Source organism: Pteronotus mesoamericanus, unplaced genomic scaffold (genome assembly GCF_021234165.1).
Source record: "Pteronotus mesoamericanus isolate MK-2021 breed Mesoamerican mustached bat unplaced genomic scaffold, CSHL_Meso_final contig_1173, whole genome shotgun sequence".
In the NCBI taxonomy this organism is placed as follows: Eukaryota; Metazoa; Chordata; class Mammalia; order Chiroptera; family Mormoopidae; genus Pteronotus; species Pteronotus mesoamericanus.
Genome location: NW_026555032.1, coordinates 16,158 through 1,169,590, shown reverse-complemented (window position 1 = coordinate 1,169,590; position 1,153,433 = coordinate 16,158). Strand labels below are relative to the sequence as shown.

At 41.4% G+C, this 1,153,433-nt stretch overlaps 7 protein-coding genes and 2 non-coding genes across 18 annotated transcripts; 3 read left to right on the top strand and 6 right to left on the bottom strand.

Annotated features, from left to right (window-relative positions):
• Window positions 1–15,598: 15,598 nt before the first annotated feature.
• Window positions 15,599–55,791, top strand: MAP3K19 (mitogen-activated protein kinase kinase kinase 19). 3 transcript variants are annotated; one of them, XM_054581962.1, is made up of 10 exons: window positions 15,599–15,635; window positions 17,754–17,866; window positions 32,980–33,076; window positions 36,411–36,489; window positions 37,349–37,608; window positions 43,584–43,627; window positions 45,228–47,651; window positions 50,094–50,231; window positions 51,198–51,895; window positions 55,720–55,791. In XM_054581962.1, the coding sequence occupies exons 1-10, from the start codon at window positions 15,614–15,616 to the stop codon at window positions 55,784–55,786; spliced, it is 3,942 nt and encodes a 1,313-aa protein (XP_054437937.1). In that variant the 5' UTR covers window positions 15,599–15,613; the 3' UTR covers window positions 55,787–55,791. The 3 variants fall into 3 exon arrangements, with proteins under 3 accessions (XP_054437937.1, XP_054437956.1, XP_054437946.1); XM_054581981.1 differs by lacking the exon at window positions 45,228–47,651 and having other exon boundaries at window positions 15,614–15,635; window positions 50,094–50,199; window positions 51,310–51,895; XM_054581971.1 differs by lacking the exons at window positions 36,411–36,489; window positions 37,349–37,608 and having other exon boundaries at window positions 15,614–15,635.
• A 5,588-nt stretch (window positions 55,792–61,379) lies between these two features.
• CCNT2 (cyclin T2) lies at window positions 61,380–110,616 on the bottom strand. Of its 5 annotated transcripts, XM_054582043.1 has the most exons (10): window positions 110,434–110,616; window positions 109,598–109,679; window positions 81,084–81,212; window positions 78,500–78,560; window positions 76,126–76,188; window positions 72,901–72,946; window positions 70,984–71,147; window positions 66,046–66,116; window positions 64,441–65,599; window positions 64,163–64,339 (listed from the first exon to the last, which is right to left on the bottom strand). In XM_054582043.1, the coding sequence occupies exons 1-10, from the start codon at window positions 110,589–110,591 to the stop codon at window positions 64,272–64,274; spliced, it is 2,001 nt and encodes a 666-aa protein (XP_054438018.1). In that variant the 5' UTR covers window positions 110,592–110,616; the 3' UTR covers window positions 64,163–64,271. The 5 variants fall into 5 exon arrangements, 4 of the variants coding, with proteins under 4 accessions (XP_054438009.1, XP_054438027.1, XP_054438036.1 ...); XM_054582034.1 differs by having other exon boundaries at window positions 61,380–65,599; XM_054582052.1 differs by lacking the exons at window positions 109,598–109,679; window positions 110,434–110,616 and having other exon boundaries at window positions 61,380–65,599; window positions 72,901–73,157; window positions 81,084–81,099.
• Window positions 110,617–122,899: 12,283 nt separating this feature from the next.
• Window positions 122,900–174,566, bottom strand: ACMSD (aminocarboxymuconate semialdehyde decarboxylase). 2 transcript variants are annotated; one of them, XM_054582078.1, is made up of 10 exons: window positions 174,390–174,566; window positions 168,106–168,150; window positions 157,469–157,565; window positions 153,319–153,368; window positions 151,700–151,936; window positions 147,931–148,024; window positions 144,530–144,625; window positions 143,226–143,398; window positions 125,777–125,875; window positions 122,900–123,314 (listed from the first exon to the last, which is right to left on the bottom strand). In XM_054582078.1, the coding sequence occupies exons 1-10, from the start codon at window positions 174,444–174,446 to the stop codon at window positions 123,252–123,254; spliced, it is 1,011 nt and encodes a 336-aa protein (XP_054438053.1). In that variant the 5' UTR covers window positions 174,447–174,566; the 3' UTR covers window positions 122,900–123,251. The 2 variants fall into 2 exon arrangements, with proteins under 2 accessions (XP_054438053.1, XP_054438062.1); XM_054582087.1 differs by lacking the exons at window positions 153,319–153,368; window positions 168,106–168,150; window positions 174,390–174,566 and having other exon boundaries at window positions 157,469–157,543.
• Window positions 174,567–182,364: 7,798 nt separating this feature from the next.
• LOC129077599 (small nucleolar RNA SNORA41) lies at window positions 182,365–182,498 on the top strand. The gene has a single exon (XR_008529876.1). It is a non-coding gene; the product is annotated as a small nucleolar RNA SNORA41 (small nucleolar RNA).
• A 3,513-nt stretch (window positions 182,499–186,011) lies between these two features.
• On the bottom strand, window positions 186,012–188,399 carry LOC129077597 (basic proline-rich protein-like). The gene is made up of 3 exons (XM_054582103.1): window positions 188,327–188,399; window positions 187,862–188,148; window positions 186,012–186,476 (listed from the first exon to the last, which is right to left on the bottom strand). Exons 1-3 carry the CDS (start codon window positions 188,397–188,399, stop codon window positions 186,012–186,014), a joined length of 825 nt encoding a protein of 274 aa, XP_054438078.1.
• A 47,610-nt stretch (window positions 188,400–236,009) lies between these two features.
• Window positions 236,010–236,116, bottom strand: LOC129077601 (U6 spliceosomal RNA). Its single transcript, XR_008529877.1, has one exon. It is a non-coding gene; the product is annotated as a U6 spliceosomal RNA (small nuclear RNA).
• A 34,331-nt stretch (window positions 236,117–270,447) lies between these two features.
• Window positions 270,448–499,131, top strand: TMEM163 (transmembrane protein 163). 2 transcript variants are annotated; one of them, XR_008529873.1, is made up of 9 exons: window positions 270,448–270,643; window positions 276,216–276,335; window positions 415,683–415,726; window positions 417,092–417,183; window positions 455,780–455,876; window positions 484,693–484,804; window positions 492,697–492,838; window positions 498,044–498,254; window positions 498,374–499,131. XR_008529873.1 is itself a non-coding variant. In XM_054582016.1 (8 exons), exons 1-8 carry the CDS (start codon window positions 270,448–270,450, stop codon window positions 498,102–498,104), a joined length of 864 nt encoding a protein of 287 aa, XP_054437991.1. In that variant the 3' UTR covers window positions 498,105–499,131. The 2 variants fall into 2 exon arrangements, 1 of the variants encoding a protein (XP_054437991.1); XM_054582016.1 differs by having other exon boundaries at window positions 498,044–499,131.
• Window positions 499,132–505,736: 6,605 nt separating this feature from the next.
• On the bottom strand, window positions 505,737–840,913 carry MGAT5 (alpha-1,6-mannosylglycoprotein 6-beta-N-acetylglucosaminyltransferase). 2 transcript variants are annotated; one of them, XM_054581995.1, is made up of 18 exons: window positions 840,551–840,913; window positions 795,988–796,037; window positions 715,497–715,864; window positions 699,318–699,482; window positions 651,266–651,342; window positions 650,196–650,285; window positions 635,196–635,267; window positions 633,393–633,554; window positions 627,039–627,208; window positions 623,733–623,867; window positions 617,673–617,806; window positions 601,688–601,821; window positions 555,492–555,641; window positions 545,460–545,606; window positions 531,960–532,076; window positions 526,021–526,095; window positions 510,735–510,892; window positions 505,737–506,251 (listed from the first exon to the last, which is right to left on the bottom strand). In XM_054581995.1, the coding sequence occupies exons 3-18, from the start codon at window positions 715,735–715,737 to the stop codon at window positions 506,053–506,055; spliced, it is 2,226 nt and encodes a 741-aa protein (XP_054437970.1). In that variant the 5' UTR covers window positions 715,738–715,864; window positions 795,988–796,037; window positions 840,551–840,913; the 3' UTR covers window positions 505,737–506,052. The 2 variants fall into 2 exon arrangements, with proteins under 2 accessions (XP_054437970.1, XP_054437978.1); XM_054582003.1 differs by having other exon boundaries at window positions 715,497–715,861.
• Window positions 840,914–1,121,353: 280,440 nt separating this feature from the next.
• Window positions 1,121,354–1,122,422, bottom strand: LOC129077533 (C-X-C chemokine receptor type 2-like). The gene is given in 2 exon segments (XM_054581950.1): window positions 1,121,354–1,122,311; window positions 1,122,313–1,122,422. Coding segments are annotated over 2 exon segments (1,068 nt in total).
• Between the last annotated feature and the right edge of the window lie 31,011 nt (window positions 1,122,423–1,153,433).

The window sequence follows — 1,153,433 nt, the reverse complement described above, 5'->3', positions numbered from 1 at the left end:
GGAATATTGAAATGGGATTTTAAAATTAGGATTTCCCTGAAAAATCTGGAATGTTGGCCACCGTGCTCTCCAGTAACTCACACTGTGATAGAACTATGGAGCATACAAAAGTGAAAGGCATGGACTGTCCCTGCTCTTGAGGAATTCACGGCGTTGTTGGAAAGATTGGACTTGCAAAAAGAAAATAACCATAGGGATTTTAATAACAACACTAAGGAAAATAAAATTCTACAGGAACTCTCACCCATAGAATAAGCCAACATGTCATATATAGTATTTCAGATCCTCACCAACCATTTGAAAAGGGGAATGTAATTTCCATTTTGGAGATGAGAAAATAAAGTTCAGAGAACTTGGGTGACATGCTCCAGGTCACACAACTGATAATATGTGGAAGAGGGATTCGAACTTGGGTTCTGTCAGTCTCTAAAACTTATGCTCTTTCCTTTCTGGTGTTGATTCATTCTTCCTTCTCCTGAACCACAACATATCTTGAAAAGTGATAGTAAAATCACTACTATTTCCAATTAAAAATATTGGGTGGGGCAAAAATAGATGTACAGTGTGAGTACATGAAACCGAGTTTATTATTGTATTATTATTTATTAATTATTGTATTATTTTCCATAGGAACAACTGTAAACAGAATTTATGTCACCCTCCATGTGTACAAATTACCAAGACTGGTGGGATTTTGGGGCTTTCTTTTTCAGAAAAAATTTTTCTTTAAAATTGTTATAATATTTTACATATAAAAGGAAATGGGAACTAAAGATAGACTTTGTTACATTTGAATCACCCACTGCTTATTGTCTCTCATTTAATTATATCATTTATTTTTTCTTAAAAGCACTTATATGGAATGAGCAAGATGAATAAAAATAAACTGATTCATGATTTCCTGGAAGTAGTTTCAAGAGGTGTTGTGGAACTTATCTGTGACCATATTACTGAAGTCCGTTCCATCCTTGGAAACCTTGACTTTCAGCATCCAAAGACTGGGAATACACCTCTCATTACTGCAGCAGAAGAAAATTTACCAGAGGTAACATGTGGTGAGGGACCCATGGATGCTCTTCCAGCTATGGATTACAAGATGAGATGTTTGGGAATAGCATTATCACCCACCTCCATAAAAGAATGTGCAAAGGCACAAAGCAGAGGGTAGAGGTAGGGGTGAATAAGGGATGAGGGGCAACTATAGGGAGAACTGAGAGGCCATAAATAATCTAGACAGCTGCCATCTTGATTTATTCCCTTACTCACTCAGTCAACAGAATACTACACTTCATGTTGGGTACAAAGTTGGATCAAACACAGGTGTCACCCTTGAGGAGCTTATAGTCTATTGGGACAACACCATGGAGCCTGGGTTTTTTCTTCCTTTCCACTACCCACCCTCAGACCCATCAGACCTGGGAGTTTGTTCCCTGCTCTAAGAAATGTATATAATCCTGAAAGTAGGGAAAGAAGAGTAAATAATAGTAAGACCTTAAAGGGTAGAAGATTGTCCTCTTTGTTCGAGTTATATTTCCAGCTAGAGTGCTTGACACATCTAGGAATTTAATAAATACATATTGAAAGGACAAACTAATGAATAAATAATCCATTTGGGTCTTATTGATCATTTATACCATTGTGTGTGGGAACTTATAAGATCCTTTTTAAGAATGCAAGTGAAAGTCATAAAAACATGAGCACTTGGAATTGGGAACAGTCAGCAAGGAGGGAGCTACAAGTGGACTAGAAAAGGGCTAAAATTGGGAAACTATAGTGAAAAAGACAAATTTCACTCAGCTGTACAGATCAATGCCTCTACAAGTTCTTGAGAATATAAATGCAAGTGTGGTCCTTAGCCCTGCATGGCCACTTCAATTAGCCTCTCTTTTGACTAATTCTTAGCCCTTTTTTCTCTATTGATCATCCCATTTGGTCTAAGGCATCAATCCAGGTACAGCAGCATGTGTTAGCCATTGCAAACTTTGCCGTGGCCTGAAAGGATGAAGTAGAGGCCAGTTCTATCATCCATAACAACCTTGACCAGTGACTTGACTGCTGATCTGAATGAGGTGGTATTGTTGATAACGTCAACTAAATTCAGGGGTAAATTCTATCCTACTTTTTCTAATAGTATGACTTCCATCTTCAGAATAATTATTCTCAGGGAGCACACAAGTAACAAGTCAGCTATCCCTCTGGAAGTTCCCCCAAATAACCAATGGTAACTTCATTTGGTGGAGAGCTCTGAAGCCATTTGAGGCTATGTCATCTATTTCCTTAAAGAGTTGAAGGTCTCTTATGACCACCCCTAAGACATAAGTCACCATGTTTTCAGGAGAGATGCAAGTTAATGCCAGGTTCCTGCACAACAAATATTTTCCCTTAGTAGGTGGGTAGGGGAGGTGGTATTAACAGTTGTTGGGTGCCCTCCCAAGTGGGATCTACATTACTAAGGGGGCACAGGTTGACAGCACCTTCATGTAGCCTCTCAGCTGGCTGATAGGCTAAAGATTTCCCAATCAGTCTGAGTAATTGAGTCTGGCCCTTTGTTTGAGAGGATTATTGGTCTTTGTCAATAGCCTAGTAGCATTCATTTGCGCTAGTGAATGAGTGAGTGATGGCTACAGGAATGGGAGTGAGAAGTAATCTGACGGTGTTGACAAGTGTTTTACATGACAGGTGCAAGATCTGGGGCTGTTGGCCACTATTGTTTATTTTTAGTGTATTTCATTGATTATGCTATTACAGTTGTCCCAATATTTTCTCCCTTTTATCCCCCTCCTCCCTCTACCCCCCAACCTTCAGCATCCCCCCCCCCTTTGTTCATGGCCATGGGTTGTACATATAAGTTCTTTGGCTTCTCCATTTCCTATACTATTCTTAATCTCTCCCTGCCTATTTTGTGCCTACCTGTTACACTTCTTACTCCCTGCACATTTCCAGCCTATTCTCCCCCTCTTCTTCCCCACTGGTAACCTGCCGTGTGATCTCCACTTCTGTGATTCTGTTCCTGTTCTACTTGTTCACTTAGTTTTTGTTTATGTTTTTTAGGTTCAGCTGTTAATAGTTGTGAGTTTGTTGTCATTTTACTGTTCATAGTTTTTGACCTTCTTCTATTTCTTAGATAAGTCCCTTTAACATTTCATATAATAAGGGCTGGGTGATGATGAACTCCTTTAACTTGACCTTATCTGGGAAGCACTTTATCTGCCCTTCCATTCTAAATGATAGCTTTGCTGGATAGAGTCATCTTGGATGTAGGTGCTTGGCTTTCATGACTTTGAATACTTCTTTCCAGCCCCTTCTTGACTGCAAGGTTTCTTTTGAGAAATCAGCTGACAGCCTTATGGGAACTCCTTTGTAGGTAACTGTCTCCTTTTCTCTTGTTGCTTTTAAGATTCTCTCCTTATCTTTTAATCTTTGGTAACTTAATTATGATGTGTCTTGATGAGATTGTCATTGGGTCCAATTTCTTTGGGACGCTCTGGGCTTCCTGGACTTCCTGGAAGTCTATTTCCTTGGCCAGATTGGGGAAGTTTTCCTTTATTATTCTTTCAAATAAGTTTTCAATTTCTTGCTCTTCCTTTTCTCCTTCTGACACCCCTATGATTCAGATGTTGAGGCATTTAAAGTTGTCTTAGATGTTCCTAAGCCTCTCCTCATTTTTTTGAATTCTTGTTTCTTCATTTTGTTCCAGTTGAATGTCTATTTCTTCCTTTTGTTCTAAATCATTGATTTTAGTCCCAGTTTCCTTCCCTTCACTGTTGGTCCCCTGTATATTTTCCTTTATTGCACTTTCGATAGCCTTCATTTCTTCCTTCATTTTGCAACCGAGCTCAATCGATTCTGTGAGCATCCTGATTACCACTATTCTGAACTCTGCAACTGATAGGTTGTCTATCTCCTCATCACTTAATTCTTTTTCTGGAATTTTGATCTGTTCTTTTATTTGGACCGTATTTCTTTGTCTCCGTGCACCTGTTATGTCGTAAGGGGCTGAGCCTTAGGTATTCAACGGGGGGGTCGGGCTACCCAAGTCACTGTGTTGTGGCGCTGTCTGTGGGGGAGGGGTCAGAGAGGGAAAAACAATGCTTGCTTGGCTCTTGCCCAACTTTCAGTCACTTCCCTAGCTTCCCACAAGTGGATTGTGTCCTTTCAGGTGCTGATTTGCAGGTGGGTGGAATTCTAGGACCCTGTAGGTCTCTCCCATGAACCCATGGGAGTTGCAACAGCAACAGCCACAGATTTTTGCAGCCAGGGGTTTTGAGTCTTTAGTTTCCTGTGCTGAAACCCGGGTCTGCTTGGTCTGTCTCACTCCCCTGTTGCTTCCCTCAGCTTATCCTAGCGTGAATGTAGGATCGCCAGCCCTGGTCTGCCAGCTGCTGCCTAGCCACACATACTGTTTGCCCCCATCTCCACCCGCACCCCACAGCCAGTCTGGATGAATGTTTCTTTAAGTCCTTGGTTGTTGGACTTCCATGTAGTTTGATTTTTTGGGAGTACCAGTTGTCTTTTGTTTTTAAATTGGTTGTTATCCTTCTTTTGGTTGTGCAAGGAAGTGAAGGGTCTCTGCCTATGCCTCCATCTTGGCTGGATCTCTGACCACTACTGTTAATAGACTTCTTGATAAGGCTAAGGGAACTGGCAATAAAATCATGATCGGGCTATCTGACAGACCGAACAGTCAGTTAAATTTAAGGTGCTCGTAACAATTTTAGAGAGCCACTCCAGGACATTTTCTTTCATGAAGGTGGTTCTGAAGGACAAAGGTCTTTAATGTCCCTCCCTCTGCTGTACCCCATGGGGTCTAGGATGTTCTCTCTTTAAGTGCCAGGGTTGTTTCTCTCCTCCCACCAACACAAACTCTGTGTGTCCCATTTCAGTAGCTACAACTTCATCCCAATATCAGAAACATGGAGTTTTTTATTTTGTGCCCAGTCTACATTGGAGGCTGTGTTGCCATGTCTGATTATAAAGGGTCCAGGCAGCAATGGAGATGGTCTGGGGTGTGCAGGCTCAGTCAACAATTCCATTCCAGTCTACCCATCAGAGAAGACAGCCCTGCCATGGGTTTCTATGTGAGCTGACCTAGACATACTGTTTTTATAATTCATGGCCTTAAAAAGAGGTGCCAATCTATATTTTAATCTACCAGCCTATAATATTCCAAGTGGCAGATCAACAGCTAGGCAACTGGAAGCTGCCCAAGATTCAGTAAAAATATAAGAAGGTTCATCAAGGGGAGTAGTGGCCAGAGCTATGAGAATAGCCTTCAGTTCTCCCCACTGAGTGGGCAGCTGTGTCCGTTATCAGTTCTGTATCACTGACACAGGGGCGGGCCAGCTGCAACAGCCCAGTGCATGCCATCAGGTTTCAGCTTGGCTTAGCCATCCGTTATCACGGCCCATCCATTTATGGGAACCCTTGTGAGGTGAAATGCTCCTGAGCCAACTGCCCTGCTTCAGGTTGTGAAGTGGGGGATAAAATTTCCCCTAAAGGAAAAGATACCACTTTTACATATAAAGCAAAAATACCAATGTGGCCAGGCTGGCACTCTTAAATATCATTTCCATGTGATAAACAAGGCCTGTTGGACCTTTCCCACCATGTTAGTCATTGAGTCCAAGTTGACTCACCACAAAATGGGAATACAGGGGTCGGCTAAATTAGCTTTAAAGTTGGGAGTAACATTCTTTTGAGTTAATAATGCTATTGTAATAATCATAACCTGTATGTCTTTTTCTATAGAAACAATTGTAAACTGTAAACCTACTTTTGCCCACCCCTGTGGCCTGAGGGTCACAAGGTCTTCCTGTATACTGTGTTCAGTTTTGACAAGAACCACTAGCAAGCTAATATCCACTTCTCAAAAGTGATGCATCTGTTGGACATATGAGGGAAGCAACAAGTCCAAATCCCCAAGCAGTACCTCTAGGTAGAGAATGCCTCCCTTTGCCAGAGGCTCCCCATTTGGCAAAGTTATCTGTCATATAGACTCAAAAGGGTCAGGGACCCCAAAGATAATAGCACTTCTCTACATAGTAACTCATTCTGATTAGAAGAATCCTTTGTGACACTTAATGGGATTGGGAAATATACACTTACAATACATTAATTTCCATTACAGATTCAGATATAGAAGCTGCAACCATAGTACATTGAACTGACCCAAAATACATCACCTACAAACCATATTAGCTTTCCTTCCCTACTGCAAACCATGCTCAAACCCAATTAGCTGAATGCAGATACCCACTTGCCCCAAGGATCTAGGCAGCAAGCGATGTGACTTTAAGAGAACCATAAAGATTTGAATCTCTCCCTTCCCCAAAGTTTACCAATATACTTGCATGGGTGGCTATGATTTTCAGTCCTCTTTGAAAATAGGGTGTCTCTGGTCCCACTTCTATGTTCTTTTTCTTTAAAACACATGAGGTTGAGGTACTGGAGGCTTGGGAGTGATTAGGAACACGGAGAAAAAGAGTTGTTACAGGCCAATAAGCAAGACACATTTATTTTTGTTTTCCAGAAACATGGAGGCTTCTTGTTACTCAACTAAATGAACTCCCAATGTTTTTCATCCATCTAAAGCTCTATATTGGGTGGCAAAGTAATTGTTATTGACACTATTTCAGCTTCAGGCAAGTGTCACTCAGTGGCTTTCTAATTGGAGCTTCAGGGTTTGAAGCCTTTGGTTGACTCAGGTTTAACTTCCACAGCAGGCCTTTTATTTTTTTAAAAGGATTTTATATTAATATGAATCATTTGTTATTATTGTTATGATAACATCTCTTGAATTTTCACCTGATTTTAACATAAGACCTAAGGGAGTTTTCCGGGTCAGTGAGGCTAATCATAAGATTTTGTCTAGATTTATTTGTGTCCATTTCTCTTTCTTCAATGAGTCACCTTCCTCAACACTGTACCCAGACCAGTAAGAACCTGAACACTAGTTAATGCCTCATCTGTAGTTTACCATGTGAATTTGTCTGTTTCAAGAAAATCTCCCAAGAAAGTCATGCTCCCTTAAAGTAGCTAAAACCCACTGCAAAAAAAATTCTGAATACCTTCCCCATTAACTGGATCTAAGGTTGTCAGCAGGAAGGGCTGAGCTGAAAAATAACTATTATCATTTCTCCTTAACAAGAATTATGTATCTTACCATCCATATTCTAAATGAACCAGCCAAAGTTCAAAGTTTGCCTTTTTTTTTTTACCATTTCAGTCACGAATTTTCCTGCTGCCAACTTTAGTGAAGATACGAATCTCTGTAACTGTTGTTAGAAATAAAGTAGAATTTTTCACCCACCCAAGACAATCTTGGCATTATTTGCTACAATGGCATGAATTTGAGGCTGACTGCCAGGTTGGTGAGGAAGATACAGCCTGCAGAAGAATCACCAAAAGCCAGGAGACAGCTGTTTTGAACTTACTTCCTAACGCACAGCCTATAACAACTTTTCTGTCTAGTTCCTTAAATAGTCATGTATAGCAAATAAAGTAGAGGTTTATTTATTGTCCAATTTACCATGCAATTTGGTTAACATATTTGCTACCATTTCCCATGAACTTTCCTTAAATCCCATTAATTAGCCAATGAAGCCCTCATTCTTCCTCTATCATTCCTGTTTCTCTCATCATCTCATCTTTTGCAAAAGTTATCAACTATGAAGCATCTGAGATTTTTCCTTTTATGCAAACTGTAATTTAGCCTGCCACAGATTAGAATCTGGAAGAAGACACAAGACTCCTGGGTCAGAGAAAAATGACAGTTTATTATTTGTGATAGTAACAGCCAGCACTGACTTCAGTTCCCTGAACCCCAGTTTTCACAGGACAATATGAAGAGGTGATACCCACATGCATAGTGGATTGGATTGTAGGAGAGAACCCTGAATTTAGGAAACCTGAGTCTTTTATAACAGCCAGTAAGCAAGTCTTCCCAATGCTCCAGAAGGAGACATTATCTCTATTTTCCAAGGTTGTTCACTATACAACCATCTTTAAAAACATAGTCTAGAACAAAGGCAGTCAGTGCCTCTGCTCATAAACCAAATTTCTGGAGTTCCTGGGGAATTGTCTTTCAACAGCCTTTCTGAAGAATGTTCTACTGGCCAATCTTCACTGCCTCCACTTTTCCTTGCCAACATGACCTATAATGTCTCTGGTTACTTGCAGTTCTTAGCGGCATTGGACACCAATTTTTCTTGAAAAGCTTACTTCTATTATCTTCCTTTTGGCTTTTTCCTCCTGGCTCCTTGGCAACATCTTCCCAGCCTCATGTATGGAGTCTTTCTTCTCATCCATTAAATATTGGTTTTCTTCAATAATATGGAGATGGCTCCTAATTCTGAAACTCAGCCCACATCTCTGTGAGCTTCCAACTGTGTCTCTCCACTTATATGTAACAAACACCTCAAAGACAGCATGTTCAAATTATCTTCATTTTTCTTCCCCAGTGTTATCCTTCTGAGGAATACCAGCATCAATGTTCCTCATCTCATTAAACAGCATCGCCATTTATTTATCTTAAATCATTTACTCATTCATAAAATATTTATTCATGTGATAAGGTCTCTTGCCCTTGTGAGCTTGCATTCTAATAAAGGTGAAACACAGTAAACAAGAAAACAGAAAGAATTTAATTACATTACAAATTGCTGTTACTGCTTTGAAGTAACCAACAGAGTGAATCTTTTTTTGCTAAGGTGGTCAAGAAAAGTTCTCACTGTGTGGTTACATTTATGCTAAGACTAAAGTAATGTCAAAGGATGATATCTGAAGAGCAGTTGGGGCAGAGGGAATAGCAGAGACAAAGGCTCTTGGTTAGGAAAAACTTGCATATTCAAGGTATGAAAAGGTCACTAGAGCTTGCAGAGGGAGGGGGAAGAGTGGCACAAGAGGAAGCTGGAAAGGCAGGGTCCAGGTCATGCAGGGTGGCAAAGTCATGCAAAAAATTTTTCAAGAACAGCTTTTTTGAGATATTATTAATATACCATACAATTCAGCCATTTAAAATATGGAATTCAGTGGTTTTTAGTATATTGACATGGGTGTGCAAGCATCACCACAGTCATTTTTAAAACATTTCACAACCCCCAAAATAACCCCTCACCACCTCACCCACCAAAAAAAGTGAACAAAAAAGAAACCAAATAACCTTCAGCCAGTACTCCTTATTATTCCTTCCTCTCTCTGCCCTAGCCCTAAGCAACCACTATCTACTTTCTGTCTCTATAGATTTTCTTATCTGGACTTTCATATGAATGGAATTATACAGTATGTGGTCTTTGTGGCTGACTTCTTTCACTTAGCATACTGTTTTCAAGGTTCATCCATGTTGTAGCATGTCTCAGTACTTCATTCCTTTTTTATAGCTGAAAAATATTCCATTATATGAATATACCACATTTTATTAATCCATCTGTCCATTGATGGAAATTTGGGTTGTTTTCATGTTTTGGTTACTATGAATAATGCTGCTATAAACATTTTTGTACGAGTGTTGGCATGGTCATATTTTCATTTCTCTTTCATTCTACTCCTAACATTCCTGGGAGTGGAATTTCTGGCTCATATGATATCTCTATGTTTAGTCATTTGAGGAACTGCCAGACTGTTTTCCAAAGTGGCTGCACCATTTACAGCGGCATATAATGGTTCCAGTGTCTCCACATCCTTGCCAATGCATACTGTCATCTGACTGTGTTGATTCTAGGTATTGTAATGAGTTTCATGCAAAAGCATCTGAAAATGAGAGAATTATTAGAAGACTGCTGCATTGATTCAGGCAAGAGATTGTGATGGCCTGGTATGCAGTGGCAGTAGGGAATATAGACAAAAGTGGACTGGAATCAGATACCTGGGAGTTATCCTTGATCACCCTCAGCTCCCACATTTAATCAACTCTGCCTCTTAAATGTTCCTGGGTTATACCTTCAGACATCCATTTCCACTGCCACTTCCCTTATTCAGTCATCATCATATCTCCAGGATCTCATTAGTTTCCCAACTCCCACTCTTCCCCACATCAATCTATTTCAGCAGCTGGAGTGATTTTTAAAAATTGTTGTTCAAGTACAGTTGTCTCCATTTTCCCCCCAGGGCTTCCCTCAAGCCCCACCTCTTGCCACATCTCCCTGCTTAAAATTCTTCACTTGTTCCTCATTTTCCTGAAGACTATAACCATAATTCCTAAAAGGAGTTGGTAAGGCCTTTCAATTTAGCTGCTGACGACTTCATCACATTCCCTACTCTTCCTTCCCCCATCCAGAGCTCCAGCCCATGCATAACCCCTTCCAGAGCTTTGAATGGTATTTGTCCTCTTGTCCACTGTATTACTTTGGGCTTCCATAACAAACATACCATAGTCTGGATGTCTCAAACAACGGAAATTTATTTCTTGATGTTTCTAGAGGCTAGGAAGTCTAAAATCAAGATTCTGTCTGATTCAGTCTCTGGTAAGAGCTCTGCTCCTGGTTTGCAGATGGCCAACTTATCTCTGTGTCCTTGCTTGGCAGAAGGAGGGAGAGGGAGAAAGAGAGAGAAGATGAAGAAGAGGAGGAGGAGGAGGAGGAAGATGTCTCTTCTTCATTAATCCTATCAGATCAGGGCCCTATCCTTATAGTCTTATTTAACTTTAATTACTTCCTAGAAGCCCTCTGTCCAAATACATTTACATTGTAGGTTAGGGCTTCAACATATGGATTTTTGGGAAACTTAGTTCTGTCCACAGCATTCACATTACTATGTTCACACTGCCTCATTTGCCTGAACAATCTTTCCCAGCAGTCTTTGCCTAGTTGACTAAGCCTGATCCTGCAGTTCTCAACTTATACATCACTTTCTCCAGGAAATCTTCCCAGCCCCTGTAAGACAGCTATTGATTTCTTCTAAGTGTACCCCTCAGCTCCTTATATTTATCCTATCATTGCATATATCACACTGTGTTGCAATTGCCTTTTGATCCATGTCTGTTCCTCACTAGATTGTAAATGCCTTAAAGTCTGGTCATCTATCTTGTTTATTGTTGGGGTCTGAGCACCAAGAACAATTCTTGACAAACATAGTAGTCACTCAGCCCATATTTGTTAAATAAAGTATACCTTCACCATTTTGAATAGAATTTATTCTTTCCCTAGAAACATCTGTAACATTAAATAATCTATAACCCTGAATTTTTGGGTTTGATATTTTAAACTACAGATGATACTAATAGGACTTGAATATCTCATGTGGGTTTAACATAAAATACTCAAGACTTCTAGTTTAAAAAAACCCCAAAACTATAGTCTCCTCAAACCACTCACATCATGGAGATTTTTGTTTCCCAAATTTAAGAAAGGCAAATAGCAATCACCTGCTTCCAAATCAATTCTTCATTTTTGTGCCTCTCTTATCCTCCTTTCTTAAATCATGAATCAAAGCCACCTCTAAGTAAGTTTTCTACTCAGTCCTGAAGACGCTATTGGTACTCAAAAATGCTAAGTATGAATGTTGTGGTGTTTCAGGTTGTTGGGTTTCTTCTGGAACAGGGAGCAGATATCACCCTTTGCAATTACAACAATCAAACTGCGGTCCATGTGGCTAATTGTGATGTCCAAAGACAACTCCTGACCACCAATGCAATCCAGACTCCCCAAATGCAGCTTCTACACAGTTCATGGCAAGGTGATCTTGAACAGCTTCAACAATTGTTGGTCAGTCAAATTGATGTTTGCTTCTGCCTTTGGGTGGGTGGTTTGATGGTAAGGGCACAGACTACATATGACTCCTTTTAAAGAAAAATAAGCTGTCTTAAAATGCAGTCCCAGGAAGTTTCAGGCAGGAATATGCCAAAGAAATATGATCAAATAGGACACTGGAGTGAAACACAAGACGATAAAAGAACAAAGCAGCAGCCTATTTCCATCTTTCTCCTGTTGGATGTTAGAAGTCACGCGGCACCCTTGGGAAATGGTGTGCTCCTGTGATGCCCCTAGAGAGCTACCGTCAGCTTGCTCAGAAGCATTCCCTTGACATCTTTGCCATTTGTACAATTGCTGTTTAGATCCCTTTGGACTAGTTGCTGTTATTATCTTTATCCTGAAAAGGGAACCAGAGAGCTTATGCTTTGCAAAATATTTAGTTGTGACTAAAGGAATTAAGAAGATACATTTTTAAAATGCTTTCTTCTTAGGGTATTGATCTTCTTGTTTAGATTTTCTACCCATAGATACCCTTTTCCAGTGTAACTTGCAAAACCATATATATATAACCAAGGACATTAATTGTTGGTAGCCCTTGTCTACTCTTGGCATTTACGTTGAGATTCTGTCAGGTCACATGACCTTCTATCCGAAAGGAAATCAATTGCTGCTAGGAAACAGTTTCTTTCATTGCCTTATGGTACAGATGCAAATAGGTAAAGAAAAAGAGAAAAAAAAAGAGAATGGTATTCTAGTCACCTAGAGTTCAAGAAAATATACAATATCCAAAGGACTCTACATTTTTTGTTGTATTAAATGATAGTCTAAAATTACGATATTTCATGAATTCGAGCTTAGAATTTTTTTGAAAGACAGTACATTTTATTTTAATGGTATTTGTAAGCATTGTCATCCAATGTCTATTTTTGTAACAACATTTTTCGTCCCTAAAGATTGGTGGCCAAGTTTTAAAACACTCGTATCCATCACTGAATCCGGAGCTTAATCAACAAATGCTGGAATTAATGTGCTATTGAAAGACTATATTCAGCTCAAAACTTTCATGTTGGTTCTAAATAATAAACATTAATATAAGAGGTGGTTTCTTTTCAGAGACTGAAAAAAATGCTAACTAATTAATTCCCACAGCACCCCTCTGAGGTAATATCATTATCTGTAGTTTGTCCCTGGAGAAACTGAGGTAGAAACACTGACTATGTTAACGGGGCATAAAGTGAAACAGAGATGAAAATTAGTGAGTTACTTTGGTCTATGAAATGAACAATTTGGATAATTTGGCCTTTCAGGAGCTTTTCAGTTTTGAATTATCCAAATTTAAAATTTGATTACTTTAAAACATTAAAACACCCAACATTTATATATCCACCATTGATTATATAAATACAGTTAAGTGAATGGCCCCATTATTGTAAGTCAGTCATTCATTCCACAAATGTTTATTGAGCATGTGTCAGACACTCTGCTCTCCAATCATCAAAGCAACCCTGCAGGGAGTACACTATTATTCTCACTTTACAGCTGAGGACTCTGAAGGCCAGTGAGTAGGGTTGCCAGATTTTGCAAATAAAAATACAGAATGCTCAGTTAAGTTTGAATTTTAGATAAATATCATTTTATAATTATGTTCCAAATGAAAATTACTCATTGTTTAATTGGTGGTATCCCTTATTTTATCAGGGTGATTTAATCACATTTTAACAAAGTGTCCTTGATGTAACTCTATCAAGGAAGATTAAATAACCAACTTAAAAAGCTAAAATTCAAACCCAGTTCTGTCAGTGTCTTAGGTCTGTGTTCTTTCAATCCATCAGCTTCTTCTCAATATACATATTGAAAAAGAATGTATTGAAGTTAAAATAAGAATTTGGCCAACCAATGAAATGCAAGGAATAGGGTAAACAGACATTCAGAAAAACATAACGAAAATAAAGTTTCATGTTTTTAAAGACATCTGAAGAGTTCCTGGATGTAAATTTCCCAAACCAACATGGCTCGACTCCTCTGATGCTGGCTGTGAGAGATGTGGACCTGTTTGAGAGCCTTGAAATGTTAACAGCCTACAGACCTGCAGAGGTTCTGTCTGAGCTCCTTAGACATCACGCGTGAGTATGAGTGGCCAGGCAATACCAGTGGAAGTGCACATATACCAATCTTATTTACAAAGGTCACTTAGATTTTTTGAATTATATATACTAATTGCACACGAGTGTTCGCAGTTGCAGTGATATACAGATATTAGATGTTGCTCTTATTCTTATTACATTGGTCCTTTGTTTTATTGGTTTAAGTAGTTATTCTTTTGGTAGTCACTGGGAATGTCAGATTCTTTAGCATGTAGCTCCCTACCCCCAAGATGTTACTGCTTATTTTGGAAAGCATTGTCTATTATCAAAGTAATTATTTGGAGTTATCTAAAAATTACTGCATGCCAACATGCTCTTTCAGGAGGGGGCAAGTAAACATTTAACTAAAAAAAAATCCAGAATGTTAACAACCAACCTCTTAGGTTATAATTGCACTTTCCTAATGCTGCTTGTTACCTAGTTATCTTGTCATCGAATAAGAACAGATGGCTCAAGCTCTTTTGTATGCATTTTGTTTTGCCAAAAAATAAAAATAAGGAAAAATGAGCTTCAGAAAGAAAAGTATAATCTAGAATGTGAGCTATTTTTAAAGTATTGGATAGTATAAGGGGTTGAAGATGGACATTTGAAGCTACCTCAGAATTTAGTGTTGAGAAACGGCTGAGGATATCGTTAAAAACCGAGGTTACTGGATACCACTCTAGGCATGGTGTTCAGCAGTCCTGGAGTTGGGTCCAGAATACAGGACACCAAAGGATGCCACGTGGAGAAACGTTATCATGGACAGATGAGCAAACTGAGGACTCAACAAGTTGAGTGACTTGCTTAAAGCCACTTATCAAGGTAGTGGCAGTCTCCTGATCCTTGATTTTATGCTTTATGTGATTTCTTTTGAGTCATGACCTTTGGTAGAGAAAAGGCCTTAACAGAATATTGCTGCCAGACCCATAACAATAGATTCACATTCAAAAGTGTTAGGTCAGAGGCCATAATCAACTCTCTCCTTGTCCAGAGCATGACTAGGAAGTTTTATTGTTGTTTGCCTCACCATAACCTGTTGATAGGATTCTCATCATTTACCCTCTGAGTCTTTCTGAGCTGATGTCTAATCCTAGGATTCAGTAGAGGGTAGAGAGGATATTAGTACTGTTTCAAGGAGGCCTAAGATCAGCCAGTTGGGTTTAATAACCACAAGGCAAAGCAAAGGGAAGTGTAAAGACCATGTAGAGAGGGATTTTATGACAAGATCACCCCACTCAACCAAGAGCCTATGAAATAAGCTTAATTTTAAAGAGAAATTCTATGCTGTTATACTATTTTGAATGATAAAAGAATTTGGTGTTAGCATTAGGAAAAAAGATATATCGAAGAAGTAAGCAGTTAGCTAAAACATTGGAAAGGAAAAGAATGAAGTCAACTCTTTGGAATGATAAATTAATGCTTTATCAAGACATTTTTATCTTTGTTTAATTTACACATCAGTACAAAAATTTTTCTGCAAATATTAAGATGTTTTTAGAATGGGAGTGGGAATAAGATATATAGCATATTCTTTTTATTTAAACATCTTGAAGAATTGCCACTTTCCCACATATTTTGAAGTCATTATACCCAAACTTATAAGATTACTTTTATTTACTTGATGTCAATGTTTTTCCTTCCATGTTCATTTTCTTTTTCAACAGATTTAACTAAATAATCTTTGATGTTGATTCTATTCCCCTTAGAGATCCTAAACTCTGTGATTTTAGTGGAAAATCAGCAATACATTATGTGTCACAAATAAAGAGTCTTAAGAAACAGCAGTTATTGGACATTCTAATGAATTCTATGCCAAAACCAGGTAAATATTTATATTCCACTCTCAGATTTTCCCAACTATGAGAGCCTTATAGAAATCTCTCTTTTTCTACATGTATTTGATGGATCCACTTAAAGAAATCTAGCCAACAACTATTTCTTGAGCACTGTCTGAAAGGCCATGGCTAGGTTCTCTGAGGAATGCAAAGAATTCTAAGATGTGGTCCAAACTTTTGAAAGTGTTGAGTATGGTCAGGGATACATCACATAAGTCAGAGGAGAAAGAACTTAGGAACTTGAAAGGGGAAAAGGAACTTATCGTGGTTCTTGAATGCTGGATAAGGTATGGTAGGAAGAAAAAAAGAGGGAAGTTTTGATATAGTTGGGAGAGAGAGTCTGAGCAAAGACATAGTGACAGCCACAGCAAAAGGCATAATGAAAAATAATGCCACTGAGCAACATGTGACTTTGTGAAACCTGATTGACTTTATTGCTTGATTGGCTTTTTATTTGAAGCTTCTGGGCAGGAAACAATGTATACCTAAAAAAGATTTCATGGAGGAGGTGAGACCCCCTCCATGAGACTTTGGTCCTTGAAAATGATAAGATTTGAATTTGTGAAGCAGAGGCTCCATGCCGTAAGAAAACGTGGTTATCCTAGGGCCAAACAGGAGACTAGAACCAAAAGTTCATGCCAGGAGAAAGAAACACATAACATCAGATACCTAAAGAAACTGGCTCTATTGAGGACCCATTAAATGTAAAGCTGAGGATTTTTTTTTCTATAAAATAGGATAACTGAAGAATTCTGAACCAGAGAATGATGAAACCCATATTTTAGGAAAATTAACCTGTTTTTATTGTGTAGGATGGATTCAAAGAAAGAGGCTCATGGCAGGGAGTTCGATTAAGAAAATATAGAACTGTCCATGTGTGGTGATAAGAACCAGGAAAAGAGTCCTTGGACAAGGTGTGGTAGTGGGTTTGAGAGGTGCTGGATGTGGTCAGTTTAGTAGATATTATGAAAGAGGAATTCACAGAACTTGATGTAAAGCTGATAGAGGAGACACAAAGACAAAACTTGAGAAAGGGTTGCTTCAAACATGATTCTGAAGTTTCAGCCCTGGGATGAGGGGAGATGGAAAGACAATCAATAAACTAAAAGAACACTAGTTTGGTGAGGATATTGAAGACAACGAGTTCTTAAACAATGGATTGATGGAACCTCTGCACTTTGAAGTAACAATTTTCTGTAGGACAGAGTTTCCAGGAAAGGACAGGTTGATATGTTAGTCTGGGAGTTCTCTACACAAAGAAGATTGTGAGGACCTGAGAGTGAATAAGATCACTGAAGGACTGAAAATGGTGAGGAAATTGCAGGAAACTGAGCCAAGGAGGTACACCCACAGTCAGAGAGTGGTGTGCACATAGGGTCTCAGTGGAGTTAGAGAGGGAGGAGGAAAATTGGGAGAGAATTGCAACAGGAGTAAATGGAAACACCAGATTAGAAGAGAGGATACAAAGCAGATGTGGTAAGGAAGTGGGAAGTTTCAATGGCCAGATAGAGGCAGAAGATAGACTACAAAGAGTAAAGAAGAAAAATATGGTGAAGAAATAGAGGGTCTAAGTATAGATCACTTGTTCAATTTTGTTTCAGTTACAAGATAAATGGAATGGCCATTGGAAGAGGAAGAGGTTTTCATCCAAAAGCCCATGCTTATTTGAAGAAATGTTAAGCTAGCAGGAAGGGGATGAATATGAAAACAGTATCCTCAGGAACAAACTGGGAATTCACTGTTGGTTGTTCAAACTTTGTCAATTTAATGTGGCTTCAGTGCTAGACAGAATGTGTGCTCACAGTAGCTGAATGTTTTTACCTTTGGCAACTAAAAAGCAAATGCAATTTCCAGCCCATTGTTAGGGGTTTCGCTTAGCAACTTTGCCTAATTTAAAAACAAAAACCCATTCATTCTGTGGATTCACTTTTCTCACATCTCTTTCCGTGAAAATTATCCCCTGCAGCTTCATGAAGATCCCAGACCACTATTTCAGGAAAATCTTTGACAAAATAGAACTTATTTTAAAATGAAGAACTAGATCTTCCTGTGAAATTGCTGGAGATGAGTCTTATCAAAACATGTCATCATGTTTCTTTTGGCAGAAAGACATGCTGAATCATTGTGTGACATTGGTCATGATACAATCTCTTCTCCAACTGATGTGACAGTTACTAAAAACCAAAATATACTCTTGCAAAGCGTCAGCAGCAGTGAGGTAAGGTGCTCTCTCTAAAGAAACCAACAAAAAATGGATAACCTACTCCATCTATTGCTTCATTTGTGTTGCTTAAATATTTTATAACAATTATATACTATGGTTATATTTTAATATAATCATAAAGAAATTTAAAGCACAAAAAATATGACATTCTTCTTTGAGTTTAATTGTGGAACAGAAATTAGCTAGTCAACTCTCAGTCTTATGTAGTGGGTGTATATGTGTGCATCTAATAGCACAAAATATTGTTGCAGCCATACTAAATTTAAAAAGTGTAGCTTGTTTTTATGGATGTTAACATGGAAAAGGAGAAGATCATGAATCTGAGCATGTCAAATTCATCACAGGGTACCACAAAAGAGATGCCTCCTTTGTCCTTAGTAATCAGTCACCTCCTGTCTGTGATGAATGACTCCACAAAAAAATCCCTCATAGTACAGTAGCAGTACTAGTAACAAAGATTGTGATCCATAGAAAACTATGGTAATGACACACAACAAACTGGTAACAGTGGTGGTCTACAAGGAAAGAAGTACAGATGGACTTTACACTGTGTCCTTATTTGTACCTTTTGAATCTTTATAAAATTAACATAGTCCAAACAGTTACAAATATTACTACCCAATATTTTACTGATTAGAAAAATATGGCTACAAAATTGTTTATTTTTAAAAGTTAATGAGGTATAGACTATAATATTTATAAACAATAAGGAGTTTTGGAGATGGTAGAGTAAACATATTTCAGTCACTTTTGCCTATCAAAAATCATCCCATAACAAAAAAGAAATTTTTTTTAAATTGTTTCCTAAACCTTTTATTTTAAAATAATTATAGATTCATGAGAACTTACACGTAGAGGTCCTTTGTATCTTTCATCAGCTTCCCCCAACGTGACCTATTATTGTAAAGATAGTACATTAGGCAAACTAGAACATTGACATTGACACAATACTAGACCATAGATGTCATTTGGATTTCCCTAGTCTTTGCACACATGCCTTTCTCTTTCTCTTTTTTTTTCTGCTTGTGTGTGTCTGTGTGCAGAGTTCTATGACATTTTATCCCCCAAATCACCACAATCAGGATACAAAACTGTTTTGTCAGCACAAAGTAATCCCCTCCTACTACCATCTTTATAACTGTAACACAACTCCCTTCCCTAACCCCTGGCAACTACCGATCTGTTCTCCATCTCTATAATTTTTATCATTTGGAAAATGTCATACAAATGGAATTGTCATACATGTAAGTGTGTGAGATTTGCTTTTTCTATTCAGCATAATGCTCTTGAGATAGATCCAAGGCATGTGTGTCGATAGTTTGTTTGGATCACTAAGTAGTATTCTACGATACTGATATCCCAGTTCATTTAGCCATTCACCATTGAAAAACATTTAGTGTGTTTCCAGTTTAGGGCTCTTAAAAATAAGACTACTACAAACATTTGTGTACAAATTTTTATGCATACATATGTTTTCATTTCTCTGGGATACGTGCCCAGGAGTCCAATTACTAGGTCATATGTATGGTAAATGTATGTCTAACTTTTTTTTTTAAAAAAGCCAAAATATTTTCTAGAGTGACTCTACTATTTTATATTCCCACCAGCAATAAATGGGAGATCCACCTTGTCAACATTCGGTATTTTTTTAAAAATTTTAACCATTCTGATAATTGTGTCGTGATATCTCATTGTGGTTTTAATTTGTATTTCCCTAATGACCAATGCTGAATATTTTTCATGTGTTTATATACCATCAGCATTAATCATCTGTTTAAGTCTTGTTTATTTTCTAATTGAATCATTCATTTTCTTATTGTTGGGTTTAGAGAATTCTTTTTATCTTGGATGTATAATTTACAAATTTTTTTTGCTCTTCAGTAAGAAAAACTTGGCTTGCTTTCTTCACCCTTGTTATAAAATAATGCTTATTTTTCAATTATATTTGGTATACAATATTGTATTAGTCTCAGGTGTACAACCAGTGATTAGACATTTAACTTATGAAGTGATCACTCTATATACCATAGTACCCATCAGACACCATATATAGTTATTACAATATAATTGACTATATTCCCTATGCTGTACTTTACAATCCTGTGACTACTTTTATAACTTGCAATTTACACATTTTAATCTCTCCACCTTTTTCATCATCTCCCCTATGGGTCCCCATCTCCCAACCATCAAAATATTCTCTGTATCTATGATCCTGTTTCAGGCCTGCCTGTTTTTTTATTTTGTTTTTTGGATTTTACATATAAGTGAAATCATATGGTATTTGTTTTTCTCTGTTTAACAATATTATTTTGCTTTGCACCATACATTCTGGGTTCAACCATGCCATCGCAGATGGCAGGATTTCATTTTTTCCCCCTAATTATTATTTTTTATTGCTGTTCAGTTACAGTTTTCCCAATTTCCCCTGCATTACACTCCTTTGCCATACCCACCCCCAACTACCCACATTAAATCCTCCCACCCCCATGATGTCTTTGTCCATGGGTCCTTTATACATGTTCCTTGACTTGACCCTTCACCTCCTTTCTCCCAATATCTCCCCCTCCCCTCTGGTCACTGTCAGTTAATTCTTTACTCCCACATCTCTGGTTCTATTTTGCTCACTAGTTTTGTTGATTAGGCTCCACTTATAGGTGAGATCATGTATTTCACTTAGCATAATACTCTCCAGTCCCATCCATGGAAGACAGGATTTCCTTCTTTCTTTCTGCTGTATAGGATTCCATTATATAAATGTCCCATAGTTTTTTGACCCACTCATTTACTAATGGGCACTTAGGCTGTTTCCAGCACTTAGCTATTGTAAATAATGCTGCTATATGAACACTGGGGTGCATGTCTTTTTGAATTGGTGATTTGGGATTTTTAGAGTATAATCCCAGCAGTGGAATTGCCATATCAAAAGGCAGTTCCATTTTTAGTTTTTTGAAGAAACTCCATACTGTTTTCCACAATGGCTGCAGCAGTCTGCATTCCTGCCAGCAGGGTATTCGGGCTCCCTTTTCTCCATGACCTCACCAGCACTTGTTGTTTGCTGATTTGTTAATGATAGCCATTCTGACTGGTGCGGGGTCTTGTGAGTTCTTTCTATATTTTGGAGATAAAACCCTTGTCTGACTTGTCACTGGCCAATATGTTTACCTATATGGTTGGTTTCCTTTTCATTTTGCTGATGTTTTCTTTAGCAGTGCAGAAGCGTTTTAATTTGATGTAGTCCCATTTGTTTATTCTTTCCTTTATATCCCTTGTTGTAGGGGATATATTGGTAAAAATATTGCTGTGTTGAATATCTGAAATTTTCTTGCCTATGTTCTCCTCTAAGACTTTTATGGTATCATGGCTTATATTTAAGGCTTTTATCCTTCTTGAGTTTATTTTTGTGTATCTTATAAGTCGGTGGTCAAGTTTCACTTTTTTGCATGTGGGTGTCCAGATCTACTAACACCATTTGTTGAAGAGGCTATTTTTATTCCATTTTATGTCGCTTCCCCCTTTGTTGAATATTAATTGACCATAGAGACTTGGGTTTATTTCTGGACTGTCTATTCTGTTCCATTGATCTGTGTGTCTGTTCTTATGCCAGTACTAGACAGTTTTGATTACAGTGGACTTGTAATACAGTTTGATATCAGGTATTGTGACCACTCCTACTTTGTTCTTCTTCCTCAAAATTGCTGAGGCTATTCAGGATCATGTATGATTCCATATAAATTTTTGAAATTTTTTTCTGTACATGTGAAATATGTCATTGTTATTTTAATAGGGATTTCATTAATTCTATAAATTGCTTTGGGTAGTACGGACACTTTGATGATGTTAATTCTTCCAATCCATGAACATGGTATATACTTCCATTTATTTGTGTCTTTCTTAATTTCTTTCTTCAGTGTTGTGTAGTTTTCTGAGTGCAGGTCTTTTGCCTCCTTGGTTAAGTTTATTCCTAGATACTTTATTTTTCTGGTTGCTATAGCAAATGAGATTTTTCTCCTGGATTCTGTTTCTGATAGTTGATTGTTGGGTACAAAAATGCCTTTGATTTCTGAATATCTACTTTATATCCCGCTCTTTTGCCAAATTCACTTATTAGGTTGAGTAGTTTTTTGGTGGAGTCTATAGGGTTTTTTATGTACTCTTGTACTCTATCGTGTCATCTGCAAACAATGACAATTTTACTTCCTCCCTCCCAGTTTGGATGCCTTTTATTTCTTTTTCTTGTCTGATTGCTGTGGCTAGGACTTCCAATACTATGTTGAACAGAAGTAGTGAAAGTGGACAACCTTGTCTTGTTCCCAATCTTAGTGGGAAAGCTTTTAGTTCTTGCCCATTGAGTGTGATGTTGGCTGTAGGTTTCTCCTATATGGCCTTTATTATATTGAGGTATGCTCCCCCAACTCCCATTTGCTACATGTTTTTATAATAAGTGGGTTCTGTACCTTATCAAATACTTTTATACATCTATGATATGATCATGTGGTTTTTGTCTTTCCTTTTGTTTATGTGATGTATTACATTTATTGATTTGCAAATATTGAACCATCCTTGCATCCCTAGGATGAATCCCACTTGATTATCATGTATAATTTTTTAAATATATTGCTGGATGTGATTTGCCAATATTTTGTTGAGGATTTTAGCATCTATGTCCATCAGTGATATTTATCTGTAGTTTTCTTTCTTTGTTGTGTTTTTATCTGGTTTTTGGATTAGGATGATGCTGGCCTCATAAAAAGAGTTTGGGGGACTTCCCTCTTCCTGGATTTTTTGAAATGCTCTGAGAAGGATAGGGCTTAGCTCTTCCTTAAATGTTTTATAAAATTTCCTGTGAAACTGTCCAGTCCAAGGCTTTTCTGTGCTGGGAGTTTTTGTTTTTGTTTTCCCCTTTTTCTTTTTCTTTTTTTTAATATATGGGTAACCTGGGGACCCACCACTTGTGATTGGTGTGTGAAGTGAGGGGCAGCCTTGTGAGACTGAGCCCTTAACCTGTGAGAACTGATGTTAACTAAAGGTAAACAATGTCAGAATTTATTTGAATTGTAGAAGATGCAGTCAGTGTCCATCAGAGAACTGAGTTGCTGTAGGAAAAAACCTAAACATTTGGACACATGAGCGTTGGAAGTAGAGCATGTAATGGAGAAAGCCATTTTCCTTTTTCAACTTCTGGATCCAATATTTATAATGAATCTTTATTTTTTTCCCCAATTCGCCAGTTGTAAACTTAATGCTGTCCTCCCTCTCTTCTCTCCTCCTCTCCCCTCTACAGATATCCATATCCTATTTCCTGGAAGCTGTGACTATTACCTTGTATGGCAAAAGGGACTTTGCAGATGTGATTAAGAATTTTGAGATGGGAGGTTAGCCTGGATTATCCAGGTGGTTCCAATGTAATCACAAGGGACTTTGTAGGAGAGAGGCCACGTGATGATGGACACAGATTCAAGTGATTGTGCCAGGATTTTTTAAATTACTGCTTAAATTTCACTAGCTGTCATCAGTCTGTTGAGGCTTTCTACTTCTTCTTGATTCAAGTTTGAAAGATTATGTGTTTCTAGGAATTTGTCCATTTCATCCAGGTTTTCAAATTTCTTGGAGTATAGTTGTTCATTGCAATTTCTTACAATCCATTGTATTTCTGTGGTATTAATTGTAATTTCCCTACTTTCACTTCTGATTTTATTTATTTGGGTCTTCTCTATTTTTTTCTTGTTGAATCTGATTAAAAACTTGTCAATTTTTTTATTATTTTTTTCAAAGAATCACCTCCTGGATTTATTGATCTGTTGAATCATTCTTTTAGTCTCTGTGTCATTTAATTCTGCTTTAACTTTGATTATTTCCTTCCTGCTACTCACTCTGGGTTTAGTTTTTTGTTGTTCCTCCAGTTCTTGTAGATGGAGGGTTAGAGTGTTTATTTGAAATGTTTTTACCTTTTCTATGCAGGCCTGTATTTCTATGAGCTTCTCTCTCAGGACTGTCTTTGCTGTATCCCATGCATAGGTCTTGGGTTGTGGTGTGTTCATTTTCATTTGTTTCCAGAAACTTTTTGAATTCTTCCTTGATCTCATTATTAACACATTCATTGTTTAATATCATGTTATTCAGTCTCCGTGAATTTGAGTGTTTTTGAGTTTTTCCCTTGAGGTTGGTTTCTAGTTTCAAGCCCTTGTGGTCTGAGAAAATGCTTGCTATGATTTCAATTTTCTTGAATTTGTCGAAGCTTGTTATGTGCCTTATAATGTGGTCTGTCTTTGAAAATGTTCCATGTACATTTGAAAAGAATGTGTATTTTGCTTCTTTGGGATGAAAGGTTCTATATATATCAGTTAAGTCCCTTTTATCTAGTGCGTCATTCAGTGCCACAATATCCTTATTGATATTTTGTTTGGAAGATCTATTTATAGTTGACAGTGGGGTGTTAAAATCTTCTACTATCAGTGTGTTGATGTCTATATCTTTCTTGAAGTCCTCCAAGATTTTCCTTATATATTTTTGAAGTCTATTTTGTCTTATATCAGTATTACTGTCTCTTGCTTGAAATATTTTTTTTCCAACCCTTCACTTTCAGTCTGTGTAGGTCCTTTGTTCTGAAGTGGGTCTCTTGTAGGCAGCATATGTGTGGGTCACGTTTTCTTATCCATTCAGCTACCCTCTATCTTTTGTTGGAGCATTTAATCTATTTACCTTTAAAGTTATTGATAGGTACTTTATTCATTGTCATTTTACCTCCTTTGTACCTGTGTTCCTCTCTTTCTTGCTCGGTTTCTTCTTCTTCTTAAAACAGTCCCTTTAGCATGTCTCACAATGCTGGTTTGGTGAAGGTGTATTTCTTTAGCCTTCTTTTGCTTGGAAAACTTCTTATTTCACCTTTCATTTTAAATGAGAGCTTTGCTAGGTAGAGTAGTCTTGGTTGCAGGCCTTTGCTCTTCATTACTTAGAATATTTCTTGCCATTCCCTTCTGGCTTATAGTGTTTCTGTTGAGAAATCAGCTGCTAGCCTTATTGGAGCTCCCTTGTATGTTACTTCCTGTTTGTCCCTTGCTGCTTTTAAGATTCTCTCTTTGGCTTTAAATTTTGCCATACTAATTATCATGTGTCTTGGAGTGGGCCTCTTTGGGTTCATCTTGATTGGGACCCTCTGGGCTTCCTGGACTTGTGTTATTTTTATTCTCCTCAAATGAGGAAGTTTTCCATAATTACTTTTTCAAACAGGTTTTCTATTCCTTGCTCCTCTTCTCCTTCTGGTATCACTATTATATGGATATTATTACATTTCATGTTGTTCTGCAGTTTCCTTAACTCCTCTTTGTTATTTTTGAGTCTTTTTTCCTTTACTTGCTCTTTCTGGAAATTTTTTTCTACCTTATCCTCCAGCTCACTGATTCAATCATCTGCTTCATTTAGCCTGCTTTTGATTCCTTCTACTGTGTTCTTCAATTCAGAAATTGTATTCTTCATTTCCTCCTGGCCCTGGTTGATAGTTTCTATGTCCTTTTTCATGCTGACATAGTTTGCAGTAAGTTCCTTGTGGCTTCCCTGTAGTTATTTGTAATTCTCACTGAGCTCCTAGAGCTTCCTTAAAGCCAGACATTTTATTTTCTCTCCATGTGTCTCTGATGCGTTTTGAGCTGCTGCCTCAGAGCTGGGGTTCAGAGCTAGTGAGTCTGAATAAGTCCATGCACAGGCCCTTTAAGAGGAATGCCTAGGGCTCCAGAAGCCCTCCATCTCACTCAGCCTCAATCCCTCCTAGATTTTATAGCCAGAAGTTATGGAGACTTCTCAGCACTAGAACCCTGGGCTGGCGGGCCTGGTGGAGGGCTGGGACCTCTCACTTTTAGGGAGGAACCTCTGCAGATGAGATATCCCTCCTGATTTTTATCCACCACACGTGAGTGGATGGATACACTGAGCCTACTTCTGAGCGAGGATGGAGCCTGTTTCATGTCTGCTCAGTCTTGGTGTGGCTTCTTTATATCTTTAGTTAGAGGACCTCTGTTCAGCCAGATTTCAGGTGTTTCTGAATGGTAGTTGTTCTGTAGGTTAGTTGTAATTTTGCTGTGGTTGTATAAAGATGAGAGTACCACATTTATCTATGCTGCCATCTTGACTGGAAACACCCCCTGCCTTTTTACCCTTTTAGGAGGTCTTCAGTGGAACATAAGTTTTTAATTTTGATGAAAACTAATTTACCCATTTTTTGGATCTTAATTTTTACATTATGCCTAAGAATGTTTTTACTTGATTTGGGTCGTAGTTACAGAGTGTGTTCAGTTTGTTAAAATATCATTAATCTATATATTAATTAACGTGTGCACTTTTCTGAATGTATGTTGCACTTAAAATAATAGAAAAGAGAAGAGTATGTTTTCAAATATCTGAGAAAAGAATATAGTTTTCAACCTAGGATTCTATATCCAGACAAATATAAATCAAATATTAGAGTTGAGTAAAGACATTTTCAGACACATAAATTCTCAAACACTTTACTTCCCATGAACTTCTAAAGGAAGCTACTATGTGCTCTATTAAATTAAGGGAATAAATAAACATGGAGGGAAAAATTGGATCTGTGATTCAGGGAAATAAGAAAGAGGAGGGAATCACTGGTATAATGGAAAAGTCAAGTCCTAGGGCTTCATATAGTCAGATAATTGGGTAAAAGGGCAGAAAATTGAGATTTACAGGATGGAAATGGATCTGATATACTTGACCAAATGAAGAGACCATTGGAAGTTGGAAGACTTATGCATTAAAAAAATAAGAAAATGATTAGAAATTAGAAATAAAAATAATTAAAAATAAAAACAGGGTTTTGTGCAGAAAAAAGTTATACAGGAAAAAAGTGTAATCGTACCATACTATATTGTCCTATTATGTAGTATAATACCCACGTAATCTTAATTTGAACTATGACTATTGACTTAACATAAAATGATGGTGAATTTATTGGGAAGGTGAAGGTGGGGTATAAAAATATTGAATTGTCAAGTACAATAATAATAAGTCAGTAGATAATGCCTCATTTTTTATTTCTTAAGAGATAGCAGAATAAATATGTTTTTATAGAGATATGGAAGAAAATACCTAAATAAGGAATTAAAAGACTGGAAGTGGTTGCCTTAGAGGGAAAGGAAACTGATGACCCTTTTGCTATGAGTCTCTTACCATTATATGACTTTTGAAAAATGTCAAGCTTGATAAAATTAAAATGAGCTAAGAAAAACCCACTATAGTATATCCATACTATAGAAAACTATGCCATGGTTAAATTTATGTGTATAGTGTGATGTTATTTGAAAACCCCAGAACCATACCACATATTGTGCATGAGGATGTTGTTATGTAAGTAAATGCACAGGAATTGATATGCATTGGAACCACTAACTGAGGCTGGGCTGGAAGAGGAGGGAACTTGGTTGCAGAGATTGGGGTGATGGTTAAAGGGTTGTAAAAAGTACAGTTCTTCTAGAATAGAACGAGAAATAAAATTTGATGTAAATAAAAGAATGAGATGAATTTGTTTGTACTGATTAAAATTAATTCAAATACTTAAGTACAAATAGGACTCCTCTGCAGCATGGGATGGGATGAGGTAGAATGGAAACTTTTATTTTTAATACAATATGAATAGTTTATTTTTCTGCATTTATAAATGTTCTAAACAGGTTAGCATACTTTTTAAGTTCCTTCAGTGTAAGAAGGGGTGATTTGGCTGCCCAGGGGCATTTGGCAATGTTTGGGAACATTTTTTGATGTCACATCTGGGGCTGAGAAGCTACTGGCATATAATGGGTAGAGGTCAGGAATATTGCTAAACATCCTCCAACACACAGGGCTGGCCTCACAGCAAAGAACTATCCAGCCAAAAATGTCAATAGTGCTGAGCCTGAGGAACCCTGATGTGTAGTGGATTTTTTCACAACAATGAAGGTTGTATTGGTTTGAGTTACTAATATAACATAGTAACTGAAATAAAATATCTAGAGACCAATATTTAAATTGAGTGTCATGAATTAGAAATTGATAAAGCACATTTACTTTTAATTTTTTATGGTATATTTAGACCATCTTCTCTTGAAAAAGCAAAAATGTTTCCTTTTATATTAATGCAGTTTTTGTGCAACTTTAAATTTTTATTGCATTTTCTCATTATGTTTGAAGTAATTTTGAACTCAAATCTGAGAGAGAAATACTCTTTCACTGTTGAACTTGCCTTTTCTTCCCTAGTGCTTTCTCTAGAGTTTAAATCGCAAAACCAAAGGTAATCCTTCACTTCTCTTTGAATGAAAGCTGGTTTTTCTTTTTGGTTGTCTGCAATAAGCTTTTATAGGTGACAAATATAAGCAGATGCCTTGCTTATGGGACTGTTCCTAGAGGCTCTTTTTAGACTTTCTCAATCCTTTTTCATCTAATAAGACTCTACTTTCCAAATTTAATTATGTATGATTTTTTGGTAATGTTGACAATAGCCTTATTCATTTTTTAAAATATATTTTATTGATCATGTTATTACAGTTGTCCCAATTTTCCCCCTTTGCACTCCTTGACCTGGTATCCCTATTCCCACTGGCAATCCCCCCCTTAGTTCATGTCCATGAGTGATGCATATAAGTTCTTTGGCTACTCCATTTCCTATACTGTTGTTAACATGTTCCTGTCTATTTTGTACCTACCAATTTGTACTTCTTAACCCCTGCACCTTTTCCCCCATTCTCACCCTTCCCCCTCCCAGCTGTTAACCCTCCAAATGATCTCTGTATCTACAATTCTGTTTCTGTTCTGCTTGTTTGCTTAGTTTGTTTTTAGATTCAATTGTTGACAGTTGTGAATTCTTTGCTGGATAGAGTAATCTAGGTTGTAGGTTCTTGCTTTTCATCACTTTAAATACTTCCTGCCAATCCCTTCTAGCCTTTAAAGTTTCTTTTGAGAATTTAGCTGACAGTTTTATGGGAACTCCCCTGTAGGTAACTAACTAACTGCTTTTCTCTTTTTGCTTTTAAGATTCTCTATTTATCTTTAAATGCCTTCTTTGGCATTTTAATTGTGATGTGTCTTGGTGTGGTCCTCTTTGGATCTAACTTGTGTGGGACTCTGTGCTTCCTGGACTTGTATGTCTATTTCCTTCACCAAATTAGGGAAGTTTTCTTTCATTATTTTTTCAAATAAGTTTTCAATTTTTGCTCTTTCTCTTCTCCTTCTGGCACCTTTATGGTTCAAATGTTGAGGCTGTCTCAGGGGCTTTTTAGCCTATCCTTGTCTTTTTGGATTCTTTTTTCTTCTTGCTGTTCAGATTAAATATTTTTTTTCTTCCTTATGTTCCAAATCATTGATTTTATTCTTGGCTTCATCCCCTTCACTGTTGATTCCCTATAAATTTTTCTCTATTTCACTTAGTGTAACTTTCATTTCCTCCTGGGTCTTTTTATGCTGTTGAAGTACCCAATGAGTTCCTTGTGCATCCTAATAGCCAGTGTTTTGAACTCTGCATCTGATATATTGTTTATCTCCATTTTGTCTACTTGTTTTCTGGAGTTTTGTTCTTTTCTTTCATTTGGGCCATGTTTCTTTATCTCCTCATTTTGGCAGCCTCCCTGTGTTTGTTTCTGTCTATTAGGTAGAGCTGTTTTGAATCCCTGTTTTAGTAGTGTGGCCTATTGTAGAAAAGCACACTTGTAAGTTGGGTGGGGTGGAGCCTTAGGTAATCGCCAGGGTGGGGCAACCCATGTATACAAGGTGGATGGAATCTTTGATGTGGTGTTGCCACCCTGTAGCTCCGTGTGGGGGTGGACTCAGAAAGGGGACAATGCCACTGCCTGGCCTCTGGAGTTGTGTCTGGAAGAAAGATGTTCCCTGGTAATTGCCCTGATGCCAGGCACTTCAGTTTCTCCCCATATGCTCCTGGTGCCTTTCTAGCGGCTGCCCCAGCACTGGAGCCCTGGTAAAGTGAGTTTGCAAGTCATAATTCTGTTGCTGGACTTTTAAGAGAGACTCTTGAGAATCCTGCCATTTTTTCCACCACCCCAACCCTACTTGTATTTACAGCCAGAAGTCATAGGGACTTATCTGCTTTGCACTGGGTTGGGTGGTCTGATGTGGGGATGGGCTTTCCCACTCCTGAGGTCCCCCTCTCAATTTTTATCCTCCACACTTCAGTGTGGGACTGCCCATTCTGTGTCTACGTATCTCTGCACCTCTCTGTCTCTGCACCTCTGCTTGTCCTACCCATCTGCATGAATGCAACTTCTTTAATTTTTTGGTTGTCAGATTCCCAGACAGCTCAATTTTCTGATGATTCTGAATGATAGTTGTTTTGTAGTTTAGTTGTCATTTTTGCTGTGGTTGTATGAGGGGGCGAGTCATGTTTACCTTTACCTCCATCTTAACTGTCTGTAATTATGTATGATTTCTATATCTTTTTCTCTTCTGTATGTTTAGTATTCTGTTGTTTGTAGATGAGAATGCTGTTCTACTGTCATTGGTTTATGAAAATCATTTGTGTTTGGGATGTGCTATTCTAATATTTTTTTTCTTCTTCACTCACAATTGAGTGTCATTATTTCAATTTTCTTCCTTGTGACACCTAAGCACATCTTAAAGGCTTTCATATTTAGTATTCTAAAAGGAATTAGAAAATTCTAAGGTGTTTTTGTATGAGTCTTCATTTCATGACAACCTTCAAAGTAGATATCATTCCCTACATCCTTTTTGTTTGTGATGCTTATAGCTTTCAGTTTATTCTTAAAAGATATTTTTTTCAGGTATTTGTAGTTAACACACATTTTTTTTCCTGTGCAAAACTTATAAATTAGGTTTGAGTATCTTTTTTTTTAGTTTTGCTCATTGTTTTTTTTTCTGGTTTTGTTGAGATTCTTTATTTTGAACTTCTCATGGTAGCAAGAAAGGAGAGTTGTTAAAGGGTCTGGACCCAGACTTCAGAGTCTGGGTATGAGTAGTGATTCTACCACTGCCTAGCTATGTGACTTTGGGTAAGTAACTTAACTTCTCTGGGTCTTATTGTAAAAAGAAGAAAATAGTTTCTGCCTTTAGAATTGTTGTGAGGGTTAATTAGTTAATTTATGTAGGGTGCATAGAAAAGTGTCTGGCATTTTGTATGTAAATGTTAGTCATCGTTATGGATTTCATAGATAGGTATGCTCACATTATGCATCTTCTAACTTTTCATAATGGTCAATAAGCATCTGAAACTATCTCCAACTTTCCTACTAATCAAAGTATGCACATTCAAACAACAATAAGATAACCAATTCTGTATGTTATTAATATATTACTACAAATGAAAAGTGACAATTGATCAAGAAGAAAATGGAATGAAACACACTCATGCACAGCCAGTGGAGTAGAAGTGTAAACTTTACCATTGAAACAGTGTGTGTGAAAAAAACACCTTAAAAATTTTTACACTCTTTGGATCAATAATTGCATACCTAAGAATCAACTCTAAAGAAATAATGCAGTACCTATGTGTAATAATGAAGAATTAAAAACTGCCTAATATGCATTATAGGGCTTATTTTATAAGACTCTTGGGGCTGATAGATATTTGTTGAGGGAAATTTAAAATTCCATTAAAATGACATTTGTTTAATAAATTGCTGTGTAATTCATGCTTATCTTAAGATATAAAATTATATGATGCAAGTACATTTTTTAATTATTAGGAAAAAGAAAGAGGAAATATAATTGTTAACAATTTTTACTAATGTTAATGACAGTTGTTAACAGTGTTTTTTATTTGTAGAATTATAGATGATTTTTCTTCTGCTTTTTGAAAAAGGCTATTATGTATGTCCATATATGCTAAAAAGAGGGCTTCTCTTTGTAATTTGATTGGAGGGGAAAGAAATTTGCCAAATGGTGGTAGAATTTTTAAAATGCAGAGAAGGATGACCAGTAAAATTGACAGCAGTCTAGGATCAGGGTGAACCAGTCCAGGTTACCCCTGCCATTGACAACCAGGATGGTCAGTATAGGGCACTTAACTTTTGCAGAAAGTAGAAAGTACTTTAAAAGCATGACTTCCTGCATGAAAATAAGGTTGACAACTAAATTATTATGATTGAATACCTAAAATATTGTTAATAGCAGTATAAATGGTGGTTTCATTTTCATGATTTTTTATAACAATTACAATGAACAAAGTAGAAAAAAAAGATTCCCATGCTCCCTTGGTAAGTAATGAATGGCAGAGGCTTTGTGATAGACTGCCTGCTTGTCCAACAGGCATCTGTATTTAGGACAAAGACTTTTCATCCAATAGTTTCCTTAAATAGGTGGCCACCCAGAGCTAACTGTAATATCCAGCATGTGATGGGATATTGTAACTACTATGGCATCTGTCACTGTTCTAGACATTGAAAAGGGAAAAATCACCAGCAACAACTTCTAATGCAGGAAACTGTCAACAACAATGAATTCCAATAAAAAACATCTTTTCTTTAGAGAGTTTAGAGAACTTTTTGTAAATCAAGTTGGTTTTCAAGCATGTTTTTCAGCATAATGATTATTTTCTAGAGGATGAAATGGAAGTTTGAGAGGTTGCATGCTGTGATTTGCTCAGAAAGCTGGCAGTGAAACTTTAATCACCTTTGCTGCCTCCTCTCAGTCTAGGGCCCTATCTGTAGCTGTTCTATGAGGAAGGGATTTCTACCCTCAGCATTTGTAAATGACGCCCCAGGGAGGCATTTGGAAAGATCATGTTCCTTTGGGGTTGTTCACTGTAACTGTGGTCAAAGGATTCTTTCCATTTACCCACCCAGATGAAATTTGTGGCAGTTTGGAATCTGGATGCTGACATGATAAATTATAAAATATTGAATTTCTATGTGTCTATGTGATTTCAACTTTGATCTTCATTTTTGATTATGCAATTAATCACATCTATGTCTGTCTGTCCCTGGTGTTCTGAGGGTAGATACTTTCCTATTATCTTAGGCCTAAATACTTCATCCAATTTAAAAGGAGCCCACAGCGTGGAACTTCAGCCTAGAAAAGGCAACATTCACTCTGCCAAAAAAAAAAAGAAAAAATAGCGCATTGAATAACTGAATTCTTACTTTATGACATTTCAGGAGTTTGACCAAGATGATGACTGCAGTCATTCGATATTGGTTAATGAAGGAGGAGATCCAGGTGGCGACACACAAGATTGGCAACGCAGGACAGAAGGTATCTCAGCTTCTGTCCTTGAGGTGTTTACAAAGATAACATGGAAGATAATGTGAATTATTTGGATTTCTCCCATATTTCAGAAGCACTCAGTGAAGAACTTTGAAAACACAGAAAAGCACAAAGGGAATAGAAAAACATTCATAATTCTATCCTTTGGTCCACATCCAAATTAGTGAGTCTTGTCAACTTGCTCTGCCAAAATGGACATCCCTTTGGTGTCCCTCCTCTCTATCCTACCCCATTTCATCTCACCCAGTCATTTTATGCCCCTTTCCTTTTTGTTTGATAATACCTCTCCCTGCCCCCCTGCCCCCACCATTTCTTTCCTCATAGACTTTTCCATCAGCAACAGGGATCTGTTCCTTTCAGAACCAGGCATTTGTCCGTCAGCTGCTGTCCTGGAGCTGCTGAGAAGATGGGGGACTGAACAAGGCACTAAAGCTCCAAGTCTCAATCTTTTATCCTAAGGGGCCATAAGTCTGGAATTTTCGAGAACGATGACTCATTCCAAATATGTCACCCTGTCATATCTTTAAGTGTCCTTGTATTTAACAGACCACAAGGCATTTGCAAATTTTCACTTCAGAAAATACTCATCATAGTATTACATTTGTCTATCACGTTTGCCTATAAACTTCTTAAATTAAATGTTTATTCATACTGTGCAATTTTCTGACTTCCATTTCTTACACGCCAGGGAAGCTGCGCTCATGGATGTCTTTTTTCCTCTCAGGTCTGTGACCCTCCCTGGGTGCCGCGGTGCTAGTTAAGCCGCGCCTCCTCTGGCCCCTTGTGCGATGCTGCCCTCTGCTGGGAAGCCTTCTCCATCTCACTCAATCTCTGCCCAGGTTGAAGGCCTAGAATAATTTAGTAACATTTGAAATTCTTATTAAGCCACGAACCCTGAAAGACCTAATTAAAATTAAAAAAAAAAAAATCCTGCTCCCTTTCCAAACAGTCTTTTGGATTGGCCTTTGACTTTCAAAGACTCAAAGCCAAGTTCTCAGAAAACCAGCTGTGTTTCAAGCACCTTCCAAGAGATTGTTTGTCCATTGTAGTATTGTATTAAAGAGATCATCACTAAAATATATATGTAATCTGCATGTTTGGATCACTCCCATAGGCTTTAACAACTCAGTGTTCCTGTACAATGCATTTGCTTCAATATAGGCTTTTACAGATGTGTAAAATACAATTTTTAGACGCCAAGAAAAACCCCAAACAACCAAACAATAACATCAACAAAAAACACAAGACCCTCCTCTTTTTCCTTAGTATAAAAATCTTTTATTCCTCAATCAGCTATTTTCCCAGAACATAACAGATACAAACCTTGTAGACTGGAAATTAAATGTGTAAAACTGCTCTTTTCATGAGTGAATAAGAATCTATTTCCTGAAATTAGTGGACTTAAATTTTTTTTTAATACTATAGTGTTTAGACATCAAGGCTGTTAGTTGCGAATAATAGATTCTGCTCTAGCTGTGTTAAAAAGGAAGCTTTGAAAAGATGTTAGAAAGTTTATAGAACATTGAAAAGCCAAAGGAGAAGAACAAACTGTAGGCTGGATTTTCAGAAAGAATTCTCACAACTACATCTCGAAAGTGGCTGCTACTGGCCCCAGTCATGCTGCCTCTGCCCCAGCCAGGGAACCGCTTCCACGTCAGCCTGGGCTCTCAGCAAAAAGGAAGGCTGCGCCTGATCATTTTCCATGTAAATCATGTGAACCCGCCTCTCAAGTTATTTTTCTGAACTGGAGTGGCAAAGGAGGCTGGAAAAATGTAGTTTTTGAAAATCCTTTGTTGAGATTTATGATTTAAGAAATTATCAAAACGTGGAGAGGTTATCAAAGTATTTTGAACCTTGATGCCCATCAACTTAAGAACAAGTAGAAAACACAGCAAAGTGAGACTTTTCAGGACAAAATAATTTTTCTTTAATGAATGAATTAAGCTTAGTCCATTTTCGTTTTCATTTTAATAATGGCCTTTACATTATAAATTAATCATTTTTAGGCTTTATGAATGTCATTGTTACCACTTTTGTGAAGAAATTATGTTTCTGCTTATGCTTAAATGTTGTCTTTTAGTTTTTCTGCTGCAACATTTTCTGGCGGGGTTAAGTTATACCTTCTTATGTGGAAAGATGCACTCAGGTGCAAATGGGTTTTTTTTTTGGCATACGACAATGCATCATCTTTCCTGGCCCACTGGGTAGGTTCTGAGGCTCCCACAATCACTCACAGTATTCGAGAGACAGAAGGGAACACATTTATATGTTCCCACCTGATTTCAGAGTCAGCACATTTTACAATTTCTTTTCCCATTTAGGGTCAACAATAAGAGAGCCCATTCGCTTTTCACAATTTCATAAAAAGCAGGTATTTCTTATACCTACTTATTGTATCTTTGTTCTCTGGTGTGTAAAAGAAATCAACCAATTAACAGACTTTTGAACACACTAAATTTGCTTTAAAATCTTCTGGATTTATTAGTCCTCAATAATTGTAAAAATACAGTCATTCTTAAGAACATGTTCTTGTGGATACACTCTGCACAGTTTTCTAAGTTCCACAGCAAAGTACTAACTGTGTCTTGCCTTTATATAGAACGTCCTTTTCACTGACCATTGTTAGGAATGGATGCTGTGTGTTTTTCTTACTCCTAACATATCATCTAGGCTTTTGCACTCTAGGATGATTGCAAAAATGTTATGAAAGACACCCATCTTCCTTTCTAGTACTAGAGTGGCCCTGATCATGTCACACAACTTCATGGGTGTCAGTTTCTTCTTTTCTAAAATGAAGGGCTCACAGTAGTTTTTTAAGGCCTCTTTGTTTAACATGGTATCGTAAGCAAGTATCAATTCTACAAATTGGAACTTTTTATTTTAAGGGTTATACTGGGAATCATTCTATGGAATCAGACCAAAGATCACCGAAATTACAAATATGAGCAAGTTCCATGGAAATACATAAATTATCTCATTTAATGCTCACAGCAGTCCTCTGAAGTAGGTGTCATCAGTTACAGTTTGGAGAAGGGAGACTTGTTTTTTCTATCACAGGGACAGCATTGCTCACAACAAAAATTTATTTTACATGTGGAAAATTTTGTTATACTTTTTTTTTTTTTTTGCTCTTCAAGCAAGCATTTATTTAAGGCCTATCATATGCTGAACAGAAAGGATACAAAGATGGCTAAACTTCCTGGTTAATTCCATTCTGTAATCACTAAGAATGCCAAATAACCAAAAATAAAACACTTCCTTTGGTTACCACTGGAAATCATTACTTTCTTCTTTTTCCTACTGTTGTCATGTGCTTCTGTAGGTGTAAAGAATATTGTTACCTTTCCAAAAGATGTACATCACCCCCAGGAAACAAGCCAAGAAGATATAAAAGAAAACAAGTAAGTAGTATTCTTTGAAGTGTTAGATTGGAATTTAAGTAATGGTACTTGTGTGGCAATGTACCTTTTTAGCAAGCCAACCAAAAAGAAGAAAAAAATCACCTGCAAGCAAGAGCCATTATTGTGGTAGGGCCCAGATAAATATTTGCAGGCCATACGATTTCTGTGGCCATGCTTCATCTCTGCAATTGTATCTCAACTGCAGTCATGGACTGTTTGCAAACAAATGGGTGTGTGGCTGTGTCACAATGAAACTGGAAAGGCAGACAGGAGGCCAGAGTTTGCTTTCCCTGCAGCAGATCTTCTTAAAGTGCACTTCTGTGGTCCTTCTCTACCAGTCCATGATAAAGTCAGTATAAACTTGAAAATTTAAACATTTAAAATTGTATAGCATTTGGCAAAGTAATGTTATGTTCATGAATCTGGTCATGAAAAAGATTGGGGTTTATTTTTGGTTTTGATTTTCATTTCATTTTTATGGCAATTTACTTTTATTACTTTTTGGAAAGTATTAGTCCATAGTGGACTGGAAAATTTAAAAACTGATTCTTCAACAAAGATAGTTTGAGAAGCATTCGGCTGGTTAACAGCTTTAGAGAAGTAGAAGGGTGCCCTTGGCCCCTCTGCTCAACATAAGGACTGGGAAAACTAAAGTGTGGGGTGCAGGGAGCAGACAGTGTAGGGAGCAAGTTGGAACGGGGAGACGTCTTATCCTCTCAGGAATACAGCCTCCTACACAGCAGCACCATTTGGAAATAGTTTTCCCAACTTTCCTGTGATGCCAGGCTGCACTGAGAATCAGAGATCCAGAAGACTTGGGGACTGAGTTTTAAATCAAGCCATGTCCTTCCTCTTTTAGTCAGATAACTTCAGTGCATCAAGAATGGGCACAAGCAGATTCTGTTTCTCTTCCAAATGAAATTGAAACAATGGACTTTAGAACAAAGGTGCCAGCCACACAGCCTTCACTCCTGAAGAAAGAGGAAAGCTCCAGGGAGCTCTGCGACGAGAGCTTGGGCTCCTTGTTGCCAAGACCTTGCTTAGAATCCAGCATCTCCAAATCTGTAAGCAGGGAAGGTGTTCCTCCCTTTCTGAAAGGCCAGCAAAGAAAACCTGAAGGTGAGTCCATTACAGTATTTTGCCATGTATAATGCACACTTTTTTTGCCCAAATTTTTGAGGGAAAATAAGGATGCACATTATACATGGCTATAATGATTACATAACATGGATATGATAATAGGTTTAATAGTCCCATGTACAATGCACACAAAAACACGGGTGGGCATTATACATGGCAAAATACGGTAATTACAGTGATTCTTTTATTCTTTATTTAACAAATGTTTGTTCATCTTTTTTTAAATCATCACCCAAGGATATGTTATTGAATTTTGGAGAGTGGGAGGGAGACAGAGAGAGACAGAGAGAGAGAGAGAAACATCCCATTTGCCTCCCACGTGAACCCCAACCAGAGATCAAATCAGCAACATTTGGTGTACAGAACAACACTCCAACATACGGAGGCACCCAGCCATGGCTATCTATCTTTTTCTTGAATGTTTGAAAATATTTACTGTGAACTCATATTTATTGATCTTTATCTGTGGGAATCTTGGGGCTCTCACTGAGGATGCTTTCCTGCAAGATTTGAGTTTGCCGCTTTCTCCAGCCTACTACAGATGGACTAGCTAGCAGCCCGGGTGCCAGCATTTCCCTTCAGGGCGATGCTGTGTTTGATATTTGCTCACCACTGTCCTCAACAAGCTGGCCAACCACCTGGGACAAATGCGTAGTCCAAAGTGTTACATTTATTGGCTTATTGCAATGAGGGAGATCGTTCGGCATGGGAACTGTGAGGTATCTCATCAAATAAAGGAGAAAATAAAATAGTAAGATTTAGGGGAATGAGTAGAGCTTAAGTAAAATTTAAAACAGTATTTTATTATAATTTAACATTTTTATTGTGGTAAAATGTATATAACTTAAAAGTTACTATTTTAACTGTTTCACATGTACAGTTTAGCAGCATTAAGTACATTCACACTGTTGTGCAACCATCACCACCATCCATTCCCAGACTTTTTTCATCTTGCAAAACTGGTGCTCGCTACCGATTGAACTGTAGCTCCCATTCTCTTCTCCCCTGTGACCCTTAGTAGCCATTCACTTTTGGTCACTATGAATCCGTCTATTCTAGGGACTTCATGTAAGTGGGGTCATACAATGTTTGTCCTTTTGTGTCTGGCTTATTTCAGTTATCATAATGTTGAAGCAGTGTTTGGGTAGGTTGCAAGCAAGGGTGTTAACATCGGGTCTGGACTGCGAAGTAGACCCAGAGTCTTGTTCCGCAAAATCAGCAAAGGTAGCTCCAGCTCTCAGCAGCCTCTCTTCAGCTTCCTAACTTGCCGCTCTTCCACAGAAGTATGAAAAATAGCACTACTAAATGCCTTCCTTTCCCAGAACAAATATGTAAATATTTGCACATACTGTTGTTTTTCTGCTAGTACACTATGCCATTCTTCATATGTCACCTGAGATACTACTTCCTCTCGAAGGTCTTCCTGAACTTCCTAAATATTGGATAAGTCACCATTCCTTTCAGCTCCCATAGAATCCTGCAACAGAACACGCATCATGCAGAATTGTCACTGTTTATATGTCTGCCTTTCCCAGATTGCAAAGGCAAAAATCATTGCACCATCAAGCACCTAGCACCAGACCTGTTAACAGTTAACAGTTTTAACTATTAAAAACTGTGCATTGAATTAAAAAGAACAACAACCACTTATTAAGTGTCTACTATTGCAAGGCATAAATATCCACTGATAGAGGTAATATATAGAAGACTTGTTTTAGGAATGAGGAAACAGCCCCAAGAAAGCTGCGTGTACCCGGGTTACTTCACTAGTGAATTATAGATGTTGGATTCAGACCTGGACCACCTGTCTCTGAAGCCAATGTGCTTAAGCAGCATTCCATCCGCTTTCAGAGTTCACACCTTCCATCTGAGTTCCTCTCTAGTTATGAGTGAAGAAAAGGATAAACATAATTAGTGTTGTAGTGGAGATGGTTACAGGGCGCCCACCCTGCAGCCCGAGGCCGCATGTGGCCCAGGATGGCTGTGAATGCGGCCCAACACAAAATCGTAAGTGTCCTTAAAACATTATGAGATTTGTGTGTGTGTGATTACGTGTTACAATGTATTTAATGTGTGGCCCAAAATAACTCTTCTTGCAGTGTTGTGCAGAGATGCCAAAAGGTTGGACACCCCTGGGAGAAAAGGAGGGACAGTTGGTGCAGGTATAAACTGGTGGGAGTGTGGATGGAGGGACTGAAATGGACGTCATGGAAACACCCTCTTCTCCTAGACAAACTACAGAAAGTCTCAAAGATGAAAAAAAAGTAACTATGTACACCCAGACAAGAATAAACATGGTTAGATCAGTGTTCTGTAATGGAAGCTGATCTATAGGTGCCGCGATCTTATTTGAAAATGCCACCTGGGGTTTCCCAGGCCAGTATTGGCCACCTACCCTTTGAAAAACTTGTTTAAATGCACTTTTTAAAAAGTTAGACAATCAATATATATTGATTAAGAAAAATTCAGGCCCTCACTGGTGTGGCTCTGTGGGTTGGGCATATTACCACAAATGGAAAGGCTTCCAGTTCGATTCCCAGTTACGGGACGTGCCTGGGTCATGGGCCAGGTCCTCAGGTGGGGACATGCAGGAGGCAACTGATGGATGTTTCTCTCACACATTGATGTTTTGTTCCCTCTCGTTCTTCCTCCCTCCTCCTGTCTCTAAAAAAAGTAAACAAATAAAATCTTTTATAAAATTCAGGAAAGATGGATGAGCAAATATAAAAAATAAATAAGTACAAGTAGTATTCCAAGACCATTTCTTCTAGAATGTCCTTCCATATTCCTAAATAACGTGTTTATGAAGATGTTGCTTAATTATTCAATTTAGACCTTCTCTATTAGAATTTAACACTTTTACATTAGTCTCCTCACACGTGGGCAATCCCTAATCTTCTCAATCTTTGTGTTTAAAAGAAATCAATGTTCAGTGTGTTTATTATTATGACTTGGTAAAATATTTACATCTGAGCTCATTTGTGTGCTATGATTACATTTTCTCTCTCCTGAGACATTGTGTTTACCACAGTGTTAAGAAGAGCTTCCTTTCAGTATTCGCTTCCTTTCTGTACCCTCCCTAATCCATCCCCATCCAGTCTGACACCTGTAAAGTGCAGCTGCACATCAGATAATCTGTTGGTTAGTTTTGTCTTTGGAGACATTGCTCCTGGAATCTTCTGCCCTCTTATTTCATTCTGTGTTGCTTGCTTTGGACCCACTGACCAGCTCTGCCTGGGATTCCCTCACCATCATCTTGAAAATTCCCTTGGCCTCCCTGCTGCATTGGACCCTGTGTACTGGATACTCAGCTTCCTCTTCCTTGATTTAGTCTCTCATTTTAGTGGGTACATTTTCCAGTAGCTTCCCAAGAATGGTGCATTAATGATAGCTTTTCATTGTTTCTATTTCTTCTGAGCTCTTTACTTTCTTTCCGTTTGTTTTAGTCTCTGTATTTTCACATTAGAGGCTTTTTTTTCACATATCAGTTGATCCTTGGCTCTCTACATATTTGTATTTAAGAGGGCAGCACGAAAAAGTACAGAGCACTTCAGGGGCTTGCTGGACGCTTGGGTGAGGGGTTCCCAGGTGTGCAAAGCGAGGCTTTTCTCTCAGTGGGTTTCCCTAGAAAGAGGTTACCCAGGCTCCTGTCTACAGGCTGTAAGTCTAGGGCTTCACAGGGCAGTGTGCACTTTTTCATTGAATCCTCTTATTTTCACTGTATTTCTGCTCTCAGCTGCACCTAGGTCCTTAGCATCTTTGTTTCAAGCTCTCCAGAGGGTAAACTTCCAGCCCTCAGCCAGGAACAGGGAAGAGCAAGTCCTGACTAGCGGGGCAGGTCAGGGAATCTGGAACTTCCTCCTTCCACAGACTTAGAAGCATCTCTGTTTTAGCCTCAGCTGTATTCTCACCTTCAGAAGTACCTGGTGTCTTCATTTCCTGATCCTTGCCCTTATTTCTCGTTGAGTTCTCCCCTCTGCAGACATTGAGCAGAGTAGAGAAAGCTGGCAGCTAATCAATTATTATTCACGCATATGGTTTTCATTGCCCAAAAGTTTGTTGGTGTTGCTCATCTGCTGCTTTATCCTCTGGGTTTTTGCTGTTCTTACTCACACCTTTTTGAATTCCTTTACTGTCATTTTAGTGAGGTTTGTGAAGAGAGTGGAGAAAAGTTGTACGTTCAATCTTTTAACTGGAATTCTATATACATTTTTAAAGGCTTTCAAATTACCTACCAGAAAGATCTTATATCTGCATCTCATCAGAAATGTTTGAGTGCCTTTCTGCCACATGTCATTTCTTTCCAACACTGGATACTATTTATCCAAATATTTATAATAATATTTGCAAATTAAAAAAAAACTCAGGAAGTTATCCATATACACCCACCTCTAAATAATATTCGTTTGTATTTCTGGCATTCACTGGTAGGATCTTTTCGAAAGGAAATCTCAGTCTCTAGAATATCACCTCTGTGAGGGCAAGGATTTTGTCTTTGTTGTTCACAGCTATACTGCCATCTTCTGGAACAGTGTTGGCCACTCAGTAGGCACTCAGTATTTGTTGAATAAGTGCATAAAGAGTTGGGAGCAGATGCCTTGGCCAGCTGTGGCTAATAGAAAGACCTTTGCCCCTCCATTTGGGATCCTCATTTCGGGTGACCATCTTTCACCTGAGAAAGGCTCCTTTACCTGTGTTACGTCTTAGAAAGGACTGTCTCTAAATGAAATTGATGGTAGGGAGATTTCACATAAAGTCTCCAGCTTTCTATCTTCTCTTGACAGTAGGGAGGCCTAGCAGCAATGGATTACCCATCTGGAATGGACAGCCTCAATCAGAACTTGGTAATGGATCTCCCTTTAGTTGAGGCTCATGATTTCCATTCACCACTGTCCTCACCTGTCCCACTTCATCCATTTATGTGACCTGCTTTGACTCTGGACACATTGGCACTTTTGGTTTCAGCGTCAAGCTAGGGCGGTGCATGGGGTTTTGGGGACTATTCTTACTTTTTGGTAAGAGGACAAAAACTAGGTTTTGTACTAACTAGTACATTCATTTCCCCTTCCCACACACCTTCCCTTCAGCATTTGTGGTGTATTCCAAGTTTGAGTTCAGATAACTGTTGGGAGACAATTATACATGAATATTCTCACATTTCTGCAGAATCCAGATTTTCTGAGCAAAAAAGCACTAAGAAACTAGGTTAAAAGATGATTGAATGATAAAAATATCTTAGAAATTAGAGATAGTGTCCTGTTGCAGAGAGATTCAGAGGCTTATTTCCTCGGGAGCTGTTTGCTTATGTTCTAGGGTAATAAAACCCAGAGACACATTTTTTTCTTTCTCCTGGAAACATTTGCTTACTCACCTCATTATGCAGAGAACAGGAAACATAGTAAAGATCTCTCTTTCTTGGGAGGAAAACATTGGATCGAAGTGCCAAACACTTTATATAAGCTCTAAGTCTCATGATTCCTGTGGTGCTACCCCACTATGTGTCCAGGCAAACATCTGGCTCTCAGTGCACTGCCCTGAAATTGGGGCGTCAAGAACTGGTGTTGTGATGCTGTGTAATACTCTATTCTCTGTTCCAGAGATCTCGTGTTTCCTGCCAGAATGTAAATATAAATATATATACATATACACACAAACACATGTTTTATATATATGTGTATGTACATGTACATATATATAAAAAAGACATAAATATAACCTACATGTATATGAGAAATAATATTATATATAAAACAACAACCTCCTTTAGCAGAAGTAGCCTAAGGTTTTGTGTAATCATACCAACCTCTACTGGATTACACCTGGAATAACTCTTAATTTTGACTTTTTCAAACCTCAGCACCAAGACTACTCTATCATCAAACTCTGGTGTAAGGCAGACTGTGTTCACTCAACGACTAAGAATATCTAATTTTCATTATTTTTTCTTGTTATAGAGTTTTCTACCTCTGATACGAAGTACAGTAGCCGAAGAATTGAGGTAAGATTAGTTTTAACATTATTGACTTAAGGATTAACACCAAAGAACTTTTGTTGTTAGAGACAAACTCTATCAAAGAACTCAGAACCGGAATCCTCAATTATTTCTTGGAAAAACAACAATTCACATATAGTTTATTGAGTAGCAAATAATTTCTGGGGAAACTATACCCTGCCATATATATATTTCTTCTGGAGTATGTTTCCTGTTCTCTGCATAACAAGGTGAGTAGCTTCCTTAGACATATTTAAATTTGTCTTTTATTAGAAATTAGGTCATTTTTTTTTCCAGTGACAGAAAGATTTTTTTTTAGTTGTCTAAATTATAAGTAAAGCATTTGGAAAGAGCCTTGCAATTCTCCCAACTGTCCAGCTCCTCTGTATCCAAGAGCCTTTCGGAAAATGCATAGGTATGCTTATTGTTGTAAAAGGGGTTTACTGTCCTAAAAAAGGGCTGCTCTTGGGGAAATGTTTAAGCATGTGGAGAATCTGTTTTTATTTCCTGTTACTTTTAAGAGATGAGAGAAAATCATCTAGGGAATAAAACTGGGGGATAACACTGCATCTCATCCGATTGTGATGTTTAAGTTTCTGATGTCGGGTTCCTTTCCTTTGCCTCTTTTCTTACACACAGTTGACAATAAAATGAAAATAAAACATGGAGCTATCAATTACCACTCAAGAGCCAGCCCATGAATATTCTAATTAGGTATTAAATCTGTATACCAAGGCAAAGGTCTCAAGGAAAAGAAACATAAAGTTAGTTTAAAGCAACCTGAAAGCTGAATATTATACACTGGGTTTTACTGACCTCTAGAGGTTGATAATAATAAAAAACTAGTTTAGTCTGAAACGAATTGGAGGGCAAAGGAGAATTATAAACCATCAGGGTTGTTAATTTTCAAGTGTATAGTATGGCACATTTAAAAGCTACTTCCAACAAAACAATTCAGCAAAACAATGAGGACTAGTTGTATTCTGGATACAAATTATCAGTTAGTCTGTAACTCATTGTTAAAATACATGTAAACAGCAATTTTAAGCTGTTCTAAGTGGAAATTTAAAAAATCTTAGATTGCCCCTGGCTGGGTGGCTAAATTGGTTAGAGTGTTTTGTGGGTTTGAGCCTCGGTCAAGGCACAAACAAGAAGCAACCGATGAATGTATAAATAAATGGAACGACAAATCGATGTCTCTCTCTTTCTCCCTCTCTCTCTCTCAATCTTCTCTCTCTCTCTGTCTCTCTCTTACATCAATAAATAAGAAAAGATATTTTTTAAAAATCTTATATCAATTCTTTGGAAAATAAAAAGAGAAGAGAAATAAAATGTCTCATCTTATAGGGTCTTTCTTTTAAATATATAAGCATGATTCTCTATGATAATTTTGGTTTCTAAAAGTATTATTTTACCTTGGTTCTAAAGAACACTGAGAATGAGCTTTTAGCTTTTAAAATTGTGATCTCCAGGACAGCTTTGTACTTCCTAAGTATAGGGCCTTCATAAAGAGAATCTTAGATTCTCTTCAGATTACTTTAAACCAGTTAACATGATATGCATATATGTTTCTGTATTCATTAGCTTTTTCTCTCTTTTCTTTTAGTTTCCTCTACCACCATTATCACTCTTGCCCATGAGACCTGTTTTTTTTACTATCCCCCCAAATCATGAGGATCAAAAAGAGAGAGGAAGAAATATTCCAAGTCTTGTATCTTCTGTACCTAAGTTCTCAGAGCCTGTTAGTCGATCTGATGAGTTTAGACCATCAAACAAACAACTGGAAGCCTCGTTTAAGGTGTTTATGTATCAAACTCTCAGGTCCTCTGATTGCTCTATCTGGTCCAGAAACATGTGCTCTTTTCAGAAGGCTAACCATCACAGACAACCCCTGGAGATGGAGGAGAAAAGGACATCTAAGGAAACAGTTGGATGTGACAAAATTCAAACCTCTCACTTTGAAAAAAGGCACTCTTGGATGTCCTCTGAGAATTTTAAGGAAGGCAATTTTCCTGCAGATAGGGAGGTGGATATCGACTGCCTTGATAATGACATGAGAAAAGCAGAAGAGAACTTTCAATCTCTCTCATCAGGAAAGGTAGAGGCCTCTGTAGCCAGAAACTATGAACAAAATTCAGATGTTGAATGTACCATGCCAATCAAATTCCAAGAAGCCCAGCATTCAGAAATAACTCTATGCAAGGATAAAGAGGTTAGAAATGATAAAGATGATTCAAAAAGTGCTTCAGTGCATAAAGGTGAAGTAATTGAGCCAAATCAGATTTTGGAAGAGTTTACTGTTCTTAAAAGTTTGTCCAATGTTATTCCTGACGGCCCCACTGAAAAGCTCCCAGGTCATAACATGGAGACAAATATAAAAATATCAATAGCAGAGGCAACCAAACCAGAAATGAATGGGACAATGCCTCTTACCCACGTCCCTTTCCCTGGAGATGAGACTCCCAAGGAACCTACAATAGCCAAACCACGCCTCCGAAAGAGAAAGAGCATCCTTCATAACAACAATAGCTTCAACATACTTGCACACAAAGAAAATGAAAAGCATAAGATGAAAACCCACAGAAATAAGTCGGATTCAAAAACTAAGACCAGTAACAGGGCACCTCAGAATTTCATGATTTCCGTCAAAAGTTCCATTAAGCCTACCACGCATAAAGCCAGCATTAAAACTCAAGTTTTCCCTTCTTTGGGGCTTATTGACCCCAGACCTCAACAATCACCCAAGTTTCAAAGGAGAATGCCACAGATAGAAAAGAAGCAAGCAACTTACCAGACTCTGAAACCTAAAAAGCAATCATTTCCCTGCATCTGTAAAAACCCAGGAGTAAAAAATTCTTCAGTTCCTCTCCTGGTTCAACCAACAGAGCCAAGACTAAATTACCTAGATCTTAACTATAGTGATATGTTCAAAGAAATCAATTCAACTGCTAATGGACCTGGAATCTATGAAATGTTTGGGACCCCTGTTTACCGTCACGTGAGAGAGACCGAATGTCATGAAAGCAGATATTACCGAGGGACATGCTCAGCTCCATCAGGCAGATGTATCACCAGTAAATGTCAACCCTCACACAGTGAGAGGAGCAGCAATAGCAGAACAAGACTTTCTCAGAAGAGACCACATGTTAAACCCCTCAAGCCTTTACATGGAATTAAACACAAGCACAAAAGTTTAATTTCCAAAGAAAAAGGTTGCAAAGCTGTAGGTAGCAACCTACAATTGATTGAAAATGGTGCCGGCATATCAGAATCAGAGAGGCAGATGAAGTCTTCAGGAAAAGACTTTCTATCTTCCAAAGACGAAGCTCAGCCCATGAACTTTGCTCAGACTCATGAGCAGTCTGTTAAACAGAACGAATTCCTTCCTGTCTCAGATTTGTCCATTGTTGAAGAAATCTCTATGGACGAGTCTGCTGATGAAGGAGACATTTCTAACAATCAAATACTTGCCACAAGCCTCAGAGATCTGCATGAACTTGAAGAGCTATATCACCAGACCCCATTTTTCCTTTCGGAAGACAGCAGGGCAGTGCCCAGTGAGAAGAGTTTCAACAAGCATGTACCGCAAGAAAAGCAGAATACAGCATCTCTTGGTAAAATAAATGCCAACCAAATTTTAACGAATGATATAGAGTTTGATAGCTTGATAGATAAGTCTAAGACACTTGTGAATTTCTCTTTCCAAGAGAGACAAACATACCAACATTGGGCATATTCTATGGAGCGTGATAGTTTAGCTAATAAATCAATTACACATCAAATGTTTGGAAAAACTTTAAGTGATGCAAATTCAATTTCCCAAGATATTCTAGACTCTATAAAGAATGAGGAATTGACAGATGAACTATTAGGTTGCCTAGCTGCAGAACTATTAGCTCTTGATGAGAAAGATAATTCTTACCAGATAATGGCAAATGAAACAGATCCTGAAAACCTAAATCTTGTCTTCAGTTGGAGAAGAAATACCACACAAGAGTTGGGTGGAGAGACAACAAATGCCAAAATACAGGTTGGTATAATTAGAATCAGTGATTTAATTGCGGTGGGAAAGGACCCCAGAGACAATCTGGCTCAAACCCTTAGTTTTCAAATGAGGAATCAGAAATCCTAAACAATGAAATACTTTCGTCCAGGTCCCATTGTTTGGTTGCAAGTTTGGAATCCAGGACTCCTGGCTCTTAGGCTCAAATGTTTTCATTATGCTGTTTTACTTCTGGAAATTAGCTAGCCTGACTGCAGTGGAAAAATTGGGGGTATGTTAATAGAGCAAAACTACTTATTTAAATAGATGAGTATTTTATATAGTGATGAAATTTCAATCTACAAACATCAGCAGTGATGACCCGACCGCTATGGCTCCATTGGTTGGGCATCATTCTGAAAAGCAAGGGGCCGCAGGTTTGGTTCCCAGTCAGGGCATGTACCTGGGTTGCAGGCCATTTCCCCAGTTGGGGGCATGTGAGAAGCAACAGATTAATGTTTTTCTCCCTCTCTTTCTCCCTCCTTTTCCCTATCTCTAAAAGTACATAAGTAAAATCTTTTAAAGAAGAAAAATATCAGCAGCAAGGTAATTATGAGTAAAACATTGCTCTGGTGTGTGAGTAGAAAGAAGTGGTTCACCATCTATTTTACCACAAAAATCTTGGTGATGGCTACTGTGTTTACGGCAGCGGGCTAGGAACTAGAGACACAATGGGATACAAGACAGCCATTGCTCTCAAGGAAGCATAAACAATAATCTTGAAAATTTTTTTATACCTGTTTGTCATGGGAGTAGGGAGAAAAAAAATCAACAGATAGTTGAGTTTTGCTAGTTTTAGTTCTCACGGAAGTACATGAGTCCCCTGTTCTCAAATTTTAGGGATGGATACAGTTGGTTTAGCTGAACTGTATTGAGCATTAACTCAGGTTATATCACACTATAACAGGATCAGGAATAATTGTCTTAAATAGTTGATCAAAAGAATACACTTGGTAAATAATTATACCATGACTAGGTTTACTAAGAACTTACCACATATAAGTGAGATGCATCATATTGTCTGCTTTGTATGCTTCATAACAGCTCCATGAGACATATACTAAAGGTACTAGCAAGCCCCCATGTCGCAAATGAAGAGGTTGAAGTTTAGATCATCCAGTCAGTGAGTGGTGGCCAGGCATTCTGATTCCAGCCTCGCACCTTTAATTACTTAATCACAGTGGAGATATCCCTCTACCTAAAAGGCCAGCTCTACTTCCATTGTGATCTTGGTCTCTGCGGGGAGGTAGATAGTGATTCACAGAGGCCTTCAGGCTGAGGTGGGACATGGGGGTATGTGTCTGCCTGTGTGTGAGGTGGGCTTTCCACTCTGCTTCTTCAAACTGAAGAAAAGCTAATAAGCTAGTAAATCTAATCGCTTGTAACCCCACCTTGCGACCATGAAGTAAAATACTGAACTTTTGTGGCCTTTTTTTTTTTTTTTCCAAGCAGTCCTTAAATTTCAGTTTGGACAGAGAAACAAGAGGATGGGGGGCCGGGGTGGGAAAACCAAATGGCCCTTTGGAGGCACACATGCCTATTTGTGAGGAAGGTGACCATATATTATGTCATATTCCCAAAGGGCTTCCACCATGCTTCTGCATCTGCATGATCGCTTATTTTTAAAACCTAGTGCAGGAGATCAGAATGAAGCATTTGTGGTCATGATCAACCAATGGGGAAACATGGTCTAAATTCTACAAAGATATACTTGTTTTCTCCTTTGTAGGGCAGGTTCTCTTACAGTTTATTATGAATGCAAATCTCTTGGGGATCATGTTAAGATGTAAACACTTATTCAGTATGTCTGGGGCCTGAGATTCTGCATGTTTAACAAGCTGCTCCCAGGTAATGTTGATATAACTGCTCTGCAGATTCTCCTTTGAGTATCAAGGGTCTACAGGGCCATGGATGTTCAGTCTGTTGCACCTTGTCTTGACCACTAGACTTGCTTGTTATGGCTGTGTGTGTGCATGGCAGAGAGTCTCTTACTTGTGTGTATGTTTGTGTGTTAATGTATGCATTCTATGTAAATGTATACATGTGTGCTTAGGTAAGTATGTGCATGTTTGAGTGTGTATGTGCAGTGGAAATAAGGCTACTTAGAGCTCACTATAGCAAAGGAGTTAGCCACCATCACTTGCATTTGGCAGCAACTCAAAGGCAGGCAGAGAAGTGGGAAAGTTTTTTAGTGGAAAAAGGGGAAAGCTTCAGTTATGACCTGATTGGAGGCTGTTGGCACAGGGAAGCTGTAGGCAGGCTACCTAGAAGGGGCATCCTATGTGATGGTTAGGGATGCATATTTGGCTTTCTCTAGTTTGTTGATCTAAACTTAGGAAAAAGGAACCCTGACTCTACTCTCTAACTCTTCTCTCTATCCCAAAGACTCAGAGTTTAATGGTGACTTTTATTTTTGTCTCATTCTTCCAGAGACATAGCAATGGGTTCAGAATATATGACGAGGAGAAATTTATCAATGGAATGATCCTTTCCGAAACTAGTTTAAAGCATGAAGAACCTATCCTGTGGACCAGGGGTGAGATCCTTGGGAAGGGAGCCTACGGCACAGTAAGTTGAATGGGAAACAAGATGAAACCAAAAATCCCCACTCCTCCTTGCCCTCTCCTTCTTCTTTAATATTCCAATTGAGTTCTCCCCTCACAACCCCCCCATCATACTCTTTTGTTTAGAATCATTTCAGGTGCAAGTAGCAGGAAACCCAGCCCAAAATGGCCTAAGGAAAAATAGGTTCATTGCTTTACATAACTGAAGGATCTGGAGTCGGTGTGGCTCTGGGCACAGGTGGTTTTAGGGGTGAAACAGTGCCATCAGGAGCCGGCCTCTCTAATCCCTCCTTCCAGCTCTCATTGTCAGGCTCCATGTGGTGGTACAGTGGCCACTGCATTTCTAGCCTCTCTTTTTCCTACGTTCAAGTCCAGTGGGAAAGAAGTCTCTTTGTTCAGCTGCCCCGAATATGTTACCAGAAGTGGGGAGAATCATTGCTGAGAGGCAAAAACAAGACATTCCTTACATTTTGTGAATTGTGAAAAAGATTACTTGAAGTCCTAGTACTTTATAGACAGTATTTACATAGATTGGCAAAGAAAAGATGGACCTCCAGATAAAGCATGTTATGTTTCTAGCTGGAGACTTGGGATCAGTGAAAAGGCAGGAAGGAGGAAACCACTGAAATCATGTGACCAAGATGACTGCTGAATTTTCTCAGGACCTGCCTTCCTCTCTCTCCTCAGAGCTTTAGCACTAAAATATCCCTATTTTATTTATTGCATGAGGAGCTTTCCCAAACCACAATCTCTGTAGTCATCATAGATATCTGTAAGTTAAGTATTATTACCTCAGCTTTATAGACAAGAAGTTATGCAGCTGGGGAGTAGAGAAAGCCAGGATTCTAACCCATCCAGGCCATTTGACTCCAAGTCATTATTGTATCTATACACCATGCTGCTCCACCCCATCTTGGTTCCACTGAAACATTGGATTATATTTAATCATAAGGTGTTGATTTGCTTCTAGGTGTATTGTGGCCTAACTAGCCAAGGAGAGCTAATAGCTGTAAAACAGGTGGTTCTGGATACCTCTGATAAATTAGCTACTGAAAAAGAATACCAGAAGCTGCAGGAAGAAGTAGATTTGCTCAAAGCACTGAAACATGTCAACATTGTGGCTTATCTGGGCACAAGCTTGGAAGAGAACATTGTAAGCATTTTCATGGAGTTTGTTCCTGGTGGCTCAATCTCTAGTATTATAAACCGTTTTGGGCCCTTGCCTGAGATGGTGTTCTGTAAATATACAAAACAAATTCTGCAAGGCGTTGCTTATCTCCATGAGAACTGTGTGGTGCATCGAGATATCAAAGGAAATAATGTTATGCTCATGCCTACTGGAATAATAAAGCTGATCGACTTTGGCTGTGCCAGGCGTTTGGCCTGGGCTGGCTTAAATGGCACCCACAGTGACATGCTTAAGTCCATGCATGGGACACCGTATTGGATGGCCCCAGAAGTCATCAATGAGTCTGGCTATGGGAGGAAGTCGGACATCTGGAGCGTCGGCTGCACTGTGTTTGAGATGGCCACAGGGAAGCCTCCATTGGCTTCCATGGGCAGGATGGCAGCCATGTTCTACATCGGAGCTCACAGAGGCCTGATGCCTCCCTTACCCGAGCACTTCTCAGAAAGCGCGGCCGACTTCGTGCGTGCCTGCCTAACCAGGTAAGCAACTTGAAGCAGAAGGAGGAAGACAGATTCCCAGAGATTTCAAGCAGCTGACATTTCCCCTGCAATTTATGGCCCTTTCAGACACTGACTCCCATTATGAAGTCAAGTAAGGAGTGATTTTGCACTGAAAGGAATTATAACTAGCTGTTTTGGGTGATCGTGTGCCTTTTATCAGGGTGTGGGGGGTAATGCTTCAAGTAGAAAGTGCCACAATTAAATGTCTTATCAGGTCCTAACAATTCTTCCCCAAGTCAACAGGTGTGCAAAAATTGCTAAAGATCTACATACTTACTTATCAATGGGACATCTTTTCAGGGACGGGCCAAGGTGAAATGACAGCACTTGTGCTTAGATTTCCGCTTCCTTTCAGGAACCAGTGTTCTCATTCCCTTCCTAAAACCAGCCCTCAGAAAAGAATGTGAAAAGTTCATTCATATAGCCAGAGGAACAGGTCTCTCTAACTAGAGCATGTTAAGCCTCAAGCTGGGGATTATTTGGGAAAGCAGAAAATCCCCAATAAGTTGTCTGTCTCCTGTTCTGATGCCCCCTAGTATCTATGGAATAAAATTCTGGGTAAAAGGTTAGAACTCTAAGGGACCTTGGCGTTTACCCACTTGCATGGTTTTCAAACTTTTCTTAGCCAGACACTCTCTGCTCATACAAAATCTTAATTCAAAGAATGAAACATAAAAGTGGAGAGATGATTCGGGTTGAAATGTGTGTGTAAGGTTGGGGGAGGGATGGGGGTTCTGGAGCCTACTCACCTGGCCTCCAGGATGATGCTGAACAGCCTGATGAGGCACAACAATTAGATGCATGTACAGAACGAGGAAGACTTGGGACCCAGCCAAACACTATTTCCTGCCTTTCAATGAAACGTGCTTTCTTATTCCTAGATGAAAAGTTCCAGCGCCCCAGCTTTCAGCAAGCATATATGGCAACCGCCAACTCCCAGAGGGGTCATTATGTCTTTCTTAATGAATCTCAAGATACACAGATCTCCCTCTCCCAGCACACATATATCCAACCGCCCTGATAGTTTTCAGGAAATCATGGAGGTCAGGTCGGGAACACTTACCCCCGGGGTACAATCCTGGGCATCCCTAGGTGCAGAGACACCGCAGGTGTTCCAGCATCGATTTTGTGTGCAAAGCCCCAGATGGAGAGCTGCCCCTTCCTCCCTCCCAAAATCACAACTGGGACATAAAGGTGTTAAGAACATCATATGGACCGGTACCAGTTTTGGAGACTGGTCTTAGCTCTTAAAACTACAGTAGTTGTTTGTTCTGAATTGAATAATTATCTATGATTGAGCCACAGAAACTACTTGCCATTCTCATTTTCTTTCACGTTGTCATTACTCACATATGTGAGCATGTGTGTGCGTGCACGCGCACACACAGATGTAAAGAGAAAGTGTTTTCTATGGCTCTCCTTTGGAACTGTTGTTCTATAAACTAAGCAACACGCAAATCATGCCACTAATAATGAGTAGGGTTGTTGTGAAGGTTAAGTGAAATGGTGTATGCAAATTGCTTAGCATAGTGTGAGGCACATAATTAGGGCTCCTTGGTCAGTGACTGTTAGGGAGAATACTAACCCACCTTACCTAATTTGTGTCATACACAAACCTGTAATTATCTCCTGAAATTCTAAGGCAAAACCCTAAGTACTCTGGAGCCTGATGTCTATGAGAGCACTCCTTGGAGTGTGGATAGTCAGAAATAAAGGGGTAAGGCACCTCAAAGATTTGGAAGTAGGGATGAGCACAAGGACTGGACAGAACAGAGGTTAATTTCAGGGAGCAGTAAGAAGCAAGCATGGGCGGGGATATTCCTATGAGCAGGCTGAAAGCTCTGGAAAGTGAGGCCTTGGAGTTCAGCTTTGTTGCAATAGGCAGTGAGCGTTGGGGGACTGCAGAAGAATTGGGGTAGGGGTGCCATGAAGGAAAGTATTTGGGAAGGTAGGTCAGAGACATTTACTTTTTAAGTCCTCCAGTATAGGCTGCTTGAGGACTTAAAATACTGTAAAGAGGATTTCAGGACATTTCAGGGAGATGAATCAGAACTTGGTGATGGAGGATGATAAGATTTCATGGTTTTCAGTCTGGATAATGGACGAAATTGTAACAAAAAGTTGTGAAAGAGAAATAGAGGAGGAAGTTGCTGAGGGTCCTTTCATCCAATGAAGCATTTGATGCTATGGAATCGGAGCTCAGGAAAACAATTAAGATCAGAGGCACATATTTCAGAATCATAAGGCTGGTAGCTATAGTCATGGAAAAAAAAACTAGAGGCTGCAGATTATGATTATGAAAATGGGAGAAGATAACAATATGTATATAGTGTTGAGTCTAGCACACAACTGGTAAAAAGGAAAAGAGGGAAGAGAGAAAGAGGGAGGCAAGGGAATTGCTCCAAGACAGATGAAGAACCAAGAGAACAGTTTCTCCTAAGCAGAGATCACTTCAGGAAAGAGAGGGTAATGAATACTTCAAATGCTACAGAGATGACAAGGAGAATGAGTTCATTAAACTTGGGAATGAGAAAGTCATGGTTAGTTTTGGGTTTTTTAAAAAAAGATTTGTTATTTTGAGAGAGAAAGGAAGGGAGAAAAAGAGGGAGGCAAACATCGATGTGAGAAACATTGATTGGTTGCCTTTTCTATGTGCCCTGACGGGTGCATGGATCCACAATCCAGGCATATGCCCTGATCAGGAATTGAACTGGTGACCTTTCGTTCTGTGGAATGACACCCAGCTAACTGAGCCACATCAGTCAGGACATCATGGTTAGTTTTGACAGGGCAATTTCTATGTAGAGAGGAGTGGGCTAAAGGTTAAGAATTTAAGATAATGACTGTTGAAAAAGTCACTGCTTTTGGTCATAGTATGAAAATTTGGCAGGAATAGAGGAAGTAAGATGGCAACTAGAAATGGTAGCCAGATTAAGGTAAGGATTTTTTGGAGAAGAGAGATTTCCACATATTTTGAAAGCAAGAGAAAGAGCCTCCAGAAGGGGAGAGATTTTCATTTGTAAATGGTTTATCATCACTTTTTTCCCCAAAGTATTTTATTTCCATTTTCACCTGGGCTATTCTTGGTGGTTATTTGCTTCAAAACTTATGCAAAGATGCCAATTTAACCAAAAGAGTGCTTTTGGAATAGGTTATTGCAGATAACTATTGACTGGTTCATTGGCAAAAACATTTTGATTTCTTGTGGGGAAAAAAAACCAAAAGCACAATTGTACTATTGTAATTGTGCAACTTCTCCTTTTACTTTGTGCTTTTCCAGGAGTGCCCCAAATAGGATTATTTCAATTAATCACCAAAGCATACTTAAATGTCCTTTTAATGGTTTTTCAATTGTGAATTTCAATGCCTCAAAATTTTAAAAGTAAATTTATTGGTAATTAGAAGTGCATTAAGCTTTCTAAAAAATTATAATTTTACTTGTGTATAAATTATACCCAAACTGAACATAACCCCAATGTGAAAAATAGGGCTTACTTTTTAATCATAATCATTACTATTTTTTTTTAACAATTACTATATGCCAGACACTGTTTAAAAGCTGTACATACATTATTTAATTCTCCCAATGAGTTAGGTATTACTGTTATTCCCATTTTGCTGATGAGAGGAAACTTTGAGTCACTTGCCTAAGATCACACAGCTGAAGACTAGAGCTGGACTCAATCCATCTGTTTGACTGGCAGAGATTGTACTTTCATCTTAAAGTTGGCATTTTGAGTCAAGTAGACCTAATTGGTATGCACATTTTTGGGTGTTGCTTCTAATGTTCTTTCCCTTCTTAGGGACCAGCACGAGCGACCTTCTGCTATTCAGCTCCTGAAGCACTCTTTCTTGAAGAGAAGTCTCTGAATATACACCAAGACTTTCCAGTTCCATTATAGATAATCTGTTATTGCTTCATTGTGGGAATGATGGTTGAAGGACCTTTGTTTTCCCACTGGAATGTCAATCTAACCCAATTTAACCAGATCCTACAGTGTCACTAACTGAAAAGTTACATATTAGTCTCTTAAAGCTTCAGGCATAATTACTTATGTATATGAGAAAATTTTCTTAAACAATAACCAAAAAACCTATCCCAGTGTTTATAGTTTTGACTATCCAGGAACTATAACCTCTATTGCTTATGCAACATTTTTTTTCTTCTCCTGTCAATTTTAATGTCATTAGTTTAAAATAAATTGTAAAAATGAGAAAATTGTATTTAACTGCTTGGTGGGTAAAGACACATTTCATTTTTACAAGAGACTTGAGGAAGGTGAAAAGTTAAAAGTAGAGAAACACTAGATTCTGTTTATTTTGGCAGCGATCTTAACCTTGCAGTTTAAAGGAGCTTCAAGGTTAACAGGAAGAGCTAAGGGCCTTGGTGTTTCATTATCAGAGGGTCTCCAAACTCCTCTGAAGACTCCACTGACAAGAAGCTGGGTTATTCAAGGTGGCTTCATAAACCTCAGGCTGCTTTCCCTGTAATTTATACAGTATGGCTCCAGATCTTCACTTGTTTGCAGAGTGATTTGGATCATTGCCACATCTAGAACTTGCTAAACCTAAGCCAGCTGGTGGGATAAAGCCAGGTTGCGTAGGCGGAGAGTGAGTCAGCATATATAAACTTTACAGGAAACTTGGCTTTCATTTGAATGAAGGACATCCCCACTTAGGTCCTTCTTCACCTTCATTTCCCCAAAATGGTAAATATCACAAAAATGAATACAGACCAAGTTGTCAAAATTATTACAAGCCCTTAAGTTGGTGGACTAAGCGTATTTTATAAGGTTTCTATAGCTATCAACCACCCATCTACTAAACTCATTGAGACCTATTGTGTTTAGTTATAGCTACACTTTTAAAAACTGGCTGCTATCATTTCAATATGGTACAGCTACAACTTCAGGTGTATTCTAACACCAGAAGTCAGATTTTGTTAAAATCAAGCTGCCTGCTTCAAGTTTTTGAGATACAAATGTGAAATGCAGTCCAGCTGAAGTAAAACAAGTTTTACTTTTGTCAAACTGTTAGATGGGTCTTTGTGGACACATCTTCCTTCTTTTACTCTAATTTGTACAGTTCTCCTATTTGACAGGAATTTAAGGAACGTGTCCCTTATTTTGCCTTCAGACGTACATTTTTATTGCATTTTGCTTTATTGCACTTTTTTTTTTTTTTTACAAATTGAAGGCAAGACCCTCCAGCAGCAAATATGAGGACTCACTTTATTGCAGTGCTTTGGAACCACACCTACAATATCTGTGAGTTACGCCTGTGCTTGTATATCAACAGAACCTGAAAGATTTTGTTAAAGTAGGGCTTAAAAAGAAACTTAGTTCGGATCTTTAGTATTCTTTAAAATCTGAATGGTATTATCTTACTTTGGAGCAATTATTTACATTCTAGCCTATGAAACCTTATGGGGAAAGGGCAGGAAGATGTTTATTTTATGTATGCAAATCACAGTAATGGACACAAGCTTTGGTGTTAACTGATTCCTCTTTTGACATGGAACTCTGAACAGTTTTAGAATATTAAACAGAACCTTCAAAACATTAAAGTTCCAATAGGCAAGGCTTGGTCCTAAGATAGTTGTTTTGCTGGCCAGTGTGTTGAAGTCCTAACAGATTGGAATTCTGCTCTTATCAAAGCCCAGGTACTTGATCCCTTACAGCTTCCTTAGTAGGAAAAGGATATGGAAGGAGAGTAGAGTGCAGAGAAGTGGGGATTCTTACTAGGAAAATGCACATTTAATTCTGTTTGCTGTTTGGACTGGTAGGTAGTAATGATGAGCAGGTCTGAGAGATAATTTTCTCAAGGCTCCCCAGCTGGTAGGTGGGAGCTGGGATTGCCACCCCAATTCATGACTTCAGAGCACTTTCCCTGCTACCTCCCAGGTTTGTAGTTTATAAGTAATATCAGTTACATAGTTAAATTTTACTCAAACTTCACTGAGATGCTGATAAATTCACCAGTCCTGTTAGTGATTTTTACTATTACTGGTGTGAAAAGATGTTCACTTTTCACTTAGCAGCATTACCTTCCCTCTATGATCACCTCTTTCACCCAGTACAACGCACCAAGTTTCAGAGGTGCATTTCATCATGTGCTCAATCTTCCTGTACGCTCTGGGCCCCTCATTCAACCAAAGGAAACTTAACTTCCTGAAAAAACATCTGAAAGCAGATCCAACTCTACTGCATTTCCCTTAACTTGAAACTACTTAAGCCCTTACACTGTTGCCATTTCTCAGTGGCTGAATTACGAGTTGCCATAGTGGAAGAGTGAGCTTTCAAACAGGGGACTGGGGAATACTGTATTCGACTTACTTGCTTCATCCAGTCTCTCCTGCAGGACCACAACAGTCCTGTGCCTTCCATAGTGTAATCAGTAGCTCTGAGAGATTAAAACAAGCACAAAATAAAACTCTTTATCTGCTCAATGAGCAGTCAAAAGCCTCCCTCACCTATTGGTCAAATATTCCTCATACTTGCTGCACTCGTATTAGTTCAATTTAAAGCAGCTACATAATGTACAAACTTGCATTTATAAAGGCTTGCCAGGTGATATCAATTTGAAAGCACCCGGTGTTGGTAGTCTACATTTTCATTTTTACTCAACAAGGTTAACAAGTTTGTATATCGGCATCACAGTGTGAAAAGCTGAAATAGCAAACAGTGGAGAATGGCTATGGGTTGGCCGAAAAGTCCGATAGTTTTTTCTGTAAAAGACACATATCCATCAATAACTTTATTGGATACTTTGAATATGTCATTTATTTCCCATGTGGTATATCCTTGATTGTTCTAAATGTCTGTCTGGTCACTATCAACTTCAACTGACTGGGAGTGAACCCTCAACCTTTTGGTTTATGAAATGATGCTTCAACTGGGCGCACTGGCCAGGGCTCATTTGTTTTTAGCCCTTGCCCAGTACCCAAGCCTTAAACCTCACACCCTGGGACAGGTACTGTTCCCAAGATTCTCCAGGGAAGAAAGTGGTGGGGCCAAGACTGGAAAGCGGACAGTCTGATCCCTGAGGCCACACTCCTTGAATGTATCTGAAATTACTCAGAGTGACTTATATTAGAAACCTTATTTCCCACATTTCCCAGGGACTGTAAATTCTATCTGATTCACATTAACAAGACATGTTAGAGCCTTGGATTTACATTGTTAATATACAAATTTTATTAGTTCCTTGTAATAGATACCGAGCTGAAATTCAATGACTAACTGAATTCATGCCATATACATATTCCTGTTTTGGATTTTCTATCAGCAAACATCCTATTCAATAGTCCTTGGGGGATTTGAGAACATTTAGAAAATGAAATCCCAGTCATTGTTAACATAATGAGTACAAGCGAAGTTTTTCAAACCAAGTGAAACTGCTTGAAAAACACACTTTAAAAAAAATCAGAATGTACTCATTAACAATAGGTAAATCAAATTAAACCAACAAATAAACAAGTTTTAAGTGAGGTTTCCCCCCAAACTTGGAAGGGAATTACACAGCCTTCAGAATTTACTTTTGAGACTAACTGGTCACAGTGAACAGTTAAGTCACCTTTATAAGAACAAAATTAGTCCTAGCCACACCATCTTTAAAGTATCTTGTTTACCAATCTACTTCAAGAACCTGTCAGGGAGAACAGATACTGGTAAATTACACAGGATAAAGAGTCACAGGTGCAAAAGCCAGCTGTGCCCAACTCTACATTGTGGAAAATGGATACATGGCGTCAGAACAATTTGAGCACCCTGGACCCACTGGCTGTAAAGATGTTTGAGGCAAACTTTTCTCTTACAAAACACGCAAACTTCTGAGTTTAAATGTCAGCTTATAGCAATCAAATTTCAGATACTAACATAGCTGAATTTTGAATTTTCAAATCAACACATTTGTATAGTAACTAATTTGGCACCCTAGGCAGCCAGGGACAGAACATGCTGCTTTTCTAATGTAAAAGCCCCTGTCTAAATCAGCCCCTTATAAGCAAATGAGCACACAAGATAGTAAGATATCTTATAAATTATTCAGCAATTTAAGCATGGTACTAGGTGAGAAACATTTTCTGTTTAGATAAAAATTTGGGAATGGGGAGGTATTTGGAGAATAGAACCATCTTCCTTTACAGGTAAGAAAAACCATGTTTAAAAAAATCCTTCTATTTCCTTAGTAAATACAAAACCTGTATCTAATAAACCAAGGGTACCTAAAGAATTCACAACATTCATTCACACATAAGCAGTGATTTATTTCTATGGTTGGTTAAGGGGGAAAAAATCAACAATTTAAAATATCAAACATAACCAAAATACGTGCTTTAAATGCTTTTAAGGCTAGGCAAAAAAAAAAAAAAAAAAAAAAATTAATTTGGTTATCTAAAGTGGACCTCAACTAGTCATTTCTTTAGTTCTAAGGGCATAGACAGGCCAAAAATTAAGGTATACTACTGACAAGAGAAACAGCACACCAGAGGGTGGGAGAGACAGGAAATAAAAATTAGTTCACAGAGCCTAGGGCTGAAACCAAGAAAAGGCTGTTCACATTCCTGAATGAAAGTTGAACCTTAGAATTAAACTCCAGGTAGCAATTCCTGTGATTGTCTAGAGAGAACAGCCATTACCAGATGATGCCTCACACACTTCACACATGAATATTCCAGACTGTTGCCCACAACCAATGCAAAAGCCTATCCTAGAACTGTCCTGATTAACCTGTTCCAGCCCCTTTTATCTAGAGCCAATGTAAATTCTCTTGTAACCTGCCCGCTTCTTCTTCAAAGTATAAAAAGAGCCCCGTCAACCCCAAGATGGTGGCATGTGTGTCTTCTCCATCCAGCCTGCTGCTGGGGGTTTAGACCTTACGTCCCAGGACCTGGACCTTAGTCTGGGTGGCCCTTTCTTTCAGAAAAACTTTCAGCCTTGAAGGTTTTTAACACTACATAATTATTAGTACAAAATAACATAAGCACCGCTCATGAAACTAGGCATGAAACGAGCTATCATGGTAGAAATATTCTTTCACTCTCAAGAACTCTCACCAGAATGAACTGCATACTCACAGGAAGAGCCAGATGCACCTGTAAATACATTCAAAGGTAAACCTAGGGGTGACTACATAACTTTCAATATTTAAATACCTGCAGTAAGAAATGAACCTCCGGTGAAACAAGAAAAAGGAACAAGGAATTTTTCAAGGCCTTACCAATAAAGAATATTACCACCAGATTTGTAAAGCAGGCCTCCAAGAATATTTCGTGAAGATACTCCTTTGCTTTGGTTCTGAAAATACTGTATTTTAAAGTAGCTAAGGCAAGTATTTAGGGGGCACAGCTCAATATTGGAAAATTAGTTGAAAGAGGTAGAAGTAAAGACTTGTATGCAATGTGCTTCTGAATAAAGGTAACATCTGTGATCTAGGGAAAACACAACTAAAAAATGAATCACTCTTTTATAGGCTGTTTAAAGATAATGCTTTTTAATATTTCAAATATTTTAAAAATCTCATCAAAAATGTTTCACCTTAACAGTACTTTGCACATGTGAAATTTCATACCTAAATTTGATACTATTTTGGTTTATTTATGGCTACTTACAAGAAGACTCAGTAATAATGTCCATTCACTGGAGTCTTTTTCTTTGGTTGAGCCTATTGGGACCAGGCTGATGAACTGTTTATGCAAATGAGATGGCTAAAGCAAATTCATGGTAATATGAATTTTAAGGATTTTCACTGAATGGAATGAAAACTTAAAATGATTTTCATATTTATCCCCATTGTGGTTTTGGAAGCTAATATCCTGTTCAGAGGTTAAAGAGTTTGAATAGCTCACACAATCCTGTAAAAATTACAACTGGCTGCCCTTTAATAAATAAAGTCATTGTAAAGATTTACATTTACAGAGTGAAAAGTGAATACATAGCATTTCAAATTCAATTCTGGAAGTACTAATAAGTACTGACCCATAACAATATACACTAGCTACCTTTTTAACTGTCCATCATTAGCACCAATAAAGATTCAACAAAATTACCTTTATTCCCACATCTCAAAACAATTCTGCAAATTCTTTGTGAAAGTTTAAGTATAGTCACAGACCTTAAATATTCACATTTTTTTTCTGTCATACGGAAAATAAGTTCACTAATTTTCTGGATATTCTTTACAAAATCTTATTAAAATTCCTGGTATTATCATCCCTAAGTATACAGTAGCACAACCACCCTATGTAGTTTCACATGATAGCTCCTTAGAGGTTTCACATCTAAATTACCAAGAAAAAACCCCTTCCCTCCCTCATTTTGCCCTCAGCTTAATTCTATCTATACTAGTTCTTGGATTAGGTACCACTGTCAAAGTATAACTGTATCGAAATTATCATGTTTGTGGATACAATAATATGCCATACAGAACAATAAAGTTACACATAATGACAAAGATTACTAAAGTTATGCAAGACAAGAACAAATGTCAGGACATGCTAGCTAGGCAAAGTCCCTAGAAAGAGGCTCCTAGTATCCTAAATTCAAATAACGTTGACAAAATAACGAACAACTGTCTTTAAAAAATTATAAAGCTACTTGCAAAGTAGGTAACTGCTAAATAAAAGTAGAGCACAAGATTAAACTCTAATATTTACAACTGCAACATACTCGAGTAAAATTACAATTGTGCACATATCAGTGGCTTTTTTAACAATAATAATTCATATACATAGAGGAAAAGTTAAGACAGCTTTCAGTTCAACAGAAGTTGAATTCAACCCATCTCAAAGATACTCAACAGCTCAAAAATTTACCACAGAATACATGACTCGCTGCTAAACCGAAGTCTATTACTGGTGTTTAAGACAAATTTTAAACAAGTTAATGTCTATCGTTTATTCAGATGTCAGATGACTGTGCCAATTTGACCTCAACAGGAATATGCTGAGATGTGCAAACAAAGGTAAAACCTCCACTAGCTGTTTACCTGGAGGCTGACCTTTTTATTTCTCCCCCTCAGAGGTTCCTGATAAGCTATAAATACAGGTACAATGCACAGTCAGTGATCTTTTCTCTTTATTTATTGTTATGCTATAAAAAAACTGAAAGAACAATAGGTTTAATTTTATTTCTATAAGGAAGACTGCATTTACCTGAAAAACAAATATGGCATCACACACAAACACACTTCAGGGGAGGAGTATGTTTAAGAGTACGGTGTCATCCTGAATGCTAAAGGAAATGCGATTCCTGTTTACTGTTAAATTACGTAGTGTTGAAGTTCTTTATTTAAGAAAAAAAACTTACTAATGTGTCACTATGTAAATTTTGTGAATTTAGTTTTCAAATCACAGTAATCTACATAACCATTATTAACAGCTCTGTGTTATAGTACTGCAACAAACAAACATTTAACTGCACTTCACATCAAGAGTATGTAAACTTTATTTTTTTCCTCTTCAAGCCTTCAGAAAATTAGGGGCTATTTCAGCAGCCAATCTGGTCCAAACCTCTGAAGGCAAAAGTTCAGTGCCTCACAGTGTAAATGACAACGTGTGGCACTGCATAACCGTCTGGTAGTGAAGTGTCCCCCTTCAGAGGCTTCCAGTAAGGCCTAGAGTTTAAGGTTAACATGAAAAAGTGCCACCTTTGTGTTAGATTAGTGATGGACTCTGACAAGATAAAATAAAGTTAATCTGTATATTGTTATACTTACAAGCAGCTCCAATCCTGAGTATTTATGGTAATATCTAAACATACAAAAATGTATGTACATTTTTCTCCACTTTCTTGTAAACAGTTTTCAGTATACTGTTTTATCCCTTTAACATTGAAACATGCAAATCATACATACGAGTATAAATACACAAAAGAAAACAATTTACACTCATTCAAAAGCCAAGCAACAACAAAAAAAAATATAGCTACAGTATTCAAATTATAAATAACAAATGCTTGAGGCATCTTATATTCCTAGAAGCAGCCAGCCATTCATCTTAAATGTTCTTAGCTGCAATTGTAGAAATACTGAGTTTTGCACCTTCCATGCTTTTACAGTATTTATAACACTATCATATGTGGAGATAAAGACTTGTTTACTATAATCTCTTCTTTTCAGAATGAAGAATAAAGCAGCACTTACAAATATTGAAACAGTGGCAGCAATAGCAGGTGTTACCACTGCTACATCAGAAGGATTCCATTCTAACAATTTTTAAATTAAAAAAGTAAAGGAAAAATTGACCTAAACAAATGATTACATGTTCATTCCTTGGGCACTTAACAGCGAGTCCAGCATGTCGTATGTGTCTTTGTAGTCCATATGCTGGCTGTTTGTACTGTACTCGTGATTGACATCAGGACCGTTGGTCTCCACTGGCTTCTTGTCCAGTTTCACGAGGGTGCTGAGATGTCCGTAGCCCACCTGGTATGTGACAGGGGGAGGAGGGGGTAAGGGATGGTTAAAAACAGAGTTGTGAGAGGATATATACTGCTTAACAGAGGAGGAAGAACTAGATGAACTACCTGAACTTTTGGAACCTTTGCTCATTTTGGAGTGATGGTTGTGAGAGGCATCATTGATATGCAGCTTCTTCCTTGAAGAGCTGGAACTAGAGGAAATGCCATCACTGCTCAGGCCAACAGGACTCCTCAGCACAGTGGGTGGTATCCCATCAGCACTGTGTTTACTGCCACCACTGCCGCTGCCACTATGCGAGTGAGAATGCTTGTGACTGCTGGGGTGGTGGCGGTTTGAGGGATGTTCCTTGTGCTTCTCTTTGTGGTCTCTGCTAATATGTGGGCTGGAATGCTTGCTCTTCCCACTGCCTTCGTCAGAAGAGCTGTGTTTTTCTGAGGAAGAAACTTTTATTTTCATTTTCAGTTCTTCTTTACTGGCACTTTTATCAGTGGGTGGCAATGGAATCCGTAGTTTCAGTGATCCGCTTTTTTCCTTCTTATCTGACATGTATTTTTCAGGTTTTTCTGCATTTGTGATGGGGATTTTCATTTTAATGGGAGAAGTTACAGAACTGCTGCTGGTTGCCTGTGACTGCACGTGTTTATGTTGCTGTTCTACCTGGGCAGCTATATAATGATCCCTGACATCCAGATCAAGTGTTTCTAGCTTACGTTTCTCTCTATATTTATCTAAAGACATTTTCTGAGGAATAACTCCAGGAGTAGCAGAAATTGGTCCATGGTGCTTACTGCTCCCTGCTTTATGAGTATATTCTTGCTTAATAGAAGAATGATCAGATATTTTGTCAGGTCTGTGATGTAATCCTGAATGCAGTGATACAGAAGGTCCCTGCTGGAAGTTGATGTTGTACTGGCTACCAGACAAAGAGGTCTCCTGTTTCTGTGAATACATCTGTTCTGTCCTTGCTGATTCTTGATGCTGAGGCCATTCCTGGTGCGATGACAAACTGTATGAGGTACTTGGCATTCCTGTTGCTAGCACTGACAAATTATCAGATGTATGGCTGTCTTGAACAGAAATATTTCCTGAATTAAGAGGTACTGGTGCAGGGAATGCTGATGTAGATGGTTTCTGAAAACTTGGGTTTGCAGGCACACCACTAACAGTATCTACTAAAATCGAATTCTGGACCAAAGATGAACCAAGAAGTGGTGTTTCTGATACTTGTCCATCTACTTTTGGTTTCTTAGCCGCCTGATTAGCCTATTTAAATAAAACACAAAAGAAGCAATGACAGCGAAGGAATTTAATACACATTTCTTTGTTCATAAAAATTCTGTATTGATAGGCATAAAAGAAGGCTACATAAAATGTTGAAAACACTGATTTTGGAATTCTATACAGGTTAAATCCTAGCCTAGCCATCTGAGCAAGTAACTTGTCTAGGCTTCAACTTCTCCATTTGTAAAATGAGAAGAGTATTTCCATCATTGTGAGATCTATACAAAATTTATAAAATACTTAGCAAAGTCCACTGGACACAGTAGTTGAACAAACCATGTGTGCATGTACTATAGCTTATGATACATTATAATTATTTAGGAATATTGGAAATAAGAATACTTAACCAGAGAAATTCAAACTGGTTAGCTATGTAATTGTTAGATAAATAACAAACTGATAATTTAGTAAACCCTGCCAATTCTTACCCTCCAGTTTCGAATCCTCTTCAACCTACTAGGCGTTTTCTCCAATATCTGTAGAAACTCATGTGTTAGCTCTAAAAATAAAATTTAAATTTGTAACTTAGAAGGTTCCTTTAGGATTTCAATTTCTCTCAAGTGGGCAATATTAAAAAGGGATTTCAAGAATTCATTTACTGCACTATCACCCTTCTATTCAACTTTCAGCATACACAGAAGTAGACACATCTCTGAACTAGTATTTTTAAAGTAGAAAATCACTCCGCCATCCCAATTTTATGTACGTACTCAATCTCGAAAATTTAGTAGCATTAAAAATATACTCCCCCCAAATAGAAACCTCCATTAAGCAAAAACAATAGTAATAACCATTGCAGGCAAGATCCATCAAGAGATTTAAAATTAGTGAGCAAAAGTTTGAGGGGAAAAAACGGGTATTTATATAATGTCAACATACCTTCCACAAAATATTAATTGCAAAGAGAAAAACATTAACTTTACAATATGACCTTAATTAGTCATCATGGTTTTCATTACTAGCAATAAGACATATCAAAATGATGTACCCCCTAATATGATGCAGAGCAAGACACAACCCATTTCTGTGGTACTTTGCCAAAACTGCGTAGACTCAATCTAATGAGAAAACATCAAATAAATTCCAAATGAGGAACATTCTATAAAATAACTGACCATTATCCTTCAATGGTTATAGGGGGGAAAAAAAAAAGAAAGGTTGAAAAACTGTCATATGTTGGAAGACAATAAAGGGGCATACCAACCAAATGAATTGTGGGATCCTAAAACAGAAAAACTGGAGAATAAATTTGTAGCTTAGTAAATATTATTATACCAATCTTAATTTCCTGGTTTTGATAATATCTATTATTATATAAAATGTTAACACTAGAGAAACTGAGTAAAATGTATATACAATCTCTGTACTATTTTGGAATATTTTTAACTTTATAATTATTTTGAACTTAAATGAAAAAACTCCTACACCTACCACATAGCTTCCTAGCAATCAACACTATTTTATGTATTAGTAAACTGTCCTGGTCATATTTTTAGGTCAATTTTTTCCCCTTAAATTTAGGATTAAAATTAGATGACTCACTTGTCCAAAGTGGTATGCTTATGATCAATTTATTATAATTTTATACCCCAAAATAATGTTCTTAATAAAGTTATTGGCAACTCTCAAGACAAATTTTAATACCAGTCTTGGCAATGCTGTAAGTTCAGAAGCTGTGACAACTACCATACTTTGCTGTGTATAATAGGCACCGACGTTTTTGGCCCTTTCGGGGGGGGGGCGGGGGGGGGAATCTTTCATTTTGATTTTTTAATTCAATTTTTATTTATATTTATATTTGTTTTTTGTATTATGAAAGAGTTTTAGCATTTATTTTTGAACTTGTTATGGTACAAGAAATTTTATGTAGTGGTAACAAACTTACAACATTTATGCATCACAGAACGCCAAGAACCCCTAACATCACTGTCAATGCCAGAAGTTATCATCTTCTTCAACTTCTACATTACCGGTGTCTTCTAAAGAGTCATTTTCCTCATCCCAGTAAAATTCATCATCCTCAGTTCCTTACATAGCATTTCTGGTGCCACATTTTTTAAACGATTTCACAACCACTTCCTTCTTGACACTGTTCCACAATCTTAGAATCGTATCACAAACCTGGGCGGTGGATGCTTTCTTGATACTGCCTGTAGGCGTTACAGCGTTACCAGCTGACTGCATCTACGGCATCCAGGACATCCACTCTTTCTTCATTGGGGCCTTCAAGGGCTTGTTTACTGACACATCCAGTGGTTACAGTTGGCTGGTTAGGCCACCAAGTATCACAGCAAGTTGGGTTTTCAAGTCTGTTGCAATTGTTTTTGCACTTTGCGTAGCATGGGCTTTGAAGTGATCTAAAACAAGCAAAGCTGTTTTTTTAAGTAATCCTCTAGGCTTTTGTGACCAGCTTAGTTAAACCATATTTTCATGCCTTCTTCATTCATCCATCCTTATACATGCATATGGACAATAACTCCACTTGGAATCTTTTCTTCTGGAAACATTTTTCTTCTAAAGATGATCATTAAGTCGAAGCTTTGCCCCATCTGCACAACAAGCTAGAACAGTGAAATGTGTTTTTTCATGACCACTAGTTTAACAGCCATGGTCTTTGCTCCTTTGATACCCACAATTCTATTGGATGGTATGTAGGTGTCCCTGAGACATCATCACTGTTTTTTCTCATGCACTGCTTTTACCTTCTTCTTGCATTATCTTGGTTGAAACAGAGATCCCAGTTGGATGCTGATCCAGAATCCAGGTCTTCGCGTCCTGCTCCACCTCCAGCTACTGTAGGAGTTTCTCCTGTATTGCCTTCTTCTACCTTGGCATCTGAAGAAGCTTTTCTTTCCGTTGCCTCCACAATCTGATGACACTCTCTGTGGGAGGAAGTCCAAAGTGTCTATCGGCAGCTCTGTTGTTGCTATGCTTTTTAGCACATATAACAACTTTTAGCTTAAAGCTTGCAGAGTACAAAAACCATTTCAACATTTTCCAAGGTATTTTCTAGTAATTTCTCCCATGTAAAGTGTACGAAGAGAAATGTCAAACGTCGCGCTGTTTACTCTTATCTTATCAGGTGGTAACCATCAGCATCATCTATCTTACGTGGTCAATAACAATGCTCTTCGTTTTATTTTGTTGTACCACTGGCCGAAACTGCTTCTGTTTCAAGTTTGTTGTAAATTCAACAAAACCAATTATGTTATTCTGGGGCATTATTTTGCATATGGATATCATTATTGCTTTCTAGAGTTCACCTTTTAATGCATAAGCATAAATGAAAGAATTAAAAACATTTATATAAATACGGAATTAGTACTACCCATGTATAATGCACATCTTCATTTTCCCTCAAAAATTTGGACAAAAAAGTGAACATCATACATGGCAAAATATGGTAATTCCTGTGAAAGTCTCACAAGCTTTTTGACAGTTTGGATGAAAAAAGTCTAATGTCCAAACTACTATTTACTTCCTCATTTGAAAAACACAGCGTCTTTTTCTACTTGGACACTAATAAATCTAGCATATACATAATACTTTTGGGTCCAACACTAGTAAGAAACTGACTCAATTTCTTTAATAGCTTGGCTGTCAAAGATTAAAATGCACATATAAATTCCGATCCCAAATTTTGTATTCAGCAAAGCACAAAATGTAAGCTTTGGTTTTCCTTTCTTAAGTATTCTATTCTTAACTTTCACAGTGGAGGAACAAAAGAATCTGTCAAATAATCACTGCTAATATAAGTAATTAGCTACATGCATAAAAATCACAGTATACTTAAAATAGAGGCTCCTCTTCTTAAAGCCAATATACAAAAAAAATTTCTATTTATAAAAAAACACGAGGGTTTGTTATTACTCATAAAAAGCCCCACATAATAAAAACAAAAAACTGAGATTGCCAAGTACAAGCAAATGCTTTGGAAACAGACTTTTAAATGAATTATTTCAATATACACTGATGTTTCAGGCACCATGCTAAAATTTAGATACATCTTAAACTTGAACATTCAAGTTTGTTAATTTTGGGGGGGGATCAAAACAGAAAAGGCTGCTACATAGTACAGAGAAATGTTCAATATGTTAAGTGTCCATAATACCTATTCAATGACTTTCCAAATGAATAATGAGCTTGAACCTTTTCAGAATGGAAGCAGGGGATTTTTGGGTGACCCCTGTTGTGTCAACAACAAAAAATGGTAACAATTTTATGCATAAATTTACAGCAGGATAAAAGGCAATTTACTTTTTTTGGTGAGCTTTATTTTAGCACCACATACAAGGTCTGTCTGGAAAAAGTCCGGCCACTCTTGGACACTGGGGATGGGTGAGTGTGCGCGCGCTCTGTCCCGAAGGTATCCAGCCATGTGGTATGAAAAACATTTATTGAAGAAGATACAAGAAACGCAGTATATAGGACAATGATGCCTTGGTTCCACTCGAAGTAGGCACCTTGGGACCTCACACAGTTCTCCCAATTGCTATCAGCTGCTCTGTCATATTTTCCTGAATCTGATCGATGGTCTGAAATCTCTTCTCTTGCAGAGATGACTTTAGTTTTGGGAAAATCCTGAAGTCTCACGGTGCCAAATTGGGGGTTGGGGGCGTCACCTGGTGATCTGATGTTTCACCAAAAACCCCTGCACGAGACTTGATACATGAGTGGGCACATTGTTGTGAAGAAGCTGCCAATCACCAGTTACCCATAGCTGTGGCCTTCTGAATTATCCAAATAGTTTCCATGGAGAAATATTCAAGCTTAATGCAAAATCTGATGCAGATTTGTTGCTCTACTTGCTCACTTTGAATGTGATGGACACATAGCACACATGCTCACTCAATGGCGTCTACTGCCTCCACTGACTATTTCAGTGAAGTTGTCATTGTTCATGTATACACATACCAGTCTACTTTCCTTGGCTGTCCGGTTACATCGATGACAAGCAAACCATTCTCATTATATTAACAATGACCAGACCCTTTCCAGACTGACCTTGTATGTTCAATTTATTTTTCTTCAGGCTCATGAATCCTTATTTTCATCCTGTTCATTCGATCATGTAACAATACTTTAAAATCTCTTACCAAATTGTTAAAACAGAATTATAGTTAATGTTTTTAAAGTCTACATTTGAAATACAAACTGAAATATTAGTAGATGAAATGATACCTAGGATTAGCATTAAAATAACTACAACAGAGGAAGGATGCTGAATTGGCCAGAATGGGTAACTGCTCAGTTGGGCATGAGTATATGGGATTCACTAGTTTTCAAATCTATGCAGAAGTACACAGAATTTTTCCATTTAAAAAAAAATTTTTTTAATGTAAAAAATACTTATTTTCTCTACTTACCATCTAGTAACTCTAAAGTAACCGTAGGATCCACATATTCCCACCAATGTTTTCCATCAGTTGACACAGGAATCTCCCAATTGGACCATTTGCAAGCCAAATGAATGCATACACACGCTATCACTGTTGGTTTGTACTGAAGACAGAAGGTGGTAAGATGTAGGCTGTTGTGATGCAGGTTGAAAGGAAGAGCCATAGAAATTCAAATATGTAAAACAAAGAAAAAAATTTGCCAGTAAGATTAGAGCAAAAACAGAATCACAAAGGTCTTCTTCTATAAGTCTAGAGTACAAAATCTTATTAAATTAAAAGCTAAACGCTATAATTATAAAACTCTAGTACCAAAAAAACCTATATAAACATTCCCCATACTTATTCTCCAGAGTATTATATTAATATTTTATTAATACTAATATATTAATATTTCTAAATTTTGCTTTTACATCTAAATTCAAAGTATTTTTATATCTTTATAAAAGGAGAGGAAGATTCTATTTCCAATAGTCACCATATACAACACCTTAAACTTTTTTATTTTGTAATACCAAGATTAAAAAAATAAAGGAAAAAAACCCAACTTTTTGTAAAAGTGACAAATTTCAACATTGCATTATAATAAGGAATTTTACCATTTGATGTGGCTTAATAAACAAAAGTCTCAGGTAAGTTAAAGAGATTTTAACACTTATCTATGTTAACCGCTGTCTTCTTTTCAATAAAGCCACAGAGAAAACTTACCTTTTGCACAACAGCTTCAAGGCCCAATGTTGCTATATACTAAAAACATACTACCTTTCTCTTTCCACTATAACGGGCATATAACATGTCACAAATAGGCTTTTCTAACCAAAGTTTTAAATTTAAGTGGGTTTTTTTTTTTGGTGGTGGTTGTTTGGAATTCTCAGGATAAAGGTTAAATCCCAACATATATCTAAGAAAATACACTGACACTTGCCAATCCAAAGTTTTAAATAAAACATAAGTGTCACAATAAATTAAGGACTACACAAAGCTGGTTCGGTCCCCACAATGACCCATTTAAAAAAACAAATTTAAATCATTAATATAATCAATACAGAACAGAATTTTATATAGATATTAAAGGCTTTTAAAAACTATTCTTTCCTGGCCGGGTAGCTCAGTTGCGTTAGTGTGTCGGCCCCAAGATTATGGGTTCAATTCCCAGTCAGGGAACAAACAAGAATCAACCAACCAATGAATGAATAAGTAAGTAGAACAACAAATTAGTGTTTCTCTCTTCCCCCCTTCCCCTCCATCTAAAAATCAATAAATAAAACTAAAACATATTCTACTACTTCAGTTTCAGAATGGATAAAAATGTTCAACCCATACCATTTTTTATTTATATAAACTGAGAAGTTTTTTCTTTAAGTAAAAACTATACTTATGCAAATCCAGGCACTGATAGGAGTTGACTACTTCTAATACACTACTAGTGGATATTATCTGGGGGAAAAAATCCAAGTTATATAAATTTTATTTATTAAAAAACTTTAATAATTAAAGATTGGATCAATGTGAATTTTAAAAATTGTCATTTAACTATAATTATAAACTAGAAATAGTTTTATACTTACCAAGTTGCTCGAATTTCTACGTTAAGTTTATCTCTCTGTAATCTTTAGCTGCTATTCAGGCTACCAATTTTAGACTTATGCACTCACAAATCGAGAATATGTCATCAAAAAGCACCACTACACTTCACATTGTGCATTTAACCCCTCTGTGCCCAAAGTCCCTTGTACAATACACCGCAAAGCACACAGGAAGGTACCACCACAGTAGATGGTCCAGTCTCCTGTTGCAACAAGGGTAAGAGACACATTGAGGGGGCCCTGCATTAAAGGAAGCTATAGTGTGCTACAACAGTGCAACAAAGAGGATCAGGATAACAACCTGTTGGTAGCCATGAAATAGGATGTCTGTGCCAAATCCTTGCTTGCTGTAAGAAAAAAAAAAGAAGAAAACAATACTATCAGCTTTAACATGCTGCCATCAAAAAGTTCTCAACACAACAAAAACTTCAAAGATGTGTACACAAAAAGTAAATTTTACTTACTACTTACAAATATCACAAGAGCGCCATCATTTTCTATACTACTGAAAATCTTCAACAACATTCACTCAAATGTTTCTTGCTATCCCCCAAAGATCTGAGAAACAAGCCGATTTGCTTTTAGCTAGCCAGTTACAAGGGCTAAACTTGTTACTAAGTTAAGCATCTAGTCAGCTAAAAGTTGCAATAAAGCATTCTCCTGGATTTAAAAAAAAAAAGAAGAAGAAGAAGAAGAAAAGATTTTGAAGTCTAATACAAAATACAAAGAGTTGCCTGCCAGACTTAATCCTCAGTCATATTTAAATTGGCTTAAGTACCTCCCTCAAAACAAAATAAAACAAACCCCCAACCCACAAATGCAGAGAGCACAACTGCTCAGTTTTTCATCATGCTAGTAACCATCAACAGAGCATAAGCCTAGAAACATTTTAAGGACATAGATATAGAAAACTCCACTGTATTATACTTTAAAAATTACAGAATCCAGTTAATGACAACTTTAGATATGAAACGAGTACTCTAGAGGGAATCAGGATGCTTCAACATAGGTCCCCAAAAGAAAAAAACTGAAATTAAGACACTGAAACTAAAAAGTATCCCCCCTTCTGCTTCTTAATCTTCCCAACAGGGATGCCACTGCAATAGCTCACCTCTTTTGCCCTCCCCCCAATTACATTCATAATCACTGACATACCTTTCTCCTCTGCTGCAACTAGGATCAGTTCCCCTAAACTCACCCCTTTTTAAAAGGCCTAAAAATCCTTGTCCCCTTCTACTTTAATTTGCAGCAACTGTAACCCCTGCTACCCCATGTGAATCTTTACTAAAAGGGATCTGGGCTTAACAGAGTTGTGCTAAGGAAGAGTCTCAAAGCATCGGATGTCTTGGAGGCAGTGTGACTTAAGTATTGCATTCTTTCCTGGTAGGGAAGGAAGGAGAATCACAAAAGTGAAAGGTCCCTGTAAAATGACATTAGCCAATTCTGCAGCAAAGTAGCATAATACCAATTTTCTCATGGCACTGGGGGCGGGGGCGGGGGGCGAGGGAGAGGAGGGGGGTGTTAAGTACAGGAAGCTTAAGAACTTTAAAGAAGCCAAACCATTTATCCCCCTCACAAAAGACTCAAAATACGTAGAGAAGAAATTTTAAACTGCCATAGCAGTTTTCACCTCAGAATATATCTAAATTCAATAACCTATCACTGACAACAGAAGAAGAATGTAGGGAAAATGTTCTTTTGTTAGCTGAAAATTGTTAACAGAGCAAAGAAAAAAAAGACACCAAACATAAAAGAACATTTCTTAGAGACACAAACCACAGTTACTTGAAATATTAGTCAGACAAAAAAAGGTTAAACATATGTAAGATTTGTACTAAAATTTAAGAATCAGTACATTTTGAACATTAACAAAAAAATCATATTTAAATATTTTGCTTTGGGTGATATATCAAATTTGTATTTTTGTAAATGATTTCAAATCTACTATTCAATTTTCCAAATGAATGTTCTTTATGTCTCTAGCTTCTTTAGATATTGGAGAACATGTACAAAAATTAAACTTTGACAAAGAATTTTTAAAAAGCTGACTAAAACTTCACAGTAATACTAAGCTGAAAATCCAGTTTCAATTTCTATAAACTATTATTTTAACCTATATTAATATCTTCCTTCATTAGGCTCAATTTAAAACAAACTATATGGCTTTCCATTCTGATGAAACAATTTACCCTTTCGAGTTTTCAGGAAGAGAACTACTACTCAGCTTTTTTATTCTTAATTCAACATCTCCATTAGTTATCTATACAAATCTATACTATACTGTTATACTGGGGATGAGAATATTCTATATTCTCACACAAAGAACAGGAACAATAATTATGTTCGTTTATAAATGATGATGTGTTATTAAGATCAAAAAAATATAAATGGCATTTTTAGAGGTTCACTTCTTAAAAACATTGTGGTGTCAGATAGGAACTTTTTTTTTATCTCTTTCCCTCTCTCTCTCATGTAGTCATAGCATAATAAAATCCTACCTAGGTATATAAAGTGAATTCAATTTAGAATGAATAAAATGTGAGAATATTTAGATAAAAACACTAAAAAACAAAACAAGGCCTTCATAAATCTTACAGATTTTGTTTAGAATAATCCTAAAAAAGTCTGGTGGTAAAAGGACGAAGCGTCAAAATTCAATTGTCAAAAAGGAAATAACAGAAAAGGAACACTAAGATTCTGAGTGGTTGTTATTAGTACTTAACACTTCCAATGGGAAAGAGGAAAGTTGAAGTAGTAGTATAAAAAACATGCAAATGTGTAAAAATATGTCTAGGAATACAACAGCTATATAGGATTCATTAATAAGAGTAGAAACATGTATATCACATGCTTTTATAAGCAGTAAAGCAAAATAAATAAGTAAAAAAATAAATGCTTCCTACTCCTGTTTATAAAAGGTTTAACAGCCTTTATGTATTGTATTATATAATTATTTCCTCATTATACACAAAAGAGAAACCATTTTTGGTAATGCTAAAAGAACTGTGAAAAATGTTATTAAATCAGTTTGTTCAAATGAACAATGGCAAAACATTTCCAAAAATGACAAATCTGCTAAGGCAATTGTTTATAGAAAAAACTTCCAGTTGACCTCTGAATTCTTATACTGTAATCTTTTCAAGAAGTCAACAAAGTTTGACATAAATCAAAAATTAATACTATTTTATACACCCATGTGTTAATGGCTTACATCTTAAATATTAGCTGAAATAGGACAGGCATAGCTTAATGGGGAGGTCTACAGTCCTAATATCTGGAAGCCCTCCAATTTGTCAGTGAAATGAGACTCTCATGGAGGTGTAAAGGAAGCTAACTGGTAGAACCACAAAACAGTATATGAGTAGGTGGATATAGAACACTAAAAAGTAATGCTTCAAAATGCCGTTTTCCCCATTTTAATAAAATTCAAGAAAAGGCTATAAGAACAAAACAATATCCAAATCAATTATAGGCTATAAAAATCATTACTACTGTACTAAATTAAAAAGTTCCAAAGATCACTTACCTCTTACTAACTGGGTACATTTCACCACATCTGTGTGTGGGTGCTCAATGGTGATCTCAAAACCTGAAATGAAAAGCACTTTTTTCCCCAATCACTTACCACTACAATACTTGCCTGAGAATGCCATTCACCACACAACCATAAATGTATAATATATTTTTCACTATTAAAAATACCTAAAGACAATGCTTCTCATCACTGACACAATCATTATACCTCAGGTAAGAAATCTTTTCTTCTTAAAAACAATGTTCTAATAATGAAAAAAGTTATTTATAGATCGGGGGTAATAGTCACTCGAAATTATGAATTACAATTAGTTTGAGATTATCTTCATGTTAAAAACAAACTGAAATCATGACAAATACAATCAAGCTTGCCCCACAGTTCAAGCAGGGAGTAACATATTGCTCCCCCCAGCCCTTTATTGAATTTTTGGGGGTTCTTAAGTGTATTTCAATTCTTTCAGGAGATGTGAAAAGAACCTTTGGGCTACAGTGTAAGAAATGAACTCTTAAATATGACAGTGCTCTTTCTTAGTATGCCTTCGATCAAAGGGTTTCAGCCAGGTGGCTTATATTTCATTAATAACAAAACTGTTAAGGTAAGCAAACTTTCTAGGCCTCATGATTCATTAAATCGCTGTTTTTCAAACCAAAGTTAAAAATTTTGGAAAGTTTTCAATGTTCAATCTACCCTTAGGTAGGGCAGGGCTTTTCCTTTTTATTTTTTTAAAGTGAAGGTCACATCTAATGCCTTCAGAAGTATTAAGTGAATAACATCCTAATAAACAGGTAATCTGGACTTATACAGTTATTGTATGGTCTATTATATTTTTGCTGTAATTAAACCTACAAAAATCATACTTTAATGAAAACCAAAGAGGTTTCTCTTATGAATTCTAATATTCCCCTTAAAATGCCATTCATTCTGTACTTAAGTATCTGTAATAAACAATACAAATGACACATGATTTCAAATAAAATAACTTTACATTACTTTAAATAATTTTCTTTTTCAACTTTTACTATATAAGTACTTATAAAGTTTTATATTTATGTAATTTTATATAATAAACAATAACATGTACTTTACTAGATTTGGAGGGAATGAGAAGACTCTCACTTTTATTTTTGTATCTTTTTTTACTATAAAAACTTTAAACAAGTGATATATTTCAAACAAACCACTTCCATAATAAAAAGAATCTGTCATGATAAGCTGTAATTACCACTTCTATTTAACATTTGGGAATGGAGTAATAAATAACAACCATAAAAAATGATTATGACATACACAGTATGTGGCAATTTTTAAAATATACCATCTTCCACCTTCAAATACCACCTCCCATATATGGCAAAGAGGTATGAAAGGTAAATAGGGGAACTTTGTCTAAGTTTACAAGGCAAGTCAGAGGCCTACAGGTTTAAACAAGATCTACGTAAAGCCAATGTTCTTCTAGAATATATGACTTTATACAAGTCAAAATTGTTTTAAGCCTCAATCTCCTCATCAGTGAAGTAAAAGTTATGAATGGTCTTTAGAGATCACTTAAGTTGCACAACCTTTGCAGACAACATAACTTTTGGATAAGAATGTTCAACATTTACTCCTGGCTGATGGTGCTCAGTGGACTGAGTGCTGGCCTGTGAACCAAAGGGTTGCCAGTTCAATTCCCTATCAGGGAACATCCCTAGGTTGCGGGCCAGATCCCAGCAGGGGGTGCAAGAGAGGCAACCACACATTGATGTTTCTCTCCCTCTCCCTCTCTATCCCTCTGTCTAAAAATAAATAAGTAAAATCATTTTTAAAAAAGATACAAAAAAAAATTTCAACATTTAACTATTATGTCATATTAAAAATGGTATCATTAAATACTGACTATAAACTCTAGAAGCACAAGAACTGCCATATGTGTTTGTGTACATTACAATCATATGCAACAGCCTGAAAGGAATATTTTATTCTCCAATGCAAAGCCAGAATGAAGCACAGTATCTTAACTATCTGAAAACAGAAATCACATTGAAGCCTGATTATGCCAAGTGAAATTAAATTTCAAAAAATGGTTTCCTTATAATATTCTGGTCCCTAATTTTGTTTCAAAATAAAACTTTCCCCAAAGGTAAAATTACTCTAGAAATTCTTCCTTTTTTCCACACATAGCAGGTCCCTGAATAATGTCATTTCGTTTAACATCATTTTGCTATACCATAGGAACTTGCACATTTTTATCAATTAGCCTCTGGCAAACTGGTTTTGTGAAAAGTTGTTTCACTTAAAATTGTAAAACCAATCAATGATGGTTAAGTAAGGATTTACTGTACTGCATTGAAGAACACACACAAAAATATACGATGTAAGTACATACCTAGGGTTTGTAGCATTATGGTTTCAAGTAAAACCAGTTCTTGAGTTTGCTGAAGATAAGCCTGCCATGAAAAAATAATAGTATTAAAATGCTTAACATAAACACAACACTACTACACTAAGCAACCGTTAAATCTCATGAGAATTACACACTGATTACAAAAGAACTAGAGTAGTTTAAAAATATGAATGAAATAAACTGAGGATGATAGAGGAAACCTATACTCTATGATAAGTTGAAATTAAATTACTTCTAGTGTAGGAAATATAAACAAAAACCAAAAAAACCCCAACCTAACAATAATGATAATATGAAAGGGGGTGGGTTAATTGGAATAAAAGAGCTCTTCAATCTATCATGTAAAACTTTACTGAGGTATTATTAGTGTTTCAACACATTAAGGACAGGAACTACCAACCCAAGTACAAACACCAAATTCGAACCCACTTTCTTAAAGCAAAGGCTCATCAACTTAATCTAGGATAATTCATGTGGTAATTCCTTGACAGTCACAGTAAACTGAATGAATTATTTTTAGAATTAACTTCCTTTCTTCAAAAAAGTCAAAATAATCCTAGCTGGTGTGGCTCAGTGGATTGAGCGCCAGCCCATGAACCAAAGGGTCACTGGTTCAATTCCCAGTCAGGGCACACAGCTGGGTTGCGGGTCAGGTCCCCAGTAGTGGAAATGCAAGAGGCAACCACTTCCATAATAAAAGGAATCTGTCATGATAAGCTGTAATTACCACTTCTATTCAATATCAACATGATGTTTCCCTCCCACTCTTTCTCCCTCCCTTCCCCTGTCTAAAAATAAATAAATAAAGTCTTAAAAAAAAAAAAAAAAGGAAAGACAGTAAAATCAAAACAAGTCCTATAATCTCTAGGTTTAAAGAAAAAATTGCTGGTACAAAATATCGAAACATGGGCGTCCACAGGGACATAAATAGAGGGCCTTCTCCCTCAACTTCAATAAATTATTCCTCTACTGCATTTACTCTGGAAATAAGGGGTATGAAAACTTTTCCAACATCTCATTCTTAGATCATGACAATTGATTAAGATGATAACAACGTATCATATATAAATATTTATGTACAAAACATGTTGCTAAACCCAGAAAGTGAAGGCACCTTTAATTTGATTTATATCACATTCTGAAGAGGTCACTGAGCTGATTTTTAAAACATGTATTTCTATTATTTAAATAATATCCTAAGCAGTCACAAGAAATAATTCTAAATTTGTAAAATCAGTAGACATTACTAATTTGAAATAGTTATTTTTGAATAATCACACATTCTCTATTTTCAAATGGCTACATTAATATTTTGCTTCCTTAAAGCCAACATCTTGGATAAAACCTGTAAATAATGAGATACACTTACTTAATCTGGACCTTAAATCTGATTCAAACCAAACTGAATTAATATAATCTGGTAGTCATTCAGTAGTTAAAAGTTCCTGATAAAGTAATCTACCTACAGTAAGTGTTAGAAAAATGATTTTAAAGGCTTAGAATTCTGGTTTGTTTTAAGATATCAGAACATTTTCAAATGGTGCTTTCACACAAGGTCTATTCAAATGTTGATGATGAAAAGTTGTTTGGAAACTAGGATTATTACTCTTTAGGAAAATTAAAAAAAAATTTTTTAAATGACACTTATGAGCCCTGACTGGTATGGCTCAGTGGACTAGGTGTCAACCCACAAACTGAAAGGTCGCTGGTTCAATTCTCAAAGGGCACATGCCTGGGTTGCAGGTCAGGTGCCCGGTTGGAGGTGTGTGGGGCAACAGATAGATGTTTCTATGCCCCCCCCCATCAATCAATAAATAAATCTTAAAATTAAATAAAAACGTTGCTTAGGAAAGCATGGTAATGCCCAGGCTGATGTGCTCGGTCAACTGAGTGTTGGACTGCAAAGGAAAGAGCTGATGGTTCAATTCCCCATCAGGGCACATGCCTGGGTTGCAGGGCCAGGTCCCCGGTGTGGGGTGCAGAAGAGGCAACCATATGTTGATGTTTCTCTCCCTCTCTTTCTCCCTCCCTTTCTCTCTTTCTAAAAGTACATAAAAATCTTAAAAAAAAAAAAAAAAAAAAAAAAAAAAAGATTGGTAAAATGTATCTATGTATCAGAGAGAGTAGTAGTATATGTGATTAAATAAAGGAACAGTTCTGTAAAGAGATTAATTACTGGTCTGGAGGCAAATCCAGAGGTTTTCCTATTCCTTCATTTGCTGCCAATTGAGAGTTATTTATCTGTGGTCTTGAATACACCCAAACAATGAAGGTGATATGATTTACTCTCTACGTGTATCACAGTTTGCTGTGAAGATAAACAACAAAAGGTGAAACACCTAAAAAGTACCTTACATGATTCAGGATGACATTATAATTCATGAACATACATGAAATATGTTTCTGTCAGACTGCTTCCAGGCATTACGTTCCTAAGTGGTAAAAGTTATCTCAAATAAGCAGCATTTGGAAGGCAACACTAATTAAATTATATTTTTATTAGGTCTAAATAATGAAAAGGCTTCACATTTATGAAGAAAAACTAAAAACTCCAATTTTTACGTACATCGCACTTAGTATCCAGCAGTGGCTCTAGGGGATGAAGACAAGCATGTGCTACTTTGATAACATGTTCAAGTTTTCGAGCCTGTTCTTCCACTTTTGCAGCCAAAAATAATGCAGTAGGTGCTATTATCTGCAGAAAAGATAAAAAGTTGGTGATTTAAAACCAAAAAATTTTAGAGAAACCTACTTTCTAAAAAAGGGGAGGGGCATGCAACGAAAATGCAATATTAAAAGTATGAATTGCTAGTTGGGCTATGAAAAGACTGATATTAAGAATATTAATGAAGTTATTCATTAAATAGTACTAGTTACCCTAGTCTACAAAATCCGTTTTACTTGTTTTGCAAGTAGAAGACTACAGGACAGGCAAAAAGGAAAAAGATTTATACTTTACCTAAGAGAAAGTTTAAATAGTATTAATGCACACTGTAAAGGAAAAGGGAGGAAAACCCCTCAAGACAAGGAATGAAACCATAGCTTTAAAAAAAGATGAAAAGAGGGTCAAGTATATCCAGATTTTCCTTCTTGGGGCAGTCACCATTTTTTAGGGTTTTATTAAATTAATCAATTATTCACTGTGTGGCTAAAAGCTTCAATTTTGTTTAAAGACAGAAAAAGGATGTACAAGGCAAAATGAGGATTCTGCACATGAAACTGCTACCTAAAACCTCTATTACTTTACTAATATTAAAAGTAGCATAACAGAGAATAAACATGTAAGATAAATCAACAGAATAAGAACAATGACAATTGGAGATCAAAAAATTAGCAATTTTTTAGGCTTTAGCGAGTTCTATTCTTAGGCTAAAAGTGTAAGAACATAGCACTAACAAAGACATTGACTAAGACATAGAAACATCTATTTTGCACAAATATTTAATGCCAAATATTTAACAAACCAAATTAACTCCTGACTCAGAAATTGGGCATACTTTAAACCCACATAACATTTTAGGATATCTCATGGTGACGGAAGGAGACTAGACTTTGGGTGATGAGCAAACAATGGAGTATATTAATGTATTATAAAGCTGTACACCTGAAACTTACATAGTTATTAACCAATGTTACCCCAATAAATTTAAGAAACACCTCATGGAAAGATAGTTTCTACATGTTAAGATTCAGATACTTTATTTTTCAAGAGATAAACATTTGAGTCTCACGTTATCTTGGGGGTCATCAACCACTATATAGAAAAAATGTCAAAAGAGGGAGGGAGAGAGAGGGACATCAATCATGCTATGTGATTTGGGTGGGTAACAAAAGGGAAAACTTCTGATACAGGGAAGGTGGACCCTTTGGTTGCTTTTCAAACAACTTAAAATATCACTGTGGAGATGAAATTTAATTGTTGGACTTTGGATCTGAAAGGGAACTTCTCTATTCCAAAAGCACTTGCAGATGACTAAATGAGTAAAAGTGACTAGAAGTTCTCTTCCTGATGTGTAAATCTTGTAAAACAGACCTAAAAGTTTGGCTCCAAACAACCAGAAATAATGTTATTTTGAAAGGCCTGAATAATTTCAACTTATTTCCATCTTTAAAAGTTAAAATTACAACAAAATAACTTTAAAAAATGAAAATGCTAAAAAAAAAAAAAAAAAAAAGCAATGTATTCTTAGTTTTCATAGATTTGGAATAAACTGGTAGTATTCTTTAAAACAGATTTAATTAAGCAACATCAAGATAGTTAATATTCTTGGAATAGTTAAAAGGTAGTCACCCAGGGTGAGGGTGGGGCAGTAGGGGTTGTAGTGTTTGAGATGTAGAAAGTATAACTAAGACAGAACAATTACTTGTTATATTTTCCCTATACTTAAAATTTCCTACCACTGCTACCTAATTTGAGTAATTCCTTTTCTATTTTAAGGCTTAACTCAAAAGGTCATCTCGTTCCAAGGTAAAATGTCTGAGTTACAATGAAGTGCCCTTCTTCATTCAATAAAATATTGTGCATACCTCTATCATTTTACTTATACTGTATTCTAACTTATGTTTTATTAGTCTTGTCTGTCTTCTAGAAGCAGCTTGAACAGAGACTGAATTATTCATTCAGGTTCCCATTATCTAGCATTATGCAGCTGCTGTTCAATGTATCTGAATGAATGATAATCTAAACATAAAGGCACTGATACTAAATTCAAAGTATTCCAAACACCACAATAAAAATCTAAGAGCCAATACCACAAGAAATGCAAGAAACACTCAATAAAACACAGACACTCGGTTTCCCACAACCTCTCATTTATTATTTTATTTATGTCTGTGAGGGGAATGGCTAAACTAGCCTTCAAATGCTACAACTATTTATCAAGAAGCCAAGCAATAGAGGAACAAATCAAAAGTCAAATTAGAATGAACTTAATATTTAAACTTCTTTCCTAACTGCCAGATGAACGAGAATTTCTCTTCCTTGCTAAAAGGCACTTCTAAAAGTCTCCAATGAGTTTTTCTTGGTAAAGTCTTTTAGGATTTCCAGTCATAGGTCCATCCTCTTCAGACTTTTTGCAAGCCTCAATATCAAAAGGTATTTTCAAAACCCACAGCTTTCCCCTTGGAAGAGAGTCTCAATATAAACAAAGTATGTGTACTAGTGAATGATTCTCAAATTTTACATATAATTAAAAAAATTAAGTATTCAGGGAGCTAAGCAATGCTCTTCAGGATAGATTCCTGTGTATTTACCCACACTCCTCACAGAAGTCTTTCTGTTCCCTCTAAATGCGGCTCAATTCTCATCCTCCTCCAGTGTAACTAATTAATACCCAAACATTCTTCCAAAGTTCCTGGTGAAATCCACTAACTCCATTCACATTTCCTCCTCTACAGCCTGTAAACATTTTACTCCATCAGGGCTGTAAAAACAAAATGAAACAGAACAAAATACCTTTTTAGATAAATACCTTGTGAATATTTCCACGTGAGACTAATTTTAAGGATGACTAAGGAGGGTAAATCAAACTAGGAACTACTGCTTTTTGTATGGAAAGCTGATTTTGTTGTGTGGCTTATTAAAAGGAAAAAAAAATTCCGAAAGTTTTAAGCATTGGCAACGTTACTAGCAGGTTTGTGGCTCTGGAGGTAACTAACATTCATTAACACATGGAAACTTGGCTGAAAGTCAAAGAATCCACACCAATACTGGAATACATACTCAGTTGGTTCAAGGGACCAAACCATTACAAACTGAGATTCAGTTCACTGGGGACAGGGACCTTGCACTATCCATCTTTGTGTTCTGGTCCCTAGTTTGAAAAACTTTCTCCAATTACAATAACTAAGGGGAAGAAAAAAATGACTCTTCAATAGTCCAGAGTTTGTTACTCTGGCAGATGTACAACTATTTCAAGGAGATACTATTACATTCTCAAAACAAGACAGATTTCTACAGAAATATACCATACAAATTATGGAGTGGGGAGGAAGAGGTGATGAAGTCAGCTGTAGCACAGTAGTCACACTGCCTCAGTGTAATCTGACTAGCCCTAGGCGAATTACTTATTCACTTTGTGCTTCAGTTTCTGCATCTGTAAAATGGGAGAAACAGTATCTGCTATAAAGCTGCGGTGAGGATTAAGTGAGTCAATATACGTAAAGCACTTAGAATAGTGCCCCACAGAAATATGACTCTATGTTGAAATATTACCACTATGTTGAAAAATGAAAATTTTATTGTTGATCTTAAATTTCAACTGTAATTTAACATACTTTTAAAGAATTTCCTTCTTTCTTGCTCACTTTTCTTCCACAGTTAAACCCAATTCTTTATAGGTTCTTGGTCCTAACTGAACATGTTCAAACACTGATATTATGATACCTGGGCATTGCTTCAACGGTTATACCCACAATCCTTTCTTCCTCCACTAGTTTTCACTCCCTTCTCTTCTTCTGTTCTTTCCTACCTCTGATCTGACGCCCTCCTCCTGCCCATTTTTGGCCACTGGTCCACTTTCTGCTCATGATGATGTCCTCACTGCTGACATTCTTCACCCTCCATTGCTGGCTTCAACTGTGATAGTTGGAGGAAAGGTCAATCTGAATCAATGAAAAGCCTCAGTAATTTCTAAGTCACTGAAATGGCTGTTATATAGTCTTTATTCTTTTAGTAATTAATTTTATGCACATTATTTTGTGTGTATATTTGTATTTAAAAACTACCCATAGCTGTTTTATTACTCAAGTTTAAATCTCCTAATCCTAAAGAACCCTAAAAGAAGCAAAGACAAGACTACTAAGACTGCTTTCTAATTAGTAATTCAGTATCACCAAGCTCCTAAACTGTTCTAATGTTACACCTCTAGTTCCTACAGGGCAGTGAAACCATTGTTCCCTTTGCCTTAACTTCCCCAACCCCCATCTCCTCCTCTGACTAAGACTAGGATAATTATTTCTATGCTTTAAAAGGGACTTCATTAATATATATCACAGTTCAAAATTTGGTAGTCACTTTGCCTATGCCTATAGTTAAGGAAAAGTGGCAATGGTGTAACTTGAGCAAAAAATCATAAAAAGCAGCTCCCAGAATAGAAGAAGGTAAAGGAGAAACTTAGGTATAAGTAAAAACAATGGAGGTAAGGGAGATAAGCCCACACCATAATAGAGATGAAAATGGAATAGGTCAAAATGACCATTTGTTGATAAAAAAGATCACCAAGCACAAGCAAATTAAAGCAAAATTCCAGGATAATTTTAAAAAGTGGTTTAAATCCTTAATTTTGCCACACTTGAAAAGACTGGTATTTCATTACAGAAAACGTCATTAACTCAGTCTGTTATTTTAGTTATTTTCCCCCTATTCTTTTGTTGGATTAACAAAAGTATATAGTTTTTGGTGTGCTGCAGATTTTATTATTTTTTGTATTTTTGCATGACCATTTATCCCCTTTATGTCCTCCACAGCCTGCAATCACCACCCTGTTCACCCTGTCGTCCATGTACCTGAATCCTTTTTTTTTTTTGATCCCTACACCTCCTAACCTACTCCCCCAATAGCTATCATCCTGCTCTCTTCTCAGTCTGTCACTACTTTGCTTGTTAGTTCGGTTTGTTCATTACAGCCCACATATGAGTGAAATCACATGGTATTTGTCTTTCTCTGACTGGCTTATATCGCTTAGCATAATGTTCTCCAGGTCCATGCATACTGTTGCAAAGGGTAAAAATTTTTTTTTTTTTTTTTTTAATGGCTGAGTAGTATTCTGTTGTGTAAATGGCCCATGGCTGTTTTATCCACTCATTTACTGATAGACACTTGGGCTGCTTCCATATCTAGGCAACTGTAAATAACATAGCAATAAACATAGCAGTGCTTGTATTTTTTGGAATTAAGAGTTTTGTGTTTGTTCAGGTATATTCCCAAAAGTGGGACTGTTGGGTCAAAAGGCAGAACCATTTTTAATTTTTTGAGGTATCGCTATACTGCTTTCCACGGTGGCTGCACCAATCTGCATTCCTACCAACAGTCCAAAGGGGTTCCCCTTTCTCCCTGTCCATGCTAGCAGTTGTTTGTTGATTTATTGATGATAGCCACTCTGACAGGTAAGAGGTGGTATCTCACTGTGGTTGTAATCTCCATTTCTCTGATGATTAGTGACATTAGCATTCTTTCATATGTCTACTGGCCATCTGTATGTCCTCTTTGGAAAAGAGGTACCTATTTAGGTCCTCTGCCCATTTTTTAATTGGACTGTTTGTTTTTTTGGTGTTGAGTTTTGTAAGTTCTTTATAAATTTTGGATACTAACCCTTTATCAGATGTATCAGTGAGTATGTCCTCCTATTCTGTGGATGACTTTTTATTTTGTAGATGATTTCCTTTGATGTGCAAAAACCTTTTAGTTTCATGTAGTTCCATTTGCTTATTTTTTCTTTTGTTTTTTTCCTTCCTGGGGAGATACACCTGATAAAACATTGCTACAAGCAATGTCCGAGATTTTGCTGCCTGTTTTCTTCTACAATATTTACAGTTTCAGGTCTGACATTAAAGTCTTTAATCCATTTTGAATTTATTTTTGTGTGTGAAGTAAAAAGGTGGTCTAGTTTCGTTTTTCTGCATGTACCTGTCCAATTTCTCTGACACCATTTACTGAATAAATTATCTTTAGCCCATTGTATGTGCTTGCTTCCCCTGTTGAATATTAACTGACTATAAAGGTGTGGGTTTATTTCTGGGCTCTCTATTTTGTTCCATTGATCTGTCAGTTTTTATGCCAGTACCGTGCTGTTTTGATTACTATGGCCTTATAGTTTGGTATTACAAAGCATGATTCCTCCAACTTTGTTCTTCTTTCTCAGGATTGGTGTTTCTATGTGGGGCCTTTTGTGGTTCCATACAAATTTTTAATATATTGAACAGTGTATCAAAACACAGTTCTGTGGCATACATTATTGGAATCTTGATAGGAACTGCACTGAATTTATAAATTGCTTTGGGAAATATGGACATTTTAATGATGTCAATTATTCCTATCCATGAACATCGTATGTGCTTCCACTAATTTGTAGCTTCTTCAATTTCTTCAGTATCTTATAATTTTCTGAGTACAGGTCTTTTACATCTTGGTTAAGTTTATTCCTAGGTATTTTATTATTCTTCTAGCAATTTTGAATGGGACTGTTTTCTTAATTTCCCTTTCTGCTAAGTCATTATTAGCATATAAAAATGCAACTGATTTCTGAATATTAATTTTGTTATCTTGCCACTTTGCTGAATTCATTTATCAGTTCTAAGTTTCTTGGTGGCTCTTTGGGGTTCTTTATGTAGAGTGTCATGTCATCTGCAATTAATTACAGTTTTACTTCTTCCTTTACAATATGGATGCCTTTTATTTCTTCTTGTCTGATTCCTGTGCTAGGACTTCCAGTACTATATTGAATAAGAGAGGTAAAAACAGACATCCCTGTCTTGTTCTGATCTTAAGGGGAATGCTTGCTGTTTTTGCCCATTGAGTATGATGCTGGCAGTGAGTTTCTCATATATGGCCTTATTATGCTTATGTATGTTCCTTTTATTCCCATTTCACTGAGAGTTTTTATCATACGTCAGTGTTGGATTTTATCAAATGCTTTTTCTGCATCTATTGATAGGATCATGTGGCTTTTATCCTTCATTCTGTTTATGTGGTGTATCACATTTATTGGTTTGCAAATGATGTACCAACCTTGTATTCCTGGAATAAATCCCATTTGATCATGGTGTATGATCTTTTTTATGTACTGCTATATTTGGTTTGCTAATATTTTGTTGAGGATTATAGTGTCCATGTTCATCAGAGACACTGGCCTATAATTTTCTTTCTTTGTGATGTCTATATGGTTTTGGAACTGGAATAACGCTGGCCTTGTAAAATGAGCTTGGGAGTCTTCCCTCCTCCTAAATTTTTTGAAATAGTTTGAGAAAGAAAGGTGTTACTTCTTGGAATGTCTGGTAAAATTTACCTGTGAAGCAATCTGGTCCGAGGTTATTTTTTTCTATTCATATAATTATGTATGAATGTAATACTCTCAATATATGATGATTTATCTTGAGAGTTAAAAAAAAAATATCTTCAGGCTGGATGTTATTTAGGACATCTAATTACATTTAAAAAAGAGCTGGCTTAATAGACTAAAAAACAGTAGTATCCCATATTGCTGAAAAGCGGTCCTCATTAAGAAAGTAAGTCTTGATTTCCATAATTACATTTAAATATATTAAATACGTTTTATACTGTCTGGCATTTTAAAATTTTTTGAAGAATACCTCACCTCTGGAATTTGTTACAAAAATAAAGATAACAATTATAAAGTACATTTAGTATTCATAGTTAAGTCTCTATTCTCCCTTACATATTTGGCTCCTACCATCTCCCAAAGTCATGCAGTACTGTTAAACAAGAACATTAACATTGCATAGGTACTCAAATATTCTACATAAATCTTAAAAAGTCCACTTTCATTCATATGGCTAAACAAATAAGAACTAATATTATAGACAACTTAGTATTGTGAAGATGGCAGTGTTCCCCAAATTGATCTAAAGATTCACAGAATGTTGCCAAAATCCCAGCTTCTGTTTTACTGAAGAACAAAGGTGGAAGACTCATACTTCCTGAATTCAAATTTTACTACAAAGTTACAGTAATCAAGACTGTGTGGCACTGCACCAGAGTGCCATTCAACCACCTCCACAAATGACACACACAAAGAGCAGGCACCACTGCCCCACTACAGCGAATCCTGTTCTACAGCTTCTTCCCTGTAGTCTCAGCCAGCATTCACACCTATCAGCCTGAGGGTCAATTCCTCCCATTGATGTGTCAACAGCAATCAAGTCTCAACTACAACAGGATACCTTAGAATCCACACAAGGGACACTCCTGGAGCACCTGGTTCAGGTGACCAGAGACACTATGCAACTGGATCCTACAATACACCGACTATGTAAGGGCACTCTACCAAGACCAAGAGATGTAGCAGCTCTACCTAAAACACAGAAGCAAACACAGGGAGACCACCAAAATGAGGAGACAAAGAAACATGTCCCAACTGAAAGAACAGGACAAAATTCTACAAAAAGAACCAAACAAAATCTACCAGATGTAGAGTTCAAAACACTGGTTTTAAGGACGCTCAATGACCTTAGGGGTAGGGTAAATCAACTCAGTGAGAACTTTTAACAAAGAGACAGGAAACATAAAAATGGAGATAGGAAACATTAAAAGGAACCAGTCGTATGTGAAGAATAACTTAATGAAGAATACATTAGAGGGAGTCAACAGTAGAGTAAATGAAGCAGAGGACCGAATCAGTGATTTCCAAGGCAAGGTAGTGAAAAACCACCATCAGAAGAGCAAAAAGCAAAAAAATCCAAACAAATGAGGATAGTTTAAGGAGCATTTGGGACAACAAGAAGCGTACCGAAAACATTCACATCAGAGGGGTACCAAAAGAGAGAGGGCAAGGAATTGAAAACCTATTGAGGAAGTTCTGCAACATGTTGAAAGAAATAGATTTAAATCCAGGAAGTGTGGAGAATCCCAAACAAGATGAACTGAGAGAGGCCCACACCAATGCATATCATAATTAGAATGCCAAAGGCTAAAGACAAAGAATTTTAAAAGTAGCAAGAAAAAAAAGTGACTTATAAGGGAGCTCCCCATGAGACTGTCAACTGAAACAATACAGGCCAGAAAGGACTGATAAAATTTTTCAAAGTGATGAAAAGCAAGGACCTACAACAAAGATTACTCCACCTAGCAAGGCTATCATTTAGAATTGAAGGACAGGTAAAGTGCCTCCCAGATAAGAAAGTGCTAAAGGAGTGCAGCACCACCAAACCAGTATTACAAGAAATGTTAAAGGTACTTCTTTAAGATGAAAAAGAAAAAAAGATCAGAAATATGAATAATAAATGGAAATAACTACATACCTATCAATAATTACTTTAAATGAATACTTCAATCAAAAGATATAGGGTGGCTGAATAAGTAAGAAAGTCCCATACATGTGCTGCCCACAGAGAGCCACTTCAGATCAAAAGACACACAGACTGAAAGTAAAGGGATGGAATAATACTTTATGCAAATGGAAATGAAAAAAAAAAAGCTGTCACAATATTTACATCAGACAAAATAGACTTTAAAGCAAAAACTACAACAGGAGACGCTTCTACTTCTAGGTATTTATCTGAAGAAACCCCACACACTAATTCAAAAAAACATATGAATCCCTATATTCATTGCAGCATTACTTACAATAGCCGAGAAGATACCTAAGTGTCCACTGATGAACAAATGGATAAAGAAGATGTAGTACATACATACAATGCCCAGCCATTAAACAAAATAAACAACAAAACCTTGCCATTTGTGATAAAATGGATAGACCTAGGGGGCATTATGCTAAATGAAATAAGTCAGACAGAAAAAGACAAATATTGAATACTATATGATTTTACTTATATCTCGAATCTAAAAAACAAAATAAAGAACAAGCAGAACAGAAAGAGACTCCAAGATACAGAGAACATTCTAACAGTTGCCAGATGGCATGGGATTTGGGAGGATGGGTGGAAAAGATGAAGGCATTAGGCTGAATAAACTGTCAATTATAAAAACAGCCACGGGGATGTAAAGTACAGCATAGGTAATATACTCAACAATATTGTAATAACTATATAGTGTCAGATGAATACTATGCTTATTGGGGTGATCACTTTGTATGTTATATAAATGTCTCATAATTAAGTTGTACACCTGAAACTAAAATAATATTGTATGTCACCTGTAATTGAAAAATGAAAAATTATTTGAAAAAACAAGACTATGTAGTATTGGCATAAGGAAAGACATATAGATCACGGAATAGAGAGACCAAAATAAATACATTTATGTTCAACTGATTTTTCAGCAAGGGTACCAATATAATTCAATGAGGAGAAGAACAGTCTTTTTAACAAACAGTGCTAAGACAACTGTACTTCCACATGCAAAAAAGCTGAAGTCTTTACACCATGAACAAAAACTCAAAATGGATCAGAGGCCTGCATGTGAGAACTAAAACTACAGAACTATTAACAATGCTTTCTTAGGTTATAACAATGCACAAGTGGCAGAAGAAAACTATGAATAAATGACATACATATGCCACAAATGATACCATTAGGAAAGTGAAAAAGGACTTTTATAACTTAATAATAAAAAGTTTTAAAAATGGGGAAATGATATGAGCAGATATTTCTTTAAAGATACACAAATGGGCAATAAACACATGAAAAGCTGCTCAATCCCATTAGTCACTATGGAAATACAAATCAAAACTACAATGAGATACTTTACATTTACTAGAATTGTTAGGAAGGACAGATAGCAAACCAAGGCAGAGAAGGGGAAGGGAGACATGTCTCACTGATTAATTCAGCAGTCCTGAGCCTGGTCAGTAAGACTGCCAGGTGCTCAAGAAAAAACCATGATAGCGCAGGAGGGGACCCCTTGAAATTCTGTCTCATCTCCACTATCTGGGAAAGAAAGTCTTTGAAACTGTATATTAATCCCCAGGTCCAGAGAGGGACCCTAGAAGCTGGCTACAAGCATTAAACCCTTAAAATCCCAATACTCAGGGTACTCAGACTAGCTGGGTGCCCACTTGTGGCTTCGTGCTCAAGTGTATTTCATAAATAAACTTACTATCTCATTTCCACTATATGTGTTGTCCCTCATCTGAATTTATCTGTTGCAAGTCAGACAAGAACTGAGGAGGGGGAGTGACCTAACTAGGGACTCCCCAGAAACAAAATGACCAAAATAAGATTGCTTTAATTAAAAAAAAAAGGGGGGGGGGCAATACCAAGTGTCAACATAGCGGTAGAGAAACTGGAATCCTTAGACATTGCTCGTAGGATGGTAAAATAGTGTGACTACTTTGGAAAACAGTTTGGCAGTTTTCAAAAATTTTTTTAAAGCCCTCCAAGCCCAGGCTGGTGTGGTTCAGCTGGTTGGAGCATTGTCCTATAAACCGAAAAGGTTGCAGGTTCAATTCCTGTTGAGGGTACATGCCAAGAGACAACCAATCGACATTTCTCTCGCCCTTTCTCCCTCCCTTCCCCTCTCTCTAAAATCAGTAAGCATGTGCTTGAGTGAGGATAAAAAGAAAGTTCTCCAAGATTATTGAGGTCTAGAGTGTCCAAACAAGCCAGCAACTCCGCTCCCAGATATATACTTAAGAGAAATGAAAACATATGCCTATACAAAAACGTGTACACAAATGTTCACAGTAGCATTATTCACAACAGCCCCCAAACAGAAACAATCTCAATGTTCATCAACTGGTATATGGATAAATAAAATGAGGTATGTGCACATGAAGTATAGAATGTTACTTAGCACTAAAACAGGAAAGAAGAACTGATACGTGCTACACCACAGATGGATATTTTGGAAATATTATACTAAGACCATGTTGCATAATTCCAGTTATATGCAATGTCCAGAATATGTAAAGCTACAGAAACAGAGAATGGTATTCCAGGGGTGAGAGGAGGGAAAAAAACATGTGAATTGCTAATTAATACAGGACTACTCTTTGGGGACGAAAATATTATAAACTTAGGACTGTGATGGTGCCTCAACAACTCTGTAAATATATCCACAGATTTATACATTCTATGTAGATGAATTTTATGTATGTGAACTTACATACATAAAATATACATGTTAATTCACATACATAAAATTCACATACATAAATTCATCTACATAGAGAATACATATTGACTCATCTACAAAATCAATATGTATTGAGAATATATCTCAATAGATGTTTAAAAAAAGAAGCTAATGTTAAAGATACCTCTTTTTGTGTACACAATTAGCAAAAGAAATTTCAAGGAAACCAAAAGCCTCATCACAGCACAACTAATACTGTTAAATATGTAACCATATATAAATTCATCCCACATTTGTTAATTTAGAAGTAGAATTAGGTTCATTTTCAGAAGGTATATATCCACTTCTTAAACAATGATTCACTCTGTAGTTTAAATTATGCGATTATTTCATGAAACAGTTAACTTGTTTGGTTAACAAAAATAATATGAACTATGTTTAAGTATACATAAATAAGCCATATCATTAATTCAAATAGCGTAATCCTATTAGGCGTTCAAACACCAATCACTGCATTAGAGAAATACAAACTATCTAAAACATCTTAGGATGTGGGGAACTTGTAAAAATCTGGCATCTTCTCTGAAGCAATGCACCATTTAAAGGCTGCCCCAAAGTCCTCAGAACTTACTTTTCCTGTTCTCTCAGCTATTTTTTTTCAAGAACAGAACTATTTCAGTTTTTATGATCTTAATATTCTTGGTAAGAAAAGAATCATCATTTTTACTTTTTCAACTTCTGAGTCCTGAATTTAAAATCAGTTTGAATGTGCACACTTCCCTATAGAACACATTCTGATGTGCATTCCACTTTATTGATACAGATGTCTATACTTCCCATTAGTTAACAGGTATTACTTCTATGAGTTTATAGCCCAAACAAGCACTGTCAAATAGAAATACAATGTAATTATGATTTTTCTAGTAACCACATTAACAGAGTAAACAGAGGAAATTAAACACTTCTAGTCAGTGGTTATGTGTGCGTGCGTGCATGTTCAGGCAGAGGTTTAAACCCATAGTTGGCATTCTGAATATAAAATTCATTGAAATTATATAAAAACAAATTTAAATGTATTAAATGGTCACAGGCATCACAAAATGGCTTTAACTGATTTATGTTCCTGTCATTCCCATATTAGATAGACATGTTTCTTTTTGCTCTCCCACTAGAATAAGTTCCTTAGGGAAAGCACTGTCTAATTTATTTATAAGAAAATAAGTACCACCGTTGCATACCACCTGTCACATAATACGCACTCAATGTTTGTGGAGTAACTATTGTCTTCTAAGCATATAGCACACTGTCACTAAGTACAAGCCATAAAAGACGTTAACTTAAAAAAAAATTTTAACTCTGAACAAGTAGGCGAACTTCTACAGTCATTATTTCTTTTCTGTATCAGACACAAATAATTTAGAGAAGAACTTCACAATGCATGTATTTCCTTAAATATCATCATACAAGGAATACTTAATATATCCCCAAATATAGTAGGGTAGTAAGAAGGTTCCCATCACTTCCCCCATTCCTTAGAGTATGTACATATTTAAAGTAGAATGTACAGGGATTTAATTTAGTCACTTTAAAAACACCACTTTACACTATTTATGTACTAAAAAACATTTTCAGAATTCCTATTCTAACTGGCTTCAAAGTCAATTTACAAATTACAAATATACAATGACTTTCCTGTGCCTTAGCCGATGTAAACACTCAGAGACCAAACTCAGTTTAGAATACATTATCATATTGTACAAAATGCGGCCTTAGTTCTGGGACAAATGGGCTAAAGCCATCATAGAAGCATTTGAACTATCAAGACTAACAGATACATGTATGTGTGTGTGCATGCATGGAAAAGCTTTGAATTATTTGAATATTTTACAATCATCTAATATTGAAAAATAAAAATCTGCTTCAAAAAGACTTTATGAAAGACTTGTGTAATATATATTCAACATACTCCATCAGTCAATATCTCCATAATTAAGCAAATAGCCATGCTGCAAAATAATCTTAAAGCTTTTGGAAAACCTACGATTCTTTTTAGATTCAATTAAAAAAATCAATAAAAAATATGACATTATTTTATGTCTATCAATAAACTACCCCAGATAGATCATCCTCCTTGTTTAACAGAATTTAACTTCAAGTGAATTATTCCTAAAAAATCATCCTTATTTTCCTAGAAATACTTATACCTAATTAAGTACATTTAAATGATAGTGTATTGTAGTGACTAAAACTCAGTATAGCAACTCCAAAAGTGACTGAGGATAACTGTTTGTTTGTTTATACTCCATATCACTCTGCCCTTTATTACTTCTTTGAACATTTACATTTGGCTGATGTCAACAATTTTCAGAGTAAAGTCACTTAAGACAGTTTCATCATCCCAGTGTGCATTTTTGGTAAGTATTTACTGCTTGGGGTTATTTTCCAGAAGTTTTGTTGACTTGTTTATAATTTTTTTGTGTTTAATTAAAAAAATGCATTTTTTAAAGAGAGGGAAAAAAGAAAGGGAAAGGGAGGGAGAAAGAGAGGGAAAGAAACATTGATCACTCGCCTCTCGTGCATGCCCCAACCGAGGACCGAACCACAATCTAGGCATGTAATTGAACCAGCGACCTCTCCCTTTGCAGGATGACACCCAACCAACTGAGGCACACCAGTCGAAGATTCTGTGTTTAGTTTACATTTAACATGATTAAGTGTGACTAAGTATCGACACAATGCAAAAACATTGAAACACAACAAAGATACATTTTTGTAAAAAAACACAACTTTCATTGGCTCCAACTTTGTAATATATCTCAGTATTTTATAAGAATAATCCCCCAGTATTACTTTCCCCACCGCTGGACAATCTTGGTCTTTTTTTTTTTTTAAATGAACTTGAGTATGAGTTCACTCAATGGAGGAAACAATGTTTTTATATTTTTATTGCTTCTAGAGTTGCACTCGTTTTTGGAGGAAAAAACTGCAGGTTCCCTACTCTTCCAGGGAGTCACATCTTTTAACAAGGACCCCTGGGCAATAGTAGACACTTTAAAACTGGTTTATTCTAAGGCTTCAATGGCTACATCTACAGACTTTACCACAAGCAATTTGAGTAAAAATCGCTAATAAATTTCATAATTAGTTCTTAGATTGCTTTTTCCTTGTCTATGTAAATTCAACTTTCTTTTCCCTGTGCCAGGACTGCTAGTTGATCTCCCTTTCCATGAAGTATCGTACTGGCCAGAGAGTTTGTTTAAGAGTTTTCCATAAAATAAAATAAAAGACATTTTTCATTTTCACCAATACTACTGATTTGGATATTTTGAGTATGTAGGCTATCTCCCACTATTTGCTTCTGGTGGGTAGAGGCCAGGGGAGCTGCTAAACAATTTCCAATGCCTATGACGGCCCCACAGCAAAGAATTATTTGGACAAAATCTCAATCGTACCAAGAACTTTGCAAACCACTTTTGACATGTTCAATTGTCACAGCATCTTCTCCATACACTGCACAAATTTTTTTGCATTTCAACTGTTTTATCTTTCCTGAAAAGAGCATAATATGCCAAAAAGGCTGCTACCTTCTTTCATCTTCAGTATTAAAATGGCTGCACAAAAATTCACCAATTTTGATTTTTTTTTAAATGCATGTTAATATGACAACTGTCACAATACAAACAAAATAGTTTCAAATGAAGTTAAAGATAACTGAATACTACCAGAGCCATCATGTGGAAAAAAACTTAACGAACTTTTTGGTCAACCCAGCATTTCATATAACCTGCTATAAAAACCTTTTGTGTTTTCTTATCTTTTTAATTATTTTTAAAAATTATTAGTAAGTTTTATCAAAATAAAATTCACATACTTACAGTAGGTACCTTAGCTAGGCATGAACTGAGTGAGGGGACAGAGAGGGAATCGAAAATATATCAATCCCTAAGCATAAATGAGAGGACCAGTGTGAAGTGGAAATATCAACCTTAAACATAACAATTAGCAGATAACTAGACAGCTGGCTGCTCCAGATTTGGCCTAGGGCAGTTATACACCCATAAGGAGGAGCACGTGTATGACCTCAATTGTGAACAGCACTCAGACAGCTCACTACTGGAACAGATGTGTGCATGCATGTGCAAGAACAAACTGGCAGGGGGGAGTGGTGGGGGGAAGCCATGAAGTCGGCAGGGGAAGTTCAAGGGAGCATAAAAACCCTAAGTTTGTAACTGCAGGCGGCACTCAGTTTGGTCTGAATTGCCTGCTTGAAAACCTTCCAGGTGTACTTTCCTTTTGCCAATAAACTTCTGACTGCTTTTCTACCTGTGTCTCAAGTCTGGAATCTTTCTTTCGAGAGGTCAAGAACCTATGTCTTCAGACCACCACTGCTGGTTAGGTGACACTACTACACAATTCATCTACTTAAAGTGTGTAATTCAATAGTTTCTAACGTTTCTAGTATGCACATATTTGTGCAACTATTACCACTGTCAATTTTAGAATATTTTCATTACCTCAAAAAAGAAACCCCATACCATTTAGATATATCAACCTCCATACTATCCCTCCAAGTCCTAACCAGCCATCTAAAGATTTGACTGTTCTAGCCATTTTATATAAAAGGAATTACGCAGTATGTAGGTTTTTTGTGACTGACTTCTTTCACTTCACATAATGCTTTCAAGGTCATCTATATTATAGCACATATCAACATTTTATTGTTTTTTATGGCTTAAAAATATTCAGTTGTATGTACATACAACAAATTGTGGGGTGTTTTTCTTTTGTGGCTATTCAAGTTTATCTCTGTAAAAAAAATTTCATATTTCCATTAACATTTGTTTTTCTTATGGTAAGAAACGTAAGCATATGGTAGAGTATTGTTGACTATATGCACATTATTATAAAGCAGATCTTTAGAAGTTTTTCATCTTGCGTGAGCAATGATTCATGTTCTTTCCCCTAGTCTCTGAAAACCACCATTCTATTTTCTACTTCTAAGAGTGGACTACTTTAGATATTTGATATAAGAGGTATCAGGCACGGTATTTGTCCTTCTGTGACTGATACAAGTTGTTTTTCTGTTCTTCAGTTGCTGGGCACTTGGGTTTTTCATTTTTGCACCATTATGTACAATGCTGCTATAAATATTCCTATATGTATTTTTATGCAGACCTACGTTTTTATTTCTGTTGAATATATACTTAGGAATGCAACTGCTAGGTCACAGGTTAACTATATTTAATAATTTGAAGGGCTGCTAGACTGTTTTCCAAAGTATCTGCATTACTTTTTATTTTCAACAACAGTTTGTGAGGGTTCCATTTCTCCACATCCCTCACTTTTATTATCTGACTACATGATTATAGCCATATTAGTGGTGTGAAGTGTTACACTGTGGTTTTGATTTTTCATTTCTTTGATGACTAAGGTTAGATAAGAAGATGGGGCTTCCAGAAACTCCCACAGAGTAAATCAATGCGATTTGGAATCATGATACCATAGCTTCATGGAATCCTGGGGTTATAGCTGTGGAAACACACACACTTTTAGTCCAATCTCCCTTAATTTTGTGTAACTTTAAAATTCTCTGATCAAATACATTCCTTTTAATTAAATTTATCAAATACATGGATGTGACAAAGTCAGGTAGGAAAGAACTTATAAATAATGGAAAGCCATCTTTTCATCCCCTATTCTCTTCATCCTACACTAAGAGCCAAACCAGTCATCGTCTGTTTCAAGTTTTAGTTCTTCTGATTAAATATGCATGTTAACTTATGTAAAATTATGTAACTTATAGTTACATAAAATTATCTCTAACACATAAATATTATCTATAGGCTACCTCTTCCCTCTTTTACCTCTTCCTTTTACCTCTTCCTCACTTTTACTAGTTGTTTCTCAATGTTTTAACTTTACGTCTTCTGCTTGATAAATATCTGAGCTCAATAAAAAAAAAACTGGTAGCAGATATTACTCATCTCTTAAAGAAACAAAACCACCAAAAAACCCCCAAAACAGACACTATTTTCTCTGTAACCTTGCAGTTAAGGCAGGCACATGGAAGTAGGTTCAGCTCATCAGTGCACCATCCTGGAGTTTTGATCCTGTAGTGATTTACGGAAAGGAACCAGAAAGTGGAAGGTTCATTCTCACAGTCATCACCAACCTTCGCCAGCACTAGTTAACAGTGCAGCCACGGAGTCCAATGCCCAGCAGTGGCACTACAAGACTGAGCTTTGTAGTGAGAAGTCATTTCAGACGTGGTTCTGCGGACTGGATGCTTAAATTTCATGTCATTCTCATTCTGCGAAATACTACATTTCTTAAACTAAGTAACTTGCCTAAAGCAACTTTACAAATGAACTTAATATACGTAAATTAACACCTGATTTCCTGCTACATTGATATTTAATTATCCTGTTTTCAGCCCGGTCTCTCTCTTCTGCCTTTCATCACACTTGCATATTCCAAGCCCAGAATCTTTGGACTTTTTCTCCCTCCATTACCATGCTTTGGGCATATTTAAGTGGTAGATTGTATCCCACCTGATATTATTGTACCATTCACCTCAAATTCAAAACACTTAGTAAACTATCTTATTTCCTGATGGCTCTATTCTCATTATGTTGTTATAAATTTACTGCCTTTTTAAAAAATTTCATTTTTAAGTTTTAAAGAAAAAACTGTGTAAGCTCACATGGCCATCTTGAAATAGTAGCTTAAACTTTTCATTTTCATTTTATAGTTGCTAAATCCCAGGGCTAGCAACTTTTTACTGCATAAACTATATTTGACTCTTTTTAACTATAGCTGCTTCTTTTTTCTATTTCCTAAATTAATATCTTATACCAGTGGGTCACTGACAAGTTAACCATAGCGTACAATCTGAATATTTATCTGATCAGTCAAGAGTTCTATGACTGCCACTGTATCTTTGCCTAGTTAAGTTCTGGCAGGAAAAGAACACTATTTGCTACCTGAAATATCCATACCATCTGAAAACTTCACCATACAGGCTGTTATAGCACTCTCTTCCCAGTAGCCATCGTAAGATTTTTGAAATTTAAAATTTTTTAATTTTTCAGAACAAAGAATGTATGGTACACTTTTCAAGATTTTCCCATATGAAATTCTAAATCATTAGCCCAAATATACCCTCCTCCTTTACCAGCATGACCTCAAGGTTAAATAATGTTAAATTAATAAACTGAGCAAGCACTGTCTGATTCAGAATTTAACAACTACTATATGCTTTAATATGTAACTATTGTCTGCTCAACTCAAATTACATTTTTATTGCCAATATAACACTCAATGTTATTTTAGCACAGCTCATAAAAACCTCAATGGAAGTGATGAGAATAGATATTTCACCACTGAACTTCACCAAATGAACCAAGTCTCGGCAGCTCTTTTTGGCTTGGGGGCACCTTGGTTTCATTAAACCAGCTGTCCTTCCAGCTAGGATTTTCTTGTTAGGCCTGGCACTGTCACTGTCCTATACACGCACATGAATAGATTACCTACTACCTGTGGTTTATTTTCTTACTGATAAGAGTAAGCTTTTAATGTCTTACCTGAGGAATTCTGAGAAGACAGTGGCAGGTTGATACCCAAATCCCCACAGAAAACCAGAGTAGCAAGATAGGAAACCAAAACCCCATGGATATTTATAACCAAATCACTTGAAGAGGCATTCTTAGGAAATCTGAAATACAAATGGGTAAGGACAAAACATGCTACTGTGTAACCACAATACCTACACAGCATCAGCACCTATGCAACAAGCAGCAAAGAAAATAGGGCATGTGCTGGACACGTGAAAGTAATAGGGCACGTGATTATATAACAACCTCAAAGTAGCCAACCAACATTCACTGGAAATCACGGTGGGACAGTTTGAGCATAGCAGCTAAACCAGGAAGGAATTTTTTCAGCTCCAGAAAGTAGTGAATCAAAGAGGCCTAGATAAGGCTTAAAGTGTTGAAGCTAACTTCTATGAACTTTTGAAATTCATCTCCCAAGACCCTCTTCCAGGACTCTACATTGAAGAGAATGTCCAGGAATAAAAGTAAAATTGTCAGGACAGAGAAAAGGCAAAGAGAAGATAAAACTGAGGTAGGGAAACACAGACAGGAAACCATAGGAAGCAAGCTGCTACATTTCTGAATATTACAGAAGATAACAGAAAAGGAAGCTCAGTGAAGTCAGAAGCACAGCTACTTAAAGTTCAGGAAAACTAATCTCTCATAAAAGTGAGTAAGAGTATTTAATCCATTTTGAATCTATTTTTGTGTGTGGTGTAAGAAGGTGATCTAGTTTCATTTTTCTGCACGTAAAAATTGAGTGAAAAACAAGAGCAAAGCAAAAACATTTAACTGTTCTCAGCAAACATATTGGTGGTCATACTAGTATGTTATTCTGAGACTTAACTAAGAATTTTGGTGTGAAATAAAGATCATAGAGATGTAATACAAGAGGTTAACTAAAAAATATTGTCTTGAGTCAGAATGAATTCCTGAGGTATTTTAAGTATATAGTCAAAATAAATATATAAGCCCAGTTAATGTATCTCACTATTTAATGTGTAAACAAATAATTTTATATATTGATGTGCACAGTGAATATATATTTAATAAACTATGTATTTCCTCACAGCTCATTTAGATACCCAGAAACAAGACCAACATAGTAACAATAAGTAACCCTAGTGTCCAAGTTGGAATCTTGAAATACCACTTGCTACTAAGAAAGCAAGTTTCATAAAGAAATGGCCATTCCAGCTGTGGAGCAGAAAATGTAGAAGATGAGCCTGGAATATCTTGCTATAGTGAAAAAACTATTCAAGATTACCAGGGTAGAGTTACCATATGGTCCAGCAATTTCTCCCCAAGAGAAATTTAAACATGTACACACATACATAAATGTTCATAGCAACAATATTAACAGCCAAAAAGTGGAAACAACCCAAATGTATCAACTGATAACTGTATATAAAATGTGGTATAATGGTAGTTAATCAAGAAAAATAAACGAACTACTGATATATACTATAATATAAGCAAATCTTGAAAATGTGCACTAAGGGAAAGAGGCCAGTCAGAAAGGACAACATATTGTATGATTCCATTTTTAAGAAATGTCCAGAAAAGGCTGGCGGGAAGACTGGAAAAGAGGAACAAAGGGCATGGGGTTTCTTCTTTGGGTAATGAAAACTTCTAAAACTGACGCACAACTCTGTGAGTAAACTAAAAAAAATTCAACTGTATACTTTTAATAGTAATATATGGCATGTGAATTATACCTCAACGAAGGTCAAAAATACAGAGCAAGAAATAAGTATTTATCCTGCCTTTCCAATATGAACTGTACCACTGGGTGTCCAAATAGTATATGAATCACAGCATTTCATTATAAAAATACTCCAATTAATAAATGATTAAGAAACAATAGAGTTACAGTATCATAATAAATAAAAGGATCTAGGCATTGAATATCAACAGCTGGTAGCACCACAAAAAGAGACAACCAGATATTAGGTAGCTCCTGATGAAAGAATATACCACCACCTGTACTTTTGCCAAAGGGATCTAAGAGGAATCTGATCAAATTTCAGGATCCAGTTGGCAATATGCAGGGAATACAAGAACAAAGGAACATGATAAACTGCACAAAGAGTATGCAATGAATAGGTTCCAGATAGTTGGAAACGCTTCAGGTCTAATGCCCTAGGTCTTTCAACAGGTAAAATTTAGGGATAGAGGAGAAACTTATATACTGAAATACTTAAAAGACCTATCGAATTTTAAATAACAGGCAAAATTAAACTGCGGTATTTAGGAACTCAGAATTGGGTGGTTAAACTATAAATGAACTGAAAAAGTTAATTACTATAACATAAGGATACTGGTTACTTTGTGGAGGGAAGCAGTTGATAGAGCAGAGCACATGGAGGTACTTCTGGTGTAATTAGCAGTTTCTTGAATTTAGTGGTATTTACAAGGTTGTTTGCCTTATACCTCACTAAACTATACATTTGGAGATTTTATATGTTTGTATTATATTTAATAATAATAAGCATTTCACCTGATACAAGCATGATTTTGCCACAGCACTATACAAAGGACAACAAATAGATGGAATACAATAGGATATGAATAGGACCCAAAGGATGAGAGAGAAAAATTTAGATGTCAAAGAGGGGGCTTATCTGGGGAATGCTTTACGAAGAGTTGTAATTTTGGCTGAGTCATAAAACCTGACAGACAATGGTCACATGAAAAAGAGAAAGCACCATATAGGGAAAAAAAGTGGGAGAGGGAGAGGCACACAGCATAAATGCTAAGATTGATACATGGCTGAAAGAGAAATTAGGGGCCTAATTTTCAAAGAACTTCACTGGACTTTGTCAAATGAGGTAAGCAAATCAGAATCTGAGAGTATTTTCATTTAACTGTCTACTCATTTCCTCATCTACTCATTTCCTCAGAAATCACTGGCATCAAATTATTAGTGCGTCCTATTTCTTCACATATTAGGGAAGGACAAAAGTGAGAAAACTACAGATCAGGCAACAGATCTGAGTTTAAATGCCAATCACACAATGGCTGCTTAGATTTTGGACAACTCACTTAGTAACTGCATCTGTTTTCTAAGGAGGGTAATACTTTAGCTGAGATAAGTAAAGTACCTGCTTACATAGTGGGATCTTAAATTTTCATCCATGCAATTTATAGTTAAAAAAGAATTTAGTCTAATAATCTCAAATTTATAATCCAAGAATCGTATTTTTGGTTAGTATCTACTGTTCTGAACAGGAAAGATACAGAATACTTTCAGTATTGCAGAAAGTTCTACTGGATAGCAACTGCAGTATTTCCCAGTAGTATTAATGGATTTTGAACATAAGATTATTCTTTGACTAATTGTTTTATTAAATTAAAAGGCAGAAGTAGAAGGGAGTTTAATATAAACAATCACTCAGATTTCACAATACAAGAACATTAACAATGGATTATGAGACACACAGGGGAAAAAAGCAAAATTTAGACCAAAGTTCTCCAAGCTGAGAAGCCATGTCACTTGGGAAGCCTGTTAAGGTCAAGAACCCCAGGTACCACAAATACTCTGATTACACAGGCCTAAAGCACAGTTCACTAAAGCGTATTTTTAATGAGCACTCTGATAATTCTGATGTGGGTAGTTAATAATAAGTGGCACAATGTAAAAGCTAAACATATACTGCTTTCATTGAGAAATTTCAGGGCAATGAAGAGATTTCTACACATAGATACTTGAGGTAGACATAGCGATAACTGCATGAGCTATAGAGTATAGATCTGCTTGTGATTTTTGCTTTTGTCACTCTGGTGGTGTGTGAATTTAGACAAAGTATTTTGCTTATAATTACCTGCCTTATCTGAATTAAGAAAGAGTACATCAACTTCAAATAACTGTTTAGGTACCACATACCAAAGTAAACCTAAGCAGGAAGAACAAACAAACAAACAAACAAACCCAAGAATTGTTTCCATGGCATCAGTAAATAAAGTGACACTTATCTCCAGATAAGCATGAAGGTAATGAAAAGCAAAATTAAAGACTAGTAGATTTGTTTAACAAACTTAACAAAATTAGAACATATTTAAAATTAGAAGACCATAAACAAAATTAGAAAACAAATTATAAGTATTTATTAATATGGTGTCAAATTAATAACAAACTTAAGAAGCTAAGAAACACAGTATCACAGGAAGGCAACATTTATTAACAAACTAAATTTAAACTTTAAATTTCAAAATGTTTCTCTAAAACCCTTAATTTAAAAAAATTACAAATGTGATCTTTGTTCTTAGGGTCCTTGAGGAATTACATATGAATAGGCAATTTCTTACCACATTGATGAAATTTACCAAGCACTCAAAATTAATTTAGTGAAAAATAATATAGTTTTAATCTCCACTCAACTTTTTAATGTAGGTTAATGAAGGGTTTGTTTTCTCAACTTCACCCCTACTGACATTTTGGACCCGGTAACTTTTTTTATGCAGCTCTGTCCTGTGCACTACGGGGTATTTGGCTGCATTTGGCTTCTATCTATGAGATGCCACTAGCACCTTCGCACCAATGTAAAAACCAAAAACGTTTCTGGACACTGTCAAATGTCCCTTCAATGGGCTAAACTGCCCCCAGCTGAGATCCACTGGGTCAATCTAAATATACCATCCCTTGTGCCATTTTAAAAATTACTTCACCAGAAGTAGCCACACCTAATCCTAACTAGGATGAGTTCAATTCTGTACACTGCTGTGTGCTAGAGCTAAGAATTGTCTGTGTGTTGGAGGGGGGGCCGTGCACGCGTGGTTCTGTGCTGAAAAAATAAATATTGAACCAAGCACTCAAAATTAATCCAGTGAAAAATAACGTATGTATGTATGTATATATGTATGTATGAGAATATATATGCCTGAACAAGCAAAATGTATTTCTGAAAGGGCACACAAATACTCTGACAGCATATGCTGTAGGGTAGGAGGTTTAAACATGTGGATTAGAGGGAAGTTTATCATATCTCTTTTTGTATCGTTTTCATTTACTATATGCCTATAATTGTTTTCAATTAAAAAAAATTGTGTCTGTGGGGAGGACATACATAGAGGAAAATATAAGGACTCATTCAATAAAGCTATAAGGAGCAAGATTTGATCCATCCTATTGATAAATAGTTGCTGAATATCTGCTCTATAAGAGGTACTGGTAATAGAAGTAAGCAAAGCTCAAGAGAAAGATAACAAAAAGCCCCTACCCTTTACAGAACTTACCTTCTAGTTTGTAGTCTGAATGTGTGTGTTGGGACTGGAGGTGGTGGTTTTACATTTTTTACCTACATTGCTATGTTTGAGAAAAATTAGAGCTTTCACAATAAAAACGTAAAACAAGACCCTGTGACTAACCAATTTCCCCCGAATGTCTTCTTTCACAAAATGCAATCATGTATGACAGTTTTATGAGTAACCTGATTATAAATAAACACGGCGTAAAGTGGATAAAATTTACTTTTATAAAAGGTTTTGATCCCCAGTCAGGGCACATACAACAATCAACCAAAGAATGCAAAACTAAGTGAAACAACAAATCCAAGTTTATCTCTCACCCCTCTCTCCCCGCCCTCTATCTCTAAAATCAGTTAAAAAGTTTTTTGAGAGACTGCGATATTATCAAAGAACAGAGATAATGAGCACTTTTCTAGATAGATAAGAAACCTCCAATTTTCAAATGATATCTACTAGTGAAGAGCCAAGTCAAATGAGAAAAGATTATATTAATATTGTAAGCAAAAAGTGGTAATCTAATGTTAGCATAAGCAAATACAAGCTTGCTTATGTATAGCAGCTGACCAATCAAACTTAGATGTATAAAAACAAACTCAGATATGAGACATTCATTCTTAGAAGTCATTTTAGTCATTCCTTAAAATCATTAGTCTTGAATACTGTCCTTAACCAACGAGGTACTCTTGGGACCTTAAACGGAATTACAGCACACTTAAGTTTGCATATTATGCACAGTTCTGACTGCTGCAGCTCCAAAGAGGCAAAGGAACTAAGGGAAGTAGAGGTGCTGTGACAACAGACCATGACCAACAAAATACTCAGAAAAGAGCACGTTCTTTACAACCTGATCTTAAGAAAACTCTAATATTAGACTTGGAATACAAAAAACAAATGCACCATAAACTTGTCTAACCAAATAAATGAGCAGAGCTGCCTAACCAAATTAAAGAGAAGCTGGGTCAGTATCTATTCTAAGTTTGATCTTGGGCAGGATGCTCTCCCACAATATACACCTTGGAGGCACTGTTGGCTCCAGGACTTTTATACTTTACTAGATTTATATTGAGCTTGATCCAGCAGAGCCATTCTTTAATTACTAATCCCAATTACATAAACCCCACTGCATCCAGTGAGCAAAGGGTAGGTTTACATACCCTTGGCTCTAACTAGGTTACACACAAAAGTCATTTACTGCTGATAGTGATCCAACTCTCTGAAACAAAATGACAATGAAACAATGACAAGAGTTTCTGGGTCACAAAACATGTTGAAACTGATTTTATTCTTCAATACAATAGTACTTGAGTTTTACAGAATTCTTTATCTTTAAAATTTGTCAATGTGGCAAAAATGAAGCCACAAAAATAGTAAAAAAGTATTTTGATGTAATTAATGCATAATTATTTTAAAACTAGATAGAGTTTGTCACCAATCTCTTAAAATTTAAACTTGTTAGGGTTTAATTTACTGAATGATGTTCAGTTTACGCTGTGAGGACTCATGCCTTTTGTAAGTTTATTATTCCATTTCATTATAACCCTATGAAATATTTTTCCCCAATGATGTGGGGGAGTATGAATTTAAAAGTGACACATTCAATTTGAGACCATCCCCTTCACCCTAAAAGAATAGGGAAAAATGATACAAGAGTGAAGCTGTACAACTGATGTAAGAACACCAACACAAACGTTAAAAGCACTTTTGACTTAATAACAAAAGTAAAAACAATTAGATATCAATGGTAGTTACTTTTTAAAACATAAATACATACCGGATTTCAATTATGCTGCTAATAAGAAGTCAATGTAAAAGGCTGAAGTTTACTGCCATATACATATAAGACACTAAGAAGGGTAATAAAAATTAATACTCTAGCTTTTTATTGAACAATGGCATTTAAATAAAATAGTGAAAGTTAGACTTCAAGTGACCTGGAGTTCACTAGTACTAAAGCTGTGAATTTTAGCTGTAAGCAAGATAGTTGTTTTAAAGCACACCAACCAGACCATAAAGACAAATTATGAAAGAGGGAGGATTCAAAATGAGAAGTGTATCTTGTGGAGAGATCATTTCTTGGAAGTAGAAAAGTAAGCCTGATTTAGCAAATGGGACATCTGTAGCCACATAAAGAACTTCCAGACCTATTTTGACTTTTGATTTCTACCAGCATTTTCCAGGACTACTTAAGGAAAGCCACATTTATATTAATTAGTATTCATTAGTTCACTACTGCCATTGAGGCCAATAAAAATTCAATTCTCTCAATCTAAATGTTACTATCAAAAAATGCTTCCTCTCTCTTTCATAACACATCATCATTGATCTAAGTTCTCTGCACAATAAATACTAGGAAAATGGAAGGAGATCAAGAATCATGCAAATTTAAGGAAGAATAGAAGCAACAAAGAATGCAAAGGACCAAAATGTACACAAAAATATACTGTTCATGATAAACCTATATGCCCATCTAATAAACCAAGTCAGATTTATGATCAGAAGATACTAAAACAGGAATCAACCTAAATTATGAAGCTTTCCCTTTTAAATTAAAAAAAAATTCAGGACCTTTCAAAGACTGTTTCCTTAGCAAAAAAGTCCTAATAACAGTCCACAAATAGCATAGTCTTCCCTGGTCCATTTTTCTACACACACCTTTTGGAATAGCATTTTAAAAATAGCTGTGATAAAAAACCAAAAAAAATAGAGTGAGAATTAAGGTAGGGTTAAATATTTCTAAACAATACACAACTTTCTTTGTTAACAGATGCAACACACTATCTTACTCTGAAAAGAACAGACACAAACTTCACACCTTTCATATCTTAAAAATTTCAACTAAACGCCATTACTAAATTTGCTAAGATTTATAGTTTATGTTCAAAATCAGCCTTAGTATTGGAGGGTAAGTTTTACTTCACAATTACACACCTCGCCCCCTGCCCCATAATGTCTGAAGCAAGATCTGACGTTTGAATCACCAAAAATTTAAGTAAACAACTAACGCTAATGTGTGATAAACAGGAACGTTTAACATCTTAACGAATTATTGTTAACAAATGAAATATTTCTGGTAAGCATTTGATTCTTTCAAAAGATCGTTTCAAACTAATGTTACAATTAAGCCCTAGTCACAATATTTAAAACGAGTCCAATACAATTCAGATGTACAACAGAATGACTAGCCTTGCCCAAACTACACTGTACATTACTATATGAAATTACTGAAATTTTAAGTATAAAATTTAAGTGAATACCAATTTAATAATCCTTTAAGTAAAGAAATGCTTCGTATTTATCTTTTAGTTCAAAGGACCTGGCAGAGCCTAACAGTGTCTGGCAACTTGTAATCGCAAATTTTTTAAAAATCCAGACATTCAGCCAATTGAAGCCAAAGGTTCATCACGAGATTTACCTTCACTGTTAAATTAGAAAACTAAATCCAAAAGTTATATCCATAACCAATATTTTTCCTGCGTATCGACTTGCTTAAAATTTGGTTGTAGTAAAATCAGACAATAAAATAGTACTTACGTTTCTATTGAATTTGGTGAAAGAATGGTACATATAAAACCTGTGCATATAAACAATCGCAGTGTTTATTGTAAGCTGAGAGCTGAAACGTAACATTTAGGAAATATCTGAGGAAAAAAAAAACTTATTTCCAAAGTAATTCTAATGGAAAATTCCTTTCACACAAAAACAAACCAAAACTCGTTAAAATAATGAAACCCCGCGGGGTGCTGGAGGCTCGACGCCAAATGAATAGTAATAACAACTCTGAGCACTTCGTTCTATTATTAGTATTAAGCAAGCCCAGTTAGGATTTATCAGTAGCTACGACTGACAAACTCAAAAATCAAACAGTTGAAACGCGCGCTCACATTTATACAAAATCACCCTAAGAACATAAAGACCTCCAGTGAGCTCCCAAGGTACAGGAGAACCGCCATCAAAAAGGCGAGGAGCGCGGCGAAAGGGTGCGAACAGTTAAGAGGTCTTTCAGCAACGCTACCCTTCCTACCTCTCAACCCCTTCCCGGAGAAGTCCAAGCTGCCGCCTCTTTTCTGCGATTATCCCTCTGATTTCCGTCTCCCTTCCGCGGCACTCCCATACCCCGCCACCACGCGCGGCCCCGAACAGGTTACACAACGCAGCCTCCCAAACCCCATTCCCGGAATCCTCTCTTTCGCCCCATCTTTGCTGGCCGCTCGCGGCCTTCTGAGCCCGAGCCTGCCTTCCTTTACGGCGCGGCCGAGGCCCACCAAAGGCAGCGACGCCATGTTCGCGGGGCGCCAGGCCCGGAGACAGGGCGAGTAGTGAGGGGGATAGGGCGTGAGCAGCGGAGGGCCAAGAACAGGAAAGGATACACGTTGAGACGCTGTCCCATTTCCTGGATAAGGTTAGCCGCCTGCTGGCGGTACGAGAGCTCTTTATCCGCCTCCACTCCGCAGCGGCGGCTCGGCGTGTTCTCCAGCTGCTCCCGAGTAAAGAACCAGCGAGAAGAAGCTCCACGGCCCGACGCCATGACACTTCCTCCTCCGCCCGCTCCCTAACCCACCCCCCCTCCCCTGCCGGCTCGCGGACTCCCCGCCAAGGCCGCGCGACCCCGCCCCACTCCGCTCGCCGTAGACCACGCACCGCCTCTTTTCAACACCCGCTGCCGCCGTGCGCGTGCGCGGAGGCCGCCCTACTGGCTCTCCCTAGTCTTTTGCTTTCTTTTTTTCTGCTCCCGCCTCGCTTTCGCTACGGGCCCATAATGCTCCGCGCCGCTTGTCATTTGGAAGCGTCCAAAGGTGGGGGTCGGCGGAAGGAAAAGGTCGGCGCGGTGCATTCCGGATGTAGGATTGGCGAGGCAAAGGGGCGGGGAGGAGAGGAAGGAAGAGGTTGGTTTAGGGTAGGGTGGCGAGAGAGGTAGGCGGGCAGTCCATCGGTGCACTCTAAGATGCGATCGGTTTTTCAGTCTGGACTGTGGTGGCGCTTTAAAAGGAGAAAAATCTTCCTGCGCAACGACCCGCTACAGCCTCCACTTTTCTCTAACGCTGGTTCGCGCAATCTCGTAGGCTCTCGACTCCCATGTGCAGGACAGCCTCTGTCCAACCGGTGGCTTTGGAAAGGACCTATTTGGGAAACAGGACATAAGAGAGAACGCTCCACGTGTGTGTCGCACTTGAGTGTTATTCCAACGTTATCTTGTTTGAGTCCCACAGCCACGAAGGCAGTTGGTTGGTTTTTTGTTAATTGCTTGACAAAGGTTATGCAGTTAGGAACTAGAGCAGCTGACTTTCTAGAATAGGTTTCGAGTCCATGTCAAGTGTTTTTAAACCCCCTATGATTTTTTTTAAAAAGAGTTTAGAAGAAGTAGATAGTACAAGAGAGACTGCGTAAATTTTTTTGTTTTAGTATTCAATACAGTAACAACGCACACATCTGTTGATTAACTTCTCAAGTTCATGTAAGAAAATACCGCAGAGCTCCACTGTGGGCATGGGTAGGTCTGTGGCTCTGAGCCAATGCCTAGTGTGTATGACAATTTCTAAATTTAAAATTTTAACATTGCCGAGTATAGTCAGACATCTAAAGGGCAACGCATTATTTTTAACTGAGTTCCTGATTAAATCTCCAGGCTTCTGTCATCGTTTGGGGGCTCCCAGCATACAGCTGGATGTTGGCTCTCTGTCCCCACCACATTACAGTATCCAGCTATTGATATGGTTGCAGTAGGCAGTTATCATGAATAGTTGTCAAAGTAAGTCTATTTCTTACCTACCTTGCTGGCCTCACATCTTAGGCTGCCTAGAAGTTCCAGGAATGATTTAAAGCGAAGTTCATAAAATACCAACTCCAATATTCATCATGATAAAAGCTTTAAACAAATTAGGAATAGAAGGGAACTTCCTCAACTTGATGAAAGCATTTGTAAGAACCCTGCAGTTAGCATTATACTTACTGGAGATAAACTAGAAACTTTTCTAAATTAAGGATATCTCCTCTCCCAAGTCCTTTCAACATTGTATTTGAAGTCCTAGTTAATAAAATAAAAAGAAAAAGAAAGGTAAACAGCTTGGGAAGGAAAAAATAAAACTCACTTTGTTCACAGATGACAATTGTTTATGTAGAAAATCTCAAAGTGTAAAAAAAGCTGTAACTAATCAGTGATTATAGCAAGATTATAAACTATAAAATTTATATACAAGAGTCAATATGTACAAACCATGCAATTGAAATTTGAAATTTAAAAAAACATCATTTACAAAAAGTAATACTTAGGTATGAATCTAACATATGTACAGGATCTATATGTAGAAAACTACAAAATTCTTTTTATTTTTATTTCTTAATTTTTTTTTTTATTGTTCAAATACATTTGTCTCCATTTTCCTACCACTACGTTCCCCTGCCCCACCCACCCACACCTCAGACCCTCAATCCTTCCCCACTTTGGCTTTGTCCATGGGTCCTTTATACAGGTTCCTTGACCCTTCCCTTCCCTTTTCCTGCCATGCCCCACCCCCTTCACTCTTGATTCTGTTGGTTTCTTTTTTCTTTCAATGTTGCTGGTTATATTTTCCTTGCTTCTTTGTTTTGTTGATTAGGTTCCACTTATAGGTGAGATCATATGGTATTTGTCTTTCGCCCCCTGGCTTATTTCACTTAGCATAATGCTTTCCTATTCCATCCATGCTGTCATTGAGGGTAGTAGTAGCTTGCTCTTTCTATCTGCTGTGTAGTGTTCCATTGTGTAAATGTACCATAGTTATGAACATTGGGATGCATAGATTCTTTTGAGTTGGTGTTTTGGGATTCTTGGGGTATAATCCCAGCAGTGGAATGGCTGGGTCAAAAGGTGGTTCCATTTTTAGCTTTCTGAGGAAATTCCAAACTGTTTTCCACAGTGGCTGCACAAGTCTGCATTCCCACTAATAGTGTGCTAGGATTCCCTTTTCTCCACATCTTTGCCAGCACCAGTTGTTTATTGATCTGCTTATGATGGCCATTCTGACTGATGTGAAGTAGTATCTCATTGTGGTTTTAATTTGCATTTCGCTGATGGCTAGTGCTGCTGAACATCCTTTCATATGTCTCTGGGCCTTGTGTGTGTCCTCCTCGGAGAAGTGTCTGTTTAGGTCCTTCGCCCATTTTTTAATTGGATTGTTTGTCTTCTTGGAGTGGAGTCATGTGAGTTCTTTGTGTATTTTTGAGCTCAAACCTCTATCTGATGTATCATTGGCAAATATATTTTCCCATATAGTTGGTTCCCTTTTGATTTTGCTGATGTTTTCTTTAGCCGTGCAGAAGCTTCTTATTTTGTTGAGGTCCCAATTGTTTATTATTTCCTTTATGTCCCTTGCTTTAGGGGGACATATCGGTGAAAATGTTGCTGCGTGGGTTATCTGAGTTTCCTCCCTATGCACTCCTCTAGGACTTTTATGGTGTCACAACTAATATTTAAGTCTTTTATCCATCTTGAGTTTATTTTTGTGTATGGTGTAAGTTGGTGGTCGAATTTCAGTTTTTTGCTTGTAGCTGTCCAGCTCTCCCAACACCATTCATTGAAGAGGCTACTTTTACTCCAATTTATGCTTCTGCCCCCTTTGTCAAATATTAATTGACCATAGAGACATGGGTTTATTTCTGGGCTTTCAGTTCTGTTCCACTGATCTATGTGTCTGTTCTTATGCCAGTACCAGATTGTTTTGATTACAGTGGCCTTGTAATGTAGTTTTATGTCTGGTATTGTAGTCCCTGCTGCTTTGTTTTTCTTTCTCAAAGTTGCTGCAGCTATTCAAAGTCATTTATGGTGCCATATAAATTTTTGAAATGTCTGTTCTATGTCTGTGAAATACATCATTGGTATTTTAATAGGGATTGCATTGACTCTATAAATTGCTTTGGGTAGTATGGACACTTTGATGATGTTAATTCTTTGAATCCATGAACATGGTATATGCTTCCATTTATTTGTGTTTTCCTTAATTTCTTACTTCAGTGTTGTATAGTTTTCTGTGTACAAGTCTTTTACCTCCTTGGTTAAATTGATTCCTAGGTACTTTATTTTTCTGGTTGCTATAGCAAGAGGGATTTTTTTCCTGATTTCTGCTTCTGATATTTCATTGTTGGTGTACAAAAATGCCTTCAATTTCTGAACATTGACTTCATATCCTGCTGTTTTGCCCAATTCACTTATTAGATCGAGGAGTTTTTTTGGTCGAGTTTACTGGGTTTTCTATGTACACTATTATGTCATTTCTAAAAAATGTTAGTTTTATTCCTCCTTTCCAATTTGGATGCCTTTTACTTCTTTTTCTTGTCTGACCGCTGTGGCTAGGACTTCCAATACTATGTTGAATAGAATTGGTTAAAGTGTACATCCTTGTCTTGTTCCCAATCTTAGTGGGAAAGCTTTTAGTTTTTGCCCATTGAGTATGATGTTGGCTGTAGGTTTTTTATATATGGCCTTTATTATGTTGAGGTATGCCCCCTTTATTCCCATTTTTCTGAGTGTTTTTATCATAAATGGGTGCTGTACCCTATTAAATGCTTTTTCTACATCTATTGATATGATTATGTGGTTTTTGTCTTTCCTTTTGTTTATGTGATATATTACATTTATTGATTTGTGAATATTGAACCATCCTTGCATCCCTGGGATGAATCCCACTTGATCATGGTGGATGATCTTTTTAATGTATGGCTGGATGCGATTTGCCAATATTTTGTTGAGGATTTTAGCATCTGTGCTCATCAATGATCTTGGCCTGTAGTTTTCTTTCTCTGTTGTATCTTTATCTGACTTTGGGATTAGGGTGATGTTGGCCTCATAAAAAGAGTTTGGGAGTCTTCCCTTTCTTGGATTTTTTGGAATACTCTGAGAAGGATAGGGTTTAGCTCTTCCTTAAATGTTTTGTGAAAACTACAAAATTCTAATTAGGGAAATGAAAGAAGATATAAATGGAGGGCTATTCTGGTTCATGGGTTAGAAGACAGTATCATTAGATGTCAGTTTTTTCCAACTTGATCTATACATTAATGTAATCCCAATAAAAATTTTAACAAGTTATTTTATTGGTAGCAACAAATCGATTCTATATTTACATGGGAAGACAAAAGACCCAGAATAGCCAACATAATACCGAAGAAAAAGTTGGACTATCCAACCTTAAAGCTAAAGTAATGGAGATAGCATGTATCGGTGAAAGACAAGATACATGAATCAATGGACCAGGGTAGAGATCCCAGAAATAGAACCACACAAATATACTATACTGATTTTTGACAAAGGATCAAAGGCAATTCAATTCAGAGAAGACAATATTTTCAACAAATGGTGCTAGAACAACTGGACATTCATATGCAAAAAAAGAAAAGAATCTAAACACAGATGTTATCTTTCACAATAATTATCTCTATATGAAATTTCCAGAAGAAAACATTGAAGAAAATCTAGGTGATCTTGTGTTAGGAATGAGTTTTTACATAAAACAGCCAAAACATCATCCATGAAAGAAAAAGTTGGACTTCATTAAAACTAAAGACCTCTGGTCTGCAAAAGACACTGTTAAGAGAGTGAAAGTACAAGGAGAAAATCTTTACAAAATACGTTTCTGATAAAGAGCTTGTATCCAAAATGTACAAAGAACTCATAAAACTCAACAATAAGAAAACAAAGAATATATTTTGAATATGGGCAAAAGAGGTGAACAGACAGAAGATATACAGATGGCAAATGAATATATGAAAATATTTCATGTCATAAGGGTATTCTCAACTGTTTATAATTGCAAAAGACTGAGTGTGATTGTTTATGGTTATTATACATCTATGCAATGGAATACTTATCAGCTATTAAAAAGAAGTCATCAAAGTGCTGAAAGAAAAAAAAATACTCCGGATGGAGAAAACTCTACCTGGCAGTCCTTCAGAAGTGAAGGAGAGATGGAAGTTTGAAAACAAGCAAAAGCTAAAAGTTCATCACCACTAGACTGGCCTCATGAGATGTGTTAAAGGGACTTTTTAAAGCTGAAGAGAAAGAGCTCCAATTAGTAACAGAAAAACATACGGAAGTGTAACCTCACAGGTAAAGATAAATATGTAGTATAAGTCAGAATAATCTAATGTAAAGGTGCTAGGTTGATCACATAAAGTGAGTATGAAGGTTAAAAGACAAAAGTATTAAAATAACTATAACTACAATAATCTGTTAATGGATATACAAAATAAAAACATATAAATTGTGACCTGAAAAATATAAAATGTGGGGGAGAGAGGTAAAAATGTAGGACTTTGGATGTGTTCAAAGTTAAGTTATCAATTTGTAGACTATTACTCAAATAAAACAGAGACATACTCAGATACAGAGAACAAATTGATGGTTGCCAGATGCCAGGATGGTTTGGGGGCTGTGTGAAAAAGAAGAAGGGATTAAGAAACACTAATTGGTAGTTATGAAATACTCAAGGGGATGTAAAGTACAGCATAAGGAATAGATTCAATAGTATTGTTATAACTATGTATGGTGTCAGGTGGATACTTGAAATACCGGGGAGAACACTTTGTAAAGTACACTATGCTATACACCTGAAACTAATACAAAATAATATTGAATGTCAACTGTAATTGAAAATTAAAAAAATAAATAAAATAGACACAGACACAAAAAAGAAAAAGGCAGCTTATATGTGGTATGACCCCCAAACTATTTAGGAAAAAAAAAGACAAGATGCTACTGTTTCAGTAAAAGAAACAAAGGAATTTGTACATGTAAGTACTTATAATCATAGAGCATCTTTGCAAGAATACACAAACAGGTAAAATTGGTTCCTTCTGAGACACATAGGTTGAATTGGATCTTTTTGAACTCTTCTAATTTGTTTATGTATTGACTTTTCAAAAATGAACCATACATTTTTTTATTGGGTTGTGAGCAGTGTTTTATATTCATAAATAGAAACTTCAATATACTTTTGTTCAATTTTGACTGGAAAAAAAGTCTGAATTGTCTCTTTTAAGTTAAATTCATTAAGCTAATCTTACACAATTGCTTGAATATAGGTTTCAAGTTTTTTGGTTGGGAAATATAAATTGAGTTGAGTCAGAACTGGCTTCCTTTTTAAGAGAGGTCGAAAAGATGAGTAAGGGTAGCATAAAAGAAGAGAAATGCTTGAATGGCTATGAATGGTGGTTCTTCGGAATCTGACGGTGCTGCAATTTTTTTGAGAGAGGTTTATTTTGGAGTACTTACACTAGATAACAAAGGAGAGGAAAGACAAAAAGTCATTTTCCTGAGAGTCATTTTCAAGAATCTGGTTATAAGCAGTGTTGTGTTAGGGCCCGAGGAGTCTTTTCAAAATTCAACTCTAGTTATGTCACCCCTAACTTAAAAACCTCGTTGCTTTTTGATAGATAAATTCCTCAATTGACTTATGACCTCACGTAATCTTGCCACTTTATACCAAGAACATCTTGCTTTATTACCTCTAGCCTCAGTGGTCTTATTTCTTACCATGTTCTCTCCTGCCATAAGGGTGTTATTTATGCTATTCTCTCCATCTAACACTCTTCTCTGTCTTCTCTTAGCTCTTGTCTGCTCTTTTTAAAATCCCAGTTTAAGCAATGTTTCTTCTGGAAAGTCTCCAACTCTGAAAGTCACATTCTCTTCTGAAAGTCACACTGTTGTCTGACTATGCCAAATGCCTTATTATAAGCTCTCTACACACTGTGTACTCCTTCATAGCTCTTGTCTTGGTAGCAATTTTATATTGATTTGTTTTTTATTTAATACCTGTCTCCCTAACTAGATTATAAGCACCATTGAGAGCAGGGACCATGTTTATTTTTACTTACATTATCCCAGCACCTAGCATGGTTCTTGGTATGTAACAAGCACTCAGTATGTACTGTTGAATCATGTGAATAAATGAATGAAGGCATAGTTCCTGCTCTCAAGGAAGTCCCTGGAAGTCCCAGTCTGGTGGGAAGATAACAATTGCAATTTAAAATGAGAGGTGTTCTCTGTTAGACATATAGCTACAACTTTTAAAAGGGATATATTGATCTATTAACTTTCCAAACCTAGAAACCACCACTTTAAGTCATGAGGAATTTTGAGAGGGAGAGTGATATGATCAGATATGTACTTTGTAAATTTTCCTCTGTCACCAGGGTGGAAGATGGAGTATACCAAACTAAGCTCAGACAGGGGTATAAATAAGAGATTATTTCAATACTCTTAATGAGAGACGAGGACCTGAATTTATTTAGAAGCCATAAGGAAGAAAGAATAGGTAAGAATTAAAAGATACTAAAAGTGGTAGAATTTATTGGGTTTATGATAGATTTGATATGGGTGAAGGAGAGGATTTAGGTGGCTGGGTGATGCCATTAATGAGAGTTAGTACTCTAGGAAGTAGAACTAACTTTTGGGATAAAGAGATTGAGTTACATTTGGGCATATGATTTTATAAAGTACCATAGTATTATAGCTTTTTTTTTTTAACGCCTAAAGCTATGAGGACTTCTTGAAACATTATCTTCTCTTGATTTCAGAATACCACATCTCTGTTTTCCTCCTATTTCACTGACTACTACTCAGTGATCAATGCTGGCTCCTGCATCTGACCTCCAAATTTTGGCAAATCCCAGAAATTAGTCCTGGGTTCTTTTGGTTGTCTCCTTTACTTTATCCAGGTGATTTCTCCCAGTCTTAGTTCTTTAAATACCTTCTATATACTGATGACCTTTCCCAACCTCTCTCCTGAACTCCCCAGACAGACTAGCAGACCCAATTGCTTTACTAGACATTGCTACTTAAATATCCAAAAGACATCTGAAATATAAGTCCAACAACAGAACTATTGATTCTCTTCCCTCCCAAGCCTGTTTATCCCATAGTGTTCCTCATCATGATAAATGGTAATAAATCTACTCAGCTGCATGAATAAATACGTCTAAAGTATGGATAAATTTAATACCATTAACTACATCTCAGAGGATAAATGTCCTAAGAATTATAAGCACAGAAAAGTCAGAGTTTCATTGATTTTTTTATTGTCTTTTTTAATAATTGTTGATGCTATTACAGATGTTTCCATTGTCTCCCCATCCTCACCACCCCTGCTTTGCACACCTCCACCTTGTTCTGCCCCTCTTCCCTCTGGCCATCACCACATTGTTGTCTGTGTCTATGAGTTATGCACATATGTTCTTTGGCTCATCCCTTCACTTTTTTTCATGCAGTCCTCTCCTCCAACCTCCCCTCTGACAGCTGTCAATCTGTTCCATGTATCCATGCCTCTGTTTCCATTTTGCTTATTATTTTATTCATTAGGTTCCACATATAAGTGAGATCATGTGATATTTGTTTTTCTTTGGCTGGCTTAATTCACTTAGCATAATAATCTCCAGAATCTGGAGATTGTTTTTTATTGTCTTTTTTAAAAAGAATTTTTATTTTTAATAATAGTTGACATACAATATTATATTAGTTTCAGGTGTACAACATAGTGATTAGACATTTATATAACTTACAAAGTGATCAGTCTGGTACCCAGCTGTTTTCAATTGTCTTTTTATTTCTACTCCAGTCTTTGTTATTTCCTCCCTTCTACTAACTTCAGGCTTCATTTGTTCCTTTTATAATTCCTTGATATGTTAAGTTAGGTTGTTTTGAGATTTTTCTTGTTTGTTAATGCAGGCATTTATCATAATGAACTGCCCTCTTAGAACTGCTTTTGCTGCACCCTATAAGTTTCAGTATGTTGTATTTCCATTTTCCTTTGTCTCAAAGTAGAGTGGTCCCCAGTACTTGTTAATTTGTTCCAATACTCATGATGCGTGCCCAAAGCAACGAGTACTGAATGATAAAGCATTTTCTCTTGTGGGGTAGCTTTGTGACTCATACAATTTCTTACAAGTGCAACAAGTCCCAAGTAAGTGGTTAGTGCTGAAACACTTTTTTCTTGTCAAAATGTGACAAGTACAGGGTTTGACAAGTTCTGAAACCAACAAGTACTGAGGTATAACTGTATTTTTTTTATCTTTATTTTTTTCTCCTTTGACCTATTGGTTGTTCAGTAGTATGTTGTTTAATATCCACATACATGTGAATTTTCCAGTTTTCTTCTTGTAATTGATTTCTAGTTTCATACTATTTTGTTTGGAAAAGATGTGTGATCTGTTTTAAATCTTATTAAATTTATTAAGACTAGTTTTGTGGCATAACATGTAACCTTTCCTGGAAAATGTTCCATGTGCACTTGAGAAGAATGTGTATTCTGTTGTGTTTGGATCAAATATTCTGTATATACCTGTTAAGTCCAGCTGGTGTAATATGTTGTTTAAAGCTGATGTTTCCTTACTGATTTGACACAGGAAAGAGTTTGTAGCAGTTTGTGAGCAAGGGGGAAAGAGGTAGGAGATGATGATGTAAAGTTGGCCAGATAAGTAGCTCATGGTCTAGAGTTTAGATTTTTATAACTTTTATAGGAAGCCATTGGATTTTTAAATATAAGTCTGTGATATGCTCTGAGTTATGTTTTTTGTTGTTTTTCTTTAAAGGAGAAACTAGCCCTGACTGGTATGGCTCAGTTAGCTGGGCATCATTCCACAAAGCAAAAGGTTGCTAGTTCGATTCTGGTCAGGGCACATGTCTGGGTTGTGGTTTCATCCCCTGGTCAGGGCATATATGAAAAGCAACCAATCAATGTATCTCATGTTGATGTTTCTCTCCCTCTCTCCCCCCACCTCTAAAAAAAAATAAATAAAATCTTTTTAAAAATAAAAAAGTTAAGAAAAAACATAGCAGCTGTGTCAAGAATTATTTAAGGGGTCAAGATTAGTAGTAAGGAGGTGAGACAAGAAATCATGGTGACTTGGGCAAGAGTAGTAGAGTGGGGACATGAGATGTCTTACACAGAACCAACAGCACTTGATGATGGATTGAATGTAAGGAAGAGGAAGGACAGGAAAGAAAGAAATCAAGGTTGACTTCCAGGTATCTGTCCACATGTGTGCCTATATGTACTACAGTTTGTTTAGTCTCCTACATTTGAACAATGTATATAATTTTCAGTATTTTGCAATAAAAATTAATGCTGCAATGAAATTGTATTGATTCTTCCATCATACATAATGATAATTCCAACATTGATCAAAGATTTAACTATAAGACAATGAAACTATGCAGGCACTAGAAGAAAAGATGAGTACATTCCTCTTTAATATGGGTGTAGAGAAGAGCTTTCTAACTATTACTGTTCAATCATTTAAGTCTTAAGTTAAAGTCTTCTTTAAAGAGGCTTTCTCTGGTCCAACAATTTAATGTCTTATTTCCCACCCTCCCCTGAGTTACTCTCTATACATTTCTCTCTTTTAATTTCTTCATCGTATTTATCAGTATAAGAAAAATTTTCTTCCTTTATTCTTTGTTCCCTCCTCTCCATTTCTTTTTTCTTTTTCCTCCCTCTCTCGTTTATTTATGTTTCTTAGCCTCCAGACTACAGGTTTCATCAAAGAAGGACTTTTATCCTTTTTATTTACTTCTATATCCCAAGTAACCTGGAACAGTGCTACAGCTCTGGCATGTCACATAAATACTCTGTGAATATGAATATGAATATACCCATTATCTATCTATTTGTCATCTATCTATGATATTAACTAAAGTGATCAGGTTATTTTTCATAATAAAACAGTTTATTAAATACTATGTTAAAAAGTGGTCAAATATAGAATGTTTGAGAAGGAATGGACATTTCCCCCCAAATAATAGGGAAGGAAAAAATAGCATATGCTTTATATTGCTGTTTTGTTCAACTTTTTCATTTTGTAGGCATTTTGGAGTAATAAGTAGACTGGTGGGTGGGTAAAGTTCTAGAAAGCAGTAGGAGGACCAAGAAAGAGATGGAGTAATGAACTAAATAATGTGAAAATAATGGGATGGACATAATTTAATAAAAATTAGCATAAATTACATGCCAATACTCAATCCTTGATTTTTCTGGGCTAATGGGAGGGAAGAGAAGTATTAAAGCAAGAAGGTAATTTTGAAAAATTATATTTGTTTTGGAATTCAGCCAGAGGTACATGAACCACAGATATTAAATCACCCCTCACAGGACTAAGTTTATTTGCAGCAGCTCAGGCAGGACCATAAATGAAGTGAGTATAGCAAGGCTACCCTGGTATTGTCCTGCTCTCAATCTCCACAGCTTGCTTTACACACTCTGCTCAGTATTTGTCATTAATATAGGGTCTGGTAAAAGTAAGTAGTAGACTGGAACTTTTCTTCAGAATAGATAAATTCTCATTCAGTATGAAACCTCTGTTCCCATACTTTTGCCTTCCTATCTATTTACCATCTTCAACTCTAAACAAACCTTATCCATCCTTCTAGTCAGCCCAAGTTCCAACTTCCGTGCAGATTTTCACAAAAGCTCAAGTCCAGATGACTGAATTATACTGAAACTTCTGTGACAGTCATGTTTCATTGGTTAGTAATTATTGCATGAACTTTTGCCTCCTTACTAGGATTATGAGCTCCTACAGGTTATGAAATATGCACATTTATTTTTGAAATCTAAAGCACTCCCAACCCAGTTCTGGGCCAGTGGAAGGTGTTTAAAGTGAATAAAAATGGGCTATTTGGTCTCTAGGCACATGTAATTGCACAAAGTGAGAACCTATTTGAGCCCTCTAGGATGAATCTGGTTTTGGTCTTTCTCCATATAAAGCATTAATGACATTTTATGTTTTATTTCTGCCATTAATTTTTAAAATTGTTCTAGTACAGTCAGAAAATTATGGTACATTTACACAATGGAATATTATGCAGCAGAAACAAAGAAGGTGCTTCTACCCTTGGCAACAGCATGGGTAGATCTGGAAAGCATTATGCTAAGTGAAATAAGCCAGGCAGTGAAGGACAAATACCATATGATCTCACCTATAAGTGGAATCTGTGATTAATTTTTAAAGTGCTGGGAGAATCATTTTTGGTTTGCATGTGAAATCATGTACTGCATTTCACAGTGAAAACACATGTGAGTCATTTTTGTTATGAATAATTTAGGACACTCAAGGATATTCTATTTCTGGGTAAAAGAGTTTAAAATAGGATTTTAGTATGCATGTGTGATACATATTTAACAACAGAAAAGATTTTGAAAGATTGCCTTTGTAGTAAATTCAGTCATTCAAATAGTTTTCTCTCAAGACCCAAAAATGCTAGGGCATTGCCAGCTTTGAGTTTATCCTGAAAAAGAAAAGAAAAGGCTTTATTTTAGTGCATTACTTAATGGTTGTTTTTAAGTACTTTATTGAGTGCCTTTATAAGGTTTTTAAAAAATCAGTTCCCCAATGTGAGAGAAAAATATTAGCAGGTTAAACAATGACTCTCTTACCATACCCATCTTGACCTACTTTTTGCCCCACTATTTGAAATCTATGTTTGAAACTTGGTAGTAGGAGGATAGGAATTATAAGGTTGAGAGTCCTCTTAGGAAAATACTCTTTAAAACTTCTACAGGACTCTCCATTGGATTTTAAGGACTCACTGGAGGCAAAACAGAAAAAGTACAGTTTAGGACTGTGGGATAAGAGAGCTAGCAAAAGTACTCAAGTCATGAACCCGCCCCCCAGCTTCTAGGCACAGGTATTGTTTTTTTGCATGCCCTCCCCTCCACCACCTGCAACAAGGTAAACTCTTTCAGGGAAAGAAAAATGATACAGATGAAGAGTTTCAGAATATTGTACAAATATGTACACTTATCTATTTCACATGAGAAAAGGACTGCCAATTTATTTTTACCTTCTCCCCACCTATAAACTAGATCAATTCCACAGAAAGAACTCCTGTGATTTGAGAGGTAACTTTGTGATACCCTAATTGATATATGTCCAGTATGCAAAGGTCAGGCATTTAGCTGAGGATGGAAGGAAACATGTATGGGGTTGTGTAACATCCATACCATTAATGTATATCTATATATCATGATCACTTCAGAGCTCAAAATTCAAAATTATAAAATGGATGCTATCTTCCTAGAGGTAGCAATCTTTTTTTATGTAATAGAATCTGTTTTTATTTATTTACTTTGAAACAGTTTTATTGAGATATAGTTCACTTACCACACAATTTACTCTTTAAAGTGTATAATTTAATGATATGTAGTATATTCACAGAGCTGTGCAGCCATCAGTTTTTTGTCTGTTATTCCAGAGATATTTCATGCACATATAGGCAAATACTTATATTTAGGTATATAGATAGTCTTTTCCCACAATTAGATAAATACTATACACAAATGGAAATATACAGGTTGTTTGGCACCTTGTTTTTTAAACTTAGTATATCTTGGAAATTGATTTATAGTGTTCTTATGGCTGTATAGATTCCATTGTATGTATATATTATTACTTATGTAACTATTCCCCTGTAGATTGTTTTCAGTCTTTTATTACAGTGTTGCAATGTCTGTAATAAAATGTCATTTTTAATTTGTGACAGTATAAAATTTTATACAAGTTATTTTAAAATTTGAACGTGATAGCACATAAAATTAAATGATAAAAGACATAAGGTAATTATTATTCTATTGAACCCTTAATTAGGATGCTTGGGGAGGTCTGGTTTCAGTTTAATTTATATTAATTTCATAGAAAGTTTCTTATTTTCAACCTCTGTTGTAAAAAAAAATAAAAGATTTTATTATGCCTTCCTACTTTAATAAGAAAATATTTAACGATTCAAGACTTTAAGTGCCTTAAGGTGGGTAAGTGCCAAAGGGGAAACTTCCTGTATAAAGCAGTCTTGAGGTTTCCCATCTAATAACTTGCAACCAGTAAACATCATAATGGATTTTTCTTGGCATCATGTACTTCAAGCCTACTGAAAAGATTTGATGAGCTTAATCCTTAATGATTATATCAGAGAATTAGAGACCAAGGGAACCTTTGGATTCTAGTTTAGAAGAAAGCCAAGAATTATATAAAAGTATTATGACTAAGACTTTTGTAAGATTTGTTAAGAGTTTATATATCCTCATTTCTTTTTCCTGTGGCCATCCTTGACCCCTGATAATGATTGGTGATGAAGCCCTCAGGAAGAACTTGTTTTGTTGGGAGGTGGGTGTGGGATGGGAAAGGTTTGGCAAGGGAGAGGGAATCTGAGGACAGTGCATCTCATTATCTCATTTTAACTCTTCTTGGTTCAGGAGCCTAAGGGGTAGAACAGGCAGTGGCAGCATTATGACACATTTACACACCCTAAAAGTCAAATGCCAAAAGAAAAAAATCTAGTTATTTATCTAGTTATTTGAGGTCCTTGGGTCCTTGTTAGTCAAGACTTTAGTATCAATATTCAAATTACTAGAATGATTACAATTTTTGAGATCAGTAGATTTGAAAGACATGTTAAATGAAAAATTTAGACATTTTTCTTATTCATCTAACATGTAAACATAAATATATTACTATGATATGTTTCTTGGCAGTTTTCTTCCTTGCCTTCATGAATTTAGTTGTACTAGGGTGACTTTCAGCTTAACATTTTTTTGCCCTTTACTAGTTCAACTATTTCTGGTGATCTAGTAACAATTCTAGGACTGTTCAATGTAATGATTCCCTTGTTCTTTGTTATCACACATGAGTGCTCTGAAACCAAACACGATTAGAGCAGGAAAACAGGAAGAAATCCATGAAGTAAAAGGCATATACCTTTGTTTCTGCATCAAATTCTTCCATGGATTCTATCAATTTTCCAGGTTCTAGCTCACCTAGTGGAAAGGGGTAATCAGTCCCCAAGATGACTTTATCCTGAAAAAAGGAAATATATTTTTATCTATAATTTTTAGGATATCAGAGAACCTCCTGTAACTATATTTAATTACCACAAGCACTATATGGTAAGATATCAAATTTCTCCCTGATTAATAGAAACACTGGTCTAAAATTTTAATAATTTAATGGATTCAAAACTTATTTTGATATTTTCTCCAGCAGGTGTCACTGTGAGGTCTTCTAGAGTTGCAAATCAACCCCCATCTTTCCCCAACCTCTTTTTTTTTTTTCAGTAACTGAAATACCATTCAAATATAAGAAGCAGGCATTTATTTAATAAAACATGCTGATGTCTTCAGATGAAATTAAGGATTTTGTATTTCTTAGAATGATACATTGCAATTGATCCCACAATTTTTGAAAATATACTAGAGTTGAAAGGAAAATTTTTTAAAAAAACCAATAAAACAATTGGATGAAAAGAAAACAACCCCCAGACAATTCCTATCTCTATAAATTGGATCGTTGTCTGTTTTTTGAATGATGTAGCTTCAAATTTCCATCTGACACTCTGTCTGTCAAAGCAAGTGGGCTTGACCATCTACAGCAGTATATAAAGCAGTATGTCAGGCAATGTTCTGTAATCTAGATTACCCTGGTCAACAAAAGAGAAATGGCCCATGTCCTCAGGGATTTATAATATAGTAAAAAGGACAATAAATCAATAATGACAGTTTATCAAAATAAAATATAAAAAACACATTTTCAACCAGAAATTTAACTTCTAGAAAGATATTCTACTAGTATGCATGTAATAGAAATCTATAAAGAAAATTAATAATAACATTATTTGTAGCAGCAGAATACTAGTAAACTAAATTATAGCAAATCCAAAACCCCAAGGGAATCAGGAATATTTACATATGGTGAAATAGAATAATAACCAAGTTATATTGTAAAGAGGAATGTTATTGAAGTTTCATTGTAAAGAGAGGAAAAATGTCTAGGACAACGTGTCTGCTATGATGATATTTCTGTTTTTAACAAGAGACCTATAGATATATGAATACATGTTTCTATGCATACAGTCTATTTTAGGAATGAGACCAAAGAATAAATAACATTATTTGTCTCCAGGAAAGAAGACTAGGATTTGGGGGTGCAGCCCACTTCTTTTTTGAGGTATATATCACATACTATAAAATTCACCTTTTTAAAGTGTACAATTCAGTGGGCTTTAGTATATTCATTATTTTTTTGTAATCATTCCCACTGTCTAATTCCAGAATATTTTTATCACTCCCAAAGTTAGCCCATTCCCATTAGCAGGCAATCCCCATTACCTCCTCCCTCCAGGCCCTGGAAAGCACTTATTTGTCTACTGTGTGTATAGAATTGCCTATTCTGGACATTTCATAAAAATGAAATGTATGAAATGTAATATGTTACCTTCTTTCATTCAGGCTGAATAATGTTTCAAAGTATAGCTAACACAAATGGACATTTAGGTTCTTTCTATCTACTTTTTGGCTATTATGATAATGCTACTCTGAAAATTTGTGCACAAGATTTTGTGTGAACTTATGTTCATGTATCCTACTTATATATCTAGCAGTGGAATTGCTGTATCACATGGTAAACTCATGTTTCACATTTGGAGGAATTATTTTTCACAGTGGCTGCAGATTCTACATTCCCACCAGCAATAATGAGGGTTCTAATTTCTCAGAATCCTTACCACACTTTTTGTTGTCCATCTTTTTTATTATAGCCATCATAGTGGGTATAAAATGATAATTCATTGTACTTTTGATTTGCATTTCTCTACTAACTAATTAGGTTGAACATCTGTTGATGTGCTCATTGGTCATTTCTATGTCTTTGGAGAAATATCTATTCATATTTCTGTGTTTATTTAAGCCCATATAGGGTTTCTTGTTATAGTTAGTTGTTAAAGTTTACATTTTCTGAATACTAGAGACTTATCAGATATTTGATTTACAAACATTTTCTTTATTCTGTGAGTTGTCCTTCCACTTTATTGGTTTTGTCTTTTTAAGTACAAAAATATTTAATTTTGATGAAGTCAAATTTATCTGTTTTTTCCTTTGGTTGCTTGTGGCTTTGGTGTGATATCTAAGAAATTACTGCCTAATTAAAGGTCACAATGATTTACAACTATGTTTCCTAAGAGTTTGTAGTTTTAGCTCTTCCAATTAGGTCTTGATCCATATTGAGTTAATTTTTGTGAATGGTGTAAAGAAGGGGTCCAACTTTTATTTTTCCATGTAGATATCAAGTTGTCCCACTTCAGTATATTGAAAAGATGATTACTGAGAGGGGCAAGATGACAGAGGAGTGAATGGAAGTCACACTGACCTCCTCCCAGGACCAATCTGGAGTTACAAGTAAATTGTGGAGAAATCACCTGGAACAAACAACTGACAATAACCAGAGCCTTACAACCTCAGATAGACAGAAAAATCAGCTTTAGCACAACCTGACTGGTAAGGAGTATGGTGGAGACTTGAGAAGGTTGGCTGGGCACCAACGGGCAGCAGCGCCAGGGATATTTAAGTGGCCAGTTGGATTCCCCTGAGAAGAGTGGGGTTTAAACCATAAGTGGGGATCCCCAGCCTACAGGCCACACCCCAAAAAGTACACAGATAACAGCCAGCTGCAAAAAGCGGCAGGGTTGCTCTCTGCCAGACACAGACGACTAGAGATGCAAAGAGCTGTTTAAAGGGCCAACGCATAAATTTTCATTTGCAGCCAGTTACCCTGGGCTTCAGCAAAGGTGGGGGCAGAGTGGGATAGAGACTCTTGGGGAGAGACTGGGGATGGAAGTTTGGGGAGAGAACTGAGGGAATAGCCTGCGGAATCCCAATGCTGACTCATCTCCCATATGGCAGTAGCCATCTTGCTCAGGCAGTCCACACCCCTGAGCAGCAGCAGCCTAAGAGGAAATGATAGCTCCGCCCCCCGGAGGCACTCTGCCCTGGCCCTGTGGTGCTTAAGCCTGACTGCTGAGTACAGAGTGGCAGCCACAGATAGTAGATCCATGGCTAAAGGGGGAGCAGAGTGGACTAGAGACACTTGAGAGACTAGAGATGGAGACTTGGCAGAGAGAAATGAGAGAGTAGCCAGCGGGATCCCGGTGTAGAGTGAACCCCATGTGGCAGCAACTGCCTTGCTCAGGCAGACCACTCCCCTGAGCTTCAGCAGCATGAGAGGAAAGAATAGCCCCACCCACAAGAGGGACTTTGCCCTGCCCTGTGGTGCCTAAGCCTGATTGCTGAGTGCAGAGTGACTAGATTAACAACTGAAGGAGACAGCCACAGACAGTAGATTCCTGGAAGTCTTGAATAGACTATCTAAGGTCAGACAGGGTCAACATCTGACATCATCAGAGGCAGAGTCAGAAAGAAAATGGTAAATACTAGAGGCTACCAAGACGAAATCCACTGTGGCCTTCTCCATGATTTGCAGTATTTTCTTTACTACATGGCCTCTTAACGTTCATTTTAGGTCCATCAAGTTTGTGCATATTAAGTCATTAGATTTTATACTAATACTTTATTTTTCTCCTTTCTTATAATACTCTTAATCTCTTTACAACTTTATTAATACTGGTTCATTTGCTGTTGATAGTGGGATTGCAGGGGGGAGTTATTTTGCAGATGTGGGTTTGTTTCCTGGGCTTTGTGGTTTTGTTCTGGCAGCACCTGCATGAAAACACACAAGGTGTGGTGGGCAGAGTGACCCTCAGTAAACCAACTGGAGGGAAAGACCCACCAAAGAATGATCAAACAACAATCAACAACAAATTATTTCCAGAGAGCCAATATAAATGGCATAAAATGCATCCAAAGAGCAGCAAGAGAGATCTCCTTTTCAAGAGATCAAGGAGACTGCACCACCAAATCTCACAGGTCCCTACCATAGAAGTTTCACACCACAAAGTCAGGAAGTCAGGACAGATCAATTTAAGAAGCAGAAGCAAAAAAGAAGAGTCTCATAAATAATCGGAAGACAAAGAAACACCTCCCCAATTGAAGGGAAAGGAGGAATCCCCAGAAAGAGAACTAAATGAAATAGAGGCAAGTAAACTATCAGATATTGAGTTCAAAACAATGGTTCCAAGGAAGCTCAAAAAGCTCAGTAAGCTCAGAGAGAATTTCAAAAAACTACAGGGAAACTATGAGGAACTTACTGAAAACTATATCAACATGAAAAAGGACATAGAAACTTTCAATAAGAGGCAAGAGAAAATGAAGAATACAATTTCTGAATTGAAGAACACAGTAGAAGGAATCAAAAGCAGGCTAGATGAAACCGAGGATCGAATCAGTGAGTTAGAGGACAAGGTATAAAAAAGTTCCCAGAAAGAGCAAGAAAATGAAAAAAGACTGAAAAAGAATGAAGAGGCATTTAGGAAAATGCAGGACAACCTGAAACGTAATAATATCCATATAATAGAGATGCCTGAATGAGAAGAGGATGAGGAAGGGATAGAGAACCTCTTTGAAAAAGTAATTATGGAAAACTTCCCTCATTTGAGGAGATAAAAAGTCACACAAGTCCAGGAAACACACAGAGTCCCATTCAAGAGGAACTCAATGAGGCCCACTGCAAGACACATCATATTTAAAATGGCATATATCAAAGACAAACAGAGAATCCTAAAGGCAGCAAGAGAGAAACAGGAAGTAACATACAAAGGAGCTCCAATACATCTAGCAGCTGACTTCTCAACAGAAACACTACAAGCCAGAAGGGAATGGCAAGAAATATTCCAAGTCATGAAAAGCAAAAGCCTGCAACCACGACTGCTCTACCCAGCAAGGCTCTCAATTAAAAGGGAAGGTGAAATAAGGAGTTTCCCCAACAAAAGAAGTTAAAAGAATACACCTCCACCAAACCAGCACTGCAAGATATGCTAAAGGGGCTACTTTAAGAAGATGAAGAAAAAGAGTGATAAAGAGAGGAACACAGGTACAAAGAGAAAAAATGAATGAGTATCTATCAATAATAACTTTAATTGTAAATGGTTTAAATGCTCCAATCAAGACAAATAGGATAGCTGAATGGATAAGAAAACATTACCTGCACATATGCTGCCTACAAGAGACACACCTCAGAACAGAGGACCTACAAAGACTGAATGTAAAGGGATGGAAAAAAAAATATTCCAAGTAAATGGACAGGAAAAAAAAAAAGCTGGCTGCCATAGACAAAATAGATTTCAAAACAAAGGCCATAAAAAGAGACCAAGAAGGACACTTCATAATACTCAAAGGAAGAATCCATCAAGAAAACATTAACATTGTAAACTTATATGCAACCAACATAGGAGCACCCAAATATAAAGAAAGATATAGACAGCAGCACACTGATAGTAGGGGATTTTAACACCCTACTGTCAACAATGGACAGATCTTCCAAACAAAATATCAACAAGGATATTGCAGAACTGAACAACACATTATATCAAATGGATTTAACTAATAATGTAGAACCTTTCATCTCAAAGAAGCATAATATACATTCCTTTCAAATGCACATGGAACATTTTCAAACATAGACCACATGATAGTGCAGAAAACAAGCCTCAACAAATTCAAGACAATTGAAATCATAACAAGCATTTTCTCAGACCACAAGTGCCTGAAGCTAGAAATCAACCTCAGAGAAAAAACTCAAAAACATTCAAGCTCATGGAGACTGAATAGTACACTATTAAATAATGAATGGGTCAATAATGAGATCAAAGAAGAAATCAAAAAGTTTCTGGAAACAAATGAAAACTAACACACAACAGTCGAACACCTCTGGGACACAGCAAATGCAGTCCTGAGACGGAAGTTCATAGCAATACAGGCCTACCTAAAAAAGATAGAAACATTTTAAATAAACAACCTAATTCTAAATTTTTAAAAACTGGAGAAACAACAACAAATAAAGCACAGAGCGAGTAGAAGGAATAAATAATCAAGATCAGAGTAGAACTGAATGACCTAGAGACTAAAAGAACACTTCAAATGATCAACAAATCCAGGAGCTGGTTCTTTGAAAAGATAAACAAAATTGACAACCCTCTGAGCAGACTCATCAAGAAAAAAAAGAAGAGGACCCAAATAAATATTATCTGAAATGAAAGAGGAGATATTATGGCCAATACCACAAATATACAAAGGATTGTAGGAAATTACTATGAACAATTATATGCCAAGAAATTTGAAAACCTGCGTGAAATGGACAAATTTCTAGAAAAATATAACCTTCCAATACTGAATGAAGAAGAAGCAGAAAGCCTGAACAGACCAATAACAGCTAGTGAAATTGAAGCAATAATCAAAAAACTCCCGGCACACAAAAGCCCTTCACCAGACAGTTTCACAGGAGAATTTTAGAAAACATGTAAAGAAGAGCTAACCCCTGTCCTTCTCAGACTAGTTCAAAAAAACCAAGAAGAGGGAAGACTCCCAAACTCTTTTTATGAGGCCAGCATCATCCTAATCCCAAAACCAGATAAAAACACAACAAAGAAAGAAAACTACAGGTCAATATCGCTGATGAACATAGATGCTAACATCCTCAACAAAATATTGGCAAACTGCATCCAGCAATACATTAAAAAGATCATCTACCATGATCTTATGGGATTCATCCCAGGGATGCAAGGATGGCTCAATATTCATGAATCAATAAACATAATACATCACATAAACAAAAGGAAAGACAAAAATTACACGATCATATCAATAGATGAAGAAAAAGGATTTGATAGGGTACAGCATCCATTTATGATAAAAACACTCAGCAAAGTGGGAAAAAGAGGGCGTACCTCAACATAATAAAGGCCATATATGACAAACCTACAGCCAGTATTATATTCAATGGGCAAAAACTAAAAGCTTTCCCACTAAGATTGGGAACAAGACAACATTGTAGCTTTCACCACTTCTATTCAATATAGTGTTGGAAGTCCTAGCCACAGTGATCAGACAAGAAAAAGAAATAAAAGACATCCAAATTGTAAAGGAGGAAGTAAAACTGTCATTGTTTGCAGATGACATGATAGTGTACATAGAAAACCCTATAGACTCCACCAAAAAAACTACTCAACCTAATAAGTGAATTTGGCAAAACAGCGGGTACAGAGTCAATACTCAGAAATTGAAGGCATTTTTATACACCAACAATGAAATGTCAGAATCAGAAATCAGGAAAAAATCCCATTTGCTATAGCATCAAGGAAAATGAAGTACCTAGGAATAAACTTAAACAAGGAGGTAAAATACCTGTACTCAGGAAACTACACAACACTGAAGAAAAAAATTAAGGAAGACACAAATAAATGGAAGCATGTACCGTGTTCATGGCTTGGAATAATTAACATCATCAAAATGTCCATACTACCCAAAGCAATTTATAAATTCAATGCAAATCCTATTAAAATACCAATGACATATTTCACAGATATAGAACAAATATTTCAATAATTTATATGGAACCATAAACGACCCTGATAGCCTGAGCAATTTTGATACAGAAGAATAAAGTAGGAGGGATCACAATACCTGACATCAAACTATATTACAAGGCCACGGTAATGAAAACAGCCTGGTCCTGGCATAAAAACAGGCATATAGATCAATGGAATGGAGTAGAGAGCCCAGAAATAAACCCATGTCTGTATGGTAAATTAATATTTGAGAAAGGGGGAAAGTTGTCCCAAACCTGAGTTGGAGCAGAACTTTGTGGTCTGATATGACTAGCTGCTCTGCCTAGATATAATTCTTCTTCCCCTCTCCTCCTCCTCCTTTATTTTTTCAGTCTAACAGAACTACCTAACCATTTTATCTGCTATAAAACATTTCTGCCAAGATAGAACCTTTAAAATGGACTTTTGAGAAAGCCTCTTCCTTTAAAACAAGTTGGAGATAAAACTCTGACATACACTTATAATCAATATGAGAGTTAGTTAATAAATGTGTATATTGAAGGAATAAATGCTTGATTGTATGAAAGAGGGTGGTCTGAATATTACTAGGCCTGAAATTAAATGTATTTTAAGTACTTTAAATTTGAACTGTTGTGAGGATGTGATACTTTGATTTCTACCAAAAAATATTTTCCTAGGTCTTATGAATACATTAACATGAAATAACACAGTACAGTACCTAATAAAATTTAGAGAAAGGCCACATGATAGTCTAACAAGTATATCTAGATTCTTATATTCATTACTGCATAAAACTGAGCAACTACACCTGCTGACAGAAGCCCTAAAGACCCAAAGCTATGTCTACTCACATCTGTGCCAACAGCTGATCTCGCTCTGAACTGCCTGCTTAGTATTCACTGGCGGTTCATCTGTCCATATTTCCACTCCTCTTGCTAAAGCTGCTTACAATTCCAAAATATAACATAATTTTTAAAGTCCCATGCTTATATTACATTTGTCACTTATGTTACCATGAAATTGAAATCTAGAAATTAATTTTTCTCTCTAGTTCAGAATCTTTCCATTCCCAGTATTATGGCCTTCTAGGATTTAAATACATTTTAAGGAAGGGGGTGGGGTCTGTTCTGGTTTAATGTGGAGAAAGCAAATGACTGTAAAACAGAAATGAAAAACACTACCAGCAATTCATCCTTCCTGGTTAAGATACTTCCCTGCTCTCCTTCATAACTTGATTTTGGATGCCTGTTGCAGAACACAGAATTTATGGTTTGGCAGCATTTAATTATTATTTGTAGCTATTGATCACAACTCCCCTCTATAGGAAGTCAAGTATCCTTTTGTAACGATCTGGTTTTTCAAACACTTATACCTGTACACCTTTTTTTTTAAATAAAGATTTTATTTATTTATTTTTAGAGACAGGGGAAGGGAGGGTGAAAGAGAGGGAGAGAAACATTAATGCGTGGTTGCCTCTTCCACGCCCCCAGCTGGGGACCTGGCCTGCAACCCAGGCGTGTGCCCTGACTGGGGATCGAACCTGTGACCTTTGAGTTTGAAGGTGGGCACTCAATCCACTGAGACACACCAGCCAGTGTTGTCTGTACACCTTTTACTTATATCTCTGGTAAACTTTAGACCATTTTTAATTTGCTAGTAATTTCATAAGGGAGAGGAAATTCGGCATGAAAGAACTGGAACTGGAAATGAAGTTCTTGTTAATTGCTTTGCTTGTTCAGAGGGAGAAGAGATAGCAAGGAAAAGGTGGGGAGAAGAGATTCCTTAAGAGTTGTATGGTCCTTTAGGATGAAGGTCTCATACTCCAGTTGCCTAGTATCAGTCTCTACTTGATTGATGCTTAATAAATACTTCTTGAAAGTATTTCAAGTTAAAAATACTTTTTGTATTGCTATTTCTATTACTTGTTATCTCACAACTGCAAATTAATTATGTTTTAAATGGATTACATGCAGAATCCTTAAGGAGGCATAGTTAACATGGCCTTGGAAGACTGCTGCATGTTTCCTATGGATCCAAGCTCCCTGGGATACCTGACTCTTGTGACATCTCAGGTCCCAAATTACATGCTTGATCCTGACCTCCTAAAAGCTGGAACTTTCTTTTGTCTTCCTGTCTGTGATTTAAGAGTTTATTCCCTTGGAATCAATCATGAACAAATTTTTAAGAATATCTGCCCTAAAGTAATACTTGACAACATCTACATTTTAGTAGGACCTTTCTAAAGACTATTAAATATGAAAGAATAATTCTAATGGTGGGCATTTTGGGTACCATGCCTTGCTCTTCTGGGATCCTGAAATTATACCTTCTAGACAGACACTGGGTTTCTTTGTTAGGCAGTAAAGCAGGGAATGATCCTGACTGATTTCTCAGCACCAACAGTCTGCCCAACATATATTTATCTTCCTGAAGTTAGCAGCACACATATCCTGTGAGGCCAAAGACTTACTGAGCTGACCATAATTGTGATTAATATTCCTGCCAGGGAAGAGAAATAAACTACTCACCTGCTGGGATACATTAACTCTTTTACATTTGCATGGAATGCTGTGAACACTGAAAGATGAGGCTTACTAAATAAATTCAAAATATGTAGGCAATTCATTTCTCTTCTGGAAAAGGAACAATTAACTAGCTTATTAGCATATTTTGTTAGCAGCATTTGCAGTAAATACAACATAACTCTGTTATAACATAGCTTACCATGCAAACATTCTAGTATACCAAGGATTCAGTTTGTTCCCTGAGACATACTTTTCTAAAGAAAGTGCCAGATTTAACTGAATCAATGCAAAGATTAGCCTTATATCCACAAGACCATTACACAACTGAATTAAACATTAACTTACACCTACTATCTGTAAAGCACTGGATAATATAAACCACTGACATTTGTGTAGTCCTTTGGCATAGTGTAATACAGCTCCTCACATCAACTTTATCTGGTTATTATCTCCATTTTACAATTGAGGAAACAGGCTGAGAAGGTAAGTAATTTGATATTTAAGGTCACCCAGTTAACAAATGGTAAAGCCAGGACTTGACCTCTCTGTCATTTATCACCACTTCTTGAAAAGGTAGTAAGTTATGCTCTTGTTCTCAGGAAGCTTACAGGCATCAAAAAGGGTTTCACTCTCTTGAGAACAACAGTACACAGGAAAACATCATTTAACTGAAATACAGGTAGAAGGGGTTGGTACAGACAGAAGTATTTAAATACATTTAAATTTTAAGTCAGATGGAAACATTCCTAATACATATGATATGCCCCACTGCCTAATACATAATAAAATCTTTCTTTGGTGATGAAAATTTTTTAATTGCTTCCAGGTCATCCTAACATTTTAGAACCCCTGAGTAGAGCAATGCTGAATGTTGAACAAAGCATAGAGCCCTGGCTGATGTGGCTTGGTTTATTGGAGCATCATCCCATACATGGAAAGGTTGCAGGTTGGATTCCCATCAGAGCACACACCTAGGTTGTGAGTTCAATCCCCAATTGGGAGGCAACCAATCGATATATCCCTCTTTCATTGTTTGTCTTTCTCTCTTTCCCTTTCTCTCTCTAAAAGCAATGAAAAAGAATATCCTCAGGTGAGGATAAAAAAGAAAAAAAAGAAGGCATGGAAAAGGGGTGAAGAAGCTTTAGCCTTTGGGGCTGACTGATCTCCAGCTTAGATTCATCTTTTAACGCACAGATCAAATGTCCAAGACAAGATCACATTTAAGCCTTTTGTAAAAATTTAGGCATTTAAAAAAATGCCTAAAATGACATTGTTACTTCTAAAAGTGAACCATTTCTTTTACTGTGAGATAAAAAATACTTTCTATTTTGCAGAACAGGAATTTCTGATTTCTCTTTCAAAATAAAGAAAAGAACATATGAATAGATATATTAGTTGGAGGGGTTGAAAGTCTAACTTGAAGAGAGAGGCCTCTTCACCTAAAAAAAATGAGGTTGCATTCACATCAAATTAAACATTTTCTTTTTCCTTTTTAAATTAATTTTTTGGTATTTTTTCCATTACCATTCATCCCCCTTATACCCTTTTTCACTTCTACCCACCACCCTCCCTGCTTGCAATCACCACACTATTAAAATTGTCCATGTTAAAATTAATCATTTTAAAAGTATATAGTTTGATGTCATTTAGTACATTCGTAATGTTGTGCAACCTCTATCTAGTCCTACAACATTTTCACACCTACAAAGAAGACCTCATGCACACTAAGCACTCACTCCCCATTGCCTCCTCCTACTGCCCATTTGCCTCATGCCACCCCCAGCCCCCGACAACCACTTTTCTGCTTTCTGTTTCTGTGGATTTGCCTATATTGGATATTTCGTATAAATAGCATCACACAATGTGTGACCTATGTGTCTGACTTCTTTCACTTGCCTGTTTTCAAGATTTACTCACTTGGAGCATGGATCAATGTTTCATTTCTTTTTATGGCTGATTATGATATCCCCTGTATGGGTATAGCACATTTTGCCTATTAATTCATCTGTTGATGAAAATTTGGGTTGTTTCTACCTTTTGATTATTGCAAACAATGCTATTATAAACATTTGTGTACAAGCATTTGTCTGAATACTTGTTTTCAACTCTTTTGGTTATATACCTTGGAGTGGTGTTATTGGGACATATGCTAATTCAATAGTTAACTTTTTGTAGACTCGCCAAACTGGATTCTACAGTGGCTGCACCATTTTATATTTCAAGTAGCAATGTGCAAGAATTCAATTTCTTCACATCCTTGTCAACATTTTCCACTTTTTAAAAAATTAAAGTCATCCTAGTGAGTGTGAATTGGTACCTCATTGTAGTTTTGATTTGCACTTCCCTAATGACCAGTGATGTTGAGGATCTTTTCAGGTGTTTGTTGATCATTTATGTATCTTCCTTGAAAAAATGTTTATTTTCCTTTGCCCAATTTAGTTGGGTTATATGTCTTTTTATTATTGAATTGTAAGAATTCTTTATATATTTGGATACAAGTCCCTTATTATATATCAGTGTGAGTTCAGTGTGTGTGTGTGTGTGTATGAGAGAGAGAGAGAGAGAGAGAGAGAGAATGAATGTGTGTGAGCAAAGGGAGATTTCAAGATGACATCTCCCTAAATAGCAACCCAGTCCAGACTGGAGCAAGTCAGAAGACTCCTGAAGGTATTTATATCTCTTCAAGACGACGGCATTAATAGAATATGGCACACAGTATGTTTGAATATACCAAGGGGAGTTAAAAAATTGGTGGAGAGTTTGGGGTTAGGTTAGCATAAGTAGTGTGCAAAAAAAATTAAATTAAACAATGAAACATAGTTAGATAGCAGCCAGCCAGCCAGCCAGACAGACAGACATTGGTGGGCTGCAGTCATCTCATTAAATCTTATGAGAAACCCTGAACCAGAATTGCCCAGCCATGGGATTCCTGAATTCCTGATTCAGCAAGAATGAATTAAATAATAAGTTTTCATTGTCATTTTAAACCACTAACTTTTAGATTAATTTATTATGCAGCAATAAATAAATAATACAGATCTTGGTACTTGGAAGTGGAGTGTTGCCATTTCAAAAACATAAAAACGTGGGAGTGAATTTGGAACTTATCAGTGGGAGGAAGGTGGAAGAGCCTTGAGAATAGGGAAAGACTAAAGATCCTTGGAAAGACTTATTATAAGCTTGATAGACTGTGTAAATGATATAAGTAGAACTTGATGGAAAATGAGAAAAATGTTATTGGAAACTAGAGGAAAGGAGATCTTTTCTATATAGTGGCAAAAAAAATTACCAGTTCTGTCAGCTACTTGCTGCTTATGTAACATGCAAGAGGGGTGCTTTAAAGGAAGAACTTTTCAGTATAAAGGAGTCAGGAATTGTTGGGTTTAAAAATTCCCAGCTCTTTCAATGGGAAACGATGCAAAAAGTGGAGCTGGCTTTCTGGCAAAGATTAAATCCAGGACACAATCAGAACAAAATAGTCTAAAAATAAAATCAACATGTAACTATAATGTCTTTGTAATGACCTCAAAAGGTTTAAAGCAGTGCCTTAAAGAATCATTCTATCACACAATAAGGGCTTCTTGGTAGCTTACAGGTATTGTCCCTCAGAAGCCTTCCAAGGAATCAAAGGTAGAGAAGGGCTTTCTCAGAGATTTATGGGTAAGTTTTTTGCCTAATGGTATGAAATCTGGTAAGATTCCTAAGAGACCTGCAAAGTTGTTAAAGTATTTGTATTAGCAGAAACACCACCATCTTGGGAGAAACTGAGTCCTCCTGCCAAAATCCAGCATCAGTGTGTGAGCCATGTGTAAAAAGCACTTGGGAAATAAATCTTTCAGCCTTCAGGAAAATGCAGCCCTGACTGACAGCTTGCCTGTAACATCATGGGACGTCCTACGACAGCTAGCTGTTCCCAAATTCCTGACAGACAAAAGCTATGACAAGTAATGAGTGTTTATTATTATTTTAAGTCACCGAATTGGTGTTAAGTACTTATTCAGTAATAGATTACCAGTGGATATAGCCAAAACTATGATATAATCATAATGGGGAATGACCAACCTCTCAAAAATCTATCCACCTGACTATATAAAGGGAATTTTCTATGATCATGTTTTTGTAGGGAGGCAATAAGGTTTTCCCTTTTTTCATAATTTTCACAGTGATAGACTGATAACACATAACCAGTATTTTTAGCATCTATCTTAAAAAATGAATAGATTAAAAATAAAATTAGAGATGGAAAGAAGCTTAGAGATTACATAATTTAAGTTCTCTGTTTAGTACAGTGTTTTAGAAATAGTAGGTGTCAGTAAGTGGTTTTGGTTTATATATGACGTATGACTATTTATTCTTACGGTATTATTTAAAATTTTGATTTATCAAAGTAATTCCCATACATAATTAATTATATATCACTAATATCTTTCTTATGAAAAGCAATCCTGTGCCCACTTTCCCAACTCTTGTCCACCAAGGCAGCCACTTTTACCTCCATGACTTGCATCTTTTGATAAGTACCCTCATAATTTCAGATAATAAGCATATATTATTGTTTCTTGATTTATTAACTTTAGAGAGTATTTACTGACTTTCTATTATGATCAATGAGAGTTTCTTACCCCAACTTCTTTTCTTCATTTTCTCAGTAGAATTAGAATTTTCAGTTAAAACAGTACTCAGTGTTTACACTATTATGACTGTAAATATTGTTCAGAGCCGATTATGTACGATGATTATCTGCTGTGATATGGATGTTTGTTTTCTTGGGGTTAGTTGTTTCCTTTCCTTTCATTTGCTTAATTTTCAGTGCATGTACTGCTTGTTTGTCCCTAATGCATCAACAGATAGTTTAATGCCTGGCAATCATTGTTTCAACTTCTCAAACACATCAGATATTCCACCAGTTCCTTTTCTTCCATCCTGGAAACCTCTGCCCTCCACAGCAATCTGTCTTCTCCATGTAATCTAGAGAGTTGCTCTCTAGCCCAGCTATCATGCTAGGACTTTCTTTAGCCATTTTGGTTTGGGGATGGTTTTTGAATTTGTTGATGTGATTATAACTAGAATGAGGAAGCATTAATATTTTAAAGAGAATCTTAAATTATTAATATATACTGCTTAAATGTCCTGCATTCACCAGCTTGTGAGGTCACATAAAATGGGATCACATTTACTTTGGATGCCCAAATTATAATGGGTCAAATCCTCACAGTTGGAATGCAAGATCTCAGCACCACTAACTTTGCAAAGTGACCCTGGAGTTCATCTGTGGGTCCTAAAAAGGGTCTCACGTGTGCTCATTACCTAGTCTATCCATAAAACTTTCGCCCTGTCTTCCACTTCCACTCTGCCCCAGCCAATATACATTGCCCTGAATGTTGTTGGACGTATCCCTCATGCTGACAGTGTCCTTCACTGTTGATGGTGTCCCTCATAAGGTTGGTGTTATATTTGCCAAGGGTGTTTTTACCTGATTTTGCCATTTCCAAGAAAACCAGGGAGTACTAAGCTTGATGGGAGGTAATAAGAACGACCCTTTCCCAAATTCCACACCGCTTTCCCACTTCCCTTTTTCCATTGCTCAAAGTCCAGAGCTCACAGACTCTTTCAGCTTCTCCTCTTTGACGTTTCCTGCCTACATACCTGCCCCTAATTTCTCTGTCTAAACCAAAAACAATTAACAGTCACAACCAGCTGCTAAGCACCCATTTTGTCAGGGGCAACACAAAAGCTGGAAGGCTCAGAAATGCATCTCAGCCACATAACTCGTTAGCAAGCCAGAATGTTTAACCTTTATGTTCTAGCGAGTTTCTTCAGCCAAAGAGGCAGTCAGCTTTAGAGTGAAATGAAGTCTCCATTTTAGAGCTAAAACACCACTTGTACCTTTCAAATGATGGATCTATTTTTCTGCTAAACATAATTTTAATGGCTTTGAGTCTACTCTCAATCCAAGTATCATATTGCACATCTTTAAGTATGTTCCTTTTCTGTTAGAAAACCCCAAATATTTTTTTTCCCTTAGGAAAATCTGGAAAACCTTCGTAGATACATGTTGGTGATAAAACAAATAAAATACTAAATATTTCAGACTTTTCATTAATCAGACTGGCCTTTCATCTAAAATTGTCTTAACTTGATGAGTTAGCATTTTCAAAACATACTTAAAGATGGAGATGTTGTCAACAGAGAGACTGCTTGCAGACCACAAGAGACGAAAGATTTTTTTGCTTGTGAGCTTTAGAGTACTACTATGATGGTCCTTTTTGCCAAATGAGATAATCATCTTCAAAGTGAAGGCCATGTTATTTCAGAAAGAAATTTCAGGTGGTCCATTTCCCTCCTCTTTAATGTTCCCATTTTCTTTACTTAGTGTATGAGGATATTTGAGTTCATGACTTACCCTGTCAGTAAGAGGGAGAGCCAGGATTTTAACCCAGGTCTATTTGACCTCAAAACTGGTGGCTCTTTTCTGCTTACTATATCACAATGTGTCATTTTGGGTGGGTACAGAGATGACCTTAAGGAAGAAGAGCTGATCTGGGAAACTCCCCAGTCATGTGGATTATCTGGGATTTCCCTGGCATATATAATGGTTCCTTGGTGACACACACTCTGTGGTGAAGGATGTTCTGCATATGATCCCTTGTGCAAACTAATCCCAAATTGAAACAGGATAGTAAGAAGCTAGGAAAATTCCTGGGCAAATGGAACGGGGAAACCGAGACAAAATTAAACAAGGCCAACAGTTTGAGCAACTTAGAGCCACCTAGTGAATCAGAAGATTTTGTCTCCCCTAATCAAGAGCATTTGAGTATGAAGGGTTTATTCTTCTCCTCCCTAACTGGAGAATACATAACCTCCCTAACCATAAACCAAATGTGTTGGGGGAAGAGAAGCATTCTAATGCAAACGGAGAGATACCACCAGAACAAAGGGAGCCAGCTAGGGAAGAAGCTGCTGGGACCCCCCTTTCACGCCCGCCCCCCCCCCCGCCCCCGCTTCCCTTACTCCTAAGAGAAACAGCATGTCTGTGCTCCCCCTAGAAATTTCCCCCTCCCAAACTCTGATGTTCCCCCTATATAAACTTGCTTCTGAAAGCTCAAGGTAAGGTGGATGTTAGGGTTTAACCTGCCACCTTCTCAGGTTGCTGGCCTCTGATATTAATAAAAGAGCAATTATAATCCAATGCCTGTCTCTGCTTTTTGGCTGAGTGATGACAGGCAGTACAAGCCCTGGACTTGGTTGCCCTTCAGTTTCAAAAACCTCACTGTCCCTGTTCTTTCTTCAATTGCCTTTTCTTCCATCCCTTTTTTGGACAGAATTCAAGTAACTGGTTGTCGATCCTGCACTCTGCTGTCTATAAGCCATCCAAATGGCAGACCCGGCTTACCTTTCCTATGACATCTGTTAACAGCTTGAGGGCCAGAGGATCATGAACCAAAGAGTCTGTGTAAAAGGAACCGAGGTATTTCTTTGGATTGATTGGATTGTCCTGGGCACACAGATCTGGGCGCATGCTGAATCCATGGGAGATCCTTCCTATTGTAAAGGGGAAGGCTCCACCTGAAAGTAAAATTCCTTACTGAGAGGCATCCTCCCATTGAAAAGGATTCCTTTTAATTCTCATGCTGTATGCAAAGAGAAGTTACTATACCCCAGCTGGTTAACGGTAGCAAAGAACCTGCTGGGTTCCAAATCCTGAGAGGTGACCCAGAAGAAACAACATGAATTCATCTAGAAATTCAGATTTAAAGAATTTATTCTAGAGAGAGGACAAGTATGTAAGATATGTGGTCAAAGTTTTTCAAATGTATTGTGGTTATAACAAAATACTGAAGTAACCTATGATGACATATCTATAAAATGTATTGCCACGCATGTAATCATCAAAAATGATGATGCTCTTGTACTTATTAACATGGAAAGATGTCTCTATGCTGGTGAGAGGGAAAAGCAGATTAGAGAGCTGCATGTAGCGTTTGTGTGTGTGGATGTCTAGGAGTCACAAATTCAAGCAGGAAATGTAAATGAATGAGATAGGTCTGCTTGTAAACAATGATGAATGGTAGGGATTACTGAACACTGGAGAGTTTGTAGTCAAACAAGAGAGATTTAAATGAAAAATAAAGCAAAAACTGTGCCAACAAAATTAAACTTGTCTGCAAAAATGGAATTTGGTCCCTGAACCATCATGTACTTTGTGACTAGAAAATTACTGAAAGAATGTTACAGACTAAATTGTGTCCCTCCAAAATTCATATGTTGAAGCCCTAACCCCCAATGTGACTGTACTTGGAGATAGGGAGGTCCTTTAAGGAAATAATTAAGATTAAATGAGATCATAAAGTAGTACCCTAATCTGATAGGACCGGTGTCCTCATAAAAAGAGGAAGAAACAACAGAGTGCTCTCTCCTTCTCATTCTCTGTCTCTCGTTTTCTCTCTCTCTCTCATTCCTCTCTCTCTCCCCCGCCCTCCCTCTCTGTGCAGGCACAAAGTAAAGACCATGTGAGGACACGGTGAGAAGATGGCCTTCTAACAATCCAGGAACGGAGGCCTCAGTAGAAACCAACCCTGCCTGCACTTTGATCTCGGAACTCTAGATCTGTGAAAACATTAATTCCTGTTGTTTAAGCCACCAATCAGTGATATTTTGTTATGGCAGCTGAGCTGACCAGTTCAGGTGGGGTCTTACCTCCGTGTGCAAAGCACACTTTCAGTTTAGGAAACTTCTCAAACACTCCACCCATGATCATGGAGCAAATGGCTGTGGTGGTCTCTGCTGGCATTCCTGAAAGAGGAAAGAGTCACAAGGCTTGTCACATCTAGCAAGAAGTCCAGTGATGCTCATGGCTGGGGAATAGCGGCTTGCTACAATTGTCAGTGCTAAGAAACAGAGGGCCCTGTGCTCCAGCATGGCTTGGTTATCTACATGCTGTTACCTTGGCAGGCAGAACCATTGGATGCTTCCTGTTTGCCGCGTGCAGGTAGAGTCATTCATCTCATGGCTAGAATAATCAAGCAGCCAGAGGATCTAGCTTTTGTCCTTATTCATGCAGCTTCAGTTTTGGATGCAGTGGGGAAAGAGAGTACAATGAGTCTGGGCTATACCCTAACTCCTCCAATTTTTTGCTTTCCTGACTTTGACAAATTATTTAAAACCCCTGAGCCTGTGCTTTTTCACCTGTGAGATGGGGACAGTCTCGCCCATCTTGCAAGGTTATTGAGGAGCCCTGCAAATAATAATGTGGGGGAAGTTCTTGGCCAGAAGCTCACATTGAAGGTGTTCAACAAATACTAGTTGCCTCCCTGTGCCTCAGCTTCCTCATCTATAAGATGGAGATAATAATGGTTAGCTCTTGCCACTTAGTAAGTGCTCAATGAGTATTGACTAATACTATTACTTCCAAACTTTTGCTGCTTCTTAGAGCTAAAGTTGAAAATAACTGAATTAAAATGAATTATTTCAAGTGCTTTGTGATCCTAGAGGTAGCTCTTTCATGCCTGATGCCTTTACTTCCATGGAGTCAGTCTGGGTTACTTTTTCAGATTGGTAGTGGCTGTTGCTCTGAGTGAGAGAGGAGCCACAGGAAATGCCTGAGGCAGCCCAAGTGAAACCATACTGCTGTACTTGAGGACAGATTTCCCCACATCCAGGCAAAGACACGCAGGAGGCCCAGCACAGAGTACCCGTGAGGCTAGCAAGAGTGATTGACAAAGGGAAAAGTCCTCCTACCAGAGGCCACCTGTGTACTGTAAAGGTCAACATGGCCGCTTGGGGAGGTGCTGTCCTGTCAGTCTAGCCTGGGAAAAGGATGGGATTGGCTGCGGGAGCCGAACCCTTCTGGAGTGCACAGAATTTTGGGTCAGGATATTTAAACCAAGGGAAGGGAGAAACTCTCTTCTCTCTAGGACCCACTACCACACATGTGCAGGCTGGAGCCCTTGCAGGACTGGCTGGTTTTGGAAGCTGTGTGGTGATGGCGGATGGCAGTGTTGGCCTCGCACGTGGACCCCACGGAGGGAGCCTGAAGCTAGAGAGCCATCTGCTTAGCAGCCTCCGGCTCCAAAGGCCACATAAGGACGGAGCGGGATTTCTGGACATGGTTTTGGGTTTCAGTCTTTTTGGGAACAGATGGGCTTTGTCTGGGTTTTGTGGAAGAGATTGGCGTCTCAAACTGTACAAAGTTTAATAAAGATCTCTTTCCTTCCCACCAATCTTTGTCTTTGGAATGTGCCAATGGGTGGTGGCAGTGGGCAGCTGAATCCCACTTTCTGTTCAGTAAAAAGATGATTGCTTTTCAGACTGTGATTAAGAAATCTCTGGGGGCTCCATAGCTGAGCCTTGCATCTTCTGAAGAAGCCTGATTCTTTGACTTGCCTAATGGGGCTTTAACAGATGTTCATCATGCCACATTGCTCCATGGACAGGGATGCCCTTTGCTCCCTGGCCTCTTGGGAATTCTGGAAGCATGATGGATCCATGTCCATCTGGGAGTGGATAAAGCTTCCTGAAGGAAGGGAGATGAACAGCATCACTTGCTTTTGGTCCTGCGATTCTGCTTTCTATTAATTACTTGGACCATAACACCACAATCCATTCTCCATACAGGAGCGAAAGTAGGATATTTACAGTGTTAATTGATTATGGCCCTGCCCTGCTGGGAATCCTCTAATCCACTATTGACCACCTTTGCATCCAGAATAGAATTCTGAAATTAGCCTGTTTGTTTGTTTGTTTATGATCTGTGTATTCACATATTGCCTTTTACCTCTAACCAGTACATAAGCTTCAGGAGGGCAGAAGTTTTGTCCATGTTTTTATCTTTGGTGCCTAGGATAGGGTCTGATATTCTGGAGAAGATCAATATATATGTGCTGCATAAACAAATGATGAATGACCCTTTATGCAAATACTCTCTTCTGTTTTTCATTTAGGAAGTTGCACTGTAAATAAGTTTGTGGACTTTCACACTTGCATAAGACTAGCAAGAGTGACTGACAAAGAGGAAAGTTCTACTGCCTTCTGGTCCCAGAAGACATAGCGGCACATGGACCATAAGTGTTGTGTGAATTGGGATGAGATTGTATTTGAAGCTGGAAAGCATTGGGGCTTCTTAGGTTCTCGTTCTATGAATTGTCACTCAAAATGTGGTGGAGAATGGGTAGGAAGCTACCTTGCTAAATACCCTGTCTCCAAAAGCAGTGCTGGGAGCATAAAATATCAGAGCGGAAAGAGAATCTAAACCAGCTCTCTCATTTTACAGATGAATAATGGGGGCCCAAGGAGGTGAAGAGACTTGCCACAGATTATACAAAAAAGTAGACTAGCTGAAAATGAAATTCAGGTTTTTTTATTTTCAATATAGTGCTCCATTTAATTCTTTATAGTGATTACTTCATAATTACTTGTATTGATGGGCTGAGAAGAAAAATAGCATGAAAAATCTAATGCTATTCATTTGGGACCACTTTTCCTTGGGTTTGTAGATGAGCTGCAGTTTTTACTTTTGGCCCTAGAATTTTAAATCTGTCTTCATTTCTTTTTCTTATCAGGGATGATAATGAGGAATTGGATAGCCAGATGGAGGTCTCTCCTCTTTCCCTTTCCCTCATGTGAAATCAGGAATGATTAGAGCAGGAGGCAAAAGGCTTATATAAGGTAGGGCCTCCTTGGGTGGTGTAAGGAGACCTTCCACTCCTAATTCCAGAGTTCTCATTTGTAAGCACTGATGCTATTATTGGCTTCTAAAAAGTTCCATTTGCCAGGCACGGTTACTTATTTTTGGGAGTCTTTGTAGTGAGGTGGTTTTGGAATCAGATTGATCTGGGTAAATTCCATTCTCACGTATGAACTCTGTGTCTTGGGAAACTTTCCTAACCACTCTGAGAATCAGTTTCCCAATTTATAAATGGTTATTTTAATGTCAACCACATAGAGTTTTTTGTGGATACGATTAAAATTAAATGAGGTAGTATATACAGCATCCTGTTAATAAGTCTTACTTTCTCTCTTTGATTTAATAGTGTTCCATAGATTTGGAAAAAATAAAAAAGATTAGATCCTTTTTTTTAGACTTCCAAGCTGACACAAACCTACAAGCCAAGGGAGCCAGTATTTCGCCATCCGTCCATCCATTTGCATGTCCCAGGGGTGCACGAATAGGGAACAGTTCAGCTTTTCAGCTGCCTTCAAAGAAGGGATGAGAGAGAGGGTTATTTAGGTGAGCCAGCAGATACAGGATACTATTTTATGGAAATTGCTTTTCTCTATACTGATCTGAATACATAAACCAAAATATTTTTGAAGTTGTTTCCTGATCTTTATAAAAGAGTCATTGATGAACTTTGCTCCTTCTTGGAAAATAAAAAGGACACTTAGATTTAACAAAGGGATTGTGGATTTACCCTTGAGGTTGATGAATTTAATATATTGTTTGGCAAAACAAGTCACAGGAAACATCCATCATTCAAGTGTTTTGGCTGAGAGCAAAATGTGTAAGGACTGATCTTGTACCTCAAATGCTGGGGAAATTTCCCCTGCTGGTTCCTTCTTGGTCTACTCTTTTGGAAAGACTGCTCAGATTGTATCTTTGGAGTCAGGACTGGAGTGTTCCCTCCCTTCGTTCTTCTACCTGGAAGCCTGAGGATGTGGAAAGTGAGGAAATGATGCACTGGGAGTCAGGGATTCAGGGCTGAACTGGAGTGGGCTGGCCCAGCTGAAGCCTTCTGGTCACCCATAGCCTGATTCTGGGTTGGAATTACTGGGGTCTGCAGGCTCCCACAAAGCCTCAGGAGCTCAGCTGAGTCCCTAAATAGTCTGGTGTGAATGAAATGATTTTAGAAAGGAAAGAGCTCCCAATGCTTCAGTCAGGCATGTACTGAAATGAAGCCCATTAGGCAAACCTGTTCCAGGGCCTCCTGGGAAATGGTAATATCATCTGGATGGATGATCTTTATTCAACAAAATGCTTACTTTAAAAATGTTCCCTCAATAGGCATGAAGTATTAGTGCTTATCAAGGTTCAAAACAGATTTTTCTTAGCACATTTCTTTTCCAAATATATTGGGGTGCTGAGATGACTCCTCCTATCTTTACATATTAATATGTGGGCTAACTAGTGTGATACAATGTGACTTCTGTACATAGCATTTTTAAAATGGAGAAGCAATTCTGAGACAACAGGGGATTCTGGAAGTGGCAGGCAGGGGGTAGATTGGAGAAAGGACTTCTAATTCAATAGGTCCTGAGGAATAGAAGAAATATGAACCTTTTGATATAAATCTGATAATGAATGCAGGCTAGAATGAGAATATCAGCTTCTTGGGGTAGTTTAGGCTTGACAAAGACACTTGATCACAATAGCTCAATGGGATTTGACTCCTTATTTATACAAAACTTGATTCTATAGCCTATGATGGTTTATTTCTATTCAATTCAAATTAACAAATATTTTTGGTCACCTTCTGTATGTGAAGTATTGTAGAGAACACAAACTGAAGTCATTTATACTCTCAAAATCACAATTCATATTAACTGAGAAATTACTGTGTGCCAAAGCTGTTATAAGACTTGTACAATTATTAGTTTAATTCTTTATGAAATGAGCACTTGTATTACTCCCATCTTACAGAGAAGCAAGCAAAGGCAGTTAGAGGCTAAGTAGTTTTCTCAGGTCTTGAGGCTGATAAATGGTAGAGGCAGGTAGTCTGCCACTACCATCCTGTCTGCCTTCTACTTAGAACAAGTCCTTTTTGTGCCTGAAAACTGACATGAATGTGTATTTTTTGGGTTCACTCATTAAGAAGGGAGGTCTAGGAAATAAGGGGGACAGTCAGATGCTCTGGAGCTCCAGGCTGACCTTAAAATGACAAAGACAACTTGGCCCATGGTAACCCCTCTTATTTGTTTCAGCCCATGTTATTGACGCAAGTTACAGAGTAGTGAGGCTGGCAAGTCTTGCTATCCAAACAAATGTGCCGTCAGCCCCGGGACCCTGGAAGTCAGCTGGGGCCAGGCTGCTCTCCTGAATCCCCTCAGAGATCGCCAGCCCCCAAACAGCCTAGCTAGAATGATGGATGGGCCAAGCAAGGCACACAAATGAAGATACTATCCATCTGGACCCCAATCAGCTGCTGTTGCTTTCTGAGCCCTTTAGTAATTCATAAACCAAATTCGAGTGAATTATAAAATGATTTGCAGCTGAAGGTTTGCTCACACTGTGCTGAAAAAGCTTGGATGAACAAGTAAATAAATCTTCTTTCAAAGCTCATTAAAGTTTCTAGAAAACATTCGTTCACTGCATCAGCTCAGTCACTGCAGCCAATAAGCTTTGGGGAGTTCAATATTTAGAGGAACATTAAATCTTTCAGGACAGTAGGAGGCTGTTGCAGTTCCCTAACCGGTGGGCAGTGTTCATAGATACAAAAATGGCAATTTTTTTCCATGTAGTCAGAGCTCAACAGATGATAATAAATGAATAAATATCAGTGATTATAGTGCCTGGTGAGTCCACCATCATCTATTCAATTCATTATTGAAGATTTTGCATTTACATTGAAAAATAATAGAAAACAATAGTATCATAATTCTAGGAGGAAAGTAAACAATTAAAAAATGCTATTGAATATAGAATTATGCATCTTGAATCCTGGTACTAAGGAAAGCAGATTTAGTTGCAGAAAGAGCGGGAGGTAGAGGAAGACTAATGGAGGGGACCGTGGAACTGTGGACACCTCAGTTGGATACTTCAGAAATACATGGTACTGAGTTTTTGGAAATATATTTATTTATACAATATTTTAGATATTGAAAGTTTAGACAACAGTATGATGCATATAAACTCACCATCTAGTTTCATCAAATGCTAACATTTTGATGGCATCATTTTTTGCTAAGTAGTTTTATCATATATTTTCAAAATATAGGGTCTGGCAGAAGTAATGCCTGCTGAAGTGTGGCTTTATTATTGATTTATTATTTATTATTATCAAAGACAGCAGTTTGAACATTTCACCTAAAACATCATATATTGTGCTTGAGTGTGATATCGTTATGTTACAGAATTAAATGCTTATGAGTTTGTAATAAAAGATTGTGTAATAAAAAGGGGACGTTATTTGTGCCAGACCCTGTATATGGCTTAAAAAGTATCTTAGCTGAGGAATGATTAAATAAATAAAAAATATGCATATATTGGAATGTTATGCAGTTATTAAAAAATCATGCATTAAGAGACTTTTTATTTAGGGTGGAAATTCTCAATTAGGATACAAAAATCTCACATATAGTGGAATATAGATATAAATAAATAAATATAGATATGTGCAAGTAAAAAGCAAATGAGATATACTACAGTAGTAGTTATTTATCTTTGGGTGGTGGAATTATAGGTTACTTTGGATTATGGACTATGTTTTTCTTTTTACAGTTTCCTGTATTTCCCACAACTTCTTCAAAATTATTTTATTATTTTGGAAAAGAAAAGTATTTTTTTCCCAAAGCAAAAGTAAATAACTTTTGTTTTTAATATCATTAATATGTTTCTTTTGCACAGTTGCTGTGATAAGGGTAACATTTTGGCTTCCAAATGAGAGATAAAAAGGAGAACATGGTGGATAGAAAGAAAAGAGATTTCATGAGTTAAGTCAGGACTGGCCTAGGAAGCATTTCCCCTCACCCCTCTTCTAGAGGAATGGCCCACTCTTCTTGGGGAGCTCTTTCCAGATTTGCTCCTACATCTCAGAATGTCAGCGGTTGTCTGTCTCTCTCCCTCCCAGTGAAGTGCTGCGTTTATGTTTTCCCCCCCGCCAGCGCCTGGCCCATCCCCGCTGCAGGTTCCCTGCTGGAGCACCATACACTCACTGCGTAGACAGGGAAGAGTTCCTGCACGTTCAGGTCCCACTCGTTGATGTGGGAGCCGATCTGGACCCCGGGGAAGCCCAGCTCTTTCACACAGCGCTCCATCTCCTTGACAGCCAGCTCCGGGGCCTGCATGGGCAATGTCCCCAGACCCACGAACCTCCTGGGGTGCCTCGCTACGGTAGCAGCTAAGTCGTTGTTTAAAAACTGGCACAGGTCTAAAGTGTCCTGAGGTTTAGCCTGGTGGAGACAGGTAGGAGAAAACCATATCATTCAAAATCTACTTCCTTTGATATTTACTCTGAACAACACTTTTCCTAGGTTAAATCACTTGTCACTGTCAGGGGCTTGTCTATGCAGAAAGCTCAGGGACAGACTGAGATAAGCACTTGCTGCAGAAGACCCAGAAGCCAATCGTTGCAAAATCATTGCAGTCATTGCAAAGCAAACTGCTAGTATTGCTGATGAATTAGAAATATTGAGGCTATAATTTGAAGGGACGGACATGATTACTGGGCCTGGCATCCCCACCCACTGTAGAAAGGAGTCTGCAGACCTGTACACCTAGGCACCGCCTTCCCCCATATAGGAGGCGGGGCCTGGCCCCTGCCTGAGGACACCAGGGCACCTCCTTGTCACTCTCATTTTGAGATGTGAGGGTGTCCATACACCTCTCCTGTCCCTGTTTCTTCTCTTCCCTCTCCTTCTTGTTGGCAGTGACACTCACAGTTATCCTAGCAAAACGCTGATACAGATGAAGTTTGCTTTCTCTTCCCCTAACTTCTCCTTCTTCATTGATCTTTTTTCCTTTCAACATTTCACCCCACTGCCAGGAAAGTTGGTATTCTCCTGCAGTCCCAGTTGTCTAGTCAGAATGATACCCAATTTGATAAATTTAGACATATTGAGGCCTTAAGGGCATTTTTAAAGTCACGAATCTAATCACAGGAGCAATAAAGACCAAATCACTAGTACTGGAAATACAAGTACAGGTGGGTAAAGTATGTGTGAGCAGGTGGTATTTCCATTGCTCCTTAAATCACAACGCAAGTGACTACTAGTTCGAGCAGGTGCTTAGTGCAACCCCAGCTATGCACAAAGCTTTCCTTCCACAGGCTCGCAATTGTGCCGGAAACTTTTAGCACTAGAGACTTAATCATTTGGAGAAAAGTATCCAACTCCAGGAATCCTAGTTTGAATCATCTATTTCCCGGGGAGAGGCAACCTATCAGGCCATCATTATTGTTTCCACATCAAAATCATTGTCACCTCAGAATAAATTGGCTTGTTAATTACTGAGTAAGGCACTGCATGGATGAGCCATCAGACAAGTAAGCTCTGATCGAAATGAAGGTTGGGTGTGGAACTGCGCTGTCCAGTGGAAAGACAATGTGAGTCTGTCCTGGTTACTGTACTGGACCATGTGGGTCTAGAGCAGGCACAGGACTAAGAAGACAGGCCTGGGAGGGCACACTGCAGTGTGAGAGGCTGAGGGACCCCGCTGATCTCTAATGGAAAGAAGTGGAGGGGAGGGGAGGTAATGTCAAGACATGGGTCGTGTACCTACTTGCCAGACATGAGCCTTTGCCCACCAAGGAGATGGTTTGAAGTTTCACACTCACCCAGTAGCTAAACATGACAGGAACCGTGGAAAGGGCTTGCAGTGTCACTCCTAGACACAGATACAAAGAAAGGCAAAGCTAATGAGAAGAGTACCCAGACACTCCTTTTGCATTTCCCAGGGCCAAGGAGCCCAGGAATTTTCCACCCCAGCCTCCTCCTGCTCTCTCCTCCATAGCAGCCCCTCCCTGCCCATTTTCTCTCAGGGTCTCTGTTTCAGGCCTCCCTCATTCCTGTCTCTGGTGCTAGGAGGAGGGCTAAAGACTGGACAAAAATGAAGTAATTTATGAAGAACTAATTGATCCTTTTTGTCAAGAGTTATTTCCACTCTCCTTTTTGTGAAGTTCTATTTAAGCAAGACATCTCATCAATTTTTTTCAGAGCTTCTCATCTCCGATGATTCATGACTAAATGTATTTCTCAGCCACTTTACTTCAGCTCCTTTGTGGGTCTGGGTCCCACTGTCTGGAATGTTCAGAATGGGACCCTGGATTTGGCTCCAGAATGCCACGTTTAGCATTCCTAGAATCTCTTGTCTTCAAGCTCTTGGAGCTGGGGTATCAGGAGAGAGGCTGCCAAACCGAGGGTGGCTGCCCTTTCCATCATACCCACATCCAACCCACCAGCAAGGCCTGTTACCTCCACCCCAGTTCTTTTTATCCACCCATGTATCCCCGTCCCCTGCCACTGCCTAATCCAGGCCACCAGCATCTCCTATGGGGACCACTGCGGAGACCTCTGAATGGTGGTCTCCTACCACCATTCTTGTCCTTCTGTGGTTTGTTCTCCACTCAGAAATCAGAGTGATGTGTAAAACTTAGATCAAGTCATTCCCTTACTCAAAACTTCAAGGACTTCACATCATACTAGAATATAACCCAGACTTGAACACGGTCTGCTAGGCTCCATACAGTCTCTCCTAGGGCTCACATAATCTTTGTGGGCTTCCTGACTGTCCTTTAGGCCTCTTTCTGCCCCAGGACCTTCGCATTGCTGTTCTACATGCCTGAAATGCTTTTCTTTTGGCTCACCACAGGATGGGTGCCTTTTTACTCTAAGGTCTGAGTTCAAATGTGACCTACTCAGACAGGTTTTCCCACTATTTTCTATCCCATTTTCTATTCCTTCCCTTCCCTTCCCTTCCCTTCCCTTCCCTTCCCTTCCCTTCCCTTCCCTTCCCTTCCCTTCCCTTTCCTTTCCTAATAATGATTACAGCCTGTCATTTCTATACTTACTTGTTTATTCTGTGCTTCCCCTACTCGAATGTAAACATTACATGAGCCTGTCTCTCCATGCCATAGCACCGGCATCCCAAGCAGTGCTTGGCTCATTGAACATACCCAATAAATGACAGACTACAGCTTTTGATAAGACAGTATTTTTAAACATTGTCACTAGATATGATTTACATTCATTGGTTGGTATCAAACAGGTAATTTTCAACTGTAAAAACTTTTACATTTAATGTAAATATTTTTACCTATATTACTCTATTTCATTTCTCCATTTTATAGATTAGATGTAAGGCCACACATTTTGAAAGTGGTGTGATGAAGCACCTATCCAGCCTTGTTCCTTCCCTACATCCCAGTGGCCATCCCTTGTCACAATATTTCATATTGGCATAGTGAATTGTATTATTTGTGTGTTGGTTGGTTTGGATACATACTCTTTGGTCTCTGGGAACAAAAGGGGGAAAAACAAGTCTAATCCAATTAGAATTTATATTTTTTTTAAAATAGGGGTTTTAACAGTATGACATAGCACAAAGTTTCTCAAACTTATTTAGTGATTAAAATTGAAGGGTTGCAGAACATTGTAAAAACAAATTCGTAGGCCCTCCTTTGGAAATTCTGATTTAGTGAGTGGGGCCTGAAAAAAGTTTTTAACCAGTACCCCAGGTGATCCTTATCCTGAGGGAGATTTGGGAAAAGCTCTTGTGGTGGAACTGGAAAGATAGCCCTAGGTAAAATCTTGGCTCTGCTGTTACTAGCTGTGTGATCCTGAGCAAACCCCTTACACTCCTTGCACCCATAGGTAACAACAGGTATAACAATGCCTGCCACTTAGAGGTACTGAGAGAGGATTAAATGTGAGCAGGTGTGCAAAACCACGAAGGGTTCCTCTTGGGCCTCTTAGCCTCCGTCCGCTAAAGGACTGAGCTCCCATGCCAGTCCTCACTCGGCCTGGATCTCTCACCAACACCGACCTTCCTGGGTCTGTTCTAGAACAAGCTTCAACAGGAACTCAACCTAGTTGAGGACTTAGGAGACACTTACATGTATGTTATCTCATAGTTATTATTTTGGTCTTTCTTAGCTCTGTGTTGGCTCTTGTGCTGAAGTGACTCAGGGGCTGCCAGTTACATTTTCCTCCCTGTGAAGATGGCATGGATTGCTGGAATCTTCTGTGTTCAGCCTTCATCATTTTGTTTTCTTATCTTTGTAGAGGTGGTAGGATGTAGTTGTTAAGCCCTTGGGGCCGGACTGCTGGGGTTCAAATTCTGGTTCGGACCCCTACAAATTAAACTGTACGATTCTGGGCAAGTAGTTTAACCTCTGTTCCTCAGTTTCTTCAGCTGTAAAATGGGCATGATAATAAATGCTCCCTCCTAAAGTTGTTGCTGGGATTAAGTGAGTTAATAAGTGCTGGGTGCTGAAAAGAGTGTCTGGCACAAAGTAAATGCTCAGCAAAGGATATCCATGACTATTCTCTCAAAGACAGCCAGTGAATGAAACGCACAGCAGAAACCTAAGGAGACATCCTTCATTTAAACCAACACCAGTCATCTGAGTCTCATTTCTACTAGTTTTCTCCTTGAACATCAGGGTGGGGGGTGGGAGGGGGTGCGAGGGGGGTTAGGATCTTTGTTCAAGCTTTACTTTTAGAGCAAAGCTTTGCTCTTTGCTGTAGGTCTGAGAAGCTTGCTCTTTCTCCAGCTCCCCTCCCACCTCCAGATACTTCTAGAACAGGAGCACAGAAACTGTGTTGTGTGGAATGGTCTGCAGAGGTGCTCGAGGCTTCTGCTAAGTTCGATTTAAATGCCATGTAAATATATGTTTAATTATTTTAAAAAAACCATGAAGCAATTCCTGGCCTAAAGTATCCTGGCCCAAATTCTAGAATGCCAGAGACCACTTCCCCATTTGGGGCTGACAGGTTAACACATTTTGTGCAGATTTTAGAATAAAATGTCTCCTGCCCTCTCTGTGTATTTATTTTAACTTCTTATACGTTTATCTCTGATTAAGAAGGTGGTAGTTCTAAGCTGCTCTTTCATTCCTGGGTATGAATTGTTTGTGTTCTGGTTTAAGTCTAGACCACTGATGTTAAAATTTAGGCCTGACAGTGTTGTAGTGGTGAGCTCCCCGTGAGCACTGTGCGTGTCCAGAAGGCTCTGCATCTTTGGGTGGCACAGTCAGCCAGGCAGAAACAAGTGAAAGCACACTGTGGCCATCATACCATATTTTGGATAGTCTTTAAAATTCTTTTAAATCATGGAGACTTGTTTGCTTTTTAAATAAAAGATAAGGAATGCAAAGCAGTTCTTAGAAATCATTAGTGATTCAGCTTGGAAACAAAAATTTCCCAATTCTCTTCTTTCAAATTTCTGAATTGGTTTTATTGTAGACTATTCTGAGAGTATGCTATTAACTTCCTTTTTAATTGCTCTCATTTCCACCCATTATGTGTCAACAGGGACTTTCTGTGTACTGTGCTCTGAGACAAACTATAGAAAGAAATTGGATCCTCAATCTGACTAAGCAGGAAATTAGCTTCTTTACTCTGTGAATTCTAATTTTTGCTGTTTTAAATGACTTTATAATACTACTATACATTTGAACTTACAAAGCTTTAAAATAATAAAATAACACTTTTTATGATATAACATTCTCCTTTAAAACAGGGTATACCTAGTTTTTAAATATTTTAATCCACACTAAAAGCATTACAGTGGCAGGTCCCATTTTCCCGCCAACGCCCCCCACCCCCCACCCCCCGCAGTGAAACTGGAGCAGTCTGGCCAGGCGGAGAAAGGGCGCTTGGAAGTGACCATCATGTAAATCCTGTAAAGTGGCCAATGGACTTTTGGGAGAGACATGGCTTTTATATCAGATGTAATCACTGGTAACATTTCTTATTTGTAAGTACCTGTTTGGTCCATTTCTTTAATACGGACTTCTGGATCCCAGCAGTTCTCTTGGACCACCCTGAAAACCTTCCCATCTTTCAGCATCTTTGCTTCTCCCTGGGGCAGAAAACGCGCATCAACAAAAGCTAACCTGAGTTTACTTAGATTAATCCTTGTTTGTATGCTTTGGAACTTGGTTTTCCCATAACATTTTTAGGGGTGTTTACTTAATCCTCAATGAAGTAGAAATCTGTTCATTTAACAGAACCCAGCTTTTCATCCTCATGCCTTAATGTTGTCCTGGAATTAAATTAATATTGGCCAAGAATTGCCTCTCGTGTGCCCTCAACTGGGGACCTGGCCTGCAACCCAGGCATGTGTCCTGACTGAGAATTGAATCAGTGACCCTTTGGTTCACAGGCCAGCACTCAGTCCACTGAGACACACCAGCCAGGGCAAATTTTTTCAACCGCAAAACAACTTCTGTTTTCCCCCGAAACTTTCAAAAGAAAACCAAGTTTCTGTTTTTAATTAAAGAATTCATCAACCAATGATCATCACCCCAATAACCCACTTCAAATATACCACTAACATTTTTAGGCTATAACAGCATGGTGTAGTGGAAACTGTGGTATTGCTGGCATCAGGAGACCTGGATTCTATGTCACTTACCCTCCCAGAACCTCAGATTCTAACTATAAATTAAGTGATGTCTAAGGTTCTTCCCACGATGGTGTGATGTGTCATTCAGATTCCCTTTCAGGAATGAAGGTCTTATTCTCCCAGCTGCTGGGAGTGCTGCTATCAGACAGCTCTTGGCTATCAGCCCCTGTGAGGAGATAAGAAAACTGCCACAGCTGAGGAGAGCCACCTCCCTCACAGTCCTGCTTCACTTCTAGTGAGTGGTTGACATGGAGGTATAAAGGCTTCTCTGCATTGGCCCTCTTGGGACACCCTGGGACAACTTGGGACAACTATGAAGGTTATCTTTCAAGATCCTTGCAGGGTCATCTGAGACCTCCATTTAGACTACATTACAGCTCAACTTTGCCCTGTGTTCTATTCTGCTTCCTTTTCTTCCCTTCCACTCATGTCCATGCTAAGAGAATTTCCTGACAAACTTCCTGTACCCCAATCTCTGCCTCAGAGCCTGATTCCCAGAGAACCTAAGTTGTGACACTTCTGATTCTTAATTTCTATTCTAATACCATCTGTGAATAAGTTGTAATATGGATGGTATTTCAAATGTCTAGGACCGCGTGTATCATTAAAAATGTATTTTCAAACTCAGTATTTCACATAGGATTTCCATTCTCATTCCCTTGCCCCAGTGCTCACTCAGGCTATCCCTCTAGATCACACGAGCTATCATGTTGCTTGGGTTTGGGTGCAGAGTTGTCAGAAATGGCCCAGACACTGTCACCAGGAAGCAACCTCTGTTACCACTCTTACTTGCACATTCCCAGGTTCTGAAGGACAGCTCCATGGGAGGGGCTACTAGGACAACCTTTGCTCTCCCAGACCTGCCTGTCCTCCTGGCTTGGTTGCTTCTGTCCTTGATGCTTGCATTATCTTTCTCATCCCTTTGAGATGACATCATTTTTTTTACTTCCTTCTGCCTGACACGTTACCATTCAATCCATTTCCCAAAATAATTAATTCAACCTCCAAAACAGATCCTAAATGGTTCATTTTCCTCCATCTCCACTGCTACAGCCCTGGTCCAAGTTCCATCCTCTTTCACCTGAAGGACTACGCTAGCCTCCAGCCTAATCTTTCTGAGTACACTTTTAAAACCGTAAATCAGGGCTTTTGGTTAACATGGTGGCATAGGTAAATGCGGTACTCTCATCCTCCCACAACAACATCAAAATTACAGAACAATCATCATTTAGAGCTGCCTGAAATCTAACTGAACAAAAGTCCTACAACTAAGGATAATAAAGAAGCCACATTGAGACTGGTAGGAGGGGCAGAGACACAAAAGGGACTAGTCACACACCCACTTGTGGTAGATAAAAATCAGGAGGCATATCTCAGCTATGGGGGTATCCCCTGAGAAGTGAGGGGTCCCCGGCCCACACCAGGCACCCCAGCCCAGGGTTCCAGTGCCAGGAAGAGAAGTCCCCATAACTCTTGTCTGTAAAAACCAGCAGAGATTGTGGCTGAGTGAGACAAAGGGCGGCTGGAGTTTCAGGCAGTTTGTCTTAAAAAGCCCACACTGGTACTTACTCAGACTCACTCCCTAGAACTCTAGTGCTGGGGCAACAACTCAAAAGGCACCAGAGATATACAGGGAGGAATTGAACTGTCTGGCACCATAGCTAGAGCTGGAGGGTCAGCTTTCTCTCAGACAGAAGTGCTGGCAGAGACCATTGTTCCTTTGATGAGCTCTCCTCCAACAGAGCAAGCAGCCCATCACCATATCTGAGTCTCCATCATCCTGGCTATCACCGACTGTTCTCCCCACCATGGTGATTCACTGAGACTCTGCCCTATCCAATTTTCTGGACCATCCAAATTGTTTCCAGTGACTTTTTTCATATGAGTGGACTGGCTTCAGACTTTCCTGAAATCTTTCAAACAAGTAGCACCTGGCCTCAGCATGCCCATACCTCTCACTGAGTAGCCCCTGGCCTGGCACTAGTGGCAGCCAGGCTTGGTGCACAGCTTGGCCTCTCCTGGGCACCTCCAAACCCAGCACAAGTAGCATCCATCTGCAAACTGCTTTGTAGCTCATGCCATGTGGCCCTGGGCAGAACACAGGTGGCAGCTAACCTTGGCCTACACCTCCCAGGAGGCCCCAGAGCCAGTGCATCCAGTGGATAGCTTCAGACCACATCAGGGCACCACCACACAACCCCCTCCACAAGTGGAACACTTAGGAGCAGACTCAGAAGGCACCAGAACCCCACTGAAGCAAGTCCTGCTCTTTGGGGTAGGCCCTGGCATAGCTGATCCTATATGGTGGTCACAGCCAGTCCTTGTAGCCAATCAGCCTGGGAGTAAATCCCTTCCATTGACATGCCAGCAGCAATCAAGTCTCAACTACGACAGGAAGGTGTACACAGCCCACATGGTGGGGGGCACACAGCATGGGTGTATGGGAAAGGTATGCCACTGGACCTTACAGGACACCTACTATATTAGGCCATTCTACCAAGTCTAAGGGATGTAACAGCTCTACCGAATACATAGAAACAAATACAGGGAGGCTGACAAAATGAGAAGAAAAAGAGATATGTAACAAATGAAAGAACAGAACAAAACTCGAGAGAAGGAACAAAACAAAATGTAGTCAAGCAATCTACTAGATGAAGAGTTAAAAGCACTGATTATAAGGATGCTCAAAGAACTTAAAGGAAAAGTAGATAAACTTAGTGAGAACCTCAACAGCATAAGAAGGGACATGGAAACCACACACACACACACACACACACACACACACACACACACAAACCCGGTCAGAAGTGAAAGATACACTAACTGAAATGAAGAATAATTTACAACAGTAATCAGCAGTAGAGTAGATGAAGCTCAGAATCAGATCAGTGACTTGGAATATAGAGAAGCAAAAAATATCCAATCAGAACAGCAAAAAGAAAAAATAGAGCATTTGCATTTTGGGGATGCCAGAAGGAGAAGAGAGAGAGCAAGAAATTGAAAACTTATTTGAAAAAATAATGATGGAAAACTTCTTTAACATGGTGAAGGAAGTAGACATACAAGTCATGGAAGCACAGACAGTCCCAAACAAGATGAACGCAAAGAGGTCCACATCAAGACACATCATAATTAATATGACAAAGGTTAAATACAAAGAGAATCTTAAAAACAGCAAGAGAAAAGTAGTTAGTTACCTACGAGGGAGCTTCCATAAAACTTCCAGTTGATTTCTCAATAGAAACGTTGCAGGCCAAAAGGCATTGGCAAGAAATATTCAAAGCGATGAAAAGCAGAGGCCTACAACCAAGATTATTCCACCCAGCAAAGCTATCATTTAGAATCAAAGGACAGATAAAGAGCTTCCCAAACAAGAAAAGGCTAAAGGAGTTCAGCACCACCAAACCAGTATTACATGAAATGTTAAAGGGCATTCTTTAAGGAAAAGAAAAAAGGATAAAAAAATATGAGTAATAAAATGCTAATAAATATATATCTACCAAATACTGAATCTAAAAAACAGAATAAATGAACAAACAGAAAAGAAACAGACTCATAGATACAGAGAACATTTTGATGACTGCCAGATGGGAGGAAGTTTGAGAAGGTGAGTGAAAAAGAGGAAGAGATTAAGAATCACAATATGGTTGTTACAGAATAGTCACAGGGACTTCTGGTCAAGATGAAGGTGTAGGTGGACATGCTTCACCTCCTTACACAACCATAAGAAGGATCACAGCTAATCTCAAAACAAAAGCACCCAGAACTGCCAGAAAATTGAACTGTATGGAAGTCTGACAACTAGGGATTTAAAGAAGCCATATTCATCTAGATGGGTAGGAGGGGCGGAGACAGGGAGCAGGGGCTGATAGGATGCAGTGTGTGATGACGAGGCAGTGACAGCGAGGCAGTGACTGGCAGACACACATTCATGTGTGGTGGATAAAAACTGGAACGGTTACTTTGGGAACAAGGGATCCCAGCCCCAGGCCAGACCACATAGCCTAGGGTTCCAGCGCTGGGAAATAAAGCCTCATAACTTTTGGCTGTAAAAATCAGTGGGGGTTGGAGTGGTGGGAGAAACTGTCAATCTCTTGAGAGAGTCCATTTAAAGGGCCCACATGGTTCTAGAATGTATGCAAATGAACCCACTCTAGGAACCACAACCAGGGCAGCAGATAGTGGGGTGCCAGTCACGTGTGGGAAGAGGGTGAAGTGACTAGAAATGGGATGAGTGCTAAGCAAGACTATAGCAGCCTCGCAGCGGCATTGTCCCCTCTTTGCCCCTTCCTCTGCCACATATAGAGCCACAAAGTGGTGAAGCAAGTTGCCCACCCTGGCAAACACTTAAGTTTCCACCCCATACAACTTAACAGGTGCTCTAAGACAGGGAATCAAAACAGCTCTACCTAATACACAGAAACAAACATAGGGAGGCTGCCGAATTGAGGAGACAAAGAAATAGGACCCAAATGAAAGAACAGAACAAAACCCCAGAAAAAGAAGTAAGTGAAATGGAGATAGCCAACCTATTACATGCAGAGCTCAAAACACTCGTGATCAGGATGCTCAGAGAACTCACTGAGCACAGCAAAAACATAAGGGAAGAAATGAAGGTTACACTAAATGAAATAATGAAAAATCCACAGGGGACCAACAGTGAAGATGAGGAAGCCAGGGTTCAAATCAATCATGTGGAATATAAGGAAGAAATAAAAAAAATCAACCAGAATTGAATGCAGAAACAAGAAATTTAAAACAAAACAAAACAAAACAAAACAAAAACCCAAAACAAAAACCAAGGAGAGAATAAGGAGCCTCTGGGACATTTCCAAAAGTGCCAACATCTAAATCATAGGGGAGCCAGAAGAAGAAGAGAAAAAGCAAGAAATTGAAAACTTATTTGAAAAAATAATGAAAGAAAACTTCCCTAATTTGGTAAATGAAATAGACATACAAGTCCAGGAAGCACAGAGAGTCCCAAAGAACTTGGAACCAAAGAAGACTGAACCTAGACACATCATAAGTAGAATGCCAAAGGTAAAAGATAAGAAGAAAATCTTAAAAGCAATAGGAGAAAAGCAGAGAGTTATCTACAAAGGAATTCCCGTAAGACTATCAGCTGATTTCTCAGAAGAAAACTGGCAGGGAAGAAGTATTCAAAGTGATAAAAAGCAAGGACCTACAACCAAGATTACTCTATCCAGCAAAGCTATCATTTAAAACTGAAGGGCAGATAAAATGCTTCCTAGACAATGTAAAGCTCAAGGAATTCATCATCACCAAGCCATTATTATAAGAAATGTTAAAGAGACTTCTCTAAGGAAAAGAAGATCAAAACTATGAACATTAAAATGACAACAAACTAACAACTACCACCAGCTGGACCTAAAAAACAAAAACAAAAACAAATTAAACAAACAGCTAGAAAAGGAAAAGAATCATAGAAATGGAGATCACATGGAGGGTTATCAGTGGGTAGGGGGTAGAGGGAATGGGGGCAAAGGTACAGCGTTTAAGAAGCATAATTGGTAGGTACAAAATAGACAGGGGGATATTAAGAATAGTATAGGAAATGGAGAGGCCAAAGATCTGATGTGCATGACCCATGGACATGAGCTGAGGGGTAGGGATTGCTGGAGGGAAGGGGTGTACTAGGCAAAGGGGAGCAAAGGGGGATAAACTGAGACAGCTGTAATAGCATAATCAACACAATATACTTAAAAAATAGTCACAGGGATGTAAAGTACAGCATAGGGGATAATATTCTAATGATATTATGAATAATAATAGATGATATAATATTCTAATAACTGTATGGCATCAAATGAGTATGAGATTTATCTGGATGGTCACTTAGTAAGTTATATACTGTTCAATCACTGAGAGGTAATCCTGAAACTAATATAATAGTGTATGTTAACTATAATTAAAAAATAAAAAATGATTTAAAATATTTTAAAAAATGAACAAATGTGGAAGGACAACCATCCTCTAGAATTAAAAAAAATTAAATTAAAAACCCCCCAAAACTCTAAATTAGATCTGTCCCCTGCCTCACATGAAACTCTTAAATGGATTTCCACTGCCCTGAAGGTACAACCCCAGCTCCTTAACCTGGTCTGTAAAACCCTGTATGATCTAACCCCTGCTTATCTTTAGAACTTCATCACATGCCTACACCTTTATAGATTCTTACTAACTCTTTTCAAAGTATTCTAATCTAACTGTTCTGCTTATTTTTGCTTTGGAGCCTGGTTGATATAGCAAAAAAATGTACATTGCTATATTAAATAATGCTATGTGTTTCTATGGATATATATATCCATATGGCAGCTAGAAAATATGGATATAATATGGATATATATACACACACACACATGACTTTACATATATATATGTATGGCACCCTATATATATATAAAGTCACATATATATGTAAAGTCATAGGAAAAAAATCTGGGTAAATACCCGCCACACTGTTAATAGGAATTAGTTCTGAAGATGGGGAGTGCTGATCCAAGGGAATTGTAGTTTTATCTGCAGTTACTTAAATTTTAAAATAATTTATTGAGATAATACTTATGTAATGAAAAATTAACCTTCAGAATAAAAAAGCATGAAATGGCAGCATTGGACTAAATTAATGGCTTTCAATCACTTTGGCTGTGACCCCATGTGTAGAAATACAGTTTCCATTGTTACCCAGGGGAGCCAGATATATCTATTTATACAGATAGAAACTGGGACAAAAGTTTCATGAAACAGTATTTACTCTTACCATGAACAATATTTTGTAATCTATTTAATTTTTAAGGTTGTCCTACCTGACCAACTGACTTATTATGACTCACTTTTGGGTTGCAACCCTTATTTTCAGATTCTGGAGTAGATGATCACTAACCTATGATTCTTCATCCTTATAAAATTGCCCCTGGTTTTGAGCTTTTCACTTTCCCTGAACTCCCTTGCTATTTATTGTCTCTTTTGTTCATTTATCACAAAATGATTATTTTAGCACAAATTATCAATTTAGCATCGTTATTTGTGTGTGCTCTATCCACTTGGGTGTCTTCTTTGCCTCCCACTGAAGGGAAAATCATTTTCATATTAGGAACACAATGATCAGAGATTACACAGAATAGTATGTGTGTGAAATGCTCCATGATGTGATGAAAATGGTGTGCACACGTGTGCGTGCGTGTGCTTCTAGTCCCAAGGGCCTAAAAAACACTCAGTGGATACTTGTAGATGCTGCTGACCCATGGATTTGAACTATGTCTATCCTTTGAAATGCTCCCAGGTATTCTTGCCATCAAGGCTCAATTCTACCCCCAACCCCTGTACAAGCTCCTGCGAGGAAGCCATGCAAACTGTCTTGCTACCTATACTTTTATAAATATTCAACCAAAGGCAAATGGCATTTTTCAATTCTGAACAAGGCTTTACTGTGGTAAACAAATACCCCTCCATTCATTCGAGTAGCATTGAAAAACCAAAGGTTAAGAAAGAGAACAAGTAAGGCAGACCAGGGAAATGTTTTGGAAAGAGTTTTCAGGGAACAGAAATCTCTGAGATAAATCAGACATGGGGACAGAAAATATTCGCTCACCAAAGGAATGTAGGAGAATAAAAATAAATTTCAACCCTCTAATACTGGATATTCTCATTGCTGTTTGCCTAATCTGAATATTTATATACATTTGCATGTTGTTTTCCAGTGACTGTAACCCCTGATCACTGTGATTATGAAAACTACAGATTTGGTTCTGTTTTGCTTTTGAGAGAAGGGAAGGAGAGTGTCACTGTTTTTTTCCTATTCGATTACCAGTGTATCCAATTTTGCTGGAAATGTGTAGGTAGTAGATGGGACTGGAAATATTGTCTTTCTTTTTTGTTGAAATTTGCTGTTAAGTTTATGCAATCTCTTGACATGAAAACAAAATGAAATGAAGGCCATTCAATTCCATTATCAAGGCTACAGACTGCAGCCTGGGATGTGGAGTTTAAAAAAATAACACAGGCTGCCAAAAAAAAAAAAAAATCACAGGCTGCCCTTCCCTGCATCTGGGGCTTCCTAGTAGCCTTGTCATCAGCTCCAGTCAGTCTGTTTGTTCTCTTCCTTGGGGAGACTTACAGGAAGCTTCGATCACTAGCTCCAGGCTTGGAACAAGCACTTCTCGTGACAGAGGTGCAGCTCAGTGTCTGAATTGACACCTAGTCGGGTGCTCTGTGATGAAGGTGAGAATGAAGTGGCCGAGAGATTCTGATGTTGAATACTCTGTAATGATTCCCCACTGCTTTCAGCATTAAGTTCAATGGCCTAAACCGAATCTCCAAGGCTCTATCTAATGAGGCTTGTGCCCCCCTCTTCAGCTTCTTCCCACCACTTAGCTCCCAAACTTTTGCCTGCCTCTATCCATTCTCTGCAGTTGAAGTAGTCTTTTTAGGCTATTAAGACCGCCCAAAGAGTTTTTCCATTGCACTCAAAATCAAGTCCAGACTCATTAGTATGTGCTACAAGTCCCCTCATAATCTGGCCCCTGCCTACCTCACTGGTCTCATTTCCTACCATCTGCCCCTTTCACTACATCTCAGCCACAATGCCCTCCTCTCTCTTCCTTGAACACAGCTCTTCCTCATATGGTGGCCTTTGCGACTGCTGTTCCCTGGGCCACTGTCACTATCCCAGGTTTTCCCTCCTTTCCTCCAAATCTTCACTAGCTGCCTGTGCAGCCAGTCTCAATTAATCTTCCCGCTTTTCATTCCATTCTCCAAAGTGATCAGGTTTGTTTGCCTCCCCCTAGAATTTGAGTACAATGAAGGCAGGTGGCATGTCTGTCTTGCTCACCAGTGTATTTCTCATATCCAGACTAGGGAGACTGGCACAAAATTGGTGTTAATAAAAAATCAGTCAATGCATGAGTGAATATAGCCAGTGGTTTTCAACCTTCAGTAAGCATCAGAATCAGTTGGAGCCTTGTCAAAACACAGACTGCTGGTCTGATCCTCAGAGTTCCTGATTTGGCAGGTCTGAGTTGAGGTCCATGAGTCTGTATTTCTTCCAAGTTCTCAAGTGAAGCTGAACTGGCTGGTCTGGATATCACATTGTGAGAAATATTGGTCCCAGCCATAGCCAAGTGCTTGAGTCCTGGGTTTATATATATGAATATTCCCATGCCTTTGCTCCCTGTCTTGCCTTCCTGGAAACTTGTTTCCTTTATTCCTTGGACAAGCCTAAACACCCCTGCTTCAAGACTCAGGATGGGCATCACTTCCTCCAGGAGGCCTTCTCCAATATTAGTGCCCAAGTCTGTGCCTTCCAGCACCAGGTCCAAATGCACTTCTAACCTTATCACACTGCATGTATTACTCCTGCACAAGGTAACTGCATCTTCCTAGGTCACAAGCCTTCCAAGCCTGCCTTAGACATGCCTGTGTTCCAGCTGGAAGCTCAGGAATGGTTCCCTCTAAACTTCACACAGGCATTTGCTACCCCTGAAAATGAATCCAGGTCTGACCTCTGTGCAGCCCTAGACTTTGACCTCATTCTCAAGCCTCCTTTCACTTTTTCCTCTTACCAAAGTCAACCAGTAGCTTCTTTTCCCATCTCCAATGTTTAATTTCTCTAGCCTGTGCTCAGACCTAAATTGTTCCATTTATTTCGTTGGCCGTAATATACAATACTGACCTGTGGAGAGGGTCAGCTCACTTCCTTAAGGCAGAACAATAAATGCTAAAATTGGTTTGAGGAGAAAAAAAGGAAAAGTTTCTTAATGGCTTCTCAAATTCCAATTTTATCTTCCTGAGTGATGCCTTTGAAGTAACCCTCATTTTTCTAAATGATTTTGAGAAACATCAGTAATACTCCCTTGCCTCCTACAGAGTCAATGGGAGTGCAGGAGAGTCGCGAGCTCCTAGAGGCCTGCAGGACGGTCTCAGGTTCAGGATGTCACTGGATCTGAGGCATGCTCACAGTTTGGGGGGAACTCACCTTGCTGTGGTGTTGGAGCTGCACCCAGCCTCCGTAGCCAAATTTCTGCAGGACAAGAAGCACAGTTAGACTGAGAGAGCAAATCAGATAGGACTGCGATAAAGGGGCAAATCCTTTCGAGCATCACCTTCACATTTTCCCTTCATATCCATGTTATCACTTAATATTTATATTTAAACCACTTTACCTTCTTTCCCTAAATGCATTTATTCAGAAGAAAATTCAAGTATATCATAGAAGTGCTAGTTTTACCTTTTTTCCTCCAGCAGGTTGCAGTTTTAAAATGAGGATTTATGTTAAAAAATATTTGTGTTAAAAACAATACCACCTAAGCTATTTCAGGGGCCATAGTACCTAGACAGTAAGGACTGCTCTTTAGGAAATACCATATTAGAACACTGCCCTTCAAACTGTGGGTTGTGATCCATGAAATCAATTTAGTGGACAGTGACCCAGATATTCTAAAAACACAAAATAGTATGTGTAGCAGATGGTGTTGGTATTCTACCCATATTCCTGCTTCTTAACACTTCTGTGCACACCAGCCTCTTGCCACTGAAACAACTTTGGTCGGACCCTTCTAGCAGTTCAGAAGGACCAGGACATCAGTGTCACACCTCTCCTCCGCAGCCACCCACCACCACTGAGGATGTTTGTCTATAAATACACTGAACACACTAGTTCAAAGGTCTGACTGAGGTGAGGCACACACACTGAACTTCCTTTGGCTGCCTTGCTTTCCCTGTCTCACTTCCCCACTGTACTAGTGTTTTCTGAGATCGCGTCAGAAATAAACTATTTGCATTTGAGTCTTTATCTCAGAATCTGTTTTTTTGGAAAAGTGAAGCCTAGGCAGTAAAGGAATAGAAAGGAAAACATTAGAATGCCTCCCATGTATAATTATTCATTTCATAAAACTCTTGTTTCATGGGTTATACTAAGTTGCAACTAAAATATACTTCTCCTTGGTGGTTATGAATAGAAAATTTTGAAAGCCTCTGCCTAAGAATGCAGGTATATGTGACTCATTAACTATAGGTTTTAAAATCTCATTTTGTTTACTCATTCATTCACTCTTCATTCATTCATTCTTCAAACCCTCACAGAGTCCCACTGATGATTGGCCTTACTAGGGCAGAGAAAATAAAAGTGTGAAGAAAAGTTCCAGCCTGTGTGGAGCAGTCTTGAGAGGGCACGGCTGGAATGGACATGTATTTGAAAAGCCGTAATTGCATGTGAGTTGTGCTGTGATTGAATGGTGCACAAATTCTCTGGGAGCCAGGAGGAAGGTTCTAACCTACAGCTTGGGTCAATGGTGTCAGGGAAGGCAAGGTGAAAAGACAGTCTGCGGTCAGATTGGAGAGGAATTTCCAGTGGTCAGCATTTCCATGCTCCAAAGTGGTGGCTCTCAAATTGTGATGTAAAAGGGGAAGGGGTGGCAGCTGGAGACAATGATATGCAGATCTCCTCAGCAGTTCCAGTCATCAATGATAAATTAAGGAAACTGAAGATCAGTAGAACTTCTTATGTGTTATAGTTGGATGAGACCAACTAACAGTGGCTGGTTCTTATGTCATGACAGGGAGGGTGTCTTGAGGAAGTCAAGTCTGGCAGATCCCTCCTAGCTCCGCTCTCCCCTCCAGACTGAGAAGGAAGAGCTGAGTATGGAGGTGTTTATGTATCTCTGTGTCTGTGACTAGGGTCTGTCCCACCAGACTTCTTAGGATTTGGGTCAATTTTATACCAGCTTTCTTCTACCTGAGCATAAGTTTGGTTCTTGAGTCACAGCATCCAATAATCATCTTAACTCTAGATCTACCTGCTTCCCCCCAAGTGACATCAGAAGACCAGGCTTGATAGGCTGGGCATGTAGGGGAAATTGTGGACCAGGGGCCCAAGCTCCTCCTCCCTGAACCCAGTTTCTTCTTTGGCTGTCTCCCCCTGCCTCCGCCCCCCCCCCGTCCCCCGCCCGCCACTCACGCACTCCCATTAGCACTCTCCTCCCCTCATGAATTCAATACCCTTGGGCTTTCCCTCTCGCTTCCTTGGGGTAAAGCTGCCCAGAGATGTAGGCTGGAGGATGAAGTGGCCTCATCAGTTGCACTTCAGAGTAAACTTAAAATCTCAACCTGGAAATTTGCCATTGAAATCTTACTTTAATGTATTTATTGTGAAAGAAAAGGTTTTCTTTTTTTTCTTTCCCTCCTTTTATCTCTTTCATTTTTCCCTCACTCTCTTTCTTACTTTTTCTTAATTCCCTACAAAACTTTAACCACAAATTATCAGGTTAGAAAGTATTCCATCTGGGGAAGGTCAGTGAGCCAGAGGGAGGAAGAACAGAGAGCTCTTGTCACACATGACAAACTACTCAGAAGGTACTTGACCTTGTTGGAGTAACTTCACATCTCAAAGTCACTGTTTCCTTATGTGTAACATGAGGCTACAGCGGTGGCTCTGAGGTTTTATAAGGTTTTCTGGGAATTAACTGAGATAGTTCATAGAAAGCTATTGTCTCCAGACCTGGTTTATAGAGAGGACCTCATCAGTGCTACCATTGATGATGATGGTGACAGGGGGAATGGCGGTGGCGGAGCTGGATATGGTGGTGGCAACAGTGGGGATGGTGATGGTCGTGGTTTTGTAGGGACCGTGGTGGTGGTAGTGGCAATGGTGGAGTTTGTGAGCTGGTAGTGGTGATGGTTGGAGTAGTGAGTTTGGTGGCAGTGGTGATATCAGTGATGGTAACGGTAGTGGCGGCAGGCAGTGATGGGAGCGGGGGTGGCATAGTGGTGACAGCCTATTCTATATTTAGCTGGTAAATATGGCACACCCTAGGGTCAGGCACTAAGGAGTGTCATGAAGTCAGGAGCCCTTTGTCACTCTATTCCTTCCTCCCCTTTCTTGAAAAGCACAAAATTTGAACACTTTGTGCTTCCTCTAGGCCCCTTGCAAAGACCTAACTTGTTTGGGTGAACGTAATTCTGTTTGAAGTCTGGGATCTGTTCAGTCCTCCAGCTCTCATCCTAAGTTGAACCATCCTGAGGTCTGAAATTTATGACCCAGGAAGTACTTTTGGTCAGAACATATGCCAAGAGGCATTTATCGTCTGAAGACGATTTGCTGACAAGGACCAATGTCCTAGAGACATTTATAGGCATGACAAATAAAAAACAAATTAAAAAATTCAAGGGACTTTAGTTCTCTACTCAAGAGGTGTATTTCTGAATTGGATATATATGAATCAGGTTGATGAACTGAATGACATTTTTAATGCCTTGGGAACCTCACACTTTCATATGGTGAATAATAAATTTCCTGGTTAATGAAACCAAATATCTAGTTCCTCACAGAGGTTGTTTAAAAGTCAAGTTATGTCTGGGATTTTGTCTCCTAAAATCTTACAGTGAATGAGTGCAATTAAATTATTGCTAACAAAAGAAGATGTAAATATATTTTTCACTAAAGACCAGAATTTTTTACTCTATTTAAAATTAGAAGAATCTTTGCAAGCCCTACTACTGTGCACATAATAGGTAGTCAGTAGAGTCTTGCTGAAGGAAAAAGTCAAAACCTTATTACCATCATTGCTTTTATGAATAATCTCATATGGATCAACCTGAGACAACTTTCACCATGATTTCTTAGCCACCAATCTCCTATTTGTGACTACAGCGCGTATGGGTCTTCATTCATTAGAAACAATTGCATCAAGTATCCTCTCAATCTGCTTTCTTTTCACCTCACAGATCTTAATTATAACTCTGACTAAAATCATTATTAGCAAGTGAAAATGAAAAGCTTTTTTGAATCCCAGTCCTTTGTAATCATTAGTTAATCATCAAGCCAGGCATGTTGATTCTGCTTTTCTGTTTCTTCATTGCATAAGGAGGTCAAGGTTATTGAGGTGTGTCTGTTAATGTTTAATAGAGAAAGGCAGGTTTGAAAAAACAGGCTTCATCTTCTAACATAGAACTAGTACTGGCTTATTCTTTTCATTCTGTTATTGCAAAGTTTGAAAAAATGGTAAGAAAAAATCAGAGGCTGCTGTTTTGAAACATTTTACCCACTAAGAAACATTTGGAAGACAAAGGAAAATCTGCTGTAATTATTGAACTATATAATCACCAGAAGAATCTGCCATTAACTATTGTCACTTTAACACTCAATTTATTCTGACCAAATAGACTGAGAATGGGGAGAGATGGAGAAGAATCCTAGCACCATTTAATGTATTTTTATTTATCTCTTCCCAATTTGAAAACAGAACTGTTTTCTACTAGTTGTTTTGCCACTGGCTTGCCTGAATGTAAATGAGAACAGATCTGATTGCTTGAACTTCAGGTTGGAAGCTAGGTTCCAATGGCCCTGTGGTGAAGCCCTAGGTGGATCTGGGGTGTTCAGGAGTGGGCCGGTGTCGAGGGAGGCACTGGGGGACAGAAGGGAGCAGGGACATCCTTTTTAGCAGTAATATTCTCCTGGACCTGTCTCAGACAGGTGTTGTGGTGGTGCCGGGGAGGGGCCACCATGGTCCCATATAGCTCTGGGATCCTGGGCTCATTTCTGAGTCTCCAGTACTTTATATGTCCAGCAGGGTTAATAATATAAATCTTATGTATTCTGCAGTTCATGAGATTCCTATGATTATTATTCTTACTATCATCACAATCATCACCATCATCATCATCATCATCATCATCATCATCGTGTATCAGTTATCTGCTTGCAGTGCATGAGACTGTTAGATAGATGCCTGGTTTATACAACATAATTCCCCTCACCTTTGAGGCAATACCTGGAAGATAGGGATCGGAGGTGGAATAAAGAGCTAGCAGAGCGTGTTCTTGCCAAGTCTCCAGGGCACCCATTTGTGGCTATAACCTCTCCATGCTCTGCAAACCTCAGCTACCTATGCAGTTTTAACAATACCTTTAGGGCCCTGCATTAGGTAGGGCACTTAAAAATTACAGGCTCTTGGCAACCAGTTCTCTGCTCAAACTAGTCAGGCTTTGGGGTGGGAGACAAGTAATGGGAGGTGGGGTTGTGGCATAAGATATTAGGTACACAGTTTCCTCTCCTTAGCAGAGAAGACATCTTTTTAGGCTGCTCTGGGCCACCATCACTAAAACTGCAAAGTGGTGTTTGCACTTTAATAAACTCTGACAAGGACAACAGCATTCAGAACAGCAGGTTCCTATGTAGGCACCCAGCCTCCTTTGGGAGGAGTGAGTTTGATAGGGTTAGCTTTTGTGATTGGCTGCATTAGGACAGCCTTTCAAAGGTGATTCAGCATCATTTGTATTTTTCAGTCCACAATGTCTACCACCCATTTTACCTAAAATACCATGAACATAAAAGCACTTAAGATTACCAACTATGAGAAGAAAATATTCTCAGCTACTTGCACAATGAATCACTACTTAATTAGAGTTTAGGTTAATTTATTTTTCTTCACTTAGAATAAAAAGATGAAACATTATCAGTAGTATGCAAGTTCTAGAGAAGGCTTGAGATGGGGTAAAACCTGATATTAAACTTGAACAAACTCAAGCCAATTGTAAATTTTGTTAATGTCTCCTATCTTCTAATAGTTTTATTCAAAGGTATAGTTATTCATTCAAAAGTTCTTAATGACAAGAGGAAATTGCTATCCTTTGAGAAACACAGAGAAGACTCTTTAGAGATACTCATTGTGGAAAAGCTACATGTCATTTCCTCCAGGGTTTTTTGATGTTCCTTCTCTCTGGTTCATAACAAGGATTTATAGCTTAGAGAATATCAAAAAGGAAAAGTTTCAGACAGTGTACTAAAATAGACTACAAAAAATTCCACAAGTTGTCTCTTGGTGCTTCTAAACCTTATTTTAAATATTTGGGAAAGGAGATATGTTTTAGAAGTCCTGGAAAACTATTGCATTCCATTTTTTAATAGTCTCTTACTTGAAACTGTAACTATAAGTTCTATAGTTGGCATGTATCTTCCTAGCAGCTGAATATGTGATTTAAGTGGAAGTAAAATTGCCTGACTTAAATTGTCCAGAAATTTTAAAGAATGCTTTAATAAAAGGATTTTGAGAAAGCACTTATTTCTTTGATCAGTTATTTCTAAATTAATATGACAGTTATTTTTAAAAACTAGGAAATCAGAGCTACCAAATAATTTTAAAGCACTGCTACATCGGAAAAACATAACATCTAATTTCTCAAAGAAGAGATATGTCTATGACAGAGGCCTTGAGAAACCCTGAAGAAGTTCTAAAAATAATTCAGCAAATTAATCACCATTACCTTTTTTAGATCTGGCCATTCTTTTGGTAGAATATGGCTATGGATGTCAATTTTCATCTCCACAGGATCAGAGGAGAAGTGTATAAAGAAAGAAGTTTTGATATCAAGAGATCTCCTTGAAAACCATGGAGATAATTGATTTACTTTGCCCCTTTGTGGCTGTGTTTAGGCACTAGTCAGAAGCCTCTTCAGCCAAGTCTAGGTCCATTGGAGCTGCCTTGTTAAAGTTCAAAGTTCTGTTTGTCAATTTAGCTTTGGGTAAATAATTCTTTCATAATCAGGATGTGGAGCACAAAATTTTTTTAAAAAGACTATACTAAACCTTATGAGGCCAAATGTGTTACACGCTGCTTTTGAGTACAGCAGGTCCAAAATTGACTAATATTTCAATTCTTATCAAGATACACATAGCAAAAAAATCAAGTAGTACCTGGTTAAAAACCAAACAGTACAGAAAGTTTTTAAAGAAAAATAATAGTTCCCTGATTCACCACTTCTTATGCTTGGTTTCATTCCCCAGAAGCAACCAATTTTAATGCTTTTGCCTTTGGTTCAGTGAGCTGCCTACATGTCTTTAAACAATGTTTAGCATTGTGCATGAAAATTTGGGACTTCCGGCCAAGATAGAGGCATTGGTAGATACACTTTGCTTCCTCACACAACCAAAAAAGGACAACAACAAATTTAAAAACAAAAAACAACCTTCCCTGGCTGGTGCGGCTCAGTAGATTGAGCACTGGCCTGCAAACAAGAGGGTTGCCAGTTCAGTTCCCAGTCAGGGCACATGCCTGGGTTGCAGGCCAGGTTTCCAGTTGGAGAGTGTGAGAGAGGCAACCACACATTGATGTTTCTCTACCTCCCTTTTCCACTCCTTCCTCTGAAAAGAAATAAAATAAAATCTTAAAAAAATAACCAACCAGAACTGCCAGAAAAATCAAACTGTATGGAAGTCTGGCAACCAAGGAGTTAAAGAAGAAATATTCATCCGGACTGATAGGAGGGGTGGAGGTGGGCAGCAAGGGTGGAGTCTTGCAGCAAGGCAGCCACTAGAGGACCAGGTGGGCGAGGCAGTGGCTGGCAGACTGGGTAGTCCCACATTTGTGTGTGGATAAACAGGAAGGAACAACAGGAGAGCGAGATAGACCGCACAACCCAGGGTTCAAACACGGGAAAAGAAAGCCTCAAAACTTCTGGCTGTAAAACCTGTGTGGGGTGCAGTGACGGGAGAAATTCCGAGCCTCACTGGAGAGTTCGTTGGAGAGATTCACAGGGTCCTAGGATGTACACAAACCCATCAACCTGGGAATCAGCACCAGAAGGGCCCAATTTGCTTGTGGGTAGCAGGGGAAGTGACTGAAAGCCAGTTGAGAGCCAAGAAAGTGGCATTGTTCCCTCTTGCACCCCTCCCCCAGAGACGGTGCCAAAATACAGCCAAGTGGGTTGCCTAGTCCTGGTGAATACCTAAGGTTCTCCCCCATACAATGTAACAGATGTGCTGAGACAAAGAAATATGGCTTAAATGAAAGAGCAGATCAAAACTCCCAAAAAAGAACTAAGCGTCCAAGAGAACCTGCCAAATGCAGAGTTCAAACCCTGGTAATTAGGGTGCTCACAAAAATGGTTCAGCATGGTCAAAAAATAGAGGAAAAACTGAAGGCTATGCAGAGTGAAATAAAGAAAAATATTCAACGGTGAAGGGCAGGAACCAGGACTCAAATCGATGATTTGGAGCACAAGGAAGAAATAAACATTCAGCCAGAACAGAATGAAGAAAGAAGAATTCAAAACAATGAGGAGAGGCTTAGGAACCTCAGGGACAGCTTTAGGCGTTTCAATGTCCAAATCATAAGGGAGCCAGAAGGAGAAGAAGAAGAGCAAGAAATTGAAAACTCATTTGAACAAACAAGGAGAGAACTCCCCCAGTCTGGCAAAGGAAATACCCTTCCAAGAAGTCCAGGGAGCTCAGAGAGTCCCCCAAAAGCTGGACCCAAGGAAGCATACCCCCAGCCACATCATAGTTACATTACCCAAGATTAAAGATAAGGAGAGAATCTTAAAAGCAGCAAGAGAAAAGGAGACAGTTACTCACAAAGGAGTTCCCACAAGACTATTAGCTGATTACTCAAAAGAAACCTTACAGAAAAAAGGGCCTGGAAAGAAGTATTGAAAATTTGAGAGGCAAGGACCTAACTGACAGCTTTACTCTACCCAGCAAAGCTATCGTTTAGAATGGAAGGGCAGACAAAGGGCTTTGCAGGTAAAGTCAAGTTAAGGTAGTTCATCATCACCAAACCCTTATTATACGAAATGTTAGAGGGACCTATCTAAGGAAAAGAAGATCAAAACTAGAAACAGTAAAATGACAACAAACTCACAACCCTCAGCAACTAAACCTAAAAGACAAAAGCAGAAACAAAGTAAGCAAACAACGAGAACAGGAACAGAATAACAGAAATGGAAATCACATGGAGGGTTATCAGCAGGGATGGGGCGGGGATGCGGGAAAAGGTACAGGGAATGAGAAGCTACACAGTTGTCAGGGGAGGTTAGGAACAGTATAGGAAATGGAGAAGCCAAAGAATTTATATGTATGGCCCATGGACATGAATGGACATGAACTAAGGCGGTGGATCCAGATGGGAGGAGGAGTGCGGGGCTGAGGGGCATATAGTAGAGGAAAATACTGTAATAGCACAAGCAATAGAATATACTTTTAAAAAAACAAAGAAAGAAAACTACAGGGCAATGTTGCTGATGAACACAGACGCTAAACTACTCAACAAAATATTGGCAAACCACATCCAGCAGTACATTAAAAAGGTCCTACACCGTGATCAAGTGAGATTCATCACAGGGATGGAAAGATGGTACATTACTTGCAAATCAATAAATACAACACACATACAAAAGGAAAGACAAACATCACATTATCATATTGATAGATAAACAAAAAGCATTTGGTCAATGGGTACAGCACCCATGTGTTGTAAAAACATGCAGCGAAGTGGGAGTAGGGAGGGCATACCTCAACATAATGAAGCCCATGTAGGAGAAACCTACAGCCAGCATCATACCCAACGGGCAAAAACTGAAAGCCTTCCCACTAAGGTCGGGAACAAGACGAGGTTGTCCGCTTTGACCACTTCTATTCGACACACTAGTGGAAGTTCTAGCCATGGCAATCAGACAGGAAAGAGAAATAAAAGGCATCCAAATTGGAAAGGAGGAAGTGAAGCTGTCACTGTTTGCAGACATGATAGTGTACCTCGAAAACCCTATAGATTCCACCAAAAAACTACTCAACATAATATGAATTTGGCAAAACAGCAGGATACAAAGACAACACTCAGAAATCAAAGGCATTTTTGTACACCAACAATCAACTCTCAGAACCAGACACCAGGGGGGAAAAAATCCCATGTGCTATAGCAAGAAAAAAAATAAAGTACCTAAGAATAAATCTCAACAAGGAGGTAAAAAAACCTGGACTCAGAAAACGATAGCACACTGAAGAAGGAAATTGAGGAAGACACAAATAAATGGAAGCATATACCATGCTCATGGATTCAAAGAATTAACATCATCAAAGTGTCCGTACTACCCAAAGCAATTTATAGAGTCAATGCAATCCCTATTAAAAAAACCAATGACATATTACACAGATACAGAACAAACATTTCAAAAATGTATATGGAATCATCCATGACCCCGAATAGCCTCAGCAATTCTGAGAAAGAAGAACAAAGTAGGAAGGATCACAATGCCTGTATCAAGCTATATTACAAGGACACCGTAATCAGAGCAGTTGGGTACTGGCATAAGAATGGACACATAGATCAATGGAACAGAATAGAGAGCCCAGAAAGAAACCTATGTTTCTATGGTCAATTAATATTCGACAAAGGGGGCAGAAGAATACAATGGAGGAAAAATAGCCTGTTCACCAAATGATGTTGGGAGAGCTGGACAGCTACATGCCAAAAAAAATTACACTCGACCACCAACTTCCACCATACACAAAAATAAACTCAAGATGAATAAAGGACTTAACATAAGTCATGACACCATAAAAGTCCTAGTGGAGAACATAGGCAGGAAAGTCTCAGGTATTCCACACAGCACTATTTTCACCAGAAGAATAAACAAAGAATATTTGTGTATTCTTTCCTTTCTGTCCCTTGCTCTAGGGACAAATGGGACTACATCAAATTAAAAAGCTTCTGTACGGCTAAAGAAAACACCAGCAAAATGAAAAGGGAACCAACCATATGAGAAAATATATTGGCCAATGATACCTTGGAAAAGGGTTTGATCTCCCACACATAGACAGAACTCACACAACTCCATGCCTGGAAGACAAACAATTGAATAAAAAAATGGGCAAAGAACCTGAACAGACACTTCTCTGAGGAGGACATACACAGGGCCCAGAGACATATGAAAAGACGCTCATCATCACTAGTCAGCAGAGGAATGCAAGTTAAAACCACAATGAGATACCACTTCACACCGGTCAGAATGGCCGTTACAAACAATTCAACAAACAACAGGTGCTGGTGAGGTGGTGGAGATACGGCAATCCCAGTACCCTTTTGGTGGGAAAGCAGACTGGTGCAGCCACTGTGGAAAACAGTATGGAATCTCCTCAGAAAAACAAAGAACGGTGTTGCCTTTTGACCCAACAATTCCACTGCTGGGATTATACCCTAGGAATCCTGAAACACCAAAAGAACCTAGGCAGCCCAATGTTGGTAACAGCGTTATTTACATTAGCCAAGGGCTGGAAACAGCCCGAGTGCCCACCAGCAAATGGGTGGGTCAACGAACTGTGCTACATTTACACAATGGAATGCTACACAGCAGAAATAAAGGAGGAACTCCTGCCCTTCATGACAGCATGGAGGGAACTGGGGAGCATTATGCTAAGTGAAATGAGCTAGGCAGTGAAAGAGAAATAGCGTATGATCTCACCTGCAAGTGGAACCTAATCAACACAACAGATAAACGAGCAAAATGGAACCAGACACATGCAGAGAAAGAATTAACTGGCAGTGACCGGGGCCGGGGAGAGGGGAATAATGGGGGAAAGAAGGGGAAGGGTCAAGTCAAGGAACCTGCATAAGGACCCATGGACAGAGGAAACAGTGGGGAGAGGGAGAGGGTCGAAGTGGGAGGTAGGAGGTGGGTAGGGCTGGGGAGAGTAATGGGGGGGAAATGGGGACAACTATAGTTGAACAACAGTTTTCAAAAGTTTAAAAGAACAAAAGCCATAAAAAACAGACCTTCCAAACAGGTAAGTCGGAAAGGGAACTGGTAGATAAAGAGAGAATGTTTTAGCTAGAAAACTTTAAAGACAATATATTTTTACTGGTGCAACACATAATGTAAAGATTTAAATGAGGAATTTGATCAGGAAAATGGAGATTCTATTTGATTGTAAGTTCAAACTTTGTAAGAATTGCTTGGTGTACTTGAATTTGTAACAGTAGACGAGATAAACTTTAAGATGGTATCAAATTTTTCCTTATACAATTTGATTACCATTCAGACTGAGTCATTTATTTAAGAGCCCTATCTGGGGACTCTGATAGTTGACCTCAAAATTTTACATGGAAGAAAAGTTCTGAACTCATGTAAAATAAAATCCATGACATATTTGATGGGGGATTAATATCCAGAACACTGAGAGAACTCCAAAACATCAAAAACAAACAAACAAACAAACAAAAAACCCCAAACCAAGATAAATAAACAGTCCAATTGAAAAACGAGCAAAGGACGTGAATGGACATTTCTCCAAAGAGATACAAGTGGACAATAAGCACGTGGAAAGGTGTTCAACATCATAATCATTAGAGAGATGCCATCAAAACTACAGTGAGATTCCACTTCACACCCAGTAAGATGACTTATTATTATTACCATTTCTTAAAGCACATATTGGCGAGGATGTGGAGAAATTGGAAAGCTTATGCTCCTCCGATGGGAAAGCGAAATGGTGTAGTCACTAATAGAGACAGCATGGGAGCGCCTCAAAGAATTGAAAGTAGAAGTACCATATGATCCAGTAATTCGACCCCTCGAAATGGAAGGAATGGAAAGGAGATAGACAACAAATCTTCACAATGGCGCACAGGTGGGAATGAGAGAGTATCCATCTACAGGTGAATGGATCACAGACATGAATTTCTACATATGCACAATAAAATATCATCCAGCCAGAAAGGGAAGGAACTGATGCATGCTATGATATGGATCGATCTTAAAAACATTGTGCTACATGGAATAAGCCAGTAAGAATAAGATAGACGCTGTAAGATTGATTACACTTCCATGAGATGCCTAGAGCAGTCAGAGACAGAAAGCCGAATGCTGGTTGCCAGGAGCTGGCACCGGGGTGGGGCCTTGATGCTTAATGGGTACAGAGTTTCCGTGTTGCAAGAGGAAGAGCGTCCAGGGGACGGACGGTAGTGACTGGGGAATAGCAGTGAGGACATATTCAATGTCATGAAACTGTACGCCTGGTCAAAACGGTAAGTTCTACAACGATTTTGAAAATAAACACAATCCACGGTAATGAGAGTGACGGTTATAAGGCACTGTCCAAACTGGGACACTCTGGGAGCGGGGGACAAATGTGATGGTCCCGGGTAGCCCAGGTGCCCCCCAAATATTCTGCTCCTACCTCAGAGAAAAATATCCCCCTGCCTCTGTAGACAATTTCATCTGGCAAATGCTCGGCACAGCAAGTAGGGAAGAAATCCCACAGTTAACAGTGCCGAGAAAGAAGGATTTCTGTTCCAAAGCCTCAAACTATTAAAATGTGGCTAGGAGACTTTTGAAATAAAATTTTGGATACAGTTCTTTGATCAGGGCTGCCCGCACGTGCACAAAGGACACACCTTTACCTCCCTCCCCCCCCCCCCGCCATGGGGATGCCATCCCTCCTGGAAGGTAGGTCCCCCCACAATGGCCCCTCATCTCCTCTGCCTTCCCTGACCCACCAGGTGGAGGCCGTCTACTTCCATCCTCTGGTGGTCCTTTACCTGGCAAGAGGCCAACATGAGAGGAAACCTTGATCACTGAAGAAATGCTACTGATGTCTGCCTGGCAGCCAACTCTGAAAAAGAACTGTAGCTAAAATCGTACACCAGCCATGAGGAAAGTTTCCTGGGACCTCCCCAAGTGAACTCCGTGCTCGGTGCCTTGGTTTTTGAGGAGTTTGTCGGGGGCTCGAAGCTGAGGGATGGTGCGAGAACCTGATTGGCTTCTTGGCCATCCCAGGAACTGGCGTCTCTCTGAGAGCCTTTCACATATGGGGACTGGTCAGTCTCACCCCCGCCAGGTCTCAGGCTCTGACACTAGGCCCCCCGGCCCCAAGGTCTGCCCTCTGTGGTGCTAAGACCCGAGACAACGGGTGCTTGGCTGAAAATTTTCCCTGGTGGGGCTGCTCCGCGCAGGGTGATTCCCCCGTGGATGGGGTTTCCTCAGGAGGCCTCGGTGCCCAGGTCTGGGCCAGGTCACCCTCACCGCACACCTAGCGCAGCTTTCAAAGGTCCTCAAGGTCACCTGACTTGAGTATTTCACACCCCTCCCCCAAGTTAACATCGCCTCTGTTTTTCTGTACCCCCACAGTACATTGTGAGGGGGCTACATGCTCGCAAACTCGGTCACTTGGACTTTTCTTGTTTTCTCGTTTGTTTGTTTTGCAAACACTCAGCCCACCTCCTGCTGAGTGTACAGCAGGAGTCCTCTCCTACACGTGTGAATCGCAGGATCGCCAGCTTAGCTGTAAAGGCAGCGCAGGCAGCACAGGCGCATCCGACTGACAGGAGAGTGGAGGTTCAGGTGGCCTCATGAGACCAAAGGGCACCATTAGAGCAGGTGATGGGACATCTCGGGCTTTGGCCCAAAAGGGTGTACTTTGCCCCCTTCCGACACACCAGGATGGTTATAATAGAAAACACAGAAAATATTCCACAGCTACTGGTCTTCAGCTGCTCTGCTGGTGGCAGCTGTGGCATTCCTCTGAGGGAAAGCAATTGCTACACAGTTAAACACCTCTGCGCTGGCAAAACAGACAGTGGCCATGTGCGTGAGAAAACACAAGAAACAACAACACAGAAAATAAGGATGGAGAATATCGCGGGCTGACTGGCGGTCTGGCTGGAGGATAAGTGGCGAGTCATCACGATTTAGGATGCCTCCTCTCAGCTGCCCCGTAGAGGATTGGCAGGGCGACCCCTGAGTCCAAACGGAGCTGGATCACCTTGGCCAAAAACATGTTGCCCTAGGCTTCCTTTTGTGTCCCTGGTCTCCTGAGTTTATTGATGCATTTTAAAACATGTGTGAACAAATTAAATGCACCTTTAACAAAGTTTTAAATTGGTTTCCTTGAATAAGATGGCCCTGATTTCCCCTTGGGCCTCATGAGTTAACATTACATAAAAATATAGCACGTGACAATTAGCAACTCCCTGTTTTGGGGAATCTGGGTCAAAATGGAAGCCATTGAGCAAAGTCTTGCCTTGGCTCATTCAGAAGAAACAATCACGTGGCAAAGGCCCTTTCTAGGGGAACGTGAATGCTAATCCCTCAATATCTAGACTGTGTAGCGCAGATGGTGTTGGATCTCCACACAGAAGAGAGAAGGCACACCAAGCAGAGCAAGGGGTTTGTATGCTCGAAAGCTCGGTTAGTCGCTCTCATGCTCATGGTCAGGCAGGTCCTGTCAAAGCTCAAGCCGGGGACTCTGAGCCACCACTTGAGGAGGTGAAGCTGTCAGGATGGGCTTCTGGCGGAATCAATGTCTCTACAAAAGAACACTTAACAGCGTTTATTCATTATAATAAACATTAAGAACAACCATCAAAATTATCTTTCTCTAACCAGGTTACCAAAGAGTGATTGAGCTAGGGTGGCATAGAGAGCCCTCTGCCTGCGTTTCTGTGAAAGGGTTTCAACAGATATTTTCTCTCACTTGGAGGAAAGGCGAGAGCGGGGGCAGACTGGAGCCCCTGCCAGGAGTCCGGGGTGAGGAGGAGAGTCAGGGAAGATTGCCCGCACTCTTGAGGCCGCAGTCTAGCAGCTCTGGGAAAAGCGAACCTGTCTGGGACCCCCAGCAGCAGGGCTCCGAGGGGCCTCCGGGCGCTGGGCCCTGAACCCTGGCACCCTCGCCCGCCCTCCTGGCGCTGGGGCAGCCTGGAGCTCCCCGTGGCATCTCACGACCTTGCGTCCTTTTCACGTCCCTCAGGAAATGGCAGCAATTCCTTCTGGGTGGGGAGATAGGAAGCCTCCAAGTCCGATCCCGTGTTCAGCGGAACGTGGACTCCGGCGGCATGTCTCCCGGGTCTCGGGTCTCTTTTAAAGCAACAGCTCTCAGTGATGACACAAGGGCCTGGTCTCCCTTGAGAGCTCCTAAAACGTCGCCCGCGAGTAGCACTTGGGAAGCAAAGTTGGCTAGGACATGGCTCCCCGCCTCCCCACTTGCAGGCCGGGTGCATCTCTTGAGAGGGCAAGTGTGCAAGACACAGAGCGAGGGGACCGGCCTAGCAGGAACCCTCCCCGCAAGCTTCTTGCCCAGGTTTCGCCGCTGCCCTGAAGCCCTGGGGCCTGGGCTGAGCCTCCGAGAACCCAGTCTGTCCTTTGCCCTGGGCTGGGGGCGGAAGACCTCTTGGGGACAAGGCTCCTAGACCTCTTGGGGACAAGGGGTCCAAGGAGCTGGGCCATTGGTTTCTTGTGTAGACGTTTCACGGCTCTGTCTTTGGTCAGGCCTGTCTGAGAGGCTGGGCGGGGAGACAAGGCAGGGGTCTCAGAGGGAGCCCCAGAAGATTCCCAGAAAAAGTTTCCAAACCCAAAAGGGTGGGTGCGGCCCAGGGAGGTGTTCACAGAAGCCGTCCACCTCCGCGGTCCTCCAGGACCGGCCGCATCCTGCAGGCTGCCTGGCGCCCCCGGGCGGTAGGAGCCGGGCCCTGGCACGGCAGGCTCCGTGGGCACTCATCGCGCAGTCTCCTTCCTCACTCAGCTGGACACGCCAGGGCTTCTCGCCCCCGCCCCCGAAGCAGGTGGGTCTCTGGCAGTAACACAGGCCCGAGTGCGTCCATGTGCCCCATCAAGAGCGGGCAGGGACGGCGGGTGCAGAGCCGTGTGTGGTCGAAGGGGACCCAGGCGACCCGTATCTGATTTGGAGACCGGCCGCGTGTGTGCTGAGAGAGAGATCGGACTGGAGGAGTCTGGGGGCCAGAAGTCAGGCGCAGGAGTGTGAGCGAGAGCTGGGCGCGGCGGGCAGGGCGGGTCGCTCCTGGGGCTTTGGGCCTGTGCCTGGAGCAGGGCCCCGCAGAGGCACCACTCGGGGTAGGACCTACCCCTCCCTCTCTTTTTCTCCCCCCAGCATGTGCACAGAAAGCAAGGGGGCTGACCGCTCCGGAAGGGCCTCGTGCAGGGGGTCCTCAAGCTCTGCCTGGCTGCCCATCTGCTCCTGGCAGTCGGAAGCAGAGCTCGAGGCTGGCGTCCGGGCAGGCTGCGTTCCCTTGATCTTTTTCGCAACTATGGGCCACCGGCAGCCGGGGCCTGGCTCCGCTGGCCCGCAAAGGGCGGGCTTCCTGGCCAGGGGGCGCCGGTCGCAGGGTGTGCCTTCAGCGCAGGACTTCTGCCCACCGGCCGCCGCCGCCGGAGGGCGGTCATCAGAAATGAGAACGCTACAGGGCCCAAAAAGAGGCGTAATCTTGGACCCTGAGCGCAGCAGCCCGGGGTCAGAAAAGCCAGCCCGGGACGCGCCCCCTTGGAGGGGCAGGCAGCCTGAGTGGTTTGGGAGTCTTCAGGGGCCCTCCTCCCCACGCTCAGGCTCAGTGGGCGCTCCCAAGACTCACCCCCCTAGGGCCACGGGCTGCCGAAGTTTGGCGCTCCGATCTGGAGCCGCTTCGCCCAGCTGGGCCCACAGAAGTGTTGAGTCGCGGGTTCCTCCTCCTCTGGCCTCTTGGGCCTCTTCTTGCTGCTCTCAGGGATGGGAAACGGGAGGAGCCCTGACTGTCCTCGGTCCTGCAGGGAAGGGAGTGGAGGATGGTGTGGGGGTCCCCCGACGCCTCCAGGAGGCCCCTCCAGACAGCCCTCTCCCTCTCCTCCAGGCGCAACAGCCTCCCACACCCCCGGAGGCCCACGGCTGCCCGCAGGGGGGCTGCAGGAACAGGGCCCTGACCCCGCGACGCTGGGGGCCCGCTCAGCTGCGGAGCTCAGCTGCCGCCCTGTGTGCGCCCAAGACCGCACTCGCCAGGAGGCTTTGCGAGAAGGCCCACACTCAGCGGGGTCCTCGACCTCCCCCAGCCTCCAGGCCCCGGGGCCTCGCGGCAGGGCTTCCAGTCTCTTCCCACTGCCACAGGGCCCCCGCCCCACTTCCCGCCCAGACAGCCTTTGCTCTGCAGAGGGGCCCCTGGTCCCTCGCTCCCAGGGAGGCTGGTTTGGGGCGTGGGGTAGGGGCCGGGCACAGGGCACCACCGCTCCTCCGCCGGTCCCCAGGAGGGACATGCGCCAGGTGACATGGGCTAGAATGTCACCCAAATGTCTGAGGACTCACTGTGGAGAGGGCACCGGATGGGGGGCTTCTGGATTTCTGGGGGTCCACCCGGATTACCTGTAGCCGCTTCCCACCACAATCAGGTCCCGGCGCACAGCAGGTGTCTGACACCGGAGTCTTTGAGGGGTGCCCTGTGGTGGGGGCTCCTGGCCCCTGGGGCCATGTGCAGGACGGCCTGAGGGAGGGGCGATGGTGGGAAGTGGTGCCCCGGCAGGAGGTCGGGGATAGAAGATGCAGCCTGGGCCTAGGGGGCCATCGGTCAGAGAACGACCAGTAGGGGGTCTTGGGATGAGAGGACACTGACAAGCAGTGTGGGAGACCATTTCGGCAATGCTGAGGAGAGGAGAGGAAGGGGGATGGGCAGGGCAGGGGGTGCGGGGGACGGCAGAGGGCCTGCGGGCGCTGCTGGCCCTGCGGGCGGCCAGGAGAGGAGGGGGCCCGCTGAGGAGAGATGGGGCCCTCGTCTGCTGAGGTGGGGGGCCAGGGGGAGGGACAGGCCGATACCCAGAAGCGGGGGTCTGTGGAGGGCAGGGGGACAGGGAGACAGTTGAGAGGGAAGAGGCAGAGGAAGGAGGAGTGGGAGAGCGTGGTCCGGGGAGGGGAGCTAAAGAGATTCGCTTCTTCATCGCTGCCAAGGCAGAGAACCAGACTCGCTGCCAACGCAGAGGATGAGAGTCTGACTCGAGTTGGGGTTCTAGAATCTGAGCTGTCTCTGTTCCTTCAGAATGTGTCTCTGTGACCTCAGAAGCAGAGAATTCTAGAGAGCGCGACCTGGAGGGCCTGTCTGCAGCACAACCCTGTGCACTACAGGGATAAGCAAACCGAGGTCTCTCATGCAGGCTGCCCAAGGCAGTGCCTGGGCCAGAGCCAGAGCACCTCTTTCTATAGCCTGAGTCTCCTGGGTTGGGTGACTCCTAACTTCCTGCCTGGGGAGGCTTCCTGAGGGCCGGGGTGGCTGTTGCTCTGGAGTGTCCTCTCCTTCCTGGGCACATCCCCCCTCTCCCAGCAGCCCGTCCATGGCAGGGTCAAGGGGCTCAGCCAGTCCCTGAGCTTGAGTGCCCGGGAGATGTCTGGGCCCAGGAATCCCCTGGAATGAACAGGGACAGACATGTTTGCTCCTGGGCATCCCTGGCCAAGCGGGGCCAGGGCAGCAGGGGCAGCAATGAGTGCAGCCCAAGAGGCCAGAGCCTGGAGTCCTCCCAGGGCCGTGTGCCAGGACACAGCGAGCCAGGCACAGGCTCCAGGCCGGGGCCTGTCCTCCCTGGCCGCCTCCCTCGGCCCAGGAGAGGGACCGGTGACCAGAATCAGGGAGGAAAACCTTCAGTGCAGTCACTTGTCACTCATGCAGTAACGTCCCCTGCTCTCGGAATCTCGGGAAGACCCTCAAGGAGACTTCTCGGGACATGGTGGAAATCACCGAGCACAGACTCCAGGCTCAGGGCACCTGACACAGAAAGGAGCCAATCCACACCCCCACCCCCTACATTTGACTGATGATTTTTCTAGAACGTCCACGAGCTTGACAACTGGGACTGAGGAACCTGGGGGTCTGGAGTCCTAGTGGACTCACCTCCCCAATCCAGCGACCGTTGTCTTCCCTATGTGCTGCTTTGTTGCCAAGCAAATGCCCCAGGAAGCCTGAACCCCATCAGGCCACCAAGAGCCGCTGTCCTGTCACACCTCCTTCCTCCTGTCTGTCCCTTCTGATGCCACCGCCCCCACGTGCCCCAGGGCTCCATCCCAGCCACTCTCGGGATCATTCCATCGTCTGCCATCCGTGATTCCGCCAGCTCTTCACTGCCCTGCCCTCCCTGCCTCACGCGCCCTTATTATGAAGGCTCCCTTGCCAACATCCCAGGATACCAGCGGGTCATGGAGAAGGGGCGCTGCGCCGGCCTCTCACAGCCCCATGGCAAGAGGGCCGTGGGGAGAGTGTGACAGAGCCCCGCGCAGGGCAGGGGACCAGAAAGCGAGAAGGGCCGCGCCGCTCCCCGTGGCCAGCTGCAGGGTGGGGCCGTGCGCTGAGCTCCCCAGAGATCCCAGTGGCCCAGCCTGGCGGGGGAGCTCCGGGCTGACCCCTGCACACCTGGCTGCGGTGGGGAACCATGGGAGACCTCATCCGGGCAGTGCTGGGGCTCGGGGGACAGGGCGTGGGGTTCTGCCTCAGGAGACAGGGAAAGGTCCCTGAGCCTGTGAGGGGGGAGGAAGGAGGTCAGGGTCCAAGCAGAGAGGGCCGTGGCTGGGTCAGCACAGCCCGCGGAGCTGCCGGCCCAGGCCTGGTCAGGCTAGGCTTTCTCACGTGTGTCTCATGTTGACTCGAGTGCACTGAAGAAGCCCCTGAGCACCGGCCCTGGTCCTGTGCCCCTACCTCCATAGGCGCATCTGCCATACTTCTGTGATCCCAGGGGAAGGGGACAAGACTCCTGAGAGTTAACCGACATCAAGTGCCCTCAAAGCAAACAGTACTCCCTGGAGAAAATGAAGACGCTATAGGCCTATCACATCTGAGTTTAACAACTGAGATGTGAGCCCGGGCTCGTGTGTCTCAGTGGATTGAGCACCCACCGGCAAACCAGAAGGTCACAGGTTTGATTCCCAGCCAGGGCACGTGCCAGAGTTGTGGTCCAGGTCCCCGGCTTGAGGTGTGTGAGAGGCAACTGATCCGTGTTTCTTGCCCTCACTTTCTCCCTCCTTTCCCTCTCTCTCACAATAAATATATAAAATCTTTAAAAACAAACAAACAACAACAACAAAAAAACTCTAAGAAGGACTGAGGTGTGTATCGCACTTGGCCTAGAATGGCAACATCATCTCAACCACAGGTGCTGGCTTCCTGGTGACAGAGGCAGAAGTTCAAACAGATAACGATTCCCCCCATATACTCATGGTCAACAGTAAGTGGTAGGGCTAGAATTTGAACTCAGGCAGTGGGGATGCAGAATCCTAGAGCTCTGAGGATTAATATACCACAGGGAAATGGGAGATCATACCATGTCCTTTTCCAAAGCTGAGACTCTCTTATTAAGCTAAAATTCTTGAGGAGGCTACATCCATAGTGAGAAAGTAGACTAGACTAATATCCACTGTCAATAAAGGGGGTCTATAAGGAAATATGTCTCCACTATGGTGAAAAGAAAAGAAGAAAAAAAAGAAGAAATAATAGTGTTCTTTGATAATTTCTTTAAAAAGTACTAATCTAAGACAACTACTGAAAATTTTTGTTAAGGTATCAGGTTGTTAATGCTCAACTACTTCCTTCCCACTCATACCCAGAAAATGAAAATACAGATTTTTTATGGAGGAAGTAATTCCAAAGGAGTCCCCTTTGTATGCCACAGATTAAGGTCAACAAAATTTTGGCTCATTATAAAAAATTCTACACACATTAGGAGAAAAGCCATCACGAGTGAGTGTCCACAGAAATAATAATAGATTTAAACATCCAAGGACATGTATATTGGAGTTATTAAAAAATATAAATGTATTATATATGAAGTGTTTTTAAAAATAATAATTTTAAAATTAACCAAGAGACTCTCAATGATTGGCCAATTTTAAAAAAGAACAGTACTTTCATAAATTAAACCATTGTAATTTAAGTAAAAAACTCAACAAATGGGTTAAACAACAAAATAGACACAGATGATTAGAGAATTAATAAACTGGAAGAGAGACTTTCACAGAGAGATGAGAAGATTAAGCCTAAATAAAAGTGACACAAAGTCTAAAGGATAGAGAAAGGAAGTCTAAAAGGAGACTAACTGAAGTGCTAAAAGAAAGGAAAGAGATATTTCAAGAGATAATAGCTGAGAATTTTTCAGACCTGATGAGCCAACAGATCCAAGACTCAGAACCTAGATCAAGAAATATTAACAATAAGAACTCCATTTCTAGAAATCTTGCAATAAAACTACAGAACACCAATAATAAAGGTTAGATCTTATAAACTGCTGGAGAGAAAAAGAATGCTTTCTAAATTCACTAATTAGACTGACAGCCAACTTCTCATAGCAATGATGGGAGTCATGGGACAATAGAAAGTATACTCAAAAGGCTGAGAGACATTGTAATGTTCAACTACTCCCTCCCCATCCATACTCAGAAAAAGAAAATACAAATCTTTGCTGGAGGAAATCATTCCAAATAAGTTCCCTCAGTATTCCACAGATAAACCCGGGATTGTATATCTAATAAAATTTAATTTTAACAATGATGAAGAAGTAAAAATATTTTCAAATAGAAACTGAGTTTGCTGCCAACAGACCCTCACTTAAGGAATTTCTAATAATGTACAGGCATACCTCCAAAATATTGTGGGTTTAATTCTAAATTACAGCAATAAAGGGAATATCACACTGAAGTGAGCCACACAAATTTTTTGGTTTCCCAGTGCATATAGACACTTTATTTACAATATGTTGTAGTTTATTAAGTGTACAATAGCATTATTGCTAAAAAATAATATACATACTTTAATTTAAAAATGTTTTATTGCTAAAAACATGCTAACCATTATCTCAGTGTTCAGTGGGTTATAATATTTTCCCTGGTGGATGGTCTTACCTTCAATTTGTAAAAAATTCAATGACTGTGAGGCATAGTGAAGTGAAGCTTAATGAAACGAGATATGCCTATACACTCCAGAAAGGAGGAAAACCACTACAGAAATAAGGTCTGAAATGTATGATTGAGTGGAGAGCAAAGAGACTGGTAATCATATAAGTAAACCTAAATAATATTAAATATTTAAAACAGCAATAATGATGCCCATTTTAAGGAGTTAAAGCACTAGCCAAAGGTTGCCTAGCCACACTCTTGGCTTTTTTCTCCAAGGAATGTTCCCGTAACAGTGAACCTCATAATTTTGACATCTTTTGCAATCTGGATAAGCTTAAAATTTCCTAAATCACTAAGTGATTTTTTTTCTTTACTAGTTTTTCAAGCTATCTTTTTCTTCTTGCATCTTACTGTAAGCAGTGAGGAGAAACCAGAATGAACCTTTAACATTTTTCTTGGAAATCTCCTCAGCTAAATATCAGAGTTTATCACTTACACATCTGATTTCTACACAACTGAAGGACACACCATTGAGCTAAGTTTTCTGCCACCATGTAACAAGAATCTCTTTTTTCCACTTTCTTTTATGTTCCCTGTTTCCTTCTTTTCCCTCACCAACAGTGCCTTTAACATGCATGTTTCTACCAACGGTCTGATCAAAGCAATCTAGGATTTTTCTATCACGTACCTCACATTCTTCTGACCTCTTCCCATTGCCCAATTACAAAGCTACTTTCACATTTTTATGTATTTGTTACAGCAGCATGCCACTTTTAGATAACAAAATTTGTATTAGTTTCCAATCGCTGCTGTAACAAATTAACACAAACTTAGTGGCTTAAACCAACAGAAATTTACTCTCTTACAGTTCTGGAAGTAAGGAGTCTGTAGTGGGTCAGTACTGCTGTATTTCTGAGAAATGCTCCTGAAAAGAACCTGCTCCCTTGCCTTTTCTAGCTTCTACAGCCTGTCTGCATGCTTGGCTCAGACCCCATCCCCAACCTTCAAAGACAGCAGTGTAGCATATTAACAGTTCTTCTCCTTCCTTCTGCCATCATAGTGCCTTTTTTTGACTCTTGCTTTTACATCTCTCTCTTCTGAGGACTCATGTAAATGAAAATGGGCCCACCTAGATAACTCAGGTGGATAATTTCCTCATCTCAAGATTCTTAACACAATTAGATTTCCAAAGTCCTTTTTAACTGTAAGGTAGCATTTTCAGAAGTTCTGAAGATTAGGATATGGACATCTTTGAGTCAGGGGTATTAGCCTACACACAAGCAGGCATGGTAAAATTTCTAGAACAACTACAAAAGAATACACAGAGAGTATATAGCTTCCAATTCAGTTAAGTGGAAAAATGAAATTTAAAGTCAATTTAAAAGAAGGCAATAAAGTTAAAAAAAACATAAAAATGTAGGTAAATAGGAAGCACAAGACAAAAATGCGAAATAAAAAAAGTCCTGCTATATGTTGTTTATAGGAAACATATTTCAACTATAAGGATACAGAGAGTTTGAAGGTAAGAGAAAATAAAAGAAGCAAAATCTAACCCAAAGAAAGCCATGACAGCCATGGCTATCACAAGTACTTCAGGGTGGTCCAAATAAAAGAGACTGCAGAACACATAGAATTATTAGAGCAAAAAGGATCACTGCGTAATGATAAAAGTTTCGACTAAATACAAAGCCCTAATAATTCTAGATTTGGTACACTAAATCGCTTCAAAATATATAACGCACACACACATATTGCAAATGTATATTTGATAAATTTTTCAACATATTTCTCTCAATTATTGGTAAGTCAAGCAAATAAAAATTATTTGCAGGGAGCTGTAGAGGAGGTCCCCAATGCTGGGGAGCCCAGAAGAACCTCAAACACATCTGGAAAAGAGAGAGAATGTTTTAAGCCACAGCCCGCCCATAGAGCTCTATACCATTTTACCATTGGTTCTTTCTTTCTTTTTTTTTAAAATTTTATTTTAATTTATTTTTTCAAATACATTTGTCTCTGCCAACCCCCCATCACTTTCCCTTGCCCCCTCCCTCCTTCCCTCCCTCAGCTCTTCCCCTTTGGTTTTGTCCATGAGTCCTTGCTATATGTTTCTTGACTTTCCCCTTCCCTTCCTTGTCCCCCCCCCCCTTCCCTCTTGTCTCTGTTGATTTCTTTTCCTTTCAGTGTTGCTGGTCTTATTTTCTTTGCATCTTTGTATTGTTGGTTAGGTTCCACTTATAGGTGAGATCATATGGTATTTGTCTTTCGCCCCCTGGCTTATTTCGCTTAGCATAATGCTCTCCAGTTCCATCCATGCTGTCGCAAAGTTTAGTAGTTCTTTTTTTCTGTCTGCTGCATAGTATTCCATTGTGTGTATGTACCATCACTTTTTGATCCAATCATCTACTGATGGGCATTTAGGTTGCTTCCAACACTTGGCTATTGTAAATTGTGCTGCTATCAACATTGAGGTGCATAGGTTCTTTTGTATTGGCGTTTTGGTGTTCTTAGGATATAGTCCCAGCAGGGAAATCTCTGGATCCAAAGGCAGTTCCATTTTCAGCTTTTTGAGGAAATTCCACACTGCTTTCCACAGTGGCTGCACCAGTCTGCATTCCCACCAACAGTGTACTAGGGTTCCCTTTTCTCCACAGCCTCGCCAGCACCTGTTGTTTGTTGATCTGTTTATGATGGCCATTCTGACCGGTGTGAGGTGGTACCTCATGGTGGTTTTGATCTGCATTTCTCTGATGGCTAGTGATGCTGAGCATCCTTTCAAATGTCTCTGGGCCCTCTGTATCTCCTCCTTGGAAAAGCGTCTGCCCAGGTCCTTTGCCCATTTTTTGATTGGATCATTTGTCATCTTGGAGTGGAGTCGAGTGAGTTCTTTATATATCTTGGAGATCAAACCTCTATCTGATCATTATATATCATTAGCGAATATATTTTCCCATACGGTTGGCTCCCTTTTCATTTTGCTGATGTTTTCTTTTGCTGTGCAGAATCTTCTTATTTTGATGAGGTCCCACTTGTTTATTCTTTCCTTATGTCCCTTGCTTTGGGAGACATATCGGTGAAAAAATTGCTGCGTGGGATATCTGAGAGTTTCCTGCCAATGTTCTCTTCTAGGACTTTGATGGTGTTGCGACTTACATTTAAGTCTTTTATCCATCTTGAGTTTATTTTTGTGTATGGTGTCAGCTGATGATCCAATTTCAATTTTTTGCATGTAGCCATCCAGCTCTCCCAGCACCATTTGTTGAAGAGGCTATTATTGCTCCATTTTATGCTTCTGCCCCCTTTGTCAAGTATTAGATGCCCATAGAGACCTGGGCTTATTTCTGGGCTTTCTCTTCTGTTCCACTGGTCTATGGGTCTGTTCTTGTGCCAGTACCAGATTGTTTTGAGTATAGTGGCTTTGTAGTAGAGTTTGATGCCTGATATTGTGATCCCTCCTCCTTTGTTTTTCTTTCTCAAAATTGCTGAGGCTATTTGGGGTCGTTTATGGTTCCATATAAATTTTTGAAATGTCTGTTCTATTTCTGTGAAATATGTCATTGGTATCTTAATAGGGATTGCGTTGAATCTATAAATTGCTTTAGGTGGTATGGACATTTTGATGAAATTAATTCTTCCAATCCATGAGCACGGTATATGCTTCCATTTATTGTGTCTTCCTTAATTTCTTTTTTCAATGTTGTATAGTTTTCTGCGTACAAGTCTTTTACCTCTTTGGTTAAATTTATTCCTAGGTACTTTATTTTTCTTCTTGCTATATCGAGTGGTATTTTTTTTCTGATTTCTTCTTCTATTGCATTGCTGGTGTACAAAAATGCCTTTGATTTCTGAATATTGACTTTGTATCCTGCTCTTTTGCCAAATTCACTTATTAGGTTGAGGAGTTTTTTGGTAGAGTCTACAGGGTTCTCTATGTACACTATCATGTCATCTGCAAACAATGATAGTTTTACTTCCTCCTTTCCTATTTGGATGCCTTTTATCTCTTTCTCTTGTCTGACCGCTGTGGTTAGGACTTCCAATACAATGTTGAAAAGAAACCATGAGAGCGGACATCCTTGTCATGTTCCCGATCTTAGTGGGAAGGCTTTCAGTTTTTGCCCGTTGAGTATGATATTGGCTGTAGGTTTTTCATATATGGCCTTTATTACGCTGAGGAATGCCCCATTTATTCCCATTTTGCTGAGTGTTTTGATCAGAAATGGGTGCTGTACCTTATCGAATGCTTTTTCTGCATCTCTCGAGATGATCATGTGGTTTTTGTCTTTTCTTTTATTTATGTGGTGTATCATGTTTACTGATTTGCATATATTGAACCATCCCTGCATCCCTGGGATGAATCCCACTTGATCGTGGTGGATAATCTTTTGAATGTATTGCTGTATGCAGTTTGCCAATATTTTGTTGAGAATTTTAGCATCTATGTTCATCAGTGAAACTGGCCTGTAGTTTTCTTTCTTTGTAGGGTCTTTATCTGGTTTTGGGATGAGGGTGATGCTGGCCTCATAGAAAGCGTCTGGGAGTCTTCCCTCCTCTTGGATTTTTTGGAATAGTCTGAGAAGGACAGGGGTTAGCTCTTCCTTAAATGTTTTGTAAAATTCTCCTGGGAAACCGTCCGGCCCTGGGCTTTTGTGTGCTGGGAGTTTCTTGATTACTGTTTCAATTTCCCCAGCTGTTATCAGTCTGTTCAAGCTTTCTGTTTCTCCTCCTTCAGTGTTGGAAAATTATACTTTTCTAAAAATTTGTCCATTTAATCAAGATTTCCAAATTTCTTGGCATATAATTGTTGATAGTAGTTTCTGACGATCCTTTGTATTTCTGTGGTATCAGTTGTTATTTCTCCTCTTTCATTTCTGATATTATTTATTTGGGTCCTCTCCCTTTTTGTCTTGATGAGTCTGCTTAAAGGCTTGTCAATTTTATTTATCTTTTCAAAGAACCAGCTTCTGGATTGGTTGATCCTTTGAATTGTTCTTTTCATCTCCATGTCATTCAGTTCTGCTCTCATCTTGACTATTTCTTTCCTTCTCCTTGCTCTGGGATTTATTTGTTGTGTTTCTCCAATTCTTGAAGTTGTAGTGTTAGGTATTTATTTGAAATGTTCCTATCTTTTTTAGGTAAGCCTGTATTGCTATGAACTTCCCTCTCAGGACCACCTTTGTTGTGTCCCATAGGTTTTGGACTGTTGTCTGTTCATTTTCATTTGTTTCCAGAAATTTTTTGATTTCTTCTCTTATCTCCTTATTGACCCATTCATTGTTTAATAGTCTACTGTTTAGTCTCCATGAGTTTGCAAGTTTTTGAAGTTTCTCTTTGAGGTTGATTTCCATTTTCAATCTTTTGTGGTCCGAGAAAAAGTTTGGTATTATTTCAATTTTCCTGAATTTGCTGAGGTTTGCTTTGTGTCCTGGCATGTGGTCTATCTTTGAAAAACTGCCATGAGCATTTGAAAAGACTCATGGGTTCTTTCAAGTAACAACTGTCCTATTGCCCTAACATTTCTTCCTTCTCCCTGCTTTGGCCTTACCAGGGAAAAAGCCCAAGCTCAGGGAGAAGAAGAAATGCCAGTCAGCAAAGAAGTAGACAGGTACATGTGCCCACCTTCAGGGAGAGAAGCCTTACCTATCAATGAGAATTGAAAGGATTAATAATATATTATGCTGGGCATTTTTATTTTTTATTTTTGACTGATACTTGGTTTACAATTTAAAGCGGACAACAAGTTTTTATTATCTAAAAGTGAATAGAAATGTCATGGAGGCTGCTTGAGTTACCATCCAGAGAGAGCAGAAAAGACTACCTTCACCAAGCAGTATTAAAAGGCAAGTGCGAGATTAACGACATCCAATGAGTCCAGTGTGTTCAGTGTAGCTATAACAGAAGAAGAGAGCAATGCTTTTATTTTTGCTTATAAAAACAGGCACTTTTTGGCTAAGTGGGCAGTAGCTTACAGGATCCTAAAGAGCAAACAGATAACACTCTTTCAGTTCCCACTAAAACACTAAGGAAAGTGACAACAGAAAGGAAAGTTGTGTAAGATCTCATCCCCACATTTTAACACATGGATTATAAATCAGATGAGCTTTATACTGTCATTTCTTTGTGGCAAAGGCAATATAGCCTTACAGTATTTGGATTGTATAAGAATAAAAAAATGCTTTACATTAAACCTGAGTAGCTCCTTCCTCGTGGCCCTGATTTGATGCTTATGAATTCCCGCTGTATAAAGAGGGAATTCTGCTAGTCTTCGGACTTGAACTGCAGTATCTACTCCTCCCTGGATCTCTAACCTGTTGGCCTACCTTGCATATTTGAACTTGCCCACTTCCACATTCACATGAACTATTTCCTTAAAATACATCTCTCTTATTTCTATATATACACATTTTATTGGTTCTGTTTCTCAGGAAATCTTGACTAATACAATGCTTTATAAATGATTCATAAATACTTAATGACCTAATAAATAAGTAAATAAGCATGAATAAGTGGATAAAATGTCTTTTAAGGAACATTTCTATCTAAGCTTCATGTGGAACTGCTTTGTGAAAGATTTCAGCCTTTATTCAATATCATGCAGAAATAAATGCTATTCCCAGTATTTCCATGAATCCCGTGGCACTTTTCATATTTGGAAGATTAGGTATTCAAGGGGAAAAAAAGAAGTTAGCTTGGATTTTGAGTTTTAAAAAAGTTTCAGCTTTGGTGGTTGATGAAAAGACTTTCGACTGTAGACCTAGGAGGATTCAGTGTTGAGATCAAAGTTCCTCCCATCCCTGACTAAATAAAGACCTCCCTGACCTGGCTGAGGGGAGTCAGAGAAGGAGGAGAGTGTGTTGATATTGTGTGTCGCTGAGGAGGGCAGCCCTATGGCCTGTCTTCAGTGGTCAAGTCTGGGGGTGGCACAGAGGAAGAAACCCCAGAGAGATCTCAAGGTCTTGATCTGGTAGTAGGGGAGCCTGGGATTTGATTCTGAGGCAGTGCCTGAAAAGGTGGCAAGGAAATGTGGTCAAAGTTGTACCAGAACAGGGAAGACTTTAGACAGGTAGGCAGAGTACTTGAGACTCAGCAAGTCAAGAAAGCTACAGAGTGATCCCAAAAAGAGGATAGAAACAGTTGAAAGCAAGCCAGCCATGAAGGAACTTTGGGGTGAGGGATAAGAGATGAGTAAGCAGACACCTGCATGTGCCAACATAGACAGGGACGCAAACCAGATACTACCTCTACCTGCTAATACCTTGAGCTGCAAAAGCGGTTAAGGTAGGGGGTAGGTCTTGGGTAATGTTTTAGAGCATGGACTATAGCATAGACTTATCAACTTTGTTTCTTTGAGCTAATTATTTGATTCTCTATTTAATCATCTCCCCATTTGTAAATTAGAAGAATAATAGAACCTACCCTGGACCATTGTAAAGATCAAATGAATTAAGGCATAGAAGGTATATAAAATAACACCTATCATAGAGTAAGTGGTATGTAAGGATTTGTCGTTATTTTTCATATTATTATTGTCTCATAGGCCCTCCAGAATTAAGATAAAGCACCAAGGAAAATGTATGGGTAAGAGAAATCCTGAAATAACTGATATTAAGTTTCTGCCATCTTATGGCACAAGGAGTTATATTAATAATTGAGAGATATTATAGAAAATAGAGAAACTTACATTTTTTTATACACTTGTACAATGACACACCTGAAATTTTTACAAACTCAACCAGCAATCCCAGGTGTTATTATAAGGATAGGGGGGTTTTGGGAGGGAGGTTGGGATGGATAATCTTATCCTGTATATTATCAATGGACGTGAACTACTTGAGGAGGCATGGAGACCAGACAACAGATGGAGAGTTCACTCACTGTGGGAAAGGAGAATTGAATGTAGGAACCAGGAACAGGGCAAAAGTTGTTTAGGGGACAGGAAATGATGGAGGCAAGAGTATAGGTAGAAGGTTAGTTTTGTAAAAGAGTACCCTTTTTTATCTTAAGGGTGAAGGGAAAGGTGAAGGATAGGAGGTGATTGTGATATGTTGAACTAAGGGCAATCAACCATCAAGAGTTATTAGTATCTATGGTCTTTTTTACAGTAGGACACGAGGTCATCCACTGCGATAGAGATTTTTTTAAAAAAGGAAAGAAAGAAACAGCTTTAAAATGGCATTTGAGTTGCTTGCCAGGTGATGAACAGCAGCATAGGGGCTACATGTGGTCAACTTTAAGAATGTTTAATGGACAACCACCTGAAACACACAAAAGAATTTTTAAGTCCTAAGAAAATGCAGCTAAACTGCACACTGTTTCTATTACAGGAGCAAGCTTCTGAATGACTTTATATTTCTGAATCTTCAACACATTTACAATGAAGTTATAATACTCTCATAATTGGAAAGATTTTAAAAATATATTTAAAAAGAATTTGTGATATGTGATGTTGTCCGAGTTCTCAAAAGTCACTGTAACTAATGCCATCTTTGAAGACGAAACACAATTGTCTTCTCTAAGCAGTTTATCATAAATTAACCTAACATTTCATCTCACTCCGATAGACACAATAGAGCTTACCAGTTAGCTTCAATGATCGAGTCAGTAATCTTACAGCCACACACATTTTATTCCAGCAGAAATATTTTTTAATCAACTGCAGGGATCAAGAATTAAGATTCAATCCAAGATCTCCTCTGATTACATTAGCATTTGCCAAATCAGAGTAACCTAGTAAGATTCTACACTGGTTGAAAGAGCTATGCCTACGGGAACTCAGGAAAAATGATTGGCTCATTCTAAATTAGATTTATGAGTGTCAGACTGAAAGCTAGTACACTTGAATTTTATTCATCTTTTTTTTCACTGTAACTTGAATCAGAGTTCAACTCTTCTTCTTTGACTAAGCCTCCTTACTCACTATTGCCATAATTAATGCCTAAATCAGAAATTAGGTGGTAGGCATTTCCATAATGAGGGATTATTTGCTATTCACTCAAAATGGCAATGCTAAGGTTGTCACTCATTCCACATTCTTACAGTGCTATGTGTGTGTATGGCATTGGGGAAGGGGGAGCAGAAGTAAATGAATGTGAAATCCATCACCTGAAGGATGTTTAAAAAAGAATGAATCTCACTCTAGACTTATTCAGAGTTCTGATAATAGAAAATAATAACATCCTGTGGGATTGAGGATGGGTTGGGAAAAACCAGAGGTTATCAATCTTAATCCCCAGATAGTAATCATTTGGGGAAATGTAAAAATACTGACCCACACTCACCCCACCAGCCCCTGCCCCTGTTCCCCCTGTCCAGGGATCCCTAATTAAATTTGAATTAATAAACAATGAATAATATTTTTAGTATCAGTATATCCCAAATATTGCATGGGACATACTTATACTTAAAAAATCATAATTTCTCTGAAATTCAAAGTTAACTGTGTGAACTTTATTTTTATTTGCTAATTCTGGCAGCTCCCCCAGCCCCGCATTGATTCAGAATTAACAAGTCTGGTATTTTTTAAAGTCCCTCAGTTGATTTTAATATGCACCCAAATTCAGTAATTCTGGGCTAAACCTTAAAAGGCCTCCTCTATAGATAAGATGGCAGAAGGCAAACTAAAAACAGGAGGGAGAAGGATGGGAAATGATTGTTACTTCAGGTCAGTAGACACTATCACAGCTCCTTTAAAGTCTTCTATTTTGTTGCCTTATCTTCTGTGCATTATTTTACATTTGCTATAACTTAGAACAATCATGGTGCCTGCTGCATCCACAGCCCCTCCTGAACCACACACCTTCGGCTGATGCTGAGTTCTAGGTGGTTATGCAGGCCTGTGTACCCATGCTCTGCATCAGCGCCCCTCCACGCCCCCTTCCAAACTTTGGCCACTGTAGCCAGGGATACATCTGAGAGAGGCACATGGCCCAAGACTGTCCGTTTATTGCCTGGACAATGGCCTATGAGGTGTGTGGTACCCGGTAGGATCCTGATGATTAAATTTGGCCAGAGAGATTCTCTGTGTACTTTATTTCTGGATATAGCGCATCCATCCAATGATTGGTAATAGAAGCAGAATCAACTGGAACAGGTTAGGTCACTGGCTCTCAAACTTAGTGAGCATTAGAATAATTTGCAAGGCTTATCAAAATACAGAATTCTGGGCCCCACCCCAGAGTTTCTGATTCGGTAGGTCTGGGCTGCAACCAAGAATGCAAATTTCCCAGTGATGCTGCTGCTTTAGATTCAAGGACCATATTTTGAGGATCCCTGGGTTAGCTTATGCCGTAGTAACAAACAAGCTCCAGATCTCAGTGGATGAAGGAAAAAAGGCTTATATCTTGTTTGAGACACATGTTCAACCAACGTGGTTGTGCGCTATGTCGTTCAATCAGTTTCTTCCCTCTGATACCCAGATCGATGGAGTAGCCACTATCCATCATTCCAGCCACCATGGCAGAAAGAACGGTAAAGCACACCCTGACTTGTAGAATTTCCCCTGGAAGTGACATATGTCACTTCTACTCAGTTTCTCAGGCTAAAGAAAATCATATGTCCACACACAACTTTTAGGTAACATAATCTTATCATTTGCCTCAAAGGAAAAAGAGTATTTGCTCTAACGACAGCACAGACACTGAAGCTAAAAACACCACACAGAAAGAGAGCAGCATGCAGATGGCATGAGAACACTGGAGCCATAAATGAGGAAAAACCTGGCTGGTTGGCTGGTAGTGGCAAGAGTAATTAGAGACAGGGATGTATATGAACAGAGTCATGTAAAGGTCGACATTGATCGATGATGATTGTTGAAGCTGCCTTTGGTCCTGAAACACATCTAAGGCTGTTGCATTATGTTCTGGTCACTGTGGATGTGTTAATATGACTGCAGCCATGTCCCTGTCAGATTTCCCAGATCCTTATTCCCACAGACACCTATAATTTCATGAAGTCTTCACCCATGGCGTCACATTACCAGTCACCACCAACAGAGTGTATCCCAGCAACAAAATGTGATTTCAAAGTAACTTAAGTCTCCCACTTGCATTACTCAAACACAATGAAGGGAACACATAGACTGAGATAAAACATCTTAAAATTTCTCTAAATGTTTTTCCCCCAAATACAGCCCCATACCCCTAATTCTTCCCTAGAAACTTGCTTTTGGATTTCTAGTTTTTCTCCTCGTTTTCCCTTTCTTTTTATTGTGCATCACAAAATCCCAGAGGTCTGATTTGGCAAAATGTGGTGTGGGGCAGGGGTGGGGGGGTCCAGCCTAAGGAGGCCTAGCCTGAGTCTTCTGTGGTGGTGGGAGAGAAGAATGCATAGGCATAATAACCTGACCCACCACATCCTCAGTACAAACCCACATTACCTAAGGTACCTGAGGAGCATTCAGTTCCTTGTGATCAACAAAGTTCAAACAACTTGGACATGGACTTTCCTAGCAGGAATTAATGATTTCTAAGGTGCAAAATGTGTGTGCAGGACTTAAAGATTCTGACAACATTAACAACAACAAAAAAAGAAAATGGTGTATTTTTATTATTGCTTAGCTTTTAAATTTGAGTTTAGATATATCTAAACCATCCCGAGTGCACTGGAATTTTGGATGCAGTCTAGCTGCTTATCCTAACCACTGTTTGCTTAAATTTACCATGAGCCATATGATTCTTTCTCTTCACTATTTTTTTTAAAAACAGATTTTATTTATTTTAGAAAGAGGAGAAGGGAAGGAGAAAGAGCGGAAGAGGAATGTCAATGCATAGTTGCCTCTCATGAGGCCCCTACTGGGGACCTGGCCCATAACCCAGGCATGTGCCCTGACTGCAAATTGAACCTTTGGTTCACAGGCTGGAGCTCAATCCACTGAGCTACACCAGCCAGGACTCTCCCCACTATTCTGTCCTGCTAACTAAATGATTGGTTGGGCCTGAGCTCTGAATTTTGTCCATCTCCCAGGATCACTTTTGTGAACTCTTTTGGGACTGGTGGCATTTCTCTTGGCCTTGGGAAGAAGGGCTCCCTTCTCTGGTCCCCATGCTTTGGTGGACTTTGACTCTGCCTCTCCTCTGGCCTCAGCCTTCCCTCTGAGGAGTCCCAGAGACCAAGGGGCCATGACCACATGTAGTCCTCCCTCTCACCATTTAGACCACAGCCCTGGAATTCCCAACAGCCCTGGGCCTGCTTCTAGGGTCTATGTGGGCCTTGTCCTGGCCCATCTCCCAAGGACAGAATGTGTCATGGAATGCATATCCTTAGGCTCAAAGAGCAGACAAAAGTGGCTGTTTGGGGATGTGTAAATGGAGCATGGACACAGGAACTGGGAGTTTGAGGCCCATTGCATAATGGAAGGGGACTGAAAGTGAGGAGAGAAAGGATATAGCCCATGGGCCAGGGACCAGAGCTCTCTTCAATATCATGTTTGGGCATAGAACTTCTATGAGTCCAAGAATTTTAGCTTCAAACTTGGCCTCCCACATAGTTCTTAAAGTGTATTTGTTAAGGGAGGTAGATATAATATATTTTATTTGACAGTTTCTTAGCTTGGCTTACAACTTATACTCCTAAGTATAGCAAATAGGCCTCCATTTTTGTCCTTGCCCCAGACTCTGACGTAGTCTGGCAGGCAGATGGAGAACTCAAGTAGCTGAGACCCAGACCTTGGCCTGGGAATAAAAGGAAGAATTTGTCAACTTCATTCCATGGTGCAAACACTAATGAGACTACTTTGACTACCTAATTTTACACATTTAAAAAACAATGGATTGTCCTGAAATCAAGTTCTTGGAAACCACACAGAAAAACCTGGTAAAAACAAAGCAAAGCAAAGCAAAGCAAAGCAAAACAAAACAAAAAAAACCCCTCTTACTTCACTTAGCCAGCTTGGCTCTCACTTTTGTCTGTCAACAACTTGTATGTGATTTGCTATGTTGGGATATTAAGAGCACTAATGCTAGACATTGAAGACATTGTTTCTATGCTCTATAACCTGCTACCATGAGTATGGGCTTTGGAGTCAGAGAGACCCAGCCTAGGAAGTCAACTCTTCTGCTCACAAGCTGAGTGACCTCAAGCAAGTTTCAACCTCTCAGAGCTTCAGTTTTTTCATCTGTAAATAGGATAGTGACCCACACCTTACATGGATATTTAATGTTTTAATAAGAAAGACCTGAAAGGGCCTGGCACATAACATGTGCTCTGTAAGGGTTAGCTGCTGCCACTACTATTACTGTTGTTATTTTTATTGCTATTGTTATAATTAATTATGCCACCTTAGACCAGTAAGCTACTTCAAGTCATTTTACAATTACTTAGAAAAATAGAGTAGCATGTTCCCATAGTTAAAAAAATCAGATATGAAAAGATGTATATCAAAAAGACTTTCTTCTACTCCTCTCACCTTTCAATTCTTTCTATACAGCCTTGTACTCCATGGGTAACCAGTTTTGTTGGTGTTTGTGTATTCTCATAGTATTTCTTTATTCATATATAAGCAAATATGAATATACTCTCATTTTTTCCCTTTTAATACATAAAATGTAGTATAAGATATATATACATACACACACACACACACACACACACACACTTCTTTGTTGATTGTGCTTTTGTTCACTTAATGTATCTTGGAGATCTTTTCATGTCAGTGTGTAGAGAGCTTCTTCGTGCTTTTTTTACAGCTGCATAGTATTCCATCATGGAGTTTATTTCATTACACCTCTAGAGATTAAAAACTGGATTGTTTCCAATATTTTGCTCTAAAGAACAATACTGCTGTGAATGAACTTTACTGTGTGTCATTTCATGCAAGTAGGTAAATCCGTAGAATCAGGGTATGTGGAGTAAATGCATTGGTGGTTTTGATAGATAATGCCAAACCGTCTCCTCCATGGCAGTTGTACCATTTTATACACCCTTCAGTCATATGAATTTTTCACTCATTTACATCAGTTAAATAGGACCAATAACAATGGCCAACAGTATCAGTTTCCAGTTGCTGCTGTAAAACATAACCACAAACTTGGTTGCTATAAACAGCACAAATGTATTATCAATGTATTATCTTGTAACTCTGGACATGAAAAGTCCAAGATGGGTCTCAGTGGGCTAAAATGGAGGTGTTGGCAGTGTTCCTTTCCTTCTGGAGGCATGGGAGAGAATTTGCTTCTTTGCCTCTTCCAGGATCTCGAGGTTCCCACGTTCCTTGGCCTGTGCCCTGCATCACTCCAACCTCTGCCCCCAGGGCCACATCTTTCCTTCTGACTCTCTTGTCTCCTTCTTATATGGACCTTTGTGATCATGTTGAGCCCACCCAGATTATCCAGGATGACTTCCCCATCTCAAGATTCGTAACTTAATCATATATGTAAAGTTCCTTTTGCCATATAAGGTAACACTTTCACAGGTTTGGGGATTAGGATGTAGACTTTTGTCTTCTTAACTAGAATATAAGAATAGAGGTGCTATGTTTGGTTCAGCAATATGGTATCTACTAGGTCAGAGAAACTTCTATACAATTATTTTATATTTTATATATTTTACATTTATATTTAAGTTTAATGTATGAAATAATGAATGAAATTCTTTGAAAAAATATAAAGCATTATACAGCAAGCTATTTTTTTTAAAAGGGGGGGTCTGGAAAGAAAGCTTGTCTCCTTAGACAAAGAATGGTGGTAAAGAAAACTGTGAACTCTAGAGCTGTTATTTTGTCAAATTTTTATAAATCAGTAATGTAATCTGTTCTTATTCAAAACATATGTTTTATCTATAAATGAAGAAAATGCATCTGCCTATATCTCATTAAAAAAAGATTTTCAATTTCAAATTAACATGCAAATAGTCTGTCTCACTTTTTTCCAGTCTCATGTCACTGAGTCACATGTCCTGGACCAAGGAACAGACTAGAATAAAGCAGAGAATACACAAGCAGGGAAGAACTCAGTATCTATGAATTGAATAAAAGCAACTATTTCTGGAGAAATTGGAAGTGACATCACCTTTAGGAAAAATGCCACGTGTGTCCACCTCTTATCTGCCTGTCTAGCTTTTCATCATGGTGTTTTCTTCTCATCATTTCACAAATACAAATGTTCTTTCATTACAAAGGCAAAGGCTGACCAAGCCTCACTGCCGAAGACTTTGTTGAGGATAGGGAACTATTGGGTAATAGTAAAGAGATGGGCTCTGGGGTCTACAGATCTGGATATGAAACCCAATTCCAATATAAAGTGATCTTGATTACAGTATATAACCTCCTAAAACCACTATTTTTAAAAATCCATGGATAAATGATAGTAGATAATGAAATTTCTTCTCTCATAGACTTGACATAAAGATTACATGATGCAACGTTTGTAATATGCTTAGCACAGTGCCTAACTAAATGCCAGCTACTGTTCTTATTGTTATCAGTCCCTCTTACTATCTGTCCCAGGGTTAAAATTGAGGCTTGAAATTATCAATTAACTACAGTACCTCTCATATCTTAATGGTCACCATTCCACTTGGACCAAGCCATCCTTTCATTGACCAAACTGCTCTCCTGGTTTTCATCTCTTTTTTTCCTTCTTTTTCCAATTTAGATTCTGAGTACTACTATGCCTCCCCTTTAAAACACCCTTGACTCCCTTGGTCCTCTCTGTCTCTCTTATATCTGTCTGGCAGAACCTCCACCTTGATTATACCCAACCACTTGCCTCCCAAGCAGCTGATCTTTCTGGAGAAAGATCACACAACAGTGCACATCAAAACTATTTAAATAATCATTCCAAAATATTATTTGCCTTTTTCACTGTATTGACATTTGCATTGCTAGTATCAAAGCAATGATGGGTAAAACTCTTGATGTCTTAGCTAGATTCAGGGCAATGGCACAGAACCCATTACACACTTGCATTTTTTTAAAAAGCCAGTTTAACTTAAGAATATCCTTGATGAAGCAGTAGAAATTATTAATTTTATTGAATCTCCACTTATTTATCTTTTTAATGTTCGGTGTGGCAAATGGAATGTCTGCATGAAGAACTTCTGCATACTAAAGCATGAGTATCTTGAAGAAAGTAGTTGAGTCATTGTTTGAGTTAGTAGCTGAACTAGCCAATTTCTTCATGAAATACCATTTTTTTTACCTGAAAAAGAATGCCTGGCAGACAAAGTATGGCTATTGTGACTTAGAAATCTGACAGTTTCTTAAAAATTATCAAAATGAATCTGTTACATAACAGAAAAAAACCAACAATATTTTTTGCCAATGATAAAATTCTAGCTTTCAAGCTTTCCAAAATTAGAATTATGGAAAACTTGCATCCACATCTATAAATTCAATAGCTTCCCATTACTTAAAGACTTTTCTTATGAGATTGGTAATGGAATTAATGAATGTGATTTTTTAATATAGTGTATAATAAAATATGCCAGCATTTGGGAAATCTGTGTAACTCAGAGAACTAATATTTTCCAGGCATTGGAATGCATGACATTGTAAAATAATTCCAAATGAATCTTAATGTAACAGAGTACAAAAAAATCATCAACATGGTTTCAGGTTCACATTGCAACTTCCTGTTACAACAAACAGTCACTTGCTAAGTTTTAGTGTAATATCAAAGAAGACCCAAAATTATCTGAAAAGGCTATTGTAAATAGGTAATATAACTCTTACCTAGAAAGTCGGAAGTGAAGAGTGGTTATAGTTAGGTTTATTTTATTATTGAGGGACAACATTTCACAGATAAATACATTAAATAATATGTGGTTGATTGCATTGGTAACTGAGCAAGTAATCAATTTAATGAAAAACTAGTAGGCAAATAATTGTCTCAATATTTTTGTTTTTATCATCCCTTGATTTTATCACCATCTCAGGAAAAATCAAATTGGAAATTTAATAGGCCCAAATCTTCTGCTATCCATGCCCAGCCTCCAGCTCCAGATCAGGCAGCAAGAGTTTCATACCAGGCCTCCGGATCGGAGTGGGGTCTGTTCCAATTAAAGAACAATTGTTGACTTCTATGGAAAAAGAAGTAGTGGAATTCATGGATATTTAGCTGCAGTAGCAAATGTAATTCAGTTGGTACCTGATGATTCCAACTTGGTATCAAGGTCTTATATATATTTTTGACAGACTGAAACTCAGAATTCTGTCTCTCATTGATATTGGTGTGCAGCTGCCCACTACAAGACTGATTCCTTCTCGGCTTTGATTTGTCAGCAGTCACCTGGCCACCATGCTTGCTTTGCCCTCAAAACCAAAAACAATCATGCAAAGATGGTGGATCCTGCAAACTCAAAGTCAAAATCATGTTAAGGTTTATACAGTCCTATTTGTAAGCAATCTCCATTTGATTGTTTTTCTTTCTGTGTTTGTTGAGAAGTTAGTATCAAATATCAGTTTCAGGCTGTGGCAAATGTAGTCTAATTTCCTTTACCAAGATGTAATCAGTATTCCTAACTTTCTATGAAAGTCAGACCATATGACCCTATTTTTATTCTGTAAGGTCTGCTTCTTTTTCATGCAGGAATTTCCATAGCCAGTTTTGTCAGCCCCAAATCCTTTGTTGAAAACCCCTCTGGTTACCTTGCAAAGATCAGCATGTGTCAGAGAAGTGCTGGTCTCACTCCTATCTGCCCATAAACTGCTTTGATGAGACTCTCAGGATGGGGTGATTTGGTGGCTACCTGAGGATGCTGATCTACTGATGCTGGAGAACAAAGTGAAAAAAGAATTTCTATTCTGACTTCTGGAGATGAATTTTACTTTGTTCTTCCCTGAGATCTAGAGATTTTAAAATATCTGTTGAATATACAGAGGCATCATTTTTTTTAGATCCAGGAAGTCTCTCAGAGATCTGGTCTCACACTATCATTTGCTGCTTAGAACATTGAAGCCAGAGAGGTCATTAGATGCAGCCTGGTGTCTCTGCAGCCATAATGTGATGAGTATTTGTGGTGTTTTCATTTCTAACAACATCTCTGTCTAACAACATCTACTTCCCAGTCCCTTGCTCTCAGTTCATTTGGTTTCAGTGGGGCTAACCCCATCCTCTAATTCGAATCTAGACAGTGGCCAAGATGATTGGTATGAACATGTGACCCAAATCTGGCCAATTAGACTCAGTATCAAGTCTTTCACTGTTGCTATGGAGAAGGATGATGGCTGGTGATATATAAAATAGGAAATTTTACCACCACTGGGAAAGAGCGTGACTGAGAAGCAACCCAGCCCTGAAGAAAGGAGAGTTGAGAGAAAGAAAGAGAGAGATTGGTTGATTCCTTGTGACGCCCTTTGAGCACCTGAATCTAGATGCATTTGAAGCAAGATCTATCTTTGGACTTATTTGTGATATAAGCCTATGCACTTCTCTTTTTTCTTAAGCAAGTTTAAGTTGACATATGTCAAAACCCAAATTTGGCCTTTTGGTATGCTAAAATTCTGCATACTGGTGAAAGTTTGGAGCTCAGGGTGGCTGTCCTATTTATTCTGCTTGCTACCTGTTTTGGCACATTTTAAAAGTGCTTGTTGCCAAGGGTGATTCGGTCTCTGGGGCGTCCAGCTGAAGCCTACTGATGAATTTTCTCTGCTTGAAGCAAATATCTCACTGTTTTGGCCTCTAAGCAGCATAAGCCTCTGAGCTATAGGTGACCTGCGTTGCCGTTCAGTCTCCATTAGAATTTGGTGCTCACCTGTTGGGACTAGAAAGGGATGGCTCACTGTCCTCAGACCTACAACAGATAGATTCCAATAAGAAGGCTGGAATTCTTTTCTGTTTTGGGTTTTAGGTCTCTACTAACATTAGTATATGTGTCTCTAAAGGAATAGAAATAATCAACTTTCATCCTAGTGAATTAGAAGAAGCTAGAAATAGTGTATGTACTCATAATAATGATACCATATGCAGAATATGGGGCACATAATATAGTAGTGTGTATAACAATATAGAGAGTGCTTACCCATGGAACATACAAATGAAAAAATTTTACCTTCTGCATCAATTAGGGTCCTGGCCAAACTGATGGTACATTAACTTAGAAAATTTGAGAGACTTTAATAAAGGGACTATTCACCAAGTTGTATGCAGCATGTAGGGAAGCTGCTAAGATAGTGTAGTATCCCAAGGCTAGAACCCATGGGGTGCAACTACCTCTCCCAGGCCTAAATGGGGGGCACAGCCCGCCTAAACCAACCCCACAAGAATGGAGGAGGGGAAGAAATACTCTGTCTGGAGTGAATTTATCCTGAAGCTCTTGAAATTGAAACTGGAAGGCCCCTCCCTCCCATGAGCTCTGGGGTGCTGATTGTTGCCTGGAGCTATAAAGAGTGCTGTGTGAGGAAGCAAACCCAGTCAGCAATTGGGAGTATTTCTCTGGAAGCAATTTTGACATTGTCTAAAGAGATCTCATACTAAAAGACAGCAATCTCCAAGCCTCCAATAATTTGTTCTTATTTCTTTTCTCATTCTAAATAAATATTCACCCATATACTGAGTTGTGTATTTATAATTCTGTATTTTTCTTTAAGAAAGCCTCCAAAATGTTATCTATTTTAGGCCTCACAAAACCTGGGTTTGCTTCAATGACAACCCTTCCTTGGACCTGAGAGAAACTTAAGACAAAAATACACAATCTCTGTCCTCAAGGCATTTAGAGTCTAGAGGGAGATAAAGATGGGTAAACAGTAGCAGTCTCTCCAGGCCCCCACATAACGGTTTCCTGTGTCCGTATCACCCCATGCAAGCATTACACATCAAAACCTTGTCATACTGGCTTGTCAATGTCTGGGTTCTTCTTTATCTCTCTCTAGTAATCTAGGTGCTTCTCAGGGCAGGTAGTAGTGACTCTGATCACTGTATCCCTCACACCAAGTGAAAACTAAGAAAGAAATAAGTGAATGAATAAATGAGTGGGTGAATGAATATCATAAGGCTGTGATTGCTCGCTCTAGAAGATGCAGTCAGAGCTTAAGGAAGATCTTTCCTTTTCATCTTTCTTTAGATTGATAAACACGGGATTTAAAGTCATGGATGTGTATGTAACAAGCATACCTTCTTTGTAAAACAGGAAAAAAGAACACAAAAGGGCATTTAAGTATTTATCACATTACACATTACATCAGACACACCTGGAAAGTTTTCCAAAAATGGGAATACCTGATCCTTACCCCAGGACTGCTGGATCAGAATTTCTATAGTTGGACCCTGGATATCTGAATTTAATAAACTGTAAATAAGTTTGATGTTTATCAATTGTTAAAACTCGCTAGATTGAAACTATGTAACATGTTCATATATTCATTAACATATATGAGATACGAACTAGAAGTGATATTGCATCACACATTGTTTTGGCCTGGCGGGCATCTCTTCCTCTTCCTTCAGTAGCACTCTGGCTTCTCTTTGGAGATTTCCTTGTCCCAGCCTCAGCTGATGCAGTTTGGGTTGGGCTAACCCTATGTCCCCAGGCCCAGTCCACCGGCCCCCTTCCTTCCACCAGCTCCAGGGGTGGAGTTAAGAAGCAGTTCTGGCTAATCTGAGCACCTCATTCCTCTGGCCACAGGGATTGGCTCAGAAATGGGCATGTGTATCAGTTAGTCCAGGGACACCCAGTCTGAAATCCTTGTGGGACATTTTGGGAAAGAGAAACTCTCTTTCTCCTTTGATGGCAAATATAAGGAGGTTGGTCTGGAGTTTCAAGAGGACCTGTCAGAAGGAAAAGCCAACAAAGAAAATGGATGCAAGTAATGGAGAGAGGGCAAGTCCTGATAACTTCCTTTAAGCCCTGAGAGCCAGCTCTGTCTGAAGACAAATCAACTTGGAGCCAATATAATGCCCTTTTTATATAAGCCAACTGGAATGGTCACTTAAAACAGAACAGTGCTAACAATATATGTTTAGTTTTTTCTCCCTGTAAATTTGATTCAAGTTCCTGGTAAACAAGTGGAAATAAATCTTACAATAACACTTGCTAACATTTAATGAGCATTGTTCAAAGAGCTTTACATACATTCATTCATATAGTAACCTATGAGGTGCTATATTGCCATATTACAGATGGAGAAACCCAGGCACTTAGTGAGCCCCATCTCCATTGACCCTGTGTTCAACACATTTTCTGCTCTTAGGAAAATATTACGAAGATCTTAGCTCCTATTTGAGAGTTACCATTTAAGTGAGATACTGTACTTTTAAGGATTTGAAGTTTATTTTTGCTTCCAGAAATGTCTCACTGAAGTCTTGAGAGGATAAAAAAGAATGATGGCAGCTACAGGGCAAGATCACTGACCACATGAGGAGGACTCTTCATGCAGAAGGAAGGTTAGAAGTATTCTTTTCTCTCTAGAAGATTAACTAAATAATCAGGCATTGCATACTACTTTCAGAAACCTAGACTCCTGCAGAAAGAAGGATTAGGAAATAACGGCACGTTGCCATGGCAGAGGAGATGGGGAGGTGGCTCTCCTGCTATCTCCTGGCAACCATTTGACTAGGAGCTGCCCTAGACTTTGAATTGCAGGCAAGAAAGCTACCACTCGGGGATCATTTGAAAGAGAACGTTAATCAAGCTTACCTTGGTGCCTCCAGAGAAGCCTAGATTTATTAATAGACCATTAATGCAATGTCAGACACCTCTAACGTATACTCAGTGGACTGTTTCCTCAGTCGGACTAGTCAGGATGCAGTGAAAGTGTTGCTCACAAAAGAGTCTTCCTCTCTAGTTTTCTGAAGGCAGCATGTCCCATGCCAGAGGAGGATTAACCCTTGTTTGCCATTGACCCCTTTCATGGGCCAAACCGTGAGGGTGATGGGATCTGGAATACTTTTGGAACAGAGTTGCCAATAATCTTCTTTTTCTCCTTAACCACTAGGTCTTCTAGATATTTCCAAGGTACCATAACTATGTCTACTTTATTCCTTTTAATTGCTGTCTGATGTTTTGTAAGATGATGTTCTATACTTTATTTCACCATTCCCTTCTTCATGGGCACTTAGGCTGTTTCCAGAGTTTTGTTATAATAAACACAGCTGTCTTCAACAGGCAATGCTACTTTGTGCCCCTGTGCAAGTAGTTTTTCTATGATTGGAACCTAAAAGAGGTGTGCTGGGCTGGAGAGTATGCACGTTGAAAATTTTTATATCAACTGCCAAATTGCCTCTCAAAAGATGATTGGCTTTTCATTCTTACCGACAGCTCCCTGTGAGCACCCTGCTCCCTTCCTTCTGATGAGCTTTGTAGAGGCTATTCTCTGTCGCTGGGATGCTTGTCCCTTCCTTGTCATCTTTCAGAGCTCAGTTCAAGCTTTCCTTCTGGAGAGCCTCCCCTCACTGTCATCGAGTCCATCACTTCATTCCACCAAGCACATGAGTTTTTGCCTATCCTTACCGTTGCTTTGTGCAAGGTTCTGGTTTCTGACATTCCAGTCTCCACACTGTCGCCAGAGGGACCTTCCCAAAAGGCCAATAGGATCATTTACCTCCCCTGAACATCACCAACAAGAAAAGCCTAGATTTACCAGCATGGCATGTGCAGCCCACCTTGATTTTGCCTACGGAGCACGTGCTGGTTATCAGCTTGGGTTTCTTCTCCACACTACCCCCGTGTGTTTGGTCATCGCCACACAGATGGCAGAGCTAGAAGGATTTAGTTCTGAATCCCAGAATTTCACCTACCAACACTGTGACCCCCAGCAAGTTACTTAATATGTCTAAGACTCACTTTTGCAGTGTGGTCATAATAATATTTAGCTTCAAAACTCACCAAGAATGCTGGAAATTATATCAGGGGAAGTATGAAAAATCACTTACATTTTGCATAAGTTTAAATTGTTGGCATCTTTCTTAAGAATATGAATTACTTTTGCCAATAGAAATATTCAAGGGTTGAAAAAATAGCCTGGTTGAGGTTGCCTAGTGTGGTGGTTATGAGCTCAGACTCCGCAGCCAGACTGCCTGGTTTAAATCCAGTTACTCACTGTGTGACTGTGGAAACATTGCTTAACCTCTCTGTGCCTACTCTATTGATTTGTTAAAATAAGGGTAATTGTAGTACAATACTTACCTTGAAGAGTTATTATAACCATTAAATGAGTAAGATCAGAAAGTATTCAGAATAGCACTGGCACATAAGAAGTGCTACATAGGAGTTTGCTGGTATTAATAACAGATGGTAAAACACAGTAAGTGAATCATACTGTCTGGTGTTCTCTGCCCTCCCCACATCTTTACTAGAGTGACTGGGAGGATTAAATGAGGTGTTGTACGAGTGACCCCTGGATCATGCTGAGCACGAAGCACCTGCTGAAGAAACGCCAACTCGCTTTCCTTCTGCCTCTGTTGCCTTTCAGTCTCAGTTGGCGTGCTTTTCCTTTGGAAAGACTCTCCTGACCCTAGGCTGCCTGACCACCCCCTGCATTTTCATACTGCAGTGTCATTGCTGGTTTACTTCTCTGTTTTGCACTGGACTCTAAGAACTTTAAAGGGAAGGAGTGCCTTTATTTATCCTTACATTTCTAGCACTTGGCACAGTACCTGGCAAAGAATAGGAGCTCAATATACATTTGCTGTACATTTTGTACAAATAAATATGATCTCTACCTTCAAGCAGTTTATAAAATGTCTAGGAGGGAAAGATACAAATATTTGAAAGGTTAAACCCATTATCAAATAAAAAGACCTGTTTTGGACAATATGATGACACAAGAGGCAGACACTGGGAAAGGTCTGGAGACTTGGCTGGAGTGCCCATGCGGCTCCCGAGTGTCCTGTGAGACTGTGGGACCGTGGCCTAACTTCCCTGGGCTGAGGGCCCCTTCACTGTAAAAGATGAGGAACATAGCACCAGGCTGCATGAAAATGCTTGGTAAGCACATGGGTGATTAAGTGTCCAATTTGGGGTAGCTCCTCAATTCTGGAGAAACTCAGAGAAGGGAGAGATCAGCTTTGGCCTAGGCGGTTCCCCACGGCTTCAGGAAGAAGCAGTGTTTAAGCTGAGCTTTGAGGCGATGGGCAGAAATTAAGCAAATGGGGAGGAGTTTGGACTATTTCAGGCAGGATAATATGTTGAGAAGAAAAAGCTTTACGTAAATGAAGAGACAGATGGAAAAGAATTACAGTCCTTTACTTTATGGTCCACAATGAAGAATTAAAAGGAAAGGCTCATTGGCTTGTGAATGTTGGCATTTTAGTTCATCCATCAGCTTTGAAGGAAAGTGGGGAAAACACTGGCGGCTCTAAAGGAAAAGCAGCGGGACAGAGGAGTCTGCCCAGACTGGGAGAAAATGGTGACTCTAAATTAATTCATTGAAATTAATTTTTTAAAAAAAGCACTCTATTGAGTTTAAAGCAAACAAACCAAAACAGAAGGTGTAAAAATAGTTAAACTAATAGCCAAATGTTCTTACCACTTTGAAGTTTAACTTACTTGTTTAAATGATTTTTAATATTCCAAATCCACAATTCAGTAAAAGGGTTTTAAAAAATAAAACTGAGTTGTTTCATTTTCAGCTTTGAATGTGACATAAAAACATCTTTATTGTCGTTTATCTGTATTTACTATATTTTCCCATGATTGAAAGGAATGCATTTAATTAAAATTGGAATACACGAAATGATGTATACACTTCAGTGTGATAGGCTGAGGTACCCAGAAAAAGAGTTCTTTACAAAAAAAATTGTTCTTAATTCTCACCTGAGGATATTTTTCATTGCTTTTAGAAAAAGAGAAGGGAGAGAGAGAAACTTGGATGGGCACCATAGGTGCCCGGATCCAGCCATGGAACCCACAGCCAAGGCATGTGCTCTGACCAGGAATGGAACTCCAATACTTTGGTTATGATAAAGAGTAACAATAAAGCTAGAACCCATCTCTTTGGTTACAGGATGTCACTACAACCAAATGAGCCACACCCCACGGCCAAGAAAAAGAATTCTCTGTTCTAAGTGCAACAGAGTTCATCCATGATGATCAACTGCCAATATTACATCAAATAAAAACAGATTGAAAACTCAACGCAGAACAGCCAGAGCAGTCAGGATGCACGCCGGAAGGAAGCATGGCTTATTTTAGTGTAAAGGAAAAACACAAGCAAAGGAGCGCTCCAGGGTCCATACGCTGTCCCTCCGCTCGCTCTGCCCTCATTTTTTTTTTTTTTTCCCCCAGTGTGGAATTACTTTAGGAACTTAAAAATTTCTAAAATAAAAACAAAAGCAAGTTAGAATAGTCTCTGAAATTTTTTTCATTTTCACAGCAAACTTATTAGTATGTAAAGACGTTTTTATTATTGTTGTTAACCTCTGAATTTTTTGAGCACATAATCTCCCCTCTTTGGCTTATTTGCCTTCTACATAACAATAACCTAAGAGAGTAAGGTAGAAAGGAAGCGTGATGGCCACAGCTGGTCATCTAGCATTTATTTACGTGTGCTTTTGCACTTTGTCCCTTGTCTACATTTGTGATGCTGTACACTTGAAGAGTAACGATAAAGCTAGAATCCATCTGCTTGGTGAACCTTTTGGCCAGTGCCCACGACTGAGTGACGGACCCTGTTACTAAAGGATGTTGCCCCCTAGTGGAAAATCACAGGTCCGTCCACACTGGGGAGGGCTAACTGGGCACAGCTATTTCCAGACCACTATGTCTGTAATGCAATGGTGATGAACTCCCAGTTTTAAGCTGTTCTGTCAGATCTGGTGGAGGTAGAATAATGGTCCACCTAAGGAGGTCCATGTCCTAATCTCCAGAACCTGTGAATATGTTGCATGGCAAAAGGCATTTTGCAGATGTCATTATGTTAAGAATATTGAGATTATCTGGGTGGGCCCAATGTAATCACAAGGATCCTGATTAAGTTAGAGGCAAGAGAGTCAGAGACAAGAGAAGGTAATATGAAAACAGAAGCAGAGAGAGAGTTGAAGATGCTATGCTGCTGGCTTTGAAGACAGGGGAATGCGGGCAGCTTGGAAAAGCTGGAAAACGCAAGGAAACAGATCCTCCCCTAGAGTATCCAGAAGGATCTCAGGCCAGGTGACACTTTGATTTTGGCTTAGTGAGAACCATCTTGGATTCTTGACCTCCAGAACTATAGGATAATAGGCTTGCATTGTTTTAAACCACCATGTAAGGGATCATTTGTTATAGCAGGATATGAAACTAAGATGCTGGTGCTGAGAAAAAGAAAAGTACCTATGGGCATGCTGCTTGGGAGACAAGAAACCCCGACCCAGGTGCTGTTGTTTTTGTGTTAATCACCCAGGAAGGATGTGAAATGGAATCTTCAAAGTCATTACACTATGAAAATGCATTTAAAAGAATGGAAATGTTACTCTCTCTGGCCTAATAGGTAGGGTCAATTGAGGTGGCATACTTGTAAAACCAAATGATGACATTGTTTCCTAGATGATGAGAAAACACTCTGGCTATCCTGGAGAGAGGGATTTTTTTTTTTTAAAGAAACACTTTTTCCCCCCCTCTAGGCAATAGACATGTCACACATGCAATGTAGAAAGCTTTAAAAATACAGAAAAACAGAGAATGAAAATCATCTGTAATGGAAACACTCAGGAAAAAACATGTTCTTTTAACATGTTTTATTCTAGTAAGTTTTTTTTACAACTCTTTAGACTAGAGAGTATGGGCAAATTTGAATTCTTTTTTAATTTAATATTATATCACAAGCATTACCCACATCCTAATAAATCCTCAGAAAATATGCTTTTAATGATGATACAGTTTTTGTATTCTAAAATTGGCTTAGTGTTTCTATGTTATTGAGCATTTAAGCAGTTTGGGTTTCCAATATGATGAATAACCCCGCAGTGAATATTTTTGTGTAAAAAATTTTTCTTTGGATTTTGGATTATTTCATTAAGCTAGATATCCAAAAATTAAATAACCAGTTTAGAGGCTGTGAATAATGTCAAGGTATATGAAACATATTGAAAATTATTTTCCATTAGGTTTGTATTAATTTCCTGTTATTAATAGTTTATATTCAGCAGGAAATCTGCATATAGTAATCTAGACTAGTGGTTTTCAAATATATTTTATTGATTCACCCTAAAAAACACATTTTGTGTCATAATCTAACACACACACACACACTCATTGAAAAAGGCTTCCTCTTTCAACATACACTGCATGACTATGATATGTATTCTATTATCTTCTATTGTTTTAAATGTGGTTTTGATTCACAAGGTGATTTTGGGGCCTAGGAATAGATAATGACCCAATCTGAAACATTGCTTTAGATCATGGGAGAGGAGTGGACCCAGGTGAGTGTAATTCATATGTGCATCTACTTGGATCATAGGAACTACCTCTTCTAAAATATCCCAAGCCTCCAATTTCCTGCCTCTTCAAGGAACATGCTTGTATGATGAAATAATCATAGCACTAGATTAAAAAAAAAACTGCATGAAACAGCTGACCATCCTTTTAGAAACCTGAATTTAGCTCTGCCTCATAGCCTAAATGTCATCCCCATTCATTCTATATTTTGGATGTTTGTTGATTCACAAAATTCCAACAGGTACATACCTTGTGGTTTCTATGCATTTAATAATGGAAAATGAAGTGGCAACAACAGATCCTTAAAATTTTGAATGCTGTGATATGTTGATGCAAGTGGCACCTTTGGTGTTATCTGCACTTTTGTATATCTGTGAGTTCTAGCTAGGCTTTAAAAAAAGATTTCAATTTCTCGGATAACATCTGGGGGAGGCAAATGAACAAGTAGTGAGCTTTTTAAAATAGAGAAAAGGATATAATAAAAGAAACTGTCTCTATTTTTAGATAGATGTCAGATTAATTTTCTGGATTCAAGTCTAAGAAATTCCCCCTCTTGTGTAGAATGCTACCATCATTGTGATAAAATATATTTATAAAAAAATCTACCATCAAAAGCATACTGTAGGCCATTCAGCTCTAAATTTAATGAGATATTTAAAGGTCAAACATTTCCTGAAACATATTGTATTTTCAATAGATATCTCTCTTTTTTTTTAGCTGGCAAATAAAGGAGAAGAAACACAATAGTGATGAAGCAGTTGGATGTTAGAGATTGTAAAAAAGTGCCTCAAAAATTATATTATCTTTTATGATTTACTTTTCATTCAAGGAATTCAAAGCACTTCATGGACAACTTCCTCATTAATTTTCACAGTTCCTTTGTGTGGGAAACAGACAAAGCAATCTTGTGTGTGCTGTGCAGATAGAGGGATTTAGGGGGCAAGCAGGGTACTGGAGGCAAAAGGACCTGTCCAGATTTGAAAGAAGTCCGAGCAAAAAGTTTACAGTTTTTATTTCAAATCACCATCTCACATGTGACCCTCCCTTCCATCATAAGTCCCTCGGGAGTTTGAGGTTCTGAGAATGAAGTGTGATTGTTAAACACTTATGTGGCACCACTTGTATGCCAGGAGCTCTTCCTAGAACTTTCTAGATATGAACTTAGCATTCAATAACAAGCCTAGGAAGTGGGTATGATTATTCCTTCCATTTTACTGATAAGGAAACTGAGATATAAATAACTTCTTCCCAAGGTCACAGCTAGTCAGTGGTGGAACCGATGTTGAAAAACAGCATGTCAGCCTCTATGGCTATGCTCTGTTGTGTCCTGTGCTAAAAAGTGAGTCCTCAGCCTTTCTTCATGGAAACCAATATTTCTGAGGATCTTACAATGTCTACTATTTTGGAGCATTTTTTCTAATTAATGTATTATTTGTTTATTTTTTAAATCATTTTTTTATTGTTACTCTGTTACTGTTGTCCCAATTTTTCCCTCTTTGCCCTTCCCCACCCATCCCACCATCAATTCCCACTCTGTTGTCTATGTCCCTGGGTCATTCATACATGTTCTTTGTCTAGTCCCTTCCCTTTCTTTCCACCTTTATCTCTTCCCCTCTTCCCTCTGGCCACTGTTAGTCTGTTTCATGTTTGTAGCATATTTTTTGATGTGATAACTTTTGTCAGAGAAAGAATTCAAAAGCCTGTGTGTGTGTGTGTGTGCGTGTGCGCGCGTGTGCGCGCGCGTGTGTGTGACACATCTTGATGAAGCAGGAAAGTTTGCCCGCTGTAACTCAGATGCCCCCCACCATAGAAAGTAAGCTTATAATCGTCTATTGACAAACTGAGCACATCCTGCTCGAGACCGTCCTCCTTTTTTCTCATGCTGAGGAAGACACTTAAAATTGATTATTAAATTCAACTAAGTCTCTTCCAGTTTAAAATGATCAAGTGCAGGGGGTAAATAGTGGATTCAAATTCACATTCTATCTCAAGGCTGTACCTCCCCCCTACTTGGGCACCAGAGGGAGGGCCTTTGGGTTTCCCCTGACTTACACAAGATGGGCCTCATCCTACAGGGCCTCTGGGCCATCTCTACCCATGATGCTGAGGAGTAATGGGTCCTGGATGGAATTTTAGATGTCACCGCTAAAGTTGAGGGTCCCTGCTCCAGCCTTTAGAAACAAGGGCCTTGCTCTGTGGCCTTCTCTTCTTGATGCCCAGTCTTCCTCTGGTCTACCAGTTGGCTTAACACTCCCTTATCCCCTACTTATGGGCCCTCCTGGAGCCCTATGTGTGGCATGCAGGTCATGGTCCACTGGGGACACTAAATACACTTGAATGAGGTGGCTCCCCAACCACTCGAGGCATCCAGTGCCAGGCCATTGCCCAGTGGAGGACTTCCTTGAGTGCCCTGCAGTCTCCTCGGACATAAAACCCCAGTGTCTTCAGTTTCTCAAAACATAACAGCAGGATCCTTACACCCCCTCTGGACACAAGATAAGCCAGTACATTTGCATTTGACATTTTGCTCTCTCTCGCTTTCCCCCTTCAAATGGTTTACTCTATCCATGTTCTTCCCTTCTCTGTGATCCACGCTTTGCTTCTTCTTATTTAAAGGGAAAGCTTTGGAATTTAGAAAATGTCTGTCACTCAACAAAACCCAACCTTTAAGATTATTTTCTTTACCGTGGACTTCAAATCAATTTGAAACTTAAAGCTGAGCTATGATTTCTTTGATCCCAGTGGTGCCCATCTTCTCTCTGAAGTGAAGAACTGTTGAAGCAATAGGTGGGGAGTCTGTCAGCAACATGATTTACTAAGAATGATGCAGGTACCAGTGCTAGAGAATAATGAGACTGCAATTTAATCTTAATCATAGACTACTTGCAGGAGTACACTGATATTGCAAGGAAATACACCCAAATTGGCTCTTTTTAGAATTTCATTGCTCACCACTGCCATAGCCCTGTCTTTGTCTTCTCCACTGCAGTCTGTGTTCTTGACTCGCTTTAACAAAGCTGTTTTCTGTTCCTTCTCTTTTTTAAATCCTTTGATTTTCTCTCACCTTCAGAATTAAATTCAGTTTCTTTTGTGGTCTAGGCTGAGCCTAAAGTTTCAGCTTCCTCTGATGCCACCCTCCCACCCACACGTCCCCCGTCCCCCAATTCATCTTGTGCCCCAGCCAAATTCCCCAGAAGCCCCTCAGCATCATGCAGGCACAGCAGCAATCCTAGCACAGGCTGCCATCCTCCTTGGATGCCTTTTATCTTGCCCCTTCACTCTGGCCACTTTGCTTGTCCTTCAAGACTCAGCTTAAGTGGCAACAAGATCTCCCTTATATCCTCAACATGTTTTCTGGTTTGATGTGTCCTCCTTGAGGCCTCGCTGTCCTACCATTTATCAAGTTGCGTTTTGTCTGTTTATCTATGTCTCTCTACCATCACCCTCACACACGCACATGAGATTATGAATTCTGAAAGGCCATAACTTGTGTTTTCATCTCTGTGTCCTCAGGATCTAACACAAGTGTCTGGAATATTTAGATGCTCAAAATTTTTATTACTGAGAAAAAGAAAGGAGGGGAGGAAGAGAGAATTTAGGGTACATCAAGGCTCAGGAAGGATAAGCATGAAGCCTGAAGACGTTCTATTTATTAGTACTAACAAATTGGCTAGAATAACAAATACTGCCTCCTAAGGGCCTGGGATTTTGTCTTATCCTAGCACAGTCCTTGGCACTAAAAACAAGCTCAGTACCAATTTGCTAATTGACTTGTCCAACTTTCTATTTTACCTTCTATGACACAGGGGAGTAGGGTCCTCCTGGTAACCTGCAGTAGTGAGGTTCCCATCTGAAAGCACCATGTAAATGTTGCTTTCCATGGGGTAGCTGTGCTCCTGATCAGTCACCCCATCCAAATGGCCCCTTGAGGTGAAATGGGAAATCCAATATTCCCCACACTCCCTAGTTTTCTCAATGGTTGTTATTTGTTACTACCAGCTACATAGCCCCCATGACAAGCCTTTGGCATAGCAAAGTTTACCACCCCACACCCTTCCTCTGCCCTCCAGGAATAGTGCACATGTGATCACCAGAAGCTGATTTCAGTAGACAGGCCTTCCCCACAATCTTGGTACAGTAACAACAAAACTCATTAAAATGTTTTTAATCCAAAAAAAAAGAAAAAGAAAAAGAAGTGTCAGACCAAACTCTGCCACCTCTGCAGACAATTATTACATGAACATTCATTAACAAGTAGCAGGGACAAAAATGGTCAAGAAACCTCTTCTAGAATGAAGCTCAGCTCTCTGCCACGTCAGTTACTCACCTCATCCTCACCCGGTTGTTCAACTGAGGAAGTCACTGCAACACTGCAGCGGCTGGATTCAGTTTGGGTTTGGATTGGCCTTGGCAACCAAAAATCTTCCAAAACAATGGCCAGATATGGGACCATTGGGAACACTCTTTCCTCAGGGTGCAGGATTCTTACTTCCTGATGATAAAAGATGGGAAATGTCTCTAAAATATTTTATCCAGCCCACATATCTTTCTTTGTTAATTAATTAATTTATTTTCTCAAATACATTTGTCTCTGCCTACCCCCCACCACTTTCCCTTGCCCCCTTCCTCCTTCCCTCCCACAGCTCTTCCCCTTTGGTTTTGTCCATGAGTCCTTGCTATATGTTTCTTGACTTTCCCCTTCCCTTCTTTGTCCCCACCCCCCCTCCTTCCCTTTTGTCTCTGTTGATTTCTTTTCCTTTCAGTGTTGCTGGTCTTATTTTCTTTGCATCTTTGTATTGTTGGTTAGGTTCCACTTATAGGTGAGATCATATGGTATTTGTCTTTCGCCCCCTGGCTTATTTCGCTTAGCATAATGCTCTCCAGTTCCATCCATGCTGTCGCAAAGTTTAGTAGTTCTTTTTTTCTTTCTGCTGCATAGTATTCCATTGTGTGTATGTACCATCACTTTTTGATCCAATCATCTACTGATGGGCATTTAGGTTGCTTCCAACACTTGGCTATTGTAAATTGTGCTGCTATCAACATTGGGGTGTATAGGTTCTTTTGTATTGGCGTTTTGGTGTTCTTAGGATATAGTCCCAGCAGGGGAATCACTGGATCCAAAGGCAGTTCCATTTTCAGCTTTTTGAGGAAATTCCACACTGCTTTCCACAGTGGCTGCACCAGTCTGCATTCCCACCAACAGTGTACTAGGGTTCCCTTTTCTCCACAGCCTCGCCAGCACCTGTTGTTTGTGGATCTGTTTATGATGGCCATTCTGACCGGTGTGAGGTGGTACCTCATGGTGGTTTTGATCTGCATTTCTCTGATGGTTAGTGATGCTGAGCATCCTTTCAAATGCCTCTGGGCCCTCTGTATCTCCTCCTTGGAAAAGCGTCTGCCCAGGTCCTTTGCCCATTTTTTGATTGGATCATTTGTCATCTTGGAGTGGAGTCGAGTGAGTTCTTTATATATCTTGGAGATCAAACCTCTATCTGATGTATCATTAGCGAATATATTTTCCCATATGGTTGGCTCCCTTTTCATTTTGCTGATGTTTCCTTTAGCCATGCAGAATCTTCTTATTTTGATGAGGTCCCACTTGTTTATTCTTTCCTTATGTCCCTTGCTTTGGGAGACATATCGGTGAAAAAATTGCTGCGTGGGATATCTGAGAGTTTCCTGCCAATGTTCTCTTCTAGGACTTTGATGGTGTTGCGACTTACATTTAAGTCTTTTATCCATCTTGAGTTTATTTTTGTGTATGGTGTCAGCTGATGATCCAATTTCAATTTTTTGCATGTAGCCGTCCAGCTCTCCCAGCACCATTTGTTGAAGAGGCTATTATTGCTCCATTTTATGCTTCTGCCCCCTTTGTCAAGTATTAGATGCCCATAGAGACCTGGGCTTATTTCTGGGCTTTCTCTTCTGTTCCACTGGTCTATGGGTCTGTTCTTGTGCCAGTACCAGATTGTTTTGAGTATAGTGGCTTTGTAGTAGAGTTTGATGCCTGGTATTGTGATCCCTCCTCCTTTGTTTTTCTTTCTCAAAATTGCTGAGGCTATTTGGGGTCGTTTATGGTTCCATATAAATTTTTGAAATGTCTGTTCTATTTCTGTGAAATATGTCATTGGTATCTTAATAGGGATTGCGTTGAATCTATAAATTGCTTTGGGTAGTATGGACATTTTGATGAAATTAATTCTTCCAATCCATGAGCATGGTATATGCTTCCATTTATTTGTGTCTTCCTTAATTTCTTTCTTCAATGTTGTATAGTTTCTGCATACAGGTCTTTTACCTCTTTGGTTAAATTTATTCCTAGGTACTTTATTTTTCTTCTTGCTATATCGAATGGTATTTTTTTTCTGATTTCTTCTTCTTCTATTGCATTGCTGGTGTACAAAAATGCCTTTGATTTCTGAATGTTGACTTTGTATCCTGTTGTTTTGCCAAATTCACTTATTAGGTTGAGGAGTTTTTTGGTAGAGTCTACAGGGTTTTCTATGTACACTATCATGTCATCTGCAAACAATGATAGCTTTACTTCCTCCTTTCCTATTTGGATGCCTTTTATCTCTTTCTCTTGTCTGACCGCTGTGGTTAGGACTTCCAATACAATGTTGAAAAGAAACCGTGAGAGCGGACATCCTTGTCATGTTCCCGATCTTAGTGGGAAGGCTTTCAGTTTTTGCCCGTTGAGTATGATATTGGCTGTAGGTTTTTCATATATGGCCTTTATTACGCTGAGGAATGCCCCATTTATTCCCATTTTGCTGAGTGTTTTGATCAGAAATGGGTGCTGTACCTTATCGAATGCTTTTTCTGCATCTCTCGAGATGATCATGTGGTTTTTGTCTTTTCTTTTATTTATGTGATGTATCACTTTTATTGACTTGCGTATATTGAACCATCCCTGCATCCCTGGGATGAATCCCACTTGGTCGTGGTGGATAATCTTTTGAATGTATTGCTGTATGTGTTTTGCCAATGTTTTGTTGAGGATTTTAGCATCTATGTTCATCAGCGAAACTGGCCTGTAGTTTTCTTTCTTTGTAGGGTCTTTATCTGGTTTTGGGATCAGGGTGATGCGGGCCTCATAGAAAGGGTCTGGGAGTCTTCCCTCTTCTTGGGTTTTTTGGAATAGTCTGAGAAGGACAGGGGTTAGCTCTTCCTTAAATGTTTTGTAAAATTCTCCTGTGAAACCGTCTGGCCCTGGGCTTTTGTGTGCCGGGAGTTTCTTGATTACTGCTTCAATTTCCCCAGCTGTTATCGATCTCTTCAAGCTTTCTGTTTCTTCCTCCTTCAATGTTGGAAAATTATACTTTTCTAAAAATTTGTCCATTTCATCAAGATTTCCAAATTTCTTGGCATATAATTGTTCATAGTAGTTTCTGACAATCCTTTGTATTTCTGTGGTATCAGTTGTTATTTCTCCTCTTTCATTTCTGATATTATTAATTTGGGTTCTCTCCCTTTTTCTCTTGATGAGTCTGCTTAAAGGCTTGTCAATTTTATTTATCTTTTCAAAGAAGCAGCTTCTGGATTGGTTGATCCTTTGAATTGTTCTTTTCGTCTCTATGTCATTCAGTTCTGCTCTCATCTTGACTATTTCCTTCCTTCTCCTTGCTCTGGGATTTATTTGTTGTTGTTTCTCCAATTCTTGAAGTTGTAGTGTTAGGTCTTTTATTTGAAATGTTCCTATCTTTTTTAGGTAAGCCTGTATTGCTATGAACTTCCCTCTCAGGACCGCCTTTGTTGTGTCCCATAGGTTTTGGACAGTTGTCTGTTCATTTTCATTTGTTTCCAGAAATTTTTTGATTTCTTCTCTTATCTCCTTATTGACCCATTCATTGTTCAATAGTCTACTGTTTAGTCTCCATGAGGTTGCAAGTTTTTGAAGTTTCTCTTTGAGGTTGATTTCCGGTTTCAATCCCTTGTGGTCCAAGAAAAAGTTTGGTATTATCTGAATTTTCCTGAATTTGCTGAGGTTTGTTTTTTGTCCTATAATGTGGTCTATCTTGAAAAACTGTCATGAGCATTTGAAAAGAATGTGTATTTTTCTTCTTTGGGATGTAAAGTTCTATATATGTCAGTTAAGTCTCTTTGATTCAGTGTGTCATTCAGCTGCACAATGATTTTATTAATGTTTTGTTTGGAAGACCTGTCCATTTTTGACAGTGCAGCCCACATATCTTAAATACCATTGTTTTTACTGATTAGAAAGCATTTCCTAACTATGAATCATGGTAATCAGCAAGCCGCTAATTTCATTATTGAAGAGTAATTTCTGACATTTGCTATTCTAATTAGCAATGATGAAAATACTGATATCAGAAGCACTTGTTGTGGCTCTTTAGATGTAAGGTTAACCGAACACCCTCTAAATAAAGTTCAGGACGCTGGTGGGGAGCATGCGGAGGAGGGACGCAGACTCAGCACACCCTGTTGAGGAGTGGCCTTTATTCCACCTGTTACACTCTAGTCATTTAATACACATTTGTAGAAATTATGTTGAAACTAGAGTTTTTACTTTAAATTGAAAATTTTTATTCACAACTGCTCTCTATGGTGTATCTTTTAACAATGCCTAAGTAGAAAAGAATAAGATCGCTTATCTCATGCTTTCCCATTTCCTCTGGGGAGGACTCTGTGAGGTGTCAGCGAGATTATCTGATGTTATCTGATAACAGCAAACCTCGGGCTGGCAGTCCTCTGGGGACCCATGTGCATTCTTCTGGATGCCCTATCTGGACCAAAGCAACACTTCTAACCCTAGAAGTCCCCTCAGACCACAGGATGGGAACTTCTTTTCTATGCCTAAGCCACCCACAGCCTCTCTCCTCATTGACTGTTTCTGTGGAGGCAATTTCAGAGAGCATGCACATGTACACTTTCCCCTAAAGAGAGTTACTCGCATTTCCACCATTAAACTTCTTACCACAGCTCATTTGTATTTTGAACCTTCCCTAAGCCCTGCATTGTGACTTTGAGACTTTGAACTTAATATCACATCTATTTTAGTATCAACTGCAAATGTCGAGGGAATGACTTATGTTTCCTTTTCTGGAGCATTATTGAAGATTCTGAAGGGCCAGTGCATTGCTACTTCTGAAGTCCCCAAAAGGAACATAGAGAGAATCCACATGGACAAGGCTGGCCTCAGTGAACAGGGGAGGGAAAGAATGTTTGCTGTGGCCATACTAGGAGCCAGGAGCTCTGTGAACATTTTATTTAGTCTTGCCCCACAGAATCGATAGGTGGCCATTATCACCTCCATTTTGTAGATATGGAAACTGAGTCTGATAGAGTTATGTGATTTGCTCAAGGTGAGATTTGAGCCCAAGTGTGACACTAAGGCCATTGTCTTAAGAGATGCCTGACTTCCACAGTGATGGAACTGCTGACTCTGGGGCCCCTAGGCCCCAATTTTACCTTGTCTGGATGGGAGCAGCTGGAAGGATGGGGAGGGGACAGAGGAAGGAGTAGGGAGCGGGAGATGGGCCAGAAGATTTGGCACTGCATCCTCTGCTCCTTTTGCTGATCGCTATTCGGAGCAGATGCTCCCTGGGAACCCTCTTTGGGCCTCACATTTTCAAAGAAATTCAGGGACAAGGCAGGCAGGCCATTGGTTCTGAGCTTCATACCACATCAGGAATAGAAAGGTGAGAGCTCCCCTCCGAATGTGATGTTCTGGGAACTCAAAGGACAAAATGAATTCCCAAAGCGTTTTTCTTTCCCCTTTTGTCTGAGACAATTTTCTTTTTCCATTGTGAAACTGCTGCTGGATAACCTTTCCTGAACCTCACAGTTTGGGTTAAGGAAAAAACTTCCCTGCTGCCACAGAAACAGCCCCTCACTTACCCAACAATGGCACGTGGTGGAAACCCGTGGCAGTGAGACATATTATACACAAGACAGTGATACCAGCAAAGTGCCCATTTGTGTGTCTATATACCAGGTATCAGAGACACATCAGAAAACCAGGCTCTTTGTCTCCTCAACAGATGGCAGAGCTGGGTGGCCGCACAGCTCAGGACCAGGCACTGGTCATCCTTATACAAAATGAAGCACCTTTGGTCAGAAAACCTGCATTTATGGTATTTTCATGGATAGATCTGAAGACCCAGGCGAGCCTTCCAAAGTGCCCCCCCATTTCCCTTCTCATATTTCTTTATAAAATAAGAAAGCAAAAATCAATATACATTTTGGGCATTGTGTGTCATACAAAATATATACTTTAAATTGGCAAGAGTCTGAAAAGAAATCAAATGGTTAGAAGTGATTATGTATGTATGAGATTATAGGTAATTTTAATTTTTGGTGTTTATTACCTGGTTTTCAGTTTCTAAATTGAACAGGAAATACTTTCATGGTAAAAAAAAAGAGAGAGAGAAAAAAATAGCTGGTGAATGTTATGCTAAGTGAAGTAAGCCAGTCAGAGCAAGACAAATGCCATGTGATCTCACTCCTAGGTGGACTCTAATGAACAAAGTAAACTGATGAACAAAACAGGGCCAGAGGCATGGATACATGGAACAGACAGGCAGATCTCAGAGGGGAGTGGGTTGGGGTAACTAAAAGAGATTAGCCAAAAAATGTATATGCATATATGCGTAGTCCATGGACACAGTCAACAATGTGGTGAAGGCCAAGCTGTGAGGGGGTGGTGTGCTGGATAGATGGGGTCAAAGAGGGGAGAATAGGGGACATGTGTAATAGGGTAAACAGTAAAAAAAGTGAAACAGAAATTATTTTACAAACCAAAGAATAAAGAATACAGTCATTTTCCATACCAAATCCCCAGTGTAGAAGGGCAGGAGCGAGGAGATCTGGGTTCAAGCTGTGACTTTGCCAACTGATGGCCCACTGATGAGTCTCATGCTTCTAAATGTCACTTCTCTGACTCCCAATTTTTATCTCTCATTGGCCCTCTTTCCTGAACTCAAGATTTGGGTTTACAAGTGCCCATCGGGCAGTTCCACTTGGATGGCATATAGAATCTCAAAATTAACGTTTTAAAACTGAACTATCTGTGAGAAACTTCTGGTCAAGATGGAGGTGTAGGTAGACATCCTTTGCCCCTTCACACAACCAAAAAAGGACAACAACAAATTTAAAAAAGAAAAATAACCAGAACTGCAAGAAAATTGAACTGTATGGAAGTCTAACAACCAAGGGGTTAAAGAAGAAACAGTCATCCAGACCGGTAGGAGGGGTGGAGATGGGCAGCCGGGCGGAGAGGACGCTCAGCAAGGCAGCGGCTGGTGGACCAAGTGGTCCCACATTTGAGTGCTGATAAACCATAAGAACAGCTGGGGATTGAGACAGACAACACAATCCAGGGTGCCAGGGCAGGAAAAAAAGCCTCAAAACTGCTGGCTGTAAAAATCTGTGGGGGATGCAACAATAGGAGAAACTCCCAGCCTCATAGGAGAGTTTATTGGAGAGACCCACAAGGTTCTAGGATGTACACAAACCCATCCACCTGGGAATCAGCACCAGAAGAGCCCGGTTTGCTTGTAAGCAGTGGGGGAAGTGACTGAAAGCAGCCGAGAGCCAATCAAGCAGCATTGCTCCCCCTCTGACCCCTCCCCCACGTACAGTGTCACAACGCAGCGCCCTGTGTTGCCTTACTCTGAGGCTCTGCCCCTTCCAATGTAATAGGCTTGCTGAGACAAAGAAATATGGCCCAAATGAAGGAACAGATCAAAGCTCCAAAAATAGAACTAAGCTATGAAGAGATAGCCAACCTATCAGATGAACAGTTCAAAACACTGGTAATCGGGATGATCACTGAATTGGTTGAGTATGGTTGCAAAATGGAGGAAAAAGTGAAGGTTGTATGAAGATTAATAAAGAAAAATATCAGGGAACCAACAGTAAAGGAAAGAAAGCCAGGACTCAAATCAATGATTTGGAGCAGGAGGAAGAGATAAACATTCAACCAGAACAGAACGAAGAAACGAGAATTTAAGAAAATTAGGAAAGGCTTAGGAACCTTTGGGACAACTTTAAATGTTCCAACATCTGAATCATAGGGGTGCCAGGAGAAAAGGCAAAGCAAGAAATTAAAAACTTATTTGAACAAATAATGAAAGAGAACTTTTCAAATCTGGCCAGGGAAATAGAATTCCAGGAGATCCAGGAAGCTCAGAGAGTCCCAAAGAAGTTGGACCCAAGGAAGCACACACTAAGGCACTTCATAATTACATTACCCAAGAGTAAAGATAAGGAGAGAATCTTAAAACCAGCAAGAAAAAAGGAGAGAGTTACCTACAAAGGAGTTCCCATAAGACTATCAGCTGATTTCTCTGAAGAAATCTTACAGGCAAGAAGAGGCTGGAAAGAAGTATTCCAAGTCATGAAAGGCAAGGACCTACATCCAACATTATTCTATACAGCAAAGCTGTCATTTAGAATGGAAGAGCAGATAAAGTGCTTCCCAGATAAGGAAAAGTTAAAGGAGTTCATCATCATCAGGCCCCCTTATTATATGAAATGTTTAAGGGACTTATCTAAGAAAAAGAGGATCAAAAAATTATGAACAGCAAAATGACGACAAATTCACAACTACCACCAACTAAACCTAAAAACAAAAACAAAAACAAACTAAGCAAATAACTAGAAGAGGAAAAGAATCACAGAAATTGAGATCACATGGAGGGTTACCAGTGGGGAGGGGGAGGGGAGAGAATGGGGGAAAAGGTACAGGAAATAATAAGCATAAATGGTAGGCACAAAATAGACAAGGGGAGGTTAAGAATAGCATAAGAAATAGAGAAACCAAAGAACTTATATGTATGACCCATGGACATGAACTAAGGGGAGGGGATGCTGGTGGGAGATGGAGTGCAAGACGGAATAAAGGGAAGAAAAAAATGGGAGCATAATCAATAAAATGTATATAAAATAAAACTGAACTATCTCCTGCAAATTCACTTCTTTTCCAAGCCTCCTTTTCCAGTAATGGCAGTCCCATCTTTCAAAGTCCTTCTTGAAAGTTTCTCTCACATCCTACAAACAATTGTTTGTAGACTTGGCTGGAGATATATATATATTATATATATATAATATATATATAATATATATATTATATATATATATATAGTATCCTGCCATATCATAAAAATCATGTCGCTGCTTTTCATATACACTTCTGGGTCTGTGAACCACACTATCACTCTATAATACCTAGATTACTGAGCTAACCTCTTGGTTTCCTCTCTTACATTTATTTATTTATTTTATTTTATTAAATCTATTGGGGTGATATTGTTTAATAAAATTGTATAAGTTTCAAGTATACAATTCTACAACACATTGTCTGTATAGTGCACTGTGTGTTTACCGCCCCCCCGCAATCAAATCTTCTGGCATCATATATTTGACCCCCTTTATCCTTTACTACCTTCCCACTCCCTTCCCCTCTGGTAACCACCATAGTTTTGTCTGTATCTATGAGTTTTTGAGTTTTTTGGTCTGTTTGTCTATTTGTTGTTTTCAGATTTACATCCCACATATGAGTAAAATCTTATGGTTCTCGACTGTTTCTATCTGACTTATTTCTCTTGCATGATGTTCTCCAGGTCCATCCTTGCTGTTGCAAATGGCAGTATTTCATCTTTTCTTATGGCTGAGTAGCATTCTATTGTACATACACACCACATCTTCTTTATCCAATAATCTGTTGAGGGAGTTTAACATAATGTAAGGCAGATCTTGTTATGTCTCTGTTCAAAGTCCTCCAGAGGCTCCATCTCACTCCTAGGAAAAAGCAGCCCACAGCCCTTACAATAGCCTGGAAGACCCTATGCCATGTGCCCTCTTCCGTCTCACTCTGACTGCATCCTCTACCATCTTCTTCACCCTGCAGCAGCCACACTTGTCAGCTTCTGCTCTATGAACATATCAGATGCACTTTGGCCTCAAGACCTTTACACTTGCTGTCCCCACTACATGGATTGCTCTTCCCCCAGATGTCTGCACAGGTACTGCCTGACCTCCTCCAGATATTCACCCCAAAGTGCACTTCCCATTAAGGGCCTCCTAGTTCTAAATGCCTCTACCCCAGTCTCAACTCTCCTGTGCCCAATTTCTTGCTATCTCTCTATAGCATTAATCACAACTAAATATCATTTTTTACTATATTTTGTAAAACTTTATTGTTTTTCAACTACAGTTTACATTCAACACTATTCTGTATTAGTTTCAGGCAGACAGCATAGTGGTCAGACAATTGTGCACTTTACAGTGTGGCCCCCCTGATACTTCAAGCACCCACCTGCCACAGTACACAGTTACCATGATATTCTTGACTATATTCCCTATGCTATAATTTACATCTCTGTGACAATTTTGTGACTACCAATTTGTACTTAATCCCTTAATCACCCTTTACACCCGGTCCCCAACCTCTCTCCCCTCTGTTAGCTGTCAGTGTTTTCCCTGTATCCATGAAGCTGTTTCTATTTTGTTTATTTTGTTCTTTAGATTCCACATGTAACTTCATTTATTTTATTTATGTATGTTGTTCATTGTTTGCCTCTCCCAGCTGGAATGTGGACTCCAGGAGTCAGGGATCATGTGTCTGCTGTCCCGCTGCAACCTCAGTGCCTGGGGCAGAGTAGGTACCGGCTCAGTGAAGGCTTTCATGGCGGGCAGAATAATGGTCTCCAAAGAGGGCTGAGTCCCAGTCTCTGAAACTTCTGATTGTTACTTTGCATGGCCTTTTGCCTTTTGGGCTTTGATGATGTGATTAAGTTAAGGGTTTTTGGGATAAGGAGATTTTCCTGGGTTATCTGATCACAAGGGTCCTTATATGAGGGGGGCGGCAGGGGAATCAGAGCCAGAGAGGAGAATGTGACGATGACAGCAGAGGTTGGGAGGGTGCCAAGGCGGGAAGGGAGCGAGTAGCCTCTCCAAGCTGGGGAAGGCAAGGAATAGGAGGGACAGAGCCCTGCGGCCCCTTTTCAGACTTCAGACTTCTAGAACCATGAGAAAATGCATTTGTGTTTTTTTAAGCCACAAAGGTTGTGATACTTTGCTACAGTCGCAATAGGAATACGTCACTCAAAATCATATTCTGAAGAAATAAATGAGTGGGCTGGGCTTCCTTCATTTCCTTGTTTGTGAAATGGTTGGATAAAATTTAGTTAATGCTGTCTTTTAAACATTTTGTTCATTTAACTGAAAAATGAATGCATGCGCTTGGTAAACAATTCAAATAGTCTGAATAAAGTATATGATAGCAAGTTTCCTCTCTACCCCAAACTCATAGTCCTTGGTCACCCTGCCCATATGGAAGCACCGTACCAGTGTGTTGTGCAAGCTCCCAGAGATTCTGTGAATACAGGTATGTTCCTCTCTTCACAAACTGGAGTATACTACACTCACTTTTTCACTAAAAAATGTATGGTGAAGGTTGTTCTATATTAGCATGCATAAAATTACCTCTTGCTTATCTATACTGCATAATGTTTCATTCCTGACTTAGGTGTTCTTCAGTCTGTTCAATCAGTTCCCTAGTGATAGTCAGTTGTGTCTAGTCTTCGCTATTACAATTTCTGAATACACGTCTTTGCACACATGTATAGCTAAAGGATGAACTCTTAGAAGTGTAATTCAGGGTCAAGAGGCAGGTACACATTTTGTTCTTATATTGCTAAAGGAGGTGTAACTACGCTCACAGACAGTGTAGGGGATCTCTGCTTTTTCTGCCTTACTAAAACTTTATTGTTAAACTTAAAAAAAAAGTTATCACTCTAATAGGCAAAAAATGATATTGTGCTGTTTTATGTGAGACTGACAATTTTTTTTACTTGGCCATGTACCCTTTGTATTTATGTTTCAGTGAATTTTCCATTCATTTTTTCTGTTGGTTCATTGACCTGTTTTAAAATTTTATTTAGGAGCAACATTTGTATGAAGAAAGTTAACCTCCTGACACTTATTATGCAGGTATTTTTCAAGTCAATAGTTTTTCTGTTTTACTTTGTTCGTGATACTTGTTGCCACGTAGAAAATTTTTAATTTCATCAAGTCAAATACATCAATGACTTCTTTCATGGCTTCTGGGCTTTGCAATATTGCTTAGAAATGCACTCTTTATTCTTATAGTATAAAATATTCTTGTATTCTCTCATTCTTTCTTCTCATGCTTTTATAGCTTTTACCTTATTGTTAATACCTAGATTCATCTGGAATTTATTAGGAGTGGGGATAAAATGAGTGATTCAGTTTTTTTTTTCTCCCACACTAGCAAACCAGTTGTCCCAATACCATATTTTAAAAGATTTGTTGTTTCTCGCTGGTCTGATGTTCCATCTTTATCCAATAAGAAATTTTCATAAACATTTTTATCTATTTCTGGCCTCTTGTGTTTTGAATTGATGCACCTATCTACTCATGGTAACTTTCCATGTAATTTCATTAATTATTGTGGTTTCAACAGTGCATTTTAATGTCTGCTAGGATTTGTATCCTCTTATTTCTCTTCCTTTTCAGAAAATTTCTGGTTATAATAGCATGTTTATTTTTCCAGATTAACCTTAGTTGGATTGTTCTGCTTTTTGGGGGTGTTGAGTTGTATAAATTCTTTTTAAATTTTGGATATAGACCCTTTATCAAATGTATGTAGCCATTCTAACAGGTATGAGGTGATATCTCACAGTTTTAATGTGCATTTCTCTGATGACTGGTGACATAGAGCATCTTTTCATATGTCTTCCATATTAACTTTAGAATTCACTTGCTATACTTCCCAAAAAGCTCCTTTGATATTTTGATTGGAATAGCATTCTGTTTATAGATTAGTTTGTGGTACATTGACCTATCTATAAGGCCTAACATCTTTACGTTATTACAAGATTTTTATCCATTTATTTTTAGAGAAAGGGAAAGGGAGGGAAAGAGGGAGAGAAACATCAATGTGTGAGAGATACATTGATTGGTTGCCTCTCGCACGCCCCCAACTGGGGACCTGGCCCACAATCCAGGCATGTGCTCTGATTGGGAATCGAACTGGTGACATTGCTGTTCACAGGCTTGCACTCAGTCCACTGAGCCACACCAGCCAGGCGCAGCCAGGCCTAATATCCTTTAAAAATTAGTTCAAAATGGTGTTTTTATTATAGAAATAATACAGGTTCATTGTAAAAAGAAGAAAAGTTCTAGCACTTCTGTAATGTATGAAGTGGAGTATGAAAGTTCCACTTGCTTTCCTCCAATTCTTCCTCTAGAAGCAATCAGAGATAATAATTAGGTGTTCATCCTAGAAGGTCTTTTTAAATAAGTACGTTTGTAATCATATATGCACATACACATTTTAATGTGTATATTTTGTTATAGAGCTATATCTAACTTCACATCACATATGCTGTTTCTAACCCATTTTTCAATTACATATCATGAATATATCAGTCAGATACATGTTAATACCTATATATCTCTCTTATCCTTTTCAGTGTTGCATGGTGGCCCACTGAATGGGGGGACAAGAATACCATAATTAATTCACCCATCCCCCCTTCGATGAATATTTGCTTTGTTTCAAACTTTTCTTAATTACAAATAATGCTGCAGTGAACCATTTTGAGCATTATCTTTGCTCTTTTGTGAGGATATTTCAACAAGATAAATTCCTAGAAATAGGACTACTGAGTCAAAGTCTAAAGGCCCTCTCGGTAAAACTTCAGTGGAAAAGTGTTGTGACACCGAAATGATCTTTCCATCAAAGGGAGACTTATCTGAGAATGTGACCTTGTCTCACACTGCCCTGAATTCAGAATCCCTGGGGAGTTCTTCATCCCTTTACAGTGCATACAGGTCCAGGACCTGGTTAAGTGAACGCTGCTAACAGCCCTAGGTGCACAGAGTCTTTGTCCCACCGAAGGGCCTGGCCCTGAAGGCAGACCAAGGCTCTCAGCACGTGCTGGGCAGGGATGCTGGGGGAGAGTCTGAGAAACAGATGGAGGTGGGAAGAGGTGTTCCTGGTCTACTGAGCTGTAACTTAGATATTTTCCCATAAAAGGTTATAATTAGTAATAATGGGAGGTGACATTAAAGGACTAATATAGCATTAGCTCATGACTTTAGGGACTTTGGAGGAAAAATGGGCTTTGCTGGGTTGCTGGCTGGAGAACTGAACAGCTGCGGACAATCATTCCAAATGGACAATGCTTTCTGAGTCCAGACAACTTTCTTTAAAAAAAAAAAAAATGGAACGCTTCACGAATTTGCATGTCATCCTTGCGCAGGGGCCATGCTAATCTTCTCTGTATCTTTCCAATTTTAGTATATGTGCTGCCAAAGTGAGCACCAGACAACTTTCTTAAAAATGAGTTTTGTAGCCAGTTAGGACTTGGATTTACTGTGCATGGAAGACACCCTTCCAGGCTTCATCACCTCCCCCCTGCACCTCCCAGCCTCTACTCCTTCTCTTTGATGATCCCAGGTTTCCCAAAGTCTGCTAGTGCCACACCAGGTCTGTGATCCCTACAACTTCCCATGTAGTTTAATTATATCCTTTTAGTTGTCCTTAGTCAACCCTCTCTTTTCTTCCAAATCCCCATCACTTTTCTTAATCCCTTCAAACAGCTCCAGCTCTCTCATCTCCTAAATGACCCAGGTCATATCATTTCATCACCTATATGACCCCATAATTAGGCCACTGGACAAAAATTGCTTTAATTTCCTATTTTCTACTTACTCCTAATATATTCATCTGTCCAATCTGAAAGGATGAATACCCCAATTAAGGCCAACCTACGCTCCAGATCCTTGCCATATCTATCTTCCTCTTCATCAAGTGATCACTTCTTATATAGAACTGGGCCATCGCAGTGCACAACTATAGAAATTTTCCTTCTCTACCCACTCTTTCGCCCCAGTCTACATATTAACAACAACAATCTCCCTTCCCTCCACATCCTTTTTAACTACTACCTACTCTCTCTTCTTAGTCATTCTTCAAAGAGTTATTTACCCTTATCTCTTCTGCCTTACCTTCCTTCCCCTCTGCATTGTACTCAAACTCATTTATTCTTTTCATATATATTTATTAAATACCTATTAAAGGCCAAACACTGTGCTGGATGTTCAGATTATAATAGCAAGCTACACACACACACACACATCTCACCCTCAAAGAGCTTACAAACTATTGAGAAACACAAACAGATAACAACAAATGACATTTTAAAAGTACCTAGTTTCAAAGATAGATTTTGTCCCTACATGAGCAGAAGCAACATATATGAGTCATACATACAGCAAGAAAACTGGCCTGCTATCCCTATTCATTCTACAAAAGGCCCAATCTGGAACTATGACTGTATTTCCTAGGGCTGACTAAGGGTTGGAATTTCTCATTATGGAGCAGGTCAATGGGAGAGACTTCTGAGGGTGACCAAATATATTGGCATCCCACAGATCTATTTGTAGATCAGCCTATTGGGGTGCATGGTTAGGCCAGGAATGGGGGGAGGAGACATTCCAAACCTTCCAGGCCTCTGAGCCCAGTACAAAAATAAGTGGCTTGATTTCTGAGCCCCCCTAATGAGAACATGCTGGTTATGGGAGAGGATCTACCTGTTGAGTCCCAACTCCTGAAAAGAGGCAGACTGAAGTTAATCAAGTTCCAGACATAAGCACAGTGAAATGAAGGGGGTGCCATGAAGACAGATAAGTGATAAGGCTGATGGCTTCCTGGGGGTCTCATTGTTCATCATGAAAATCCCTGACAAATATTTCCATGACTCCAAGAAGGATCCTGGCTCCTATAGGACCAACATTCAGGAAAGTTCTGCTTAGAATGGTGAGAATAGCTGTGTTTCAATCTGGGTCCAGTTTCAGTCATGGCTGAGGAGCCCTTGAATGCTTGTTCAAGCCCATTCTATTCCAGAGGTATAGAGCTGGAATTAAATTAGGGGTGGGTCAGAGGTGAGAGAGCCTGTTCACCTTGGCTTTGCAGACACACAGACAGACAGGTATGGCTTTGTAGCCTGGTGCTGCCAGTTCCTAGCTGTGTCTGGATACTTTGGGTTCCATGTAACAGGATTTTCAACTAACCCGGCTAAAGTCATACGGACATTTATTTACTTAAAAAAAAAAAATCCCAGAGGGAGATAGCACCAGGCTCAATGAGACCATCCTTTCCTTCTCCATCCTCAGGAACATCCTGTCCCTCCACCTCACAACTTCCATGAGACTGACAAAACTGCCAGCTTCACCTCTTCTCCTGACAGCATTCACAGCATGAGGCAACAGGGACCAGGTATAAAGGGCTTTTTCTTCTGCTGCTTTTTTTCTCATCAGGGAGAAGACACTTTCCTAGGAGCCCCCAGCAGGCTTCCCCCTGTATCTGTCATGCCCACATCTGTACCAATCATGGGTAAAGCAGGGTATGGTTACCAAGACTGGCTTTGACTAACCTCAATTCACTCATGAGGAGTTGAACTCATTGCACCCTCCAACTCTCCTCCAAATATCAGGCTCCATTAACAAGGAGGCAAAAAGAGAGTGGCCCTGAGGTGGCAGCCAGCAGTGTCTTAGCCTCAGTTGCCTCATTTCTTCGAAGGGGGAATGATAGTACCTGCCTCACTGGGTTGGTGTGAGGACGAAACAAAATAACAATAGTAGAGCACCTGGTACATAGTGAGCACTCAGTAAATGCCTACTCCCTTCTATGAGTTAGACTCTCTAGACTCTTAAGCCAAACAGGGACTTCAGAGGTTAGCTAAGCCAACTCCCTCCTTTTATGGGTCACAGAGCCCATAAATGGGTGTTAGTGCCAGATCCAGGAAAGAGATGACAGTGTTTTAGAAAAGAGTGGTAAGAAAAAGTGAGATTGGGGATATATTATGAAGGTCTTGCCAACAGGATCTGCTGATGGCTTAGGCATGTAGGTGTGAAAGAGGAGAGTCAAGGATGTGTCGGGGTTTAGATGGTGCTATGTGCTGAGACGGGACATGACACAGATCAGGGGCGTATAATTACTGTGGCTAAAATGGGAAGGAGATAATTTGAAGCTTTCAAACATTCTTGTCTTTACACATTCTTTGTTTTACAGATTTTGGAATGATTTGTACCATATTGAATACTGGGCAATTTTTAAATCTGTAGAAAAATAGGTGTCTAAAGATTTCTGTATGATTAACCTTCCAACAAATTTCCCAGGGTTCTGTTACCTAATGTCAACATCTGATCAATCCAAAAAGTCAAATTAATGTTTTGAAAATAGTCTCTGCTTTGTGAAGCCAACATGCCCTCCCTTTGACTCACTCCATTTGGCAGAAACAAAAGATGAAAAAACAACCTATCGTTGCTTTTCTGTGGGCCCTGGAGCCTTCTGGGCAATGTCTTTAAGAGATACAACATTTGCTTCCCACAAAGAGGTAGTTTTTCTTAATTCAGGGGACACCAAATGTAGGGTCTTAAGTGCAACCTTTGGTTCTGCTTACCTGCTCAAGAGCACACCTTTAAATACTCACTAGTTCTTCAGCAGCCAGGCCAGATGTGGTCCTTGTCTGACTGAAGAGATATAGCCTCTGGGTCCTGGCCAGCCACCAGCTTATAAAACACTCTCCCCACTCACTCTTGCCTTGTAGTGTGGTCACAGGTGGGGTTGTGGGGGCCAAGGAAAATATATATCAGAGGAAGAACTTCAAGAATTCTTAATGATCACATAGATCAATGGTGCTGAGTGTTGGCTACAATTCGAATCTTTTTGGGAGTCTTGATGCTTGCGTCCCACCACTGAGATTCTGATGCAATTGTCTTGGGTGTAGCTAGAGCATCAGTGATTTTAAAACTGTCCTCCAACTTCCAATCAAGATGGAGGCATTGTTGACATGCTTTACCTCCTTGCACAACCACAAAAAGAATTACAACTAGATCTCAAACAAATAACACCCAGAACCATCAGAAAGTTGAACTGAATGGAAGTCCAACAACAAAGGATTTAAAGAAGCTACCTTCACCCAGGCAGGTAGGAGGGGCAGAGACACGGAGACAGGGTGGAGAGGCATGGAGACACAGTGCGATGCGGTGCAGAGAGGCAGTGGCGGCAGTCCCATGTTCACGTGTGGTGGATAAAAATTGGGAGGGATACCTTGGGAACGAGCAAACCTAGCCCAGACCAGACCACACAGCCCAGGGTTCCAGTGTGGGAAGATAAATCCCCATAACTTCTGACTGTAAAAATGATTGGGGGTTGGGACAGCAGGAGAAATTGCTGGTCTCTCAGGAGAGTCTGTTTAAAGGGCCCACATCGTCTTAAAATGTACGCAAACTCACCCACTCTGGGATTCAACGCCAGGGCAACAGTGGGAAGGGGACCAGTTGCATACAGTGAGTGGGCCAAGTGACTAGAAACGTGGTGAGTGCTGAGCAAACCCCCAGAAGCCAGGCAGTGGCACAGTACCCTCCCCCAACACAGAAGCACAAAGTGGTGAAGTGGATTGCCCCACCCTGATGATTACCCAAGGCTCTGCCCCACACAATTTATAGGTGCCTTTTACAAGGAGTCAAAGCAGCTCTTATACACAGAAACAAACACAGAGAGGCTGCTGAATTGAGGAGACAAAGAAAAATGGCCCAAATGAAAGAACATAACAAAATCCCAGAAAAAGAACTAAATGAAATGGAGATAGACAACCTGTCAGATGCAGAGTTCAAAACACTGGTGATCGAGATGCTCATTGCATATGGCAAACACATAAAAGAAGAAATGAAGGTTACACTAAGTGAAATAAATAAAAATCTACAGGGAACCAACAGTGGAAGGAAGGAAGCTGGGGTTCAAATCAACGATTTGGAACATAAGGAAGAAATAAACTTTCAACCAGAACAGAAAGAAGAAACAAGAATTCTAAAAAATGAGAATAGTATAAGAAGACTCTGGGACATCGCCAAATGTGCCAACATCTGAATCATAGGGGTACAGTAGGGGCCAGAAGGAGAAGAGGAAGAGCAAGAAATTGTAAACTTATTTGAAAAAATAGGGAAAGAAAACTTCCCTAATTTGTTCAAGGAATTAGACATACAAGTCCAGGAAACACAGAGAGTCCCAAACAAGTTGGATCCAAAAGGACCACACCAAGACACATCATAAGTAAAAATGCCAAAGGTTAAAGATAAAGAGAGAATCTTAAAAGCAGCATGAGAAAAGCAGTTTGTTACATACAAAGGAGTCCCTGTAAGACTATCAGTTGATTTCTTTAAAGAAACTTTGCAGGCAAGAAGGGGCTGGCAGGAAGTGACTGGCAAGAAGTATTCAAAGTCATGAAAGGCAAGGACCCTACATCCAACATTACTCTATCCAGCAAAGCTGTCATTTAGAACGGAAGGGCAGATAAGGTGCTTCCCAGATGAGGTAAAGCTAAAGGAGTTCATCATCACCACATCACCAAGTCATTATTACAGGAAATGTTAAAGGGACTTATTTATGAAAAGGAAGATCAAAACTATGAACATTAAAAAGGCAACACGTACACAACTATCAACAAGTGAATCTAAAAAACAAAAACAAACAAAAAAACCCCGAACTCTAAGCAAACAACCAGAACAAGAACTGAATCATAGGTATGGAGATCATTTAGAAGATTATCAGCAGGGAGGGGAAGGGGGAGAATGGGGGAAAGGAAATAAGAAGCATAATTGGTAAGTACAAAATAGGCAGGAGGGTGTTGGGAATAGTATAGGAAATGGAGAAGCCAAATAACTTCTATGCATGACCCATGGACATGAACTAAGGGAGGAGGGGTTGCTGGAGGGAAGGAGGTACCGGGCGGAGGGGAACAAAGGGAGAAAAACTGGGACATCTGTAATAACATAATCAATAAAATATACTTAAAAAGAAAAAGAAAAAGAAAACCCTCCTCCAGTGATTCTAACATGCAGCCTGGATTAAGGCCCACTGACTTTGTTCTGTTCTCCCATTACAGATAAGCTCACTGAGTCCCAGATGTAGAATAAGGCCACATGGTTCATTTAGGTGGTATATGAGGTTTCAAACTTATGTTTCATAAATCTGTCAATAGTCTTATGAAGAGAGGAGCATAGTCAGGGAGAAAAAAGGGGAAGACCAATTTAGAATGTTGGTGGAAATGCTTGTAAATTCACTGTAATTCTAAATAATTTCTGTGGATCATCTAAAAGTTGTGGTTACATCATTTCAAAATGTTCCCTAGTTAGTTGAGGGCATGGCATGGGGAACCTCAGACATCAGCCCTGGTGAGCCGCTCTCCTCCAAAGCCGTGCCCTACCTCAGGAGTGGTACTCACCCTGACACACAGAATCTAAGAAAAGGACAGAGCACACCAAGAGTGCTGGACTTCCAATCTTGATGTTTTTAGGGCTGAAGAACTGTGGATTGAAACAGGGCATCTATGCTTAGGACCCTGAAGAGGGACATTAGACACATTTATAGGAACCAATGAACAAGAACCTAGCATTATAGCAGTTTTTAAATTATGCCTGCAACAGATTAGTTTACAAACTGTGAAGTGCTTCTAAATCATCTGAGGAAATTTGTAAACACGAGGATCACAGGGACCAATCTTTATCAATTCTATTTCAGTAGAATCAGACCACAGGAATCTATACTTTTAAAAAAGTCCTCTGACACATACCTTCTCATCTCCTCATACGCAGACCAGAGAGCCCTTAGGATTGGGTGCTAGGAATCCATCAGAATTTGCAAAACACAGCCATACTACCTCCACCATCACAATGCCTCTCTATCCTTCTCTTTCCTCACTGCATGTTTAAACCATCAACAACCTTGTCAATTCCACCAGTACAATGGAGCAGGGATCCCCCAGTTCTTGCCACAGTGTTGGTTTAAGGTGCCGTCACCTTCATCTTGGGCCAGTGCAACAGCCTGCTAACTAATCTCCTTTCTTTCACTCTTATCCCTGCAATCTATTCTCCATGTAGTTACCCAAAGTTTTCCAAACAGATTTATTGAAGTATATGTTATGTGAATAAATTTCACCCATTGTAACTATACAATTGAATGGCTTTTAGCAAATTTGTACAGTTGTACAACTTTCACCTCAGTCTAGGTTTAGAACATTTCCTTCTCCTCCCCAAACAGAACTGACCCCTGTTTTGTAGTCAGTCTCAGCTCCCGCCCCTAGTCAGAGGCAACTGCTGATCTGTTTTCTGTCTCTATAGATTTGTATTTTCTGGAAATTTCACACAAATGGAATCATAGTATGTGTGGCTGCTTATGTCTAACTTCTTTTACTTGGTAAAATGTTTTTGAGACTCTGTCATCTTGTAGCATGTATCTACAGTTTGTTCCTTGTTATTGCTCTGGTGTATTCCATTACATGGACACAAAACTTTGATTATCCTTTCACTATTTGGTGAACATATTATTTCCAGTTTTGGACTATTATAAAAAACAGCACTAAGAGAATTTGCATACAAGTCTTTGAGTGGACATGTTTTCATTTCTTGTGGGTAAATACTAGGAGTAGAATTGCTAGGTAATATGGTAAGTACGTGATTAACTTTTTAATGAAACTGTCAAAATATTTTTCAAAGTGGTTATACTACTTTATGTTCCCACCAGCAATGTATGAGGGTTCTAGTTTCTCCACATCTTTGCTAATACTTGGTATTGTCTGTCTTTTTGAAAGTTCTAGTAGATATGTAATTGTATCTCATTTTGGTTTTATTTTACATTTCTCAAGTGACATAATGTTAAGCATGTTTTCATGGGCTTAGTAGTTATTTAAATAGTACCTTTTTTGGTGAAATGTCTATTCAAATTCTTTTCTTATTTAAAAATTGGATTGTTTGCCTTACTGAATTTATTAGTTCTCATAGTTTGGGTTTATTTGTTTGTTTTTTTGCAGATTCCTTAGGATTTTCTGCATATAGAATCAAGTCACCTGTAAATAAGGACCATTTTACTTCATTTTTTCCAATCTAGATGTGTTTTATTTCTTTTTGTTGCCTTGTTGCAGCGACTAGCACCTCTAGTACAGTGTTAAATAGGAGTGGTAAGAGGGGCATCCTTGCCTTCTTCCCATTCCTGATCTCAGGATTAAATCTGTGTTTCACATTAAGTATGTAGTTAGTTGTAGGTTTTTCACAGATACCTTTTTTCAGATTGAGGAAGTTCCCTTCTTTTCCTATTCAGCTGAAAGCTTTTGTCTTGAATGGGTGTTGTATTTTGTCAAATTCAATTTTTAAACCAAGTATTAGAGATTTGATGAGCTTAACATTGGACTTAGGCCATGGGCAGAGCCGGAAGGAGGAGGTCTGCAAGGCTGCCACTGGAAACTCAGAGGAAAAGTCACCTAGGACACATTGCTAGATTTAGACTGCCAACATTTCATTAAGGATTTTTGGATCTATGTTCATGTGGATAATGCTCTTTAATTTCTTTTCCTCATGATGTCTCTCTGGCTTTGTTATTAGGATAATACCGGCTTCATATAATGAATTGGAAAGTGTTCCTTCATCCTCAATTTTCTGAAAGATACGTAGGATAGTGTTCATTTTCCTTTAAATATTGGATGGAGTTATCCAGGTGAACTTTGAAAAGCCTATTTCAGATACTCCCCCTCTTTAGCTTAAAAACCTTCTGTTGGTTTCTATCCCATTTAGATTAAGATCCAAACTTCCCACCTGGCTTACAAAACCCTAACTGATTTCCCCTGTCTCCTGTGCCAAACTCATCTCTCACCTATCCCACCTTCTTCCACTTTTGTGTGTTCCTCAAACACGTTGAGCTTGCTCTTACCATGCTCAATTCATTTTCAGTTTTGGGCATTTCATTAACTGCTCTCTCTGCCTGAAATGCACTTTTCCTGAGGTCGCATCATCATTTGTTTTGGGATCTCAGCCTGACTCTTGCCTCTTCAAAGAGGTCTTTCTAAAGAAGAAGCCAGACAAGAGGACCTATTTCATCACCCTCTTAAACATCATCCTAACACTTAATCATACCTGTAGTTTGTCTTACTTATTAACCATCCCTTCTCAATTGAATGTAAGCTCCTTAAGAGCAGAAATCTTATGTTGTTTTGTTTTTGTTGATGTCTTTCCACTACTAGTAACGGTGCTCACACATAGTAGGCAATCAATAAATCTTGGTTGAACAAATGAACATTATTAACAACAATAGTACCTGCCATTGGGGAGCAGACACTGATTTAAGTATTTACAAATATCATTTCATTGAATTCTCTATACTAACCCTAAATGCAGATATTTCCTCCTATTAACTGAGAAGGAAATGAAACTTAGGCTATATACATGTTCACAGCCACACAGCTGTTAGAGCCAGGGTGTACTTCGGGCTTGTCTGACATCAGAGCCTGAACTAATCTGTACCTGGACAGGCATCCTCTTTGTTTGCAGGCAGGAAAAGCTGATCCACCAGATTAGAGGTAGTGACCTTAGGCTGACAAGCCTTTGTGAAAGCCCAGGTGAGGTCCTTTGTCCCAAGCAGTGATCTGGGTGGACCCCAGGAGCTGCTGCAAAGGTCCCCACCCCCCACACCACCTCAGTGAATAACGGACATTCTTGGCTTAGGCCTAGCTTTCACATCCTCTTTTGAAAAATGGATTTATTCTCTTAAACACAGTTGGCTTCATCTTTTACATAATGCAAATTCTTACTCCTGTCTTTTGTGGAACCAGTCAATATCCTCATGACCTCCAGGTGCGTGTGAGCTAAAGCGCTGGCTGTTTTAGCAGCCCAGCCACAAAAGCTAATAATAACAACAAATCACTTGAGACCTTCCTCTGCTCCAAGCGCGGCAACTGATGTCATCCCTGCAACAGCCCCAGGAGGTAGCTCTGCTTATGAGCCCATTTTATGGATTAGAACTCTGGGGCTCAATGAGGTTAAATTACATACCCCAAATCACATAACTAGTCCATGGTAGGGCTGGCGCAGGATAGAACCTAGATGCTGGGTTCTCAGTTCACAGCTGCTCTCAGCTCACAGCTACTTCTTCCTCCTGAGCCCCTGGGCTGCCTAGAAATGATGGCTCTGGAGGTGACCCTCCCCCAGGCAATGACTGAAAAATATGGGGTGTAAAAGACTGGTCCTTTGTCTCAAGGCTGAATAGTTCTGTGGTGCCATTAGTGCTCGGGAGCTCTTGCAGGATCAGGCTAAGGTGACAGAATTCAGCTGAACCTCCTGCTTCTCTCATTGGTCTTCTTCTGATGGCACTCGCACCAAGCATCTCCATCTCAGGTCCTGCTCTGCGGTACCTCAGACAAGCCCTGTGAGTCCAGAACTACTTTCTGTAGTTTGCAGAAGGAGAATAGGAGGCTGGAGGAACTGTCCCCATTAAAGGCACTCCATGTGGCCCCTCGGGTATGACACGATTCTGAGCTCCCTGCCCAGGGATGGCATGTTTCCCCTCAGCTTCCCTCTTTGAAATGACTGCTTCCAGAGGAGAAGAGGAGGGATTTTACCTTCACAGCCTCTAGCTCCTCTGGGCTCACTGTCTCTTATCTTCTTTCCCCGGTTCTGTCTCACCGTCATGGTCCATGGCTACCAGACATGCACAGACAAGCTGTAGGCTGAGGTTGCACAGCGCTATTTCCCTCCTGTCCCTTCTACTAACAGCACAGCCTGCACCCTTCACAGCATTGGGGCACAGGACCCAGACCAGACCAGTGCACCGTCCCCTGCAGATTGCAGAGACTGATTCAGGAGTGAATGCAAGACCAAGCCAGCCCAATCGGAGCCCTACTTTGGGGATTTTTTTTTTTTTTTTTTTTTTTGGTAGAAACTAACAGGAAAGACAGTCTCCTGACTCTGAGATGCTGGAAAGATTCCCGTCTGGGACTGTCAGTGGCCATTATCCCTGATGCATGGGAAAAACCCTCCTGAGGTCATGGAGAGCAATGGTCCCCAAATTTTTTGGCACTGGGTTTGTGGAAGACAATTTCTCCATGAACTGGGGTGTGGGAGATGGTTTTGGGATGACTCAAGTCTATTACTTTCAAGCTCACCTCCTGCTGTGTGGCCCTGTTCCTAATAGGCCTGGACTAGTACCGGTCTGCGTCCCAAAGGTTGAGGACCCCGATGGAAAATAAGCAGCACCCAGGGAGCAACAGCACTGAGAGGTGGAGAGAAAGAAAACAGTGATCTTGACATTGATATAGTCTTGGGTCTGTCACACCTGATGTATCCTGTCCTTTCCACTGCACAAGCCAGGGTAGGACTTTCCTTGTTTCTGTCTCTTGCACCTGAAAATGTTCTGATTAACACTGAACACAGCTAGATGTCACTTCCAAGTGAAAGAATTTCAGGGGCCAAGCTATATTCTCCAAAGACATACCAGCAGCTCAGTTGTCAGAAGGTGAGATTAAGTGGGACCAGAAATCAGGCTTCTTGACATCAGTTCCTGTTCTCTTCCAACCTCTGAGCTTTTTCAGGGAGATAATTACCAGGCCTCGCACCTGACCAAGAAGTTGGTCAACTGGAAGGGAGCATGGACCTGGAGGATCATCAGAAATTCCTCAGGCAGATCCATGTCATCTGGGTCTTTCAGCAGGGAGAACAGGCACTGAAGTAAGGGAAGGAGACTTCCCTTGAAATGATGAAAGGCAGGCCCCAGAGATATGTTTGGCTTTTGCTCAACCCCATCAAGGCAGAGTGTCCTCATGGGGCCCTGTGTCCTGTGGTTTTTCCTACTATATTTATTTCTCTGGGGGAAATTTAGGACTCTGCTCAAAGTGAGGACGGGAGTTCTGATTGGAGGGTTTGTGCTGATGGGAGCCGGCCACAGTGCTGGTTCTGGGGGACGTGAGGATGAGCTTGCTCCCCAGCATCGCTCTCTGACTGCCTTCCCCTGCATCACGTAGCCTGCATCTCCTGTGCCCACCTTCTTCTCTGCATTAAAGTCTCTTCTCAGGAAAGGATCCGATATCAGTGATATTGAGATATTGCATGTTCTTCTCCTGGAAAATTTGGAAGCAAGATGTAATGAAGAATACTGTACCCCATTAAAAAGTTCAAAGAATAGTGAATGTAGCAGGTCTTTCTTGGTGGGAGTGGGGGTGGGGAGAAGCACCCTTTGAGAATTCCCTGTTTTTAAATGTAAAGATATCCTTGGCTGTGGGGGTCCTTATACACTTTCTGGAAGTCTAGGTGCAGGATCGCAGGTAACCTTGGAGACTATGTCCTCATTGACATTGCTAATTCTAGTGGACTGATTTTGCCTACTGCTTTAGTTTAGGTTACCTGAGACAAGAATTTGACTACAAGTCATTCATTTAGGAAGTAATCTCAAGAACTCTGATAATGGGGTGGGAGAGACAGAAAAGATCAAAACAGATATAGAGTGTCTTATCATGTCTCTTACCTCGATGGGCAACTGGGACTCAGTTCCCCTGGAGGGCCCTGAATAAATGACAGTAATTGCCTCTTTGAGTGATTTGAGGTAAATCAAGGAAAGGGGCTGAGTCCCGTGTCTGGATCAGCACAAAATGGGAGAGGACAATGAGCCAAGAAAACATTTGTAGTACTTGAGATGTAAGTGAAATTAGGAGTTCAGTGGTGACAGGAGCTCAGAGGGTGTAGGAAGAGGTGACCTTGACAAGATAGTATGGAGGCATTAGCCCAATCTTGCAGAGCACATTAAACTTCTCAACAGAACCTGGGATGGGAGCTTGAGTCCTTTTTTTTTTTTTTTTTTTAACATAATCTTTAATGGCAGAGAGGTCTCATCTAATACTCATGTGGTAGATAAACAGGAGCAGCTGAGAGACCTCAGTCCTAGGCCTGGCTCCTTCCTCTTACACTATGTGGTAGGCTGGATAATGGCCACAAGAAATGTCCATGTCCTACTCTCCAGAACATGTGAATATTACCTTATATGGCAAAAGGGACTTTGTTGATGTGATTAAATTAAGAGTATTGAGATAGAGATTATCCTGGAGTATTTGATGGGCTCAAAGTAACCAAAAATGTCTTTATAATACGTAGACACAAGGATCAGAGTCAGAGAGAAGAAGGTGATTTGACCATGAAAACAGAGATTGAAGTGATGTAGCCAGAAGCCAAGGAGTGCCAGTAGCTTGGAGAGGCTGGTGGAGGTAAGGAATGGCTTCTCCCTGGAGCCTCAAGAAGGAACCAGCTCTGTCGATAACTGGATTTTAGCCCTGTAACATTCATTTCAGACTTCAGACTCCCAGAACTATGCAAATATACGTTTGTGTTTTTTTAATCCACCAAATTTGTGGTAATTTGTTACAGCAACAATAGGAAACTAATGTCCCTGCTGTGTCTCAAATTCCTCATCTGTAAAGTGAAGCCTCAGTTAAATTTAGAGGAGCCCTGAGGCTCCATCTACCTCTCTTGTATTTGCATTCTACAATTATCATCCCAGCTTACTTTTGGGCTACATAGAATACATATCTATGTCTTTTTTCAGACATTAAGAATTCAAGGTCCAGTGAGACATAATAAGGACACACTGCTATGACAAATGTGAACTAGAACCCAGTCACTTGTATTTTCATTAGATTAAAAAAGCATAGAAGAGGTCTTTCATGCTTGTATTTTGTTTGCATACAGAACAATTTGAGCCTAATTCAATCATGTTGGCATCATGAGATGAGAGCTCAAGGTCAAACTCAGAAAAGACTTGAAAATCAGAGTCACGGTAATAAGTAACAGCTCGTGGTGATGAATAAGAACCAATTTTCAAGTTTATAAACAGCTGCAAAGTCTTGCAGTCCCCTAAGGTAGTGCCACCTAGGATTACTATTTTGGAATTAAAGTTACATCAGGACTTTTTTTTTCACCTATTAAGGGGCTTTTCATCAGATCTTAATGTACATTTCTACCCAATGAGTATTTGTAATTTTTAGTATCCACATGAGAAAAGGGAGAGAATACATCATAGAGAAAAGAGAGTAAAAATTTCAACTCTTATATATGGGTTCATTGGAGGAGAACTGGGCTCTAAAAGCCTGCAGAATGCTGAGAAGGACATTGAGTATTTTCCATTAGATGAATGTTGTTAATTCACTCCTCCTTTCATTAAGCTGGCACATATTTATTAAACATCTACTTGATACCAAACACTGTTCTAGGCATTTGTGATACATCTATGAACACAACAGGCAAAAGCCCTTGTGCGTGGATTGTACATTCTAAACATATTTGATGGAAGGTGGCAGGTCACTTGAATTCACCATGACCGATGGCAGAAATGCTGATGGCTATAGAGTTGGGGGACTGCCCCAAGGACTATCCATGGGAACTGAGTCACTTTGTCAGGGGGAGCCTTAGGCAGCCATTCCTCCTTCCCACACACCCAGCCACATCTCTTTTCAATGTAAGTGCATATGGCCCAGCAGAAAGGGATGGAGCTTGTGGAGCCCAATTCTGTGGTCTCACTTCTGGCTTATCCAACTCCCTCCTCCAGCTGTGTGACCCTGAGAAAGTTACCTTCAACCTCTCTGAGCCTCAGTTTCCTCACCTGTAAAATGGAGATGATAATAATTACTGCGTATTGCCATTTCGAGCATTAAAGAATGGAAAGTGCCTGGCCCAGACTAGCTTTGATTCCATTAGATGTTCTCACTGCTCCTTCTGGGCTGGATGAGCCCTGGTGCAGACGGTTCCTCTGGGATTTAAGTAGGCATGGAACAGAGCAGTAAAGAGGAATGTCAGAACTGAGGGAGCCATGCCCATCTGTGGATGGTAATTAGGCAGCAGGCACTGGGCAAGGGGCTCAACTGGGCAATGGGCACAAAGGGCAAGGTATCATTCATTCACTCATTCGCCCATTCATCCACTGAACAAATGTCCACCAAGTCCTCCTGTGTATATGTGCACAGTGTTGGGTCCCAGAGAGGCTGAGAAGGGAGATGGATGCAGTCAGGTGAAAGAGACAGGCATGTAGCAATTACGATACAGTGCCACATGTGCTCTGATAGAGGCGTGTGCTGTTAGGCTTCTGCAAAAGGAGCCTGGCCATGGGGAGGGTGTCAGAAAGTTTGCCCATGCCATGTCACCACTGAACTAAAGGCATTAGTGAGGCTTTCTGGGCAGGGGAAAATCACTGGTAAAGGCAGAATATTGGGAGTGTGTGGTGATTTGGGGGAATCAGGACGTGAGTGTGACTGGAGCTTATGGACGAAGGCGGGAGATAGTATAAAGGTGCAGAGGCCCCCAGAGGCCATAACATGGAGGACTTTGGAAGTCAGGCTAATGTGCTTGTAAACATTAACCTGAATTAATGAGGAGATATTGATGGATTCTTAGCTGCAGAGAGATATGACCAAACTTGTGTTTTAGAACTGATGCTCTGACTGTGTCGCAGAGAATGAGTAGTGTGGGAGGAACAGTATAGATAGAAGCAGAGTGGGATATTAGGAGTCTCTTGCTCAATTTTGGTGAGTATGAGAATGGCTTGACTTTAGGGAAATGGCAGTGGGGATGGACAGGTGGTTCTCCCTTTGGCTGCCTGTAAGAATCACCTGGACAAATTGTTTTTTTTTTAAATATTGATGTTCAGGCCCCATCCCAGATTAATTAATTCAGAGTGTCTTGGGAGGGCTTGGCCATGAGTTTGAAAAAGCTCCCCAGATGACTCTAATATGTAGACAAGGTGGAGGACCATTGAGTTAGAGATAGGAAAGAGGAAATATCTTTGATGGGGTTTCTCAGAATGACCTGGGAGTATTTTTTAAAAGTGCAGGTTCCCCAACCTGCACAGATTCACTGAACTAGTGAATCTGAATGTCTGAACCCCTGGCATGGGAATCTGCATTCACAAAGCAGTGGTTCTTAAGCTTCCTAAGATTGGAAAACCACTGTTTACAAGCAGAATTAGGGAGGTAATCAGCAGCACCTGGCAGGAGCAGAACTGGAGGGACCACCCATGAGAGTCCAGGGGCACACAGGAGAAGGTACCCTGGGGCCTCCCAGACAATGATGAAAGGTCAAGCAGCTCCATCTGGCCCAGTCAGGAGTTTTGGATGTTTGTGTCTGAGCATTGTATTAGTGTGCTAGTTTTGCCAAAAGAAAGTACCACAGACTTGGTGACTTAAAAACCAGAAATTTATTTTCTCTCAGTTTCGGAAGCTGGAAGTCCAAGATCAGGGTGTCAGTGGCGTTAGCTTCTTCTGAGGTCTCTCTCAGATGGCCACCCTCTCCCTGCATATTTACATGGTTTTTCCTGTGTGTGTCTGTATCCTACTCTTCTGTTTTCATAAGAATATCATTCATAATGGATTAGGGCCCACCATAGTGACTTCATTTTAACTTAATTACCTCTTTAAAGAATGCATCTCCAAACACAGTCTCATGCTGAGGTACTAGGGGTATGCATTTTGCATTTTGGGGGTACAGTTACATCTAAGATACATATGGTAACATGCATCTTAGAGTTGGAAAGGGAGAGTAAGACAGACAGGCCCTAACACCCACAAGAAAGGAGAAGCATATGAATAGAACATTTCTATCAAGGGTGAGAGAGCACAGGCCTAAACTATAGCCAGAGGGTTTTTAAATCAGACCTGAGAAAGCCTCTGACAGGAAGGGGCAGAACATGGGACACCTTGTCCAGGAACTGACTCAACTCCTCATGAGAGAGATGAAAAAAGGAACGAAAGCTATCATAAAAACTAGAAAAATATCATGGAGGAGAGAAAATAAAGAATTGTATTTATGGTTGGCTCCTTATTCCTCTTCTCTGATGGAGCATGTGGACCTTTTGTAGTATCTTGAAATCATGAAATGAGTCAGCCTTAGGATGGAGCTGGTATCTTGGAAGGCAAAGCAACAAGATAGAAAGAAACTGAGATTTCCAGCCAAGATGGAATCATAGGCAGACACTCTTCGCCTCCTCGCACAACCATAAGAAGTATCACAACTAACCTCAAAACAAAGTACAACCAGAACTGACAGAAAACTGAACTGTATGGAAGTCCAACAACAAAGGATTTAAAGAAGAAATATTCATCCAGACCAGTAGGAGAGGCAAAGATGGGGAACCGGGGCAGAGAGAAATTTGTATGGTGGTGGCAAGGTGGTTATGGTAGAATAGACAGCCCCACAGTTATGTGTCATGGATAAAAACCTGGAGGCACACCCGAGGAGAAAGCCATCCCAGTCCCAAGCCAGACTGGGCAGCCCAGGGTGCCAGTGCTAGGAAAATAAAACCTCAGAACTTCTGGCTGTAAAAAACAGTGGGGGTAGGGGTGGTAGAAGAAATTGCCAGTCTCTCAGTAAAGTCCATTTAAAGAAGCTGCATGGCCCTAGAATGTACACCAACTCACCCACTCTGGGGTTCAGCACCAGGGCAGCAGCTAGAAGGGTGCCAGTCACATACAGGAAGTGGGGGAAGTGAATGGAAACAGGGTGAGAGCTGAGCAAGAGGCATTGTTGCCTCTCCTGCCCCTCCCCCACATACAGTGCCACAAAATGGCGAAGCAGTTTGCCCCACCCTGGCAAATACCTAAGGCTCAGCCCCTTACAATGTAACAGGTGCACCAAGACAGGGAATCAGAGCAGCTCTACTTAATACATAGAAATAGGCACAGGAAGGCTGACAAATTGAGGAAACAAAGAAATATGGCCCAAATGAAAGAACAGCTCAAAACCCCAGAAAAAGAACTAAGTGAAAAGGAGATAGCCAAGCTATCAGATGCAGAGTTCAAAACACTGGTGATAAAGATGCTTAGAAATCTCATTGAGTACAGCAAATGTATAAGGGAAGAAATGAAGACTACAGTAAATGAAATAATGAAAAATCCACAGGGAAGCAACAATGAAGGGAAGGAAGCTGGGGTTCAAATCAAAGATTTGGAACATAAGGAAGAAATAAATAGTCAACCAGTACAGAATGAAGAAAGAAGAATTCAAAAAAGTGAGGAGAGAATAAGAAGACTCTGGAACACCTTCAAATGTACCAACATCCAAATCATAGGGATGCCAGAAGAAGAGGAAGGGAAAGAAATTGAAAACTCACTTAAAAAAATAATGAAGGAAAACTTCCCCAATCTGGTGAAGGAAACAGACATGCAAGTCCAGGAATCTCAAAGAGTACCAAACAGGTTGGATCCAGGGAGGAACACACCAAGATACATCATAATTTAATTACCCATGATTAAAGATAAGGAGAGAATCTTAAAAGTAGCAAGAGAAAAGGAGAGAGTTATCTACAAAGGAGTCTGCATAAGACTGCCAGCTGATTTCTCAAAACAAATTTTGCAGACAAGAAGTATTCAAAGTGATGAAAAGCAAGGACCTGCAACTAAGACGACTCTATCCAGCAAAGCTATCATTTAGAATGGAAGGGCAGATAAAGTGCTTCCCAGACAAGGTAAAGCTAAAGGAATTCATCATCACCAATCTCTCATTATATGAAATGTTAAAGGGACTTATTTATGAAAAAGAAGATCAAAACTATGACCATTAAAATGAAAACATACTCACAACTATTGACAACTGAATCTGAAGAAACAAAAACAAACTAAGCAAACAACTAGAACAGGAACAGAATCAGAAATGGAGATCACATGGTGGGTTATCAGAGGGGAGGGGGAAGGGAGAGAATGCAGGAAGAAGTACAGGGATTAAGAAGCATAATTGGTAGGTACAAAATAAACAGGGGGATGCTAAGAATAGTATGGGAAATGGAGAAGCCAAAGAACTTACATGCATGACCCATGGACATGAACTAAGCAGCCGGGGAGAAGAGGGACAGAGAGGTGGAATTGCTGGAGAGAAGGGGTGTCCTGGGCAGAAGTGTGGAAAGGGGAAAAAATTGGGACAACTGTAATAGCATTATCAGTAAAATAGACTTAAAAAATAAATAACACTACAATGAATAAAAAAAGAAACTGAGTCTTTGGTGACATAATTGAGTGGCAGAATTAAATCCCGAAAAGCCTGCCCTACTCTGGACTTCTGCAATCTCTTCAGGTTTTCTGTTCCAGAAGTGGTGGATGTGGCAATGTTTGTAATAGCAACATGTTGGCAACAATGTAAATGTTCATTCACTCAGAAAATGATTAAATAAATTATGAAAGCCAATACGTAATCTTATTTTTTTCATCCATTTGAGTAGAATTTTCTCTTCTTTTATGGTCTTCACTGATACATGCACAAAACTGCTGCAATTGTTTAAGCTTGGAAATGGGGTGTTTGCATGTGTGCGTATGTGGGCAGAGGGTTGATAGGGGAAATTCTTTCACTTCCTGCATTTTTGCACTTTTGTTTAGTTTTAGCTTTTTACAATGAGCATGTTACCACTTTATAATTAAAACTTCAGTTTTTGATTATATAAAATATATAAATATATAAACATTACACAAAATAGTTTGTCAAAGCAAAGTTGGAACTATTTTAATCTGTGTTTGGTGGGGGTTAGTGACTGGAAGGGGCAGTGGAGGGGCTTTGAGGGAACTAATAATACTCTGTTTATTGAAGTGGTTCTATATGTGTGTTGACTGTGTAAAAATTGAGTTTTAACCTTAAGACTTAGGTGCCGTTTTACACATACACTAAATGTCAATGAAAGGTTAATGTTAAATCAGTGCAGGCTTCTGGGAACGGGGGCTGCCAAGTTTAAGACAATGTAATCTCCATAGCATCTGCCATTGAGAGCTAGATGGGAAGGGTTGTCTGCTACCTTTAAGAGGATGCTACAAATTATTTTCTGAAAGGCCTCCTATATGGAAGAGCAAAAGCTTGAGTATGGATTTCCCTTTCTTTCCCTACTGATAGAGGGGCTCGGAGGGAGCAGTCATTTCTGAGAACTGCTTCAGTGGCTGGCGTGAGATCAGTCATAGGCAATCTGGTCAATTCAATTTATAAGACTTGATATTGAAGCAGAGAAAGGGAAAAGCGGACAAAAAGCTGGGGGGGGGGGGGGGGGAAAGTTAAAAAAAAAAATAAAAAAAAAAAAAAAAAAAAATAAAAAAAGAATTTACTCACTCCATTACAACTTTTAAAAAAAGATTTATTTATTTATTTATTCATTCATTCATTCATTCATTTATTTTTACAGACTGGGAAAGAGAGTGAGAAAGAGAGGGAGGGAAACATTGAGGTGTGAGAGATCACATTGATTGGTTGCCTCTCACATGCCCCCAAATGGGAACTGACCTGCAACCCAGTCATGTGCCCTGACAGGGAGTTGAACCAGCAAACTCTTGGCTTGTAGGCTGGTGTTCATTCCACTGAACCACACCAGCCAGGACTTCCTCAACAACTTTTTAAAACAATTCTCCCCATGCATTGTGCTTAATGCCTGAAACACTAGAATGAATAAGCTGCATTGTTGCCTTGAGAAATATTTCATCACAAAGAAATTTGGTATATAAGCAAAATTAGAAAACTAAAGTGTTATCAGGGCTATAACAGGATATACATATTGGGAGAAAAACAGAGGAAAAGATCAGAACCCCTTAGCAGTAGATGTATCAGGAAAGACTTGTAGAAAATGGAACTCTTGTTTTTCCTCACAGGATAAAAGTTTTATATTTAGGATTAGCTAGCTGCACTTAGTTTAGATGATCCCAATTTTGTTGGCAACATCAAAGCGTCACAGTTGGTAGTCAGTTGAACGTAGGTCTTCTCCTCTCCATCAGGTCTGATCAGGGTGTTGACCTCGGCCGTGTCAATGTCATAGCATTTCTTCACAGACTGTTTGATCTGGTGCTTCTTGGCTTTGACATCCACAATGAACACAGGTGTATTGTTGTCTTCTATCTTCTTCATGCTGACTTGGTAGTCGGGGGAACTTCATGACTTAGTGGTCAAGCTTGTTTCTTCTGGGGACGCTCTTTCAAGGATACTTAGGCTGCCTTCAGAGCCCCAGTGTCTTCTGCCGTCAGAAGGTGGGTGATAGGCAGATCTTCTATTTTTATGGCTCTGATGCCTTTCAGTACTGCTTTCTTTGCCTTCAAATCCTTTGCGTTGGCTTTGTCTTTGGGAGCAGTGGGGGCTTCTTCTTTGCATTCAGTACCATCATCATGAAAAGCAAGAATGGAACTCTTAAAAGAGTTGTTCCTGCAGTTGTCTGAAACTGAAGGAGAGCCCGGAAGACTCCTCCAGGAAGAGGGAACAGCAAGGGCAAAACACAGAAGCTTGAATGAGTTATCTGGCAAGTTTGGGGAACGAAAGAAATTTAGGCCATATGGAGAGATACGGGCTGGAGAGATGTTGACAGGACATAGATTAAGAGGGCTTTCTCTACCAACCTGAATGATTTAAGTCTTTATTTTCTGCACAGCAACAAACATAGGAGCAGCATAGTTAAAGTGATTTCTTGGGAAAACCACTGTAACAGAGTGTGGAGGTTGCTGGGGGAGCTGGAGCAGAGAAAGATAGATTGGCCAGGAGACCTCTGCAATTACACAGGTAAGAGATGGCAAGAGGGTCTGCAATAAAAGAAATGGGAGCATGGTGGAAAAGGTGGGAGTGATGTAAGGGTGTTAAAAAGGTGGAATCAACAGAAGTTAATCACCTGCTGCTTGTAAGGGATGAGAAAGAGTAAACTGAAGAGGAAGTATTTAGGATCAGTTTTGAGATGACTGTGGAGGGTGCTGCAATTAGCCAGTGAAAGGGGGTTGAATGCGCACAGGCTTTGGGGGAAGGATAATGAGGTTCTGCTTTTGGACACATTGTTTGCAGGGCTTGCTCAGCTGGAGATGTTCAGGGACAGCTGGATTCGTGGGTATGGGGCTCTGGGGTGGGCAGAGTGGGTAAGAGGAGAATCGCAGGAGAGGAGACACAATAAACTTTTTATTTTCACATGAGCAGAAGAAAATGAAAGTTATTTTGAGCCTTCTTAATTCCCTTTCCCATGTCAGATCCAGCCAATTTTTTTCTTATGCTTTGCCATTCCACTGAGCTGAGCGAGATGCTGGCCCTGCAGAGGCGGTCTCCCCTGGCGAGCTCTGGCTGGGCTCAGCACGAGCGCAGCAGCCGAGGAAGACCTAACACTTACAATGTATGTATGGTTCCTCTGGATGAAATTTTAAACATCTTTTTATTATAAAATAAACACAGACACTGAAAACCACCGAAGTCAAAAGTGTGGCTTACTAAATTATTATAAAATTGGTGCTACCCAAGTCCAGAATGAGAACTTTCCCAGCCACCCAGAAGCCCCTTCAGTTGGCCTCATCCAATCCCCTTGTTCCCCAAAGGCAACCATTATTTGGAGAGAATCGTGGATATGTATATTTACGCAAATGTTTAGCTAATTTTATCGTAGAATCTTCATGCCCACCATCACTCTTCCCTGGGATGCCCCCCTACCCTTGCAAGTCCCCGTTAGTCCTCACACCCAGGAAGTATTTCTAGTGACCCTTTTCCATGTGCTGAATGCTCATTGACTGTGTTAAGCATGGAGAAATCCAAGAGTCATGGGCCTAGAACTTGCTCCCTCTCTGTACTGCATTACTAGTTACTTATATTTTGCTTATTTGATTTTCCCGTTTTGTTAATATTGTCCCCACATTCCCCTATTCCTCACTATACTGTGGTTTCTTTCAAAGTAGAAACAAAACCTACTGCTTCTGCATTCCAGACCCTTCCACTTAGAGAGTGGCACCTACACCAGAGGCACTAGCATCACCAGGGAGCTTGTTAGAAATGCAGAAAACTGGGCCCCATTCCAGGCCTACTGAACTAAAGCCTACGTTTTACCAAGATCCCCAGGAGGTTCTTGAGCCCATTGAAATTGAGAAGCACGGTCCTCAAGCAGTCCTTTCTGGTGCTTGGCTGCACTTTGGAATCACCTGCGGAGTGGGGTTCTTCCAAAAACACCTCTGGCCATGGTAGCTGCCAGCCATAAAAAGCAGGCTGTCCCTGCCTTGGCAGTGTCACCATAGTGGCCTGGCTGTCCTCATTATCGCACATGTGGATATACTGCTGCCAGGTCCGAAACACTGTGAGTAGCAACAGGCCCTCATCTGCCAGCGGGAGAAGCCCAGTGCCCTCCTGAAGGAGAGGACTGTTTGCTGTTCTTCGGAAACAGGGGTCTGAAGAGCCCAGAGGAGGAGTTGGCCTGGGTGGACTGTAGCAGCCAGTGGAAGGAAGGACTTCTTCAGGACTGCACAACAAGGGCTGCCTAGGGTGTAGGAGCAGGCCTTTCCCACTGTGCCTGCGATCACCTGTGTAGCCTGATGCAATTGGTCAGGGGGCTGGTTTGAGCATCAGGATTCTTAGAATTATCCCAGTAGGGTGACCAGCTGTCCAAACATTCCCAGGACTGAGGAAGTTTTCCAGGACTTGGAACATTCCATGCTAAAGCCAGGAGCGTCCTCAGCAGACCAGGACAGGATGGTCACCCCAGCCCTGGAGATTGTAATGTGCAAATTGAGTGGAGACACAATGCTCAAGAGAGCACATGGCAAAGGTTGGCCATGTGGTACTACGTCGTCCTGTTTAGAGTGTAAGTCCCTTAAAGGCAGAGCCAGCGTTGAACAATCTTTTTTGTATGTCTTAATATTATGATATTTTGCACTTAAAGCCTCTTAATCATGTTTATCATTAATATGGTGTCTTTCCAAATAGTCCATAGTCATGCCCTCATTATATTCTTTTTATAGGAAAGGGAGCTTGTAGCTTAACATTCACATCTTAAGGCATACGCATGCACATACTTCCCATACTCCAAGAAAAGATCTTAGAGCCCTTCCCATAAATGCTGATCTGAGTTGACTTGGGCAGCCTGTTAGACACTGCATCATGGGACAGCCCCTCACCCAGCCCCAAGCACAGGAGTCATGCCTGCAAAGTTCACACTGGCTCTAAGTGCCATGGTTTTCAGGACTTGTGTAAGATGACAACATGTTTATATTTGGTTTTCCAAAGCCCATACATCTAACAAAATAAGACAAGTATACTTTCATGTGGAATCTGATGTAGGGAAATCAGGTGTATAAGCCACACTCTCAGTCACCTTTAGCTTCTTCCAGAGAGGACATGCGGAGTGGGGGTTCCGATCAAGGCCCTGGGAGTTCCACTCCTGGGTTCATCAGCAATATTCCTGGCCCAGAGCTTCAGTTTCCTTATCTTTAAGATGGGGATACTGATAATACCCACTTTATGGGGTTGCGAGGTTGTGAGGAGTAAGTGGACTCTCACCTAAAGTATCTTTAGAACTCATGACCCTTAGCAGGCAGCTCCACAAGGTAACTGGGACTTTTTCCAGCTGAGGTTCTTACTGCCTTTGTTTTCTTAGGCTTCTTGGTCTTTATTCTCTTTCCGGTGTATATTCCTAGCCTTAGGGACCTGTAGACATTTACTGAAATGTAGAAAAGGAATAGTTAAGAACAGGAAAAGATATCCCTCTGCATCATCATCTCCCAACACCCCCTGTGCTCTTACCCGAACGTGACTTTCTAAAATGCCCTTGTGGAAGCCCAGTGTTTTAAAAATTTGAGATTTCACAAAATCCACAAAAACTCTTAAATCCTTAAATATACTAAAAATAAGTCCCAGTGAAAGTCAGTAGAATAGGCTTAAAATTACAAATATTAGTTTAATTCTTGTCATATTCTATCCTTCTCAGCCTCGTTCATGAACGTTTCAATCCTGGTGAGTATGTTAAAGTTTTGCAGTGCCTCATGTACGTTCCATGGCCTCTCTTCCACGGGGGCACTAAAAGTTCAAGGTTAGAATATCTATGCTTCAGATTCAAGCCTTCCCAACTCCTCTCACCTTTATTTTACTTTTTCTTTTTTTTAGGTAGACTTTATTTTTTAGGACAGTTTTAGATGTGGAGAGAAATTGAGAAGATGGTACAGAGAGTTCCTAAATATTCTGTACCCAGTTCCCCTATCATAGACTTCTTACATTAGTGTGGTTCATTGCTATAATTAAAAAGCTATAATCAATACATTATTATTAACTAAAGTCCATGCCTTATTCAGATGTCCTTAGTTTTTATGTAATATCCTTTTATGTTACAGAATTCTGCCCATGATACATTGCATTAAGTTATCAAGTCTTCTGAGACTCCTCTTGGCTGTGACACTTAAGGTTCTTTTTTATAACAATTATTTTGTTTTATTTATTATTGTGATCATGAAACAGAATCATAGATTGTACCTATATGCATAGTTTAAACATCATTATAATGACCTAATTATAATGAAGTAGTAAAAGTAAAACAAAAAATTTAATATATATTTGCTTTTATAAATGCTCAGTCTGAACTGCATCAAAAGTCATAAAGAAGCAATTGACTATTGAACAATACAGATTTGAATAGTGAAGTTCCACTTATACGCAGAACTTTTCAATAAATATGGTAAAAGTATTTTCCTTATGATTTTCTTAATAACATTTTCTTTTTTCTAGCTTACTTTATTGTAAGAATACATAAAATCATACATATAACATATAAAATACATGTTAATCGACTGCTTATGTAATTAGTAAGGCTTTCAGTCAACAACAGGCTATTAGTAGTTAAATTTTGGGAGAATCAAAAATTACATGCCATTTTCCTTGTGAGCAAGGGGTCACTTAACCCCCTTGTTCAAGGGTCAGCTATAGTCAGATATTTGTATCTACTTAGAATTTAAGAACATGAAAACAAAACTCTAGATATTATTGATACTTCTTCATTTTTGACATTTTGAAATAAGAGCTTGTGAATAACAATATAAATGAAGCCACTTTAAAATGGAGTTGGAGCCCTGGCTGGTGTGGCTCAGTGGACTGAGTGTCAGCCTGCCAACCAAAAGGTTGCTGGTTCAATTCCTGGTCAGGGCACATGCCTGGGTTCCAGGTTGGGTCCCCAGCTGGGGGCATGTAGGAGGCAACCGATGGGTGTATCTCTCACACATCGATGTTTCTCTTCCTCTCATGCTCCTTCCCTTCACCTCTTTCTAAAAATAATTAAATAAAATCTTTAAAAAGTGTTAGAAAAAATAAAAAATAAAATGGAGTTGGAGCTGCCATTCTAGAGGAACTTCTTTGTACTTCTTATACCTCAAAACTTTGGAATATTAATACTGGGCAAGTAATCTTTGGACTGAGCCTAAAGCAGCACCGTATTCCAAACAACTGTTTGTTAGGAACACTGACCATGGACTAGAAATTAAAGACATTCTTTAGAATTAGCATTGCTATGTCAGTTTATCTACCTTTCTTCCTTCTATTCATGTAATTGTTCCCCCTTCCTTTCTCATAAATACCCCTTGCCTTCACCCCCTAATCAGAAAACTACTTGGGTTTCTCCTTGAATTAGTGCTTCCAGAATAGCTATTCCTTTGGGTTTCAAATAAATGCTTGTTACCTCTCACTTTGGCCCTTTATTTTTAGATATAAGCTAAATAAAAATGTTCACATTCACATATAGAACTATTGCGCCTGTGCCAGTTATACAACTGACAGGTGCAGATGTGTTGACTGCTGACTCACCTGCCCTCAGTGGAACTGGCTTTAGTGTCCTGATTTCCCAAAATGTTGAACAAAGTAAAATATTTCCTAGACTTATCCAGTAAAGTTATGCACCACTTAATACAGGGGTACATTCTGAGAAATGCATCATTAAATGATTTCATCGTTGTGCGAACATCACTGAGTGCACTTAAACCTAGATGGTATATATTCTACACACCTAGAGTATATGGGATAACCTGTTGCTCTTGTGGATGAAAAGGGGTTGCATGGAAAATAACCTCACAGGGTGATCTGATTATAAATTCCTAATGGGGCACGTCATGCTGGGTAGTCACACCCCAGGCCTGTAAGTTCCTTAGTAAAAGGTTTATCTTTGCCTTAAGCAAGCCCTGTCCATTGTTTTTGTGCATCCAGGTTAACATACCTTTGAAATAAGCATAACCACTTCAAGAGAGCACATAATCTTGTTAACTATCCTGAATTCAATCCCTGCCTTTCTTTCTCCTATCTTCATGTAATCGTCCCTACATTCCCTCCTTAATTTCAAATGCATGGAAAGGAACTGCAAAACTGTCATTCTCAGCAGCATTTGAGATCTTGCTTTCTGGCATATATTAGTTTGGCTCAAGTCAAATTTCATAAAAATTCTTCACAGGTTTAGACATTCATACACTGACACTCTGTAGGGGAGAAAAATAATTTTCCCTATACTCCGATGGATTCTTGACTGAGATGTCCCTGAAATAAAGACAGATTAACAGGAGAAAAACACACAAGGCAATAACATGTTTACCTCCTATGTACATGGAAGAGCTCTGAGAAAACTGAGTAAGTCACCAAAATGACTGCAGTTGCCATCTTAAATACCATCCTCAGCTGAAGACAAAAGAAGATTTTGGGGGAGTCAGCTCTGGAAAATTACCAGGAAGAGCACAGTAAATAAGGGTAAGGTTGTTAAATAAGGGTAAGGTTGCAGATTTAAATCTTGATTTTTTGCATTGGGTTTCTAAAGGTAAGGACATTCTCCTCTTCCTGGTAAAGAAGATTTACCTTACACGGATAAATATCTTTTGTAAAGGGTAACTTCTATTTGGCTCATAGAGCTTCTCTGATGTCTGCTCTTTCTTAAAGTCAACCAGCCTGAAATAAACCTTATACGAGGTAGGCATACTTTGAGGTGACATATTCTGTTCCCCTGCAGCTCCTAGGCCATACACTTCTACAGCATATCGCTATATTGAATACTGTATGTAATTGTAATACAATGGTAAATAGAATGAATTCTGTCTGGAAAGTATCAAGCCAGATTATATGAAAAATAGAGACATTTATTGAAAAAGATACAAGAGTCAAGAAACATTGTACATGGGACAATGATGCTTCAGTCCCCTTCAAAGCAGGCACCTTGGGGTCTCACACAGTTCTCCCAGTGTCTCTTCCAGTGTTCAAAACATTCTGCAAAATCCTTTTTTGGAATCGCCGTCAGCTGCCCCATCATATTTTCCTGAATCTCATTGATAGTCTGAAATCTCTTCCCTTTCAAAGGTGATTTTACTCATAGTTTTGGGAAACGCCAGAAGTCACAGGGAGCCCAATCTGGGCTGAAGGGGGCTGAGTCACCTGGATGGTTTGATGTTTAACAAAAAACACTCTGCATGAGATATGATGCATGAGCTGCCAATCACCAGTTACCCATAGCCATGGCCGTTTTCATCGTATTGCATCTCTCAACTGATGAAAAACACTGAGGTAGTGCTCCTTATTAACAGATCTGGAGGAGCAAACTTGTGATAGACAACACCTTCCCAATTAAAAAACACAGTTAACGTGGGCTTGATGTTGCTGCGACTTTGCCACGCCTTCTTTGAGCATGGAGAACCAGCTGACTTCCATTGGGGCGTCAGGGCCTTCATTTCCAGATCATAACCATAGACACACCATTTATTTCCGGTTATGACCTTCTTGAGGAAACCTGGTTCATTGGTTGTGGTTTGAATCAAGTCATTAGCAACTGCGGTATGATGTTCCTTCTGCTCTAGTAACAGAAGTTGTGGAACGAATTTTGCCATGACACGTTTCATGCCAAGATCCTGTGCCAAAATTTGGGACACAGTAGTTTTTGGAATCTCCAGATTACCTTTTAGTTCCCACACTGTCCATTGCCGATCTTTGTTGACTGCAGCCTGTACAAGCTCAAGATTCCCAGGTGTTCTGCTTGTTGCAGGCCTTCCAGTAGATCACTTTCAACAGATTCTACCATCTTTGAAGCATTTGTGCCACAATTTTATTGGCACTGCAGTCATTGCATCGTCCCCAAAAGCCTTCTGAATTATCTGAATAGTGTCTGTGGAGGAATGTTCAAGCTTAATGCAAAGTTTGAGGCAGATTTGTTGCTCTACTCACTCTGTCATTTTTAAAGCGATGGCTCATTACCCATGCTCATTCAATGGCATATACAGCCCCTATTGACTAGTACAGTGAAGTCACAATTGTTCATGCATGCACATTCCAGTCCATCCTCCTTGGCTGCCAGGTTACATCAATGTTGTGCAAAGTGTTCTTGTTACATTAACAATGGCTGGACTTTTTACAGACAGACTTCATATTTGTGTAACATGTCATGAAGGCTAAATGCCCATGATGTCACTGGGTGATAGAAAATTTTCAGTTCCATTATAATCTTAAGGACCACCAGCTTATACGCAGTCCTTCATTGACCAAAATTATGAGGTACATAATTGTAGTTGTATTCACAGAAAATCCAGTAAGGAATCCAGTGAAGAAATAAAATGGAGTCACTATCAGTCAGGCACAAGAGCCTCAGATTATTTTGGGAACATCAAGAGAGAGGAACTCACCCAAATCTACAGGTACTACAGGAAAAGCCTGATGGCAAGTCCTTGACTTAGCTTTTCTGGTTTGAGAGACCTTTAAAGTTCAACCTAATAATTCCTTATGAAAAATTCCAGCAACACAGGTTTAAAGGAGCCTATATGGTAAATTACTATTTTTGTGGCTCCTGTGTAAATAAAAGGCCAAGTTTATTGAAAAAAAGACTTATTTTGCAAACAAATTAGTCTTAATTTGGCTGTCTTTGATAAAAATGAAAGTGATTTTAGAGAGAAAATTGTTTCAGCAATACCTCTTTGTGGATGTTAGATTCTAGTACTGTTCATTATCTTTTGAGGTTTTGTTCCTATGTATATGCTGGATTAAATCCTCAATTCTTCTAGTTTTCTCCAGCATCTGGCTATAACTCTCCAAACTAATGTTTCCAAATTTTCTTCCTTTGACTTGGAATCATTGAGAATTAAAACTGTTCTTCCCCAAAGCAATGAAATTAAAGTGGAACAACTTGATACAAACCAGAGAAATCACCACAACAGCTCATATGTAGACAATCTTTGTGCCAGTTGCAGAAAGATGACCAGACATTCAGACTGCAAACCAGGAGAATCTATCAGACTGTCAATGTCTGCCTTCACTCCATCTGAAGATTTTATTTTTTAAAAGATTTTATGTATTCATTTTTAGAGAGGGGAAGGGAGGGAGAAAGAGAGGGAGAGAAACACCAGTGTGCAAGAGATGCATCAATCGGTTGCCTCAATCAGTCACCTCTCACATGCCCCCTACTGGGGACCTGGCTTGTAACCCAGGCACGTGCCCTGACTGGGAATCCAACTGGTGACTTTTTGGTTTACAGGCTGGCACTCAATCCATGGGCCATGCCAGGCAGGGCCACCTGAAGATGTTTTGAACTAGACAATGAGAAATCTCTACTGGCTGCCTTCAGAACTCAGAAACTAGGATTAAGTTTGCTTGAATCATTAACCGTTGGTTTTCTTTTGTTTCCATAGAGATGCCTCTTAATTAAATACTTGACTGCTTGTATCACAGACCATAGACATAACTTTGGGAGCCACCTGCATCATCACCTCCTGACATGAGAGACAACTGTGCAACTGAACTGAACTATTCTCAAGAATGAGACTGGTTTCTGAAACTAATATGCAATAACAATGTCTTAATTGGTCCTTTCCTAATGCTTTAACTTAAAAATTGGCACAAATATTGAGCTTACTACACACTCAATCAGTAAAAGTCCATATTCTGCCCCCCCCCACACACCCTGATTAATAAGGGGAAAATAAGGAATAGAGTGAAGAAATAAAATGGAGTCACTATAGTCAAGCCGCTAAACCACTAAAACTGAGTAGGTTGAGGCATGAGTAAATGATTCTATTCTTGTTTTAAATAGCCTGGGAACTTAAACTTTTGAATTTCCTGTCCTGGGTCAATGCCTAGATATACACAAGGTGTCCATCTTCCAGACCACCTGGCATCCACCATTCAGACTGCCCGGCATTTGAGTGATAACTCTCCTGGATCAATCTTACAGCTAAGGACTGATTATTCTCAAGGATGCACTTTTTACTATGAGTACTCTAAACTTTTCTTTCTTTTTCAGAACATTTCTGGGTTTTTGCCTAGCTATGTTCCCAGTTTGCAAACTGTAAGACTCTTGTAAATCTTTATCATTTATTTCTAGGAAAGCTTCAGACTCTTTTATTTTTTGCATTTATTTGACACCAGTGTATACTCAAATGGTGCAAAAATAGTTTGGGTTTATACAAACAACAGAATCAAAGTTCTAATGTAATTAGAAGAATATCTTAATTGTTCCAAATGTCTAGCCTGACAGGAAAGCCATGTGGGACATCAACAATCACTGTGCTGCAAAGTCCTGTGTCTGGGGGCTCCTCCTGCCTCCCTGCATCTCCCACTAAATGTCAGTGGCCTCTTCCTCTTACCATTGTGATAACCAATTGAAGCAACTGCAAATTTCCAAAATGCCCTCGAGGGGGCAGTACCACTGTGAATATTTGGTGCTGCGGTGATAGCGGAACAGACTTGCCTTGATTTCTTCCTTTGTAAAACAAAGTAGTTGAGCAAGGGAGACAATGTATGTAAAACACTTAGCAAGATGCCTGGCACATATTACGTCCTCCAAAAATGTAAGCTGATATTATCTCGCAGTCAACCGATGGAGACTGGGGGAACTCTGTGTCCTTGGCATCCAGGTAGATGTGGATGAGGGAAGATAGGGATCAGGCAAGCAGTGCAATCCCTGCCTCACACATGAAACAGGCAGCGAATTATTAAACATTTACAGTTCACAAAAAAAGAGTGCCCAGGGAGAGCTGGAGTCAGAGAAGTCTTTTTGGAGGAGACAAAAATGGCTTAGTGAATCAGGGCATATGGAACTTGATAAAATATATTTATCCCATGAATAATAAATAACTCCTGGATCCTTACCTCTCAAGTGTGATCTTTAGACCAGCAGTGTCAGCAGCACCTGGAAGTTTGTTGGAAACCTCAGCCTCTAGCCAGGATCTACTGAGTTAGAATCTGCATTTTAACAAGAATCCTGGGTGTTCATCTCTCCATTCATGTCTGGATGCGCTGGACTAGAGAACTAATTGAGGGACCAGAGGAAAAGATAATGATGCTAGTGCCTTTGAGAGAACACAGACCTGTGGTGTGTGTGTATGAGAGAGAGAAAGAGAGAGAGAGAGAGAGAGAGAGAGAGAATATGAATGATGCAGAGCAAGCCAGTCTATATTGTGGAGGGTAGTTAGTAGTAAGAATTATGAGGGGGACCCCAAAAACCCCCCGAATTTATTTATAAAGAATTGTGTATTTATTCTTACAGGTTTAAACTTCAGTCACCTTCAAAGTACTTTCCATTTGATGCAATACATCTACCAAGATTTTTTTTTCCCACTGCTCAAACCAGTTTTTGACCTCATCGATTTAGATGCCTTTTAGTACTTCTGCCATTTTGTTTCCATATGGAAACCTCTTTCATATGGACAAAGAGGTTTCCCTTTGAGGACTTTTTTCACCAGGGAAACAAACAAACACTGGGGCTGAGGTTGGGTGAATAGGGAGGGTGGGGCATGGGGGTCGTGCCATTTTTTGTTAAAAACTGCTGACCACGGAGCACGGCGTGGGCAGGTGTGCTTGTAAATCACCCATCATGAAATGGGTAAATGTGTTGAAAGAGTCTTCAAAAAGGAAATTCACTGAAGCCCAACACAGCCTCTCAGAACAGCAGGTACACTGATACAGATGGTCTCCTACGAGGGGAAGCCTGTACTACAAGGGGCCCGCACTCCGGAAGATAATTGTGTTTTCTTTTTTGGGGGGGGTCTCCCATCCTACAAAGGTGGCCCTGGAAAAATTTACATCAGAATCTCTCTGTGTGTTTGTGTATGAGGCAGAGGCAGAGGGAGAGGGAGAGGGAGAGAGAGAGACTCATGACGATTTTCATCCAGATTTCAGATCCACTTAATTGGAATTGCAAAGCAACGAGGAAGAGTCAGCATTTAAACAAACAAACAAACGTATAAATAAAAGCACCCCAATTTTAGAAAAGGGAGTGAGCTTTAAAAAATGCTGATACCCAGGTCCCAGATCAGACCAATTCCATCACCTAGGTTATGGGATCGCTAGCAGTATGAGAGCCATGGGTATTTCTGTTTTTAAACTCCCCAGGTGATTCAAATGTTTGAGAGCCATTGACAGAGGGATCAAATGGGGAAACCTAGAGGGAAAAGTCTGTGTGGAAGAGAGCAAGGGGGTGGGGTTTGCGGGTCTGCCTGAGTTTGTCTACAAACCCCTGAGTGTTTGCTTACCTCCAAGGACAGAACAAAGACTGGAAGGTAGACTTATTCATTTTTTTAAACCTAAGAAATCATAGCATTTTTCTTTCTTTTCGTTCTTTCTTATTTCCTTTCCTCCCACCGTCTTTTCCTAGCAAGATGGGGCCTTTGAAATGACCTCGTCTAACTCTTTCAGTTTCAGTTAAAGAAATTAGTGGTCAAAAACGTAAAGTGAATCAGCCAAGGTCAGTTCAGATCTTCTCATTCCTAACATAAAATGATACACTCTCCCCACTTCTACTGATGTTTCCATTACACCACAGAGGCCTTTAAATCCCACTCCGATTTCAAACGCAGGCAAAGAGAGAATGAGGAAGGAAACTGGGTATTCTACAAAAAAACAGGGTCCCTAACCCCCAAAGTAGGCAGGTTTTAAATAAGGATTTGGCGTTTTGGAGCTCATTAAATTCAAAGACGAAATCTAAATTTTAAATTTCTATTTAAAAATTAAACCTAGACTCTATAGTTTGGATGTTGATAACATTACATTCAAGATAAATCGGATAAATGGCCAGCCCGTCTCTGAATCTCTGAGGATGCGAGAGAGCCGGCGTGAGGCCCGGCGTGGTCCCCGGCGTGGCGTGGAGTGCCGTGGACCAGGTCGCCGCCGCGCTGCGGAGACCAGTCCGGCTCCACAAGGGTACGGGTTCCGCGAGGCCAGAGGTGGAGACAGTCGGCCGCGCGGGACAACCAGGGGAGGCTTCGAGTCCTGAAGAACCTGCGAGACTTGAATACTCAGAGGGGAATCAGTGGCTGGTGGGGGACTGGCTGGGACAAAGGACCAGGGATAGCAGCAATGGGGAAGCCTTGAAATCCAAATGTCTTCTAGAGCGCCCAGTGGTCCCAAGGACACCAGGTCCCCTTAAGTTGGTGCTGAAGAGAAAAACTGGCAGGGCAATCGAAACCTCTAGAGAAGGCCCGGGACAGACGGGCAGGTGGACCTCGTTTTCCCGGGATGGGCGGTGAGGATGGCAGTCCAGGCGGAGACACAGCACAGCCTCTGAAGCCTGTGCAGCTCCAGAGGAGAAAGATGCCAAACTAGGGCGCTGCCTGCTCTCTTGCCGGAGCGCGGCCGCGAGCTTCCCGGACGGCAGATAAAATTGCGCCCGAGAGGGTTCCCCTTTGGGCATCATCGCGCAGCGCGGGAGGGGTTAGAGCTCCAGTCACACCCTCGCCAGGCCCTGCCGGTGCCGCCCCGGGCCCGAGTAGTTCCCTACAGCCCTCGGGTGACTAGCCCCGCAAAATCCCTCTCTCTACACCGGTCCCGGTGCGCGGGTTGCAGCGCTGGGATTTCGGGGCGGGTCCCTGCCGCCCGCACCTGCCCCCGGGGGCGGAGCGCGGCAGCGACTACGCGGCCCCTGCCACCGGCTGCGCCGCTCCCCGACACACCCGCCACCCCTGCAGCCGCCGCACCTCCACTCCGCCGCGCCTGCTCGCCCTGCCTCCCTGTCAGCGCTGTCCGTCTGTCCTCTGCCCGCTCCGAGCCGCGGCACATCACACTTCGAACTCGAATCCCCGCCGCTCTCGTCGTAGCCGCTGGGATCCGCCGCCCCGCGCCATGGAGACGGTCGCGGGCAGCGAGCGCCGCAGCCCCCCGGGCCCTGCCGTCCCGCCGCCGCCCCGAGGCCATGCGCCCTTCGCCGCTGCTCCCGGCCAGCTGGGCTCCCCAGTGCGCGAGCCCCCGCAGCCCGAGGAGGGGCAACAGATGCGGATCAGCCAGAGCGGCCAGTTCAGCGACGGGCTAGAGGATCGAGGTGAGCGCGCCGCCGGGATCCTTACCCCCGGCCCCTTCCCCTTTCCTTTCCCCTTCCCCTTCCCCTTCCCCTTCCCCTGGCCTGGCCGGCACGGCGAGGAGCTCGTGTCTGCACACTCCCGGGGTGGGCCGGGCGCGGAGCCGGGACTTCCCAGCTGAGGCGCAGAGAGCGGCAGCCCCACCTCCCGCGGCCAGTGCCGCCTCGGAACCCGAGAACGGGCAGCCTTCTGGGGAAGCCCGCAGGGGGCCCGCGCCCTCCTCTCCGCCAGCCCCTGCCCCTCCGGCGCCCACTGGAAAAGTTTGCGGGAGGCGGTTTTTTTTGTTTTGTTTTGTTTTTTGTTTTTCCGCGTTCGGAGCCTTGTGCTCCCGGGGGACTGCAGCCCCAGCTCAGCTGGGAGGGACCTGAGCCCCGTGCGTCCTCCTTCCTGAGCCCCCCTCTGACCTCCACCGGCTCCCGGGATAATTTCCCTCTGCGGGTTCAGCCTTTGAGGATCCTTTAGTGGCTGCTGGGCGGGCCGCCCGCCCTGGCGAAGGGAAGTCGGGCGGCCCCGGACCTTCATTTACAGGGGGTCCAGTTTACCGCGGGGTGTCTGGTGCGGAGGGCAGAGGACTGGGACATCTGGGTTTGGGCCACCAACCTCATTTGGATGAATGCCACTGAAACCTGGTGGTTGCCGGAGCGCACGTCCCCACCCACTTCAGAATCGCTCTCAGGGCACTGGCCGAGAACCTCGCAAAAGCCCCTTTCCGTGGGAGGCCAAACCCTATCTTCGGACCGACAGTCGACGCCCCCTTTGAGTGGCCCGCATGAGACGGAGAGACTCCGCTGTTCATACCCGTTTCTCTTCCTAAATCCCTCTTTCCTCCCTTCATCGTTTCCTTTCCGCTCGAAGCCCTGTTCTTGGCCATGTCTATATCTTTTCTGCTTCTTGTTGAATCCAAGTCCAAATCGGCCCCTTCAAAAAGACTCAGTGGTTCTGCTAAAACTGGTTAGTGGCCGAAGCGGGATTCGTACAGCCGGGCCTTTCACGGGGAGCCGGCTCACCGGCACTTCCACCCCCTTTTCTTGGACGCCTTATTTTTTGTTGGCTGTGGCGGATTTTTATATTTTAGTCTTAGCAGGTTTCTGTCCTATTCTTAGTATCTCCTGTACATTTTTATTCCGGTTTAGTGTGCAGATGCACGATCTCTTCCCTCTTAGAAAATTTAAGCCGCCGCAAGCCTGGGAAATAGAATGACGTGGAAACGGCAATTCCCAGAGAACCGGCAGGGAGCTCGGCGAGAACTGGAGCCGCTCCAGTTGCAACCAACGAGTCCGGCACCTATGTTGCAGGTTCTCCTCCGATTCTCACATAATTGGCTATCTTTTTAGAGTTGATGGTTGGTGACATCACAAGCACCCAACAAGACTTGTCAGTTTTATTTTAGGTAGTGTTAATTACCTTTCCCTCTGTAACTAATATTGTAGCGTTTACAAATTTGCTATTGAAGAAGGAACTCTGGGCTCAGCTTATTTTTGTAGCATTGCAGGTCATCTGCAAGAGCTGGCCTATTTCTCCCCGCCCCCCCCTCCCGCCACCCCTGCCACAAAATAATAGGAGGGGAAAAAAGTGGTAGGGCGAGTTAATATTTAGCATCATTTTGTAGCTCATGTCCAAGTGTAAGAAGCCTATCTGAATTCGTTCTTAAGGTTATTTTTCTCTGGTCTACTGAATTTCATTTTCCATTATATTGTAGCATGAAAGCATTCACTGTTCATAAACTGTTACTTTGTGAAAGCTTTGCATACCACACACAGCCTCTCTGTTAGGATGAACCCTGTCCCTCAAAGAACCCAGTGCTGGGTGGCATTGAAAGCTGAAAGTGTGATATTCTTTTGTTTAGCCTATTCCTGACAGCCAGGAGTTAATGATGAATGAGTCATCTTTAGTAAATAAATCAGAAGGTTACCTGGGGAGGTTTATTATAATATTTTGTGTTTGTGTTATTTTTTCCTTACGGACTGCCTCTTTCCAATATTGATTTTTGTATCACTTGGGGATGGTTCGATTACTGCTGCCTTTTTCCTGATGGTGAGAGGATTTGGGGAGAAAGAAGCCTTAGCAGTTACCTGCTGTGCATCTCTCCATCAGGAAAGCCTAGAAGCTTTCTGGCTTCTAAGCCTAAATGCCTATATGGCATGTGAGGGTTGGGTACCCTGGATGTATAACTACGTTTGCCTTTCTCTCTTGTCCTTTCATGTATCCAACCTGTGGTGGCCCATGGGCTGCATGCAGTCCAGGATGGCTATGAATGCCCAACACAAAATCATAAATTTAATTAAAACCTTTTTTGTGTGTGTGTGCTCATCAGTTTTCATTAGTGTTTGTGTATTTAATGTGTGGCCCGAGACAACTCTTCTTCCAGTATGGCCTAGAGACGCCAACAAGTTAGACACCCCAGGACCCTGTTGCAGATTTCTTCTAACTCCCATCAAATGCTTGCTTTATAATTTTGTGTTTTGGGAATTTGGAGGTATTTTTCTCACAGTGATGTGGGTTGGTTCCAGAAACCTATGTAGCTCATAATATCAAAATTGCAGTGCCATTTGGCTAATCCTTGTAGTTCAGAGAGAAAGAGCTCTGTGGCCCGAGAGCTTTAGGGACTTAGATACACAAAATATAGGACACATTTGTCTTCAGCGTTTTCACTCTCTCCCTTTTAGTACCCACTCTTCTCTCCACAAGTGTTTTCCTTTCCATCATTCTGCTCCAAGCCTTAGGGCGCAGCTTAGCCTTGAGTGTTATATGCTTCAGCATTTCCCACTGGGTTCCCATATAATGAATATTACGCTTCAGAGAATCCAAGCATGACTGACTATTTAGGAGAAAGCAACTGGAACTAATTTATACTAGCATGGAAATGACTGGTAGCTTCAACCTCCCCACATATATTTGCATCCCCCCTTAAAAAAATAAAGTATCAGTCCTTCATTAATACAACCCTTATGCTTACTCTTTCCTGGCCAAAATTACAAATATGTGAAATTGGATGAGATTAGAAATTGGAATGCGCAGGCCAACTATCTGAGGCTGACCTATCTTAGCATCTCTGGGGTGTGCTGCCTTTCTTTTACACTGGAAGCACAGCCTCCTGAAAACTTCAGAAATTCTCATGGCATCTCCAAGGCTTGCAAGTGTGCATGTAGCCAATATGGGAGCAGAGATAGAGGCACCTGTGTGCAGGCCATTTATGATCTTAGTCTTCATAGGTAATTTGAAGAGTGAGGAGTTTTCCATTCTTGATTTTGGCTATATTTTTAGAGAAGAAAACTAGTAGGAAATAACAAAGTTTGGATAGAAAAGGGGAAGTTCCTCCCTTTGTGGACGGCATTCCCATTGCATTTACTGCAGTTTTTTAATGAAAAAAAATCTCATGGCTGAGGTACGCACAGGGTTAGATCTGCAGAAGAGCCAGCAGTCCTACTGCTTAGAAGACTTCCCCTTAGCAGGGCAGTTCATCCTCTGAGGGCTGTGATCCCAAACCCTTTCATAGGAGTGCCGGCCCACTGAGGGGTGAGGCGTGTAGATTGGCCTGTGTGGTCAGTCATATTGTTGGAAAGAGCTGACTTTGGAAGGAAAAATGCCATGTGGCAGAAGAGAAAATTCAGATCATTGCTTTTCTCTTAGAAAATTAAATCTGCTTTTAAAAGGAACCTTGTTTTTACCTCCCCTCATCTGCCCCCCGTAGATAAACCTCTTGAGATTGTTGCTGTCAAAATATCCAGCAAATGAACTGCTTATGTGAACCAGCTTCACTTCTGAAAATCAGTTTGCCAAGATGAAAGGAAGATTTTTATATCATTTGGGAAAAGGGAAATAAATTATTGGGAATATGTGGAACCTCCTTATTTTAGGCTGTGGCTTTAACTGGACACAGGGTGATTATAGTTGAAATTAGAACGGGGTGTTTTTGGCAGCTAGAGAAGATGTAAACAAAGGGAAAGAAAGAAGTAGACAAGGGATTTTAATTTGAAATCCCTTGTAGCAAAGGCAGAATTTGATAAGAGATTTTTCTGTTTTCCATCCAAGTGCACTCATTTATTTTGGCAGGTTTGGGGACATTTTTACAGTGAGGTGATGGAGATGGTGTTTAAACCTACCTTTAGCCTGCCTGCCTGCCTGCCTGCCTTCCTTCCTTCCTTCCTTCCTTCCTTCCTTCCTTCCTTCCCTCCCTCATCTATCTATCTTTTCATCCTAAGGAAGTCTACGTGTTTCAATCATTTAAAAATCTCTGAGCTATAATCTGGGCTCATGAAGCAACCTTCTCGATATTTCCTCTTGCTTTGTTCAGTACTTGTTCAGGGTGCTTGAATCTGGGTAGTAAATGGAATTGAAACGTTTCAAAAGGGTCCTTACTATAATTTTTGAACAGGACACAGTTTTTGGCAACCAGAGGCTTAGTGTGATGCCCAGTCGGTTTAATGAGATGATTCCTTTTATATAATGTATAGGTGTGATATGTCGCACATTGTGCAGTATTTCACAAATGGAGCTGGAGTTTTTCTTCATTTTTTTGGAAGCTGTTGGGGTGAGGATGTTCCACCTGTAAAAGGTATGTTAGGCTGTTTAGCCAGGGATGGTGTCCTAAGCGCCTTTTATGTACAGTGTTTGAGAATTTGGTTCTCTTTGCAACAAAGAGATGCCATATATTATCTGTTTTCAAAGGGAAAGAAGAAATATAAATTGGGATCATACTGAAGATGTTTTAGTCTTCAACCTAAGGCGGTTGAAGCTTGGGCTTTACCTGGGAGTCATGAATGTCTGCTGTCAAGGACTCTCCATGTTGAAAGCCTAGGAAACAAAAATCAAACCTCTCTTACATATGGCCTATCTAGAAAACTACCTACAGTTTTAGCAGATTTACCCCACTTTAATATTATAAGAATTTTTCTACATATGCTTGGTACAAAAGGATAGGTAGAGCAGAGCAGAAACAGAAGAAAACAGGGTGTACAATTTAGGTCTGGCGGCTCTTGGTGGTGCCAGTTAATGAGAAAAGGTCCTTCTCCTGTTAATTGTCACTGAGGGAGCAATGAGGGTATTTGTACTCTGAGACTCATTGCTTTGGGCAAAACCTAGCCCACCAGTGGGACCTTGCAGGTGGATCAATGCAAATCAATGCCCACAGCTGAGAAGCCTGAATGGCTAACTAAACGTGGGCTATTGGTGCTGTTTTCCTACCCAAGGGGTGTTGTTAAAGGGAGCAGCACCCCTGTGAGCCAAGCTAGTTAACAGGAGTTTGAGGGATGGCCGGGCTCAGACAGCAGGTGAGGGAGTGGTGGGGCCTGCAGAGTCCTCAGAAAGAAGACAGCTGTTGTTACCTTGCGGGAACACATTCCAGATAGTGCTGGAGCCTCACATCTTTTCAAGAGATGCCAGTAAGCCTGATTTCCATGTGAAGTCTCCTAATTGTTAAAACACATCTTGGCCCGAAGACTGTCAGTTTGCAACCCTTGGATAGAAGGTGTAGCTCTGCCTGTGGGTTTCTCAATAAGGAAATGTCTAACTTCCTTTCCTCCCTGATTTTGCCAGGCTTACTAGAAAGCAGCACTCGACTAAAACCTCATGAAGCCCAGAACTACAGAAAGAAGGCACTGTGGGTCTCCTGGTTCTCCATTATTGTGACGCTGGCCCTGGCGGTGGCTGCCTTTAGTGAGTATCCGGAATCTTGCCCATCAATATGTGCCCAGGTTGCCTGCTTTATTCTCTGACTTGTGTGGGGAGCTCCTTTGCTTTTAGCTGACTCTTATTGATGAGTAAATTTTTTTTAGATTGTTGGATAGTCAGGGTACTTATAAATTAGTAAAGTGGCTTCTCTTCTCTGAGGAGGGAAGAAGTTAAGAAGGAAAAACAGAGCAGTATTGGGGACACTTGGCTTTCATCAGTATGTGGGTTTGTGGAAGTCGATTGCAGCTGCCATCTGACCAGGAAAATACTGTCCTGGTGATGCCTTCAGCTTGGGACGACATGACAAAGACACATCCTGGAGATTCATACTTTGAGCCTAGTGCAATCTGATGGGTGTAATATTGTAGTACATTCTCTCCTTTCCCTCGGTGTAACGTTTGACATAAATTATGGGCACATATTTTTATGAAAGGAAAATGAGAGGGTCCTCTTTCTAGTTTTCCGTGGGTACAGAAACAAAAAGAAACACTAAGACTTGAACACTTTGTACCCATGGATCATCCTGTTTGGTGGATTTGGAAGCCCTGTGCCATGAGTTTTCTCAGCTAACATTTGTAGCCTAGGGAAATGTGCACATTCTATTTATTATTAATCATGCAGTGATTCACAAGCTTGAACTATGGCACTCAGCTTCAGCTCAACCTTGGTAGAAACCAGTGTTTTTTAATGCTGGGGGAAAAGGGAATGTATTTTGTGATTAGTCTATTGCCTTAGTAAAACGATCTATATTTTAAGTGGTAAGTATCACAGGAGGTGTCTCATATGATGACCCTGAGAGTAGGAGAAAAAAGGACTGCGTCCGCTGGTAGATAGGACTCTGTGTTGTTTAAAATTCTGTTCTGCACAGTTAGATCTGCAGCTGTAAGTTTGCGTTGGCTCCCAAGAGGGCATATTAGAATTTGACCGAATGCTCCAGGCAAAACTAGGCATATATTACTTGAAGCAATTTAATTGGAAACAAACCATATCTTGGCTCTCAAAAAAAAGCCAAATATTTAGAAGCACAGGGTAATGCATTTCAGGGTATAAACATTTAGCAGTGAGCCAGAAATCTAATCAAGAGAAATTTTAATTCCTGAAAATAGCTGCTTCTTCCTCTCCTCCTTTTTTAATGTTGAAACCAGAATAACAAGCCCAATTGGTGTCCCTGGAGGGTAATTTGGTTGTGGTGGCTCTTCGGCTCTGATCAGACACCATAATTTACAAATGTAAGGAAAGAGGAGTAGAATGCAGGGAGGTAGTTTACAAAATGAATAACAGTTATTCAGTTGTGTCCCAGTGCCTAATAGAGCTGTTACCACTTTATCCTGTGGATGTTTGAATGGGGACCTGAATGTGAAGAAGTATTAAGTCCTTCCTTTGGGAGAATAATACTTCATTTGCTGTACTTAATTTCATAACAGGAAAAAATAATGAGGAAATTTTGGTTTCACACAGTATGACTGATAATTTGGATTATCTTGAAAATTTTGTTCCCTTTTCTTCAAATAATGCTTAGGGAATTAGAATATTGCTTTGTGAAAGGGTTTTCTTTTTCTTTTAAAAATGATTTTACCCCTTTGTTATAGCAAGTTTTGTCAACAAGAACATCTAGCCTAAGAAGAAGTCTTGTAACAGTTTATTTGAACCAAACCGACGACGATAGCCAAGAAACAAAATCTCAATGGATTGAGAAAATGCCTTGGACAATGGCAGTTTTACAGCTTATTTTATACATTAGAATCTTTTATACATTAGATGTAAGGGGATGGCAGATGAAATTCATTGGTGGTAGATCAGGGAGGTGGGAGAAAGCAAAGAAGGAAATCTCTGAGATTGGATAAAAAGTAAAATGGAGACGCACACATTGGTGGGCATGGGGTAGTTAACATTTGCAGCATTTAGAGGTGGAATGTGGGCAACAAGATAACAGTGAGGGATCCTAGGGTCTCAGGCTCTGGTGTGGTGGGTGTACCCTGAGGGGTCTGGAAAAAGGGGATACTCTGACATTTCACAGGTATGTTATCTTAGATGCAAAAAAGACAATAGACTCACTGAAGGTGAAGAGAAGCTGTAGGCCTAGGACGTTATTACTGCCACGACTAACTTTTATTGGGAGTTTTTATGTTCAGACCATACTATGTGGTTACTTTTGGTGTCTGAGTTTGTAGGATCTGCCATGCAGGCCCCCCCCGAGTTTGTTAGGTTTAGTGTTGTGGCCCTATTTTTTGACCATAGTCAAATACTCTAAACTTTTTGCCTGTTGGCATTGCCATATAATGTCATGATCTTAGTTGTTTTTTATGGTATATTCAATTTGTTCCCAAGTTGCTTTTTACTTGTTTTGGTTTAGTTAAACCTAAAAATGTAGATGAACTATATTTTTCCTTCCTTTAAGTATAGAGAGTACCTGTATTTTGTGTGTGTATGTGCGTGTTTCGTATTTTAAAACCTCGGGGTGGTGTCTTGTTGCGTTGTTAGGATTGTTGGTTTTACCCTTTAGATGCCTAAATGTATTTGTAACATAAAATATTTAAAATTGTTTTTAAAGCATCATGTACATGTTGACACCCTTTTGTGCAGTCTTTTTCATAGTTTCAAGTGGAAAGAAAATCAATAGGGATTAAGCAATGTGAGTTGACTTTTGAAGTTATGTTTAAAGTATGGTGTAAAAGAAAATTTTATGTTTTGGAAATAGCAAATATATTTTTTTAAAAGTGTCAGGAGGAGCCCCAGTCTTATTTCCATGGAGGTGATTGACGGAGAGATGGGATGAAATAGGAATAGTCTGTCTTACCCTATGAAACGGTCAGGTTGACTCAGTTAATATTTTCAAAGAGAATTGCTACAGAATTCCAACATGCCCATGTTTGAGATGACAGAGGAGCCTTTGGGGTGTGTGTGTATTGGGAGGGGTGGTGATCACAGTGAAGAGAAGACCATATTTATTGCCATGTCTTCTTGCCACTGCTGGATAATTTACCATCTCTTTGGGGCAGGAAGAGCATGTGGCACTCAAGATTGTTGTTACATGAGTTAACTGAGATATATTTTAAAAACTTTTTTTAGGTGGAAGGAAAATAATTTCTTAGGAAAAATTTTTTTAGAAATAAACTTTATCTAAAGTTTTATTTAGGTACTGTTATCAAACCCCAATATGTAAGTCTGTCTGCCGGTGTGCACTGGTCAAAAGTAGATGAATGGAATGAGCAAGAGTTTACAGTGGAGAAAGGAATTTATTAGGATTGATGTCAATCTGGAGTTTGGGTGATCGTTGCTCTAAAAGACCCATCTCCTGGCTGGTAGGTAACTAACAGGTTATATAGGGCAGAATCACAAGACACTGTGCATTAGGGGTTTGGAGGATGTGTTGGTGCTGACTGGTCGAATGTGGGGTAAGGGTTCGAGGACAGGTCTGGGATCAACTTTGTCTATCTGTCTGGTTTGCTGAGGGGGTCCTGCCACCTCTGGGCTCAAGAGCTGCCAGAGGCTCAAACCTTGTAACCATTAGTCAGGACCTATTGTCTTTTACTGTCTCAGGGGTTAGTGATTTTCAAGGGGAAGGCTAAGGTCCTTGAGAAGGGCAGTGTAAAAAATGATTTTTAAAACAAGGCTACAAATCAAATTAAAATTGTAAGGACCCTCAGTTTCAATACCCAGGTGAGGTCTCATTTATTTCATAAACAACTGAAATATTTCCGAGACAACTGGATCATCCTTACAGCCACTCTTTCAGTAGTGGTGGTGTCTTGGAGCTGTAACTGCTGGGATTGTTACCTTTGGTATTTAGCTAATTATTTAGAAAAGAAAAGGGAGCAAAGGGCACTAGGCATTGAGCTTAATAAACTGGGGAGCATAAGCTTATTTGCCTTACCAACAAGCCACAGCTTTTCACACTCCAGGGGACCACAGCATTGTGCTCCACCAAGAGGGTTAACACTCCTCCCTCTTCCACCTCTGGTACCAGATTGTTGGGGGGCTCAGGGAGAGGTGCTTAACCATAGAGACCTGTCAGTCTCGCTAGGGGTATAAACCCATCCAAAGCCCACAAAAGCCTGGGAAATTGACTGGTCATTTTGAAAAAGCACCTGGTCTATCCCAAGGCCAAACTAATATAATCCCAGGGGAACAAAGAAGTTTTTCCTTTCTCTCTCCCCGCCTTCCTCCCTCCTTCCGTCTCTCTCTCTCCTCCCTCCCCCGCTCCATCTTTCCCTCTCCCCTGGTGACCCACACTGGCACAGTGCACACACCTGTTCTCTCCATGGCTCTGTGGCCCTAGCAGCCACCTTGGCCCATGGCCAGGAGAACTCCGCACGCAGGCTCCAGGAGGGAGCCTGAATGCCACAGCACAGCAATGGACTACAGCTGGAAACACACTAAGCTAGCTGATGCTGGACCATACTGTACTTTAATATGAAGCAAAAACTCTGGACACTGGCTTTTGTCTTGGCCTTGCTGAGGACAGGGTTAGACTTTCTGTGGCAGGACAGAGGGAGATGGGACATTGGAGACCCAGGAGGCAGCTTCTATTTCCACACAAATAAACCATCTTGCCACCCCACAATCTCCTGTGTGGGGGTCCTTGGAATGCTTCCCTCATGATCCTGTGGAAGAGCCCAATTCCCACCTACCACAGGGCCAGTCAGAATTCCTGTCTTTATCTTCTCACCTGCCATTTTCTCTTTAAGCATACATGCTGATTTTTAGCAGCACATCCTCTGAAGAAATGCTGTTGTTTCTTTTGTGTTTGGAAATGAGGATTATGGATACATGTAAGTTTTGGGACGCCTCATTTTTTAGTCAGCTAGAAAGATTTCTTATTTTAATACTGTATCTGCATTGCAAATAAAGACCTTTCACTTTGTATAAGTTTCTAGGTAATCAGGTATGCTGTGTTTAATCAAATTAGTAAAAACTAGACTTTCAGCCAAGATGGAGGTATAGGTAGACATACTTTGCCTCCTCGCACAACCGTAAGGAGTATCACAACTAACCTTAAAACAAAAAGCAACCAGAACTGCCAGAAAATCAAACTCTCTGGAAGTCTGAAAACCAAAGAGTTAAAGGAGAAATATTCATCCAGACAAGTGAAGCTATTCAGCAAAGCTATCATTTAGAATTGAAGGGCAGATAAAGTGCTTCCCAGACAACATAAATCTAAAGAAGTTCATCACCACCAAGCCCTTATTGCCTGAAATGTTAAAGGGACTTCTCTAAGAAAAAGATCAGAACTATGAACATTAAAACAAACTCACAACTATCAACAACTGAATCTAAGAAAAAACAAAAACAAAAACAAGCTAAGCAAACAACTAGAACAGGAACAGAATCATAGAAATGAAGAGCACATGGAGGGTTATCAGAGGGGAGGGAGTAAGGGGGAGAAAGCAGGAAGAAGTACAGGGAATAAGAAGCATAATTGGTAGGTACAAAATAGGCAGGGGGATGTCAAGAATAGTACAGGAAATGGAGAAGCCAAAGACCTTATATACAAGACCCATGGACATGAACTAAGGTGGGGGATTGCTGGAGGGAAGAGGAGTACCGGGCAGAGGGGGGATGAATGGGAAAAAATGGGGAAAATTGTAATAGCATAATCAATAAAATGTACTTTTAAAAAATTAGTAAAAGCTAGCTTTGGTGAGTATTACTGAGCTGTCTGTGCTAAATCAGTTATATATGTAACGATGGTTGACATTCCTGTGTCTAGTAGAGTTTGAAAAATTAGGTGAACTTTCAAAGTTTATGACTTGATAGTATTTTGAGAGGAATATATTATTTGAAAGGAATATAAACTAGTTTTGATATTACTTGGTAATATAGTGATTTTGGACCTATCCAAATGCTGACATAAAAGCCAATGGTAATACATCTTGAATATTTCAGAGAGAGAGCCCTAATTTGGTTTTAAAATTGCTTTTGTTTATAACTTGTTGGCAGCATAGAAAATAGCAATGCTGTTGCGAGCAAACCTTAAAAAAAATCTGTTTTAATAATGAGGCTAGAAAGAGAATTTAAATTCTCTGTTTCAAAACTCAGAGTTTTGACATCATTAACATCTTTGTTAGAATGATTTAGGAAAATGCATTCTGACTCATTTTGAGGTTTGAATGAGTGCATGGTGGAGGAGAAATTTTCCCTTACCCTTGAAGTTTCTTCTGGTTGGTTTAATAATCAAATTGACATAACACAGATTAGAAGGAGAAAAACAAATTAAAATTTAATAACATGCACACCTCCTGTATATATGGGAAAGACCCAGGAACACTGAGTAACTTGGAAGCCATCACCTTAAACACCACCTTTAGTTAAAGACTAACCAGGCTGAGGATGGGGGAGACAAGGAATGGCGGTTACAAGGAAAAGCACAGTAAACTCGGGTGATGAGATTGTGTACAGATTTAAGTCTAAGCCTTTTCCACTGGTAAGAGTTTCTAGAGATTTAGATGGCCTTCTCTTCCTGGTACAAGGAGGGAAAAACCCTTGCAAAGGGAGATTTCCCTGACAAATGTAAATGTCTTTTATAAAGGGTCACTTCTACCTGGTTTTCAGAGCTTCTGGGATGTGTGCTGTATCTTAAAATTAACAAGACTTAAATAATCAATATCCCAATGAGACATATCTGGGGGTGGCAAACTCTGTTCCCCTTCAAGTGCAAGTTAGTTTTTAGGCACTCAATACATGTTCCATGGGAAATGAAGATGAATTTGGAACATCCTCAGGGGAAAAACCTTTTGCAAGATATACAGATTGATTAAAAAAAAAAATTAAAAAGTACTCCAAGGTTTTCTCAGAAAAAGGCCAATCAAAAATTTACTGGATCAGAGAACTTAAGAAATTGAAAGTTTCTGAACAGAGTGATTTTAATTTGGAAGTTTTAAAATATTTGATTTTGGCGTAAACTCTTCACCCTTAAAAATGGTAGATTAGTGTGCTTATTTTTTTTTATTTTTAAATTGCGAGTCCAAGAGTTGAGAGATAGGTAAAATGAAATTATGTGACTCTTCTATAAACTCAGCAAAACCTGCCTGGGAGCTCTCGTAGGTATTCTCTCAGCAGACACACTGAGATGTAAAAGGCCTACGACCCTCCGGTTGCCTTTTGGTGCCCTGACAGTAACATCTAAGTAGTTACAATGGCCCAACAGGTGCGGCCTGACCTGGCCTTGGCCCGTCTTTGTCGGGCGCCCCAGCCTCTCCCGAGGACTGGAGTGCAGGGCATTCGGCCATGCCCATTTTCTCCTGTATCTCCCCGTGGCCGACTCGTCAGAGAGGCCTCACCAACTACATGGTCTCATCCCCCCTGAGTAGTTCTAGCCATTACACTGTGTATTCCTTCAGCACAGGTCTTCTGTTTGTGCTCCTACCTCCTCTTTAGGTGAGATATACATGAGGCCCAAGTCCCAAAGCCTCTATCCTGAAATATTTCTGTGAATCAAAGACTTAAACTTGCAATTTACATTCCACTTGTAGAGCAATCCTTTGTGTAGTTTGCTGATGTTGTATTTATCTTTATTGGTAAAAGCGGTATACAGGGTGGCACAAAAGTGAGTTTACAGTTGTATGTGAAATAGAGTTTATTCTTATATTATTATTAGTTATTGTATTATTTTCCATATGAACAACTGTAAATCAACTTTGGCCCCACCCTGTATGGACATTTAAAAAATTTTTGAGACCAAAGGTACGTTAAGTGTAGATCTCTGTCCCATCCTAAACTCTTTCTCCCTCCCAGTTCCTTCTCCCCACAGACAAGCTTTGTTGCCAGTGTCTTATATTTTCTAGGCTTTCTCCATGCAGGCACAAGCCCAGGTGTGGTGCCTGTGTACACCTGCCGGTTGCCACTTCTGTTAGATATGAGGCCTTTTCTGGGCTAGTGTTTCAAATAGTGTGGGACTTGCCACAGCTACTGCTTTTATGATTTTGCCTGAAGTGGATTTTCTGTGGAGAATCTTCAGGAACAACCTCCCAACCACTGTCTGCCTGCCACTGCAGAACCGGGTGACACGGTGCGGGGGCAGGGGGCGGGAGGACGTGGGCAAGAGAGTTTGTGAGCCACATCCTGGGGTGGTGAGTGGGATAACTTGCTCCATGTAAGTATGCTGGGGGACTGGTAAATATGGATGCTGTGGAAACCAGGAAGAAGGAACTGGCTGACATGTCATTTCAGAAGCTCATCCTGGCGATGTTCCCTGACTCTGGGTCCCTCCTTCGTACCCTTCTGGTCTTGTCATCAAAGATTCCATGCCTGCACTGCTAGTTTACTGACGGAATACTGAGCAGTATTTTATCAGGCCCTTTTGCTTACCACGTGGCCCCTCACAGTCTTGGTCCCTCCCTCCTGGCCCAACTCCTCTCCTCCCATCTCTAGCTTCCTGCCACTCTAATCCAAAATGCTCCTTGTAGTTCCCACATGGTGCATCTTGCTCTTTGCCTCCAGACCCAGGCACCTGTACTGCACTTGGCCTCAGATGCCCTTTGTTCCTAATCCCACTTTTTTTTCTAGCTAAATTTCACTTTTTCCTCAAAATTGAGATGAAAGATCACTTCTTCCAAGCAGGCCTTTACTGGCCCTTCAGGCTGATTTAAATGCTGCTTTGTTCCTGTAGGGTAGCCCGTGGGCACATATCAGTCAGAAACTTGACACACAGTACTTAAATTGTTGCATTATTGCTCTTTGTACTAATATACACTCCTGGGAGGCAGGACCTCTGTCTTCCGCAGTCTGTATTCTCAGCTCCTAACACAGATAGTGGTTGGATTGGAGTAATATTTTATGTCTCCCTGGTGGGGCCATAGAACTGCTGCAGACTGAGCATGTTTGCAGGTAAAGATCCCAGACAAAGGAATAACAGCCTTTTCAAGTCAATGGAAACAAGAGGGAGGGCTGCCACTGGGCCATCTTCAACTTTGTAAAAAGCCAGGATGGAAGAGCCTACGTTCTCCCCCTCCCACTTCCCTGCTGCCTTTAATGGGAGGATCTGGGATTCTGTTGACTGGGACTAGCGTGGCTCTGTTACCAGATCACATCTTCCTGAGTCTCCACCTCACAATGAGCTGCTGTGTCTAACCAGAGTGGAGGAGGGGTCTCAGCAGCTGCTTGCGTGGTCTACCTCCCTTTTCCCTGCATTCTGCACACAGCATTTAATTAAAAGTGTGCCGAGGGTACATTAGCACAGGGATGTCTTTGCCACACAGCTATAGCAGTGACTCAGGGGAATTGGGCATTGAGCCCCAGCTGGACTCATCTCATGAGGTCTGCGGGTTCTGGCCCCTCCCTGGGTGGGCTCTGGGTCTGCTAGTAAACGGCTGATGTCCTGCGGGAAATTCCTGAGGCCTTTTCTTTCTTTCTTCTTTAAAAATTAATTGATTTCAGATAGGGGAAAAGAGAGAAAGAGAAACGATTTGTTCTTCCACTTATTTTTATTTATTTGTTTATTTATTTTCCTTACCCAAGGACATGCTTATTTTAAAGAGAGGGGAAGGGAAAGAGAGAGGGAGAGAAATACCAATCAGCTACCTCCCACATGCGCCCCAACTGGGGACCAAACCTGCAATCCAGGCATGTGACCTGAGCAGAGATCAAACCCATGACCTCTCGGTCCATGATCCATGGGAGGACGCGCCAACCAACTAGCCACACTGCACTTATTTATGCATTCAGTGGTTGATTCTTGTACGTGCCCTGATCGGGGATCAAACCTGCAACCTTGGTGAATCATCGGGAGGATGTTCTAACCAACTGAACTACCTGACCAGGGCCCCTGAGGGTTTTTTTCATTGCTCTGTCCCTTTCCATTTGTATTTATTAGCCAGTGGGATAAGAAGGGGGTCTACTTTTCTTTCAGGCCTGTAATGATTTGGTCCTGTGGGATGTCCCTTGGAGGTGAATTTCTGGTGTAGCTGCCCTTTGACAGGAGATTATTTTCTGGTGCCCTATCCTGAGGGCTCAAAGGTAGGGTTGTTGAGATTTGAAAGTAACAGATGAAGCCAAAAAAAGGGAGATAATCTTTTCTCCCCTTAAAGGAACCCATTTCTCACTTTTCACTGTCTTCCATGCCTAAGGGTCAGTCCTTTCTTCTAGCTCACGAATGTGTTCATTCAGTCATTAGTGAGTGTCCCTTGGTAAAGGACAGTCTGCTGTGGTGGATGGGCAACCTGATGGACTTGCCCTGCCCATTAGACACATAGGGATGCTTAAGAAAGGACATCATTGAGTTGTTAGAGATAGGACAGTCTACAGTCCCCAGGAACCGGTGTCCCGTCTACCCCCAAAGAATGAGATGAAAGTATGAGCCATTAAATTGATACAGAAGCTAGGGCTGCCCTAGGTGTGAGTGCAGGATGGTGGCTGGTCTCACTCAGGACAGGGGGCTGGGTTAGGATGTGCACACGGGGATGGGACGTGGCTGCAGAAGGGTGTGCTATGGTTGCCCACAACAGAGTACCACAGACTGGAGGGTTAAACAACAGAAGATAATCTTCTCACAGTTCTGGAGGCTGGAGTCCAAGATCAAGGTATTGGCAGGATTTTCTTCATGCTGAGCCTTCTTACCTTGCTGTAGAGGGCCATCTTGTCCCCGTGTCTTCACATGGTCTTCCCTCTGTGTGTCTGTATCCTCATCTCTAATTTTTTATTTTTTAATATATATTTTATTGATGATGCTATTACAGTTGTCCCATTTTTTTCCTCCCCTTTATTCCCCTCCACCCCATACCACCCCACCCCTCAGCATTCCCCCTCTCCCCCCTTAGTTCATGTCCGTGGGTCGTACATATAAGTTCTTGGCTTCTCCATTTCCTATACTATTCTTAACCTCCCCCGCCTATTTTGTACCTACTATTTATGCTGCTTATTTGCTTTACCCTTTCCCCCATCCTTCCCCCTCCCCCTTCCCTCTGTTTTACTGTTCATAGTTTTTGATCTTCTTTTTCTTAGATAAGTCCCTTTAACATTTCATATAATAAGGGCTTGGAGATGATGAACTCCTTTAACTTTACCTTATCTGGGAAGCACTTTATCTGCCCTTCCATTCTAAATGATAGCTGTGCTGGATAGAGTCATCTTGGATGTAGGTCCTTGCTTTTCATGACTTTGAATACTTCTTGCCAGCCCCTTCTTGCCTGCAAGGTTTCTTTGGAGAAATCAGCTGATAGTCCTATGGGAACTCCTTTGTAGGTAACTGTTTCCTTTTCTCTTGCTGCTTTTAAGATTCTCTCCTCATCTTTCATCTTGGGTAATGTAATTATGATATGCCTTGGTGTGTGCTTCCTTGGGTCCAACTTCTTTGGCACTCTCTGAGCTTCCTAAATCTCCTGGAAGTCTGTTTCCTTTGCCAGATTGGGGAAGTTCTCCTTCATTATTTTTTCAAATGAGTTTTCCATTTCTTGCTCTTCCTCTCCTCCTTCTGCCACCCCTATGATTTGGATGTTGAATCGTTTAAAGTTGTCCCAGAGGTTTCTAAGCCTTTCCTCATTTTTTTGAATTGTTTCTTCATTCTGTTCTGGTTGAATGTTTCTCTCTCCAAATTGTTGCATTGAGTCCCGGTTTCCTTCCCTTTACTGTTGGTTCCCTGTATATTTTGCTTTATTTCGCTTTGCATAGCCTTCACTTTTTCCTTCAGTTTGCGACCATACTTAACAAATTCAGTGAGAATTCAGATTACCAGTATTTTGAACTGTGCATCTGATAGGTTGGCTATCTCTTCCTGACTTAGTTCTACTTTTGACGCTTTGATCTGTTCTTTCATTTGGGCCAAATTTCTTTTGTCTCAGCGTGCCTGTTATGTTAGAAGGAGCGGAGCCTTAGGTATTCACCAGAGTAATCCAGGTCGCTGAGTTGCGACTCTGTGTGGGAGGGGTCAGAGAGGGAACAGCACTGCTTGCTCCGGGGGCTTTCAGTCACTTCCCTCACTACCCACAAGCAAATTGGAACCTTCCAGTGCTGATTCCTGGGTGGGTGGGTTTGTGTATGTTTTAGAACCCCGTGGGTCTCTCCAGTGGACTTTCCTATGAGGCTGAGAGTTTCTCCCACTGCTGCAACTCCCACAGATTTTTACCTCCAGAGATTTGAGGATTTCTCTTCCCGCACTGGAACCCTGGATTGTGCAGGTGTTCTTCCTGGGTTTCTGCGCTCACAAATGTGGGCCGCCGGGTCCTCCAGCCGCTGCCTTGCCCCGCGTCCTTTCCGCCCGGCTGCCCATCTCCACCCCTCCTACTGGTCTGGATGAATGTTTCTTCTTTAACTCTTGGTCATTGGACTTTCATACAGTTCAATTTTCTGGCACTTCTGGTTATTTTTTTGTTTTTAAATTTGCTGTTGTCCTTCTTTTGGTTGTGTGAGGAGGCAAAGTGTATCTACCTATGCCTCCATGTTGGCCCTGTATCTTCATCTCTTCTTATAAGGACACTAGTCCTTCTGAATTAGCCCACCATTGTGACCTCATTGTAACTTAATTACCTCTTTAGTGACTCCATCTCCAAATACAGTCACATTCTCAGGAACCAGGGGTTAGGTCTTCAATATAAACATTTTTTGAGGAACGTAATTCAGCCCATAATAATGCCCTTGAGCAGTACTAGACAGGTGGAGGAAACTAAGATCACAGAGTAAAGTAAATTCACTAGAAGACTTTACCTTTAATGAAGGGATGGACCAGAATAAACCCACTCACCAGCCCAGGAAGAGAATGAGGAGCTTGTCTGGCCTCAGCATAGCTATATGTGGCATAAGGGTTGGGAGCCTTCTGCTAGAATTTACAACCATGAGACTGACTTTATATAAACCTGTGTTTGGAATTTTCATTGGTTCATTTCCTTGGAAATAGACTCTGAGACTCTGAAATTTAGTGAAAGAGGTTTATTGGAGGGGGCTAGAGGTCCAGTTTAGATAAAGGGGCTGAAGCAGTCAGGGGTGCACGCTTCCCCAGGGAGAACTGTAACCTTGGGAGAGGAAGCTTTTCTCAGTAGAGAGCAGTTCCAGGAGAGGGATGTAACTGTGACCCATCAGCACCCTTGTCTCCTGGCAGCTGGGAGAATGAGTGCCCAGGTCCTGAAGGAGGACTAGGAGACACCAGGGCATCCATTTTAGGAATTTATACATCCCACTTAGGCTCAGAATCCTCAAGCTGAGATATTAACATGGATGTTGTTTGAGGTTGGAAACACCCCTGGAGGACCTCAACTGTGGTCCAGCTGATGTCCCAGCGGTGAAGCTCCCCCAAAGATGAGTTTATAATCCAACATTAGAAAGTTCCCAAGAAAAAGGTCTACAGTATCTGAGAGTCATCCGATTAGAACTCAAATTCAACATAAGAGAATTACCTGATAATATCTGTCAATAACTATGTTTAATATGTGTAGATAATCAGAAAGAAATCAAACGCATGAAAGGAATAAACACTGAAAAGAGCAACTTGAAAAGAACCAAATATATATATTTTTTCCTATTTTTATTGAAGCTCTAAAGTGAATGCAGTTTTTAAAAAGGACTATAGCAACCTCTCCATTCTCTGTCTCCCAACTTTACTTCATCTAGTTATTCCATATATATTTACATATATATATATATGTAAATAAAACAGGCTTTTAATGCCATTTCTTGGCATTTTTAAAGTTCAGGCATTATTTGTTGACTTTCCACCATGAAACAAGATAATTTACTCTTTTAGTTTCCTCATGGCCTCACACAGACACGCTGACTTCCTGAATTTCCATCCTTGCTTAGTAGTTGCGGTTGGCATTATTATGATTGTATAAATCTTGTTCACTGAGCCATACAGTGAAGAAGAAGACTTCTTTCCTGCACGATTTTTCATTTTCTCTTTCATTTAATACCTGTTTTGCTTATTCCTCTTTACTTTTCTCAGACTTTATTTCTCATTAAGCTAAAATTCAGCATTTCTATTCCAACTTCAGCTTCTCTGTTGCATTTCAGATGCATGATAATTCTATTAGTTTCTTCTTGAAGTAATCTCTTGGAGCCTTCTGATGTCCTAAAATTGTTCTGGTTGCCCTTTGTACTTGGTGCACAGTTAGAATCATCCTTTACTACCTTTTTGGGTACTCCTTTCATTTCCCTCTGTTGAGTCCCCTGTTTTCTGGATACCAGGTTTTTCTGTTCTCTGGTTTATATCCTTCTGAGGGGAACATATCCCTTTTTCTAGCTCCTGAGGAAAGGGCATGCTGTAGGTGAAGCTTTCAAATCTGAAATGTCATTAATATATCCTGACACTTGATTGATGGCTAAACAGAAAATTCTCGGTAGGAAATAATATTTCTTAAGAATTTTGAGGATTTCACGCTATTTTATTCTTATTTCTAGTGTTGCTATTAGAGTCCTAAACTATTCTAAATCCTAACCCTTTGCATGAGACATGCTGTGATGGGGTCTTTTTCATCTATGTATGTATGCTTCTACTTTCTATCCTTTTCTGGTTTTTTTCCCCCCTCTACTTCCTAGAGAATTTCCTTTATGTATACAGGGGTGGGCAAAAGTAGGTTTACAGTTGTCTGTATGGCAAAGGCATGCAGGTTATGATTATTGCAGTAGCTTTATTAACTCAAAAGAATGTCACAATGGAACAGTGCACTTAGGTACAATCTCATAAGTGCTCAAATTGCTGGCCTTCATTACTTACACATTCTTGTAGTTTTTGAAAATCAGTAAACAAACCTGAATTTCAGTGACCTGCTTCAGTTAGCCCCACTGCCTTTTGAGGTGGTTGAATTCACACCTACTTTTGCCCACCCCTGTACTTACTTATTTCTCTATTTTCTTTTTATTTTTACCTTTCTGTTGAGCCTTTCATTTCTACTGTCAGGTCTTTTTTTAAAATTGTCTGAGAGTTCCTTTGAAAAACCATCCAACTCTTGTTTTATTGATCTTCTAAAATGATGTTTTCTTTTATTTCTGAGAAAATATTAGTGATAGTTAAAAAGTCTTTTCTGTTTCTTGTGTTGTCTTCCTCCAAGGTGCTCTTTTTCCTTTTCTGTTTGCCTTGGGTTCATTGTTGATGTTAAGGGAAGAATGCAATGACTGGTGATTTTTGGTAGGTTGTTCATATTAAGAGTGGGTACTAAAAAGTTGGTCAGAGCCCTGGCTGGTGTGGCTCAGTGGATTGAGTGCCAGCCTGTGAACCAAAGGGTTGCAGGTTCTATTCCCAGTCAGGACACAGCCTGGGTGGTGGGCCAGGTCCCCAGTAGGGGGCATGAGAGAGGCAATCACACATTGATGTTTCTCTCCCTCTTTTTCTTCGTCCATTCCCCTCCCTAAAAATAAATAAAATCTTTAAAAAAAGAAGGTTGACTGGGGATTTTAGCATGTTCATGGGCTTCATTGTAGGTAGGACAGTTTTCTTGGATAGGTTCCAGTTTCATACTTCCAGATTGTTCCTTTTGAGCTGCCTCGGTTGCCCAGAGAAGGACCTTCTGATCTTCTGCCTAGAGGATGAACACCTGACCGCCCAAATTTGGGGAACTAAACTGGGGAGGAGGATTAGAATCTCAGCATTCTGTGTGAAATTCTTAACTTTGTTTGCCATGTTGTTTTGTTTTCCCACCTTTGGCTGAGTCTGGTGCTTTTCAAGTGATGTTAAATCTTCTCCAAAGAGTAAACCTCTAATTATCAGATGGGAGAGGCTGCCTTTTTATTCTGATGTGGCTATCTTAGGAACTTGCTTTCTGAAGTCTGTTACATCAGTTGCTACTTGCCCATATGTTTTCTAGCTTTTAAAGATAGTTTTTGTTGCCTCTTCTATTCTCTTTTTCTAATGGGTCTTTAAAAAAAAAAAATCCTTCTATTCTCAGTTTGGTGAGTTTTTTAGAGGAAGCAAAAGTAAAAGTGAGTCACTTTCACATCATCATAAAGTCAAACAGTCATCAAATCCAACCATTGTAAGTTGGGGAGTGTCTGTAAAAAAGTATAAATGGCTTAAATTCACCAGGTAAAAAGTCAGAGATAGATTGGATTTTTAAAAATCTAGCTGTGCACTATTAATGGAAGATAAATTTAAAACATAAGGTTACAGAATGACTTAAGTATAGCGATAGAAAAAGATATATTTGGCAAATACAAACAAGAAAGTTAGTGTAGAGAAAAGAGAATTAAAGACAAAAAAGCATTATTAAGCATAAAGAGTGATGACTATGTAAACAAAAGGTTCAATTCACTGAGAAGACAAAACAATTTGCAAATTTGAATGCACTAAACAAAGTTCCCAAGCACCCAACCCAAAACTGATAAAATTATATGTTGAAACTGACAAATTGCATTCATAATGGTAGACTTTAATGCACCCCTTTTACTAGTTGATAAATGAAAAGACAAAAAATTAGTGAAGACATTGAAGATTTGACTTATGGAATTAGTGTTTTTCAAACATTTTTGACTGCTATTCATAATAAAATACACAGTCCAGTATATCTGAAATTATGTGTGTGTATCTCTATATATGTCACATCATCATATCTAAGACACTTTTAGTTATACTATACATTTTTTTTGTATGTGCTACTAAAAAATTGAAAAACGGTATCATTCTGCTCATTGTAACATGATGTCAAGATATTTTAAATTAAGGAAAAAAATGCACTGTGATCATTTTTTACTTCTTTAATTTTAAAAAGTTCAGATTACAACCTATCAAATTGATGGTATATCCCACTAGTGGTTTGTAACCTTCAATTTAAAAAACACTACCCAATAGGTCAGTATAGAATCATGCATCCAACAAGTATGTTTTAACATCATGGAATACTTATAAAAAGTAACCGCTTCCATGGCTACAAAGCAAGTCTCACCAAATTACTAAGAACCTGTATTTTGCATGGCCATGCTTCCCTGCACCATGCTGGATGCAGGTGGCGTGGGGCTAGTGTGCTGCCTGTGAGCCAGGACGCAGGCATGGTTCTGGTGTTCGCAGGGCACACCCTGGCCCTGGCGTGCCCTGCAGTGGGGACCAGCAGCCTTCCACTCTGTCTTCTCAGCCTGTTGGCTGCAGGGGGCATGGACTTGGCACCACCCCCCTGTCCCCCGCAGCCCCGTCTGCACCTCCTGAGGTTGAACAAGCCCATGTATAGCTTTTGGAGCAGCATCCTTACTCTTGCCATCCCACTAATGAAAAGAATTATGTACTGGCCTCAATTAGCCCTGGGTGAGCTTGAATTAACTACAATGATTTCCTTTGATACCCTCAAACTATACTTTTATATATAATATTATGAATACATATATGCATATATAATGTGGCAGAGATAAAAATGTCAATTCGGTCATGAATTTTTCCAAACCAAGAATACATTTTAGTATTTTCAAGGAGGACAATTATTCATTTCTATTGGTTAAAAAACCTTGAATATCTATTAAGATTGTCATCATTATTACTCTGAAATACTCCTTTAAAAATCTGGGTTTGGGGACTCCTGGTCATGATGGAAGTGTAGGTAGACCTGATTTGCCTCTTCACACAACCCCAGAAAGGATTATAACTAGATCTCAAAACAAGTAACACCCAGGACTGTCAGAATATTGAGCTGTATGGAATTTAAAGAAGCCACACTCATCTCGCTGGGTAGGAGGGGTAGAGTTGCAGAGAAGTGGTCATCGGTGGAATGGACGGTCCCACATTCATGTATGGTGGATGAAAATTGGGAGGGGGCGCTGCCTTGGGAGTGCGTGATCCAAGCCCCAGTCCAGAACTCATAGCCCAGTGACAGAAAGATAAAGTGCCATAACTTCTGGCTGTAAAAATCAATGGGAGTTGGGTGGTGGAAGAAACTGCTGGATTTTCAGGAGACACTGGTTAAAGGCCCACAGGGACTTAGAATGTAAGCAAAACTACCCACTCTGGGATTCATCACCAGGGCAACAGCTGAAAGGGTGCCAGTCACATATGGGAAGTGGGTGAAGTGGTTGGAAATAGAGTGAGTGCCAGGCAAACCTCTAGAAGTTAGGCAGTGGCATTGTCCCCTCTCCAAGCCCTCCCCTCACACAGAGACAGAGAGCAGTGAGGCAGGTTGCCCTGCCTTGGTGATTTCCTAAGGCTCTGCCCCACACAATTTATATGTGCCTTTTCTACAATAGGCCATGCTACTAAGACAGGGAATCAAAGCAGCTCTACCTTATACACAGAAACAAACACAGGGAGGCTGTCAAATTGAGAAGACAAAGAAATAAGGCCCAAATGAAAGAACAGAACAAAACCCCAGAAAAAGAACTAAATGAAATGGAGATAACAAACGAATTGGATGCAGAGTTCAAAACACTGGTGATCAGGATGCTCAAAGATTTCATTGAGGACAGCAACATAAAGGAAGAAGTGAAGTTTATGCTAAGTGAAATGAAGAAAAATCTGTGGCGAAACATCAGCAGAAGGGAGGAAGTTGGGATTCAAATCAATGATTTAGAACTTAAGGAAGGAATAAGCATTCAACCAGAACAGCAAGAAAAAAAAGAATTCTCAAAACAAGGATAGTATAAGAACCATCTGGGACATCTTCAAATGTACTAACATCCAAATCATAGGGATGCCAGAGGGAGAAGATGAAGGGCAACAAAATGAAAACTTATTTGAAAAAATAATGAAGAAAACTTCCCTAATTTGGCAAAGGAAATAGACATACAAGTGCAGGAAACACAGAGAGTCCCAAACAAGTTGGACTCGAAGAGGACCACACCAAGACACATAATAATTAAAATGCCAAATGTTAATGGTAAAGAGAGAGTCTTAAAAAACATCAAGAGAAAAGCAGAGAGTTACCAACAAAGGAGTCCCCATAAGACTATGAGCTGATTTCACAAAAGGAGCTTGGCAGGCAGGCAGGGACTGGCAAGAAGTATTCAAAGTGATGAAAAGCAAGGACCTACAACCTAGATTACTCTCTCCAGCAAAGTTATCATTTAGAATGGAAAGGCAGATAAAGTGACTTCCAGATAAGGTCAAGTTAAAGGAGTTCATCATTACCAAGCCCTTATTATATGAAATGTTAAAGGGACTTCTCTAAGAAAAAGAAGATCAAAACTATGAACATTAAAATGGCAACAAATTCACAACTATCAACAACTGAATCTAAAAAATCAAATGAAACAAACAACCAGAACAGGAACAAAATCATTGATGGGGAGATCATTTGAAGGGTTATCAGGTGGGAGGGTGAAGGGGGAGAATGGGGGAAGAGGTTCAGGGATTGAGGAGCATAATTGCTGGGTACAAAATAGACAGGGGGATGTTAAGAATAGTATAGGAAATGGAAAAGCCAAAGAACTTATGTGCATGACCCATGGACATGAACTAAGTGGGGGGATTGCTGGAAGAAAGGCGGGTACCAAGTGGAATGATGCAAATGGGGAAAAATTGGAACAACTGTAATAGCATAATCAATAAAATATATTTTAAAAAGAATGTATATTTTATAGACATAAGAATCTGTATTTTATAGACAATGTTCTCTATTTACATTTTTAAAATTCTTTTTAAAAATTATTTATTAAAATTTTTTTTTATTGTTCAAATACATTTGTCTCCATTTTCCCACCACCACTTTCCCCCTTTCCCCTGCCCCACCCACCCTCACCTCCCACCTTCAATCCTTCCCCACTTTGGCTTTGTCCATGGGTTCTTTATACATGTTCTTTAATTTGACCCTTCCCCTTCTTTTCCCCATTACCCCCTCCTTCCTTACCCCTTGTTACTGTTGGTTTCTTTTTTCTTTCAATGTTGCTGGTTATATTTTCCTTGCTTGTTTGTTCTGTTGATTAGGTTCCACTTACAGGTGAGATCATATGGTATTTGCGTTTCACCCCCTGGCTTATTTCACCTGTCATAATGCTCTCCAGTTCCATTCATGCTGTTGCGAAGGGTAGTAGCTCTTTCTTTCTGCTGTGTAGTATTCCATTGTGTAAATGTACCATAGTTTTTTGACACATTCATTTACTGACGGGCACTCAGGTTGCTTCCAACACTTGGCTATTGTAAACTGTGCTGCTGTGAATATTGGGGTGCATAGGTTCTTTTGAATTGAAAATCTTTTGAAATCAGTATAATTAAAATACCCCCATATGTCATGATATATGTTCAGACATTAACACACTTCTGAGTATCACAAGGGGGATAGGCATGTTATATATTATACTTAGAACTTAAATAAAATGAGAAACTGAAAATTGATGAGCAAAACTGTCTAAAGCAAGAGGCAAAGAAACAGAACAGTAGTAAATCCAAGATAGGTAGAAGAAAGAAAACAATACATTTAAGAGTATAAATTAATGAAAGAGAAAGAGAAGCAGAACCAACAAAACTAAAAACTGTTGAAGACTAGTCAAATAGGTTTACCTCTGGTAAGACTGAATTAAAAAGAAAAAGATTATAAGTAATTAGGAATTAAATGAGGGGCATAATTAATAGTAAATAAACTTTTAGGACATGAGACTATTATTGAGAGTTTTATGCATATAAATATGAAAGCTTAGGTTGAAATGCACAGTTTCCTAGAATAATAATCTGCCATGATTAACTTAAGGATAAAAATGACTAAATATGCCGGATTTAAATAAAGAAGTTAATTTAGGCCAATGTTTCTCAACCAGGTTTGATTTGCAGCCCCCTCTTTATTCATTGGGACCATCTGGCAATGTTGGGAGAAATATTTTTTTTAATTACAACTAGGGGTATGGGTGCTTACAAGCAATGACAAGGTGAAAGATGCTGCTAAGCACCCTATAATGCGCAGAACAGTTCCCCACAACAAAGAATAATTGGGGTTGAGGTTGAGAATGCTAATCTAGGCTAACATGGATTTATAGGAGCTTTTATGGATATTCAAGGATTCAATAATCTCCATCTTCTGTGTCCTACAGACAAAGAAGGAGGGCTTCTCATATCTTTTTGAGACTAGTACTACCTTGATACATATATCCAAGACAACAGAGAAGAACTTGTAGATCAGTATCAGTTAGGAATATAGATGCAAAAATCTTAAATAAGATATTAAAAACCGAATCTGTTTATACAACAGATAAAACAATGAATAACCATCATTACCATGTTTTATCTATCTTAGGAATGCAAGGATGGTGCATTTGGAATATTTATAATGTAATTCATCATGTTCATAAATTAAGAGGAAAAAATAATAGCATCTCAGTAGATAAACAGAAGCATTTGAGAGAATTCAAGGCAAGATGAAAACTTTTAGCAAACTAAGAAGGGAATTGTTTTAACCTGACAATGGGTACCTCATCTAAAATGTTAACAATTATAAGTGGTAAATATTAGAAGCTGTCCCTGATAATTTAAAGTGAAGAGAAGAATGCCTGCTATGACCACTTACCCTTAACAGTATTCTTGATGTCCTTGTCAGTACAGTAAGGCAAGAAAAAGAAATAAAACTATTTGGATCAGAGAGGGGAAAAAAGTAACAACCACTACTTATAAATTATATATAATCTGCTCTACATAGAAAAGACAAGGGATTCTGTAGACACTATTAGAAGAAATAAGAAATTTCAGCAAGGTTGCTGTGGTTGGATAGAAGGTTAAAGTATCAATTGTGTTCTTATACAATGGCAAAACCAAAGTATAATTTTTCATGTTTATAACAGAACAATTTCTCATTGTAACAAACCAAAAGGAATAAATCTGTACAGTTCCTTAATGGAGAAAGGTCTAAAATGTTATTAAAATAAAATCTGAATAAAAAAAAGAATTCCTGTGTTTATGATTGGGAAGTCAATATAAAAAAAATGTAAATTCTCCTTAGATTAACCTGAATAAATACATATTAATTAAGTGAATTAAGAAACTAAACCTGAAAAGCAAGAATTAAAAACTTTTAGATGGAAATATGAGAATATCTACAGGGTTGAGCAAAAGTTGGTTTACATTTGTTTGTATGAAAATAATACAATAATTAATAAATAATAAAAGAATAAACTATTTTATGTACTCACATCTGTAACCTACTTTTGCCCTACCCTATGTATGACTTGGCAGTGAACAAAGTTTTTAATTTATGACACAGAAAGCACAAACATCAATACATTTAACAACAAGCAGGCCAAAAACCTTAGGGCATAATAAAAAAAAACATTTAAAAAAAGATGAACCTCTAACTGGGTGAAAATATTTATAAAGCATGCAACTTTTATGTGTTTAAGGAGATAATATATACTGTTCACAGCACTTTTGTTTGTAACAGCAAAAAACTGGGAGGGAGACAGATGTCCATTAATAGATTTAATAAACAAACTGTATTGTCTTCATACTGTGGATCTATATATAGCAGCAGTTTTCAGTTTTATGAGACCCAGTGTACTCTTTTTATAACCAGTATTTTGTCGTACTTGTTAGGGTGGTCAGTGACATGGGCTGTGAAAGAATTCACGGAGAGGAGAGAGTGTGGAGAATAAAGTCTTCATTCACTCTCCAAGAAAGGAGAGGGACATGGTATGGAGGGATATACCAGCATTGAGGGGTAGGGTCTTTGGGCTTTTATTGGATTATAATTGGAATAAAAGAAGGGTCGGGGGGAGGGGTGTTCTTGTTGTATGGCCTCTGGGCTGCTGGAGGCTGCAGTTTGTTCCAGTGTTACCTTCTGCCTGTGGCTGTAGGGAGCGGTTAGTGCTGTTCTGCTTTCCAGTAATTTCCAGTCTTGGGGACAAACTCAGAAGAGTAAAATGGAGGTCATGTTCAACAAGGTCATAGGCCTGCTCAGTTTGTGGTGCCACAATAGCAAATGGCACTGACTTTACCCTTTCAATACCCATTTTACTACCTTAAAATAAATTTTCATCTATACACATCATTTACAAAAATAGATTTATATTTTAGATGCAAAATAATGGGTAACTAAAAGGAAGGTAATTTTGAAGAAAATAATATACTTCATAATATATAAATGCTTGTTGTGAGGATATTAATGGATATAACTAAGCAGTTAGTTGCTTACACCTGCATATAATAAATAAGTTGGGATCTAAGAGAGGTAAGAAAAGAGTCATATCATCTTGTTGACATTTTCTTTTGTATGACATTTTGAAATAAGGACTAAATAGGTATTGATATGCATATGGAAAACCATGAACATGACAGCTATAAGAACAAATTGATACAAGTGTTGTGTATTGTGTCTTGAATTCCATCATTGGAGTTGCTAATTTTTTAAATTGGTTTATAACTCTTCATAAAGGTCTGAATAAAACCAAGCATACTTTTCTCTTGATTTACATGGTAGTTTCATTCCTGGAAAAAATTAAATGTACATTTAAAATTATGAAAAACAGGTAAACACTGTGCTTGCCTTTTCTCATGAACACATCGAAATTACAACTAAACTACAGAGCAACTGAGAACCACTTAAAGTCTGGCTGAATAGAACTCCTAACTAAGACTGTACAGGAGCAGCCATGTGGAGAGAAGGAGGAGGGGTGAAGATAGGAACCACATGTGGCGATTAAAAATTGGGAGGGATATCTCAGCTGCGGAGGCCCCCCTGAGGAGTGAGGGGTTCCCAGCCCAGTACCTGGAAGAGAAGTCCCCATAACTCCTGGCTGTGAAAATCAGCGGGGTTGTGGCTAAGTGAGACGGAGGGCTGCTAGAGTCCCAGGTGTTCCTCTTAAAGGGCACGGTGTACGCATTTGCTTGCTGATGGACTCACTCACTCTCAACTCCAGTGTTGAAACAGCAGCTCAAAAAGCCTGAGAATCATACATGAAGAACTGAACTGTACAGCTTCAGGACAAAGGCTGGAGGGGCATCTTTCTCCCAGACAGAAGTTCTAGCAGAAGCCACTGTTCCTTTGCAGAGTCTTCCCCCTGCAGTCTCAGGTGGGTGCCATATCTGAGTCTTCATCAACCTGGCCAGCACTGTTGTTATTCTGAGACTCTCTGAGACCTGGTGATTCCCTGCCCCTGCCCACCCAAATTGCCGGCCCATGTGAGCCGTTTCCAGCGGCATTTCTATACAAACAGCTTGTTATAGCTCATGCTGCAGATTTTCCTAAAATCTCTCAAAGTTGTCAAACTCCAAACAAGAGGCATTCAGCCTCTGCATGCCCTGAACCTCTTGCTAAGTGGCGCCAAGCCTGGCACTTGTGGAAGCCAGCTTTGGTTGACAGCTTAGCATCTCCTAGGTACCTCAAAGCTTAGTACAATTGTCAACCATCTGCAGATCACTTTGTAGCTTATACCAGCTGGCCCCAGGCAGAGCAAAGACAACTGACATAGGCCTGCAGCAGAGGCTCTCCCAAGAGTCCCCAGAAGTAACAGAGCACCACCTAACCACTGCCACATCAACACACTCAAGAGGCAGATTCAGTGGGCACCAGTGCCCCACGGAAGTTAAGTCTTGCTCTGTGGGGTGGGCCCCTACACAGCTGATCCCCCATGGTGGCTGCAGCCAGTCCTTGCATTTGATCAGCCTGGTGGTAAATTTCTCCCGTTTATGTGCCAGCAGCAATCAAGGATCAACTACAATGGGAGGGTGTACAAGCCCACACAAGGGGCTCACTTGGAATGGCCAGCTTGGGTAAAAGGGGAGCCTGTGCCACTGGACCCTACAGGAAACCTACTACATTAGGCTACTCTACTAAGCCTGGGAGATTTAGCAGTTCTCCCTAATACATGGAAACAAACACACGGAGGCTTTCAAAATGAGGAGACAAAGAAACATGCACCAAATGAAAGAACAGAACAGAACTCCAGAAAAAGAACTAAAAAATGAAGACAAGCAATCTACCAGATGCAGACTTAAAAGAAGTGATTATTAGGATGCTCGAAGAACTCAATGAGAACTTTAACAAAGAGAGAGGAAACACATAAAAGGAGATAGAACATGAAAAAGAGCCAATCAGAAATGAAGAATATAGTAAGTGAAGTGAAGAATGCATTAGAGGGAATCAATTGTAGATTAGATGATGTAACACACAGAATCAGCTATTTGGAAGAGAAGGGAGCAGAAAACATCCAATCATAACAGCAAAAAGAAAAAAAATCTAAAAAAATGAGCATACTTCAAGGGGCCTTTGGGACAACATCAAGAGTATGAACATTCACATCATAGGTACAACAAAAGAAGAGAGAAAGCAAGTAATTGAAAATCTATTTGAAGAAGTAATGATGGAAAACTTCCCTAACCTGGCAAGAGAAATAGACATGCAAGTCCAGGAAGCACAGAGAGTTCCAAACAAGATGAAACCAAAGAGGCCCACACCAAGATACACCATAATTAAAATGGCAAATGTTAAAGACAGAGAATCTTAAAAACAGCAGGAGAAAAACAGTTACTTACAAGGGATCTCTCATAAGACTGTCAGAGATTTCTCAACAGGAACTTTACATGCCAGAGGGATTGGCACAAAATATTCAAAGAGATGGAAAGCAAGGACTTACAACCAAGATTACTCTATCTAATAAGGCTATCATTGAGACTCAAAGGAGTGAAAAAGAGCCTCCTAGACAATAAAAAACTAAAGGAGTGTGTCACCACCAAACCAATATTATGGTTATGGACTTCTTTAAAAAAATAAAGGTAAAATATGAATAATAAAGTGGCAATAACTATATACCTATCAATTATTTTAAATGTAAATAGAGTACATATCCCAATAAAAAATATAGGAGAGCTGAATGGGTTAGGAAACAAGACCCATATAATATGCTGCCTATAAGAGGCCCCCTTCAGATCAAGAGACACACACAGACTGAAGGGGATGGAAAAAGATGTTTGATGCAAATGGAAATACAAAACAAACAAACAAACATAGGTAGCAACGCTTATATCAGACAGACTTTATTTTTTTAATGGTTTATTTATTTATTTTGAGAAAGAGTGGAAGGGAGGGAGAGAAACATCAATGTGTAAGAAAAACATTGATTGATGTGTTGCCTCTCGCTCACCCCAACTGGGGACCTGGCCTGCAACCCAGGCATATGCTTGACTGGGAATTGAACCAGTGACACTTTGGTTTGCAGAATGATGCCTAATCCATTGAGCCACACGAGTCAGGGCTAGACTTTAAATTAAAGTAAATTAAAGGCTATACCAGACAAAGGAAGACCTAACAATTTCACTTCCAGATTTTGCCCAAAGAAACCAAAACACTAATTTGGGAAAACAGGTATCTATATTCACTGAGGCATTATTTACAATAGCAAAGATATTGAAGCAACCTAAGTATCCATTGATAGACAAATAGATATAGAAAAGGTGGTACATATATACAATGGGATACGATTCAGCCATAAAAAGAATGAAATCTTGCCATCTGCAACAACATGAATGGACCTAGAGGGTATTATGCTTAGTGAATTAAGTCAGAGGAAGACAAATACCATATGATCTCACTTTTATGTGGAATCTAAACAACAGTTGAACAAACAAAACAGAAACAAACTCATAGGCAAAGAGAACATTTTGATAGTTGTCAGATGGGATAGGGGTTGAGGGAGTGCTTTAAAAGGAGAAGAGATTAAGATGTGCAAACTGTCAATTATTTGATCAGTCATGATGATACCTGATAGCCTGGCTGGACTGCCCGGAGCTGGTAGAGGAACAGGAGGGGTCGCCAGAGGAGATTGTGAACCGCCCAGGGCCAGGGCAAGGCAGGAGGCAGGGTCCCTGCCTTGCAAACACTCTGCTCTCAGTACAGTGTCCTGCTCCGGGCAGCAGTTCCCCACCCCCAGGCAAGACAGTGGCAGGAGGAAGTATTGCATTGAGCCTGTGCAAGGCTCACAAGATAATTGGATGGGGGAAAAGCCCTTCTACCCCCTCAGAGTACCCGAAAGGCGGCGGGACCAGGGGAAGGTGCTGGACTGAAGAGACCTGTCAGTCTAGCCTGGGAAAAAGTAGGTATTGGTTAGGGGGTGGGCCCTTGGAAGTTTGGGTAATTAATTGGCCAGTCTGAGAAAGCACCTGATTTGTCCCACACCCCAAACTAATATAAACCCAGGGGAAGGGAGGGACGCTCTCTTGCCCACCTGAAAAATGTAAGGGCTAGTGTGTTTGTGGGAACTTGTGGCCCTGGAAGCCATGTGGCCAATGGCGTTGCTGGCTACACACGGGTTCCAGGAGGGAGCCTGAAGCCAGACAGTGGCCTGGAGCAAGCTGAGCTACCCGGATGTCTGCTTAGTGGCTGCATGTAGTTTCCAAAAGATGGTACTTTAAACGGAAGCAGGAACTGTGGACACTGCCTTCTGTTTTGGTCTGGTTGAGGATGGCTGTTTTTTTTCTCAGGGTTTTAGGAGGATGGGCTTTGAGACAAGGGTCTCCATTCTCTCAGATTGGGCAGCATCTGAATAAAAAATCTCTTTCCTTTCTCACCAGCCTCTGCCTTTAGAATTTGCCTATTGGTGGCAGCAGGCAGCCACATTCCCACTTTGGTTCTCTAACAATGGGATATAAAGTACAACAGGGAATATAGTCAATAATATTGTAATATATATGTATGATGTCAGATGGGTACTAACCTTACTGAGGCGATCACTTTGTAAGTTTATAAATATCGAATCATTATGTTGTACACCTGAAATTAATGTAATATTTTATGCCAATTGTAATTAAAAAAATAATTTAAGAAAAATAAAATTATAAAAACAAAACAACCTTTTCTGAATAGGTAAAATAGAGTAGGGTTCTGTGCTCAGATAATTTTTCACCTAAAGGAGTATCTTGTAAGTTATTTGAAGTTCTATGGGACAAGAGAAAATTCTTCATAGTGGAGGACTCTTCTGCACTTTAAAATATTGAGATGGCTGGCTCCCTACCATTTTGTAGATACCGTGGTCTCCCCAGTCCAAGGCTGTAACAACTAATGCAACCCTGCAAATTTCCAACATGCCCCTGCCGGTGCAATAGTGTCCTGAAAACTGCTGCTTTAGAACCTCTAATATGGATGGATCTGAAACACATGCTAATGAATAAAAAAAGTTGTAAGTTCTGTAATGTAATCTTAACATAATATATTGCCTGTGGCTACATTAGTAAAGTATAACAACAAGCACGAGAATGATAAGCTTACCTCAGGATGGTAGATGTCTTGGGGTGGGTGCAGACAAGGGATCAATGAAACATGCAGAAGGCTTCAACTATAAATGTTATGTTTGAAAAAACAAAATTCTGGAGTGAATACATAAAGTGTTTTAGGATTTCTCAAAACTGTGTGGAGCAATGTACTATGTTTTTTTATTGTTCTACAGTTCATTGCATGCTTAAAAACCTTACAAAAAGAATCACAAGTGAAACAACAAAGCAAGAGGGAGGATTAATAAGACAAAGTTCAGATGAATGGTTACAATTGTATCTATACCTTTACCTGTTAACAATTGTTTCAACTTTTTTTTGGTTATTGTCTACTAGATCCTTACTATGCATTCAATAACCTCTTTCTTTCCTCCATTTTTCACAGCATCTAATTTTGAAATAATACCCTTTTACTTGCAGCCTATACCCATAAGTCAATCAAGTAAATTACAGTGTTCTTTTTTTCATATACTCTTTCCAGTGCTTCTTCCTACTTTAAAATATCAATAGTATAGCATCTACATTGTCAGATCATATAGATATTACATACTCTACTGTTTTCTTTATAACCATCATTTATCCTTAGTTTTACAGGTAAATGTATTTTTAATGCTCTCTGCCAAACCTTGTAATGATGCTTCATTTTAGCTCTTTCTTCACTAGATTTCTCAGAGTTCATGGAAACAAAATTTCTTGAGCTCTTGCATATTTATATTTACCCCCCCCCCCCCGTGGCCTTCATACTGAAAGTCATTTTGGCTGAATATAAAAATCTTAGTTCACCTTCCTCCCTGCCCAATATCTCAACTATATTACATCTTATGGCATAAAACATTGCTGTTGATGTTGATTTTCTTACCTTAAAGTGATTTGATCTTTTTCTTAGATGCTGAAATAATTATTATTATTTTTTTTGAACAATCAGGAGTTTTTTACCAGACTATGTTTTGGTGATAGCTATTCTGGGTAAAGTTTTCCGAGGTCCAAGGTATAGTTTCGTATCTTTCTATATCAGACAAATTTTCTTGATTTATGGTTTTTAGTATGCATTCTGTTCTATTTCTTTTGTATTATGCCTTAGGAATTTCTGATATATGTATGTTGGATGTTCCTTACCTGTCATCTTTACCTGTTAATTTTCCTCAGGTCCCTTTTATTTTTTCTTTTTGAATTTAAAGATTTTCCTCCTTTATACTTTTTATTTTATTTTTAGAAAAGATTTTATTTATTTATTTTTAGAGAGAGGAAAGGAGGGTGAAAGAGAGGTAGAGAAACATCAGTGTGTGGTTGCCTCTCATGCATCCCCTCTTGGGGACCTGGCCTACAACCCAGGCGTGTGCCCTGACTGGGAATCTAACTGGGAACCCTTTGATTTGCAGGCCAGTGCTCAATCCACTGAGCCACACCAGCCAGGGGTCCTTTCTGTTTTTTAGTTCTCTAAAAGTTTATATATATAAAAAATATGTATATTATACCTTATATATACCTATATAAAATACATATATTATGTACATTATATATACATATATAAAATGTGTATACCATTTATATTATATATACATATACAGTAATATGTATATTGTGTATATTACATATAGTATGTATATTATATATGTATATAATATGTATATTATATACACATATATGTGCATGTATATATGTGTATTGCATACACATTTTACATATAATATGTAAATGTAATATATATCACATATATAATATATATACACATATATTAATATATGTATGTTATATATATAAAAATACATATGTATGTATTATACATGAGGTCTTTCCAGAAGGTATCTGGCCATGTTATATGAAAAATAGAGGCATTTACTGAAGATACAGGATACAAGTAATATTGTACAAAGGGCAAAGACACCTCAGTCCCTTTGAAAGGAGGCACTTTGGGAACTCACAGTTCTTGCAGTCACCATCAGCTGCTCCATTATATTTTCCTGAATCTCATCAGTGGTCTGAAATCCCTTCCCTTTCAAAGGTGATTTTAGTTTTGGGAAAAGTCACAAGTCACAGGGTGCCAAATCTGGGCTGTAGAGGGGCTGAGTCACCTGGGTGATTTGATGATTTGCCAAAAGTTCTGCACAAGACATGATGCGTGAGTGGGTGTGTTGCTGTGATGAAGATGCCAATCATCAGTTGCCCATAGCTGCAGCCTTCTGAATCATCCAAACAGTGTCCGTGGAGGAATGTTCAAGCTTAATGCAAAAAATTTTTTTTAAAGATTTTATTCTTTTAGACAGAGGAAAATGGAGGGAGAAAGAGAGGGAGAGAAACATCAGTGTGTGGTTACCACTCACGCACACCCCCAACTTGGGACCTGAGCTGGTCTGCAACCCAGGCATGTACCCTGATTGGGAATCCAACCTGTGAACCTTTGGTTCACAGGCTGGCACTCAGTCCACTGAGCTATACCAGCCAGGGCCTTAACACAAAATTTGATGGAGATTTGCTGCTCTACTTACTCAGTCATTTTGAATGCGACAGCCACATAGTACAGGTGCTCACTCAACAGTGTCTATTGCCCCCATTGACTAGTACAGTGAAGTTGTCATTGTTCATGCATGAGCATTACAGTCCACTCTCCTTGGCTACCAGGCTATGTCAATGTCATGCAAACTTTTTTGTTAATTAACAATGGCTGTACATTTTTCTGGACAGACCTCATATATACATTTGCTCTTGTGTTTCTTCTAGTTTTCTCTTCATTGCTGGAATGAAAACTTTTTTGGTTTTGTTTTTTGGAGTCTGTATTTGTTCTTTTGAAATGCTTGAAATGTTACTTTGCATCAGTTTTGTGAGCATCGTTTCCTTGTGTGTGCTCATCACATGGAGGGATGTGTTTCTAATTCTCATGTTTAAAATTTAATTGTATAATATTTGATGGCAATCTTCTTCTGTCACTCACATTTAAGTGAAAATAGTCTTCCATACTTTTATGAGAGAAGATAACGCTAGAGAGCTTTTTGGGCAGAATGGCTCTAAAGCTCTCCTCTTTTTTTATATCCCACAGTATTAAAATAACATGGCCTCTTATTCTTTGGTTTTGCTCCTATTCTCCATTTTCCATTATGGCTGAGATTTCCTTGGCCACAGTTGTCCCTGGCCTATCAGTTTGGATTCTGCTTCTAGTTTCGTTGGGGAGCTAGGTCCTGGAAGGAAGTTTTAATTTGTCAGACCAGAGCACAGAGAGAGCTTCAGCGCCATCAGACTTTCTGTTGTGTTTGTGTACTTGCTTACCAACTAACTGCAGCTTGTGAAACATTCTTGCAATTTTGACTACCCTGCTTAGAGGGACATTCCAGTAACTCTGTGTCTGTTTATGCCTTCTTCTCTTCCCTCTTCTTCCTCCTGATCACTGCTGGTAGCATGGAGGTTTATGTTTTGAGGCAATGCCGTTCACCTAGCTTTGTTGTAAATGTTTGAGATTTTGGTTTTTCTGCCTTGGTTTCTCTGGTATTTTTAAGGGGGAATTCAGGGAGACTGAAAAACTGTTCACTGCTGTTTTTATCTTCCCAGAAATCCTTGGAGTTTGTCTTTCTTACCAGGGTACCTTTTCCATGATGCCTGTGTTTTTCTAGGGAGATTTCTGGCATTCCTGTTAATTAAATTTAGACAAATTATAGCATTTTTAGATGGTAAGTGGACTTTGTTCATTTGATGAAGTACATTTTCAAAATGGAACTTCTTGATATTTTTTGGAAAAAGAGTAATGTGTACTTGTAGTCATTTGTGAGTTTGGAACTAATTCCAGGTTATCCTTCAGTGCAAATGAAGATATATAGTATCAAAACTGAATAGGTATTTATCCAAAGATGGCTATTTTTTACCTAAGTAGGGACAAATGTAATTTGTTTTTGGTAAAATAAGAATAAGTTTTAGTTCTAAGTAAATCTCATTACCTTTAAGTCATAAAGTTGCCATGCCAATGAAATTAGTCCTGCAGTTCCCCAATGCCATGGGGGGGCAGGAAGGTTCCTTCCTTCCAGATAGCACCATGTCTGAGTTGCATCATTGATGGTCTTTACTCTCTTTATATATATTCTAATGGTCCTCCAGCCTTTGTCTTAATGCATCTACTGTTGGCATTCTAGTAACGTAGTAAGATCCAGTTGATGTTGTCCAATCCTAATTTTAGAAATTTTTTTTAATGGTTTGCTGAAATTTGCCACTTTTTTCCTTAAAAAACCTTACTGCTTCTTAGTTACTGTTTTATTAGGTTCATGATTGGTGGGCACTGTGGTAAGTTCTTTACCTACAGGACTACAATTAATTTTCACAACAGTGTTCTGAGCTAGCATCATTATCTGTACTTTGTAGATATGGATTTTAAGTCTCAGAGGCATCATGAACTTTCCTGAGGTTCCACAGCTAATGAGAGACAGAGACTATATTGACATCCCAGTCAACTTGACTGTAGAGTCTATGTTCTCAGTCATGAAATGAATCTTCATTTTCCACAAAGTTGATCTTCAATGTGTGCTCACCCTTTCATCTTGTCACCTCATCTAAAGACTAAGCATCTTACATTCTTCAGTGTTTCCTGTGTGAGATGGTTTTTGGAACCCACTTGTCTGGACTTACGGGTGTCCTCTTTACAGTGATGCCTGTAGGCAAAAAATGGTACTTCATCCACAGGGAATGTCCATCAGCAGTTACCTCTGAAGATGCAAAATTCACATTAATATACATTAATGTAAAGTTTGAATTTGTTTTTAGAAGCTTCTTCATGCTGTAGATTCTGGTTCAGTTTTTTTGGTCACTTCCTGGAATTTGAAACAATTTTAAAATTTATTTTTTTATCTTGCTCTTCAGGTCAGGCTCAGACCAGTACCTGTTGATATTCAGGGTTTTTGTGTGAAAGAGTAAGTGTTCCAGAGCCTAGAGCACAGGAAGAGTGGCAGAATCGCTAACAGAAATAAGACGTCAGAGAAAAAGGGTGTTCTGGTGGCAATGATGAGGATAAGGCTAAGCGAGGTCAGGAGGTGGCTTCAGTTTGCCAGCACTGAGTTGAAGTTCTGGCTGTACTACAGGAGGAAACAGCTGGTCGTCAGTTGGAAATGTGGGCCTTGCAAGTGAGATGGATGTAGCCAGAGAGATGGACTTGGGGGATGTTTTGTGTTAGTGCAGTGGGGTGAGGAAGGCAGCCTAGGATCATGATGAGAGAGGAGATGTTATGGACTGAACTTTGTCTCCCAAAATCCATACGTTGAAACACTAACCCAAATGTTGTGTATTTGGAGGTAGGGCCTTTGGGAGGTAATTAAGTTTAGATGAGGTCTTGAGCCCTTGTGATAGGATTAGTGTCCTTATAAAAACGAGGAAGAGAGCTATTATTCTCTCTCTCTTTCTTTATCTCTCTCCCTTACCCGACTCTATCTCTCCATCTACATGCACTAGAGAAGGGGCCATATGAAGATACAGCAAGAAGGTGACCTGCAACTCAAAGACAGGTCCTCCACCAGAATCTGACCATGCTGGCACTTTGATCTTAGACTTTTGGTCTCCAGAACTGCGAGAAATAAACTCTGGTTGCTTAAGCCACTCATTTTGTGGTATTTTGCTATAGCAGCCTGAGCTAATTAAGACATGAGGGGACAGGGAAGAGGACATAATTTAGAGAATGACTCCTTTTGGGGTGGGCAGGCAACAAGGAACTAGCAGGAGACTCGGATGTCAGTAAAGTTGGAGTGGGATGTATTTGTTTCCTGAGGCTGCTGCAGCAAATTACCATACACCGGGTGGCTTAAAGCAACAGGAATTTATTCTCCCACAGTTCTTAAGCCAGAGTCCAAAATCAGTATCACTGGACCAAATTAAATTATCAGCAGGGCCACACTCCCTCAGAGACTCTAGGGAAGCTCCATTCATTGCCTATTCTAGTTTCTGGTGGCCACCGGCACTCCTTGGTTTGTGGCCACATCACTCCAATCTTCAAGGCCAGCATTTTCAGATCTCCTTCTGCTCTGTCTTGTCACCTTCTCCACTGTGTGTGTCAAATATCCCCTGCTTCTCTCATAAGAACACTTGTGAGGACAGTTAGGACCCACCTGGAAAATCCAGGCCAATTTTCTGACCTAAGTTTCTTAACTTAATCACATCTACAGAGACACTCCCCGTCTTTTTTCCCCATTAAAGGTAACACTCACAGATTCTAGTTATTAGGATGTGGGTATATTTGGCAGTGGTGGTATGATTTTAAGCCTACCACATGGAATACAAATTGTATAAGGATACAGAAGCCAAATAAAGCCCTTCAAGAAGTGAAGTGTGCTGCCTGAGGTCAGGCTTGAGGAGGTTGACCATTGGTTCAGAAAGTACCAATAACCTCACAGAGAATGTTGCCAGAATAGAAGCCTGGAAGGCAGGCTGCCAAGGGATGGGAGTAGGCATTGGAGAAGGAGAGGGACTTACAGTGTTGTCTGTTGGAGAAACTTGGGGGCACTTCAGGGTTATATAAAAAGAGTGTGTGTGTGTGTGTGTGTGTGTGTGTGTTGTTAGAGTTTCGAGACCCAATGAATGACATCCATTTTCTCTTCTCAAGTTCAGAGCCAGCTGGGAGAAGGTTAGAGAGAAGTTAAACAAATCTACTGTATTGCTGATTAACCCAGATTAGAGAATGGGGCTTTCAGCGCGGCCACAACGGCTTCTCTACATTTGGTGCCTCAGCTAGGCAGACTTAATGAATCAGTTGCTGCCTGCTTTAGGGAGCTGCACGCTCGGCTCCTGGAGTGGAGGAGCTGACTCAGGAAGCCGGCAGCAGAGGGACGAGGAGGGGCGCGGAGTTGGCTCTGCCTGTTACTGAAGCTCACCAAGCGTTTTAGTTGCTCCCTTACTCTCCCCAAAGTCTCACTCTGGCTCTGGGCCTTCAACTGCCCACTCCGTGGGCCACTGTAATAATGTCTCCCCTTCTATTGTCAGGTGTCTACCCCCAACCCCCATCGCGCTGTGAGTGCCTCAGCAGGCACCTGTTTTCTTGTTTTATGTCACCAGATACTGAGACGGAAGGCAGTCAAGGTTTGTTGAATAAATTAAGTTAGTTGTCTCTCAGAGTCATTATTCAGGGCTCCAGCTTTATTTTAGGAGTGTATTTGGGTTTCATCAGTGTTTGCATTTTGCTAATGTTAATCTTTACACTGGTGGGAATAGCTACCATTTTGATTGTACAAGGCCTAATGAGTTAGCCTGGAGACTAGCCGTGTAAAGAAAACGAAGGTCATAAAGTTTTCACTTGTATGGAGCTGAGGTCAAAGGAAAGGCTGGGTTTTCTAATAGTTTGCTCAAGGCTCTGAAGAATTTACTATTTTTTTTCCTGTGATGCATTAAATCTATCCCTCAACTCTCTGGATTAGTGACTTTTTTAAACTGAATTGCTGTTGTAACTAAAGTTTGATAAATCAGTAGATATTCACTTCATGTAAAAGCAAAGGGGCAGCGTGAACTTTACCTTTAGGCTATATAGGGTCCAGCACAAATAATGCCCCCTTTTTATTACAAAATCATAAGCATGTAATTCTGTAACATAACAATATCACACTCAAGCATACCATATGGCATTTTAGGTGAAATGTTCAAATTAAAACGATAAATTATTACACCCATATTATTGCCCTACCAACCACACTCAAGCAGGCTTTACTTCTGCTGCACCCTGTGCATGCATTTTGTGGAGAAACATTTCGAGGGGAGTTTGTACTTGCCTGGGCCTTTGTTTGAATAAAGTCTACATGCAACTTTATTGTACGTTTGGCTGTTGAAATTTAAAAAGCCATAATATTTGGTCAGAAAAGCTCAAGCTATTTTTCTAATTGCATTTGACTTGCTAACTCCTGTGTATGTACCAGGGGATGATGAACTGCACGTGTTTGTTCATCTCTCTTTGCCCCAGGCCTGGAGCAGGTCTCCCAGAGAGTGGCCGGGCCCTTTAGCTCCTCTGCCTTGCAGCGAGCCCACGGGAGTGAGCAGGTTGGAGGGGATGTGACAGCGCCGACCGTCTGGGGACGGGAGGTGAATGGACTGTATGTCTAGAGCGGCACTGTCTAATAGAAACAAAACAGAATTCGATCTGCAAGTGTGAGCCACACAGGCAATCAAAATTTTCCAGGAGCTACATTAAACAAAAGAAATGGGTACAATGAAGTTTATTTTATTTTCTCCCATATATTGAAAATATTATACCAGCATTTGATAATAAAATGAGTTATTAATGAGGTATTTACATTCTTCATGCTAAATCTTTGAAACCCAGTGTGTGTTTTACACGGACAGCACGTTTCAATTGGACCAGCCTAATTTTATACTCAGTGCATGTCCCTGCGCTGCCACACTGGACAGCATAGTTGTAGAGAGTGTGTGTGTATTTTTCCTGCGAGGGAGATGGTCCATTGTTCAGTGTTTTGAGATATTTGAGTAGGAATCATACTCTGATGAAAATCAAAGGAAGTCAGCTTTTCCATTTCTGCCAAACATCTCTTATTTTCCTAGAAGAATGTCAAGAAGAGCGTCTCTGAATGCTTCCAGTGGAGACACAGTGAAAGCTGAGGGATTTGGTAGTGTGAGGACTAAAGTCATTTCCTCTGCACACTCCAAGTGATATATGACCTAATTATTCTTACCTGTTTAAGAATATTTTAGGGTTATTATAGTCACATTTGGAATGACTGGGAGAATCTAGGAATTTGTATAAAAAAGAAATGTGTAAGAATTGGAGATTTTTATATTCCTCATTTGTTGTTGGTTGCTGACTTTTCATGTGTGCGTTCTGTGTACCCACTGTGGGGGCAGTTCTCATTTTATTTTCTGGCCTCCAGCATCTGAGCCCCTTTCCTGTGTTTGGAGACACTTACTGTTCCTTGTTTCTGTCTTGGTGGGAGGGCACATAGCGTTCTGGGAGACTGGAAGAAACTTGTTTTCCCAGGATGCTTGCAGCCAGGGTGAGGCACATAACCGAGGCTAAACCAATTAGAAGTTCCCGTGAGGAGGCTTTGAGTCTGGCAGCAGTGCCTTTTATGGTTCCCTCCAGCTTTGGGGATGTGACAGCAGCATCTGTGGCCCTGTGACAGAGCTGGCAGCCCAGCCGGGAGTCAGGCAGCTCAGCGCCGAGTGACCACGGTCGACACTGGAACTAAAGTGATCTGGCCATGCTCTCCGCTGTGTTCTCAGCACCCAGCCTCCCTCGGCTTCCACCAGCCTCCAAAGCTTGTTTCGTTACCCTTCCAGCCAGTCCTCTGAATTCTGGCTTCCTCCCAGCACAGATTCCTTCTCTGTTTGTCAGTCAATCAGTTAGATGGTGTTGGCAGCCAAGAATTAAGCTCCTTGAAGTTGAGAAATGATTTGATACTTCTTTTTACCATCCCCGTGGTATTTGGCACATAGTTTGGTATTCCATTATTTCGTTGATAAACTAAGTTCTGTTTTGTACCGCTGGGTCCATTTTCTGATGAAAATAACCCAGGGTCTGTGAATGTTCATCCTGGCACATGTGGTTTGTAAACAGTTGATGTCAACTTGTAATAGCTTCACTTAACTGTTAGCTGGATCATGCATTTTACTGTTGAATGTCATTGAAGTACGAGTATCGCCACCTCTGCTGTGTGCTCTGCATCCCAGCCACACTGCAGCTCTCTTAGAAAGGTCTCTGGTCCTCAGCGTTTGCCAGGCATTATTGATATTGTATTCAGAGAGTGAGTATACATTGGTTATGTTTTGTTGTTAAATTTTTACATATCTTAAGAATAATTTTATTGATCATGATTTAAGTACTAGAATTGATATAAAAAAACAAGCACCTGTTCTCTTTGGGTCATTTTCCTCTTTCTGTCTCACATGGTGATTTCTTACCTCAGAGGCAGCCATTTCCCAGTGGTTCCTCTGTGCTTTTCTGTAAACCCTGTGTATCTAAGAGTCATCACTTTTTGGCATTTCTATTAACTTATTGTTAGTAGGTGGAGAGTTTAGCTATATTCCCTTTTGAGAGATCATTCTTTCTGGGTCTCTCACATTTCTGCACATCTTGCAAGCAGAGGTATAACTCTTTGCATCAGGTCAATTTTCAGAAATATGTGTGTAGTGAACAGCCTTGGAAGGAAGTGAGTGTACCTCCTCCAGGGGAGATGTCAGGTTTGTACACAGCCTTGGAAAGTAAATAGTGTTTGCCTCCATAGCAAAGTGCAGGCCTTCTTCTGGCTTATGATGAAAGATTCAGCCTCTTAAACTTGGGGTTTTTCTCCTGTAATCCAGCCCACTGTGTGTGCAGGTGTCACCTGGACCTCTTTGCAGGGTCAGGAGAATGAGGGCTTGGGGTATCAAGGCAAAAATGTTGATACCCTGGCTACTGCTGCCCTGAGTAGTAAATTTTCCTTTGTCTCTGACCCAGAAGTCTCATATCTTCTGACAGCATTCATGAAACTGGCAAGCTGACTTATTGGTTTGTAAGTCAGGTCAAATCTCAGACCCTTCATAGCTTTTTTTTCACCTCCCCAGTTTTACCAGTATTATAGTTTTGGGTTTAATCTATATCAGATATGTTTATAATTTTGATGAATATTTATATATTTATTATTAGATTGTTATATGAATAACTAACATACATATTAAATTTTAAATAATATTTATACAAATTGCACAGTGATAAGCTGGACAGCATGCTATAATTATGTCTCTTTTTCTGTACAACTTCTGTTGTTCTGAAGTCAGTAATGGCTTTTTGAAAACTTTCAGCTAATGAGTTTTCTTTTAATCTCTGGTCAAGTCTTCCCTCACTTACTTTCTAACAAGTCTGTAATACGTTAAAAACATCTCATGGACAAACTGTCAGATAATCTTCCTTTTTACTGGAGATGTTTGCCTTGGAGCAAAGGTGGTCCTGCTGCAGTGTGTACTGATTGCTTTTGGGCTGCACAGCTGCTTTCATCGAGCCTGGTGGCAGGCTTCCCAACCGCACTCCCGAACTTCCCCATTCCTCCATCTGATGTGGAGGCTGGGTAAAATATGCTTTCTCCTCCCCAGCTTCTCCTATGTAAAACTTCTGGCAAGTGATATAGGAGCAGAGGTTTATCAGGCTGGGGCTGGGTTCAGGGAAAGTTTTTGCTTTCCTGATAAAAAAGAGGGAGGACTCAGATGATATACCTTTCCTCCTGGCCTCATGGCGGGCATGGCTCCAGGACCGGTGGCAGCCATCTCTGTGATCAGGATAGACAGGTAAACAGGGTGGCAGAGCCTTTGGATGAGGCCATAACTAAAGCTACTTTTGCTCTAGGCTTTTTATTTTTGTGACAGGCGTGAATACATTTCCTTTTTGCTTAGGCCAAGTTGGGTTGGATTTTCTGTCTCTTCTAATGAAAAAGTCCAGATGATTGTAAAACCTGTTTGCCATCCATGAATAGATAATGGAGAGTATAGTCATGTTCAGGAATCTATAAGGTGGTAGTTAGTTTCAGAAAATGGGTTTAATGATTATGTGGTTTGTAGACACAGAATCCTTTCCCTGTTTTGATTGTATTTCCTTCTACCATGTTCCTTTTATAGAGGTTTTGTAGTGACTGCATGAGATGCTCATGGAGTGGGGTAGAGAATGGGGACGGTAAACAGGGAGCTCCAGATCTATTAAGCTACTGTCGACCTTACAGAAAATTCCTTACTTATAACTCATATAGGTGCCAAATTATGCTTTATTACTCATACATAATTTATTTCCAAATTTGATATTTCTAGTATTCTGAATTGCTGTTTTAGCAAAGAGCTAAATTGTTCCCCTTAAATTGTTCTTGGTCAAAACTTCTTGTTACTGATTGAGTTGTTGATTTATTGTTCTCTACCTACTGATAGGTCTTCCTGGATAAGAAATTTATGCGTTATTCAGGATGTTTTGATGACTTGTGTAGAGGAAGAAGGTCCTGAGTGGTGGATTTATGGTGGAAGTGTAAGGCAATTAAATGAGAATTTTGGAAAGTTATTTTTAAGGGTCAGACATTTCTAAGGTGCGATGACTAGCTTCAGGAACCAACTCAGCCAGGATGTTTAAATATAATATCGTGTTTGATTCCTGAGTGGGCGTACGTTCAGCCAGTTTACTTGTCAACTCAGCACCTAAGGGAAGGTCTGGTAAAGGAGTTCCTGTTTTACTTTAGGTATGACATCAGCAAGGTGAGGACTGAAGGTTGAGAGTTGGGTTAGACAGAGTGGACATTGTTGGAGTGCCATGTTTTATGCGGACCTTATTCGTGGGAGCTATTAATTCTGCTCTTATAGTATCTTCTGTGAGTCTAGAACACCGGGAACTTAGGGTGCTATCTTGTTCTTGTACTCCTTTGTACCCAGAGAGACTAGCTGATGGCTTGGCCTCAAGGGTGTCCCATGCTGACACTCTCCCCTCAGAAGAAAATGCCCTCTGTGGTGTCCCTGGCCTTGAGGGAATTTTCCACTCCTTCAAGGCCCTGTCTGAGCCTTTGCTCATGCTCATAGTCAGAATCAATCACTGTACATCCCCCTCACTCATGCTCCTACAGCACTGCTGCCTATGGTTTTAGTTGGCATTTATTTCATTTTGTCTTGTGGGTGGCAGTTGGATGTGATGTAACTTTCACTAAAAAAGCCCTTTCATGGTAAGGTTTGTGATTGACAGATCTTTGCAGTTACTAGCAGATAAAAGTTACTCAGTTCAACATTTGTTAAGAGAAGGAATTAATGGGGGTGTCTAATAACGCGAAGACCAAGTGCTGCTTGTTCTCTCTGTGGCCTTGGACATCTTACTGAACTTTTCTACAGGTCTTGCTTTCCTCACCTGTAAAGCAAGATAATAGTATATACCTCAGGTTGTGGTGAGTATGGGAGCCGTTGCATGCCACTGCTTAGGCAGTTACAGCATGAATAAATGACAGTGATTATCATCAGTTATTGCCTGTTTTACTGCTTTGAATTTAGCACAAGTTAAACTAAACCTTACAGAAATCACTAGAAACTGAGGACATAGTGTTCAAAAAGTGTTTTCTCCTGTGTTTTCCAGTAGTGAGTATCTTAGTGTTGACACATCTACTTTAGGGTACTGCTGAAGCAACTGCTCCAGTGCCCTTGCTGTATTTTTACCTGTCGCTGGACCACATTTGTTTTCATAACAAAATCGGATAAATGTTCTTTTCCCTTCTCCCTGTGTCTGCCAGATACTTGCTTTTAATCCAAGGGCTGTGCTGGGGACACAGGAATGAGTAAGACCTGCCGTGGCCGTCTGGCATGCCCGGAGATGAGCGGCACTTACTGCAGACGTAATCAGGAGGGCAGTGGAATCTTCAATAAGCAGAAAGTTAGGCTCTAGTGTCAAGAGATTAGACTTTGCAATTGCCCCTGTTGTTTACTGTATCAGAAAAGTTGTTCTCATTTATAGCTTAATCAATGAGTTTGGTTTTAAATTAAGGAATTGAATGCTGTGGAACTTGAGGTCTCAGCTTTGGGACTCTGGAAGTCTCTGCAATTCCTGGAACCTGGGCTTACATACTCCTTTGTGAGTATGAGGGTGAAGAGCTCTGAATGCACCTCAAGCTCTAACAGTCTGTGGTTTTGAGGCCTTGAACCCACTTTCTTATTAGTTTTCTTTCCCTGTGCCTCTCATAAAGGGATGGGCACCATTTGCCTAAGTTTAGTGCAGATGATGCTGAGGCACAAAATGATCAGCTGACTGAGACATGACTCTGACCTCCCAAAACAGGCAGAGCAGGACCTGGTGCATGTTCCTGGCATTCACAAACATGAAGAGAAGCTTCCAGCTTTGTAAAGTGATGAAGTAAAGTGAGTAAAAATGAGAGAAAATCCCCTTACCCCAGCCTTTTTCAACCTTGGTTCTGCAAGGGAATTAAGTTCTAACACCCTAAATAGAGTGTTGTATGCAGTGAATTAACTTTTGTCCCATGCGGCTAGAATAGCGATAGCAATGCACCGTGAATGAGACGTGTGAGAGCTCTTACTCCAATCATTTTCTGTGGTCTGTGGTTCAGATGTGGGATCCTGGCTGAGAGAGGCTGCAAGGCTGAGTGGCATCCCCTGGGTTAATTGCCTGCAGATTCTGTATTTGCTTTCTCAGACATCTCTTAAATAAGTATTTGGGGAAGTAAGGTGGTATGCCATCTGTAATGTGTGTCCCCTTCCCCCAAACCATTACTTTAAAAAAATTCCCTTTATATCTGGGTTCCAAATTTACATGTATGAAAATATGCCTACTGTGAGGGTACTTTTGGGAATATGAAACCTAAATTGGCACTATATGGACACCAGGCTCTTTTGTTCCTAGAGAAAGAAAGTGCTTATTGGTGAACCTGCCCATCTGTTCATTCCACAGATTGGATTGGGGTCTCCACATGTTAGACACCAGGGTCATCATCATGGGGAATGCAGGCAGGGATGACTCGTACACCCAGAGTGTACTGAGTACTGTGGGCAATGCTCTGCTAAGGGAGGCATGATGCCTGTGCCCAGTTGTTGAAGCTGAACAGTAGGACTTGCAGATGGATTCTTCTGTTCTTGTTAGGGGTGTTTGAGGGGGGTGAAGTTGGGGAGAGGGAGGGAGGGAGGAGTATGGCGGCAGTGGGAGAGAGAGAGAGAGAGAAAGAGAGAGAGAGAGAATGAGAATGTGAATGTGTTCTGGGTGGGAAGGCAGAGTTCCTGAAAAGCCTCATACCTTTGGGGAATTGCAGGGGGTTCATTCAGTTTGACAAGAGCACAGGGACGGGTTCTGTGAGAGGAGCTACAAGAAGCTAAGCTGGAGGAGGATGGAGGGCAGGGATGCAGGGCTGGCCTGCCCAGCATGGAGCTGAGGCACGGCCACCAGAGGAAGTCAGATGAGAGTGTGGCATGACCCGGTGTGCATGTCAGATATTGCCAACTGACCTGTGGAAGGCAGAGTAAGGAGCCCTGCTAGCTGGCTGTGGTGGACAGTTGGATGAGAAAAGAGGTTCTTCATTGCAAATGTATGTAAGTTGGATGGCGAGAAGACTATGACTTAGGAAATAACGGTAGCTGTCAAGGCACTCTTAAACCACCCAAGAAGTTTAGGTAGTTGATCAAAGTGGTTTTAAAGCTGGGTGAAGGCATGCATTTACCATTTCATTTCCACCCCAGGTTACCAAATGTGCCCTGTTTAACTGCTTCCCCCCACCCCCAAATCGTCCACCATGGTTGTAGTGGTAATAATTATAGAACTAATCTTTACTGTGTGCCATGTGATCTTCTAATCCCTTTGCGTGTCTTTGTGTAACATTACAACTCTATGAAGTGATGGAAGCATGGGGAGGTTAGTAACATGCCCAAGGTCCTATAGCCCATACATGACAGAGCTGGCTTTGAATCAGGGCCCTCTGGCTCCAGGGCGATGGACCAACTTCCTCTACATGCACCAATGAGCATCCTTACCTGCTCAAAATCTTCTCCATCTCTCTGAGCAGGAACTGAGAGGCCAACCCCACTCTTGAAATGGACTGCAGATAGGTAACCACCCGACATACAAATTGTCAGAAGGACTGGTGGTAAACTGGCACTGTAATGTGGTTTATAACAAGCCATTTGGAGTGCAACACTGAAGAAGAATTATAAGTCTTGGTGATTTAGTTGGGGAAGAGTGAAAGATTTGTGGGAGGTAGACTTTGGGCTAAATTTGGCTAATGACTTTAAAGGCTTGTTTTTATAGGTTTCTTCTTTGTGTGTTAAACCCCTTATTAGTCTCTATTTAATCCTTTTCTCTATCGCTTGAGGATAAACATCCATTTAAAATGAAAATTCCATGAAAAGCGAACAGTAACTTATTTAGAAAATGATTAAAAATTCTTTCAAGGTCCCATTTTACATTTTCTGCTTAAAGAAAGTTATGTAGAAAACCTGCGTGTTTATGCAACCATTTGTGTGGTTGAGAGACTTCTAAGCAATCAGTGCTTTGTCTCCACATCTTCCTTTTGTAGCCATCATGCCACCAGGCATAGAGCCCTGTCATCGAACGTATTGTCTGTGCCTATTTTGTAGCTTGGTTGTTTCCTTTGTGTTTTTGTAGGATTAGTGGTTAAGGAGCAGTTTAAAATGGGTTTATTCTGGCAGGCATAGGACGGAGTCTGGGGGAGTGATGTGGTTAGAGGAGGGTGATGGGAACTAGCTGGGCAGGGTGGGTGAGGGCCCTGTGGATAAGCCCCTCTCCACAATGTCCTTCCATTTTGGGGTGATGAGAGGGGGTTGGGAACAAGTTTCTGGGAGTTAGGAAGCTCCTTTCTAGGTAAGGCGCCACTACTAACTCTGTGACCTTTTGTAAGACATCGAGTCTCTCTGTGCCTCTTTGGTCATTTGTGGAAAGGGGGTGATGACTTTCACCATTGGTCCTTTACAGTATTGGGGTATGAATCAAATAAATGCCTTAGAAAGCCCCTGGTAAGTTTCAGAATCAGTCTGCAGTTCTTTACCTTCTGCTCTTCCTTCCAATCCAGAGCACTTTGTCTCTCACTATCACTCGGGTGAACTTGTTCTTTCTAAGTGTAATTTCTCACAGGGGCCAGGCAGGTGTGAATATGAATGATGCGGGACTAGGATGAGGGCACACACCCGTCACCTACTTCAAATGCCAATCGTGTCCTAAGTGGAGAAAACCTTCCGATGTTATGATACATGACTTAAAATGAAAGAATTTATTCTAAGTTGATAGAACAAATGAATGATGCTGTACAGTTATACACTACCTGGAAGACCAGTGGTCAGTGGGCACATACCAGGATGGCCTGCTGGTGTTGAAACACCACTTGGTAATCACCCAGTGGCTCAAGGCCCCTGCTTCACCTTGTATCTACCCCTCTCGCCCCGAAATCGTTGGGACATACCTGTTTATCAGGCAGCTGAAGGAGCTAATGCAGGGGGTGGGCCTCAAGACCTGCCCCAGCCTGGGAGCAGACATATCTTTTATGGCTGATAGGGGCCATGGCTTTGTTCATCATTAAATATATTGTCATCTCTGTATACAAATCCGTTGTTTTCTTGTACACAGATAGACTTTGGAAAGGTTTTTTACTTGGTGAAAGACTGACATTTCAGCATTTGAAGGAACAGTTGTTCTCAAATACAGTAGCTTCATTAAAATACGGCTTATCTCCTTGAAATAGAATAGAACAAAAGAGCTCAATAAAAATTTCATTTTAAAGCAATTAAAAACCGGTAACTTGTAAGGATTAATTTATTCACCTGGCATTTACTGATCACCTGCTTTGTACTTGGAAAAATAACTTACCCCAAGCAGCACCATTGGATTGCCTAATGTGAATGTGCCAGGGCTTGCAATGGCTTTGGGAATGTGCAGCCCATGGTCCCTGCTGTGGTTCCCCTTTTACAGGTTCTGGGATTGGAAAGAACTTCTCAGGGTGACATGGCTTGTGAGTAGCATAGGCTGGGTTTGAACTAGGTCTGAGTGTTCCAGAGCTGCTGATCTAAACTTGATGCCCTTTACCCTCTCTCCTGCTGGGTGACATGTAGGAAAAGCTGAATAAGAGTAAGTGCCATTGTCCTTCCCATAGGAGCTCATCCTAGTGAGAAGGATCTAGATGTAAACAATGCATCTTCCCCACAATGACATATTACTTGCAGAAAGACAAAAACCTTTTCCTGATCCGCTGGTAACCCACAAAGCCCAAAAAGGGAGCTGAAGAGAGTAACAAGTTCATGTGCTGACATGAGAATGAGGTAGGGCGTACCTTTTGCTGCTGTTTTGACCTTGAGCCTTAACTGACCTCTGTCTGCCTACATTCTAGAACAGTGAGATTTTCCCTGCTCTGGCATAGCCCTGGGACGTGAACTCTCAGAGCTCCTCAGAGTCTCTCCACCGCTCCCTTTCCCTGTGGTTTGCTAGTAGACAAGGAAAGGGGCTGATGCATTAAAGAGGATTTTAAATGGCCTGGCACAGTTCTGGAAAATGTACACCTGGAACCGTTTCAGCAGAATCAATTAACTAGGATCAATTTGCTTTCCTGAGACCAGAAAGCAACCTGAAATAGAGGGCACTGCAGGTCGGCTTCAGGCAGTAATGGCCGCCACTTGTTTTCTAGGTCTAACTGCGGGAGAATTTCCTAGAAGGTAGGGGAGCTGCCGTTCATGGCCAGGGCTCTCTCCTTGCTGTTGTGCTGTACATTTCATTACAGATGGATGACGTTAGGATGCATTTAGTTAAAAATATAAAGATTACTTAGGAGTTTATTATAGAATAATATTTTAAAAGTCGCATATCTTTGGAAAAAAGTCAGAAAATAGTCTTCCACTCTTCCGTATGCCAGGGACAGTCATTTTAATATGTTTTTGGTCATCCCTACAGCTTTCCTAATCCATTTTACGAAACACATAGGTATGGTCATATTATAAATACAGTTTTGTATTCTGCTGGTTTGGGGGTGACTTTCAGAGATTGAAACTATATCTCCCACCACAGCCACCCCAGGTATAGCTTTTTCTTTTGCTTATAAAAGTAATACATGAAAGCTGGCGGTTTCTTTGTTTCAAAAGGCTACTGGCGCCTTTATTTTGTCTCCTCCGTGCTTTTTCCTGCATCGATTTTGCAGTGAGCTTTTTGTCCGTGGTGCTTCTCTGACAAGGAGTGGGGTTTTGTTCTGAGGGAGGCACGTGGCAGGCTCAGTTGCTAGCACTTGGGAGATGCCTTTAAAAACAGCCCAATGGTGGCCGTGCAGCGGGGCCTCATTCTTCTGCAGCCTCCACCTCAACAAGAAGATCCTGCAACATCTTTAAAGCTGTCATTTTCTGCACCGTCGAAGCCATGATGTCTATAGAGGAAGATAGGAGAGAAGGGTCACTGGAAGCTGACCTGCTTTGATTTGGAGCATCACAAGCTACACTAATAGGATGTGGACATTTTCATGGTATTTTACATCTCTTTCTTCTTGGCATCCGTGCCTGGTTAAAATGCCTTCTTCAGAGAACTCTAGGAAAAAAATCTGCTGACAGACAGCGATGTGTCAGACAGTCCTGGAGTTTTTCCTTCCCTATTTATGGTGTCCTATGAGTTGGTTCTATAAGACCACAGTGAGGGTGGTTATTCTCCTTTAGCCCTGCCTCGTATAGCACTAAATCATTATGGTCTGCTCATCTCAAATATTTTTATACAGAGGGTGGGCCTATAAACTAGGTTTATAGTGATAATGCAAATAATAATACAATAATTAATAAATAGTAAGACAATAGTAAACTTTTGCATACTCACAACTGTGAACCTACTTTGCTCACTTGGTATTTAAAAATATATGTATGATAGTATATGATTTCATGTATTGAAATATCTAGAATAAGCAAATATATAGAGTCAGAAAGTAGATTAATGGTTGCCTAGGTTTGGGATTATTGGGGGAAAGTGAGAGGTGACTTCTGAAGGGTAAGGAGTTTCTTTTTGGGATGATAAAAATGTTCTGAAGTTAATATGATTCTGGTTGTACAACTCTGAATATATTAAAAACTATTGAATTGTACACTTTAAATCAGTAATTATATGGTAAGTAAATTGTCTCAATAGAGCTGTTAGAAAGAGATATACATATATGTCCACTGCAGTACCAAACAATGTAATTAATATATAACCCATTTGAAGGGGGCATGTCCCTTAAAAAGAACAACAATGATAGCATATTCCCAGAGCCCCCAATTTTTTACACATAAGAAAAAGTAGAGACTTAGGCATCTAGATGTGAGAAATTACCTTTTATTTTATTTTATTTTATTTTTGAGCAAAGGTGGTGGGCTACTCAGTGAGATTTGTGAGCCAATTGTTAAACTTTCAAGATTTTTGTAAACTTGTGACATCAAGTTGATAGCTTGAAATTGGTGATAGTGGATATGTTTACACCATGGAAATTGGCAAAGGCTGCAACTCAGGGCTTTTTCTTCTCTTGGAGAGCCAGTTAAACATTTAGCGTCACATCCCTGGCCCCACTCCATTGCACCTTGCATCCCAGAAGGTCAGCTTTCCTCCAGGCAGTTGAAGTAAGAGCAGTGTTTAGGAGAACTGTCTTGATGGGGTTGAGGCGGGGAGTCAGGAGGGTCATGGGGGACTCTGCTAGGGTTTCACTCACATCCCTCTGTCAGAAGGTGACTGAAATATTTCTTTAGGGTTTGGGGGTTAACCTGAGGGGTCTTCTCTTTTTTGGAAGCTGTACACTGTGGAATGTCTGCTAATAAGCAGTGATTGCTTTTGCCTGGCTTTTCTGCCTTTGAGAAAGAAGACCATTTGTTAGGTCTTCTTGAAGGATTCCCAAATCCTGAGACCAGATTTGTTAATGAGCACTGTTCTCTCACTGGGAGGCTGCTCTGCTGATAGTGCTAGATGAGATTTGCCAGCTGCATCTTGTGAAACTAAGAAACAGAATCCACTTTCCTTCTCATTCATCTTCTTTAATTAATCCAATCTGGTTTAGGCTTAGCGCTCGCTCTCGCGTGCGCTCATGCTCTCTCTCTGTTTTTTTTTTCCCAGACAGGAGATATCTGAATCATTCATGTCTTTCCCATTATAAACTGTGCATATTGGCCCCTTGAGAAATCAGTGCTACATGTCTTACTGCTGTTCATGTGTGTTAGTTTGTCAACATCTCTCAGTGAGATTAGTCATTAGCCAGCCACACTGGAAATTGTTGAAATAATAGAGAGCTAAGGAGAACCTCAGGTGAGACAAGTGGCTAAAGTTTAAACCCAGATATAATTCGCTTCATGCTTATGTGATTCAGATTTCTTTCATTGGTGTATTTTTTTTATTAATAAGAAAAGCAGCAGATGACGTATCATTGAATTTTACTAATACTTGGTCTGAACTTTTTCTTTGTGTAATGATCAAAATGAAATTTTGACATGAAACTTTTCAGAAAATGACTCTTCAGTGGAAATATATTCCTTTTTGTATCCTGTATTTCTTTTTGATACTACATATTACATAATACAGTTAGTTCATAGAAAGTAAAAGTTGATGGTTACTCCTATCCTTAGGTATGAGGAAGGGATGGATACTCCTGTGTTAATTGGGAAGATACTTGTGATTTAATGTATTAAGTGAAAAAAGGCAAGGTAGAGAGTGGTGTGTATGATGTGATTTAGGTACAAAAGTATACCCATAAATACAGTATGTAAGAATTTATACCCTAGACAGAAGTGTATGTTTGTGTATGCATATGAGTGAATATAAGAGAAATAACAAACTTTTTCTTCCTAATGGATGTGAGACACATCATTGTATATATGTACCATAATATATTTAGCCAGCCCCCTATTGATGGATGCTTAGTGTATCAGTCTTAGAATTCTAAATAGTTATGTAATAATATACAACATAGTTCTATATAGTAATTTGTATTAGTTTCCTATTGCTGCTGTAACAAATAATCACAAACTTACTGGCTTAAAAATCACAGTTCTGGAGGTCAGAAGTCCAAATTCAGTCTCATTGGCCTAAAATCAAGTTATTGTTAGGGCCTTCTGTTGGCTCTGGGGAAAATCTGTTTTCTTACCTTTTCCAGTGTCTAGAGGCTGCCCACATTCCTTGGCTTGTGGCTTCCATCCATCGATCTAGGAATCATCACTTCTACCTCTGCTTTCATTGGCACATGCCTTATTCTGACTCTGCTGCCTACCTTTTCCCTTAAAAGGACTCTTGTGATTACATTGGGCCCACCTGGATTATCTCCCTAGCTCAAGACCTTTAATTTAATCACATCCACAAAATCTCTTCTGGCTATTAAGATAACATATTGATAGTTTCTGGAGATTAGGATGCAGCTGTCTTTGGGGGCATTATTCTGTCTACCACAAAGTTTAAGACTAATTGCTTGCTTATAGTAAGCTTGCTTTTTTTGTTAACCCAGTTCCATGTCTAAGCACTAGGTCCTGGAAAAACAAAAATGAATGGCACAGGTTTTTTTTTGTTTTTGTTTTTTAATTTTCAGGGGGTTCTAACTTTGAAAGGAGATGGGGACTCAGGAGAGGATGCTGGGTGTTGGATGCTGGGTCTGTGTCAATCACAGTGACTGAGCCATGGGTACAAAGGGAGAGGCAGCTAGAGATGATGGATGGTAATTGGAGGCAGACCAACAGGTGCTTGTGTGAGCTTATGAAATGGGACTTCATTGTACGCATCAGGGTTCCTTATGCTAGGTTAGTGAGAGGACGCCAGGGTTTCCTTGTTCCATCTAACCTTGTATGTGAAATTTTAGGCATTGTGCATTTTCTTTGGAGAAGTTCATGACATTTATCCTATTTTCAATGGCATTTGTGAACCAAAAGTTCAGTGCCACAGCTGTGGTTGCTAAGGCCCTGAAAAACTTTAAATAGGGAAATGAAACAATTCAATGTTCACCCAGGGAAGCTGGCCCGAGGTGGGATTTGGTTACACAGTTGGAGGCAGAGAAGTCCTCAGAAGACTCCCACAGGAATGGGAGCCAGGGATGATGAGGTTGGGGCAGACAAAAGAGCAAAGCAGCAATACCAGCCTGCTCTGATGAGGTATCATCGGATGTAGATGAGGTAGGTAGAACTGACTTTAATGACTTTGATTGGGGAGAGTAGAGGAAAATTGGCGAGAGTTCTGGATGCATGAACGCCCTATGAATGGACCTAGGGAATATAGGATGATGATCAGATTCAGGGATCATGGTGGGGTGGTAGGGAGATGAAAAAATCAGTTTTGTGCGCACGCACACGCGCGTGCACACACACACACACACACTCACTTATATACATATATAGGTGTATGTGTGTCATATGGTCCATGGGACATCCGAATGGAGTCAGTAGTATACAATGTAGGCATGGAGAGTTCTAGAACACAGAGGTATAGAGATATTCATGAAACTATGTTTCTGTATTTTTATTTCTTCCTAACTGGTACCATCTACTCTGTTCCTCTAATGTAGTGCTAAATCCTTAAAATGAACAGGACCTAGGTTAGGAATTTTTTGAGACAAATAGTAACAGCTAACAATTTTTTTCTACTTTTATAATTTATAGGGTACTCTTACAAACCAAACCTCATTTTATTCTTACAGCAATCTTGTGAAGGGTGGTGATGGATGAACTGTAACTGATGTATAAGGATAATGATGATAAACGATAATTATAGATAACATATATTTAGCATTTATCATGACAAGCTAAGTTCTGAGCGCTTTGCATTTATTAGCTTAATCTCACAATAGCCCTATAAAATAGTTTTAAAAATCATCCCATTGTACTAATGAAGTAGCCAAGGTCCAGAGAGGTTAAGTAACTTGTCCTAAGTCACACAGCTAGTGAGCAGTGGGGCTATGCTTTGAACTCAGTTGGTGTACCTCTTAAAGCCTGTCAGGCCTATCAGTGTAAGGCCTCTCAGTGGGGGGCCTCTCAGTGGTGGGGCTCAGCTCATACTCATGCTCATCGACCCCAGTTCTTGTGTTCCTTTCACTCTGCCATGCTGTCTCTCCAGGGAGGTGAGAGTTGAGAGGGCTGTGTGGAAGAGGGTAACAGCAGCATTTCTGTTTTATAGGCAGTGATAGGATGAAAAGCACTTTGTGAGGGAGTCGGGGAGGAGAGTATCAGCAAGGAGCAGAGAGCAGTGGCATTCTGGGGTCTGGGGGATGAGGGAGGGGTCTCATCAACAGCTCCAGGCAGAGAAGTTGGTTTGGAACTTTAATCAACCAATCAGAGAGGTCGTTGTTCCAGATAGCAAAGAAGGAGAGAGAGATGCAAGATGCAAGAGAGGGACTGTGGCTCGTTGGGCATCTGTGGCTGGATCCAAAATGATTTGGGAAGAAGTAGTAGTGATTGATCCTAGAGACTTGCAAGGATCAGGAGTCAGGGAGGGTTGGGTCTCCTCCCTGATAAAACAGTTGGGCTGGCCTCAGAGTGGGGTATCTGTGCTCCTGACAATCAACAAGAGTATCTTTAGGCTTGCTGTGTTGGCTTTCTTAATAAGAAGGATTCTGAAATACAGGCAGGACTCTCAGCCTTTGGGAACCTGAGCACTGTGGGTCTGATGCCAGTCTTTGCATTATTTGCTATTAGCCTTTGTTGAGAACCAGCAAACTGCTGGTGAGGGACTGGGGATGCAATCATGGCTTAACAAGATAGAAATCGTTCCCAGAAGGAAGACTGCAAACAGTGTGGCACGCAGAGGGCAGGCCTTTCACAGGGTAGGGACTGAGCTCCTAGATGCGTGTGAAGATGCATCCTCTGTTAGGAAGTAGGGCCCAGTGTGTGAAGGGAATGAGCCAGAATATCGCAGACGGACGGCTATTTTGTTTATGTAAGCACTTACATGGTGTTGGTTTCAAAGTCCTTTAAAATCAGAGACTTTAATGTCAAGTAATTGGCTCTTGATGGAAAGGTTTCCAGTTACAAATGGGGAGCAGGTGATCTCAGATTCCAGCTGAACTCGGTTAAAAGGCCTTTGGTTTTCTGAAATTGAAGCTTCTTGTTCCCTTGATACACCCCTTACCTTTCTCCCAGCTCTTGCTCAGTAATAAACTTCTCCTCCCCTGTGTCACTTGCTTCTACCTCCACAGCCACTGAATTCTAACAACTCTCCAGCCAGTTCAGTGAATGTCACCAGACCTGGTTTGTTGTTCTTTATGAATAAGTGAGCCTGATTCTTGGTTTTCAGAGGCCTGCTCCTGCGGTGTGGCAGTGCGGTGGAGGAAGCATAGTGTAAGGGCAAGAACACTCAAGCGGGAGTGGGGAGGCCCAAATTTTGCCCAGCTCTGCCAGCCCCCACTCTGGATCTGCCCTTGGGAAGCATACAAGGGCCATGCGCTTCTACCTGCGGGGTTTACCTAACTTTGGTTTGAGATGCTTCAAGGTCACTCCAGTAACTTTGAAAGAGGTATTGTGAAATTCTCAACATTTTGAAGTAAACATTTAAACTCTTATTTTTAAAAGGTGCCAGTTATTATACTAAGAGGTTGACTTGTAAAGTTAAACACTGACAAGATGTTCTAAACCTGCCCCAGAGGTGGTAAATTGCTGTCATAAGAGAAGGGGCCATGTCTACTAAAGATCCTGTGTTCCAGTCACTATGGCTACATAAGAGCGCAGTAGCTTAAAAGTAACAATAATGTTTATTATCATATACTCTGTCAGGAATTTGGGAATGGCTCAGCTGGGTGGTTCTGGCCCATGGTTCTTGGTAAGGATACACAGTCAAATGATGGCTATGGTTTGGATCATCTCAAAGTCTTCCTTACTTGCACATCTGCTGCAGCCTGGCAAGGGAAGCTTGAATAGCTGGGGGCTGGAACAGAGGGACACCTTGGACACCTCTCTCCACCCCTGTGTAGTCTGTTTATGTCATTTATACAGCATGGTGGCCTCAGGGTTGCCACACTTCTTCCATGGTGGCTTCAGCTCTGAAGAAATGTGTCCCACCAGAGAACTGGGTGGAAGCTGATTTCCTTCTATGACCTCGCTTCAGAGGTTGTGCTGTGTTACTTTCACATTCTCTCGGTTGAAAGAAATTACAAAGATCTGCCCAGGTTCACGGGGAGGAAATGTAGACCCACCCTTCAATGGTGAGTGTCATTGTCACATTGTGAGCTGCACAGGTGGGATAAGAAAGATATTGGGTGGCCATCTTTGGAAAGTACAACCTGCCATACCCTGGGATGGGGAATGTCATTGGAAGCTGACTTGTTATGGCCAATAAGGGTTGGAACCAGAATGTTGGAGACGCCTTACTAGGAATCTGGTTTCTTTTTCTCATCTGGAGGTAGCCAGTAGTGAAAGTAAAAAGAAAAAGACATGGAGGCGGCAAGGGCTCTTGACTCTTGTTTTTACTTTTCTATGTGACTAAATGATTGAATTAGACCTCGAGAGTTTCTCTAGGCCATTGACCAAAGTAAGAGGGACTTTTCTAAGGGGAAGCAGCAACTCACGGACACAGAGCCAGCATCAAAAGGGATTAGTATCAGCTTTGGGGATGGCATTTTTGTCCTTGTGGTACCAATATATCCTCGAAGTGATCAAAGGACTTTTTACTCACTCCATGATCTTGCTCTTCAGAAGCAAGGGGGTGTGGTCCAGGCTGCCCTCTCACAGGATGCTGCTGTGGTTAGGAAGTGGCCAAGGTGCCTGGGTGTCTTGGTTGATTCACTCTTTGGTGGTGGCTTCTTTCATGTTGCACATGGCACTTGGTGGGAGAGTTCCTTTAAGAAGTGTAATTTAGTAACTGAAGTGGTAGATTTTTTTGCCTCCCAGGTGTGAAACAGACACAAAGGAAAATGATGCAAACACGTAACTCCCATTGCAGCTTATTTTGGGGTTGGGTTCTTAGGGGATCAGTCATATGTTTAACATAAATTAACCATGTGCTTACAGTCTAAGCCCACCTTAGGACATGAAGAGGAGAAAGGGCAACAGAAGACCCATTTGTTGCAACCTCTGTGTTCTGTACACCTAGTGAAAGAGGAACCAGAGTGGTGGAAAAGACCGAAAAATAAAAAAAAATATTAAAAAATGTGAGGATTCGCTAACTGGGCCTCGGGCACTTGAATTTAGGGGTCTTAGTATTTGGAATAACTTTAATGCCAATAAGCAAGAGATGGGGCTCTCTAGATCCCTCCCCCACATTCAGCTCTTTTCCTCCCAGCCGTTGACACCAGCCAGTCGCCTCAGTGAGGAAGATGTGGCCAGCAGTGAGCAGAGATGGGAAGGAACCCTGGGCTCATTTCAGGAGAGGGTTGTGTGTGGCAGTGGCTTACAGATGTGATGGGCTGTCCCTCTGGGTTCAGGTTCCTCCTTCCAGTTGCTACTTTTGGGCCATTTCTTTATTTTGGTTGAAGAATTTTGGTCTCTGACTCAGCCTCAGTGTTTCACAGCTATAGAAAATGAGGCCAGCAGGTCTTGCTGCCTTTGGCAAGGCTGGGTCCACAACCCAGATCTTCCAGCAGCTGGTCCAGAGCTTTGCCCATTAGAATGGCCCATATTTTCCTATTGTGTGGTTCAAAACATTTTTAGAAGAAAACACTGTAAATGTCACTGGATGCATTTGGGTGATATAGGTGGATTTGACCATTGGATTGGCTTTTCATTCCATCTCAGGAGATGTAATGATTAACCGTACACTGTGTGACTCATTAAACAAACAACACTCTAAATACTCTCAGAGGTGTCCAACCTTCTGGCATCTCTGGGCCACACTGAAAGAAGGGTTGTCTTGGGCCACACATTAAATATATTGTGATGTGTAATCACAAAAAATCTCCTAACGTTTTAAGTAAATTTACAGTTTTGTGTTGGGCCATATTCATAGCCATCCTGGGCTGCATGCAGCCCATGGGCTGCGGGTTGGACACCCCTACTAGCTGAGCAAGTAAGTATTCCTTTCTAAGTAGTCACTTTGGAAAATTTCACAGAATGTTAAAATATTTTTGCAACTTTTGCAGATATGTTTAGAAGCTGTTACATGTTTGAATTATTTGAAATATGGGTTTGGTTGTTCTAAGAGACCCCAAATAGTTGTGGTTTAGACATAGAGCCTTGGACATAATCTGTCCTGGCTGCTGTGATGGCTCTCTGGTTGCCTTCCTTTTTGTGTTGTTTTCTCTGGAATGTTGATCCCGTCCACATAATAAGAAGAGGTTTCCACATTCCATATTCACCATGTCCACAGGCCAACCAGTGTGAAGAGAAATGGGAGGAGAAAGCCTACCCTTGCTCCGTAGGGGAAACCCTGCAAGATGCAGTCCACACTCTGATCTCACCGGTCAAAACTTTCTCACGGGGCCATTTCTGCTGCAAGGAAGGCTGGAAGTAAAGTCTGTCTTCTGCATGCCATGTGCCCAACTAACACTGGGGCTCTATTACTATGGAAGAAGGAGGGAATTAATGTTAGAATCAGTATCTGCCATAATATTATTTTTGATTATTCTCAGAAGGAGCATTTTATCAGGTATGACTTTGATTTGGGGCATCATTAGATGCTTTGAGCAAAGTCTGGTGAATAACCATGTCCAAACACTAGGTCAGCAATTTTCAACCAGTGTGCTGCAAGAATTTTTAAAACATGTAATACTTGACTATTTAGTCAGGGACACTGATCTTTTTTCCCTTAGACTGTCCATTAAAAAATGACAACAGTCAACACAATAGGAGCCATCTGGTATGAATGAATCAAAACTATACCTATTTTTTGGTCAGATTGGCCAAAAATATGTTTTGATGTGCTGTAGAATTTTGGTAATTTATGTATGCCGAGAGATGAAAAAGTTTGAAAATAGCTGCACTAGGTCCTACTCCTGCTGGAGTACATTAGGAGTCATCACAAGTGATGTATGGGTTCCTTTTGCATGGCTCATGCACTGGCTTTGCGGGGCACGGCATCATGAGGGGCTTCAGTGATGAATTAAGCAGTGGGAAGTTCTATAGAAGAGAATAAAGCTTCCCAAGGTGACACTTCTGAAGAGGAACACTCAGATATCTGATACCAGGAACACGCAGGTCCTGGTAACTGTTTACTTTTACTAGACACTTGCTGTATGCTAGACATTTGTTATGTGGGTTATCTCATTTAATCCATATAAAATCCTTATGTGGTAGCAGATACTATGAAAATCTGCTTGTTATAGATGAGGAACTAGAGTTAATTGCCTGAGATTTATAAAATGAGGAAGTGGTGGATGAGGGTTGTAAACACGGGCAGCTGGGGCCAGTGTCCCTACGCTTTGTCTTAAGTGAAAGTCTCCCCTCTGGATGGTAAAACTCCATTGTGCTCTTCCACTTGCTCCAGAACAGGGAGAGCCAGGCTTACTCCACGCCCAGGGAGGAACAGGGAGGGGCCCTCCCTGGCCCTCCCTGCAGAAGTTCTGTCTGCATGGCTGTGCTGAAGGTGGGATCCAGGGAAGGGCTTTCAAGGCAGAGGAGGAGGCATATGTGGAGGCAGAAACAAGAATGCATTTTGAGGAAGCACTAGTTTAGTAAGTTTGAAGGAGATGGTCAAGTGAGGGTGAGTGGTGAGAAATTAGGCTGGAGAGACTGGCAGTTGTCTAGTGAAGTGAGATTTTGATGCACAGGGGAGAGGATATGATTTTTTTTTAAAGCTTCTTACTATTTTTTGTTACTCTTTCTGATAAATTTATAGATGATCTGATGAGATCTCAGAGGGAGCTGTTTACTAATTTGTGTCAATAAACACCTTACCAAGAAGTATGCTTCTTTCCCTGGCCTGTGTGGCTCAGTTGGTTGGAGTGTCGTCCCATAAACTGAAAGGTCGCAGGTTTGATTGCCGGTCAGGGCACATGTCTGGGTTGTGGATTCAGTCCCCAGTTGGGGTGGGCATGTGCAAGAGGCAACCAATTCATGTTTCTCTGACATCAATATCTCTCTTCCTCTCTCTCTCTCTCTCTCTCTCTCTCTCTCTCTCTCTCTCCCTCTCTCTCCCTCTCCCATCCCCTCTAAACCCATCCTTAGGATTTAAAAACAAACAAACCAAAAGAAAAAAAAAAGGAGGAGGTTTCTGTTGATCAGAGTAGGGCGTATGTGTTCAGCTACTTTAAGTGCAATTTTAAGTCACAAAAATAATGACAGCAGCAGATGTTTGGTGAGTGCTTTCTATGGCTCAGGCAGAACTTACACATATTATCTCATTTAATACTGTCAGTAGTGCTTTGTGGCTGTTTGGTGGTATCCCTGAATTAAAGATGCAGAAACTGGGTGCGAAGAGATTAAGAGACTGGGTAAGCCAGAGGGCCAGTGAGTGGTGAGGTCATATTTTGAACTCGGTTCTGTAACCACTTTGCTGTGCTCCTTCCCACTCTATGAGTTAAGAGAAGGGAGGGCATGGGTATGGTGTGTATCAGTACACTGTTCAGAATTGTCATCAGATCTTCCAGAGAACTGTTCCTACAGACCCTGATCCTCAAAGTGGCATTAGTTGTGGCTAGGGCTCAATGGAGAGCAGGGTTCTCAAAGTGTGGACCACGACCAGCGATGTTAGCATCACTGGCTATATTAGTTTCCTGTGTCTGTTGTTACAGACTACTGAAATTTAGTGGCTTAAAACAACATAAGTGTATTGTCTTATATTTCGGGAGGCCAGGAGTCTGAGCTGAATATTATGGTGCTAGACTCAAGGTAGCAGCAGGGTTGGTTCCTTCTGGAAGCTCTAATGAAGAATTTGTTCTTGCCTCTTCCAGCTTTCGGTGGCTGCCAGAATTCTTGGCTTGTGACCATATAACTCCAATCTCTATACCTCATCATCACATTGCAATCTCCTCTTGTCATTGAATCTTCCTCTGCTTCCCTCTCATAAGGACCCTTGTGAGATTTAATCTCATGAGATTAAATGTATGGCCTGCCAGATAACCCAGAAAAATCTCCCCATCTCCAGATCCTTAACTGGATCACACATGCAAATTTCCTTTTGCCATATAAGGTAACATTTACAGGCTCCAGGGATTAGGATTAGGACCTAGGTATCTATGTGGGGTCGAGGGGCTTTAATCAGCCTACACACCTGGGAACTTGTTAGAATGTAAATTCTTATACACATACCCCATACTCATAGAATCAGAAACTCTAGGGGCAGGAACAACTATCTGTTTTAACAGGCCCTCAAGTTGATTCTGATGGAGGCTCTGAAGTTGACATTGAGCATTGAGCTACCACAGCACATAATTGGATGAGTCAGGGCTGGGGAAAGGGTAGTCAAAGCTGTGGGTGTCTTGTGTTGCTCTGTATTAATTTTCCCACAAGGATATAGTGTAGTAGCAAGAACCAATATGCACTAGCGCTGATGAAAGCCTGTCATTGCTGCTCCTGAGGAAAGCTGATCTGAAAAATGCAGACCTGGAATTTATGGAGGACGTGTGGATGCGTGGTCTTGATGAAAATGCCATGATCCAGGTAGGGGAAGAGGAAAGTCAGGGAACGAAAGTGGGGGAGATGACATTGTTGGGTCCTTCAGACAGGACCATACCAAAACGGTTACCGAGGGTCTGCAGGTTGGCCAGGTTGGGTGCTCACCTGTCAAAGTGGTCAAAGTGGCCTTGAGGAGATACGGAGGCAGGAAGACTTCCCTGGGAGCTTTTGGAGCATCTGAGAAGGAGCAGGTGTGGTGGAAAGGGCAGAGGTCAAATGTGGAGAGTCTTGGTTTTGCCATCTACTAGCTCAGCAGCCAGGGCACATTGCTTAATGTCGTAGCATCTCCCCCTCCTCACCTGTGGGCTAGAGGCGATTCCTGCCTCACAGGTGGAAGCAGGATGTAGGAAGATGCTGGAGGGCGTGTGCAGAACATCCACCATCTGTGCTCAACGTAAGGAAGGTCAGTGCAGTCCTCCTGATGATGCTTCAAATTGAGGCTGTAGCAGAGACATCCAGGCAAAAAGGGACCATAGTTTCTGAGAAGTCACTCTCCAGATTCATCTCTTTGTGTGAGAGATAAATGACTGTAACGCAATACTTGCCCAAATAGCCCAAACCAGGACCTCCTATAGGGTTTATTGTCTTTGAATTTTTAGGAAGTAGTAAGAAATTAATGAGGAATTTTGAATTTGGTGAGCTGCTGGGACCTCTGCTGAATTCTGTCCTACATGTTTGCCTCATTAACCAGACCAGGAACCTTGAGAACTGCCCAGCAGCCTTTGAAATATTAGGACTAACAAATTTCTAAGTAAGAGAAACCGTGCCGAGCTCTCTTAAATCAAAACGAGGACTTAATCATAAGGATTCTTCCTACAGGAGCCCCTGTAGTCCTGGAGCTCGCGGCCAGGACCCTAGACCCTTTCCAGCCCTACAAAGCCAACAGGACTCCAGCCATATCTCCCACCTCTGTGCCCTTCTCTGGGTCTGTTTACTTTTTCTTTCTTTGCAGCCAGCAGAGAAATTTCTCTCTTTCACTCCTCAAGCTGCCTGCAAGATAAGGTCCTTCACACAAAGAGATGGAAGAGTTTAGGGGTTTTAGGCCAGACAATCTGATTGGCCTGCAATGGGCTCCTCATTCAAGTCATGCTGTCGGCATTGGCCGAGAGGGTACTGTCACCACCAGGCACCCGTTAGAGTGGGCTTGGTCCACACTGGTTCCCAGAGAAAGGGGAGTTTTGTCAGCTGGGCAGATAGACCCATGTCGGCCAGGCGTGGCCCAGAGAAACTGTAATTCCTTAATAAGTTGTAAAGTGTTATGAAAGGTATTAAAGCTCCTTGCTCTCCCACACTCTTTTGAAGCTCATGATTAATACATCTCGTCTTGGGAGTACTGGTGGATTTCAGCTTAGCAATGCTAAGAGGTTAAAACAAATCATGCCCATTCTCCCTTCTTTTCTTTTTCCTATGAGACAAATATAAAGTGAAGAATAATAACACATATAGGATTTTTCAAATCCTAGGATGGATCATTATTAATATTTTAATCATATTTAGAGGTAGTTTTTTTTCTGTATGCATACAGATATTAAAAGTCTATGAAAAATTATCTCATGAACAAAACATTACAGGTAATGCTAAAGTTGGTTTTGATCAACATTCCCGTGCTGCCCTTGCCTCCACCTATTTAAAGGTCCACTTTTATAAGTTTGGCATATATCCTTCTTGTCCTTTATAAAAATTTAATTAAATTTATTGGGATAAGATTGGTTAATAACATTATGTGTTTCAGGTATACAATTCTATAATATATCATCTGTATACTCTATTGTGTGCTCATCACTCAAAGTCTAGTCTCCTTCTGACACTCTTATTTGATTCTCTTTACCCTCTTCATTTTTTTCCCCACAACCCATTCCCCTCTGCTGTCCGTGCCTATGAGTTTATTTTGTTTGTTGCTTTTTGTTTTATATCCCACATGTGACTGAAATAATACAGTGCTTGTCCTTTCCTGTCTAACTTATTTCACCTAGCATGATACTCCCAAGATCCATCCATGTTGTTGCAAATGGCAATATTTCATCCTTTTTTAAGGCCAAGTAGTATTCCATTGCATGTATTTACTACATCTTCTTTATCCAATCATGTGTTGACTTTTTCTTATATTCTAATGGATGAAGAGATTACATTCTAGCTGGTTCAAACATTCATCTTAAAGAAGGAGAAACTATATGATTGTGCATTAGTTCCAAGAGAGGATAATTGAATGAATGAAAAGTAATAAACCCGTAAGCACTTTCTTGAAATACTGTGTAAAGTTTTATTTATTTCAAACTCTGAGGTCCATTAAAAAAACCTTTTCAAAATCAAACAGTTCTCCAGAAATTATGTAGAGTGAGAGCCTTCTGGCTCCTAATCTTGGATGTTTAACAAATTGTTAAACAAAATATTTTTTCAAGAATGTGTAGGTTGTGAGCTGTGTGTACACATTTGCTCAATGTCTGAATGAACAAAAGTTAAATTGGTCTTTATGCTATAGATTCTTAATGGATTGTATTGTGAAGGGCTCCCTGAAGTCATAATAAGCCTCTTGAAATTTAACAAGTGTTGCCGTGTCCCACCTGAAGAATTGAGGAGCCATAAAGTTTAAGTCTTTGGATCTGTGTGCTGGTGCATTAGCTTCATCTAGACCTGCTGCAAGAACCCTCAGGAATGATACTGTTCTGCGTGTGAAGCCGTTGTTCTGGAACATGAATATGGTTGCATATTTCATTCACTAGCCAAATGAAATAAATTTGTCTATAAAAATAATACATGGTGAAAATGATGCATTTGTATGTGAAAGTACATTTCCCAGGGTCTCCTCTCATTCAGATTTCACTTCAAATACCCCTCTGCAAAGAAGCCTTCCTTGGCCTCCATCCAAAGGAGCACCACCCAGTATTACTTGATCAAATCACTTCGTTTTGTTTTCTTCCTCAACTTAAACGTGAAGGATTTTTCTCATCTTAGTTGGCTCTTTTTCACTACTTGTTTTCCTTTGCTTGAATGTAAAGTCCTTAGGAACAATGGCAGGGACTTCTTCTTTTTCACCAGGGCATCCTCAAAGCTTAGGACAAACAGAAGGCACTTGGCACTGTTTATGGAGTCGATAAGCCAACATAACTGCAGGAGACGGTGCTTCCCAGCTGGAAGAGTGAGTAAGTCCCCTCCGCCCCTACCTGTTTATGGAGTGTCTTGGATGGTGGCACACCCAGACCTGCTTCAGAGTTACTTGTACCTTGTCTGAGAGGTCATTACAGGGTTTGTGCCTGGTATGGGGTAAGTTGAAGGACTTTGATTATATTTCCTGGACTCTCATACTTCAAAGCCTGTTGTCCTCATTCTTTCTGAAATATATTGAGCTTCTTGGCAAAGCAGAGCATCACAAAAACGTAAGTGATTTTTATGTTACCTCCTGCTTTTAGAACATGCATTTTCCTTTACCTCCATTAGCATGGCAATTGTTTCAATACTAAAAACAAGGCCAGGATGTAATTTTTAGTTTTATACATTGACTACCTTTCTTCACAGTGCTTGTGGGAGAACTTATCATTTAAATAAAAGTACACAAGAGCATTTCATGTTGCTTTTGTTCTCCAAAGCAAATGGAATCCTGAATTGAAAACTAGGTTTTCTTGACCTTAGAGCTATTAGGTTGGAATATGAACACTGCTGAATTTTTCTTAGGTGCTTTATTTCTGCAGGCTCTGCAGAAATATGGTCTTTTGGGGTGTTTCTTTCTGTCTTCCTCACAGGCTTTCATCACCCATCGTAGAAGCTTCCTGAAGTGCACAGGGGTCTCTGATGACTCTAATGACTCATTGCTCCCTGTCACAGCCACTTGTTTGTAAAATAAATTTTCACTTAGAAATAAAGTTCATTTACATCATCTTATGATTTCATTGCTTCAACATTATTTTAATTTTTTCTTATTTCAGTTTGATATTTGAATGCACAATTGAGGTTTAAAAATTTTAAAGTAATTTAGGTTGTTAAATACATATATATATGTAATAGAAAAGGGAATAAACTTAAAAATTAAAGTTTCTAAGCATACTTTTTAAATGTTGATGATTTGAAATATATAATTCCAGAGATTTTATGCACATACATGTACCTAATAAAGTATACATGACATAGAGTAGGAATTTTTTATACAACAGTGTGGTCATACTGTGCATATTGCCCCAAATCTTCCTCCTTTCCTCTCAATAATATATCGTAGGCATCTTTGCACACCAGAATGTGCAGACCTACTGCAGTCTTTATCATGACTGTATGACTGTGTATGTTCTAGAGAAGTACTTTGTTATTTCACCCATTTCAATGCTGGCTGACAGTTAAATGGTTTCAAATTTTTGGTTATTAAAATATGCATCATATTTTAATACAATTTCAGTGTACTTGCAAGCTTTTAATCATTATAAACATTTATCCATGTTTCTGTTTCAGTTATTATTTGAGATTGACATCTTTCAGCCAGTAAAGTATCTAAACATGACCCAATTTTTATGGCCCTGAATTCCACAGTTTCACTACTATAGAGAATGTATTAATGGGTTACACTGCACTCTTGTTTGCAAGCGGGATTATGAACATTTTCAGTACTTTGTGGGTGTATTGGTCACTGGTATTGGTTGTAAGCACTGGCATGAGAAGGGTAGATTCGGGAGTGAGAGTTTGTGTCTTACATATGAGGATCCCTTACCTTTTGTTTGATTATTAGTTGAGACTGAACATTTCAAATGTTTATTTCTTTTTCTGTGAAATCACAGATAGATATATACAAGGTCTGATAGAAGTAACGCCTGCTTGAGTGTGGTTGGTAGGATAATAATATGGGTGTAATAATTTATCATTTTAATTTGAAATTTCATCTAAAAGGTCATATGGTGTGCTTGGGTGTGATATTGTTATGTTAGAGAATTACATGCTTATGATTTTGTAATAAAAGATTTTGTAATAGGGCATTTCTTGTGCAGGACCCTGTATTTTGCTCATTCATGTTTTTATGCTTTAATACTTTTATGGGTTTGAGAATTTTATGTATTATAGATATCATACTTTGTTATATTTCATGTATTTTTTCAATATTTTTGCCCATTATTTTATTGTACAAACTGTTTTACTTTGATAGATTGGAATGCGTTAAAGTGTTCTTTTGCTATGTCATAGGTCAGAGAATTGTCACCACAGTTCTGACATTCAGTTCTTTTTCTATTTCATTTTGTCCCACTACAAATAAATGGGTATGTAATGATTCCTTAGCAGTGGAAATAATTTTCAGTACCATGGAGATTTTTTTGCCATGATCCATCAACTGTAGTAAAATAACCTGAAGAAGTGTTTAGTTCTGGTTGAAGTGAATCATTTACATCCCATATTAACAAGGGCTAAAAAGATATAAGAAATGTTGCGATTTAATACTGTTGGCAGTCTTAATATTGTTGGCAAGTCTTACCACTATGAATCATGCTGCCCATTTCAAAAAGCTTATATAGTTAGAAGCAACAACACTTACACAGATTGACAAGTCATAAATTTGTGTGTGGTTTTGTGTTTTTGTTTTCCACCAGCTCAAAGTGAAAAGTAAATATAATAAGTTTTGTTGTTGCCAGCTGGACAGTGGTTCTTTTTTCATGTATTTAATATGTATCTTCTCTACTCATCAACTAGGTTTTCTTAATAGTCAAAACTGGTGGTAGACGATGTCTTTGATCTGCTGGCTATTTTCTTTTTTTCCTAATTTTTAAATTATTTATTTCTTTTTGAAAAAAAACCTTCACCCAAGTACTGACTTACTGATTTTAGAGAGAGGTGAAAGGAGGAAGAGAGAGGGAGGAAAAGAACCATCAATGCCAGAGAGAAACATCTGTCAGCTGCCTCTTGCACGTGCCCCTACTAGGGAAACCGAAACTTCAACCTTGGCTTGTGCTCCAACGGGGAATCTAAACCATGACCTTTTCATTTATGGGACAATGCTCCAACCCACTGAGCCACACTGGCCATGGCTATCGGCTATTTTTTTAATATCTGTGGGATACAGAGAATGTAAATCCCTGTATCAGTTGTTCCAGGGCCTAGTCTGTAACCACCACAATTAACATTGAACTCGGCTGCCTAATCTACAATCTGGAAAGAAGAAAGGTCTCAATGTAATTCCCACTGTACATGTATGCTCAGGAATTGTTGAACAGAATACTTATAGGTGATTGTGGAGGTTGGTTGGACATTCAGAGACCTTTAGACTCTAGATCCTTTAGAGGCGAGGGATGCTGGGGGAAATTAAGGGTTTTTCTGTTTAAGTTTCATAGAAGGGCCACAAATACTTCTTTTATGACTTTATTTTGGGCACAAATGCTGTTAATCATTTTTTCTTTTTAATATTAATATGTGGTTTAGAAGTTCATGGATGATAGCGACATGAACTGAGTTTGAGCTGGAAGGAAATCTAAAGGGTATTGGGGATCTTCCTTTGTAAATGAGGATACTGAGGCATGGAGAGGTTAAAGGACTTCGCTCAGAACACTCTGCTGATTAATGTCAGGTCTGGTGTTTTGGACTAGCCGAGTGTCTTCCTTTTCCTTCTCAAGCTGGAAACGTGGACTTCTGTGCTTTTCACCGTGTTGACATAACATTCTGAGAAAGTGAAAGGAAGGAGTTAAATTGGGAGAGGACCCAAATTTGGAAAGGACTTCAGCTGATTTGCCCCTAGCAGTTCTACAACTCTAGGTATTTATAAGTTGTGAGATGAATTGTTTATTAATCTGTTTTCCTTGGGTTTCCTGGAACAGTTTCTGGTGTGTCTTCATTATGAATCCACCCATGATGATTTTGGGTTCCTGGACTTCTTCTGTTGGTTCAGGCTTTTCATTTAATTGAAAACAGAATAAGGGTTGAAGCTGAAAACAAGTGTCAACAACAGCAAAAGTTGTACCATATGTTTTCATATTAAGATTACTATGTATATTAATTTTCAGATACTAGAAGTGAATAAATATCTTATACAAGGAACTCATTATAAGCGAAGCTTATCTTTTTAAAACTACTTTCTAAATTAACATAGAGTAAAATTGACTTTCATTTTTGGTGCATGGAGTACTGTGACTTTTAACACATGTGTAATCACTACTATAATCAAGATACAGAATAGTTTCATTAACCCCCAAAGTGTCCCTTTGTATCTACCATCTACACCTAAACCCTGGCAACCACCAATCTGTTTTTTGCCATTATTTTGTTTTTTTGAGGGCGACATGCAATAGAGTTGTACTGTATATAACTTTTTGAGACTAGGTTCTTTCACTCAGCTTTATGTTTTAAGATTCATCCAAATTGTTGTGTGTCAATAGTTTGTTCCTCTTTATTGTTGAGTAGTATGTCGTTGTAGAGATGTACCATGGTTTGTTTATGCATTCACCTGTTGGAGGACAGACATTCGAGTTGGTTTCCATTTTTGTGATTATGAATAAAGCTGCTATAAACAGAGTATATAGGTTTTTGTGTTGACCTAAGTTTTCTTTTCTCTAGGGCAGATGTTGTCAAACTTTTTCTGTAAAGGACCAGATAGTAAGTACTTTGCAGGCTAACAGTCAGTTGCAACTGAACTCTGTTGTAATAGAAAGCAGCCCCAACTATATATACATGAATGAGCCAGGCTGAATTTTGCCTTAGGACTGTAGTTTGCTCTAGAGTAGATGCTTTAGGGACAAAATTGCTTGGGCCGTGTGGCAAGAGTGTGTTTAACATTATGAGAAACTGTCAGACTTTTCTAGAGTGGTTGTATCATTTGGCATTTCTATCAGCAATGTGTAAAAGTTGCAATTGCAACTCATCCTCGTAGCACTTGGTATGAGGATGAGTCTTTTACGTTTGTTTTTTCCTCTTTCTCTATAATTATGTCATCTGCAAATAGAGGCAGCTTTCTTTCGTCCTTTTCCATTGGTTTGATTTTTATTTATTTTTCTTGCTTTAGTTAAGACTTCAAGTACAAAACTAAATATAAGGAGTGGCGAGGGTAGCCATTCCATTTTATTTGGAGTTGCTGAGACTTTTTGACATGAATGAAGGTTGAATTATCACAATTGGTAGTTGATATGATTATGTATTTTTTTATACTGTTAATATATTGGGCTACATCGATTGATTTTTTTCAGTACTGAACCAGTCTTACATTTCTGGGGTAAACTTTACTTGTCCATGCTCTATTATTCTTTTTTTGAGTATAACTGGATGTTTTAAACTAGTATTTTGTTGATGACTTTTGCATCTATGTTTATGAGGGATACTGGTCTGCAGTTTTCTCTTTTTATACTTTTTATTGGTTTTGATATCAGGGTAATATTGGCCTTATAAAATAAGTTGAAAAATATCCCCTTTTTTTATTTTCTAGAAGACTATGTAGTTTTGGAGTTATTTCTTCTTTAAATGTTTGGTGGAATTTGGTAGTGAACCTGTGTGGACCTGGAGATTTAGTCTTCAGGAGGATTTTAATTATGGATTCAATTCCCTTAGTACCTATAGGAAAATTCTGTTTATATTTTTCATTTCAAGTGAGTTTTGGTAGTTTATTGATTATTAGGGATTGGTGAACTTCATCTGCATTGCAAGAATCATATACATACAGTTTTTTTATTATTGTTAATGTATTCTCTTATTTTTTTTAATGTCTGTGAGGTCTATAGTGATGTCTCCTTATCCATTCCTTATATTGGTAATTTGTTCCTTCTCTCCCCTTTCTTTGTCAACCTTGCTAGAGATTTATACACTTTATTGATTTTTTCCAAATAACTGGCTTTTGGTTTCGTTGATTTTTTCCTTTAATTTTTATATTTCCATTTAACTGATTTTTGATCTTATCTCTATTATTTCCTTCTGCCTGCCTTGCTTATTTCTTCTCTTTCTAGTTTTATAAGAGCAAAACTAAGATTATTGATTTGATGCTTTCTTTTCTAATATAAGTATTTAATGATTAAATGTACTTTGAAGTACTGCTTTGTTTGCATCCCATAAATTTTGATATGCTGTATTTTAAAATTTTCAGTTAAATATTTTAAAATTTCTTTTGAGACATCCTCTTTAAACCATAGATTATTTAAAATTGTACTGCTTAAATTCTAAATGTGTGAAGATTTTCTTGTTATCTATTATTGATTTTTAATTGAACCCTATATGGTCAGAGGATATACTTTATATTATTTCAATTATTTTATATTGTTAAGATTTGATTTATGATTCATAATGTGGTCTATTTTGGTGACTTATTTGTGTGCACTTGAAACAAGTGAGTATTCTACTGCTATGGAGTTAAGTAACCTATTAATGTCAATTAGTTCCATTTGGATGCTAGCATTGTTCAAATCTACTTCCTTGCTGATTTTCTTACTAGTCCCACTTATTACTAAGAGACTAGTATTAAAGTCTCCAACTATATCTGTGGATTGGTCTAGTTTTCCTCTCAGTTCTTATTTTCATGTGTTTTGAATGTCTACTTTTAGGTGCATGTGCATTTAGGATTTTATATTGATATTTTCTTGATGAAATGATCCATTTACCATTACATAATGTCCCTCTTTATACTTGGTGGTTGCTTTTGCTCTGAAATCTACTTGGTCTATTATTAATATATATACTCTTATTTTCTTTTGATTCCTGCTGATGTGGTATATCTCTTTGACCTCTTACTTTTAACCCATTGATATAATTATATTTGAAATGAGCGTTCTGTAGATAGCAAATAATGGGTTATTTTAATTCAGTTCTGAAGAACTCTGTTTTTTAATTGGCGTGTTTAGATTATTAACATTTAATGTAATTATTGATATTCTTTAATGAAAAAGAAATGGCATATTTACATAATAAAAAAGAAACAATATATTTTTCTGTTTTTAAGCATACCAGTTTATTATTTCTTTTGTTTGTTCCCTCTGCTTTTTGTTCTTGTGTTTCTTCTTTTCTGCACTCCTCGAGTTATTTGAACATTTCTAGTAGTCCATTTAAATTTAACTATTGTGTTTTCAACTATGTGTGAGTGTGCCTATGTGTGTGTTTAGTCATCTATATGTGTTGTGTATGTTTTCTTCAGTCTGCTGCTTGCCTTTTTACTCTTTTTTTAAAAAAGGATTTTATTTTAGTGAGAAGGGAAGAGAAGGAAAAGGAGAGGGAGAGAATATCGATGTGAGAAAGAAATATTGATTGCTTGCTCTTCTATATACCCTGTCTAGGGACCAAAGCCATAACTCTGGCTTTTTCCCTGACAGGGATTTGAACTGGCGAGCTCTCACTTTGCAGGACAACACCCAACTAACTGAGCCACACCTGTTGGGGCACCTTTTTACTTTCTTGAACATGTCCTTTTCTGAGCACAAGTCTTTAAATTTAATTTCTCAACTTTTAAAATATGTTGCCATAATGAAAAAGAAACAGTATACTTCTTTTCTGTTTTGAAATTGTACCCATTTTCTTTCTTTCTTTCTTTCCTTTCTTCCTTCACCTTAAATGTCCTTCATTTTGTTAGGTATTAGGGCTCATCCTTCTTTTTGTCTACCTTTGGCCTGATTTTGCATTTCATGTCCCACCTTACTGACTTGAATTTTAGTACTGGTTATAGAAGTGGTGCTTTAAAAATTAGAGTTCTATTTACTAGTAAATAGAAGTAGTGGTGAAGAGAACCAGTCTTGGATAAACTACAACCTGGGAACACTAGTTTTTTTTTTAAAGGAAAATTGAATTGCTAACACTGTGAGTGAAGTAAGAAGATAATTTAATATTAGTTCTTTTTTTAGAAAATATTTTATTGCTTATGCTATTATAGTTGTCCCATTTTTTGTCCCCTTTATTCCCCTCCATCCTGCACTCCCCTCCATCCCCCAAGCATTACCCCCCTTAGTTCATGTCCATGGGTTGTACAAATAAGTTCTTTGGCTTCTCTGTTTCCTACACTATTCTTAACCTCCACTTGCCTATTTTGTACCTACTACTTATGCTGCTTATTCCCTGTGCTTTTTCTCTCATTCTTTCCTTCCCCCTCCCCTTTGTTTTACTGTTCATAGTTTTTAATCTTCTTTTTCTTAGGTAAGTCCCTTTAACATTTCATATAGTAAGGGCTTGGTGATGATGAATTCCTTTAACTTTACCTTATCCAGGAAGCACTTTATCTGCTTTTCCATTCTAAATGATAGCTGTGCTGGATAGAGTAATGTTGAATGCAGGTCCTTGCCTTTCATGACTTGGAATACTTCTTGCCAGCCCCTTCTTGCCTGCAAGGTTTCTTTTGAGAAATCAGCTGAGAGTCTTATGAGCACTCCTTTGTAGGTAACTGTCTCCTTTTCTCTTGCTGCTTTTAAGATTCTCTCCTTATCTTTAATCTTGAGTAGCCTAATTATGATTTGCCTTGGTATGTGCTTCCTTGGGTCCAACTTCTTTGGCACTCTCTGACCTTCCTGGATCTCCTGGAAGTCTAGATCCTTTGCCAGATTAGGGAAGTTCTCCTTAATTAGTTTTTCAAATAAGTTTTCAATATCTTGCTCTTCCTTTTCTCTTTCTGGCAGCCCTGTGATTCGGATGTTGGATCATTTAAAGTTGTCCCAGAAGTTCCTAAGCCTCTCCTTATGTTTTTGTATTCTTGTTTCTTCATTCTGTTCTGGTTGAATGTATATCTCTTCCTTCTGCTCCAAATTGTTGATTTGATTCCTGGTTTCTTTCCTTTTACTGTTGGCTCTCTGTATGTTTTTATTTATTTCACTTTGCATGGCCTTCATTTTTTCTTCCATTTTGCGACCATACTCAGCCAATTCAGTGAGCATCCAGATTATCAGTGTTTTGAACTGTGCATCTGATATGTTGGCTATCTCTTCATGGCTTAGTTCTATTTTTAGAGCTTTATTTTTAGATCTGTTCTTTCATTTGGACCATATTTCTTTTTCTCAGCATGCCTGTTACAGTGTAAGGGTAGAGCCTTAGGTATTCACCAGGGCAGGGCAACCCAGGTGGCTGAGTTGTGACACTGTGGGTGGGGGAGGTGTCCAAGATGGAACAATGCCTCTTGCTTGGCTCTCCGACAGCTTCCAGTCACTTCCCCTACTACCCGCAAGCAAATTGAGCTCTTTTAGTGCTGATTCTCAGGTGGGTGGGTTTGTGTACATTCTAGGACCCTGTGGGTCTCTCCAGTGGACTCTCCTGTGAGGCTGGGAGTTTCTCCTGCCACCACAACCCCCACAGATTTTTACTTCCAGAGGTTTTGAGGCTTCCTTTTCCTGCACTGGAACCCTGGATTGGGTGGTCTGTCTCACTCCCCAGCTGTTCTTCCATTTTATCTGCATGCAAATGTGGGGCTGCCTGATATCCCAGCCACAGCCTCACCAACCCAGTCCTCCAGCCGCCACCTTGCCGTGCGTCCTCTCCACCCCGGCTGCCCATCTTCTCCCCTCCTACTGGTCTGGATGAATGTTTCTTCTTTAACTCCTTGGTTGTTGGACTTCCATATGGTTTGATTTTCTGGTAGTTCTGATTATTTTTTGTTTTTAAATTTGTTGTTGACCTTCTTTTGGTTGTACGAGGAGGCAAAGTGTGTCTGCCTATGCCTCCATCTTGGCCAGAAGTTACATGACTTAATATTCGAAAAAAGTAACTTGCTGAATTTAATGATGTTACTGACCTGACAGTAAAGGAATGAGACAAAGAGACATTAACTTCTTCCTTCCCTGGGAGACATATTTTAAAAAAATAATTTTCATTTTTCCAACAGTATTTTGGAAAGTATACAATACCCTGAGCCTTGGGAAGCATTGAATGCCATCTTTTGCACTGCTCCTTGTTTTTGTGGCATTTTCTAGATCTTTATTTTTGATTTAGCAGGCGGCTTGCTATAACTAGACAAAAGAATCCTCCAGGGACAAGATTATACACAAATACAGCATATGTAGATGGCAGCTTGTGTTGGTGACATTTTGCTGTGAGCCTCTTAGACACTTCTCTTACTACAGAAACACCATTGGGGATTAGTAGCTCATAGCATCTGCAATGGAAGCAAAAGGCTACCAGGAAATGCGAAACTGGAGTTGGAACCAGAAACCACAAATAAAAGAAACCATTGTAGTGTCTAAACAGTGTGACCGTGGACTGATTTTCAGATAATCAGAATCTCTGATCTGTCATGATAATGAGGCATCTGGGGCCAATAGTCCTGAGATTTTGCTGTCAGTTACCTCCTCTGTCTTTTCTTCATTTTTCTCATTTTGCACCTTAAGCCTCTTTGATTTATGAACTATGAGCTGTCTCTCTAACTTAAAAAAAGTTCTCTTATGTTTTACTGTTCTTCTTAAGCCCCTGTGTCCATGTTGTTCGTGACAGTTTGGTTGAAGGCAGCTCCAACCTGGCTTCCTTTCCGTTCTGTGGTGTCTTTTCCATTTGTGTTGAAAGACTATGGGGCCAGGATGCCAGATTGTCCCTTTTCTCCTCTGCTGTGAGCTTACCTCTCCCTCCAGGCTGCCTTCTACCTTGACTTGCCCCTCCTTTGGCTTCCATGTCACATCATTGGGCTTTTCCCCTCTGCCCTCTCTGTCCGATTGCCTCCTATGACTCCTTAAATGTTGGTGGTTCAGGAGAGATAGCACTTGTGCTCTGCATCCTTCTCTCCCTGGGTGGTCCTGTTTGATGCCACCCATCTCTGGAGATGGTGCCTACATCCCTGTTTTTTTCTCCTGAGCTCATTGAGATATTCCCAGCTACAGTTAACAAAATCTACCCAGTTGTAGGCATCTCAACATCACCATGTACCACATGGAACTCTCCATTCATGACAGTGCCTGTGTCCTGGTACTTCAGGTTTGGGGATGCTATGTGAGTCTTTGGTTTCCCCCTGCCTTTCCATACTGTCCTACCTGCCCTCCCCCTTGTTCCTGTCTCCATATCATCAGTGGCTGATTTTTCCTCTGCAGTCTCACCTGCACTGGTCCTGAAACCCCTTCTTCTGTCCTCCTTCCCTGCCCTCACTCAGGCCCTCTCACCCACACATTGCAAGAGGCTCCTAATTGGACTTTCTCCTTCATCTCCCTTCCTTTAACCCTTTATACTCTTTTGTCCAGATTGCCCACCTTGACTCGCAGATGCCTCCAGTCATCTACTCCTTTGTTTTCTTGCCTCTCCTGCTAACTCAGGGACCTTTAGTGGTCCATACTCTTTGACTCAGCATGTCCACTTCTACTGGGCTTCCTCTTTCAAATTTACCTAGATATGTATACACAAAGGTTGACACACAGCAGTGTTTGCTGTCAATGTATGAATCACATTGTCACAAAAAAGTGGGTAATAACCTCTGTGTCCATCAGTAGAGCACTACTTAAATAAATTAAGGTAGAGCCATATAATGAATAGAATGCCCTGTGGTTATTAATAATAATAATGAGGTACATACCTATTTACTGGTGGAACAAACTCAAATGTACCTTGATAAGTTGAAAAAAGACAAAGGAGCACAATAGTATACATGTTAATACATTTCTATTTTCATTTAAAAAATCAGGGTGAGTTTATATACACTCTTGAATAATTATAAAATATTTGTGGGAGGTTACTTAACACTTTTTGTGCAGTTTATTTATCTTCACCCAAAAGTATATTTTTTATTGATTTTTGTTGTGTGTGCAGGGGGAGGGGGGTGGGGGGCAGGGCGTGGAGAGACTGACAGACAGACATCAATGTGAGGGAGAAACATTGATTGGGGTTCCCTCCCGTATGTGCCCTGACTGGGGATCAAACCTACCACTTTTCAGTGTATGGGACGACACCCCAACCAACTGATCCGCCCTGCCAGGGCTCGAGCAGTTTATTTTTTAACCATGTGCATGTATGACATGTTTCCTAAAGAAAAGTTAGTTCATAAATAAATAAACAAAACCTTGCAACCACTTCTTATGGACTACTGAAGTGTGGATTTCTGAAGCAGTGTTATATTAAAATGCCCTTAGATTTGGTGCCAGTGGGTGTTTTCCAGCCTCATTTTTAAAAAAATCCTCACTCAAAGACATGCTTATTGATTTTAGAGGGAAGGGAAGGGAGGGAGGGAGGAAGGGAGGGAAAAAGAGAAACATCAATGTGAATGAGAAATATCAGTGGGTTGCCTTTTGTATGCACTGCAACAGGGACCTAACCCGCAACCTAGGCATGTGTTCTGACCAGGAATCAAACCCACGGCCTTTTCGTATACAGTATGACACTCAACCAGCTGAGCTCCAGCCTCACTTTTATTCCTTTCCTTTGCAATATCTTTGTTAGCTAGTTTGAGCACAGTAAAGAAAGACAGGCCTCTGACTCTTGGTCTGTTATGGTGTGGGCACAGCCCTAACAGAACAGGCACTGGACTTACTGCTGGACCAAGTCCTGGAGGCAGCTGCTGCACCTATTCTTACTTCAGTTACTGGATTGCAGACATGGTGGGAAGCTGCATTCGGAGAACGGGGAGGGAGGGTGGCCAGGGTGATGGCGGTAGAGTTGCATATGGCTAGAGAGGTAGTATCCTTATAGACTCTGATGTGGATGTTTGGGGGATTTTAACAGCCGGCACAACCACTCTGCCTTCTCCCCTCTGAATATCACCCCGAAGTCCTTCATGTAGCCTCTGTTTGCTGACCTGAGTATTTGCCAGCCCCATGTGGTCTTATCACCTGGAATACCCTTTTCTAATATTTGCCTTTCAAGATCCTGCCCACTCTCCAAGGCAGGCTGAGAGCTTTCTCTTCACTCCTGACTGCAGGTAATCACTGGCTGCTTTCTGAAGTTCTGATCTCCCACATTTATGTCTTTCTACTTGAGCCTTCTGTGTTTTTATCTCATCTTATCTCCCCTGCTAAAGATTTCAATGACTGGCTGATAAGACTAGGGCCATTTGTCTTTTTTATCCACTGTGGTACAGGAGGAAATTTTTCAGGACTCCTGCAATGTTGAATGTTTGGTTTTTCTAAATACAGTAGAAAGCTTATCCACTGAGCAGTGAGTGCAAGTCCCTGTAACCAGGAAATAAGGTCATAGTATTTTCATTTTCTAGATCAGCCCAGAAAGCTTAGCAAAATATCAGAGACTGAAATCCTCTCAATGTGCAATGTAGATGGATATTTATAAATGTTTTACTTATGCATTTTAACTTGTTTATTGTTTTCCACGTGTTTCAGCCAATCTCTTTGTCCTTCTTCCTCCCCTTCTCCAAGAATAATGGAACACTGAACACTTGAAGCCATTTGTCACACTTGAGATTCTGCTGCCTGGGAGTCTTTAAAATTTGGTTTTACTCATCTCAGTGTGTTACTCACATCTCTGTTACCTTCTCTAAACTTAGCAGCTGGTTAGAAGTTTAGGAACATTTGTCTTATTCCACCTTTTATTACAGGAGTCAGCACACCATGGACTACAGGCCAACCACTGCCTGTTTCTGTAAATAAAGTTGTTTTGTTTTTTTTATCCTCATTCAAAGGCATGTTTCCATTGATTTTGAAAGAGAGAAAGAGAAATATTGATCAGTTGCCTCACATATGTGCCCCAACCGAGTATTGAACCTACAAACCAGGTATGTGCCCTGACAAGGAATTGAACCAACAATCTTTTGGTGCATGGAATGTTGCCCCAACCAACTGAGCCACCTGGCCAGAGCTGTAAATAAATCTTTATTGAGACACAGCCATGCCCGTTTATTTATGAATTGTCTAAAGCTCGTTTCATGATACAAGAGTAGAGTAGCTGTGATATGGACCATATGGCTGTCGAATCCTAAAATATTTATTATCTGGTACTTTTTAGAAATGTCTGCTGATCCCTACTGTATTTTGTTAAGTTGTCACCTCACTCCCTTCCCCCAACCCTCTGCACACCCCATGAGCATGTTTTCTTCTTGGTAGGGTCTTCTGTTATGTTCATGCTGTGTGTGCAACCATTCAGCCCGTACCACTAGCTGGAGGAGTGCAGACCAGTCCTCAGTGCTCCCTCACCTGGCTCTGGGTGCAGAGAACCAAATCGCTGCCCTTGGCAGTGTGGCAGATGGGGGGCGGGGGGGGAGGAATTGTTGAACAGCTATAGCTGTTGATGAAGGGCAGGCAAGATGAAGGGTTTTACATGCTTAACCTCCCATAACTTACATATAGAGAATGGTGGTATCCTTATTTTAATGAGTTAAAGGAGGCACAGAGCGGTTTAGTAATCTGTCCCAGGTCACATAACTGACAAATGCCAAAGCCTGGAAATGAGCAAGTTTGTCTGACTCTGGAGAGCAGTCCCTTATCTCCTGTGCTTGCTGCTGCTTCACGCCAGCCTGGGGCACCACAGACTTGGGTTCAGGCCTCCTCTTGCTTACCTTTCTGGTGCATTTGGACTGCCGCTGCCTACATTTGACTCCCCTACTTCTTCCACCTAGAGAGTTAGAAATTCCTTCACACCCTCTTTTTCTTTTCTTTTCCTTCCCCTTACCTTTGCATGAATGTAGGCATTATTTTTTTTTATTTTAGAGATGAATTGATCAGTGTTTTATTTATTGCAGTTCTGTAAAAAAGAATTTAAAAAAACTACCGTAGTTAAGTACATTAAAACATGTGAAATATACTTTCTTCTTAAAAATAAAAACCCTATGTGGTAATAACATTTTACCTTGCAAAATGTTTAGTATAAATTGTTTAGGACTTTTTTCATGCTCCATTGATCCAAAGTTTGAGAATAATACATTTAAATTCTGGCAAAAACCAAAAGGCCATTTACTAAAATTCTCAATAAGATCTAAAATGACAATAGCAAATGTGGGCATTCTTTAAGACTCTTCTTTCTCATCTTTTCTGTAGGAATTTATCTACTTTTAGGGCTTGAAGAGCCAACGTTTTGCAGAAGACTCCAAATCTGTAATTTGCGTTTCTCTGTGAACTAAGTCATGGTCCTGATCTTTCCCCAAAGCGCCAGAGCCTTCCTGCTAATGTCTTATTGGACTTTTCTCAGGAGATCTCAAACTCATTTTCTCCTCTCGAATCCATTCTTTTCCAGACCTCAGGGTTTCTGCTCAGGGCACCATTGCCCTTCAGTTTTTAAGATTCAGAAGGTAATAGTCATGTTTCTCTTTATCCTCTTTTCTTACCTCCCATCATCCCATGTCTGCATCAGCTTGTGTGTCTGTCTCAGTATGTCCTGTTCCTGCCACTTCAACCCCTGCATAGCCCCTTCTGCTTACACTGGCATAATGGCCTCTTTCTAACCGTTTTCAGTGCTCCGGTCCAGGAGTGGCAGATGGCCTCAGGGTACTTGCGCCTCTTGGCCAGGCCGTGCTTCGGAAGCCTTCTCAACACATCAGTGATCCCGAGGCAGCCAGTCCCCTCATGAATTTATTTAAGCAATTCTGAGGAAGCAGTTTCCTGGAAGTATCACATCATTTATATTATTTATGCTTAGAAGTTTGATGGTGCCTCATTCTAACAAATGTCCAGAGAAACATATAAAGCCTGCCTCTTTATAACCTTCAGATTTTCCTTGCTAGCCTGTTACATTTTATCCAACTTCCAGGCACTTAGGCAATTCAGTAATCTGTTATTTCCCACCTCCATGCTATTCCTTTTTCACAGAATTCCTTTCCTATCACGCAAAGCCCATTTCAACTGTTATTTCCTCTATGGTTTCTTGGACTTTTAAGTTAATGTGAATTTTCTCCCTTTCAAGCTTCCACATTACTTTCTGGCAACCTTTCTTATGGAACTTGGCACTTCACATGCGCCAGGCTGACTGGTGACCTTGCCTTACAGTCAGTTCACTGCAGGCCTCAAGGACTGAAGTGGGACTCTTCTCTGTTTAACGAATGTTGGAGGTGCTTAGAAGATGCTTAATATGTATTTGCTGAATTAGTCTGAATGGAAGTGTAGGAGAAAGGTCACAGGGTTCACCATGAAATTTAACAGGATTCTCATTCTACTATTGCTATACTGTTGACTAATGATGTTGAGCTCTTTAAAACATGCCTTTGGTAACATTTTAAGTTAAAATACTCTACCTTCAGCCAAAGTCCGAACACATACCAGTTCAGTGTGAAAAACATAAAGGACTGAGGTGTAGCTTCCACAGCATATTCCCTGTCTTGGCCACTAATTCAGCTCTATGTTGTTGAACTTGCCTCTTGGCCTTTCTGGGCTTCAGTTTTCTCATCTGTAAAGCGGATGTAGATAAAGATCCTTTTTAGGTACAGCAGCAGTACCAGGGGGTGATTTTTTGCCCCCAGGGAATATTTGGCAATGTCTGAAGACGTTTTTCTAATCACAATGCCCAAGGAAGCTGCTCAACTCTGTTATTGCACAGGGCAGCCCCCACAACAAAGTACTACCTTGTCCAAAATGTCAGCAGTGCTGAGACTGAGAAACTCAAGGCGGAGCATACTATGGCTCAAGATTTTATTTTAATTAATTCAATAGGTATTATAACCTAATATTTTAATTTAGTAAGAGACTGATTGTTTTTCCAAGAGGTGTTCTGAGATGCAAGATTATTTTGATTTCCTTAGTGGTTAAGCAAATAATTAACGTTATTATGCATGTTTTAAATGTGTGCAATTTAAAATCATATCCACCTTCATCATACTGGTTCAGTCATTCTCCAGGTTTCTATCATATTATTAGGACACTTGCAAGACGTATAGGAAGAATGTTCAAAATAAGTGAAAACCATGTATGTGTATGTGGACCAAACACAGGCTTTAAATACGTGGAAGAATTATTTGGTTGGCCAAAAAGTTTGTTTGTTTTTTTTCCATAAGATGGCTCTAGTAGCACTTGGTTGTCTTTAACTTAATTCAAAACAATTTTGTTAGATTATATTGTGACAGCTGTCATATCAGTGCGCATTTAAAAAAGAACTTACCAAAATTGGTGAATTTGGGGGTAGCCATTTTAATGTCAAAGATGGAAGAAAATAAGCAACATTTTCTGTCATATAATGCTTTATTATTTCAAGAAAGGTAAAAATGCAACTGAAATGCAAAGAAGTTTGTGCAGTGTATGGAAAAGGTACTGTGACTGATCAAACATGTCAAAAGTGGTTTGAGATGTTTTGTGCTAGAGATCTCTTGCTGGAGGATGCTCCACGGTCTGGTAGGCCAGTTGAAGTTAATAGCGATCAAATCGAGACATTAACTAAGAACAACCAACATTATACCACACAGAAGATAGCCATCATACTAAAAATACCCAAATCAATAAAGTTATTGGTGAAAATAAAAAATGTGTCTTTTATTTGACAGGAAAAGCCAAATGGACTTTTTGGCCAACTCAGTAATGTGAAACCTTTATTTTCCTCTTAATCCCTTAAGTACATTTACAGGTGTTGTCTGGGGGAGGTTCTTGAAGCCTCTTGAGGGTGTAGGGCTCAGACAGTTAGAAGAAGGGAATATTGCAAATGTTCTTGGTTTGCAGTTGCTTACAGTTTGGAGAGTTTGTCTTTTTTTTTTTTTTTTTTTTTTTTTTGAGAGGTTGCCTTGATAAAAATATCAGAGCCAACTGAAGATATAAAGCTGGCATGAAGATAGTGTGACTGGTCCCGTATACGAAGGCATTCTTGCCACAGGTACAACGCTTGTTCCTTTAGGAGGCTAACAACCCAGTCTGTGCCCCTGCCGGTTGCAGACAGTGAGGGGGTCTCCATGGATGCATTTAGAGCAACTTGGGAAAACAAGATCATTTGTTCTTGCTTCTTTCCTGCCTCCATCCTTCTCTCCACAGGAGAGCTCTGGAATGCTACCATGTATAAGAAGAGAAAGTGTTGTTTAATTTATGGAGAATCACAGTTTTGGAATGAATGCAGAACCACACTCTAAGAACTTAGTGTGAAGTTGGCATAATTGCAATGACTGGAAAAGATATAAAATAACTGAAATACAATTTTTTGACTTTATGATGGTGCAAAAACATTCAATAGAAACCATACTTCAAATTTTGAATTTTGATCTTTTCTCAGGCCAGAGACATGTGGCAGGATGCCCTCTCGTGACGCTGGGTAGTGATAGTGAGCCATCAGCCATGTGATCGTGAGGGTCCACAACTGATACCCTGTAGTGTATTCATTGTGTTAGGTGGTTCCCCCCAACTGTAGGCTAATGTGAGTGTTCTGAGCACATTTAAGGTTGGCAAGGCTATAAGCTATGATGTTTGGTAGATTAGGTATATTAAATACAATTTTGGCTTATATTTTCAACGTATGGTAGGTTTATTGGGATGCAAGCCCATTTCATTGTAAGTCAAGGAGCATCTGTGTGTTTGATTTCCTGCCAGGACTAAAATGTCCTCTTCCCACTTGGGGGCATCAATCTACCTAGAAGGCCTTTGAATGTTGCTCCAGAGAGAGAAACTACAGAACAGGGGTGCTTTGTAATTTAGAGTCAAGGGCATGAGCCCCTTTTTACTTTCATGTTAAATATATGGTAAGATGATCTGTGAGAGAAAGATGACCTAGCTGTCCAGGTTACTTGCGTTTCTGGAATTTTCTATTGATGGATAGGTGACAGCTCTATGGGAACTGGTATTTTGTCTTATGGACAGTGGTGTAAGTACAGTGTGCTATGTCTTGTCTGTAAGGCGTGTGCATAAATGCCTGTCCACATTTTCACATATTCTGTTGTTATTTATTGTTTGAGCTTAGTAGCAGAGGTTTATAAGCCATGCAGCAAGGAGTTAACAAACTGTGCTTATTTCATTGACCCTTCTCAACTGCCTGTGAGCATCAGAACCTCAGCACCCACCTTTCCTGATCTCTAGTTCACCCTAAACACAGCTCTGGTAAACCTCTTTCCGGTCTGCATTTTTCCTGTGTATTGGAGGTTCTTTTCCATGTCTTGAAGAGGTTCTGGGCTGCCTTTAATCCATTTCTCTTAGGCTCCTATTTGTACTCCGTTGCTGATTTTCTTTTTTAAAACAATTCTTCTTAACTGTTTGACACTTAGCGGACTGAGGCTGTCAAAATGTTTTACTTCTATCATGAGCATAGTCTTTTTTAGCTCAGTATTGTATGTGTTTGTGGTGGTTTTTTTGTTTAATCTGTTGAGCCACAGATTAACAGTCAGAGCTCCTCCTCTTCCTCTCACACATCTCCCAGTTCAGATCACAGATATGAAAAATTAGTTTCAAAAGCATTTTGGATATTTTGCAGTGCTGAAGAGGACAGACTGCTTCACAGATAGAGGTGGTGTGTCTTCTGACTGGGTTGCCATGGTGACTGCGGGAAAGCTAACTAAACCTGAGCACGGGGGAGGGGGACTGGCTGCCAGACCCTTGTTCAGGACCTCAGAAATGTCTTATTTCTTCCTGCGCCCCCCGGGGTCGGCATTTGATTCTCCAGGAGCACAATGGGAGTGCCTGAGTGGAGAGATGGGTTTGTTGGCTGTGCCCTTATCTAAGTCCTTTGCTCCTGTCTGTCTTTCACATTCCAGTATCAGAAAGAGAGGGTGTCTCCCTCTCTTTCTGCATCTCTTATTCTCTGTATATTGCTATACTGGAGAGGAGGCACTTAAGAAAGGAAATTCATAAAGAAGACACCACTGATTTGAAAATGCTCAAAATAAAAGGAGTATTATTTAAAGGGATTTTAAAAATTTAATTAAACATTTTTTTTTTGGAAATGAGGTATACTACTTTGAGACAGGCTGATTGTGTGGCAGAGCCATTAGGAATGACGGCACTTTCCATTTCTTAGGTACCTGCTATGTCCTAGGAACTGTCATGTCTTGCTTCAGTTGTTAGTAACTACCAAAGGTGTATAATTATTATTCTCATTTTGCAGGTAAGAAATTGAGGATCAGAGAGGTTAGGTAACTTGCTTAAGATCACAGAGTTTCTAAGTGACAGAAATTAACCCCAGAGTGTTAGTCAAGTACCTTGAACACCCCTGACATGTAGTAGACATGTAGTATGTATGTTGCATGAATGAATTCAATTGCTACTGACAAGGACCTCAGAGGGCCTGTGTATACTGATAGTGATGTGTAATTCAGCATATTCTCTAAAAAAAATGGATATCATAGATGTTTAGATGTAGCTGTTTTCTGTGGTTTATATGTCCAACTGGAATGCTCGGTTCAACACCAATCAGTTTGCCCATCAAACCCATCAAACCCTTTCTTCAGAAACAGCTGATGTCTACTTTGAGCCATGCCCTCTGAAATGCAAATTCTAAATTGGTCTTCTTTTTGTTAATGACACTGTACTCCTTGTGAAACCCATGCAAATAATTCTATTTAATATACTAATGCAATTTAATTGGAGAACTTGATAGAGTAATATTGAAGTAAATATCCAAAAATACTTTACTTAGAAAAGAAAATATCCAAAAATAACCCAAAATTTAGATAGAGATTAAAGTGAAAGGACTAGGATAATCAGAATTACAATGAAGTTTAAAATTTTAGATGCTAAAATAAAACAAAAGGGGCAAGGGCCGATTAATGAAAGAAAACAGACCAAAAACAGCCCTGCACCACAGTATCCATGAAAACTGGGCAAATGATATGGCAGATCTCATAACCTACAGAAAATTGTTATAACAATATGTGCTTGTACGTCAAAAACACAATACGTATGAAAGTTCAAAATAAAAGTCAATCTTTTCTTCCTGTACTGTCATTCCCAAGAAGAAACTGTTATTAATATATATGTTTTGAGGAGTGCTACAGATATTCCTACAGATACGTACACGTTGTGAAAGTAAGAATGCTGGCTCTGATGTAAGACAGCCTGGTTCTAAATCCTGGACGTGTGACCTTGGATGTGTTACTTAACCTCAGTACACCTCAGTCAGTTTTTTCAACATTAAAGTGATGATGATGATAGTAGTTACAGGGTTGTTGTGAAGATCAAATGGGATGATACAGATAAAACAGATAAGGCCTGGTGCACATCACGAACATTCAATAAAAGTTAGCTTTTAAAAACGTAAGGTCATACCGCTCATGTTTTGCAATTAACTGACCATTTAACAATATATCATAAGCAACCACTGCAAGTGGTTCATGTGTTTCATGCTTATATGTGTTTCATGCTTTTTAATGGCTTTATACTGTTCCATTTTATCAATTTATCAAAATTCCTGTTGATATTGTATTGGGAGTCCTCAGGACCAAACTAAGGCTTTATGGTTTGCTAGATGGATTCACAAGACTCAAAAGCTATTACACTTATAGTTTATTATAGCAAAAGGGTTCTAATTAAGATCCACAAAGAGAAAAGGCACATGATTCAGGGGGTGAAGTAAAAAGAAACCAGGCAGAAGCTTTCAAATGTCTCATTTCAGTGGAGATACACAGATGTCTTGTCACAACACATGCAAAGTGCTACCAAGCAGGGAAGCTCACCAAGCTTTGGTGGACAGTGTTTTTATTGGGAGTCATTATGTAGGCATATAGTTCCTGTCTGATTGGCCTCAGCTAATCATTCTCCAGCCCTTCAGAGCAAAAACGTATATCAGTCATATGTCATAGTGTTAACATACACTATCAGATGAAACCTATACTGCATGGCTCAAGGCCTCAGGCATGCAGAAGCACTCTTATCAGGTAGAATATTCCAAGGGCTCAGAACTCATCTCCCAGAGCTAGTCAAGAGCCAGTCCTGAAGACAGGGTTTTTTTGGGAACATTACTTCAAGAATTAGTGGTACCCACATTGTCTTGTGAATTTCAGTGAGAGTTTTTGTAGTAGAAATTAATAAAATTTAAATTTTGATTGAAAGATCATGGAATTAAGCTTTTTTAAAAACAATTTTCATTTATTTACTTTTAGAGAGGGGGAAGTGAGGGAGAAAGAGAGAGAAACATTGATTGGCTGCCTCCTGCCTGCCTGCCAACTGGGGACCTGGCCTGCAACCCAGGCATGTGCCCTTACTGGGACCTGAACCAACGATCTTTTGGTTTGTGGGATGATGCCCAACTCACTGAGCCACACCAGTCAGGGCTGGAATTAAATCTTGGACATTTTTTTGTAATAACATCCCCAAGAAGGTTGCTCTCATACTCCCATCAAGAAAATCAGTGTTGATATTTCCCCACATCCTCTCCAATGTCATATGTTATAAGCCTTTGCAATCTTTTCTAATCTGAGAGTGACAATATATTAATTTAATTTGCAATTCATTATACGTAGAGACTCTACATTTTTATATGTATACTTGCCATTTCTGTTTCTTTCTTGAGTTGAACAAGTGGCTTTTCAAATACAAAGAATAGTTGAGATGGTTCAATTGTTTTGAAAAAAAGGTTTGTATTTCCCACCATGTGCACTAAAATACATTTCAGAAGAGTATCTTTTCCTGTAAAGGACCAGGTAAGTAAATATTTTATGTTTTGTGTGCTAGACTTCTTTCTCCTCAGCATATCCTGCTTTTTTTTTTTTCCTCCTAAGCAGCACATGGGCCATTGTGCATATGTACCACATTTGGTTTGTCTATTCAGTCAATGGATATTCAGACTGCTTCCAGTTTGCGGCTTTTGTAAATAATGTGGCTATGAATATTTCAATACGAGGCTCTGTGTAGATGTTTTCATTTCTCTTGGGTAGATGCTTAGGAGTGGAATTGGTAGATTATATGGTATTTCTATGTTTAAACCTTTTAAGAAACTGTCAAACTAGTTTCCAAAGTGGCTGTACTGTTCTATATTCCCACCAGCAGTATACAAGAGTTCTAATCTAAGTGCCAACACTTCTTACTCTCTTTTGATTATAGTCATTCTAATGGACATGTTGTAATATCTCATTGTTGTTTTAATTTGTATTTTCCTCATGACAGAGTTTAATTGTGATCCTTTCCAGTTTACTTTTTCTTTTATGGATTTTGATTTTGGTGTCATATCTAAGAAATCTTGACACTTAGTCCAAGGTCATGAAGGTTTCTCTCCTGAATTTTCTTTTCACAGGTTTATAGTTTGGGCTTTTACATTTAGGTCTCTTATCCATTTTAGTAAATTTTCTTATATGGTGTTAGATAAATTCGAAGTTCATTTTCTTCTTTTGTGGATATTCAGTTCTCCCAGCACCATTTGTTGAAAAGATCAACTGTTCCTCCACCGAATTGTATTGGCACCTTTGTCAAAAATTAATTCACCATAAAGAACATCTATGAAAAACTAGCTAATAGCATACTTAATGGTGAAAGACTGAATGCTTTTCTCCTAAGATCAGGATATCCATTCTTACTATTTCTATTCAACATTGTGTTGGATATTCTAGTCAGAGCAATTAAGCAAGTAAATAAAATGTGTCCACATAGGAAAGGAAGAAGTAAAACTGTATTTACAGGTGACATAGTCTTCTATGTAGAAAATACTAAGAATCTACTGAAAAGCTATTAGAACTAATGAGTTCAGCAACGTTGCCAAATACAAACAGGTAAATATACAGAATTAATTATATTTGTGTACAATAGCAATGAAAAGTTTGGAAATGAAGCTCAGAAAACAATTCTACTTATAATAGCATCAAAAAGAATAAAATTCTTAGGATTGAATTTAATAAAAGAAGTGCACAATGAATCTTAAAACTATACACCATTGTTGAAAGAAAATAAAGAAGATCCATGTAAATGGAACTATATCCTATGTTCATGGATCCAGAACACTTGGAATTGTTAAGATAGCATTACTCCCCAAATTGATCTACAGATTCAGTCCAATCCCTATTTAAATTTTAGCTTCTTATTTTACAGAAGTTGGCAAATTTATCCTGAAATTTTTTACAAATTATTTTTATTGATTTGAGAGAGAGAGAGAGCGGAAGTGGTGGGGGGGAGGGGAGAGAGAGAAATACATCAGTTTGTTTTCCCACTTATTTATGCATTCATTGGTTGATTCTTATATGTGCTTTGACTGGGGACTGAACCCACCATCTTGGTGTGTTGGGATGATGCTCTAACCAACTTAGCTACCTAGCCAGGGCATCTGAAATTTATATGGAGATACAAAGGACCCAGAATTCACAAAACAGTCTTGAAAAGAAGAATGTTGGTGAACTAACCTCCTCAATTTCAAAACTTACTACAAAACTAAAGTGATCAAGACAGTGTCATTTTGACATAAGAACAGATTCATAGGTCTGTGGAATGGAATTGAGAGCCCAGAAATAGACCCTTACACTTACAGTTAATTGGTTTTTGTAAAACTGCCAAGACAATTCAATGGAGAAAGAATGGTCTTTTCAACAGATAGTTTTGGAAGAACTGGATAATGATGGATTGATGCTGGAAACCCTTCCTCATACCATGTACAAAAATGACCTCAAACTGGACCATAGACTTCAATGTAAGGACTAGAACTATAAAACTCTTAGGAAAAAAAATAGACAATCTTTGTGACCTTGGGTTTGGTAAAGACTTCATAAGTATGACTACAAAAGCACATTTTCTTATTGGCTTACTTTTTTTCTTATTGATGTAGGGAAGTTTTAAAAATATTTTAGGTTTAGAGGGTATAAGGGAGATAAATGTAATGGAAAAATATAATAAAAATAAATGACTAAAACAAACAAATTTTAGGTTTTATCCTTTTATTTAAATTTAATATTTGAATTTAATTAACATTTAAATTACAGATGCACTATGCGAATACTCTGAATTCACATGAAATCACCCCTCCTGAATCCTATTCGTCTTTCCTCTGCCCCAGAACTTCAGTTATTACCAGTTTGGGGAGTGACCTTTCAGTCCCCTTTATATCCCTTTTCATACAGGTATGTACCTAGAGAGAACATCTTGCATTATTATGAGGGTATTGTTTTTCAGTAACTGCTAAGGACACATTTCAAAATCTGAAACTTGCTTTTTCATGAACAACATTGTATAGGCCATCTTTCTTTGTTACTGCATATAAACCCAGCTATTGTGTTTACCTGCTGCATAATATTCTGTGAGTGGCTGTAACAGCATTTATTTTACCATTCCCCATGGATGATCCCTGTCCCCCGCTAACCCCCAGTTTTCCCTGTGGTATAAGCAGTCTGTAGTTACTAGCTTTGTGCATGCCTCCTTAGGCACACACACATTTTTCATGGAAGATTTAAAGTAGGGGAGAATTAGGACCGGATGTGTCTTTCAGAGACCACTCTGACAGCAGAGTGAAGGAGATTAGGTTGGAACCAGTTAGCAGCTTATTGCAATAGTCCAGGTGAAAGAGAAAATGCGTCTGAACTGACGAGGTGGGCTTGGAGAAAGAGGGTACTTGTGAGATGGGTTGCAGAGAGGGTTAGATTGTCCTCAGACTAACTTCAGAGTTCAAGAGCTAAAACACAGATGCGTTCTTTTCATTGATTGAGCCTCACATATATTTGCAGAAGAAAGAGAGGGAGAGCCTTTAGCCTGGGGAGCGTTAAGGGTTACAGCTGACACCCTGTGAGGCAGGACCCAGCCTGTGCCGAGGTCACGGGTACGTGTGTGCTTGGGTGGATGCGTGTGTGTATGTCTGTGTGGTTCCAGTGACCCGGAGTCCTGAGGAGCACTTCATGGCTTTCCTTTGTTAGGGAAGGGACAGCGATTCTACTAGTGGCTTTCAGAAGGTGCCACAGTAGTCACCTCATTTTGCCCTGGGCAGAGGGCCACTAGACCTCTTATATGGGACTTCTTTACTAGGACATCCGTGACTTTATGGGGTTTATTTACTGATCATTGTAAATTACTTTGCTGAAATCTTTCCTAATCTTTAGTTCAAATGCGGCCTTTGGGGTCAAATCTAAACTATCATAACAAAATGAAATTCCATTATCTTTTAAAATAACATTTAGGGTCTTTGATCCTAAACTGATTTAGGGGAGAGTCTGGTAACCAAAGGGAAAAAGCCTTATTAAAATGTAAAATCTGCCAAGTCCCCTGGATGGAGATTTTCTAGGTGTTCTCTTCCAGCAGAAAGAGAGAAAGTTGAAAGGACTTTGACTTGGCATTTGAGACTGGGAAAGAGAAGTTAACAGTCAAGAGTGACTCTGAGTCTGTAATTCAAGTGGCCAGAAGAAGAAGGGTGTTACTCGTCCAAATGACTGTATATGGGGCAACATATTTTGGAGTCAAGATAATTCTGTCGTGGAATACAGTTTTAAGTTTATAATGCCTCTAGCTTGTGTATTAGGGTTCTCCAGAGAAACAACTAGTAGCGTCCATGCGCACGCGCACACATACACACGAGAAATATCATGAACTGGCTTATGTGGTTAAGGAGACTGAGAAGTACCATGATCTGCCCAGGAAAACCAGTGGTGTACTTCAGTCTGAGTGGAAGGTCTGGGAACTAGAGGAGTCAGTGGTCTAAGTCTCAGTTCCAAGACAGGATAAGACCAATGTTCCAGCTTAGCAGTCAGGCAGAGAGGCAAATTCTCCCTCTCCCTGTCTTTTTGCTCTATTCAGGCCCTCACTGGATTGGATGTAGCCCACCCACATTGGGGAGGGTAATCTCCTTTACTCAGTCTACTGATTCAAATACTAATCTATTCCAGGAACACCCTCACCTGCACCCAGAAATAATGCTAGCCAAATATCTGGTCACCCTGTGACTCTGTCAAGTTGATACATAAAATACAATCACGCCCCATAAAATAGATGTATCCAAGAAGGATTGTCGCTCAAGAGATAGATGAAGACTATACACATAGGTGGAGGACTCCCAAATGTGCTAGTGGGTGTTGAAGCTTTGAGAGAGAATGGGATCCCCAGGCCCAGGGTGTGTCAGCCGAGGTGGGGCACCCCATCTCAGGGTTAGGCAGAAGAAGGAATGCAAAAGCCAGTGAGACAGGCACAGAACCAGGGGAGAACTGAGTTCTAGAAACCTAAAGAAAATAGAATTTCAAGGACGATAAGATGAAGTAATTTTGCATACCCAGTAAGATGAAAGTTTAATTAGTCCTTGCCCTTGGAGATCAGGAGGTCTTCATTCATCCTTACAAGGCAGTTTCAAAAGAGGAATGACCCTTCATTGATTTTAATTCTCTCCACTAAAATTATCTGCTCTGTAGAGATCTGCTGCATTTGTTAGGGCAATTTAAGCTAGCTTCTCTAACAACCCTAGAAACCTCAGGGGCTGAACACAGTGAGCTCAGTTTCTCCCTCCTACCACATCCTATGTGGGTTGGGCAGCCCTTCATGGCAGCAGCCTTTCAAGTAGTGGCTTGGGAATCTGAGAGCCTTGTATCTTATGATGCTACCATTTTAAACATGAGGTCCCTGTGAATGCTGTGAATGGGGAAGAGAGAATATGGACAGGCCTGTCCTAGAAGCAGTGTAATTCACTTCCACCTGCATCCTATTGACCAGAACTGTATTACATGATCTCAACCTAACTGCACAGGAAAGACAAGAGTAGGCAATGGGATCGTTGAGCATTTAGCCTTCTCTGTCACACTACAGGAAGCATACCTACAGCTCCCAGCTCTGCCTCCAGTTATAGGGTCCACATGCCTCATATTTTTGTGGACGTTTTGGAATCAACTTGTTTGAATTAGATCTTAACTACTCCCTTTCTCCACCCTCGATCTAAAGTAGAGAGTACTCTCAGTTGCTGGTAACAGATTTTAATTTTCTCCATGTTTTGGAGTAATCAGAGGAGTACAGCCCTCTATCTTCAAGCCTTTGCTCAAGCTGTCAACCTGTTTCTGGAATGCTTTTCCCCTAAGTATCTCTCTCACTACCTTCATGTCTTTGCTGAAACGGACCTTCTTAGTGAGAATGCTTTGTCCACTGTATTTAATAATACCGTAACACCCATTGCAGAATTCCTGAGTCTCCTTAGTCTGCCCTATCTCTTTCTTCATATCCTTTACTGCCTTTTTATGTACAATGTACTTACTTATTATGTTTATTGTTTATCAGGCATAGCTCCTGGGCAGGGATCTTTACTTTGGTATTTCTGATAAATGTCTTGAACAGTGTCTGGCATATAGTAAGCACTCTGTAAATAATTGTTGAGTGAATAGAATTTGAATCACTCAGACCAGAAAATCTTAGAAGCAGTTTAGGAAGTAGGAGGACAGGAAGGATGCAGTTGGTGGTCGAATCCAGTAGTATTGCCTTTGCAGTGGCTTGGTCTTGTGCTCTTCATTTAGTTCCTACTGTTCTGTTGGGTTGTGTTCGATCCCACTGGCCTCTGGGCCTCCAGTGCTGCCTTCTCCTGCCCCTCTTGGACAGGCAGGCAGATGGATCCTTCAGCAGTGCCACTGTGATCCCATGGTCATGTTTCGTGTGAACAGGGCTCTTGTGATGGTCTGGTTGAGAGGGGGAAGGGCTGGTGGTACTCGTTCTCATGGAATAGGTTTGGTGTCCAGCCAGACTTGCCAGCTGACTTGTCCTTAAGCTGCTACAGGCAGTCTTTTGGACCTATAATGCTTTTGTTTTGTGTCCATGAAAATGTTTTAATTTCTTTTGAAGTCAGAAGAAAAACAAATAGATCTTCTAGGGCAGAGAAAATGTTTTATTATGTAATATTTGAATACTCATCAATAAGGTTGTAAAATGTAAGAAAATATAATATGTGATTAACATGTAATTGCTATGTAATTAATTAATATATAATGGCTGAAGGAAGGGGCGGAAGTGCCCAGGGCACGTGAGAGCCCAAATGCAGCCCTGATTATGACTTGCCTGGTCAACGCAGAAGAGAGTGGGCTGAGTCCTAAAATTGTCTTGAAGTTCATGGGGCAAATTCAGTCCCTTTTATGGATGAGGTAACTGGGGCCCTGCAGGCTCTGCTTGGCTGAAAGCCATGCTGATGAGCTGTTAAGGTCACATTCAGGTCTTCTGAACCACTGGCTAATACCCCATACCCTATATATGCCATGCTCCCCTGCCCGAGAAACCTTTCAGAGCAGTAACTTAGATTAGTATAGTTTCCAAGTATATCTCATTTATTTTAACTATTCAGCAGACCCTTGTTGATGCTCCATTCTCCAGTCATTTGTAAGGAGGTCACCTGTGAGGGGCTGTAAAGTGTTCGTTTCATTTTTCGATCATACTGGATAAAAATTTCCTGTGTTTCCAATAAGACAAGTCTAAAAGGGAGGAAGGGGCTATTAGGTGAGTATATAAAACTCTTAACAGGGCTAAGAACTGCTTTGTAGATTTTTGTGTTTTAAAATGAAAATGCATCTTGAGGAATTTGTAGGTTCTCAGGTATTAATTTATTCCCTCTCTTTCCTTCCATTAAACAACATCCTCTGTATACATTCTATTTTTGCCATTGTTTATTCATTACCCTGTAGGCTCAGAGACAAGTGAAGAATTACACCAATAAACAATTAAGTCACATAAAACCACATTTACCTTCATTACTTGTGAGGAACCTTTCCAATTCCCTATGCTATTTTGCTTATCTAGACCTGGTTTCACCTAGCCAGTATTGTAGTTGCACACAATTCATTTAACAAATATCAATTGGTTGTCTTTTATGGGGTGGGCATTTTTCTAGAGTCTAGGAATTCAGAAATGAACTAAGTAGGCAAACACTTCTCTCAAGGGGCTTGATTTCCAGTAGGGGCAACGCCAGACTTGTTTACACAGTTTTCTGTTTTGAGGTCTTTGATAGCTCTGGCTGTGTATGTGGGTATGTGTCAACACACCTACATGTGATAGAAGCCTCTTTACCAGATATAATTAGGAGTAGGTGTTTTGATTAATAAAAAAATAAGGTAAAGCTGGGAATGTAGATACCTTTGTTATTATATTTTAATGTTATATATGTAAAGTCTATATGTCTACACATAAAACATGTAGACTCTTCCTTTGAAGATGTGTTCAGTGAGGGAGTTCTGAACTGAACTTGTGATAAACCATATCCAGAACATGCTGTCTCCGATTTCCACTTGCTTGGGATTAAAGCACAGCATGGACATACATACTTGTCAGCTCAGCTGAGCCCAGAAAAATCATTTAAAAAAAATGATTTTTTAATCATTTTTTATTGTTATTCTATTACAGTTGTCCAAATTTTTCCCCCTTTGCCCTCCTGTGCCCATCTTACCCCCTGCTCCCACTCAATTCCCAAACTGTTGCCCACATCTGTGGGTCATTCATACTTGTTTTTTGGCTAGTCCCTTCCCCTTCTTTCCTCCATTATCCCATTGCCCTTCCCTCTGGTCACTGTCAGTCTGTTTCATGTTTCATGCCTGTGGTTCTGTTTTATTCGTCAGTTTATTTTGTTCATTAGATTCCGCTTATAGGTGAGATCAGATGGTATTTGTCTTTCACCACCTGGCTTATTTCAATTAGCATAATACTCTCCAGTTCTATCCACGCTGTCTCAAAAGGTAGGAGTTCCTTCTTTCTTTTGGCTGGGTAGTATTCCATCATGTAAATGTTCCAAAATTTTTGATCCACTCATTTAGGCACTTGGGCTGTTTCCAGCACTTGGCTATTAGAAATAGCACTGCTATGAACACAGGGGTGCTTAAGTTCTTTTGAAATGGTGATTCAGGATTCTTAGTGTGTATTCCCAGCAGTGGAATAGCTAGGTCAAAAGGCCGTTCCATTTTTAGTTTTTTGAGGAAAATCCACAGTGGCTGCACCAGTCTGCATTCCTACCGACAGTGTACTAGGGTTCCCTTTTCCCTGCATCGTCGCCAGCACCTGTTTGTTGATTTATTGATGATGGCCATTCTGACATGTGTGAGGTGATATCTCATTGTGGTATTAATTTGCATCTCTCTGATGGCTAATGATATTGAACATCTTTTCATGTGTCTGTGAGTCATCTGTATGTCCGTGAGCCATCTGTGTGTCCTCCTTGGAGAAGTGTCTATTCAGGTCCTTTGCCCATTTTTAAATTGAATTGTTTGTCTTCCTGGTGTTGGGTCATATGAGTTCTCTATACATTTTGGAGATCAACCTCTTGTCTGATGTATCATTGGCAAATATGTCCTCCCATGCAGTTGGTTACCTTTTCATTTTGATGATGGTTTCTTTAGCTGTGCAGAAGCTTATTAGTTTGATGTAGTCCTATTCGTTTATTTTTTCCTTTATTTCTTTTGACCTAGGAGATGTATTGGCAAAAATATTGCTGAAATTTTCCTGCCTATGTTTTCCTTTAGGACTTTTATGGTGTTACAACTTATACTTGTCTTTTATCTATTTCGAGTTTATCCTTGTGTATGGTATAAGGTGGTGGTCTAGTTTCATTTTTTTTTTGCATGTGCCAGTCCAGTTCTCCCCACACCATTTATTGAAGAAGCTATCGTTACTACATTGTATGCTCATGTCCCCTTTGCCAAATATTAATTGACCATAGTGACTTGGGTTTATTTCTAAGTTCTCTATTCAGTTCCATTGACCTATGTTGTCTGTCTGTTCTTATGCCAGTACCAGAGTGTTTTGATTACAGTGGTCTTGTAATATAGTTTAATATTGGATATTGTGATCCCTCCTACTTTGTTCTTCTTTCTCAAGATTGCTGAAGCTATTTGGAGTCTTTTCCAGTTCCATATAAATTTCTGAGATATTTGTTCTAGATCTGTGAAATATACCATTGATATTTTAATAGGAATTGCATTGAATCTATAAATTGCTTTGGGTAGTATGGACATCCCCCTGTGTATTTAGTATCTACCAATTATGTCTCTTAATCCCTATACCTTTTCCCCCATTCTCTTCCCTTCCCCCTCTAAGTTGATACCCCTTCCAATGATCTCCATTTCTATGATCCTGTTCTTGTTCTAGTTGTTTGCTTAGTTTGTTTTTGTTTTTTCATTTCGTTGTCAATAGTTGTAAGTTTGTTGTCATTTTAATGTTTATAGTTTCGATCTTCTTCTTTTTCTTAAATAAGTCCCTTTAACACTTCATGTAATAATGGCTTTGTGATGATGAACTCCTTTAGCTTTACCTTGTCTCACAAGCACTTTATCTATCCTTCAGTTCTAAATGATGGCTTTGCTGGATACGATAATCTAGGTTGTACGTCCTTGCTTTTCATCACTTTAAATACTTCTTGCCAGTCTCTTCTAGGCTGCAAAGTTTCTTTTGAGAAATTAGCTGACAGTCTTACGGGATCTCCTTTGTAGGTAACTCTCTGCTTTTCTTTCGCCACTTTTAAGATTCTCTCTTTATCTTAACCTTTGGCATTTTTAATTATGATTTGCCTTGGTGTGGTCCTCTTTGGGTCCAATTTATTTGGGACTCTGTGCTTCTTGGACTTGTATGTCTATTTTCTTCGCCAAATTAGGGAAGTTTTCTTTTGTTATTTTTTCAAATAAGTTTTCAATTTCTTGTTCTTCTTCTTTATCTTCTGGCATCCCTATGATTTGGATGTTGGTACATTTGGAGATGTCCCAGAGACTCTTTATACTATCCTCATATTTTTGAATTCATTTTTCTTCTTACTGTTCTGGTTGAGTGCTTATTTCTTTCTTATATTCCAAATTGTTGATGTGAATCCTGGCTTCATCCCCTCCACTAATGATTCCCTGTGGATTTTCCTTTATTTCATTTAGCGTAAGCTTTGTTACTTCCTGGGTCTTTTTTATGCTGTTGCCATACTCAATGAGTTCTTTGAGCATCCTGATCCCCAGTGTTTTGAACTCTGCATATGATAGGTTGGTTATCTCCATTTTATTTAATTCTTTTCCTGGGATTTTGTTCTGTTATTTCATTTGGGGCATATTTCTTTGTTTCCTCAATTTAGCATCCTTCCTGTGTTTGTTTCTATGTATTAGATAGAGTTGCTTTGACTCTCTGTCTTAGTAGTGTGGCCTGTTGTAGAAAAGGCACCTGTAAATTGTGTGGGCCAGAGCCCTAGGTAATCTGAGGCTCTGTTTAGGGGAGGGCTTGGAGAGAGGATAATGTTGCTGCCTGGTTTCTGGAGGTTTGCCTGGCACTCATCCTGTTTCCAGTCACTTCATTTACTCCCTGTAGGTGACTGGTGCCCTTCCAGCTATTGCCCTGGTGCTGAATCCCAGAGGGCAGGGGTCTGACTCAGTTCTAAGTCTGTGTGGGCCCCTTAAGCTGAGTCTCCTGAAAATCTGGGAGTTCCTTCTGCCACCCCATCACCCACTGGTTTTTACAACCAGAAATTATGGGACTTATCTTCCTGGCGCTGGAACCCTGGGATGTGCGTCTGGCCTGGGGCTGGGATAGCTTGCTCCCAAGGTATCCCTCCCAATTTTTATCCATCACAAATGAATGTGGGACTGCCTGCTCACCGCTGCCACCTCTCCACTCATCTCTACATCTCTGCCCCTCCTACCCATCTGGATGAATGTGGCTTCTTTAAATTCTTTCTTGTTGGACTTCCATACAACTCAATTTCCTGACAGTTCTGGATATTGTGTTATTTGTTTTGAGATCAATTGTAATTCTTTCTGTGGTTGCGCAAGGAGGCGAAGCATGTTTACCCACACCTCCATCTTGACTGGAAGTCTCAGAATTATATACTTTTTGTGATTTCTTTTACCCTCCCAATCATTCACAAGACCTTGAACACACCTGGTGGGATGTCAGTTAATTTTCAACAGTGGCTTTAGTGAGTCTTCCCAAAAGATTTAATCTAATTCCTGGAAAATACTATTGCCTTTTGCTCCATGAATATCACTATACCTACTATTTAGGCAGGAAAACCTAGTAGTTAGTAGCATGGGCTGTGGAACTAGACTGCCCCAGTTCTTATCTGATCTCTGCAACTTTGAGCTGTGGCCTTAGTTTCTTCATTAGTAAAATAAGTCTGATGATCATATATACCTCATAGGATTGCTGTGAGAATTATATCAATGAATACAAATAAAGTGCTTAGAGCAATGTCAGGTACATAGTATGTGCTAATTATTATTATTATTACTGTAAATATTTAGTAGTATGCAGTTGTACTAACAGATACAGATGGTGTAAGCAGGTTTGGGAGTAGACAACATTGTTTCTTGGCCTAATACTGGGAAAGCAGAATGTGAGCACCTAGAGAGAGAAGTCTCTGTCAGTTGGGGAGTTCTGCAGAGGGACTAGTGTTTGCTACTGCAGCAAATGAATCAGAGGAGGTCAGTTAAAAGAGTCTGTGTTCTGTGTATAATTGATCACTCACTTGCACATACTGTAATTCAGAACATACATCAAGTAGCCTGCATATAGATTTTCCATATTTTTTGTTCAGTGAAACCCATTAACTTGTTGCTTCTCATCATTGTCTCTTCTCCTGAAAAAGAGAGACAGAGAGACACAGACAGACAGAGAAAGGCAGACAGACACTGGCCATTCTTGAGTCCATACTGTAGTGTAGAGTTTATATTTGCAGGTTCTGTGGGATTCAGAGAATTGGCCACTATGCTTTGTTTTGAATTTGACACATTTGTGTGCTTGATGAAACAATATTTACTTGCTGATCATCTAAACTGGTAGGTGGAAATGAAGTTAAATTAACAAATTCAGTGAGCAGGATTTGTGCTAGTGTGCTCGCTTCCCCGATTTAGAGTTCTGCTGCATCCTGGACTCTCAGGGAATGGAAGAGTAGCTTTTTGTGCCACATATGTCTTTGTTTTTATCCTGCTGTGTGTGTCAGAGGCCATGGTGACAGGCAGCATATAAATAGCTAGCTTCCATTTTTATTTTTAGTGGTAATGAAATTCTTTTTGAAATGAGATTTCTCATTTAATAAGTTATGGGATGTAATTACCACCTAGCAGAAATAAGATGCATCACACTCATTTGAAACTCAGTTAAGTTCAGGTCCACATATAATGGAATAAGCGAAGACTGGTGATGAAATAGATAAGCTTTAGGCTGCTTGATGTTCAGCATTTCCTCCCTCTCCCTCCTTGTCCCTTCCTTCATTCTTACATATTGAAATGAGGCAGATTGAAAGTGTTTCCTGCTGTTGGAGAGAGTTCTGCCATCTCAGTTCACCCATCGTTCAAAGATTGTATCTATTCCTGGAATTTTCCCTTGCATCTTCATTTAAGTAGTACCATACAGCCTTTAAATTCTCCACCTAGAGAACCTAAAGACTTCATTAAATGACGCTCCTGCTCCAGAAGGCTGCATGGTGGCGGAGCGGTCTTCATTGGGATTAATCACTATAGGGCGGCCAGCATCTTCCTGACTTAAACCTCTGCATGGAAACAACAACAAAACACAACCAACCACAGAATCAGAGTCATTTTCAGTTTTTTATGAATCAAGCTTTTAGTCACTAGAAACTATTAAGGTCAGGAGCAATGTTCCGAGCGGATGAGATTGAAGAGTATGTGTTTGGGGTTTCCCCTGATTCTCACCTTAGGTCTGCTCATAAAGGCTCCTTGGACGTCACCTCAAGCCCGAGGTGTGAGGTTTGTGCCTTTTGCAGAGCATGGCGGTGACCAGTCCTGCTCAATTCTTGAGAGATGCTAATGGTAGAGGGAGAGGGGACTGTCTGCTTAGATCTGCCGTTTTCAATAGTTGGTCTTGGGGATGGTGTAGTGTTGTGTCAGCTTTCCTCATTGACTGTCAGGCTCAGTGCCACAGAAAGGGGGATTCCTCATGTAAGATTAGGTGGATGCATTTAGACTGACAATGGAACTTTTAAGGAATTCATGTGTTTTCTACAAAGCTGTAGCAAGTACCTGCTCTCTCTTCTCCATATGTACCAATTCTGCCCTGACCTTTAAAGGCCAGCTCAAGTTGTAATCCCCCTCTTATGGTAGATCTTGTCTGTTCACATGGATTTCTCTTTTCTCTGAGCTCATAGGAGCTTAAGCTGTACCACACAACCCAGCTGTTGATCACTTACTGTCTTGTCTTCCTAAAAGCTTCCCATCTCATATTCCTAATGAGACAGAAGCTCCTGGAGCTTGAGCTTTGGAAAAAAGCCAAGTAGACTACTCTCAGAATAGATGGTTCATTATGACATTGCTTTTCTCTCATTTCCAAGGAGATAGCACTTTTTCTACCCATACCTATACCTGTGCCTGTGCCTATACCTGTGCCTATGCCTATACTTACACCTATACTTGAATCATTGTCTTATATGTGCACATTTATGGGCTGTGAAAATCTCAGGAAAACATAAAATTGTTGTGGTTCCTAAAGGCTAAATGGGAGGGCGCAGCATATGTAAGTGGTGGCATTTGACCAGTGGTGAGAGTCCCTGAATGTCAGGTTGTGGAATTTGAGCTTTATCTGGTGAATATAAGGGAGCTATGGATGTTTGTAAATGGAAGTGGTGTGCTGCAAATCTGGTTTTAGGCAGATTTATCTGGAAGTACAGGGCAATAACTGGGAGAAACCAGACTGGAGGTGTATGATTAGCAGTCACAGTGGCTCAGATGCAAGAGAGAGTGATCGGGCTGAAGTGGGGCTCTGGGAGTGGGAGGAAGAATTGGGTGCAAGATGTCAGGGAGGGGTGGCAGGTAAGAACAGAGGGTTAGAAACAGACCAGAGCCAGACAAGCTGGTTGGCCTCTGACTGGGTGACCTTGGGTAAGTTACTTAACCTTTTTGTATCTCCACTAGGTCCTTGTTTGGAAATGAAGACCTCAAGCTAAAACTTCAGAGGCTTGAATTTGCTGTAGCTCATCAATAACTCAGAAGAAATAAGAATCAGTCAGGCTTGGGACTGGAGGGTAGGAGGTAGACTGAAAGATGGTGGAAATTTCAAGGCTAAGTGAATGATGAACAAGAGCATGTCTGTTTATCCTTAAAGCCCAAACCATGTAGCTGTTGCTGTCAGTGCTGTGGCCACTAATGCTTTGCCTCCCTCGGGTTTCTTGAGGGTAGGAGTGTGTCTTACTTATATTTGCATCACCAGTGCACTGTACACAAAAGGCACTTGACAAGTGTTGACTTCCTTTTTTATGTGTTGGCCTTTTCTTTGATCCTTGCCTTCTCTTGTCCCCTTTTCACTTCCTGGACCTCTGTATCCTCTCTGTCCATCAGAGCTCACCCAGGTCCCTGCTTCTGGATGCCTTAACCATGTGCATGAACTATTAAAAGAGCCTCACAGTTACATTTTCTGCCTTCTGCATTTGTCTTGTCCAATCCATCCTAGGGGTTTCTGAATACAGAGTAAATTTTAAAGCACATCTCTTATTCCCTCTGACATAAATGGCCCCCATTCCCTAGTAAATTAAGCCTGTGCTCCTTAGTCTGCCATTATTTAAGACCCTTCATGAGCCCTGCACTTCAGTCTAACTGGTCTTCCCTGCACTGGGAAAGGCCTCCTGATTCCCTCCCAGTTTTTGCATATCCATTTGCTGCTCTTCAATACCATCTCAAGTGTCACCCATTCCATGCAGTCCTTCTCGATTCTGCCATTATCGAATGTAAAATCCTACAGCTCTTTGTATTCTTAAAACAGGCAAACCTTACATTGGGATAATTGCCTTACTCTGTGGTGCATTTCTAGGGATCAGGGTTTCTGTGTTTATGCTGTAGGTTCTCCATTATGCCATCTAGTGTAAGCCCTTTGCACAGAGTAGGCATTTAATGAATCTTTGAGAGGAAGGAGCTGTGGTGTGGTGGTGCCTTGGCTGATGGCGTGCGCTGGTTGAGTGTCCTTTCCCTGTGCCCTGAGTGGCTTTGTCTTTCCTCTTGGATGTGATGCCACTCCAGTTTCATCTGACTTAGGAGCTGTGTAGATCAAACTCCAAGGTGATAATTGTTTTGTTTGTTTGTTTGTTTGTTTGTTTGGCTTTGCTTTTCTAGACCAAATGATGATGTGATGAGATGTGAGTGGCATAGTTTAGCAGTGGTGGCCGGTGCCTTCATAGCGAAATCGCATTGTTCCTTCCCTCTTCTTTCTTGTGCTCTGACTCACTTTTTCCTCTTGGAATTGCTGGGGAGTGGCTTTAAAAATTCCATTAACAACTTAAAAGGGCTGTAGCTTGATTCTCCAGGTTTTTCCTAGGATCCTACATGTAGTAGGATTTTTGGAAAGACAACAACAGTCCTCATAGTCACATGATGAATTCTCTTGGGTCCAGAAGTGCTAATTCTAGGACCTACAGTAAGTGGACTTTGGTTTTTACACATTGGGTATAATCCTGGCATTGAAGGGACTCATGTTCAGTTTTTTTCTGGGCTTCCGTAACATTCTGCCTCTCTCTGGTTGTGGCAATTTACAGAGGGACTGTAACTTACACAGCAACACCATGGAGCAGCTTTCTTCCTAAAAGTAAATTAAATATAAACACTGGCAGTAATTGGATTTGAAGAGCATCCCTTCTTGTTATGCATTTGAATACCTCTTTGTCAGCACCCAGGAGACCTCTGGAACATTCCAGGTTTTATTGGGCATCAGTAAAGATATCGTGTGACTAAACTGAATCTTTGTTATAAGGGAAAGGAATTCCATCAGCCAGAAACCCTGGAGTAGCAGCATTTTTGGTTATGGAACTGCCTTCTTAGTTAGAGTCTTGGTATTCCAGAAATAGAATAGTGAGGGGACAGTTATCTGATGCCCTTGCTGTGTTATTTATCTATGTTGTTTATCTACGTTCTGGACTTTGTTGTGTCTTCTTGGTATTCAACATAGATGTACACACCTGGACATGTGGAAAGGTTGGCTTTGGGACCTTCAGGGGTGCAGGTTTGTGAGTCCTTCAGGGGTGCAGGTTTTTTGTATATGGTACTCTCAACCCAGCTTCCCAGATGGGAGTAAAATTTTGGTTTAAGATCAAGTGTAGATTATTTTTTAAACTTTAAAGGCCAGAGTTTTTGTTGTTGTTGTTGTTATTGTTTTAAGGACTCTAGAGCTAGATATTAAATCAAAGGTTGACTCTTGTTAGACCCATATTTTTCCATTTCTTCACTTGGCCCAGGTCTCATGTGAAAGGAAGTCCCAGCCTGTTTCCTGGTTATAGTCTGTGGAAAGAATAAAAGGACATATTTGGGATTTTCTGGGAGATTAAATTAGCAAACATAAGTGATGCTTGACCTAAGATTGGGTGTTATAATAACCCCTACCACTTTATTACATTTCTAGGGTTGATTAAAGCCCTCAGTAGCAGCCAGCGCTGGTACTCACTGCCCTCTTGCGGGGGCTGCAGGCATTCCACTGATGCCGCTATGCCCGCCACGGCATGGCCGCGGTGGCCCAGGGGGCCCAGGACTGCACTGTCAACAGCTGTTATGGGTTGAATTGTGTCCCTCCAGATTTATATATCAAAGTCCTAATTCCACTACCTCTGAATGTGATCTTATTTGGAAATAGTATAATGCAGATGTAATTAATTAGGATAAGGTCATACTGGAATAGGGTGGGCCCCTAATCCAATATGACTGGTGTCCATATAATAAGGGAAAATTTGAGTGTAGACACCACACACACACACACACACACACACACACACAGCTAGCGAATATGAAGGCAGAGAAGTGGGGTGAAGCTGAAGAAAGACAAAGATTGTCCTTCTTTATAGCAAACCACCAGAAACTAGGAGAGAGGCACGGAACCCTGCTCCCTCAACTTTGCTAACACTTTAATATAAACTTCTAGTCTCCAGAACTGCGAAACAATAAATTTCTGTTATTTAAGCCACATTCATGTACTTGGTCACAACAGCCCTGCTTAGCTAATAGAAGTTTGGCCCAAAAGGGATCCCAAGTGGAAGGGGGGTTGCCGTGGAAATAGCCCTTTCTCCAATAAGCACTACCTAGAGACTTGCAGTTGCATTTGTATACTGTGACTCAACTGAAAAACTTGTTAAAATTGACCACCCAGCCCTGGCTCAGTGGACTGAGTGCCAGCCTGCGAATCAAAGTGTTGCAAGTTCGATTCCAAGTCAGGGCACATGCCTGGGTTGCAGGCCAGGTCCCCAGTAGGAGGTGCGTAAGAGGCAACCACACATTGATGTTTCTCTCCGTCTTTCTTTCCTTTCCCCCATCTTTAAAAATAAATAAATAAAATCTGTAAAAAAAATTGACCACCCAAATTTTGAGCACAAGTCTGGCTTGCTCTTGATTACAGACTTCACTGAGCTTCTATTTCAAAAAGTCTAAATAAAGCCCAAGCACAAAAAGCCTCACTGGGAGGAACATTTATGAGAAGAATTTTTTATTCAAATTTTGTGTTTATTTGCATTAAATGAAAAAGCAACTATCCTTTCTTTTCATGGTTACATTTTTATTAATGAAATATCCCAATTTTTATGTTACGATTAAAAGAAATATTAATGATAATAGTAGCTAAAATTTATTGAGCACCTATCCTGGGCACCATTCTGTGTACTTTATTTTGTTAACTCATTTGATTCTCACATCACCCCTCTAAGAAGGATATGGAAGAAGAGAGAGATTAAGTAACTTGCCCAAAGTCACCCAGTCAGGAATTGGAAATGAGATCATGAGGGTTTTATGGATGGTTCAGTTTACAACCATCACCTAGAAACTGATTAGATCGAGAAAGTGAGATTGTTTCTGTCTCTTTCTACTCATTTCTAGGGACATAGAAGTTGAATGTATAAGTTTAATAAATGCCTCTACATGTGATGTGGTTATAATAGAATGAAAACATCCTTAGGCAGAGAGTTTAGTTTTGGGGCCTGTCTCTCCCCTAGAAGTTCGTAAGTTCCTAGTAGCTGAAGAACATCCAAGTGTCCATGAAGTGTCTTGGCTGTGAAGCGTCCATAGAAGAGTGGGCAAATCACTATGGGCAGTTGAGGTCCAGAGCTGGGCATTGAACTCTACTGCTACCATCTCTGTGATTCCTGACAGGGAATGGCCTTTGGTGGACCTCAGCTTCCTTAGCTATAAATGGAAATACACTGCCCTACAGTAAGTAACATGCCAAACTCATCACTCAGGCATGATGTTGATACTTTCACGTTGTAGCTAATTTTAACAAAATTTAATGTATGAATCCACTGTAAGTTACTACCTATACTTTCTCCTCTCCTTAGCAAGAGTCTTGAGTCTTTACCTGGTATCTTTGGCCTGTTTTACAAGCAATTTCAGAGAGGTCTTCTAAAATACAATGGTCAACAGATTCATGGTTCTCAGTGCTTTGCCTCCCAAATAAATAGAGTTTGAGAATTCTATCTTGCCTGAAACTTAGCTTCTAGGCAGGTAATTTCTACTTGTGATTTTCACATGGGTGACAGTGGAAGGGCTGTGCAGACCTCCTGGCAACCCTACCAACTGCTTTCTGAGTATTCCTTCCATGGTCTTGGAGGAGTTCAGTGAGTACAAGCTTTTGTGAATGTTACTTTGAACACCCATGGCTGGGCAGTGAATTTGCGGTTTTTGATGGAGGCTGAGGCCCTTCTCTGATCCACCCCTTTCTCGGGAGTGTGATATATTTATGCATTCATTTCAGGGGTGTGCATTGCTTCTCAGCTCTGCTCCTGGCAGCAGTTGAGAAATTTTAGTTGGATAGCAATTAGGGCAACCAAAAATATGATTTCATCCTAGAAAAGCAGGAGAGTTTAGTGATGTGTTTGCTTTATCATTTAACCTTTATTTCTAACAATAGTAGCATTTCCTTTGCAGCAGTCTTGTAGTCCATTTATTCAGCACCTACTATGTGCCAGGGCTGTTCTAGGCCCCTGGGATAGAACCATGAAGAGAAATCCCTGCCCTTATGGAGCTTAAAAGAAATAGAATATGTATTAGATTATGAGTAGCACTACAAAGAAAAAACGAAGCTGGATAGGGAGTGGAAAAGGACAGAAATAGCAGTTACATGCTAAATAATGTGGTCAGAGGAAGCCTCACTAAGAAAGTCACAAGGGTGCAGAGGATGTGAGGGAACGGCATGCAGGTAGCTGGGGAAGAGCATTCCACACAGAGGGAAGGTCAAGGCGGTGGCCTGAGGCAGAGTAGGCTTCTCAGAACAGCTGGGTGGCTGGTGTGACTAGAGTGGAGGAGGGGACGAGGGGAGAAGGCCAAGTCACATGAGGTGGCTGAGATTTTGAGCATTGGGTTAATAGAAGCCTGTTAGAGCATAGGCCACAGGTAGCTTCCATGGATGTGGGGAGGCCCTTTTCCCCAGAATCCCCTTCGCTTCAGCTCCTTTATTGACCCTTGAATTCCATCTCGATTATAGACCAGGTGACCTCCCATTTTTGAGGGTCTGGTGCCTTCTCCATGGGGTTTTGAGTGAGAAAACTCATTAGCCCTGGACTTGGTTTGATTGACTTCTCCCCCGTCACTCTGTAGAAGTCTCATATCAGATATTTGTGTTCTGAAAGTTTTATCACTGTACATGACAAATATGAGAGTCTGGATGGTAATGATGGCGACAGCTAATTATTGGAAACATAAGCTTGTGGATGTTTACTGTGTGCTCTGAATGCTTTACATGTGTCAAATTCCTCAATATACAGCAAGTCCATGAGCTAGAGATTACTACTACCATTTTACAGGTTAAGGAACCAAGCCACAAAGACATTAAAGAAATTGCCCAGTTTTCAATGCCTAGCAAGGGTGGGATGAGGATTCAAATCCAGGCAGCTGGGTTCCAAACCTGGCACTCTGAAGAACTGTAATGCCAATAATAGCATCTATGGAAGCACCAAAGCTTCTCTTTCCATAAGAGTAAGCAAAAATAAAGTGATTCTAATATAGTCTTTTATTCAAATAATCATTGCCTCTTAAAACAGAAAGAATGGTCTCAGAAGTAGAGATGGCTTAGGAAGCATTTGGAATGTATTCCAGCAGGTGGATTCTTTTCTCTTCTTGCAGGTAAGAGGGAATTTAGGCCCCTTGAACTCTAGAAGTGGCTCATCTGTCCCCTACTTCCCACCCTCTTAAGGTGGGGGCTGTGCCTTTAACCCTACCTGAGACAGCACCACTACCTCCTCTTCTTCCATCCCAGGGACTTAATATTGCTGAAAAGATTGATGCAAGATTGTATTTTCTTCCTTCTGCAAGAGATTCAGCATTATTACAGCTGATCGTTATATACAGGCATTGTAATTGTGTGGCAGGGCCAATTTATGTCGGAGTGTCTGATTAGTCTAGGCAGAGTTTTGATATGCATTTGCAAAACTTATCCTTTCCCACTATGGCCTCTACCCTTTTAGTTTCTTTCCCTCTCATTAGGCATCTTTCCATAGCATACATTTCTTTCCTTCCTTCCTCTTTTTTTTTTTGGAAATGTTCATTCTTTCCAGGAAGCCCTCTGAAAATTTCCTCAGGCTTTTGCATTTCTTGTGCTCTGTCCTGATTCTTTGCTGTTTAGGGAGTGTGTGCGTGCGTGTGTGTGTGCGTGTGTGTGTGTGTGTGTGTGTACCCAGGCAGTTCTGATCGCAGTGTCTCTTGATATTTCTACCCACACTCACAGTGATAGACACCCCTCCGGCTTCCTGACACCATTAGGGAGGACAAAGTTCTCAATGAGAGGTCACCATATGTTGAGCCAGCGAATGTTTAAAATGGAGAATCAGTGGCCCAAAGGCAGAAGAGAGACTGAGAGTTGGTGCCTTTTTCGTTCTGCTGATTCATGTAAGGTCGTCTTCTTTATCACTAACAAAGTAGAACCAGTGTATATATGCTGACATATAAAATGGGAAAGGATAGGCAAACTAAAAGTAGAATAGTTCTTCATCAGCTTCATAAAAGGCTCTCCTCACCCTTAAAGAGCATGAAGAATGTTCTAAGTTCCTGGGTGTGGGGGTTGGTAGGGTGGGCTGGGGAAGGGTCAGTGCAGCAGTGCAGCCAGAGTGGGATGGTAGCTGTCATTGTATATTTGGATGAACATGGACCAGGCTCTGTAATGATATGAATGTTGCCATTCAGTTTTTCTCACCAAGGTGAAGTGCAGAATTTCAGATACTTTGTGGAAGAAACAAGTATGACTTGTTGTTGAGCCTATTTGCATGTAGATACCTATGAAGATGGTATGAAATAATTTCTGTGATATGTGTTTTCCAGTTAAAATTTTGAGAAAGTAATTGAAGTAATTGGCCTTTTTAGGGAAAGAAGACTGTTGAGTGATTTTGAAAAAAGCTGCTTTAAGTGATAGAAGCTTGATTTAGAAAAGAAAAAAAAGAAAGAAAGAAAGAAAGAGTGGAATCAACCAAAAATAGTGTGTCAGGGTATATAGTAGCCTACAATTTTTTTCCATCATCTTTGCCCAGTGAGTCTCTGACCTTTTTACACAGCATCTCTCTGCCCTGACTATTCTCACTGGCATGTGCATCTGTGATGGTGAGGAAGTTTGTCTTCATTATGGGATTTGGGAACTGAATTGGGCCTCAGGTCATCTTATGAAACCCCTTCTGGAGAGGTTGACTGGCCAGAGCTGGATTGAGCCAGAACCACCATCCACATCTTGCCTTGGTCCTAGGGTTGCTTGTTGACTTATAAATGTGTGGGTCTTGGCCCAGGTCCAGATTAACTTCTTGTTGTCCCAAAGACTGACATCCTTTGCATGATAAATGAATGAATTAATTTTATTGTATATATGTTATTATATATTTTGGAGAAAAGCTGGTGAGCCCTTGAGGGAGGATTTTATATTACTCTTTTTTCTTTCTTTCTTTCTTTTTTTTTTTTTTTTTTTTTTTGCAAAAGGGAAACTTTACAGCATCACATAGTATATTCCATCAACCTGCTTAGTTAGAGTTGGTTACTGGGTTTTGCTTGTTAAACAGTTTTTTTAACCCTCCTAATTAAACTCCAGTGTATGGTGTTATGTCTCCTAAGTTGATGGCTGTGACTCATGGGGTTGAGATGGACTAATTAATTTTCAACCCGAACTCTCCTCACTTTTGTTTCTCTCACTATAAAAATCATTGAGGTCTAGATAACAGCATTTAATGTGCAATGAAAATGCGTCTTCTCAATTTAAGAAAATTTCTGTCACACCCTTTAGTTACACAGGTACAATACTTCTGCTTTGTTTATTAAAGCTCCTGAAGAAAGCCAGGGGTTGGTATTTCTTTGAAGTACCTAGTTTAATAATTGCTCTTTGATATAAGGTACTTTTTGTTTCTTGCTGTCATTTTGTTTTGTTTTGTTTTGTTTTAAAAACTAGGTTTTTCAATTTGGTATCAGATGAGGTCTTTTATATTTTGTGTAAGAGAAGAAATCATTACTATTAACCAAGAGCCAACGATTAGGTATTTTTAAAAGATTTTATTCATTTACTTCTTAGAGAGAAGGGAAGAAAGGGAGAAAGAGAGGGAGAGAAACACCCATGTATATCAATTGGTTGCCTCTGGTACACTTACAACTGGGGAACCTGGCCTGCAACCCTGGCACCTGCCCTGACTGGGAATTGAACCAGTGGCCTTTTGGCTCTTAGGTCAGTGCTCAATCCACTGAGCCACACCAGCCAGGGTTAGCTCCCCCTTCCCACCCCAGCAAGAAATACTTGCTAAACAAATTAGCAAGAAATATTGATGCAGTGAGAAGTAAATTGTTTACTACATAATTGATATTTCACCTACTAGTCCACATTTTCACAACTTTGCAAGTTAGTATCTCGTTTTTCAGATGAGAAAACTAAGGTTTAGAAACATTAAATGATCACCCCTTCCTTATGGCTGACGTAGGGTCATGACTGGATTCAAGTCCAGGTATGTCTGTGTCAGGGTGCTGTGCTGCCAACTCGACTGCCTCGAGAGCATTTGCCCTTCCCATTGACTCCCTTGTAAAGGGTAAATTAGGGGGGACAAAGGGTTGAATGTGATTCAGGTGAAGACAATGTAACAGGGTGCAGAGCGGGGGATCCCCAGAAAATAATAGGATATTTCCCATGAACCTCAATTGGAGAAAGGGGAAGTGGATGATACAGTGTTTAAGGTACTTTATGTAACAATGCAAGTTGGATAGCTGTGCTGCTGCCCCAGGCAAAAGGTATACAAGACTTTCAGAGAGTGTAGTGACTTGTGACATAGCTGGCGGCGAGGGGTGGGGGGCGGGCGGGGGCGGGGGGCGGGGGTGGATGCCCCTGTGTCCCAGGGAACTCTTGCCCTGACTAAAGATGGTGGCTGAAAGAAGGGAAAAGATATGGGGGAATTGGCAAAAGTAGCACATCATAGGTCACATAGGCCTCATAGGCCAGATAAGAAGTCATGTAGGAAGTTCCAGGATGAGCATTTAAAATAAGGGCGGTCTAAAAGAGCAGAGGTTTTTCTACCATGTGGTCTGGGGTAGTAAGGAGGAAAATGCCATGTGGTCTGTAGTGAGGTAGCAGCCATGTTGGCTGGAGGAAAGGGTGTAAGGAGAGAGCTGATGGAGTTGTGCAGGTACCTGGCAGAGAAGATGGAGCTGGCTGGGGACCTGCCTAACCAAGCACAGATTCGTAGGGGATGCTTGGAGCTGAACTGAACGGTGCCCAGGACTGTTGAGCTGCAGACTTGTGCTTCTATGGTGGACATTTGGAGAAACCACTGTCTTGGGATGTGTGCCTCCCTGGACTCCACCATGGTCCAGTGTAATGCAGCACATGTTGTCCTGAATCATTCCATGGAGGCTGAGGACAACATACCCCAGATCCTGAAGGAGAGAGCTGCTATGAAAGGACGGTGGCTCTGAAACCCTCAAAAGCACTCTCCAGAGAGGATGGGGAACTGTTTGTGCAGCCAGCTTAAGAACAGATAAGGAGATGGGGAACTTCTGGGCACGGTTCTGGCTTATAGCCTGCTGGGAGCAAGGGAAGTGCCAGGTCTCGTGGGAGAACAGGGCTCTGAGCAGCGGTGCTCTCAGCAGTTCCCCCTCCCCCACCAGGTTGGAATCCTGTAAACAAAAACCTGTTTCTTTCAACACTAATTGCTGGGTCATACATCAAGGCACCACATGGATGAGCCCCAGTTTGCTTGGTTACAACAGCAGGAACATTCAGAACTTGGATGAATCCTGGGCTTTGTAATTCAGTATCTGTCCATCATTTTTAACCCCCTAAAAAAGTACTTAGTGGAAAAAAACTTCAAATTTACCCTAAAAGAAAATATTATGGAAGTATCATCCTGAAAAATGACCACAGTCAAATGATAGCTTCAAGGTCCTTTTATGATGGTATGGTTTAAAATCTATTTTATTTTGTAGCATGAGAAAAGCAGAGTTTGAAAAATGATTCTATGTCCACCTCTCTATGTTTTGATAAACTGGAAAATTTACCAGTAAACTATGTATTGAAAGCTTCTATGGGAATAGTTTCCTTTCTGTAGATATAATAGCACCCTCTTGCATGAGCTCGAGCCGAGCCGGAAGTTACGGGGAAGTGAGTCCCAGGGCAGCTGGGGCTGCCGTGGGCAAGTGGGGCAGAGTGCGGTGGGTCAGACACTCCCTTCCACTCCAGGGCGCCGGATGCCATCCCACAGTTCCAAGTGTTGTGCCGCTGGACACTTCTCCTTCTGCTCTCAGTAGGAATAATGGAACCACCCTTTTTCCTTATGTGATGGTCTCTATTTAAATACGGGATGGGGGAAGAGAGCAGTCTCTTTCCTGAGAACATGGTCAGGCCCCACTTGGCTGAGCTGTAGAAAAGTTATTGTTTTGTATGTATGCACATGTGTCTGCATACACACAGTCACACACAGTCCCAGTTATTTCTATATCCACTTAGACTGGGAGGTTTTACACGTTCAGAATGACCCCATCTGGGCTGTGTGTCAGGTCACTGGGATGAGACGAAAGGAGAGCAATCACAGCTGCACACTGAAATTATTGTGGATGTGTACCGTCTTTTTCCTATTAACTGTGCCATGGGGAAGTACTGTCTGATGTCAATTGCAATTCGTTATCAAATTAATCTTCTCCAAATGGCCTCACGCAACATTACACATGTAAATCTAACCACGATGGTGAACGCTTCACCGCTCACGTGTGTGGCAAGATGGAAATATTGAATATAATTGGCGGACATGCATGTCACACGTTACAGTTCCGGTTCTAGAAGGGCTTTCCCAGTGCAGTGGAGGCATTAACGTAACCAAAGTGTTCTGCCCTTCCCTCCATGGGCATGTCTGGGTTCTCCTGCTTGGCTTTGGTGAGAGTAATCAGTTTGAAATGGGTAAATCGAGGACATAAAATGTATGAGCAGAATCAATGTGTGGACTTTTCTTTAGTTAAATTCTGTCATTAAGACTTTTAATGGAAGCCTGCCAGAATGCTGCCGCATATCTCATCTGAAAATTGCCCCTTCTTTTCCTGTTATTTTTGAACTATGAAATTAATATAACTGTATTATTAAAAGTAGGAATATTGATGGGTTAAATGAGTTATTCCGCCAGTTTCTCCTTATTTAGGATAGGAGTAAATGTGCTGTGGGCAGGGAGGGTCACAGGGCAGGTGGGGAAGAGCCTGGGGAACGCGTCCCCGCTGATGTGGTGTGGCTTCGGTACCTGCAAGCCCCCTCGGTACCTGAAGGCTGGAGGGGCAATGGTTGAGCCTTCGCTGCGCCCTGTGTCTGGGCTCTGAGTCTCTGGTGTTGCAGCTGGACAGTCACTTCTGTCTGGGGCAGCACCTCTTCCAGGGCTCCAGCTCCTGCTGGCTCTGGGGACACTGTCTCTCCAGCCCAAGGAATGGCTTCTGACTATTACGTGTCTGTGGTGGCTCACCATCCTGGTTTTGCTTTAATAACCCCGCAAGATAAAGTCTCTTCATTTGTTTTGCACTATCTAGGTGGCTTCTGTTCCCTGCCGGGAACTTGGTAGCTACAGGGGATTCTTGAGGAAAGGAATGGACCTCCCAGAAGAGAGATGATGTGACTTCCTTAGAGAAAGAACACAGGTTTTGGTTCTTGAGAGGAGTGGAATTAGAGTCCATGCCGTATGTGTGTGTTGTGTGATGTATAATCATAAATGTGTGTATGGCGCACATGTCTGCCTAAAATTCTTTTAAAAATGGCAGCTGCCTTCATTAAGTTCAGGAAATATCTATTGGTTGCCTGTTTTGTGTGAACCTCTTTGGCTGGCACTGGGATGAGGTTGGAGGGGGGTTTTGCACAGAGGAAGTAGATAATAGTGGCCGTCGGGGAGCTTCCAGGCCAGAGAAGTCAGGACAAGCAAACAAGCTTGGATGGGATGTGATAGTGCACAGATAAAGGTATTTAAGAGACTTAAAAAGAGTCAGCTGTGCAGCATAGGAATAGGGAGTACATGTTAGTATCTTTGTTTAGTGCTATTTCAGGTTAGGAGAGTTGAGAAGCCTCCCATCTTTAGCATTTGTAGCAGGGGAAGGAAGAAAACTGTGTGCATCAGAAGAATGGATGTGGGCCTGTTTGCAAGTGCAAAGTGTGTCCTTTCCGTTTGGGACCTGAAATGTTTGCAGATGCATTAGTGTTTGAGAAAGGTGTGTACCCTGATGGCCCTAAGACCTCAGCTTTCTAAATAGAGAGGCTTGGGGGAGGCTCGGGAGAAGCTAAGCCATTATCTACCTCTTCCGCTGGCTCCTGCTGGTTGTGTGGGAGCCCTTTCTTTCCTAAAAAGAAAACCTGGGCCTCTGAGAGGCATCCAGCTTGATCAGAAAGAGGTCCTGCTGGGCCATTTGCTCCAGGTTGAAATTCTTACTGCCACTTAATGGGTAGCCTTTTATATTTGGAGAGCTTACTTTGCAAGCTAAAATTAGGCTCGCCTGGGATTAAGCCCTTATAACTGAGGATGCAGCTTTCTCAAAATATGACTACAAAAGGCTCTGTTGGCATTCTTGGTTTCCTAACTTAGAGCTTAATGAGAAATATAACAGTAACATGCTCTTTGATGATTAAAGCCACTTTGTAGAATTTCACAGGCAGGTCATAATCTCCTACCAAATATTTCGTGATTTTCTCCTGAAGATCTCCAAGAGTTTTCAAAATCCTCATATCCTCTCTATTCTTTTTTTTGTGTCCCTCCTTTACCCCACAGCTGACTGTCAACCACCCTTTCCTCAGGGGCTTATCCACCTGTGGGCACTGGTGATGGCCAGCCCTCTGAGAACTCCCTCCCCAGTCACTAAGGCATTAAACCTTCTGTCACCAGAAGGGGACCAGGACAAAGGCAGGTCTGCCCTGGGCACAGTCTGGAATGTGTGGGTCCTTGACTTGGTGCAGGAAGGATTTTGTAACAAAGGCCAAGTGATTTTGAGAGTATGTTTATTAAGGAAGGACTTTAGAAGAGGCAAGAGCACAGCGCGACAGGAGTGATCCTGGACAGAGCTGCCTTGGCCCTTTGGAGATATGAGGCAGAGTCAAGGTGAGGTGTGGCTGCGTTGGCCCTTTACAAAGGAGATCACAGAAGCAGAAAAAGTGAGCCAGCTGCGCTGCGTGGACTCAGGAAACAAGTTACGGAGGCAAAAGGAGGGCCCTTGGAGACAGATTCAGGGGGTTTGCCTGGGGCGAGCTGCTGGTGCCCACTGCTCCCCTGGTTGCAAGTCTCCTGGGAACCTTAGAGCTAAGGAGAAAGAAAGCAAAGATACACGCCTGAGAAAAGAAGTGGGGGCAAGGCCAGAGGAGTGGGTATGCTCCAGGGAGAGTGCACACTGGTTGTTTTTGTTTTTTTTGTCTTAAGGGTTTTTACCTGTTTTCTAGAAGTGGGAATTTTAGGGGAGATCTCATGGGAGGATCTCAATAGAATATTCATCAACTTTCCAGGTGTGTCCATTAATATGCTGATCCATCACAATGAGGGTATAGAGTGATCAGGATCTTCCTCTGGTCAGTTTTACCTTCAAAGAATGTCATGGAGGAGGGATGAGGACTGAGGTGGGTCTGCCCCTGCATGGTCTGAAATGTGTAAACCATTTGCTAATAAGTGTCCTTGGTTAGGGAAGATAAGATCTTGTAATATATTAGCTGGCTATAAATTGCTCAGTGGTTTAACTATCTGTTTCACTTTCCCCTTTCCACTCACCAAGGAATTTTCCTAGCTTCTTACTAACCTGCCTCATGTCCAGCCCTCATTTTTCTGCTTCCATGATTCCTTTTGTTTTTTTCCACTGATTCTTCCATCCTTGACCACCGCTTAAACACAGGCATTCCCCAAAGTCCTTTCTCATCCTTCTTTCCATGGAGACGTCCTTTTCCATGTTTCTGGGTTCCCTTCTTTATGGACAAGCCCCAGGTCCTGTCATAAGCCTGGTGCCTCCCCTGGGGATCAGTACTGCTTGGAGACATGTCTTGTTTTGACATAGGATGTTCTCTCCCACTCACCTGTTGAAATCTTGCCTAACTTAGAACAGAACTAGGCTTGTCTGTGTTCTCTCCCAGCCAGGCTGGACACACAGCACTGCCACACAAGTTTGTCCTGCTTTCCTAGGACCTGGGCAATGGCTCCCTGTGATGAGAGACTTATCTCATGAAGGTGTGGAGCTAGGAAAATCCTCAGAACATTGTGTGTCTGTCTCCGCCACCCATCCAAGAACTGAGGGGCAGGGATTGTTCTATTTACTTCTGTGCCTAGAACCTTGCCCACAGGGCAGGCCCTCAGCAAAAGTGTGTGGAGTGGAAATAGAGGCAGGAGTCAGCACTGGCCCAGGGAATTGTCTGACAATGGAGGGGGAAGTTCTCAGCCTCACCCCTGGATGAACAGAGGCCGGAGTGGTGGGGGGGTTGGATCTGACTGGGGTTTAGAGTTGCTTCCAGACTCCTTAACCAGGACCCATTTTGCAGATCAAAATTCAGGGCCAAGCATCTTTTTAAAGTTATTTCCAGCTGTCTTTATGATTATTTCCTTCCTTTTGATTCTATCCCCTCAAACTATGCTGAAGAAAAATCCACCGGCCAAGGAGGTCATGACTCTCCCCTTGGCTCCCCTCCATCTGGCTTCCCATTCGGCATGCTTAGGACCCCTACATGCCCCCTGTTTCCCCAGAGCCTCACACGTCTGTGCTGGCCTTGTTGGCAAATTGTTCCTTCTTTCTCCTCTGTCATGTGGTCTAATCATGTTATCGCATCTTAGCTAAAGGCCCTCTTTCCTGAGTGTGGATACAGCCCCCACGCCGGGTTCTCTGTCTGGCTAGCTCCCTGGCCTGGGGTTCAGCCCTCACCGGAGCCCTCGGCAGGGAGCCCTCAGGTAATGGACAGCCTGTACAGCTGTACATGGGGCTTTGCAGCAAGCTGAGCCTGTGTGCACTCTGTTCCCATCTTGCAGCTGGAAAACCTGCAAGCATAATCATATCTATTAAAGAGTTTACCCTCTTTTGTGGGCTACAGATACTTTCTTTCTCGAAGTCGGTGTTTTCTTGGTGCAGATTTGAAGAACACAAAAAGACCTTCACAAGTACTAAGTGATTTTGGAGAAGGTGACATCTGAACACACCTTCCTAGATTTTTGGTATAGTCTGCGCTCTGGCTCTGTTTTGCTTTCTTGATGCTTGTCTCCCCACTTTCATCCCTACAAACATACAATATGTGTGGGTAGAGCCTACTTATTTTATTAAATTCACCTACTCATTTTCTAAGTTACCAGGATCTGCTGCTCTTTACAGTTTGTCAATACAGGTTTTTATTTCTCACTCCTAATTGCTGTCTTGATTTACCAGTATTCTCATAGTGGTTTAGAAAATTTGACTTTAAAACCTTAGAAACATTATTAAACACACAAACTGCTGGTGGTAGCCAGAGGCTCTGGCACATGGGCCACATGATAGATGATGGCTGCCCAGGCAGCTCTGTGCTGCAGGGCCCTCTCCAAGTTCACCTGTGGGTCCTTAACTCCCTGGGCTCTAATAATGCAGGCAGAGCTGCAACTGGCATCTGAAGTGTTATGACCAAATTCCAGCAAAAAGGCATTTGAAAGAATATAAGCTTTAAAACAGTGAAATAAAGAAACTGAACTCTATGTAAAATCTATTGCAACCTGATTCCCCTGGTTGATTGAATAATGTTTTTAATTTAGTTTCAACGTTTGAATTTAATTTATTTTTATATATCATTGTTAACACTAGAACAACACAGAATTCTCAGAATCAATCTATCTACATACTGTCAAGAGCTATGAATTGGCCATTATCTCTTTAGATCAGGGTTTCTCAGTCTTGGCACTGTCCATACTTCGGGCTGGATCATTTTTGTTGTTAGGCACTGTCCTGTGGATTGTAGGATGTTTAGCAGCATCCCTGGCGGTACTCACAAGACACCCATAGTATATCCCTTCTCCCCAAGCTGTGACAAGAAAGAACAGTCTAACAACATCTGCAGACATTGCCAGATGTCTCCGGGTATTGTGTGTGTGCGGAGCAGAATGTCCCCAGTTGCAAAGTACTGGGTTTACACTTTGCTCATACACCTTGAATGTCACTTTGTAGGCTGAACCCCATCTATCCATTAGTTGTTTGTTTGTTTTTTTTTAAATTTGATGTATATTTTACAGAACATGGAAAGATTCTCATCCTTTGGTTTTTCCAGTTGCTGGATTATACACAGTGAGAATCTGTTCTCAGGAGAAATGACTAGTTTTTTGCCTTCACGTGCTGTTGTGGCTCTTTGTGGGATACAATAATGACAACATGCTGGGAAGCCTGAAATCTGTCTCCTGTAGTCATGTAAATAAGCCCATGAAGTTCTTTCATCTGCACATGCACAGCTTGCTCAGGAGCTAGACAGGGCATGAGAGGTCCCCTTGGTGGTCAACCCATGGCTTTGTTTGTGGGCACAGATGTCTGGGGCATGTTGAATCTTTGCAGACTCAGCACTGTGCTGTACTTCTGAGTAACTGAATATTTCAAGGGGATGCATACAAATAGCATGTAAATGTCATATGCAATCTCCTCCAGTGCAGTCATCATTTTATTAGTTTTCTAATTTGAAGAATATTGCCTTTTTGCAGGCTGCACAGATTTCCTTGCACAGGTCATGAAGAAGAATTCATTTCAGATCATTAAGCACTTACGGGCCTCTAAGTGTTCGCTCTTCTGAGCTCTGAGCCTGGGCTGGTAGGACAGCCAGAGGCACTAGAAAGGCATGCAACTTAAAGTCAGGAAAGGAGCATCCTGGCCCGGCATTTAGATGTGTTGACGCGGACTCAGCAAGTTGCTTCCTTCATTGGACCCCAGAGCTTTTTCTATTAAATAAAGATGTTGGACTAGATAGACCATCTCTAAGGACCCTTCCAGCTTTAAGTGAAAATGTATGGTTTTAATTAAAGTGATAATGAGCTTGATATTTTCAAATATAATTAAATTGAGTTGTAGAGATATCTTCCTAAGAGGAGGGATAGTGGTAGGATATTAAAAATTATATTTATTCCATCAGTGAGCCTTTCAAGTGATAGATATAATTAATGTTTCCTTGGAGAATGTGTGGCTTGAGAATCAAAGCTGTCTTTGACCCTTCTTTATCTGTAATCTCTGTTTGGAGGTGAACTTGTTTGGAAGATGTGTGTGCATGTGTCTGGAGGCTGAGAGTCGGAGAGGCCCTGTCCTCCTCTCTGTGACTCTGGATACCTGGCTGCTGGTTCTAGCTAGCTTTGCTATTTGATTTTGGGCAAGCCACTTCATGTCTCATGGCTCAGTTCTCACTTTAATATGAAGTATTAAGCGTTGGTTTTGTGCTGAAAAGGTTGACATAGCAGGTGTGCCTCTGCATATGGGAACTGGCTAGTAAACTGTTTTTTACAGTGATAAACTTTCTCTGAACAATAAGTGTGGCTCACTGAGCCTAAGCTGCCCATACAAACAATGCAGGTTATGCTGAATGTCTGCTTGCCTTCTGGGCATCTGGAATTTTGGTACATATGTGGGCCAGGGACTGCATATGGCCCAGGATGGCTATGAATGCAACCCAACACAAAATTGTAAATTTACTTAAAACATTATGAGATTTTTTTTTTGCTATTATGTGTTGCAATGTATTTACTGTATGGCCCAAAACAACTCTTCTTCTTCCAGTGTGTCCCAGAGGAGTGCTGGACAACCCTGTCTAGACAGAAGATATAGTAAGTCCCCCCTTACCTACAGGGGATACATTTAAGACCCCAAGTAGATGCTTGTGTTGAATAAATGTTTTCCTCTATGCTTCTAGGTTCTTCTGACTCGTCTGATAACTAAATCAACATGAGACAGATTAACAAGAGATAATAACCAGATTCAATTACTTGTGTATGTAAGGAAACCCCACATACACAAGAAGTTCAAAGACAGAAAGGTAAAATGAGGTATATAGGACATCCTGAACTTAGGAATGAGGTGGAGGGGAAACAGGTAATTCACAGAGTGATAAGAACAGCAGATATTCAGTAATTAGATGTAAAAAGTTTATCTCAGGCAATAATTCTTATTATGGACAAGGCCCCTATTTTAAATTCTTTTAGGCAGTTAAGAGTGAGTGGGCAGACATTTCTACTGATTCTGCAGGGTCTCCATTGCCTTCAGTTAAAATAACCCACATGCCATAGGAGCACATCCTAGGGAGGCCTGTTCTGAACTCCTTCAGCCCTACCTTTGAAACTTCCTGAGAAGTTTCACATTCAGGAAGCTGGGTTGATAGATAGCTCTAGCTCTTTGAACCAACCCCTTTGTTCTCAGAACAGGTCACTTCAGTCACACAATTGTATCTAATTTCAGAGGGCAGTGATGCAGGTGGGCTCCCAAAGTTAAGTCTATGGTGCAAGCAATCAGGTATTTAATGGGTCATTTCTATGGAAATAAAATAAAAACAATGGTTAATGATTGAAGCAGGCTATGTTCTCTCTTTCTGAGTTCTGAAAGCAGCCATGGAGATTTCTAGATGTCTCACTTGGAACGAGGGCAGGCATGACAAGGTGATAGGTTTTCCTGGTTTGCAGTTTGAGTATCTGGTAATCTTTCTGAGTGGCCACACAACAGGCATGAGAATTGTCCATATGTGAGCTATGGCGGTGATTTCCCTGAACTTTGTATCTACGTGTCTAGTTTTAGTTTTGTAGGGATTCAGGAAATAGGGCAGCTTTAGTTCCTAAAGATTCCAAGTCAGGAGGATAGGAGAAGAATTGGAAACATTATATTAGAGAATCATAGCCAGATATTGCAAGAAACTAGAATTCAGGATCCAGCTCAGTTTACAGATAGGAACAAAACCTTAAAACATTATGAATAGTACTAGACTCTGATATCCACAAAGGTGTGTTACTGAAACATAGTTTTTCTGTCTAAAATCACCCCCAGTTTTATCAAAGATAATCAAATAAATCAGTTTGTTTGCAAACTAAGTCTAGTTTCAATAAATGTGGCCTGTTATTTACATAGGTATGGCAAGAATAGTAATTAATCGCATTGGCTCTTTTAAATCTTCTTGGCTGAAACTTTGCATAAGGAACCTCAGATTGAACTTTTAAAGAACTCTTGAGGCACGATAGGATGAGGTGGTGTGAGATTTTGTCACACTACTCAAAATGACATGCAATTTACAACTTGTGAATTGTTTATTTCTAGAATTTTCTATTTAATATTTTTAGACCATGGTTGACTGCAGGAAACTGAAACCACAGAAAGTGAAAACATGGATAAAAGGGAACTGCCATGCCTATGTGATGAGCCCTTACTAAAACCGCTGGGTGCTGAGTCTCTGGTGGGGTAGACAATACTTTATGTGTGTAGTCATAGCTCGTTGCTAGAGGAATGAAGCCTGCCCTTCGTGACTTCCCTGAGAGGACTCTTGGGAGGTTGTACCTGGTTTCCTCTGTGTTTTGCTTCACGCACCTTTTCCCTTTTCAGCTTTGTATCCTTTTGCCAGGGATATTACTAATGATATGCTCAGTCCTGTGAGCCCTTCTGGTGAATCACCAAACCTGGGTTTGCTCTTTAGAACACATAACATAAGTGCTCTAAAACTCTCTGAAAATCTGTAAAGTAGAATTCTCTGTGGGTTTTTTTTTTTCCTGAGTAAAAGTTATTTCAGTACCTTAGGCTTTCCCCCGCTTAGCTTGACAGTGAGAAGATCATGGTGGAGGCAAGTAGGGGTGAGCTGGCAGGAACCCCCATTCTTTGGTCAAACCACAGCCTAGTTGGCCATTAGATGTGTGCTTTCAATTGTAAGAGAATAAATATGAATAAGAAAGGATCAATGCAAAATGAGACAGTAACTAGTGTGAACCAAAAGTAGTCACCATCAATTTAATGCCAATACAAATCCCCAATTTGGGATATGGTGAAAGGAGAGACTTCATTCAGTGAAAACAGCTCAGTTGTGAAACAGCTCTGCTGAAACGGCTGAATTGTGAGAGGTGGCTCAGATGCCACAGCTCAAGCCCCAGCTGGGGAAGCGCAGTCTTTGGTAGAAACTGAAATTGCGCTCTGTTGAGGCTGATGTGAACCTGGCTTACATAGAGAAGTGTGCCTGCCCCTGGCTCCTGATTGTTTCTTTTCTATGCAGATGACTCCAAATCCTCAGGGTTTGATTGGCTCCAATTGCACTGTTCGAATTAGTTAGAAAGGAGCTGCTCTGGCCAGTAAGAATTCAAATGAGACTTAGCTGCACACCTCTGATTGGATAGAGAAAGTCTCAGTAGTCTCAGTTCTATTGGTTAAGTTTCAATCCTAAGAGCTCTTTTAATAAGGGTCTATTCAGGTGGCAGGAGAACAGTGCAGGAGTCTTGGCAGCTCAACCTGTGGTTTTTCCCTGAAATGCAGCATGTTTGAGGGACCTCTGTAAATAATGACTGCTAGATTCTGCCAATAAATTTGAGCCCAATTAACCAAGAGGGGTCCTTTGCAGCAGATGTCGTCTTCTTGGCGTGAACACTAGGCAGTACCATTTCAGTCATTATCCTATTAGCTGTGTTTTTTTTGGATTGGTGTGTCCTTCCATGTTGTTGAATTGGATATAATTAGATTTTTAAGACTGAGGCTATTTATTCAATATAATTTTGGGGAAGCTTATTGTTTGAAGAAGTCCTTATGTGACTCAATTCCTAATTTTTGAAGTGAGGCCAACACAAATAGGGGAGTATCGTGAGTGTTATCATCAAGTGTTCTAATTGAAAGATGAGTCCATGTTGTAGCAATCAAGAGTGTTCCATTTAGTAGCAATGAAATCTCTCATATCAATTAAGGCAAAATAAATGTGAACATACTACAAATACCATTGGTTGGATCCATGGCCTCAAGTAATATCAGAATTTATTTATAAAAAATTGTGTATTTATTCTTATGTGTTTAAATTTCAGCCACCTTCAAAGTACTCTCCATCTGATGCAATACACCTGTTGAGACTTTTTTTCCATTGCTCAAAATGGTTTTTGAACTTGTGGATTTTGATGCCTTTTAGTGCTTCTGCTGGTTTTTTTTTTTGTTGTTGTTGTTGTTTCACCTCTTCCACATGAGCAGTTTGCCTTTGAGGACTTTTTTCATCCAGGGAAACACAAAGGGGTTGTTCAGGGTGAGATCAGGTGAATAGGGAGGGTGGGGCACAGGGGTCACGCCAGTTTTGGTCAAGAACTGCTGAACACTCAGTGCAGTGTAGGCAGGCATGATTATAAATCATCTACCATGAAATGGGTAAACACAGTCAAAGAGTCTTCAAAAAAAAAATCAGTGAAGCCAAATGCAGTCTCTCACACCACCACCAGCTGGTACATTGATACAGATGAATTCCTAGAACACTCACTTAGTGGGAGAAGCCTGAACTGCAAGGGACCCATCCTCCAGATAATAGTTCTGGGTTTTTTTAGGGGGGGTACCCCCTTGTATGTGGTACCCGTGCATTGTCCCCGAAGGCACAGTCAGCTTAGTATTAACTACCCACATTGTGAAGGGACATACTCCCCCTGCTCCCCTAAAAGAGATAATTCTTTTATGAGCAGAAGGGAGAGAGTAGAATATGTGAAAACAGCCTTCTGGTATATGTATTTATGTGGATCCCAGGTTCCATGGTATCCACAAAGTTGAGTGTTGTGGATTCCATTGGTTGATTGTAGTTAATGGATGTCTTTGAGGACCATATTTGAGTATGGAAACAGAATGTGGCTTTATATTCCTGATGGGCAATAATTGTAGTAGAGGCTTGATCTGGGCCAGAGACATGATTGCAACTAGAATATTAGTCCCACCTACAAAGGGTGGTATGTTGTGTGAAGGTCACTCTCCTTATTAATGTGGATGGGGAGGGGGTCTTCATTTATATATGTTTTCAAGTGTTTTTAATTTAATCCTAGTAGTTAAATTTTGACAGAACCCTAATTCTGTACTGTCAGCTATAGTGAGAAGGAAGGTGCCCTGGTTGAAATAAGGTAGGAGTGGGATGGGAGGCCCTGTGTGATCCCTAAAGGCATACCAGTGTCTAAGGAATTCATTTTGAAAAACCTGAGATACACAGGCCAACCATGGCAGAGAGTTGGAAATGTTTAATTAACTATATTTACTATCCTGATACCTAGTATTGTGTTACTTATCAGCACTGAGTAGAAATGAAACTGATCCTATTAGGTAAGAATTATTGTCATAAAATTAAGAAAAACCATGACTCCTTATTTTTATTTTCTTTTGGGGCATCAACACTGATTGATCTTTGATTTATAGTTCAATATCACTGGTAGATGGTTCTGATTTATGTAAAATGCCAAACTACAGCTCTCTGTCTATAACATCCTATCAGGGCTCATTGCAGGCCATTTCTAGGGTAACCGGATGCTCTGTGGGTCTTTGGCTTAGTGACATGGCATGCCTATAATTTCACTTTGGGGTGTTGCTGCTGCATAGTTGTTCTTGCAACCGATCTCCAGGCTTCTCTTGTAAAGTTTTACTGATAATATGATGGATCCGATCACCTGTGGTTTTTTTCCCCCCTGTTATGTTCTCCTCACTTTAGAATGCTCACAGGGTGTATGTATAGCTAATGCACTTGTTGACTTAGAAACCATAGCTAAGATTTCTTTCCTTTATCCTGGTTCCTACATTTTGTTGGCTATAATGACTCATGCTCAAGGCGAAAGCCGGCAACACCTTACTGAAACGTAGTGGCCTGGAGCACCCCAACATATATCAGTTAACATAAACTTTCAAGTAAAGTGAATCATATTTGTGGAGTAAATTATCTTGCCCTATTGTAAACATTATTAGGGTCTAGTTTTATGATTTAAAGCGATAAAAATGCTAAGGTTATGCAATTAGCTACCTCAGATATGATGTCAACATTTAATGAAGAGAGCATGGAAGTTTCCACCTCTAACAGAGGAGCCAGTGTCACTAAGTGGAGACCTGACCATTTTAGCCACTGCAGAATATTTTCTCTGACCTTTGTGTCTACCCAGTGTAAGTCCAGGACTACTGTAGCATTGAGAATATTTGCATTTGTTCCTCTTCTTGATTCTTCATTAGCACATCCCCAACTAGAAAGGAGATATTTTGTTGCAAATGAAGAAAGGTTCTATCTTGGGGACTTTAATTTTGGGACATCTCTGACTCTTTCTTTTAATGTTATTTTGTTTATTGAAAAATAGTGGATTTATTTCATTCTTCAGTGCAAAGTAATCCCAGGCAGCCTAAATTGCCAGCAACTTAAATCTTCATTTACACCAGCCCTTTCCGGTCAGTCCACTTTAAGTCTCTGATGGCAAGCAACTATGTAGCAACTGATTCGTAGGGGCCATGTCAGAAGTGGTTAGGCTTTTCTTTCTGTGGTTGTGGTGCATAAACCTCTATCTCCACCTTGGAAATACATGCAAGCACATACACAGAGTGAGACAACCAAAGCGTACAAAGGGACATACAGTGACACGCAGCATCCTTTCAGCCTCATACTCCCAGTCCCCTTCTGAGATAGTCATCACACAGTTTGTTGTGTAACTTCCCTGAAATTTTATCTGCATATATATACATTTATTTATGTACACACACACATGTTTTAATAATCATTCTATGAATTGCCTTGCTTTATTCACTAACTACATTTTGCATCGTTACAAATCTTTTTCAAGAGCTTAATGACATCTTATAGTATAAATGTATGATAGTTTATTAAAGCACTTCCTTATAAATGGATGCCTAAGTGGTTAATGTTTTGCTGTTATACATCTGTGATAAACACTCTTGTATGTATTCCTTCTGCACCTGTGCCTGTACAAGTTTAGAATACATTTCTCAAAGTAGAACTGCTGGGTTCACTGAATGTCTCTTTTACATTTTGCTGAACATTTTCCAAGTTTCCCTTCAAAGAGGTTTCCCCACCAACATTGAATGAGAGGATTTGTATTCCCATACCCTGATCAACACTCAGCATTTAAAAATTCCTTTTACATTTGCTATTCTAATAGGTGAAATGGGACTGATTTTTTTAAATTCACTTTTCCTGTCTAGTATTTATTGGCTGTTGTACACTTTTTTTTCATGAAATTACCTATGTATGTCCTTTCTTCAGTTATGTTTAGGCTATTGGGCTTTTTTTAAACACTGATTTATAAGTATTCTTTTAAAAATCAAAGTATAATAGACATACGGAAGAGTGCACAGGTCAAAACTTCGTAGTTTGATGAATTCTCACAAAATGAACACGCCTGTGTAACTACCACTCACTCTCATCTTTTTACCCAGTAAACCCTTCTCCTGTTCCCTCAAAGTAACCACTACCCGAATTCTACTACAGTATATTGCTTTGTCTGTTTTTTAAAAAATATATTTTATTGATTATGCTATTACATTTGTCCCAGTTTTTCCCTCTTTGCCATGCTCTACCCAGTACCCCCTTCCCTCCAGCAATACCCGCTTGGGTTCATGTTCATGGGTCTGCATAAAAGTTCCTTGGCTTCTCTGTTTCCTATACAATTCTTAACATCCCCTGTCTATTTTGTACCTACAATTTATACTTCTTAATCCCTGCACCTTTCCCCCGATTCTCCCCCTTCTCTATCCCAGCTGATAACCCTCCAAATGATCTCCATATCTGTGATTCTGTTCCTCTTCTAGTTGTTTGCATAGTTTCTTTCTTAGATTCAGTTTTTGATTGTTGTGAATTTGTTGCCATTTGAATGTTCATAGCTTTGGTCTTCTTTTTCCTAAGTAAGTCCCTTGAACATTTGATGTAATAAAGGCTTGCTGATGATGAACTCCTTTAGCTTTACCTTGTCTGGGAAGCACTTTATCTGCCCTTCCATTCTAAATGATAGCTCTGCTGGGTAGAGTAATCTAGTTGTAGGTCCTTACTTTCCATCACTTTGAGTACTTCTTGCCAGTCCCTCAGTCCCTTCTTACCTGCAAAATTTCTTTTGAGAAATCAGCTGATAGTCTTATGTGGACCCCTTTGTAGGTGGACCCCTTTGTGGGTAACTCTCTGCTTTTCTCTTGCTGCTTTTAAGATTCTTTATCTTTAACCTTTGGCATTTTAATTATGATGTGTCTTGGTTTGGTTCTCTTTGTGCACAACTTCTTTGGGACTCTGTGCTTCTTGCACTTGTATGTCTGTTTCCTTTTCCAAATTAGGGAAGTTTTCTTTCATTATTTTTTCAAATAAGCTTTCAATTTGTTGCTCTTCCTCTCCTCCCTCTGGCATCCTTATGATTTGGATGTTGGTATGTTTGGAGGTGTCCAAGAGGCTCCTTATACTATCCTCATTTTTCTGAATTCTTTTTTCTTCTTGTTGTTCTGGCTGAATACTTATTCTTTCATTATGTTTCAAATAATTGATTTGAATCATGGCTTCTTCCCCTTTACTGTTGATTCCCCATGGATTTTTCTTTATTTCACTTAGTGTAATCTTCATTTCCTCCTTTATGTTGTTGTCGTATTTAATGAGTTCTTTGAGCACCCTGATCACATGTTTTGAATTCTGACACTGATAGGTTGGTTATCTCTGTTTTGTTTCATTCTTTTTCTGTGTTTTTGTTCTGTTCTTTCATTTGGCCCTTGTATCTTTGTCTCCTCAATTTGGCAGCCTCCCTGTGTTTGTTTCTGTGTATAAGGTAGAGCTCCTTGACTTCTTGTCTTAGTAGTGTAGCCTATTGTAGAAAAGGTACCTGTAAATTGTGTGGGGCAGAGCCTTAGGAAATTGCCAGGGTGGGGCAACCTGCTTCACTGCTCTGTTGCTCTGTGTTGGGGGAGGGCTTGGAGAGGGGATAATGCCACTGCCTGGCTTTTGGTGGTTTGCTTGGCACTTGCCCTGTTTCCAGTCACTTCACCTACTTCCCGTATGTGACTGGTGCCCTTCCAGCTGCTGCCCTGGTGGTGAATCCCAGTGGGTGGGTTTTCATCTCTTCTAAGTTCTTGTGGGTCCTTTAAGCTGAGTTTCCTGAAAATCCAGCAGTTTCTTCTGTTGCTCCAACCCCCACTGGTGTTTATGGCCAGAAGTTATGAGGATTTATCTTCCAGGTGCTAGAACCTTGGGCTGTGTGGTCTGGCCTGGGGCTTCACTCACTCCCAAGCCAGCCCCAGGCCAGACCACACAGCCCAGGGTTCCTAATTTTTGTCCACCTCATGTGAATGTGGGATTGTCTGTTCCATGCCTCTGCTTCTCCATGCCACGCTACATCTCCATGCTACACTGCCTCTCTGCTTCTCTCCTCCCTGTCTCCACAACTCCACCCCTCCTACCTGTCTGGATGAGTTTGGCTTCTTTAATTCCTTGTTTATTGGACTTCCATACAGTTCAATTTTCTGATGGTTCTGGGTGTTATTTCAAGATCTAGCTGTAATTCTTTCTATGGTTGCAGGAGGAGCCAAAGCATGTCTACCTATGCCTCCATCTTGACTAGAAGTCCCTTTGTATGTTTTTGAGTGTTATACAAACAGAACAATATATTATTTGTTCAATGAATATTTTTGTATTTGTCTTTCTTTTCCCTTACCATTATTTGTTGAGATTCATACATGTACTTCCAAGTAGCTATAATTCATTTACTGTCACTCTCTTGTGTAGTATTCTGTTGGTGAATACACTGCCAATTTACCCACTCTACTGTTAACATGTGTGTTGTTTCCAATTTTGATAATTGTGAACACTGCTGCTGTGAACATTTTTGTAGGCAAACATTTTTGTTTCCACATGTATGCATTTCTTTTGGGTATATATCTAGGAATGGAATAGCTGCTTTATGGAGTGTGATTAGTTTTTATAGATACTGGCAACCAGTTTTCTAAAGTGTCCCAATTTACACTTCCACCAGTAGTTCTTTGAGAACTCCAGTTGGACTGAATCCTTGCTAACATTTAACATGGTCAGCCCTGTTTCTTATGCAGTGGTATCTCTTTGCAGTTTTAATTTTATTTTTCCTCACGACTAATGAAGGTGAGCATATTTTCATGTTTATTGGTCATTTGTGTATCATCTTACATGAAGAGCCTGTTAAGTCTTGCTCATGTTCCTGTTGAGTTGTTTTTCTCTTTTTTCCTGATTTGTAAAACTTCTTCGTATACTCTAGATATGGTCTGCTGGCAGTTATAAGTATTGTAAATATCTTCTCCCACTCTGTAGTTTGCTCTTTTACTCTTTTAATGGGATCTTGTAATGTTGTTTAATTTACTGGTTTTTCCCTTTATGATGAATGAATTTATGTTCTGTTTAAGACACCTTTTCCTTCCACCAAGATTAAGAAAATTCTCTCCCATATTATGCTTCAGTTGTCTCCTGTGTTATCTTGTACTTAGCATATCTATATCTACAGCTCATTTACAATTGTTTTCTGTGTATGGTGTGAGGCAAGGTCAATGGCTCAGGACCATTTACTGAAAAAATCTTTCTTTCCCCCTGTGTACTTCAGTAGTACCTTTGTTATAAATCAAGTTGATCATATATGTGTGGATCTTCTTTTGTTCTATGGTACCAACATTATTCTGTGTTAATGACTATAGCTTTGAAATAAATATTGATATCTGGAAGTGACTGTCTTCCAGTTTTGTTGTTCAATATTGTCTTGGATATTCTTGACTCTTTACTTTCCACTTGAACTTTAGAATCATCTTATCAATTATCTCACAAAAATTGATTGAATTTTTAAAAATAATTTTTTATTTTTGAATTATAGTTGACATACAATATTAGTTTCAAGTATACAATATAGTGATTAGACATCCATATAACTTACAAAGTGCCTATCTGACACCATACGAAGTTATTGCAATATTATTGACTATCTTCCCTATGTTGTACTTTACATTCCCGTTACTGTTTTGTACCTATCAATTTGTACTTTTTAATCCCTCCCTTTTTTCACCCATCCTCCTAACCCCTCTCCCATCTGGCAACCATCAAAATGTTCTCTGAATCTATGAATTTGCTTCTGTTTTGTTTGTTCATTTACTTTGTTTTTGTAAATTCCACATATGAATGAAATCACATGGCATTTGTCTCATCTAGCTGACTTATTTCACTCAGCACAGTACCTTCTGGGTCCATTCATGTTGTTGCAGGTGGCAAGATTTCATTCTTTTTCATGGATGAGTAATATTCCATTGTATATATGCACCACTTCTTTTTTATCCATTCACCTATGGATGGGCACTGAGGTTGCTTCCATATCTTGGCTATTGTAAATAATGCTGCAGTGAACATAGGGAATGTATATGTCTTATCAAATTAGTGTTTTGACTTTCCTCAAATAAATACCCAGAATAGGAATCATTGAGTCCCTCTTTGTCTATTCTTGTAGGCTTTGTTTTAAAATCTGTTTTGTCTGGTATAAGTATTGCTACCCAGGTTTTTTTTGTTTTCCATTTTCATGAAATATCTTTTTTCATCCCTTTACTTTATCTCTGTATGTATCTTTTGATCTGAAGTGATTCTCTTGTAGGCAGCATATGTAAGGGTTTTGTTTTCTTATCCATTCAGCCACTTTTTGTCTTTTGATTGGAGCATTTAATCTGTTTGCATTTAAAGTAATTGTTGATAAATATGTAGGTATTGCCATTGCTCATATTTTCATCTTTTCCTTCTTCTTAAAGAAGTTCCTTTAACATTCCCTGTAATATTGGTTTGGTGGTGATGAACTCCTTTATCTTTTTCTAGTCTGAGAAGCTCCTTTTCTGTTCTTCAATTCTAAATGATAGTTTTGTGCCTGGCCAGTGTAGCTCAGTTGGTTGGGCATCATCCCACAAACTGAAAGGTTGCTGGTTTGATCTCTGGTCAGGGCACATGCCTGAGTTGCAGGTCTGGTCCCCAGTTGGGTTGCATACAGAAGGCAGCCAATCGAAGCTTCTTTCTCACATCGATGTTTCTCTTCTACTCTTTCTCCCTCTCTTCCCCTCTCTCTAAAATAAAAAATAAAAATAAATTAAACAATAGTTTGCTGGGTAAAAATTGATTGAATTTTGGTCACTAATATTGAGTCTTCTGATTCATCAACATGGTATGGCCCTCCACATTTTTAGTCATCTTTAATTTCTCTCAATACTATTTTATTATTTTTCTAGGTACAAGTCTTAACACATTTTCCTTTAGTTTATTCTTAGATATTTGATTTTTTTTATGCTTTTGAAAATAGAGGGTTATTAAAACTGCATCTTCTTACTGTTTGTAGCTAAGAAATAACTGATACTTATGTATTGACTTGGTGCCTAGTGGCCTAATGTATGCTGATTTCGCTTACTAATTCTTTTTGGTTCCCTGGTTCTGTCTGCCAGTTAGATGATTAGCCACAACCTCCCTGTTCTAATAATTTGGACTTTTTGGGAAGCTGGGACATGAAAGAAGGACAGTGTATTGCTTTCATTTGAGCATCATTTCTTATAATGCTTGACATCCCACCTTGGTAGTCTGACTTCAGGAGCAACTGCCTGCCTTGTGAGCAAGAGAACTGTATGTCTAACAGGGCAGCCTCTGTTCTTCTGCGTGGTTCCTACCCCAGTGGCTGGCTGAGCAATCACTCCTCTGGTTTTACCTCCCTTGCTCTCTAATGTGTGGAATAGTGGGAAAGTGCTCAGGAGTGGATGCTGCAGCTCATCTCCCAACTTGGTATTTTATATAAGGGGTAATTATTTGGGCTCTTCATTGTGCCACTAAATTGTAAAAAACTCTAAGCTCTGAATAAGATTGGATTGAAGTATGTTATCAGCTCTTGATAAGTAAATTTTGATGTTTTTGGTAAGATATTCTTTACAACTTGGGGTTTGAAGTTGGCCTTTTCCTAGTTGTTGTTGTTTTTTTATTATTATTTTTTTCTTTCTCTCGTTTTCTATGTTCCTTGTTGCTTTGGTGGGTTTTATAGGGAAGAGCAGTAGGAAGGGAGGGGAGAAAAAGGCCTTTATTTTGCTATATTTAACTTTTATTCTCTGAGTGATAATGTTAATAGTTTTCTAATGACTTCGATCAGTTCAAGTGAGTAAATATTTACTTGGCACCATTTCTTTAGGCCAAGTCTTTTTTTTTTTTTTTAAGTCCTTTAGTAGTTCTTTAAACCAAAGAGGTCCAATGCATGGTATGGTGCCAGCGTTGTCAGATGAGGATGACTTTAGGTGGGAACATCCATGCCCTTGCTGGCTCCAGTTGCCCATAGTACTAGCTTTTGTCTCCTGACATGAATTAATCATTATATAATGGTAAATAAAAACCAGACCTTATTATTGGGGTTTAGTGATTCCTCAAGCTTTTATTGCTCAGCAAGAATTTCTCTAGCGTCAACTGTGTGCTGGTGCTTTCATATGCCCTGGGAATAGAGATTTGAACAGAGTGTAACCCCTGATTTCAGGCTTTCATAAGCTGGTTGAAGAAGACACAGAATCTTTTTTGTGTGATTAAAAAGTGAGAGCAGTAGGGGCAGAAGGCTTTGGGTGCCAGAGGGGAGACACTGAGCCAAGTTAGAAATAATGGGCTGAGAATGAGCATTCAGGTTTTGAATCCCCAGCAACCAGAACAGCAATTAGAACAGAAGGCCAGAGAAGACAAACTGTGAAAGTTCTGTTTTATAAAATTTTCTACTGTCTTTGTTTTCTATCCAATGAACACTTTATTTGCTAGGCAAAAGTAGCGGTGTTCTATGATTAAGGGATAGTTAGGGCTTTAAGAGGCATATTTCATCAAGTCATTGGGCAAGTAACTGCTGTATCCCCAGCCTATCGAAACAGTGTATGGCATATAGCAGATGCTCAATAAATGTTTGTTTATTGAATGAGAGAATGATTGGTGAGCTCAGGCTCCCCCTGTTGGACTGGGCGGGGCAGGTTGCTGGACAGGGGTTAAGGGTCATCTGAGGCTGCCTGGCCAGCCTGGGTAAGGACTTGGCTAGGCCCTCAGCCCAAAGGCAATAAACTACTGTCTTAAGAGTGATGCTGACATCACGGGAAACCCCAGCATAGGGAGGAGTAAAACTGCATGCAAGGGAGAATATGCAATTGACTTTCAGCAAGAACCATGCTCTTATATTAGTTCTGGCAAGTGAGGTCTTTTGAATAAACGTAGCGCCAAGTGAGGGTAGATTGTTTACTGTATTGAAAATAGTTCATAAACGTTAATGAAAGTTGTGTAAGCATGGCCTCAAGCAGCTCTTCCTTCTCTCTAGTCCAATTTGTAGAAGCAACAATGTGAAAGTGTGCTGTGCTGTTGAAGACACTAAAATGTGAAAACCTAGGCTCTTGGATTTTGTTTGTGAGCTGGTACCTTCTGCCTGTGTGACCACTGAGAACCTGTCTAAACTGAGTCTCTCCTTGTTAAGCGGCAGTTGTCGAGCTCACTTTCCTGTAACATGGATTCCTGCTCTGAAATGGGGGTCGGTGTGTTTCATGTTATGCTGACTGAAGCAGGGTGAATATGTGGTGTTTGTTGGAGACCATGCAAGTGCCCTGGTCCAAGGTGGAGACTCTCCATGGGTGGTTTTTATTCTGTATTTTTTCCTCCTGTACAAATCTGGGCTTGTTCATGGCTTTCCTGGTTCAGGGCTGTTCTTGCTCTTCCCATAGCCCTTGGTCTTTGTAATGCAGATGCTCCACATTCTCCATAAAAGAATGGTCATTATTGAGACTGGTTTCTTTGTTATGCCCCACAGAGTGTTGGTTGCTGTTCCATTTGCTCAGGGAATAGCTGCCTGGTAACACCGCTGGGTCTCTGGTATGCTGAACCCTTGGTCCTATCTGCTTTCTCACTGAACTAAGTCGGAGCTAATGTTAACAAACCAAAGTGGGGTTTAGCTGCCCATCACCACCTTCAGGCAAACTCTAGAGGCAGAGGCTGGTTAGAAAGGAAAGAGGTTTTTTTATTCAGGTACTTTACAATCTGGGAGAATGGTGGACTCTTGTCTCAAAGCCTATCTCCTCTGAAAAACCCAAACAAACCAAATTGTCTTCAGCAAGATCAAGATAAAAGACAGAGTCTAGAGTTCCTGTTCCCATTTAAAGTACCATCCTTTGGGACCTACGGGCACCTGCTGAGCAGTTATCTAGGTAGCTTAGCTTGTTCCCAGCTGCTCTCCGGCTTCAGGCTCCCTCCTGTTCCTATGTGTGGGGCCGGCACTGCCATAGGCCATGTGGCTTCTAGGGTCCCATGAATGCACTGGCCAGTGTATTCACCAGGTAGACAAGAAAGTATTTCTTTGTCCCTCTAGGTCTATATCCGCTCGCGTATGGGATGGACCAGGTGCTTTCTCAGAAACACCAGTTAACTTCTTAAACTTTCATTTGCTTTGGGTGGGTCCACCTTCCCACCATTTTTTTCCTTTCCACAGGCTGGACTGACAGGCCACTTTGGTCCGGCACCCCGCGCCCCTGCAGCCATTTTAACTTCCATTGTGCATGTGCCTGCCTTCTCCTGGTCCCACCCCCAATCTGGTACCTAAAGGAGTGGGAGAGCTTTTTTTCCTCTTATCCAATTATCTTTCTAGCCCTGCACGTGTTCAGTGTAAGAACTTCTTCCTGCTGCCAACTTGCCAGGGGCTGGGGAGCATGAGCTCAGTTCAAAGTGGAAGTGCTACGAAATTCAATGTCATTGTCATGGCCCCAGGTAGTTCATGAAAGTGTTGTTTGACTGCATGCCATGCCCTCAGTGCCCTGAAGAACATGGCTTGGCTTGGTACCAAAGCACCTCCCTGGTTCTATCCCCATGGCCTAGCTCCGTCTCCCCTGGCGGCCCCTCCTATTTCCTCACCCTCAGCCCACTCCCAGGGGTCCAGGCAGACTGTCTATCAATATGACTAAGGTATTATTTCAGTCAATCTATCAATCAGTCAGTCAATCAATCGGAATGCTTTATGTATTCAGGCACTGATCTATGCATTTGGGAGACATTAGGGAACAAAGTAGAAAAGTTTCCAGCCTTCAGAGTGCTTGTATTCTAGTGGTTGGAGGGGGCAGATCATACACAATTTTCATAGATAAGTAAATCAAATAATGTGGTAGAAGATAATATGTGTTCCAGATAAGGAATATGTAGAACAAGATGATGAGGAGCTAAGATGTGGGAGCTGGGCATGTTGCAACATTAAATGGGGTGAACAGGACAGGCCTACAAGGTGAATTTTGACCAGAGACCTAAAGAACATGAGGGACCGGCTTGCTGGATCCTGTGGTAAGAATGCTTCAGGCAGAGGGGTGAGTTAGAAGCAGGCCCAGCAGGACCATGCTGGGTGGTGGGGAGGGCAGTGAGGAGGCCCCTGGGGCTGGAGTGGAGTGAGCAGGTGCAGCAGGTAGGGAGGAGGTCAGCTCGTGGCACCTTACCCATTAGGAAAACTTTGGCCTTTATCCAGAGTACAACAGATAGAACAACTCTGGCTGCATGTCAAGAATGCTGGGGCAGAGGTATAGGTAGGGGAACAGCAGAAAATGGGGGTCCGGGCAAGACTTTTTGGTGGTTGCTTCCTGGTATAAACCTGAATGCAAATGCATCTTTTATTGCAAAATGGTCCAGGTCACTAACAAATAACCCTCCCTACCCCCATACCAAGGGCAGTATCTTACAACCTCTTCCACCCTACTATTGCTGCAGGTTGCACAGATGATTCTCGGGGAAGGACTGACTATACGGCCACTTGTAGGTGACCCCGCTTCTCTTGATCATGTAAAAGAAAGAGTCTTGTGGTCATCCTGAGATTTGGTAGGGGGTTTGCCTGTCTGCAGACCAACAGAGCTCTGGGGGTAGGTGGGCAGTGTTCATAGCCCACCTGGAGTTTATTAATAGTTCTCAGGTTCTACAGAACACAAAGAGCTCTCAAAGAATGGTATAAGCTCTGAGCACCTGGCCTATTATAGCTTTTTGTAATTTGCTGGGAGCCAGACATTATAGCAGAAAATATTGGAGGCTACTGTTCATGCAGCACAATATATATTTCCAGGCATTTGCTGGGAATTGCTTTCCCTAAGTTGCTTATGGGCTACTTCTAAAGTCTCATACTCAGGCCCACCAGGTCAGCTATATACCCAAAAGGGCTAGGCAGGTGTGTGCGGCCAGCTGGGCCTAATGCTGCAGGACAGGCAGGTGCCCAAGAACGCATGCCCCATCTGAACGCAGTGCTGGCACCCCCGGGCGAAAGGGACAGCCCAGCCCCGGCAGACCTCAGTTTTTCCAGAGAAGTAAAAAAATGTAGGTGTTCCTTTTCCTTTTTTTAATTTTTATAAGGGCTCTGGATTTAAAATTTTAAAAATGTTGGTAGCCAACTCTGATATTTGAATAATACTGTATAGGTTAAACAAAAACATCCAGATTTTTACTCTCAGATAGGATTTTTGCACATTTTTGGTCTATGCAGACAAAATACAAAGTTTTGTTGATTTGTTTTGCAAACTGCTTGGTCCTCTCTTCTGTCAGTGATGACTAAATTCAACATCCTATCACAAATTTTTATAGTACATTACAATCTTGTTAGAGTGTTTGGAAGCTATTGGAGGTTCTGTTGAAGTGAGTTAGAACACTTACCAGTTAGTTTTGACCCCTTTGCTGCACCTCTTCTGCCTGGGTTGTAGCGTGACGATGAAGGTGGGTGAAGGAAAGATGAGTTCTTGAGTTGGGTCAGCTCCTTGTCTATGGGTGTGGTTGCCAGGCTTCTGCGTGACAGAGGTGCTCTAATTAAAGTGGGATTGGTTTGTTAGCAGAGCCCTACTGGGCCCATAATTTAGTGACTTGGAGGTGTTATGGGCTTGGGGTACTGCTAAAGAGTGCTAAGGCTCAAGATAATTATTGCCTGACTTTGGGCAGAATGACAGATGGGTCCTCCTTGTTACTATAAACTAGCCTGCAGTTGAAATGGCAGGCTTTGTTTAATGTTCCTTGTTGAGGGGCTCTCAGCATTGACCCTCATTTGCCTTGCTGACGCTCTTATTTCTCTGTGCATTTCCAAGGTACTTCCTCTGAACCTTCACAACCCTCTGCAAAGCCTGCTGATTATTCAGCTGCGTAATTTGCATTTGGCTTTGCCCAAACAATGGATTGCCTGGGTCCCTCCATTTTCCAGCTGTCTGTCTTTTTGTTTGAATTTGAGTTTTCAGTTGACATGCTTTCTGGCCTGAATGTAACCTAGTTAAAGCAGGTCTGGTCTTTAACCAGACCTGTATAAATATTTATTTAAGACTTCTGTTGTATGTGTGCTTCTGGGAATGTAGCTGTTATTACCCCCTTGACATATAAAGGAAAGTAGGGTGCAAGACAAGCAAAACCGTGGGAGGCAGGTTGTCCCTTCTACAGGGAGTGATTTTTTGCTTGTGTTCCACATCCTGGCTTGCCTGATCCTCTAGCATGCTCTGGTGAACTCTTTGGGGAAATTAGCAACCCGCTCATGTAGGGGACTTGGCCTAGTGAGATGGATTTCAGAAACTTGGATGTAGTGAAGACATACAAGGCAGTATGTTTTCCTGCTAGCCGGAAGTGTCCATGAGCTCACAGTGCAGCCTATTCGCAGATGTGCGTCATGAATCTGGTTTCTGTTATTCTGTTTTAGATCTGTGGCTTTATTATTATGAATTCAGTAATTTTTTCTGAAACAAAATTGATATTTTTTTCTGATTTGAATGGCCATATATGGAGGGTATAGAAAATGTAGAAAATAAAAAAAGTTGAAAGGAAAGAAATCCACTAAAAAATTTCTACCCACCAAAGAGTAACCATTGTTTTCAGTTGTGGGTTTCTTTTTTTCCTAGTTGTTTTCAATTCATTTTTTAAATGTTGTTGTATTGTGAAGCTAATTACATCACAAATATCATCTTGTATCTTAACATTTTATACCTAATTTTTTTTCTCAAAAAATAGGGAAATCTATGATCTCATAACTTTCCTCTTCTTTTTGCTTCACACTGAATAGCCTCAAACATACCAGGCACTTCACCTCAGGGCCTTTGCACAGACTCTTCCATTATTGGAAGTGATGATATGGCTTCTGCCCTCGCCTCCTTTAAGTCTTTGTTCAAATGTCACCCTTGCTGTAAATCCTCTCCTGACTTCCCCATTCAGTTTGCAACTATATTCGCACGAATGCCTCCTGACCCTGACCCATCATTTCCCGGTACTGATGGCACCAAACAACACCTGTTTATTATCAATATTGTTATTCTAACTAATATGCTAATAGGAGCATTAACCAACACTACTTTTTGTATATATTTTTAAATAGCTACATAGCCTATTTTTTTAATGAACCACACTTTAATCATCACTGTATTGCTGGGCATTTAGATGCTATTATAAATTACATAAGCCTAATATGATCCTTTTATGTATAAAGTGTTTTTCTACTTCTTAGACATTGAAAGAGATTCTTGGACATGGGATTACTCTGTCTAGGTATATTGTGTTAAGACATTTGGCTACAAGTGATAAAAAATCAAACTGGCTTAAATAAATTAAGAGAAATTAGCTTGATGTATTTGAAAAATATAGGGGATGCACTTCAAGTTGGACTGATTCCAAAAGTTTAGTCCATGTTATCAGTGGTCTGATTTATATCTCTTATCTAAAAGAAATTTTTTGAGACAGAGAGAGAGAGAGAGAGAGGGGGAAACATCAATTTGTTGTTCTGCCCATTCACACACTCACTGGTTGCCTCCTGCATGTGCCCTGACCAGAGATCAAACCCGCAAACTTGACGCACCAGGATGATACTCCAACCTACGGAACTACCCAGCCTGGGCTATCTCTCGTATCTTTAATATCGGCTTTCCTTTGCGTTGGATTTAGTCTGAGGTAACTTCCTCCCATTTAGGGCAAAATTGTTAACTGAAGCTCCTGTTTTCATCCTACCAACCCTATCTGCAATCTCCTCTTAGAAGGACATCCCATTCCCAACATTTTCAGCAAAAACTCAGGAACTCTCATTGGGCTCACACTGAATTGTGCTGTCTCTGAATCATTCACTTTGGCCACAGGACAAGGTTACACTAGAGTGGGGATAATGATGTCATCTCACTCAAACCACATAGTCTAGGGGTAGGGAAAGTAATGTTTCCCAGAGGACACTCAGGCTGCTCTTACTCAAGTGGGGAACAGAACTACAGATCTGCACTTTACTTATGAACATAACATTTTAAGAACCCTGTGTCTAAGCGTAAAAACAAACAAACAAACAGAAACAAAACAAAACAAAAAACCAACTCAGAAAGTGATAAGAGCCCAGTCATATCCAAAGTGTACACTTCTGGGTGTGTAAGTCCAGTTTGATCAGATGGCAATCAACCTGCACTCTCACCACTGGGCAGTGAGAGGCAGGAAACCAGGCCTCAGCTCTCTAGGGAATGAGGCTTTGATGACCTGAAATTGCTTGCTTGCCCCAGAGGCTGTTGGTGGCCACTGGCTCCCTAAGTGCATGTTTAAGTTATGAGCATTGGGCACATGTTGTTAATGTAAGAAGCAGAAACGCTCCTGCAAATTCCCCTAAGGGATTTTGACAGCAGCGCTCTCCGGATGAACTTGGTGGCTGCTGACAGCCGGGTACTCCATTCCAGAGCAGCTGTGGTGTTTGTTAAACAGGCTCCGCACTGAGTGCTGACAGCCACGGTGACTTCATTATCTTCAGCTCTGTGGCCCCTGCCTTGACCAAGAGCAGCGTTCATAGGAGAGCTCCACGTTCACAGTTGCCCAATTGCCCGTCTGTCCACTGACCTTGCCAGCTTGCAGTGTAATTGTCTGAGGTTGGAAAGGCCCTTGTCTGTTGTCCCCTGTTAAATTTGCACCTGTCTTAAAGGCACTGCTGGACTTTTGTCAGACCTGTGGTGGCTTTCAGCTACCCTTAGCCAAGTACCCGTGGGGCTCCTTGGGGCACCTGCCTTGTCATCCCTGCCTTGGTGGGTCGTTCTGGCTCAGGCCTGCTGTTCTTTACGTGGAACCTATTAGCGTGAGGGAAGTAGGAAACGTCCTGATGAAAACTCCACAGGGCGCTCTCTTTCTGAGGGAACAGGGGCCGTCTAAACCAGAATTAGGATGTGTCACATTCAGTTACAGGCCAGGGAAAATAACACTGTTACACTTCACACTCTTCAGAAATTCCTAAAAGGCCTCTGACCTCTTCCTTTCAGGTCCTGTGTTAGTAACTATTAGCTATTGTGAGCTGGGGAGCTCTTCACAGAGGGAGGCTGCCTGAGCTGGGGCCGCGTGTTGTGCCCTTCAAGGTACCCTGCATTCTCCATGCAATTTTTGGCATTTTCTCCCTTTTCATCTTGTCAGGGAAATTTGATGGAGCCAATTTCTAAATAAATGATTCATGGTAATCCGTCCCTTCTGTGAAGGACTCCGGGTTAACAGTATTAATATTTCACTGGACGGGCTGAACTCACTCATACAAACATTACTTTCCAGTATAATTATTTGGGTGTTTGAAGTCACGGACATTGACTCTGACTGCATCAGGGAAAGAAATCCCGCCATTCAGTGGCCCAGCTCCTTTGTTGGAGACCAGAGTCCCTGAGACAACGGTCCTTGTTTCCTCAGTATAATCGAGTGGGCGTCCACCTCTTTGAAATCTGTAGCCCACTGTATAAATGTTTGGTATTAACAAATAACTCAATTAAAACTTTTTAAAGTAATGGCTTACTGCTTGGACAGCAGGCGGTCTTCTGTGATGGTGAGTGGTGGGCTTTTCGGCTCTGCCCTCCCCATGGTGGTGCCAGGCCGAACAGCGCAGGTAGGAGCAGAGCAGCAGCTCCGGTCGGGCATCTCTTCCTGATCTGTTGTGTATTTTGAGCATCTGGACAAGGTGCTAGTAAGAGTTCAGAAGGTTTCCACTGCTGATAAAGAAGTAACCCGTGAAAAGCATAGAGCTAAGTAAGATATTCTAAAAACAGTTTGTAAGGGAAAAACCAGAGTATCTTTGACCTGTTTTACAGAATTCAGTTACCAGTTTAATTAACAGTTACTTAGCACTTACTGCAAGGCAGACTCTGAGTTCTGGACATCTTGGTGCCCAGAGCGACCCTTTGAGGGATTTGCTGCCCTTTTTGCACTCGCCAATATGGCCTGTGAGTTGAGTTCTTTGGGAAGGTCCAGTGCCCCTTTGCACTGCACACCTGTATGGCATGTGAAAGCTCCCGTTGGTCATCGCACTCACCTGGTTCTGTCCTTTTCTCCATGACAGTATGAGCATGAGCGTGGAAAACTGGAGCAGCCCATGTCAAAACAAAGAGGGTCAAGGAATTTAATGGATTGTATTACATGGCCTGAGGACTGGACTGTGGCTGAATCTCAGAAGGTCTTGGATACTTTAGGAAGCCAGAGGTTCTTTCTGCCCTAGAGCTGTGTTTACCCCATGCTTATCTCTCTGCTCCTCTGTTTTTATAGCAAACCATGGCCAACACTAGCTCCAGTGATTGCAAGTTTCAATTCCAACAACAAAAATTAACCAACTGGACTCTCTCAGTCTCACTTCCTAATTCACAGCAAATGAAACATGCTTGCTTCACACTGGGTCATGTGACCCTTGTGGCTGGGGATGGGTTACAAAGGACGACAGGGCTGTCCAGGGTCCATTTCTGGACCTATGGGTAGGACAGGGAGAAGGTCCCTGAGAAAGGGACATGTGGTGAGCTGAGTGGCAGTATTGACCTCCTTACCCCACGTCCACACCTCTCTCACTGTATGCATGAGCGCTTGCAATGCCTGTGCCCAGAACAATCCACTTCAAAGCTTTACTGACCCATCGGGTAGGGTTTCATTTTTTTTGTTGCAGGGTAGGCGTATGCTTGTTAAATATGGAGAACTGACTTTATTAGTCAAATTGAGGACAGTCTTTGAGGACGGACATAGCTTTGGCATAGAACAAATCACAGAATTAGGCAACAGTGCGACCTACTTGACTTATCCCCCCAAAAGTAGATTTTTGAATATGGGTAAATGTTTTAATTATAATTATTACATCTACATTTGTAGATGTCTATTAAGACCATCTGTTATTGTTTTTCTACACAATTTTATTGAGGTCTGCATTAATTTTAAGCTCTGATGGGCTAGAGATTTTTTTCAATTGTGTTAGCAATGGCATATGCATACAGATACCACTAATTACTTTATTATGGGAGTAGTTTGTGTGATTGCACTTTTACTTTGAAAGTTTAATATAGTTCCCAGCTCTCTTCCCAGTTGCGAAATTATCAGATCTCAGCAGTTGTTTGATTGACAACTGCTTAAGCATTTTCAGTCTGAAACTGGCCCTTTGGTGCTCAGAACATGCTGGGAAGGGAAGTTGTTGCAGCTGAATCCTGGAATCTTTGGCCACTTGGCTTTCTTTTAGTTCTCAGAGTTTACAATTACACTTAATTTTTAACTTTATTCTCTTGGAAATTTTCCATTGATGTTTAAAAGGGCATATCAAATATATTAATATACTCACAAATGAGAGAAAACATATATGAGGTCTTAAAATATTCTGAATAATATTTTCTTTCTTTTTAGCTGTCTCCGTTATGAGGTACAGCGCCTCTGCTTTTGGGTTTGCAGTAAGTAACCTGAAATGTACTTTTATGAAGTTTTGCACGTTTTACCTGAGCCTGAGAATCTCACCCCGGGCTCTCGATCAGAAGAGGGTGGTTAGCAGATGAGAGCTTAGCATAATAAACATAACTTTTATAGAAATAGCTTCTATAGGAAATTAGAATTTACTAGAAGTGAACTGCAGTGGTGCTGCCTAACTCTCAAGGACACATTAGGGGACCACATTTCCTGCACTGATTGAGAGGATGTGTTAGGGTTTTAGCCCTTATTTGCCCCTCAAGGTTGTAGGTTTGAAAATGGGCACACCCTGCAGTGAGCCTTGGCTGGCGCCGGCGCAGATGCTGGGAGTTAAGAGAAGGGCTGCTGCGCGGGGATAAGCCAGTCTGCAGCCTGGCTGCAGGCAGCCTGTGTTCCCAGCCTGCTCCCTGATGGGGGCTGGTTAGAGAAAACCAATCTCAGATGTTCTACAGGCTAGGCATGTTGAAAACTTGGGTGAAGGTTCCCCACGTCCCCTCAAGAGAGTGCTTGTAATTTTTCAGATGACAAGTATGGTGTGGCACAATTGCTCAATCAGAGAGTTCTTGTAAACACCCTTCCTTTGTAGCTTTAGGGTTTCCTGTATCTAAGGGCATGTGTTTCTGTTCCCAAACTCACTTCTTCCTTTTGTTGTGAAAACTTAATGTTTTGGGGGTTGCAGATTCTTTTCAGACTCTTTAGGAGGAGTGGATTGTCTCTCCTGGAGAATGCACACCACACACACACTCTCGCTCTCTTTCTCTTTCTCACACTCCCCTCTCTTTCCTTTCCTTTCCCTCCTCCCCTTCCCCCCACACATCATTCATTCATACAAAAGGATTTTGTATACAATTTCAAAGTGTTTGCAGACTTCCCAGAGCCCTTGGGTGATCACTCTCACCCTGGACCCCAAGTAGAATAATCCCATTGAAAGCCAGAAACAGATTCCTCACCTCTAATATTTTACTTGGGATGTACAACATTAAATACTGAAATGATTTTGCTGATCATGGGGAAACCAATTTCACAAGTGCTAGAACAGTGTGCTCCCTCCATATCTTCAGAGTGCTGGGAGCCAGGGGACCGGGAGCAGGCCCGCCACCCCACAGTTTCCCCGGCCATGGGAGCAGTGTGCAATAGGAGGAGGAGGACCTGGCATGTGGGGTGCCCTGGGCTCCAGGTCCCCAGGACCCACCGTGAGGAGGATGAATGGCCCGCGTTATAATGATGCAAACACTCTTTGCTCTGAGGTCACTTGCTCAGGTGTTCTGAGTCACAGAATCGTTGCCTTGTGTCTTCACAGTTGTACCCTGTTAACTGTGGAAAACCACTAATACCATGTCTCCTTCTCCTAGTTTGATGCCATCCTTGATGTCCTGTCATCAGCAATTGTCCTGTGGCGTTACAGCAACGCGGCCGCTGTGCACTCTGCCCATAGGGAATACATGTAAGTGGATTTTTACCTTTTTCTAGACTGCAGTGCCTGTGCAAATGAAGGTCACATTATTAGGTTGTCAGCGCAGCTTACTCTGCAGCTTTGGTCCCAGTGACAAGAATAAGGTCCCTAAATTGCTTTTGAGAATGGCTTGCTGGTGTGATTATCAGCCATTTCCTTCCACAGTGGTCAAAGAGATGGATGTCCCTTTGTAACACTCTCTGTTCTCTGCTTTTGAGTCTGGAGTAAACATTTTTATGCTCAGTTGCCTTGTTATCTATCCTTTTGTCCATCCATCCGTTGATTCATCAATCCACCCATCATCTTTCCATCCTCTTTTCCTTTGTGTTTTTGGAATCATTGTTCCCTTGAATTTTCATGCTTTTTTCTTTCTTTCTGAGTAAGATAAGTTCTCTAGTGGAATTCCCAAAAGATATCTTGAGGGCATTATAAATTATTCTACTTGTACCAGCCTCTCTCTGTATCAGAGGATATTGCTTACCCCAGCCTCCACATCCTGTGGGGGAATGCTTATGTCTTTGAGGGATTTGTGTTTGTGACCATAAAACATGTGTCTTTTTCAGTTTTCATCTCTACTCCATTTGTAATCCTCAGAGTGATAACAGCAGAGGTTCCAGAGCGATATTTTCTGGCTTTGAATCTCAGCTTCCCCATTTATTATCTCTGACTATGGGAAGCTACTAACGGCCCTGTGCCTTGTTTCCTTGACTGGAAAAACAGAAAACAATACCTCCTTTATTAGGGTTATTATGACAATTATATGAGTGAAATATAATCATCACAATATGAAACACACACACAAACACACACACACACACACTTCAGAACAGTGTTTGGCATGTAGTTCAGTAAATCTTAGCTGCCATGGTTATTAATTATTAAGGGGACTCCCTTAGGACTGAGCCACCACTGGTCATTAGGGCAAGAGTATTACCCCACCTCTGAAGCTTTTGAACAGTTGAATACAAATGAATAAACGCCCCTTGCTGTGGATTGTGGTGGATCGCAGACAAAGGGTGCTCTTGGTAGGGCTGCTATGTCATACTCACACATACAAATGTTGGGATACGAATGTTGGGTGACAGGAGATTCAGAGAGTGATATATCTCACATTTCATGTGCCACATGGAAAGCTTTTGAAAGATGACACCGTAATTGATTCACAAATGAGAACGAATTTTAATTGCATTAATTGTTGGCTTTAGGTATAACATAGAACTTCTTTTGAAATGTTAAATATTTATTTTAATACACTTCAGCTTTTTGAACAAATATAATTAAAGTATAAAAAATAAAGTGTAAAAATTTTTGATATCACAGATGATATTGTTTAGGGTAAGGTTAATTTTGAAAAAACTGAGTCAATTTGTGGTTGAAAAAAATTAAGAAAACACTACTAGTAAACTTGTTTTGTGAAATTTCAAATGTTTGTACATAATGGTCAACGTTGAACTAACATTGGTTTCGTCAAAAGAGAAGCTGATGCACCTGCTGCAGCCATTGCTGGCTGTTATTCGAGGAATACATGAGAACAATCTAGAGAGCACAATCTGGAGACAAGCTCAGATTTCAAAAGCGAGTCCCTGTTCTGTCAGAAGAACATATATTCGGTAGCCAGTAGTGGCTATTTCAGCACTTATTGTGGCTGGTACTAATTAAGAGGTGTTGTAAGTATAAAATATATACCCCATTCCAAAGATGTATAAAAAGAATGTAAACATTTATTAATAATTTTAAAAATATGGATTGTATTTTGATATAAGAATATTTTGGATATATGGAGTTAAATGAACTCTTAAAATTAATTTTACTTGCTTCTGTTTATATTTGTAATGTGACCTTTAAAAATTTAAAATTCCATATGTGGCTTATATTTTTATTGGGCCTTGCCCTCAAAAGGGAAAGCTCTTCCCTCTGCCTTTTCTTGTTTTAGAATTAATAATCCAGAATTTGATTTGCAATTCCAGAAGGAATTGAGTTCATTGTTTCTCAATTTCTCTCTTCTAATTTGCTTATTTTAAATCTGATTTTATTTATGCTGAAATGAGTTTCTTACATTAGTCACAAAGCCACACATTATTGTGGCTTTCTTGCAGTGTTGGGATCTCTATGAGCATTTGCCAGGTAGCTTGGAGTTTTTCCAAGATTAAGACTGATAACAAGAAATGTTTTTGGTTTTACTGTTTTTAATGATCCCAGAGCAGGTACTTCTTTAAGAAAAATGTATATCAGTATTAATGCCCAAGAGGCAAAAACTCGCAGAGGAGTTGTTCAGGTAATTCCCAGATAATAGTTCATTTGCTGATGCCAGTGAATTCATTCAGAGAGCCTTAATCTAGGGATTAAAACGGCATTCACAATCCTCTACTGTTGGCTTTGGTATAAGTTTTAATCTCTGGCTCATTCCATGTAAATTAAAATTTCATGAAATCACTGCCAGCTGAGAAAGTGATGTTTGCATATTAATGAGCATAAATGAATTATGAGAGGCAGAGCTAGAAGGGTACTGGTTTCCAGTTACTTGCTGGAGAATAATATTTGAGAGAATGGGGAAATACCCAACTGGTTCTTAGTTCATTCTTCTAATTTTGCCTGCTCTGACTCTAAGGTTCAGGAGGAATATGGAGCTCGGACTTGTCAGGGCAAAGAGGATAGACAGCTTGCTCAGCCTTGCCAGCTGCTCACTGTGGCTGGGATGGGGCATTTGATGCTCAGAGGAAACGAGTGTGCCTTCGGCACCACAATAGAACAGGGCCCTGGACAACAGTTTCATTCTATTCTATACTTTGTTACAGTGGTAAAAAAAAAACAAAAACCATATAACATTGAATTTACCACTTTAAACATTTTTAGGGAACAGTTCAGTAGAGTTAAGTATATTTACATTGTTGTGAACAGATCTCTAGAACTTTCTTATCTTGCAAAGCTAAAACTCTGTACTCATTAAAGAACTCCCTTTGACCCTTTCCCCCATCCCTTGGCAACCACCATTCTACTTTCTGTCCATGAATTTGACTACTCTAGGTACCTCATATAAGTGGAATCATACAGTATTTGTTGTTTTGTGACTGGTTTATTTCATTTAGCATAATGCCCTCAAGGTTCATCCATATTGTAGCATATGTCACAATTTCTTTTCTTTTTAAGGCTATATAATATTCCATTGTATGTATATTCCACATTTTATTTATCCATTTATCGGTTGATAGACATTTGGGTTGTTTCCACTGCAGCTATTGTGACTGATACTGCTATGAACAAGGGTGTACAAATATCTCTTCATGACCCTGCTTTCAATTCTTTCAGATATAGACCCAGAAGTAGGATTGCTGGGCCATATCATAGTACTATATTTAATTTTTTGAAGACCCTCATACTATTTTTCTATAGCAATTGCTCCATTTCATAATCCAACCAGCTAGTTATTTATTTTTAAAAGCTCCAAATTTGATTAGTTACCTTCTTGTGGAGGGGGAGATGTGTGGAAGGGGCGGACCAGGTTTATGCATGGTCAGGGTTTTCAACGGGAAAGTGAAACAAACAGGGCAAGTGAGTCAAGTTTATTTGTAAGGGAGGAGTCTAGGAACAAAGCAAAATATTCAAAATGGATAAGGAGGGATGGGAGGACAATGGCAAGGTTAGTGAATAGTCCTCGTGGATTAGGAGTCCTGCTTACCTTGACAGTTGTTGGTGTGGGATACTAATTTGAGAGTGGCATGCTGAAAACCAGGATTTCACGCCAGGATTGGTGTGGCTCTAGGGTAGGAGCCAGTGGCTGGGATAGGGTAAGGACAAAGGGTCAGCACATGTGTGAGGCCAGGCATTAGCTGGATGCTCCACATGGGATTGAGGGGATGTTTGCAGAATTTACAGAGTAGATGAAAGGAGTGAACCAGGTGCTGATGTCCTCAGTGAATGAAGGAGAGGGGCCAGGGGATTGGGGGCAATGACAGGGAGGTGTAGTGGTGGTTTGGTCGGTGGGTAACTGGGAGTTCTGAGGGAGAGAGCCAGAGAAACTGGTTTGGAATGTACCCAGAGGAAGACAGGCTTTGAGAATGTGCACAAGAGAAGAGACACAGCCTCTACTTCAGAGGTAGGGAAGGCAGCTTCCTCAGCGAACAACCAGGTTTTATTAGGCCAGGAGGTGAGGGGAAGAGCCAGAAAATAGTCTGAGGCTCTGGGGCCTGGGAATCGGATGGAATTGTTTGCGAGGGAAGGGAGCAAGGCGCCACCAGGGGGACAGGGGAGTAGAAGAGTGGCTGTAGGGCTTGAGTGGCAGCTCTTGTCCTGCTGACAGCGGATTGCTGTGAGGACACGCAAAAAAGAATGAAGCACTATTTGTGCACTTCTGTTGGGAGCTCCAAGGTTCATTCAGTGAACAAAGCATGGCGCAAAATAGTGTTTAGAGTCTTTTCTCATTTGTTTTAATAAAAGAGGTTTGCATCCACACACATTTGTTTAGACATAGAAAACCATCTCTTCTGCAAGGACACAATGGAGACTGGCAGCAGGATCGCCTCTGGGAAGGAGGACTGGGGACAGACAAAGGAGGAGACATTTCTGTATATCCTTCAGACCAGAGCTGCCCCATAGAACTGTCTGGGGGAACGGGTCTGCCTGCATCCGCACTGGCAGTGCGGCGGCCATTAGCCACACGTGGCCATTAAGTACTTGCCATGTGACCAGAGCGGCTGAAGAACTGGATTTTTGACTTAAAATAGTCATGTGTGGTAGTGGCTACCATGTTGAACAATGCCTCTTTAGACAGTTTGATCATTTTTAATGTATTTTAGAAAATAGACAAAGTTGTTAAATCAAAGTCCAGAGGATTTGGAAATGTAAACAAAGATATTGAAGGAGGCAAGGCATTACTGGAGGTGGAGGATACGGGAGAAATCAGTGTAGGAGAAAATTGGCCAGGCCAAGTGACACAGGGAATTTCACGCCAGTCTCCACTATCTTCCACCCTGTGTACCATGTAAGGCCACAGGAAATACAGCCTCCTGCTGCTGTCAGCTGCGGAGGGCCATTGGATGCTTGCCACAGAAGGTACAGATTGACGCTCATTGGGGGCCTCTGACATTTTACATATGATTGCAGCACAGGTGGGAGGCCCCAGGGAGACTCCCCAGGCCCAGCTGTCTCTTTGGGCCACAGTCAGCTCCCTGAGACAGAGAGGTGGAGGCAGATGGGAGGCTGCTCACCTTTGCAAGCTTCTAATTGTGCAAAGCTGGGGCAAAAAGAGCCTGGGAGGTTGTTCTCTTACTCCGAATGGACCTCCAAATGGCATGATGCTCAGCAGCATATTTGAGAGCTCTGGAGGGGATACACTTGGAGAGGCAGAAACCCTTTGTGTGTCTTCTTATGTGAAATAAATGGGCACACCATTTCTCACCCAGGCAGGGTAGTTGCTCCGTTTTCTTTTTCAATTTGCTGAGCCAAATGCTTGGCCTGAAAATCATCAGTTGACAGAATAGCTTGATAGTCTTTTGATTACTGGTTTCAGCAGCACCCTTGCTGTTTTTGGAAACAGCTCCAGAAGTTGAAAAAGAAAAGTAACTGATGCAGTTAAGCAATGATGGATCAGTAATTTGCTTTGGTGTCTGATTTAAGGAGACTTGCAGAGGTAATGAGTAATATCAAGAACATATTAAAATATGAGGTCTGTCCAGAAAGTATCCAGCCATGTACTATGAAAAATAGAGACATTTAGTGAAGAAGATACAAAATACAAGAAACATTGTACATAGGACAATGACTCCTCAGTCCCCTTTAAAGCAGGCACCTTGGGACCTCACACTGTTTTCCCAATTGCCATCAGCTGTCTCGCCATATTTTCCTGAATCTCACTGATGGTCTGAAACCTCTTCCCTTTCAAAGGTGATTTTAGATTTTTAGTATTTTAGTTTTGGGAAAATCTAGAAGTCAGAGGGCACCAAATCTGAGTTGTAGGGTGGCTGAGCCACCTGGGTGATTTGCTGTTTTGCCAAAAGACTCTGCACAGCACCTGACGCATGAGCAGAAGAATTACCATGATGAAGTTGCCAATCACCAGTTGCCCATAGCTGTGGCCTTCTGAATCATCTGAATAGTTTCCGCAGAGGAATGTTTAAGCTTAAGCAAAATTTGATGCAGATTTGTTGCTGTACTTGCTCAGTCATTTTGAACGTGACAGCCATATAGTACACATGCTTACTCAACGGCATCTACCGCCCCCACTGACTAGTGTACAGTGAAGTCATTTTTCATGCACGCGCATTCCGGTCCACTCGCCTTGGCTGCCAGGTTCATCAATGTGGTGCAAACTGTTCTCGTTATATTAACAATGGCTGGACTTTTTTCCGGACAGACCACATAGTACATGTCTCCCCTTCTTCTCATAATATATTTGGTGTGACCCTAAGTTGGGGGACCTGGGAAAGAACTGCATTTCTTCCACATTTGTCTAGTGTTGTTAACTTGACAAAGCCCTTGAGTATATTTTAGCTCTAGGGGAGACCCTGAACTAGAAGAATAAATAACTTTGGAGATGGCTTCAGTGACTGATGAGAGCTAGTGTAGGAGGCAAACACACACTTTGGCATATGTAGAAAATTGCTTTTGACCTCAGGACATGTAGAAGGCAGGACAAGAGCTCATCTGTCTTTAAGAGGTTGCCTCTAGTCTTGCCTGAAGGTAGAAGGGAGTTGCCTTCCACTGTCATGAAAAAGACATGGAACCTCCATCATGACACTGACGTGACATTAATGGTTGTGGTGCTGTGGGCAGGACATAGCAGAACAAGGAGTGTTGGCTTCCTTAGCCCCTGTTATAAGTTGAATTGTGTCTCCTCCAAAAGACACATTAAAATTCTAACACTCAGTATTACAGAATGTGACTTTATTGGGAAATAGGTTCTTTGCAGATATAACCAAGTTAAATGAGGTCCTGATCCAATATGACTGGGGTCCTTACAACAAGGGGAGAGATGCAGAGATAGATACGCAAGAAGAAAATGATCCTGTTGATGAGGGCAGAGGTCAGAATGATGTATGTACAAGTCAAGGAATGCCGAAGATTGTTGGTGAGCACCAGCAGCTAGAAGCAAGGAGGAATTCTACCTTACAGGTTTCAGAAGGAGTGTGAGTGTGATACCTTGATTTTGGACTTCAAGCCTCCAGAAGTGTGAAAGAATAAACTTCTATTTTTTTAAGACCCCTAGTTTGTGATGCTTTGTTATAGCAGCCACAGAAAACTAATACTGTGCCTGAGAAGAGTTGTCTTTCAGTTCTACACTCACCTGTTTTGTGACCTTAAGTTATTTATTAATCTTTCCAGGCCTCAGTTTGCTCATGTGTGAAAGGAGAGCTGTGATAATTACCAGTGGCATTGCAGTGAAGATTAAACCTATTGTTGAATTCAACATCAGTATATGCTCAAAAAGTATTAGATCACTTATTTTCCATTGCTAGAGTTTTAAAAAGGTTGTTATTTTTTTTTCTTTTTAAGAGCGTGGAATAAAAGAGTTTACAATTAAAAATTGAAAAACTCCATGAAAAAATGTCTATGGGTGAGGGTAAAAAATATTGAAAAACACCGGCATACACTTTGGCATACGTAGAAAATTGCTTTTGACCTCAGGACTGGGGGTATTAGTGTAGTGAGGTGATAAAAGATTATTCCTTGATCTCCTGATTTTATCACCTCTCCATGCCTCTGCTGCCCCTCCACCCCAAAGAAATCTGTAACAAGAGAAAGTAATACATGGTTATTGTAAAAGGTTGAGGTAATCCATAGAGGTACAAAGAACATAGTAGGGCTCACTTGTTACAGGGCTTTCCAGAACTAAAGTTTTGATGTATGTTGTGTATTGTATATTGTGTGCACATGTATGTGCAATGTTACATATATTTTTTAATCAACATAGACATGTTGTATGTATACCCTTTGGAAAACTAGGTCTTCTCTTCTTACCACCATGTTTTGAACATCTTCCCATCTTAGGATAAAAGTGTGTTATTGTTTGATGGCTATGCGGCGTTCTATATATGGATATAACATATTTTGTTTAAATAATTTTCTATTGAAGACATAGGTGGTTTCCAATGTCTTGGGGTTAGAAACAATCTGAAATGACTGTCCTTACACATTTGCATTTTAATGCTTGTCCTCTCATTTCTTTAGGATACACTACTGGAAGTCTGGGTTCAAGAATTTTCTAACACCATTTTTATGCCCAGTGTCAAACTGTGTTCCAAAAAGTTCGCCCTGACTTACATTCTGCTGGTAGGGGTTAGGATGTCTGTTTACTCGCTGTGCCAGCTCGGTGTTACAATTTTTTTTGGTCTTAGCCACTTGTCCAGGAGCAAAATTGAATTCCCCATGCATTTATTTAGTTATCAGTATGTAGTTGGGCATATTCTCATATGCTTTTTTTGTCATCTATATTTCTTTTGAGAAATAGATTGCTGGAATTCCAGATGGAATGAGAAGCCTTTTATTTCCATTTTGGAACATTTCCCAGACTCTGGCTACTAGAATGTAGGTGGCTAAGGAAGTACAACTTAATAATTGACCGGGTCCTTCCTGCATTTTCCCCCATCACCTGTTTTATTACTATTTTTGCGTGTTGTGTTTTTTTCTTTCACAGATCTAATTACCTGTGTTTAATTTATATATTGGTATATTTGTTTATCATCCATTGCTCTCATAAAACTTTAAGCTGATGAGAGCAAGGGTGTTCCTTAACTGTCTTACTCTTTTCATTATCAATTCCTAGACTAATGCCTAATACTTAGTAGGTGCTCATTAAAGTCTTGCAGAAGGAAAGACTGAGCTATGTAACTCCTTTTTCTTATGGAAAGTTTTGATATATTTTTGAAGATGGTAATCATAAGTATTTACTGAGCACCTGCTTTCTACTAGCTTTCATGCTGGGCTCTGTTAGGTAGAGGTATTATTTAACACCTGGTAGAGAAAGTAAATATTGTTCCTGAAGACTCATGGCTAGTAATGGATACAGCTGGGGCTTGAACCTAGGTCCTCCTTGCTCTGAAATTTGCTCATAACCATTATGCAACATTACCTTTCCAAATAATAATTTGTGAGTTGTGGTTTTACCAGATTTTTTGACCCACATCCCTTCCTATTGGAGATGCTCTTTCCTAGCAATTAGCAGCAAAACAAACTTAATTGAAGGCAGAGGGAAAGTGGTTGGGGATCAGAGGAATTAAGAGCTATAACATTATCCAACTTGAAAGGCTGTCCCAGGCTTTGGTTCTAAGTTTGAAAGGTAGGGAAATGGTTGGCAGTTGGCTAGACATGGATGAACTTCCTGGGCCAGGCAGTCTAGGGGCAGGGTTGGCAAATTCCCAGCAGCTGGCATTCATGTCGGGATCCCCTGGCGAGTGGTTGCCATGACAAGCCCTTAGCCCTCCCGTGTCTCCGAGGCCTTGCCAGTGAGGATCATTTGCCTTGGCTGCAGCCTGCTTCTGTCTCTTTGGACCTTTGGTTCCTGTTTTTGGGCCACACTGGCAGCTGGGTAGGGCCTTTTCGATTCTGGACTGAGAGCTTTGCCATCAAGGAACATGGACCCCGCTTTGCCCACTACTGTGGCCTCTCCTCTGGCCGCTACTGCCAGAAGAAGGCATTTGCTGTGTGGAACCTTCTGTTCCTGAGAACACCAGCGTGCAGCACTGTGGATATTTCACCCCGATGATGGTCACCCTTTGGAAACTTGAGCCTGGAACTCACAGCGTTTGTCGTCCTCCTATCTTCCACTCTCAACTGTGCTCCGAGGGGAATGGACATAATTCAGGAACCCTTGTTTATGTAGTGAGATTTGAGGTAGTTCAGAGCAACAGCCTTCTTTTTTTGTGACCACCTCTGTCAGCAGGAGATTTTGGCAGGTTCTTTCCTTCTCTGAAAGGTCCTGCAGTCCACGGAACATTCTGTGGGCCTGGAGTCTCCATAGTTGTCTTGGAAGTGTTAGGGTCAGAGCTTTCATGGCACATAGCTCTTCTTCCTTCAGCATCCAGATTTTGTTCAGTGTGTTTGCTGCTGAACATTTTAAATTCACTTTGCTTTTGCATAGTTTGCTATTGACTACTAATCAATACTAGTTGATGATGATTTTCTTCTCTATACATTTCGCATTTTCTGAAAAATATTTTACAAGATAGGTTTAGATAGATAGGTTATGTTTATAATCTTATCAAGCATACTTTTTTTCCTTTGGGGAAATATAAAAAACAATAGGAACAAAGAAGAAAGCTCTCATCTCCTGTATGTTGATACCGCCTTGCTGCAATTATCCTACTGAGTACTGTCGTACTGACAACACCACTGGGTGCTTTTCCATATGATGATGGCTTCCCACCACAGTGCATGTAGCCTTCCTTTGGGGGTCCATGAAGTTGCAAGGATTGGAATTCCGGTGACTTTTTACTCCCCATTTCCTGCTTTTTTCTAAATAGTTGCACTCTTTAAGCTTTTGGTCAGCATGGGTTTTACAGGTGTCTGTCTGTATATGATTCAGCTTATTCATATCACCAAATGGAAGGCATCTAAAGGAATACTTGAGGTTTTTTAATAGTTTATACCTACCTCATAAACTTGTTATGAGAACCAACTGAGGTAATATCAGTAAGTTCCTTGACACAGTGTTTGACATATAGTAGGTATCCAATTAACGGAGGGCATTTTTTAACAGTAGGCTTTCCAGGAAAAATAACTAAGTATTCTTTTTTTAAAAAGTCTTTATTAAAATATAATTCACATAGCATAAAGTTCATGCACTGAAAGTGTCCAAGTCGATGGCTCTTAGTATATCCACAGAGTTGTGCATCCATCACCACAATCAATTTTAGAACATTTTCATTACCACAGAAAGAAGCGCCACTCCCCTTAGCTTCCACCCTTGCAAACCCTCCTGCCTCCCCCTGCCACTCCCAGCCCAGCCCTCGGCAACCTCTACTGTCTGTTCCTACAGTTTTGCCCATTCTGGACCTTTTGTGTAAATGGAATCATACACTCTGTGGTCCTTTGTGGCTTAGGAAAACGTTATCTTCCTTCACTTTCCACTTAGCGTAATGTTTTCACCATTCCTCCACATTGTAGCATGTATCAGTATGTACTTTCTTTTTATTGCTGTATAATATTTCATCAGATGGATTACCAACCACAGTTAACATATTTATTCATCAGTTCATGGACATTTGACATCAGCTGGGACATTTGGGTCATTTTGCTTTTTCACTATTATGAATAATGCTGTTGTGAACATATCTGTACAAGTATTTGTGTGGAAATATGTTTTAATTTGTCTAGGGTTTATAGCTAGGAGTAGAATTGCTGGATTATGTGGTAACTCTATGTCTAACATCTGCTTTCCAGTGTGGCTGTACAATTTTATATTCCTGCCATTAGTGTATGAGAGTTCGAATTCCCCCACATCCTTGCTAGCACTTGTTATTGTCTGTATTTTTGATGTTGCTATTCTAGTGGGTGTGAGTGGATCTCATTGTGGTTTGACTTAAACTTGGCGGTTTATATGCTTTTGAAAAGCCTCCTTTCTCTTCCCTTGTTTGATTCTTGGTCTTGATTCCCAGAGAACCTTGAGGAGTTGGTTGTGTCCTCCCAGCGAGTGAAGTAGCTTGCGTCTGGAGAAAGCTTCCTTCAGGAGGCCCTCCACCCCCTGATGGTGACCTCCTGGCCTCCTTAGGGCTTTGCAGAGTCTGGCCTTTGGCCTTTCAGGCTGAGGCTTGGTTTTAATGGCACAAAGATAGGGAACTCAGCTTGATCAGGCTCACAGAATGACATGTAAAAATGGGATGCCAGTGTATTTGTGAATGCAGTTTCTCTATCACAAGATCTTGTCTCCTCATCCATGTGGTTTCCTCCATTTTCTCCTGTAGGTAGACCCACACAGAACACCTGGGCATTGCAATCGCAGGGATTGGGGGAAGAGAAGGCCTCACGACATCAGGCCCTGAGAGCCTGATCGATCAGTCTGTGCAGCAGAGATGCTGGTCAGGCCTGAAAGGAGCCACCTCTGAGACCAGGACACTGGCTAAGATCCCTTCTCCTTTGACTAGCACTTTTGGAAATGGCTCATCATATTTGCCTTTACAACCACCTTTTTTGTGTTCCTCCAGTTGACCAACCCTTTTTCTGTTTTACGAACTGTTTTAGTTATGTCGATACTAGAACCATCTGCTAATCAAAGAGAAGGCTTCCTGTTCTCTTTTCTTAATTCTATGTTTTCCAGTTCCTATAGATTCTGAACATGCAGCTGTAGATTTTACAGTTTGGCAGAAACCATGGCCTGGGGGCTGAGGGATTTTTGTAGAGTTCCTGTTCTTATCCCTGATAGGTTTTGATCTAGAAGTTTAACTCTTGGGGCAGTCTTAATTACTGACTTTCTTGCCATGCTTTGGGCACTGTGCTAAGTACTGTTTATGTTTGTCTCATTTAATCTTCAGAACAATCCTGTAGGTGTCGCTATTCCAACTTTATAGGAGAGGAAATGGAGGTTTAGAGAATGAGCAGCTTGCCCAGAGTTGCAGGCTGGGATTTATGCTGGTGATTTGCACCAGCCCTGCTGGACCCCAAGCCTGGCGTTGCCTTCGTGTCCAGGCAGCGCTCTGTAGTCCTGCCAGGATGAGGGGAGCCCGTGGATTCACTGTGTGCTGATGTCAGTTGTGACGGTGGACTCAGAAGTAAGGAGAAATCTGGAGAGAACAGCTGTGAACCTTAGGCAATTCCCACAGGGATGTCTCACAGCCAGCTGGAGGGGCTTGGTGGATGGACCCCCTTTCGTTTTCCCTGTAGCTCAGAAAGCAGTCATTTTCCCAACTTGAGAGGCAAAAAATCTGGGTTTTAGGTCTGTTTCTGCTACATAAAATGTTACTATCTTTCATTTCTTCATCTGTTAGGTTCAAATTACAGCTGCTGTTTTACAATCAAGAAAATAATTAAAAGGAAACATGTTTTGAAGAGTTGAAAAGTGTGCATGTATATGCATATATACACAGATACGTAATATAGGTAGAAGTAAATGTATAAAATATTCATATGTATAAAAGTAATGTATATTTTAAATATAATTAATAAACTTAAATTCTTTTTTAAGTATATTTTATTGGTTATGCTATTACAGTTGTCCTATTTTTTCCTTTCTTTTATCCCCCTTTGCCCTGCACCCCGCCTTCCACTGGTATCCCCTGCCTTAGTTCATGTCCATGGGTTGTACATAGTTCTTTGGCTTCTACATTTCCTAGACCTCCCCCGTCTATTTTGTACCTACCAATTATGCTTCTTATTCCCTGTTCCTTTTCCCCCTTTCCCCCCAACCCCCTCCCTGCTGTTAACTATCCATGTGATCTCCCATTTCTGTGATTCTGTTCCTGTTCTAGTTGTTTGCTTAGCTTGTTTTTGCTCTTGTTTTTAGGTGCAGTTGTTAATAGCTGTGAGTTTTTTGTCATTTTACTGTTCATAGTTTTGATCTTCTTTTTCTTAGATAGGTCCCTTTAACATTTCATGAATAATAGTTTGGTGATGATAAACTCATTTAACTTTACTTTTTCTGGGAAGCACTTTATCTGCCCTTCCATTCTAAATGATAGCTTTGCTGGATAGAGTCATCTTGGGTGTTCCTTTTCATGACTTTGAATACTTCTTTCCAGACCCTTCTTGCCTGTAAGATTTCTTTTCAGAAATCAGCTAATAGTCTTAGGGGAACTCCTTTGTAGGTAACTATCTCCTTTTCTCTTGCTGCTTTTAAGATTCTCTCCCTATCTTTAATCTTGGGTAATGTAACAATGATGTGCCTTAGTGTATGCTTCCTTGGGTCCAACTTCTTTGGAACTCTCTGAGCTTTGTGGCTCTCCTGGAAGGCTATTTCCTTGGCCAGACTGGAGAAGCTCTCCTTCATTATTTGTTCAAATAAGTTTTCAATTTCTTGCACTTCCTTTTCTCCCTCTGGCACCTGTATAATTCAGATGTTGGATCTTTTAAAGTTGTCCTAGAGGTTCCTAAGTCTCTCCTCATTTTTTTGAATTCTTGTTTCTTCATTCTCTTCCAGTTGAATGTTTGTTTCTTCCTTCTGTTCCAAGTTGTTGATTTGAGTCCCAGTTTCCTTCCCTTCACTATAGGTTCTCTTTATATTTTTCTTTATTTCACTTTGCATAGCCTTCCTGTTTTCCTCTATTTTGTGTCCATACTTAATCATTTCTGTGAGCATCCTCATCACCAGTGTTTTGAACTGTGCATCTGATAAGTTGGCTATGTCCTCACCGCTTAGTTCTTTTTCTGGAGTTTTGATCTGTTTTTTCATTTGGGCCATATTTCTTTGTCTCGGCACACTTGTTACATTGTAAGAAGTGGAGCCTAAGGTATTTGCCAGGGTGGGGCAACCCACATCTCTGCATTGTGGTGCTGTATGTGGGGGAAGGGTCAGAGAGGGAAACATTTCTCTTGCTCAGCTTTTGCTCCACTTTCAGCCAGTTCCCCTGCTACCCCCAAGCAAATTGGGCCTTTCTGGTGCTGATTCCCAGGTAGGTGGGTTTGTGTACATTCTCTCCAATGAACTCTCCTGTGAGGCTTGGAGTTTCTCCTGTTACCACAACACTCACAGGTTTTTACAGCCAGAGGTTTTGAGGCTTTTGTTTGCTGCTTGGAACCCTGGGTTATGTAGTCTGTCTCACTTCCTAGTTGTTCCTCCTGGCTTACTGGCAGCCAGGGTGGAGAGGACAGACCAGCAAGGAGGACCTCCCAGCCCACCTCCTTGCTGGTCTGCCCTCTCCACCCTAGCTGCCCGTCTTCACCCCTCCTACCAGTCTGGATGAATGTTTTCTTCTTTAACTCCTTGGTTGTCGGACTTCCATACGGTTCCATTTTCTGGCCGTTCTGGTTGTTCTTTTGTTTCTAAATCTGTGTTATCCTTATTCTAGTTGTGCGAGGAAGCAAAGCATTTCTACCTATGCCTTCATCATGGCTGGAGGAACTCAAATTCTTAATTTTTAAAATATTTTATTGTAGCAAGAACATGTAATGTGAGACCTACCTTAACGTATTTGTAAGTATATAATGCAGAATTGTTTTTATGGGCACAATGTTGTGCAGCAGGTCTTTAGAACATGTTCATTCTGTATGACTGAAAATTTATGCCCATTGATGAGCAACTTCCTATTTGTTCCTCCCCCTATAACTTAAATTCTTAAATACAAGCCACTAGAGTGGAAAATCTCTGAGAGGAGTCAGTGTGTGTGCACAATAGGTGCTCCAGGCTTTAAATGGCAGAGTTACCCCCTCCCCTTTCCCAGCCCTATAGCTTTCCTAGGGCAACTGTGAGAATAGGCAAAGTGGTTGTGTTACTCTATCTGCTATTGTGTTTGTTGCTGCAACGGGATCACTTAGTGTGGTGGTTAGCACCCACCAAAAAAATTGTTTGTTGGCCTTTTCAGAGGAGAAATCTTTTGCTCTTTTTGTGCCTGTGTTTTTAAGTGGAAAACCCATGTGCAAATATTGTCGGTGGTGTGGAAGTCCTCTAAACAAACCGTACACTGACCTTACCTGCTTTCAAATCAAAATTCAAACTCGCATCCTCTCCCAAGGTGACTGAGGCAGAGCTCATGGGAAAACCAGGTTATCTTAGGTGCAGTTCTTCTAGTATAGGACAGTGGATGTTGGAGCCTGACATTGAGAACCCTCCAAAAATAGTAGCAGTGTGACGGGTCTGCTGACAAGTCCTGTCTGAGAGAACAGATGGAAGTTTAGAAAATGACATTTTTTGGCCCCTGTATCTCAATATTCCCATTACCCCAACTTTGAGCAGGCTTTTCTGCTGGCTTCAGTGAAAACCAACCTGGCTGAATGTCAGTTCCTCCTCAGGGTTCATTGGCTGTTTGGGTTGACAGCTCAGAGAAGGGGGTCATGGAGAGACTTCTTTCCTGCCTCTTCCAAACATAGTAAGGATTTAGGGATCAATAAATCTTGAGGGACTTCCGTGAAATATCAGAGAATCTAGATTTCATCCTTATTTTGAATCATCTATAATTTGCATTTCTGGATGTCGAATGATGATCGGCATCTGGTTTCTAATCAGGTACTTGTTCTGTCGATCTAGTGTTCATTTTGTTTCATATGTGAGAAGGTCGTATTTGTTTGGAAAAAGTCCAGTTTTACTGATCAGATTTCTATCAGGAGATGGAAATTTTCTAACACCTGATTCTTTCAGGTATTCATTGGTTCCACAATGAGTTATTGAGAACCCACTATTCGCCAGGTACTCTTCCAGGCACTGGACAGCAAGAGAGAAGCCAATGCCTGTTCTCATGGACCTAAGAGGCCAGCACCAGTGTGGTTGCAGGGAGAAGGGAGAGCTGCGAAGGAAATAAGCCAGGGCAGTGGGACAACGTGAGGAGGGCTCCTCTGAGGTTGGGGGTCAGGGTCCTAGCTCTGGTCCTTTGGATGGGAGGAAGGAGCCTGGAGCATTCCTGGGCCAGGGGATCTGTGCAAACAAAGGCCCACACCAGCCTGATGTTTAAGGGTCAGAAAATGTATTTGCAGAACAAGTACATTTAGATTAACAGAAGTTTTAAAGTGAAAGTTTTCTCTCATTCGTACTTGTTTTCATCCTTTCCTCTCCCCACCCCACCCCCGTAGAAGATAATCATAGTAATAGTTTGGTGTATGTGCTTCCAGAATATTTTCTGTGTAAATAAAATATAATACACACCCATATGCTTTTTACACACAAATGTACACACATGACTAGGTGTAAATGAAAATAAGGATCTTTCTGTACATGTCATTCTGGATCCTGCTTCTTTCTCCTAACACTGAACCAAGGACATTTTTAAGTCTCCTGTCTATATAGCTAATCCACTCATTTTAAGGGCTTCATGGAGTTCTGCTATTGGCTGGAGGATGATTTACTTTATAGTTTCCAGTTAGGAAATGTGAGTTGTTCCAGCTTTTGCTGTTTTAAGCGGTCATGCCTTTTACTGCTTGTGCATGAATCTATGTACACCTCTTTCTGTATTCCTGTTAGGCCCCGTGTTTGAAATAGTTGGTACTTTTTTCTTTAATAACAGGCAACTAAACAGTGATTTTAAAAATCCATTCATGCATCCCAGCTCGATTTGTATTCTGAATGAGGGTGAAAGCTGGTTTGTGGGCAAGAGTGTGCCTTACACAGGAGACCCGTCAGTCCCCAAGTATGGTGGGGCTTTTTTTTGCCACTCATCTGTAATCTGCGTTGTTCATGAGGTGGCCTTTGTGGTTGGAAATGCTGCCAGCCACAAATGCAGGGGAGAATGAGGAACATATGCAGGAAACGGTAAGCCCACCTAGTTTATATGCACATCAAGCCGGCAGTATTCCCCTAGCGCCCGTCACTGTGTGGGCACAGCTGCAGGTCTGTATGAGATTGCTTTCCTGAATATCATGAGTAACTAAAGCCAGGGACAGGCTCACAAACAATAGACTACACAAAGCTGGGCCTGCCCTTTGCGTAATTAACTGTGATTTTGCATTTCCAGAAATCTGATTATTGGAGGCAGTGCCAAGCACGTTCAAGATCAAATACATGTTCCGTCCTTATTATCAAATCTACATTTTGCAAGTATCATACCCTATTAAAAGCACAGGAGCTTAGGGAGGAAAATATGGCTGATGAAAGGTCTTGGAAGAATGAAATGACTCTCTGCGTGTGTTGGTATACCCAATCCCTGTGACTGTCCAGGAAGACTGGCCTGACTGGGAAGAGAATTGCACAGTACTTGGTGTTTGTTGTCTGTTTTTTGGGCAGGAGGTCTGGGTGCACCTCCTTCACTGTGGTTGGCTACTAGCCACTGCCTCTTCCTGCCCATTCACCCCCAGGGAAGCAGACACCTGCAAGAGAAAGTCTATGAGGATAGGTTTAGGATATTAGCCAAAGTACATATTTCAGTGGCCTTTTCAAAGAGGTATTTTAAATGACAAAGCTGAGCAAATATAAAACCTCCTTACTCCCTTCTCTACATCAAAACCAGACTGTGATATAAGCTGATAAATGTTGCTGGGGCTCAAGCCAGAAAGATTCAAGACATAGTTGAGGAAATGTAGAAATGTATGTAAATCAGTTTCTTTTTGGATTCTAAACTGTCTAACATTTGATTGGCCCATTTCAAAAGAAGGGTGATGTGTGTGTGTACTGGAAATTTCATTGTGGGAGAAAATACGTTTGCACGTTAGATACTCTCCAGAAATAATTACTTTGATTTATTCTCCTTCCAATTTCAGAGGGAAGCTGAAGCTATTAGATTTAGAGCCAAAGAAGGCATATGTTATTGAATTAAAGAGAAGGCTTTAAACTAGTAATTCAGGTTTTTTTCTTACAGAATAAAATTGATTTGGGTAGATTTATTGAGAAAGACTTAAAAAAAAAAAATCACTGGGGCCCATTTCAGGTTGGGAAGTCAATGTTTTTTCTCCTCACTCTCTCTTAGAGAGCGGCATGAGAGGCATCCACAGCTCTGGATGAGCTGCTCTGGGCCATTTGCAGAGTGAACGTGCTGGGGGAAGAGCAGGGGCCGCCCCTCTCCAGCCCCCTACATGTCTCTCGGTTTTATCTGAGGCCAGCCTTACTCTTGGTTTGGGATCCAAATAGGGGAATGGGGCTTCCTAATCTGGATGATTGCAATTTTCCTGTGAAGGCCTGGAAGGGCCGCTGGATTGATGGTAGTGGCCTTGGAGTCCCGATGCTCTTTCTTCCCCCGCGTAGCAATTGTCCCAATTATATTTCTGTTGTAACCCTGACTGGTGACCCTTCAGCCCTGCTTGGATATTTGTAACTTACCTTTTTATGATTTTTGAAAACCAATTGTAAAAAAAAAAGTTTTCTGACTTTTTGTAATTGAAAAAATCTCGAAGTATAAAAATAAAAGTCATCCCTTATCCTACCATCCAGAGAAAATGACTAACTTTTCATTTATCTCTTTTATGCATATGGAGAGGTTTACGGGCATTTTGATAAAACTGAGTTGATGCAGTGTGTTTTGTCGTACATCCCACTTTCTCCCCCACTTAACTTCCTACAGCGAGCATTTATCTATCACTAAAAAACTCTTGATTTTTAAAATTTGCTTTTTAATTAATTGATTTTATTTAATTGCTTTTTTTTTTTTTAATGGCATTGCGGAGCTGTTTTCACTGCTGTGTGTCAAATAGCATTAGTTTTGATTTTAGAAGGAGCCAACCGAGATAGAGAGACTTTGTTAGTTAAATAAAGGCTTATATCAGGCAGACGATTTGTCTGGCATAGTTATAGAGTGGATTTTAATTCAGCTCCTCCCTGAGAGACTTTTCATGCAGATAACTATTTATTTAAAATATTTTACAAATTTTGACTGGTTTAATAGAGGTGTGTTTTCATGCTAAATGTACCTGGAACTGTCCCTATCCTTTTCTTTTATTAAGTGGGCAAAACGCCTTTCTTCCACCCTGTAAACTTCAGAAAAGATAGCATTCAGTGTACAGTGAATGTTACCATGTTTTCTGACCTATTGTGGGCTGAGCAAATCTTGCTTTGAAATCAAGCCCAGAAATGTGGTTGGCACCGGAGGCTGTCACCCCTGGGACAACATGGCCCGAACTGTCTCTCCAGCTTGTTCTCTTCCCTCTGCAGGAACCCCTTCCCAGGACAAATTGTTGTGTGTCTAAAATGCCTGCATCACTCCTGCTGTCTGGCTCTTATTCCATTTACCTTCCTGTTGCCTCCTCACTCCACTTACTTTAACCTCACTCTCCTGAAAGACACACGCCACTTAGGGAAGCTTTTTTGGACACCATGCACCCTCCACCTCTGGTGTGGGAGGTTGAATAGGGGAGATGCCCCGTGACGTCTGGCCAGGTGCCAAGGGCAGGTTCTGCAGCAGTTTATAAGTGGTGTCCATTTTGCTGTTAGGTGCGTGGGACAGGGTAAGGGGCTTTTTCAGTTTCAGTAGGTCCTTCCTCAAACACAGACTTGGAAGTCAAAGTTCCTTTGAGTAGTTTCAAACTGCATGTACTTGTACCTTTAACCCAAAGGTCAGTCTCAAAAGCAAACCAGGCCATCCATTCCCCTGGGCACACTTTCACGAAACACAAGTCACGACAAAGGAAACCAGGGCCTTCGTGTGCTGCCTAGCAACTGATTTTATAATGCATGGAGGAATGCTATAATATAGTTCCAAGTGATGAGAAAATGCTAGATGGCTAGAAAATGCTAGATGGCTTGAAAATGCTAGGTAGCACATCATGTAAGGCAGTGTTGCTCAGGCTACGGCCTCGAATCCCCTGAGGACTTGTTAAAGCACACACTTCTGGGCCCATCCCAGAGTGTTTGATCAGGAGGGATGGGATGAGGCTGAGGATTTGCATTTCTAACACATTCCCAGGTGATGCTGATGCTGCTGGTCTGGGGACCACACTTTGAATAGCATTGCTTTAATGTTTTTGAAGACAGTGGTTCTTACACTTGGCTGTGCTCTGAAATCACTTGATTCCTAGGCCACTCTCCAGATTAACTGCACTTGGATGTCTGACCCGGGGTCCCAAGCATCAAGCCACCCAGGTGATTTCAGTGAGCAGTGAACTTCGAGAGCCAACAGAGAGCCACTGTTCTAAGCAAGTGTGGCTCAATGTTTAATGCACCTACAAATCACTTTGGGAGGTGAAAATGCAGATTCTGGTTCTAGAGGTTTGCGGAGGGCCCTGAGATACTAATGAGCTCCCGGGTCATGTCAGCACTGGCCCATGAGCCACACTTTGGGCTGCAAGCCTCTACCTATTGGAGTAGAACAGACTATCAATTGACATTTTGGGCTGGGTAATTCTTTGCTGTGGAACTCTTGTGCATTGTAGAATGTTTATTTAGCAGCATCCCTGGCCTCTACCTAATAGATATATAACAGCCACCCTCCCAGTTGTGGCAAAAAAAATGTCTCCAGACAGCACCAAATGTCTCCCAGGGTGATGGTGGGGGTAATATCTCCCCCTGGTCAAAACCACCGAGGTAACATGACTTACTAAGACTGAACTTAAGGACCCCTCCTCTCTTTTTTACATTTTTCTGTTTAATGGAACCTTTTTTCTTTTGAACGGGAGCAAAACCATTTATCTACACTGAGCCTGTGCCTGGAAGAGGCCACACAATGACTAAAGGATTCATCATACCAGGATGAATTAAATATCAGCTCCTTTGCCTAAGGCAGAAAAAGGTGGCAGGATGGAGATAAAGCAGTAGGTGCCTGAGAAGTTGGGGGCTTTAGGGTGGGGCAAAGAAGTGCCCTAACAATTATCTCCACAGTGGATTTTGAAAGGCATCAATGATAGCTTTATTTCTAAGTGAAATTTTGCTGGTCCCCATTTTTAGTCATCTCTGAATTTAAAAAAAAATAGACCACCACACCTCAGCTCCTTTATGTTGAATGAAGTTTTTGGCGTATGACCTTTTAACGAGCCCATGAATAATTCTCTTACTTGACTGGCTGGTGATGTTTTTATTCTGAGGTGTCTTAGCAGTTCAGTGATAGCACACACACTCCAGCCCCTATTTACACACTCACAGACAAGCTGTGAAATCAGTGAGGGGTGCAAATTGCGTGTCTCTGTCATGGTTTTCAATTGGAAGCCTTTCTTACACAAAGCATGTTAATAGTTAATAAAATTACTGGGTATACATACGTCAGACATTATCCACAGACCCTAATTCTCTAATTTGGTTGAACCACCTTTGACATTAACGGTTCAGACTGAGTGTCCAGTTGTAATGACCCGGGGCCTCATTACACAGCCCTGTTAGAAGCGGTGTCACTCTTTCCCATCTGTCAGGAAGCCAGCGGCCTGGTAATTAGGAAGGGAATGGGCACGGCAAGGACTGCGCAGAGCCTCGCGGCATTTTTCTTTCAACATCTATGGAATTCGATCTTTCTTTTCCCTTTGTTTAAGAAAAGCAGTTGCAGGTTACTTTAATTCAAAATCATTGAGCAGACAAATTAGAGCAAACTGGGGTAAGTCTCAGATAAGCCATTAGAATAATTATGGTGGGAATAATAAATGACTCTCTTTATTACTCCCATAATTATTTGCCCCATGTGGCTGGCAGCCTGTTCCTACGAGGTTGATTCTGTTGTTGGCAAAATAAAGACCACAGTTGGTAAAGTCTCTGTTAGATATGAGGCCTCCAACACAGGCACAAGTGGATTATTGGCAAATGTGCCCTCATAATTTCTGGTTATGGGACTTTGGGGCCCAAATTACCCAATCCACACACCCGTGAAGCCCTAGTGTGTTGACAATTGAAACACTATTCGTGTATGAGACTAACCTGCTTAGGTGAATTTCATTTCCGTCTTTAGGAACTGGCTTCCCCAAATAAAGGAACACACATTCAAATGCTTTTCTTCTCATTGGTCAGTTGAGCCGACATTTTGTTTTCTTTTGTTTTGTTTTGTTTAGGGGAATGTTTATGTTTCCTGTAGCAGAGCCTGTCTCTGTCTCTGGCCCTGGAGGAAACAAACCTGGCTGTTGGCCTTGGTAATATATTAGGGCAAACAAAGGTCATCAGAGTACAGTGCTTGGGCCTCAGACTGCAGGTGCTCCGGAATCATCAGTGAGGCTTATAAAGCAGGATGACAGCTAATGGGGTGAGGGGGAGGGGTGGAGGGATTGAGCAAAAAGGAAAAAGGAATCCTGGACATGGACAACAGTGTGGTGATTGCTGGGGGTAAAAGGGTGAAAGGAGACTAAATAGTAATGGAAAAAATACACTAAAGGTAAAAAAAAAATTTTTAAAAAGACCCCAAAGCCTGAGCCCATCGCTGTCTAGAAATTTCCTACAGGTCCAAGTGGGACTGTGGAATGTAAGGTATGTGAGATACCTCGGATCATGCTTTGGACAAAGACACAGCATGAGATGAGGAGCAGGATGATGCGTGGCTAGAGCATGGGCTTCTGGTGACACAGACAGGCTGGGTCTGTAGCCAGGCTTGGCAGCCTTAAAGACGTTTGTTAGGCTCTTTGAACCTTGGTTTCAGCTGCTCAAGGCAGTCAAAAATATCTGTCTTATGGGGCAGCTGTGAGGAGTAAAGGGGACAGGGTAGGCAGTGCGTGGCTGTTTGGCAGGCAGGGCTGGTCCTCAAGGTCTAAAGGAGCAGGTCTGCTGTCTGATGTGCCTACAGTGTCGTGATTATTGGTATGTTCTTCCTAAGTGAAGTTTTTGTTCATCCTTTGAGCACAGAGATTATGGTGGCCTTTCTGTGAATTCATCACTGTTCTTTCAAAGCTGTTTCCCATCAGTCCAACATGTGTTACCCAGTTTGGTCCTTTTGGCTCTGTGGGTTGACCCCAGCTGATGAACATGGGGACCTGATGTCTATCCTCTGGGCAACACCAAGAAAAAGTCACATGCTAAAAAATGACTCAGAGTAGGGTTTCTCAGCCTTGGCGTAGCTGACATTTTGGATGAGATAATTCTTTGTGGTGGAGGACCGTCCTGTGCATTGTAGCATGTTTATCAGCATCCCTCTTTTCTACCCACAAGATGCCAGTAGTACTTTCCAAAGTTGAGACAATAGAAAAATATCTCCAGACATTGCCAAACGTCTCCCTGTCCACCCGGGGGAGGGCAAAATCACCCTGAGTGGGAACCACTGACTTAAAGTCACACTTCTTCTTTTGAACAAAAGTTCCTAAGCCTCTTGCTTCATCACACACCTGGAGAGCTTCATGAAAGTAAAAGAAAACTAACAAATACCACTTGTCTACACCATACTGCAGATTATAGGAGCAGAAACGTCAAGGTGTAGTCCAGTTCTGAGTTCTTGAAGCCTCATAGGTGGTTCTGCTGAGCATGAAATCACACTTAAATTTCTTAATTTCTCCTTCCCTAAAATGGGCAGGATGATAGCGAATGTATCGGCACCAGCATGTCTCTCTCGTGATTGTGTGACTGACAATTTTAGCTTGCACTACTGATTTAGGGACCAAATCAATGGCAGATCTGTACTTTATAGGGGAATCTTAGCATTTTTGAGTCTAATCATAAATAACAGTATAATTTAAAGTTCTAGAATTTTTAGGAACCAGTTCTTCCGGTGAAGGCTTTTAGAATTAATCATTAATGAACACTTCCCAAGTTACACAGTGAGGCTGCAGTGTACCAATACTCTGCAAAATTATTTAAAACCATTCTTCTGTTTAGAAAGCTAGCTGCCCAACTCAGTGGATGAAAAACATTTGTCTTTTAAAATGCTCTCTTTCTGTATTCTCTATTTTCTTATCTCTGACTCTGAGAAATGTCACTCTTTAAAATAGCAGAGTGTGTAGGTCACAGAGAAGTTGCAGGAATAAGTAAAATCCAGCCAAAAACATGGTGAATCTTGCTGTCTGACAGCTCTGTAGTAATATAGAAGAGGAAGCCCTTTATTTGTATATTGCTCGGTAAGAAACTCCTATTTTATTCCTAACTTGCAGTAGATAAACAATACCTACTGTTCAGTTCTTACATTTTGGTTTTGCAAATAAATCTGTGCCTCAAACCTGTTAATTTAAAATAAAAATCTTTAATGAGTCAGGATTCCTTCCCAATGCTACATTTAGACTAGAATTTTCAAGTATCAGGACCTTGGTGCTGAAGTCAAATTTGCTAACTTTTCAACAGCTGAAAATGACGCCTAAGAAGTCTTACTAGTTCCCTATTCTTCTCCAAGTTAACGACAAGGATAGATCTAGAATCTAAGACTCCTGAGTCCCACCCCAACTCCAACAATACTGCTGTTTATGTTGAAGTTTTTTGTATACAAAACTGTATGCGAAATTTGTGTGTTAAAATTCACAGACACTCAGATAAAGAAAAGTCTAGCTTGTCTCTGTTTCAAAGTTCAGATTAGGATTTGAGCCCCAACTCAACTACTGACTGGCTTTGTAGCCCTGGGCAGATCCTGGCCTCTTCTCTCCCTGGATCCCTCTGCTTCCCAGTGTCCCCATTTCTCAGCCCTTCTAACTTGTCAGGCAGCAGCACTGATGAGAAGTCCGTGGAAGTTCTCTGTAAGTCACAAACCTCACCCACATGCCAAGGGGTGTTTGCCCCAGAGGATTCATAACTCTAGGATTCTGCTTGATGTAGGTGAGCGCTAAATGGTGGGTCTCACCGGGATTCCGTTATGCGAGGAAATGCAATAAGATTAAATTAGAAATGTTATCTTTAGAATTTTACAAACAATATCCTATTGGTGACATGTGGCATTTTATCCATCGCCTTATTTACGTTCACATTAATTTTGAAAGGGAAGTAGCATTTTTATTATTCCCATTTTAGTTATAAGTGAACTGCATCTTAGAGAAGGAGGCATGAACAGTTGAACATAGTGGAAGCTTCTGTATTAGTCCAGCACCAGAGCTGTAACCCACCAAAGGGTGCACCATACACACGAGACCCCTCTGTGCAGGACCTATGGTAGATGCTCACTAAAAGCCTGACTGATTTGTGCCATCAAGTTTGATACTGGACAGAGACTAGCATTTGATATCATATGAGGATACAATAAAAGGTCAAAAGTGATGTAGTTAGAGGAGGCATTTTTGGAAACTTTCTTTCCATTGTAAAAGTATAACACAGAGAAAAGTAGAAGGAAATTTCATCTTCTCACCATTGTTAATTTTTTGTATTTCCTGCCAAAAATGTTTCCCTGGTTTTGGATTTGTTTTTACGTATTTTAAACCTGTATACATACAATGATATACCCTGCTTTTTCACTTTTTTATTTTATCTGACACTTTTATGTTATTGGCAAAATCAATTTTAAATGGCACCCAATAGTGTACTAAATTGATGTATCACTGTTATAAACTTACACACTCCTTTTGTGGCGTGTTTAACTTCCCCACTTTTAAGTATAATTAATGCTGCTGAGAACATTCTTCTGCAAAAAGCTCTTTTTGGGGGGATAGATTCCCAGAAGTGGATCAAAGAGAAGGGACAATTTAAACCAATTATGTTAAATACTATAATCAAGTAGGTTAGGAACACCGAAGGGGGGGTTACCAAGGAAATGATAGAGTATTTTTGTAGGAATGAAAAGAAAGAAAAGAATCAATTAACTAAGTCATGCTGATAGCATGTGTCCTGAAGGTGCAGAGCATTTTGTTTCCCACAGAGACAGGCAGCTGAGTTGGTGCCTGATGCCTCCAACATGGGTGGCAGTTCCAGAGATCACGGGAGGCATCTACTCTGCTTTTTTTTTTTTTTAAATTTGGTAAGAACATTCATTCAAGAAATAGTTTTCTATACATATCTGTGACATTGGAATTGCCTGATTTTCTGGCTGGATTAAAACTGGCTGATTCCTCTTTTCCACAATAAAGCTGCCATCACACAGGTGTTCCACCATGGTCCTCAAACAGGCAACTCCCTGCTCCTGTTCCAGGTGCTGCTTTTTTGAGACATCCTTTTGCTGCCACTGCCATAAGGTATTTATCTTTCAAGAACCTTGTATCTGTCATGTTTGCTGCAGTAACAAACATCCCCAAAATCTCAGTGATTTACACTACAAACATTAATTTCTCTGTCATTTTCCGCTTAAGCTGATGTTTGGCAGTGGCCTTGTGGTGCCACATGAATTCTTATTCCAGGTCTTGGACTAATGGAATAGCTCCTCTCTGCGGATCATGGTTCCTGTGGTACAGGACAGAAATGAGGCCAAGCCAACCATGCAGAACTTCTGCTCGTGTGTGTGTGGTGTCATCTCCACTCCCATACTACTGGCACAAGCAAGTCACACTACCAAGCCTGATGGTGGGCAGAATGTTTACTTCCTCTAGTACCTAACAAAGATAGAAATGTATAAATTGAGGTTAAATTGTTGTGAACAGTGGTGCAATCTACCACAAGCCTACTGGGGATTGGCCTCCTCATTTTCCTGTGATATCCCTTGTCCACTGCAGCACAGAACCCAGCTCAGGGTATGAACTACTTTGATCCGGAAACAAAGGGTTTGCTGACCTAGTTGATGGAGGTCTTGAGCCTCTTCATCACTATGGCAGATCGTATTTTCTGAGGATGACCACAGCAATAACTTTCCTCCCAGGTGCTCTTTTCCAATGTCACCCTGTTGCTTCCCCATCAAGAAATAGCATCTCTTTCCTCTCTCCTTTCATCTTAGTCTTATGAATCACTCATAACCAACAGAATGCTCTGGCAGGGCGCTGCATGATTTTCAGGGCTTGGCTGCTTTTCCCTGATCCTCCTGGAATGCTTGCTCTTGAGGAAGCCATCATGTGGGAAGCCCAGCTACCCCAAGGGACATTGGCTAACCACTCTGGTCCACAGTCAGAGCTGAGCGCGGCCTTCTAGCCATCCCTACTGTGGGATAAGTCATATCTCTGGTTTCATTCATTCTTTTCAGGGAAAGAATCTCTGGTCAGCCCAAGCTTGGGTCAGGTGCCTTGGTTCAAGGCAGGGTGCAATGCCTGTCTACCTTCTTTCTGAGGAGAGTGGGGCCTGAAGGGAGAATTGAGCTTCATCACTAATGAAAGCAGGAGTGGATGGAGGTCAGGACCAGCAGATATTCACAACAGATATTGCCTGAGTCAGCTGTTGAAGATACAAATCTGATTATCTTACTGCATCATTTTCAAAGCTGTCAGGGGCTCTGCATGGTGCTCGTAAGAGGGTTTTACAACTTAGCATACGAGGCTCGTCAGAGTTGGCCCTCGCCCACCTTTCTGCCCAGCTCCCCAGTCAGGGTCCCTCACAGAACCAGTGCCTTCACTCCAGCCTTACTAAGGCACGTGTGATTTCTTAAAATGATTTTGTCCACTTTCAAGGCTTTAAATACAATCTATGTGCCGTTGACTCCTAATTTATGTCCCCACTTGAACTTTTCTCTGAAGCTAAATTCCTATCTCCATCTGCCTTCTTAGCACCTCAACTTTAATGCCTAACAGATGCCACATATTAGCGTGTCTAAAACTGAACTCCTGATCTGCATGCCACCCCCCACCCCAGCGCCCTGCTTCTCTGCTTCCCCTGCAGTTCTTCCCCACCTCAGGAAGTGACAACCCCATCCTTCACTTTTCTCAGGTCAAAACCCTTGAGTCATTTTTCACTTTTGTTTGTTTCATATTATATGTGAGAAAAACTTGTCAGCTGTACTTTCAGAATATATCCCCGAACACAGTGAAACTTCAAATCAGAATATATCCAAAGACCCACCCCTTCAATGCTGCTGCCCTGATCCAAGACACCCTCATTTGTGATTTTCCCACCGGTGTCTTGCAACAGCCTCCTAATTGTCCTCCCTGCTCCTGCCTTTGCTGAGTGGCAGCCACCTGGTTAAGACATGTCACATCATGTCATTCCCAAGTCAGATCCTGCAGTGGCTTCCCATCTTTGGAGATGCCTGACTCCTTACCATGGCTGTAAGACTTGACAAGATCCTCACCTCTGACTTCACCTCCACCATTTTCCTCCTTCCTCACTCCTTCTTGTCCCACTGGCTGTCTTGATGTTCTTCGGTCAAGTCAGGCAAACCTGTGCCTCAGAGCCTTGCTCCTCCTCCCCCTGCCTGGAAAGTTCTAACCCCATAGACCTGCATGATTTGTTCCCTAGAGCAGTGACTGACATAGAGGAGGTTTGCTGTGAAATGTGCTGAGTGAATGAATTCTGACAGACTTTTGCACACAACTTCCCTGAAACATGCTCTCACTGCTCCTCACCAAGCTTAGTTGTTTTGGTCCTTTCAAAGTCAACTCAAATCTCAACTTCTCTAGAAGATTCCAATTTGATTTAGATGCCCCATCTCTCTACTCTTTGAAGAAAAGGACTGTATCTTATTTGTCATTGTATCTATTGCATAGCAGGTTTATTGGCATCTGGTAGACCTTTAGTAAATCTCCCTCAGTGTCCATGTTGATGTAGTGTTTCTTTATTTTCACAGGTTGTACATGCACCTTGTTTTAAAAAATGCAAAAAGCATGATAAGGCATAGAGGGATAAGCAGGTCTGTGTTCCCTTGTATGTTCTGCAGAGGCTGTTATCACTCTTTTTGGTATTTGCCTGAATATATTCTATGCATAGACATGTACATCCAGTAACTATTTAAGAAAAAATTGAAATCGATACACAGATAATTGACCTGACATTGAAAATACATTGAGTGACCAGTTTGTTAAAGTAATGCTTTCTGAGTGTTTTTATTCTCCTGAGAAACAGATGTTCACCCTGAAACTGTTTCTAAAATCTTTCTAAGACCTACTAGTCCATTTCTTACTTCACTAGGTCCAAGTAGCAAATAAAAGCAAATCTGCCTTGGATCTGACGGGAACTGGTAGAAAGCAGCCCTCCCTCCCCCCCTTTCTCTCGCCCTCTCTAGCACCCTCTCTTCCTGGGATCATTGTGGTTACCTCCCCAATGGGCTGCTCTCAGCAGAACAGCTAGAGTGTTCCTATTTAAATGCTAGTCATTTCTCTGCTCAGTCTTTTGTTGGTTTCCCATCCTATTCAGGGTAAAAGCCCAGGTACTCAGCATGCCCTGAAGGCCCTGCACGGCCGCTGGACCCAGCCACACTGCCTTCATCGCTGCTCACTGAACTTGCCGGTTCCCTCCCGCAAGGCAGCCTTTGCACTCCGCGCCCTCAGTCCGGAGTGCTGTTCTCCAGGGAGCTATGCAGCTCACCTTCCCATCTCTTAGATCTGTGGACAAATGTCGCCTCATTAAAAGTGTGACTATTGTATATAAAATGACACCCTCATTATTCTCCTGTATTCTGCTTTGTTTCTATGCATAATGTGATTATTTGTTCAGATACTTATTGTCTGTTTCTCCTCCGGTAAGCTCCACGAGAGCAGGCTGTTGTCCATTTTCTTGTTCACCTCTGAATCCTTGCCCCACAACACTTTAGGCATCGATAAGTGTTTTCTGATTGGCTGAAAGAGCTTAGGGTGTGAGTCTCAGCATGCATTCCCCTTGCTGGGTCTCTGGAAGTAGAGATACTGGGTAGGTCCTGGTGAGCGTGAGATGGGGTGTCCATGTGTGTTTCTCTTCCATCTCCACACCCCAGAAACAACATTGTGAAACCTGGAGACCTCAGGAAAATGGCCGCGGAAGCCCAGGCTACAGACATGCCTCTTTAGCTAAGCTCAATGTGTCTGGCTGTCTGGACCTTCCTCTTGAAGCTTAGCAAGTCCTGAAGCTGACTCGCCACCAGGTCCCCACTCTAGCCTCACATCGCCTGCTCTTGCGTGTGCCACCACTGCCTCCCTTTTGCCTCTCTCCAAACTGAGGGTGTCCTTGCATCCTTCTCTGCTGTACATAGCCAGTTGGTTACCCAGTTCCACCGACGCTTCCTTCCCAGGGTCTTTCCCTTTTAATTCCCCTCAGCGGTCACAACTTCTATGCAAGAAGTCATCTGTGTGTTTTCTTGGCTACTCACGTGTCTCCCAGCTGGTTCCCCTACCTCTAGTTTCTTTCCCTTCAGCCCTGGCAAACCCCAACCCCAGTCAGAGGCTCTGGGTAAAGCTCTGATCACATCACGGGCCTTCTCTGCTTAAAGGCCTTCGTGAACTCCTGCCACCACTTCAGGCTTCCTCAGCCTTGGACACAGGTTCCACCTTGATGATTTTTGCCCCATGTGCCACCTGTGCTGCTATTTACTTATTTATTTAAGTATGAGCAAACTTATTTTTTTCCCTAGGCAATAATATTCTTGCAGACTTGGGGTGATAATCAGGTTTTTCTCATTTACATTAAAATACATTAACTATTAAATACAACATGCTGGTCCACACACTAAGATCCATTGTGCTTATCACATGGGTTGTACCCACCATCCTGAGGGGGCTTCCAGGACACAGAGTGCCCTTCTCTGTGAGGCCCTTGCATTGCTGGTCCTCTTAGGCCAAATGCCCCAAGAACAGCATCTCCACTTTGAATTTCCCCTGAAGCAGGGCCCCACAGTGCTGTGTCTTTACTCTTTTGCCTATAATGTCTCCTCTCCCTGGAGTGCCCTTCACAGCCTTCTCATTTCTCTTCTTGGTGACCCCTGTCCATTCTTCTAAACCCAGCTTCAACGTCACACTGCAGAGCCGGCCTTCCTTCCAGCCTTGTTCCCTGTCCCTTGTTTTCATATTCATAAGGAAGGACTGTCCTGTAATGGTTTTCAGGTTTCCTATCCCACACCTGTGCTCTCGGGAGACTGGGGATAGATTTCACTTGCCTTAGCATCGGGGCTTGGATGTAGACTTTAAAATGTGAGTGAGCTAACTAACAAGCAAAATAGAGACAGACTCATAGATAGAGAGCAGGCTGCCAGCTCTGGGCGGGGGTGGGAGGAGTTGGGGGGGTGGTAGGGAGAGGGAACAGAGAGTGGAGGGATGTAGCCACAAAGAAAAAAAGAGAAAGAACTCATGGACATGAACAATGTGATGATTGCTGGGGAGGGAGGGGGTGGAAAATGTATAAGGGGGATAAATGGTGATAGAAAAAATTAATTAAAAACTAAATTTAAAAAAAATGTGAGTGACTGAAGTTCAAATCCCTCTGTAAAATACAGTTACCCCAGCTGTGGCTGGGATTATTTGACATTAGGTGAATACAAGAGTGAGACTTGGTACATAAACCTTGGGAGTTGGGCGTTTACTGCAGGGAGAGGAATGGTGCATTGATTGATGGAAGGTTCCAAAGACACGCTGCCTCCTGCAAGGTTTCTAGAGCAGAGCCTGCTGGCTCACATCATTTGCCTGGTTGGGTTGCATAGCTTCCGGGCTTCCCTCTCTCCTTCTTTTTCCCCTTCTCTCTCGGAATTCTGTTGTACTGTATGCTCTAGAATCTAATTCTTTAAGAAATCCCCTATGTTGACCTTTGTCCCTCAAGTTGAAACCAGAATAAAAGTCCTATCTAAATGAGATTTCACTTGGGTGCATTTAGTCACCTTGTGTATTAGTACAGATATAAGCAAAGGGTCATATGTTGAGTAAGGAGGCAACTTTAATGGTTACATATTGAGGAGATGGACGATCTTCCCACAGAGAGTGTATGGCCCAGAGGGCTCTGGCCTAAGCACCATCCCTGGTCCAAGGCACCCTCCCCCTCATCGCAATCTGTTCACCGTGCAGCAGGTGGATGGTGTTGGAGACAGAGAAGAGAGATGGGGACCTGGGTGGAGAGGGGAGAAAGGGTTGAGAGCCTAGGAAAGTCAAGAAAAGGAGGTAAGATGAGTAAGAATAGGAAGAGGAGGGAGGGAGCTCCTGCCCTAGGAGTGGAGGTAATAATGGAGTGAGGATGGCCAAGAGCCTTGAGGAAAAAATGGTGACTTTTTGGCATAGTCATTATAGAGAAGGAGAAATGGTTCATTAGCCTTCTTTGCTCAAGTCCTCCTTTCCTTTATCCTGCCTCCATGCTGATTTTGTTTGTTGCTTTATTTAAAATGGTAGACTGAACGGAGAGAAACAGGACCTAGCTAGAATAAAACAGCATTAGAAATTGTACATTTGTAAGTACTGTGTATGCTTACCATTTGACTGTCTTTTATTTTTCATTATTTTACACTTGACAATGTCCGATACTGTAAGTGCTTTGGAGAATAGGGTAAACAGTGATAAATAAAACATTTACACTTTAAGCTGTAGACTAAGTTGGTTAATTGCCAGGACTACTGTGTTTTAGATCTTGTAAAAATTAGGGGATGATTAGAAGAAACTTCTCTTTGGAAAAAAAGTTAGAATTGGTCTGATAAGACTCAGGCTTTATTAATGTGAACCACAGGCCTTTAAACCTACAATTGACAAGGGATCAAACTTTCAACCTTACATCATTTTGGATGCTAGAGTATCTCTCAATAGGTTTTCTCTTATAATTTCAGAGGCAAAAATTAATGCTTATTTTCAAGGTTATTCATAGATTTAAAATGCTGTACCCAATTAGCAATTTGCAGTCTTTAGCAGAAGGAAAAGAAAAGGTACCAGAGGCTTTAACCATTTCTTTATATTTTATAAGTCTTCTTTCGGCCGTTAAATGTGTCTATGGCAAGACTAATAGAGACTTAAACTCGAGTGTGTGAAGAGCTTATTACAACCCAGTAAAACATGGGGCAGGGGAAAGTGGTGTTGGAAAAATGGAGACAAATGTGTTTGAACAATAAAAAATTTTTTTTTAATAAATAAAAGAAAATAAGATTGGCAAGGCATTAATAATTATTGAAGCCGGTGATGGGTACTTGGGTTTCACTATTTTCTCATTTTGACTCGTATATATGATGTCCAGTAAAAGTCCAACCATTGTTAATGTAATGAGAACACTTTGTGTGACATCAATGTAACCTGGCAGCCAAGGAGAGTGGGATGGAACGCACAAATGTGAACAATGATGACTTCACTGTACTGGTCAGTGGGGGCAGTAGACACCATTGAGTGAGCCTGTGTACTGTGTGGTTATCTCATTCAAAATGACTGAGTGAGTAGAGCAATGAATCTGCATCAAATTTTGCATTAGGCATGAAAATTCTTCCATGGAAACTATTTGGATGACTCAGAAGGCCGAAGCTATGGGCAGCTTGGCGATTGGCAGCTTCATCATGACAATGTGCCCACTCAAGTATTATGTCTTGTGCAGTTTTGGGTGAAACATCAAATCACCCTGGTGATTTGGTCTTGCTACAGCCCAGATTTGGTGCCTTGTGACTTCTGTCTTTTCCCCAAACTAAAAATCACCTTTGAAAGGGAATAGATTTCAGACTGTTGATGAGATTCAGGAAAATATGGTGGGGCAGCTAATGGCGATTGGGAGAACTGTGTGAGGTCCCAAGGTGCCTACTTTGAAGGGGACTGAGGCTTCATTGTCCTATGTACAATGTTTCTTGTATCTTCTTCAATAAATGTCTATATTTTTCATATTAAAAAACACACACACACACAGTAAAACACAGATCACTGGGTCCCTCCCCAGCGTTTCTGATTCATAGATCTGGGGCGGACTCCAGAATTTGCTGTTCTGACAAATTGCCAGGTGACCCTGATGCTGCTGACCTGTGGTCCACACTTGGACAGCCACTGGTCCTGCAGGAATTTAAATTTAGCTTCAGCCTAGGTTGATTGGAGGATTATGTTGAAGGGGATAGTAGTTTATTTACCTCTTTCCGACTCAATGATATCCTCCTCTGGAGTTTGGGCAGGAGGGAGAGGGAGTCTGCATTCCTTCCAGTGACGGGGCTCCTCAGTGCCTGCCTCTTTACCGGCCGGGCGATCCTCTCGAGGTGAAGGCCAGGTGTGCTGATGGAACATCACTCTCACCGCTAACCCCCAACCTCCAACCCAGGAAGCAGCACGTGCTTGCAGATTCAGAAGCAGCTGTGTTTGCTCCTGACCCAAACCTCTGCCGCATCTTGGAGATGACCCCAGTCCCAGGATGGTGGAGGTTTGAGGATGTGCTATGGATGCCAGAGACTTCCAGTGGTCGGCTAACTGACGGGAAGTGGCTGCTGGGAGGGAGTCAGGAGAACTCACTTCTATATCTGTGGGGACCTCATACTCCTTGGGTGACTTTGGACAAGCTGCCTAGCCCTTGACACCCCAACTTTGACTATGTGTTGATGAAACATACCTCTCCCCCTCCCAAACTATGAAATAGCAGAAAAACAAAAACCCAGGCCTGAAGCGTGGCCCCTGAGACATATGCGAGTTGATGTGAGGAACTTGGAGTGCCTGAGGAGAAAGCTGCTGTGTAAACACAATATATTATTAATAAAATGTCAAAAAATAGCCTCACACCCTTTGCTAATAATAGCTGCTTTAGGTTGCGAAAGCTGACCTGACATACAAGCTCCCAGCAGTGGGAAAGGCAGGGGATTGTGGTTTTTAATTTGCAACACATTTAAAAGAAGATGAAAATAGCTTTTAAAATATTATTAAGCATATTCGTAGGTATATTCATGAAGAAATATGATGGCAGTTTTGTATAATTCAACTTTAATAACCAAACCATCATTTTCTTTAGATTTTCATCACCCTTCAGGGTTGTTTTACAATGTAAGTCACTCCGCAGACATTTTGGCAAGCATATTAGGAGTGTTTTTTCTTCCTCCTATCCACACTGGTAAGCAGTTCATGCCCGTTAGATAGCATGAGGGGAAATGTACAAATCAGATAGTCATTATTTAATTAGTTAATAGTTACATCTGCTTTACAAGTGCATGTGGGGAACCTGCTACAATCTACTATAGACACTGAGATCTAAAAATAGGGTTCTTGCCCTTAAGGGATTTTTAGTGTAGTTTCACTCAGATAGATAAGCAAGACATTATGTAAGGAGACCATTGTATTCTTAATACTTACCTCCTTTAGAAAAGAAACAAAGCCCGAATCCACTTTGTGCACTGTGAAGGGGTGCCTGCAGAGACCCAGAGAGATTCCTGTGGTGTCAGGAGTGTGGGGCTGGGCGTTTCTCGAGGCTGTTGCTGTTGTGACAAACTGTAGAAGGCCTGGCATCTAAGTGCTGGCTGCCCTACACGCCTCTCCAGGGGAGACAGCTGTTCTGTATACAGACACACCGTGAGTATCTCAGGGACCATTAGACCCCATTCCTTCCTTACCAACTGGGATGAGTGCTCCCTCCCTGCCTCTGTCCAGAGAGTTACGATTTTTATAACCCACGGTGGAAGCTCCCTAAAGACAGGACCTTCTCTGGCTATGGGCAGGGACCCTTAGCCCTAATGCACAGGGGACTTCTGGGGAACTTTTAAACAAATAGATGCCTGGATTCACCCCCAGAGATTCTAATAACATGGAACTGGGACAATCTCTGGGAAACTGTCCAAAAATATCCCTCGGTGAGTGCAGTGTGACATCAGGGTTGAGAAGCACTGAACTTGGGGTTGAATTTACTTAAAAGGGTCAATCATTGAGTCTCTGCTAATCACTCACGGGTTTTTGAATGGAGAAAAAAAATCGCATCACAAATCTCATCTTGGAAGCTTACCCTGGCTTTAGGCTCTTCTTCTCTAATGGGAACTCTCACGGTCCCGTTTGCATGCAGTTAAAAGTGGTCACTTCAAGTGTCTGGCACAGCTGGCCCCATCATCGTCTTCCCCAGGGCACAGCTGGAACCCAGAAGCCAGTTGCTTTGGAAGCATTGATCTACCAACCTCTGGGAATCCCTGGTCTTGACCCAGTATCTTGTCACTAAAGGGCTTCCAGTAGGTATGCCTTATTCCTCTATAGCTCCCTCTGGGCTGTGGCCTCCTTCATCCTGACCAGGACTGTGGTGACCAACACCCTGCCTGCTGCCTCACATTAGCATCCTTCACTGCTGCTGCTGTGTCAGTGTGTATGTTTTGTCTGCATTGTTTTTTTCTCCCCCTTGAGTGTGAGTTTTTCCCCCTGGGCTCATTCCAAGGATATATGGCACCCATGGCAGATCATCCATTTGATTTATAGGGCTAGGACTTCACTTGCTAAAGTCTGTACCAAAACCCTCAGCCCATTCATTACCTTTTCTACATTTCTATGCTCTTTTTGTGGTTCACCCCAGCCAGAAATGATGTCTCCTTTCTGTCTGTGTTGTTAGAAGAATAAAACCTACAGCTACAGTATAGATTAGAAGCCTACTGAGTAGACTCCAAGCAGCAGCATTGATCTGCTTATTTCTTACTTCTAGGTTTAGGGGAACGTGTTTATCCACATGTTTGTTAGGATTCTAAGTGGGTGCCACTTCAATGTTATGGGGGAAACTCTGGGCCATTCTGTTAGTCTAGAGAAGGAAATCCAAGGAAGATAATGAAAGATGATCTTATTTGATAGTGAAAGAAGAGGGCTGAGGAGGCCACCACATAATTAGGTTGAGGCAGGAGTGATCTAGAGCTAATTGTAGTCATTCTTGCATTTTTTTTCTTTTCTCTGTCTTTTCATTTTCATTTGGTATTTTGACCCTTGTACTATCATTTCCTTGTATTTACTTTCATATTCCACCTTTCTCCTGTGAGTTGTTGTGTCTGTGTCGCCAGAGACAGCTCTGTGTCTTGAGACCCATAGACTTCCTTGGTGCTCCCATACCTCACCCTTGGCCTCGTCCCTGACTTGCTCCTGCCTTGTCCTGTGCTAGGTCTTAGTTGATCTCATCCTAACTTCTTCCCCCTCATTTCTTTCTCAAGAATTGCTCCATCTTGCCCTGGCCAGGCTGCTCAGTTGGTTGGAGCATTGTCCTATACAAATCAAAAGGTTTTGGGTTCAGTCCCCGGTCAGGGCACATACTTAGGCTGAGGACTTTATCCCTGTTTGGGACGTGTATGAGAGGCAACTGACTGATGTTTCTCTCTCCCTCTCTCCCCCTTCCTCTTTCTATAAAATCATTAAGAAACATATTCTTGGATGAGGATTAAACATAAAATGGGCCCTGGCTGGCGTGGCTGAATGGATTGAGTACCAGCCTGTGAACCAAAGTGTTGTCAGTTCCATTCCCAGTATAGATATTTCTGCACATGCCTGGGTTACGGGCCAGGTACCCATTTGGGTGGGGAGGGCATGAGAGAGGCAACCACACGTTGATGTTTCTCTCCATCTCTTTCTCCCCTCCTTTCTCTAAAAATAAATAAATAAATAAAATCTTTAAAAAAAAAAGAACTACTTATCTTGTCATAAATACTCTGTCTTTTGTTATTAACAAATCATTCCTCCTTTTTATCATTGGGAAAATCCAAAGGTGTCTTATCACCAGAGAGAGACACCCATGGTGGACTTTTGTTTTTCTTTGTTTAAACTAGCATTCATGGGTTACCTTTTTATTCTCTGTGTCATATTTGATATCATCTTTAGGTAGAAAATATTCCCATTTGGCAGATGTAAAAATAGAGGTTAAAAGAGGTTAAGTACTTGATCAAGATCAAGCAACATGTTAAATGATAGAACTTGGGGTGTCTCATACTAGAGCCTCCACTCTTTGCTCTTGAACTCTGCACCCTCCAGCTGGAGGAGGAGTAAACTGTGTTGCCAGGCTGGGTGTGGGGAGAGGGAATGGTGGAGTGGGATTTCATAGCCTTGGAGATCTTCCATGCCAGCATTCATAGGAAGCTGTTAGATTATGTAGGATGATGAGGCTCTTTCCCATGGCGATAAAATTCTGAATGATTCTCTTAGAAAAGATCCACTGTCAAATCTGAGACTGTGGGTGGTCACAGTGGGGATGCGGCAAATTATGATTGGGTATCAATGCCTTGGATTGTGTCCTTGTCACTGTCATTACGTAAATCAGCAGTGTCATTCTTCCAGTTAAGTTTCTTAATATTTTACAAACCGACAGTAATGAGAGGGGAGGAGGAAGGGGGGAACAGGGAAAAGGTGTGAAAGGTCAAGTCAAGGAACATGTATAAAGGACCCATGGACAAAGCCAAAGTGGGGAAGGACTGAAGGTGGGAGGTGGGGGTGGTGGGGCAGGGGAAAGTGGGGACGGGGAAATGGAGACAACTGTACTTGAACAATAAAATATATTGATTTTAAAATATAAAAAAGATACTGGATAAATAGTAATACAAAAAATAAAAAATAAAATAAAAATTTTTCAAAAGTTTCTTATGTTTTATTTTATTTTATTTTTTTGCAGAGCCTGTGTCATCTTGGGGGTGATATTTCTTCTGTCATCCATATGTATAGTGGTCAAAGCCATCCATGATCTCTCAACCAAGCTGCTCCCAGAAGTGGTAAGATCCTTTTTTCTGAACAATCCATCCCTCCTGTATTACCTCTCTTCACAGATTTACTGGGGGAAGTTTGGCAGGTGGAGAGGGAATATACATTTTAGGAGTCCCGAAGAACTAACTGCAGAATGTGAATGACTTAGGAGAGAGAAGTACTAAACAAGGCGAAAAGACATCAAATATTTAAGCCTGTACTGGGTTCTGTGTCCCTCCCCTTTGATTTTTGACTCTTTCTGAAACAAGATGTCTTTTATGTAAAGAGAAATGGGTTGATTTTTACACAGCAGTGTGACCCAGTCTGTGTTGTTGATATCTGTTGTTCTGTGTACACTTAATGACTGTTGTAATAAGAATTGCTCTTTTCCTCTGTACCTCAATACATAAATCCATTAGGTTTTCTGGCACAACTGACATTATTCAAATGCAGAAATTGAAGGGCACAATTTCATACTGAAGTGTGTTTTTGACTCTTTGTTCTCTGGGTGAGAATCATTACCTGCCCTCTGATTCTTTCCCCCTTCCTCCCTTTATGAATGCTGAGAAAGGAAATATTTTTCAGTTTCCTATCAGGCTATCTTCATATAAGGCAGCGATTTACCTACCCAAAGATGCAGATGCTCTCATCACCATGATTCTCTAAATGCAAGGTGGGGAAAAAGTAGGTTTACAGTTGTTTGTATGGGAAATAATACAATAATTAATAAGTAATAATTCAAGAATAAATTCTGTGTTTTGTATACTCACAACTATAAACCTACTTTTGCACCATCCTATACATGTTGCATAGTGATTTAAATGCAAAAATAAGAACTCTTCCCTTAGGATGTGATCTGATTTGAGCTTGGCTATGTGTACCATGTTAATATAAGATCTAAATTGTTAGACCTTTAATTTTACTTATAGGAAAATATATGTTAAGTCCTTTTGGGGTAATGTGCTATGTGCATGAGTGCACATATGTTTATGGGGAAGGGGAAAATGAAGTGGGACGTTATACCGCATTTCATAGAGCTATTAAAGCAACTGCTTTAAGTTGCCCTGTGCCCACACAGTGAGATTAGAGCCATTCCTTTAGTAACTCATCAGTTAACTGTTATTTATCATCACAGATGGAAAAGCTTGCTCTCTGATACCTCAGTGACAGGAAGAAAAGATGGATACCAGGGTACCTGCCTATGGTTTTAGTCTTTTTTAGCAGAACTGGTTCAAGCAAATAGTACTATTTATTATACTCTGTGCTCATCATCTCACTATTGTGTTGTTTTACCCTGATCTTCCTGGTTGCCTAGGATCTGGACTTTTTCATCCTTTTCATCCATCTGTCAGAATCTGAAGCTTACAAGAAGTATAGTCATGAAAGTAGTAAATGTGATTAATTAAGACATTGGTCAGATAGCATGTTTGCATTTTACAGGGTATAGAAATCTGGCTCCACTCTAAGTATTGTTCATTGGTGGGAATTTTCAGCATGAGACTAGTTGACACACCCATTTATTTAGGCATTAAAAATTAATTTCCAGCAGGACTGATGACATGGAATGGATAGCTGTGCTCACGGGCCCTTGCAGAAGCCCTCCTTGTTTTCCCCCTGAGAGCCAAACAGTTTTTAACGGGACCAGGCTTACATCCTATGGTGCAAATACTCCTAAGAAACAAAGCATAACAACTTAAATTCCACACTGAGGAATAAATGTCTAATGCCCTGCCCCAGCTGGGGGTCAGAGAGGGTTAAGAACTTCATGATTTTGCCCAAGACTGGGCCTGTCTTGGAGAATGCCCACCCACTGCATCTTTTATCATTTCTAGCACAGGATTTAAAAATCACACCCATTCAAGGTGATCCCTTCAGAACTCTGAAGTAAGGCTTTTGTTAAAAGCCTTCAGTGTTATGGAAAGGCAACAACGGTGCCTTCAAACTGGGTGAGCTCCCTTCTCCAGAGGGAAGGCCTTCTAATCAGCTGAGTGGAACATGGTGTCAGGTAAATGATGCCAGGCTGGAGCCAATGGTAGTTTACTATTGGCTCTTTCATTCCCTGTGTCTGCTCTAGAAATGTGGGGAAGCCAGCAGGCTATAGCCAGACCACCGACCCACCCCCACAACCCCAGCCCCTGCAGAAATTCAAAGTGAGCATTGGTCCAGTGCCTCATCGAAATTTGGAGTCACAGTTGAGACTGACCACCAAAGCCAGTTCAAAAATGGGAGGAATTGCCTAGGTCTGTTGTGGCATCTGGACAGTGTGTGCCCAGATGAGGGGTCTGCTCCCTAGTGGAGTTGCCCTGTGGGAATGTGAACCTGGGGTTGTCAGAGCTAATGCGTTTTTAGGAGAAAGTGAAAACCTGTACTTAATGTGAAATAAATTGGCAACTAATTTAGAAAAAAATGAAAACTGGTTGGAAGTGGGTGGAGAAGTTCACACAGGCCCAATACAGCATGCCTTTTGGCTGCTCACAGCCAGTGGCAGTTGAAACCAGAGAGACTGGTGTTTAGGACCTAGATATTGTGCATTTAGGTCAGAGTTACAGCTTCACTCTTGCCCTGAACTACAGAATTGCCTTTTGACATGTGATTTGTGTCGAGGTGTTACCGCATGTGTGTCAGAAGCAGCATTTTCACTACCCCTGTCCTGTTCCCCTGGCAGCTCTCTTTTTAATGTCAGCTGCATAATTCTCAGAGTGAGAGTAATTGCAAGAATGGGAGAGTTTTGACTAAGAAAGCCAAGCTGTGCAGTTAGGAATTGCTGTGCAGTTATGAAGTCGGTTGGCTCTGAGCCTTGGTGGTGTCCCCTGCTCCTTGGTGGCCTTGTACTAGAGCAGTCAGGCCAGCCCAGCTCTGGGGCAGCCCTAGGAACCTGTGGTGTGTGCTGCAGGTGCTTCGTAAGTAATCAGTGTAAGTCTGCTCCTTCACAACCTGTACACAGTTGCACTGGATCATTCATGAAATGAATCCCAAAGGTGCTTTCTCGGAAGCTCTGTATGAACTGTGGCTCGAAAGCCAGGAAGAGTGGGCAAATGTCGTGGTAATAGTGCTTGCCTTATGTTTGGGGGTGTTTTTGAAAGGAGCATCATCCTCTTCCTGGTTTTCTGCTCGTCACACCCTGTTTTGGTAAGAAGGGACAAGTGGGGGTACTTCTCCTTTTGGGGAAGACGTGGGAGCTTTGAAAGGTGAAGTGCTCTTCCTGAGGTCGTCAGCCGGCTGTTGGCAGAACTGGGATTGGAACCCTTTTTTCCTAGTCCGGGTCTGTCTCGGTTCCTGGTACTGTGGGCTTTCGTGGTCCTGCTCTTGATTGGCTTTTCAGGCCTGGACCTCCTGGTTTGTCTTTTTTTTTCTGATTTTTGTTTTGTTTTTTACATTTCTATCTTCTCGTACACAGCGGTGGGTGCTACCAAGGGCTGTCCTATAGGGAGGGTGTCCAGGTCCCCCGCTGCCCCTGTCCCTGGCCCTTTTGGTTACTTCTGCTGCCCCAACCCCTTACCACACAGCCCCCTGCACTCTGTGCCACTGATCAGAATGAGCCTCCATTGCTTTGTCTCTTGAAACAGCCACAGGCAGGCTAATTAAGAAGCAATGGAAAATACAGTGGGACAAGTATGGAGTGAGGGAATCATGGGACACATGGAATCAAATGGAAGGGAGGACTTTAGGGAAGATGCTTTGTAGGTAGAAGAGATGTGGACATGGTGGGCTGCCTTGTCTGAGGTGTGACTGCCTCTCTGCCTCTCTTATCCCCGTGACCACCACAAACAAGGTAAGTCACTTAGTCTTGCCGACCTTGGGCCTCCTGATGTGTAAAATGGAGACGATGTTTATGTCAGAGGTCTATGATAAGCGTCAAGTGAGTAATTTAATTAAAATAATTGTCATTAGAAGACAGTGCAAACTATGCTCTTAACATTCTAATTTTGTTATATTCCTGAATTGCTAAGCAAAGTTATTCCAATTTATGGTCTGAGGGAATTTCAGATTAGGTCCCTTTTGAGGTAGGAGATATTTAGCAGAAGGTAATGAGGGAGAATGGCGGGGTGCACAGGAAAGCTTTGGGGCCAGGTGAGCAGTTTCACAGAGACGCTCCCCACTAGTCGGCTTGTCATCCTCTGGTCCTCTGAGCAAGCGCCTCATCCATGGGTGTGAGTTTCTAAATGCTCCCTCAGTACCCTCTGAGTACTCTGATCAGTGTAGGTTGGGGGTAAGAATGAGGAGCTGAAGTCATGGAGATGAATCTCAACTTTGCTACCTCTTAATTGGAGAAACCTGGGGCAGGTCATTTCACCTTTTTCTGCCTCACTTTCTTTATAAAATGGAAATAATTATGGCACCTTCTTTGTAGGGTTGTTAAGCAAACAAAATAAAAAGGTGTAAGTGATGTGCTTAGCACGTAACTACTGAATAAATGTTGGCTGATATTATTGGACTAGAGAAGAAGCTTCAAAGGAAGCCAGTGGGCCTTTTGATGCATTTAGTTCTAGAAGCTTGGACTCTATTGCAGTGTCCAGGAAATGTCTTCAGGGATGCTATTCTCCGTGTAGACTAGGTAAATGCTGTAGGCTCCTTCCTGGACAATAACCTATAAATCTTGGATCCCCCATCAGCAACAGAGTTATCTTTCAGTATGGCCTGCTCTCAATCATAACTCTAAATTTAATTTGGGAGCTGTGTTGACAAGTACTTTAAAAAAACAGTCAAGGCCCTCCACATCCCCCCTGACAACATCTCCCCAGTACTGTGCAAAGAAAGGCAGAAATCATGGTCAGACTATCAGTGGTCCCATCCTTATTACTTCAGACAGAATAATTCCATTAGTTTAGCAAGATTGACCTCTTTATTCATCCTAGAGCCAAGGACCTACCAGCTTCTAAACAGAAGAGAACTGAGCACTGATGAAAGAAGACCATTATTGGTTTGAGTAAGTTCAAGGAGAATAGAGTCCAGAAATAGATCTATACATATCTGGCTAACTGGTTTTCAACAAAGGTACCAAGGTAGTAATTCAAGGAAGGAAAGAAAAGTCTGTATAACAGCAAATGGTGCTGGAGCAGCTGGATAACCATATGGAAAAAAATGAACATCCACCCTTCTATTCAAATTAGCTCAAAATGGATCATAAAGCTCAATGCAAAACCTAAAACTCTAAAATTTCTAAGAGAAAAAAAGAGACAAAATCTTTGCAACCTTGGGGTCGGCAAAGATTTCTTAAATACAATATCAATTACATGAACCATAAAATCAAAAAAATTGGAACTGGACTTCATCAAAATAAAAAAATCTTTGTTCTTCCCAGATACCATTAAGTAAATGACAAGAGAGCATAGATAATACACAGGTATCGGACAAAGGGCTTGTATCCAGAGTGTATAAAGAACAGCTTAATAAAAAGACAAATAACCCAATAAAAAGATTGGCAAAAGTTTTATACAGACAATTCACAAGGCAAGAGATAAATGAATGGCCAATAAGCTCCCAAGAAAATGCTCAACATTATTCATCATCAGGGCCTTAAAAATTAAAACAACCATAAAATACCACAACATATGCATTAGAATGCCTGAAGTTAAGCAACACCAATGTGTGGAGCATCTATAGCTCGTGTACTGATGGTGAGAGAGTGAAATGGTTCAACCACATTGGAAAACAGTTCAGAGGTTCATTGAAAAGGTAAACATCCATTTACTGTAAGACCTAGCCATTCTACCCTCACGGGTTTACCCAAGGGAAATGATATATGTCTGCACAAAGACTCTTACAGATATGTTTATTGCATTTTTATTTCTAATGTCAAAACTACCAGAAATAACCCAAACGTATATCAACAATTGAATGGATAAACAAATTGTGATATATACACATAATGAAACACTCAGCATTAAAAAGGCACTATTGACTCATACAACAGCATGGATGAACCGCAGAATAATTAAGGTGGGTACCAGAAGCAAGGCAAAAAGGAATAGATACAGCATCCCATTCATATTAAGTTTTAGCTGTAAACTAATTTATAGCAACAGAAGGCTACTAGTGATTGCCTGAGGATGGTGGGAGGAGGGGAGGAATTATTAAAGAGTCACGAGTAAACTTTTGGGGGTGGTGGATATATTCTTTTGTTTTTGGTCATAGTTTCTCAGATATAAAAATATGTCAACATTGATCAACCTGTACACTGGAAATATATCCAGTCCAAGTATCTCCAGAGGCCGTGCTTGGGCCACACATGACCTCACATTGCCAGGCCAAGTAGGAATCCTGCTCAAATCTACATAAAATAAATATTTAAGTTGCTATGAAATGAGGTTTTATTTTCCCATACATTCAGTACCTGGGATGTTGACAGCACCTCTAAAAGTTACACTATAAATAGGCAGTAATATGAAGACAAAGTGAATGATAAGAGGGGAAAGTGTAAATAGTTAGCTAAATATAACAGCTGTCATCAGAAGTACATAGTAAGAGGCGCTTTTGCTGAAGTATGACTGATCTCACGTCGTTGCTGGGAACACTCGGGGTACCTGCTGGTGGCTCCGACCCTTGAGAGGATTAACCGTTTTAAACCTGAAAGCATGGGAAGTTGGTTTTTTTGGTCTCTTGCATGCCGTGTGATTTGTTTGTCAGCTCAGGTGTTACCTAGGAAATGGCTGACTGGTTCTCTTTTCCTCACTGTGTTAGCCTTGGATTTGAATCAGAATGTGCTATGCCTGTGAGCAGTCTGCGATGCTGCTTTACTCTGTCTATTGTGCCTCTTTGTATTCTCTATCTGAAAAGATGCTTTTCAGCTTGAGTCTCATTAGACTTTCACAACATTCCTGAAGTATATAGGGGAGTTAGACTCGCTGCCATTTTATAATAAGGAAACAAATCCTTGGGTAAAGAGAGAAAACCACTTCCTCCAGACACACTCACACAGAAGCACGGAACTAGGTGTTCTGACAGGGCTCTTTCTGTCCTGCGAATTGCTTTCTGAAGTACCACAGAATGTGAGACCTGAAGCCAGACCTCAAGAAAAGCTAATATAAGTGGCTCAGTTTCCTGATTGAAAAAAATGTGGCTGAGACTCAGCCTAACAGAAGATTCTGAATAAGTGTCAAGTCGAGGATTCTTCGCACTCCTAAATGGGAGTGAACCACCCTCAGCCCCATTTTCCCAGTGGCCTTGAAGATTCCCACATGACATATTCTATGAAAACCTGCCTTTGGGGGTGCTGCGGGGTTATGGTAACAAAAAAATGGAGATGAGAAAGGAAGTGAGGAAAAAAGGAAGGGAGGGAAATATGTTTGCTCCTGTATGTGTCCCCCAGTCTCTACCCCCAAACCCCCCAGTCTAATTTGGGGGAATCTGTGTATTTAAGGATACTGGTGTTTATCAAAGATGGGTGTTGCTAAATCAAGGTTGAGTACTTTGCTATTCAGATGCGTCTGTGCTTGACCTTGGAAAATGTATTTAATCTCTTGGCACTTGTCTTTCCATCTGGAATGTGAGAATTCCGCACTTCTAATTTGGCATCTCTTTTTCTCTGATGTTTTAAGAGCACTGCCTTATCTTTTGAAAAAAGAAAAAAGATTTCAAAGATATTTAACATTTTTAAGTAAATATTTTTTTGTTCACTTCCTTAAGTATACTATGGACAATGCAATCCTCATAACATTTGTCTGTTTTTCTCTTCACTGTTTGGCTAATGAAGAGAATCAGACCCAATGCCTTTCTATTTCCCCAGCTTTGACTAAAACATTCCTGTTGATATGGTGCTCACAGCACCCCCGGTGCAGGAAGCAGTGGCGAGGGCCCTTCCATCCTCCCGCCACAGGACCGTGCTCTTTTACTCCAGAACAGTCTGCCTGTGACCAGGATAGGAGTAGTTGGTGACAAAGCCACAGATGATACGGAATTGTCAGGGAAATGTTTGATACTTTTTGGGGGGAGTAGTTTTGGGACACTGGGTAAAAATTTTTGATCCTTAAGTAATCCTATTCAAGTGGGCTCTCTGATCATCTCAGCCCGTGTGGACTCGATGGAGGGCGAGGCAGGACTGAAAACCCAGGCTGGCTCTGGGCGCGTGTGCAGGCCGGCCACTTTAGGTGGGACCTTGGCCTTTCTCCTTTACTTTCTGTATGGTGACTGTTCCAAGGAGAAGGCATATGCAGAGACGATTACAAGAGGAACAGTGGAGTTCAAGCCCTCACTTGAGGGCGGTGGGCCTCTGCACTTGTGCCCACTGTGCTAGGGAGAAGCAGCACTGGTGAAAGTCAGTGCTGCCACTAGGCTCTGACTGACGCCCGGGGTTACCTCACCGTAGCAGCCCTCCATCTGGAAGTCCCCCAAACACCACTCAGCCCCAGTGTAGTGCTCGTCCTCTGTGCTCCCACGGCATCTAATGCTGATTGCAGTGGTAGCTCTGACCGCGTTGCAGTGTCATTTTCTTTCTGCTTGTCTCCCTGAATAGACTGAATTCTTTGAGGACTAAGATGCACGGTCCTCCTAGCACTGAATAGAAGCTGCCATGTAGCAGGAACTTAATAAATGTATGTTGGTAAACGTATGTTGAATGAATGAATTGATGCATGCGTGAAGCCCTTGGCTATACCAGATTGAGCCAATTCCACAGTTAGAAAGGGATGTAACCATGAGGAGCTTATCTTTCAAAGAACCTTAAACAGAGCCTGTGCTGTGGACATTTGTACACCCCTGTAGGAGAAATATAGCTAGCAAACAGGACTTGTCCCAGACCACTCCCCTGCATTCATAGCGTTGAGTTCTTTTCTGGGCTGGAGTGCTAGTGATATATGTGAACAGGTGATACTCAGGTGAGGCAGCCCATATATATGGCTCCTGTGACCATCACCCCTGATTTTTGTATGAGACATATTTATATCCATAAGAAATATACCGATGTATGTGTTATTACTTGAATGGATATTGCACATTTCACCCTGCAACTTTTAAAATCAACATGTTTTGAAGATCTAGAATATATATGATGTTAATGCCTATCATATAAATTCATATATTGCAGCCACTCCCCTGTTGGTGGGCATCTGGGTTTTTAGTTGTTTATTATTATCACGAAGCTGTTGGAATGAGCACTGTACTACCATGGTATTGTGTAGTTTGTGCAGACAGTGTTTCTCTAGGTAAATATCTAGGAGAGGAATTTTTGGGTAGAAGAGGGTGCACAGGTTTTAATAGATGATGCCAAGTTGCCCCTTAGTAGGCTGCAGCAGTTTTATTCTCAGAATCTCGCCATGCTCAATATCTTCAAACTTACCACAGTTTTCCAGACTCCTGGGTGAAAAATGGTTTCTCATTTTAGTTTGTTTTCCCTTGATTATTGGTAAAGTTGATTATGCTTCTTACTATTTATTGCCTGTGTTTTTTATAAACTACTTCCTTTGCTCATTTTTCTGCTGTCTTTTTCTTACTGGTTTTTAGGAGTTATTTATAGGTTCTGAGCACCAGTCTTGTTGTTAGCAAGTTACAAATCATTTCTCTTAATATCTAGTTTTTCTTTTTAATATTGTATATCATTTGCTATTAGAAGCCTTCCCTCCAACCCCCCACCCCAACCCTGGCCTTCCATTTTGGTGTAATCAAAGTTATCAACCATTTCTTTTATTGGGGTAGTGATGGCTTTGTTTTGTTGGAGGAGGTAGTGTGTTAAGAATGCTTTACTGCCCTGATGTGATAAAGATGAATGCCAATATCTTCTTATTTTTTTGATACATATAAAAAATTAGACTTTCAAATTGAATCTTTAATTTGTCTAGAATTTTGTGTGTGTATTTGGTATGAGGTAGGGATCCAATTTTGTTGATTATTTTTTTTATATGAACATACAACTTTCCTAACTCCATTTCAAAGGCCACCTCCATCATATGCCAAATTCCCACAGGTACATGGTCATCTTTGGACCTGGGCCAGTCACGTTCAATTCCTTGGATTTGTTGGTTCTCTTCTAGTGTCATCCTTTTAAATTTCTGTAATTGCAGTAAGTCTTAATGTTTGGCCACTCTTTTTTCTGGGATCTTCAAAGTGGTTTTGACTAATGTTACATTTATAGTACCCAATATGAATTTCAAAATTAGTTTGCCAAATTTAATGAAAAATCCTGTTGTAATATTGAGGTTGCGTTAATATATTAATTTTGAGTAAATTGGCTCCTTTTAACTATTAAATCCTCCCTTCCATTTCATTTCTCTTTTTTTTTTCAAAAAAGATTTTTATTTATTTACTTTTAGAGAGGGGGAAAGGAGAGAGAAAGAGAGGGAGAGAAACATCAATGTGTGGTTGCCTCTTGCACCACACCCCCTCCTCCACAACCACCACACTGGGGACCTGGTCCACAACCCAGGCATATACCCTGACTGGGAATTGAACTGGCAACCCTTTGGTTTGCAGGCTGGCACTCAATCCACTGAGCCATACCAGCCAGGGCTCATCTCTCTTTATTCATGGTTTTCTTTTACATCCTGTAGTGAAATTAGTGAAATTTTGTAATCATCTCCATAAGGACCTTACACGTTTTCATTAGGGTTGTTGCTTTATATTTTATGAATTTTGTTGCTACTTTAAGGGTTTATATTTATTTTGTTTTCTAAATTTTTACTACATAAAATAGCTATTGGCATTTGAATATTGGTTTTGTTAACTGGTAACCTTGCTGACTTTTCTAAAATTAGTTTTGTTTGTCAGTTCATCGTTTTGGACATATTATATAATAATGGTTTGACTCTCCTTTACAATTCTAATATGTTTCCTTTTTTCTTGCCATACTTACTAGCCAAGATCTTCAGTATGATATTTAAGTTTGTGTCTGATCTTGGAGTGATGAAGTGACTATTCAGTTTGTTTTTTGCTTAGTTGTTTTTTTTTTTAATCACAAATAAGTGTTGAAGTTTGGGTATTTTTTCTGTATATACTGAGATGTTTCTTTTCCTCTAAGATGTTCATATTTTGAATCAATATTCTAATATTTGAGGCATTCTTGGGATAAACCTTATTTGACCAGAAAGTATTATTTTTTAAATCCATTGCTTTTTTTGTACTTACTATTTCATTTAGGGTTTTTTTGCTTCTGTACTTGTCAGTGACATTGGTCTAAACCCCTGTCCTTGTGTACCACATACAGGGTGGGGCAAAAGTAGGTTTACAGTTGTGATACAGGAAACAGAGTTTATTTTTTTATTATTTATTAATTATTTTATTATTTTACATGCGAACAACTGTAAGCCTACTTTGGCCCCACCCTGCATAATGAGTTACATAGCTTTTCTTTTTATTCAAGATGTATATTTCTTGATTTGGGTGAAATGCAGTAACCTAAAAGTCACTATTTTCACATACATTTGGGATATGGATGATCTGATTCATCTATGATGTAGATTTTCTTCTTTTTCTGTGCTCTGGAATACTGGTTATAATGTGGGAATTATTCATTTCTTTAAGTTTTAGTAGAATGTACCTGCAAAATTGAGCCAATGAATTCTGGAGCCAAGACTTCCCGTATAAATTAGCTGTGAGACTTGGACAAGTCACTTCACTTCTTTGGCTACAGTTTTGTCATATATGAAATTAACATTAGTGCCTACTTCACAGAGTTGTAAGGATTAGCTCAGTCAGTACATGTAAAAAGCATTTAAACACTGCCTGGCACTTGGTACTGCAATAGGTGTTTGTTGCTTCTATTATTATTATTATTATTGAGTTTTTTTCCCCACTGCCACCTTAAATATTTTTATAGTTTATGTTTTTGGGACTATTGTCAAAATTTGTTTTTCTAGAAAATTGCTTATTTTATCTAGGCTTTCAAATCTATTGCATTCACATTTTCCCTGTTATTGTCATATGATTTTTTAAAATATCTAATTCACCTGTACTTATGGGCCCTGTAGTATTGCTAATGTTTATTTGTGTTCTTGTTTTTTGTGTCTTAAACTAGCTTGAAAAGGTTTGTTTCATTCCTTTTTAAAAAACCTGCATTTGATTTTGGTAAAGTTGATTATGCTTCTTAATATTTATTGTCTGTGTTTTCTATAAACTACTTCCTTTGCTCATTTTTCTGCTGTCTTTTTTTTTACTGGTTTTTAGGAGTTATTTATAGGTTCTGAGCACCAGTCTTGTTGCTCAGACCCCTGTCAATTTGCTTTCTAGTTCATTAAATTTTCATCTTTAGTGGTTCCTTCATTTTTTTCACACTCAGTTTTTGGGGGTGGGGAAGTGAGTTCATGTTTGTTTATTTTTCCTGTTTAGTTTTTGCTGTTGGTGTTTCATTTTTTTTTCTTTCTGTTTCACCCCCCCCCCCCAAACTATAAGAGAGACAAAATGGTCACTTTTGTAAGAAGCTGGCAAAGTTAGTCTGTGCAGAAGTGTGTTCGGCATGGCGATTTCCCACCTGTGTCATTTAGGACCTAATGTTAGGTATTAGGTGGCTTTCAGATCTGGTCTAACCTATACTCTGCCAGGTAAGGACCTCTGATGGAGCTCTGATTACGTGTGACTGTTAGAAACTATTCAAATTCTTCAATGACTGAACCATCAGTGGAGTGCTCCTGGGGTAACCATCTCACAGAAAAAACTGGGAGTATGAATGTGTTGTCCGGTTTACTGGTATCAACTGGTTAGGTTATAGTCTTCAGTTATTCAATTAAACACTAATGTACATGTTGCTGGCAAGGAATTTTGTAGAAGTGATTAATATGTATAACAGTTGACTTTACAAGATTATCCTTGATAATTTGAGTGGGTTTGACCCAATCATTTGAAAGGCTTTAAGAGGTGAGGCTTCGCTGAGGAAGAAGAAATTCTGCTTGCCGACCGCAGCTTCCGCTCCTGCCAGAGTCTCTCCCAGCTTGTCCCTCCCAGCAGTTGGCCCTGTGGGTCTCCAAGTTGCTCAGCCCTCCCCTAGTCACATAGGCCAATTCCTTGCCTACATCTCTTAATAGTTCTCTCCTGCTGGTGCTCTTTCTCTGCCCTGAAATAGTCCCTTCACATTGAATTTCAATTTTTGTCCAAGTTGTACATGCATACACCATAATTTAAATAGCCAGTTACTCTACAAGACAATATTTAAAAATCTCTCTGTCTAGAGGCAACTATTTATAACTCCTTTCAACCTCCACATCTCTAAGAAACATGCATATGTTGTTACTTAAACATGCATATGTTGTTACTTCTTGCTTTCTCAGTTATTGGCATGATTTTTTTTGACAACCTATTCTCTTTAGCTCTTTAATCATTTCCTTGCTAATTACTTCTCAGTACATTTACATTGTTATTTTGGTTAGCTCAATATTCACCATCGTTATTATTAATATTGTAAATGTTATTCATAGCTGAGCCCAGGAGTCTTGTGTGATTTATTTTTTTCCTTTCTTGCATTTCTTGTGTGTCCTCTCATACTAACAAATGAATGCATAACATATATTACACACACATGCATATGTGTACCCTCTAGGTCGGCTCCACGGTTGTCATCTTAGGATCCCATTCATTGTAGTCCCAGGGATTCATTTTAGTTTATTAAGAGAGAGTAAATATATCTTACTGGATCCCACATTGTTTTTCCTGGTGTATTCCATTGTTTTGGAGAAGCACACGCTCCAGTAGCTTCCTAAGAACAGAGAGAGGAAAGGCAAAATTTTTGAGACGTTGAATGTCAGAAAATGTTGGTATTCTATTTTTATACTTTACTTGGTAGTTTGGGTGGAAATGGTTTTCTTTTAGAGTTTTGAAGGCATTAATCCACAGTCTTCTAATTTCTAATATTGCTTTTGAGAAGTATAATAGTATTCTAATAACCTATCCTTTTTTTAAGGCCTGTTTATCCTTGCTGAAAGCTTGCAAGCTCTTCTGTTTGTCTTCAGTGTTCTGAAAGTTTACAGTTTTTAGCCTTGGTGAGGGTTTAAATCATTTCATTTAATCCTGGAAGGTTGTTCTTAAATTATTTTATTAATGCTTTTTTTTTTTTTTTTTTTTACTTTTTTTCTGTTCTATCTTTTTAGGCTTTATATTATTCAAATGTTGGCCTGGTCTTCTAATTTTTTCTCCTATATTTTATTTTTTCTGTTTTTGTTCTTCCTGAGAGACTCCCTCAACCCGATCTTCTGTTGTTTTTAAAGTTGTTAAAACTAAGGGCAGGGGTTTTTAAGATGGTGTGTTTGGGTCCATGGATGGAATGTAGGGGGCGGTCCATATACTTTAATGAAAAAAAATTGTCTTTATTTTCATTTCACCTCTATCTAAAATGTAACATTTCTTCCATTATAAAATTAGACAATGTAACACAGTTGTAATATTAGAGTACTTGTGACTTTTTCACCAATAAAATTAAAAAATCAGATATTTTTACTTAAGATTTTTTGGGCAGATATCTCAAAATATTTTTCTGTGCTTATCACAGCTTAAAATTACTGTATGTATTAGATCTGCTATTGGATTTTGCTATTTAGTACATTGATTTAGAAAAAATTCTATTACTAAAGCAGTTTTTTCTATCTTATTAAATGTATGCAAATATAATTGGTTTTCACTATAAGTCTATTTTACATTTTACAAATAATTTTCTCTGTTCTCCTGGGCTAGTCACGTTCACAGGGTATAAGGCTAACTCCCCTAACCCCTACTTTTCAATGCAGTAACCCCTACCGTCAGCTCCACCTGCCCAGTGCAGAGACCCTTCGTTTTGCTCTCTGCAGTGAATGCGCTTCCCCCCTGCTTGGGAACAGTGCCATCACACTCTGCCCGGTGGAGAAGGGGTGTGGGGCCCCTAAAAGACATTGTTAATTAATCCTCCTGCTTTAGTTTCACCTCTTTTACCCCTATTCTAGGAGTGCCTAGTGGTATGGATCCCTGAGCCCTTGGTGTTTCGGCATCTTGCTCCTCAACCTCTCTTTTGCCCTAGGATTCCACCATTCCCTGCACCTTTAAGGCAGCTACCACTCATTCATCTTCTTTTCCATCACGCACAATTTGGTGGCTGTTTTTCTCTTGTTTTCATTGTCCTTGTAGGTTCATGCCTTTAAAAAAAAAATTCCTGTGCTGGCATTTAGTGGCCTTACAAAAGCTAGTATGTGTGTTCATTCGATGGTTTTAATAAGAATCCCTTCTGATATTTTTTTGTATCCTCACCTGAGGACATTTTTTTTTTTCATCGCTTTTAGAGAGAAAGGAAGGGAGAGAGCAAGAGAGAGAGAGAAACATCGATGTAAGTAAGAGAGAAGCATTCATCGGTTTGTCTCTTGCACACCCAAGCAGGGAATTGTACCCACCCTGACTGGGGATCGAACCTGCAACCCAGGCATTTGCCCTGACTGGGAATCAAACCCACAATCTTTCAGTTATGGGATTATGTTCCAACCAACTGAGCCATACTGGCCAGGCCTTCTGATTTTCAAGACATTTTCTAATATGTGAAGCAATGTTCTTTGCATTGTAGATTATTTGGTTTTTCATATTTTTTTTAGCCAAAATTGAAATTCAGGGCCATCAGGCAACATGAGAGAAAGATTGTCTTACATTTTTTTTTAATGTATGAATGGCAGTAGATTATAGGTCAGATACGTGGGTTTGAATACCTTCTTCACCACTAGCTGAGTGACCTGACCCTACGACGGGCTTACTTAGCTAACTCTCTGTTTGGGGTCATAATTTCTACCCAGCAGAGATCTTGTGATGGTTATGCTTAAGATAAAAGTGGTTATTAAGCCTTTGGAAAGAGAGCCTCACCTGTAATGGTCATTAATAATAGTATCTGCTTGTATTGTTATGATTGTTATTTAAGGAACTCTCTAGTTAGATACTGGGTTGTTGGCGTGGTATTCATACCAACAATGGGAGCAAAAACAAGCAGCTAGAAGATCCTCCTTCCTTTGCAGAGAAGAGCTATTCATGGGCACAGTGCCTCTTTATGCCATTAGAGTGTAGCGGAGGGGTTGTTATGCTTGGTGCTGGTTTTAGGGAACCCTGGAGGTGTTTGTCTCAGATTTCATGGCAGTGTTTGGGGATTAGAGTGCTTCTCTGCTGTGAGCCGTGCTTTCCTATCTTGCATTAGCTATCAGCAATCAGACTGATGCTTTGATTAACAGAAATGGGGCCGCATCTCAGAGTGGTAGCCAAGCGCTTCACAGCGCCCACCTTGCCTTTGAGGCAGTCACATTGCCTCAGCTGACACTGTCTTGTCCATTCTGGCATCTTGTTACCCTGCCTACCTCAGCTTCACGGTGTCCATGGAGCTGGGCATCTGTTCCCTCCAGAAGACTTTGCAGGTGGGCCAGCCTGGAAGAAATCACCAGGGACCAGGGCTCCCCGGTCTGTAAGTCCCCCCAGTGACCCCAATGTCTACCAGCTGCAAAACCTCCCAGCTGCTTACCTGATTATCTAAACATGAGCTCTTGACCCTCCCAACATCAGAATGGTTTGATATGTTAATTTTAAAATTCTGAAGTCATTTAATGTGAATCCATGGCAATTTGTCAATATAATTCAATAACCAGGGGGAAATTGAGATCTTGTGCTTGGCATAATTTTCTCCACATCTGCTACCTTTTCTCATCTTCCTGGGCAGGAGGGTGGGCGTGGGGGATGAGAAGATCTAAGGATAAGTGTGACTTTTAATTTCACCTGGGGCCGTAAATCGATATACATTTATTATTCAGCCAGCACTAGCATGTCCCTGGGTAATTCTATAACATGTGCAGTGTCAGAATGGTTTGAAATTTGTCCTCATTAGGAAAGCAAAGGACGCTTTTTTTTTTTTTTTTTTTTTTTTGCAGTCGTAAGCAAGTGAGCGTCCATATTCCCTCTGTGCTGTCACAAAGCTGACGAAAAGGGAAAGTGTTGGTCTTTGGGGGAATGGGTGTGTTGGATTTTCAGACAGGCCCTTTGTCTGGTGTGAGTTCACTGTGACCTGGAATTGCATCTACTGGTGTCACTGTCATAAGGAATAAACTTAAAGTAGGATGTGATACGTGGTACTGCAAAAAAAAAAAAAAAATCATTTCTACAAAAGGTTTTCCTGTGAGCAACACCATGAATAAAAACACTCTGAGAGGAGGCTGTATGAAAAAATGGGAGTGGTGGCGGAGAGGATGGAGAAACTCAGCATCACAGTGTAGGAAGGTGCTGCTGGCTGACGACAGCCAGAAGCAAGGATCCTCCATTTTATGTGATAATAGGAATCATTTGGAAGATGAATTTGATTTCCAGGTGTTAACTCACACCCCACTTCTGTTTTGCTGTACGAGTTATTGGTGGGAGTGATGGTGGATGTCTTCGTCTGTCTGGCTGCTATAATGAAATATAGATTGGGAGGCTTAACAGACAAACATTTATTTCTGCTTATTATCTCTTTGTTAAAGTTACCACTGAGATCATTGAGCATCCTTATAACCAGTTTTTTGAACTCTGTATCTGAGAGATTGTTAGCCTCTGTTTCATTTAGTTCTTTTTCTAGAGTTTTCTCCTGTTCTTTCCTTTGGGACATGTTTCTTTATCTTCTTATTTTGGCTGCTTCCCTGTGTCTGTTTCTGAATTAGGCACACCTGCTACACCTCCCGGTCTTGGTAGAGTGGCCTTATATGGTAGGTGACCTTTGGGGCCCAGTGGTGCAGTCTCCCCGGTCACCTGAGCCAAGTGTGCCAGGAGTGTCCCTTATGCCAGCTGTGTGTGTCCTCCTGTTGTAGTAGAGCCTTGATTGCTGTTGGCATGTCAGTGGGTGGGGGTGAGTGTCAGGCTGACCGGCTGCGAGGACTGGCCATGATCACAGCATGGGAGCAGCTGTGTGGAGGCTGACTCCAAAGAGTGGGATTTGCCCCAGCAGGGTCTGGTGTGTTGAGATCTCCTGATGGGTTTGCTGCTCTATTGTGGTCTGAAGCCAGCCACCTGGTGAGTTGGTTCTGGGGCCTCTTGAGAGGGGCTCCAGTGCATGCCAAGGTCGGCAGCTGCCTGGGACTGGCCTGGAGCTACCTGGTAGCAGCTACAAAGCAATCAGTGTGCTGGAGCCCAGGGTAGGTGCCTGCAAGCAAGTGAGGCTGTGCGTGGGTCCCTTATGAGGATACCTGAATTTATAGCAGCCCTCTTCTGTCTCACCTGGATGGATGGAATCCCTTCTGATCTGATTAGGAGCCAGATGTTGTGGGGGCTCCTTTTTCCCATCACTGGTGCTGGGGAGCCCAGTGCGTGGCTGGAAAACTTGCTCCTAAGGGGGTCCTCTGCAGCTGAGACATCCCTCCTGATTCTCAACTACAGTATGTGGCTGTAGGACCAGATCATTTTGTGTTTCTGCCCCTCCTACCGTCTTAATGTGGCTCCTTTATATCCTTAGTTATAGAACTTCTGTTCAGCTTCTTCAGGTGGTTCTCCAGGTGAATTGTCCTACAATTTAGTCATAATTTTTATGTAGTCATGGGAGGAAGCAAGCACAATGTTTACCCACTCTGACATCTTCATCAGAATTTAAAACATTTATTTCTCATAGTTCTGGAGGCTGGAAATTCTGAGGTCAAAGTACAGATTTGACGTCTGGTGAGAGCACTCTACCTGCCTTGCAGATGGCCACCTTCTTGCTGTGTCCTCACATGGCAGAGAGAGATCCTTTCTCTTGTGTCTGTTCTTGTAAGGGCACTAATCCTACTCATGAGGGCCCCATCCTTATGACTTAATTATGACTTAATTACCACCCCCCGCCCCTGCTAAAGACCCTACCTCTAAATACCATCACACTGGAGAGTAGAGCTTCAGCATACGAATTGGGGGGGAACACAAGCTTGCAGCCTACTGCAGGGAGAGTGGTGGAGTTCAGTTTTAGCCAGTGGGCTGACAGGGTTGGACAGTTGCATTGGGACATCCTGACAGCCAAGGTCTTGATCAGTAATTGGACTAATCTTTTTAGAGGCTGCTGGTAGATGCTGATGGGAGAGATTGTTCTAGTAGTTTCTCTACCTGAGGTCATTTTTCCCTGATATTTTGACCTGAAGGTACATGATGGTAGGTAATCTCCTAAGTAAGGGGAGATGGTTAAACCCCATCAGCCTTCTTCCTGTTTCTTTGTCTGTTTCTTGCATCTCAACTGCCTATCTTCACTGAGAACTTACACAAAAAAACCTAGTGTGAACCGCAGGCATTTAGACTGAGTTAGAAAAAACCTTCCATGGGGAAGGCTGTGGCACAGATTGCTAGACTCAGACTCAAGGACAGTGCAGAATGCACTGTTGATACCTGCCACAGCACAGATGACTCTCAAAAATGTCATGTTGACAAAGAAGCTGCACAAAACTGTATGATACTGTATGATTCCATTTACGTAAAATTGAGAGAAGACTAACTTAATCCCTGGCAACTGAGGTCAGAAAGTAGTTGCAGGGGATGGAAAGAGGGACGTGAAGGAGTTTGCTACAGTAATGGAAATGCTGTTTTGTTTTAGGCATGGTTCAGTGGGTGTTACCACTAGCAGAATTCATCAGATGGAATGTCTAAAACCTATACATTTTATCATGTTAATTATACCTCAATTAAAAATTATGCAATAATTAAAAAAAACCCAAACAAATTAATCCCTAGATTCCTTTTGGAGGCTGGGTATAAATCAATCGTAATTAATTTTAGCCCTGTGGTTGCTAAATTCTAGGTCTGATGTCCTTGCTTAACCACTTTTTTCAACCCTTTGTGAGGTCATACTCTGTCTCCTTCTGCCCTGCAATTGTCTAGACACTTTCTGGCCACTTATTGCTTTGTTCCAGTTCAGAGGGAATGACTAACTAGTTTCTAAATTGGTACTGTCCAGTACAACTTTCTGTGATGAAGGAAATATGCTGAATCTGTACTCTCCAATATGACAACCAATAGCCATGTATGGTTATTGAGCACTGGGATGTGGCTTGTCCAATGAGGACCTGAATTCTCAGTTTTATTAATTTTAAATTTAAAAAGCCATAAATGTGTTTGAATGTGGTAAGTGCTATTAAAATAATTGGGAATGGAGAGGAGTTATAGTCAAGGAACAACTTCACTGAGAAGGCACTATTTGAGCAGAGATATGACAGGGGTGAGGAAGTGAGAGGAAACAGCATGAGCAAAGGTCCTAATGTAGGAATATGTCATTATGTTTGAGGAACAGGGAGGAAGCCTGCGTGGCTGGAGCAGAGTGGGAGAAGGGGGGGATGGTAAAGGTGAGGCAGAGGGTCAGCTCTGTCTGGTTGGTTTGGTTGGGCCGGGCTTTGCCGAGAGGGGCTGGAAAAGGTCATCACTTTATCAGTGTATGTCAGGTCACAGGAACTCATCCTCCAGGTCACCGGCCTGTGGATGAGGCAGTGCTGGGCCCTGAGTCCTCCCGGAGAGAAGCTGACCACGGCCCCGATCTGGCGGACCAAGGCCTGTTGATCTAGTGTGCAATGACTTAATACCACATATCTGCACAACGACCCTTCCCAGAACGGGTTTTATCAGCTCTCCCCTAATTGCTTTTGAATCCCAAAATTGGCCTTGTCACTTTCACCACGTTCTAACATAGAGAATTAGAAGGAGTTGACAGTGCCTGGGCACCAAGGTAGAGGCAGCTGCTGGTCGCGAGCCCTGAGCTCTACAGCACTCTCTCTGCTGTCGTGGGGAGAGCCACCTGCTCTGTATGAGCCTTGGTTTCCCCTTGCATCATTGACTAAATCATCTCTAAGCCCTCTTCCAGTTCTAATGCTCTATAATTTTAAGACCACTTGATGCTTATAGGGAAGGTATGCTCTCCCTCGCCTGGCCATGGGCCAGTTGTGGGGCTGGTGGTGAGAACCTGGGCCAGAGCAGGGGCATGTGAGTGTTTCTATGACTCAATCTCTTAGGCAGGACAGGGTTAATCTTGGCATAGACCACAGATTCAGGGTGGAAAGCTTTTTGTACTGCAGAGGCCTGTCAGGGTCTTGGAATTTGTATATAAAGTGATTTGTCCCATTGAGTTAAGGTGCTGCTTTTCATGTTTGGGGACCAATGAAGGTGGGAAATCACAGACTTAGGGTAGTACTGGGTCTTAGAAAAGACACTCTTCTCAGATGGACTGACCATCGGCCTTTGCCATATGTGGTCTGGAAGGTGGAGGCCAGGCTGAGATGGCTTCTCCTAAGCTATCCTGAAGTTTGGGTTGGGAGCTATGGGGTGAGAGGCATGCAGGGGCCTTTGGAGTAGGGCCTTCATGTCCCACGGCCCTGGCCGGCGGGAGCAGAGAGATGTTCACACCCACCTTGTGTCTGGTGTATGGCTGTGAGGGTCTGTCTACCCCCTTTTGCAGAATTTCAGCCTTGCCTTCACCGATGTCCCACCTCCTTTCAAAGTTCCAGAGAAACAGCTGGCACTCAAGAGCACCCATTCCGAGGTACATTCTCGTATCCTGTTTGATTATTAGAAATCCACCAGCTTAGCCCTCTCCTCTCCCTGCCCCACCCCCCAGGAATGCCTTTACTGAGGTGGTTTTGTAACTTCATGCCACTGACGTTTAGTGTGGGTCAAGATGACAAATGGCTACATGGACAAACATTTCTGCACCTTCCATAAAACTACTTGTAAAAGTCTGGGTGATCATGCTTATGACCTCCCTCTGTGCAGTGTGGCAGTTCCTATCACATTTTTTATTTCCATGGGGATAGATACTGAGGTGAATGAGAAAGGATCTCTTCTGTCAGTGAGCTTACAGCAGAGGGAGACAAGGAAAGAAACAAGGGCAAGGCCACGTCATGGGGCCCTTGAGACCACGGTGCAGTGGGGGTGTGGAGTGGAAGTGTCAATTCTTAGAGCATGAGTTGTCAGGAAATGCTCAACAGAGGACAAAACACTTGAGATAAGTCTATAAAAAGGAGTGTTTACCCATCCAGATAGTGGAGACATATCAGTAGGAAATTCATGAGGCTTGAAGTCAGCCCCTTAGGATCCATGTTCCACCATTGACCTCTCTAAGCCTCCTATTTAATCTTTAAAATGATTGTCCTTTGGTCTCTGTTCCCTGCCTAACATCATAATAATGGACATTATGTATATTATGATAATGTACATGAGCTGAAATATGGAAGTATTTGTAATTGTCGCCTAAGGATTCCCTGAGATAAAATGCTATCTAAAAAAAAATCCTCACCTGAGGATATGTTTTTGTTGATTTTAGGGAGAGAGGAAGGGAGGGGGAGAGAGTGGGAAGGAGGGAGGAGCGGAAAGAGAGAGAGACAGACAGACATCAATGTGAGAGAGAAACATCGATTGGTTGCCTCCTATATACACCCTGTCCGGGGATCGAACCCACAACCTTGGTATGTGCCCTGACTGGGGATCAGACTTGCAACCTTTTAGTGTATGGGATGATGCTCCAACTGACGAAGCCACCCGACCAGGGTGATAAATTACTTTTTTAAAAAAATTGGTTATATTGTTATGTAACGTACATACAGTAAAATTTCTCATACAATATGATGGGTTTTAGTAGACGTATACAGGCACAGAACTATCACCACAATGAAGATACAGAATATTTCTGTCACTCCAAAAGGTTCCATTATGCACTTTTGCGGTCAGTAATTACCTCCCCTCCCCAACCACTGATTGCCTTCTGTTGGCATAATTTTCCCATTCTAGATTGTAATATAAATGGAATCATAAAACATTTAGTTTCTTCTGTCTGCTTTCTTTTACTTAGCATAATGCTTTTGAAGTGAAGCCATATTCTTGCTGAATGCTTCAGTTCACTCTTTTTCATTGCCAAGTAGTATTCCATTGTATGGACATATCCCCTAGTTTGTTTATCCATTTACCAGTTGTTGGACACTTAGGTTGTTTCCAGGGTTGTGACATTGTGAAACTAGTGGCTAAGAATATTAGTGTTCAAGTTTTTGTGTGGATATAGGCTTTTGTTTATTTTCAGAAAATACCAATGAGTTGAATTGCTGGGTCCTATGTTAAGTTAATATTTACCTTTACAAGGGATGGCCAATCTGTTTTTATAGAATGGCTGTACCACTTACATTCCTACCAGCAGTACATGAGAGTTTTTGCTCACCCACATCCTCACTATGATCATTATTATTTCTTTTTAATTTTATTGACTCTAATTGGCATGTAGTAGTATCTCATGGTGGTTTTGATTTACATTCCCTGTTGATGAATGTTGTTGGCTAGTTTGTTCTTATTTGCTAATCATACATCTTTTTTGGTAAACTGTTTTGGTCACATCTTTTGCTCACTTTCTAAAAATTGAGTCATCTATTTTCTCCTTTTGAATTATAGAAATTCTTAATATATTCTGGGTATAATACCTTTGACAAATGTGTTTACAAATTTTTTTCCCAATCTGTGGCTGCCCTTCATTTTTTAAAATTTTACTTAGCTTTTGAGTCATTGGCCAGTCTTCTTGCACTTTTTGCCCTCATCATCTATCCAAATCTGAGATCGTGGGGGCCCAGTGCGACTAACAGTGGAAACTGAATACCTAACAACGAAACGGCTGTCCCTCTGTTTTTACGGAGTCCGTGGTTCAGTGATGATATGAGAGATGTTTACAAGGCCACAGATGAAGCATCCTGGTACAGTTTAGATCAGGGAACTAATGGAGTTTCTGCTGCCAGCTAAGGGACCCTGGGCAAGTCATTCAGCCTCTGTGCATCTGTTTCTCCACCTGTCAAATGCTGGCTAGGCCTGGCTATGCGCATTGAGTGAGGCACGACAGGTGTGGCTGCACTTTGAAAGAAGTCAGTGGTGTTTCCTACCTGCTTGGGTTGCAATTTCTTATCATTAGCTATGCCTGCTCTGGCTCCCTAACTCTTAGAGAGGAATCCTCTTAGAAATACTTTTATTTTTTATTTTTTATTACCTCAGGGACTTAGCTCAGGTTGCCATAACAAAATGCCAGAGACTGGGTGGCTTAAACAACAGGAATTTATTGCTCACACTTCAGTGAGATAGCCACCTTCTCACTATGACCTCACCTGGCCTTTCCTCAATGGGTACAGGTAGAGGGAGAAATCACTTCCTCTTCTTATAAGGACACTAATCCCAGCCCAAGGATCCCATCCTCATGACATCATTTAACCCTAATTCCTCCCAAAGCCTTCATCTCCAAGGAGCATTACATTAGGAGCAGGTTAGAGCTTCAACATACTCATTCTGAGGGACACAAACAGTCCCTAACAGCAACTAATGTCTTGAGCAGACTCATGACTACATCTCTGTGACTATGTTCTGCTCTTGCTAACGATAGATGTGGTGGCAGTGTGGAGAGAGGAGAGCCAGGTGTCCTCTGGTGGGGAAATCACAGGGGACTTCTAGGATTTTGAAAGCTGGCTTTGTAACAGTGGAAATTTGTAACAGTGGGAAATTGTAACCCACCCCCACCATTCTTTGGACATTGTTTCTGTAACAGTGCTGACTCTGACTACTATGTAGCTTGTAGATGAACAGCATTTTTATATAAGAATCCTAGGAACTAACTTGAAAAGATACAGGCTCTGACCTTCAAGCATCCCAGTTCTGGAAGACTGGCTGACTTTCAACCATGGAGCCAGGATGACGTGGAGCCAGGACGATGTGAAGTCAGGATGACGTGAATCCATGATGACTAAGCCAGGATGATGCACACCGGATGATTAGTTGCCTTTGTGGAGGAAAGGGGGCCACATATTAACCTGACAAGCTCAGGAGAGGCCTACAAACTCAGAGACCTAAAGTAACCACAAAGGATGGTCTGAAATTAAAACTTATTAACTAAAAGCAATTCATGGCAGGTAGTCTTGTCATAGGCCGGAATCTTTCTCTAACAAAAGTCAATCTTTACCTTAACTGAGCCTGTCTAATTGATATTTTAATTCCTGGCAATTGTCAGTTTGGCTCAAATAAACTCACTGAAAATTCTCTGCAGGTTTGAATGTCTCTTACGTTGACTCCTTATAGGAATGGACTGCGCTCGTCTGCCCATAGAGAGCTTTTCAACACTCTCCCTTGATCTCTTTATTCTGTTTCCCTCTTCTTCCTTATAAAAACCTCTGCCTCTACTGAGATGCGGACAAGGACCTTGTGATGTGAGTCCCTCATCTTCCCAGGGGAGATGGGCTTTGAGATATGAGTCCCCCATCTTCCAGGCTGCCGGCACCTGAAGATAAACCACTTTCCTTTATATCAGCATCCGCCTCTTGGTATTGGCTTCTGTGGTGGGGCAGCAAGACCTGCTTCTGGTTACAGTTTTGGGAGAGGGACTATGGCAGGTCTGTGCCAGCCCAGGTCCTCCGTGGGTCCTTCAGGGTTAATTTTCTTCTGAGGCAGATCAGTGCCGCAGTAGCAAGCCAACTAAACCTTGTAGCTCTGGGTGAGGCCTTGAGATGGTACAATCTCTGTTCTCTCAGACTTCAGGACGGTGTGATACAGGCATTGTTACTTCGGAGCCAACCCTGGGAACACAGTGTGGGTGGCAGAAAAAATCCAGAGACAGGAAAAACGTGAGTTTTGCATATTGGCTTCTCCACATTCACAAAGAGCATTTACTGTGTGCTAGGCACTGTTTAAGCACTTTGTAACATCCTCATGCAGTGGTGTATCAGTTTCAAGCTGAGTAGGGGCACCACTCTAAGTGAAACTGAATAGGGCGTTGTTGCAGGGATGGGACCTTCAAGGACGGGGGTTGCTGGGGAAGAGCCCCTGTCAGGCTGCCGCCTGGAATCTGGGACTGAAGTCAACGGGGCTGTCCGGAAGGAAGGAAACGTGGGTAATGGGTGGAGCAGAGAAAGGACAATCTGGTTGCCTGAAGATGGACTGGAACCACGACTCAGCCCTGATGACATGGGTACCTTTTGCTATGAAGCTGCACACCTGCCTGGCTCAGAAAACGGAGGCGCGGGCGGGGCTGCAGGGGGAACAGGGGGTTGGCTGCTGCCCTCCCTCCAAGGGGAGCCAGTGGATCAGCAGCCTATCGTGGGCTGCAGAGCACCTGCCCTGCACCTGCCCTCAGGGACTAGGAGCACCACTTCACTTCTACCTTCCAAATCTCACGCAGATGTCACTGGTGGCCACATGTGACTCAAAGCCACCTGGGAAGGGAATTCGGCTCATTGCTGTGGACACACTACACAGCCACGAGGAGTGGGAGGCCCGCTGTTTTCTCCATTTTACAAAGGTGGACGTGAAGGAATAGAGGGAGGTTCAGTGACTTGCCCAGAGTCACATAGTTATCCAGTGAGGCTTCTGCTTTGGTGCCTTTAACTACTATGCAGTGACATCAGTAACCCCATCCCCTGTTCCTTCACGAATTGGACCTCAGAGCCACCCAGGCCTGGAGAACTTCTCTAAAGATGAAGCTTCTAAGGCAAAGAATAGGTCCCAAACATCCCTTCTCTCTTGATAAGCCACTGTGGGTCCCAATCATAGTCTCTTGCATTTCTTTATATATCACCATGCAACTTTTTTCTCAGTAATAAGTCCCCTGTGTTTTTTTTATAGGAATGGTTACAAACTTAGCCTGGGGCTTACCATGAGCACCTTGTGTGGCCATTTAGTGGACTAAGTTAGTGCCTAGATGATGTGTTGGGCCCTTTGACAACAGTTGCTACCTTGTAGCTGTTTGCCAGGGGCTGTAGGTATCATGCTGCCCTTTATGGAAAAGAGAATTGAGATTTGAGAGTTTGGCTTTGTTTCTGTAGCAAGTGATGCATTTTATCCTTGAACAAGGGCCTGCTGGCTCATCCCTGCCCTTTGTCAGCAGTAAGCTTCCTGGATTAGCAGACCCGGGAGAGGACTGCCAGAGCCAGAGTGGCTCTTCACGAGCTGCATCTGGGGGCGGGGGGCACCTCAACCCCCAGCACCCTGGGACCCAGGTGGGATGACTTTAGGAATGAGAGCTTTGCAAACCCAGTGACTGAATGGAGCCAGAAAGGTATGGGGTGAGCAAAGTCAGAATTCAGCCTCTGAATTTGGGGCCTCAAAGTGCTTTGTCGAATGTCCCAGTCTCCCCTCTTAAGCTTTCTGCACCCCAGCAGCACCTGGGTCTATGTTGACACGTGATTCCTTATTGACACCCGCATTGCTTCTCCTGGGTGCTGTCCCCTGCTGAGTCCCTGCACAAAGGGCGCTTTGATCTGGGGTCCTCCTTCCATGGCCCCTGCTGGGTAGCCTCATAGGGGGATCTGCCAAGGGGCCAGGTTTGCCACAGTCCTTAGTGATAATTTGAGGAGATGAACCTTCAGTAAGGTGATTAATTAAAAAAAAAAACAAAACTTTAAAATTTAAATAATCTTAGATTTATAAGAGTTACAAAGACAATATAGAGAGTTCCCTTATAGCCATCATCCAGTCTCCCCTAATGTTTAACATCTTACATAGCTCACCAGGGTGCGCTTGCCTCAACTACAGCATTGATAACACTGTTAGCAAAACTCCAGATTACCCGGGTTCCCCAGCTTTTCCACGTAACGACCTTGTTCCTTTCCAGGATCCAGCCTGGAACACAGTGCTGCACAAAGTGCTCACGGCTCCTTAGCCTGCAGCCTATGACAGTTTCTCGGTTGTTCCTTGTCTTTCATGGCCTTGGCATGTGTCAAAAGTAGTACTCAGATTTTGGTATGGCCCTGGTTAATGTGTCTGTCTTTTTACAATTAAGCTGAGATTCTGGATTTTTAGGCAGAACACCAAGTGTTCTCACCACATCATATCAGGAGGCACCTGATAGTGTAACTTATTATTAGTCATTTTAATCTTTATCACTTGGCTGAGCTCACTTGCTGGGCTCTCCGATGTAAAATTACTGTCTTTCCCTTTTTTACCCTATTGATTAGATACCAGTCACAAGTCCAGCCCACACTCAAGGGAAGGGGAAATTAAGTTGTGCTTCTCAGAGGAAGGGGTTGCAAAAGATTTGTGGACATATGTTAAAACCAACTGATCGGGACTGTGGGGGAGGCACTTTGGCATCACGCAGATAGATACCCTGTTTCCAATGAGGGGATTTTTCTAATGACTTTGTTCAGTTTTGAACTCAGGGAAGCAGTCCCTCTTCCTAACTTTGTCAGCAGGTTAGTGAATTTGAATAATAAAATGCTTAAGGAATCTAATTTCTTTGCCTATCTATGGTGCTTTATCAGATTTCTGCTGGCGGTTGCATTTTAGTATGAGAGAATTTGGAGGCTGTATCCCCAGGGAGCAGCTCAGCATAGCCTGCAGCCGAGGAGCATCATGGGCCCTCGGGTCATGAGACAGCGGTGCTCTCCTGGACATGTGACTTGCTCATTTGCTTGCAATGGTGAGGTAACAACTTATAGGAAGTGCTAAGATAACGTCAATAGCAGAATGTATTTTTAGATGCCTTTTCCTCACCTTGAAGGCTATAGTTGAACTTCTTGTTGCCTCATGTGAATTTAAGGGAGAAATGTGGTCATAAGTAGCTCCAGTGACACTTGACCCTGCGTGTGGCTAATTTAGTGGCTCTGTGTTGAAGTGTTCTGAGGCCAGTGGTACACTTAGAGGTTCTAAAATTCTTAATCAGCTGCTTTTAAAATTATCTATGAAAAACTCAAAGCATAGAAGGTACGGTTTTTAGTATTCTGACCAACTCTGTTATGATCAGTGATTGCCAATCACTTTGGCCTAAAAGTTCAAAAAGCAGTCTCCTACAGGAAAAGAAATACTTTATGGGTTTCTAAGGAAATATATGTCAGGATTGTCTGTTTTGGATCATCTTTTCCATTTCCCAGTGACACAGGTAACTAAGATGAAAACAAGCAATATACCCCCCTCCTGGTAGCAGTGACTGATTATCCTGGGAACAAAGCTCATCTTTAAGGAAGTGATTTGCAGATAATCTGCTCTAGCAGGTGAACTGTTGAAATCTGGAACTTTCTCTTCTAGGATGATTTCCTGTTCAGTGTCTCCATTTTAAGTGGGATCCTTTGCAGCATCCTGGCCGTGTTGAAGTTTATGCTGGGGAAGGTTCTGACCAGCAGAGCACTCATAACGGATGGTGAGTAGGCCAGCGGGGCTGATCTGTGAGGGCGGAGGTCACAGTGAGGGAGGATGCTCTGCGCATCACTTTGAGCGGCTTGCCTTGCAGAAGAGTTCAACAGTTGGGAATCGGCCCTCACTAGCCTCGCCTCCCCAGGCTGTTTAATGATTCTCAGGGTTCTCATATCAGGGCAGGTGGCTCGTGCTCTGGGAATATAATAAACTCTTCATGAATCACCTCCACACTGACCTCCTACCAGGGAAGACTGGGGCTGCCTAGTCTCTTAACCTTGAAGCACACAGCACTTTCTGGAATCTTGGATTTTATGTGCATTGCTCCAAATAAAAAGTAAATGTCTCTTCTAGAATCTGTACAAGTTTTCTTTGTGGATGCTCTGTGCTCGTTTTCCCCTGCAGCTAGTGAGACACTTACCTTCAAGTTGCAATTAGCAGGGCTTTGCTGGAAAAGTGATCTGTGTCTTCTCTCCTGAAAACCCAAACCAGGTCCCTCTGTGTCCCTAGGGGTCAGGGGGAGCTTCCAGCATGGCCTCGGGATGACAGAGAAGGGTGTGAAAGCGGGAAAAAGGCATTTCAGTTCGAGAACGAGTGCTGGTGTATAAACCAGAAACTTGGCAAACACGATCACCTAGCCACTTTCGTTTTCTTTATTCTTGAGCATGTGCAGTTGTCAGGGGGTCAGGAGTAGAGACAGGAGCCCTTGTACCCTGGGGTGAGCAGTCAAAGGGTAAAAACTTGCAGGTTGGTATGTGGCTGCACAAAATAGAGCAGAAATTATTGGATTTTTAAAAAGATCTTCTTTATTTATTTTTAGAGAGAGGGGAAGGGAGGGAGAAAGAGAGTGAGAGAAATATTGATGTGTGAGAGTTGCCTCTTGCACACTCCTACCTGGGGACCTGGCCCACAACCCAGGCATGTGCCCTGACTGGAAACCGAACCAGTGACCTTTTGTTCTGCAGGCTGGTACTCAGCCCAGCCAGGGCTTGTGTTTCTTCTTTAAGAAAATAGCCTCTTAGGCCCATCACCTCCCAGCTCTCAAGGTTCTCTCCTCTGTGAAATGGGTGAACGCAGGCAGACAAGCACAGTGGCTGCTGGTTCTGTCGTGGAGGGCGCCAATGGCAGTGCAGAGGGCCCTTCTCTCCCAAGTGGCAAAACCTGGTGACGCCGTGTGGACTTTGACTCCTCGTCCTGTGCTGATGCCCTGCTCTGTGGGGAGCTGGGCTTTTGTACAGTGGGGCAGGTAGGCAGGAAGTCAGAGTGGTATTTCAGCTTTGCAGCCACAGCTGCCCTGGGAAAAGCACCATCAGTGTGTGTGTGCGTGCACGCGGTTCCTTTGAACAGACCTGAAGAAGTTGGGTCTTACATGATCTGACATGCTGACTGCAAACCAGGGACCCCAGACACTAGTCAGTTGACCACTACCACCGGCAGCATCAGAAGTGCTTGTGGTGTTCGTTAGAAACACAGATTCCTGGGTCCCACCCCTGAAGATTCTGGTTCTGAGGACTGAGGTGGGCCTAGGAATTCATGTTGTGCACCAGCGCCCCGTCCATGTGATGCACCCTGAGGTCCGTGCTGCCTCCATGGCCACCCTGCGGGGCCAGGGCACAGTTGCATCCCAGGGGAGGTGGACGTGTCAGTGTCCCTTATGCCATTGTGACCAGCAGAGCCTGCCATCTCCTTCTGTCCTTGCAAGATGACATTTTTCTCACTGTGCTGTGGAGGCCCTGTACCCATAGGAAACCAAGCTTTTAAAATAGTAACAGCTGTTTAAAATAGTAAAAGGATTGGCGTCTGGGACTGGGGCTCCCATGCCCCTGCTCTGCTTTCAGGCAGCGTGCAGACCCCTGTGTGGACCAGGTGGCCTAGCCGGTTGAGGCTGTGCCCTTGGGCAGGCCCGGTGAAGTTAGGACTCGGCAGAAGCAGGTCCTGGGGTTGCTGCTGTTAGTGTGGATACTGCAGTGACCCCGCCCAGGGGGGTTGCAGAGTTCTTTTGAGCCTGGCGCTGTGCTCTGTGCCATGTTAGCTGGGAACCTAGCTCCTCGTGCAGAGTCAAAATGACCTCTGTCCCATGTCTGTCCCTTTGCTATAAAGAGTCCTGCCTCTGGTCTAAAGGGACTGCTCTTCCTACCAGGGCCGGATATGAAGAACTTGTGACTGAGTCCCCTGAGAGTAATGCAAGCCTGCCTGAGGCCACAGCCTGGGCGGGCCTTGGGTCTTTGCGGTCTCTGTCACCTCCTCCGACAGCATGGATTTATATAGGCAGTTTGCATCAAACAGACCCCTAAAGCGTGCTCTTTCCTCTCTGGGGCTGACCCAGAATTTGGGGGGAAGTGTTCATTCCTTGTGGTTTTTGTGGTCTGGTATTTTTTAATCTGGAAAAGAAAACGCCTCCTTTGGCCGTGGAGTCCTTTTCTCAGGCCTGAACAACACAGGGAGGGGTGCTTGTGTTGCCACCCTCGAGGTCCCTTCATGTTGCTCCCAGGGATGTAGCTGCCAAGCCCTTTAGGCCCAAACCGAGTGAAGGCCTGGCTGGACCCTGGTTTCTCCAGCCGTGTGTTTTGTGTTTTGTGCCTCCCTCTCGTGTCTCTGTGCCTGGGGCATGGGTGACGGCAGGCTAGGGAGGGGGAGGCCACAGGGGCCTGCACAGCTTTCTGGGCTCCCGGTGGTGAGCACAAATAGCTCCTCTCCCAATCCTGAGTTGGGCCCTAAAGCCACAGAGCCATTCTGACTTGCAGAGCCTCCCATTTTATCTATTCAGACACAGGAGTGCTCTCCCAGCCTGAGGGTAGACCCAGTAGTCAGACCCTCCAACCCATGACCGTGGGCTTGACCTTCCCACAAGGGTGACCCCTCAGCCTTGACAGATAGCTCTCCACGTTTTACAGATGCCCCAGTCGCTTTCTATTTACACTTTGCTGTTCTTTTAACTTGCCATTGCTTACTTGATATGGCACACCGAAAAGACTCCAATGATAAGTATCTTTTTCCTGATGAAATAACTTCTGCCTTCGTAATATTCACACACAAAACTATCCACATATCTAAGCAGTATTTCCATCATCCTCTTGAACCAAGGAGGGCTCATTACAAAGTGGATGGTTTAGGTGGAAATTGTTCTGCAAACAGGAAAGGAGGGAAGAGTGCTCCTCAGGCTGAGGGAATCGTGGGAGGGAGCCCAGGGCATCTGAGGGGGCTGTGTGAGGAGGGGGCGTGCAGGGGGAGGGGCCCCCAACCAGTGGGTTAGAGCAGATCACGTAGGACTTCATGTCAAGGGCAGGATTCTATATTTGTTAAATATTTAAACAGAAGAGGAGACATGAGAAATGTTTTCTAAACAGCCCTCTGGCCATCCAGTGGGGAGCGGAGGGAGGGAGGGGGTGCTGAAGTGGGGCGAGGTCTCTGGGGAGCTGGGGGTGGTGGGTGGTGGCTTGGACAGGGGTTGGGGCAGCGGGTGGAGGGTGTAAGGGGGTTTGGAGAAACGTCAGCGCTGTGAGGATGAACAGGGCGCGGGGGGGGGGGGGGGGGGCGGGGTTGATGGGAGAGTGAGAGGAAGACGGGTTCAGCAGAGAGCACTGCTGCAAAGGGCAAGGCCCGGCACCCATAAGGGGCCTGGCGGGGGAGGGGCGTGGTATGCCCTGCGCCCCGCTGCTTGATGGGAGTGTCAGCAGAATGTGCAGCAGTAATTGCAGCCTCCTGCTAATTGTGTTCTCTGGGATCAGGTTTCACTCATTCATTGATTAGCAGAGCTAGGGAACCATCTGTAATCTCCTCTTGGTTCTTTCCTCACTCTGAGAGGAGGGGGAGAGTGTGGGGTTGGGGCACGGTACCTGTCGTTGGTGTCGAGGGTTTCTGAAGGGCTGGCTCTGGAGGGCATCCTTTGTGGCTGCTACCCTGAGAATGTCGCTCTCTTGTTTGGCCCTTCCTCCCCAAGAAGAAAGCAAGTTCCACACAGTGCTGCTGGTGCAGGCAGGGAGGATGGGCCTCACTTGTCACCTGGTGGGGTGGCTGAGTCCCACACTGGAGCTGTATGTGAATTGGGTCAGGCTCATGCCACCAGGTCCTTTGTCACTGGGTTGTGTCCTTACAAGAAGCAGATCTTCAGAGATGGGGGACATCAGGTTGTGGGTAAATTCCAGACTTCCCCACTCTGTTCCATGAAGTGTGGTAAATCTTGTCTAACTAGATTATGTTCCTTTAGATTATTTAGTTTAGTCAACGTGTGATTGTTACTATCAGCACTAGGCTGAAGCTAGCTTTGCATTATTTAAAGTAAATGATTTTGTACCGCACGTTAATACTACAGACCAAGCAGAGGAAGATTATGAAGAGGCACCTGGGGCAGGTCTGAATTAGAGGCCAGGAGCCGGGCTCCACGGGACCCGTGGAGACAGTGGAGACTGTGAGTTGAGCGGCCTTTGCCGACTCTTCTCTCACTTCTTCACAATTCTAAAATGCCAAGAGTCTCTGATGGTTTTAAGTACATGAAAACTTTTAATCAGAATTTTCTTCATAAAATTGATGCCCTTAATCATACAGTTTCTTAGCTAGTCATTAAGGCCAGCATGGTGGTGTCTACTCAAGACAGCCACTTAAACTGCTAACAGCGTTAATGCTTGACAACGGCTCTGGTTTTAACTGAGGAGGCAGGAACAAGCTAATGGGCCTGGGAGCGGTGCGGACAGCACCCTAGAGGTGAGGGACCATTTGGGCCTTGCGTGCTGCATTCGTAAGATGGGTGGTTTGATGGGCAGGGCTGAGAGCTCAGGGTTCTTTGTGTGGAGTGCCTGCGGCTGGGCTGCAAAAGCTTTGAAATTCTGAAGGATGGCTCCAGGCAGATGCAGGATTGTTCCCCAGTCTGTGTGCTTGGCCCAGCGTTCCCTCGCAGGCTTGTGAGAGGTGAAGGCGAAGCTGAAATGAGACAGGCTCTGTCATAACCAAGGTTGAGCAGAGCCAAGAAGGCCAGAGGCTCCTTCTAGAAAGTGCAAGTGAACCAGGTGAACAGACCGTGAATCCATCAGCTGTGAACTGTGTCGGGAGGACGCATGGGAGGGAACATAAATGGGGTGGGGCCCTGCTGTCGGAAACAGGAGGCTGGCTGTCTTGGCTGGCAGAGCCGGTGCCTTGGTGGTGCTGAACGGACATCTAGTGGCCGTCTTTGGGAACCTCACGTTCTCTCTGCTTCCTTTCTGAGCTCCACTAGGTTTCTCTGTGGGCTCCATGGGCTGGCTTGTGCCCTTGGCTGACAGATGGAGGGAGAGGGGTAGAGGTTGCCGTCTGCCCAGGGGCAGCGGTCACCTCCCTCTTGTTTCTCCCTTTCCTCTAGCCACCCCCTAAACACAACCTCCAAGTCTGAGAGTGGCTGAGACATAAACTCCAGCCCAGGTCACCTGTGACAGAGTAATGCTTCTGCTGGTTATTTTGGTGACCTGCTGAGAAAAGATGTGGGCCACAGAGACTTAAAAAAAAAAAAAAGAACAGGAAGATGCAGAGGACAGCCAGAGGCTGTCCATTTACTGAGGTCACTGGCTGCTGCGAGGGGAATGGATTGTGGGTTAGGGGAGATGGGGGCAGGAGGGGAAGCAGGGAAGGCAGTGAGGAGGTAGGGATGCAGGCAAGGGATGAGGGGGGCTTGGGCTGGGGTTGGGCGATAGGGGTGGTGAGAGGCATCGGGATGGAGAATGAGTTTTGGAGGTAAGAGCTGGCAAGAATAACTTGATTGATTAGATTTGAGGGTTGATTAGATTTGGGGGTTAGTTTGATTTGGGGGTTGATTCGATTTTGGGTGTGATGGAACAGTGGGCTCCTAGATTTTTGGCCTTGGCAGCTAGGTGGCACCATTTATAGAGAAGATGAGGTGTTTCAGAGCAGAAACTGAGGTTTTTGCTTTGAACATGTCCAGTTTGAGATGCTTATATGCGTGAGTCTGCAGCTGTAGGGAAAGGTCAGGCCAAAGAAAGTTGGGAGACACTGGCATATGGGATTGGAGGTGACAACCTTGAGAGAACGTAGACAGAGGAAGAGTTCAGGGGGCTGAGGCAGGGTGCTCTGATGGGGGAGAGGAGGATCTAGCAAAGAAGACTGAGAAGGAAGAGCTGGAAGGGGAAAGGGGGAAACCAGCAGAGGCCTGGAGGCTGAGGAAAGTGCTCCTGGGAGGCTGTCAGATGAGGACAATGACTGAACCATGGCATATGGCAGCATGGAATGAGTCACACTGACCCCAGGCACGACTTGGGGGAGGAGAGAACCTGACTGAAATGGGCTGAAGAGAGGTTGGGAGGTGCACTTGGGTAGGCACCTCTTCAAGTTTTGTAAAGGCCGACGATGAAGGGGGCCTATGATGTGGGTGGTGTGGGGTCGGGCAGGAGTTTGAGGTGGGTGATGGGAAGGGAAGACTTATCCCAGTGGGAATGTTCCAGAAGAAGGAGAAGAATTTCAAGAACTAAGTCCTTTGGTGAACAGGTGTGCGGGAGTTATTAGTCTTACGTAGGAACAGTGGCAACTGGAGAAGCAACTGAGTGAGTGGGGGCAACTGTCATGGTGGGTGGTGGACTGGGCGTTGGGAGGATGAGGTATTGTTGGCCGGACCTGCGTGCTCTTAAAGGGACATGGCCCAGTCATCAGCTGAGAATTGGAGTGAGAAGACAGATTTGACGGAAGAGCAGAGCGTTGCAATATCCAGTGAGATGTCGTTGCAGGGCCCAGCCAGGTTTATCTTGTTCCGTTGCTGGGGCACAGCCTGTTGAAGTCTCCACCTTGGATCCTGAGAATGGGCCTTACCCAGGCTTTGCCCAAATCTTCTCTACCCTCATGCTCTTCCTTTAGAACCTCTCCCCTAGGTGTACAGTCCCCCGTGAGTACATTTAAGGTTGTTTGATCTTAGTTTTCTTGCTTGAACTTGAAGTTAACACTTCTGAGTTCAGCAAAAGCATGGTGCTCTGGCAAGGTTACTGACCCTATGCAGATCAGCAGCCAGGAGGGCCCCAGGCCAGCATGGACCTAGAGCTTCTCCAGGCTACCATTATACCCCACCGAGGCAGGCAAGGAGCCTTGTGACACACACCACAGTGAGGCCCCAGGAGCTCCTCTAAGCCATTCTCTTCCCATGTGGCCTTTGAAAACTCACAGGTAAAATGCAAGTGTGATACCTAAGTCGTGGGGACCAGCTGACGTGTGACGTATGTGAAAGGAGATGATCAATGTCTATTAGCTCCAGTCCTCCTTTGACTGCCATTTCTGCAACCAGGAACCTAATTCTTGACTTTGCATTTGTCTTCCTAGAGAGTGAAAATCCTCAGGTGACTTACAGACTCTGGAGGAAAGGACGTGGGTTCAGGTAGAAGCCTAGCCCTGCTCCTCTCAATCTGTGTAACTTCGGTCAATTTATTTAATCCCACTCTGCTTAACTTTAGTTCTCTCGTCAGTAAAATTGGCTACTAATCAGACTTCATAGGATTGAGAAGATCCCTGCTGGGTACTGGGACCAGCTGACATTCAACAACTTTGAGTTACCAAGTATTTGAATGTGCCCTGTGTGCCAGGCACTGTCCTGAACTTCTTGGGGCCTGGACATGCTAGTGCGCGGGCAGGAGGAAGACTGACAGTGAGCACAGACAGGCTATGTCAAGCAGGCATAAGTGCCTGGCAGGGGATGGACACTGACAGCAGGGGTGACAGCTCTATCTAGCAAATCTCTGGTGACATTTAAACAAAGACTTGGCAAGCCACCTAAGCGTCTGAGTTGGTGGCTCTCACCTGCGAGAGCGCTTCTCGGCAACATTCCTTGCAGCATGCGTTTGGAATGTGGAGGCATGCCTAGTGTTTGGGTAGTTTCTTGGTGGCTAATAAAGTTTGCTTGGCATTGCCATCAGGCTCTCTTTGCTTCTTCCCCAGGGTTTAACTCCCTTGTGGGAGGCGTCATGGGCTTCTCCATTCTTCTGAGTGCTGAGGTGTTCAAGCATAACTCGGCGGTCTGGTACCTGGATGGCAGCACAGGTGTGCTGATTGGCCTTACCATATTTGCCTATGGGGTCAAGTAAGTGCCTGTTTTCCTCTTTGTTTTACTGGTGGTCAGGAGTATTCCAAATTTTACCCCTAATGGTCGTACCTCATACCTGTAACCCTCCTGAGCCTCAGTGAGGTCAGGTGACTGAAAATATTGCCATCAGGGTCAGACATTCTTGTGGCTGGCACCCAAGTAAGGCAAGGGCTTTGACAAGAGGCATGGACTCTTAAGTCACAAAGGGGCACCAGTGCTGGGCTGAGGAGTCCCCATAACTGTCAAATCTGGCTGTGAAAACCAGGGGGGATTGCATCTGAGACAGAAGGCTACTGAAGTCTCAAGCATTTCTTTTGAGGGGCCTACACATGGACTCATTCACAGGCCCAGTTGTTCTGGGCTCTGGTGCACAAGCGGTGGCTTGAAAAATGCCAGGGACGTACAGGGAGGAACTGAATTGACTAACTTCAGGGTGAGGGCTGGAGAGGTGGGCAGGGGTCAGAGCAGCTCTCTCCAGGGATGGAAGCCTCAGAGGCAAAATTGCCTTGCTGAGCCCTACCCCTTCTCAGCCTTAGGCACAGGTAGGTGCTGAATCTGAGCTCTCCATTACCTTGGCAATTTTCTGAGACCTGCCCCCACCCTGCCCCCTCAACTCAACTCAACTCGCATTTCCAGCCTGAGTGCTTCGAGCTGATCATCCATACAAGTGGCCTGCCTTGACTCACATTGTGGACTTTCCTAAAATCTCTTAAAGGCTCACAAATACCAAACAAGCATCAGCTGACCTTGGAATGCTCAGCACAAATGGTGATAGATCTCAACTTGCATTGTAATACCCTTCAGGGGACCCCAAGCCTGACATAAACTTTGGCCAGTGTTGTCTTAGAACATAGCTTCAATTCCATGGTCACAAGCCCAGCACAAGTGGCAACCAACCACGAATGACTAAGTAGCTCCTACCAGGTTGCCCCAGGCCAGTCACATGCAGCAGCTGACCTTGGTCTGCACTGGAGCCCCTCCAGAGAAGCTCCAGGACCAACATACCTGTTGCCAGGTTTAGACCACATTAGGGCACAACTCAACCACCTCCACAAATGACTCATCTGAAGGGTGGACACATCCCACTAGAGTGACTCCTACTATGTGGTTAGCCCCCTCTTATAACAGCTTGTCTGCTGTAGTCACGGACAGGGAGCCTGAGGGTCGGTTCTACCCACTGATGTGCCAACAGCAGTCAAAGCTACACAGGAGGGCACAAGCAACCCACAGAAGGGACACTCCTGGAACACCTGGCTCAGGTAACCACAGAGACTACACCACAGGGCCCCAGAAGACACTACATAAGGCCACTCTACCAAGACTGAAACATAGCAGATCTACCTAATACACAGAAGCAAACACAGGCAATGAAAAAGAGATAAAGAAACATGCCCCAAATAAAAGAATTGAAAACTCCAGAAAAAGAACTAAACAAGAAAACTAAGCAGTCTATCAGATACAGAGTTCAAAACACTGAAGATCAAATTAGTGATCTGGAAGACAAGGTAGTGGGAAATACCCAATTGGAAGAGCAAATAGAAAGAATATTTATAAATGAGGATAGTTTAAGGAAAAGCAAGAATAACAGCATTTGTATCCCAGGGGTCCCAGAAGGAGGAGAGGGGAAGCAAGGGATTGAAAACCTATTTGAAGAAATAATGACTTAAAAATTTACTAATCCAGTCCAGGAAACACAGAGGGTCCCAAACAAGATGAACCCAAAGATGCCCACACCAAGACACATCATAATTAAAATGCCAAGGGTTAAAAAGACAAAGAGAGAATCTTAAAAACAGCAAGAGAAAAGCAGTTAGTTATCTACAAGGGGGCTCCCATAAGACTGTCAGCTGATTTCTCAACAGATATTTTGCAGGCCAGAAGGGATTGGCATGAAATATTTAAAGTAATAAAAAGCAAGGACCTACAATCAAGATTACTCTACCCAGCAAAGCTATCATTTAGAATCTAAGGACACATAAAGAGCTTCCAAGACAAGAAAAAGCTAAATAACTTCATTACCACCAAATGTGTATTATATGAAATGTTAAAGGGTCTTCTTTAAGAAGAAGGGAAAAAAAGGTTAAAAGTTATAATAAAATGACAGTAAATACATACCTTTCAACAATTGAATCTAAAAAAATAAAATAAATGGACAAGCAGAACAAAAACAGACTCATAGATACATACAGAGAACATTTCGATGGTTGCCAGATGGAAGCAGGGTTGGGGAAATGGATGAAAAAAGTGAAGGGATTACAAAGTACAAATTGGTGTGCTACAGAATAGTCATGGGGATGTAAAGTACAGCATAGGAATTGTAGTCAATAATTGCGTATGGTGTCAGAGAGAGATGAGTTTTATTGGGATGATCTCTTAGTTATATAAATGTCTAATCACTGGTATGTACATCTGAAACTAATATTGAATGTCAACTGTAATTGAAAAAAATTTAAAAAATGCAAAGGAGAAGGGACAAGTGACATCACAGATATACAAAGGATTATAATAAAATACTGTGCACAATTTTATGCTAAAAAACTGGGCTACCTGGAAGAAATTCCTAGACTACTGTAAGAAACAGAAAATCTGCACAGACCAATAATTGCTAACAAGATCAAATCAGTAATCAAAAGACTTCCAACAAACAAAAGCCTTGGACCAGATGGCTTCATAGGTGAATTTTATGAAACAGTCAAAGAAGAATTAACAGCTATCTTTCTTAAACTATTCCCAAAAATTCAAGAGGAGAGGAGGTCCTTGAATTCATTTTATGGTAGTCATTACCCTGATACCAAAACCAAAGACACTACAAAGAAAGAAAATTATAGGCTAATATCTTTGTTGAATGCAGATGCAAAAATGTCCAACAGAATATTAGCACACAGAATTCAGCCATAATTAAAAAGGTCATACAACATGATCAAGTGGAATTTATTTCTGGGATGCAAGGTTGGTTCAATATCCAAAAATCAATTAACGTGATACAACACATAAACAAAATGAAGGCTAAAAACCATATGATCATAGCAATACACGCAGAAAAAGCATTTGACAAAATCCAGCATCTATTTCTGATGAAAACTCTCAGCAAAGTAGAAACAGAGAGAACATATCTCAATTTAATAAAAGGCCACATACAACAAACACACAGCTAGCATCATACTCAATGGTGAAAAGCTGAAAACTTTGTCTTTAAGATCAAAAACAAGACAAGGATGTCTACTTTCACCACTTTAACTCAACATCAGGGAAGAAAAGGAAATAAAAGTCATCCAGATTGGAAAGGAAGAAATAAAACTGTCATTATTTACAGATGGCATGATACTATATAGAGAGAACCCTGATGAATTTACCCAAAAGACTATTAGGACTAATAAACAAATTCAGCAAAGTAGCAGCATACAAAATTAATATTCAGAAATCAGTTGCGTTTTTATACAACAATAATGAATTATGAGAAAGAGAAATTAAGAGAACAATCCTATTTATAATGACATCAAAAGAATACATAGAGAAAAATTTAACCGAGAAGGTAAAATCCCTGTACTTGAAAAACTATAAGGTGTTGAAGAAAGAAATTGAAGGTACAAATAAATGGAAGGCTAAACTGTGCTCAAAAACTGGAATAATTAACATAGTTAAAATGTCCATACTATACCAAACAATCTACAGAGTCAATGCAATCCCTATGGAAATACTAATGGCATTTTCACAGAAATAGAACAAATTATGTGGAACCACAAAAGACTCCAAAGAGCCAAAGTAATCTTGAGAAAGAAGAACAAAGTAGGAGGTTTATCACAATACCTGACATCAAACTATTCTACACGGCTATCATAATCAAACCAGCATGGTACTGGCATAAAAACAGACATGGGGATCGATGGGATAGAATAAGAGCCCAGAGATTAACCCACACATGTGTGGTCAATTCACTTATGACAAAGAAGGCAAGAGTATACAATGGAGTAAAGATAATCTCTTTAATATTTATTAATATGTCTCCTTGGTCAAGGGAAATGAAAGAATAAACAAATGGGAATATATCAAACTAAAAGGTTTTTGCACAGTGAAGAAATAATCAACAAAACAGAACCTACTGTGTGGGAGACAATATGCACCAATGATATATCCCATAAGGGATTAATTTCCAAAACATATAGTCATACAACTTAACATCAAAACAAAAGGGAAAAAAAAAAACTCCTAACATTTTGACTAAAAAATGGGCAGGGGGCCTGAATACACATTTCTCCAAAGAGGTCATACAGCTGGCCAATAGACATATGAAAAGATGCTCAACATCACTAATTACCAGAGACAGGCAAATTAAAACCACAGTGAGCTATCACCTCACACCTATCAGAACGGCTATTGTCAATGAATCAAACAGGTGTTAGCAAGGATGTGGAGAAAAGAGAACCCTTGTGCACTGTTGGTGGGACTGTAAATTGGTGCAGCCCCTGTGGGAAACAGTATGGAGGTTCCTCGGAAAATTAAAAATAGGTGTAATCATATACCTAGAAATCCCACTTCTGGGTATTTATCCAGAGAAATCCAAAACACGAATTCAAAAAGATATATGCCGCATTAATTACAATAACAAGATATAGAAGGAATGTAAGTGTCCATAGATAGGCAAGGCGATAAAAAAGGTGCAGGTCATATATACAGTGGAATAAGACTCTACCATAAGAAAAGAAACTTACCATTTGCCACCACATGGACGGACCTAGAGGGTATTAGCCTAAGTGAGATAAGTCAGACAGAGAAAGATAAATACCATGATTTCATTTGTATTTGGAACCTGAAAACAAAGTATATGAACAAACAAAAACATTAAATCTAAACAATTAGGTGAATTGTAAAAAACTTGTGTACATGTCTACTTTTTTATAAATTAATATTTTCTTAATTGGGGAAAATGTATCAGTTATTGGGGGAGTTAGGGGAAAAGGGAGTGACCCTTGTGGATTTTTTTGGGGGGTGAGGAAAATGTTCTGGAATTAGGAGGGTGGTGATGATTGGACAATCTATGCTTATACTAAAACCCACTGAATCATTTACTTTAAAAGCTGAATTTTATGATATGGAAATAATTTTTTTTAAAAAATGGCCTCTCCTGTCTGCTTCCCCAAGTGCCCACACCCCAGGGCTAGGGAGCGTCTGTGCCCAGGTGACCTGTCTGTCTCTTCTCTGCAGACTCCTCATCGACATGGTGCCCAGGGTGAGGCAGACGCGCCACTATGAGATGTTCGAGTGAAGGCGGCCAGGGCTGCCAGTTCTGCATCTGCATGAAGACTGTCAGGACGACGAGAAGTTTCCACACAGGCGGACAGTGCCAATATTTAACTGAACATCCACTTTCTTATTTGGAAAGTGTGTGTTCACGGGAACGCGGTCTGCCCAGCAGGTTGGTCTGCACTGCTCCCCTCATGCCACTGCCCCACCCCCACCCCCAGCAGGACAGCATGCGCAGGAGGGGAGACTGGTTTCCCATTTCCAATGGGAACTGACTTTTTCTGCTTTCAGGAGTCAGAGGGTTCTTGTGGGTGGGATAAGATGTCTGCTTGCCAGAAAGTTCTGTGGTGCTCCAGGCCTGAAATAGAGAGCAACTGACCAGACCCACCTCCTCTGGCCTGGCTCCGGCCGCCTCGGAGTTCCAGAGCCTACCTCCCAGCAGGATTGAAGGGAAGGCCGTATGTACCCTTTTGTCCCTCACCCCTTTCCATACCCAGAACCATCAGTATATAGCACTTCCTAATTTCTATCAATATATTTCATTAGTTTCATACTGTTTTACTAATCCTAAATCTAAACAGATTTGTTCAAAAGGAGACCATTCTATTTTTCAAGTACTTAGTGATATATGTATGAGCTTTGCATGGATGGACTAAGCACATGGCCCTTTCTTGTACATTCAGAACCCAAACATACATGTAAAAACAGGATCCATTTTTGACAGATGTGAAACTACAGTTTATTTGTAATAAATAATTATATAATCGACCCCTATGTGCATACATCCTTATGCTGTGTTAAGTGGTAATGGTACATCAGTCTGTTAGAGGTGGCGGATTCCTCTGTAAGGAACAAGGTGTCTTCAGTTTATGTAACGTTTAGTAGAGATTCCGTGAAAATGTTTCCCAACACACAACAGTCTGTACCTCTAGCACTGCTGCTTGTCCAGGTGACAGTGTCTGACCAATAAAGACCTTTACCTGTTTTGTATGGTATGGGGAGGTTCTCTTTGAGAGTTGTCACAGTCACAGGCAGGTTTGCCTTTGTGGCTGAAGGATGATGTGGAAGGGTCACTTGTTCCTGTTGGAGTGGGATTGGAGGCCCTGAAGCGCTGTCGTGATGGGCTTTGGGCCTCTGTGGGGCAGACTCACCCACCGCTTGGGTGGAGAGGGCGAGAGGGCCACACGTTGACTTGGTGTTGCCTGGGCCCCGTGGGGCGGACCTTGCCGGGACTAAGGGAGGGCTGCTCCCCACACCTCGCCCTTGCCTCCCGCACCCCATCTCCCACTGGCTGGTTAAAGGAGGGTGGTTTGGTCTAAGAGGTCACTGGCCTTGGTTCAGTCCGGTGTGTCAGTGCAGCTTCTACCAGCAGCTCTGTAGTATGTTAACACGCTACATGGGATAAAGGGTTGACTGTTCAAAGAGGTCTGGGAAATGCAAGATTCATTAGGTTTCTTTTCTGTGGGTTTCCTGTATATTTCTTACACAGTGTGGAAGGTCAGGGAGGGGAAGCCTGGATGTAGCCTCTCCTAAACTTCTGCACTCACATTTTTCTTGGCGCCTTTCTAGGAGTGGTGGACACCGAACATGCTGTATCTGGGAACAGTGTGTTGTCCCTCTTCTGGGCAGAGTGGGCGAGAGGCTGTGTTGTCGAGGGCTGAGCCATGCCTTCCTGTGGCATCACTGCCCGCAAGCCCTTGGTATGAGCATGGATTTGACCTTCCTTATGTTTCCAGGGTGCGTGCCTAACCAAATGACCACAGGCCACTGAGCCCTGGGTCAAAACGTCCTCCTTGTGAGGGGAGAAATGTATTCCTAGTTTAACAGGCCCTGACCCTTTCTCGGACTATTTTACTAGCACATCCTTCAAGGTTTTTAAACATCCACTGTAGTACAGTTATCTCAAAAAAAAAAAAAAAAAAAAAAAAAAGCCCAACTGTCCACTTTAGAATTCATTCCCTTCTAGGTGAATGCTTTGAAATTAGTAATCGGTGGATGTGGTGTAAGGGAAAGAATACCCAATAGGGAATCTGTTGTCCTCCCCCCCGTCCACACGACCTTCCTTTTAGCGTTTTCAGCATGTTTGCAAACAGTGAAATGAGTTAGTGATGCCAGCGGGGGTGGGGGGGATGCTGCTGGGCTCTGACCTGCAGGTGGCCCCGCCCCCACCCACCCCATAAAGATCACTCCCACCTGTCACACAAGAAAAGTTTATTGAAAAATAAAGTTCTCCCTAGTTTTGTCTACAACAGTGGGAAACACAGCAGTGCTCTCTATGCCGGTACAGGACGTCTGGACAGCAACAGCTCGTTTGCAGAGTCCCGTACTACTTAACCCCAGAGTGAACCACGAGCTGTTTGAAGACAGACAGAGATGCGAACGGTCATTAGCTTAAAGACATCAAGGTTGTGACAGCGGCTACAGTAGAAAAAGACACCATCATCTCCTTTGGCATCGATTGTCTGATATTGTCCTATTAACACCCGGGCAGGACAGTTAGCAAAATGCTCCCCAAGTTTGCTCCATCTCCCCTTTGGCAGAGGTGGCAGACTGTGCCAAGCTCCCATCCCGCTGTCCCAGCCAGGCTTTCAGACCTCCAGCACGGTGGGGGACTTGGAGGTACCAGAGCCCCCCACCATCCAGATGCACCTGCCTAACCCTAAGAGCACATGCCGGCACTTTGTGCCTCTGCCATGCCTCACGAACTGTAGGGGGGTGAGGGAGATACTCTGAGGCTCCACAAAATCAGGGATAGAGGGGATGATGCTTTGAAGGAGGTAAATTCTAGTCCTGTACCCACCAAAGTTTAAGACTGCTGATTCCACCAAAAACAAAGGAACTTAAAGACATAGGAAGGACTCCAGCAAATTCCTCCATATTCCACAACTGCAATCCATCCAGAAGAGCACCGAGACAGGAGCGGACATATAGCTCTAAATCTATCAGGAACTAAGAGGCTAAAACCCCAAAACAGAAAGTGAACTGATATTTGGGTGATTTGGGGGAAAAATCGCTGAACCAAGAGCAGCCTCTGGGAGTGGTTCGGAAGATACCCTCCCTGCCCCCCACCCATGGCTCCACGAGGATGGTGTGGTAGTCTTGGGGTCCCCAGGCTAGCCGCAGCGGCCGGTGGAGAAGGGCGTCTTCTCTGAGCCTGGGGCCCATGCAAACATGTGACAGCAACCCTCCCAGGAGTCTGATCCCTGTGGAGTGGACTGTGGAGGGGCCACCCTGACCAGCAGGGGACAGCAGAGGGACTTCCTGGGGAATGAGTAAGTTCAATTGGTCATTCCTTTCCCCTTGAAAGCAAAAAAGCCTCTCTTACAGCATTTCAGAGGAATACAGTTAACTTCTAAGGGGTACAGTCAATGAAAAAGTTCACCTTAATTTATAGCTCAAAAAGTTGCACAAGGAAAAACTCTGGAATGGTCCCGGTGACATCAGTGGGGTGAAGTCCAGCATGGGGCCAGAGGTCACCCATGTCATCTCCTGTACACAAGTCCTTGCAGCCTGGCTTCGTCTGGTGCGGAAGTCAGGTGTGTTTTCAGATCAGTCAGTGCATTCAGGGATACAGTAATTTTCTCAGCAGCAGGGAGGGCCCAGGCCTTGGATGTGCTAAACGTGTAAATCCTCTACAACATTCCATCACCCTGGAATGGTTTCATGTAGGCATTACATGGATCAACTGATAGGGAGTGAGCTCAGCTCTTTATTTCTCAAGTTTTGTGAAATGCTAATAACAACAACAATATTTAACATTTACTAGGGCTTACTATGTGCCAGACACTGCTAAACACCGAATCCTCACAAAACCCCTAAGTGCTAAGAAAGCAGGGTAATTTTTTCTCCTGCATCTGAGACTATACAGCTAATTTGGCCTTTTGCTATAAAAACTTGGTTTTCCACTTTTTGTTGAAGCCAACGAGAATGAAAAGAACTCGCCCTCAGCTTTAGGAAATCTCCACCTTCCTAAAGAAGCCCGAATCGATTTATGTCCATCCATCTCTCCACACGAAGGTGCTCTGTAGCCCTATAGGGATGGATGGAATTAGAATGAGGCCAATGTGGAAACTGAAATATTTTTTAAATAAATAAAAGATCCAGGCTTGGGATGGTAGCACATACAACAGAGCCTGTCGTTAACAAAATAGACTTTTGTAAATCAAGAATTTTGGGGGCATGGGAGAGGGTGGTAATATCCCAATTATATACACAATCCAGGTAAACCACCTTGCAGAAATGGAGTGGCCTGCCTTGGTCTGGTCTAGAAAGCACAAACCCACCTAGGAACAGCACACAGTTCCAGTCAGCCTGTCACATATATGCCTTCACTACCAGCGAGAAGCACCGGGTCTCTCCTCCCAAGCAAAGCCAAGTAGTCACTTTTATTAAACCCTGTGTTCACTAAGGACTCAACAAGGGTGTGCATATTCTTTCCCCTTCATGATGTTAAATCAGATAAAGTGGTCAGGGGCCAGTGCTACCAATGAGCTCAGCGGGTACTGCTCCCATTCAGTGCAGCGCCTCAGCTAGGGCTAGGCGGCCTCAGCTAGGGCTAGGCGTCTTTCCTGGCCTTATCTCCCAAATACCTGGGGGCACTGGCAGCCAGCAGCCCCCAGACCCAAAGATGTGACTGTGACTGAGCAGCTGGGGAAGGTGCGGGCTGGTCTGGAGAAAGCCAGCACCTCTCTTGGGGTTCTCACCGCGTCCTGGGGGTATGTGTGCATATACGCGGTGGCCCAGGGGGCTCGAAGGGTGTTTCTGGTGCAGAGCCTGAGCTGCTGCAGTGATACAAGGATGGGTCCTGTCTCCAAGCTGGAGAAGCCTGCTGTCTTCCTTCAACAGCAGCCAGATTCCAAAAACAAACCCCAAAGAAAAGTGAAAAGGCACATCAGAGGAACAATAAATATCAACAAAAAAACAGACTCTCAATATTTCCAAACATACAGCAAACTATAAGCAGGGACAAAACCCCATCTAAACAAAAATGCAAAAAAAAAAAAAAAAAAAAAAAAAGGCCAAAACCAAAAAACCAACCCTCTCCATTTGTATATGTGCAAATCAAATTACATACATGAAATAAAATGAGGTGTTTACTGGCATTAAAAGAAGTGTGTTTCCCCTTTGAGAAGCTTTTACTCCTAAAAGTGTTTACATGTCAAAGGAAAACTTTCTCTTTTAATAAATTAGTTAAATGTTTTCCCTCAAGTTTTTTAAGAACCTAAGATCACAGTCGGGGCGGGGGCGGGGGGAGCCAAATTTCACTTAGGGAAAAAATGTACAAAAACTTACAGATCTGGCAAGATATGCTCCTAGCACAGGAAGACACTGATCCTGGCTTGGGATTTCTCTCTGTGTGAAACTGTCATCCGTTTTACATGTTGGTTTAGGATTCTATTAAGAAAAATCACCCAAGGCCCACACTCTGAGACCCCGCCTCCAGGGCAGGCAGAAGTCGTGCCCCTTTGCACACAGGGCAGGAGGAGGGCCCTCCCGTTTCCTGCTGCGGACCACTGACGAGCTTGGACAAGTCTGCGGGGGCCCGGCAGCCAGTGCACCTCCAGTGTCACGGCCTCTGTTGATAATGCCTTCACCAAGTGGAGTGTGGGCTGCTTTGCCCCACAAGCAGCAGCCCCTCTGCAGAACTCACCCTTACCTCAGAATACTGGGCAGGCGGAAGCAAGAGAAACCTGAGGCGGGGAAGTGCCCCGCTGGACTGCCTGACCCAAGGGTCCTGACACAGAGAGGAGAAAAGGGGAGGCCCTGAGCTCAGGCAGCCAGCAAACAATCTTTGCAGCTTCTGGAACACAAGGCAGGTACAGCCTCTTTCCGCAGAATGTAGCTTTCCAGCTTCCTTGCTTTCTGAGTTCCTGTGTTTGTTTAAACGCCCTCTGCAAAATGGACTTGCAGAGTGTGGGAAACTGGTCTCAGCCTACAGGCTTCCCAGGCTGGTCAGTGCTGACACGGACATGCTCACCACTGGAAGCTCCCAGAAGAGCCCAGGAGAGGGCAGCACCGGCCCAGGAATCGCAGGCCTGGGAGCTCAAGCAAATTCCCACAAATTTAGGGTGCAGCCAAGAGGCCGCGTCACAGGGAAAAGCAATTCCTAACAGCATGGAAGGCAGTTATTTCTCTTCTTACTGCAGGAAACTGCCCTTGCAAAGCTTAAAAGAACACATACACCCACACTTGCTCGCTCGCTCACTCACACCCTGTTACCAAGGTTTCCTTTGGACTTGTGCCCTTGCTGCTAGGCCCAGGCCTCCCCATCAGCACTCTCCCCAGCACATGTGTTCAAGGGCCACCTGAGGGGTGGCAGAGACCCCAGCTGCCCCGCCTTACCCCTCCATTCTCTAGGGCTGGAGGTGAGATTCAGACCCACTGAGAATCGAAGTTTAAAAAAAAAAAAAAAGGCTGGTTGTGCATTTGGTTATTATTTCTGTACTAGGGAAGAATTGAGAAGCTGGTGGAATCTAACTTTCCATACCTAAAGACTCCACACTCCCTCTGGTCCTCAGGAAACGATCTTTCCTTTAGTCTCACTTCTCCAAGGTCCACCCAGTGTTAGCCTTGCCAGCAGTCCTGACTGCTGGGGGTGGGGCCAGCTGCCCGAGGGCGCGCAGGGTGCTGCGGAGCCAGGCTGCCAGAGCCACCAAGGCACTCACAACAGCTCACAACAGGGAGAGTCTCTAAGAGGGAGGTGGGGACTCACTCTCCCCAGCATGGGATGCCAAGGGCTTCGCAGGGAAGTACCCAAAGCACCAAAAAGGTGCTTAGTGGGCTGGGGTGATGGCGGTGGGGACTGACACAAGGCAGAGCTCAGGGGCTCCAGGGCTGGAAAGGCGGGTCAAAGGAGCCTGACCGGGTCAAGCTGCCAACTGGCTTGCCCCTCCTCATAATATTGGTGTCTGGAGTGAAAGCCACGCCCACTCCCACCCCTACAGGTGAGTGGCCAGGACAGTGAGTCACTTTCGTCCTGGCTGCCCCTGCTCCCCTGGCCAGCATCGAGTTCACCAAGATCCCAGCCCCTGGGCTTTGGTGATATCAGACATTACAGGAAATGTGACAAGCCCACCTGTTTGGAGCCCAGCTCCAGGGGTGACACCAGGTCACAGGGGCCAGCTTCACTCCTGTCCAATCCCAGCTCACAGGCAACCCTCTTCAGTGGTAAACATCATGACTAAATCCAAAGTAGCTCTTTCATTCCTGTACTTAGGATTTACCGTACACCATGAAATGTCAGTTTCCCAATCTTGTGCTTCTTTCCCTGGATGGGTTGTCCCCCCCACCGACACAGCGGGGGCGGGGGGTGCGGGGGTAGGAGGTGCCTAACCTGTAGCTGCCATCGCTCCAACACACACAAGATTTTCTTTTGCTCTGCCATCATCCACTTTAAGGAGCTACATCCTACAGCCACCCTCAAGCGTGCTACCAGCCCCACAGCGCACGGTCTCTCCCTCCTGCACCCCGCCCGAAGCAGACAAAAAAAAAAAAAATTAGAGTGAAAGTGGATGGTAAACAGTGGAAAATCAAAGAAACAAGACCTGTAATCAAGACCTCTTTGCCCTTCCCTGATCCCCCACCCGCCCTCCCAAATAAATAAGTTAATGGATTTAGGAATGTTCCCACACAAAGTTCTTTCCAACCAGCTCAATTCCTCCTTTTTTCTTTTTTTTTTAAATGACTCTTGAGATTGGCTCTCTACAGTTGCTCCTCAAAAAATAAGACAAAGTTGTGCCAGGGAGCAAAACCAGGCTCCCGGCCTGATGTCTGCTCTCGTTTTGTTTTGGTGAAAACTCCACTGTGATGCTCTGACCCCAGCAGGAGCAACACCAAATTGAAAATTTCCACCAGAAAGTTCAGGCTCTGGCGAGAGTCCCCGAATGACGTCTGCCCCCTGGCTCTGCCAGGGTGCGGCTGGAGCCACCATCTTCCCCAGCAGAGTGTGTGCAGGGCCCAGCCGGTGGCCGCTATAGACAGTCTTTACAGAGAGCCACCTGGCCCTTGATGAAGTCCCGGCAGGGGCAGATCCTCCGGTGCCTGGGGTGGGCGCCTGCACAGCTGAACAGCAGGAGGTCACCTTGAAACACACAGTGCTTGTTCTTGGAGTCATAAGAGGGCACCAGGATGTCCTTGGCCAGCTCTGAGCTTTGGCAGATCACTTCGTACCTGAGGAGGAAGAGAAAGGCTCATGGGTTGGAGATGCAGAGAAGGTATAGGTGAGCTGGGCAGGCCTGGATTTAAGTCCTGGCTTCATTTGTGACCCTGCATAAATGACTGAGCCGCTCTGTGACTCAATTTCCCCTTCTGTGAACTGAAGGTTAATAACCCTTAACTCACAGGGGAGGTGCAGGAATGGCAACAGTTCTTAAAGAGCACTTAGCCGCGTCTAGCTCTGGGTAAAGGATTCAGTAACGGGTAACTATCATTACAATCATCATTGTCGCCATGACCCCCCTGCCCTCCCTGGCAGACGCTGGGGGGGCTGGGCCACTTTCCTCCCTGGCTCCGCAGTGTGAACTGACCCACATGGCAACCCTCTCCATTTTCCTATGTTCACAGAAACCTCAATTCTTGCTGACAACGTGGGGATCCGGCTGGGGAACCTGAGGTTTCCCGCTGCCTCTGGAAAGCTTCTAGATACTGGGAGAGAAGCAACATATTCCTCCCACCCCCGTTACTCCGCGCCCCTCCTTGTCTTCCTCCAGCCAACTAACGAACTCCCTGGGCTGAAGCCCTTGCCAACGTCAATCAGGAGATTTCCGGGACATCTGGTGGGGATGCTGGGGGCTCTCGGCGGCTGCCTGCCGGGCTCCCGCTGCTCAGGAGGGCAGCCTTCCCTCTTGTCTTGCTCTGCAGTCACCAGAGAGCTCTGTGGCATCTCTAAATGCCCTACCACCTCTGGTCTTGGCATGTCAACTGGGAGACGGAAGCACCCCAACGGTTAAGGTCACAGACCTTGAAGGCGAGGGCAGGAGGTGTGGGTTTTATGGACTTCCTAAAGAAAAAGGAGTCAGAGATTGGGGGCTTCTGAGTCTAACACAAGATACCCCTACTGGCCAACCCACAGAAAGGGGTCTCCGGAGCTCATTTGTGCATTAAAAGTTTCTGTATGGAATGTGGCCTTGGGAAACAGTTATGCTTACCCTGTTTATTAGGTAAATTACAGCAGCTGATATGTCTTAAGTCAACTTATCTGCCTGGTACCGTGGTTAACCAGGAGCATGGAAATGTCTACAACTAGTCTCAGGCCCCACGACCAGGGGTACAGTTGTCAGGAGCCATGAAGAGCCCTCCTGCTCCAGCCCCTGGGTCTCCTGACCCAGCCTCCTGGGTGTGAGCTCATCTCAGCAGAGGCGGCGGGGGAAGCAGCCCATCAGGGACGATGTCAGAGACTACCACAGAGTGCTCAGACAGAGTGTAATACCAGAACCACGGGAGCCCCATTATGAGGCAGTCCCCCAAAGGTTCCCTCGATCCTGTGCCTTGGGTGCGCACAGCTCTGGCCACTTTTGGGCAGCAACCAAACCACTGGCCCCTGGGAGCTCTCCCTGTCATCAGCATGCAGGCCCCGTCTGACAGCCCTGGCCGGGCAGGAAGGCCACTCCATCATTCTTGACTGACTAGTGCGCGGCAGTCACCCGAGAGGTGAGGTAACTTTTCCCCATAGTGGCGCACATCCAGAACCCAGACAGCTTCCACAGCCCAGCGTCCTCCTTCCCCACACGTGGGACCCTTGCCTTCGCAGGAGGTGCACGTCGCTCTTTCTGCCTCTCTATTCCTGTGATGTCTGTCATACCCATTCCCAGTCACATACACACACTCTCCCTCTCTCTCACCTGCTCGGATACTCCTGGCACAGCATGTAGTTTCCTTGCTGCAGAGGCACGGACCTCTCCAGGTGGCCCCAACAGCTTCTCTTACGGGATGGGAATTGGGCTTCTGAGGCCCATCAGCCCTTGGTTTACATTTTATAGCTCTTGAAGAATGAAAGGGCAATGGCCTGCCTCCCCATGGGCCTCTGAACTCCTGAGAGCTGGAAGCTGTCTTGCCTGTCCTGGAATTTCCCCACCCCCCGCTCCCGCTGCCCTGCTTATTTCCACCCCTGGATTGGCCAAGTGCCCCAAACTCCCTTTGGACCACTCTGACTTAGAGCCACCTCCCTCCTTTCAGGTACGCCAAAGCACTCCTAGTCTAGACTTCACAGATTAGAATTCCCCAAAACTCAACAATCCAGATTTTAGAAGATACAACTTGAAAAGGTAGTCAAATCATAAATGAGGTCTTGTGTTAACACACGTTCTTATTCACAGAGCCGAGGCCTCCCCTCATACTGGGCCATACTGGCATGGACTCCGGCTCCTTCCAGGGTCTCTACCCTCTGGTTGGGTCAGCTTGGGTTGCAGCTGAGCCATGCATGCTCGGCACTTACACTGCGCCCTGACTGCACTGGAGCTCAGAGACCAGCTGCCTGTGTTCTGGATTCAAGGCGACACCATGGGGTGCTCCAAAGGGCTCAATTCATGTCACAATCCAGGTCCCAAGTTGGAGAAGAAAAAGCAGCACTGGCTTGAGGAGCCTCTCATTGCTAACCGGCCATGAACATGGATGGGCCCGGACTGCCTCACACGGGGAGGAGCCACTCAGTAGGCTGCCAAGCACTGAGAGGGGCAGGGTTAACAACATTATCAGTATTTACAAATGCAGGAACAACGTATTCAAGGGGGCTCTTATGCTCAGAGAGTTAATTTCAGGCAGCTTCAGTGCAAAATAGGCTTCACTGCTGTCTCCTAGGAAGAAAACCCTGCATATCTACAATGCGGGGCGGGATGGGTTAGGCAATCCCCTGGCACGGGCCTGGCTTTTCCAGCCTGTCCTGGTGACCTCAGGCTGCTCGCATGCCCAGGGCTCTTGGGAAGGAGCGGCGGTTCTGCTTTGTCTTCAGCACTGGCTGCATTATCATCTCTCTGTCACCCAGGATGTCCCCATTTTTGAGAAAATTGAGGACACTGGTCCATTGGCTCCCCTTCCTGTCCCCTCATTGGACCTAGACCTGTGCCCCAGAGGCAGGCCTGCTGTGTGGGGTCCTGGTCCCAGGGCTGGGCAGTGCACCTCCTGTTTCCTCCCCTACAGGTGGGGACAGGTAGTGGGAGGCAGACAGACAGTTCTGTGTGTACAGTCCCTGCTTTGCCCTCAGCAGATCCAGGCTCCGATACATAGACAGCTACTCCGGGTTCTCAAAAAGCCACTTCGCTGTTTGTACAAGGAGCTCACGGGAAGCCTAGGACTCAGTACATGCACTATGGAACAGAAGCTCATAGGAACATTCCAGGCTTTCCATAAACATCAAACCACCATTCTGTCTCACACAGTTTCACTAGTTGTAGAGCAGGCACCACACGTCTGTCCTGGCCTGGCGTTTGGGTGGATGGTGAACAAGGCAGGCTTTGAACCTGGTCTTCGCAGGAAAAACGGCCCCTACCATGGCCCTCCTCAGGAGGGCTTCCCTGCGAGTGGGAGGCCAGAGGCCATGTGCTCTTTCTGAAAAGGGTTTCATACCACCCTTGAAAAGAGTGAGACTTGTAGGCAAGACCAGGCCAGCTCAGACCACTGTGCCCAGAAAACCACTGTGGCCAACCAGGCTGCCTATCTAACACGGGGCACAGGCAAGCCTCGAGCCCAGAGTCCACTCCACTCCTAAACACCCTCCTCAAGACTGGACAGTACTGCCACTCTACTGAACATCAGAGGGGTTGGGAGAGCAAATCTCTTTTTTTAGGGGAAAACATCTAATTAGAGCTATTAAGGGGAGGGTGGGGAGTTGCTAAAGAATTAAGTACTATGTGGCTCAGGATAGGGGGTGATAAAAATGGGAAGATTTAGCATTGACGGGGTCATGAGTCAGAGGTAAGAAGAAACCTCACATGGAAATTTGGGAACTGCAAATGCCAACCCAAAATGCCAATGCAAAGGGAAGAGAGCGGCATCAGTAAAAGCAATGAAAGCAAGAGGGCAAAGGTCCATGCAATGCAGATGGCCCTCCGGGCGCAGCTCTGGCCTGTGCCCGCCTGTGCCCACCTGTGCCCCCCTCCCGCTGAGGGACCTGACCTGGCAGAGTCAGGCCTGCCCCTGCCCCTGCTGGCAAAAGGTAAAAAAGGGCATGGGGACCACTGTAGGGGAAGATGGCAGTTGACTTTGCTGGGGGCAGTTCCGTGCCAGCTCCTTGCCCATATTTCTCATTCCTCTCTGACTCTGGGGTGCAACACTGCCACCCACCACCTGCACTGCTCAGATGGCTGGGAGCCATCTGGGGACCTGGCGACTGCTGGTGGTTTTGTGCCCACTCCATTCCCGTGGTTCTTGGGTATAACATTAGCAAAGTAAATACCTCCCACAATCTCCAAGCCCAGATATGACATTATTTATGCAAACACAGCACCCCCATTTGAATTCTAAATATATCAGTATGCCAGGTGACCTCATCTACCTAACAATAAAAATGCCAGGCTAACTTTCTCCGGGGGATTTTACTGCTCCCCACAATTTTTCCCAGCAGCCCACAAACCTGGAAATGAAACCTCATCCCTCTCAACCGAACTCGAACCCACAGGCAAGCTGAGCTGCCCCCACCTCAGCCCACCCCCGCACTTACTTCAGCATGTCCTTTTCCTTGTTCAGGTGCTGGAAGAAAGAAGGCTCACAGATGAGCTGGTTCTCCTGGCACACCTGCTTGCAGGATTTCCCGGGCTCAGCAAGCTTCACCTGCAGGGCGCTCAGGGGTGGCCACATCACTTGCCCATGGCAGAAGTCCTAGAATGACAATGACGCCTTCAGCCAAGGGACCGAGGATGCAAGTGGTGATCCCCAGCCTGCCACGCAGTGGGACAAGGGGAAGCGGCCTGCTGAGAGGGTCGAGGTGGAGAAGGGAGGAGGTGGGAGGCAGACAAACTTGGTTGGAACTGGGCTCAGCCAGGACATGTCCTTGGGCCAGCCCTTCATTGCTCTACCTACCAGCTTCCTCAGCTGCAAAGGGGTCACACAGGAGGAGAGGTGGTGCTGTCATGCGCACAGCGCCAGGCCTGCCAGTGACCAGGCTAGTTATTATTGTTACCATCAGCAGTGACACAATCCAGCCCTTTAAACGCCCCGCCCCGAGGGCCCGTCTCCAGGCCCACCTTACCAGCTGTCCTGTTTCCTCTGCTCTACTTCCCAAGACATATCCAGTGTCTACCTAATTTCTCAGTTACCTAATGTGACAGTTTTGTGAGCACCAGTTTCCGCTTCATGAAGCGAAGTGGTAGAGCGAGGTGTCTGTGGGCAGCACTCACAGAACCTCTCGAGGGGTCACGGCCTTGGTCGGGGCTCGGGCATTGTTGGTTGGAAACAATTCTAACACCGCACTGATTCAACAACTAGGTAAACAGTTTGAGGATGTGTGATATGACATGAAGTAACCTGGAAACCTCACAAAGAGAGGCGCCCCTAGCACATGTGTGGGGAGCTCAGCATGGGGCAGGCCCAGTCATTCCTGGGGTCTAGAGGGAAGAGAGGCACCTAGCACATCCAAGGAAAGCCTGGGGTGGGGTGGGGAGAGGGAAGCGATGCGGGTGGAGGACCAGAATGTAGCCTAAAGAACGCGCATCCTGGGTGGCGAGAGGATGGAGTGGGGCTGGCAAAAGGGAGAGGAGGCGCAGACACTCTCTGACCTGGGCCCAGCTTTCATTTCAGCTGTGCCCAAAGCCACCTGGGGCAGGCAGCAGTGGTGGCTCTGGCACTCGCGTGCCTGGCACCCAGGGCGCACTCTGCTTGCACCGTCCCGGAGTTCCTGGGCCGACCCACCTGTGGAAGGTGCTGTCTATGCAGGGGACCTGAAGGGCCAGGTTGAACTCCTTTTGGGGAGGGCTGGCCCCCAGGAGTGCCCAATGGTGCTTAGGATCCTGGGCTCCGAATTCCACTTGTAGGAATTCACCCCACAGATATACAGGGACACATGGTGCAGGGAAACCTACACAGGACATCACAGTGGTACTGTCAGAGCAGAAGCATTAGGAGAGAAACAACCTATTATTTGTACTTAAATAGGTTAACTGTTTAAATACAAATAACAACACAAAATGCAGCAGGTTTCCATGTGCTGACATGAACTGTGTCCAGGATATACTGAGACGCAAAAGCAGCAAGGTGAAGGGTGCCGTGCAGTGTTTCCACTTGTGTCACAAATCCTGCGGGATGAGATGGAGAGATACACATAGACATGCATGTGCTCCTGCAGGGATCTCTGGTTGGCATGGGAGCCGCTGAGAAAGGAAACGGAGGATCAAGATCAGGAGTGGTAAGGAAATTCACTCTTCAATGTTATGTCCTTCTGGAATATTTTATTTTTCCTCAACTTTTCTACCCCACTGTGTGGACAAGGAGCTGAAGAATAAGATCAGAGCTGGTGCAGGCAGAGGAAGGCGCCCCGCTGCGTGGAGTGCTGTGGGCGGGCCGGGCGGCCTGACCTGGCTGGGCCGCTGGCGGTGGGGTGGATGCAGCCCCAGAAAGCAGGCCTGAGCTGCACCCAGGAGGGGCCTCTGTATCACTCTCAAATTTTAAAAAACCTGTGCTTGTATTACTGTTAGCGAGCAAAATGAAAACAAGAGTAAAGTGAAATGCACCACAGGCTCTACAGGCAGTGGGCTCTGAGGGTACATCCTGCCCCTTGTCACTCGCTGTGAAACTGTGGGCAAAATAAATAACATTATGAACCTCAGTTTCTTCATGATAAAAATAAAGACGATGACACTGATGATTTCCCATGGTTCTTGCTTTCCCTACCTCCTCCCTGAAGGACAAATGCTGCTACCTGCTGAGAAGGCCACTGGTAGGTAGTAAGCACTCATGGGGCTTCTGTTCTAGTCTGTTCAAACCAGTGACCGAGACCCCAAACGTGAAGCAAACCCACTGATGTCTTCAACATCACAGGATCCTGTGATGAGGGGACATGACTGAGCCAGAGTGATTTGCGTGGTTAACAAACAGAAATCCTTCACTGTACAGTGCTCGGGAAACCTAGGCCTGGATTTATATCAGCTGAAAGCAGAAGATTCCAGAAGGGTAATAATTCGGAGATAACAGCAATAAAATGAAATATTTAGAGATATTAGGATCCAGCTTAGTCTTCTGAAAGTGATGCATGGCAGCGGCTGGTTGGCGGAGGGGAGCAGAGTGTGCCCCCACACAGCTCTGGGCACCACCGCAGACAGACCACGCGCTGCGCAGGAAGACGCTTATCAGACTCAGGTTTGTGATGATCTTGAGCACAGTCCACCTGCTTGCTAAGGTACGGGCAGCACACTGCCTTTGGTCTGGATGCTGTCACTAAGGGCGATGGCATGAATGCATAGACTGGTGGCACCTGAATGGGAACAGGATAGGATGTTCACTGGTAACCGTCCCTCTCTTACCTGCCACGGTAAGACAAGGTACTGGGTGGCCTTTATACTCTGCCCATCTCATGAGGAAGAAGGAGAACATAGATGATCAATGTAGTTTTGCTGATGAGAGCTGAGTGGGAGCCTGAATATTGGGAAAAGGTTAAGTGATCTTTTTTAATATGTTTTTCTGGCTGGCTAATGCAAGCAACTTTGTTTATATATCTTTAGGAGACATCTGATAATTTGTACAGCCTTTCAGTATTATAGTGAAGAGCCTTTTAATCCAACATACACCAAATCCTGCTCTGTGACTGTCCAGCATGGGCAAACCATCAGAAAAACCTAGGTCAGATCACATTGTCTACATCCCTAGAAACCAAGTGAGAATTTCTCTCCTTGCCTCCTGGATTTAGCTTGGCCCAATCCTTCATTAGGATGGGGAACTGAAAACCCATTGTGGCTGAAGGCTGAAACTCTGGTTTGGAGAGCTTGCAAGAAAACTGCAGAATGTCTTTCCTTATTGACATCCACAGGCAGTTAGAGCTGAGGATGATATCTCTAGACATGTTGAGTTTATTCATTTTTAGCCTCTTATGGTATGTGAAATAGTCCCAGGGGTAAAATAAATGAGGAGGTGATGTGACCAAGAAAGGCACTACATATCCGAAGGCCTGGCTTTGGAGCTGTCTCCCTGTGGTGTGTTGGGCTTGCTACCCAGTCTGATCTTGCCTCCATCACTCATCAGTAGAAAGCACTGCGTGCTAACAGACTAAGTAATGGAGCTGAGCAGAAGGCCGGCAAACAGCAGGTGGTCCATTAATGCTCACCTCCTCTGTCCTGACCCTCTATGAGAGGCTGCCTGTGCTCTGCACAGAGGTTGGAGGAACTGCAGTGTTGCATCTGGGACAGCCTGGCACCCTGAGGTCTGCACAAAGGAAGTGCCCTCAATGCTAGGCTGCAGGGTGGATCTATCCTGTTTGCTCACTTCTGAGTAAACAACTGCAGCCAAGTTTTTTGAGATCCTGTCCAACAGGCAAGCTTAGTCTGGCCAAGATGGAAGCATTGGTAGATACACTTTGCCTCCTTGCAAAACCAAAAGACAGACAACAAATTTAAAAACAAAACAAAAAAACCCAGAACTTCCAGAAAACATAACTGTATGGAAGTCCAACAACCCAACAGTTAAAGAAGAAACATTCATTCAGACCGGTAGGAGGGGCGGAGATGGGCAGCTGGGGTGGAGAGGACACGTGGCAAGATGACAGCTGGCAGACCTGGAGGTACTGCATTTTCATGTGGCTAAACTGGGAGGAACACCTGGGGAGCGAGACAGGCTATGCAACCCAGGGTTCCAGCACAGGAAGAGAGAGCCTACAAAACCTCTGGCTGTAAAAATCTGTGGGGGTTGTGGTAGCAGGAGAAACTTCTAGCATCACAGGAGAGTTTGTTGCAGAGACCCACAGGGTCCTAGAATGTACACAACACCCCCCCAACCTGGGAATCAGCACCAGAGGGGCCCAATTTGCTTGTGGGTAGCGGGGAAAGTGACTGAAAGCCTGCCAAGGGCCGAGCAAGGGCCATTGTTCCCTCTTGGACCTCTTCCCCACAGGCAGTGCCACAACGCAGCAACCTGGGTTGCCCTGACCTGGCGAATACCTAAGGCTCTGCCCCTCCCCATGTAACAGGCACACTGAAACAAAGAAATATGGCCCAAATGAAAGAACAGATCAAAGCTCCAAAAACAGAACTAATTTATGAAGAGATAGCCAACCGATCAGATGCACAGTTCAAAACACTGGCAATCAGGATGCTCACAGAAATGGTTGTGAGTATGGTCACAAAATGGAGGAAAAAGTAAAGGCTATATGAAGTGAAATAAAGAAAAATATACAGGGAACCAACAGTAAAGGGAAGGAAACTGGAATTCAAATCAATGATTTGAAGCAGAGGAAGAGATAAACATTCAACCAGAACAGAATGAAAAAACAGGAATTCAAAAAAATGGGGAGAGGCTTAGGAACCTCTGGGTCAACTTTGAATGTCCAACAGAATCATAGGGGTGCCAGAAGGAGACGAGGAAGCACAAGAAATTGAAAACTCATTTGAAAAAATAATGAAGGAAAACTTCCCCAATCTGGCTAAGGAAACAGACTTCCAGGAGATCCAGGAAGCTCAGAGAGTCCCCAAAAAGTTGGACCCAAGGAAACACACACCAAGGCACAGCATAGTTAAGTTACCCAAGATTAAAGATAAGGAGAGAATCCTAAAAGCAGCAAGAGATAAGGAGACAGTTACCTACAAAGGAGTGCCCATAAGACTACGAGCTGATTTCTCAGAAAAAAACAAAACAAAACAAAACAAACCTTGCAGGCAAGAAGGGGCTGGCAATGAAGTATTCAAAGTCATGAAAGGCAAGGACCTACATCAAAGATGACTTTATCCAGCACAGCTATCATTTAGAATGGAAGGGCAGATAAAGTGCTTCGCGGATAAGGTCAGGTTAAAGGAGTTGATCATCACCAAGCCCTTATTATATGAAATGTTAAAGGGACTTGTCTAAGAAAAAGAAAAAGATCAAAAACAACGAACAGTAAAATGACAACAAACTCACAATTATCAACAACTGAACCTAAAAAACAAAAACAAAAACAAACTAAGGAAACAACTAGAGCAGGAACAGAATCACAGAAATGCAGATGGGGGGTGTGGGGAGAATGGGGGAAAAGGTACAGGGAATAAGCAACATAAATAGTAGGTACAAACTAGACAGGAGGAGGTTAAAAATAGTATAGGAAATGGAGAAGCCAAAGAACTTATATGTATGACCCACAAACATGAACTAACGGGGGTGAGGGAGATGTTGGGGGGAGGGGGTTGCAGGGTGGAGAGGAATATGGGGAGAAAAAAATGGACAACTGTAATAGCATAATCAATAAAATATATATATATGAACAAATAAAACAGGTACGCTTAGCTTAATTACACATGCACTGGGGCTCCCTGTCACTCTTACTCAGGGCTCACCAGGTGCTGGCCTGGCATCCTCTTAGAAGTCTGTTTTGGGGACCAGCAGGACCGGGGTTGGCAAAAATAGAAGCAGGACCCTCTTAAGGCTTGGTGAGCCATCTGGTAAAGTTGAACGGAGGGGGGCTTAAAGGTGTTCCCAGCAAGCACGGGAGCTGTGCCCTATCACAGGTAGAGCAGGAGGGAGCGTGGGGATCGGGGCTGTGATTCTGGTCTTAGCTCGTGGACTTCAGAGATGTCCGTTTAGCTTTCTCTGCCTGCTATCACATTTGAAATGGAGAATACTATTTGTCATTTATTACATAACTCCTGTGAAATAAAATGAGGTGACTCTTCAGAAAGTACCTAGAATGCTAAAGACAATATTCCAAGGTCAGTCGTTATTTGCCACCAGGATCCAGACGTAAATTCGATTTGCCTGGATTGTATATAGTAATTTGTCCATGAGAGCCATCCTTTTGCCCTGCTGTTTGCAGGGCTCACCTGTAACTGCAGCCCCTGGCATAAGCCTCTTCTCACCCCTAGATCAAGCACTCGGGTGCTCATGGGAGGCTGCGGGTCTTCTGTTTCTCAACCTCAGCATAGGCTGACATGGCAGTACCAATTGTCTCTTCGCTGTAAGTACTCATTCATTCAACAAAATACTTGCTAAGAAGCAGAAAAGCATAATGGTTCAGAACTCAAACTGCCTGGGTTTGAACGTGGCTTCTCCAATCACTAGCTGAGTGACCTTGGCTACTTAGATAATCTTTCCTCAGGTTTTGTAGTAAAATACAGAAAATACCAACTGCTACCTCCCAGAGCTGTACATGTGATTAATTATAATGTGTAAAGTGCTCAGAAAAATGCCTGATATAAAAAACACCATCTGCAGTTACTGTTACTGCTCTTACTGTTACTATGTGCAAGGGACTTTCCTTGGTCCATGGGGGTGACTCAGTGAAGAAAAAAAAAAAAAAGGAACCCAAATCCTTGTCTTCATAGAGTTTATAATCAATGAGGAAGACAGTAAAACCAGATAAGTAAATTATATATAACATGTTAAAAGGTGTTAAGTGCTCTTGAAAGAATGAAGTGAGGAAAGGGATGGAGACTGTTGGGGAAGACAGTGTCCAGATAAGGGATCACTGAGAAGGTGACATTGAAGAAAAGGCATGAGGTAATAAAGAAGTAAGCCACGCAGATGTCTGGGAAGGACATTCCCAGCAGACGCAAACCAAGACCAGAGGCTCTGGTAATGGAGTGTTAAGCAGGTTCCAAAAGGAGCAGAGAATTCTTTGTGGTTTGGGCAGAGTGCGTGTGTTGGGGCCAGAAGTAGGAGGCAATGGGGTCTGGGAGGTCCCAGGAAATCAGCTCACACAGGTGTTTGGGGCTCACATAATGCTTTTCCTCATTGTGAGATGGAAGTCACTGGGCAGGATAGAAAGAAGTTAGGGAAAGCTCCTGTTGAGTGGAAGTAGGAGCAGACATCACAGGACCATGAGCTGTGAGGTCGTCTCACTAGAGCCCCCGCCTCCACTCATGATCAAAGGGCAACAGTTTATGGCAGAACCTCTGCAGTGATGGCAAAAGTCAACAACAACAAGAGCTGGCTAAAACCAGAGCAATCCAAGATGGAGGAAAAATTTACCAGAAATGACCTTGAAGCTCAATATACCATCATTATAATGACACCGACACCACATGTAGAAGGGCGTGGGTAACTAAGGCCATGACACTCTCAGAACAGACCATATTAGGAACAAGACCCCTTCTAATCAGAAAGTGGAAACAGAATTTGGCCCATAAAGTTTAGAAACAACTCACCCTTGGAAACACATAAAATCCCAAGAACTGACTGACTATAGCACACAAGTCACTCAAGTTCACCACGACCACGCGAACTCTTGCTTCTTGTACAGCAGTGGCCTGTGCGACATGCAACCTGGGGGACAGCGGGCAGTGGCAGTCAGTCCAGGGCTTACCCCCTGATCCTGCCTCCAGGAACCCATGTCCTGGCCTTTCTCTCAACCTAAATAAAACTTGCTTTCCCTCTCACTCATATTCACTCTTGAATTCTTTCCTACGAAAGTGAAGAATCTTCAGGTCATGAAGTTTCGAGGGGCTTCATTTCAGTTCTGCCTCAGGTGACAGAGCGACAGGAAGTTACACCACAGCGTAGAAAAAAGATGACAGCGTCAGACCAGACTCAGGCAACTTTGTTCAGCAAACCTCCATGAAACACTCGTGTCTCACAGCTTGCTTTTGAAGGTTTCCTTATCATCCATTCAAAACTTTACAAATGACTATTAAAGTCTTCTCTAGGTGAAAGAAATATGAATGTGAATGAAGCACTGTCTCTGGGCTAAAGGCTCAGTGCACACTAAAAGAGGCCAACATTAAAAAAATTAAAGAATGGTAAAAAAACAGGTGTCCAAACAAGAATGCACAGACCACTCAGAGGAGAAAAATAATTAACTCTGGGGGGAGGGGGAGGGTGACAGTGGTGGCTATTATAGAAGGCTTCCAGAAAATAGGGACTTCTAGACTGGGTTTTGCAGGCAGAATAGGAGTTAGTGGTTTATCATCAACATGGTGCTTTGCAGAAAACTGGTGCTCAGTAAAGAGCTGTTCCACTGTATGGAATGGTTTGGCATCCTGGAGCTTTGACAGTAGAAGTAGAAAAGAATGATATACTAACCAAGAGAGGCCTTATATAGACAGTAAGGCATAAATAGTAATTTCCAATCTGGTTAACAAGCGCACTCAGAACAGAGAACATCTGCATTCCTCTCTATCAATTATTTCAACCAGTCACCAAATTTCCCTAAATTGGATTGACTATTCGGAAAATTTCCTGCAGTAATAATAATGAGAAAGGTTTATTAATCAACACAAATTTATAGAAAAAAAAGCAATGTTCTGAACAAACAGATACAAGTTACTGTGGAAAGGATGTAAGTGGGTTGCCTTTGTAACAAGGGCTAAGTGGCAGCATTGAGAAAATGTTATTCATAAAAATACCAAAAGAGCTAGAGAAGGTTGGGGGTGGGCTGCTCCCCAGGAGAGAAGCACCTAGCGGAGGGCTGGCTTGCCCCTCCCTCCCTCTTGGTTGCAGTGGGTGGGGCCTCCTCCACAAACTCTACCCTCCCCACCCCAGGCCAAACCTTTAACAGAGTTACTACACCCCTGACATAATCAGGTGTGAGTGGGTTTCTGTTCAAACTCACATTGTCTGGAACCAAAAAGACAGGGTCAGATATAGGACTGGAGGCAGGATCTAGAGTTAAGTAAGGGCAGGAATTTGTAAGAAATAAAATAAAAAAAAGTGCGTGTGTGGTCGGGGAGTAGGGGCAAGTTCTAGGTCATAAAAGTGGGGTTTGAGACAAGTACAGCCAGTTATTTGAGGGATAAGGGATGCATGTGTTATTTATATTACAGCTGGGAAATCTAGGGCCTGGTACAGAAAAAATGTTCAGTAAATATTGACTGACTGAGCAGATTAAACATATTTCAGTTGCCTGTTGGTTGATATCCACCATTCTCAGCCTGTAGGTGTCCTCAAAAGGAGCGAACTCCATCCGCAGGTGGCTCCTGGGGCTGCTCCCCAGAGGTGGTAGTGAATTTGTGTTTCCACCTGCGCAACATAGAGGATGGTGGGGAAACTGAACCATGGGGACTAATCTTCATGAATGAACTCTACACACGCAAATCAATGTGCCCGCAAGTTCTCCCCGAACTTAGATATTTGCCTCTTGGATTCCTTCTTTGAATGCTGGGAATTGACCCAGGAGAAAGGAAAACACATCCACATGCATGTGAATGCTCACAGCAGCACTTTTCACAATAGCTGAAAGGTGGAAACAGCCCAAATGTCCACCAACTGGTGACTGGATAAACAAATTGTGGTATATCCATCAAATACTAGTCAGCAATGAAAAAAGGAATGAAGCACTGATATATGCTACACTGTGCATGAACCTCACAAACATTATGCTGAGGAAAAGAAGCCAGAAACCTCCGGCAAGTAACACAGACATAGCACAGATCAGTATTTTCTTAGAGCTTGGGCGGACAGTAAGGACTCACTGCAAATAGGCACAAAAGAGCTTTTTCGGGTAATAAAATCATTAGCCAACTAGATTGTTGTGGTAAATGCACAGCCATCAACTTGCTAAAAAAAAGAGTCATTGAATTGTATCCTTACATGGAGTGAATTTGACGGTTTGTAAACTACACCTCAATGAAGCTGTTTAAAAAAGCACACCTTGCTTTGTTCCTGGGTTCCTGCAGCAGCAAGTAGCTAAGGCTTTCAGAGGTCCTATTCTGTGACAGGCACTGTCTTAGCCCTAAACATGTTTAATCTATTGATTCCTCCACCAGCCCTACCGTGTAGGTAGTATTATCCCCACTGAACAGAGGAGAAACAGCAGTGAGGTTAGGAAACCTGCCGAGGTCACAGAGAGTAGGGACAGAGCCCACTGCTTCATCATTACCCACCCAGTCTCTAGGCAAACAGCAGCACTGATTTTTTTAAAAGTGAAAACATTCCCAAAGCTAGTGATAATAAGACAGGATAGGAAGAGGATAGGAAAATTCCTTGGCAAGTGGAACAGAGCAACTGAGACAGAGAGAACACAGTGGCCAAGCAATTTATAGCCAGCTACAGAAGGTCACCTCCCCAGAGATAACATCTAACCAACAGTTGTATTTCAGCTCCAAGTCCAGGAAAGCAGCAAAACCAAGTGGGTGATGCCAGGACCAGCTGCAATGACTATGACCCCCTGCCCTATTACTGACCAATCAGTAGAGACCCAGGCCCTGGATGAGCACACCTAGAAAACAGATGAATATTCTGCTGGAACTCTCCCCTGAGACCACCCATAAGATTCCTACGTGCAAGACAGAGATAAAAGGTCAAGACAAAGGACCCAGTGAGTGCTCTCTTCTTCTTGGGAGTAGCCCGAGCCATTCCCTTTCCTCTCTTCCCCCACTTCTTTTCCCACAGGCAGGAACCTACTAAACTCTGAGATTTGCAACCACGGGAGCTATTGGCAGTAGCAGCTGTCCCAGGCTAATCCCCTGAACCTGTCCTCAAGGCTCCCTTTTCTCTGACTTCCAAGTGAGCTAAGGTATCTCAGCCCAGGCTATTTCTCCTGCTTCTTCTATGCTAAGCCCTTCTTTGTTTTACTGTCCCCTGCTTTAAGAAACGTACCCTCATAGTACCTGGGCTCACTGTGAAATCTTTCCTCCACGAAGTCAACAGCCCACACAGTATCAGCTGGCCCTAGGCAGACCCGCTCAGGGCCCAGCCCCCTGTGGGGTAATATAACCTCTCCCCTTTTCAATTCCTTTTCTTTTTGCCCTGCAACCTGTCACCTCCACCATTCTCTCCAATCTGGACTATCCAGGTTCACTCCCCAAGGAGTTCAGGATGAGCTGATCTCCCTGGGACGAAAGCTGATTCCCCCGTGGCTCCTGGAATTAACTGGTTTTTCCTTCCATATCTCCAGAATGCTCGTCACATGAATTATGCAGCTCTTTACCAAATAACATGAGCACAATCACCTTCCATGTTTATAAGGTCTATATTGGAAGTAGAAAACAGGGTTGAGGAGCACAGGTATGGTTTTCAGAAATCAATCTGAGCATTGCCAATTGCCATTCCTTTAAAAGAACATGCTATACTCTGCGGCCTGAGGCAAATAACTGCGTTTTCCCCAAGAAATGCATAATGAGAAACTTGACAGGCCCGGGCCCACTCAGGAAACAGAAGAATGGCGCTCCTGATCTTAGATCACAGGGGATTTTTTGCCTTGCCACCCCCTGCTGCTGGAGAAAGGACCTCATTTAGAGAGATGATTTAAAAGAGCTTGTAATCCAAATCAACATTTTTTCATACAGTAGAGGGAGGCAAGGACATTAAAGGGAAAAAACAAGTGGTTTTCCTGAAGCCAGGATTCTTTCTCATTGGGTGCGCCGGCTGGGCTGGCAGGGTATGAGGTAGGCTTCCTGCTGCCAACCACTCAACTGTACACTGAAGCCTGAGGCTCTTGCAATTGCGGTCAATTGGCCTCCTCTAGCTCCTGCTGCCTTCAGAGAGTGTGATGGACACCTCTGAAAGGGTTCTGGGATGAAAGCTTCCCTGTTCCTCTTGTAGATCACAGGGAGGACTTGGAGGCAGAGATCAGCCTAATTAGAGCTGTGGCTCCTATGGGGAGCTTGAGGTATTACCACCTCTTCAGAGCTTGAGGCTTTCCTGTTCAAACCAGAAACACCCTTCTCTCCAGTCTCACTGCCCTTTGAAGATTGCCCTCTAGCTGCAAGAATAACAAACACCCAAAGCTGCAAAACGCTGTGGCTGGAGGCACCTGTTAGAGGCAGAAGACCCAATCTGTCAGCCATTGGAGTTCTGACTTCCTGTCTTCCCGGTGGAGTTGGGGGAACATTACGGCATCAATAGAAGCCTCCACAGAGGCCTGGGATAAACTCAAAACGGGCCCCTTTACTGCTCTTTTTGTAGCATTGGGAGAACGTTGAATAAGAAAGACCCAGAAGACTCCTAGAACGATTTTTCTAAAACACCTATCTGACAGCATCACTGCCCTCGCTCTGCCTCAAACCTTTCTTAGCTTCCTGCTGCCCCACAATCAAATCTGCATTCTCCACCTGAGCATCAGCATCATTTTGTGATATCCATCGCCTCCTCATCCTGGTCCTCTCACGTTGTCTCTCTTCAGTCATAGCTAAACTTCCAATATTTCACCACGATTTCTCTTTATTCACCCTCCCCCCAAGGCCTTCGCGTCTTGACTTGTACTGTCCTCCCCACCCTCCCAGTGTGCCTTCAATACTCATCTCCTGCAAGTGCTTCATGACAGACTCCCCCTGCCCCACCTGTAGGCCCAGCTATGTGATCCCAAAGCACCCTGGCCACATCGCTATTACAGGTTGTAACCGACACCAGTGGCTTTGTCTGTGGACTTGACAGGCTTCTCTGTGACACTTGAAGCTGAGGACACGGACAAGTCCTTTGACATCTTTTCTTTCTCAGCTCCCGGCACAGTCCACAGCACACTGCTGACATATATTTACTGAGCAGATGAATGAATGAACAACTGTAGGCAAGAAAGCAAGCTCTGGATTTCTGTGAGCCACAGAGCTCTGCAGAGAGGTCTACAACCAGGAGGTGGTGTGGAAGGGCAGTTTCATGAGCATGTTTTCATTAGAATGTTTCAGTGACATGTTTTCCAATCGTAAGGTCCAAGGTGAGCTTCCTGGTGCCATACACACACACCAAAAAAGTCCAAAACACACATGTTCATTCACCCTCTCACCCACTGACTCATTCCTTCTACTGGGAGTTATTGTGCACTTACTTTGTGTCAGGCAGAGGGCTGGGTATGTGGCACTTAGAGGTGGACAAAATGGGCGTGGTACCTGCATTATGTAGCATTTAACAAGGTCTGTTTGGGGTGCAGGACCTTCCAGTTTGAAAGGAAACTAAGTAATAGATTTATAGAGAATGGGTCACATGAGAACTTTTAAGGGCTGGCTGGGGTTCAAGAGTCCTAGGGAAAAAAAGAAATAAAAGACTTTCAATAAACTTTGATAAAGAGTCCTTTAACTTGTGGTGGTGAGTGACCCTTTTCTCTGAGAGGAAGTGGAGACAGGAAACAAGGAGGTGGGTTTTGGAAGCAGCTGCAGGGATCCTAGTAAAACCGCAGAGAGCCTCCCAAGGCGGTCATAAGACCTGCTGCCAGAGGAGTTCATGGGAGCTCTTGCCTGCAGCTTCAGGAAGGACCAGCAGCTGCTTGCAGTAAAATAAGCTGAGAAGTGTAGCTCTGGACGACGTGCTGTGGCCCAGCCCTGCAATGCGCTCCGTGCAGGCCTGGGTGCAGACCACCCAGCATCAAGCCTTGATTCCAGGACTTGTGAGCCCATGACTGTGAAACGGAGTTCCCACTATTCAGAGAATGGGGTCATTACTGCCACCTCCCAGGATTACATGAAAATCAAATAGAAGGATGTGCTATGATGAGCTCAGTACACATTGGCATAAAGTCTGTAGGTAAATGGCTGCTAGAGTTAGGATGATGATACTGTCATTCTTAATTTAGGTGTCATACAAAAACTGAATGATAATAATTCAAATGCTTAGCTTTCATGGTAAAGTCTGATGAGTAATACTGTGTAATATATAATAATAAAATATGCTTATGTAAGAATATAATTCAATGTTATACATGACAGAATGCATTAGGTAATCAACATACTAGTTTGCATTTATTGAGCACTACGCGCCAGCCCTGTTCTAAGCACATCATACGTATTAGCTCATTTAACCCTCACTTCAGCCCTCTGCAGTGCTACTATTAACCTTATTTCATTGGAGTGGAAACTAAGGCACAGAGGGGCTAACGCGCCCAAGTCATACAATCAGAGAGTCATGGTGGTGGGATTGGAACCCAGGTGGCTGCCTGTGGAGTGTGCCATCCTATGGCTGAAAAAATCAGAGTATCAGATGGCCGCCCTGAAGTGTCTGGCCCACGGCTCGCCCTCACTCTCCGACAGCAGCGCCCAGGACTGGCCACTGCTCTCCACAGTCTGTCAGCTCAAATCCTTCCTCTGAAACCTATACTGGGCCTATGATCTATGATCTACTTACATTTTCTATTTTAGTCTGCACAATCCTCATCCCCTATTATGTAAAGATTTCTTGATCACCCTGAGACACTCTGCTTTACCCTTTAAGGGGAGCCCCTTATTTCTGGAACCTGGTCAAAGAGTTCCTATTACCGGACCCACAGGGGTTCTCAGTCTGTCTATTTCTAGCTGTGTTGCTTTTGAAGCCTAAGGAATTAAAATGTTATAAATGGTGGCAATGACACTCTTGGCCTTTACTTCCATGAGCACAAGCCACAGCGTCCACACTCTGATGAGGTCATGGGATTTACAGAACCTTCCCCTGCTTTGGAAATCAAGCTCTGCTTTTATCTGTTTTTTATATACTTAAGTTTCAGGTAAAGTTTCACTTGAAAACGGGTCCTGTTTTAAAAGGAAACTGCTGCAAAGTCCTAACATCATTGGAATTAAAGAATGTATATTAAAGAAATGTGTAGAAACCACTGGGTTCAGTCCTTGCCTTTCTTAGGGCGAGAATAAACCATCAGGCAGGACCAGAGAGCTGCCCCTCTGTCCCCGTCCCAAGTTTTTTTGATGCCTCTCAGGACCCAGTGAAGGCAGGTTTTCATCTTGACCATCCAGTTTTTCCCACAGGTTTCCATTTGGCCTGCCACGGTCATAAAGAACACTTGTCCCCCAAGGAGATACTGACGCCTCTGGCTGACCATAGCAGGGCATGCCTTAGAACTCCAACAAGCCATTATCCAACTTCTGGAGTCTTTCAAGCCAGGAAAATAACCACAAAAACATGGTGAGCTCTTAACTTTTAATTAGCTCTCTTGGGTAACAGGAAGCAGGACGCAGCAAGGACAGATGGACTCTGGAGAGCCTTACCTGTTTTTCAATGAAAGCGTTGATTCTCTGCAGCATCCCCTCACATGTGAATTCATATGGCATGTACGGTTCAATCTGAGGAAACAGAACATGGTGTCTATCACAAGAGGAAGACAAGGAATATGCGACACTTACCCAGTCCACTGACTCACTCACACTCAGGTGCCAATACCTGTAGTCAGCCCCGTGCGGGGCTACAACTGTGAACCTGGAAGTCAAGAGACCTGGGTTTGCAATCTCACTGCTTACTAACTGTGGGATCCAGAGCCAATCACCTACAATCTCTGAGTCTCAGGTTTTCATGTGGAAAATGGTAATCAGAAAAACCTACCTCTTCGAAGCTGTGGTGAAGATTATATAGGGTGGTAAAAAGTAAAGCACTTAGTTCAGTGTCTAGCACAGAGAAGGCATTCAGCAAAAGGCGGGGAGAATCACTTTTAGAAGGTAAGCCCCCTGGGGCAGCATCTGCGGCTGCTGGGCTATCTTTGCCTCTCAGTGCTGAGCGGTGTGGCACATACAGGAAACTCAACATTCACCCAAACATCTGTGGAATGAATGCATGCTCACTGCTCTGAGAGGACATGATGAGTGGTTTAAGGACCCACAACAGTGACAAAAGAATTGTTCTACTTTCATAGGTGACACTGACATGTACTGAAAACTATAATATGTGGTTAAAACAAACAAACAAAAAACCAAAAATAACCCCAGAATGATAGAGCACCATGAAAAGTTCGTGTAGAGGGTCCTGGGAGGCTGGGTGGTCAAAGTACAATTATGTTCATGCTGGGCTGTTAAGGTCAGCTGCAATCCCAGCAATCCAAGATGTGGAAGGTATTCCAAGTAGAGTGAGTAATATGAGATTAGACACCAAAGAAGGGAGCAGGAGGGGACAGCGCAGAATCACAGAGGCTGGGAGACAAGGCTGAGTGGAGGTTCACTGGATCTCCACAAAACACTTGAGATCTCTAGGCTAAGGAGCCTAGACTACATTTGAGGGTGACCAGAGACCACGAGTGTGTTTTGCTGAGGTGGGGAGGCAATCTGATCAATATTGTGACACCTGTGGGAAGGGGAAGAACATGAGTTCGATCCCTGCTGCACCCTGCTTGTGCCAGCATTATGAACCCTGTGTTCCTGGGGCAGCCAGGTAGCATAACCAACCTGAACTGGAAATTTCACTTGGCAGAAAACCATAAGCAAACCAGCACGTCACAGCTTTCTAGAGCCCAACCGCATTGTGAGCAATAGGATTGAGGGGCACCTTAACCATCTCTCTCTGAAGTCTATGCTTGCCTATCTTGAGACTACAGGGTAGAGAACAGGACAGAACATCTATGAGCTTTTGTGGGACAAGTGATGGAGAAGACATTTTTCTGTGTGCACACAAGCAGTTGGCCACAAGGCTGCCTCTCTACTTTTTTTGGTGTTGATTTACACATTACATTTTAAATCCTAAACCATGATTGCTAATTTCATAACATATCTTCAAACATAACTAGATGGTACATCACACAAGTTGTATCTCACCATCTCTGCCACATCCATCCAAACAGAGCTAAAAGGGGGTGAACGTTAAGTATTATAATATCAGGGCATGATTATTTCAAGAACAGAGGTCATTCTGTTCCCAGATAGTTCAATGCTGAAGAGTTCAAAATACTTTGAAAAACTGACTTCCCTGTTCTGAACCCAAGTTTTTGCACTTGCTGTGTCTTCTCTAACCCAGACACGGACCTTCATACCAAATGTAAACTTTTTTTCTTCTTTTAAAGGTTACTTATGTACACAATTTATGTAGCCTGGATGATTCCAGAAGCTTTCTATAACTGGCCTAGAAATATGTCATTTTTCCAAAGGTTCATAGAAGAAACAAACAAAAAAACTATCTATAACAGAGGACTTGGTATATTGGGCTCATTTACAGGGAGACAAGTGAAATTTCTAGAATGAAATAAATAAACATCAGTGGTCATCCGTCATGAGACAGCAGGTCCAGTCATGTGGTAGGAAGCAGGCTGAATACTCGGGGGCCATTCCTACAACATATTCCAAAGGGCCTCCATTAGAAATGGAAGTGAATTAGTTCAAAGGCTAAATGCAATACAGAAAAATAGTTCTTCCTGTGTCATGCTAGCAACCAAACTCAGTTTAACTAAAGGTAGGATGACTCACTCACTGCTTTGTGCCCAGTTGACTGTTTTAAAGAATACAAAGTCAAGCAATTTTCCTGAAAAGGAAAAGCAAAAAAATGAAATTGTATTCTTAAGCCACCCCTGCCACCCTGGGTTGCACTAGCCATGCTGCTGTGGACAGGAGCAGATGCCTGGCTCTGGGGTTGAATAATACTAGCAAGCCTCTGATGTAGAAACTGTTGTGCAGATTGGAGGCAGGTGTGTGTGTGTGTGTGTGTGCGTGCGCGCGCGCGCAAGAGAGAGAGAGAGAGTTTTCTGCATGACAGTCCTTCAGGAACAAGTCAAGGCCTTTTTCGGGATGGAATGAAAGGAAATGCTGAAACCACACCCAGTCACGGAGAAACCCAAGTAGGGCCAGTTGTGGAGAAGCAGGGGGGAAGTCCTCGGTAGTCCTGCTTTGCGGATGAAGGACTGCTTGCTACTCATACGGCCACAGGAAGGACGCCAGCTGGCTGCACTGTGTAGTTCCTGTTGGCTTTGGAAACTTTCCATTATCTTCCCACCTTCCCCTCCATTTTCATTCCGTGTTTTATTCTGGAAAATTTCTATTGAGAAGTCCTTCAAGTTCACTGATATTTTCCTCTGCTGTGTACAGTCTGCTGATAAGCCACTGCAGGAGTTCTTAATTTCCAATACAGTGTTTTTCAGTACTAGCATTTTTCTCATTTGGCTTTTAAGAAGTTTCTACCTTTATGCTCAAATCCCCCATCTCTTCACATATTTTGTCCACTGTTCTCACCAAGGCTTTTAATGTATTTATCTTGGCTTTTTAAGGTTGCTGTATGATACTTCCAACATCTGGGCCATCTCTAGGTATAGTTTTATTCAGTTTCCTCTCTTAACAATGAGTCATGTTTTCTTGCCTTTTTGATTATCATATAATTTAATCTTGTAAATTAAAGATAAGAAAGCTTGGCACCTGATTTCTGACCCATTTCTTACCAGCGGAAGGATTTAATGACAATAGTTTTTGTATTAATCTCATTCCTGATTTTATCTCCTTCTTACTCATATCTTTCCCTTTAATTCATTTCATGGCTTTTTCCCCTTTCATCTTCTGTATTATCTTAACAAACTAGTCAAAAAAACCCAGGTGTCAATCCAGGTTTTACTATTTATGAATTGTGTGATCCTGAGTAAATTAGTTAATTTCCTTAAATCTTAATCTTCTCAACTGAATAAGGATTAATAGGGATAAGGCTCATAAAGGTATACAGAAAAAATTCTAGATGTGTAGAAAGAGGTTCTTTCTACCTATCCGCTACCATGGTACAATAATTACTTTTTTTTTTTTTTTAATAAGTGGCCTTACATAGTTTTTGGAATAAGGTGAAAAAAGGCTGATGAGTGTGGAGCACTAAAGTTTCCATGGGGTGAACAGAACCTGAATCATGTAGCAGTGGGCAGTGCCCACTCTTAGTGCTTTATTTGTCAGGCATTTGACTTCTGTTTGACCAAAGGGCTCTATTACCAAAAAAGTTTTTGGACTCCATGATCCAAGATTTTCTCCTCTATATTAGTTTTTACATTCCTCCTTTTAAAGGGGATGTGCACTTAACTAAATATGTGGGTTGTACTGAGTCCCCCAAATATGATGAAGTCCTAATTCCCAGTACCTGTAAGTGGGATCTTATTAGTAAATAGGGTTTTTGTAGATGTAGTTAAGATGAGGTCAGAGGGGATATAAGTGGGCCCTAATCTAGTGTGACTGATATCCTTATAAGAAGTGGAGCAGACAGACAGACAGACAGACAGACACACACACACACACACACACACACGGAGACTGCCACATGATAACAAAGATTAGGTTAAAGTGTTGCAACTGAAAGTCAGGAACACCTGAGCCACCAGAAGGTGGAAGACACAAAGGGACATGGTCCTACCAACATCTTAATTTCAGACTTCTAGCCTCTAAAATTGTCAGAAAAAATAAATTTCTGTTGTTTAGCCACCAAGACTGTGGTTCTTTGTTATGGCAGTCCCAAGAAACTAATACAGTAAGGGACTTGGAGACCCAAAAAAGAGGAAAGACGTTCAATTGCCAAGGGAATGACTTTGGTGGCGAAGCTTTAGATGTATGGGGATACTTTGATGGACCCCAGTGGTACCATACTCCACTTGACACTCTCCTGGCTTGGTCATCGGAGAGGTGGGGAAGTTCTGCCCTAAACTGTTAAGACCAGGATTGCCACTGTCTTGTCATTAATGGGAAGCTCTGAGAAGTTACACCAAAAGTCAACAACCAGATCCTCTTCAGAGGGGGCAGAAGACGGTGATGCATAGCTGTGTTCCTGTTCCCCTGCACGTGTTTTGAACGCATTGAAATTGGCAGTTCATTTTCATTTCTCAAAGCGGAAAGATGGCCTTTTACATGGGTCAATGGCCAGTGCTCCCAGGATTCATGCTTTTCCAGGCTCTTCCCTTTACTTACACTGGGCCTGGAACCTACGCCATTATGGGCTCACTTCTCAGCTTAGCTTTGCAAATTCCTGCTCATTCTATAAGGCTTAACTCAATGCTGCAATGTCCAGAAAGTCTATCCCAAGTTATACTCCTTAATCTTTTGCATGTTCTTGGCACTGAACATATTCTGGAAACATCTATGCCTCCCTCTCCCCATCCATTTGGTAAATGACTATGCTGGGTTTTGAGAATACAAAAAGTTAGACAGAGGTAGTCACTGCCCTCATGTTTTTAGAATCTAGTGGAAATCCAGACTATCAATGACAAAAATAAGAATAGTCTATTATTATATATGTAATACTAATATTGACCTAATAATATTAACTAACCACATACCATGTGGTGGGTACTGCACATAAGCTCTTGATGTTCATTATCTCAATAAATCCTTACAGCTGCCCTCTAAAGTACATAATGTTAGCCTATATTAGAAATGAGGAAACTGAGACTCAAGGGTGAGGTAACTGTCTGAGGCCTGCTGCTGGTGCGTGGCAGAGCTGGAACCCGAACCCAAACTGTCTGGGTCCGGCCTTGCCTTCACAACCATGCCTATACTGCTTCTCTGAAATTATAACAGGATATAAAAAGTGCTCTGATAGGATGAGTGCATGGGAAAGGTACACCCGACAGAATCCAAGACGGTCCTGGGGTGGGGAGACAGGATGACTTAACCCACTGCTGCCTAGTGGTAAGCTTCCTACAGGTGGGCAGCCAGCCTCGACCGGGTTTATGGAGGTCAGCGTCCTCCAAAGTGGCTCAGAGGGTGCTTGTTGTGCAGTTGGTACCTAATAAATGTCTTCTGAATTGATCAAGAGAGTCCAGAGATGTTAGTTACTTACACAAAATTTGAGAAAACGTTTGGGTAGAAAAGCCAAATACATAGATGCAATATAAAAGCAATCTCAGGAATATTTTCTTAAGTATTCCTTACCCTTGCATTTTTTTTTTTTAGAAGATCAAATCTATCTTTTTGGGTCTTTATGGGGCCACATAATTAGGTCCCTGAAGCAAGTACTATAATTCTAGCTCCTACTACTGTGTCTGGGACCCGGGAGTCATGTCAAAGGGTTTGCAGAACCACGCACCCATCTGGACACCAGCTCTATTCCCATTGCACAGAATGCCCACAAAATCCCCAGGCCAAGTCCCACGACTTGGCTGATGTCAGATTTAGCTGACATAGACACATTTTAATTACTCAAACAAAGGGCCTGTGATACGCCCCACACTTTTCAGTTCACATGACAAATGGATGAAAATGAAATAAAAGAAAAGAACCTTCTGATTTAAAATTGCTTTCACTGCATTCTCGACTTCGTCCTGATTGCTGAGGTCAACAGTCCAGACGTGTGGCTGGCCGATGAAAACTTCAGCATAAGGATGCTGAGATGTCAGCTAAAAAAGGAAAAGATAAAACACCTCAGTTTCACATACACTTTTTTTCAAAAAAGCCCTTCTGTGCTAGATGAAGTGTTAGGCTTTTTATGGAACCTGGTTGTACTTGCACAAGTAACAAGATACTTTTTTTGTCCTTCCTTGACTATCAGAACCTCCTAAACAAACTATTAGCAGATAACAAGAAAACAGTGATAGCTCCACATTTTTTTTTAACCCAGTGGGACATTTCCTGGGCCCACCCATAAATGCATCTGGATGCATAGGCACGGCATTAACAGGTACAGATAAGGAAATTGTGGCAGTACCTGCCTGGAGGCACTGCCAACAGGTTCATATGGGATGTTTTAAAAGACACATGCCCAGGACTAGCCTGGACCATTTGAGATGGGACCTCAGGACCTTGGAGGGGCCCCTGGAGATCCTAGGATGGGTGGCATGTGGGCCATGGCCTTGCCTGAGGCCGTGAGACAGGTCCAGTGATAGCCCCACATCTTGAATCCCACTTGGAAAGAAGAGTTAGAACCATAACCAGGGCACCTGGAGGATGTTACAGGTGGCTACGATCCCTCAATTTCACCCCAAGAAATAATGCAGATTGACTACCCTCCATCATATCCCAACCCTGAAATCACACCGAGCAAACCTGTATATAAGTTTGCTAGGAGAGGCAGGTAAGCACTGGTAAATTACAATAAAAGCTTTAAAGTCATAGTATGATGAGTAATGGCACATATAAAAGGTGCCAGAAAGAGGAAAAATGTGAGAAAACCAGAGAATTTTGGAATGGTTTTCAGGAATAATCATTATCCTAACATTGAAGACTTAATATTTATAAAGACAATCTGGATTCAGAAAATCAAGAAAAGGCAGTGTTTGCTCTAAAGAGGGCTTTATATCAAGAAGACAGGGAGTCTAACAGGCCCGGTATGAACACTGGTAAGTCTCAGTTCTTGAGGAGCCCTTTCTTTGAGACTGCTACACTTGCCCTTCAAATATGTTTTCACTGTTATTCTTATACCCTTTGAAGGTCATGGTGTGAAGGGAACATTTTGGGCATTTGTGGGAGCATTTTCAGTTCTCACAAACACTACTGGTGCTACCCTCACTGGGTGGGGTGAGACCAGGTATGTCAGACCCCTCATGATGCGCACAACAGTCCTGCACAACACCCAGCTGTCCGCTTCTTGCACAGCCCTCACGTGCCCCACCGGGCTTTGCTGCGGGCGCACAGGATCTAACTCTTTGGCACAGTTTTAATATACACTGGCTTTGCTAAGAACATAATTGCCACGTAAATTGATGATGTGTGTACTCTGTTTCATTTAGAATGTCACCAATAAGCTGTTACCATTTCAGAAAAATGGCAGCAAAGTCAACGTCATTCAGATTATTTGAATCTCCAGTGCAACATACCCAAATGGCTCTGTATTTGTAGCTACTCCATTAATGTCAATTACATACATTCTCGTATATGCGTATGTATATAGGAACTTTTTTATTTAGCTCCTATTTCATGTCAATTATAAACAAAAAAGACCTGATCAGATTCAGCTGTATGTTTTATTCCTTTTAAATACAAACTTACTCATTGGAAAGAAGAACAAGACACGATGATGTCTTCCAGTATAGTTTTTGGGTATATATTAGCATTTCTTGACTATATATATACACACTGAAATATGCATTGCCTTATTGTAAATTATTTTGTTTTTATTTCTCTCATAGTAGAGTTAGGGAATCATTCTTTTTTGAAAGCACATATGTAGGTAGGATATATTATTTAGAAATTTCATTTTAGGGGAAAAAAGTAGATGTTATATTATTCTTGTAATAAAAGGAGGTGTTGGGTCTGGTAGGGTTGAGGCCCTTACTTTAGAGGCCAACATGGTTCTTCCTTCAGTTCAGACCCCGATATACTCAGAGGACTGGATGATTTAACTGGCAACTCTCCATCTTGTTCACGACGCCATTCTCTGTATCCTACCACACAGACGGTGTGTATGCACCACTCAGGGTATGTACGTTACTGAGTCACAGCTCCAAGCCTTCACTGGCATCCTATCAGGAAATCCACGCACTTCTGAGGTGCAGGTACCCTAGATTTTCCTCCTGCCTTCTCTGTCAGTCATGCCTGACTGTCATGTCAGTCGCTATCTGTTCAGTTCTCCTTCCTCTGACAGGTGGCCTTCTCTTCTGCTCAGCCTCCTGGTTAGTAATAGAACCTACAGAATGCCCCTGGGCTCACAGAGCTATGGAAACATCATTTGTTTCCCTCAGCACATATTTTAGGTTCAACATGTATGGATGAAGCCCCTGGCTGGGCCAGTTACTGTGCTAATCACCTGCACATGCATTATTTATCAGGTTTCCTGTGTATCAATGAGGATTCTGAGGTTTAAAGGGGGTTTCAATTCCCCAAGGCCACACAGCTACAAAGTAGCTGAGCAAATTCAAATCTAGATCCTTCAACAACTTACTAGCTTTAGACAGAAAGGAAGATGATGATTATTAAGTGATGCTACTGGGTTCCTGAGGCAAAGACCAAAGGAAGTCCAATGTAAACACCAGTCTTTTAATCACTCTCTTAAAACTTGCCAACCTAAAACAATCCCATGCTGAATTTATGCCTGTATTACACCTTTTTTAAAGATAAGCAAATGCCACATCATATTCATTTTGTGGCCTGGAGAACGAATTACATAATTGATTCTTACAATAGAATCAGGGCAAAAATTGGCATGAATGTCACTATTTAGCCACTTTATGTATCAGCAATCTCTCTCCTCGACACTTTATAAGGCCCTCACTTATTTACAAGCTTGTTTTAAGTTCTTGGAAAATATAAAATGTAATACCTCAGCATTTTGCTGAGGTATTACATTTTATTCATTTACATTTATTAAGGGTTACTTAATTTTATGAGTAAGGCATTTTGTGATTCATTATTCCTCCCCCACCCGTGAATGTCATGTTCCTTCCTGTTAATTTATTGAGAACTGTCTGATCTGAGCTACTTCCTTTTCTATCAATCAGTACATTTACTGGAGTATAGTTTGTAAAAGTAATGAAAATCTTATTAAATATGAGACATTACTTCAGAAGCTATTAAATCTCCAAGGAGGACAGGAATTCTCTTTATGGGGAAAACAACAACAACAACAACTCTGAAGCTAGAGAATTCTAATGGTTTATAAGATGTCATGATAATGATCAAAAACCTACTAATATGTTTTCCAATATAAAAATAAAAATCCAATTTATATTACATTTAAAGTATGACTTGAACCAACCACATTACTTATGGCATTACAGAACTTCTTCCCCTCAGTGTACATTGTGGTTTTAAAAATTGGTCCAATATAAAAAATAAAGACAAAACATTATTTTCTAAAAACAAAGAAAAATCTAGACATTTTCTTCTCTTCAACGGAAGGCAAAGAAGAAACATATATGCAATTTATATGGATCGGCTGTTGCTTAACATTTTGAAAGAGTAGCATGGGCACAAAAAGATAGCTTTATAATCATATATACTTCAGTTAAAATTCTTCTATTTGCTGAGAAAAAAAGGATCATTTCTAGGGAGTTTTGACCCCTAGAATTCTATAGAGCTGTTGATACCTGTTTCCCAATTAACAGCATCTTTAATAAGGGACATTTTTTTGGCTTTTGCAAGCTAACAGAGCAGGGTCCGGTGGTCCGCTTGGCCCTGAGGTCAAGTTCACTGGCTCTTCTCAAAACTACGTGATGTTGCTGGCTTCCAGCCTGTTTTCTGGATTGTCTCCAGCAGAGGATGAGATGAATGTCAGATAAAACCTGCCCTTCTGCATAAAGTGATGTAACCTTGGGGTTTCCTCCCAACTCATCAATATTCATGGCCCTGAAGCTTAAAATCCCACTTTCTTTCTATCCCTTAAAGGCATAGCTCCTCCACCATCCCATCTCAGTTAACCCAGCACATTCTCCTGGCACAACTTCTCTTTAATCTATTTAACTTTTTATGCACTTTGGTTGATTATGCATCTGTCTTACCACTCTTCTATATCAAATTCTGAGCTCCTAGAAAACAGGAAATGTGTCTTAACAAGTTTCATCAAATGTGGCAACTAGCGCCACGGACCGTGTAGGGCACAATATACTCTGTCAACTGACCTGCATCCTGGCCCTCCCACGGGTGCACAGGACCCATGGAGTCATCTGTGTGAGGTCAGTTGCTCAGCAGCTGTTGAAAGGACCCCACAGTGCCCTTTTAACTAGTCTCATTCAAGCACTGGCAGAATCATCTGAAGGGACAGAAGGAGCCAAATGCCTTGGGGTGGGGCGTGGGGAGGCTTCAATGTCTATTCTTTCTAAGTCATGAAGAATGAAAATCCTCCATGATCACACTTCTCAGTAAATTTATACTGGCAGCTCTTGTCTATGTAATATTATGTACTTGAGTGGGAAATAGTTGGACTGTGTTTAATGGTCCTGCTTTGTCTTTTTCAGGGACTAAGTACTCACTTGTAACAAAGTGTCATCAAAATCTTCAGAATTACCATTAACAAAAAGATGCCAGTTGCCAACACAGTCTATGATACTTTTGATTAATCATTCCTCAAAGGCTTGTACATAGAAACTGCAATAAGAAAAAAGATGGGTTTCCTTGCTCCTCAGGCATTTAAAACAAGTCATGAGATCCAAGATGGCAGAGGAGTAAGTGGAATCTACACTAACCTCCTCTCAAAACCAATCTGAAATTACAACTAAACTGTAGAAAAACCATCCTGAATAATTAACTGAACAGTACCTGGAGAGAAGCCTTATAACCAAGGATGGACAGAAGAAACCATACCACCACAACGAGACTGGCAGGGAGTGCAGAAGAGGTGTGAGAGGGCTGGCTGGGCTTCCACAGGCAGCAGCGGAGGTTCTGGAGGGGAATTTCAATGGATGGGGGGATTCCCCCTGAGAGGTATGGGATCTAAACCCCAAGATGGGCTCCCCAGCTTACAGCATGAGAGCCAGAAAGGAACCCCGATAACATCCAGCTGTGGAAAGTAGCAGTTCTCTCTGCCAAGGAGAGACAGGTAGAGACCCAGAGACCTCTTAAAGGGCCAATGTGAAAAATTTTGTTTGCAGCCACTTACCCTGGGCTCCAGCAAAGGGAGGATAGCTTGGACTAGAGATGCTTGAGGAGATTCTGGGGTTGGTGGTTCTGGGGAGAGAACTGAGGGAACAGCCACCAGGCTCCCGGTGCTGCGTCCTCCCCATAATGCAGTGGCCACCTTACTCAGGCAAAGCACTCCCCTCCAAGTGGCATCAGCCTGCAGGGAAGCAAGAGCCCTGCCCACCGAAATTACTCTGCCCCACCCTGTGGTGCCTGAGCCAGGCTACTGATCACAGCTTGATTAGCTTAACAGCAAATCAGTTTAAAAACTGATTTGTTTAGTAAATAAGCAGCCAAATGGGAATATGAATATCCCAAGTGAAAGAACAAGAGCATTGCCCAAAAGAAGAATTAGATGAAATGGAGGTGAGCAATTTATCAGATAGAAAGTTTAGAGTAATAATTATAAGGGTACTCAACAGTATGAAAAAGGACATGGAAACCATAAAAAAAGGAACAGTCAGAATTAAAGAATGCAATATCTGAAATAAATTATACACTGGAAGGAATAAACAGTAGGTTAGATGAAGCAGAGGATCGAATCAGTTATTCGGAAGACAAGGTAGAAAAAAGCCACCCAGGCAAAGCAACAACAAAAAAAAAGAATTTAAAAAAAAAGTGAGCAGAGCTTAAGAAACATTTTGGACAACATGAAGTGTAACAACATCTGCATCATGGGAATACTTCCCTAATCTGGTGAAGGAAAAAGATACAAGTCCAGGGAGCTCTGAGAGTCACAAACAAGTTGGACCCAAAGAGGCCTACACAGAGAAACATCATAATTAAAATGACAAGGCTTAAAGACAAGGAGAGAATCCTAACAGCTGCAATAGAAAAGCAGGTAGTTACTTACAAGGGAACACCAATTAGACTGTCATCCTGAACAGAAACACTTCAGGCCAGAAGAGAGTCACGTGAAATATTCAAGGTGACAAAAAGCAAGGACCTACACCCAAGGATACTTTACCCAGCAAGGCTATCATTTAAAATCAAAGGAGAAATAAGGAGCTTCCCACTCAAGAAAAACCAAAAGGAGTGTGTGAACACCAAACCAGTACTGCAACAAACGTTAAAGGGCTTGCTTTAAGAAGAAGAAGAAGAAAATAAAAGAGAAAGCGGGGGGGTGGGGGTGGTAAGGAAAACAGTCTAACAATAAAATGGCACTACATACATATCTATCAATAAACACCTTAAATGTAAATGGCTTAAATGCTCTAACCAAAAGACAGAGGGTAGCTGAATGGATAAGAAAACAAGACCCATATATATTTGCTACCTCCAAAAGACCCTTCTCAGATCTAAAGATACACCAGACTCAAGTAAAGGATGGAAAACGGTATTTCATGCAAATGGAAAAGAAAGAATAAGCTGGGTAGCAGAACTTATATCCAGCAAAACAGACTTTAACACCAAGGATATAGTAAGAGACAAAGAAGGATACTACATAATGATAAATGGAACAATCCAACAAGAAGATATAACCCTACTAACATTTACATACCCAACACAGGAGAACCTAAATACGTACAGTGAATCTTGATGGACTTAAATGGAAACAGTGACAGAAATACAGTCATAGTCAGGGATTTTAACACCCCATGACTTAAATGGATAAAGCTTCCAGGCAGAAAATCAACAAGGAGACAGTGGCCTTAAACAACACACTAGATCAAATGGATTTAATTGACATATTCAGAACATTTCACCCCAAAGCAACAGAATATATATACTTTTCAAAAGCACAGGGAATGTTTTTCAGAATGTAGACTACATGCTAAGACACAAAACAAGTTTCAATAAATTTAAGAAGATTGAAATCATATCAAGCTTTTTCTCTGACCATAGTGCTGTGAAACTAGGAATCAATCATAAGAAAAACACACAGACATGGAAGTTAAATAACATGTTATTATGTAATGAATGGGTCAACAATGAGATCAAGGAAGAAATCAAAAGATACATTAAAACAATGAAAATGAGGACACAGCAAGCCAAAATGTGTGGGACACTGAGGTAGCAATCCTAAGAGGGAAATTCACGGCATTGCAGTCCTCTCTCAAAAAATAAGAAAAATAAGAAAAATAAACAATCTAACTTCACAATTAAAGAAACGTGAAAAGGGACAACAAACAAAGCCTAAAGTGAGTAGAAGGAAGGAAATAATAAAGATCAGAGCAGAAATAAATAAAATAGAATCTTAAAAATTGATTAAAAATATCAAGGAATCCAAGAGCTGGTTCTCTGAAAAGATAAACAAGATTGACAAGCCTTTAACCAGACTCATCAAGAAAAAAAGGGAGGACACAAGTAAATATTCCCCTCCAAGTGGCTCTCCTCCAAGTGGTTCTCCGAAATGAAAGAGGAGAAATAAAAACTGACACCAAAGAAGTAGAAAGGATTGTAAGAAAATATCATGAACTATATGCCAACAAATTGGACAATCTGGATGAAATAAATTCCTAGAAACATAGAATTCTCCAAAATTAAATTAGAAAGAATCAGATAATCTGAGTAGAAAGATTACACCTAGTGATATTGAAACAGTAATCAAAAGACTTCCAACAAATAAACGCCCTGGAACAGATGACTTCCCAGGTGAATTTTACCAAACATCTGAAGAAGAACTAACACCTCTCCTTCTCAAACTATTTCAGAAAATTCAAGAGGAAGGAAGGCTCCCAAGCTCATTTTATGGGGCCAGCATTATCCTAATTACAAAACCAGATAGAGATACTACAGTAAAAGAAATTTATAGGCCAATATTCCTCATGAACATAGATGCTAAAATCCTCAACAAAGTATTAGCAAACCAAATATAGCAATGCATCAAAAAGATCATATATCATGATCAGGTAAGATTTATTCTGGGAATGCAAGGTTGGTACAACATTTGGAAATCAATAAATGTGAATCACATAAACAAAACGAAGGATAAAAACCAAGTGATTGTATCAATAGATGCAGAAAAAGCATTTGATAAAATCCAGCACCTATTTATGATAAAAACTCTCAGCAAAGTGGGAATAGAGGGAACCTACCTAAACATAATAAAGGCCATATATGACAAACACACTGCCAGCATCATATACAACAGGCAAAAACTGCTCACATTCCCCCTAAGATCGGAACAAGCCAGGGATGTCTGCTTTTACTTCTGTTATTCAACACAGTACTGGAAGTCCTAGCCACAGGAATCAGACAAGAAGAAGAAATAAAATGCATCTAAATTTTAAAGGAAGAAGTAGAACAGTCATTATTTGCAGATGACATTATACCGTACATAGAGAACCCCAAAGATTCCAAGAAACTATTAGAACTGATAAATGAATTCAGCAAAGTAGTAGGATACAAAATTAATATCCATAAATCAGCTGCATTTTTATATGCCAATAATAAACTAATAGAAACGGAAGTTAAGAAAACAGTCCCAATCACAATGGCTTCAAAAAGAATAAAATACCTAGAAATAAACCTATCCAAGGATATAAAAGACCAATACATGGAAAATTATAAGACACTAAAGAAAGAAACTGAAGAAGATACAAATAAGTGGAAGCACATACTGTGTTCACAGATAGGAATACTCAACATTATTAAAATGTCCACACTACCCAAAGCAATCTATAGACTCAATGCAATTCCTATCAAGATTCCAAGGACGTATTTCGCAGAACTACAACAAATATTTCAGAAATTTATATGGAACCACAAAAGGCCCCACATACCAAAGATAGCAATCCTTAGAAAGAAGAACAAAGTTGAAGGAATCATGCTGCCTTATATCAAAATGTGCTATAAGGCCATAGTAATCAAAACAGAAAGGTAGTGGCATAAAAACAGATACATAGATCCATGGAACAGAATAGAGAGCCCAGAAATAAACCCACACCTTCATAGTCAATTGATATTTAACAGAGGAAGCAAGTGCATACAATGGGTTAAAGACAGTTAATTCAATAAATGGTGCTGGGAAAATTGGACAGATGAGTGCAGAAAAATGAAACTAGACCACCTTCTTACACCACACACAAGAATAAATTTAAAATGGATCAAAGACTTAAATGTTAGACAAGAAACCATAAATATCATAGAAGAAAACATAAGCAGCAAAATTTTGGACATGTTTGTAGAAATTTTTTATTGGGTATATCTCCCCAGGCAAGGGAAACAAAAGAAAAAAATGAACAAATGGGACTACATTAAACTAAAAAGTTTTTGCACAGCAAAGGAAATCATCAACAAAATAAAAAGACACTCCACAGAATGGGAAGACATATTTGCTGATACATCTGACAAGGGGTTAGTATCCAAAGTTTACAAAGCACTTACAAAACTCAACACCAAAAGAACAAATAATCCAATTAAAAAATGGGCAAAGGACCTGAATAGATACTTCTCCAAAGAGGACATACAGATGGCCAATAGACATATGAAAAGATGCTCAAGGTCACTAATCATCAGGGAAATGCAAATTAAAACCACAATCAGATATGATCTCACACCTGTCAGAATGGTATCATCAATAAATCAACAAAAAACAGGTGTTGGCGAGGATGTGGAGGAAAGGGAACCCTTTTGCACTGCTGGTGGGAATGCTGACTGGTGTAGCCACTGTGGAAAGCAGTATGGAGATACTTCAAAAATTCAAAAATGGATCTGCATTTTGACCCAGTGATCCCACTTCTGGGAATATATCCAAAGGAACCCAAAACACTAATTTGAAAGAACATAAGCACCCCTATGTTCACTGCAGCGTTATTTACAATCACCAAGGTAAGGAAGCAGCCAGTGTCGATCAGTAGATGAGTGGATAAAACAACTATGGGACATTCACACAATGGAATACTTCTCTGGTGTAAAAAAGAAGATAATTTTACCCTTTGCAACAGCATGGATGAACGTGGAGAACATGCTAAATGAAATAAGCCAGCCAGAGAAAGACAAATACCATATGATTTCAATGTTATGTGGAATCTAACAAAAAAACAACAAAGAAGGAAAATGGAGACAAACTCATGGGTGGAGAGCAGATGACAGCTAAGGAGGTGGGGTGTTTAGGGGATGGAGGGACTGAGCAAAAAGGAAAAAGGACTCACGGACATGGACAACAGTGTGGTGATTGCTGGGAGTAGGGAGGATATGAGGGGACTAAATGATAATGGCAAAAAATGCAACAGAGATAGATAAAAAATGCAGTATCTGCGAAGCACAATAAAGTGAAGTGCAAGAAAATGAAAAAAATTAAAACAAATCATAATGAGGGAAAAGAAAATCACTATTAGAGCACCACAGTAATAATTGCTACAGGCAAGATCCACTGACACACAGTAAAAATAAGTTGGCAAAAGTTTGAAGAGAGCCAGGATGTTTGCAGAGTCTCAAAATATTTCACCCAATATAAAGACAAGGAGTAATTTTGTACTTACTATTACTTTATAGTTACTCCCTTAATCAACTGGTCAAGGTTAACATCGCCTGTAATAAGATACTTGATATGATGCACCTCCTGCTATCATGCACTGAGAAGGGCACAAACGCTTCTGTGGTATTACTGCCAAAAACGTGTAATCCTCAAACTAATCCTGAGAATTCACTGGCCAAATCCAAATTGAGGGACAGTGTACAAAACTGACCAGTACTCTTTCAAAATGTCAAGTCATACATGATAATGAAAGACTGAAGAATTATCATAGAATGGAGGAGTCTAGGGAGACCTGACAATTAAATGCAATGTGAGATCCTGGATTGGATCATGGATCCTAAAAGTATATTAGTGAAAAAAACTGGCGAAGTCCTTATGAAGTTTGTAGTTTAGCTAATACTATGGTACCAACATTAACTTTGGTTTTGATAACTGAAGTATCATTTTGTAATATGTTACTATTATAGGAAGCTGAAAGAAGGATTACCCAAACTCTGTGAAATTTTTTCAACTTTCTGTTAAAACTAAAATTATTTCAAAATAAATAAAAATTAAATTTCAACAACTCCACTTGTAGATACACTCCTCAAAGAAGTGACTCAAGCAAACACCTGTATACCAATGTTCAGAGCAGCGCTGTTCACAACAGACAAAAAGGAAAAAAACAAACAAACAAAAAAACCCAAGAATGAGGGGGAAATGGGTATATATACATATAATGGAATATTATTCACTCTTAAAAAGAAATGATTCTGATACATGCTTCAACATGAACAAACCTTGAAAACATTATGCTAAGTGAAATATGCCAGTCACAGAAAGACAAATACTGTATAATTCTACTAATATAAGGTGTCTACAATTTGTAAGTTTATAGAGACAAAAAGAGTGGCTGTGGAGAAGGGATAATGGAAAGTTATTCCCTAATGAGTAGAGTTTCTGTTTGGGATGATAAGTAAGTTCTGGAAATGGCTGGTAATGGTAGGACAGCACTGTGAACCTACTTAATGCCAGTGGATTGTACATGTAAAAATCATTAAAATGGCCATTTTTACATTATGTACATGTTATCACAAAAGAAAGTAAAAAAACAAAACAAAACAGAAAATTACTAGTAATCATACTATGTGGGCAGAAACAGAACTTCTGAGACATCCTTCACCTAAATTAAAACATAGGGATCGTTTGTTAGCTCATATTTTCTACCCTGAGTGCCAAAGTTGTACAGAAATCAGTCACATGCTAAAGCAGAGATCCCTAAATTCAAATATTCTCACTGGTGGGGAGCATCTTTTCAAATATTTCCTAAGAATAAGCTCTTCAGTGCCAGACTGCATGCGGGCACTGGGTGCAGCTGAAGAATGACCTCCCAAAGAGAAACCACTTCCCAAAATGAAGAATTCAAATTTGTGACATTAGCCGAAGAAAAAGCGAGCAAGCAAACACACAGTGAACCCTTGTTGAGGTTATCTGGGCCACAAGTTCAGCTTTTTGAGGATAATCTGTGGCTCTTGTTGCTCTTCCTCCATCTCCTTTGGCCATTTCAGCAATGATTGGGAGGGTCAAATAAAAGAATTCCCCCAATAAACGACTCTATAAGTTGGTAAGACTGCTGAGCGATAAATAATAATCATGGAAAATGCATTTTATGTAGTATTTGGGGTGGAGTGGGGGTCGGAAGAGTCGACCCAGAAGTGTTGAGAAGCAGTAGAATAGAAAAACAGTGCTGCAATATGCTGCAGTGTCACAGGAGGGCCACCCAGCAGTGTAGTCCCCAGCAGAAGGCCCCAAAGGACAAGGGCACAGCAATGATGCCGAGCCTCAGAGGCTCCCTCCCCGTACATCGGAATAATAAAAAAATCAATCTCATGGTTTCTGGCACACACCTGTTCGTGCTTAGATAAACACCCAGCTTGATCACTCACATGCTCTACAGGACTTTGTTTATTGCCCCAAATCAAATGCAACTGCCTCCAGTGGTGATTCATTATTACCCACTGTGGAGTTGCAGGAGCATCTCTGAAGGCAATTCAAACGAAGCTTCTGCAAACGGCTGGAGCAATGGCAGGATCACTTCTCAGGATAGTGCCTGCTGATGCTGAGCTAACATAGCAGGATGTTTCATGGGTGATGCATCGTGTTTCTCAAGGCTGATGTTTCTTCAAAGACCCCACAACTTAACATGGAGAGTAGGTCCTTCAAAAATAGCTGGTAACCAGCTGACTGCCTTATTCTATAACTTTACACATTTAGAAAACCAGAGTTTAGCTCAGTCAGCTGGGGATGTCTGTTTGAATTAAGAAAGAAAGAGTTGGGGCACAGTGAAGAAAATCCCACACTTTGCCCTGACTGATGTGACTCATTTGGTTGGGCATCGTCCCACAAAGTGAAAGGCTGCCGGGTTCGATTCCCAGTCAGGGCACATGCCTGAGTTGCAGGTTTGGTCCCGGGTCGGGGCACATGTGAGAGGCAACAGATTGATGTTTCTCTCCCATATTGATGTTTCTCTCCCTCTCTTTCTCCCTCCCTTTCCCTCTCTCTAAGCATAAATAAACAAAATCTTTTTAAAAATCCCACACTTTATGTAGAGGTAGAAATAAATTCAAGTCCTGGCCCTGCCACTACCTAGCTAAGGGATGTCATCACGTCATCCTCTCTGAGCCCCTACACACTCCGCTTCCACCCACCCGTGTTAAGTGACGTCGGTAACACGTGCTGTCCAAGGCTATTAGCTTAAATGTGCTCCTAGCATTTAATAAATAGATATTACCATGTTATTGAAAGTAGAAGGATTTTTAGAGATGCTTACCTCTCTCAGAGTTGGTTTGCCAATGAAAAAGTCTGTGTTTTTGCTGCTTTTGGGTGGGTTGAACTTGGGATTCAGAAAAGCGCATCCATTTGCGATGGCCTCCAGGGGAGCTGGGCCCTCATAAGGGAACCCAAGTCCAACAAACAACTGTGAGACAGAAAAGCACACCACACGTAAGCACATCGATCAGAACTGGCAACCCTGGCTCATAGGGGGCTAGTCCGTGTCCATTCCTGTGTGGAAGCCTCAGAAACTCTGGAGGGTCCCCAGGCCCTGGGGGATGGGGCCAAGAGAAGTCAGCTTACATCTGGACCAGGGACCTCTCAAGGCTCACAGAGCTGCTCACGTCATTAAGTTCTCCTTTGCTAAAAAAGTGAAGACGTGTTGGGATGGGCTGTTGAGGAGGGAGGACAGTGGGGGTATTAAAAGAATAAAAACGACAACAAAAACCAAGACCCAACAATCATCTTTCTGTAACTCACAGGAGACATGGCTGGAAAAACACTTGCTTAGCTAAACAGAAGCTTTCTTCATTAAACCCAAGGAACAATAAGCCCTTTCACTGATGCTGGGCAGAGGGACAGAAAGGTCACTTGGTAGTTTGATTACAGTTCAAATGGAACTGCTATAAAATGATGGTAGGTCAGTAAACACAGGTTTTCATAATGGGGTTTTCACTTGGAGACACCAACATCTTGGTTTTCATTTTCCCCTCAATGTGGGGAGAAGGTGCCAAGCTGCTAAGTGGGCAAGGCTGCGTCCCTCTCCAGCAAGCAAACCATGTGCTTTCCCCACAGAAGACAATAGATGGCAGCAAAAACACACCATCAAGAGTCCTCACAGCAACGGCAGCTGAGAGCAACTGTGACAAAGGGGACTTGCTGCAGTTCAGTGGCACTGATTCCTGGATCCAGAAATGAAATCGCTCATAGAAATGCCTCCCTGAATTTCCTCACCATGGGATATTTCACATTGCTGGAGGGCTGTAGGTTATTGACGGGCAGGGTCCAAGCCTGGGCTTGGTGAGATGTGAGCTCTCCTTACCCCACACCAAGAGCCAGTTCTGAAATCACTACAGTCTCCAGAGGCACATCAAGTGACAAAGGATAACTGGGCCCCAGGGCATTGTTTCCTTCTGCCACCACACTGAGGAACACCTGAATGGCCAGGCCCCAAGAGGAAAGGGAGGATACTGGAGAACCGGATAGGGCTGCAGGTTAGATCCCGCCCCCGCCAAGCAATCCTGCCTTTGCACCTGCTTTAATCGAACAATTATTTAGAATGGTTCTGCCTAGAGAACCCCGAGTCTAGGCTGCTGGCTTCTCTGGGCAACACTGGAAGATGCACAATGTGTATATTGGGCACACAATTTTCAAGGCCAAACATTTAGCATGGCTCACATTGGACATATTGGAGAGTTAGCCCCTGCAGGGATTTTTTTCCATGGTAAGAAATTAAAATCTCTGGCTTTCAGGAGATTCTTTATCTGCTAACTATATGTTTTTTTGCACAGAACAGAGTACTTAACCATTTTGTTGTTTGGAGGAATAAGCTTTCATTTCCTACAAACCTTGAGACCACTAGCTATACTGTCAGAAACATCCATGAGGGTGTGGGGCAGGGATAAAGAGAAAAGAGGCTTTGAGGGGCCAGGCTGGCTGGGTCATTTCTCTAGGGCAGAACCACTGGAGACATGGGGGTGCAGGGATACATGGTACAAGAGCCGCAAGCTGTAAGATATAAGGTGCATCTCCATGCCGTTCAGATGCCCTGTTTCTGGATCTTACTCCTACTCTGTAGCTAAAAGGGGCGAGGTTATCAGAGAGGATTTGTATAGGGTGTGGCTCGAGCATGCACCTCCAGGGCAGGGGCATGCCAACGGCAACAGGAGAAATGGAAAGAAATGGGGAAGTAATAGTCCCAAGACACCCCAGCTTTGTTAAATATGAAGAATCCAGGGGTTCCATCTTTGAGGCTTTGATTTCTGTGATCTGCCCTCCCCATCCGATTTTGGGGAGAATGGTAAGCTGTCCAGGGAAAAGATGACCTCTGTCAGGCTGAGGTTGGGCACAGGGAGGTACAGGGCTCCAGATCCCTTTGAGAAGACAGATGCTGGAAGATGCAGATGAAGTTTTCACACAGATAGGTCTGATCTGAGCCCTGGAGCTCAGTGTCTCCTGACCTCTGAGATCAGGGCCTGCCATAGAGTTGATACCTTCATCAACTCTGCAAAGAACTTTGGAGGAAAATGCAGGAAGCACAATGCCTGTCTACTTAAATAGAATATCCTGGAAAAAAAAAATTAATTAGCTCCTTCAGACCAACCAATCTGAACCCATTAATTAAAGGATTTGAGGCTCTTGCTTAATGGACTTGAATGTGACCTAGGTTTAATTATATCTGAAGAACAATTTGCACCATCTCTTCTGCCCTCCTGGCATTGGAATATCTCAGTACACATGAAATAAACACTTTGGGCTAACTCTCCAAAACCTCACAATTTTAGAATGAAATTTAAGCAAATATCACACAATTTCTTGGCAATGAATTTTCTCCTCTCACTAATTAGAAATGCATTGCTTGGAAATACAAAGTAACAATTTTTTGTTCTACCAATAAGCAAGGAAAATTTGCATTCATTCCCTTTGACATTATAATGGACATTGGAGGTCAAATTGCACACTTGAGGTTTGAATGACAGCAGGGTAGGACAGAGAGTTTCATCACCATCAAAGGGCATTCCATAAACTTCTGAGTGCTTATGGCTTTGTCACCACACACTGGTCCCTTAACCACATTAAATCACTTTCTCCCCTGCACCCCCCACTTTGCCTGTCATTCTTCCCACTTTCCGATTTCCTGAGCATGGGGGCAAGAGACACCCTACAACAATGCATTCAAGTGCAGAGGCTTAACTATCTGAGGAAACCGGGCATCTTTTATTTATGCTTCCTCTGGCCATCAGCAGCCCAGGATCTAATGAGGATATTCCAGATGACGGAACAGCACCATGGCTGCAACTTCGGCTCCATCGACGAGCATTTTTAAACAGAGGGATTACATGCTCTCAAATTAAATTTCTGAACTAATACGAGGCAAGAGAGAACAGATGAAGCACCATATGTTTTATTCATGGCACAAGACTGGGACATTCCTATACATCAACAAAGAGTTTCAGTGAGACCACTCAGATGTTTACTCTGTGTGAAAGGAGAAATGGAATTGTCTCAAACACCCAAATGGAGTAGTTAACAAAGAATCCTTTAAACACAGACAAAGGTACTTCTTAGAAAGATTCCATGGGTTTGGTCAGTTTCCAGTCACTTTTGAACATCAAAGATAATCCAAAATAAGAACCATACAATCAACATACACTTTTCTGACTAGTTTTAAGTAGCCAACTTGGTGGGGTGGCTCAGGAGGGAGTTTGAATAATGACTGCAACCTCTGCTTATCCATTATGTCGATTTCTGACACAAAGTGCTCGGGGCAATGTGGTGGTTAACAGCGCAGACTCTCGAACCTGGGAGACCAGTGCTCACATCTTAACTCCATCGTATCCTTCATTCTGATGGAGTTAAACTATTCTACCTCTGGGACCTTGGTCAAGGTAACACAAGTTCTTTAAACCTGTCTTTTCACATGTAAAATGGGGAAAATAGTGCTGTATTTCATGGGGCTGTTGTGAGGATAAAATGAGGTATTTCACGGAAAGGATATATTCTAAAAGCCCAGCACTTAGTAAATATTTACCCAAGAGTAGGCCAAGTTCAAATTCAGACTCAACTTCATGCAGCTACATACACATGACCTTGCATTGGTTAGCTGGAGTTAAGGTACATAGGGGTTGTGGTTGTGGGTTTTTATAAAATGTTCAGCACCTGCTGCACATGCATTTATGAGTTCTTGCTGTTTCATAAAGTACCTGGACTAAAAATGGGTGACGGACCTCCATTGAAAGAGAGCGAGGACATGGTTCACAGTGACTGCCTCATGGAAACGCCAGTCCCATGAGCCACATGCTACTGCTAAGCCTTGTTTATGCTTCATATAATGATCAGGAATCATTATATTTCTGGAGTGCCTTTCATATCTTTAAAAAGAATCCATACAATGGCAAGGTATTGAGAAAATTCATTTTCCTGATAGGCGATGTTTTCATGTAGCCCGAAGAGTCCCTTCTTTGACCTTCTGTTTTCCCTTTTGCACCCAGTGCTGGGGAGAGACAACGAAGTCAAATTCTCTCCCATATGGGTTTAGCAACACCCTCTTGTGGGCTTCCATAAGCCCCTAACCTACACTACCTGAAAATTCTCTCATAAAGAGCTAGAAAGGCTAAGGAGACAAAGACAACTATCCTTGTAAGGCTTGTTCTACCACCCAAATTTGCCTGCTAAACCAAAGACTATTTCCTGGGACCAGCTTACTGGGTAGACTCCCAAAGTATGCCCAGTTACCTAAGTGGCATTTCAGAAACAAAACAAAACAAAACACAAACATCATCACTAAATGTAAAACTTCCTGCACTCTCAACATTTGGAAAGTCCAGTATAGGATCAAATGGATTTAGAATTGCATTGTAGATGAGATGGGGGAGTACGAAGATATTTTGATAAATGTAAAACTAGATGCTGACCATCTCTAGCCATGTCAGCAGGAAGTGTCTACCATTAAAAGGCAGCTCAGGTATCACTCCTTGGAGGAACATTCCCTGACCACCCCATCTCTCACCCAAATTCCACACCAGGCTGACCCCTCAGCCCCAAATGGTGAGACACTCAACGAGCCTTGTCGCTACCACATTAAGATGGGTTCCAATGGTACTGAGATCAGAGGAATTCTGAGACAGAGAGAGAATTCATGGAAAGGGCTTACTGTAAGGGTCAGCGAAATTGTTACTGTAGTAAAACCCTGTGGCCACTTGCACCTTGATAAAATAAACATGCTGAATGCGTTACCAGTGTTTGACAATGGACTCCTCTCCTCCTCAGCAGCCTCCCCCGCCCCCCCGCCGAGGTTATCTCCCTGACTCCGCCAGTCACAGTGCAGCATTTTACCGGCTGACCCTGCCCACACGGCCACAGAGAGGCTTTATGTTGGTATCACTATTTTTTATTATTTCTAATCCTACCTGTGTATTTTTCACATAGTTACAGTTATCTGTTTACCTGGCTGTCTTCTCCCCAACACCTGTATACTCATTGTGGGCAAAAATGCCTTAGTTATCTCTGTATCAAAAGTGCCTAAAATAAGGCCTAGGTGACATTCAGTACTTAATACACATTTGCCAGGTACGTGAACAAAAGAATAAATAATAATAGGTTATGTTTTTCCAGCAATCGAGTGTTTCTGTGAGGAGATGTTGAACATTTTGTATTTGGATGTGGGAATATGGTTTTGATCTTGAAGTCAGAGAGGTTACTAAATCACATCTCTATACACTCTTTATTCTACATACATATGTGGGAGGGGAAGAGAGAGGGGAATATATGAGGTCTGTCCAGAAAAAAGCCAGCCATTGTTATTATAATGAGAACGGTTTGCGTGACATCGCCATAACCTGGCAGCCAAGGGGAATGTGTTGGAATGTGCATGTGTGAACAAAGATGACTTCGCTGGAATAGTCAGTAGGGGCGGTAGACGACGTTGAGTGAGTGTATGAACTGTGTGGCCGTTGCATTCAAAATGACTAAGCGAGTAGAGAAATGGCTCTGCACCAAATTTTGCATTAAGCTTGAACATTCCTCCACGGAAACTATTCAGATGATTCAAAAGGCTGCAACTATGGGTACCTGGTGATTGGCAGCTTCATCATGACAATGTGCCTGTTCATGTATCGTGTCTTGTGCAGTTTTTTGGCAAGACATCGAATCACCCAGGTGACTCAGCCCTCACACTACAGCCCAGATATGACACCCTGTGACTTCTCCCTTTTTCCAAAACTAAAATCACCTTTAAAAGGGAAGAGATTTCAGCCCTGGCTGGTGTGGCTCAGTGGACTGAGTGGTGGCCTGCGAACCAAAGGGTCGCCGGTGAGATTCCTAGTCAGGGCACATGCCTGGGTTGCAGGCTATGTCCCCAGGAGGGGGCACACGAACGGCAACCACACATGGATGTTTCTTTCTCTCTCTTTCTCCCTCCCTTCCCCTCTCTCTAAAAATAAATAATAAATAAAATCTGAAAAACAAAGGGGGCGGGGAGAGGGAGAGATTTCAGACCATCAATGAGATTCATGAAAATACAACAGGGCAGCTGATGGTGACTGGGAGAACTGTGTGAGGTTCCAAGGTGCCTACTCTGAAGGGGACTGAGGCATCATTGGTCTATGTACAAATGTCTATTTTTCATATTAATGGCTGGATACATTCTGGACAGACTTTGTATGTATATGCAAAGTTTTTTCCATCTAGTTGGAACAAGAGTAATTGTAGGTACTGGTCACTAGGATGAAAACCACCGGACTGCCTGAGGGTGAGTGTTTCAGTATCTGAAACAGGAAGGGAACAGGGACTGCTGCCTTAGCAGCTAAGCTCTTGGGCTCTCTCTCAGGGCCATGAAGAGGCAGGCCCGGGGTATCAGAAGGAAAGTGTCACTTGCTGGGGAGATCTTGGAGATCTAGATGTGTGATTCATGAGAAAAGCAAGAAATCTCTCCTACAGGGTATGGCCCCAAGATCCCAGATGGCAAATTGATTTCATCTTGACACCTTCCTTCATTCTTAATTATGTGAAGGCCTTCTACAAGCCAAGCACTGTGCCAGGCACTGAGATGTCGCTGCAGGCAGAACAAGCCCCTCTGCTGTCATGGAGCTGCTTGAGTTGGGTCCCCTGGGGGTGGCTGTCTCAGCTCGGGGTTTCTGAGTAAAACTGTGCAACCTCCAAGCTTGTGGGAAGAGCCACGGTTGATTGGGGGCAGAGGCATGAGTCAGACATGAAGGTGGGGCGGAACAATACACACTGCATACAGGCCTGGGTAGGGAAGGGGTGCAGCAAGAGAATTTGTTCTTACCATGCACGTTCTGGCTCATTCCAAATACTCCTCCATCCCAGAGTAGGATGCCAAATGCCCCCCTTCTATAAGGAGCTGCCATGGTAAGACCAGGGGAAGTGGGCATGAAGAGGTTAAAATTAGGAGGGAGAAGGAAGAAATCACATTAAAAGAGGTGGTGACTTAAACCAAAGCAAAAACATGCCGCCCCAGTCAATGCGTATTTGCTGGCTGAAGCTGCACCCCTGGAATTCGCTGGGCTTGATGACTTGTCAATGGTCCTCTGATAAATAATTAATTCATCCAAGTGTATATGCCTATTAGAAGAGTCTTTTACATTCCACAACTTCCCAGCTCTCTTAGCCCGATTTCAGTGCCACACTGAATCCCTCCTGTCTTCACAGGCTCCCTGCAGCTGCAGCCTGCTAATGACACCTGAGCCCCGAATGGCAGGCCAGGACAAAATTCTGCTGAGCAGAGGGTTTCCTGGGCTTGATGCAGAGAATCAAAGATGGCTCATAAAGAAAAATAATGAGTCAAAAGCTGATTAAACATCAATCATTCTTGTGTCTCTAAACCTTGAGGAGCGCCAGACTTGCTTCCCTCTCCAGTAACGAGCCTAAAAACCGTTCATTCTGCAGACATTTGCTTCTCTGCATCTCCAGTTCTCCGCTTTCAATGTGAATTGGAATAAATTGCTTTTAAATTGCTCAGAGACATAGAGAAAGAAGTTAGAGGCAGAAAGGGTTATATATGCAAAGCCTGACTGGTCTTTAGTGTCATTATTTCAAAGCCCAAGATTCCTTCATTTTAGTGCCTGCTGCTGTGTTCTGGGTATAACGGGCAGGGGGTGTCTCGGCAATATACTGCCTCATTTTCATCATATTTGCCACTTTTTAGCCATAATTCTAAGTGAAGTACTTCAATATATTCTAGACAAATGACTAGGCGATACAAAATGGGACCAGTGATATGCTCTGAAGGCATCAGTTTTTCAAGGATAAATATATGCCTCTCACACTCAAAATTCAAGCTGCAGTCCCTTGTTGTCAGGCAACTGCTGACATGGTGGCCTGGGCTTTCGGGGCCTCTTCCCTTTTCCTCCCCTGGATACAGGGGGCCTCAGCCCTGTTTTCCATTCTCGGACAGGGTAAATGGATGGTAGGTGAGAAAGAGTTCTTTTAAAATTTGCAAGGCTGAGTAAGACATTCACGAGGCTGGGTTAATAGAAGTGTGCGAGACAGTGATGACACACGGCTGAAAACCAGCGTTGCCAAAGGTGAGTTTAAAGGAGCTTAAGCCTTCCCGGCCAATCTACGTGGGGAAAAAAGTAAAATAAGGCATATGTCAAGACAGCATTGCCACTAAAAGGCCTACATATGCTAATGATTCCAAAATATCATCTAGGACAGAAGGTGAACGGGAAGCAAACAGAGCACACTGGGAACACACTACAGTCCTGCCTGCCACAGTCATCGGACTACAGATGACCTTGGGAGGAAACAAAATCCTAACTAAAGCACCCACATCTCTGGCCAAGGAGAAATCACTAACCGAACTATTTTATTCATGGCATTACACAAATGGCTGGGAGGTAGAAATGGTCAAATGCATTTACATATAGAGAAACTGAGGCAGAAAAGAGATGCATATGCTTTTGGCTGGGGGAGTATCTGTTGAATGTTCTTAAATGTGAGTGTTTATTCATAAGGTTGATATGTCAAGGGCCAGCAGAGCTTTAATTTGCAATAAAAAAACGTCATGCGTTACGGCCACCTTCAAGATGACCACAGTGACTGTGGGCAAGCCAAACTCTCTGGTCCGTTTCTTCATGCTTACAATAAAGATAACAATAGCACCTGCCCTGCTTTACCTCTGAAGGCTGTTGCGAGAATTAAACAGGACAGCATATGTGAACACACTTTCCAAAACTGAAATATCATGCAATAATTATAAATCCCTATTACGCCATTGAAGTTCATCCACTCAGCCTCTCTCCCCTGCCTTGAAAATGAAAACACATTCAGTCAGGAGCCAGAGCTGAAAAATGAACTCTGGATAATAAGCTTCTTTATCCTTTAAACACTGAGGCAAGGCTCTGTTTGTTTTTGTCATCCTGTGTCCCTTGCACAATGCCTGACACATAGAAGCTGCTCAGTCAATATCTATAATATTCATAAATGAAAGCTTAATAATAAACATGATAAAGCTTATCTAATATATTACCAACCTTTCTAAAGCAAATTCTGATTCATTCATTTGGCACTTCCACGGCAGAATTACAGTCACCGGGCAGACTTCCCCAAGGCGTTGAAACAACACATTCATCATACCACTGAAACAGTCCTCCATCAGCGGCTCCCCCAGCGACCCGCACCACATGGTCTGAACTCTGTTTCTGTCTGTGACCATTAGACCCTCGGTCCCTTATCACATTTTACCTTCCACTATTTCCCAACACTTGTTAGACTAGCTGGGCTGGTTTCGGGCTCCCTCCACCTGCACCACCTCACCCTCACACCTGTCTGTCCCAAATGCCAGGAGCACCGCACCCCATTCGTTTTTCATCTCATACATCTCTCCTGTTGCTCTCCCTGCCCCTGGAGCCCAAAGTGGCTTTTCCCTCAACTGAACTTCTTCAGTGTGCAGTCCAAATGAGGAGATGTGAGGAAAAGCTAGTTGGGGAACTGATTTCTTGGAGGTACGCACCCCAAGGTGAAAGCCGCTGCTCCATCAGGAAGTCTGGCCCTTGAGAGAGGGCCTCACCTTGCCTGTTTGCCACTGTATCCCCAGCCCCTTGCTTGACGTCTGGTGCAGTGTTAAAACCTCAGTAAGGAAGTTTTAAACTGTAGCAACCATCTTCCACCATTCACTAGCCTGTCAACTACAGCTGGTCTCAAAAAGCACTGCCCAGCAATGACCTAAAGCACTATTGCAACACTGAGAAGAAAGCATGAGAGGGTCTGATCCCACTTTCAACGCCAATGGAAACAAACCTGAAAACAGTATCACTGATGAATCTTTATGGAACTATTAAAAACTTACCTTGGTTTCTCGGAGAAGAAACTGCAGGTCCCGCCCGCTGAGGATACCATGGTTTTTCACGTAACTGGGAATGTTCTTTGTGCTGGAGCCGTAAACGGTAGCATGCACTTCCATGTACGTGTGGATAATATCCAAGTAGAGCTTCTTATTCTATAGAGGGGGCAAAAGAAGGTGTTTCTCATTTCTTTTCATTCTCATAAACACCTGAGGCCACAGAAAGAGGAGTTCCTAAAATGGAGATTGCAGGAATTTGGAAATTCAACTCTTAAAAGTTATTTCAAAAGGAATCTGACTGGATTTTGTGGGTAAAAATGGTAGCATGGCCACTGAATAGTTTTGCAAGAAGCAGCAAACTATATAGCAACATATTCCTGAACACCAATGCTAAACTCAAGGCCAATTGTTTTGAAATATCGTTCTCACTTTGTAAACTACCAAGGACCCAGCACTTTGCTTTTGGCTGGTCTGTCAATGGGCGAGGACATTGAGGGAAGGAAAGCCCAGAGGAGGCAGTCAGTTGGACTTCAATATTTATCCAGAGATGCTAAGCTGTCCCTGAGGAATGCAAACATCCCCAGCTCTTGCCAATATTTCTGGTGATGATTAACTCATGTTGTCAGAACAGGATCCCACCTAATTTGCATGATGAGAAGAGAGTTTCCCACTATACAGTGACTGACTCCGCAGCTGGACAGATAAGACTATCCAGGTACCCGCAGGTGGAAAAAAGATTAAATGTAAACTCTGATGAGCCCTGAAACACTGGAGAGCAGTGATACTTTCATCAGCAACAAAACAAAATCTCTTTTCTGTACTGAATTTTGAGGCACATTTTCAAAATGAAAAATAGCCGTGAAGCAGAGGCAAGCTCACTTTCTTTCCTCCTCATGTTCCCGTGTGGCCGAGTTGCATAAGATGCATTTTGTGGGCTGCTTTTTTTTTTTTTTTAAATTTGAAAGATTCAAGTTCTGTAATGTTTTCCAGTTGTATAAAAGTGGGACAAGGCTTCCCTGTCTGAGCCTGCTTTCGGGCACTCCAGGCAAACGCAGTCATAGCTGTTCTGTGACTAAAGACCACAAGGACCATCGGGGTGTGGCTCCAGCAGCCACAGAGTTTTGAGGTCGGCGCTTCTCTGCCGGCCCTGGGGGCTGGGCCCTGCTTCTGGCCACGTGGGGCACTTCTCATGGCATTGTGAGTAGGGTTCAGGGTCTGCCCTTTGCCATTCACTGCCCAGGTGAAGAACATTACAAAGGACTCTCAGCTTTGGGGGTGTAAGTTTCAAATCATGTATCAAGTCTTCCTGACTGAAAAGACAGTGCAGGTCACATTCTCCAGGAGGACTTTGTTCAGAATCAACCAAGTCCATCCCTGTACCCTGATGTGTGAATAAAATGAACACTTTGACTGAAAGTTTAATTTCATGCCATGTTTAGTGTTGCTGGAAGATGTTAAATTCATTACTTCAGAGATGTATACTCTTGAATTAGTGCAGAAGTGACTACAGTTTATACACCATGACTTCTTAGTCAGAGCTTGAGCCAAATTTAGGATCACCACCCTGTGGTAAGTTAATTTGAGGGGCTCTATGACATGGTTCTTTGCTAGTTATTACCTGGTAACTCCTGCCCCCACAAACCCCTTCTCAGGGACTTCATCCCCATCCACACCCCCTGCCCTGGCTGGCGGGCCTAGCCTGTGTCTGACCTGAGGGACACCCGTTCCTCCGCTGGCCAGCAGCCTGGGACAGTGTGTCCATGCTCAGCCAGATGAGCTGAGCCAACCAGACCCTCTCTCGGGAGCTCAGAATCCTGTTCACAGGGAGATTACCGCCAGATGGCCCTGGGCTTTCGAGCAACAAGGTCATTCAGTGTTGGAGCCTGGGCAATTATAGGCCAGATACGAGTTCTGAGGAAGCCAGCTGCCAATTTTAGGGGGTGGAGGTGGGAAGAGAATGAGGTAAGAGCTGAAAGAAAGGAGGAAAAGGGAAGACAGAGAGTTGGTAAAAAGAGGGACCAGAGAGTGACCAAGACCTAGGTATCACCTCTGTAAGTATGACAGAGAGAGTGGAGAGAGAGGAGGAGTGAAAGAAGAGGAGGAAGAGAGAAGAGGAGAGAAAGCAGAGACAGAAGAGAGAAAACCAGGGCCCAGAGCTGCTCCTGGGTCCTACCCCGTCCACGGCTGCTCCCTGTCCCAAAGTTCCCCGGTCTTTCTGGATCTTCACAATAATAGCAGCTGCCCCAATTTTTCCCCACCTTACATTTTTGCTTTAACTACTCTGAGAGGATTCCTATCATCTAAAAGGAGGCCTGCCAGGACATTTTACTGGGCTTTTGGTAGGGATTGGGGGGTAGGAGGTGGGGGGTGGGGGATGGGGGTGGGGGCGGGACAGGGCAGGCAGCATTCCATTAAGCAAAAGGAGACATTTTCCTGTGAAAACCAGCTGCTAACCCTAATGAAGATGCACCACAGGCCTGCAGTGGGTGACGAGAGAGCATGAGTGGTCCACCTGGCTCTTGTCCTGAAGAACGCTCACTGCAGAGATTCCAGATCAGGATTCTGAGACCAAATGCCTGGGAAGAGTACACTAAGCTGGGTTACGCAGGTATCACCAGCAATCCCAGGCCTTCTTGAAGTATAACAAGGGGGCAAGTTCAGGCAGATAGAAAGAAGTAATGCAGGCGCTAATAAAATCTATGGACTTACTAACATGAAGGCATAATAAAATATGAAAGCAGAAATTACCTGCAGAGAGGACTCATGTAATTTCATGAAAAGAAAACCACAACAGGTTATTAGAAGGAAAAAAAAAGTTTCAAACAGAACTCTAACCATTGAAATTGACGTCTACTAGGTGATCCCAACCAGGTCTCTTGTTGCCACTTGTCAGAATTCTGTGGAAATCTGGCAAGAGTGAACCATATTATGGATTCCAGGTAAAGGTGACATGGGAACCACGGACACTGAGCTGCCCCTCTTCCCAACACTCACGCTCACTGGATAAGCTAAAGGGACCTGAAGGAATCGCCAGCTCAGAACTGTTGCCTGAACTCCGGGTCCAAGGATCCAACCAGCTCCTGGACCTCTCTGGCTGAGTGCACTGTGGGTGCTTCCAACCATACAGGTCAAAGAGGGGCTGCACCTCACCTTACTACCCCAGAGCAGCGTCACTGCCCCACCACGCGCCTGATCTCAGTGACAGACATTCACCTCCCAGTCAGGTGCCCGTACAGGAATCGCACCTGTCATTCCACACATCAAATTAGTCACATAACACTGCTGATTCTGCCTCCATAGTATCAAATTTGTCTCCTTCTCTTTAGGTCTTGATCTTTGCTCACCTGGATTGTGTCAAGATTAATAAAACCAGCATTTTAACACACCTCTCTGTGGCTCAAAAAGGTGGTGCAACTCATTCATGGTTTCTGCAAGTAAGCAGCAGTGTCGGGACTGATTGCGAAAGAATTTTATATGGCGCAATGTTATTTTTTTAAACTGCGTGAAGCAATACTACTGAATATGATGTATAAGGACAGTATTTTTCCATACGGATAGTTACATAGTTAAGTACAGAACTACACATGGAGATGGCAGCCACTAACCTCTGGGTAGTAATTACTGAGGAAGGAGGGAAAGAGGTTTAGGGAGATAGATGGAGCTTTGGTGCTACTTGTGATATATCATTTCTTTGTTAAGGAAAAATACTGCAAAATATGAATGTCTATAAATCGGGGTGGCATGTATACGTGCTGTGGTTAATATATTTCACAGAAAGATAGAGAAATTAGAAATATATGCAATCAAGAAAGCAGTCAGTATGACTTCAAAACTTGCACCATTGACACCACACTGGGGGCTCAGGTCTTGCCATAAAGAGATTTACCAAACCCCGAACCCCCCATTCCCTTCTCCCTTGAATGCAAATTGCCATCTTTTGTGTCTAGGAAGCAGGGTGCTAAGGTTTCTTATTCAGCATGACCCTGCCTGCCTTTCCCAGGGGAAGGCCTTCGCGGGGAGGTGGGTGTGCCGATAAGCTCACTCCCATCCCTCCCTTAAGGAACCAGGTGTTCTGCTGATCCCAGAACTAGAGCAGGATCAGTCTCTAGAAAGCTTTCCCTCCATGATTTAAGAGACCAAGGTCAAAAAAAATTATCTACTCCCTAAAACTTACCACCTACAAGTTTGTTGAGTCGCAGTCAAAAGGGGCCTGGCGCTGGGTATCACAGCTCAGCACGCCCCTACCCACGTCTCAGTACGTCTCGGGCCATGAGTAATGCCTCCTCAAGGTCCCAGGCGAGCAACTCGCAGCCCCATCATGCCTTCAGCCTCAAGTTCAATTTAAATTCCCATTAAACACAACCAATCAAACCAATGAAAACTGAAATCTACCTAGATGAAGAGGAAAGGAGTGCACATGCTGGAGCAGAGGAGCAATGTTTCCAGCATGTGTTCAGCTGCTGTGATGCGGCTGGACACAGGTCCATTTGCAGAACTGGTAGTAATAATGTCAGAGCTTGAGCAGAGAGCTTCAGACAAAACAATTCCATCTAAAATAACAAGAGTGCGATTCCACAGCAGGGCAAGAGGTAAAAGGCGGAACTGGAAAACCAGGAGCTTTTAGCTCTTGCTGCTGAATTAGGGGTGCAGGGATGATTTTCACTGCAGTAGATATTATGCACTTTTCTCCGTAGCAACCATCCTGCTCCCCACTGCAGACATACACATTCTGGACCCCATACCCCTCCCTCCACATGGCATCTTGTGACCTGCCACTTAAAATCATAATTATGCAGCCCTGCCCAGAGTTGGTTTGCCCGTGGAGAACATTTGGTGAATACTGAGCCAGCGGGCTTTCTCTCCAGGAAGAGCTGAATGGGTGTGGAAGAGTCGATCCCTCTGCGGAGGCAAAGCAGTGAGCTCCAACCCAGGTTGCTAAAGCAAGTGAGGGTCCTGCTGCATGGAGGACAGGATCCAGTCAGAGAAAATGGAAATCCTTGTTCAGACAAGGTCAAATGTGAGAGGGCTCATGTCCTGGTAGGGTCTTGGTCCACGGTTCCAGTTACACCTCATTCCCGGTGCATCCCTGCCCTTCCCTAGGTTGTGAGAGTCAGCTAACCCCTCTCTGGCCTCTGCTAGTAAATCTGGACTTCTGTCGTTTCCAAAGTAAGGATTCTGATACTTGTGATCAATTCTTTATTTTGACCATCATAAATTTTAAATCATTTTTCAAGTAGTAGCTTCTACCCCTTCCCCCACAAACACAGAAATTGGTTCACTCCATCATTTTAGAAATACATAAGGATGAAATGTGTTTTAAGGAACAGTGTTGTAGAGCATACTTTATCCCAAACTAGCCATGGAAGCTTTTTACTATCTACTGCTGTGATGTAACTACTTGAAAGGTTGGGGTTTGACTTACTGATTCAGGTGAGTGAAGATTTTGTAAATCTTGCTCTACAACCAACCTCTTTCATTCACTCTGGCATCCGTCCCCTCCTGCTTGGATGGCTGTCATAATCTCTGGGCTGAGCTCTTTGCCTGAATGTTAACACAATGTTCGAACCTTCTCAGAGTCCCCTGACTGCCTGCTCTTCTTTCTGGTTCTCAGCTGGTGTTCACACAAACCAGGCTGCCCTCCACTGTCTGAGTGGGAAGAAGCTACTCCATGGGGTGGTGGGAGTGGGGTCTCCATTCCTGAACAGTATCCCAGATCCTTGTGAGGTGAACCAGGGACAATGAGAAGCTGGAAACAGAAGGGAGCAGGGCAAATAAAACCGCCCTATTTCCTCTCTCCTGCAGACTAGGCATGCTGTGGAAGGGGCCCTCCCTGCAAAGCTTCCAGGGAGTCTGCAGAGCCCCGTGCCCATGCTGCCACACATGTGTGGCTCCCGGGAGCAGAGGCCAGCATGGTCACGTGCTCCATCACATTATCTAGCACTTCTCTTAGTCCCACTTTCCTTTCCCTTCAGCCTTATTGTCCTGGGCTTGTGCCTCCTGTCCCAATAACTAGTAATACTCAAACCTTTGCCTCGGGCCCTGCTCTCTATGCCCTGGGCTAAGATATTTTTTCTAGGTTCTCGCCCCTTCAACCCACCCTCCTCAGGGCCACTAGTTTCCAAAACTGAAGATTCAGTTCCCCTATATGATGTCTTCAAAGGTTCCTCATGGGATTAAAAGACCATGTGCTCAGCTATGCGCACAAGGCCCTTCATGACCTGGGCTTCTAGAAGCTCTCCAGCTTTAACCCCTATTACAGATGACCCCTGCACAATGCAGGGGTTAGGGGAGCCCACCTCCTGTTCAGTAAAAGTCTGCATATAACTTTTAACTCCCTAGAAACTTAGTTGCCCTCAGTATCTGTGGGGGATTTGTTCCAGAACCCATGCAGATACCCAAATCCAAGGATGCTCAAGCGTCCTATAAAATGGTATAGGACAACGCGCACGGTCAGCCCTCTGTATCCGCTACTCCCAACTGTGGATCAAAAATAGTACAGGTATTTTTTGAAAAAAAAAAAAAAAATTCCCTGCATAAGTAGACTCACGCAGTTCAAATCTGTATTGTTCAAGGGTCAAATGTATTCCCTCTTCTTCTCTCCCTACACTTATTCCCCACTCCCAAACTTCTGCACGGTCACATACATCTGACCTGCCACTGTCTTTGCCAGGCAGACCTCCCATTCTTATTCCTTTACTAGTTGGCATTCCCTGGCTTGCCCAGGTGAAGTTAGCTGCTAACCTCCTCTGTGCTACTAGTGGTGTTAAATTAAACAAGGAGGCCATTAGACTGAGATGGCTCTCAGGCCATGGCTTCCTACGTAAGCAAATCAAAATCTAAACCAGCAAATGTGCCAAGGTTACAAAATCAAAATGCTAAGGACAACCAGTCACAAAGAGCCAGCTAGGCTTTAAGCTATCCTCAATCAAATAATCTCCTCATGAGACAGCAGAGGGAATTGGGTCTGGGAATGAAAAAATACCAAGCGGCCAGGAAGCCAGTTAAGACCAGGTGGCCAGAAGGAAACCAGATAAGCCGACTGCAAGAATATCATCACCCTTCCCCACTCCCTACTTAAAAACACAGAAGGAGCTGATTTTATCTCTCTTCTAACTGCCTGCTTCCTTGTAGATGTTGCAACTCCTGACCCACAAGTGCCGCTGATCAAGGTTTGACAGACACACAACCTTCCTGGGGTGCCGGTGGTAAGCCGCCCTGCCCACACAGGACACTCATGAAGTAGTTAACCAGAAAACACAGCTGGAAAAGGAAGTCACCTGTCCCTGAAATGAAAAATTCCGCAAGCCTGCCTTTTTCAAGAAGCCTGCCTTTTGGCACAAGCCTGCTTTGTCCCCAGCTTATGAAAGCGGCCACGCAGAGTCAGGCCGGAGCCGGTTCAGAGGACCTTCCTTTCTTCTGCGCTGCCTCCCTTGTGCTAGAGCACAAGCTTCATAAAATCTGTCTGGAAATTTCTCTGGGGTTTCCGGTTGATTTCTGTCTTGGGAACCCAAGAACCCCAATGTTGGCCCAATATCTTCCTGCTTGGGCTCTTGGGCTGCACTGTCACTGTATGGCTACTCTGTGGGACTGAACTTCTCAAGGGCGGGGCACTGTGGGTTCAGGACTTGAGAGGCCTGGCACAGAGCAGGTGCTCAGTAAATACACAGCGGCTGGATAAGGAAACAAAGAGGCCGCACGAACCACAAACCATTCATCGGCCCATGGAAATGATGGGTCTCAGGCATGGGCCAGCCCCCTCAGGCTCCTGCCTCAGTCCTGTCCAGCTTCCCACCTCATTTCAGGAGCCAAGTTATTCACCAACAAAACCTGCTCCCAGCAAATGAGGTTGAGGTCCATGACTTAACCTAGGGGTGTATTTGTATCAAAATAAAAGAGTGCAAGCCTTAAAAGTTATATTCATGGTCGATTCAATTTCCTTTTAACATAGCTACGAAGTCAAGATTCTCTTGGGAGTTAGTGAGGTAACATGAAGGGAGGGAGGGAAAGAGGGAGACAAAAAAACCACCTTCATCCGCCTGTTCCAGAAGGCTACACACAACTCAAAAAGGATGAAAATGTCTTCTATGTCAAGGTTAGAAATAAAGTTCTAAACTGAAAATCTCTGTGAATTTCAGCAGTGAAGAAGACACATTACAGAATAATTTAAAATCTTTGCAGTCCTTGGCTTCTTCATTTCAAGTAACCTCCCAAGGATAAGGTGTGTGTGTGTTTTGGGGGGTGGGGGGGGGATGAGGGGATCCTGTTGTGTCTCACCGAGGTCTCCTAGGCCTTTAGAAAACCCTGAGAAGCTAACATTCTCAAAGCCTGTCCACCTCTGACCCCTTTTCCCCAAATCCTTCTCTCTCCAGGATGGTGCTCAGTAGTAGGAGTGGGAATAATGTGGGGAACATCACTTTCTGGTCTCTCACAGGCCCATGGGCAATAAAAATAAGGGGATCTGCTTCCTTTTGTTTGGACTGAGTTCCACACTTACTCTTTTTTATAAGAGTTTATTATTTATTTATTTGTTTGTTTGTTTGTTTGTTTTTAGAGACCGGGAAGGGAGGGAGAAAGAGAAGGAAACATCAGTTTCCATACTTATTCTTGACGGCACCTCATCTGGTATAAATTACAACATATCTATAGCAGTGGGTGAATAGCTGTATGTAAGGCTGCACTTACGAATGGCATGAGTGGTCCTAGAACTGACCTACCTTCTAGTTTTAGGAGGAGAACAAAAAGTGGATAGGCAGCAAGTAAAAGGGAGTGATATTCACAAACATGTTAGTTATTACTTTTTATTATCTGGTTAGGTGAAAATTTTGGTCTCTGGCCTAAAGTAAGAAAATGAGAGACTTCTGAGGCTATAAATGGGTAATGCAGAGAGAGCGACCAGCCCTATTTTTGCAACCTGATGGATTTATAAATAGAAGATAATATCACTTCCTAGTTATTTTAGACACTGTCTATATATGCTGAGCTAGAATTGGGAATAATGAAATATGTGTAAAGGCTGTGTAAATACATACCTTATTTTAAAATATAAGTGGTAATATTGCCCCCAAACCATAAACGGGACAGTCGGAAGTGGGCTCCAAGATGTCCAGAGCCTTCACCTCCCTCACTGCTCGACTTGAACAAGAGCCCGCGTTCCCTCCAGATCTCTCTGCGGGCACCGCCTGTGAGTTACTGTGCTTCCCCACTTTGCAGCACTTTCAGTTCCAGGGATTTCTCTGCCTTAGCACTGGAGCTTTCTGCTATTTAACAAATGCCTCTTAAAGGACCCTGGGGACCCGCCAGCCAGTTTGCGAAAACAAGAAGCCATTTGACATGACCTCCTTTCTGCTTTGAGAAGGCCAGGAGGTCTTCAACTTGTAAAGCAGGCTTCTCCCCTCACCCCCATGCAAATACAGCCAGTTATGGATAATGATGCCTCTTATCCTGCTCTGACCGCCTCAGGCCTCAAGCAACAAAGCCCACCAGCCATGCGATTGTGCTTAGAAGACAGACTGAAAGGTTGAAAAGAGGCCACTGTGGCCCAAATCCATCAACGGGCTCCTCCAGGAGCTTTGTTACTAGCTTTATCTTGGTAGTAATCATAGAAAACAGACTGTTCAGTGACAAATAGAAAGGGGTCACAATGGAAGGTTAGAGAATCAAGAAGCTGCCTTGGCAAAACTGAAGTTGCACTTGTTATGGAGCCTCCATGGGGTCAGTGAATTGTGAATTGAATGGACTTGACCTGTGAGTCTGTCTCATCCATGCCTGAAACACAGAGACGATACCCAGATGGGCATCCGGCCAACTGGATGCTATCTAAGGGCAAAGGAGAACTGGCCACACTGAAGGACCATCCTGTGTGTCTCCAGGGAAGGATCTGGGAGCACCAGGGCTGGGTCCGCCTCAGCAAAGCATCACGGTCACACAGGTGGAGGGCGGAGTGGGCGTGAACGTGTGGCTTCTCCCACCAGTTAAAATGAGGCCCAAAAGGTCAGCAACCAAACAACAGGTACCAAGTACTCTCTAAAAAGAGCAGCCAGCCCATCTTCCCACACCTCTAGAAAGGAGGAAGGCTGTCTTTGGGGAGCTGTTGGCTGGTTTCCCTCTTCTACCTTGTCAGGTAAGAGGAGAGCTTCACCCGCACCCCTGCTAATTTCTGGGGCACATAGACTGGCTCCAGACTCAAGACCTGAAACACGTTATGGGTGGAGACTGGAGTGGAAAGAGGCCCTGAAGGAGGAGGAGTGAGCAAGGCCTGCCTCCACAGAGGCAGAGCGCTCCAAGTGCCTCAAAGAAATGGACGCTTGTTTCCCTTGGTGCAGGTGTGGGCGGCACAGCGCCCAGTCAGGTCCCGCTGGGGGCGGGAGGGCAGGGAGTGTGGGCTCCTGCAAACCTGCCCTGATGGGAGCCACGCAGCCAGCCTCAGGCGGCATTGCTTGTAATAGGGGGACAAAGTACTGCAGGTGAGTGGTCCATGGGAGGAAGGGGGCACGTAAAGGCCCACGGCAGATTCACAGCAGTCCCTCCAGAGAAAAGGTTCAGGCAGCACTAACACTAGATGGTGCCAATTCTATTCCCACAAGAGGTCGCCCACCTCCTCTCCTCAGCCCTTCCTACCGTTATCTGTGGAAGAACTCTCAGCAGCCTCGTTGGAGAGACAGGAAGACCCCAGTGAAGTGGTCCCATCCCCACTGCAGGCCTCTCAGACAAAGCAGCACTTGGAAGTGGGATGGAAGAAGCTTAACTGGAAATGATGTTCAGAGTTTCCACTATTCAACGGAACTGTTGTTCCATGAAACTAGAGTGGATACTTTAATTATTGTACTGGGATTTCTCTTGGAGCTAAAAGTAACAGAAGGGTTTTTATTATTTGTGGGTTACAAAATTGTGTCCAGGTGGTAGAAAAGTCTAACTCTACCATTCAAGAGAGAAAAACCTGTTTCTTTCCTAAATTCAGTGGCGTCCCACTTTTTCAACTTAGTGGTGACATAAACAAGGTGACTTTAAAAGGAACAAGAATTAAATTTTTAAAAATTGGAAGTTTATTTGTGGTTTAGAAAAGCATAAGTACCACATCCATGTGATTTTATGTTTATTAATCACTTAGGAGATAGCTAAAGTAACTATGTTAAAAATGAGTCCATTACAACTATAAAGACATTAATAGGTCAGTTTGGTGTCGACATAACAGAAGTCCGGATTTGGGGTAGATGACTTCTGTTTGGAAATTGATACCTAAACGCAGTGGGTGGGGTGGGGGATGGCCTCACGGCACAGGTGAAGAGCCACAGGCTGTCATTCTACCAACCACACTGGTGGCAAGACCGCGGCCGGGAGACTCCCGGTCGGTCCTATTATTAGATGGCAGGAACAAAGAAAGTCAAGGAGCACAGGGCATGTGCCTCTGAGCAGTAAAAGTGCAGACAGATGGAAAAGATGGGTGGTGGTCCAACGCCAAAAGAAAAAAAAGCGGTTCACCATTTTCATGTAAACATTGTCTCACTTTGCAAAAGTCCGGGGATGGAAAGCGTCCTCATACACCGCGCTTCCACCCTGCAGCAGTTGTCAGCTGCTAACTCCTCAGCAAACACCTTGTAGGAAGCTCCTTCCCCCAGTCTGACCGGCAATGACCCTCTCCCCTGTGAATTTCTCAGGTTGTCTGAAAGAAAATTCTTTCTCTTAGGTGAGGCTGTGCGAGATATTCAGAATAAAGAGTTTGGGAGGCGGAAACCTTGGGTACAAGCCTTAGCTGTCCTGGCACTGCCTAGATAAGGCAGACAAACTGACTTCATCTTGTACAATTTCAGGTTTCTCAGCTATAAAATGGGGGGCTTGAAGGTCCTCTGAGCCCTAATGTCCATGATTCTTAATGTATGACTGAATGCACCTTTCTCCCTGCGTTCCCAAGGGGCAGACTCATTAGTCCACAAAGGAAAGGAGGCGCAGTGGCTGCTGAGAGCCACCCAGTTCCCCTTTCTCACCAGCTCTCCTGTCCCTGGGTGTTTAGAGCTGGTTGTTAAACTCCCACTGGCCCCCTCCTCAGAGAGCTGCCCTCCATGAGGAGGGACAATGATGGACTGTCAGGGAGTTAGAACAGGCAGACCCTTGTCTCAAGGTGGGGCCAACTCTGGAACAATGTCCTGTCCACTTGCACTTGCCCAAAGAAGCCAGCCGAGGCTGGTCTCCATCTGAAACCCGGGGGAGTACCTGCAGGACCTGACGCCCAAGGGAGATTATTTGTTAACACCTCCTCCTGTAAGTCAAAGGGTTTCAGTAATAACTATAAAATGAAATGGATAAAAATAATTGTCAGAAAAGAAATGCAGACCATGGGTGTATTCTTTACTGAACTTTGTGCATATCATCATTTCAATAAAGAATTAAAAAATTACCATGTAGGACCAAGTAATAGATTAATACTTTTCAATCACTTTCATGTGTTTTTCTATAAAGAAGAGAAAACTTCTTACTATGTTGGTCTCTCTCAGTAATAAATAACAACATTATATTTTCCGTTTTGGATTGTTAACGTTTGTAGATCTCTCATCAGCTCCATCAGAATTGATGCTCTTCATATATTCGTGTTAAGAGACAGAGTCCATTGATCTTTATTCATTTATAGAGGAAGACTGTTTATTAATTTTAGAAAGTTTCTTTCATATGAAGCAAGATATATAAGTAGGAAGACACGAAGTGACTGGCAGAGTCATATCCAACCAGTCTATCTTTGCACACCGGCCGGGATAAGAAGTAATTGCTTTTCTGCCATCTCTAACTTTTCCATATGTAATTATCTTACAACCGCGGTCGGGGAAAGATAACATCTGTCTCCAAAATCATATCTGGCAGCCCTGAAGGGCACAGTTCACATGGGATGACAAGGCAGAAATCTGGGAGGTGGGATAAATGGAGCCAGCCCCCTTCTATTGGGAAATCAGGCAGGGAAAACTGAACATGAGCCCAGCCCACACCTCCAGGACAGCACACACCTTCACCTGTTATTCTAAAGAAAGTGGATCCAGGCCTCACCCTCCTGCCAGCCTCTCCCAGCTCGGAATAAGAAGGGAAGCTTGACTTGGAAGAACCACACACACAGCACAGGAGAGAACACTGCACAGAATATGCACGCGCTTCTTGAACCCTGCAAAAGAGTGTGAGTGTGTGTGTGTGGGTGGGGGTGGGGGTGGGGGCGGAGCGGGGGATGACTGGTTCCATCAATTTGATTCTTAATGATTATATAAAAAACAAAACAAAACAAAACACAAAACCAGGCCAAACTGTGCTGTGGAGGAATCCAGACACAAGCAGTCTAGGACTGAACACAGTTTCATTTACTGATTCATTTACTTTAACAGGATTAATGAAATAATTCTATGATAGTATTTGAAGGTGCTCTTCTCTTTAGAGCACTAATTAATAATAAAAAGCATCTCTTTGGGGATACCAGGACAGCCAAACAGATTCAGGTAGGTCACAAACATGCCCTCTGGTGGCATCCCAGATCTTGACTGCAAAGTCTGCACAGGAAGATGACAGAATTTAAATAATACTTAATGCAGTGCCAGGGAAGCTCTCATTGTTGGAATAGTTATATGCAGGGTAAACAGTTCTGCTTCAGAAAGACTGAGGACTTCCAAAGAGCCTTATTCTTGGTGGCTCTCACCAGCAGCTGGCATTCAGCATGAACACCATCTCCCAGAATGGATGGCACAGGTGAGTCACCTGTCACCAGCCCGCTTCTTTATTCTTGGAGAGTAAAAGAGGAGAGAACTGGTCTCTGCCTGTGAATAGCATTTCCACAGGCAGGCCAGCCCCCATGCTGATCTGAAGTAACATGGCCTTTTCTGGGGACTCATCCACATTCGTGTACAATTTAGTAGGCAGTTTGGGGTCAAGAAAGAGGTTATCTGTGTTTTTATTCCAACCTTGTAACTAACTTCTTGGGCAAGTTCCCAAGCTTGTGTTTTCTTATCTGTAAAATAAGGAAGTATTAAACCTGTCCTGTAATCAGAGAAGTGACCACAGGAAGAAAAGAGACTTTTTAAATGAAGTGAAAGGGTCCAGATTTCCACTTTGCCTGTCACACACATAGATTCACACACCCTGTTCTCTGCTGCGGCTCCAAAGGAGTGTCGTCCAGGACTTGGCTATGGCAGAACCAGGGCATACCATGGGCCCCAGGGGTGCCGTGTCTCCTCGCGGTAGACCCTTCACTCACCAAGGGGTCTTTTGTCCTTAACACTGGGCCTATGACCGAGGGGATCCCCACCCTCCACCACATGGTTGCTTCACATTTCTAGTTTTAAGCTCCAGTGCATAAGGACTGTGCTTGTTAGGTACCCTCTCCAAGGCATTCAGCCCAGTGCCCTATGCATTAATGCTCACAACTTCATGATGACGGCTGTGTCAGTGTGTAGTAATGTGCATAATGTCTCCCCTCAGAATCGCCAAGTGTCAACACCTCTGTTGCAAAGGCTGAGACCTGACACGCGATAAATCAGGCCACTTAAAACACAAGACTCTCTTTCTCGGGCTCCTTTCTTCCCTGTTCCAATCAAACTAAGAACCACCTTCTAAATTGCAGGCGTTATCTTTTTGTGCTTTCTGAGGAAGCCGCAGTGTCTAGATTGAGATTCTGATTTTGGCACAGCACTGAAAGTTCCCCCGGAAGGACCGCTAACTGCTGCTAGTCTTTAAATGATGGGCTGATTTTAGGAGGGAAGCTAAAAATACGTCCCTTCCCCTCTCCTTGAAATAAATTGCAGGGTTTTTGAAATTTCTTCACTTCATTCCTGACTTTTTGAAAACACCAAGATAGCAGAATAAAAGCGATCAGTCAAATTAGCACACATTTGAATCTAAAATACTGGAAATACATATATTTAGAAAGGGAAAGCAGCTAAAGTGTCTAATTTAGAAGCAGGAGTTTGGAAACAAACAATTAAATTACACTGGGAAAGTAAAGCTCAGGTCTCACACTTGTCCAGCATTTTGCAAACTCTCTCTCACACTTTCTATATCCTCCTCTCTCCCACTCAATCAACACCTCTCTCCCACCCCCTGCACATTTCTCTGGCGCTGTGAGAGTTCTTCAGCTCTGCCCCTAAACTGACACTCATTATAACATCCCTAGGGAGGTAGAGCAAAAGGGTGAAAGACCTGGAGTCAGGTCATCTGGGCTTCAATCTGGGCTCTGCCACTTATTGGCTACACATCCGTTGGCAAGTGGTTTTACCCACCTGCACCTGGATTCTGCAGGTATTATCCATCTTCCCTTCCAGAAAGATCCAAAAGGTCGTATGAGATGATGTGCATAAGTGACTTAAACTACAAGGAGCTGTGCCATAGCTAGAGGTCTTTTCAGCCTTGTATTCCATACCAGTCAAGCCTTTCTTCTCGATCCCATGTCAGTGGCTTGCGAACTGCTGTCCCCAGTCTTTGTTCAAGAGACTCTCCTGTTAAGAAATGCCATCTACCCTTTACCACCCCAGGCAATCCCCTTTGAAGCACTCTGAGTGGCACCTTCCTCTTGACACTTTTCTCAAGTAGATCACTGACAGCACTACCTGTCTCTACCCGCAGCCAACAGATCCCCAATCTTGTCCTCTGTACTCTCCCACCTTCTTAAACACTGCCCAGTTTTTCGGTGTTATCTCCTTCCCCTTCCTGATTCTAAGCTTTGGGGGTAGGGGAAAGGACCTAGTCAGATACATATCTGATCAGTAGTCAACACCATCAGAAATTGCTCTGTAAACATCTGCTAAATGAAACAGGCATCCAAGAAGCAAAGATCTCTGGAGTCTGAAATAAGACAGAGAACAGTAAAAGTCTGAGGGTTGGTCTGACACTGAAGAAGAAATGTTGTTCCTCCAGGAAAAGAAACCGTGCAGAGGGGTGGGAAATGGTCCTTATCAGTGGAGACAAACTCTGCAGTGACTATTTTAGCAAAAATCAGTGACCACTATCTAACTTAGATTTTTTTTTGGTGGTGGCGGTGGTGGGAGAAGGGAACTGAGTTTCCATACGCTAGAATATACAGCATGCGGGAGTGGGGAGGGAACAGGGGAAAGCGGAGGCAGGATGGTGGAGACAAATGTATTTGAACAATTAAAAAAAAAAAGAAGAATATATAGCATATGACTTAAATTTGTCCTGGGTGGTAGTCACACTACTGAATGCAGAGATATTTGTGGATGTAGAGTCAGACTAAAGTCGTTCAGGAAGCCCCACATGTCACATGGTTATCGTCCTTTGTTGTATGACTCAAAATAAAATATAGTTTTTACAAGCAATAGAAACACACATGTTTCAAATAATTAAGATAATGTATCTCCATATTTCCTGATTTTGAAAATTAATTGAAGCTGTAATTTTTGTTTTTGGCGTTGGTTTGTTGGCGGGCACATGGCTTTGCAGGAACCTCAGACATACAGTGCCTAGTCTAACTAATGAAGCAGACCCCAAAGGGGGATATTCAAGAACATCCACTGGGTTGTAAGAAAAAAACTTGAGAATGTGTGTTTGCAGTTTGCAATGTTCTTATAATGTATATGACATTCTTATATTACTGTACATTTTTATCAATAAATCAGTATCCACAGATTGGGAGGGCATGCTCAAAATTGTTTTCATTGGCATGGCTTCAACAGTCAAAAACAAATGGCAATCCCTCCCTGCACAGAAGCTTGCTTATAACCACGTTAGCACAGCAAAATGAAGCCTGCAAGTCAAACTCTGCTGGCAAGTGTTTTTCCTAGGAGAAGGTTTGGGGAAAGCACGTGAAACCACACCAGGGCCTCATCTGTCTTGGTCACTTGCAGTTCTCAAATTAATAAAAGGAATTGTAACAGGAGAATGATAATATCTTCTGAAGCCCACCAGCTACAGAAAAGGGAGAATGAGCATCCTCATTAAGAAGGTTCAAAAGAAGAGTCATTTGGTCTCCTGTGTCCTTAACAGAATTTCTGAGCTCAGAGCTATGTAGCTTCTCTTCAAGAGAGTCACCTAACAAACGCTCCCTTGGGCAAAACCACAAGTACTCCAGATTTATTACAGGAACAGCTTGCCATATTCCACATCAGCTCTGATTTTAAATTTATTCAGGTCACCTTCACACACCATTCACTCAGTTACCCACCATGCCATTAGATACCATATGTGCATGACTGCCGGCCTCTGGGTCTCCAGGAAAAGACACTAATCACCAGGAAACCTATCTAGCTGGTGGGTCCAACAGTTCAGGTGGTAAAGCATATGGAGGTAGAGCAGAGGCTATGGATTAACTTTATTTGAAAAAAAAATTTAAGTGAGAAAGCTTTCCTTTTAAAAAGGAGCAATCTGGAAAAGCAGAGGGTTGCTAGCTCAGTGCAAATGCTATCCAGGTCTCTTCCTTAGACGACTTTTAGGAGTCCCTAAACTTAGCATTTTTGAAATTTAAATAGGCTAAATTTAAAAGTCCATATAACATCAGTGAGAATAACTGTAATGGACTGAAAAACATCAAATATATTTAAATTAAGTGAGCTCATAAAGACAATTAGAATATCACCATTTGCAAGGACTAATGAACTAATGGATCTAGGCAATGACTCTTAATGACTGAGAACATCAAGAAAAGCAAGATAACCAGACTTCTGTGCCTCCTGGTGTTAATACCCAATCACGCCTATGAAGTAGCCTTGCAAAAAATCAAAGGTGAGTTTGATCAAGCTGTAATATCTTATCTACCAAGTTCAGAAAATATAGCTGGGAGAAAACAACGGTAAACCACACCATGGGTATGTGATTAATGAGATTCAGACTATGGAATAAATAATCTGGTTTCTTCAACAAATAAACTTCCATTAAAAGACATGTGAGGAATATACACAATCACAATGTGTGGATCTTATTTGCATCCTGACTGAATACAATTTTAAAAAATGAAACAGTCTAAGAAATCTGACTGTGAATTGCTAATAAGCTATCATTTTTAGGTGATAATGGTATTATGGATAATTCTTTTGAGTCTTTCTTTTTAGAGGTACCTAATGAAATATTTAGGAATGAAGTAGTAGGATGTCTTGGGTTTGCTCTAAAATAATCTGGGGGCGGGGGGTTAAAGATGAAACATGACTGGCCTTGAGTTGATAATTAGTGAGGCTAGGGGATGGGTTCAAGGGGGCTCATTATACTCCTCTGCTATTAGAAATTTTCCATGATAAAATTTAAGGGAAAAGTTACTACAGATTATTCTGAGAAAAGCTTTCAAACACTCAGAAGGGGGAAGATGTGGCTTTTTTTTATTGTATTTTATTGATTATGCCATTACAGTTGTCCCAATTTTCCCCCCCTTGCCCCCTCTACCCAGCACCCCTCGCTCCCTCAGGTAGTCCCCACACCATTGTTCATGTCCATGGGTCATGGGTATAAGGTCTTTAGTTACTTCATTTCCTATACTGTACTTTACATCCCCAGGGCTATTCTGAAATACCTATTTGTACTTTTTAATCTCCTCACCGCTTCACCCATTACTCCAAACCCCTTTCCTATCTGGCAACTATCAAAATACTCCCCGTATCCATGATTCTCTGTCTCTGTTCTTTTTGTTTGCTTAGGTTGTTTGTTTTTTAGATTCAATTGGTAGGCTGTACTTATTGCCATTCTGTTGGTCATAGTTTTGATCTTTTCTTGAATAAGTCCCTTTAACATTTCATATAATAATGGTTAGGTGATGATGAGCTCCTTTAGTTGTTTTTTTTTTTTTTCTTCCTGTCTGGGAAGCCCTTTATCTACCCTTCAATTTTAAATGGTTGCTTTGCTGGGTAGAGCAATCTTGGCCTTAGGTCCCTCCTTTTCATGACTTTTGAATATTTCTTGCCATTCCCTTCTAGCCTGCAAAGTTTCCTTTGAGAAATCAGGCTGATAGTCTCATGGGAACTCCTTTATGGGTAATTATCTGCTTTTCTCTTGCTGTTTTTAAGATTCTCTCTTTAACCTTTGGCATTTTAATTATGACGTGTCTTGGAGTGGGCCTCTTTGCATCCATCTTGTTTGGGACTCCTTGTGCTTCCTGGACTTCATGTCTATTTCTTTCACCAAGTCAGGGAAGGTTCCTCTTATTATTTTTTCTAATAGATTTCCAATTTCTTACTCTTCTTTTCCTTTCGGCGCCCCTATGATGTGAATGCTGGAATACTTGTAGTTGTCCCAGAAGCTGCTTACGCTATCCTCATTTTTTTTATTCTTTTTTCTTCTTCTTGTTCCGATCAGTTGTTTTTTTTTGCTTCCTTATGTTTTGAATCATTGATTGATTCTCTGCTTCATCCATTCTACTGTTGTTTCCCTATAAATTGTTCTTTATTTCAATTAGTGTATCCTTCATTTCTGACTGGATCTTTATTTTACTGAGGTCCTCACTAGGTTCCTTGAGCATCTTAATAACCAGTGTTTTGAACTCTGCATCTGATAGATTCCTTATCTCCATTTTGTTTAGTTCTTTTTCTGGAGTTTTGATCTGTTCTTTCATTTGGGCCAAGTTTCTTTGTCTCTTCATTTTGGCAACCTCCCTGTGTTTGTTTCGGTGTGCTGATAGAGCTGTTTGACTGTGTCTTGGTAGTGTAGGCTTGGTAGGCTTAATGTAGTAGGCATCCTGTAGGGTCCAGGGCACAGCTTCCCTATCACCCAAGTTGGATACTCAAGGTGTGCCCTTTGTGTGGGCTTAGGACACCCTCCTCTTATAGTTGAGCCTTGGTTGCTCTTGGCAGATCAGTGGGAGGGATTTACCCAGGCCAGTCAGTTGCAAGGACTGGCCATGACCACTGATCACCAACCTCAGCCCTCTGGGGAGGATCAGCTGTGCAGGGGCAGGGTAGTGGTGCTCTGACATGGTCTGTAGCTGTCCACTGGGTGCACAGGCCCTGGGGTTTCCTGGATGATGCAGCCTCCACCTGTGTTTTGGCTGGAGCCTCTGAGCTATAGAGCAGTCTGAAATGGCTGCTACTTGTGCTGGACTTAGGGATTTCCAGGCAAAGCCAAGCTGTGAATCTTGGCTGGCTGCTTCTAGTGCTGGGCCTGGGGCCACTTAGCAAGAGGTCATGGGCTGGGGGCTCAATGAAGCCAGCTGTTGCCTGTTTAAAAGGATTTAGGAAGTTGTGAAGCTTAAGCTAAAACCAGCCATTCATATGGAAAAACTACTGTTAACATCTGTAAAGTGGGTGGGATGGAGTCTCAGGGGATCTCCTGGGCAGGGCAAACAGTGCTGGCCAGGTTGATGGAATCTCAGAATTGGCACCAGCCTGCCGGCTCTGTGGCTCTGCCTACCTTTCTGTCTGGGAGAAAGCTGTCCCCCAGCTCTTGCCTTCATGCCAGCCACTTCACTTCCTCCCTGTATGCCACTTGTGCATTTCCAGGTGCTACCCTGGTGCCGGAGCTCAGACGGAATGAGCCTGAGTTAGTTTGCATGTGGGTTCTTTAAGAGGAAAGGCTTGGGACCCCAGAAGTTTCTTCTGCCGACTCAATCCCTGCTGGTTTTTGCAGCCAGAAGTTGTGGGGACTTATCTTCCTGGCACTGGTACTCTGGACTGGGTGCCTAGTGTGGGTCTGGGACTCTTCACTCCTAAGATGTCCCTCCTGAATTTTTATCAACCATACACATGTATGTGGGAGTAGCCCATTCTGCATCTCCACCCTTCCTACCAATCTGCATGGATGGGGTTTCTTTAATTCCGTAGTTGTCAGACTTCCACTCAACTTAATTTCTAGTGGTTCTGAATGATGGCTGTTTTATAATTCAGTTGTAATTCTGATGTGGTTGTGTGAGAAGGTGAGCTGTGTTTACCTATACCTCCATCTTGATCAGAAGACCCCACTGTGGTTTTCAGCTTTAGACAGATCTTGTCTTTACCTTTTAGTTCTTTGCTTCACTTTGTCCATCATTTGTGCACCCTTCTAAAACCCAAGGCTCTGATCCCCATGAAGTCAAGCTGATGTTTTGAAGTGTCTCCTAATTTCTCATCACTGGGTTTGCTGTGATCACAGTATAATATTGGAAAGTACCCTGATTCTTCAACAATCACCTAATCAATCATCATCCATCTTCCCTTGGGGGTTTCCATCCAGTCTCCCATTCATAGACATACTTTCCCCTGGCTTTGGAGTTGTTGGATACACATTTGAATACTTAACCCCTCTGTGGCTGTAAGACGGCTGCCTTCTCCGCATACTCCTGCCCTTTCTTGTTCCCCTTCAGCAAACCACTCTCTGTGTTGTTCAGCACTGGGTCAAAAGAATGAGTGCACCTCCTCCCTCTCCCTCCAGCATGGAATAGCGTGAGGCAAAGGCTTGCCAGGTGCTTTGCTTTTGGCTGAACAGGACTTCTAGGAGAGATGGCATGGCCATATTAATGGGCACGGTGCTCCAGGGTGCTCAGCTCTCAGCTCTGTACAATGATTTCCTATGCAGCATTTCAGTGAATTCTCATTCTCACCTTAGGAGGAAGGGGCTGCTGTTTCCATCTTACACATGGACAAATTGAGGCTCAGAGAGATTAAGAAACTCGCTAAGGTCATCTAATAAGGTACATGGGAGAATCAGCATTGGAACAAAGCTCTTTGGCACTGCTCTATGAAAGCTAGTTTGTGTGCCAGCTTGGTAAAGAGAATGCATCATATATATTTTATCAAGCCAAGTGGTCTCTGCCATGTTCCTACTGTGATAACATTTTTCTTGCTCTTTATTTTTATCTTCACCCCAATTTTTGCTTATTTTGAGATGTCCCACACAAGCTTCTTTCCTGGACACACAACATTATCCTCCTATCCCTTTTGTTTAATACAAAGATTAACTTAGTACACATCCCCCTTGTGGGAGCAACAGCTGGCAGATACCCCTTTTCTTGTTTGTGAACAGAATCCCTCTTTTATTTGGGCGAGAAAGAAAGACTCCCAGATAAAAATCACATTTCCCAGTCTCCTTAGCAATTTAAGTAAATAAAGATAGAGTACAACTTACAAGAGAGCTCTTTACAGACAGCTGCCTTAGCAGAGGAGTATACCCTTTCTATCCTTCCCTTCTTCCTCTTACATCCTAGGTGGACTGAGGACCTAAGGGGCTGGAGCCCCAGCAGCTACTTTGCATCAAAAGGCAACTTTGAGTATGGGCACCATTACTAAGATGGCAGAGGAGAAAGACAGAAATAGCCTGGGTCCCAGATGACAGGCCAGTCACTAAAGCAGCCCCCAATTGCCCATCTTGCTTAAGTGATATAAAACTTTTAAGTTATTGAGAAACTCATTTTTAGAGTGCGTAATCTATTGTAATATTCACATTTGAATCTAATTCTGAATTAATATATCCACCCAAATGCAACATTTTGGTTTGGGAAGCTTTCACACCAACCTTTTATCTATAAAAGCACTCATCTGAATGGCATGTCTCTGAGGCCTCTGAGGTCATTCCATCAATGGCTTGTTCAAACATTTCAGATTTTGCCTCTGACAGCTGCTCATACATTGACACCTAACTGATTTGCTGTAGTCCAACCACAAGCTAATTTTGCACATTTAAAAATAACCCATTACTTTACTTCCCATCAAATTTTTGCTCTGACACCCTTCTGAGGATTTCTGCCAGCATACCAAAATGTGTCCAGTGCTTACTGTGAAGTGATTTTGGCTGATAACAAGGTGCTATTTACACCTTATCTCACCTTCCTAAAGATTTTGCAGCTGCTTTGCATAGCTTCTGCTTAACTCTTCCTCATTTTCTCTGTTAGGACCAATTCGACCTCATTTTCTGTGCTTTGACTAAAATAATGCTAGATTTATCTTCCTTTTAACAAGCATTTAGCAAAGTCTAATTTTCTGTATTTCTTCCTCCTCCTGAGAATTCAAAACACTCTTTCACCCTCTGTGGGTTCATTATCTTTCTACAGTGTCATATTGCCACTGATTTTTAATTTTCATGTTGTCGTGTCCTATACATGTGTTGAATGTATTTATAAATACCCAACCTTAAATGTACCTTTTACAAAAATGATACATGTATGTCTAGAACCTAATCTTTGTGGCTTATCTTGCTACCACAAATCCTGGGACATTAAAATAATACTGCTCTCCACCCCCAGATTGTGTGATGTACATTTACAAGTAATGAAGCCCATCTGAAGTGAACACAGCACTCAAGCAGCACCTTAGCACTTCCCAGATCGGGAGCCAGAAGTGACAGGCTTTAAATGGCACTACAAGGATTAAGCGGTTAATGACACCCCAGCCACCCTGTATTCTTCATTCTCTTTGGATTTACTGTACATTACGGTGTATACATGCTGTCTTGACATAAATGCTGACCTGAAATTTTTAACGCTTATTTGATATCTGCTTGTTTTTGTTTTGCTTTGTTTCAGCTAGTTTTTGGGATTCAGATTCTCCTGCTCATGCTGCTGTTTAATGCCTAACATTATTTGGAGAAAGGTAAGAAGTGAGATTGAAGGAGGAAGTGAAGTTTGTTCTGCTAAAAGGCATGCTTCTCCAACATCGACACGCTCATACATGAAGGATAAGTAGGGACTGATGTCAAGGGAGCATGTGAGTGGCTTTGGTACACATGCCATTTTTTTCCCCCAGTACATTCTCATTTTGTAGAATCATTAACAGCAGCTTAATACAAAATACACTCACTCAGCAGCATGCAGTAAGCCACAGAGGGGCACAGCCCCACACACCACCCCTGTTCTCTCTGCTGGCTCTGTGAAGCCACGGGCTCTCTCTTGGGAAGTGCGCCTGTGGGGGTTGCTTCCATCATGGTGAGCTTACCCTGTTTCCATGAAGCAGAAGTAGCCTCAAATCATCCTACAACCTCACCCCTGCCCAATTATGCTAATTTGACTTGTTTTAAAGGTGAAATTGTACATTTACACATTGACCTTTTTGCCTTTAAATGTCTTTTTAAACTCTGCTACAATTTATATATATATATAATATATAAATATAAAGATTTATATATTTATAACCTTGATCAAATCCTTCCAAAGCCACAATCTAAGTTTGTATAGAAATTGTTGCTCTTAATTTCAACATTTACAGTTCACCAGTTTATGTAATAGTTAATGAAATTACGTAACTACAAAACAGGTATGTGGCATCAATAGGTTTGGTAGCAGACACACCTGACATTTGATGTGCACACAACTCACACTCTGGGTGCAGTATGCATGGCCACTGTAGGAGGCAGCCTAGCAGCCCCACTGTTTGGCAGGCTGTTGGCCTGGGCACATTAGACAAAGAATATGGCAGATATAGGTTAATCAGAGCTTTGAGAAGTGGAGGCGGGTCTAGAGTTCTTTCGGTCTACTCTTAATTCTCCAGTACAGTGGTTCTCAACCCTGGAATACTTTAGAATCACCTGGGGAAGTAGAGGTTGAAAGGCTCTAAGTTTGGCTCTAATCCATATCAAAATCACCTAGAACACCCGTGAGTGGGCTGAGGTGCCCAACTCAGTCTTACTGCATCCAAATCCCAGGGTGATTCTGATGCATGCTGTATTTGAAAACCACCTTTTAAAGACGCTTGTCTGAAGCCTCAATCTTCCCATTAGACACAGCAGTGGTGGGTCAACCTTGGTCATGTATTGTAATCACCCGGGAGATTTTGTCAGGTTGACAAGACTTCTGATCTAATTGGTTTGGGGTGAGGTCCGGGTGCTGAGATTTTTAACAATACTCCAGATCATTCAAAAGAGCAGCAGCACTCAGGGCTAACATTATAGATGCGGCCAGCTCATAAAGACACTCCCAAATTCCTGAAAACCCACACAACCAGGGCTTAATCTGCAAATAATGGTTTGCATTAAAAATAAACATTTCGGGAAGCGTGGGAGGTAGAAGAGGGTAGAGAGAGGAATAAATGGTGATGGAAGGAGACTTGACTTGGGGTGATTAACACACGATACGATATACAGATGATGTATTCTAGAATTGTACATCTGAAGCCTATATAATTTTATTAATCAATGTTACCCCAATAAATTCAATAAAAAAAGAAAAAATACATTTCTAATGTGCTTAAAAGATCTATGTTCATAATTAAGCAGGGCCCAAGGAATGCAGGTAGCTAAAAATCAACTTCTAAAGAGCTGCAAATTGAAATAACTGTGAGAACAAAGGCCAAGTTTTTAAGAGCTGATTGCAAGGTTTGAAGCAGCTACGACTAAGATGTGTTTTTGGGTGCCTGGGCAGGATTTCTGAAACTCTGCATTTCTGTAGAAAGTAGGAAGCCAACCTCTTTTTCCTGGCTTTTACCTGGGTACCTGGAACCACAAGTCATCATCATCAGGCCAAAGACATGAATTCAACCTCCCATGATTCGAGAAGAAGTCATGTCTCATTTCCACAAAAAAATGACACAGCCTCTTCTATTTGTAAGGACCTGACTGGAATTTGGGGAGGGGGCAGTTATATGTGGAAAAAAAAAAAGCAACCTGTCCCAAAACAAGGGGCAACTTTCATCATTTTCAGTTTTCATACATGGTTTTATTATTGCTCATAGATTATATCACTGTACTATGTATTTATTTAGTGGTTTATTGCCTTCATTTTCCATAACAGAATATGAACTCCTTAAAGGCAAGCTTACAACCTATTTACTCTTGCAGTACTAGACCTTGGAAGAATGTCTGGCATACACTGTACATATATTTGAATCGATGAAATAAGGTTCTTGCCCTCTGGAATGTTAGAAATTGAATACAACCCACTTGGCTGGGGTGGAGCAAAACAAAACAGCTAAATATGAGAACATCTAACCATATGTATGGCAGCGAAAGCAATAGTGGATTGAGACATAATCATAAAAACAATAACTTCCATTCTGGCATGGCACCTGCATCTACACTCCTCTCCTGAGATCTTCACATCAAACCTGTCAGCCAATGAGAAACCTGAGGCTTGGAGAAGACAGGTGACTCATACGAGGCCACAGTGCTGGGTGGCAAGGGGGCCAAGGAGAGGGTCTGCTTCTAATCCATGCTCTCCCCTTTCGTAACCATACTACAAGCCCAGGGTGGGGTAGGGGGTGGAGGCGGAGGGTTTTAGTGTACCTGTAGTTTAATAGCATAAAGCTAATGGAGATGGTCATTTTATCTTTACAAAGCTAACTTAAGTGAAATCATGAATGATGAGTGCTTGGTGCTAGTAAGGTGTAATAAGATAACAATAGCTACCATTTATTGAGCATTTACTGTGCACCAGCAACTGTGCTACATGCATACTCCTAGTTTACTCTTCCCACAATCCTGTAAGGTGAGTATTACTATCCTTGTTTAGCAGATGATGTTTTAAAAAGTTGGTGATTTAAGGGCAGGAATGACCAAGCCCAAATCAAAAAATGATCGCTTAATCCCTTCCTCCATGCTAAAAATCTGTCTGAATGCCATCCTCCTTGACTTAGAGCAAAGGAAGATGCCAGAGAACCTTTCCTGAGAACTTACTACATGCCAGACACTAAATTAAGCACATTTTGACCTTCCTTATCTCATTTCTACACCCTATGGTCTAGGTATTGTTAGCATCATTCTTGTTTTACAGAAGAAAGATGGGTTTACAGAGGTTAAAACGTGCCTGAGGCCACAGAACAAGTGGAGGGGCTGAGAGCAAGTCCAGAGCCCCCAGCCTAATCCCTTCCTAGGAACATGCCTCCCAGATGCAAACACTCCTGTTTTTTTCTTTCAGTGAAAGATGCTGGAGTTCCCATGGTGGGGACAGAATCAAGAGCGCACTCCTCTGCCTGTCTCATCCACATGTTTGCCTTTTGTTCTCTTAAATATTACTCTTTGTTCCTCCTGTGGTTAGGGCTTGGCTGGGCAGTGGGACCAGAGGTGAACAAGGCCGCTGGAGCCCCCTCAGGATGCGCACAGTGCAGCGCGGGCGCTGGCTGGGAGGAGTCCCAGTGCCGTCAGAGGCGGCACTCGCCTAGAGACCCCTTTCTCTGGCTTCCAGATGCTGGGGGGCTACTTCCATCCACTGGTTGGTCTGTGTGAAATTTAATTATTTGAACTCCATATCCAGCTGGTGAAGGGGAGCCCTCGAAAGTTACAGATGTTTCCTCCTCAGGACAAGAAACCACTTACACTGAGACCTTTGTTTCTCCTCCTCAGCCACGACTCATCTGCCTTTTGGGTCATGGCCACAATAACGTTTCCTTCTTATCTTATTCCTGAAAGAACAAAGCTGGAAGGGAACACTTGACCCTGGAGACAAGTAATACTAGCAAGTCATCACAAGACAATAAAATATTCAGAACGCACGTTTGTTTCTGCAAGGCCCTAAGCAAAAAAAAAAAAAAAAAAAAAAAGGCAGTTTTTTAACTGGCTCATCAAACCACTGTTAATGCAATAGAGCGCAGAGAACAGAAGGAGGAAGAAAGGAATGAGGATGAGGCAAGCAGGAGGCGCGAGGTCAGGTGGATCCCTGCTATGGTGAGGGCCTGGAGTGGAAAGGGCTCAGAAATTATTCAGTCCAGTCACCCACTGAGAGCCAATGTGCCCCAACAACAGCCACAACACAATCTTGTTGATATTTATGGAGAGATTGCTATATGCCAGGCACTACTCTAAGTGATTTTATCTATAATTATCTCAGGTCACCCAGATAACCCTTTCACGTGTATACTACTGCTCTCCCCGTTCTGCAGTTGGGAACACTGCGGCTTGTATTAGTTAAGTGTCAGGGTAAAGAGCACCCCGTGAGCAAGTGGCAGACTCTAGAAATGAGTCCTGGTCTGTCTCTACAGCCACAGTTCTTAACTGCTGTTACTGCCTTGAGGGTTTTACAGATACTTCTATGGCTGACTATCCTGTTAAATCTGACTTTGGTGAAAGTGAGCAAGAGACAGAAACAGAGACTAGTTACAAAACAAGAACCTTGTTACAAGCACTGCTTCCCAGATGATAGACACCGAGCTCACATGCTCTGTCCCAGCCACACGGATCTGTCTCCTTCAGCTACAGGATGCAGGTGCTGCAGGAACCACTAGAGAACCAGATGGGAAATCCTCTTCCTTTTGTAATGTCTTTCTAGCACGTCTACTGACAATGCTCTGGTATCAGCTGCAAAGGGAAACTATTTCAGAAAGGGTGGATTTGGAGCAGAGCAGCCATAGGCCAATAATTGGCATGCTGCTTTACCTTCAGGCCAAGGTCAGGGAAATCCATGTGTCCGGAGGCCTTCTTGTGGGGTTGGGAGTGAAGAGCTAGAAAAAGGGGCGAGGTGTAGGCTGGGTGCTGTAGATGCCACTTGGACTTTGCGGAGGACTGTTCTAGGCTTAAGCTCGTGGTGCCTGCTTGGACGTACCTAGTAATCAGCCTGGTACAAACATTAGGTAATTCTCTGTAAAAGAGAAGTTAGCAGTTCTGCTCCAGGAAACAGGAATGGGAAAACAAGTGGGGGAAACAAGGGCCAAATCAGGAAAAAAGTTGCCAGTTTTGATGGTGGGAGCCCTCTATACACGACCAGGTCATGTCCACTGGGGAGGGCAGGCCCCAGGAAGACACAGGCTTTTCACGTCATCTCTATCAATATGGCCCATGGTGTAATCTACCATCCAAAGTGTCATCTAATTAGATAAAGAGAAAGAAGTGAACGTGCCACAGACACAAAATCCATTTCCTTTCCCTTCTACCTCACTACGAGAATCCCAATATCCATGGAGACACCATGAATCCTGGCTGATAAGCCAATCACACTGTCCTTTCCTCTACTTTCCCTGCCTCTCTTGCAGCCAAGGATGGCCATGTGACTCAGAGCAGGTAATGAGAAATATCAGGGAAGAACACCAGGAAAAGCTTCCATTTCTTGACAAAAGGAAGAGGCATCTGGCTGAAGCCCCTTTACCCTTCTTTCTGCTTTGGCTGCAAATGTGATGCTTAGCGTTGCAGGAGTCCCTATGTCTGTAAACTAACATGCTGAGGATGACAAACACAAAAGACAGAAGGGACCTGGGTTTTTATTAACTCTGAAGTGGAGAAGAGCCCTGCCCAGGGCTGCAGACCCCAGACTTTACGTGAGAGAAGTAGGTTCGCGTTTGAGTTACTCTTGGTGAGGTATTCTGCTTACTACCGTTGAATGCACTGCTAATTGATCTAGAGGAACAGTTCCCAGGCACACTTGTCCAGCTTGTGATAATTCAAAAAATACTTTTTCAACTATCTCTTGTTTGACTTTGACGTCAGTCCCATGAAATAAGCATAAGACGTGCTGTGTGCCCATTTGCAGGATAGGGACATGGTTCAGACACGTGAAGAGATTTGGGCGGAGCACAGAGATGTTTGGCAGCAGAACTGGAAACTGGGTCTGCAGAGCTCTTACACCTTGGATGGTGTTGGTAGGAAGGTTCATTCTAGCTGCCAAATCAGTTTCATTTTGGAGGCCTCATCCTTGGATTAAAAGCTTGCAAGAGCTAGCACGTTCTCATCAAATGTAACTAAGCAAAGCTAATTTCATAGTTTGGACCCCGGCCTCAGCTGCAGGATGGAAGAAGGCTGGTAACTCCAGCTGCATATAGGGAACCACTAGATAAAGATGAGGGATAGCTTCTCTCTGTCCCTAGACTCAACCACAAGACTCTTCCTGGTCCAAACAGTGGGGACTTTGTCCTTGAAAGTGGCTATACCTCTGCTTCTCCTGTGAAGTGTTACTCAAACTGCCAATGGTTTAACCAGGCCAAATGCCAATTCATTCCATGTAAGCAATCACTGATTTAAGAATAGGAACATAAAAGATGCTGTTGATTTAGGAAAAATTCTCTACATGAATTCTAGCATATAATCAAATTTGTTTTTACAAAAGAGGAAAGGGAGGGAAGAGAAGGAGGGAAAAGAGAGAAGGGAGGATGAGAAAAGAAAGGGAAACAAAGACAGAAAAAGAAAACGGGGAGGAAGGGAGAGAGGGAAGAGAGAGTCTTTGCCCCGGACACAGCCTCTCCTTGGCAGTGGGTTAAAATGCCATGTCTCCCAGACCCTGATTTCCTCCTGGTGGAATGCAGATAGTGGCATTGTCTTACAGGGCTGCTGGGAAACTCCTGTCTGGCTGACATTTTCCTGCAGGTACATGGGCACCATCTGGAAGCCTGGGCAAACTGTGGCAGACACAGAGGACCTGGAATGCTCCCTAATTGGTCTGGATCAATGGGGCTGTTCATGGCTTTACTCCAATCCCCTCAATGGGCATGGTGCCCTCTGGGATGTGCTGAGGACAAACAGGACCCTATGAGGTAGTCCCCCACTAGCTCCCACAGTGGGGTCACGAAACTCCCCAGCAGCCTGGACACAAGGTAAAAATACTAGGTCAAAGCTTTCTAGGCCCCAGCCCTCCTGACTACTGCCCACCTCCACCCCGAGATTTGTGCTGTGACTTAATTAAGGAAGTGAGTTCTTCAGCCCACACATGGACCATTGCTCATGCCTTACAACCATCCTCAAACTCCTGGCTTCTTCAAAAGCCATTTGGGCTCATATAGTGCTCTTCTACCCAGTTTTCAATTTCACCTTAAAATTTCTCCCACTTTTCACCTGTCTAGGTCAGTATTTGTCTCCCCTAGCTCCTTGAGGGCAGACATGTCTTTGCAAGCCCAGATATGCAAGCAGGTTCCTAACAACTAGTTCCGATGAACACAATACTTACAAATACAATGAAAATGAACATCTTTCATCTCTGTTTGAGAAAAGACAAACAGCTTCACCCATTCAGTTCCACTGGCTCTCCATAAGAGAACTTCAGGCTCCACACAGAATCCTACATAGCTATTTCCTGAAATCCGCCCCTTGCCATCGTGAACGCAGTCAGCCCCTGCAGACTGAGGGGACGAACAGAAGACAGGGGAGGGGGCTGCCATGGAGCGTCCACTCCTGGGGAGGCGGTCCAGTGGACTGGCTGCAGGGTCGATGCTCTTTCCACTCAAATCTCTACTCAGCCATTAGCCGTGGGCTCTTAACCTTTGTCTGCCTCAGTTGTGTCACTCGACAATGGGGTTAATAGCATTGACTCAGTAGTGTGGTTTCAAGGACTAGGCCTGACACACAGGAAGTCCCCAAATATTGGTACGCCCTGCCATCATCACCTCCCCAAAGAGCTCAATCTAGTCAAAAATAGAATCAGGGAAGGGAGAGCAAAGGCCAGCCAGCTGTAAAAATCCCAGCTGAGTAGGGAAAATGCCAGTATCCCCTGGAGCTGGGCCAAAATCCCAGGGGGGCGCAGGGGTGGGGTGGGGTCATGAGCTATCTTGCATACAGATGGGCTCATTCAGCCAGACTACATGAGCACATGCTGCTTACATGACTTTTATTTAAGTATGAATTTATAATAGATGCTAAGTATGATTTTAAAAGCACACATTATTACAGTGAAAATATTTTCTAAATTGGTTTCTAAATCAGTGTTTCTCCATATCATAAAACCTCTTCTTATAATAAAAAACAATGGATTCTGCTTCCCACAAACACCCTACGTTGTAAAATATGCTCCCAATCTATATCTTTGATATAAAGCTCCATCAGCACGCTGTGCCCTTGCAGGGCCTATTTTAAGGCCTCAATGGCACGGCTCTGCACTGATGTAGAAGGTTCCACAGGGCAAGTCCCATGGGTTCAGTTTCTACCAAAAAATAGACCTCAAGGATTCCAGCTGGCATGGGAGAAGCCAGCTGGGTGCCAACTCACACTAAACCTCATGTACCTGTTCTCCGTCGCAGTGTAGGTGGCACCAGAAAAAATTCCTTCAACAGTCCCTACACACTCAGTTGGCTTATTGGAATGCCATTCCCAGATCTGACTTGCTTCTCCACCTTTATTACATAAACTTCTACTTTGCTTTTTTTCTCTACAAAAAGAGCCAGAAAGCCACAACTTTATTTCCTTCTACTGCCATAATTTTGCTTTCTTTGCTGAGTTTCTAAACAAGGGTTGATGTAAGTACCACAGAGAACTCTTGTACAGGCATCCTCTTTTTAGGTGTCTGAACCCTCTCCAACCGTGTCAATGGACAATGAGCTTCCTTCTCCCAACACAATTCCTAATCCTGAACTAAACAAACACATCCAAATTCCCCTCCCCCACCAAGACTTCCTCAGCCCCCATCTCCCTGGGTCTCTGGAGTCTCCGGGGACTACACACCCTGGGGGCGGAGTGGGGGGGGTGGTCTGAGAGGCTACCAGGGGCCGTGTGGGCTCACCACCAGGCTTTGCCATGAGGGTCAGGATCCCAGGCGGAGCAGCACTGTTATGTCCGCCCAGCCCAACCGAGTGCTGCCTGGCACGGTGAGTACAGGTATGTATGTCCCTTCAGTCTGTGACCGTGCTTTGGGAGGAAGCTGGACTCTGCCTAAAATTTTCATCCAAAGCAGCTTTCCTGTAAGCTGCTCTTTAACAAACGGTCTATTTGGGGGAAAAACATCAGTCAAAAAACAGTATCTCAGTTCTTATAATCTGTGCCTATTCACATTCAGACAGCCATGCCTTTCGGGACATTATAAATTCAGAGGTATTCAGTCTCCCTCTATTTTCAAGAATGATTTTACCCCCCAACCTTTTTTTTTTGTTTGTTTTGAAGGGAACAATATTGCCAGGCTTTTATAACTCTTTTCTGCCCGGTTGTCTGGCTCCTCCTCTGCTGTTCAGCATTTGGGCACCGGAGACCCTCTGGTCACTACCTGGGAGGCTGCCTCCTTGCATGTGGAGCATGTTTTCACAGGTCTGGTTTCTGGATTCGCTCAGTGGCTTTTGTCTACAGGTAGCCCTAAGTCTTTTCTTTGCTCACAGACGGCATCTTCTTTTCTCATCCCTAAACACCATTGTTCCCCTATCAGTTGCCAAACTGTTAGGGTTGGAGTTATAGTAAAAAGCCTCAAGGCGATTACAACCACAACAGCTGTGTTTACTAAGAGCTACAAATGAACTCGTCCCAGTGCTATTAGAGTGGCAGGCAGTGATTCAGAACCTCACAGAAGCACCCCACCCTCAGGATGTTTGCTGGCTGCCTCAGCCTCCGGCTACCCAGGCCAGCCCGGGCTTTCCAAGGAGACCCTCTGCTGAGCACAAGGGACCTCTTTTCACCCACAATGCTTTTATGTTTTTTTCTCACAGCTGCAGTAATTTTCACTCAGCTGTTCATGCCTCTGGGAGGACTGCCAGTCACCGACAGAGCAGACAACAAGCTTGGGGTTCTCCTCAGGGGCATCCAGAAAGCTACTCTCCAATCCCAGGCTCCTCCAAGGCCTCTGGAGGCACCTGCGATCCGGCCTAAAACTCGACCACTCGCTACTCAAACCTCTGGACCATCAGTGACCTCTCTAAAGAACCACTGTCATAGTCGAATGCATGACATCAACGAGTCTATCACTCATCCCTACATTAAAGTGGATTGTTTTCTTCTAAATGTCTTTGAGGCTGTTGTATCACCTGTAAAACTGACACATGCTTCATGAGGCTATGTGGAAGTGCTCTGCAACCTCTCAAATTCCTACAAATTCTTTGAATATTGGAATAGAAGGCAAGCATTCTTGAGAGAGACTTCACCGGAACCTTTATCAGCTGATTGCACCCTCGCAAGGATTAATTTAGGCAACTGGCTGTGAATGTGGAAATAAGAGGGCAGGGTCCACAGAGGATGGGTCAAGGAGCTGGTGTGAGCTGCACTAGAAGGCAAAGGCCTGGAGCCCAGGAGGGAGCCAGGGAAAACAGGGGCATCTCTGCCTCCTACAGCATGCGGTGGTTGCTGGTTACACGGCAGCCATACACTGTGCATGGAAAGGAGGAGCTCATTAAGATTTCTTGATTTAGGAAAACTGGTGACTCCCTAGTGCAGCATTTCCCAAACTGCCTTTTTAAAAGAGTCACCTGGAGCCTGTGATTCTTTTAGCCAAGAATTCCCAGGTCCCTTGAGAATGAGGAAGGTCTCTGGCATCTTGAAGTTTGAGTCCCCAGTTGGGATTTATGACCAGGCACGTTTGCTGATTACTGACCTATATTCTGAGAAGCAATGTAAGCTTTCCTGCCTTTCCTTGGAACACAGGCTGGAAATCATTTAAGCAAAATACCCCATAAATCTGTACTGTTCCAGAGAACCATGCCAGGTACCTAAGGCATGGACCTCTGGACCTACAACAGAGCTACTGCTAGAAACTGTAGCCATGAGAGGGTTGATCAGTGCATTCTAAGCAGAGCTTCCTGCTCCCAGGACGGAAGAAATCTGAAGACTTGACCACATTATGAGAGAGCAATAAGCCAACGGACTTCAAGTCCCAGATACTGTGTCAGTTGCTATGCATTTTTCCCATCCACCCCAACCGTCAATCCAAAGAAAACTGAGTTTCAACCACAGGGAAATTTGGCTGGAGAAGCTCTGGCAGCCCAGTCAGGGCTGGGCCATCAAGCGGAAAGTGCTTGTGGGCGAGGTGCAGACGAGAAGAAATCACCTCAGGTGTAATTTACAGATATTAAGAACCTGGGGTTCCCGCTGGAGCCGCACACTGAAAAGGCGGCCGTGGTCTCCTTTCTGCCCACCCTTACGCCTCAAAACTTGACAGACTTCCAAACAGGTCATTCAGAGGATGGTTTGGCCTAGATATACAAGGAATTCCTTATTCCATTCAAAGCTCCTTTTCTAACTGCCCTCTTCAGAGGAAACCTATTCTTGGAGAGGACTGGACAAAAATGGTTAGCGTCTTCCTGACCTCCCTAGTGCAAGGTGGCAAACTGAAATATCTCTGGGGGCCACACGAGTCATGGAGAGGGTTAGAGAAGGCCCCTCGAGGGCTGTCATCATTTGAATCCCTGCACCAACCATGGGTCAGCTACTACTCAGCTCGAGCCAATCTCTGGCATGTGAGTCCAATTTGCCACGCCATCTACATTTTCAAGAGAAGCCAAGAATTCCAGCTTTCCAGAGGAACCTTCCCAAATGGCAAAGTTTCCAATTTAAAAATTACTGTGCTGCCTAAACAAAAATATCTGCGAGTTAGAGTTGATCGGAGGGGTCCAAGGCTGTATCTGTGGCTTCAGGCATAAAGCTGTGTCCTGACAAAAGAACAGCCAGCTGGACCCGTGCTTCTCAGCCCGTGGATTAGCCTGCCCTCCACAGGGTGTTCCCCCTGCCTCTCTGCATCGCACTCTGCAAGTACAGAACCTCGGGGCTGCAGGTACGGCCCAGGCAGTCCCACGTCCCCCTGGCATTAATGACACCTTTCCCAAAGCCCTGCCAACGTCCCTGCAGCTAACAGCGACAGGAGGTTGATGGCTTCCCAGGTGGCTCACCTCATCTTTGGGTGGCTGAGTTACAACCCCTGCTATTCCTTGAAAACTCAGCATTTTCACCAGCAGCCTATTTTCTGTCCTCTCGAGGGTCACCCAGGACAAATCAGATTCCTCATTTGTTTGCCACCCCTTGGGAATCCTTGCCCACCCACGTGCAGCCTCAAATAAGCCTGTTTTTTCCCCGGGCCAGACATGTCAGTTTCCTCAGTCAGTCTCCATAAAGCATGGCTGTGAGTCACCCACATTTTACTTCTTCTGATCAAAAGGTTCTGATTTGCCTAGATAGTATTAATAACAGCAAACTAGCGTGGGCTTGAATGAATACCAGGAAATGTTCTAATACCTTTATATTTATTCACTCATATGATCTTCATAAAAACCATAAAGTAGGGTTTTATTATTACCACCCATTTTACAGATGAGAGGACAGGCACAGGGAGCCCAAGGCACTTGCCTGAGATCACACAGCTAGTAATTGTAGAGCCCGGCCGGGAGCCCACCAGTCTGGCTCCCCAGCCAGAGCTCCTGGTACCCCAAGTTCCCAGCTGGGCTCTTCAGTGCAGAGAAAGGAAGTGCACCCACATGCCCAGAGCATTAGGCAATGGAACACGCTAGGTGCTCTCAATTGGATGGGAACTAACAGCCCTTCATTCTCCATGTTATGCATCAACTAAGGGTCCATTATAAATTGTTGGCAGTTCTCCATACTGTTGACTCATACGAGCTTACTGTGAACAAATCCCTTAAATCTCTTTTATACACATGGATGTTAAGTCACAGCAACCCCATCCTTTCCTCGGGCAGTTGGTTTTATGGACTCGAAGCCTGGCCTGGACCAATTATCACCCCTCTGTCCTATTCCTGGTGGCCCATAAAGTTGTCTTGTAGGCTGTCTTCTCTGTGCCCTTGCTCTTGAAAGAATCTGAGAAGGCCAAGGAGGAGTTTAGATTATAGAAACATGGAACTCTGGGGAGCAAAACAAAAGAACATCCAGTCCTCTGCCTTGTTTTACAGATGAGGAAAGTGACACCCGAGGGCAAGTCAATTCCAAGGACAAGCTGCCAGTGAGTGGCATAGCTGAAATGAGAATCTGGATGTCTGCTTTCCCACCCAGAGCTCCGCCAACTGCTCCAGACTGTCTCCAATTAGTGCTTTGGGCGGAAACACAGTTATGGCAAGTCCTCACTTAATGTGGAGGATACATTCTTGGATACTGAGACTTTAAGGGAAATAAAACATATCAGAACCAACTTTACCATAGGCTGATTGATAAAAACAAGAGTTACCTTCCTATGGCATATTCCTGGTCACAAAAACAGCACCAAACTTCTAATTGAAGAGCCAAAACCCTTCTAATGATAAACATTGAAATAAATGTGATGGTGTGGCTCAGTGGATTGAGCGCTGGCCTGCGAACCGAAATAAATGTGAGCTATACATACATTTAAGAGAGATGAATTTAACAAAATCATTTGTTTCTAACCCACTTAATCCGGTTCAAGGTCATGGGTGGCCAGACCCTTTCCCGGTACCTCAGAGCTCAAGGCACAAACCCACCCTGGAAAGGACGCCCTTCCATCACAGGGCCACTCACACGCCCACATTCATTCAGACTGGGACCGCACAGACATGCCAGTTCACCAGACATGCGCATCTCTGGGACGTGTGAGGAAACTGGAGAAACCAGAGACAATCCATGTAGTCATGGGGAGAACATTCAAACTCCACAGACAGTGGCCCTAACCAGGAATTAATTTTTTTTTAATCAACATCATAGTGAAAGGATGATGAATGAAATGACGTTATTCAAGGACCTGCTGTACAAGGAGAATCTGTTCTTTCTGCTCATGGAACAAGTAAACATCAACAGGTTTAAGATGATAGCAGAAAACTTGCTGAAACAGGGAACAGACCACGAGGCTGATGAGTCAGAAGAAAGGCTACCCAAAGGTCCCCTAAGTTCAGTGGTCATTCCTGTACAAATTTGCTCATCAAACACTGACATGCTTACGACGATGCCACACGGGGTTAGATTACAGTCAGCACACAGCCAACACTTTCTGGAAAATCCTTAAGTCCTCTGGGCTGTAGTCTTTGGAATCTTCAAAGCCAGTGATTCATTTCTGATGTTTCTCTTTGCATTTGGTTTCTCTTCTCTGTTACCTTTACCACCCCTGCCCCCTCTGCCCCCCAAAAATTTATACTTGAATGTTGGGAAAAGGTTCTGGAATTGACTGTACTTTATCACGTGCCAGATGAAAAACCACGCAAAGGTGACCAAGACTTGGTGCTGGGCTGCCCTGGAGAGGTTTCACCTCTGCTGGAACACCTAGCTCTTCCCCGAGGAAAAGCAAGGCACTCCCTGCCACTGGCAAGTGTGGTCTCAAGGGATCATAATGAGGTCTCTTCTGACTGACTTTTCCCCAAGGGGAATAAAGTGGGGGAGATATAGAGATGCTTCTAAATGTTCTTCTGGTTAAAACCAGAACCAAGAGCCATAATCACATTAAATTTCCCAGCAAATTCAACAAAACTGATTCCAATTTCATTTTTTCAGAATGTATGCCAATTTGACTCAAGGTAGGTTTTAATTTATCTGGTTTATATCTACATTATCTGGGAAGACAGGTCTGGCCAAGTAGATTAAAGAAGAAACAGGACTACAAGGTTTAAACCTGCTTATAAAAAGGTGTTCTTTTCAAGAATTTCAGTACATTCTTTAATTACAAAGGCCTTTGGTGGTTTCGTAAAACAATATATAACTAAGAGCAGTTAATTTGTATTAAGAAACAAAATGGCAGTTCTCCAAACTACTCCCCTTTCCAATTTTGCATTAATTTAAGCTAAACCCAAGTCAACCAAATCAGTGTGATAATTACATAGTTTTTAGAACGAGAGTCTATCTCAGGCTCAGAGGTCACTTAGTCTAGAGACTTTCAAGATTTATTTTTGGTGGCTTAAAGCAATTGAACCCTTTTCCCAGTGAACTCTGACTGGAATCCAAATCTATCCTGGAGATAAATCAGAGCTGCTGTGGCTGGTGGGACCCACACCCTGTGGCTGCCCCCGGCTTCCCACAGCAGGGGGCCCTGGCCAGGGCGCCCAAGAACATAGGTAAACAATTACTGATCTCATCCAGGGGTTAGCAAACTTTTTCTGTAAAGGAATGGATATCAAGTCTTTTAGACTTTGTGGGAACGCATAAGGTCTGTCACATATTCTTTGTTTTAGTTTCTGGTTTTTTTTTAAGACTTTCAAAATGAAAAAAGCATTTTTAGCTTGCAGGCCATAGGTCAAATTTGGCCCCTAAGCTCACTGCTTGCCAATTTTAATTTATGTTAACAGCACTGTTGTGGTATAACTGGCATATAATAAACGGCACATATTTAAAGCACACAATTTTATAAGTGTGCATGAGTGGATATACCATAAATCCATCACCACAATTAAGATGGTGGACATACCCACCGACCTCTCTCACCCCTCGTCAGGCAACCACCCTTCTGCTTTCAATCACTATGGATTAGTCTGAATTTTCTAGAGTTTTATATACCCAGAGCCGCACATCATACACTCTTTTCTATGTTTGGCTCTTATACCTGGCATCGTTATTTTAAGGTCTGTTATGTTATTGTATAATAATTCATTCCTTTTCACCAGTACCTTCCCGCATGCAAGTGAGAAAACAGAGGCTGGAGGTACCTGCCCAGAAATCACGAGGCTGACAGCAGCGCTGGCCCGAAGCCAGACTCTGCCCCCGGTGCCGTGTCTTCTTCCCGTGCCATCTTGCTGCTAATTTCACCAGGGGTTTTGAAAACCTAGAGATCTCCATGTGCTCTGCAGAATTTGTACAGGTATAGCTCTACTCCTTTTCTGTCAGATCCCTTCTTCTAACGTCCCTTGTACCTGAGAGCACATGGCAATGACCAAAGCAAAACGCATTCCAAGTCATACCTCAGGATCCCCAGGTAAGTTGCGTTTAACGAAATCAAAAGGAGATTGATGCATTCATCCAGTAGTTTGCACTGAGCATGCACCTACTAGGTACCTGGCACTGTGTTGGGGAAAGCAAAATCACTGATTTTTGCCCTCAGAAACCTTACAGTCTATGTATTAAGAAGAGACTGACAGAAAAAGGTAAATAGGCGATCATAAAATGATTAAAATTACTTAAAAGAAAGGAAGAGGATGCTGTGATAGGGATGAGGAGGGTGACAGTTGAGGGCATATGTGAGGGACAGGGTGGCCCAAGGAGGCTGGGGTGGGGGCAGAGTAGGGCAGGTGGCAGCTGTTAGAGAGGTCTGGCTGAGCCCCAGGGTAAGAGTGGCATGCGGGACCCTGTGTGGCCAGAGCTTGGGTGGGTGCCGGGCACATGTGGCTTGCTCGCAGAGAACCTCACTAGGTCACACTACTGAGACTGGATTCCACTGTAAGTGCAACATGCTCTAAGTTTAAAATGACCCCACTGGGGGTTTTTGAGAAAAGGAGAAACACAATCCATTCACATTTTTTAAAAGATCACCCTGGCTGCTGCTGTGTAGAGAATGGATTAAGAAGGGCAAGAAATTAGAGATGGAGAGAAGAGAAAAGTCACATCTCATTTCTGGAAGGTGGGCTGCCCTACTTCTTAGGCCTGTGGGTATTAAACTATGTGTCATTTTAGGGGGTGCTTTAAAACCACACAGTCTTGAATGTGTAGATAAAAGGAGCTTTCCAAACTCAGCTGACACTGGTTGAGGGCGGTGGCTGCCAGGCAGGCTAGGGCTGGGCAAGGGGGTCTGGAGGTGGAAACAATCTGAATTGCTCAAACAGGGCTCATTTACTCTTTGTAGAACTGACTGCAAGGCTGTTGCTGACTTCACCCTTTGTGTGATGAGGCTCCAGGAGCAACACTTGACCTGTTAGGCCAATATTTACCCCGGGCTTCTGCTGCTTCCAGAAGTCACTCATGTAGACCTTGCTTCCTGGCTTCCAAATGCTGCTCTAAACTTGGACTCGGCCTCCAGGGTAGGGGCAGAGGAACGGCTCCTCCAGCAAGTGGTAGCAGGGAGGTGGATCCTAAGAGAAGAAGTCAGAACACTGATCCTGGCTCTGGACTTATCACATCATCTGTTGTAGGACCTTGGCCAAGTCACTCCATTGCCTTAGGCTACGTCCTCCCCAGGGCGATGAAGGAAGGGAAAAGTTGCCTTCGCTTCCTCAGAAGGAATGGGCAAGCACCTCCTTAAACGATGGCTGTGGGTGCTCAGGGAAGTTAAGCGCACTAATATAAGGCCTCTTATTATCAATGCATTAGCTGTTGAATAAGTGGAAGCCCCACTGAATGCCTACTAAGAGACACCAGGCTCAGGGCCTGGGGTTTTGTCTTTAGAGTAACAGAGATTTTAGTTAAAAAAAAAAACAAAAAAAAAACCACACTTCATTTTTTCCATATTGCTTATCTATTAGTCTCAATCATACAGAAAGAAAAAAAAAGTCAAGAATACTCAAACAAATTAAAAAGACCTCTGATGCCAGGAACTGTTGGCTAAATGTGTCCTACAGGAGACTTGATTTACTTGGAACATGATGTATTGATGATACTTCAGGGGTCTTGAACTTTTTCTGTAAAGGGCCAGATAATAAATGTCTTTGGCTTTGCTAGTTCGAGAGTTCCTGTCAAAACTATGCAACTCTGCCATTTTAGTGCAAAAGCAGCCAATGACAACCACCAGGTGTAGCTGTGTTCCAATAAAACTTTATTTACAAAAATAGGTGGCTGGCTACATCTGGCTTGAGGGCCCGAGCTTGCCAACTACTAAGATAGTTTAAAAATTGGAATCTGAATATCTCTGGGCAGGACTGTATTTGCCAATTCCTAAAAGGCTTTAGTTTGCCACCACCCCCGATTGCAATCTCAAAGCCACATATATTCTTACAATGTTTCCAATCTGGCCCCAGAACTGATATTACTAATAGCAGCAGACTTACTCTGAGTTAATATAAGCACTTTGCATATGTTAATTCATTTAATCGATACAGAAATTCTGTTATCATCTCCATGAAAAATAAGGCCAGGTGAAGTTCAATAAATCACTTAAGATCAGGCAGCTGGTGGCAGAGGCAGGATTTGAACCCAGTTATTTTTGTTCTGAGTCTCTGTGCTTAATCACTAAGCCACACTGCACAGTAAGCAGCCACTGTATAAGCGACTGCATCTCTCACTTCCTCTTAAGAGACCACTGCTTACCATAGGTTCACCCCATTCTAAGGGGCTGGGCATCAGACCAGAAGTAACAGCCTTTCAAGGGTAGTGAGCGGGAAGTAAGATTGAGGGGTGACTGGAATCAGGTGCAAAGAGTAAAAAAGTAACATGAGAGCTGGCAGGAAGGCAAAAGTAAAGAGGAAAGTAGAATTATTTATTCACTGATTGGTCAGCTACTCAGTGCCAACCACTCTACACAATGCTAAACACTCCAAGGCCTTGTTACTCAAAACAGCATCTCAGCATTACCTGGGTGCTCGTGAGACCTGCACAGTCAGCATCTGAACGAGATGCCAGGTGATCTGCACACAGAGCAGCCGGCTCTACATGGCAGATGCTACTGCTCCCCTCTCACAGGCCAGGAACCAAGGCTCAAAGTAGTTCTCTGCCTCACACGCTGCTGATTTGTGGGACCACTCTGAGCCCCAGGCTGTGGTTCAGAGGCTATGCTTATTGCCCGGAGGCGCTCATTTTCTTCGGAACATTTACCTTAGCGCAGCTGTGTATCAGTAAGTAATTTAAAAATCCTGGTGGGATCAGGGATATGTAAAATGCTGACCCTGCACTATCAACAGAAGAGTCAGTTATGTTCAGGCCACTATTTTTATTTTTATTAATTTACTTAATTTAATTTCTTTTTTTTAGAGAGAGAGTGAGAGAGGGAAGAACGGAGGTAGGGAGGGAGGGAATAATTTATTTAGTTTTATATTTTTTTGAGAGAGAGAAAGAGAGAGAGGGAAGAACAGAGGTAAAGAGAGAGGGAGAGAGAGAAACACCAATTTGTTTTTCCACTTATTTATACATTCACTGGTTGCCCTGACTGGGAATTGAACCTACAACCTTGGTGTATTGGGACAATGCTTTAACAAACTGAGCAACCTGGCCAGGGCCAGGCGGCTATTTTTAAAGAAATGTGGAAATAAATAATACAGTTAAGTAAGACTTCAATTAATTTTAATTTCCGTAATTTTCAAAATCTCTTATTTTTACATAATTGGCTAATTTTTCATTCCCCGATGTTGAAGGACCTTGTCTTTGGCCACATTGGACAGACTCCTCTTCCTGGCACATGTGTTAGCTGAAACTAATGGTAAGTCTGCCTGGATCAGCCTGGACATCAGTAGATGTCTGGAACCTAGAATTGTGGGTTCTTGGGCTAAGAAAGAGATTTGTAGTTGGGATTAGGCTCTAAGAAGTGTCATTTGATGTTAAGGGTCTTGGGCAGAGATGATTCCTAAATTGGTGTGTTTGGGATTCTGGAGTCAGATAGCAATATTCCCTCCCACCCACCATATATTATAACAACAGGACAAGACCACAGATTCCTTGGCCATGAATTGGGGGCCCAGGGGGAGGAGTTGAAGAAGTAGCTTATTCCTCCTCGGCTCTGTACTTAACAGGCTGTGTTTCCTGCTAGGCATTTGGAATGCAGGGAAGGCCTATGTATAGGGTGTGGCAAAGCAGATTTACACTTGTAAGTATGCGAAACAGAGTTTATTCGTGTATTATTATTTATTAATTATTGTATTGTTTTCCATACCAACAATTATAAACCCACTTCTGCCCTACCCTGTACTATAGTAGACATCCTTGACGTGACTATAAGGGGCAGAAACCACTCAGGCTACTGCAAGGGAACAGAGTGTGATAAAAAGATGTAGGATCTAAAAAAAAGAAAGCTTTCCAGAACACTGGCAGCTGCTTCTTCTTTCTCTCCTGGCTGCATGGGTTACCTCTGTCTGTCTTGCCCCTTCAGAGCACCCGCATCTCTTACAGTGGCGCCTCTCCTCCCTGTGATTCTGCCCATCATGCTCTGAGAGCACCCTCTCCCTTTCCAAACTGGTCCTGTTTCTGCATCACTGGACTTCTGGAAGGCTTCTCCTTTGACCTCATAACTATGGATATATCCTTTTAATTTCTGTCCCCATGGTTGTCACTGTTCCTCTCTTTTGCAATGCCAAGTGAAAATTCTCACTGACATAGGTTGGCTTTTTGAGCCAGAATCACAATTGCCAACCACCAACCACCTCTGTCCTTGGAGCAGAGGACAACCCCTGGGCCAACCAGCCATGGGTCAAGGGGTCACACGGTGCCATTCCCCACTCAGGTGCCCCAGCAGGGGCGGAGATTCCCTCAGGAGGAGGAGAAGGATGGTGAGGCAGGACTGAGAGCATAGCAGGTGCCTTCAGAATTTCAGTGAGTTCTAGAATCTGAAGAGGAAGAGGGAGAGGGCTTCCTGAGATCCTCTGGTTCACACCGGTGCACACCCACGTTCTCAACTGTGATCCTAACGCTCCCAAGACCGACAGTGTCACTCTCCTTCCCAAAGGTCTCTGAGGCAAAGGAGGATGGGGGTGGGGGTTGTGCAGGGAGAGAATGGAGGAAGGGGTGGGAAAAGCAACTTCCAAAAACTTCCTTCCATTTCAAGTTGCTTTTGAATGCAACTCGGGGAATGCGGGTGCTATAACATCACACTTAAAAGGTGCATCCATTCTTTTTGAACACACACTAGATACCATGGGAGGAGGATGTGTTTGAAAAAAGATACTAAACTCTCACATGCTGTGCTGTGTTCAAAAGTTTGAGGAGATGTCCTGAATTCATGTGAAAACTTTACAGTACTTCTCATCTTTTTGCACTTTTTTCATCAAAGAATGCCAGGTAATGATGACATAATAAAACTGCAATAACAGCCCAGATTTTTGGTATTTAGACAGAGTAATGTAGACCCACTGCCACTCAGCATTGTGTAATAGTTTACCAATGCACAGTACTTGAAAGGTCAGGTCATCCACGGAATTTTGGAAGAATTTCCAGATCACACCCCAAATCACATGATTCATACTTCTGGGATTCCACCTGGCCTCAAGAAATCATCCTTTCAGCGGCAGCCTTTTTTTATCCAAGAAAAGGTCACCCCAAATCATTCAGAACTGCTTTGTTGTTTTGGTTTTCTAGGAAAACCAAAAAAGCTGCCAGAGGCACCTTGCAGGAAGCTGCACTTGCTTTCAAAACAGAAGTGATATAATTTGAAGGTCAAGTCTATAGAGACATGCAAATTATTTTCTTCGAGCAGATGCAGAGAGGAGAAGGCAGTTACACTTCTTTTTTTTAAAGAGCCCACGCCTTCCTAAAACCAGTGACATGTTCCATTCATTTCACAATCGAGCTGAGAATGAGAATGCCAATGAGCCCTTTTTAACTCAAGTTGGGTTGAAAGTTAGTTGAATAATGTCTTGTTAGCATGGGCAAATTTTCATAGAAGGATGTATAAATTTATGGGAAGCTCTTAAATAACCATTTATAATCTAGCCTGGTTTTGTTTTACTTGAGAGGAGAAAATGTGGAATAATGAAGTAGGAAGAAAATCTTATTTACCAGCCCAGGTTTCCACATCTCAGCACTACTGATACTTTGTGCCACATAATTCTTTGTTGTGGGGCTGTCCTGTGTGCTGTGACATGTTTCTCAACGCCCCTGACCTTCACCCACTAGATGCCAGTAGCACCTCCCCTCAGTCATGACAACCAAAATTGTCTCCAGGCACCGCCGCATGTCACCTTGGGGGGTGAAACTGCTCCCGGTTGAGAACCAGTGTACAACATGGAGACAAAATTCTAGCCATTTATAGCAAAGACAGTAATCTGGAATTAAATCCACTTCACTGGAAACAGGCCGACTGAGTTGTCTCTTTGGCACAGTTAGAATTTTAAGACTGAAGAGCGGGCAGCAGTGCTTTGCCTTTTTTGAACATGGGTCAGAAGACCAACAGCAGCGAATTCTTACCCGGTACTTATCACATGTGCTTCCTCAGTGAGCTGACTTCTACCTTCCTCAATAAACGAGGCACCATCATGTGAGACCGCAGTTCCTGATCATTCCAGAAAGTGATTCACTTTTATGTTTAGAAAGAAGCCTATTTTGAACTCTTAGAGTTTGTTCCGAACTATACAAACATGTCCTCAAAAATAATCAAGATATTTGCATGTCATGTCAATTGGTTCTTTTCCTGTTTGACCTTCCCCAGATGTGCTCTGGAAATCATCCCAAAGAGCCAAGGGGCCCTTGAGGGCCCAACAGCCCAGAACTTTTGGAAAACCCAGCTCAGCCTGTGGCCAAGAATGTTGTTTTATCCAAGATGTCCCTGAGCAAACTGCCCACAGTTCTGGCAGGCATTTTCCTTTCCTGGTTGGCTGGATACTGACCACCGCAAGCACTGACTGCAGCCAAGCGGATGCGAAGGCCCCTGCACTCCCCACGCAAAGGGAGCTGCCTGTCTTTACACAATATTTCCCAAGAGGCAGAGGCAAACAGCCACTTGGCAAAGGGTCCCTCTGTGCAATGCTTTGCTCCAAAGAGATATCCAGCTTCTGTGGGAACCTGGCTTTCAGATGCAAATACGAGATGTGAAAGAAGCTGTAATGTGTCACTTTCAACATGCAAAGAGTGAAGGGCTTTGTGGGGCAGCCACTATGCAGATGAGCAGGTACAGCCTTTATTAGATAGATACCCAAATGGTGAGCAACCAAATCTTTGCACATTCTTGTTTACTTCTAAGCAGATTCCATTAAGCCCAGGGCACTTGGGCTTGATTACTCCCTGGATCAAATTTAAATTAAGTTACCCAACAAGCATCTTTTCAGAGAAAGAGACAGACAGACAGACAGATAAGACTGACTTACCTTCCAGAAGCTATCCACTTTGCCATACACAAGGGACTGGTTCTGTCTCTTGATTTCGTTAATGTGGTGGATGTCGCTGGAGTTCAGATGCTGCTCCACCACAAACCCCAGGAAGCTGTTGTCTGGGGTATGAGCTGATATGGAAAGGAAAGGGCAGGGCAGTTAGGATTTCACCAGCAAGAAGAAACAACAATTACAAATTTAACAACGAGCCATCTCGCACATAATTAAATGTTTTCATTTTACGTTGTTCTTCCTTACCCAGGGGGTGGGGGCGGGTAAGGAATTGCCCGCCCCCGCCATATTCCAACAAAACATTTCCACGAGAATAATTCTCTTCAGGATGGATTAACCTGAACCAAATACTGCTTTTGTTAGTGGAAAATACATTTGTTTAAAAAGCATTCAGCTGTGTGCTTTCCCCCTTCCTGTTTCCTCAGAACAAGGATGCGGTCTCCTGACAGAAATGCCCTCATCTGGATTTTACCCATTAAAAACCAGACTCTGTAGGGAGCAGGGCTGAATCAATGGTTTGCAATGGGGTTGGGGGTGCTGTTGGTGGGCCCCACACAATCTATTTGGATTCCAGCTGGGTTCACCATCCCGCTGGGAAAAAGAGGACTTGGGGGGAAAACCAAGCAACATCATCCCGATCCTCTAAGAATTACTTAATGAAAGATGTAATTATGGGGCTATATTTTGAACTAAGGAATAGACTAAAGAAAAAATAAAAGGTAAAGCTCACTGTGATGTAAACCACTTTGAAAAGCCACCCACCTCAATGAACAGTGTCTGGTCTACAGAACAGACTATTCTGGAAGAGAAAAGGCATTTTCCTCTGGATCCCTCATAATTATGAGTTTTAAAACTTCACTTTTAACACTTGACCAAGGGGGAAAGCAGCCCCAAACCCTCATCAAACATTTGCCTCTTATGCCTATAATTAAAAAAAATTTCACCAGAAGTCAACAATCAGAAAAATAATTCTCTCTCAATAACAAGACACTCCTGTACATTCATTCTGTCCTCAGAAACCTGTTTTTCAAGGCGGCGAGCCTGCAGAGGCCCGCAATGTTAAATGAAGCAAAGGCTTTTTGCTTTACTTGGACCTGAAGAGAACAGGTATAAAAAACCTAAATGGAGAGATACTCAACACTGAGTAAAATCCAGAGTACATATTCATTCAACACAGTCATATTCATCACAGGTGGGTGGTCAACAAACAGGAAATTAGTTCCTTTGTCTGGCTCTGGTTCTGTCAGGATGTCAGCACACAGCCCTCTGAGCTGGGCAGGGCGGCCTGCAGCGAAGGCCTGGGCGCCGGAAGCCTCAGGCCCTTCTCTCCAATGCTATGAGTGAAGATGGAGGAGGGAACTCTGGCTGGAAGCCTGAACTGTGGAGATGAGCGAGCTGCATAAATTCTGAGTTATCACCATCCATTCTCCCAGGATTTTGCCTAATGGGGGTGACAGAATGAGGAGATAATAGGGTTGTGACTGGGGAGTTGTGTTATGTCTCACCAATCTGTTATTTCATTTCTGTGTTTTTGAACAAGTGCCCAGAGGCAATGGCATTGGCTGTAGTTGGCTGGGAAGTAAATTACTGGATAAATTCTACTGCCAACAAGAGGCAATCACTGCTTTTTTTGTTTTGAGGAGCTGGACAGGGGGGGTATTTGAAGCCGTATCGGGTAGGAAAGAGACCCTATATGCATTCAGAATGTCAAGAATTATTTCTTTAAATATTTCTTTGTAAAACTTTGTATTGTAAAAATTTTGAATTAGAATCTGACACTTTTGAAACGTGTTTTTTATCTTCAGAAAAGTTATGTGGTGACCACAGCTTCATGCTTTGATATGTCTCTACAGTTCAGTGATATAATCCTTATGTGGGCACTTTAAAAAAAAAGAAATAATCTAGCATCTAAAACACTTAATAGGTTTTATTTCATGTTAAAACACACTCAGATATAGTAAAAAATAAAGTGATTGTCAAACCCTAGAAAGAAAAAAGTCATGCATGTTTATATTTTTGTTTCAAAGATCTCCCCAATGTATAGTTTGAGTAGCAAGAGGGAGGGGAAGTAAATAATTTATTCAAAAACTTGTGAGAAATGGTAGGCCTTTGCTGCATTGTGACTATAATTTGGTATTAAATCACCTCTGACACTGTATGAAGGCTGAATTACAAATACAATTTCTCTATTTAAATTTTCATCCAAACACTCGATTTCAACTCCTTTCTCTTGTCTAGAGACATTAATTTGAGGATCAACAGCCAGCAGGTGCAGTTTAAGGACCTCAGATGACACTTAAGGAGAAATACCAGCAGTGCTTACAAATGGCACCACTGCATTTCGTGAGTGATGATTAGACCCTCCCTATTCCTTCCCAGGTAACACTAAATCTTCGCAGGTCACTGGGGATTGGCAGCATGAGGGGTTGCTCAGCTGTGACTTGCGCAACAGGTGATCTGAAAATAAAGGCAGGTCCAGCCTATGGGAGCTTCCAAGGAGCTGGCCAGCAGCTGGGTGCTGCATGGTGACATCCTAAATAGGCTGATGCTATCTAAAATGACCTTTCTTGTGGAGATCTAAACCTAACCAAGGTTTGTCTTTTTGCCTTGCCTTTAGATGGGACACAGACTTTAGCTGTGTTGGGAGGGTTTCAAAGAGAAGGTATTTACATATTTCAAGGTAAATCAAAGAAATCCCCTCATAAATGGGACACAGGAAATCCTGTGCTTTCTGAAATCACTCCATCTCAGTGGGCAGAAAAATGTGTGTTTAAAACATGTTTGATATTTGAGTTCTGACTATGCGCTGAGCTCTGTGCTAAGTGTTTTGTAGTGACTATTTCATTGTATCTTCATGACACCCTGACAATATATTGGTACAGATGAGAAAATGGAGAGAGAGAGTTAAATTCCCCATTGCAGTCCACACACTACAACGTTGGGATTCAGAGCCAGGCCAGCTGGTTCCAGAGCCCACGCTCCTTAAAGCACTTCTAATATATAGCCTCATAGTCCAAATAACTTATTTTCTGGGCTTGTGAACTGTAGTGATAAACATGCTGCAGACGAAAATAATGTTGTAAGGTAGACAAAAACACACATGAAAGACCCAGGGAAAAATACAGGGTCTGGCACAAATAATGCACCTTTATTAAACAATCTTTTATTACAAAATCATAAGCATATAATTCTGTAACATAACAATATCACACTCAAGCACACCATATGACATTTTAGGTGATATGTTCATATGAAAACTATAAATTATTACACTTATATCATTACCCTACCAACCACACTCAAGTAGCTATTACTTCTGCTGGACCCTGTATATAATCTATTACCTCAGTTTCTTGAGCTTAAGTTGTATGTATGTAAGACCAAGCTGATTTTTTTACTTATATAAATTAGAAGGAATTTGTTAAACATTAACAATGGTCTTAAAATAACTTAGGAAAAACTTTTTTTTTATTAAGAAAGGCATTATTTTAAGCACTTCGGAAGTACCTATTTACAAACACACTCATGTGACAAATCAGTTTGATGAGTTTCCTGAGCAGATTATGGCGATGACTTTTTTAAGAACCAATGTTAGTTTAGCTTCAATAATTCATTCAATGACAAACATTTTAAAGCATTATTTTATACACCAGGTTAAAGCTAGTTATTGAGGGATTTCAAACATAAAGATGATTTTCTGCCCTCACAGAGCTTACTAACTACTTAATAAATGAAGTATATACTGTATCTACCAAGAAGTAAGATGTCTCTTTTTAAAATGTAAATCAAACATTTTACTGAGTCAAATGGGCCCTTCTTTTATTGCATAAATCTCCAAGGTTGGTTTTTCCACCACTAAGTCCTCAAAATCTCTAAGTGCAAATATTCATTTTAACAGGCTGTCTGATGGCCCTTATCCACAGCTGGCCCTAGTGCTGGGTACCCCCTGCACCAAGTCCCCAAAGGCAGAACACCCTCCCACCAGCCGGCCTGGGCTCCTCGCTCAGCCAGTCAGTCACCAAGTTCTAAGGGTGTCATCTTCTCAAAAATCTTTCAACTCCTTTTTCCCTCTCGTCACTTTTCTCATTTCTGGCCTCATCAATTCTTACCAAGTCTTCTGCAATAGATAAGTTTTTCTTTTACCTAAATAGAAACAGGGGTTTTTGTTGTTGCTGTTATTGTTGTTGTTATTGTTGTTTTCTTGATTATAATAGAAATATGCCCTCATTGTAAAACCTTTTTCAGAGAATAGAGAAAGATATGAGGAAAATAAAGATGACATCCATCATTCTACCACCTAGAAATAATCACTGCTAATGGATTTTCCTCCTAGACTTACGGATCAAGTCAAAATTGGATCCTACTACACCTGCTCTTTTGGGACCCTTTTTCACTTACACAATATGCCACAGGTATCTCCCTGGGTTAATAACCACAGCGCATCACTGCTTGTTAAAGCAGAACAATACCTCAGTACATGAACTCATTCCATCAGCTGGGATGCCCCCTTCTGGGCTGCTGGCACTACTCTATGGAACTAACTGCCCTTTCCCCCAGGACATGAAATTCTTTTCCATTCAGGCAGAACCCGGATCTCATGATTGACTCACTCTCCACGCCTCCAAGGACAGGGCACATAACCCAGGGGACTCTACCTGACCAAAACTCAGCAGAAAGATGGGTTTATGATACAAGTCCTGCCAGTCGCAGTTACCCTAGGACTAGTCAGAGCTACTTTTGAGGTCGCTGTCTTTTAGCTACATTCACAAGGCTGTCAGGGTGGAAGCCCAGTGCTGAAGGTGTCATCTCTGTGCCCTCATGAGGACAGTCTACCTGAGAAAAATGCCAATCCAGAGATATGCAAAGCCAAGATATGGAAACAGTAAAGATTATCTATCTTCCAAATCCTGAATCCAGCTCCACCTAAAGCCAATTTCAACAATTTCCAGTGACAAGAGCCAATAAACCCTTGTGGTCAAGTCATTGTGACAGAAATCCTGCCTGATACACCCCACCATAAGACATTTAGAATGTTTCAGTGCTTTACCATCTACATCAAGGATATCACAGAGATCACTGCACCCTCATAAACTCTGCAGTGGCTCCTGTAAGTAGCCCCCAGACCTTCAGCATTGCCCTTTTTTCTCTGCTCCATAACTGACCCATCCTCTGTGTTGATGACAAGGTATTCTCTGAAACAAATATGTGACTAGAGCAGTTTTCTGCTGAAAATCTTCACTTCCTTCAGGGTGAAGCCAGCCTGGCACAACCTAGCATTCCAGTTTCATTTAGGGTCATCCTTCAGCCAATATCTCTGTTCCATGATGACGTTCTTGGGTTTTTTAATGCCACATTTTCCATCTTCTCTCATGCTGATGTATGGCTGACACATCTATCACTTTCCACTCCCTTTAAGTCTCAGCTCCCATCACCTCCCAGGTAAAGGATTCCCTAACTCCCTAAGACTGAGATAAGTACCTCTCCTCTCAGATCATGAAGAGGTAGAGCCCCATTATACATCATGATCTCCCCTAACAGATGACATGCTCTTTGAGGACTGAGCCATGTTTTATGTGTCTGTGAATTCCCAGAGTCTAGAGCACAGTAGAAAGTCAGCAGATATTTTTTGAATGCATGATTTGTTAAGTCAATGAGGAATGTTTAATCAGCTGGTGTGATTGATTTGTAGGCAGATTGATATTACTAGGCAGCAGAGGCTATGCCTGAACTACTTCCAGCATCATGCTCTTTACACAAAGCCCCGAAGCCAAGGCCTGTTTTCCAAGGCAGTCATCACTCTATCCCAGAACCTGACTCAGGTCTAGCATTACCATAGAAGATCAATATCTACATTTTTTAACTAATAAATTAACATATCTTCTTATCTAGGTCACAAAGTTGATGTTGGAGGAATGGAAACAAATCAATGATACAGACTTAAAATTCTAACATCACAGGTTTTTAAATACTGCCATTCATTCAATATCAGCACATCTATTGAGCACTTACTATAAGCCAGGCAACAACTTAGGAGTTAGGGGTGTACTAGTGAACTGCCAAGCATGAATGAAGCTCCCTTCATTGAGGCTATGTTCAGCTGGGGAGACAGCTAGTAAATAAAATAACTTAATGTTATAGATAGCAAAGAAATAAACATAATTGGTTTGGTGACTAATATCGAATTCTAGTAAATGACATCATGCTAAAACATCTAACGATTAAAAGTACTTCTATGCATTAAAAAAGGGTGAATAGATGGATGGGGAGAAGATATTCATGTATTGATATATCATGGAATAAAGCAAACTGTTAACTGTAGAGCCTAGGTGGTGGGCTTCTTCTGTACATTTCTCTCACCTTTTTTTGTATATTAGAAAAATTTGTTAAAACAAGGAAGAATATTGCCTGCTATCACATTCACATTGTTCATTCAGATCTCCATGATAATGAAACTGACATGATAGAAAAATTTATTGAAAAATAAAGTTACATCACACAACTTATAATCTGGCCTTAAAAATTGTACATAGATAGTGACTGATGTTATGCTTTGAATTTTACCCAAACTGATTTTTTTGAAATAGCAATGATACTAGGCTCTGAGAGAGACAGAAGGCTGGATGTGAGCTAGGGAACCTATTATAAACAGTTGAGTTGAAAAGGTAAGTGCCTGAACTGTTGACAGATGCACACTAGAGTAATTTTTTCAAGTGCCAAAAAACAATTTAGGAGGAATGGACTCTTTAGAAGGACATCACTCCTGAAGAGACTCAAACTGAAGAAGAAATTGCCAAGGCTCATCCTTTTAGTCACTGGTCTGACCCAAGTTAAAGGCCAAAAAGCATTTTAAATTACAAATAGCTCCTTTGCTTGTCAGGGCGTAAAAACAAATTCAGACATGGAATCAACTGATCCTTAGCTAAAGCCAATAGGTTTGTGATTTGAATGAAAAAAAAAAAAGTGGCTTGTTTCTAAAATTCCTGCTTTGTCAGGCAGTATTTTTGGTTTACAAGTCACTATTCTGATCTTATCAGGCACATGAACATGGCTGAAAGCCACAAGTCCTTGGAGAAACTCAAAGAGTTAGAATGTCAATGACAGCAACCAGTATGATTTGAACAACTCTTGAAATGCAACCATGTAAAAAAACTCTGTGGGAGTCAAAGAGAACATGAAGCCACACCTCTCACCTTTCCCTTCCTTTTTGCATGGACTGAAAACAGAATAGGCAATATCATTCCATTTAACTTAATTCAATTGATAAATGTTTTCTGAATGCCTACCATGTGCCAAGTATTCTTCAAGGTGTTAAGTTTTAGCAATGAAGAAAACAGGCAAAACCCCTACTAATACGCACCAGGGGGAACTCATAAACAAAAGTAATACTTGTACAGTTATGGAGGAAAATAAAGCATTTAGTATGGGGGAGCAAGTCAGAGTTAATCTTACTAAAGTGACATTTGAGTTAAAGACCTACAAGAGGAGATATGGAAGTCTAAGGAACAACTAAGAATGCCCTGGAAGATGGAACAACCGATGCAAAGTTCCTAGGGTAGGAGTGTGCCTGGCCCACCCAAAAAACAGGAAGGAGGCTAGAATACGTGGGGGAAGATGGGGGGTGCAGCAAAAAGACATGGAGGAAGAAATGTGGCCAGCCAGGTCATGGGGCCAGAGCACAGCAGGTCTTGAGGCCAACTGGCATGACTCACTTTTCCCTATAGTGAGATACCATGGCTCTGTGAACAAGGAGAGTCATGATCTGACAGACATTTTAATTCACTCCATTTTGTAGTTGGGTGTATTTGTTCCTTATTCATTAATTCAACAGATATTTATCACCAATGATGTAACTACTTCAAACACTGAGGACTCAGCAGTGATCATGCTCGTGTGGCTACCAAGTGGGCTCTGGGCTGGAACACAGGTGATGAGAACCACAGAGCAGGAGAGCCTGTTTCAAGGAGGAAAGGCTTTCCTGGGGATGTGACGCCTCCCTGAAGGATGAGCAGGCTGATGGGGAGTGAAGGAAAGGGGCCTCCATACAAGGGAACAGCATATTAAATGGTCTGAAAAGCCAAGAGGAGGCAAGACAATACCAGAGAAGTCAGCAGGGGCTAAATGGTGTAGGAATCATGCTGAGGAGTTCAGATCTAGGACCTGGTAATCTCCTTAAAGGCTCCCAGGGTGTGTTCATTTGGAAAAGAGAAGATGAGGCCAGAGAGGTATCTTTCAATCTTCCAACCATGAGCATAGGGGAAAGAATAAACTGTGGGCTGTGAAGTGCTCTGTTCAATTCCCAGCTTTGCCATTCACTATTTTGGGCCGATTACTTTAAACTTCTGATGCTTAACTTGAATAACAGGGACTAAACGGGATTATGTATGTCAAATATAGACATAAAGCTGGTGGTCATCTCTTTATGACTTGGCCGCTCTCTCTCACCAAATCCTAATCTCAATTTGATGATCTGGCACACCAATTAGTTCTTCACCTGCAGCCTTTTCACAAGAAGGCCATAAGCTCTTCCTCCAACACTTCATCTAGGATTCTCAAAGGAGAGACAACGTTAGGCATATGTTCTGTCAACTAAAGAGGCATCATTTGGAGAACTGGATGGCTTTATTTTGCAATCACCATGGAGGTCATGGAGTGAGGCATTCACTCCTCTGCACTGCCTCCCTTTCCACTAACTTTCCTCAGGGAATGAGTTTTTGTCAGTTGTCTTCATTTCTTCCCTCCTTCTCTACATAACGTTCTGCTCTCCCCTACATCTCCTCACTGAAATGGGATGAGCAACTATCCCGGTTTGCATGGGACAGAGGGTGTTCCCATGATACAGGCCATTCCAACTTGAAAACTGGGATCAGTTGGTTACCCTTCTGTGAACCAACACTTTAAAACACACTCCCAGAAGTGAGTAATAAAACAAACAGCATGCGCTCTGCCTCTATGTTGAGTTCCTCTCTGCCCAATTCAAATGGGTAATTTCTCAAGTGGATGATGAGTAAGCCTTATTTTTGACAATGTGCTTCCTGCCCCATAAAGATGCAACCCAGAGAGCAGACACTTCAGGATCCCACAGAGCCTGGCATATGGTACATGGTCAGTAGACTTATACTGAATAAGTGGATAAAATCAGCAACCTCAAATATTCCAATCGAAATCTTCAATTCACTCTCACAATGAAAAAGCAAATAAGCTCAGGCTTAGTCACGTCTTAAGGCCTTATTAAGGAACAACCTTAGAGAGATTTGGGAAGGAGGGGTTGTTAAAAAAAAAAAAAGAAAGATGGATTGGAGATGAAATGGAAAGGCTCTATATTAATGCCTCCCAAATCTCCAATCTGTTCTTCACTCAACTTCATTACATCTCCATCTTTTCTGCCCTAAATTACCACAAAACCAAGAAATGCTGAATATTCCCCAGCCTCTACTGTAACTACAGACTGTGAGCACCCAAAAGGCAAATTCTTTGGTGTTTTCATATTGTGAGTGACAGCTAAAATGTTGCAGTTACTAAAAAAATCAGTTAATTAAATAAAAATGAACATTTATATGCAGACTTTGTTAGAAAATAAGGAAATGTTCTATGATAGTGATATGAATAGTGAGGTTGTTAAGCAGACAGACTACTAAACATTACTCCCTGTTTTCAACTGCAGGATGTAAATATAAGTCTGAAATAAAACTTGCCTGAAACCAGGAACAAGGAATCAGATAAACTCTACTATTGCTACTTGCAGCCAGTCTCCAGGGAAAGAGGGGAAACAATTTCATTAGATAAAGCTGTTCCACCACTGCTGATGTTTTTACATAAGCCAGATGAAACTGTGAAACAGGGTGTATGCAGGTAGATACAGTAATCAGAACTACCTAAATATGGGATAACTCACAAGCCATCACCCTAGGGCTTTGTTTTTATCTTGTAAATTGTGTAGTCAAATGCCTTATCTATGGGCAGATTTCTTTCATTCTGAAGTATAATACACCTTGTTTGGGAGTGAGAAAAAGAAAAGAGATTGTCTTCGGCAGTTAGGAAAAGGTGGCGTGCATTGCGACTAGACTAAAGGCCACTGGCTGAAATAATGCCTCCATACAGGGTCAGCCAAGTCCCTGAAAAGCTCAGAAAGAGCAACAATTAATTCCGAACAAGAAATAACAAAAAATCTCCAAAAAAAATGCAAATTAGGAGCTAGCCACTTGATACACTATAAAACAGACTAGGAAACAATGGTTTTAAAAATTAATGACATATAAGTAGTAGGAAAGGAGACACAGAATTTTAGTATGCGTATTAAACCTATGTAAAAATGTGTGTGTATAAAAGATAATAATGGTCCTGGCTAGTTAGCTCATTTGGTTAGAGCCTTGTCCTGATAGGCCAAGGTTGTGGGTTTGATCCCCGGTCAGGGCACACACAAGAATCAACCAATGAGTGCATAACTAAGTGGAAATACAAATCAGTGTTTCTCTCCCTCCCTCTCTCTTTCTAAAATCAATAATAAAAAAAAGATAATAAGGCTGACATTAGGATACAGGAGGCATTTTGGGTGGAAAGGGGCTTTCCCTATTTTTGTAATAGGGTTATGTTTCTTTTTCAATTTCATTTCATGGAGGAAGCCGTTTAAATAAAGTCTTGAAAAAAAAACTAAAATTTTGCTGTCAGAGTGATTTGAAGGAGGCAGGAGTGGTAAGGAATCTGGGTGGCATCTTCCAAGACCAGTGGGCCTTCTGGTGAGGCTGGGGCCAGGACCTGGGAAGGGCAGGGATCCCGAGAGACAAGGACCTTGGAACGCTTTGCTACGAACTTTGGATCTAACTCTGAGGCACAGAGAAGGAAGGCACTGTGATCTTTGAGTAGGAATAGCTTGGCCCAAGCTGAGCTTTCAAGAGCCGGCTCCGGTGGCAGGATAAAGGCTTTAGGGCCTAGCTCAGAGGCCATGCTAGAGTGTGGACAAGCAGAAAAGTGGGGCCCACCTTACGGGAGGAACAATCAGACCGCTCAGCTTCTTGGAAAAAGATGCTCAGTAGTTATAGGTTGTCTGACCACTCAGTCAGGCCCTGTAGAAGCTCCTTACTTAGGAAGGTATCATAAACAGTCTATGCCGATATGTAAGAAACTTTCCAATTGCAAACAGAATATATGGAGAGGATGGTTCAGTGAAATTCTGAGATCTAGGGCAGAGCAATAAAGAAAAACCAGGCTTTTTAACTTGTAGAAACTCCTCCAACTTAGTGAGGACATGAGTTAGAGGAGAAATAGAAACAGCTTTACAGTGAAAAGTGTATTCCAAATATTTGAGGACACATGCCTTCTGGTCAGGAATATCTCATTTCCATGCTCCTAAAAATGCTTCCGTTGGTGCATTTTTCACTCTTTATCCTCCTGCTGGGCCTCCTCTGACCAGGCTTCCCTTTCTCTCCCTGCGCTCCATACATACCAGAACAGTACTAATCTCAAAGATGACAGGTGCACTCGGAGACAACTTGATCCTACCAGTACAACACTCTACTTCCGTGGTCTCTAGACTTTTTATGGTGCACCCATCAGTGCAAAACAATCTAAATACACCCGCAATATATGTGTATATTTATACATTAATTATATAATGCTTACTCTCAGCCCATATATGAAGCATGACTCAATTTGCACTTTAGACCACTAGAATAGCTACATTTTCTCCAAAGGGTGAGGGCATGAAGGGTTTTGTGGGAAAGACAAGGCTGGACTGGATCTCACCCTTTCGCCATGTGGGAAGGGAGGGCCCTTCTCTCCAGGATGCACCCAGGTTATCTCAGGCAGGCTCTGGCAAGCAGGGCACAGGGCTGGTTTTGGGCTGCAAAATTCTCCAGCTGACACATCTCAACACAATAAAGGGTCTCAAGCTGCTTCATTTCCCTAGTTCTCCATTCAGGACAGCTTCATCCATGAGGAATTTCCCCCAAAACCTGTTACTTAATGGATTTCTCATCCATTGAGGATCTCTGCATAGCTTATTATCTCATTAGGTCTTATACAAAGATGATTTTCTAATTCTTGGGTGCTTTTGCATTTATTAGCTGTGATTTCCTCATGATTAACAACACTTTCTCATCAACTAGTTGATTGTCTTCAAATACAGTTTGTCTTAGAAAATCAGGATCAAAGCAGGATTCTTTCCCTTTATTATTCAGAGTAATGAAGAGGTGTCTTAGCAACTTGCTAAGGTGACTGATTGATTTTGTGGGTTTTTCTCGTTTGAAGTATCATGGATTCTGGACTCTATGGATTATTTGTCATTGGTCTGATTTCAATCCACTGCAGTCATAATTCATTTTGATGCTCTAATTACACCATCTTTGGCTCATGTGTCCTTCTGACTCCGCTCTGCTGGTCTGCCTTAGCTTCCTTGCTGTCTGGCCTGACAAGATGTCCCACCCTGCAAGCTTCCGGACTTAGACCTGGAATCAGATACTAAGCAGAAGGTTCCTTTAGGTGGGAAAGTAATATAGGGAATCCCAGTCTGAGAACTAAGAATACTGCCTGCTAGTGAGTCATCTTTACTTTTGGTCCTTTTCAAAGTACTTAGCTGGGAAACACTATCTTTTTAAAGAGAACAAAATAAGATCATATTGATATTTCCTATTCAAGTTAAGGGTTATACAGTCTTTAAGTACTCCCCCTTTCTTATATGCTGAAAATTTTGATTCCTATGGTATACCTGAAATATTTTCAAATAATAATATAAATGTTCCCCACTATAAATGAATGGTCCAAAGACTGTTTCCAAGTCACTTGAAATCATTATTTTCTCTGTGTGAGAGGTTAACACTAACCTGATATATCACCAGGTTGGTTTGGTTCACTTTTTCAACCTGTTTCAGTTAGTAGTGAATGCTTTTCTCTTTTTGATTTTTTCTTTTTAAGTTATGTAAATCATATAGTGGTTCCAAAGTCAAAGTAAGGTACATTAGAAGACATCTGCTTTTATCCCTGACCCTGCACACCCCTCCTCCAGTGATAATCATTTTTATTAGCTTATTTATTCTTCCGTGTTTCTTTTGAAAATACAAGCAAATTCATATTCACTAATGTATTCACACATTCCTCCTCCATACATTTTCTTTTACACAAGGGAGTAACTCTACACACTGCCTTGCACTTCGATTTTTATCACTTAATACATCCTAGACATCTCCCTCCAGAGCAGTGAACTTGGCCCTTGCTTTTTCCACTTGCACAGTACTTCACTCTATCAGTGGACCTGTTATTCACTCAGTTGCCTATTAGGAACATTTGGGGTATTTCTAGTCATTTCATTCTTTCATCCTCGCCTGAGGATGTGTTCACTAATGTTAAAGAGAGAGGAAGGGAGAAAGACAAAGAGAGAGAAAGACCACCAGACACACATTGATGTGAGAGAGAAACAGCAATCAGTTGCCTCCCCTACGTGCCCCACCTGGGGATCAAACCTGCAACCTGGCACAGGAGATGACGCTCCAACAGAGTCTCCCAGCCAGGGCTCTAGTCTTTGTCTGCTACAAATAGCACCATAATAAATGACCTCTGTGCATGCCTTTTTAAATTTTGCTTACGTATCTTTGGGATAGATTCCTAGATGTGACCTCTTCCATCCAGGGAAAGATGCACCGGTAGTTTTGCAAGATGGCGGCACATGGTCTCGCACAGGTGGTACCCTGCGGCACTCTCACCACCCGGGTAGGAAAAGACAGCTTTCCAGAGCCTCACTATTGGAACAGCTAGGCTACCAAACTTTCGGATGTTTGCCAATCTGATATGTGGGATGCGGTATCTTGGTGAAGTCTGAAAACTCATTTCTGTGTATTGTGAGTGAGGTTAACATGTTTTCACGTTTGAAGTAATACATTTCATTTTTCTCTGAACCAGTAATGCCTTTTGCCCATTTTCAAATTAGATTGTAGAAGTTTTTACTCATGTTTTAAAAGTTCTTTATATGTTAGTGATAACTAAACATCTGCTATAAAATTTGCTTATGGTGGTGGTGGTGTTTTTGCCGTACAGTTTCTTTTTTTTTTATTTTTTAAAGGGCTTTCAAATGCATCAGTTTCCCCCTTGATTCCTGCTGTATATGAGTCAGTTAGGACACTTATTCACTTCCCATGTTAGTGGAAATTTGTCTATTTTCACCTCTAGCTACATTGGAAGCAGTGAATTTCTTTCAATTCAATTAACGAACACTGTGGAAATCCTCCATTCATGTACAACACAACAGGCTTTTCAGGATTCTGAATTCTAACATTCTAAAACATAACTATAATATTTTCTGGAAAAGTTCTTATTCCCGCTCCCTGGATACAGAAAAACACCATCTCATGGAGGACACACACATATCAATTCTGGCCATTTTATACACAGCTAACATTTTTTTCTATTTGAAGTAACACATAGGTTACATTCCAGCCCCTTGAAGTTATACATACTTCACCATAGTGACCAGCCATCTGTCACTTAAACATGCCACATACTAGTTTGTCCCCTAAACTGTGCCCCAGGGATGGGATGATACAGCTCCAGGAATAATAATAATCATGTATACCATGCACACAAACATGCTCTCACAAATCTCTCTAAGCAAAAAACAGCATTTAAGCATGAGCTGATTGTTAAAATTAAACCTATTTTTTATTTTTTAAATTTTTAAAATAGATTTTATTTATTTATTTTTTAGAGAGGGGAAGGGAGGGAGAAAGAGAGGGAGAGAGATATCAATGTGTGGTTGCCTCTCACGTGCCCCCTCCTGAGGACCTGGCCACAACCCAGGCACGTGTCCTAGACTGGGAATCAAACCAGTGACTCTTTGGTTTTCAGGCTGGCACTCAATCCACTGAGCCACACCAGCCAGGGCAAACACTAACCCTTTTTAATTCTCCCATCTCAAACCTTACACCCAGGGCTTAGCCCAATGTGTCTGCTGTCACCTTTAGTGAACCTGAGAGAAGAATCCCCTTCAGGTGGCTGCGCATAAGAGGGTGCAGCAACCGCATGGGCAACGGCACGGTAGGGGTCCCTCAGACCACAACTATACAAAGGAAATAGATTTACATCTTAGATGATTCATTCTAGGATAAAAACCCCTCGATTAAAATTATCTGGTAATTTTGGGAAATGGGAATTCTCCACTCTGAGCATCCAAATGAACTGTTTTACTCATGTGACCTTTCATTTACAGAATCGAACTTCACCTCACCACTAAGATCTACTGACTTAAACAACAAATTTTCATTTGGCATGAACACTATCAAATTTGGCTTCATAGTACTCAGCTAATTATGAAGGAAATGAGGCTAGAGGCAAGTAAACTGATAGTAGCACTAAGAAACGGTGAAAGTGGGGGGAAAAACACTCTGGAAACAGAAATATGCTAAGAGCCTACACTTAGGGCCAGTCAGTTCATCATCGTTCAGTGTGCCCACTACATCATGAACAAGAGAAGGTGAGGTTTCCTTCTGGGTCTCGTGTTTAAGAAGTCAGTAAAGAATGAAATAGAGTTTTTACAAGTTCCATTTAACAGAGGCTAACTTTCTTCTTGCCTAGTGTGATGCTTAAATAATTAAGGTTTCATTATCTGGAACATGCATGAGCACAGAAGACCTCATTCCTCATCACTAATCCAGTGGACCCTGAATCAGCATCTGTGCGGCAGGTGGCAGGACTAGCGCGCGCCAGTCCAAACTCGGCCCAAACCCCTTTTCCCAGTGGTTACTCATGATACTTCCTATGGAAACATTTTTCTCCAGAACATTTCTAAGGCTTTTCACGAAGGCTCACATGGCCTTTTGATTGTAATTAAGAAAAAAATCAGTTCTTCTCAAGGCCACGGTTTAATAGTACGCATTTCCACAGCTGAGGGCCCTGGGAATCATAACCCAAAATGCATGGCTGTCTGATTTCTTTTCCCACTTATCTTTGGTGGTGCTCTAGAAAGCAGAGGTGAAACACGAATACTCACGGAACATGGTGTAAAACTGCTGCGGGTTCAGATTCCATTTTCCCCAGGGGGTCTTGTGGCCTTTAGACTGGGCATAGTTAGCATGGTTAAACTCAGGCTCGGTGCCAAATGAGTCCAGCACGCGGAGCATGCATCTGAAAGAAAAACATGCTGTGGGTAAAACGACAGCCTTGACCCAAAGTTCAGGAAGTAGAAGCTGTAGTCCCTCTTTGAGGCACTACCAAAAACAGACAGACACTTTTAATGAGAAATGCTACTGGACAGGAAATGAGAGGCTTCAGAGCAAGTTGTATAACCAAGCATCTCCATGTGTAACTTTTCAGGGTGGATCATCACGAAGCAGAAATATCTGCTTCAGATTAGTTAACTAATCACAGGAGATCACTCAAATACCCATGAAGTAAAAATTTTCCAAAAGCTGGAACTGCAGATTTTATGTTCACTGCTGTAATCCCAGCCAGGGCTAAGCATACAGTGGTGCCTAATGAACACCTGAAGAAACAAAGAACTACCATTTTTTAGAGGTTGCTACGGATGGTCTGTGTCCCCCAACATTTATGTTGAAATCCTAATCCCCAAAGGTGACAGTAGTAGTAGATGGGGCTGTTGGGAGATGATTAGGTCATGAGCACAGAGCCCTCACGAATGGGATTAGCACTCTCACAAAGGAAACTCCACCTGGCTCCTTAGCCCCTTCCACTGTGTGAGAAAATAAGAAGTCTGAGACCTGGAAGACGGCCCTCACTTGACCATGCTGTCACCCTGTCTGGGTCTTTCAGTTTCCAGGACTACGAGCAATAAATGCTTGCTGTTTACGAGCCCCCCAGCCTGTGGGATTACGTTACAGCAGCCTGGACAGATACAGATGGCGGCCTGATTCTGCCTGAAGCACATGGCATGCCTTATGTTTTTCAAAAACCATTCAACATTTTCATCAACTAATTGGAATATGTGTTTTTAGGTAAAGTTTAGAAGGTCGCTTAGTAGGCAGTGGTGATTTTATGTATTTGATAATAAGAGGACACTCACGACTGCTTTCTCTCACAGCCTGAAGAAGTGAGAAGATATTCCATTTGGCAGTTTCCTCAGAGCCTTAGAACAGGGTTGGCCAACTCTCATCTACTACCCACTTCTTTATGCCTTCAAGCTAAGAATGAGCTTTACTTTACATTTTTAGATAGTTAAACAGTAAAAGTGATATTTTGTGATGTGAAAATTATATGAAATTCAATTTCCGCATTCAAAAAGTTTTATTTGAACATAGCCACACCCAGTTCTTTACATATTATTTGTGGCTGCTTCCACACAATGAGAAAGAGGGAGACCACATGGCCAGTAAAGCCTAAAATATTTACTATCAGGCCCTTTCCAGAAAAGGCCTGCTGATCACTACATTAGAGTGCACATGGAATGACCAATCAGAAGAAAGGAATCAATACTGAAACAAAATTTATTGATTTTGGTGACATTTCATCACTGAGTCTCAAAACACTGATGTAAATTTAGCTCCTTAATGGCCAATAAAAATAGCACTATTTTCTGTTGTCATGTATCAATAGTACTTCTGAATAGCTCTTATTGGACCAATAAAGCATGAAAGTAAATAAAGATTAAAGCCCACATTTTAGATATAGAGGAAGGCAATGATTTTTAAGTATCTGATTCAGTTTCTTTCTTCCTTTTCTCACTCTTAGGAAGTTCATTCTTCCAGCTTTTTAATTTTTACATCGATACATGACTCAGAAAACAAAAAATGCAAACAGCAGACTGGTTTTTTGAGAAAGAGCAATAGTAAACTGCCAATTTGGTGTAATGATTTTTCTCATCAGAGATCACCCACCATCATTTGTCTAGACAAGGAGAAGAAGAGAAGAAAGAGGGAAGACAGGTGGAAGGAGGGCGGGCCATGACTACAAGTGAACTACAAGCTGACCTCAGAAAGCAGTTCCTTGTTTTGGATTCCTCTGTGGCTCTCAAGGAACATGCTATCAACACAGTAACACTTTTCACAATATCAACAAGAACGTGTTATCAGCTGGGCAGCCAATAGGTAGATAAAAACGGACATCCACATTCCAGAAGAAAGCAAGCTAGGGACACAAGGAACTGACCCATGCATGTTTTTCCTGCTCTTTGAAGAGCTCAGAACAGTCCTTTTTCTCTTCTTAATAAAACATTTCCATGCCTTAACTTACAGTTTTCCTTTTAAAATACAGATGTGAAAGGAACTGACTGGGGCCCTATATTTTGTTCCAAGAAGATGGTAGGATTCAGGAAACGGCAGGGATGATAGTGGCAGCTCTGCAGAAGTTTGCTGCAAGAGATGGAAGGACAGACTGCCAGGTGGGGCTGTGGGAAGTTCAGCTCCTGCCAGAGGAACTGAGCGGGGGGATGTAACGACCATGGCACTCTGTACAGGCACAGTAGGGACAAACAGGCACCCCTTTCGTAAGGATCTTTTGCCTTAGAAGGCTGTGGCTGCTTCCACTTACTTGCAATTGACTGTCTATATTCCTCTCTAGCTTTGGCTTGTCACTCTATTTTTAACTTGGAGTTGTACTGGTGTTATTTTTCAGTTTGGATAATTAAAATGAAGTCCAATGAGTAAAGATGCTTGGTAGTCACCTGACTCCTGAAAGCCCAGACTTTCCTAAGGGCCTAGATATTTGCTATGTGATACTGGGCTTCCTCCCAATGGAATGCTATAGAATGAATGATCTCGTCTCGGATGCTTGTAATTCTGCATACCCACGTGTGAAGATTTGATTTAGAAATTGTCTAGTTTTTAGCTTATCTGGGTTTGTTTTATAACTAGAAGCAGGAGACAGAGGAGGCTTAACATAGCTTTCCTTTTTCAATCACATTCTACATCTGTGTATTTTGGAATTGTGTTTGTATTGTTAATATCTGTGTACTTCCTCTAACGTCTTCTGTGTGTGTAGAGCATCAGAAACAGACTGATGACTTAAAAAGATACTTCCCTTGCTGTACAAGCAGCTGGCCTCCTAACAGGGATTGCTGCGGTTATGCCAAAGGACTCCTAGCATATTCCCTCTGCTCTGAGCCATGCTACTGAGACGGATGCTCATAACCTCCCTGCCAGGACCTACTTTCTCATTTGGAGCTTTATGTCAGACATAGTATATGTTAGACTGTTTGCATTTCCCTGTCTTGTGTGTTCTCAATGCTCAGCAAAGGCCTCATATGAAGCAGAATGGGTATGAGTTTTGCAGTACCTAGCAGTATACTAGTTGCATATAACTACTAAATTGGGCAGAATTTACAAAGATCAACATTTTCCAAGATCAATATGACTCAAGGGTTTGCCCCTCAATGAAAAATCAGAAGATAACTTTATATTTAATGGAATTTATACCATCTACCATCAACCAAGATGAATACAGACAGCCCTGGCAATTTCTAATCTTCAAAAGGGAAAGGAATGGGTAAGAAACTTTTTAGAGAATCTGCTTGGCCTTCTGATGAAAGCTTAGCTTCATCACACCACAAAGACTGCAGGGCTAATACACCAACAGATCTCTGGCCAGTGATTATCACTAACGCGGATGATTTATTAAAGTAAGGAGGGATAAACATCACACTCTGCCATGAAGCCCCCTGAGATGGTGTCTTTCCATCCAACAAGAATCAAACACCAATCAACAGTGACAATCTTAATAATGAAATTGTCCTTTGTAATCGACCTGAATACTACCATTGAGAATGTTTTCCCATCAAACAGCCCTTCTTCATGGTGAGGACATGTGAATCCAGGGATGCCCACTATGGCCAGTTCCTGTTGCATGTTTACCAGATACCTGCCATCTGCAAAATGCCAGGACACAGCACCACTGCCTTTCTTTCATTTTTAATGCTGTAGCTAAACAGAAAGGGGCAAAAAAAAGTTTGTTTGCTTACATGGCTCATTGACCAAGAAGAGAAATTGCTATTTCCATGTAACTGAGAACAAATGTGATGGACTAGGATTCAAGAAAGATTTCAAGCAGACAGCAAACCAAAACCAGGAAAAACCTGATGTGGAAGGTAGAGTGCTATCCGGGCCCAAACCAAATTTTTATTTTATTATTTTATGAGACTGTATCCAAAGGCAATGAAAAGCACAGAGCCTCTTCTCAACTGGCCCCTTTCCTCTGCCTGTGAGCATTTCATTGCCCAGTGAGAAAGTCACTGCTACTGCAAGGAAATTCTAGGACTTGGTGTTTTCCTCTCTGTGTTTTTTAATGAGAATCTTAATATTTGGAATTTCATTGCTTCCAATTCTAAAGGACTACCAATCTGGTATAACCTTGCAAGTGAAAGTTAATAATATTAAACTATAAACTAACCTGAAGTGAAGAAACCTAGTTCAGGCCATTAAGGATTCATTTATTGGTGAAGTTAGAAGAACACATGAAAACATCTCTCTATCAAGTATCAATAGAGAAGAAACTCATGGAGTTTTCCAAGTCATTCTAATTGAAAGGTTTTCAGAGTGTCCTCTTAGGAAGCTGGTTTAAGTTATAGATCAACCTTTACTATCATTGATGAAGGTGGTATTAATGTCACATTTTTTACCCAAATTCATGCACCACTAACACTATCAAATAAATATTTATTTAAATTTATTCACCTTTTAAAATGTATTGGCAACTTTTATAGACTGTAAGTGAAAGCCAGTATCAACTGCAATAAATGGGAGACAACAAAGGAGCATGTCACTTTTGCCTGCTGAAGGCCGAGATGCCTTCAACTTTGGTAAAAATGCACACAAGTGTTAAAGGTAGTGTTGGAGAGACAGTAGTATCAAACCAAGCCTTTTTCAGAAAGACTGAAATAAAACTACAAATTAATAAACTTCATTATGTAATTCAATGTCATTTAGTGTTATGCTGTATATCATGCAAAATCGTTTTATTATATAGGTAGTTAACTAGTTATTAATGAGAAAGAGAGCAAAGGAAATTAGACATTGAGCTCAATAAACTGGGGAGCGTAAGCCTGCTTGCTTCACCAGGAAGCTACAGCTTTATGTTCCAGGGGATCACAGCACTGTTCCACCAAGGGGATTAACATTCCTTAACATTCCTCCTTTCCTCCTCTGGTACCAGATTGTTTGAAGTGGGGTAGGGTTGGGAGAGTGGGGGCTGTGCATATAGCGGTAAGTTCTTAACCACAGAGGTCTGTCATTCTAACTAGGGGGTGGACCAAACAAAAGCCGCCCCCAAAGCTTGGGAAGTTGGTGGGTTATTTTGAAAAATCTCCTGAATATAACCCCAGGGAACAAAGAAGCTAGCCTTCTTTTTCTCTCTCTTTTGTTTGTGACCCACACTCACACTGTTTGTTTGTGCACTCACTCACTTGGGAGTGTGTGATCATGTGGGTCTAGCCCGCTACCAGGGTGCTCTCACCAGACTACGTGGATTCCAAACGACTGCTTTCCTGTGATCTTGTGGAAGAGCCTCATTTCCACTGACAATAGTTTCAAATACTAAATCATGCCCCACACCCACAGCAAGGGTAACACCGAGCTCTTCCACTAATAAAGACTGTGCACAGGGTAGCACATGCATTTGAGTCATACTAAGCATGAGGCTTACTGTAAAAAGTACAAGATGCCAGCATTCAGATAAGCTATTCCCCCAGCTTTTTCTCCCAAGAATGACAAGAATACTGCTGGGGGAAAGGTGGAGAAAAATGAGTCATTATCTCAAACCTAAGAAACACAAGAAATGACTCTGTCCATATTTTATAAAACTCTTTATTTGATTAAATAGATGAGATTGTTGTAGGCATACTGAGAGAGGAATGCTAAGTATTAGGGAAGGAAAAAAGGAGGTTGGACACTTGTTTTCTATTCTTAAAAGAAATTAGTGAAGATAATGAATAGCCCTTGAAAATAAGAAGGCGCTGTGGAGAATCTGAATTTCAATTCAGAAATGCAAAACATACTCCACATAGTTCAAAAAATATTTGATAAGCTTTATCCTACCTAAAACCATTCAACCCTTTGTTTAAAAAAAAAGAAGCTCTACAAACTTAAGAACAGCATGCGGCACTTACTGGTAATGAACCCAGGATGGTCCGAGAGTTTTCTTGAATTGAGCGAGTCCTACAATATCAATATAAATGAGCTCAACAATTCTGTCTCCTACAGTTGGGCAGCCAGATCGGTTTCCTACAACTTTCTTCATTATTCTAAAGAATGGGCAGAAGAGAGGGGAAAAAAATAAACAATTACTTTAAGGTACTATACTTAGCAACTTCAACAGGCAAATAAACATCCAAGAATCCATACTGGGAGGATGGCATGGCCCTTCCAAATTCACTGCTTACCCAAATTCTGCCCACCAACCAGGCCCATCCAGAGCTGACTTCTGACTCTTGCAAGAGCAAATGATGGTATAGAAATACCACCTTTGAAACCCAGGAAGATATGAGTCTGAATTTCTCCCCTATCTAGCAGCTGTGAAATCTTAGACAAGTTACTTAACCCCACAATCTTTCCTCATTACCAAATAAACAACCAATCAAACAAAAAAACACCACAAAACCAGATTGGATAGCAACCCCTCAGGGATTCTTTGAGTGGTTAAATGAAGTATTGAACAGAAAGTGCCCAACATATGCCAGATACTCAGTGGCTATTAGTTTCTTATTATTCCAACCCTTATTGACCTTCTATTTCTGACCTCTACTATTTCTAGCCTATATAGTATAAACTTCTTTCTCTATTGTCTTGTACTGTTTCCTAATTTTTTCTCTTATGCCAAATTGTTCCTTCTGACTAGACTGTATTATGGACTGGCATATCATGGTTTATATTTTTCCATTACATCTTTTCCACCCACCCATCCATACTACCCACACTTGTATTCAGAGAGCCAACATATTTCATTGTACATCAACTTCACATGCGGGAGTCAACTGCCAAAAGTACTGCCATTCAACTAGAAAGGGGTCATCATGTTTATCCCTGCTCACACCTCTCAAGAACCCTTCACCAAGTTATGGATGGACATGCTACTTCAGAGGACAAGATCCATAGACAAGACTCTGCTTTCTAGTTCCAAATGGCCACTGACTTGAGCACCCTGCTCCTTAGCTCTGTTCCCTAGAAGCAATTTCTTCCCAAGAATTTGAATTTTTTTTTTTTTTTTTTTTGGTAAAGGGCCAGACAGTAAATACTTTCATCCTTGATGGCCACATATTCTCAGCAGCAACTACTCAACTCTGCCACTATATAATGAAAGCAGTGAGACAATACATAAACAATGGGTACAGCGCCCATGAAACTTCATTAACAAAAAGGTGCAGGACTAGACTTGGTCTGCTGAGCCATTTTTTCCCGACTTTTTGTCCACCCGGTGTTCAGTGGTTCCAAAACTTATTTGCACACTGGAATAACGTGAAGGCACCAAAAGATACTTATGCTTGTGTCCTATCTCCAAAGGCTGTGACTTAATTAGTCTGAGACATGGTCTGGCCTTTGGGAGTCTAAAAGATCCCCAGGAGGTTCTAATGTACAGGCATGTTTGGGATCCACAGCACTATGCTGCTTTCACAATTATCTTCCTATATAGACATCTGTCCCTATCACCAATGCTTACAGACCTCTATAGACTTCCCCTTGACCACAAAAGGAAGTCTTTGCCTGATAGACCCCTAATATGCCTTTCCTGACCTCCCTAGAAAGCACTGGTCCCTGGGGCTCCTACAGTATTTTCTTGTTTACCTATCCACTCATTTATTCATCCACTTATTCACCCTTTCATTTGTTTATTCAGTAAATAGTTAGGAGCACCCACTGTGTGCTTTTCTAGATGTTAAATAATAGCAATGAACAATATTCACACAGGTTCTTCACTTGGTGTGCTTATACAACAGCATCTGCACCTCAGTTAGTACTGAACACATTGTAATTAGTGTAATTATTATGTAATATATTAATTGTAATTATCAAAAGATTGGCATCTCCTTGAACACGTGCTGATCATATCTGTATATCCCATACCAAGAAGCACTGAAGGAATGAATGCTAACTGCATGAATGTACCCACTTCATAGGTTGTGTGCATAGTGTGTTTTAAAGCGGGAGGGAGGCAACAGAAGGCAGTATGCAAAAGGGACAGAGTGGTGATGAAGGGTTCAGAAGACCTTCAATTTATCGAGATCTGAAAGGAGCAATGTAGTACAGAGGTCAAGAGCACAGGCTTTGAGGTCAGACAGACACAGGGCTCAAATATGGGCTCTCCCACACATTCCCCATGTGGCCTTAAACAACTCACTTGTGGTTTGAACCCCAGTTTCTTCATCTTTAAAACGCAGAAAGCAACAACACCTACTTCCAGATTTGCACTAAGGACTAAACAAGATCAAAACATATAAAATGTTTAGTATCTGACAAACAGTAAGTGCTCGACAAATTTGAGCTGTTAATAGTCATTGTGGTTGTTAATTGTTGAAACTGCTTTTGTAACTAAAGCCCTAATCACAATTTCAGCATATGGAAACCATTTAACAAATGATGGCCAATATTATCTTACTGATGTTGCTTTCCTCTCAACACTGCCGCCGCCCATCAGGTGTGGACCTTGGACTTTAACACAGGCGACCTCTCTGGCAGCCCATATTGCCAACAGTAAAGTAGGAGCAAAGTGGGACATACTCATTGAACATAAAACGTTTGTTCAAGGTGTCTCTTCTGCAACATTTGACATATTGCAACATGATAAGTTGGCTGTTAGGTGGGAAAATGCCAGTGGGCAGGTATCCAAAAGGAGTGAAGGGGCTCTAAGCATTCCTGCTTAGCCAGCTGTGTCAATCTAAAAGCGATTAAGAGAGCACTACAGCTACAAGCAAATTTCAGTGAAAGAGAAAACCCAGGTAGAGTTAACAGACTCAGAGCTGAAAGTTGGCTAATTGAAAAAGGATTGGGTCAGGGCTTTCAGGAAACTCATTCTATCCAAATTAAATTATAAACAGGAACTTGCCCTTTTCAAGATTTAAGAAGCTTGATGTTGAGTAGGGAATGGTATGAATTTCAGCAAAGGACAGGGAATTAGAAAAGTCAATAATGTTTTGTGCTGCAGATGTTGGAAGCACCTGTAATAGCAAAGAATAAACCCCTTAATTTGAATTTTCTGGCATTCATTTATGAAGCCTCTGGAGCCTGTAGCTACAATGAAAACATATTATTCTATTCACAGTGTATGTATTTAGCTCCTGAAAATAATCTTCTTATCTCCTGTTTAGTGAATTATCACTTTCATTTTCCTCCACAAGAAATTACACACTAATAGAGGGCTTTAAGAGTTTACAATTTCTTTTTTGTATTCTGATTTTAAAATTGAAAAATAATCTCCTTACTCCTTGAGCTCAGCCAGTGAAGCTGAAATCCTAATGTCATGGCCCAGTAAGTACAGAGATGTAATTAAATCACTCCACTGAACTAATTCACCAAGAGGACCACCACTGAACGCTGTCTCTGCAATCTTAAATCCGGATTCCTTCGTCAGGAGTCCCAGGTGAACAAGGACCTGCAAAAAACAAAGAAGAGGCATATACTGATTCCCACTGAACCAAGTACAAACTCCACAGTAGCACACTAAAAAGCGATCAACCAATTCTAATGCCATGTTTACTTCCTAATGAAATCTCAACATGGGGTAAGCAGTTTTTCTACAAAGTAAAAAGGAAGGAAGGAAATGATTTTTCACTGTTGGTTTAGAGAAACAACTGCCCTTGGTGCAGCTGTGAGAAGGAGATATGGACAGGTAATCCTTCTTTGAAAAAGAAGGCTATATTTGAAAACTCAAAGTTAAAGGAGGGTAAGCCAGAACACTATTTTTTTTTAATGACATTGGGCTGTTTTTCATTGCTGGAATATTTTTATGCTCTTAACATGGAAAATTTCAAATACATACTAAAGCAGACATGACAATAAAGTAAACTCTGATGTACTCCTCATGTAACTTCAATAATTACTTCATTACGAATCTTTTTAACGCCTACCCCTCATTTTCTCCCAACCTCTCTAGCTGATCTTGAAGCAAATCCTAGATATCATGTTTTCACCTATAAATATTTCAATTTCTATTTCTAAAAGAAACAGGTCTTCACTTTTAAAAAAACCCCATAACATCACTAACACTCCTAGAATAGCTATTAATCCCTGATATTATCCAGGTTCCAGTTAGTGCTTACACTCCTAAAGTGTAGTTTTTCAAGTCAGAAGTCAAATATAGTACATGAATTGTAATTGTCTCATATATCTCTTAGCCATCTTTAACTTGTAATAATGCCCGATCATCCTTTTGCGGGGCCCGGGGGTTGGCACTGCGAGGGGACTGTAATGTGTTTATCAGAGAAACTAGGTTGTACGTCCAGTAGTCTCTCCCATACTCTGGATTTTTCTGATTGTATTTATGGTAAATCAGTAATTAGATCTACAGACATGAAGAAATGTCAATACTACTTTGTGAGTGGTGCTGTGCACTTCCTTTCATTGGTGGGAACAATCTCTGTTTTGTGATGTTGGTAGATACTGATGAACACTAACTAAGTGCATTAATCCATTAGGGGGTGGCAAAATGGTGATATTCTCTCATTTCTTCTGCACTCATTAGCTGGATACTTCTATAAAGAAAAACTATCCCACATCAACTATTTGAGTACTCTGAAATGCAGTTTACATTTTAAAAAAAGAAAAGACTAGTAAATATTTCAATCTTAGATAGTTTTACTGTCTGGCATGACAGGGTGTTCCAACCTCATCATGTACATTCTGTCTCAGACTTTAAATCACCCAATTTTCTAAGGACCTCATATACCATTTAGTGGAAATGGTATTTAAAGATCAATGGCCGATGACACAGACTAAAAGTAAAAGGATGGAAAAAAATATTCGAAGGAAATGGACAGGGAAAAAAAGCTGGAGTAGCAATATTTATATCAGACAAAATAGATTTCAAAACAAAAGCCACAAAAAGAGACCCAGAAGGACACTTCAGAATACTCAAAGGAAGAATCCATCAAGAAGACATAAACATTATAAACCTATACATGCCCAACAAAGGAGCACCCAAGTATATAAGGAAAATCTTGGAGGACTTCAAGAAAGATATAGACAGCAACACACTGATAGTAGGGGATTTTAACACCCCACTGTCAACAATGGATAGATCTTCCAAACAAACTATCAACAAGGATATTGTGGAACTGAATGATGCATTAGATCAAATGGATATAACTGATATATATAGAACCTTTCATCCCAAAGAAGCAAAATGCACATAAAACATTTTCAAAGACAGACAACACGACAGGACACAAAACAAGCCTCAACAAATTCAAGAAAATTGAAATCATAAGCGTTTTCTTGGACTACAAGGGCTTGAAACTAGAAACCAATCTCAAGGAAAAAACTCAAAAACATTCAAACTCATGGAGACTGAATACTATGCCATTAAACAATGAATGGGTCAACAATAAGATAAAAGAAGAAATCAAAAAGTTTCTGGAAACAAATGAAAATGAACACAGAACAGTCCCAAACCTAAGGAACACAGCAAAGGCAGTCCTTTGAGGAAAGTTCGTAGCAATACAGGCCTATCTAAAAAAGACAGAAGCATTTCAAATAAACACCCTTGCCCTCCATCTATAAGAACTGGAGAAACAACAGACAAAGCCTAGAGCAAGTAGAAGGAAGGAAATGATCAAGATCAGAGCAGAACTGAATGACACAGAGACTAAAAGAACAATTCAAAGGATCAATAAATCCAGGACCTGGTTCTGTGAAAAGATGAACAAAATTGACAAGCCTTTTAGCAGACTCATCAAGAAAAAAAGGAAGAGGACCCAGATAAATGATATCAGAAAAGAAAGAGGAGAAATTACAACTGATACCACAGAAATATAAAGGATTGTAAGAAATTACTACAAACAACTATATGCCAAGAAATTTGAAAACCTGGGTGAAATAGACAAATTTCTACAAAAGTATAACCTTCCAACACTGAATGAAAAAGAAGCAGAAAGCCTGAACAGACTGATAACAGCTAGTGAAACTGAAGCAGTAATCAAAAAACTCCCGGCACACAAAAACCCTGGACCGGATGGTTTCATAAGAGAATTTTACACATTTAAGGAAGAGATAACTCGTGTCCTTCTCAGAGTATTCCAAAAAATCCAAGAAGAGGGAAGACTCTTAAACTCTCTTTACAAGGCCAGCATCATCCTAATTCCAAAAACAGATAAATACACAACAAAGTAAGAAAACTGCAGGCCAATATTGCTGATGTACATAGATGCTAAAATCCTCAACAAAATATTGGCAAACCACATCCAGCAATACATTAAAAAGATCATCCATCATGATTAAGTGAGATTCATCCCAGGGATGCAAGGATGGTACAATATTCACAAATCAATAAAAGTAATACACCGCATAAACAAAAGAATGACAAAAATGACATGATCATATCGATAGATGCGGAAAAAGCATTTAATAAGGTACAATACCCATTTATGATAAAAACACTTAGCAAAATGGGAGTAAAGGGAGCATTCCTTAACATAATAAAGGCCATATATGAAAAACCTACAGCCAACATCATCTCAATGGGCAAAAACTAAACGCTTTCCCACTAAGATCAGGAACAAAACAAGGATGTCCTCTTTCACCACTTCTTTTCAACATCGTATTGGAAGTCCTAGCGACAGCGGTCAGACAACAAAAAGAAATGAAAGGCATCCAAATTGGACAGGAGGAAGTAAAACTGTCATTGTTTGCAGATGACATGATAGTGTACCCTGTACCATAGAAAATCCTGTACTCTCCACCAAAAAACTACTCAACCTAATAAGTGAATTTGGCAAAACAGCAGGATACAAAGTTAATATTCAGAAATTGAAGGTATTTTTGTACAACAACAAGGAAATATCAGAGTCAGAAATCAGGAAAAAAAATCCCATTTGCTATAGCAACAAGAAAAATAAAGTACCCAGGGATAAACCTAACCAAGAAGATAAAAGGCCTGTACTCAGAAAACTACACAACACTGAAGAAAGAAATTAAGGAAGATAAAAATAAGTGGAAGGATATATTGTGTTCATGGACTAGAAGAATTAACATCATTAAAATGTGCATATTACCCAAAGCAATTTATAGATTCCACACAATCCCTATTAAAATACCAGTGACGTATTTCACAGATATTGAACAAACATTTCAAAAATTTATATGGAAGCATAAATGACCCCAAATAGCCACAGCAATTTTGAGAAAGAAGAACAAAGTAGGAGGATCACAATACCTGACATTAAACTACATTACAAGGCTGTTGTAATCAAAACAGTCTGGTACTGGCATAAGGACAGACGCATAGATCAATGGAAGAGAATAGAGAGCCCAAAAATAAACCCATGTCTCTATGGTCAATTAATATTCAACAAAGGGAATAGAAGTATAAAATGGAGTAAAAATAGCCTCTTCAACAAATGGTGTTGAGAGAGCTGGACAGCTACCAGCAAAAAATTGAAATTCAACCACCAACTTACACCATACACAAAAATAAACTCAAGATGGATAAAAGACTTAAATATAAGTCATGACACCATAAAAGTCCTAGAGGAGAACACAGGCAGGAAACTCTCAGATATTCTACACAGCAATATTTTCATCAATATGTCCCCCTACAGCAAGGGACATAAAGGAAAGAATAAACAAATGGTACTTCATCAAAATAAGAAGCTTCTGCAAAATAAGAAAACACCAGTAAAATGGAACCAACCTTATGGGAAAATATATTTGCCAATGATAATTTGGACAAGGGTTTGATCTCCAAAATATGTAAAGAACTCACACGACTCCACTCCAGCAAGACAAACAATCCAATTAAAAAATGGGCAAAAGAACTGAACAGACATTTCTCCAAGGAGGACATACAGAGGGCCCACAGATGCATGAAAAAATGCTCAGCATCACTAAGCCAACAGAGAGATGCAAATTAAAACCACAATGAGGTACCACTTCACACCTGTCAGAATGGCCATCATAAACAGATCAACAAACAATAGGTGCTGGCGAGGTTGTGGAGAAAAGGGAACCCTAGGACACTGTTGGTGGGATTGCAGACTGGTGCAGCCTCTGTGGAAAACAGTTTGGAATTTCCTCAAAAAGCTAAAAATGGAACTGCCTTTTGACCCAGCAATTCCAATGCTGGGATTATACCCTTAGAATCCCAAAACACCAATTCAAAAGAACCTATGCACCCCAATGTTCACAGCAGCACAATTCACAATAGCCAAGTGCTGGAAGCAACCTAAGTGCCCAACAATAAATGAGTGGATCAAAAAACCATGGTACATTTATACATTGGAATACTACTCAGCAGAAAGAAAGAGCTACTACCCTTCACCACGGCATGGATGGAACTGGAGAGCATTATGCTAAGCAGAATAAGCCAGGGGGTGAAAGACAAATACCATATGATCTCACCTATAAGTGGAACCTAATAAACAAAGCAAACAAACAAGAAAAATATAATCAGCAACATTCAAATCAAAAGTAAACCAACCGTAACAAAAGGGAAGGAGGTAGGGGGGTCAGGGGGCTAAAGAAGTGGAAGGGTCAAATCAAGGAACATGTATAACGGACCCATGGACAAAGCCAAAGTGGGGAAGGTTTGAGGGTGGGGGGTTGGGGTGGGTGGGGAAGGGGAAAGTGGGGCCAGGAAAATGGAGACAAATGTATCTGAAGAATTTAAAAAATAAAATAAAATAAAAATAAAAATAAAAATAATGTGTACTATTCTCCACCTAACATTTTTTTTCACCTAACAATATATCCTGGAGGTTTCTGCAAAGGATTATGCTCTTTACCTCTTTTTACAACCCACCTGGATCTCTGACCACATACTCTTCTGTAGAGGACTATTTAGTGCCAGGATGTTTGGTCCTGCTGTCTCATAAACTCAAGGGATCTAAGCAGAACTGACTCATTAAACTGTGACTTGGGATTTGGAAGTATATCTGTATTTTCTTTTTCAAGGATATCAAATTAGCCAAATTAGAAATAATATCAAACACATTTTAAATTTATTTTCAGATATAGGAACATGTTTTTTACTTTGCTCAGTTGATCATCATCAGAATAGTTAATCTAAAGCCACAACCACTTAGTCTCTTACTAATGTGGTACAGAATTACCCATGCTCAGGAGTATTCGAGAGGTCTTCCAGGCATTTCCTCATGAACTTGAATAAACTGGCTCAAGTTTACTTTATAGTATCTCTCTCAAGAATGTAAGCTGAAGCACCAACTAACCAGAGCAGTGACGGAACTCACCAGTTGCCCAAACCCCCAAACTGACAAACTTCAAAAATATGAAATTGTCATAATGATGTAATATGAAGGTCTCAAAGACTGTATTGAAGTAAAGAAAAGAGGATTAAGTTTCCTGACACCACTGAGAGAGACGGTCAGATGGTTCAAAGGAAAATCCTTCAGGTAGATATTTTGCCTGGATTCACCTAGCTAAGTAGGATGACGGCAACTGGGGAAAGGAACATCCAAAAATGGCTGTATAAGAGACTGAGCAGGTTCACCCTGAAGTAGTGTCATTGAGGCATGGCATTTCTCTTACTCCTGTTTCCAAGCAAGATCAAATTTTTTTTTAAAAAAAACCAGCATCTAACTGAATGGAATTAATTACAAACTTACTTTCTTTCTCTTTCTCTTTTCAAGATTCTGCTTTTCTGCCAGGGACTTGATTGCTTGGATCCACGCATCAGCCATGCGCCGGATCCGCAGTCTCATCCACCGGAATTCTTCATGCTTTTTCATCATACTGTAGAGAATATTAAAATCCGTACGAATTTCCGCCTAGAAACAGAAATTTAATAAAAATGAGAAGATGAAAAGTCAGAAAGCATAATGGTTTTCATGAGGTGACATTTGAAAACTTGAAAGAGGTACTCAATTAAATACAGGACTTCAAAAGTGAGTCTTTTCTGCGGCACAGCTCTACTTTAAGGTCCCAGAATTGCAAATTCAAGCAAAGGTCCCCAACTGCTGATTTGCCAAAAGGGACATCATTTAAAAAATTAGAAATTGGGAGAGAAAGCACAGTCACTGCAAAGCCCTGAGCTATGTTAAAATGCATTTTTTATAATGAGCCTGCCTGATGTACCTTGAAATTCTTTGCACCTCAATTTATTTGGCCACTTCAATCTATTGCAGGGCAACAGACTCCTGGGAAAACTGAAGTCAGTTCTTAACAGCCTACCTGGTATAGAGGCTGCCAAAAAGCCTCATTCTGTCCACAGAGTTAAGTAGAGAAATATATGCTCCTCTTCCAGGTTTTCCCAATCCAAATATACAAAAGTTCATTATTTTCTAAAGAATTCAAAAGCCAGAAAAAACATTTTCCTATCACAACTGAATAAAATTTAAAATTCAGACCAGAACTATGTAAAATCCAGGAAGAACATATTTGTAATGCAGCTGCATACAACCAGTGAATAAAATGACAGAAATAATAATAACACTAGTATTGATTTCATGTAACATCTAAAACACACTGAATCCAATTTTTTAGTAGTCACCATAGTTCATTCTAAACACTCATCTCATCAGGTCCCTCCTTGACTCAACGATTTCCCCAGATTCCCATGATCTAAACTACAGGTCTTGAGTGAAATCCTCCTCGCTGCCTGTTTTTGCACATGAATTTTTATTGGAACACAGCCATGCCCACGCATTTCCATCTTGTGTATGGCTGCCCTCTGTGCTACAAGGTCAGAAGTGAGTAGTGTTAAGAGAGAACTTATGGCCTACAAAGATGAGAATATTTACTATCTGGCCTTTTACATAAAACGTTTATAGATCCCCAATCTAAAGGCAAAAGACTTAAGCTTGTATTACGGCATATAAGACTTTTCCTAGTTCCCCTAGCTACCTTTCTAATCTTACCTTCACCTCGATTCATCCAAATCCTATGGCCTTGTCTCACTGAACAGTACTCTACTCCCTGCAAATGCCAAGCTCTTACACATTCACCCTTTCCCCTCACATCTGATGCCTTTACCTCCTTGACCCAGTATAAACTCACTCATCATCAGATTCAGCTCCAATGTCACCTCTTTGCAATATGTGCCCATCCCTGCAGGCTGAGATCACCACTTCCTCATTAATTTCCACAGGTCTGTATTCTAGCACTTACACAGGGATGATCACTATTTACAACCATCACCCTCGTCAGATCTGAGTGCCTCTATATCTGGCACAAAGTCTTACTTGTTTCAGTAGCCTGTCACTTAGGGTCCCTCAGAGAACTGCTCAATAAATACATGTGCTAACTGGTTGACTGATTTGGTCACTGAGGTTTCCACAGGGCTGAGGATAGAAATTCTTCAGTTAACCATTATTTATGATTACAACTGGCATTTCTAGAAGCCTCTATGTGTATCAGCTGGCATCGGACACAAATCACAAGACTAATGAGAGGTTTCCAAAATCACTTACTAATGAATTATGATCAGCTTCTTCATAGGGGTTTTTTGCTCTCCAAGGTAAATGAGGACACCAATTTTCAACCTGAAAAATAGAAATCAGACACACTAAGAACACTGACTCACCTGTAAATGAATTAATGTATATACCAAGCACTGAGCACAGTTCCTGACACACCATGAGCACTATATTCAAGTGGGTTATTATTTTTGGTCAGAGCCCCACACTTTAGCTAGGGATCCAGACAGGTGCCCTCTCAGATGAAGTATTAATCAGCAAAGGTCCCAAGGAGCATATGATTACATTTTATATTTATAAAGTCCTTCAAAGTACTTTACAGTGACTGATTCCTTAATCATTTAATCCTCCTATTTCTACACCAGGAGAAGGAGGGGGTCTCACAGCAGAAAGTTAAAAGACCTGAACATTCCCTCAGGGGAATGAGAAGGAAAAGGTGCCTCTCTGACTTCGGCAGAAGGACAGGAATGATTCCTTACTTGCTGTGGCATGTCTGCCATCTGAGTCACAAAACTCAGTCATTTATCTCAGAATTAGGAATGCAACTGACGGTTTAAGGTTAATTGATCCAGGCTTTCCCTCATTTCCCAGTTGTTCACTTCATACTAAGAACCAAGATGATAAAAACTACTGGAAATAGAGATGAAAGGAAAAAGGAAAAAAAAAAAAAAAAACGAAGCCTCAGTGATTCTGTGAGAACCGTTCTGGAAGATGGATTGTTCTGTCAATGCACAAGAGTTTAGTGAGTTGTGGGGAGGCAGACAGAGAAGGGAAAAGTGCCAGGTTTTATAGGAGTCACTTCAACAAAGGTTACCAGAGAATATTAGGCAAATTCAAAATTTCTAGTAAAGAAAAAAATTTAAAAAATGCTTCAAGTAATATTGATGTCTAACCTCACTGTCAAAACTAGCCATACAATTCTAAGACAGCATATCACCCACTCACTAACATATAACGAGATTATTAAAGATGGATAATAAATAGCCATTGAAAATATTTTTTTCTAAGGCCAGGGGTACCTATAGAAATGAACAAAGCAAGAGGGTAAGGGATGTCTTGGAAGGTCACTAAGAAAGCAGGGACGTGTGTGAGACCACAGCCTCCTGGGTCTGTGACGCAGGGTCAAACGAAATGGTCCGTCTTCCAGCTGAGGGTGTTTTCAAAGAAACAGTAGTTTCACCAACCTAGAAACTGTGCTTAGAGCAAGGTGATTTTTACTAAGACCAAAATAACTGCCTGGATTGCATACAGTCAGCTGCCTACAAATGAGCTGACAACGATTAGGCAGAGAGCAGCAAAGCTGAAGGGAGGGTGGAGTCCCTGGAAAGGAAAAGTGCAATATTCTCTTTTTCTTCTAGTGGAATAAAATTAGACTTTACCATATTTGCGAATGACTTCAGAGGCTCAAAAGGACTCCCCATGAGGAAAGCTGGAATGGTTTTTACTCATACAAAAAGAAAATACTAACTTGCTTTGGATGCCCATCCTAATTACTGAGACCTCACAGCAATATGACCATGAAAGGCAATATCTGGAGCCTCACAATGAGAAAACTGAGGGAAAACCAGCAGAAAAGAAGCAAGTAAGAGGAGAAAGTGCAGCTAGTCCCAGTAGCGCTGCACACCTCTGTACCTTGTCCTGCTAGGCCAAACTGAACTATTTAGTACGAGTTAAATTTTTGTAAACGGACTCAAGAAAACAGTGCTATAAAGCATATTTATAACATGAAGGCTTTGAATGGATTGCAGACCTGACTGAGAGACCCTCAAGCCCACACCAAAAGGATAAGGATGAGCAGGCAGGGTGCACTTGCAGTCAACCTCACACCTCACAGCAACGTCAGGATGAAAAATTTCCTCACGAATAGCATGATAGGGAAAGATGAACCAAGACTATGGATGAAGAAAATTAAGCCAAAGGGGAGACATTAGTGAGATCAGATACTGGTAAAGGAAAGGACATTTCCTCCTCACTCTTCCATTCTAAGAAGAATCCCCAAACTCACTCTGATGAAAATACAGTCCAAGGTGACCTTCTAAAATATGACTTCCCTACAGAATACTCACGGCTTTAATTCCTCTGTGAAACTGATCATTTATCTCAGTTCTTGTTACTCTAAATGACTGGATAATGCTTTGTAAGACTTCAAGGGCATTCCCGAAAGCATGGAAAATGGAGTCAGTCTATTTTAGCTTTTAGCAAGAAATCTTACTGTCACACATTCACTCGTAATGGACAAAAAACCAACTATGAGCATCTTGACACAGAATGAGGAAGGAGAGTTTTTAAGGTTGTTGTTTTTGTACAGTGATAGGATAACTGGTTAAGAAGATAATTAAATTGTATATAAACCAATTTTTCCATGGGGAGGGGCATTTCTTTTGGAAACCCCAGGGGATTACCAGGCTTGGAAGAAGGCCAGCATTGGTAGTAATTCCACGTGAAATGAGCAACATTTTCCTAAATAAGAGTCATTAATAACACTCAGGGGTAGTCTTGTTTGAAGCTAATAACTCAGCCTCCTTATCCCTGTTTTCTCTCTGATCTAGTTAGGCTCCTTTAACAAATTTAACCCCTCAGCACCGTATCCTACCCAAAAGCTGGATCCCAGAAGGAGCCCACTGCCTTTCTCACCTGGACACTCTTCTACTCCAAATCATTCTTAGCATCTCCTCTCCTCTCCTGGGTCTCAGAACCCCAATGTCCTATGTTAACCTGTGGTCGCTGCCTGCCTTCACCCACTGCCTAGGCCACACTTTTCCAACTGTGACGCTGGTGCTCTCCCCGGGACAGCATTGTGTATTTGCCCTCAGTGCCGGCACACCTGGCTGTGGCACTGGACCCTCCCCCTGCTCCCAACCCCCGCCTCTGCCCGACTGCTGTGAGCTGGCAGCCCTGTCCCCAGAAGTCCTCTGCCAATACAGGGACTGCACATCCTTAAAAGGGTCCACGCATCACGAGTTAGTCCAAGACTTGAAAACCGTGCGGGTTTACGGCAACACACACAGGAATCAATAGAGTAGCCGAACCATTACTCTAATAACCTTGGATTTGAAGGCAAAGCTTTTTCCAAGGGAACTAATCTTTATAGTACACTGGCCTCAGGCCACAAAATGAAGAGGCAGCAAAAACAGAAGAAGACCAGCCAGGCTAGATCTTTGGAGAATTATGCACATTTCACTGTGAGAGCCTTGTAAATCACTTTTTTGAACTTGGAGATATAAAATTAACCAATTTGATTTTTGACATCCCTCCTCCCAGTAATTTAAACTTCTTTGATCTGAGAAGGGTTTGCAGCTTAATCATGAGCAATGTGAATCAAAGTCCCTAAACAGAGCTCAAGTAGGTCACACTTTCAAGGTCTGTAGGATAGACAATTCATTATACTTAAGGAAAAAAAATGTAATGAAGTGGCAGCAGAAACTAGAGGAGATTTAACATATATACGCATGTACTTGGGTATAATTCTTTGTAGTAACATTCAGTTCTTTTGAAAGAATAATGATCAGTCTCTGTTATGGTTTCTTCTCCCGTGATCAACGTTAAGTGTTTTACTCTAATGGATCTCTGATATAGAAATACATGCTGTATTTTTCAGATAGTAACGTGCAATCAAAACTAAATGAGAAAAATGTATAAGAAAAAGTTTGAGATGATAATGTTATAGGTGCTTTTCATTTTCTTCTTTATACTAATCTGTATATTATGATTTTTTTACAATGAAGATTTAATAATTTCTAAAGGAGTTATGTAAATAAGCATCCGGTCATTTCCTGAAGATTCACAGCATGTCAGGTTCTCTGGAAAAAAACAAATAAGCTTGCATATCAGCATTATATCAGTTAACCCCAAGGTGCTCCATGACACAGGTACCACTGTGAGATTACATGTGAGGAAATCAAGGCTTCCCGGGGTTGGGAACTTGGGAGGTAAGCTCAATAGTGGGAAGGAGGGCTGGGTGACAACTAAGATCTGTTGCTCCCCTGACCAGCACATGTCAGAGCCACCTTAAAGGCCAAGCTTAGCAAAGGACAGAGAGTGGAAAAGAGGACTGGACTCAGCCAAATGGATGCTATGCCCTACTCTACAAACAACTAGGAATATAACCTTCAACTATTTGGCTTTCAAGTTTTCTCATCTACAAAATGAAGGAATTGGCTCAGGTGATCTCTTAATAATTGTATAATTCTATAAGATCTGAAAAAGATAAACTTTACAATATGTCATCTTATCAGGCTAGTTGGTTATATATCAAAAGGGTACAGCTGACTATACATCTATTCATTTGATAAACTGATGATACAGACATATGCAAATACACACAAATATACACAAATTTGTTATACTGATGACATATCAAATGAAGTTACTCATTAAAGTATATGTTTAAAAAAAAAAAGACTTTTCAATCCCACTCTACCCCTGGCCCACCTCCCTTTCTAAAGTTTCAAAAAGACAATGAAATGGTAAAAGATAACATACATATGTAAATGGTTCAGCTCTCCAGACCAGTCCTGTGTGCCAGGCAACTGTTTGGCCAAACTGCTTGTTAGAAAGGGATTATGTATTGGGATGGGTGGAGAAATTGAAGAACAAAAGATACAATATACAACCTACAGAGCCAAGCACTAGGCTAAGCACTTTGCACACATTATTTTATTTGGTCTTCCAATAACCCTCTGCAAAAGGCTGCTAATCACGCCAGAGGAAACTGCAGGCACCGGGAGGACCCACAGCTGAGCACTGAAACCCTCTGGCTGCCCCACGGTACTGCCATGCGACACCCATAGAAACCTGGCATTTGGCTCCTACAGCCCCATAAGCACAGTCCAGTCTTCAATATTAGAGTGTCAGTGCCTAAATCTTCTATATAAAATCCTTCAAAATGGGTTTACTATGCTACCACTGCTCAGTGCACTATATGCTGTAATAACAGCTCCCTGCTTACAACTCTCACCTGATGTCTGTCTGTGCAGCAAGAGACTGCTTTAAGGCCTGAACTGGATCACATACTACTCTAACTCAAACCCTTCTGTGGCTTTTCCTTGCACCCAGAATAAAACCCAGAAATCATAGCAAGATCCTACAGAATATGACCTCACCCTTTGCACTGCCATCCCTACAAAAACGTCCCTGCACATCAAACAGAACATTTCTACCTCAGAGGGACTGCCAGGTTTGGGTAGACATGTTACGTATGAAAAAGAGAAAGGAAAAAAACAAACAAACAAACAAAAAACCCCACAATGCTCAGTTAAATTAGAATATCATATAAACAACACGTTTTTTATTTTTTTGTGTGTTTTTGTTTTTTAATTATAACTATGTCACACACTTACAGTTTTAAAAAGCCATTGTTTGCCCTGGCTGGAGTGGTTCAGTGGACTGTGTGCCAGCCTGTAAACCAAAGCATTGCCGGTTCGATTCCTAGTTAGGGTGCATGCCTGGGTTGTGTGCCCCCAGTAGGGGGCATGTGAGAGGCAACTGATTGAGGCAAACGATTGATGCACCTCTTACACACTGGTGTTTCTCTCTTTCTCCCTCCCCTCCCCTCTCTCTAAAATTAAATAAATAAAATCTTTACAAAAACCATTGTTTACCTGAAAATTAAGTATCACTGGGTATCCTCCATATTACCTAGTAACCCTATAACTCAGGGCGTCTGCATTTTCTATTCCTTCCAGAGAGTTCCATGCATCACTCCTTTTCTTTACACACTGTGCTCCAACTTTTCTTCAGAAAAGCCTTCCCTGGCCTATTCACCTGACCACGCTAAACCCTTACTCTATTTTTCCTGGGGGCGCTCACCACGTGTGAAAATTACTTCATGTATCGGTTTACTGCTGCCCCATCCGAATATAAGCTTCTTGAGGGCAGAAGGTTTGATTTGCCTGTTCAGTGCTTTATCCTCAGCCCTGAGAGTAGTGCCTGGGACATGACAGGGACTCAATCATTATGTGCTGAGGAGTTAATAAATAAAACAAAAACATGACTTGAGCACTAAAGATATTCGTGATGATGATTCTCGTTTCCATTTATACGGCACTTATCCATTTTCATCATTTTGTTAGAACATTTCATCAACACACTGAGGCAGACAAGGCGAGCTTGAGCCTGACCTCAGTGAGGGGAAACCAATTGAGAACTGAGGGGAACGCTCTAGACCCCACACAGGAAGGAGGTGGACCCAGACAGGCAATCAGATCATGTGTTCTCCATCATACCATGCTGCTCCCCTGACCAGAGGCAGGAATATTACGAACAGAAGGTACGAACCTACCATGTGCAAAACAGAGCGAAGGGCTGGAGAGATCCATGATAGCTCTGCTCAAGATGATAGGGAAGGAGCAGAGCTTAAGAAAAGCTGCAGTAAGTTTTTAACATGCCACAAAACCAACATGGCTTTAATGAGAGGTTGTTAGTTTTTAAAATCCATCCCAAATGCCTGTAGGAGAACTGCCCATTTTCCATTACCCAGGAGAGGCAGCAAATGAATTCCTCCATAGTCAACCACATTGATAATGCACAGAAATGCTTCCTGTACCAACTCTCCCTATGTATAGCTCCTGCTGCACAGAGGCAAGACTGGCCCCAATGAACCTGTGTCCACACTGAGGACACAATCAAAATAGTCAATATCACCCAATTTACAGAGGTAGTTACATTGTACAGACCAGGGATATAGTTCCTCTTTTGTGTTAATGTGCAATTTTGCCTGACTCATAAATCCAGGCAAATAATGCAGAGTGACAATGAGAATAAAAGATGGGCAAGAAAGCTGTGCCTTCTAATATAAATTGGCTTATTCTATTCTAATAGTCTAATGTGAGCCCTTGTACTCCCTTATAAATATACTATTAAAGAACATTACATTAAAATTGTTAATAAGTGCTCAAAATGCCCCTGCTTCATGTCTCAAAATTAATATTTTAGCAGATTTTAATGTTACAAAGTTTACAATACGTTTTTTCAAAATTAGAAAAGTGATAGCTGGAAAAGGTTACTACTCAGAACGAATAAAAAGCTATCGCCTACTTATAGAATGTTTTAAATAGAAACCATTCATTCAATAAATATGTATGCCAGGAACCATTATACCTGTGAACAAAACAGACATCTCTCTGGAGATTCTTTTCCATGTGCTTGTTCTTAATGTTGGCTATTGATGGCCATCGCAGGACCCCTGCGTTCATTGCTCCCACCGCCTGCTACATAAACTGCTCTGCCAGACAGCTACCCCTTTTGCTCTCTCACCTCCTGGTGTTCAAACACCATCCTCTCACCTTCTCAGTGGCATGTTTCCTGGTGGCTCTAGCTAAAATGGACACTATCAGTCCTCATGAGCATTTCTTCACCCTTCTCTCCTGTTTTATTTTTCTCTGTGGCACTTACTACCATCTAAAAATATATATTTTACTTTTTAATTTGTCTGTCTTCCCCTACTAACATACCAACCTTAATGAGGAATGTTTATCTTTCTGTTCGTTGTTATAGCCCAGAAAAACCCAATAGCAATACAGGTCCCTGGCATGTAGACAGTGGTTCTAAGTGTTACTTCCCACCAAGGGGTCCTGAGAGAATGGTTTTTTTCCAGATTTGGGCAGAAATTGTGTAACATGAATTTGGAAGAGCTTGTCATACCAAGTAGCAAAAAAAGAATAAACAAACAAAAATTATTACAAACTACCAAAGTCATGTCAAAAGGACTCAGAATACAATACAAATTAACTCGCTCTGGACAAAGAAGAGGCAATTTGAGACCCAGTAAGAAAATAACTGGAATAGATTGAACATATCAAACATGTTTCAATCAATGACTCCATAGTGATAAAATCCTATAAGCATACAAGTAAACAAACAAAATACACTTCACGGTGGAAGATGCTAGGCAAACAAGAGAGACATGTATAAAGATATTCCACAGGAACTGTCCCTTAGAGTAACCAAATACCAGAAGAGGAGTATTTTCTCTTCACTGAAGTATCCCTGATAGATTGAGAAGGAACTCCTAATGAATTAAAGAACCCACACGCTGATCACCAACAGCAGCTAACTCACGAAAAGAGAGATAAGCAGGCATTCATGTGCCAAGTATATATCATCCATGAAGCAGTTGCAAAAAAATATTAAGCCTGACTCTGATCAAGCCCCAGACCTAACCGTCAATTTAGAGGAAATATAAGGGGCGAGGAACCAGGTTCTACAACATGGAGATGTAATAAATGCAGAGTAGAACAAATTCTCTAAGGCAAATACAGAAGTTTCTTGAACAAAAAAATCACAAGATGGGTAGGGGGAATTGGAAGGGAACCTAAATTAAAAAGAGACTTTAGAGATACCAACAATTGTAATTTATGGTCCTTCCTTGAAACCTAGTTCAAATAAACTTTATAAGACAGCCTAAAAAATGTGAATACCAATCTGATATTTTATGCTATTAATGGATCATGCTAATTTTTATATAAAATGGTATTAGTTATAATGGGAGTAGTTATATATTCTAGAGGAGTCTTTTTTAAGCCACATATTAAAACATTCACACATGATATGACATTTGGAATTAGCTTCCAAATAATGGAGGGTGGATGTTATTAATGAAATGAGATTAGCCATGAAATGACAATTGTTGAATTTGAGTCGTGCACAAAGGGGCTCCTTACATACTTCTCTTTCACATAAGTTTGAAATTTTCCATATTACAGTTCCCATATTAAATTTAAAACATAAAAAATTATACAACTATTTTATTGGCATGCAATTGAAGCTACAAGAGACAGTATTTTAAAGTTTGTTAAAGAAAAACAAATTGGAGATGAATGCATTCAAGCCTCTGTCTGCCAGCTGCACTCCAAGGAGCAAAGAGGTGTTGGTTTGGACTTTGGGAAGTCCTCTCTTTTCTAATCTTGTAAGGTGGAGACCAGCGCAAAAAGTCTCCATATAAATGTTGTAGTATATGAAACTTACAGGCAAACATGGGTGTCACTAAGAAGGTAAACTTGGGAGAAGAGAGAGGTTGCAGGGAGAGAACTGAGAGATCAGTTAGGCTGATCTGTAAACTCGGGTTTCTTTTTTAGTAAGTCTCAGAATTCACGTAATAGGAGCAACAAAAACAGAGATGAGTAAGATACAAATAAAGGCAGAACTCAAACAGGGAAAAGAACATGATCATAAATCTCTCCCCACTCCTTACTGCCAAGAAATGTTATCTCTCGGAAAGGGAATTTGCTACTGCAATGAGCTAAACATTTAAAAGGTATGTGTTAAGTGTTCTCAGGCAACAGTCTAGTGACATTTTTCAAATACTCTTGACTTGTCCCAAAATGTTAGTTATGTTTTTTTCATTTAGGTTTCTCCTGCAACCTAAATAGTCAGTTCTTTATCACTGCCCACTTTGACAAATTAGTCTGTGCAACACAATTTCCAAGTTATCTTTAGCAGCCAACACAGCCCATAAATCCAAATCATTGTGCCGGTTATTAGGATTTCATTTCATGCTCGCATTCACAAACATTTAAGCTTTCAACCTTTGCTGTTGGGCATTAATCTTGGCATTAATCAAGAGATTAAGTACACTGAATTTAAACTCAAGGTTAATAGCATGCTCAGCCAATATTAGTTTTACATATTGCCAAGGGAGAACAGAAAGAGGCAAAGACCTTTATACCTGTTGTTCATGACATATAAGAAACAGACTGACAAGTAAGGTAAGAAATTGTTTCTTTTTTTTTCCTTTATGTAGGAGCCACACACATATGCACACATACTCGCTCATCCAGGCCAAATTGGCATTTGAAGCAATAGCCTGTACACATCCTAAGATCTGGCAATCAATCACTGGGCAATTTGATTATGCCAGAGCAGCTATACTTGCAATGGCAACAGAAGTGCTTTTAAAAAAACCCAGCACAAACAATTTAAGAAGTCTGGAAAAGTATGATGGTTGCCAGTTGCTAGAATAATTGTGTAAACAGAAAAATATGTCTGGGTGTCAAATATATCAGCATCATCTATCAGTCTAGTATCAATAGGGGTAAAAAGAAATCATTCCCAATTCATAAAAGCTGAAAGCAGTGGAAGGATCTGGAGAGGGCTACGTTAATATACCTGAAACAATGGCAGAGTAATTACTGCCCAGGCCTTGTCTCCACAACAGGAGTAGTTACATGGCTCACAAAGACAGACACAGAAAATGAACTGCCCGATGACCTGGAAATGCAAGGGGGCCTAATTCATTCATTCCCACCGCTTAGAATGATGACTCAGCACCTAGTTTTCATGAGCTGTATTCTCAGGAGAACTGGTGCTGTTGCTTTTGGGGGTGGGGGATAGGATATCAAAGCTGTGAGTGTTTGAAAACTAGCAATGAAGATCAATTCACGGAAACTAGCAAAATGAGAGCAAAATTTCAAACACAGGTGAATGTGAATATAAAACTGAACGCAAAGTCAATGGCAACAAACCACCGAGCTGGGCTGAGTTCAGTTCTCCTTTGACATGGAGGAGCAGCGGCAATGAGAAGCGCAGAAGTGCTCATCAACAGAACCCCTCAGAGCCACTCTGACTGACCTTCTCTTACTCAGAGTTGGGGAGAAGTGTAAATGACATTGTATATTTGAAGTGCCTGGCCTACAGTGGAGCTGAATAATATCTCATTCATCTCGTACCGTCTGCCATCTAAGAAGGACAAGACTGGACTTTTATTACCAAATCCAGTCTCTAATAAGCATTACATAACAAGCACCTGTGGGGCTAATGTAAGGGGAAACGGCTGTCCTTTCTGGAATTTACCAGAAATGATTTGTAGTCTACATATTGGTGAGGGTAAGAGTGGAAGTTTATAACCCCATAATTCAGTGAAAGCTGGCACGCTGAGACCCCAGGGGAAAGAAAAATGAATGAGTGCCATCTCCTAAGACTGCTCTGAATCTAAATGCCCCAATTCAACCGGAGACTAAATTTTAATTCATGCCCTTTTTTATATCTGTCCAAGTCCTAAAGTTAAACACAGATGGAAATAAGAACTTTTTTTTTTTTCAATAAGGATTAAGAAAAGAATAAAAGTCACTGGTACACCTGTTGACTGAGTAAACTTGTCAAATGAAGATGTCTCTCTCAATCATTTTCACAATTGCAAGAGAAACCTGGCATCTGATACAAGGTGAACGAAACAGGAAAGTTTCAAGAAATCAAGAGGGGAAAAAAAAAAAAGACAACAAAAAACAGCACCACAAAGCCATAGATGTTGCCGAGGATTTTAAAAATGCTAGAATGAAATTGGCTTACGAAAACATCTCTAATCATTTCATATTAACAAAGGCAGGGGTGCATGGCTGTTTCACGTATCCAGCTCACAATTTGAATCAAACAGAAGTGTCCTATCCAGAGAAAAGAAGCCAAGGGAAACAGCTGAATTTCTACATTACCAGGAGTCAAGGGGATCTAAAATTAAATTAGCCTGCTGAATAAGAACCATAAACTGATTCTAATTCTAAAATAAACTCAAGGTTCCACATAAAATGTCCTAGGCAAGTGACACTCTACAACTGTCCTCAAAAAATAACAACATAATAAAACAAAGAAGTGGCCTGACTGGTGTGGCTCAGTGGACTGGGTGACCTCTTGCAAACCAAAAGGTCATGGGTTCGATTCTGGGTCAGGGCACATGCCTGGGTTTGGACCCGGTCCCAGGTAGGCGGTTTGTGAGAGGCAACCGATCAATGTTTCTCTCCTTTTATTTGTCCCTCTCTTTAAAAATAAATACAATCTAAAAAATAAAAAATAGAAGTATCAGTTAGGTTTGTTGAGTGTCACCTATTTGCCAGGATCCACTCTAAGCATGTTGCCATATACAGTCAGGTATCCTCACAGTAGGATCCTTTTAAAATAAACACACAAAATTAAAACTGTTATTTTACAAAGGAAGAATGTGAGACACATAGAGGGTAAGTAACTTTTCCAAAAGCACAGGGTTTAGAAAGCATCAGGAGCACAAGCTGAAGTCAGGTATGAGGCTCCCTAAGTCAATACTTCCTATCGAAATGGCTGTATTGGTGAAATTCTCCTCTAAATCTTTTAGGGTGCCTATTAAGATGCTATAATAATGTGGAAGTTTTTTAGAAGGCCAGAGTTTCAAAGTTGTTTTCAAATTAACACTAAAAAAGTTTCTAGTTGTCTCCCCAGGGGAATTATCTCCACTCTCCTGGTTCAATTGCCTGCATCTACTCTTCCTCTTCTATTATTCTCCTAAGATAATGAATGCATAGCATGGTGCCAAGAAAATGAGTTCTCCGTAATTGTTGACAATCAATGAATATAATAGCTGTGCAATAAGTGCTCACCGAACTGACTTCAACCGAACAAAAAGAAAATCCCAACCATCTGCATAAATAGGGATTGGGATAGACTAATGAAGAAACATTCCGCACGTCAGGAAAAGAGGAAAAGAAAAAACAGTTAAAGGTTCTGAAAGGAAACACCCAGGCTCCTATATTAAGTATATATGATCCACCATGTCTTTATGCAGCCCAGTCTGTCCCACATCCTCTCAATTTATCTTCCCCAGAATCTCACTTTTCTGTCATCTTAGCTACAGCCTCCCTTCACATGAGTGGGAGTCAGGTGGCTGTTTCAGAGGAAGGGAACAAAATCACAAATAATCACAGCCTCTTGCTATCTGGACAATTCTCCCAGGCCTCCCCACGTGGAGACGGGCTGGAGTGGGAACGTACAGCCTCCACCTTTACCTTGGCACCCGCCCCAGCATGCCAGCTCTCAGGAAGGTGTGAGATTAGCTCAGCTTGTCAATCAGGGAGCACAGTTGGACTATGACTAAATTCTACCCAAGGGATGGGGAAGAAAACTTTTGAAAATTAAAGTGAACGAAGAGCCTTTTCCTCAGGGTAGGCAAGGTGCTTCTAATGACTGCTCAGTGGAGAGAGGGCTCGCCCGTGGCCCCAGGCCTTCCTCCTCTGGAGGAGGAAGTGGGAAGATAGGCCACAGGCAACCACTGAATCAATCTGCCAGCAGCCTGTTAATGAGGAGCATCACACACCCAATCCTCTGTGCTTTTAATTTCCAAGAGGCATTTTAACTATCATTAGCTCAGAGGGTTCCCATGATCCCCTGGGGAGGCTATGGGGCACCTGTCCAAAAAAAGTCTGACTTGGTCTTACAGAGGCAAGAGAAATAAAGGTGTAGGAAAGTGACAAACCCACAGAACCCAGGGCCACATGTCTAAAGCTGTCCCTGTCACCTTTATGACACAGGGAAGAAGCCTTTGAGTCCCACAAAAAAACCTATGGAAAAAGCATTTCAGTCAGCCTCATAATGGAGGCATTCTCCTCCTGCATGGCAGCTCCAAGGAGATGTTATTCATTATTGGTCAAAGGGCAACTGCACACAAAACTGAGGGAGAGAAGAAAAAATAAATGGCAGCCAAGAGCCTGCCAAGTGCACATCCTCTGAAATTAGCCAGCACCCATTTTCATGAAGGAGAATGGGGAAGCCAGCAAGTTTTGATTTTCTACTCAGTTCTTCCTCTGTACCTTGCCTGGGATAAAGTCTCAAATCTATTCCACCTGCTCAATTTTCCTAAAGATGACATGAGATCATTAAAGCTTGTGGTCTGTAAAATGCTCTGCAGCTCCTTAACAAAAACACAAAACAACAGCAACAAAAAGAAACAAAAAAACAACCAACCAACCACTCAAAAGCTCCTATTTAAATTTAAGGGTACAAAAAATAAAACTCAGATAAAAAGAACAAAAATGGTGTCCTGGCCAGGTGGTTCTGCTGGTTGGAGCATCACCCCCATACGCCATAAGGCTGCAGGTTCAATCCACAGTCACGGTGCGTATGGGAGGCAACTGATCTGAGGCAACTGGTAGATATTTGTCTCGCGCACTGATCTCTCTCTCTCTCTCTCTCTCTCTCTCTCTCTCTCTCTCTCCCTCCCTCAAAATCAACAAACATATCCTCAGGTGAAGTAAATAGCTAACTCAGCCAATAAGCACATGAAAAGATGCTCAACCATCACTAATTATTAAGGAAATGCAAACCACAACCACAATGAGATACCATCTCATCCGCATTAACACGGCTAGTATCAAACAACAATCAAAAAACTCCAGAAAATAACAAGCATTGACAAGGATGTGGAGAAACTGGAACCCTTGTGTACTGTTGGTGGGAATGTAAAACAGTGCAACCACTTTAGAGAAGTTTGGAGGTTCCTCAAAAAAAAAAAAAATATATATAATTACCATATAATCTAGCCATTCCACTTCTAGATCTATATTCAACAGAACTGAAAGCAGGGTCTCAAAGAGCAACGTGAACACCCATGTTCACAGCAGCATTATTCACAATAGCTAAAATGCAGAAGCAATCCAGTGTCCATTAACAGATAAATCGATAAGTAAAATGTGGTATAAAATACAACAAAATACTGTTCAACCTTAAAAAGGAAATTCCGACATAGCTACAACATGGATAAACCTTGAGAACATTATGCTAAGTGCAATAAGCTGATCCCTTAAGGACAAATACTGTACAATTTCACTTATATGAGTACTTGGAGTAGTCAAAGTCATCAAGAGCGAAAGGAGAACGGTGGTTGCCGGGGGCTGGAAGAAGAAGGAGCAGGATGTCCTTGTTTAATGGGCAGTTTCCCCTCGGTAAGACGGAGCGTTCTGGGGATGGATGGAGGGAGGTGATGGGTGTGCAGCAAAGTGAATTTATTTGATGTGCATTCAGTGGTTTAGAATGCCGTATGTACTTTATTGTATTTTTTTTAATTAGGGAAAAAAACAGCTATGCTTGTTTTTCTTTCATACTAAAGAAAAAGTCATCCTACTTGGGGGCAGAGGAGAGTAATAAAGAAAGAAATCACAGGTCTACCATGTAAAAACAATACATGTTTTTAAGCTCTTTGAATTCTAGGCTTGACTGCAAAACTTACTAACCCTACACATCTACCCCTCTGAAGTTACTCACCTCACTGAGGTAAATAAAAAAAGAGCAGGTGGACCCATCCACTCCGTATTCTGCGTAGCAGGGATCCGAGCGCCACATATCTTTCATCCACTGAAACAACAAGAGCCAGGTAAGAACATCTCTGAACAGCCCGTTGTCGGTGACCCTGCCCATCTGCTGATAGAGAGGGAGCGGACATGCGCACGGCTCAAGCGCAGTCCTGAGCTCAGTCACTTAGCTGTGGTCAGGATGACAGACTCAGCTCCTGCGTGATCCACAGACACACACTGACTTGAGCTGGGCCTGGGCAGATGTGCTCAGAGTAGGGAGGTTGTGGGACACATCAGCCAGCGGAGCCTAAGAGAGGCAATAGCTTAGGAGAGTTTTACCATGAGCAAGTGCCTAATGGGACCCTTGCATCAAAACCACTCCCCATAAAGCTGCTTTCACCAGCAGCAGTACAGTGCCAGGAAGAGAGGACATGGGGGAGTGCAGGGGTCCCAAACAGAAGCCACGGAAATGTACGCGGGGTTCGGTCTCACCATCCCAACTGTACTCCCGAAACGAAACTTTTCTCTGGGACAAATGAGCAGGGGAGGGGGTCTCCCCAACAACAGGCCACATAAATAAGATTTTAAAAAAAAATGTTAAGACTGGAAAAGTGGCCAAGTGTCTCTGGGTTTTCAACTGCCAATGCAAATGTGACATTTAAGTGACAATCTGGAAACCTCAGAGTTGGGCCTAGGGACTGAGAGAGAGAAGCTGGATACTAAATAATGGCAGCCCCTTGTCACTGGCCCTTGAAAGATCACCTGCTGGAGGCTGGGAAAGCAAGGGAAAGGCAGCCTCAAAGACACAGCAGGCGCCTGAAATGGTCCAGGCTCTTTCAGTCTGACCAGTCAGAGCCACTGTCGACTAACCTCACAGACTTGGCAGCAGCAGGGAAGGGTTGTCATGGCCACAGCCCCAAACAGCAAGGATTGAAACAGCCCTTAAAGGACTTCCTTAAAGGGCTCGCTCACCCTTTAAGGAAGGGCACGTTAGTGCAGAATGAGGATGATGGAAATGAGCACTCATTGCTTCAGCCTTACCTTGATTTTCCCCTCACAGTGGGGGTAGCCATCCATAGGAGGCAATACACATTTTTCTTGAGCTCCATTAATGATATCTGTAAAGGATGAAAAAGAACAAAGGATACATGAAGTTTATGAAACACAGCCCAACATCTCTATAAGCAAGGGACAGGAAAAGAAACCAGAAAGAGAGGTTACAGTGGTAGCCGTACTCTGACCCGTGTAAGCCCTCCAAGTAGCAACAGGTCTGATTGGTGTACAGTGAGGACAGCCCACCTGCAGGATGACCAGTGACCTACGATGTGTGTGGCCCAGCTTGCACGGGTGAGCTACATGAACCAGAGTGGTTGTTTGGAAATCTACAACTGGGAACCTGAGAAACCAGAGAAGTAGGGAGCAGGAAACAGAGCTGCAGGAGTAGGAGGGCCTGCAGGCTGGTGGGGGGAATGCCAGGCCATGCCCACAAGCTGAGGTCACGAGCAGCTTTGTGAATATATGTGCTAGAGCTGAGGCAGCCGGCAGGAGAGAGAGGCGAACAGAGTTAGTGTGCAGAGGAGCAGGGAGCCACTGGGTGCATCTATGAGGCAGGGCCTCTTAGGGACCTAGTTCTTAAATTTCCTTGCAGATCTCCTTACTGCTTCAAGGATTCCCTCACCGTAAGCTCCCTTTCAACTAGCTAGCTCACGTGGGCACCTATTCCTTGTAACTACAGAGTCAAACTAAAAAGAATGCCTTTCAGAAGCTTATGGTTTAGTGGTGAACAGGAGATGAATAATTAAAACAACTGAACAGCAGCATGACTGACATCATGTTCAGGAGGGGCAAGGGAAGGATGCCCGTCCCATTCCCTCAGCGTCAAAGAAGGCCTCCCTCTTGAGTCCAGCTACAGCTTAGCTGAGATGTGAAGGTGAGGTAGGAGTGAGCCAGGTAGAGGTGCTGTTCAGGAACTAAGGTGGTTCCACATGCAGGGATCTGCTCTGACAGCAATGACACTGTGAGGTGCTGAGAGGTCAAACAGGAAAAGCAGGTGGGGCCCAAATCAGAAATACCTCAAGCACCAAGAGAAAGACCCTGGTCCTTATGCTATGGGCATGGCAGAGCTCTGACAGGTTTTAAGGAGGGAATGGTTACGATCAGACTTTTGTTTAGGAATGATCATTTTAGCTGTACGTTAGGACAACCTAAAACTTCATGCTTCTCTTTTTGGACCTACTGTATTTTCCAGACCTGCTTGGAAAGTGTCACAATTACTTACTGCTGACAGTTTTCTATCTACACGAAGTACTAATGAGAAATTAGATTCCAAGCCACAATATCATTTGACAGTGGCATTAAGTGATGTCGGTGGCTGCTGGGGCTAAAAGAGAGGTTAGTGTTAAGGCGGGGGAGGGGAGAGTGGTGTTAGTTGTATCTTTCCCTTGAAAACCAGTTCTTTTGATAGTCTGAAACAGAGACATTTTTTGACCTCTTGATTCAGTGTTTTCTACTTGCTAGGGATAACTACAGCAAAAAATTAATATCTTCCTTATTACAGATTGCAGGCAGTGCTGTTTAACAGTTAACACGGAATGTACTTATCTCATCAAAGCCTCTATTTCCCCATCTATAGAATGGGAATAACCTCACATCTATTTCATCCACTCTTATTTAATAGGTTAACATTTATAAAAAGTCTGGCACTCCTAACAACTGATAACGCCGAATAGAGCAGATGCTTAAAGTTGGCATTTGTGATGTAATTCAACACAACTTTCAGTCACTATAGCCAAGAGAGCAGTATTTCAAATGAATAGCCACTTCTGTAAACACATTCTCTCTCTCACTTCCTTGTAAGGGAATGACCAGCTCCAGAACTGACTTATCAAATGGACTGCCTCACCGACGAATAGAGATGCTTTTCAATGACTACAACTCCTATCACTATTTTTAATTCAATTTTGCTTGGCAACATTTACCAAGCAAATAAGAAACAGCAGAGGTTCTAAGAAATTAGATTGAATCAAAAACAGCTGGGAGTTGGAGTAATCGAACATTTAGGGGGATGCTCAGGGTGAAATGCCTTCCTTTCTTCACATAGTATTCCAGTTCCAGATGTTCAGAGCCAGAAGTCATCAAAACTGGAAGCTACTGAGTTGAAGGTGTAATGTGTCGGGAAAAGAGACAGTACCAGAGGACTAAATAAACTAACAGGTCCATGAAGGTCTGCAAGCAAAGCCTGGCTGCTGACAGGGTGGGTTCTCTTCACCAGGAGTTTTAATGAGTAAAAATGTTATGCCAAGGGTCGGCAAACATTGACCGTCAAGGACCAGATGGTAAATATTTGAGGCTCTGCAGGCCACTTGGTCTCTGTCACAACCACCCACTCCGGTCTGTACCAGAATGTAGCCACAGACAACAGGGGGAAGAATGGGCATGGCTGTGTTCCAATATAATTTTGTTTACAAAAACAGGCACAGACCCTCTGTCTCCTATGCTAAGAGAGTTCCAAAATGAGGAGCCTCATTTCTGCTAGCACGTGTTGGAATGACTTTTTAAAAGGCAGCTGCAGGTACCCTCTGCCAGGAGTGCCCTTCCTCGCACCCCCTCCTGCCTTCCACTCTTTCTCCACCCAGTTAAAGCCCCTCCTATAAGACGCTGCTTACAACCCCACCCTAGAAGAAGCAATCATAGTCTTTCCTCCCCACGCCTAATCAGCATTTAGTGTTGCCCTGGCTGTGAACAATAGCACTATTTTTTTCCCCATTTGTCCATCTTTCCTCCTTAGTCTTGAGGACTCTATGGGGAGGTGATGTCTTTCTGCTCCATCACCAGGTATTCGGCAAGCACTGTGTGACTGAATAACACACCCGTGTTCCACGGGCACTCTGGGTCTGCCTCTCTGCTAAGTGAGAATTAGACTGAGCTGAGACCCACAGCAGGCTAGGCTTTTTCCTGCTCCTCCAACTGGCAGTTTGTCAACTAATCCAACAGGGTCTCTTCTGCAATTCCATTTTCTTAATGATGAATTTTCTATTTAGTTACACAGTGATGGGGATGAATACACAATCACTTCCAAAAGCTCGGTTCAGTGGCTTGAGGCTCTGGGGTAGGAGAGACGGGTGAAAGGGAGAATCAGGCTGTTCCAGCTGCCTTCCCAGCGTGGGGCGGGGCTGCTCCGAATCCCGGCACCAGTGACGTGACAAAACCCCCATCACCTCACAGCTCCGGGAGTTTCAGCTGCTCTCAGAGCACAGTTCCCTATTTTGTTTTCATCACAATGAGAGAGACTCAACATGATGTTTTTACTGGTTTATGTCCACAGGACACTTTCCTACCTGTGGAAGAGCCTCCAATTTAAGTCTAGTCGAAAACCAAAAACGCAGGTTAATATTACTGTTTTTCAGGGGAGATTTAGCTTATTGTACACAAGGTGCCTTCGAAAGGAGACAGGATTCTGCCAACATTCATTAGTAGGATCTTCTCCCTGCTATTCACCCAATGCTCTCCAGCACCCCACTTATTTTAATGGTGAAAAGGGCAAAGGGGAAAAAGGTGTTCATGTAAGCAATGAAGCTCAGCTCTCACTACTACTTAGGATCCAGTTCCATCCCTTCCTCTCACACACCAGCCCATGTTGCGTCTTTCACCGAAGACCTCACTTCTGTATTGATTCTCTGGTATTGTCAATCAGGCATTACATAAAAGGCAGGCAACCCAGGTGAGAAAATTCTGTGGTTTCATCAGTCCCCAGGACTCACACAATGTAGAAGGGACTCAAATACTGGGTTTAATCTAAGAGGACACTTCCCCTGTTACCAAAAATGCTTGTTTCTGGAAGGAAGTGGACAGGAGGAGCAGAAGCAGCCAAAGGTGTCATAAACACGTCCAGAGTGCGCTATTCCTGTCACGTGTGGAGCCAGGCTATCCCTGGCAGTCCTAACACACAAACGTAGATTAAATCATGTATTTGGAAGTCACAGAGACAGAGAGGGGGAACCGCACACAGATTTTTTTTACTTGTGCTTTCCTGAGGAAGGAAGGAAAGTGAGGAGACAGGAGGGCAAGGAGGGCGGAAGTGACAATGGCTCAGAGGGACAGTGAGAACAGAAAGAGGGTGATACAGGAAACAAAGGTGAATGATAACTACCTCCCTAGATATATTAGCTGCCTTTCTAAAGTGCTGTCACTGACATAACCACATTGTACACTAACCACATCCTCCTGAGGAAGGAAGACAATTGACTATCTTATAGTTTGAAAAAGAGAAACGTTAAAATCCTTGGTGCCTACTTCCAAACTCAGCCTGCAGTCACTTGGGACATCTCTCAAAAGCCTGCTGTTTGCCATGTGCTGAAATGTCAAAGCTGTGTCCTTGAAAGACGTGCTCTGTACCCACAAGGAGCTCACCATGATGAGGGATGTGGGGGAGGCAGGACCGCATACAACAGAATGAGGCACCTGCCCGCAGAGCCCCTCGCTGAGTGCAGTGCTTGTGGGACAGCGCCCTCAGTGCCATGGTCCAGTGCCCGACACAGCACCTGGCCCGCCGGCAACTCCGTAGTATAATTTTTAAACAAATGAATGAACAAATGTAACAAAAGAATGAAGAGCCTAAGTTCTACAGATATGAAGAGGGGAGAAAATGTCACAGAGGAAAGGAGTGGGAAATACTCATTCAGAGTCACTGAACCAGGAATTCAAAGTTCTGGACCACACAGTAAACACAACTGAAGGAACTTGGGTTCAACATATAGGAAGGGGTGGGGGGCAGTGAAACAAGAGTCATTTCTGATGGATTATCTCCCGTGGATTACTGGCATTCACACGCTGTTGGTATCTAAAAGTAGAGGCTTACGGTTTTTGTAAGATATGATCTTAATGATTAATATGTATCTAACCTTCTGGTGTCTCTGGGCTACATTGGAAGAAGAGTTGCCCTGGGCCATACATTAAATACATTGTGACAGGTAATCACACACACACACACAAAAATCTCATAATGCTTTTAGTAAATTTACAATTTTGTGTTGGGCTGCATTCATCGCCATCCTGGGCCGCAGGTGACCTGTGGGCGGCATGTTGGACACCCCTGTATGCATTCGCAAATGCAAGATCCACTGGGTACCATACCAGGATGCTTTATCTTTTAGCTTTTATGTTTTTTGACATATCACCAACCATTAATATGCAACATCATAAAATACTCACCTCCTACAAACCTATTTAAAGTTAATGATAACCACACCTCACTGCTGAACTAAAGAGATCAGAAATATGCTAAAGAAAGAGGTTCAAACAAAACCAGGCCAGGAGTCAGATGTCACCTGTAATCTCCATTCTATCAGAGGGAGAAGAAGCAGGTGTTTGTAAGCGAGCCCCACACGGAAGACAGCTACTTCAAAGTGAAAGTTCACTCTACCAAGACAGCCTCCTTTGTCACAACTCATTTTTCTGTACATTAATTATAGCAAAGACAACAAGTGTTTGAAATGGCACTTCTTTTTAAGAACTTATAGAATGTGGTTCCATTAATTTTTTATTTAGAACTGGCCAGGTATCTGATAGGTTAAGGGTGTCTCTGCTTCTTTCACCGCTGTTCTTTTAAACTGTGGGGGAGGGGGCCGCGGGAGGGGTAGGGGGCAGGGTTATAAGGCCCTCAGAAATCTCAAAAAAGAAAAAGACCATCTGTCCACCCCAGATAGTTTTAGGAAATTGACTTCAGTTTCCTCATCCAGTTCCTTTGCCAACAACTAAGATAACCATCTTCATGAATGAGGGCTCAATTCAGCCCAAAGGTACCCTCCGCATATCTCCTCTCAAAAGATAAAGGGTCCCCAGTGAGTCTGTTCTGTGTGTTGGACAAGGCAGTATTTCTCTTGCAACATCTGAGAGGAACACGCGGCCTCAGTTATCAGATGGTCCCTTAGAGCGCCCACAGGAGCAGGCCATGGTGCCTGGCTGTCCGCGCCAGCCAGGAACTGACTCAGCCACTGCGCTCAGCCCGGAGGCCAAGCTCCTGCCAGAACCTCCGTCACTAGCCTTACTACCAGGAGTTAACAGCAATAAATCGGACAGAAATCAGCCACGGTGAAATATAATCTCCCATTAAAAATGACCTCACCAGTCATTCTCAGCTTTGGCCAATATTCACTTAGGGCCACTTTACTTTGGCATTATGAAAAAGTGATTTAATTTCTTTAACTGAGTCAAGTACACATATTCCAGTGCCAGGTCCCATCAAAAGAGCTGGGAACTACATCCTGCGGTGGGCGAGACCCACTCACAGACCCCCCAAGGACGCACAGCAGGCAACATGAAAAGAGTTGTTTATATTTCATTGTTTTTGTCTTATTTTTGACCTAAGTACCTGGGAATGCAACCAGTGTACGAAAAAATTTTGGAGCTGCAGGGGACCATTCACTTTTCCTGATTCATAAAATCAAGGCTTAGAGAGATGAAATGTCTTGCTCATTCACGGACAAGCAAATTTCATCAAGCGCCTCCTGTGTATAAAGCATTCTACATTTGAAAACCAGGCCTCTGTCTTCTGAGTCAAGATTATTTCCACTACATTGTTTCTAGGTATCAAAGGCACACCACTGCCGTCCCATCGCCTTTGCGTGCCACACTGGTTACCTAACAGGTCGACACTGAAGACTAAAACGGCAAGTTCTCACTCCTCCCTAAGCACCTCCGAGGGCCTCACGCTCGTGTGAGAAACCTATAGCTGCAGTGCTGCCCACATGGACACCATGGACATAAAGGAAGTCAACAAGAAAGTCATATTCAACATATACAGTTTCACAATTATGCACAACTTTTTGAGAACGGAACTGATACATAAAAAGAATGAAGTTGTGAGGATTGCCACAAATACATTGCCAAGGACAATCAATGTCATAAAATTTCAAATCACATTATCAGTCAAATAACCTTAAATTTATGCTGTCCTTTGTCATACCCTCTGTTACTTGTTTATCATTTTGCATGATCCTGCAAAAAAAAAATTAAATAGATAAATGACACAGATAAGAAGTATTGAATTTCTTTTTGAGGCTGATGAAGATGTCCTAAAATTGATTGTGATAATGGTTGCACAACTCTGTGAACACACATAAAGCTACTGAACTGTATACTCTGGATGAATGAACTGTATTATATGCAAATTATCTCAATAAAGCCGTTATTAAAAAAGAAAAAATACTGTCACTAATTCATTCATCAAATACTGCTGCACTAAATGAGCATCTGCAAATAGTGTGTGAATAAAATAGGTGAAGGGAATTAAGAGGTAGAAACTTCCAGTTATAAAATAAATAAGTCATGAGGACGCAATATACAGCACAGGGAATACAGTCAGTAATGTAGCAACTTTCTATGGTGATAGATGGTAACTAGACTTTCTGTGCATTTCATAATGTACATCATTATTATGGTGTACACCTAAAACTAACAGGGTATCCAGTTATGATTAATAGGCATACCAGCCACTAAACTGGGAGAATGCTAATTTTATACACCACCACCACCAACAAAAAAGGTTCACCACTGCTGTATTCTTAGAAAATATGTATACATATATATTTCTGTATATATTTAAAAAAAATAATATACAGTACTGACAGATTCTGATGCATCCTCAGTTGTCAATTTAGATTTAAGAAAATATACTGAGAAGTAGGTGGCAGGTGTAATTCATGATTACACCTGCAAAACTATATCATATTCTCAAGTTAGGGGCCTAAGGCAATTTTGACACCTGTTCTTCTCCAGCAAGCGGGCAGGGCACAATCCTTCCTGACTTCTCCTCACATGCAGTTGGTCTCCTAGGAGAGGGAAAGACGCATCGAGCAGCTCTCTCACTGCAACAACGACATGCCCTGGAACACGGGGCACACTCATCTTTCTCCTCACCTTGAACAGTAAGTGGTTCAATTTTTCTTGTAGGACACAGTTGAGTTAAGCACAGCTCGCTCATTTATGACTGTTCTTATTAAACTGTCAGAGGTGCTTGGGGTTTGAATTTTGTTAAGGAAACTAGAGAAATATATACTGTGTGTGTGTGCGCGCGCATGCGTGTGCGTGCGTGAGTGTATGTGTGTGTGTGTGTTTGCAGTTCTTTCCTGAAACTGAAGAAGAAAATAAAGAAATACAGAATTAAGAACTGTAGAAGGCAGGCTATGGCCCTAAGCTATTTTCACTGTACAAACTGCCAAAAATAGGTATTACCATACCCTTTTCTGAATCACTTGTTACAGCCTTTATGCAGCTGCTGGTAAAAGACAGGGATCCTGACTGGCCACCCAAACACCTTCAGGCAGAGAGGAAATGCTTTGATTATTCTTTTAATGGAGATCAAGATAAATTTTTGTTTTCACTCTCTCATATGAACTGTTTTTCATTTTGTTTTGTTTGCTTGATTTAGCCTCCCTTCTCCCTTTTTAGCATGGGAAAATAAATTGTAAGTTAATTTAGAATTAAGATGGCACCTCGATAATAAGTTTTTGGTACTTGAAAGAGAAGTAGAGAAAGAACAAAAAATAAAGCTGGAAGCATAGAATAGTGAGAACACCCAAAAGTAGATCAAGTCCTTGCATATGTTTGAAGAAAGGCTGAGAGATACCTATAATTTTTAGGTCTCATTTCATTTATCTAGAGTTGCATCAAATTTATAAGCCCATGGGCATAAAACATATATGCCAGGCCTACTAGAAATATCCTTGGCTAGGAATGTCTCTCAAAACCTAGGTTGTATTATAACTTAATTCTTTTTATCTCTCCTAACCCTTAGCAGGTTATCTTTCCTGTGAAGAGGAAACATGCCTGACCATGTAAATTTGGACACTGGCATGCAGCTTGTGAAGTTGAGAGAGTAATGTGCATATATTCTTAAATGTTATGTGTTAGCCTGGGATGCTATTCATCTACTAAATAGAAAAGACTCATATATATGTGAATGCAAGCTCTTTATAATACGAAACACAAAGGTTTTCAAATGCCTGCCTATTTGTTTCAGGAAGGGTCTGTGCAAGACTGGACTGTGGTTTTGATCCAGTTCCTGGAGGGCTCTGTTCCTGGCGGTTGCTACCTAAAGGTCTTCACCAGATACCATTTCACTGTGTTAGCACCCAGAACACCCTGCATCCATTCACGCCTCTCCAGCCATGGTGTCCAGGGCATAGAGAGAAGTGTCATTAAAAACTCACTCTCCTTGCCAACCCAGAAATGGCTACAGTATCAAAAGCAACAAGAGCTGGCACATACACCAAAGGCAGGAGAAAGTCAGAGCTCTGGTAAGAAGTAACTCATGTTGTTGACCAGGGCAGACCGCTCAACTGCACTTCTTGTGCAAGAACTGGACAGTTAATTTAACATGGGATTCTTTACAAATCGAAGCTGAGAAATTATATACTGGCAATAGCAGAGAAGATTATACAGGAATGATCTTCCAACAAATCATACTTAAAATAAGAAAAGAAGAGTAAGGAAAAGGGGCCCACACTAGAAGAGATTTGATCTTTAAAAAAAGGGAAACTGCCCTGGAAAAGATCCATATTTACATAGTTGGGTCACTGCTGGGAATCTCCCTTCTGGGCAGTGGGAGTAAGCTGAATATAAGCAAATTGCTACAGTTTTAGAATTAAGTTTGGGCAATCAAGGCAGATAGAAATGGAGGTAGGGTATCTCCAAAAAGTGGGAGCCAAAGAAAGGAACCTCCAAATCCACATATAAACTGCCTTAAAATCCTTGAGTGACCCCATAATTGATGATTTGTAGGGGTGACTCCAAGGAAACCTCAAAGGTATTCCGAGGTTCAGTGACTGTTCACTGTTGGGGAGTCAGAGTTTGAATCCTGACAAGTCAAAGGGGTTTGGTTAACCTTTCAGCTTTCCACTGATATCCCAGAAAGGTCTTGCAGGCCAAGCAGGACTTAAGACTTGCTAAGAAAAGAAGAGTTGCTAAGAAAAGAAGGCTGAAATAAACATGCCCAACAAACCATAAAATCAAGTCTTCACAGTGGAAGGTGTTAGGTCAGTAATTTAATTGCCGACTAAAACAAATATCAACACTCTTCAGAGGAAGACAACAGAATACAGACACTTTACAATATCGCATTATAAGGTCCAATACACAATAAAGAATTACTAGACATGTGAAAAAGCAGGAATATATGAAAAAAATCAAGAAAATCAGTAAACAAAAACATAACCCAAGATTATATAAATGTTGAAGTTGACAAAGAATTTAATGCAGCTACTATAAATATAATTAAAGAAAGGAAAGGATAATTTAACAAAAGAAAAAAAGAAATTCAACAAGTAAAAAGTTTTTCATCTAAAATGAAAAATCTATACAATATAATTGACAACAGTTTGGGGATGGCAGAAAAAAGAACAAACTTGAAAAAAAATGGAAATTATTCAATCTGAAAAACAGAGGCAATAAAAATTAAGATCAGAGAGAAAAAAAATGAGCAGAGGCTCAGTGACCCAGGGGGCAACATCATGTGGACTAAACCACAAATGAAGTGGTGCCTAGAGGTAGAAAAAGGAAAAGAAAAGTACGTGAAGAGGCAATGGCCAAAAACTTTCCAAATCTGGTGTAGAATATTAACTACAGATTCAAGAGCTCAGTGGACCAGTAGCAAGATAAATACAAAGACAAAGATAAAGACAAAATGTTGAAAGCTGCCAGAGAAACATGAGATACATTCCATAAAAGGGTGCAAAGAAATATCACCAGACTTCTCGTCAGGAAAGGTGAAACCTAGAAAACAAAGACACAGTCTCTTTTAAGTGTTGAAAGAAAACTATGGTCAACCCAGAATTCTCTACCAAGTTCTGTACTCTGTCCTTAAAAAATTCCTGCCAAAAAAAGCCATTTTCAGATAAATGACTGAAGAGAGAATTCACCACTAGCAGACCTGTATGGCAAGAAATAAACAACAAAAAAAGTTCCTTATAACATCAGGTGGAAACTTAGAACCATAGAAAGGAATGAAAAGCATCAAAAATGTTAATATGAGGGTAAATATAAAAGATGATCATTTTTCTCTTCTTTATATTATCAGTTTACTGTCTAATGCAAAAACCACAGAAGGTTATACTAGGGTTTAAAATATTTATAGATGCAAAATATTTAATAGTAATAGTACAAAGGACGAAGCATTAATGGAATGAAACATGAAGTGTATAATACTAACTCTAATATTAACTCTTCACTGTGATTTTCCCTTCTTGGTTGCCTGATTTGTGGATTTTAAGCTCCAGCATCAAACACAAAGATAACAGCCTTACACAAATTATTAAACTAGTTCCCACAACTGTGTAAGGTCAAAGCCCTGTAATAAATCCCTTACTACACACACAGGTGTATGTATCCATGTGTGTAAATACACAGCACACACACACATGCCCTCCCAGTGGTTCTGCTTCTCTGATCTGAGACAAATTAACAAAGACAAAACTCGTTGTTTAAAAAGATGAATAAAAAGTCTAACCTCCTAGCAAAAGTGATAAAGAAAAGAATATAAATTAGTAGTATAAGGAATTGAAATAGTATGTCACTAAAAATTCTATAAATGTTGAAAGAATAAGAAAAGATTATGAACAACTTACAGCAATATAGTCTACAATTTAGAAGGAATGATGGGCTGATGTATTCTTGCAGCACTATTCATAATATTTCCAAACTGGGAATGACTCACATGTCCATTATCAGAAAAAGAGAGAAATTGTCATTCTACATTTATAAAACAGAATACTATTCTGTGATTTAAAAAAAAAAAAAAATGAACTACTGATATGTTAACACCATGGATGAATCTCAAGAATATTATGGTGAGACAAAGAAGCCAGACACAAAAAAATGTTTATGCTGTATGATTTCATTTTTATGTAGCTCAAAAACAGGCAAAATTAATCTATGGTGATAGAAATCAGGACACTGATTGCCTATGGGAGATGGAGGCAATGTAAGGAGGCATGAGGGAACATTCTGGGTGATGGATATGTTCTGTACTTTGCCTGCAGAACTGGTTTTAGGGATATACACATTTATCAAAACTCATCAAATGGTACACTTAAAATCTGTGCCTTGCATTATATGTAACCTTACATAAAAATTAAGCTAAGTTCCTTAAAAAATGCTTTCTCTATGACTTAGGAACACAGATGAAGGAACATTACTTCCCTTGCTAATCTCCATTCGCTAACCATTTGCCAACCACCTTTAGAGGAAATACTTAATTCTCCAATAAGCTCCTACACATCTTAAAGCACCTCAAATAACAGTCTCTTCAGTGGCCTCCAACATCACGTTCACTATGGCTGACCATGCTAGGGGCTCCCTCAGTTTAGGCTGGTTACAACGATACAGAGAGAATGGACATTTAATCTTTATTCTTGAAATGACAATCTCAGAGTTAAGTACAATCTGTTGGTAAAGGGCTTTTCCTGGCCACTGACTATATCTAGGTGTCCTTTATCTGGAGCAGACTAATTCATTGTGTATTTACAGTGTTTGGCCCAAAGCTGAAGAAGGGGCTTAAATAACAGCCTTTGCTCTAAAGTGTAACTGCACGTGGACAGAAAAGAGTCAGCAGTCCCAGGAAATAATTCACCTGCAACACACTTAGCACAAGAAAGGCTGTGGTTCACGCCTCCCTGTCTGTGGGCTTCGACAGAAATCACTTAGCTTCAGTTAACAATATGCAACTCTGTTTCTCAGTATATTTGTAGGATGTGGCTTTCTTCCTCTCACACTAAGCTCTGAAAAGTACAGAAAAGAGAAAATGGTCTAAGGGAGGGAAACAGGAGTAATTAGAAATTTTTCGTTCCTCAGCATCATGCAGAGGTCATAAACCAAAGGGTCAGAGAATAACTGCTTCTTGTAAAAGTTATAGTGAACAACCAGAAGGGTAAGGAATTAATCTCACTTTACTTCCCATTCTGTTCACTGGAACATGGAAACTAATTTAATAGTAACCTCTGCCACAGAGCTGCAGAACAAAGAGTAATGACTAATGATTTCCATAATTATATGACAAAATTGCATGATGTGAGCTTAGAGAATTCACATAGTTCCAGGTAAGTTCAACACAAGGCAAAGGGAAGGCCAGGGAGGAGCTGGTGGGAGAGAAGCAAGGTTCATGTGTTCCAGGGTGAGTGTCTGCTGCAGGAAAGGGGCGCTGTGCAAGGAGGCCTCGGAACACTAATTATGGGGTTACAAGAAGATGGCTTTGAAGTGAAAACTTTTTTTTTTTTTTTAGTGGGGCCTATACATACCCAATCTAAATTTCTTGAGGAATAAAAAAAAAAATGAGACAGGGAATCAAAATGAGATATTTTATCTGAATATTAAATCAGAGAGGGAGAGAATTTCTAGGAATTCTTTGAGGTTTTCCTCCTCTTTAGCATGGCCCTACAGTTATGAAACCAGAAGAGAGGGTACAACGGCCCTTACCAACACCTGTGGCTTATCTAACTGAAATAAAGAAGGTCCAGATGCAGACGCACTCCATTTAAAAGAACAAAATCAATGAGCTACAAAACCTAACATATAATTCTTGCTTTCATTTATTCAACTTAATGGAAGTCATGCAAGTATCTTTCAAAATCCTACCCAGCCTTCAGTTCTAGCTCGCATTCTTCCTTACTTGTGAAATTGTCCAAGAGTCTTTCAGCTCAGATAGACACCTTGAGGCTGCCTGTGAACTTCTCTAACTGTCTTGTGTTCACTTTGTCCTCTAATTGGGGTATGTCTGTATATGCAAACATGAGCATAACTCAAAAATATTGCAAAATCAATAAGACTAACTTCTGCAAGGTCAGTGACCTATGTATTGGCCTTCTTTTGTATTCCCCAGAACAACAGAACAACAAAGGTTCGCTGAAATTGACATAGATTTTTGAGAGTTAAAACGGTGATAATGATGCTAGTACTTTAGAAGGGTCAGATATGAACCCCAAGGGAGAAAAAGAAAAGACAAGCACACGTGTTTCTGAGAAAGATGGAAAAGTGCTGTCACAAAGACCTACCTAAGTATGTTATTCTCAAATGAGCACCTCTCTCTTTCAGAGGGAAGGGGATGAATTTTTTAAATGTCACTTTCTTCTTCTATTCTCCTTTTGCCTTCCTCATTCAGAGGGAAAACAGAAACTGTTTTCATCCTTTTTGTTGCTTTGAAATCAACTTGGCTTTCACACATCACATGCAACCAACCAGCCCCCACTCAAATCCATGACCCCTACCAACCAAACAGCATCCACCCATGAATATACTTAACCACCACTAAGACAACCACCACCGTCCACGAAAAAACAACCCCTTCCCTGATTCCCAGCCTGGATCAACTCTGTGGTATACTTCTGATCATGGCTAATCAGAAGAGACTCCAAGGCTCAACCAAATTCATCTGTGGTCCTGAATTTCTGTCATACTGAAAATAGCTTCCAACCTCTAGAAACTCTGAACTATGCCTGGACATTAAATTTCGATAAGGATTTGCAAACAAAAGAATTTGGCTTTCATGAAGTGCAGTCCCCCTTATAAGTAGCTCCTTCAAGTCTCTGATCACTCTGAGGGCTAGACATGACTTACTACAAATAGAAATAATGTTCTAGGATTTCAACTACATACAAAGAATTCAACATTAACTTATAAAGATATATTCATTCATACTCTATAAGCATTGCTAACATGATCTTAAAACAATTTGGCTAAACAGAAAACAAGACTTCAGAACTTTGTAGGTTTTTTTTTTTAAATAATCTATGTTATTTTTTCTAAATTTTATTAGAAAAAATTGGAAACACCCACAATGCTATGAAGAATGATGCGAAACCCCTACTGCCCATTGCTCAGTTTCAACAGTTGAATATAAGTGGCAAGAACGGGCAGTTCCACCTTTTTCCTTACCTTAGGGGAAAAGCATTCAGACTTAATAAAGTATTATTTACCTCTAGGTTTTAACTAGTTTGTTGAGGATTTTTTTTCATGAGTCAATGTTGAATTTTCTCAAATTATTTTCCGTCTCTATTAAGATGATATGTAATTTCTGACTTTTGTTCTAGTAATACGGTATATTAATAATTTCCAAATGTTAAATCCACCTTGCATTCCTGAGAAAAAATTTAATTATTCATGATATATAATCCTTTTATTACATTGCTAGATTCAGGTTCCTAATATTTTAAGAATTTTTGTATCTGTGTTCATAGGAGTCCATTGTAGAAGGGGCTACACGCAAAACCTGACAAGCTCAGGGTAGACCTGCCTGGCAGCCTCACACACTCAGAGGCCTACAGTAACCCCACAGGAAGATCTAAAATTAAAACTTTCTAGCTAAAAGCAGTTCTTGGCAGTAGTCCTGTCTTAGGCAGGTATTTTTCCCTAACAAAGGGCACTCTTTACCATAACTGAGCCAGTCTGTTGTCTTTTTGCATCTAGGATAACATACCTTTGGAAAGTCAAATTTCCACTTTCTGGACCCATCAAAACACAGGGCCCACACCAGGGAGAGACCACAAATCCCTTCATTGTTATCAAGTTATTTGTTGACTGTTACTATCTTGGACCCACTCCTGTAAAAGATGTATCTATCATTTTACTTTTTATCCAATCCAGGAGGTGCCCCCCGCCCCCACACCTGTTTACTTCTTCCAGCCTCCCTAATCTATCACCACTGGTGATAGATTCATATGACCCACTTACACCTCTTCTTTTGATTGTAATGTATAAAATAGAGTATAAAACTGCCATTTTCCAGAGCATTTTCTCAATCCCTTGAGGTTGCGCTTCCTAGCAATTGTCATCAGTTTGGCTCAAATAAACTCACAAAAATTCTCTACAGGTTTGAATGTTTAAGTTGACACCATGGTCTTTATGTTTATTTATTTGTAATGACTTTGTCTAGTTTTGGTGTAAAGGCAATACTGGACTCACAGAATGTCCTTGAAGGTACTCCCTCTTATTTTTTTTATGAAGAATTTACGAAGGATTAGTATTATTTCCTCTTTAAATATTTGATAGAATTCACCAAGGAAGCCACACGAGCCTTGCTTTTTCTTTGTAGGAAAAGTTCTAATTAGTAATTCAAATTATTTTTGTTATTGGGCTATTCAGAAGCTTTAAGTCACTCTAGATGTAATATTGTAATTTATATTATATGTGGTGTTTATCCATAGTTCTTGCCTGACAGCTCCCAAAACCCTTGGAATTTCCTAAGTGTTGAGAATGATAAATGTCTTCTGTTATATTAATGATGTGGCTTTTGGTCCCCAACCAAGTGTAAGAGCTGGTTGCCAGGAGAATCAACCATGTGATTAAAGTGTGGGAACTTTCAGTCCCAGTCCCCATCCCCCCACCTCTGAAGATTGAGTTCAATTGCCAATCATAACTATGTAACGAAGCCTCTATATAAAACTCAGGAAGGCAGTTCATTGGTCCTCCTTTTCAGAGCGCTTCCACTTCGGGGAACCAAAATGCTTCCATTTGCTGGGCTCCAAGATCCAGGAGGACAGAGGCTCCTTTGTTTGGGACCTGATCCTATGTATCTCTTCATCTGGCTGTTGATTAGTACTCTGCTATCCTTTGCAATAAATCAGTAATCTAGTGAGTAAACTTTTTCCTGAGTTCCGTGAGCCACACTAGCAAATTAAACCCAAGGAGGGGTCCTTGGAACCTCATTTTGTAGCCAGAAGCACAGGTAACAAACAGCCTGGGCTTGCAACTGGTGTTTGAAGTGTGTGTATGTGGGGAACAGGCAGTTTTATAAAACTAAACCCTTAATGTGTGAAATGTGATGCTATCTCTTGGTAGACAGTGTCAGAACTGAGCTGAATTCTTAAGACACCCTGCTGAGTTTTCTTGTATATCACTGAGTTTCTTTATAACTCCAGCCTTGAGTTCTGTCATTTAAATCACAGTCTTCCAAGGCTTTGAGTTTGGTTTATGGAGCCTTTTCATTTCCTTTCTGTGCTCCCAAGTTACCTTGATTGTTCATGGTATGTGATGGATTGTTTCTCTGTCTGAACATTTGAAGTGTGTAGATACTGTTTTGTTCTTGACAATTCAGCAGATTGATAGGTATGGTATTTCCTTTTGTTTTGTTTTTTTTCCAGTAGATGGTATTATAGGAGTTAAGTATTTGCTTTTCCTTACCTGCACTATTTGTGCCTCTAGGATCACTGTGGTGTCACTTGGTTAAGACAAGTGTCGCTGGTGGGTGGCCTCTCTGTGACCAGCTTACCTTGATAACAGGGCACTACTCCTGTGGTAGGGGTGGCAGAGGGCCCGTTTTGAGAGCTCCCAGAGCTACCTCCTTTTTCCATTGTGTTTTCCGCTTTTCCTCCGCTTTTCCTGGGCATGTGGGGGAAAGGTGGCAGGTTCACCATCCTGTCGCTGTGTGTTCTGCTGTTTTGTTTAAAGTTTCCCAGCCACCTCTACCTGCATCTCCTATAATAAGGAGGGGAAGGGAGATGCCTTTCCTGGGAGAGAAAGTGCTTCCGCCCCTCTTAGGCTCCAGGCTATAGTCCAAGGGCTGCAGCCTGACTTCTTCCTAGCTCCCATTGCTTCATAGGGCTGTGGCGGGCACTGAGCTAAATCTCCAGCCACCACTGTCCCTGTCCTCCCCCCGACCGCCACCTTCCCTACTCATTCCAGTACACCATCTTCATATGCCCCAATACATGGATCTCTCAGACTGGTTGTGTGTTGAGCAGGGGATCCTTTGTGACGGTACAGTTGTCCAACTTGTTATATGCACAAATTTAAGGGGAGAAACAATGGAAACTTCTCATTCTGCCATGTTGCTGATGTCACTCTCAAGAACGTTTGGTTTCATTGATTTCCTGTATTTCATTGATTTTTCATTCTAATCTTTATTATTTCCTGGCTTCCGCTTGCTTTGGATTTACTTTGTTCTTGTTTTTCTAGTTTCTTAGTGTACAAGCTTAAGCTGTTGGAACCTTTCATCTTTTCAAATATAAGTTCTTAAACTTATAAATCATTAATATATGTTATAAACTCAACAATGTTGTTATTATACTTACAGAATTCTGAAGAAGTTAAGCAAAGAAAATTGTATCTATTATATCTAGCTACTATCTTTTACATTTACCCATTTACATTCGCTGGTGTTCTTCATTTCTTTGTGTGAATTCATGTTACCATCTGGTATCATCTCTTATTTTCCCAAAGGACATCCTTTAGGTTTTCTTATAGGGTAGGTATACTTGGAAACAAAGTCTGAAGTTTTCCATTTGTCTGGGACTGCCTTCATTTTGTCCTTACTACTGAAGAACAGTTTTTCTGGAAAAAGAATTTAGTGCTAGTTTGTGTTTTAACTAGCACTTCATATAACACTGTCTTACAGCCTTAATTGTTACTGTTGTGATGAGTTGTTTCTCTCTTATTGCTTTCAACATTTTTCTCTTTGTCCTTCAATAGTATGACTTTGATGTGTCTACCTGTGAATCTATGTTTATACTACTTTGAGTTCACTGAGCATCTTGGTCAGCAGATTAATGTTATCAAATTTTTAGCCATTACTTCAAATTTTTTTCTGTCCCCTTCTCTCTCTCCTGCTTTTTCTAGGGCTCCTATTGTACATATATTAGTAAGCTTGAATTCACATAGGTTTCTGAAACTGTTTTTCATCATTCTTTTCATACTCTGTTCTTCAGAATGGGTAGTTTCCATTTATCTACCTTCAAGTCCACTAAGTATTTCTTCAACATCTCAAATATTGTCATGAGCCCCTTACATGAATTTTTCATTTCAGCTATATTACTTTTGAACTCCAGAATTTCCATTTGGTTATTTTATATAGTTTCCCTCTTTGTGTGATTTTCTTCTTTATTGAGTCATTATCATACTTTCCTTTAATATTTAAAACATGGTTTTCTTTAGTACTTATAACAGCCGTTTTGAAGGCTCTGTATGCTAAGTTCAAGATCTGAACCCACTCTAGGATAGTTTTTATTAACTGCTTTTTTTCCCCTCTTATTTTAGATTACTTTATTTGTTTCTTTGCATTTCTCATAATTTTTTTTGCTGAAACTAGGTATTTTAGATAGAGATTACAGCAGCTCTGGATTCTAACTTTCCCCCTGAGATTTGTTGCTGCTATTATTATTTGTTTAGCCATTTACCTAGACTAAATCTGTAGAATGTTTCCTCTATACTCTCCATCACGTTTGGCTGTTACCTCTGCTCAGAGTTTTTGCATTGTTTGTTTTGTTTTGTTTTAAGACTAGAGTCCTAGGGATCAGTGTCACGGGGAGCGACACATTGAAGGGAGCACCACAGTGGAGCAAGGGGCTCCTGGATCTGAGGGTTACTGTCCAGAGAAGGGAGCAGGGCTCTGAATCCCACAAAGCCTGTCCTGGGGTTGTCATGGATCGGGGAATAAACACAAGTTGTCGCAAACACTTCTCTGTTTGCCAGGAGAGGGGACATGGCTCTTCCCTCTAGAGGAGAGAAGGGCTGGGACTCCCGTGTCCAAAGGCTTTTATTGAAAACTATATGCACAGGGGAATACAGCAAAGCTCATCAATCAATGTCAAAAGGCTATATTTACAGAAAACAAATAGAGATCATGGGTAAGAATTGGAAAAACACAAGAGATCTGCCTCAGGTCAGGGTCTAACATGCATGCTTAGAGGAACTTACTTCTAGGCCTGAGAGTCCCTGAGAACTGCCAGATCCAGTTTAGGGCTGAATCTGCCTTTAGTATTGTTTCAAGCCTGAGCCAGGCAGGTGGGGCAGAGACACCAAGAGATAAGGAGACTTTTTTCAGACAGAATGAGGACTCGAGCCATGTCCAAGCCGAGCTGAGGGGTGTGGGCTTTTCTGCCCTTTCTCCATGTCCCCCAAGTCCTTGTCCTGCTGCCCATACTGGCCGATGTCTGGCTTAGGTTGCCCCTCCTTTTGAAAGAACTTACCCGTCATCAACAACGACCATCACAGGGCCAAGCGGGGTGATGTGAGGGAGGCAGGGGCTGCGCCCCTACCAGGGGTACAGGTTTCACCTCCTTAGTGGCCTGTTTTCCCAAGGCCTCCTTGATAAGCTCCAGCCTTGGGGCCCTCTCGCCTGTCAGCAAGGCTGCAACCCCTGAAACCAGGTGGGGCATTTCCCAACAGATCACCCCTGCATCTTCACAGCTCAGCAGTCAGCCAATAATCGGTTACAGATTGTATAGAAATACCTGAGGTGAGTAAGATTTTCACCCTCTACCAACGGTATGTGTGTGTGTCTTGGTAAAACATTCAATATTCAGCAGTATTTAAAACTACCCTTTACTTTCTTGTGATGCTTCTGTGTACTCACACAGGTTCATGGTCAGCAAAGAATAAATGGACAGCTCAGGTCCCCTCTGGTCCCGCCTGAGCAGATTCACGTAGAGCTTTTCAAAGCTCCTTGTGACTTTCACTTCCAGAGCTCCATACTACCTATCAGGCTAGTCTTCTGGCTCATTGCTTGCCCCAAAGCAGAAGGCAACCTTAGTTTAGCTGAGCCACTTTCATTTGCCAAGATCACTACTGCTACTGACTAGACATGGGATTTTCCTGTGGCCCACTCCAAATCAAGTCACACCTCTATCAGTGGGGCTGCTAGTTTTCCCCGCTTGCCCCGCCCTGCTAAGGTATTCCACTAACAGAGCTGGCTAGAGAACCGCAATAAATCCAGGCAAAACGGTTCTCATCAATACTGTTGTTTTTAACAGAGTTTAAGAGTTTTTCATGATTAATCACTTTTCAGCTTGATATATGCCTTTCATCAAGTTCCAAAGACCTGAAATGATTATACTTGACAACTTTATCCAGTTTTGCCACCGCCACTTTTGCACAGGATTTGTCAGCCTACACCCTCTGCCTTACGGAAAGCCCTGCCTCCAACTTCAACTGTGTTTACAAAAAAAACTACAAATACTGCGAAATGTAAAAGTATGCTTTACTCATATTCAATAGTTTGGGAAATCATAATTTTCATCTATCATCCCTTTTCTGGATTCTAGAGCTTTTACCATTTGAGTAAAAATTTTTGTTTTCTTTTCATAATCAAAGAACAAGCTATTTTAGGAAAGTAAAATAAATAACAGAAGAATGAGAGGTTATATGAAATAGATGGATTAGAACATATGCAAAAGAAAAACATTGTATAAAAAGATTCTCCCTTTTATACTGTCTTTCATATACTCTATAAGGAATAAGGGAACGGGTTTATCTTTCAAGTATTAAAATTTATTCCAAAGGGTAAAAGGGGGAACAAAAGAGGAAGCAAAATAACCTTAAGTTTTGGTCATACGCTTGAAAGGAGAGGAAACCTGAATATTCAACCTTCCATCAATAAAAACTTGAAGCCAAGAATATTAAGAACAGGAAATTCAAGAAAAAAATGAATGATCTAGGAACTCCCTCAATACCTAACCAAGTAATTTAATATTTGGTGTTTATTTAGTGCCCACAAATTCTAGACACTGACTCACAGTTGCAGAGAGTTAAATATGATCATAGAGAAGTTCTAAGTTGGGTGTTATTTTTAAAGTGCTTGGTATCCATACCCAATTGCCTAAAACACAGCCCTGCAGAAAACACAGCAATTCAAACACAGTTGGTTCTGCCTACCCTGCTACACAAAATTTAATGAATTTAGTCTGTTCCCCAGTCTCCTCTCCCTTCACTCCACCTCTCTGCCTAAATGGCCAAGATCATGCTGTTTCTTTTTCCAAAGAATCAAACTTCAAGTAAGAACAAATATGTGTGCTTAAGGTTGCCAAATGTAACTAGATGAACCACCCTTCACTTCCAAATGATTTCACCTTACTTTCTTTAACTCCCAAATAATGAAGTCGTTTTTCTGTCCCACTACAAATACTAAGCCCATAAATTCCTGATTTGGAAGGAATGTTGTGAAACTACCTAACCTGTCTCCCACTTCTAAAGCAGAAATTAGCTTAAGATAGGGGAGTATTTGTTGGGTAAAGGTTAAAACACTGACTGAAGTACAAACTGGAACTTGGTGTAACTCAAGCTTTCTGAAACCACTCCTTTTGGGTTTCAGAGCTGCCAAACAGTACTCCTGATGTTCAACAGAAATTCCAAACAGCCCTGTCCTGTTTGCGTGAAGCCAGCAACATCACTGACAAGCCACTATCAGGCTACTGCTGTTGCTTTGGAGAGTCTGTATGATGTGTCAAAAGAGAATAAATACTCTTAGTAAAATTATAATGAAACTACCTATTTAAATTAACACGCAAAAGAAAGAGTAAGAATAAAAGAGAAAGCCAATCAGGGGTAAAAATACTTTCAACACCATGAAGATTTCTTTATAATTATATCCTATTTCAAAGCTCTAATGTTTGGAAATTATTGAAAGAGGGTCCCTAAATGATTATATTTTCCTTGACTGACTGATTTGGGCCCAATGACCTCCCAATTCCTGCTATGGCTAGCCTTAGCAGGTACTTCTCACGTGATCCAGCTCAACTATAACTATCTTGAACTTGTAAGGGGCTTAACCATAACTTCTAAATTTTTCTGGCCACTCTGTGTCTCCAGTTGCTCTTTTCTGGCATTTTCAAATCCATTAAGAATCACCAAATGTCAATAAACGGATGTGGCACCTAAAATTATATGTCTGTTCCGCTGTGCACTCTGAAAAAGAGACATTTATTGAAGAAGATACAAGATACAAGAAACGTTGTACATAGGACAATGATGCCTCAGTCCCCTTCAAAATAGACACCTTAAGACCTCACACAGCTCTCCCAATTGCCATCAGCTGCCCCATCCTATTTCTCTGAATCTCATTGACAGACTGAAATCTCTTCCCTTTCAAAAGTGATTTTAATTTTGGGAAAAGCCAGAAGTCTCAGGATGCCAAATCTGAGCTGTAGTGGGGCTGAGTCACCTGGATGATTTAATGTTTTACCAAAACTTGCTTTTGCCAAAAAACTCTGCATGAGATGTGATGCATGAGCAGGTGTGTTGTCATGATGAAGCTGCCAATCACCGGTTGCCCATAGGTGCAGCCTTCTGAATCATCCGAATAGTTTCTACGAAGGGAACATTCAAGCTTAATGCCAAATTTGATGCAGATCCGTTGCTCTATCACTCATTTTAAATGCAATGGCCACACAACACACATGCTCACTCAAGGGTGTCTACTGCCCCCACTGACCAGTACAGTGAAGTCATCATTGTCACACATCCGCATTCCAGTCCACTCTCGTTGGCTGCCAGGTTATATCGACGTTGCGCAAACTGTTCTCATTATATTAACAACAGCTGGACTTTTTCTGGACAGGCCTTGAGACCTTTACTACAACAATCAGCATGCAGGTCTACAATCCCCATATATAGAACTTGACCTGCAGTAGGATGTACCTGGAATAAAAACCCTTTCTTAGACTACATATTTCTAGGTTTTTGAATATCATATCCTGAACACTTAATACTAGTTGTTTCTGAGGCAAAACAAACCAAAAAAAACCCCTGGAATTCCAATAAAATCCTATGTTGAGACCCTATGTTAAGACCTGGAAATGGATGAGAATGAAAATAAAAACAGTAAAATGAAGACTGTTACTCTACTGCCAGTGTGGAGATCTTCCTACCACTTCTTGGGTCCAAGGGGCTAGACAACAGCGACTGCCCTTAATTAATGCCTGAAACAGTACAGACCAGCCATGATGAAAGAAGATAGAACACAAATTTACCTCTCTCCTATATCTGGCCCCCATTCAGGGGCAAAGGGGTTGAGGCCACTAGAAAAGAGGACAGGATCTCTTTAGTGAATGGAAAATGCTGTGTACAATTTGAGTACTAGTCTCTGTTAGGTCTGCCTTCTCTCCATTTGGACCCCAAAAACCCAGAAAAAGAGCAGGTAGGTGTACCTGGGAGGGGAATTACCTGCTGAAGGGTGTGGTCCAGCCCTTCCCTTCCACTGCATTTCACCTCCACCAGGGTGGTCTGGCTCTGCCTAAGGGAGGCCAGGACCCCCTCCACCTAAAAGCTATTTGGAGACTCCATTTTGAAACATGGCCTTTCTGGTACCTGCCTGTTCCTAATAACTTTGGTATCTGGCTGAAATGCAGTGGGCTTTTCAAAGAGCTCTCAGAGGAGAAAGTCATATAATGTGCTTTGATAAAGACCCATGTGTATCATCTACAGCACAACTGCTGGTTATAAGAGTTGCCCATGGAACAGAAATGTTCAAATGGAAATTCAGTCACCAGCTATACCCCAAGGCAAAGAACAAAGGAAGACAGAACCTAATGGGGAGGAGGGGACATTCAATGATGTTTGAGACCATAGACTGACTCAGGTGGGGTGGGGATGTGGAGAGGATAACCTAAATCCTGTTAAAATCATAGAAATTTGGAGTTGGAAGACCTTAGAGTGAACCCAAATTCTCTTATTTCAAAAATAAAAAACCAGATCATGACTTTATCCCCAAGTTAAAACTACCAATCATTAGAAGAGCTCACAAGAGAAGCAAGCTTTTCTGTTACTGGATAAATCAGGACGGACTGGAAAGGGTATGGAGTCAGGTCTCAGGTGGCCTTCTTAAAAGCAAGGGATCATGAGCAAATAACATTCCTCCTCAATGATCTTTTCCAAAAGAGAACTAGGAGGGACATTCTGGTACTGCTTCCTGTTCTACCTTTCCTGAGGTACACTCCATTCCAAAGCCAGAGACCCACTCTGAAATGACTTCACTAAATGAGGCAATGCTTACCTACCAAGGTAAAGGAACATTTCCATTTTACTCCTTCCTTCCACAAGGGCCCTACCTTTTCACAAATTAAAAACATCACACTCCAAACAATGACAACAAAAATGATACGATTATCTATGCCAACCACTCCGGCCTGACGTAGCCTAAATAAGGCTTCCTTGAGAAGGAAACCTTCTATATAAACAGTCATGGAAAGTTCCAAAATGGACCAAATTTTATAACTTATGATGAAGGGAGAAATGAAGCACTATGCTTAATACAGTTTGAGTGACCACCAAATACAGAACACCAAAACAATCTAGCAGGGCTCAAGTTTTATACACTTTTAGAAAATATTGACATTGAATGGGAGAAGATACTTGCAAACAACAGACCTGACAAGGGGTTAATATCCAAAACACATAAAGAACTCATACAAATCAATATCAAAGAAATAATCCAATCAAAAGGGGGCAAAGAACCTGCACAGGCACTTCTCCCAAAAGACATACAAATGGTCAATAGATAAATAAAAAGATGTTCAACTTCACTAGCTGTTATGGAAATGCAAATCAAAACTACAATGAGTGCCAGTGGGCAAACCAAAGGGTTGCAGGTTCGATTCCATCAAGGCACACACCTGGTTTGCACGCCAGGTCCCCAGTAGGGGGTGCATGAGGGGCAACCACACATTGATGTATCCCTCCCTCTCTTTTTCCCTCCCTTCCTCTCTCTAAAAATAAATAAATTAAATCTTTTTTTAAAAAACTTACAATGAGAAACACCTCACACCTGTTAGAATGTCTATTATCAACAAGACAGGTAATAAGTGTTAGAGATGTTGCGGAGAAAAAGGAACCCTCTTCGTTCACTGCTGGTGGAAATGTAAACTGGTACAGCCTCTATGGAAAATACTGTGGCGGTTCCTCATGCAACCCAGCAATCCCTCTCCTAGGTATCTACCAGAAAATTTGAAAACATTTATTCACAAAGATATATGCACCCCTATGTTCATTTCAGCATAACTTCACAGTGGCCAAGACATGGTGACAACCAAACTGTTCTTCAATAGATGACTGGATGAAGAAGCTGTGGAACAGATATACTAGGGAATACTACTCAACCATAAAAAAAGATGAAATACTCCCCTTTGCAACAACATGGACAGACCTTGAGAATATCATGCTAAGTGGAATATGTCAGTCTGAAAAAGTTAAGAACCATACGGTTTCACTCATATGGTATATAAAACTGAAACTTATACACACGGACAACAGCATGGCGGTAACCAGAGGGAAGAGGCACTGGGGAAGTAGTAAAGGGTAAGAGGGCCAAAATATGGTGGTGAAAGATGATATGCCTTTGGGTGGTGGGCATACAATGCAATACACAGATCATGCATCAGAAATGTATATTTGGCACCTATGTAATTTTATTAACCAATGCCACCCCAATAAATTTAATGTAAAATATGTCAAAATAGCGTTGATTAAACAAGTAGTCATAGCACCTGCTATCACAATTAACATGAATATATTTTCAAGGCATCCAATAAATGACCCTAACTTGGCCTACAGAGCTCTCAAATTCAGCTTTATCCCTCTTACCCTCACTCACTGCACTCTGGCCAAACTGGCCTCACCTTGACCCATGGACCTGCCAAGAAATGTCCTGAATCCCAGATTCTTTCCCTGCTGTATGCTCTGTCTTCAATTTCAGCTCAAATGGCATTTCCTGTGAGGTCTTCCCCAACCAGCCTAAATGCATCCTCAACCTATCCCTGGTAATTTCCTCTTAATCCTTTTTTTTTTTATCACACTTGTCACTACTTGACATTATTATATGAAACTCGTCTGTCTACTGCCTGTCTCCATAACTAGAACGCTCCCTAAAATCAGGTTCTTGTCCATTTTGTTTTGCATTATGTCCCCAGAACCTAGAAGAAACTCAATAAACACTTATTGGGTTATGTAATTAATTTAATTAATTTCCAGATTCTTACTTAGCTCCACTGTGAGAAGTGTTGTCTGCTCTTTGCTTTATTTTTTTTTTTTAAAGATTTTATTTATTCATTTCTTTAGGGACAGGGGTAGGGAGGGTGAAAGAGAAGGAGAGAAACATCAATGTGTGGTTGCCTCTCACACACACCCAACTGGAGACCTGGCCTGCAACCCAGGCATGTGCCTCAATTGGGAATTGAACCAGTGACCCTTTGGTTCACGGGCCGGCACTCAATCCACTGAGTCACACCAGCCAGGGCTGCTTTATGCTTTTTTACCACCATTGTCAAGTGCTGAAGAAATTGATTTTGTTTTGCATTTCAATCCTTCTGATATGTTTTCCTTTGCTGACAAGACACACCAAGTAGAGAAAAGCCATGGAATCAGCAAGGCCCTCTGCCACAGTGATCAATCATGCCCGACCAAACTGCTGGTGCCTGTTTTCATGTGGCCACGCCCTTTGGTGCAAAACCAGTCATGGAGGTCACATGGCCAAGAGGATACTGAAGGATGATCAGGAGAGGTTTTAGAAGAACTTACAAGGTCAGACATCAGTACAAGCCCACTGTATGATATGACTAGAGACAAAAAGAAATGCCTCATTAGCTTCTAGAGAGAACACAGGAAGAAAGAGTGTGATAAAGGAAGTGGAAGATGGCAACCAGAGGCCCCAGTCTCTTGCACGGTAAATGGAATTGGTTTTTGTCACCTGCTTTAATTGCCCACAAAAACCCTAGAGACTGCTGAGGGCAACATGATCAAAGAGCTACAAAGGAGACAGCTCTGGCCAGAAGTGGTGAAAGAGTACAAGCTCAGAGCACATTACAATGCGTCAGCTGGCTGACATAAGGCTGGTGAGTGGCTCTTCTCAGTATCATTTCACTGGTTTCAAACGCATGCTTTCATGAAAGAGATGATGAACACAAGAACACATGCGGAGAACTATCCAACACCACAGAGTCTGCTTGCATTTACATAGCCTGGAGAGTTCTGGACATTTTGAGAACCAGGCCTGAGAATAAGCCCTTGTGTTGGGGAAGGATAGCCATGACCACCCCCAAGTTAGTGGTTCATTAGGAGATCTCCTAGCTAAGATATATTATAGCAAAAAGGTATAAAGCAAAGCCAGCAAAAGGAAAGGTGCAGGGAGCAGAGTCCAGAGGAGCCAAGGTACAAACTTAACTGACTTAATTCTTCCAGTGGAGTCACACAGTAGGCGTTAAATTTCTCCAGCAAGGGGTTGTGACAACGCATGTGAAATACGGTCTACCAGAGAAGTTCTTTAAAGACTCAAAGCCCAGGGTTTTTATTGGAGGCCCTCACATACTCACCTCTGCCTACCCTGTGCCCAGATTGCAGAAGGAAAGTAGATGTGCAACACAACGCTTATTATTTGCACAGTTTAGGCAGAATGAGCTACTCTTACCAGAGAATGGTCGGAAACCTCCCAATATTCAAGTTCCCAGGTGCCAACCAAGGACCAACCTTACAAATAGGCCTTTCTTAGGATAGCAGTCTTGGGCCCACTATGCAAACCCTTTCTGCACAGTCTTCCACTGTACCCAAGTCTGTCACATCTCTGTACACATAACACACAGTGTGCTGCTGCCCAGACACCCCTGCCTCACATAGCATGCACGAGAGTGGGCAGGAATCAGCAGCTGACATCTCGGTGTCTGGGCCGCTACCAAGAAACGTGTTATTGGCAGGCACTTGGCAAGAGTCACAGGATACTGACACACAGAAAGAGAGAATGGTCTCTGAGAGCAAAGAACTAGGCAGAGAGTCCCCTCCCAAAATCAGAAAGGGTGAGGCAGGTCCACACAACAAGTGTGGCCCCACCAAGCAAAGAAGTGCAGCAGGGACAGTCAAGCCGGGGTGCTCAGCCCCCAGTGCAAGCACAGCCCTTGGGACATGAGAGTCTGGATCCTGAAGGAGGACAGAGGTTATGGCCACAAGGGGAGGATATGGAGAAGCTACAGGATGAAGACCAGGGCCCTACATGCCAATGAGATGAAGGACACCCAAAAAGATGGGTGGTTTAAACACATACACAGTCTTTTAGCTTCCACATGCTGACCACAGGCAACCATCTAACGGTTATTATTTTTTAAACATAGCTCTGGCTGGTGTGGCTCAGTGGACTGAGCACAGCCTGCGAACCAAATGGTCACCAGTTCGATTCCCAGTCAGGGCACATGCCTGGGTTGCGGGCCAGGTCCCCACTTGGGGGCACATGAGAGGCAACCACATGTTGATGTTCCTCTCCCTCTCTTTCTCCCTCCCTTCCCCAAGCTCCAAAAAATAAATAAATAAAAACTTAAAAAATTAATACATAAATTTGTTTTTGCAATGCTCTGAAAAGAGTGATAGAGAGGCTTGAGTAAGTTGAGTAAGCCTGTTTTGCACATCTAATATTTCCAGATGTGGGGACTGGAGGAGGAGAGTGGAGAGGGATTGGGGAGTAAAATGTAGCCACAAAAGCAATATTCCTGGAAACCAATTATCTGGGTGAGTTCCTGGAAGGGTGGGTGGACACAAGTATTACAGTCGCATACATCATTTGAAGATGACTGCCACTGTCACCTTATTTATTGGTTTTTGCAGAATGAATGACAATCACACTTATTACTTTTTTATTCATAAGAACAAGGAACCACCAATTTTTATGGGACTTTGCAAATAGTTTATGGTATTAAGAAACCAACAAACACCTAGTTCAAGGGTTGATAAATTTTTTTATAAATGGCCATATCTTAAATATTCTAGACTTGAATGATCTCTGTTGTAACTATGCAACTCTGTCACTGTAACATGAAAGGAGCCATAGGCGATGTGTGAATAAATGAGCATAGATAGCTGGGTTCCAATAAAGCTCTATTTACACCAGCTGTGGGCTAGATTTTGGCCCATGGGCCCTCATTTGCAGACCACCGGTCTGATTTATATACAGAACTTGTAAGAAGCAGAAAAGGTCTTGGATGGACATTTAGGGTTTTAGCTGAGCTGGGTTAACCCACCAGAGAGGAAATGCATATCACGTGCCAGATAAGGGATGTCAGATTCCCCTAGCCTCACAGAGCCACAGAATCACACAGAACCAATAAATTTAAAGGAGGCTTTCACTTTCAGACACCAGCAATAGGACTCAAACTTCAGTGAGTGCTCAAAAGAAGAAACACACAAAAAAGACATAAACAAGGTATTCATATAATACACAAGTCCATGAAACATGAAAAACATCCAATCACTCTAGAAATCAAAGAAACAACATGCAAAACATAATTTTCTTTTATTATACTGGTAAAGTTTTTTAAGGAAAATACCAAGTATTTAGGCAGAGAATGTACGCTCATATGTTATTCATAAGAGGGTAACTTATAATGCCTATCAAGCCTTAAGATAGTTTATTTTAGAGACTTCTACTCATAAATAGCAGAGGTTTATTCTATGGAGAGAATGAAACAAAAAGGGTTCAGACCCTAGAACAGGAGAGAAGGTGGAGAAGCAGAAATGAGTCATACCCCAAATTTTAAAAGGCCCCAAATCACCAGTGTTAGAGCAAAATTCCAGCCGTGACAATATGGGTCCCCTGGACAGGACACTGGAGAGGTCATCTCTAAGGAAACTAATCAGAGAGGAAAGACTAATAACAAATTTCTACAGGATTCTAACATCATCTTTGGTTCCCTGTGAGGTGGCCCAGCATCTGTCAACACTCACCCATGGCCAGCCACTGTGGTTCCAGATAGCTGCCACTCAAATATGAAATAACACCTAAAAGTTATCGGACATTTGAGAAAATATTCTAACATGAAAGAAATCAAAAAGAACTTGTAAACAGAAAGAGAAGGAGGGAAAGAAAGGAAGAACAAAATTCACAGGAAATAGAGACAATGCAGAAAACAAAATGTGACTTATAATTTTTTAAAAATATAATGTATAACAGATAAGCAGAGAAATATATTGATTTATGAAACTAGAACAAGAAGAACAGGCTATGATTTATTTATATTTTTAAGGGAAACTTGAGAGAATAAGCCTTGGAAATGAAGACTAAAATAGAAGAATTAATATATTCAGTAGAACAGCTAGATAAATCGTGGTGGAAATCTTCCTGAAAATAGAGTAAAAAGATAAACAGAAAGATGAAAGGAGGGAAAAGTTAGGAGTGCGGAGAGGGGAAATCAATCACTTAAGTGCAAAGCCCAAATATGTTCTAGAAGAAAAAGTAGAGAGGAGGGACTATCAAATAAGGTTCAAGAAAACTTCCCAGGCAAGAAAGATGTAAATGTTCCCAATAAACCTCACCAATGCTTGCCAATTCAGCCTATACACTGTCATGTTTGGCAAATCCTAAAAAGGAATTACAGTAAGCCCAAGTATAAAACGTAACGTTAGGTCAGGGTATAGCGTAAGGGTTGGAAAGAAGGGTCAGAATCAGGATGAAATAGGGTGCACACCAAGCACAAGAAATGTCAAAACACAGAAAGCAAACCCCACAAGCTTCCAGAGAGCCCACAGGTATCATCCAGGTATGAGGATACCACTGGACTTATCAAAAACAACACTGAAAACCACAAGGCAAAGGAGCACAATCTTCACATTTTTAAGAAAAATAATTTTCAAACCTAGAATTCAACTGATTTATCCTTCAAATGTAAAGGTACTTGCCCACATAAGAGAAATATCAAAATTTTCTCCCCATGAATCCTTGGTAAACTACTGAAACACGAACTCTACCTGGATGAGGTAATAATCCAACAAAGAGGGGGGCATGGAATCCAGGAAATAGAAAACCTGGCCCACGAGAGAGGGAAAGGTTCTTCCCAGGGTATTGGAAACGGGCAACCCCAGAACAACATCTAAACAGCAGGACAGAAAGTAAACAGGCCAGGCTGCAGCAGGAGCACAGATGATCCCGGAAGGATGCTGCTGGCCCTGGCCTGGTGGCTCAGTTGGTTGGAATATCATCCACTGCACCAAAACGTTGAGGGTTCAATCCCCAGCAGGGGAGGACATAAGGGACACAAGGATGTTTCTCTCTCTCCCTGCCTCCCTCCCCCTAAAATTAATAAATATATCCTCAGTTAGGAATGAAAAGAAGAGTGTTGCTCAGTGAAAATGTATGCGACAGACAATCTGATCAGATGTGCTGGCCGTGGTAAGAGGGACTCTGATGGAAAGTTTAGGGATCAATTTTAGTGAGGGAAAGAATGTTTGTTCTGTTCACTGATGTGTTCCTAGCACCCTGAAAGTAATCAGTAAATATTTATGGTACTAATTAAGGCTACACAATTATAAAAGGTAAATGATTGACCCTGGGAAAAACAAAAAGATGTGTCCAAAAGACAATTCAGTATCATACCATTTTACTAAATGGCTAAGCAGTGTCTTTATAAGAGTAAGCAAGGACCACTGATTTAACTTAGAAAATGAAATCAGGGTATTAGGATTCTGGAGGGTAGGGAGAGGATGTGGGAGGGGTTCTTGGTAATGGTGGTAGGTAGGATCGGAAAGCTAAATTCCCATTTTCCATAACAGAAAATCAGGAGACAATGTAGAAAATTGCAAGATAAAGAATGGTGGCATCATCAACATGTTAATGAGAAACATGAAGATATATATTAGAAGAAACAGGTAAAGAGTTCAGCATATTTGCATTTGAGGAGAGTAAGTCAGGAGGAGGGAGGAATAGAAGTGCAAGGCAGGAGATAAATTTTTTTTGTTTTAATAAGCCATGTATTATTTGACTTCTGAAATTATGCGCATGTCCTAATTTGATAAAAATAAAAAACCTAAAAAATGCTTCTACTGTGGGCCTCACCATTCTATAGCTAAGAAACTCTCCCAAAAGAATAATCAGAGATGCAAAGATTTATTATATGCACTGCAATGGCCTTCACAATAGGAAATAAAAAATCTGAAGATGGGGATATAGTTAATGCAATAAGAGAATATTATGTAGTTATTTTAAAAATAAAGCTTTTGAAGAATAATAAAGACCTGAGAGAATGCTCCTTTAAAAATCAAGAATTAAAAAACAATTACAATTTTTATACACTCCAAGCATAGAAATAAAGACCAGAAAAAAATAACCATGTTAACAGTCATGTGCTCTAGATAATTGAATTGCAGGTCATTTTTATTTTTTATTTTCTGCACTTTCCAAATTTCCTACAATGAACTTGTATCTATTTGTCAAGGATTTTTACAGTTTTTTTTTAACTTTTAAAGCAGAAAAGGAAAAGAAAATCAGAAAACAGTTCTTAATATTATTTCTCTAGCGAAAAACCACTCATTTGAAATATTTAATGGTTAAGAAGAAAATCAAAGAGAAATCAATGCACATTGGCAAGAAGACAAAAAAATAAAAATAAAAATAAATTAAAGCTCACAAAATAAAGTATGCTTGGTACCTGAGACATTTATAATCACATATGAACCACCAAAAAGGTCCTGTTCATTACACTATCTTCCATTTTTGAGCCTTAAACTATTCTCGTCTTTAAAAACACCCCATGGGTGACCCTTTGGTGTAATGTTCAATGAAACCCTACTGTGGCAGCTGTGGGCAGCTTCTGTGAGTATGGGCTTTGGATTTGAGCCAAACAGGATCGGAGTCCTAGGCTTCCACCAACTTGGACAGATTATACAGCACCTCCCACCAAGACACCCCTTGTCTATTATTTGGGATAATTATTTTGCAGGTTTTCTCTAAGGAAAACATTAGTAAAGTACTATAAAATGATAATTAGTGCCATGGACATAGGAATCCATTAAAAAATAGTGGCTATTTTTGGTCCTATTTTATAAACACCCCACAAATCTGATCTGCTTAGCTATATTCACTAACAGAAACTGTCCTCATCCCTTCATTGACTCATACTCCCAGACTCGACGTCGTGCCACACACGCGAGGTTTGAGAATGGGTGAGAGAAGAAACTGACTTCAAAGACCTACACACAACAGTAAGTAGCTTACCATGATTTTTACAACTTCATCCTCTATAAAGAAAGCAGCTATTTCAACAGGAATTCAATCAAACTTGCAAAGGACATGTGAGCTCTTTTTTCAAAGTAACAAATGCAGATTCAAGAGATATAAGAGCTGTTCAGCAGTGAAATAACTTAAAGCTGTAATGCTGCAAAGTAAATGAACCAGAATATTATCTGTTAGATGGGCATTTACCGAGGTCAGTGTGTTATATCCACAGAAAGCACATCTAGGTGATTATTTTCACTGTCATCTCTGACATCTCTGCTTTAAATGTATTTTTTTAAATCCTTACTCGAGGTTACTTTTTATTGATTTTAGAGAGAGAAGAAAGGAGAGGGAGAGAAAGAAACAAAGATGTGAGCAAGAAACATCAATCAGTCGCGTCCCGAAGGCATCCCGACTGGGGATTGAACCCACAACCTAGGTATGTGCCCCGACTGAGAATCGAATACACAGTCTTTTGGTGTATGGATGACACTCCAACCAGCCAAGCCAAACCGACCAGGGTATGGTTTAAATATTTTTAATAGTGCTTTCAGTAACTGCTTTTAGTTTCTATTGCCAAAATCAGTAGGATGGCAAAGAATAAGTATGATGTAGACAGGAAGGATAAGGAAGCTTTGCATTATTATTAAGGGACTGTTGAGAAGACTAGAGATGGGCAAATGTTTCCTCTGCTTAAATGTGATAGGGGAAATAAGATCATAAAAAGGAAGAATAAGCTCCCTGTTCATTTCCAGAAAAATGATTATTTTGAGAAGATTATTAAACAGATGTCTTAAGAGTACTTAGAATACCAACTAAGCCAACATTACTCACAACTCCCTCCCTCCCCCTTTTGAAAGAAGAAGTACTAGACCAGGAATGGAGGGAATAGAGGATACAGTGAAATGTCCTCTGACATGACAGCTTGACTTTAGTCCATTAATGACATCCTCTTCATGGATAAAATGGAAAAGTGCAGCCTAACAGGTTGTATTTGTACCTGGTTGAGCAATTATATTAAATCAACATTGATCGATGGGCCGGTGTCAACCTGTGAGTTGTTACTAATACTAGATCACCATGTCTCTTTTCTTCAACTCACTGACTAAAGACAAAATGGAAATACTAATGACCCACCTGGGAGGGGGAAAAAAAAACCCTAATAATTTAGTGGACAAGAAAAACCTTATAGTCGATATTATATTTAAATTTATTTAAATTTTGTTAAATATTTAACAATAGGAGAAATGATACTGAATAGGGATAAAGATAAAATCCCTTACTCTGGATATATAAATAATGCACACATTGCTGGGGAGAAAGAGAGGAATGGAGATAGGAAGACCACATGCTTAACAACAGTCCATACAGAAAAGACTGGAAGGTTTAGTCTGAGTCAGAGCTGCAGCACGATGTAGCAGGTGTCCATTCAGGCTACAGTACGCGAGCCCACAGTGCAGAACAGGAGGGTAAGGCCTCTCTTTTCCTCTGAGCTCTGGACTACTCAGTTACTGAAGTAATGAACAGAGTCCTACTGTTTTACCATAAACAGTCTTGACAAAATGGAGCATGCTCAGAAGAGGGCCTCTAAGGGGTAAGGGATCAAGACTGTACACAGGTGCCAGACTTCAGGATGGTGAGGACGTGCTTTCTGAAAAGGAATACCCTGCAGACTGACCCAAGTCTCCAAAGATTAGGAGTTGCTCTAGGAGGTGAAGCCAACATCACCAAGTGAAAACACCAAAGCAGACCTACCCCACACCCAGATGGTTATCTTTTATACTGATTGAGCTGAACCAAAGCCACACTACATGGGGGCACAGGCTGTGCCTGCACTCCAGGAGGCACTGTCCATTAAGATCAAGGGTCAGCAAACTATTTCTGTGACGAGCCAGATGAAAAATATTTCTAGCTTTGTAGGTCATATGGCCTCTGCCACATGGCTATACGACCTGCAATTCAGCTCTTCTAGAGACTGGGAAGGGAGGACAGACTTTCACCCCATGACTCCATGCATCCAAGATTTCATCTCGTGTCAAGGGGAGCAGAGTAGAGGACTGAAACAGTGACAAAATCTGGATCTTGGACCCAGATATATCATGAAGACTTACTTATCCATGTACCATCTTTCAGGAAGCATTAAGTTAAAAGCAGAGCCCAATTTAGGTCAAACCTCACAAATACTACATAGGACCAATAACAATTTTGCTGTGGCTTTCTGAAGACTCAAAGCTACACGCCAACATCCCCAAAGGTGAGAATGGTTTCTGTCAAAACAAACTCTACATTCTTTAACAATGCTTTTAAATCTGAAGAGAGGCAGGCAAAAAGTTGGTCTCCACAAACTCTGCGCCCACTTCATGACCAAGCCCAAACCGTACCCAAAATGTGTAATCCTTCTGAAAAGTCTTGATTATATTTTGTTTATTCTTTGGCAAAATGATTGAACTTGCTTCCACTTTGGTGCCTCTAATACAATTTCTGAAACTTGTTGGCTTTTGGTTAAAAGGTCCATGGGACAAAGTCACACACACAGGCTTTTAAAACCATTTGCTGAAATCTCATTTTGATCATTATATACTAAGCACTATTTCCAAGCACTTACTGTATGCTAGCCCTTCTTATGCACTTTCTCCTGTGACCCTCCCAATGTTTCTGTGAGCTAGTTTCTGTAGGACAGATGAGGGGACTGAGACTTGATCTCTCTAAAAGTCTTGGCCTAAGTCTCACCGCTGGTGGAACTCAGATTCAAATCCCAGAAGCCTGAGCATGGAGCCTGTACTCTTAGCTGCTGCAAACACTTAGGCATCATCATATACCAAACCACGGTGTTAACACATCAACACCTGACCATGGTTTTAATGCTGCTCTCTCAAATACCAAGCATGAGTCTAGCAGAAGTGGGAATCTCAAGTGAAACAGTTTGGTAGTAAATGGTCTATTTGGGAATTTTAATAAGCCACCTTCTGCAGTAAGATTCAAACGGCACAACCATGGTTTTGGAACATCCCCAGGAAGGAAGTGTCTGGGACCCCACTGCATAGAACCTTCCCCAGATACAGGCTCCCTCTTTCACTCATTTGGGTCTCCTTTTAGTGGGTCACTTCTTCAGAGAGGTTTTCCCTGACAACTGGCCCCTCCTGAAATAGTCTCCCCTTCCCTGCTCTCTCCTCACCCTGCTTTATTGTTCTTCATAGCATTCATCACCATGTGGCCACGTATGTTTGTGTACTTGTTGATTACTGGCCTTCACTGCTAGAATGCAATCTCCATGAAAGAAGAGACCTGGTTCTGCTCACCCCTCTATCTGCAGTGCCTAGAAAGTGCCTGGCAGAGTGCAGACACCTACAGTATCTGTTAGGGATGATTCTAATCAATCAATTTCTGGGTGACAGAATAACACCTGCTTTGTATTTTCTTTTGCTTAGCTGTAATTTCCAAACTTCTAAGCAGTGACATTTTATTTCTTTTTATAATATAGAACAAAATTTCTATTTGTAAAGTCTTTCCTTTTGAAAATACTTCCCTATTATGGCATAAATTCAAAGATTAAGTCATGGCTGCTTTTGGTCACTGGTAGTCCAGAGGCATGAAAACCATGACTGGATTAATCCCTTGGCACCCCTGGATGACAGATCAGCACGCCCAGTCCATGGACACACACTCGTTATGGGCTTTTCTGAACAACTGAGCTGCTACTAATGGCCCTCCTCACACAGCACAGCCACGGACCAACAGCCACGTTCTTAATCCTCACAGCACTCCTGAACTACAGGGAAGGCCGTTTCTCTTCATTACCATGTTACTTTGTCTGACAGTACAGAAATGTGAGGAGAGAACAGAGCTCATAACCATCCCCTGAAAGACATCCATCTGTCTCCCCTGAGTTGGGATCAAGAGAAGACAGACACTGAAGAGAAACCAGTGGAACTGCAGCCAAGTGGTCCAAGGTATTTTGATGGCAGATATCATCAGATTCAGCTTTTACTTATCTTCTCTTTGTCCCAACCCAATGCACCCTGAAACAAAGCCTTAAATATTTACTTTGTTCTTCTGCTAATCTTGCTATAACTTGAACTGCTCATATTAACCATATTTAATGAAAGCAATTATTGAGAATGTTCTATTAGCATAAAGTTTAGACAGGTTAATGACTGTCTTCCCTTGAAAGCTAAGCTCCATAGCACAAGAATTCCACTCCCTATTAGGAGTGAGAAGGTAGAGTGAGGGGTCAGGCACAGTTTCCAGATTGTTTGAGTTGGCTGTGATGAGGGCTATATGAATTCCACCGCGTGGTAGTGAAATTCCTTCTGTGTCAAGTCCTATAGGTCATTCCTATCCCTATCCCCAGGGGGCTGTAGGGTTGAACAGTCATTCCCAAGGCCAAAAGCTCAGCAAAAACAACAGGTCCTTTTGGACCAGGATGAAAGAAGCTCCAGGGTGAGGGTCAGGAAAGATATGGTGAGCACTGCTATTAATCTCTTCCTTCTCCTCCACTACACAGTGAGCCCTTTGTTCACAAGAGAAGCCCTAGCTTCTCTACCTGGCTGCACTTGCACTGCTGGACACAAGGCCTGGCACCATCCAGGCAGCACTGACTGCATAAAAGATACATCAGTGTTTGCCATATTATATACTTAACAAGCTATTAACCACAGAGGGCAGGGTCTGTTGGTCAGTGTGTGTAAGATGCCTGCTAGGTGCTCAATACACGTTATCTCATGGCATCCTCACTGGCACAAGAACAAAGTGTTGGCATCACTATCTCCATCACAGGGAACAGCCTGCACTGGTAAGTAAAATGCCAACAGTGAATAAATCAGGGCACCAGGAATATGGCTCAAAATTGTCTGGCGCCAAAGGCCAGGTTCGACCTGTGGTTTCCAGGCAGTTTTCTCTATAAAATACAGCACTGGGACTGGGTACTTTACATGCTCATCAAGCACTGGTCATCTGGCATCCCTAGCCCATGGGTCCAAGCGGAGTTGGGTCCTTAAGATTTGTACGTCCCAATGGTCGAAACTTATTTTCCATTAAGAGCTTAATGGTGAGCTCTTATTTTGTGGCTGGTCTTGAGTAGTTTCCATGTACAAACTCATAGTCCTCACAAGACCACAGCACTGGTAGTTGTTCCCATTTGTGAATGGGGAAACTGTTGGGGTTTGTCTAAGGACACACTGTTATGAGGTGCCAGAGCTGGGATTTGAACACTGGAGGTCAGGGTCCAGAGCCTGTATCTGCATGAATCACAATCCCATGGCTGCTATGCAGCAGTGGAAACACTGGTACAAGCCCTACACTTGATGTGCAACTGTGGCTCTTCTACAATACGTGTTTCAAGAGGCTATCCCCAGGGTCACCAATGTAGAAAGTCCCACTGTACATGTTGACTCGAAAAGCTCACCAACATGAAACATTAAGAGAGCTTAAAACCCTCCGCTGGCTCTGTCAATGCTTCGGGCCCTCAGCTTGATGTAAATGGATTTGGGGGCTGTGACCATGAACAGGAGACTTCCCGAATGAATGTCCAAAGGCAAAGGAGGGACGGAGAAAGGAGACTGCAATGAAGATCGGTGCTGCTGTCCCAGGCTGAGGGGCAGGCCAGCCCCTCGTAATCACATGTCTACCTGGACACCTCTTTTCTTTATTTTTAGACCCACCTTCACCACATATGCTTTATCTTTTCTTTTTTCTGAGATATAATGAAAAGGGGACAAAAACAACAAAGACTAGCACTGCTTTTCATTTAGGTCACCTAATTTTAGAAGCCGTGGCTACGCAAAGTCAGAAGCACAGCTTAAAATAAAATCCCTCAAAACCCCACACATCTAAAACCTTTGGAACAACACAGAGACAGATTAACAGCTTTAATTATGACGTAGTTTTGAAGTTTTCAACCACAGGCTCTAGAATGAGTCGGTTGAAATATGTGTCAATGGAATCAGGTAAAGGACAAAATGGCAAAGACAAGGAATGTGTGCAGGAAAGTGTATGTTCCGCGGTAGCTGTGGAACGTCTACTGAACCAATACCATATGCAAGCTGGTGGCACAACTGTATACACATATCTCATTAAGCCAAATTAGAGCAAGTGGGATCTGTCGCCTTCTGACAAAAACAAACAAGCCTAATTCCAGTATGTCCTACCTCCGATCCACAGAACAAGCCTGTGCAGAGGCATTTTCATAAAAAAACAGCAGTAAATCCGCCCCAATCTCCGCAGGCCAGTTCCACAGTGCACGTTCCTGAAGGAGTCTGTTCTCTCCACTGTCTCCCTTCAGATTGCTGAGGAGGAACAGCAATCCCCACAGGGATATACACTCTCACTTTCTGAAATGAAAAAGCCATGTGTTCCTTGAAGGGGCAGTAAAGTAGTGCAAAGCCATTAAGATTGGTGGATCCCTGCCTCTTTTCTGCAAGAACTATTCATTCAGAGCAACCTCTGATATAGTGTAGCTGATTAGGATGGTTTTAAATCTTACTTACATTTTTATAATCAGCCACCAAGAAGTTACCAAAGAAACGATCTTATTATGGAATACCAGTTTTCAGAAAGGGTCGTAAAAGCACAAAGCACTTCCTTTTTGAACAATGTAGCAGTCAAAAGCCGCAGCAGGCTGACAACAGGCTTGCCAATCTAGAACTGAGTGTGTGGCCATCACTGTCATGGTAAAGCTCCAGGACAGTGGCTGACCTGGTGTGTGTTCAGGAGAGTGAGGGGTGCATGCACTCAGCTGCACAATCACTGATTGAGAACCTGCAATTTCTCAGGATCCCAGCTGGATACTGGGTTTAAAGGAAAATGTAGGATATTTTACCCATGCCTCTGAATAGCTTACAGCTTGGCTGTGAAGACAGGCAAAGCATGGAACGTTCCCAAATGTACATAGCAGTCGTGGGAGCACAAAGCAAGGGTGCCGGAAACCTCTGGGACAGGAGGAGTGTCGAGAAGGCTTCTCAGGGGAGGCAGTGCTTCCGATGCGTCTTGAAAACGGCAATAAAGAGTTAGCCATAAAAATGGGAGGGCTTTCCAGGCTGTAAATGTATAAGGGCATAAATAAACCCCATGCTGTGGGCTAGGCTAGCTCCTAGCAGGACTGAGGTGCACTCAACCACAGCAGCATTTAAAATGGGGGAGCAGAAAGGTTAATATTTCAGGAGCTTTGCCCTCTGAGCCCTCAAGAAACCTGAGAGTCAGGCTTAGGACAACTTTGGATATCCAAACCATGATAGGGGTCTCTGATAGTCATATCTATTTTATCTGCTTGCCTGGAATCTCTCTGGGGATCCTCGTAATCTCAGGGGTCGCTTACCTGCACCAGGCTCAGCCCATCAGGAGGTCACTGGCACTGTGACTGGATCATGGACAGGCACACAGCCCAAGCCAACCCGATCAGAGCCTGCCCCAAGAATGCTGCCGGAAACCCTGAGCCTCCTGGGACCGCTTCTGCCACCACTGTGCAAACACGGACTATAATGAGTCAACAGAGGAGGCAGGACAGTTTCCATGTCTGAATCCCGCAGAGCTGCTCTCAGCATTATCTTTTGAACTTTTCAATGACATGAGCTCTAAATTCTCTTTCTGTTTAAGCCAACAAGAACTAGGGTTTTTTGTTGTTGCTGTTGTTTTTGTTGTTTTTTTGTTTGTTTTGTTTTTTTGGCCTCTTGCAATCAAGAGATTACTGATTTGTGGATTTCCTACTAAGCCTTTAAGTATTGATAATAAAGGTCTCTAAGTATTGACCAAAAAATGTCAATTTGGGAATTTCTTCAAGTTTAAAGCACTCAGATGAAATAATATAGGAAAAAATATTTTCTAATTTATAAAGCACAAATACTAGTTATAATTTTATTATTAGTGGTAATATTCTAATAACTAGTCAAGGCAATTTTCATTTTTAGATCAGTGTTTCAAATGTGTGGCTTTTAAGCTGTAATCAACCAATGCTCAGACAGTACTGACTTTGTACCAGGCATCTTTCTCAATCATGTATCTCACTTAATCTTCACAACAACCCCACAAAATGGGTACTACTATTACCTCCCCAATTTTACAGATGAGGAAACTCAGCCATAGAAAGGTTCAAAAACATGCCCAAAGTCACACAGGTAGGAAGTAGTGAAGCCAGGACTTGAACCAGGGTAGCCTGGCTACACGAACATGGCTGTTTCTTGTCCCTGGTGTCCTGAGCTCTAGGAGCCACTGTTCCAACTGCTTTTAAACTGTCCTTCCTGACCACATGGCTTACAACAAAGCTTTCACACTCCCTAAATCCACACTAACACATGGCTACTGTCTTCCACAATCCTGTCTCTTCGATGGCTTATTTGCTCAGTACATGCGTTACTCAGTCATCCTTAAAAATATGTCCTTGGGAATTGTCAGCATAGCTCCTCCCTTGTCCTCTCCCACGGTCCACCAGTGTCTTCACCCTGACATGGTCTTGGATCTGCCCCTTTTCCCTGGGGCTCATGCACATGTCCAATTTCAGGCCTTCTCCCATATGACTCAGCTAAACCCTCTCTCACGTGGCTTACGGTATGACCCCCTTCAAAAGCATTTCACTTCCACATGGCCATTCGATTTTCCCCCGAAAATACAGATTTCATCTAATCATGTTCCTGCATTAATCCTCATCAGCTGTCACTGCCTGCAGAACAAAACAGAAACTCCCTAGCAGTTTTACACTGAAACCGCTTCACAAATTCCCTAACCCACCTTGCCCTTCTCATCTTCTTCCACATTGCTCCAGATATGCTGTGCAATGTATGTCATGCTATAAAGCAGATCTTTGGGAATCTTTCTTATTTTTCTTAACTTATTTAATTTACTCTCCCATGCCTTGAAAATTATATAATTTGCTTAAAATAATAGAATGAAATTTCTCCTAAAACATTCTTGTGATTTAAATCCACTCTCTCAGAGTACTTTACCATCATTATGCTGAATTAGTGGCTCTTTCTTAAAAGTAATTACCTTCTACATAAGCAGGAGTAAAATACAGATTGCCAAATTGTACTGATTTGGGTCTAGAAAAAGAGCTACTTAAGGTCAGGATCCCAAAAAGCCTTTTGGGAGTTTATAAAATCTCTTACTTAGAGGTCTCGAAGGTACTTGTGAAGCTAAAAGGGGTGAGCACTGGGGACTCGAAACAGCCATGCAAGGGAGAGGGAAGGAGATGTTAGGTCTCAACAGGCCTATCAGGAAACCTCAGTGTCTCGGGCACCTTTCTGCACCGATCATAAGTAGTAATCCGAGATTCCAACAATACCTTATAAGATCAGGGTTTCTCAACTATTGACACTTGGGGCTAGATAATGCCTTGCTGTGGATGGGTCCTGTACACTGCAGAATGTTTAGCAGCATCCCTGGCCTCTATCTACCAGATGTTAATAGTATCTCTTCAGTTGCACAACCAAAAATATCTCCAGGCATTCCCAAGTGTCGCCTGGGGGCGGAGGCGCAAGATTGTCTTTGGTTGAGGTTCAGTGCCCTAAGTACGCAGGCTCAAAGGTCAGCATCAATTCTCCTGAACTGTACTTTTTCCCCTCTCCTTCTCCTGTTCTTCTCCTCCTCCTCCATCATAAAAATCAAAATGCCTTTGACCACACCAAGTGAAAACCGCACCAACAGTGACATACATCTTTCAGTGAAGGTACAAAAAGAACTGTTTCTGACAAGTAGCCAAGTATTTATTGCTGTCCTTGCAAAGAATAAAACAGAAAGTGACAGGGAGACAGGAGGAACACATTAGTTTCTTGCTCCAATCAATACGAAAGTACCCCTCATCTCTCATCTCTCTCCTGTCTCTTGCCAGCATCTGGGGAGCCACTGACCGGACAATATCTGATCCTGGAAAAGCCACCTACTGAGCCACTGCATGGGGTAAAAGGAACTTGGACACTTCAGGTGCTGCTCCAACACAACTGATAATGTGGGTTGTACTGCACAGGTGTAACTTAATTTCAAGGCCCATTAGCAGCACAAAGTGGGGAACTGTACTTCAAAATGTAAGCCATAGAACTCAGCAGGGACATTTTTCATTTTCAATTTTCAAATGGTGAGAATAATAATTATGATTCTTTTTATTGTGAAGAGCATCCAAGTTCAAATACACTGCACTTCAAACCCAAATACTAGAACATACTGCTTGTTGCAAATGATGTTTGCAAAATGCAAGACTGTGTACTGTTCAATTTGGACTAAACATCAGAAAACAGTCACACGAATTATTCCTGCATCTTTGATTTTGTGATTGTTTCTCTTGCAATTGTAAGTGGTCAAAACTCAAAGGGACACTAGCATTATGTTGTGCCTTTCAGAGAACCGTCAATGCTGGCCAATCTGTTATTTGGCTGATGTTAAATGACAACAACTGGTTTCTGAGAGTATAAATAAATGCAGCCATGCACACACCCATGCTCCCCTTTTCCTCTCACCCGCAGTACAGAACTGTACAATGTGGACCTACCCCCCGCCGCCGCCGCCATATTACAATCTGGAGTTGTAACTATCACTTCCTCTGAAGGCTCCAGAGACACAGAATCATCTGTGGGAAGCTCAGTCATGCCAGACAGAAAAAAGTCCTGCTTCTTAGGTGGTGTCTGATGAGGTATGAGAAAAGGGAAATGAGACACCAAGTCCCATTTCCAATGCAAATCCCCATGAGTGAAAATGGAGAAGAAAATCTATACGATGAAACCCCTTGCAGCAGGAAAACCAAATAAATGCTCTCCCCCTCCAGCATAATCCCAACCACGTGGGCAGGATTTACTCAGTACCTTCAACAGGTTGGCTTTGAACAAGACACTATGAGCAACACAAGGATAAACAAGGGCGCTGTCAGTGCTCAGGAGGCGTTTTCATTATCACACATCCATACTTTTTACCTTCCCCCATGGTCGCAACAGGGCAAAGAACCACAGATGCAATACTGTTCGCTCTGCTTCACAATCTAAATCTGGAGAAAAGCAGAATTGGTCTTTTTTAAACAAAATAAGGTATCATTCTGAAAGTAGATGATTTTTGACAAAGGCACACACAAGTTCCTTCAGGGAGAAAACCTGGAGAAAATGGTGATTGGTTGAAGGGTGGGGGTTTTTAAATATCTGTTTTTTCCATTCCTTTGATTCTCCTACCTCTTCAATAAAATAAATAGAGCTCAAAAGGCAGTTCAATATGACTCTTGATTTTAATACAGTTCATTTTCACCTAAATTTCTCTAAGGGAACACTCACTTTCACATAACAAAAAAGCCCAAGAGTGGTAAATTTAGAAGGAAAAGCCATTTTGGATAGAAGCCACATCAAACACAGCTAAACAGAAAAGGAAAGGGGACACACACTCATATACACAAATGTCCCCAAAAAGAAAATAAATTTAAGAAGCCCTTCTTCAACTGCTATGGTACCCAATTTAGAGGCAGTTTATAGCCAACCAGAAGATATATCAGCAAGCAATAAGACATAACAGTAAGCAATCAGAAACATCATGAGCAATAAGACACCGGAGTAAGCAGTAAAGACACACCAGGGAGAACATTTCTGAGCAATTACCAAATGTCTTAATGCAGAAAGTGAGAATGAAAAACTTTGCTCAACTAAGATTGGAGCCCTATAAAAATGAACTCTCGCATAGCTCAAGACCTGTGATTCCTGCTTTGACAAGAGGGCTGTGAGGACCGCCTGTGTGGCCACAGATCAGCGAGAGGGCACAAAAGCACTGGGTGACTATTGATGAACTAGGACTATGAACTTTAAGTTCTTGTTCTTCTTTTTCACACCCTCATCTCTAGGCATGATAAATAAAAACTATATGTTGATTACTTTAAAAGATATAAAGGACCCTCCAACCTTGGGGGAGATAAGGGAGGTTGAGACTGCCTTTATTCTTCTTTTCACGTCTATACCCACTGCGGCCAACACAGTATCTAGGGAGGGGATGCATATGCACACATGCACACACAGGGATGAGCTGTTGCTCCTTTTTTTTTTTTTTTTTTTTTTAAGTACACAGGTCAACCAACAAATAGACACTCAGACACAAAAAAACTTCCGTATTAAACAGGCTACACTGTTAATTCTTTAGGAGCCTCTAAGAAAATGATTGTGCATTTTCCCAGACTCATCTATTTGGCAATGATTTACAAATAGAAGCAAGCAAGACAGTGCAAACACACACAAGTCTTCTCTAGGTGGTGCTAGGAGGTCTTAGGCTGAGCTCAGGGGACTCCAGCACTTAAGGTCCCCCTCTCCCAAATACATCAACTCACTAAAACTTGTGAAACCACCTACTTCTCAGAGATGCAGAGCAGATTAAGTAAAATCATGTGACTGCAAGAGCCAGGAACAATAACTGGTATTAGTGTACCGTTGCTAGTTGCTAGCTGATAGTTTCCTCTCGTCCTTCCAAGTGCCTTTCTGGGTCACAACCCATTTCTGGTCTGTATCTCCTCCATGAGGTCCCTATGCCCCGATCCTTCCTACCTTCAGAGTTCACCTTCCTGCGAAAAGTCTTCCACCCTGACGGCCACTTACAGTGACCACAGTCTGTGTTATTTTATGCATATGTTGTTTTCCTCACAGGCCAGCAAAAATCTCAAAGGTGGGACGGGTGTCACACACATACGAAAAATACAAAGGAGCAAGAATAAGATTAATTATTAAAGGCATAAGTCTAAATTTTCTCCCATTTCCCCAAAAGGAAAATAAAATAAACCAAAATACTTTGCTCTTTAAGTATTCGTGAAAACACAGGGCCCATAGTACATAACTAAAGGAGCCCACCTCAGAAGCAGTGGCTTAGTGAATAGACTCAAGAGATAGTTGTTAACTGAATAAACTAGCTCCACACATCGGGTCTACCCACCATTCTGTACCCTGGGACGTGGAGCCTGGAAAGAAGTTTCCCTGCCAGCCTGGCTCACAAACAGGACAGCCAGAGGCAGCCTGACCACTTATCAGGAAAGAGAATGACAGCAGACATGTTTACATGGTTCCTATAGGACAGAGGCAGTTGGAGTCACAAAGTGAGTGGCAGAGGGCCCCACCGCACCTCCGGAATTAGGAGAATGCAGAGCTGCCATGAAATCAGATAGGAGCTTTTCAATAGCATTTCCTACTGGGAAGGAGGTGGAGGAGTGCACACTGGAGAGGCATGGGTTCTGTTTATTAATAAGCAGCTCAACACAGTGGGAGGTTTTCTTGTCTAATTACAGAAGCTGTTGGAAACTGCAGGGACGACAGGATTTATGGCCTAGATGACACTGCCTCTGTGTTGTAATTAAAAGTTATTTTTAATATCTCTGGTTGGCTACTTTGGATTATTAGAAGTACATTCTGCAATTTAAAACTTGTGAAAGGGCGAAGAACATAACAAACAGGTAATACAACAAGCTTGCATAATGGGAGGCGATTAAATGTTTTGACACCGGAGGGGGAAAGGAAAGGAATCGCTCCCAATTAAGGCTGTGAAAGAGGGAGAGAGAAACAAGCCAACAAGTGTGTGCTAAACTAGATTTTAAAAATTTCAAAAGTAACTCAGCTACTTATTTCATCCACTAACTAGAGTTTGGATACCACCCACCAGGAGTATAGAACGGGTATTCACAACCATTCCCCCAAAGCACCTAACCCTGCCCCTCTAGTTCTTTGCTTTGTCCTGAGTCCCTAGGAAAGGACAGTGGTCACCCTAAAAAGAGCACGCCCTGACTCAACCACAAAGACCCAGAGGCAGCCTGAGGGGGGCCCAATGAGCTGTGGACAGTCCAAGCTGCGTATGATTTGGGTTTTGTGTTGAACCCACGTCTCTCATCCAGGATTGCAGTCTCAAGAAAGGGGCAGACAAATGAATCCCAGTCAAATGCATGGTGGCACCATGCGTGCCTGGAGAATCAGCCCAAGATCAGGCTGGGGCCGTTTATTTCGCATGCACCATTTCCAGAATTTCTCTCTCCATGTACACACAGGAGGCGCTGTCTGCAATGGCAGCTCAAAGAGAGAATCATATCTATCATATATAACAAATTTTTGAAGTTGTCTGATGAAAATGGGGAGAAGGAAGAACCTCTAACCAGCATGAGCTTCCCAGATAACCTCAATATTTCATTTATCCATGCTATGAATCTTCTCATTACAAGTGAATTCCAGGAGCTCATTATGTAAAATACGTCACAGAAATGACCAGATATCACATATCATGAGGAGATCATAAAAGCATGTTAACATCTGTTATTCAAAAAATAAATTTAAATGTAGCTTTACAGGGGCCACAAAAAGTTTATGGGATTTATCTCATATTGAAAAGAACCACTGTGCTTTTTTTCTTTTCCCAATTCAAATCAAGGTGTGGCTCCATGCCAGGCTCCAGGATTGCCCTTCTTACCTGCCACATTAATTTTCTCAAGTGCTACCAAGCTGGGGACAGCTGTGGTGGAGTTGGTCGAGTTTGCTCCTGTGCCATTGATTACCAGGGTGTCCACCTTTGACTCCAACTTGCCGATGCGCTGCAAAATATTATCCAACAACACAGCAAGAGTTTTCTTCAGATCTGTAAAATAAAATGCAGTTAGTTTTAAAATTCTTTGGTCACACGTGTACTTGTTCAATGCACATGCTCTCTCTTTCTGTCTCTGACATTAAGAACAAAAAGTGGCAGTCAAAAGGTGCTGCCCCAAGGCCTGTCCTAACAAACCATATCTTAAAAACAACCAAATCCCTCCCAAGTCACTGCTGCTGGTCTACCCATCATTCTGTGCCCTGGGCCAGAAAGTACAAGACAGTGTGGCCTGGTCTATGATGCAAGTTAAGCACAAATGACATAAAGTCACTTCTAGCTACTGGGCTGATAGAGAATGCTCATTGTTACTTAGCATCCTACCAGAGTGCTCTATTTATAAATTCCTCCTCCTTATAGCATGATGGTTACTGATGCACACAAAGACAACCGCAAAGTGCGGCGAGATCCCAAAGTCATTTCTGGATGGAGTTTGTTGTTATTTTTAGTGCCCTGTACTCCAGTATGTCCCAAGTGTTTTGTTTTTGTTTTTGTTTTTTGGGTTTGTTTTTCTTTCTTTTTTTTGCAAAGTCTTTATCTGTCTTGACTACATGTAGTAACAATAAAAGCCACAGTTCCACATTTTCAGACATGCTATATTCAGTTAACTATAATCGGATTTAGGGAAATACTCAAAGACCAGACGCATTCATTCGTTCAAGAAATCTCTATCAAACAACTACTATGTGCCAGGCACTGTTCTAGACGCCAAGGATGCTCTCTCATGGCGCTCCCATTGAAGAGTTGACTCCCTTTCTTACACACCTGGCTGTCGGATAAGGAGTCCGTACACTTCCCTCCAAATACATCATCCTCACACATTTATCGGCACACACACAAAGATGCATTTAGCCCTTCTCCTCTGGAAACTCATAATCAGAGAAAGATACAGTGACTTGTATATGTGGAAAAGGCAGAAGGACAACAGGATGGTCATCCATGTGGACAGAGTCCAGACTCATTTATGAAGCGGGTGCACGCAAGGGGAATAGTACTCTGTGGGGGTAGCAGGATATAGTAAAATCTTGAACTGAGACCAATGGGAAGTTGCTACTTTCCATTTGTCTGGGAACAGAGCAAACTTGCTCTGGCCCAGTACTTTGATCTGGCCCCAAAAGAAACACACACCTGGTTAACTCACCAACCCCAGAGCACAGCCAACCAACCTTGGCCAAGAGGCACTGAGACTGCCCCGCTCTGCCAAGCCCAGAGAGAAACTAATCCCAACAGAAACACAGATATGTAATTAACATGGAAGTTTGTATTCTCAGTGGTTTGTAGACAACATCACTGGAACTGACTGAAAACTACAGACAGAAACAGATCACACATCTTGATCCTGAAAGTCTGGTTTGATGTGTTTGGCATTATCTCATCCTCTCCACCACTTCTCAAAACCACACATCAGACTTCTTCGCAATCTTAAGATTTGTAGCAGTCTGTTTACTCATTAATTCTAAGAAATATCTGACCAGGCCTATTTTTTGCTCTTTATTATGTATGTTGCCCGTGGGCAGTAAGATAAGCTAGCCATGACATTAGAGAAACAGGGCCAAAAACCTGATTATAACGAAGAAGGGCAGAAGAGAGCGAACATTTCCTGAAGGCCTATAATGTGTCGTATATATTTCATATATATATGAAATCCCATGATATGTCCATATTCTCCATAAGGTAGGTATGACTTCATTTTACAGATGGAAAAACTGAGGTTCACAGACATGAAGTAATTTGTCTGTGCTTACAGAGATAAGTCACTTGATTCAGATCTGCCGAATGCCCTGATGCCTCAATGAGACAAGTCAAGAGCCAAGGCAGAAAAAGAAAACCAAGTATGAAACCCACTGTCCTTCATCCATAGCATAGTGGTTAGGAGCTCAGATTTGAGAGCCAGACTTCCTAGGTTTGAGCCCTCCCTCCCCATTCCTGTTTTCTTGTCTGTAAAAGAGAGATAATAATAAGCCTGCCTCTGGGGTAGTTATGAGGGTCTAATGGGTTAACATTTATAAAATATTTTAAACACTTACTGGCATATAATAGACACTACATAACTGCCTGTTATGTATATAAATAAAAAATAAAACTGTCCTCTGGAATATGCTTCTGTCCTTCCTGAAGAAATGTCCCCCTGGCTGATGTAAAGCTTTATCGCTTCATCCAGAGTCATGAGATCACTCTCCTGCAGGGATGCAGCCCCTTCCCCGCCCCCACCCCTCACCCCCGCATGACTCACAGTCTGCCCGGGCACGTCATTAGCTGGCATGGTCAGCGGGAGTCAGCCACCAGCTCTGCTCTTACACTGAATCCAAGGCGGAGACTGGTTCTCTAGTGTTCTGAGGTTTGCCAAAGGCTAGCCACACAGATGGGGGCACTGATGCCATGGAGAGATGGCTGCACTCAGTATAGAGAAACCACTCTTCAGAGAAAAGATAGCAGTCTCTCCCACCTCCAGCCTCTTTGCCTGTATTGCCAGCCAGGGAGTCCCTGTGAAAAATGGCACGTAACTACTACCCACTATTTAGCCAGGCACAGAAAGCTGGCCCTGTTGTTTGGGTTAACTTGGGGTTTCTCAACTTCAACTATATTGACAGTTTGGACCAGATAATTCTTTGTTGGGTGGGGCTGTGCTGTGTATTGCAGGCTGTTTGGCAGCCTCCCTGGGCTCTAACCACTAAATGATGGTGGCAATACCACCTTTGTGAACAACCAAAAATATCTCTAGACATTGCCAGAGTCCCTTGGGGGGCAAAACTCCCTCCCCCTCCCCATTTGAGAACCACTGAGTGAGGTACATTCTCTCTACCCTTTTCTTTCCCACTGCTCCTCTGTAGAGATACCAAAAGAGAACTCTGACAAATGGATTATGGGATAGAGAATGGAAGTACAAGAAGCCACTCCTGAATTTGCATGATGTTGACTTCCGTTTGCTGAGGCACTGGAGGCATTGCTACAAGTACAATGGGCAGCACCGTGAGGGAAGTCAGCCTTCCTGCCCTTGAGAGCTGACAGACAGACACAAGAGAGTTGGTAACTCTGTATAATGCTAACAGGCAACGGGACTCCTAGACAAAGTCCCCAACACACAGTTATCAGTGGAACACACCGATAAAAAAACACCTAACAAAGTGGAACAACTTTGTTAGGATACAAAGTTGTCACAATGGCATTCAGAAGACATTCTTCCTCAATTCTTAAGATACAGTCTACCAATAAGTGAGACTTATCTCTTATTGACTTCCTCTAGCTGAGGTTGACCTTTTGTGACTCTGATACGCCATAAATAAGGGGATCCGTGATGATGAGATGTACCATGCCAATACTGCTACTAACTGCTGCTGCCACTCTACTACCACCATTTACTGTGTGTCAGCTACCACCCTCAGCACTTTGCATGAGTTAACTTATTTGATTCTGTCCAGAGAGTATTGTGAATGTACCGTGGTTCCCACTCCCATTTTATAGATGCATAAACCACAACACAGGGAGGTTAAGTAATTTACTTCAGGTGACTGCAGACCCAGGGTTCATACCCACAGCCTGGTTCCAGGGCCAAAGGCTCCTGCCCACCCTGTGACATTGCCTCTGAAAGACCACCACGGACCTGCCGGCCAGCAAGCATCTCTGATCTGCTGCTTCTGAACACACTTACCAGGGATTAACCTCTGGGCTTCAGCCATGTTAAATCATAGCCCAACCACCCTGAACAACTGCTGATGCTGCTGTTTTTTAAGCAACTCCAACACTAAAAATAATTTTAAGTTCTGCCCTTCTGCCTTTAAATGAGACTGAAATATAAGACTATCAAAAAGTTTGGACTCTCTAAGGTGTATCACCTGGGTAGGCATTTGACCTCCCCTTAGGTGAAAAGAAAAAGAAGTTCATTTTCACCTCAAGCCATCTATCGGAGTCACTATTTCAAGGCAGCCCACCACAAGATAAAAGATACTACCAATAACATAAGGGCAAAATGTTGCCGAGCCCACCTTTGCATCCTCACCAACTGGCGCAGGGCCTGGCACATTACGGTGCTCAGCAAGTTCGTGTTACATAGTGCGCAAGTGAGTGGATAGTCTTCCCAAAACTAAGGCTACATAAATTATACATTTCTAGGTGATGAAATTAGTTCTCACTTTTGTATTTTACAGTTAAACCTACAAAAGCTATTAAAGTTTTATAGCAATTTTAATCTAAAGCCAGAATGTTTTTGTTTGTGTTTTAGTCTAAATGATAACCCATTTATCCAATAAGACTATAAACCCAAGAATAATTTCTATAGTTTAATAAAAAGTGACGGTGAAAATATTCCTTCAAATTCCAGTTTAATATTTTTTATATTTATCACTGTGTTTTATAGTTGTTTTAACAGTAAAGTGTATCCTCAGCAGCATCACAATTTTCAATTACTAACAGCCTTTTAAAATTTTGTTTGTGTTTAAAAGCCTTGACAGTACAAATTTAATCCCAACATTACTAACAAAATTCTGTGTTCCTAAAAATTTCTGTACGTGACAAAGATGAGATTTGAAAACATTAAAGATGTCCCTCGGGGGAAAGTAAGCTTTAGTTGCCATCATGGTAGAATGGGTGAGATCTCCATTATCTCGCTGAGCCGTGACATTAGGGGCTAAGATGGAACTGGAAGACACCGCCACATCCTTGAGCAGCACAGCCAAGGAGGCACCACTGCCAGCTATACTTCCCTCCATAGCTGGAATCCAAGGAGACAGGATCTCAGTAGAGAGAGGTGTCTTGCTAGTGGAAAAGCTGTGTAGGTCTATTAACTAAAGCTGTGAGAATGGGTGGTGAACCCTGATTTCCTAGATCATTAAGTCAATCAATATTTGAGAGATTATCAAAAATGCCTGTGCTTGGGGCCTGTGCTGGTCTCACCCCGCACCCCTGGGACATGTGTCTAAGGCAGTGGTGCTGTCCCGCAGGCTCACCTGTGGAGTCTAAGTTACCCAGCACCATCTTCAAGCTCTCACAGAGAATCTGCAGAACCAACCCACATGTCAAGGACTCGGACACAGCCACGGTTGGGAATGAAGCTTAAGGTGTGGCCGCCATGATTCACTGGCACATACTATGCAGTGAGCAAGGACTACCATCTGAACTGCAAAAAATCACTTACATCTGTGCTTGCTCCTAATGAAAATCCCTCCTCACCATGGTCATCCCGGAGAGGCAGAGTGTGAACAACAGAGCAGTTTCACTTTTGGGCTCCAGAGAAACCAGCAAAGACAGGGCGTTAATGAGAAAGGAAGGTGCTAATGAAAAAAGAATTAACCCCAACCTCTCATTCCCATCAACTGCCAAGCATGTCAAGTTTCATCGGTTATGTATTTTTAAATTAATTTTAAAGTGACCTTTCCACAGAAAGAGAACGCAGTCACAGCGATGACCAAAAGGCACTGCGTATGTGCTCGCTTCAGAAGCACATACACAAAATACAACCTGTTCCTTATGTACAAAGACGGTCAAAGCAGAGTTAGTTATAAAAGAGAATAGGGTTATTTATTATAGATAAAAGCTGGAAACTTGCCAAATACCCAACCAAAAGATTAAATTACATCATGCCCCTCTCTTCATAAGATGGAATGAATTGCTAGATTGGAAACTCAAGGAAGGCAGAAGGCAGGTCTGTCTGGTCATCTCTGTTTATCGCCACCACTAGCTATTAATATCAGGAGATCAGTAAGTACGTATTGAATAGATAGATGATAAAGAAAAAGCATATGGTCACTAAAAATATCTAATGGTGTAAGGAAATATAACAAAGATAATTTAAAAAGCTGTGTATGAAATACTCCAATTTTTAAAAATAAGCACACACATCTCTCTGCATTTTAAAAAAGGACTGGAATGAAATCAAAATTTACCTGGGTTTTGTGTAAGGAGTATTTTATTTTTTCTTCTTTAATTCTTCTTTTCTGGATTTGGGGTTATGGAGTACTTTATTTTCTGTCTTTATTTGCAAGGATACAAAGATGGACTTGGATCATTTTGCCCTCGTGTGTTTTATTGACAATATCTTTTGTGTTGGACTGCCTTGAAATAGGGATTCAATTAGCTGCTTAAGTTAGCAACTTTTCTTCCTTTCCTATTGCGAGAGAAAACATGCCTACCCAGGTGACATGCCTACAGAGTCCCAAGGCTTTTGATAGCTTTGTATTCCATATGCTCTCAATTCTATACAAGCATTCATATGCTCTCACATCACAAAGGTATTAAAAGCTATTTTTAAGTGCACAGTACAGTGACTTCTATCCTCAGAACAAAAAGATACTGGCCACAAGTGCCCTGATGTCAGGTAAGAAGATACCCCCCCATGCCGAAACATCTGTCACTGCCTCCCACTGCCTTATCCCAGTGGGGGACTTGCCTGCACCTGAACTCACATGTGACCTACCCATGTGGAGGTCACAGACAGCCACACCGGTGTACAAAAGGGAGTTGATGACCATCACAAAGTGACAGAGCAGCTCAGATGCCCAGTATCACTGACCAGCATTCTCTTCTGGGTGAGGATTTTAGCATGGATTTAAGTTCTGACTCCAACATACACCTAGCGGTGAATGCTATTCCTGGGGTGCTGGGGTTCACTGGCATTTTAGGAAACTTTCTTAGGCAGCAAAATCTGAAAATAGATCACGTCGAGGCCTGTTAATGATATCAGGTGCTTCATGGAATCTGTAAATAATCAGAATGACATGCTTGGGCCTTTCTCTCAATTTCCTAACAAACAGCCAGCTGCATAGGGTAGGAATTGAGCATTTTTGCTTTTTTATAGAAAAGGGTTCAAGCCTGTTGCTGCCCAAGGTCCCCAACCTGACTCCAGGGCATGCTCCCTGGCTCACCATCCCTACCAGGAAGTGTCCCCCTAATACGCCCCCTTCAGAGACCAAGTGAGCTTACCTCACAGCCCAGAGAGGAAAGCCTTCTCTTGAACAAGGCAATTACGATCACATCTCCTATTTCTAAAATGTGGAACTAACAACACCTTTAGAAAGGGGTCCAGTGAGGAGCCCCAAACCATCTCTCTAGAGGCCACGACAGCAGTTCTCAATCCAGGACAGCGTGGCGCCCAGCACTGCTTCTCTGAAAGCAGCCTGGGTGCTTCTGGTGGATAATCCTGTGTAGGACAGGGTGTCTGGTTGGGCCTCAGCCCCTGAGGAAATACTAAGGACAGCTACCTAAAGAGGTTTCCAAAGCCCTACATTCAAGTGAATAAGCAATATCAGGTTTACTGGTCGTTTTGGTCAGGTCACAGATGCAGGTACGTACGTGCAGGCCAGGGTTGGTGCAGGCCAGGGTTATTACTCACAATAATGAAGGCTCTTTATTTATTTCAGGGCTCTGAAAAGCTCGGACACATGTAATCCTCACAAGAACCCTATGAGGTAAGCAATGTTATAATCCTCTATTTTACAAGAGGAAGCAGGCTCTTAAAACATCAGTGACTTGCCGATGGTCACACACCCAGTAAGGAGCCCTTCCACAAGCCACAGATAAACACTCTCTCCCTGCCTTCCAGAATAAGCAATGGTTCCCTATGACAGGATCATGCGTTACAGCTGGTCGGGGGAGTGACGCGTTGCAGGGAGCACCACAGTGGAGCACGGAACTCCTGGATCTGAGGGTTACTCTCCGGAGCCAGCTGAGGGAGCGACGCTCTGAATCCCACAGCGCCCGTCCCAGGGTTGTCACGGATGGGGGAATGAACACGGGTCATCGCAAACACTTCTCTGTTTGCCAGGAGAGGGGACATGGTGTCTCTTCCCTCTAGTGGAGAAGGCCCCAAACCCCGTGTCCAAAGGCTTTTTTTTTTTTTTTTTTTGAGAACCCTAAGCACAGTGGTACGGATGCAACGCTTATCAATCAGTGTCAAAAGGCTATGTTTACAGAAAACAGAGATCATGGATACCAATTGGAGGAACACAAGGGATCTGCTTCAGGTCAGGGTCTATGAATAATGTAAATCTCCTTCCCAGTCTGAGCAGGTTATCACCGCTTTTGAGAGAAGAACAAAGCGTCCTTAGAGGAGCTTCCTTCTAGGCCTGATTGTCTCTGGGAACAGCCCAATCCAGTTTAGGGCTGTGCCTGTCTTTAGTGTTGTTTCAAGCCTGAGCCAGGCGGGTGGGGCAGAGCCACCAAGAGATAAGGAGACTCCTTTCAGACAGAATGAGGACTAGGCTGTGTCCAAGATGAACCTAGAGGTGCAGGCCTTTTTGCCCTTTCTCCATGTCCCCTCAAGTCCTCGTTCCACTGCCCACACCGGCCAATGTCTGTCTAGGTCATCTTTCCTCATGAGAGAACATACGCGTCATCGATAACCGACCATCACAGGGCCCAGCAAGGTGATGTGAGGAAGGCAGGGGCTGTGCCCCTGCCAGGGGGACAGGTTTCGTCTCCTCAGTGGCCTGTTTTCCCAAGGCCTCCTTGATTAGTTCCAGCCTTGGGGCCCTCTTGCCTGTTGGTGAGGCTACAGTCCCTGAAACCAGGCAGGACAGTTCCCAAGTATAGCTACTTGGAGTCTCTTGGACACAGAATCCACAGGGAATCTCTTCTCATTTCCTGTCTCACTAAAAACATTACTCCGATTTTCAAAGTAGCCCCGACTGTAGCTGTACCACACATAGAGTCCTGGGGTAGGGCTGCTAGTCACTCACAGTTCCTACTATGCACCAGGCACATGTTAAGCCCTGGGGAACAAAATAGACAAAAACCCCTATTCTCTGTGGGCCTGAGTTCTAAGTGAGGGAGAGAGATGATAATGTCCAATAACTATGTGATGCTAGGGAGTTTGAGTGGTGAGAAGAGTGAGAACAGAGTATGGGCCGGCCCTGCTTCAGGGAAGGAATGACAAGAAGGGCTGAGAGAGAACAGGAGAGCAGGGAGTAAGCCGTCTGGAGAGAAGACTTGTAGGTGGAGGCAAGAGCCGATGCAGAGGCTCGAAGACAGGAAAACACTTAGCCAGACCCACAGCTGATCCTAGAAGACAGTGCGTGACAAGGCTGGCACATGAGAAGGGTGAACAGCTCTCTGAGGCGGCGCAGAGATGAGAGGTCTGCCCAGGCAGTTCTGACAGGACACCAAGGCAGAGCCAGGAAGAAGAAGGGGCTCAGGCCACCAGGCCCGAAGAGGGAGCCACTGTGGGGCCCTCACACGTGCTTTCCCCTCTCAGGTCAGGAGCACACTTGAAGTGGTGTGGCATGAGAGAAAAGCCTAGGTGACAACGGGTGTAGAAGGACAAGGCTCCAGCTCCTCCCAGAGACCCATGTTCTGAATGCACTCCCATCTAAACACTGCGAGGCCCTCCTCAGTCTTCCGGACTTGCTGGGTGTGCTTGTGCGCTCACCCTGGCGCAGAGGGGGATGCTGGACGGGCTGGACCACAGAATCACTGGGAAAGCCCAAAGCCCAGAGAGGCCCATTTCGTAGGTTCCAAGCTTCTAGACGCAGAAAGCCCTTTCTTTAGTTACACCAGCCACTTCACTGTGGGGCCACCCAGGCCCCCTCAGAGACAGCACACAGCCCTGCCACCTTCACTCCAGTAACAGTGCACTGCCCTCAGAGCAGAGAATTTCTGCTTTGGTGATGGTGGTTTTCCACAACACGCCAGCCCTCCAAACAGTCCCTTCATAGTTGTAGAACAGAGGCAAAAAGAAAAAGTGAAAAACCCTTTACAGGCCTTTATAATCTAATGAAATCCAACTTAAGTTTCCTGCCTTCTTTTTCAAAAGCGAGGTGGAATGAAACACATGTAGAAGTTGTCTGACTCTCACAAGGTTACCTAGGTTTTCAACTTAGGGCAGGGGCTACTTTTCCAGGGCCACCTCAGGCAGCCATGCCAGCATCACCGAGGGGGCCTCTCTTTGGCTTTTGAGCAGAACCGAAAATGATGTTAATGTCTCAGAAGCGGGTACCCCAAGCCAACGAGGGCCACTTGAAGTGCAAAGCAGCTACTACACCGCTGTTCCTGATCAGAACCCCAAAAACTCTATCCTGGCTCTTTACTTCCTTAAGGAAATAGAAGAACTTCCTTCCTCCCTATATCCTGCCTCACCCCGCAAGGAAGTTGACAGTAGATAACAGGGCCAGGCGAAGGCCCAAGTTCACCCACAAGAACACCTACCCCCTCCACATCCTTCTCCCCTTCCCATAAGACTGAGACCCACAGTCACATGCCACCCTGCCTGCTTCCCCCTCCCTGCTTCTCAGCCAGCAGCACCTTCCACAGGGCTCCTTGCTCATTTTGTTCCAGCTGCAGCAGCCTTTTCTGCTGCAGAGTGCGCATGCAGGCCTTAGGGCCTGGCACACACCCTGCCTTCTGCCTGGCTGGCTCTGCCTCAACCTCCCTCTTCCCATCCTGCCCAGCAGCTCCTTGTTGTAACTTGGGCTAACAAGACACCTCCTGGGAGAGGCTTTCCTTGACCTTCTTGTCCAAAGTAGCTCCTCAAATACTTAAAAAAAAAAACAAACAAAAAACCCCATCTCAGGTGCTCTGTCAGAGTAGCCTCTTTTCTGTTTCGCTGCTTCACTAATAAGTGCACTTTCACTTTAAACTCCAAAAAAAAGAAAATCACGTCTTCCTGTCATTTTCCTTTTAAAAAAAATATTTATTTTTAGCGAGAGGGAAAGGGAGGGAGAAAGACAGGGAGAGAAATATCTATGTCAAAGAGAATTGTCAATCGGTTGCCTCTTGTACATATCCTGACCAGGGCCGAACCTGCAACCCAGGTATGTGCCTGGACAGGAAATTGAACCGGTAACCTTTCATCCTTGGGTTTTGCAGAATGACACCCAACCCACTGAGCCACACCAGTCAGGGCTCCCTGTGTCATTTTTCTTCTTGGAATTTATTACTATCTGACATTTCCTTGTTTATTATTTCTCCCTCCAGAATGAACACAGCCTCCACAAGAACAGGGACCCTGTCCTCCACTTTCCAGCCGTATGCCCAAACTTAGACGGCACTGACAAACACCAGCCAACGGCACAAGCATTTCCCTAGTGCCAGGCTTGAAGAATAAGAGCCAATCAAGGGGACAGTCTAGGCCCAAGAAATTCAGGGAACCAGGAGACAGGAGGTAAGGCAGGGCAGCCATGGAGACCTGGAGGTCAAGGGAAGCCAGGCAGCAGGAAAATGAGATACAGGTGGGGAAAGGGGGTGGCAGAGAAACTGAGGGCCCACCCCAGCTTCAGCCTGAGCTGGTGGCCAGTCCAGAGCAGAGCATCCCAGCACCCAGAGAAAACAGGCAGGTGAGAATGACTGGGGAGCATGGGGAGGACCTCTCATCACCCCAGGTTTCCATTCCCGATACTTAGAGAACACAAGTGCAGCAGGCCTGTTAGGTAAGAGGTGATCACTGAGAATGAGAATTTGGGTCAGGTCATCAGAGAAAGAAATCGTTTCTCCTCAGAAACAAGAACGGCATTGACTGGGGTGAGTGGCACGATTCATGACACAATTCTGGTAAAGGCACTGATAGGCATGGCCCTGCCATGCTGGCCTGGGAGATGCAGTTGAGGCTGAACTGCAGGGAGCACTGGCTCCACAGCTCCTCTCAGGTGTGACAGAGTAGCCCACAGAAATGCCAGCCACACCCCAAGAATGAATGCTCCAACTGTTCCACACAGGCTTCCCAGGATATCTTCCAGGCACCACTTTTGCATTACCAAATCCAAAAGAAGTTCCAGTCTCTTTTCAAATCACCAAAAAAAATGGGGAGGGGTAAATACTATTTAAAAGTTCTATTGTTTGAGGCCCGGTCAGACAAACAACAAACAGCAACTGCACGTGAGGCACCTAATATGCAGCTCATTGTTCACGTTTCACACTCACCTGGCCAGACACAGAGTGGTATTCCGCTCTCCAAGTAGCTTGTGCCACTAGGGCCCAGGTCACACAGCCACAAGGTGGCAAAGCCAAACGGGCTGGCTCCAAAGCCCAGGAGCCCAATCACTCATCTCTCAATGTGCTGTTCAGAAGCACTTCCAGAGGACTGAGAAATGCAGCATTTGGATGGGTGCCTCATGAAGATGCCGTTGGTGAATGCAAATACAAAGACAAAAGAGTCGAGGACAGGGCAAAATATCCTGCAGGTAGAAAGCCTGACCAGCGACTATCTAGACCAAAGATTGAGATTTCTGGCAAAATAGCAGACAGCAAATGTTTTAGGCTCTGCTGACTCAGTGGCAACTACTAAGCTCTACTACTGTAGCTCAAAAGCAGACAGACAACACTTCAAAAAGGGGTGTGCTGAGTTCCAAGACATGGCCACAAAAAAAACCGGAGGCCATAGTTTGCTGACCATGCCTTAGATCACGAGAGTCCTAGGAAATTACTCAGTCAAGGACAAACATAGTCAGATGAGTGTTTTAGAATGGACTATGGTCCCTGCTGAAAGATGGAGTCAGTATGTTTTAGATGTTATGTGAAAGGAACTCTCGTGTTATCATGATTCTCAGTTATTACAGTTATTGACAAATGGGAGTAGTTGGGTTTCATTAAAATTTTATTTGCACAAATAGGCAGAGGTCTGAGTTTGACGGAACCCTGCTGCTCTAGGATTTCAAGCCAGGGATTACAATCAGTAATAACCTGAAATCAGCCACTATGGTTCTTCAAATATCTGCCACAGCAAAAAAAGACATTTTATAGGATACTAGGTACCTCTGATGACACCAATGTGGGGTTAGGAAAAGGGTTTTTTTTTCTTTGTCTATTCACTGGATTCATTCAAACCAGAAACAGATCCCAACCCTAGAGGATCAGTTCATCGTTCTTCCAGAGCAGATTCTAGGTAGTGCTCTGTCTATGGGTACATTTGTGGGACAAAAAAGAAAAAAGAAAAAAAAAAAAAAGCCAATTGATGACCAGTGCATCCTCTTCCCCACTCCATCAGGCTAGTTCAGGCTAACCCACTGAACCATCTTTCAGTTTCTGCATCTCCATCTGACATGACATTAACTGAGAGGGCTTCCTCCCTGCTGATTTGTCTGTGACTGGTACTGATGAATTACAGGGGAAGCAACATCCCCAGAATGGCTCTTCAGGTTTCCAGAGCTTGATGCGCACTACGCCATCTTGTTCAATCCCTGTTGTTGGTGCCCAGAACTGGGAACCAAGGGGGGAGATGGGCTGTCATGTTTTAAAGAACAAAAATCAGTTATCTGCTTGAGAACTTCCAGAAGAAGATGCTGTTAGGTAGTGTTTGCTGTCTCCACTCCTAATGTAGTTGTTCTTCAAGGTGCAAAGGGAGGCACTTTGGCCCCTATATCTCAAGACATTTTGATTGTCCTAACTGGGGAAGTGCTATTGGTATCCAATGGGTGGAGACACCAGAGATGCTGCTAAACATCCCCCCACAATAAAGATTTATCCATCCCAAAATGTCAATGATGCCAAGGTAAGGAATCCTGACTTAGGATTTTACCACACAATGACTCCAATGCCTCAGGCACACATGCACAGTCCAATTAAATTCCAGAAACTCAGCTCCAAAGACCATTCTGATTGACATAGTAAGTTGATTAGATGAAAGAAAAATAGCAGCGTGAGTTAGGACTTGCTGATGGTGTCTGTGTGGTTATTTCCTTGTTGTTTTTGAGAAAAAAGATTTCTTTGCTAAGGGTCGCCTATAAAGGGAGGAAGAGAAAGTAAGTAATTTCTGAAGTTTCCCTGAGCTCCAAAATCTTATGATTATAAGCATATAAGATGGCTGAAATTCTAACATACTACTTTGGGGGGGCTGGTAACTTTCTAAAAACTATAGCATCTCTGTGAGGATGAAAAGCTAGGACCAGATCACTGCCCTTTAGAATGTAGAAGAGGCCTACCCTATGAGATATTTAGCAGTACACAAGAAATAAAAAATAGTCAAAACTGGAGAAACTCTAAGTCTATATTTATCATCCATGTGCTTCTTTTCTTCCCATGGAAAACATTTGATAGACTGAGTTAAACAGAAGGAGGAAATCACTACTGGACTACTCCCCTTTCCCCCCTAAATGGAATACACTGAACCAGAAACATGAAAACGGCACCTGTTTTATTTTTCCTTTCTTTTAAATTTATTTTTATTGTATTTTTTCCATTACCATTTATCCCTCTTATACCCTCCTACCCCTCTGTAAGCACCACTCTGTTGTCCATGTCCACAAATCCTTTTTCCTTTTTGCTCGATTTCTCCACCCCCAAAACACCCCCCGCAAAGCTGTCAACTATTTTGTTACACTTACTTATTTCACACTGGTAATACCAATTGTGACAATTTGCTTCATTTTATGTTTTCTCGTGGTTTCCTTATAATACTCAGGAAATACAGGGTAGAGAAAAAGTAAGTTTACAGTGTGAGTACACGAAATAGAGTTTATTTTTGTATTATTATTATTGTATTATTTTCCATAAGAAGAGTTGTAAACCTACTCTTGCCCACCCTATATATTAAAAAAGATTGACATAAATTAGCAGTTTAAAAGAGCATTGTATAAAAAACAACTTAGTTGTTTTTCAACATAGGCTTTCCAAATGGAGTCTTCTTTTATTAATCTATCAAATCAAAAAAGGCGGCAATGTATTTAGACATAGTAAGAGCCAATGTCAACAGACACTGCCAAATCTTAAAAGAACAGATTAAACACAGTGTGATCATTCAAATAGTACGCATTGAAAGATAATTCCCACATTGTAAGTTAAAGGCCACCGTTTTCTCCCTGCCAAATACATATATATGTAAAATTAAAAACTAACCAAGTTTCCTGGATCCTTTCAAAAAGAAAAGGTTACATATGTAAAACTGAATATGATTTCTTGTGTTTGAACTTGAGCTTCAACCAGTTGCTGCACATTTTCAGGAATCATCATTTGAACTCCACATACATCGGGGAACATTCCTTGGTTGGGTCCCAAGATGGACCACCACCATTTTCCTCCTCACCCAAGATCATTGTTGTAACTCATTTATATCATACCTCGGGGTCTCAAACCCAGAGGCCACTGAATTCTCCATTTAAAGACTACACTCATCACTGAACAGCAACAGGTCTCCCACAGATCAAGTCCATTCCAATCCTCAGTGACTAGAGGAGAGCTGGGAAGTGGCTTCTCTAAAACACAGTATGATCCAAATTTCATCTAAGTACTTTGTGTCTATATATATTTATATGTATAGTTCCATGTGCATATATAAAGTATCAGAAAGATATACACTGAAATGTTAATTGTGGTTATTTCTCAGCATAGTATTTGTGTGATTTTATTTTTTCTTCCTATTTTTTTGCTGGTCTCAGCCTCCAACTTCTTCTATATTAAGGGTAACTTTTGCCAAAAGAAAAATAAGTGAAATACCATATGCGTACCTTTTTTTTTTTTAACTCAACCTCATTTTAAAAAGGATGTAAGTCACCTGACAAAAAAAATAACGAGTCCAAAAAAATTTCTTTCAAAGAGAGGGCACTTAAGAGTCAAGGGTGAGAAATAAGAGCAATAAAGTCCAAAGAAGTCAAAGGTTAATGCTATTAGCCAGCACGTGGCCCTGATGTCCTGCACACTAGTCAGAGGGAGGCACACGCTGGCTCTGAGTTTCTTGGCATCCACAGAATCTTCCTCCCCAGCCTCCTTACCTCAGCCTACCAGTTCTAATTAAGTTTTGTTTAGGGAAAGATAATGAGAATATTTTTCTCCATTTTCTGATCATACTCCCAGATGAAATCCTGCAATCCAGAAATGTGTTGAGGGAGGAGAAGCTAGCTGCAAATACAAGCAGTAAAATGCTACCTGCTGTGCCCCATTGCTCCTGGGGCTGTCAGTGGATACAAGAGCTGAGAACCTTCCCAAGGGCATTGCTTCAGCTTTCTAAAAGTGCCCCTCTGTGTACAATTCACTGCCATGAAGGTGGTGGCAAGGGACACCCTCGATCCATGACCAGACAAAGTCTGAGAGACTCTAGGGTCCTTTCAAGGCAAAATCACGCTCAATCAAGAAGCCCCGAAGCACAGCACTTACCATAAGCTGTCATGACACCAGCATATGGTCCATCCACCACATTCCTATTTTCTTCTGCCAGCGCCTTGATGTACCTCTTGCTGAGGTCCAGAATCTGCTCACGCAGCATGGAGCTGCTCTCAGGCTGAGTTCGCTGCTGGATGGTAAAATGCAGGAGCATCATACCCCAAATAAAGCCAAAAGTCACAAGGAAAAAGCCCAGCTTCTGAGAGGACAGCTTCCATGGAGTAAAGAGAGCCATTGCTCTCCGGCAACTTCACCTGCCGTTGGCCCTTAAAGCGTAGAAGAGAGATGCATGTTCATGGTGGGTCAGTCCTTCTCACTCCGGCTCCTGTGTCAGCTGATTTCCTTTCCTCGCTTCCATTCTGCTGTGAAGGAGGAGGAAAGTTAGCACTGCAATTGTAGCAAACATGGTAAAATAAACCAGAAACCCCGGTTTCAGTCAACTCTAAATTGTGAACTTCCTTTTTTTCTTATTTTGCTAGTTTAGTATTGAAGCGACAAAAAGCTGTACAAATACAGAGGAGGAAATGTGTGTCTGAGTGTGTTAACAGGTGTAGCAGGACTGTTCCAATCTGGACCAGGTTCAAAACAGGAAGTTTGTTTTGCAAGGTAAGGAGGAGATAGAAGGGTATTTCACTGAATGTCAGCAGAAACCCAAGTGGAGGGTGGAGTTGTAGCGCCACAGGGCACTTTTGTGCATCTGTAATGTGAGCTTACAAAGTCATTATTCTGTGCTCTGGTAAGGATTAGAGCGTGCAGCTGGACAGGTGAGCAAGAAAGTGGATGCCCCCCAGGGGTAATCAGACAAGGAAAGGGGAGAGAGCCCCAATATTACCTATGCATGGCCAGCTTTCATTAGCAGTGTCCAGAGACAAGCTGAGTCTCTCTGGGCCACCAGGTGGCCTCTCCCAGGCACCAGCATGGGGAGGCTATGCCAGGGTACCAGTGGTCTTTCCGTTCTCCCTATCATTAGTGAAAGCTGCACCTCACTTCTCAGGTGCACACTTCTCACAGGAAATGTCGAGTATACGCCTGCCTGCTTTTCTGTGGCTCTCTGTTTCACTCACACCATGGGGCAAAATGACATTAGAAGGTACAGTTTCCCTGGCCCACTACATCCTAAGGAATACAAATATTACATCAGTATGTTGTATACCCGAAACAAATACACTATTGTATGTCAACTGTACTTTAATTTACAAAAAAAAAAAAAAAAAAAAAGGTATCATTTCAATACCGATGCAACCAGATCCTATCTGGTATCAGCACAGGCTGGGTCCTAAATCAAGGTTTCCCAAGGAAGAGGGCTGAAGCGTAAGTTGCAAATGAATTACAGGAGGGGCTCAGATATCCAGCTATCCAACCCCCCTGCTCCCTGGCAGAGTCCTGGGCCCAATTACCAGCCAGCATAAAAACGACACCATTTCCTAAGTGTGCCAAGGGAAAGGCTAAGCATGGGTCTCCTATGGGAGACTAAGCCAGGATATATTCATAGTGTGCATAAGTTTCAGTTCAAAAGATGATTTTTCTTGAACAGCCTAAGAAGAAACCATAACAAATCCTTGGTGCTTTCACTTGGTGCAATGCAGCGAATCTATGTTAGTCTTTCTCTTTCACTGTCCTTCCCTCGCCTATCAAGAGTCATTGGTAGTGGGTAGTACCACCACTAAGGCTAACAGTAAATAATAAATAAATTCTAGGTTATGTCCCACACATTGTGGTAAATTTTTTTTGTGCCTTAGATCACTGAACTCTTATAAGAGTCTCCTATGCTAAGAACCATTAATATTATTATGTTTGTTTCAGAGAATAAAAAAGAAAAACAAAGGCATAGAAAGATGCACTTGGCAAAGGTCAGCCAGCTATGTAGCAGAGGATAGATCACCCAGGGACCATTCGGGGGTCAGTAAATGGGACTCTGCCTTCCTTATGCTACCCCTCCTCTCCCACCAGCCTGTTTATCTATAGCCAAGAATGGCCGGTACATGTTAAAAGGGTTGCAAAAAGCAACAAATAAGAATATGTGACGGAAATCCTACCTAGCTCAAAAGGTTAAAATGTTTCTTAATGGCCCTTAACAGAACATTCTAGGCCAGTGGTTTTCAAAGCGGGGCCTCTGACTCAGCAGCAAAAAGAGCAAAAGTGAGATATGCAAATCTCAGGCCCCCCTGCTCCAGACCTACTGAATCAGAAACTCTGGGGACAGGGGCGAGGGAGAGAGCAACCTGTCCTTCAACAGCCCTCCAGGTGATTTTGATGCCTGCTCAAGTTTGCAAGCCCCTGACTCAGGCAGAGGGCTGCCATCATCACGCCACCCCACCCCACTGTCAGCACAAGGGGGCGAGAACTCCGTCGCGCACCGCTTTAAGTTCCTGTGCCAATCCCCACCCTCCACACCTGTTGGTCTGCTATCACCATAACCTTGCCCGTCCTTCTCAGGGTCTCCCTGTCTCCATGGACGCTGCTCCCCACACCTGGCTGGCCTTGCTCTGGCCCTGCCCCCGCCCCCGCCCCCACCGCAGCTGCTTCAGACCACTTTACCCACTGCTCAGCCAATGATGCTCTTTCCTACTCTGCAGTTTAAAATACGGTCTGCTGCCTTGGCTGCAGTTCTATCAGTGTCTGTGTGGGATCCCAGGATATCCTCTAAGGGACTCCCTGCATACTTTCTCAGAGAAAGAAACTGACGACAGGGGCACAATAAAATACCCACTGACCAAGTGAACTAGTAATCTGGGTACTATGGCACTTTTTTCGGCCCTTCTAAATGCTGGGCAGCACCTGCCACCTTTGCTGCCTCTATTTGTTTTAAAAGCATATGCTGAGCACTGCTGCCATTGGGTTCTGGGGACTGAGCAACAAATATGACTGAGGTCCCTTTCTCAAGGGGTTGATATCTAGTAGCCAGTGTGCCTAGTTTTTCAGGGAGTGGCTGCACTTTCTTTTTGATACAGAACAATAGTGATTAAAAGGTGGTCTGTCAGGCCAAGAATCTGCCTGCCTCTAGACTTTCCAACAACCAAATCCTCTAGCCCAGAGGATCTGATTGGCACAAAAAGGACTAGACGGTATATCTCAGGAGGCCTGCCACCAACCAGAGTAATGACTGCCAGGGCAGCCGCGACCTCATCTACTCTCCTCCAAAAAGAAGTTGCACCAAGTCGGTTTGCAATGAGGTAAGCTTCTACATCAATCACTGGCACTAACCATCCTAACATGCATTTCCTCTATTCTTGCCATTCTTAAAAGAGCAGCATTCGCTTCTTTTTCCCCCCATTCACTCCTCAACACAATATCTGGCTTCCACCTTTCCAAATGCGGTCAAAGATCTTTGGCAAGAAAAAGTGTCAATTCTTTCAATTAAAAAAAATTAAGGAGACAGAGGAGATCCAAGATGGTGGAGGAGTCAGTGGAAGCTACACTAACCTCCTCCCAGGACCAGTCTGAAATTACAACTAAATTGTAGAGAAATCATCTTAAACACCAACTGAACATTAGCTGGAGAGAAGCCTTACAACCACAGACAGACAGAAGAAAACACTTTAGCACAAACTGACTGGTAGGGTGTGTGGAGGCGGCACAAGAGGGCTAGCTGGACTCCTAAGGGCGGCAGCTGAGGTTTTGGAGGAATATTTCAGTGGCCAGGGGCGTTCCCCCTGAGATGTGTGTGGTCTAAACCCCAAGTTGGGCATCTCAGCCTATAGCAGTAGAGCCGGAAAGAAACCCAGATAACATCCAGCTGTGAAAAGCATCAGGGTTTCTGTCTGCCAGGGAGAGATGGCTGGAGATACAGAGAGTTTTTTAAAGGGCCAACACAAAAAAATTTTGATTGTAGCCACTTATTCTGGGTGTTGGCAAAGGGAGGAGAGAGTGGATTAGAGATGCCGGAGGAGAGTCTGGGGTTGGTAGTTCTGGGAGAGAACTCAGTCAGGGAAGAGCAGCCAGGATCCATGCGCTGAGTCATCCCCCACACTGCAGGAGCCATCTCTCTCAGGCAAAGCACTCCTCTCTGAATGGCATCAGCTTCAGAGGAAGCAATAGTCCTGCCACCAGGAATTACTCTTCCTCATCCTGTGGTGCTTAAGCCTGACTGTTGATTATGGATTGATTAGATTAACTGCTGATCACTTTAACATCTAAGGCAGAAAATACAGAGCAGTGGCCACAATGTGAAGACAAAGAAATAGACCCCAAATGAAAGAATGAGAGCAAAGCAGGTAGTTAACTACAGGGGGGCAATAATTAGACTGTCATCTGATTACTCATCAGAAACATTTCAGGCCAGAAGGGAATGGCATGAGATATTCAAGGTGATAAAACACAAGGACATACAACCAAGGTTACTTTACCCAGCAAGGCTATCATTTAAAATCAAAGGAGAAATAAGGAGCTTCCCACACAAGAAAAAGCTAAATGAGTGTGTGAACACTAAGCCAGTACTGCAACAAATGTTAAAGGGCTTGCTTGAAGAAGAAGAAGAAAATAAAAAAGAAAAAAAAGAAAAAACAGAAAAACAGTCTAACAATAAAATGGCACTACATACATATCTATCAATAAGCACCTTAAATGTAAATGGCTTAAATGCTCTAACCAAAAGACAGAGGGTAGCTGAATGGATAAGAAAACAAGACCCATATGTATTTGCTACCTCCAAGAGATCCTTCTCAGATATAAAGATACACCAGACTCAAAGTAAAGGGATGGAAAAAGATATTTCATGGAAATCAAAAAGGAAAAAAAGCTGGGGTAGCAGTACTTATATCTAACAAAAGAGACTTTAAAACCAAGGCTATAGGAAGAGACAAAGAAGGATATTACATAATGATAAAGGGAACAATCCAGCAAGAAGATATAACCCTAGCAAACATTTACACACTCAACATAAGAGCACCTAAATATGTACAGCGAATATTGATGAACATAAAAGGACATATCGACAGAAATAGTCATAGTTGGGGATTTTAACATCCCATTGGCTCCAACGGATAGATCTTCAAGGAAGAAAATCAACAAGGAGACAGCAGACTTAAACGACACCCAATATCAAATGGATTTCATTGATATATTCAGAGCATTTCACCCCAAGGCATCAGAATATACATACTTTTCAAGTGCACAGGAAACATTTTATAGGATAGACCACATTCTAGGACACAAAACAAGTCTCAATAAATTTAAGACGACTGAAATCATACCAAGCATCTTCTCTGACCACAGGGCTGTGAAACTAGAAATCAACCATAAGAACACTGAAAAACACACAAAGACATGGAAGGTAAATAACATACTATTACACAATGAATGGGTCAACAATGAGATCAATAAATAAATCAAAAGTACCTTGAAACAAAAGAAAATGAGGATGCAACAATCCAAAATCTTTCCCAGTGGGACACTGGGAAAGCAATCCTAAAACAGACATTCATAGCATTATCGGCCTATCTCAAAGAACAAGAAAAAGTTCAAATAAACAATTTAACTTCACAGTGAAAGGAACTTTAAAAGGAGCAACAGAAAAAGCCCAGTGTGAGTAGAAGGAAGCAAATAATTAAATCCAGAACAGAAATAAACACAATAGAATCTAAAAAAATGATACAAAAGATTAATGAATCCATGACCTGGTTCTCTGAAAAGATAAACAAGACTGACAAACCTTTAACCAGATTCATCAAGAAAAAAAGAGAAAGGGCCCAAATAAATAAGATCAGAAATAAAAGAGGAGAAATAACAACCGACACCAAAGAAAAACAAAAGATTGTAAAAAAATATTATGAACAACTATATGCCAACAAACTGGACAACTTGGATGAAATAGATAAATTCCTAGAAACATACAATTCTCCGAAATTAAATCAGAAAGAATCAAAGAATCTGAATAGACAGACTACACCTAGAGATATTGAAACAGTAGTCAAAAGACTCCCAACAAATAAAAGCCCTGGACCCGATGGCTTCCCAGGTGAATTTTACCAGACATCTGAAGAAAAACTAACACCTCTCCTTCTCAAACTATTTCAGAAAATTCAAGAGGAAGGAAGGCTCCCAAGCTCATTTTATGGGGTCAGCATTATCCCAATTCTAAAATCAGATAGAGACACCACAGTAAACGAAATTTATAGGCCAATATCCCTATTGAACACAGACGCTAAAATCCTCAACAAAATATTAGCAAACCAAATACGGTAATGCATCAAAAAGATCATATACCATGATCAAGTTGGATTTATTCTGGGAATGCAAGGTTGATACAACCTTTGCAAATCAATAAATGTGAATTACATAGACAAAATGAAGGATAAAAAGCAAGTGATCATATCAATAAATGCAGAAAAAGCATTTGATAAAGTCCACCTATTTATGATAAAAACTTTCAGCAAAGTGGGAATATAGGGAACCTACCTAAGTATAATAAAGGTCATATATGACAAACATACTGCTGGCATCATACTCAATGGGCAAAAACTACAAGCACTCTCCTTAAGGTTGGAAACAAGCCAGGGATGTCCGCTTTCACTCTCATTCAACACAGTACTAAAAGTCCTAACCACAGCAATCAGACAAGAGGAGGAAATAAAAGGCATCCAAATTGGAAAGGAAGAAGTAAAATGGGCTTTATTTGCAGATAACATCATACTGTACATAGAGAACCCCAAAGATTCCACCAGAAACTAATAGAACTGATAAATGAATTCAGCAAGTAGCAGGATTCAACATTAATATTCAGATATGTTTCATTTTTATATGCCAATAACAAACTAACAGAAAGGGATATTAAGAAAACAATCCCCTTGACAATGGCTTCAGAAAGAATAAAATACCTAGGAATAAACCTAACCAAGGATGTAGAAGACCTGTACTCAGGAAATTATAAGACACTGAAGAAAGGAACTGAAGAAAATACAAGTCAAAGCACATACATGTTCATCAATAGGACAAATTAACATCTTTAAAATGTCTGTACTACCCATAGCAATCTAAAGATTCAATGCAACTCCTATCAAGATTCCAAGGACGTATTTCACAGAACTACAACGAATATTTCAAAAATTTATACGGAATCATGAAAGGTCCCACCTACCAACAGCAATTCTGAGAATGAAGAACAAAGTTGGAAGAATCATGCTACCTAATATCAAACTATACTACAAGGCCAGAGTAATCTAAACAGCCTGGTATTGGCATAAAAACAGACACATAGATCAATGGAACAGAATAGAGAGCCCAGAAATAAACCCACACCTTTAGAGTCAATTAATATTTGACAGAGGAAGCAAGCACATACAATGGGCTAAACATAGTTTACTCAATAAATGGTATTGGGAAAATTGGACAGATATATACAGAAAAATGAAACTAGACCGATTTCTTTTCGGTCTAGTTTCCACACACAAGAATAAATTCAAAATGAATCGAAGATAAATGTTAAAGCCAAAACCATAAAAATCCTAGAAGAAAATACAGGCAGCAAAATCTTGGACACCTCTCATAAAAATTATTTATCAGATATATCTCCCCAGGCATGGAAAACAAAAGAAAAAAATAAATGAATGGGACTTCATCAAATTAATAAGTTTTTGCACGATAAAGAAAATCATTAACAAAATAAAAAGGCAACCCACACAACAGGAGATCATATTTGCCAATACATCTGACAAGGGGTTAATATCCAAAATATATAAATAACTTACAAAATTAAACACCAAAAAAACAAACAATCCAATTAAAAAATGAGCACAAGACCTCAACAGACACCTCTCCAAGGAGGACATACAGGTGGCAGGAGACATATGAAAAATTGCTCAACCTCACCAATCATAAGGGAAATGCAAATAAAAACCACAACTAGAAACCATCTCACACCTGTAACAGTGGCTATCATCAATAAGTCAAGAAACAAGTGCTGGCAAGGATGTGGAGAAAGGGGAACCCTTTTGCACTGTTGGTGGGAATGCAGACTGGTGCAGCCACCGTGGTGGAAAGCAGTATGGAGATATCTCAAAAAATTAAAAATGGATCTACCTTTTGATCATGTAATTCAACTTCTGTGAATATATCTAAAGGAACCCAAAACACTAATTCAGAAGAGCATAAGCACCCCTATGTTCATTGCAGTGTTATTTACAATCACCAAGATATGGAAGAAGCCCAAGTGTCCATCAATAGGGGAGTGGATAAAACAACTACGGGACATCTACAAAACAATTCTACTCGGTCATAAAAAAGAAGAAAATTTTACCCTTTGCAACAGTAGGGAGGACCTGAAGAACATTATGCTAAGTAAAACAAGCCAGTCAGAGAAAGACAAATACCATATGATTTAACTCATATGTAGAATCTAACAAACAAATTGAACAAACAAGCAAAACAGAGACGAACTCATACATGGAGAGCAGGTGACAGTTAGTAGGGGTGGGGGAGGTTAGGGGGGAGGTTGGGGGAAGAGGGATTGAACAAAAAGGAAAAAGGGCTCATGGACATGGACAACAGGGTGGTGCTTGCTGGGGGGTGGGGCATATAAGGGGACTAAATGGTAATGGAAATATATATATACAATAAAGATTACATATTAAATGAAAAGCCTTGACACAGGAAATAAATTTTAAAAATACAAAACAACAACAACAACAAAACCCCCAGCAGATCAAAAGCTGCTCAACATCAATAGCCACTAGGAAAATGCAAAATCACAATGATATGCCAAGTCCCACTCATTAGTATGGCTATAATCAAAAAAGACATGTAACAACAAGTGCTAGTGAGGATGCAGAGAAACTGAAGCCCTATGTACTGCTGGTGGGAATGTCCAAGGGTGCAGCTGGTGTGGAAAATACTTTGGCAGTTCCTCAAATGGTTAAGCCCAGAGTTACCATATGACCCAGACAACCCTGCTCCTAGGAATTCTCCCAATAGAAATGAAAACATATGTCCATGCAAAAATTTGTGCACTAATGTTCATAGCAACACTATTCATAATAAACAAAAAATGAAGCAACCCAAATGCCCATCAACTGACAAATGGAAAGCAAAATGTGTTATAGTCATACAATGGAATATTGTCAATTAAAAGAAATGAAGTACTGATACATGCTTCAAAATGGATAATCCCTGACAACATTATGCTAAGTGGGGGAAAAAAAAGGAAGCCACAAAAGATCACAATGACGCCATTTATATGAAATGTCTGGAACAGGCAAACCTATAGGCACAGCAAGTACAACAGCAGTTGCTTCGGACTTGAGGGGATGGAGTATTGGGAGGTGACAAGGAATGGGGGGCTTATTTTGGAGGGTAAAGAAAACATTCTAAAATTTGTGGTGATAGATGCATAATTCTGTGCATACATTAAAAGCCATTGAATAACACACTTTAAATGGGAGAACTGTATATGTGAATCATATCTCAATAAAGCTGTGAGAGAGAGAGAGAGAGAGAGGAAGCTCATCTCCAAAGCTGGAGGTGGAGGAGGAGATGTACTTGGAGGTGGGCAGAGAAGCTTCCTAGACCAGGAAGGACCCAGCTATTCCCTCATTCTCTGCAGAACGGCCAGACCCAGGCTATACCATTATTAAGGGCTGACCACCTAGCAACAGAAGGAAATAACATGGAGAAATTTGCCATCGGCTCAACAGACATAGCTGCTCTTACCTGTTCCGGAACAATCTCACAGGCCACCAATCACATGGCTCCAGGCCTGCCTTTATGCTAATTTCTCAAATCACTTGAGAATACTCTGAAAAACAACCCAGTTCCAAGGGACTGAAAACCACACTGATGAGGCATTTCCTTCAGGTGCCCAGCCAATGCCCCATTTCTTATATCAGACCCTGTCTCTTCAGAGGATAAATGAAATGGGAAATGACCATCCCTCCAGGAGCAACGCTAGCCCCAACCACGTCGACCTGATCGGTTCCAACAGCCTCACGGGACAATGCCCTCGCAGCTCGCGGGCGGACATTCACAAGGGGCAGTACTACTCTAACTTAGCATACCTCTTCTGTCCTAATCAGGCACCACCTGAACTACTTCATACCTGTCTTCTAATGGTGGTTATCAGCGCCTATTTTTAGTCTCATCCTGTGCAATAACATTCAAGAAATCCTGAGAGTCTGCTGTGCTCATCGATGCTACCTTGGGAAATCTCACCCCATCTCACAAATGAACCCCACCTCCTGCATCAAGCTGCCCAGACAGAGGAGAGCCCATCCTCCTTGGGCATTCACAGCAGCCTGTGCTCTAGAGAGCGTCTTACCTACTGCTCTGTAGAGTAATTCTTTTTTTCATCTCTAACATAAACTTCCACAGACAGGAAATGCTGGGATGGCCATGCCTTGTACACAATGGATGGTAATTAAGTGTTTTCTGGATGAAAGGACAGGATGGTGGAAATGAGATGAAGAACACAAATAAGCAATGGCCTCCAAGACCTCATTCTGCTGTGAATCACAAAGAACCCAGCTCCCTGAGACTATCAGACAGGTACCTTACCTGTCAGAAGCCTTTACCCTAGGATCTTGCCACATAGCAGTGAAAACCACTGTGTCCTTAAACAGATAGATGGGCTTAACTAAAGCGGTTATGGTATAGACAGGTATGACAAGAGAAAAAGGAGAGGGAGAAACTCCAGAAAAAAATCCTGGAAGGGGCAGTGATTGAGGGAACAAAAATGTCCAGGACAGAGAGAATGGGAGGGGAAACCAGTGGGGGGAACTTTGATGGAGGCTGCTTATTTCATCGCTGGTTACCCACAATGCCCAGAGGAAGCCATGGAGGGGTAGTAAGGAGGAGCTGAGAGAATCCTGCACCCAAGGCCTGCAAATCTTTGATCTACAGCTTATTCCACCTATTGTCACTGTGTGATCCTAGTGAAGTCTGTCCGTCTTCATTTCTGCACATATAAGAGGCGGAAAATTGTAGAATCACAAATCACTAGGAGAGCTGGATAAGTGAGGGGTCGGTGCTCCTAATTATTGGTTTTCAAACTGTTCCAAAAGACAGGGTTCCCAGAGATGTTTCGGAGGTTCTGCAAAGGTTTTCATTTTATTTTATCTTTGTTTTTCTTTACATTGTGTTCTGTTTAAAAATTTTCTTAGGAAAAGTTTTTGCATGCTAAGTTTTAAGATACTGGGGACAATGAATACCTCTATCAGTACACTCTAGAGATTCAGAACAAAACTTCCCTAGGTACATTTATATGTGAAATTTGAATTTTGAATCTTTGTGTTATTTGGTCAGGAAAGTAATGCTCCGCAGTGGTCTAGTTTGCTTACTCGTTTTATTAAATTCCAGTTTACGTAGCTACTCATGTAAAACTGTACAACAGAGAACATTATGAATAATTAAATGTTAGATGAGAGTCAGTCATAAATTATAAGTTTCAGAGATTTCTTGTTTGACTTCCTAATTATAATAAGTAACAACAGTGTTTAGATAATATTAATAATTCAACTTTGAAACAATTTTCGGCTACTTCATTTCCAGTCTTTGTATCAATTTACATTAAGAGAAACGTGGGTGCTTAGAAAATTGTTTTAAAAAATCGTAGCTATTACTATTGGCAATCAGGATGAATCTGAACTTCCACTACTGCGACCAAAACGTGGTGTACATATCAATCAACTGGATACTAACTGTGGAATGACTGCACACCATTTTACCATATTTCACCTGAGCAACTCATTTGCCTAATGAACAACTTTGAAAGGAAATATGAATGAAAATGTATAATTTTTAAAATTCAGACTTTATATAGACTGGAAGACATTAGATTTTGCTTCAGAAAATAATAACCAAGTACAAACCCTAAATTTACAGAGGAAGATATGAAGGCCCAGAGAGTGTTCTGTTGTTTCCCATTTACAGTTGGAATTGAACCGTACCCAAATCCTCTGAAGCCCCAGCCCTGCTTCCTAATATGATATGGTTTCTACCAAACCAAACAACATCTACCACCCACCTGCAGAAACTCAAAATAGAAGAGACTTATCAACGTGCAACACAAGGCAGAAACCACAGCCTGGTGAATTTAAGGAGCTATGAGTCTAATGCAACGTCCTACCTACCTCACTGAGTTGAGAGAATCAACAGATGATAAGAAATAAAAAATACACATTTACAGAAATACTGGTATAAGGAAGACAGATGGTGTGGGAATACAGCTGTCTTCTGTCGTTAAAAGGAGAAGGCAAAGTGGAGGAAGGAAAGAAGAGCAAAGCAGCTTTCCTCCAAAACAAGTCCAAATTCCTGGGAAGATGCTCTCAGGTTGGTTTTTCAGTTCCCTGCACGGCCTGGACACACAGGCCTGGTGCCACCCACTTGAAACCAAGCATAGGGTCCACGTGGCAACAGCCCCAATCTGAGGTGTGGCTCCTTGACAGCTGTAATCACCACTGGGGACTCCTCCCTCTCCAGGGAGCAAAGGAGCCCAGAGGCCAACAGTGGTGCCCAGAACCGGCTTGAACAGGGGCCCTTCCTTCCCCCTTTCATGACTTGGTCCTCTGACGAATTCTGTAAGTTTTCTTTATAAACAGGAAAAGCACATTCTAAGTGAAAACAGCCTGTTCTCTTTGAAACTGGCAAAACAAGTCTTATTTTGAGTCACTAGCTAAAAGACACCCACTAAGACAACACACCTTTGGTATTCTCAGGGATGCCTTTTCTTTTTTTTAATTCAGCCTTCATCCTGGCTTTACTATAAGCCCTGTAGGACTATTGGCAGACCCAGTCTTATACATAAGCAATGGCCTGTGTTGTCGGGAGGCCTTTGTAATGTCTGGGGTTTTAAACGGTCCAGTCTCTTTTGTATTTGAAATGATCAAAACACGACAGGCCTGTGCCCAGGGCTTTCATTTATTATGATACACTTGCACTCTTAGGGTGGGTGGGGAAAGGAAACCTTGGCCCCCTGAAGTGGGTATTTGCCTCACAGATACAAGGTCCACTGAGTGTAGTCTAGAGCTCCATATCTGGTGTCAATGACAAAATAAACTTTCAAATACTGTATTCAGGCTAATGACTCCTTATCCAGAACAGGCCCTCCTTCCTGCCCTCTGCCCCCTCCCACGCCCATCCTCGGGTGACTTCCCATAATGGCCATCTCCAAGAGAGGGTGAGAGGGCAGGGAAAATGGTTGGGAAGGAATGTTTGATGCTTGTATTCCGACTTACTAGCTTCTTGGGTGTGCACATTTCCGGCAGGTGGACAAAGGGGATAAAGGAGTGAGAGGGAAGCTGCTGCTGCTGCATCAGATAAGATCGTCACATGGTCTGTCAGTTTCACTCACCAGGCCCATAGGTTATTCACAGTTGACAGAATTTCCCATCAACAAAAAATGAAACTGCCGCAACTCCAAGAATTCTGAAAACACTAACCAAAAACAAAAAACATGGGTCCCTGAAAAATGAAATAAACCCCATTTAACCCAGGGTTTTGCAATCTCTGGCACAACTGACCTCTGAAGCCAGACAATTCTTTGTTACAGGGCCGTCCTCTGCTTCAGCAGCCTCCCTGTCCTCTACCACTAGATGCCATGAGAATCCTCCACCACCCAACTGCAACAATCAGAACTGTCTTCCAGACACTGCCAGGTGTTCCCTAAAGGATACAAGCACCTCAGTCAGGAACCACTGCCTCTACCAACCCATAGAGCTCTAACCCCCTACCCCATCCGGGCCCCACAGGAAGAGGTTCAGCCAAGGTCAGCCCGTAGCACTGTACTGCAGAGCAAGAAGGTGAACTCCGACGTCAATCAAAGGCCTGAAGATGAGTGGGCACAGAGCCCTGTGCTAAGACTAGAGGCCACAAAGACGTGAGGGGGGCCCATTCCTGACACTGTCCCAAGATGACTGATAGAGGAGCCTTATTTTCTTCCACATCCTTCAGTGACAACACTATCTTCGTACCAGCCAAGGAGTTCATTCTAGGCTGGCTGTGCCCCATTTACTAATTAGTACATGGCATTGGGGCTTTGCTCCACAAAGACCCTAATTGATCAAATCAACAGGCACAGGGAAGGCGGCTTTGAGAAGCAAAGTCTGGATGACGCTACGTCAGGAGTCGTACAAAGGAAAGGACTGTCATCTGGCTTCCAGCCCAGGAGACCATGAGCATGCATTCTGACAGGTCGATAATGACCCAAAAGAAGAAGAAAAGGAATAGTCAGTAAAGAGATCACAGAGTGTGTAAATTTGTTAGGTAGATTTCCTCAGTGTTGAATGAAAATGCTGAGAAGATTTGCTTTCACCTAGAGCCAAAGGACAGTAGAGATGCAAAGGAATCTTCATGGTAAGTACAAAACACACTTTTCTGTCTGAGGATCAGACTTCTGGCAACCCTATTTAGAAAACACCCATGAATGACAACACGCCCAAAACAGCCCCAGTAATAGGAAAAAAATCTGTCACAAAAATTGTCAAAATTATTTCCACAATGTGAGGCAATGTTGTCAAGGTAAAGCTCATTATTCAGCAAGTGCTCCCAGAGCCTTACAAGCCACTCACCCGACCTCAGGACCCCTCTCCTCCACCTGGAGAGACAGGCTGGGTGCTGGTCTACCCGGTGAGTGCTCTAGCTGCACTGTCTGCACAGAGGGGCCAGCCCTCCAAGTACCTGACTTGATAAAGACCCCCAGGTTAAATTTTTTAAACTAGCTGATGAGTGACAAGGTGCAAACGTATGTGTGTGCATACACACGCAATCTGAGGTGGCCACCCAGAGGCTTCTCACCTTTCAACCGTATAATGAGTTTCTCTTCTCTTCTAAAATAGGGCTACAGTAAATGCACACGGAGCACAAGGCCCCAGGCTTCGGCAGATCCTCAGTTGCAATGTCCCAGGTCTAAATATTTTTAGGGAGGAACTCAACCATCGAATGCTGGTTGATAAGCTTCCTTGCCTCCCAATTTATTGACCAAGGTGAACTTTCCCAAATGCTGCAAATATCTTGGGTGAACCTCACTGGGATGTGGTTACAAGCCCTCAGGTAATACAAATGATGAATTAACTCAAGCTCTCACAGAGCACTCTCAGGAGTTTCCTGCTCTCAGAGTTAAGGTGTGCCTAAACCTGGGCCTCTCAACCCAGGTGCACTGCAGAATCACCTGGGCTCCTTTTTAAAAAATACAAATATCCAGGTCTCAGGCCTGAAGATTCTGATCCACTTCATCAGATGTGTAGCCCAAGCAGGGGTATTTTTACTTCTAAGCTGCCGAGGTGATTTTAATATACAGCTATACCTGAGAACTAATGCATCCATGGAAACATTTTCTTTGTATCAACTCTATGGGTCCTATCTAGTGGGACCCCAAATGTGACGTGTTCCAATATTTTACCAGATAAATTTTCTGCTCTCCACAAATGTAAATCCACTGGCTTACTAGACAATCTGTCTGCAAGGTAAAGAATCAGAAGCTGGTTTTCTCAAGCCAGTGCCCAAAGAGGCCACTTTTCTGAAAGAGCTGGTCCACTATGGAGCCCTGTTACATCACCACCATGCTGTGGAAGACTTGCTGAGGATCACGCTGGACTGTCAGTGCTTTTGTTAACTTCTCCAAGGTATTTGGCTCCAAAGGTGAGAAACTGCATGAGGCTAACTGAATAACCTCAATGTCTACCAACACTTCTAGTAACCTCTTTAACCTTGCTACACGAAATCTGGCCTGTGCACCGACAGCATTGAGATGGCCTGGAAGACTGTTAGGAATGCAAAATCTCAGGTCAAACCCCAGACCAAATGAATCAGAACTGGTGTTTATAACGAGATCCCTAGGTGTTTGTTTGCATATTAAAGTTTGAGACACACTGCTTTTTATCCTTGTATCCAGGATAGTAAGAATGACAGCATATCAGATGCTAATTTCCAGTGGAGGATGACGGAGAATACGGCACAACTCCTCTCCTTTTTATAATATGCACAGAACTTCTGAATAAGATGGATGCATGTCAGTAAGACCAGTTGACTTATGGACAGTCCTAGTTACTGTTAAGATGCATACAGCTGAGATAAGAATTATATATGAAGATGACATGTTTTCATCATTGTCAACTAGGAGTGCATCTAAGACAACTGGTTGTATTTTCTAGGTGATGCATCTTGATCCATTATGCAAAAATCAAAGACACAGTTTGGATACATGTCTTCCAACATCTAACTCGGTTATAGTAAATATTGTAACACCATACAGCAAATTACCCTATGCAGCTTCCCACCACATCTTTGGACTGTGTTTTAGTTGTTTTATAACTGCTGACATGCTCACTTCAGAACACCTGCTTAATGACCATTACTACTTTTCCAGTTGACTTCAAAGTGGAACAGCCTTCAACTGAGGTAACATCTTCATTAGGTGTCTTAATGTTATGTATAAAATTATGTCCATCAGTAAAGTTTCTGGAAATGCCTCTAATTCTGTTATTTCCCCAGGGACTTTACAACTTTATGGCCATTGAAAGCTTTTCAAAGCTTTGCTGAAAGAAACTATATTTGAAGGATGACCTAAGGGGTACACAATCCATCCATTGTTCTAGATCGATTTTGCCCAACCATCTGCAACAAATGGGCTCCTCTCTCAGTCTCTGCCTCTCTCTCTCTCTCTCATACACATGCCCTTAAGAACTTTTGAATCATTTCTTTATATATATAATAAAGATGGATTACTAAAGTAAAATTTATTTCATTTTTCAAATAAAACATGAAAGTTTATAAAGTTCATTAATTTTGATACCATCTTTGTTAATGTTCAAAATGATTAATGAAAAATTACTTTTTGCCAGTTTAGCCTGTAACACACAGAATTTAATTTCTGTAGGAAAAATTATGTAGGATGATTAGTCAACAAAATCAACTACAAAATTACATCTTATTAGTATACAATTGGTGTGGGGACCAGATGTATATTCAAAACCAGACAGCAATCTAATTAGTGGCCCTGGCATCAAAACTAGACAAGAAACAGCCCAATGTTTGGACTGCTTGCATCTAAATTTAAAAACAAGTGGTTTATAAGGGGAGGACTCCTTACTCCCCCGCCCCCAGCCCGGACATATCTTCATGCAGAACATATGTTCCATTTCACAGAAAGAATCCACAGAGCTGATTGTTTCTGCTTCTACATCAGAGCACACAGGCCTCGCAGGGGAGGAAGGACAACATCTAAGTCGGGCAGGTGGTAGGGGGTGCACTCTCTCTCTCTCTGTCCCCCATATGTTGAATGGAACGAACTTCCCTACCCTAGAGAGAGCACCCACATGGCCTGGCCATTACCTGGGCAGATGTGTGGATTCCATCTGGGGCAGATCAGAAATTCTCGCACCCAAGACATACCTTCCAGCTTAGCTTTACTCTAACAAAGCTGGCACTGTACTTTAATCTTCATCTGGCTTTTTCTATTTCCTCTAGTTCAGAGCCCAGAAGGGAGGAAGGGTGTGATTAATTGGCATCTCAAACACCCATAAGTTTATTTTTATATTTTTTCTGTTTTGTTTCTAAATATCAGGAAAAGACAAGTGGTTTCCAGCAGCTATTTTGAAAGCATTTCTCCACAAATAACACATTGCAGGTGTATGAATCTTTAATCCTAATAAGTTAAAAGAAAAAATTAGTATGAAAGTCATAATATTTTCTCTTACTAAATACTGATTTTTTAAAAATATACTACAAGATATGCCAAAAGAATTCTGATCAGATGAATGCAACTATGGCTAGAGGGAAGATACTCTGAAGAAAAATGGCATAATTACCAGCATGATGCTCAATAATTATATTTTGACCTGAATGTTCCTAATGCATCCTGTTTTTAACCAACAGTCCATTAAGGGTATAAATAAATATTTTTATTCTAACATATTTTCAAAAACCTCAAGGATTGCTCGTGCAGAGCATTCTTCTAAATGTCACTAACCATGATCTAAGCTCTTGATAAATGCTTGTAGGCTTTCAAACTTTTTCATCTTAAAGGGGGACCAGAGATCAAGGTCGTATATGTAAATACATATTTTGTTTAATGACTCTCAAAAATATAAATTTACATAATGGAACACTACACAGCAGAAAGAAAGAAGGAACTCCTACCGTTGAGGACAAGCATGGATGGAACTGGAGAGCACTGTGCTAAGTGAAAGAAGCCGGGCGGTGAAAGACAAATACCATATGATCTCACCTATAAGTGAAGCCTTATCAACAAAACAAACAAGCAAGCAAAATATGACCAGAGACGTGGAAATAAAGAACAAACTGACAGTAGCCAGAGGGGAAAGAGGGGAGGGATAATGGGGGAAAATAGGGGAAGGGTCATCAAGGAACATGTATGATGGACACATGGACAAAGCCAAAGGGGGGTAGGTCCAAGGGTGGGAGGTGAAGATGGGCGGGGCACAGGGGAGTGGTGGGGAGAAGATGGAGACCACTGACCTTGAACAACAATAAAAAAAAAATAGAAATAGGGAAACAGGCATCATTGCCATTCACAATAAAAGCTCAGGGCACCCTTGAGCCCCACAGGAACCACCAGGTAGGAACCTCTGCTTTGGGTATTTCAAACCCCTGTATTTCACCTGGCCCTCGACCACATCTTGGAAGGAATCATCAAAGCAATGTATATTTAAGCTAAAATAGAAAGCAGTAAAAAAAAAAAAAAAAAAAACATTTTACTCACTGACACAGTAAAATGTTAACTGACATTGCTTCTCTCTCCAAGAGAGCCACTGGACAAAGCTTAGAGTCCACTTCTGGGAAGTAAATTGGATTTTAAACTTCATTCCTCTTTTTTTTTCTTTTAACTGTTGTTCTATTATAGTTGTCCCAATTTTCTCCCATTGCTGATTTTCTCGTTGCCTCATTTTTCTTTCCTTACTTAATTTTAAATGTATTTTTATCTCCCTATGTTACATGTTTTAATCCTTTTTGGAACATGTCATGATAATAAGAATGTAAGCAAAACAAAAAGGAACAAGAGAGCTGAGGCAAGAATAGTGGCCCTCCAAATAAGCCACTCTCCTCATTCCTGGAACCTGTTACATGACATTGCAGAAGGGAATTCAGGTATCAGGTGGAATTATGGTTGCTCATCAGCTGGCCTTAAAATAAGGGGATGATCCTGGATTATTCTGGTGGGCTCAAGGCAATCACAGGGTCCTTAAAAGTAGAAACAGGAGACAGAGGGTATGCCATAAGGACACAGTAGTCCCTCCTCAAGAACTCAGACTATTTTTTTAATTTTACTTCTCAATTAGAGTTTACATTCAATACTACTATTTTGTATTGGTTTCAGTCGCACAGCATAGTAGTTAGACAATCATATACTTGAAGTGTTCCCCCTGATACTTCCAGTACCCACCTGGCACCATATACAGTTATTACAATATTATTGACTATATTCCCTATGTTGTACTTCACATCCCTGTGACTGTTTTCTGACTACCAATTTGCACTTCTTAATCTCTTTACCTTTTTTACCTGGTCCCCTAACACCCCTCCCCTCTGGCAACCATCAGTCTGATCTCTGTATCTGAGTCTGTTTCTATTTTGTTTGTCCATTTATTTTGTTCTTGAGATTCCATATAAGTGAAATTAAATGGTGTTTGTTTTTCTCTAACTGACTTACTTCAATTCATAGTACCCTCTAGGCCCATTCATGCTGTAGCAAATGGTAAGATTTCATTCTTTTTTTATGGCTGAGTAATAATCCATTGTACATATGTACCATATCTTCTTTACCAATTGTCTACTCATGGGCATTTGGACTGTGTCCAAATCGTGGCTATTGTAAATAATGCTGCATTGATTATAGGGGTGCATATATTCTTTCAAATTAGTGTTTAGGGTTTCTTCAAATACTGATCCAGAAGTGGAACTGCAGGGTCATAAGGCAATGTTGTTTTTAATTTTTTGAGGAACCTCACTTTATTTTCCACAGTGGCTGCACCAATCTGCATTTCCACCAACAGTGAACAAGAGTTCCCTTTTCTCCACATTCTTGCCAACACTTGTTTGTTTTTAATTGATGAAAGCCACTCTGACAGGTGTGAGATGATGTATCATTGTGGTTTTAATTTGCATTTCTCTGTTGAGTACTGACAATGAGCACCTTTTCATATACCTACTGGCCATCTCTAAATAGACATTTAGAGAAATGTCTATTCAGTTGTTGGTCCATCTTTAATTAGATTATTTTTTGGTGTCTTGAGTTCTTTATAAACTTTGGCTATTAACTCCTTATTGATGTATCTTTGGCAAATATCTTCTCCCATTCTGTAGGCTGTCTTTTTATTTTGTTGGTTTCCTTTGCTATGCAAAAACCTTTTTAGTTTGACATAGTCCCATTTATTTTTTTCTTTAGTTTCCCTTGCCTGAAGTGGTATATCAGAAAAAATCTTGCTAAGAGAAATATCCGAGATTTTTCTGCCTCTGTTTTCTGCTAGGAGTTTAATGGTTTCAAGTATTACATTTAACTCTTCAGTCATTTACATTCTTGTATACAGTGTAAGTTGGTGTAGTTTCATTTTTTTGCATGTATCTGTCTAGTTATCTCAACACCATTTATTGACTAGACTGTCTTTACCCTATTGCATGTTCTTGCCTCCTCTTTGTCATGTATTAATTGACCATAAAGGTGTGGATTTATTTCTGGGCCTTTATATTCTGTTCCATTGATCTATGTGTCTGTTTTTATGCCAGTACTATGCTATTTTGATTACTATGGCCTTGTAGTATAGTTTGGTATCAGGTAGCATCATACCTCCAACTTTGAAGAGCTCTTAAATTATTACTAAGTCTTTTGTGTAAAACGAAAGTCATTGATTTAACAGATCTGGTTATTTGGTTTCTCTGGTAACCTTTGTTTCTACTCTAATAGTAACAGGTTAGGAGTTTTAGAAGGTGGCTCCTGAATAAAGATAACATGGGAAAAAAAAAAGAACAGCATAAAAGGACAATAGTTTTAGGCCGTTTAGCATAAGGGCAAGCAGCTTCAGGTATCTCGGAGAGCCAGAGAGCATCTCTCTACAGTTCTGAACAAAACCAATTTTCATGATAACAAGACATCGTTCATTAACAGGATGCAATACAGACTGCTGGGGTATTTCTAGAAAATTTCATATAACTGAGCTCCTAAGTGGCAATGATAGATAAATGAAGGATGGGGCGGTGGGGGGGGGGGGGAGATTGTGTAATATAATATGAAAAGCACAGATAGGAACAAATACCACATATACTGACTGTGATGCTTTGCCTCTGGACCCTGACTCCACCAAACTGCTTTCTGAAGGCAGGACTGCCCTTACCATCACTGCGGTGAGAACGGACAGTCATCACCTTAACACACATCCTCTCAGCCTATGAGGTCGGTGCTATGACTGTCCTCATCGGGAGTGGAGGAAACTGAGGCATGAACTAAGCAATCTGTTCAAGGTCACATAGCTACCAGGTGGTAGAACTGCTAGGGACTCCGGCCATCTGGCTTAACTGCGGCTGTCAGGGGCCTCAGCACCCATCAGGGAGCCTGACATGGAGGAGGTACCCAAACTCAGGGAATGAATAAATGGAGCAAGTTTGAGAAAAGGCAAGGTGAGATTAAATCAAGCAATCAGGCATCTAATAATATGCACTTCACAAATGAGTTGCTTTCTCATATTTGTTAGGCGTTCTCCCCACTTTCATTAAGGGAACCCTTTAAGCCAGTTATTTTCAAATGAGGAACCACAGAGTTATATAATAATCACCTGGAAATCTTTCTAAATCTATAGCCCTAAGTAGAGACCTTCCTCATCCTCTTCCACAAATTCTGCTTTTGTCATTCTGCGTTGGGCTTCCATTGGGGGATTTTAGAAGAAAACAATGTCCTAGATGATCCTGCAAACAGCTGCTCATAGCCTCTTCCAGCTTAGCCCCAGAAGTACCTCTCCAGGGGTGTCCTGGCTCCCCAGGCGTGGAGGAGAAGCTATGGGGGGACAGAGGGGAGGAATGTGGAGCCTCAAGGTGGGAACCTGATCTCAAAAACACAAGGATGCACAAGTAAAATGCAAACAGTGAGCTGAATAACCGTGCTATTACAGCTAGGCAGCCAGATACACTGCAAGAGGTAAAACACACACACACACCTTAAACTAGAGGTTATCCTAAGAAAAATCAGAGATTTCTTTCATGTTATCAGTTTAGAAAGAGATTATCCACCCTAGTATTTTTTTCTCTTGCAAATCTATCAAAGCGACAGTAGAGTGCCAATTGAGAGTATTTTCCATAGGACAAAAACTAGATGAAAGGTCAGCACGAGGCCAACCTGAGGGTTGAGACCCCATCAGACAAACATTCAGGGAAGGAGCTCACTGTGTGTTCTCTGTGGTCCTACACAGTGTGGAAAAAGTACCGAAGGTTCAGGAGATGTCCCTACCCTTCGGAACAGAATCCCTACCTCCCCAACACTCACATAGAGCAGTGGAGAACACTGCTAACTCAGGGACACTTCTGAAAGCAGGTCACAGTGGGTCCCCAAGACTCAAGGGCTAGAAAGAAGCACAGGAGGTTTCATAGAGACCCTGTAACCTGAAATGCATCTTCTTTCCTTCATCATCCCTCACTTTATGAACCGCAACCAATGCCAGGTCCCCAGCTAGACACTGGGGACTAAAAGGTGAATAAACAAAGTTGCTAAAGCAACTAAATACAAGTTGCAATCTTAAAGAAAAGTACACGCATTAGAGATCGCCAGTCACTCTGCAGGCGTGGGGACAGGGGGAATGGCCCCTAATGTGGGGGGAGGGAACCATGATGCCCAAAGTTCCAGGACTAGGGGCACAGCTTTGAACTAGTCACTTAACATCTCAAAACCTTAGTCTTGTCTACCCCTTAAAATAAAGATGTAGAAAGAGGTAGTGCCTAAGCCCCTTCCATTTTAAGTTTCAAATGAAAGGGTTTTTATTAACCAGCTACTTGAATTTTTTAATAATTCAGGATGACCACACTCATAGCCTAGAATGCAATCCTGGCAGAAGGGGGAGGGGGAGTGGCCAAGAGATGATAGAAATTGATTTACAGGGAGAGAATTATAGATGAATAATGCCATTATGTAAAACTGTGCCCCCTCCATTTTATCCCTTGACTCAAATACACTAAATTCATGTTACTTGCCTCTCATGACCACTAGATTTATAAGCCCATTAAAAATACTTTCATAATCACTCTGTGCAAAAAACTATGGGCATTATTATAATGATTTAAATGCCCAGGGCAGTATAGCAAGACCTGGGGGAAGTTTATTAATACTTTAGCAAAACGTGCCATGAATATGCCTTTGCGATATTTGCTTTTTAATAGTTCCCTGCTTTTTCCCAGTGAGCGCAGTTAAGATTTAACTCAGGTTGTGACTGCCCCAATCAATGGGATCAGGTGAACTGTGTCCTTGTCCCCCCTGCTCTGTGGTGGTTCACTCCATCAAAACCCACCTCAGGATCATGCTAAAGCACTGGTTCTCAAGCCTCTCTGTGCATCACAATCACCTGGGGAGATTTTTTTAAATACAAATGTCAGCCCAACACCTTCCCCAAGATTATAATTCAGTTGGTCTGGGTAGGGCCAAGAGACTGAAATAATTTTAAGCACTCTCAAATATTCTAAGGTGCCGCCAGTGCTGAGAACTGTTGAAAGCGTCACCCTTTCCAGGGAGATAACAGAGGAAGCAAGAGGAAAAGAGGAGCAAGTCTGAGGGGAACGGTGGAAGGGGCCTGTGATGGACCACTGACCATGTGGCCCACCTAGAATGGGAAGCCACTTGACAAAGCCTCAGTCACCGGATGATCTGAGGGAAGACAGCCTGGGGTGGTCAGATCTTCCAAACTTTCCAGGGAAGCCAGCAACCAAAAGTTTGAGGTAAAATCTCTGTATTTATAAACATTCACACTAATTTAGACGTTAAGAAAAATTCTGGGTGGGCCAAAGTTTGAAGGAGTTTAAACTTTGCTCGCCTGCTCAGCGTACTTCAATGTAGATTATCTGTTACTTTCCCCAATTTGCCCCACCATTCTCAACTTGCTAAACAGTAGATTGTATTGTTTCCAATCAAATGCCAGTTTCTAATCATTATTATCAAAGGTGTCAGAAAACTAGCTTCCAGCCCACAGGTTCTACCCAAGAAAAGCTTATGAATTAGTCACACGTAATTGCCAATCCTTAGAAACTGGAAGGGAATTTAAAAGCCGTTGAGAGACAGAGAGAGACAGAGACAGAGAGATGGAGAGACAAAGATTCACAAGCCCCAGGACCCAAAAAGTCTAAGTGACCTACCCAGGGCCACAAAGACTGTTGAAGGAAAGGGATCCTGGGGTTAGCACTGCAAGTCTCCTGTCCTGGGTAAGCCTCCTGGGTCCCAGTGAAAGCAGAATGGTTGGTTACCCGAGATAAAGGACAGAGCCACACTGCTGTCCCTTGTGCATGAACCCCTATCACCTAGTAATTCTTGATACCTACACACAGTTTAGCTTCACAGTTTGACTCCAACTCCTTGAAGAAAAAGACTCAAGCATTCCCGCAAATCGAGTACTTAATACTTGTTTGGAAAAGTCCTTATAGCCCCTTGATCAAGAAAGATGCCTGCTGGTGTTGTCCTTGGGAGTCTCTCTGAAGATCGCCACCACTCACTGGACCCTCCTTCTCTGCCCCCAGGAACGCCTCACCACTCAGCTAACAGAAAGTAAGAGAAACACAAACATCTGAATCGGATGAGTGACTTCCAGCGGGCTGCCTATTCTTCCCTTGGGCCACAAAGTCTTCTTCCTATTCTAATGAGGTTATTACCCATCATCAAGGGTCATGGCATCTAGTGTGTTTGAAATTCACTCAGAGATACACCTCAAAAGGCAGCTTCTCAGCAGTGAAAACAGTCAGCCTTTGCAGTCCCTCTCTCAGAAGCCTGATTTGGAATTATTCGAGAGGGTCAGAGCTGAACCCGAGGGTCTGCATGGATGGAAAGACTATCTCGTATGGTAGAAAGTAGAAAGGCTTGGGAATTAGATCCAGATTCAAATCTCAGCACTGACATGAGTTGGCCGAGCTGGCCCTGTGCCCGCTTCGGGAGGTTACAGAAATGAAGATGCAGGTTTCTCATCTGTAAAATGTCTTCCCGGCAGGCTTTAGTTTACAAAGGGCCTAGCCCAGTGCCTGGCCCCTGAGGAGAGTTGAAGTCATTGTCTCAAGATCCCTCTAAGGAACTCCAGATGCCTCTGCAAGTCCGGGGGCAGAACTCACCCTACTGCTTGATTTTAAAACAAAAGACTGGCCTTCTCTCATCTAGTTTTATTCTGAAGCAGAGAGTGGCTTTCTTAATGCTCTGCAGTCCCTTTCTCAGAAGATGTAAGCAAATTTCTGAAACACAGGAAACACAGACAAGTGTCATCAAAATGTCACTGCAATTGATAAGCATTTACACAGTTTTTTTAGCTTGTCCATCAGTTTTGATGAGGAAACTAAGCAGAGCTCAGTCACGAAGCCCAATTCCCAGTACTGGTAAAGATCGCTACTTCAAAGAATGTCCTCAGTTAGCACCTAAAAGTCTGAAATCCATTCTGCTGAATTCATTATAACTCAGCATAATATTCCATCACCCAGAGCAAAGCTACACTTTATGATCACTGCGTGGAGCCATTCCCTAGCATATGCTATATTTCAGAATTATGACCAAAACATAACAACAGAACAAGCCCTGTGCCCTTATGCTTTACGATCTAAACAATGCAAGATTTACACATGCCCGGGAAACAATTCACACTGAAATAATTTTAAATTAACTGTATCTTAGATTCAAGAAGAATAAATGTCTGTACTAGTCTTCTAGCATAAAAGCAGTTCCCACTTTTTATGTAAGAAAGTTATGACCTTAGGTCACTAGATAGAATTACATTGCTCAAATCTATTCTTGGCAAGCTCTTTGGGGTATAATCCACTTTATAAGAATAAACAACTGGCAGCTATCAAAGCCTTGCACCCACGCACACAACCACCACCACCACTCCCAGAACCAGGAATGCCCTTTCCACTCCCAAATTGAAACGTGTCCCGATGAAGTCAAGAACTAGCCCAATTATTTATGTAATAGGACATGCTACATTGTAACCTGGCAAGAGCATGGACATTAAAAACCATTACTTAGGTATGCAGTTTACTTAACAGTATCACTGTTAATTTCTTGGTTTTGATATTGTACCAGATCATGTCAGAGGACACCATTTGGGGAAGCTGGATTCCTGGGCCTTCCTGAACGCTGTTCTTGCAACTTCCTGTGAAATAGTTACTTCAAAATAAAAGGCTATTTTTTAAAGCATTACTTATTGTATATTTTTTATGCCACAGAAGCCCAAACCCCTTCCAGTGCCCCCATTCTACTTCCGTGTCTGGGAAGGGACCCACACCTAAATACTTTGAAAAGGTTCAGAAGTGTCTAGAAAACCTCTACTGTTTGATAAGAACCAGGACCCCAGACAATGTAAATCACCAGAGACTTGAAGAGGAGAGGGACTGCCATGTGTGATCCTGGCTGCCGTGGAGAGGACCCAAGAGGACATGGCTGCAGCCTGGGAGACCCGTGAGGGGTTCATGCGACACTGGGTGAGCAGCGAGTCAGATAAAGGTCTTGGCAGGGTAGTGGCAGTCATGGAACTACCCTGCCAAGTCAGGGTAGAGTCGCAGAGACCAAGAGCCAGAAACATCTTAGAAATCAACTCAGCTGACAATGAGCAATGACTAACTGGAGGGGACTGGGGAGAAGGCGCCCCTGATGACTGTGAGACTTCCAGCTTGGGCAGCTGAGCAAAGGCTGCGTCCTTCACCGAGACACGAAAATGGAGGAGCCGGCCCATGAGGGAGGAAGAAGGCTGCCTAAGGGGGTTACACAGGGCAACACTGCTCCATTACCTATTGCCGACGCAACAGTCTTCTTCCTCTACTGGGAAAATATCCTCTTCCTCATTGAAATGGGGGTGAAGTGCTGGGAAACAAACAACTTTTTCCTAGGGTGAGAAGGGTGGTCCTGGTCAGATCCTTCTCACAGAAGCCACATGGCCTGGGCAGATCCTTCACACATGAGCCACATGGCCTGGTCAGATGCTTCTCACAGCAGCCACAAAGCTAGTCATTTGACCCCATACACTGCCATTCTGAAAAGGTCTACCCAACCACGTTCTTGGATTATAACATTCTTATAAAAAGAACTAAATGCCACAGGAAATCTGACTTATTTTTTTTTTCAAAACTGAACATCCTGAAACAAATGTTCTCACATTTTTTTCTTGTAGGAGTATAGGCTATTGGGGAATAGCAACAGGGCCCCCGGTGAAACTTTTCCTGAGCGGACTGCCACAGCTTCTCCAGTTTCACTAAGAAATGCATTTCTTTGAGGCAGAGAATTAAAATTCCAGGAACCCCTTAAACCAAAGAAATATTCCTAGAATAAACTACTAAGAATCATAAAAGGTAGAAGGGACCTAAAAATACACACCTCCTCTTACCTTCTCCACACCTAAAGGAATCCCCTGTGCCTATCACTGACTTTTAGAAATTAGCCTATTCACCATGTCCTCCGACCCCCACTGCAATCTTCACCTACCAAAAGGCCATTTTCAAGTGAAACATTGCCCCTTCGGGCCCTAATACGTAAGAGTCCTCCCTTCTCCAAATCCCAGAGCATGCTGTATCTCCCTTAGGACTTAAGTATTAAGTGTCTGCACCATAGTTATTTTCTTTGTCTGATTCCACTGATATTGTTATGTTGTATAATACAAGTACTATTTCTTGAGTGCTTGCTAAGCACCTGCTAGGTGCTTTATGTAAGCCTTAATTAAGCCTCACAGCCAATATCATATCCACTTAACAGATGAGGAGCCCCACACTGAGAGGCAGCAGTAAGGCACAGAGCCCTTCTTACCACTCTATACTATCCCGCTATGGGTGAGTCCTCGTTTATTCCACATTATGTTGTGTATATATAATGTGAGGTTTCTATCCCCACCGCATCTAACACAGTTGTCCCACTCACCAAAGATACTCAATAATTAGTGGCTGCAATGGCATTCACATCTCCCAGCCCCTCCCCCATGAGGACACCCTCTACCTGCGATTACCTTAAGTCAGTGATTCCATTAACCAGATTCCAGTGTTTCCAATGGAAGGACTGTCATTATCCTTAATCCAGACTCTGCACTTCTGTAACTATTTTCTATAATCTGCATCATTACCATATAGTGCCTACTGTGGGCCAAGTACAGCTTTAAGCTTCACAAATATTCACCTGGCTGATCTTCACAACAACTTCTAAGGTAGAGACTATTATCACTGTGATACAAACAGGGGAAACTGAGCTGCAGAGAGTTTAAGCAACCTGCCCTGGCTACTCAGTTTCTAAGTGGTTGAACAAAACTTAAGAGTTTTCTGGAAGCTACAGCCATCTTTGGCTCTTATTCAGCCTTCCCAATCATACTCCAATTAAAATAACCATAGCTTTATTTATAATTGGAATTGCTGTTAGGCTAGGTCTTTTTTATTCTGAGTTGGTACAATCGATTGTTTTGAATCTAGGTACAATATGTCCTATTTATTCCCAATACTTTTTTTTTTTTAAGAAAAGAAAAGGGTCAGAAGAGACAAACAGAATGTAAGATCTGACATGTTTGTGAAAGATGACAGGTAAAGTGGCCACCAGTGTTATTTAAAAGAAGGTTCATTATAGGATGATAATTAAATTTGTCCCTCACACTTGCAAGTTTGAAGAAGCAAGACATATCTTTATTCAAATTATTTGGTAATCTACTAAAATTTACTCCTCCTGACAATTTATGCCATGTTCCTAGATTCTCTCATCATCAATGTTCTTTGGGGTTTTTGAAGAGAGAAACCTGAGTCATTTTATTTCCAATACATTTTATATTGTTACTTTGGGCCCATTGTTCAATCCATTCATTTTTCTTTGAATTGCTTCTGTCAGTCAAAACTCTAGATATTATTTTGGCTCTGTATTATTTGTAAATTAGTTAACTGACAAGTTCACAGATTCCTTCCACAGCCACTGTCAAAGGATCCTGCGAGAGAAAGATATAAAATAAGATCTTCAACACTTCAGGAATGACAGAAAGACAGGAGGAATAAAGGTTCAGATAAAGCACTGGTTCTCCAAACTGCTTCCTATGGTGGGGTGGGGTGAGGGGAACATTCTTCAAAAACGGTGAAGCTGTTGATTCTACATTGTATTCATCTCCCTTGAAGAAATGGTGTTCCAAATTAAAAAGTTCTGTATGAGAGGACATCAAAAAAGAAAGCTTATGAAGATCTTCTGACATGCGGACAATGGACTTGTACATTCATGTGCTGGCAGCCTTTACCACCCACCCCTGAGGAATGTGCTTTATTTGATGATTATTTGTCTAAGTTAGGTTTATTGAGATGTAATTCACACACCAAATAAATCACCCATTCATAGCGTACAATTCAATGGTTTTTAGTGTATTCAAAGTGGCACGATTATCACATCAATTTTAGAACATTTTTGGCATCCCCCAAAGAAACTCCATGCTCTTTAGTTATCACCTCCTGATTCTCCATCCCTTCCCCCCCCGCCCTAGGCAATCACCAGTCTAGTCCTTTTATTACTCTGTAGATGTGCCTTCTTCCGATGTTTCCTACAAATAGAATCATGGTGGTCTTCTGTGAGCAGCTTCTTTCACTTAGCACAGCATGTTCAAGGATCATTGTTGTTGTAGCATGAATCAGGACTTCATTCCACTTATGGCTGAATAATATTCGACTGTATAGACGGATCAAATTTTATGCATTCATCAATTGATGGCTATTATGATTAAAGTTGTTCTATAAACATTCACATCTAACTTTTTGTTGGGACATGTTTTCATTTTTCTTGGGTCTACACCTAGAAGTGGAATCGCTGGGTCACCATGACACAATGTTTAACATTTTAAAGAACTATTCAAGTGTTTTCTACAGCAGCTGAACCATTCTGCATTCCCACCAGCAGTGTACGAAGGTTCTCATTTCTCCACATCCTCACCAACACTAATTATTAACTATCTTTTTTTTAGTGTAGTCATCCTCATAGGTGTAAAGTATCTCTGTGGTTTTGATTTGCATTTCCCTGATGAGTAATTATGGTAAAAATTTTCTCCAGTACTTATTAGCAATCTGTGTTTCTTTTGGGGGGAATTATCTATGCAGATTCTTTGTTCTTTTTAAAATGGGGTTATTTTTCCTTTTATTACTAAGTTGTAAGAGTTTCTAATATAGTCCAAATGTAAGTCCCTTGTCAGGTATGTGATTCACAAATATCTTCTACTATTCTGTGGATAAGTTATGAATCTTACCTTCCATTTTCAAAACATAAGTGTAATACTTTTTTATTGGTTCTTTATAAATAAGATCATTTTATTTCTCTATTTCTGTCCACTTGTAAAGTATCAAAAATGTATTTAAATCATTTTTTAGCAATTCATATCACCATTTTCTGCAGTATTTTTAAATCTGAGTGGGCATATCTCATGAGCTGCTTAATATTTTTATAATGTTTTAATGATAATGTTTTTGTAATTTATAAAGATAAAACTATGACTTTTACAAACATAAAATGAACAGATATCAAAGCTTTTATTTAGCTTATTAATTAAAAAAGGGAGCTAAAAGATTGTTACAGACTAAAAAGTACAAAGAACACATACACATATGTAGGAAATTAGGAATGCTGAAATAAATGTTAACTAGAAAATTGTTTTCTTGAGAGAAATCAATAATACATTCAATTGACAAAATTAATTTGCATTTCTATAAACAAGATTCATTTCCACCACTATCATTTTTCTCTAATTTACCAAATTTTAAAAAGTATCAAAGAAAACAAAAGGCACAGATAACCCAGAAGGGTGCACTACATACTAAGTAATCTTTTTTGCCTATTTTGGAGTCTTTCACAATTTTTCTCAACAACACTTTAAGGTCAATCAGGAAATGAAAATCAAACATTAATGTGAACAAGAAAAGCTTATTTATTAACTACAACCAGGGACTGGCATAACAAGAGATTGACTGGGAAGAAGCAATACAAGGGACTCTAAAACACAGGAAGACCTGCTATACAGAGGAGCCACCAGCCCTGGGATGGAGATCAAGCACGCAAGAAAAGGGCACCCACCCGGGACACATACCCTGATTGTGCTGGGAAGGGCGCAGCTACAACTCACTAGATGGCACAGAAGCCACTGTGTGGTGCCAGTTGGCCAAATTTGCTGGGAATGTGTCCTCTAATGTGCCACAGAAAGCTGTTCACAGGGACGTACCTCACCAGAGGCACTCTTCTACAAAATCACCCAAGGGATGCCAAGGGAAGCTGTGGGCCAGGGGTGCTCTTGACTGCTCACCCCACAGAAGCAGGACACAGGAGAAGACACTCATTCTGGGAAAGCTCCACCTCCCCTCCCCTCCCGCCTTTCCACCACTGAAGAAACCACAGAATAAGGAGGTAAAACCCTTTCCTCGTGCAGTATCTCTCTACTGCCCTCTACTGACAGAGCTTAATATTGTGCCAACTGCAAAGGAAAAAAGGGGGGCCCACATCCTTTCACAGAATGGGCAAGAGGCACACATTTGAAATTGAGACTCCATAAATGAATAATGGCATGCGTGATACGGTTCAAATACATTTGGGAAGTTGTAGAGACAATGGGATCCAGCTAAGATGGTGGAATCCTCCCACAACCACATCAAAAATTACAACTAAACAGAGCAACCATCATTCACTATGCCTGAAATGTAGCTAAGCAGAAGTCCTACAGCTAAGGACATAAAGAACCCACATCCAGACTGGACAGAGAGAATGGCGAGGCAGAGCCAGCTGGTCCCACACCCACATGTAGCTGATAACAATCAGGAGGGATATCTCAGTTGCAGAAGTCCTCCCTGAGGAGTGAGGGGTCCCAGCTCCCCACCAGAGCCCCCAGCTCAGGGTTCCAACAACAGGAAGAAAGGTTCCCATAACTTCTAGCTGTAAAAACCAGCAGGGATTGCGGCTGAGTGAGATGGAGAAATGCTGGAATTCCAGGCAGTTCCTCTTAAAGAGCCCATTCACAGTCTGACTCACTTGCTCTGAGCTCCAGAGCGGAGGCAGCAGCTCCAAAGCCACCAGAAACATACAGGGAGGAACTGAATTCTCTGGCTTCATGGCATGAGCCTGTGGGGGCAGCCTCCTCTCAGGCAGAAGTGCTAGCAGAGACCATTGTTCCTTTACTTAGAGCCCCTACCACCACAGAGCTGGCAGGCAGGCCCCGTATCTGAGTCTCCATCAGCCTGGCTAGCACCATTTGCCCCACCCTGGCGATTCCCTGAGACCCCACCCTACCCAACTGGCAGCCACACCCAACCTGTTTCCAGTGGCTTTCCCATACAAATGGCCTGTCTTGACTCATGCTTCAGACTCTCCTAAAATCTTCCAAACAAGCAGCACCTGGCATCAGCGTGCTTGTACTTCTCACTAAGTGACCCCAGGTCTGGCAATAGCAGCAGCCAGCCTTCATACTCAGCTTGGTCTCCCCTGGGCTACAAGCAGTGGCTACCTGCAGATCGCCTTGTAGCTCACACTAAGTGGCCCTGGGCAAGACACATGGGGTGGCTGACCTTGGCCTGTGGCTTCCGGAAGGACCCAAAGTCATCTCCACAAGCAACACACTCAAGGGCAAATTCAGTGGGCACCAGAGCCCTGCTGAAGTATGAGGGGGAGGGGAACCAAAACAAAACAGAATTTATTTATAAAAAAATTGTGTATTTATTCTTCCATGTCTCAGTCACCTTCAAAGTACTCTCCATTTGATGCGATACACCAATTGAGACATTTTTTCCACTGCTCAAAACAACTTTTGAATTCGTTGATTTTGATGCCTTTAGTGCTTCTGCCATTTTTTGTTTCACCTCTTCCAACTGATAAAACATTACCCTTTAAGGACTTCTTTCATCTGGGGAAACTTAAAAAACAAGTTGCTTGGGGGAAGATTGGGTGAATAGGAAGAGTGGGATATGGGGGTCATGCCATTTTTTGATCAAAAAGTCCTGAACAAGCAGCGACTCCTAAATCACCCCTCATGAAATGGTCAAATGCACTGAAAGAGTCTTCCAAAAATATTCACTGAACCTGAACACAGCCTCTCCCACAACAACGCTGGCTGGTACACTGATACAGATGGGTTCCTAGAACACACATCTAGCAAGGGAAGCCTGTGCTATAAGAGGCTAGCCCTCCAAAAGATAATTCTAGTTTTTTGGGGCCCCCCTCATAAGTCCTGCTCCATGAGTGGGCCTCTGCACAGCTGATCCTCCATGGGGGTAAACCCCCCCCCCGCCACCACTGACATGGCAACAGGAATCAAGGCTCAACTATGACAGGAGGGCGTACACGTCCCACGTGGGGCGAGGGGAAGGGGAGAGCACCTGGAGTGCCCAGATAAAGAGTTTGCCAGACAAGAAAAAACTAAAGGAATTCACCAGCACCAAACCAGTATTACAAGAATTGGGAAAGGGCCTTCTTTAAGATGTGAAAGAGGTTGGAGGGATGGGTGAAAAAGGTGAAGGGATTAAGAAGTACAACAAACTGGTTGTCAAAGTACAGCATAGGGAATACAGTCACTATATTCTCATAACCATGTATGGTGTGAGAGCAACACTAGCTTTATCACTGTGATAACCTATTAAGTTACAGAATGTCTAATCACTGGGCCGTACACCTGAAATATAATATTGGGTGTTAACTATACTTGAAAAAGAAAAAGTCCACAGAAAAAGTGAAAACAAGGACTCTAATTGGGGCTACTCTTACTGTGTAATTTGACATGTGCTGACCCTGAGTGTTTATACATCTATAACGCCACTAATTCTGCATTTTTCTCTGAATCCTCACCTTTCCCCTCAAAGGAACATTTTTTTTTACTTTCCACTTCACTTCTCTTCTTTTCCTGACCTCCCAAAACACATACACACAGTCCCATCCCAAACAGACATTATGTTGTGGCAGCAGGTGATACTGCTGTGCTGGATCCCACACTAATTCTGGGCCATTCTGATTGCTCCCTCTGTATAAGTCCCTCCAATTTTGTGCTAATATTCTCACTTGGAAATCACTACCCTAAACGCGGTGTTTTCTGGATCAATTCTTCCCTACCTCGAGCCTTTAAACCACTATGTTTTGCCTCTAACGTCTGGCAGGTGAGTGAAAAGCTGGACACCTGGGCCCTAGTCTCATAAAAGAAACGTGCGCATTCCTCGCTCGTACGTTCCACGGCCATCGACACGACAATCCATTAGCACCAGCCACTGCCACTCGAAAGCATGTGGAAGCGGCCGAATAACAGCTCCCACCCATCATGAATCAGTGTTCTGGAATCACTTTAAGGAAAGTGACCCTTAAAGAGGATCCTAGAAGAAACCAAGAACATTTTCTCCTTGAGGATGCCTTCCCTGCCAAGTTCACGCCCAGTAACCATACAATGTAATTCAGTGTTAAGTAAATATGTGTTAGAGTTCAGCCATTCCAGGAGACAGCCTATTAAAAAAGTCATACTAACCATGAGGTTGGTGCCAATGTTTTTTGAGACGTCCTATTTTTTGTTTGTTTATTTTAGTCAAAATTTGTAGCTCACAACTTAAATGCTCATAAATGCAAAACCCTGTATAGGATAACTATAAATGCAGGCCCCGCCGAGAATAGCTAGTTTCTAAAACACACTATTTCAGATCTTCATTTTTAGGTTCAAGTGGAAACAGCAATTAGAACGGCATTTAAGAAAACAAAAACAAAAACAAAAAACTATACCCAGAGCTCAATCAAAAAGGTATGGACCTTTTAAACTGCTTTATTTCAGACAAGTAGCTATTACATGGTCAAATTTCTCACTGTTGTGGTCCACAATTCATGAGGAAAGATAAGGCAAGGCCCTAGATTGCCGTCACTGCAGACCCCAGAAATGTGTCCTGTAGGTGGAGAGAAGATGGGTGGACAACTGGGGCCCTGCTTCTAAGTTTAGTTTATTCCAAGACAAAGGAGTGTGGATACACAAGTAAGGGTATAGAAAAAAGAGCTTCTAGTTAAAAAAATAAAAGTAAATAAGGCAATAGTCCGAGTGCAAACACTCTCTAGTTTCCCAGACGGTTTTTGTTTGTACAGTAAACAGTACAAATATTATACAGCCATTGCTTCTTTCTTCTGAAAAACTTTTAAGAATGTTCATTAAGAGAGCCGAAATCCACCTCCTAAATCTTCAAATGGGGTTAATTCTGCTGCAGGGATTAGTGAGCAAGCTTCAGCTAGACAATCCTGAAGGAAAAGCAATAAATTTAAACATAACCTGCCTCCGATCTAAGATCACAAAGATGAAACTCATAGTGGGAAGTCAGTCCTCTTAATGGGAAGCAGGGATTCTCAGCCATGGGCAGAGCAGCAGAACAGCACTCCACAGCAAACACTCTCTCTGGCTGCACACCAGCAGGCGGGTAACTAAACAAATGACTGTGTAAGCTCCTTACTTGAAAACACAAAAGTTGCTATCCATTCACAGTGTGCAGAGGAATCAGGACAGCTCCCTAAAGAGGTCAGAAGTCTTGGCAAAGCTCTAAAACTGTCTTTATCATGTTGGGTTGTCCACCTACCCATATATACTGATACCCCAGCAGTAGAGAACTACCCACTCTTTTCTCTGGTCCCTTATGCTACCACAAGACTTAGTATGAGATGAATTACCCTTTTGTATGTTCATATCCCTGGACAAGATTTCTCAAAAAACCAGTGTTTTAGTGCTTGAATCCCCAGCGCTTTCTAAGGTGATTGCAAATGGTAGGCATAATGATATCTTGCCATCACCAGACCTCAGGCAGAGTCAAGGATTAATTTTCTGATCTACACATCTGCCTGGGAACACACACAGAAAGGGACTAAATCAAATCACATTCAGGCACACAGAGCTACGTCTAAATGACTCTGTTTTAGAATTTACCATAAAGGTAATAGGAGACCAGAACTCAGTCCAAAACATTGAAGCCGTGCCCACGACATGGTGCCTGTGGGAGATCTGGCCGCTGTCCGTGAAACAGGCGGAGCCTAGGATTTACTCCTGAACATTCCCGTAACTGTAACTCACCTGGGGATCTGGCTCTGTCATAGATTCTGAGCCAGTGGGCCTCAAGAGCCTGCATTTCTAATCAGCTTCAAGAAGGAGCTGATGCTGCCAGTTTGGGGACCCCACTTGGAGCTCCAGTGGGGGGCCCATAACCCCAGTTGTTCCTGGCAGCTACAGCCGCTCTAAGGCGCTGAGCTAACTAGCCGAGGATGGAACCTGATGTGGTGTGCGCTGCAGAATGGAATTCCTAAGGCAGCCACTCTTTCTGTTATTCCAGTCAACCTCTAAAGGGTAAGAATTAGTAGAGGGGAAAATTCTCAGAACAAGCCTCAAGCTCCTTTGTTTCCACTCTCTGCATGGATGGCACAGTTGCGTATACCTGCACTTGTGCACGTCCAGGTACCTAATAAGGGCTTTATCCTCACCTGAAACAGGTCTGTGTGCTCCTGCGGCCTCTATCCTTTTTCCTTCCAGATCACACACTACAGTTTCAAGTTTCTGTAGGCTTCCTAAGTAAGCCAGGCAGGGGGTCCTAATATGCAGGCCATACACTCCTATAGGAGTCTGATAAAAACTATGAACACCCTTACCCCCAAAAATATAGACACTAAAGGTTCATTTAATATTTCAGGGGTTTCGTAGACTGTATCCGAATCTATGAAAAGGAAGCTTTCTACCTGTCTTTTAGAAGATTTACTTTAAAAATAGAGGTTAACACTCAGACCACATTATTATTAAAATATGAACCTTTTCCAACAAATATTCTATACAAGATACCAGGTCCCTGTCTCTGAAAACTTACCTCAGACCACAAATGCCTGCAAACAGTCACATGCCTTATTTACTGCAGAGCAAGATGTCAAAGTCACAGCTCGGGAAACAGTAACTGTGACTAGTGTTGCTCCAACCCACATTTTCTTAAAAGCATGCAAGAAATCATGGATCTTGTACTGGTTATCCACAAAAGGACAGAAGGACAAAGGGGTGGGGGCAAGAAGCAGGAGAGGGAAACTAATTAAAAAGCAAATGGGGAAAAATTAGCTTGGAAAGGGCTCACTGAACCACTGACAGAATAGAGCACTGAGGTGAAAAACAAATGCAAAAGAGATTTGGCAGAATCCAAAAAGAACATGATCAGAATGAGAAATGAGGCCAAAGCCAGCTTCCAATTACAAGTCAGGGAGAGAGGCAGTCAGAGTGAAGTTTGTAGAGACAAGGAAAGGAAAAAGTTCCCTGGGCAAAAGGAGAGCAAGCAGACTGGACTGAAGGAGAGAGAGGGCCGGGGCGGAAAGGACAGATCCCTGCTACAGAGCACAAAACACAAAAGCATCACACACACGCCCCAGTCTGAGGACAGCAGAGACTCTAACTCGATGCAACTTGATGCTCTCTTAAGAAAAAAAGGGAGACCAACTGGAGACGGGGAACAATGATCCGGCCTAAGCCATCACGAATCACCCTATAGTTACAAACAAAATCCTCATGGTATGTGAAGAGTATTTCCTCCCAGTTGCACAAGCACCCCATCTCTCTCTCTCTCTCTCTCTCTCTCTCTCTCTCTCTCTCTCTCTCTCTCTCTCTCACACACACACACACACACCTCCAAGCAGACTGTTCTTCTCCTTTCCGTTAATGCCAGAAACGACAAGGCACCGTCTACATTCCTTTAATCTGTGCCATTTATTGAAGAGATAGGTTATTTCACTTGGTAGTCGTCGGGGGAGTAACAATACTCAGGAGACAATATGAATAAATGTGCCTGAGCACATCACTTTGAAACCAGAGCTGTATTTGGAAAGTTACGTTTTCTAAAATGATAGGCTGGTAGAGAACTAGAATTTTCTGGAAGAGCATAAAGGAATACAGCGGTGTCCATTTCAGTTCATCATTTCACGCAGAATATAAAGTCCTATTTGCTACTCAGTGGCTCCTGAGCTCCCCTGCAGGCCTGCCTTCCCCAACAGGGGCACCTGTGCCATGCTTTTGCTGCCATTACAGAACAACTGACCTAGCAACAGCCAATGATGATAGAATTACTAAATTAACAGTGGTAAGAAAGGAGCTTCAATATTAGCACTTACACTCCATTTAAAATCCTTTCCTTTTACAAACTCATTTATTCTTCTCAATAATCCTAGGTAGGGAGGTATCATCTCCACTTTACAGATGAGGTCAGAGAAGGTATCTCAGAGAAGGTCACACATTCAATAATAGGCAGGGGCAGGATTCAAACCCAGTACTCTTGACCAGAGGTCCAAATTCAAACTTTCCCACTTTACTGTACTGTTAGTGATTCAGTAACTTTTCTCATGGTACCTATAGGCCAAAAGAAATAGGTAATACAAATTCTACTTACTAAGTACAATAGACCCTTAAACTGTGTAGGTGCATTTTGGCGAAAATTTTTTCAATAAACATTGTATATGCATTTTCTTTCCTTATGATATTGTTTAAAAAAAGATTCTGTTTATTATAAGGGAAGGAGAAAGAGAGGATGAAAAACATCAATGTGTGGTTGCATTTCACACGCCCCCTACTGGGGACCTGGCCTGCAACCCAGGCATGTGCCCTGACTGGGAATTGAACCGGTGACCCTTTGGTTCACAAAATGGCACTCAATCCACTGGGCCACACCAGCCAGGGCTCTTTCCTTATGATCTTAATAACATTTTCCTTAGCTGACTTTATTGTAACAATACAGTATGTAATACAGGTAATAGATAAAGCATGTGTTAATCGACTGTTGATGTTATCAGTAAGACTTCCGTTCAACAGCAGCTAGTAAGTTTTGGGAGAGTCAAAATTACACACAAATTTTTGACTGTGTAATCGATGCCTTTCTAACCCCTGTGTTGTTCAAGGGTCAACTGTAGTTAGGTTCAAACAACTTCATAGTAGTAGGTAAGTGGTGTCTGACAGACAGAGCTGTGTCTTTTTCCAGAATTCTATAATATCCCGTGGCACCCTCCCGACTTTCCTGGGGCACCCAGGGCGCCGCCACACACAGGTGTGGAGTCCACAGAACTGTACTTTCCTATCTTTCTCCTTTTGCTGAGGAAAAGGCATCAGGGTGAAGTGATCACACTGTCTGTTCCTTAAAGTGCACGAGTCACTCAATGTGAAAGAAAAAAAAAATCTGCAAGCAACTGCCTTTTGGCCATTAATAACGTCTGAGACCCTGAGCCCTCACAGCAGGCTCCTCTGCCCAGCCCACGCACACTTTTCCCAAGCTTATCACCTGCCTTTTCCACTCTAACTAAACCAAGCATTCTAGAACAAATACTGCGGTCCTTTTGCCCCCTCAGCACTTCTCCACCTTCTGTACACTCTCCTCTCCCTGTTCCCTAGCCATTTCCTGGTGCTGGGTCCTGGGTGGCTTAGTTCCTCCTCTAGTTCCGATCCAAACCACAGACTTAGTTCACTCCTCCTCCGGGTTCACAGCCCACTGTGCACATGAGGTCCTTTGGGCTCACTCCAAATCTCTCTCTCTTGGCCGCGCTTGCGTCTGTCTCCCCCACCCCTGTGGTTATGAGCCTCTGCTGAGTGAGCCTAGTATCTTATCTTGGTGGCTCCCTCAGACCACGCACAGTAAGTCGTACAGTCTTTCCTAAGTTCTAATTACTAAAGAATGGAACAAGAGGATAAAAGATTCCTTAGGGGGCCACAAGGAAGATTACAGGAAGAATGAATAAAATAATGGATGTGGCAGACTGACTAGATCGATGGCCCCAATTAATGGTCTCCCTGTGTCCATGGCCCTTGCAATGAGGCTGCAGCAACTCCCATCAAGAAGAGTCTCTCTCCTTACTTTCTGAATCCAGCCTGGCCCCACACCTTGCTTTGGCTGATGAAATGCAGCAGAAGTCACAGTGTGCCAGTTCTGAACCCTGGCCTCAACAGGCACTCATTGCCTGCTTCTGCTTACCTTCTCAGAACTGCATATATAACCTGCTGAAGAGGGCAGACAGCATGGAAGGGAGCCCAGCTGTCACCATCTGAGACCAGACTCAACCACCAACGTCCCAAACATGTGAGAAAGCCCAGCTAAGACCAGCACACGGACTCCCAGGTCATGTATGTGAACCCATTTGAGACACGAAGAATGACCCCAACTGAGCTGCAGTCCCATGAGCACTAATGAAAACTTGCTGTTTCCTGCCACTAAGTGCTGGTGTAGCTGGTTGTGTGGCAATGGCTAACTGAGGATGAGTAAATTTATGGCAGTGAAGTCCCTTGCAGGCAAGGGCTGTGAGTTTTGCTCTGCGCCATAATGAGAACCACAGATCTTTAGCACGGTGTGGCCACGTGTTAGGAGGTATACAGTGATCTGTTGTAAGGAACTTAAAGTATTTCTGAATGTTACAAGGGATTTACCTGCATTTACTACAGATCCATTCTCATCTATAACACTACTCCTGTGCATTTGGGTAAGTTTCTTGAGAAGGAAAGAAAGTGAAAGAGTAGGACTGAACCTATTTCCTACTATACTTCCTGGTAGCCGATAATAATGGTAACGGAAAGCATTTATTGATGCCTAACTTATCCACCTCTATACACATCACCTGCCTGTGAACCAGTTCTCAATCAATCTAAATGGCAATTTGTGCTGATAATGTCAATTCCTTCTGGGAAAGAGCAAGGTATAAAAAACATTTCTCAAAGTTATACTTCATATTTTCCCCCTTCAACTCTTCCTGTTTTTCTCCTTCAGTCAACAAAACGACTCCTTTTGTGCTCAGCACTGAGGATACAAAGGACATGGCTTCTGCCCTTAGGGAACTCAGTCTGGTGGAGCTAAAAGGGCTTCTTCTCAGCAAGAAGCTAGGTAAGAGCCCAGCCTTACTCTTTCAGACTGTAACCTCACAGCAGGTGGTGAGCCCCAGGACTCACCCAATGAAATGCAAAGTCCCTGTAACCACACCTGCTTTGCCTGTCAGTGGCAGGGGTACCATCCAAAGGTCCTACGTGCAACCACATTTCTTAAGTACTTTAAGAACGTCCTTGCTGAAAGTAACTGCTGTCTTGGTGGCTGATGCAGTCTTACCCCCAGCTGCTTTCCCCTACACTCTCCCAGGTAACTTAACTAACCCCGCAAATCAGCAACCCTGCAAGCTCCATTTACACATACAAGATGGAGAAGCAAATGAGATAATACGACATGGAAGTCCAAAGGCTTGGCACTGACCTGGGCACCTATTTTCCAGCGCTCAAAAAAGACTTCTTTCCACCCTTTTGGCAACAAAAGCACACTCCGTACAGTATACCACACAACATGTGTGTGCATGCACATACACTCCTTCAGGCCACACTCATCCCATCCTGCCCAATAATTTGTCACATCTGTAGTAACATTAATAGCATGAAGTCCCAAAAGTCACATCCCAAAACAACAGGCATGAATTTTATCAACTTTTATCCACCATGCTGGGTATAATCAACAGGGGATCCTACCAACCTGCAGGGACTTTTCCTAGAAAGGATACCAACAGCCTCTTTACACAATCCACAGGGTAGCTAATGAGATAAGCCATTTGAGTCCTAGGAAACAGCATCCCATTATCCTACTGAATTGGGTCCTTTGCCAAGCCCATAGTGACTTCATTTTCTGGCAAAAGCATCCCTATGCCAGGCAAGACTCCTGTCATAAACAGACTAGGGCTCCAATCTATTCGGCAGGTCCTCACCTGGAACAGAGGAATCTGAACTCAGGAGTCGCACCTCCAGTTCTCCCCTCTGCCCACCGTCATCCCTCACCCACTGAGCGCCTGAGTGGGGTCCCAGATGAAGAGCAGAAATGGCAAAAGTAGCTGCATAAACAATGCCAAATCTGTCTTCACTAATCACCCTCCTGTGCTGGTGTGAACTCTCAGGAAAATAGCTGAGGAATGAATCATACTACCCCCGCCTTCGTAAGACCCGGGTCTCTCCCGCAGGCTTCACACACCAGCACTATTTCTTGGTCAAGCTTTAATTTTCCTTCAGGATCTTCATGACAAATTATTCAGTTCATGAAACTGCCTTGACCAAGAGAAAAACCTGGATGGACTCTGTGCTAAGAAGTAACACTAGGGTTGCAACTTCAGTTATCCAGTGGTTTTGAGCTACCTGTTCCTTTTTCTTCTTCGCAAGCCCTCTACCCAGGAGGCGTACTGGACTGCCGCAGGGAATGGTCCACTCAAAACCTGGAAGTTGAGTTTGGCCTCATGGGGCCTCGAGGGGAACAAGCTTCAGGCTTATCCATCTTTCACCTGCCGACTCCCCTGTATAAAACTATAAATGTCCAGGTTTGCTGCTAATAGATTCAGCTAGACCAAAGTGAGCTGGCTTGATTTGGACCTTCTTCCTTATTTCTGCTGATCTCCCTGCAGCAAACCAAACATATGGTGAGAGCAGAATGTTATTTAGTGTAAGATACCAACTCCATGCACTTCTCTCTTGCAGAACAGCTGAAAGATGAGGGCGTTTGTTAGAACCCATCAGCCTCTTTGAAAACTTAAAATAATATTGCCTTTCTAAGGTCACCATCCAAAAACAGTGAAGATTACCAAGTCCATGCTATGCACAGCAAAAGCACATATCCAAGTTCCTTAGAATCAAATATAAAGGGTAAGACTAAAACAGCAGCATAACACTATTACACACTCACCAGAATGGCTAAGGTGAAAAAGACAAGAAATACTAAGTGCTGAGGATGTGAGGCAGGGAAGCCCTCATATGCTGCAGGTAAAAGTACACGTTGATACGACCACTTGGGAAAACTGGCAGTTATCTCATACAGCTGAACACATGTAGCCCTTGTGACTCAGAAATTCTACTTCTAAGTAGATACTCAACGTAATGTGGACCCATGTTCACCAAGAGCCACATACTAGAATGCTTCCAGAAGCATTATTCACAATAGCCCCAAGAAGAAAATCCAAATGCCCATCTACGACAGAATGGATCAATAAATTGTGGCATGTGTTCACACAGTGGAATACTCTATAGCAATGAGACTGAATGGTCTACCCAACAGCCATTTTCAACCAGTGTGACACAAGAATTTTTAAAATATGCAATACCTGACTATTTCGTGAGGGGCACTGACCTCTCTTCCCTCATCAAATGAAGAAATGACGACAGCCAGCACAACAATAGTCATCTCGTGTGAATGAATCAAAATTATACCTAATTTTTTGTCAAACAGGCAAAAAATATATTTTTTTGGTGTGCCACAGAATTTTAGTAATTACTTTATATGTGCCATGAGATGAAAAAGATTGAAAATTGCTGGTCTACAACTATACTCACAGCATGGATGAATTTCACAAGCATAATATTGGCCAAAAGAAGTGAAACACAAAATAGTACACTCTGCATGAATTCATGTACATGGAGTACACAAAAACAGGCCAAAGTAATCTGAGCTGGTGAAGGTGAGGACAGTGTTTGCGGGCACTACAGGTAGTGACAAGAAGAGGGCAGGAGGGGACTTCTGAAGTGCTGGCAACGTTCTGTTTTCTGGGTGGGTATGTGAGTGTGTGCACTCTGTGAATATTCATCAAGCTGTACATTTGTCATGTGTACTTTTCTGCAGATATAAGCCAATAAAAAGTTAAAAATTAAATCAAGGGTATGGATTTCCTTGTTAGTCACAACTTGCCTCAATGACTCCCTATCAAAAGGTTGGTGGGGCCCTGGCCAGTGTGGCTCAGTTGGTTGGAGCGTCGTCCCATGCACCAAAAGGTCACAGTTTCGATTTTTGCTCACGGCACATACCTACATTGCAGGTTCAGTCCCCAGTCAGGGCATGCATGGGAGGCAACCAATCGATGTTTTTCTTTCTCTCTCTCTCTGAATGTTTCTCTCAGATAAATTAAAAAAAAAAAAAAAAATGCCTGGCGATGATTAAAAAAAAAAAAGATGATTGGCTGTAAGGTGGACATAAGGTTTTTGATGATAACTACTCCTAGAAAGGTAACAGTTAGCTCAGGCATTAGGTGGTTGTATGTCTGGGGCACATTCTTTCAACCATGTGCTTAACTGCACTAAAAAGATTAGACAAAATGTTGGCTCAGGTTTCCTCAACTCCAATTCTTGAGGATTCTAAGATCCTCCTCCTCATTCATTCTCCCATCCTTGGTCCTCATGAAGTAGAACAGAAACACAGGAGGAAGTTGCCCAGGATGAGGTATGGAGCCCAGCTGGGACCTGAGAGAGCACCTGACACTGAGCCTCTTAGAATGCAGGATTTAAAAGGAAAGACACCCAAGTGCCACTAACTGGGCGTACTTAATGTTTCCAAAGCCAGCCCAACAGCCACTAGACAAAATGGGACTTCAAGACCTGGGCCGCCTATTTATTCACATGCAACTTCAGCCCAATAGTCTAATTTGCTGCCAGCCTGTCACTTGGCTGCCTTTGTTTCCTCTAGGAAAATGAGGTAGGGGGTATGCAAAGTAATACATTTACCCAGATTAGCAGTAAAGACTCTGGAAATAAAATGCAAATACTCAAAAGGCCTGTCCAGAAAGGGCTCTTCCAAAGAGCAAAACAGTACCTCAATGTCAAAAAGAAGATGAGTTAAACATTTTGCACATTTATCCACCTCAGCAAATCAGCAATCTATGCCAAGTGGAGCTCAGCATTCAAGCTGGTTCCTTTGCCACCATCACTCAAGAAACATGCAAGTCTCCAGGTCTCATGACATCTTCCAGCTCCCTGGAAAATAAGTTTGATACAACTGACAAATGAAAGGAGTATTTCTAGAGAAGACGCAGCAGAGGGGAACAGATCGCAAGCAACAGAGAAACCGAAGTCTTCTCACAATTTTCCATGTAAAAACTAGACCCTTGATTTTTGAGGAGGTTGGATAAGCTCCAAATTTCCAAAGAACTCTGATTTTTTCATTCTCTCAAAGCTGGGCAACAAGAGGCCCAGGAATCCAGCTAATCATTTTAAGGTGTTTTTATGTTGTAAGAAGCAAACCCCACACACAACTCCTCTGACCCCAACAAGGCTGTGAGAGAAAGAGGAAGACAAACAACCACTGCAGTGCAGGGAGGCAGGGCAGGTCTTGGCCTCGCCATGCACATGGTCACTCCTGTGTGCTCATGGCACAGGGACCAGGCCACCTGCTCTCAGGGCACTTAGAGAAGCTAACACTGAGCGCAACAATGGGACCGTTCCCTATTGATTCTTTTCATTATTTAATTCTTTTATCTTCCCCAGAGGCAGAGAACACAATAGTTTTATTAAAACAAAGGATGTGGTATAAAAAGATTTTTTTTTTTAAAAAAAAAAGCCCAGTCAACAAAGGCCAAATAGATAAAAATATGTTTATTAAATTCCTACTTCCCTTGGATAATGAATTTCATGGCTCCGCTGAAGGCCCTGTTTGCTTCAGATAAAAGTAATGTTAGTTCTTCCTTAGCTTTTATCCACAAGTAGAATAAAGATGAAGGTTTCTGGTGTATATACATATCTATGTCATATACATTGCAAATACCAAAGCAAAGACACCCTTTTCTTGCTGTGAATCAAGGCACGGCCACTCGCTTGGTTGACAGGTATTCCTGAAATGTTCCTAAATAGCTAACCAGCCACCCTCTTAACTAACAGAAGTCTGGCTGATTGATGACTTGATCATCAAAGGCTATTTCCCTTGGGCACAGAGCCTCTGGAGAAGTTGGCATGATCTAATATAATTCTTTTTCTGAGTGTGACACACTGGTGCTGTGGAACACAATATGCAAACACATTCTTTTTATTCAAATAGTTCAGTTTATCTTAACATGCATAAGCATAACAAATCCATAAGTCTGGATATGTTGTTAATTAGAGTAAGATAAAATTAAAATAAATTAGTTGACTCAGAATAAATTGGAAGACAAGTATGCTACATACAGGTGGTAATAGGGACATGGTAAAAACTATGCCTGAAGTTTGGAAAATATTAATCCACTTAAAAAGAAGAAAAAAGAAAAAAAGTTCAGCCAAGATTCAGAAAGCTCTGGTTCTAGAGGCTGACTTGCTGTGTCCTTGTGGGTCCTTCATCTGTCTTCTCCTGGCAGGCCTCCCTAGAATGACAGCAATAAAGCTGATAGGGTGGGGACAGTGTGACAAACGTGAACTCTTTGGAAGTAGAATACAAGGTCTTTCTGCCTTCAGATAAGGTGTGGTCATTGTCCTGCTGAGACTAATGAACCTTTATTGAGTTTTGACACAAAAACCAGCAAGGCGATAGAGAAAAAGCAAAGCTCTCTCCTTAAAGCCTCCCTAAGCTGTTGCGGAAAGCCATTTTCCAAACCTGCAGCACTGACCTCCTGCAGCGTTCTTGGGGGCAGAGTACAGGCGACACACATCATGCAGCCTGGTGTCTGATCTAACAGCAACTGTACACAAGACCCCCAGGAAGGCAGGACTTTCCAAGGTCATGATTCATTGCCAGGCTCTTAAAATCTGAGCACGGCAGATGTAAATGCTCAGTATCTCTGGTAAGCAACTGCCTTTGTTAAACCTGTTAGTATCAACACAGGATTTGCTCTGTGCCTTGGGAGAGCCAGCTTTATCTGGAGGCTGCAACATGGCAGTCTGGCTAACTCATGCCCTGGGAAGGGGGTAACCACGCCATTGTAACCTTAGATGGGCAAGTTAGGTTTCCCAGCAGACCTATTTCTTCACTAATCTTAAGATTCTATACTAATCTTAAAATATCACCCCCTGTGACAGGAAGAATAATAGCCTCCAAAAATGTCCCTGTCCTAATCCCCAGAAACTGTGAATATGCTGCCTTACATGGCAGAAAGGAATTGAAATTGTCCATGGAATTAAGGGGCTAATCAGATGATTTTAAATTCTAGTAGATTAATTAGGTGGGTCCAATATAATTACAAGGGTCCTTGCCAGTGGACAATGGAGGCACAAGAATCAATGTCTAAAAAGTATCAAGAAAGATTTGCTTTGAAGACAGAAGGAGCCATAAGGTAAGGAATGCCCACAGCTCCAAGAAGCTGGAAAAGGCAAATTAACATTCTTCCTTAGAGCATCCAGGAAAGGGAAACAAACAAACAAACAAACAAACAAACAAACGAAAACCCCACAGCCCTGGCAACACTTGATTTTACCCCAGTGAGGCTCTGTATTAGTTTCTTATTGAGGCTGTAACACATTACCACAAATTTAGTGGCTAAAAACAATAGAAATTTATTCTTTCCAAGTTCCATAGTTCAGCAGGGCTGTACTGCCATCAGAGGACCTCAGGGACAATTCTTTCCTTGCTCCTCCAGCTTCTGGTGGCTGTGACCATTGCTTGGCTAGTGGCTCCATCACTCCAACCTGTGCCTCCAAGTCCACACTGTCTTCTTCTCTCTGCCTGTGTCATGTTCCTCTGCCTCTCTGTTATTAGAACATTTGTGATGGCATGGTGTCCCTCTTGATAACACAGGATAGCCTCCACATCTCAAAATGCTTCATTTACTCACACCTGCAAATATAACCTTCTAAGGGAATATGTACAGAGTTTAGGAGTTAGGGCCTGAAATATTTGGAGGGCATTAGTCAGCCAACCACAGATGTACTTCAGACTTCTGACCTCCAGAGCTGTAAGATAATAAATTTGTGTTGTTTTAAGACATGAAGTGCGGTGACTTGTTACACCTGCAACAGGAAACTATGGTTATACATCCCTTATCTCCCAAATGTGTGCTGCAGATCAGAAGGCCTCAGTGACAGGGAGGAGCTGGCCTATCTGGACTAGTCACATCAGCACCCTGGAGGTTCTTTGTGTATAAAATGACGCCATTCGTCCCCCATGACGGGTGAAAGCATGCCAAGATTCAGCAGGAAATGACCACAAGAATTTTCAGATATTGCCCTCCTCTCTTTCCTCTCACCTATCACGAGTTTCTAAAATCAACTTTGTGGTAATTCATAAGGCAAAGCTTAGGGGAAAAAAGAACTGGCTGACATTCATTTCAGATCATTCCACTTAATAATAACGAGCACACTCCATCCACAAATGTCAAAGACCTTCGCTCACAAAGCCAATAATCCCTAACACAAACATAAGACAATATAAGATTCTAAAGGGCCATATTGCTCAATTAGGCACAGCCTCTTCAGGTAGCTTTCCTAGAATTCGAGGGGCAGAACATCATACTTTTAAGCACCTCTTAATCACTATTCTTTCTCAGGGCATGGCGAATATACAGCTGCCTGGTTTTCTGCCATCTCCACAGGGATTTCTATTTACAGAAGTGCTCCTTTTCACTGACCGGCCTTCAGGACACTGCAGCCATTCCCCAGAGGGCTGCTCTGCTAAGAAGTCCCCAAGTTGGGACAGCCCTGGACTCTGTCCTCGGCCCTTATCTCTCTCTAAATTCTCTCTTAGTGAGTGTACCCTGGCCCATGATCTCAAAACCACACACCCAGCCTTGAACCCTCGCCTGAGCAAGCACCGGATCCAAATACCACAGTGCAGACTCAGTCACCCCACTGGAATATTTAGGAAGTATCCCCAAATTAGCAGCCAAAACAGAGCACATGTAGCTTGGTAACCACACTGCCATCCACCCAGTGCTCAAACAAATCCCACAGCCCTCACGTGTACCTTCTCTTCATGACCTCCCACCTTTCTTATTTAATCATTCAGTAATCCTACAAGCTCTGCCTCCAATATTTATCCCACATCTATTTTTCACCATCTCCACTACTTCAACCCCCATCCAAGGTATCCTCACCTGCCACGCAGATGACCAGCAATCAGTTCCCAGCTAGTCCTCCAGCGTGTTCACCCTCACCTCCAACCATAGGGCAGCTGGTCACCCCTCTAAAGTATAAGTCAGACGTCATTCCTAGGTATTAACTATTCAGGAACTCCTGGCTACAGTCAAACTGCACACTTGACCATGAGATATTTGATCTGGCCACTGCCTGGCCCTCAACTTCTCTGTCCTTTCTCTTCCTTATTTACTAGTTAAACACTGAGAAGAAACATATCTGGCATTAAGGACTCCTTGTGATTAACTGGACTCAAATTTACAAGCAGAGTCCAGCAGCCGTTGATGGCAGAGGCCTGCCAAGAAAAAGCCATAGACTGAGCTGCCTCTGAGTTCCTGCCATCTGAATGGACCCTTATAAAGGAGTTGCTGGAATCCTATTTCCAACAGCCTGAGACTTTCCTGGACTAATGGGAAGTGCAAGCTGTACCCTCATTTCCATCTAGACTGACCAATCAGAGTGACTCCATAAAGACCAATAAGAACTCAGTGAAGTGGACCAATCAAGACAGTGCTACTTGGACCAACCAGAACTATACAACTGGGATTCCTCATTTACATAAAAATGGATCAATCAGGAACCAGGACAGATACTTTGTATAAGCAGGCTTCCCCTTTGTCCTGGGAGAAGTGCACTTTTGGTTCCCACAGGAGGCTAGGATTCCCAGATTTGCAAATTATTTGCCTGGATAAACTTTTCTCCTTTTCCTGCACCCCAGATTGTCGACTCCTGTTGGCATTAGATTGGTGGCAGCAAACTTGTTGACACTACCATGCATGCAGGCTTATTCCCAATTCAGGGCTTTTGTACTTGCTGTGAATGATCTTCCATATCTATAGGCCTGCCTGTCCTTCCCCTCCCTGAGGCCTTGTCTCAAATGCTGAAGTTGTCACCCTACCCTAGAAAAAAGTCACCCCTCACTCATATACTTTCATACTGCCCTTGTGTCTTTTCCAGAACACTCAGGGGGTACCTGACACCCTCTTACTGTGCTGCTAGTGTGACTCCTTCTCAGTGTGTATACTCTCTGAGGGCAGACTCTTTGCCATGGTAGCCCCAGTGCCTAGCGCATATCAGGAGCTCAATAAATACTTGATCGCAAGCTACTGACTGGTTTTACAGTCGGGGGCAGTAGCAAATGGTCTTAAAAAGTATTATTTTAGTCAGTCTCTGGTTTCAAAGAATAGTGATTTCCTAGGTTTCAACGAGAAAGGGGCCATATCCTAAACTGGACAAGCTAGGGTGAAAAGGGGCACATGGAAGGACTTACAAAGTTGGTAACTGAAAGTAACCATACAGGATTGTCTAGACATAAAAATTCCTACGTGGGTCATGGTTGGTACTCACCTCCTAGGCCCGTAGCTTCTTTGATACCTTAAGCGAGCCCTGCTGTCTCTGTGCATCTAGGATAACATACCTTTGGGATGTAAGAGCAGTTTTTTTTTTCCCAAACCCCAGTACCAGAGCTCAAGACTATCAGAGCACTAGATTACGGAACCCCTCATTGTCATCTTGTTGCCTACATACTATCACTATGTGCTGTAAGTGTTAATTAACTATCTTGTACTCACCAATATAAAAGTATGTGTTGTTTTTCCACTTTGTTCTTTATACAATCCTAGAGATTTCCCAGCTTTACTTTATCCCATTCCTTTTATTTACCACCAAAGGAGTTCACGTAACCCTTCTTACATCTCCTCCTCTGATTGTTTTGTGTAAAATAAGCTGCAAAGTTGCCATTCCCTGGAGCATTTTCTCAACTTACTGAGATTTTGCTTCCAACCATGTCCTCAAAATTTTGACTCCAATAAACTCTTATTTATAAAACTTTTCTATAGGCTCGATGTTCTTTCGCTGACAAACAGAAAAGACATCAAGATCTCCATCCTAGGGTCCTGCACTTCACACTCACTCATTCCCTCTCCTGGCTTCTCTGTGCCCTCTTGCTCTTGGACCCCACCCCCCTTGCTGCTCCCTTCCCCATTCTCTCCTTTCTGCCAAACCGCTGGCTCCCTAACCTTTCCGGGCACTGTTTCTGCTCCTTCATAGAGTTCTTGCTGGCCAAGGCTCTCACTTAACCCCATGGCATCACACTACTTGCTAATAACCAAGTTTTCTTTAAGTGTCTCACTGGCCTGGAAAGAAGGGGACACAGTAAAAACAAGGCCACTCAAGCAGAGATTAGCATTTCTAGTACTGAGATGAAGAAATTCTCCCAACAACAGGAAGACCAAATGCATCTCAATTCATTCTCCTTTAGAAGATGAGTACGTGGCCACGAGATCCTCAAAGGGGCGGAAGGGCTATCAAACACGACAGATGGTGGGAATCTCAAGAACATGTGAAAGGAGTGTTGGCATGAATGGGAATGAAGATTAGGAAGGAAAAGAATCTCCATGTAAACAACATGACTGACTTAAAAAATTAAGCAGTGAAAAGACAAGTTTAATCCTTTAAGTGTGTGTACCAAGGCTGGCTCTTAAATGGAATGCTTCCTCTTGGTCCATGTACAACTCCAATTTATGCCAGAAGGTAAATATGCTGGAGGGTTTTTTCTCATATTAGCTGTAATGCCCACAAAATACCTGTAAAGTAACTACTACCTGGTTTTTCAGTCAAAAAAAAAAATATGTTATGTTCAGAAAGGTGCAAGGCTGACTCATTGATGAAGCATGGTGCATAGAGTACCTTGGGCCTATGAGCCCTTTAAAAGGCCATGAAAGTACTTTCATTCTTTTAAAATCAGAGGGAGAAAATGAATATGGCCCACCCTGATGCAGTCATAAAATATGACTTTCACTATTTTGTAAATAGAGGAAGGGGTCTACTGAACCCAAACTGCCTTGGGCCCAAGATCACAGCAGGGAAGAGTGGACAGGTTAAGAACCCAGATCTGTCCCAGCTCTTTTCTAGAGCACCACTGGGCCTCTGCTGTGGTTCATGCCTCATAAAACCCTGGGTGTCTCTAAAGTTTTAGAATCCCTCCATCAACTGATCTTTTTGAAAAAGCATTTTTTTAGTGCATGAATTGTGAAACCAGAAATGTCCCCTATAGGACCCAAAACATTAGCTCACTTGAATGACCAAGTGTTCTTAGCAAATATTAACATAAGCAGGCTCTGGGTGCTCGCTAGTTCTAGAATACCCCATGGAGAGCACTCAAAATGAATAAAGACTGAGTATCACCTAATGCACCTCAAAGGTGGTCCCGGGATTCACTAACTGCACTAGAATGACCTCGGATGCTCATTGAAAACACAAATTCCAGAGCACAAGGGATGCTTGGTGAACCTGAATCGGCAGTGGTAAAGGCCAGAAATCTGCACTGTAAACGAGCAACCCAGAAAAGTGTGACCTGAAGCGTGATTAAGACACACTGGTCAGGACCTTATATGGGGACAAACTACTTTTCAAATAGTTTTAACACATTCTGAATTTTCCCAGAATGTACTTCGCATGTACAATGAGCCTAGAATACATTTTGTTTTGTTCTGAACTTTTATATCAAGGTATTAACTATTTAAAAACAAAAACAAAACTGAAACAATTATGACAAAGCCACTTCTGGACTGAATCACCAAGTCAGAGTAACCATGTGTTTGGAGGTGTGGCATGTCTAGGTGATTTCACAGATACAGGGATTTGTGTGATTGCTTCATTTTGTCCTCTTAGTATGGTTGTACCCAGGCATTTATGTAATGAAATATCTATCTGATTATAGATTCCTTTCATTTCTCTTTACATTAATTAGCAAATAGGATTATAATTTGTTTTTGTTTTTGCAATTGTGTGTGCTGGTCGGTTACATGATCTATAACATGCATTCAAGATGCAGAGACCATTACAAAATAACACTATTAAAGACAATAGTGGGACTTACAGGATTAAATTTGACTGCCAAAGATCCTGTATAAAATGACTCTCCGAAATTTTGCTAATCTCACAAGTAGGGGAGTTCCCTAAACACATTCCCCACCCACCCACTCATGCAAATTAAAAAAAAAAGAAAAAACGAAAAGAAAAGAGTGAGTTGGGTGTTTGATGCTGGCAGCCTGAGGTGCTCCCTGTACAGGCAGGTGTTGAGCCCCGGGCCAGCCACAAGGTAGAGGCCAAACAAGAGAACAATGGACATAAAATTCTGGCTAGTGGTTACTGGGGAGGAGGCAGGGATGGGAGTTATGGTCAAGTCCAAGCTTGGGTTAGGTGGTTTCAAAGATATTCAATAATAATAACAATAACAACAACAACACTATAAAACTAGTTGCATGCATTCAGTAGGATCAATCAACTATTGTGTAAATAATCATAGAAAGGAAAATAATTAACTTAGCAACCATAAACCCAGGCAGCTTGTATTACAGACAGCAAACTATATATTAGCATGGAATGGTTTAAATCTGAGTGGTAATTAGCTGCTTCTGGAAGGGTGGGTAGCCACTGTTCTCATATAAATAAAAGAAGAAAAAGAAACCGGCACTTGGTATGGGGAGCATGGCCTCCTGAGCAATGTGTCAGGCAGACAAAGAGGCCGGTGCCTGGCGGCCACCAATCCACCTTGGAAAACCATGCAGTTTTCTCATTAGCATTGTGCAGCTGTTACTTCATTTGACAATAATACTCCCTGGGAGGATCTGACAAGCACAGGTCACCCTGAAGGTAGAAGGAGAAAAAGATTCAAAGACACACCATAAAAACTGTTTCACCCTGATCAGAGTTGTCATAGGTTGACTGTGCATGGCAGAAGATGGTGACTTCTTTTCTTAGGGGTCTTCCAAGGCTTCAAGGGGCATTTGACTGCCTACTCTTCCCCCCATCCTCCTCATCATCCTACCTTTTCTCCTATTTGGTGGTTTCCTATCATAAAAGAACATGAAAAGGAAAAGGCTTTTCAAATAGAAGAGAGAAAAACAATTTGTTTATTATGGCCAAAGCATTAAGAGAGAATTATAATATCCCGACCCCCACTCCATCCTCTCAGAGAGCAGACGACGCCCTCCTGAGTGCTCCCAAAAGAAACCATCTTTGTGTTCCCGCTGGCCCCCGGACCTGGCTTTACATTATTACGTAACACTTTACTGTATCTACTGGCTCACAGGTGAACCTGCCTCAACTAGATTAAACAGGCCCTAACAAGACCAAGACATCCTCTCCTTCAGGAAACAGCGCCAGGAGCGAGACCAGGCCCAAAGCAGGTCTTTAATAAAGGTAGCTGAACAAATAAACACAGCAGATAAGCTCCCCAAAACTGAAGTGTAAATTCATTTTTTTCATTTGTGTTTCAAATCCAAAGTAGCTTATAGAAAATCTAGACACCATAATAACATAAGAGACCATGGGTGTGCATTTTATTATGCTATATACCACATGATCTTTAAATCTTTAGGAGCCCTGGTAATAATTTATAGGAACAGTAAAGGAGATAGAAAATTCTAGGCACAGCCCCAAGTGGGAAAGGAAAGGGGAGTGGAGCGGCCAGAAAGAGGGCCGTAGCACTGAAAATGTGGGTAACGGCGATTCACTCTTGGCATCCATTATTCAATTTCCCTTTCCTATCACTGCACCAGAAAGGGTCAAGGAAAAGCATTAGTTAATAGCAACACAGGAACAGACAAGGCAGGCAGAGTGGCCTAAACTTCCTTCCACAATCCCTCCCTGAGTCAAGACCATCACAAATTATAGCTTCTGCTGTGGCTGATAAAGACCTCAATCGTGTGGGATGAACGTATTAAGGCAGGGAAGGTAGCATTGTGTGTCACTTCTAGGAAAGAAAATTTATAACCTGGCCTTGAATTTCCAGTGTCCATGTACAGGTATGTAACCCAAAATATCAACGCTATGGAAATGTGAGGCCATTTACACAGACTTACTAAGGCTGTGCTCTTTATGCCAATGACTTCTTGTTACACTTAAGGGAAATTCGAGACTCCTCACTCTGGTTACATGCAGACTATTATGACCTGGCCTTCTGCGACCTCACCAGCCTCATTTCATCCCACTCTCCCCCACCCCCCAAAAAATGCCAGTGTGAGTCTCACCTCACAAGGTCTTTGTGCATGCTCTCTCCTCTGTCTGGGGAATTGTCCCACCCCTGACTCCTCACTCAACTCATCATTCCAATGTAGGGAATCAGGTTGTCCCTGATCATTTTATGAAATGCATGCTCCCCTTCCTTTACCTTTACCTTTCCTTCACAGGCATATAACTAAAATTATCCTATTTATTGTATTTACCAAAATAAAAGCTCCACAACTGCAGAGCGTGTACCTGTTTGGTTTACCACTGCATCCTTGGAGATGAGAATAACACCCAGTACACAGTAGGTGCTCATCTACCCCTTGGATGAGTGAATGCATGAAGAAAGGCTAATAGCTAAGAGGTGACACAGACACTCGACCTATACCAAATTAGGTTTACTTGATTACAATCAAGGGGTGAAGGACTAAGAGTGGCTAAATAGAGAGAAGAGGAAAAAGAGACCAGCAGCACCACGAACTGGCCATGACGGCCACATGCCACGAAGAAGAGGTAGGTCCCTGCAAAGGCAGCATCACATCGCTGCAGAGACCAGGGGAGTTTCCAGAAGAGCTCAAGGTGAGAGATGATGTCAGGGGACCTCCAAACAGCTTTGTCTGAGGCATCCAGGCTGAAGGCTACCTCCCCTGGACAGAAAATTTGTTGAAACCCTTCAGGCATGACTATGGGCAGTATCCTTGCCAAGGTCAGTTGTCCACATATTTCTGGAATACTTCCCCAAAGTTATGACTTTCTGAGACTTTAGTGGGGGATTCAGCTAAAACAGTCATCATCGTCCAAATTAAAAAAACCAAACAAAAAACTGCTATCTGCAAAAGGACTATGTAATTGATTTTTAATTTCAAAGAAGACAGAAGGAAAATAAGTCCCTAGGTATTCTGGAAACACACTTCCAGTGAGTGGCTTCAAGAGTCTAGCTGTACATGAGGTGTTTTTTTTTTTTTTTTCTTTTTCCTTACAGGCAAGGACTGTGTTCAATCTTGCCACCTGCTCCACTTCCACATAGAGAGCACCCAGTTGGTACCCAATCAATACCTGCCCCCCTCAAACACCAACAGGACTGATGAGTAACAATGGAGAAGAGCCATTATGCAGAAGCATTTCTCCAGCAAAGGATTTCTGAGTATCCTTCCCAAAGCTGAAGGTCCAAATAGTAAGGGAAGAGGAGAAAAAGCAAAGGATTCCAGGTCAACCCCATGAAGAAAATCCTGGTGGCTAGCGGAACAAAACCACAGAATGAATATCTGAGTGATTAAACACTTGGAGAAAATCACAGAACGTTGACATCAAAGAGTTGTCTGAGCAGCATGCAGAACAGGGTAAAAATCATTATGTTTTTCCAAACAGAAACGTAATGCTCCATCCCCACAGAGTGAATGGAAGAATGAGGTACAAGTTATTGTTTTTTGAAAAAGAAAACAGAACAAGCAAACAAAATACAGCTGCAGCCATCAGCCAGCCCTTAAGCACCCCCTTCCATCAGAGAACAGCCAGACAGTTCACAGGTGGCATAAAAGTGGCTTTCAGCCCACAGCTTTTGCCAATTTGCCCTGACTTGCTCCGAGACTCCAGACCCATTCTGTGAGATTTTGTCATATGGCATATACAAGCCTCTGTGTCCTATCAGGAAACATACTGCCCTCCCACGAGAGCTGGAGGATGGGTGGCAAAGATGTGCAGTTAGGAAAGGACAGGGATTCAGTACACTTAGAATTTAATCAAATTACGTGCAAAAGATTTCCCTAAGAAACACTGGCTTAGCATAAAAACTCCAGAATGGAGTTTAATGTTTACTTGAAAATCTATCGCCAATTTTGGAAGATATGAAAGTATTTAATTTCTCTGAAATGATGCACACGTAACATTTCCTGGTGTGCTAATTTTTACCTTCTGTTAACCAAAGCATTTTAAGACAACTTAATATGCCATGAGAATACATTTTAAGGGAGTCAGGGAGCTTCACACAAATACCGTTCATTTGAAAATAAACTTTCATCTCTTTCATACGTACTGAGTGTCAGAAACAGCCCAGTGCCTAGCATTTACAAGTTAAGCTGTAATATAAATCCCTCAATGGAAGGGGAAATGTGAAGCAATTCCCAGGAGTAAGTGGTGCATGGTAAGAGAGTGGTTACAAAGCAGTGGTTCCCACCATCAAACCCACGTGGAGAAGGTGTTCTTCCTGGGCAACACCCTGAGAACCTGCTCTAGTTGGTCTGCTCTGCCGGACTGCAGGAACACACCAATTTAATCAGCCCCTCCTCCAGGAGATGTGGAGCTCAAGGTAGGTTTGGGAGCAGCTGCTATAAGCAGTATGGCAAGGGTAAGTTGACTGCGCTCAGCCACACCAATGGGAACTCCAGGTGCACAGGCTGCTTTGTACTGAAATACCCAGGAGGTCTTATTAACTCAGTCACCCTGGAGGGAGGCCAGATGGCCCAAGAAAACCAACCTCACATCCAGCTGGAGTCAAGGGCTAAAGGCATCCCCCAGCAAACTTCCTGGGCATTCCTGCCACTTGCTTGGCAGGACTGAAGAATGCCAGGTCAGGAGGTTGGAAACGCTCAGATCAAGAAGGGTGTGTGTCCAGCAGTATATTTGTATTGCCCACGATGGGGAAGGTCAGGGCGAGAACTTGAGGCCGGCCACCAGGCTCAGAGAGACTGAATAGGAAAAGAACTTGGAGAAAGTAGGTTGTGGCCACCCTCTTTGGTTAGTCAGGGTTTAAAGAACCTTTCATTTCCAGTTACCTAAGCTTCTACCACAGATGACATGGTCCAAATAGGGCTGTGCTGGACTGCTGTTGCTCCCGCAAAGCCATTCTCCCCTTCTCCCACAGAGTCCAAAACGGAGCAGACTACCAGCATCTCCTGCAGTAGGTGGCAACGGGACCAAATTCTGCCCCCCCCCCCCGACACACAACTCATGGGTTATCATCTCCCCACACCCTTCCTCCCATCCTTCTTCCTCCCTTACCCTGGGCCACACAAGGGAGAGCAACACTGGAGATGGCAGAGTGACCCTACAGAGGGAGCCTCGGACCCTGAGACTTTAGCAGAACAGAAGTACCATTTGAGCTGATTTTAACATAAAAGGACATAAACTCTATATTGTTTATATGGTTTTGGGTTCCTATTAGAGCAGCTGCATGTGTATCCTAGTGCTGAACATTTCTTTTCTACTTGGAATAAGATAAGAACTACTGATGAAAAAGCAATCCCTTCATACCTCCCTTTTCCTCCTCTGCCCAACAATATGGCAGACATCATCGTCTTCAACTCCAAAAGACAGCAAGTTACATCAGGAGACTCTAAATCTCCCCCTTTAATCCTAAACCTTGGATTTTAAGGGCTAGACCCACTTGAAAACACAAGCTCTCCTCTTTTGGCCAAACAATGTCCCAATCTACCTTTTAAAGTGAATTTTCTACCAATAATCACCATGTAAATTATTCACCACTTCCGGAACAAGTCTCACCAATGCTATTACTGTTCCCTCTGCCTGGAAAGCCCTTCCTGATCTAAAAAATTCCTCAACATCATAGCCAAGTTGAAATGTAAAAGTGTCCCAACTCCTAAGGGCTTGGAGGATTCTTAAAAACGGACTGAAGTACACTGTGATATATATCCCTGTTAACCCTCCCGTTCTGGGTTCTTGTCGGCAAGAACTGCCTACTCTTTTCACACCCCTGACCCCAACTGCCTACATCCCAGTACCTGGCCCAGCGAGACAGCAATAAACAGTTGGTGAACTAATGGATGAAACTCTTCAATTAACTGTGCTATCTTGTGAGTAAATAGTTTAAAATTCAAAGACAGAGCCTATGACTTAAGGTAATCTCCTTGTAAATCCAACAAACAGAAGTATTCTCCTTACACTGTTATACCTTATTTAGTCTATTAAGAGAGGAGACACAGCCTTTAAGGATAAAAGTGGAGCTAAAGATCCTTGACACTTACAAGCATCAACTATCATTTATCAGGAGTTGCACTTAATAGAAAAACAATTTTGTGCCTAATAGAAAAACAATTAGCAAGCACAGTATGAAATCTGAGCTGTCATATTTTTGAAATGATAATTCTGCTTTGAAAACATATGCTACATTGAATCAGAAAGAAGATACATACATTAAACAATGTTTTAAGACGCTCTCTTAGATACTATAAAGATATTTTTAACCTTAAGAGTTGAGGAAGGAAATAAAATTATACACACACATCCCATGCTACCTGATCACCAGAAGCAACAGTCTAAAATCTTCCCTTTTCAAAGATAAAGCAAAACATACTCTTTGAAATACCAAAGATAGGTCATGGGTCATAATTCCCAAGCACAAAGCCAATCTAGACAAATTCTATGCTCAGAGAAAATTTCCACTTCTGCTAACTGCATATAGCTTGGCGCAGGAACTAAACGTCTAACAAAAGGTTAAATAACAATTCAGAGCAATGAGAATATTCAATGCTCAGAGACCATGCCCAGAGTACTAAACAGCAGCCTGAGGGGAGCTACCTCAAATGATAAACTGAAGAAAAGTCACTTTTAATCCTATGAGGATCATCTTATGCTATTTTCCCTGGAATTCCCCCAAAATAAAGCAGCATTCTTATTCTTAAAATAACAGCATTCTAAAGGTGGAAGGGCCTTCAAGACCATTTGTTCTGGATGCCCAGATATAATAAGTTACGTGTTGGAGAATTCAAGCCAGTTCCAGGCATAGCAAAGCCTAGACTCCCCAGTCCTCGAAGAGCCAACCCAGGGTCTTTGGCAGCATAGAAGAAATAAAAAAAGCTGCTCCTTAATACAATCTACACACACAAAAAACCAAGTCTGGGAAAGGAGATCATTCAGCCCAGAAATGCTACCCAAATGCAAGCACTCACACACATACCACTCAGCTATCAAATACAACAAAGATTATGAACATTAAAAAAGCTCTAGGCAAACTTTACAATGGGATTCACTTAATGCTGTAGGTGCTAGCAATTAAAAATGAACAAGGCTAAAGGAAACCCATTCCACAAGGAGCTCACTGTGAGTGAAGGGAACAGAGACTACATATATAAATTATGAAACAACATGCTACAGCCCATTTCAGAGATAAGAACAGGGTATTATGGGACATTTCTGACTCCATGATTAAAATGTTTGGATCCTTCTTCCTTCTAATTTCCAGGGTTGCTTTGAGAAAATTATAATCTAGCATAAGTGGATAATAAAGTAAGAACTGTTATATACAATGCCCAGACTAAAATCAAAATGCTATTTTAGAATGTTTGAAAAGATAAATCCTTCTCTAAAGCAGGAAATTCATACTTAAAACTTTTTTCTAAGTCAGATTTAAAAACGTTGAGGGTGTTATATTTGTCAAAGACTAAAAAAGGCTCAACTCTAGTACAAGATCTGCTCATTTAGATTCAAGTCACCCTTTTGGGTGGGTAAAAAGTGACCCATGCTGCTTTGGGAACCTGAGGGAATCCGAGTTGTTGATGAAATATCCCAAAGGGTGTTTTAGTCATGGAGGTTAACAACCTCTGTTATGTATGACACCAATGCCCACTGTGTCCTGGGGACATTTGAGATCAGAGACAATGAATATAAAATAGATACGTGACCTTCACAGCCATAGCCACTAATAAAATACTGCTGGACCTTAAGAGCCCAAGCAAACCACTTGGATTACGGGGAAAAGACTCCTGGATTTTGGTAAGACAGCTCCCAACTTCAACTCTTTTATTGGCTTTCTGGGATGAGGTTCTTGCGGTAGCATGAACCATCTGAACCACAGAATACCAGTAACAAGAAGAGGTATAAATGCTCACAGGAGATATTCCACCAGGGCCTTCCCCATGCAGAAGGTGAAGGGAGAATTAAGGAGCACTCCAATCTCTGGAAAGGCCTGGTGAAGGAGGCAGGGTTTTAGAACCGGCTTAGGTGGCTTAAGTGATTAGAGTGAAATCTATTTTCCATATGTAGCCTCAGGGATCTACACCTGCTGGGAAAGGCAAATAATTTATGTTGGCAGGGCCAAAACTCTTGGATTCTAAGCAACACCCCTCCCCCCAATCAGTTATTTCATACTCTGTGAAATAAATTGATTCAAACATTTATTATTACTACACAGCACCCAGACAGTTGGCTGAGCATCTACTGGGTGGATGAACTTAATATTCTATTATCTGCCTCCTTGTTACTGCCCAAGGTTGTAGCAAGAATGAGAGAGACAGAATCTCAGGGAACATCGTTGAAATTGGTATTGTAGTCACAAGCCCCATCCTTTCTGGCCTCCTTCACACTTATACCTACACACATCTTGTTCCACCTTAGGCAGAAATTTACTCTTCCCAGAAGTTAGCAAAACATATGTTTAGTTAGGGAGACATATCTATACACTACTAATGAAACTAATTTGACCTTTAGGAAATTATCCCAGAGAGAGGATATCATCTCTTTCTCCTTCCTAAAATCAAAAGGTGGAGGAAAAAGGAAACAAATGCAAATTTCCACTGGCACAGTTTCATGCTTAAGGTGAACTGAATGATTCAAGAGCAACTCAAGGTTTTCAGCAAATGCCTATTCATTAACCCAGTAGGAGGTACAAAACCATCTGGCACCCATGTCCAGTGGAAGATGTATTGCTTAGGATCAATTCTGAACAGCAAGCAAGTTTATTTTTAACCTTTTCAAATGTTATGCACAAAACTACAAGGACATAAATGTCCTGCATCGGGCATGCCAGGGAGACTTAACAAAACTTGAAAATGGAATCCAAAAATGGGATCCAGCCGAAGTTAGCTTTCATCAAACTTGATTTGAAAAAGCCCTTCCAAATTTCAGGAATCCCAGTAAAATCCCCAGTGTCTCAGCTAGAAAATCTTTAAGAAACCACCAGGACTTGGAGCCTGTGAGGGAGGGGAGACTGCCCTGCAGCCACTAATGGCACAAGACTTAGGGGTGAGGGTGGGGGGTGGCCACTCACATTCAAGATGGGGCCTTGGCGTCTGGCTGGGCAGGAGGGCTTGAAGGGCAAGCGCACCACAGCCCGGGTGCAAGGTCAGTCAGTCAGTGGGTGCTGGGAACGCCTGTAAGACAGGCCCACTGTGCAGGATTCTTCCTCTGCGGTTTGCTTCCTTAAAATTTCACATAACCAACTAGAATCTTCTTTTTCCGTTCTCTTTTTCTAATAGAAACATAATACTCGATGGATGCCAAAAATTACTCAGTGCCAAATAACCAAAAAAAACACAAAGAAAATTCTAAAATCACTTACCATCCCACTGTCTGCACATATTTACTAGCATGATTTTGTTATATTGCACAAACACACATATGTATCACAAAAGGTTATACTTGCCTTGTCATCATTTAGCCTGCTTTTAAATTTTATCATTTTAAATACTTAGCCATGAGAATATTTTGATCACAATGTAAAAACTAAACAGTACTTCGCTGCCCGTACTTACTATGTTTTACATAAATAATCCCATGATTTTAGGCATTTTATTTTTCTCCCAATTTTTCTGTATCAAAAAATAACATAATAAATTGTCTTTCACTCCTACCTTTGCAATTTCCTCAGAATGAAGGAAATTCAAAGGAAATTACCAGGTCACTCAAGAGGATTTCCAGGCTTCTGACATAATAATATTCCCACAGTAATCTTCATAAAACTTGTATCAATTTATATTCCCCACTAGCAATGTATTAAGAATACCCATATACTCTACGTTCTAACCAAAGTTTCTATTATCTGTATTTTATTGTCACTTAAAAAAATTATTTGTTAATCAGGTAGGTGCAAATGACTAACTGCTAACAGAAACCACAACCACAATATTTATCAGCCACTTACTATGTGCCAGGCACCGTTCTAAGTGATTTACATGTTTGAAGTAGGTCACACTAATCACATAAAAGGGCATATTTGTTTTCTTGTGTCAAAAAGGATTTGGGATCAAGCAATTCTACTCCTGGGTAGGTACTCCAAAGAATTAAAACTAAGGACTGAAATATAATTGCACATCAAGTTCATAGCAGCATTATTTACAATAACCAAAAGAGGAAAGCAAACCAAATGCCCATCAGTGGATAAATGGATAAACAATATGTGGTATACACATGCAATTGAATATTAGCCTTAAAAAGGAAGAAAATTCTGTCACATGGTACAACATGGATGTATCTTGAAGGCATTATTCTACATTGAAGAAGCCAGAGACAAAAGGACAAATACCGTATGATTTTCCTTACTTACCTAGAATAGGTAGTCACAGAGACAGACAGAAGCACGGTGGTTGCCGGGGGTGGGGGCGAGTGGGAGCTGCTGTTCGATGGGTACAGCCAGGAAAACGAAAAAGTTCTGGAGGATGGTGTGATGGTTTCACAGCAATGTGAATGTGCTCAGTGCCACTGAACTGTACACTTAAAATGGTTAAAATGATCAATTTTATGTTATATATATTTCACCATAATGAAAAAAATGACTTGGAAGCGAAGGGCTTATTTGGGGCTTTTTATCTAGTTAAGGTGCTTCAGCCACTTAAGCCCTAATCAGATAAGCCCTTCTGGGTGATGCTACCTAACAGAAGTGAGGGAAAGAGGGGATGCAGGATACAAATGCTTAAGAAAAGATGAAAAAGCCTCTGGAAATACCCAAGCTTTAGTTGCAGGGACCAATTTGTACTGTGATGTTCACATTAGTGAGCAGTCCGGAACACAGAGAATCAAAAAGATAGACTATAAAGACCACACTTACTAAAGGAATCGGAGAACAAATGGAAAAATCAGGTGGGTATTCACTAGTGTCCACTGAGAACAGCAAAGACAACCACAGGTCTCACCATAAGCCTGCAGGTCATCAGGCCACAGGGATTCAGGGGTCAAGAACACAGCACGCAGAAAGCAGAAAGACTGTCCATCCACAAGCCTGCACCCCACGTCCACTCAGGGCAAGCGTGCACTTATTGAAAAGGGTACCTCTGGGAGCCCGAAAGACAGCTGTGCAGTCAGTAACTCACTGTATTCACACAGCATCACAGAACAATTTTCAAGACATATTTTTGAAAGACTCAAATTCAGAAATGTTGTCTTTGGGACTTATTTAATAAAAGGTCACTATAAAATCCCAAAAGGCTGCATAATCACTATGAGACTATATGAAATTGTTCTAAAGAAAGAAAAGTGAGAGCTATCGAGACTAATCCCATGTTACTGCCGAGTCATAAATCCGACCTGACAGCAGATGCGAGTGACAACACCAGGACAAGAGCTGGGCTCCTATACTGTATCTCAATTTGAATAAAATCCTCTACTGTATAGCAAAAAAATTGACTGGCGTTTGTCCCTGGTTCCTAAGAGGGAGACTAAGTCCTTGAAAATTCCCATATAATAGAAGTGATACTGTTCCTCATGAGCCCCTTAGATCACACCTGAGTCTATGCTAAAAGAGAAGACTCAGCTTGGGGGCTGATCACCAAAAAAACCAACCATGTGATCAGAGGGTTGGGGCTATGAGTGAGCCCAGTCTTGGGGAGGAGAGGGACCTGGACACTGAGTTCATCCACATGGCCAGTGACTCAGTCAATCATGCCTACATAATAAAACCCAATAAAGACTTTGCACACCAAGCCCAGTGGAGCTTCGTATCAACAGTTGAAAACAATGATGTCCCAGGAAGGCGACCTACCCTAAATCCCACAGGAAGAGGGTATGGAAGCTCAGCATTTGGACCCCCCAGCCCTAACTGTCTGCGTCTCTTCACGTGGATGGTCCTGATTTATATTCTTTAAAATAAAACTGTAATCGTAAGTATAGTGCTTTTCTGAGTTCTGTCGGTCCTTCTAGTGAGTTATTGAACCTGGGGGAACCCCTCAGTTCATGGGAACCCCTCGGATTTGTAGTGAGTCAGAAGTGCCAGAGGCCTGGGGACCCCACTTGCAGCTAACATTTGAAGTAGGGATAGTCTTGTTGGGGACCATACCCCCTTTAACTTACGGGTCCACACCGACTCCGGGCGATTAGCATCAGAACTGAATTGCAGTCCACCCATCACCTGGTATCAGAATACCCCCCTCACATCTACATTTCCAGCTGATTCAAGTGCTGTACACTGGCTCAATACCCAGATCCAAAAAACATAACTTTTATCTGCTAAAATTTATACTAACCGCTAATGACTACAAAAGGTCCCCCATTCAAAAATAGCAGCTGAAATGTTTTGAGTGATTGCTATCCCAGACATTGTTCTAAGACCTTCTACATGTATTACCTCAATCCTTAAAGCAGTCTCATAGGGCAGGTACACTTATGATCCCCGTTTTAGAGATGAGAGCACTGAGGCACAGGGAGATTAAGGAACTTCTCCCAAGGTCACACAGTAGAGGCACAGGATTCAAAACAAGCTCCTCGGTCTCTAGAGGCCACCCCGTAGCCATAAATCTAGAGGAAAAGCAGAGGCAGCCGGCTGCCCACCCCTCCGCGGGGCCCCGGCCACTGCTCTTCTCCATCCCCACGGGCCCCGCCCTCCAGCCTTACCCTGGTCACACGCTCCTGTTCTTGGGGAAGAGCATGTGCTTTCCAATGACAGAATTAACCAATCTTGTGACTTGGGAAAACTAATTTTGAGAACACAGATAGCACTGGGGGAGATGAACTATTTCCCTAAAAGTCTTTTCCAACAAAAACAACTAACAGCTGGATGGTACAAGATGTAAATGAAAATGATGAATTTCACTGCAACAAATAAATAGGTTCAAAGTTGTCCCTCTTTGTGCTCATCTCTATCACCACAGGCAGAACCTATCCATGGCTGACACCAATAGCCTCTTCCCTCATTTTTTCCTATTATTTAAACTCTAAAGTGTGAAATATGTCTTCACTTTTATTAAATTGATATTACAGTTTGATATTTTTCAGTGTGTTTAGCACTGCAATTAAAACCTCAGGCAGTCACAGCAATTTTTCCGATAGAAATTATGTAATCAGGGCATCAGCTGGTTGTCCTTCCATTTCATGCACTCCCTCAGCAAATATTTTGAGCGCTCTAGGAACTTGGGACTCAGCAATAAATATGAGAAAGTCCCTGCCTGCCACTGGGGCACCTGCATGCCAACAGGAAAGTCAAAGGAGTGACAAGCAAGTGTGTGTGTTTATGTGCAGATGTGTATCGTTTCAGGAAGTAAGTGGCATTTTAAAAAATACAGTATAGAGTATAGACCTGGGGGAAGTACAGAAGACAGGAGTGGTGGAGTGAAATCAATCATGGGGAAGGCAGCAGGAGATGAAGACGGGGAGGGGCCCAGTCATTGGGAAATGAGGTATCGGCCCTCATCACCATCCCCCTCCCCACACCTGAGCCTATGCCGCCATCAACTTACACAGGCCAACAGTCATTACCCGACAGCCTATCTGATGACTATACCTCCCCTGACCTCTTACAGTCAATTCTCCCCACAAGATTAGCCTTTCAAAAACCACTGTTGGGGAAAATCTGGTGTCAGTTCCTATGTGTGTGAGGAATTGGTGACTGAAAGATCTTCCGGGCTGGGATAGGGGGAGTACTCAGCCCCCTTAGTGCAATTCAGGCCAAAGTAGGATATGGGGATCTAATGACTGATCAGGAAGGGGAGATGGAGGGAGAGGAGAGCCTCGCGCTTACAGCTGCCTTCAATACTTTCACGGTGGTCAAAGCCAATTTTTCTCCTTTTCTCAGGGCAACGGTAGTAGCTCTGAGGGCAGGCTCACGGTGAGTAATGAAGCCTGCTAACCTCAGGCCTGGGAAAGGGAATGTCCTTCTGAGGTGGCACTGTCACAGCACAGCAGAGATTAGCAGGTGAAACCTTCGTGATGGACGTCACTGTGCTACGGCTGCTCAGAGTTCACTTGTCTCCTTTCTGCCTATAAGACTGAGCAAAACTCCCTTGTGTCCAGGCCGGTGGGGGATGATCCATGGAGAGTAACAACCACTCCACAAAAGGTCAACGCATTCTGGACATGGTGATATCTAGACCATCCATACTAATCTGCTCGATTCTCTCACATAGAGGCATGGTTAAGGATTGTGTTTTGGAATGTCTCCTCTCATTTTCTTTCCCCCAGGTTGGGATTAAGGAACCATGCTGTGTGAGTCAAGGGCCTCAGGCAAGGTGCCTCTTCATCATTCAGGGCTCCTCAAACTTCTGAAGGCAGCAGAGCCCCTAATATCACAGACTCTCCAGACACCCAGGCATCCTGCAACATGGAATCTCTTCTGACTCAGGAACAATCCAACTGGAAGGACAGGGCATGTGTTGAGGGCAGAGGCCTCAGCACCAAAGAAAATGCAGGAAATATTAAAAATGCACATCTTTCTGCTCTCCTACAAAATTTGGTTTTTTCCCTGGTTACCCATTTCACGACCTGCTGGGCACTCACTGGCAAATAAGCAACTGCCAAAGAGCAGGTTAGGGAAAGAAAGACTCAAGTTTGGAAAAGCTCTATCCCCCCACCATCAGTTAATTTCTTTTTTCTGGGAACCGAATAAACACGCCTATGATCTGATTTAGGAACCTTTAGTGGGCTGTAGTGATCGTGTAAAAATGACAGTTATTTCCCCTAAAGGATGATAATTAATATTGCCTTTACATAACCCACTTTTTTTTAAACTTACGTTTTCCTGCATCAGCAATCAACAGAGTAATCAACATCACTGTCAGGAATGTTCTCTGAGAGATGAATGCTTTCATCAACACTTGCCCATACAGGAGACATCCTATTTCAAAAACAAGGGGGTGGGGACTGGGGAGGAACAAGGCATGGTTCTTACCCCATAGCATTCTGGGATTCCCTTGCACCTGTCACAAAGCCACAGGATAAGGCTCTGCCGATACACTCAAGGCTTAATACAAATGCCTGGGGTGCAAGGAAAACTCACTCTGGCCTCTGCATAAAATGCTTGCTTCCATTCAAGCATTTCTGGGAACCTCTGGCAGGCACTGAGCATGTGATGAAAACTAGGCATGATCCCTGCCCTCAAACTGTAGTAGGGAGACAGACACATCCATAGATTAGAATATAATATAAAGATGAAATCCATCTATTGGTTCAATAGGTATTTATTAAGTGCCTGCATGTGATGGCGCTTAACATACAGATCAGTGCACAAATGCAAGAGTACATGTTAGACACGAGTATCACAAGAACACAGAAGAAATTCCCCTCATCCTATCCAGGAGAATCGAGGAAGAAAACCCTGAAAGATAAAAAGAGGATGATGGAGGAAGTCCCCCCCAGCAGGGTGGAGCCTGAGAATGGAGAGAGGCACCAGCAAACAGTCCCACTCATGGGCACAGTTCCCCTGCATGCCTGGACCGTACAGGAGGTGCCAAGACAAGTCCTGGGTGGCAAGACAAGGTGACCAGGGTCTTTAAGGCCACAGCAGGACTTACAGCTACCAGTAGCTGAAGAGTGACTTTGAAGAGACGGAAGCCCAGGAGTGTCATGATCCAATTCCCATCTCAGATATTAGTTCCTAAATGGCTTTATCTGCAAGCATTGCCTCTCCTGCATCAAAGCCTTGAAAATGCAAAGAAAAAAAACCAAACAAAACAACAAACAAACCACACAGACAAAGCAAGTGGACACAAATAAGTTTCAAAGAATAAAGCATATATGATTCTTCCCTGTTATAATTAGAGAAGGTAGCTAGAAACCACTACAGGGAAGAAAGAAGAGAATATTTTTCACAAGCAAAAAATTAAGTGAGCAAAGACCAGCTTCCCAGAGACAAACATCCCTGCCTTAACATTTCTGCTAGAACTGTTCCTTTCCATCTCTGCTGGAACCAACAGAAGTTGCGTGGCAAATACTTTTCACGTCCCATGTGGCCTGCTGCCACATAACACCTCGGTGGGAGCCACACCAACGTCCCAACTTGGCCACCGCAGCTCACCGTGAGGAAGCCAGCCTCTGACAGATCCAGGAAGGAGTGAGAGTACATATTCTCGCCGTGGATGGTTGTAGAGGAGGCTATATTTTCTACGCAACAGTTTTACATTAATTTAACAGTGCAACATTCCCAAAGGCCTTCGAACTGAGTTCTAAATTTCCCCATAGCATGAAGGGCGATTTCAGATCCCCATGGCCTAAACTTCAACTATGAAACCTCCCATCCACCATTCCATCCCTACAGAAAAGACATGCTGACTATTCAGAAAATGGTATTCTGAATACAATACACTGATGCAATAAGACTGCACTGAAATGTTATGGTTTCCAACCCAAATGCAATTTATAAGCTTCTATATGGTATATCCACCTCATTGACTACACTTTAAGTCTGTAAGCTACGCTAGTTGCAAATGAACTTGATTGCTTCAATACATATACAAATTCCAATTTAATTTCTGTACAAGTATCTGCCTTCCAAATAAAATTCTATAGCCCAAAAGGTAATACCACAATTAGGTTGGTTGTGGTCTTCATTACAGAAGCAAGCATTTTAGATGTTATTAATTGCAAGCCAATGCTTCTATTAGCGAGGCCACACATGAAACATGGTGGGAATTTTTGTCCATCTCTTTCTAAAATCATAGGATGTTTATTTAACTGCCACATTTTAGAATATTTCAATTGTCTCTAGCCAGAATCAAAACTCAGAGATGGATTAAAGATTAGTTTTTTCCTTAAGTACTGTATAATTAATTCTCTTTATGTAACACCCCAAAACAGGCAAACTGATCTGTGCTATTGGAACAGTCAGTGGTCACACTTGGGACCAGGGTGAATGGAGATCTTTTACAAAGGAGCTTCTGGGGTACTGTGCAGTCTGGTTTCTTGATCTGAGTACATTTGCACAGGTGTGTTTGGCTGTGGCCATTCATCATGCTATATACTAACAATGTACGCACTATTCTTTATATATAATTCAACAAAAATGTTTTAAAACATTAAGGTGGAAGGAAAAATTTGTCTACTCTCACAAAGACATTAATAGACCAGAACTTCAATCCTATGTAGCATTTGAAAGAGCACAGGCTTCACATGGGCCAGAAACGAGATCAACAGAAATAACAAATTGCTTTCACTGGGCCTGCTTTCATTCTCTGTCACTTATTTTTTTTTTTTTAAAGATCTCAAGCATCCTAACAGTGACACACATAGCATGGGGACACACAGGGCAGATTACTACTTAACATTCCCTCCCTCAAGTGACAAAATTATTTCCAGCAATGGTCATGCAATAATCATTCATATTATATTCTTGATTGTTTTAAAACAACCATTTAAAGAGAATGTCAATTTTAAAGCTACTTCTAAAACTCAGTAAAATATTTCTTCTATGAACTAAAACATGCACTCATCAAACAACATCATACCTAAAAGTTCCACTTCCGCATTGTTTTAAATTTTAATCACATAAAAACTCCAAGTGGTCACGCAGTAACAGAATTTAAGAATCTCCAGTTCCATTTCTTCATCTTAAACAGCACTATCAGTGTTTATTGAAAAGCTCTATTCAAACACTGAAATATGTTGTACTCTATTCCTTGTACCATGCACCCAGGATCTGAGGCATGAACTGCACCTGAAGCAAGCTCCAGTTCTGAACTGTTAGGGACTTACTGTCAGAGACATGTATAGCTCAGTACGCATGTGTCAGGGCCAACTGCATGACAAGGCGTTCTCAAATTCATTTCCACGTAGAACACAATGTTTATTAAACGGCAAGTTTAAAAAGTGTTCTAATCTAAGAATTTAGAATTGCCGACACAGTGTGATAACAAAAAAGCAGACCTGCTGAGGTCGGTTTTACATACCACCTTGCACTGGTACCTGGAGAGGACCACTCCCAACCCCACCCACATGGGCAGCTGCAGCTCAGCCAGAAGCAAAAGAACCAGGCAAACAAAAGCCTTCTAAAAACACAAAATCGACATCAAAGTACAGACAAAAGCTTTTGTGTTTCACACATTCAGACTACTCTTCAGTTAATATTGAGGAGAGAGCAGGATTTTCAACCTCAGCACTACAGCCTATTTCGGCCAAATAATCCTTTGTTGTGGGGTTGTCCTGTGCATTGTAGAACGTTCAGTAGCATTCCTGGGCTCCACCCACCACATGCCCTACCCCCACCCTCCACCCAAGAGGTGGCAGATGTACCCAAGGAAACAAACTCAGTACCAGTTGCAAATCACTGGGGTAGAGTTAGAACACCTTTGGAAGAGTACAGTAAGTCCTCAAGACAGTCAATTGATTCAATGACTCTAAGCAAAATGACATATAACAAAACTAATTTTAGATAAGCTAAATGATAAAAATGAGAGTTAAGTTTCTACAGTATCTCATAAACATTATAACAAAACAACGTTCAAATAAAGGAGGTTATTTGAAGATTTTCAATGACTTGCTGTACACCAGAAATCAGGTACAGTGATTGCCTTGTGTGGATGTCTTTGTTTTATAAAGTACACTTACAATTCTTAATATGTATATCAATTTCTTATTCAAACACAAATTGAAATACAAAAGGAAACTAAAAGAAGGCAGGAACAACATTTAAGTGATAAAGTATACCAATAACAAAGTCCCAGCAGCCCTTCAATTATTTTCCCTTTATTTTCTTATTTATTTTCAAATATTTCCCTAATGAACACAAAAAAATTAACATCTTTCCCAAAAAGTCATTCGAGCCCATGGGAGATCTTCTATGAACCTGGAAATAAATAGTCTATTTAAAGAAAATATTTCTCTACACACAGTTCTAACTTTCCAGGGTTTCTTCAGGTCAATGCAGGATGGAAGCAGCAGCAGCCAAGTCACTCAGCCCCTAGAGCCTTACCCAGCGGCAGCCTCCATACTGCAGAAGAGCCGGGGATTCAAAGATAGGAAACCTGGCTGTGAGTCTCTGTTCTACCACCTTCTCATCCTGGGACCCTGACCAAATCACAACCGCCTAAGATGCCAGTTTTTATTTATGAAATCCTGTGAGAACTTATGCATTCAAAACACACGGAGGTTTTTTATACAAATGTCAAATATTGTTACCTTTATTGCAGGATTATACACACCACGATTCTCAAGCAGAGATAGCTGTTGCCTTTACCAACAGGAGTTTTATCACTGAAAATAGTGCCAGGGTTGACTCCAGCAGCATCAGCAGCAGATTGAGAAGGGCGTAAAACAGTAGGAAACAGATATGAAAGGCAGTAAAGAATGGAGGCGAAAAGGGGAGGGAGGGCAACCAGACCACCCTGGTTCTGATCCTGCTGGGTGACGACCTTGGGCAGCTTGCTTGACTCTAGAGGTCTCTGTCTCTATAAATCAGGAATAATAGTAGCACAGACAATTTTTTTTTTTACTTCACAGTAGTAATATCCTATAAAGTCACCCCCAACACTGAATTAGCAAACACTAAACCAGAGAAATACAGGGTTAGGTTCTTGCAAGCTTCTGGTTACATTTTTGTCAACTAATCAACATATAAGCATGTTCTTTATATGTGTTTCTGTGTTGATACCTTTTTTAAGGTATACTGTTCATTCATTAACATTGAACTCACAGCCAAAACACTGTAACTCAGACTTGAATAAGTCATCTAACATGTATTTTTGCCCTAAAGCACATCACAGCCTTCTTGCACTTAGGAACACCAGATAGTACTTTAGCACTATGCTTCGTAGCCATCATAAAGAGCGAAATCACTTTTTTAAAAAAAGCTCACAAATTCCTCCCCAGTGTCACTAATTAGACCATAAAGAGGACACACATTTACAGTATGAGACCTGAAACCAGAAGGCAAACTCGGATTTTCCTCCCTTTCGTGAAAGGTCACAAAAACACTGTAACTACTGACTTTAGCATTACAAATAAATTTTAACACAAGTATGCATATCTGCAAATACAGAATCCACAAATAATGAGAACTGACTATACCTGCCTCACAGAGTAACTGTGATGATTTAATGAATTAATAGGCACACCTCAGAGAAATTGCAGCTTTGGTTCCGATCAGCACTGCAATAAAGCAAGTATCAAAGTGAGTCACAAGAATTTTTTGGTTTCCCAGTGTATATGAAAGTTAGGTTTATACTATGCTGCATTCTATTAAGTGTGCAATAGCATTATGTCTAACAAAGCAATGTATATACATTAATTTAAAAATACTTTAGTGCTGAAAAATGCTAACTATCCAGCGAGCCTTCAGCGAGTTTTAATCTTCTTGCTGACGGAAGGCCTTGCTTCGATGGTGATGAAAGCACAGGATCTACAAATGCACTAAAACGAGGTATGCTATACAGATAAAGAACTACCTTCCTAGCACACAGTGAGCCCTCAACAAACGTTAGTCATTATTGGGGAGTCAAATACAAGGTGGGACAAAAGTAGCTTTACAGCTATTCATATGGAAAACAGTAATTCAATAATTAATAATAAGAATAAACTGTGTTTTGCACAGGCACAACTGTACACCTATTTCTGCCCTGTCTGTATGTCAATAAAAAGAAATCATAGGGTATAAAAAGCATAACAAAATTATAGAAAAAAGAACATAGGTGGCAAAAGAGAACCACAAACGCAGAAATATATATATGGCTTAAAGAAAGAGATCCAAAATCAAAACTCAAAATTTCTTCCTAAAGCAATCTCTCACTCAGCCTGTTTCTCTTCCTTCCTTTTCACCAGCAGGTTACACTCCCTGTGCCAACATCTCCTCTTTGCTCTCAAATGCATTCTACGCACACCTTGTCCTTTCTGCAAGGTCTCAAAGGAAAGGACATCCCAAACATCCTTGCCCCCTGGTTTCCCTACTGGTTAGCCTGTGGGAGGCACCAGCAGAAGCTGCAAGGGCAGGCACGCAAGACGCTGGAGTCTCTCACCCTCTTTCCATCTGCCCAGGGTACAGCTCCTTCCAGGACAATGCCCCCCGACCATGCCCCTCACTCGCATCTCCCCTGCAGCCCTAGTGCGGGCCATCTTCCTGTGGCTGCGAATCTCTGGGTTACCACTTACTTTTTGCATCTCACCTCTTCCATGACCTATATACCTGATTTTCAGTAGTAGAATCTCAGTCCAAAGATGCCTAGTCCAGTTCTTCTGACTGACATCCCTTAAAAGCTGGCTCCGGAACAATGTTACACCCAGCAATTCCGCTAAGAGCCCCACCACACACACCCCCCGACACTCCCACAAATCTCACCTCCCACTTCTGATTCTCTGATTTCTCTTCACTGAGAGCCAATAAAGGTGTCTTTTTTTTTTTTTTTTAATTCACTGCAGTGGGAAAAGTATACTTATAAAGATATTAGAGCCACTTCAGCTTTCTGTCAAGTTACCTTACCTCTGTCACCCTTCGATATGGGCTACTGGCTTCCCCTGAACCAATGGTTCCCTCCATGTAAGTGTCATTCCTTTTCTGAAGACTAGCATTACTCTTAACTCATAAATACCTTGATTTAAAAAAAGTCCAAATGCACCCTATGGCACACATCCAATTTACTCTCATAGTCAGCACTGGCCACTCCTGGCTGCTGACAGCAGCCTGCGTAATCACTATCCATTAATTCTGAGACAACCTCCACTCTGTTTTCTTTCCATTGCTTCTTAGCCCAGTGCATAAAAATGAAATGCCTGACTATAATGAGGGGGAGGCATAAACGAGGAGTAAATGACTTCATTTGGATAAAAAAATGCAACAGCGAACAAGATTCAGATAACTGAGTCCGAGAAGTAGGAGAAGGGCGCTACAGTGAATGCTCGTTGCTCACTGAACCCTCGTTCTCTTCTCCCTGAACACATTGCTAGGCTCCGTGTCCCAGGGAGGCGTGGCCAGGTGACTGAATTCTAGGCAAGGGGATATGAATGAGAAGTGACACGAACTACTTCCAGGCCCAGACAAAGATATCCTCCCATGCTGGCTCCTCCCCCTGTTCCCTACGTCCAGTGAGCTGCGGTGAACATTACTGCAGGGTGATCCCGGAGGGCCTGTGTTCAAAAACTCAGGCCTATTTAGTCTTAGTTGTTAAATGACTTCTTAAAAGGGGCCATGCCCCCACCCCCAACTACCACTAGTCCAAAACTATGGACAAGAAAAATAACTATATAGACAGACAGACAAACACAGATACACACAGAGGTCCATTTGTTATAGAAGGTCACTAATGCAGGACATACACTTTTCTGATGAGCTGGTCAGACACTCGGTCAAGGTGGCCAAGGGAATATATAAAATAATCTATAGCATGTTCCTTCCAGAAAGATTTCTAAAAGGAGACCCACTGGGCCCAGGGACTCAGGAATATGCACCTGTTGTCCCGGTCCTACATTTTCTCTCAGGGAGAGCTGTACCATGCTGGCCAACCACCACTTTTGGCATAAAATCCCAGATTCAGAAAGGCCAAGATGGGTCTCCCAGCGCATGAGCGCAGAAACAGAGCTGAGACCCACATCCTCCAGGTCAGTGCTACTCAAGGGGGAAAGGAGGGGAACACAAAGTGGGGACAGCCCACAAAGTGTTTCTGGTCTATGAAGTCAGAGCCACCAAAATTGAAGAGTAAGTGTTCTGGAAATTTTTAGAACAATTTGATAGGGTCATTTTATGTTTTTTAATCTAATAATGAAATTAAAGACTTGTTATTTTGACCTCTCGTTCTTTTATTTCATTTTTCTAGTGATTGATTTTTATTGTACCAGACCACGATGGCTTAGAATTTTCCAAAACTGCTCAGTTTCTGTAAGAATCCTGAGTCCCTAAACACTTCAGCTAAATTCCCAAGGCCACTGCACCTCCTTTTCCTCAATCCTTCCTGCCTTACCCTCACCTGGGCTCCCCTCAATTCTTCTGGCTCAGCAACTCCCTCTACCCTTCCTTTCACAGCAGCATTTCTCATTAAACGGGTAATGATACACTCTCCACAGGCCCCTCCGATGTCTAAGCTGTGGGCACTGATTCCTGTAAGCCGGCTTCAGGTTCAGACCAAAACAAATAGTTAAGTGAATCATTAGTCATCCATCAACACAGCTAAAATAACTCCAGCTCTGGTCCCAGAAAACAGACATGGTGAAGACTAGAAACCTGTCAGTGGGCCTCACCTCTGTTAATTAACCTTAGGGGGAGCATCAGCCTGCCCAACAGATGCTGTCTATCCATCATCTTAAACCTGAAAGGCGATGTGAAATGGCCTCCACCTCCCTCCTCCAGGAAGATGGACAGAGATGGAGAAATCCCATACTGCCTTGGGAAGAAATGAGCGATCACTTAGAAAGTGGGTTGCCTATGTGTGGCATCAAGGATGATGAAGTGTTATGGGAAGAGAATGAGATGTGGAGATGGCGTTAGCCCTGCCGAGCAGGACTGACTGAACTGCTCTTTACAAGGGAATCCTGAACTAGCTGGAAAAAAGGACTGAAACATTCAATGACATAACAGAATGAACAAAGAAAACCAGAGGTAAAGGCGGACCCACATAGCTCCAGCCCCCTCAGAGCGTGGGTATGCTGCGGCTTGGTGTAGGTCTGGGATCCAGGCAGACCTCATTTCTTAGAATTTACAGGGACTAAAGGACAGTAACTTTAACATTAAGCCCACATAGGCATCTTTTCCAGTCAATAAGACTAGTGATTAGTGAGATCAGAAGGGCAGGGCATCTAGGGGGAAGTACATGAGTCTTCTAGTAAGTCTCTGTGCTTGTCTGGATATCGCTCATCTGGATATTTGAAATACTTTAAAATTCTTAAATATTGTTTTCAAGTAAAGCCAGAGAACAGATGCAAGATGTTGTTTTGAAACCTCTTGTCACAAACTGGGAATTCTGATTAGAGCCAGTCAAAACCAGGCATGCCTGAGAAAACAGCTGCTCTGCTGCTCTACATCTGGCCTGGTTACACGGCAAGAGGCTCTCCACAGCCCTGCCCCCTGCCCCTGCGGCTCCACCTTTCACCTTTCCCTTGGGCCAGGAGGAAGTGGGATTTACTCCACCATGCTCCTCTATCAATAGTGGGCAACGGTTATCGGAGTATGGTCTATAGACTCCAAGGCACTTCTAGGTTGGACTCAGAAGGAGTACCAACGTGCACCACAGGCAAAGGGCCAGAAAGGTGGCAAACATTCCTCAGCTGGCAATCTTCCAGAAGGCTGTGGCCACCATCAAGCTGGCTGAGGAGCTTGTGCCTGCCCATTCCTGCCTGGCAAATATGCACTGGACTTAGCTGCACAGCACACGGACAAGGTCAGGCGCTCACATTTCCTAAGAGGTGACTAACGTCCTGAGAACCATAGGCAGAAATCTGAGTAGAGGCAGTGAAATTGTTTCATTTTAATCACTTCTAAGGCCTGTTGTCTAAATCCCCAATTCTGTTATGCCTCTTCCAAGATTACTCATCTTTGACATCAACAGGAAAACGTAATTAACTTTAAATCTCATAATCTGGATTTGTTGATTAATGTATTTCAAGGTCAGCACTACCAGGATAAAAATACAGTCACGTGCCCCGACCAGGTGGCTTAGCTGCGTGGAGCACCATTCCACGCATCAAAAGGTTGCAGATTCAATCCCCGGTCAGGGTATACACCTGGGTTGCAGGTTTGATGCCTGGTGCAGGCACATGCAGAGGTGGTCAATCAATGTTTCTCTCTCACATTGATGTTTCTCTCCCCCCACCTCTCTCTTATTCTTTTTCTTCCCCCAGCCCCCTTCTCTCCCTAACATCAGTGACTATATCCTTGGGTGAGGATTAAAAAAAAAGTTTAAAATGTCATAGCACAATGTATTATGTGTTTGTGGTGACGCTGATGTAAACAAACCTACTGCACTGCCAGTTGTATAAAAGTACAACATATACAATTATGTATAGTACATAATACTTGATGATAAGTGACTGGTTTGTATATTTACTATACTTTGTATTGTTAGAGTGTACTCATTCTACCTATAAAACAGTATGTGGTGTTATGCCAGCAATATGCTGTGTTTATCGCATCTCTAGATTGCATCATTTTCTTTTGTGCTTGATTTAGTCTCTTATTGTTTTGTACAATAATGTGCTTTACAAGCTTGTCGCCTAGGAGCAACAGGCTGGACCACATAGGTTGGACCACCTAGGTTTGTGTAGTACACCCTATGATGTTCGCACAATGACAAAAATGCCTAACAATGTATTTCTCAGAATGCATCCCCATCATTAAGTGACACATGACTGTAAAATGAAATCAATTTTTTCTACATCTTTTCTTCTTTACACTCCTTTGTTCAGCTCATCATGCTGCCACGTGCCAGGTCCTGTGCTGGCCACTGTGGTATGAAAGGCAACAGGTCAGTCCTAGCCCTCGGAAAATTTGCAATCTAGATAGAACCACAGTCAATAAAACGTATTCCAATCTCATTCTCCCTTTCTCCACTTTCTTTGTAGTATATGTTTACATGACCTATTGGGGTAACTTTGGTTTTAATTTTACTTTTTACCATGAACACTGCATCTTTCTCTTCCAGTCACACATCAGAAAGTGAAGCTTAGAAACTGGTTCTTTCCAAAATTAAGGCATAAAAGACTAGGCACAGGATCTACCAACCCATGTGAGGAACACTTTCTGATGTCAATGCTCTGACATCAATCACCGCACACAGGCTCTATAGTAGTCAGAGTTAAAGAGCCACTTGTTCTTAGAAACCAATAACCTTCCTGATATAAACTGACTCACATGGTTCCACACAAACCTAAGCACAAAGCTAAGACAACGTCTTCCTATCTAAATCAGAAGAAAGATGACATTACAATATGGGAGAATAGAGAGCTGCTTCTCTACTTTCTGGAAGACCCAACTCTTTCCAATCTCCTGGGAGTTGCCAAAGTGTGTAGAGGCCATGCGCTTTATGTTCTGAAGGCTATTTAAAGGATTATAGGAAACTCAAAATCATCTGTGATATGGCTTTCAAGTTATAAATGTCAATGACAGCCAAGTCTGCTACATTAGGAACTCTTCCAACAACAGGTTGACAACAACCCAATTCAATCAGTCTGGAGGAGGCTGAAAGACAGCTGCTCTTTCGGTAGTTATTCCTAAAGGAGCCAAGAGGCCTCTCCAAAAGCTGCCAGGTATGGCATGCTGAGGGGGTAAGGTGACAGCATATTTGGTGGCAGGCAGAGCCCAGGAGGGCCACATGACACCAAAATGTCTGCCTTCTCTGTGAAGCCTGTCAGCCACACACAGTGCAGAGCTGAGAGCAGGGGGAAGGTGCAGGTACTACTATAAAGCAACCCAGCACAGGGAAGGCAGAATGATGCTCATCCTTCCCACAGCATAAGCCAGAGCAGCCAGGTGTCAGAAACCAGGGACCAGGGACCCAGCTCCAAGTCAGCAGGACGTCAGTCTGCAACCTCCAACTGTCATGACTGACAATTCCTGGGAAACAGTGAACAAACGTCCCTATCTGCCACCACTAAACTAATTTCAGAACAGACCCTTGAAGGTAGACTGTTCAGTTGGCCAGTCTCTGAAATCAAGTTCCATTTCCACTAAGTGCTGTGTGTAGTCTTTGCATATGGAGAAGTGGGGGGAGGGGATATGGATTTAATATGCTTGTTTCATCTCAGACAAAAATCCCTCATCTTTAGAGATTTGAAATCCCTCTGAGGTTCTGAAGAAGACACTTCTTGCTTTTCTGGTTTCTTCCAGCAGGACAGACTCTCAAGGTGACAGCTAGAGAGCAGCCTGTGATAAAAGTCACATGATCACACAATTTTCTAGCTCTAACATTAAGGTTTTCATTCACATCAGACATTTGTCTGTGAGTTGCTGGGAGATTTTAATCCTATGATGTTGTTAGAGACAAAGTTTGTTCAAAGACCCACACACATAAAAGAAACAAGAATTAGGAATATTTAATGCTTCATTCTGTTGGCCCCATAACCTTCACACCCAAATCCTATCAGCCTGTGATATCCAAATATTCTGGTCCCAAGTTGAGCGTCTCATTTACCAAGGTAACTCTCAAGGGTAGCCTGAACAGTGGTTTCAAGTGCTACTGACTATGCAGACAGGTAAATAAGGAAGTATTTAGCATATTACTCCCTTCAGAAAGTATGTTCATGACTGAGGACTTGAGGAAAATGTAGTCCTTGAGTAGGTTCCTTGATATAAATAGACATGGTTCAGTAATAGTGCAATCTTTAGGAGTCACACCCCAGTTCCCTGCCTTTTCTTAGGTCTACATTCATGACCTTCTGTGGTCTGGGTCAGTCTACTCTGATGGGGCCAGCCCTTCCATGTAAGAGTAACTAGCTGTAATCAAGATCAATAAGTTTGTGTTTGATGATGGCTGCATAAAGTGACAAATGGCCTCCTGCTCCAGTCACTTTATTAATTCTAGACAGATGAAATATCCTTGTCCAATTATCCCAAAAGATCAAGACCACCAGGCTTTAACCAGATAGCCAGAGATGGCCCCTCAGGATTAAACTGCACTGGTAGACTACAGTGTCTTTATTTTACAGTTCCAAACACTAACATCTGAGTCAACTACTTGATCCTCTCCCTTCCAAGGTCAAGTATGCTGGATCTGTGCTTAGCCAGGTAGATATTTGCTTAGTACAATACTTACATGGCCTGATTGATCCTCCGTTGATGTCCACTTTAGAACAGAGATCACTCCTGAAATCATAAGGATAAAGACATTTTTAAGCTTCTCCTGTTTAAGGACTTGATTCATTGCAAACAGGCTGTAAAAAAGCTTCTATGAACTTTGCTTCTTCCATTTTGGAACCCAAGTGACTTTTACGATAGTCTCCTCACCAAAAAAGCATGCCTAAAAATAGCTAGGTGGGGGGCCCTATCACTGAAATATCTAGAGGCATTTGTGTAAAAACTTGTATTACCTCACTTGCTAGTATCCAAATCCATCCATTATTAGTTCTGCAGGAGAAAGGCTGCATTTGGCAAAGATGGAGCATCTGCACAGAAGTGCTCTTTGTTCCGAGTCTCAGGTGGCATTAAACCAAAGCTTTTCCCAATCCTAAAGCTTTCACCAATCCTAAAGCTTTCCGGACTCAATTACATTAATATATATATACACACACGGTCCCAAGTATATGTACCCACAAAATTTTAACAATGAATTATTTACAAAAACCTCTATTACAAAAAACTAAGGAGTTTACAATATGAGATAAAGCCAACTGAATTACACACCTGTTCATTCAAATACAACGGATTACTTACAGCCACTTTAACTTGAAGACTAAAACCCCAAAAAGCAATGGAAAACCATTTTAGAAATATATCTACTATGTGCTTCTATACAGCTAATATTTTATCTCTATAAAACACCTTTCTAAAAGAAGAAAAGGGCGGGGCGACATGACTTTTAACGGATACATACAGTGTTTCTGATACTTGTGAAATCTAATAGCAGAAAATTATAAAACTGAAAGAGCGCAACAGGGAGGGAAGGAAGGAGAGAGAGGGAGAGGAGGAGGTAGGAAAAAAAATAAAAGACTGCATTACACAGACCCATCTGCAAGCTGACTGCCCACAGGTCTTCTAAGACTAACCAACTGGTCTACCTTCTATTTACGAACCTCATGTAAGAACATGTACCATTTTCTGCTGGAAAATGTCTGAGTTTTGTTATTTTTAATCCAACCAAGCCAATTCCCTCCTTATATGGTCTGTAGTATATAACTACCCTTCACGGCATTAACATTTTCGTCTGTGTCAACAAATCTCTGAGCAATACCAGAGGGTGGCAAACTGGGGCAACTTGGGAAAGCAGACTCAACCCTCAGTCACTCCAAATCCGTCATTTCCATAAAATAGTCTGCCCTCAATAAATGCTTACTAAAGAGGGATGGGAGGCTGGAAGGAGCTGTATCAATGCCAGTGACCAATGAGGCTGTCCTTTTATACCAGCTTCTGTTTAAGATAGCTTTGAGGTAAAAGACTGATTTTTAAAACTAGATTATCATGATATAGAAAAAGCCGCTAACTCCAATAAGTCCAATCATCATGATATAGTTTAGAAAACAGAAAAAGACTTACGGATACAGAGAACAGAATGATGGTTGCCAGAGGGGATGGGGCTAGGAAGTGGGGTAAAAAAGGAGAAGGGATTGAGAAGTACAGATTGGAAGTTACAAAATAGTCATGGGGATGTGAAGTACAATGTAGGAAATATAGTCAAAAATATTCTAACTATGTGTGGTGCCTGTTGAGTACTGGAAATATCAAGGGAAAACACTCTGTAAACTATACAACTGTCTAACCACTATGCAGTACACCAGAAACTAATACAAAACACTGAATGTTAAATATATTTTTTAAAAAATCTAAAAAAAAAAACCCAAAAAACAAAAAAACTATGAAGGCTTCCGCCAAGATATTGACATAGGTAGATATGCTTCGCTTCCTCACACAGCCAAAAGAAGGACAACAAATTTAAAAACAAACAACCAGAACTGCCAGAAAATCAAACTGTATGGAAGTCCAACAACCAAGGAGTTAAAGAAGAAACATTCATCCAAACTGGTAGGAGGGGCGGACACGGGCAGCCAGGGTAGAGAGGACACAAGGCAAGGCAGCAGCTGGTGGACCAGGCAGGTGAAGTGGAAACTGGCTGGCCGGGTGGTTCCACATTTACATACGGACAAACCAGGAGGAACAACGGGGGAGCAAGACAGATCGTACAACTCAGTGCCATGAAAGAAAGTTTTCAAAACCTCTGGCTGTAAAAATCTGTGGGGGTTGCAACAGGGTGAGAAACTGCCAGTCTCACAGGAGAGTCCACTGGAGGGGCCCATAGGGTCCTAGAATGTACACAAACCCACCCACCCAGGAATCAACACCAGAAAGGTGCAAAAACTTGTGGTTAGCGGGGTAAGTGGCTCAAAGTGGGCTGAGACCCAAGCAAGCAGCATTGTTCCCTCTCAGACCCCTCACGCACATACAGCGCCACAACCCAGCACAGTGGGTTGACCCGCCCTGGTGAAAATCTAAGGCATCACCAGTTACAACATAACAGTGTGCTGAGACAAAGAAATATGGTCCAAATGAAAGGACAGATCAAAGCTCCAGAAAAAGAACTAAGTGACAAGGAAACAGCAAGCCTATCAAATGCACAGTTCAAAACACTAGTAATCAGGGTGTTCACAGAAATGATCGAGTACAGACACAAAATACAGCAAGAAATGAAGGTCATACACAGTGAAATAAAGAAAAATATACAAGGAACCAACAGTGAAGGGAAGGAAACCAGGACTCAAAGCAATGATTTGGAACAGAAGGTAGAAATAACCATTAAACCTGAACAGAATGAAGAAATAAGAATTCAAAAAAATGAGGAGAGGCTTAGGAACCTCTGGGACAACTTTAAATGTTCCAACAGCTGAATCACAGAGGTACTAGAAGGAGAAGAACAAGAAATTGAAAACGTATCTGAACAATAATGAAGGAAAACTTCCCCAGTCTGGTGAAGGAAATAGACTTCCAGGAAGCCCAGGAAGCTCAGAGGTCCCAAAGAAATTGGACCCGAGGAGGAACACACCAAGACACATCATAATTACATTACCCAAGATTAAAGATAAGGAGAGAATCTCAAAAGCAGAAAAAGAAAAGGAGATAGTTTCCCACAAAGGAGTTCCCATAAGACTATCAGCTGATTTCTCAAAAGAAACCTAGCAGGCAAGGAGGGACTAGAAAGAAGTATTCAGAGTGATGAAAAGCAAGGACTTACATCCAAGATTACTCTACCCAGCAAAGCTATCATTTAGAATGGGAGGGTAGATAAAGTGCTTCCCAGATAAGGTCAAGTTAAAGGAGTTCATCATCACCAAACCCTCATTATGTGAAATGTTAAAGGGACTTATCTAAGAAAAAGAAGACCAAAACTATGAATAGTAAAATGACAACAAACTCACAACTATCAACAACTGGACCTAAAACACAAAAACAAACAACTAGAGCAGGAACAGAATCACAGAAAGGGAGATCGTATGGAAAGTTATTGGTGGGGGAGGGGGAGGAGGGAGAATTGGGGAAAAGGCACAGGAAATAAGAAGCATAATTGGTAGGTACAAAATAGACAGGGGGAGGTCAAGAATAGTATAGGAAATGGAGAAGCCAAAGAACTTTTATGCACAGCCCATGGACATGAATTAAAGGGGAGGAATGCTGGAGGGAAGGGGAGTACAGGGCAGGGGGAGAAAAAGGGAAGAAAAAATGGGACAGCTGTAATACCACAATCAATAAAATATATTTTTAAAAACTATGAATAAGAAATATGAAAAAAGATAGATTTTGAAAAAATAATCCTAAGCATCTTAGTCAACATTAAAACACCTAATTCATCTGCAGTGGGATAGGCTAATAAATGAATACACATGTGCCTCAGACCTAAGTAATATCAACTTATATTTTCAGTACTTTTATTCCTTTCTGTATGTTTTCATGAACATCTCATTTGGTACTTTATCTGGCAATTTTCCTCGTGAGTACTGGATCAAGTATGGGGGCAGTAGGTGGCATGAATCACACCAGTAGTAACTATTGTAAGATTCAAAAAATGTTCATGGTGTGCCAGAAAAGAAAGTTCATTACCCTTTACCTCCTCCGATGCTTTCAAATCTAGATTTGTTTTTCTTTAATAATGCCCTAATTAAGAACTCAATCTTGATTTTACCTTAAGAATCAGAGAAGCTACTCCCTGAGTCATAGGAAAACCATTATATTACCCTTGGCCGTATACATCAGCAAAATTCATGGTCTCCAAGGAATGAAAGGCCATTCACTTCTGTCCTCAGCAAAGGTTTACTGTCCAACTAATCTTAATATCATTTCCTGCAAAGACAAGGATTTAATATTAGTGAAAGTTTATAGCCCTTTATAGCCATGTCTATGGATAAAGAAAATGTTGGAGGAAGTCCTTTCTCCTTCCTAATTTTCAAAACCGTATCACTGCAGCTTTCATCAAGATTTCACCCAAAAGTATCTTTTCTTGGGATTAACACATTCCTGCAACCTCTTCTGGGGCTTATGTTTTGATTTTCCTCCCCTTTCTTAATTATACCAAAACTGTGAAAGCATTTGTAAACAGAGATCATAGGAATGCAATTCAATCTAGAAAAAAAGAATAGACAGCAATCACAGGGGACAGACAGTGAAAGGGGAGCTAGAGAAAACTGGAGTCCCATTTTCAACTAACATTTTTGTCTCTTTCATTTCATATTTTGGATAAAAGATATTTCAGGTGGCCCATAAAATAACCTAATGATCAGCTCTGCACTCTAGAATGGAATTCTATGAGAAATGTGCATTTGAGTTTCTTGCTTATATCCCCACCCCCTTTCAAAGCACCTCTAAAAGTGGATGATGACAAAGCAAGCGTGTTCAAGGACAACCCCTGCAGTGTCTACTCAGGAGCTGAAGACACATGGTGGCCAGTTCTAAACCTGTGGGTCTCACACTTCCCAATCTCCCTCACGCCCTTCAGCACTGGAATCTGTTAGGTTGATCCCTTTTCATTTACATTCAAGCTTTCATCCTCTTAGCCCCTAGGGACATGTCTCACCAAATAAAGAATCTCAGAATCTTGAAGCAAAAATAACCATGGACATGACTCGAAGCAGGCTTTCCTCACGCTTCCTTTTCCACGGCCTAATAAGCAAAGGTGGTTCATTGGGAACACCAAAGCTGTCCCGTAGTTATTAATATTAAGAAAATAATTGAAGGGATTCTAAAATATCTTCATGTCTAGAGATAAGACTTCCAATGATAAGATCACTTAGTGGTAGGCACTAGAAACAAATCCTGGCCTTGTTCATAAGCTTTAACTCACTTAATCTTCCTTATCGAACATCAGATGGTCACATAGGAAAAGACCCCGTAATTACAATACGGGCTTCACTCAGCTTGCATCTTATGTTGGAGGAGCTAAATGTACCACACAGTGAAATTTTGTCCAGTTACAAAGATCTAGAGTGGTCCTTGACATCAGAATTTACACAATCTTAACCTGAAATACATTCAGTTTCATCACACTTCAAACTTTCTAGCACCTTTCCATTTCAGTGAGACCTCTCATCACCCTTCCACTGAAAGCTTCCCAAAATATATAATCAAGTCTAAATCTGTCCCATATTGTTCACACTGCCTGGACTCAAATACCCTCCCAAACCATGAGGGCAACCAAGTGCTTCTCCAGGCCTCTGTCCTCTTGTGCTTACATCAGAGGTAATCACAGTGCGTCAGTCAGAAATGATGATGGGATTCATGAATTAACACAACAGATCGAAAGAGTACAGCCACCACATCAGAGGGGCAGCAAGCCCTCTACAAACATTATGGATTATTATTGGGGGTGCTGTTGCTATAAGTGGATAATAAATTAACAGCACAATAAAAGGGCAGTTCTAGAACCAGAAGCCTGGAAGCACAGCGACTGGGGGCGCCCGATGTGCTGTATTTTCACTTTGTGGACAGTAGTTTTGTAAGTCAGGTGTCACAATGACAACAATTTAGTGCCTCAGGACCTCGAATACCCTCATTTAAATTTATGGTCCCTAGGAAAGTGTGTTTGATTTACAAATGAGAAAAAAGTGTTCAAACTTTGTGATTTCCAACCTCATCACTAGCTGGGGTTATAGAGATAATACTTATAGCCAACAAAGTTCATCTAAGATTTTACCAAGATGGCAGATGACAGAGGGCCAGGAGTGCTGGGAAACCAGTTATCTAGGTTTGCAACTGTTTTTAATGTTCATTTACAATATCAAAAGGAGCAAATCCATGTTACAAAACTTGCACACCACCCCAAACAAAATTTGGTATTTTCATTAAAATTATTTTAACAAGTGCTAGGGAACTAATCTTAAAATTCTCTTTCTGGAGCCATCCCCAAGGGATACCTCATCTGTCCCTTAGCCTAGTGGTTCCCATCACGCGGTTCCGAACCAGGGGCATGAACACCATCTGAGAAGCTGTGATACAGAATATCAGACCTCACGCACCCCTAAGCTGGGCCAGCAACCTGAACAAGCCCTCCAGGAGATCCGGAGGTACGCTTAAGTTTAAGAACCACGGCCAATAGGCTGGTAACATGTTGACTGGGACATCACTTCAGACAGCTCTTTTCCTTAAAATACTATCTGGCATTTTTCTCTTCCTTAAAAACCTGCTATAGGATGATGTCAACTGTTCCTTTCTATTTTTAAATCCTCATGATGAGGCTGAGGATGATTCATTCAGCACCTTATGTGATCACTTAAATAAAATAGTAAGGCTCCTTCTCTCTTGCCCCTAATGGAAAGTGACTGATGCTTGTTATTTCCGACGTAATTACAGGAACGATCCAGTAGCAAAAGTTTGTCCTGTATTAACCTTAGCAAAACCGGTAATAGAGTTGTAATTATAACGCTCCATTCTCTTCCATAACATGTTCATACTAATGTAACCTTTGAAACTGATCATATCACATGTCATAACAAGGAAACACAGAACCTGGATCAAATTTAATCTATTGTAAACAGAGTTCAAAACTGCAAGAGTTTGGGTAAGCCTTTTTCAATTCACAGGAAACAAGTATGCACTAACCATTTGGCTTTATTTCATTTGTCTCAGGGAAATATGAAAAAAAATTGATTTAATGCTTACTATGGGTCCTAAGGTGTATTGCTCACAATACTTGAATGTTCTTATCACCAGATACTACCCACTATCTAATTATCAAAGCAGGAAGCATTAACATGCATTTCTTAAATAATAAATAACCCTTCTCTATACCTCTAATTTGTTGAAGTATGTCTTAATTCAGAGAAGTTAATTTCATACCTGCTGTGAAATCTCCTGATAAATTGTGAATACCAACATATTATTAATTTCCCTTTCCTTTTTGATTAATTTCATACTTATGCTGGGTAAGAAAGGCGAGATTAATGATGTCTGGAGAACAGTGTTCAGTTCTTGTAAGATACTAAATCAATTGCAAGTGTTCAAGTAAACAGAACCCAGATAAGAAAATTATAATGCAATCATCTCTAGGAGGTGTCCAAGGGGCCATGCAAAATAATGCCTAGAAACCCAGAAAGTGTTTAAGCTGCAAATTCCAGTGAGTACTTTTCTGGGACAGGAGGAGAAAGAAAGCTGGAATTCTGAAAAGCACAATATGCACAACTAAACTTGTGCCCTTGTCACTGGCTAAAAAGTTGGGCTGGTTTATCACTACAATTCTCAATTTTCCAAGGGTCCTTCTATGTGTTTCTTAGTCTCTTCACACTCTTGTCTTCTCTCGACTACCCCAGCAACCATCTCAGGACTCTTAGCTCGATACCTATGAAAAAACAGGTCTCCCTCATCAGAGGATATGAAGAAAATGAGTAAGAACTCAGTTCCATCATGTAGTTTTAGACAGTCAGGGACCTTGGTGTGCATACGCTAATCATATCCCAATAATAATGCCTCCCTTCATGAGAACCTGCTAGGGGCCAAGACATTAGGAGTTCTGTATAAGTTATCTAACATAAGAGCTCTTTGAGGTAGTACTATTATATTCATTTTGTAGATAAATAAACTGAGACTCAGAAAACTAAATACCTTGCACAGGTACCCTTACCTTCACATAGAGCTGTCCGGCTCCCATACCATGCTGCGTCCTTGGGAGTATGAATAAATGGACCATTTACAGCTGCCTAGACATTACTCCACAGGACCTGAGAGCTATGAGCATGTCGCCTGCCCTCTAAGAAACTTCTCTGCCTACTCGAGCTCCAACTGACCCAAGTCTTTTTTGATTCCAACATCTACATACAATCGCACAATTCTATGCTATTAGATTTTCTACTGTCCACTAGAGTATCCTGTGTCTTAAACCTCCCTCCACAAAAGAGCCTGCCCAACTAAGGCGACGGCCAGCTCCAAGTGCAGCCCTCAGGCATCTTGGGCCATTGTCTAGGGCAGTGCTCTCCAATGACAGCCCCTACTACATGTGGTTATTTAAATTTAAATTCATTAAAATGAAATAATGTAATTCAGCTCTTCAGACACATCTCAAGTGCTCAACAGCTACATAAAGCTAGTGGCTGTCGTGCTGGACAGACAGAACGAACACAGAACATCATGGCAGGAAGTTCTACTGGACAGCACTGGTAGAGAGCTATTTCAAGACAGCATCTTTTCACCTCATATCCATCCACCAGCAACTGTGCAGAAGGACAGAGCCTCTTCATCTCAGAACTAATTAAGAGCCGCTTCAGACTAACTGGCCATACCTCTTTGTCTTCAGATATCACTTTTTAATAAATAGCACTCCTTGAGAAGTCACTTGGTAAATTTATAAAAAAAGTAAGCAGACCAAAACCAGATAGAATAGAAAGCATTAGAAATGAGGGGCAATAAAAAACAATCATCATAAGACCTCCCATTCAGCAATAACCCAATAACCACCCTATGCAGCCGTAGATCAGGAATCACAAGAAACAACCACACACACACAGGCATGTGCGCTGCTACCCATGCATCCTCACCAAAGCTCTCTCTGAGTGAGGAGTTCATCTTTGCCATTTCTCCTCGGCAACACAAAGTCCCCAAATTTGATCCCTTCTTTCTAAGTATTAAGGAAACCAACGAAAAGAAACCACCTTTTAAATCACTATTTCCTACCCATCATTCTCACTTAATCGCTTCACTAAAAGTTGGGATAATTAGCAATGAGACAAGTTTTTGGTGACAGTGACAGTCTAACAGCAGGCTAGAAAAGAGCACCTCAGTCCTCTTGGTCTTCTCGGTGACACCTGACCTGGAAAGCATTACTTAAAAGATTCCCAGGAATTAAAAACTTCAGAAACTCCAAGTATGGCTCCTCTCTGGGGGAAGAGCCTAATCCAACAGTCGGTTACTACTGGACTAGAGCAGCCCCAGGAGGCACACACTGATGAACAGACAAGGTCACCAATGTGACTGATATTCCACTCTTACAATCTCCAAACGCCCTGAATGTGCGTTTCTTCTCTCCCTCAGTTCGTCATTGCTCTCCCCTTCCTCCCTCCCTGCTGTCTGCACACCAGGGAATCAACTGTATGCCCAAGACAAGCCAGCCCTGGCTGCCACCACTGGTCTATAAAGTAGTGGATCGAAGTCCAAAAGCCATCACCACTGCCAACTCCTTCAGATAATTTTAGGAACTCCTTGATGGTCCCAGGTTCAAATTGGTACACAGGTCAGAACTAGGCCTCTCACACCTCTATGATAAAGTAGCAAACAGGAATTCTGTAAAGCTAGGACAAAAAATCAAGGTGGAGAGTTTTCTAATAAATATGCCAATCGATTCATCCTTGTGAAACCTGGGGCAATGATAAACTAGCATATTCCTCCCTTAGAGACTATGGAAGACATCTAATCCTGGATAAATGTTCCTCTCTCCTCTCTGAGCTCCCAGCTCAGTCACATCAGTAAGGTCAACGTTTGCCTCTGCCCGGCATTACTTGCCTTTGCTTAAGGACCAACTGAATCACTAACCCTAATGGGTGGTCCAGCGTCCATTTCCCGCCCAACAGCTCACAACAATAGCTTTGAAACCTGGGGGACCTTTCTCCAGCCTCATTCTCCCTCCCTCCCAATCCATTCCTGACCACCTACCAGATGAACCTTGGGAAATACCGCACCCAGGCCAGCCTTCCAATTCAATTCAATACAGTGTCTTAGGAGTCATCTCTAAGATCAAACTCTGGCCTGTAAGGCCCTCCAGAATGAGGAAGGACTGCTTTGCTCAAGCCAACTAGTCTAACCTTTTCTCCCTATTGTCTTCAGATTTTACCTGCTCCCAATGCAGGCATACCTGGTTTTATTGCACTTCACAGGTATTGTGTTTTTAAGAATTGAAAGCAAGACCCTCTACCAGCAAAAAGATTACTACTCATTTTGTTGCGATATTCACTTTATTAACAGTGGTCTGGAACTGAACCCACAAAATCTCCGAGGTATTCCTGTACATCCAACATACCCTTCCATAGCACAAACAACAACTACTCAGAGAAACTATCCCAGGCTGAAGTCTGCTCCCTCCTGTGTGTACTAACACCCAAATCCAGCCTGTCAGCTCCTCAAGAGCAGGACACGTCTTACACTTCTTGCTACCTCTAAATAGCACTTTAGACCCAGCATCTTACACAAAATTGACACTCTGATAATCCACTGAAAATAGTTTCTATCCATGCTTGCAAGTTCATTATTCCAACAGTGAATTCGGTCCACAAGATCCCTTCAAAATACTGTTTGCGTACCATGAGCCCATGAAAGCTCTGTGCTGAGGGCAGGAACCCAGGCTCTGGACTCAGACTGCGTTGTGACTTCCAGCTCCACCGTTCATCAGCTAAGGCCCGTAACTGCTAAGCCTCAGTTTCATCTTTTGTGAAAGCAAGGTAAATAATAAATAGTACCAATGCCCCCAGGCTCTCTGCACATTAGAGACAATGATAAAACACTTAACACAGTGCCTGGCACCCAGCAGGCAGTCAATAAATGTTACCTCTACCCCTTTGACTCCTGTTATCAGCAAATCTCCTTAAGGGCTCATGCAGCACAGGAGAAAATAGCATGGTTATGGGAATAAAACTGGCATGTGTTCAAATCCCAATGGTTCAGATACTAGCTGTGAGACCTTGGGGAGATTACTCAGCCACTCAAGTTCAGTATTTTTATCTGTAAAATGGAACAATAATCAACCTCAAAGGGTTAGTCTAAGAAGTTAATGAGGGAATATACCTAAAGTTCCCAGTGCAGTGTCAGCAACTCAATTAGTGACATTTACTGAATGATTGTAACTCAGTCAAAACACAAGTGGAAAGGAAAAGAACACCTGTATACTCCTCACTCACATAACTGTCATCTCCTCCCAGTCAGTCTTTCTAAGTCCACAGAACAGGCCCCACCACTCCCAGAGTCTGCACACAACAAATGCGAGAAAATGACATCGGGAGCTGCAAGGAGACCCATACGTGCACCCTCATTTTTATCATTTTGCCAACCTCCAAATATTCTTATCTATTCATACTCACATACAGCAAAAGTAAGGCCATTCCTGAAAGGCAAACACACTAGTAACATTGGGTATGGTTTTTAAACATGTCTAGGAATGAAACCACCCTTACAAGGAAAGAGCCTCAACTGCTCAAAGAAACAGCCAGATTTGAGATGAGTGTTCAAACAAATGAAGCCTTCCAACGCCAGGAAAGGCCATCCCCACCAGGATCCACACCCCTACTGGGAAATAAAATGAACTCTACTCTTTCAGGTCAATGTGCAAGTTTTTAAAAACTCTGAGGGGCAGTCAGACAGAGCAGAGAGAGGCCGGTGCTCTCACTCCCCGCTTCCCAGGGGCCGGGTGGTTCCAGGATTCTGCCTCCTCCCAGCGGGGGTCCAGCGGCCCAGGAGGCTCCACGGGCCAATCCTGGGCTCAGATCCCCCAGCTGCTGGAGGAGAGAGGAAGGGCAAGAAGCTGGAGTCAGAGTTATATGAGCTATTAGGTAACCAGGTTCCTTCTAGAAATGTGTGTCTTCTCGGTGAAGGTTTGACTCCACCGAGCTGAAAAATGACTTCACTTCCTTCTTGCTCTGATAGGCCTGGCTCAGGGCTCAGGGCCCAGGGCCCAGGGCAGGGCACAGCAGTCTGCAGGCACTGGGCTTGCTAAGGCACACAGGCGCTTACCCTAGTCCTGCTCAGTCAACTGATGCAAGCCCAGGAAAAGTGAGTTGTCCTTCACAAGAGCCCAAATTTCTCTAAAGAGCTGCAAACACTGACCATCCCCAAATACTCCAAGCAGCTCTTAGCATCCAAGCTTCCTCCTCTCCTCACACCACCACCTCCAACTCTCCAAGTGCTTGGGGCTCAGAGCTAGGTGTTACTTGCTAAAACTTTGAAGTCAGCTCCATGCTCCACGCTCCACGCTGGCTGACGAGAGCTAGAAGTTCACCAGGTCTTTTGGATAACACTAATGATCCCAGCAGAGCTGCAGCTAGCAGCCCTGAATACTCACTGACAAACCCTATGCTCCAGTACCAATAACTCTACACAATTCTTTTTCGGAGGTACTGTTATTTTCAGGTAAAGAAATGGAGACATAGAGTTAAAGGAACACACACCAAGTTACAGGGCTGACAGGTGGCAAAGCCAGGATATGAACCCCACTGCCTAACCTCACCTATAACCTTTGTATTGGCCATGGTGCATCCAGTCACTCTGGACTGTTTGTCCTTTTACTGTCCTTTCACTAGAATGCTGGAGGAAAGAATGACCTCTTAGGCCCAACAAACCATCACCAGGTGCTGGGTGCTGGGGAAGGCAGGAAGGACCAGCCATGTCCACCCCACCTACACAAACAGCTGCACGTGCCCTCCTCAGCAGCATACCTCTGAAACAGCAGAAATGGAAACTGAAACTTACTGTGTAGGCCAGGCTGCACTAGTTAGGCAAATGTGCTTGTTTGGTGTAACTCCATCCTCATGCCTGGCAAAACCCAGCAGGACCGAGCCCAGGGCTCTGAATTTTCACTTGATGCCATTTTGGAACCACTGCCACCGCCCCCACCCTGCCCTTCTCCATAGTGTCAATTTTCAAGGAAGAGCTGGGAGAAGGATGTCAGAATCTGCCCCAGGAGCTTTTGAAAAGATATGCCACTACCTCCAACAAATACAAAGCAAATACACAGCAACCCCAAAATGCAGAATCTTCTAGAGTATAAACAGTAAGGAGAGAAGCTAGAAGTTGTGAGTAACTTTCTAATTTTGTGGGCCAATATAAAGCCCCAGCCACCTTGTCATGGTTCAAATGATTTAACATTCTACCTCCAGAGATTCATTTAGCAGAGTTCTTGCAAGTGAGTTAAAAGAATAAGGGCAGGGAGGGCAGGGGAGAACAAGACAGAAAGACAGACAGAAAGCAGGGAAAGAGAGAAGCCTTTTACGTGACACTGATAGGAATAAGGGGACCCTTCACACATATACATTCATTCTCTCTCTCTCCCTCCCTCCCCCCGACACACACATACATATTATGAGTAGCATTTAGACCAGCACTCTCCAAAAGAAAACTAATGCAGGCTACACATGTAATTTAAAACATCCTAGTAGCCACATTAGAAAGATAAAAAGAAACAGGTGAAGTTAATTTTAATAATGTAGTTTATTTAACCCAATGTATCAAAAAACTTTTAAAATAGGCAACATTTGAACATTAATGAACTGTTTTACTCTTTTCTTCACAAGTCTCCAAATTTCAGTATTTTGCATTTACAGCATTATCTCAATTTCAATTAGCTGCATTTCAATTGCTTAACAGCCACACATGGCTAGTTACCATACTAGACAAATCAGTTTTACGGAGAGGGGAAGAGAAAGAGGAAGAAAAGGGGCGGGAATAACGTCTTGAACAAAGTATTAAGGGAATATAACACCTAGGATCATCCATGATCCACAAGCTGTGTTCCTAAGGGGTAATCAGTCTTCAAACTCAAGTATGAGTATGTTAGCATTCTTTGTTAACTAAGAGTTAGCAGGTTTCTCCGTTTTTATGTCCAGAAGTACAAGACCCACAACTGAAGAATGAGAGTCCATTACCCTACAGACCCTCAGTAACATGGTGCCCTGCTAGACACCAAGCAACAGTCTACACCCTGGGCTGTACCCACAAAGAGCTCAGGCTTCCAAGGGAAGGAGAACTGGGGAGCAAAGCTCCACCCAAGGAAATAAAAATCAGCTCCCTCCCATCTAGGGGCTGTGTAGGGGAAATGGGACATAGGCAAATGACAAAAGGAGAGGGAAGACAGCTTACCCCCACCGAAGATATCCTTGTCCCAACTTCCAGAACCTGTGAATATGTTACCTTACATGACAAAGGGGACTTTACTGATGTTACTGTTAAGGATCTTGAGATGGGGAGATTACTGTGGATTACCTAGGTGGTTCCAATGTAATCATAAGGGTCCATATAAAGAGATGCAGAAGGGTCACAGAGAAGCAAATGAATCATGGAAGCAGAAGTCAGCATGATTTGATCATTTGCATTGAAGATTAAAGGGGGACCATGAGCCAAGGAACACACGGCCACCTTCAGAAGCTGGAAAAGGCAAGGAAACAGATTCTTCCTATAGAGTCTCCAGAAAGAAAAACACCTTTATTCTGCTGGCACTTTGATTTTAGCACATTGAGACCTCCTTTGTGTTAAAACACCAAGTTTGTAGCAATTTGTGACACAAACAATAGGACACTAACACACAATTTATAGAGTGGTCAGTGAGACACACACATCAATTATGATGACCCTCAAGGTATCAGTAGTAGTAACTGTACATGTAGTATCAGTAATAGTAACAGCCACCACTTATGGAGGGCTTACTAAATCTCAAGCAATTCTGGAATAGCTTCAAGTTTACTGAAAAGTTAGAGATAGTACAGAGTCCCTGTATACTGTTCACCCAGTTTCCTTGATGCTAACCTCAACACAACCATGAGACATTGTGTCAAAACCAAGAAATTAATATCAGCACAATACCACTGACTAAATTAAACTACAGTCTTTACTGGGATCCACTAGTTTTCAGAGGAATCGTATGTTCCCAAGAGCAGTAGGGCGTAAGTACCACTCTAATCCCCACCTGATCGAGGAGAATGGGCCTTAGTAAGGTTCCATCACTTGCTCGTGGTCAGGGCAGTGAACGGCAAGGCTTTTTAACCTGACTCCTCTGCTTGACCCCTACACTGTAAGCTTCCCATGGTACCATCATCCCCATCTTACAGACCAGGAAGCCTGACAGAAGCTAACTACATAAAAGCACGCCACCGGGAGGGGACCAAACCTGGATCCGTTTGACTCCGAAGGCCTCGCTCCAGCCACACCATCTCCCTCCCTGGCAAGGAAGAATGAGGGGCCACTTGGGTTCATGAAAAACTCCTGAAACCCGTAAAAAGATTGGGGTGGCTTTGACGGGAAAGCGGGGATCATGCCTCTGGAAATGGCCTAACTTGTTGTAGGGCCACTAGTAAACCTAAGAGCTCCTTTGTGGCTCTCAGTGAGCAAGGAAAAACTCAAGAGCCCTCTACAAGGAGCACTTCTAGAAGAACATGCAGCAGCAGGAGTTGCCATCAATAACCATCCTAAATCTAACTACTTAAACCACCGGGAGCCATGTTCTGGAGCCTTTACAACATGATTACAATAAGCTCCTTTAAAACAGTCTTCTCCTCAGGGATCCAGTACCTCAAATCTTTCTAGGCCCTAGATTTCACTACCTGAGCAACAAGAGGAGGAGGAAGAAGAGCTGTTCCCACTGTGAGGTTGTTATCAACCTCAAACAGAACTGCACACGGCAAGTGGGGCAGGGATTAGGACAAATCCACCTGGATGGCCCATAACAAGCCACCTTGTTCACTTTCCTCCTGGCCTTTGATTCCTCTGTGGCATCCAAGATCTAGCAGGCCTCTGGGCACAGTTATAAAAACTGTTTACCTGTCTGTGTGCAGGCAGACCTCACAGATATTGCGGGTTCGGTTCCACACCACCACAATAAAGCAAGTCGTAATCTTTATGCTAGTGGAGGGTCTTGCCTTCCATTTGTAAAAACTGCAACATGTATGAAATGTAATAAAGCAGTGTCATAACAAGGTACGCATGTACTTCTATCGGTGGCTCTCAAAGTATGGCCCACAAATCTCTATCAGCATCACCTGGGAACTTAGAGATGTAAATCTCAGGCCCCATCCCAGGCCTACAGAATCAGAAGCTCTGGCGGTGTGCCCAACAATGAATTTTAACAAATCCTCCAACAGTTTCTGATGTATACTACTGTTTGAGGACCACTACTACTAAGCTATGTATTTCCCCCTCCATGGCTGACGTGTGCCCTAGACGTGTGTTCAATAAACAAATAAACACTGTGTCACACATTGACTGTGAGCCCAGGGATGACACTCACAAGCCCAGGGCAGGGGGCACATTCATTTATCACATACTGGTATTAGGGAGTGGGATAGGCTACCAGAAGCCAGACCTGTGCTACATGCGGCAGCCCAAACCTTCGCTCCATGGAGCTTAAAGTGTAGGAGTACTTGAAGATACCAATCCAGAAAACTGACAAATAAACCTGAATGATAAACGGTGGCAAACACTATGACAGAAAAGAAGGGTGGGTGCCACGGCGGAGAATGATGGGACCGTCCTTTCACCTCAGGGTACAGGGAGGCCTCCCTGAGGAAGGGACAATTGGGCAGTGACAGGAAGGAGATGCAGGAGTTGGCCAGGCAGAGGGAAGGACAGAAACATTCTCAGCAGAGGAAAGGCTTGTGCAAAGGCCCTGGGGCAGGAGAGAGTTTGGTGCTTTGGAGATGCCAAACAAAGCCTGTGTGGGTAGAAAAGAGAGAAGGGGGAAGAAGTAATTGGGAGGTAAAGCTAGAGGAGTTGCCCAGCCTTGGATCATGCTACCCCTCACAGGCTTACAACTGGCCCTGAATTTTAGGCAGAATATTGACAATAAACACAATAACTAACATTTATTCAGCCCTTGTCTAAGTGCTCCACGCAGTAACATACAATCCTTAATATAAGTAGATTCTATCATCATCATCATCATCATCATCATCTCCATGTTACAGATGAGGACCAAAGTTAATTAAGTTGCCCCAAGTCACCCAGCTAACAAAGGAATGAACCAGTTGGAGAGCTTCAGAACCAAGCTCTCAGCCACAGGTGACACTGCCTCTCTGCGTGAGAGGAAAGAAGCAGTAGACTGGTGGCAATCATCAATGATGTGTTTTCAGAAGCTCACTGCAGATGCCCTGTAGACGGGGAAAGAGAAAGGGGAATGAAAACAGGCCCATCGCCTCATCCGTGCGAGAAACAGCAGTGTCTCGGGCCAGGGTTGTGGCAGCAGAAGATGCCCAAGCAAGAGAACTGCCTGGGTAGTAGAGAAAGAGCAGACTCTCCCAGAGGCTGCTTAGGACTCCTCAACAAAGCGGGCCACCCCAGCCCACGCCTGGCCTCTTCCATCAGAGAACTAGAAAAAGGGCTGAAAAGAGGGTTTCCTACCTGTGGGACTACCCAAAACACAAGGCTCTCCTGGTGACAGGAATATCAGCACCTGGCCTCTTCGGTCAGAGCCACTGTTATTCTTAAACTAGAGCTTTGAGGAACAAGTCTGTTTCTTTGTGTAGAACGGACATCGTTATCCAGTGGGAAAGGTGATAAATGGCCAAGAAACCCCACAGCAGTACTCACAAACACTGATCAGATTCAAACTGAGAGGCAAAGAGAGGCTTCTTGCTCACACTTGAACAGGCAGAGTTTCCCTTCATGACTCTGATTGCCCCCCAGTTCATTAGGTGGAGAACGACAGCACGTTCATGGGGATGGCTGACTTTTCCAGAAAAGTCCCATCTGTGACTTGGTAAAATGGTATGGGTCTTGGAGAAGCCTGATGTTCAACCACTTCCTTGCATAAGACTTTAAGTCTGAGGGGTGTGGTCAGTGTTCCCTGACTTTAACTTAAAAGGATGGGGAAAGGGATTGGAAGCTTCCCCCCCAATCATCCTGCAGAACCTGAGAAATCAAAATTGCTGAGATCTTTGTGGGCAGTGGGGACACCCCAGCCAACCAGTGGAACTGCTGGGCATCCCACCTCCCACAGCAGGTTGACTCCGGGCACCGCCGGGCCTCCAGATGAAACTTGCCTTCATCCTCTGCCCTGCAGGTCTGCAGGCAGCATGGAAAGGCCCGGGGTGGACCTCTGGAGAAGAGGACAGGGGAATGGTAGGCAGTGAAGCACGAATTCCTTGTGTGAGTCAGTCACAGCCTCGCTTACCACAGCTGTGAAAAGGCCATATAGGTTTGAGGCGTGAAGGGCTTTGCCTTGAAAGGCTATCAGGAGTGGGCAAACTGCCCTTGAACTCTCCCTTGTATTTACTGTCCATTCCCCTACCATTCATTTGCCCACATTCTCCTGCCTGACACTCACTGCCTTAGTTAGTCACAATGTTCTGTATTCTAAATTGAAACTTTAAAACCTGGTGAGTGAACAGCTGTCTTTCTCTTATTTACAAAAGTACAAAATTATTAACTACCTCTTGTTTTGTTTTTTCCCCCTAGAGAATAATGAACCTTAAAAAGAAAAAGCTACAGCCCTACCCTTGCCCCACTCAAAGGAGCCAAAAAGCTTCTAATGATATAGGAAAGATAAAAGGGTAAGATTGGAAGAACCCCATGTCTCTGGGCCTTGACCTCATAGCATTAGGCCCTGAGTCCCCCTTCCCAAGGAACTAGCAGCAACAGATAACGTGCCTCGCAGCGAGCTCTCTGAGAAGTGCAGGAGTCTGCTACAAGCAAACAGTCCTCTAGCGGCCTGTAAGATGCCGACAGAGTGGCTTAATCACCCAGCAGGGTCTAGTACGAGACACGTAAAACTCCTCTGAGACAGCAAGCCTGTAAATGGAAAGCATTATCATTTGTAACAGGATTAATAATAACACAGGCTTGAAACAGACATACACCACTGGATTACTTTCCTGACCTCTTCAGGGAGACCACTGAGTTTGATGGAGGGTTTTCTTTCTTTGTTTTAAAACAAGATAGCATCCTCCACCATGCGACAGTGGGCTCCCTCTCTGGGGAAATTACTTCTTGTGCATCTGCCCTACCAATGACAGGCTGCCTAAAATACAGGGGTCACAACAAAACAAAAAAAGTACAGTCTATAAGACGGTCCAGAAGAATTGTACAATTCTGATTTTAAAGAGAGAGAGGCCACCCTGACTGATGTGGCTCAGTTTGTTGGGCCGTCATTCTACTAGATGAAAAGTTGCAGGTTTGATTCCAGGTCAGGGCACATGCCTGGGCTGTGGGTCTAGACCTCGGCTTTGGGCACGTGCAAGAGGCAACTGGCAGATGTTTCTCTCTCACATCAATGTTTCTTTCCTTCTCTTTCTCCCTCCCTTCCTTTCTCTAAAACCAATAAAAGAAAAATTTCTTTTAAAAACAGACCAACGATCTCCTGTTCAAGCATCAGCACCTTAAAAAGGCTTAAGGGGATCAATATTCCATATTGCAGGTATTTCCTAAGCTGTTTCCAGAACCAACTGGGGCGTTGGCTGAAAAGGACTCCACATGTTGGGATAGGGAAGCCCAAGATCTGCCTTTCCAGCAAGCTCCCACAGTCCTTCTGACACACCTGAACTTGACAAGCTGCTGCCCCCTTTTATTAATACACTGTTGATATATAGCTGAAGTCACATAACAAATTAGACTTCTAAAACTAAGAGAGTCTCAATCGTATCTGCATGTAAGTTGGAGATAAAATGTATTTCACCATGTTCATCAGCCAAGTCTCTGGCTCCCAAATCTTTCAACAAACAGTTCATTGTTTAAAATAAATAAACAAACAAACAAACTGAGTTTAGATTTACTTCCTTTCTTTTCCTTCACTGAAGACTTTACAGACTACCAGTGATCTAAAACAGTTATTTTCAACCTTTTTCATCTTAAGGCATACATAATTGAATTACTAAAATTTTGCAGCACACCAAAAAATAAATTACATTTTTTGCCAATCTGACCAAAACAATGTTTTAAGAGTATAATTTTGATTCATTGACACATTGTTGTGTTTCCTGTTGTCATTTTTTAGTTTGACAGTCTAAGGGAAAAGCAGTCAGTGCCTCTGACTCAATAGTCAGGTACTGCATGTTTTAATAATTCTTGCCATGCACCAGTTGAAAGTTGCTGGTCTAAAATATCAACATCTGGAGGCAGGAAGAAGCGCTGTCACCATGGCGGAAGGCTGGAGTACTCTGTTCTACAAAGTGGTCCTGCAAGACACATTCACTCAAGCTTGATCAGCCTGATACCTTTGCAACATAAAGACATACTCCCACCTCAAATCTTTCCTGGGTCTGAAAAGGCATAAAGGCAGTGGGACTCAAAGTACACAGAACATGGAGGAATGGGGTGTAGGTTTGGCAAGAGCCCAATTCACAACAGCCTCAGATCCAGACTTCTGATAATTTCTCCCAGTGAAGTCACAGAGCCTCGCAGAGATAGAACAATGGGGTTGAAACAGAAGACATCCATCATCTAACTTTGAACCGATATCCCATTACTGGACTGCACCTTCTCCAGTGCTCTACGTCTCCAGGTTTTTGTACCTCCTATAATTATCTTCCGGAAAAGAATGATAGGTTGCATTGTTTCTCTGGGTTAAAAAACGTTCCGTTCTCACATGTAAACATTTGCAATTCCCTATGGTGTTTCTAAACCTAACATACATTTTCTTACCTTTTAAATATATTGGAAGGCTCAAATTATGGAAGCAGCCCCGTGTTCCCTGAAGCCCTGAGAGGCTGACCTGTAAAGGAGCCTGCGAGCTACTCTGCCACCAACCAGAGTGGTCCCCTAGCCACCCAAGATGACTACTAGAAATCTCCAGGCTTGGGTGTCAGGAGGAGCAAGAGAGGGAGGTTCCATGTTAACATCCCCTTGACTGGATCTCCATGTCTCCAGTGTACTCCCCGCTCAATGCTGGCCATGAACTAGGACGTCGTTTACAGGAAGAGCTTCTGTGCCCAGATCCCAAGAGAGCTAGAGCTCAGAAAACTACTGTATGCCAGATCTTGATTCAAGGGTTTGCTATTTTTAGATGAAACTCTTCCCCCTTTCCTCTCTGCCTCAATGGCCTTGCTGCTGCTTCCTTATGACAGGTGTGAACAAGCTGCCATTCCAACCCTAGGCGGCAAGGGGAAAGAAACTATAATTACTGTGCATCCTTAAGGGCTCAGCACTCTGTCAGGCACTGACACCCAACAGTCTCTCTGCTGGTTATCTGGTTATTCTGTCTGCCCCACCTCGACTATTCTCAGTCCTATTCTGTGCCTGGCCCTGACCAGCTGACTCCTGTAGACTACGGACTCTACTGCCTGGGTTCCCATTGGTTCCGCCACCCAGAGGCCCAGTAGGGCAGTGGAGAAAAAAGAAAGGCCAGGATATGTCTTACCAGCTCCCTCTCTCCTTTGAATGCCACATCTTTGGGCACCATTCTCCTTGACTCTAGTTCCTGCTGGGCAGCCACTTTCCAGTTCCATCTCTCACTGGGCTCCAGCAACTGTGCTTCCTCCCCTGTCCCCTCGATGCTAACGAAGTATTGATTTTCCATTGTTGTTAGTCCCTGCATGCCCTATGGTGCCTGGCCAGCATCTCCATCACTGTCCCTTCCATTAGTCTTCATTCAAACCATCTTGGGTGAATTCTGTTTCCTCCCAGGAGCTGATACTGGCTCTCATTCTAAACATAATTGCTTTTGCATGTGAAATGAAATGCAAAGATATAGGTCAATAAGCACATGGGGGCATTTCTAAGAGTTTGTTAACCTAGTGTAAAGTACCAGACTGAGAGGAGACATTAAGGCTGATTCATCTCTCCTAATCCAGCCAAATGATGGCAATACTGAGGCATGGGTTCAGGGCCTCTAGACTCTGTCCATATAGGTGCAGAGGAATTTTGTTTTTAACTTACCCTGTGCTTTCTGCCACTTGCATACTAATAGGAAGGACTCAGGGGGCCCAAGGAACACTCCATGCCCCTTTGTGGAGTAAAGCCTGCGAGGAAGATCGCGAGGACAGCCACCTGACACGGACCTTGCACCGGACCTTGCACTGATTTCACAATAGCCACAGGAGGAAGGAAGCGTTCTTTGTCTCCATCTGACAAATGAGCAAACAGATTCTTGCCCGGAGTCCCCCCAGATGGAGCTGATTCCAGTGCTACTGCTTCCTCTCCTCTGTACAAGTTCATAAAAGAGGGAAAGGGAAATAAGGATTCGTGGTCTCCAAATTACTCCTGAACTGCGCCTAAGGGATTGTCTCGTTTCAGATGGTTGTCTAGTTTCAGGCAAATCAGTAATATCAATGAAAGAGAATTTTGATTTCAAGGACCAGCCTAGCTCAGAAATTGGTTATGAAAGCTCTATAAGTGAAAAAACTTGTACAGAATGTCTGTGTGCAGAGTAGAATCCCACTATGGATATACGTGTGGATGTCTGTGTCTATAGTGATTGCTTAGGCACAAAAATCATCAAATACTTATCTTCAGAAAGGTGAGAGGTCTTGCTCTTCTCTATAGTTCTAATTTTCTACCATAAGCATGAAACTTAAATTCTTATTTAAAAAATCGAGAGGGAAAGAGAGGAGTAGGCTGGTTTATCTGAACATGAAAGACCAATGGTTCTCAACATCAGCTACACCGTGGAATCACCTGGAATCACCCAGGTCCCACATCAGAAATTCTAACTTGAGTGGCCTGGGCACTGGGAGTCGTTAGGCTCCCCCAGGTGAATCGAGTGGGCAGCCAGGGTTGAGAGCCACTCCATCAGTCACAGTCCTTTAGCATAAAATTTAAACAGAGGGTAAAAGGGGGGTCTTAACCTTCTGTATGCCATGGACCCCACTACTGGCAAGCAGGTGATACCCCCCCAGGGAGCGGGGGAGGTGGCCTCCTACAAATACTCTTTTTAAATGCATAAAGTAAAATACAAATCACTTCAAAGCAAACAAATTATACTTAGCTTTAGTTATCACAATATTGTTAAACTGTGATATGGTAACATAAGTGCTTCTTTATTAATATACCAAGTGACAAGATCTGAAAGGGGGTCTGTTCCGTATCACCATTTTGAAGTAGTAATGAATGTAAATAATATTTGAAGACATCTGTGAAAACTTGAATGCGATAAGGATTTGTTGGTGACAAAGCTGAGATACTTCTAGTATTACTTTGCTTCATTGCCTACATTCGTAACTGAAGAAAATACCAAATTTCAGTTTAGAGTTCATTGTATACAAAAGATGGATTTTCTTCCCCATTCAAGCTGACAGATTCCCAGGTTAAGAGGGAGGGGGAGAGGGGGCTGGTAAGGCACAGAGTTCAGAGATTCAAAGCGCACATCCCAGCATCACCAGGTGTAGAAGGAAAAAAAAATTTTCAACCTATCCCATGCTAATTTCCAGGAGAGGCTGGTTTTTGTCTTTTAAAGTAACTCTGTAAGGCTCCTTCAAGACACAAAAAATTTACATTTCCTGAGAACTAACTACACTGTGTATCTTAATTACAGCAATATTTTTCAAGTGCCTCTTTAGGTGAAAAGATCCCTGGTTTCTTCCACTAAAAAGACTCAGCTGTTTTATCTGCCTCAAGACATCCATCACACGAGTGCCAATATCTTGGGATTTAAAAGGAGGTTTTGGGAAACTTTCTAAGTGCTTAATCAATAGGTACCTTTTCATATAGTGCTACACTGCCTGCGCAGAGCTGAATGCTTTTTTCTCCAACCTGAATTTAAAATAGCATTTACCATGTATTGAGTGGGTATTATCCTTCAGGTGCTGCGCTAGGCTCTCTTCCTGGGTTAGTTCTAATGCTCGCATCCCTGCTGCACTATTATCCCACCTTACTAATGCAAAAATAAAACGATTAGGCACTTCAAAACAGAGCTTGATGTGGGGGAGGAGGGTGGGGAAGAAAGCTCAAAAGACGTTAATATCTGGGTTGAAATTTCGGTTATAAATTAAAAGGTACAGGCACACCTCATTTTATTGTGTGTTGCTTTATTGCACTCCACACATCTTCCCTTTGTTACAAACAGAAGGCCAAGACCCCTACCCCAACAAAACAGATTAAGATGCCCTTTATTGCAATACTCGTTTTATCAGTGTCTGGAACCGAACCCACAGTATCTGTGAGGTATGCCTGTACTTGCTTTATTACTGTGGTCTGGCACTTAACCCGAAATGTCTCTGAGGTATGCCTGTAGTTATTTTTAACTAAACAATAAAATATTTTCCTGGGGTGGGGAAGCACCACACCCAACTAACCTAGCAACAGCCTGAGCCATGCTACTCAAAGGCTTATTTTATTCATAGCCACACTTTTCTAAAGACTCCAGAATGACTTTTTTTAATGCTTTTTAAAAATTTTTCATTTATTGATTCAGAGAGAGCAAGGAAGGGACAGAGAGTGTGTGATAAAGAAACATGTATGTTCCCCTTTTTTATGCATTCATTGGTTGATTCTTGTATACGCCCTCACCGTGGATCAAACCCATAACTTGGGGATAGCAGGGCAATACTCTAACGCATTCAGATACCTGGCCAGAGCTAGAATGACTCCTTACAATTTTTCCATTTTTCCTCCATTCATGGATAATTACTGGATTGGCCATAAAGTTCGGCCGCACCCCCCCACCCATAAGATAGCTCTAGTAGCACTTAGATGTCTTTAACTTAATTTAAAACAATTTTGTTAGATTGTATTGTGACAACTGTCATTCCGTAACTGCAAGAGGGCTTTTGAAATGACCCATACAAACCTTTCGATTTAAAATGTTCTCAGAACTCACTTCCTTTAACTTAATACCTAAAATAGGGAAGAGGACAAAAGGATGGCATTATTTTGCATTCTGATCCTTATGAAATCAGTTCTTCTTGAAGGCATTTAATGGGGGGGGGGGTCATTATTAATGAATTGTTTCAATATTAACCAAACACGGTAACAAAACTTAGGATACCCTAAACTCTCCTTAAAACAGGAAAGCTTAGGGAAAGGAACCTAGAAAGGAGAACAGCACTAAGAAAAGGGCTGGCTAACCAACATTGTGGACATCTTTAAACCAGCCCAAGAGGAAGTCTCAGTTCCCTCACCCTTGTTCTTATCTGTCCCTTCCACCAGGGTACAAAGGTACAGGGTGGGAAGTGTTCAGGAGAAAGAAATGCCATTTACTGAGTCCTAGCAAATTTAAAGGCCTTTCACATGCATCACTACCTCCTTCAATTTTACCCATAATCTTATCAGATAACCACCTCTCCAATTTTGAAATGAAACCAGATGTCAGAGAGGTGAAGTAACTTGTCCAAAAGCACACTTCCTATGAATGGAACCATACAACCCCCTCCAGCTCTGACATCAGCTCTGCACTTCCTGGTGTCCTCCTTCCAGCCACCTGCCCCTCCTGTGCTTGTGATCCCTCATCACTAGAGGCACCCGGGTGATAGCATCTGCTCTTCTGGCTTTCACCGCCACCTGAGGCAGGCGGTGCCAAAACACACACTGACCCCTCCCTGTCGTTACCCTCCCAGGATCAGCGCAGCTGGGCACTCATGTGGGGCACCTGTGCAGCACTTCAGCGGCTCTAGGACGCCTTGAACTCAACATGCCCCACTTAGTCACCACCACTTCTAGCCACCTGTCTCCACGCCCCCCAGCTCAGCTTCCTAGGATCTCTTGCTGAAACCACTGCCAGAGCCTCGCCTGCCCCAGTCTCATTCCCATCCCCTTCGCATTTCACGCTGTAGCCAGAACACCCCGTCTGAAATCTGAAGTGCCATGTCCCTCCTCTGCTTAAGCCGTTTCAGGAGCTCTCCACCACCTTCCCAGGGAAGGCTTCTCCGGACCCATCTCCAAGAGCCCTGCCTCACCCTATGCTCTGGAAATAGCTGACTGCAAGGCAGTGCTGAAGTCAGCCCACATGCCACGCTGCCCCTCTGCTTGCTATGTGTCTCCCTCCCACCCACCCCACCCCACCCCACCCCACCTCCTACTGACTCTCCCAATTCCACTCATCTTGTGAGGCTCAGTTCAGATTATCACCCTCTCAAGGATGGTTTCCCTGATATCCGACACTGGGTTAAGCACCCTTCGTGCCTCACACAGACCAACATTCGGTGTTTATAGATTTCTCTCCCTCTTTAGACTATAAGGTCCCTGAAGACCCTACATATCTCATCCATCCACTAACCCATCTATTCATCCATTCATTCTACGAAAATGTCCCAAGAGCCTGCAAAAAGTGAGATACTAGGAATATGAACACAGACAAGGCTGCTGTTCTTAGACAGCTGACAGTCCACCAATGAAGATAAGAACATGTGACAGCCACCCCTGGCCCCGAAGCTGCAGTGTGGGCTCTAGAGTCAGGCTCCCTGAGTTCAAATCCAGCCTCCATTACTTGTTAGTTGCAAAATCTGGGACAAATCACTTCTCTGTGCCTCAGTTTCTTCATCTCTAAAATTAGAACAGTTTTACTACCTGAGAAGGTTGAGAGGATTAAAAGGGCTAACAGATGTAAATCAGTAAGAAGTCCCTGTAACACTGCCTGGCACATAAGTGCTTTATAAGAGTTAGCTATTCTTATTATCAGAGCAATGGGAGCATTTATGGCACGGCCCTACCCTCGATGTGGGGTCAGGTGTTGCATTCACCTTGTTGTCTCTACGCCTGGCATGTATGCAACTCAGCAAATGTTTCTGGGCCACTGGTGAGCCCTACAAAGACTCAGTGGCTCAGCATCAAAGATTTTTAGAGCTGGAAGTCATGCTAGATAACATCCAACCAAACCCGCCCACTTTTGCAAACAGACCAAAGATGGTTAATGGCAGGCAAGCATCAGCCCCCAGGGCTCCTGACTTCCCAGCTGACTTTTGGTGCTCTGTTCCCAGGAGATTCTTGTCACCCAAGGGGGGCGCAGCTCCTCTACCTCTTCCACAGTCTCTCATCCTCCACAGAAGAAAGGCTGCTGCTTGCTGCCTTGGCCACCTCTTTAACGCCCTCGCTCCTCCTTCACGTGCCTCTCCTCCAACCCTTTGTTTCTTTTTTTGTTTTTACTGTCTCATGGCCTGCGGTTCTCTTATTTCCCAGAAAAATCTGGCCCTTCAAAAAGACAACTAGAAACTGTTGAGCAACTCAGACAAATCACAGGGCAGGAGCAATCTCTGAGCGCCCAGTCCCTCTCTGCATCCTGCTGGTCACTTCTGGTGAGGGGAAAGCTTCCTCACTGTCACCAGAAAGTCTCATTTGCCAACGCTGAGATTCAGTCTTTTTTGGGTGCTCCAAGGCTCAGAATACAGATTCCTCGGGAACCTGGGTGTAGAATGAAGGTCAAGTAACAGCTGTCCATTAAAAGCCAAATCCCAAATTTCCAACCAAACACAACTCTCACCCATCAACTGCTAGCTGTAGGTTTCCAATGGTGGTCTTTGAATGAATGACACATCATTCTTTGTCACCTCTGACTTGATGAATGGAAATCCAGCAGGACTTTAGAGGAGTGGTATTTACAGAACTGCTCTGTTAGGAAATTTTTGCTTTCACACCTCATCTGGCCTAGAAGGTGGCAAGAGAACATGACACAGTGAACAAATAAACCGCGGCATGAGTGCTGTGTGATGTACTAACTCAGCTGTAAGTACCCTGAGCTCAATCTATCTTTGTATGTGCACCTCTGCTGGGTGTGTTCACACATGTGTGTCTGAGGCTCACAGAGCAACAGACACTGATCACAAGCCAGACTGTCCAGTCCTGGGAATGCAACATATTCCAGTGCTGGGATTTCATCTTAACAGCTCATAGTAATGACTATACCACAAAAATCAGCCTTGATAATAAAAGTCATGGATGGAGTACTAAAAACTGGGGTCGTAAATTCCATCTACACCCTTTACTATCAAAGAATTCATTCTATCAATCTATATTGTAACAGCCACTGGCTATGAAGATCTTTGCCCTGGATATGAGATTTTGAGTCTCGCTTTATCTTTCTTGTAAATGCTAAAGCAGACTCATGCTTGGAAAAAAAAAAAAAAAAAAAAGGAAAACTTTTTTAGGAAAAGAAAAATCATCTGTCTTCAAAAAAATTTTTTTTCACATTTTTATATGAAAAAAGATCTCTAGGAGAAGTTTCTCTTGCCAAAGGAAACTTTTATTTAGCCTTAGAGGAATTTCTCTTTGTCTCTTTACCTAGTGCAGAACTTGTCTTCAGAAGGTTCTTCAACATCTGCCTTACCCGTTTATCTGTAAATGAGGCCACCCAATCAAATGCCTCTAATGGAGAACAGGCAGTCTTTGGAATCAGAAACTTGAATTACACACCCAATCTGTACCTTATTAGTAGAGAGATTGTATATCTCCATTTATACCTGTTATTCCAGCATAATCCTTACTACCCCCTTTCACTCTCAAAAGTGTTCAGGTTTGTATAATAAATTATGTGGTCACCTTAAAATTTATGAATCACCACAGACAAGACACTTAACTTCTCCATGACTCAGTTTCACACCTGTTCAATGAAAACAAGGGAACCTATTTTACAATGTTGCCATTAGCATGGAATTAGAGTACTCAAGGCTTGGTTCCCAGGGCTGCCAGTACTCCCCTAAACATAAGCTATGTGCTCCAGACGTCCACTTTGAGGGAAAAAGCACTACCCTGTATGTGCAGTCCTCAGTGTTGATTGCCAGTTTGAAGACAGGATCAGTATCAGTTTTCACTGTGAGACTAGACAGTCTCTAATGTTAATGGGATCGATTGTGTCCAGAAGCTACACAATTAATTCTGCCCCCCGCCTCATCTGACCAAGAGATGAATCATACATGGATATTTAAACACCAATACTCTCGATTTTCTGGGCCTTATTTACTCTCTCCATAAAGGCAGGATTAAGATAAAAATTCAACCAAAACAAACCTCTATGAAAAGCAGACCAAGGGAATATGGCTCAGAATAGGGGGAATGGGTAGGAGATGCTTCAAACTGAATGAAATAATCACCCCTCAGCTAATGAATTAGTAACTTTCTTACTTTCTCAAGCCAAAAAAATTGCCCTTATGAATCCAATGATAGGACAGTCTCTTGAGAAAAGGACTGAGGCACCTGACTTTTAAAAATTAGGCCAATAGTAACCCCCCGCCCCGCATCTTGCACATATATCTGTAACAGCAATCAGCAGCTCAGGAAGCAATAGAATTTTGCTGTTTCCTTTTACAGGGGAGAGAGAGAGAGAGAGAGATACTGTCACTTCATCGATATGCTTGTTAAACCAATGTATGTTCTCTTTAATCTGAAATGAGCAGTAACAATATCACCTAATGGGGCTGCTCCTACAACCTAAGGGAGTGGCTTTTACTCATCAAGAAATTCAATCAATAAACCCATAGGAAAATGGATGTTAAAATTTTGAAATGATTCAATTCTAATCTTCAGCATATCTCCTGAAACAAAGAATGAAAAAAATATTATTCCCATTATTACTGAATACAGTTGTCCAAGGTATTAGCTGAATGAGTGAAGATCCCTCTCTATGCTCAGTGACTAAAGAATTAGGAAATGGTCAGCATTTTCATGCTCTAAATTTAGATGTAGAAGTTGCGAGAGAAAAAAATGCACATGGCAGCACAGCAATGACTCGGTGCATGGAGGACTGCAAGGAGCAGAGCCGTGGGCTATTCTGTGGCAAATTCATTTCCAACCAACAGAAATTTCCAGACATAGAAAAAGGCTAACACCGTTTCCAAAAATCCAGTTACAGCTGCAGCACAGCACCCTCTAGATGGACTCACTGGGGGACAAGGTAAACAGTAGGGTGAAGTACGCACCTAGGGAGCTGTATACCTGCACCTCAAACCCTGGTTTCTGAGAAAGGCCCCTCCACCCACAAGCCATATCGTATAGCAGGCTAAAACCCTGGCAGCCATGCGCACAACATATTTCTTGGACAATGGGGTTCTTCGAGTACTTGTATGTAATGCTGAAACATACAAAGAGAAAAAGAGAAGTTAGTCTGTACATTGGAAATTTCCCTACAGAATGTCTGCGGTTTTTCCCTCTACTTGAAAAACTGAACCAGAAATCTCACTTCTGTTTAGGAGTCAGATAATCAGTATGTTTTGGCTTTAAATACAATACATTATGTACCCTGTACTAATCAACAGTTTTTCAAGGAGAATGTTCTGACAAAGTTGCCTCTTCATGTATAATGAAAAGTAAATGAGTGGATCAAAAACCTGAGGTACATTTACACAATGGAATACTACACAGCAGAAAGGAGCTCCTGTGCTTCGAGACAGCATGGACGGATCTGGAGAGCATTATGCTAAGTGAAATAAGCCAGGCGGTGAAAGACAAATACCATATGATCTCACCTATAAGCGGAACCTAATCAACAAAACAAACAAGCAAGCAAAATATAACCAAAGACATTGAAATAAAGAACAGGCTGACAGTAACCAGAGGGGAGGAGGGAAGGAACAATGGAAAAAAGGGGAAGGGTCATCAAGGAAGGCGTACAAAGGACACATGGACAAAGCCAAAAGGGGGTACGATTGAAGGTAGGGGGTGGGGATGGGTGGAGTGGGAGGGAGTGGTGAGGGGGAAATGGAGACAACTGTATTTGAACAATAATAAAAAATTTGCTTTTTTAAAAAGAAAGAATGAGCCAAGGGTAAATCATGCTCAGTTCTTTGAACAGTTCTAAGACGGAAGTAAGAGAACCAGAGATAAACCCACATCCTTATCTAGGGGAAACATCAAGTCAGGAGGTCAACTCCCAACCAACAGAAGAGACAGTGCAGTGGTGTGGTGTGCGGTGTCAGGAACACTCCAAAATCCTACTCTACGACGGCTGTATCACAGATTGGTGAGGCCTGTGGACTCCTTTTTCGGGGCTTTTTAAATGCACAAAATAAAATACACAGGATGACAGGGGACATCAACTGTAGTTAAATATGGTCATAAAAATATTTTTCAAATTGTGATATAGCACATATGCTTACTTATCAGTGCATTAAGTAACAGTATCTTGCAGCAGGTGTAATAAACACCAAAATTTCAAAGTCATAATGATTCCTGATATTTCAAGATATCTGTTAGCCACTACGATGTGATATGAAAATATCGAATTTCTACTGGTGACAGAGTCACAGACAACGACTCTGTGACTAACATTACTGTGCTTTGTCATCAACATTCAAAGGTTAAGAAATTGCTCAATTTTTATTAGGAGTTAGTGAAAATCAAGGTGTAATATTTTCTCGTGCAAGCTCACAGATCCCCTTGAAGCCCTAAAAAGTGGTCCATGTGAAACTCATGTGATGATATGACTTTATCCCCTGCTCCTGTGGCTTTTCCAAATGATGAAGAGACCTACAGCCTGGACCCTGGCCGTGAGGCACATATACGGGAGGGGGAAGGGTCTGCAGTATGGGGCCAATATCTCTGTTTCTTTTTTTCTCAGTCATCTGCACCCAATGCATGAGCCAGTTTTTTATTTTTTAAATAGTTAGTGTTAACATTGTTTAAATCAGCTGGATCATTGAGCTAGGAGGAAATTAAAAGTCACTTCCCCTAGCACCATGTTCTAAACTCTTATCAGCCCCAAAGCCCCGAGCTCATAAGCAAATTTTAATACTCTTTTATATCTGAAATCATATTCTTAGAAGAACTTCCTAAACACAATTTCAAACATATATATTTATTGCCCTAAGAGTAACATCAATGAGAATAAAAGGAAAATAATATGAAACAAAACTAAGACACATTTAAATATACAATTCAGTTCACTGGCCAAGACTAATCTAGAAGGTATGATGAGGTCATTAGGTGCTTGTACTTCAATGTGAAATCGAACAGCGGGCCAGGTGTCAATGAGGACTGACACAGGTGATGTGGTGATGCCATGGGCGGTGTGATTTTTCAAAATGACAATCACCTCTTGGCAAATTTCCCAAGAAAACAAAGCACTTTCTTCATTGACTGAAAAAGTCAATGCTTACTTAAAACATGTGAGTTAGATAATGAGCAGGTTTTCTTTTTTCATCCACGATCATCTCACAGTGGAACATAAGCATGCATCTTGGGGTATAAAACTATTGTAGCCATCACAGATGGTTAGCGTCACTGGTGCCCACCCAATAAATGCTAGTAGCACCCTTCAATTACTGACAACCAAAACCGCTCCACAAATTTCTAAAATGCCCCCACAAGACTACCGGAACGAGCCAAAATCCATATTTCACTTCCCACGCTCTGCCCACCTCTGGGTGATATATCAAGCCGGACCACTGAAGGGACACTCCCCAGGAAACTGGACGCGGCATTAGAGGAGCAAGACCAGTCTTCCTGGGCGGCTTTCCCAGTATAAAGTAACCTTCCCCACAGTTCCACCCTTGGAACAAGAAAAGCAGGGGGCAGGGAGGAGGAGGAGGCACCCAGGCAGATGGAAGCAGAAAGGAAGCCAAGGGGGCTCCTCCAGCTCCCAGTGTCCTCACCCCAGGCTGCAGGCAGCTCCTGACTCCTGCTCCCATAGTCCTAACGTGAATCTTCAACGTTTGTTTGAAGCAAGTTCTGGCAGTTTCTGGTGCAAGCACCCAGAAGAGTCCTTACTAATTATAGGCATAGGAACCACCTACAGAGATGGCCACCCACCTAAACTGAGTGGGGCAGTTAACATCAAAAATGCTCAGGAAAACCTGTTCTAATGCAAAGTACTTACCTTATTGGGGGACCATTTTTCAGATTGTACCTAAATTCTTCATGCTATATTTGAAGCCCTTTTATTTTCATTCCTTTCGAACTACCAATAAATTAAAGAGCCAGTGACCATTCTTTACCTGGCATTTCAGATTCTATCTAGAAAGATGTATCTATATCATTCTGAAGCCTTTTCTGCCTCAGCTCCCTTTCATTAATCTCATTAGCCACAACACTTAAATAATAATGTCCTTTGTCGACAGGCTTGGAAAATTTAAGTAGTAGAGAACTTTGGCCTTTAAGGGCCCAATTAGGTCTGAGTGAAAAAAAATACGAATTTTTTCCAAAGTCTTTCCAACACCGGATCACCATGATTTTAATGTCTCTAAATCTTACTATGCTCAGAAATAATACCACCTTATTCAGAAATGGGGTAATAAGGACCAGTTGCCAGGCCAGTGTTATAAAAGAAGCCAAGATCACTGTCTCTCTACCTCTTCCACTAATGGACCCATTATATCACAAAAAAAAGACACTGCTGGAATCTAATGAATAAATAACTAGCACTTGAATGGAATTTGGTCCATGTTAATTCCAGCTAGTTTCCACAAGACAGCTTCATTTAAATTAGGAAAAAAAAAAATGGTGGGGAGGGGGAACAGAGGTAGTGCTACTTAAAATGAAACATTTTAGAATTGCTTGAAAAGTCTCCTATATAAGCCAATCAGGTATAATGTTAAATAGCAAAAACTTAATTGTCAGTAGGAAAAGGGTTAGTTTCACATCTGCCAGATTTACTTAATGTAATTTCCACAGGAATATCAAAAAAAAACTAAAGGTCACTCAGTCTTCTAAATGGAGGGTTCCAACTAACTGATGGGTTATGAGATCAATTCAGTGCCAGGGTCAGAAAACTTTCTTCAAGTGCCGGGGAGTGAGTACTCTAGGCTTGTAGGCCAGATTAGCTCCACCACTTCTACGCCACTCTGCTGCTGCAACTTGAAGGCAGCCATGAAGAATACTAACAAATGGGAACAAGTAGCTCTGTTCTGATAAAACTTTATTTACAAAATGGGTAACAGGCCATAGCGGCAACTCCTGACCAGCATTTTTTTAAGTAAATAAAATAGAATAGAAAACATTAGAGGACATCAGAGGCAGAAGGGTAGGTATTTTTTTCATGAACTTTTCTTGCGTATATATGAGTTCTGTCAATTGCCTACTTCAGGTTGGGGGTCAAGAGCGACCGTATTAGAAATAATAAATAGCTTCAGAAGGGAAAACAAGTCTGCCTCTGACTGAGACTGTTAAGAATTTACAGGCCTTTCATGTTAAGAAAAAAAAAGGGAGGAGTAGGCATAACAGCAAGTTATTGAGACTTAAGTATAATCTTAAAAGAATATTAAAAAACATTAAATTTTAAAAAAAAATATTTAGTTACATGTAGTCCAAAATGATCTTCAAAAGGACACCAAAATATTTCTTATGCTATTTAAATATCTGACAAGATGTGTATCAGCAACTGCTGTATAACAACCTTTCCCAGAACTCAGTGGCTTAAAACAATCACCATGGAATATCCACGGATAATTATGGATAACTCTACAGATCAGCTGGGTGGTTCTGGTGATCTGGCTTGACATGTTCAGGAGACTTTGAACAAATAATGCCTAAGGGCAGGGCTGGCTGGTGAAGGGCAGCCTCGGGGGACACAGCCTGGCTCCTCCCCAAGTGTCTCTCAGACCTCTCCATTGGGCTAGTCTCATGGCGGTGGCTCTGTTCTCACGGTGGCAGCAGGGACCTATGTGAGCAGCCCTGATGTGTAAAAGGCTGCCAGAAACACCTAGACTCTTCTAAACTCTGTTTACATAGCGTATGTTAACATCTCACTAGGCCTCATGGCCAATCCCAGTGGCAGGCGAGGAAAAGGAAAGTTCAAGAGTTATAAAGTAAAAGGTGTGGAGCGGGGGAGGCCATCGTTCAAGGCCATTAGTGGACTCAGTCTACCACAGACAATACTTATCTTTTGTCATCACCTTGGCAGAAGCAGAGTTTTACATTATTTTAAAACTTCCCTTTGCCTTTCTCATTTTGTTTTCTCCAGTATCACTTCTGAGGCAGGAAGGCAGAGTGAAATGAACTGGGCTTCAGAATCAATGAGATCCATGCATGTAGCCTGACTACACCACTTCTGGCTACGTGACCCTGGGCAAGTTTCCTTTGCACCTCAGTTTCCTCACTGTCCTAGCAGGACTGCTGACAGTTACATAAGCTGGAACAGGTAAACATGTGTATGTAGCTCAGTGTCTAGCCACAGCTGAACACAAACCTTAGATACTGTGTTTTGTAAATGGTTTATTTGAATATACAGTTGGACCTCCATCTCCAGTGACTTTAAATCTATGGATTCTACCAACTGCAAACCAAAAACAATTTTTTTAGATCCCAGAAAGTTCCAAAAAAACAAACCATGAACTTGCCACATGCCAAGCACAACTGAATCCATGCTAATGATGTGATATGTAGGCACACCCTGCTGTAGCCAGTATGCTGATATAGGTTATATGCAAATAGTAGCCCATATTATATCAGGGATTGGAGCTTCCAAGAATTTTGGTATCCAAGGGTGATACTGGATGCAACCCCCAGCAGACACTAAGGTACAACTGAATTTAAAAATATGAACAACAAGGAAATAGGCAAATTTCCTGTGACAGTAAAGTTCTTTGATGGAAAGGAACAGTTCCTTTACATATAGAGTAGAAAACCATTTCTTTGCAAAAAGTTTCGAGAACTGTGGTAAACAGGTAAGTGGCCCCCAAAGTTGTTCAGTTCTGAAACCATGGAACCTGTGAATATGTTACCTTACAGGACAGATGTGATTAGGTTAAAGAGTTTGAGATGAGGAGAGTATCCTGGGTTATCTGGGTGGGCCCAATCTAATCACACAGATCCTTAAAATCAGAGAATCTTTTTTTAGAATGTAATATTTCTTATATTTCTGTAAACTTATACCTTCATTTATTTAAGTAACTTACTGTTTCATTTATACCCTGGCTATAAATATCCTTTCAAATCAATTCACATTCTTATGTCTATCTGATTTTAGTCTTTCAGATGAATGTACTATAATGTTTGTATGTATAAATTCTATGAACAAACAGGGCTTTTGTAAATTATGCATTTATTGTAGTTACCATTGTTTAATTTTTTTAATAACAAGCCAGGACAGAAAAGAAAAAAAAAAAAATCAGAACCTTTCCCAGCTGTGGTCAGAGCACCAATCTGATGGCAGATGGACAAGGACTCAGCTCCCCATCGCTGTTTTTGACGCTGGAGGAAGGGGCACAGCCTATGAATGGACGTGGTCTCCCGAAGCTGGAAAAGGCGAGGAAACAGATTCTCCCCTGGACCTTCCAAAAGGAAGAGATACCATGATCTTAGCCAGTGAGGCCCATGCTAGACCTCTGACCTACGAAATTATAAACCAATATGTTCGTGTTGCTTTAAGCCACTAAGTCTGTGGTTATTTGTGATAGCAATAAGAGAACGACTACATAATTTTGAATCTTTATACTAAGGACTGATGCTGAGGAAATAAAAAAGTCTCTCTTGAAGCCACTAGACTGAAAGAAACAAGTCTGGAATCTGGAGAACACTAACCAGGAGCAGCATGAAAAACGGAAAGCTGTATCTGATTCCAGTTATAGTGGCAATTAGACAAAAGGCATTATGAAGGAATAAGCAACTCATGATTGTGAAAAAACCTCACTGCAGTCTATAGAAAGTACAATAAAATCATTACCCATACAATGTCCGAGCATGTACTAGGGGGAAAGCCATATTAACAAAATCCTCCCACAGAAACTTTGTAGAGCCTTCATTTAACTGATGGCTACTCCAACTCTGATCACTCCTACTTCTTTCCATAGATAATACGACAATAAGGTAATAAGCCCTAGTAGTACATGAAAATGGATACACACATATGCACACTCACACACACTCAGTCATTCACTAACACACAAAGTCCCAATTTGTTTGGCTTCATGAGCTCATGAATTATGCCCATGGTGAAGGGAGAAAAGATAGAATGTCTACAAAAAGGTCCACTGATTTTAAAAACAGAACTCTAAACAGATACCACCAAACAGGACCTCAAGATTGGGAACACACCTAACAATATTGTTGAAGGACAGATTACAGAAGCTAGAGCAGATGAGTACACTGAGCTCAGCCGAGAGGGAAACTAGTAGAATCCCACAGTTGTAGGAAACGCTGAGATGCCTCATTCGGCAGAAGAGAAACCGGCATCACACAACACTGAACGGACCTCCATGAAGAGAGCTAGCCTGCTGCAGAGAGGCCCCTCCTGCCACAGTCCGAGCTTACCTTCAGTAAATGCCACGCTGCCCAGCTGATCACGTGACTGAAGGGTCAGGTCCTGTACAAGGCAATAGAGCTTGTAGTTGTGCCTACTAGAGCTCTATACTCCTTTCTGAGAAACCCTGGGGGATAGATGTTTTTATTTTTATTTTGAAAATTTTTGAAGATTTTATTTATTTATTTTTAGAAAGAGGGGAAGGAAGGGAGAAAGACAGGGAGAGAAACACTGATCACCTGCCTTTGGCAAACACCCTGACCTAACCTGCAACCCAGGCATGTGCCCTGACTGGAAACCTGCAACCTTTCGCTTTGCAGGACAACACCCAATCAACTGTGCAGCACCAGTCAGGGCTAGATGTCTTTTATAAGCAACCTGGGGGTGGGGGGAAAAAAAACCTTAACCTTCCCTCTCTGGAGCTCACTGGACGTCAGAAGAGCAGATAAGGAACAGTGAACTTATAGAAGAAAGTTGTTAACATTTACTCAAGAGAATTACATTTGTGTGTACTATATATAATGTACAATGAAGGATTATCCACAGAACAGTGCCATCTTTATATCTAGCAAGGATAATAGTTAGAAATCACAAGAGGGAACGAGGGGGAAATGTACCATTCTTAGTCACTGGAGCTGAGAACTTTGTTAAGGAGGGAAGGCCATCCCGATGGACTAGGGTGGGGGGTTGCTTGAAGCTGTGTTGGCAAAGTTCTCACAGAGGACTGGGAACTCCTCAGATGGTGAACATTATTTCTGCGGAGGTGGGAGAAGGAAAGTGCCCCTTCCTCTCCAAATCCCCACTTGGTGCTGCCTCTAACCCTGGTGGCTCTGAACAATTACAGGAGACAGGGTGATGGAAGTACACCAAACTGAAATACAACACTAAGAAAACAGAAAGATCATGCTCATCATGAGGCAGAGAGATTGCTTTTCTAAAGATATATGAGAGGAAGAACTGATCATTTAGAAAACTCCCCATTGGCATGAACACTAGTAAATAAAAAATTGGGCTTGAAGAAAAAAAGTAGCTTTGAGGAGACAGATAAGCAGTTTCCGCAGTGATAAAGGCCTGTAAACAGATCTGGGTGCAGCCCCTGGCCGTGTAAACACTTAGCCACTGCCCCAGGACGTGTGCACACAACCACAGCACCCCTGAGCCTGCTGTCTTCCACTCTGAGCCTCCACATCCCAAGGGGAAAAAATGGCTTCACTAGGGGAAGTAGGTTATTTCTTGACTGAGAAGTCAGGAGCAAGACTTTTTATTCCTAATCATTCAAAAATAAACATCCCAAAAGATAGCAATATTGGAGGGCTGATTCTTCTCAGGTAAGCATTTGACCTATTATAGAGTCTACCAGCAAAGGCAAAAACAACTTGAGTTTTTCCTGAATATTTTTTCTTTTCAAGAAGGGAATTTTATTTCCTTATTCTACACCCCCTTTGCTACATATATTGGATTATACAACATTAGGACTGAACAGAACTTTGGAGAGCTCATTCACTCACTTTACTTTTCAACATAAGAACTAAGGCCCTGACAGGTCATATGGGCTGAATGAATGTGTTCTTCATTTGCGTGCTGACCTATAACTGAACCTAACCCTTCTGTGTGAGCCCTGAGCAGGCCTAGACCTCAAAGTTCCTGAGCAGCTATGGACCTTTATTTATTAACCAGAAACTTTCAGGATCAGAATCAGAATCAGGTGAGAGCACCGATGTGCCTGATATAATCCTGGTCCTACGCAGGGAATAAAATGACAGGAAACAGCACTCCTTGTATTCCCAACAGGAAAATTCCACAAAATGGTAAGATCCTAGTGATCAGAGAAACATTTCACATTCAGCAATCTTTCTAGGATTCCATGTACACTATGGGATTGTCCTCACCAGCTCTTTACTGGAATTGTTAAGAAATAGCCTTCACAGACAACAGCCAATAGAGTGGTGATTGGGGGTAGTGGATGGGGCGGGGGAAGTAAGTACAGGGAATTAAATGGTGAGGGACTGAAAGACTTGACTTGGGGTGATGAGCACACAATTCAGTGTACAGATGATTTGCAGAATTGTGCACCTGAAACCTGTATAATTTTGTTAACCAGTATCACCCCAATAAATTAAATAAAAAGAGGAAGAAAAAAAAAAGCAATAGCCTGCCAACTCTGCCAGGTAACCCATGCACCTAAAGAGTAGAAATCAATGCTGAGAGGGGCCCCGACCCCTAAAACAGACAGAGATGGAGAAAGAGAAAATAAGAATTTCAAAGTGAAATGTCTAGTCCATCCCACACTACATTCTTAAGACGTCAAACTCAAAAGGTGGCATAAAAAAGGGAAGATGTCACTAAAGGCACAACAGTTGCTTAGATGCTCCCACTTGGGAATAGTGAGGGAATCAGGGGACATACCCATTTGCTCCCTACAGGATTCCAAGGTTAAGGGGGATGTGAGTACACAAGAGGATTGGTTCTAGGAGTGGGAGGGGCAAATGCCAAAGGACCTGCACATTGTCCTCCTGGATCCACGTCACAAACAGGGCAGGCAGGTATCTGTTATCGTTTGTTATCTATTGTTCCTGTGGGACCAAAGGTCATTATTGAGACCCAGCTTTCCCACTGCTGCCTGCTGGTGAGACCTGGAGCCTGGTTTCTATCTCTGTGCTCCTCCTTGACCTCAGTTAGATGGATAAGGGTCTGGAGGGATCTTCCTGAAGTCCCTGCCAGCCCCCAAGTGTCTAAGACTTCTCTTGGCTTTGGTTGGAAAGAAGGTGCTGGCTAACGAAGGGTGTTAGTCCAGCTAACATGGGCCCTGGACCCAGACGGCAGGGGTTGGAATCCCCACCCTGCCACTTGCCCTGTGTAACCTTGACCAGGTTTCATAAACTCCTAATGTCTCAGTCTTTCTACGTATAAACTGGGAATGACATTAGTATCTACTTCAGTGTTGCACTGAAGAGTAAATGAAATATAAAAGTAGCGTTTGTGATCATGTCAACTATAGAAAATACATTCTTTTCACCACCATCTCTATTTCTCGCCCACCTGTTCTTGAAATTTCTCCACCAAGACATGCAGTTTCTACACTGATCACCAATACAACACAACACACTCCCAAGGGTGGACTGAGCCATCAAAGAGGTCCACACTATTACAGTAGAAGACTATGCTGTGTAGGATATTTATGAAAAGCATCTGACCAGCATGACAGGACTTATACGTCGTCTCCGCTCAGATCTACAACACTGATCTACAACACTGAGAGGCGCTGAGACAGAAGTAGGTGGGCGACACGCAATTCCCTCAAGGGCCAGCTGGAAAAATCACAGAGGGATGCAAATAAGTGAGGCTGTTTCTATTCTAGGGATAACCTTGAGATACTGTTGCTTTTTAAGGAACAAAATTGCAAACACTGGTAACTCTTACAACTAACAAAGTACTTGGACAATGCCACTCCTGAGTTCAAGGGCAACAGGGTGGAGAAATACTCCTCACCCTCCCTAGAACAACCCCAGCTGGTGCCAAGATCCAGAAGGCCGAAACGCAGGCGTGGCAGTGGGGATGCCAATTTACAGGGAGAACCGCTCCCACCAAATCCAGCCATGAGAGCTTACCAGGTTTGCCTCTCCTGATTTTTGAGACAAAAGAGCCCAGCAGAAAGTACCCTGTTTTCTTTCCAGAAGGTTGTGTATTCAGAAAAGAGAACTGTGGGATTTTGAAGAAACAGAGTGATTCCTTCAAACCCTCTCATGCACACATATAGCCCTCCAAATGTGACAAAGTCCGGGAAGGATGCATTTAATTGTGGCAATGAGAAAACAAATAAATAAATAAAACAGTGCAAGTGGGCAAACACAGCTCCAGTCCCAACTCTTCTAGCTGAAAACACGGTTACAGTACTAAGGCTCCTGGGACCCACCTTGGCAGCTTTCCAAGAGCTATTAGTTTGCATTAACATACTGAAAGAGAAGGTCAGATAAATTAAAAGCGAGGAGGTAATTTTGAAAAAGGACATCTTTATACCCAGCACCAGCACAGAGCGTGGCTCATGGTGGCTGCACACTAAACACTCAACGAGTCCACCTGCAGCCGCCACATGAGTCACTACTACTGTGCTTGGGTTTTTGGTGTTGACATGGGATGGAAGAGAATACAGGGCCATGGCTTAGATTAGAAACTTTTAAGAAGATGTGGAGATCTTTATTCAATTTCAACAGGAATTTAAAAGTATGGCTATATTCTGGCTATTAAAAGGGACTCTATACTTCAAAGCAATTATGAACTTTAAAGGCAGCCTAGTAAAGATTACACTGACAGGTACCAAATTTATGTCTGACCCAAACCTCTCAACTGTCATCCAAGTGGCACTCTCCCCAAATATAAAATGATTTCCTCCCTTTTCTTTTTTTTTAAGTACCTGAGTTCAGGAACACATATACTTACTTTCCCTCAGCCAAAACTATCTGTTAACTGTTCACCTAACACCAGGATCCTTCCCCAAACTTGGACATCCACCGTAACAAACCTCCAAAGACAACACTCCTGACAGCACATGCTTTCCTGAGACCTATGATAACTGCACCAATACAGACTACCACTCCCAACCACCACCCCATTTTCCTAGAGCCAGAAGGCCAAGACACACACGCTGATGGGGATAAAAATGAGCCCCCACTCTCTTGGGAAGGAGCAGAGCAACTACCTGCTCAGATGACCACACGAAGAGACACAAACTTTCCAACCCACGTGTTAGTGATGACTGACTGCTCTTTGCAATTTTCTAAACATCACTGCATGGGGCACGGGTCACTTATCCCCTGCCAAAATCTGAGAGTGGCTCTGCAGTGATTTAGGTCCCAAGACATGTGGAGCATTAGGAAAAGTCATGTCAAGTATCAGAGACCAGATCCTGAGGGGCCACCCTTTTCAGGGAAGCCAAAGGCCTCCCCCTTGGGCTAGGGGCACAGGGGGACTCTGGCACCAAATGCTTTCTTTGGGAAGCCAGCTGGGCAGCAGGCTGGTTGGTTATTTTTAAACTGAAGAAACTGAATGGGAAGGGAGAAATTTTAATTCCTATGATCTCCCGAGGTCCTTTCCAGCTCCAAGATGCTACCAAAGAACACTGCACATGCACATACATATGCCCATCCTTCTTTATAAAAACCTATAGGGATTTGTGACTATATATAAATGAGTACTGTATTCACACTTCCAAACACAAAGCACTTGAAATGCTCACTGCTGAAAGGATTCGAAAGCCCATGAGCAGCTTTGCAGCACTGGCTGAAACACACAGATGCCATTAGCAGATCCGGGCGAGTCCCTCCGCCCTGATGCCATCGCAGTCGGCCTTAAAGCCACCCGGCGCTGCCTGTGGGGGCACAAGCCCTGCACAGCCCCCAACCGGGACTGCAGGCTCCTTTCTCCTAGTGACTCCAGTCACTAGTCTCCCAGACCCAGGAAAGCAGCCTAGGACAAAGGACATGAAAGGACAAGTCTGGTGCCTGGCAAAGCAGCTTCCTTCCCTTCTTCTCCCAGTCCCTAAACAGAGCAAAGGTCACCTCTTCCCCTTCTTCCATGACCTCATTTCTCAGGCCTCTCCATTTCAGGCGGACTACGTGGACATCCAATTGGTAACTGGCGAAAACTTAAAAGATCTCTAGACAGGGGAGCCTTGCTCTCATCCTAACCGCCAAAAAATTCAGGGTGCCTATCTCAGCCCCGAACAGTAACAACAAAAACAATTTCTAGGAGCAAAGGGAGTGGGGGAGGTGGGGGTGAAAATTCAGTTATCAAGAGACATCTGTGATGGTTTCCCCATCATGAAAATCTGTTTTATGATTTTCTCAAATCAAAAACAAGAGAGTTTTGATCCTGGGTCAAGGCTCAGGATGTGAGTGACACAGTGACTAACAAGGGGGGAGGGTGGTGGGTCTCTCAAAGTTATAAACCAACAAAGTGCTGACAAAAAGGGGTGGGGAGGAGCACCAACTTCCCACTTGTTTCTTGAGAATGAGATCCTGCCTCAAACACTTGGATTCAAGTGTTTCCAAGCACAGTGTGGCCATCCCACCCGAACCCCGCACAAACCTCAGCTTTCTCCTCCCGAACTTCACAGCCTCCTAAGTGCCCGTCCTTCTCAGCTGGGCTACCAGAGACAAGTGCAGACAGCAGCGTCCGCCCAGGGGAGGGCCTGACAGTGAGTGCCGGGAGTACCCGGGCCTAGAGTTCGCCCGGGACGTCTCCGAAAACCAGAAGCGTCCCCTGGTTCCCGCATCCCCCAGGCACTGAGCACCCTGTTGGTGCTCCGAAACCAGCTGGACAATGCAATCGGCACCTCTTGCCTCTACCGCGCGGTAGCTCCGAAACCAAGGCTTTGTGTGTGACAGCGAGTGTGTGCGCCAAGGCCCGGTGCTCACACACCCCCTTCCACTCTGCTTACTGCACGGGGTCCGTGCGCGTGGCGAGCGCACCGCGAGTGGGGTCCAACCGGCAGGCAGCCCCACCGCCAGGCCTCTGGCCACAGGGCCTCAGATCTGGCCTGGGGGAGCGGGGGTAGGGGGGAAGCTGTGACATCCACGCCTCTGTTCCCAGCCGCGGGGGCGGCGTAGGAGAGAAGCACTGGGGGCCGAGCATGGGCGATGCAGGGAACAAGGACGCCAAAGGGCGACAGGCGGGCACAGCGGCCCCCCTGCTCGACCACCCCCTACCCCGCGCCACCCCCAACTTCGCGAGCAGTGGGCCGGGAGGGGGCCGGGGCCGCTCGAGACTCGGCAGGAAGTTCCCAGGGCCGCACTGAGCATGCTCTCGGGGAGTGTGTGCGCGGGTGTGGACTCTGCGCTCCCCGTAGCCTCTCTGGCCGGCGGGATCACGGGCCAACGGGCATCTCCAAGGGGTGGAGGGCACCGCCGGATTTCCCTGGTCACCCGGACCAGAGCGCCAGCGCGCCGCATCCCTCTTCCCCTGAGGCCCTTAGCCAGCCTCCGTTCCTCTTTCTACTCACTGGCCGGTGGCTAAGCCCGCCCTGCTCGCCCAGGTCCGGGGAACCTCAGACCGGCCCACACCGCCAGCATGACCCCACCAAAGCTCCTCCGCGGTCTGAGCGCCCATCTGCCATCCACAGCCGCTCGCCTCCAGCCCGCAAAACCGAAGCCTCCTCTGAACGGTCCCTTGAAAAAGCCAACAAACCGCCTCCCCACGGGTCCTGGGGGCCTGCAGCCTTCCCTGAATACGGGCTGCCACGGGCAGGTGGGAGCCTCAAGGCGCGTCCCTGGCTGCACTCCCGGGTCCAGCAGGGAGACCACGGCCGGGGCACCCACGCAGGCAGTGGAGAGGAGGCGCACAAAAGCCCCAGGCTGCGCCACCCTCTGTACTGCCTCTCCGTGCCGGCACCCAGCTCCCTGCGCCCTCCACGGTCCGCTCTGCGTGCATCTTCCCCGGGGGATGGAGAGTTTCGACGCGATCGCCCCGACCCAGTGGTTCTCACCTCCTTGTCGAGCAGCAGCAGCAGCAGCAGACAGAAGAGCCTGACAGTCGCTGTTCCCACGGGGCCCAAGGCGCAACGAGGCAAGGAGTTGCGGCGCCTAGAGCCAGCAGCGCGGCTAACAGGGCTGGATCGTGCCCGGGGCCACCGCGGCTGCCGCGGGAGCCGCAGGGCCGCCGCCGCGCTGGTCGCGGCAGGGACGGTCTGCAAACTCCCAGCTCTGGCGGGGCCGCGCGCGGCGCGTCCACACTCCGCCCGGACGCAGCGGAGGCACTCCTTGGGAGGTCAACCGATCAGGGCTGGAGTCGGTCCGCAATTTCTACCAACCCTCCCTTACCCGATCTCTCCAACTTCTCCCCGCTTCTGGACTCGCGGCTCTGGAAGGCAGCGATTCCGGCCAGGGACGTTCGGCAAACTCCCCGCCCTCCCCGGCGGAGCGCTCAGCCAATTCGGAACGCCCCAGCCTCTTAGGGGCCGTCTACAAACTATCAAACCCCGTTTGAGAGGACTTCTACCAAGTCTACTGTTCAGCAGTCCAAAGGAAGGAGCGAGAGCGAGAGCGAGAGCGAGAGCGAGACAGAGACAGAGAGCGAGAGAGAGACAGAGAGAGAGAGAGAGAGAGAGAGAGAGAGAGAGAGAGAGAGAGAGAGAGAGAGTTCCCGGCCATAAATAATATTCTAACGAGGTCAGGGGCAGTGTGCAAAAGCTGAGATGGCACTGCATCCTCCAGAGTGGTCCAGTCCAGGCCTCTTTAAGCACCAGGGCCCTTTCAGCAGTGAAGCCATGTGAGGGGACACTGAGCTCAACCATCAAATATGCCCTGACCCCTTCTGCCCTCGTTGAATGAGTTACAAGAAGCAGTATGAGTTTCTGCCACTTGGTTTTTGTGACCACAGGCAAGCCACTTAACCATATGAATTTAGCTTCCTTATCTATAGCATAATAAATGTTGCTTCATGAGGTTATTTTGAAGATGAAATAAAATATATGTAAAGTACTTAACAATACCTGGCACATAATAGACACTCAATAAATGAATTCCTCTTTTTTTTTCTTTCTCTTCCCCTCTCCCACCCCCTGTATTTTATGAACACAGCAGACAGGCTAGCTGAACATAGTACTGTTGTAAAGTCAAAAAGAAATAAAACACATCCCATGCCCTGAAGGCACTGCAAAGAACTTTGACTGACATGACATTAAATCCAGCCAAGCCCTGGGAGAGAAAATGCGTACATTTACATCATTAAGCATTATAGATCCTTGTTAAGTAGCATTAAAATGCAAGGAGGGTGACCGGGTGGGTACTTAGGGGTGAAAATGACAAGGTTCTTAACCCCAGCAAGTTCCAGACCCTGTAACCAGTAACTGGGTCGGATGTAGGGGAGTTTATGTTCAACTTTACCTTTTTTTCCCTGCAGGATTTCTCCACTCCCATTTCACTGTCTTCCCTGGGGTCTTCTGTCTTGAACTTTGATCACCTCATCCTGCTACCCACCCTCCAAGCAGAGGCATTTAAAATCAAAGAATTGTGGAATCTGGAGACCCTAGAAATGACTTAGTCCAACTCCCTCATTTTGTAAGTGAGCTCTTGGGCCACCCAACTAGTTAGGGAGGTCCCTGACTCCAGGATCTTAATAGAAAACACTCCGTGGCCTCACTTGTATTGAGTTAGCTCTAGGCTCTAGACACAGAAGGTCAGTTCTAGCTTTAACTTCAAGCCGGAGGACATGGCTTTAACATTTTCTAAGCAGGTGGGCCCCAAATTATCAGCCACTTGGATCCTCAGCAGCCAAAAACTGTCCAGGTGATGCTCAAGAACCACAAGGAAATCTGCACAGGCAGGACGATTCCTCTTAGTAAGGCCTTTTGGTGAAATCCCAGGCATATTGAGAGGCACCTATTTACTTCAGTCCCTTGGAAGAAAATAGCATCTCCACTGCTCCTCTGGCACTGGGAAGGGAAATAGAAGAATGGTGACATCTGGTGGTCAGAACTTTCTGTGCTTTGGACACGGATGGTACAGATCTAATCCTGATTTGCTTTGAAGCCACGTTCCCACGGATGGTTAATAATTGTACCACCTGGTTGCCTAGAAATTTCTGAAAGACATCAATCATTTATACTTTGCAGACAAACTGCTATAGAGGATATTACAGATGATTATTATTTCAGGATTTCTTAATGAATGTATATGTATGTATAAAGTATAAGGATATAATATTTATATGTACATACATTATTTACATTTTATATAATACAAATATATTTCAATAGTGAAAACCCTGACAGCTGATGGTCAAGGTCATGCTTACCTGGTGAACTGTGATTCATTTTTTAGCATTTCCATCCCTTGTGAACAATAGGTGTTAGATTAATAGGAGAAAGGTATTTGGGGTTTCTTCACAGGAAGGCACCAGTGTCTGTTGGTGTTGCTGTCTGCTCCACTAATTCTCACGTTTATCTCATGTGCCATACTTCAGATAATTGCTCTATTACAAACTTCGAAGGCACAACTCTGCACACATAATCAAGTCCATTGTTTTTCAGCCGCTCTTACTAAGTTCTATGTGAATTATATTCATCCTCATAACAACTCATAAAGAAGATTTTATTATACCCATTTTTAAAGAAGAAGAATAAGCCAAGACTTTAAAAAGTTATGTAATATGCTCGCCAATAAGCACTGTTATATAGGGCCAGAGTTAGTATTGACTCCAAAGTTTTCCTGACTTCAGAATCTAAAATCTTTGTACTATACTCTGCTGCCCACCCTCAAGAAACCAGGAAGAAATGAAGATGAGGGCAGAAAGCACTTTGAAGACTACACTAAAAACTAAAGAGGATATTTCAGGTACTAAACATAAACCACATTTCTTGACCTGTTCAAATGTAGGAAAATTATAAGCAACAGAATAACAACTATGCATGTAAATTTTATAAAGCTACAACACAGGTGATTCAGTTTTGGAGCAGGTCTCTGTGAAATAAACACATGAATTGTTTTTTTCTGCTCAGAACCTGAACTCTCTTATGACTTGGGAATTATTTACTATGTAAGCCTGGTGGAAGGTAAAGCCTCTGATGGTAAAGGTTTTTGAGCACAGCATTGCTAGCAGTGGTACCCAGTGACTGATGCCATGGTGCTGATAGTGTAAGCTGAGATGTCTGCTATATAGTGGCAAGGAGAGCAGTGTCTTCACATTACCAGTTCTATGACATGATTTTAGAAGTTGTTTCTAGATGCATATGCCTCTGAGCCTGACTCTACCTTGCCTTTAATAAATTCCTTTTCTCCTTAAATCAGTCAGACTAAGTTTTTGTTGTTTGTGTTAAGTTGCCTGATGGGTACATTGGAACCAAGAGGCACAACCCTCAGGAAAACAGAAGAAATCAGGAATGGGTTGTCTTGTCTGATTAAAGCTGCAGGTTGAAAATCCAGCTGGTTTAGCCCTGGCTGGTGTGGCTCAGTGGATTGAGCACCAATCCGTACACTGAAAGGGAGCCGTTTCTATTTTGGGTCAGGGCACTTGGCTGGGTTGCCCTGTTAGGGGTGTCAGAGAGGCAACCTATTGATGTATCTCTGGCACATTGATGTTTCTCTCCCACTCTTTCTCCCTCCCTTCCCCTCTCTCTAAAAATAAAATTTTAAAAAGAAAAGAAAATCCATTTGGTTAAAGGGTTTTAATGCAGGTGGCCAGTGCCATACAGCGCAAAACATTAAATTATCAACTATACTCATCTAAAATAAAGTATCCATTGAAACTAAGCTATGGGAGACCAAGTAGCAGCTGAGGAATACAAGGACTATAGGAGTAGGTAGTTTTGTTTTGTTTTGTTTTGTTTTGTTTTGTTTTGTTTTGTTTTGTTTTATGGAGTTGGACAGCTAAAAGAAAGAGAATATAAGCTCTAACTCCTAATGTCTTAGCTCAAATTCCCAAATTCTCAGTTCAAAGTGCATACACACCAGGGATTTTCTATGAGTTCTAAAATAGACAAACAGTAACAATAACAACACAATTTCTTTTTCTAGCAACTGGGGGCTAAAATAAGTTACAAACTACAAACAGAGTTTAATCTTGTGGGTTGCCAAGTTACAAAGTCACTGAAATTCACAGGTTAAACACTCTCTTATTTAAAACCCAGAACATATCAGAAAAGAGTAGGACCCTAAGGACTGAATGGAGAGTCATGAGCAAATCCGCTGACTTAATGTATTCCTTAATCCTTGAGCCCTTGGTTGTCTTCCCTTGCCAAATGAAGGCAATGATGGGGTTCCTAACATACCTCAAGAGACAGATGGAACAGACAAACCCTGAAGGAAAGGACTTACCCATCACAGGAATTGTGAGTGTCTGCTAATTTGTAAAAGGAAAAATCTGGGAAATACATATGGCAAGGGATTCTGAGAATTCTCAACCAGAGAGGGAAGAGCATAGTTTTAGATCAGGCTGACTCTATTCATAGGCAAAATTTACCAAAATTCTAGACTACTGCTCAGTTGGCTACCGAAATCTAGACTCATGGGGTCCAGTGTAAATAACAATGCTGGCTGGCACTCATGCAGCCCTTACTAGGTACCAAGCACTGTTGAATATACTCTTTATATTTTCAGTTTTTTAATACTAAAAATAAGCTTTGAGATATGTATTATCACCTCTACTTATAAAAGAGAAAACTAAGGCACTTAGAGAGTGGTTCCACAACTTCCCACATGCAGCTTACAAGTGGTAAAGCTGAGGTTCAAATCAGATAGCCTGGTTCTGGAGTCAGCATTTAAATGAAGGTCTATGCTGAAGTTCTTATAAAGGCGAGATGCCAGAAGTACCTTGATATTATGTAGAGGAAGGAATCCAAGAATTTAGGAAAATAATCTAATAGATTTGTCAAGTGTGACCTCCTTGTCCATTCCAATATCAAATTCCCCAAGGTGGCCCAGAAGACACGTGTTTGTGTCTGCACTGAGAAGTCTACTGGCGATGCAATGCCAGCAATTTGAAGAGTACCACAGTGGCTTTTCTCTGGGGGCAAGGCCCCAGGACAAAGAGTTGTAGCCCTCGCTGAGTTCCCAAATCTGCTGCCCACCAACCTGGAGCCCCTTGAATATAAGGGAGGCTGTCTACTTGCAGCAGACACCATTGTATGGCCCTAGGAAAGCCGTTTCCAGTCTCATTGTCTTTGCAACATTCGACTACAGAGTCTAGAAAGCCAGATTCTTGCTTTCTCCGCCTCTCTTCTGCAAGTAGATTGGGCAGCAGGGGACCCAGTTTTGGCCAAAGAGATCCAAGGGAAAGTCTGCTGAGGGATTCTGGGAAAGATAATTTGGTTCTTTTTAATAGAAATGTAGGGGGAGATAGGCTCTTACCTTGGCCACGCTGTCCCTCCTGCCTTTGTACAGGTCCTGATGCCTGGAGCGGTGGCAGCCTTCATTCAAACAAGATGTAAGCCTAAGCTTAACAGCCACTCGGGTGATCAGTACAAGATGAAAAGAGCCTGGATCCTTGAGGAACCATTCCTACAACTGCTTACCCCCAGGCTTCTTGTTATTAGAGGGAAACAAATCCCTACTTGTTAAGGTATTATTGGTCCACTTTTCTAACACCTGCAAACTAAAGCATTCCTAAATGGTAAAGTAAAGTAACTCTTGAGGAAGGATTCAAAATAACATCACAGGTATGTCTTATGTGTCTTCCAACAACTAGCAGAAATCTCCAAGTTGCTTATATCCTTACACTGCATTTCTTGAAAACTTTAAAGAGCATCCAAATACATTGATATAATTTACAGCAATATATTTTTTAAAATTTCCCTTTCTCCCTCTGCCTCCTTTGATCACACCCTTGCTGCTCCAGGGCATCTTGTTCCAAGGGTCTCCAGCTCCCTTTCTTTTCTTTGTTTTCTCCTTCCTCAGTCCCCATTGTTTCTCTTTACAATGTAGAATTCCTGGCTTCCAACAGACAAAACTGAGGAAGGAGGAGGGGCACATGTAACTGCAAAATTCCCTCTGGAGATTCCAACTCTCCCATATTAATAATTGTTTCTCCATCATATGTAATTTTTATTCTTAATCTTTAAAACTGGGCTTACATTTGCTTATAATGGACATTTCAGTTCCTATTACTCACTGACTTTTATCTTTAAAGCAAAGATGCCTTCTTTTGAAAGACAAGTTGATCACAATATGGGGCCAAATCACATTTGAGAATGTCAAATATTCACAAATGGCATATCTTAAAAATAACAGCATACATTTTAAAAATAATTACAACGCTTAAGTGACATTATATGTAAAAATAATGGAAGCTTGTTTTGTTCCTACATGAGATTGTGTTACTGGCCTGATGCTAGTCTGCAGTTGCTGCTGTAACGAATTACCACAAACTTAATAGCTTAAGATAATACAAATTTATTCTCTTACAGTCTAGGGGTCAGAAATCCACAATGAGTCCCCTGTGCCTGGTCTGCTCACTCCAATTTTTGTGTCTGTCATCATGTCACTTTCTCCCTGCTTTGACCTTCTTACTGTTTTATTAGGATCCTACCTAGATAATCCAGGATAATCTCCCTATCTAGGAATCCTTACCAATCTTAAATACAAAATTGCTTTTGCCATATAAGGTGACCTTCACAGGTTCCAGGGATTAGACTGTGAACATTTTGGAAGATCCTTATTCAGTTCACCACAGTCTGCCTTCTGGTCCCTGGAGTTTCGCATCTATCCCACATCAAATTTCCTCCTGTCTGTGGAGCCATTGCTATTGGCACTGCCCTTGTCAGGCGAAGGAATGCGTCCATAGGGCCAGTGGCCCCGGGGTGGGCCAGGGATGTGTGGAACAAAGCTGCATCCCCAAACCCAGTTCAGAATGGATCTTCCAGTAGCCCCACAAACCAAAGATTAAGCCCAGTTAAGAGCAAGAGTTTTCATAGCTCACTCTCAAATGTGAGAAATAAATGCTTATTGCTGAATGCCACTAATTTTTAGGGTGGTTTGTTATTCATAATTCTTTTATTCACACAGTAACTTTAAAGCCTAAGGAAAAACTACCAATGTCTATCCAATTGTTTTGAATACCTAGAGTATGTAATTTCTTTAATCCTCATCCAAGGAGATGTTTATTGATTGTAGAAAGAGAGGAAAGTGGTGGAGGGGGAGATCTATCCGTTGCCATGCCCTGACTGAGGATTGAACCCACAACCTTTAAGCGTATGGGGCAATGCTCTAACTAACTGAGCCAGCCAGCCAGGGCTAGAGTCATGTAAATTTTAACACACACACACACACACACACACACACACACACACACACACACACACCCTCCATTTTAAAGTACAGGAAACTCAATTTTTTTTAGTACTTTGTAAAAACTGCTTTCAAGAGCCCCAGCTGGTAGCTCAGTTGGTTGGAGCATCATCCCAATGCCCCAAGATTGCAGGTTCATTCCCTGGTCAGAGCACACACAAGAAGCAAACAATGAATGCATAAATAAGTGGAAGAACAAATCAATGTTTCTGCCCCTCTCTCTCTCTCTAAAATAAAAAGTTAAAAAAAAACACACAACTGCTTCCAAGAAAAACATCATATGGACTGAAGCAAAGAGGGACCAGAATAAAATCAGAGAAGGCAGTGATTTAAACTAGGGGGACCACCTGTTTTGGAAAATCCCCAATGAAGAATAAATTATTAAAGGGGGTGTTTACTGAAAGAGGCTCATAAAAGACATGAACTTTCACCTACAGGTATTGCACATTGACTCATTTTTTTGTTGGTGGTGTTTTACAAATTTTCAAATTAGAAAGGGTTTCCCAAAGTGTTGTAACACTAGTTCACCAGTCTGAATTGATGTCATTGTTGTTGCTGTTTCGGCGTGTGCGTGTGGCTGTTGTGTGTTGACAGCCAATCGTGTGCATGTCTTCTCAACCCCATGTTCAGTGGCTCAGCGACATCAGGTTGATAGCTAGTAATGAGCCATGCTGGGAGTATTTACACCACGGAAACCTTGCTTCAGTTATGGATGTGTGCACTGGGTCATAATAGAAAGTGCATTTCTTACACTGGGTCATGGTCAAAAGCTCTGAAAGCCATGGCTCTCACAGTGATTGAGTAAACTTCAACTCCCCGCAGTACTAACAATCTATTTGTGTAAAACATTTCTGCTCCTAGAAACAAGGCTTGACCCTGCAGCAAAGCAAACTGTGACATTACCCAAATTAATTTGGAAAGAGGCATTTTTATATGGATGTTCCTGCCATAATTTTTCGGGTTTCTGTGTTTTTCTTTTTCCTCTATTCAGCTGCAGGAGCTGAGGGGGGAGGTGTGTGTGGATATTTCATCCTAATGTTTCAGGCTGCAAATTATATTTATGTCAATTATGAAAAGAATGGGTATTTTTCTTGTATGACTTCGAGAGATGGCTGTCTCTGCCTCGTTTCTCTCAGACCACGTCACATGCTTCAGCAGTACCATTCCTGAGTGAGGTCGGGGACAGAAATGGCTTTGGACCAATGCCGGTGGCCCTTGTCCAGAGCCAGGAGGCACTTGCACAGATATTTGAGAGAACTTACACTCTAGAATAATTCTCCAGCTCACCTGCTCTGGGAATTAGAAGCAAATGTAGTTGGCGTTGCTAATGAAGATTTTGGAGCAATCTCTGTGTTGGACAAGAATCTTAAGATATACTTTTATGTGTCTGTCCTTATGAGGAAGCTGAGTTGCTTCTCTTCTTCAAATTTCCCATATTTTGATGACCCATCATACATTTTGACAAATATACTCAATGTTTTGCTTTTGCTTTATGACTTTCTGTGCATTCCAAACCTCAGAGACATTTAGGCCCTTAGTACCTCTTCCTGCTCATTTTACTTGAGTTCCCCACTTGCACTGCAGGGCCACTGGGTAGATGCTGATGTAACATGAACCTTCCTGGAGCCATTGAGTGTGAACCATTGCAATAGCCCTTCGTCAGGCTCTTTTCCTGCCCAACCCCACACAATGAGGTATCATCGGCCAGACTTTACCCACACCCCGCTCTCCAAAACCTCATTATTTGATGTAATCAGTTGACTTCATTCACTCTTGCCTATACAGCTATGCAGCTGTATAGTTATATCAAGTCAATACTTTACACGGCCCCGGCCAGGTAGCGCAGTTGGTTAGAGCATCATCCTGATATGCCAAGGAGATCGGTTTGATCCTCAGTGAGGGCACATACAAGCATCAACCAATGAATGCATAAATAAGTGGAACAACAAAACTATGTTTCTCACTCTCTCACACAAATCAATAAATTAAAAAAAAAACCCACAAAAAACAAAACTTACCCACCCCACAACTTCCAGCTAGATTTGTGTCATTGAGTCACTCCTACAGGGGGATTTTTGAGGCCCAACTGTCAGTGCTCCTACAGAATAACACTTAGCCTAAAAAGGCATATAAAACAAAAGACTATTGAGGTTCTAGTAGTCATCATAGCTAATTCTACATGCCAGAAATAATTCGGTGTAGTTTACTTGTATTAAATTACAAAATTCCTCGAAAACAGATGCTATTAACATCATTTTACAACTGAAAAAAACGGGGGTTAAGTTGCTCAAAATCACAGATCTAGTGACATTGGGACCCAAAGCCAGAGAGTTTGGCCCAAGGATCAGGCTTTTTAGCAAGGCGCATCACACCCCTAATTCCAAACCCTTCACACATGCCTCCAGATTGGGTTCTGCCTGTGAGGGAGCCCCAGGACCCCCTCCGCTGGCCTTGGCTATCTCTCCAGCCTCATGTGTCCCTTGCCTTCTTCCCTTCACACTCTCCCCGCAATGACGCTCAGTGCCCTGAAGTTTGTTAATGCCTTTGCATAAGTTATTCCTTTTCATGTGGCCGATTAAGTGAGTGGAAATGCCACTGACTCTGTCTGAAGTTACATTTTTAAAAGATAAGTCGCCTTTAAACATCAGTGTTTGTCTTATATATAGTAAAAAAAAAAATCTTATGTTGCATCTTATAATGGATTATGATGATCATTGGGTATAATGCTCAAGTCAAAAGCCACTAAAATAACAATAATCATAGCTTACTTTTGATTGCTTGGTAAGTCTTCACAATATTAAACTTTACCTGAACCCTGTGCTCAAGGAGAGTAACAGTTTTAAAAAAAATCTCCCTTGCCTTTTTTTCCTGGAAGTCTTCTACTCTTTTATTTTCTGAAATCCCTACCCTTTTGTATTCCAGAAAACAGCTAAAGGCAAGGAACCGCTACTCCTCCCAATATGACTCACGGTAAATAAGACCCACCTCTATTCTTCCTCACAGTTGCTTTATTTATGTGATTCTATAAAACCCTAGATACCCTTCCTTTTCTTTTGTCATTCTTCAGTAATGGATGTTCTCCTTATTGGAGTTGTGTAAATAAATTCATCTCCTCAGTTGTCCAGTGCATTTTGTTTTTGACAGTTTGGTTGGCATTGGGCCTCTCCTTTTGATTCTCGTTTACTCCACCCAAATAACAAGGACTTAGACCACTGTTCCTTTTTTTAAAAAGTATTATCCTCACCTGAAGACATGCTTATTAATCTTACAGAAAAGGGAAGGGAGGGAGAGAGATCGGGAGGCAAACATCGATGTGAGGGAGGAACATCCATCGGTTGCCTCCCATACACACCCCTACCAAGACCAAACCTACAACCTAGGCTTGTGCCCTGGCTGGGAATCAAACCAGTAACCTTTCAGTTTATGGGATGATGCTCCAACCAACTGAGTCACACTGGCCAGGGCTGTGTTCCTTTCTTGCCTTGCAACTGGGGGACCCAATAGTGAGACTGACTTGGGGTCCCATGTTCTAGACTCTTGTCTGTTAATAGTATGGTAAACTTATGATTTTGATTTTTTTTTTTTTGAGTACTTGCCTGATTTCTAGAGTGAGCTCTTTGCTTTATGGTCTGACAATTTGTGATTTTTGTAAATGGTTGATGATTAATAAAGACTTTGTCTCTGCTAGGTGAGAGATGATAATCTGTCTTATTACCCTTTTCTGTTTGTCAATTTGTCTTTTTTTGAGCTCAAATCAATTAAGAATTTGTGCACAATGAGAAAAGAACAGCTCTTTGATATGAACCAGTGAGTTTGGTGTTTCTGTGTTTATGTTTGACCCATAGCTGCAAATTTTAAATTGAAGCTATAATCTATCTCTGTATCTGTATGTTTATCTGTCTGTTAGTTAAAAATATATTCCTACAGCCCTGGGCAGGTAGCTCAGATGGTTGGAGCACCATCCTGTGCACCAAAAGGTTGCAGGTTTGGTCCCGGGTCAGGGCACATACCTAGGTTTTGGGTTCCATCTCTGGGCTGGGCGCATATAGGAGGCAACCGATCGATGTTTCTTTCTCTCTCTCTGTTCTCCTCTCTCTAAAATCAATAAACATATCCTCAGGTAAGGATTAAATATATATATTTACATACATAGAGGTGGTATTACCAAAAGAGTTTATAAAATCTCTTAAAAGAGCTCTATTCTCACATAAACTGAATATTCCTAAAGTTCCTGTATGATCTTATCTTTGGGTCTGTTAATAACTTTGTTCATTTTTTGCCACATTGAGAAATTACACTAAGAGAAATGTGCTTTGTTTAAAAAAACAAAAAACAAAAAACAAAGTAGTTTTCTTCTAAGGTAAAATAAATAAAAATGTATAAAAAGATGTAGAAAATTTGTAGAAAGGAAATTTTATTTCCATGGTCAAAACTGGCTAAGGTTTATATTTTAAAAAACCAACGTGTCAATTGTTGAAAATTGATGCAAAAGTAAAATTTGGCTTTCTCTCAATTAAAATAACAAAACATTCTGAGATTACTGGTCTGCTCTTGATAAGAGGCAGCAAAAGATGATTCTTACCTTGTGTATAATCTGCCTAGATAACAAAGTTTCTGTGTATTTTAAGAATAATTTCCTATGCTTTATGTTGACTTTGTCAAGTCCTTGATCATTTAAGAGAACAGTGGCTTCTTGCTTTTGAAATTTAATTAAAGTTTTTTACCATCATGCTACCTTCTATGTTTACTTCTAAAATCTGTTATTGTCACTTTAATTAAATTGATTGCCAAATATTATTCTTAGTAACGCATGATCCTATCTTAACCAGTATTCAGATCTCCTGAAGACTTTGCATGTTTTGTTTTTCCTAAGTTGAATCCTAAATAATATCTTTTAAGGCTCCCTTGAAGATTTCCCAGAGGGACTGCAGAAAATCACAAGCGATTTGTTCTTTCACCTTGTAAAAAGAGAACTGCTGGAAGTAATTAGGTTTATTTGATAGGTTAATGTCGATGAGTTGCATATAAAACATTGTCAAATCAGAAAAAATACTTAACCCTCCTCAGGTGAAATTTTTATGGGTAAAATGTTATTACTATAAATATTTTGAAATGATGTGCTATATAAAAATTTCCTAGAGAATTGTCAGTGCCCTCACTTGTTCATGATGAGTTTCTGTTTATTGGGCTCCTGGCACCGCTTTGCCTGATATTAGATAACAACAGCATAATGTTTTGAGTCATAATTTCACTCATTTCTTAAAGTGTTAACTTGATCACAACTTTACTTTTTTAATTTGAATCTAGCATCCAGGCCAGTATTTTTCAAGTGAGAGTTCAGATGACTTACCTATGGAGTTTTATTAATATACAGGTGTTTAGGACCTACTCATAACATCCTGAGTCTCTTGACTTGATGTTCTCAAGATATTCCTGGTTTAGTCTAACTATGCTTAATATTCATGGTATATTATGTGTCAGGATTATTGTGTTATATTTAAAGATATTTTTCTCTGTAAAGATTGTGTTCATCTATTTAAAAAAATTATATGTTCTATTTACCCTTCTTGAAAAATAGGATTAATTTTTATGTTTATAGATACTATAAAATGTGTTTTAGATGGACTTTATTTTGTTTTGCACACCATAGAAACATCCAAATTACCACATCTTTCATTTTTGAAAATGATCAGTAATAAATTAACTGCAACCATGTTGAATCTTTTGTCATCTACAGGTAAGTTTTATTTTACTATAAGTCTTCCCTGAAAAGCCTTGCCTATACTGCTCTTCAACAAAGGACTGTCTCAGAGCCCCATGGAGTGGACTTTGCCAGGTACATTTGAACACAGGTTTCTGAAGGCCTCACTTAAACAAGTTAGAGACAGGCAAGTTAGAGACAGTCAGGATTTTTAAGATAATAGTAAAAAAAAAACCAAAACAGATGGGCTCATGAGATTGCTAACCCAAGATGGAGCAGAACAAGAATTAATTATAAGAACTGAATGATAAAGCATGATTGTGGCTTGTGTTAAGAATAGTGTTGATGTTTTAATGTTCTATTTTCCAAATGTAAGAAATCTTTTAAGGTGTCTTTTCTCTAAGCTTTCTAAAAACTCATAGTAATTTAATAAATTATGCTTATATAAACATAAATGACATATCTTCCTTTTTTCCTCCCTGCCTGATCCCTCTAGAATTTAGGAAGTATTAAATATTCCCTTTTATTTGCAATATAGTGATCTGAATAGATTAAAAAATGTCCAGTATTTATTGTTAGCAGGACATAATTGGAAACATGAGTTATACAACCATGGTCTTACCTAAATTGTCATACTTAAGAATGATGTTCATTTAATCAGATATGACCAAACATCTGTAAGAAACAAAGGTTGATCTTATGGACCCCTCTTGGAAAAATTGTCCATGTATCTGGCTTATAGATTTCCTTGTGTTTTTCAAATTATTTTTAAAGGGCCTGGCTGAGTAGCTCAGATGGCTAGAACAGTGTCCCAATACACGAAGGATGTGGGTTCAATTGCCGGTCAGGGCACATACGAGAATCAATGAATGAATGCATAAATAAGTGGAACAAAAATCTCCCTTTCTCTCTCTCTCTCAGCAATAAATTTAAAAAGTATATATTTTTAAAAAACAAAGTTCACCATGATCTGGACCCTTTCTCACCTCTGCACCTCTTCTTACTCATCCCACGCTTGAGCCAACTAAACTCATTTGAAGTTCCCCAAGCGTGGAATGTTATTTTACTTCATCATGTCTTGACCCAGGTTAAGACACACACTTATCTACTTTCGGCAAACTTGTCCATCTTACAGGACCCAAGTCAAGCACTCTTCTCCAGAAATCTCCCCCCACCCTGTGCGTCTTGGAAAGAAATGCCATTCCCTCCTCCACATCCTCCTTATTACTTACCTCTAGCTCTGCCCCTGCCACACTCTTCTGGAGAGGTTTGTTCCTGTGTCTGTCTTTCCAGTACATTCCTATCTCCTTGAAGACAGAAGCTAGGTCATATTTAATTCATGATAACAAACCAAAAAATATTTGGTTTGTTGAATTAACATACAACTGGTTGAATTACACTGAGAGTTCCGTTCTTCATAGTGAAGGGTTTGGCATTTGAATGGGAAGGTATGGGATATTGACCTTCTGCCTAACATGAGTCCCAAATACCTCTTACAGACTTAATAAAAAAAAAAAAAGAGAGAGGAAAGAAGTATCTTCAGAGTTAATATGTTGGTGGCAAACTGGGTCATACTGAAGCTGGAGGTATTCAAATTGGTCTTTTCTCTAAGGAGGCAAACTACATAAATTAATACACTAAACCATGGCCTGGAGAGCCCAGAGCCTTTAATAAATAAAGAGATGTACTGGGCCAAACAAGAACATAACACTGCCAAATGTCCCAACGTCTCAGTTACAATAACAATGTTTCCTGGGCCCAGGCCAGAGAGCAGCTCAGAGAACATTAAAGAATTTTTGTGCTTCTCTTAAAATCCTCTTTGATTCAGGAGACAAGTTTGGCATCTCCCAAAAGCAAAGTGAACATCTCCCGTCTGCTCAAGGCTCCTGCTTGACTCAGGCTTGAAAGAAAAGGCTATTTCTGGATCCTTTCTCTCTGCACTGCTCTCTCCTCTGAGGTTTCTTTATTTATTTAGAACAAAAAAAAAAAATGGTATTAAAGAGATAATTATACTAAGAATGGCAGGCCTTTGTCAACAAGATCTCTTTTATAGAGGAAAACAGAGTAATTCTTGGGATAAATGCCTCCTGCCCCATCATAGAATATTAGAATATTTGAGCAAAAAGGGACCTAGGAGTTACATCCTCTAGTCTCTTATTTTACACATGAAAGAACTGAGACTCAGAGTAGTGATCAAGCTTGCTCAAGGTCAGAGGATAGGGACAAAATTTGTTTAGGATTTCAATCTAATGCTTTATTCATTCAACTCTTCTTGTTCTTTGAAATATTGCTAACTTTCAATTTACTTACCAATCAAAAATTGCGTTAAGCATCTATTAGGGATACATTGCCTTTTATTCTATTAGAAATAAAGCTTAATTTTTATAAGCTCACAGTGTGGTGGAGGCTTCTAGGGCTCCCGGCTTTCCTTGCTTTCCTTCTAGTTACATGAGATGCTTAGACTTGTTTGCCCTCTGCAGCTGGGAAGGACCACAAAACTAGATCTAACCAACGGGCTTTGAGCAGATGTAGCTTATGTCACTTCTGGGCAGAGGCATGACATGCCCAGTGTGAGACCTCCAGAACTCTTTTTACTGCTTGTGGGCACTAAGTAGGCCACTTGTCAAGCTTCCACGAGCCTGGATCTTAAGTGACTGTATGGAACAGAGTCCTCTGCTGGCCCCTATAAAATCTATAATATGTGTGAGAACTTTTATTGGGTTATATTACTGAGATTTGTAGGCTGTTACTGCAGCATAAACCTAATCTGCCTGGATTAATGACATGAAAAATGATGCACATTAATTTATAATAAGGTATAAATAATTACAATAGCTCTTTCCCTGGAATCAAGTTTTTATAGTAATTTATATGAATGAATTAGACATAGACCTTTTCTTGCAGAATTTTATAATCTAGTGCTGAAAAGAGAATGTGTGTAAGCAGTTATAAGGGAGATTATGAAAACTTCCATTGACTAGTGCTGAAAATGTGTTATGGGGGCAGAAGATGACTTCTTATTGACAGGAGATTATGGAACACAATTGCTCAGTGAGTGTTAATTGAGCTCCTCTGGTACACTGGGAATTAAAAGAAGAGGCCATGAGGGATAGGTTGGATTTAAAACTTCAGAGAAATTAGGAGGTCATTCTAACTGACTGAAAGGGAAATGAAATCCACTTTTATTTTCTTCAGAAACTTTGCTTTGAAATTTCTTGAGATTCTGAAATTAGAAGTTGAAACCCACTTTGAAACAAAGTCAGAAGCCTCAGGCCTCTACTTTATGAGGGTTTAGAAGAGGATGGCTTTAGTATAGTTGTTTGAAAATACTCTGGTCCAGTAGTCAGAGTCTTCCATTGACTGTTACTTTGGGCAAGTTATTAATTTCTTTGTACCTTACCTTCAACATCTTTAAATTAAAAAAAAAAAATGTACTGGACCACTGTTTTCCACTCTGTGTTTCCAAATTATGTACCACGAAGTAACTGTTTCTCATCAAGAAAGAACTTGATGAGAAAGGTTTCTGGTTAAATAACTTTGGGAAATTCTGTCCCATAGACTCATTTGAGATCTTATTTTAGGGATTTGTGGTGAACATTAGCTTATTATACAATCTGTAAATTCCTACCACAAAAAAACTTGTATAAATTTGCTTAATCCAGTATTTCCATCTCTACCACCACAAAAAACATTACCATCTGGAATGAGGTAATGCTGGAGCAAGTATTATTTGAAACACTCCTAGGAAAATGCTGATCACTAATTAGCATGATTCTGTCAGATGAAGATTTACCTTTAGCTTTCTAGCCTCTCACAACCTCAATGAGTTTATTTCTCACTAAACAGTTCTTCTGACTTTCCTGTGAAGAGCGGTATGCAAATAATTATAGGTTAGACTAATGCATCTTGTTTCAGATTCATAAAAAATAACAACAAAAAAGGTGAGTTTGAAAAGTAAATATTTTATATTTTATAATTGCTCTACACTTTCTATAAATTCATTTCTTATGATAGCTTTATATTATGGTGACAGAGAAGAGTGACAGGAACTATTATCCTTATTTGAAGTACAAAGCCTTGAATCAAACATATATGGCTGCCCTCACCAAGTTTACAATCCAGTGAGGCAAACAGACAAGTAAATTCTAATAACAATGGCCAACACTGTGAAACAGTTCATTAATTGCTAAGCCCTCTTTTAAGTGCTTTATGTGTACGGTAACTCAGCTGATCCTCAAAGCAACCTAACGAGGTTAAGCATCAGATAAGGAAAATGAGACAAAGATAGTAAAGTAGACTATTCAAGGTTACACAGCTAGTAAATATCAGAACTGGGATTCACATCCTGGAATTTCATCAAAGAGTCATAGTGTTTAACACTATTCTATCATGACCCTTCTGTGTCAAATATTAGAATAGATAGGTACAGATATAACACCTAACTCAGCAGGTGAAGAGGGTCAAGAAGGCTCTCTGGAGGAAGTGGCACTTGAGCTAGAAAAGAATTAGCCAAGCAGAGAAAGAGGCTTTCTGGATAGAGAAAACAGAATGTGCCTGGAGATGAGACAGCTGGTGGCACGTATGGGCAATTGTATTTAGCTTTGCAACGCAGAAGCATGGGTTGTGGGGACAGAGCAGCAGGGCAGGTGAGGCTGGTGAGGCTGGAGGGGGTCAGTCCTAGGAAGCCTCATGTGTTCCAAAGGTCTGAGGTCTTCTCATAGAGTCATTATGTGGGGAGGGGAAGCTCCGATGGCTTTTAACTGGGGAAGCCATATGCTCCGAAAGTCATTTCAATTTGGAAGGGATGACCTTAACTGTCAAAAAGTCCACTTAAGAAGCTAGTGCATTAAGTAATCCACATAGGAGGTTATGAAGTCTGAAATAAGGAAGAAGAGTAGAAACAAAGAGGTAAATACAGAAGAGACTCATGTAGAATGTAGAACCAAATGGCTCTAGGGAGCACTTGGATAAGTAGAGAGGCAGTGATTAGAGACTGGCCAGCTAGAGTTGCTACAGCAAAATTTCCCAGGGGAGCCTTGACACCATTGGTATTTTTGGCCAGAGGATTCATTTTTGGGGGTGGGATGTGGCTGTCCCATACATTTTAGAATGTTTAGCATCATCCCAATCCTTTACCTACTAGCTTTCAGCACCATAACTCCCCACCTCCCAAGTTGTAACAGCTAAAAATGTCTTATGACATTACCAAATGTTCAAGGGTGGGGGAAGTGCAATCGTACATACTGATGTTTCTCAATGTATGGCCCAAAGACTAGCAACTTTGGCATGAAACTCTTATTCCAAAGGCATGTTCTAGAGCCCCAAACCAAATTTACTAAGTAAGAAACTCTGAGGTGGAGCCCAACAATCTTCAAACAAGCCCTTTCAGGAAAGTTTGAGAACCACTGATACCAGACAGGAGGGAGGAAGGTGAGGTTGAGGTAAGAGACTGTGGATAGGGTCAGGCATGTCAGACTTCAAAAGAGTGTATTCTAGATGGCAATCAGGAGACTCCTAGTAACCTTGGTTGAAGAAATGTCGATGGTGTGCTGGGGGTAGAAGCCATCCTGTCTTAAGTAGGAAGTGATTGGGCAAATGAAGACTCTGAATAGACACCATTCTTTCCTGAAGCGTGGGTGTAAGAAATGGAAAGAGAGCTAGAGGATTACACAAGGTCTAAGAAAAGTGATTTATTTTTTGGACAAAGCTTAAGTATGTGTGGGCAAAAGAACCAGTTGGCACAGAGCTTAAAATCTGCAAAAGAGAAAAGTAGCAGGTCTAGGAAATAGTAGTTCAGAAGAAAGTGAAATTTGTGAATAAACAAGCCAAAACACCAATGGATGAAGCAGCAGCAAATACACATGGTTCAAACCACAGTCTCATGGAAGAGGTAGGGAAAGTTCAGTATTCAGGTTTAAAGTCAGCCTTGGGAATGTGCCTGAATCCCAGGAGGATCTCGTTGAAGGTTCAGGTTTGGCCTGCATCCATTCAAAATACCTACTACCAATTTAGGCTAAGGAAAAAGAACTACATCCTCAATTATTTAGATGTGCCAATAAAAGGGTTTTCTTTATTTAATGAGTTTAATTGTTCCAATTAAAAAATTATTTTTCCACCTTATTGATCCATTTATGCTGCACATAGATGCTACTTTAGTGGCCTGGAAACTTTAAGTTCATAAATCATTGTAGAATCCTGTGTTCTTGGTGTGAGAGAGTACCTTAGGTGAACTGGCCTCTGCCCTCCCTTTAGGCAGGTCAGGCAGATTTATGCTCACCTTTACAGGGAATGCAACTGAGCACCTAAGAGAAAAAGAGACGTGCTTAAGGAAACAGCAAGAATCCCCTTGTTAGTATGTTAAATGTTAAATGATGTACTTGATACCAATGGCTCCATGACTGGATGTCTGAGCATTGTCAGAGCATAAATCATAACTGACAGTTTCAGAATGTTAAGTAAGAATCCTGTAGGAAAACAAGCAATGTTGTTGAGAAAATGGCTAGTTAGTGCTATACAACTGGAACGATCCCATGGACCAGAGACACAAATTCTCAGGCTATTTGCTGCACTCACAGCTCCTATTCAACTTCTTTCCACTGAATCATCATCCTAGTGCCCTCTGAGCCTCTTCTAACCTCAGCAGAATGGATAAGAAGTAGACCCTTGACTCAGGCACAGCCAGGTTATAGGTTCTGCAAAATCTCTGTTCAAAGAGAGACTTCAGTGGTCATCTGGGCTAATTAGATTCCCTCTCTTTGGACTTTGAACTGCAGCTGAAATGAGACAGGTGATTAGTTGGCAAGGTGTGCACAGAAGAGAGGGGCTTGGAAGGAGGAGGAAGAAACCTTGTCATGCTGACAATGGAACCTTGGGTGAGGTTCATCATGACCTGGGCACTGGTGTTTTGGATTCAGAGGAAGTCCTGAGCTCCTGACTGGAGTCCCAGGCTCAAGGAAGCCCATTTGCCCCAGGATCCTGGCACTGATGCTGTTCCTGGCCTAGGAAAAGAAGAAGCATAAGATTATGATTCCAAACAAACAAAACAAATCAAATTGAACCAAACTAAGCCGGGGGGTGGGGGTGGGGGGAAACACCCTACAAACCACCCTTCCTTTAGAAGTCTGGAATCTCTGTTGCTCACCCCAGATGTGTCTGACCTGGTTCTCCACTCAAGAACCTGAGGAAGCCAGAGTATCTTAAAGAAAATTTCCCTGTTCCAATTCATTGATAACCTTCTGTCACAGGAACACTTTCAAGGGGAAGAAAGGCCAGTCGACCCCTGGCTGGGCTCTGTTCTTGCAGTATAGATGATCCAACTGAGGTTAGGGATAGTAGGACTGTCTGTGGAGAAAAGGGTAAGAGACAATGTGTAGACAGCAGAATTCTCAAAAAAGCTTCCAGTAACATCCTTACCCCTTTTCTTTCAATCAACCAGTGCTGGGTGTACCAAGGTGAGCAAGATGTGTCCTTGCTCTCAATAAGCTCACTGTCTATGGAGAAAACAAAAATGCAAGCCAAGTACATGCAACACTATGTGATGTGTGTTACTATAAGTGTGAGAACAGCTAACATGAGAGCATACATTGAAGACAGGAGAGACATTTGCTACAGAGAGAAGAGCATGCATGAGGTCCTAGAGGTGAGGAAGCATGGCAAATTTGGAGAGTAGCACCCTGGCACTATGGAAACGCTTAGGATGAGGGAGCAGAGGAATGTTAGAGATGGATGAGGCCAGGTCACAATGGGTAATACAGAGATTCCAAGCTTTCTTGTATTCTCAGTTGTTCTCTTAGCACGTCAGTTATTTTTTCATGGTGACCTGATGCCAAAAGAAATAGCCACCAGCTCCATATATTTAGGAGCTGGGTCAAAACAACTTAGTAGGTATCTATGTCCTAACAATTACCACCTTTTTAAAATAAAATACACATAAATTGGGAAGAAAATTATTATTGTTTCATTCTTAAAAGATCACAATTACTGCCCTGGTCTAGTGGTTCAGTGGGTTCCAACCCACTGAGCATTGTCAGAGCATAAATCATAACTGACAGTTTCAGAATGTTAAGTAAGAATCCTGTAGGAAAACAAGCAATGTTGTTGAGAAAATGGCTAGTTAGTGCTATACAACTGGAACGATTCCATGGACCAGAGACACAAATTCTCAGGCTATTTGCTGCACTCACAGCTCCTATTCAACTTCTTTCCACTGAATCATCATCCTAGTGCCCTCTGAGCCTCTTCTAACCTCAGCAGAATGGATGAGAAGTAGACCCTTGACTCAGGCACAGCCAGGTTATAGGTTCTGCAAAATCTCTGTTCAAAGAGAGACTTCAGTGGTCATCTGGGCTAATTAGATTCCCTCTCTTTGGACACATATATTTAGGAGCTGGGTCAAAACAACTTAGTAGGTATCTATGTCCTAACAATTACCACCTTTTTAAAATAAAATACACAAGAAGTTGAATAGGAGCTGTGAGTGCAGCAAATAGCCTGAGAATTTGTGTCTCTGGTCCATGGGATCGTTCCAGTTGTATAGCACTAACTAGTCATCATCCTGTACACCAAAAGGTTGTGGGTTCAGTTCCTGATTAGGGCACAGACCTGCATTTTGGGTTTGAACTTTGGTGGGGGCACATACGGGAGTCAACTGATCAACATTTCTCTCTCACATTGATCTGTCTCTCTCCCTTCCTTTGTCTCTAAGATCAATAAATATATCCTCAGATGTGGGTTTAAAAAAAGAGCACAATTGCCTAAGAATAGATTTTATACTGTATAATCTCTCCAACCTTGGAATCAGATTAGGCACTGTTATCTTCATCTTCTGTTACACATTGAATTTTGGGTGACATTTTCTTTTTATCTTTGTGACCACCAAAATCCCAGCTTTGCAGAGATATGATTTTACCAAAAAGAATATAGTTGGGTCTAATGTCCCTCGATACTAGTAAACTCCCTCAGGCTAGTGTCCCTGAATGTCAATTATTGTTGCTTTTCCCTAAAAACAAAGAAACAAACAAACAAATAAATATAAAAAATATCCTGGCTCCTATGGCAGTTCCCTGCAGTGCTCAGAGGCACTCCAGGACCCAATAAGGGAATCCTGGGACCAAAACAGAGTTCGTTGTTTCAAAAGAGGTAAAGCAAAACTTAAAATTTGGAGTTAGTAACTGGTGGTGCTAACCAATTGTTTACACTCTTAGTGAACAACAGAAAATTCTTGAACATATGCAAAGCAGATGGAGAAATGACACACTGGAAGGTAAAGAGTCTAGCAAAGGAGATACTGTGTGCTTGAGAGATTATTATTAATCCTTTATGAATGGTTTTGGTTTCTGTTACCTAGTAACGGTCCCCAGCCTGGGTGGGAGAAGGAAGGATGGAGAGTCTGATGAGCCAACCTCTTTGCAGGCCCATCATGGTGAGGTGGCCCCTGTGAACCAGTACCCTGGCCATTTTGTTGTGTTGGTGTTGGTGTGCTGTGTGTGTGCACGCCCTTCTTTTCTGTTTCAGGCAAGCATAAAACGTTCTGAAGTAATTGCTCTGGGCTCTAGGCTTCTTTAACTCCAATCCCCAGCTTTGGGTAAACTATTAGTGGAATTCCAGGATTTCCAAATGACTGTAGCAGCAACAAATGTCAAAGAAGACAGAAGAAATAAAAGAGAGAGAGAGCAAGAAAGAGAAGAAAAGTCAGCAGGCAGCAAAGACATAACTTATGTGTAATAGAAAGACCCCCTCGATGAAAGGATAAAAGAGAGAATGACTGACCTTTATTCATGTAAGATGTGATATCCTAAAAGGAGCTGGTGCCATGCAAAGAAAGGGGAATGATAGCCCTGGAGAGGGAGGAACATTTTCCTGTCACTGGACAGTGGTGATATTATTGAGTCCCTACCCATGTTGTCTCTCTGGGCTGCCTGAGGAATGGGTAGAGACCCTCTAGGAAGAACAGGAAGCAGGCTATATGGTATGATGAGAAAGTCACAAAGACTCCCCGGCCCTGGACCAAAAACAACCTCCCTGCAGGCCTGCCACCAGACTGAATGCTCACCACTGTTACAGTACTTTTGAATTGGTGCCCTGCATCTCCAGAATTCCTCTGTTAAAATAGAATGGTGTTATTTTGGAAGGACAAAGCATTAAGCCACCAGTGTTTGTCCGAATTTTAGCTTATTTTTAGCCAACATAATCTAGTGAATTATCTAATGTATTCTACCATATCTAATGTTATCTCTTCTTGTAAAGCGATTATCTCAACATTTAGTGGCTTAAAACAGTAAAAATTTATTATCTTTCAGTTTCTGTGTTTAGGAATTTGGGAGCAGCTTAGCTGGTGGTTCTAACTCAGGGTCTTTCATGAGGATGTGGTTAAGATGTTGTCTAGGGCTGTGGTCATCTGAAGGCTTGAATGCTTCCAAAATGGCCCACTCATGTGGCTCTTGGCAGGAGGCCTCCGTTCCTTACCACCTACGCCTCTCTGTAGGGCTGTCTGAGTGTCCTCACAGCATGGCTGCTAGCTGCCCGCAAGAGGGAGTGACTTCTATGACCTAGTCTCAGAAGTTACACTTGCTCTCTTCTGGCACATGCCATTCCCTGGGATAAAGTCACAAAGTCCAGCTCACACTCGAGGGGAGAGTAATTAAGCTCCCTCTCTTGAATGAAAGAGCATCAAAGGTTTGTAGGCATAGTTAAAACTCACCACAGCTAATCACCCAATCAGCGATGAAGAGATGGTGAATGAGACAGGAAAGAATTTTCTTAATAGCATTATTGCAGTATTTGACATACCATACAATTCACCAATATAAGGTGTACAATTCAGCAGTTTTTAGTACAATCGCAGTGCTGTACAGGCATCACCATTATCTAATTTCAGAAATTTTTCATCACCTCAAAAAGAAGCCTTGTGCCCATTAGTGGTCACTCCCCATTCCTTTTACTGGCCCAGCCCTAGGCAACAACTAATCTGCTTTTGATAAGTTTTGATAGATGGTTAGTGAGGAAGACAAGATCGGAATAGACTACTCTCCTGGTTGTCCATCTGGCCAAGGCTGGTCATTGGAGGGATGGCAGAGGCAGGAATCCAAACACGATGGCAAGAGAGATCGTGCCAGGCCTATGTGCATAAAGCGGCAGTCGGGGCTACTCAGGACTTCCCCCATCAGTAGCCAGAACACAGACACTGTTTAGGAAACTGAGTCTGTTTGGTGGTCCCCAGGGGGGTTCCTGAGCTGCACTCCACCAATCGGAGGATTCTGGTGCCTTGTCAGGGGAAATGGACCCAAATGGAGTGCTGCCCGGGGAGAGAGGCTGGCTCTAGCCTGCGGTGCGCCTGTGCTGGGGACCCCGCTCTGCCACGGACTCGCTTGTGTCTTTAGTCAAGCTACACATTTTATTTAGATCAAACCTTCCTGGGAGGATAGTATGGATTCTCCTTTGATTTTCTCCCTGTCTAGCCATTCCTGAGACTCACCTCAGAAGCATGTGCCTTGCAGTTTTGTTTCAAGAATAAGAGATATATGGAATATCCTTAGTTTGAGTGCTGTGCATATGGTATGTCTTCAACAGAGGGTGGTTATTACTGCTAGTATTTACAAGGTTGCCTGGGAATAACTTGGCTTTAGGCTGGGGCATTTTGAGATAAGAGACCAAGGGAGTCTCCTTTGGATTAACTTCTGCAGTTTAAGCCACACCAGGCCCTCTCTTGCCTTTCTTGGGGCTGATCCAGTCTTGCTCTTGAATGTAGGATGAATCTTAGAAACTATTTTGCTCTCACTGCACTTTGAAGTATAGCCAGAGTTTAGAAATACTGCTCTGTAAATTTATACATTTATTAAAAAGTTGGTTTCTTCCATTTTAAATACACACCATCTCACACACACGCTTATATGCAAATGCACTGCTCTGCAGTGTTAGCAGAAAAAGATTCTACAATCTGAACAAACAAACAAACAAACAAACAAATAAGCAGCTTGGCCCAGCTGCAGAGGCAGTGCAGAAGGAAAGCTCTTAGCTGGACAGGCTGTCCCCATGGTCCCCTGTTCCAGATCTGTGCTCAAATGAGAGCCGGGTTACATATCCCACAGCCTCTGCAACCTTGCTTGATGCCATCAGCGCAGACAGGCCTTACAGCAGAGGAAGCGCCAAGGAGAGGACCTTCAGTTTGAAAAAAGACAAACAACCTGTCTCTCAACCTAGGATTCCCCTGAGACTCAGTGGGCACCAGAAATTTACACAACACTTTGACACCCTTCTTCCTTGCATGGGTGGGGCCCCAGCTCCCCAAGGAGCCCTTGAACAGGCCACTTTTGTGGCCTCCTCGTGTCACTTAGGCATCCCATCCAGCTACTCACTGTCATTTCCCCATGTTTTATTTCCTTCATAGCTCGACAGCACAAAATCTTTTGTTGCTTTTTGTGTGTTCCTTCTCCAGAGACCATGAGAACATAAGCTCCTCTGCTGAGGGAATTTGTCACCTCTCCATGCTGGACCTCAGTTCCTGGAGTTGTGTGTGATGTACAGCAGGCATCTGGCAAATATTGCTGAGAGAATGAACGTAGGCTTCTAGCAGTGATTTTACAAAGCCTCTCTCACCCATATTTCATTTGAATCTTCCAAAAACCTGTGAGATAACCCTTTTTATTGGCTTTATTTTATAGATAAGAAAACTAAGGATCCTGAACCATGAATGACTCATCTAGTCTAAGACCAGAGCTAGTAAGAGAGAGAGCCAGAGTCTGAACCAGTTTTTGACTCCACATCCTTCCTTTTTGTTTTTGTTTTTGTTTTTTTTTACCAAATCCTGTGACTATCTAGAGTGCCCACAATGGTGTCCCTGCATCTGGAAAGTAATTCCCCTCAACCATTTCAGGTTGATTAATTACTTACCCTATGTTTTCTTCCCCAATGGGAATTTTCATCTTTCATAATGAGGTCTCATAGAAGGCTTAGTTGCATGAGTGGTTGTCATAGGCTTAGACACATGAGCGTTTTCATGCATTTTAAAAAATTGCCATTAAGAGTTCACTGGAACTGAAATGGAGTGATCTCCAAAATATAAATGAAAAAGGCAAGATGCAGAACACTGTGTAGGAAATGCTCCTCTTTGGGTAAAAAGGAGGGGAGACTGTTCAATCCAGCAGTTACATTCCTTGGTATTTATCCAATTGAGCTGAAACCTTATGTTCACACAAGAACCTGTATGTGAATGTTTATTGTGGCTTTATTCATAAATGCCAACAGTTAGAAGCAACCAAGATGTCTTCAGTAGGTGAATGGGTAAATAAACTTGTATATCAAGACCATTCAATGTTACTCAGTGCTAAAAAGAAATGAGCTATTGGGCCATGAAAAGATATGGAGGAAACTTAAATGCATATTACTAAGTGAAAGAAGCTGATCTGAAAGGCTACATACGTACTGTATGATTTGGGAATCATCCACTGTGGAAAAGGCAAAACTGTGGAGACAGTAAAAAGATCAGTGGTTGCCAAGGGGTCGGTGGGGAGGGAGTGATGAATGGGAGGGTTACGGGGGATCTTCAGGGCAGTGAAACTACTCTGGAGACTATAAAGATGGATAGATGTCATCATACATTTGTCAAAACCCATAGGATGTGCAACACTGACTTTGAGTAATTATGATGTGTCAGTGTAAGGTCATCAGTTGTAATACATGTATCACCCTGGTGGGGGTGTTGGTAATGGGGGAGCCCATGCATGTGTGGGGGCAGAAGGGGTGTGGGAAACTCTGTACCTTCTTCATTTTTCCATGAAACTAAAATTGCTCTAAAAAATCGTCCATTTTTTAAAATTGAAAAATTTAAAAATAAAAGAGGGTGTGAAAATACTTATACATGCTTGCTTATACATGCATTAAATATTTATGGCAAGATATCTAAGAAATAAATTATGTTAGTTGTTTCCAGGGAAGTGATTAGGAGCCTGCAGTCAAGGATGGGGGAAAACATGTCACTGTATGTACTCTTTGTTTTCCTTTTAAATTGTACAGCATGTGACTATGTTACATATTCAGACAGAAACTACTTTACTAATGGAAACCATGATCACACCCAGTGTCTGCTTTTGCTAAAGCCTAATGATACAGGTGAGTTCTGAATCTCCAGTCTGAGTTTCCTTTGCTTTTCCACCAAAAAGTGGCAGAACAGCAGGATCCCAAGAGGGGACTAGGAGCCACTCCCGCACCAGCTTTGCCTCCCTGACATGCCCAGACAAGATGCTTGTCCCTGAGGGATGTGTGCCTTCTGTCCATCTTGCAGACCCTCAGGCCACATGGTCTGGGTCCCGTCTTGCCTTCCATTTCCCACAGGTAGAGATGGGGTTGGGCTAGTAGTGCCCAGGGAAGCTGTTGCTTCCTCTGAGCACATTGTCTAAAAGAAAAGCTCTTTCCACATTTTTTCCCCACTAGGTAATTTGTTGATGTGCTACTTGTTAGTACTATGATGCAAAAAATCTTACCAAAAGCATGTGACACCAGACAAAGTTCTCAAGGGGAGTGGCTGCTCTTTATTTTCACCTGTTCACCCTCCCATCAACTGTGACCCAAGTGCACACCTGTGGCATCCACAGTGCCTTCTTTGTCCCTGCCCCTGAGGTTAAAACCCGTTCCTCTGCTTGGCTTCCACCACCAGCATTTTTCCCTTTGAGGTCAAAATGGTGAGGAGTACCAACTCTCAACCTAAGATTCCCTTTCCCCCTTCTAGTCGCTCTCCTGCTGTAGAAGACTAGTGTCTTGAATTATAGAGCAAGCAGCTTGCGCATGAATTTGAGAATTGATGGCAGGCAATTTCCTGTTTACTGAAACTCCTTCCTGGAAGGTAAGAGCATACTAAGTGACCTCACTGCCACTCAAGGACTTCACACATCCCCAGAGAGTCCTTAACTGGCCAATGCCATATCCACTTAAGTGGCCAGTAAGCCCAATGCCCTCCCTCGGGCACTGGTGGGGCAGAGGGTAAAAATCAAACTGAAGATATGTACCATTTTCTGAGGAAGTCTTGATTCAAGCAATGAAAGCACACATCATACTTGAAAAAATCCAAACACAATAACATAACGCATTAGCAGCAGAAGCACAAGGGTGCAATTAATTACAGATAGGGAATTAGATGGCCTCATTCTCAGGGAATATAGGGGGAAAACCTCTGAAGAACAGAGTTAAATGATGGCTCTGACAGGCCCGTGGCAGATGGGAGAAAGGCAGGCTCTGTCTTCCGTTCATCTGCTCTCCCCATTCTTTCAAGGCTGGGGAAGTTCTCTGTCATTAGCATGTCATAGCAGAAGCCATAAACAAAGGGAAAGGCCCCCACTCTTTGGAAAACTGGAAAACTGAGAGAATAAAAGAAGTTGAGTGGAAGAGGTGAAATCCTGCATCACACTATTTCCTCTGCCCTTCCTTCTTGGAAGCATTCTACCCAGCAGCTGCCTCCGGTTGTGTTTGTCCTAATAAGCAAGTTTGGAACTGTGTGTCTCGTACATCTTCACATTGATTACTGTGGTTGGCAGACTCATGGTCCCCCAAACATGTCCCTATCCGAATCCCAGGAACCAGTGACTATGGCGTGTTACATGGCAACAACAAACTAAGGGAGCAAATGGAATTAAGGTTGTTAATCAGCTGCCATGAAGAAAAGGAGATGATCCTGGTGGCCCAGTGAAATCACAGGGTCCTTCAATATGGAAGGGGGAGGCAGAACAGTGTCGAGCTGATGCACAATGAGGAAGACTCAACCCATCATTGCTGGTCTCAGAGATGGAGGAAGGGCCCCCAGCTAATGACTGCAGCCAGCCCCTAGATGCCAGAAAAGGTAAGGAGAAGGATTCTCCCCTCAAGCCTCCAGCAAAGAATGCAGACTTGCTGACATCTTGACGTTAGCACGGTGAGATCCTTAAACCTTCTGCTTGCTCTCCAGAAGTGTAAAATAATCCATTTTGGTTGTTTTCAACCACCAGTTTGGCGATAAATTGTTCCAGCATCAACAGGAAATAAATAGATTTGTAAATCAGATCCTGCTTGACCCAGGCAAGAGAGAACCCACCTTCAAAGCCTTCCTGCGGGGGGTGAGCTCATCATCATCCACAAATAAGGGTGGACCCCACCCACTGGCTCTGAGCTGGGACAGCACAAATATCTGAGAAGGAGTCTCGGAAACTTTGGCTCCCAATGGCTTGGGGGAGAGATGACATAAAATGGCGCCCGAGGCCCATAAGAGGAGGTAACAGGAGCATTTGCTGAGAGCTCTAGTCATTAAATATTAGAGTCAGTTATGGTAAAAAAGAACTGCACGAACTCAGGTGGCAGAAGCAGTGCAGGCTTTGGCTGGAAGGTTGGGAGGACGTAGCTAGGGGGAGGCCAGAGGGAGGAGGCTGCATCTGGAGGAGCTCCCAGGAGCTGGAGTGTTGGAGGGGGAGGGGCTCATCCACTGTTAGAACAATTGTGGCCTGAGGGATTCACCAGCACACAATACAAAGTCTCTCCCAAAGCTCCACTTTATTGGGAATTACAAAAGTAAACCTTCTGGATTCATCAGAAAGGTGTAATGACCACTGAATGGTGTGACAAGTATAACTTTTAAAAATTCAGCAGACACTCATTACTAATTCATACCTAGAATCAGCTTTTAAGAATCTCTATCTTTAATGTTCATGAGATAGAAAATTGGGCTTCACAGGCTGTTTATTTTCTCCCAAAGGAAAGGCAATACAAAATGAGTCCAAGCTCTCCTTTATTTCTCAGCCCTCCCCCAGATGACTCCATCTCCTTTTCCCAGGAAAACAGTGAGCAGTGATAAAAAGTGAGGAAGGACATTTGAGGAAATCCAGAAAAGCATTTCTTGCCCATTCTGCTCAGTGGAAGTGATCTCTGCTTACTGATCCCAGTAGGTGCGGCCTGAGATGGAACAGATTGGAGGTTGAGCGGATGGGGCACATGTGACAGCCACAGCAACTCTAGCTTTGGAAACTCTAGAAGCAGAGCTCCTATCTGTTCACACTTTTCACTCTAACCCAGCCTTTCCTCTCAAGTGCCAGGTAGAGGGCTGGGCAGGGAAGGACATCCATTGAACCGTTGCTGCATTGCATGGGATTGAAGGTGCCACCAAGGTCCTTAGTCCCCTCCACCACCAGCAACTGTGACTGAGGATCTCTCTCCCAGCAGACTCCAGAGCTCTCTCTGTACGAGGTCATGGGAGTTCAGATGAGACCATGTAGCATTAATGTAAACTGGAGAAGATGTCATTAAGTGAAGTTCTCGGTCTGAACATATTAGATGGCTAATAGACTTTGGGATATAATCTAACTTCTTAGTTAAGCAAACTTGTGGTAACTGTATGTGTCTCCTGTCCCAACCACACTCCTCCAGTTTTTCTCCCTCTTCCTTGCATACCCACTAACAATCCTCTGAGCACATCAGATTCTTTTGGGCTACGCCTCTGTCTGGAATGCCCACCCTGCACTCTTTTCCCCACCTATTTGGCAAATTGCCATTTATTGTCTAAGACTCTAGCTGTGTGTCATCTTTACCATAAGACTTTTCCTGATGCTCAGGCTGGGCAAGGTGTACCTTCGCCATGCACCTCTAGTGGCTGTTACTTGTTTCAAGCACAGTTAACACTCATCATCTTTAGGTATTGTCATTTATCTTTGCATCACCATGGCCTGACAATAGTAAATTTTCAAAAAGTGTCTATTGAGTAAATGACCCAATAGGAACAGCTCCTATTTACTGAGAACATAATTACTATGGGCATCGCATTCTGCTAAGCTTTATGCTGCTTCCTGCCCCTCACTGCCTCCACGGCTCCCTGCAGTCCTCGTAAACCTGCCAGCACGTATTCGGCTTGAGCTGGACAAAGCTGCTGAGGATGTTAGGCACCTCAAGTCAAGGCAATGGATGATAAGATGTTCATTTACAGGTGCTACAAACAAGAGACTGTGGTGACAAATACAGACAGCTCGGGATGCTGAACCTCAAAGGCAAGAAGACCACATGGGATGCCTAGAATGAGCTGAAAGGGGCTTCCAAGGAAGATGACACGAAAGCTTACATCTACAAAGTAGAAGACCTGCATTTAGTCATCTCAATAGTCACAGAGAGTAAATTTACTCCCCCATTCACTCTCCCATTTTACAGAGGCAGGAACTGGGGCCTGGAAAAGTAGAACACTCTCCTTAAGTTTACCCAGCCAGTCAGTAGAAAAGCCAACATTCAAATCCAGAAGGTTTATCAGATTCTCTGTGCAGTCTTCTAAGACTTCTAAAAGGGTTATGGACTACTGCTTTAGTTTAAAATAGAAAAAATTAGGGTGATAGGTCAAATTTTTCCCACTTGTCCTCCCATCCACGCTCTTTGTCATGTGAGTTCACAGTTCCTACCATATGAGGTAGAGTTTATTTTTTGGCTCCATTGATGCTGGGTTTGGCCCTGTGATTTGCTTTGGGCAAAGGAATGTTAGCGGATGGGAAGTGTGCATAGACATTAACTCCACCAGTGGGGTTGGGCTTGTTCTTTGTGTTCCGACTTTTCCCATGGGAAATCCATGCCTCAGGAAACTGCTGATCTGAGAGGAGGAGACAGATGGAGTAGCCCTAGTGCTTCCACACAGCTTGATGTCCACCTTGGTGAGGTCACCCTACATTAGGCAAATCTCTAACAATCCCCAAATGCCTGAGCAGGAAATAAATACTTTTATTATGCCACTGAGTTTTGGAGTTGTTTGGGATTGGTATTTTTAGGCTGTATATTTTTAGCAATAGTGGATGAAATCAGTTAAGAAATCAACTTTAGAGAAATAAAATATAATAAACAAGATAATTATCCCCTTCCAGCAAAGACTAAAAGAGGACCTTTATCTTTTAGACACCGAGGAGAAAGAATTTGTTGATTATAACTGTGTTGTCCTAGATTGGTTAATTGGAGAACACCATACATTCTTTTTTTCCAGGACAGCTTAAGGAAGAGTTATTTTTCTAGAATAATTTCTTGCAGACTCAGTTGTGGGAAGAGAATAAGTTAGAGGTCGTTTCAAAATCCCTTAGAACCCTGCAGATTTTGCTGGCCTCTGATGATTTAAAAAAGTATTTTAAAAGTTTTTGAAGTCACAAATACATTATTTAAAAAAATATTAACTGGTAACATTTTGATTAAGTGGCAAAATTGTACTATTTATTTTCTGGCCAGATTGCCCTTGGGAATACCTGTACCATGGGTAAGGTAGCAACATAAGGTAGAGGCCAAAGAAAAGATTTACATTCAGGAAAAATATGCACCCAGAGATTATGAAAGCTTTCAGTATCTTCCCATCACGCACACATCTCTCCATTGAATTCTAGGCCTTCCACAAAGTTTCTGCTAAATCCTCAGTTCGAAAAGCCCCTCTTGGGCTGTCAGGGTAGGGATGTCAAGCTGGGAGTGGTAAGATTCATTGCAGGCCTCCTTTCCTGGAATTCAGCCTGGGCCTCTCTCTGGAGCTGCGTCAGCCTCCTTCTCAGACACTAAGAGGAAGACAACATTGCGGTCACCTATGGTCACTACTGAAGCATCCATTGCATCATAATGGTCTCACCACCAGTAATTTTTTTGATAATCACTTTCATGTTGATGAACTCATTGGGGGTGGAGATGGGAATCATCAGCAAGCATGTCAGGAGCCTTTCTCTTTCTACTGCGATTTTTCTTTAATTAATTGAACGAGTTCCCTCCCTTTAAGCCCCCAAGCGTAACCAATGAAAGAATTAAAGAGAATTGTTAAGATTTATAGTAACATAGTCTGACCTAATTTGGAGTAAGCACATCTGGGGGAAGGAAGGGGCCCAGATTTCAACTCTCTTTTCTTTGTGTCTAAATCCTTCACTCTTTTAGTTAAGAGCCAAAGACATTGTTTCACTGACATTTAGAGAATTTCATTTTCTGTGGTAGGTGGTTAAAGAATAAGCTTGGTTCTTATGCAGGTGAAAGTCAGTATGTAAAGGAACAGCCTTTGTAGTTGGGTCAGGACAGGAGTTTTAATTTTAGATTCATTAAAAACTCAAACTCAGGCCACAAATCTTAGCGCTTGCTAAAGCAGACCAAATTGGAAGGATTAATGTTTAACTTTCTCTGAGCATCTTAAAAAAACAGAAAGAAAGGACAGAACTTCAAATGAATAAACATTAGTTGACACTGTTGCTTGAAGTCTAGAGAATTCTCTTAAAATATAGCTGTTTTAAAAATAATTCAGAGAGAAAAAGGTGGAAAACAAAATATTCCAGATCCAAGCAATTAGACAAATATTTTAAAAGAATCTTAACATCCATGATGTTTAAAATGTAATGATCAAAAAGAAAAAGAAAGAGACTCAACCTCTTTCCAATCAATAAATACCTGAACCTCTGCCCAAGGCCTCGGCGCTCCTCCAGGGTAGGAGTTTGGGATTGGTCGTAGGATGGAATTGAGGGCACAGTTTTCCCAATTCCACATGATTTTGTTTTGTTTTGTTTTCTAATTTTAAAAACTGTATTGGTTTTAGAGAGAGGAAGAGAGACAGAGAGAGAAACAGCGATTTGTTGTTCCACTTAATGCCTTCATTGCTTCTTCTTGTATGTGCCCTGACCGAAGACGGAACCTGCAACTTTGGTGCACGAGGATGATGCTCTAACCAACTGAGCAACCCAGCCAGGGCTTACCATTTCCACCTTTTACCAGAGTTTTTCTTATAGGTATCTCCACCTGCCAAGTTGTTCTGAGTCCAGCTCACCCATTCTACTCTTGCTCTGTTTCCTTTCCATCTTCCCCAGGATGGCACGATACACATTTAGTTACAACAGAAATAACTAGAATGTAACTAGAATCCACACGTATGTGTGGAGTAGCTGCTGTCATCGGTTACTTAACTTAGTGGGCAAACCACTGGGAGGATTAGGAGACTTGTGCAAGAATGTTCAGTGCTGGGCCACGGTCATGGTGAACATGGCCTAAATGTTCACAAACCTGAGAATAGCTAAATATATTATGAAATATCCACAATTGTGTTCAAGAAAACAGTGTCTATGAACAAGGAAGAGGGCCCTCACCAGACGCCACATCTGTCGGCACCTGGGCCTTGGACTTCCCAACCCAAGAACTGTGAGAAATAAATATTGGTTGTTTATAAGCCACTCAGTCTATGGTATTTTGTTATTGCAGCCACAATGGGCTGAGACAGAGGAGCAAGCACCAGGGCAAGGCCAGAGTTTGCAGGGTTGTCTCTCACCCTCAGCTTTTTAAGCCTTAGTTTCCTGACCCAGGAGGTAGAAAGAGCTGGACTCGACAATCTAGGATTATAGGCACCCGCCGCCAGGAAAGAGCACAGTGCCTCTGTCTGCTTGTCAGCCTTCTTCTAAGGCAGTGTCTGGATAACAGGGTGAGCAAAAGGGTGACAAACTAAAGTGCCTAAGTATGACCCAAATTGGCATGCCTGATGTCGGTAAAAATTGCACTGACCTGCTATCTCAGCACCTGCTTAAGCTGTCCCAGCTGGATGGGACTCCTTTTCTCTCAGATTCTTCTAGAGAGAAGAAATCCTACAGTTTCTCTTGGTAGCCCATCCTAGTATCTTGTAATCACTACTAAGGGGGGTACAGAACACAAGAAAATGAAGCTACAATCATCTTTCTTTTTACATGGATGTAGGTAAAAATTGCATTAAAAAGACCACTAAAATAACATTTTATTTTTTTGGAGAAGACTTTATGACTTGGCAAAATGTGCATGACATATAACACTAAATAATGAAGAAGAATATGTAACTATATATGGTATGGTCTAAATTCTTTTAAAAATTCACACACACACACACACACACACACACACACACGACAGGAAGGAAATGCATGCAGGCAGTGGAAGTACGGGTAATTTAAAATTTCTTTTGTGTACCTAAATAAATTTTTCAGGTTTTCTAAATAAGCCTTATTACCGCTATAACCAGATTATTTATGTGTATGCATTACTCTAATTTTAAATGTGGTTTGTTTTGGACTGGAAGCCGAGTCCCCACCCCCGCCTTCCTGGCAGTGACCCAGAAGCCAGGAGGAGCCTGGGGTAAGCTCTGAGTTACTGCTTAGCAAGGACAGAGTGCAAACCCTCCCTGAGAGCCAATTATACATGAAGCCAGGTTTTCAAAAGCCTGGTCTCCTAGAGGCTTTCAAAGCTCCATTTGCCAGATTGCAAAGGGACCAACATGTTGCCAGAGAAAATCTGAATGCTTCCAGAGTTATAAAGAGTGGAATGGAGTTGGTTCTGATTGCCCACAGAAAGTGTCTGTCTAGGGGATAATAAAATGTCCTGGTATATTTCCTCAGCCAGCTCAGCAGCCCAAAGCCTCATGCGAGACATTCCCTTAAACCAGGTTTCCCCAACTTTTTGGCACCAGGGACTGGTTTTCTCATGGGTGGGGGGGCGGGGAGGGGGTTGGGGACAGGAGACGGAACTCAGGGCAGCTTCCCGCATGGTCTGTTCCTAACAGGCCACGACTGGCACTGGTCCACGGCCAGGGGGTTGGGGACCTCTGCCTTAAACCACATAAATATCTCTGTCTTAGTCAGCTGAGGCTGTCTTACCAAAATACCGGGAACTGTGTAACTTAAATTTATCTTCTTACAGTTCTGGAGGCAGGAAGATCCAAGATCAAGGTGCCGGCAGGGTTTGATTTCTGATGAGACCTATCTTTTTGGCTCAGTGGACTGTCGCTTTCTTGCTGAGTGCCCACATGGCTTTTCCTCCCAGTGTATGTGGAAGGAGCAAGGCAGAAGGCTGTCTGGTGTCTTTTCTTCTAAGGGCACTAATCCTATTAAATCATGACCTCATCTACCCTTCATTACCTTCTAAAGGCCCTGTTTCAAAATACAGTCACACTGCAGGTTGGGGCTTCAATATCTGAGTTTGGGCAATATAAACATATGAATTTAAGAATCTCCTAAAAGTGAACTTCAGAGAGTGCCCAATATACCTCTTCTCTGTAGGGTCAGCCTGACAATGCCCCTGCCTTCCCTGCCTCTGCATGAACCAGTTCTCTGAAGGTCAGTGGCAGAAAGGGTACAGACAGATGCAGACCTAGGTGGAGAGTATATAGCCTTTGTGGGGACGTCACAGGGTGACATCTGGTGAAGGGGAACATCTGTAAGAAAACTCCACCGGCTTTCTTAATAACTCCCTATCCAGTCCTATGACGCTGGAAGTGAAGGGAGAAACTCCAAGTCTGCAGGGATGGAAACTGGGACCCAAAGCTTTACCCTTCTCTTTAGAAATCTCTCTCTACTAATGACCAACACCATCATGACCTAAGGGATTTCTGTTCCCGCTTAACAATCCCATTCCCAAAGATGTCATTGATTTTCTCTTCTCAATTCCCTGATATGTACAAGGAACAAGATGGGGTCATGTATCCAGGAGAGCGTATTTCTTTATAACCTCTCAGGCATCCAGAGTTCACATATTCTCAGGTGAGTCACCTAGGAACTTTTTTGGTTTATAACTCAGGGTATATTTACTCAGTGTTACCTCCCATAATTCTATTGTTGAAAGAGGAAGTAACTAGTTGGCAGAGACTGGTTTTGCTTTAGAACAGTTAGTGAAAAAAGAGCCTGGAATTGTAATTTTTCTCACAGATGCCCCTCACCGATTTAAGTTCATTAGCAATTTATGGCTGCAACTGGGCCATGGAGAGAATTTATGTCTTTGCATTAGAGGACATACACAGGGCCCAGAGACATATGAAAGGATGTTCAGTATCACTAGCCATCAGAGAGATGCAAATTAAAACCACAATGAGATATCACTTCACACTGGTCAGAATGGCCTTCATAAACAGATCAACAAACAACAGGTGCTGGCGAGGCTGTGGAGAAAAGGGAACCCTAGTCCACTGTTGGTGGGAATGCAGACTGGTGCAGCCATTGTGGAAAGCAGTGTGGAATTTCCTCAAAAAGCTAAAAATGGAACTGCCTTTTGATCCAACAATTCCACCACTGGGATTATACCCTAAGAATCCCAAGACACCATTCAAAAGAACCTATGTACCCCAATGCTCATAGCAGCACAATTTACAATAGCCAAGTGCTGGAAGCAACCTAAGTGCCCATCAGTAAATGAGTAAATGAGTAGATCAAGAAGCTATGGTACATTTACACAACGGAATACTATGTAGCAGAAAGAAAGAAGTAGCTACTACCCTTCGAGACAGCGTGGATGGAACTGCATTATGATAAGTGAAATAAGCCAGAGGGTGAAAAACAAATACCATATAATCTCACTTCTAAGTGGAACCTAATCAACAAAACAAACAAGCAAGGAAAATATAACCAGCAACATTGAAAGAAGAAACTGACAGTCATGAGAAGGAAGGAGGAAGGGGCATAATGGGGAAAAGAAGGGGAAGGGTCAAGTCAAGGAACATGTATAAAGGACCCATGGATAAAGCCTAAGTGGGGAAGGATTGAGGGTGGGAGGTGGGGGTGGGTGGGGCAGGGGAAAACGGAGGAAAATGGAGACAAATGTATTTGAACAATAAAATGAATAAATAAATAAATAAATAAATAAATAAATAAATAAAGATTAAAAATTACTTTGGTTGCAAACTGGAAAAACAAAAACAAAAACTAATAACCTGACCCTCCCTCATCCAGCACCTGAGCAGGTAGTAGACCCTTTGGAAAAATATTTGTTGAATGTATGTGTGAATAAAATGGCCACTTGGAGTGTCAAGCACAGCAGTGCTTTTATTGTCACCATCAACAACAGCTACATTAATAATAGTGCTTATTGAGTATTTACTATGTGGCCAGGATTTCTGAATTCTCTCTTGAAAGGGGAAGCCATTCATAGATTAAAGACCCATAGGGGTCATTCAATCTAGTGGTCTCACCCAGGAGCCTTCAGGTGGCTCAGTGGCATCTCAGAGGGCTTGGGCAGAGATAGCCAGGACGAAGCAGCATCGTCTTTACCTGTATTCTATATAGCAGTCTATTCAAAGGTATCATTAGAAAGAGGGTCCCACTACTAAAATTTGAATAGCATTGTTACACTCAACTCTCTCATTGAGCAAATTAAGTATGTACCAGAGTTAGGAAGAGGCTTAACAAATGTCACAGTCAGTAAGTGGCAGAGCTGAGACTGGAAAGTAGGTCTCTAAGACAGAGTTTTTCAATCACACTCCATCACCCTGGCTTGCAATAATACCATCAAGGTAAGAATATTGTGATATTTGGATTATGAATTGAGTGACTGTGGTAATAAAGGCTTTATTGAGTCCTCACTATGTCCTGGGCATTATGTTAAGTACTTTGCAGGTATTAATTTATTTAATTTTCACAAAAATCCAGAGAAGTAAATGGTGTTATTGCTGCCACTTAACAGATTCAGAAATTGAGTCACCAAGAGATTATACAAGTTGCTCAAGGTCTCATAGGAATTGTGTGCTGAAGTCAGAGTTTGGCTTCAAACAGTACAGCTTTGGAGCTCATCTCCTGACTGGCATGTTACTCTGCATCCCAGACTGAAAGGAATTTACGCCGAAGCAAGACACACAGAGTTAGTCCTTAGCCTTTTCCCTTGGCTTAATCGTTCTTTCTTTTTGTAGCCATCTTATTTTCCATCCTCTAAGAAACAAAAATTATAGAATCCTCAATGGATTCTCACTGAAATCTCTGCAGGAAGAATTAGCAGTGAGAGAATTATTTCTGCTTTATAGAGGAAGTGACTTGCATCTATAATAATGGGGTTATTGACAAGTCACTTCTCCACAGTCGGCAGATACAGATAAAGTGGGAAATTGCATATGTCTGAGTCCCCAAACATGGTTCATCTGACAGCGTGAGCTAAGTGCTTGTGGGATAAAATGGTTTTGTGCACCTGTGTGTGGTAGGGGGAGGTAGAGAGATGAGGCTTAGGAGGTAGGTGTGCAGGGCACAGGTCATCAGTGGCCTTGAAGCTCTCCTCAGCTGCTGTGTCTTCTGTACAGAGGCCACCAGACAGCTTTGAGTAGGTGAAGGACAGTTAACTTTGTGTTTGAGAAATACCATTTTGCTTCGTGAAGACTGGATTGTAGTTGGACGGCCTCCTAGAAAACCACCTAAGAGAGTGGGGTTCAAGGAACTGAGTTTGGAAGCTGTGGCACTTTTCTATGAGAGATGCTGGCACTCTGTTTAGACAATTGCAGTGCCTGAACAATATTTGTAGGCAGTACACACACTTTGAACATTCTTCATTTCAGTGATGAAAAACACTTTTTTTCATCCCTTAAGCTCTCAGGAAATCCTCCAGCGTTGATTGAATATAATGGTGGCTGAAGGCTTGTGGTGTGCGGATGCTTGATGAGAGATTTCAGACTAACTAACCCCTGTCCCTGAGGGTGGTGGAAGATGAAAATTAACATACATTTATTACAACGTTGATGCTGCATAATTTCAAAGTAAAGTATGCAGCCAGAGGTATAACTGAACGATGTGATATGCTCACAGGTAAGGTGAGTTGGAAGAGATCCTTGCCCTCCAGGGTTCTTTTGTTTATAAGGAAGACAAGATGACAAAACGTGCAACAGTTCCCTGGTCAGAGGAGGCAATGTGCAACAAAGGATCTAAGTGCAGGTAGTATGAGCGACAGATGTCCCCACAGTTGGCAGGTGGTAATATAGACTGACTTAGTCTCTCATTTATTTAGCAAATATTTCCTTAGCAGCCACTATGTGTCAGACACATGGGGATGCATGTTTGAACAACACAGACGAACAAGTTACTCTCCATGGGGAATTTACATTCTTGGAAACATTTTTAGAGGAGGTGGAACTTGAGCTAGATCCTGAAAGGAAGAGAGTCTTGATTGGCACAGAGAAGACATCACAAGGGGAGCAGCAAGTGTGAAATCCAAACACAGGAAATGCTTGTGGTGGGAAAGAGTGAGAGGAGACTTGTGGAATGGCCAAGGCGAGTTTGTATTTGGGGTAGGTTCAGTAGGAAGTCAGACTTGGGGGTGAGTTTGGGGCTGGGCTTGAGACCGTGGCAGGAGAGGCTGAACTTTATCCTGTACACATCACAGAGCCTGGGGGATCAGATGCAAGCCTCAAGTTGAAAGGAAGAAGCAGCAAAGATAGCAGAGCAGATGGTGGGGCAGGAAATCAGTGGCCATTTTAGAAATTATTTTTCTCTCTCTTGCTCTGCCTTGTCTTTTTCTCCACACTCTGAGTTTTAAAGAGATCTAAAAATGTTGTAGTTATATAAGAAGAGAAGAATCAGGGGGAAATGGCATATAGGTCTGTGGAAATTTTTATGTAAATGACTTAGCAGTGACCAGACCGTGCTTCCATAGTGAACATATAACCATTTTTTGACTGGCTACTTAAGTATATTGTGAGCTGAAGAGTAAATCCAGGCAATTGGGTGCCAGGGTAGAGTGGTCCCTGGGCAGGGTCACCTGGACATAGCTCCTCCATTGAAAGTCCCTCATGGAGAATTTTATTTTTAATGATGAATCATAAAGTGGAGAATTAAAGTCAATGAGAGGGGGGGAAAATGGATAAAGTCTCCACATTTTTTCTTTTTCTTCATACCACACTCTTTATGGAATATTTTATCATTCTGACACTTGCCATTTATATCCCCAGCATCCTCTCCTGCCAGACTTATTTAACTCTGGCTGTTGAAGAGAAATAAAGCTGCTTAAGCAATTCTCTCGCTTGCTCTGCAAAATGTAGACACCCTGTGATGATTTCAAGAGTCCAAAACCCCTTGAATTCTTCAGAGCAAAGGTATGCATTATGGTTACCTTGAAAAGGGACATGGGAAACTCCCCTATTCATTCCAGAGGACTCTGAGCTGCAATGACCTGATGGTACAAATGATCATGGGGGCTGTGGGGACTCAAAGCTTGGGCACAGCCTCCCCTGGAGATTTCTGGGAGTCACCAGGGGTGTCTCACTTGTGCTCAGGATCCTGTCTGCTCATGTCCCGCCTCTACTGCTGGTGTCCTCAGTGAGAATGCTTTCTGCTTGGCACATCGTTTTCTTGAATCTTGGGACTGCCTGTGTCCTCAGATGACGAGGCTTCAAGGTGGACTGTGGTGAGCTCTTGCACCTCATCGTTGAGCCCCGAAGCATCCCTGCCTGTATCTAGTCTCACAAAGTTCTAGGACTTTCTGCCTTGAACTTCTTTCTCCACAGAGCTCATCACCAGACTGTCAAAATTATGCATAAGAATGCGTGTTTCAGATGTGCTTTCATATTGAATAACTGGAAATAAACAGATTTCCCATCAAAAGAAGAAATTGGCTGAAAAGCTGTGATACAGCCACACTGTGAAATAGTATGCAAACATTAGAAAAAATGAATGAGAACTGTTGCAGATGGCTTGGAGGAATTTGGGTTGCAAATAAAAAAAGTAGACATGTATATGAAATATGACCCTACTTTTGTACAACAATGTAACCCCCTATATGCCTTGGTATGTACATATCTATAAAGAACTTGAGTAATATGGTCTTTATAAAATTGTATTAATATTCAGAAAAAAAAATGGCTCATTACAGTAGCCACAGGAAACTAATGCAGTGTTCCTGGGGCATCCAGCCCTAGTTGCTCACAGTTGGGGCAAGCTCTATCATTAAAGGGTTGGTCTTCCTTCCTTCCTCCCTTCCCTCCTTCTTTCCTTCTCTCTTCTCAGTCCTCCATTCTCAGTCCCTAGAATAATTTCCCGGAACAAATGACCTGCATGGAAGCCCTGGTCTCAGGCTGTGCTTTCTGGGAGGAAACCTAGGTTAATGTGCTTGGTTCCAGAGGTGATCCTAGAAAGCAGAACCTCAAGATGAGATTGTGGAACTGGCCATTCACTGGACAGACAGCGATAAGGACTCTGTTACTGAAGGTGAGTGGGCTGGAATCCAGCACATTAATGAAGTGTTCAGGGTTCAGTGGCCTGGGTGTGCCAAGATATTTGCAATAAGTTGTAAAGGACAACTTATTTTTTTCTTGCACCTCTTACTACCAAGTGAAAGATACTGTACTTCATGTCCACTTTCAATTTTGGAGGTTGTATTGAATGCATTTGGGAATACTGCTCTTCTCCTTTGATTGAGTGACTTAGAATCCTGTTTGTTGAGAAAGCTCTGCAGCAGGTCCAGGCTCTGAGGTGAGCTTCCTGCAGCTTGGGTCAGGAGACCCAGCAGATGTAATCGTGCTAACATTATCCATGATAAAAATGGATAATATAAGAATGCTTGTATGGAGTGCTTGGAAAGCTGTAACAGGAAAATCATAGCATAGACACTTGAGTTCTGAGGTATGGTCATATCTTCTGCAGCAGAAATTCACATACCATTTGAAAAGCAGCTTTTTGTGCACTACTAGACCCTAGTGGGGACTGGGCACCTGCCATGAGCCGTTGAGTGACTATGTGACCTGAGCTGCCAATCAAAATTAGGGCATTATGGCACACGCAAAATTGTAAGACTGGACTGACATAGTAGCAATCTATCATAAAAAAGAAATAATAGATTTTGGATTGTACCTGAAGAGGGACAAAGGGCACAATCGTGTTAACTGGTAGCACTGACTCTCACTCTACCTGTCTCTGTTTTACCATTGCCTCCGCCTCAACTTGTAGCCTAATGGGGAGGGGATTCTTAAGACCAAATAACATAGGAGGAAAGAACTTGGACTTTATTCATAGGTGGATAAGCTCAGCATGATGGTGCTAACTGAAAATTGAGCTCTCATTGAAACCCTGCCCAGGGGTGACTGTGGTACTGTGAGAAGAGAAATTCTTTTTGTGGGCAGGCAGTGCATTGATAGTATAATGTGCATAGAGACGGAGATGGCCTCAGATATGGCTAACCGTAGACTCCTGGCAGTGGTAAGTGGCTTGGCTAAGTGGTCAGAAGCCTAAAAAGAGCAAGATTGGAAGACAAGAGTCAAGGAAGTTAGGAGATGAGGCATGGGAACAGTGTGCAAGATCTTTGGGTCTCATTAATTTTCCCCAGAGAGCATCTACCACAGCTTATTCAATACTCCCCTGAATGCCATAGGAACAAAAGTCAAGTCTATGTACCTGAGCCCAACAACATCTTGAGCTTCTCCTCATCAAGGCTTATCTAGCCACTGCCACTGATGAATGCCTGGATTTCCAGCCAAAGAAATCATAGTCAAGCTCTCAACATGATAGCGTCATTCAAGGAGAACAGCCTTCTAGCTGGTACCAGGTGTATTTCTTCAGATCCCTTCACCTTAGTTGGGGCAGCAATTTGTTCTTACAAGAATTGATGCTTATACTGAATATGAGATTCCCCTCCCTGGCTGTCAGCATCACCATCCAAGGGCATACAGAAATTACCAACATAGAGTCTATATAATATTCTTTCAGATAAGGGACCTATTTTAGAGTAAAAGTGGTGTGTCATTGGGTGCAGGACTATAGAAATCATTGATTCTACTATATAGCATATCACCTGGAAGTTGACAGCCTAATAGAAGTATGAAAGACTCATTAAAGACTCCCCAAAGGTGTTACCTTGGGCACAGCACACAATGATGTTTAAGGCAGTTTTTAGGATGTGTTATATGCATTGAACCAATGACCAGAATATGATTTGGCTTCCCAATGGCTAGACCACATGGATCCTGGAACCAAGCGGTAAAAAAAGGATTATTCATTTTCACCATTAGTCCCAGTCACCCACTTGAGAAATACATATTTCTCACCCTGAAGCCTTAGAATTGTTGAATTAGATGTTTTAGGGGTAGGGGGGAAATGCTTGTCCCAGAGTTCTCCTGGGACAGGGTTCTTCTGAACTTGAAGTTACAACTGCTGCCTACTTATTTTAGCTTTCTTGAGCCAGTGGACTGTAAGTGGGGTTAATTAACTATGAATACTATGGGGATCTAGGGTTGCTGCTCCCAATGGGGTAAGAAAGGAACCTGTCTGGATCTCATCGGACACTGGTGCTTCATGCCAAGTAGTTAAGTATAAATGGGGCATCCTACCAAATGTGACGCAGAAGGGGTAAGGGAACTAAGGTCTCATTCTCAGAGATGAAGGGGGAAGGTCTGGCTGAGGCTGAGAAGTCTGAAGTGAGTGTGGGCGAAAGAGATGATACGTAACAACAATGATTTGGGGATCAGTTGCAGCTGGGGGACTGTAGCTTGGTCTTAACTCACTTGTATTAAGTCTTCTGCAAAAATTGCTGCTAGACATGGGTGGTGTAAACAGTAAACTGTACTGGTCACCTATCATGCCTCATGCTTTACATCCCTTCGGCCTACCTTTTACTGTGTCTTTTGCTGCAGTGACCAGCTTCATGCAGATATAACCTTGTAGTACCTTCCCTGAGCTGCACCTCATTTCTCACTTTCTGCCTGAGGGCCTCGCTGAAGCCACTCTGTGAGATGACTGCTAAATCATTCTGGCACTTGCTAGAAGTAAGAGGGAATTAATACTCCATGTGGCAACCTTGACCAATGGGAGGTAGAAGCTAGTGAATAAAAAGTGCTTCGCTCTTTCTTCTGAGGTGTGTTCCACACAGCTCCTCAGAGGGTCCCGGGGAGACTGAGCCCAGTTGCTTATGGCAGTGACCAGCTCAATATAAAACTTTGTATTAGCTTTTCTTCCTTCTCTGCTTTGTTCTTTCCAGTCCCTCACTCCTGTTCCCTGGATCACTTCCTCAAATAAGCTATTGCAGACAAACTCTAATTTCCTGACTCTGCTTTCTTGCTAAGACACATGGGCTACTTGGGGAAAATAGAGAAGGCGTGGGTGCAGACGGGGATGAGGACAGAGAGAGGTGGGGGAAGGTATGCACAGGAAATGTGATCATTTATAGTAGATCTTATTTTTGTAAAATGACAGAGATATGTATATGGATGCATAAAAAGATGCTTGCAAAATCAGTCACCAGAATATTAGTGTCAGTTTTCCTAGGACAGTAAAGTATATTTTATTATATTTTTATATATTGAAATTATTATATTTTTATAAGTTGTTTGAATTATTTACAAAGAATATTTAATATTTACATATTATAACCAGAAAACACTGTAAGAAGGGGATTATAAAAGTAGAGAAAAAATGTAAACCTTCAGGCTGAGGTGGGATTTCTCCCCCCAGACATCTGTTCAGGAAACAATTTCTCCTTCCTGAAGCAAAAACCAAAATTCTTTTCAACGTAATCAGCTCACTGCAAATAAAAATTCCAAAGTATGACCAGAGCCTGTTAGATCCACAGCAGGAGCCGGGCTTCAATTTGAACTCCACTGGGTTTTCCGGCTATGCAATGCGTACACGCAGCCTGCCAACCTTGTTGAAAGCAGATGAATCAAACCCCAAACTTTCAGGAAAAGAAAAAGAGAGCTTTGAGTTCACAGGGATTTGGTGTTGTCTCAAAATTTTCATGCATGCTAGAGAGCAAGGACAGCTAAACAAGCTCATAGATTACAAAGGTTGGGTTGGATCCTCTGAGAAATGATGGCTTCTATTAATTTGTTTTTCCTCCTTTGGTGAAAAATCAGCACATGGGTTCCCAACCCCATCTCATTCTAAAGGTCTCAATCCAGTCCACAATTTCAAGTGTCTTATTCAAAATTGTCTTTGCCCCGGCTAGTGTGGCTCAACTGGTTCGAGCGTTGTCCTGTAGACCAAAAGGCTCAGGGTACCTACCCAGGTTTGCCGGTATAACTGCTCAGTGTTTCTCACATCATGTTTCTCTCTCTCCCCCTCCCTTCCTCTCTCTCTAAAAACAATAACAAGATGTCCTTGGGTGAGGATAAAAAATAATTATAAAAAAATAAAATTGTCCTAAACATAGTTATGCTTAAGGTATCAGCTAACCAGGCCCTGGGCAAGATGATAGTGGGAAGGAACTGAGGCTGTGGTTTTGGGAAGTGGGGGAAGCCTGGAACCTCTTTTTAGAACTAGAAAGTGAATTTTGGAAGATATAGTTTCCAATGTGAAGAGTAGATAGGTCCCTCAAAGAGGAACCTGGGTACAAGACGAGTAGGAAAGATTTTGAAATGTGTCCCGGAATGAAGAATGACGGTGCACTCAAATTTAAAATCCTGGGTTGCAGCGGCTTCCCGTGTTATGAAATTCTGACTTCAGAGTTGGCGGGAATTTCCCTTTGGAAAAATGGAATGGAAACTGATACTTGGTGCCAGATTCAACAATCCAGAAGAAAAGGCACCTCCTTGCAAACATCAATTTAGGCACTTACAAGCATCAGGAGCCTCTATTTTTCAGCCTTAATACCAAGTTTTTACCACCCAGTGGTTATTAAATGAAGTTATAGACATTATTATTCCTTATTGAAAACCATAATTTAGAGGTTGAACCTCTCAGATTTCACTGTTACTTTTCTCTGTCCCCTAAGTCTGGGTTTTCCTTAAACCTCAGGTTCATTGCCATCCTCACCCAGCCTTCATTCCTTTTTCCCTTGCCTTAAAGCTTCTTTTGCTTTGTCAAGAAAACGTCTTCAAGGGCATGGGCCTGTTTTAACAAGGCATTTGGAGAGTACTGAAATAGTGTGCCTGAATGTCTCACAGTTAGTTGCCTCTAGGATAAATCTTTCCACCCTCCTCTGCTGGCTACCTCGGGGGTCTATCCCAGGTCTGAGAGCAGCTGGCCCTCCAGGCACGGGAGGCTGGAGGCTTCACTTTGTACAGCATTTAAGTGTTATTTAAATATTTGTACACTTTAGAAATCTTCTGGGGTTCTGGAAATTTTCTCTGTCTTGGTTAGGATGGTGGTTACTAAGAATATAATGTTTAAAAATTAATTAGCTTTATACACTTGATTGTATATAAGGTATATGTCAATAAAGATGAAAAATATACATGCCTTCAAAATGTACATGGATATACAGTCCTTAAACAGTCCTCTTTGTAACTTTGGACTTGGAAACATGAGGTAGAGATCATTGCGATTTTGTTGGACATTGAACACCACTAAGGTAGCACACATTTTGAATCAACATTTTTGGTTAGTATTTGCATCTAGTGACTCCAAAAGTGTTCACTTTTTCTAGGAGAAATTAAGACCTAGAGAAGAAATGGCCTTTTTATCACATAACACTGTGATAGGAGGCAGCCATCACCATTTAGTTAATTAGTATTTTTCTTGTGTGGTGACATGTCATTGATAGTTGACAATACCCTGGAATGCAGTTTAGTTTGAAAACTGAAAATGCTCAGTTCTTGAATGATTTGTGGACAGCTGCTACTGTTCAGAACCTCTCCTGGGAGAGCACGCTGGACAGCCCGCCTGACACTGCTGTTGGCCTGGCGGCTGTTGGCTGGGGCTGGCTGGCTGTAAGGACATAGCCCCTGACACCATCCCTCAGGGCAGGGACCCCTGCCTGCATGTGGCTTCTGCTCCTCTGACTCTGGGCTCTTGAAACAGGACAAGATACTCCACAGACCACTGGCCAGTGTCTGTTTATAACTTGGAATAGTCTGCTTTTATTACATTAAAGCAGCCACTCTCTGGGCACCGTGGGTAAGCTGTTTACTTCTCAGGGCTTTGCTTTGTTTCACCTGTCCAATGAGGGAGTTGGTTAGACCCAATGGATGAGAGACTTGCGGACAAGTGAGACTCACTGGGTGGGTTTAGCCCAAGCAGGACAGCAGATATTTTTCAAGGCGTTGGCTTAAAGATTGCCAGTCCTTGGGGTTTTTTTAGTCACAAAGGGCATGTTTTTAAAAATACATGCCCTGTGCAACTCTTCTTCAGCCTCCATCTCACTGATTGACATTTAGAATATACTAGCCTTTCAATTAGGTACTCTAACATGTCTGTATCCTACTTGCTCCTTCCCCTTTACCTTACCATAAGTCATCCATTTCTGTTAGAATAAATGAAACCACCTTTTGGTTATTTTTACGTTTTCTAAAAAAGTAATTTTAACTACAAGAAATTGCAAAAATAATACAAAGTTTCCTCTGTAAACGTCGCACAGTTCATCTCCTCCCTATGACAACATCTTATGTAACCATCATCACTGGCTATTATTCCTCAAGATTAACCCCCTCCCCATCCCTTAACCGCAGCGCCCCTCAGCCTCTAACTCTTCCACCATCACCCCACCCCAGCAATTGGTCTCAGAATCTGAAAGAGCCTAAGATCAAAGAGTAGCATATTTGCAATGCAAAAATAAGGAGCTAAAACTAAAACGTATTTACTGGTTGCTAATCCAGTTTGTTGTGTGATCCAGCTTCCCAAGAAGGTTAAAAAAAATCCCTAAATGAAGACCCATGGTTTATTAAAGTAGAGGCAGTGAATGACTCATGAATTTCTGCATTTGCTTATTATCCCTCCTTGCAGTGGAGATGGATGGATGGATTGATTTATCTCTCCGCCTCCATGTGTCTCTCCACTATGCAAGGAGAATAAGTTAGGGAAGGCACTCAAGTGTTAGAAAGAGGTTGTGGCCAAGACCTGGGAACCCAAAGGCCTAGCCCTAGTTCTGCCAATAGAGTGAGCTTGGTAAGTCATTCTCTAAGCCCTCAGCTTCTCCTTTGAAAAATGAGGAAGAGGGACTGGGTATGGGTGCCTTCAAAGGTTTGAAGTATATGAATCTATGGAAATAGGCATGGCTGGTGGGCTCCCTAGGGAACTGACTCTGAGAAGGAGGTTGGCGTGCAGGCTGTTTGTTAAGGAAGAACTGTGGGAGCAATATCTTAGAAGAAAGGGGCTGAAGTACAGTTGGACGGAGGGAGAAATTGAGGTCTGGTAAAAACCTTGACAGAGTGAATAGTTCTGAAGCTGGAATGCCCCTTGGCATAGTGTCTGTAGGGGTGAAAGAGCCAGGCCTTTTTATTCCGCATCTCCCAGTGAGAGCTGCCCCAGGATGGGCTGGGACCCTGGCAAGACAGCTTTCTGCAGCCTGAGGCAATTCTTCCCAATGACATTCCCAACTGCTGGGTCGTCATTGAAGAGTCAGTCATTTGGGAGGCTAATCAGTGCCCATCCTAATTTGAAAGCATGACGTTCTGTTAATTGATAGAATAGGAATAACAGAATGTTAACATTCACAGGGATATTAGAGATCATGCAACTCAATCTGTTCATTGATCAGGGGAGGAAAATGAAGAGTACAATGACTTGTTCAAGGTCGCACCGCAAGGTCATGCCTTTGTTCTTTCCTAAACAGAGGAGTTCACATTCTTTGTGCCTCTGGACTCTCCACAGAAGCGTAGAGAGGACCAGGCAGTCCGCATGCTGTCCTGAGGCTGCCACAGCTGACATCGGCCACAGCCGCGGAGGCCTGGATCCATGTTGGTGCTTCTAACAAGTCTTCTGCTGCCAGTGCCTTCAGCCTTTCAAAGAAACTGGCACTCATCCTCCGGCTCTCTGTGAGCCTCTCCAGGGAATTTTTTTCAAGTCGATCTTTTCACCTTGGTGGTTGGTTAAAAGGCGGAAGGTTAAAAATGCATTAGGATTAGGACCAGTGGTGAAGGCGCCTCGGTACCTTCCACGGGGGAAATTCATCAATTCATCATCCAAAGCTGGACTGGCAGAGCGCAGACCAAGCCTGAGAGGATTGGGGATTGGCATTTTCTCCTGGATTTGCACAATTTCTCTGCAAGCATAGCTTGGCCCGATGAGAGGCTCACAAGCTTTGTGCTGAGAGCCACTCTCTGTACCTGGCAGCACTTGGGGTGGAGGCTGGGAATCAGGGGGAAAGGGAGCCAGAAATGGTTCCATTTTTTAAGAAGTGTGTCTTATCTTGTTCTGTTCACAGTAGAAAAGAAAACATCAGTTCCAGAGCCAAATCTATTTCTCTGGGTAATCCATCTCTGTACAGCTGCTCCCTGCAAATCTCTCTTGCATTAGGTTTCCAGGCTTCAGACTAATGCACGCACTGTATTCCTTGGAAATTTAATAAGAGCCCGACGAGTCTTTTATAATTCGTGTTTCTGTGTCTTATCTCCACGTAATGTGTTAATATGGAAATTAATTTAGTGCTCATCAGATAGCAGAGTGAATTGTCAAGGTGTAGATTTCTTTTAGCCTTTTGAAAGATCTCCCCAGCCCCCTCTCTCACCGCTGAATATTTAATATTATCCAAACAGGGGGAAATTAACTTACTGGAAATACATACGAACTGCCTTCGAGCAGAAGGGATTCCTCAGCTTCTCAAGACTGGATGCAACCTGGCTCTCCCGCTCAGTCTCCTTCCCCATCACTCCTCCCTGTGTCCCCTGTGTCGCACCTGGGTTCCCTCACGAAGTTTCCTAAACGCTCCCATCTCTAAGTCTCTGTCCTTTGTACATGCTGTTCCCTTTGCCTGAGCCACCCTTGCTTGCCTTCTTTCCCAGGGAAACATCAGCTTCACTTTCTAAGACTCCTAAAATGCCACTTTCTTCAAAGGACTGGGGTTGGAGCTCCTCGGCCCTGGGGGGCTGGGCAGGACCACACCCTGCAGGTGGGCAGACCAGAAGTTCCCTAGGGAGCTGAGATTCTGATTCATGCTCCTTCCCTCCGTGGAGAGAATCCCTGCGAGGGAGACCTGCTTTTGCTTACGGGTGGCTGCCCGCGGTGAGGCGGCGAGGGTTGCTTTTTTGGAGTGTGTGCTTTTGTTTGGGCCTTACTAAAGGGATTGTCAGCAATTACTGTGTGGAAACCTGGTCCATCATCCTTGGTTTCCAGCACTTAGCAGGCCTCACAGAAGGGCAGCTTGTAGGAATCTTCCTCAATATATGAAAGAAAGAGTGAAACAATAAAAGATGAACAGAAGTAAATTTGTCGTTAAGAGAAAATAACTGGAAAATTATTTCCCCCCGATTTAGAATATTATAACTTTTTAAAGAATAAATATTTTTCTCTTTAAAAGAAAAAAGTTAAAAAAAAGTGAAAGATTCTTCATGAGACAGAATTTTTCGTGGCTCTGAAGAAATGAGAAAACCAAGATCACTCCCCTTGGATCCAAAGAGCATGTGTGACTCAAGTGTTCTCTCTTTGAGGATCTCTGTCCAGGGTGGGTCCCCACCTAGTGCCCTCAGCTGCTGGGATAGACTCAGGCCACCTATGACCTTGAACTGAAATAAACAGGTTATAAATTAATTATTTTGTTTGTTTATATTAACCTTTTTTTAAAAATGTATGTTGAACTTACATTTATTTCAATGTTTAATATTAGAAGTGGTTTGGGTCTGTATTTAGATATTTGGTGATGTATTAGTGACCAGAAATATGCCGTAGAAACTTAACTTTTGTTTATATCAATTAGCCTATGGTTAAATTAGTTTTGTTATATGTCATTTTGGAAGTTGCATCTTCCAAGAACCTATTGATGACATTAAATGAAGACTTGCTGTATCCAATTCAAGGGACATTTAACGAGGAGCCGAGGCTCCTGTGCTAGCTATGTGCTGCTTAAAATAAAAAGGTGAATCACACATGATCTAAGCCCTAAAATGATTTCAGTCAGTAGAACAGTATTTCTCAAGTATTTTGGTCCTGATTCACAGTAAGAAGTACATTTTTAAAAAAAAAACTTGTATTTAATTTTGGTAAAACTGACATGCAGAATTTGCCATCTTCACCATTTTTAAGTGTAAGTTAAGTAATGTTAAGTACCGTCGTCCCCCGTTATCTGGGGCAATACATTCCAAGTAGATGCCCGAAACCATCTATAGCACTGATCAGAGAGAGAGAGAGAGAGAGAACCGATACATACATACACATATATATGTGTATATATCTCCATGGAATATCTGAATTGCCAGCCAACATCACTCCTCTTGCACTTTGGGGCTGCTCTTCAGTGAAATGAGAGTGACTTAAATGCAAGCAATGTGATACCATGACAGTCCCTCTACTAACTAAGACGGCTACTAAATAACTAAGGAGCATGTAGCCTATACAGCATGGATACACTAGACAAAGGGGTAATGCATGTCCAAGGCAGGATGGAGTGGGAAGGCAGGACATTTCATCATGCTATGTGGAATTGTGTGCAATTTAAAGTTAGGAATTCCTGCCCTGACTGATACGCCTCAGTTGGCTGGGGGTCATCCCACAAAGTGAAAAGTCGTCAGTTAGATTCCCCATCAGAGCACACGCCTGGGTTGTTGGTTCCATCCCCAGTCAGGACACATGTGAGAGGCAACCAATGGATGTTCCTCTCCCTCTCTTTCTCCCTCCCTTCTCCTCTTTCTAAAAATAAATAAACAAATTCCTAAAAAATAAAGTAAAATTTATAAATTCTGTATATCTGGAGTTTTTATTTTTATATTTTTGGAATACGGTTGACCATGGGTAACTGAAACTATGGACAACAAAACTGCAAATAGGCAGGGGGACTATTGTACTTCACATTGTTGTGCAACAGGTCTCCAGAACTCTTCATCTGGCAAAGCTGAAATTCCATACCCATTAAACGATAATTCCCCAGCAGAACTAGTTTTTATGTTACAACCCAGTAAGTGCACCTGTGTGCATACACACACATACCCTACTGATACAAAAATCTCATCAAACAATACTTGCTCTTACTACATGGGGCACACCATTTTCTTTCATTCTATTATAATTCCATTCCATTCTTCATTCTATTCTATTCTATTTATTTTTGAAACTATTGATCAAGACCCAACAACCACTTCAGTGCATTTTGGTTGGTTCCACACTTGTGCTTTGACACACTCTATTGTGGAATACAGACAAAATCACAGCTGCTTTACAAGGCGGAGTCAGGTTTGAGGCACAAGGCAGAGGAAGGAAGAAAGCTCTGGTGGATTTACAAGAAGGAGGGAACATGTCAAGTCAGGAAGATCAGAAAAGGTCACTTGGGAGGAGGTTGTTGTTAGAAATTGGCCTCAAAATCTCAGTGAAACTTCAACTGTGAGTAGGGGATAAGGAGGAGAGGCTGTAGGTTAAAAAGAGGATGTTCCAGGAAAATCAAAGAGCAAATGTGATCTTGGTTGCACAATTTACTGAGTGAACTTATGCTTCCCTTTCCTCATCTGTAAATGAGGATAGTAATAGCATTTGCCTCTTAGTAATGAGAGGATTAAATGAATTAATCCATAGAAAGAACTCCCTGGTGCAAAGAAAACAGGCCGTGCTAGTGTGACAGCGTACCTGTTGGGAAATGCCCTGTGTGGTTTCAGAAACAGTAGCCTCGCCGATAGGCGGGAGGGCCCTGAGGCTGGAAATAATCAGGGAGGCTTGGAAAAACAGGCACTTGAGGAGACTGTCACCAAATGGACCTGTGGGGGTGGTGCCCAAATGCTATTACTGAAACAACGACCTCGCCCCTTCCCCAGGGTCCCTTGGAATTATGGCTCTGAATGGCAGAGTTTGGTGAAAAGGAAAGGAACTATTTATTCAAAAGTTACACAGGTTTGATTAATGGATAAATGTCACCCTTAAACCTCAAAATCCCTTCAGAACAATCACCAACACCCATACCGTCCTGTCTTCCCCTCCTTTGCCCAGTTAGGCCAGTCAGGTCAGTCAGGGTACCGTCCTTCAGAAGAAAAAGAACAGAAGTCTGGGGCTCAGCTAGGCAGGTCTTTCGCGGGTCTCAGCACCATCCTCTGCATCGCCGCGATCTCCAGCTCTTAATCCATAACCATGTGACACCTTCTCCTGGCCCACGAGCAAGAGTCCCTTCTCCCCTCTTTCTTCCCACGTGGTCTTCACACTGTCCCTCAGAGTCTGTGTCCCTTGTTTTCTCCTGCAGGCTCCTGTCTCTCCTCCTCCTCTCTAGTTACATTCTGCATTAAGTCTTTTAAACCTTCCTGATTAGCTTTGGTGATATTAAAAATAACCCTTCTTGCTTGTGAGGAATGAAGCTGTCCTGTTATTGACGTGCAAAATGGCTCTCACTGACCCTGCTCAAGGCTCCCATCCCCCATGGCGGCCCGCCCTGGGGTGGGGAGAATATATTTTTCTTGGACACCCCAATCTCCAGACCCCATCACAAATACCCCCTGGCGAGGCCTCCCTACACCCCTTTACAAGACGAAATCTGTCCCCCTGGCAGGGGTGCAGCCCCTGCCCCCCTCGCATCACCCTGCTTGGCCCTGTGATGGTCACTTGTTGATGACGGGTAAGTTTTTCTCATGAGGCGAAATGACCTAAGACAGACATCGGCTGGTATGGGCAGCAGACATGGACATGGGAGACACAGAGAAAGGGGAAAAAGACCCGCACCCCTTGGCTTGGTTGGACATGGTCAGAGTCCTCATTCTATCTGAGAGAAGTCTCCTTGTCTCTTGGTAGCTCCCTCCCCCAGCCTTGCTCAGGCTCTAAACAATACCAGAGACAATCCTAAACTAGATCTGGTGGTTCCCAGGGAAATGAGGCCTAAAAGAAAATTCTTTAAAGTATGCTTTGTTTTTCCCTCAAAAGTTATGAAAGCCAGCTCATGCTGGGAAGGGAATTTACATTATTCTCAGACCCTATCCTTACACACTTTGGTGCTCTTATGTTTACTATGCTCTCATGTTTAGTCGTCTCTCTTGTTTACTAGTCTCCTCTCAGACCCCTGTAAATCAGTGTGTTTGTGCCATTTGTTTTCTTCAAAATATCATCTATTCCCTGTAAACATGAACATACTGCTGTAATGAGATAACCTGTGCATTCCTGTTACCTAGCGCCACTGATAACCCTTTCAATAAAAGCCTTTGAACACAGGGGCTTGGGGCCTTCCCCACTAGAGGGATGTGCTATGTCCCCTCTCCTGTCAAACAGAGAAGTGTTTGCGACAACTCATGTTTATTCCCCCATCCGTGACACACTCAGGAAGGGCTCTGCAAGATTCAGAGTCCCCGCTCCCATCTCAGCTGGCCCGGGAAGGTAACCCTCAGATCCTGGAGCACCACACTTCCTGCAACGCGCTCTGTCCCTGGCAGCAGTTGTTGCCCAGACCAGGGACGAGCAGTGACCCACGGTGCTCCCCAACACGACATGTGGCAGGTACAGGGTGAGGGGTGTTCCTGGGAAAAAGGAGAAAACCCCTATGAACCTTGGTTGGGGGATGGGGGAGAACATATGACAGGATTAAGATACCTTGCATATCTATAGCAACTTGATAACTAGTTTAATAGCTGTGTTAATAGTTGTCCTGCCATCTCGGGGCAAGGTGGGCTTGGCTTTAAGAGTGTATCCTGACTCTTGATGTAGCCAGGGGAGGTGGTTCCCCTGGATCATTGAGTCACTCTTGCCAAGATTCGGGATAGAAGCAAGAGAATATAAATAATACAGGAGAACTGGCAAGTGTCACTCTTTGCGGCCAGCAGGAGTTGGAGATGAGGTTATATAGGAGGTTACAGACTGGGATTTAAGTGTGGGTGGGGGGAGCCATGAGGGGATTGGGCCATGCAGCTTGGAAGGGAGTAAACACATGATGGAGGGGTGCAGAGGAGCCATGCTGCCAGTAGTGAGATAGGAGCCATGCAGTCTGTAGGAGCTGGTCCACCGTGGGCTAGTAAGAAAGCAGGGAGGCTGCTTTGATAGTGCTTGCTCTAGTGGACTCCAAATCCATCAAGGACCCTTCTCTGCAAGACACCTACTTCCTGCCTTGCAGATCCACACTTTATCTGGACTCTTGAGACTCGTGCCTTTCCAGGACTTCGCCAAGATCCAGTGTAACACAGCACATGTATTTTTAGACTACTGCATGGAGGCTGATGACAATGTATCCCAGGTCCTGAAAGAGAGGGCTATTGTGTGAGGATGGAGACTTTGGTACTTTCCAGATAGCCTGGAGAACTGGTTGTGCAGCTGTCTGAAGATAAGAATATAGGGAACTACTAGGTTTGCTTTTGGCTTATAGCCTTTTGGGGAACAAAGAAAGTGCTGGGTACTGTGGGAAAGGAGGGCTGTGAGCATAAGTTCTCTGAGCACCCCCGCAGTTGGGTATAGTAAATGAAAACCTGTTCCTTCCAGCATTAATTGTTGGGTCATTCACCAAGGTGCCACATGGATGGGCACTAGTCTGCTTGGTTACACTAGTGCATTACTACATTTTATTATTCATACCTGGCTTTTAAAGCTGCTTACCCAGACACTCCACCTATTCCCAACATGGCTGAGAAAAACAAAATGGAAGATGCCTTCCACCAAGAAGCTCTTAAAAAGCTATGGAGTTATTGACGTGGATCTAATAGACTGTTGCCTATGGTATATTAAATAGTAAAATAGTAAAAAGTGACAATAATAACTGGCATTTACTGAATGTCCCAGGATGGTATTAAGCCTTCATGTGATTACCTTAATCTAATCTGTAGTTACAGTCAGTAGCACAGCCATCCAACCTAAGCCCTGGACCTCCTGGTCTATCTGGCCTCACTGACCTATCTTAGGGACAGCCCTGCCTCCACCAGAAGCCCATTGATGGAAAGGAAGGGAATCTATTAGGTATAAGAATGCTTCTTTAAGTGAGGCAGGCTGGGGGGCCATGATGTGGAAGGTGGCAGGTCCTTCTGAAGAAACAACTGAGATGGAGCCGTGCTCCCATAGCCACCAGTGACTATTTGACCCAGACTTGACAGCTGACCTGGAAATTTCCTGCCTCTAAGCCTAATTCTGTCAACTGTAGAAGCCCCAGGTTGCAAATTGCTTCCCTACCTATTTCCTGGTGGCCAACCTAGGCAGCTCTACCGAGCTCCATCATTGATTGCATTTGACCACCTGACCCAGCTGGTGAGTTACTCTGTTTGCAGTCTTTATCCTTCACATCCAGCTACAGGACAGCTAACCTAAAACCAGGCAGGGAAAGCTCTTACTCTTACTCAAAAGACTGCCTCCACGGCTTTCACTCAGAGCTGCTAATTCTTGTATAAGGCATGCTTTTGATCAGTCGAAACAGTTGACTTTCTATCTTGAAGCAGATTAGAAGTATCACATTAAAAGGGATGGTTAATATTAAATGTAAACTTGACTCACCCAGATGAACACTTTTCAAGTTGTGTCTGTGAAGGCGTTTTCCAGATGACATTAGTATTTGAATTTGTGAACTCAGGAGAGCAGATTGCCCTCCCCAGAGTGTGTGTTATCTTCCAAAGTGTTGAGGGCTGAATAGAACAAAAGGTGGAGGAAGGAGGAATTCGCCCTTTTGCTTCTTGGCTGCCTGCTGAGCTGAGCTATCTGCTCCTGCCCCAGTCCTGGGATTCCCACTATCAGATTCCCTGGTTCTCAGGCCTTCAGGCTCAGACTGAACTACATCAACAGCTCTCTTGGACCTCAGCCCTGCACACAGCAGATTGTGGGGCAGCCTAACCTCCATAATCCTGTGAGACTATTCCTTAGAATACCCCTGTTTCTATTTATTATGTCCTATTGGCTCTGTTTCTCTGGAGAACCCAGACTAATTAATGTAAGGCCTGCTTTTGAGGGGAGGTGCTGTAGATGGACACCCCATCTATACTGACTGTAAGACAATGAGGGGAGAAGAAACAAAGACATTATACATAGTAAGTGCATGTGCACAGAAAACATGGCACCTGCAGCCATTTGAGGACATAACCATTCTACATGGCTTTGCAGTTCACTGGACACTGCATATGGTGAATGACAGGCAACCCACAGGTAGAAGAAAATCCTGAATTCTCAAGGCGGGGTTCACTGATAGGATGCAGCAGCAGGCCTAAGGAGAAAGAGAGAGAATAACAGAAGGGCTGTGGGCCAGCCCTAATCCCACCACTTACTGGCCCTGTGACCTTTAGCAAGTCACCATCCCTCTGAGCCCCAGTTTCACATTTACCAAATGGGGGCGAGGTGGGTAATAATAGTAGAACACCTGCTACTGTGTTCTTGTGAAGACAAGATAATACAAATAGAAAGTCCTCTGTGAGTTTAAAAGCACTAAGTAAATGTTTGAGTTTAATTATTCAGCTCAATGTTTAAGGAGAAGAACGTGTGCAATAACATTTAAAAATAGTTCTCTCCAATATTATGTGAAGTTTGTGATATATATGGAGGTAGAGGAGAGAGAGAGAAAGAGACCTGAAAAGTTCCAGTGATAATAAAGGCAGAGGTGATTCTGGTGTCACTTGTGTATGTATTTCTTCATTTATTCATTCATTCATTTGCAGAGTATCTACCACTGCGCAGGCCCTGAGCTAGTAGCTGGGTTTGCCTGGGTTTGAATCCAGTTTTCTGTCTTGTTGCCATTGGGTGTGTTGTTTAACTCTGCCAAACATCAGTTTCTTCATGTGTTAAATGGGAAAAAACAATGATAATTATACCTTAGAATTATTGTGAAGATTAAATGAGATAACACGTCTAGAGGAGGATTTCTGTCCTGGGTATAGTGAAGAGTTTAGGCTGGATAGTTCTGTTTTGGGGACTGTCTCTGTACATTGCAGGATCCTTGGCCAACAATGTCTCTGGGTGGGGAGGAGGGGGAGGCTGATCTGCCTCTGGTTGGTGAACACTGATCTAGAGCTCTCAGCAGTGTCTGGCATGTGCTGAATGCTCAATCTATATTAGCTTTTATAATTTTCAGATAAGAAAAGTATGCAGAAAGACTTAGGATTCAACTTCTGCTATTGTCATCAGCTGTGAGACCTAATCTTGGGAAAATTAATGAATGCATGTACACCTGGGTTTCTCCATCTTTAAAATAATGTTATCTCACATAGTTTATTTAGTGGATCTTAAATAAAATAATGTATCCTATTTTAATAATGGATATACACATAAGCTGCACATAAGTATATCTAAGATAACGCTTGCATTTTTAAGGGAGGGGTTGACAAGAAACACCCCATGGGCCAAATCTGGACTCCCCTAAGTTTTTGTATAATACTCAAGCCAAAATTACTTAAACAAATTTTTTAAAAAATTGAATTGAAATTCACATAACATAAAATGAACAATTAACCATTTTAAAGTGTACTATTCAGTGACAATGGCTGTTAAACTTTTTAATGGTCAAAAAAATCAGAAGAAGAATATTTTTCTTATTTGTAAAAATTATATGAAATTCAGATTTTAGCTTCCAAAAACAAAGTGTAGTTGGAACACAACACCCCCCATTTTACGGCTTCTTTCTCACTGCAACAGCAGAAGGAAGCAGTTGTGATGGAGGCTGCATGGCCTAGAAAGCCTGAAAAATATACTATGTGGCCTTTTATAGAAAAACTTGCCTGACTTCTGCCTTAAGGAATGTGAATGGCAAAGGGTCTATAAAATAAACCTGACGAGTTCAGGGAGGGCACAAAGCAGGCCTGACCAGCTCAGTGACTGAAAGAAACCACACAGGATGGGCTGATCGCAAATTCCTAACTGGGCAGGTCCCAGGTCCACAGCTTCCTTAGCAAAGGTCAGTTTTTATCTTAAGTGAGTCCTGCCCATTGTTTTTGTACTTCTAGGATAACATACCTTTGAAAGGTCAGAATAATTTTCTTTTCTAAATCCCTTGGAGGCACAACCATAGGCCCCAGAGCAGTAGATCACAAATCCCCTCATTGTCATTTGTTCCCCACATACTATCTCTTTGTGCTGTAAATGCTCATTATTAACTAGCTTGTACCCACCAATGCAAAATAAGTATGTTTCTTCATTTTGCTATTTAGGCAAATCCTAGAGATTTCCTTGCATTGCTTTCTCCCACTTCCTTAATCTATCAACAGTGGGTTTCCTATACCTTCCTTACAGTTTCTCCTTTGATTCTAAATGCATAAAAGGAACTGCAAAACTGTCATTCTGTAGAGCATTTCCTTAGTCCATTGAGATTTTGCTTCTGGTCATGTTCTCAAAAACTTGGCTCAGGTAAATTCTTATATAACTTTTCTATAGGTTTGGACACTCTTGTCAACACTTGTTGGACTGAAACTTTAACCTGTGGAATCCAATGCTATCTCTGGGTAGCTAGTGTCAAACTTTAGTTGAATTCTTGGGCACTGTGCTGGTGTTCCTGAATTGTTTGTTGGTGTGGGAAGAACCCCTCCTCCCACTGGGATGTGGGTCTCAGAACATCAATTCAGTTGGTATCGGTAAAGTGGAATTTGCTTGAAAGCACCTGGCTTACAGAAACATGTGGGTCTGGGAGAGAAAGGATAAAGGCACTCCATGGTCCAGGGACTCAAAAGTCCACAACCTCCTGTGGGCTCTTGACATCACACAGGAAAGAATTCAGACACTAGCCAGAACAGTTTGAAGTGGAAGTGAGTTTATTAGTGGAGCAATGAGACAGAGAATGGACTACTCCAGAGAACGGACTGCTCCCCTTTAGTGGAATTTCCTTCCTTTACTGAGGTTCTTTTTATCGGGGGGTAGGGTATTCACTGAGGGGAAGGAAAAGTCAGGATATTCCCAGGAAAGGGGTGGAGATTTCTTGGAACTCTGTTAGCCATTTTGTGTCTTTATATGGGCTTTCTATTTCTGATCGTGACTGTGTAGGTGTATGTTATTTAGCATGGTGATATATTACAAGGAGCGTATAGTGAGGCTAGGGGTTTCTGTTATGTAATTAGTTGCCATGTTGGATCATGCTGGTCTCTACCAGCTTTAAGTCATAAATCCAGTGGGTGGGGAGATCTTCCTTCTTCTCAAGAGCTCTTGTAGCTTTGTATCAATTGCAGTTGTTCTGCCACATGCCCTTTCTTGGGTTGAGGTATAGGAACCTCTGATCCCTGGATGGCCACCTAGTCACCACAGTATGAAACTGCAGCTGTGCTGTGATCAGTTACTGAAGGTAAAAGTTACCAAAGGAACTTAAAAATGGTAGTAGAACTGACATTCAAGAATTTGGCTCAATGGCTACATAAGTAAATGAAAAATAATAAGCATGCTAAATATATGATTCCCTGGGTATTGCTATCTATAACAGACAAAATGAAAGTAAAATAAAATGCTGGGTCAAGCTTTGATTCTGAACTAACCTTAGATTTGGGCCGATCTAAACTTCAGCCATTAGTCTCTACGCAACAGAAAGTACCTCTAAGACCTTTGGGCACTAAGAAGGTAGTTAATGGAGGGGGAGGGCAAAACCAAGAAATAAAAGAAACCAGGGGATATGGTATAAAGAAACTGGCTCATTATCTGGATCAGTATCACCAGCTTCCTGAAGAACTTTTACTAAAATTGATGGTTAGAGTAACCAATTTGAGAGCCATGTCCTTGGTCTTGAATGCTGCAGATTAGAAGAGGACATTTGGGTTGGTGCAGAATCCACAGGTCACTATTGAACAATCACAGGTGGTTGTATATGATCCAGATGCACAGAAGGTTACTCCTGAGGTAACAGCCAGCCTGTCAGACTGGATATAAGCCACTGTCTTATCTATTTATCCTGAGAAGGGGAACTGTCCCCAGTGAATACCAAATGGAATGTGCCTGATGAAGTGTCTGTTATGCCTTGTAAGTAGGTCACATGGGACTGGCTGTATAATGACTGCGATGGATATGCACCGACCTAGTATGCCCTTTACCCAGGTCATGGTAAATGCTGTGATTCAGGGGGCCCCTGTTGCATGCGCACTTCATGTAATTTTATTGCTACAGAATTGAACGATAGATTGGTAAGCCTTATGAGATTTGCTATCTCAGCTTCCCCATATGGGTCTTACTGATACCAAAACTATTAAAGTAATTAAGGAAATGGGGGGAGACATAGAGAAAGTCAAGGGATTCCATCCAGCAGAGCAGAAGTCTTTAGATGGTTATCGAAGACTGGGATGAATAAAGCAGACATCGATGGAGTTGAAACAAAGGTGTTGATACAGCACTACCAGAGATTGGGTGATCCAATGGAACCCTTTGGTGGTCTTCCCACATTAAAGGGTCCCAAAGCAGTCCACTTAATTTATTCCAGTTTGGAGGAATTTAAAGAGCCAGGAAGTAAAGATTATGATGAGGGATCTGACCAGAAATCCCCTGGAATGACTGTTAGGCTGGTTAATCAAGGTAAAGATTGATGTAGAAGCCAGGGTCTCTGGCATCATCCTCAGCCAGGGACCCAAGGCCATATGCACATGGCCAGGGGGAGGAGAAGGGACCTTTCTGAGAATCCTTGAAATAGGATCCCATTGCACAGTGATTACAAAACCTGTTGGTGAAGCTTTAACAGGGCTAAAGTTAAGTGGGAGGATATTGAAATGCAACAGTTGATGGGATTAAAGTGAACATTTGGATGAAATTTGAAATGTTTGAACAGATTTTTTTCTTAGGTGGTGGCATCTCCTTTACCTAAATGTATTACTGGGATGGATATTGAGTTTGACTGAAGCAAGCTTCCTCTTCTTAATCTTGCAATACAGGAGGCAAGTAAGTCCTCTCCCAGGTCAGCTTTAATTGGCTGTGCTAAATGGGAACCAGTAACAATGCCTGAGCCCAAACAAGTGATGAACTTAAAACAGCATAGGAAACCTGGTGGACAAAAAGAAATTACCAGTTTAATTAATTATATGCTAGAGGCTGGAGTGCTGGACCAATGAATTGGCTGGGAAATAGCCCTGTGTGACCTACAAGAAAGGTGCATGCTCATGGAGACAAACAGTGGACTCTTGAGGCTTAAATAAAGTTGTACCACCGATAGCCTCAGCAGTTCTGGACATGGTTTCAACCAAACAGAAAGTACAGCAGGCTGAAGGAGGCTGGTGCTTATTGGCCTTGCAAATGCTATCTTCTCTATCTCAATCTCGGAAAAGAGCCAACCACAGTCAGCCTTCACTTGGAAAGAATCCTAATTTACTTTTATTGTGCTGTCTCAGGGTTCTGTGATCTCACCAGCTTATTATCAAAATGTGATCTAAAGGGATTTGGACTTGACACAGGTCTAATACACTGTATTGATAGCATTATGATAATATGGGAAACCGGACAGGCGGGCTAAGACTGATTTGAATGCAATTGCGACAAGCATGGACCAACTGGGGCCGATTCAAAACCCAGTAAACATCCAACAGCCTGCCCAAACAGTAAAATTCTGAGGAATAACCTGGGCAGGATCTAACCTAGGATATTCCACAGGCTAAAAATAAACTGCTGTCACTACCCACCCCTAGGACCAAATAAGAAGTCCTGTGCTGGGTTGGCTTATTTAGATTTTGGAGAATGCATATTTCACATCTGGGGAGATTAAAAGACCACACAAAAGAATCCTGTATTTGAGTGGGGACCTGAACAAAAGCAGGCCATGCCTGGATTACAAAATGTGGTAGCTCTCTCAACATCTCTGGGCCCTTGTGATTGCCACTCAGGTATGATTTTGGAATGGTCTGCCACCAGAACCCGTGCAGACTGGAGCTTTGGGCGAAAGCCCATGAGTACCTCCCAGGAGTGATTGCTGGGATTTTAGACTAGAAAATTCCCAAATGCTGCCACCTGTACGCACCATTTATGAAAAAATTATTAGCCTGCTATTGAGCATTAATTGAGACTGCCTCAATGACTGAAGGATATTAAATTATCATGAAACCTGAGATAGCCATAATGTCTTGGGTGATGTTAGAGAAACATTCCAATACAGAAGGCCATGCTCAGAAGAGTTTCATAATAAAATGGAAATGGTTTATACTGGAGCATGCAGCTGGGCAAATGCAAGGAGATGCCCAGTGTAAACACTAAAAGGGTGTCTGTTTTCCCCCAGGACCAGCTTTGGAGCCACCCAAGGAACTGCCAGAACCAATTGCCGCATGGACAGCATCTTATGAACAGCTCTTGATTGAAAGACAAAAAGCTGCTTGGTTTATGGATGGCAGTTCCATGATGAATGGACATTATCCCCTTTGGAAAACAGCATTAAGAGCAGTGGATTGCAAGACTCTGATTGAAGAAGTTAAGAATAAATTAGCCCAGTGTGCTGAATTGTATCTCATCTTTCTAGCTGCGATGACAAATTGAGCACTGGTAAAAACCTCTACATTTGGGTTTTTCTGACTCATGAGCAGCAGCCAATATGGTCAGGCAGGAGGACAATGGAAACCTGGCCTACTAAAGGTGTATGCACATGGTCTATGGCCCTATGGAAATTTGAGAGGTGTGTTGAACTAGGACATGTCCATACCCATCAGAAAAATGCTCTTTCCAGTTTGGAAGATGATTGGAATCAACAGCAGGTAGTGCCATGTACTTGCTTGAAGTGGACATGGACCTGGGTCCATGCCGTGAATGGACATGGGGCGCTGCAGCAATGGAGAGACAGGCTGCATCTAGACATTCTCCTCTTGCACCCTCTGAGGCACAAAGTGCTAATGATAACCGTTCTGTCAATAAAACAAAGTGAAGCTGCAGATGGCTATGTGGCAGATTCCCTGGGGAAAAGGCCTTGACCATCGCTGGTAAGTATTCAGCTGTGATAAGGTAGATTTCAATAGAAAAGAATTAATATATGACATAAGGAAAGTGTATCCATTAGTTTTATATTAAAGATAATTATCCAAAAATTAGTGGAGCACAAACAGATCAGACATATGCCCTCAAGGATCTTTATAATCAGTTTAGGAAAGTCTCTCTCCTTCTCCTCCGACCAGGGAAAAAAGTCGACTATGAAAAATGGATAATCTACACCAAATCCATTTGACAGTAAAAACTATTACTCTCAGCCTCTGGTTGGGAGCTGTCATATAGCTTTTTGTACTTTTCTTTTAATCTTTTGATACAAGATTGAAAAGTGGGACTTGTAGCATCCTCATGGGGGTTTCCCTGGACTTGGGATTTTCACTGGTAAAAGTAGGACAGATCTAGGCAAACTAGTTTGGTCATCCTAATAGCCTTCCAGGAGCCCACACCAACTCTACAGCCTAAAGAGAAGGAGAAGGCTCTTTGTAAGTTCCTCCAAGTTAAAAGTTCACAAGAGCGATGGTTCATAACCTCACACCTTAAAGATGACTCTTTCCTAAACTTCATGCAACAAATTCTACTATTTTAAAACCCACAACATTGGAAAAACCAACATCTTAGGATACCTCTAAAACTTTCATATGTTGCCCCTATATTTAACCAGGACTTAGGACTTGTCAACTTGCCTTAGCCACCCCTAAAAACACTCTTTCCCTTTTTACTTACCAAACCCTGCATCCTATCAGAGACAGAAACACAGTTTTCTTATACTTCAGCTACTGAATCAATGTTGTCTTTTATTTATTTTGTCTACTATCTGGTTGGATGATTATTGCTAAAAGGATGGAAGAAAAGAAATCAGCCATAATGTTATTAAGTGACTTCAAACCATCCTTAAATCCTTCATGAAGGGACAGACCTTCCTTCCTCCTTGGCCTGTATGTGTATGGAATTGATATTTACTTTGTAAATTGAATATAGTTATGTATTGCAGAACATGGTATATATGGACCAGATCTTCATGTCTGGACAAACTTGAGTGCAAAACTAACAATGCCTAAGTTACAAGCACTGTCCAGCTTGGACCTGACCCTTGCCTGAAGTTCCATCTGTCTGTGTGAAGCTACTCTAATGAAGTGGGGAATCAGCTTAAGGCATCTACTGCTAAAACCAAAGTTAAGTTACCCGTGTGGTCATTCTGATGCTCTAACACTTGTGTTCAAAGTAAGCAGAAGAGATTTCGAGCCCTTTTTTAATAATCTCTTTGAAAAGGGAGTTTAGGTCTGACCCAGAGTCCACATACCTTTAGACACCCTAGTGAAGGTGTCAGGGAATTTAACTCTGACGGCAGATAAGTGTAATGCTTTGTTGAGAACTTATTGCACCTTAACGTATATGTTAACCCTGTTTATCGCATAGTTCCCAATTCTACTACCATCTTTTGCAGGATCCTGGGTCTCTGCTGTTTTACCTGGCCAATGCATTATTTTTCCTCTCCAGTATATCCCCATTCCCAATACCTCTTGCTTTTTCTACCATGACCCATAGCCAACATCAATTACACAGATGGGGTTGGTCAGAGAATTGCTTGTGCTATTGCAGCCACTAAAGCTGCTTCTCTCAAGGACCATCAATTTCTTCTTGCTACCTGCCAACCATAAAACAACTATATGACTTAAAGAATGAGGCCACCGATTAGAAAAAGGCCATCAGGAAAACAGCATTTTACCTGCTTTATCCTGCTTACAAACTGTTTACATCCATGCCGTCGTCCCATAACTCCTATGTCCCTTCTATCAGTCAATATTTCATTTGGAGGGGACACCTGGGAAACCAAAAGGAACAGAACAAATCAGAACTGCCTGTGTGTGCATGGATTATCTAACACAGCAACTTGTCATTGTTTGTGCTCCTTGCTTGTAGTGCAAGGAAGCTGGTCCAGGACCCTCTCAGGACTTGACCAGGAATTGAATGCCTTTCACCAACTAGCAAATTAAATGTATCAACCTTCTCCTATCAAGTGGTAACCCCGAGTCCTAGTTAAATTATGCTTATTTTCTGGAGTATACAAAATTTTCATGGGGAGAGTTGTTTTTCAGACGGTAGTATGCATGAAGACCACTTGAAGGGCTTGTTAAAATGCACATTCTGGGCCACTCCTTCAGTTTATTATCCAGTAGTCTGGAGTGTGGCCTCAGAATCTGCACTCTAACAAGTCCCCAGGCGATGCTGATGCTGTCAGTCAGGTGATTACATTGAGAACTGTTGTCCTAGACGAAAGCAGACAGTATTACTTTGCAAAAATATTGCTCCAAAAATACATTTTTCAACGTAGAATCAGATTAAGTTTCCAATTTTATGGGATAAGGTTTCTAATTTTTATATAAAGCCCTAAACATTAAATTCAACTTATAAGTTGAAAAACTTTGACAAAATACAGAGCAAAAATTATACATTAAGCAAGAATTAAGTAAGTAGACATTTCAATGGAGATGTTAAATGGCCTGAGGCCGTCCCAGTTATTATAATAAACATGTAGTTTTGGAGCTGGAGAGCTCAGCCTATATGAAACCATGAGGGAATGGGGCAAGGTGGTTCCCACTTGCATTCCAGCTGTTTTCCTCCAACATGTGGAACTACAGTTGACAAACTGTGGCTCACAGGCCAACTCTGGCCTGCTACCTCTGTTTGTAATGGTCTGCAAGCTAAGAATTATTTTTACATTTTTATTTTGTAAAAATCTTTTCCCTAAAGTTTAATTTTAATTTTTATTTTTAAGTATTTTTTATTGATTATGCTATTACAGTTGTCCCATTTTTTTCTCCCCTTTATTCCCCTCCACCCTGCACTCCCCCTCCCACCAGCATTCCCCCCTCCCTTAGTTCATGTCCATGGGTCAGACATATAAGTTCTTTGGCTTCTCCATTTCCTATACTATTCTTTACTTCCCCCTGTGTATTTTGTACCTACCCCCTGTACCCTTTCCCCCATTCTTCCCCCTTCCTCTACCTGCTGATAATCCTCCATGTGATCTCCATTTCTGTGATTCTCTTCCTGTTCTTGTTGTTTGCTTAGTTTGCTTTTATTTTTGTTTTTTAGGTTCAGTTGCTGATAGTTGCGAGTCTGTCATCATTTTACTCTTCATAGTTTTGATCTTTTTTTAAAGAGAAGTCCCTTTAACATCTCATATAATAAGAGCTTGGTGATGATGAACTCCTTCAAATTGACCTTATCTGGGAAGCACTTTATCTGCATTTCCATTCTCAATGATAGCTTTGCTGGATAGAGTCATCTTGGATGTAGGTCCTTGCCTTTCATGACTTGGAATGCTTCTTTTCAGGCCCGTCTTCTCTGCAAGGTTTCTTTTGAGAAATCAGCTGATAGCCTTATGGGAACTCCTTTGTAGGGAACTGCCTCCTTTCTTCTTGCTGCTTTCAAGATTCTCTCCTTATCTTTATTCTTGCATAATGTAATTATGATGTGTCTTGGTGTGTTTCTCCTTGGGTTCAATTTCTTTGGGACTCTCTGAGCTTCCTGGACTTCCTGGAAGTCTATTTCCTCCACCAGATTGGGGAAGTTACCCTTCATTATTTTTTTCAAATAAGTTTCCAATTTCTTGGTCTTCCTCTCCTCCTTCTGGCACCCCTGTGATTCAGACATTAGAACATTTAATGTTGTCCCAGAGGTTCCTAAGCCTCTCCTCATTTTTATGAATTCTTGTTTCTTCATTCTGTTCTGGTGGGATGTTTAGTTCTTCCTTCTGCTCCAAATCCTTGATTTGAGTCCCGGTTTCCTTCCCTTCACTGTTGGTTCCCTATATATTTTGCTTTATTTCACTTTGCATAGCCTTCACTTCTTCCTCTATTTTATGTCCGTACTCAATCATTTCTGTGATCATCCTGATTATCAGTGTTTTGAACTCTGCATCTGCTAGGTTGGCTATCTCCTTGTCGCTTAGTTCTATTTTTGGAGTTTTGATCTGTTCTTTCATTTGGGCCATATTTCTTTGTCTCTGTGCACTTGTGACATTGCAAGGGGCGGAGCCTCAGGTATTTGCCAGCGGCAGGGCCACCCACCTCTCTGCATTGTGGCGCCGTACATGGGGGGAGGGGTTAGAGAGGGAACAATGCCTCTTGTTGGGCTCTCGCTCCTCTCTCAGTCACTTCCCCTGCTAAGCAAATTGGGCCCTTCTGGTGTTGATTCCGGGGGCGGGGGGGATGAGTTTTGTGTATGTTCTAGGGACCCATGGGTCTTTTCAGCGGATTCTCCTGTGAGGCTGGGAATTTCTCCCACTGCTGTGACCCTGCAGAGTTTTAAAGCCAGAGGTTTTGAGGTTTTATTTCCTGTGCTGGAAACCTGTGTTGTATGGTCTGCCTTTCTCCCCAGTTGTTCCTTCTGGCTTATCTGCACGTGAATGTGGGACAGCCCGGTCCTCCAGCTGCTGCCTTGTCTGCCCAGTCTGTCTCCTTGCTGCACATCCTCTCCTCCCCAGCTGCCTGTCTCTGCCCCGCCTACCAGTCTGGATGAATGTTTCTTCTTTAACTCCTTGGTTGTCAGACTTCCATACAGCTTGATTTTCTGGAAGTTCTGGTTCTTTTTTGCTTTTAAATTTGTTGTCCTTCTTTTGGTGGTTTGAGGAAGCAAAGTGTATCCACCTATGCCTCCATCTTGACCAGAAGTTTAAGTTTCTATTTTTAAATTTTTAAATGGTTGAAAGAAAAAAAGGACAATTTTATTAAATCGAAAATTATATGAAGTCCAGAAAAGATGGCGGAGGAGTGAAAGGGAGTCACGCTGACCTCCTCCCAAAACCAAACTGGAATTGCAACTAAATAATGGAGTGATCACCTGGAAAGCAGTGGAGCGATAGTGGGAGAGGAGCCTTGGTGCCGCGGACAGCGGATTCAACTCTCACACATCCCAACGGGTGAGAATTGCGGTGGAGGCTCGAGAGGGTGGGCTGGGTGCGCACGGGCACTGGCACCAGAGGGGCATTGAAACGGCCAGTTAGCGTCCCCCCGAGAAGAACGGGGTCTGAATCATAAACAGGAACCCCTAAACTACAGCAGCTAAAGCCGAGAAAATACAGACAAAACGCAACCCCAAAAAGCTTAGGGGCGCTCTCTGCCAGAGACCGGTGGCTGGGGATGCAAAAAGACATTTAAAGGGCAAACGCAAAAGTTGGAGCGGCAGCCACCCTCCTTGATCGCTGGGTACAGGCGGCGGCAGGGTGGGCTGGTGCCTGGGAAAAGACTGGTGAGAAAAACTTTATGAAGAGAACTGACGCTGCGGCCGGTGGAGCCCGGGTGATAACGCACTTCCCACTCTGCAGCTACCATCTCGCTCAGGCATAAGGGAATCAATTAACCTGCCTTTTGTGCGCTCCGCACACAGCTTGTACGCGTGTGAGCTGCGGGGCTGAGTGCAGACTGGCTGGGAGAGCCTTGAGGAGAGACTGGAGACGGAGGCGTTGGGGAAAGAACGGGAGGAGGAACCGGGGAGTCCCGACTCCTTCTCCTTGCCGAAGTCTCCATTGCGCGGGAAGAGGCCACACCCCGAAAGAGCCAAAAGCCGAAAAGCAAACATAGACACCCCCAAAACACCCAGAGCAGGCGCGCACACTTGCGCCGAATGACTGGCGAGGGTTGGCGAGCGTGTGTGTGACCCACGCGGGCTGGCGAACGCTTGCACCTGCCGGCAAGGCCTCACACAGAATGGCACCGATACAGCCTGCGAGGGATTGCACAGAGGGGCAAGGGCAGGCGTAAATTGACCTAACCGCCGCGATTGCGGAGCGGCCCACAAAATAAGTAGAGCTGCCCAGAGTCCCTGGAGGAGAGACCAGAAACAGGATTAACCGGAGAGTCCTAGAGCTGATTTCCTCCCATTTCCGTAGTCCCCATTTGGCGAGGGCAAGCAACGCACCCAAAGAGCCAAAAGCGGGGAAAACACACAATAGAAGACCCTAAACTGACCAGTGCTGCGAAGCTCGCGTGCCAGGGGGGCCAGATGAGTACGGGAGGTCGCGAATAAGCCCCCTGGTCTGGGGCAAACACATGCGAGCCCAGGCAGGTGGGGGACCCTGCCGCGCTGGGAACGCGCTAAAGGAGCTCTCATGAGAGCACAGAGAGATCCCAAAAAATAGCCCAGCCCTGACCGAAGGGGTCACAGAGCTGCTCCAAGCAGGAGTCAGACACAGGCATTAGACTCCTGAAAGGCTCAAACAAACAACCCAAGGCCCTATAGGCTCAACAACTGACATCATCAGAGGCAAGCCCAGAAAGAAAAGTAAAGGACAAAAATACTTAACAGACTCTCACAAAAAATGGGAAGAAAAAGAAGTTCCCCCCAAATGAGTGGAAAAGGGGACTCCCCACAGAGAGAGCTCAATGAAATAGAGGCAAGGGAACTATCAGATATGGAATTTAAAACAATGGTTCTAAGGAAGCTCAATGAGCTCAGCCAGCTCAAAGATAACTATGAGAAACTGCAGAGAAACTATCAGGATCTTACAGCAAACTATATCAGCCTGGAAAAGGACATAGAAACTATCAAGAAGACACAAGAGGATATGAAGAATACCATTTCTGAATTGAAGAACGCAGTAGAAGGAATCCAAAGCAGGCTGGATGAAGCTGAGGATCGAATCAGTGAGATGGAAGACAAGGTAGAAAAAAGCTCCCAGAAAGAACAAGAAATGGAAAAACGGCTCAAAAAGAATGAAGAAGCATTTAGGGAAATGCAGGACAACCTGAAACGCAATAATATCCATATAATAGGGATACCAGAAGGAGAAGAAGAGGAGCAAGGAATAGAGAACCTCCTCGAAAAAGTAATGATGGAAAATTTCCCGAATTTGAGGAGAGAAAGGCTCTCATGGATCCAGGAGGCACAGAGGACCCCACTCAAGAGGGACCCAAGGAGGTCCACTCCAAGACACATCATCATTAAAATGGCAACTGTCAAAGACAAAGAGAGAATCCTCAAGGCAGCAAGGGAGAAGGAGAAAGTAACATACAAGGGGGCCCCGATACGCCTAGGAGGTGACTTCTCAACAGAAACACTACAAGCCAGAAGGGAATGGCAACAAATATTCCAAGCCATGAAAAGCAAGGGCCTACAGCCTGGGCTGCTCTACCCAGCTAGGCTCTCCATTAAAATAGAAGGAGAAATACGGAGTTTCCCAGACAAAAGAAAGCTAAAAGAATACAAATCTACTAAACCAGCACTCCAAGATATGCTAAGGGGACTGGTTTAAGCAGATGAAGGAAAAGAATGAGACAGAGAGGAACACAGGTACAAAGAGAAAAGATGAGTAAGTTTCTATCAGTAATATCTCTCAATGTGAATGGACTAAATGCCCCAATCAAAAGACACAGGGTAGCTGAATGGATAAGAAAACATGACCCACACATATGCTGCCTGCAAGAGACCCACCTCAGAGCAGAAGACCTACACAGATTGAAAGTAAAGGGATGGAAAATAATATTCCAAGCAAATGGACATGAGAAAAAGGCTGGCGTTGCCATACTTGTATCAGACAAAGTCGATTTCAAAGCAAAGGCCATAAAGAGAGACCCAGAGGGGCACTTTATCATACTTAAAGGAAGAATCTATCAAGAAGACATCAACATTGTAAACTTATATGCTCCCAATATAGGAGCCCCCAAGTTGATAAGGAAATTGTTGGACGACTTCAAAAAAGATATAGACAGCAACACACTGATAGTAGGGGATTTCAACACCCCACTGTCAAAAATGGACAGATCTTCCAAACAAAACATTAATAAACATATCGTGGCGCTGAATGACACACTGAATCAAAGAGACTTAACTGACATATATAGAACCTTACATCCCAAAGAAGAAAAATACACATTCTTTTCAAATGCTCATGGCAGTTTTTCAAAGATAGACCACATGATAGGACACAAAGCAAGCCTCAGTAAATTCAGGAATATTGAAATAATACCAAACTTTTTCTCAGACCACAAGGCCTTGAAACTCGAAATCAACCTCAAAGAGAAACTTCAAAAACTTGAAAACTCATGGAGACTGAACAGTACACTATTAAACAATGAATGGGTCAATAATGAGATAAGAGAAGAAATAAAAAAATTTCTGGAAACAAATGAAAATGAACAGACAACTGTCCAAACCCTATGGGACACAGCAAAGACGGTCCTGAGAGGGAAGTTCATAGCAATACAGGCTTACCTTAAAAAGATAGAAACATTTCAAATAGAAGACCTAACACTACAACTTGAAGAACTGGAGAAACAACAACAAATAAATCCCAGAGCAAGTAGAAGGAAGGAAATAGTCAAGATTAGAGCAGAACTGAATGACATAGAGACAAAAAGAACAATTCAGAGGATCAACCAATCCAGAAGCTGGTTCTTTGAAAAGATTCATAAAGTTGGCAAGCCTTTAAGCAGACTCATCAAGAAAAAAAGGGAGAGGACCCAAATTAATAATATCAGAAATGAAAGAGGAGAAATAACAACTGATACCACAGAAATACAAATGATCATCAGAAACTATTATGAACAATTATATGCCAAGAAATTTGAAAATCTTGATGAAATGGACAAATTTTTAGAAAAGTATAATCTTCCAACACTGAAGGAGGAAGAAACAGAAAGCTTGAACAGACTGATAACAGTTGGGGAAATTGAAGCAGTTATCAAAACTCCCAGCACACAAAAACCCAGGGCCAGACGGTTTCCCAGGAGAATTTTACAAAACATTTAAGGAAGAGCTAACCCCTGTCCTTCTCAGACTATTCCAAAAAATCCAAGAGGAGGGAAGACTCCCAGACTCCTTCTATGAGGCCAGCATCACCCTGATCCCAAAACCAGATAAAGACCCTACAAAGAAAGAAAACTACAGGCCAATTTCGCTGATGAACATAGATGCTAAAATCCTCAACAAAATATTGGCAAACCGCATCCAGCAATACATTCAAAAGATTATCCACCAGGATCAAGTGGGATTCATCCCAGGGATGCAGGGATGGTTCAATATACGCAAATCAGTAAACGTGATACACCACATAAATCAAAGACAAGACAAAAACCACATGATCATCTCGATAGATGCAGAAAAAGCATTTGACAAGGTACAGCACCCATTTATGATCAAAACACTCAGCAAAATGGGAATCAATGGGGCATTCCTCAACGTAATAAAGGCCATATATGAAAAACCTACAGCCAATATCATACTCAACGGGCAAAAACTGAAAGCTTTCCCACTAAGATCGGGAACACGACAAGGATGTCCGCTCTCACCGCTTCTTTTCAACATCGTATTGGAAGTCCTAGCCACAGCGGTCAGACAAGAGAAAGAGATAAAAGGCATCCAAATAGGAAAGGAGGAAGTAAAACTATCATTGTTTGCAGATGACATGATAGTGTACATAGAGAACCCTGTAGACTCTACCAAAAAACTCCTCAACCTAATAAGTGAATTTGGCAAAACAGCAGGATACAAAGTCAACATTCAGAAATCAAAGGCGTTTTTGTACACCAGCAATGCAATAGAAGAAGAAGAAATCAGGAAAAATATACCATTCGATATAGCACGAAAAAAGATAAAGTACCTAGGGATAAATTTAACCAAAGACACAAAAGACCTGTATGCAGAAAACTATACAACATTGAAAAAAGAAATTAAGGAAGACACAAATAAATGGAAGCATATACCGTGCACATGGATTGGAAGAATTAATATCCTTAAAATGTCCATACTACCAAAAGCAATTTATAGATTCAATGCAATCCCTATTAAGATACCAATGACGTATTTCACAGAAATAGAACAGACATTTCAAAAATTTATATGGAACCATAAACTACCTCGAATAGCCGCAGCAATTTTGAGAAAGAAACACAAAGTAGGAGGGATCACAATACCGGACATCAAACTCTACTACAAAGCCACTATACTCAAAACAATCTGGTACTGGCACAAGAACAGACCCATAGACCAGTGGAACAGAATAGAAAGCCCAGAAATAAGCCCAGGTCTCTATGGACATCTAATATTCGACAAAGGGGGCAGAAGCATAAAATGGAGCAATAACAGCCTCTTCAACAAATGGTGTTGGGAGAGCTGGACGGCTACATGCAAAAAATTGAAATTGGATCATCAGCTGACACCATACACAAAAATAAACTCAAGATGGAGAAAAGACTTAAATATAAGTCGCAACACCATCAAAGTCCTAGAGGAGAATATTGGCAGGAAACTCTCTGATATCCCACGCAGCAATTTTTTCACTGATATGTCTCCTAAAGCAAGGGACATAAAGGAAAGAATAAACAAGTGGGACCTCATCAAAATAAGAAGCTTCTGCATGGCTAAAGAAAACATCAGCAAAATGAAAAGGGAGCCAACCATTTGGGAAAATATATTTGCTAATGATACATCAGATAGAGGTTTGATCTCCAAGATATACAAAGAACTCACTCGACTTTACTCCAAGAAGACAAACGATCCAATCAAAAAATGGGCAAAGGACCTGGGCAGATGCTTTTCTAAGGAGGAGATACAGAGGGCCCAGAGGCATTTGAAAGGATGCTCTGCATCACTAGCCATCAGAGAAATGCAGATCAAAACCACCATGAGGTACCACCTCACACCGGTCAGAATGGCCATCATAAACAGATCCACAAACAACAGGTGCTGGCGAGGCTGTGGAGAAAAGGGAACCCTAGTCCACTGTTGGTGGGAATGCAGACTGGTGCAGCCACTGTGGAAAGCAGTGTGGAATTTCCTCAAAAAGCTGAAAATGGAACTGCCTTTTGATCCAGCGGTTCCCCTGCTGGCACTATACCCTGAGAACACCAAAACGCCAATACAAAAGAACCTATGCACCCCAATGTTCATAGCAGCACAATTTACAATAGCCAAGTGTTGGAAGCAACCTAAATGCCCATCAGTAGATGATTGGATCAAAAAGTGATGGTACATATACACAATGGAATACTACGCAGCAGAAAGAAAAAAGAAGTACTAAACTTTGCGACAGCATGGATGGAACTGGAGAGCATCATGCTAAGCGAAATAAGCCAGGGGGTGAAAGACAAATACCATATCATCTCACCTATAAGTGGAACCTAACCAACAATGCAAAGAAGCAAGGAAAATATGACCAGCAACACTGAAGGGAAAAGAAATCAACAGAGACAAGAGGGAAGGGGGGGCAGGGAAAGGGAAGGGAAGGGGAAAGTCAAGGAACATATAGCAAGGACTCATGGACAAAACCAAAGGGGAAGAGCTGAGGGAGGGAAGGTGGGAGGGGGCAAGGGAAAGAGGTGGGGGGAAGGCAGAGACAAATGTATTTAAAAAGTAAATAAATTAATTTAAAAAAAAAAGAAAAAAAAGAATTATAAAAAAAAAAAAGAAAATTATATGAAGTCCAAACTTCATTACCTATAAAGTTTTATTGGAGTATAGCCATTCCCATTGGTTTTTGTATTGTTTGTAGCAGATTTGAGAAGTTGCAACAGGGACAGTATAATCCATAAAGCCTTAAATAGTTACTATGTGGTTCTTTACATAAAATGTTCGCTGACTCCCCCTCTAGAAGGAAAGGGGGTTACTTTATGTCTTCCATGGAGTGAAAAATTATGTAAAGCCTGAAAGGAAGGAGTAAAGAACTCTTTGGAGATGCAAGTGTATGATCTTTGGACTTGACACATGGACAGGAAAATGCTGAATTTCCATATCCCCAGAGCATTGTTAACCACTTTCACTCTGTTTACCATTGCAGTTGGCTATGTCTCCTTAAAAGACCTTTCCTTTGCCCTCTTGCCATGTCCATCTTTCAGAGTCCTTGCTCTTTTACTCAACTGTGTCATCCCTTCCCAATACCCCAGTAAAAGGTTTAGGGTTTAGTAACCAGTCTCCTAAACTGAGCAACTATGCTGGGAAAATAAGTCAGCAGTGGCCTTGTGTGCATTCCTCCCTTGATGACGGTGAGTCTTCTTTTAAATTCTTACTATAAATATTTCATTTTGAAACAATTCCATGGGTTGGGTGAAGTCCAGTCCCCCAGAGAAAAACAGAGTTGGAGCAATGTCAGGCAAGATGTTGCATACAGATCAGTCTAGTCACATAGAGGTCCCATAAGCTTCACAAGAAGGACACACAGTCAACCTTTAGGTCAGTGGCAAAAGTACAGCTCCACAGGGTCTTACGTTGACTAGCAATGAACATATTGGATCAAAGAAAATTTCCCAAAGGCACAAACATTTAGCAAAACAAACACAGAGATTACTGAGTACTGAATAAAAATGATGTTTTGTGATTGCAGAGTGTCAAAAATGACTGACAATTTGGAACACTTTTTTCTGAGCAAACAATTATACAATAATTGTTTGAAAATATGAAGCTTCCATTGATAAAGATGAAAGTACTTTTTGAATATTTTTCTAAATTTTGTGTACTTTTATAGCCAGGAAAAAAAATATGTGAATTCATTTGCATGTAATAAAAAATTACAAATTGAAAATAAGAATTTTATTTTCCTATTAAACTCTTAAGCTCAAAAACTTTTAATCTGTTAACAATAGAACACAAGCCAAGGAATAAAAAGTCCTGGTCCTAGAAAAATCATATATGTAGGCGTGTTTTTTTGTTTAGAAGGTCTTCTGTGGATTTTGTTTTCCTAAAATGTATTTTTCAAATAAAGACACCTTTGTATACAATCCCTTTAAACTTCCAAATGTTGTTAAAAAACACTAATATAATGAAAATGGAAATTTTAACATTTTGCTTTAATATTAAGAATGTGATTTGTTGTTTTTCTCCATAGAGAAAAGAGTAATTGCATTATGCAAATGTAATGTATTATGGGATTTCAATTGAAATGTATCATAATTTTATTATGCTAGTTACAATTGTAAAAAGAGTCATCTTTTGTGAATTGGTGCTAGTAAAACCTTTAGTAACATCTAAAAAATATATGCATCTAGAGAAATGTTTTCACTTGAACATTTTGGATAAATTTTATTTTATTTGATAGGTGCTACAGTTTCATGGTTCAATAAAATAAAAACAATCCAAAAAAGTATGCACTAAAATGTTTACTTACTCTTTTTTTCATTCATTCCATCTATCTTGTTCCCCAGAGATAGCCATTTATATTAATTTCCTGTTTATCATCCTAGAGTTTGTTTTTGTAGATAAAAGCAAGTATGAATATTTATTCTTGTCCCTGCTTTTTCTCATATAAAATGTGGCACAATAAAGACACTGTTAGATAATTTGCTGTCTTCACTTGCTACGTAGATCTTTCTTTGTTGTGTACAGTGAACCTGGGCTTCCTTTTTTTAGCCGGAAAGTCCTCCGTTGTGGTGCTTTACCATGACCTCCTCAACTGATCTCTTATTGCCGGGCCCTGCTCGTTTCCAATATTTCGCTGCTGTGCCCTTCAGGATGGTTTTAAAGTTTTCCTTTGTAGGTTTTTATACATTTCCTATTAAACAACCAGGTTTTGCTTATATATTTTTCTTTCTCTTGTTCTGAGTAAAATTTTTCATGTGTGACATCTGTCGCATTTTTCTGGTATCTGCTTATTATACAATGTATTTTTATCTGGTTCAACATGGTTGTATTTTCTAACATTCTTTTTAAAAAATTGAAAAATAATTGACAAATACCATTACGTTAGTTTAAGGTATACTATATAATGATTCAATATTTGGATACATAGATCACAACAATAAGTCTAGTTAACTTCTGTCACGGTATATAGTTACAAAATTTTTTTTCTCGTGAAGAGAACTTTTAAGATCTACTCTCTAAGCAGCTTTCAAATACATAAGATGGTATTATTATAAACTGTAGTCATTCAGCTGTATGCATCACATCCCCTTGACATTCATTTTATAATGGAAAGTTTGTACATTTTTACTCCCTTCACCCATTTCTCCCACTCCCCACCACCTGCCTCTGGCAAACACCAATCTGTTCTCTGTATTTATGAACTCAGTTTTTTGTTTTTTGTTTTTGGATGTAAGCAAACTCTTATGGTATTTGTCTTTTTATGTCTGACTTATTTTACTTAGGGTCATGCCCTCGAGGTCCACCCATGTTAATGCAAACAGTATTTTCTTTATCCATTCAGCCATCGATGGACCATTAGGTTGCTTCCATATCATGGCTGTTGTAAATAACGCTGAAATGAACATAGGGGTTCATGTATCTTTTCAGGTTAGTGCTTTCATTTCCTTCAGATAAATACCCAGAAGTGGAGTTGCTGGATCATATGGTAGTTCTTGAGAACTCTGTAATTTCTTGAGGAAACTCCATACCGTTTTCCATAGTGGCTGTACCAAATTGCAGTTCCACCCATGCACAGGGCTTTCCTTTTTTTCTGTATTCTTGACAACATTTGTTATTTTTTGTATTTTCAATAACAGCCATTCTAACAGGTATGAGACAAATACTCTTTGTGGTTTTGATTTGTATTTTCCTAATGATTAATGATGTTGAGCATGTTTTCTGTTGGCTGTCTGTATGTCTTCTTTGGGAAAATATGTATTTAAATCTGCACATTTTAAATTGGACTTTTTTTTTGTTAGTGAGCTGTGAGTTCTTTTCTGTTTTGGACATTAACCCCTGATGAGATATATGATTTGCAATATTTTCTCCCATTCAGTAGGGTGCCTTTTCATTTTGTTAATAGTTTCCTTTGTTGTGCAGAAGCTTCTTATTTTGATGTAGTCTCACTTGTTTAATTTTGCTTTTGTTGCCTTCTCTTTTGGTGACAGATCCAAAAAAATCATTTCGAAGATCAGTGTCAAGGAATTTACCACCTGTGTTTTTCTGAGTTTATGATTTCAGGCCTTGTGTTCAAGTCTTTATCCATTTTGAGTTAATTTTTGTGTGTGGTGTAAAGTAGTGGTCCAGTCTTACCAGCACCATCTATTGAAAAAACAGTACTCTCCCCATTGTATATTCTTGGCTCTCTTGTAAATTAACAGACCATATATGTATGGGTTTATGTTTGGGATCTCTATCCTATTTCACTAATCTATGTGTTTGTTTTTACACCAATGCCACATTGTTTTGATTACTAAATCTTTGTAATATAGCTTAAAATCAGAGAGTGTAATACTTCCAGCTTTGTTCTTCTTTCTCAAGGTCACTTTGGCTATTCATGGTCTTTTGTGGTTCCAAACACATTTTAGGATTGTTTGTTCTATTTTTAAATAGTCTTTATTTGCTTTTAGAAGTTTGAATTTATATGATATTAGAGTAATGAACATTAGTGTTTATATATAAAGGCTTCTCAGAAATTGACATTTTATAGTAGAATTGTTTTCAATTTAAAGTAAAACTGCAGTCACACATATACTATATGAAGTAATGCTTATACATCATCATAAAAATTTGTATTTACATGTATCCTTCTTTGGTAATCACAAAGAATTCCAAGATATTAAGCATTCTTTTTAAAATCTCCAGAAGAAAAAAAGTAAGACTTTAATTGGTATTGACCCAAAATGACACTAATTGGGAGAGTGACTTAGATTTATATATTGTAAACTTTGGTATAACAATAGATGATATAATTTTTATGTAAGTAAGGGAATATTTATTGTTCATGTAAGAGGAAGAAAATATTCTTGTTCAGAAAAGGTATAAAGACAATTTAAAAAGTTCTGATATCAGATCTGGATTCAATAAAGTAAATATTTAATTGAATATGAAAAACATATAAGTTCTATTACTACAAACTGAATAATAGGAAGCATAATTGGTTTGCTTATCTAGATCATATGTTTATGAATTTTTAGCTGTAACTATGAATTTAATCATTGCCTACAGCCCATAAATGTGAAATAAAAGTCTTGTACATGACTTTCTACACATCTCTTAAAATGGTGTGACAACACTGATTTTTAATCCAGTTTAGTAGCTGAATATTGTCACCAAAAAAATACTAGTAGTCAAAGCTACTCTCTTGTAAGAACTTAGAATTACCATCTGCTAGAATGTCAACACCTTCTAATTAAAAAATAGATGGAAATGATGTGACTAAACTGAACATCAGGTACGTACTTAAGAAAACCACAGAGACTATAGGGTGATGAGTGATTTTAAAATTCATGTATTCAACAGTATTTATTTAATGAGAACTATGTATTAGGTCCTAATACATATAGTGCTGTGGATACCTCAGAATATAAATTAAGAGGAATGATGCCAGCAAGATATCTGAATAAACAGCCCTCATTGTATCTCCCCTCAACAACTTAGCATTCCTCCAGACAACAGTGCCTTTGTGGGAGCTTTGGGATCCAGGTAGGAGATTGTGAAGGCTCAGGGCAGTCTAAGCTCGAGGAGAGCCATTTTGATAAGACAGGCTTACAATGAGGTGCTGACTTGCTAACTGTACTACAAACACAGAAAGAACTCTGTGGGACTGGGCTATAGCTCTGCTTGAATTGGCCTTGTCATAGCATCATACACTGAGGGACCTGGGAGGAGTCATGCCTTGTGCTGTGTACTGGGTAATAGACACAGAGACCTCAGTTTCAGCTGTGGACTCTGGAGTGGCCCATTATTCAGTTGCAGCCCCTCTCAGTTCTGGCCTGGGAGTCCCTGAAAATAAACCTGCCAAACTCAGTTGGATTGTATGCCTGAAAAGAGCTTTGTAACTGGGTTCTAGCAGCCTGTCCCAGATGTAGTCCACAGTCAGCTAACTCAGGGAACCAACAGGAGTCACTCTTATCTGTGCCTCTGGGGGCAATGAAAGCTATAGCTCTGGCTAGTGTGGTTCAGTGGACTGAGTGCCAGCCTGAGCATCAAAAAGTTGCTGGTTTGATTCTGGGTCAGGGCACATTCCTGGGCTACTGGTCAGGTCTCATTTGTAGGCATGCAAGGGGCAACCGGTTGATGTTTCTCTTGCACATCAATGTTTCTCTCACTCTCTTTCTCCCTCCTTCCTCTGCTCTCTACAAATAAAATCTTTTTTAAAAATTGGCAGCTCCAGCTTTCTTACAACCACAGTCTGCCAGTAGGGTGGAGAGTCCAGGGTCCTAGTAAGAGACACTCCCATCTGCCCTATACTCAGCTCCAGCCCCTCCCAACCTCATTCTTGCTGGCCCAGGGACCCAGCAGGAGACTCCACTGTCTGCATTCCCAGAGAACCCCGTCACAGCCACAGTCTTCCATTACACTTGCCAGCCCAGGGCCCCATACTTGATCCAGTCCTTCCCAGCCATAGCCCGCGAGCAGTACTCCTGGCCCAGGGAACCAGTGGGAGACACTTGCATCTCTGCCCCTGGAGATCCTTAAAAGACTCTGTTTTTGGTTCCAGCTCCTCCTAGCTACAGTCTTTGAGCTGTCATGCTGGCAAAAAGACCAAACAGAAGACAAGTTTGCACCTTAGGAGATCCTTAAAGGACCATACTTTGGGTTCCAGCTGCTCCAGTCATGATCAGGGACCAGTCCAACCCATCCGGAGGAGACACATCCATTCATATCTCCAGGACCAGGTTTGCAGACCTCAGTCATGGCTATGGAGCCTGGAACAGCCCGAGGACTTGGTTCTAGCCCTTCCCAGCCATGGTACGAGACCAGTCTTGCCCACTCAGGGACCCGTAACCTGGCAGCCATACCCACCATACACTTGGTAATATGTTTGCTGACTGAGGGCCATAAAGTGAGCTTTTGTCTCAGTGCCACTCTACTGAACAAGGTATTGAAAGCAGTCCTATCCAGCTGGGGACCAGATAGAGTCCATGCCTGACTGAGTTCCTGGTAACAAGCTGGCCAAATGCACACCCCACTGCAGATCCAGCCATAGCATCATAACTGGCTCCAGCCCAGCACAACTGCAATTCCAGAGGTAATTCCATCAGTCCAGGGAACAGAAAGGAGGTCTTTATCTGATGAAACCAATCTAGATAAGGGTACTACAAGAGAAGACAAATGCAGACAAATATCCCTGATGACTATAGATACAAAAAATTCTTAACAAAATTCCAGCAGACCAAATTTACAACACATAAAAAGTATGATACACCATGATCATTTGGGATTTACCACTGGGATGAAGGATGGTTTAATATGTGCAAATTGGTAAATGTAAACCACATTAATAGCATAAAGGGTAAAAATCATATCATCATCTCAATAGGTGCAGAAAAAGTGTTTGATAAACACAACATTACTTCATGATAAAAAAACTTGCAACAAATTGGGTATAGAAGGAATATACTTCAACATAACTCAGGCCTATACAATAAGGACAGAGCTAACATTGAACTGAACTCTGTAAGTCCTGGCCAGAGCATTTAAGCAAAAAGAAGAAATCAAAGGCCACCAGATTGGAAAGGAAGAAGTAAAACTGTCTGTGTTTGCATGTAACATGATCTTATATACAGGTAATCTTAAATATTCTATTTTAAAAAATTAGAACTAAGAAATGAATTCAGTAATATTGCTGGATGCAAAAAAATTTATTGCATATCTATACATTAACAGTAAATATCTGTGGAAAAAAATAAAGAAAACCATTCTACTTACAATAACATCAAAACATGAAATATTTAGGAACATATTTAACCAAAGAGGTCAGAGATCTGTACACTGAAAAGTATGACACTGATAAAAGAAATTAAAGAAGACACACATAATTGGAATGCTATACCATGCTCATGAATTGGAATAACTAATGTTAAATACCCATATTACCCAAAGAAATCTGTAGATTCAGTATAACCTTTATCAAAATTGCAATGACATTTTTCACAGAAATATAAAAAACAATCCTACAATTTGTATGACAATACAAAAGACCCCAAATTTCCAAAGCAATTTTGAGAAAGAACAAAGCTGGAGGCATCACAGTTTCTGATTTCAAACTACACTAAAAAGTTATAATTATCAAAACAGTGGAATACTAGTACAAAAACAAGCACATATTAATAAAATAGACCTATTTTACACCTATGAATATGGTAAAAATATTTACATATTTTAGGATCCCCATAAGTCACATAGGCGAAGCTTCCAATTTAATGGGACAAATTTTCCAACATGAAAGTAAAGCCTTAATTATCAAATTCAGCCACACACATAAGCTTCTGAAAATATGGTGGTCTAAGTATACAAAAAACTATATAATGAAAACTACCAGAAATGCTGTACAAAATGTAGTTTTAAAATCTCAAAAACACTGGAGAGCTGACAAGGGTATAAATAATTTTCAGGCCAAAATCTAAGTGAGAGAAAAGTACAGAGGACAGCATAGACAGAGAGGTGCAAAATATGAAAAGCAGTGAAGAGACAGAGAGTATAGAATCAGAAGTTCTAACATACATGCAATTGGAGTTTCAGAAATAGAGGAGATGGAGAGTGGGATAGAGGCAATGTTACAAGAGATATTTTTTGAGAATATTGTCCAAATGATGGAAGTTACCAATCCACATATTCAAGAAGTATAATAAACCCAAAGGAAGGTCCATCCATGTAGTCACAAATGGTAAGATGTTATTCTTTTTTATGGCTGAATAATATTTCATTGTATATATGTACCACAGCTTAACACTTTGTAAAGTATATGGTTGTCTAAGCACTATGCTGTACACCTGAAACTAATACAAAATAATATTTAATGTAAATTTTAATTGAAAAATAAATAAATAAACTAATCCAAAGGATGTTATACAGTAAAGAAAATTTAAAAAGTTAAAAGAAATACACATTTACAGAAAATGAATGGAAGGAGAATACGTTAAAAGCAGGCCAGAAGACAAGACTGATCACCACTAAAGGACTGACACCCAGCTTTGCAACAGAAAATGTGGAAGCCAGAAAAACACATCCTCAGTGTGGTTAAAAAAAACAACGGTCAACTTAGAATTCTGTACCTTCTGAAAATATCTTTCAGGGATGATAGCAAAATCAAGAGGTATTGTTTTCTGACACCAGGGGGAACAGACGTGAACCAAGATAATGTCAGTTCTGTCAGCTAAGATGGTATCAAGGGAAGCCATGTTTAGAGCATGCGCAGTACAGCAATGACTCATAAATAATACAACTGGTCTGCAAGTACAGTACAATGTAGTAAACAACATAAGCTTATCTGAAGGGTAACACCACCCTCTCAGATCATGCACAGTAGAATGACACAATCTACATGTGCTTATTGAAGAGGCACAAAACATGTATTAATCAGAGGCTGATGCAACATTGCATCAGACAAGAGTATGAAAACAAAGGCCTTCAAACAGACAGCTGAGACAGCTGAGAGGGAGAAAGTGACGTCATGCAGCTCCATTCAACTCTGCTCTAGCTGACTCAAGTGCTGCGGACTGTGCCTTGCAAGATGCTGACTAGCTGCCTCCGGGACCTGGACCTGATCTGGATTTTGGGGACTTGGGTTTGTTATCCCCCAATTCTCTTGTGTGATGTTATTGCTGATTGTTTCTGAGTGATTATTATTGTGTTTAGATTATTATAGGCTTGAATTAAATCTGCATTAATAAAAGCTGAGTGAATAGCATAGTCACCTGCATTGACTCACTGTTGTTCCTTGGTGCTGGTGCTGCTTGTAGGGCTCGACTATGACAAAGGCTGGAGGCTGATTCATAGGACAGACTATATCTCAAAACATTCGCTAGTGACAGCCATCCATTAAAGATGTAGTAAAGATTGTAAGGAAATCTCAATGAACTGTACAGAGATTCAGGCCAACTATTTCTGATTTCATATTATGGGCTGGGAGGCCCATACAGGTTTTAATATGGCATATATAATTCTTTGCCTTTGTAGCTTGTTACTACCTGCCAGGAAAAACTGTTCTCTCCCTGCCCTGACATTCCTTGACCTGATAGTTACCATGTGACATTTCCCTGTGTCATTCGCAGATAATTATGATAAACTTGGTATTGTGCGATGGGCAGACATCATTCTGTGGAAGAAATCTTTCCTCTCTCTTTGTCCCACAACAATGAAGGTGCATGTCATGGAAACTGCTGGTTTAGACCTTGGAAAAGAAGTAGAATCTTGCTTTAGCTCTCATGAACAAATAGTGTGACCCTTTTCAAAAGTCATATGTATGCTTTACAGTGGCATTTTAGAAATTGCTAACCCAGGCTCTATTGTAAGAGAACTTCATAGAATATCTTGTCATGTTGGAATATTTTCCTATGATCTTGCTTTGTAATTTAACTTATGTACCTAAAAGAATCCATTGTTTAGTTTGTATATTTGAATTGTATGCCCAGAGAGGTCAGTCAAGGAACTGGGGGTGAGTGTTGTAGAAACTTTGTGTTGTGTGTGTTTGTCTCAATTCTTCCTGCATGAGGCTTTTGGGTAAATAATAAAGTCTTCCTCAAAGCCTGGGGTTTGAGGTCTTATTTTCTACAATAATTCATCAAAATTACCCTTGAGCAGAGCATTTTACTACGGTAAGCCTATGATGTAGTGGCTAAAACTCCAAGGTCTTGTTCAAGGGAAAAAACATAATCTGTAAACTGCCTTTGAAGGAAGGCGTGTTTTGTAATGGCAAAACCCTCATTTTTCTGAGCACCCTGACAAGGTTGCTGAGATGAATTGCTCTGTAAAGTTGAGTGGGATGAAGAATTTGAAGTTGGGGTGAGTGTGTATAAGAATCTAGGAGTGAAGAGAGAAGAACCACTGAGGATCAAGATGTCGACTAAGAAATAAAAATAAGAACAAAACATCTTGAGAGAACATATCGATTACCTTAGGGGGAAGGTTCTTAACCTTCTGTGCGCCATGTAACTCTTGGCAGTCTGGTGAAGCCTAGGGATCTGTTTAAAGGCAAAAATACAGTATATAAGATTACAAAGGAAACCAATTATATTGAAATATAAATATCAATATATAAAAAGCCAAATTTGAGATATACTAACATATGTACTTTGTTATTAATAATTTACATAAAAAGATCGAATAACCACCATAAATTTTGAAACAGTGATAAACACAGATGATGTATTTCCAGATACAACAACTACACTTTGATATGAAAATGCCTGTGATTTCTGTTAGTGACAAACTGACAGGTGCTGCTAACATTGTTGCCTACATTCTTAATGGAAGGAGGTGCTTAACGGGTATTTCTGTCCAACCAAGTTCACAGACCCTACTTCAAGAACTCTGCTCTAGTGTGTAATGTGTATCGCCTCCTTCCCCAGGTAGTCTCTAGTCAAGAGCGCCCTGGAAGGCAATGCGTCTGTGTGAGTGAATTCTCTTAAGGGGCATCACGGACAAATGGGATGGAGACCCAGTCCCCAGCCAACTCTTAATTCCAAGGTATTGACCAAGAGCTGAGGGACCCTTGGCTCTGCCCTGCTAGGGGTGGAGAAGTAGCCTCTGCCTGCCATCTTGTATACACGAGGCAGGTGACTAGCAAGAACACACAATGAATATACACTTATGAGAGAACTGTACTTAAAAACTAGGCAATGAGTAGATGCAATATTTCCTTATGGCACATTAATAGCCTTTCTTAAGAAGGATGAAAGGTTCATACCTGTGCAGTGCTTCTAACTTCCTGAAGCTTATTTTCCATCCATTGTCTAATTTCTTTTTCACAAACACACTGGGTGGGCAGTGCAGCTATAATTCTTTTGCTTCTCCTTCTAAAAATATATATTTAAAACACAAATTTGCTAGAATAGCTGCAAAAATTCAAGATAGAATTGCAGTGATATTTCTGAGAAGAATGCAAGTATTCCATCCTCAGAGGGAAAATTTAAGTGAAATGAAATGTTTAACATATATCTAATCTCCTTTTGCTGCTAAAACACAGGAGAAGCAGTACTAAGGGCTTATTAAAAAAACTCACTTTTAGGTCAAACTTTTCCAAAAAAGAACATACATATAAAAAATTCAAACAATACAGTAGTGTTGAAGAGAATATTTTAATTTTTTTCACCCATCTAATAAAAAAAATCAGAAAAGATGTATCAGGCTGAGTTCAGTTCAAAGACAGAATAACAATAGTTATTTGATCAAAGATGATAATATAAAGAATTGTTAACTGGGTAAAAGTTGGTAACTAGGTAACTGAGAGCATAAGAAAAGGATAAGGCAGGGTCTGAAAACTAGGACCTGTGAGCGAAATCTGGCTTGCTGCCTGTTTTTGTAAATAAAGTTTACTGGAGCAAGCCATGCTCAGTTAGTTACATATTGTTTATGTCTGCTTTGTTCTGTAATGACAGTTAAATAGCCTTAACGGAGACCATAAGGGCGTGCAAAGCCTAAAATAATTGCCATTTGGCCTTCGGCCTCAAAGGTGTTCTGACCCAAGCACACAGTGTGGTGATTACTGAAGGGAGAGGGGTATAAGGGGACTAAATGGTAATGGAAAAAAAAACCCCAATAATGATTAAATTAAAAAAAATGTGTGCTGACCTCTGCTCAGTATCAAGGTATCAAGGAGGTAGCAATTCCATGAAGTGGCTTCTACCTCTTGAACTGGGAGAACAAAGGAAAGGAGTTGGAATTATTAACACCAGGAGCTTGGAGGAGCTGAAACTCAGACTCTGTGGAGGGGGCTGCAGTCTGCCTGCCGCTGGCTTGTCAGGGAGGAGCCGTCAGGAGGCTGGTTCTATCAAGCGCTGGAAGAACTGAAAACCAGGTCCATCTGAGGAAAGAAATGAGGCTCACAGGGGTTAAGAGACTTGCCTTAAAACTCAGCAGCCTTAGTAGCAGAACTGGAAGTTCCTCCACTAAACAGGATTTCAGAATTGGCTTAAAAGATGGAAAGAAAAGAGAACCCATCAAGCTGGTGGCATGGAAAAGGGTCCTCCCTTAGGTAACAGATCAAGGGTGAAAATGCAATGTGAGAATGAGGTTTGGAACAGAGAGTGAAAAGGTAACCAGGTGTCATGCCCAGGTCACACCTCAAACAGATTAGATCAGGACCTCTGGGTATGGCTCTTAGGTATCAGTATTTTTGAAACCTTTCCAAGTAATTCCAGACTGGGGCCAAGGCTGAGACCAAGTGCTTGAAATTGAAATATGCATCCACTCACCTTCAGAACCCACCCCCTTCCTTTCTGCCTCTCTCTGGAGTCTTCCCACCTTGGAAGGAGCCCCTCGTTTTGGGGCAGATGGGGCCACTACCGCATTAAGTGGGGAAGTGGTGGAAAAGCAGCAGCTCTTTATCCCTCAGGATAGAGAGACGCAGGGACGCCCAGCTCGTTCCTGGGGCTGCAGTCGCAGGGTGAGCACCTGTTCCCAGACTGCTTGCTAAGAGCAGCTTGGCTGCACCTCCCTTGTGTTCCTTGTGCAGTCAAGGTGCTTACCTTTCATGGACAGTGAGGTCACTTTCAGAACAGCAGCAGTACTTGTGTAATGAAGGTAAAGCAAACCTCTGGAGGGAGGAAAAGGCCCCACAAGAAGAGGCTGTGGCGGGAAGGTCACAACCCCAGGTTGCGCATGTGGAATGTGGCACCAGATGGACCCAACTGCGGTGGATTCACTGAGCAGCAGCCTGGGGCCTGCTGAGCAGAGCTGCTGGCTGGGCCTTCGTCAAGCTTGCTGGTGTTTTTCACATGGGAGAACACAGTGAAAGACAGACTGAAAAAGCAAGCTTGATTCTTCTTTAAAATATTTTCCATAACAAAATAAGTGCATGTTTATTTTTAAAAATTTTGAAAAATATTGAAAAGCACAAAGTAGAGAATTTTCACCTGTATTTCACTGCCCAGGTAAGACTACAGGTAGAATCATGGGGTAATCGTCTTGGACATGCAATGCATATGCATAATAAAATATACATAGAACTTGGATCATATTGATTGTATATCCTTGTCCTTTTTGTAAACTTAAATAATAAATCATGAGCATTGTCATCTGTAACATTTTTTTGTGGTTTGTTGGATTCTATTGCATGGGTGGCATAGCTTACTTATTTTGGACTTCAGTGCAGTGTTAGGTTAACAGCAAAATTGAGGGCAAAGTACAGAGATATCCCATATAGCCCCTGACACATGCGCAGCTTCTCCCATTACCCACGTTTCCCACCAGAATAACACATTTGCTATAACTGATGAGACTACACAGACACATCATAATCACGCAAAGTTCATAGTTTACGTTAGGGTTGATTCTTAGTGTTGTACTTTCTGTGGATTTGGAGAAATGTATAATGACACATATCCAACTTTATAACATATAGGGAGGGTTTTTTTAGTGACCTAAAAATAGCATAGCTTATTTCATGATTCCCCTATTATTGGACATTTGAGTTGATTTTATTTTTTATTCTCATAAACATTACTGTAATGACCATTATTTTTCCTTTTATTTGGCAATTTCTTTTTTAAGTGTATTTTATTGATTATGCTATTACAGTTGTCCCATTTTTTTCTCCCCTTAGTCCCTGTACTACCCCTCCCATTATCATTCCCTACCTGTGGGTTCATGTCCATGGGTCGTACATATAAATTCTTTGGATTTTCTCTTTCCTATATTACTCTTAACTTCCCCTTATTTTGTACCTACCAACTATGCTTCTTATTCTCTGTACCTTTTCGCACATTCTCACCCCATTCCTTGCCTGCTGATAAACCTCCATGTGATCTCCATTTCTGTGATTCTCTTCCTGTTCTTGTTGTTTGCTTAGTTTGCTTTTATTTTTGTTTTTTAGGTTCAGTTGCTGATAGTTGCGAGTCTGTCATCATTTTACTCTTCATAGTTTTGATCTTTTTTTAAAGAGAAGTCCCTTTAACATCTCATATAATAAGAGCTTGGTGATGATGAACTCCTTCAAATTGACCTTATCTGGGAAGCACTTTATCTGCATTTCCATTCTCAATGATAGCTTTGCTGGATAGAGTCATCTTGGATGTAGGTCCTTGCCTTTCATGACTTGGAATGCTTCTTTTCAGGCCCGTCTTCTCTGCAAGGTTTCTTTTGAGAAATCAGCTGATAGCCTTATGGGAACTCCTTTGTAGGGAACTGTCTCCTTCCTTCTTGCTGCTTTCAAGATTCTCTCCTTATCTTTATTCTTGCATAATGTAATTATGATGTGTCTTGGTGTGTTTCTCCTTGGGTTCAATTTCTTTGGGACTCTCTGAGCTTCCTGGACTTCCTGGAAGTCTATTTCCTCCACCAGATTGGGGAAGTTACCCTTCATTATTTTTTCCAAATAAGTTTCCAATTTCTTGGTCTTCCTCTCCTCCTTCTGGCACCCCTGTGATTCAGACATTAGAACATTTAATGTTGTCCCAGAGGTTCCTAAGCCTCTCCTCATTTTTATGAATTCTTGTTTCTTCATTCTGTTCTGGTGGGATGTTTAGTTCTTCCTTCTGCTCCAAATCCTTGATTTGAGTCCCGGTTTCCTTCCCTTCACTGTTGGTTCCCTATATATTTTGCTTTATTTCACTTTGCATAGCCTTCACTTCTTCCTCTATTTTACGTCCGTACTCAATCATTTCTGTGATCATCCTGATTATCAGTGTTTTGAACTCTGCATCTGCTAGGTTGGCTATCTCCTTGTCTCTTAGTTCTATTTTTGGAGTTTTGATCTGTTCTTTCATTTGGGCCATATTTCTTTGTCTCTGTGCACTTGTGACATTGCAAGGGGCGGAGCCTCAGGTATTTGCCAGCGGCAGGGCCACCCACCTCTCTGCATTGTGGCGCTGTACATGGAGGGAGGGGTTAGAGAGGGAACTATGCCTCTTGCTGTGCTCTCGCTCCTTTCTCAGTCACTTCCCCTACTACCCACAAACAAATTGGGCCCTTCTGGTGCTGATCTCTTAGTGCGTGGGTTTGTGTACATTCAAGGACCCTGTGGGTCTCTCTAAAGGACTCTCCTGTGAGTCTGGGAGTTTCTTCCACTACTATAACCCCCACAGGCTTTAACAACCAGGCATTTTGAGGCTTTAGTCTCCTGCTCTGGAATCCTGGGTTGCACAGTCTGTCTTGCTCCCCATTTATTCCTCCCTGTTTATCCACATGCAAATGTGGGACCACCCGGTCCTCCAGCTGCTGCCTAGCCATATGTCCTCTAATCCTGGCTGCCTGCCTCTGTCCCCCCTATCAGTCTGGATGAATGTTCCTTCTTTAATTCCTTGATTGTCAGACTTCTATACAGTTCAAGTTTCTGGGAGTTGTTATTTTTTGTTTTTAATTTGTTGTTGTCTTTCTTTGGTTGTTTGAAAGAGCAAAATGTATCTACTTATGCCTCCATCTTGGCCCTATAATGATCATTCTTATAGATAAGTCTTAATCCATATACTTGATTATTTTTCAGTTCCTCTTAAGTTCTAAGCTTTGGGCTTTTATATCCTGTACTTGGAACCCTTCTCCTTTTTCCAGATTCTTTACTTAGTTAACTTCTACTAATTCTTTCAAGTCTGAGCTTAAAATATTAATTCCTCCAGGGAGCCTTCCTGACCATAAGGCTAGGTTAGATCTACCTGCTACATACCTTGGAAGCACCTAGTACTTATTTTTCACAGCACTAGGACATTTATTTTTGTCTTGTTCCCAACTTTTTAAGCCCCCAGATGTTGAATAGTGTGTGGTCCTCAGTAGGTATCCAAGAATATGCTAATTGAATTCATATGCACATCAGTGCTTATAAGCTGGGTTTCCAGATATCTTTCTATCTTTCAAGGAGAAAAAGTTTTTGAAGTTCTCTCCAGTTCATTCACTGTACTGAAACAGCAATGTACAGGTTGCAGGTAATGAGGTCAACACCAGAGCATGATCATTCCAAGCGTTAATGAACTGTGCTTGCCTAGTACCCAGTTAGCTCCACCAATCCAGGCCCAGAAAGCATAACTTGGACTCCCCAGAGGATAAATTTGTCTTCACTAGAGAAAAACCTACATATCAATCCATCCACCCCATCCATCCACTCATCCTATGTGTATTGAATGTATACTATTCTTTTGCTCAACAAATATGTATTTGGAGTGTCAACCATGTGCCAGGTAGGGTTCAAGTTTCAGTGGGAATGGTGGGTACATCTCTTTCTGCTTGGTGTTTATACTTCACCTATTATATGGAAAATACTCTGCCATCAACTTGTAGAATACCTACGGAGAAAAGAAAGATTCTTTTCTTTAAGGAATTTATAGTCTATTGATGAGTTATGGCAAGCACACAAATAGTCATAATACTAGTAGAAGGTGATATGAGAGATAGAAACTAAGAGCTATGGGAGAATATAGCATTACCTCCTTCCTGATGAACTTTCCATGTACAAATATAATTTTAACTCTGTCCTATAGTGGGACATTGTTCAAGCTGATCCATATTCCTTGTCATAGTTGATTGATATAAGGAAGGAAACTGACCAAGCTTGGCCAATTTGTTTCCTTCTCTGGAATATTTCAAACTAAAATTGAGAGTTTCTGTTTCTTTCTAAGAGCATAGATTTTAAGAGGAAAAATTCCAAGGAACTTGAAGCAGAATGTTATTTGCCATGTGGTAAAAAACCAGTCATAGTGAGAGAGAATGGAGCCTAAATGAAGAGCAACTTAGGAGATGAAGAGTCTGGTGGTCTTTCATTACATTTTTCCAGTGGTACCCACAGCCCAGCTATACTTTCTCCCTTTCTCGCATTGTTTGTTCAAGCCTTCCTTGTATTTCAACAGCCAACATATTTACCACTGGTATTTATTAGTTAGAATTGGGTTTGTGTCACTTGCAACTAAAATAATCCTTTCTAAAACCGAGGGCTTTACAGAGAAGGTGAAATTTGAGCTGAGTCTTTAAAATATTTTTATTATATTTTATTGATTATGCTATTACATAATCATATGTGTCCCAATTTTCCCTCTTTGTCCCCCTCCACCCAGCAGCTCCCACTGCCTCCAGTGATTCCCCCTCCTTTGTTCATGTCCATGGGTCATGCATATAAGTTCTTTGGCAACTCCATTTCCTATTCTTGCTCTTAACTATTCTGTAACTACTGATTTGTACTTAATCCCTTCACCTTTTCCACCATACTCCCAGGCCCCTTCCCCACTGGCCATCATCCCAATGATCTCCATATCTATATTCTATTCCTGTTCTGGTGTTTGCTTAATATGTTTTTTAGATTCAGTTGTTGATAGCTATGTATTTATTGCCATTTTAATGTTCACAGTTTTGATCTTTTTCTTAAATAAGTCCATTTGACATTTCATATAATTATGATTTGGTGATGATGAACTCTTTTAGCTTTACCTTGTCTGTGAAACACTTTATCTGCCCTTCCATTCTAAATGATAGCTTTGTTGAATAGAGTATTCTAGGTTGTAGGTCCTTGCTTTTCATCTCTTTGAATACTTCTTTCTAATCTCTTCTAGCCTGCTAAGTTTCTTTTGAGAAATCAGCTGACAGCTTTATGGGAACTCCTTTGTAGGTAAATACCTGCTTTTCTCTTGCTGCTTTTAAGAGTCTCTCTTTATCTTCCACCTTTGGTCTTTTAATTGTGATGTGTCCTGTGTAGTCTTCTTTGGGTCCATCTTGTTTGGGACTCTCTGTGCTTCCTGGACTTGTATGTCTATTTCCTTCACGAAGTTAAGGAAGTTTTCTTTCAGTGTTTTTTCAAAAAGGTTCCCAATTCCTTGCTCTTTCTCTTCTCCTTCTGGCCCCTCTATGATGTGAATGTTGGTACACTTGAAGTTGTCTCAGAGGCTCCTTACACTATCCTCATCATATTTTTTTAAACTCTTTTTTTCTTTTTGCTGTACTGACTGGGTGTCTTTTGCTTCCTTATGTTCCAAATCATTGATTTGATTCTTGGCTTCATCCACTCTATTGTTGATTTACTAAAATTGTTCTTTATTTCAGTTTCTGATTGGATCATTTCTATGCTTTTGAAGTATCTACTGAGTTTCTTGAGCATCCTTATAACCAGTGTTTTGAACTCTGCATCTGATGGATTGATCTCCATTTTGTTTAGTTTTTTTCCTGCAGTTTTGTTCTGTTGTTTCATTTGGGCCATATTTCTTTGTCTCCTCATTTGTGCAGCCTCCCTGTGTTTTTTTCTATGTATTAGGTAGAGCTGTTTTGACTCCATGTCTTGGTAGCATGGCCTAATATAGTAGGTGTCCTGTAAGGTCCAGTGGCACAGCCTCTCGTATCCCCCAAGCTGGGTACTTGAGGTGCACCCTCCATGTGGGCTGAGTACTCCCTCTTTTTGTCGTTGAGTCTTGATTGCTGTTGGCAGGTTAATAGGAGGGATTTACCCAGGCCAGATAGCTGGTAAGACTGGCTGTGACCAGTGGCCATCAACCACCTCCCTCCAGGGCTTGTGGAGGTAGGTGAGTGGTAGTACTCTGATGTGGTCTGTAACTGTCTACTAGATGCATAGTCACTGGGGTTTCCTGGGTGTTACAGGCCAAGCTCAACCACCACCTGTGTTCTCTCTGGGGCCACTTGGCATGAGCAATAAAGTGATGTGCAGATGGCTTCTGCTAGTGCTGGGCCTGGGGCCACTCAGTGAGAGGTATGAGGGCTGGGCTCAGCTGTTGCTTGTTCGAGCAGATTTAGGAAGGTCCGAAGCCTGTGCACAGCCCAGCCATTCACATGGAAAATCCATGGTTACCAGCTTGGGTGGTCCCATAATTTGGATGGCAGAGCTTTAGCTAATTGTAAAAGCAGTGTTAACTGCATGAGCCAGGTTGATGGAGTCTCAGATATGGTGCCACCACACTATGGCTCTGTGTGGGAGAGGATTCAGAAAAGGAACAACAGCTGCTGTCTGCAGTTCTGACCAGGAGGAAGCTGTCCCCCATCTCTTGCCCTGATGCCAGAAACTTCAGTTCCTCCCCCTATGCTACTGGTGCTTTTCAAGGTGCTGCGTTGGTGCTAGAGTCCAGAGGGAGTGAGTCTGAGTAAGTCTGTGTGTCGGGCCCTCCAAGAGGTGACGCCTAAGAATCTTATAGTTTTTTTCTGCTGACCCAAGACCCACTGGTTTTAACAGTCAGAAGTTATGGGGACATATCTTCTTGGCACTGGAGCCCTGGGCTTCATGATATGGTGTGGGGCTGGGTATCCTTGCTCCTGAGATATCCCTCCAATTTATATCTACCTCAAGGGGGTGTGGGACCCGTCTTTCTGTCTCTGCCCTTACACACCTCCTACCTGTCTGGATGAATGTGGTTTCCTTAATTCCTTAGTTGTTGGACTTCCATATAGCTTGATTTTTCTCATGATTCTGAGAGATAATTGTTCTGTAGTTTAGCTGTAATTTTGCTCTGGTCATATGAGGAGGGGAGCCAAGTTGACCTATGCCCCCATCTGATCAGAAGTCTTGAGCTGAGTCTTAAAGGATAACTAGGATTTCAATGTTCTAAATTTTGGCTTTTTCTCCAAGTCTGAGCTACCAAAAAAAAAAAAAAAGGGTTGAATTACATGTCAATTATAATTTTGTATCCTTCAAAAAGTTGAAATAACCTTTTTCCTGATAATAACAAATGTATGAAAATTTCAAATAGTACAAAAATGTTAATGTTTATTCCTTATTTCCACATAATTCTACTCTTCAAGAATAACCATTTTTATAATTTGGAATGATCATCCAATACGCAGTATTTTGTAATCTGCTGTTTTCTCATTGTGGGCTTCTTTAAAAATGTTCTTATTTAAAAAAATTTATTTGGGAATAATTTCAAATGTACAAAAATTTGAAAACTTAACACAGTACCATGAAAAGAAAACCCACATAGACTCATCTTATCCCGCTTGCTTTATCATTTGCTCTATCATTTGCTCTCTCTTCAAATCATTTGGCATCAAAATGTGTGTGTGTGTGTGTGTGTGTGTGTGTGTGTGTATAAAATGGCTCTTTACTTTTAAATTCTTTAGGATACAAATTCTAAGAATTGGGATATTCTCCTACATCACTACCATATAATTGTCAACTTTATAAGCTTATACTGATACAACACTTTGATCTAATCTACTGTCTACAGTTTACTTTTGTCAGTTGTCCCAGTAAAGTCCTTTATAGATTCTTCTCTTCCAGTACAGGAGTAAATCTAGAGTCAGCTCTTGCATTTAGTTTTCATATTTTAGTTAGCTTTCCAGACTTTTTTTTTGTATTTTGTGCATTAACATTTATTTTTTAAAAAGAAAGTTCCTCATTTTGTGTTCATTTGGTATTTCCTTGTGATGAGACTGAGGTTTTGCATTCTCTGCCAGAATACTGCATAGGTGATTCTGTAGTCTTTTCAGAGTATTACATCTAGAGGTATAATTTACATGCAGAAAAGTGAAGGAATCAAAAGTGTATAGCTTGATGGATTTTTTTGTGTATTCATATACCCATATAACAAGGTAAATATCTAGAATATTTCCATCCACACAGAACGTTTTCTTGTGCTTCTTCCTAGTCAATACTCACTCTCAAACCCCACCCTAAGGAAACCATTATTCTTCCTTCTATCACTATAGATTAGTTTTTCATGTTCTTGGATTGCATGTACATGGAATCACATAGTTCATACTCTTTATATTTTTCATTTAACATAATTTTTTGAGATTCTTTCATGTTGTGTGTATTAGTAATTCACTCTTTTTTCACTATTGTATGGTATTACATTGTATGAATATAACACAATTTGTTAATCCATTTTTCCTGTTGATTGGGAATGTTTTCAGATTTGGCTATTATAAATAAAATCTTTATGAAGAACCTTTTACAAGCCTTTTGTGGATATTTGAGGTCTGTCCAGAGGTATCCAGCCATGTAATATGAAAAATAGAGACATTTATTGAAGGAGACACAAGATACAAGAAAAAATGATACATAGGACAGTGACACTTCAGTCCCCTTCAACGCAGGCATCTTGGGACCTCACACAGTTCTTCCAATTGCCATCAGCTGCCTTGTTTTATTTTCTTGAATCTCATTGACTATTTGAAATCTCTTCCCTTTCAAAGGCGATTTTAGTTTTGGGAAAACCCGGAAGTCACAGGGCACCAAATCTGGGCTGTGGGGGCCTGAGTCACCTGGGTGATTTGATTTTTCACCAAAAAACTCTGCATGAGACAAGATGCATGAGTGGGTGCATTGTTGTGATGAAACTGCCAGTCACCAGCTGCCCATAGCTGCGGCCTTCTAAATCATCCAAATAGTTTCCATGGAGGAATGTTCAAGCTTAATGCAAAAACTGGTGCAGATTCATTGCTTTACTTGCTCAGTCATATAGAATGTGATGGCCCCACAGTACACATGCTTACCCAATGGTGTCTACCACCCCCACTGACTAGTATAGTGAAGTCATCATTGTTCATGCACACGCACTCCAGTCCACTCTCCTTGGCTGCCAAATTCCATCTATGTCACACACATTGTTCTTGTTATATTAATAATGGCTAGATTTTTCCTGGACAGATCTCATATGGTTTTATTTTTCTTGGGTAAGTAACTTGAAGCAGAGTCGCTAGGCTGCAGAGAAAGCTTATGCTTACATTTTTAAGAAAGTGCTATATAGTTTTCTCAAATGGTTTTACCATTTTAAACTCATACCAGCTATATATGAGAATTCCAATTACCCCACTTTCTCACCAATGCTTGTAGTTGTTAGTCTTTCCTTTTAGCTCATTCTGGTGGTTGTATAGTAGTATCTCTTTGTGGTTTTCATTTGCATTTCCCTGATGACTAATTATTTTAAGCACTTTTTCATATGTCTGTTGGTTATTTGAATATCTTTATTTCGTAGATACCTTCTTAAGTCTTTTGCTTACTTTTTTCATTATTTCATTTGGCTTTTCTTATTGACTTATAGGAGTTCTTTACATATTCTGAATACAAGTTACATCAGATATACAGTCAACGAATATTTTCTCCTAGCCTGTGGCTTACCTTTTAATTCTAATGGTGTTTTATCAAACAAAAGATTTTATTTTGAGTAATTCCAATTTATCAATTAAAAAATACATTCAGTTTTTATATTTAATATATCCATCTCAAATTAATTTTTGCATGTGGTCAGAAATAAGGGTCAAGGTGCTGTCTGGTGTATGTTGCAGGCTCTTGCCTCTAAGAGGACTCCAAGCATTGCATGACTGTGGATGTCTCTGGGTCCTCAACCCAGCCTGCCCCAGCTTCCCTCACTGCTGTGACTAAACACTCAGTAAACGTTACATGGGGAGAATTGGTGGACAAAGAGAATTTAAATCATTTAAAGCTGTTACAGATTCCAATCTCTCCTGCCAGCCCACAAGGTTGCTTTAGACTCTGTTGGTCTTAACAGTGTAAAATCTTTCTCCCTACAGCAGGCTGGATTCTCCACGGCTTGGGGTCAGGACTCAGCAGCCACCACCAAGAAAGAAAGCAATGCCTGACAGCTTTTCACTTTGGGAGGGCCCATCCTTTGCTGGCACTTTGCTCTTGCAGACTTTGCTCTCACCACTCCTCATGTTATTTAAAAGTGTAGATCTTTAAAAAATTATCCACTTTTTCCCTAGTTGGTACAGTGAATATGATGAACCAATGCAATTGTCTACATCAGAATCAAAAGCTAGAAACCAAAGTATCCTAATCCTCTTAAATTTACATGTCTTACATGGCACTCATCATCTTTCCCCATAGACCCACTCCCACCTGGAAGTTTTTGTCCTGGAAAATACCATTCCCACTGACCCAGTCACTCTGGACTTACTGACTCTGCCTTCTCTCTCACCACATCAATGGATTACCAATTTCATTGGAGTCTATCTCTAAAGTTCTCACATATACCATTCCCTTGATTCTCCTGCCACTGTTCTACTCAGGTCCTTAATAATCACTAGCCAAAATTACTGTAATTGCCTCCTAATTGAACTGTAGTCTGTCTGTATGTCTGTCTCTCTCCCTCACACACACAATTCTCCTGACTACTTTGAGTGATCATGTAAAATGCATATCTTTTTGAATAGTCAAACATGACTGAGTCACTCCAAGGCTTACAGATTCCTTATAGCTCTCTCAATTTCCACAGCACAAAGTGTAAATTATTTAGATACCAAAGTCCCTCAGAACCTAATCTAAACCTATCTTTCTAGTCACATGCATAGCACTCCCATGTAGAAGTTTGAAGGCCACTAATGTTGCACAGCTTCATGAAACACCATTCACATGGCATTTTTATATAAATGCAATGTCGCTGGAGTTTTGCAGTGAGATAACTCTTTCCTCCTTCCCTCCCTCCCTCCCTCCCTCCCTCCCTCCCTCCCTCCCTCCCTTCCTTCCTTCCTTTTCTCTCCTCCTCCTCCTCCTCCTTCTCCTTCTTCCATCTCTGGATGGCTCTCTGTTCTCTTTTAAAAAGTACATTAATATACTTGTAGTCTTTTCTCATTCTTTTTTAAAAAAATTTTATTTATTTCAAAGAGAGAGAAAAACATCGATTTGCTGTTTCACTTATTTACGCATTCATTGGTTGATTCTTATATGTACCCTGAAGAGGCATTGAACCCACAACCTTGGCATATAGGGACAGTACCCTAACCAACTGAGCTACTTGGCCAGGGCTATATTTTTTTCTCATTCTACCTAGAATTCCTTTCCTTAGCTTTACCACTGGCACTTCCCTTTTCTACTACAAAACCCAGCACAGGTGACTCCTAGCCATCTTAGGTTTTTATATCAGCCCCTTTACCCCATGCAGAGGAGTAAGTTATTCCATCCTTACATTTTATTATTGTATTGTTTATGTATCTATCTCTCTTGTTAGGCAGTCAGATTTTAGGGAGAAGCTTATGCAGTTACATACTTCATCTATTAGACCAAGCCTTTGCTAATTTGAATTGGAAATAATTTAGATGGATGGGGTGTTGGGAGCTTTATGAATATTATTTTGTGAAAGTTGTAATTTTATCTCAAAGTCAATGCACAGGCATTAGGTTTGGGGCTGGATACATAGTAGGTGATAAAATGGACTCTGCCATGTTTGAGAAAAATGAGGCAACATCAAACAAAAGGACAGCCTAGATGTGTGCAGGTGAGAAAGGCAGCTGGGTTGCCTGCGCAACCCACATGCCTAGATAATAGTCTACCTTAAACATTATGAACAGTGATGTAAAGGTGTCATTCCTGCAAAGGACAACAATCAACCAATTTCTGAATTGTTCTCATGCTAGTTTTCAATTTTAATGTCTTCTTTTATCTTCCAAATGCCAGTTTGTTTAAATCACCCTGTGAGCACATTCACACATGTTTCTTGATAGCATCGACTGGGCTTGCTCTAGGTGTAGGCTTTGTTTATGACATGGCTGCATATTCTACTTAGTGTTGGGATATATGGGAAATAACCTTTCAACTCAAGGCAAGTGTAGGTCCAGTCTCTGCTTCACTCCCTGGTTTGACTCTCATTTTCTTAACTGGGTCCCACTGACTCCCCTAACAGGACCGAAGCCCCCTTACCATGTAAGTCTTACATGGTAAGACTTACTTCCTAACAGAATGACAGCATCCGTGCAGCCCCTTTGTTCCTCTCCTGTTTGTTTCTTTGTTTCTTTGTTTTCCCTTGGTCTTGGTTTTTCTATTTCACTAACCTCATCGTATATTTCTTCTGCTGAAAACCATGTCAAATACATTTTGACAAGCTATAAATAGAAAAAAAATGAAATAAGAGCTTTTTATAAATCCTCACTTGAGGATATGTTTATTGATTGTAGAGAAAGGGCGGGGGGTGGGGGAGAGAAAGAGAGAGAAACATCGATGTAAGAGAGAACCATCCATTGGTTGCCTCCTGTATGCACCCTGAATGGGAATAAAACCTGCAACCCAGGTATGTGCTCTGACTGGGAATGGAACCCACAACATCTTGGTGTATGTGACAATGCTCCAACCAACTGAGCCACCTGGACAGAGCAATAGCATGCTTTTTAAAATTTTTGTTTAAAGCAATACATACTTATATATTGTAAAAATTTTATGAAATGTAAATATAAAGAAGAAAGTTAAAACTATTCATTTAGAGAATACCAGTATTAACATTTTGGTATGTGCCCTTACATATTTTTATATATAATTTATATAATGCATTTATATCATTATATATCTATATTTATATCTTATATAGATAATATACATCAGTATCTATGTGTACATCTATATCTATAGACATTAATATAGCTAGAGATATATACACACACAAATTGATTAAATTTATGTTTTAATGATAAATCAGTCGTAAATATTGTCTTATACCTGGCTTTTTAATTCAACAATTTATTTCTCCATGTCCGAATGTTATCTATCTAGTTTCCAGGTTAATGCAGAGGAATGAAGCTGGAACACAAACCTTGTTACGCTATACGGTTAATAAAATACAAGGAGCAAATAAAAAACAAGACAAAAAGAAAAGTCAACAGCAACCAAATAAAGAAATACAACTCCATTATAAAATTCTAAAACGGTGATTAAGAAGATAAATGCTACTCTTTTCAACTCCTAGAAGTATGGTATTAAATAAGAAGATTAATTTAAAAAGTCCGTAGAATTTTTGCAAATATCCTCTAATTGCTAAAGAAAAAGAATGACTTGAACAAAAAGCTCAGGATCATTTCTACCTGGGGAAGTAAAAACAGCATCTGGGAAGAAATGGGTGAAAAGAAAAAGTAAACAACCAGAACCAATGACAATTTCAGATGATATATAGTCTCCAGGCAATCACACTGAACTGAGAGTGTAATTCAAAGCTGAAGTGCAGGATTAATATTACCCACTTTATTAAGTGGAATAAACCTTTTTTATAGGACATTTAACTGGATCTCAAATGAGAGAGGTCAGAGCTAAGTTTCCCAGCAAAGATTGCACACAGCCCAAGCCAATCTTTTCTTCTGGCTTCAAGTGGATCAAATTTTATGCTCAACCTTCGACTGAAGTTTGGAGCAATGGGAAGCAGATTTCAGGTGGGAAGGGGGTTAGTGAGAATTCATCCACTCTTCATTAGAGGACAGAGCTTTCCTGTTAAGCATAAGCAAAATCAAAAGAAAGTGTGTGTCACTTAGGTCAATGTACTATAGCAAGCAAAAATAACAGTAATAATAGAAAAATTATAGCAAGTTAAATGAACAGAGAGTGCAGTAGACAGCTGGAAAGTCCATTCTGGGGAAAAATAACCCAAGAAACATGAAAATTCTCTACAAATATTTCATTCTATACAAAAATTTAACAAGAATTTGAATTCAATTTTTAGAAGAACTCAGAAATTAGATGATAAAACATCTCAATGAGATGGAAAAGGAGGTTTCAAGGCTAAGGAATAAAAACAAAGAATAAAGAAATGCTACAGGAGAAGTAATAAATAAATTAGAAACAGGAAGGAGTAGAATAATCATGGCTGGCCATAATTGAAATATAGGAAAAACTAGAGATAATTTTAATACATTGTAATGATTTAGAAAAAGACTAAAGGAATTAGAGAAAGTGAAGATAACAACTATGGAAGAGAGATAATACAGTTCAAGTATTGATAAACATGAAGTAGAGAACTTAACAAATGGAATAGAGCAATTATTAAAAGATTTAATGGAAGAAAAATTTACCTAAAAGGAATATCTGACTTTGGTTAGTTTTTTCCATAAAATAAAAGACACATTTTTCATTTTCATCAATAACTTTATTGATTTGAATATTTTGAGCATGTCGGCCATCTGCCGCTATTGGCTTCTAGTGGGTAGAGGCCGGGGTGCTGCTAAACATCTTCCACTGCATAAGACAGCCCCACAGCAAAGAATTATTTGGCCAAAATGTCAATAGTACCAAGAAACTTCGCAAACCACTTTTGACATGTTAGATCAGCCACAGCACCTTCTCCATACACTGCACAAATCTTTTTTCTTACTTTTCAGTTGTGTTTTAACTTTCCTTAAAACAATAAAGCATAATACACTGGAAATGTATATATTCTTCCATCTTCAATATTAAAATGGCTGTACAAACATTCACGAATTTTGATAAGTTTTTTAAAAATGCACGCTCATATGACAGCTGTCACAATACAATCTAACAAAATTGTTTCGAATGAAGTTAAAGACAACTATGTACTACTAGAACTACTTGATTTGAATTCTAACTCTGACGTTAGCTGTGTGAACATGCGGAAATTTTTTAAGCTTTCTCTTGCAATTTCTTGTATGTAAAATAAGGATAACAGTAATGCCTACCTCACTGTGATTTTGAAAATTAAATGGGTTAATGCAAGTAAAGCCCTTTGAACATTTTTAGGTGCATTATAAATATCATATAAGTGTTAATCTCTATTATTGAAAATATAATCCCCACTATATTATGGTTTATGTTGAGAAGAAACCTGTATTTTAATTTTTGTTCCTTTAAAATTACTTTATCTTTTCTTCCTGGCTATGATCTGTTTTATGATCTGTTTTTTGTTTTGAGTGTTTTTCAGTTTGCTTATGATGTATCTCTGGATGTAATTCTTTTTAAATATCCTCTTTATTGTTTTTAAATCTGTGGATAAAAATAATTTATCACTACTATAAACTGTTTAGCCCTTATTTCTTTAAAGATTGCTTCTGCCTCATTCTCCTTCTTTCTCTTTCTGGAATTCTAACTATACATATTTTGTATCTTCCTTACTCCATACTTGATAGTTTTTAAACTTTTTTTTGTGGTATATTTTCATCTCTTTGTACTTACTTATGGATAACCCTTTCGGCTTTCACTTCCAGTTCACTTAGTCTCTCTTTAGTTGTGATGAGTCTGCTTTGTAGCCAGTCATTGAAGTTTCAAGTTCAAGTATTAATTTTTTTTCTCAGAGTTCCATTTGGTTTTTCTCAAATCTGTCTGGGTACACTTTATATTTCTAGTTCTTTGTTCATTTTCAAGCATCCTTTCTATTTTTTAGAGCATGCTAAACATAATTTTAAATTATGTGTCTGATAATTCTAACATCTGAAATATTTCATGTTTCAGCCCTTACTTGCTTTGGCTTGTTCTCAAACATGGCACCTTCTTTTCTTTTTGTGACACTAAATTCTAGGCTTCTCACTTTTTTTGAAACTTGATCTGCTGAAATTCTACCTGGGATGAAGGTACATTTACTTCTGCCCTGTGCTTTAAGGCAATACCATAGTCTAGGAAGATTTAAATTTATATTTTTGGCCTAAAGAGTTAACTTCCCCTGGAGGGGGCTTTCCTTTGAGCAAGGCTACCTGTAGGTGCCAGCTAGTTTCTCTAAATCTCTTCCTCCCTCCTTCTCTCCCTCCCTTGCTCTCTCCATCTCCTCCTCTTTTTTCACCTCTCTCTTCCTCATACTGTTCTCCTCTCAATATTATTTTGCTCCTTCCTCCCCCTTCTCCTTTTACCCACTTTCCCCTTTTCCCTTCTCTTCCCTTCAGCTGCTCTCTTCATCCCTCTCTTCATCTTCCTTCCCTCTTTTTTCTTTTCCCATTTATTCTCTTTCCCGCCACTCATTTCCTATTTGTAAAATGATCTGTTATAGGAGTAAATGCAGTTAAAAAATGTGAGTTGTTTAGCAGACCTTTGGATACATAGTAAATGTCTTACCTATGGGAGCCATTACAGTTATTATGTATTTATTGAATCATTCATTCATTCATTCAACAAATATTAATGAACTTACTATGCATCAGGCACAGTGCTCGGCATTCAGGGTTACAGTGAGGATTCAGAAGTGATTCCAGCCCTCAGGAAGATCACAGCCAAGTAGTGAGAATAACAAGGGAATAAACAAATACTGTCCAATTGGCTGGCCACCTGTGCCCCGGTGTGCAATATATGTGTCACTGCGTTGCAACTTTTCAAGGCCAGACATGTTCACAGGATTCATACAGATGGAAGAAAAGTCTCAGAGCCATTGGGATGTCTGACATGTCTTTATTCAGAGGTGGGCAATCCATGCACGCCGCAAGCTGTGTGTCCCTGTGTGTCCCAGTGCATGTCACCTGCCCCCTCTAATATACTGGAAACAGACAAAGCTGGCAGGGAGCCAAAGCAGGTTGAGATTCTGCACATGCAAGCCCATCAAGGCTATGGAAATGCTTATCAGGCCCAACCTCAAGGCTATGAGAACACTGCTTATCAGGCCCATTCTCAAGGTTATGGGAAACTGCTTCCCTTAGTTGCCCAGACATCTGGGTGAAGAAGCCAGACTGCCTCCATTTACCCTACAGTCACCTTGTGTACAGAGGCTGCGGATCATCAAGCCTGTGTTAGATTCAAGAGATCCAGTCCACGCACAGCTTGTTAATGTTCCTTGAGCGGGGAAGGGAATAAAATCAACAGGCTGTTATAATCAAAGAAGATGGATTCTAATTACTTAAATGGATCGTTTTGTTTTGCTAACAACTATAAGTCAGCCTGCTTAGTTTCTCAACCTGGGTCACCCCTGAAGCAGAGTTTAAGAAATCTATATTTGAGCCAATTTTAGAAACAAGGCAGTAGATAAGAAATAGGTTGGGGCACAGGTGCTTGCAAGAGGCAAGCCAGGTTTCTTAAAGAATTGAAACTCCTTTTTTAAAAAAAGAATCACCATCCATTCTGATTTTCATTATGGCCAGATTTGAGTCTCCAGCATCATTTCTTGTTCAGACAGTTTTGCCTATGGAAAATAAGATGTCCCAAGACATTCAAAGGACAATTTTCCACAAGCATTCCAACTGCTTTGAAAGCTTAATCGTGTGTGAAATGTACTATTTCCATCTTATCGTTGGCCTTTGCAGCAGGTCCCCCACTAAGCCACCATGCGTCAGCTCTCCGGGGGCAGGGTGGATCCAGCTGGGAGTGGCCCTGTGTCCCAGGCAGCCCTCTTGCCAGGCTGGAGCCAGGAGCCTCTCAGTCTTAATGTCATTTGTGCAAGTCAGCCTTAGCTCCCCCTCTCCAGGTCCCCTTTTCTGGGCTGCCCCTTGGATGCCAACAGCTGCCCACCATTTCCTTCAGGCTGGGTCCAGTGTCCTGGAACTTTTGGTACTGAACCTGACAGCAAAATTGACCTGTCACCTGTTCCAATCCCTTAGACTGCTGCTCTCTCCTAATGACCTGAAGTCAATCCAGGTGTTGTACTATATTATAGCTTTCCTGGTTGGAAAGTAAACAATGATCCCTACCAGGTATCATAGAAGCTGAGTCAGTGATGATGCAAATCTTCAAGAGTTCTTTAAAATTAGCCCACTGAACAGTTTCTGGTACCAAAGCAGGTGGGTGAGCGAGATATTTAGGGGTCTGTGGGATGGGCTTTACCCCTCAAGTCAAACCTTTCTTTGCCTATAAAAAACACTAGTCTTTGCTGTAAAATATCTGTAGCACAAGGTTCAGGGAAGGAAAGGACCAGCCCAGGCCTGAAGGATTAGTACCAGGTTAGTCCATGGCTCCTCTAGGCCTCTGAGTTTCTGCCATATCTCCTATCTACTCTTGGTTGGCTTGGTCCATGCATGCTGCTGAAGACGCCTGGCAATGTCTTCACTGGGAGTCCATTGCCCCGAGGGGATGCTTGCTCTGTTCAACTGTCTCGGCCTTATTAGTCATGTCCCATGCACTTGCCTTGTACAGTGGTCTCTGCTCTCAAGTCCCAAGAGGACACTGGGGTAAGGTCCTATTTGCCCTCGGTCCCTTGAGCTCACAGGACACAGCCTCTTCTCCCTGACCACCTCCCCGACTCTGTCTCCATTTCTCTTCCTTCCATTTTTTTATGCAAAGCCCCTGATATGTCGAATTGCTCGCTTTTCCCAGCTGTCAAGGCCATCTCAGGTGTAAAATCCCATTTCAGATGGCAAAAGCTAAACAGTAATTCTTTCTCTTGGCATGTGGAATAATGCCTCACCCTGAAGCAGATGGGTGTAGGCAGGCAAAATAGGAAAACACAATGCTCTGTTTCCAAATGCTACTCTCTTTTCATAATCAAAACACACACAACTTTCATATAATTTGGATTCTCCTGCATGTACTTATTGATGGGTTTTTTTTTGATCATTTATCCATATGCCATAAACACTGTTTCCATGTCATTAAATACTTTGCTACAACATGACTTTTAATGGCTCTGAGAAATTGAATTAAATGTGTGGTGAGAAGGAAAATAAATTGCTATTTTAAAAGCTATTGGCAGTTTGTCTTAGTTTCTTTAGGGTACGGTGGCAAAATTCCTTCGAGGGAAAAATTGTTTTCTTTTTATTTTTCAATTGAAATAAACGGAGCACATAAATGAGCCTTTGGCTTATGCAAAGGCAATAACTAATGATGTCACTGGAGCCCAAATTCAAGATACACAGGAGATAAATGTCAGTGAGAAAGTTGTCTTCTTGAGTTGTTCAGGTGGTTACAGATTTTTGTTTTCTTTTGGGGGTCCGGGGCCAGGGGTTGCCAGTCTCTGACCCAGCAAAGTGAGGACATGGCTACAAGTATGAGTGGCCTCTAGAGGGGCAGGTGGGCCAGGACAAAGAGGTGATCTGGTCAGCAAGGAGCTCCTTGCATTGAAGCACGGATATGGGATTTGTGAGTCAAGAGGTCTGACTCTGAGATTAAAATTTTACTTTTCTGTCTTGTATTCATTTTATGATATATCCAGTAAAGACTATTGCATACACAGTCATACACCCAAGTGATGCCTTGACAAATAAAAGAAGGGGACTATTGTTTGCAGTACAGTAGAGAAAAGATGAAAATATGGTCAAAAAGTATAAGTCAGCTGCAGCATGAACTGAGAGCTGATAGATACAATGAACCACTATAGCCCTCCCCATGCATTGTTAGAAGCATGTGGAAGTCCCTGTGTCATAAAAGAATGGGAAGTCCAGTTTTTACTTGAGTATTAAATAGCAGGACAACTGTGGAAGGCTGGAAAGCCTCGGACAGTTTATACTTAAGTGTATTGTAATTTATTTAACCATCTTCTGTATGTTTTTCTACTTTCCATGATCATTCATAACATTGCTATAAGCAGTCTTTTAGATAAACTTTTGAGTATATTATTGATTGTGTCCTTTGTGCACATTTCTAGAAGTGAAATTGCTTGGGCTACTGTACACCTGTTTCAAAAACTCGTTATGTAGAGCAATTTTGTTTTCAGTCTTTGAACTCTCTGGAAAAACAGTCATCAGAAAGGTCATGAATCTATCAGAAGTGATACTTGGCATGTATTCTGTGAATCAGATGGAGGATTTCAGTGTTGGAAGGAATGCATACATCCTGGGTTCAATCCTGGCACCACACTCGCCTGGGTGCCATTGGGTAAGTCAGCTATCTCTCTGAGACTTTCCTCATTTTGAAAATAAAGATGATTCCGTTTGATTTCATGGAAATTACACATAGAAACTGTATAGAATTTTGTATATTCTTTTAAAAAATATAGATTTTTAAAAATACTGAATTTTTTTTATAGAGTGAGAGAAACTTGAAGATTTCAGTGCTTTTGTCTTTGCGCCTCCAAAAAGAAAAGAAAAACAAGTCACGTAAAATCTGCTTGCTATGGTGCCTGCTGCCAGCCGTTAGCCCCAGTAATTTGATTCAAGATTATTTATGACCTATTTTTTGATTCACTGCAGCTCCAGCTGTGCTATTTCTTATCTTCCCTTGCTAAGAAACCAACATACAAGCAGAGTGTGTGTGTATTTCTGTGAAGGGGCAGGTAGGCTTCTCTGGAAACTGTGGAAACCTTTCCAAGTGTATGGCACAAGCTACCAGCATGACAGAGAATGGCTGCTGTGCAAAGGTAGGTGTGTTTCCTCAGGATTCCTCACAGGGCTGGGGCCTTGGGGATGGTTCTTATCTCCATTGGTGCCTCTCCCCTCAGACACTCACTGACAATAACAAGATCTTGTCCATAAGTCTCTGGCTTATGGCTTGGGCTCCATCTCTCCTATGTGCCTCTCCTTCATTAAAGATGGAGTCATGTTAGCATGGAGAGCTGGTGCAAGAAGGCAAAGAAATATTTTCAACACTGCTTGCACTCCTTGACACCCAAGTGGTTAAATCCCAGGGAGAAATAAGAGTTCCTCACAAGAACATGCACAGAACAAAGTGGTAGAAGAAACCAATGTTTTTTGTGTCTTTCTAGCTCCCTGGCATTGTTCTAGTGGCTTTTTACAGGGGTTTTCTCATCAGGGCTGAGCCAGGTGAATGAGGAATATCACATTAGTGTAGGGCAGATCCTGTCTTCACTCAATTCACAATTTAAATGTTTTGTTCTTCATGGATTTTTTTTTCATTAATTTTCACTTTAAAAGTACTGCTGTTTTGGGTTGAATATTTTCCCTCTCAAATTCAGAGACAGGATGTGATCTTATTTGGAAATAGAGTCTGTGCCAATGAAATTGGTTAAGATAAGGTCAGGCTGGTTTAGGGGAGACTTTGAGTCCAGTGACTGGTGTCCTTATAGGAAGGCCATGTGAACACACAGAGACACACAAGGGAGACACCCATGCAAAGACACAGGCAGAGATTGGAGTGGTATAGGTACACACCAAGGAGCACCAAAGACTGCCGGCAGCCGCCAGGAGCTGGAGGAGGCAAGGAAGATTTGTTCCTAGAGCCTTGTAGGGAGCATGGCCCTGCTGAGACCTTGGCTTCTGACTGCCAGCATCTAGTACTGCGACAGAACATGTTTCTGTTGTTTTGAGCTACCTGGTTTGTGGCACTTTGTTACGGCAACTCTATGAAACTAACAAAATTGCATGAAAATATTATGCAGATGACTGTGGTTTTTGGTGCCCCTTACATTTTGCACCCAAGGTGACTGCCTTCCTCTCCTCACCCTACTGCTGGCTCTGTCCTCTCATTTATCCATTTGTAACAATTCAATGAGGAGTACGCAGAGGAAAATTGCCTATAGGCACCTTTTGAGATGACATATATAATATATGATTGCTATTACTTTGACTATATTTGAATGCCCAGTTGGTGAAGTCTGAACATATCCAGGCTTATGGAAGTGCCCAATACTGTTTGTTTAACAACCACTAGGCATTGACATTGTCAGAAGTTGCGCTGAGTGATAACAGCAAAATATATTATCACTGTCTTTGAGGGGTTCACTGATAAGAGGGAGATGAGAGAGACACAAACACCACAGAAAAAGACAGTGCAAAGCAGGGCCAAGTTCCTCCATGGGTTTGTGTCTGCCCCAGAATCCTTCCAAGCCTTTTACAAGGAGTACTCTAAACCTCCTTCCATCCACAGGGCGAGAGATGAAAGCTGTGGAGCATTTCCTTTGCCCTATTCCCTCCCTCCTGCTTCCCAGTACGGGTGGTCCTCCTGGTGTCCTGCCAACACTTCCTCTCTCTTGGCAACTGTTGTGAGACAGGAGGTCAGGCTCATGGTGATGTCACAAAACGCCAGGAGCCAGGAGGCCCACGCCAACGTTCAGAAAGAGTGTTGTTAAAATAAAACTAAAAGTACACATTTTCTTGGGAAATGGAACCCTGAGTGGGGCTCAGAGTCCAAGAGCCATGGGGGTATCTACCTATGGTAACAGGATAAATCAGGTCTCTGCTGGCTGGGAGAGCCAGCTGGGAAGAAAGGGCAAGAAGGAAGAAACTGGTTGATGGTCCCACAAACCTGGAACTTGTGGGCGATGCCACACTGGAAGAAGAACGTCAGAAGAAGAGGGTCGGGCAGTGACCCTGGTCCACAATTTTCTCAGCTGGAAGAAACTCAGCTCTCTTGGAACCAGCTGTACATAAAACCACTTGCCTTAGTGGTGCAGGTTAAAAATAGTGGAAATTGCCAGCTCCCAGAGTGTGACCAATTATTACCATTATTATAATTGGATTGGAAATTAACCTTTTGTGTATGGAACCCATAATGTACCCAAATTGGCTTCAGGCCAGCTGGTTTGTGAGATGCTGGTGTTGGCGTGGTTGCTGTGTTCTTGGGAGAAGTCAAAGCAGAGGTGGGGTGAGAGCAGTGCCAGGCCCCCTACAGCTGTTGTAAAATTCAGAGCAATGACAAGCTGTGCCATGGGGATGGCAGGCCTGCCCTTCCCAGTAAAACAGTACCCAGTCTGACCATCTAGGCACGTTTGCCTGCTCTCTGGGGGCACGAGTACTGGCTGTGAGTGACCTGTGTGCTCTAGAAGGTCTGAAGAGGTCTGAGGCCTTTGAGAACTCTAAGCTGATATAAGTGCTGAGACTCCCATAGAAGTTTTGCCCATTTGGGAGACAACATGTAATGGGAAGAAATTGCCCTGCACAATGTGGTGAGGGGAAAAAGGGAGGAGGGGCTCTCCAGCTGGCAACACAAGGCAGAGCTGGGACTAGGATGAGGCCTGCAAGATGCCCAGGATGCAGAATTTAAGGTGGCTCTCACTCCCAGGTCCACGCAGGTGCAGCATCTGTACTTACATGAATCTGAGAGTAAGGGCCACCTTAAATATTGTGTCCTAATCGCAGTCCTGCTTTCAGAGCCTGACTCTGGTCCTTACTGAGAGTAGACACTGAGCAGGATGCTGGTGACAGAATTAAGTAGAAGGGAACTTAGGGCTCCTGTGGCAAGTGCTGCGGTCTTCCCCAACATTCAATTTTATTTGGGATGGTGAGCAATGAACCTAGTTTAATAAAAACACATAAGCAATATTTCTCAGGTGCCCTTATGCCTTGAAGCGTGATCTTGAGACCAAGCTCTCCTCCTTGAAAAGGAAGCTTAAATATATGTTATATAGGCAGGACAGGCTGCTTAAAAGGCGCTAAGTAAACCAGAAGAGAGGAAGAGAACTTCTTCTTTTCCTTCCATTTTGACTTTTCTCCTGCTTGCAGCCTGCAATTTGGAAGATCCATGGGCATCTTAGGCTATTAGATGATCTTGAGAATGGAAGCCACATACTAGGGGGACAGAGTAGAAGGAGAAATCTGGGTCCCTAATGATACTGGGGGCTGTTAATGGTGCTGTTATTAAATTTTATACTAGAGAGATCTTTATAGATAAAGAATGGTTAACTCTCAGAGGTAAAGTGGCTTCACGTTTTCATCCGAAGAAGGGTCGAGCACCAATTGAAATCCAGGACTATCGGATTCCACACCTGTGTTCTCAGGGGCAACTCTGTATTTCTGTGAGTCAAGGGTACTCATGGCCAACCTTTGGTACATTTTGGAGTAGAGCTGAAAGTCAGCCCCTCTCCTGACCCGCCTGAAAATTTTCTCTCAAGGCCCATGGAGCAATCTGTGCTCCCCAAACCCACCCTGAAGCCTGCTCAGGTGCTCTGTCGCCCCCTGACTCGGCAGGCAGCACGTGCACTGCGTTCCTGGTCTGGCTTGCCCAGCCAGGAGGGGAACACCCTCTAGGGCTTTTATTCCAGCCTCCGCACACTCAACTAGATTAGGTTTTCATAAAACATGCATGCTTTTTCCAATAGCCTTGGGAAGTCCTTGTCTGTACAGATCAGCTGGACTGATTGACAGTTGAGGCTGAGGAGAGTCACTCTTTTATTTAACTGCTTTGCCTTTCACCAAGGGGGAAGGGAGAGGAGTTCTGGCTGGAGCATCTTCATGCTTCAAAGGTAGCTCAGAATCAGAAAAGCTGCCCAAGGACAGTTCTGCAGGTGACAGTGGGTAAACCTCATCGTACTCAGGAAAAGCACTTAGCCAAGAGAGAGAACAGGGCCTGCCTGATATAATTTAACACTTCTCCCCTCCTTCTTCTTCCAAATTTCCAACTTCTTTTCTCCTCCCAGATACTCTGAACATTGCTGATATCAGAGACGCCCTCTTTTCGTTTTGAAGACTTTAAACTCTTCAACGGGTTTCTCAGCCTGGGTTTAAATGTTGAATCATGTTTATCATAGAGTTAAGGCTTGCCTGATCATGTAGAGAGCTGATTGCTGGGGGAGGAGGCATGAGAGGCCTATTTATATGAAAAAATATAAAGGATTTTGCAGGAACAGAGCTCAAGGTGAGGGAAGAGAAAGTTAAAGTACATAAATTTGGCTCAAAGTGCAGGGAAGGGGATGAAAGTGGGCAGTGCACACTGCATATCTCTGCCAGGAACAGGCAGCTTCAAGAAAGGCTTTGGTGCAAATGACACAAGTTTTGTTCTTGCCTTCTTTGTGGGACCCTCGGGCTGCCCCGCATCACCCCGCTGCCTCCAGGTGGGGCGTTGACGGTGCAGTGGTGCAATGATGGGGGATGGTGCTGGTGGCCTCTGTGCACCTGCAGTGCAGACTGTAGAGGGCACCGGGGACCTTGCCAGGGCTTGGTGACACCCCTCCCAGGAGGGCTCAGCTGGGTGCAAGCAGTGACACTGCCACCTCTGGGACTGGCACTATGTGACGGTTAATATTAGGTGACAATATTAACTAAGTCCAGAGAACTGGTTAAACATTCTAGGTGTGTCTGTGAAGGTGTTCGGATGAGTCAGACATTTAAATTGGCAGACTGAGTGAGGCAGATTGTACTCCCTCATGCGGGTAGGCCTTCAGCTCATTGGTAGATGAAACAAAAAGTCTGACCCTGCCCTAAGGAGAGTGGACTCTCCTTCTCAAAGCCTTTTGTACTGGACAACAGCCCTTCCTGGTTCTACAGCAGCTCTGACCATTGGACTCAAGTTGGGACAGGGGCTGTGCAGATTTTTGACTCATTAGCCATCATAACCATGTGAGCCAATTTTTAAATAATTAAATATATTTGTTTTGTTCTGTTTCTCTGGAAAACCACTGACTAATATACACTGTCAAGAAGCATCAACATTGCGACCCAAAATAAAGGGCCATGCCATGGGGTAGCTAAAAGGATTGTCTGAAGAACACACGTGGAAATTTCCAGAATTACCTGATACAGGTCTTTAGGAAGAGTCTTATTTCCTCACAGTGAGTGAGAGTATAGAGGACACAGCCAAAAAGATTCCTTTCTGAGGGCCTGTGGTAGGCTGACTAGCAGTCCCCTGAAGATGTTCATGTCCTAATCCTTGGGCCCTATGCTTATGTTACCTTACATGGCAGAAGGGATTTTGTGGATGTGATTAGGTTAAGAACTTTGAAATGAGGAGATTGCCTTGGATAGTCCGGGTGGGCACAATGTATCCACAAGGGTCCTTAAAAGGGGTAGGCAAGAGGGTCTGAGAAGTAGGCAGGAGATGTGACAATGAAAGCAGATGTTGTGACGAAGTGCTTTGAAGATGGACAAAAGGACCCTGAACCAGGGCAGGGAATAAGGTGGCCTCCAGAAGACAGAAAAAGCAAGAGAGATTGTTACAGAACCCAGCCAATGGCGTTCTGGAACAGCTGTGAGGCTCAATTGCCTGCCACCAAGAGGTGTGACGCCCAAGGCAAGAATTTGGTGAAAAAGGAAAGGGGTTTATTTAAAGGTTATACAGATTTAGAATAATGGCAGATTTCTGCTGCTAAGTCCTGCTTCCTTTTAAAACACCCAAAAAGGCTTAGCCTTGCCTCCCTCTGCCAAGCCAGGCCAGTTTCAGAATATGCCACTCAAAAGTACCATCCTTCAGAAGCACAGAAGTCTGTAGTTCAGGATTCCTGGTCACAGTTCAGCTCCAAGCATCTCCCACCTGTCTGTGCGCTTGGGCAGGCAGCTTCCCCACAGCACAGCCAACTCTGCTGCCATCTTTTGTGCTGGAGGGGCACTGAGAATGTTTCCAAAGGGCCTCCAGACTTCCAGACCGACTGACAGGCAGACCCCTGGCAGACTTCCAGACCTCGTGGTAGACCTGGTGTTACTCAGCCCACTCCAATTTTAAAGGCTTGGCTCAGAACTTCCTGTGCTGCCAAACGGCTCTTCCTACATCTGGCTGTTCTGTCTGCCATTTTTGTCAGCTCCCCAGTGTCTTTGACCCTTTTTCAGCTGCTGCCTTTAGTCAGGAGAAGAGTTCCCAGCCATGCGTAGGAAACCAGAGTGGACATCAACTCCAGCAGCTCACGCGGGCACCCTGTGAGCTTTCCTGTAGTCTATGCCATGAGTCACTCTGCCAAGTTAGTCTGCCGGTGCATGTTCATTCTCACAGTCACATACACAATTTGTGGCTTCTGTGCAGTTTCTCCCTTCAGGAATGCACGGGCTATTAATCTACCTTTGTTATGCAATGTGCCTTAAACACTGTATTTTCCACTTTTTGGGCATTCTTTCCTGCACCCTCCTGTGCCTTTTTGCAGGGTTTGGGGGCAATATGGCGTGCCCCTACTTTCAGGGACTCATGCTCTGTACCCCATTACAAGACAAATAAAAGGTCCTGGCTGGGAACAATAACCATCTCCTTGGAAGCACAGGGCATAAAGGTGCCAACCTGAACAGAGAATGAGTCTTTTTCTATATAACTTGCGTGGGAGCCATGAGGATGGTCCTTCCAGTTGCAATGTGAATGTGGAACTGCTGAACTGACCCATACACTACCTTTCCTCAATTGTCTTTTTACATGTATAGTACGTGCATGTCTGTGTGTGTGTGTAATATACCCTTATCTGTGAAGTCACTGTTAAGAGGGTTCTCTCATGTGGCAGTCAAATGCATTCTCACTACCCCAATTTATGCTGGATTTCCTCTGAGCACCTCAAGATCTCACATGGAAGGACCAGGGGGGCTGAGCATTTTTTTGGAGACACTTAAGGTTTTGCAGTTTATTCCCATTGCACATAAGGCAGGTTCATCCAACTGATGGCAGGGAATGTGTGAGGCCCCTTTCGCTGCGGTAGGATTATGTTTGATGTGAGCGCAGTACTAGGCAAGGTGGTTTGTTTATCTGATTTGAAGTCTTTGATGTTCAGTGAAGGTGGCCTGAGAGCATTTTTACCAGGAAAGAATAGCGGAAAGAGTGAGCCCTGCAAAGCAAACAAACAACCAGGGATGTAATTATTTCCTGGGGGGTGGAGGAGGTGAGGCTGTGGTTCTGTTTTGTTGCTCCCCACCCATCTTGTAGTTTTTCTAAGTTTGTTTTGGCTTTCCAAATAATCTGATTTTCACATTCTGTCTTTGTGTTTTCTTTAACTATATTTAGATCCTTTGAGTCGGCTTAGTTGGCAGCTGCTGTTCCCCCAAACACTTGAAGAACTTCTAATTCCACAGAACTTCCAATGCAAAGGCATGGGGGACGGCGAGATAGCAGCCCTCTTCTCACTGCATTTTCCTGGGTTTCTGAAACACGGGTGGCTCTGCCTCAGCAGGCGTTCCTTGCCCACTGTTGGTGTTTGCGGAATGTTCAAACTGAAGCTTTCTCATGTGTTGTGGCAGCTCACATAGCCTTCTGTGAATTCAGCTTAAGGCAACATTTTAAGGGTGGCCCTAGACGTCTCTCTTTCAGAGAACATACTATAGTTCTTCTATGGTTCTCTCTGTAGAAGTGGGCAAGGGCGGGACTTTGGACTGACTCCAGGACAAACACGTGACTTTAAACTCAGCTGAGATTTCAACACTACTTCATGATATTTGAACCATCCCTGGGGCATACCTTCTCTAAATCCTGACATAGGTTGCTGACTGCCTGGGTTCAAATTCTAGCTCTGCCACTTACCACCTATGCGATCATATCCTCTCTGTACCTCGGTTTTCTCTTCTGTAAAATGGGTGTGATAATAAGTGTCTACCACCTAGTGTTGTGAGAATTAAATGAGTCAGTATAAAATAAAACACTTAGGACAGTGTGTGGCACATAACATATACTACAGGGGTGTCAGCTGTTATTTGTTTCAACCTTGGAGTGCTTCTCATGCTCCCACCCCTGGCCCCATGCTGCATCCTCAGGCAATGATGTTGCTGTCTTCATTAGTGAGGAAGCAGAGGCCTCTGGTACAAATGATCTCAACTTTATTCACTTAAAAACTTTTACATTTCATGCATGTGTAATCTCTGCTTTCTGATCTCCAAGGAGAAACGGCCTCTCCTCATTCTAGTGCTAAAGCTTCTGCTTGTGGCCTTGACCCCTGCTCTTCTTGCCTCTTAAGCCTGGATCTGCAGTGTCCCTGTACTAAGTTGCTTTTTCTTTTCAAGTCCACAGGTCTTAATTCCATTGGAAGTGGTGAGTAAAATACATTCATAGTAGAAAAAATACAAATAAATAGAAATAGAAATCTTACTTAACTGGGCTTCTCTCCAATCCATCCTTTCTTCCCATGCCAAATGGTTTTTCTATATTTCTGTTTCATTGCACTATCACTGCACAACCTCCCAATGGTCCCACTTTCTACAGAAAATGTTTATCTTCCTCAGCTTGGCACTGGGGCTCTTTGTAATTTACCTTTCCATCCTTCTCTGCCACTCAAGAGGCCTTTATGATCTCCCAACTTTTGTTCCTGCTCTTTTCTCTACCTGGTAAGATTCTACTAGTTATTCAAGCTCCACGTTAGATGTCTGTTCAGTAAAGCCTTCTTTTAACTATCTCCAGTCAGCAGCGATTGCTTCCTTTGTGCTCTCCTGCATTGTGTTCAAATTTCTAATAAAGTACTTATCACACCTTACTACCTGTGCAGGTTCAAATTTACAGGATTCTCTTGATTCATGGAATTTGGCAGTTGCGGGCTGGTTTTCTCTTGCACAGCACTCCTGGAAATGGTTAAAATATGAAATAGCAAGAGAGTTCTTTCTGAATTGTTCAAATAGGCATTTAACTTACTGTTGAACTAGCATATCATAAATTCTCCCAGATTTCAATTTACAACAGCAGCAGGGCTTTCTCCCCCACCCCCAGCTTATCTTGAAAGAGCAACTTTCGGGGGCACCTTATCCAGTCTTCCCAGGAAACACAGGTGATTTATCTATGCCAGGTTTTCTGCTGTGTTGTCTTCCCGAGTTATTTAGAATCTGTCAGTCACTGGACTTTTAGAACAGTGGTCCTTAAGTGTCAGTGGATGTCAGAATCACAGGTGGTGGACTTGGGGAAGGTGGGGGTGGTGGGCTGAAGGGAGTGAAGAGGGAGACAGGAGGAGGATGGGTTAAAATGCAGGTTGGGCTTCACCTCCAGAGTTTCAACTTCCCAGAAAGTCTGGGGCGGGGCCCAAGAATGTGCATGTCTAGACCAAGGAGATGCTTGTGCTGCTGTTCTGGGGACCACACCTGGAGGACCACTGCTTGTGGAAAATGGATCAGCTTAGGCATTGCTTTCCCCCACTGCCACTATCCTGCACCTTGTTCCTGTCTCTATGGCGATGGCCACGGCTTTCTTTTGCCATTAACATCACTGCTGGTGAGTTCTATTAGTTTTAAACCTGTTTCTTGCTCTTCCCTGGCCCTCTTGCCCTTCTCTAATCTGCCTATTCTGAGTACCCAAGGGCAAGCATTGTGCCAATGTGGTTTTTATATCTTCAGTGTCAACAATGACTAGCACACACCATGAGCTTAAATAAGTGTGAGAATAATTGGATGTCTGGTTCTGGCCCTGCTATTGAATTGGTCTTTCTGTTACGGAGTTCTCTCCATTTCATTCTTATTATAGATGAAATAAAGGGAATGGTGCTTTGCAGCAGATATGAATTAGAGAATCAGGCACAAGAAATGCCTGCCTAGGAGGAAGGTTAATTACTAACCAGTTAATCAATAGGGGGAATGGAGACAGTGGCTGCTGATGACACTAGGAGCAGTTATGTGGACGCCAAGAGCCCTGGTGGCCCCCAGAGCTATTTCGTGGGCAGGACCGCTCCGAGTTTCTCCACAGGAACACAGCTACAGCAGCATGAGTGAGAAAAATTCTCCCCAAAGAACTTTGGTTTGGGGGGAAAAAATTCGGAAATGTGAGTCTTATACAGCTGTCCTGGCACTTCACAAGATAGTAATATAAAGGCTGACTTCAAGAAAAGAACAATGCTTATTTTTTCTGATTAAAAAATTAATTCATACTTTAGAAGTTTTGTGAATACAAAAAGTATCCTCTAAGTTATCTATAATCTTAATACATGTACCCAGAAATCACTTGCTTTTGTGTGTTGAATTATTTTTTTTCCTTTCACTCTCTTCCTCTCTTTTTTTTTTGTATGATATTTTATGGGGTTGTAGCCTTTATATTGTAGCCTACTTTTAAAAATTAAATTTGAATTAAAAACCTTTTTTGTCATTTATCAGTCATCAAAAACATGATTCTCAATCTTTATTTTTTTTTATTACAAGAATACTATTGTAAATGAACCCAAGGATTCAGGATTATGTATGTAGTAAGAAAGAGAAACTTTTCCTCTCCAAATCCACTTCTGAGAAGAAATTGCTGCTAATAGCTTGAGACTTTTTTTGGGCATAATCAGTAATTCAAAGTTTAAAAAAAATAAACAAATGGGCTTACATCATTCTGCCACTTGCTCTTAAAAAAGATTTAGCATTTTGCGGTCATATATACTCTTTTACTAAAAATAGTGAAAACATGATTTTTTTTATAACTATTCAATATTATTGAGCACTTACATTGTTTGGCATTGTTAGCATTCTTAAGAATGCTGAGGTGAGCATCCTAATATATACTTCTTTGTTGATAGGAAGAAAGGGTATTTCTAATGGCTGTTGTATGCTAAGCACGTCAGTATCAAAGATTCAGCCTCCAAAGAGGGCTCTTGCCTTCAGTCTCATCTTGACTGCTGACTTCACTCCTTACTTTCACCAATCTCTCAAGTGCAGTCTCCAGTGGGAGTGCGTGTCATTGAGACCCAGGTCCCCCTGCCCATAACTTAAATGGCATTTTCCCAAAGGAAGGAGGAGTTTTGAGGCATTCAAAGGAGCAAAAATATCCTAAAGGAGAGGGGGTTCCTATCAGTCAACTTCTGCGAACACCCGGGATAAGGACGTGGAGAGGATTAGCCCTGCCTTCCCCTTCCCCCCGAAAATGGAAGACTTCCATCTTCCCCTCTGATCCTGAGCCACACTAGAACAAAAGATAGGAGACATCTAGAGTTATGCTAGTATGTGACAAGGGCAGGATTCACAGGAAAAGCTCTGGAGACAATGGATGCCTGGGTTGAAGACTTTTAGAATAGGAGCTCATAGACATTGCTTGAAAGAGAGGGAGAATATGTTCAGTTTCACATGACGGGAATATGTACTTCTTGGTGAAAGTTTGGAAGAGGTTCATAGTTCACTTGGAGTGAGGAGAAAATTATGTCCTCCTGAGATGTACAAAGATAAGGAAGGAATCTTGGGTCCTTGAGGAGTACAGATAATGTGGAATTATTCCAGGCCTGGGGCACAGTTCAAGGCTCTCAGCAGCCATTTCTCATTTCTTTAAGCCTATCTTGATCTGGGATCATTCCTATCATAAACCTCTCCTTGAGATGTTGCAACTGGGAAAAAAATGAGCCTGGAAGGAAAAGAAGAAACCATGAAGGCACAAAGGCTTCTCCTTTAGACACAGAGCTGGGAATTTCATGACGGCCATTGTCTAGAATGGGAAAATCTTCAAAGTCTCATGGGCTGTGTGCTGGCAGGTCACAAGTCTCTATTTATCTATGCCAAATCCCTGCAACAAATCATATATATATTTATATTATTACATATAAAATAATGTTTTTATATTATATATTCACATAGAGAGGTAAGGTCAAATCCCTGTAACAAATTATATAATTTGTTATTTTATTTATAATTTGTAAAAAATTTATAACTTATATATAATTTGCTATTTATTTATTATTATAAATATATATATATGGAGGGATCCCAAAAAGCCAGAGTTTATTTATAAAAAAAGGTGCTTTTATTGTTACATGCTTAAACTTGTCACCTTCAAAGTACTCTCCATTGGATGGAACACACCTATCAAGACTTTTTTTCCACTGCTCAAAACAGTTTTTGAACTCATCAATTTTGATGCTTTTTAGTGCTTCTGCCATTTTTTGTTTCACCTCTTCCACAGTATCAAAATGTTTCCCTTTGATGACTTTTTTTCATCTGGGGAAACAAGTCACTTGCAGCAAGATTGGGTTAATAAGGAGGGTGGGGCATGGCGGACATGCTGTTTTTGGTCAAAAATTGCTGGACACAGCACAGTGTGGGTAGGTGCTCTTATCACCCATCATGAAATGGGCAAACATGTTGAGTCTTCAAAAAAAAAAACCCACTGAAGCTGAATGCAGCCTCTCACAACAACACCAGCTGGTACACTGAGGCAGATGGATTCCTAGAACACTCACTTAGCAGAGGAAGCCTGTACTGCAAGAGGCTCACCCACCAGAAGATGATTCTAGTTTTTTTTTGTGTGTCCTCCCATATATATATAACGTGATAATTATATTTTTTATATTATATCATATTACATATTTACATAGAGAGATTGTACCCATTATTTATTGGTAAGGTCAGATACCTGTAACATTACATATGTATTTATGTGAATGTAAAGTAGAAGAGAACAAGGACAAGCTGAAACCCACAAGCACAAGTGGGAACCATGAGGGTGAACTGAAGTTCATGGCAGTTCTTGCTGCCTCTGGCCTTGGTGGTATGGACTTCCTGCAGAAGTTGAGTCTTTTCATCAAGGAGTGAAGCACATACCTGGTCCAGGAGTTATATAAGTTGAAGAAGAATGTAGGGGAGGGTAGAGCAGTTGTAGGCCTGACTGCTCCGTCACACCAATGAGATGAACAAGCAGATAAGCAAGAACACATGTGAGCTACAAAACACCTACTGTTTTCCTTCCAAACCACCCCCCCCACAAAAACTCCTGTAAGAATATCTCTCGTGGCCCACCTTAATCAGAAGCATACAGGAAAGGGATTGTAAGCAGATGTTGCCCAGTTTAACCAAGTTCATATATCAGCAAGTCACCATTGTCTTCTTCCTAACCATTTGTCATTCATATATTCTGCTAAAACCATATTTAATCTCTAAATAAAGATAACAACACAGTTATGTTCCTACCTAATATAATACAACATTCATTGTACAAACAGAAACACTCTAACTCTTCTTCTGAAAGAGGATATAAAGTCTTTTTTTTTTTTTTTTGTCTTTGACTAATGTTCATTCTTCCCCTGGGAGATTCATACTCCCCATTTTTTTATCCTCTACTTTAAATGCTGAAATACAAAGTTAATATATGTTAACATGTCTGATGTAAGATAACAAAGGAGAGAGAGAAAGAAAAATATTCAGTAATAAGCATTTGAACACATATCAAAATAAATGTTGATAACTACTATAGCCCTCTCTGCAAATGATCACAGAGTTGTATTGTAGTTGGTATTTTTATAATAACTACCTTCTTCTACCACTCATTTTATGTTCTCTTTGTTTTCAACAAGCACCTCAGCTTGTCATGGTTCCTTGCCTAGTGAGTTACCCAAAACTTTATTGCTGAAGGGTCTGGTTCATTAGTAGTACTGCCTGAATTGGGTTGTTGACTTTAATCTCAGAGCATGGGAATCTTCCACATTCCAGACATACTGCTTCTTACCCTTCTTGTGTATTAGCAACTCAATGTCCCCTTAATAGGCAGGTCCACTTATCCCAACCTGTACAGGAACTTCCCCTTTTCTGCTTATTGAGTCACTGGCAGAAGGAGATCAAATGGTCAGATGGTAGTCTTAGTCTTCAGTTGAATGGAATCATTGCTACGCAGCTAGTGAAAGCATTTTTCCCTTGGAACTAAGACCTCTGGCCCAGCAGAATCTAAAGTTGAGGAGACAGAAGCAAAATTTTACTAGTGGGTCCCTAGGAATCATAGTGAGTGGTTCCACTCCCATTTCTAATCCTTGATTCCCAAACCTGTGAATTCTGGGTATGGGAGAAATACCACCATGTGCTGATTTAGAGCATATATTGTGCCCTGGAGGAGATTGCCCTACCCTTCGATATTTTGCCACCCACCTAGTGCTATAACTGAGTCTTCAAAAGGTCATTCCATCATCTTCCCAAACTAGCTGCTTCAGGCTGGTGGGGTAACATCACAGAATGAGTGAATTCATGAATTTGATGAACATGAGTCCATTTCTGCACTTCATTTTCTATGAATGAATTCTTTGGTTGGAAGTGAGACTATTTGGAATACCATGATCGTTTTGATAGAAGAATTGTAGGTGAGGAAGGCAGATCCATATTAAGTAAGTGTCTAAGACCGAAGTAGTTTCCCTTCCATAATGGAAATGGTCCAAGATAGTTAATGTGCCACACAGTCCTCTGAAGAATGGTGCCACATCAGTGGCTCAGTGTTGGCTTTTGTGTTGGCACACTGAGGACTCAGCAGTAGCTGAAACCACATCAGCTCAGGTGAAGAGAAGTCCATGTTCTGGAGCCTCAGGACAACGTTCATAAATTCATTGGTGAATGACTAGAGTGACCGGGGAAAGAGGCTGACTGGTATCCACAGAATGGGTTATCCTAGCCACTTGATTATTAAATTTCTTGTCTAATAAGGTTAGCCTTTAGTGAGCATTTATGCACAAAGCACTAATATCTTCACAACCCGTTTCCATTTGGAAAGTCCTCTCCATATACTTCTTCCCTATACCTCCTTACCATTCATTTTCCAGTCCACACATTAGCTACAGCCCATAAAGCATTTTAGATTCATATCTCTTGCCATCTGTACTTCTAGGCAAAATATTGGGTTAGCCAAAAAGCCTGTTTAGTTTTTTCCATAAAACAAAAGACACATTTTTCATTTTCACAAATAACTTTATAAATTTGGATATTTTGAGTATGTCAGCTATCTCCCATGTGGTAGAAGGTTGATTGTTCTCAGTTAATGTCTCGATTTGATCACTATCAACTTCAGCTGGTCTACATGATCATGGAGCATTGTCCAATGAAAAACCTCCGACATGAAGCTTCCCAAACCAATTTTGACACTTCTGATCAGTCACAGTACCTTTTCCATACACTGCACAAATCTGGTTTTTGGGTTTTAGTTGTTGCATTTTTACCTTTCTTGAAATAATGAAGCATAATATACTGAAAATGTGTAGTTTCTTCCATCTTCAATATTGAGATGGCTACACAAAAATTCACCAATTTTGATAAGTTTTGTTAAATGTACACTAATATGACAGCTGTCATAATACAATCTAATAACATTGTTTCAAATGAAGTTAGACAACTAAGCACTACAAAAGCCATCTTACAGGGAAAAAAAACGAATGTTTTGGCCAACCTGATAAATGAGTGGTTTACTCCAAATACTATCCACTGGACACATTTTCATTTATCACTGTCCTTCTGGCTCATCCTGATGTGTGGCTGTAGAGCTGCAACTACCTGCTTGCAAAGGAAGAGCCCTATGTGAACCATTAATTAAGTTTCTACGCATCATTCCTTTGAGCCACTGATACTTCAAGCATGATTACGTCGGTGGGTTATATGGTCCAAGTGGCAGAGCAGACTGCAAGGCAACCTATATCTATTTCAAAGCCTTCTCTTTTTGGGGGACCCACTCAAGGATGATATTTTTTTTTTAATTACTTGGTAAATGATTGCTTTTACAATCAAGAGACCCAGTGTGGGAGTTCCCATCCCGTGGGGTCCTCCTGGCCATTGTGGATGAAAAAATGAGTTGTTCCAGACACACTGGTTTGCCAGGAGAAAGGGGTGATGATTCCCTCTAGCGGAAAAGGCCTCTAGCCCTTCTGTGAAGTGGTTATTATTGAGAATGATATGCACAGGGGTATACAGCTTGCTTGCAAAGCTTATCAATCAATGCCTAAAGGTTATATTTACAGAAAACAGATAGAAATCATAGATAACAATTGAAGAGACACAGAGATTTGCCTCAGGTCAGGGTCTGTTAGACACGCTGACATCAGATGGTTGTTAAGGTATAGCTCCTGAATTCAGGAATTGACTCTTTCTGTTTGGAGCTTAAACATCTGTTTTTTCTTTATCAGGGCACTGCACAGCAGAGCAAGCTTCAGTGAATGCAATGCATTCTTTAGGGCAGATTTCACATGGGAATCCTCAGTGTTAGCATCAGGTCATGTCTGCCTCCCAGCATTCCCAGTTTTCTGGTTGAGACTTATGGTCCCTTTTAAGGCCTGGCTCACACGGGGCTACAATTCCTGATACCACACAAAGTAGTCCCTAACAACCCAGGAGGCAAGATGTTCACATGTAGCATCTTGTCCTCCATGTTGGAAGATATCTCAACATGCCTCAGACAATAAAATTTCGTTTAGCTTTCTGTGGGATTTATTTCCCTTTACCTTACACAAATGTTACCTAAATGTCTAAAGAAGTTGATCACCAGGTCCAATTAGCATAACATCATGAATGTAATGGACCAGCACAATATCCTGTGGAGTTGAAAGGTGGTCATGTTTCTATGGACTAGATTATGGATAGGATTGGAGAGTTTCTATAGCCCTAAAGTAGAACAGTGAAGGTGTATTGCTGGCCTTGCCAGCTGAAAGAAAACCACTTCTAATGGTCTTATTAATAGGTCTAGAAAAAGCACTTTTGACAGACCAATACATGCATGCCAGATGTCAGAGGAAGTGTTGATTTGCTCCAATAACAAAACCATATTTGGAAGAGCAGCTGCAACTGAAGTCACCACCTGATTAAGTTTAAAATAACACAAGGTACATCTGTTTCTATATGGGCAGACTATTATAGACTAGTTGTATGGTGATGTGGTAGTAATCATCCTTGCATCTTTCAAGTGCTTGATGGTGACACAAATCTCTGCAGTCTCTCCAGAAATGTGGCATTGGTTTTGGTTTACTATTCTCCTAGGTACAGAGAGCATTAGTGCCTTCCTTTGGCATTTTTTACTATAATAGCCCCACTCTACAGATAAACATTCTGCTGAGTATGTCCCTTGCAAATGCGCCACTCCAAGACTGGGGAAACAACCACAGAGTGGTTTCAGGGATCCAAGGAGCCCCTTTGAGAAGGGACTGCAACAAAACCCCATTAGTCACTTGATGTTCATATATCCATGCTCTGACTGGTAGATCATAGGGACATTTTAGTTTTTTAGGAATTAGTACCAATTCAGGCCTAGTGTCCCATAGCCCACTAAGGTTTTCATTGTTCCTTCTTCCCCAACGTTCAATCACTATGGTAAATTGTCACATGTCCTTTTGGAGAAGCAGGGAGGGAGATAAACAGTATACATTTTCTACAGAGTAGTACACTTCTTCTCCAAGAACACTCTTGCTCTGGGTTGGTGACCTGGCTCAAGTCTGGGAATAGTTTGGTGACTTAAACCAGACTTCTGTTCACTAGACTTCTTAGGTAAAATAAGACTTTACTATACTCCCTAAATATTTTGATTCTGGAGACAGCATGAAAAACTAGCCAATGCCGAAGAACCCTGTGAATCAGACTGTTTTGATAACTGCATTGGCTCTGCTGTCTCTTGGCCTCTGCAACACCAGAACCCTATCACCCATATTGTATTTAGAAATCATGATTTAACCAGTTTTATGTTGTAATATCTGACCAACAGAGAAGAGAAACCACAAAACTCTTCAAAGAGGGAGGAGTTCCACTCATAAATTTATCACAGCCTTAGTGAAGGGTATGTCCTCTGGACCCTTCCAGAATGGATAATAAGGTCTCCGTGATCAATCCATTCTGGCATTCCAAGCTCCTTAGAGCTTTGAATATGAATATATATATACACACACACACACACACACACACATATATAAAAACATTATATATGTGTGTGTGTGTGTGTATAACTTTTTTTTACAGAGTAGTATGCTTCTTCTTCAAGTGCACCAAAGAAGTTAAAGCATCCTCATTTACTGTAGAACACCTTTGTATATATTTGTCGCAAACGTGTGTTCGCAATATATTCTTTCTTATGAGCCAGACTGTGGTCCTTGTTTGAATTGTCTGACCCAGGCCTTAAGAACTGAAAGTGCTAAGCCACCTGTATGACCACCAGTCCTACAGGTGACACTGATACCAAGAAATAATATGGAGCCAACAATTGTGACTTATGCTATTTACTCAGATCATATACAGGTTCACTCCGCTTTTATTAATGCAGATTTAATCCAAACCTATACTAACCTAATAATAATTCTAATCACTCAGAAGCAATTAGTAATAATATCACAAGAGAGAATTGAAGGATAATGGACCTGAGTCCCAGAGTCCTCAGTCTGCGGGTCTGGGAGGCAGCACAGTGAGCAAGGGAGTTGTCAGCATTTTTCAAGGAAGACTCTCCAGAGCCAGGTGGGCAACAGAGCAGATGAAGTCCTCAGTCCAGCAGGGCAGAGCCTCTGGTGGCTGATGCCAAGAGAGATCAGTGTGGCATGGCGCAGCATCTTGGTTTGTGACCTCAGTGGTCTCAGCAGTGATCTGCCTCAATTATACCTTGAAAGTGGTGTACTCCACTCTCTGGGTCTCTTTGTAAGTGTCTTGGCAACCCAGATGGCAAGTAGGGAATTTCTTAAGGAGCCTTTCTACGGATGGTCCTGCTCTGTAGACACGGCTGTTCTGATGACATGTGCAGATATCTTAGGTGTATCTCTTTGCCAGATGTGTCTACTGTGACTTAGGTAGTTTCCTTCCTGAACCAAAGTGTCATGGCTGACTGGCAGCCATCTTGGTTGACATGAGTGACTCCACTTTGTTTTATATACTTTCTGCTATCTTGACTGGACCAATGCCATTTAATTGGTCCTGCTCATCACAATATTTCATTTAGCCAACCATTCAGCATCTAAGCAAAATGTTAGATCTATTCCCATCTCCTTGAGCTAAATTATCAAAATGTATTTTCTCTTTAGTGAGCCTTTATTAGTCAGAGTTCTCCAGAGAGAGATGATAAGGAATTGGCTCACAGAATTAAAGAGGCTAGTAAGTCCCAAATTCTGCAGGGTAAGTCAGCAACCTGGAAATCCAGGAGAACTGATGTTTTGATTCCAGTCTGAAGCTGGGCAAGCTTGATACGCAAGAAGAGCTGATGTTTCATTTCAAGTCCAAGGTCAGGAAAAAGTCAATATCCTAGTCTGAAGGCCTTCAGGCAACATAACTCTCCATGACTTGGGGAATCGTCTGTCTTTTTGTTCTACTCAGGACTTCAACTGATTAGCTGAGGCTCACTTACAGGGAGGGCAATCTGCTTTACTTAATCCACTGATTTAAATGTTAATCCAATCCAAAAACATTTTCACAAAAACTCCCAGAATAATGTTTAACCAAATATCTGGGCACATCAGGGCCAAGTTGACACATAAAATTAACCATCATAAAGACTTTATCAATAAATTTTGGCCTGCTCCAAGTTTATATTTTTGCTTCCCCCAACCCTGAACTAAACAGGTGTGAAAAGGGAGTGGAGGAGAAAGCTAGTATATAGAAGCAACAAAATTTAATGACTTCATTGGTCACCATTTATATCATGACATACATTCTATCAGGACTTGAAGAAATTGGTAAGGCACATCATCTATCTAGCAAGGCAGACAACTGTCTCCTTAATTAGATTACCTTTGCTTGTCAGCTTATTCTTGGGTTTGGGTACTGAGGTGAGTAGATGACAGAATAGCAAAAGGATGCTATTGTCACCTGTTACTTCATTTTGGTAGGAATAATAGCTCAGTCTCCAGTTTCTTTCCCTTTAAATGGACTATTGCTTCATGGAAGTTGTGAATATTAGAGACTATAAAGAGCTTGGCACATAGTAGGCATATAATAAATAGTAGGTATCTGTTCTTCTTCTTAGACCTAATCATGAGAGAAAAATTCATTATTTTCGCTTGAGTACTTTCCAGAGATTTTTTATTTTAGTTTAATTTCTTCCAGCTTATCCTGAATTTTTGTATATTCAGCAAATTATACCTTTCATAGCCATATTCTGTTCCTTAAGGAAACTATCTGAAGAATCTGAAATCCCAGAGAGCACCAGAAGGTGCTGTTCCTGGAATATTAAAACATACTCATGACCAGTTTGTTTTGTGCAAACCTCGGTGCAAATGCTGCTTGACTGGTGAGTGGGTTGCACTAGTCACAAGCTATCTGTTCATTTTTATGATGTATTTTATAGTGCTTGGAAGACCAGATTTCAATAGTCATTAAATGAACATGGGGTGTGGGTGTGGAGGGAGAAAGAGAGCTGCAATTCACTGAGTAGTAGACCCTGCACATGGTACTGTCTTGCCTAATTAAAAAAAAAATCTTCAACATGACCTAAATTTTGTAAACAGGGAGTCATATAAGTAACTTGGATAAAGTGACACAGAAAAAAATCCTGGAGAGTGGAGCGCTTCAAAGCATGTGTTCTAGAATCAGACTGCTGGGGTCTGAGTCCTGGCTGAGGATAATCTTTCGAATCTTTTTGTGCCTCTGGTAAACTTTGCTTCCTCAACTGTAAAATGGAGGCTACTCTGCCTACCCCAAAGGTCTGCCATGAGGGTTAAAGGAGTTAATGCATTAAAACCTTAAAACAGTTCCTGGCACATTGTGCATGAGCTCAACAAGAGCACAGTAAATATTTGCTATTAGAGCAGGTCTCCTCAGTGTACATCGTTATGTAATAACATCCTGTCATTGTGGGAGGCTGGGGGAAGCGTCCACAGGAACAATCTGCAGTTTTTTGAAACTTGGTGTGAGTCTTAAACTCTTTGAAAATAAAATGTTATATAAAGCAAAAGCAAATCTCTTGGCACCAAAGTGTATACACATCCTTAGATATCTCTTTCTCAATCTTTAGGAAAAGGCAATTCTTAGTTACACTGCAGGAGTCTCTCTGGCCTAAGGGCTGCAAGGTTAATCAAAGAGAGAGTTTTTTTCAGGATCCAACTGTATACTTAAAGAAAAGCTTTATCTACTTAGGGAGTGACTAATTAAATCTGCAAGAACTTGCAGTTGAAAAGCCCGAGATTTGAAAGCTTTGAGAGAAACATCATTCTGCCAAGTTTAATTATGAATGCAAGACTTTGGCAAAAATATTCAGTGGTCTGAGTTCAGGGTGTGTTTGGACACACACATCACACACTTGCCTTAGTAACTTCAAAGATTAGTTATTTGTCATGTGTATGGGGCCCAAATGTTAGATAAAATCTCATGTAAGCACATGAAATAAGCGCTGTGATCCTGTGCATCACATAGTTAAAAAAACACAATTGAAATATCAGGAAATAAAATTTTTAAGACATTGAAAGCGACAATGTATCGAACCCCCCACAGATTAGGTTATTTTGCTACTCTAGCAAGGCACATGAGGATTTTTGGGAGCCAGAGATGAGGAAGAAACAAAGAATTTTCTGACTCCTCCAAATGCAATCTTATTCACCTTTCAGAAACTCTTGAGCTCTAGGAAGCATTTCAGAGAAAATATGTTCAGACCAAAGTTCCCAGCAGTAAGGTCTCTCCCAGTGTTCTTCAAAGGCAGCAAGTAGATAGACTCTCTCAAAGGGATTGAATGAATGGCTTGAAACTCATATATCAATTGTAACAACAATGTATATTTGGAAAAATAAATTTTAAATATTTTTTGGTAATTTTTATCTAGAAAAAGTAAAGCTGAATAAAATCTCCTTGACTGGGAGGGACATGTCAAAGGAAACACTCTGTACATATCAATAATTCTTAGGGTGATGAGGCAATTTTTCATCAAATGGTGGTGTGAGTTTTAAAAACAGCTATTCTAAACTTCTGGGTAGATGGTATAATTCTCCCTTCCCTAAAAATGACATCTTGTTTGTCCCACCCTAATCCCTGCTACCCTCCACCATTGGCCACGACAAAGCAGAGTGACTGCAAAATTATTAGCAGAAAATTTTCTTTGGCATAACTGAAGACTCAGTATTTGGAAGGGAAATTGGAGAAACATTTTTCCAAGGCTGTCTGTTCTTTCACTGGTTTGAAAAAGCTGAGTCCGCTGAGCTTCACAAAATTTTGGACTTTACATAAGCTCTCACCTCCCCTCTGTGGTCTTACTGACCAGGCTGACTGCTGGATTGGAATCCTGTTTTAACAGCTTAAGAGCTGAACTGTCTTGAGTGAGTCATTTAATTTCTCTCAGCCTCCATTTCTTTATTTATAAAGTGGGAATGATGATAAGAGTACTAGTAAGATGGTCATTGAAATGTTTAAATGAGATAATGCATTTAAAACATTCAGCACTTAAAAAGTCCTCGATAATGTTAGCTCTTATTATTGCTATTATTATTATTTAATCCTCACCCAAGGATGTTACTGATTTGAGAGAGAGAGAGAGAGAGAGAGAGAGAGAGACATTGATGTGAGAGAGAAACATCACTTGGTTGCCTCCTGTATGTGCCCCAACTGGAGATTGAACCCACAACCTAAGTATGTGACTCAAAATTGAACCTGCATCCTTTTGGTGTAGAGGACGACTACTCCAACCAACGGAGCCAGCCGGCCAGGGCTTATTATTATTAAATTGAACTTATGGGGGTGAAATTAGTTAAAACCAAAAAGATTTCAAGCACATACCTCAATAAAACATCATCTGCCTACTACATTGTGCACCCATTGCCTGAAGTCAAGTCTCTGTCCCCATTTACCCCGCCTTTTGTCCACTTCTACTTCCCCCCTCTCAACGCTTCCCTCTGGCAATTACCATACTGTTGTCTGTGTGTGTGTGTGTGTGTGTGTGTGTGTGTGTGTGTGTGTGTTTATTTGCTTAATCCCTTCACCTTTATTCACCCAGTCCCCCAAAGCCCTTCCCCTCTGACTGCTGTCAGTCTATTCTATGTGTCTCTGCTTCTGTTTTTATTTTGTTTGTTAAATTATTTTGTTCATTAGTTTCCACATATAAGTGAAATAATATGGTGTGTGTCCTCCTCTGAATCTGGTTTATTTTATTTAGCATAATCATCTCCAGGTGCTGGATATTATTATTCAGCAGTGTAATTAATTGATCTGCCCTCCTTCACCTAAATGCTTTCCCCACCATTCCACATACATATTAATGTTCCCGGTCCTAACATGGGATCTTATATAAGTGCCTGGTCATGTTCCAAGTATAAATACATTGTATATGAAGGAAGACAGAATTAATCAAATAGAATCAGGATTAGGAGACCTAGACATCTCATCTGTAATTCAGCCACTGGTCAAGGTAGAATCTGCATAGAAAAGGTTTAAGTCCAGATACCTGAACCTGGGATATGTCTGCAAAAAAGAGACAATAATAAGACCGAATAACAGTCCTTTACCTTGCCTACTAATTTCTTGAATTCTAAGTACTCCCCTGTCACAGGAAACCTGAAACTCCCCAGTTTTATAAAAGGGAACCCTTGCTGCCCACTGCCCTTGCAGATGGGTTGCTTCCATTTTGTGAAAAACCAGGAGTTGAGGGGCTGCATCTTGGTAACAGATGACAGCTTCTCAGCAGATGGTCCAGTGCCCGAAGCGCCTGTGCTCTCTGAGCGCTCAGCTTATATTCAAGCCTCACGTCTCCCTTGCGAGAGCTCAGCCTCTCCTGCATTAAAGCCAACTGAACTTTGCAAAATGCACTTAGGTCTACTTGCATTTACATTTCTAACTTTTTTTTCCTTTGGCATTTTGTTTCTATTTTTATGCCCCCTTTTTGGTATTTTATATATCTTTGTAAGGCAGATGCCATCCTTTCTGGAATGAGATAGCATATAAATACATATATGCATACATAAAATGTGTACTGATATTTGAGGAAGACATATCAAATACAAATGCATCCCTCCAGGTCCCTGGTATTCAAAATAGTGAGAGGGTGAGCAAGGGAAAGGGAGCTATGTTTTTCAAAATATACATGCCAGTATTCTTTCTGATTCATGCCTACCCTCACTGTCAGGGACCCAGGTGATATTAGAATCATGGTGGAGGGTGGGTTTATATTTTGAAAAATTTTCCCAGGTGATTCTGAAACACCTCTGCCTCCCAGTCCTCTGCTGTGGTTGAGTCACTCTCCAGGTTTTTACAGCTGTACTGTTGCGTTTGGTCAAAAAGCACCCGACTCTGCCAGATGAGCTCATCTCTCTATGAAAATGCCATCCAGGAGTCATGATGTAGTGTTATGCTCTTGGTTTTAGAGAAGGATAATATAAGAAACAGACAGTTTAAGGGCATTTCTGAATCTTTGCAAAGCCTTAGATGAAGCCATTGTCTGTTATGTGAACAAATGTCACCCAAATAAAGACTTCTCTTTGTAATCCCTTACAATACTCAGTGCTCAAGAAAAATTTGACTCTCCAGGAGAGTCTGAACTGTGCCTGTCTGTAGATGAGACTTGGGGTGTTCGTTGTCCTGTCATTTTCTCCATCATTATCTTCTAGGGGATTCTATTCAGTCCAGCAAATATTGAATGCTACATACCATGTTACACACTGGGTTATAACGATGAGTAGGGCTAGTTCTGTGCTCTGGGACACTGACAGTCTGCAGGACTCACAGTGAAATACATGTCCCATTGTAGCTATGATTTCCTCAGGTTTCTCTTATAATGATATCAGTCTTTTTCTCAGTAGTTTCTGGAAAACTTTGTTCTCTGAATTTTATGTGCCCTACAGCATTGATATGTTCTATTTTCCAGTGGAAGATAGGCTTTGGGAGGGGTTTTCTCTTTGGTTTGGATGTTTGCTGCCCTGTACTGTCTGGTGCCACATTATCCCCATTCTCAGAGCATGGTCTCTTTGTAAGAGCCTCATGCTCAGTCCAGCCCCTCTCCCATAGCTGCAGCTGGTAAGACTGGAGGTGAGCACTGAACCCAAGCTGGGCCTATTGGGGTTTTAAAAAAATGTTATTAATCCTCACTCAAGGATCTGTTTATTGATTTTAGAGAGAGCAGAAGGAAGGGAGAGATAAAGAACAAGAGAGAAATATCAGTCGATTGCTTCCCATATGTGACCTGACCAGGAATAGAACCACACCCTAGGCATGTGCCCTGATTGGGAAACAAACCAGAAACTTTGTGGTATGTGGGATGATGCTCCAACCAACCGAGCCATTCGGCCAGGGCCGGTTGGTTTTTTCAAACTGGGAATTTGGAGTTGAAACTGAGAAACAAATCAGGTGGTCTTGGGGACTGAGGCTGCCATTCTGAGGTGACCCCAGCAGAACCCGTGGCTGTGAAAAGGTGTAATGGGAGTGACGATCTTCAGAAGGAGGAGACTGAACTCAACACCCACAGAGAAGCTGAAATGAAAGACCACATAAAATGAAGGAAAGATGAGTATGAGTCTGAGAGAGTGAGAAAAGCATACGGGGGCATTTGAAAGTTCTCATGGAATTATTTCTATTCTCTCAGTGAAATAAAAGGCAAGGTCTTCAGCTGAGAGTAGGAATGGGAAGGGAGTGGGCTACTCGAGAAGAGAGAAGAAGGTGTGAATTATTCATCTCTGTTTGGGGGAGTGAACTGACTAAGGGAATGTGGTAGGAGTGACAACACTACAGGCTCACTGAAGTGACTGAATTGAGACAAGTCATTTAGTTGTGTGCTTTTTCTTCGACCATGTTCAGCTGACTGGGTATGGAGCAGGAAGAAAGCTGCATTTAACAAGCACTGGGTTTTCTGCCAGTTGAGTATGACAGAGGAAGAGAGGTGCAAAGGAGCTGATTATGTCTGTGGAAGAATGATTATAATAATGGAATGTGGCATCTAGTGAGGGGCATTTGGTTACAAATGGACAGGGTTCAAGATCCCATGTGGTCTAAGAATCAGTGGTATTGAAGTATAGAGAGAGTAAGCTCGAGAGATAAAGGACCCTATTTGGAGAATGAAAAGATTAAAAATACAGATAAAAGAGGGGTGTGGTAAATGATAATGACAAAGAATAAGGTAAGGGTGAACAGAGGTGGGTGGTTAGAGATAAGAAGATAGAGAAATTGAGAGGTAAAGTTCTTTGAGGTAACATCTAAGTAAATGCTGAAATCATCAAGTGTTGTACCAGTAGGGCTAGAGGGAGAGTGTGGGAAACAGAAAGGATGACCCCAAGACTTTTGTATGGCCCCAATAAAGAGGAGCAACAGATGGCACTATATGGTGCATATGTGTAAAAGAAGCTCTGTGTGTGTGTGTGTGTTTTATAGGGGAGGAATGAAGGTCTGAAAGTAGCACTGAGGAGACTGAGGAGTGAGGAGGACACCTTTCCCACTCAAAGTCCCAGTGGTGTGGGATCAATCTGTGACTTGAGCCAGCCATGAGGGTTAGGGGAGGAGGAGCCTGGCTTTAGCCGGAGCAAGGAGAAGGAAACATACAGCTCTTAAGGAAGGAGGGGATTTTGCTGATGATGGATGATGGGCTGCAGAGGGTACAGTGGGAGAGTTTGAAGTAATAGAAAATTGAGTTTGATATTAACTTTATGGGGGTGAGAGTCCAGGGGGAGGAGAAAGACCTGGGATTGTGGACATCTTGTGGTGACACAGGGAAAGAGGAATTTGGGGCCAATTGGAGAGACACTGGTGGTCTCCTACTGAGAGGTGAACAATCCATTGCAAGTGTTATAGCCTCCTTGAAAGTAGATTCTTAGGCAGATGGTAGCAGTGAGCAGAAAATTATGGGAAAGGGGTTCTTTGTGGTGTTTTTAATGGCAGAGGCATGGCTGTGTGGGGTAAAGGCATGGGGCAAAGCAGCAGGCACATGACACAAGCTCGGCCAATCACAGACCCCAGCTCCCATCAGAGATGGTCTCTAATGCCGAGAATCAATAGTTCCAGTTTTAGTGATCACTTTCCACATCCCTGCTATAGATCCACAATCTGCTTTATTTTATTCTGAAATCCCTAAACTCTGAAAACCAAAAGGTTTTACATTATGCATCGTGGCAAAATCTGATATAACCTGAGCTAACAAGAGTATCTATATAAATATCCTTTATCTTTCAATTGTGAACAGTCATACATTTTACCATAAAAAAGTTAATGAGTTTCATTATGGAGTGCTGCTGCACACCTAAATGGGGGTGATACATAATCCATAGTATATACTTTATATTATCTTACCTGATTCCAAAGGTAAAGGTTTTAGATTTATATATCCAACTATTTAAAAGTCCTTCTGAAGCAAACCTAGGTGAGGCAGCTTCATGGGACTCGGCTGCACCTGGAGACACTGGGAAGAACACTGTGGGGACTTCTAGGACCCAAGAATCCTATGGACATGACCTGCTCCTTCTTTATCTTCTTGCTTTTAGTTTCCTTTTCTTCTATGGGGCAAAACAGGGTGGGAAGAAAAGCAAAAATAAATGCCTTAAAGGAAGCTATTCTGCTGTGTTTCTTCTCTCTTTACTGTTAACTAGTTTTGGCATAAACTCATGTGCTCTAAGAGAAAGTTGAGGAATTTTATTGCAGGTGTTGAAATTCATACTCACTTGAGATTCCAGGGCTGCTACTTACTGTGGTTCTTGCCCACAGAGAGTGAAGGTAAAGCCAACTTTTAAAGACAACAATGGTGAGAGGCAGGACTAGAGAGCAGGTCCCGACTATACTCCAGTCCTGGCATCCATTATTTCTGAGGCCAGTTCCACCTTTCCAAAGTTTGATTATGTGAGCCCGTAAACCTCTATCTCCTGCTTAAGCTGGTTCAAGTGTCTTGTTTATACATGAAACACCAGGAATGTCCTTCCAGGTAGATAGTGTAAAGTGACAGGGATTCCCGAACCTGGGGATATTGGGCATCTTAGACAATAAGCAGCTATTAGGACCATGGAAATGTCTCAGTAAATAGTAAAGTCTCTCTCCACTTCTGATCTGGGCTTCAGGAAGGGAGTCAAGTCTTAGGCAGAGAGGATGGGGGGCCTGACAGTCCTAGATGAAATGGGGTCCTAAAAGAGTTCCATGTCAAGGACTCAGGATCATGAGACAATTGTAGGTACCTAAGTGCTGTCCTCAGCCAACCAGGCTCTAAAGTGCTGAACCTAGAGCCCAGGGAAGGCCCCAGGGTGAGCATCACTTATAGGTATTCCCTCCTGCATAGAAATAAGGAAGCAGTTTAAGGGGCAGAATCTGAGTTGAAACAGAGTAATGAAAGTCAAACAGGTTGTCCTAAGCAGTAATTGTCATTGGAAAGAGGCTGAGCAGAGAGGGTGGTTATGGTAACATTCCTAGAAGAAAAGAAGATAAGTGTGTGAGAGATATGAGCTTCAAAGAGGAGTGAAAGAGGTAGAATATGGAAAAATTCTTGAGCTGAAGAGAAGACAGACGTAGCTGCTTTTTACAAGTTATCTGTATCTTAGGTTATGGGTATAAAGAAAGGTGCAAAAAGTGACAGTTTTCTGGAGACACAAAGCACAATGATCAGAAGAGGATCAGGGCCATACTGGATTCAAGAATGAGCTAGACTGTTAAGGTGGTAACTGTTGCATTTCATGCTCCCCAGGGAGACCTGTCTCTCAGTATTCATACTCCTGTGTAGTCCCTCCCACATGTACTCTGGTCTCAGCCAGGTAACTTGCTTTGTCCGATGTGATATCAACAAATGTGATATATTAGAAGACTGATAGGCACTTGCATATTGGATCTATACTCTTAGAATGTTCCACCTTTCAATTCTGAGATTGCCATGCTGTGTGGAAGCCCAAGTTAGCCATGTGGACTCTCAACCTGAAGGACAATCAAGAAACTCAGCCAACTATGAAACTCTAGGTCCCAGATGTATGGATCTGATTAAGCAGTCTTGCTCAGTACTCCATCTAAAGCTCCAGTTATTAGGGAGCAAAAATGAGTCTTCTCCATTGTAGCCACTCAAATTCCTGACTCATAGCATTGTGGACAAATAAAATGATTGTTGTGTTAGACCTCTAAGTTTGGGGGCAGTTATACAGGAATAAGTAACTGAAATGGGTGGTCTTCTACTTACAACGTTCCTGTGTGAGGACAGAATTGGCCTTAGAGCTAGTCGGGGTATGGGTATGGGTGGGGATAGGAGAGAAATGACTGAGCCTGCAGGAACATCAGCTCTCTAGCTGTAGGAGTCCTAATGCTGGAGAATTGAGCCAGCTTGACTCAATGATCTCTGTGTTTTTAGTTGAGTGTTGCTGGTTGTCTGTCATTTTTTCTTCCTCCTCCTAACAGATTTATACCTCCCTATGCAGGGTAATTTATAGAAAAGATTCCCAAGCCCCAGCATTAGATCCTGACTAATAGGAAGGGGTGGGTGACTCAGTTTTGGTCTCTGAAGCATGACAATGATCCTGCATGGGGACATCTATGGTTTCTGGATTATAACAAAGGGCTGCAAGATAGAGTCCCTTTCCTTTCAACACTGTCACTGTTCATATGACTTGACCAGCTATAACTATCTTTGCACAAGCCTGGTGGTGAATCTAGCACAGGAGGGTTGGAAGAAAGAAGAGAGTTGAAGAGATGAGGCTGGAACTCTAATGTTACATGCCTGCTCCTCTCCTTACCTCTGTCTTCTTATTATGTGATCTACTAATCTAACTTATTGTTTAAGCTCCTCAGTAAGTTCAGTTACAGCTGTAAATATCCTAACAACACAGGCTTGTGTTTTGTTTCTAATTTATGGAGGTAAAATTCACATGGCGACATGGGTTTTCATTGCAAGCTGGGAATTAATAAAAATGCATCCAAACCACTGCAGACCTTCAGTGGGGAGGCTCTATCCTGTGTCTATACCTTCTCCCTCAGCATCAGTTTCTAAAGTTCCTGCCACTGGGATGCAGCAAGGAGCCAGGCTGGTAAACTTAGAACATCACAGCTATGAGAATTATTATGGGTTATGTGTGCTCATCCTGAACTAAGACCTTTGGTTCCCATTGTCAGCTTGTGACCCAAGGGGACAATACCCTTTTATCCTTGCTCCCAAGATGATTTGATACAGATATAGATACTGCTTTTGTCCCTTCTAGTTCAATGTCTAACAAATTGGCTGACTCGGGCGCCTGAAACTTAAAAAAGAAAAGACACATAAGACACATATTCACATGTTGAATTACTGTATCTTCAAATATTATATTCTTTTTTTTCTAGCCATAATAAACATGTAAATTAGTCTTGTGCAAAAATAGAAGTATAGCTAACACCACCATTTCAATCTGACATGTTCTGCTACATAGACAACCTCATAATATATTCCTTAATGTTTCCCCAACACATTTTCTACCTGGGTATTAAACAACTATAAGATGGTGTTATAGAAATTAGGAATTGTCTTCATCTTTGTGTCTATAATAAGGCCTTGTACTGAGGTTATTAAATTCTATATATAGGTCAGAAAGTATAGATGATTTATATGTATCCCACCACTGAAAGACAGCTCAAAGCTCAAAGTTCCTTCTTACTTCTCACTCTGTGGTATCTTTCCAAAGAGGTGACATCAAGGCTGTGTTATTTGGAGAGAGCTGGACCTGTGAGTGAAAATGATCAATGGAGTATCCCCATTGTTCATTACTGGGAAAATGTGTCCTTTTTCTCTTACTGCCTTTTTTTTTTTTGGTTGCTTCCATTTCATTTAATTCTTTTTTTATCATAATTTCTTAAAATTTATAAATCATGTTTATTCTATTACAGTTGTCTCCATTTTTCCCCCTTTACCCACCTCCACCCATCCCACCCCCAACCCCCACTCCCACAGTTAATTTCCACTCTGTTGTCCATGTCCATGGGTCATTCATACATGTTCTTTGTCTAGTCCCTTCCCCTTCTTTCCACCATTGTCCTCTTTCCCCATCTTCTCTGGTCACTTTCAGTCTGCTCCATGTTTCCATGCCTGTGGTTTATTTTGTTCATTAGTTTATTTTGTTGAATAGAGTCCACTTATAGGTGAGATCATATGGTAATTGTTTTTCATCAGCCGGCTTATTTCACTTAGCTTAATATTCTCCAGTTCTATCCATGTTGTTGCAAAATGTAGGAGTTCCATCTCTCTCTGTTTCTTTCTTTCTTTCTTAAATACAGATTGATTTTATTTATTTTTTAAATGTCAAAGTTAATTATAAAATATTTTTAAAAATTTAAAACCATTATAAAATCTCAACAATTAAACCAACATGACACCAACACAGAAATAATCAAGTAGATCAATGAAATATAATGAACATTCTAGAGACAAGTGTATATATCTGATTAATATATGTATGATTAAGTTGATATTTCAAATCAATGGGGAAAATAAGGCTTATTCAACAAATAAGGTGCATGGACCACTATTACTTGAAATAAAACAAATATAGAACCCTATTTCACACATTATACAAGAAGTATTCAGGTGAGTTAAAAATCAATATGTAGAATCTAAGGATTTTTAGAAGAAAATAGAACTAATATTTTTCATGACCTGAAGTAAAATATTCAACCCAAGAAGCTATAAAGTACATATTGACAATATGACTATATTAAACATTTAACTATATAGTAATATACATATAGAAAAAGATAAAGGACAAGAAATAGAAAAGTATTTGCAACACATCTAAAACATGGTTAATAGGGGTTTTTTTTTTTGTTTGTTTGTTTGTTTAGGGAAAAACATTCTACAAACCTTTAATCAATAAATGGATAAAGAATACCAAAAAGTCATTTAAAGCTTTAAAAAAATAGAAATAGGCAAGAAATATATTAAAACAGGCTTAGTTTCAACAAATTGTAAAGGAACAATTAAAATAACATCATTGCCACAATCAGATTAATCAGTGTTAAAAATATTGGTAATATCAACTATTGGCAACTCTGAAAGGAACTGGGTATTCATAGAAACTTTTCCTTCATCTTAAAGCAGTCCCTTTAGCATATCTTCTAATGCTGGTTTAGTGGAGGTATACTCTTTTAGCCTTCCTTTGTCTGGGAAACTCCTTATTCCCCCTTCTGTTTTAATTGAGAGCCTTGCTGTGTAGAGCAGTCTTGGTTGTAGGCCTTTGCTTTTCATGACTTGGAATATTCCTTGCCATTCCCTTCTGGCTTGCAGTGTTTCTGCTGGAAAGTCAGATGTTAGTTGTATTGGGGCTCCCTTATATGTTACTACCTCTTTCTCTTTTGCATGCTTTATGGTTCTCTGTTTGTCTTTGATATTTGCCATTTTAATGATGATGTGCTTTGGAGTGGGCTTCATCGGGTTCCTCTTGAATGAGACCTTCTGTGCTTCCTGGACTTGTGTAATTTTTTCTTGTCTCAAATGAGGGAAGTTTCCATCATTACTTTTTCAAACAGGTTCTCTATCCCTTCCTCATCTTCTTCTCCTTATGGTATCTCTATTATACGGATATCATTATGTTTCAGGTTGTCCTGCTTTTCTCTAAATGCCTCTTCATTCTTTTTGAGTCTTTTTTCATTTTCTCGCTCTTTCTGGGAGCTTTTTTCTACCTCACCCTCCAGCTCACTGATTTGGTCCTCAGCTTCATCTAGCCTGCTTTTAGTTCCTTCTTCTGTGTTCTTCAATTCAGCAACTGTATTCTTCATTTCCTCTTGTCTCTTAATGATAGTTTCTATGTCCTTTTTCATGCTGATATAGTTTGCAGTAAGTTCCTCATAGTTTCCCTATAGTTTTTGGTAATTCTCTCTGAGCTCACTGAATTCATTGAGCTTCCTTAGAACCGTTGTTTTGAACTCAGTATCTGAGTTCAAGTATAGAGTTCAGTATAGAGTTTACTTGCCTCTATTTCATTTAGTTCTCTTTCTGGGGATTCCTCCTTTCCTTTCATCTGAGGGTTGTTTCTTTGTCTTCCCATTATTTGTGAGGCTCTTCTTGTTTCTGCTTCTTAAGGTGATCTTTCTTGATTTCCTGACTTTGTGATGTGAACTTCTATGGTTGGAGACCACTGTTTTTACTTTCTGGATCTGCCTCTGATGATGTCAGATGTTGACCCTGTCTGACCTTAGGTAGTCTGTTCTAGACTTCCAGGAATCTACTGTTTGTGGCTCTCTCCTTCAGCTGTTAATCTATTCACTCTGCACTTAGCAGGCCACCTTAGACAGTTCAGGGCAGGGCAAAGTCCCTCGTGGGGGTGGGGTTATTGGGTCCTCTTGCACTGCTGCGTATGGCAGAGGAGTCTGCACTGGGATCCCACCGGCTGCTCTCTCCTATTCTCTCCCCACAGCCTCCATCCCCAGTCTCTCCTCAAGTGTTGCCAGAACTCTCTGCGTCCCTTTTAGCCAGGGACCTACCGTCTGTGGCTGCCACTGTGCACTCAGCAGGCAGCTTAGACAGCACAGGGTGGGGTGGAATCCCACCTGGGGGTGGGGCTCTTGGGTTCTTTGATGCTGGTGCTGCTCAGGGGGAGTGGTCTCTGCCTGAGCAAGATGGCTGCTGCTGCATGGGGGATGAGTCAGTACTGAGATGCCGCTGGCTACTCTCTCAGTTCTTTCCCCAAAGCTTCCTTCTCCAGTCTCTCCTCAGACGTCTCTAGCCCACTCTGCCCCCACCTTTGCTGGAGACCAGGGTAAGTGGCCTCAAATAAAAATTTTGCGTTGGCCCTTTAGAAGGCTCTTTGCATCTCCAGCCGCCTGTCTCTGGCAGAAGCAACCCTGCCACTTTTTGCAGCTGGCTGTTTTCTGTGTACTTTTTGGGCTCTGGCGCTGTGGGCTAGAGATTCCCACTTTTGGTTTAGACCCCGCTCTTCTCAGGGAGATCCAACTGGCCATTTCACTGTCCTTCTGGTGCTGCTGCCTGTTGGCGCCCTGCCCACCTTCTCAAGTCTGTACCGCACTCCTTACCAGTTAGATTGTCCTAAAGCCAATTCTTCTGTCTCTGAGGTTACAAGTCTCCTCTCCTGCTATTGTTCAGTTGTTTTTTCCAGGTGATTTCTCCACAATTTCATTGTAATTTCAGGTTGGTCCTAGGAGGAGGTCAGTGTGACTTCCACTCATTTCTCCACCATCTTGATTCTCCCCTCTTCCTGCTCTTAATGGTACACAATCTCATTGTTCCATCACTCCTTTTAGACTGTGCTAGATCAAATTGTTTTGGGACACCTCACAACTTGAAGCAAACCAATTAAGTCAGGATGACAAATGCTATAATACATCTACCCTTCCTCCTTGGAGAAGTTTAATAAATAATGCAATTGAGCTTCCTAGGAAGACTGTATGGAGCCTTAAATACTTAACTAGGTTTAGAATGGTAAATCAAGGTCCTTTCTCAGAAGGGAACCACAGACTATATTTCCAGATGGTGTGCTAGATGTATTAGAGATGTGTGGTTCTGCACAGAGCTTGCAGTTCTAGGTGAGGCAGTTCTTGGGACAGCTAGGCCAGAGCTCTTCCCTCTGAGCCAGGCTGCTATGCTAGGAATGCTCTAAGTGAGGTAACTCAAGTGTTAAATGGGTTCCATGTTTTAATCTTCATCATTTGGTTGGCACTTGTTCTTATCCTATTTCCACACTTTATTTTCAATCTCAGGCCCAGGGGTCTTCAGGTTGCAGGACTTCTTCCTATAGTCAGGCAGAGAGTAGCAGGTCAGTACATCCCTACTGCTGTCAGAGGCCATGAAGGGGGAGAAATGGTAGTAGCTCCCTATATCCATGAAAGAAAGAGAGTGCAAGGACATTTCTGTTCAAGTAAATATATATTAAGTACCCCCTACTGGCCAGGCTTCAAAGATCTCACTGTCTAGAGTAAGAGTTAGCAAACTACATCTGTGGGCTGAAGACTAGTACTTAATTTTATAAATCAAGTTTTATTAGAACACAATCATGCCCAATCATTTACATATGACCTATGGTTGCTTTTGCTGTACAATGGCAGAGTCGAGTAGTTGTAAATAAGATCATATGGCCCAAAGAGTCTACAATGTTTACTGTTTGGTTCTTTACAGAAAATGTCCATGTCTGTACAAGTCAGTGATTTGGGGTATATATACAGAATTATCACCACTGTCAAATAACATATTTTTATCACCCTCAGGAGAAACCTTGTATCCATGAGAAGTCAGCCACTAATCAATGTATCTCTATGGATCTGCCCATTCCTGACAGTTCATATAAATGGAATAATGCAGTATGTGACTATTTATGACTGGCTTCTTTCATTAAATATACTGTTTTCAAGGTTTATCCATGTTGTAGCATGTATCAATACTTTATTTCTTTTTATTACCAAATAATATTTCATTGTGTGGATATACCACATTTTGTTTATTCATCAGTTGATGAACATTTGAGTTGATTCCATATTTTGGCTATTATGGGTAATGCTGCCATGAAAATTTGGTATATTTTTGTGTGGATATAAGTTTTCTACCTTCTTGGGTATGTATACCTAGGTGTGAAGTTACAGGGCCATGAGATAACTCTATGTTTAACATTTTGAGGAATTGACAAACTATTTACAAAGGAGCCACTCTGTTTCACTATTCCAGCAGTGATGCATGAAAGTTTCAATCTTTCTGCATTATTGCTAACACTTGCATTGTCTAACCATCCCAGTGGGTGTGTAGAGGTATCTTATGGTTTTGACTTGTGTTTCCCTCGATGATTATCTTTGCATGTGCTTGTCAGCCATTTGTACATTTACTTTTGAAAAATGTTTATCAAATTCTTTACCAATTTTTTAAAATCTTCACCTGAGGATGTGTTTTTATTGATTTTAGAGAGGGTGGAAGGGAGAGAGAAAAAGAGAAACATTGATTCTTTTTCTCCTATATGAGATTTTACTGGGGATCAAACCCATAACCATTTAGTGGATGGGATGACACTCCAACCAACTGAGCCACACAGCCAGAGCCCTTTACCGATTTTTAAATTGGGTTATTATTGTTAAATTGCAAGTTATTTATATATCCTGATAATCTTATCAGATACATGATTTGCAAATATATTCTCCAATTCTGTGGGTTGCCTTTTCACTTTTTTGATGATATCTTTGGAAGTAAAAAATAGTTTTAATTTTGATGATATCCCATTCATCTATTTTTTTTTTTTTTGTTACTTATGCTTTTGGTTCCATATCTAAGAAATCATTGCCTAATCCAATGCCACAAAGACTTACTGCCTTATTTTTATATGAGTGTTATAGTTTTAGCTTTTACATTTAGGTCTGTTACCCATTTTGGGTTTATTTACTCACTTCTTATTTTTTAGTTATAGTTGACATGCAATGTTGTACTATTTTCAGGTATATACCCCAGTGATTAGACATTATATAAATTACTAAGTAATCATCCTGATAAAACTCATACCCATCTGACACCATATATAGATATTAGAATATTATTGACTGCATTTCCTATGTTGTACTTTAAATCACATGACTATTGTGTAACTACCAATTTTTACTTCTTAATCCCTTCATATTTTTCACCCATACCCCCAAACCCCTCCCATCTGGCAACCATCAAAATGTTCTCTTGATCCAGCGATTCCCCTGCTGGGACTATACCCTGAGAACACCAAAACGCCAATACAAAAGAACCTATGCACCCCAATGTTCATAGCAGCACAATTTACAATAGCCAAGTGTTGGAAGCAACCTAAATGCCCATCAGTAGATGATTGGATCAAAAAATTATGGTACATATACACAATGGAATACTACGCAGCAGAAAGAAAAAAAGAAGTACTAAACTTTGCGACAGCATGGATGGAACTGGAGAGCATCATGCTAAGCGAAATAAGCCAGGGGGCGAAAGACAAATACCATATGATCTCACCTATAAGCGGAACCTAACCAACAATGCAAAGAAGCAAGGCAAATATGACCAGCAACACTGAAAGGAAAAGAAATCAACAGAGACAAGAGGGAAGGGGGGGCAGGGAAAGGGAAGGGAAGGGGAAAGTCAAGGAACATATAGCAAGGACTCATGGACAAAACCAAAGGGGAAGAGCTGAGGGAGGGAAGGTGGGAGGGGGCAAGGGAAAGAGGTGGGGGGAAGGCAGAGACAAATGTATTTAAAAAGTAAATAAATTAATTTTAAAAAAATGTTCTCTTTATCTATGTGTCTGTTTCTGTTCTGCTTATTTTTTTTATTCAATTGTTGATAGAAATGTATTTATTGCCATTTTATTGTTCATATTTTTAATCTTTTTTTCTTTTTCTTAAAGAAAACCCTTTACCATTTCATGTAACACTGGTTTGGTGGTGATGAACTCCTTTAGCTTTTTCTTGTCTGGGAAGATCTTTATGTGTCCTTTAATTCTAAATGATAGCTTTGCTGGGCACAGTAATCTTGGCTATAGGTTCTTGGTTTTCATCACTTTGAATATTGCTTACCAGTCTCTTCTGGCCTGCAAAGTTTCTGTTGAGAAATGAGCTGACAATCTTATGGGAGCTCCCTTATAGGTAACTAACTGCTTTTCTCTTGCTGCTTTTAAGATTCCCTCTTTGGGGAGTTCCAGCCAAGATGGAGGTATAGGTAGATACACTTCATTTCCTCACACAACCAAAAAAAGGCTAACCAATTTAAAAACGAAAAAACAACCAGAACTGCCAGAAAATAGAATTGCATGGAAGTCCAACAACAAAGGAGTTAAAAAAGAAACATTCATCCAGACCGGTAGGAGGGGCAGAGACAGGAAGCTGGGCAGAAAGGATGCATGACAAGGTGATGACGATGGATGAGGTGGCTAGTGGATTGAGCAGTCCCACATTCACGTGTGGATATGCTGGGAGGAACACCTGCATAGAGAGACAAACTGCGCAACCCAGGGTTCCAGATGGGGAAATAAAGCCTCAAAAACTGTGACTGTAAAAACCTTTAGGGGTTTGCAGTGGTGGGAGAAACTCCCAGTCTCATAGGACAGTCTGTTGGAGAGACACATGGAATCCTAGAACATACACAAGCCCACCCACCTGGGAATCAGCACCTGACAGGGCATAATCCACTTGTGGGAAGCTAGAGAAGTGAAGGAAAGTGGAAGAGCCAAGCAAGGTAGCAAGCAGCATTGATCCTTTTCTGACCCCTCCCCAACATACAGCACCACAAAGCAGCAAAGTGTGTTGCCCCACCCTGACAAAAATGTAAGGCTCCATCCCTTACAATGTAACAGATGTGCTGAGACAAAAAAAATATGGCCCAAATGAAAGAACAGATCAAAATTCCAGAAAAAGAACCAAGGAACAAGGAGATACACAACCTCTCAGATGCAGAGGTCAAAACACTGATAATTGGAATGCTCTCAGAAATGATTGAGTATGGTCACAAAATAAAGGTAGAAATAAAGGCTATACAAAGTGGAATAAAGGAAAATCTACAGGGTACCAACTGTAAAGGGAAGGAAACTAGGACTCAAATCAACGATTTGGAACAAAAAGAAGAAATAAACATCCAACTGGAACAGAATGAAGAAACAAGGATTCAAAAAAATGAGGAGAGGCTGAGGAGCCCCCGGGACAACTTTAAATGTTCCAACATCCGAATCATAGGGTTGCCAGAAGGAGAAGAGGAAGAGCAAGAAATTGAAAACTTAGTTGAACAAGTAATGAAAGGAAATCTTCCCCAATCTGGCAAAGGAAATAGGCATGCAAGTCCAGGACGCTCAGGGAGTCCCAAAGAAGTCGGACTGAAGAAGAAACACACCAAGGAACATTATAATTAAATTGCTTAAGATTAAAGATAAGGAGGGAATTTTAAAAGCAGCAAGAAAAAAGGGGAGAGTTACCTACAAAGTAGTTCCCATAAAACTATTTCTCAAAAGAAACCTTGCAGACAAGAACGTTCTGGAAAGAAGTATTCAAAATCATGAAAGGCAAGGACCTACATCCAAGATTACTGTATCCAGCAAAGCTGGAATTTAGAATGGAAGTGCAGATAAAGTGCTTCCTAGATAAGGTCAAGTTAAAGTTCATCATCAAGCCCTTATTATATGAAATATTAAAGGGACTTCTCTAAGAAAAAGAAGATCAAAATTATGAACAGTAAAATGACAACAAACTCAACAACTATCAACAACTGAAACTATAAAACAAAAACAAAAACTAAGCAACCAACTAGAACAGGAACAGAATCAGAGAAATGGAGGTCACAGGGAAGGTATTCAGTGGAGAGGAGGAGGGGGAAGAATAGGAGTAAAATGTACAGAGAATAAGAAGCATAATTGGTAGGCACCAAATAGATGGGGGAGGTTAAGAATAGTATAGGAAATGGAGAATCCAAAGAACTTATATGTACGACCCATGGACATGAACTAAGGTGGAGGTAAGACGAGAGGAAGGGAGGGTGCAGGGCAGAGGGGCACAAAGGGTAGAAAAAAATGGGACAACTGTAATAGCATAATCAATAAAATATACTTAGAAAAGATTCTTTGTCTTTAACCTTTGGCATTTTAATTATGATATGTCTTGTTGGGTGCCTCTTTGGGTTCATCTTGTTTAGGACTCTCTGTGCTTCCCGGACTTGTATGTCTATTTCCTTCACCAGGTTAGGGAAGTTTTCTGTCATTATTTTTCCAAGTAGATTTTCAATTTTTTACTTTCTCTCCTCTTCTTCCAGCACCCCCATTATGCAAATGTTGATACGTTTGAAGTTATCCCAGAGGCTCCTTATACTATCCTGTCTTTTTTGGGTGAGGGGGGGATTCTTTTTTCTTCTTGCTGTTCTGATTGGCTTTTTTTTTTTTTTTTTTGATTGCTTATATTCCAAATCACTGATTTGATTCTGGGCTTCATCTACTCTACTGTTGATTCCCTGTAAATTATTCTTCACTTCAGTTAGTGAATCATTCATTTCTGATTGGTCCTCTTTTATGGTTTCCATATACTTTTTTTATGTTGTTGAATTTCTCACTAAGTTTACTGAGCATCCTTAAAACTAGTGTTTTGAATTCTGTATCTAGTAGAGAGCCTGTTTCCATTTTTAGTTTTTTTCTTAGGGTTTCATTTGGGACATGTTTCTTTGTCTTCTCATTTTGGCAGCCTCCCTGTGTTTGTTTCTATGCATTAGATAGAACTTCTATGTCTCCTGGACTTGGAAGATTGGTCATATGTAGTAGGTGTCCTATAGTGGCATAGCTTCCCTAGTCACCCAAGCTAGACAGTCTAGGTGTGCTCCCACTCCACCCTGTGGGCTGGGTATACCCTCCTGTTATAGTTGAGTCTTGATCAATGTTGGCACATTTACCTGCAGGCCAATTGACTGCAAGGACAAGGTGCAACCACCACGGAGGATCAGCTGTGCAGAGGCCCACCCCTAGAGCAGGACTTACTTCAGCAGGGCTCTGTTGTTTGCTGAGTCTGCCCCTTCAGTGTGACCCTTGTGGAGGTGGTTGGATGGTGTTTCAATGTGGTCTAAAGCTGTCCAATAGTGCACTGGCTCTGAGGCCTAATAGGAGGTACAGGCCAAGGTCAGCCATTGCCTATGTTCTGCCTAGGGCCACTTAGCCTGAGCTACAAAGTGATATGCAGATAGCTGCTACTTTTTCTGGGCTTGGAGGTGACCAAGAGGGGCCAAACTGTAAACTAAGGCTGGCTGCTGATAGTGCTGGGCTCAGGGCCACATAGCGAGAGGTACAGTGCATGCTGAGACTAGATGTTGCTTGGTTGAGAGATTTTAGGAAAGTTTCAAACAGGAGCAAAGACAGGCCTGCAATGTAAAAGCCACTGGAAACAAATTGGGTGGGCCCACAAGATGGGCGGGGGAAGAGTCTCAGGGAGTCATTAGGGTCAGGCATACAGTGTTAGTCCAGTTGCTGTAGTCTCAGACTTGACACCCGCATGCCAGCTCTGTGAGGGGAGGGCTCAATAAATGAACAACAATTTTCGCCAGCACTTCTGTCTGGGAAAAAGCTCCCCCTCCAGCTCTTGCCCTGATGCCAGACAATTCAGTTTCTCCCTGTTTGTCCCTGGTGCCATTTGAGCTGCTGCCCCAGCAATGAAGCTTAGAGCAAGTGATTCCAAGTAAGTTTGTGCACATGCCTTTGAACAAGAATGTCTAGAACTCCAGTGGCTTTTTGTCTCACTTAGCCATATCCACACTGGTTTTTATAGCCAGAAGCCATGGGGTCTTCTCTTCCTGGCACTGGAACTCTGGGCTGGGGCCCTAGTGTGGGGCTGGGACCCCTTCCTCCTCAGGGTGCACCTCTGCAACTGAGGTATCCTCCCCCATTTTTATCCACCCCCTGTGGGTGTGGGATCAGCATTTTCCTCAGCTCTGCCACCCCTACCATCTGGATGTGGTTGTTTCTTTATATCCTTAGCTGTGGGAGCTTCGTGCAGCTAGATTTTAGGCAGTTATCCATTTTGAGTTTATTTTGGTATATAATATGAGGTTGGGTTCTACTTTATTCTTTTGCATGTGGCACCACTCATTGAAAATACTATTTTTTCCCCATTGAATTGTCTTTACATCTTGTTGAAAATCATTCAGCTGTAAATGTGAGGGTTTATTTCTTGATTCTCAGTTCTATTTCAGTAATCTATTACATGTCTCTCCTTATGTCAATATCACACCGTCTTGATTACTGAAATTTTGTAATAAGGTTTGTAATTGATAAATGTGAGTCCTATAACTTTGTACGTCCTTTTCAAGATTGTTTTGGCTATTTTGTATTCCTGGCATTCCCATATGAATTTTAGGGTAATCTTTCAATTTTCAAATTGAAAGGCCAGCTGGGATTTTGGTAGGGATAGCATTAACTGTGGATCAGCTTGAGGAGGATTCCAGGATCAATTTTAATCCTTTGCTTCCCAAATGTCGTGAGCATGGGTCATCTGGGTTACTCACATCTATGATTCCCAACAGTTTTGAGCACTGAGTTCCTTTTGTAATGCAAAACATTACTGTTGACTTATCAAAGGATAAAAACTGTACTTTTCTATTAATAGTAACATTTTATTGCCTAATTACAAAAGGACAGAAATTATTATAGATTCAAAAATTCTTTTACATAAATTTGTATTTTATCAATTCATAACCACATCTCTATATAATTGAGATATCATAATGCATAATGTGAAGAAATGTTAAATACTCTTGTCTTTAGTCAGTGTGTAGTGTAATATTTATGGGGTTGTTGTACCATTTACAAAAATAATTGTTGGCTCCCACCTTGAGAACCTCTAATTAGCTTGAAAGTTTTTCTTATATAGCAGATTCATCTTTACAGAATGCCTCAGCCACAGAAGGGAGCTTCACCAGGAGTGGCAACTGAGGCTAAATAACAATGCCCAGCTGTAAGAGGGGAGGAGGGAGGTGGGGGCTGATTGAAAGAAGGTGAAGGGATTAGTCAAAGAAAATATATGAAGGACCCTTGGACATGGACAAAGGTGTGAGGACTGACTATGGAAGTGGGGAGTGGGCTGGGTGGAGGGGGACAAAAGGGGGAAAAGTGGGACAACTATAATAGCATAAAAAAAACATCAAAAAAACTAGGGTTGTTTTGGCAGGTTGGGGGAGGTAGGAGAGGGTTAAGGAGGGATAAATGGCAATGGAAGGAAACATGACTTTATGTGGTGAATACACAATACAATATATAGATAATGTATTATATAATTGTATACTTGAGATGTATATAATTTTATTAACCAATGTCATCCCACTACATTTAATAAAAGTTTAAAAATAAATGGTTATAAAAAAATAACAATGCCAGTCAGCCCACAATCAACCCAGTGCTTGCAATGAGTTGACTTTCTTGCAGGGGAAGAAAATCCCACACTGAGCACTGGCCTGCTGTCTCAGGCTGACCATGCTGATTGCCTCACCTGCTTTGGAATTCTTACTCCCAGGGTGCTCTAACAATTGAGCTAATTAGCAGCAATATTCACATGAACAAATCAGTCACAAAATATGTTAATTTTTTTCTTTGACACCTCTAATTACCAGTCTTTGTAAAAATAGAAAACAAGAAAACAAAAATCTCATGAGAACATTCTAACCTTTCTTGCTGCTACCACCTTTCTGCATATTTGGAACAAAGTGAAGAAATGAAAAAATTGTTTTCTTTTCAGTCAAAAAGATTTATTAAAGAAAAGAATGAAGTACACTGATTGCTTACACTATTCCAGAAAATTGTTTAGCTTTTTATTCTTCTTTACTTGGTAAGATCCATTTTGCCATATTTTAATGGAAGAATGCTGATTTTAGCCTAAGAATATCTGAACTCAAGTCTCAACTTCCCACCTTGCTAGTCTGTTTCTCTATCAGTTACAGAATTACTAATAGCTCATTTCTGTATGTGAGAATTAAGGAAAAACTTAAGGAGGTGAAGGCTACAAGTTAATTTAATAACTGAAGTAATTTTTTTTACTATTAATGCATTGTTTCTGCATTGATAATACTGTACCTGCCACCTCATGAGATTCCAAGACTCCTGTAGAAGGCCATCTATTTCCAGAGAGGCCTGGGTCTGCCTGGGTTTGCCTCCGTCTGGAACAAGTGGAGACTGTGTACCTTCTCAGGGGTGTGCCCAAATCACAGAAATCTGAGGAGATACAGGGTTCCAGGAACTTCTTTTTGATGGTGGGACTGGTCAAAGGCAGAGAGCCAGAAGCGTGAGATGAGACTAAACAGCTTGAAGGGAGGAGAGAAAAAGTCTCACCTGCCACAGAAAACTGACATTGCTTTCATCTTTGTGTACTCTTTGGTTTCCTGTATCTTCTCCTTTCATTTTCAAAATGTCAACTAAGATTTTCCAGGCCTCTGGCTTGGTACAAACTATCTGCCCTGTGGAAAACAATATTTTTTGAAAGATGAACCAATTAGAAAAGATTTTCTCTAATTCCCCCTCTTGTCTCTTCCCCTCCTTCCGGTGCAAACCAGATCCCATTCTGTGTTCATTGCCTCAGGGAGGGGTATGGTAGAGCAGGGTAGCCTGCCAGTTGATGGCTTTCTGTTTCAGAAGCCTGGCCCATGTGGGAGAGCAGGTGAGGTGCCCTTGGTAGGGTGGGGGATAGTAGGAAAGTACAGAGATGAAGGAAATATGAGCGCCTTTAAGGGAATAGGCTCAAGGTCAACAGAGAAGAAGTTTTTCCTCCTACTTTCCCACCCCAGACTGGGAAAGGGTCTTAAGGTTGGGTTCAGAGGGAAGAGGAGAGAGGTAGAGAGGTGACAATGAGAACAGAAGTAAATGGGACTGAGAGCACTGTTCTTCACCCAGCTTCAAAGGCAGGGTCTGGGAGCCCATGAGCTGCAGAGAATTGGGAATGGCTGAAGATCATGGGGCTTCTGAACTTTCCTCCTCAGCCTTAGGTTTGGGAGGCTGTGAGAGCCTAGGTAGGTTGTGTCTGAGCAGGAGATCTCACAAGATAAGCCATAAAGAGCCTGGCTGAAAATCTTGCATCCTATTCTGGCTCAGAAACTTTGTAATGTGTCATAAGTAAAACAGAAAAGTGCATCCTCAAAAGGGTCACATGAACAGGAATTTCAGGACACAGATAAGAAATGGGAGCAAAAGGGGTGAGATACATTTTGTCTTATACCATGGCTTAAGGACCAGGGGATTCCCTCCTCTCTCCTGGTTCCCATGGCCTTGGCACTAAGCAATCTCTCTTGAATTGAAAAACTACCCTAGACAAAGTGGAGGTGGTTCCCCATGGACTGAGATTACATTTTTCACCATCATGGAAAGGTGAAGGCTCAAAAATAAGTTGAGTTGTAGAAAATTTTGTAATTTTGGTGTGCTCAAATTGGTGGAATGAAATTCTTAGACATCACATCACTATTTGTTTATTTCTTATATATGTCCTACTCTACATGATGTGAGCCCTTCAAACTGATTAATTATGGTGCCACAAATATTACTGAGACTACCATTTGCCTGGCCCTTTATTAAATGTGGAGCATGCCCATGTGAATAAGGTATAGTTGGTGATAGAAAATCTTTAGAGAAATCAAGATGGTGGAAGAGTGAATGGAAGTTACACTGACCTCCTCCCAGGACCAATCTGGAATTACAGCTAAATTGTGGAGAAATCCCCTGGAACAAACGACGGAACAATAGTGAGAGAGGAGCCTCATGACCTTGGACAGACAGAAGAATCAGTTTTAGTACAACCTAACTGGTAAGGAGTGAAGTAGGGAGTCAAAAAGGCAGGTGGAGTGCCCACAGGTAGCTGTGTCAGAGGGATATTGAAATGGCCAGTTGGGTCACGGTGAGAAGAGTAGGTCGAAATTGTAAGTGGGGATTTCCAGCCCACAGCACCAGAGTCCAAAAAGTACACAGATAACACCAGCTGTGAAAAGCAGCAGGGTTGCTCTCTGCCACAGACAGGTGGCCGGAGATGCAAGGAGCTGTTTAAAGGGCCATTGTATAAATTTTTATTTGCAGTCACTCACCCTGGTCTCCGGTGAAGGCAGAGCCAGAGTGGGCTAGAGATGCTGGAGGAGAGACTGCAGACAGAGGCTTTGGGGAGAGAACTGAAGAGTAGCCGGCGGGATCCCAGTGCTGACTCCTCCCCTACATGGCAGCAACCATCTGGCTCAGGCAGACCACTCTCCCATGCGGCAGCAGTGTGAGAGGACCCAATAACCCCACCCCCAGGGGGGACTCTGCCTGCTGAAAGAAGAATGACTACATTAACATCTGAAGGAGACTGTCTGTGGCTAGATTCCTGGAAGTTTCAAAGAGACTGCCTAAGGTCACCAGTGTCAACATCTGGCATCATCAGAGGCAGATCCAGAAAGAAAAAACAATGGTCTCCTACCATAGAAGTTCACATCACAGAGTCAGGAAATCAAGACAGATCACCTTAAGAAGCAGAAGCAAGAAGAAGAGTCTCACAAATAATGGGAAGACAAAGAAACATCCCCTAGACGAAGGGAATGGAGGAATCCCCAGAAAGAGAACTAAATGAAATAGAGGCAAGTAAACTATCACATACTGAGTTCAAAACAACGGTTCTAAGGAAGCTCAATGAGCTCAGTGAGCTCAGAGAGAACTGCAAAAAATTACAGGGAAACTACGAGGAACTTACTGCAAACTATATCAGCATGAAAAAGGACATAGAAACTATCAGTAAGACACAAAAGGAAATGAAGTATACAGTTGCTGAACTGAAGAACACAGAAGAAGGAATTAAAAGCAGGCTCAATGAAGCTGAGGACCGAATCAGTGAGCTGGAGGGTGAGGTAGAAAAAAGCTCCCAGAAAGAGTGAGAAAATGAAAAAAGACTCAAAAAGAATGAAGAGGTGTTTAGGGAGATGCAGGACAACCTGAAACATAATAATATCCACGTAATAGGGATACCAGAAAGAGAAGAGGAGCAAGGGATAGAGAACTTGTTTGAAAAAGTAATGATGGAAACTTCCCTCATTTGAGACGGGAAAAAGTCACACAAGTCCAGGAAGCACAGAGGGTCTCATTCCTCAAGAGGAACCCGATGAGGCCCACTCCAAGACACATCATCATTAAAATGGCAAATAACAAAGACAAACAGAGAATCCTAAAGGCAGCGAGGGAGAAAGACATAGTAACATACAAGGGAGCCACAGTACAGCTAGCAACAGACTTATCAACAGAAACACTACAAGCCAGAAGGGAATGGCAACAAATATCCCAAGTAATGAAAAGCAAGGGCCTGCAACCAAGGCTGCTCTACCCAGCAAGGCTCTCAATTAGAATGGAAGGGGACATAAAGAGTTTCCCAGACAAAAGAAGGCTCAAAGAATACACCTCCACTAAACCAGCATTAGAAGATATGCTAAAGGGACTGCTTTAAGATGAAGAAAAAGAGTATATGAATACCCAGTTCCTTTCATAGACACCAATACTTGATATTACCAATACTTTAATACTTATTAATTTGATTGTGATAATAAGTGTTATTTTAATTGTTACTTTATTTGTTGATACTAAACCTGTTTTTGTATATTTCTTGCGTATTCCTATTATTTTTAAAAAGCTTTAAATGACTTTTTGGTATCTTTATCCATTTTTGACTAAATGTTTGTAGAATTTTTTTCCCCTAAGAAAACCACTATTAATCCTTTTCTGGATCTGTTGCAAATACTTTCCTATTCTATTACTTGTCTGTTAACTTTTTTTATATGTATATTATTGTATAGTCTTAAATGTTTAATATAGTCATATTATCAATATTTTACTTTATAGCTTCTGGGTTTGAATATGTTACTTCAGGGTGAGAATAATGTTATTTCGTATTTTCTCCTTAAAGTCCTTAGATTTTACTTTTTGATTTTTAACTCACCTGAATTTTTTTTTTATGTAATGTGTTAAATAGGGCTCTATATTTGTTTTATTTCAAGTGTTAATGGCCCATGCACTTTATTTGTTGAATAAGCCTTATTTTCCCCATTGATTTGAAATATCAATTTAATCATATATTAGATTGTTAGAGAGATATATACATTTGATTCTAGAATGCTCATTTTATTTCATTGGTCTACTTGATTATTTTTGTGCTGGTGTCATGTTGTTTTAATTCTTGAGACTTTATAATGTATTTAAAGTTTTGAATATTTTGTAATGGATTTTGATATTTAAAGAAATGAATAAATAAAATCAATCTGGATTTTAAAAAAAAAGAAAGAAAGAAAGAAGGAACTCCTACCTATCCTGATAGCATGGATAGAACTGGAGAATATTATCCTAAATGAAATAAGCCAGTTGGCAGAAGACAAATACCATATGATCTCACCTATAAGTGGACTCTATTCAAAAAAAATAAACTAATGAAAAAAATAAACCACATGCATGGAAACATGGAGCAGACTGAAGATGACCAGAGGGGATGGGGAAGCAGGATAATGGTGGAAAGAAGGGGAAGGGACTAGACAAAGAACATGTATGAATGACCCATGGACATGGACAACAGAGTGGGAACTGACTGTGGGAGGGGGGGTGGGGGATGGTTGGAGTAGAGCAAAGGGGGAAAAATGGAGACAACTGTAACAGAAAAAACATGATTTTAAAATAATTTTAAAATAGAATTGCAGTAGAGATAAGGAGCTTCCCAGACAAGAAAAATCTAAAGGAGGTCATCACCACCAAAGCAATGTAACAAGAAGTATTAAAGAGACTTCTTTAAGCCCTGGCTGGTGTGGCTCAGTGGAGTGAGTGCCGGCCTGCAGACCAAAGGGTCACCAGATAGATTCTCAGTCAGGGCACATGCCTGGGTTGTAGGCCAGGTCCCCAGTAAGGGGCATGCAAGAGGCAACCACACACTGATGTTTCTCTCCATCTCTTTCTCCCTCCCTTCCCCTCCCTCTAAAAATACAAATGAATATTTTAAAAATCTTTTTTTTTTTTTTAAAAGAAAGACTTTAAGAAAGACTCACCTCCTGGCACTTGTGACCTTGAGAATTTTCTCCATTTGGGTATGAGCTGGACTTAAGGAATACCACTTCAGCATTAGGTTACTATAACACTGTGACTTCATCTTGCTCTCTCTCTCTCTCTTTTCTCTTCTGGCTCGTTCTGAGGGCAGTCTGCTGCCATGTTGCAAGCTGCCCCATGAATAGGTCCACATGGAAAAGAACTGATATCTTTGGCCAATAGCCAGTGAGGGCCTAAGTCCTGCCAATGGCCATTGAGAGTATCTTGGCTTCTTCCAATGTTGGACTTTCAGATAACTGAATTTGGTCAACACCTTGATTGTACCTTTGGGAGAGGTCCCAAGAGACACCCAGCTAAGCCACCTGGATTCCTGATCCTCAGAAACTATGAGATAATTCTGTTATAAACTGCTGAGTTAGGGGCTTATTAGTTATACAGCTGTAGATAACTAGTACATGGTCTTTGCTCTCCCAGAACTCTTGCTTTAAAAATGATACTTTCTTTGGAAAACAGCATCCATGATAATAAAGGTTGTCAAGCTGGGCATAGTAGTATGGATGCTGTTAATTAGACTTCAAGGTGGTAAGAAGGGAAAGAAGGGAGACTCTGAACGCTGAACAGGTAATCATGGCTTTTGAGGAATGTGATGCGTTTCCTCTAGCCAAGCATTCTCTTTGATGACAAAAGTTAATTTTCTTGAAAGGACAATATTTGCATTTTTACTCAGCGGGCTGGCAAAAATTAGAGAATCAACATCACATGGTAGAGATGCAAGAGCAGGGCTATTCTGCTATTAAACTTAGCCCAAATCAACAACTATTTTTGGGGTGCCCACTCTGTACTCACGTGTCTCACATATTCATGACATGCTGTGCCCCAGCCTCTACTGAATAACCCTTTACTGATTAGATCTTTGATCAGAGGGACTGTGGCAGCAAGGGACACCCTTAGTCCTCTCCCCTTCTGTGAAGTGAGGAGCTCCGAGCCAGTGATTCTCATCTGCTATCATCACAGTTTTAACAATTTTGTTGAAAATGGAAAGAGGTGATGGTGGTGGCAGAGGTGACTATGCAGGAGAAATGGGACAACTGTTCTATGTCCTGAAAATCTTTGACTCAGCCCAAATATTGGGAGCAATGCAATCTTTTTGATTCTGCTACCTTTAGCTAAGGGTCCTTAAGCCACTGTAAAGGTATGCTCCATTCTCATAAAAAATATTGTGTTCTAACAAACACAACCCTGGGTGCCTAGATAATTTCCCAGCAGGTTGATTTTTCCCTTGAGTAACATCATATTGGAACATTATTCTTTGTTCTTAACTTTAGGAGAGTTCAGAAGAAAAGATGCATCATATTGAAGGAGGGTACTAAAATCAATTACAAACCAATTATCTTGGATAAGTTTCCTTATTCGTTTTCTTTTTCCCCCTTTCTGTATTGGCAAATCCCCATGCACACCGCATTTTGGTGCAGTCAAGCTGCTACAACCTTCTGATAACTGCCTCAAGTGTCAGAAGCCATGGGGAGAACCAGCAGTTGAGCACCATTTCTGCAGAAGTACCACTGAGATCAGTGGCACTTTGCAAACCTTATTGGAATACCTCACATTTCATCTTGTCAGCCCAGCCAGTTTACTGCTTGCTACATGCAACCTTTTAGAGATGATCCATTCCTGGGCACAACATATATTTTACCGGCTAAGCATTCATTCCCTTGTCTTCTGTTAAGGGCACTCTGATTTTCTGAGGGGAAAAAGTCCTATTCTCAGTCCACATGATAGGACTGATCCCATGCCTATCTCTAGCAGGGGACATGAGACCCAGATATTGGCAATCAGAGCACTGTATTACCTGGTCCCAGTGACTGGTTTAGGTTGGACATAAGACCCAATCCAGGCCAAACATAGCCCCTGGGATTTGATTTTAAGACTTCTGTTAGAAGGATGGAAAAAGACATGCCCTGTTTTGGGGTTGGTACTACAGGTAGCAAGTGTGCTCTTAAGATCACAAGGAGAGTCCCTGTCAGTGGGTGAAGACAACATAGAGGAAAGGAGGAGAAAGGTGAGGGGAGGAAGGAGAGGTGAGAGAAAAACAGAGAGAAAGAAAGGAGGGAGGAGTTTTGTGAGCCAATACATTTTTCTTCAATTCTCCTTTGTTTTTTTCTGTTTTGTTTAAATTAGTTTAAGCTAGGTGTCTGTAATTTGCATCTTGAAGAGTCTTAACTATATTTTAGGAGCAATCTTCCATGTGCCATAAGCATTCTTGGTGGATATGTTAAGAATTCAAGGCCCTGACTGATCTTTGCTTGAGACATTTCTCAGGATTATGTTTGCACTGTGCATCTTGAGGGATGATGTTAACCTCTCTCACAGAAAAACAGCAGGCTTGCTTCTGCTTGCTGTAAAAGTGGTGAATCGCTCAATTTCAGTTCCCTTCTTGCACCACCCACCGTATGCAGAGACATTCATCTAGGCTCACCTGTGTTGCCCCAGGGACTTGTGGAGCATGAGGAACAGACAAAAACCAACAGTGTGCTCGTGGTTCACTCTCTGTGACTACTAAAGTCCTTTGTCTTTAATCCAGGAGTCTTGTGTCTTTTGCTAACATTCATGAACTGTAACAGGCTAGCTTATTAGCTTGATAAGTAAGGTGAAATCCCAGACCCTTAAAATTAGCTGTAGAGCTCCTTGGAGCTTCTCTATGCCAGTGAGTGTAGCATGTTAGCTTGGCTAGGGGCACATACTTGACTGGAAGACAGATTGACTTGAGTCCTGGCTCTGCCACTGACTATCTATGTGACTATGAACAAGTTACTTAACCTCTCAGGTCTTCTCCTCTGTGGAATGGAGATAATACTGCCCAATTACACAGACTTTCCATGAGGATCAAATAAGAAAAAGCTTGTAATACATTTGACACAGAACCTTGCATAGAAAAAGCTCAAGAGGTGTAAGCTATTATTAACCACTTGGCAGTGGCACTTAGTACATTATATTAATTATTAAATGTTTCAAAATATATTCTTACTACAAAAGAAAAATTATTCATTGTTGAAAAATTGGAAAAAACATATCAGAAAAATAAAGTTTTTAAAAATTATAATTCCACAACCCAGACACCCATTATTATCATTTTGGTCAATATCTATCTAGAATTTTAGTGTTCTGTTTGAGGCAGGATTATAACATACACACTGTTTTGTTACCTGTTTTCCTTAATATACCATGACCATTTTTCTCTTTCTAATTCATACTTCTTCTGTAGCTTTTCATTGAAATTATCATAAAATAATTATATATACAAATAATATTAGTAGCACATAACTTATTAAGAAGAAGAATAAGAATCAGCTCTTGGATTCATTGATCTTTTGTATCATTTTTTTAGACTCTATTTCATTTATTTCTGCTCTAATCTTTATTATTTCCTCCTACTCACTTTAGGCTTTGTTTGTTGTTCTTTTTCAAGTCCCTTTAAGTGTAAAGTTAAATTGTTTATTTGATCTTTCTTTCTTCCCTTCCTTCCTTCCTTCTCTCTCTCTCTCTTATTGAATAGGCTTGTAAGGTTATGAATTTCCCTCTTAGGATTGCTTTCCCAGTGTCCCACAGATTTTGGATTGTTGGGTCCTCATTTTCATTTGTTTCATGGTATCTTGATTTCTTCCTTGATCTTACTGTTGACCCAGTCATTGTTTAATAACATGCTATTTAGCTTCCATGCCTTTGCGTGTTTTTCAGTGTTCTTCTTGTGATGGATTTCTAGTTTCATAGCATTGTGGTCAGAGAAGATGCTTGATATGATTTCAATCTTCTTAAATTTATTGAGGCTTGTTTTGTGTCCTAACAATGTGGTCTATCCTAGAAAACATTCCATGTGCCCTTGAAAAGTATGTATATCTTGCTGCTTTGGGGTGAAATGCTCTGAAGATATCAATTAAATCCATTTGATCTAGTGCGTCATTTAAGGCCGCTGTCTCCTTGTTGATTTTCTGTCTGGAAGATCTATCCATTGAGTCAATAGGGTATTAAAATCTCTGACTATGACTATATTTTTGTTGATCTCTCCCTTTATGCCCATCAAAATTTGCTTCACATATTTAGGTGATCCTAAGTTGCGTACATGAATGTTTACTAGGGTTATAACCTCTTGTTAGATTGTTCCCTTTATCGTTATGTAATGTCCTTCTTTATCTCTTACTATAGCCCTGGTTTTAAAGTTTATTTTGTCAGGTATAAGTATTGCTACCCCAGCTTTTTTTGCCTTTTCGTTTGCATACAATATCTTTTTCATCACTTTACTTTTAGTCTCTGTGTATCTTTTGATTTGACATGTGTCTCTTGGAGGCAGCATATATATGGGTCTTGTTTTCTTATCCATTCAGCTACCCTAAATCTTTTGGTTGGAACATTTAACCATTTACATTGAAGTTGATTATTGATAGATACATAGTGGGGAGGGGAGGTTAGGGGGTGGATGGATTGAGCAAAAAGGAAAAAGTACTCATGGACATGGACATCAATGTGGTGATTACTGGGGAAAGGGGTATATAAAGGGACTAAATGGTAATGGGAAATATACAATAAAAATTTCTATATATAAAAATTTATATAATACATTATATATTTTTAAATGTTTCACATATGTTTTATATATATATAAAAGAAGAGGAATAAAATGAATACCCAGGAACTCACCAGGCAACTTGCAATAGAACATCACCCAAAGCATTGAAACTTCTGCGTGCCCCTCCCTGACCAGATCATCCTGCCTCCTTCCTTTAACTTCAAGGTACCATGCTCTTGAATTTTGTATTTATCTTTTTAAAAAATTATCTTTCTTGATTATGCTATTATAGTTTTCCTGATGTTTTTTCCCCCTCTGTCCCCCTTCACCCAGCAACCTCTTCTTCCTCAGGCAATCCCCCCTCCATTGTTCATGTCCATGAGTCATGTGTATAAGATCTTTGGCTTCTCCATTTCCTGTACTGTACTTTATATACCCATGGCTATTCTGTAACTATTTATTTGTATTTCTTAATCCCCTCACCTCTTCACCCATTCTCCCCCTCCCCCCTCCCATTTGACAACCTTCCAGAAACTACTTTTTTTCTCTTGCTTTTAAGAGTCTCTTCTTATCTTTAACATTTGGCCTTTTAATAATGATGTGTCTTGGAGTGGGCCTCTTTGCATCCATCTTGTTTGGGATTCTCTGTGCTTCCTGGACTTGCATGTCTATTTCTTTCACCAAATTAGGGAAATATTCTTTCACTATTTTTTCAGATAGATTTCCATTTTCTTGCTCTTTCTCTTCTCCTTCTGGCACCGCTAGGAGGTGAATGTTGGACCTCTTAAAGTTGTCCCCCAGGCTGTTTATACTGTCCACATTTTTTAGATTCTTTTTCCTTCTTGTTGTTCTGTATCGTTGTTTTTTGTTTATCTTCCAAATCATTGATTTGATTCTTGGTTTCATCCATTCTACTATTGTTTCCCTGTAAGTTGTTTCTTATTTCAATTAGCATATATTTCGTTTCTGATTCAGTCTTTTTTATGTTGCTGAGATCCTCACTAAGTTCCTCAAGCATCTTTATAAACAGTGTTTTGAACTTTGCATTTATTAGATTGCTTAACTCTACTTCGTTTAACTTTTTTCTGGAGTTTTGGTCTCTTCCTTCATTTGGGCCATGTTTTTTTGTCTCCTCATTTTGGTGGCTTCCCTGTGTTTGTTTTTATGTATTAGGTAGAGCTGCTTTGACTCAGTGTCTTGGTAATGTGGCCTAATGTAGTAGGTGTTCTGTAGAGCCCAGTGACACAACCTCCCCTATCACCCAAGCTGGATATTCAAGATCCACCCTTCATGTGGGCTGAGTACACCCTCCTCTTGTAGTGGAGCCTTGGTTGCTATTGGCAGATCAATAGGAGAGATTTCCCAGGCTGTTGACCACTAATGTCCACTCTCCATGGAGGATCAGCTGGCAGGGGTAGGGTGGTCACTCTCCGAAGTGGTCTGTAGCTGTCCACTGGGTGCATTGGCCCTGGGGTTTCCCATGTGGTAGAGGCCAAGGTCAGCCCCCACCTGTGTTTTGTCTGGGGTACCCTGCCTGAGCTATAAAGCAATATGAGATGGCTTTACTGGTGCTGGGCTTGGAGATTTCCAGGTGAAGCCATGCTGTGACTCTAACATGGCTGCCACTAGGGGCTCACTGAAGCCAGCTGTTGCTTGTTTGATAGGATTTAGGAACCAAGACAAGCTATTCTAATGGAAAAGCAGCTTGAGTGGGCCTGTAAGTTGGGTGGGGTAGAGTCTCCGTGGATCTCCAAGGTGGGTCACACAGTGTTAGCCAGGTTGATGGAGTCTCATATATGACACCAGCCTACAAGCTCTGTAGGTGGGAGGGCTCAGCAAAGGGACAATGGTCTCTGTTCTCCCTGATACCAGACACTTCAGTCTTTCCCTGTATACCACATTGTATATGTGAGTGTGGGGACAGCCCATTCCGCATCTGCACTCATCCTACCAGTCTGGATGGATGTGGTTTCTTCAATTCCATAGTTGTCAGACTTCCATTCATCTTGATTTCTGACACTCATGAGTGATGGCTGTTCTATATTTTTGTTTTAATTTTGATGTAGTTGTATGAAGAGGAGAGCCATGTCTGCGTACATTGCCATCTTGACTGGAAGCTTGTATTTATCTTTCTCTGACAATTTGAGTCATTTCACCATGCATGTATATATTAATAAACACCACATCATTTGGTTTGCTCATTTTAGTACTAAATAGGTGCGGTATTATGCTGTATTTCTGTGATTTGCTTTTATGCCTGTCATGTGTACTTTAGATCCATCCATGTTAATACATGCAATGGGTCATTTATTTTTCAGGGGTTATGGTGTTCCCATACATAAATATGCCCTGATTTAGTCAGTGGCATCTGGCTAAATCATCAAGGAAATATATTTGGGGAAGGATATTGCCTACCTTCCTTGACAAGTGCTTCAGACTCTGGGTGGGGGATAGGAGACCCACTTTGACCCAAGCCACTTGCTCCCAGGTCAGTTAGGGGTGTCCCAGCCCCATGCAGTCTTACTCAGACAATACAGGCCCTGGGGCACTGTGGCGGGACCCTCACAAGCATAGAGGAAAAAAACTTGACAATCTGGAATTATGGATAGAAGATAGCCTGGACACCACAGGTAGGTTGCAAGGGTTCCCCAGGGGAAAATGTAGAAGAGACAATATTTTTTTCATCAGAATCTATGGCTAGAGATGGAGTATTGAATGAGCTGAGGTTACTCTGCCTAAGAAAAAGCATAGAAAAAGTCATAGAATTTAAATTAACTTATGCAGGCTGAGTGTGTGGAAAAACTGACACTGTCTTACATTACTAATGGAAATATAAATTAACAAACCAACAAGGAGAGCAATTGGCCAAACCTACAAAAATTTTAAATGCACCTACCCTTATTCCAATGATTGAATTTCTAGGAATTTATCTTACAGATGTTAAAGATTATGTGTACATAGTTACTGATTGCAGGGTTATATATAATAAGATATTCAAACAATTCAAATCTCTTTTTATAGGGGGTTAGATAAATAAATTATGGCTTGTGGAAAACAAAGCAGCTGTTACAGAAAATGAAGCAACTTTTAGGTACTAGAATGGTACAATTTCCAAGTTTTATTAAATGAAGAAGCAAAGTGCAGTGGTTTAAAAAAGAAAGTGTGGGTGTGCGCTCTGTGCATGTTTGTTGTCTATGCATAGAATATCTCTGGCTATGATGGTTGCTTCTGGGATCTGAATAGTAGGGGATAGAGAAGGGAGAAAGGTGCTACTGTTATCTTTTGTGTCTTTACATTGTTGTACCATGTGAATATGTTACTAAACTGAAGAGGAGTGAAATGAAGATAAAAAGAGGTAGGACACAGGAGTCAAAGAGAAGAAAGTAGGGAAAATGAAGAAGGTACAGGCACAGGCTGCAGTTCTGAGGAAAGGCAGAAGGGATTTTTCCTGAAGGGGGAACTCCTGGAAGATACATTGGTGAAGAGGGTTTTTGAGCAGTTTGCAGACTCTCGTTGGGGGTGAGGGAAGATATATTGTGTTTTTCCATGATGCTCCTTGCCCAAGGAAGTATTTTCTATTTAATGCCACTTTTGAAATTGGATTTTTCTCCTGTTAAGTGTTTTTGTTTTGTTTTGTTCTCTACAAACAAAAGTTGTAATGGTGATAACAACAATAATAAATAATGATAATAACACCAGTAATGAATTATGGCTATTATTTAGCATGTACAATGTGACAGACATTGACTAAGCATTTTACATGCATGATCTCAACTATATGAATTTGGTGGTATTATTCTTTCCATTTTGTAGATGAGGAAACTGAGGCACAAAAAATTAAATGATGTGTTCAAAATTATAAAGCCAGTAAGTGATAGTGTTGAAACTCAAACTCAGTTTTGTTCGCTTTCAAAGACTGTGTTTTTAACCATTTTACTATATTCTCTTCTAATGAATGAAGAATTTGTTAGAAAGCATGGGTAGTGTTAAGTATACACCCCATCCCCTTAAGACATCTAATTTCAGATGTTAACTGTGTGCAAATATTTATGGGCCAATTGTCAGATGGAGCTGGGATTAAAAAGTGGAATAGATGTTCTAATCTTGTTCACCCAGGAAATATCTAGAGATTTTAGGACAACTGGCAGGGCAATCATTTGGGGGAATATTGGAAGGAAAGGCTGCAAACTGACAGCCAAGCAGGCACTGTTACCATCCCTATTAGGCTGCTGGGAATTCCCAGAATGGGAGACTGAGGAGGAAATCAAACAAATAGTTTGCTGACTCCACAAACTTGCAAAAGTATTTTCAAAACTCCACACAGATTATTCACTCTTTAGAGCCCCTCAGACTCTGTGTGAAATTTCAGAGAAAATGTGTTAACCCAAAAACTCTTATAAATCACGCCAACACTAAGTTTAGCCAACCTTCTTCAGCTCACATGGGAACTAAGGGGTTAATATTTTCCCCAAAAGACTATTTTCTTTCTTCTTCTCCCTTATTGTCCAACAACACTGACTCCAGTGAGTTGATGAGGATAATTCAAGGATGATTTTCTCAGTTTTCCTTCCAGAGGGAGCTGAAGTGATGTCAATAACTTCATTACTGCCGAGAGAGAAAGTGTATCTGCATTTTCTCCATGTTAAATTGTGATTTGTTGGGACAGCGTGTTTCTACTCAGTAACTTCTTTTCCCACCAACTCTGGCTTAAAAAGAAAGGATGCTCTAGACGTGCGCAGTCAAATACTGTAGCCAGTAACCTGTGTGGCTATTGAGCACTTGAAATGGAGCTAGTCTGTAGAGAATGGTTCTATAAGTATAAAATGCACATTGTATTTTAAATATTTGTTATGAAAAAACGTGGTAAATCCTAAAATTTTATGTCGATGATCTATTGAAATGATGTTATAGGTAGTCCTCGCTTTGCATGGTGGTGCAGAACCACAATAGTGACTGTGCAAGCTAAAACCATACAAATAATTGTAATAATCAATGGGGGGAAATTATGATTGCTATACAACCTTTAGAAATTTTTGTCAAAATATTAAAAATTCTTACTGTCCATTACAAATGTTTGAAAAAATGAAAAAAGTAGTAAAATTGATTTACTTGACACATAGTCATTTAGGATAGTAGAAAAACTGAGAATTAGAGTGCTTTTTTTCTTTGAATAAACTTATCAAGAGTATTTTGAGCAGTGCTTGCCTCTTTCCTGTATAACTTACATACGGTGCGAGCATGTTTCCTAAGCCTTGGCAAACTCCCATACTCTTTTCTGAGATCGGCTCCTAACATTTTATCTTTTGCTATCCCAATGTCATAAAATATCTCCTGAGGTTTCTTTATTTTGAGGTGTTTAGCTGGTGTCACTTCCTCTGGGACATCTGCATCGTTTTTGTCACAGTGCACTTCTCATTTGTGTCATGTTTACCTTTCCAGTTCCTCTACCTGCAGGTCTGGAGTCTCTGGACCAGTGGAAGTACCAGCTTCCCATAGTCGTCTGTCTTCTCATCACACCCACCTTCACTCCCAACAATGTCATTCTTGTTTCTCTGATGGCCTCTCACCTTTGTTGACCAGTTCCCTGTTTAGATGACCCATTTTTGCAAAATGACTTATGGGATTTACCACTGAGAGACAAGGAGGCAACACACCTATACACTTTGATGTCTATGCATGAACTAAGTAACAGATGTGCAGCGACCAATCTCCAAGAGACCTTGAAAAAAATTATATAGCTGATCAGTGCTAATGATGCACACTAGTTGTTTAGTCATTTGTGGACTGAAACTCTAGCAGCCAAGTTTGTATTTTATGCAATTACTCTTACTTATTATACCGTAGTAACTTAAAATTAAACCATGTATTGAATATCGAATAACATATTGAATATGATATTATTTAACTAAGCAGTGGTAACTGAACTTCATGCATATTTAAAGCATGCACAGCAAAATTGCCCATATTTTGGATACTGCGGTAAGTAAAATATATGATTAAAATTAAATACACTTGTTTCTTTTTATGTTCTGAATGTGGCTAATAGAAAATTAAAAATCACATATATGTCTCGCATTATATTCCTATTGGACAGTGCTGCTCTGTACCATGCATTAATAAAAACATTAGGAGAAGAAAAAAGAAGAAAAGGAATTGCAAAGAAATCAAACATTGTCACAGTTTTGAAGTGATAGGACTAGTTACAAAGGCATAGATTCAAATCTACACAAATTAAACATGATTGTAGAGTGAAAAACAGCAAAGCTAAAATTATAGAGATAATAGATTGGGAAAACATTTGTACCAAATATGTAAGCCAAAAGCAAATTGCCAATATTATAAAATTACTCATTCAAATTTATTCTAAAAATATAAAGATTCCAGTAGATGATAAAACAGGTGACTAACAATTTGTATGAGAGGAAATTGAAGTAGTATAATAACTGAACACTTCATAAAGCATTCATTTTATCTAGTTATCAGACATAAAAATTATTGTCAGCTTTGAGTTACAATTTAATATCCATTTGATTATGGAAATAATTACAACACCCAACACTGTGGGGAATTCAGTGATTTCATGCATCATAACTCACATTACAATTAATACAATGTTTTCAGTAAGCAATGTTGTGTAAATAGAAAGACCCATACAGATATTCCTAACCTTTGGACCCAGTAATGGCACTCTTGAGAATTTACTCCAAGGAAATAATTTAGTAAAAAAGAAGTTAAATATATAGTGAGATGTATGTTGTATCATTACTTACAATAGCAAAAAACTGGAGCTCTCTTAAATATTCAATGTAGAACGCCGCATCCAACAATGACAGAATGAATACACAGTGTTTTTCAAATGCAAAGGGAACTTTTACTAGATTCACTATATGCTGTGTCATAAAGCGATGTACAATGTATTTTAAAAGATTCGGAGTATGCTCTGTGAGTATAGTGGAATTACTCTCAAAACCTATAACAAAAACTAACTACAAATGTACCAATTGATATAAAATTAAGTAATAAAATTCTAAGAAATCAATGAATAAAAAAAGGAAGCACAATGGAAATTAAAAAATATTTTGAACTAAATGATACTGAAGATATAGCATATTAATATGTAGAAAACAGCTAAAAATGGTGATTAAGGAAATAACTGCCTATAATTCTATAATCATTGAAAAATATCTTTCATGTATAAAGATGAGATAAACATATCTTCAGATTAACAAAAACAGAGAATTCATGCAGTGCCTGGAGTAAAATTTATGTTATTAACTGTATATATTACAGAGAAAAATAAAATGCTATACATCAGTGATTCAAGTTTCCATATTAAAACAAAGCAAAGCAAAACAACACAAAATACAACATATACAAATTAATCCAAATGAACAAAAGAACAAAAATAAAAGCACATTGAAAATTATATTTATAAACATAAAAATAAAAGGAATACAGAACAAAGTACAGTAAAGAAAATAAACAGAATCAGAAGATTGTCCCTCAGAAAAGATGAGTTGATTTCATAGAACTCTGGCAAGACTGATGGAAAAATGTGAGACCAAAACTGATACACTAAGAGAGAATAAGCAGAATATCATACGTCTACTAAATAAATTAGATATTTTATTTTAAATTTCTCCACAAAGTATAGAATCCCTGACTAAATGGTTTCTTTGATGAACTCTAATAAACATTAAAGGAAGAAATAACTCCAATTTTATATATATTCTTTTCTTTTTTAAAAATTTTACTTTTAAATCATGTTTATTCTATTACAGTTGTCTCAATTTTCCCCCCTTTGCCCTCCCCCACCCATCCCACCCTGTCCCCATCACCCACAGTCAATTCCCACTCTGTTGTCCATGTCCATGGGTCATTCATACATATTCTTTGTCTAGTCCCTTCCCCTTCTTTCCACCATTGTCCTCCTTCCCCATCCCCTCTGGTCACTTTCAGCCTGCTCCATGTTTCCATGACTGTAGTTTATTTTGTTTTTTAGTTTATTTTGTTGAATAGAGTCCACTTATAGGTGAGATCATATGGTATTTGTCTTTTACCGACTGGCTTATTTCACTTAGCATAATATTCTCCAGCTCCATCCATGTTGTCACAAAAGTTAGGATTCTCAGCATAGTATGTTACTATGTCTTTCTCCCTCGCTGCCTTTAGGATTCTCTGTTTGTCTTTGATATTTGTCATTTTAATGATGATGTGTCTTGGAGTGGGCCTCATCGGGTTCCTCTTGAGGAATGAGACCCTCTGTGCTTCCTGGACTTGTGTGACTTTTTCCCATCTCAAATGAGGGAAGCTTCCATCATTACTTTTTCAAACAGGTTCTCTATCCCTTGCTCCTCTTCTCTTTCTGGTATCCCTATTACATGGATATTATTATGTTTCAGGTTGTCCTGCATCTCCCTAAACACCTCTTCATTCTTTTTGAGTCTTTTTTCATTTTCTCACTCTTTCTGGGAGCTTTTTTCTACCTCACCCTCCAGCTCACTGATTCAGTCCTCAGCTTCATCGAGCCTGCTTTTAATTCCTTCTTCTGTGTTCTTCAGTTCAGCAACTGTATACTTCATTTCCTTTTGTGTCTTACTGATAGTTTCTATGTCCTTTTTCATGCTGATATAGTTTGCAGTAAGTTCCTCGTAGTTTCCCTGTAATTTTTTGCAGTTCTCTCTGAGCTCACTGAGCTCATTGAGCTTCCTTAGAACCGTTGTTTTGAACTCAGTATGTGATAGTTTACTTGCCTCTATTTCATTTAGTTCTCTTTCTGGGGATTCCTCCATTCCCTTTGTCTAGGGGATGTTTCTTTGTCTTCCCATTATTTGTGAGACTCTTCTTCTTGCTTCTGCTTCTTAAGGTGATCTGTCTTGATTTCCTGACTCTGTGATGTGAACTTCTATGGTAGGAGACCATTGTTTTTTCTTTCTGGATCTGCCTCTGATGATGCCAGATGTTGACACTGGTGACCTTAGGCAGTCTCTTTGAAACTTCCAGGAATCTAGCCACAGACAGTCTCCTTCAGATGTTAATGTAGTCATTCTTCTTTCAGCAGGCTGGCTTAGAGACACCATAGGGTGGGCCAGAGTCCCCCCTGGGGGTGGGGTTATTGGGTCCTTTCGCACTGCTGCCATATGGGAGAGTAGTCTGTCTGAGCCAGATGGCTGCTACCATGTAGGGGAGGAGTCAGTACCAGCTACTCTTCAGTTCTCTCCCCAAAGCCTCCATCTCCAGTTTCTCCTCAAGTGTTTCTAGACCACTCTGTGCCCTCTTTAGCCAGGGATCTACTATCTGTTGCTGCCACTTTGTACTCAGCCATCAGGTTTTAGCACTGCCGGGCCTAGGCAGAGCCTCTTTGGGGCGGGGCTATGGGTTCTCCCATGCTGTTGCCTTTCAGGCGAATGGTCTGCCTGAGCAATACGGCTGCTGCCGAATGGGAGATGAATCAGCACCAGGATCCTGCGAGCAACTCTCTCAGTTCTCTTCCAAAGCCTCCTTCCTGTCTCTCCTCAGGTGTCTCTAGTCCACTTTTTCCCTGCCTTTGCTGGAGCTCAGGGTAAGTGGCTGCAAACAAAAATTTATGCGTTGGCCCTTTAAACATTCTTTGCATCTCCAGCTGCCCATCTCTAGCAGAGAACAGCCATGCCGCTTTTCACAGCTGCCTGTTTTCTGTATACTTTTTGGGCTCTGGCGCTGTAGGCTGGAGATTCCCATTTATGATTTAGACCCCACTCTTCTCAGGGGGATCCAACCGGCTATTTCAATATCCTTCTGGTGTTGCCACTCGTGGGCACCCTGCCCGCCTCTTTGAATCTCTACCATACTCCTTACCAGTTAGATTATGCTAACTTATTCTTCTGTCTGTCTGAGGTTACAAGGCTCCTCTCTCGCTATTGTTCAGTTGTGCGTTCCATGTGATTTCTCCACAATTTAGTTGTAATTCCAGGTTGGTCCTGGGAGGAGATCAGTATAACTTCCACTCACTCCTCTGCCATCTTGATTCTCCTCTATACACTTTTCCAGAAAATAGAAAAAAGACAGTACTTTTCACAATTTTTCTATGGGGTGAGCATAACCTCAACAGCCAGATTGGTTACAAAAATTATAAGGAAAAGTACAGACTAATATGTAGTATGGCCATATATGTAAAAATTCTAAATAGTATATTAGCAAGTACAATTAAGTGATACATAAAATAGAAATGCATGTAACCAGTTCATTCCAAGAATGCTAGTAATACTTTACCATTAATACTCAGTATAATTCACCACAATCAGAGAAAAGCAGAGATAAATAAAATGATTTTTTAACTACAGAAATAACTTTTGATAAAACACAGTACTGACTTATGATAAAAACTCATAGCAAAATTGAAGTCAATTGAATGCTGAATTATTTAAAACTTTCTTCTTGAGAGTAGTAGCATGCTATGGATATCTGTTCTTAATATTTCTATTAAAATAAAAATGAAAATCTTAACCAATGCAATAATAAAAAGGAAAGTAATGAGGTTTAGAAAAAGACAAAATAAAGCTGTCAATATTCACACAGCAAATGATTGTGTATACAAAAAAGTCTTTTTAAAAATTTAGAGACAAAGTACCAGAATTAATAAGTGAATTATCCAGGTATTCAATCCAAGATCAAAATAGGAAATACATTTATTTATATGTACTAGCCATTTAAAAATTACAAGTGAAATTTTAAAAAGATATAATTTATATTCCATAAAGCCCCTAAAATTTAGGAACCTATTTAATGACATATGATCAAGAGCTCTGTATGGAAAGCTATAAAACTTTGTCAAGGGAAGTTTAAAAAGCCCAAATAACTCCCCCACTCTCATCTTCATTAGTTGGAAGAATTAAAATTGTTTGGTTGTAAATTCTCCCCAAACTAATCTTTAGACTAAACAAAACCCTAACTAAAATCTCAGCATATTTTATGTAGAAACTGACAAACTGAGTATAAAATTCATATAGGAAAATAAGAGATCAAAAATAGTCAAGGAGATCATTAATTAAAAGAAAGAAGTTGGAGGATTTACGCTATGAGATGTCAAGTCAATCATAAAGCTACTAAAATTATGACAAATGCTGTACACCTAAAACTAATACATAATAATATTGAGTGTAAACTGTAATTTAAAAGTAAAAATAAGAAAAGACAGAATGAAGTTTGCATATAAATAAAAATGGATGAGAATGAGTCTCACATCTGAATAGTCTGATTTTTGAGAAAGGTGTTACTGTTATATAGGATAGAATGCCCTTTTTAAAAAATGGAGCTGGGTTATTTGTATATTCACATGTGAAAAATTAATCTTTATCCTTCTTGCAGGTGGAATATATATTTATATATGCAAAGGAAAAAAGTTTTAGGAAAAAAATCAGAGGATATGTTCAGGTACCCAAACTTTCTTAAATAGCATGCAAAATGTACTAATCATAAAATGTTAATTTTGACTACATTAAAATTAGGAAGTTGCTATCATCAGAAGACACCATTACAAGGGAAAACACAAGCCACACAATATTGAATATATTGGTAGTACATATTAAAAGACATATCCAGAATACATAAAGCACTATAAATTATTAAGAAAGTCAACTGAATTTAAATGCAGACAAATGAGTTTTAAATAACTATTTCACTAACAAGTTTACCCAAGTGTCCACTAAACATGAAAAATGCCTAGCCTCATGTTGGGAACCATCCTGCCTGGTTTCAGGGACTGTAGCCTTTCTGACAGGTGAGAGGGCCCCAAAGCTGGAGCTGAGTAAGGAGGCCTTGGGAAAATAGGCCACTGAGGAGACAAAACCTGTCCCCCTGGCAGGGGCACAGCCCCTGCCTCTCTCACATCACCCTGCTTGGCCCTGGAGGATGGCTGGTTAGTCAATGATGGGTAAGACCCCTCGATGGCAGAGGCAACTTAAGGCAGGCACAGTTGCATAGGGGCCATCAGGGAAGGACATGGGAGACATGGAGAAGGGGCAAAAGACCCTCACCCCTCAGCTTTGTCATGGCCGAAGTCCTCATTCTCTATGAAAGAAGTCTCCTTAACTCTCGGCTGCTCTGCCCACTGCCTGACCAGTCAGTAAAACAATACTAAAGACAGGTACAGTCCTAAACTGGATTGGGTGGCTCCCAGGGACAATTAGGCCTGGAAAAGGAATGCATTAAATCCTATTAAACTTACTTTGCTAAGAATGCCCCTGAGTTACTGAGTACTGATGTTTGGGTTTGAGAATAGAGTGTGATCAGTTTCGAAGGTTTCAGGGCCAAATGGGTGCCACCCTGTCTGTCAGACCCTGACCTGAAGCAAATCTCTGTGTTCCTTCAAACATAGCCTTTTGACATTGATCGATGAGCTTTGCATGCATGCTGTTTACCCCTGCACATATTGTTCTCAATAAAAGCCACTTTAAGAGAAGGGCTTGGGGCATTCTCTACTAGAGGGAATTGCCACCCCTTTTTCAGGTCTAGAGTGCCTGGAATGACTTATTTTCGCTATCTGTGGTGACCTGGGGGAACTTTATAGGGCAAGGGTATCCCCCTCAGCCTCATCAATCATTAGGGAATACAAATTAGAACAACAAGATAGCACACATATTCACCAAAAGAGCCCAAATAAAGACGGACAATATCAAATCTCAGCTAGGGAGTTGAGTCACTCAACTGACACTCGTTGCTGACAGACTGAATGAAATCAGTGTATCTACTTTGAAAAAATGTGTGGTGGTCTTCACTAATACTGAACATATGCATATTCTGAGACAGTAGTTCCACTTTTAGGTACTCACAAAATAAGAATACATAGTATATCCTCAAAGGTACAAGAATGTTCACTGTACTATTTGAAATAACTTCAAACTAGAACAATAAATGTTCATCAACAGTAAAATAGATAAACAATTGTTGCTATATTCATGCAATAAATACTATAGAGCAATGAAAGTAATGACCACTGCTACATGCAACAAAGAGTATATCTCCACACTTAATGCTGAGTGAAATAAACCTGACCTTGTATAAGAGTTCATGTATGATTCCATTTATATTAAACACAGAAAAACCAAAAAGAATCTTTGGTTGTGAAGAGCAAAATAGTTGTTAGCTTTGGGTGGGTAGGGCACTGAGACTGAGACTTCTGAGCTGGGTGGATGTTTATAAACTTTATAAAAATTCATTAAACTCTGTTAAGATTTGTGTACTTTTTGCATGTATATTATATTTAAAAGTTTATAAAACAATATGAACAGCTGTATGTGTGTGTAGCGGCGGCGGCGGGGGGCGGGGGGCGGAATGCTGACCATCTCTGTGCACTGTAGAAATAAGAGAGAAATAGGAGATAGGTTCACGGACCAAATTGGGTTCGCAGTCCATTGTAGTTACAGTTAGGAAACCCATTTAATAGTCACCAAGACAGTCTGCTATGTAATTTGTGCTTTCTAGCTCATGAAGTACTTTTCTATACATTAACTTGATTGCCTTTCATAACAACTTTTGAAGTAAGAATTATCTTTCTACTTTGCCTCTCAGGAAACTGAGACTCACAGACACTGGATATTTCCAAGGGAGCAAAACCAAGAAGTGTAAAGCCACTCAAGCTCTAGCTCTAAGTCCTATTCTTTTTTCTCTACACCGCCATTGGAGAACTGGATGTCTGGATTTTAAAAAAAAGTCAATAAATTATTTCTCACAACTTCTCTATGAAGTTGGCATTATCCTCACTTTGCAGTAGTGGCTCAGAAATATTAGATAACCTACAAATAGGAAATCTCGTAAGTTACTGAGGCTCTGAAAATGGATCTCTCCCACTGTAAAATTCATTTCTTTCTATCAAATGTAGCTACTAGCTGCCCATGAGCAGTCCAATCAATTTAGTCCTGAGAACTGAGACAGCAGAAAGATTACTGCAGGCTGGGTTGATTTGGGAGCCCTAGTGGAAGAGGAGGTGCCCTTTGAAATGCATTTAAGCAGGAGACTGTGGAATGGAGAGACCTCTGGGTCAGGGGCTAAGTCAGGAAAGTGTTGGAAGTTTCAGCAGTCAGTGAACAAATTTGTTTGCCAGAAGGATTTAAGTTCCATGAAGTCAGAGACTGTGTTTTTGAACTAAGTTTTCTCCAGAGCCTGACATATTTTAAATGTTGGATTGATACCTGTTGAACAAATGAAAGGATAAATGAATAAACTGTATGTATGTTTAGCATCAACTTTGAGTTAAAGGCAACTGTTTATGGACTGTGAATAGTTCATTTACCCCACTGATAACACAATTTGAGACAACAATTAAAAACTGAGAAGTACGTAGAAAATTAGATGGAATTATCCAAATCTGTTGAGAAAATATCCAGGGAAATCAGAACTTTCAAAGCATGACTTTGCTTTGGAGTGCAAAATGTGTCTCAGAGCACCAGGGGGTGACAGCTAAGGTCAGTATCTGTGCTGGGGCCAACATCTGTACATGAGACTGAGGCACCTGCCCCAACTCCTTCCTTCTGGGGCTTTAGAGCCTTTGCACTTCCTGTCAGGACTGGTGTTTCCTGAAAACTTCTTTCTGAGCTCTCTTCATGAGAAAAATGATTTGTTGAGATGGTCTGTACAATGTTACAGCATATTTCAGGTACCATCTCTTATCTGAGGGGGACAATTAGCATTTCAGGTAACTGTTTAAGAATTTCTCTTTTTTGGTGTTGCAGGAACACTGCTCCTCAAATTGTTTTCTCCCGTGGGATGAGATGATGAATCTTCTAACCACTGTGTGTCTGACATTTAGACCCACATGCTTCTGGAAAGACTCATTTCTAAGTCATCTCAGTTGGTTGAACAATTGTACCCGAAAGGTACTTATTAATGGATCCATGTCAACCCCTGAAGAGGTTTCTAATGGATTGAAACCAGGTTCTGTCTCTGACTGTCCATTTTGCTATACACTCATGAAGACGTTGAAGCCAGACTCCAGGCAGACAATTGAAATACATTAGTAATATATGTTGGATGAGAAATTATGATAAAAATTTCAATAGGTTTCAAAAATGTGCTGAAATTCAGTGAGTATAAATGATGTCATAGATTCAGGAAACCACTATCACAAGCTGGGAGTGGGACACATAAAACTACATTGCAGTTTAAATATAAATCGTATAAAATGTTTAACTAACTGACAGTCAAAAGATAAAAAATTAAACAATTTGTCTTCTAGTGAACACTTGCTGGCCTGTTTGTCCAGCACATATTTTCTAGAAATTTCACCTTCACCTAATCCAAATGCTTGCAAGATAAGCGCTTAAGTCATAACATGACATAGTCCTGTAATCACAAAGGTAGGGTCCAGGAGTGGACATTTGAAGCAAGAATGAGAACCCATCTCTGAGGATTTAATAATTATTAAGTTCATATTCATTTAAACATTTGATTATTTTAAAATTAGAGAATCCTATGCCAGTCTCTCTCTGGAACCCTGGGTTCTAAGATGGAAAGCTCTGAAATTGTAGGCAGCCATGTCTGCACCACTGTGGCAGCAGAGAAATCTCATTTGTTAGAGAGGAACAGAGAAGAGATGGAAAGAGACTTCTGTCCAAATTTAGACTCCTTGCTCAGGTACTTCTGTGGCTCAGCTGCATTCTTCCTTTCTCAGCATCATTTTATTCTAATAACCTAACAGAACTTAATGAATTCCCTTTTAATTCAAGCTAATTAAGTTTCTGTCATTTGCAACACAAAATGTCCTAAGTAATAATACACAGACTTAAACTCCAAATATAGAGTCCGGAATAAGGGTGAAATAATCATAAACTACTAAATTTCTTGGTAGCCCTAATCTAAGCTCTCCTGTGGCTATATCAGTATAGACTCTTGTGGTCATTTCCAGGCTCAGCTTTCTAAAGATGACTGTCAAAAGGGAGAAGTCTTGGAGGTGGAGGCTATATCTTGGAGGTAGAAATGTTTAAATGGTTGCCAAGGGGAAGACAAAGTAGATGTTCTATCTTGCTCCTTTGGACAAAACTGATACCAGTCATCAAGAGTTGGAATGAAGATTTCAACTCAATATAAAAATTGCCTTTTTAAGTGTCAGAGTTATTCAATAACAGAATAGATGACCTCTTGAAGAATTAAGGTTTCCATCAATGGGAAAGTTGAATCAGAACTTGGATATCCACTTATCTGGTAATTTGACAAACAGGTTGCAACAAATAGCTATAATTTATTGAAGGCTTTCTATGTGTGAAACAGTATCTTAATATACACTTTGTATAAACTTACTCATTTAATTTTCATAATGATCATACAAAATAGGTATTTCATTCCCATTTAAGAAGTTATCAAATATTGTGCATAAAAGCAATATTTTGGTGTTGGTGATTTTCAAGTGCAAAAGATAATCCGTGGAAATTACACTACAGTTAGTTTTAATTTTTATTGTAAGTATCTGTAATTTTACCATTTCATGGTATATTTTAAGTTAATAAATAGTTGTCAATTTTGACTCATTTGTGCGGTAAATGGTGGACCTACTAAATTTTCAAGTAAGTGCAGGCTATAGCATTTTCATTTCCATTGTGATTAACTCAGTTATAGTTGCCCAGTAAGCTTCCTAAAGTGTTCTCAGGACATAGTGTCCTTTCATTTATTACATAGTAGGAGAGCTGACTTTTGTTGTCTTAATGTTCCTTACCTCTGAAGCTCAACTACTTTATATTTCATAGGTGTGTAAGACAAGCACTAAAACTTTCTATTTTACTGTTGCCTATCACCCCCAAATCTTTACTGTTATCTCTTTCAGAAATATTATAAAGTCTATGGCCATACCACCCTGAATGCGCCCGATCTCGCCTGATCTCGGAAGCTAAGCAGGGTCGGGCCTGGTTAGTACTTGGATGGGAGAAATATTATAAAAGCCACCACATAAGGGTCAGATTAACATCAAATTTAATGGATAATTTTTTTTGGATGATAACCAAATTTGCTAACTAGCCCAACCTACCACACATTTTTATAAAATAAGAAAGTCTTATTTATCACACTAAATTCTAAAATATATTTTTGAGCTTTGAAATACTTCCATCAGAAGTACTTCCCATTGATGGAAACCTTAATTTTGAGCTTTGAAATAGATGGCTAATTAAATAGCCATCTATTTAATTTTGCATTTATTTTTTTCACCAGATACTATAAAATTCTGCTATATCATATCATTGTTGCTCTACTTTTATCCATTCTTTTCCTAGTTTGTTCCACATTCTTTTTCTTTTTAAAACATCAAAGACTAAAAATAAATATACAAAGGTCACAGCTAAACCAGATGTAGAGAGACTGACAGTTAATGCCAGATGCTGAAGATTCTCTTCAAATTAAATATTCAGAAGCAGGTGTGAGTTGACCTAACAAAGGAACACATATGAGGGATACAAAGACAGAGTTAGAGGTACTAGCTTTCATTTGGATAAAATTACATTATTTAATGAAAGTATGTAAGAAGGATTTGAAATCAAAGTAAAAATAAAATTAAGTTAAATTATTCATTCACATCTACACAGAAGGGAACTGTAATAGCAATTTGTAAAATTTCTGTTTAAAATTAATACTTAGGACAAATCATAGTATTTATAATATCAGCTAAAGGAAAAATCCTTTAATTATATTTTAGTAACAGCATAATATTAAATCTGTTTCCAGCTCCCTACAGACTGGTAATAATTGAAATAATCAACTTCTCTTCCTATGGGATAAAAGAGAAATATAATTTTTGGTAAAAATATATTGTATTTCTTGTACTGAAAGATTTTATAGCCAAAATTCATGTCACTGCTCTTGCAACTGGCTGCAATAAATGAATTGATCATGTAGTATGACTTTATGTAGAAACTACTGACCTCAGGAGCATTTTAAGGTATTTTCTTGGCTTCCGGTCAAGATGGTGGCATAGATAAATGCGGTACTCACATCCCCCCACAACCATGCCACCATATGAAAACTACAACTAAACTACCAAAGAGTCATCATTCAGAACCACCTGAAATCTAGCTGAACAGAAGTCCTATAACAAAGGATATAAAGGAAAAGCCACATCAAGACTGGTAAGAGGGGCAGAGTGAGAAATAGAAGGGGCTGGTTTTACACCCATGTATGGTGGTTTACAACTGGGAGGGATATTTCAGCTGTGAGACACCCCCCCCCTCCCAGGGAAGCAAGGGGTCCCAGCCCAAAACCAGACCCCCTAGCCCAGGATTCCAGTGCTGGGAAGAGAAGTGCCAAAACTCCTGGCTGTGAAAATCAGCAGGGATTGTGGCTGAGTGAGACAGAGGGCTTCTGGAGTCCCAGGTAGTTCCTCTTAAAGGGCCCAAGCACAGACTTACTTGGACTTGCTCCCTCTGAGCTCCAGCACTGGGGCAGCAGCTTGGAAAGGCACAAAGGACATAAGGAGAAAAACTGAATTATATGGCATCATAGTGAAGGCTGCAGGAGCAGCTTTCACCCAGACAGAAGTGCCAGTTGAGGCCATTATTCCTTTCCTGAGACACACCTCCCCACAGAGAGCCAGCAGGCAGGTACCATATCTGAGTCTCCATCAACCTAGCTTACACTGTTCACCTGCCCTGGTGATTCCCTGAGATCCCACCCAAGCCATTGGGTAGGCCAGCTTTCAGACCCACTCAAGTCATTTCCAGTGAATTTTCCATACAAATGGCCTGTCTTGGCTCACACTGCTGACTTTCCTAAAACCTTTCAAAGGTTGGCAAACAATAAAGAAATAGCATCTAGCCTCAGAGTGTCCCATACCTCTTGCTAAGTGGCCTCAAGGTCAGCACTAGTGAGTGGCATCTGGCCTTGGTTTGCAACTTGGCCTCACAGGCAATTCCAAGCACAGCAAAAGTAACAGCCATCAACCAGTTACTTCATAGCCTTTGCTAGCTGGCCCTGGGCAGAGCACAGGCAGTAGCTTACATTGGCCTATACCTCCTGGGAGGCCCCAGATCCAGCATACCAGGTGGGCAGCTTCAGATTGTACTGAAGCACCACCCAACTACCTCCGCAATTGACATACTCAAGGGGCGAACTCAGTGGGCACCAAAGTCCCACTGAAATGAGTCCTGCTCTATGGAGTCGGACCCTGCACAGCTAATCCTATGCTGTGGTCACTGCTAGTCCTCACAGCCAATAGATCTGGGGGTGAATCCCTCCCATTGACAACAACCAAGGCTCAACTACAACAGGAGAGTGTACACAGTTCACATGGGAGGCACACCTAGAATGCCCAGCTCTGGTAACTGAGAAGGCTGTGCCACTGGGTCCTACAGAGCCACTCTACCAAGTCTGAGAGATGTAGCAGCTCTACCTAATACATAGAAACAAAATGAGGAGGCATCCAAGAGGAGGAGAGAAAGCAACATGTCCCAAATAAAAAAAAACAAACAAAAAACCCAGAATAAAACTCCAGAAAAAGAACTAAACAAAATGGAGACAAGCAATCTACCAAATGCAGAGTTCAAAACAATGGTTATAAGGATGCTCAATGAACTTAGAGGAAGAGTAGATGAACTTAGAACTTACACAAAGAGCATAAAAATGGAGAAAGAAAACATAAAAATAGTAGTCAGAAATGAAGAATACATTAACTGAAATGAAGAATACATTACAGTAGAGTATATAAAGCAGAGAACCAAACTGGCAATTTGGAAGATAAGAAGGCAGAAAACACCCAATCAGAACAGAAAAAGAAAAAAAAAAGAATCCCCTGAAAATGTGGACAGTACAAGGAGCCTCTGGGACAACTTCAAACTTACCAACATTCATTTATTTTTATTAAGGTTACTTTATTTGAGTTCCTATAGTTTACAACAAGAAACATTTTAGTATGGTTTAAGCCTTACTCTAAGCATCCATCTTATCCATCTTTTATATTGAAAATCTTCAGAATATTGAGATTTCTCTCAAAGGCCACATGTTAATTGTGATCACAATGGGCTGAACAGGCCAGGAACCAAGAGAACATAGGATGTCCCACCAGTTAAATGATAAAATTGCAAAGGAAATACTGTTGCACTCCCATAAACATCATATTTTTCAAGGTTTCACAAATATGATATTTGTGGTATTTATACTTTAGGCATATAAATTGACTACTTACATTATAAGATATACTTAAAATATAATGAAAAACAAACATATTGGAATAGTGGTGAAATAGAGCAAACTTGTTCATTGCAGGTTGGTTGGTTAGTACCTGGTTAGTTCAGTACTTCAGAGCATGATTCTCACCACCTGTGGCAGGCCAAGTTAACCACATAGAAATCTTCTGGGAGGCTTAAAAATGTTTTTCTTTCTTTTTTTAGGTTTTTTTTTTTTTTTTTTTTTTTTTTACCATAACATGTTGCCACAATTTTAAAGGTTACATACTTTTACAGGACTTAAAACAAGAAAGTGCAGACCCCTTATCTACTTTACCCCACCACCAATTTCTTCTCCTCAGAGGCAGCCATGTTCAATTCTTTCCACTGTTTCTTCTGGAACTTATTCTGTATTTCTAAATAACGTGATTGCACCATGTTATTGCTTTTTCAGGGGACATATTAATTTTCTGTTGCTTCTGTAACAAACTACCACAAACGTGGTGGCTTAAACGGCACACTCATTATCGTACAGTTTAGTAACGCATGCTGACATGGGTCATCCTGGGGTACAATCAAGGTGTCAACTATTTGGTCCTGGGTTTCCTATAAAGAACCCATTTCCTTGCCTTTTCTAGCTTCTAGAGACCATTCAGATTCTTTAGCTCATGGTCTCCTTCACCCACCTACAAAGCCAATGAACTTGCAGTACTGTAATTTTCTGCCATAGCCACATCTTCCTTTGAATGATTTCCTTACTCTTTCATGTGTAAGGGTTTGTGATTACATTGGGGATGCACAATTATTCAGCATAATATTCTTGTTAAAAGATCAGTTTATTGGCAAATTTAATTCTATCTAGTACCTTAATTCCCCTTTGCCTTATCATGTAGCACAATCACAGGTTCTGAGGATTAGGATGCGGGCATTTTGGCAGGGGGTGGTGGTATTTATTTTGCATAACCTACAGGGCTTGGGAGCCTCATCATCCACAAAGTCGACTTTAGCTCAATCCCCCCCTTTTTTTGGATGTGTTGCATAGCAGCCCACCTTCTGCTACTCATGGAATCTCTGTGTTCCTTAGTTCGATTTTTCCTTCAGTTTTTGCCATTGTGAAGAAAGGTTACAGTCTACATGTGGCTGGGAAGGTTTATCTGCTCTCTTAACCAATTCTTTTATTTTCTGTCCCATTCTACTCCCCAAGCTTTAGGAATGTCAGGTCTCCCCCAGTTACTGAAACTTCCTGAGATTCTGTGTTATAAATTGGCTGGTTTTCAGGTTTAGTTCCTGAAAGGAGTTAGCTTCTTTCTGTTTACAAGCATGTTTGTCCATGATCCTTTCCTTTCCCATTCTTTTGTCATTTGTGGGTAAATAGTTCCTTGCTGTAATTAAAAGGGGTTTCAAGAGAGTGGAAATAAACATGCGTGTTCCATCAGCTTTCTAACCAGAAGCCTAATATATGCATTTTATAAAAGAAAAGGCTGAGTCCTAAGGATATCAAATAACTAACTTACCTATGGTCACAAAGCCAGTTAATTTGCAACTAGCATTCCTGTGTAGGCTTTTCTGATTCTTGTATTGGGAGAAAGATGAAACAAGATGAATTTTAAGTTCTCTCTCTAAACTAAGATTTTATGGATACAAGACACCACAGTGAAGCTCAAGATTTATTGTCTCTCTCACAATAAAGACAGGCAATTTATATTTACATACACATCCCATAGTGCCTATAAGATTATAATTAGCCTGAGAAATTTATATGTCTTATAACTCATTTTTGTCATAAACATAATGACCACGTGACAAATGTCAGGATAAAAGAACAAGGAAGACTTGTCTACCAAACAGACTTGATCTTCAGGGTCTCCTAACCTGTAATTCTAGGAACAGCAACTCTCAGAGCTGGGGCTCAGATTAAGCCCCCAACACAATGTGCTGGTAACTGTACAGCAGGGCCTGTGCTTCACGAGCCAGCAGCTGCCCCTCCAGTGCTCCCAAGGCTCTTTCATAAGCACATTTGAGATAAGGTGGCTGTGGACATCTGTGTGGATTGTTACCAGTTGGTAGATATTGGCATTGGATCTAAATTCCAGGTTTGTTTGTTTGTTTTTGTTAACATTTTTGGTATTGGGGGGCTGGAGGTATCAGCGTTAGCAATGCAATCCTTGCAGTTCCCTAGCCTGAGAGAGGTTGAAGATGATGTTAAGCCTGGGCAATAACTTTCAAGGCATTAAAGATGAAAAGTTTATAGTGCCAAGAGGATGAGAAGATAAGCCACTGAACAGAAGGAAATATTTGCTAAAGACACATCTGATAAAGGACTGTTATCCAGAATAGACAAAGAACACTTCAAACTCAACAATAAGAAAACAAACAATTGAATTAAAACAATGGTCAAAAGACATAGTCACCTCACCACAGAAGGTATACAGATAGCAACTAAACATGAAAATATGGTCCACATCATATGTCATTAGGAAAATGCAAATTAAAACAAAAATATGATACCACTACATACCTATTAGAATGGCCAAAATCCAGAACGGTGACAAAACCAAATGCTGATGAGGATGTGGAGCAACAGGAACTCTCATTCATTACTGAAAAGAATACAAAAAATGGTATGGCCACCTTGGAAGACAATTTGGTAGTTTCCTACAAAACTGAACATACTTTTGTTACCAAACAAAAATGGGGTTCAGCTGTCCACCACCAAACACAGGCATAAAACAAAGGTTGGTGGGGAAGGAAAAAGGTCTTTATTAAAATGTTGTACCATTTAGGGGAGTGGGAGACTCCCCGACTCCAGGCCAACGTCACAGAGACAAAACCCAGCCACCCTCAAAACCAGAAACAGTGTCCAGAAAACTCACTCCTTCCTTAACTGTCCTGGAGCCCAAGGCTGCTCGGCAGACTGCTTTCCAGGTTCAGGCTCCCTCCCTGGAGTGCACGCATGGGGCTGGGGCTGCCATCACCATGCCTTGGCTACTTCCAACACTGGGGATCCAAGTCTGCTGCCAACCACTGCAGCCGGTTGTGCAGGGTTCCATCCACAGGGCCCAGCTTCCGAGACTGCCCCAGTTCCAGGGGCCAGTGAGTGCTCTGGCCTGTGTGGCCATGCCCAGATCAGAGGAAGAGAAGGGGTGCAGTCCAGGACCGCCTGTGCACTATGGGACTGGGTCTAAGCCTGAGCTGGTGCTGACCAGGTGAGCAAGTGGAGAGGGTCAAGTCTCTGCCCTCCATCCATTTAAAAAACAGGCCCCAAATTTTGTGGGCTCTGGAAGCATCCAGCTTCCCTAGCCAATGTGTGCTTCTGTCAGGCTAGACTGGCAGGTCTGCACCTCCTCCTGCTGCCATGCTCTGGAAGGGAGTGTAAAGGTTTCTCCTCCATTTATCACCCTTGCCAACCTCGCACAGACTCCATGCAAAGTCTCCTCCTGCAGTATCTCCGCCCAGTGTGGGAAATCTGTGATCACGTGCCGCTAGCTCAGTTACAGGGGGAGGAGGGAGAGCAATACGATGCTGCCACACTAGTTTGTCTACCCCAGAACGCAGCCTCTCCCCAACCCACTTACCTCCGTCCTGGGAACAGGGAAATCTGTCAGGCATTATGCTAACAGTGTGTGGTTTCAGTACAGCCACCTCCAGCATCTCCTGTGACCCCTCCCTCACTCCAGGGCCTGGGCAGGCTCCTATATAACTGTTACCATGTGATGCAGCAATCATGCTCCTTGGTGTTTACCAAAAGGAGTTGAAAACTAGGTCCACACCAAAACCTGCACATAGATGCTTATACCAAGATATTCATCAGCAGGTGAATGGATAAACTGTGGTACATTGAAACAAGAGAATATTGTTCAGCGCTGAAAAGAAATGGGCTATCCAACCCACAGATATGAAGGAGCCGTAGATGTATATTATTAAGTGAAGGAAGACAGTTTGTAAAAGCTACATACTGTATGATTCCCACTGTGTGACATTCTGGAAAAGACAAAACTATGGAGACAGTAAGAAGATCATCGGCTGCCAGGAGCTGGAGGAAAGAGGGAGGTACGAACGGGTGTAACATGAAGAATTTTTAGGGCAATGAAATTATTTTCTGTGATACTATAATGATGACTACATGTTATTCTATATTTGTTCAAATCCATCAAATGCACAACACCAGTGTGAACACCAATATAAACTATAGATTTTTATTGATAATGACATGTCAGTGTAAGTTCATTTATTTTAACAAATGCTGATAATGTCAGTACACATGTTGGGGCAAGGAATACATGGGAAACCTCAGGACCTTCTGCTCAATTTTGCTGTGGGTCTAAAACTGATTTAAAAAATAAAATATATTTTAAAAAGTTTATAGTGCCCCACCTCCATATATTATTTAAATTATATATTTTAAAATGATGGTATCCTACACATAAATTCAAAGTTGGAAGACTATAACCCTGGCCAGGGTGATTCAATTGGTTGGAACATCATCCTGTACAAAAGCTCATGGGTTTGATTCCCAGTCAGGGCACATGCCTAGGTTGTGGTTTCAGTCTGTGATTGAGGCATGTACAAGAGGCAACAAAGATGTTTCTCTCTTGGAATGATGTTTCTCTCCTTCCCTCTCTTCTTCCTGTCCCCTCTCTTTAAAATCAATAAGCATGTCCTTAGGCAAGGATAAAAAAAATTAAAAGAATAAAAATTGTAAATTAAATTTACAAGCATTTTTTCTAAATCACAATGTCTCTGCTTTGCAGGGGAAATAGCAAATTCTTTTCAAGAATACATGTACTTTTATTTTTGTGTGGGTCCTCCTGCTCACTAGAAGTTGGAAGTCTGTGTTTTGGTTACCCAGCAGTAGGTGGAGGTGCCTTGTAACTTCAATGTCTTTCCCCTTCCCCAGTGGTTCCCTTGGTCCCTATGGCTGAGATACTTGGAAAAATCCAAGGCCAGACAATCCCTACCCATGGTGAGGTAACTGTTTAAGTCAGAGACACATACTTCCCCTTGGTTCCTGTAATCCCTGATAAGTTTGGTGAATCTTCAGAGGTCACTTCCAAGACAGATGTGAATTTGAAATCTACTTCCTCTCATCTAACAGTCCAAATTTAGGCAAGTCATTTTATCTCTCTGAACCTCAGATTCCTCAGTAATATTTTTAAAAAATACAAGGTCCCTTAGGAGGACTGTGGGGAAGAATTAGAATAACACACATAAAGCAGGTAGTCAGTGCCCATCAGTGGATATCAGCTCCACCCTAGTCTTCCCCAACTCCATGATAAAACAGGCAACCATGGTGATAATAATATAGTACATTTAATAGTAGTTTATGAACTCTAAAGCAATTTCATATATGTTCATAGAATTATCAAATATTACTGTTTGAAGGTAACTTAAAATTCCTTTAGCCCTCTGCTCTTATTCATGAATAAACCAAGGTCTGGAGACCTAATGTAACTTATCCAAGGTCATTTGGCTAGGTAATGGCAAAGTTACAATTGAAAACATGGGTAATATTTTGCCCCTAAATATGTCTTTTGTTATATCTTGTCTTTATTGGGTATATAGAACAATGTTTTACAATAATAGCTGTTGTTTATAATCATTTATCAAATACCAAGATTTTTCCAGCATTTTCTCATCTAATTCCTACAACAATCTTCCAAAGTGTGTACTATTATTTTTCCCTTTAAGAAATGAGGAAAAGAGGCTCAGAGAGGTGGAGTAACATCTATAAGGTCCCTTAGCTAATAAGAGGCAGAGTAGAAATAAGTCTGACAAATTCCAAGTATGTGCCCCCACCACCAAAGGTTGTACAGATGGAGTTATTATACCACAGGGTGGGTTGAATTAGATGAGCTATGCAACCATCTGTGTGAACGACTCTCTGTGACTGGTACTTCTTGCTGGGAAATATGGCGATGGAAAGTGTACCTGTTTCGGAGTTAGGCAGATTTGGGCTGGAATCCGAACTCTAGAAAAGGCAGCCTCTCGAGTGGAGTGGCTGGGTGTTGATTTTGGTATCAGGCGGACCTGTGTCCGAGTCACAGCTTTGCCACTCACCGATATTGTGACCTTGGGCAAGTTACTTCTCCTCTATAACCTCTCTTTCCCATCTGTGAAATAGGAATATTAATAGTATCCATTGTTGAGAGGAGGAAATGAGAATGCTACTGTTTATAAAATATATTCACAGTACTTTGTATAGTACTTGTTACCTAGTAGGTGCTCACTCAGGGTTAATGCTCCCTTTATTGTTGTTTTCATTATTATTTAACCTCCTTGAGTCTTGGCTCCCTTATTGGTAAAATGGAAAAGTGATATCTATACATATATAATCATTAGAGAAATGTATGTAAATGAAGTTCCTGGCACTCAGTAAATGGTCACTCCAAAGTCAAGTGCATCCTAGAAGCTTCTATAACTAAGTCTCAGATAATTACAGATAAATATCAACATATTGGGAAAGTTTAGATAAGTAGTCTTAATGTCAATAATATTGTTTTATGTGGAAGTTTCTCGTGAATCCCTGTTTTCCATTTTGTAGAACCACTACCAGGGTCAAATGAAGGCTCCAGGTTAGGAAAGGAGTTTTGCCTGGGACAATGGATGAACCACTGAAATGTCAGCTTCAATGTAAAAAAGCAAAATCTGTTGGTTTCTTTGCCTTCCTCAGGAGTCATGGTAACTAAGTTCACCAAGTCATGAGTTTAAATGAGACAGAGTTTGCTAAGAAAAATGATTTCAACTAGTTAAAATAGAGATGGTTCCAGAAGGCCTCTGAGCAGGGGCGGGCGTTTCATGATTTGGTAGCAGACTGCTAAGTGTGATGTGTTTTCTCAAGTGTGTATTTTGTGCTGCTTGAATCATACCAGGGAGGTCAGTGGTTGCTTATGCTTGCACCCAAGTGTACAGTTCTCCTCCTCACACTCCTCGACGGGCAGAGGAATCTGTTTGTCTGAAGCTTGTGTCTGCTCGGGGAGGTGGCAGTGCTGTGAGTGGCATGGAGGGTGGGGAGCAGGGATCCTAGACCAGAGTCCTCTTAAATGCACATAGGTGGGAAAAACCAAACATCACACAAACTCTGTTGTGGGGTGAGCAGAGAGACCACCCAGAAGAGTTCTGAAGGAAGCATGTGCTGGTTGGGTGCCTCTGCCGTGGGCCACATTACTCTGCTTGTCACATGCTCATCAAGAAGGCTGAGGGATCCTGACGTTATGGTGACTTCTGTCCTTCAGATTTCCTCATGGAGTCTGGGGTACACAGCGGCAGGGTGGAACGTTAGGAACCATAGGAGTCAGGGAGGGCATGAGACTTCAATCCCAGCTCAGTTTCTCTCAGGTGTTGACCTAAGTAAATAGATCAACCACCTGTGCATGACATATTCGGGGTGTCCCGTCAATGTCTTCATAAATTGAAAAAATTTTTCAATTTTTTTCATCACAGCCAAAAAGAAACCTAGCTTTCCAGGCCTCCTGTGAAAAGCACGGGATAACACCTCAGGGATTGCTGTGATATTTACCCTGAGTCTAAAATAGTAGTACTGTTTTTAAAAAGAGCCCTTTATTTAGATTTTACTGGCTTAAAACGGCTTTAAAAGATATTTTCATGAAACAGTGATGTATTATTCCTGTATTAATTTGACATATTAAATCATAAAGATTGAAGAAACTTAAAAAAACCTTCTTAAACATTTGGTATCTCAATAAATGAATGAATTTCTAACTTTGGTATTCTAAATTAAGTATTTGGCTATTGTCTAGAAAAGAAGAGTCTTTATAGTTCTGTGAAACATCCTACTGTCATCTTAATTATGACAAAGTATTTAGTTTTGTAGGAATACTGTCCTTTTCACAACTCACAAGACTGCACAAAGATAAATTAATGAATTCTGAATTCCTTATTTGCATAAAGTTTAAGACCATAAATATGAAGACTCAGAATATTTTTTTAAATAAATTAGCTCATTTCTGAAGAGCAGCCAAAACTGGATCCCTTGACTATTCCAACCCTTTTTGTAGGAAATAAAGGTATGAGAAAAGTATTTTCCCAAATATAACCTGTAGGTTTCCATAGAGAGAGAGACAAAATCTGCACCTCCCCAAATAGTCGGGGCCAACAGGGGCACGGAAATAATATTTATTGGGCCAAGAACATTAGATGCATGATCTCATTTGACTTTCACAGACTCTGTTTCATTTTTGTCCTTACAACAAACCTATGACATGGACAACCATTCACATTTTTGTGCATCTCGCATCCCAAGCCTGCCTCTCCACTGACCCCACTTCCCCGCTTCAGTTCCAGGTAGAGCAGCGCTTCCCAGCATTTTCTTATTGTGGCTCATGAAGAAAAGGGTGGAAGCTGCCTGGCACGCTGAAGCAAACCCCAGAGTATGCTGGAGCACTGAGATAAGGCTTGGTTAATAAAACTCCTATCTATAAATTAGTGCAAGAAAAATAAAATACATATATGGTAGAAGCTATTAAATATTGAATTTGTACTACACTTAAAAATAAACGCATTTTAATTTTTAAATGAGAAAGCCTGTTTTTCTGAACATAACTTCATTATTTTTTGGAAATGTTTATTTACTAAGCCTTAACTTTCATCCAATGGAAATACAAAGATTTTAAGTGTACCCTTCTGATCATTTTAGACACATAACCACTTTACCACTCCCCTCCCCCCATGAAGACGCAGAACATTTTTATAACCCTAGAAAGTTCCTTTGTGTCTGCTCTCATTTAATGTCTGGACACTAGAAGCAGCTACTTGATCTCTTATGTATTATTGTAGAGAGTTTTGCCTTATTTTAGACCTTCATATAAATAAAATAATATAGTATATACTTTTTTGTGTGTCTGGCTCCTTTTATTATAATGTTTTTCAGATTCATTCAGTTTGTTGCATACCTCAGTAATTTGTTATTTTTAATTGCTGAGTAATATTCCATTGCATGAACATACCATAGTTTGTTTGTCCAGTCTCTTGCTAATGGATACCTGGGTTGTTTCTAGTTTTGGGCTACTATGAATAAAACTTACTATGAAGATTCTTGCACAAGGTTTTTTGTGGGCACACATTTTCATTTTCCATGGATAAATACAAAGAGTTAAGTGGCTGGGTAATATGGTTGATGTGTGTTTAGCATTTTAAAAATATCCCAGTTTTCCAAAGTAGTTGTACAATTTTACACCCCTACGACCAATGTAGGAAACTTCCTGTTGCTTAGACATCTAGCTAATGTTTAGTGGTATTGAAGTTTTTAATTTCAGCCATTCTGGTTGGTTTGTAGCGATACCTAATTGTTGTTTTAATCTGCATTTTCTGATAAATATTTATGTTGAATAGTTTTTTCATGTGCTTATCAGCCATTCATAAATTTAGTTTGAGAAGTGTTTGTTCAAACCTTTATCCAGTTTTTATTTGGGTCATTTGTCTTTTTATTTGTCTTTTTTTTTTTTTTTTGCATGCAGAAGTTTTTCATTTTAATGGGAACCAATTTATCGATATTTTATTTTATGGTTACTGTTTTCCCTATTCTTTCTCTGAAATTTTTAGTCATATAAATGTCATGAAAATATTCTCATGTTTTATTCTATAAGCCTTATAGTTTTAGCTTTTAAATTTGGATCTACAATCCACCTGAAATCTTTTTGTGTGTCATGAATATTCATATATTTGGTCATATGTAGACATTTACATTAATTAAGATAAAAATTCATCTACTAAGTCACTCTAGCCATATTTCAAGTGCTCAATAGTTACACTTGGAGAGTGACTGCCATTGGACAGTACAGATACAGAACATTTCATCATTGCAGAAAATTCTATTGGAATATTTTATTGTTATCAATTTCTAATTTAAAACTATTGCAACTAGAGAACATACTCTGCATGATTTTGGCCTTTGAAATTTATTTATACTTGTTTATGGCTCAGAAAATAGTCTGTCTTGATGAATTTCTCATGTGCAATTGAGAATAGTAAACAATCCTTTTCTGTTGCTGGGTATAGTGTTCTATAAGTGTCAGTTGAGTTGAGTTGCATCTTCTATGTCTTTGTTAATTTTTTGGTCTGCTTGTCCTATCAACAGCTGAGAGATAGGTGTTAAATTAAAAAACAATTGTGGAACTATTTATGCTTTTCTTTAGTTCTGTCACATTTAAAGTTGTTATATTTCATCCAGACTGGTGTGGTTCAGTGGGTTGGGTATTGTCTTGCAAACTGAAAGGCCACTGGTTCAATTCCCAGTCAGGGCATATACCTGGGTTGCAGGCCAGGTCTCCAGCTGGGGGTGAATGAGAGGCAACAGATCAATGTTTCTTTCACACATCAATGTTTCTCTCCCTCTCTTTCTCATTCCCTTCCCCTCTCTCTAAAAAAAAATAAAATAAAATATTTAAAAAATTAATAAAAAAGGGAGGAAAGATGGCGAAGGAGTGAATGGGAGTCATGCTGACCTCCTCCTCCCAAGACCAAACTGGAATTGCGATTAAATAGTGGAGTAATCACCTGGAAAACAATGGAACTATAGTGGGAGAGGAGCCTTGGAGCCGCGGACAGACAGTGGATTCAACTCTCACACATCCCAACGGGTGAGAAGTGTGGTGGAGGCTCGAGAGGGTGGGCTGGGTGCCCACAGGCACTAGCACCAGAGGGACATTGAAACGGCCAGTTAGCTCCCCCGGAGAAGAACGGGGTCTGAATCATAAACAGGGACCTCTAAACTACAGCAGCTAAAACCAGGAAAATACAGACAAAACACAACCCCGAAAAGCTTAGGGGTGCTCTCTGCCAGAGACAGGTGGCTGGGGATGCAAAGAGACATTTAAAGGGCCAACACAAAAATTTGCAGTGGCATTCACCCTCCTTGATCTCTGGGTAGAGGCGGCAGCAGGGTGGGCTGGTACCTGGGAAAAGATTGGTGAGGAAAACTTTGTGAAGAGAACTGAGACCACGGCTGGTGAAGCCCCGGTGATAACGCACCTCCCACTCTGCAGCTACCATCTCACTCAGGCATAAGGGAATCAATTAACCTGCCTTTTGTGCTCTCCGCAAACAGCTTGTGCACGTGTGACCTGGGGAGCTAAGTGCAGACTGGCTGGGAGAGCATTGAGGAGAGACTGGAGACGGAGGTGTTGGGGAAAGAATGGGAGGAGGAGCCTGGGAGTCCCGACTCCCTCCCCATTCCATAGTCTCCATTTTGGGCAGGCAAAGTGCGCCCCCAAAGAGGCAGAAGAGGGGCGCGCAAGAACCAGACTGCCCAAGATTGAAACGCAGTCCACACAGGTAGTGGATCCTGGGTTGAAGGGGTCACAGAACTGCCTAGAGACCCCTGAGGAGAGACTGCAGACAGGATTAACTGGAGAGTCCTGGAGTGACTTCCTCCCATTTCCGTAGTCTCCATTTCACGAGGGCAGGCAATGCTTCCAAAGAGCCAAAAGCGGGGAAAGCACACAATAGAAGGCCCTAAATGGACCAGTGCTGGGGTGCCCGCTGGCCTGGGGGGCCAGACGAGTACGCGAGGTCACGAAGAAGTCCCTTGGGCTGGGGCAAGCACATGCGAGCCCAGGTTGGCAGGGGATCCTGTTGGGCCAGGGAGAGCGATCAAGGAGCCTGCAGGAGAGTGCAGAGCAATCCACAGAAACAGTGGATCCCTGACAGAAGGGGTCACACAGCTGCCCAAAGCAGGAGTCAGACACGGACAGTAGACTCCTGGAAAGCTCAAATAAATGACCCAAGGCCATATAGGGTCAACAACTGACATCATCAGAGGAAGGCCCAGAAAGAAAAGGGGAAATAAATAAATAAATAAATAAATAAAAATACCCACCTACTACCATAGACGTTTAATCCCCAAAGTCAGGAAATCTAGATGGCCCAATTGAAGCAGAAGCAAAAATAAATAAATAAATAAATAAATAAATAAATAAATAAATAAAGTACTTAACAGACTCTCACAAAAATGGGAAGAAAAAGAGGTTCCCCCCAAATGAGTGGAAAAGGGGACTCCCCACAGAGAGAGCTAAGTGAAATACAGGCAAGGGAACTATCAGATATTGAATTCAAAACAATGGTTCTAAGGAAGCTCAATGAGCTCAGCCAGCTCAAAGAAAACTATGAGAAACTGCAGAGAAACTATCAGGATCTTACAACAAACTATATCAACCTGGAAAAGGACATAGAAACTATCAAGAAGACACAAGAGGATATGAAGAATACCATTTCTGAATTGAAGAACACAGTAGAAGGAATCCAAAGCAGGCTGGATGAAGCCGAGGATCGAATCAGTGAGATGGAGGACAAGGTAGAAGAAAGCTCCCAGAAAGAACAAGAAATGGAAAAAAGACTCAAAAAGAATGAAGAGGCATTTAGGGAAATGCAGGACAACCTGAAATGCAATAAAATCCGTATAATAGGGATACCAGAAGGAGAAGAAGAGGAGCAAGGGATAGAGAACCTCCTCGAAAAAGTAATGATGGAAAATTTCCCTAATTTGAGGAGAGAAAGGCTCTCATGGATCCAGGAGGCACAGAGGACCCCACTCAAGAGGGACCCAAGAAGGTCCACTCCAAGTCACATCATCATTAAAATGGCAACTATCAAAGACAAAGAGAGAATCCTCAAGGCAGCAAGGGAGAAGGAGAAAGTAACATACAAGGGGGCCCCAATAAGGCTATCAGCTGACTTCTCAACAGAAACACTACAAGCCAGAAGGGAATGGCAACAAATATTCCAAGTCCATAAAAAGCAAGGGCCTACAACAAAGGCTGCTCTACCCAGCCAGGCTTTCAATTAAAATAGAAGGAGAAATATGGAGTTTTCCAGACAAAAGAAGGCTAAAAGAATATATCTCTACCAAACCAGCACTCCAAGATATGCTAAAGAGACTGGTTTAAGAAGATGAAGGAAAAGAGTGAGAAAGAGAAAAACACAGGTACAAAGAGAAAAAATGAATAAGTTTCTATTAGTAATAACTCTCAGTGTAAATGGACTAAGTGCCCCAATCAAGAGACACAGGATAGCTGAATGGATAAGAAAACATGACCCACACATATGCCGCCTATAAGAGACCCACTTCAGAGCCAAAGAACTACACAGATTGAAAGTAAAGGGATGGAAAAAAATATTCGAAGCAAGTGGGCAAGAGAAAAAGGCCAGGGTTGCCATACTTGTATCAGACAAAGTAGATTTCAAAACAAAGACCATAAAAAGAGACCCAGAGGGGCACTTTATAATACTTAAAGGAAGAATCTATCAAGGAGACATAAACATTGCAAACTTATATGCTCCCAATATAGGAGCCCCCAAGTATATAAGGAAATTGTTGGACAACTTCAAAAAAGATATAGACAGCAACACACTGATAGTAGGGGATTTCAAATCCCCACTGTCAAAAATGGACAGATCTTTGAAACAAAACATTAATAAAGATATTGTGCAGCTGAATCACACACTGAATCAAAAAGACTTAACTGACATATATAGAACCCTACATCCCAAAGAAGCAAAATACACATTCTTTTCAAAGGCTCATGGCAGCTTTTCAAAGATAGACCACATGATAGGACACAAAACAAACCTCAGAAAATTCAGGAAAATTGAAATAATACCAAAGTTTTTCTCAGACCACAAGGGATTGAAACTGGAAATCAACCTCAAAGAGAAACTTCAAAAACTTGCAAATCATGGAGACTGAACAGTAGACTATTAAACAATAAATGGGTCAATAATGAGATAAGAGAAGAAATCAAAAAATTTCTGGAAACAAAAGAAAATTAACAGACAACAGTCCAAAACCTATGGGACACAGCAAAGGCGGTCCTGAGAGGGAAGTTCATAGCAATACAGGCTTACCTAAAAAAGATAGAAACATTTCAAATAAAAGACCTAACACTACAACTTCAAGAACTGGAGGAACAACAGCAAATAAATCCCAGTGCAAGTAGAAGGAAAGAAATAGTCAAGATTAGAGCAGAACTGAAGGACAAAGAGACAAAAAGAACAATTCAAAGGATCAACCAATCCAGAAGCTGATTCTTTGAAAAGATAGTAAAATTGACAAGCCTTTAAGCAGACTCATCAAGAAAAAAAGGGAGAGGACCCAAATTAATAATATCAGAAATGAAAGAGGAGATATAACAACTGATACCACAGAAATGCAAAGGATTGTCAGAAACTACTATGAACAATTATATGCCAAGAAATTTGAAAACCTTGATGAAGTGGACAAATTTTTATAAAAGTATAATCTTCCAACACTGAAGGAGGAAGAAACAGAAAGCTTGAACAGACCAATAACAGCTGGGGAAATTGAAGCAGTAATCAAGAAACTCCCGGCACACAAAAGCCCAGGACCTGACGGTTTCACAGGATAATATTACAAAACATTTCAGGAAGAGCTAACCCCTGTCCTTCTCAGACTATTCCAAAAAATCCAAGAGGAGGGAAGACTCCCAGACTCTTTCTATGAGGCCAGCATCACCCTGATCCCAAAACCAGATAAAGACCCTACAAAGAAAGAAAACAACAGGCCAATCTCGCTGGTGAACATAGATGCTAAAATCCTCAATAAAATATTGGCAGACTGCATCCAGCAATACATTAAAAAGATTATCCACCATGATCAAGTGGGATTCATCCCAGGGATGCAGGGATGGTTCAATATATGCAAGTCAATAAACGTAATACATCACATAAAGAAAAGACAAAAACCACATGATCATCTCGATAGACACAGAAAAAGCATTCGATAAGGTACAGCACCCATTTATGATCAAAACACTCAGCAAAATGGGAATAAATGGGGCATTCCTCAATGTAATAAAGGCCATATATGAAAAACCTACAGCTGATATCATACTCAACGGGCAGAAACTGAAAGCTTTCCCACTAAGATAGGGAACACGACAAGGATGTCCGCTCTCACTGCTTCTTTTCAACATCGTATTGGAAGTCCTAGCCACAGCAGTCAGACAAGAAAAAGAAATAAAAGGCATTCAAATAGGAAAGGAGGAAGTAAAGCTATCATTGTTTGCAGATGACATGATAGTGTACGTAGAAAACCCTGTACTCTACCAAAAAAACTCCTCAACCTAATAAGTGAATTTGACAAAACAGTAGGATACAAAGTCAATATTCAGAAATCAAAGGCATTTTTGTACACCAACAATGAAATAGAAGAAGAAGAAATCAGAAAAAAAATACCATTCGATATAGCAAGAAGAAAAATAAAGTACCTAGGAATAAATTTAACCAAAGAGGTAAAAGACCTATATGCAGAAAACTATACAGCATTGAAGAGGGAAATGAAAGAAGACACAAATAAATGGAAGCACATACTGTGCTCATGGATTGGAAGAATTAATATCCTCAAAATGTCCATACTACCCAAAGCAATTTATAGATTCAACGCAATCCTTATTAAGATACCAATGACATATTTCACAGAAATAGAACAGACATTTCAAAAATTTATATGGAACCATAAATGACCCCGAATAGCTCCAGCAATTTTGAGGAAGAAAAACAAACTAGGAGGGATCACAATACCAGACATCAAACTATACTACAAAGCCACTATACTCAAAACAATCTGGTGCTGGCACAAGAACAGACCCATAGACCAGTGGAACAGAATAGAAAGCCCAGAAATAAGCCCAGGTGTATATGGGCATCTAATATTTGACAAAGGGGGCAGAAGCATAAAATGGAGCCATAATAGCCTCTTCAACAAATGGTGTTGGGAGAGCTGGACGGCTACATGCAAAAAATTGAAATTGGATCATCCCCTGACACTATACACAAAAATAAACTCAAGATGGATAAAAGACTTAAATATACGTCACAACACCATAAAAGTCCTAGAGGAGAACATTGGCAAGAAACTCTCAGATATCTCACGTAGCAATTTTTTCACCGATATGTCTCCCAAAGCAAGGGACATAAAGGAAAGAATAAACAAGTGGGACCTCATGAAAATAAGAAGCTTCTGCACGACTAAAGAAAACATCAGCAAAATGAAAAGGGAGCCAACTGTATGGGAAAATGATCAAACATCAGATAGAGTTTTGATCTCCAAGATATATAAAGAACTCACTTGACTCCACTCCAAGAAGACAAATGATCCAATCAAAAAATGGGCAAAGGACCTGGGCAGACGCTTTTCCAAGGAGGAGATACAGAGGGCCCAGAGACATTTGAAAGGATGCTCAGCCTCACTAGCCATCAGAGAAATACAGATCAAAACCACCATGAGGTACCACCTCACACTGGTCAGAATGGCCATCATAAACAAATCAACAAACAACTGGTGCTGGCGAGGCTGTGGAGAAAAGGGAACACTAGTACACTGTTGATGGGAATGCAGACTGGTGCAGCCATTGTGGAAAGTAGTGTGGAATTTCCTCAAAAAGCTGAAAATGGAACTGTCTTTTGATCCAGTGATTCCCCTGCTGGGACTATACCCTAAGAACACCAAAACACCAATTCAGAAGAACCTATGCACCCCAATGTTCATAGCAGCACAATTTACAATAGCCAAGTGTTGGAAGCAACCTAAATGCCCATCAGTAGATGACTGGATCAAAAACCTATGGTATATTTACACAAAGTGATACTACGCAGCAGAAAGGAAAAAAGAACTACTAAACTTTGCGACAGCATGGATGGAACTGGAGAGCATTATGCTAAGCGAAATAAGCCAGGGGGAAAAAGACAAATACCATATGATCTCACCTATAAGTGGAACCTAACCAACAATACAAAGATGCAAGGAAAATAAGACCAGCAACACTGAAAGGAAAAGAAACCAACAGAGACAAGAGGGAAGGAGGGGGAGCGAAAGGAAGGGAAGGGTAAAATCAAGGAACATATAGCAAGGACTCATGGACAAAACCTAAGGGGAAGAGGTGAGGGAGGAAGGGAGGGAGGAGGCAAGGGAAAGTGGTGGGGGGTAGGCAGAGACAAATGTATTTGAAATAATAAATTAATTAATTTTAAAAAATAAAAAATTGTTATATTTCCTTGATCACTTAACCTTTTTATCATGATATGTCTCTCTGTATTGTCTTGAACTCTACCTTTGTTATAAAACATAGCATTGTAAATTTTAATGATTATAATTTGTATTCTTTTCCATTTTTTTTACTTTTTCACTTTCAACTTTTCTGAGTCTTTGTGTTTAAATTGTGTTTCTTGTTGACAACAAATACTTTGGTCTTGTTCTTTTTAGTCAGTCTGTCAATCTCTGGCTTTTAATCTGGCTCTTCAATCCTTGGGCAATTATTGATATATGTGGATTTTCATCTACTGCAGTGATGTTTGATTTATATTGTTCCATCTGCTCTTTGTTTTTTTTTTTTTTTGTTCCTCATTGTATGCCTCTTTTTTTGTGTGAATTAAATATTTTAGGTATTTGTTTTCATTTTTATTTTTTGTATTATAATCATTAGTAATGTCTCTTTACATTATTTTTTAGTGCTTGACCTAGAAATTACAATGTGTATCTCTAACACATCTACCATAGAAAATTAATTTACTACAATGTAAGAATCTTAAAATAATACATTTTTATTATTATTCTCTCACCCTTTGTGCTCTTGTCATATATTTTACTTCTAAATATCCCAGAATCTCATACTACATTGTTATTATTTTTACTTTAAAAGGTCAATAGTCTTTAAAATGCATGTGTACGTATGCATCATGTGCACATATGTGTGTGTTTAACATCCTTTATATTTGCTGATGGGTTTTCTCTTTCTGGTGTTCTTCATTTTTTCCTGAAGAACCAGGTCTCTATATCATATTGTTTCATTTTGGCCTAAATAACTTCTTTGACTATTCCTTGCACTAGGAATTCCTTATATAATAGGAATTACTAGGAATTCCTTATATTTGAGACAACTTCCTTCATTTTTGTCTTTAAATTTTTTTTTTATTTTTGGAAAATAATTTATCTAGACCTAGAATTATAGATTGATATAGCTTTTCTTTTAACACTTTAAAGATATCCTTGAACTCTCTTGTCTCTACTGTTTCTGGTGAGAAGCTGTAAATTCTATTATTATTCCCCTTTATGTAATGTATCTTACTTTATCTGGCATTTTAAGGTTTTTCTTTTTATGGTTGGTTTTCAGAAGTTTGATTATGATGTGTCGAAGGGTGCGTTTATTGGTATTTATTTGTATTCATCCATCTTTGAGTTTGCTCAGCTTATTGAATCTTGAGTTGAGGTCTTCATATATTTTAGAAAATTCTACACCATTTAAATATTTCTCCTGGGACTCCAATTATGTATTTATTGGAACTTTATTTGTATATATGTATAAAATATATAATATGTAATTGTATGTTATTATATATTATATGTATATAATAGGTATCAGATATTTTGAATTTAAATGGAGTTCAAACACAAATTATCAATTTCACTGATTCTTTCCTCTGCTATGTCCAGTTTGTTAATAAAGTCACTGAAAACATTCTTTGTCTTTGATCAATTTTCCATTTCCAGCATTTCTATTTGACTATGAAATTGTCCATCTGTTGAAACATGTTGTTTAATCTTTCTACTCTTTTATATATTTATTATTATTATTTAAAAACATTTTATTACTTAAAAACATTTTATCTTTTCAACAATTCTATTTTGTAGGTCTGGTTCTATTTACTGTTTTCTCTTTAAGGGTCATTTTTTTCATGTGTTCTGTAATTTGATTTTCTTGAATTCAGACATGATGAATTATAAATGAATAGTAGAGTCTGGAGAAAATAATAATCATATCTAGAAAAGGGTAGATGTCTTCTGTTTGGCAGGCCATTAGTGAGAAGGTGTGAGACGTTGTAGTCTGTAGTTGACCTATGTCCGAGAGTTTTGTTGCCTTAGTTAGATTCAGTTCACAACAGGCTTCACATTATTTGATGGAGGAATCAGAACCTTCTCTTTAATGGGACTTGGGATATAAGCCCCTGGGGGGATTTTGTCAGCTCTCCTTTCCCTCCCTCCCTTTAGCAGGCCCTGTTTGCCTTTGTCTCATGCCTGTTTCTACTCTTCTGCCCTCTCCCAACCTGCTGTGACCCCTGCCTGTCCTCTGTGGCAACCCTGGGGGTTTTGCTTAATATCTGCTCTGCTGGTAGAATTCAGTGGGCCCTATGTACTTGTTCCAGGTGAGGTGTCTTCCTTAGCTCTCCAGCCCTTTCCGCAATAGGAAGACCTAGTAAGGTAAGGCCCACAGGTGTCTGTGGAATTTTTCTCAACTATCCTTAAGACTCCAGCAGGCTCTGCCCACCTGTGCCTGGAGAAAAAGAGATCTTTTCCTACTCCAGGGGTAGTCAGTTGCTGCCTCATAATCAGCACCATGACCTGAGTGCTAGGGAACTCCATGAGTTCTCCTGGTCAGAGGTCAGCAGACTGTGCACATTTTGGCTTCAGGGTCACTCAGCTTTCTTTTCTGTTCTGTTCTGTTCTCTTCTCTTTTCTTTCTTTGCTTTCCTTTTCATTCTTTTTAAAAATAAACTTTCTTTTTTTTAGAATAGATTTATGTTCAGAGTAAATTTGAGAAAAAGGTACAGGGATTTTGCATGTACCCCTGCCCCCACACAGGCAGAACCTCTCCCATTATATCAACATCGCTCACCAGACTGGTGCATTTGTTACAATTGACAAACTTCCATTGACACATCATTATCACTCAAAGTCCATTGTTTACATTAAGGTTCACTCTTAATATTGTACATTCTATTTGTTTGGACAAAAGTATAATGACATGTATCCATCATTATGGTATCATACAGAATATTTCCTTTTTTTAATTGAATTTATTGGAACGACATTGGTTCTTAAAACCATACAGGCTTCAAGTGTACAACTAAATAAAATATCATCTGCACACTGAATCATGCACCCATCGCCCCAAACAGAGTCTCTTTTTGTCCCCATTCCCCCCTGCTTTGCCCACCTCCTCCTACTCCCCACCCCCTTTCCTTCTGTCTAGCACCACACTGTTGCCTGTCTATGTGTTACATATATATGTTTTTTTGATTAATCTCTTCACCTTCTTCTCACCTATCTTATTCGACCCCCAAACTGTCTTGTGAGCACTTAGGCCCATGGAAAATAGTCAGTGGTAGGTGTAGATTGCCCTTTTGTCTGAGCTCCTGGGGATTTCTGAATCCCTTAAAATTGCACTACAGGTTCGGCTGTTTATTTTAATCTGCTTCCTCTGGCATTCACTGTGCTGCCGAAGCAGCTCTCCTAGGAGGTCACTGGTACTTCTGGGATTTTGGTTTATTTGGTTTCTTTACAACCTGAATGCTCCTACAGGCTTTAAAAATTATGATTTTGTAGATTATATGGCTTGTTCTTGTTGTTAAGGTGGGAGCAATCTTCCCTTGTGACTTTCTATATCCCAAGTGGAAGTGGAAGTCAATATAGCTGTTTCTATAAAATTTTATGTTGAAATGGTTATAAGCAAATCCTAATTGACTTTTTAAGGTGCTCTGTTCACATTCTCATCATCACCATTGAAAACAGAGTTTCACATAGAGGTAATAAAAATTTGAAATCATTTTTTCAATGATTTTCCAACATTTGCAAGAGTTAAAGTTGTATTTAAAGATTTCTTTTTCTTTTATTGACAAATGGTATGTTAAATTTTATTTTATAACAATGCAAACAGAGTTCAAATGCAAACTATCTTCTGCATGTCAAATATTTGAAAATAACAATGAAGCTCCAATTTATATAACAGGCATGGCAAAGCAGTCATGGAACACTAGCTGCATTGCTAGTAAGAGCTCATCAGCCACAAAGCAACACTTACCTGATACATGTGAAACAGAGATTTGGGGCTACAATGCCTGGACCTGTTCCTGCGAGGGACCTCTAACCACCTTCACCCTATCAGATTGCACCATGGTCTGTAAGCCCTGCTACGTGGTCATTTGCAATGCGAACTCTAGTGGATCCTTGTTCATAGCAGGCAGCTGAGTGCTTTGCAGTGGACTGCTGATGAAAAGGTTCAATATAACTATTACGGATGCCACCTGAGGGAACCACAGACCCACCATTAGAACTCATCACACTTGAGTCACCACTGAAGAAGCCTGGAAGAGACTTCTGTGCTTGATCTTGTCTTCTTGCCACTCCGGGCCCCCTTGGTTGTGCAGAGAAATCAGTATCTTGTCGTCCCCCTTAAACCACTGGCACACCCAGTCAGGGAAGCTCAGAGACAGTGTGTACTCTCAGAACGCTTCCTGGTCCCTCAGCCTCCCTTGCTCTTTTCTTACTTAATCCTGTGTTCTGAGTTCTGTTCTCACTTGTAAGGTTGCCAGACAAAATGCAGATAAAAAGTACAGGTAAACAATGAATAATATTTTATTTTAAGTATGTCTTAAATACTGCACGGGCATACTTGTACTATAAGAATTTGTCATTATTTATCTAAAATTTTGCTCTGGCTGGATAACTCAGTTGGTTGGAGCCTCATCTAAATATCCCAGGTATGGACAGATACAGGAGTCAACCACTTAATGCATGGAGGGGTGGAACAACAAATCAATGTTTCTCTCTCTGTCTCTCTCTCTCCCTTCCTCACTCTCTCTAAAATCAACTAAAACAAAATAAAGTAAAATAAAATAAAGTTCTAATGTAACTTGCAGGCCTATGCTTTTATTTGTTAAATCTGGAAACCCTACTCACTTGGATATAGCCAGTAATAAGGCAGATTCTTGATTATTTTAGTCCTTGATTAGCTATGTCCATTTGACCAGAACACTCAATTTCTACACATCTTGCAGTGTTGAGTGAGGCTCAAATGAGATGACGCACATAAATGCTGTTGGTAAATTCTAAACCACTCTGCAGAAGTAAGAGAGCATAGTGATTACAGAAAGGCCTGAGTTTAGCTCAAATGCCTAAGCTCTTCAAAAAGCCCTTTTGCCCTGCTCTCATTTCCAGCAGGGTGGCAGTCCATGGGGGAAATAGTGTAATGCTGTTGGGAAATTCTAAACCTGAATCCTCAGTCTGAATCCTGACTCCACCACTTAAGTAGGTGTGGGATGTCGTACAAGCCATATACCATTTCTCTACTCCAGTCTCCTCTCTGGAAAAGGGAGGTGCTATTAGTGCAGCACCCATGTGGTGTTCTGCGACTGCACTGATGTAGCCTTGGCTCTATCAAGTGCTCAGGGTGTGGGCACATCATTTCTATTTTGCTAAAAGGAGAATTGGGTGGTCCTTTCTTCATATCAAACAGGAGATTGCCTCCTCTACCTTTTTACAAGCATTTTCCTAATTGATTAGTAGATGCTCTGTGGGGTGAAAAAAGTTGCTATGATCCAATGTTTGTGAAATGCTGCACATTACATGCCTTCCTCCAGTTTTTAAAAATTCTCACCTGAGACCTTTTTTTTTTTTTTTTAATTGCTTTTAGAGAGAAAGGAAGGGAGAGAGAGAGAAACATCTATCTGGGAGAGAAACATTGACTGATTGCCTTCTGTATACACCTGAACTAGGGACAAAACCATCCACCTAGGTATGTGCCCTGGTGGAGAGTAGAACTGGCAAGCTATTGGTTACAGGATGATGCTTCAACCAAATGAGTCACATAGGCCAGGGCACTTGCCCCTTTGAAGTGGCAAAGCACACAGTTTCAATCAATGCTTCTGAAATGACTCATTCTAGAGAAACTTCTATGTATTTACCCAGGCTTTCTTCAACTTATTTATATATGAAACAATTTTTTTTTAAGGCCCATCTATTAAGATCCTGCGTAACTATTTTCACCTGTCAACATTCCTGTTAAATCCTTTCAATGCAAGGGAGAAAGTCAAGAGGTACTGTTGTTCCCAGGCATGGAGCAAGAAATAAAGTTTGTGGAATGTCATTGAAGGTGATAAAAATAACCAGGAGAGGAAGTACGAACAGGGGTAAAACTTAATGGAAGTTAGGGGTTGGCATACTAGTATAGGTGAGCTGAATCTTCATCTACTACAGAGAGTCAAGAGAACTCTCAATTAGAACACAGGGCAAGAGTGACAAAAACACATTATTTGTAGGTAGGGCAGAAATTACCCAAACAATTGAAAACAGAGGTGAGGAAACAAAGACCAGAGACTGCTGTCTTTTGTTCCAAATTCTTCTGTGAAACCCAATTTTTAAAGGAAAACTTGTGCGTGTCTTACAAAAAGAAACATCTGGGGAATAAGGACCCCCATTCCCCCTACCCCTGTTACAACTCTAACAGCACACAGTGCTATGATGGATCGGTGCTAGCCAGCTGGAACTTCACACACTACTTTCTGCTTGCTCCCTTTCAATTCTGTGCTTGGTTTAGTAACCTTCCCTCAAACCCTCCCTTCTTTTCTTTTTCACATTTCATGCCATCCTGCAGTTCTATATTGCACTGTAAGATTAAAAATAAGCCCAGGGCAACTGGCTGATTGGTGAATTCAACTACCATGCTATCTAGATGATATTATGACTTTTTTTCCCTCTCTGCTCCTTTGTGGTATTTTTCAGCAAAAAATCCTGTAAATTTGCTAGCAATCTTAAAATAAGAATTTCAAAATGCTGCAAACTTTAGAAATAGGATCCAGATGCGTTGTGTAAGCCTCCTTAAATCTCCAAAGCAGGTCACGGTGGCCTGACTGGCTGATTAAGTGATTAATTCTGCCTGGAATTCAGCTTTGGTCTAGATTAAAGCATTAGTCTTTTACCCAGAAACCTGAATTTGGTTCTCCCTTGGTTTACATGTGCAGTTTGCAGTAGGGAGCAAATATCACCCATCAAAACTCACTTTGGAGATCACCTCCTTTCTGAATCCCATTTCCTCCCTCTTTCTCCAGACACTTTTGCTCAGAGTTGCCCATGAGGTTGCATACATTCCTTTGTGCCAAGACCTCCTATGCTGTACTACAATCTGTTTACCTGTCTATGTTCACTGTATTACAAGGCACATTTCAGACACACAGATTGTGTGTATAATCCCCTCCCTCTGAATGTGGGCAGGACCTGTGAATATGATGGGACATCACTCCCCTGATCAGGTCACTCTATATGGCTAAGGAGATGGGATGGTCTCTGTCCGATTACCTTATGTGCAGTAAGACTGTCATAGCAGATGGCAGGGACACAGCGCTGCTGATGCCCTGACTATCAATCAACATGCTTACCACACTTCTTCCCCAAAGAGAAGACATGACCCAGATTTCCTCTCCTGGAATTTGAATTTTAAGTGAACTGAGACCAGGATCAAATGGAAATGAAAGCCTTGGAGCTGAATCATCCTAATGCAACACCCAGAATAAGACTTTTAAGTGAATTTCAACAGCTGAGATCCCTATAGGCCTATCCTTCCCCAGGCTGTTTATTTTGATCACTCCTGGATCCAGTTAGCACCGCTTTTTTCCTCCCCTCCCCTCCCCTCCCCTCCCCATTCCCTTCCATCCCATCTCTTCTCCTCTCTTCTCCTCTCCTCCTCTCTTCTCCTCTCTTCTCCTCTCCTCTCTTCTCTTCTCTTCTCTTCTCTTCTCTTCTCTTCTCTTCTCTTCTCTTCTCTTCTCTTCTCTTCTCTTCTCTTCTCTTCTCTTCTCTTCTCTTCTCCTCGTTATCCAAGTGCAATTTCTTTTGCTTGAAATTAAACCACCCTACCAGCTCTCATATGGTCAGCAATTACCTTCTTCCCCAAACATTCTCTACATCTTGATTCACATTCCCAGGTACTGTGCTTTGTCTTTAATTACATTTTAACTCTTGACAATAATTAATTCTTTATACACTAACTCTTACAATGATTCTAGGATTAGCTATTCTTAGACCTGTTTCACTAAAGGGAAACAGACACAAAACATTAACTTGCCCAATTCTACATGGCTATTTTGTGGCAGCATCTGAACTCAGACATGGGTCTTCTATTTTCAAAAGTCCATTTGCCCAGGCACTAGGCTAAGCTATACTGCTTTAAAATAAGTGATGTCTGTCAAAGATGAAAGAGGCAATAATCACAGAAGGAACAGAAGAACCTAAGATTAAAGGTAAGGAATAGGTGATGTAGCTATTATAGATTAGAAGCTAAGGGAGGAGCCTTGTTTAGAAGGGAGGAAAACCCCTGCCTAAATGCATTAATCAATCAATGTTGGTTGTTCCTCTCAGGATTTTGTTCTGTACTGTAATGTTTGGATAAAATATCAAGCAAAAGAATTATGAGAAACAAAAGACAAGGTTCCTGTTCACATGGGTCTCTACTTCACATGAGTAACCTACTTTCTGATGATAAGACCAATGGTAGCAAAGAAAAGGTCTGTTGGGAGCATTACAGGAGATAATTCCAGGAAATCTCTCAGCAAAGTGTTTGGTAAGTAATGAGACTAAATGAACACTTACTCTAATTCCAGACTGTTCCTGCATCAAGAGGGAGATTCTTCCTTTAGATAAGGTAGTACCTCCACCTGAGGTTTGCCTCAGTGGCTCTTGCAGTCCTCATCCAAGGTTAGTTGCTTTCCTGCTTGCATGGCTGAAGGCAACCTTATTTTCCTCCTTTTTCAGTCCCTTGAAGGGCTTTCCGGTTTGGGATCCCCCATATCAGCACAAATGCCTGTCAGATTAAGTGGCAGGATGGCATTTTCTCCTTCCACTCCAACCCTTGTTCACTCTCTTCCTAAAGTAGGTGACCAAGAAGACCATTATTTGATGAGAAAGAGAAAATGTGGGCATAATAATGCCCCAGAGCTTACACCTGAAACTAATACAAAATAATAAAGAATGTAAATTGTAATTTAAAAGTTTAAAAAAAATAACACAGTAGAGCTATATTTTTAGCTGCATTGGGTTGAGAAAGGCTGATTGTCTTTAATGATTCTCGCTAAGGCTGGATTATTTCAACCCAATATCCTTCAGAAGGAATGGAAAGGCTAAAACTGTCTTTTCCAGTGCCATCTAAGGGAAACTGCTGGTCTGAGTCAGGAGCCTAGAGGGAGAGGTGGGGGCTGGGGGAAGGGCAGAAATAAAAAGACCAAAAGAGACAAAAGGGATACCTGAGAGTGGAACAGTGAGAAGGTGAACTGAGAGGTAACAAGAAAGAAACAAATAAATTCATTCATTCTGTGGATATTTGTGGGCATCTAATATATATATATGTGTGTTTCAGGGAATGTGCTTATGGGAAAAGAAGGCTGCTGCCCTCGAAGACCTGCCATGACAATGAGGGCTTGGACAATAGACTAGTGAACAAATGGACAACTAAGGTGTTTCAGAGAGCGACAAATCTGAAGACAATGATGAAGGAGGAGGATGGAACGGAGAGAGCCTGGGGTGACACTGGAGGGAGCAATACTGGATATGGTGTCCTGGGAAGTTCTCTCTGAAGAGCTGATAGTTAAGTTGAGGTCTAAATGACGAGAAGGCAGCATGTGGAGATGAAAAAATATTCCAAGCAAAACCTCCCCCAAAAAATAACCAAAAAACTGCAAGTCAACATCGAGGTGCAGACAAAGACTGGTCCAGGCAGAAAGAAGAGAAAGTTCCAAGTCTTGGTGGCCTTGCACCTGCCATGATCGAGCAATGGGAAGTGGAAGGGGGGGCTGGAATCTGAGGGCAAAGCAGTTTCTGCTCTGTCCTTGAGAGTGCAAGTGTAGGCATGATTGTCCATGTGGGAAAGAAATTAAGATTGCCTCTTTGACAGTGGACTCTACCAACCTACCCTTCCAACTGTCAAGGGGAAGGACAGGGATAATGATGCAACTTTCATAAATAAGGAACCCTGGGGACAGAGTAGTGAGCTGATCCTCCCAGACAAACAGCAAGCGAGTGTCTGAGCCAGGGCTCAAACCCAGGGGGTCTCCAACACAGCTACCTGCCCTGTCCCTTAAGCCACAGAGATGTCTTCTGGATCTAACTCTTGGGCTACCTGCTTTCAAAGAAGTTTCTCTCTTTTCTTTACTTTGCTTTAAAGAAACCTTGAGTGACATCATTCTTAATCAATACTAATGTTCTTTATTTAGCAGTCCTATCATCTTCCTTCTCTGTCCCTTCCACTCCTCTTTCCCGGTGAAGTCTAGCCTGCCTCCTTGCACCTGGCTTATTTAGCAGCTGACCCACCTCAGCAGGCCTCTAGAGACAGAGTCTTTTTGGCCAGAAGAGAACACAGTCATTTCAGGGTCTAAGAGAAAAGGAGGTAAGCTATCAATCACACTGGCCCTTACCAAGCACCCTGCAGCTTAGGGGGTGCCGGGGCCTGGTTCTTACCCCTCCTCTTCTGCTCATTCTAACATTCCCACTCACTGCAAGGGCAGATATCATAAGGATTCTCAAACTCTACAGGAGGTACCAGAATTCTGTGTGGAGCCTAGTAAAATGCAAATTCTAGGGCCCTAACTTCAGAGACTCTGATTCAATGAACCTGGGATGGGACACAGGAATACACATTTTAAAATACATTTCCGTCAATTTGTTTTCTCTAAATCAAATTAAAAATGATCTTGATTCCAGAAATAATCTGACTTCACCTTTTAGCTCAAATACATGTGTTAAAATGAGTTTCATAAGTATCATTTAGTATTTTTGAATATAACTTGAATTTAATAGAGTAAATATTAGATATTAAAACTGCTGATAAATAAAGGATGCATATTGTTAAAAAATTAAAATGATATAGATATAATTAATTATGCACTTGGTAGTAAGTTGTAACAATAATTAGCACATCAAGTTGCTGTTTCTCATTTATTTATTTAAAAAATAGTCTGACTTTATCAACTGCAGCTGGTGTCGGGGATGCACTCTTTTCCAGAGCTCACAGAATTAAGAAGGCCTAGACAGTGTCTGGAGAGGTGAGGGCCCTCGAATAGCCTGTCTTTTGTGGGCGCCCCTGAGAGCTATATTATCTAAATTCACAGGTGTCCCTTGGATCTGAAAACTCTGCTGCTTCCTGGCTGGGCTGGGGTTCTGGGAACACAGAGGATGGGGGAAGGGAGGGATGAGAACCTTGAAACAAGTGCCCTGGCTCTCTAGGTGGCCAAGCAATTCTTCCCTCCACCCTACCTGGCACTTTCTCCTGGAGGCCTCTACAGAGCTGTGTGAGGGTCAGCATTATGGTGGGGGGGATCTTTCCAGTCAGGGGACCACTCAGGAATTCTGACCTAGGTGGTTCTTCGACTGACTTTCAGTAATGCTGCCTTAAGAAACATATTCTGAAGCTCTGTCCTTGTTTGTTCATTCTTTCCTTCAATTATCCATTCTCTCATTTATTCATTCGTTCAGCAAGCATTTATTGAGCTCTACTCTATACCAGGCACTGTTCTAGACACTGAAGAAGGAACAGTGATCACAACAGGCAGAAGTCCCTGCCCTCATGGAGCTTATATTTCCCTGTTGTTAAACAAGTCAACAGAGAAACACACATAATGTAGACTCAGGTGGAAATGGGAAAAAGCGATTCAGGGTAAAGGAAGAGATCAGGGATGTTACTTTAGAAAGGGTGATCAGGTGTTCTAGAGAAGATGTCTTTTGGGGTAGAGCCTGGAGGGTTGATGCCATTCTCCAGAGAAGAGGGTGCCAGGCAGAAAGCCTGGCAAATGCCCAGGCCGAAGCTCAGGTGTGCTAAGTGTCTCTGAAGGACAGTGGGGAGGTCTGTGTGGTTGGAGCAGATGGGGGAGGCAAGAGAGGGCGGACTGAGTTACATGGATAGTCAGGGTTAAGCCTGAGTCCATTGGGCCAGGGAAAAGACTTGGATTTTATTGAACTTCTAAGGATGAACCTCTTTGGATGCTGGGGATGACCACCACCATGCATGCTGCTGGCACCCTGCCTGGAGCCCCTGGGACTCCTTTCACTTGCTCTGAGTCCATCCTCCAGCTTCTGTGCACCTTCAGAACACTGCCCAAGCTCACTGGAGCTGCCTCATCCCAGGGAAGCTGGAAGAGCCAGATGAGCCTAAAGAAACATGGCCCTAGGACAATGCTGACTGATGTCTTTGTAGAAAAGACTGCCCCCATTCTCTCACTGGTATGTGGTCACTTGTACCAAATCTTCGGTTCCACTTCTGCTCCTGGGAGAACCCACCTCATGAAGACCTCCCAGGTGGCTAATCCAGTTAGCTCTCTCCTTGTCAGACCACGTCTCCCCTGTGGAAAGCTGGCTGGCAGCCTATAGCAGGGATTCTGTGAAATTCCACTTGCCTTTTACTTCTTAGGCTTTATCTTCCTGACACTTTTGAGTTTTACTATCTCCCTATCACTTAGAGAATGTTCAAAGTGCAATTCTGGGGAGGCAGCTGGGGCTGTACCAGGCTTTTCCATCCAAGAGAGTTTTGGTCTTGGCCCTAACACCTACTAGCTGTGTGGCCTTGGGCAAGTTGCCTGAGCCCCCTGAGCATCAGCATCCTTATATGGGAATCAGTGATAATTAAGCCACCTGGCCAGGTGGTTGTGCCAATTAAATGCCACAAAGCTCATAAAGTGCTTGGCACCCAGTGGCTACTCAACAAATGCCATAGCTTTCCTTTCCTGAGCTATCTTTATGTATTAAAACTCTTTCCTTTCTTCAAGGACCTGGAAGAAGGCCTTAAGAAATGGTTACACTAATAGGAAACATATATTGCATATTTATAATATTCCAGGAAGACTGCTAAATGCTTTGTGCATGTGATCTCTCTGAGCTCTCTCATGTTGTCGCTTAAACCTTCTCCAGCCAGACAGTGCATTCCTGTGTGCGCCTGTGTGTAATTGTGGTTAAGCAATCACCCAGGTGCAGCTGGTGTTCTAATGTGGACTGAATACTCAGGAGCGGTCACCTAGCACCCTAATCAAGAAGCCTCTCCAGAGAACTAACACAGGCTTCCGCTATGTACATCTCCATTGAGATCAGATGCTTTGCTTATTAGCTTAGAGAATGTCAGAATGTTTCTTTATTGGTGAAATCAGTGGCTTTCTAAGGAGCATGGTAACTGTTAGAAATGGATTTCAATGGGGAAATAAAGATCTTCAAGGTATTTGGACTGGATAAAATATTTTAGAAATGCTCTCTACCTTTGTGTGAGTTGAGTATAAAGACCCTGGGAGCCCTGAATCCTTAGAAATAACTCAGGAGAACTAAATCCCTAATGTGTCTCATGGCTATCCAGGAGCAAGGAGGAAGGTCCTGAGGCTTGATGCCAGTGACAACTTGAAAGGAATCCTGCCTCAGCAGTCACCGTGCGTTTGCCTTCAGGGAAACTTTATGCAAAGTGCAGATTGGAGCATTAAAAGACCGAGAACTGGAATTTTGTGGGATGTACAGACAGGCACTATAAACATTTCTGAATTTGCTTGCTAATAAATACTTGTATGTGTGATAGAATTTTGAGATGTCCTTCCTGTTTAACCTGTTGGCTATCTTGTAGAGAAAGGACCAGCCAACTCTCCCCCACTGCAACCCCCTCAGTTTACCCATATTTACCAGATAGGAACACAAGAAATGTGTGAAACAAAATTGGCCTAGGTCAGTTCACAATGAATAGAGGGATCCAATGTTAGAGAAGTCAAGCAACTCTTCTGCAGTCACGAGAAAGTAGTAGAACAGGGCCCAAACTACAGAAATACAGAGGAGCGTTCTCATGGCAGAACAGCATAGTGATCAAGAGAGCGGTGCATTAAGAATGTAGCTCGACCCTGATTCTGCCACTTTCTCTTTACCATGGACATGTTGGATCCTTACTTGCATTGTGACAACCAAAATTGTTTCCAGTCATTGTCAAATATTCCCTGGGAAGAAAAATTTCTGCTGGCATAGATTCTCCTTCCTTGGCAAAATGCTATCTCTTATAAAAACATGTTTCCTGAATGCTTACTATGTGTTAGGCACTGTGTCCAAAGCTTCAGCTATGGATTAGGTGTCAGGAACCACACCATCAGCTCAGGGGCATAAAATGCATTTACTGAAACTGCTCCAGGTAAAAGTAGGAGGAGTTGGCTCAACATCATCCTACAAAGTATCCAAGACCTTTACTGGGAAATGCCCTTGGGCATATATGCTTATTGCAAACAGACCTAAACCAGTCGGGCTTCTCCAGTTGTGATGTAGTCACTGCCAGAGGCAGCTGAGTTCTATACCCTGACAGACCGAATATACAACATACAAAGGCCAGGCCATGTATGACAGCACAGCTCTGACCCACAGCCTCTGCAGCAACCAGTCCAGAATGGTCAGGACTTCGTCAATGACCACCAACTTTCCCTTAACTCAGGACTAAGCAGAGACAGTCAAACATGCCCCTCAAAGTAATCATGCGAGATCCCCAGCTTCTAGTTAGCCCACCTACAGTTTCCTGCGCTTGATAACTGAAATCAGGTCACTTCTGAAGCCCTCGCTCTTCCCCACTATAAAGCTTTCCCACTCTTCTGCCTGCCTTTGGGTCTCTGCCTAACACAAGTGATAGCAGTTGACTCCCGTGCTAGAGAAACTTCAGAAGAAATAGCCTCTGTGTGTTCTCATTCTATTTATTTCTAGTCTCCTTCCTACCACCTTGCTATCAGGTAGTAAACTACATGGAAGCAGGTCTCAGAAGAAATTCTGCCACACATGCAAATATTGAGAAGTAAGCAAGCACAAGAACAGTCATACAAACGAATTCTGTAGCCTTGTGGAAACCCCAGTCACCAGTCCCCCAGGCGTTTCCACAATACCTGGCATGAAGCTAAAGCTAAAGGTAGATGAGATAATAGTCTAGATAAGAGCAGCAAGGTAGCTTGACTATACTGCTGGAACCCCCTTCTACGTATCTAAACAAAGGACCAAATGGGCATCCTAGACCTTGCAGAAGCTCTGGAGGGTTTAGGCGGCTGGGTTCACTAAATTCTTCTATTTCTTGTTCATGCAAGGCAGGCGTGCCTGTGCAATATTTATATCCTTTCTGCATATGTTGAACACCACTTCTTTCACCAATGAAAAATTGCTTTTAATATTCCTGACGCTAATTTATAAGCCCTCTAGCACCTATCAAAATAGCCAGATTGGGAGAACTGCCACAGAGCTCTGGGGTGCGCATGCTTCGTAGGGGTTTTTCTTACCAAGTCCCTGGAGGGTGGATTCCTGATGAGGTCCCTTCAAATGTTAAGGAACAGGGGCTCTTAATCTTTTCTGTACCTTGGATCTTTTGGCAGGCTAGTAAAACTCGCAGATCCCTTCCAAGAGTGATGTTTACAAATAATGTCTACCAGTTGGGAAAACCAACTACATTAAAATAGTTACTTTGAAAACCAACCGATGTCACCCCAATAAAGTCAATAATTAAAATAATAATAAAAAACTTTGAAAACAAAATGTATGTGATGTAATAATATATGTGTTTCTTTATTAATGTGTTCAATGTTAAGGTCTGGTGGTGGTTCTCAGAACTACCATAATTTTGGAGAAGCCAGGAGCATAAATATTTCAAAATACATGCAACCTTTGTAATGTAAAATGCAAATATCTGTAATTTCTATTGGCTACAAAGTCACAGGAACGTCTATGGTTGTCTGAATTCATATTTAAAAGAAATGCTAAATTTTAGTTAAGGTTAGTGAAAGTAAAGAGGTAATTTTGTCCTGCATCCAAGTTCATGAGCCCCCTGAATTTGCTCTGTGGGCCTCAGCATAAGAAGCCCTGGCCCGGAATGTACAGTTTAATATTCACAGAGCACACTCTCTACCCTGAAGCAAGTTATTATATGCTATTGCTCCATGAAAGCAGACTTGTCATTTATTTGGTATTTCTTGGTCTTCTTTCCACCGCATCCAGAAGGTGAGCTCAGGGACCACAGGGACTGTGTTGTGTTGAGACTTAACCCTGCTAAGACTCTAGTGTTAGAACAGCACCTGGCATATAGCAAGTGCTCAAATATTTATTGGATGACAGGATAAGAGGGAGACAGCAAGGTGATGTGTCCTGAATGGGCTTCATGTGCCCAGGTGGTCACCGGATGAGATGCTAGATGTTGACAAAGTCAAGGCCTCCCTGGGAACAAGGGAAAATATTGGCACCACCCCAGGCAAGTGAGGGGCTATGGGAACACGCGTGGTTCTAGCGCTCTGCCAGGTGGTCCCAGAAACTCGAGGCCCAGTGCACACTTTCTGGCCTTCCAGGACAGTAGGCTCTCTCTTCTGGAATCTTCCTCCAGAATCAGCATGTAGCTCTTGCCCCCCAGTCCTCCTCATCCTTCATGTCCTCTGTGTCAGGGCTCGAGACTTCCTTCTGTCCTCTTGTGAAAGAGGACCCTTCCTTCCCCTTTCTCTCATCCTCCACATTGCCTTCTGTTTCCGCTTTTCTATTTATTAATCTATAATTCTCTCCTTCCTTCACAAGATAACTTGATGGCTGATTAAATCTGGAGCCTTGGTATTTAAGAACCTCCAGGACAATATTGATAACATTTTCTTGAGGGTCTCTAGGGTCTCATTTTCAAACACTGCCCAAACAGATTAGTGATATTCTTTGCAGAAAGAGAGAAATAGACACAGAGAGAAGCAGGGTCAAACAGAGGAGAGGTGAGGCGAAGAAAAGGGAGAGGAGGTGAGGGGAGAAGAAATTGAGATTGATATTGAGAAAGAGGTTTGAAAATCATCTGGCTGTTCAGTCTTACCTCATGTATCTTGTTCTAAATCATTCTCAGAAATACTCTGTAAAACATATATTATTAGCTCATTTCAGTACCAAGGAAACTAAAGACACAAAAGTTTAGGTAAGGTGCCGAATGGCACACAGCTGCTAATGAAGGAGACTGGATCTGCTTCTCCCTGGCTTCAAAGCCCTCACCTTCAACTCCCAGGCTCTTTGTCTCTCAAGGTTGGGCACTGGGTGAACAGGGATGGAGAACTGCCTTGGGACAGTGGTTCTCAAGCTACCTATGGTGGGGCGCTGGTTCATTTCCAATCCGTTTCAGATCAATAAGTGGGTTTATTATGCAGGACTAGTTCCCATCTCTTGCCACAAATGACTCCCCAGTAAGTGTGCAACATTCCTGCTGATCCACCTCTGTTGAAGGGATAGCAGCCTCAGAGGTCGTGGAAGGTCAAATAGCTGTACAAGTTGCTAATGCTCACTCTCAATTTCTGTACTTATTGTGGACTGGCAGCAAACACTTCACAGATGGGCAGAGCCTAGTGGACCACGCTCAGGGGACAGTGGTGTGGGACATGGCCCTTGCACTGTCACCAAGACTACAGGAAGGCTCTGAGGCTAGCAATGTGGCGCTGCCCAATGAATGACCCTTCTTCCACTGAACACAGAGCACTCTCTAGGTATTTTACAGCTCAGATGCTGCACAGCTGGCTCTAGATAAATAATTTGACAATATCTTCATTCATAAGGAAGAATATCTATGACTCCTTTGAGATGCTACGTGAAATATTTTCAGTGTGTTTTGCTTTGTGTGTGATGTTAATTATAGTGTATTTATGGCTGTTGCTATGCGTTTTGGCTGATCGTTTAAGAGCTGTCCTTTCAACAAGGACTTGTTAAGGTGTTTGGACATCCTTGTTGTTGGTGATGGTGCCTATAATTTTTCTTTTCTTGGAGCATCCACTGGGATTTTTGTGTGCTCCTGGTAAACAGATGTATTTAAATAGTCTGCATGCCTCAGGATTATGGTTTTTCACTGAAATACAAGCATGCGGATTTGCTGCTATCTCTTCCTATCAGCGTTCGACACCTGAGGAAATGTGTTTTCCAATTTGTTTTTTTGACCCTTGATTTACTTCCTTCTGGGTGGCTTTGCCTCCCTGTTTTCCCAGCTCACCTCTAGCAATATTTCAGAGGTGAAAACCACTCTGACCAGCTGGCTTTTTTTGTCTCAGATACACCTTGTTGATGCCACCTAGCGGCAAAATAGGTTGATTTCAGGTCCTGGAATTGAGATAGATGTCTTTCTTGCTGATAAACCTGGACTCACATTGTTTAAAGAACGCTCCTAACATTTGAGAAACTGAGGCACCTAAAGAAAATGGCCAAGGAAATGGCCATCAAGAATAATTAGGATTTTTTTTTTCAAAAGATCCTGCTTAGAGAATAGTTTTGAGAGCCTGTCAGGTTTGAATTTGAACTCTAGCTCTAAAGTCTTCAAGCTGGGTGACATTGAGCAAATTACTCCACCCCTCTTGGCCTGGATTAGTCATCTATAAAAAGGAGATAATAATGCTATGTTGGTGAGAGGCAAATAAAATAATATATTTCTAGTATGTATTCCAACAGTTGGTCCATGATAACAGCTCATTAGTTATAATGGCCATTATTACTATTATTCTTATTATTTAGTGCCTGGAACATGACAGGCACTTCATAAATGATTGTCGTAGTAATAATGACCAGGTCCAAATTATCAACCAGCCAATTAGCATATCAATTAGCCAATTATGCATTCAAATCCTTGTGTTTAGTCTGGCACTGAACAAAATACATGGGAATGGTTATAGGTTCTTTGCTTCTTAAGAGCTTAGAATCCATGTGAGGGGAGAGACACAGCCAATAACATGGTAGTCTGTCTGCACAGAGGCTGGGTGCGGAGTCGGGGAGGGGAAGGGAGAGAGAGCACTGGGCTGGGGGTGGGTGTGGGGGGTCACTGCCCAATGGAAGGAAAGAAAACAAATGGGTGGTATTAGCAAATACTGAGGTAGGAAAGTGTGAGAAGCACTTGATGGGCTACACAGGAGGTTGGGGGGCTAAGGGAGGAGTTTCTGTATGGGGAATGGCAACTCATTCTCTGCCATCTTTTGTACTAGTTTTTGGGTTTTTTTTAATCTTTGCCTGAGGTTACATTTATTGATTTCAGAGAGAGAGAGAGAGAGAGAGAGAGAGAGAGAGATTGATCAGTCACTTCCTGTACACACCGTGACTGGGGACCAAACCTGCAACCTAGTATGTGCCCTCACAATGTTCCAACCACCCAGGCCACACTGGCCAGGGCTATACCAGTTTCCTGCTGCAACAAAAAGCCTGGGTGGATTAGGACAGAAATGCATTCCCTCACAGTTCTGGATGCTAGAAGTTTGAAATCAAGGAGTCAACAGGCCCATGTTCCTCCCAGGGTCTCCAGGGGAGAAACCATTCCTTGCTTCTTCGAACTTCTGGTAGCAGCAGGTGTTCCTGGGCTTGGGGCACATTATTCTAATCCCATCTCTGTGGTTACATGGCTTTCTTCTCTTTGAGTGCTTCTTCTTGCCTTTCTTATAACGACACTTGTGATAGACAATCTCCTCATCTCAAAATCCTTACCTTAGGCACATCTGCAAAGACCCTTCTCTAAATAAGGTCATATTTACAAGTTCCAGGGATGAGGGTTTGCCATCTTTGGGGCCATTATTCCATGTACAGCATCTTGTTTCTTATTTTTCTCTTTAGTCTGAATTTTCTGAGCTTCTTATTCTTGTCTAGTCTTCTTTTCCTTAAATCTGCTATTCTGTTTTTCTTATACTTCTCCACTATCCTTTTTTTCTCTTTCTTCAAAGTTTACTAGGAATCAAGGAGTTCTTAGGTAAGTGAGGCCTTTGATGAGGTGTGATCCCTGCTGATGACCCTATTCTCTTCCTTTCCCTTCCCTCCCTCCATCCTTCCTTTCTCACTCTCAGTTGTTGTTCCTCTGTGCCTCTGCACAAGCTGCTTCCTCCTCCTGCACTGCCTCCTTCCCCACTCCACACTACCAGCCTCATCCTCCTACCCAACACTAGCACACCCTCTTCTGGGAAGTGGTCCCTCACCAACCTCACCTTCCCTGAGGAACTTTCTTAAGGACTCCCATGGCATCCTGAGCTTTTTTTTTTTCCCCTTCAGGTTCATTGGGGTTTGGCAGGTGGCTCTGTTCAGAATCATCTCTTAGGGACCTAAGCTGACAAAAGCTTAATTTCAATATCTGTTTCCACCATCACACTGGCTCCTAAAACTTCCACCTAAAAATGACACACATCATTTCTGCTTCTGTCTTATTGATCAAATCAAGTTATATGGCCATGCCGAACTCTAAAGGGGTTGAGGAAGTACAATCCTACCTGTGTCCAGGGGAAGACTGGGAGACATCTGGTAGATAACATGGATGGCCACCACAAAAGGTGAACCTGCTGTAGAATTTAGGTCCAAGCTAAGAGGACAGCATCTCTGCCCAGGTACCCCCAGGCTCAGTCCATTCAGGTGTACGGAGATTTAAACATACTTCATAAGTTCAGGGCAGGTACAGAAAGAGGGAGGGCATGGAAATAGTTGTCTATGCTTGGCCTCAAATTCACTGACTCAGATCCTGGGCAGGGGGCTGGGGTAGAAGGGGAAACCTGCCTATAGACTTCAGATGTTAAGAATGGGCAGAGGAGTTGGAGTTTTACAAGCACTTCTAAGAGATGTGCCTCAGTTTTCTCTGAGTCTGTCTATGTTTAAGAGATTCATGTGACAGGGAGAGGGACAAGTCTGTGGGATCCAGGTTCTGCATGCCTTGCCCAGAAGTTCCAAGAACAGGTAGGAAGAGAAGTCGGCATTGGTTTGGCTGAGTGGGCTCAGGAGGAGGGCTTGGGTTCCCACTGCTTCTCAGTAAGGAGAAGGTGCTACAGATACTGGAGAGGAACACTGGGGTCTCCCTCCAGGGCTGTCCTGCAGCTCCCGGCTCTGCCTCTTTTATCTCACTGAAAACAAAGTGCAACTTTGGATTGGGTGCTTTTTCCAGGGAGGACAGTTTCTTCCTTTTATTACTTTTTTAAATCTTTTTTTCATGTATGATTTCTTTAGTGGAAGTGATCTCTGCTCTAAGGAAACCTGACACATGGAACTGGGGATAAGTCAGGGCATGGTCCTTGGCTCTGTGAAAGGCTTCTTTGATGTAGAAAAAGGATTTGTCATGAAATTTAAGATACTTGAAATATGATCTGAGCTACAGAAACTCAGTATACAACATTAAAAGGACACATGCTTTTCTTATTTAAGCTCATCTGCATATTGTAATATGAAGAATAGGGAGCCATTAAAATAAAAATTTAGTAGAAACTGACTCTTTATATAGGGAAAAACCCTGGAATTTGGATCAGGCAGATATAATATCAAACCCTGTCTCTGCCATTTACCAATAGCTAAGCGGTCTTAGGGAAGATGCACATCTGAGTTTCTTCAATGGGCATGGAACCTTGTACCTCAGGGGCTACCTAAGTAACTCAGGAGCTATAGCTCTTATTCACACTTGACAATGAGTTGGCTCTTGATAAATGTTTTTCCCCTGTTCTCCTAGGAGCTGATTGGGATGGTGTCCTCACTGTGTTCATAGGAGTTGTGTGTGTGTGTGTCTCTAAACAGACTTGTTGAACTTCAAACTGAAGAGAGAGCAGGGCAAGAGGCTGGGGTATCAGGCTGCAGGGATCTTCTGTCTTTAGTTCATAGCCCAGGCTGAGTGAAGTCAAAATGAATGCAATTGCTTGTGTTTCTGTTCAAGTTGCCTCTAGGAGGGTCCCAGGCATTTCCCTCTCACAAATTCAGATGGAGGAAAAGGACTATTCATGAGTCAGAAACATTAGCAGGCTGAAAAGTCCCCAATATTTAGTTGTCAGAAACTTCTACTTGGAATTGCATTCTCTTCACAAAACTGACCAAGAAAACTCCTCTGTTCTAGCCAATGTGGGTAGGGGAGGAAGGGTCATGAAAAGCAGCACAAGCTTCTGCAGCTCCCTCCTCCAGGACCCTGGACATAAGGACCTCAAGTGACTACACCCGTGCTTCTCTGGAAAAAAGATAGGGAAGCCAACAGCAGGGTTCTGGGACTGTTGAAACTTATTCTCTGCCAACAATGCTTGAAAGTGTTTTCTCTTCCTTCTCCTCCTGCTCCTCTTTCTCCTCCTGCTCCTCTTCCCTCTTCTCTCTTCTCTTCTTCTCTGTCCTCTTCTTTATCTTTTTTTTTTGTTGTTGTTGCAGAAATCAATATTCCCTTCTAAGAATTTCTTAGATTCACTAGTTCTGATTTTTTCCCCCTCCTACCTCTCTGATTGTCCCTACTCAGTCTCCTTTGGAACCTGACCCCTCACTCCTGAATTGTGGAAGCCCCTTTATTCTCTCCACTGGCAATTTTACCTTGTAAAATTTACCCTGTAACTTCAGGAGATGCCACCTCAGTCCTCTTAAATCCGTATTTCTGCATGAGACCTATATCCAGCTGCCAAATATGCATCATTACTAGGTTGTCCCACTGGCACCTCAAGTTCAGCATGCCTTGAACTGAACTTACTTCCTGCATTCTCCTGCCTAGCTTCTCATACTAGACCTGCATGCCATATACTACTGTTTTTTCCTCATCAGTCCTCAAACAGTTAATGGCTGTTTTCTTCTGTCTCTTCTTATTGTCACTTCTGTAGTTCAGGATCTAACATCTATTACCTGCATAAGTCTCCTAATGGGTCCTTCACCCGACATCTTGACCTGCCCCAATGTTTCCCATAGAACCACCAAGATCTCTGTAAAAAATACAAATTGGGATGTTTCTTTACTTAAAAACTTGGAGTGGCTCCCTTGATCCACAGGATGAGCTTCACTCTCCCTAGTGAGGCAAGGCAGGGACTCTGGGGTCCAGTCCCTGTCTCCCTACTCTGGCTTAACTTCCCCCTAGTGCCACACTGAATCAACATCAGTTGTTTTGTGGTTCCCTGAGCAGGCCTCACTGTTTGAAACCTCTTTTCTTGGTTTCTGGATATTCCTTTCTTCTGCTGTACACTTGGTGAACTCAAAAGCACCCTTTGATTTTTATTTTTTCTCTATAAAGTTGTCTCTGCCTTTCCCAGCTGAATTAATCACTTCCCACTTTAGGCGATTGCTGGAGCTCATACCATGCACCTTCACTGCTGCGCTCAAAGTTACTTTTTATGAGTTCATTTTTCCCATTAGACTGTGAGTGCTTGAGGGCAGGAACTGAGTCATATTTATCTTTGTATCATCAACTTCTGGCCCAAGGCGATATCATCAATATTAAATAGAAATTGTTTCATACCTCAAGTGTTTCACAGGAGACTTTCTGTGCATTTGGTGGGGAGAGATACAGAAAATCATCTGTCTAGTTCTCTTCCTCATGGTTCGGAGGCTTGCTGTCTGGGAGGTGCTCAGGATCTCCCACGTCCCACCATACCCATAATGTCCCTTTCAGGTCTAGGAAGTTTCCAAACTCTTTCCTCCCAAACTGTGCTTTGCTTTCCTTTCAGTCTGACAGAAAACTAATCTGGGCTAATTTTGACAAAGGCATCAATGGCTCATAATGACCTAAAAAGTAATTATAGGCAGTTTACATTTAAATACTATGACTACTCTTCAGGTTATTTATGTCTTAGTAAAAATAGCTACCATTTATGAGTTGGTTGTATTATGTTAGAAACTTGAATTATACTATATATATATATATATATATTACTAAAATACAAAGTATTTTCATTGATAAAAATAAAGAAAAGGAATCTCAAATAATCACTGAATTTTTAGTCGATATTTCTTCTACTGTAAAAGATACCAGTTTCTTGCCCTGGCCAGTGTGGGTCAGTTGGTCAGAGCATCATCCTGTAACTGAAAGGTTTCAGGTTTGATGCCCAGTCAGGGCACATACCTAGGTTGTGGGTGGACCCCTAGTCTGGGTGCATGTAATCACTGGTCTGGGTGTGTAAGGAAGGCAACCAATTGATGCTTGTCTCTCACGTGATGTTTACCTCTCTCCCTTCCTCTCTCTAAAAACAAAACAAAACAATGAATAAAGGTCTCCAAGTGAGGATAAAAAAAAGATATCAGTTTCTTTATGAAAAATTCATGAAAAGAATTATGAAAAATTGTCAGGAATTAGAATCAGTACATTGGTTTAAATACCTGTTTCAGTTCTAGGCAGTATCTACTGAGTCCCTTCTTTCTTGTCATAATTTTATTGAGGTCTCACCTTTTTCTATGTGTTCTAATTGCAGTTGACCCTTGAATAATGAAGGAATTAAAGATGTTGACTGCTTGTGCAACTGAAAATCCCATATAACTTAAGGAATCCATGGCTGTTCGTATCCATGGACTCTCAACTGGATGGAAAATACAGTTGACGCTTGACAAAATGCAGGTTTGAACTGCACAGGTAAATTAAACTGTGAGGATCAGTTGAAAAAAACCCATGGGTAAGTGGACCTGCACAGTTCAAATCCGTATTGTTCAAGGGTCAACTGTAGTTTATGCCCATCCGATTGCAATTCCAGTCATCTCGTTAGAGATGTGACTCAATTCTGGCAATGAAATATGAGGGAGGATTTGCAGGAGAGTTTTGAGAAATTTTGTTTTTCAGTCTTCTATTGAACAGTATGACATCTGCATGAATATCTGCAGATGTGGCAGCCATGGGGAGGGGCAGGCAAGGGCCAAGCCAATACGAGAGTCACAGAGCAGCACATTGCAGCTCCTGAATTATCCTAGCCAGGACCTCTCTACATTAGGAATTATGACAATGTGAATTATTAGGAATTTTTCCATCTTGTTTATCCCAGTGGTTCTTTGAGAAGATCAACAAAATTGACAAACCTTTAACTAGATAAAGAAAAAGAGAGGAGACTCAAATTAATAAAATCGGGAATGAAAGAGGGGGCTTCACTACTGGTTTTACAGAAATGAAGAAGGATTATAAGGCCATGAATAATTACATGCCAAAATATTAGAAAATTATAATGAAATAGACAAATTCCTAGAAGAAAGAAACAACCCAAACTGACTCAGTAAAAAAGAAAACATCTGAATAAATCTATACCAAATAATGAGATTGAGTTAGTAATTAAAAAAAAAAAATTCCTCAGGACCAGATGGCTTCACTGGTGAATTCTACCATACATTTAAAGGAGAACTAAGACCAATTTTTCACAAAGTCTTCACAAAAATAAAACAGGAAGGAATGCTTCTCAACTTACTCTAAAACAAGAGAAAGATAACATAAGAAAACTACAAACTGATATCCCTTCTGAATATACACTAAAAACTTTACATAAAATACTAGCAAACCAATCCAGCAATATAAAAATATTATATACCATGACCAACTGGGATCTTTTTCCAGGAATGTAAGATTTGCTCAAAATACATAATTTAATCAATGTAATACAATATCAATATTAATAGAATAAAGGAAAAAAACTGCATGATTAACATCAATAGATTCAGAAAAAGCATCTATTTGAATTTGACAAAATTCAGCACTCCTTTATGTTAAGAACACTCAACAAATTAGGAACAGAATGAAACTTCCTCAATCTGAAAAAGGGCATCTATGAAAAACCTACAGCCAATATAATACTTAATAATTAAAAACTGAAGTCATTCCCCCCAAGATAAAGAACAGGACAAGGATGCCTTCTCTAACCACTTCTACTCAATATTATACCGAAGGTTCTAATCAGAATGATTAAGCAAGAAAAATAAATAGAACACATTCAGACTGGAAAAGAAAAACAATCTCTTTTGCAGATGATGATTTTTATATAAGAAATCTTAAGGAATTCATACCAATAAATTATTAGAGCTAATACAGAAGTTCAGCAAGATTATAGGCTATGTTATCAATATTTAAAAGTCATTGTAATTCTAGACATTGACAATGCACAATCCAAAAATGAAATTAAGAAAACAATTCCATTTACCATATCAAAAAGAATAAAATATTGATACTTAGGAATAAGTTTAACAGAAGTCCCGCAAAAATTGTACACTGAAAACTATAAAACTTCATTTAAATAAATTAAAGAAAACAAGTAAATGGGAAGGCTTCTTATGCTCATAAATTGGATGACAATATTAAGACAATTATAGTCATCAAATTAATCTACAGATTCAGTGCAATCCTTATCAAGATTCCAATGAACTTTTTCAGAAACAGAGAAGATGACTTTAATATTCACATAGAAATACAATGGACTCAGTATAGCCAGAATAATTTCGAGAAAAAAAGTTGAAGGACTCATATCTCCGAATTTCAAAACTTATCACAAAAAACAATAATTAAGACTGTGTGCTACTGGCATAAGATAGACATGTAGATCCATATGATAGAATTGGGAGGTCAGAAATAAAACCTTACATTTACGGTCAGTTGATTTTTATAAGGGTGCCAACACAATTTAATAAGAAAAAAACAGTCTTTTCAACAAATGATGCTGCACAACTGGATATTCATGCAAAAGAATGATTTTTTTTATTCTTTTCATTTTCTATATCATACTATATACAGGAATTAATTCAAAAACAGATCATAGACCAAAACTATAACCTTCTTAGAAGAAAACACAGAAGTGAATCTTTTGTTTCTTTTTCTAGTTTTAATTGAGTGGTAAAGGTACTTCTTTAGTATCTTTAAAAGAAGCAACAAACGTACTTCTTTTCTTCCATCTCTCTGTGAAAATCTTTCTCCTCTGTCATAACGTGGGAATCCTTGCTTTAAGCCAAAGTAATGAATGTTTCCCTTTGGAAATTTCAGACAGTTAAGATGGGAAATAGGAGGGGCTCTTTCCAGAGAAGCTTGGTTTTTCAGAAGGAGGGGCACTGTGTCCTGGAAGAACACTGGACAGGGAGGTAGCGGGCCTGGGTGTTTGACTATGTTCCCTTTCTTATTATCTGTGTAAGGTACTTAACTGTTTTGAGCTTTTGGTTTTTGTGTGTTAAAACAAAGAGAATAACAAAAGCCTTACCAAGCTCATAGGATTAGTGGGAAGATCAAATAGAATGAACAATATTATCCTATTTGTAAAATGCTATAGAAATATAGCATATTATTTTTATATCTTCGCATTGAGCTCCCTGGAAAGCTGTCAGGGAATATGAAACAAAAGGATGTCACAGATACTGTTGCCTTTTTTATTTCATCTTAATGAATATCCCCCAGCTAATCTGCAGTCACAGAGGAATCACATTACTATGGAACTTATATAATTCATAAACTGCTACAGCAGCCTGGAAAGGATTTAATGAGTTGCTTTCACTCTTAATTATTTTAAAACCTCAATAATGGTCAAATGAGCTGCATGGCAGTTTAATTAATTTACATTAAGCCCAAAGGTTCTGAATGAGGGCCGAGTTTAAGAACACGTAGTTGAAGGGTTCAGCAGGAGCACGTCAAGCCTGAATATGGGCATCTGGGCTGGTTCCCCTTCGTTCCTCCCAAATCAAGCTCTGTGTGTATGGGTTGCATTCATACAATTTCTATCTCTGTTTATTACATTAGTATTAGTCTTGAAGCCTCTGAAAATGAGCTCATTTGCTGTCACTTGCCAAAGAAAACTTTGGAATTATTCGTGAATTCCAATTGTCGATGCTCACATTGTTTCAGTTTCTATGATTAACAGAGAGCAGGCTGAATGTTATTTTTATTTTCATGAAGGAGAACTGTTGCTTTTTACTATTTGTTCATCACACTGGTTTGGTAATGAGCATATATTGGAGAAAAAATCCCACTGGGTGATGATGGCATTCCTGAATGCTCTCGGTCTGAGCTGCAGGCCGCACTGACTTGAGCCTGCCCACTGGGATGGCTGCTCTCGCTCAGGCTGGGAGGCTGCCCTCTCAGGCCCGGCTCTGGGCAGGGTCTATTTCCCACATTACCATCACTCTGGGTTTGGAGTTATAACTCGTCCCATCATAACACATTTATGCCCAAATGGTCAGAAAGGCAAAGAGAAATAAAAAGGAAGTGGGAATGTCGAGTCATCCATGTGACTCATTTAGTTGTCTATCAAATATGGCCACCAAGTCAGTGATATTTTGCAATGGCAACAGTAGCAAATGAGTTCAGGGGTTAAAAATATACCACATATAACCCAAGTTGTGAAGATTTAATGATATGCTGTATGTAAAACGGGTCCAACAGAATCTAGCATGTAGCATAAAGAGAGGTTGTTTATTTAACATTTCCTATTTAAGTGCAAGTCCTCTTGGTAAGAGATTTTCAACTTGGTGTGTGTTCCAGGCATCTAGAGCAGTGCTTTTCCAGAGAACTTTCTGTATTGATAGAACTGTGATGTAGCACTCACTGTTCAATATGGTAGCACTAGCCACATGTGGTTATTAAGTATCTGAAATGGGACTAGTGAGAATGAGAAACTTAATTTTTAATTGAATTTAAATTTAAATGGCCACAGATGGCTATTAACTACTGCATGGGAAAGTACAGACCTAGTCTAGCCCTACTAGAAGAGGCCAATTTAAACTTTCCATAGCCAACATCTCTCTTCCCTGAGCACTAAGAACCAGGTTCCTCACAGTCGCCTAGGCCAGTCTACAGTGTCACCAGCATGTCATTCTCACTTAGCATTGTAGTCAGTTCTTGAGTGCCCAGAACATTAACTGAATTAATTGAAGTCTTTGCTACTTTCAACAAAACATGTTGAAATTCCTATTGCTGCACATTCTAAAGGTAGAAAATAGTATTTAGGCAATGTCCTGAGTGGCCCATAAAGGGCTTTTATTTGCATATTTGAGGGAATTTAAATTTCTACTCAAGTTTGCCTGGCTCTCTCTTGTGAAGGAGAAAAAGTTGAAAGTGCTAAGGATTTTTCCTAATAGAAGCCAAGAAGTAGAGGTGGTGGAAGGAAGCTGAGAGGCGGATGAGGATCTTCTTAAGATATTATTTATTTATTTTCATTTTTTAAAAGATTTTACTTATTTTTAGAGAGTGGAAGGGAGGGAGATGGAGAGGGAGAGAAATATCCATGTGTGTTTGCCTCTCGAGCACCTTCTGAGGAGCCCTGGCCTGCAACCCAGGCATGTGCCCTGACTAGGAATAGAACAGGTGACCATTTGATTCGGAGGCCAGTGCTCCATCCACTAAGCCACACCAGCCAGAGATATTTATTTATTTTTAGAGAGAGGGGAAGGGAGGGAGAAAGAGAGAGAGAGAAACACCGATTGATTGCCTCTTGCATTCCCTCAGCTGGGGATCTGACCTGCCACCTGGGCATGCACCCTGACTGGGAATTGAACCAGCAGCATTTTGGTTCACAGGCCAGTGCTCCATGCACTGAGCTGCACCAGCCAGGGCAAGGATGAAGATCTTGATTCTCACCCTCTGCTTCTCAAAGGAGGCGAGGAGCTTCTGCTTTTACCTTAGGAGAGAACTTTTACCCCATGGTTTTGAATATATCTTATCATTTCAGAAAACAAGTGCAGATGGAAGATAAACAGCTTGATGTCAGGGGAGGAGATCTTTATTACTTCAGTCAATTCTTATTTGACTGGCTACTGGGTATTGAGCCTCTAGGCAGGGAGCATAAAGAATGAGCAAAAATAGATGTCACTCTTGCTTTTGTGGAACTTGTAGTCCTGTGGTGCAGACAGACATGATTACATAATGACACAAGTAACTGCAAAGACAGGCGTTATCTTCCCTGGTGAAGGAATATTTGGGCTGAGCTCTACAGGATGGGTCCTATGTCCCAGCAGGTGTCTCCTGGAATTAAGAGGAAAGAACAGATGATTAAGTACTCATTTAATACCTTAGCGCATGAGGCACTGCTTTAGCTGCTAGTAGCAGAAGCAAATGTAACGAAGATGATTTCCTCCTTTGAAGGCTAGGGATGGGCTACCGAAGGGGTAAATGTGTAAAAAGTAGATGTGAGGGCAGATGCTAGAATGCAGTCCACATCAATTGGGGGTAAGGAGATGGGACTCAGAAGAGAGAAAGATTTGTCTGAATGGAAAGGTTAGGAAGGCCTCACTGAGAGCAGGCTTTAGATTGGACTTTGGAGATGGGCATGAGCTGATAGAGCCACCTGCTCAGCTTGACTGCATGGACTTGCACAGTGAGCACCAAAACTAATGTCATCCAACTCAGATTTGTTACCTGGTACCTTATAAACCAGTATTGTATAGTCTCAAGGTGATAACAGGAGGGAAGATATGAAAAGGAGCCTACCAATGGCTGGGATTTAATGTTCTCCAGCCAGCTGGTAGGGCTTAGTACCAATTTAGTTTGGGTTAAAGAAAGGATGAAGTGATCTTTGTTACATCTTAGGGTTCTGGAGTATAAGTCATAATTGTTGTGCATGGTTCCTCTCCTCAGAGAACTTACTGTCAGGAAGTGAGTGAATAAAAATGTGTTAATCTTTGCCACAGTGCTATTAGTCTCATAGGTGAGGCCTCTTACTGGGCATTTAGAAGAAGAAAGGACTCTTAATGGTATGTAGAACTAACAAGGTCTTAAAATATATACTGATATTTGGAACTGAGAACAGGTGCGATTTCACACAGGGGAGGGGAGAGAAGAGCATTCCATGCAGGAAAAGGGTTTGGACAAAGACTTGTAAAACATGGGTCTTGTCTTTGGGGTTAAGATTTATCTGGGGCAGACTACAGAGATCTGAGCATTCCCTAGGTTGACAAGTCTCACTGAGGATCACTGTATTTCCTTTGTATTCCCCCAGACGAGGGATAGTTTATCAACCTATAGTGCAAACATCAATAGAAATATTTATCATTTGATAAATGTAATATTGGATATGCTTTTTATAAATCACAAAGAACCAGTAAGGACCCTCCCTTTACACTCCTCTTCTCTGCCCCTCTTCTTCATCTGGAAATCACTGGACTTGACTGGAGCTTAAGATATGTGTGTGGGGAGCCAGGAGGGTTAGTACTGAGAATTCAGTACTAAGCAGAATAAGCAGTTAATACTGAGTAGATGTGGAAGAGATTGATCAGATCAGAAGGCTTTGATCAGAGGAAGATGGATTAAATCAAGGAAGATTTTATAAAAGAGGTACTATGAATAAAGCATATATAAAGAAAATTCTGTGGAGGGATAGTAGGGTAAGGGGACTGAATATCCACTTAGTGCTATTTTGCTGAATGAATAAGCAGCTCATGAATGAATGAGTGACTGAATGCTAGGTGATATGAAATTATTCAGGTGAAAGACCCCATGGATAGAGTGAGTCACTGAGGCACAGGTTACCAAAGGTGAGCATGGCACAAAATTGCATGGCTCATATTTGGAGCCAGTAGGTTGAGAGCAGATAAAGAAAGAACATTATTCCTACTGTCACATGAAAAGAAAAGGTTTCCTCAGGTCTAATTGAAATTGAGTGCAGCCACCAGCCTGGTTTCCTGGAGTCAGCAGGAGAGGTTGTTTGACTGAGATGTACCCTGGAAATTTTATTTATTCTCAGTTGGAAATCAGACCATTATTCCATTCAGGTACAATAACCCTGGAAAATCTCCTGGGCCTTCAGCCGATTAACTGTGAGTAAAATTCAGGCAGAAAATAGAGGCAATGGTCAGGCTGTGTTATCAACTGTTCAATCCAGGGTGTAGAATTGAATTTAATTCAGCAGAAAATTATTTTCAGGGTGAGGGGCCCACATAGGTGGACTCCCAGGACTGAAGGAGAGTCAGTAACCTTGGTAGCCTGTTGCCCAGAGATGACAGGCTGAGTCCCTCTCTCCAGCAGCAGGAAGGAGGAGAGGGCAGCAGAAGCAAGCTCATTAGTGTTTGGAGGGAGGACAAGGCTGTTTGAGCTGAGATGCAGGTCCTCCTGCCTGGAAGCCAACCAAACGGAGGCGACCTCAGAACTTGGTCTTCGACTTGTGGATGTAATCTTGGAACACTTTGTATGTGGCTCTTGCACAAGAGTTCTGCTGCCATTTTTATTTTATTTTTATCCTCACCTGAGGATATGTTTTTTATTGATTTTAGAGAGAGAGGAAGGGAGAGACAGACAGACAGACAGATAGACAGAGAAACATTGATGCAAAAGGGAAACCTCAGTTGGTTGCCTCCTATACATGACGCAGCTGGGGATAGAGCCTGCAACCTAGGTATGTGCCCTCACTGGGGATTGAACCCACAACCTTTCAGTGTACAAGATAATGCTCCAACCAACTGAGCCTTTAAAAAGGGCACTGCTGCCATTTTTAAAGAGAAGGCAAAGCACAGTAATTTTCTAGATGGTCACAAACTTGATCAGTTCCCCTTTTTCCACCCAGCTTCTAAATAATTTGAGAAGGAAGACAAAGGAGAGGCAGGTAGAAGGCAGATGTCACCAGTATAACCAGCAGAAGACAAGATGGAGGACATGGCTTTGGGTCTGTTAGTGCCCCCAAATTAGGCACGCTCATCCTTCTCCCACCCCAACATATTGGAAAGACCCTTCCCTGGACAAGTACCAGACACCACCTGCTCCCCAAGGGAAGCTCATTCTCTAGAAGAGAGAAGGGGAACTGAAACAAGCACTTGGTAACCAGCAGAGTGGGGAAACACTCTATTCTGGTATCAGGCTGATCAAGTGGTTTCCCTGATTCATTCAGGAACTAACTCAGGATGCAGAAGACAGCCGCTTTTTCCACTCCTCCCCTCCTCAACACCTTCTCGCCCTATTGACTATGGGCTCTGAAGTCAACTAGCTTCTCTGGACTTTATGGTAAGGAAGGCAGCTGAAGTTCTAGTTTCCTTGAAGAAGCATCCAAGAGTGTTTCCGAGGTTGAGTCTATTCAATTCAATGACCTGCTCTTGGATCTACTGGGGGAATTTTGGATTCTGGATAGTAGCAGTAACCTGTACTCAGGATTAGCTATGTAATTTTCAGGACCCTACAGTAAAAGGAAAATGTAGGGCCCCAACTTAAGAGTAATTAAGAGTTGTGAGACCATGACAGCAGAGGATTGATCCAAATTCAGGACCCTATCAGTGTGGGGCTGTGTGCAACTGCATAGCTTGGATACCCATGAAGCCAACCCTCTGTGCTTATGGATATTATTTACAGTCTCTGGACGATTTCCTTCTCTGCTTGTTCTCCAGCCGGGATCATTCTGTCTCTCTCTCTCTCTTCCCCCTGCTTTTCCACACACACACCCCTTAATTGTAATTATTATATAACATATATGAGAGAAGTTATACTTACCAAAAGTGCTTGATCAATTTTCACAACATAAACACATCTTTGTAACCAGCCTCCAGATCAACTAACAGAACATTACCAGAATTTCAGAAACATCTTGTGCTTCTTTCTAACCATTACCCCATTTTTCTTTGTAATTGGGTTCTTTTATTAAATTATATTTGTGAGATTTATCCATGTTGTTATATGTAGCTCAGATCATTCATTTACACTGCCGTTTTCTACGTCATCGTATTCATTCATTCAAGTTATTTATTGCTTCACAGTTAATGAACATTTGGGTTGTTTCTAGTATTTGGCTATTGCAATTAGTGCCACTGTGAACTTTCCAAAGTATCTGTCCTGATGCCTATGTGCTCATCTGTTGGAATTGCTGGCTCATGGAGTAAGCTTATGCTAAACTATAGTAGTTACTGGTATTTTCCCAAAGTGATTGACAATTTTCCCTCCTACCAGTAGTTTATGAGAGTTCTATTTTCTTAATGCTCTTGGAAACATTGATATTGTCTTCTTTTAAATGTTTTTTTTTTTTTTAATTCCGACATTCTGTTGGAGAGATGAATAAAAATTGATGTTTTTATCCCTTCTATAATCTCAGAAAGGACTGAGAGATTCTTATACTTGTATACAAAACATGCCTATTTCAGCTCCTCTCTGCACAGTGGCTTTACTCTTTGTGTCATTTTTTTCTCCACATTGTGACAAAAAAAGTCACGTCAAATTCTTTTTTAAAAGATTTTATTCACTTATTTTTTAGAGAAAGGGGAAGGAAGGGAGAAAGAGAGAGAGAGAGAGAAACATTGACCTATCGTTTTCCACATGCACCCTAAGTGAGGACCAGGCCTGCAACTCAGGCTGCTGCTCTGACTGGGAATTGAACTGGTGACCTTTCACTTTGTGGGATGATACCCAACCAACTGAGTGACACTAGCCAGGGCTTTTTTTTTTTTAAGAGCAAACTCTATTGCTCTTAAAATTTAGGAAATAGAATGCTTCAGACTAGAGGAGTCAAGGAAGATGTTGTGGAAGTGGTAGAATTTGAGTTAGATTTTGAAGAACTGGGAAAAGGTAAGAAAGAGGTGTGAAGGATTCTCAGCTGGTATAAGATGGATAGAAGGGTCATGTTAAAGTTGTTCTGGCTGCAGTGGAAAATTAGCTTAAGGAGTGATGGTGGTTGTGGCTGAGGGGTAGAGAGGACTGGAGTGTGCAGATGATTCCCTGTAGCTGAGAAGCTGGGTGGTTACCACCTGTTTGCCCATGTCTGGTTTAGGAAAATTAATCTGATGAAAGTCCATTCAAGGGAATCAAAGGGGAAAGGCTAGAGGCTGGTTAGGAGAGAAGGAAAGAAAATCAGAGGGCTGGGTTAGGATTCTGAGTAGTATCAGAAGACCACAAAAGGGTTAGACATATGTGGAAGGAAGACTCAATGGTTGTTGGCCCTCCTCCTGTTCTCCTGCCATTGTCGCGGGCTACGGTTGGGATGCTGATTAGACTGCCATGGAGATGGCCACATGTCTCACTGTTTGGGTCCTTCCCACCTGCCCCTAGCAAACCAGCACCAATATAAAGATAAGAATATTAGGCACCTCTCATGAAACTATTGTCTAACAAAATTATAGTAGTGCTTATTGAGCCTAAATATATAGAAGAGTATTACAGTATGGAAGTATTTTGTGCCTTTCAGCTGACTTCATGATTACTCATGATGGAAAGCAATGTTTCTTTTATTTATTTACTTCTTTTTGTAAGAATATGTAGCTAATTTTGGTGGAGTCTCAAAATAAATTGAATACATTTGTTTGCACCTGTGGCATGAATCACATATAGGCTATTTTATATTGCTCTTTTTCTCCATGGTTGCAAGTGAGGTCTTCTTTGCCTGAGTTTGCTTTAAATGTTGCTGGGTACCACATCAATCTCTTTCTCATTTTAATACTTGCATATTATCCTGTTTGTATATGAAATTGGTTGTCTTTCTAAAGAGATATGTGTATTTCTTTTAAATATTTTTTAAAAAGTTCATTTTGCCCCACTGCCAAATGCTTATTATAGAATGCAAAAGATATGCACCAAAGTTTCTCTTTTGTATCCAGAATGCATGAGAGCATTCACAGAAGCAACTTACAATTGTTTGTGCTGAAGGGAGGTGGTGGTGGTAGTGGAATGGTCAGGAGTCTGCAATCTTTGCTGAGATGAGCCACTCTGCTGTTTACCTGAAGCCAAACACAGTTTTTGTCGCTATGTGTGGGCGCCTGTGCACGTGAGCATCTTCAAGGAAATCTGTGATGGGGGAGAAGTGTGCTGAAAGAGGACTACAACTCGTCAGTGAATAGGAAGGGCTGTGCATTTCTAGAGTGATACTTTTCTGCTATTTTTCCCAGCAGAAATGTTCATGAGCCTCAGGACAAAACCACCTACACTCACTGGTCCTCAGTTTCCAACTGTTTAGCATGAGGTTAAGGCCACCTGTCCTATAAATAAACAAACACTCCATAAATCTTTCAGACATTTCCCATGAGACACTTAGACTTAGAGCATTTGACTTTGAAGAACTGGAAAGACAAGTAATATTTATTACCAGTTCTCATTTAGGCCAAATTTGCTTACCCCATTTATCTAAAATAAGAGCCAAAAATCTGGAGTGGTTTTGATTGGACCTAAATATTTCTGCACATCTGAATGGGCTCTGAGGGCCTGTCCCAGCACTTGTGCCAAAACATCTGCCTCTTCTGGAGGAGAGCAGGGTTGTCTGTGTGTGCAATGGCTCTGCCTCTGCCAGAGACAGGCGATGGTGTCATTGTCCCTACACTACTAGCTGTAGCCCGCCAGCTGCCTCCTGCTGCCCCGAGCTGATGATGAGGGCCAAGCCCTGGAATTAAGTCACTGTGAGAAGCATGTTTCTGCTCTTAGCAGCTCAGGCCGCTCTGCCTGGAATCTTACCTCTGAGAAGTTGGCCTTTGCTCAGGCACTGTACGTAATTTGAGAGAGAAAAATTATCATAGCTAATATTTATTGAAAACTTATGTACCATTCACCATTCTAATGTTAAATCATTTAATCCTCATAACACTTGAGGTGTGTACTGTTACTAGTCCTATTTCATAGATGACGAAATGGTGGTGTAGAGAGGCTTAACAACATGTGAAGTTCACTCCGGTAGTGACAACATGGGTGATAATAGAAAAATTTAGGATGATCCAGGCACTGGACAATCAAAGGCAAGTCTGTGATTGCTCAGACAGATGCTGCCTGTACACAAAGCTGGCCTGGCTATACAGGTATCACTGACTGAGCATCACAACAAGTGGGGATTCAAACCCAGGGACTCTGGCTGCAGGGTCCACATGCTCACCCTCCTCTGTGTTCTCTTTGCTTCCATAGCACCTGGCGCCGAGTTGATTGCTCAATAAACAGTGTGCTAAGCTGCAGTGCTCTGCTGTCTAACTGTTCCCTAGTGTGGGGGTGGGTTCCTGGGTTTTCTGTCTCCTGCTCCTCCTCTTGGCATCCAGAATAATGCCCAGAACATGGTTGTGCTTTTTGGCACCATTCACAAGTGATCTTCTAGGTTCTACTCTAGGATATTTCTTCTCTCTTCCTCTCCTTTCAAGATTCAGTGCTCACTCATCTGTTTTCACCCTCTCTTCCAAAACAACCCATTGTTCCATAAGTCAATTCAAGCAACAGGTTTTTTTTCCCTCTCTCTCAAATTGTTCCATACAATGTGAGGGCCTCCCTGAAGGCACTGAGACTTTGTGGTTCTCAAGAGGTGGCCCAGGCTGGTCCTAGAGAAATGGGGTAGGGGGACAGGCCCACACAAGGGTTGAAGGACCAACCTTATCAGGCCATTCAAATTCCAAACCATCATTTGGGGAGAGAAACAGAATTTCCAGAGAGGGATTTCTGCACAGATTAAAAATGACACAGAGTTTCTGATTCAGTAGGTCTGGGATGGAGCCTGAGAATTTGCATTGCTGTTAGATTTCCAGGTGCTGCTGCTATTGGTCTGGGTACCCCACCCTGAGACCACTGCACTACATTACTTATTCCTCTGGCTCAAGAGCCAGCTTTCCTCTAACTGAGGAGAAATTTACCTATGAATTTCACATGGGAGGTTGGAAGGATGTAGGCCTAGGGCCTGTTGCAGTCCTTTCTTAGCAGCCTTGGCCACATCTGCATTCTGGGCACTTGTATGAAGAGTTCATTTTGACCAAAGTCCCAACAACTGGATTTCTTAGCCTGAAACCAAGCCCAGAGCATGGTGTGGTGGAGGCCATGGACAGCCAGGACTACATGTGACTTATGTCCTCCCATGAGGGACCTGTAAACCACCCACTTCATAGGCCTGCCATAGTCCCCTCGGGATCCTCACATTTGGAAGGCACAAAAGGGCGCCTAGTTAAAATTTTCCAACTTACCCCACTCTTGGCTACTAAGCCTTTCTCCTCAGTCAGTCAAGGTTATTTTTTCTCTGAAGTCTTTTCAACCCTTTTCAAGTAAATTATAGCTTTTGCCTCCACGATGCCTGAGCACCACGTGCACACCTTTGCCACATTTGTAGCACTGATTTAGCCTGTGAGCAGCTGAAGGGCATATCTCTCTGTGTTGTTGTATGTTTGATAAATAAAAACAAAAGCAGTGATTCAGAAGACAACATAGCACAACAGAGGTTACACAGTGTGGCTTTGAAGTCATCAGACCTGAGTTCAGGTTCCAGTTTTGCTATTTGTTAATTGTAGAACCTTGTGTAGAAATTACTTAACCTGGTTCACTCTCAGTTCATTTCAGTCTGCAAAGTAGGTACATCTATCTCCCCCAGCAGGCTGTTGGGGTATTAAGTAAGAATAACCCATACAAAGCTCCTATCATCACATGTGGTGCACAGTAGGTACTCAGGTAACCACCATGATTAGTGCAACAATCATGTGCTGGATGGATGATGGGCGAGTGGTGAGAGGATAAGCATAGAAAGAGGAATCTTGGGGCCCTTATCTTTCAAGTTTTGAACCAACGTCATCTTTCAGCCTGAGAAACTGAAGTGGGAGAAAGCAAGAGGCTCTAGATGTGTCCTGTCTGAAGGGACAGAGCCAAGGAGAGTGGAAAGAGACAAGAAGACAGACACACAGGCACTCCTCTGCCTGCTCTGTTTCCATCTCTGTGTTTGTTTTCAGTGGTTTTAATTCACTGTCTGCGCTGTTTCACAGATAGTCTTGCTGATTGTATCTGTCAGCAGATCTGAGTCCAATGAAGTGCAGAGACAATCACAGTAAAGCCTGGACAGGCCTGTGCTGGGAACTATGACATCAGTGATCTGTATTTAAGAGATGTTTGGGAATGACATTGTTGATTAGATTCACATGATGTGTCATGGCTATTAAAAAATTCTCCTTACTGAGTCCTCCTCTAAGCTATGGCTGGCTTTGGGATTAGCTAACTCCCTTTGTCGGTGCTGTGGAAAGCTGCACCATGTAAAGTGGTGGACATTGTGAGTTCTCATGTTAGTATTATTTCCAGTTCTCCTTCCCTTCCAGGCATATGGAAGACAGGCACCTGTGCCTAGCTCAGGGTCAGTTCTGAACATAGGCAGTAGAAATCTCATGCACCTCTGTCTGTCTTTCCTAGGGCCTGTGATTTCACAGGAGGCTTTGTTTTAGGAGCAGAATTACAAGAGCAAAGCAGCCTGGATCCCTGAGCAACAACATGAGGAAAACAGCCTTAAAAAATAATCTGCATCACCCAAAATCCTTCGTTGCAGTTATCCACCAAAGTTTGGGAGCTGGTTGTTACTGTAAGATAACCTCACTCAGCTCTGGCTGGTGGCTCAATTGGTTGGAACATTGTCCCATAGGCCTAAAGGTTGTGGGTTGGCTCCCCAGTCTGAGCATATACCTAAGTTGTGGGTTTGATCCCTGATTGGGTTGGATATGGGAGACAACCAATTAATGTTTCTCTCTCACATTGTTGTTTCTCTCTCTCTCTCCATCCCCCTTCCTCTCTCTCTAAAATCAATGAACATATCACATGTCCTTTAGTAAGGATTAAAAAAATGTTAAAAATATAAGTTCACTCATCTAAAGACAAATATCAGTGAGAAAACACTACAAGTCTATTAATACTTTTTTATCATTAGATTACCCATGATACTCCACCTGTGCCTTTAGTATATATAGTAGCCCAGGCACCGCAGTTTATAATTTTCTTAATAATTATATTTCTGGCCTGGAGCCCCACTTTTCCCATCCTCTACCCCCCATTTTGGAGGAATCACACTGTCAAAACTCTTCAAAATGAGATATAGATACCATCCCTGTCAGACCAAGACTGTTTCCATCTTGTTGAAAAACATTCATGCTTTACTCAGGGTGAAGAAAGAGAACCAAATGCTCTGAAAACAGAACTGGATTTTGGGATGGTTCCTTTTCTGGGCAAGTCTAGAGAAATGCATGAGCCAATATTAAATACTTTGAAAATATAGCATGGTCAATTTTTATTGTTTATTGTTTGTGTGGCCCCAAATAGGAGGAGGAATCATAGGGTAAATATCTAGATCAGGGAGAGTGAAAATGAATTTCTAGGGATCGGTAATGTGGTTGGTTGAATGTGAGCATTTGTCCTGGGTCACTGGTGAACAGCTCTGGTGGACACTGTTCCTGTTCTGGTTTATGGAAACCGGACCTTCTGTGCTCAAGAAATGAAATGCTGACTGTTTAGAGTGTCAGGTGCTGACTGTGTTCTGCCTGTACCTAAGTGTCCTTGTGCAATGGGGCTGTTGCATACTTCCCAGGCCTTTGGAAAAGATAGGATGCTTGATACTTTTCTGTATAGTTTTACTTTGTCTTTTTTTATTATGGGTAAATACAATTTATTTAAGAAACCCACAGAAAATAAAGACTTTTAAAGAATCCAGGATCAGAGACATGGCTAAAATCAAAATTACAATTGATAAAACACCATATAAAACTCAGGGGGCCAAAACTGGCCTCCTGCTTGTTTTTGTGAACAAAGTTTCATTAAAACACAGTCAAGCTCATTCATCTTATATAATGTTTACAACTGTTTTCACAGTACAATAGCAGCATTGATTAGCAGCAGTGATAGGAACATATGAATCTTAGAATCACTTGGTGCAGATTCCTAGGCCCCATTCAGAATTTCTAATTCCCTAGGTCTTGGGTCAGGCCCATGAATCTGTATTTCTATCAAGTTCCACCCAGGTGATGTTAATGTTGCTGGTCTAGGGACCGTGTTTTGAGAACCATATGATTAGGGATTATAGTTGGCAAGGTATACTGATGAGACAGATTCTGATGGATGGGTTGGATACCAGCTCTGCCTGGGGCTATTCTTCAACTTCCAGAACAGGGTAGAGAAGAAAGGGGCTCCAGGTGCCTTTTTTTCTATAACCATTTGGCTCAAACAACAAACATGTGGCTACTCCAGGGCTGTACAGAGGGTACTCATGACATAGTTACTGAGTTCACACTATATACATAATATTTGGGGAACTCTGTGAATAAAGTTGGCTATAAAACAATCCCTCTACTTGTGGGTGTGTGAGAATCCTATAAATCTGTAGTGCCTGAGGTAAAATGCTCCTTAAGTACAGTCAGCAGTTACCAACTTGTAGCTAGGTAATTACTGAATTCCAGATGAACACGCCATAATTCATCTGTTATTACTTCTTTCCAGTGGGTGTCAACCACTGAGTTCTGTGAGCTAGTCTTTCAGAAATGAAGCCAAGCAATGATGATCAGCCTTTTTTTTTTTCTCTTGCCCATTCTCGCCCTCATATTCCCTTGGGACATTTGAAAATATATCATCGTCAATTTTGGTAAACTTGGTATAGGGTTACAGAAGAAGCCACGTGCTATAAAAGGGAAGGGTGGTAGGTGGAAGAGTCAGATCTGGAGTGGGTAGCGAAATGGGGGTTGTCCACAGAGTTCTTGTTGGAAAATTCAGCTGTGAAGGAAGAAGGCTGGAGTCCTCTTACCCATGAGGCTTCAGGACAGGCATTTCATGAAATCCTGCTTTTGTTGCTTGCACCTGAAGATTCTCTTCCCACTGTCACATAGCTAGGAGGATTAGTGAGTGGGGAGGTTTCTGGTCCCTACTGTCTCATACAAATTGGTTCTCTTTCAGGCTGGACTTGGATGCTCTGTGAGGAAGTTCTTCACAGACAGTGGAGGAGGGCTGGAATTCACCAAGAGCCGGCGTCCCTGCACCATATGCTGCTCTCCCCCTTAACCTCTTCACTGGGGGGCCCTCAAGACACAGAGAAAACACAGCTGCCCCAATGTCTCCAGGGGGAATTGCCACTGCAGCAGCACATTCCTGACTGGAACTGACCCCAGCATGCTGGTTATGTGTGAAATGAGATGGCAGTTAAGAGCCTGGCTGACCAACTCTCCAAGGACTGATGAATCAGAAATGAGTTTTTCAAAGCAAGGCTTCTGAGCATTTTGCTTCCAGCACAACCATGGGGATTGTCTCTTCCCATGTGGACTGGGAGGACCTAGAAGAAGAGAGTGTACAAACTAGGAAGGGCAAATTACATGTTTAGATATTGTAGGGCCTCTGCATCCTACCTGGTCTTCCCAAGAACTCCTTGTACTAGAGATGGTTTTAGAGCCACCTTCCATTTCTTCTCTGAAAAGGTATTCCTAACCTTCCCATGAAGGCTGGCTTATTTCCTGTTTAAGCTTCCAGAACACATTTCAACCACAGCGCTGTACATACATCGCTCAAAAGATCTGGTTACAAGTCTATTTTTGCTTGTGAATCATATGCCTCTTTATTTTTCTTAATTAAAAACATTTAATATGTCAACTCTTCTGAGTGCTTAACAAATATGAACTCATTCTATCTCTATTTCTTTTTATTGCTTTTCCCCAGTTTTATGGAGATATTATTAGGATATAACATTTTGTAAGTTTAAGGTATACAACATGATGTTTTGATATATTGCAAAACAATTACTACAATAAGATTAGTTAACACCTTCATCAAATCACAAAATTACATTTTTTTGTGTGTGCTGAGAACACATACAAAGACATATTTTCTCAGCAACTTTCATGCATATAATACAGTATTATTAACTTTAGTCACCATGCTGTACATGGATCTTCAGAACTTACTCATCTGCTGACAGAAAATCGGTACCCTTTGACCAGCATCTCCCCATTTCCCCCAGCCTCCAGCCCTTGTCAACCAGCATTCTGCTCTCTATGTCTGTGAGTTCAGATTTCAGATTCCACATATAAATGAGATCATTTAGAATTTGTCTTTCTCTGCCTGACTTCTTTTACTTAGCATAATGCCCTCAAGGTACATTCATGTTGTTGCAAATAGCAGGTTTCTTTCTTGCTCATGGCTCAATATTCCATTTTGTGTGCGCTCGTGTGTATACACGCACATCTTCCTTATCCATAGTCAGACTCTTAGGTTGTTTCCATATCTTAGCTATTGTGAATAATGCTGCAGAGAATGCGGGATGGAGAAATCTCTTCAAAACAGTGATTCGAATTCCTTCAAATATATAAACAGAAGGGGGATTTCTGAATCAAATCATGTGGTAGTTTTATTTTTAATTTTTTGGAGGAAACTGTTTTGATTACTATAGTCTTGTGACATGTTTGAAGTGAGGGAGTGTGATGCCTCCAGCTTTGTTTGTTCTATTTCTCTGAAAAATGCTCTTGGAATTTTGATAGGGATTGCATTGAATTTGTACATTGCTTTGGGTAGTATGGATACTTAATATTAATTATTCTAATTTATAAGCATGAAAATCTTTTCATTTACTTGTATCTTAAATTTCTTTCATCAAAATCTTATTGGTTTCAGTCTACAGGTCTTTTACTTCCTTGGTTAAATTTGTTCCTAGGTATTTTATTCTTTTTTGGTGCAGTCGTCTGCGGGATTTTTTTTCTTAATTTTTCTTTCTGATAGTGTGTTGTTAAGGTATAGAAACACAACAGATTTTTAAATATTGATTTTGTATCTTGAAACTACTGAATTTGTTTGTCAGTTCTAACAGTTTTTTGGTGGAGTCTAGGATTTTCTATATAGAATACCATATTACCCACAAATAGTGACAGTTTCACTTCTTCCTTTCTAATTTGGATGCTTTTTTTTTTCTTGCCTAATTGCTCTGGCTAGGATATCCAATACTATGTTGAATAAAAGTGAGAGTGGTAATACTTGTCTTGTCCCTGATCTTAGCTAAAAAGCTTTCAGCTTTTTACTACTGAGTATCATGTTAACTGTGGGCTTGTCATATGTGGCCTTTATTATGTTAAAATTTTATTCACTGCATTGTTCAGCTCTAAAATTTGTTTTGTTCTTTTTTATAACTTCTATCTCTTTGTTAAAATTGTCATTTTTGTTCATGTATTGTTTTCCTGTATTGTCTCTCTGAACAATTTAAGGAGATTCATTTAGCATCCTTAAAACAACTATTTTGAATTCTTTATCAGGCAAATTACAGATGTCCATTTCTTTGGGTTCAGTACTGGAAAATTATTGTTTTTCAGTGTTGTCATTTTTTATCTTGATTTTTTCATGTTTCTTGAAGTATTGCATTACTTCCTGTGCATTTGAAGGAGTAACTTCTTCCAGCCTTTAATAACTCACTTTACGAGAGAAATACCTTCTATCACCTCTGTTGCGGTATTCTGAAGCGTTCTATAGATACATCTGCTCTACATTCTTTGTTCCTCTTGAGGGGTAATTCTTAAGACTCTGTGTCTACAAAGCCCAGTTGGGTGTTGGGAGCTTACTTTCACTAGATGTTGCTAAAATCTCAGGTTTGCGCTTTCTCTCAGCCCTAGAAGTCTGGCTCATTCTTGTTGCTATTGAGGGTATGCACAAGGAGAAGGTCATGGGGTCATGGGTGAGGTGTGCAGAGTTTGAGGAATGCCATGGGCCTGTTGGGGGGATTTACAGGTGAGGGATCCCCAGTGGCTCATGGGCAGGCCCACCAATGGAATACCCGCTGCTCTTAGTGGAACCCATTACCCTTTGATACAGTCTTTTCTGAGCCCTAGCTGCTGTTCACCCAGCTGCTCACCAAGCCTCAGTCATGCCATCTACAATTCAATATTCTGAGTGGGGCAAGAGACAAATGCACTTCTTTGGCAGCAACCCACAGAGTTGCGTATTTGGGTGCTCACTTACATGCTCCCTCTTTTCCCCATGGAAGGAATCACAGCCAGAGTAGGTCTTTCTCAACACTGAAGTATGCTACCTTGGGGGAGAGGTGATGGGTAAAGTGAAACTGTTTCTCTTATCATCTTCAATGTGTCCAATTTGGAATTTTTCCAAATTTTCAGTATGCTGAAACTTCTCTGCTAGAACCCTGTGCTTCCACAAAGGCCCTCTTGTCCATGGGCGATTGTCAAAATCAGCGTTCTTTGTTGGGAGACAGTAGGCATGTCATATTTTGCCATGTTGATTATGTCATTCCCCTCATTTAATCTTCATAACAACACTATGAGGTATTATTATTATGCCCATCTTGCAGATGGGAAAACTGAGTCACAAAGAAGTTATGTAATTGCTCATGATCACAGATCTCATAAGTGGCAGAGCTGGTGTTCATAACTAGGGAGTCTGGCTTCAGATTCTTAATCACTGTGCCATGCCACTCTCCTAAGGGTACGATTTATGTTTTATTCATCTTTTATTTCTACTTTGTAATACCAAGCCTGCCTTGCTCAATGCAAAACTTTAAAAAAGTATTTTTGAAATAAAAAACCATAATGTTTGTTAGGAAAACAAATGAATGAATAATTTTTTCAAGTTAGTACATACATATTCCATTTAATGAAATCTGTATTTGTCTCTGAAGTTATTTTCCTAACAATCCAATGTATGTATGTATGCGTGTGTGTGTGTGTGAGAGAGAGAAAAATCTTTTGTAGTTTACCAGTAAATTATTTCCCCAACATATACTTGAAACTGCTGTGTCCATTCTTAAGCAATGAGAAATCAGCACCCATAAGGCAATCCCTCTATGCCAATGAGTTCTCTACCCTTACTCTCTTGAGTTGAGTGTATTCCACAGAGACTTGTTAATTCCTCTGTAGCCTCTCCTTCTGACTTTTATTTTGTGTTTTACTATATAATTTTAATCCATCCATAGTTACTACTCAGAGGAATGTGTAAGTAAAGGGCCTGAGCCTGTCTCTAAAAAACACAGGAAAGGGATAGAGTTGGGTCTTAAAAGACAGGCAACATTGTTCTCCAGACCTACCAATACCAACCACCAGCACAACTCAGGATCATCATGTTCTTTTTTAAATTTATTTTTATATTTTTGACATTCTATTATAGCCGTCCCAATATTCCCCCCTTTGCCCTCCTCCACTCCACCCACTCATGCTCCCACAGTTAATCCCCATACCACTGTCCATGTCCATGGATCATTCATGCCTGTTCTTTGACTACTTCCTTTCCCATCTTTCCACCATTATCTCCCTCTCCCCTCCCTTTGGCCTCTGTCAGTCTGTTTGATGTTTCCATGCCTCTGGTTCTACTTTGCTGATTAGTTTATTTTGTTCATTAGACACCTTTTATAAGTGAGATCATATGATATTTGTCAGTGAAGGACAAATATCATATGATCTCACTTATGCTTATTTCACTTAGCATAATATTCTCCAGTTCCATCCATGCTGTCATGAAGGGTAGGAGTTCCTTCTTTCTTTCTGCTGCATAGAATTCTGTTGTGTAAATATATGACAGTTTTTTGATCCACTCATATGCTAATGAGCAGTTAGGCTGTTTCCAGCACTTGGCTATTGTAAATAGCACTGCTGTGAACATAGGGGTGCATAAGTTCTTTTGAATTGGTGTTTCAGGATTCTTAGGGTATATTCCCAACAGTGGAATCACTTGGTCAAAAGGCAATTCATTTTTAATTTTTTGAGGAAATTCCATACTGCTTTCCAGAGTGACTGCATCAGTCTGCATTCCCACCAAGAGTGTAAAAGGGTTCCCTTTTCTCCATATCCTTATCAGTGCTGTTGTTTGTTGATTTATTAATGATAGCCATTCTGAGAGGTGTGAGTTGATGTCTCATGTGGTTTTAATTTGCATCTCTCTGATGGCTATTGGTGCTGAGCATCCTCTCATGTATGTCTGGGCCCACTGCATGTCCTCCTTGGAGAAGTGTCTGTTCAGGTCCTTTGCCCATTTTTTAATTGGATTGTTTGTCTTCCTGGTGTTGAGTTGTATGAGTTCTTTATATATTTTGGAGATTAAACCCTTGTCCAATGTATCATTGGCAAATATGTTCTCCCATACAGTTGGTTCCCTTTTCATTTTGGCGATGGTTTCTTTAGCCATGCAGAAGCTTCTTAATTTGATGTAGTCCCTTTTGTTTATTTTTTTCTTTATCTCCCTTGCCATAGGAAATAGATTGGCAAAAATATTGCTATGTGGGATATCTGAAATTTTACTGCCTAGGTTTTCACTAGGACTTTTATGGTAATCTGATTGATATTTAAGCCTTTTATCCATTTTAAGTTTATTCTGGTATATGGTGTAAGTTGGTGGTCTGGTTTCTTTTTTTTTTTTTTTTTTTTTTTTTTTTTTTTTTTGCATGTACCAGTCCAGTTCCTCCAACACCATTTATTGAAGAGGCTATTTTTACTCCATTGTATGTGTGTGCCCTCTTTGTCAAATACTAATTGACCACAGACACATGGGTTTATTTTGGGGATCTCTGTTCTGTTTCATTGATCTATGTGTCTGTTCTTATGACAGCACCAGGTTGTATTGATTACAGTGGCCTTGTAGTGCAGTTTTATATCAGGTATTGTGATCCCTCCAACTTTATTCTTCTCTCACAAGACTGCTGAGGTTATTTGGGGTCTTTTTTGGTTCCATATGAATTTTTGCAGTATTTGTTTTAAATTTGTGGGTTATGCCACTGGTGTTTTAATAGGAATTGGGTTGAGTCTATAGCTTGCTTTGGGTAGTATGGACATTTTAATGTTGTTAATTCTTCCAATCCATGAACCCAATACATGCTTCCATGTATGTATATCTTCCTCAATGTTCTATAGTTTTCCAAGTACAGGTCTTTTACCTACTTGGTTAAATTTATTACTAGGTATTTTATTTTTCTTGTTGCTATAGTAAATGGGATTTTCCCCCTAGTTTCCCTTCCTGATGATTCATTGTCAATGTACAAAAATATCATCAATTTCTGAATATCATATCCTGCCATTTTGCCAAATTCATTTATTAGGTTGAGTAGTTTTTTAGGGGGCCTATAAGGTATTCTATATACACTATCATGTCATCTCCAAATAATGACAGTTTTACTTCCTCTCAGTTTCTGTCTTTTATTTCTTTTTCTTGCCTGATCTCTATGGCTAGAACTTCCAGTTCTATGTTGAATAAGAGTGGTGAAAGTGGACACCTTTGTCTTGTTCTTGGTCATAAGGGAAAAGCTTTTAGCTTTTGCCCATTGAATATGATACTGGCAGTAGGTTTCTCATATATGGTCTTTATTATGTGGAGGTATGCTCACCCTCTTCCCACTTTGCTGAGTGTTTTTATCATAAATGGGTGCTGGATTTTATCAAATGCTTTTCCAGCATCTATTGATATGTTTATGTGGTTTTTGTACTTCATTTTTTTTAATGTGGTGTATATGTTTATTGATTTGTGAATATTATACCATCTTTGCATCCCTGGGATAAGTCCCACTTGATCATGGTATATGATTTTTTTAATATATTGCTGGATCTGGATTGCCAATGTTTTGTTGAGTAATTAGCATCTATGTTCATAAGAGATATTCGCCTGTAATTTTCTTTCGTTGTGTCTTTTCCTGGTTTTGCTATTAGGATAATGCTGGCCTTGTAAAAAGAGTTTGGGAATCTTTCCTCCACTTAAGTTTTTTGGGATAGTTTGAGAAGGATAGGAGTTAGTTCTTCTTCGAGTGTTTGGTAAAATTCACCTGTGAAGCCTTCTGGTCAAGGGCTTTGTGTGCTGGAAGTTTTTTGATTACTGCTTTGATTTTGCTAGTTGCTATCAGTGTATTCAGGCTTTCTGCTTCTTCTCAGTTCAATTTTTAAACATTGTATGTTTCTAGAGAATTTATCCATTTTGTTCTGGTTGTCCAATTTCTTGGCATATATTTGTTCATGGTAATGTCTTACAATTCTGTGTATTTCTCTGGTATTGGTTGTTACTTCTCTTCTTTTGTTTCTGATTTTATTTATTTGGGTCTTCTCTCTTTTTTGCTTAATGAGTCTGGTTAAAGGTTTGTCAATTTTTTTTTTTTTTTTGCCTTTTCAAAGAACCAGCTCCTGGATTCATTGATCTTTTGGATTGTTTGTTTGTTTGTTTGGTTTTTAGTCTCTATGTCATTTAATTCTGTTCTGACCGTGATTATTTCTTTTCTTCTACTTCCTCTGGGCGTTGTCATCGTTCCTCTAGTTCTTTTAGATGAAGGGTTAGGTTGTTTATTTGAGATTTTTAAAATCTTTTTTAGGTAGGTCTGTATTGCTATGAACTTCCCTTTCAGGACTGCCTTCACTGTTTCCCATCAGTTTTGGGTTGTTGCGTGCTCATTTCCATTTGTTTCCAGGTACTTTTTATTTCTTCCTTGATCTCATTGTTAACCCATTCATTATTTAATAACATGCCATTCAGTCTCCATGTATTTGAATGTTTTTGAGTTTTTTCCTTGAGGTTGGTTTCTAGTTTCAAGCCATTTTTTAAAAGATTTTATTTATTTATTTATTTATTTACTTACTTACTTACTTATTTTTAGAGAGGGGATGACATGGAGAAAGAGGAGAGAAACATCAATGTGTGGTTGCCGCTCATGTACCCCTTACTGGGAACCTGGCCTGCAACCCAGGCATGTGCTCTAGACTGGGAATTGAACCAGCGACCCTTTGGTCCTCAGGCCAGCACTCAATCCACTGAGCTACACCAGCCAGGGTTAGTTTCAAGCCATTTTGATCTGAAAAGATGCTTGATATAATTTCAATTTTTTTGAATTTGTTGGTGCTTTCTTTGTTCCTACCATATTGTCTATCATTGAAAATGATCCATGTGTATTTGAAAAGACTGTGTATTTTGCTTCTTTGGGGTAAAATGCTCTGTAAATATCAGTGAAGTCCATTTGATCTAGGGTGTCATTCAATGCCACAATACCCTGTTGATTTTTTGTTTGGACGAGCTATCCATTGCTGACAGTAGGATGTTAAAATTCCCCATGATGACTGTATTGCTATTGATATCCTTATTAAAGCCCTCCAAGAATTTCCTTATATATTTAGGTGCTCCTGTGTTGGGTGCATATATGTTTACAAGGCTTATATCGGGGTTTTTTTTGACAACTCCCTTAAGTATTATGTAGTGACCTTTCTTTGTCTCTTGTTATGGCCCTTATTTTGAAGTCTATTTTGTCTGATAAAAGAACTGCTACCCCATTTTTTTAATGTCTGTTTGCTTGGAATATTTTTTGCCTTCCCTTCACTTTCAGCCAGTGTAGATCTTTTGTTCTGAGGTGGGTTTCCTATAGACAACATACACGTGGGTCCTGTTTTCTTATCCATTCAGCAACCTTACATCTTTTGAATGGAGCATTTATTCCATTTACATTTAAGGTTATTATTGATAGGTATTTATTCATTGACATTTTTTTCCCTTTGTGCTTGTGTTTCTCTCTTCTCTTTTTCTTTATTTTCTTAAATAAATCATAAGGATTTATTTTGCATCATAAGGATTCCAAAAGGAGAAGAAAGGAGCAAGGATAGGAAAACCTGTTTGAAAAAATGACAGAAACTTCCCTAACTTAGTGAGTGAAAAAGTCACACAAGTTGTGGAAGAACTGAGCTCAAAATTTTCTTTAGCATCTCTTGCAATGCTGGTTTGGTGGAGGTATACCCTTTTAACCTTTTTAAAAAAATTTTTGTCTGGGAAGCTCCTTATTTCATCTTCCATTTTAAATGAGATTCCTTGCTGGGTAGAGTAATCTTGGTTGCAACTCTTCGCTTTTCACTACTTAGAATATTTCATGTCATTCCCTTCTGGCTTTAGTGTTTCTGCTGAGAAATTAGCTTATCATCTTATTGGAGATCCCTTGGTGTTACTGTTTCTCCCTTGCTGAGTTTAAGATTCTCTCTTTGTCTTTCAATATTATCATTTTAATTATGATGTGTCTTGGAGTGGGCCTCTTTGGGTTCATCTTGATTGGGACCCTCAGTTCTTCCACAACTTGTGTGACTTTTTCACTCACTAAGTTAGGAAAGTTTCTGTCATTATTTTTTCAAACAGGTTTTCCTATCCTTGCTCCTTTCTTCTCCTTTTGGAATCCTTATGATGCAAATATTGTTACGTTTCATGTTGTTCTGCAGCTCCCTTAAACTATCTTCATTCTTTTTGAGTCCTGTTTTGTTTTGTTGTTATGACTGTTTATATATATACAGATAGATAGATAGATATCTCTCGTCTTCCAACTTGATGATTCAATCCTCTGCTTCATCTAGCCTGCTTTTAATTTCTTCTAGTGTATTCTTCATTTCAGACATTGCATTATTCATTTCCTCTTGGTTCTTATTCATAGTTTCTGTGTCCTTTTTCATGCTGATATAGTTCTCACTAAGTTCCTTGTAATTCTCACTAAGTTCCTTTAGCATCCTATAATCATTACTTTGAAGTCTATGTCTAATAAATTGCTTGCTTCAATTTCATTTAGCAGTCTTTCTGGGGATTCCTTCCTTCTTTTTCATTGGGGGTTGTTTCTTTGTCTCCCTCTTTTAGATAACTCTTTTTGTTTCTGCATATTAGATTGATCTGCATTGACTCTCTCTCTTTGTGGGGTGGCCTGCCATGGTAGGACGCTGATGGGAATCACTGGTGCATTGTCCTTAAACTCCTGAGATAGATGCTTTAGGGATTTTCTTTATGCAGGTTATTTGGGCTCTTTTGTTGTAATTGTGTTTTGGTTGTTGGCTAATTCCTTAGTGGGTTTTCCCTTCTGGCTTGTTGGCTGAGTCACAACCTCTACAACATCTTGTATGCTGTTGTACAGGAGCTGCCAGAACAAAACAAAACAACCCAGCAAATAACACTCACATAAGCAAAAAATATCCCCCAACCACTTCCACGATATCAAAAACAAGTGAATTGTGACTAATAAAATTTGAAAGAGAATAAGAATATTACATGAAAAAAGAAAATAATATGAGGTGACTAATGGAAAGAAAAATGACTTTGAGAAGGTAGGGGGAGCAGAAATAACACAAGTAGGGAATAGAAATAAGGTGAAAAAGAGAAAAATTTACCATGTAAATAAAATAGAGAGGGAATAGGGCAAAATGGAGTAAGAAAAGGGAAGAGTGCAATATGAGGTTGGAAAGAAAATAGTGACAAAATAGGAACCAATCTGAATAAAAACAATTACTGTAGTGATATCCACGAAAAATGAACAAAGATTAATAAAGGTGAAAAAGGAATAATAATATTATAAGAAAGAAAAGGAAAATATTGTGAGATGTCTAAAGGAAAGAAAAATGAATTTGAGGGGACAGAGGAAAGAGAAATATAAGTGTAGGCATTAGAAACCAGGCTAAGAAAGGAAGAAAATAAAATTTAAAACAAAAATAAGACAGGGAAGGAGGAAGGTAAAATAGAGTAGAATAGGAGAATAGTAAAATATGAGATTTAAAATAAAAAACTGAACAACTAGGAATAAAATTAAAAAAATACAACAACAACCACAATATCAATGACAATTGAGCAAATATTAATAAAGGTGGACTGAGAATAATGAAAAATAACATGACATGACTAATGGAAAGAAAGATGGTTTTGAGAGGATGGAGGAAGGATAAATAGTGAGCGTGAGGAATAGAAACAAGGTGTAGAAAGAAAAGAAAGAACACAAAATGGAGCAAGAGATGGGAAGAGCAAAATATGAGAGTTGAAATAAGACTAAAATAAAAATAATAAAAATAAAAATATATAAATAAAAATACAAAATAATGAAGTAATAGGAACAAAACTGAAGACAAAGAAACAATATTAAAAAGCTATACTGGAGAAAAAAATAAAGCAAGTAATGAAAAAGAACAAGGTGGAATTTATCTCAGCAGAGTCTAGTGTTTGTTTGCCTACTGTCTTCTCCTTCTGGATCTGTCTCTGGTACTATCTGCTGGTGTCCCAGTCTAGCTTTAGTACAGTTTAGCTTTAGGCATCCTGTTCAAGACTACAAGTAATCCACAGCCTGTGACTATCTCCTTCAGGCTTGGCTGGTCCTTGCTATTGTGCCCTTCTGGCTTTTCATGAGCACAAGGCCCAGGGGTGGTTCATATAATGTCCAATAGCACCACATGTACCACCTCCTTCTGTCTCTAACAGGGGCTTCTGGTGTGATCAGTAGGGTGGGATATCTGGATCACCCCCACAAGGCACTGTTCAGCCTTAAGGGAAAGTGGTGGGTGTGTTCCCCTGCCTCTGTACCACCAGTCTTGGTCTGTCTTGGATTATTTCCAATAATGTGTAGTTTTTGATGAATTAGCTGTTTCATGTGAGTGACCAATCTGTGTAAAAGGGTCAGCTCTTTCTTGTTTGGCACTGATGGCATCCTAGTGTAAGAGCCGAGGCTGGGTGGGGTCCTGAATACCTCTTGCTGTTCCAATTTCTGATCTCTCTGCTCTACTGTTTTACCTCTTGCTGCTCCAGTTCCTAATCTCTCCGCTCTGCTGTTTTCAGTGGAATGGGACCTGAGGAGGAGCCAGCATAGAGGTCTGATAAAAGTTCATAAAGGGTTCCTTTGGAGATTCTTTTTCTTTTCTCTGTGGATATGCACCTGGCAGGGGGTTCTCGAGCCTGGTTTTACTATTCTATAGAATTTGCAATCCTGCAGGTGAGGGCTGGGAACCAGCAAACTGTGTTTGGATTCCCCAGCACTCTGAAGGACTCCACAAGCTTGGCATCCATCTTCCCAGTTTGTCTTCACTGTGGACAAACCTGGCCTTTATTGAAAGTATGTGCCACTGGGCCCTTTAACTCCTGAGAAAAGAACCGTGCATTAGAGCATAGTAGCTTTATTCTTGCTGGGGACCATGCTTTGCCAGAATCTAAGCTGAGCCATGATTATCTATCACTAAATGACAGCCAATGTTTTCTTCCTATGCAGCTGCATTTGCACATTGGTGTTGTACAGTTTTCAGATAAATATATCACTTTCAGGATTTCATTTTTTTTTTTTTTTTTTTTTTTTACTCTAGATACAGAATCAGGTTTAATAAATGTACAATGTTTGAATAGTGTGGGTCCATTCATTCCTTCATTGACTCATTCAACAATTATAATGGTTTGGCCACACATTTTGTATTCATGATAAGTTATTTACATTATTTAATGTCCCACATTTTATTTTTTTTTTTATTAATTTATTTACTTTTTAAATACATTTGTCTCTGCCTTCCCCCCCCCCTTTCCCTTGCCCCCTCCCACCTTCCCTCCCTCAGCTCTTCCCCTTTGGTTTTGTCCATGAGTCCTTGCTATATGTTCCTTGACTTTCCCCTTCCCTTCCCTTTCCCTGCCCCCCCCTTCCCTCTTGTCTCTGTTGATTTCTTTTCCTTTCAGTGTTGCTGGCCATATTTGCCTTGCTTCTTTGCATTGTTGGTTAGGTTCCGCTTATAGGTGAGATCATATGGTATTTGTCTTTCGCCCCCTGGCTTATTTCGCTTAGCATGATGCTCTCCAGTTCCATCCATGCTGTTGCGAAGTTTAGTACTTCTTTTTTCTTTCTGCTACGTAGTATTCCATTGTGTATATGTACCATAATTTTTTGATCCAATCATCTACTGATGGGCATTTAGGTTGCTTCCAACACTTGGCTATTGTAAATTGTGCTGCTATGAACATTGGGGTGCATAGGTTCTTTTGTATTGGCGTTTTGGTGTTCTCAGGGTATAGTCCCAGCAGGGGGAATCGCTGGATCAAAAGGCAGTTCCATTTTCAGCTTTCTGAGGAAATTCCACACTGCTTTCCATAGTGGCTGCACCAGTCTGCATTCCCACCAACAGTGGACTAGAGTTCCCTTTTCTCCACAGCCTCGCCAGCACCTGTTGTTTGTGGATCTGTTTATGATGGTCATTCTGACCGGTGTGAGGTGGTACCTCATGGTGGTTTTGATCTGCATTTCTCTAATGGCTAGTGATGCAGAGCATCCTTTCAAATGCCTCTGGGCCCTCTGTATCTCCTCCTTAGAAAAGCATCTGCCCAGGTCCTTTGCCCATTTTTTGATTGGATCGTTTGTCTTCTTGGAGTAAAGTCGAGTGAGTTCTTTGTATATCTTGGAGATCAAACCTCTATCTGATGTATCATTAGCAAATATATTTTCCCAAATGGTTGGCTCCCTTTTCATTTTGCTGATGTTTTCTTTAGCCGTGCAGAAGCTTCTTATTTTGATGAGGTCCCACTTGTTTATTCTTTCCTTTATGTCCCTTGCTTTAGGAGACATATCAGTGAAAAAATTGCTGCGTGGGATATCTGAGAGTTTCCTGCCAATGTTCTCCTCTAGGACTTTGATGGTGTTGCGACTTATATTTAAGTCTTTTATCCATCTTGAGTTTATTTTTGTGTATGGTGTCAGCTGATGATCCAATTTCAATTTTTTGCATGTAGCCATCCAGCTCTCCCAACACCATTTGTTGAAGAGGCTGTTATTGCTCCATTTTATGCTTCTGCCCCCTTTGTCAAATATTAGATGTCCATAGAGACCTGGGCTTATTTCTGGGCTTTCTATTCTGTTCCACTGGTCTATGGGTCTGTTCTTGTGCCAGTACCAGATTGTTTTGAGTATAGTGGCTTTGTAGTAGAGTTTGATGTCCGGTATTGTGATCCCTCCTACTTTGTGTTTCTTTCTCAAAATTGCTGCAGCTATTCGAGGTCGTTTATGGTTCCATATAAATTTTTGAAATGTCTGTTCTATTTCTGTGAAATACGTCATTGGTATCTTAATAGGGATTGCGTTGAATCTATAAATTGCTTTTGGTAGTATGGACATTTTAAGGATATTAATTCTTCCAATCCATGAGCACGGTATATGCTTCCATTTATTTGTGTCTTCCTTAATTTCTTTTTTCAATGTTGTATAGTTTTCTGCATACAGGTCTTTTGTGTCTTTGGTTAAATTTATCCCTAGGTACTTTATCTTTTTTCGTGCTATATCGAATGGTATATTTTTCCTGATTTCTTCTTCTTCTATTGCATTGCTGGTGTACAAAAACGCCTTTGATTTCTGAATGTTGACTTTGTATCCTGCTGTTTTGCCAAATTCACTTATTAGGTTGAGGAGTTTTTTGGTAGAGTCTACAGGGTTCTCTATGTACACTATCATGTCATCTGCAAACAATGATAGTTTTACTTCCTCCTTTCCTATTTGGATGCCTTTTATCTCTTTCTCTTGTCTGACCGCTGTGGCTAGGACTTCCAATACGATGTTGAAAAGAAGCGGTGAGAGCGGACATCCTTGTCGTGTTCCCGATCTTAGTGGGAAAGCTTTCAGTTTTTGCCCGTTGAGTATGATATTGGCTGTAGGTTTTTCATATATGGCCTTTATTACGTTGAGGAATGCCCCATTGATTCCCATTTTGCTGAGTGTTTTGATCATAAATGGGTGCTGTACCTTGTCAAATGCTTTTTCTGCATCTATCGAGATGATCATGTGGTTTTTGTCTTTTCTTTGATTTATGTGGTGTATCACGTTTACTGATTTGCGTATATTGAACCATCCCTGCATCCCTGGGATGAATCCCACTTGATCGTGATGGATAATCTTTTGAATGTATTGCTGGATGCGGTTTGCCAATATTTTGTTGAGGATTTTAGCATCTATGTTCATCAGCGAAATTGGCCTGTAGTTTTCTTTCTTTGTAGGGTCTTTATCTGGTTTGGGGATCAGGGTGATGCTGGCCTCATAGAAGGAGTCTGGCAGTCTTCCCTCCTCTTGGATTTTTTGGAATAGTCTGAGAAGGACAGGGGTTAGCTCTTCCTTAAATGTTTTGTAAAATTCTCCTGGGAAACCGTCTGGCCCTGGACTTTTGTGTGCTGGGAGTTTCTTGATGACTGCTTCAATTTCCCCAACTGTTATCGGTCTGTTCAAGCTTTCTGTTTCTTCCTCCTTCAGTGTTGGAAGATTATACTTTTCTAAAAATTTGTCCATTTCATCCAGATTTTCAAATTTCTTGGCATATAATTGTTCATAATAGTTTCTGATGATCATTTGTATTTCTGTGGTATCAGTTGTTATTTCTCCTCTTTCATTTCTGATATTATTAATTTGGGTCCTCTCCCTTTTATTCTTGATGAGTCTGCTGAAAGGTTTGTCCACTTTATGAATCTTTTCAAAGAACCAGCTTCTGGATTGGTTGATCCTCTGAATTGTTCTTTTTGTCTCTATGTCATTCAGTTCTGCTCTAATCTTGACTATTTCCTTCCTTCTACTTGCTCTGGGATTTATTTGTTGTTGTTTCTCCAGTTCTTCAAGTTGTAGTGTTAGGTCTTTTATTTGAAATGTTTCTATCTTTTTAAGGTAAGCCTGTATTGCTATGAACTTCCCTCTCAGGACCGCCTTTGCTGTGTCCCATAGGTTTTGGACAGTTGTCTGTTCAATTTCATTTGTTTCCAGAAATTTTTTGATTTCTTCTCTTATCTCATTATTGACCCATTCATTGTTTAAAAGTGTACTGTTCAGTCTCCATGAGTTTCCAAGTTTTTGAAGTTTCTCTTTGAGTTTGATTTCGAGTTTCAAGGCCTTGTGGTCTGAGAAAAAGTTTGGTATTATTTCAATTTTCCTGAATTTACTGAGGCTTGCTTTGTGTCCTATCATGTGGTCTATCTTTGAAAAACTGCCATGAGCATTTGAAAAGAATGTGTATTTTTCTTCTTTGGGATGTAAGATTCTATATATGTCAGTTAAGTCTCTTTGATTCAGTGTTTCATTCAGCTCCACGATATGTTTATTAATGTTTTGTTTGGAAGATCTGTCCATTTTGGACAGTGGGGTGTTGAAATCCCCTACTATCAGTGTGTTGCTATCTATATCTTTTTTGAAGTCATCCAACAATTTCCTTATAAACTTGGGGGCTCCTATATTGGGAGCATATAAGTTTACAATATTGATGTCTTCTTGATAGATTCTTCCTTTAAGTATGATAAAGTGCCCCTCTGGGTCTCTCTTTATGGCCTTTGCTTTGAAATCGACTTTGTCTGATACAAGTATGGCAACGCCAGCCTTTTTCTCATGTCCATTTGCTTGGAATATTATTTTCCATCCCTTTACTTTCAATCTGTGTAGGTCTTTTGCTCTGAGGTGGGTCTCTTGTAGGCAGCATATGTGTGGGTCATGTTTTCTTATCCACTCAGCTACCCTGTGTCTTTTGATTGGGGCATTTAGTCCATTCACATTGAGAGATATTACTGATAGAAACTTACTCATCTTTTCTCTTTGTACTTGTGTTCCTCTCCGTCTCATTCTTTTCCTTCATCTGCTTAAACCAGTCCCCTTAGCATATCTTGGAGTGCTGGTTTGGTAGAGATGTATTCTTTTAGCTTTCTTTTGTCTGGGAAACTCCGTATTTCTCCTTCTATTTTAATGGAGAGCCTAGCTGGGTAGAGCAGCCTTGGCTGTAGGCCCTTGCTTTTCATGGCTTGGAATATTTGTTGCCATTCCCTTCTGGCTTGGAGTGTTTCTGTTGAGAAGTCAGCTCCTAGGCGTATCGGGGCCCCCTTGTATGTTACTTTCTCCTTCTCCCTTGCTGCCTTGAGGATTCTCTCTTTGTCTTTGACATTTGCCATTTTAATGATGATGTGTCTTGGAGTGGACCTCCTTGGGTCCTTCTTGAGTGGGGTCCTCTGTGCCTCCTGGATCCATGAGAGCCTTTCTCTCCTCAAATTAGGGAAATTTTCCATCATTACTTTTTCGAGGAGGTTCTCTATCCCTTGCTCCTCTTCTTCTCCTTCTGGTATCCCTATTATACGGATATTATTGCGTTTCAGGTTGTCCTGCATTTCCCTAAATGCTTCTTCATTCTTTTTGAGCCGTTTTTCCATTTCTTGCTCTTTCTGGGAGCTTTTTTCTACCTTATCCTCCATCTCACTGATTCGATCCTCAGCTTCATCCAGCCTGCTTTGGATTCCTTCTACTGTGTTCTTCAATTCAGAAATGGTATTCTTCATATCCTCTTGTGTCTTCTTGATAGTTTCTATGTCCTTTTCCAGGCTGATATAGTTTGCTGTAAGATCCTGATAGTTTCTCTGCAGCTTCTCATAGTTCTCTTTGAGCTGGCTGAGCTCATTGAGCTTCCTTAGAACCATTGTTTTAAATTCCATATCTGATAGTTCCCTTGCCTCTATTTCATTGAGCTCTCTCTGTGGGGAGTCCCCTTTTCCACTCATTTGGGGAGAACTTCTTTTTCTTCCCATTTTTGTGAGAGTCTGTTAAGTATTTTTGTCCTTTACTTTTCTTTCTGGGCTTGCCTCTGATGATGTCAGTTGTTGACCCTATAGGGCCTTGGGTTGTTTGTTTGAGCCTTTCAGGAGTCTAATGCCTGTGTCTGACTCCTGCTTGGAACAGCTCTGTGACCCCTTCGGTCAGGGCTGGGCTATTTTTTGGGATCTCTCTGCGCTCTCACGAGAGCTCCTTGAGCGCGTTCCCAGCGCGGCAGGGTCCCCCCACCTGCCTGGGCTCGCATGTGTTTGCCCCAGACCAGAGGGCTTATTCGCGACCTCCCGTGCTCATCTGACCTCCCTGGCACGCGAGCTTCGCGGCACTGGTCAGTTTAGAGTCTTCTATTGTGTGTTTTCCCCGCTTTTGGCTCTTTGGGTGCGTTGCTTGCCCTCGCCAAATGGGGACTATGGAAATGGGAGGAAATCAGCTCTCCGGTTAATCCTGTTTCTGGTCTCTCCTCCAGGGACTCTGGGCAGCTCTACTTATTTTGTGGGCCGCTCTGCAATCGCGGCGGGCGGGTCAATTTACGCCTGCCCTTGCCCCTCTGTGCAATCCCTCGCAGGCCGTATGGGTGCCAGTCTGTGTGAGGCCTTGCCGGCAGGTGCAAGCGTTTGCCAGCCCGGGTGTGTCACACACACGCTCGCCAACCCTCGCCAGTCACTCGGCGCAAGTGTGCGCGCCTGCTCTGGGTGTTTTGGGGGTGTCTATGTTTGCTTTTCGGCTTTTGGCTCTTTGGGGGTGTGGCCTCTTCCCGCGCAATGGAGACTTCGGCAAGGAGAAGGAGTCAGGACTCCCCGGTTCCTCCTCCCGTTCTTTCCCCAATGCCTCCGTTTCTAGTCTCCCCTCAGGGGCCTCTGGGCAGTTCTGTGACCCCTTCGGCTGAGGATCCAACCCCTGTGCGGACTGCGTTTCAATCGCAGGCAGTCTGGTTCATGCGCGCCCCGCTTCTGCCTCTTTGGGGTCGCGCCTTTCCAGCCCACAATGGAGACTACCGAACGGGGAGGGAGTCGGGACTCCCCGGTTCCTCCTCCCGTTCTTTCCCCAACGCCACTGTCTCCAGTCTCTCCTCAAGGCTCTCCCAGACAGTCTGCACTCAGCCCCGCAGGTCACAGGCGCACAAGCTGTGTGCGGAGCGCACAAAAGGCAGGTTAATTGATTCCCTTATGCCTGAGCGAGATGGTAGCTGCAGAGTGGGAAGTGCGTTATCACCCGGGCTCCACCGGCCGCAGAGTCAGTTCTCTTCACAAAGTTTTCCTCACCAGTCTTTTCCCAGGCACCAGCCCACCCTGCTGCCGCCTGTACCCAGCGATCAAGGAGGGTGGCTGCCGCTGCAACTTTTGCGTTTGCCCTTTAAATGTCTTTTTGCATCCCCAGCCACTTGTCTCTGGCAGAGAGTGCCCCTAAGCTTTTTGGGGTTGCGTTTTGTCTGTATTTTCTCGGCTTTAGCGGCTGTAGTTTAGGGGTTCCTGTTTATGATTCAGACCCCGTTCTTCCGGGGGGGACGCTAACTGGCTGTTTCAATGTCCCTCTGGTGCCAGTGCCCGTGCGCACCCAGCCCACCCTCTCGAGCCTCCACGGCAATTCTCACCCGTTGGGATGTGTGAGAGTCGAATCCGCTGTCCGCGGCACCAAGGCTCCTCTCCCACTATCGCTCCACTGCTTTCCAGGTGATTACTCCATTATTTAGTTGCAATTCCAGTTTGGTTTTTTCAGGATTTCATTTTTTATTAAGCATTTTATAATATATAACATTTTAATTAATCTGTTTATTAATTGTATTATAGTTTAAATAATCAAGCAAACCCATAACTCTTATACAGTTGACCCTTGAACAATGTGGAGGTTAGAGGCATTGACCCCTATGCAGTCAAAAATTTGTGTAAAACTTTTGACTCAGGACCCCCTCTGGATACCAGAGTCCATAGATGCTCAAGTCCCTTCTATAAAATGACATAGATTAATGTATACCTTTGGCCCTCTGCATTGTGGACTCTCAACAACAGATAAAAAACCATACACGTATTTATTGAAAAATATAAGTGAACTCCTGCAGTTCAAAGCCATGTTGTTCAAGGGTCAGCTGTAATAAGTTAGGATTCCAGGAACACATCTTCATGGAGGCTATCATATACTGTCCCCTTACTACACAGGTTGGGACCCCCAGATTTTAAATTGAGTACATGATGTTAAATGCTATGTGCTAAACTTTTTACATATTTTATCTCAATCAATGTTAAGATTCAAACTTAGGAACTGCAAGGGTGAAATTGCAATCAAGAAATAAAATTTAGGTGTTAGTCAAACAACTCATGAACTCTGTATGGGTTTAGAATTGGTAGGCAAAAACTAAGTGCCTAGTTAGTGTCAAACACTCTTACAGAGTGCCTGCAATAGTAGTAAGAAAACAAGAAAAAAATCCTGTCTTCTTCTATGACTTATTGGACAGTTGGTTGTTCAATAATAATTTTTCTCATCACCCAGGACTTGCATTCAGCAGCAAATATCAGATATTCATAAATAGTGGTTTATTTCAATGAAGGGTCTTATTATTTTTTTTTTTTTTTACCTAATGTGAAGTCTGGATACAATCAGTGCAGGACTGAAAGAGCAGTTCCATACTGTCAACGAGAGACCCAGGCTTCTTTCTCTTTGCTCCTTTGAGCTTATTGCATGCTTGTTTCATGGCCACAATGTGGCTGCCATCTTCCAGCGATCCATTTGCATTTCTGGCAGGAGGAAAAGACTGGGCAAAGGGTAAACAAAACATGTTAGCTGAGTTAGCTCCCCTTTAATGGAGATTTCCCATCATCCTCACCTAGTAACTCCCTCTTGCTTCTCATTGCCAGATTTTTGTTACATATTGTCGCCTAAATGCAAAGGTGGTCAAGAAAATTATTTACGTTTTGGGGACTGATATTTACTATCATGACTAGAGGGACATGGGGGCCTGCTGAGTGCATCTTTGAGCTTTAGTATACTGTTTCCAGCTTATATAGTCACTCTGGTAACTCTTGGAGTGGAGGTATAGACTCATAGCTACTTATATGGTATGGATAAAGGAACTCGGAAGCTCAGAGGCCAAGTCATGTAGCTAAATAATTGCTATATGACTCACAGGTGAGTGACTTGCCCTAGGGCACACAGCGTGGCTAAAACGGAGTTTGAGTTAGCTTCTAATCCTGTGTATTCCCACCATACTACACAAACCTCATAACAGACTGTTAACCTGCAAATAGGAAGAGGCTGGGGTTGGGGAGAATTCAAATGATCTGGTGAAATAGTCTCTCTTCTTCAGTGGGACTTGCAGGGGAAATCTGCTTTCTGCCATGTTTGCAGCTTTCCAGGAGATGGCACCAGATAACTTAGAAACAGTTTCAGAGACAAATAGCTCAAGTGCAGGACGGAGGAAAAGAATCACGGTAGATACCTGGCACCACCAGCATTTAAGCCCTCTCCATTGCTTCAGGGACCTCTGGGGTGGTTCTGAGGTGGCTGAGTTTGCTGCCCTCTGGGAATCAAGATGACAGAATAGTCACAGGGATGCAAATTACAGCATAGGGAATATAGTCAATTATATAGTAATAACTATGCATGAGACTAGGTGGGTACTTGAAATATCGAGGCACCACTCTGTAAAATACATGGTTGTCTAACCACTATGATGTATAATGGAAACTAATACAGAATAATATTGAATGGAAACTGTAACTGAAAAAGAAAAAGAAAAAAGATGACTCGTGACATGAGAGGTGTTTGGTAAGGGAGCACGCCGTCTAAAGGTGAAGCCGGCTTCTGAAAGGGGGAGGCTGGCTGCTGAGTAGTCAGAAAAGAACAAAACAACCAATGTTATTCTGTGAGGATGTGGACCCCTCCGTGAAATCTCCCCAGCAATCTCATCATGTTATTATCTAAATACTTAGTCTATACTGAGGAGTAGGATGTCTAGGGTCACCTAAAGCCACAGATAGTAGATAATCATCACCTCTAAGTGATGCTTGCCTCTTTTTGAAGAAAACAACAAAAACAAGACAAAAAGTACCTAATTCCAAAACTATCTTTATTTTTTTAAGCCCAGTTACATTGAGGTTTGTCCTCTAAAACTGCTATCAGCAAAAATGCACGTGGCCCTCACCATTAGTCTGCTCTGCTGTCAAACTGGGAGCAGCCAGCCACATGCAGCACAAGGCAGGCCTGTGTCAGCCCGGACTCCGGCTTCACCGTGCTGCCCGGTGATGTCAGCCACCTGCCCCGATTTCTGGAGTTCTTTCAGGTTCAGTTTCCACGTCTGAAAACCAGTGCTTACACCTGCGGCTTTGAGTCACTAGGGATTTACCCAGTGGCCCAAAGTTGTCTCCTTCCCTTAGGTGTTTCTATTTCTCTCTATTGACTACATTTTAATTTGGCACGGGTGCAAGATATTTTTAGATATGTTTATAAATATTATCAAAATGATAGCAACTTAAAGCCAAGTGAAGAACTTAGAGATTTTTTCAAGTAGTCCAACTCAGACAGATAAAAAGACCATTTTACAGTGTGTCTTTTAAGCTTGTTGTCTGCCTTGGCAAGACTGTATGTGTGTACATGCATCTGAAGCTCAGAGCTGTATGTTCCCAATGCCCTTGCTGCCCAAAGTGCAGTCCATGGACCAGTAACATCAACATTACCAGGGAAATGGTGAGATATGCTCTATTATGAAGCTCAACCCAAACCTATTGCATCAAAATCTGTAAGTTAACAAGATTCCCAGGGGATTTGTATGTTCTTTAGAGTCTGAGAAATGTAGCCCTATAAGACCCTTTTAAAAGCTAGCTTCAGTAGCTAATAGTTCAAAAGAGAGGGGAGGGTCCCAGAGCTGGGCCCTGCCTCCTGAGTAGGTACATTATTATCAGTCACCAGGAACTGTGTTTTCTGTCCCATTGTCCAATTTGAGGAGAGGCAAAGGCTGTTTGGTGGTTATCACATTTCATGAGATAATAGGCAGAGACTATGTATCTGTGCCATTTTAGAGCAAAAGGTGTGAGTTAGTGACGTATGGACAAAGATAGCACTTCTGATAAGCAAGTAATGAGCATGGAGTGTCCTACAGGGAGAGGTAGCCAAAAAGAGTAAGAAAACAGTGGGCTGTCAGCACAGACACATTAATTCCGGCAGCCAAAGACCACCTGGAAACATAAGGTATATCCTTAGATGAGAGTGGGGTGAGCAGTTTGAGCTGGGAACACCCAACTTTTTTAGTCAAAACCCAGGGGCAGCAAGGGATTTCCTATGGCCAAGGGGCTCCAGGCATTGTTTCAGACTGTGCTCACTTCGGCTCCGTGCTAAGTGAGACAAGTTGGCTGGCTGGCTGGGTTAGGTGGCAGAAGGAGACAGCTTGCACATGCACAGCCCTCACAAATAAGAGATTTTTGTGCCCATTAATGAAGCATATTGGCAGCCCAAACAGGCCATTCCCTTGCTTTTCCTGACCATCACAGATGCCAGTCATGTAGCCGGTCTATATCTGCCTCTGCAAGTATTATCAGCCCTTTTTAGTAGGATCCAGCTTTTGGCTCAGATGAAGATAAACTTCTTTCTATAAAATTCTCAGACTAGTGCAATGGATATAATCTCTCTGATCTGGATTTTTAAATTTTTAAATAAAAGCAATATTAATTTCTACTGTTGAGGAAGTAATTGGAATGAGGGAGGTGGTGCCACCCACCCTAAAGGCACGGTCCACCTAGATTGGATGGGGAGAGTGCAGGTGGGTGGTATTTGGGTGAAAGCAATGACCCATTCCTTTCTCACATGCACACCCATCACTAGACATCAGACTGCCCACTGAGCGTGTGCTTAGCTTCCTCACCCATCCTTGGGTCTCCAAGGCCACCTAGGTCCTTGGAATTTAGTCTTGGCGCAAGGAGGAGGAAGAGTATCTCCCTCCCTCCCTGGCTTCTTTTTTCCCCTGGGGACCTCAGTTACTCATTAGGCTCCAGTTTTTATCTGCAAGATATAACCCAGAGAGAAATATAACCCTGAGAGAAAATGGTAGCATGTCATGCAGGGCACCTGCCATGACATATGGCCCTTGAAACTAGGTCAGAATCCTAAATCTAGAAGTTAGGTTCTCTGTACAGACAGGCAAAGTCTCTGTGTGCCCCTTCGGATACTTCAGCAGCCAGCCAGCAATCCCTCTGGTTTCCTCTCCCCTTACAGTATTTTGCCCCTGCAGGGCTGGGACCCTGCCGTGTTCTCTCTTGGCAGCAGGATTGGTTGGCTCACCCAGAGAACTGGGCCTCAGAAGGGGAATCTGAACCTCTGGATGCCTGGGGCCTGGCCAGCTTAAATTAAGCATGTGTCTTTACTTGGATGTTTTGACATTTGGAACCTTGCTGACCCTGGAGAGACTGCCCCTCCTAGGGTCAGCCAATTCCTTGACAGAATAAAAAATCCACTAGGAGAGAACCTTTACCTGCAAACCAACCAATCCAGGGCCCATACCCCACCCCCTTCTCTGCAGGGCTTTTACTTGGGTAACTGTGCTCCTGTTCTGCTCACATCAGGGCCAGGTGCTGGACAACTAGGAACAGCCTCGATGCCCCAGAGCTTGCCAAAACGAGCCAATCCTAGGCTGCTTACCTACCTCATGCATTTTTTTCCCCATGGAAATCATAATGAGAGGTCTTGCCCACATTTCCTCCTCACCCCACATGTCTCCTGTCTCACTCTGGTGCAGTTCTATGTGGCCCTGCATGGTATGCTATTATGTCTCCTGTTTCTAGGAACTATGAGTATAAAAACTTCTTTTTTTATGGCAGTTATGTAGAAATAACTGTGTGTCTTCCCATCCCTGATTAAAAGAAAATCTGGGATGCATTTTAAAACATGAGCCATCCTACCCCTAGACTGAGATTGGATCATGCTCCTTGAACCCATTGTTCATGTTCCCTATGGGTACACCTCCTGTCCTACCTGAATTCTAACTAGGAACCCACCCCACCCCACCTTGTAATGTTTTATTTTCTCCTTATTAGATATTCCAGGACCAACAACATCTGGAAATTAGGAATGTGACTATAGTGTACTCTTCAAACACTACCTGAGCCACCAAGGTGTTTTTCTGAACCGGTGCTCTTATTTCTATGGATGCATTCCAGGAATAAAACTGCTAGGCTAGGGGATTTGTATGCAGTTCATTTTTATAGCTGTTTCCAGACAGCTTTACGAAAAAACTATCACAGTATTACAATTCACATTTCCACCAGCAAGGTATGAACTGATCCTCCCCCTGCAAGCCCCTGGGGATCTGGGCATTCTTGGTGTCTGATCCTTCAGCAGCCCTGGGGGTGAATACTCTGCCACCAGGATCGTGGGCTGAGGCTGAGCTGGGGCCGTTGGCAGCTCACAGGTGTTGAAACCACCCAAGAACTCAGGCTGACTGGTTGGCCCCAGTGAGTGCTGGTTCTCTGACTTGAGGTCATGCAGGTGACATTGTTTATGGTCCTCTTCCATCTGATGGCTGAGCCTCCCAGGCTCTGGTCACTCTGCTGGAGGGGTAGTTACTGCTTTAGAATACATTTAGGGGGAGCAGGATGCGAGAAGATGCCCCTCAAATAATTTCTGATACATTTACTTGCACGAGTAGTTGAATATCAAGGAGAGTATGGTTCCTGTGTTGACTTGTCTTTTTTTCTGTCTCATCTATGTTGACTTCTAGGTGAAGACAGGTCTTGGTGGCAGTTAGCTCTGTTGGGTGTGGGGTTCCTGGTGGCACTCAGGACACAAGGCCTCCCTGTCGACTCCTCAAGGTGATGCCAGTGACTTCCTCTTTTATGCTGGGGCCTCCCTTTAAAAATGTATTTTACTTTTTAGAAAATTACACAGTTATTATATTATAAAGTACAGTTAATCAAGAGAAAAATTATTTAAAAATCTTATTCATCAGAAATAAACCAACAATTTTGGTTGGGTTGTTTTCCAGACTTTTCATGAAAAAAGTATTTCTTTTCTGTAACCTACATATTTCAACCTAAAAAAAAAATCATATGTGTTATTCCTTGTCAGACTATTGGCTCATGATAGCACTTTCCATGGATGGATGCATAAGTATTTTGTCATACTTTACATTGTTTAGCCACTTGCCTATTGTTGGTTGATTTTCCCACATTTTTGTTATTGTAATAACTTCTATAATAAACAGCTCTGCACATATGTCTGTATAATTGTCCAATTATATTCTTAGGCAAAATGCCTAGAATGAAATTACAGAGTTAAAGCATTGTCACTATTTAAGGGATTTTGTATTGAATTGCACTCCAGAAAAATGTGTATCAACTTACTCTCTTCCAAGAGGTATTTGAGTAACTATATTCCCAAACTCTCCCGAACAGTTGAGAATTGTTATTATTTTTCATCTTGGACAATTTGACAAGTACATTTAATATATTTACCAATAAGGGCAATAAACCCCTATCCTTACCTTCAATAAACCTCTATCCTTTACCACCTCACCATCTGATGCAATGGGCTAAGACTCTGGGGTCTGTAGGCAGAAAGACCATGTGTATGTGACCCTGGGGAGGTCACTTAATCCCAATAAGCCTCAGTTGCCTCAACTTTAAAATGGGTGTAATAAAAACACATCACTGGATTGCTGAGGGTTTAAATGAAGTAATGTAGGGGAAACACTTAGCACGGTGCCTAGCACACCATGTACTTTCAATACAAATATCTTTCAGAGAGTCTTCAACATGCCACCTGGTCTTTCTTTTGCCTTAAGCAAATTCAAGCCTTAGGAACCCCTCTTTAAGAGACAAGACATCAAGAAGAGCTATGGAGATGCATTTGAACATTGCTTACTAATGAGAAGCTCTATGCACAACCTAAGCTCTGTTTATAGTAATGTAAGAGTAGTTCTGTGTACCCTACATGTGAGTTCCCTCTCTCTCATCTCATACATACATACACACTCACACAATCAGATTTTCATTTAATCAATAATTAATAAGGACCTACAATATACCAGTTTTGGCTTCTGGGAAAATTTGAGCAAATCACTTTGCCTTTTTGTGCCTCCGTTTCCTCATTTGTAAAATGGAAATAATGATAGTATCTACTTCATAGAGTTATTATGAGGATCAAATGGGTTAGTATTTGTAAAGTACTTAGGCCAGTGCCTGCCACATGTTAAGTGCAGCGTTTCTTACCTAAACAGATGAGTGCTGGCCCATATGCTGTGTACCAGGTATGTCCTTACTGAGGAGTTGGCTTCTAGTCATAGAGGGGTGTGAGAGTAAGGATACTGCAGGAAGTAGGGGAGAAGCCCACAAGCCAGTGTCTCTGTACAGTGCAAGCAGAGGAGGCTGGGAGGGTGCTGGGGTGTGCCAGGCTGCACAGATAGAGGAGGAGGAGATGATTCTTTCAATGGAGTGGGAGGACAGGAAAGAGAGAGATTTAATACAGTTTCTTTGAAGAAAGCTCTGCCAGTCTGATGAGGGTCAAATGACTTGATCAAACGTTTATCTCATCTTATCTCTCTCCTTGTCCCTTCAGCTCCACTATCATCTCAGCAAGATGATTCCCCGAAGAAACCTGAAACTAGAAGTTCAGGTGAGATCGGAGAGATTCAGGCTGGCCACCTGACTTTCCCTGTGAGATTGGAAAGTCACAGGGCTTTGTAGCTATCACCACCTTCCTCATTTAGGGGGACAGTTGTGAAATTCTTTCTCTCAGGTCAGGCCTCAAAGGCTTGGGTGAGTCCCTTTAAGCAGGGTTGACCCCTGTCACTGAAGTTGGTGACAAGCTGGCCATTTAGATGAAGCCACAGCTCTGGAAATTAGAGAGAAGGACCCCAGTGTGGCTGTGGCTCTCTGTTGTGTGGCCGCGGTCTCCTGGCAGATGACCTGTCACTTGGGCTGTGTTGGGGGTGCCGTCTGAAATCAGCATCCCTCAGTGGTGCTGGCCCCAGGGGGGTTGTGTTTGCCTGCTTCAGTGTGTCCTAAAAATCCAAATTGGGATACCTTGGGAGTGAGTGTGGGAATTATCCTGGCTCCCTCAGCCATTCCCTGTTGTCTGATTCATGGCCTGCTCCCCATGGGGACTGTCTGGCTCAGTGGGCCTTTGGGAGAGCTGCCCTCATGAGGAGGAATCTTGTGTGATTCTCACTGAGTGGCAGCTGAGCTGACCCAAACCACAGGATGTAGCCTCTGTCTCTTCGCTTTAGACCCTGACACTGTGCAGGGTCTAGTTCTCTCTCCTGCCCCAGGCTGAGGCAGCAACACTCTCCATCTCAGTCTCCGACTGTGGGTAAGCCTGAGTTCCTGATCGTGTGGAACCTGCTGCTCTTCCCAGAAAGACCTCAGGAATTCCATACTGTGTGCATTATTTTACCACCGAGCCCTGCCCCCACCCCCAGCTCCTCATAGAACAGTATCTGCCTGTACTAAGACCAACTTCATGACAACTCCTTGGGTGACTGCTAACGGCTACCCCCTCAGAGTCCAGCATGAAAGTGAGAAGACTCTCCTGGCCCCTGTGCCCTATCCCATCATCTCCCTTCCCACTGGCCTCACTGTGAGGCTCAGGCAAATCTAGAACCCTCACCATGACCTCCAACCTGTATTTAGAACTTACCAATTCAGTGTTTAGGCTCAATTCTAGCAGTTTGGTTATCTGACTCAGCTGGCAGCATATGGAAAACAATGAATTAGAAAGCAAGACAGAAGGTATCCAGAAGGAAAAGGAACAGTTGATGCGGTAGCAGAAGTCAAGACCACTGAAAAAATTTGGTATTGCGTGGACCCAGCTGAGAGGCTGCCTGGAGCCCCATGAGTGGGCTGTTGGTGTGAGCCTGACAGTCAGTGAAGGTCTAGGGGTTTGTTCTAGCAGGAGCCTCTGGAAGGAGACACTTGTTATTTAGGCAGGTGGTGGTGTGCAGGATTAAGGTGGGCGTGGAGCTTAGACTTTTACGCCTTGTCCAGTGCCCATAGATCAGACAAAACTCCAAATTCCTTATGGTGGGGATGGTACCAATAGACAGCCTGTCAGACCATCCAGGCTGCTCCAGCATAGTGGTGCTGGGAGTGGGCTAATGGTGTGCAACAGGTGTGGTTGCAGGAGGAGATAGAGCTAGGCCATGGGAATGGTACCTAGGACTCACCTGTGCACTGAGCCATGCTCTTTGGGGATGGAGGTCAGAGGTTCGAGTACAGAGGGCATGCAGCCAGTCAAAGAATGCCTTCACAAACCTCCCAGGGTTATGGCGAGGTTCACAGTGCAGTGCTAGGCAGCACTTTCACAGGACTGTGAAGCCATGTTGCATGGGTAACAGAGTGCATGTTTTGGGGATGCTCTGTCCCTGGCATGGAGTTGGAGACCAGGGGAGTCTCCCTCATACTTGCCAAGATGGCGGCAGGAGAAAGTTCTTACACTGAGCATGGGCAAGGCTAGCAAGATAATTGGATAGAGGAAAAAGCCCTCCTGCCTGCTTCTGGTACCAAACTGGGGGCGGGGCCAGGGGAAGTCAGGCACATGCATCATAGAAGTCGAAATGGCGACAGCGGGAGGTGCTGGACTGGAGTCCTGTCAGTCTAGCCTAGGGAAAGAAGAGGTTGGTTGGGAGGTGGACCCTCTAAAATACATGAAAGTTTGGGAAGTGGATTGGTCATTTTGGGAAAGTACCTGGCCCAACCCACACCCAAAACTAATAACATCCAAGAGGAGCAGAGAAATGTTCTCTTGCTCATGGCTTGCTGCTTGGGACCTGCACTTAGATGGTGCATTGGCCTGTCCTTGTCCTCTCCATGGATCATGTGGCCTTAGCAGCGGGATGGCCCATGGCCTTCAGGAGGGATCCTGAAATGGGCAGCAGCCAGGAACAAACTAAGCCACCTGGATGACTGCTTAGCAGCTGCCTGTGGGCTCCAAAGATGGTACTTTAAAATGGAGCTGGATCTCTGGGCACTAGATTTTGTTTTGGTCTTGCTGAGGACGGTTGGACTTTGGGTTTTGCAGAGGACATGAGCTTTGAGACAAGGGGTTCGCCATTCTCCCAGATCACACAGCATTTGAATAAGACCTCTTTCCTTTTGCATCATCAACTGCCTCTTGAGTTTGGCTTTTGTGGTGGCAGGCAGATGAAACCCCCTTTTTTGTTCGGTAACAGGGAGAAAAGATCAGCCTTTCTGTGCCTGATGAAAGCTACTTTGAAAACCAAGTACTGTGTGACAGGCACAAAATAGGCCTTCAGTGGGCACATAGTTCCCTTTCTGTTCCCATTGGTCTCGCTTAGGAGGGACTTAGAGCTGGGATACGAATAACTGGACTTTACATTAAAAACTTACTTTCATTTTACTCATTTCTATTTCATAAGATCCATGGTAAGAGGCATCTGGATTTCAGAGATGTTAAAATGGGGGAAAAAAACTCTACATCTTAGAATTGATGCCATAGTTTATTGCTTTAGGAAACCCTTGCCTTTGGGAGATCTACACTGCTCATTAATGTGTTAATGGCACCAAGAAGTACTGTATTAAAGGCACCTGCTTAACTTGGAGTGCGTTCTCTTCTCTCAGAGTCTGTTAGAAAACCTTCTTTGTGTGGCTCCTACAAGCATTCTTTGGAACTTGTGGTCTGTGGAACATATTTTAAGTTATCTAGAAAAGTTTAAATTATAGTCAGTATACTTTCTTCATTGACCTTAGTTCTGAGCTGTGATACATTTTAGAAAGGTTTTCATTAAAAATCCTTACAAAAGTGCCACTTTTAGCTGCAGATTTGCATAAGTGCTTCAGGGAGCTTGGGACACTTCTGGCCTGCTCTAGGGGCTGATTTGCATAAAGGCCTTAGGCTCTGGGGAAATTGCTCTCAGGCCTTTCCACATTTAAAACAAGACTGTATTCCCTAGAAGGGGAGATGTAGAACAGGTCACCATCCCAGACCCACCAAGAGCCAGAAAGAAGTATCTCCTATCCCACTCTCTTCGTACTGCCAGTGACAGGTGCGCAGCTATGAAAGTCCAGCTCCCTTGTTTGACAGTGGGACAAACTGCAGTGTAACAGCCATTCCAGGGCTCCCTACAGGATGAGGCTGAGGCTGAGACTTGACCTCAAATTGCACTCTTGCCCCCTTTCTTCTTCTTCCCTATATCCTTTCCCTCACTCCCTTACCAGGTTTTCCTGCGGGCACTTCCTTAATAAAGTACTGACAGGTGAATTCTTATCTCAGTGTCTGCCTCTAAGGACCCTAACCCCAGGCAGGCACCTAAAAAATTAACACACTTAGAGGTAAAGTAAAGCATAGAGAATATAGTCAATAATATTGTAATAACCATGCATGGTACCAGGTGGGTACTGGAAATTCCAGGGGAAACATTTTGCAAAGTATATGGTTGTCTAACTGCTATGTTGTACACCTGAAAACAATTCAAAATAACATTAACTGTAAACTCTAACTGAAAAATGAAAATAAAAAAAATATACTTCTTTAATATTTTAAGCATTCTGTTTCTATTAAAATTTCTTCAGTGTTTTTCGTTATTTCTTTTAATAATTTGCCTATTTGCACCCAGATCCAAATATGGCCCACACATATCAATGGGGTAACTTTTTAAACTCCTTTTAATTTTTAAGTTTCTATTCTTTTATTTTTTTTCTTTCTCATTGCAGGCATTTTGCTTTGTTTTTGAGGAACCAGGATGCATGTCTCGAGCATTTTCTACCTCTTGTGTTTGAATGCTGGCATGGACTTGGTTTTATTTAACATGTTCTTCTGTCCTTGTTTTTCCTATGCACTGGTAGTTGCCTCTAGAGGTAGGATTAGATTCAGATTTGATATTTTGACAAGACTCTTTCATAAGAGGTGTTGTGTATTCCATCTGCAGGTGCCTAATTTTTAGTTATTTTCTCTTTGTGATGTTGACATTCATGGATACTCAGTATTCAGTTACATTAATTCCCTGGGGGTTGCCAAATGGTGATATTCAAACGTCCTTATTTCTTTTCTACTGGCTGGAATATTCTGTAATATTGGCTGAAACATCCCCTTATTGACTATTTGGTTACATTGAAGTACTATTTGTATAAGAAATTCAAAGAAGAATTGTTTGATTCTATCATTTATTTACCTATGAGTTGGTTCCTGAGCATCCTTGAAAGTTTTCTAATCTTATTAGATTTTTTTTTTTATATCACGATGAATGCAGGGATTTATCCATATATCATGCTTTTCAATCCACTGTTGTTAAATGAATTTTTTTTTTTTCATGGATAAGGAGAGGATTTATTTTATTTATTTATTTTTTTAATTGGTTTTTTATTTAGAGACAAATGTATTTAAAAAGTAAATAAATTAATTTGTTAAATGAATTTTTAAATGTAAATGTTATTGTACTTTATATTTTATTTTGTAATTTTCTGTTTAAAAAACTCAAAAGTATGTGTTTCAGATATTTTCATGCTTACATTTAAAGAACCACCACATTCTTTTCATTGTTACTGAGTATGATACAATATACATGTCTTATGATTTACTATAGGTCTTTCCCTTATTAAGCTAAGCCTTAAAAAATTATTTATTTATGTATTTATTTATTTTAGGGAAAAGGGATGGGAGGGAGAAATAGAGGGTAAGAAACACTGATGTGAGAGAGGAACATTTATTGGTTGCCTCTTGTATGTACCCCAGCTGGGGAATGAACCTGCAATCCAGGCACGTGCCCTGACCAGGAATCAAACTGGCTACATTTTGCTTTGTGGGATGATGCCCAGCTGACTCACCCATACTGGTCAGGGCTAGGCTAAGCCTTTTTGTATGCATTATTTGACATAGCCTTCAAGAATATTCTATGATGGAATTATAGAATTCTTATTTTTTGGATGAAAAATGGAGCACATGGTTACCCAACTTAGAAGTGGTGACCTGGGATTTGAGCCTAGCTCTGTTTGATCTCAGAACTTAAGCTCTTGACCACAGAGTCTTTGGCTGGGCCATTCCTGTTGTAGTGGGTTTTCCTGTTCCAGTGTGTTAGTCACATATCTCCTCCTCCATCTGAGGCCAGCCTTCCTCTGTGCTCTGGGCAGCACCTCCTGCTCCCTCGGAGCTGCCCTAATCAATTATTCCTCCTGTGTGCACACTTATGCCAATCAAGTGGATCTTCTACCTCAGGAGTGAAACATGCTGGCCACTTCTCCATCCTAAGAAAACAAAATGCCCTCTCCTTGAGCCCATGTGCCCTTTGAGCATGGTCCACTTTTGATTCCCATAGCTGCTGTTTATTTGATCACATCAGATGAGAGCTAACGGCCTGCGGACTGGCTCTGTGTATGCTCCTGAGTGACTTTTTGCCCTTTGTGCCTGCTGGGAGGGACCTTCTCAGCCCACCCACTGTGATAGTTCTGTCTCTGCAGAATCCTCGTAGACCACTCCTACCTGCCCTCCCTAGGCTCAGTCCAGAGGAGCAGGTACATTTTGGAAGGTCAAACATAGCCTTTGCACTCCTGGCTTGGAGATATTGTGAAAGTAGAAGTTTCAGGAGAAAAATCTTGATTTGAAGAGGAGTGGTCTTTTATAGCAAGGAAATACCTCTTTCTGCATCCTGAATACTCATTATTTCTTTGTGGATTCTTCCTTGACATGCTCAGCTTTCACTTCATTTCTGCACAACTAGTTCTCTGTACTAGTACTAGTTCTCTGTATATTCTGTTTTGTGTTATTAGTTATGTTCAAATATATTTGTAAAATTTTGAGGGCTAGTATGTCTTCTAGTCTTTGATTCCCTCACAATTACTTAGACCACAAACCAGAGTGCACTTGGTGGGGGCACTCAACATTTGTTGGATGATGGTCTAATTCATTGTGCTTTACTAACCTCTAGGGGACAAGTGCATGGTAATAATAGACAACCCAGACAACACAGGTCTCTATAAGACTCTGGGCAATATCCCACACATGCTTCCCCAGAAGCCCTATTTATGACACCACTACTGCCTAGGGGATCTGTCTTATAATTTTCTGGTGTTTTTATATTCAGGGAGCATTGCTGCTTCCACCATGGCTGAATTAAGGGGTTTCCTGGTGTTAAACCATTTTAATATTAAGTAATAAAGCTGGGAAGAGCATCTCAAAAGTGATGGCATTTCATTTGTCTGCAAAGAATCTCTTATGCCCTTTGGGAATGTATTCTTTGGGAAACCAACTTATACCCATGTAATTTGGGTAGGCCTGACTCTCCGATTTCTTGTCCTAGTTCTGGGGGTGGACACATGACCCAAGTGAGGCAAATGAAGCTCAACTTTTTGTGATATGACCAGGAAAGACATATTTCCTGTCTGCTGGATTTGGAATTTCAAGAATATAAGACTGGCACTAGGAAGCTGCAATGAAACATGACCATTTCTAAGAAAGATGCTAACTCAGAGTAAAGCACAGAACAGAAATTGAGACAGATCCAGTCCTGATTATGTTGTTTGAGTTCCTGGATCCAGCATGCCTAAAGCTTGACCACACCCTGGATTGACAGTTATGCGAGCCAATTGGTTCCTCATTTTGCTCAAACCAGCCTGTGTACATTTTCTATCACTTTGAACCTAAAGAGCTCTAACTCATACCATCTCTCCCTCTTTCAAGTTAGATTGTTAGAGGGGTACAGTATTTTCAAGGAAGGAGCTCTGTTAACTTTTATTTTGTCCATGGGTCCCCTGCTTTCCTCAATACTTTGACAATGGTCCTGTGTGAAAAGGGAGACAAATTAAAGCATCAGGCCCACAATGTAGGAGAATCTCCTTTCCCATCCAGGGAAGGCTTTATTGTAGGTATAACAGTTTTGAATATGTTTGACCTTACATAATAAAAAAAAGTTACACAATAGGGATGTAATTTTGTTATATAACAAAAAGTCTGGAGGTAGGTGGTTGTTGAGAATAATAATCTTAAGGTAATTTCTCTGCTAACCCCTGGGTCTTGCTTGGTTTTCTTCCTTCACATTGTTGCCTCGTAATCAAAAAGTGGCTGTCGCTATAATAAAGATGAGAAAGAGAAAGGTGGTACCGCCTCCATCTCTCTCCTTTGATTGTGAAAATGGAACCTCCTTGAAAGGAGGAGGTTATTCATGGCCAGAACTCAGTAATGTGATCACTGCTACCTTCAAGGAAGGCTAGGGAAACAAATGTTCAGCTGGCCGTATTGATACTCCTACCAACATATGGGTTTTTTCAATAAGAAAGAGGTGAAGAGTGGATCTTAGCTACCTCAGTGAACACGTGACTTGTTCTTCCTCAACTCACTTAGCATGAGTTCTCTGCCAAGAGGCTCCCAGAAGACCTGCAAAAAAGTTCCATCCATGTGGGCTCCCTTTCAAGGTTGTCAGATCTGCCTGAATCTCAGCTAAAAATCATTTTGAGCTGCCACCTCCATATTTGACAAAAATGGACTCATCTGACAAGAGCAAAGGCTGAATTAGAAATACCAGTGTTCTAATTCACTTGCTGTGTAAAAAGGGTATAATAAAATGTGCTGCAGATGATACCATGAAATAAAAGATACAAAGTGTCTAATATAGTACCTAGCATATGATTGGCATAAAATAAATATTAATTTTCTCTCCCTCTCTTTCTTCCGTTTCAGTGCTACCCCTCTTTGCTTTCCCTCTTTGTGTTAGTAGGAAGGTCATTGAAATGTGCACTGGGCATTTTAACTCTTTAATTTAGGACGCAGAATGTCCAGAGAAGGATCTCAAAGAACACACCAATGCTTAAGGCCCACATTTCTTTGCTTTAATTTAATTCATAAATTGCCCAGCCAAAAAACTATAGCAAACTGGGCCCAATTAGTTCTGGTGCTTGCTTCATGGATCTGCTTGTTATCCTATACTAACATAATCAATACTGCATGGCAAGGAGCAGAGGTTTCCTGGGATGCAGAGAAACTCAAGAGGTCGTCAGTCTGCATGACAAAAGGGCACTGATCTGAGTTTCTTACAGACCTTTGTCTCCACTGAGGTAGGAAAGATGGCTGCCTGTGTGGTGTAGTTTGATAAGACGTCTCCTGCATCTTTATGTGAAAGGAGTGCTAAACTGGAAGTCAAAATATGGGTATGAATTTTGATTCTACCACTAACTAACTATATGCTTCTAGGCAAATTATTCAACCTCTTTACCTTTCCATCCTTTCCAGTGAAACGGGCTGTTGTGAAAATTAAAAAACAAAAAAACAAGAAAACAAAAAACTTCTGTGAGATAATGTGGCACATGGTAGGTTTGTCAGTTAATGCGTGTTTCTTCTCCTGTCAAAACAGTAAGAGCATCTACTATTAGCCAGGCATTTTCAGTGTTACATCATAGATTCTCAGGCTCAAACGATGAAGTGTGGGCAGAATCTCTGGTTACAGATGAGAACATCAAGCTCTGAGGACTAAATAACCTGTCCCAAATCACAAATTGGTTAAGTGGTACAGTCAAAATCTGTACGCAAGGTTGTTTTATTCCAGATCTTTCTATTTACTGACAGACTGCTTACTAGATAGCTCTTTTACTATTTCTGACTTAAAGTCTTATTACTCTCCCTGCCACATTTTGATTGTAATAGAAAATAAAGTCTTAAACTAAATGAAAAGCCTTAATAGTGACATTTCAAGCATCAACAAGTTAGGTAAGGAGATTAACCAATCAACCCAAGTTAATTTGATGTATCAGACACTGGCACTATTGCAGACCCACTCTGCCCAGAGGTGTATCCTGGGGAAGCATGAACCCACACAGGCCTTTTTGAGAGGTCCATGCCTCCTTTCTCCTGCAGGCCCACCCTCCTGTCAAAAAATCTCAGCAGAGAGTGAAACATTTTCCTTCTCGTCCATCCTGTTTCCTTCAAAAACAATTTAAAATCCCTTTTGATTTCTCTCTGTCATAGAGTAACAGAAAAAAGTTAATGAAGAGGTGCACTATGTGATAAATTATATAATCATACGAAGCCTTCCAAAGCTATTGTCAGCATCATCCTTGCTGACATTAAACGATTGCCGGTCTCTATTCTCCAGCCTCCTTCTCAGACATACCCTCAACGCCTCCTTGGGAGCACCCAGTGTGATTCACATTCCTTTTATTGTCTTCTCTACCTCTTCTCTAGGAAAGGAATATCTCTTAGCTTCCGTGAGATAAGTACAGTTTGAGCCCAGGCATGGCATGACATCTTACGGGCCTGGTTTGGATCTTCACTTTGTCACTGGTATGACTTCGGGCATCTTACCCTTCTGTGCCTCCGGTTCCTCCTTCCCCAAACGTGGATAATAGTAGCATCTCTTCAGGGAGTTGTTACAAAACTTAAATAACACATAGGCGTAGAGCTCAGTGTAGTGCCAGGCACATGGTATGCGATTAATGTGTTAACTAATTATAATAACGACCATCCAGTGGGAAAATCTAAATGAATGTCTCCCTTTCTTTTTTTTAGTCTCTTTCATGGGGAACTATATCAAAAAACAGAACCAGTCACCCAGACCCCAGAGTTCAGAATCAATCACTGATCTGCATCTTCATGACAAGAGAAGAGAATCATATTCAAAAAGATAAATCTTTCCATTTATGGAAGCAATGCACACCAGTCAGCGATCTAATGATTGAGAGACTAACGGAGAGTCCTATAAGGAGACTGAGGACGTAATATATTGCCACCATGTCATTGGGTAAAATATTACTGTTTTGTTTTAAAGGAAGTCATCAGACAATGGAGTGAAAGATTTGTCTGGATTTTTTCCTCTGCTTTTCCTTCTTTGATCTGAGATCAATGGGGCTGCCCTTTGAAGAGTGGGTTTCTGATGCTGCTGACAAGCTGCAGGTGGCTTTCTGAGCAGGCCTGTGACCATTTAACATTCTCTTTTACATGTTTTGTCAACTCTAAGGTGGAAGTTTTGTAAGCTTTTTGGCTGATTTATGAGTGCAAAACATGACAGGTACATTCTAGGTCTTTACTTGGGACTACAGGATACCCTGCCTGCTTTAAGCATGAACCCTCACAGAGCTCTTTCCAAACATTTAGGACGATGTCTACCTCAGACCACCTCAGAGGTCACCCAAACACCATGAATCATTTACAAATGAACAGCTGTGTTCTTCACACAAAGGGACTGTGTGGACAGAGACAAAAAAGCATAATTTTTCAAAATTTCCCTGGTGACTGGGATGCTACTTCTGTGATTTCTGTAAACCATTCAGATAGTGCTTTGCCCCCATAACTATCATACACATTAGTAAGAAAGAATCAAGGAAAATCAATGAAATTTATTTTATTTTTTGAAGGAATTTTAGGTATCCCCTGCATTTGCTAATACTTGAGTCCTGAATCTGAAATTTTTGGGGATAATCTTTTAGGCTACATATTCAATAATGTAAATCATTTACTTTAAGATTTTTAGATTAAAATTATCTCTCTATGTATTCCCAACCCGAAGTTTCCATATACTCTGAGCCTAAATTGATACTGCTGGATTGTCACTAACTGCTCCTTTTTTTTTTTTTTTTTTTTTTTTTTTTTTTGGGACAAGCTCTGTCCAATAGAACTTTCTGCGATTTTGGAAATGCCCACTCTCTTTGTCGTTTGTAGCAACTAGCCACATGTGGAACTGGATTTTAAATTTTACTTAATTTCAATTTCTGTTTCAATAACATATGTGGCTAGTAGCCACCTTATGGGACAGAGAGGATTTGTACCACTCTGGGAGGGACGTCAGAGGACCAAGGTATCCTGAGCTTGGCTGAGGCTACGTAGAAGCAGTGCTGCAGGGTGCCCAGTGTTCTGGTCTCCTGGCCCTGCCCAAGTCTCAGTCACAAAGCCTCCCCTGGACTCCCTGCTCAATGCTCTTCCCTCCTGGGTACCTGTAAGTCATCATCCATGTTCCTCTCCTGGTCCTGTGTATGTGCTGCCCTGCATAGCTAGCTTTTACCCTGTAAATCAATGCTCTTTGTCCCTCTAGACTGTGAATGTGTGGCACCAGTGGGCCACTGGAAGGTCCTGTCCCAACACAGGAAGAAGTACCAACTCAGGCAAAAACAAAACAGAAAGACCACGGACAAGATTTGTGAAATTTATCCCAAACTCACCTGGACCTGCTCTGTACCCTTGCCCCTCTCTACCTCTCCTTCATCTCCACTTGCTTTTTAGGAACCCTTTATATTCTGTTTCCCCTATTCATATCTCCTTGCTTTGACCCTCACCCTCAGTTTCCACGTTAGGACCTATCTCTAGTTTTCTGTACCTTGAATTACCTACTGTGCTTCCTGAGAACTGACCTCTTGAGAGTGAAAACAGGTGTCTTCCTAAGGCCTGAGCCAGGGCCAGGTCCTGCCTGGGACTCTGGGGTTATCTGCTTCCTCCATTTAGTGTAGGAACCCATAAATACCTACTGATTGCTTAATGTTGACAAAAAGCTATTTTAAAGACTTCTCTGTTTTGCTTTGTTTTGAATTGCTTCTCAGTTGTACAACACATGCAGTTGCTTTGGAAAAGCAAAATCAAAAACAAATGACTACATGGGGATCTAAGCTGTCCATCCAGCCTCTTTCCTCCTGTCTGTGATTTTTCTTTTTTGGTACAAAAAAAGGTATGTATTTAATTATCTCACTTAACAGGAAGTTATTGGTAAGTGGTTCCAGGGTTTGCTTTTTTGCAAATAGATTTTTATAAAAAATTGTGGTGAAATAAACACAACAAGTTTTATCATTTTAACATTTAATGTACAGCTTAATGGCATTATGTACATTCACATTGCTGTACAACTATCAACACTATCGACCTCCGGAATCTCTTCCTCATCCCCAACTGAATTTTGTATCCTTTAAACCATAAGCTCCCATTTCCCCCTCCCTCAGCTCTCTAGTACCTACAATTTTACTTTCTGTCTCTATCAATTTAACTATTCTAGGTACCTCATATAAGTGGAATCATACAGTATTTATGTTTGATTTATTTCTCTTAGCATAATATTTTCTAGGTTTATTCATGTTGTAGCATATATTAGAAATTTGTTCCTTTTTAGGAGTGAATGATATTTCATTGTATGTTCTATGCCCCATTTTATTTATCCAGTCATCCGTTGATGGACATTTGGGTTGTTTCCACCTTTTGGCTATTGCTGGAGTAATGCTACTATTAACATTAGTATACACATACCAATTTGAGTTTTTGCTTTCCATTCTTTTCAGTATAACCCAGAATTGGAATTGCAGGATCATATGGTAATTCTAGGTTTACTTCTTTTGAGGGACAACCATACTGTTTTCCATAGTGGCTGCACCATCTTACATTCTCACTAGCATTGTACAAGTGTTCCAGTGTCTTCATATCCTCACCAACACTTGTTATCTATCTATCTATCTATCTATCTATCTATCTATCTATCTATCTATCTATCTATCTGTCTATCTATCTATCTATCCATCTATCTACCTATTTATTGTATGTGTTCTTTCGAGGCATGTCTGTTCTCTAAATATTTTAACCACTTTTGAATAAGGCCTTCCCCCCCACCACTGTTGAGTTGTAGGAATTCTTTATATATTCTGGATATTAACCACTTATAAGATGTATGATTTGCAAATATTTTCTCCCATTTTGTGGTTTGCCTTTTTACTCTGTTAAGAGTGTCCTTTGATGCACAAAATTTTTTAACTTTGATGAGGAGTAATTTATCTACTTTTCCTTTTTTTTTGCTTGTGTTTTTGGTGTCATATCCAGGGCATCATCATCAAATCCAATATCATGATCTTTTACTCCTTCTTTTTCTTCTAAGAGTTATATAGTTTTTGATCTTATGTTTAGGCCTTCAATCAATTTTGAGTTTTTAAAACGATGTAAGGTAAGGGACCAGGTTTCTTCTTATGCTCGCTTAGGTTTATTTCTGGGCTCTTTGTTTTTAAGTTCTTTTTATCTTTTGACTTCATCAACCTAAGTGTGTTAGGTTTTTTTCCTCATTGTCACAAATTCACTGCCTCAGTACTACGTATCATATCCTTTATCTATATTCAAACACAAGACCTAAGTATGTGGGAGTGTATGTTCCTGTGTTCCTCTCTTTTTCAATCAGGGATTTCCCAGGAATCCCCTGGCCCTCACAGACTCCTCTTAAGCAATGTTTTGCAGAAGCCAGTTTGTACCTGCTTATGAAAACAGATTATTACATTTCCTAGAATTTTGTGAGCTGGTTGCTAAACACCACCACCCTTGAAAATTGCCATGGTGGGAGCATTTATAACACGGAACTTGGTGAACACCGTAAATAGGAATTTTATTCCCCTAGGAGATTGGTTTACCAGCACACACTTGCCTGTAAGTCTTCCTAGTCAGAACTAGAGAATATGGCCATTCATAGCTAAAAGGAGTCATGGAAGTGAGTATCCGTCATTTTTGACCTCTCCCAAAGGAAGCAGACTTTGCTAGAAAGCAAGGAGAGGGAGAGTTGGGGAAGTAACTGTGGTGTTTGTCATTAATGGCTCCCAAGGGTAGGAACTTTTTAAAGTCACTCAAAAACATGTCTTTGAAATGTCTCAGAGGACAGAATGTAAGGGCTCAGTGGTAAGATGGACAGAACTCAATCAGTTGACATAGTAATTACAGTAAGAGATGAAGTTACAGGGCAGGCTTTCTCAACCATATAATGGGGCCTGGTGAGGTTGCAGCCTCAGCAACTTCCTGTGACCTCAGTGAGGGTCTATCTTGACACAGAGATTGTGAATAGTTAGTAGACATGAGACTTGAGTGCTGAAAGGAGGGGAGGAGCCCTGTGGGGCTACACCAGTGGCAGGGGTGTTAGAGGGTAGTAGAAGTGTTCCTTGAAGAAGAGCCAACAAAAGAAGGCTTGCCATCCTTGGCCAGGAATTCCTTGCTGATCAGGCCATGGATGGCCATGATCCTGAGGAGTCCATGGCAAAACTTCCAGCCAATGAAGTCATAGATGAAGGGATTGAGACAGCTGTGGAAGAAGCCCAGAATCTCCGTGGCATCCGTGGCCCAAATAATGTCACTTTGGTGCTCACAGGTCTCCTTGATGACCTGGAGCCTCATGAGGGTGTCTGCCACCAGGACCAGATTGTAGGGCAGCCAGCAAAGCAGGAAGATGAGCACAACAGCAAAGATGACCCTCATGGCCCAGCGTTTCTGCCCCATGTGGGCCTGAAACAACATGCGTAAGGTGAGTCCATAGCAGTATAGCATGACAAGCATGGGCACAAGGAAGCCAAAAGTCTGGGGCAGGACCCGCATCACCATGCGCCGTTTTGTTGTATTGGCATCCAGGTTCTTGTAGAGGACTGGGCCAGAATTAGGTGGATGGATGGTCCTGTGAAAGATAAAGATGGGCAGGGACAGGATCAGGGATAGAGTCTAGGTGCCTAAGCATATGAACTTGACCCAATGCCACTCCTGAGTTAGTGTGTGCGTGGCATGAACAATGGCCAGGTAGTGGTCTATGTTAATACAAGCCAGTAGCAGAATACCACTGTAGAAGCTGACATCTTTCAGGAGTGAAACCACCTTGCACAGGATTGTGTGATAGATCCAACCCTTTGCCTTGGAGGCACCCCTAGTAGGGAAGGTCAGGGCAAAGAGCAGGTAGGGAAGGCCAGCTATCTTCAACAGATAGACATCAGTGACAGAGCAGCTGACCTGTCTGTGTAAGATGACCAGCATTACCAGGGAGTTTCCCAGAAGGCTCAGCAGGAAGAGCAGGGCAGAGATGACAACCACAACATACTTGTTGATATCCAGATTCTGGCTGGCATGGAGCAGTGTCAGGCAAAAAGGGAAGATCAGTGTTGTAACTGTAATTGGAGAACTCAGGTGTAATACTCCCAAAGTTTTCTGTATTTGAGTAGTCCATATTTGTGGCTTACTGTTGCTCTTATATCTGCTGTTGTTACTGAAGTGGCCTCTGATACTTCTGCTATGACTCAGGGCTTGGTAGCTGTCAGGGCTGTTGGACAGGAAAAAAGTGAACCAGACTTTATGGAGAAACTTCTTAGCCAGGTTTGCCAAAGGGGAAATCCAAGTGACTGGCCAGGGGAGGTATTTCCACACAGGAGCAATAAGGTCTGTCCTAGGACTCTGACCCCAGGCCAAAGTGATTCTGTACCAGTTCTGGGGAGCTTCACGCCTTCCTGTCAACTGGCTTCTGGAGGAGACTGCTAGTCAGAAGGTGGAGGTTTGCCTAGTCCATCTCTGTCTCTGAGGGTTTTGAACCCTCACTTCCTTCTTTAAAAGGAAGATGCAGGTGACCCCAGTCCCTAGCTGACAGACTTGCCTAAATTCACATGTGCACTTCCTTCCTTCTAGGGTCAGCATGACAAGTGTCCCTCCTACCTCTTTCTGGTGAATTCCGGCACCTGGCTGTGGGACCCACTGCCTCTCACATACATGAGGATCCTGTCTCCTGGCCCTTTGTGCTTCAACTACCTTCTTTCCTTTCAGCCCCTGAGCTTGCTTATGTCCTTCTCTCCTTCCTCTGTTCTAGGTTCCATTTAGCTACCATTCCCTAGCAAACTTCTTGACAAAGCCTGTTGTCTCTACTTCACCAACTCTTGTTCACTGTTTAACCCAATGCAACTAGCTTCCTTCCTTCTGCTCTGCTGAAAAAGCTTTTGCCAGGGTTACCAGTGACCTCTGGTTTACGAAATCCAATAAATCCTTCTCAAATAAAACTATCTTAATGTATTTTAAAGTATATTTATTGATTATGCTATTACAGTTGTCCCACTTTTTTCTCTCCTATATCCCCCACCACCCTGCACTCCCATCCCTCCAGCATGACCCCCTCCCCTAGTTCATGTCCATGGGTTATACATATAAATTCTTTGGCTTCTCCATTTCCTATATATTCTTAGCTTCCCCCTGTCTATTTTGTGCTTACCAATTATTCTTCTTATTACTTGTAGCTTTTTCCCACCATTCTCTCCCCTCCTCCTCCCCACTGATAACCCTCCATGTGATCTCTATTTCTGTAATTTTCTTCCTGTCCTAGTTGTTTGCTTAGTTTGTTTTTGATTTTCTTTTTTAGATTCAGTTGTTGATAGTTGTGAATTTGTTGTCATTTTACTGTTTATAGTTTTGATCTTCTTTCTCTTAGAAAGGTCCTTTTAACATTTAATATAATAAGAGCTTGGTGATGATGAACTCCTTTAGCTTTACTTTCTCTGGGAAGTACTTTTTCTGCCCTTCCATTCTAAATGATAGCTTTGCTGGATAGAGCAATCCAGGTTGTAGGTCTTTGCTTTTCATGACTTTGAATACTTCTTTCCAGTCCTTTTTGCCTGTAATGTTTCTTTTGAGAAATCAGCTAATAGCCTTATGGGAACTCTTTTGTATGTAACTCTTCTTTTCTCTTGCTGCTTTTAAAATTCTCTACCTGTCTTTAATCTTGGACAATTTAATTATTGATGTGTCTTGGTGTGTTTCTCCTTGAATTCAACTTCTTCAGGACTCTCTGAACTTCCTGGACTTGCATGTCTATTTCCTTCACCAGATTGGGGGAATTTTCTTTCATTATTTTTTCAAATAAGTTTTCAATTTCTTGCTCTTCCTCTTCTCCTGGCACCCCTATGACTCAGATGTTGGAACGTTTAAAGTTGTCGCAGAGGTTCCTAAGCCTCTCCTCATTTTTTTTTTTTTTGAATTCTTGTTTCTTCATTCTGTGCCAGCTGAATATTTATTTATTCCTTCTGTTTCAAATCTTTGATTTGAGTCCGTTTCCTTCCTGTGACTGTTGGTTCCCTGTGTATTTTTCTTTATTTCACTTTGCATAGCCTTCACTTCTTCCTTTATGTTATGACCATATTCAATCATTTCTGTGAGCATCCTGATTACCAGTGTTTTAAACTCTACATCTGAGAGGTTGTCTATTTCCTCATTGCTTAGTTCTTTTTCTGGAGTTTTGACCTGTTCTTTCATTTGGGCCATATTTCTTTGTCTTGATACACCTGTTATGTTTTAAGGGGTGGAGCCTTAGGTATTCCCTGGGGGAGGGGAACTTACTTTGCTGTGTTGTGGTGCTGTATGTGGGGGAAGGGTCAGAGAAGGAACATTGCTGCTTGCTTGGCTCTTGTCCCACTTTCAGTCACTTCCCTCACTTCCCACAAACAGATTGTGCCCTTTCAGGTTCCAGTTCCTGGGTGGGTGGGTTTGTGTATGTTCTTGGATCCTGTGGGCCCCTCCAATGGACTCTCATGTGAGACTGGGAGTTTTTACAGGTTTTTACAACCAGAGATTTTGAGGTTTTAGTTTCCCATGCTGGACCCCGGGTTGTGTGGTCTCTCTTGCTCCCCAGTTGTTCCCCCCAGCTTATTCCTGTGCAAATGTGGGACCACTGGGTTGGCCAGCTGCCACCTTGTCCACTGGGTCTGCTAGCTGCTGCTTTGTTGTGATCCTTGTGAGTCCCAGTTTCCCTCCTCTGCCTCTCATACCAGTCTAGATGAATGTTTCTTTATCATTCATCTAGACTGTTCCTTGGTTGTCAGACTTCCATATAGTTAGATTTTCTGGAAGTTCTGGTTGTTTTTTGTTTGTAAATTTGTTGTTAGCCTTCTTTTGGTTGTGCGAGGAAGCAAAGTGTATCTACCTATGCTTCTATCTTGGCCAGAAACCCTCTCTTCTCTGTGATTTTTGACCTATAAAATCAGTTGTACAGTGCAGTTTGTGAGCCACCATATCTCTGCATTCAGCAATAATGTAGCATTTGCGGGGGAAGGTAAATGGTAAGATGAAAGATCCCATTCATTTGCCTTTAGTGTATGGGCAGCATTGGTTCCAAGGGAGGGAGATTTTCCTCTGTGAAGGGGTGGGAAGGAGGTTCATGAAGATGAGAGAAACCAATGTTCCAGGTTCGAAAGGTGAGTGCATCATAGGATGTATTGCATCAGGGCATGTGACCAAAAGGTATTTACCTTTTGCTATATGTGGAAAAGTGCTAGTAAAGCTTCTCTGGGAATTCTAAGTCAGGGATAATATTTTTGTAAAATTTAGGTAGCATTCATTCAGTCTCTTCTTTGAATGGAGTGCTCAGGCACTAGATGGTCTTTTAGAAAATAGATGTATGTACTCATAAAGATATTTAGTGGTGTTATGGATTACTCTTATCACATCCAGATGTGCAGAAAATATGTTTTTCTTGTTTTGCCTATTACTGATATGATTTCCTTTGTGAGGCCCTTCCTATGGGAGGTGGAAAGTCCCTGAAAAGACTTACTTTGGTCCAACCTGGTAATGTTAGCAAGATTCCATAGTTTGAACGGTCCTCTCTAGGCAAGGATGCAGAGTGGGTCCAGGTCAGTGCTGCCTTTCCAACTTTTGCCCTTCTGTGGGTCCTGCCACAGGCTGCCAGGTCTTGCTTTCTACTTCCTGTACAGCTTCCTGGATGTTTGTAAACCACCTGCACCTTTGGGAGAAGTACAAAATAGAAGATATCACCATCCTTGTCTCTCTCCCTCCTCTTTGTCCCTCAGCCACTGAAGAAATTCTATTATCTGTGTCTTTCAGTCTTCGTTCTGGATAGATCCCCCTTTCTTTCTGAATAATGCCAGACATTCAGTCTTCTTGTCAAACCAAAACCTGCTGCAACTTTGCCTTTTGGGAGCCAACCCCTCCCTGAAGCATTAATACCCATTGCCTGGAAGCCTCGGGGGTAAGGAGAGTCACACAGAAATATATTTAAAATTGCCTAAAATAAAATTTAAAAAAACATTACTTACCTACCTTATATTTATGTACAAACACCCAACAACTTCCATGCCATCTCTTTCACTTCCCTGAAATTGGATGGAATTATTTGTGTGAATGTCAACCATTGTCAGTATATGTAAGTAGTTAGTTATATCACAACAACTATGACTGTTATGTTCTATAATTGTAATATTCCAAATCCTGAGTGTCTTAAAGGACTCTGTGGAATTTGCTCCCGGGACCTCATCTGTCCTTCAGGCACCTCCAAGTGAAGGGATGCCTTGGGTCAGGGCAGGCACCTCCAGGACACTGTCAGGTCTAATGCTCCCTCCTCTGCCCATCACCTCTGACGCCTCCACCTTGCCCTGACATTAAAAAATAAATAGATTGTGTTTTAAATAGTAACACTCCCACATTGTTCAAAATGCAAAACAAGAAAGGTGCCAGTGAAAGGTTTTTTCCCCATCCCACCTTCACTCCTCTCACCTTGCCCCCATAGGAAGCATTTTATTGTGTTTTAGTGTGTGTGTGGAGAGTTTAAAAAGAACATGAAGCCCATGCAAATATAGATTTTTATCTTCCTTGCTTTCACATAGAAAAGGCAATATACTCTGCATGCTGTTCTGTACTTTCTTTACTTCATTATCCTGGAAATGTTTCCGTATGAATTCATAGAGAACACCACGTTTTCTTCTTTGAAAAAAAAGTAGCTGTGCAGGATTTCATTCTTTGGCTGCTCCATAGACTATTTAACTAGTCTTCTCTTGAGAAACATTGGATTATTTCCAATCTCCTGGTATAAACAAAGCTGCAATGAATCAACTTGTATACATATCATTTTGTACCTGTGTAGCAATATGTATAAGATAAATTTTAAGAAGCAGGATTGATGGGACAAAACATCTAGTCTTAAGTGGTTTTGAGATCTGTGGCCCGGTTTCCTCCCTAGAGGTTGCATGAATATACATTCCTACTAATCATTCATTTCTGAAATAACTTTGATTGAAGGTCTTCCATGTGACAGGTGTGGACCTGAGTCTCATAGAGGCAGCAAGCAGAAAGGAACCCACCCCTCCCCTCCCACTTCCTTGCCCATTTCCCTAGATTCAGAGACCCCCAGTTTTGGTCTTATGGATGGAAGCACTCCCAGGAGAGTAGAGTCCAGAACCTTCAAAAGGCCTGCTGGTGTGCATCACCCAAGCTGAGGGGGTTTACTCAGACCTTCCCCAGCACAGCCTCTGCAGCTGCTTTGTGTCTGTTTATTTGCTCCTGGTGGCTTTGACCCTGAATGGTCCATCATTCTGCTTGTGGTTTCCTGGTAACTATTCTGACTGCATTGCTCAGCCCTGACCCTGCCTCTCCTCAGGTAGGGAGAGAGTCAAATTTTGAACCTGGGAATTGCAAGCAGGAGGGTCATCAGTGAGGAACCAAAGGACCAGGGTCTGACCAACACATGCTGCAGTTGTCTTGGCTGTCGTTGCCCTGGGTTCTTAGGGCTGCTTCCTGACCATCTGGGTTCCCCTTCTAAGCCTTTTATTCAGCACTAGAGTCATGGATCCAGAACTCAACTGCATGGAAGGTGCATACTCACAAAGTACACTCAGGGGTGCCTGGTTAGGAGCAGAGGATGTGGGTGCACCTGAAGTCTCCAGCCAATTGGCTTCACATAGGAATCTTGGGCACAGGGAGCCAGAACATTTGCAAGAGAAGCTAGAAACCTAGGTTTTTGTGTTACATTTTGTAATATTAAAAATCTTGGCAACTGATTCATAGTCAAATAACACCACCATCCATGATGATAGCTCTGGGGACTCCAAATAGTACATCCAAGAGTACGATTTGGTCCATTGGCTACTCATCTAGACATGCTGACTTAGCTCAGTGTCTTGCTTCTCAGTGACATCCCAGCCTTTCTGTTTCTCCTGTCTCTGACCCACTACCAGTCTGTATACTGCCATTTAGACCTGTTGTTCCTGAAGGCACTGTTTATGAATATTATTGGCTACAAATGACTTTTCTGGGACAATTCTCTTCTCTACAAACTGCTGATCAATGTTCAGATCATCACATTACACTAAAAATTTTGTGATTCCCAGGAACATTTACCTGAAGAGCCCAGTGCTCCCACCCCCAACCATTCCCCTTTGTACTGGGGCATGAATGTTTCTCCAAGGGGGAGAATGGGAGTCTTCACACAATTGCACCATAAATATACAAAGATTGCTTCTCACAGGCGAGATCAACACCATTTTATGTGTCTCTGCCTACCTTCACCCCTGTGTTCAGAACCTGAAGCAGTCTCAGCTTGATTCTTGAGTCACAGCCTCACCTTGGTTCTTTCTAGAACGGCCTTCCAAGGAACCCTCTTAGTTCTTCCCCGGACCAGTGTCTCCTTTTCTTCCAGGAGGTAGTGCCCAGTAATAGAAAGAGCATATTGATTCTGTAGCCTGTGTGATCTCTCCAAGCCTAGGTTCCCTCAGTTATAAAATGGGGTCAATAGCAGTGCAATCTTCACTTGACAGAACAGTAGGAAGAATCAAATTGCTAAGTGTGGCAATGCTCCCTGAACTGCAGAGTGTTACAAAATGTGTGTCAAGATTCTTTTTTTTCTTATTTTTATTTGTTGCACAAGTGTATTATAGCCATAAAAAAGGAAACACTGAAGACATAAAAAAGGGACCTAGACTCTCTCTGCTCATCCATGAAGTTATTATTTTCTGGTATTTTGTATTCTCTTTCTGTTCTTATCCACATAAAGACAATCAGAGGGTGATCCTGAGATGAATCACTTCTCCCTCTAGCCAGCTCCCTACCCTTCCGTTCTCCAGCATATGGGTGGGGAGGAGAACCCACCTCTTGGAGGATGCTGGCTGCATGATTTATCACTGAGTGTTTCAAAGGAGTTCAGACATTTTATGCAGCATGAGCAGGCAGATGCAGAGCAGACATAAAACGGACAACCAAGCAGACATAAAATGGACAAAGAAATAAACACTGAAAAAAGACTTCTTTACAGTGATGCCTTATTTGTCAGAGTATTTCATGGTTTTTAAAGGGTTTTGTGTGTATTATCTCATTCTATCCTTTTAACAGGGCTAGCAAGTAGCAAGGACAAAGCAGGCATATTTATTGTTATTTAATAGCAGAGACCAAGAAAACTTTTTGTTTCAAGATATGGTTAGTTTTTGCTGGGTTGGATTTGTAATTCAGATTTGACAGACTCTTCTTGTTTTCTAGGTTTTTGTTGAGTTAATTCTCTGTGCTCAGTGACTTGCATTAGTAATTTTTTTTTTATTAATCCCTCCATAGTACAACTCATATAACACTCAATATATACTCACTGATTATTTGATTAATAAAGAATGCTGGGAAGTCACATTGTATGGTTATCTGAATATTATAACAATTATAAGATATAACTTATTTTCTAAAATATTTTATTAATTTATTTTTAGACAGAGGGGAAGGGAGGAAGAAAGAGAAACATCAATGTGTGGCTGCTTCTTGTGCGTCCTGTACTGAGGACCTGGCCCACAACCCAGACATGTACCCTGACTGAGAATTGAACTGGTGACCCTTTGGTTCACAGGCTGGTACTCAATCCACTGAGCCACACCAGCCAGGACAGATATAACTTATTATAAACCTTTCTAGTGAACTCCAGTGAACTACAAATCATGTTGCTTTGCATGTGTTTGGTAGAAGTGGGTCACAGACTGAGATCTAACTGTTCAATTGTAATTACACTTGTGCCCAAATTTGAACATTATTGTAAAGTTTGCTAACTGGAGTCACATCGATTATTTCACGCGGTCCTCACTCCATCCCTCTGAGGTACTCAGGACAGGTATAACAGGTGTTTCTGGGTCTTCCAACATTTTGGAGTCACCTTCTACTTGAATATCCAAATAAGAGGGTTCAAGTCTTCCTTCTCTGTGTTGCAGACAGGCCCACCAATGGTTCCATGAATTTCCAGAGGAGACAACCTTGGGGCTGGGGTTGGAGAGATGATGAGTTCTGTTTGGGGCCCTTGTGAGGGGGGTTTAAAGCCCCATGATCAGCCTATGATGCTGCTCTCTGCTTCAGGAAGCAGCCTGACCCACAAGCACGCTCTATCTCCCCTTCCTGTTGTCCCCGTCAGCAGCCTTTCTTCATCCTAACACGTGCCACTCACGCCAGATTCTTGTATGTTGCAGACTTCATTGACGTTTGGGGAAAATGGAAGGTAATACACCACAGGTAGAAAACCAGTTTAAATTCCATTCAGATGTTCCTGTTCATAGAAATCTACTAAGCACTTATCACCATAGAGCATTTCTTATTTGCCTGTTGCCATATTGAAGGAGACTTCTCACTGCCTACGTGGTCTCCATCCTTCCTTTCTCTTGCTTCTGATGACTCGCTAGCCCTTTATGCTGGGTTTAAAGTTTCCCTTACTTTGATTTGCATAACAATTCCTTTCTCCAGGTCCAGAAAATAGCTGTCGAATAAGAAACTAAATTAAACACGGGTACTTGTTCATCTTTTCTAAAAATGTACACTCAACCTTGTCTTTAGAGGCCACACTCTGGAGATCCTCTCTTTTGCTTCTCAAAGAAGCTCTCTTTTTGCTTCTCAAAGAACCTAAATACAGAGCTATATCTCCCCAGATTTGAATTTCTATTTATACCAATGTGGTCACATCTGGTTTTTATATTGAAACTGACTTTTCCTTTCCTTTTCATGCATAGTTATTTCCAGTTTGCAGATAGAGAAACTGAGGCTCTGGATTTTTTAAATGGCTTGTACAAGCATCAGAGTTCGCAAGAGTGGTGGGAAGACCTTGTTCTGAGATTTTTCCACTCTACTGTCCTATTTTTCAAGAGACTTCAATGTTAATAGTGTTTGTTGTAATGATATCAGGCTGTATCTTTAATCTATTTTTCACCATTGTAAGTGATTACCTTAAAGAACACTTTGCATTGACTTTCCACTGCTCAATTCAAGGAGCAAAATCTTGATGCTAAGGAGCAACAAATGTCATGGCTACTGTTAACACAGCCAAGTCAGGCTGTTTATATTCCTTGTAAAAATAATTGTCTCATTAATCATCACCTCAACCACCTAGCCCTGCTGCCAAGGTCAAGTTAAAGATGCAGGTGAATTGCAAATACGTCATCATGCACACAAAACATGGCCTCCACACCAGTTCTGCTTGAAATGGCAGTGAGTGTTAAGGGGTCAGAAGCTGGAGATGAGAGAAGTAGAGGTTCACCTCTGGGAAAGTTCAAGCTAGCCCAGATCTCCAGAAACATGTTGTGCATGTTAATTGGGCATGGAAAGGCCCTTCCAGCAAGGGAGGTCTAATTTCTTATGGAATTCAATTTTATCCAATCTTCTCAGCATTGACTTAAATGGTAAACTTTTACTCCCTTCTAGGCAAAAAGAAAAAAAGAAAAAAAATTTCATAGTCATTCTTCTATCACAGAAGAATGACATAAATGCAAAACAATCTACACAAACAAGGGTTTTGCTTAAATACACAAATTACATTACTGAATAATAACTGGAAAAGAATGTATCATGGCAGGTCATTGATTTAATATGAGCTAATCTTAGGAAGAGGGGGAAAAAAAGGATCCTCAGAGGTTGATTACACATTTTTAGAAAAGATGAATAAGGATCTGTCTTTAATTTAGTTTCTTATTCAGCAGTTGTTTTCAGTGACCATGACACTGAGTCTGTTTCAAGGAGCTGACAAAAATGGGTAAAAAACTTACGACTGTACAGATATAATAGATGCTGTGAGAAAAGTAAAAATTCAGAGTCCTTCAAGGGCACAAAGGAGCACCATCTCCATGGTCAGAGAGAGTTTCTCTGAGGAAATGAGCTGCTGTCAAGGATGAGGAGGAGTTTGTCAGACAAAGAGAGGGGTGGAAGTGGTTATTTCAAACAAATGAAAGAGCAAAGTTCATAGATTGGAAGAAGAGTGGTAAGTGAAAGCAACTAGGTCCAGTGGTAGAGAGAGGGAAGGAGAGGAAAATGTGTGTTACATTTTAGATATGTTGACATTGAGATGATTTTGGAGCATCCAAGTTGAGATGTTCAGGGGGAAAGAAAGGAAACTCATATCTATGCTAAGGAGCAGATTTGGGGTGGAAATATAGACTGCAGGGTCATGACCATTCATTCCGTCTGGGATTGTTAGGTGTTAAAGTGCTCAACCAGAATGGGTTGCATAGACTTAGATGAGGAGGACCCTGGAGAACCTTAATCATTATGAGACGGGTAGAAGTGAAGGCCCCAAAGAAGACTATGAAAGCAGGTCAGGGGTGGGAAGGAGAGTGGCATGATCCGATCCTGTTTGTTTTTCACATGGGAGAAGGAGTGCTACATTGTTGTTTTAGTGACCTTCAGACTGGTTAACCCAGTGAATACCACAGCTTGTGAGCCAGGCTGAGCAGGTGTGGTACAACGCCTGCCATAGAGAGCGTCCCTGCTAGCCAGATTCAATATGAGGACTGCCAGGGGGACCCCTAAGGTAAATCAGTTCATTTATTTTACAAATGAAGAAATTGACAAATAGTTGTTCAGTGACTTGCCTGTTGAGTTGTCAAAGCAGAGGGATACACATCCCACTCCAGTGCTCTTTCCCATACACCACACTGCTTCTGTTGCCAATGGAAATAGGATTCTTCCATGGAGTCACAAGAGCAGCATTTCGGGAACCCATACGTAAGATGATGAGGTGTAGTGGTAAGATTTATTGGGGCAAAAACAGAAGACTACCCTCAGGTGCCTGATGTCTCATCCGTGGCCCTATGGCTCAGCTCCATCTGATTGTGGAATAAGTTTAGTCTCTGGGGCCACAAGCCTGATGAACTTGTCCTCACCAAGCCCAGGAGGACTAGGGTCCAGAGATGCCAAACTTCTCTGTACCTCATTTTCCCATCTGCACATCTGCCACCAAGACTGCGTTTGGGCCGCACTGGAGCTACACTTGGGCTCACGCTTGGGCCTGTGCTTGGGCCCGTGCCTGGGCCCACATGGCTGTTACAGAGAAAAAATGTGTGAACGAATAGGCAAATGAATGAACAACCCTTTGCTAAGCTTTGATTATATTTCCTTGGTTTTGGAAAAGATAGGCTTTCTTTCAAACTAACCAGTCTCTTTCCTGGTTCTTTACAGGCTTATGCTGGATCTTCCCCCAATCAATCCCTTTTCTGGATCATCTGGCGTTTTGTGTCTCTTGTTCTATTCAATCCTTTTCCAAGATTTTTCTAGGCTAGGCACTTCCCTGCTTTGGATGCCACCTTGGCTCCTATTGCACATGTGTCTAAACAGAGGAACTTCCCCTTTACTGGTTCTCCCCCTCCTCCTCTGTAACCTGTGAGAAGGGTCCAGGTGTCCCCCAGGTAAATTGGAAAGCCAGTTCTTCCTACCTGCTCCTGCCTACTCGGGGATTAAGTTCCCTCAGTGGAAGATGTGGCAGTCCCCTGGAAAGACTGTGAATACGTGGCTCTCTAGTGAATCAGGTTCAATGTCCAATTCAGCTCCCGAGTTCATTAGGCTTAATGTCTGATTCCATTTGCTTCCTCCTTCCCTTTATTAATACTAACTAGCTACTTACACTAACAGTTCAATTTTGAGCAGATATCTGTAACCGACAAATTCTGCACCAGGTCTTAGGTAATGTGGGGGAGTACAAGATGCTTGTTTATCTGTAAGGATAGTGTCATTAAAACTCTCCTGCAGTTCTTAAGAAATGATGGTTTTCATGCACCCCTTTCTGTTTCTTTTGTAAACAGAGGACAGTGTGTTTGTTGTTCATCCTCTGACCAAGTAGATGGTATCCTGATTTTTCAGATTCAGGAAGCAATGAGGCAGAACATTCCAGAGACTACCAGAAACCATGGCTGGAATCATTTGATAACATAGGACTTTAAAATTAGAGAGTAACATTACATTCCACTCCACTAGCACTTTTGGGAGCATCTGCTATGAGCATAAGACAATGCAAAAAAAATTGTTTTTTTATTTCTTTTCATGTAAATGCTAGAGGTAGAGGTCAAGTGCTTAATATTAGGGCAGAAATAATACCAGATTTATCTTTCACATCCCGAAGAACACCTTAAAACTCTCTTTGTAAGCCACCATAGCAGTTTTGGAGTAAATAACAAATGATTTTCTCTCAAAGCTTGTCCAGCATATCTGGTCCCCATGCAATCTCTGAGGGAAGGGTGGGTGTCAAAGAGCATCAACCACGTGGAGAAACATGAATTGAATGTAGTCAATTCCATCATTCTTTCATGCTTTGATAACAGGTTTCACTGTGTGGAGTTGCTAGACCTAGCTCTTTTTTTAAACAAAAATCCTTCATCAGAGAGGATTTCCCTTTGGCTTCAGGCAGCATAAACCCATCTGTCACACTGTCCTAAACACAGAAGGCAAAACACTTTTGTCTTTCCTTGCATTTCCTCTTCCTCTCTGGTTTGTCTAATTCTTGTGGAATTGGGCTTCAACCAAAAAAAAAAAAAAAAAAAAAAACTATAAAGCTGGGGAGAAATCACATTTAGAACTGAATGTGTAAATAACAACCATCAATTACTTTAATGTGTACCTGAAAGTTACCTCCCTTTCTCTCTCCTTCCTTCCTCTTTCTCCCTCCCTTCCCTCCTTTCCTCTCTTTTTCATTCCCTTTCCTTGCTCTATTTCTAACTTCCTTTTCTTGTTCTCTTTCACTTATTTTTCTTACTTCCCTTATTTCCCATTTTCACTTTTCATTTCTTGCTTCTGCTTTTTTTTGCTCTTTTCTTGTTTTCCTTTATTGCTTTCCTTGTTTTCTTCCCTTATTTCCTCTTTTGCTACATTTTTCTTGTTTTTTTCTTATTTTCTTGAATCCCTTTGCTCACTTCTTTTTCTTCCTTCCCTTTCTCACTTCCTTCACTCTCATCCCTTTCATGCTTCCATTATTTTCTCTTCCTGTTTTCACTTCCTTTTTCTCACTTCACTCTTCTTGTATCTATTTCTTGAGTCCTTTTTTTTATGCTTCCCTTTCTTGCTCCCCTGCCCCCCGCCCCATATCCCTTTTTTGGGTTTCTTTCCTGCTTCCCTTTCCCCACTTCCCTATTATGGCTTCCATTTTCTTGCCTCCCAATCTTACTTCCCAATTTTTCTTCTTATTTCTAGCTTTCATTTTCTCACTTCCTTTCTCTTCTTTTTTCTAGCTTCCCTTTTCTTGTTTCACTTTCCTTGCTTCTCTTTTATTATTTCCCTTATATTGCCATTAGTTTTTGGCTTCCCATTTTTACTTCCCTGTTTTTTTGCTTCCTGTTTCTACTTCTTTTTCCTCAATTAATTTTTTCTATCCTTTATTTCCCTTTTCTTTTTTAAAATTTTTTTATTTTTAAATCATGTTTATTCTATTACAGTTGTCTCAGTTTTTTCCCCTTTGCCCTAATCCCACCCATCGTCCTTGCCCCCTCTCCCACAGTCAATTCCCACTCTGCTGTCCATGTCCATGGGTCATTCATACATGTTCTTTGTTTAGTCCTTTCTCCTTCTTTCCACCATTGTCCTCCTTCCCCATCCTCTCTGGTCACTTTCAGTCTGCTCCATGTTTCCATGCCTGTGGTTTATTTTGCTTGTTAGTTTATTTTGTTGAATAGATTCCACTTATAGGTGAGATCATATGGTATTTGTACGTTACTTTCACTGACTAGCTTATTTCACTTAGCATAATATTCTCCAGTTCCATCCATGATGTCGCAAAAGGTAGGAGTTCCTTCTTTATTTTTTAAAATGCAGACTGATTTTATTTATTTTTTTAAATGTCAAAATCCATTATAAAATATTAAAAGATTTAAATCCATTATAAAGTCTCAGCAATTAAAACAACATGACACCAGCACAGAAATAATCAAGAAGATAAATGAAATAAAATGAGCATTATAGAAACAAACATATATATGTCTAACAATGTAATATATGATTAAATTGATATTTCAGATCAATGGGAAAAATAAGGCTTATTCAACAAATAAGGTGCATGGACCACTATTACTTGAAATGAAACAAATATAGAGTCCTATTTTATACATTATACAACAAAATATTCAGGCAAGTTAAAAATCAAAACATAGAATCTAAGGAGTTTTAGGAGAAAATACAAAATAACATTATTCTTACCCTGAAGTAACATATTCAAACCCAGAAGCTATAAAGTAAAATATTGATAATATGATTTTATTAAACATTTAAGACTATACAGTAATATACATATAAAAAATTTAAAGGACAAGTAATAGAATAGGCAAGTATTTGCAACACATCTAAGAAAAGTTAATAGTGGTTTGTTTGTTTTTTTAGGGAAAAAATCTACAAACATTTAATCAAAAAATGGATAAAGAATACCAAAAAGTCATTTAAAGCTTTTTAAAAATAATAGAAATAGGCAAGAAATATTAAAAAACAGGTTTAGTTTCAACAAATAATAAAGGAATAATTAAAATAACACCTCATTGACACAATCAGATTAATAAGTATTAAAAATATTAGTAATATCAAGTGCTGGTGACTGAAAGGACATGGGTATTCATAGACTCTTTCTTCATCATCTTAAAGCAGTCTCTTTAACATATCTTGCAATGCTGGTTTGGTGAAGGTGTATTCTTTTGGTCTTCTTTTGTTTGGGAAACTCCTTATTTTGCCTTCTATTTTAATGGAGAGCCTTGCTGGGTAGAGCAGTTTTGGTTGCAGGCCTTTGTTTTTCATGAATTGGAATATTTCTTGACATTCCCTTCTGGTTTGTAGTGTTTCTGTTGAGAAGTCAGCTGCTGGCTGTACTGTGGCTCCCTTGTATGTTACTACTTCTTTCTCCCTTGCTGCCTTTAGGAGTCTCTCTTTGTCTTTGATATATGCTATTTTAATGATGATGTGTCTTGGAATGGGCATCGTCTGGTTCCTCTTGAATGGGACCCTCTGTGCTTCCTGGACTTGTGTGACTTTTTCTCTCCTCAAATTAGGGAAGTTTTCTATCATGAATTTTCCAAACAGGTTCTCCCCCTTGCTCTCTTCTCCTTCTGGTATCCCTATTATATGGATATTATTCCATTTCAGGTTGTCCTGCATTTCCCTCAACACCTCTTCATTCTTTTTGAGTCTTTTTTCATTCTCACTCTTTCTGGGAGCTTTCTTCTACTCGCTAATTCGGTCCTCAGCTTCATCTAGCCTGCTTTTAGTTCCTTCTTCTGTGTTCTTCAATTCCTCTTGTCTGTTATTGATAGTTTCTATGTCCTTTTTCATGCTGATATAGTTTGTAGTAAGTTCCTCATAGTTTCCCTGTAGTTTTTGGTAATTGTCTCTGAGCTCATTGAGCTCATTGAGCTTCCTTAGAACCATTGTTTTGAACTCAATATCTTACAGTTTACTTGCCTCTATTTCATTTAGTTCTCTTTCTGGGAATTCCTCCTTGCCCTTCGTTTGAGGGGTGTTTCTTTGTCTTCGCATTATTTGTGAAACTCTTCTTTTTTGCTCCTGTTTTTTAAATTGATTTGTCTTGATTTCTTGACTTCGTGGTGTGAACTTCTTTGGTAGGAGACTGCTGGGTTTTTTTTTCTGGATCTGCCTCTGATGATATCAGATGTTCACTTGTCTGACCTTAGGCAGTCTGTTTGAGACTTTCAGGAATCTACTGTCTGTGGCTGTCTCCTTCAGCTGTTAATCTAGTCACTCTGCACTCAGCAGGCTGGCTTAGAGACCCCTGGGTAAGGGAGAGTCTCTCCTGGAGGTGGGGTTATTGGGTCCTCTCACACTGTTGCTGTTCAGGGGAGTGGTCTGCCTGAGCCACATGGCTGCTGCCATGTGGGGAAGGAGTCAGCACCAGGATCCTGCCAGCTACTCTCTCCATTCTCACCCCACAGTCTCCATCTCCAGTCTCTCCTCTAGTGTCTCTAGACCACTCTGTGCGTCCTTTAGGCAGGGATCTACTCTCTGTGGCTGCCACTCTGTACTTAGCCATCAGGCTTTAGCAACACCGGGCCTGGGCAGAGTCCCTCCTGGGGGCAGGGCTATCATGCCCTCTCACCTGTTGCTGCTCAGGTGAGTGGTCTGCCTGAGCAAGATGGCTGCTGCCATATGGGGCATGAGTCAACACCAGGATCCTGCCAGTTACTCTCTCAGTTCTCACCCCAAAGCTTCCTTCTCCAGTCTCTCCTCAGGCATTTCTAGCCTGCTCTTTCCCCACATTTGCTGGAGACCAAGGTAAGTGGCTGCAAATAAAAATTTATGCGTTGGCCCTTTAAAAAGCTCTTTGCATCTCCAGCTTCCTGTCTCTGGCAGAGAGCAACCCTGACACTTTTCATAGCTGGTTGTTATCTGTGTACTTTTTGGGCTCTGGTGCTGTAGGCTCGACATCCCTGCTTATGGTTTAGACCCCGCTCTTCTCAGGGGGATCCAACTGGCCATTTCAATATTCCTCTGGTGCTGCCACCCATGGGTGCCCTGACCACCATCTCAAGTCTCTATAGCAGTCCTTACCAGTTAGGTTGTGCTAAAGCTGATTCTTCTGTCTGTCTGAGGTCATAAGGCTCCTCTCTTACTATCATTCAGTTGTTTGTTCCAGGTGATTTCTCCACAATTTATTTGTCATTCCAGGCTGGTCCTGGGAGAAGGTCAGTGTGACTTCCATTCACTCCTCTGCCATCTTGATATTCTCCCCAAGTTTCTCTTGCTTTTTTTTCCTTTTTCCTTTCTTTTTTAAAAAAATTTCTTGTTTTTCTTGCTTTCATTTTTCACTTCCCTTTCTCACTTCCCTTTTTTTGGCGTCCTTTCCTTGCTTCTTTCTATTTTTTCCCTTTCCATTTCTCTGTTCTCTTTTCTTATTTCCTTTTCCTTGTTTCCCCTTTCTCCGTTCTCTGTTCCTGTTTCTCATTTCTTACTTCTTTTTTCTTGCTTCTTGTCCCTTGTTTTCCTTTTATTGCTTTCTTTTATTCTTTTCTCCTTAGCATGCTTCTCTTATTTTCACTCCCCTTTTTTGGTGTCTCTTGTTTATTCATTCTTCTTTTTCTTGCTCTTTTTAAAAGCTTCTCTCTCCTTTTCTTCTTTAATTTGCTCGACTTTTCTTGCATCTCTTTTCTTGCATCCCTTTGATCACTTCCATGTTATTACTTCTTCCATGTTCTCATTTCCCTTTTTTGCTTATTTCTTTCTTTCCGTTTTCTGCTGGTTTTTCTTACTTCCTTATTATGCATTACTTTTATTGCTGCTGATTTCTCTTTCTTCTGCTTTCTTCCTTCTGCTTTCACAGTCTTTCCTATTTATCTATTTTATTACCTTCTTTTGTGTCTACTTTTTGCTTCCCTTGTTTTCCTTGCCTTTTCTTTCTTTCCCTTTCTTGCTTCCCTTCCTTACTTCCCTATTTTATTCTATTTCTTGCTTTTAGTTTCACTTCCCCATTTTTACCTTTTTCTCATTTCTATTTTCTTCCCTTCCTTTCTTAGTGCCATAATTTGTTTCCCTCTTATTCTTGTCATTGTTACTTCCCTTTAGAAACTTTCTCCTTTTTTTTGCTCCCCATTTCTTGATTCCATTCCTAGTTTTCTTTCAGCACTTATTTACCTCTCTTTCTTGCTTCCCTTTCTTTCTTCATCACTTCTCTTTACTTGTTCATCTCTCCTCTTGTTTCCTCACCTTACTTCCCTATTATTACTTCAATTTTTACTTTTTTTCTTGTCTTCCTTTACTCACTTATTTTTTAAAAGATGCTCTTCCTTCCTTCTTTCACTGTCTTTCTTCTTTCTCCTCCCTTATCCTTTTCCTTCTCCTTCATATTCATCTTTTCCACTTTGTTCAATATATGAGCTCTGATAACTAAGAAAACCATTGTGGTGTTATTTAAAGAGCATTTACTTCCCAATGAGTTAATCTGGCACTCTACTCCTGCTTTGACAACTTTTTAACTGTGTGAACATAGAGGCAGTTCACTGCAGCTCTCTGAGTACACAGTGTCCTTATCTTTCAGTAACCTAATTGTTGAGTGAGTTTCTCATCTTTGTGTTCAAATCAAATTGGCTTGAACCTCATACACTGTGCATTGAGGGGGGGGTGTCTACATCTCTAAGATTTTAAGTGAGAGAATTGCTTTATCTCTCCCAGTGGACTTTGAGCTCTCCTGCACTTGCCCTGTAGTTCAAAATATGGTAAAATCCTATCCTTCCTCTCTGGTCAGAATTGCAGCATCTCACATATGGAACATCACTCACTTTCCTGGCTTCCTTCTGCAAGCCTGTCTTACACAGTGTTTCTGTTTGTATCAGCTGTACTGGTGGATTAGGGTCAATGAAGGGTCTTCTCTCTCCATGGTGCTGTTTTGGTTTTATCTCTTTCTAAAGTGAAGGTGGTAAACTCAGGGCCAAATCTGAATCTGGCCAGAAAACAAAGGCAGTCTACAGACATATTGTTCAACTGGCCCAATGTTGTACATTAACTCTTTAATTGGTTCTAGCATTTGAAAATCAGAATATTTAAAATGAAGATTCAGCTTCCTGGCTGCTCTTTAAATATGGTGGATCAGGTCATGCTGGTACTCATTTCTGTGTTATCAGTTGCACCTGAGTATCTTTGCTCCCTAGAAGAGCCTACCTGCTCAGTTAACCACATTCTTCCTGGCTTCTTTACTCATTCTCTTTCTTGCTGGGTGCTTGGAGGCATTGGAGGAGAGAGGCTGTTCTCTTTAATAATGCATGTCCAAAGGCATCTTTTTTATGATCCAAATCCTTTAAAATCCACTTAACACTTCCTACCTGGCACATTATTGCTTTCAAAGCAACATACTTAGGACAGCTTATATTTTCTTAAATTGAGAGGAGGGGAAGAGTTTATCAGGAGAAAAAAAATAATGAGAAACTCCCCCTGCCCCAGAAAACTATAGAACATTGAAGAAAGAAATTAAGGAAGACACAAATAAGTGGAAGTGTACACTGTGTTCATGGATCGGAAGAATTAACATCAGTAAAATGCCCATACTACCCAAAGCAAGTTATAGATTCAACACAATTCCTATTAAAATACCAATGACATATTTCACAGATTTAGAACAAATATTTCAAAAATTTTTACGGAACAATAAACAACTGGAATAACTTCAGCAATCTTGAAAAAGAAGAATAAACTAGGAGGGGTCACAGTACCTCATATAAAACTATATTTCAAGTCCACTGTAATCAAAAGTCTGGTACTGGCAAGAGAACATGCACATATATCAATGGAACAGAATAGAAAGCCCAGAAGTAAACCCATGTCTGTGTAGTCAATTAATATTTGACAGAGGGGGCAGGATAATAAAATGGAGTAAAAATAGTCTCTTCAATAAATGGTGTTGGGAGATCTGGACAGGTACATGCAAAAAAGTGAACCTAGACTAACTTACACTGTACACCATAATAAACTCAAGATGGATAAATGACTTAAATATAAGTTGTGACACCATAAAAGTCCTAGAGGAATATGCAGGCACTAAAATTTCAAATATCCCACACAGCAACATTTTTGCCACTATATCTCCTAGGGCAAGGGAAATAAAGGAAAGAATAAACAAATGGGACTACATCAAATTAAAAAGCTTCTGCATAGCTAAAGAAAACACCAGCAAAATGAAAAGGGAACAATCTGTATGGGAAAACAATTTGTCAATGATACCTCAAACAAGGGTTTAATCTCCAAAATATATAAAGAAGTTAACACTGGGAAAACTAGTCACTGGGCTCCATACCAGGAAGACAAACAATCCAATTAAAAAATGGGCTAAGGACCTGAACAGAAAATTCTCCAAAGAGGACATACAGAGGGCCCAGAGACATATGAAAGGCTGCTTAGCATCACTAGCCATCAGAGAGATGCAAATTAAAACCACAGTGAGATATCACCTCACACCAGTCAGAATGGTCATCATTAACAAATCAACAACTAGTGCTGGTGAGGTTGTGGAGAAAAAGCAACCTTAGTGCATTGTTGGTGGGAATGCAAACTGGTGTAACCACTGTGGAAAACAGTATGTAATTTCCTGAAAAAATTACAAATAGAACTGCCTTTTGATTGAGCAACTCTACTGCTAGGATTATACCCTAAGAATCCTGAAACACCAATTTAAAAGAACCTATGCAGCCCAATGTTCATAGCAACACAATTTACAATAGCCAAGTGCTGGAACAGCCTAGGTGTCCATGAGTAAATGAGTGGATCAAAAAATTGTGGTACATTTAAACAATGGAATGCTACACAGTAGAAAGAAAGAAGGAGCTCCTACCCTTCGTGACAGCATTGATGGAACTAGAGAGTATTATGCTAAGTGAAATGAGCCAGGCAGTGAAAGACAAATACCATATGATCTCACATGTAAGAGGAACCTAATGAACAAAACAAAGAAATGCACAAAATAGAACCAGAGGCATGAAACAAGGAACAGACTGACAGTGACCAAAGGGGATGGGGGAGGGTTCTTGTCGAGAAACATGTATAAAGGACATGGACATGGACAACAGGATGGGGATTAACTGTGGGAGCAGGGAGGGCAGCTGGTGGGGCAGGGGAGAGCATTGGGAGAAAAACTGGGACAACTGTAAGAGAACAACAATAAGAAAATAAATTTTATTTTAAAATTAGAAAAAGAGAAAAAAACTCCATTTTACTCTAAATTATCTACTGAAATGACAACATCAAACAGCATCATCTTGAAACAACATTTTACTGTTACCACCCATATCTTATCAGGGTAAAATACAGTCTGGGGTGTCATATAAAGTCAGGTAAGTAAAGTTCCTAAAGTACTTTTTTAAAAATCATTAAAATTATCTTTGATAGTTTTAATATTCTTTACTTTGGTTCTCTTTAAATATAGTGACATGTTAAATTCCTGCTTGCTACCTTCAACTAGTTAGTAAAATTTTCTCCCAGTAAGTTTTCTCACATATTTTGAAGTTGGAATTTTTCTCTTTCCAGTGTAGCCAATCACAAATACAATCATCCCTTCCTGGTTGTATCAGCCCCAGGATAGCAAACTGAACCCCTGCTGCTCTCTGTCCCCCTTTCCTTTGCCTCCCCTTCCCTTCTCCATGCCACTTACCACCATCTAACAGGACACAGCCTTTACTTTATGGCGTGTCTCCCTCCATTATATGCAAAACCCACAAATACAGGACATTTTGCTGTCGTGTTCACTACTGGATTCCAGTGCAGTCCTCCATAGGCCCTCGGTAACAGTTTATGGAATAAGTGAATACTGAGCTAAGAAGGGAGTCTCTTCTTGCTTCTGCCACAGAAGGAGCAGCCTTCTCTGTTAGTCAGAGTCCCTGCAGCAGAGTTTAAGTGAAGAGACACTGTTTTTAATGTTGCGGGCAGGGCTGAAGGGGATTAACGAGGTATACTGTGAGACTAGAGATAGCCATGCCACTGCTACACCTGAAGGGACAAGTAGAGGGAGCTGCTACCAGATCCTCCTTGCAGAGGGCCCACTTGACAGAAGAGTGGCCTTTGGAAGAGGGACTCAAGCAATCTGAGGAAAAGTTCTGGTCTTATGGTCTCGCCTCCAAGTTGATCAAAACCAGTGGAATCAGAAGACACAAGATCCATTGATGTGGTTTATAAAAATCGCCCCTGGAGCAGAGTCTGGTGTGGAGTATGTGTAAATCCGGAAGGACGAATGGAAAGGAGCCCGCATGAAAGCTCTCCTGCTGGCTCTCAGAAGAATCCTCTTCTAAATGAAGTACAGCTGTGGTTAGCAACCAGCAGAGGAATTTGGGGGTGCCGGGCTGGGATCCCCCTGGTTTTAGCTGTCAATCAGTCAGGAGACAAGTAAGTAACCATGTGAGAAAGCTACATAGCTGTCCAGCCTATGTAAACAGCAGTTTAGGGGGCAGTCTATAGAGGCTAGGGGGCAAGTGGGAAGCCAAGAGCAGCATGGAGTTCCCAGAACAGGGGATCCCATGGACTCCTCCAGCAACCATTCTGCCCACAAGCTGATGGCCAGGAGCTTCAGGGACCATTGAACTGCTTTGCCATGGAGCTTCTCCACCCACAATCAGCCTGAGGTTTTCTGTCTTGCTGTGTCTGGTAGGAGGAGCTGTAAAAATGAAGATGGGGCCTGGCAAATGTGTTTCCAACTGAAAATCTGCTGAAAACAAAGGGTTTTCTGTGTGTGCTGGGGACTCACATCTAGGGACCCTCCCTTGATTGGGAGGTAAGTTTGGTCTTCTCAGTCCACTGCCTCTTATTTCATAGCACTTAAAGTTACCATTTCTCTAACTTTCTCAGGCCTGTGCCCCTTTCTCCTCAAGTCAGAAAAATTTTTTCCTTTATCTCTGATGCCTTTGCTCATGGTATATTCTGATGTTAGGGTACTTCTCACATCATAACATAGCTGTTTGTTAGTGGGTCTGCTTCCTCCCATACACAGCCACACAAGTTCACGTTCACACATGTGCACATACATGCAAACATGCCCATATTTTCTGTGTCTCCACATTCCCATACACTATGTCTGGAACATGATAAGACATTAATAAGTTTGTTCCAAGAACAAGTGGCTGAATGTGAGCTGACCCACCTAGGATTGCCTCCTATAATGTCCACTGGGTTTTAGTTCTCACCCATCTCCTCCCTGTCATGAAAGCTTATCTGTATGTCTCCTTGTTTCTCCAAGATCCTGCCCAGTGACTGGCTTAGTGATTTGATATTACAAACCATGGCAATGCAATAGTGCATATGGCTGGGTTCTATGTTTCCCTGCACTGGCACTTTTGCAGACAAGTGTCTTCATTTCTTAATCCAAATGGAATTGTTTCCCCCACATGCCACTCTCAGCAGTAGTTTTGAAGTGTTTGTGTTTGAGTGCACTTTTTGTTGTCTCTTAAGTGGCATGCTACCGTTGCCTAGTTCTGGCATATCCTTGATTATCTTTCTCCTTAATCTTCTACCTGCAACATTTCCCAAACCATAGCAAGTGCCTGGGACAGGGTACTTTTGTATTGAGTTTCTCTTCTTGTGGCTGGGTGAATGGATACAGCTGTTCCTTACCCCCCCTGAAGACTGTTAGAGGGGTCTTCTGGCATTTTTGAAGGAGGTGTCGGAAAGATCACAGTGTATTTGTGTGTGTATTAAGTGTAAGCTACTCATGTTCTAACAAATTTGAATGTGACCTGAGGGGCAAGCTCAGCATATGGAGAAAAAAAAATAAATGAACTTAGTCCTATCCTTTCTAAAATGGTATCACATTTGGTGTCTATCTGAATCAGATTCATTTGCAGATGTTCATGTTCATCCAAGTCAAGGATGTACCAGCATTCTACCACCTGACAGCTGATAATTCAGAATTTGCTGATTTGGAGAATGCTTATGGCTACAAATATTGTAATCTGTTCACTGTGTATAACCAGTAGCTCCTCTGCTCATATATAATTCCCCACAGGAGCTATCAGCCCGACATGTGCACATTTTGACAAGCCATTTTTGCACATATAAGATTAAATTATTTCACAGGGGAAAGAAAAGAACTAGAGATGAGAATGTTGAAGGCTCCAGGAAAGGGGAACACAAGGTCATAGCTGCAGCTTTTTCTCTCTGGAGCACTTCAGAAATCCTTCTAAGTTTGATGGTTTAGAGAAATGACTCTGATGTAGCATGTCATTTTCCTAAAACTGCTTTGTTCAAAGACCACATGCCTAAAGGTTTGAACACAGAAAAGAGCCATATAAAGTCAGACCTCTGGAAAATTGTTAGGTAGTTGAAATCCTTTGGAAATTCCTCCTCTGGTCCTCACGGCACCTTATTCACTGAAGTACCTTGCATATTTATTTATTTTGGTTGTCAGTTGTGTCCTCTAAACTCAAAGTTTCTTGATGATACGGATTAGACTTTATTCATACAGTATCTGTGCCGGCTACATAGCAGGTACTCAAAATCGTTAGTTATGAGTGCAATGATAAAATGTGTAGGCCAGAGCACTGACATCTAGCATTTTTCAGGCCCTCTTCTAATACAAAAGCGAGAGAGGGGCAAAGACACAGTGACAACACAGCAGAGAGAAACACCACAAGAGAAGGGGAGTCTGAGCCACCCAAGGGTATACATGCGAAAGAACCAGTGTATGGCTGAGGCCAGTACACCTTGGCAGCCCATGTTAGGGTGCTGTCATGCTTTAGAAATTTGTTATGTGTGGGAGGATACAGAAAATCAAGCTTCTACCTTAATGTAAACCAAAGGCATCACTTTGGAGCCTGGAACATGGTCTAATAGCACCACTTGAGGCCAATCACCACTGACCTGTGTGGGACCAGTGTTCAATCTGTGACTATATTTGAAGGGGTGATGGCGGTGGACAAATCAAACCTTGCAGTTTTCTTTCTGCTTGGCATTTAGAAGTTTATTGACCCCCTGGATGTGAAAAAGTCTCCAGGGCTCAAAGAATCATGATAAATGTTAATATTAAGAAGGAGCATCTGGACTTCCTATTGGTGAGGACTAGGTGATGTTCCAGCGATTAGCTTGAAAAAACAAAAAGTAACTCTTTGTCCCCAAGTTGATGTGGTCAGACATAAAGTTTCATATATAAAGTCTGAAGTATCTATGGACCATTAATGTGGATGTTCCAGAAGGCAGATAGAAATACTGGCCTAAAATACATGGAGAGGTTGGGGATAGAGATAAAAGTTTGGGAATCATTACCATATTGATAAGAATGTCTTATATTTAGCTTAATATTCTACTACCTATATAGTAGGAGTGAAAAAAAGTATTTCTTGAATGAACAAATTAATGAATAAGTGAATGAGTATAAGTAAAGTAGTACAATTAATTTTTTCAAAGCAAATACACTGGGACTTCTACATCCAGATTTTCTCTACTTCAAAGTAATCATCTTGGATTTATCCTACAATATATTTATTGCCCAGGGCAGTTTCAAGCTCCTGTAGAATTAATTACATTCAGAGCACATGCTTTTACTGCTCTTCAGTGGTGGAGACTCTTTCTCCTTTAAGAGTGCATTTGGTTTCTGGAAACAACCAAAAGTAATTCTTAGCCATATTGGGTGAGCAATTTGGGGGGAGGAGAAAGTACACAATTTTGCTCATAACAGTTTTAAATTCAAAAGTAATAGAACTTAATTTTTAGTTCTGAAGTCAGCTTTGAACAGCAGCATTAAATGTTTGAGTCTCCAACCACAGCCTCCCATAATGGTTGCTGTGGAGTCCAATACTGCATTGCTTTTAGTAGAATAACTTTATATATATATATATATATATGTATATATAATTTAAATGTATATGCAATCCCACCAATATTGGAGTCATCCTCATAACGAAAATTCAATGGTACAAAATCCATCCAGCCAACAACTTAGTCTCACTGCAGTCCAGTTTAGTCAGGGCTTAAATAATGTGACAAAAAATAGAAGAATCAAACTATAGTGAGGCACCAACCACGTATCCTGCCATTTAGGTCTTAAATGTAAGTTTAGGTGTTCAATGTTAGCTAAAAGTATGCTTTCTTCTTGTTTTTCCTGACTAGAATTCACCTCATTTCTCTTTTATTCTCCCCATCTATATAGCACTTTGTGAGTCAATAACAGCTGTGGTGTTTGAAATGCCCTATGAGTTGAGGCAAGTACTGCTAAAAATAGGACACTCAGAGAACCAATAAATGGCAGGATACGTGGTTGGTGCCTCACTATAGTTTGATTCTTCTATTTTTTGTCACATTATTTAAGCCCTGACTAAACTGGACTGCAGTGAGACTAAGTTGTTGGCTGGATGGATTTTGTACCATTGAATTTTTGTTATGAGGATGACTCCAATATTGGTGGGATTGTAGCAAAACAAAACAAAACAAAACAAAACAAAACAAAAACATCCTACAGTACTAGTGGTCCTTTCAGTAGATATGTGTTCTAGTTCTTCCAATATTAGTAATAATATTATTATTACTACTATTGATACTATTGCCAATGTTGCTGCTAACATTATTACTAGTTCTGTATTTTAGATTTGCACACAAATTTTTTATATACTTTGCCTCAATATTCACAAGAGTACATTGACATAGGAAGACATCAATGGACATATTTTCAGGCAAATAAAGTGAGCACAAAGTAAACTTTCAAGTATTCAATTAAGAATGACGTTGGACAAGTCACTTTAGGTCTTGGGGCTGGACTCCCTAAGATCTACTTACTTTAAAATGTTATGCTCTATTCTTTTAATAGTGTGTAAAATGTCACTATGCACCAGGGTATAGTTCTGCATCTCATAAGTTTCTCAGAAACAAGGAATCATGGGGAAAGACTCTCCCATGGTAAGAGTTATAATATGTGCAACAAGCAAGTTGCATAAAATTAAATACCTAAGGAAAAAATAAAGTCATGCAAGTGTTTATTTTAAGAATGTTTTAGTCTTACTACTTTTCCCTCTAGGCTGGGTATAACCATTACTTTTATCTGAGAAGTTGCTATGGAAACCAATTTGTACTGTTCTTCCTTTGCCATAATATTTTTCTCAGGCACACTCTATCTCTCAAAAATCTTAACAGCAGTGAAACAGACATTAAAACCCAGAGGGTTAAAAAATAGGATTTGTAATTTTTCTCTTGACCCCCACCCTCATCCCTTCAAAGGCATGACTATTGACAAATTGAGGGCTCATGGATTCTGCCAACAATGGTCTATTTTCTACACAGACAGACGCTGACAGAGGGGCTGCCATATTGATGAAGGAAGGGCTGGGACTGCCAGTCTTCAGGTCTCCTGCAGACCACAGTCCCACCTGCCACGGACACAGGTGCTCTGTCCTAGTTTGAAGGATTAGAGCCACTCATCACACTTGGAAGAACACAGGGAACACAGAATTATTGTTAGTAAGCATCAAAATGATCAAACAGGTGGCAGAAATGAAGATGAGAAAGAAGTTTTTCTTTAGGGTTCTGAATTCACTGACCAAATAGGCATTAGGAAAACATGGGAAAAATCTGGAAGCATTGTGTTCATGGGGTTCTTAATCTTGAAGATGAATTTTCATTATGGTCTAAGGAGAGTACTGTCATATCAAGTCTACCCATAATAGACTTACAAAGTATTTTCACAAAAATTATTTCAAAACTTAGTAATGTACACTGGCAACCATTTTTATTTTGCTTACCAAATTGTGAGTCAGAAATTCAAGACATTCTTGGCTTCGAAGTTCTCACTTGGGACGTCTCATGTAATGGTGGTCCAAGGTTGGCTGGGGCAGTTGTCATCTGAAGGCTCAACTGGGCTGGGTGTCCAAGGGGCTCAGTCACAGGGTGACTTCATTTAATGCTGGCTGTGGGCTGGTCATCCTTGTAATCCTTCCAGAATGGTGGTTTCAGGAGAGTCAGACTTCTTGCATGGTGGCCTACTTCTCCCATAAAAAAAGTATATGTAATCTGTGTGGCCTCTGATGCCTGGCCTCAGAAGTCTTAGAGCATCACTTCTGCCATTCCATTTGTTAAAGCAATGATAAGCCTGTGAAGACAAAAGAGAGGAGGACAAGGATCTTAATGCTTGATGAGAGGGTTGTCAAAGAGTTTGTGGTCATTTTAAAAACCTGCCAAATAAATGCGTTTTCTGGAAAACTGCTGATAACTTCAAGTACAAACTTTCTAAAATTAACTCTTTCTTGATATCTCAGGATTTTTAAAAATTTAATTTATTGGCATGACATTGGTTAATAAAATTATATAGGTTTCAGGTGTACAATTCTATGATACATCATCTGTATACTTTATTGTGTGTTCACCTCCCCAAGTCAAGTCTTCCCTCACCATTTATCTCCACATAGCCTCTTATACCCCCCTCTACCTCCTTCCTCCTCTGGCCTCAGGATTTTCATTAAGAGCATCCATTAATGCACTCTGTGGAAATATGTGTCATCCACAGGGCATATTGAATAGAATAAGTTTTTTTTTTTATAAAACTACCTTTTGTTCAATGCTTACTCTGTCCCAAGAGTTTCATGTATTTATCTCAATTAATTTCTTTTATTTTTGCCAACAATAGGCTTTATTTGGAGGAGGAATCAAATAGTTAAATATTTTTAAATGTTTTCAACGTTGATAATTTAAAAACACTTAAAACAATTATGAGGTACTATTTTTCTTAATTTAAATTAGCAGAAATAAATGAGTACAGTACAATGAATGTAAAAATTTTAAGATACAGGAACATTTATTACAGAATTGTAATATTTGATAGACTCTTTCTGGCAGTACATGGCAAAAATATTCTTGGCTGAGTAAAGCCAATTCCTGAAATATTGGTCTGAGGATATGATTATAAACAAAGATAGAGCTAGACTAGAATTTGGTAATGCCATAGCTTACTGACTGTCAGACATCAATGGCTTTAACATACACCATTATTTTATGCACAATTAAGGGGGGAAAGCCAGTTAAATTTTAATGCAGTATTTTTTAGCAACAAAAATTTGTTATTTTATACAAACTGTAGGGGCTATTTTAGACTTAATTAAATACAATTTTAGAATCACATCACATGCACATATAAGGCACACATAGGCAAAAGAATTTGGTTATGGTATTACCTGCTTTGTAATTACATTTCTCTTTATTTATTTTTAAAATATATTTTATTGATTGTGCTATTACAGTTGTCCTAATTTTCTCCCTTTGCACCCTTCCACCTGCTATCCCCATACCCTCCAAAATCTCCCCCTTAGTCCCTGTCCATGGGTCATACATATAAGTTTTTTGGCTTCAATACCTTCTATTCTTTTCATAACACCCTCATCTATTTTGTACCTACCAATTTACAATTTATGGTTCTTAATCCCTGCACCTTTCCCCCCATCCTCCCTATTCCCCCTCCCAGTTTACAAGCCTCCACATGATCTCCATATCTATGAATCTGTTCCCGTCCTTGTTGTTTGCTTAGTTTGTTTTTTAGATTCAGTTGTTGTTATTTGTGAATGTATTGCCATTTTAACGTTCATAGCTTTGACCTTCTTCTTTTTCTTAAATAAGGTCCTTAAACATTTCATGTAATAAGGGCTTGGTGATGATGAACTTCTATAGCTTTGCCTTGTCTTTGAAACACTTTGTTTGCCTTTCAATTCTAAATGTTAGCTATCCTGGATAGAGTAATTTAGGTTGTAAGTTCTTGCTTTTGATCACTTTGAATACTTCTTGCCAATCCCTTCTAGCCTGCAAAGTTGTTTTTTTAAAAAAAATATTAGCTGACAAACAGTCTTATGGGAACTCCTTTGTAGGTAACGCTCTTCTTTTCTCTTGCTGCTTTTAAGATTCTCTCTTTATCTTTAACCTTTGTCATTTTAATTATGATGCGTCTTGGTGTGGTCCTCTTTGTGTCCAACTTGTTTTGGACTCTCTGTGCTTCCTAGACTTGTATGCCTATTTCCTTCATCAAATTAGGCATGTTTTCTTTCATTATTTTTTTCAAATATGTTTTCATTGTTTCTCTTTACCTCTTCTCCTTCTGGCACCACTGTGATTTGGTTGTTGGTGCATTTGGAGATGTCCCAGAGGCTCTGTATAGTATCCTCATTTTTTTATAAAATTATTTTTTCTTCTTGCTGTTTTGATTGAATGTTTATTTCTTCCTTATGTTCCATATCATGGATTAGAATCTTGGCTTCATCCCCTCCACTGTTGGTTCCCTGTAGATTTTTATTTATTTCACTTAATGTAAACTTCATTTCTGCCTGGGTCTTTTTTATCCTGCTGCCATACTCAATGAGTTCTTTGAGTAACCTCATCACCAGTGTTTTGAACTCTACATCTGATAGGTTGCTTATCTCCATTTTGTTTAGTTCTTTTTCTGGGGTTTTATTCTGTTCTTTCATTTGGGACATATTTCTTTGTCTCCTGAATTTGTCAGCCTCCCTGTGTTTGTTTCTGTGTATTAGGTAGAGCTGCTTTGACTCCCTGTCTTAGTAGTGTGGTGGTGTTTTTTTTTGTTTTTTGTTTTTTTTTTAGAAAAGGGACCTGTAAATTGTGTGGGGCAGAGCCTTAGGTAATCGCCAGGGTTGGGCAACCCACTTCACCACTTCCTGGCTGTGTGTCAGGGAGGGCTTGGAGAGGGAACAATGCTGCTCCCTGGCTTCTGGAGGTTTGCCTGGCACTTGCCCTATTTCCAGTCACTCCACTTTCTCTCCATATGTGACTTGTGCCCTTCCAGCTGTGGCCCTGGTGCTGAATTCCAGAGTAGGTAGGTCTGAATGAGTCCTTAGTCCATGCGGACCCTTTAACAGGAATCTCCAGAAAATCTAGCAGTTTCTTCCACTGTCTCAACCCCCACCGGTTTTACAGCCAGAGTTATATGGATATATCTTACTGGCACTGCAACCCTGGGCTGTGTGGTTTGACTTGGAGCTGGGACCCCTCACTTCTGACATATCCCTCTTGATTTTTAGCCACCACATGTGAATGTGGAACCACCTGCTCCGCCACCTCTCCGCACCACACGGTGTTTCTGCACCTTTACACCCATCTCCATGTCTCCACCTCTCTTACCCATCTGGATGAACGTGGCATCTTTAAATCCTTGGTTGTCAGACTTTCATACAGCTCAATTATCTGACAGTTCTAGTGATATTTGTTTTGAAGTCTAGTTGTAATTTTTTCTGTAGTTGTGTGAGGAGGTGAAGTGTGTTTACCTACTCCTCCATCTTGACTAGAAGTCTCAGTTAATTTCTGCAGTAATCTGATGGTAGGTAGATACAGTGTTAGCTGCATTTTAAAAGTAAGGAAGCTAAAGTGCAGAGACAAATTGCCTGAAGACACATAGGTAATAAGCTTTAGAGACAAGTTACTGACTCTGGAGTGCTAGATTACAAAACACAGATTTTTCTGTGGGGGTGTGAAGGTGTTGCTTTAAAATTCTTTTTGGAGGAGGTAGAAGCCTTCTTCATGCTCTCCATTTTCTGTTTTAAGGACAGCCACTTTCCTTTCTTCTGTTGAAGCTACCACTTTCCTTATCCCTAAATAAGTGCTTACCTACTAGTTTTGAATAACTGTTTAGAATAGTGAACAACTCTCCTTTAGAGTTCCAAATCTTTTCCATTAATAAGTTTTAGGGATTTTAGATATTTTTATATAATCATCTCTTTGGGGTTTTTTGGTGCTGTCTCATACTATTTTCCCATGTTCTGCATTCAAACAA

Coding starts and splice junctions, on each gene's coding strand:
- MGAT5 (XM_054581995.1), bottom strand. CDS start 715,737: ATGGCTCTCTTTACTCCATGGAAGCTGTCCTCTCAGAAGCTGGGCTTT. Junction 650,286..651,265: donor ACTGTGAGGGGAAAATCAAG/GTAAGGCTGAAG, acceptor TTGTTGTTTCAG/TGGATGAAAGATATGTGGCG. Junction 635,268..650,195: donor TTTTTATTTACCTCAGTGAG/GTGAGTAACTTC, acceptor TCTATTTTTCAG/GTTGAAAATTGGTGTCCTCA.
- LOC129077597 (XM_054582103.1), bottom strand. CDS start 188,399: ATGTCGGTTAACTCTCAGGAGTCTTGTCCCCTTCCCCTGGGATCACAG. Junction 188,149..188,326: donor TGGCAGATGCGCCTATGGAG/GTAGGGGCACAG, acceptor CCCCCCTCACAG/GCTCAGGGACCTTTCCCTGT. Junction 186,477..187,861: donor GGCCCTCTTGCCATGGGGCT/GTGAGAGGCCGG, acceptor TGCCCTCCACAG/ACCCCCGCTTCTGGGTATCG.
- CCNT2 (XM_054582034.1), bottom strand. CDS start 110,591: ATGGCGTCGGGCCGTGGAGCTTCTTCTCGCTGGTTCTTTACTCGGGAG. Junction 71,148..72,900: donor TATTTCATGGCTACCAACAG/GTTGTTATCCTG, acceptor GCATCACAACAG/CCTACATCTTACCACCTTCT. Junction 66,117..70,983: donor TACTTTAGAGTTACTAGATG/GTAAGTAGAGAA, acceptor TTTTATTTTTAG/AGCTAACACATGAGTTTCTA.
- ACMSD (XM_054582078.1), bottom strand. CDS start 174,446: ATGAAAATTGACATCCATAGCCATATTCTACCAAAAGAATGGCCAGAT. Junction 125,876..143,225: donor TAACAGATGTCATAGGAAAG/GTAAGCCGGGTC, acceptor TCCTTTTTTCAG/GATAAAGTCATCTTGGGGAC. Junction 123,315..125,776: donor AATTTGATGCAGAAACAAAG/GTATATGCCTTT, acceptor TTTCTTTTTCAG/GATAAACTCAAAGCTGGCAA.
- MAP3K19 (XM_054581962.1), top strand. CDS start 15,614: ATGAATTCTATGCCAAAACCAG. Junction 17,867..32,979: donor AAAGCGTCAGCAGCAGTGAG/GTAAGGTGCTCT, acceptor ATGACATTTCAG/GAGTTTGACCAAGATGATGA. Junction 50,232..51,197: donor GGAAGGGAGCCTACGGCACA/GTAAGTTGAATG, acceptor ATTTGCTTCTAG/GTGTATTGTGGCCTAACTAG.
- TMEM163 (XM_054582016.1), top strand. CDS start 270,448: ATGGAGACGGTCGCGGGCAGCGAGCGCCGCAGCCCCCCGGGCCCTGCC. Junction 415,727..417,091: donor CCTCTGCTTTTGGGTTTGCA/GTAAGTAACCTG, acceptor TCCTTCTCCTAG/TTTGATGCCATCCTTGATGT. Junction 484,805..492,696: donor CAGAGCACTCATAACGGATG/GTGAGTAGGCCA, acceptor CTTCTTCCCCAG/GGTTTAACTCCCTTGTGGGA.